This window comes from Scatophagus argus, chromosome 6 (genome assembly GCF_020382885.2).
Source record: "Scatophagus argus isolate fScaArg1 chromosome 6, fScaArg1.pri, whole genome shotgun sequence".
Taxonomy (NCBI): domain Eukaryota; kingdom Metazoa; phylum Chordata; class Actinopteri; family Scatophagidae; genus Scatophagus; species Scatophagus argus.
The window spans coordinates 20227824-21250628 of record NC_058498.1 but is presented as its reverse complement, the minus strand read 5'-3'; the positions used below and the strand labels follow the sequence as shown (position 1 = coordinate 21250628).

The 1022805-nt window shown below is 40.4% G+C and overlaps 55 protein-coding genes and 5 long non-coding RNA genes across 119 annotated transcripts; 31 read left to right on the top strand and 29 right to left on the bottom strand.

Annotated features, from left to right (window-relative positions):
- Positions 1-27019: 27019 nt before the first annotated feature.
- tprg1 (tumor protein p63 regulated 1) lies at positions 27020-45307 on the top strand. The gene is made up of 6 exons (XM_046391791.1): positions 27020-27173; positions 27415-27651; positions 29547-29638; positions 32440-32616; positions 41321-41474; positions 43474-45307. Exons 2-6 carry the CDS (start codon positions 27427-27429, stop codon positions 43666-43668), a joined length of 843 nt encoding a protein of 280 aa, XP_046247747.1. The 5' UTR covers positions 27020-27173; positions 27415-27426; the 3' UTR covers positions 43669-45307.
- Positions 45308-64520: 19213 nt separating this feature from the next.
- On the top strand, positions 64521-95414 carry tp63 (tumor protein p63). Of its 6 annotated transcripts, XM_046391764.1 has the most exons (15): positions 67966-68004; positions 69342-69536; positions 69607-69741; positions 69867-69996; positions 80223-80480; positions 87270-87456; positions 87548-87663; positions 88544-88653; positions 88752-88879; positions 89045-89127; positions 89215-89339; positions 91893-92038; positions 92403-92550; positions 93726-93819; positions 93918-95414. In XM_046391764.1, the coding sequence occupies exons 2-15, from the start codon at positions 69376-69378 to the stop codon at positions 94212-94214; spliced, it is 2118 nt and encodes a 705-aa protein (XP_046247720.1). In that variant the 5' UTR covers positions 67966-68004; positions 69342-69375; the 3' UTR covers positions 94215-95414. The 6 variants fall into 6 exon arrangements, with proteins under 6 accessions (XP_046247721.1, XP_046247722.1, XP_046247725.1 ...); XM_046391765.1 differs by lacking the exons at positions 67966-68004; positions 69342-69536 and adding an exon at positions 64521-64648; XM_046391766.1 differs by lacking the exon at positions 69342-69536 and having other exon boundaries at positions 67858-68004.
- A 215-nt stretch (positions 95415-95629) lies between these two features.
- On the bottom strand, positions 95630-101551 carry zbtb11 (zinc finger and BTB domain containing 11). The gene is made up of 10 exons (XM_046391761.1): positions 101000-101551; positions 100230-100480; positions 99889-100120; positions 98799-99811; positions 98349-98669; positions 97852-98266; positions 97182-97299; positions 96933-97091; positions 96663-96838; positions 95630-96576 (listed from the first exon to the last, which is right to left on the bottom strand). Exons 1-10 carry the CDS (start codon positions 101310-101312, stop codon positions 96041-96043), a joined length of 3534 nt encoding a protein of 1177 aa, XP_046247717.1. The 5' UTR covers positions 101313-101551; the 3' UTR covers positions 95630-96040.
- Positions 101552-116369: 14818 nt separating this feature from the next.
- On the bottom strand, positions 116370-121923 carry dpt (dermatopontin). Its single transcript, XM_046391792.1, has 4 exons — positions 121450-121923; positions 118471-118596; positions 118062-118169; positions 116370-117853 (listed from the first exon to the last, which is right to left on the bottom strand). The coding sequence occupies exons 1-4, from the start codon at positions 121722-121724 to the stop codon at positions 117787-117789; spliced, it is 576 nt and encodes a 191-aa protein (XP_046247748.1). The 5' UTR covers positions 121725-121923; the 3' UTR covers positions 116370-117786.
- Positions 121924-130799: 8876 nt separating this feature from the next.
- LOC124060628 lies at positions 130800-136221 on the bottom strand. Of its 2 annotated transcripts, none has more exons than XR_006843605.1 (4): positions 136055-136221; positions 135563-135778; positions 133517-133610; positions 130800-132284 (listed from the first exon to the last, which is right to left on the bottom strand). It is a non-coding gene; the product is annotated as an uncharacterized LOC124060628 (long non-coding RNA). The 2 variants fall into 2 exon arrangements; XR_006843606.1 differs by lacking the exon at positions 130800-132284 and adding an exon at positions 132693-133398.
- Positions 136222-139583: 3362 nt separating this feature from the next.
- atp1b1a (ATPase Na+/K+ transporting subunit beta 1a) lies at positions 139584-148735 on the top strand. Its single transcript, XM_046391790.1, has 6 exons — positions 139584-139975; positions 143922-144050; positions 145452-145607; positions 145799-145983; positions 147179-147262; positions 147380-148735. The coding sequence occupies exons 1-6, from the start codon at positions 139882-139884 to the stop codon at positions 147635-147637; spliced, it is 906 nt and encodes a 301-aa protein (XP_046247746.1). The 5' UTR covers positions 139584-139881; the 3' UTR covers positions 147638-148735.
- nme7 (NME/NM23 family member 7) lies at positions 148673-166361 on the bottom strand. 3 transcript variants are annotated; one of them, XM_046391781.1, is made up of 13 exons: positions 166240-166361; positions 166062-166116; positions 162622-162723; positions 162061-162227; positions 161149-161259; positions 160325-160375; positions 159918-160125; positions 159684-159789; positions 156867-156931; positions 156363-156431; positions 156013-156114; positions 149373-149480; positions 148673-148813 (listed from the first exon to the last, which is right to left on the bottom strand). In XM_046391781.1, exons 1-13 carry the CDS (start codon positions 166284-166286, stop codon positions 148781-148783), a joined length of 1224 nt encoding a protein of 407 aa, XP_046247737.1. In that variant the 5' UTR covers positions 166287-166361; the 3' UTR covers positions 148673-148780. The 3 variants fall into 3 exon arrangements, with proteins under 3 accessions (XP_046247737.1, XP_046247739.1, XP_046247738.1); XM_046391783.1 differs by lacking the exon at positions 166062-166116 and having other exon boundaries at positions 166240-166360; XM_046391782.1 differs by lacking the exons at positions 166062-166116; positions 166240-166361 and adding an exon at positions 164381-164569.
- A 1807-nt stretch (positions 166362-168168) lies between these two features.
- Positions 168169-173748, bottom strand: LOC124060617 (basic immunoglobulin-like variable motif-containing protein). 2 transcript variants are annotated; one of them, XM_046391773.1, is made up of 10 exons: positions 173280-173748; positions 172523-173083; positions 172204-172333; positions 171999-172094; positions 171808-171912; positions 171607-171701; positions 171395-171527; positions 171015-171098; positions 170835-170931; positions 168169-170740 (listed from the first exon to the last, which is right to left on the bottom strand). In XM_046391773.1, exons 2-10 carry the CDS (start codon positions 173022-173024, stop codon positions 170438-170440), a joined length of 1545 nt encoding a protein of 514 aa, XP_046247729.1. In that variant the 5' UTR covers positions 173025-173083; positions 173280-173748; the 3' UTR covers positions 168169-170437. The 2 variants fall into 2 exon arrangements, with proteins under 2 accessions (XP_046247729.1, XP_046247730.1); XM_046391774.1 differs by having other exon boundaries at positions 173483-173748.
- A 105-nt stretch (positions 173749-173853) lies between these two features.
- si:ch211-201h21.5 (uncharacterized protein LOC555526 homolog) lies at positions 173854-176558 on the top strand. 5 transcript variants are annotated; one of them, XM_046391786.1, is made up of 7 exons: positions 173914-173931; positions 174232-174342; positions 174450-174638; positions 175441-175623; positions 175694-175805; positions 175879-176015; positions 176098-176558. In XM_046391786.1, the coding sequence occupies exons 3-7, from the start codon at positions 174456-174458 to the stop codon at positions 176461-176463; spliced, it is 981 nt and encodes a 326-aa protein (XP_046247742.1). In that variant the 5' UTR covers positions 173914-173931; positions 174232-174342; positions 174450-174455; the 3' UTR covers positions 176464-176558. The 5 variants fall into 5 exon arrangements, with proteins under 5 accessions (XP_046247741.1, XP_046247745.1, XP_046247742.1 ...); XM_046391785.1 differs by lacking the exon at positions 174232-174342 and having other exon boundaries at positions 173854-173931; XM_046391788.1 differs by lacking the exons at positions 173914-173931; positions 174232-174342 and adding an exon at positions 174741-175038 and having other exon boundaries at positions 174500-174638.
- A 462-nt stretch (positions 176559-177020) lies between these two features.
- Positions 177021-209170, bottom strand: tmem131 (transmembrane protein 131). Its single transcript, XM_046391759.1, has 41 exons — positions 208844-209170; positions 206575-206636; positions 206323-206363; positions 203385-203453; positions 201875-201995; positions 197417-197533; positions 197215-197337; positions 196998-197078; positions 196739-196889; positions 196587-196643; positions 196433-196494; positions 196244-196352; positions 195712-195820; positions 195450-195603; positions 195195-195365; positions 193729-193839; positions 193219-193353; positions 191785-191889; positions 191601-191687; positions 191301-191453; positions 191137-191212; positions 190923-191037; positions 190654-190792; positions 190420-190529; positions 190257-190329; positions 189946-190097; positions 189718-189860; positions 188404-188590; positions 184126-184311; positions 183846-184001; positions 182450-182886; positions 182169-182353; positions 180999-181129; positions 180769-180887; positions 180529-180681; positions 180286-180436; positions 178714-178829; positions 178545-178626; positions 178361-178464; positions 178097-178248; positions 177021-177993 (listed from the first exon to the last, which is right to left on the bottom strand). Exons 1-41 carry the CDS (start codon positions 209013-209015, stop codon positions 177727-177729), a joined length of 5424 nt encoding a protein of 1807 aa, XP_046247715.1. The 5' UTR covers positions 209016-209170; the 3' UTR covers positions 177021-177726.
- A 7768-nt stretch (positions 209171-216938) lies between these two features.
- On the top strand, positions 216939-223905 carry cnga3a (cyclic nucleotide gated channel subunit alpha 3a). Its single transcript, XM_046391793.1, has 9 exons — positions 216939-217161; positions 219337-219461; positions 219722-219811; positions 220429-220602; positions 221175-221234; positions 221769-221969; positions 222083-222184; positions 222268-222374; positions 222470-223905. Exons 2-9 carry the CDS (start codon positions 219361-219363, stop codon positions 223864-223866), a joined length of 2232 nt encoding a protein of 743 aa, XP_046247749.1. The 5' UTR covers positions 216939-217161; positions 219337-219360; the 3' UTR covers positions 223867-223905.
- A 1033-nt stretch (positions 223906-224938) lies between these two features.
- ube3a (ubiquitin protein ligase E3A) lies at positions 224939-232565 on the bottom strand. Of its 3 annotated transcripts, XM_046391762.1 has the most exons (11): positions 232311-232564; positions 231137-231184; positions 230444-230745; positions 229144-230342; positions 228906-229050; positions 228141-228346; positions 227217-227381; positions 226639-226794; positions 226476-226549; positions 226214-226357; positions 224939-225978 (listed from the first exon to the last, which is right to left on the bottom strand). In XM_046391762.1, coding segments are annotated over exons 2-11 (2514 nt in total). In that variant the 5' UTR covers positions 231139-231184; positions 232311-232564; the 3' UTR covers positions 224939-225857. The 3 variants fall into 3 exon arrangements, 2 of the variants coding, with proteins under 2 accessions (XP_046247718.1, XP_046247719.1); XM_046391763.1 differs by lacking the exons at positions 224939-225978; positions 226214-226357; positions 226476-226549 and adding an exon at positions 227082-227129 and having other exon boundaries at positions 226654-226794; positions 232311-232565; XR_006843604.1 differs by lacking the exons at positions 224939-225978; positions 226214-226357; positions 226476-226549 and having other exon boundaries at positions 226694-226794; positions 227082-227381; positions 232311-232565.
- A 6591-nt stretch (positions 232566-239156) lies between these two features.
- On the bottom strand, positions 239157-271386 carry atp10a (ATPase phospholipid transporting 10A). Its single transcript, XM_046391760.1, has 21 exons — positions 270657-271386; positions 266246-266450; positions 265724-265809; positions 262868-262974; positions 262646-262777; positions 262319-262449; positions 260854-261106; positions 260496-260713; positions 260221-260415; positions 256986-257544; positions 252252-252355; positions 251618-251744; positions 251281-251465; positions 250570-250930; positions 248169-248245; positions 246879-247004; positions 246511-246711; positions 244676-244756; positions 244457-244561; positions 242528-242715; positions 239157-242347 (listed from the first exon to the last, which is right to left on the bottom strand). Exons 1-21 carry the CDS (start codon positions 271079-271081, stop codon positions 241708-241710), a joined length of 4506 nt encoding a protein of 1501 aa, XP_046247716.1. The 5' UTR covers positions 271082-271386; the 3' UTR covers positions 239157-241707.
- A 21403-nt stretch (positions 271387-292789) lies between these two features.
- gabrb3 (gamma-aminobutyric acid type A receptor subunit beta3) lies at positions 292790-318174 on the bottom strand. 3 transcript variants are annotated; one of them, XM_046391777.1, is made up of 10 exons: positions 317944-318174; positions 317763-317854; positions 317566-317633; positions 306909-307129; positions 306041-306123; positions 305259-305396; positions 303298-303450; positions 297923-298167; positions 297216-297296; positions 292790-294928 (listed from the first exon to the last, which is right to left on the bottom strand). In XM_046391777.1, exons 1-10 carry the CDS (start codon positions 318021-318023, stop codon positions 294581-294583), a joined length of 1509 nt encoding a protein of 502 aa, XP_046247733.1. In that variant the 5' UTR covers positions 318024-318174; the 3' UTR covers positions 292790-294580. The 3 variants fall into 3 exon arrangements, with proteins under 3 accessions (XP_046247733.1, XP_046247731.1, XP_046247732.1); XM_046391775.1 differs by lacking the exon at positions 297216-297296; XM_046391776.1 differs by lacking the exons at positions 297216-297296; positions 317566-317633; positions 317763-317854; positions 317944-318174 and adding an exon at positions 309721-309937.
- A 3221-nt stretch (positions 318175-321395) lies between these two features.
- Positions 321396-344751, top strand: gabra5 (gamma-aminobutyric acid type A receptor subunit alpha5). Of its 3 annotated transcripts, XM_046391779.1 has the most exons (11): positions 321396-321814; positions 322147-322236; positions 322879-322963; positions 323182-323306; positions 324658-324725; positions 325238-325458; positions 328633-328715; positions 336021-336164; positions 339772-339924; positions 340081-340292; positions 341998-344751. In XM_046391779.1, exons 3-11 carry the CDS (start codon positions 322881-322883, stop codon positions 342286-342288), a joined length of 1380 nt encoding a protein of 459 aa, XP_046247735.1. In that variant the 5' UTR covers positions 321396-321814; positions 322147-322236; positions 322879-322880; the 3' UTR covers positions 342289-344751. The 3 variants fall into 3 exon arrangements, with proteins under 3 accessions (XP_046247735.1, XP_046247736.1, XP_046247734.1); XM_046391780.1 differs by lacking the exon at positions 322147-322236; XM_046391778.1 differs by lacking the exon at positions 321396-321814 and having other exon boundaries at positions 321838-322236.
- A 5611-nt stretch (positions 344752-350362) lies between these two features.
- Positions 350363-389227, top strand: LOC124061146 (gamma-aminobutyric acid receptor subunit gamma-3). Its single transcript, XM_046392712.1, has 9 exons — positions 350363-350857; positions 351114-351259; positions 363375-363442; positions 376656-376876; positions 379569-379651; positions 383591-383728; positions 384468-384620; positions 386652-386851; positions 388186-389227. Exons 1-9 carry the CDS (start codon positions 350805-350807, stop codon positions 388462-388464), a joined length of 1341 nt encoding a protein of 446 aa, XP_046248668.1. The 5' UTR covers positions 350363-350804; the 3' UTR covers positions 388465-389227.
- A 16459-nt stretch (positions 389228-405686) lies between these two features.
- Positions 405687-446318, bottom strand: oca2 (oculocutaneous albinism II). Its single transcript, XM_046391902.1, has 23 exons — positions 446077-446318; positions 442547-442642; positions 441700-441897; positions 441234-441291; positions 441000-441072; positions 440222-440379; positions 440037-440119; positions 438939-439092; positions 435310-435381; positions 434306-434371; positions 433426-433482; positions 431661-431785; positions 429915-430053; positions 425821-425953; positions 423669-423816; positions 423017-423074; positions 422759-422867; positions 418416-418543; positions 417754-417813; positions 416877-416981; positions 415795-415888; positions 414999-415092; positions 405687-406730 (listed from the first exon to the last, which is right to left on the bottom strand). Exons 1-23 carry the CDS (start codon positions 446316-446318, stop codon positions 406643-406645), a joined length of 2538 nt encoding a protein of 845 aa, XP_046247858.1. The 3' UTR covers positions 405687-406642.
- An 8963-nt stretch (positions 446319-455281) lies between these two features.
- Positions 455282-495879, bottom strand: herc2 (HECT and RLD domain containing E3 ubiquitin protein ligase 2). 2 transcript variants are annotated; one of them, XM_046390998.1, is made up of 91 exons: positions 495726-495879; positions 494703-494811; positions 493166-493259; positions 492886-493017; positions 490582-490804; positions 490239-490339; positions 488332-488473; positions 488131-488235; positions 487861-488032; positions 487569-487742; positions 487107-487295; positions 486838-486989; positions 486230-486387; positions 486023-486136; positions 485677-485928; positions 485401-485594; positions 485121-485321; positions 484742-484970; positions 484475-484599; positions 484011-484189; positions 483741-483925; positions 483482-483637; positions 483190-483375; positions 482883-483059; positions 482628-482731; positions 482378-482528; positions 482052-482266; positions 481813-481945; positions 481468-481595; positions 481145-481340; positions 480953-481068; positions 480548-480724; positions 480260-480396; positions 479868-480019; positions 479556-479747; positions 479255-479442; positions 478466-478658; positions 478187-478369; positions 477910-478094; positions 477532-477679; positions 477240-477436; positions 476915-477145; positions 476651-476789; positions 476306-476452; positions 475400-475542; positions 475008-475275; positions 474697-474839; positions 474480-474578; positions 474220-474388; positions 473970-474095; positions 473728-473836; positions 473503-473642; positions 473223-473413; positions 473015-473120; positions 472780-472871; positions 472516-472691; positions 471992-472103; positions 471680-471761; positions 471038-471272; positions 470745-470922; positions 470439-470520; positions 470097-470268; positions 469857-470001; positions 469161-469386; positions 467857-468028; positions 467223-467409; positions 466726-466869; positions 466433-466624; positions 466194-466347; positions 465933-466040; positions 465699-465830; positions 465310-465468; positions 465063-465181; positions 464274-464399; positions 464012-464167; positions 463590-463904; positions 463247-463461; positions 462925-463102; positions 462611-462772; positions 461788-461879; positions 461548-461687; positions 461201-461388; positions 460843-461040; positions 460650-460733; positions 460121-460262; positions 459809-460003; positions 459429-459541; positions 457689-457879; positions 457496-457601; positions 457200-457412; positions 455282-456461 (listed from the first exon to the last, which is right to left on the bottom strand). In XM_046390998.1, exons 2-91 carry the CDS (start codon positions 494772-494774, stop codon positions 456189-456191), a joined length of 14472 nt encoding a protein of 4823 aa, XP_046246954.1. In that variant the 5' UTR covers positions 494775-494811; positions 495726-495879; the 3' UTR covers positions 455282-456188. The 2 variants fall into 2 exon arrangements, with proteins under 2 accessions (XP_046246954.1, XP_046246955.1); XM_046390999.1 differs by having other exon boundaries at positions 480548-480721.
- A 570-nt stretch (positions 495880-496449) lies between these two features.
- nipa1 (NIPA magnesium transporter 1) lies at positions 496450-499537 on the top strand. 2 transcript variants are annotated; one of them, XM_046390829.1, is made up of 5 exons: positions 496450-496504; positions 497104-497151; positions 497289-497379; positions 497866-498026; positions 498177-499537. In XM_046390829.1, coding segments are annotated over exons 2-5 (747 nt in total). In that variant the 5' UTR covers positions 496450-496504; positions 497104-497150; the 3' UTR covers positions 498671-499537. The 2 variants fall into 2 exon arrangements, with proteins under 2 accessions (XP_046246785.1, XP_046246784.1); XM_046390828.1 differs by lacking the exon at positions 496450-496504 and adding an exon at positions 496561-496972.
- A 126-nt stretch (positions 499538-499663) lies between these two features.
- nipa2 (NIPA magnesium transporter 2) lies at positions 499664-503761 on the top strand. Of its 2 annotated transcripts, none has more exons than XM_046390827.1 (6): positions 499664-499849; positions 500504-500734; positions 501591-501647; positions 502013-502103; positions 502214-502374; positions 502562-503761. In XM_046390827.1, the coding sequence occupies exons 2-6, from the start codon at positions 500596-500598 to the stop codon at positions 503218-503220; spliced, it is 1107 nt and encodes a 368-aa protein (XP_046246783.1). In that variant the 5' UTR covers positions 499664-499849; positions 500504-500595; the 3' UTR covers positions 503221-503761. The 2 variants fall into 2 exon arrangements, with proteins under 2 accessions (XP_046246783.1, XP_046246782.1); XM_046390826.1 differs by lacking the exon at positions 499664-499849 and adding an exon at positions 499908-500402.
- cyfip1 (cytoplasmic FMR1 interacting protein 1) lies at positions 503682-534119 on the bottom strand. The gene is made up of 31 exons (XM_046390825.1): positions 533848-534119; positions 527965-528085; positions 526893-526982; positions 526329-526406; positions 526015-526116; positions 525759-525940; positions 524776-524872; positions 524190-524318; positions 523946-524050; positions 522984-523075; positions 521651-521768; positions 520973-521095; positions 520615-520740; positions 520364-520530; positions 518767-518914; positions 517745-517898; positions 517483-517639; positions 516273-516369; positions 515601-515677; positions 514454-514562; positions 514228-514347; positions 513893-514092; positions 513187-513274; positions 507703-507846; positions 507359-507449; positions 506533-506663; positions 506344-506416; positions 505482-505576; positions 505139-505377; positions 504894-505041; positions 503682-504367 (listed from the first exon to the last, which is right to left on the bottom strand). The coding sequence occupies exons 2-31, from the start codon at positions 528079-528081 to the stop codon at positions 504203-504205; spliced, it is 3762 nt and encodes a 1253-aa protein (XP_046246781.1). The 5' UTR covers positions 528082-528085; positions 533848-534119; the 3' UTR covers positions 503682-504202.
- On the top strand, positions 509265-512399 carry LOC124060192 (fibronectin type III domain-containing protein 9). Its single transcript, XM_046390830.1, has 2 exons — positions 509265-509425; positions 510554-512399. Exon 2 carries the CDS (start codon positions 510645-510647, stop codon positions 511281-511283), a length of 639 nt encoding a protein of 212 aa, XP_046246786.1. The 5' UTR covers positions 509265-509425; positions 510554-510644; the 3' UTR covers positions 511284-512399.
- Positions 534120-535695: 1576 nt separating the features above from the next.
- On the bottom strand, positions 535696-544894 carry tubgcp5 (tubulin, gamma complex associated protein 5). Its single transcript, XM_046391288.1, has 23 exons — positions 544382-544894; positions 544224-544277; positions 543766-543874; positions 543548-543644; positions 543374-543453; positions 542890-543025; positions 542603-542720; positions 541909-541998; positions 541600-541693; positions 541258-541510; positions 540157-540359; positions 539921-540036; positions 539563-539828; positions 539272-539470; positions 538764-538952; positions 538497-538679; positions 538303-538387; positions 538096-538216; positions 537773-537924; positions 537310-537435; positions 536987-537075; positions 536256-536356; positions 535696-536105 (listed from the first exon to the last, which is right to left on the bottom strand). The coding sequence occupies exons 1-23, from the start codon at positions 544513-544515 to the stop codon at positions 536059-536061; spliced, it is 3042 nt and encodes a 1013-aa protein (XP_046247244.1). The 5' UTR covers positions 544516-544894; the 3' UTR covers positions 535696-536058.
- A 245-nt stretch (positions 544895-545139) lies between these two features.
- Positions 545140-548916, top strand: chst7 (carbohydrate (N-acetylglucosamine 6-O) sulfotransferase 7). Its single transcript, XM_046391293.1, has 2 exons — positions 545140-546596; positions 547887-548916. The coding sequence occupies exon 1, from the start codon at positions 545294-545296 to the stop codon at positions 546560-546562; it is 1269 nt and encodes a 422-aa protein (XP_046247249.1). The 5' UTR covers positions 545140-545293; the 3' UTR covers positions 546563-546596; positions 547887-548916.
- A 1947-nt stretch (positions 548917-550863) lies between these two features.
- Positions 550864-573566, bottom strand: slc9a7 (solute carrier family 9 member 7). 2 transcript variants are annotated; one of them, XM_046391290.1, is made up of 17 exons: positions 572792-573566; positions 570593-570795; positions 570424-570501; positions 568050-568126; positions 567822-567934; positions 567610-567715; positions 567155-567296; positions 566944-567049; positions 565911-565999; positions 565140-565253; positions 564774-564885; positions 564264-564417; positions 561190-561240; positions 559053-559116; positions 557888-557970; positions 556119-556224; positions 550864-553088 (listed from the first exon to the last, which is right to left on the bottom strand). In XM_046391290.1, the coding sequence occupies exons 1-17, from the start codon at positions 573069-573071 to the stop codon at positions 552828-552830; spliced, it is 2139 nt and encodes a 712-aa protein (XP_046247246.1). In that variant the 5' UTR covers positions 573072-573566; the 3' UTR covers positions 550864-552827. The 2 variants fall into 2 exon arrangements, with proteins under 2 accessions (XP_046247246.1, XP_046247247.1); XM_046391291.1 differs by lacking the exon at positions 561190-561240 and having other exon boundaries at positions 572792-573556.
- Positions 573567-575805: 2239 nt separating this feature from the next.
- On the top strand, positions 575806-581126 carry rp2 (RP2 activator of ARL3 GTPase). 3 transcript variants are annotated; one of them, XM_046391299.1, is made up of 5 exons: positions 575806-576126; positions 577252-577920; positions 578686-578800; positions 579232-579317; positions 579427-581126. In XM_046391299.1, exons 1-5 carry the CDS (start codon positions 575962-575964, stop codon positions 579508-579510), a joined length of 1119 nt encoding a protein of 372 aa, XP_046247255.1. In that variant the 5' UTR covers positions 575806-575961; the 3' UTR covers positions 579511-581126. The 3 variants fall into 3 exon arrangements, with proteins under 3 accessions (XP_046247255.1, XP_046247256.1, XP_046247257.1); XM_046391300.1 differs by lacking the exon at positions 575806-576126 and adding an exon at positions 576379-576597; XM_046391301.1 differs by lacking the exon at positions 575806-576126 and adding an exon at positions 576631-576783.
- Positions 581127-581234: 108 nt separating this feature from the next.
- Positions 581235-590244, top strand: jade3 (jade family PHD finger 3). Its single transcript, XM_046391289.1, has 12 exons — positions 581235-581467; positions 583923-583991; positions 584131-584190; positions 584278-584360; positions 584450-584607; positions 584687-584877; positions 585080-585291; positions 585398-585565; positions 585656-585772; positions 586934-587392; positions 588278-588395; positions 588521-590244. Exons 3-12 carry the CDS (start codon positions 584142-584144, stop codon positions 589333-589335), a joined length of 2370 nt encoding a protein of 789 aa, XP_046247245.1. The 5' UTR covers positions 581235-581467; positions 583923-583991; positions 584131-584141; the 3' UTR covers positions 589336-590244.
- Positions 590245-591963: 1719 nt separating this feature from the next.
- Positions 591964-597913, top strand: plcxd1 (phosphatidylinositol-specific phospholipase C, X domain containing 1). Of its 5 annotated transcripts, XM_046391295.1 has the most exons (8): positions 591964-592685; positions 592793-592971; positions 594285-594427; positions 594514-594642; positions 595502-595675; positions 596159-596339; positions 596431-596691; positions 597218-597912. In XM_046391295.1, exons 1-7 carry the CDS (start codon positions 592567-592569, stop codon positions 596673-596675), a joined length of 1170 nt encoding a protein of 389 aa, XP_046247251.1. In that variant the 5' UTR covers positions 591964-592566; the 3' UTR covers positions 596676-596691; positions 597218-597912. The 5 variants fall into 5 exon arrangements, with proteins under 5 accessions (XP_046247251.1, XP_046247250.1, XP_046247252.1 ...); XM_046391294.1 differs by having other exon boundaries at positions 591965-592685; positions 596431-597913; XM_046391296.1 differs by having other exon boundaries at positions 591966-592685; positions 592796-592971; positions 596431-597913.
- A 591-nt stretch (positions 597914-598504) lies between these two features.
- si:dkey-66a8.7 (PI-PLC X domain-containing protein 1) lies at positions 598505-602177 on the top strand. Of its 2 annotated transcripts, none has more exons than XM_046391303.1 (6): positions 598505-598951; positions 599292-599428; positions 600147-600275; positions 600354-600509; positions 600589-600772; positions 600868-602177. In XM_046391303.1, exons 1-6 carry the CDS (start codon positions 598870-598872, stop codon positions 601110-601112), a joined length of 933 nt encoding a protein of 310 aa, XP_046247259.1. In that variant the 5' UTR covers positions 598505-598869; the 3' UTR covers positions 601113-602177. The 2 variants fall into 2 exon arrangements, with proteins under 2 accessions (XP_046247259.1, XP_046247258.1); XM_046391302.1 differs by having other exon boundaries at positions 598506-598951; positions 600865-602177.
- A 69-nt stretch (positions 602178-602246) lies between these two features.
- Positions 602247-605238, bottom strand: gtpbp6 (GTP binding protein 6 (putative)). Its single transcript, XM_046391292.1, has 10 exons — positions 604651-605238; positions 604431-604568; positions 604271-604341; positions 604064-604194; positions 603875-603945; positions 603625-603783; positions 603324-603532; positions 603067-603215; positions 602518-602670; positions 602247-602438 (listed from the first exon to the last, which is right to left on the bottom strand). Exons 1-10 carry the CDS (start codon positions 605045-605047, stop codon positions 602315-602317), a joined length of 1602 nt encoding a protein of 533 aa, XP_046247248.1. The 5' UTR covers positions 605048-605238; the 3' UTR covers positions 602247-602314.
- Positions 605239-606113: 875 nt separating this feature from the next.
- LOC124060394 lies at positions 606114-610839 on the top strand. Of its 3 annotated transcripts, none has more exons than XR_006843563.1 (4): positions 606114-606491; positions 609324-609384; positions 609956-610040; positions 610132-610839. It is a non-coding gene; the product is annotated as an uncharacterized LOC124060394 (long non-coding RNA). The 3 variants fall into 3 exon arrangements; XR_006843562.1 differs by lacking the exon at positions 606114-606491 and adding an exon at positions 606498-606971; XR_006843561.1 differs by lacking the exon at positions 606114-606491 and having other exon boundaries at positions 606979-609384.
- An 11789-nt stretch (positions 610840-622628) lies between these two features.
- Positions 622629-625749, top strand: LOC124060787. Of its 2 annotated transcripts, XR_006843632.1 has the most exons (5): positions 622629-622855; positions 623057-623266; positions 623680-623740; positions 624312-624396; positions 624488-625749. It is a non-coding gene; the product is annotated as an uncharacterized LOC124060787 (long non-coding RNA). The 2 variants fall into 2 exon arrangements; XR_006843633.1 differs by lacking the exon at positions 623057-623266.
- An 11818-nt stretch (positions 625750-637567) lies between these two features.
- On the top strand, positions 637568-640362 carry LOC124060159 (ICOS ligand-like). Its single transcript, XM_046390763.1, has 5 exons — positions 637568-638041; positions 638144-638470; positions 638546-638830; positions 638914-639084; positions 640080-640362. Exons 1-5 carry the CDS (start codon positions 637873-637875, stop codon positions 640160-640162), a joined length of 1035 nt encoding a protein of 344 aa, XP_046246719.1. The 5' UTR covers positions 637568-637872; the 3' UTR covers positions 640163-640362.
- nit2 (nitrilase family, member 2) lies at positions 640356-645227 on the bottom strand. Its single transcript, XM_046390764.1, has 10 exons — positions 645074-645227; positions 644789-644907; positions 643599-643719; positions 642872-642960; positions 642658-642751; positions 642488-642562; positions 642322-642400; positions 641689-641787; positions 641178-641233; positions 640356-640962 (listed from the first exon to the last, which is right to left on the bottom strand). Exons 1-10 carry the CDS (start codon positions 645213-645215, stop codon positions 640862-640864), a joined length of 975 nt encoding a protein of 324 aa, XP_046246720.1. The 5' UTR covers positions 645216-645227; the 3' UTR covers positions 640356-640861.
- A 514-nt stretch (positions 645228-645741) lies between these two features.
- Positions 645742-655508, bottom strand: tbc1d23 (TBC1 domain family, member 23). 2 transcript variants are annotated; one of them, XM_046390760.1, is made up of 19 exons: positions 655358-655508; positions 654186-654297; positions 653054-653159; positions 652066-652270; positions 651844-651967; positions 651618-651742; positions 651485-651531; positions 651298-651401; positions 651040-651162; positions 650822-650914; positions 650560-650730; positions 650414-650456; positions 650168-650274; positions 649905-650047; positions 649502-649546; positions 648650-648738; positions 648242-648377; positions 647874-648068; positions 645742-647615 (listed from the first exon to the last, which is right to left on the bottom strand). In XM_046390760.1, the coding sequence occupies exons 1-19, from the start codon at positions 655393-655395 to the stop codon at positions 647531-647533; spliced, it is 2091 nt and encodes a 696-aa protein (XP_046246716.1). In that variant the 5' UTR covers positions 655396-655508; the 3' UTR covers positions 645742-647530. The 2 variants fall into 2 exon arrangements, with proteins under 2 accessions (XP_046246716.1, XP_046246717.1); XM_046390761.1 differs by lacking the exon at positions 649502-649546.
- A 442-nt stretch (positions 655509-655950) lies between these two features.
- Positions 655951-663235, bottom strand: tomm70a (translocase of outer mitochondrial membrane 70 homolog A (S. cerevisiae)). Its single transcript, XM_046390762.1, has 12 exons — positions 662901-663235; positions 661489-661662; positions 660453-660579; positions 660246-660355; positions 660006-660154; positions 659151-659358; positions 658926-659060; positions 658705-658812; positions 658427-658543; positions 658159-658256; positions 657932-658054; positions 655951-657850 (listed from the first exon to the last, which is right to left on the bottom strand). The coding sequence occupies exons 1-12, from the start codon at positions 663132-663134 to the stop codon at positions 657697-657699; spliced, it is 1737 nt and encodes a 578-aa protein (XP_046246718.1). The 5' UTR covers positions 663135-663235; the 3' UTR covers positions 655951-657696.
- Positions 663135-672562, top strand: lnp1 (leukemia NUP98 fusion partner 1). Of its 2 annotated transcripts, none has more exons than XM_046390766.1 (5): positions 663135-663273; positions 663959-666732; positions 668584-668829; positions 669505-669603; positions 671246-672562. In XM_046390766.1, the coding sequence occupies exons 2-5, from the start codon at positions 666547-666549 to the stop codon at positions 671351-671353; spliced, it is 639 nt and encodes a 212-aa protein (XP_046246722.1). In that variant the 5' UTR covers positions 663135-663273; positions 663959-666546; the 3' UTR covers positions 671354-672562. The 2 variants fall into 2 exon arrangements, with proteins under 2 accessions (XP_046246722.1, XP_046246723.1); XM_046390767.1 differs by lacking the exon at positions 671246-672562 and adding an exon at positions 669928-670238.
- A 1300-nt stretch (positions 672563-673862) lies between these two features.
- On the top strand, positions 673863-679703 carry tmem45a (transmembrane protein 45a). The gene is made up of 6 exons (XM_046392689.1): positions 673863-674133; positions 676328-676535; positions 676778-676990; positions 678495-678679; positions 678763-678905; positions 679028-679703. Exons 2-6 carry the CDS (start codon positions 676340-676342, stop codon positions 679122-679124), a joined length of 834 nt encoding a protein of 277 aa, XP_046248645.1. The 5' UTR covers positions 673863-674133; positions 676328-676339; the 3' UTR covers positions 679125-679703.
- A 1400-nt stretch (positions 679704-681103) lies between these two features.
- On the top strand, positions 681104-683303 carry sft2d2a (SFT2 domain containing 2a). Its single transcript, XM_046390662.1, has 8 exons — positions 681104-681328; positions 681409-681498; positions 681739-681824; positions 682011-682092; positions 682557-682592; positions 682701-682759; positions 682839-682868; positions 682958-683303. The coding sequence occupies exons 1-8, from the start codon at positions 681263-681265 to the stop codon at positions 682992-682994; spliced, it is 486 nt and encodes a 161-aa protein (XP_046246618.1). The 5' UTR covers positions 681104-681262; the 3' UTR covers positions 682995-683303.
- A 1201-nt stretch (positions 683304-684504) lies between these two features.
- chd1l (chromodomain helicase DNA binding protein 1-like) lies at positions 684505-695565 on the top strand. 2 transcript variants are annotated; one of them, XM_046390653.1, is made up of 25 exons: positions 684505-684705; positions 684968-685080; positions 685768-685874; positions 685995-686106; positions 686206-686237; positions 686375-686456; positions 686554-686716; positions 686985-687140; positions 687472-687564; positions 687655-687751; positions 687919-687992; positions 688185-688295; positions 688939-689053; positions 690419-690572; positions 690673-690859; positions 691013-691158; positions 692503-692666; positions 692769-692965; positions 693077-693175; positions 693277-693347; positions 693566-693680; positions 694227-694335; positions 694440-694700; positions 694987-695068; positions 695266-695565. In XM_046390653.1, the coding sequence occupies exons 1-25, from the start codon at positions 684612-684614 to the stop codon at positions 695386-695388; spliced, it is 3057 nt and encodes a 1018-aa protein (XP_046246609.1). In that variant the 5' UTR covers positions 684505-684611; the 3' UTR covers positions 695389-695565. The 2 variants fall into 2 exon arrangements, with proteins under 2 accessions (XP_046246609.1, XP_046246610.1); XM_046390654.1 differs by having other exon boundaries at positions 684570-684705; positions 685796-685874.
- Positions 695566-695683: 118 nt separating this feature from the next.
- traf3ip2l (TRAF3 interacting protein 2-like) lies at positions 695684-701449 on the top strand. Of its 6 annotated transcripts, none has more exons than XM_046390658.1 (10): positions 695684-695935; positions 696969-697067; positions 697200-697867; positions 698018-698060; positions 698146-698210; positions 698303-698400; positions 698869-698937; positions 699145-699261; positions 699365-699439; positions 699652-701449. In XM_046390658.1, the coding sequence occupies exons 2-10, from the start codon at positions 697003-697005 to the stop codon at positions 699796-699798; spliced, it is 1347 nt and encodes a 448-aa protein (XP_046246614.1). In that variant the 5' UTR covers positions 695684-695935; positions 696969-697002; the 3' UTR covers positions 699799-701449. The 6 variants fall into 6 exon arrangements, with proteins under 6 accessions (XP_046246614.1, XP_046246612.1, XP_046246611.1 ...); XM_046390656.1 differs by having other exon boundaries at positions 695684-695940; XM_046390655.1 differs by having other exon boundaries at positions 695684-696059.
- A 3-nt stretch (positions 701450-701452) lies between these two features.
- On the bottom strand, positions 701453-729643 carry wwc3 (WWC family member 3). Of its 2 annotated transcripts, none has more exons than XM_046390652.1 (23): positions 728955-729643; positions 717748-717857; positions 717326-717526; positions 716832-716908; positions 715275-715354; positions 712751-712880; positions 712131-712280; positions 711499-711572; positions 709423-709671; positions 708923-709012; positions 708256-708827; positions 708060-708180; positions 707574-707654; positions 707389-707475; positions 705835-706030; positions 705489-705659; positions 704501-704619; positions 704253-704400; positions 703989-704156; positions 703721-703813; positions 703409-703636; positions 703174-703301; positions 701453-702257 (listed from the first exon to the last, which is right to left on the bottom strand). In XM_046390652.1, the coding sequence occupies exons 1-23, from the start codon at positions 729098-729100 to the stop codon at positions 702191-702193; spliced, it is 3486 nt and encodes a 1161-aa protein (XP_046246608.1). In that variant the 5' UTR covers positions 729101-729643; the 3' UTR covers positions 701453-702190. The 2 variants fall into 2 exon arrangements, with proteins under 2 accessions (XP_046246608.1, XP_046246607.1); XM_046390651.1 differs by having other exon boundaries at positions 703409-703639; positions 728955-729638.
- Positions 729644-731501: 1858 nt separating this feature from the next.
- Positions 731502-733145, top strand: LOC124061056 (putative claudin-24). Its single transcript, XM_046392567.1, has one exon. The coding sequence runs from the start codon at positions 731748-731750 to the stop codon at positions 732405-732407; it is 660 nt and encodes a 219-aa protein (XP_046248523.1). The 5' UTR covers positions 731502-731747; the 3' UTR covers positions 732408-733145.
- Positions 733146-736364: 3219 nt separating this feature from the next.
- On the bottom strand, positions 736365-737786 carry cldn34a (claudin 34a). The gene has a single exon (XM_046392566.1). The coding sequence runs from the start codon at positions 737255-737257 to the stop codon at positions 736442-736444; it is 816 nt and encodes a 271-aa protein (XP_046248522.1). The 5' UTR covers positions 737258-737786; the 3' UTR covers positions 736365-736441.
- Positions 737787-739523: 1737 nt separating this feature from the next.
- shroom2a (shroom family member 2a) lies at positions 739524-770660 on the bottom strand. Of its 2 annotated transcripts, XM_046392562.1 has the most exons (11): positions 770088-770660; positions 768511-768721; positions 760606-760754; positions 751246-751368; positions 748164-750612; positions 747642-747727; positions 744027-744605; positions 742874-743449; positions 741524-741695; positions 741081-741353; positions 739524-740973 (listed from the first exon to the last, which is right to left on the bottom strand). In XM_046392562.1, the coding sequence occupies exons 2-11, from the start codon at positions 768715-768717 to the stop codon at positions 740701-740703; spliced, it is 4887 nt and encodes a 1628-aa protein (XP_046248518.1). In that variant the 5' UTR covers positions 768718-768721; positions 770088-770660; the 3' UTR covers positions 739524-740700. The 2 variants fall into 2 exon arrangements, with proteins under 2 accessions (XP_046248518.1, XP_046248519.1); XM_046392563.1 differs by lacking the exons at positions 768511-768721; positions 770088-770660 and adding an exon at positions 766454-767470.
- Positions 770661-770680: 20 nt separating this feature from the next.
- LOC124061054 (synapse-associated protein 1-like) lies at positions 770681-775590 on the top strand. Its single transcript, XM_046392565.1, has 9 exons — positions 770681-771016; positions 771161-771279; positions 771373-771439; positions 771530-771603; positions 771712-771851; positions 771996-772147; positions 772753-772811; positions 772934-773078; positions 773170-775590. Exons 1-9 carry the CDS (start codon positions 770830-770832, stop codon positions 773295-773297), a joined length of 1071 nt encoding a protein of 356 aa, XP_046248521.1. The 5' UTR covers positions 770681-770829; the 3' UTR covers positions 773298-775590.
- LOC124061057 (AP-1 complex subunit sigma-2) lies at positions 775065-790259 on the bottom strand. 2 transcript variants are annotated; one of them, XM_046392568.1, is made up of 5 exons: positions 790147-790259; positions 789271-789449; positions 787299-787407; positions 787015-787152; positions 775065-777134 (listed from the first exon to the last, which is right to left on the bottom strand). In XM_046392568.1, exons 2-5 carry the CDS (start codon positions 789447-789449, stop codon positions 777087-777089), a joined length of 474 nt encoding a protein of 157 aa, XP_046248524.1. In that variant the 5' UTR covers positions 790147-790259; the 3' UTR covers positions 775065-777086. The 2 variants fall into 2 exon arrangements, with proteins under 2 accessions (XP_046248524.1, XP_046248525.1); XM_046392569.1 differs by lacking the exon at positions 775065-777134 and adding an exon at positions 779956-780584.
- Positions 790260-791224: 965 nt separating this feature from the next.
- On the top strand, positions 791225-795634 carry LOC124060969 (retinoschisin-like). Its single transcript, XM_046392421.1, has 6 exons — positions 791225-791279; positions 791802-791827; positions 791929-792136; positions 793147-793288; positions 793366-793561; positions 795116-795634. The coding sequence occupies exons 1-6, from the start codon at positions 791225-791227 to the stop codon at positions 795266-795268; spliced, it is 780 nt and encodes a 259-aa protein (XP_046248377.1). The 3' UTR covers positions 795269-795634.
- Positions 795635-795682: 48 nt separating this feature from the next.
- Positions 795683-830519, bottom strand: LOC124060649 (cyclin-dependent kinase-like 5). 6 transcript variants are annotated; one of them, XM_046391852.1, is made up of 19 exons: positions 830369-830519; positions 828072-828295; positions 826061-826095; positions 812242-812287; positions 811982-812118; positions 811749-811869; positions 811017-811076; positions 808767-808857; positions 808467-808656; positions 806739-806819; positions 805829-805995; positions 803635-804679; positions 803106-803207; positions 802595-802700; positions 801223-801346; positions 800879-801014; positions 800573-800695; positions 799080-799241; positions 795683-798981 (listed from the first exon to the last, which is right to left on the bottom strand). In XM_046391852.1, exons 2-19 carry the CDS (start codon positions 828133-828135, stop codon positions 798622-798624), a joined length of 3150 nt encoding a protein of 1049 aa, XP_046247808.1. In that variant the 5' UTR covers positions 828136-828295; positions 830369-830519; the 3' UTR covers positions 795683-798621. The 6 variants fall into 6 exon arrangements, with proteins under 6 accessions (XP_046247808.1, XP_046247812.1, XP_046247809.1 ...); XM_046391856.1 differs by having other exon boundaries at positions 800909-801014; XM_046391853.1 differs by having other exon boundaries at positions 830264-830503.
- A 3997-nt stretch (positions 830520-834516) lies between these two features.
- On the top strand, positions 834517-846828 carry LOC124060756 (sex comb on midleg-like protein 2). Of its 4 annotated transcripts, none has more exons than XM_046392042.1 (15): positions 834517-834657; positions 836810-836918; positions 837269-837319; positions 837730-837800; positions 838063-838297; positions 839064-839152; positions 839260-839503; positions 842184-842449; positions 842557-842650; positions 842766-842969; positions 843107-843268; positions 843463-843591; positions 844505-844726; positions 844813-844976; positions 845124-846828. In XM_046392042.1, exons 2-15 carry the CDS (start codon positions 836897-836899, stop codon positions 845247-845249), a joined length of 2079 nt encoding a protein of 692 aa, XP_046247998.1. In that variant the 5' UTR covers positions 834517-834657; positions 836810-836896; the 3' UTR covers positions 845250-846828. The 4 variants fall into 4 exon arrangements, with proteins under 4 accessions (XP_046247998.1, XP_046247996.1, XP_046247997.1 ...); XM_046392040.1 differs by having other exon boundaries at positions 837269-837343; positions 844508-844726; XM_046392041.1 differs by having other exon boundaries at positions 837269-837343; positions 844816-844976.
- A 4864-nt stretch (positions 846829-851692) lies between these two features.
- On the bottom strand, positions 851693-860971 carry LOC124060997 (retinoic acid-induced protein 2-like). 2 transcript variants are annotated; one of them, XM_046392480.1, is made up of 4 exons: positions 860760-860971; positions 856682-856792; positions 852649-855136; positions 851693-852375 (listed from the first exon to the last, which is right to left on the bottom strand). In XM_046392480.1, the coding sequence occupies exon 3, from the start codon at positions 855055-855057 to the stop codon at positions 853417-853419; it is 1641 nt and encodes a 546-aa protein (XP_046248436.1). In that variant the 5' UTR covers positions 855058-855136; positions 856682-856792; positions 860760-860971; the 3' UTR covers positions 851693-852375; positions 852649-853416. The 2 variants fall into 2 exon arrangements, with proteins under 2 accessions (XP_046248436.1, XP_046248435.1); XM_046392479.1 differs by lacking the exon at positions 856682-856792.
- A 3635-nt stretch (positions 860972-864606) lies between these two features.
- On the bottom strand, positions 864607-919834 carry nhsa (Nance-Horan syndrome a (congenital cataracts and dental anomalies)). Of its 2 annotated transcripts, XM_046391035.1 has the most exons (9): positions 919359-919834; positions 877907-878059; positions 876910-877040; positions 876145-876207; positions 874168-874360; positions 872341-872472; positions 868842-871676; positions 868404-868527; positions 864607-868325 (listed from the first exon to the last, which is right to left on the bottom strand). In XM_046391035.1, the coding sequence occupies exons 1-9, from the start codon at positions 919636-919638 to the stop codon at positions 867692-867694; spliced, it is 4545 nt and encodes a 1514-aa protein (XP_046246991.1). In that variant the 5' UTR covers positions 919639-919834; the 3' UTR covers positions 864607-867691. The 2 variants fall into 2 exon arrangements, with proteins under 2 accessions (XP_046246991.1, XP_046246992.1); XM_046391036.1 differs by lacking the exon at positions 876145-876207.
- Positions 919835-923403: 3569 nt separating this feature from the next.
- Positions 923404-942539, bottom strand: reps2 (RALBP1 associated Eps domain containing 2). 2 transcript variants are annotated; one of them, XM_046391979.1, is made up of 19 exons: positions 942157-942539; positions 937034-937157; positions 936372-936547; positions 935242-935350; positions 934601-934707; positions 934370-934511; positions 934223-934286; positions 933454-933622; positions 933255-933308; positions 932956-933034; positions 932680-932754; positions 932178-932226; positions 931935-932071; positions 931543-931604; positions 931300-931386; positions 927999-928076; positions 927743-927876; positions 926527-926632; positions 923404-924530 (listed from the first exon to the last, which is right to left on the bottom strand). In XM_046391979.1, the coding sequence occupies exons 1-19, from the start codon at positions 942511-942513 to the stop codon at positions 924462-924464; spliced, it is 2178 nt and encodes a 725-aa protein (XP_046247935.1). In that variant the 5' UTR covers positions 942514-942539; the 3' UTR covers positions 923404-924461. The 2 variants fall into 2 exon arrangements, with proteins under 2 accessions (XP_046247935.1, XP_046247936.1); XM_046391980.1 differs by lacking the exons at positions 923404-924530; positions 926527-926632; positions 927743-927876; positions 927999-928076 and adding an exon at positions 928321-928447.
- On the top strand, positions 925067-928526 carry LOC124060724. Its single transcript, XR_006843620.1, has 4 exons — positions 925067-925110; positions 925651-925865; positions 925961-926053; positions 926344-928526. It is a non-coding gene; the product is annotated as an uncharacterized LOC124060724 (long non-coding RNA).
- On the top strand, positions 931996-937256 carry LOC124060725. The gene is made up of 3 exons (XR_006843621.1): positions 931996-932103; positions 936396-936541; positions 937053-937256. It is a non-coding gene; the product is annotated as an uncharacterized LOC124060725 (long non-coding RNA).
- Positions 942540-943772: 1233 nt separating the features above from the next.
- On the top strand, positions 943773-949243 carry cltrn (collectrin, amino acid transport regulator). 2 transcript variants are annotated; one of them, XM_046392701.1, is made up of 7 exons: positions 943773-943940; positions 944267-944627; positions 944945-945003; positions 945325-945410; positions 945597-945713; positions 947101-947295; positions 947403-949243. In XM_046392701.1, the coding sequence occupies exons 2-7, from the start codon at positions 944561-944563 to the stop codon at positions 947533-947535; spliced, it is 657 nt and encodes a 218-aa protein (XP_046248657.1). In that variant the 5' UTR covers positions 943773-943940; positions 944267-944560; the 3' UTR covers positions 947536-949243. The 2 variants fall into 2 exon arrangements, with proteins under 2 accessions (XP_046248657.1, XP_046248658.1); XM_046392702.1 differs by having other exon boundaries at positions 943773-944627.
- Positions 949244-951049: 1806 nt separating this feature from the next.
- LOC124060877 (cadherin-24-like) lies at positions 951050-969483 on the bottom strand. 3 transcript variants are annotated; one of them, XM_046392245.1, is made up of 14 exons: positions 969362-969483; positions 965274-966166; positions 961421-961715; positions 960079-960198; positions 959570-959737; positions 956772-956953; positions 955839-956095; positions 955598-955734; positions 955315-955436; positions 954863-954980; positions 954418-954726; positions 954057-954249; positions 953539-953938; positions 951050-953147 (listed from the first exon to the last, which is right to left on the bottom strand). In XM_046392245.1, the coding sequence occupies exons 2-14, from the start codon at positions 965952-965954 to the stop codon at positions 952275-952277; spliced, it is 3855 nt and encodes a 1284-aa protein (XP_046248201.1). In that variant the 5' UTR covers positions 965955-966166; positions 969362-969483; the 3' UTR covers positions 951050-952274. The 3 variants fall into 3 exon arrangements, with proteins under 3 accessions (XP_046248201.1, XP_046248200.1, XP_046248202.1); XM_046392244.1 differs by lacking the exon at positions 969362-969483 and adding an exon at positions 968726-968960; XM_046392246.1 differs by lacking the exon at positions 965274-966166 and having other exon boundaries at positions 969362-969477.
- A 2779-nt stretch (positions 969484-972262) lies between these two features.
- On the bottom strand, positions 972263-973414 carry psmb11b (proteasome 20S subunit beta 11b). Its single transcript, XM_046391971.1, has one exon. The coding sequence runs from the start codon at positions 973379-973381 to the stop codon at positions 972263-972265; it is 1119 nt and encodes a 372-aa protein (XP_046247927.1). The 5' UTR covers positions 973382-973414.
- A 548-nt stretch (positions 973415-973962) lies between these two features.
- Positions 973963-985703, top strand: LOC124060878 (protein sel-1 homolog 3). 2 transcript variants are annotated; one of them, XM_046392248.1, is made up of 24 exons: positions 973963-974170; positions 975999-976533; positions 976643-976769; positions 977310-977431; positions 977615-977730; positions 978015-978064; positions 978257-978380; positions 978478-978607; positions 978763-978903; positions 979016-979221; positions 979355-979534; positions 981629-981751; positions 981844-981984; positions 982120-982182; positions 982261-982437; positions 982533-982660; positions 983018-983101; positions 983205-983292; positions 983533-983608; positions 983698-983765; positions 983988-984109; positions 984617-984731; positions 984969-985026; positions 985208-985703. In XM_046392248.1, exons 1-24 carry the CDS (start codon positions 974114-974116, stop codon positions 985435-985437), a joined length of 3261 nt encoding a protein of 1086 aa, XP_046248204.1. In that variant the 5' UTR covers positions 973963-974113; the 3' UTR covers positions 985438-985703. The 2 variants fall into 2 exon arrangements, with proteins under 2 accessions (XP_046248204.1, XP_046248203.1); XM_046392247.1 differs by having other exon boundaries at positions 983698-983819.
- Positions 985704-993720: 8017 nt separating this feature from the next.
- slc34a2b (solute carrier family 34 member 2b) lies at positions 993721-998991 on the bottom strand. The gene is made up of 13 exons (XM_046392715.1): positions 998910-998991; positions 998362-998413; positions 998147-998269; positions 997928-998056; positions 997632-997775; positions 997434-997545; positions 997140-997335; positions 996937-997032; positions 996520-996631; positions 995768-995935; positions 995357-995473; positions 995141-995265; positions 993721-994665 (listed from the first exon to the last, which is right to left on the bottom strand). The coding sequence occupies exons 2-13, from the start codon at positions 998405-998407 to the stop codon at positions 994117-994119; spliced, it is 1917 nt and encodes a 638-aa protein (XP_046248671.1). The 5' UTR covers positions 998408-998413; positions 998910-998991; the 3' UTR covers positions 993721-994116.
- Positions 998992-1022805: the final 23814 nt, after the last annotated feature.

Genomic DNA, 1022805 nt, shown 5'->3' with positions numbered 1-1022805 from the left:
CAACTGGCTGTGAGCATCCAAGGACTGGCCAAGGTGCCCACAGAGTTCAAGGGTGCCATCTTTATTTGTTTGTAGCTCATTTCCATCAAAACATTTTGAAGAGTGAGAATAGTTCTCATTAAGTTTACTGTATAAAAAAAAGTAACAGAGATGCAAAGCTTTAACAGACTTTATCATCGCTCTAGTTACTGTCACAAGTTGCTCATTAACCAAACTTTTCCTCCGATAATGTGCCTCCATTACAGACTGATGCAAAAGTCTGAATGCTGCATGATTCATTCCTGACCCAACACTGAACATTTTAAGTGCCTTTCTCCATGCAGAAGTCTGTAAAACTACTGCAATTATGTGAAATGAAAATTTTACCTCAGGTGGTCACTTTGTTGTACGCTTGTACAAGTGTCACTCAGGCAGGTTTATGAGAACTGTGTATTCTGCTACGTGGGGTCAGTGCACTCCAGACTGTTATTGCTGTTATTGCTTTTTCTTATCCCATTAGCATTTGATAATAACGTATTTTTAGCATTACAGTTTTCAATGAAGGATTTTTATCATAGACAGAAAAGCTTTAAATGTAAAAAAAAGTATTTTACTGACTTTGCTGGAACACACTGCTGTCACTTTATCTGTAGTCTTGTCTCAAACTGCTCTTATAAGGTTTCTATTTTGTATTATGTTTTTAGTTTAGTTAAATATACCTCTATTATTTTTTTTTTTTTCATTTGCACACTTTTATGTATTTTTACGCCTGCGATATCCTATATTAGCCAAGAACAGATGTGTTGTAATGTAACAGAAAATTGTGTGGCCTTACCTTAACTGACTTTTGCAACTGTTGATCTGCACTTCAAGAAAAGAGATTCATTTTCTGTTGAGCAACGTGATTTCAAAACACTCAGCAAAGTAGTACGAAGTTGGAGCCTGCTTGAACTAAGATAATTACCCTGCGCAGGGACCCACGCTGAGCTTGTATGGGTGAAAAAGCAACTGCAAGAAAAAGATCTGGAGTAGACTTGCTATCTACAGTCTGGCAGATATTAATAAATGAATGATAATTGATTTAATACGGGACATCAGAGCTGTGATGTGAACACTTGTGAACAACTGCGCGTAGCAGTGAAAGTTTGAGTTCAGCCTGTTGAAACACAGCGTGGTACTGTTGTGCTGTTACTGCAGTTGACTTGTTTTGAGAGCAACCTATCAATATGTCTTTCCAAAAATCTATCAGGAAATAACACAAAATCAACTCTCCTTGGACATGTGAGACTACACTGGCAACATTTCTTTGAATTGCTGTGTTTTGTCTGAGATTCATTACAGTTACTTAGTTACAGTTATACAACGCTCACAGAGAACTCTGTCCCCATGTTATTATTTCATTCTCATACACCCACACACAAAGAAAGACAATGGGCAGAGTCCAGCAGAAATAACAGTTTGATTCATCTTTCCTCTTTCAGATTACAGTCATTTTGTTACTGTTGGATGCTCCTTTTCCTGTGTTCCCACAGCTTAGCTGATGCTGTTTGGATTTCTTCTCCTCATCGAGGCATGCAGCCCTGCTAACTGAGCAAAAGGTCCTGGGAGGACATATGTTTACAGGGAATTTGATAGAGCCGAAAGAACTTATTACATACAGATTGGATATTAAATACACCCACTGTTTGCTCTCTTAGAACAGCAAAAATGAGCTACTGCAAAAATAGACACCTCACATGTGAATCGTAAGTGAATACAGCATAAGCACAAAAAAAAGTATTCACCCGCAGGATGTTTTTTCCCCTTTTATTGGTTTTAAGATTGAATAATTTGGCTTTTTGACAAAATTTTACAAAAAAAAGAAAAGGAAAAGAAGTGGGGGGGAAAAGTGCATAAATATTCACCCCCTTCAAATCAGTATTTAGTAGATGCACTTTTGGCCACAATCACAGCACTGAGTGAGTGTGGATCTCAGTCAGGCTTGCAAATCTGGGCACTGCAATTTTACTCCATTCTTCATTGCGAAACTGCTCAAGCTGTGTCAGGTTGCACAGGGATCAGGCATGAACAGCCCCTTTAAAATTTAGCCACAAATTCTCTTTTGGATTGAGGTGTGGGCTTTGACTCAGCCACTTCAGAACATTCACCTTGTTGTCTTTCTGTGTAGCTTTTGCTGTATGCTTCAGGTCATTGTCTTGCTGGAAAATAAATCCTCTCTCAAGTCATAGATCTCTTGCAGACTGAATCAGATTGTCCTCCAGGATTTCTCTATATTTTGCTGCATTCATTTTACCTTCTATCTTCACAAGCCTTCCTGGGCCTGCTGCTGAGAAACATCCCAACAGCATGATGCTGCTACCACCATGCTTCACAGTGGGGATGTCTTGTCTGTGGTGATGTGGTGTTTGGTGTCTGCCAAACATACCGCTTAGTCTGATGGCCAAAAAGCTCTATTTTGGTATCATCAGACCAAAGTACCTTCTTCCTGTTGGCCTTGGAGGCTCCCACATGCCTTTGGGCAAACTCTAGTTGAGATTAAATATGAGTTTTTGTCAACAGTGGTTTTCTCTCATAAAGCATTGACTGGTGAAGAACCTGGACAGCAGTTGTTGTATGTAGAGCATCTCCCATCTCAGCTGCTGAAGCTTTTAATTCCTTCAGACATAGACAGTCATAGGCCTCACCAGCCTCCTTCTCAGTTTGTGAGGAGGGCCTGCTCTAAGCAGATTCACACGTGTCATATTTCTTCCATTTCTTAATGATGGATTTAACTGAAATTCAAGGGATGTTCAGTCACTTGGAAATGTTTTGGATCCATCCACTTCACTTGACAATAACCTTTCCTCAGAATTGCTTGGAGTGTTCTTTTGTCTTCATGGTGTAATTGTAGCCAGGGATACTGATTAATCAGTAACTGGACCTTCTAGACACAAATGTCTTTATACTACAATCACATGTGTACTTTATAAGATAAGATAAAATAAGATGAACTTTATTGCTCCTGCAGTGGGGAAATTCACTTGTCGTGGCAGCTCACAAGAACAAAAAAAGAGTGCAAAAAGTGTGCAAAAGCAGTTACAAAAAAATATAGAGATAAAATAAATGAACAATTTACAAAGTACAGTAAACACAGTACAATATACAGCTATATACAAGTCCTCCCAAGGGAGGAAAAGAGGACTAGACCATTGAATTATATAGTCTAACAGCAATATAGTCTAACGGGTATACCACAGTCACTACAATGACACACATTCACTGCACTCAGGTGATGTCCATTTCACTCCTAGTGGCAATTAGTGAACCTCTGCTAATTAGGTCAGTCGCTTTAAAGGGGGTGAATATTTATGTACTTACTTATATTGTGTTATATATTACTTTGACTTTAAAGAGTTTTTTGTCATCGTTGCTTTTTCTTGTTTAAATAAAAACCAAATTATATTGACTATGATTCTGTTTATAAAAGCAATAAAAGGGGAAAACATTCAATGAATACTTTTTATAGGCATTGTCCACAGCAGAAGCAGAGGTGTCTCTTTATTTATTTCATACATTCCTCTTCTTTGTCAAAACTACTGACCACCTTATAACTCAACGACTGACAGTTCAGTCAAAGATTTCAGTGTGTTATAACTGTAGTAGCAAATGTAGCCTCAAGCTGCTAGCCTGCAGCAGAGATGAGGAGTGAGTTACAGAGGTCTGGTAAGATCACCACTGTTTAACTCCACACCTTCAAGGCAAAATAAGTTTATTCATGTAACGCCATCCAGACACAAGTTGATTCAAAGTGCTTCACAGAAATACATTAAAAATAAGACAGTAAGAAAATGTTAAAATTGGATTCAAAACACAATAAAAACAAGAAGAAAAACAAACACATAAACATTAGAAAAATTGTATTTAAAAAAAAGTACTCAACAACAGTAAATTGTAAAATTTTAGGGAAATGCCCTGATTTAAACGAGCTGACAATTAAAACAGATCTTAGGTGTTCAGGAAGCTTGCTCCACAGGTGGGAGCAAGAAAACTAAAAGCTTCACCTTGCTTGGTGTTGATCTTTGGAACACTCAGTAATATACAAGCAACATACAAGTAAATCACAGATGCATTTAGTTCCCAAACCATTTAATGCTTTATTGACATTTAGAGCTTTATCAGATTTTAAAATTTATTGTTTGACACACAGCCCTGTGACTGACTGGCAACCAGCCCAGGATGTACCCAACCTGTCACCCGTAGTCAGCTGGGATAGTCTGGAACAGGAAGCCGATGGAACGAATCAAAGAGCAGTGTGGTGTGCTTCACTTTTTTGTTGTTGATGAGGTGGCAGCAGCATTGTGGACTAGCCACAGCTGTCAGGTTGACTTTTTCACTGAGAACTGTGAAGACAGCATTACAATAGTCTAGTCTGTTAAAAATAAATGCAAGTCTTTCTGCATCTCATGTACACAGAAATCCTTTAATTCTTGTAATGTTTTTAAGGTTGCAGTAGGCTGATTTCCTAATTGTCTTGATGTGGCTGTTGAAATTTAGGTCCATAAGTACACCAATATTTCTGACTTGATTTGTATTTTAGTGTCATAGATTCAAGGTGAGCACAGACATTTATTCACAGATGTGTTTAATACAGTTATTCAGCAAATGAAAATGACCGTAATCAAGTGGTGAAACTGTTAGGTAGAGTTATGTGTCATCTGCATAACTGTTGCAAGACATGCTGTAATATTTCATAATCTGCAGAAGACAGGGCATGTAGATGTTGATAGAAGAGGCCTGAGAATAGATCCTTGAGGAACTCCACATATGATTGATGTTTGCGCAGAAGGCTTTTTACAACTTCGTTGTACAAATGCAGTCACCTGTAAATCTTTGATGCTTCAGCTTTAATTGACTGTAGTCAGTATCAATAATGTCATGCTTTATAGATCAATTATTTGTGATAACCACTATCCTTCCAATGTGAATTATGTTTGCTATGTGTAAATATTGTAGATAAAAAGAATTGTTAAACCTTGACATTGAACTTCATTTAGTGAGTTTGCAGAACTGTCAAACATCATTCTTGTCTGTTTGATGGGTTTAAGCATCAGCTCTGCTTTGAATTTAGTGCTAACTGGCAAATGTTAGCAGGCGGAGGGGCTTCATAAAGATGGCACTATCATCTTGTACTAATGATGTCAGTTGGAGCCTGTGACTCTGCAGTAGTGATCAGGCAGTAGAGCAGCACTTAGCTGTTAAAATCAGAAAAAAAAACTTGGCCCCTGACCCAGCAGCTACTAACATGTTAACATGTATTTTTTTGAGGGGGGAGGGGTTATGACCAATAGTAGGGCGCCAGCCAGCAGGAGGCGATGGAGAAGTTTTAGGGAAGCTTTCATGTCGTCCATCTTTATATGTCGTCAGCGGAACAGCCTTCAGCCAAAGATGCTATCATGGCTGTAGCCTGTTGGATGTTGTAGAAATATACTGTTCAAAATCCACCCTCCCTCAAAATGCAATGTTTTGTCATATCAGCTTAGTTCTTTTAGTACTTTTAATAGCAGTTCTTACTAATTAAGTAGATTACAGAAGCACAGTGTTTTTTCATTTCATTAAACACTTTGGATTCCATTAGTTAAATGTAAAAATAGATATGATATATTGTTCTTCCTACCCAGTTCCTTTCCTTGTCTTCATTAAGTTGAATGTCATTTTCATCTGTGGCTCTGTGTTTCAGCTGCTCACCAGTTCTAATTTTACAGGCTGAAGATGAAGTTAGACTTCACCTGTATTTTCCAGCCAAGGAACATTACAGTAAGACAGATTTCACTCAAGATCTAGTTTGAACTTACTGATTATAACTATGGGTATGAGAGGACTGTCTAATTTTTTAAACTCCATTATGATATCAGAGACTTGAACCTTGGCTATTTGTTTAATTCACAATGTGCATGTTGTGCAGTATAACAGACTAATGAGGCAGTGCTGCTTGTTGCCCTTTGCCTCTCTGGACACACCATCTGCCACTTATCCTCACCCCTCTTGCCACAGTCTGATTGTCAGGCTCACATTGTACCCACCGAGTTGAACAGAACGATGGCTGATTTATATGCAATGCATGGGAAGGATTCAGATCCACATAAGTCCACAGACTTTACTGACTTAGTGTAGGTGCGTCTCTCCAGCTCCACTGAAAGGTAAAGCAGTTCTCATGATTTAAGGCTCTCTTTGAGCTGTCACCTCCTGACCTAGGGGTAAGAGGCACAGAGTCGTCTGTGGATTTAATGAAAAACCTTGTCTTTCAGTGTGAACTTTCATTCTCACACTAAAGCAGACCAACTGATTAAGCCAGCTGAGGCTTTCTGAATGCTAGAACAGTGGGCGCAAAATGAATACCACTTTCTTGTTTCCTTGACAGTTGGTGGGATTGTTGAATGCTTCCAATTATACCTGAACCTCCGCAGAGAAGATTTTAATAGAGTTAAGGGTTTCCATGTGAACTGGGCTGCTTTTTATGCTTACAAACAGGAACGGGTTATCATAGTGCAAACAAGAGCTATTTCATGTGGAGATAGGTTCCTGGTACTGTAGAAGGCCAGTGACTTTTGCTACGTACAGTATTTCTGACGTACCATACTCCCACATCTCTTCCAAATCAACTGACACACCCCTTCACCACCAGCAGCCATCATGTTCCAAATGCGTTCATTTCAGTTAACTTTAAAGTGGATAGCGGCACAATAACGTTTTCATAAAATTGAATTCTCAGTGTTTAGGTTGGTATGATCAAGTTTGTATTCTCTGGACATTTCATCCATTCCTGTATGTAACCTGTTTACCTATCACTTTTTTCTCTGCCAGTTTGATATGTATATGTATATATATATAGTTTGAATATGATCGTTATTTATTTATTTTTTTTTTTAATTTTACCTGAGCATTTTGATTTTCCATGTACACCTTGAGGGAGTGATTGCTGAAGCTTCACTGCAGATTTGTTCATCAGCCACTTCATATTCTGACAAATTTAAGAAAATGTATTTTCTTTTTATTTTTTTTTTATTTATTAATTTTTTTTAGAGAACCGCATGTTTAATGACTCGTGTTTATTGCTGTGAACCGTGACTCAATGATGTCCAAAGCTCAAGACAGCTCTGGATTGTGATCAAGTGTTTTCATTTTCTTTTCTTCAGAAGAGGGAAAATGCCAGAGAAGTTACCCTTTCACTGAGGCCTGCGTGCACCCATCTAGCAATCTTTCTCTGAGCTCATGAGCCTTTAATAAATGTGCATTTGAGGTGCCTGAATTCTCTCAGAAGTGCAGAATTCAAATAGTGTTGGAAACTCCAGACATCACCGAGCTCAACTGTTAACCCCACATGATGAAATGAGACACCTTTTGATCACTTCAGTTTCATTTTTGTGTTAGAATTTCTCTCTTAATTAATATATGAACCATGTGATAATTACACAAAAATTAGATAACACCAATTTCCAAAATTGTCTTAAATTCCAGCTCCCAAGCTAATGTTTTTCTTTCTTTTAACTACAGGCTATTATATCTTTGGAGTATAAACTTCTGCAGCCATTGTCATTGTTGTATTTAAATAGATTTTAAAATATAAGATATAGAAAGGCTGTGCGTGAAGATTGCATGAGGGTGGATTAACATATCTTGCTTGAGCGCAAATTCAACAAGAGTCTTGCAAAACAGATTAAGAATTAACAAGTATAACTTACTGTCTTACTGGATCCATCTGTTGTTTCCAGTTGAACTTAATAATGTGAACTTTTACCAAAGTAAATGTTTAAATCAATGAATGATTGAATAACTTTGATGAGTGTGTAGTCATTGAAATACCAGAGCCATGTCTGTGTGTTTTGCAATATTAAAATCAGAGGGTGAAGGGTAGAGAGAAATGGGCTATACCCATGTGGGCTCAATTACTTACATTGCTAGAAAAAAGAAGCAGAAAGAATACTTTTTTTTTTTTTTTTTAAATCCCAGGACTGAGAATTATTTGATCACACATAATAAGTCCAGCCACAAATGCTATTAAAACTCAAAACCCGGATCCTTTGGACCTAGAACAAAGGCAGTGGAACATCAGTGATAAATTATTCACACCAAACTTGTCGCCCCTCCTCCCCCATCACTGTTTTGCCCAGACACTCCAAACTAATCCAACTCCGCTTCTTTGGCTTGAATTAGCGGAGAAGAGACTTCAGATGTCTGAACTTGTGCACCTCTGCTCTGTGATTAAGTTCACATGCTGTTTTCAGTGCCTTCTTTCCATGGTTTTATTAAACTGATGCTAAGTGTGTTTTGGAGTCTGTGAGCTGTATGTAGCCTATTATTTTAGCTTGGCTGGATGCACAACTTAAACAAACTGGTTTCCAGTTTGCCTAAATTACATAGTTTGTAGCTATGCTAGCAGCGTGGCTCCACATTCTGTCTGTCATTTGGTTTGCTACTTTAAACCAGACCAAAATATCTCCACTAATATTTGATGAATTGTCTTGGAATTTGGTTCAGACATTAATGGTGCATAGAGGATGAATCCTACCACCAGCATGAATTGTCATGAATTCTGATAAACATATTCACAGTCCCTGCAGGATGAATTGTAAAAGCTCCCTTCGCTTTTGATCAAGCACCATCATCAGACCCAAAGTTTTGCTTTTTTGTGCAAATATCTGCAAAAATAATGCCATTATCATCAGCTGGATGTGATAACTGTCAAATGTTACGCATTCTAACATGCTAAACTAAGATGATCAACATGGCACATTAAACTTTTTAAATATTATCATGTTAGCATTCTGATGTTAGCGTGTAGCTTGAAGCACTGCTATGCCAAATACCGTGTCACAGGTCTGTTAGCATGCATGACTGCAGTCATTTTTTGATGTGTAGTTTGTGTAATGTGCCAGCTGCCGCCGTCTGAAGGTAAATATTATGTTCTAAATGGCTACACTCAAACGAAAGGAGGGACTCTGCTGTTCCATTAACCTGCATTCTCCCTCAGGCTGAGGTCTCTGTTTGTCATACACCCCTGAGTGAATGATTTAGACAGTATTTCGTTCAGGATCAACCAGCTGTGATTAAGGGGATTTGGGGGGGGATTTTGTGGATTACCACTCCAACATTTGTGTATTAACCGCTGAATGTCACAGGTTGTGTGTACTATCATGACCGAGTCCTTTCACTTCACAGAGTGGATTAAGTGAAAAGGTATCAACGCAATGCTACTGTCACAGAAAATAAATTCAAAACTCATATTTTACACTAAATAAATCTAATATTTTATCTTGTCAAGCAAACAAAACAAAAAAACACAGCAAAAAAAGCTATTTTAGTATTAATGGAGTGTTTGTTTGTTTGAGGTTTTTGTGGTGTGGGACTGTTTGCTGTCTTTGCCTGTTCCTCTGTTTTATGGTGTAATTAACATTATTGATTTGTTTATGTGTAGTATCTGTGCTGCGAATGCTCCCAACGATGTATTGGTGCCCGTAGAAGTGGATATAATCTTAATTTATGCCCCGGTTTATGCCCTAATTTATTTTTTAAAAAAATAAAGTAAAATCCTGTATTTAAAATTCTAGGTAAGTAAAAGTACACAAGTATTATCAGCAGACTGTAAAGTATCAAAAGTAAAAGTACTTGTTAGGCAGAAAACTCCTTTAAGTGTTAATCTATGGCCACACCTTTGTTTTTGAGCAGGAGACATGTCTGCCTGGGACATCTGTAGCTTGGTCCCACTTACTGACGTTTTCTACTATGTCATACAATAAATGAGTAAATCGTAATGACGTGTCCTAAAATATGTTGCTGACATGATTTACAAGGTCCTGCTATTAAAAAGAACTCACCATGATCACTGTGGAGGATGTAACACCTCGGTCAGTCTTGGTATCCGGACTAGCGGAACAGACACAGACACAGGAGTTTAAATTTCTATTTTAGTTTTCACCAGCCTAGGAAAACAAAATCAGTCTTGCATTACACTCTTGAATGATGCTCATCAGAGGGGATTTAGGAATTTGTATTTGTTTACTTGCATATACCCTACAATACACTACTGATTGCACCACAATTCAGTGAACAGGTGTTTATGCACCTGGATCCTTAACAGACAAATTCATTGTTCCCTTACAAACTGAAAATATTGTCACGTGGTTGCTTTGACGTGCTGACACTATCGCTTGTAAATCATTTACATCCTTTTGAAAAATGCATGACCATGGATTAATTCATGAAATAATGTATGACACATTATAAACACATCTGATTTTGAGGCAATAAGTTGAAAATAAGTTGAAAATTGAATGCAACATAATGAAAACCTTAATTAATACTTCAATTATTAACCCTTCAGCTGTCAGTTGTTAATTATTACTTTCTAGTGAAGCATTTATAATTAATTGTTGACTTATTGTTACAGTTTCTCTATCCAGTTTACTACTGCTGTTGTATTTTTGCTATGTTTCTGGCTGCTCACAACATTTCCAGAGGTTACTTGAATGCTTAATTAATGTCTTCATTACATGTTGCTGTCAGCTGAAGACCACATATTCCCTACCTTTTTACATTGTGCTTCACTGTGGGTTGTGACTAATCACTGAATCCGCAGATGCAGTAAAACCCTCTCGCAGCATTTGGAGCTATGGCAGAAATGCTCTTTATTCCAGCTAAAACACTGAAATGCCAACTGAACTGAGAAAATGATCAGAGACTCTTTTTTTAACGGGACAGCAGTAACAGTTAGCTAATTATGGGAATAGTTTGACATTTTGTGTAATTTACATATTCACTTCTGAGTCAAGTTAAATGACTCAGTATCGTTTTCATGTCTGTACATGTTACCTGTCAGACAGGGCCAAAGCGCCTGTTATTTGCATTTCTTTCATCCTGCTTTTCATTCTCTCCTCCTCACCTGTTTTCGCTCCAGGTGCCAACAACCTGACTGGTTTCCACCTGGGCAGTCCAGTTATGCTGCTCATTGGTTCCCTCAGAGGTCAAGCTGGGTCAATCAGGTCAGGTCACTTGAGGGAGCGCACCTTCAATTACCTGAGCTGTTGTTGTACTGTGTGAACAAATGGGAGGAGACACTAAGATTATTGGCTGCTGCCATCACTGTATTTGTTTTGTTATATTGACTTCTATTGGTGTAAACTCCCCCCACATATTGAGAGACTTAATGTTTTGCAAGCAACAACGTTCAGATTCACATCTACTTTCTGAGTTAAATGTCACTTCGAATCTTTAAGTTATTGTGTCACTATCTCTGTTACCCTGTGTTTTCATAAGGGGGACTTCACAGTGTGTTATTCAGCTACCAATTAGCTTAGCTTAGCATAAAGAATGGAAGCTAGGGGAAACAGCTAGCCTGACTGAGTCCAGACAAACAAAATCTGCCTACCAGAACCTGTCGAACTTAATTAACATGTTATAATGTGTTTTTTCTTCCCACTTTGGAATAACTTCTTCCCCTTTAGTCACAAGTATACTTTCTGCATTTGCAAGTGTGCACTGGTAGGCTTTATGCAGACCTCGACGTATCTCCAGTTTTTTATTAAGCTACAACCACCTACTCAATATGTTTGCTCATATGTGGAAAGCGGACTCCAGAAAGTAGTATGAACAGAACTGTTATGGATCTGCGCTGTCCGCAGCTGTCTGTGTACCCATCTGTTTGGGAGCATGTTCAGGCCTTACACTGTCCTTGTTACTGCTCCTGTTGGCCTGCAGAGGATGTCAACAGCCAATCATCAGCCACTTCTTTTCATCGGCTGACCAAGAGAGTCTTTGGCATGGACGTTGCCTTTACACACTCTTGAATAATATCAGAAGAGTCAGGACACAAACAGATTTCCTGGAAGTAGTAGAATATTGTGATATGGAAGATTAGTTGTTGGATGTAATCTCACTAAAGAGGCTACAAATGTGAAACATCAATTGCCTGAATATAGGTCATGTGCAATATTTAGACCACTCGTCAGGCAAGTATCAAACTGACACTGTCACAGTAGTGATGCTGCTGTCTTAAAAATCCTACTTGTGTGGTTCTATATCACTGCATCCAGAAATCCATCTGAGAGTGTGAAGCAAGGTTTACCTCCTTCTTTTCACATGAACACAGCAGTTCCACCAGGCAGCCCTGTGGCGTTCGCTCCGACAGGAGTGAGTGCCTCTCACATCACTACATGTCACTGAAACAGAAGAAATGCCTTGATTTGAGGACACTCTCGTGCAGTTCATGTCCAGACTTTCACACTGTTGGTCTTGGCACATGAGTGATTCATGTCTGAAGCACCTCTGCACGCAGTTCAGCTAAAAGGCTCACACACCGCCCTGGTAGATGTTGATAGAAACTCTCATGCTATTTCAAACTTGATGTTGTGCCTGTGGTCTGCAGTAGTGGTCAGTGGTGTGCATTTTAAAATTCATACTGGAATTTAGGGAACTTGAATCAGGTCAGTAACTGAAAGACAATGCACTACTGTCAACGCTTTTACCCACAATGTGAAGTGTTGTTTATACCATGAGTCATGGAAACAATGATTCAAGCATCTGACGTTAGTACCAAATGGTAACCTATAGTATTAACTTTGATTTAAAGCCTTTGGGATTCTGCATCATTGATTCCATTAATTCTCCAGTCTTTGAGAATAGTGAATGACTGATTTTTGTGAAGTTACCTTGTTAAATCCCTGATGCACGAACAATGTGATACATAATTTTCATTTTCTTACCTTGTCCTCTGCTAAAGGTCAGCATTAATGTCTTCCTTGGGCTCTTTCTGAAGCAGTCTCCTAGCAACCTGTCGTTTCTTTGACTGTTCTTATTCAAGGTAATTACAGTGAATAAGGTGTCGTCGCCAGCTGATAGGTGTCCAGCTGCTCTCTGAATTGTAAGAAATCTCTCGCATATCAGTTCAGCCATTTAAAGCTGCTAGGGAGTGCTTAATAAACCTATGAGTAAAATCAGTACCTTGACTTCTTGCATTGATTCCATCAGGTAATGCCTCATAGCAGCGTCACGCATAAATCTGTTGACTTTCCTCTACAAGTCGGTCTTTATGGCTCATGTGATCTTTACTGAAGGACTGCACAATGCACTTCATCATGTGAACTGAGAAACTGAGCATGTCACTATCAGTTTATACCTGCAACAATTTTGTTTCTCCTTCTTGGGAAGGATAATGTTCCATCAAAGTTTCTCAATGGTGGCACAACAAAGACAACGCATTATACATGCATTGCTTTTTGACACTGAACCAACCATCAGTCTAGTGTAGCCTTAGTGTGGTATTTTAATTAATGTTTTTACATTAACAATAGATCAGAGAGTGAGAAGAATTACACAGACACTGACACATGCTTTTAACATATGCTTACAGGTGTGCTGGCTCCCATTGCCTGTGCCCCAATAACAATCTCTTCAAATCTTCCTCATGGAGGTATGCTGAGTTTCTTTGTTATCTGGGGCATTTGAAACTTTTTTAGATTCTTCTCAGGTTCCTTCACCATGTGCTGCAGCCTACCATGTCACTTCAGTTGTTACCCCCTTTAGGCTCTGGCAAACCAGTCATTGCTGGTTGACATGAAATGCATCATCAACAGCATGCCAGCACCAGAAAGCTGCAACCGATTTCAGATTCAAAATTAGAAGAATAAAAACAACGGAAAAATATGGAAAGATTTATGTGGCAGTGATAGGCTTGTGTGCAAGAGCTTGAATGCAATGAACTTTCATTTACATGTAAAAATCCTGAACTCCACTTTTAACATAGTTTATATCACAATAAAGACTACACCGCATACTGATTATGCTGTTACATGCAAAAACTCCATTATTGAGATTATTGCAGTGCACGACTGACTTTCACAGGATGGTTGTGATGAGTGCTGTACATCATCGGGAAAATGCTATTATTGGTTAATAATTGTAATTTATTGGTAATTTGCTGCTCTAGGTGTGTGTTAGATTTAAGCTTAAGTTGGCTAAAAGGGTTCTTAGATGCCTTCATGTGCAGTTGTTTGACAGCATTTTGATAATGACATTTTCACATTGAGTAGGTTTGACAGAATAATTCCTTCAGATTTGTGTGCCTGATTAGAAGCCACCACCCCCCCCTACAACGTCTTAAATTTTCATAAGCTCTTTTGAGGATAACTTCGCTTTCCGTGTTTTTAGCATTAGCCTCCTCATTCCTCACTGGCCACGCGTGTTTCACATGCTCTCCATCTCACTGGTAAATGATTCAGAACTACATGATCAAAGTCATTTTGAAGATCCAGTCTGTGGTTCAAGGTTTGCATGGTAGACAGCACACTCTCATGCTCCTGGCACATTCTCCCATTCTCACAATATCCATGCACACTGCCTGCAGAAACCTAATTTGTGGATTAACCTCGGATTTACATCTTGGAATATGGCACCTTCCGAGGGAAAGTGTCAGGGATACCGCCTTGCATTTGAAGAATTCATTAACAATTAAGGGCAGGAGTAAGGGATGACTCAAAATGGTTGCAGAGCAGCACGGAAGCAGCAATGCCAGCTGAAATAGTAATGTGTTTTCCTGTGTAGCTGTCAGCTCTCTTATCTCATATCCTTTGAGTGGCAAAGACTTGACATGAGATTCTAACAATACAGATGATGTTTCGTTCCTGCTCTGAGAAACCGTTAATGGGAAAATCCATTTGAGCATGGCTTTCACATATGTTATTCCTGTGTTATTCCACATTTCCATCTGTCTTTTTGAAAAGTTTCCTATTGTATTCATGGAATCAGGACTTGTGTGTCTCTGATGACAAGTTGTACTTGCTACATAAAGTGACTCTGCCGTGTGAATGGAGGGTACTCTCACAGCTGTATGAGTTAAGTATCTACTTTAGGGGAAAGAAAAAAGAAATAATAAATTAGGATGAAAAGAGTGAAAGCCAACTGGTTTCTCTTTTAAAATATTTGAAATATATTGTAGTCACTTAAAACCTTAAGGTTAAAAGGTTAGGAGGTTATAAATCTGACATACACTTTATATTTAGTATTTTATTTTTTCCAAGGCAGCACTCGGTGCTCACCTCGCACTCCCAATCTGCTCATGTTTTATACATGTCACCCTTCACATTGTGTCTTCATCTTGCATGTTCCCCAGGCATACATTGAAAAACTGGAGAGATCTATGTTTTGTTTCTGTCAAATGTTTCTCTGCAGGGCAGAGATTGGGCAGCCTAATGATTTAGGATATGAGGAAGAGAGACGTTGAATCCTTGAGCATACATAGTAATGTCTCCACAGGCCTGTGGTGATGCTGTAGATGTCCTTTGTAGACTCTTAGACCTGCGAGGAGCTCAAAATGTACTAGAGTTCCTGCAGTGTTGCTTTTAAATAAAATGTGAAGATTTTCAGTTTTTGTACAGAATTAGACATCTTAACCCTTTAACTGATTTCTCCAGGTTTTGGTAAACTGATAATAATTTTTAAGCTGTGCTTTGACCTAACAGCTAACATCAACATATAACAAACAATTAATGAACCTGTTGATGTCTGCACAAAATTTCATTGTAGTCCATCCAAAAGTTTCAGTCTGTTAGTTGACCATGCTGTCGGGGAGTACACAGTAGCACAATCTTTGTGAACAATGGCCACTTCACTCTCATCACTTGGGGGCAATATTCTTCGTTTTCTGCCCATCAATACAAAAGTGTATAAGAAATACTTTGTTTTCTTTTGTTTGAATACAAGTCAGCACAATGGTTTGTAGAATACCACAAGGGGAGGATCCATTGCCAAACAAAGCTAGTACCACACAGAATGGACAGCAAAGATATTTTTACCATGACCCGTTGAGAAATTTTAGCCATGCTGGATGCAGTGAATGCTGCCATTCTCACTAAAGATGATCAATATGTTAAGTTGAAATTATGGTAATTTCAGCTATGTTTTTGTAGACATTCAGGATGCAATTTAGGTTTTTTAAGTCATGATTTACATCTCAATTTACATCTCATACTCAGAGTAGAGTGCTATCATACTGTAGGGAACCTCAAAAATATACCATTTTACTGTTGTTTTTGGCAAAGTGTACATGCGATTCCAAAACCATCAGCCCCCGGGCCGGGATCCCAGAGGAGATAAGGGATGAAGAATAGATGGCATTCTGAGCTCTCAAGCCTCACGCACATGTTTTTATTTTTACCTCCAGACTTCTTGGGAGCCATCTGTTCAAACATTTAAAGAATACCTTGCTCTTGCCAGCCAGAGAGAGTAGAGCACCCTGACCAGCAAACATTATGAATGTGCTGTCGAGTAAATGTAGCTCCCAAGATAGAAAGGCAAAGAGATTTGTTTGCGAAGAAACCAGGAAATGAGAGTCAACTGCTGCTAGGAATTTATCAAGAACACACAGGATGACAGCGGACGTGATAATATTGCCCAAGACCTTGTCTGGAAAGATGTTTTACATGTCAGCATTGGAGCATCTGGATTAACTTTTGGCCAACTGGCAGAATTGAACAACTCCCTGCTGTTTTTACTACAAAAGCTTCCACTACACATATTTGTGGGCCGCCCAGGGAACAGCTTGTTCTTGGCATTGTGTTGTCATGAAATTCAAACATTGTAGGGCAGAACCAGAAAAAGACACTGGACTGGACTGATTACACTAAATAAAGTCTCTCTGTTTATACTCTTCTGCTATCCCACTCTGAATTACAGTTCGCTTAATCACTGTTTAATACATTCTGTACAATAGGCTAGAAATGTAAGGTAAAGGAGACTAGGAACAAAGTCATACTATCAGTGCTATTCCGATGTGAGCGCACATCACTGAAGCTCATTTTTTGGAAGAATGTTATCTTGTTTTAACTTCTAGTCTTAAAGACACTTTTTCTTGCTTTCACATCTCTCTGTTCATAATTGGCTTTCTTAAGCAAATGGCAGTTTTTACACAAAGCCAAACTGTGACACTGAGTGCCTCCCTCAAGACCTCTCCACCATTTTCTGAGAAAGCCTCTGAATAGATCCCGACAAGCCATTACTGTTCTTCACTTTCCCCTGTTTATTTCTATTTACAGCAGTTAATACAATTATTCCCAGTCGTGACCTATTTAAGCAGTGCATGCTACGAGCCATTAGCATTCAGTGAGTCTACAAAGTTACCGCATTGATGGATTTGTGAAAGGAGGTTGTGTTTTTTAGTGTGAGCGTAGGTGGTGGTTCAGAGGCCTCCTGTTTGTCTTCATTTAACTGATTTTCTGTTGCCATAGGAGCAGGCCTCTTTTTTTCTCCCATGAAAGTGCAGCACTTCAGAGCACACTGTCTGGATTCAGATCTACAAGAAGGTGTCAAGGGAGTTGTCCAGGATTTTACACTTATCATCGCTTCCATTAGATGACTTGCAGCTCACTTTTGAGAGAATGTTTAGTTCAGAAGGTCTTTATCATTGCAGAGCCATTCATGAGCACCCAGTAATGTCTTTAAAAACGGTGTTTATATACTGCAGCATATACTGTAGGAATGGATAGATAAATAATCCAATCCTCTGTGAGTATAATGAAGTGCATTTGTTAACCTTTGTTTTGTCGTCCTCATGCCTTGATTTCTGTTGGAAGATTTTCCAAACCCTCTTTGTTGCTTTTGATTTATCGCTCCAACCGAGAGCAGTTCAAAGACTTCTCAGTAAATCAACCAGAAAAGAGAAAAGCAAGCAGTCTATCCAAGATACATGCCATTCACTGCCCTCCACTGCTTTGGACTTTTCCCCAGCCACAAAGCCAGACAATCAAAAGGCTCACACATGTCCCGACGGGTCCCTGAAGGTCAGTGGCTCCCAACCTTTTTTTGCTTGACGTGCCCTCACATTCATATGAGCTCAAGCACCTCTTCATCAGCACCACCAGTTATGTTTCACAGGTGGTCATTTCAGCTGAATTTGAAGTGGATGTTGAGTAAATATTTTCTTTCATAACACCTGCAGTTGCAGATGCTGCATCTTCGATCCACTGATTACCTTTAGCTCATTATTTCTACCATTTATCTATGAATTTTTTTTATCCATTATATATTTTAGTGTAGAGTGTTTATCGAATTATTGTAACAGTTTTTTCTCAGTAACAGTTTAAACCATTTATCCATTACTTTTAGCCAACTATTTCAGTTTCTCCTGCAGATTGCTGATTAGTTTTCATGCACTCTCAGGGTCAACACACGGTGTAAGAACTGAACAGGCTGGTAGGAGTTTTTTGTGTTGAGGAGGAGCTTGAAGCTTATGACAATACATTTTCTAAAGATCAGCATAACCACTTTGGACAGTTATTTTCCTCCTTAGCACAAATACGTGGATATATATGGAACTTCTCTTTGTTCAGATTAATAGAGCTATACCATCTTTCCACATATGCCCTGGTGAGTGCACTGCAAGTACTCCTTAGGGTTTAAGTACCTTGTGGTGGGAATCACTGCTGTAGGTCTTGAAGTTCACTGGTCTGGAGACTGGGGCTTGCTAATATGCTGATAAAAGGTAAAAGACATTCAATAAATATGTTTAATTACGCTCCACAGCCTGATGGTAGCTGGCTTTTGTGAGGACTATTTTTCAAAGCAGTCCTGTCCACGTTCAAACAGACAGAAAACAGCAGCAATACATGGCCTTCATGCCAAACTCACTGAAACCAGAGACTGGCCTTGCTGCACATTTAAAGGAAAGAAAAGCATGTTGCAGGCGATGTCATTGTAACCTGAATATTTTACTGAAAAGATGATGACTGGATGTTTCTATTAAAGGCCTTGTATGATGTGATCTATTCCTTTTAACAATGCCAGCGAGTCCTATTGAAAAAGTGGGTCAATGGAGCTATTTTTAGTAGCCATTGCACACCCTTTTTACAAACAAGCAAAAGCAGAAATTCTGGATGAAGCGTCACCCAGCTACATTGAACAAATATTCAGGAGAAATGAAGGTGTTCAACTTGCCGGTAAATGGGGTGAACTATTTATCTGGTTTCAAACTTCACCTCTCTGCGGAGATGAAAAGCTGTGTGAGGGCATGAAATGACTGAAAGTGTGTGTGTTTGGGGGGGCTTTGCCTCCTGGATTGGCTTTGATAAACTGGGGACTTGTAAGATTTGTAGGGCTCTCTGTTCTAAAGTGGGCTTCTGTTTCATCATCTCCAAGTCCCGGTGCCTTGCGTGGCTACCTTGTTGTAATTCCTCCTCATTTTCTGGGTTTCTCTCTCATATTGCCTTTCATTCCCAAAGAAATCACTTGAAAAGGAAATGCTTGCTGCCTTCTCCTTTGTCAAAAGTGACACTGTGGGCGATGATGTGATGGAGGCGTACCAGAGACAACATCCTCACATGCACCTTACTGGTTTAATGTTCCACAATTGCACACAAAAGTTTGTCAACTAAACAGAGCATAAAGTGGCATATGTTGATACTAGTGTCTGAGCTGTGCAGAAAAGGCCATTTCAGCAAGAAATGAAGGGGGTGAACAATAAAATTTAGGCCTTATACACTGTTAATTATGGCGAGGAAAGCAGTGCTCGTCCTGCAATCAAGCCCAATAAATCACATGAGGCTGTGCACTGCCCCAACAAACGGGCAAGAGAACGTCAGTGGAGCAGAAAACGATTTTGCGGCAGAGCAGAAAATGCACTGTATTCCTACAGGCATTGCATGACAAATCTGTGAACTTCTACTAAGTAGAGGTAGAGCATTGTTTATAGGAATTCCTGAATGGCTGTTTCACCTCAGGCAAACCAGAGACAAAGGGTTCACTTTGCCCTTCAATTGAAGTTTTACTTTGATATCAAATGAAAGCAAAATGTTGCTGATGAAAGTGCTGGCACTTTGCATTACAGGCGTTTATGGGAATTTATATTTATGTTTCTCAGAGGACCTCACATACATGCCAGTGATACCAGGGGGAAATGTAAAGTGAAAATAGCTGCTGTTGTTGTCTTAGCATTGCAGTAGCAGTGGGTTTACAGTCAAAACCCTCAACAGACTAATACCTCCAGCCTTCCAGTCATAGTGATAGAGGACCTGTGTTTCCAGGAAACCCCACCAATTTTTACGCATCTCAAGTGAAACTCCCATGATGTAACTTTCAGTTTGTATGTGGAACTTTAATGTTTCTGTTGTAAGATGAGAACTGAGAGAAAAAATGCTTGTTTTGTAGAATTTAAAGTCTACATACAGGTTTCCTGTAGAAGTTAACAAGGTTATATATGACCACGGAAGGAACTGGTAAAGCCCAAAATATACTGCCTTGCTAAAAGGCAGTATTGAAGAATAAATGTGTTACTTGCCACCCTTAATTCATCAGTTCTGATTCGGCTTTCATCCTCCTCCTGTTATTACCACATATCAAAGCAATAATTTTCTGGCTACTTTTCAGTGCCAGTCTCACTTAAGCTCAAGGCTAAAGTGCAATTCAGATGAGTCAGAAACATCAAATTTATGATGAATTATATGATATCTGATTGGTGCCTCCTGCTGCGTGGATGGGCCAAGTGGGAGCAGTCATTATGTCCAGGGTGACACAGTATGTCACAGAGAAAGAGTTTGGATTGGTAATGACATCTGCCAGAAGGGCTTGTCTGCTTTACAGTCAGAGGTGATGTGAGAAAGACGAGACAGAATCAGGATGGCAAGAGAGGGAAGAAAGAGAGCAATGGTATGCTGGCATGAACAATTTTTTTCTAAGTGTACAGTCAGCTGGAATGATGGAATCTATATTAATCATATCCTCTGTCAGCTTGTTGGCCAATACGGTTGGCTGGTGAGTTATTACATGTTAAACATGTTGTAATCATGCATGTAGAACATGAGTTTGCTCCCTCTGGTCCTGCTGTCCGTGTTATCCTGCTTTTGTATCATCACTGGAACAACACTGCCACTTAGTGGCTGAGTTATCTCTCCCTCTGGACAAAATACATTGTGAGGTTGGCTTAAGTGCACTCATACAGCTCTCAGCCCTGTGTGATATTTGCACCATAACTGAATTCATGAGGACCACTTGGGGTTTAGCCCCATGGGGGAGAAATGCTTTGCATTCTTAAATGTGGGGCATTGGGAAGGAATTTGGGTAAAAGTCTTGTTTGAACTGCTAGTATATCCCCTTCTGCTGATATGATTTAATGCTAAGCTGTTACCAAAGTGGTATTTAAACAGTCTTGAACCAGCAGTGTGTCCAAAGCCTACTGTTACTTTCCAACTTTGCATACTTAACTGTAGCTATGTTTCAGCCTCAGGAACAATGTAAACATTTTTAAAATACTCTTATGCATCTCATTGACTCTTCTCTGACACTGATCCAAACTCTTCTAGAACAATATTGTGTGTGCATTTACACAGTGAGACTTGCAGGTCATACTGCTGTACCATGCATGGACTGACCAACAACTGACCACACTTTGTGCATTGTGTTTCTGTGCTGGAGTGCTACATTGTACCACATGTTTGGTAATTTGAACATAAATTTAAAAATGTTGAAATGGTAAGCACAGCACTGAAAAAATAAAGGCCCTAAAACTTTATTTTGATACATGGATCCTCTTGGCGGCACGGTGGTGCAGTGGTTAGCACTGTCGCCTCATAGCAAGAGGGTTCCAGGTTAGAATCTCGGTCTGGGCCCTTCTATGTGGAGTTTGCATGTTCTCCCTGTGCCTGCGTGGGTTTTCTCCGGGTACTCCGGCTTCCTCCCACAATACCAAAAACATGCACATTAGGTTAATTGGCTACTCTAAATTGCCCCTAGGTGTGAGTGTGAGAGTGTGTGGTTGTCTGTCTTTGTGTGTTGGCCCTGCGATTGACTGGCGACCATTCCAGGGTGAACCCCGCCTCTCGCCTGTAGTCAGCTGGGATAGGCTCCAGCTCCCCCGCGACCCTGACGGATAAGCGGTATAGAAAATGGATGGATGGATGGATCCTCTTAAAGACAGGACCGCTGAAGGCCCACCTTTTGGACCTTTACAAGTCTTCTGATTTTGTGAGGTAAGTTTTCTTAAACGAATTTTCATCAAATCCCCACACACAGACTGACTCACAGTAAACAAGATGCTGCGACGGCCCCTCACGATGGGGTCCAGGAGCAGTTGCTCACTTTGCTGCTTGACAATCCAGCTTTGATGGCAGATTAAAGGCCTGTTCTTGAGATGATGAACTGATTCTGATCGAGAAAACTCCAGTTTTAAGACTCTTTTAAAGGAGTCAGTTCAACATTTTGGTAAACAAGCATATTTGCTTTCTGGCTGGGAATTAAACAAGAGGAGTAGACATATTTTTGAACTTGGACCGTTTATCCCAACAAAACAAAATAAACTTTTAAAATACAATTTTACTTTCCTTGTTGCTGCTTTTAAAACAAACACCTCTAGTAGCACTCAGTTGTAGTTTTACATGCCAACTCTTAACCCCAAATGTGACCTCATGAACTGCAAGCCATTCATGCGAAACTTTGTCTTAGATCCGGACTTAGAGGGTCAGGGCCTTGAACCTTTAATCTTAGAGAAATGACAGCCACGTGTCACACTGATTTATGCGTGTACTATCTCTTTGAACCCCACCAGGCACCAAACAGACTCTGTCGAAACTCTCCATCGTTGACCTAAAACGTCCCTGTGAACCATACCTGACAGGTCAGGTTTCAGCCTGCTGGTCATACTGGCCAAGGTCAAGTGAAACAGTTGTCTGCAGTCATCTGGAAGTGGAGCCTCTGGGCAGTAAACACTGTGGTCACCTCACGGTTAGTATGTGCCGCTCTCCCACGCCACATCATTGTCAGCTCCAGACAACATACAGTGGGCCTCAGATGCACGTTACTGTCAGAAAGAATTAAGTGTGGTCCAACTAAAATGCAAAAGTTAACTCAAGAATCAAACTATGGACTGGAACAAGGTATTAATTATTTCAATATTTATTTCCCCTTTTCTATTCAGGGAAGTGTTTTCCTGTATTACTTTCTCTCCCTGTGATGTAACCTGGAGGAGCTTTACGTAATAACCAAATCGTGGAACTCAAATGGTTCCACTGATGACAATGCAAATTTATTTTCCCCTTCCCTCTCTGTTATCTCATAACCAACGAACAAAAATGAGAGAAGAGATGAATAGAGGCTCTGGACTTTTATCAATGCTGGAAAAATTAAAGTCCTCTGTGGATCCTTTACTGGGCTAAAACACTGAAGGTTAGAAGTTTTCCAGCTCATCAGGCTTCAGCTGAGTTAATGAACCCTCATGGCCCAGCCCCCGCGCTCTGGTCTGAGCATTACTCACGGGCTAAGCAGGGGAAAAAGAAGCTGCCAGTGTTGCTACGCCTCAGCGAGCCACTGCACACACAGATCATGACTGTGGAAGTTACGGGGTCGCAGGGGTCTACGCAACATCTGCTGATCCTATGTGATATCTCAGGAGAGTTAAATCAGGCTTTGCTGCAATATGGATAAACAAACACAAACATGCTGGGACATAATTGAATTACTTCCATCCACCAAAAACATGGAAGATGAAGGGTGGATGCCCCTGGACATGTTTGTGTGTTTGTTTTAGTTGTTAAGTCAACTGATGTCATCTCACACAGACTTCTCTGGCCCAGATTCAAAAACCTACGCTGGTTACAAAAGTGTACTACATGCCCATCATGAAGAAATGTTTTTTCAATTTATTAATAATTTCTTCCAGTTGTTATTTTAAAATAATTCTCTTTGTTTAATATTTCAAGTTATATCCAAAAATGTTCCCCAGCAGACTAACAGGCGTTTCTGGCCTTTGACACCCCTAAAAGCAACATATTTAAAATGTGAAGTTACAAACAAATTACTCACACACATCAAAATAATATTAATACAGTCATTCACAAGAGCTTTAAGAAGATCACTGTTTTGGGATAGGCACTCTCTTATATGATATGCACCTCTTATGGTTAGCTTATCTTAGCATTAAAACTGGAAACAGGACGTCCAAAGTTATCAGAATCCACCAGCATTCTGATTCTGATTAAAAGCTCACTAATTATTGTTACATTTTGTGTGGGACCATTTCTTGGCCTGATTCTTAAATTTCATAAGCCATATCTACTAGAGGAGGTCTAGGATTGCTCTCTGTGTCTCATTAAAGAATGAAAGACCAAATCTACTTCCCACCTAATCTAGTTTTGTTGTTGTTGTTGAAAACAGTTCCCTGCTGCTGATGAAAATTATGCTAAAACAGCAGTGACGGTGAGCCAAACGGTAAAGTTACAGACCAGAAAACCAAAACAACGAGCCAAAGAAATCTAAAATATTCTGTAGAGCAGAGGGCGATACTTCATACAGTCGGTGGACGTTTGATCCATTGTTATTATAAAAATGTTTATTATTGCAGTTTTAAATTATAGTAGTGTCAATAGAGGTATAGAGCTGCTTATCCTTAACTCAGCTGTTTGGGATAAATTGTATATGTATAGCATATATAACAAAGCAAACTGTCTTACATTCTACCACAACAATGACACACAAAACAGCTAAAGATACACTTCAAAATTTATAAGATAATATTAAGTTACTGGAGAACATTAACTGCACTTAGCTGCAAAGGAGAACACATGCTGCACTTCTCACCATGCCATTATAGTGCACTATATGCTGCGCTGTTTCCTCTAAAACATCCACCAGAAATATAACATGTATTATTTAACCTATTATTATTAATTCATGGTAAATTCCATCGGAGATAAACATGTATGTCTTTAGAGAGCTCCAAAAAAAACAGCATGCAAGAGACCGACATTTACAGCTTGGCAACAGTGAACATTTCCAGTTATGCGGCGTTGATTACTTGGCCTAGATACAACAATATGGATTACTCTTATCCTCGCTTCTCAAAATGATGTGATGCATCACAGGGCAAAGGGTTTCTAAGTTCACTGGTTTACATAAAGCATGCAGCATCAGAAATCCAATGTTATTGTGCTGTCATGCTCAGATATTTCCAGAAAACTAGCACCAGGACTATTATTCAATTTCTCTCTGGTCTTTAGTCTGCTGTTATCACAGAATCAAATACGAATCAGGCAAGATTTACAGATTTCATTGAGATTCTAAAGAAATTCCACTCTCCTTAATCAGTGCCTCTATTTGAGCAGAAGAAACATTCTGAAAATGCATTATTAACCCATCGATGAAGAAGAGAAGCTCTGGATTAATTAGAAGTAATTACTTGACTGCAAACCAAAATAAAACCTAAATGGAATGTGGACTGAAAGCTGCTGGCCATTTACACAGAAGTAAAAAGCACGAAAATCTCAGCCTGTAGTCTGTGGGAGTAGCTAAAAAACTGTGCAAAAAGAACAACTTTAAAAATCTATCTACATTTCTTTGACGGCTGCAGATTACAACTGGATTGGTTTTGAACTTCCAACAAGGTGCTGGAAGAGATCCCTGATAGAGTTACGACTGGGAATGAGTGGTCTTATGGTATGTCAGAAAACATCAGCTTACATGCAGGCTGATGGTTCAGTGGTGATGCTATTCAAAGATTTGTGATAGGAGTAGTCTTATTGTCATTCAGTGTTCTTGTTCATCCCTCATTTCCTTGATTGTGTTATTGTCCCGTTGAATCGTGAATACCATTCACTGGTATTTTAGGAAAAGGTGTCAAGACAGGAACATAAGCTTGGGAGAGAAAATCAAAGCGAAATGATTCTTCCATAAACAGCATGAATAGTGTGTTGCACAAACAATCAGCAGCCGCGTGTCAGGTATGTGTTCTTTATATTACTACATAAGTTATTATATATATCATATTCATATTCATATCAGCCTAGACCCTTTAGTTATAGAACAGCAATTGAAATAAGCGGAACCCATTGATTAAATTAATGATCTGATATCTTTTATTTTATTTTTTATCCCTTGACAAAACGATCTACAAAAAACTATAGACAAAACAACGTGCAAAATTTTGATGTTATACAGATGTTTTTGTAGTGTGTGATGCGGTTCCCATTCATCATGACATATGACATGTTGGCTGTTCCTGCGTTGTCCTGGGACATTTATACAAAGTAAATGACTACAGTGTCAGAGTCACAAACAGACATGATTTGTATGAGAAGAGTGATCCTGTAATTAAGATCATCATCAGAAATGGCTGAGCTGGAGGAGGTACAACTCAGCCTTCTCATGAGAACGCACACAGCAGTATAACCAGTTTTCGTTTGTAGCCTTGCATAGACTCACCTCCACAGTGCTACTTTTTGCCCTGAACATGCAACATTTCCCAGAGCCGGTCTGGCGATGAGTGCTCTGTCACTATACAACCCAGATGCATCCTGTCAGTATGGACTGTTTCAAGAGTCATTCAGGCCTGATTGTTCCTCAACATGAACACTTTTAGTCTTAGTGTATTTATAACCTGGAGGGGTTGTTTTTCAAAGTGGATCCTTCCAGTGTGGTTCCTGTAAAAAATAAAAACAGGTTAAAACTGCATGGTTTGTGGGAAATAGTCACTGACTTTGTCTTCTTTTAGTTTCTTCTCACGCTTCTTTTTCGTAAATCACTACAAAACTATGCTCAACAAATGTTTTTTTTTAAAAAATAATGAAACCTGGGGGAAAAATGGCTCTTGGTTGATTTAGCTGCCTTACAATTTCAACCGTTCATCATTCAGAAAACTGCAGGCAAGCAATCATCAACTGGAATGTAAATCTCAAAGCACCCGTTTAATCCTCAGAATCTCATTCACACCGTTTTTATACCAGCAAAAAGCACAACAGACATTGCAAAAGACATGGCAAAAGGTATGTGGAAATCCCCAGCTATATAGTAGAAAGAAAGAAAGAAAGAAAGAAAGAAAACAGAGACACCTCTCCCTCCTTGGGAATGTTCATGGCCTTCTAATAAGCAGCTATGAACTCTGGAGCGACTAAATGCGCTTCCACACAGTGAAAAAGACAGCGACATGAGTTCTGTGTACATGAATGGGCGGACGGAGTGACTTTGCCCAAACTTATCTTAAAGCACCGTGTGGTTTATGGTTTGTGTCTTTGAATGTCAGCTCGGCCCAACGCAAAGGCCTGTGCGCTTCTCTGACTCAACCTGCTCTGCCGCTGCTGCAGTCTACGCCCATTAAAACACATGTAGGACGCGGAACAAGGAAGTGATGCACCTGTTACCTCCGCCTCTTTAACTGCGTTTCAGCTTTTTTTCTGCGACCCCAATATTTTGTGGTATGTAAATTCTTTATTTAGTAATGAGTTTTTGATATCATTTTGAAATATTGATCGAAGGTTGTTATGTAGATATTTGTGGAGCGACTTCAGTTTAGAGGGGTGGCTGAAGACAGATTGTCCTTCCTTGTTTTCTTCAAAATGTAATCTGATAAAAATCTGATAGAAGTGATAATTAATTATTAATTTATAAATATATCACAGTTCGCGATGTTTTGTTTTAAAAAAAAAAAATGTATAGTTAAGCCCCATCATGGCAGATGTTGAGGAGGAAGGAGTGCAAAGTGAGGAGCAGCAGCAGCAGCATCAGATCAGCTCCTCTCCCGGCAGCCCCGAGGCCGCACTGCCCGCTGCCCGCACAGAGGACACTGAGGAGCGGGCAACGCAGGATGCAGCGGCCCCCACCCAGCACACTCCCATCTCTGCTGTGGAGACATCTCTGCTCCAGTTTAAAGTCAGGAGGTTCTTCGTGTTGAGGGTAAAAACTTTCACTTTTGTGTGCTGTCAAGATTTGTTAGTGAAACAAAACACTTCCGCCGTCTCGATGTCACATCACGTTGCAGCTTGTTCCTTACAAACTGAAGAAGTGCCCGCCTGCTTAAGCTAGGTACAAGTTCCAGTTACTTTTGCTTAAAAGTTACTTAAATACTATGGGTTTTGGCACCTCTACTCAATCATACTTCACACGCAATTCCTCTTACATTTAGTTGACAGCAGTAGGCCTCGCTTTTTAGTAGTTTTTCATTTCCGTTAATGTCATTTGTAAGGCACCATGTACCACATTAAATATAAACGTTAGCATTTGATGTGTTGTGCCAGAGTTAGCATCATGCAGTTTGTCACAATATATAGCTGCTAATAACGTTGAAAATGTTTCATTAAAAATATTTGATTACTACATGACACCTGATACATTTACAGATTAAGCCTAAACAATGTGTGAAGCTGTTAAATCATCCTGCTTACAGAAAAATATATGATCTAGAATCCTGATATAAAAAAATAAATCAGCAAATCATTTTAGTAAAATTTTTCAGCCAAGTATTTTAGCATGTTGCTAATTTGTTGTGCTATTCTTCCTCCACCACAGTGTAAAATACTAAACATGTCATTTTATAAAATACTTGTGATCAATGCATAATTTTCCAGGGGGCTAAAATGTAAAAGGAGGTTGTTGTGAGAGTTTATCAGACCATTTCATTTAGCTAATATATTACCTGCTATTAGTTTTTTGCAGATATATGCGTTTACTGCCAGTAAGTAATGAGAAATTGCATTACAGAAATACTCAAGATATGATTGAGGTCTTTTAAAAGAAGTATTGTAATGTAGTTTGTCCAAAAGAGAGGACTTTCAGTTTCCTCTGCTGGGTCAGAACCAGGCTCGGGTCCCTTTCAGATATATATAGATAGACATATACACTGCAACCAGGCTGAACATTTCTACACATGACCCAGAGGAGCTCTACGTGCAAACGCAAATATCTCCTTCATTTGGCCTGGATGTTAAACAGACTTTACCCTACCAGCTTCATGGTACAAAGTCTGTGTATGTCTTTTAAGTCCATTTGTGAAGTGAGCAGGTCATTGTCTGGAGAATTGTCTTTGCGCTTGTGGAAGAGTTGATGACGTTGTACGAGTGTCGCCACTTTGTGCTGTTTTCTGCTTATCTGTACATCGTATATTGCTTGTCCACTCCTTCTTCGTTGATATTATTGATACGTACATATCAAAACCAGTCATCATTATGGATGAGTCCTTGGCCTCCATGCTCTACTGAGGCACCACCCAAACCAAACAGAGTATTTCCAGTAGGTGAGAACACGTCAGACACGGACAATCTGCTGTCATGTGCGATATGAAAGGGCAACTCTGGACAAGGTCCAGACCTTAAGTCCATAAAAGAAAATGGCTTCAGATTACAGTAAGACTGTCAGGAGACCTCAGTATGAACTCCTAATCTTTTTAAGTCCTCCCCTACTTGGCGTTGAAATAATCAAACGCAAAATGCAAGGATAGAATTGCATGTCATAAATATGACACACAGTGTGGATTGTATTGAAAAACAGAAATGCTCAATCTGGATATGTACTGTATTCTGCAGTGTTCTCTTTGCTCTTCTAATACCTGAGTTACTCAGATTTAAGCTGAATGCTCAGCCTTCCTCATTCTGCAGTCATTTTCATATGCCGAGGCTTCATGTTTTTGTTTATTGTTTGTTTGACACACACACACACATGCTGACATATTGTTGAAGTACCAGTCCCAGCTGCATAACTGCCTCAAAGATTACCCCTCAAGCTTTCTGTGCACACATTGTGATTGTCACAATGGAAAATTAGAAAGTGACACCCATGCATTTCTGTCTCCTCAGCCTGGCACTCTGAATCAGGCCATCAAAGACGTTGAAGCTCTGGTGGATAAAGAAGTAGATGGCAGCGTTCAGAGCATTTGGCTGATGGCAGAGTGAGTTCACAATACCGTGTGCTGTTACACCGTGTCATGTTCATGTTGTCATTTCACTGTAATGTCTGCTGAGTGAAAACCTTGTATCATTTTTGGTAACATTTTACTTAAACGTTTAGTTGGTTATAATGTGGTTGTGTTTAGAGATCAGCTATGGATATTTTTTTTTTAAATGTCGGACAATTTCTTCAACCCACAAACAAACCAGAAACAAACACACAAGAAACACAAATCTGCTGAAGTGGAGTTAAACGGTTTTCACCTGACTGTAATGACATTACTGTAAACGCCCAGTGAGTTTACGGGATCATGTGTTGCTCATTCATAATCCATCACTAACACATGTACCATACAACTGCAAATAAGCTGCTGCCCATAGGGAGTGAGTGGTTGTTTGTCTTAAATTATACACATCTGTCATATACTACAGTATAGGCCCGTAGTTGAGTCTAATATCAATGTCCTTATCAAATCCCAAACTCCAGGAGTATCACATAAATCATTGCAGAGGTAGTGATTTAACTGCTTTGAACACAAAGCAAAATGAAGTGACTGCAGGACATTTACTGAGTGCACTTTCAGATGTCAGGTTGTATCACTCCTGCAGAAGCTTTCATTTAAAAAGCTTGCCATGTGAGAATGAATAATACATCCCATTTATGCAGCTCTGTCCAACACACGTTAACGTTTGTCCTACATTTGGCCTGCAGTTATCAAGACCACAGCAGCTGCTGTAGGAGTTCTTGCATTAAAAAAGAGTGCATTTTATGGTAACTCATGGTAACGCTGCTGAATATCACCAAGGGAGGCCTGTGACTAATGTCAGAAAAGCGTGAGAAATTCCTCAAATCTCTGACTTTGCCAAGGATTGTCACTATCTTTAGAGGGAGTAGGATGATCTCATCTCATCAGTTTTTATTATTGTGGCTGTTACTCTTGTGTTCTTATCTTATGATATTATGTTTAAAGGACTTTATTTGTACGCACAAGTAGAGTAGTTGGTTATTTATTTTAAAAAAAAGTTAAAACTGTGTCAAAATATGAAGATTTTCAGTAACAATGGATTATTAAAGGGAAAATAAAATGTAACTGAAGATGCTTATTGAACATACTGGATAATGATGATAGTTCAATAAAAGAAATAGTTCAAAGTTTAAATAGGCTTTAAACAGGCTTAAACGCTGATACCACTCTAATGTCTGTATGTTAAATGTGAAGCTAGAGCCAGCTGGTGTTAGCAAGACATGAGGATGGTGTCAGTCTTCTTTTGCAACATTTGGCAAGAAAGCTAATAATGTCAAAATGTCAAACTGTTCCTTTGTGTGCCACAGAGTGTCCCAGTGTGCTTCATGAGTTCAGGCCTCCGTGTCGTCTTGCTGAATAGCACTGTATTGTTGTGTCAAGCTGAGTGGCAGCAGCGTGTCAAACACCCACAGTCTGATCCTTGATCTCTGTTAACACCCCTGCATCATGCCCAGTCAAGATTTACTCATTTCATTAGCACAGTCAAAGCTCTTCACCCACACCTTTCCCATGATGCCTTGGCTGTTCAGTGAACTGCCAGCAGCAATCAAGAGTGTTTCACTTGGAGTTCAGCAGCTCAGCAGGCCGTACGAAAGGGAGCCTCTCCAAGAGAATCCACGCCACCGTGAATTAGCCGTGTGCACGGCGGCATGCGAGAGAGCGCGCAAGACGATGTTCAGTGGGCAACAGACATTTTTGAACACATGTTAAGGATGTAAGAAATTAGATTTTGCTGCTTTAAAGGTGTTTCTTTGATTTGACTTTTCTTTTTTTTGCTGGTAAAAATTTAGCAACTTAGAAATGCTTGCATGCATATTGTATGATCTTTGCCAAGGGCATTTTTAGAAATTGTGAGGCTTTTACAGTACATAATTGAGCAGCTTTGCTATACATGTTTTTTGTATTAACTTCAAAATACAAACTGAATCCCAACATCAGAGATTTTTTTGCTTTCCTTGGTTCGAGGAAAGTTTTACAAATAGAAAACCCCCACAGATCAAAAATTCATGATAGAAAGAGTCATAATTGACCTGCAGTTCAAGGTGTCCTTTGATCGACTTCTCTTTCATGACGGTGGTCTTTGGGAAAATGCTTTTTGGACTGCAAGGGAACTTTTGCACTCCAATCCTGTGTGTGGCCACCGGGCCACCATCTAAATACTACGTACATGTTTGTGAACTACTGTCAACTGAAAGCAGAAGAAGTAATATCTCAGATATTCTATTAATCTTTAATCTTTTTTTTTCTTGTGAATGACACGATGATTGTTTGTTTTCATATAAAAGAAATAAATGACAATTACACTTTGTTGATCTTAAATGAATCTTTGTTGAACTTTAATCAAAAGTAGGTACTGCTTTGGCCACTTACTGCACTTACTGTCTTAGGTTTCAGTTATTTTGTACTGTTCAACAGCGCTGCAATGCGCAGCCTCCAAAATGTTCATGCATTTGTCTAGGTATACCTCATGAACTGTCAGCTAAATGTATACCAGTGCTACTCCCTGCAGACTGCATGGATAAAGACATGAAAGAGTCAAATGCATGTCGTCACACATGAAAGTGTCATTGACTTTGACATTGGCGTGCTGGTGTCATTGACTTTCCAGTCCTTCTCTGCCTACCTGCCTTATTGTTAAAAATGAAATATTGTTAAAAATATAGCAGCTGTGCTTAAGAATTAGATTGACCAATGAATTTTGTTTGTTTCAAAATATTGATGCCAAAAAACTGATTTTTCAGTGTAGGTCTAACACACTGTTTCTCTGGTCGTTTCAGGGTGGATCACTGGAACAATGAGAAGGAGCGTCTTGTTCTCATCACTGACAGCTCTCTCCTGGTCTTCAAGTATGACTTTGTCATGCTCAACTGTGAGCAATTCCAGAGGATCCCCCTCAACTTTGTGGACCGCATCTCCCATGGACCCTTCAGCTTCCCAAAGCGCTCCCTGCTTCAGTAAGTACCCTCATTAGCACTTGATGAGTACTCCTAAAGTAAACTTGTACCTCCCATCCATATCCAAACCTTCTGCTTAATCCTGAGAAGGTCGATATCTTGTAATTTGTAGTGGAAAATCATAACCAGGAAACTTGTGACACCTTAACTTAATATAAATATTTTCATTGAGAGTCCACTTTTAAATAGTCAGTAAATCTACGTTGAAGTTGAAGTCTTTGTAGCGTTTCAGTTGCTAATGAAAGATAAAAAGCCTACTTGGAGAATTACAAATATTAGTCCTAATTATTTGCTCTGTGTCCTAATGCGTTTCACAAAAGCAGAGATTCCATGTTAAAAAATAAAATTAGCACGTGATTAGCCACGACGCTCTAAACGCTCTGTCTAGTCACATAAGAAGCTTTAAGAATGAATTTTGAAGACAATGCAAAATGTGACACGCCGTCTTTTTAATGAATTTCAAAGATTGCAAGAGTATGCGTGATTTACTAAAAAGTAAAGTGAGTTGTCAGTGGAACAGAGTGACATGATGCCGAGGGCAGCGTCAGAGAGCTGCGTGGTGAAGGGGAAGCATGCAGAGGCTCGGCGCAGGGAGCAGCCGGGGACACGGCGAACAGCAGAGCCGAAACGGGCGCGGCAGAGAGACGAGTGTGCGGAGAGTTTTTTGGGGTAGAGAGTGCATAGCTGTCACTTGGAGCTGTCGCTTAACTGATTACTGGCAAAATTAATGTAGTCCTTTCATCTAAACCTTTTAAAGACGGCTCAGGGGATACCAAACCAACTAAAACTAATTTGATGAATAAAACGTAATGTGCTGTGAAGAGCTTAGAGAGCACTGCCTTTATTGGAGGCTTTATCTCTGCACATTACGTTAAATTATACATAAAACCCTCGTGAAAACCACCCGGGAGTCCAGCAGTAAAGAGTCGTTTCAAATAAGAAAGACTTGAGCCTCAAACATTTCCTCTTTCTGTCTTCATCTTCACTGCTTCCACCCACTCTCTCCTTGTCTTCCTCTTTGTCTCTCCCTCAGGAAATGTCTTCTTTTTTCGTCTAGGTCATTCTGTCTTGTTTTTGGCAGAAACTGATCAACAGTGAAGTTCATGTACATACGACAGTTAATTCTCCATAACACTGCAGTAGTTCACGAAACTTCCACATTACAAATCAGTTTGAGCGAAGAGTACTGAAAGATTATTCATCTGCTACGTCAGTGTTACTTTTTTGTTTAGTTACAATTTTAAGTCTATTTAACGTTTAGACTCCATATATAAACATAAAATAAATGGTTTCCAGCACACTGTGACATATTTTTAAACTCATCTGCGTTTTTATGTGTATCAGATTTTCTGGCCAAACGTTCCAACAGGCTGGCAGGGATTTTGTTTGAAAGAAGCGCAAAAGCAGCACACTGATGGTGTCAGATGGCTGGGATTGGTTGAGTGCAATGTTGGGAAGAGGGAAGAGCGGATTTGAGCTTCTCGTCTAATTCTCAGCTTGAAACATTTCTCGGAACGTCTAAGTAACTCCTCAAGATGTTAGCTGGGATCATTAATATGAAGTGTGCAAGACCTTTCAGAAAATACAAAGAAAAGATGGATTCGATTTTGACATGTCATGAAAGCTCAGACAGCTCAGATGGAACACAATACCATTGCTCCCTGAAGGCAAAACTACTACAAACTACATCTATGCTGACGTAAATAAGTAAGTCTCCATTTCTCCACATTATCATATCGACATGATTCAGCTTCCTTTTCAGCTGTCGCCTTAATGACCCTTCACAGTGACGAGTGTGAGAATATCTACAGCTGACAGTTGTCATCTGGCCACTTGATGTCAGTGTGCACCCTTGGTAGAGACAGTTCAGGGCAGGAACGCATCACATTTCTTCATGTGTTTAATGTTGTCATGCATGACTCCACAACTGCTAGAGTGAATCAGTGCTGCTGGAAAACCTGTATACTGCATGGGCCGCAGCACATTTGACACTTTGAGACATTTACATTCTATGTTGCCCAGCACTTTTTGTTTTGCCACAGCAAGACTGTCATGAGTTACTGCACATACAAATGGTTGGTTTTTGCTTTCAGCTTATTTTGCAGTCATTACTTGCAACATTTGATTTTAAAATGCCATAAAATCATATTTCAAGTCACCACTATAATTCAGTTTATTTGTTCTGTTTTTGGATATTATTGTACCAACGTGTGTACTTCCATGAACGTTTGACCCCTGAGTTTCTAGACCATCCACTTTAGAAGAAGTAATATCGAACGCCCTCTGTGGAGCATCTTACTTGGCGTCAGTACCCTCGTCTGTGCTCCATCAGCCTCCCACAAACCTTGATGATGCCAATAGAAAGTGTTGAGGGAGTGTCAGTATTTTTAGTCCTGATGATTTTGTTTTCATCGCACATTCTCCAGGTGCGCCGCTGAAGAAGAGGCACAGTATATTTGCATCTGTTGGGAAAGATGTGTTTTTAAGTGCCTTCTTTCCAAACTGTCTAGACAAAGTAATTACCCAGCACATCATCTATTTTTTTTATTCCTGTCTGAAGGAGTTGGGTGTGGAGGTTTAAAGAAGCCCCACTAGAGGTTGCTTCAGTAACTGTTGTAGGAAATATATATATTTATGAAGGTTGGAAATAATCCCAGCACTGCACTCCTCTCTCCTCTGTATCTCATCTGTTCAGATGTAGTTGTTTTTTTTTTTCTTTCTGAGTAAAGTTTCAGTGGGAATGATGCCTTATTTATTCCTTCAACCACTTAAAGCAGGTTTATTAACTACAGTTTCTTCCTCACATTGTCAGTTGTTGTACTGACACAAGAGGGCTTATTATTGATTTATTACAGTTGTTTTAGTATACAGATCAATAGGGTGTAAAATCTGTAGTTTGAGTCAGATGATGCTTTAGTTGTTTTAGATCATCCTCCACCTCCTCATCTCGTTCTGCAGGATCTCTGAACGCAAACCAAAGCAGCTTGCACATTCAGACAGCAGAGGGCAGTCAGCACATAGAAGCTATTAAGATGTCATCAGCATAATGCACCATAGGATACCTCATCAGAAGATAATTTAGCCAGATAGATACTTTTGCTTAGTTCAGAATAAAGTGGTGGAACCAACATGTTGCTAGGATCAAATATAGAAAAAAACGTTGAGCTTGCATGACTGAAAGTCCAGCAGAGAGATTAGAGAGGCCCGCCAGTGATTTACTATCACACTTCACTTAAGTTGAGAGATTTATAAGACACAAGAAAAACAGCAGAGATATCATTCAAATGTTTTTCTAGTGTTGATTGCTCTACAAGAACACTATATCCTACATTTCCCATAATGCACAGCATAGAATTATCAGAATTTTAAAATAACCGCATTTGTTTATTTGTTTATTTATATCAACCATAATTGTTTTCTGGGAGAACCCACAGCTGTGAGTCAGGCGAGGAGGGTGATATATGACGTCTACCAATGAGCAGACATGTTGGAAGCCATATCTCCGTTAAATCATAATCCGAGTGATACTGGATTTTTGAAGCTGATCTAGACATTTGTTTAAAAACATTCAGTAGCAATATACTGGCCATTGAAAATGAATGATGACAAACAGTCTTGAGACACATGCCTCAGATTTTTTTTTTCCTTGAAGGAAAGGCACTTTACACTGGTCAACCCTCACTTTGCAGAGGTCACACTCTACTGCAGTTTATTGTTACTTTTTAGTTGGTACAATGATAAGACTATAACGGGTTGGCTGGTTAATTGGTGTAGTTTTACACTGAATAATAATCTTAGTATATTTGTTATTTGTTAGTTATATTAGTTAGATAGTATTCTTAGACTTTGATTTCACTTTCAGTTTGCTTTATTTATTGCCATGAACTACTATTTGGGTGCCAAATAAACAATAAACTCCAAATACTTATTGGACTTTTTTCCAAAGGCTTCTGAGTCCTTCTGGGCATTTTGACAATAAGGTCTTTCATTGCACAGTGTATGACAACAGATAAGGAATTTTTTAATTGTTGCTTGTAATTTTGTTGCTACACTTGAATGATTGATTGTCAATAATTCTGACCTCAACTGCACTTTCATTAGGTGGATGTCCACTGCATGATTATGAAAACTTAAATACAAAAATAATAGTAATGATGATATATAATAAATATTCCACAACTGATTGTTTAATACATATAACTCTTTAACTACATGTAGCCTGAGTCCTGTTTGAACACAACAAAACAAAACACTCAAATCCCCTTAAACAAAGCATAGATCAGGAGCAAAGCCTGCATACAGGCTGCTCCCAGGGTGTACAGCTTGAACTGGTAAACACCAGTAGACATATAATGTTTCAGGCACGCTGCTCTAAATTCATACACCTTGGGAGCAGCTTTCAGCTTGTGGACTCTGCTCTATTAGTGTGGAAACATCTCTGCCAACAGCCTGCAGCTATGCTATCACAGGTTTTGCATCATCTACAGTAACATGGCTGTATGTTTAAGGCTTCACAGGTTGCATGAGCAGTTTTATCATGAGTAATGTAAATATCTTTTTAAAGGGTGAATATCACAGGAAAATCATGTACAGCAGCTAAGCTCAATCCTTTGTTTTTCTAGTTGTCCACCCGTTCCTTTCCTTTTCAGTCCTTCTCTATGTTGAATGAAACCGTTGTGGATGGATACATGTATGGATGGCTGACAAACCTGCAGGCTCTGTTGAGCAATCGGACCAGATTTGTTTGTTCGCTCTGAGACAATGTGGGACACTTGCCATGACAACTGGAGCTGAGCTTGATATTTATCTTGTGTGTTGACTTATGAGGCTGAAGCGCTTGAAAGCCAAGGGAGGAATTTTTCGTCACTTGCCCTTAAGCTTAGAATACAGTGTTTCTCTTATGCATGTGTGCGTTTTGTATAAACACTGTGGATTAAGTGGAACTCCACTGGGAAGGTCAGTAGAGGGTGGATTCCCTCAGTTTGGCTCCTTCTTTCAAACCAGTTTTTGGAAATTTGTTTTGACACGAACAGTGTCCCCGTAAGAAACGCATAAATGACAAAGGTGCAACCTGCTTTCACCATTTTCATATTTTGTGACTTTATCGAAGTGAGACACAGTGAAAGTCCAAACCCCAACTCTGCTACATAAACACAGTGAAGACTTCCAAGGCCTCTGGCTGGAAAGCCCAGCCCTCCTCTGCCTGTTTGGGCTGGTCCCTCTCCCAGTGATAGCTTACCTGTGGAATTTACCAAAGCTTTTTAATATCCCCATTTATACTAGGGCAATAGTTGTGTGCTTTTACAAAGGGCAATGTGTACAAATGTAAACCCACCATCCTCACCCGCTTTTGCTGAAATATAATCAGTCTTTTAGCCTGGGCTTTGCTTTTGTACCAAGTTTTCTTTTTTCTTTCCCTTTTCTCCCTGCACAACACTGGCTGTGGAGGAGGCACACAATGTTCAGCAGCAGCAGTCATTGTCATTTTGAAAGTACTTGTGTAAACAGGGCTAGATGATTGCATTATGATGCAGCCCCTCCCTGGGACCTTGACATATCAACAGCTACAGCGCTATTGTTTAGCCTCAGGTGTTTAATTCTGTTTGGCAGGAAGTCCTCTTGCACAAGATATGTGGTAAAATGAGCACATCAGTGTGACGGATCATTAAGGAAATCAGAACAGTGTTGGGAAATCGCCTGTATCCTGCTTTATTTAACTGCTTTTTTACTTGTTTTATGCAAAACAGCAGGTACGTTATAGATAAAATAATATACAATTTCCCAGACTTGGACTAATACCACCATCAGCAGTTAAAGCTGTTGACAGAATCACAAAAAACACCATGACAGGCTGTTTGATTGCCACAACAAACTGTTCCTCATGAACACTGTTTGAACAATTTTTATGTATTTAATTGTCAGCAAGTTGTCTCTTGAAATGTGTCTACTGTGTCTACAGACAATATCGAGCACTAAAAGAACCGAAATGTTTGCACATCCGCACATCAAGTGCAGAGGTTACAAAGGCAGCAAGGGCTGATTTGTGGGGTAGGTGTCAGAACTACATGAGTACTTTATTCTCAGTGTTAAAAGTATGCAGCAGGCAAAAGACTTGCATAACAATAATATGAAGCAGAAATGTTTCAACAATGCCTTAGGAAATGATGAAATCTGGATAGGCATCACTGATATTGAATCAGTGCTGGTATGAGGGTGGTGTTTGGGCATTTATCTTTCTTCCAGCGAATTTGCTAACTTATTTTAAGAAAAAGAGAAAATGCTATAGTGTATTAGGGAAAAGTCAGAAAAAGAAAAACCACATCATTTGCATGGATGAATATGATCCCTCGTGTTGTCAAAAGTCTAAATTCATTCAGTGGTTGTTTGTTTTACTAAAAAAGCAAGTGTATCAGTTATTTTCACCTGTCTCTATCTGTGTTTTGTAGGATGATTAAACTACTGTAACAGTATTGTTTGTGTTGTCCTTGTGTTGTGTAATTAAGTTGGACTGAGGAGTCAAACCTGTCCCTGCAGGTTTTTCTAGCTACTGTTTTGAATCCAGGTTTATCCTGGAGTTGTTTATCTCCTTTGTTAAACAGGTGATGATCAACTGGCTATAAAGAGAATGGGATGGTAAAGCAGCTGAAAATGCCATGACACTTAGGGTCAGGATACTTGACATAGGTAACTGAACAAAAGCTTTTTGCGGGATATGAATTTAGCAGAAATCACGATTATACTGAGAATTCCCTCACCGCGGGACTTATCAAGGGTTATCTTATCTTATATTCTGATGACAAATGATCTTTATATATAAGGAGGCCCATAATTATATTGACTGCAAGCAAAAGGACATGGTGTGTAATCAGATGAAGTGGTGACAAAGATGACTGAAATTTTAAGTGCACTTTAGACATAGTTTGATGGTTCTTTTAGAGGGAAATATCGCCACACTTTATGTCGACGTCCAATCAGTGTTGATGATAAATGTAGTAAAATGAAACAACACATTCTCAGTGTGTTTTCTTGCTGCCAAATCTGTTCTGATGATTGGACATCAACATGAAATGTGGCAAACTTTCCCTTTAAGTTTGCTTACACTGAAGACAAAGAAAAGCAGATAAACTCACAACTCAGCAGGTAATGTTTGATGTCTTTGCTTAAAAAATATCAGAAATTATTAATGAATTACAAAAATGTCGTAATCTTTTTTTCTGAGTGACTATAGGAGTTCTCCCCATGTCTGCGGACTCACACCATTGCGTGTGTGCCAAGTTAACTGGTGACTCGTAGGCCCGTAGGTATGAATGTGAGTGTGAATGGTTGTTTATCTCTGAATGTCAGCCCCGTCATAAACTGCCAACTTGTCCTGGGTTTACACTGCCTCTTGCCCAATGTCAGGCTCCAGCCCTCCCACCGGAGACCCCGCAGAGTGGTGACAGCTAATGAATGGACAGAGGAGTTTTTACAAGATTCACATTATCACCTAGAGTGATTGTAATGTACTGTGTAGGAATAACTAAGTGAAGCGATAACTAGCTTTATCTGAATAACCTGCAAGAAGGTTTGCCCCAAAAGAGATGTAATAGAGGGTGTCTTAAACTCTCTGTGACCCTGTACCTTTTGAATAGTAACAGACACTGCATCGCCCCATGTTATTACACCAGATATGGACTAACATTAAATAGAGAATTGTAAGAATGTTCTCACCATGTAGATCAACACCAACATCATTTCCAAGATGGAATCTGTGAGTGCTCGGAGGTCTGTTTGCTCTCAGTCTTCTGAGGTTTCATTAGGCTGAGGAAAGATATGACCCCAAGGCATTGTCATTAAAACCTGTGGTATTTGCTTTAAAATGACTAAAGAAAGAACATCAGAAGAACTAAGATGAACGCACTGTAGATTACCTCTAAGACAAGTAAACATGAGATTGCCATCACATCATATATCTGCCCTGAGGACAGATTAGTGCCATTTTTTATGTCAGAAGGTAGGTATACATTTTTATTTGTGCACATAATTACTGTAAAGTACTTAAAGGTATAGCTCAGTAAGAAACAATGACACACTGTGCAGTTATTGGTACCCTCATTTAATACCTTTTTGTGTATAAAACATACACAGTACTTGAAAATGGTATATTCAAGGGAAAGGGCTGTATCTATAACAAGTTCTTAGTGCTTTGTTGTCCATTAACGCTAGAAAGAAAAGAAAATGCACTATTAAGATTATAGTTGAAAGGGAGTTTAAGTTTAGCTCTGTTTTGATGTGTCTTAATGTCAGTCTACAGTTTGCACTCTGTTGAAAAATGAAATTATTTTCCAGTTCAGTGCTTTGCTCAGTTTGGCTAGTTAGTTACTACACTGCAGCACCGCTTTTAGTTTTCCTACACGATGCCTAGGATAAAAGCCATCAGGGAAAACAGTACTGTGCAACACGATTGTCACTTAAAACTGACAGCCTTTAAGTCGTTGCTATTCTGAAAGTGGCCAGAGGCAAAAGAAAACATTTATATTCAGTGTTTTGTGTATAATTCTCAATAGAAAACATACCAGCACGTTTGTTAAAAGCAGTAAGTAATGTTACTGATCTTGTGACAATGACATGAACTGTGGCGTATAAGGTTCTGTCACATCGTTGAATCAAATGTGTCACTGACAGAGAGAGAGACACTTTTTCATTAGTCTCTCTGTGCATTTAGGAGAGAGGGGGAGGGGGTTCGAGTCTTCTGGGATCGGCTGAGAGAACCCTCCTTTACTACCAGGTGGAACCCCTTCGCCACTGACTTCCCTTTCATCACCTTCACCTACCACCCTGTGAGGAACATCAGTGACACATTCGCTGCTCTCTGTGACGTAAGTGAATAGATCAATCACAACATTACGCCATAGTGTAGAGGCTCAGTTCTTCCAAATCACAAAAGGAGCCATGCAGATAGTTGTGGTTTTATTTGCTGATGCTTTGAAATATCTTGTTTGTTTGCCAAAAACCGTTTCACTTTTGGTGCTCATCGCATTGAAAAAAAGAGGGAACAATCAACAGTAACATTTCTTTCTGGGAACAGCATCCTTTTTACTAAGAAACAGTCCACAAGTCTCACTGTCAACAGCATTTACTGGGACAAGTTCCAGTGAAAGTTGGCACAAGTTTGAAATTCACATATCTCAAGACATCTCAGCACATAAAACTGAAACTGGAACAGCTGCAGGATAAAGTTTGTGATTAGGGTGAACTGAGCTTTTAATTAGTGAGAAAGTATCTGTTGAAATATTTGATTTGATTATATTTTGTTTTCTGACTAATCCGAATGGAGGTGCGTCCTGTGGGAGTCATGGATACACTTAACTAGTATCATTAAAAAAAATATATCACTGGTGAGATTCATTGTGTGGGCAACTGAGTCATGACACAGAAAAGATTTACTGGAATTAGGCATCAGATACCATTCATGTGTGATCCGTCATTCATGACAGAATGAGGTACTCATAACTGACACAAAGGACCGCCTGCCTATCAGATGTAATGTATAAATGTACCAGATCTCAAATAACCAAAACTTTTAACTCAACTTTGACTTCAAACTTGATTGTCAGTATATTTTTTAACCATGTTTTTGCTCTACATAGAACCCATCACTGGTTGAACACACATGAGCAATAGGCTGCCATGTCAAGGCGCAGTAGGTGTCTTGATCAAGGCCACATCAGCCGTTTCTAATGAAGGGGCAGGGCGTTGATTACTCACAGAATTTAACTGGTGACCCTCCAGTCACAAGCCGTTTCTCCAACCTCTAGGCCTCGGCTGCCCCAAAACAAAAAATATGATGTTTGCAAAATTTATACAGGAATTTCAACATAACCAAGATGTTTAAGAGCAATTACAGCTGACTACTCAGTGTGAGGAGTAGAAAAGAATGGAGCAATCTCAGTCTCAATCTGTGTTTTGCAACGTTTCAATACATGTCATGCTGTTTTTGCTGTCACATAGAGAAAGGGTTTAATTACACACACTTCAGTGACTGCACACAAATGTAGACTGGCAGCTGAATCTGACGCAAACAGGTGTGCAAAGACCTGGAAGAACATTTACTAAGAATGCAGTGTAATCATAGTCTTGATTTTGATAAGGCACAGTAAAATGTTGACAGTTTAGTGATTACAGAAATTTAGATTTGACCTTTGACCTCTGCTTTCTTTACCATTAAGTTAGGAATTGTGTTCTACAGTGTTAATGGGGAACCTGACAGACTCAAACAGGTGACTTTACAAATAGTAGTACACACTGCAGATGCTTTCAGAACCAAGAAGTTAAACATTGTGTCTAAACTAAAAACAAAGAAACCAGTAGGATGAGAAAAAATGATCTGATACAATTGCTCAGAACAAGCAACCCACAGAAAATGTTGTCTGATCACTAAAAAAAATACTTCTGAAACCTCACTCGCTCTTCTGGCTGCTGATGTCTCAGGGATATTTTAATTACTGCCTGTCTTGGGCAGGACACTCTTGAGAAAGATATTTTTAATCTCTGTGAGACATTGCTGGTTAAAGATTTGGTTCAGATTGAGCATGCAATCCCAGTCAAACTTGGATCAGTTTTCAGTCTGTTCTCCCAATTTTCCCCAGCAGTTTTGGCGGCTTCAGAGCTCTTGAGATTGCAAGAGGTTGCTTGCCAACCATTTTTGACTAGCAAGCTGCAACAAAACACACCCACATTTGGATTAATTTAAATCTCACATTTACTCTGCCATAGTGGCTGAGAAAACTTGGCTTAAAAAGGTGAGATGTCAAAGAGCTCTAAAGAGGAAAGATGCTCTTTGAAATATTTCTGATTCTCCCTCCTTTTTGTTCACAGATTCAGAACTTTCGTGAACAGCTGAAGAATGCGGCCCAGAAAGTCCACGCAATGAAGCCTGTCCCTGGGAAGGCCAACGGTGTGCTGGTCCTGAATCAGAACATCGAAATCGAGGCTTACGTGGGCCTCATGTCTTTCCTCGGCAACCAGAACAAACTGGGATACTGCATGGCTCGAGGAAACTTGGGCTTTTAACTTCCTTGTGTATTGTAATAGTCTTGTTGTTATTCAGATTGTTTGTATTTATGCGTCTTGAAATCATGTTGATAATTTTGTTTTCATTCAAATTTTACAAGGATTGACCAACGATTTTTCCATATTCCTGTTTGTGAAGGTCATTGAAGCCTAGATTCTCAGGATGTTCTGTATGAAGTTAAAATGAGTGTGTTTTCTACTTCACTGCTTATTACTAGTGTGTGGTATCTGAGTACTCAGAAATATCCACATTTCAACACTGCTCTTCACCAGATGATGGATCCCCTGCTGCTCTCAAGGAGCTTTGTATTTGCTCCTCAGTGATATGGTAATTCAACTCTTTCGCAATGGGACTCCTTTCTTCCTCCCCCAGAGTCTCTGTTAAAAGCTCATCCCCTTGTCTTTCTGTTCCTTAGAGATTCACTGGAGCATGGGGGCACATTTGTCAGTTTAGTTTTATCATTTGTAGTGTATTTTTTTTTTTTTTAGCAGTGCATACAGTGTTGGAATTTCCCCTTGATTTGTGTGTTGCTGTGCTTGTTTCCGTGTCATTTGTTTGTGTTGTAAGCCTGAAAAAACACAAGCTTACATATTATGTTGCCTTTTCCTTTTTAGTGGTATAAGATATGCAGATTCCTCTGCACTATTTTTGTTGAGTGCGCTTTAGTGCATCACATAGAAGGTGTAATAAAATGTGGATGGAGCCACTATGACATCACCCAGTTTAGGCTCTCGCCATCTTGGCAGTACCTCAGTCCACCTACCTCTTGGCTAATCCAAAAATGGGCAAACGGATGGAGCATGGGTGGGTGCTGAGATGAGTCGAATGGAGCCTGGTAACTGAAACATGCCCACCTAGCTCTTACTTACCAAGCTAGAAAAAGCTAACAAGAGTATTGCTGTGTTCACACCAAAGGCTGTAAATAATAAATAGATTCACAAGAAAACAAAGCAAAGTTTCATCTTGCAATATTCACAGGAGTTTGATTATTTGTGTTTACTCTTCTTACTTGCACAAATTTGACCTCAGGCTTATTTGACCCAAACCAACAGTAGGCACCAACAGCGTTTGTGTTCAGTTCAGCTTCTGACTAGACTCAGCGCTCACCAGAGACTCCAGTTCTTTCTGTTCTCAACTGTCTTTTCTTTATCCCCCTCTCTTTGTTTAGGAGGTATATTTCCACTCCATTCAGCAGTCAAATAAGATTGATTTAAGTTACAGTAAAATTACATTACAATGGATTTGGGCATCTCCACTTTAAATCCACTTTTGAGTCCCAAAGTATAAAATAATCTCTGTGGACTTCTAGACTCCAGATGTTTTTTCCTCCAGTAGTTCTACCGGGCATTGCCCTCAGCACTGCCCTTCAGAGCTCACCAGCTTGCAGCTTCTGTTAGCAGCCAGTTAGCAGAACCAAAGTAGTTTTTCTACCACACTGTAAACTTGCTTTTTTCTGCTGTTCAGGTGTGAGGCCCTTGGAGATTGTTCTTATCATACCCTTACCTTGTTTATACAAAGAAATCATGTTTTCTGAAGGATAAATCCAGTGATAACTATTGACACTTGATCAGTGCCACAACTGTGATTTCCTGTTATAATGTTAAAGTATTATCACACATTCAAATTATTGAATTCTAAAAGCTTCGTAAAGCTAAAGCTTAAAATAGCTTACTGTGATGGAACCGTTTCAGGTAGACTTCCACCCAGCAGCCAGGCACAGTTACATTGGATTAAGTAACAGCACACTGTAGCTGGTAGGGACTGTACTATTTGTTCCTGTAATATCTAAAACTGATACAGTGTCAAAGCATATCAGAATGACACAGTTTTGATGGTTGATGCTTATCTTAGTGACAAATACAGTGTTGCTGGGGACTGACAAAAATGCCATCCTTGTTTTGTCAGCTCAGTTTTTTTGTGTGTGAGGCAGGATCTTGGGGTTTGGATTAGCAATGCATTATAGCTCCGCTAAAGTGTAAAGAGAGTAACGTTGGGCAAGTTACCTGAAAATGTAATCAGTTACCCCATATGTATTACTAAGGAAAAATGAATGCAATGAAATTAAATTACATTACTATTTACTCATCAGCAAAAGTATAACATTATTTTCTTCATTCCCATCTCAGCTGACTTTTAACTTCAAAGTTTCCACACCCACACGCTGCATCTTCACATGTGTAGAAATTGAAGTGAGATATTTCAGTTAGAATGAACAGTCCTACAATTTGGAGGGATTGATCAACAGCTCAGACTGAAGCTAGCATAGTCCCACCGACTACACGCAACTCTCCAGAAGTCCCTACCTCACAGCAATACTGTGTGGTTCACAGACAATCCAACTCAACAAGGTGATTCCTTAATGTAGGTTTAGCCGTGGCAGAGGCAGCTAACAACACACAAAAAAATAAGTTTGGAATTTCCAAGAGCTACATTTCTCATTACTGGGAGTCATATTTCTATCATTTTGGTAGATGATAACAGCCTCCACGCACCCAAATCGGTGCCAACCAAGCATGTCCCAGACCTGAAGGCAGAGACTAAACAGACATTAACCCTCCAACAACCTCCTGGTATGATGGAGAACAAGCTGTCCTGCAAATATCAAAATAATGTCATGTTCCTGGGTTTAGTGAGTGTAATGTAATTACCCATTTTTGGAAGACAGGAACAGTTAACAGGCTAATTTAAATGAGATAAAATTAAAAACGGTAATGCTAGATTGCACGTGTGCAGTAAATCATGGGAATGATATACAGAGAGGTAATTGCAGAATTTGGATACACTGAATGTATAATGTTGAAAGAACGGTGGGCATTGAACAGGCAACAAAAACAGAACCTGATTTAAAAATCTTTCCGATTATAGCTTTAAAGCTTGAAATGTCAAAATGTACATCTGTAAAATTCAGTTTTGTTCACAAGTTGCACATCCTGTCCTGAGTGACACATACAAGAGAATGAAGACGAACTAAGCCAGCAGTATTTGGTCTCCTCTAAGGTTTTCTGTTCAGGAAGCAAGGTTAAGTAGCTGACTATGTGCAGCTGTTATTGCACAAGGTAAAGTATATGGTTAAGTTCAGCACCTTTAGTATCATGTATCATAACCTTAGGGTTTGAAGGGGTTAACATGTTTCCTCCTAGCATGAGGACGTGCCTCTAATCCTGGATCAAGCGCTGCTCTAGCCTGGAGCGAAGCACCTCATCCATATTTCTGCCCTTCAAGTTGTAAAAGATGTTCAGAAAACAGGATTAACTGCCAATAAATGAGCACTCAAAATTATGTAGCTTAGCCCTTCAAGAAAATGTAGAGTTTTACATTTAGGTCACCTGATGATTCAGAGGAAATTATTTGAAAAATATCCAACTGTGTTTGTTTATTTTGTTTGGTTTCCATGGACTGCATTTGTACCTGTAATCATTTTACTCTTTAATTGTCAATACTTTATCTTAGCTGCAGGTAAAGCGGTTACAAAAAACACTGAGCTGCAGCATTACAATGAAGGCTTCAAAAACTCATGTCACAAATCATTTGAAATAATGAAGGACTTGTTGAGAAGTAATGTTTGTGATTACATTGTTTGCCGTGCAGATGATAGAGTTACATGTCCTGTCATGTTTGAATTCAACTCAATAAAGCTCCAATCTCCTCTTTTCTCTTATTTTCGGTCAACCTTTATTTTCATAACAGTCGAGAGCGTCAGTTCACTTGGATGACATCTAGATGTGATGTGACTTGCTCTTAATGCCAGGCTATAGAGTGAATTTGGCCCAGCGTGTGTGCAGATGTGCGTGCAGAGAACAGGAGGGAGCGTGGGTGTGTTGTTGAGTGTGATCCATCTCTGTCCTCAGATGCTCTCTCCTGCATTAGAGATCATAATGTTCAGCCCTTGAGGTACTTTATCTGAATTAGAGGTCTGATTTGCTCTCAACAAAGCATTTACAGTCTGTACTCAGAATTAACTACTGAGACAGGACAGGTAGGCAGATACTGGTACAGCATTAGCATAGCTGATACAATTCAGTGATGATCAGTTTTTTGATCTCAGGATGTAGAAGTCAGAGATGTTCTACATCAGTGACAAAAACATTTCACCACAGTGCATTGGGCCAATAAAACATATATCATACAGATTGTACTCTGCAAAACATTTGCTGTTTCAGCTTAGCAATTTGTGTCCCTTCTGCATTAAGAAAGTTACATTTAAATTATTCAGATTTCTATTAAAAAAAAAAAAAAAAAATCTACCCTTAAGTATGATTGGCTGTTTGCTCAGTGACAGGTGAGACTTCATGTTGAAAAAAACTATTTTGAGTATTCTTAAATGTGTGTCTTATTGTAGGTTGTTTTGGATGAAAACATCAACAAAATGAATGTATTGTTAATGAAAGAATTTAAACCACAATGTAAGACACAATAATGGTAATTAATTAATTATTATTAATTATTAATGTTGATAATTAATGTAGATTTGAGGGATGGTGAATCAGCGCTATTATGATGTGTGTGTCTGTTGTCCAGCACTATTGCCACCCCTGCATAGGTGAGTAGGGGTACTGACCATACTCCCTATAGTCCATCCAATAGATGCACAGTTACATTACGATTCATTTGGAGTCAAATATTCACTAATTCCAGACAGAAGTACTTCTCTGAAGCTGATAAATGCCCCCTTGTGTTCACCATCTAACTGCGAACTTTGCTGTTTGGATCTGGACAAATATCTTACCGTGGGTAAGGCTGCCTGCTGGCCGGAAAACCAAAACAGTGAGCTGAAAGACACTATGGTGAAACATCTATCGTTGGACGAGTATTAGAGGGGAACGACCAGGAATATAGGAAGATGGTTAAGAACTTTGTCGACTGGTGTGAACACAACCACCTTCACATCAATGCCACCAAAACAAAGGAGATGGTGACCGACTTCCCCACAGGCCCCACAGACTCCACCAGTGAACATCCAGGGACTTGACATTGAGATAGTGGGAGCCCACTGAGAGGGATTAAAAAAAGGACAGGACAAGCTGATAAGGAGGGCAAGCTCTGTCCTGTGCTGTCCTCTGGACTCAGTGGAGGTGGTGGGTGAGAGCAGGAGGCTGACCTAGCTGTCAGGCATCCTGAACAACACCTCTCATCCTCTGTATGACACAGTGGGGACCATAAGTAGTTCCTTGGAAGGAACGCTACCACAGTTCCTTTGTCCCAACAGCAGTCAGAGGCTACAACAACAGTGTATCCTAAGGTGGCTGCTGCTGTGACTCTTCTTCTATGGCAGGGCCGCCTAAATCCTTAGGCCACCACCAATGAACTACCAGTTTTACTAACTCTTAACCTGTGTAGTACCACAGTTGTATATATTTATAAATCCTTCCTACACAACTGTATATTCACTGTACTGCAAATATAACTCTGTATTTCTTTATTTTTATTTTATTATTATTAATAATATTTGAGATCATCTTTTATGTGATTTTTTTATACCTTTTCTGTACTTGTCACTGTCTTGTCCTGCCGGCTGCTGTAACGACCAAATGATGATGATGAGACTGACTGTAGCTTTAGAAATGCTGAATACTATTAGCAATTACACAATGTAGACTGTCAGCTAACTGTTCATGTACTATCATTCTTGCCTAAATCCTACAATGAACAAAATAAACATCCATTTTATATGTATTTTACTTATGAAAGTGAATTATTACATTCTTTGGACGGGTTTATTTCCACTCACAGTACAATAGAGCAAGTGTATATTGCTTTGTCAAAGAGAAGCACATGGACTTAGAAAAATTACTTACTTCAAAACCACTGATTGCATTCCTTTCTGGAAAGGTAAGTTAGCACCTCGGGCTAGATAATATGACTTGTGCTTTTCTACTTTCCACTAGTTTAACATCAAACTCATCAACTGGATGTTTGTGGTTAAGGACTAACAGGAATGGAGTAAAAAAAAATCTCTTGCTTATCCTCACTTGATGGATTGCTTAGTCTTATTGTGGAAACACGAGCAGAATAAGGCATCTAAAAGGAGTATTAAATTAACAAACTGGCTAGTTAATGTGATTCCTATTGGAAAGATGGCCTGGTACAAGTGGTTTTGTGGGACATCGGAAGTCTGCATGTCTGGCTCGACAGGTCCAAGTGGTTATTTTGCTTGATTGTGATGTGAGATGATTTTCCCACTGCCCTGAAGTGGAATGTGATCAGCAAAGTGAGAGGCTTAAAAACTGCCCATCAGTGCCTGTGACCCTGAATGCCCCCAACTAACAACCAGAGCTGCCTTGGATGCTTGGGGCGAGTAACATAAGACAAATTCTGCGAGACACTCTTGCAATCCTGGTGTGGCACGCAGTCTTCTCATCTCTCTGAAATACCTTCAAAGCCTTCAAAGATATGCCAGCTTGGATACCAGGCTTCTTTTCACAGATCATGCAACCTCAAGTCACCATTTTCATTTCTATGACATCTGTGTTGCTTGTTTGTTTGGTAAACATGTTACACCTGTCAGAGGAATTCTGGTTGCTAACAGGCCAAGTCCAACAGTATTTATTATATTGTGTGGTGCTGCCCCCTTCTTCTCGCCTCTCTCGCTTTTCCATCTGTTGCCCTCGCAGCAGTGAATACAGTAAGTGTGAAGGAGTGAAAGTGTGAGGAAAAGCGTGCATGTGTTTGTTCACGCATGTGCTGTATGTGGATGTGTTGGCGCTCACACAGGCTACTGGGTTGTTGTCTGGATTGCTGTCTTGTAATGGAGATAGAGGCACTGTTTTTATTTATCCCTCCCCCAGCTGTCACTGTTGTGTCTGGAGTGAGTTCGCTGAACTCAGGGCTATGGGACACTTGGAGAACTGTCAAATCCACTAACACTCCCAACTATGCAGAATGTTACAGCCCAGAACACACCCTGGATTCTTATTATGGAAAACAAAAGCTGAGGGGGACATTCAAAATGTGTGACCTTTATCTGGCTCTCATACCTTTATATATTTGTGTACAGTGATATCAAAGCAGCAGTAAATGTTATCATTTTATAACTATTTTTCGCTTTTTTGTATGTTCATGAAATCATATAACTTCTCATAAAAGAAATGATCATTTTCGGGGATTTGAACAATAATGATTCTTTTCGCCCTTAAAACCTTGAACCTCAGATATACCAAATGTTGCTGATATATTTCAAAGGTCTCAATAACATAAATAAAATAAAATAAAATAAATATCACACAAACTAACCAAAAAAATTAAAAATTTATTTCACTTACAGATAACTTTCCTCCACTGGCAGAATAAGTAGGCCTATTCAGATCCTTTACTTGTCTAAAAGTAGCGATACTATCAAAAGTAATGCTTTCAGAATTATGCTTGAGTAGATGTATTATCAGCAAAATGTGCTACAGAGCTCTGTGAGTATTTAATTAATACATATTGTAATGCTGGATGAGTAGTACTGAAGCATAACATTGTTGTTCATGGAAGTACATGGTCTACATGGTCTGCAATGAGATGTAAGGATAAAGGATCACTAATGCTAGCAGAGCGGGTAACAGAGATAGCAGGAGCAATATGGCTAAGTGCATGCATGTCCTTTCACTCTAGTTTCTCTCACTCTCCCTCCTCACCTTCTTTGCCTCCTCTGTCAATAACATTCTTTTTGATTTACTGTGCAGAATTTCCAGAGATACTCTTCTTGTTTCCCTGTTGCCTGGCGACAGCTACCAATAAAAGATGATTCTCAGTAAAAACACAGAACGTGTCAATTGTCCATGACCATTACACTGTGCAATCATTATTTATTTGATGATGATAAAAAAAAGTTACATGTTTCCTATTTTTCACTTTAAAGCACTGCATATGCTGTGTTGAAGCTAATAGATTCATTTTATTTTACACACAGCATATTTGGCTGTTCCTAAAACAGACGCCAAGTGTTTCACATCCAGAATACGGTAGTATTCTGAGTATTCTAAGTAAGGCTACCATCTTCACAATATAACAACCATCCACTCCTTAAAGGTATAGTCTGACATTATGAGAAATACTCTTATTCCCTTTCTTGCCATTAGTTAATTGAAAACACTGTTACCACTCTCATGTCTGTATGATGAATATGATGAATACCCTTAATATGAAAACTGTGATATTTTTGTCACTGAAGGACACCAGCAGGTGCAGACATTTAGCTAAGATTTGAATTTAATATCTATAATTTTATATGATTTGGCTTTAAAGCTGCTGATAGAACACATATGAGGACTTATTTGTACGTTGCTTGTATTTAACTTGTATTGTTGGGTAGTGTAAAAATACATTTCTAAAAAGCTTGTTCACAGTAACTAATCATCTGATCCAGCCTCTGAGGCCCTTACAGAAAAACTGTTGGTCAAAGTTGAGTAAATCAGTACAATATAGTTATCAATTACTCGTAGTTGTAGCTCCAGTCAGACGAGCACTCTTCACCGGGTGGACGATGGCTGCCTTCTCTGCCATATTTCTCATGTCAGACTGTATATGTGACTGAATCCGTGTTGCCATGTCAGTCATCCAGCTCCTTGTTTTAGGATGCCCCCATTAGACGCTGGGCAGACGGTCAGCAGTGGTGGGACTAAGCACTGATGACAAGCTGCTGGAAAGGCTGCAGTGGAGGAGAATGAGCAGAGTCTGCATAAGAACCAGCCTGAGCCTCACACACACACACACACACACACTGAAACCACATTGGTATTAAAATCCTCAAACACATACACATCATAGCTGTCTGCATTCTGATGCCCATGATAATATTTTATCACTACGGTGAAAAAACATGTTTGATTTATGTCTGAGATATGATTTACACTAGTTTATCTTTAACTTAAATCAATCCTTAATTTCAATTACTGAATTAAATGTTCCCTTTATTTGCATTTAACATTCACCTTCTTGCCAACAGGGGGAACAGTCTGCCCTCTTCTATATGCTATGTATATATGAGAGACAGCATGTATGGCCACAGGAAACACACTGATCTTTTTATTGCTTTGCCTTCTCAGCAATTTTAACAGAGGTTAAATCTGAGACTTATCACATTGGTTTTGTTCCGCAATTTTAGTTTTAACCTTTGCCAGATCCACTGCTGGACCCATCTTTACGAGCTCAGCCAAGCTTTATTGAAACCACAGAACTTCAGACTCTGGAGGTGATGTCAAAGTTTCCAAATATAACAGATGTTCCAGACAGAATTTATGAAAATTTGAAGCAAGCGGACACTTGTAAACCATAAAAAGGAGAATAAAATATTTTCATCACAAAATACAGGAATTGTATTATGGATATGTATTAGAATATTTTCCTGATTACGTAATAAAGTTCAGAGACTCTTTTACTCTGTTCTATATTTTTATGAATAAAAATAGCAGTGGAAGAATAATTGCTAAAATGAAAACATGATTCAAAAATGTCAAAAGCAAAGGAAAAAAAGAGAAAAGAAACAAACTGTTAGGTCATCATTGTCCAACCAGTGTCAAAAAAAATGTGATTTTGTCATCTTTTCAGCGGTAGAAAGTAGCTAAATATAATATATTTATATTTTAAGTACTGACCTTAAAATCTTGTGGTATTTGTTGCTTATTTAACTTTTTTGCTGTTTTATACTTCTATTTAACTGTATTTAAGAGGTAAATATTGCACATTTTACAAGTGTTTCACAGCTTTATTTGGTTAAGATAAGATAATCCTAAAATAAGATAATCCTTTATTAGTCCCATTACTGGGAAATTACAACATACAAAAGAGATATTTTCCATGTAAAACATATGATAATTCTGTAATATTAGGAATTAGAATTAGCTCCACTTTGACCAACAGCAATAATAAAGCATTTCCATGTTAATATATTAGCATAGAACTAACCCTGTATGAGTATTTTTACTTTTGATTTTTAAAAACTTTTAAATACATTTTGTTGCCAGCACTTCTACATTCACAAAAGCAATATTTTGAAAACTTGCATTTGAGTATATTTGTAGTACTGCTTCTTATACTGAAGTCGATGTTTTTCCACCTCTGCTATGTTTAAGGGATTTTTTAAAGCACATTTTTGGCATCGCTCAGCCAGCCTAGAATTAAAACCAAAAATGTAAGAAATACAACACCATGCCAAACCACAGTCTATCAGTGTGAAAAGATACCACACACGAGCCTTATGTCAAAATAGTGTTATTATCCTTTAAGAATGTTAATCACACTGGACTGAGCGGTGGCCATTTCTGCCTTGAGGGCCTGTTTCCTCAGCAAGTGGAACAGTTTATGAGTGAGGTTAAGATGTCAGTCTGAGCCCTGGTTAAAGACAGTGCTCCTTTAACTGTCCCCCAGCGTGACCTCCGGTGCAGGAGGGAAGAATGTGATGGCTAAGTGAGTGCCCCAGCTCTCCCTTCCCTCTGACCCCCTCCGCCCAACAGCAGCAGCCCCCGGGCTTCTTGTGTCAGCCAGCGTGTCCCCAGCAACCTCCTCACAATTTGCAAATACGTCCTTGATATGGCTGGCATGTCGTACACAGATGTCCCAGTGGCAGGAGATAAATTTGAGAGCAAGGAGATGTCAGGCTGGCAACAGCTGTGGGCTACAATTTCACCAGATGTCCACCGTTGCTAACCTTCAGTAGACATGAGCCGGCCAGCCCCTGGACGTACTTTACATGCACAGTAAATATTTTCTCAACACGAAGCTTATGGGAGGCGCAAACCAGAATTTGTTTGTCACGGCTCACATAGCCGCAGCCTTCAGAGGCCTGATTTATATGATCTGGAGGCACGTACAGATGAGATACAGCATGTGTTTTACCTAAAGAGCAACAGCCACAGCCACAGCTGGAGCACAGTTGAAAAATAAAAGTATGCGCACATGCTCAGTGCTGTTTGGATGATCCCCGAGATGGATTATCTATTGAAAAGGATTTCTTGTAAGAGTGCGGATTTTTTTCCTGTCCTTTGTTCCCAAAGCTGGTGGTGGCACCATGACGCCTTCCTATTGGTCAGACAGTGCTGACGGGTGTGATGTCTGTGTGTGGACAGAGTTTACATTCCAGCAGTGTTCAGTCTGCCATGAGACACTAGGTGCCACTGACATGGCTGTGGCATTTCCTGCTTTGCCACAGTATACACTGTTATGACTCTGGCACAAAGTGCAGATTGGTCACAGACGCTCCCTGGTCAGTTCAATGTGATTTGAACCAAGCTTGGAATCACTTGAGTTACATTTCTGTGCTTCCTGGCATTGCTGAAATCTGTTCAACCCCTTTAAAAATTGTTTTGATACGTAGGATAGTGTAGTGTTTTGAAAGGCCTGACATGATGAAAGATAAGCTTCTTTTCTTCATGCAATGACTTTGTGACTAACACTGACAGAGGGAGAAGAGGTGTGATGACGCTTCTGTGTGTGTGTGTGTGTGTGTGTGTGTGTGTGGCATCCTATAGCAATGCCTTCACAGAATCATCTTACAGTAAGTTTGGCACTTGAACCATTCCTCAGAGTTCACCCTACGGTTGATCTCTTTCCCATCCTTTGCTATCAGAACAGTCCACCTAAGAGTGTTAAATTGTCTGTATGTGTGTGTGTGTGTGTGTGTGTGTGTGGACATGTATTCCTGGAATTGTGGGGTCACATTGTGAGGACCCTCCTTGCTTATGGAGACAAAACACAAGTCTCTACAGTGTAAATCATTAAATATTAGAGTGAAGACTTGCTTTAAGGTTAGGCTGAGGTTATGGATACGTTAGGGTTGGGTTAGGATTAGGCAAGTAATGTTTATTGTTATGGTTAGGTGACGGTTAAGCCTTCAGGAAATGAGTGTTAGTCTATGTAATGTCCCCAAAAGTGATGGAAACACAACTGTGTGTGTGCGTGTGGTGTTGCAACTAAGCACTTGGCCGTGTCAGGATGGGGTGGGGCTGAAAAGGAGAAATTTGGCGACTGTAGATTACATGGAAAAGCTGACTGATGACATATTCATCACATTTTCCACTCTTCGGCTTTTTTTTCCCAAACAAAACCGGAGGAATAAAGGATGCTGAAAGCCAACAATACATATCACATAGCACCCAAAACAGAACCGGACATGCATTCACGTAAACTTACCATCAGCTTGATGTGTTTGCTTTAGCAGTGAGAGTTCAGAGATTTGTCATCAGGTGGGCTTTTCTCAGAGTCTGGCTAAGCGAGCACGGCATGACTCTGAGATCTTTTGGGATCACTTAACTTAGCTGCATATGAGTATCTGTCAGGATTACACATATTTCAGATTGTTTATGTGCCTCATGTAGAAGTTACACGCTGTAGTGTATGAGCTGAGTGAGGAGAGACTGGGTGCAGGACTGAGTGCAGGGATCCACAGGCCCCTGAGGCTCAATAAACCAGTCCTGCAACCTTCTCAGCCAGCCTTCTGTCGTCTGAAGAACAGATTTGTTTTTTAGGCCTGTTATTTTCCTGTTTGGTTAATACTGACTTCTTGTATTACAAAGCGAAAACAAACACAGAAGGAAGCAGCAGTGCATTTTAAGCAGACATAGCAATTCACTTCAAACTAGGTTAAGATGTTCCCTGTTAAGCTGATAAACCTCGACTTTTCACGCTTTTTGTAACTTTGTGTGATTATTGGTTATTAGTTTGGACACGCTGTGATGACATATGAGATAAACACTTTCCCAGGAATTTTAACAGGCAACTTGGCACTCATCTCTGTTCTCTGGTCCCCCTTCCTTTGGCCTGATTTTGCATGAGCACTAAGGTTGAGATTTGTTGCTGTTGCTACATGTGATAGCGTAGTTGCCCTTTGTGCTATTTTCTGATGTTTACAGGGTGTTTTTCTTATTTGTGGTGCCAATCTTCCCACAGTAAGAAATATCGTGAGCATTTTTGTTGCTACATAGACAGTTTGAGTTTGACTCTCGTAATCACCTGCATTATCCCAATAATAACAAATAGCAAACACAACAAACGCTTAAAATTGAAGTAACAGCCATACATTTTTGAAAATGCAATTTTTCATTTGTTTGCCAAGAAAGGATCGATACTATTTCTATTAAACACATCATTAACACTTTTGTACTAACTGCAATAAGTGAAGTTACTCTAACTTGCTTTACCAAACCAGCCAGTGTCACTCTCATCTAACCCATCTAACCTCACACAATAAATCAGTCTGAGATGGCGCAACACAGGGAAAAGAGGATGGTGGAATTGACGTTGGAAAGGAAATACTCAGAACAGCAAGTAATGATAACATTAGGCACTGAGACACTAACAGTCACATTACAAAATAAATGTTTAGTCAGCTAGTGTTAGCTTTACTCCTCCAACATTACCATGGTGTAAATAAGTAGAAAAAAGTGAAATGAAATTAGATTATGGTTAAAATATGACATCACTTTATAATATTAAATCAGAACATTTTCAAGTTGGCATCAAGTGTTTTTAGGTCTTCCAGCAAGAGCCTATGAGTGAAGGGCACTTATTTTCCTGTCTATTCATTATTCTATGGACCGTTAATATTTAAGTAAGTCCTGAGAGAGGTGATATCTTTGGTGCTTGTGAACAAAAAAGAGTTAATGATCATCTGCAGGCATTTGAACTCAGCGTCAGCACTGAGCCAGGTGTCACTCAGACTGGCTGCCAAGTGACTCAGACTCCACTTTGGATATGCGATGTGAAGCTAGAGGTTGACACAGACACCGTTGGTTATGAACTTATCAGATGTGGAGGTTTGTTCCCCTCAATCAGCATCTGTACCCTGAAAACACCACATCAGCTGCTGTGAAGGCTTTTCGCTGCACTGGCATGATTTGGCAGCAGATAGAGACATCATGTACGGCTATAGTATGAGTAAGACGAGAACAACGGAACTGGCCTTCAGCGTGTTGCCATGTCTGTTTCCCACAATTTCACGCAGCCATGCCATGACATCTAAATAGATGCAAGATCACAAAAACCTTGTCACTGACAGAGATTGACATGTGACGTTATCCTGCTGGAACCTGGTCTACCTGACACTGCAAACATTCCTGTCCCGCTGCCTCCTGCTCTCCTGGATCAGCTTTCATATGTGGTCATTGCAATGTAAATTCTGTAAGCCTATCAATTAGCGAAAAGGATTACACGGGTCTTCACTTGTGCTAACGTCACCTCCCATACATGAAGAATAGGTCAGCAAAAAAAAAAAAGAAAGAAAGAAAGACAAAACTAATAAAGTCAAGGTCATTGTTGAATTATGAGGGTCATTCTGTTTTATTGACTGTGACTCATGATTAGAATTTAATGGTGAAATCATCACCAGTAAAAGGAAGCCTCTCTCCTACTGTTAAGCCAGCACCATATGCTCTTCATAAACTGAGGCTTATGAGACCATAAGATGTGTTTTCTTCTATCCAGAACAGAGAATGGCAATGTCCCAGTTTTGTGGTATTTGGGGATTTTTTTTTTGTTGTTGCAATGCACAGCATGTTGAACATGTAATTGTTTGATGGCTTTGGTATGTTGCAGATGAACTATATCCATCTACTCTTCAGAGACTCTAAGAAATTCCTCTGAAAGATCCACTTTCATTCAAGCATCCCAGAACATCCACGGCGTGTTTTATTTTTAAAGCATATCCAGTGACAAAGGACATTTCAACCACCTCGCTTAGATTACATGCGGACGAGCGTAAGCTCATGGTTGGGGGGTAATGTGTCTTTGAGCTGCCCCCAGGCATCATTATGTCCTACGCATACATGCTTTTTAATGGGTTGAGGGGCAGACCAATCACACTTGTCAACCTGTTGCCAGGATACCGGTAGTGTGGTTGCTAAACACCGCTCCACAACTTTTACATCATGGACTATATTTCTGAAAGTTAGAATATGAAAGATTATATTACCCCACAGAAGTGCTGAAGCAGGTCCCAGGAACACCTGCTCTTTCAGTGTAAAATATCACCTCCCCGGCTCCTGAGTGTGGACAATTTCCTCATTGAATGCCAGTCCTCAATTGAGAAGATGATCACCATCTTATCCTAATAAATCAAATGCCACGAAATGATTAGTGAGACAGAGGAACATGTTTAGTAGCAGTGAGCATTTTAAGTTAAGCATCATGTAATTTATCTCAGTTAATAATGGCTCAGTTTACAATTTATCTCCAGTGATCAAGATTTAGCGGTTTAAGCTCAGGCACATGTTTATGGACCACTTGAATACCACATCAGGTAATCATTTATGTAATTACACAGTAGCCCGTATTTCAGTTCAGTTTCCCATTGTGAATGTGAAATTATACTGCGCTATGCTAACAACTCACCATGAGTGATGTTGACCAACATCAAAAGACAGCAAAGACAGGTTTAGTGTTGGATTAGTTGTGATTGATGGTTCGTGGTTCACTGATTGTCTGGGTCAGGTTGGTGGAAAGCTTTGATTGTGTTTTCCAGAAGTGCTTCACTTTTAGTCTGTGAAGGGATTCTGTGCCCTTCTGAAGAAAAAGGAAGGGATCCAGAGGTATTCGTTTGAGCAGGAGCAGGTTTTAATCCACAGTTTCAGGTTTTTGTTTAGTCTGCAAACCCTCATGCCCTGCTGGTTATCCAGTATACTGTACACAAGGTTCTGTCTGAGGAATTGCCACATTCACAGTTGTTCTCTGACAGCAATGATCAAAGGAACAATTCCAGTTTAGGTACACAAAAGGTGGCAATGTTTTTTTGTGTGTGCTTTGTTGTTTTTTTAATTCCAGAATAACAAACCTGAACTTAACTAGTATCTTTTATATTGTAATGGAATGTGGATGGGGTTACTTGCAGAAACAATTAACCAGTTCATCAATTAGCAGACTGACAGAAAATTAATTATAATTAATTATTTTAATTATCTATTAATTATTGCTGTTTCCAGCTTCTGAAATGTGGGAGTTTGAAGCTTTTATTTGTCATGTATGAAAATAAAGTCTGTGTTAAAACATCAACACAACAAAGGTAAGTAAGACACCTGGGCCCTGTGAACTGTGAATTTTTGCTATAGTGACTAATTGATTCAAACTAATTATCAGTTGCAATTTTATAAGATAGCCTTATAAGAATTATCATCCAAATCTGCTGTACTGAACATTTAGCCACTTGTTCATTGTTTTGGCTGTCTAGCTCAAAAGTTCTGCTCTCATCAACCTTGGTTCCAATAAACTGACTGCAGGCTATGCGACCTGGCCATAACTGAACAATTCCTCTCTGAATAATAATAATAATAATAACAATAATAATAATAATAATAATAATAATAATAATGCACCTGTCCCTTATAAAACCATGGCAGGTAAGAACTAAAGTTTTTCTAAGACAAAGAGTATAGCTTTGCAGCTATAACAGCTTCCATTCTTCTGGGGAGGCTTTCCACAAGATTCTGTGTTTCTGTGGGAATTTTTGCTCATTCATGCAGCAGAGCATTTGTGAAGTCAGACACTGATGTTGGACCAAAAGGCCTGGGTCACAGTCTCTGTTCCAGTTCATCCCAAAGGTGTTGGATGGGGTTGAAGTCAGGACTCTGTGTGGGCCAGTCAAGTTCTTCCACACCAAACTTCTAAAGTTCTATAAATGATAATGATATACTAGTGCTTGCAATAAAAGAAAAAGAAATTGAGTAACCCCCCCCCCCCACTCAAAAAAAGAATGCTGTAATTTAAAGTATATGATAATCAAAAGTTTGTCATTTTCACATTGCTGAAACAGTTATTTTATATTTATTAAAAAAGCTTTTTCTTCTTTTTCATTCTTTTTCATTTTTTTTATGTTTTGGTAATTGTATCAAAATTTGATTTGACCTTTTGACCCAGTTCAACCAAAAAAAAAAAAAATTCAAAAAGAAATCACAACCACTCATGTATTGAACTGTATAAATATCTAACAAACAAATCTGGTCTCAACCGACACTGGTTTTACTGGATGAATTATTAAAACTCTGGCTCACTGCCTTTTTGTTGCTGCAGGCAAGACTGATTTTCCCAACGTGACAACAACTTGATATCAGGAGTAAAAGTCACTGTGACAAAAGACACACAAAAAAAACTTGAATCATACCGTGGGAACGCATCAATAATTGTCTGGGAGTCTGAATATTACCGTAAATAATGATTCAGTCAATAGAAATACAGGTTTTACTGGTCACATAGGAAAGATTGGGCTAGTTTATGTACCTTTGTCTTTAGCACCGTAATGGAAGTGCAGGACTGGTTGTGTGGGGTTGAAAATATGCCATGCTTCAGGAACTGAATTTATATGCTTCAACTGAAAGTTTTTAAAATGTTTTGATTCATTTTGTTGTGTCATATGAGCTGTGGGTTGATGTTCTTGGAACTTACTTGACATCTCCTTTTAAATTCCCCCAACATATTGTCAGTTGAAATAGAGGTTTCTCTATAGGGATGTTATGAACAATGTCAAGTTGCTGGGCAGTTTAGTGCATAGGCTGTAAATTATCACCTCTCAGACACTGCACCGGACACTGGTAGTTTTGACTCATCTGGATTTCCCCTGCATTAGTCACCAACTGGAATATACACACAGACACACACAAGTATGCCCACATAACCCCCTCACGGTGTGAGAGTGATTGGCCACAGTGTGGTGTATGTGACTGACGCTGATAATTCATCTCTCTATAGTACAGCAAACGTCCGGGCTACTTCATCAGCTGCTTCGCCAACTGCTCGTTGGCATCCCGTATGTAAACTCTTGACATTAATAAGGCTGTGTGAATGGGCCCTCACAATGCCTTTAGAACAATGAACACACAGAAATGAATTAGGTAGATATTGGGCTAAACAGTCACACGGGCTGGTTGCCATGTATGGTTTTGACTGCAGATACAATTGGAGATTAAAGCGAGCTTAGCGCTTTCAAATCAGAGCCCTCTGAGGATAATAACCACATTAGACATATGTGCACTCCTACTCATGACAGTACCAGAGAAGTCACTGACGTAACTGCCAACTCATAAACACAACACATACATCTCAAATGAAGTAATAGGGGTTTGGTGACGGGTTCCCAGTGTATGAGCTGTAATTAATGACCTAAGGGTTTCAGATGTCGTTGTAAATATCAGATTTAATGACATCTTGAGGTCAGTTTGTCCTTGTTATGTTGAGAGGGGGACATTTTCAAAGTTACAAAGTAAGTTTATTGGCTGGAATTTTTTTTTTATTAATAACATAATAATCACTTAATTTTACAAGTGAGTTTTTACTGTAGTTGTGATTGTGTGAGTGGAGACTGAACTCTATTTTCCTTGACTGGGGAACTTTATTAAAGAGTGCAAGCAGATAGACAGCTGATATTTTCAGCAGTGACCTTGGGGAATAGTTGCTTCGACAGTCAGTCACAGATCAGTGGCGCTTGACACAATTCAGTACATGTTGTAACAACAATATCTTTTTTGTGCTTTGACATCCAGCTGTTTTATATTTTTCAAATGAACTAACTTTTTCTGTTAGAAAAAAGTGGATGGACAATAGGTATTTTAATAAATAAAATGATAGAACAATTAATAAAATACAGGTGTTTCATGTAATCATATCACATCTCTAGATACATAAAGATATAATATGTAATGTTTTATTTAAAATGTACAAAAACAAGAATTCCACAATGTCATTCAAGGGAATAGTGCATTTTATCTGGTTGCCTGTCACTAGAATAAGGAAGGGAGGAATTCTGTGAATGTGACTTAATGTAACTTTAAAACATCACCTTGTTCAGGAGCATTTCTGACTGAGTTGAGTCAGACAGATTTTCATTGTCAAGGATTCTGTACTTCTTCAATCATCCGCCTAGTGGCAGAAATTACATGTCCAGATCCTTGTGTAATATTCTACATTAGGGCTATGTATGTGATATTTACTGGTAGCTACTTTTCCCAGCGCTCATTTCAGACAGAGACAGACAAAGGCAATTTAAAAAAAAAATCCACACATTTTTGATAAAAATGTGTTTTAGCCATAGTAACAGTATGACTGTAGGGATAACAATGTCAGTTAGTCAGTCCACTTTGATCCAGACTGACATATCTCAACAACAATGAGGTAGACTGTCATGAAATTTTGTAGAAACATTCATGGTTACCAGAGGATGAACTGACAGACTTTGAGTAAAAGGTTTCCTCTGGCCAACTTTTGGGTGCATCTCCATAAAGATTCGTAATAACATTCATGTCTTCCTGAATGACTTACTGAACTGAATTAAATGACTTTGGCAAGCATTTTACACTTCTATCAAAACCTTATGTCACTTTTTCTATTTATTCAATACTAAAGCTTATGACCAAATACCTGCAGAGCTAATGACATTTACTTTATCTGCAGTGCTAAGTTTAGTGCTAATGAGCTAAAGTTAGTATGCTAACACCCCAAACTAAAATACCTAGTGGTACCTAGTGGACAATGGAAACATTACCTACCAAACATCAGCAGGTTAACATTGTGATTGTCAGTATGTTAGCATGTTAGCATTAGCATTTAGCTCAGAAGCCCCCTATGGCTAAGCAAGCATGGCTGTAGACCCTTAGTCTTGTTCAAACAGCAATATCTCCACAATCACATGAATTCATGAAGGCATACATGTTTGCTTGACAATTAAAAGAGTCAGGTTTCATTTGTAGTGAGAAAAATGTATGATGGTGCTAGCCTACGTTATTTATGAACTGTGTATGATCAGGCCTGTTTATTGAGTAATTTGCTGAGTGTGACCATTTTAATATGAAACATGTTTGATAGTGAACACTTGTACAGAGGCTCTTCAAAATAACAGTGCCACAGTGTCATGTCACCAGGTTGGTCCACATTGTGCATGTCTGCTGTCTCTCATAGATGCAGGCACTCAGAGGAGAGGGAGATGGATAACTTTATTAAAAGTACAAGAGAGCAGCTTAGAGGTTTGTGTTCCCTGGATACACCACATCTATTTATTATCATTCCCCCCGCTGTGACCCTTCCTTTTATTTTAGCCTGCTGACTCATCTGCAGTTCATCTCTTAAAACCACACAAGACATCTAGCTTTACAATGTCATACTGCTTCGAGGGAGAGTCTGATGTTGGAAGAATTTGCTAAGATGTGGCACGATATGCGTGCGTGCTTAAAGAAGAGTTTATGTCGGCTTCAGTAAAGGAGTTTCAAACCGCAATATTTATGTCTGGTGTCTCTTTATTTCCTCTCAAGCTTAAAGAGGATATATGTTAATGGACATCATTTCATCAATTACCCTCCACTAACATCTCATTAGGCATCTAACATCTTGGCCAAAGAGTGCATTTCACTTCTTCATAATCAAATATTTGGATGAATCTGAATCTTGGTGCTTTTGCTGAATTGGCACGGAAGCAACCAGCTCAGAATGTATTTATGGAGATACTCAGCATTCTCGAACCCTCCTGGTCCTTGATGAGACGCGTGACGCAACAGACGTGCCATGGACCCGCAAAACCACTTGGGAATCTGGTGGAATTGTCAGAACTGGCCAGCAAAACACATGGAAGAGTAGGGTAGGGCTGAGCTTTTCAGGATAGTGGATAGCGGTAGGGTGGGGAGGTGCAGGGTCAAATGTAGTTGCTTGATATGTATATCCTAGCAACTGAGAGTGAGTGATATCTTGTACAACATTAAGCTGGGGATTGGTCAGAGAGCTGGCACAAGCCCCTCCTATTTGTGGAGTAGCCTAAGAAAAAATACCTAAATTCAAAACATCTCTCAAACTTTCTCCACTCTGCACTGTACCCTCCAGCACTTTAACCCAGGCCTGTTTGTTTATTTATTTATATTTATATATATTTTTTTTCATTCATTGTATTTATTCTTGCAGTTAATGCACAGATGTTGATACATGTGCATTTATGACAAGCTAGCAATTCTGAAGATTTCAGCAAAGTGAAGTTTGGCATGACAACATGAATTCACCTTACACAGCTGTGCAGCGTTACTCAGAGTTTCCCTTTCATCGGTAAGTACATACATACTGTACTAATTCTGTGAGAAATCACAGAATTAGTTTTCCTTGATATTACAGTGTATTTTTTAATATAATAAATCGTGATCCTGAACCTGATTCAGTACAGAACAAGTACAAGTGACATATTACCTGGATTTAAAATGTGCTATAAATTTAATGTGTGTTCATCTATAATCTTAAACATGTCATTCAGTTTTGAACAGAGCAAACTGTGAATATCAGAAATATTGAACAGGGTGGGAATGTCCCTGCTTTCTGTTTCACCTGCACTGCCACTCAGACTGATACTGTCTGGTGGTCCAAAGTGACCTGTGAACAGTTGTGTCTGCCTGGATCCTCAGCTGCTGCTCTGTCCTGATATATTTATAAGTGTGGCATACTTATGGCAACTGGCAACAATGCATGTGTAAAGGGCCATCATGGCCAAAGTGACAGACAGATTATATGATACTGGAGATGTTTGGTCTTCTGACTTAGTCTTTGGTCTGCTGTAGAAGACTTTAAGGTGAATGCATGATTTTTTTCAGATGCTTTAATCCAGAATGACAGATGACACAGTGTTGATGCAGATGCATCTAGTATATCTTGGCCCATCTACCAAAGTCATGATGATGACATGGTGTTAAGGCATTATGTTGCTTCTTTGGCACTGAAGATCACTTATTTAATTTAGAGTACTCTATTCATTAGCACAGTTAACACAACATAGAATATAATACATTAAAGGAATAAAACAAAATTGTGCTGCTGACAAAAAGTCTAAATTGGTTTATTGATGCATCTCACCTTGAGAAATAAATCAGTGACAACAAAAAATTACATCTTATCAATAAAAAAGTAATTATGACGCATTAGAAGAAGAGGAAGAACAAAACAAGGTAAAAAGACAACCCAATTATATTATATTTGCCAACAACATATTAATCTTTTCAGGTGTTGCTGACAATGAATCACCACAAATAACAACAAAATACTGTGATCTTTACAACAACATTTGAAGCAATAAGATCAATTTATTGATACATTACAAGCATTTTACCACTTACAGCCCTATTAAACAGAACAAAAAACAGAGAACTAATAGATCTATCTATCTATCTATCTATCTATTTGTCTGTATGTTATCAGTGTTTAATCACGATGCAGATCAGATCATTCCACTACAAATCATCATATTACAGTACAGCCTAATTATCATTAGTAATTATAATAATAATTATTGTCTTCACTTATGATCAGACACACAGCCATGTAGTCTTCCATCCATCCATTTTCTATACCGCTTATCCGTCAGGGTCGCGGGGCCACGTAGTCTTAATATTTTTAAATAATATTAACTCAATACAACGTTTTAAAACGATCTGCTGTTATTTGTACTGTACTGTACTAATTGTTGTCCATATGGGCTTCTCAGTAATTATTAAGAAATGTTTTCATGTTTTTTGCTTTCATGCTTTTTGCTATGTCGGTACATCTTAGATGTTCATATTTTATGATGATACATTATTGGGTGCATTTTCTTGCACCCTGTTCTTGTATCTGCATTTGTGTACAGAGCCATTAGTGCTATTTGGCATTTTTATCGCAGTATCACAATGTTCCTCTAGCTGTGTTTGACAGTCAAGTGTTTTCAAATCATCAAGCTTTGATCAAACAGAAAGCTCAGCCTATGTGGCTTAATAATTCATTTACTGGACCTTGATAACTATACTGCTACAGGGTTACAACTACTTTTAAATAAAACCTGCTACCAGCAGTGCTTTAATCTATCTTTGAGCAAAGAAAACTTTTGGCAGCATTACATTATTTGGTGTTGCTTCTTAGATTTTATTCTGCTTTCACGAATAAAGGTATTTTCTCAGACCACAGATTCTCTCCTCTCTTGTTTTCTTTGTATTCCAAACTTTAGAGGAATTTGTTCCTGTCCTTTTGCCCCAGAGGATTTGACTTCAGACTGTTTCACTTCTGTAAAAGTAAGGGGATAAGAGGAGGAGAAACTCTGGGGCTTTCTATTGTTTTGCAGTCATGTCTCTCTTCCAGCCGGAGCTGACAGATGAGGGGGTGAAGGTCTTAGGCCTTTGAACAAGTGATTAATAAAGACACTGGAGAAGGGCCCTGATCGGCTGGGCTGTTTGTTTTGATTGCATTTTCATCGGTCGGTGTGCCCAACCTGCCAAGAGACAATGGCCATCCCTGTTTAGTGCTGACCTCTGCCCCAGTCTCGTCTGGAGGCGCTGCACTGTCTTTAAGTGGATGCTGAACAGCCTTCGCCTCAGGCTAACTGAAAATCTCTCTGAGTAACATGACACCCTGAAGCAGACAAACAACAGCCAGAACTGGGATAACCCCATCCATCTAAACAATCCAAAATAAAAATAAAACTGTTAAACAAGCTATAATAAAAAGAGTTTAATAAATGCATTTAAAAATTAATTTGGAACATTTTTATTTATTTTCCATTTTGCAGTTGACAGATTCTTACCTGCTGAAGTCTTACACAGTCTATAAAAATGTACATGCAGGTGCAAATGGACATGTCTTCCTTAGCTGTTGGTTCCATGACAGTGTGTTTATTATATTTAATAGTATCCAATAATGTTTAGTTAACACTTTTCAATTCCAAGACTGACAGGAGGACTATGTACTATGCAGAGAAAATGTAAACATCATTAAACTGGAATGAGGGCAACTGTCTAAGGACACGGGACAGCAGTAGGTGTAGGTTTTTATAGTGACAGTGAAATCTATTTATGCTCACATGGCTATACGTGTTGAACCTGATGCGCGACTTTAGTATTTATAATCTTGATTCAAACTCGTCAACAGACAATTCCGTGAAGCAAAGCTCAAAAGTCTTTTCGACTCACTCTTCAACGCGTTCTGCCAAACAGCCTATTTCAAAGGGAAATTAAAGCCATAATCAAACTGTTTAACTGAAGCAGAGGTTAGTAGAAGGACCACACCTAAATCCTCCCTTCTCCATTCACAAAAAGATGACACCAAACCTGCTCCACCTGCAACCTACTCATCCTTTTTAATCCATCCATCTTCTTTTGTTTTTCGTCCCGTGACTGTAATCCATTTTATAAAAACGCATTATGGTCGTATCTGCTCAGGAAAGCCAAGCTGCTTATATTCATATTGTGAATGTACAATATAAAGTTATATTGTACATCCACTTCTCCTGCAAATGACCAGTCTCACATTAGGAAGAGTGTCGGTGTTTGATGATCAGTGCTGCAACATTTTAGTTGGTCACACTCTGAGACTTCGAGATTTGCCCTATGCTCCCGCGAGACTCTGGTTGCTGTGACAATTAATAATGCCGGTAACTGGAACAAAATCAGGTAGGATTTTAGTTAAACTCGCGACACTAAAAAACAAAAATCCTTGAATGTTTGTAGGTTAAATAAACTCCAGCCGGACCCACTTTACAGGAGAGATTCCAAGTGTGCACATAAATTATCTGAAATAGTACGTAGAGTAGTGGAGGAGAGCTGCGCTAAAATTACCTGTAGGCCTATCCAAGTTAGCAAATTAGCTGGAATTATGCTAACTCTTGCTAAATAGGCTAGCCAAAGTTAACTAGCATACTGTATAGCATGCGTAACACCTCAGTGCAAATGGCCTTGGCTCAGAAATTAATTTCCTGCGTAAATGCAAAACAGCTAGACAGATTTTTATTTTTTTCATAGTTTTATAACATCTTAATGCTATCTGGTACAGTTAGTTCCACTGAATAAACGGAGCTAATTTTATCATTTTATTAATGACCACTACCTTGTTTGTTGCGATCATTTACCGACTTAGCAAGTGAGTTAAGTCACATCATGACTTAACTCCGATTTACAGATGAAGTTTTTACTGCGTACTTGTAAAGTTTTTGTTTGGCACACGCTCTCTAATCATAGGTCTATTTTTGGTGTGTATTTAGCCTGTCAAAATAATGCACGTATTTCAAGCTTTTTAATAATCACAAATACTGTATTCACCGTTGTCCTTTACATTTCAGATTAGCAAAGGATATATAAAAAAATAATGTACCTGTCCAGTTTCCAACACAAACCAAGATGGAACATATATATATAACTTAGGTCCATCATTCCCACTAGTTGTACATTGTTGCCCTTCTTCAGCAGTCAAAGCCACAAAGTGGCGATAATGCCATAGCCTTTAAACTTTCTTTTTTTAATTTGGCCCATACTGAATGATTTGAAGGCCTAGTCTATAATTTGAATCTCCTGTTTTATGTTTTTGGGCCTTGCAAACTCCATTAGTCTTCATTTTCAATGCCACACTCCCTCATGTGTAGCTCCTGCACAACTGAAATTATTTGCTTCATTAGATATGCTGTGTTTGTAAGTCAGGTATTAATATCAGTCATCACACAGTGTTGGGGAATTCCAAAACCTAAAATAGTGCCAGCTTCAGATTATGGCCCCCCATCTCCTCCCACCCAAGCCCGTCCAGCTGTACACATACCAGAAGTTGCAGCAGTGCTATCATATAGACTGTGGGGGGAATTCCGGCAGTCTCAGACTGCAGCGTGCGCCACTTCAGCAGGAACAATGGCAGGCTGAGCTCTGAAGCAGGTGTAATGTTTCAGGGGAGCAGGTCAAAGTGCCTCTGTCTGAATGGTGCATAATCACCATTATGTGTAGTACAAATATTCAGTATTATGCAGGCTGACTTCTCAACAATGGAAGCACCCTTCATGAATGACTGCCAGCAGGGCTCCTCCTCTGCCTTTCCTCCACTGGCTGGGTGGCCAAATCTCAGCCCTGCACATCAACATCTATGCTGAATGTTTGCTGACAATGCAACTTTTCAACCTAGCTATTAAAATAGTTGGGCCTTTTTCAAAAATGGCAAAAGTAAAGTAAGTATTGCTTATTTGGAATATGTGTGGTAAAATGAATATGATCGTGATTGTTCACGTCTTCTTGCAGTCTCAGGGACCCTTCGTCTCGTTTGTCCTGGAGAGAGAGCCCATTCCTCACCACTATGTCCCAGAATCAGTCGTCGCAGACAGCTGACTCCTTCAGTCAAGATGTATTCAACCAGTTGTTTGATATGCTGGACCAGTAAGTGGATGGTACTAAGTAAAACCAAATGAAACTTGTGCTTTTCAAAGTTCAAAAACAAACATCAGTAACTTGAATGTGTGTGGGCCACTATTTTTGAGTGTCACCTGTCTCTGATGTTTCAGGTCTGCCATTCATTCAGTCCAGCCCATTGAACTGAACTTCACAGACAGTCCAATTGATGGATCTGCAGGAAACACCATTCAGATCAGTATGGACTGCATAACCATGCATGAGCCCGATGAGACGCTTGCTGTAAGTACGTAGGTTTGCTGTTCAAGGACAACAGTTTTATTCTTTATTGTTTTTCACTAGCAATCCCTGCTGCCTCGGTCCCACCATTACCACAAATACAAGTAAAATTAACTATTTTCATCTCAAGATTATATGATCACAATTTACAAGTTCAGCCAGTAATCATTACTGTTAACCCGTAATCATTTATTGTGAAGTGTCTGCTTTGTTTATGGAGCAGTAAGGTTTAAGTAACAACCTTTTCGGTACCAACAATACAAATTTCTAGCTATTTTAGTTAGGAGTCAGTGCCCTTTACAGAAACAGTATACATGTTATAGATGTTTTACCGGTATTTCTGTTTTTTAAAGCAGTCAGTTTTATGCCTCGTGACACCAAGCAATATACAGTATCAGTATCAGTTCATGCTAAAGGTCACAAATGAATTTCAATCTGAATGATCACCCAGAAACATTTGACTACTGTGTGACTTTTAGTAGTTTGAAATAGTACATCATTTTTAACTTTAATATTTTGTGCACTTAGTTGTGGTTGAATGTGTCTGAGAAAACTTTCATTCTGAGTTAATGGGACTTCCTGTGGTAAATTCCATAGATTGTACAATACAGACTATGCTTTCAATTCTCATATTAAAGATGGAGTTTCCCTCGAACAGTTGTGAAAATGTGGTTCGGCGCAGTTCAGCAGACAGTGAATAAGACTGGTTTATCTGTTTTTGTTAAGATGTTGTCTGTAAGGTGATGATATGATCTCATTTAGCCTGAGCTGTGCTTGACCTGGGTGGCCCCTCGGAGATAGGTATTTCTCAGAGTCTTTTGGTGGTGCAATTAGGCAGTTTGCATGCATGATGAGAATATACTCTATGTAGTGAGATTTTAGTTTCCTGTGCTTTTTTTTTCTTTTTTGTGACCAAGAGTTGAAACATGAAGCAAGATTGTGAGATTGTTACTCATGATAATAGGGAACAGACATTTGCAGACAGTGCAGACAAGTAAAGCACTATGACAAACACATTTTGACATTAAAGGTGTATAAATGCGCTGTATGAAGTCAGTTCTGTCTGACCTGTAGCGGGAAACATATCTTTGCTGGTTCTGCTTCTGTGAAATGATGTGCATGTTCTCCTCCCAGTGCAGGAATGCTGTTGTCCAGCCAGGGTGGAAAAAAATAGCAAATAAAATTCTTTTTTCAAGGAGCTGAATAATGTTACCCTGCACATCCCCTAAGGGGGCCTGTGCTCTCTTGAACTGGTGATTAATGGCCCCACCTCCACCACCCACTTTCCTCTACACCAGATAGGGGCGTGGTGCAGTGATTGGCATGCCAGCAACTTGGGCAGCATCCGTGAGGGACTAAGAGTTTGCTGCTGTGGTGACTTGCCAATCACCAAGCCCCAATCTTTCTTACCAAGAAAGGAGCCCCCCCCTCCCCTCCATCTCTCTTCCACCCATGTGAAGGTGTGCCTCCTTCATGAGTCATTAGAATTCAGCTTACTGTTTAGTGCCCTGGGGAACTTATTTGTATTGTGTAGGGTTTATGTTTAATCTGAAATTCCTTTTTCTTCTCGTTTTTTTAAGTAGCTGCAGGGCAACAATTTAACGCAGCACCTGCCTCTCTTGCAGAGGTCCCAGCTCTCATCTATCAGTGCGTGCCTTCTCTATGTAAAGGTGGGGGATGGCTACAAGGGGGGGGGGAGAGGAGCAAGCAAAGGGTAGAATAACATTAAGGAATGTAGCAGAAATAGTGGCAGGAGAAATGCTATATCCTACCCCAAACAGCTGATTGTACACCCAGATAAAGCTCTGATCAGCTGTGCGTGGAAGACGCAGTGTTAAGCAGGGGGACAGAGGTCCCCAAGGGATAGAGTTTAAACAACTATATAGCAGAGTAACTCAATCAACACGCAGCTTCTCTGAGATCTAGTTACATGTTTGTGTTTGGATTCAAACTTTTTTCACCGCACCTTGTGTTTCTTATGTGTGTGGTTGCTATTGCCCCCTTGTTCAATGTCTAAGCAGCAGATCTGTCTCCTCTGCTGTCTTCTAAGTTTAACTGAATTTAAATCTAATCCCAATGCTGTCATCTGTAAAGAATCTGCCAAATACAGTGCAATCATTTCCGTTCTTATGTCAGCATTGGATGTTTTATTCTTTGTCATCTTCAAAGAGTCATTACACCCACTTTCCCTCACCAAAGTATGTTAAAAGTAAGTCCATTTATTTACAGGCAGACATTTTAGGCAGCTGTACCTCCCAACACTAGCTTTGGTATTTTTTTAAAGTTGAGTAACAGGAAGCACAACTTTAAGCTTAACTGGGATTATTCATTAGGGACTCTTATTGTATTAAATCCAAAGTGCACCGAAAACCCAATCATAATGCACGCTTCTTTTTTTTAATGCTCCACCAATTTGCCTCTAGCACATTAAGTGTTTTTTAAGGCGTAGTACCAAGGAATGAAAGCTTACCACGGTCCACTTGAATAACTGTTGAGTCGAATGAATGTGAATGTTGGGATGCCTCCACATGATCCCCTATCACCCTTATCTTTTGTATTTTTACATTTTCTTACATCTTTCTAGAACTTAGATCACGTTTACCAGTACTTTTATATAACTCTTTTGCATCAGACCAGATTCAACTGAAAACTTGTAGATCACATCCTTTGAGAGAGAATAAATCCTTCAACAGTAATCCCACAAATATAGACTTTTTAAAATATCTGATTTTAAGTCAATACTATCCTACATGCATCAGTGAAACCAGACTGAATTTTAGCTGGAAAAAATCCTGGTTGCAAAATAGTGTTTTTTTTTATATTAATATTTTATTAGTATTTTAATAGTAGAACAAGGATCATCATTTAAACAGAAATATTATTGACAAATGGAAAGAAAAAGCAATACTCCATGACAGGACAAGCTTTGGTCAGGGTAATGTAAATATAGAGAGCTGTCAGGAAAGCATCTTCACAGCAGTCATTTAAAGGTCAACATCCCTTCCCTCATCCTAATTTTTGCATTGTTGCAGTCTGAACAATGCTATACACACATTGTATGCATCTTGTGGCTTGGTGTTTAATAGTCCGGCATGTTCAGTGTTTACCTTGATTTGTTCCTATTGGAATGTACGGCTGTTGGAATTGAAGGCAGAACCAGTGGCCCAAAAATCAAAATTAGAAATGGGTTCCTGGGGTTACATGTTCCTATGGCCAGTGGTCATTTATGGGACTGTTGTGAAGTTGAGTCTTCATTGGGTATAGTGACTCTGTGTTCTGTGTTGTAGAGCTTCCTGTAATACTATTGAATATAATTGTCACTTGTCTTAATACTTGGGTTTATTTGATAAATACAGTTCACTGTACTGATCAGTTATCAAAATAACCCTGATACTGAATATCAACTCTGCTGTGGTCTAATTAAGCTTGAACTTAGAGCAGTAAAAGCCACATCCAAATACTGGTACAATTATGGCTGATAAATCACTCAGCCTGTTGTGTTGGTCTTTTCCCTTTAAAATGGTTCAGGCAGCTTTTGAAATCAGTTTAAATCAGCATGTAAATTATGCAAAGGCATTTTCAAATAGGAGCATTTCAAGATTTGTTGGCAGTTGATTGTGAGGAATTTAGGAATGGCCAGGAATCTCTCTGTCTTGCGTCTGTCGGTGAGGATGGGAGCTTGCACTGTTTTTAGGGCAGGTGTCAGCCACTGTGGCCTGACACTTGATACTAAACTAATCTAGCTGACTTAAGAGACAGGCGCTTTAAAAGGGGAAAACTTTAGTAAAGCCTCTTTTGCCTGAGCCCCTGGATCTGCGTGTCTTTAGCTATTACCTGGTTCTACTCTCTTCTTAGTTTCTCACCACTGTAGCATCTTCAATGATGCAGTTAGTAGACATGTAACTGCACTCTGTGAAATTTTGAAGTTAAAGCAAAATGTTACCAGTGAATAGTTTTTAGGCTCTTCAGTTAAAAAGGATTGGTTTCATTATTGGTTCTTGATTTCTCCTCTGTTTAATTATGTAAGAAAAACATGTAATTTAAGTTTAAGAAATTACTTGATTTACATGCCCACACAGTTTGTTGCACCCCGAGTCTCAGCTACATTAAAATACTAAGTCTAATGCAGCTGTTGTTCTATATTTTACTTCAGCCTCACCCCCCCCACTTAGTGCTCTAACTTGTTTTCAGATGCCATTGTTGTTTTAACATAATTAGAAGTTTGTTTAGCTAAACTAATTATCACACACAGAAGGTTTGGCTAGGTCTTCACTGACGCCTGGGTCCCTTGGGAGGCTATTGAATTGGGCTCTTTAAAGTGTTGATTTGCCTTTGTGACAGGCTGACCTGGAGGCCTCAACAGGGTGTGGCTGCTGATTGGAGACGCTGACTTCAGGTCATAGTTTTCAGACAGCTTTCAAATCATTCTGGCCACAGGGCAAGAATTTTAGCCCTCCATCTCTGTAGTTATAGAAGTGATTTGCATCCTTTGGACTAGTCTCCTTCTTTATCACCTACCAGTGCAGCACTACACTTAAGTCTACATGTCCAGTATTATTCCATTCCAGATTTCTCTTATAGTGGATGATTAAAATTCTTATTTATCTGATCTTTCAATAGATGAATTTTCACACCTACAAGTACTATTTTTAGAAAATGGCTCTCTGAGATCTATTAGACTTTGTAGCAACAGCCATTTCAAATTTTGATTCAAACTCAACTAAGCCCCAAATGCACCAATTGCAGGTCCCCACTTTAAATATATATATATATATATAAACAAATTGTTCTTAAATGCGTTCAGAGATTCTTTTGGATCTGTCTTCTTTGTAGAGAGACAGCTGGTCAGTGCCAGCACCGGTTCAGTCTCTGAAGCACAATGCATGTGTTCAAAACATATCTACATCAGTCATCTCTGATAGATACAAGCAATCTACAGCAGTCAGATTGTTCCTCTGGGGGCTCTACGTTGGAATAGCTTGAGGGATGCAGAGAGGAGCCATTCTTATGCTAACTAGCTGTTGTAGGTATACTCTCCCAACCCCAGACACAGCTTCTCACTCTGAGGCATGCTGGCCTAACTTCTTACTGTGCACGTAGAAATAACAAAAGAACAGTGCTCTAAAGATTTCTGTATTTTTAGGTACTCTTATCTGGATTGTCATATTTTTCTACTTTTAGAAGTAAGGAAAAGTCCAAAAAACTAAAATGCAAGTATGTGATGAAAGCATTTCTAATTTTTGTTGAGATTTATATTAAACACTGCTCCCTAGACAAAATAGTTGTTTGATACTCACCGAATACGAGGAGGCCTGCAGAGCCTCAAAGGAAGTCTAAGAAGACGGTGCTTCTTCTGGAGATGGGTGTGGATTCAGGTATTGGACAGGTAGCTCCTTAGACCCCTCCCCTCTCTTCCCGGTATATATGACCTTCCCGTAGATTCCTATAGAAGCTTCTGCTTGTCCACTTTGCATCTGTAACCCACATCACTCCTTCAGAGTGAGGAAAAGAGATTTGTGGAATCCTGGAGTCAGTGGAGCAAACAGCAGCAGCTCTGCTCAATCTCAGCGCCAACATGTTGTACCTGGAGACGGGAACCACCACATCTTATAGCGAGGTAAGGCTAGTGGATGAACTGGTGATGGGCCATCTGCCGTCGTGCCCATTCCTTTAGTTGGTTCCCTAAAGGTCCTTGGGACTAATGAAATATTACAGAGTAAAAAAGCCTTGTACTTCAGGAGTTCAATTTTATGTCACTGTTCTAAATGATCTAAAATCATAGATTCATGTGTATCCTTTTTACTGGGCACTTTTTTGCTGTAACCCAGGCTTTTAATGTTGAGTAAGTAAAGTAAAATATAAATGGCCTATTTAAATTAGGTAATAATTATCATAGAAAGGCTTCACGCAGACAAGCTGTTTTTTGTATTTGACAGTATGTGTGTGTTTGCGTGCACATCTGTGTGCGTGTGGCCGAGAGCAGGGGAATGTAAACACCCGGAGAATCTCTCATACAGTATGTTCTTCTTGTAAAATGGCTGCTGTCTGGCAGGGCATGAGTTGTTGTGATTTACTTTGAGTCTGATTGTTGTTGTTGCATGAAAATCTGACCTCTGAAATGCTTTGGAGGGTTTTGATTTTTTCACTGTGAGAAATTTTATTCCATTTCACGGAAGCTCAGGAGAAAATGAAGAATCAAAAAGAAAATATAAAAACCTCACATTGTAAGTTATTTGGATTATTAGAAACAACTTTGTTATTATTGTCTGCTTTATTTGGCTAGAAATTCAGTGGAGGATACTCATGCGGCCAGAAATTTGCATTTGCTTTTTGTGAAGCAAGTGTCTTTCTCCAAGATGTCTGATATTTCCATTAAATTCTCTTCTGTTCTTTGAGACAAAACAAACCATAAATATAAAAAAGTTTTTAATGCATCAGTCTGCATTATAATTTCTTAGTTTGCCAAAACCTCAGATGTTCACAATTTTCACTTCGAAAACGCAGCAGTCCTGATTAATAGATCTGTTTGCGGAGCTTGTTTGTAAACACTAGAAGCATCTTGTAAAGTGACATAAATATGAAAGGAAATTTGTATTTAGATTACTTTCAGCTTCTTTATTTAGATCCGACAAAATGGGATTCAAAATACTGAAACTGTATGGCGCCGCATTAGGGCAGCTGAACCATATTGGTACAGTGGAAAGCCCAAAAAAAAACTGACCCCATCAAGCTCAGCATATTTGAGAACAGTTTGCTAAAAGCAAAACTGATGCTTTAGACTCAGAATAGTTAGTGTGTCTTCTCTGCCTAAGCTCCTATTTTTCTTTGTCATTGGCTGCTTTAGTGAACTATTGTGTCATGCTTCTCTTGTTATGCTTTACCAACCAAATCCTGCATCTATACTAAATGCTGAGCAAGTGAGCGGTGATAGATTCTCAGATTGCAGGTTGTAGATAGCAGGTGTGTCAGGTCATCGTCTTTTAAGTTGTTGAGCAGGGGGTCTTTAAGTGGTGTCCAACTCAACCCCTCCAGTGTGTGAGGTATCAGGTATCCCCCGTCCCCAGTCTCCTGGGAGCCGCTGCAGCCATTAGAATGTGACTGGCCAGGCGCTGCTGTTTAGTCCAGGATCGTAATTGCTTTAATGGTGTGTTGATGTAGATACAATCACCTGCTCTGCCCACCCCAGCAGGTATAAGGTGTAGATAGACCCCCACCCAGCCCCACCTCAACCCCCAACCCCATTGAGCCTTTAATTCGTCCCTCCCCCGTGGTCACTCATCACAGTCCCTTAGACACTGTTATATGGTGGCCTAAGGTACATGGAGCAGACCACCAGAGTGCCTGGAATGGGAGCTATTCCCCCCTCAGGCCAGGTCTGCTCTGGTTCCTGTCACCTATTGGTCGTTCAGTTGGTGCTTACACTTTGTGACCACCTAACACTAGCAGCAACTGGAGAATTTGCTAAGCTATAAATGAAATAGTTGCACAGTTTATGCAGCTATGTGGCATTCATGGTGTTCATGGAGGGGTAGCGTTTTACAAGTAAATGTGCTTCTTCTACAGTTTTTACAGAAATCACAGAATGTTTGGTACCTTGTACCTTGGTACATTGCGAATGACATACAGAGTAACATTAAACAGAAACTAGTCGCAACCTCTGAACTGACAGAGACCTTGAAGACATTCTTGTCATCTTGTTACACACGCTGCAGTGGTAACAGTAATATATGAATATAATCATATCACTAAAAACTACTCATTAGATCTGTTCAAAATATTACATTCATTTATCCAAGTAATTTGTGTGTATCAGTGTGCCATACCTAATGCCACTATGTTGGCATTGGCTATAACTTAAATTAGTGCCACTGTGTGTATTTCAGAATTCTGTGAAATGTGTTCTGGAGAATTCACATTCACAGTGTAATGAACAGACCATTACTCTGAAGGTCAGCAGTCTTCTTTCCTGTTGGCCTGAAATGCTTACTCAGGCATTTGTTTCAGACAAAGAAATGAGCTTGAAGGCCTCGAACAGACAGCAGAACCTTTCAAAAAGTTTATTAGAGGCTTTTGAGTATGTCAAAGCTGCTGATTTACTGTGTTCCTGCTTAGCAGCCTGACATCCCAAAGGCCTAAACACAGTGTGGGCTATAAACAGAAGGAATTTTTAAGAGCAGCTAAAGTGGTTATTAAATAGTTGCTGTATTATAGTGGAATAAGATCTGATGAAAGGAAACGAAGAGAAGGCCTGAAACTCCCTTGTACAACCTTTTTCAAAGGCTGATATCCCGCTTCCAGTCAATTAAACATTAAAACATGATGAGTTTAGGTGAGATTCTGCTACTGGGCCTCACTATTTGGTCAATTATGGCTTTATCCTCATCTTTGATCCTTATATTCATTTAGAGCATGAGAAGCATTATCCAGGGCCCTGTATTTAATGTTAAGTATTCTATGTCAGGCATTATGCTTTATGTCCCAGCTTTTATCTGATTTTGGTCCCTGGCCAGCATCAACCTTTTCTTTAGAATAATAATTTGACATTGATAATTGGTGCCTGTCACATCCACCCTCACAGCTACCAGCATCACATACTGAGGGAAGCTATGTCGTCTCTGAATGGCTGAGCGCCTCAGTGCCACTGCAGTGAATTGTGCCACAGTTCAAAAGAAATCCCTCTGATATCATGATTGCTGACTCCTCACATACGGGAAAACACTGTTCAAACAAGAAATTGTGACACCATGTTAGTTCCCATGCAGAACAGGGAATATTTCCTTGTTTTCATTCACATAGGCTAAAATAAATAAATTAAAGTAACTGATGTTATTTGTTATTGTTAGTCACATCAGTCAGAACCATACCTATTTTTCTGCTCTGTGATCATCTACACAGGGTGACCCTTAAGCCAATTGGGTTTAAACCTTTATAATACGTGTGTGTACTTAGCCCATTGTAAGGGAGTGTGTGTTTGGGAAAGCTTCTCCCTGCTAAAGGCTAGAGGATCTCCACCAGAGTGGAGTCTTCTTTCTTTCTGAGTGAGTGTGTGTGTGTGTGTGTGTGTGTGTGTGTGTGTGTGTGTGTGTGTGTGTTCGTTCTTTCCAATTCACAAAACATTTGTCTCCTCTAACACCTGCATGCCCAGCATAATTGTTCTCCAGACAAACTCTTATAAGCCCTGTTGTCAGGATTTCCGGAGGGTTAAGCAGTCTTGCGCCGCACACACAGTGACCCTCATCCAAACTGCAAGCTACCCTGTGGCGCTGTTGCACAAGTATGCTGAGGTTGACTCGGATGACCTCTCTCAGGTGTATCTGTCTGACTGTGTGAGTCTGTCTGCGCCTGTGGTTATATGAATCTATATGTAGACATTGCTTCATTAGTTACTACCATAATTATTACTTAAATAGTGTATATGGTGTACCTATTCTGTGTTTTGTTGATCATCTGGCACACCACTAACACCTGGCAGTGCGATGGGTGTGAACTGGACAGCTGTGGTCAGCCGTGCTTGAAATAAACAAGAGGCCGTGGAGAGATTAATGGCTGTCTAAAGAGTGAGAGCCATGGCACCTCGTCCAGGAATGTGCCATTTATAAATGGAAAGGAATGAGGTGAATGGCAAGTGGAGCAAGCAGGAAGGGGCTGGCCCTGACCCAGGTGTAGTCTCCATCCTGTGTAAAGGCAGATATTTTAATTCCATTCCTCCTGTCTGAATAGTTGTGACTGTGGAAAAGGGAATACGAAGGCAAATAGTAAAGTTTGAAGGAGAATACTGATCCAGAATAGAGGCATGGGCTGGTGATTTCATTGATTGAGTGATAAAAATTTTGTATTTCTATCATTTAGACATTTCATTAACACATTGTTTCTGCAAGGAGCATAGACCATAAACACAATGGAAACAAGATCTCCACTTCCTGTAGCATACTTTCTTCACATGTTGTCAGCCTTCACCACCTTCAGTCCTCACTCGGCATGCAGTATTCTGTTACCAGTACATGTTTTCCTTTGGTAAATAGATTGTAAAAACACTTTCAGGACTGAAGTGTTTCTTAACTAAAGTACTTCGATATATCTTTGTTTAAGGTCAGTCATTATTTTACCTGAGACTATGTGGTATTTTGTAGTAATTTACTAATTATGTCATGTGAAATTCTCCAGAAATGATTGAAGACATTCCTCTTTCATGCCCCTCTCTCCCCCATCCCCTTCCATTTTGTCTCCAGTCACAGTACACAAACCTGGGGCTCCTGAACAGCATGGATCAGAACATTCAGAATGGTGGCTCGACCTCTACTAGCCCCTACAACAACGACCACGCACAGAACAACGTGACAGCCCCGTCACCCTACGCTCAGCCCAGCTCCACCTTTGATGCCCTTTCTCCCTCACCGGCCATCCCATCCAACACAGATTATGCGGGGCCCCACACCTTTGATGTGTCTTTTCAGCAGTCTAGTACAGCAAAGTCTGCCACCTGGACGGTAAGACACTTACTAATCACAGTAGTTTCTGCAGTCCTCTTAATGTAATTCTCGCTTATGGTCAAGCAGTATTTGCCAATAATCCAGGTGGTAACATACATGGCTATCTACTGTTGCAGTGGACAGTAAAGGATAAACTCCTTTTAAAGAGAACAGTATTTTAGGAAGTTTGCTTGTCTGTCTTATTTAGATCAATGACAATTCCTATCTGTTCTCAAAATGCAGGGCTACAATGAGTAGCTAGTTATCTTAATTAAGTGTAAAGATTGGAAACGGGGTAGCAGAAAGTAATAAAATCCACCTACCAGCATCCTAGAAGCTCATTAATTAACATGTTATATCTTGTTTGTTCACTCAGTACAAAAGCAAAAGTGTAACAACCTGACGATTTTGTGTGCTGGAACGGTTGGCAGACAGCCAGGTGACTCTGTGATTTGTCCTTTTTACATCTTGGTTTTTGAACATATTTTGGCCTTGTATTTATGTACACACACAGGTGATGTTGATCTTCTCATCTAACCCTTACCAAGTATATAGTGCAAAAAAAAAAAAATATATATATATATATAGTTATATGTGTCATATGAGTGTATACATGTCATAATAAATATGGACTCACAGAGACACATTTATGGAGTCATCGTAATAGGACAGCATAAGAGGCAGTGATTTGTCAGGGTAGGGCTTAAGGAGATGCTTCTAACCATGAACACCTTATCTGTCGATCAGTGCTCTAAGCAGATTTAGGCGCACATTATGTGAAAGTCCTGAGTTGCACAACCACATCTGGCAAGGGAAGAACTTCACTTGAGATGTATAGCTTCAAATCATGACTAATCCTCAGGCATTTCTTGTGAAGAGTGAGACATTATACCTCACTTCGTGGAAAAAAAGAAAAGCCAAAGGGCATGATCTCATTTAATAGCCTTTCACAATAAGAGACATTTCTTATGTTTCAGATGTAATCCTAGACATATACACAATGTCCATGGATGTCAGAAACAACTCATCAATATACCCTCACTTAGCTCCCAGTATTTAGTCATGTTCAAACTCCTCTTTACTCACAATTTAGGCAAAGTTTACTGGCACTTTGTTGATGACAGAGGTAAACAGGCTCAACTGTTGGTCCAGGTGTGGTGATGCCCTGTGCTGCTAGATGTCACCATGTGATGCTCCGTAAACCTACACAACCAGCTCCTCCTGCTCTGTCATTATGCATGACAGGACTGAAGGACAGCTGTTGCATTAGAGCCTCACCTGCTCAGTTGTTTATTTGTCTGATCTGCACTGCTGTAACAGCCTCACAAGTTCAGTGTATTAATGCACCCTAGCGGACATCATAGGTGACAGAAGTGTCACCTTCACCTGTTCCCTTTTGGGGAGTTCCAAGGCTTCACTCTTCGGCTATATATGAAATTTTGCAGAGTTACATAATGGATCCACTTTACACTAAAGTAGGTAAATATTGGAATTCAAACGGAAATGGTTATTAAAAAGATCATTAGTGTATGTTTGATGACTGACAGTCCATATAAGTCATCCCTGTCAAATTTGTTCATAGGGCCTGTTGTAAAACCTGCTGAGAGTAAAGCAGTGAATTTAATGCGCTGTGCCTTCCAAGTAAACAGGGTGAACTCAGGGAGTGCTGGGCAATCTCACCTTTTTCCTTGGCCGCACTGAGTGTGAGACTGTGACATTTACCCAATTCCCACAGTGGCTCACTCATCCCTCTCATTTTCACCATTCAAAAACAAAAGTGTTTGTCTGCTGTGCAACTGTGAGGAGGTAAAGAGTGTGGTTTGTGAGAGGCACGCCCCATAGCTTGAGCCTCATTGGTTTAGGACACATCCCCAGCATAGACAAATGTAGTGCAACAGACTGTGTCCCACAGTCATAACAGATGATGCAAGACCGGCTTGATTGGTCTGACTTAACATGGAAAACTAGTGGATTGTTACTCATTATCACTGTACTGACTAAAGTGTATAGCTTTCCCTGACGCCTAAACTTTATATTTGCCTGAGTAATAATTATCTGGAAAAATTAAGGAAAAAAAGAAAAGATTTTTAACTCTTTGGTAAGTCTGGTAAGAGTCTCTTGATGTCACACTTCAGACCTTTTCTTTGCTGGTTTCTGCCTTACCATTGTTCAAAAGATTGTTCAAAAGTTCATCTAAAAATAGTGAAACAACATCTTAATACTGACTCGGAGTTGTTTTCTCATTTCATGGCCAGGCTAAAAATTGGTTCATCATTCACTAAATATGTCTTGCGTAACTGCAAAATGCAGTCACTTAATCCCACCGAAGAGTACTTGACACAGTTCTGCCTTGCTGAACAGTGTTTTTTTGTATTGCTGATGATCTTCCATAATAGCTCATAGAGAGGGTCATTTTCCCCATGGTCTCCTGCAGCAGTCAACTGATTTCTAAAAAAAATGTGATTATAGCATTGGTTCCCATCCCATAGGAGGCTCCCTCACCTGATCTTAGGAGATCTTTCGCAAAGCTCCCCGTAATCTTAACCCAGCAGCTCAACTGCTGGACTGATGGACCGATGGCATGGAGCCACTGAAGATGTCACCACCACAGCTTTGCTGTGCATAGATCTGCTAATGCCCTCTTTTTGAAGGCCTGCGGGATCTTCCATGGGACTTAGTGGACTGTGTACTGTGCTTTTTGATGACTGTTCTTATGGAGACACACCTAATCCCTAACCCACACCTTAACCTCTTCCTGTCTCGGATGACTGTGACACACACAGAGGTGCAACACGTCAACATTTCCCAGAACTGCTCCCAGTTTCTTGTCGGCACTTCTGCATTCTCCGTGAGGCTCCCTCCATAACGTTTAGTTTGAAAAAAAAAACAAAGGTGAAAACACATGTTAGAAATGCGTCGTCTTTTTTGCTTTACTGAATTAATGGAGTGTCGCCAATGAGGCAACCATTGTGGGCTAGCGATGCAACTGTTGTTAGACTGAAGATTGGTGTTGTTTGCCCTGTGTAGTAACTGCCACCATATATAGCAGTCAAAGCAGAAGAATGTCATCGTTTGAGCTATCACTGGGACCCTGTAGAGCTAGGAGGATTACAGTAATGGATTGAGGGCCTGTAGATAATACTTGTGTAAATACTGTGTGCCTCTTTCCTGAACCCTGTGCTCTTGGAGTGGGCTCTGTCTTTTTGAGAGAGTTAAGCTTGATGGCTGCATCTCACATTGCGCCGGAGGAGGAGGAGAGCTCTTGAATGCTCAAAGAGAAGAGTGTTCTAGCGAAAGGCAGCAAGACTCAGCTTGCCCCTGGAACATCTGCGGGCCCGTCCCACGCCTCACGAGATGGGGCTGAGACTTGTTTGTGTCAAGAAGCTTGTCACAACTCGCCCATCACAGGGAGACGAGCCCTAAAAGCTACAGATGGGAAAAGGTAGAGGGGAATTTTTTTTAAAAAGGCAGAGTTGAAAAGGTTTTTATGACATGGGCTATGGGATTTCTCATTAATCTGTGTGGAAAAGCCCATTCTCTTACAGTTTGGATTACAAGATTCTTTTATATCCTAACAAACACTTCCCGTACAGATACCTGCAGCCGTGATTGACCTCAACAGAAAACAGGATCGTGCTTTAGTTGTATAAATACAGAAAAGATATTATTCTGTCATCAGGGGAAGACGATCAGAACTAATCAAATCCTTACTGAGTGTGTGGGATCTCTCAACACTAAAACTAATATTGTGTGATGACTCAGCTTTAGAATAATAACACAAACATGTTTTTTCTGCTTCAATAGTACCTTGAAGGAAAACACAGGTTTTAGAAATCCTTTGAATGATTTAAAAAAAAACAGGGTTTTCAGCAATAAAAAAGAATGAATAGAAAATCTGAATCTCCATATGTCTCCTCCTGTTGGCTTTTATTTTCAGTTCCAAATGTAGTGAACTTAGTTGTGGTTACTGATATTTGTTGGTGAAGACAAGGGATTGATTGGACAATCCCAAAAGTGATGAGATAAGAGATGCGTATTGGACTCTTTCCGCACTGCCTACATGAACATGATGCCACATGTCATTGTGCAGGTTTGCCTCTGGACAGGTGTCATCACTGAGGTTGTGGAGTCAAGTTCGGTGCTATAATGACTACAACAAAACATAATTTAAATAAGAAAGTAAAACAGTATAGAGATGTAATGACCCCACACTCATTTTTTCCCAAGAAGCAGGTGTTTCGTTTCTGCTTGAGAGAAAAGACGAGAGGAAAAAAAAAAACCTCCTTTGCGTTATTGTTGAATTAAACAGGTTTGGGAGAAGCTTTAGGCATGACATGACATGTCAGGTATGAAGAAGACAAGACCAGAGGCGCCAAACGGTGCTTGTTTAAGGCCTGATGTTTGTCAGGACTTGACTTCTGCATGCGCCCGCAGCGCCTGTCAGGGAGAAAAGAACGCTACAGCTGTGGGCCTGCCTCAACCTGTGCTCAACGGGAAGTGTGTGTTTGTGTGTTCAAGTGTCTCATGTGGTAATTGCACACATGCAGCACTGTACAAGCATTAGAACAAATTGTGTGTTGCATGTAGTCAGATGATGATAAAAACACATTTTCATTATTACACCAGCTTATAAGATGCAGAAGAGTCAATGATTGTCTCAATTATTTGTACAGCAGCATTTGGAGTAAATTGTGTTTGTACACACGACCACTTGAGGTCATTCTTTAGTTTCTTCCACCTCACTGCCACTTGTGCCAGTTGAAAGCAAGTCACATGAGCTTCTTGCCAACAGTTTTCTTTGAAATGATTGTGATTAAGCAGCTCCTTATTGTGCGCTGTGTTCCTTGGCTGCGCAATTCACACTGTGACCAATGAAAGGCTCATAATTACATGTTAACACCTGAGCGCCGCACCCTGTGTGAGCCACTGAATCCCATCAGTCAACTGGCTGTCCTCCACCCTTAGCAGTGTTAGCTTTTGCCGGCCGCTGCTTTCAGCAATCAGCAGCAGCTCCTGGTCTCACTGCTGAGCAAACACAGCACCAACAGCACATAGCTGAGCGCTTAAAGTTTGTAGCTTCAGGGCTGGGATGGTCCTCGTGTGTGTGTGTGTGTGTGTTTGTAAGTTTGAGACCATAGGTTATGATGGTTTTCTGACTCTAACGTCTTTGATTAAGTCTTAGTCGTCTGAGGTTGTGCTGTCTCTGCCTTCAGCTGCAAAAACCCAGCTCCCTGTAATTATTCAAAACCCTTCATACTGACCCTTTACACATCACATCTCTCTTTTCTCTTTGCCTCAATACGCTGCTACCTCTCTTGTCTCTCTGCTTGGCTTCTCCACCTCATTTAGCTGATTGACAGAGGCGTACAGAGAGTATCAGGTTAGGAGCGAGGGGACAACCTCAGCCATTCATCTTGGGCTTTTTTTTTTTATTTTATTTTTTTGAGCACTGCTTTGATTTTAGGAAAGAGTCAGTTCAATCATTGCGTTGATGTACATGTCCCAGAGCTTGAACTGTGGTCATTACAATCTTTCTGTTAACTCGATGTATTTCTGGCAAATCAGAACAGTTGACGCTGATTTTGTTTTTATAACCTCACTGCCCACTTTAATATTATCTTTACTTCCTAGCAGTGAATATCAGAGGCACCGTGCTTTGTCAGTTTTTCCTCTGCGTGTACGGTTTATAATGAGGTCACCTGAGGGAAGGAGCATCGATGAGAACTTGGGTTATTATTAACTGGCCTTCTCTCTGGGTGAGATGCACGGTAGATAGAGTAGAGTAGAGTATGGGAACGAGAGGTACGCGTTTGAATTCGTCCTGATGAAAGGAAAGGTTGTGCCTGGGGAGCAGGGGAGAAAACGACTGTGCCAAGCTTGTGTAATATTTAAAGTCAGCACAGACGCTTACTGGGATGAGGTTCTTTCTTTGGAGCGGCACTTAATAGAGGTGGAATTTAATGTTTCACTGTTCTCCAATGCAGCCTCAAGCGCTTTTCACAATGTTCACTTTTCTTCACTCTGAAATGAACCTGACAGGGAAATTTTCCCCTCCACCCAGTGTCTCCTGCACACAGAGGATTTAAAGCTGTGCTTACACAGCAGTGATTTGAATGGTTTGTTTACACAGTTGTGTTTTGCCTATTAGCAACAATTCAGTCTTTCTGATGGCTTACTGCTTATCAATTCTAACAGGGCCAGGGATCAAGTATATTCATTAGTCATGACTCCTGGCTTACAAGACCTGAATGGGAGCCAGTTTGCGTGAGCAACCATCACATTTTGGCACCAGTCATAGATGAATCTTCTGTAACCCCTAAAAACTGAGTCATTTTCATCCAACCCCACAAGGAGGTTTCTCTCCTTGTTTTGCTCCACCTTGTGTGGGGTTGGCTTGCCAACCCCTTCAGAAGCCCTGTTCTGTATGATGAGTGGCCATCAGATGCTTTAGCAGAATACTCCTCCCTTGAAGATGAAAGCCAGGCCCTGTTTAATTGCTGCTGGAGGGGTCCATTTTATGGCGCTCCTCGGAAGTCCCAGAGGCTCTCAGTGAGACATCTTTGAGGTTTCCCAATACACACCCGAAGCACCAGAACTTGTGTGTGTTTATTTAAGTAGGTCATAATCACAGTCTTGTCTTAAACCCCTCTGCTTCAGGGGAAACCAGAAGTGCAGAGTCCAGGCAACAGGTGTTACAGAGAAAATTTTGGCAAAAAAGTTTTTAGCCTCTGAAACAGTCTGCTTATAAACTTTTTCGAGCAAACATTGTTACCTTTGTAATCTTTTGTTTTCTTTTCTCTTTTCCAGTACTCAACAGAGCTGAAGAAGTTATACTGCCAAATTGCTAAGACATGTCCCATCCAGATCAAAGTCCTGACCACCCCACCACAGGGTGCTGTGGTCAGAGCCATGCCTGTTTACAAGAAAGCCGAACACGTGACCGAAGTGGTGAAACGCTGCCCGAACCACGAGCTGAGCCGCGAGTTCAATGACGGTCAGTTCTTTAGATTGAAAACTTCTGTTTCACCTCAGTGATCCTTGCCCGCTGTCGACGTTTTTAATGACACGACTCTTGCTGTCTCCAGGTCAGATAGCCCCTCCGAGCCACCTGATCCGTGTGGAGGGAAACAACCACGCCCAGTACGTGGAGGACACCATCACTGGAAGACAGAGCGTATTAGTTCCCTATGAACCTCCCCAGGTGAGCTGTCTGTCATCGTGGAGCAAGGCCAGTTGAATGCCCCGTCAGCGACACCTCACCGCCTCAGCCGGCACTGACAGATAAGAGCAGTGACAGACTCTGAGAGCCCCTCAGTCCTGACACGCAGCAGCTGCTGTCCCCTAAAGCCCCTCAGTATGAACACCACTTCATCTCAGTGCAGGCCTCAAGAGAACCCACATGGGTTATGCAGATCATATGGCAAGTAGTGGTGTATAATTAAAAGCCAGGTTGCATTAGCTGATCATAAGATCTCATGTAGGTCTAGTTCAAGTTCCAACTTCTCTTTGGAAGGCAGGGTCTCTTCTCTGATTACAAATATGGTTCCATTGTTTTAGCCAGTAACTTTGATAGTTTTAGGAAGCTCCCTGACACAGTGTCAGGAAAAGAAATAAATTGAATTGATAACCAAAAACTCCTGAATTGGGGTAAATAATGTCTAAATATTAAATTACTGTAGTTGTAGCTAACTTAAAAGACTGAAAAGTTGGCGTGAGAGACCTGGTTTCTTAGCAATATAACCAGGGTTTTAACATTACTTTGACATGTGATATGTATCCTTGTATTTAACAACATTTAAATCAAAGCCAAAACTGCAATAGTTAAAGTAGAACTGTGTGTTTTCTCTCCGTAGAGCGTGGTTTCTCAATATGCTAAATTCTCAAAAAAAAACAATACCTAAAATACAGCACAAATATTATTTCATTTCACAAATATCAAAGTGGATGAGGCGAATTCTTATTTATGAACAGCTGCTTTTAAACGTGGTTATGGAAGTGCACGTAACCTGACTTCAAGACTAAACCAGTTTGTTGGTGTCACCCAGTGATGTCACTCACCATCAGTGCTCTCCTCCTTTCAGGTGGGGACAGAATTTACTACAATTTTGTACAACTTCATGTGCAACTCAAGCTGCGTGGGTGGGATGAACAGACGCCCGATTCTCATCATTGTCACTCTGGAAACCAGAGAGTAAGACACACCGTCACCCTCAGCGATTGCCCGTCTTAGTCCAGTCCCTCCGGCGGTGGATTGTTTCTGACCCGCTGTGTGTCCCTGTCTTCTCCCAGTGGTCAGGTATTAGGCCGCCGGTGCTTCGAGGCCAGGATCTGTGCCTGCCCGGGCCGAGACAGAAAGGCAGACGAGGACAGCATTCGGAAGCAGCACGTAACGGACGCCACAAAGAGCAGTGAGAACCGTAAGTAGGGCTGGTGGTTGGCTGTCGAGCTTCGGTCTTACCGGTGCTCGGTGAGTGCTGTCGAACCCTCTGCCGTGTCTCCTTCCCTCAATTGCCTTCTCCCTCCTGCTTTCTCTTACGCTGAATGTTTTTCACGTTGGTCACACTGTACTCTCCTCTTTTCAGCCTTCCGCCAGGTCACCCATGGCATACAGATGTCCACCATCAAGAAGAGAAGATCTACAGATGAGGAGGTTTTTTGTTTGCCTGTAAGTGTTCCTTTGTTGCTTTAACACGTTGTTCTGATTGAGTCTGAGCTTCTTACTGACCCCACCGTCTTCCTTTGCCTCTTACAGATCAAAGGCCGTGAAATTTATGAGATTTTGGTAAAAATCAAAGAGTCTCTTGAGCTCATGCAGTTTCTGCCACAGCACACTATAGAGTCGTACAGGCAGCAGCAGCAGAACCTCCTGCAGAAACAGTGAGTACCTGTTCAGATTCATAATAAAGTCATGCTCATTCGTTCTCAGGCTCATTATGAAACACAGACCTACATTATGTGCAAGGTTCACCCTCAGATTCAAGGGGATTAGTTTCCTTGTGCTGTTTTTGTTTAATAGCTCTGCACCCTCAGCCTTATTCTCCCTGGATTGCTTGTTTACTTGCACAGAGCCTTTTTTGGATGAAATAGTTTTTGTTTTGAATAGACTGCAGTGATTTAACTGACTTGACTTAACACAACTGACTTGTTGCCGGAACAGTAGATTGCGCTGATAGTCTACGCATGAGATTTCTCGATTCTATTTATTGCTACCACTGAAGCATTGCAGCTATCAAGTAAAAGGTGATAATAATTGATGTTAAAATGGCTGTTAAGGGTTTATCAAGAGTTTTCCTAACGCTTCTTACTTGGAGGGTGAGCCTTGCATCAAGTAGAGCTGTTTTATTTTTATTTTCCTCTCTGCTCTTTTCATGGGACATGAGCCAGAGCTGATGGATCGTGACAAATGTACCTGGCTGTGCTTTGTTTAAGAGAAGCTTCCAAAAATTGGTGGTTAACGCCTTTGGGTGCTTTGCCAGGTTTTTGCACAACAGCGCCCAACAAAATCCGTGCCTCAGCCTCATCTATTCACTTGAGCATAATTAAAACTGTCTCAGACGCACATGTTCACACACTTTTCCTCGTCCACGCCTATTTCACTATAAGCTATGGAAAAGAGGAGATGGGTGTAAATGATAGTTTGACAACGCTATGATGATAATTACTGCTTATGTTATAGTTTCCCATTAAGACACTGGCAGACAGCCTCACAGTGAGATCATGCTTGCATTTGCTGGATTTTTACTTATTTCTGTTTGTTGATGGCAACCTGTCACTTTCAGGCCTTAAAATATCAGTAACAATCATTAGATGAACAGAAATTCAACTTTTCCTAGATGCATTTAGGGTTTTAGTGGATTTGTTGATCATTTTAGTTTCTAAATTCATCAGTTTGTCTGAATATGAGGCAGGAGTGTTTCTCTTAAGGATTTCGTGTAATTCTCTCTATTCGGTTGTTATGCGTGTTTCTTTTCTTTTTGCTTTTAAAAACCTCACAGCTCGTTACTCTCTTCTGTAATTCACAGTGTTTCATGCGCAACCTTTGAAATAAAAGGTTCTGTTAGCAGCAAATGTTTCAGGCCTTTTTCTTTCCTCTACTGTGGGCATTTGAAGTAACACACAGCAGCACTGAAACGCTGTGATCGGTGTATGTAGAGTGCCATCTTCTGGACAGTGTCGTTAGTGCACAACATTGTCGTTCCATTATGTTCAGCTGTCTCTGCACTTCTCTGTTTTTCTCTCTCTCTCTCTCGTTTTTAAAGCTCTCTGGCTCACTCCTCTGTCCTCCTCAGTCAGTGAGCTCTTATCTCTGCTCTCTCTTCTCTCTGGTTCCTCCCTGCAGTCTGATAAAAACCCGTCTTGGTAGCCAGCTCATGGAACCTGCAGGAGAGCAGAGGCGACGCTGCAGCCCCTCCTGAAACTCTGCCCCACATTCCTCCTCCTCCTCCTCCTCCTCCTCCTCCTCCCCCCAAGTTACACGGACCTCCTCTCTGTCCCCTTTTTATCAACTTTGATTTGTCTGGTCTCCTCCCTTTCTACCTTTTCCCGGGAGTCTGTACTGAGGACACGCAAACTTTGTTTTTAACATCTGTTGCTGCTGCAACATTATGGAATATCACTTCTTCATTTGTTCAACCATTTATAGACAGTATCAGTGTGACATGTAGGCAGTGGCCCTACATGCTGGACAAAGGAATTTATAGATTAATGTACACTGATTTGCATGCATTATTTTTGTCCATAAATTAATATTTTGCAGAGTTTTTCCCGTTTCATTTTATGGCAGTGTCATTTATGTGTTTGTGAGCTGTTTGTCCCACTCAGCCTTTTAAGATGGGTGGAGTTGGACAGGAACCAAGCTTAAATCTCTGTTTTGTTTTTTTTTTTATCTTACTTGTCCTCCAGAGCTTTTTCAAGTGAATGTGTTTTGCCTTTGCGTCGTTGTGAGAGCTGGACTCTTGTGGGGTTTTGTGGGGGAAGAGAGTTTATTAAAGAGAGAACTTTTTGCTAATGCTGGTCATGTTTTCTAATGTCACTGCAGGACAGTTTGTGTGTTTGATTTGAGTTGCAGATGTGCACTCGAACATTTGATCATTTGCCTCTGTGACCATTCTGTTTGAAACAGATTGTTATTTCTGTGGCTACTGCACTTTTGTCCGTCAGAACGTAATAAATGGCTTTTTGTGCTAGGACTCTGTCCTTTTCTTTTACTGTTCTGCTGTTTCTTTATTGAAACATGTGGTCAGTATGAGGAGGAACCCCTCTCTGCAGGCCCAAAAATTAAATATAATTACTGTTATATTCTTAATTGCTATTATCAGTCCAGAGTAGTTGTTATGTTTTCTATTAAAGGACAATAGTGAGCAGACCTTTGTCATTAAATGTGAGTGCTGCTGATGGTAACGGCCTGTAACCTCCTCTCTCCCACCTCAGGACTTCAGTGCCGTCTCAGCCCTCCTACGGCTCCTGCTCCCCGACTCACGGAAAAGTCAACAAGCTGCCTTCTGTCAGCCAGCTCATGAACCCCCAGCAGCGTAACACACTCACCCCATCCAGCATGTCTGGAGGCCTGACTGACAGTAAGTGTGCTCCTTTGTTTCTCTCCCTGTCTATCTTCAAACAACCCACCTCCCTCAACCCACGGTTGCCTCGTCCCTTCTGGGCTTATATTGTAGATCTATAAAGACAACATGTCAGGACAGGCAGGAGGGGACCTGAACACCTCTCAGGCCCCCATGACAGAACACTTCCTTCTCAAAAAGAATGTGATCCCTGTGAGACTCTCCCGCAGGACCTGTTATGATGCACTGTGTGTCACTGTGATGTGTCACAACCCCCTACCCTCACCCCTCCACCCCCATGTGTTTCCGTTGACATTACGTAATCTCTAAATCCCAGAGCAGTAAGATACAAGGCTCACAGTAGCTCCTTTTGTCTCTGCAGTGTCTCCTATGATGGGCACTCACATCCCCATGAATGCTGACATGAGTTCACTGAGCCCCACACACGCACTGCAGCCACAGCTACCCTTGGTGCCTTCCTCCCACTGTACTCCCCCTCCTCCATACCCAATGGACAGCAGCATCTCCAGGTACCTCATCCTTCCACAGTGGGACACATCTGCATCTTTCCCTCAGTTCATTGTCAGATGAAAAATAGCTTTACAAAGCACTTCTCAAAAACAACTTGATTCATCACGCATAAATCAAAGAAATATTTATATAGCACAATAAAAGCATGGAATGAGAGCAAGGTGAGAAAATGCAGTTCAAAACTAGTGTTTTTTAGGAAATATTCAATCCAACACACAGAGCTAGCTGGCTTGATCTCCTCTGAGAGTTTGTTCCAGAGTTGAGGAGGCCAAGTACAAAGGCCCAATCTCCCTTAGCCACAAAATTAGAGAGTGCTTTTACCTTGAAATGCTGGAGGAATAAAGGCTGGACCTTTTAAAGAAAATGCCCTCCTTCACCAAACAGGACATTGAGGCAAAACATAGACTCCACACGTTGTTATTTGCTCCTACAATGTGTTTGTATTTACTGTTGCTGTGCAGTGTTTCCTCAGGTACTAACAAACATCACGTTATACATTAAAAAAAATTATGGAAATTTGCAACAGGTGACTGAACTGAGCTGGCTGCAGCTCAAGTGTCTTTACAAAGCTAAGTAATGATTCATAATCAGGAAATGGTAATACAAGAAAAAGAAACAAATGAGTAAGAATTTCCCTCCAGGGATTAATAAAGGAATTCTGATGAGAAAGGAAAGGAAGAAAATATGAATGCAAATAAGAAAAGACAAAGAAAAGAAATAAGAGTAAATGCAAAAACACTGAGAGCATAAAACTACTTTTTACCTTCAAGTTTCTAAATTTGCAGGGTAACTTCAAGGTGTTAATACACCAGAGAAAAGAATTCAGTGAATTGAATAACCTATGTGTGGGCACTACATTAGTAGGCACTAAATTGTACCAAAAAAGTTTTGAAACTTTCTTTTAAATCTGTTCATTTCTTTGTTTTAAATTTGAAAACATTTAGAATGAGGTTCCTGCCAGCACCCATTTTATGTTGAAAAGTCATTTTATTGGTTACCAACCTGCCATAACCCCCACTATATTTTTGAAATAATTACATTTTGCTTTTACAAAGAACAGTTTGAAATGAAAGCAGGTCTTGTTATGTCTGGGGGAGCCCAGGTGCAGATTCTCAAAGCCAGGATATTTGTCAGGTGAACATTTAAACAGCTTGAGCCTCCTCTCCTCCCATAGCTTCCTTATACGGCTGGGCTGCGCAGGCTGCTTGGACTACTTCACAGCACAAGGCCTAACCAACATCTACCAGATTGAGAACTATAACATGGAGGTGAGCCCTTGCCTATCCAACACGAGTCATTTGATGGGTTAGAGAGAAGAGTGGCTCCACCTGCGAATACTAACGCTCCCATGTGTAATGACCATTAGGACTTGTCCAGGCTGAAGATCCCGTCAGAGTTCCAGCACATCATCTGGAAGGGCATCATGGAGCACCGACAGGCCATGGATTTTTCCCCTCCTCCCCATATAGTCCGCACCACCAGCGGGGCCTCCACCGTCAGCGTGGGCTCCTCTGAGGCTCGAGGCGAGCGCGTCATCGACGCTGTACGCTTCACCCTGCGCCAGACCATCTCCTTCCCGCCACGTGACGAGTGGTCCGACTTCTCCTTTGACCTGGATTCTCGCCGCAACAAACAGCAGCGCATCAAGGAAGAGGGAGAGTAAGACGACCTCCTCTCAGTCTTCCCGTTTGCCATTTCATTCCTGCTGTTGGAACATTTCAAGTTTGAGAACACATTGAGCTGATGAGAACAAAATACATAGTCATACATAACTGCACTTATTGTCATTGTTGTCCTGGTGCTCGTTATCACGGAGAAAAAATAAATGGTGGTGTGCAAAGGTATGTTTTTTTTTTTTTTTCTAATTTCTTGAGAGCACTTAAGAAATGCTGAGGTTTTCAAGATTGCTTTGAGTTTTTAAGTGTTCTTGATTCATTCCTATGACTGGAAACAAAACTTTATAGGGCTTAGTAGGGCTTATATTTCTGCTATGGGCCACAGAAAATGTGTATTGTAATTTGTAATAGACTTCTATGTTTTCGCCTTTATGGTTAGACAAGTTAGTCAAGTACACTGGTTTTCATTTGCAGCAGAAGTCAGCATTGATTGTATACATTTCAAACATTTCCTGTCAGAAGTATTATGTCATTGATCAGTAATTTGTTTTTCTGCTGTACTTTCTATATTATGCTTTTTTTATGTCTTGTGAGACCAATGCATCACTTGTTCATGTCAGATTGTGAAGTACGCATGTTTAAGTGACGGTGGTCATTCATTTGATGTAGCCATATATAGGCCTAATGTTCCTGACCCAGTGTTTTACAGTAAAATACTATGACTGATGGTGTTTGTTGCTCTGTTGTTTTACTGCAGTGCTAAAGCGGTTGTTTGAATTTTATGAGCAGGCTTTTGCTCTTTCTGGATGCTTGTCACAAATACTTTGTTTTTATTCATGAACAATGTTTTGGTAGAGGTATATTTACATTTGGTAACTGGATGGACGCTATCATATAAATGTATATATATTTGTATAGTTCTTTTTTGAAAGTCTCCCTAAAGAAAATGCACGATTTTCATCATGGAACAAATACACATACTGATGTGAATATTACCTGGTAGCCTGGTACCTGGAAGAACAATGTTTTGTATTACTTCAATGGCGTACATTCACTGTGTGTGTACCTACACCAATCCTGTGTTCAACTTTGTTTCAAGAAGCCAGAAATGGTAGAAAGCATAAATTGTTAGCACAAAGTACCTGCATTTTCATATTTTTGTACAATGTATTGTAAATATGTTGCAACATACCACGGGTATTTTGATATCAAAAATAAATATCCACATTTGCTTTATTGCATGTTAATACTCCTTTGTGTCAAATTATTTTAAGCTTCATGGGAAAATGGATTCTTTTGTACAGTTCGGTTCAGCTAAGGTATCTGTGAACGTTAGCCATCAAAACGTCGTCCGTGCTGATGACTCAAACCATTTGGCACTGCAACTTCTAAAGTATGTTTGAGCTGCAAAGACTGTGTCCCTATGAAAAAACAGCACTGACAATGACACTCAAAAGACCAATAAATGTAGACATTATTTATTCGCGCATCCTTCAAGCTGACAGCAGGGGGAGTAAAGAACTCTGCTAGAGTGGAGTCTAAGTCTAGTTTTTCTCTGTCGCCAACAAAAGCAATAAGACGGAGCCACGACAAGATGAAACACATTTAGCCAAAACCAGTGACGGCACTGCTTCGTTTCTCCTGAGTGTCAACGCGAATAGATCTGTAAGTCCTCATTCAATCTCACTGTATATCTATCTCTACCAACATGGTTCCGGGCTGAGTAAACAGCAAATACTTCGCTCATCGTTCACTTGTACGGTATTTACATTCACAAATAAAATAGTCATCTTTTTACACTGTGTTACATTTTATACAGACTGTGAGAAACTCTGATCAGTCTGTGTGGGAATTACTGGCGTCTGGCACAAAGTCACTCGACCTCGGCAACGTGAGCGACCTCCACCTCCATGGTCTGAATTACCTCAGGCGCTTCCTCCAGCTTGTTGCCCGTGAGCGCCTGCTGGGCCAGGACGTAGTTCACGACCTGCATGATGCCCTGGTCTGAGAGCGTTGCCACTGAGCCGTCGCCGCCCGCAGCCTGTACGGCCTCCACCGCCTCCACCGTCTCCTCTGTGATCAACACCGTCTCGATCTCCTCCGAGGTCTGCTCCTGGGCCGGCCGGAGCTCAGGGGGCAGCTCAGACGCAAGGATGCTGACAGCGTGCTCCACCTGGGTGCCCTGGTTGTGGAACTGGAGGGTGTCCTTCTCCAGCATGATCTTCCCCGGCAGATTGTCCCCGTGGAACTTGGCCATGTGTTTACGCAGAGTGCGTGCGTCGATGTGGGCCTCCTGGCACATGGGGCATACGTACGGTCGTTCTCCCGTGTGCGTGCGGACGTGACGCTTGAGAGAACGGGCATCGGCCCAGGCAACGCCACAAGTCAGACACTCAAATGGCTTCACTCCTGGATGAGAGGAGGGAAAGAAGAAAAATCAGTAAGCTTCCACAAACACAGGATGTCTCTTCTTCCTGTCATGCTGGGAGTCTCACCCTGGTGGTTGTTGATGTGGCGTCTGTACTCCCGCAGCTGAGTGAACTTTCTTCCACAGTGCTCACATTCCCTCTCCAGGTTCTGCTTCACTCTGCCCTTCTTCCCGTGCGTGGCTTTCTTCACGTGTCTCCTAAACAGAGCCTTCTCAAAGAACTCCTTCCCACACACGTTGCACCTGAGGATGCAAACATAACATGATCGATTCCAGTGCACAAAACAGCGACTGGTACCACCAAAGTACGACGTGAACTTCAGCTTGTTAGACTTACTTAAACGGCTCCGCCACACTGTGGGACTTGACGTGGGAGTACCAGTCCTTCTTCCAGCTGTAGCACTTCCCACACACCTGGCACTGGAATGGCTTCAGGCCCATGTGCTTATTCATGTGCTGCTGGAGATCTTTAGCTTCATAGAACCTCTTATCACAGCTGCAGGTAACATGAGTGAATCCATTAGCACATCATCTCAGCGAATGCCCTGAATCACAAGCCACGAAAGAAAGGCGAGCAGTTACTCACTGAGAACAGGCAAATGGACGGATGTCAGGTTTGGGCTGGTGCTTCTTCAGGTGCTTGCTCAAAGCTGAGGCTCGGTGGAAAGTTGCTCCACATGTGTTGCATAGGTACTTTGATTCACCTGTTATAGGATGTCACGGTGAAAACAGCCACAAATATACAGTTATTAAAAAAAGGCTCAAATAATTCAACTACAAAAATACTCTTAGTTTTGTACTACCATGCAGATAGTGTTGGATTTATTCGCACATCTGTGTCTAACATTGCTATCTGCAACCAACACAATGGGGGTGAATAGATTTGTTAATAAAAGGCATGTATGAGAGATTTAAGACAACAATATTTTGAATTTTCTCAGAGGCCCATCTTAAGGTCTCTGCAGGGGAAAAGAAATGTCTTAAATTAATATTCTGTGCACCGCCGTGTTTGTTATTCCCAGAATTAAATATGGACAGTCCTCATTAACACTATTGCCTACTGCAGGAATGAAACCCATTGTTCACACATTGGTTTTTTTTTTTACAATTTTACAATGCAATTTTTCTATGCTGTGAGTGGCAAGAAGAAATGTCTATTTATCACCAGTGTAGTGGAATGGCGCAGACACCAAATAAAAAGATACGTGAGCTGGCCCTTCACGGGTAGTGAACTTGGGAGTACAGTGCGCACTGACCTGTATGAATACTGGTGTGCTCCTCCATGCTGCGCTTGCTAACAAAACACTTCTTACAGTATTCACACTGGAACTGTTTGGTGACGTCGTGCAGCGCCCTGTGCATCTTCAGGCTGTGTTTGTGGGCGAACGTCTTGCCACAGACCTTGCAGGAGTGAGGCCGCACACCTGTGTGATTCAGCATGTGGATCCTCAGAGAGTACAGCTTCGGTAAGGTCTTCCCGCAGATGTCGCACACAAATTCTCTTTTGGTGTGCGGCGATAAAGTCTTGTCCTCCAAATCGTTGTCCACCTTGCCCTCTGAGCTCTGTTCTGTTGAGGGTTTGGCGATGGGTGCTCGCTGGCTGCTCTGCTGCTTGTGTCGGGCCAGGTGGGCACGGAGGGAGGCGGCGTACTGAAATTCTTTACTACACAGCTGCAAAGACACAGAAACACTTTGGTCAGAATGTTTTCACAGCATTATTAAACATGGCGCTTCAACATGGGCTGACACTTACGCTGCACTTGTATCCACGAGCTTTCTCGTGTTTTAGTGTGTGCATAATGAGAGAGTATCGCCTTTGGAAAGACATGCCGCACTCAGAGCATGTGTGCTCTCCATCAACAGCACTCTCTGCTGGGGCTTGATCCCGTTTGGTTCCGGTCTCTGGCTCGGACGCCTTCATCCCGGCATCATCTGCGCTAAGCTCTGCTGCTGCCACGCCCTCCTCTGCGCTTGCCTCTGGATCTGCCCTAGGCTCAGACACAGCCTGTCCTTCACTTTGAGTCTCCACTGGCTGCTTTGGTGGTCTTCCCCTCTTACCTGGCTTCAGACACACCTGAAAACGCAATCATGTTCAGTACATATACACCAGCTTGTCACACTCAGTACTCTAAACACTTTTAACATGTGATTGAAAAAAAGAAAATCATTCATATATAATGTTTTTTTCAATGTAATGGTGTACCTTAGGGGCGGCAACCCGTGGCGGGGTCGAACCTTTCTTCCCCTCCTCTTCATCCTCCAGTCCCATATGCAAACGTACATAACCGCCCTGAGCAATAGCACGCTGCCTGAGTCGCCTTTTGTTGGGGTCATCTGACGTCATATCCTGTTTGTCGCCATGGCTTTCATCGGCAGAGGGATCTTCCTCCTCCGGCGGCACATACTCCTCCACCTCCACATCCTTCTTCACCTTAGCTGGACGCCCTCGTTTGCGTTTCTGGGGCGCGGGTGCTGATTCTGCCATCTCCTGAGGAGGCGTCGCGGCTTCGGAGGCTGCTACTGATGTCAGTTTGATGACGTCTGAAGGGCTCACTTTGTTAGGGTCCACATTTATGACAAAGGCTCCTGCTTCTGCGACCTGTGGCTGCTCCATCGCAAGGCAGGCCGATACCACGGCAAGAGACTCACTGGCTCCAGCCTGTCCACTGTGGGTGACTACGGTCATCGTCTCCCCCTCCACTCCCTCTGCACTGCCTGAGATAAGAGTGACAGTCTCTCCTGGCTCAGCCTCTCCGCTGTGGGTGATCAGAGTCACAGTTTCGTTTGGACCAGCCTCACCATGATGCTCTTTGTCTCCCTCTACAGCTTCAGTGACAACAGTCATGGGCTGATGGATATAGGCCTCTTCCGGAGCTGCCACATAAGCTATGGGCTCGCCTGTTACAGCAACACCACTGTGGGTGACCACCGCCCTGGCATCACCCTGTATGGTGACCACGTAGGCACCAGACTCGTCATTTGAGCCCTCCTGAGAAGCCGATTGGCTCGACACCACCGTGTGCACATCTCCTTTTTGATACACCGTCAGCTTCTGCTCCTCCACCTGCTTATGCACAGACTCGCATATCTGCAGCACCTCCGTCATCAGCAGATGGCGAGCTAGGTTGGCGATGTCTGCCATTACGCAGAAATTAAAGGTAAGCAGAGAAGTGTAAGCAAAATCCAGCAGCGGGAGGAAGCTGGCTTTGGTGAAACCTGGAGAGGAAAGGATGAACGTTAAAACCGAGCAGCTACGCGAAGCGTTCTGAACAGAGAAAAAAACTAAGTCTCACCAGAGAGGTTGACCACAGCTTCATGTGTGGATACAGCTCCTTTCTCAATAAAAAGCTCGTGGAAGTATTCGCTGCATGCCGCCAGCACAGCCTTGTGTGCACGGTACTCCTCCCCTTCGATCAGCAGAGTGATGTCACAGAACTGATTGCTGAGGCGCTGGTGGTTAAGTTTGTCCAACATGGTCTGGCTGTGCTTAGGGAGGAACTGATTTACCTCGCCTTTACTGTCCACCTGTAAAGATCAAATACACAATACACACCATCAACAACTCCATTAACAATAGACTTATTTATAGGGCAAGAAATATCACACCGAAACTATAAAAATTCCTGAAACATACAAAGACCAGTTCATGCTTGGCCATCGTCTTGGCCAACTTGGATTTCAGCTGACAAGACGAGTCAGGTAGGAATAAACCATCATCCGCCTCTTCTTCATCCTCTTCCTCATCCTCCTCATCATTCACACTGGCAGCCGCTCTACGTCTCCCTGGTCTGGAGAACAACCGAGTCCCAGAGCCGTCATCAGCACCTCGCCTGCTCTGACAATGAGCACACTCCCTGATGTGGTCTTTGACTTGTTTCAGGATACCTGGGAGCACCACAAAAAGGACACCTTCATTTTAAACACCAATCAAAATTAAAGTTGCAGATGTTGTTTTGTCTGATTAACAGAGCAAACTCCAAAAATATTCATCTTACTATAACAGAAGACAAAGAAAACGTGATACTGACATCTGAGATAGTAGAACCACATTTTCATGCTCACTGTTCTTCCTGTCAAACATTTTAAAGGTCTAAACGGTGCATTCACGCGCAATCAAGTAATGATTAATTCAATACAACAATTACCTTTATTAATTATCAAGAATTTCCCTCCAGGGATAAATAAAGGAATTCTGACCTCTCAATGTTGGAATTTAGGGATCCCAGAAAAACGTTGCATTTTATTTAACCACTAGATGGCGGCAAAGACTCTTTATGTCTATGGCTGGCGTATTTATATTTCATTTAGGTTTATGTTTCCGCAAGTTCCCCGGCTGATTGAATCATCTTAAAGTGTCTCTAAATCGCTAGCCACGCCGACTTGGCGTCAGATCTTTAACATTACCTCTCCACCAGTACTTCTGGGAGATGGTCTCCCAGGTGAGTTGTTGATTGAGGTGCTCCCCTCCTTCAGCAATAATGTGCGCCTCGTTGATAAGTTCCTTCCTCCGGCTGTCCTGTAGCACCACCTCCAGCTCTGTAAAATCATTTTGACCCTTCAGTCGACGCTGATAAAACAAAGTCCCGTTTCGCACAACGTAGCAGGCAGCCGCTTTGCGTATTTTTCGTTTGGTATTGCCAGGCGTCCCCGGCGCGTACGGCTCCCGTTCATCAGTCAGATAGCGTATGATAGCCAAGTAGCTTTCTTCACACGACATGTCTCAGCTAACCCGGGGTTTCCACGCCAAATTATGGATTGATCTCGAAAAGAGTAGGCTCTTCGGCCTGTAAAATGGCGATACAAATTTTATACGGTGCTCAGATAGCAGATAAGGGAAAATTCAAACGCCACAACAACATTTTAAATTGTTTCTTAAGGTGGAACTGCAGTTCGAAACCGTCAGGGTAGACTTGCCCGAACAGACAAAATGGCTGCTGCACAACCGGAATTTGCGTAAGCAATGGCGGAAGCACATAATCAGAAACGATAATCCACCACAAGAGGGAGCAATGTACAAATTTAGTAACAGCACCGAGAGCCAGCTCCCATGTAGTTAGCCTTTTCTTTTTCGTCCTTTTTTATCTGTTTCGTCTTTTATCATTTATTATTGTCTTAGTAGTTCTTAATTTAAGTATGAATGAACGCAGCTATATTTTATGGTACCCGTTGCCTTATTTTAAAACGTTTAAAATATTCAGTTTATGATACTTTATCACTTTGGTGTAAAAGTTAGCCCAGGGAATCAGTATAGTTTTATTACTTTTCGTTTTCACAACTGTGCAGACAGTGTACTCCAGAAGTGTGTCATTTCAGCCCCAACCAACAGCAGCTGTGTTACTGTCAGTGGCCTTTTCTGTGCTGTAAGCACAGAAAGCCTACTCACATACATGATAAATGCTTGGATTAAACTTGACTGATTCCTGTTCAGATTAGTATTTGAATGACTTAAGCAGTGGGAGCAAAGATTCTGACATAGAGGCCTCAATACCCAAAGCTTCAATTGAAGTTTAAAATACAACAAATAAAAAGAGTTTATATTTCTGGCCCGGAGCCTGAGATCCTTCACTCATACTCTCCTTTTCAACGTCCAAATTCACGTCCAAGAATGATCGAACAGTTTCCATTGTTGTGCCCAGCTGTGGAACAGTTCACCTCTCACTGTCAGCCTTCTAAAGCCTGTTTAAAGATTTTATTTTATTTTTTACATTTGCTTTCAAAACTAAACAAGCATCTGCTGTTTTAAAATGTGCTTTATTGAATAAAGTTGGTTTTATTTGTTTTGCATTACAGTATTGCTTGCTTTCTTTTTCAAGTGATTAATTTTGTGAATAAACTGATATTAGTTTTTGCTCTGAAGTTTTTTGTTTTTTTGTTTTTAGATATTTGTCAGTATGAAAGAATTTATTGGAAAAACACCCTCAGTATGTATGTAGATACAGTATGTTATGGCCCTGCAGGCATTGTAAAGACCATGTGTTTCTTGTCTCCGTACAAACACATCAAAACAGGTTTTCAGCTTTCACATTTGGCATTGAGGACATCAGGTTTAGTTTTGTATTATCAGAATGACAGAAGTATACACTAACACTTTCAGTGGTGGAGACTAAGTCATATATCTCTGTCTCCTGTACATAGCACATTCCATATTAACTTACTTTATGGGGCAAGCATCATGAGCATCACGCATCACCTTTTCTCTGTAGATAATTCTTTTCAGCAGGGCGACTTATATGTGATATGAGGGATATCACGCTTTCAAGAACAAACCATAGTTCATATTTTTTTAAACATATGAGTTCTGGTGAAATGCTGGGGAAACTTTTCTTTGTTAATGTCTGAGAAGAAATTTTCTTTTTGCTTTCATTCTCTGATGGTTTTCCAGAGCAGGCATGTGAAACCAGCCTGTTTAATAGATGTTCCATTCTAACCAACATCTCTGTAGGGCAAATACCAACACAGGAGTCTGTCTTCATTGTTATTTAAATCTACCCAGTACGGATGTTTTGTGAATTAACTCCCTACAAGACTCCAGTAGCTTATGCATGTGATTGCTTTCATTATCTATTCATTTGTCAGATATACTTTCAAATGAGTGATGTATCATTTACTCTAGAACAAGAGTCTACAGCCAAGATGGCAGCTCTGTGAGGCTGTACACAACCTTACTGAGCTTTGTCACAGTGACAGTGTTAACATGCAGATATTTAGCGTGCTTAGCTCCATCTCAGGTTTTAACACTTTCTTATGAGCCCTAAACACAAACAACTGAGGCACACTGGACGAGTTAGATATATGAAGGCACATGAAAGTCCAAAGTCTGTACCAAATTTCATTTTAACCAGTAGTGAAATTACTTAAGTCTGGACCAAAGTGGTCCGATATCACCATTCCTAGATAGTAACATTGCCACCATATAGTCATGCTTGCAAAAACAATTGTCCATCACAATGTCTCAGAGCCCAAGGTGCCTATTTTGTGTGTCCACCAGAGTAAAAGGTATTTAAGTCATAAAAAACAGAAACAAAAATAAGCTTCAGAATTGGCTCAAAATTGTGAAACCTTTATTGTCAGTTTTAGGTTGCATTTACATCAAGAAAACTAAGGAAATAAGTGTGATACTTCGGCTGACCTTCCATGTCTTAACCACACACAGACACTCACAGATGGACTGGAAAAAAAACACTCTATTTCAATCATCTGTTGTAATATCCTCCGTAATGCACTGACTGGCTGTAGTGTGGCACTGCAACCCTTGAATAACTGTCTGTCTGAATACCTCTTCTCTGTTTTTTCTGAATTGCTCCCAGAGGGGAGGTGCGACACATCATTTGTTGCTCATCCATGTGTCACATACCAAACCTGACATCAAACACCGGTCAGTAGCATGTCTCACCACTGCATTCCAGCATTCGGAGTTGCGATGTCTGGACCAAGGGCGAATTACAGCGATGGTTCATGTGTTACTGTTATTTCTGTTACCTGGTAATGAAACAAAATATTCTCAGAGCTGGAATATGAGTAAACAGACACTCCAGTGCAATCATCGAGATACATATTCATCCTTGCTGTAATGCCCTTTCAGCCAATGTCTCTTGCTGTTCTGTTCAGCTGTTTCAGATCTGCCTTTGCAGACACAAACCCCTGACCTACCCACAGCACACACAAAGAGTGGACCTGTAACTCACGTTTCACGCTCAGCTGCCAAAAAAACAAGTTAAGCCTCTTCGTTGCACATACAAAGACAGAAAAACAAAACAATCTTGGACTAGATTATTTCAGGTCTTTTGTTATTCTCAACTTATTTAACTTCCCATACAGAGCTGATTTGATGTATTTAGTTGCCCTCCTGTGAGACAGAAAAAGAATATGTTTATTCTCAGTTGCTGTTGGCAGACACCTCAGCACGTGTTGCTGAGTGTTTATATGAATGCTGGGAAAGAGTTTATTTACAACCCGTCATTGTGTTTCTGTGTCAGCTGAGGATATTTGGTCGCTGCTTACAGCCATCATTTGGTTTAATAGCCCATCAAAAGTTAATTTAGATGTTAAATCTAACTTGTGATGCCCTCACATTCAGAAATCTTTAAAACAAAGCCACTTCTGCTCGCTACTCAGCTTGATACTGTAGCTTCTCTGTATACCTCATCACTTCCTCTAGTGAGGTATTTGCTCCACTGTTCATTTCCTCTTCTCGAAAGGTGAGGTGCTGTTGGGTTTTGTGCAGACTTTCTGTTACAAAGACAAATGCATTCATGACTCAAAACAGGAAGGCTGGTTTATGTCACAGGCAGGCAAAAAAACCCCCAAACAACACGATCTTAAAGAGAGAGCTTAAAGATGTGCTCTTCTGGCACCTGCAGAGAAGAGGAAAATCCAAGGCACTCTGAGTTCAGCTATAATTAAAGTTGAAAGCTTAAAGGAGTAGTTTGACATTTTTGGAAATATACATTTTGCAGATAAATGTTTTTTGATTCACACATTTGATTTCCCACTCAGCCCTGGACTTTTTATTTTTCTGGGTGCGTTCACATTCATAGCTGCCACATATCTATATATGTTTTTATGGGCTGTCCTCTTTAGCTGTAGTTGATTACTCACTTTGATGTCCTCATCACTTTGATGATTTCACAGTGAAAATGATCCCAAAGAAGCTTCTTGCAATAGCAGTTTATATACTTCTGTGCCTTTATTGTCCACTCAAAGTTGAAAGCCTGCTGGTCTCTTTGCACAAGTGGCATAACTGTCTACTACTATAATTTGTTTCATCATTTGCTCAAAGATGCACTTGTCCAGACTGGCTATTTTATAACAAAGATAAACTTTAATGTTTTCTTTTAAACATCTGTGGTGTGTAATGCACCTCACGTGGTGCACAGACAAAATGGATCACGCTAATGTTCTCCTCTCCTCTCTAACCTTGAAATGAGACAGTATGCATAGCCTCTGGCATTGTAGAGCAGAGAAATATTACTGATCAGTGCCCCTATTACCCGCATGGGTGACTATTTGGAGTTTTGTTGTATATTTGCTGTTGAATCTTTTTCCACTCTCAGCTGAAGCCAGCATTGACTGTACACGCAAAAACGACATTAAATTATTGCCCTTTATATAAAGTGATCAAAACCTCCAAGTCATTGTTGAATTTGAGATTACCTTAAGTGTCCTGTAATAAAAATTTGATCAGGAATATATACCATAGTTTGGCCTATAGCTAAGTTTTCCTGTCTATCCAAAATCTTGGAATTACTACTTACTGCTGGATAATAATACTCTTCAGCCACTGCACTAAAGCTTAAGACAAGTTAAGCAAGACAAATGTTATTTAACTTGGTCTGTCCAAGATGTTTGAAACTGTTGCTTTCCATTGGTTTTTATGATTCTGCTACAGTTGGTCAAAATCGAAGGTTTCTAGATGAGATAGATAGATAGATAGACAGATAGACAGATAGATAGATAGATAGATAGATAGATAGATAGATAGATAGATAGATAGATAGATAGATAGATAGATACTTTATTGATCCCGAGGGTAGAGTTCAGACTGTTGTTGCAGATTGTTTAAAATCAAGTTCTTGGATGCTTGATAAAGGTGTTCCACAAGAATCAAGGCCTCCTGCTATTTACTCTATGCTGAATATTTATTTTCCAGAACCTCAATGTCAATTTTTATACTGATGATACCATCTTGTGCCATCAGAACTAATCCAAACCATCCCTTTTTTGTTTTGTTTTATAAATGTTATATAAGAGTTATATATAAATAAAGTTTTATTAAAATAGAATTTGTTAGCTTTCTCCAAAGCATGAAGAAATTCAAATTGTCATACCATGTAATGAAATGAAATGAAATTCAAAAACATATATATAAAAAATGTAAAATACAGTATACTCTCTAATCTTCAGTGTATCATGACACTGTCCTGAACGCTCACTGCTGCAACTGTTCCTAAACCACTGAACATTATTTGCCACAGTGCCATTCACTTCATTACTCAAGATGCCAAGTGGTAAATGGCATCACATTCTGTAACTTCCTCGAGTCTCTGCTTGTTGTCTGGTAACTGCCAAGAAACAGGCAAATAAGTGCATTCTTGTGCTCCTCGGATGGTCCCACTTCCAAGTGAGAAGTCATTGTTCCAACTCAGTTTGCTCATGAGGATTTAGTTATAATGTGGAAACAACATGGAAGCTACAAAAAAAAAAAAGAGCACTAAGTAAATTTTCCGACTAATTTAGGTCACTCTGTGTGGACAGCAGCTAAAGGTTACAGCCTGAATCATATTACAAATTATATGTGAGCAAAAAAATTAATAAAATGAATGAATTAATAAAAACATCATACCATCACTCAGCTATTCACTTAAATTAGTACTTGCCCACCATGTTTCTGCATATGCCTTTGTCACATCAGTGTCAGCAAGTTTAGTAACAAAATATTTGTTGTCTTTCCAAGTTGTTGTTCCAAATAGAGGTGGCGTTCACTTGAATTTTCCCATTTGGGAATTAATTTTGTGATTATTCCAACATAACATGAATGCACTATAAAATCCTGTTGAATGGTGTTTATACACTATATACAGTTTTGTGCACGTGCACCTACGAAACAGAGACCATCTTTATGCCAAGCCTTAAATTGATAGATATATAAGTGGTAGTGGTCTTAATCTACCCATTAAAGTAAAGTAAATTTGTGTATTTCCCAAACTGTCAAACTTCTATCTTAACTAAACTAAGTTAGGCAAAATTACACCTCTGCCCACCATATTAACACATGTACATTGTGCATGGAAGACTGTTTAAAGATCTGAGGTCTACAGTAGGTTTGTAATCTTGATTTGAGGTCTTTGAGGTCTAGATTAATCTACTCCTGTTACACCAATGGTTCTGAATTGTAGCTTAAGGGCGGTCAGAAAGATCTTGTGTCTGACCCAGACTCCAGGGCAAGATAAAAGTGTCTGACTGTCAAAGGACAAACACAGCTGGGGAACCAAGCAAATGGAGACAGCCTTATCTTTCATTGTCTTGCTCTTGCTGTGTCCAAGGCCAGACAGTAATAGAAGGCTTGCTATGGCTCTTCTGGCACTGGAGTACTTTTCCATTACTCACTGCCTGAGGAGAGTCTCAATGCCAGCTGTAAATATGCCAGAGACAGGCAGGGAAGATGCAGGCACACCTGTGAGATGAAAACTCACTGTTCTATCCAGAAACTAAGATGAACATAATTCAGTATTTTAAATCTTTACCAGTAGTGTGATTCAGGCACTGCTGAATTGACATGGAGGACACTGGCAATCAGCACCATTTGTCAAGGAAACTGAGCTTTGCAATGTAGAGGCACTGAGTGGAGGATGATGATGTAAGAGCTCCCAATCACAATTCTGCTTATGTCACAATTTTTGCTTATCCTTCAGTGCATTGTTGTTTGACTGGCTAAGAGCAACAGACATTTATTGGTTTTTACAACAAATTGATTGATGATTGGTAGGACAGTTTTTCTTTAAAATGCACTTATTGTTAAGTTGTTTTGGATAAAAAGTGAAGTTTGACTTGACTTTATAGCAGCATCTAAACTTTGGTAACATTAGCCAACATAAGATACTAGTCATACCAGACCAAGTAAAGTTATGCCAAAGCAGAAAGCAACCTGAATGTACAGAATCAAAGAATGGTATGTTTCACTGCAAAACAATGGACTGACAGACATTTTGAACTAACTGTTTTGAGGCCAGATGCTGGCAGGCGGACTTTACTACTTTGGATAGTCAGGCTATTAGTTCCCAGTTTTTATGCTAAGCTAAGCTCACTAAGTGTTGCTCCATACTTTCTGCCAACTAACTAGACAGGTATTAATGTTAACTGGTTGTTTTGTATTCAATCACAAGGGGGGACTTGCAAGAAACCCATAGCAAACAACTGTATGCAGCAGAATGCGAGACGCCGCCACTTTATCCTGGAATTATGTTTCTCCAGGCTGTACGTCAGCCAACGAACACGGTGTTGCTCAGATAACTTGGCAGAGAAGTTAACATGTATCATCTGTGAAACATAATTCCAGCTTTGTCTCCATTGTGTGTCAATATAATTTTACACTTCCCATAATGCATCATGTTGCACCATTCATTAAACTTTTACCATACCTGGTCTCCCAGTCCCCATTACCCTGATCTGTAACGTTTTATATAAAAGAGACCACACTCCTGAAATAAGCTGAGATAACACTGGTCACATCACCACTGCAGCCATGATACTTTATGTTTTCATGGACTGAATAGTATTAACTCTCAGTGATTTGACTTGTCTTCTAAAAGTTCCAGCACATATCAAGCCAGACAAAAAAAAGTACTCATTGTGATTTACAGATTTGACCCTATTAGCTTACATTTACATACTGTGTAAGTGTACCCAATTAATGAGAAATGCATGGAAAAAATTTCCATATCAAAAATACCAACATGTAAGCACTCTTCTGTACTTAATGGTGAATTTTCTATATCCTGAGAAACTCTGGGAGTGTATCTACACTCCGAGTCACTGTTGGGTTCCACACAACTAAGACATGAACACATGCTTGATGGTGTGAGAAGAGCCTGTTTTGTGTAACACAATACTGTTCAGAGCTGCTCTTCTCTCTGCTTGGGCCTCTGGCCAACAGACCGATTAACATGCTGACAAGCTCCATCTTTTACACTCACAGCCTTGACCTTTCACCTGCAGGGAGATCCAGTAAAATCACAGATCCACGTCTGACAGCTTCAAAAAAACAAAAGCTTTGCTCTCTGTGGAACACTTTGTTTAATTCTCAGGCTTCCAGGAAATGCAGCACAAAGTTCATCATGGTTAATGAGAGAGAGAAAGGGTGGTTGGAAATATTGCGGTGTAACATTTCCTGCTAAGAACCCGAATGACTGGAAGCACCCTGTTTAATTGTCATGGATCCATTCAACTCCATCACAGACTATAAACCATCCAACTTATTCTGTGCTGTTTCACTACCAAGAATTCACCAGTTAAGAATCCAAGAGCAATAATGATGCTTTTGTCTGGAGGTGCGCTGCGAGCAGAGAAAGTGAGAAAGCCAGAGCGAAGGCTGGGAACCAGTAGGTCACTGAGCTCACCTTACTCTTCTTGTTCCCACAATGCTTTGGCTGCCTTCCCAAATCAAATCCCAAACTTTTTGCTCCACAGACCCAGAGGGGAAAAGGTGAGTAAGCTGTTGTTCTTAACTTTAAATCTCAACCAGCCTCTATTATCTGACACCATCATTTTGTGATCACAGGACGAGCACGAGTTGACTGTGTAAACACAAGAGCAGAGCTCCCTCCTGAGTCCTCAATGCAAAGAATCTTTCCCAACAGCCAGTAACTGGGAACGGTTTCACTTGGGAAGGAGAGGATTCCCATCATCTTACTGGTCATGTTTATTCCCACACAAATGCTATAGTGTACAGATTCAGTCGTCTCAGATAAACACTCAAAAATGATGTCCAATTTGTGACCACATAAGTCTTTTATCTGCAGGAGAAAAGCAAAATTCATGGCAAAGGAAGCATCTCACACTATCAAAAAGCAAGGCGGTCACCACAGTGGATGTTAGTGCGTCATCTGTTATACTGCCACCCACTGGCAGCTGTCATAAGTAACACAAATTTCTCAAATCTAAGATGACAGAAGGCCTCAGAGATATCTTGCCAATCTTTCCATAGCAGGAGACTTTTGTAGGTAAACAGCATTTAGTGTTTAGTGCATTTAGTATTTAGCATCAAGTAACAACTAAGGAGTAATACTTAGCTAAAAAAATCCAAGCACTGATTTGATGTTGGGGGGAGCTTATTACTGTATGTTATCGTGCCAACATGATGTCACACGACGTTTATTACTGGGACTTTTTTGGCTGTAAATCAATGCATTTATGTTATTAGAATGTAATCTGATCTTTTTTGTAACAAAAGCAATATTTTGTTCAGATTAGTTTCATTATGTGAGTAACAGGTGGTGGATTTATATTATGTAGAACTCAAGTGTAGCAAAATCAAGAACATCTGCATGCAATATCTTGTGACTTTGTGCTATGGCTCATTCGCCTATTTTCACAGAAATAGCCATTGTGAACTAATGCACAAGTTAGTACATCCAAAACAAAGTATTTAGAGAGGAACCAACGCTACTTTTTACAAGAGTGAGGAGCTGAATGAGGGAGCTGATAAGCACAGAGAAGGAGGAGTCTAAGGAGTCAGGAGTAAGGTTCAGTGTTTTTGCAACAGTATTAGAACATTTTAAAATGTGTGAACGTATTACGTTTATAGCATTAGAAATATGTATATATATTTATTTTTTTATTCAAAAAAAGAAGAAAGAAAGAAAAAAGTCCCGATGGGGTGGTCGTAACTCACACATGAAAGGGTTTGTGCTTTTCCCAGCAAGCAGTGGGTTGCCACATGTTTCTTTTTGTCTTGAACCCTCTCTTGGACAACAGCCTCAGTATTATATGGATAAATACTGTACAGGCTGTGCTGCACATGCTGCCACATGTGCAGCAGGTCAGGCTGAGGTATGCTGTGAGCTTTCTGATGCAGTGATAAAGTTTAATACGCAAACTCATATTGGTGGTCATCTCAGCCATTAAAGTGAGATTATGTAACTTTTGAATCAGGAAATTGCATTCACAATCATTCATTTGAACTGAAAAGCTCATGAGCAATTAAGCATACTCTTGCTCAGTTCAACACACTGAGGGTTTTTGCTTATATGAAGTTTATATAAGTCATAATTCAATAGAATTACCCAGATCTTTCGCATAGTACTCACACTGTGCATGTGCACCAGAGACTACCACCACCCAAGCCCGATAACTTCTCATTTAGTCCAGCAACCTGAGTGGGTATATAATGATTTAATCATGCAACTCTTCTAGACTGTCCAAATGTTATTGGCTCAAATGGATCAGATTTATTTTTTGGTCTGGGATTGTGATGCTCAGAACCATGTCCACTGTTTTATAGCCTTTTCTTTCACAATGCAAGCGTATATAAGCGTATAAGTATTTTTGGGCCAGTGTTCACCATGTGACATTGTAATTGCACAGTTTGACCACTATGGTATATTGGCTTCAAAGTCTGAGGCCCCTTGAGGGGGACTGGGTATGACCAGTGGCTTAGAGTGGCTAATGTTAGCAAAGGGTGCAAATTACATTACTGAGTTGGTACCTTTTTTGACTGTGCTTACTGTTACACTACATTTAGGATACTACATAAAATAGTTTTATCACAAAAGCAAAGCAAGAAGTAAATACACTGTAGCTCATCAGGAGACTTGTTTGAGGTTTCCTTTGTGTGGTCCCATCCCCTAGTGAGATCCCCTAAGGACAACTTCAAAGCAAATGTCTCAAGAGAATCATACAAAATGGAAAAAAATCACTGTGTCATTACCCTGTGACCATTATAGTTTTCCTGCAAAACTTTCATAGTCTTGATTTAACGTGAACAAAGCCAATTAAATCTTATTAGAAGCCAAAATTTGATCTTGAAGGGGATGGTTAACCAAAAATTGCAAATAAAACATATGTTCTTACTTACCCATTGTAACTTGTCATGCAGATATGGTAGTTGTGGACAAAGGTTTTGATTTTCCACAGCAATAGTCCCTAATTAAAATTCATGAGAAAGGGTCACACGAATTTTTCAAATGATATATTTTATTTAACTATAACTAGTACATGCAATATTCCATTCACCTCAGTTGTGCTGGAGGCAGAAATCAAAGGGAAAATATCTGGATTTAATCGACCTCCATCGAAGCAATGTTGCCTCCATCAGTTTCATGTTCTCTGTTGTGTACATGTACTAAGAATTCACCCTGTAAAGTCAGATCTTCTTGAAAAAGTGGCACAGCTTGGTAGTAAAGAGTTGGTCAAACTGAGTTGTGGTGGGTCTGCCCTGCACAGAGCCCCTTGTTGTCTGACATGAAACGAGGCAGCTGTTTTTGTCCTCAAGTGAGAACAGTGTGAGCGGGCAGAGGCTCCCTAAAATAAACAAGCTATCTGTGCAGCCCCGGGGGCTGGGTCAGGGTCTCACCCCATGGTGCTCACTCTCTTGGGCTTTCCCTGTCCATATCCAAACATAGCATCTCACTTCTTCACGGGTTTCTTGAATCAAAACAGTGTGTTAGGAAAGTGACCAGCTGCAAAGATCAAAAAATCATCACTGTGCCTGATTTAATGTCACTGAAGGAGTGACAATGTGCTTCAAATTATTTGCATTTCCTCACATCTCATTTCATGGTGAGCAATTTGATTTGGCAGGTAAATATTTTAACAGCATGTTGATATAATTTAATATAAGCACTGAAGTGGGTATAACTGTCAGGAATAATTAGAAAACATATGATTTAATATTGAAAGCTCAAGTAGCAACACTGGTTTTCCACTCAGTATAAGTATTAGTTTCTTACTCCAGTATATCCCTGCTGTGAGCGACGTCAGTGGGTCAGTCAATAGCAAAGATATTGTGAGATAATTTTAAAAAAAAATTTAATGACTTTTTTTTCATAGTGAACCTAAAGTATGAAAGGTTTTAAGTATGAAAAGCCCTGGCCTAGAGGTTGGAGAAGCGGCTTGTGATCAGAGGGTCTCCGGTTCGAGTGTGTTGGAGTGATCCATCCATCCATTTTCTATACCGCTTATCCGTCAGGGTCGCGGGGGAGCTGGAGCCTATCCCAGCTGACTACGGGCGAGAGGCGGGGTTCACCCTGGACTGGTCGCCAGTCAATCACAGGGCCAACACACAAAGACAGACAACCACACACTCTCACACTCACACCTAGGGGCAATATAGAGCAGCCAGTTAATCTAATGTGCATGTTTTTGGTATTGTGGGAGGAAGAAAACCCACGCAGGCACAGGGAGAACATGCAAACTCCACATAGAAGAACCTGGAACCCTGGGACAGTGCTAACCACTGCACCACCGTGCCGCCCGTGTTGGAGTGATTAATCTGACAAATGCTCCCCCCTCCATTAGCTGGCTGATGTGCCCTTGAGCAAGGCACTTAACCCCCAATTTGCTCCCCGGGCGCTTGATGCTGCCCACTGCTCCTGTGTGTGTTTCATTGCATGTAATTTGCTGGGTGTTGCATGTGTGTTCAACTAAGGATGGGATAAATGCAGAAGACAAGTTCAGTGTGTGTATGTAAAAAATATATATACTGCCAATAAAGCTGATTCTTCTTCTTCTAAAACCAAGATTTAGATCATGATGCCTTTGCAGTTAGGCCATGCATCATAAAAGTAACTTCCTGTACTTAGGCACATCAGTGCTTTGAGCTAAACACTGACTATGCTAGCATGCAGGTATAATGTTTATGTTCAGATGTTCAATGTTCAGATGCCCCCACCTCAAACCCCACTGCCCCCCCTCAAAAGCTGCATAGGCATAACACCTAATCTACCTGAAGAACAAAGAACAACGATTCACCACACACATGCATATACAGAGACATAAAACAGGATTGTTGTGGAACTTGAAATGTTAACTGTACCAGTATTAGTCTATGCACAACAGATCATTAGTAAGACTAAAACATGTCAGTATTGTGATTCCTGAACTCTCACACTGGCTTAGTTTTCATCCAGTCTCTATGGGAACTACAATGGAATTCCTGAAATTCACTTACGGCTTTTGGTTTTAGTGTGTCACCCCACGAGGTTCAGCTGCCCCATCTAGCCACCCCTGTAATTTTCTGTGGGTGCGACTGTGTGGTCCAAGGTGGTGGAATGCAAATTACATTGTCACTGCATTCCATTATGGGATAAAGTAATCCTATTAAAACAGGATTGTCAATTCACAGGAAAAGCACAGGTGCAACTAATAACACAAACAACGTCTCTGTTTACATCTTTTAATTCATGTCATATTAATCACTTAACCTGCTATTACAGGTCAAGTCAAACTGTCTGCAGCCATGTATCTAACATGTTTGCTGTTTAGTTTGGCTTGTCTTTGTACATTTCAAAAAATCTTTTGAAATATTAGAACCAGCAGCAAGTTAGGCTAGATTTGCTTTCTGAGCAGTAAACAAACTTGTTTTGGAGAAATGAGATTAATTTCAGATTTTTTCAGCTTGAGTGCAGTAGCCTCATATTGTGAGAAGCTGTTATTTGTCTCATTCTTAGCTCTGGCAGCACAGAAGCCTCACTGGATCACAGCTAATGAACTCAGGCATTAACTGCACGAGAGAGAAAGACGTGCCTGTAAAGAAACATCACACGCTCTAGTCTTTATTCAGAGATGATTGGAGCTTGATTGAAGATGTTTACAGTGTGTGTTCTTGATGTTAATCATTTTCAAGTTCCATAATTAACACAAATGCTTTGGTTTATCTCATCATGTTCAGTGGCTGGTCTGTAGTGTATTATGACAACCACCGTATAGAACAATTAACTATGGACCAACTCACCTACAGTAACAGCCTCAACTGTATGTTGTGTTTAATGCTTATTAGGAAATGATAACATGCCAATATTTAACAGCCATTTTAACTCCTTGAGTGTATCATTATGGCTGCTGCCGTCTTTTGTTTTTTGGAGGCAGAAGTGATCATATTTGGACAATCCTTGGTTTATTTCCTATTTTACTGTTGTGACCATAATTCACAAAATGAGCATCATGCTGTATTATGCTGTATTGGAGAATTGAAACTAGTGATTTAGATCATACACTAAATAGGAAACTCTTGACAGAGATAATAAATCAAGCGAGAAACAGGATTGTTTTCTCATCCACCATATAATCCGACTTTTTTATGCAACCAGTGGAGCCGCCCCCCTGATGGCCATTAGGAAAAATGCAGGTTTACGGGCACTAACTTTCACTTCTATTATTATTAATTTTGTATTATTATCTATGGTACAGCTTCACAGAGCTGCTAGCATGACTGCAGACCCTTGGGCCACAGACCAATGTACACAATGTTTGACAAAACTGCAGACTTAGTCTTGTTTTATTTTAGAGAAAATTTTCTTTATTTGTCTCTCTGCTACTGAGTCATCCAGCAGGTGAATGCTTATATCTTTCATGTAATGTCCTTTGTAATATGTAAATATAGATTCACAACCACAAATGTTTTTTTTACAAAATAAGTATATACAAATGTCTTGTATTCTGTTCTCAACAGTAGCAGGTTTTCATCAGAAGTGAAATCTCTTTTTTTTTTTCTCTCTGGGGCTTTGTTGCCATAAATGTATACTTAACTCTTAATTATATGGTTTCTGACTACAAATTCCAAAAGTGATTTCAGCAAGGATACTTTAATAGCTTTGTGGCTATACTCTAATTACAGCCAGAGTGCATATTGTTTTGAAAGAATCGTTTTTCATCCAGCTGTACTGAAACGTGTTGGAGGGACTAGAGGACAGAGCGGGACAATATATCCCGCTGTCCCTCTCTGCTCAGGAAGAGCTTCCACCACAGGGACAGTGGGTCTCTGAGGGCGGGAGGCCTCTGCAGGCGTGTGTCTCTCCACCGTCCACAGGCTCAGGGGACAGCTGTGTCGCGCTGCCATGTTTGGCCCCGTGCCCCGAGAGAGCAGTAGCCATAAACAAACAGCACGGAGAGCTACTGGCCCCGTCCCCAGCTCTTTTCAAGACGGCAGTGAGCCGGCTGACCTTCACTCAGCTCACTCCATTAAGTTCAAATAGATTTTAACTGCACTTTGGAGAATTGGGCTGGTAAAGAAATGCTGCTAGACCCGTCCAAAACGAGCAGAATGAGAATGAGGACAAAGTGGCTGCAAGGTACTTTATTTTTTCATTTGTTCAGTTATTGCTGCCTTCACATTCACGTTATTATATGTATTGGACAAAAACACATTTATATTTAGAGAAATTACAGGAACATTAAGTTGGCGAAAGAAATAGGAAAGCTGGAGAATATTTTGTTTCTCAGCCATACAGGAGAAAATCTTTATTTGGGTCAGTGGTAAGAAAACAGTTAACATGACTGAAAAACAATCCCACATCAAAAAGTTAAGAGCTTTTCCGGAATCCTCGGCCATATTACATGATCTTCTTCAGCACTGCTGACTTTGAAAGGCGTCTCATTCGTAGTGGCGTAAAAATGAAGCATGAAAAGTTTTTATACTATATGGGTGGCAGATCTAGTCAGACTTTTCCAGAGGCATGTCGTGAGAACATAAAGTGGGGCGGAGTTTACCTTCAACCAAGTTAAGCCCAGAGGAGCTGCTCATATCATGGCTGAGTCCACCTACTCTACGCTTTTCAAATGCTTATGCTCTCACAAAGCTAGATTATCATCTTCCACAACCTTTCCCTAAACTATTTTATTCTATTTTAATGAGTACGTTTGAAGCTAATAAGATTTCAGTTAAGATCATATTTAACAGCATAGACTCTGCTATTTGATGTTCTTTTATTTCAGCATGTAAACAGATTTTTGGTACCGTGTCAAATGACTGAATAAACCTTACCTTTACAAGAAATAAATGATTTTATAGAGTAATCAAAAGAAGATGATGGTTTTAACTGCAGAACAGTACTCTATAGCTGTTATTGCCAAACTGAACAAGACACTTTAATAAAGGAGGGATGTGAAGTCAATTGAAAGCAGGTGAGTCACTTTTCATGGCAGGCAAATCTGAAAGCCCTTTTTCATTATTTCCAACACATACTCGTGTTGTTCCGAGCATTGCTTCCAAAAAAGTATCCCAATCAGCTACGCCCTGCAGCTCATTTATGACCCTGAAAATGGTGTGAACCATTTTGCTTGGCCATCACTGTCACGTGACCTCAAATAAAAGACCCTGGAGCAGAGCCCTACGCTGTGTTTTCCACCACCATGACTACCGCAGCATTGGAAAATCACTTTCACATGCTGCCAAGAGACTTCCAGTTCCTCCTGTAACTAAATGAAAACACTTAAGTGTCTGTTGGAGCCCAAATCCCCTGCATACCCTCTGTGCTGATATCCATCTTTATATGAGCAATCATTTTCCATGCTAGACTAAAAAGTGATCATTCAGGCATATATGTCATGTCTGTGGTTGATCCAGTCATAAAAAGTAAATACATGAATAAAAACACAAGTCATCAGTTATGCATAAAGTCAGCTTGTAAGAGCAAGAGTAAATATGTATTTTTAGTTAAAACTGTTTATGAAGAATGGGAGAAAATGCTGCTCTCAATCTATAAATTTTCAAAGTCACAGTCAAAGTCTGTCATTCTGCACAGGATGTACTTCCACTGCCGGTCTCTGTAACAAAGTGCAAGACAAAATCCTGTCAGTTCAGCAATCATAAATTACAAGTTTTCCTCTATTCCCACAAGCCTTGCTATGAAGATCTTTTCTTCCAACTTAGCCACAGGAGGATTCCAATGATCTTTGGATGATTTCTAGATCCAAACTGCTGCTGCATTGGATCTGGAGTTTTAAGGCAAAACAAAAGATGTTGTGAACTAACCTCAGCACTCCAGTGAAGGTGGTCTGAGCACCTCGGATGAAGTAGCCATAACTAGGAACCACCAGCTCTCCTTCTTCCCTGTAGTATTCAGGAATGTCATTGGTCTTCCTGTGGAAAGCAACAAAAGTAATGTTTTGGCAAGCTGTGCATTAATCCTAGCAGTCATAGTTTGATATTTTAGGAAACAGGCTCATTCTCTTTCTTGCTGAGCTTCAGATAGGTACCCAACTGATACCACTCTCCTTTCTCTACACTAAATATGAAGCCACAGCTTGGCTTCGGCTTCATATTTAACAGACAAATATGAGAGTGTTGACTTTTTTGTCTTTTAACTCTCTGCGAGAAAGTGAAAAAGCATATTTTCCAAAATGCCAAAATTCAACATGTGTTTAGCCCTGTGAGAACGTACATGCAGGAGTAGGGACAGCGGCGCTTGTAATAGCAGCAGTAGAACTGCCATTCCCGGTCGAGAACAGATTCAAAGTACTTGCTTTGTACACCTGCTACCAGGCCGTTGCGAGTACATGTTGAAGTCCTGCAAGACACAGAATCACACACAGTGTTACATGGCTATTAAAAAAGTACTTTAATTCACGACAGTGAAACACACATTGAAATATCTAAAATGTCACCCCATACCCCATATATCAGTAGTTATAGCATTAAAGGATATCTTTTGGTGATTGTTAAAGTTTTTCTCACTTTCCCAGAGTCAGAAAACTATTAAAGGTCCCAGGACAGCCCCTTTTTATGTCTTTGGTGTCATCTAAAGTCATGTCAATCTCTCTTGGCTCAGTTGTTCTTGTATGTGAGTATCTATGTAATCAAATAGGATTATCATGACCACTAAGCAAGTGATCCTTGCCTGAGGTGAAGCCCACAGTGTTAGACTTTGAAAATACCTATGCTACACTATTTGAAGTAAATACTGGTTTGTTGACAGTATAGTTTGTTTAGGGCCCATACAATTAGTTATCACCACAACACATCTAAGACTACCAGGTCAAATAAGCAGGAGCTGCACAATGTGTTGAAGTTTGTCATGGCAACATGGACACAGCCATCAGCCATTCAGCCAGTGGGCGGTGTTTCCCTGCAGGGTAGTGACCCAGCCAGAGTAATTCAAACAGACAGCTATGTTAAAGGGAGGCAGGAGTAGTAGAGTGTACACAGTGTCTTTGAATCAGTGGACTGGGTGCAGTTGAGCTTAACTTAAAAGAAATGTGAAGAGCACTATGTGTTCCACTTGACAAAAAGTAAACTGATCCAATATAGCAGACTTCATCCTCACTCATTTCTGTGCAGTTGATGGTTAGTCAAACGTGTTTATATGAGGCTGTGGTGTCAGGGAGGTAATATTAAAAATGACCTAAGGAGGAAACCAGTCATGAGAAGGAAGTTAAAGTCAGGGTTGAAAAACCTTCTTCTTCTTCTCCTTCAGCGGATAAAACACACCCTTGTACCTAATGGTAAATCTGGATCCATGAGACCTGAACTCATGAATCATTATTCCATAGACAGTTTTTTGCTAACTTTTTTTTGCGAAGTGCATGTTGTGAAAGTTCAGGTAAATGTTCTAACATGTGGCCTATAAAATACAATGTGATATCTCTGAACGGCCATTGACACAGCCTGTTGGATCAATCTTTATTATCCACAGTAGGTATCACGTTCTCAGGAAGTCTCAGTTGAAGACACATATGGCTGTTCGTGAGTGAGACGATGATTCATACAGGCCCAGGAGGACCTGGCTTTGTTCCTCTGAATGAGAACACAGAATCACATTTTTTATGAAAGTAACACAATGACAAACACATGGAAAGTCTGAGCTAAAATGTTGTATTGAATTGTAGACAAATTAGTAATTTGCAGGCTTTGTTCAGACAGCAGGTAAATTTGATCTTTAAATCAGACCTTTAAGACAGACTATCTGCTCTTATTATTTGCAAGCGGTCAGATTGGATTTGTGTGTCTAGACACACATGGGTTGCTGTGGTAATGATCTCGGCGTTCAGTAACTGTGTCCACAGGCGACGCGGCTTTCCAATGCAGAAGCATGAGACATGAAGATCCATCATCTCTCCCTCTGAACAATCATGCTGTCAAGTCGCGGAGCAGACAATTTATTTCAGCGTCTGTCGACTGATTGTTGTTCTCTGTGTTGTCCTCCATGATGGTCTGCTAGTAGCACCATGGACTTGCTCTGCTGGTCTGATGCACTTCCGTCACTCTGGGTTTTGTCATGTGTCGCATTGCAAGTGACACAAAAAGACACTCTGAAATCTGATATGAGCAGGGAGCGTCTGGACTGAGACAAATCTGTAGAGGTTCAATTTGAATCGCATTTCAAACCACGTCCAAATAAGGTTTGCATCAGATTTGCAAAAATTGCCTGTCATGTGTTTTTTTGCTGTTCATATTTTCTAAAATCAATCAGGATATAATCTGGATATACCAAACAAATGTGCTGGCAGTCAGAACAAAGCGTTTTAAGTAACTGATGTGTAAATTTCCAATTACTGTATCACTCACCTCTAGTGATACTTCAGAACCAAAGACATCCTCTGGTTGCAGCTTTGTGCATTAAATGAGGACAGGGGGTCTTCAGTTTTGGGAATATATAAACACACCCATCAAAAACATGGGTGTTTTTGTTCACACAACAGCTTCAGCATCACACCCTACCCAGGCGTTGTATTGATGTTTGTTGTCTGCTAACGGTGACCTTTAACAGCCTGTGTTGTTGGTCAAAGTATGTCTTCCACTGAAGGGTCATAACTCAGTTAAGAATTTTATCTTTGATTGTTACCTCCTGCTGTTGATTGAAACAATAAGGGACGAATGGACCAAAGATGTGCCTATTATGTGGCTTTCACGTGGACTTGTGTGTAAAAAACGCAAGCCAAGAGGTTGCTCACACGTTCACAGCTGTTGTGCAGGAATAGAGAAGCTGTAGAAAAGGGACTTTACTGCAACTTACTGCGTATGTGTAATCTGAATCAAAAGTTCCGAATGACTGATCCTCATCTCGCTTCAGTGCATATCTGCTTTACTGTAGTCGTGTATCATTCTGAATAATTTATTCACATCGCTGTTATTCAAAGGTAAGAATATGAAAAAGAAGAAAAGAATAAAGTCACACAGAGTGGATTCCCTGCATTTCAGTACCACAGGCAAAAAAAGTACAGGAATGAAACTTTGGATTCCTAACAATCTGATATTATTTACACCCTTAAAATGCCCTAAATTAAATTTAAACAACACATTTACTGACTTTACTGTGAGCCCTGATCTGATCTGTCTTCTAGTATGCCTGAGTTCACAGCTGTAACATCAAAGAAAACAGAAAGCAAATAAATAAGTCATTGATAAGCATCAGAGTACCCACCACTCCATTCCAGCACGACTGATATCATCCCACCAGCAGTCACTGGGCTCCCCCAGACCCTCAGGTGTAGGCTGGCACTCAAACGACCACAAGCGGTCCGAGCCATCCTGTTCGCTGTAGTAGCTCCTGATGGCCACGATGACCTCTCCGTGGGGACACTGGAAGTTGAAGCTCTGACGGTAGCCGTTGACCCAGGCCATGTCATGATGGTCGTGAGACTGAGCTGCTACAGTTGGCAGCAAAGAGAGCGCCAACACCACCAGAGCAGGATTCATGCTGAAGAAATCAGTGCCGTGCTTCCTCACAGCTGCCTCAGTTTAAACTTCTCCAGGTCTTTTGTTGTCCAGATGTTTTGTATCCAGGAGTGATGTGTAATTTGCTGCTCTCGGGACAAATCCAAAAGTGGACCTCACTTGACATTTTAAGGTAGACTCTGAGACAGAGCATTAACAAAGTCTCACCACAGATAAAGGTTTACCTTAAAAGACAGCACTTTCAGATTACAAGCAGTTCAGACATTTACGTGACGCCATATTTGAATCTGAAGAATGTGTTGATGTGTTAACCACCTAATTACTCAGGTTGTTAATTCTGCAGCCTACATTTTTTCATTTTAAATCACTTTAAATTTGAATGAATAGGCCAACATATTCTTTTCTGAAATCTTTAGAAATAAAGAAAATGCACTACGCAGCATCACAAGAACACTGCTGTTTCTTTATTTCCATGTCTTCTACATGGACAATAAACTGGTGAGGATGCTGACTTTTTGCCTGGAGCAGCTTTAGCCTCAGTCTCAGTCTTATGTAGCAATTAAATGCATTTAATTTACAGATAGAAATGATAATCCTTCTTTTGACTACCTCTGTCTGACATCAAGGACACAATGTTTTAGTGGACAGTTGCCATCACTATAAACACCATCTGTACAGTGTGAAATGGGAAAGCTTGACGGGAACTCAAACAGTCAGTAGACTGGGCGACATGTTCCTTCATTATTGCTAATGCACGAGCTGTAGTTTATCTGAGTCTCACTCAAACCATCCTGTGTTGTAATAAAGGAGCACAACAAATATGTATGCATCCACAATAGAAAATAAACCCCAGTAGAAACCAAAGTTATCCCTGTTTGTGTAAAGTTTGCAAAAACTACAATACAAAGCCGCTTTATGAAATCACTGAGCCATTTATAAGTGGTAACTGGACTTACATGGAGCCTTTCTAGTCTGACTGACCACTCAAAGTGCTTTACAACACAAGACAGCATTCAGCCATTCACACACACATTTATAAACTGTCAGCAGAAGATACCATGCAAGGTGGTACAACATGTGGACTGTAGGGCCAGGGATTGAACCACCGACCTTCAAGTCGGTGAACGGCCCACTCTACCTCCTGAACCACAGCCACCCTGAAATTAAACTTTGTGCCACAGATAAGTTAGGGAAGTCAGAAAGTGTTGAGAGTTAGACCGAATTTGTTGACAGTAAGAAAAATAGGGAAAAACACCAACTGTATCTCAAACTTTAATTTAGGATTATATTTCGGTAACAAAAATGTACAACAATAAGTTGTCCCCTGTTAGGACTACATCAGTCAGCCACTTTACCTTAAGTTAATCTAATGAAAGAGTTAGAAGAGTCGTGTTACTTTGCTTTTACCAGTCGCAGCAGAGGACCATCCATTACAAATAATGATTTAAAAGGCTTGTGGTTAAAGTTATTCTGCAGAGATACAGATGATTAACATCCTCTATACATTCAGTAGAAACTACACAGAACTCAGTGCAGTATCACTGATCCATCGCTTTCGCTTTGCCACATTATAACAGCTATTAGGTTTTCCACAGCTTCTCCTGTTCCTGCGAAATGGAGTTTGTGTAAAAGCTGACTGGCACACAAATTAGGCTCTGTTAGAGAATGATCTCATATTATTAATAGATTATTGTTGATAATGGATAATGTTTAGTGTTTGTATAGTTTGTGCAAGAGTTATTTTTGGTGATAAAAGCCTGTATATTTTATATCCGTGTGAATTATTTTATTTGACCACATGTCAGGAGGGCTCAGTGGAGCATGATAATGAAATTTAGATTATTTTTCTATTTGTTCAAGAAGCGCATGTCCCGCATTGCAGTGAGACACACACTACTCCATTATCACTGGTGATGACTTTGTGCATATTTCTGTGGAAACTGAAAAAATCTTTAAAAAAAAATTTTCCCACAAAAAATTTTTTCAAGGACAGAAAATGTGCCAATTCATTTGCGTTTTTGTCTTTTCTGATCCATGGTGATAAGTCTACCATCAGCCATGTCAGCTCAGTCTAAAGGTTTACATAAACACCATGCTAGCATTTCTGGCTAGATTCACATTAACTGAAATTGTATGTTGTAAACTAAACTCTGATGAAAGCAAATTATAAACATAAACATGAAAACAGGGGTAAACGATGGTATTCAGCACTATACAGAGCTTAGAGCAAAGCAAACCTTCCCTTAGTGTGGTTAAACAATACAGATATATTAATTATATTGTATAATATATACAATAATATAACCACCCTACACGTACATTGTACACCTTGACTGTTTTAACATGTTTTCTAGCTAACCATGTGCTTTTTGTTGGCTTTGGTGAGAAGAGAAGAGAAATCCATTTAATCACTGTGTGCCTGATCCCATGTGAGAGATCATCCTCAAAGCCTCTAAAAATAAATAACAGCACACATTCAGGAATAGTGTGTGAGTCACTGCATGAGGAGTTCCACAAAAGTCAAAATGGGGCAGAACTGGGAAGTATTAATAGACACCAGTGTCTATTTAAAAATCTCTATTTAGAGCAGTGCTGTTGGCATTTAGAAAATGTAGGGCCTCAATCACAATACTTTGATCTGCCTCCACTGTGCCAAAGATCACTCAGTGGAGGCAGCCAGTCCACATGATAGCTAGGTTCAAGTCAACTCACTGTCTGACCTGCTTGTACATCAATTGTATTCACAAGCTGCTGATGCAAGAGAGACATCCTTTGAAATCGCTGATCGCTAATAAAAATGTTCCAAAATGTTCAAATAATCCAGGAAGCATTGTGAGGCTGTATGAATGCAAGTCAAAAGTAAGATGAAAAGTAAGCTTTTATCTGAATACACTCCAGTGATGAATAAGACTCTAAAAATGACAGAATAACAACATCTTTGAGTCAGATGTGCACAAATGAATGCCAGTCTTTTCTGAGGGAAATATGTGGAAACTATAGTGCACATCTGTTTTTCATTGAATCCAACGAAAACTTTCACGCACTTGTGGCCCCTCAGTCCTAAGACCTTGCATGTGTGCTGTCGTGCAGCATACGCAGGTTTGCAATGATGTAACAATTTGCTTTTAATATGTAATCATTTGCTAAGTATTTGGGTTTGGTTGCAGTTTATGTGAGACCAGACCAATTTCAAAAGTCTTAAATACTTTTCATATTTCAATACATCTGTCTCCTTAAAAGGACAAGGGAGCAGCAATGGCTCACCAAGCGCACTCACCAAGCACTGATGGTGGACATACTGGATGGACAGTTCTGCGAAACCCCAGACTGATCATTCCATTCATTTTGTCTTACTGATTGCCAGGGTACCACTGAATTGATGGTGACTTATATGAAAGTATGAATAGAACTTGTATTTATAGTTCTTCAAAAGATGACAATTCTCGTCACCAAACTCCTCTCGCCAGCAACAGGTCATAAATACCCATTTAACTAGCCAACATGTTAATATTTCACAAGTATAATGTCAACCATGTTCACCATTTTAATTTGGCATGTTAACATTTCCTAATTAGCGCTAAACACGAAGTATAGCTTGAGGTGATGTGACTGTTATTACGAACGACCCGATGGTGCAAAATGAAATGTCAGGCAGTTGTCAAAGTGAATGAATTCCTTCAGTGTTCATCCCCTGGAGACCATGAGCAGAGATTTACGTGACAGCCCATTCAGGCGTTGGGGTATTTCAGTCAGTGCCAAAGCAGTGGACCAACCAGCCAGTGAATTGTGCCATCTCTTGAGCGATGTGATTAAAAGAGACTCAAATGTCAGACGTGATATAATACACCCATCAAACATGTCCATGCAACACTGCTCACAACAGTGACACTGACAGAGTTAGAGGTTAGTTAGATGGGTGTTAAGTGATTCACTGATGAACAATAACATCTCTTTAAATAGTGGTTAAAAACTTTAAGAGCAAAATAAGGCTATATAATCATACAAATAACGACTTGTTTGAGACCTCCTGATAAGCTCACTGAGTGTTGTTTCAATCAACTAACCACACTCACTTTAAAAAGCTCCCTCTCATGGGATGTCTCTCTACTGTGTGCACAAGAGAAACATACTACTACTACAGTTTACCCATACACACTGATGATCACTCATATCAGGGCACCTCTGATCTCTCTGCATTAGGACAGACTCATTGTCCCAGTGACCAGGGTGAGGCTCATATTAACATCAGGGCCTGTTAGCTGTAGGGTCAGAAATGTTTCCACACAGATAACATGTTGACACTGTGTGTACAGGAGCAGAACGATCTGTAATGTACTGTGTACAGTGTGTTCATCTGAATAAAGGATGCATGTTGGAAAATGATACTGCACTTTTCTACCTGAGAAAAAAAACTCAGTTTGGTGCACTTCATTATTCAGCATGAAACTGTCATCTCTTGTTAATTATCACCACATAGAAGGCTTTGTTTAAAATAGAGTAAAAAGTTTCCCTGTAACAGAAAGATGAATGTGCGAATTTGAACAACGTCAAAGGGCTGTAAGAGTTCTGAATAACTTTTTTGGTCAAATTAGGTCATCAATCCCCAGCTAGATAAACTCAGTATATATACAAGGCATGTCTCATGTGTAACATGCCTGTCTGACAGCTGTATGTTTGGATATGATCACAATGATCACATACAATGATGTTATGTCTACACTGGGTGGACAGTGCTTTATATTGAATATCACATACATAGTAAAGGAAGAGCATCTCCTGATACCAGCCAGCTTTTCCCCCCTTCACACAGGAAAGAAGGCCCTCTAACTCCCAAGATCTGGCTTTTGTCTCCAGTGGGAAAGAATTGACATTCAGTCCTCAGTCAAGTGACTTTGCAGTAGTCATGGCTATGTATCAGCTCCAGCTCCTGTGATGGAAACAAAAATTGCTATTACTAATGCAACCAGCATAGATGTTGCTGTCCCCCAGCAGTTGTTGCTTGACTACTGTGGGTGCAATCCAATACAAACCCTGTTTTGTCTCTCTCTCTCTCTGTAGATATATATTTCATTACTTTCCGATGTATTAAACAGTGGAAAACTAGAATGAAATACACTATATATACAAAAGTATTGAGATGGTTCTGCTTTTCAGGGGTTGGGTTCAGCCCCTTAACTTCCAGTGAGGAGAAATCTCAATGCTTCAGCATACCAAGACATGTTGGACAATGCTATGCTTCCAACTTTGTGGCAACAGTTTGGTGAAGAACCTTTTCTATTCCAGCATGACTGTGTCCCAGTGCACAAAGCAAAGTCCATAAAGACATGGCTGGATGAGTTTGGTGTGGAAGAACTTGACTGGCCCACACAGAACCCTGACCTCAACCTCATCCAGCACCTTTGGGATGAACTTGAACAGAGACTGTGACCCAGGCCTTCTGGTCCAACATCAGTGTCTGACCTCATAAATGCTCTGCTGCATGAATGAGCAAAGATTCCCACAGAAACACAGAATCTTGTGGAAAGCCTTCCCAGAAGAGTGGAAACTGTTATAGCTGCAAAGCTGTCTGTGTATTTAGAATACAATGTCATCAAAGTCCCTGTTGGTGTAATGGTCAGGTGGCCTAATACTTTTGTCTATATAGTTTATAAGTGAAAGGTAGGCTATACCACTGTTGACTGTAATATACCTTGGTATGACACACATTAAGTTCTATGATGTACATACTTTTCCATCCATCTTCCTTCAAGTAGCAGTCGAACATCGTTCACCTGTTTGTCTCGTGTGGTTGTTGCAAAGTTTGAGAAAACATCCCTGATGACATCAGCATCAGTTGTGCCACAAAACGGCACGTGCTTATGCTCACGTGACAAAACCCTCTAGTGGTTGCAGCAATGACTTTAGTTTGTGTGGATTAAATGAGGAAGTCAGATGATGCTGTTCATGGATGTAACATCAAACATTAGTGTCTTAGAACCAACAGTAGAAACAGATATTCATCTTGACTGCTTTTCACCTATCGATCCCCATCAGCTATACTCACTCATATATTCATCCAAGCCAACAACATGCCTCTTAGACCCCATCCCTACCAAACTTCTCAAAGAAGCTTTACCCTTACTTAGCACCTGTCTATTAGACATGATCAATCTGTCCCTGATAACAGGCCATGTACCCCAGTCCTTTAAAATAGCTGTAGTCAAACCTCTCCTTAAAAAACACACACTTGATCCAGAGGTTTTAAGCAACTATAGACCAATATCTAACCTTCCATTTCTTTCCAAGATCCTTGAAAGAACAGTCGCCAATCAGTTATATGACTTTCTTCAAAATAATAACTTATTTGAAACTTTTCAATCTGGCTTTAGAGCTCATCATAGCACAGAAACAGCATTGGTCAAAGTCACAAATGACCTCCTCCTGGCATCAGACAAGGGATTTATCTCTGTCCTTGTACTGTTAGACCTTAGTGCTGCATTTGACACCATTGACCACTCTATATTACTGCACAGATTGGAACACCTAATTGGCATCAAAGGAACTGCATTAAGCTGGTTTCAGTCTTATTTATCAGAGCGATTTCAATTTGTTCATGTTCATGATACATCGTCCACACTCTCAAAAGTTAGTCATGGAGTTCCCCAAGGTTCTGTCCTTGGGCCAATATTATTCAGCCTGTATATGCTCCCCATTGGTGATATTATTAGGAAACACTCCATACATTTTCATTGTTATGCGGATGACACGCAATTGTACTTATCAATGAAACCAGATGAAACAAATCAGCTAGTCAAGCTTCAGGCATGTCTCAAAGACATAAAAACCTGGATGACCAGCAACTTCCTACTTCTCAATTCAGACAAAACCGAAGTTATTGTTCTGGGCCCCGAACACCTTAGAAATAACTTATGCAGTGATATTGCATTGATAGATGGCTTAGCCGTGGCCTCAAGCTCCACTGTAAGAAATCTAGGAGTTATCTTTGACCAGGACATGTCCTTTAACTCGCACATTGCAAATATTTCAAAGACTGCATTCTTTCACCTCCGAAATATCGCAAAGATTAGGCACATCCTGAGTCAGAAAGATGCAGAAAAATTAGTCCATGCATTCATTACATCTAGACTGGATTACTGTAACTCCCTTCTATCAGGCTGCCCCAGTAAATCCATAAAAACTCTCCAGCTAATCCAGAACGCTGCAGCACGACTACTGACAAGAACCAGCATGAGAGACCATATTTCTCCTGTTCTGGCTTCTCTACATTGGCTACCTGTAAAATTCAGGATAGATTTTAAAATTCTCCTCCTCACTTATAAAGCCCTGAACGGTCAGGCACCATCCTATCTTAAAGAGTTAATAGTACCCTATTATCCCACCAGAACTTTGCGTTCCCAAAATGCAGGGCTACTTGTGGTTCCTAGAGTCCTCAAAAGTAGACTGGGAACCAGAGCCTTTAGTTATCAAGCTCCTCTGCTATGGAACCATCTTCCGGTTTCGGTCCGGGAGGCGGACACCCTCTCTATATTTAAGAGTAGACTAAAAACTTTCCTCTTTGATAAAGCTTATAGTTAGGGCTGGCCTAGGCCGGCCCCTAGTTATGCTGCTATAGGCTTAGACTGCCGGGGGCCCTCCCATGACGCACTGAGCTCTTTCTTCCTCTCCCTCTCCTTCTGCACACATTCATGTCCCATTAATGCATATTACTAACTCAACTTCTTCCCTGGAGTCCCTGTGCTTTCTTGTCCCGCAGATTCCTAGCGATCATGACTGGACCTCCTGCTGCGGTCCTGCTGTCGTCCTGCTCAAAACCTACTGCAATTACTACTGTTTAGTCATAATCTGATTTAAATCTGTTAAGACTCAGTACAGCTACTACCATTATTGTCACTACCATTGTTATCAAAATCACCATAATACCTTCTGTATACTTCATTGTCATTATCATTATCTACATTTCGATACTTCTGGTATTATTACTGCTGCTATGCATCTCTGCTTGTGTGCTCCTTCTCTCACGCCCCACCCCCTCTGCCTCTCTCCCTTGCTCTCTCTGTCGCTCTCCTGCTCTCTCTCTCTCTCTCTCTCTCTCTCTCTCTCTCTCTCAACCCAACCGGTCAAGGCAGATGGCCGCCCATCTTGAGCCGGGGTCTGCTCCGAGGTTTCTGCCTTCTAAAAGGCAGTTTTTCCTCGCCACTGTCGCCAAGTGCTTGCTCAAGGGGGAATGTTGGGCTCTCTCTATTTTACAATTTAATTAAAGAGTTTGGTCTAGACCTGCTCTAATTGGAAAGTGTCATGAGATAACTTTTGTTGTGAATTGGCGCTATATAAATAAACTGAATTGAATTGAATTGAAATTGAGCCACAGAGAGGAAGGTGGTCAGTGGATGGCTGGGTCATCAAAACACCACACTTAACCATGTGAAACTGCTGAGTTTTCCACATTTCCCACTGGAAGTCAGTGATGATTTCTGTTAACCATGACCACAATCATTATCTAACCTTAACCCAGTACTTATTATTTTAACCATGACAACAAAGATTACATTAGACCTATCAAAACCTTAGCAACAGCAGTGTCAGAGCAGAAATCACATTTATTTTTTAACAGTAATTTGTGTTAGAAACTAGGGTGTGGAGTTTGAAAGATGTAGGCATTCACCAAGCACTTAACACTCAGGAAGGATTTCATAAAAGATACGATTAGACAGTCTAGTAGCTGGGGAATTAAGGCCCTCATAAGCCACAACATCCGTCCTCTGACACAGGCCAGCTCTCTCTGCTATGGATTTAACAAAACCCAGATAAATATAGGGTCAATTATTTATAAAACTTGAACCACATCAGGAACTAAAGTTTGGATATCTTTGTCTCTGCTGCTCAATTTCGATCATTCCTTTTCTGTTCTTTTCTTTTCTTTTCTTTTTTAACCACAAAGTCCAACATATTGAATGTCATTGAAGTGTATTAATGAGCAAATGATACAACCTGTTGACTTAGTGCTGGATGAGCAGGATCCAAACAGCAAGATCACTGATCTGATAATTAATTGAATTTTTATCATATAAACATAGTCAATTCAAGTATTATATTTCCATACAAAGATCTTAGCACTCAAAATGTACAAACTCTGGTTTATTATGACTTTGTCATTAGGTTTCTTACTGTCATTGCTTGTTTTGGTTTAAGTATAGTGGATAAGTTTCATATGCAACCTGTACTCTGTTCTAAGTGTGAAAAATTGCATCACATAATTATCAAGGTATGAGAGATGTGCTTTTTTTATTAAAACAAACCATCAAAACTGAACAAATCTCAATATCTTAGGCTCTAATTATGAATGAATAGTGTTATATTTTACTTCTGAAAACACAGCTATCTCTGGTATGTAGGATTACACAAGTGCCAGTGTGAGGATGTCAGAAGATCCCTCTGCGATTGGTGCAGTGCTTCAGTTTCCCATAAGACCTTTGCTGTTTAGTAGTGCTTTGTTGATGAAATTAAGGGGCCAGCCAAAAGGCCACCATAATAACATCTACAAAACAAATCACTTTGCCTCAGGCTGTAACCTCATTAGAACAATGCTCAGTGGCTGCTTGGAGGATGTGTCTGAGCCATGACTGGCGAGGCAGGCAGTCAGAGATAAGCCTCACTGACAGTAGTGATAATGGGAGAGCAGGAACGATTGCCTGGAAAATAATCACGCCCAAAGTATTTCAGGCGCATGATATCATGTTCTCATTCATTTGGCTACATCCCTGCCACGTCTTCCCCCCCAGGATTCAAGGTTTTCTGGGAGATGGCACACAAGGGTCAAGATGTTTGAGTGATTGTTGACTAGAACAAGTTTGTTTTCATTTAGTTATCATATATAGCTGCACATATCTGGAATTCATTTTTTGACACTGGGACTCACAAATTGAGTGAATGTATTTGTTCCACTTGAAAGACCAGAACAGTTCATTAACTCTGTCACATCCTCTCTGACAGATCCTGCAAAGTCGGACTACCAGATCAGGAACAAACTAATTTCCAGTGGCTCAACAGCACTGCCATGAGATCTCAGTAACTAGTATGAAAGTCAAACTAGAATTTGATTTCCTCTCACTTTTTTGTTAAAGGAATGATATGGTACTGCAGCTATACAGCTTTATCAAAGGAGTGTCAAACTGTTTTGGACATATCCGTGGGAACAATGTCTAAGCTTCATGCCTGTAAGTGGTTTACCTCAGGAGAAGTTGAAATATGAAACACGCAGGCGATAACAATAGTACCATGTATACCAATTTAGCAAACCAAGCTAATGAACTTCCACACAAAAAACAGAAGATAGTTAACCTAGCTTACCAGTGTTAGCAGTGACTCACACAAGATGAGTATTTTGTGTGTGTGTGTGGGTGTACTAACTCATACTCACACACAGCTAGCTTTAGCTGCCTGTCTTTCACGGATCCAGATGTGGTGATGGCAAACGAGCAGACTGTCAGAAATCACAGCAACTGGTATTCCTGTAACTTCAGCATTCGATATCACCCACGGCCTCTCCTCCCCTCTTATGATATGATGATGTCATGACAGGGCCTAAATGCCAAAGATATTTTCATCTTTATCATGCATGTAAATAAATATATTATTTATTTATTCAGATTAAATCTTTCTTGATTGAACTGACATTTTCTTGAGATACAGGGAGCTTTATTTTCTCCGAAGGAAGAAATGAACATTTGTTGAGTATTTTGTTTCCACATCATGCAATTACTACTGTCTCAGTGTCATTTGATGTGATCTCAACTAACAGGCATGACATCTGTAATCAGAGAAGAATGGCTGATAGCAATCATAGCTCACATAAATTGTTGAGCGAATTGATGAGCGACACTGATTCTACTATTGCTGCTTTTCAGCCTCTGGTGTTATTCTAATGATAGAAATTATGGATCAGAAAAGCTATTTCAATAAACATTGTATGTATTTTCTTCCTAAGGGTCAGCAGTTTTGTAGCATATTTGAAATTCATATGAAAACTCTCCTGATGTCAGCGTTAAAGTTGAATCATATCCAAGGTCAATTTTCATGCATGTTATTTATTCAGGGATGGGATAGCACTTCATTGGAGCCCATGCATGTCAATAATATACCTACTACTGACATGCACAGGCTGGAGCATTGGAGCTGGAACTGGAGCACTGTGTTTCTTCACTGTCACAATCAGTATCTTTGTGCTCAATTATCCACAATTTCTATTTATTTTTGCGTGAAATGTAAGCATTATGAAGTCTGGCTGATTCCAGTTCAACTACAAAACATTTTGGGATGATTCATACATTCGTTTTTTCATTCGGAAATTGTATGCCTGCACCACATATTAATTTCTTCACTGTGTTTGAGGAACATTTCATCATGTGAACTTTATATTTGTGACTTTATATTTAGTTCTGGAAAAAAAACTGATTTGTCCCTGTTTGTTGATGAAACTACTGGGCTTTGTAAAATTTCATCAATCCTGATACATAAGAAACAGTTATTTGTTCCAATGACTTTAAAAGAAATGACTGTACATATTATGAGTGAATAACTGAAACTCATTTAGACTCAAGAGTCAAGGGATGACTTACCAACCAACACATCAAATCTACTGTGTTGATTCTTCAATGTAAAAACCAGTCAATGAACCATGTCCACTTGTCTGGCATTTCTAAACAAAAGCATGTAGAACCCATGTTACAGCCCATATCACATACATGATTTATGATGCAAAATGATTATTGTATCCAAACAGCAGTAAATTGTCATTGAACAACATCCTTCTTTACCGAATTTGTATGACGTTGGTGACCACAAAATCCCCCCAGACGTCCTGTGTCCACTCCCCTGACAGGTCAGAGCTGTTTTGGCAGCACAAGAGGCCTACAAAATATTAAGCAGGTGGTTTTAATGTTGCGGCTGATCTGTGTTATACTTCCTATGCCAACTTTAATTTTAAAATCAAACTTATTTAGCAATTTTGCTTTCTGATGCTGCTACTAGTGCTGAGTAAAATTAGTAAGTGAGTTTAAGCATAATGCAGCTGGACAGTGATGCAGTGATGCAGGATTTACCCCTACTGAATACATATGTTTAATCAGAGACGTCAGAAAATAATGTCTGAATCTTTTGAAAGGATGAACGTTTGCTGTGGTCACTGTACGGAAAATAATGTGACGTGCACTTTATTGATTTTGTCATGTAACTCAGACAACTGCTCCCCCCATTTACCCTGCAGGGTGTACTCTTCATTGGCATGCTCCATAGCAAACATCCCTTACTGCTTATTCTGCCTTAGTCTCTGTGATTGAAGTCTGAATCTCTCTTGCAAATGTACCAAACTATACTGATTAAAGGCAATTTCATCTTCTGTTGGCTATCCCATTTTAAACTTTGAACTCTAAAATGAAGTTAGAATCCTAAATGAGACCATTCATTCTGTGTCTTTCTGCCAAGTGTCTGCTGCCCAATGATCCACTGGACTGAGTCACAGCTATTTCTAAATCCATTATGTGTGTAAATTCCTTGCTAAGATCTTAGTAATTGCTGACTGGTTTCAGAATATGGATTTATTAAATTGGGTTACACCGACACTACAGACATATCTTAGACTTAATATTTAATCACAGGCTATGAAATGTTGGTAAGACCAAACGCAATAAGCAGGAAATCGCAAGTTATAACAGAACTTCCAAAATTTCAGTTTCAAGAGGCCTAACAATATATTAAACTTAACTGCCCTGGTAGATGTAGATATGACAGTGAGAGAATTTATTTACTGAGGTACTGTACAAATTCAAGGTACTTGTACTTTACTTGAGTGTTTCCATGCAAGTTTATATTTCTGCTTCACTACATCTGAGAAACATACTATACGTTTTACTCCATTTGTCTGACAGCTTTACTTTTCAGGTTACAAATTTTCATCCCTTTCTTGTCCAGTGAAAACCATGAAAGTTGTCCTTTATGTGTTGAAAACCCTCCTCCTTTTCAAGCTAAATAAACTATTTAAAAGCTGCTGGGGTTAGCTGTAAAATGCATCACCACTAAGCTGAAAATAGGCTGTTTTTCTGACTGTTTAGAGATATGTCGTTCTCAGTGGACAGAGACAAACATATGATCATCTTATAGAATATGATGCACTGCTGTAGATGAAACCAGCCAACAGCATACAAAGTAGTTAAAATGAGCTCAGCCCTAACTGGTAAAATACAACATGCACTTTAAGGCAGCAGTAATATTAATCCAAAATGTCAGATATAGCAGGAAATCACTGACAGGGAACATTTTACAACACAATAAGTCATTTTCCTTTTGATACAGTAAGTGCTGATTATCCATACTTGTACTTGAATAGTCATGTTTCGAATACAGCACTTTCACATGTAGTGGAGAATTTTCACAGTGTGGTGTTGGTACTACTACTTATACTTACTTATACTACTACCTATACTTAAAAAGAACAGAATTCTGAATGAATTCCACCACAGATTTTGTATATGTCTGCATAAATGAAGAGATGTGTGTTTCAGAGTGATTTCAGATTATGCTGACCTAACTGACACTGGGTCAACAGTCTTGTTATAATCTTTTCAAATTTGTGTTATTTTTGTGAAATCTAAGTTAAAATATCATTAAACAGCATTTGAATCAGGTCAGATACGTGAACATATCTATTATCCCTTTTGCTGTCTGTCTTAATGGGATAAATTAGCAAGCTAATACTACTTTTGTCACAAAATGTTCTGGGATCCATAGGATATAATTGGAACCTGCAGTGTCTTGTTGATCATTTTCTGCACAGTGTGGTGATGTGGTAAGTCCTGCTTATTCACCTGTGAAACGGCATAATGCTGAGAGTCCACACAGTAAGAGGGCGGCCTGGCAAATATGAAGGTCAAACCATATAGTCTCAGAGCCTCCACATGTTGACGAAGTGGAAGTTAAGAAGGACAGGACGTGCATGTCCCTTCTTGAATGATCCTTGAAATGAGAAGTCCACATCAACTTTTCCAGGCGGTAACCAAACCACAAGGTGTGCAATTTGAAAGCTGGTGACAAAGACATGCTTGTATGTGAATATAGCACAGAAAAAGCATACAGTCAAACAAGGTTTATGAATGCCAAGTTTTCTTCCACTAAATGCTGGTAGAGTACATTCATGCAGGATAATCTTACTCGATTTTATGTCCCTTTTTTAAAAAAAAAACAACTAAGCTGTAATATGGATTATTGTGACATTAAAGTCAGTATTGGTCAATTTAAGAAGATGAAATATCTTCATAAATTAAAATAGCTTGAGCAGTACTCAGTAAATCTTCTGTTACCTTAACAGCGAGAACTGTTACTGTTACTGTTGAAATCAGGCACTGATGTTGAACCAGGAGGCCTGGGTCACAGCCTCTGTTCCAGTTCATCCCAAAGGTGTTGGATGGGGTTGAGGTCAGGACTCTGTGTGGGCCAGTCAAGTTCTTCCACACCAAACTCATCCAGCCATGTCTTTATGGACTGTGCTTTGTGGACTGGGACACAGTCATGCTGGAATAGAAAAGGGCCTTCACCAAACTGTTGCCTCAAAGTTGGAAGCGTAGCATTGTCCAACATGTCTTGGTATGCTGAAGCATTGAGATTTCACCTTCACTGGAAGTTAAGGGGAGGAACCCAACCCCTGAAAAATAGACCAACACCACACCTAAATTCCATAATAAAGAGGTGTGTCCCAATACTTCTGTCACACAGTGTATGTAGACTATGGTCTTTTTTTAAACACAAGGACACAAAATCTTTAAAGCCGCTGTGATAACTGTTACAGGTTAGCACTGTCGCCTCATAGCAAGAGGGTTCCAGGTTTGAATCCCGGTCTGGGCCCTTCTGTGTGGAGTTTGTCTATGTCTATGTTCTCCCTGTGCCTGTGTGGGTTTTCTTCCTCCCACAATCACAAAAACATGTACATTAGGTTAACTGGCTACTCTACATTGCTCCTAGGTGTGAGTGTGAGTGTGAGTGTGTGTGTATGTGGTTGTCTGTCTTTGTGTGTCAGCTCTGTCATCGATTGGCAACCAGTCCAGGGTGAACCCCGCCTCTCATCCGTAGTCAGCCTGGATAGGCTCCACCATCCCCCCCACGACTCTGACAGATAAGCAGTATAGAAAATGGACGTCCCTCACGAGTTAGTGGTGAACAAAACAAACCTAAAAAGAGATTGAGTGTTGGATTTCAGTGTGTCCAGTGGCCAGAAAAACAACTCCAAATGAATGCTAATGTTGCTCCATACATATGAAACAGACATCTGTTTGCTAACAAGGTCATCATATCAACTTTAGAGGATGATATTATGACGGTGTTTTGTTTCAAAGTTAGAACGCAAAAAATGAAGGCAAATCTAAGTGCAACATTACCAGTTTCATCCCAGTTTTGATTTTTGTGAAAAGTAGTTCTCTGTCAGTGTTTCTTGTTATTCTCTGTAATACAGGCTAAAATGACCAAATCGTCTGCATATTAGACCACAAACCGTGTCAATGTATTCAGAATTGCTTTAGCTTTACACATTCTGCAAAATAAGAATAAATGAGTAATTTTCAAGCAAATCCTTCTTGTTTTGATTTATTTCTGCAACCAACAGTTGAATGCTACTAGAGGTTATTTTGGCAGAAAAACAAAAACCACCACTGGTGTACTGAAACGCCAATGAGAAGAGTTCAGTGTTTAAAGTCCTTCCTCTGTTTCTCTTTGTCCTCTGAGCATAAAAGATTGTTTTGAACTGAGCTGTTTTGCTCTGTCTCAGTGTGTATCCACTGTGCTGTCAAAGAGCCAGTCCAGGAGACCATCGTCCCTCCTGCTGCATAGACACACTATTGTTGATGAGCTGAAGTCCAGCTCACACGCTGCATACCAGATTCCATCCACAGCCCATCTCAGAATGCTGCACCTCCTGGTAATCTCGGCAAACCCTCGGTCTATGTAAATAGCGGACTGCAATGTTATCACTGTAGTATCAATAGTCTTACAAAGGAGTATATTACACTGTTTACTTATAGTTGTGTGGAAACAGAGCAGCACATAAGACTGGCTGTTTTAGTCTAGACCAAAGAGAATTACTGACTACCCAGGTGAAAAAAAAACGGTTGTTGTTGTTGTTCACTTGGAAGTACATCCTAACTGAGGAATTTAGATCGGAGGTGTTCTTCTCTTGTAATACTAAGAGGTGTACTTTATATTAGTTTCATTTGAAATTTTACTCCTTATTTCCTAAACATACTTTATTGAAACTGTGTGTCTTTTGTAATTTAAGGGAGGTATAACAGTAATTTGGGCGCCGTTTTGCACTCAGCTTGGTCGTACAACAGAGTCATCAGTACTGTCACGACTTTTTAATGTGTTTCTACACATGAAGATTTTTTTTTTTATTTTGTCTCACTGTAGCCATGGGTGTTCACAGCGACGACGACAGACTTGTTAACATTTAGATGAGATTACGATTGAGATGAGAAACAATGTAACCACATTCTGCAGCACATTTTGTTTGTGGCCTGCATTACATTTGAAGGAAAATTCCATAAGCCCTCACTGTCTGTATCATTACTATTGCCTCATTTGTTTGCTTATGATAATATGAATGAAGTAGCTAGAATGGATATTAGTGTCCATTAGTAGTTCAATTCAGTCCTCTGAGAAATTTTTAATCATATGCAAGTTCTGTTGACCAGTAAGCATGGTTAGTTGTGCATGCGCATCTTCTTCTGTGAGCAATCATGCAGTCACACTCTGACTTCCCAGCACACAATGTCATCATTTTGTGACTCATGACCAAGTGACACTGAGCTACAGCCCCATACTGCAATAATTCTCAGACTTTTTTCACGTCAAGGACCCCTAAACTGACACAAATTAGTCCACAGAACCCCATTTGATAAGATTTTTTGCTTCAAGATGTTTTATTTCAAAAAGTGTTTGAAACTCATGACCAAAATAGTCATACATTCTGTTATTTGTATGGAAGTATGGTGAAAATAAATTTTGCTGGGGATGTCCTCGGAAACTCCTAGGGGTCCCTGAACCCCACACTGAAAACCACTGCCATAGAGCACTAATCAAGTGTTGGATTCAATTAAAAATGGGCTACTGAATACAACAAATAGAGACTCTCAGAAACATTAAATTCTACTCCACTGCATTTGTGAACCTCTTTGAATTCCCATCTCCCTGTTTTCCCTGTCCACCAACTTTCAGTTCTCTAACTCGACTTTTCTGCGTGTATACATGCTATAAGAGAAGAAACCTATTTGACAGCAACATTTGATTACCTCCTGTTCCTCTTCCTCAGTGTGGTTTGTTTGTGCTTGGCATGCTATCATTAGGTTCCAGTCTGTTAGCCATCACACACATTATATACATTTTCAGGTCTTTTTTTTGGCCAAAATTTGGTTTTGCTGAAAACATTTTATGTATCTTTAAAACTAAAATTGTTAAATGACAGACTCCTCTCATAGTAGAAAAATGCTGATAGTCAAACTAATTATTATGATCCTTTGCATTAGTGTTACAAATAAATTTCTTAAATTTGAAGTACTTGTAGTTGCCATAGTGGTAAGTCTGGATCGTTTTAATCTTTTGGTGGGAAATACTTTAGCCACCTTACATAGCAGACTACATCATTATCAAGTATCGCAGGATATTTCAGGAAGTGCACTTAATTTTACCTAGCTTTGTCCTAGTTTACAGTTACATTTCTTATAGCAAATCTTTAGCTTTATTCGTCACGACATTCGAGTTTGCAGCCTAGAGGGACATAGACCACAGTGGTTACCATGGCGCCAGCATCATTTAAAACGGCTGAGGTAACTGTTGGACATTTTTTTTTTGTCAGACCCACAGTGTTTCTGCGTTGATTAGCCCCCCTTCGTTTCTCTCTTACGCAAAAGCAGCGGAAGGTTGTGATTTGCTAGACTCGGCCCTCCCTCTTCGTGGGGTAACTTATTACGAGTTTGCAGGCGGAGTCGTCTTCCCTGAGAGGTAAATTGTGTGCTGTACAATTGGTGGAGTCGGGTACGAAGCTGTCCTTTCCCTTTTCCTGTGAGGGACAGTCAACAGTTCAGACGAACCAGTCCGTTAAATCTGCTAAAACGAAAAGGGGGGGATATTACCAGGAGTTAATATGTCGGGAAATAAAGACAGCGACGGCGGATGGAGGACGTTTGTGTGGAATTCAGAAAAGAGGGAGTTTCTAGGACGAACAGGATGTAGTTGGTGTAAGTACTTGTTTTCTTATAATGTAACTGCTATTGAATTAACAAGCTTGCTGCTGTTTGGAGACGACGGTACAATATGAAATAAACAGCGCTGGAGCACGTTTGGCCGAGAGAGTGGAAACTGCCGGTGTTGATTGGGGATTTTTTCCTCCTCGTTTCCTGAGTGTAAAGGCAGCACCTGTTAGATCCCGCTGGCTTTGACATGCTGCGTCGTGACTTCGATTTTCAATGGAGGCTGTGCGTAATGTTAGAAGTTGGTCTGTCGAATCAGAAGGAGAAAAGAAAAAACTCGTTTGTAAAAAGAAAAAAAACGGGCTGTTATCACAGAGTTAGCCCACTAGACATGCCACAGGTCGAATGTAGTGGAAAATAAGGCTAATCATTAAAAAAAATCAATTAACTCGCACTATGAATCAACTGTTCCCCCACGTGTTTGCTTTGACTATTTAATGGTAGCTCATGTGATTGTGAAAAGATTTAAATTAGACAGCTGGTTTTATGTTTAGCCCAATACATTGCAATAGGAAGTGATTAGCCAAGGCGTAGCCCATATGGAGCCATTCATTAATAAACGTCCTTTATGAAAAGGTCATCTTGAAGGACAGTGTGTGGTGGTGGGCCAGGACTTTGCACTAAACCAAATGGTCAAAGTTGGGTTTGGTTGTTCAGTGCCTCACTGGTCCACCTCTTGTAATTTGTTCTACCAATGAAATTGAGTTTGAAGAGAAACAGAGGACATTTCATTCCTTTCAATAATAAGCTGAATAGCTAATCTGGCTATACAGGCCCGGTTTTGCTTCGTCCCCTCTCACTCAAACCCAAGATTAATGGGTCCAGCTGTAATCGTTTTACCACTGTTTTCAATACTTTAAGACGGGGCAATGCTCGCCTAATACAGTCAGCAGTGGTTGTTGGTTTGATAGGATAACTACACAGCATTACATAGTGCCGGTTAAGCTTACTAAACCCTTTGACAAAGTAGAAATGGCTTTTTTTTCCCTGTGTGAAGCGTAGCCGGGTTCGACCAGACACCGCTCGGCAACATGGTGCTGTGGAACAGATCACGACTCACATGTCTCAAGGGCCGCCCCTCTTCATCCCTCTGTTATTTTTTTTTCCTCCTGAAAGAAAAGATACATTGGTCGGCACGTAAAGGCGCTTATTCCTCATAGCGTATTGAATGCTAAAACAAGCAGTTTATTTCAGAGAAAGGCTAGTTTTTCTGCCCCTCCCCAGAAAAAAAAAACACAATTATGTTGCCTTCTGACGAGAAATCACAGTAATGTTGCCGTAGTATCGCCGCCGTCTCTTGGTGTCAATGGCGACTTTATGGCGAACTTACAGGAGCTGCTTGTATGTGAAAATTTCAAATCACCACCTGCTGTTAGTGTAGTGATGTTAGTCCTGTAGTTATATTGTTAGTATGCATCTATTAGAGGCTGCCTGTCGGTACTTGTCGTGAGGGAGAGTGATGTCGCACTAAATAAAAGCGAGCGATGTAGCTCCAAGAGCAACAGGTATGTCTGTGCCCTTTAGTTGCCGAAACCGTAACGTTTCGCCAGTACAGCCCATCAGTCGGCTGTTTCTGCTCTTTTCAGGGTGCGAGATACAGGAAATGACAAGTGTCAGTATCACGCACATGGCTCATTTCTTCTCTGCCAGTGTTTTCGTGTTTCCATTTAGAAATGTAAGACGGTTCACCCTGTCTTTAAAAAAAAAAAAAGCACATGTACCGCGGGAGTGCTAAAGCGTTGAGCTGGCTACAGCAAAAAAAACGTCAGTAAAAGTGGAGGGACATGAGTGAGGTGTGAATGTGGTGACGGCCGCTCCACAACATGCTGCAGCAGTAGTCTGGTGGGGGAGGTGCTCTCCATTCAAACTCTGTTTTTCACCACCACTCGGCCAGTTTCTGTGCTATTTACATTTCTTGACTAGCACTGTTGATGTCTGACTTTGGCTGCAAAATGGTGTTGTCTGTCTACATCACGTAATTGATGTCCTTATAAAGCTATTGGCTGTAAACATGCCTCAGAGACCCTGTGGTGTGTTTAACCAGATTAGAAATGTTATTTAAACTCAAAGAATGGTTAAAGCACTGACAAAATGGTAACGGTGGCTATAATTTTACACATTATGGCATGTCTGTTTGCTTGAAAGTCGCATCCACATCCATGACAAAAAAGGTAACATTTTATGTATTTCTTAGATGGTCTGTTCTAAAGAAATTACTTCACAGGATTGTAATTCTACACAGCTTGTAGTGACCATAAGTGTCTGTCTGTGGTCCCCCTCTCAACAGGTGCATCTCACAGCACTGCAGCTACGGTTGCAAATATGCTCATTAGAGAATAGCTCGCCATGCATTCGCATTGGCTGGTGCTGTGACAGCCTGTGGCCATATTGGAACACAAAATCAAAGTCTCCAGAGTGTAGTGTTTTAACATTTGTTCAGTTTTAATCCTCCAAATTCATAAGATGTCTATACCTCTATTCAAGTTTTGTAGCTGGGGTACAAGACAAACTTAACCCATACAAACTGTGCCGTCTACACTGCATGCAGCCATGTGTCGGTAAAGACGTGGTGCGTGCGCTGGAAACACTGCCCATGTGTTCTCAGTGCGCTTTAAATGCAAAAACCCACAGTATCAGATTAACACAAGGCTTGGAGACAGTGAGCACAATGAGCCAGTTCCTGCAGATGTCTGTCTTTGGTCTGTTGGAGGACTGTGGGGTGTGGAATTGGACCTGTTATCAACCTGACAAACTGGTTTCGCAGTGGTTGATTTGGACATGTAACTGGCAACGGGAGGACATTTTGCGAAAGTGCCACAATAACAGCAAACAGATCGTGAATGGGAGCATTGATGACGATCCTGCTGTGTGTCGGTGGTAAGAGACAGTACGATGGCAGAAGAAGTCGGTCACTGATATTTAACAAAATCTGGCATCAAACTCCAAAATGAGATTTGATAAGAAAAGATTTGCAGTATACAAGCAATAGTTATAAATGTTTTGGACAGAGTGAGACTCAAGGCTCTGCTCTAAACAGTCACATTCCTTTAACAGAAACATGAATACACAGAATTTTAACATCTTGCCATCAGTATATTCAGATTGCTCCCAAAGTTGTATGGGAAACTGAAAGAGCCTTTTATTGCCAAAAAGAGGATACTAAAGTTATTCTTAGTCTGCTTTTATGGTATGCAGGAGCATAGATATAAGATACAAATGCCATACGATGTGTTGTTTTTTTACTCAAGCCACATGCTGTTCCTGGACGTACTCTCTAAGATCACCAAAAAATGTTTTTACACCCATCTGTGCCACAGTGTTTCATGTCATAGTTGTACTATAGATACTTGATTGTATAAGCTGATATAAATAAGACCAGTTAGGCTAGTTGGTACACATTTACATACCTCCTCCCCACTGAATGTGACTGAAAGTAGGTAAAAAAAAAAAAAAAAAAAGAAAAGAAAAGTTTCTGTCTGAGAGGAAAAAAAGAAGTGAATTCTTTTTGTTTAGTTAAGTGAGGACAGTGCTTTAATGCCAAACCTGTTGTAAGTGGGGACAGTGTGGGGGAAGGGTCTGCGCTGCCTAATGACTCATCCTGTTGAACTGGAACTGCAGGCTCCCCCCTGCCGTTGCATAATTGGAGTAAATTTTAAATTAGGTGGGGGAAAAAAAAAATCTTGTTGTTGTTCTCAAACCGCTTCCTCAGTGAGAACAGAAAGGGATCATACTGTGTGGAAGCAGTTTGTGCAGGATCTATTAAATGTGATTCCCTTGTAGCAGGGTTTTCCTTCTCAGAAACTCTTTTGACTTATCTAAATGTCTCACTAACAGTGCAAAAATCTAAATATATTCCATTATCAACGAAAACCTACTTTTTGTTGCAGCTGTATTCATTTTACAATATTAATAAAATGTATCATTTCCCCTACAGTCAAAATCATCGTGTTCTACGTGATATTCTACCTGTGCTTGGCTGGAATTTTCATCGGGACCATCCAGGCAATGCTGCTGACATTAAGTAATTACAAACCCACCTACCAGGACAGAGTCGCCCCTCCAGGTAAACATATTGTTCACCTTTTTATTTTGTGCTTAGTGAGGGATCTGTTGCAATAACTGATGTTTAATTAGCTCACAAGTTAAGACAAAAACAGCTGGAACAGAAAGAGTAGATTTGCTTTTGCACAGGTTAGAAATGTTTTTGGCTGTGATGAAGCCGGTGTCTGTGGTTCATGTAGTTAAAAATGACTGCTGGGATGTGCCTTTAAGCAGCTACTCTATCAGAAGTCTTTCTGACCTTAGATAGGTTCAGCCATTTTGTCCTTCACTCCTCTCAGCCAGTCAATGTTTCCACCCTCAGGCTACAGGGGAACTGCTGTAGTTTACTCTCAGTGTGACTAAACAATTCATGTGTGCTATGATTGTGTCACAGATGTGTCACAACATGCTTAAATATGTAGCCATGTTTGTAGTTGATTCTTTGACAAAGTAATTTAGTTTTGTCACAGCTAAGAGGCATCTGAGCTTGTTTTCCTGAACAAAAAACTGAAAATGTCTACACTGCTATAGTCACACTAGGAGTGTTTGGGAAATTTTTCTGCGAGCTTGGAGATGGTGCAGATTTTTAGTGGCTGACCATGCTTTGTTGTGCCAGTATTAGTTCGCACAACACATGCTCTAGTCTTGGTTGTATTTTTAGCAGTCATTGTAAAACAGTAGCTTCATGCACAGCGGTTAGTTTGCCTTATTGTCTGTCAACCGTCCACAGAGAGAGTACCCTGGCAGAGGAAGACGAGTGGAGCGCTTTGAGCTGAAGCGAGTTTCCAGTAGTGGCAAGATAAAGGAAGCATGGAGTAGTTAGATTTTTTTTTTTTTCTTCTCAGCACTCAAGCCCGCCTCTCACTCAGAGGCTAAAAGTTTCCATTGTGAGAGAGACCCACGTGAGAGTGGATGGGTGGGGGCAGGGGATTGGTGAACTTTCACAAGCCAGCCACTGAAATTCAAATGACTAAGCATTAGTTCTCTGTCTCTATAGCACGAATGCCTCTGATCTTGCTCATAACCACGGTACTAAATGAACAGATCAGTGAGCTTTGAGCCTGGGAAAAAGTTCATAAACGTCATGTTTCCTTTCATTCCTCTTACCCATCTTATTTCCCTCACACCACGCCTCACTGAGGCCTTCTGCACAAGGCCTATGGAAAATTACTGCTATAAAGAGCTGACAGAGACCATCTGAGGAAATCCCCAAGACCCTACATTGTGTGTTGTCCTTAGATAATAGACCAGAGACTCTGTCTGGATCAACAAAGAATAGATCACATGATATACAGTGCAGTTTTTGTCAGGAGTTTCACATAAACCGCTTTAAATTGCATTTTTCTCAAGTTGTTGCAATTAACAATCTGAGAATAAAAAATTCTCCTTTGTAGTTTCTGATGGGACCTGTTTTGTTTTGCAGGTCTTTCGCACACCCCACGCTCAGACAAATCTGAAATCGTTTTCACCATGTCTGACGAGAAGACATTTAACGACTACATCACCAGCATGAAGGACTTCCTGGAGAAGTATGATGATGAGCGTCAGGTTGACCAGATGAAATTTGAAGACTGTGGAGGCAAGTACAAGCCACTGAAATGCATATATTACAATCATCTCTCGTATGTATTTGGTTCTATGAACTGAAGCCTACAGTAATACTTCTAAAATATTGAATGTAAATATTAGTGAGCATATCCTTGAAAAATGACTGTTGCTTTGTATTTATGGTATTCACTCCTATTTACAAGTCCTTTGTACCATTTGCAGACACTCCCCAGACATACAAGGACCGTGGAAATCTGGAAAGTGGCGAAGGACAGAGGAAAGCTTGCCGTTTCAGCAGGTCTTTGCTCAGTAGCTGCTCAGGGTTGAGCGATTCCACTTTTGGCTTCAAGGAGGGAAAGCCGTGCATCATTGTCAAGCTCAACAGGATTGTTAACTTCAGACCAAGGGTAGGTTTACTGCACAATAATAACATTATAGCTTTTGTAATTACAGGTGAAGTCACACTGACAGTAAACCAAAAACACAGCATAGCAGTCTTAAAACTAGTTAAGTTTAAATATGTGAAAAAGAATGATTCAGACAACTTTAAAAAGCTGCAACCCAATAGCTGATGGGAACGACATACAGTGTAAAACTAACTTTTAATGTCAAATGTCAAATTTAATGACAAATCTGTCCTGACAAGTGAAAGGAAACGCTTCTTTGTTAGATGTGTCATATAATAAAAATGTATAAACATTTGCAGCACAGAATCATTACTGGGAATGTAAATAATCATTTCCAGTAGGAATAAATCACATTGTTCACAAAGGTGTACATAAATAGGTAAAAATGCCTGCAATATGTATTTTTTATTTTGTTTTAAGTCCTATATGATTACATTTGGTTTTCGTGGGCACACCAGTTTTACAAGACATTGGCTGTGGATTACTTTTTTAGGTTTAATGTTACTTAAATGCAGCAAAGTGTGGATTTGAGTTGCAGCTTTTCTAGAACCCAAATGTAAACCTCAACATAAACAGAACAAGTGTGTGTAGGATGGTGATTGTCATTTTCTGACTAACATTCAGATACCGAATTTCTATCTGAACATGCTTTATCTTTAAAGGGCAATTCCACCAATTTGAGACATCATAGTCTGTTTTACGGGTGTTGTGGTGTACCACCGCATATTTAAACAAAGTTGTCTGATCAATGATTCGGCGGTAGTTCGATCCTTTTCGATACTTTCCATAGTGAATCTGTGCTTTGGATGTGCGGGCTTTTTCTTTTGCTAAGAATCTTTGGTTGTCATGATACACAATATTTGTGGAAGTCACGGTTAATGTATGTGTTGCAAGTACCTAAAAGGCTCTGGACAGGATTAAGGAAGACTAAGATAAGATTCTCAGAGAAGACTTTTATAAATATTTTGTAAACATTCAAAAGCCCTGGCATACCAAGAGATTTGTAGTTTTCAGCACTATACATTCATTAAGGTCCCAAATTGGTAATGAATTACTTAATCAGAACTGGCCATTTAAAAAATAATAACCTTGCCACATTAACCCTAAAATATATCACATAACTCGCATCACACAAGTTGCACCTGTTCATATCGTAGCAGTGCCCTGGTTTCACTTTGACTCTCTCTTTTCTTAGGCCCCCTCTGGCAACCAGTCACTTCCAGAGGGTCTGCAGGGCAAAGTACAGCCCAACCTGATCCCCATTCACTGCAAAAATAAGGTATGGTTGCCATGACAGCATCTGGCCATGGCATGTATTCTAACAGAGTATATGTCTGTAATATTAATGCTGTAAAATGGTTACGTTTTAAGTTTAATCAAACTGTTGTTTCTGCAGAGAGAAGAAGATGAAAACAAGATTGGAGAGATCAAGTACTTTGGCTTAGGCGGAGGCTTTCCCCTTCAGTACTATCCTTACTACGGCAAACTTCTGCAACCCCAGTACCTGCAGCCCCTGGTGGCCATTCAGTTTACCAACCTCACTTTGGATCAGGAGGTGCGCATTGAGTGCAAAGTATATGGAGAAAACATCGACTACAGTGAGAAAGATCGCTATCAAGGACGTTTTGACGTTAAGCTGACAGTCAAGTCGTGACCTCAGCCATCATGAGCACTCTCATTTTGAAACAAGTAAAATGTAGAGAGAATAAAAGAGTTCAGATAAACACCACTAGTCTTTGAACATTCATAATATACAGGACCTACACTTAATCTGTGTGCTTTACACTTGCTTTTCTGTGTGTTTGTCAAGGGTTAGATTGTAAAATACAAGAGTAGCAATAGCAAATATTTATTCTACTGTACATGAAAATATTCCTTGAGCCATGGGATGTGTTCATCTATTACTGTAAAACTGCAATTCCACTACTGACGTGTAGCGAGCTGTGTTTCTATCCCCAAAGTATTTCATCCTAATGTGGTTTCTATATTTTTTGGAGTGTCCAGTGCTGTATTCTAGTCCTGTTGTAATCCCTTCTGTCTTCTGTCAGCTTTAGTGGTCCAAGGTGTGTGCGCGTGAGCTCGTGTTTGTGTGCAGGTGTGTTAGTTTCTGTGAGTGTTTGGAGTGTGCGCTAATGTGCTCTGACTAACTGAATTACTAGCGTGGTACTCTGAACCTTTAAGGCCCATGTTTGAGTAAATGACTGCACTCCATGGAATCGGTTTTTTGTGTTTCTTTTTTTGTGTTCCCAGTTGTGGAAGGATACATTTGTACACCTTTTCTTTGTTGTTCACCTTTAGCTGTAGGATATAATTTGATGACATTTCTGTTTGATACTCTTACATCTGTTCATTCTTAATTCATAGCATAGAGCTTTGTGGGTCCAGCATAGAAGACTGTCACCTCCATGGAAACAGTGGCAACTCAGTGCTTTGAAATCTGATTTGCTGGAGACATCACATGATGTGATGCAACTTACTATTGAATGTTTTAGCCATTTTCGTGGTGGAAGAATTTTATATTTATGCAGTTGTACATTTTTTTCAAAGTTTAATGTATGAATCCAATACCAAAGTCGCTGGTCAAAAAGCTAGAGAATATCAGAGGCAATGCAGTGTCCCGTGTAATAAGATGTTTAGTTGGTGTGAAAATACTTAATTCAATGTTGAAGATCAAAACACTTGTCAGGAGTCTGCTCTTGTCACTTTATTTAATCTGCATAAGGCTGAAACAATAAACAGAAACATGAGACAATTGTGAAGTCTTTGAATATGTAGTTAGGCGTTTTCTCCTTTGCATTCACCCGTCCAAAATCTTAAAGAAATACTGTACCTGTAAAAAGGAATTGAAAATGAATTGCAGTTCCTCCTGAATTCAAGCATAACATCAAAGTATCTGCCAACCCTTCCTCTCTACTATCAGAATAGTGACACTGAAAACTCTCCTCTGCACAAGCACTTTCTCGGCCACTGTGTCCCTGTCTTTGGAAAATGGCAGCTCAGTCAGTCACAGGCTAATGTTTAACAAGGAGGTATTTGTCCAAGCCACAGATCAGGAGTTTTCCTGAACAATGACGCTTGATGGGTCAGACCCACTCCCTGCAAAACAATGGTTTTGTTTCAAATTCCTCTGCCATTCTTGTTCTCCACAAAACCAATCTGAGCTAAGGTTGCCCCAGCCCACAGAGCAGAGTCATGAGACACAGCTTCACAAAGTCGGGGGGGGTTGTTCTTAACTGAACTGAATGGGTGGTAGTTACTTATGCATGGACTGAAAGACAATGAGCAAACCTGTTTATCAGATCAGAGGAACTACACAGATGAAATAATGTGGGGGCAGCTTACAGCACATGGAGGAAAGAGTGTGTGTGTGTCAGTGACATAGCACTCACCTCGAGAACACCGTCTTCAGGGAGGTCTGTACAATGGACTGCGTTTTTCACTTTGTCTTTGCCATAAAGGGCACGCAGTGTGGTTGGACGAAGATGCCGCGCTATTTCCTGTTGAATGAAAACATCCTGATTGTGAATCCCTCACTGATGAAGCTCATTAGTATTCAACTCAGTATCACAATGACGTGACACACTTTCTGTCCCAAACATCAAGTACCATGTGGATGACACAATGGAGATCTGAAAGTGAACACCATGTACTGTTCGACGTTACTAAAACAAGATTACTCAGCAACTGGACATGTGATCTGGTTGAGGAAATGACCCCAACAGTGAGCAATTTTTTTTTTCTTTTACACACTGACTGGTGCTTCCTATTTTCATTTCACACTTCATTTCAGTTTCTTGGTAGAATACTACACACTTACTGAAACTTTTGATCTGTTTGAATTTCCTATTCCACACTGCAGTTTCCATGCATTTCTATACCACTCCTTTCTACTGAATGCAGTTCTAACACTAATCAAATACAATTTCAACACCTTCAAATATTTTCCCATCTTTGTACGCTACAGTTTAGGGAAGCACTAAGTTCTCCTTTTCATTGCTTTTCTCCAAGCAATAGTTTTATCCTAGGTGTCTTGTTTCCCTTCAACATCAAACACTCCCAAGGTCAGAGCTGGGCTCTCCTGCCTGTTGCTACTCTGTACCTCCAGGAAATGCAACCCTCCCACAGGGTCCACTATCAGGGGAGGGACAATGTGTGAACAGTTAGTTCACCAACATGACTATTAACTCTAAAGGAATGCAAACACATATAACATATAGTATGAAAGTAACACCCGACACACTGGGAAAAATATGTGATATTTTATGCTATCTAAGGTATGTTTGACCTTTTATGAGCATAATGCTTAACAACAAAGTGAATATACTTGACACTAATGCTAATTATTAATGATATTAATACTTAAAAATGAAAGTAAACCACTGAAAAGTGTCCTTTTTTGTTAAAGAATCAACAATATAACAAGTTACAAGTACAATCATGTTACAACACCACCTAAGGTTTGTTTTGTCTCAGATTTTGTCGAGAAAAGAATCCAGCTGTGTGACGGGAGGGAAACATTTCCTATGACAAGTCCTTTTATCCTCCTGTGGTTTATGAGTGCGCACACAAAAGGCAGGAATAAGTTTCAAGGTCATCAATCAACTGCATTCTTCTCCAAGCCATTCAATGTCTCTTAAAACAAAAACCTTGTGAAAAACAAGTCTCCTGATTCAAATTATTCCATTACACAACACTGAACTGACAATGAAGGGAAAAAAAATCATAGCAAGGTTCAAGGATTGTGGGAACTGTAGATAACCAGGTAGTTATGGGTCAAATGAGTTCTATTTTAGCACTTTTTCCAAGAGTGTTGCATTTTTAAGTTAAACTTTTGCTTTGGATGTTAACTTAGGAAATGTATTCTGAATTATTAGCATATATTGATATTTCTTATTATAATTGCACCTCAGTGCAAATCCTGAATACCAAAGTGAATGGATATCAAATTTAGGATAATTACTAGTGCACCTTTACTTATATATTTTCATGTATTTTTCAAAAGGGCATTAACACAAAGAGTGAGACAAGAATACCAAGAAAGACAGTGATCACAGTAAAAATAAAACCTGTTTAGCATTAGCATGTTAATATTGTCATTGTAGACAACAACAAGTATGCCAATAGCCAAGAGTTACAAAGTACAAGGTACAATGTTCTTTTTTTTATCATTGCACAACACAGGATTGTACAGTGACCTGCTTGTTGTACTTCCTTTATGTTTCACACAAAATAAAATTGGATTAATAAATAATAAGTCATAAAAATCAAATATTTTCATGGATGAGTGTGGAGTTCAGGATTCGCACAGCCTGAGGAAAGAAGCTACTCTGTAGTCTGAAGGTACTCCAGCAGATACTTCTATATCTCTTGCTAAACTGCAGCAGGGTGAAGAGGCTGTGGTTGGGGTGGTTGCTTCATTTAGTATCCTTTGGGCTCTGAGCAGGCAACTTATCTCACAGATATTACTGATGGTCAGTAGAGGGGTAGCAATGATATTCTGGGCAGTTTTAATCACCCACTACAGGGGGCCCTGTTCTGGCTCATGCATAAACCATGCCAGTTTGTGATGTTTGCATCCAGCATCCTTTCTGCTGATCCTCTCGAAAAGTTAACAAGAACCAGGCACGGGAATTTAGCCTTCTTAAGACTCACAGCCTCGCAGAGCTGCTAGGATGGCCGTAAATTATTAGTCTTGTTCCACTGTAGCTTCTCCTTTTCGAGCCAATTCAGTGTCATCACCAGTGATGAGAGGCGAGGTGCTATGTTTTTAACTGTTTGGCCTTCCAAATGCCCTGATGTTGCTTGGAAAATTTAATTAACGCAACAGGAGGAGTTCACTAAATCTATTTTAAGAGAACTCAAAAGTTATTATTACTGGTTAATAGAGGCTAAACTGTGCATTTATCTGACTAACTGGTATGACTGTATGCATCAATCAGATTGTATCAGTCAGAATGGACAAGAAGAATAGCAGGACTCCTAATATGGCTGTTCACGTGGTTCATATTTGTTGAAAATATAATGATGTGTCCATGTACTATGAGTTTGTGTCTCAGAAAACTACACACAGCAGCCTGTGCACAAGTATTGTCAAAATGGCCCTGACCAGGCAGTAGCCTGTTGGTTATGTGTCCCATACTACATGAAATTAAAGCCAAAGATGGCAAAGGGGAGATTTACTCAGTGATAAAAGAATTCTTTGCAAAGCACAGCTTTCTGTAATTACATTAGTTACCCATGAGTGACCTGCAGTCAAGAGTTTAATTTGATTTTAATGAGTCCCCTAGTTTGTTGGACCGGTGTTCTCATAATGACTGCTGGCTTTTGTGAACTGTAATGGCAGGGGCAGAGTGACCTGGTGGTTACATGACCGTCCAGCAATCAGAAAGTCTCACATCTGATCTTTCATGCACCGCTGACTGTCCAACCCCACTGAAGTGAGGGAGGACGAAGGCTCACTCACACAGTCACTGCATTACCGCATGATTCTATGCTGAATGCTAACCTTGCTCTAAACACTCTGAAACATTCAGATACAGTCGCTGCTTGTGAAAGTGCTGCTGGACACTACTTGTAACTTTTTCACCCCGTATAACTTAGTGATTAGGCTCAGGCTTCTTTTGAAAAAAAGTTCTTAATCTCAACAAGAATGTCTGATTTAATAAAGATTAGATAAAAAAAATAACTTCTGGCAGACTTTTCAGTTTAATCAAAATTTTCAAAAATGTGTTTTATCCACTTCACGAAAGAATACATCCCAAGCTTTACTGTATGTCATTTTAACAAGTATGCAGTGGATTGCCTTAATCGTCCTACCTGTGAAAATACAACCTGATGTAAGAGTGTGTTGAGGTAACTTTCAACTTTTTGAAATGTTGTTCAGTTTTCAAATTCAAAGCACTGGCTGGTTCCGGCATCATAATTTTAAGGATTTGCTGCTTTTCTTTGTCATTTATGATAGTAAATCATTTGGGGCTTGGGTTTTGGACTGTTGGCTGGACAAAACAAGCAACGCGAAGACATGACTTTGGGCTCTGCAAAATTGTTATGAGGATTTTTTTTGAGATTTTATAGACTAAATGATTAATCTCAAAAATAATTGGCAGATTAAGCAATAACGAAAATAAATGTTAGTTGCAGCTGCATCTTTTTATAACTTCATTTTGCCTTTTATTATTTTATTGCTGGCCCTATTACAGCTACCACAGAAGCAAGGTGCTATCAGACATAAGTATACAAATGACAGCACCTTGGCTCTTATTTTTATTGCATATAAACATCGACAAGATAAAGAAAAAAAGAACCTAGGCCTATTTCCAAAACGGTGTATAAAAAGGCTCTTGATCAGGCAAACATTAAAGCTCTGTAGTGAGTCTGTAGTCACCCTCTTATTCCACAGGGCTTGAAATGAACAATGCCAATATCTAGTTACTGTTTTGTGTAGTCAAGGTAAATCCAGCTACATTTCTGTTTTACTCAGATGGTACTACACTGCACTAAATGTAGCACTGCAGTCACCAGGGACAGCCGATATGTTTCTCTACAATAGCATTACATAGATGGGTCAAAAATCAATAGGAAAATCATATTTTAACCAACATGATGTAGAGATAGTATCTTAGCCTTGTGTAACAAGAAGCTCAGACATATTTGGTCATCTATTACACTCATCATCCACTGTAAGACAAAGTGAGAAAACACAGCATGTTGACCGCCATGCTTTGCTGGTGTGTAGTAGGGGGCGTAGAGGATGTTTTATGCTCCTGATTTAAAGGGGAAGTGTATATTACAGACTATAAAAAATTAAACACTGTAAGAGAGGGTAGAGAGTACAGACTGGGGACAGGACTGGCTGACAGAGGACTGCTGTGTCCACTCTATCAGGACACATCACAAGACAGAGTATGATCTCATGACTGAGAAAGTGCAATGCCGGGCAGCTAGGGGTGTGGATGTGTGAAAACATGAGCAACACTCATGATGTATGATGTCTAGATAAAAGCGTCATATATGAAGTGGCATATATTTTTATGTTTTTGCTCTTTCCTGTGAGAAAATATGACAGCTGAGTTGATCTACCATCACCTCTAATATGATTAAGTATATCTGAGGTCACTTAATCCAGCTGTACAGTCATGTGTTGATTCACACAAGACCTCAGTTGTTTATAGATTAGTCTTTAGTCAACTGGAATTAATCAATAGGCTTTAACTATTAGTAAACTTTCTGATCCCTTCATACAGTGTGGCCCTAAGAGTGTTTGTCCAGTCCTATCTGTCATCCTGATAATGATGTCTGGAATGTCTTTGCGCCCCGATTTTGACGAAAAAAACGTACTGTACTTTGATACTTCACAGAACAATGTTATATGGGCGGACACACACACACACACACACACACACACACACACCTCAAACACACAGATCTGGTCTACAGAATTTCTTCTCAGTGATTTCAGCGCTGCTGTGACTTTCCATTTATCTTGTGTATAAAATGGCAGAGCTGCACTGAAGAGTAGAAGGGCCAATGTTTAGGTTATTCATCAGATAATACTGAGGTTAGTCTGAGGTCATGGAGTGATGAAACTGCTTGACCTCCCTGTTAGTCATTAGAGTCTGAGGCAATGAAAAGGTTACAGAGGTTTAATGGAGAACAAAGCCTGTAAACAAATGACAGCAGCTAAAGGAGAGAACCTCTGGCCTCAGACTGAAATGAATCAAATATACTGGAGAATTTAAAAGTAAATAATATATACAATTCCCCTCCTATACACTGATGCCACTTCTCAATTTTGATATGATACCTAGGCCCTCTGGTATTATAACCTGATTCATTTACAATCTGTTTTCTTTGGATGTAATGAAGAGGCTGTTTGCTGTGATTTTCTTTCAATTTTTCTACATCGAGACATTGTCAAAGATGATACAATCCCATAAACATTCTGCATACAAGTGGTCAAGCAACCAAAAGAGAAAGAGTAATAAAATAACAGAGGACGGCTGCAAAGGCTTAATTATTTTGGCATCAATGAGCAATGGTGGTGTAGTGTCGTGAAACCTGGAAATCATTAGCCAATTAACTAACCCTTCCTGCTCTGTGGCTGCACAGTCAGTAACATTTCCCAGTGGCCTGGGAGGACTGATGGTGAGGACAGAAAGCACAACACACAAATAAAAGAATTAAACAAACCTGTATGTAAAAAAAAAAGGAAAGAAGAAGATATAAAAGAGCTGAAACCATTTTTAACAATATCGACAGCTGAGCAATGGACAACTGCTGAGCTGTAGGGAAATCATGCAGGTGTGTAGTCCTGTAGTTTTTATGGTCGCTAAACAGTGATTGGAGGCAGAGCGTCTGATCATTAGATTTCACATCACGCTCTAACATAGCCCCGCAGCACTGCTTCCACAGCACAGCAGGTTCATTCACAGGCCAGCTCTTTTAGCCACAAAGCCACAAAATCTCATGTACACAATGTACACTAAGCAAGAGTGAAAACACCATTATCCATTTCGTCATGAGTTTGTTTTGTCTGATTCAGGATTCTTCAAAACCAAGAGGTGTGTGTTACATTCATGTGATGAGCTTTAAACTGATCAGAGCTTGAAACCAAATATTGAGCTCATTTCATACTAAAAATAAATAAATAAATAATAAAAAATAAAGGAGCTCCTCAGTCATATGCCTTCCAGCTGTCAGGCTTAAGGACTTCTCAGCAAGTGTCCCAGACTGAGATCACACAGGAAAGAAAATTCTCACGATATAAGTCAGAGAGAGCGCCGCATGACTGGCTGCACTGCACTACGTTCACAGACACATAACTTCAAACACTGAAGGACACTTAGTGTAACATTTATTGCATGGCTGCTAGTGTTAGCTATGTGTTGTCAACGACAAGGGCATTGGAAAAACTCATTACAAAAGAATGACGCTGGATGTACTATTTCGCTTGTCAGACAGGTTCCTCCCGTATGTATGGAATATATAATGAGGAAATAATATTTAATATTAAATAATGATTTGACTCACTGGATCAGCGGGCCCACAGAATTCCCTGAATGACTGTGGTGTGTCGGTGCCATGAATCTCCAGAGCCATGCAGGGTCCAGAACACAGCTCAGTCACCATACTCTGCAGGGAGAGAGAGTAAATACAGTCAAAAGTGGGAATAATGAATTTGATTTCTTTTTATGAACATGAAAAAATACAGGGAACCACAACATCTCAACTATCATTCAGTTATGAACAAAATCTGCAAGAGTTTGTCACTCGTCGAGACTAAAGGTTAGGCGGTGTTTGTGTTTTTAATCATAAAATGTAGCAGAACTATGACGCAGATACTTGCGATGATGGTACAACAATGTAGTAATTATGCTCACCGGATATTCTGTGACAACACCTTTGTAAACTTCATAGAATTCTTCTGCATTTGCCCGGTCCACGTTGAACTGTGAAAAGCAAATATTACTCAAAAAATTAGTGTTTCACTGTGTAATATAAACAATAGCTCTATTATCACAAAAGACGCTGCTAATATGCATTTATGCTATTCCCATTAACACACAGCATGTGGGTACTATGAGAAAATCCTGACTGATTTTATATTTTTATGGTCCAGAATGCACACTACATCTAATGTGGCAAAATGAATGGACTGTGAGAGGTCGCTGTCTGCAGCAGTGACACTGAGTTCAATTATGAGGTCAGGCTGTATCAGAGAACATCAATGCAGTGCATGTGTTAATTACTTGAACATAGCCAAGATAAATGGTGCATGAGTAGAAAACTCATTGTATAAAAACTAGTTCACATGAGCACAGTGAAGAGGAAGCAAGTACAACACATGTAATCGCTGCACCTCTAATTACTTATTAAACTTTTACCATCTGAAGGGCTGAGATTTCAAATCCAGCAGCAGATATGGAGTTCAGGATCTTCCCAGTCAGACCTGTAAGCACATCAAAGGCATTTATGTCTTTGAGCTTTTATGATCCTTGAGTTTAGACAGATTGACAAGTAAGGTGATTAATGTTACAATAAACTCTTCAAATTGATCCTCACCAAAAAAAAGTGGAAATAATTCAGATCGCATGATTAAACCATAAACATTATTCCTATTTAGGTTAAATGACTATTATTACAGAATTTGCTATAAAGCTCCTACTCAGACAGACAGACAGAAATCTTATCTTGTGTTGCAACAACCTCAGATTGCAGTATCTTCTTTGGATAAAGAACAGTGAGATTGTCTTACAGATGTTCTGTCTATTCAAGGACAGAACAAATTATTATTTTTGTCCACACAGTCAACGCTTTAGAGTGGGAGCTATAGAGCTGCACCTCTTGTGACTGTGGCCGTACATTATTGTCACAATGGTAGAAGCACGGTGACAAATGAAGGTGCAAGAGTGACAGTGAAGGTCAGACTGCTGCAGACACACCATTGAAACATGGCGCCAGTTCCATAATTGCATTCTGACATCCTGATAAAAGGCAGCCTGTGTACTCATCAAACAGGACACCAGGTATTCACATATCCCCTTCACTCTAAATGCTGCTGTATGTAACCAAGACGTTCAGTCTGGACCAGATGATAGTGAGTGATGATGAGTTTTCTCTCTTATTTGGGTAGAGGTTCGGTCACAGTCCAGTTATGTGTGTATTAGGTCAGTAACCACCTCCTGAGCCCAAGCATAGGCACACACTCAGGACAAGCAGCTCCCAAAACAGCTGGTGCTGTTGCTAGGAGATCCTGTTCTGGGTGCCTGGCAACAGAAGCTTCTCTATTCCAGTCATGTCTGAGTGCGTTTTCAGTCACAACGTCCTTTGCCACCACGGTGATTGGCTGCGACCTGTACACGTAGCTGTCGTGTCTTTTGGCCTCTTCATTGATCTTCAAGGGAAATCAAGACAAGTATTTTGATACCATTTGTATTTGAAGTCACTGACAATTCCAGTTTGGGCTCAGCTGGCCAAACTCCTCAGAATGGGTTACTAATTTTGGCTCCGAGCAAAGAAGTCACCTGACACCTGAAGTTAAACAATGAGTTGACACATTGTGAACATAGGCAAACATTGTTATCAGGTGAAATGACTTAAAATACAATGCCAGAATGACTCCCATGACTTCAGTTTTCCTTTTTACTGAAGGCTAAAACTGGAGCAATAAACTGAGACTGGCAGAAAGACATCAGAGCACTCAACAAATTACAGTGGCTGTGATGATGACAGTACTATTGCCTCTCAGATCTCCTGCAATTTGTGACCAACTGTTCAAAGAAAGGTACAGCATTCTTCTCACCTCAAATTTGCACAGAAGTTGATTCCAAGGATTACCTCGACAATATTTTCAGATCACCTGCCATTTCTTTGCAACTTGACTATCAGAAATGCTTTGGCAGTCCAGTAGGTGTGCTGAGGAAGCTGCCATGATCATATCTTAATGGGCAAAACAACTGTCAGTTATACTGTAGACCTCAACAAGCACAGAGCTTTCTGTGGGCTTACATTGTTAGGTTACATCAACTCCTCCTCCGATACAGCCCTTCAACAAGAAGTGTGAATAAATGCACTGTGCTATCAGGAAGACATCAAACAAAATTCATAGCTACTAAAGTCAACAATAAAGAGCTGAGTAGGCTGTTTCAGAAGAACAAGCAGCGGGTTACTCCTCCCCTGAATAAATGAGAACCATCATAAATAACCACTAATATTAATTCAAACACTGAACCAAGAAATTTGAAGGAATTTAATTTCACAGCCGGCTGTGAGTTGCTCCATTCTTCCCTGCAGCAAAACTCAGCATGTCCATACTTCCTTAGTTTTTTCAATGGGTCCTTTCTCACAGCAAACATTTCTACTTGTCAGGGCAGGGAAAGCACAGGTGTAGCTACAGCAATAATATTATTGATGGCGTCATTCTAGTTGGGTGTGGTATAAAGTCACGCCACTGTGCAGCATGCACACTGCCAGGGTCCCAGCACTGCTAGATATCATACAGACAATATTAACCTAATTATGAAGGGTTGAAATATCCCACCATGAGATAGGTCTATCCATTGGGATAGACCTAGACCTTTCTCATGGTGGGATTGTTGGAAACTGAGAGTTTCCAACAATGCCACCCAATGCTAAGCAAGTATTATGTTTAGTCAATCTTAGTTTGGCATGTTAGCATGCATAAATGAGAGCACAGACACTAAATATAAACCTGGTCCAAATTAGATACCAAACAAATTAATAGTCATGATAAACACCCAAATTAGAAATAAAGATTAAATCATTGTATGTGGGAATACAGTGAGCTTGTTTATTTAAATGAACTGTGTTTGGACTTCTATGCACAGAATAACCAGTCCAAATCTCTCCTCAGTCAACAACTTTCTGTGAGCATACTTCAGCCCTGTCTGGAGCATTTCACATTTCACAGGTCAGAGCTCTAGTGGCATGCTCCATGAACAGGGATCAGGACAGGGATTTGGAAAAATCCAAAGCCAAATTTGGTGTGTGTGACACAAACACATTAACAGTCACAGGTGCAAGGGGAAAAATAATTATACAAGTCATTGGACTTGCACTAAATAATTTATGGGTGTATCAAACCAGTCAAAGTGTAATGAGTCCCAAATCCCGAGATAGACGCATTGATGGGTTAACTGATGATATAAATATATGCATATAGATAGGTATATGTTTCCTACCTTCTGATATGGCATGAGGTTTGATGATGCAACATGTGCAATCTGTATAAATGGCCGTATTAGAGGGGCCGTTGCCAATTGTGGATGGGAAAAAAAATTCAAGCTCCTATTAAAACAAACAGAAAAAAGGCAAGTTAGAGTGCATCATCAGTTCTGGGAATGTGCGAATGAGCTTGGGGTGCGAAGGCACACATGAACATGATTAGAGCTAACAGGCTAACTTCACATCCTTACTCTTGCTGCCGCAGCAAGTGAGTCAGAGCCATGTCCAACATTTTTGATGCCATCTGTTCCAAACTGGGCACGGACACTCTGCGGTGCCTCCTTCCGCGCCACAGCAGAGTCTGCAGGTCCCAGGAGCCTCCTCCAGATAGACATAGCCTCATCACCCATCAGCTCCATGGCAACCACTGGGCCCGAGGACACAAACTGCACGTGATTACTGAAAAATGGAACAAGGACGGAATAACTTATTCATATAAATGGAATTCCTACCAGCAGAAGGTCAACTGTGTTAACTATGTTCAAATGTCACTACAATGTCATTAGTATTATTGTCACAGGGTCTGTTAATGATAGTGGCTGGGCAGCAGAAATGTTCTCTGCTGCTTAGAAGTGGCCAATCATTTACAGGCACTCACCTGAAGTAAGGCTTTGACTGATGTTCTGCATAGAAGTCTGCCGCTTGACTCCTGAAATGTAAAGAAAACCATAAACCTTGTAGTTAATGAGTGGCAAATTATCTCAGGTACTCAGTGTGAACTCTATGTGCCAAACTACTGACAAAGACATTTATAATGTATCTGTCATATCTGTCCCAAGCAAAAGGCAACAATAAATACTTTGCGGGTGTGTAAAAGTTTAGCTTTTAAACTGAAGGAAAATGATCATTTTACCACAACCACTAAAAATAATTTTAATTGTATTTTCATTCAATAGATAAAAATGTACAAACTTCTAAGCAGATTCTAGTATCTTTAGCCCTGGTATTTTTTAATCCTGGCAGTGTGGAGAAGCCTTTGAAACAGCAGTTATTATATTGGGTAAAAGAAATGGTAACACTATTGGAACCTCCTAAAAAAACAAACCAAAACAAAACAAAAAAAAAAACATAATGTAATCTATAGCACTGGAGAAAATGTTAACAACACTCTGAGATAACAGAAGAATTTAGTTATCTGTGTTGAGGAACAACCGCTCTTTATACTCATTGTTATATCTGAGACTAGGGAGGGTTTAATATTATAACTGCATCATGAACTAGCACTTGATAAAACTGTTAATTAAACGCCAACCTTGTCTGCCACTTTGCCACTTGGCATGCCATATGTTAATGTGCGCGAGAAAACAGAGCCATCCATCTGTTTATATGAGGACGCTGGCACTAAACAGTTTGTCTGATATGTTACCACAGTATGACTTGTAGTGTAATTGTACAATCTCATCAGTGAGGCTTTGACCTTACCATGTAAGCTTTGTCATTTTGGCTTTGGTCACAATCAAGTTGGAGGAGTATATCAATTCAAGGACATCTCCAATCTTAGTAACTACATCTGGCTTTATCAGAGCGAGAGTTCTGGAAAAACAGTGAAATAAAATGAGAAAGGGATCAAGCAAGACAGTCAGTTAATAAGAGGAAGATCAGGAACACTTTCACACTTAGAATATATGCTTTCAGATGAGTGTCTAATATAAAGGGATTGGTTTTGTAACTCAATACCTCAAATGGGGGGCAATGAAATTGTCCATAAATAACACCTAATTTACATTGTTTTGTTTGTGATGCTGTATCTTATTTGAGCATAGATCTTGAGTTTGTAACTTATTTAACTTAATTAAATAGAAGAATTTTTTGTGTGGACTGTTTGGGTATATTTTCCAAAAAAAAAAAAAAAAAACATTATAAATAAATCCCAAGTAAAATGTGGTTCATCAAATTATCGTCATCAAGTTGCGCTAACACATACTATAAAATATTGCTTATTTTAATGGTAAAAATCTGCCTGAGAGCTGATTAATAACACACTCTGCTTGATAAGAATCAACTAACTAACAATAGATCAGAATCTAAAAGGACCTCTCTATAAATTATGCCAACAAATGCAATACTAACATATGTGTATAATAAAGCAGTTTCCCGATGTGGCCTTGAAAAGGTGTCTACAATTTCCTTTACAGTCATTTATGCTGACAGCTATGCACAGTGCACAGAGATGTATAGTGTATGTGACAAGTACTAGACAAAATGCACACTTCTGTGAGAATCATGCTAATAAAGATTATGTAACACAGTTCTGGGGATTATTTGCAAGGTCATGTAAAGCTATTTAACTGGTTAGGATCTTGCAGGGTTATCGCACAAGCTGCACAATCATACCTTTCTTTTTTGCTGCCAAGTTTGTTTGCTGTGTACTGATCTCCATAGTCAATCAGATTAAGTTGTCTGGAGAACACATTCACTCGATTCCCAACGAACAAGTCCTCTGGATGGAGGTCTTCATATTTGGTCCTTCTCAAAAATATTCGCTGGTTTTTTACATCAAACTGCCAATAAAAATAAACATATTGGTAACTTATTAAAATTAGCTAATTGCCAACTGAAGCAATTCACGTTTACTACAAAAAATATCCCAGAGTTACAAATATCGGGGCAATTTTTCTAGATTCTCTTGCTATATAGTGCTAGAGAAATGCAAAATGTCAGCACTGAAAAAAGCCCATCCCTTCTTGCACCAAATTCTGTGCCCATCTGATTGTCATTTACAATTATTTGGCATAAACATACATAAACAGAATAAATATCTTGCACTAAAAGTCTCCTTACATATTCAGTGTTTGAGGCTAAAAAAATGCTACTGCCTTAAGTAGCCTAATAAAGCTACATTAGCCAATGTAACAACAAAAATTAAGATTATTAACTGCAGTAGAAAATGCTTACCATTTCCACTGAGCCATCTTTGGGGTAGTAGAACAGTTGGTAGCGCCGAAGGAGTGCTGCAGTGGGGTCATACCACTCAGTAAGAAAGGCGTAGCGATCCTCCTGATAAAGTCAAGGAACAATAACAGATCAAATCAGAGTATAGTCCATAAAAAGTCAGAAAGACATAATAATCTTGAAACAATGACACTATTGTAACAATTTCTTTTTTTCACACATATTTGTGAAGGCCTTCGTCCCAGAAAAGATGCAAATTGTTTGAAAATGAGCCTAAGTGAGAAAGAGAAAAGTCAAATTATTAAAGTTAAAGTATCATTTCTGTCTGTGTTAACAGCTCCAAATTTGTTGCAGTATATGAACAACTCCTTCAGTTTTGTAAAGGGGCCTTTGCTTGTTTTAGCCTATTAAGTACAACTCACATACTTCATTGCAGTTGACAATTTTCAAAGCAGGCTTCAGTGTTTCAGATTTTTGATCTGGTTTTCCTATTTTATTTCCAGTCAGTCTTTGGATTATAATAACGAAGTTGAAAGGACTTGAAATGCGGTTGAGTTAGGGAATGCAGGATGTTGAACATCAAGTCTACATTTATTTTTGATAGCATTTCATTAGAGGTGCAAGTAAATCAGTGCTTTTAAAATCTGACTTTCAACTGCACCACAACAACAATGGTGACAATAAGGTGACAAAAATAAATGCAGAGCAAGTCTTCAATGTGTTGGATTACCAAACCTAATAATGGTGACAATGTCAATATATGGTCATGACCTGATGATCTGATTCAATTAGTTCTGTACACCAAAAGGGAGTAAAAGTTCAAAAAGCAGGCCACACTAATAGATACAAATGATTGCCTCAAGTTAATTCACCAGTTTGGATGAAAAGTTCGGTTTAGTGAAGTGGCAGTTCATTTGTTAGCACTCTGTCTCCTCATAGCAACAGGGGCCTATATTTGATTCCCAGTACTCTCTATGCCATCATGAAGTCATGAAAGAAAGACTGTGAAAGTGTGTGTGCGTGTGTGTTTGTTGTGGTGAAGGATGTGTTCAAAGTGTTTCCTTATCTTCTGCCCACTGTTAATTTGAAAAAAGCTCCAGCCTCTGTGACACTGAGTAGGCAAAGATAATAAACAACCTCTGTGTTCTGCTCGCTATAAATGTACAATGTAAACACTCAAATACATAGATAAATAATCTTATCATTACAAAACATTGTCCAGTAATTATTTGTTTTACCTAGGACAAACAGTTTCACAACATAGATACTGAAGGGATTTTTTTATGCTTTGTAACTGCATTAATAGCACGAAGTGTACATACTATAACTTTACACTGTATGGAAACAAATGTTCCAGCGTTGTAAATTACTGATATCAGGCTTATTTCACCGGTAACGTTAGGCACTGTAATTTTAAGTTAGCAAGCACCTACGCTAACGCTTTGACTAGTTGATGCACACATCGTTGGCTAGTTAGTTACCACAAATTATGGTCGTTTTAAAGCTGGATGCTTACTTAATTTGGCTACATCAAAACGCCAACAATAATAACATTATTTTACTCAATCTAACTTTGTTGGTTACCGGTAAGGTTACACGTCATGTTAGCTAATTGCTATCCTGCGTTTGTTTGCTATGTTTAGGTTGGCAAATGACCATCCATGTTCTATATTTTCAATGGATTTAGCTCACTTGTACTACATTCCCAGTTATCGATATAGGTTCACATTATCATTATCGAACAGAAATGTGTTTAACTTACCATTTTGACAAGTATGTAAAAGTCTGCACGTCTACATGTTTTCAGCTAACATACTTTAGCCGCTATTCCGGGTTATGTTTCGTTTCTATAGTAACAGGTCAAGGTGTGTTCACGGTACATTCGCCTAATAGTGTACATGGAACTTCTTGCTAAACAAAAGGAGTAGAGTTTCCTTCAACATTTAACTGAGAAGCAAAATCATTTCAAAAGTAACATGACGTATAGCAGTTAGTTAGACGTACAGCATGTTACTTACATGACGTATACAATATAAAATACAGTAGCCATACACGCCATAATAAACACCAGACTAGCTAATTTACCTGGAGGGAATTTAAGTAGGGTATGCGAGTGGGGGAAATTATTGATATCTCATAAGGATGGCGAAGTCACATAATGCTGATAGCTTTGATTTAAAGTTTCATGGTGATGAAAATCACAAGAACTGACTAATTCATGAGCTGGGCTTCGTTTATATACAATCATTTTCTGACTCTACTTCGTTGCATTGACGTTGTTTAATGCGCCATCTGGTGGTGGTCAGGTGGTATCATGGAGGTCCGAATTCCCCTATTTTTTAAAATTTCGAGCTGCCCCAAACACAACCTTTGACTGTGTCTGTAACCCGGAACAACAACAGTCTGAAAAGTGCCCTTTAGTACCTCAGGCGAATTACCGTACGTTATGCTGCATGCGTCTTATTCACTTGAATGTTTCCGTTTAGAGTGAACAAGAGTGTTGGACATAACTTTGTGCGTCTTAATTAAAGTGCTTCAATGCGTTCCTCTGCTCGCCTAAGACAGCACATGAATGATAACGGACCCTTAATCTTGGATGGTGGACTTGCAACTGAGCTGGAAGCGCAAGGAGCCAATTTACAAGTACAGCAACATTTTGCATCAACTTAACTTACTTATTCTAATAAGGTGCTCTGTAGTTTTTCTATTCATAGTCTATACAAAATGTGTAAAGTCCTACCAATGTTTTTTTATTTTTATTTTTCATGTACAGATGCTGAAACTTCCTGAGACTAACTGACCATGATTATTTTTTATAGTGTCGATATTTTGGGTTACAAAATAAGGTCAGAACTGTATTTAAGTGCAGTACTAAAGTAAATGTATTTCTCGGTTACTCATGACAGTAAAATGAAGGTTGTCTTTCATTCTTCGTGCATATTTTGGAACTGAAGCAAAATAATGTAAATGATTATTAAGACATTTCAAGGGTATGTAACGTAACATCTCTGAGCAGTTATTGGAAAAACTGGGATCCTTATTTCTCTCTCCGTAAAATACATCAAGGTTTCAAAAGCTGTAAGTGAAATAAATGTGCCTGCATCTCACACACCTAGGGAGATCCTTTGTGGAGCGCCAGGCTTTTGCACACCAATCCCCAAGCCATAAGAGATGCTCATTACAGGTAGGTCCATTCAGAAGTATTAATCAATTAGTCCATCAAAGGAAAATTGGCCTTCAACTATTTAGACAATTATTTTTCAAGCAAAAATGCCAAATATTCTCTGGTTCCAACTTCTGATGCACATAAATGACAAACATCTGCAGAAGTGAGTTTTAATAAAGTGACCGCAGTGTGGTAAATCAACAGGTTTCTCCTCAGTGGCGCTGATGTCATCTCAACAGCCACATATCAGGCAAGTATTACAGGTTTCGTCAATCACCTGGAGACGAGCTGTGAACATGCCAGAGAGCTGGTGATGTCTGGAGTTCACCTGGCTAAAGAGACAGTAGAGAGATTTGTCTCTGACAGTCGTCCAGCAGGTACAAATATATACACTCTTTGATCTGTCACAGACATGTCTCTGCAAATTACCATGTGATTATTTATCTGTTGTTTACCTCTCAAGGACAGAGATGTCCCTTGGTGGCAGGTGCTGTCGGGCCATATGGGGCCTTTCTGCATGATGGCTCTGAGTACACTGGAGCCTACGCAGCAGAGATGAGTGTTGAAGTGAGTGGATCTCAGCTGCTCATAATGGTTACATCAGAAGTAACTATGCATGCTGTGTGAAGGTGACATAGATTTTGAAGTTGGTTACAGTTGAACTTGTTTTGTACTTTGTAATTTGTTAACTTGTTCAGCTGTGGTTTGGTCAGATATTATATTTATAGATATATTTACTTTTGAACTGAGTGATCTTTTTCCTCCTCCCAGGAGCTGAAAGTTTGGCATCGTCCGCAGATCGACTGCTTAGCAGCAGCAGGAGCAGATCTTCTTGCTTTTGAGACAATCCCAAGTATCAAAGAGGCGGAGGCCCTGGTTGCGCTGCTCAAAGAGTTCCCGAATTGCAAAGCCTGGCTCTCCTTCTCCTGTAAGGTAACTATTGATGCCGAACAGAATAATTAATGTCACTGTTAACGGTTGTGCATCAAACTGACTCATGCTTTGTACAAAAACATTATCAGGATGAGCAGTGTATATCAGATGGCAGCCTGTTCACAGACGCAGTGCAGGTTGCTAAAAGATCAACGCAACTGGTTGCTGTCGGAGTCAACTGCTGCTCGCCAGCGCTGGTGGAGCCACTGCTGAACTCTGCCGGGTCAATGCTGAGCCCAGACATGAGCTGGGTGGTTTACCCTAACAGTGGAGAGGAGTGGGACACCGAGCAGGGGTGAGTCTGTCGTCAGGCAGTTTTAACAGTGAGATCACAGCTTATGTTCATGCTGCAGGTGAAGAGAGGCTGAAGACATTTTCCCAACTTGTGCCACAGCAGACCAACACTTACACACCTCTCCGCAAACATCATATACAAACTGTCAAAGCGAACCACAAAAGGCAGGTTATATTTTGTCAAAGCTGTCAAACATTTCAAGGATGTGAAGAAAAGGTGGTACACCAGCACTTTTAACAGCTGTAGTTATACAGTAAGCTCCTTAACGGGTTAAGAGAATAGCACCTCTCACCCTCTGCATCAGACTGTGGAGGCTCTGAGCAGCTCCTTCAGCAGCAGACTGCTACACCATCAGTGTGGGAAGGAAGGAGCGCTGCCACAGGTCCTTCATCCCCACTGCTGTTAGACTGTACAACTCAGCAGTCCAGTCCTCATTTCCTCCTTTTTGCAGACTTGTATATAGCTGTATTTTGTACTGTGTTTACTTGTAAATTGTTAATTTATTATCTATATATTTTTTGTAACTGCTTTTGCACACTTTTTGCACTCCATTCTGTTCTTGTGAGCTGCCACGACAAGTGAATTTCCCCGCTGTGGGATCAGTAAAGTTCATCTTATCTTATGAGGATGTATGATATGTAGATTGGCCACAATAAGCTCAGGCAATAATAATGGTACAATATAACATTATACAGTAACTCTAAAAGGAGCCATTCTGCAGTGTATTTCAACCTTTCATACTGTACTCTGTGGAACTTTTGGATTCAGGACTTTTACTTGTAATGGATTCTTTTCACAGTGTGTTTTTGCTGCTTTTGCTGAATAATTCTGCTGCTGCTGTTTTATTTCCCTTACAAAGATGGCGTAGATCAGAGAAAACATCAGCATTAATACCCGAGCTCAGTCGAACATGGATGAAGCAAGGTGCTGCTTTGATTGGTACAGTGAACTGTTTTCTCTCCCATCAACTTCTGACCCGTTTTCCTGTATTTTATCTGATGACTCTCTCTTTGTCCATTAGGAGGCTGCTGCCGAATCGGTCCCACTCACATAGCAGAGCTAAGGCAACAGTTACCGGTAATAGGGAGTTGCACGTCCCCAACCGCTGCACTGAAAATGTAATGTTGACTGTCATCAAGAAAAATGTCTGCTCCAGGAGTTTATAAAAATCTTAATTTATTGGAATATAAATAAATAAAACCACTACATCAAATGACAAGATGACACTTGTGTTGGGTCATAGCGCCGAAGGTGCAAACAGTTTGTAGCTGTACATAAATATGAAAATGAATCATGCAGTCTTCACTTTTTTGTGGTTTCACATTTTGAATGAACTCGAGGGTTTGAGGATTTCCACTATGACTTCTGTACAGTTTCCATCTTTGAAAAACTGGGATCATCTACACGACAGTCTTACTATAAGTTTCATAAAGCACAACAAAATGTCAGCGGCTTTCACAACACTGGAACTGAACAGCATATCCACTGAACAAACCACTGTACGCCAGACGCGAAACAAGCCCACTTATCTTAGTGCGTCATCTTTGAACAGAATTTACAGCAAAATGTGTCAATGTTGTTTATATCCTGGACAGCATGACTTGAATATATTGTGCACTCTTACAGAAGGTTTAAGATGATGTAATGTAACCATAATAAAAATAAGATAAATGTATTAGTGGGAGGATGAAATGAAATAAAATCCTGTAGTGAGAACACCTAATCTGCCTCCTTTAATAACAGAAGCACAATACAGTGTTCATGAAATTCAACTGTGTAATAAAATTCATGTTAAAAAACAAAAAGAAGTTAAGTTTCATGACCATAGTTTGATGTGCTGTTAAAAAACGCTCTGTGAAGTCGCCTGTCACTGTGATTGCTGAGACGTCTCTCTCACATCCCACACTTCACCCTTGCTTATAACTGATGTATTAGCAACACCAAACAGCAGTCTGTGAGCCTGTGTTTTCTGCCTTACTATGCTGTATTGAAAGCGTAAAAACAGCAGTAGAAGACCCTTATTCAGACATTGCTAAATAGTCTAAGAATGTGGCTTATTCATGTAGCTGCCATTGTTATTGAATTAAAGTAGTTGTTGCTCTATCATCCATTTAGACAGCGCTAAAGGGAAGAAAGTCTTTCAGGAGGCAGGCGATCACAAACACTGACTTAAACAGAGTACTTGATTAAAAGCTTTGAAAACTACAATATGGCCCCACAAATGATGATAGTGAGTTGGATATACATTGGATCATCTTAAAAAACAATTTACCACTATCAAAGCAAATCTTATTCCTGCAAGGTTCCAAAAACTATTGAAACACTGAAGTGGGTCACACTGCTCCACTGGGTTTCTACATTACAATAAACATGGGCACTGTAGCTTCTCTTCACTTCTACCATGGTCTGAGTGAATAATGGATTCTGATTGGCTGCAGGGTGTCAGTTAATTCCAGATAATTGGCACCTACTAAACAGTTCCAGCCAAACTGTCTGTTCACTATTATAAATGAATGCACTGGCTGCAGGAACCTCAACAAATAAATTACGTGGCATAAAAGGATGGGAATGACTGTTCCACACATCAGTCAAACTCTCAGGTATTGCCAGAGAAACGGTAGCAGGTATAAACCTTCAAATTGAGACTGCAAAATGCACGAAAATAATTGGTAAGTGACCACGGTATAAGCAGGATAATGCCTGATGAGGTGTCCATTAATGAGACCACAAATTTAAAGCTTCACACCTTCAGTAGTAAGAAAAAAAACTTTGAGAGAAGTGCCACAGACAGGGTGAGCAGGTCAGAAAGTATTGAGAGAAATTATAGAATAATACCAGCATTATGCATTTAAAAAGTATCTTAGGCAGTGTTGGGCAGTGCTACAACGTACTAACAGCGTTACTAGCTTTAGCTTAGCTCTTTTATTGACTGAATAGTGTGATAGCATTCACACAGGCTACATTTCCCCACGCATTTCTGAAGCACAAATGGAGCAGAACTTTCTGCTGCAGTCTGACAACAAATTTCTAAGGATCAGCAAGTGACGTCACTGCCAAACATGTACACGTATGCATATCTGACAGAAGCACTTTCATACGACGCTGACGTTACTCAACAATCCCTCGGCCTGTGATATATCTCCTGCAGGGGAGTACAGACATGGAATGAAGGTGGTTCAATGGGGAAAAAAAAAAGAAAAAGAAAGTAGCTTTGATGCAGTAAACTACATCTGCCATGTAACTGTAGTTTAGCTTAGCTACATTTCTCTGGGGAGTAGCTTCAGTGTAGCGAAGCTTTATAGCTTTATTTAATTTAGGGTAACTGGTAGCTTAGTTCACTATACTTTTAAAGTAGCTTGCCCAACACTGACCTTAGGGCTACTGTACTGTACTGTAATGTGTACCATGTGTACCTATAAATCATTTCAATCTGTGATGTCTTCTTCAAGGTCGCTGTCGGGGGAGCTCCTCTGTCTGTACTCTGTAGCATTGGACAAGCGTTTGCAGTTGGTGTCTTTCTGACTTCCCATGCTGTGCGAGCGTCCCAGGTTAGCCAGGCGCTTGGACGACGTTCTCTCCTCCATCTCCTCCTCGACACCTCCGTGGGCCCGCTCTGTGCCAGAGTGGTGGAAGTCGTGCCGCAGGTTCTCCAAGTTCAGAGCCCAGGGGCCTAGTTTCTGCCAGTTCACCCTCTGGAAGGCCATGATGCAGTGCAGGTTACCACCCACCTGTAAGCAAGGGAATGTTCTTTCAGTCAGGCTCTGACTCAGAAATGTTAACATAATCAGTGACATTTTAAATAATAGGTGTGAAACGGGGAACCTTTTTGGTTTTGCGGCGCTGAATCCCCCTCTCTGTGTGTCGAATGTCCAGGTATTCTGGATTTTGTGTGTTGAGGTCTGTCACAATGTCCAGCCATCTGAAAAGACAAACTTCGGGTTCAACAGCTCATCTACAGTCCATGAGCAAATGTGACTGAGACTGAACACAGACAGAGCTTACTTTTTACAGTGAATAGCTGGGTGTTTCCTGCTGGGCTCACCAATAAGGATCCAGTACTCCATTTCATTAGTGGGTAGAGGACCCCTTTGCACAAAAATAATAATCATCTTTTAAAACTCTTTAGGGCTGAAAAAATTAGTCAATCAGACAAACAAGAGAAAAATAATCAGCAACTATTTCAATAACTGAGTCATTGTTTAGCCATTTTCAAGAAAAAAACATCTGAAAAATTGTAAACGCTCTCTTTTTACAGCTTATCTTTTCTGATGATTTTCTCCTATCATCTGTTTCATATGGACAAGACAATTACATTACTGGATTCTGACCTTTCACAGATTAAATGACTCAAGCAAATTCCTTGTTAATGTGACATTGCTTACCTGTAAGCTTTTGCTGCTTTGAGCGGCGTGCCTTCAAAGCCCACTGGACAGAAGTAGTGGTTCTGGCAGTGGTAAATGTAGGCCATAGACTCATCCTTCAGCCCTTGTGTCAGTTTCATCAACGCTCCTTCAGCTAAAAAGATCTGAGTGATCATCTGTTTGATCTCCCTTTGAGCAGACATGCAGTTGAGTTTGACAGCTTAGGGACTCACCTGTTTCTCCTGCTGTCTTGTGTTTTCCATGTGGCTTATATAGAATGTAGGAGCAACCTCGCACTCGGAAGTTGTCGTTGATTTGTCTGAACCACCTATTTAAAAAAAAAAAAAAGAAAAAAAAGAACTGATTACAGGGCTGCATGTATTTCCAAAACAGTAGTGGTGTTTTCAAGAGACTACCCAAGCAGGTTTGTGTACCGCATCAGAGTAGCATTGCCAGTGAAAGGACCAAACTTGATTTCTTCAAAAGGCGGCTGAAAACCCAGAATGTGCAGAGCCTCCTCCTGAGAGATGGGTGGAAGACTAGCAAGGCAAATAAATATACACTTAGTATCTCAGGAGCCCCATTTTTTTGTGAAGTCTGACAGACAATATTATGTGCTGCTTACCTCCCCGCACCCAGAGTGCTGTACAGGAAATTCCAGCAGGACACCAATGAAGAGATCCCACATGAAGTCTTGTACTGTGGCCGACTAATGCAGTACCTGAAGCAGAAAATAATCAGACTATACATATCCCCTCCTACAGCCTGATGAGAAGCTGACTTCACTGTGTCTCGCTTTAAAACTACTGAGGCAGTAAATACAACATTACCATCTCCTGAGGTCGAGCACTTTCCTCTGTTTGATCTCCTCCAGCGAGGCATGAGGAGAGATGTCTTGCAGATTTCTGCTGGGTCTGTCCGATGACTTCATCTTCTTGGTGCTGCATTTCTTCACATTGCCTAAAACATGGCATGAGTCAGTGTAGCTTTAACCAGGATTACAACTGTTCCACAGTCTTATTGCGGATGAAAAAAAAAATCTAAAAGTTTTTAAAACAGCAATGGCAGCTTTGGGTGACTGCAAAGCCTGTTTAACTCTCTAACTGTACACTTTGATATACCAGGATTATAAAATAATTTGTTTCTTACTTGTTCTTGCTTTTCTAGTGAGCACAGCATTGAAGTCGGTGGTATCAATTTCCCAGGCTAAAATAGGCTTAGTGAGGCCAGAGGACACTTCCACCATGTCACAGTCCCCATCTGATCCCACGTGGGCCCCTCCAGACTGGCCGGCACTCAAGTCAGCTGAGGGTTTGGACTTCACAAGTGACGGACCCTCATCCTGCTTCAAGGGGACCACGTCCCTGGCTGCGTTTGGGGGGCGGTACACAGAAGCAGCCTGGTTGAGGAGAGCATAATCGGAGCAGACCGTGTAGAACTTCTCACGGGAGTGTGTGACAGGGCAGGTCCAAGGCAGGTGAAGTTCTGCACTCGAAGCCCTCCTTACTCTTGCAGCATCCCGGGCGAGGGAGCTGATCAGACCGCGTTCTTCCTCCCCATCAGTGGGCCTTTGCAGCCCTGATGGTTCTGCTGGCCCAGATAGATGTGCTCCTTGACCTTCTGAAGTATTAGGCATTGAACAGCCACTCATATGATGGATGACAGAATTAGCTGCGGCTGACTGTGATGCTGAAGTAATGGCTGTCTTTCCTGGGGATGAAAGTACAGGCATTTAGAGAAATGCTACAGAGAGGTAAAAGGAAGATGGTGGTGCAGTGACAGATAACACTGTGGACTCAGGTGATAACTGATCACATATACAATTTTACAACGTTTTCCAAAGTCATCACCCTGAGTGTCAATGTCTCAACTTGCAATGACATTAGACAGCATTATGCAACATTACCTTTAACCTATAATAGATCACCACGGATGGAAACAAACTGCTCTGACTGTCTCACTGCACGTCTGTAGTTAGCTGCGGGGTGGTTGAACATTAACTACACAGACGTTGTGGTCGAAATGAGCACCGAGCTACAGCTACTGCTGTTGTATCGCAGGTAGAAGATGTAAACACGCCCATCTGTTACGTTATTTTTTTCATCATACCTTGTGCAATGTCTTAGCACAGAACGTGGCTGCGAATTAGCGAAGCGTAAAGATAACCACATATCACTAAACCTAGGTGCACATTAGCTTGGGATATGTTAAAAATGAACGATAAAAAATTCCGTAACGTCGTCCGGCTGACTCGCATCCTCTTCCTGTGCAGGGTGAACGGACTGTACCATTCTGAGTAGCAACCGGGGTGATCACGAATTAATTAAAGCTAGAAAATAAAATATAAAACATGAACACAAACACTGAGGTCAAATACAAGCTCAGTAACATAAAACGCTCATTTGTAACCTCAACTTATTTCTGTTCTACAAAATTAATTTACATATATGCATCACTTTTTTCGTTCATACAACCCGTGTTTAGTAAACCGTGGAATGATAATACAATTCGAGCCAATCACAACCGCGATTGCGCTGACTCTTAAACTCCACTTCACGGTAAGACTGTTATATTTCAACCTAACTTTAATCATTTAAAATGCCATAATTGCACCAACTTCTAACAACTTCATAAAGATATCAATTTTAAAATCTTCACCCAGACTTTGCCATACGATCGTTTAAACACAAAATGGTAGATTAACATATACCTTAGTTGCCATTGTTGCAACTGTGTAACTTTGTAGTTCAGAAAGATTCCTAAGAATTTAATACCGAGCTCTTCTTCCAATGTATAATTCATCCGAGATCATTTATTAAATTTCTTCTACATTCTCATCTGGTTGATTTTCCTCTTAGTTCTGGATGCGAGTACTGCCAGCAGGATTCATTCATCGCACTTTGAATGTGTAACTTACGCAGCCAACCCAAACTCGTTACTGTGTAAATAAATCGAGTCTGAATCTGAAGGTTTGTTGTAGTACGCTGCATACAGAAAACACAACTGTTCTGCTTTGGCCTCTGAAAGACTTAAGAGACGATGTGAATATGTGAATTTTAATGCACTGATTTCTCAGAGGACGATGGCTAAGAAGAAGGTGATCATCGACACAGACTGCGGCATCGACGACGCTCAGGCTATAATGATGGCCTTGGCAGCACCCAGCATTGAGGTCGTGGGTGTTACGTGTGTGTTTGGGAACACGGCGGTTGAGAACGTGTGTCAGAATGTTCTGAGGGTGCTCTCTGTCTGTGAGCGTGAGGGGGTGAGTTCACTGTGTACGCCTGTTTTCTCATCTGCCATACTGAAGGTTTCCTGAGGCTGAGGCATAACGACGAGTGATTACGTCATGTTTCGGTGTTTCTAGGACATCTAGGTAATGTCACGGGTGTCAGCTCAGCTCCCATTTTGGAACTATTTTGGAACCATAACAGACTTCTTGACTACTGGATGTTCAAACAACAGCCATTGAGCATCTCAGTGTTTGCCAGGCCATGTGTCCTGGAGGTCAGATCCATTCAGAGTTGAAATGTACAATGCACATCTTCCTCAGCGCCACCATCTCGTCCAAATATGGTCACTTCTGGCTCAAAAAACAAAACAAAACGAAACAAGATGGCGATTGCCATAATGCTAAACTTAGGTTTTACAACTGTAGTCCACAGGTAAGTGGGTGACATCACTGTTTGTTTACATATGGTGACACTGTTCAGTTAGCTTCAGTACAAGGTGATAATGTGCTATACATAACTATGGTGTTTAATATCTCTTAAGCCATCATTACTATTATGATAGGGGTGAAAACTTAACCAAGTGCACGGTCCTGGTGGGATTAAAATAAGACTGGTGCTAGTGATGTTAAAAACACCCCACCTCTCCTAAAGAAATAAATGCGGTCACAAAGGGGAAGTTGGAAAATTCTGACACTTGGAAGTTTTCATTGGTCTTTGTTGTAAACTCTGGGATAAAATGTGTTAATGTAATAAAAAATGAACAGTGGTGTGTACACTTTGCTCATCTAAACATGATTTCATGCTTACTTTGATGTGTGTCAACAAATCCTGCAGATTCCAGTATTTCGAGGTTCTGGGGGTCCTCTGGTTGGAACTAACAAGCTACTTAATGACCACTTTGGAACTGATGGACTTGGGGATGTGATTGAAGATAAAGACCCCCAATGGGAGAAGAAAATCCAGAGAGAGCATGCAGTCAGTGCAATGATTAGGCTGGTGACTGAAAACCAGAACCAGGTGAGAAACATCTGGGTGCTCTGCCTGTGAGGCTGCTCTTTGATGTTGTACTAAGATTTGCTTTCCTTAGGTTTCCTTAGTGGCCCTTGGCCCACTCACTAATCTGGCACTGGCTATTAGACTGGATCCATGTTTTCCCCAAAAGCTCAAAGATCTGTACATTATGGGTGGCAACAAGGAAGGTAAACCAGTACATGATTACAGTGTTTGCTTTTGAAACGTGTAGTCTTGAGTAACTTGATTTTGTTTTGGTAGGAATAGGAAATGTGACACTATGTGCTGAATTTAACTTTGCATCGGATCCAGAGTCTGCTTACATTGTTCTTGAAGAATTTCTCTGTCCTACATACTTGGCATCATGGGAATATTCCTGCAGGAATGCACTGACGTGGGTAAGATGTCTTCTTGCAAGATTGGCATAACCCTGCATGGCACTTCCACTTCAAACTCATTTCACTAGTTTTGCCTGTGCAGGAGTTCTTTGAAGAACTGATCAATCAGGACGCACCTGCTGCAGGCTTTATGAAGATGATAACATCCAAATGCTGGGCTTATTCCAAAATGGCCATGATGAATAAGAGAGATGTGTACTTTGGACCCGGCTTCGTTTCTTACGACTCCTATGCAATGGCAGCCTGTATTGACGGCAGCGTGGTAACAGAAAGAATTGAGTGTCCTGTCCGTGTGGAACTGCAGGGTTCAATCTGTCGCGGCATGATGACACTGGATCGCACAAATGAGCTGAAGAAAGGCCACAGCGTGTTTGTTTTGACTAAATGTGATGTCGCCAAGTTTGGTCAGTTACTCATGGAGTCTGTTAGACAGCCAATAAAGAAGTAATCTTTTGTGACAAAGAATAGGAAGAAAAACATACCGTGCCTTGAACCTAATTATTTTTTTAATACTGAATAAAAAAAAATTATATTTTGCTAAAATTCTTTACATAAATGATAAAATTCTTTACAGTTTTGTGTGTTGCATTAGAGAAAGATTCCAGAAGATTTAAATTGCTGAAATTTAACACATCAAATAAAGAAATAAAGTGAAATACATTTTTTTTAATTTTTGCATTTATTGCACCATGCCTGATCCTTTTCTACCCCCCCCCCCCACACACCCCCCCCACACACACACACACACACATATGCCATCCTGCAATGTATATCTGATATCAATAACAAACCTAAAAAGTGTACTTTGTGAAAAAGATTCTTCAGTCTTTTCAAATACACTTCAGACACTCTGACCCCCAAACCACTTCTTACCCTAACCCTCTCCTCACACAACAGGACAGGACTTGGAAATAAAAAAGTTGAACAACTAATATCCTGTTGTGTTCACAAAGGGCCAAAAAAGTTACTGAAATGAAATAAAAAAAAAAATCATGAAAAGCAATGTTTTGCTTAAGTCCTTTATTTAAATTTGCTGACAAATAGAGGTGATGTACAATACAAACCTCAAACTTAAGTGTTCTTTGATCACTTGACCAATGTGTTCTCACAGAAGGCTTTATTTAGAGGGCAAAGCCCTCTTTAACATGGGGAAAGTTCATGTTCACCAAGTTTTTAGGGAATTGGTATTCCAAAGAATCAGATTTAAGATTATGAAAGCTCGCTGCTGCCAAATAAAAGCATAGTGCAGCAAATGTTTGTAAATTTGACTTTTAAAACCAACATTTGTAAGAAACCAATGAGAAGCAAAACGATTGTGAAAACACATGGCTCAAAGTGAGATGTCTGCTCCAACATTAATACTGAATTTTGTACCAAACTTTTAAGTTGGAGAGTGTAGCATTACCAGCCTGTTGTATAACACCAAAATGCCTGCACCGGCCTTAGAATACCATGCTTTCAATATTATTAACTTTGGACACCTGTTAAAACAAATCCAAATAAAAAATTACCCTTTCTGCCCTCAAGAATAAAAAAGCTGCAGAGAACTAAATTGCAGGGTTGGTAGACCACAGCGCTGGGCTACCAAATACATTACACTTCAGGTAACATTGCTTTCTGTTGGGATCCTCCGATTATAAAAGAATTTGACCGAGTGTACAGAGTACATCAAATCCATGACGTGCTTCTGTTAAGTGCAGTCATGTGCTGTTTAATTGCCATTGTCAGAGGAGCTCGGCCAGGGCTCAGAGCTGCGCCGGCTCAGGGTGGGGCGCCACATGCTCCATGGGTTGTAGGTGCGACTCATCTCAGTGGAAGCGGGTGGCGATGGGGCGGGACTGCTGACCAGATCAGTCAAAGTTGTTGAGTTGGTCGTTGGAGGGAAAGAGTGTAAGGCTGAATCTGCGCTCGTTGACCAAATGGAGCTCCCGAATGGTGTGGGTGCAGACCATGGATTGCGGGCATTTCCCAGGAGTGACTAAGAAAAAAAAAACAAAAAAAAAAGAAATAAGGGAAGCTTCACAGTAGTATCACAACAGAGAAACATCTGTGGTACATTTAAAACCAATACAGCATCTTACTGCAGTTGGGGCAGTCGGTGAGCTGGAGCTGTTGGGCCAGGAGTGCAGGGAGTCATTGCTTGGTATTTCCCAGATGGAGGAGGGTACAGGGGTGAACTCAGGCCAGCTTTGCTGAGGTTCTGACGACTTTGGGAGATTCATTCCACTGAAAACTAAACACACACACACACACACCTGTGTTTGAATGCTGCCAGTCAACCACAAACTGTTACATCACTCTATATTTTTCCATTTATCAATAAAACTTGGAAACACACAGTTTACCTCCTGTCAGGTTGAAAGAATTGTTGGGTCCGAAAGCTGAGAATGAGTTGGCAGAATGGAAGTTTGGGCTAGTGGCTGTGTCGATGGGACTCCATAGCCCAGAGCTACAGGACAGAAAAATATAAATATAAGTGATTACACTGGGATTTCCCCTTGAGGTCAGGTCTGGGTGTAAATACATTACCTGTCAGAGCTGTCACTTTCCACTGATGTCATGTGTGCCAGACTCTTTCCTTGGCTGTCAGTCTTGCCTGGGCCAGAGCCACCTGATGAGCACATAAAACATTTGTGTTATCTCGTAAGCAAACCAGCACTGTGATCAAATGTTCATTAGTTAATTATTACATAATTACCTGGGCTTTTATCATAACCAGCAGCTACAGCGGCAAAAGTCGGGTTTCCATTTTTTCCAGGGAGTGGAGTGGCTGCAGACAGTTTATTTCCTGGGGCCTTCTTTTGGTTTCCCTCACTGCAAAAATGAGAAAGAAATTCACCAAATATCTGGATTAGTTTTAGTTAACAGTAAAAAAATACAACATGCTGAACAATATAATTTAATATGTTTATAAAGCACATTTCAAAAAGTTCAAAATCAAGATAAAACTACTAAATTCAATATAATCAGACCACCGACTTGATGTAGGTTTTCTATCTTGATATTTGCACACAGGGAACTGTGTTGTGTCTGACTGAGGATGGACTTTTGAGGACCAAAAAAAATTAATTCTAGTTTACTGCAACTTATCACAAAATAGTGAGAAAACACACAAGCTAAGATGAATTTGATGGATAATATTATTGCTATTCTCTGGTTTCCTCCCACAGTCCCAAAAACATGCACATTAGGTTAATGGGCTACTCTACATTGCCCTGAGGTGTGAGTGTGTGAGACTGTCTCTCTTTGTGTCAGCCCTGTAACTGACTGGCGACCAGTCCAGGGTGAACCCCGCCTCTCGCCTGTATCAGCTGGGATAGGCTCCAGGCCCCCCTGTGACCCTGACAGATAAGCAGTATTGAAAATGGATGGATATTATTGTTATTATTTCAAATTTTCCACACATTTTCCGATAACATTGTTACAGTAAACTATTTTGGCCAGGACAATCATATAGGCAGGCAGACTAATGGAGAATGTAAGACATATTGTCTCAGTCAGACGAATCCAAAGGTCTCAGCCTTATTGGTGTCAGTACTCTGACAAGCCACTAGAGGGCGATTCAGTCTGCCTGCAGACATATGGAGCTCAAACACCCCTGCTGAGTGCTCTGACGTCGCTTCTGCTTTCTGCACTCACAGCAGAAATGCATGCAACTAATCAGCCGTTTCTGGCTAACATAACATGAGCTTTAGTTGTGTATTTTGTCAGGAATCTAGATTTATGTCAGTGTGTATGTTAAATGTGAAGCTCGACTGCTCCTTTTGCCTGAAAATAGCAGTTACTCGGTCTTCCTGATCATGGTGTGTTTATTCTCTTTGGAAAGATCAGATTTTTATATACTTAATAATAAGACATAGTTTGGACAATTTATAGTTGGTTTACAGATTCTGAAAGCTGAAAACCTTATGTTTTCAAAACAGCATGGCAATTGCCTTTAGTGGTGGACATGCCAACCTAAGATAAGAGAGTCATTCCAAGGTGAAATATTTTTCAGCATTTTACCCCATCATCAACAATATGGTTATCACAAAAATACCCCGAATTGCTGTGATTATTTTAGGTCCACATCGCCCACCCCTTGTAGATGCATGTACACAGAGAACAAAAGGGGGGGTCAAACGATGGCACTCTGGGGTACACCACAGAAAAGAAATAAATCTATTTGACTTCATTTTAGTTAAATGTAAAAGTTCTTTCAGTATTTCAAACAAGCAAAAATTGTTTTATTTCATTAGCCAAGTCACTGAGCATTTGACTGGTTAAATACCTGTTACTGTTGAGTACACTGCTGTAGGTGCCCCGGGACAGCAAGCTGGGGGAGGTCGGTGGAGGGGAGCAGGTCCCGGCTGAGACAGATCGTTTCAGGAAAGGGTCTGCGTTTAATGTCTGGAGGGAGATCTGCTGAAGACTGTCAGCTGCTGCATGTGGAGAAGAGGAGAAAATCAAATCTTAGTAAAAGCTTGTCACTGAAACACTGGATATGGCGGGACGGTTTCAGATTTCAACTTACGGACGCTGTTTTTGGAAAGTGGTACATCCCACTCAGGAGGTGCAAACTCCTTCTCTCCTTCAGAGCTGCTGCTGTGACCCAGCTCTGGCACGGAACCACTGGACAACAATTTGGCCAATAGAGAGGGGCGCCCGTCATCTAGTTTTCCATCTACTGTAAAAGCAAACATGTCACAAAGACATCTGGAACCGAAGCACGCGGCAGAGTGACAATATCGAAGCGAACATTTAAGAAACTCACGTCTCTGTTTCTGCACGGGTCTCGTCTTTGGGATGCTGGTGAGAGGGTAGAGAGCTTTGGATGTGAAGCTCTTGCGCTGTTTGTTCTCAAGGGGTGTTACATACGGTAGCTCCAGAGAGCTGAGAACAATAAAGATTTGTAAGAAAGGACAAAACAAACAAACACACAACACCCCCCCCCCCCCATGACACAAAAGATGAAATTCATCACTTGTGATTTAATGAACAGACCTGGATTTTTCTGCTTGGCTGTCTTTCTTCATTGTTCCTTGTTTCTTGGTTTTGGGTTTGATTAAGAAATTTGAAGGTTCGTCTTTCACTTTCCCTGTGGTGACTGTCCGTCCTTTCTTTTTTACTGGTTCCTGGAAGAAATAACATCTCATCACACATCACATAATGTCTACAGCAGACGACAACTGTTTCTAAGTCTTGTGAAGACTTCAAATGTAAAGTTTTTGAGATGTGACTGGTAAGTCAGTAAGCAAGTTTTTATGGTTTGCCAATGTTAGTATGAAAACTGCAAAAGCACAATGGCCAAAATGACCCCAAATGTTTTTTTTCAAAAATGAAAACGGGGCATTTAATGTATGTGTCAGTTCAGTGATGTGCAATGGTGCAAAAAGCCCACATCGCGACTGCTGGCTTGGATCTGAACACACCTCTATACGGTCACATTAAACACCAAAATTAGTCCTGATCCTGAATGCCACTACATTGCCAAATTATCAACTTGATGTTAATAGTTAGATTGCACTGTCAGGATGGAAGTGCAGTGTCCTGCATGTGTTCACAAGAGACATAAACCCTTATGCACTGGTGACAGTGCAAAACAGGTTATTAAGAGTATTCTAAGTATTAAAATAATAATCTTAAATATCTGAAAAACCAAAAAATGTAAAAATAATTTGCACAACAGTGAGGTGGAAAATACTGTGGGGTGGCTGCTGGGCTGCGGGACAGGTCAGGAAACTACAGAGCCACTTGTCTAAATAATTAAGATGAATTAATTCTATAAAGAAAGGCTGAAATCTTTCAGCTGAAGTCACAGTTTTCTCCATTTACCTCTGGTGTCACAAGTGGCAATTGAATGGGTGCATTAGTTTATAGACATCATCCTGGTTATTAATTACTCATGATGGTTTGGCTTCACAAGGTGCACAATATTGCCCTTTCCAATGCCTATGGGTCACCAAGTCAAGTCTCATCAGCTTTTTGCCTTCAAGCCTCAAGAAAGCCGAATCTCACAGCAGATGAGTCCAAATCGAGTCACAAGTCCTCATTTTGGTGACCAAATCTGAAGTCTGTCGCTCTGGTAGAAGCAATGCGTGCACAAAGAGTTGACAGAAACGATGTAAAACACAGGATGTGTGTGCGAGACCATAAGTATTTATTTCAGTGTACCTCTTTGATGTTTGTCTCCACATCTGGATTGGAGGTCTCTGTAGTAGTGGAGGAGCTGTCGTCATTGTCAGCCAGGTTATCTTTGAGCTCATCTCCCTGAGTCTTAATTGTTGACTTTTTCTCTTTCTCTTCCTTCTTCCTCTGTCCTTTCGCTTTGCCCCGCAGTTTCCCTTTGGATTCCAACACTGCAAGCAACATTAACACATACCTCAAAGAGCTGTCAATGATTACAGAGGCCTTGTGCCCCTCTACTCCCTCTTGTTAACAACAAATGTGGGTACCTTTGTTTTGTATTGACTGAGAGCTCTGTTCCTGTTGAGTCTCGCCAAGGGACTCTGGACGGTCGAGGTCATTGTCCATGGCTCCTATCAGGTTGGCATATTCTGCATCTTCGGGACCGAGGCCTCTGTGAGGCAACGATGACCCAGCTAAACTTTGACTCTGGAGATCCAGCTGTTTAGCACTCCGAGCCTTCCGGTGGGTTAGCTGACAGGCAGCTGGAGGGCCTTCTTGGACTGAGGTTGTACTTCCTTTGGTCAGCTGGGAGGAAGTACCTTGCATAGACGGGCGGCTGAAGCCAATCCTGGACCTCTTATCTTGGCTGTCTGAGTCTGATAAGGTGCGGCTGTTGCTCTGTCGGCCTCCAACCCGAGCTGTTCCGTTGCTGGACGTGTATACTGCTCTGGAGTTCTGGGTTGAATCGCCATAATCGTTCAACCTAAATGGCAAAAGAGCGGTCTGTGAAACTGTTCGTCATGCATCTGCCCACTGCAGTTACATTTTCTTTGGATTCCATTGCAACTCTATCATTTGACATTCCTGTTATGATCAACACTGATTTCTTTTTATAGCTGATTGCATTTTAAATTCAGAAAGAAGGGAAGCTACTGAAAGCGACTGCTTTACTTTTTATGACTTATATCTGAGTTAACTGTGTTTTACATCATCTGTGTTCAGTTACAAGGCATGTGGTCTATTCAGATGCCTGTACACACGCACAATACAAGAGACAAAAGACAACTTGAGCTGCCAGTAAGATGATCAATAAATTTAATTGGCTGACATAAAATTAACCAATTAATAGTTTAAGTGATTTTTTAAAAAACATCTGATGGCTCCAGCTTTTCACAAGGGTTTGTTTCTATTCCTTGTCTTTGAAGACCACCATTTTTTTTAATTTAAACAAAAAAGAGAGAGAAGCTACACTAAATGGGTGAAATCACTTATCCACCTGGATGAACAGCCAATCACATTGCTCTCACTCATCAACTGCCTCAAGTTAAATATGCAAAGTTGGACAAATGGGAATAACCAGTGATAAGGACCAACTAGTGGTTAGAGTACCAGACACAGCAAAAACTGTGGGCAGTGGTTAGCCCCAGCACTAACCACTGCTCGGTCATTTGGTTTCTTCTCTTTGTGTCAGTCAGTCTGATGGAACATTTTTTGAGAGAAATAAGTACTGTGAAATAAGTATAGGATTTTTGTGAGCCATTTCAATAACAGTTTCAGAGGAAATTAAATGTTGATGTGGTGCTCTAAAATACTGTATTTTTTTTTTTTTTAATATTAGGTCCATTTTCCTCTTCTGAATTTATCTTTCTGCACTGATGACATCATGTAATTTGATCAACCATTGCCTGAGATGAAATGCTGTGTTTTCCTTGTTACACTTACTTTGAATCACTGTGAATTTGCACAATTTCCCTGAGATTAAATGGTCTCCCAGTCTCCAAGGTGGAGTTGGATTCTACTGAAACACGTCTCTTGAAGGGCTCCCATATGCTCTGAGCCTCCAGGTAGGCCGTAGCAATCACCAACAGAAACATAAAACTGAAGAGACATAAACGCAATAAATGTCAGTCATTAGTTGCACTGAAATACGGAACAAAACTGTGTTTGCATTGCTTGTGGTGCTGCGTTAATGCTATGCTGCAGACTACAGAGCTAAACGCACCTCATAATGAGAGACACTATGACGTAGAGCTCCAGTTCCCAGCTCGGTCTGGGCAGGCTCTCTGCACATGCAGCTAACATGTGGTAGGGCAGCGAGGCATTCAGGACAAACACAAACTCAGAGCCCCCACATGTCACCAATTTCAGCTCCCGGATCACTCGAGATGAAGTGAAGTCAGGTGTAAACCTGTTAGGAAAGGAAATACCCAAGTTTAAAAAGGAACAAAACAAAAATCAAGTTGACCTGCAATCTGAAACTCAATCAATCTGAGAGGTGATAAGCCATTTAGACAAATAATTTGTTTGTAAAAGGCCATAATGGACAAATTCGACCCATTAAATGATCTGACCAGTGATACAGTGAGAGTGTGTGTTTGGTTTTCAAGGCCCACTGTTTCAACAAAAAACAGTCATGTTGCATTTTCATCATTCATCCTCTGGTCACAGACTGAAGGAACTGTTCATTTTCAAATAGAGAGTTTATTCTGATAATGGTCTGGACTGATAAAAGGAGTTTATAGTATATACTCATGTGCACAGTGCAAACAAAATTTTTCTAACCTATTAACTGCAGATGTTTGCTTTGCGAACAGGCCATTTACAAAAAGTTCAGAAGTTTTGGAATGTGATAGCAGGAAAGAGGCAGCAGTAATAATAATAATAATGGGCTACATTACAGTAAAGTGTACAAGTTCCAGGGCCTTGACATTGTACATGTTCAATAACTGGTTTACTGCCTGTGACATTAACTGTATATGGAATTAAGATGCCAAAGGTTATACCATTTTTAGTTTCACATCTGCTGTCCCTGCTATAAGTCAAACCTTCTGCTATGAGAACAGTGCGGCTCATGTGGAGACAAGAAGGACTTTCGCTCTTAAATTTCAACTAGCTTTGGTCCGAAAGTGAAGCTCTTAATAAAAACAAGCTTGATTTTATTCTGTTGTTCATCACACTTGCTATGCGATTTATCATTCAACATTTGCACTACTGTGAGCAAATATTGTTAAATTTGCAATGTCCAGTGTTGAGCAGCATCCCCTCGCCTCTGTTGCTTGTGTTATTTCTCCGGAAGTTAATAAAACAAGGATTAAATGCCACATTCTTCCTGAATCCCACAACCCAACACCAAACTGGCTGAACATCAGACAACCTGTCAAACTCTGCACAAAGCAAAAGAGTTGGATTAATTTGCACCCCCAAGCAAATGTGTCTGACCTCATTCCACACAGAAATGAATAGGAAACAAAATACGGTCTGACTGTGCCGATACCCAGAAGTCATACCTGCAGCCCGTCAGAGAACTACCTGAATCAACAGTCACTTGCTAAACTAACTGGACCACTCTTCTCCAAATACTGCTCATTTTCAAGATGCATAAGCTGTTCAGATAATTATAAACAGTTGGCTATGGAAACAAGGCAAACAATACACTGTAAGTGTTTGTCTGTCAACACTATTTACATTCATATTACACACTATATGATGGGCCACCTGAACATTCTACCAACAGGAATTTTAATGATATTGCATTTTAAATACATAAACAGATTTGCACCTATCATACCTTCCACTCCTCTGAAATTACTAGAAAATAAGTTGCCACACTAACAACATCTGCTTGTTTACAACAGCTAAACTAACTAAAATCAGAACGCTTATCAGTGAAGCTGGGTGTGGCTTTCATTTGCTAACATAAGAACATGTAGATGCGAAGACCTTCACAAGTGTTTTCACTTATATTGGGCAATTAGATATGTGCTCAGGAGTAGGTTTTATCACAGCAGGTATTTTCACATGTAACAGTATTAGGATTACGCTTAGGATCTTTTGTATTGTATTTGTATAATAAATGCATTTAGGAAAAAAAATCCCATTTTAGAATAGGATTTTAGCTGTTAGCTGTCCTAACTAACTAAGTTGGGATAGCATCATAAACTCAAAATCATTGCCAAAAAACGGTAGCACCACTGTATCGCAATGACAGGTAGGACGGGCAACAACATGAACACTGAAAGGCTATGACTGAAAGGCTAATCAGCAACCGTTCAGAAGCTAACTCTGCTATTAGCCTGAGGGAAAAGTTAACTCCTAGCTAACAGTGATGTTAACCTGTTAGGTTTAAATTTCCATGACCACGAATTATTGGGTGTATATCCTCTCCTCCACTGCCACAAATAATACCTCTGACTCTTTGAAGCTAAAACTGAATTTGCTGGTCCTTTGCAGCAAGGTAACCATACAGGGAGTTTTGTGTTTATCCCACATACAGATACAGGCATGTCAAGAGTGCCTATTGGAGAATCAAGTTCATACGTTAGCTAAAATTTTTGGTTAGATATGAGATGTGAGGTCTGAGATAGCACCGAACACACCCATGAGTTTGGGAATTGCTTCCCTACAGGCAGATGGGATTTTACCTATTTCTGAAACGGAATTTATTCTGTAATGAGGTCCCTGGTCTTGGCACTCTGGCTAACTGTAAAAACACCTTGTGACAAAGCCATCAATAAAGTTATTAGTTTCACCTGTGGTTTACCTGCTATTACAGGACGTAACTGGACCTTTTCACTGCAAACATTTTGACTTGTAGGAAAACCACATGTGCTACCAATAACACAAAAGATGGTTTTCTTCTAATCAGGTGACTCAGCATGCACAATACCAGGACCCTGAAACTGAAAAAGCTAAGTGGAATTCAGTCATCAATAATCATTTGCACCTGTGCTTGTCCTATTGTGACATGTCAGAGTGTCTTCAGTCTTAAAGGCCTATCATGGGATGTAACGCCACTTTATGTACCAATAAGAATGATAAAAGTGCACATGTGTGTGTGAATGGACTCACAGAGGTGGGAGAGGGCACAACAGACAAAATAAATGGTGTAATAAGGCTGTGTCTGGCTTTTAAACAAACGTGACACTCTTACTGTACTTAAATAGCTTCAAATTAGTATCGCAGCAAAGCTGAAGACAACGTGATCCAGTGGAACTTTAAAAGACACTTTTTCCAATAGAATGACAGTCTCTAACAGGAAACCAGTGAGGCCTTTGCATATGCGTGCTAACTTATCTTGACTTGGTTTGACTCAGCCCAGTGCGCCAGGGATTTGCATTTCCATTACAACACAGCTATCTGTTTGGTGCGTCTTGAACTGATTTCATGCTGTAGCTCTTTGTCTAACACCTCACTGTTTCTGTATATACTCTTTCTCACTGCAGTAGCATTGAAGAAAAGCCACTAACAAAGCTCTCACAGTTTGGTATCAATCACATTTCATTTCCTACTTATCCGATTATTTTGCTATTTAAAGCCTTTTATTATAAAGCCGTAAAATCAGGAAATGAGTTTTACTGAGCAATAACTCAACTTGACTCCTATACAGATAAAAACCAATATGATAACACAGTAATCACACAGATATCTGAAAGTACAAACAGAAACACAGGAGAGAAACTTCAAACCACAGAGATTTAGCTGAAAGCTGCAAAAGAACCGAGCTGAAGACACAGACTTGTCGGTCTCCTGTACAGACATTAGTTGAGTCTCACAACACGCAGTCACAGTCAGCAAAACATTAGCACAACCCTTTTGGTGGTGGGCCGGGGTGTGTTGGCCACACGCTGGAGATGGAGCCATGTCAGGCATGGCTCAGCACAGCTCAGCGTGGCTGAACTGGTAATGTAACGTCAGCATGGCATGGTTTGACTCGACACGGTCAAATGCTTTCACAGCAGGACAAAGTTTTAATGCTGCTGTGTCAGAATACTGGATAGGGAAAAATGAACTTACATTCACCTCCCACCACTTCAGTGCCTTTGATCTTGGACAAGCACACAGTCTATTACATCGGGATTTATTGTCAGAGAGGCTGAGGACAGTATATAACTTGAGAGCTGGGGTCACTGTAACTTCTGAGTAAAATATGGTTGAAGAAAAATGCCCTGATTTGAATATTTGAGGTGAATGTGTGTCCATTTTTAGAGTGGACTTGAAGTTGAAGTGAGAAGGAAAAATGAGACTTGAGGGGACCAAGCAGAGGCTGTAGAGAGACAGAGAGCCAATTCATCCTCTTACTGAGGGCTTACTCAGTGAGAGAGGCTGAGGACAAGTATTAATAGAGCTTGCGGGTGATGGGGAGAACACACACACGCACACACTCTGGAGTTCTCATGCAGAATCCATATACTTATGTTGACTTGGTTCTCAAGCTGCAAGTCAAAATAAGATGCAGCAAAATACTTGTGGGCAAAGAGAAATAATACGTTTGTTCACTTACAGTATGATGAGGTCTTTTGAAGCATTTGGCTTAAGTGCAAATTCTTGACAGTTGAGAACTTTAAATCCATATCCCTCACAAGCTTGTCCGTTTATTTCTGCCGATTTGATGGTGATCGGGAGCAAGCCTGTGTTTTCCACTCTGAAGGTTCTTTTGAGAGTGTAGTTTGGCTCCTTGACTTTTGTCTCTGAAATAAATGAAGCAATAACATTTAATGGACACTGAAGTTATTGCAAAGGAGACAGAAAGGTGTGTTGTTATTCTGTTTGTTGCATTGCATTTTCTAAAACCTGTAGGAAGTATAAACAATTTTGTGAATTTTTTTTATGATCATCATCATCAGATTCCTGGGCAAACAGGATGGTTTTATTTTATCACTGTGTGTGTGATAATTGAAGGCATGTGCAAAAAAGTTGGGAAATTGTAGAAAAAATAAAGAAAAGAAATTTGAACAGTAAAAAAAGTATATAAAAATGAAAGAAAATAATATAGAATAAAATAAAAGTGTTACAGAAATTATATACCGTCCCACTGAACATACTGATGCTAGCCATAAATCCAGCATACAGAATGTGTCTCACTATGCGTTCACATCAGGCACTGATAATCTCACTGTCACTGTGATACTGCTTAGGCTTTCTGGTACTGTTACCTACAGTAAAACAGACTCTGATACTCCATTTACACTTCCGTTCATGCGTCTTGTGCAGACAAGACGGCTGTTCGTGCGTGTAACTGCATCCCAGAGGCATTAAACACTGACTGAAATCAGACTGATTTCACACACACTCTGGCCACATTTTGATAAGGCCAGATACATTACAACTTTTACTCTTCCAAGTGTAACTAAATCAGTAAGCCGCCTGCAGAAGCAGCTACATACATGATAAGAGTGCTAAAGTCATTCTCTGTGATTCATATGGTCCCTCATCTGTTCAACTGCTACATTATCTATGTAAGTGAGAAAACAGGGTGAGAGTGTGATTCACTTATGTGCCTGTATTAGCTTATGGATAGCTGTTAGCTTGCTTAGCTGTTAACTACTAAATAACTGTTAATTGTACAACCATGATTCCAAAAATGTTTTTTATTCATGTTTTACACAGTGTCACATTGTTCTTCCTCTGAAATGGGGCCGCTCTGATCAAATCAAATTTGTCATTGGGCCGGTGAAGAAGTGAAAATGTGGTTGAGTGTAAATGTAAATCTAAGCGTATGAAATGACATTTGAATTTTATCTGGACACGAGACACCTGAAACAGCCCAGTGTAAATGGGGCATGCGGTCACACTGATCTCAACTGTGAAAACTCACTCTCTGTGCAGTCTTTCAGCAGGGCCTCAGTCATCTTGAACCTCAGCGAGCTGCCTTGTCCTGGAGGCTTCCCTGCAACTTTGAGGCTCTCGGTCGTACCTCGGCCGTGAAGAAGGATTGTGTCGATCACAGTCAGGTTATTCCTAAACAGATTCACGATGAAGTGCACAGTTTCAGGAGAGAAACGCATATTTTGTAAAGGGATTGTTTGGTTAGTTCTGATGTTACCTGACTATGAGGAGGGAGGAGACGCTGTGGTTGCTGACGGGAGTGAATCTCACGTTGAACGACTTTACTTCTCCGGGCAGCAGGAGGAGGTTGTACACAAAGGGTCTGGTCGATCCCTCTATGAACCCTGTACTGCTCTTTGTTAAGGATGTCTGCCAAACACACAGAGGGCCTGTTAGAGGTAAACAGCTTCCACATGCTGCCTCCGTCATGGACAGGAGGACTGCAATTAACAATGCAACTACGTGCCAACCAGCTGATTCTCTGAAAACCTGAATAATGGTGAACTTTATTACTCTTGATTCACTCACTTGATTTCTGTGAACCTGAAACTCTAAGGTATTTGTGTCAATGTTGATGTTTGACAAATTTCCTAAAGGCAACCTGGGGAATAAAATCAGAAAAGATCATTGTCAGAGAGAGATGAGGGGGGGGGTAAACAAGAGCATGCCGGGGCTTGTGGAGATTTCTTACCGGTCGGCCAGCTTTCCAGAAAACACTGAGGGGTTGGGTAACAGGGCCAAAGGGAGAACTTGGACATAGACAAGTACGTCAGCAGGATTTTGCAAAATCACCTCCTGATCCTGCAGAGATACAGAAAGATGCCCCCCTCCATTTCACACACAGAACATTTAAGAACCACTTAAAACATCCCCGCATGTGTGTGTGTGCACATGCAGTGACAAGAGGTGGATTGTTTCTACTCACAGAGGAGCTGTTTGTATTGGTTAGAGGGAACATAATTCGCTGTGAGGAGTTAACCACTGAAGGCCAGGTCATCTGTGCTGTCACTTTAGCTTGCACGTTTTTCTGAAGGTCTGTGTTGACTTCAAAGACAGCTTCAGTCCTTTAGTAAGGAAAGAAAACACTTGTGATATTCTTTCAATAACCCACGTGGGTGGAGCAACTAATTTAACAACAAAATCTAATAATCAAAGCTCAGTGAACCAGTGAATCCTGACGCCTAAGGTGCTTACTTGTGGCCTGAGCGTTCTTTTAGCTCTTTCCATCGTCTGAGGAGTTTCTGGTGGAGGTCAACATCAGCGTCCCAGATATCCTCCTGCAAAGCCAGCCCATGAGGCTTGGACTCAGCTACGAAAGATAAAAAAAAAATAATTTAGCTCTGACTCTTGTTTTGTAAGATTTAAACATTACACACACTTAAAAAAAACAAACAAAAAAACACCTTACATTTAAGCACAAATGGCAGGCCCACATAACAGTGATCACCACACTGTAAGCTGGCGTCAAAATAAATATTTGCCACCTGAAAAAGATGGAGGAAAAAAAATAAGTTTATGTTTATAAAGATATATACGGCTTACGAATGATGCTCGTTGAGATGATGGGGTTACCTTAGATTTACGTCTCGGCTCCAGCTCATCTTTGTTGTTGCGAAGTCGTTTGTAATAGAAACGTATGTCTTCTGTCAGCGATCGAATCTGCTGTAACCTCACTTTTTGTGTAAAAGAGCTCTGTATGCTGTAGCTTTGATGAACAACTTTCCCCTGAAGAAACACACACACAGAAATGTGAAGAGCTTTAACACCTCAGGCATTTAACAGGGAAGTAGGCCTGTGCAGATGATCTCATCTCTTGCCTGTACAGGACAGGTGTGACATGTTACATGCGAGTCAATATTAATGCACACTTACTGGAAATGAAGGTGGTAAAATGATGTGTTTGGGAGAGCTGCTTAATGTACCCACTGCGATTACAGCTTTCACTGGGATGGTTAATATCTGAGGGAAACAAGAAAAAAAAAACAAATCACGTCACAAATCGATTGGATGCTGGTTGTTCAGCTGACATAAACAGCTGACCTGACTGGCTACTTACCTCATAATCTGTAGTTAAGTGTATGGCTCCATCATACACGCCTTCCAGCGCCTTGGCCACAAGTGTCACTCTGAAGGCTGCATAATAGCCAGATGCTAATATCACCTTGGTTAAAAAAAAAAAAACAAAACAGAAATACGTGAGTTAGTCTTTCTTTTTCTTCTTTTTCTTTAATGCAAAATTACTTTCACATGAGGATGCAGTTAGCTGTAATGTATATTCTAAAGTTTCATCAATTTCGGGCATTTAAGAAAAAGGGTCTATCTGTGATCTTCAAGTGGTTTTGACATCATGAGATTCTGTTTTTACATACTAGAGCAAAACTGACATGACAGAAAATGCCTTTTGCTTGGTCAAAATAACAGAAATTCTTATGGCATTCTAAATATTAAAATCACATTTTTAAATGATTGGTGTTTAACTTTCTGATACAGAGAATTCATTTTGCTAGGAAGAACAAAGTTGTACCTGGTGAGACATAAAGTCTTCATCTAAATACATAAAGTGAGTGCACTGATTACTGAATTGAGCTATGACATAAGATCTTAAACAATAATTAAAACACTGAAAGAAAACCATTACAAACTGAGTAGGACAGCTGAGTCTGCATCACAGTAACTACGAGCTATTAATAGTAACATTAATTCCTTCAGGAAAATATTTGCATGAGCACATCATTGGCAAGATAGCTGTCTCACAAAGAAGCCAATTAAAATGACTCATCAATTTTGAAGTTTCAAAATAAGTGCTGTTGGACACTATTTCATGAGTTTTCCAGGGCAAAAAAACAGAACTCGATTGTGTGTCTGTAATGGAAATTCATGCTCTTATTCTCTCTCTTAAGAGTGCAGGTCAGCTGTCAGGCCAGGATGACCTTCGGTGTGCAGAGACCTTAAAGCAGAGCATCCTCCTTTCCTGTGAGAAGCCATAATCCTTTTGCTCTCACACACATAATTTAGAAAAACTCTCCATGAGGAGAGATAAGACTTCATTAAGAGTGCTTGCATTTTTTAAGTAGGCAAAGATGAAAGGATCGCTGTTCAGTTCAACAGCTTTCAATTTTTTGTCAGTGCTGAGAGAAGTCGAATATATCTACAAAGGTTGAGCATAACTTCAGCGTTTCCTCTTTTGCTTTTGAAAGACATGAGTCCCATATGTATACTTAAAACTGCTTTTTGAATTCACTTTATTATAGAAATGACCAACAATGAACAAAGATGTTGAAATGAGGCTCAAGTGACACAGTCTTAACAGAAACCTAACATGAGAAGTTTCATGAAGGTGGGACTACCTGCTGGGCTGGATTGGTGACATGACTGTCCATTACCTTCAGTGATGGAGTTTGGGTTCTTGCTTGTTTTTTTTTAACAAAATTTAATGTGATTGGGGCATAAAGCCAAAAGCAACTTGGGAATGACACTGTGGATGTCTTACTGTTCTGTGATTGGAGGCTGAAGTGTTCTGTAGCTCTCGTAGGCGACTCAGGGCCACAGTTGTGTTTCCTTTCTCTGTCTTCAGCAGTTCCATGGACAGACTTTCTCCTGTGACCAGCCAGGACTTGATCTCCAGCTGGAGGACAGAGAGCAGTATGACAGGGACTCAAAGGACACCGAACAAAGTGTGACCGTATTTAAAATTGCTCAAACAATTTATCAGCTACCACTGCGGATATGAATGCGTTGCACAAAAGCTTGTGTTGCAACTGTTAAACAGCTGTAGTGAAAATATTTGAAAGCACAGGTCAGCATATTCAATAGACCACGTGCAAGAACCTTACACAATGGACCTTGCAATGTATTGGGCAATGAACAATCACCAATGTCAATGTTTTTTTTCACACAAATTTTTCCAAATTTCCTCCTAGAAACTCTGACACTTGTTGCATAATCAGCTACAGCTTCATTTGTATTATGTAAATAAGGGTAGTATACTGTCTGAACTCACCTCTATGGGATTACTGTTAACCACCACAAATATGATGCTGCTGGTGTGTGTTGCACTGCGAACACCAAAGTCCATAAGGTTCTCCTTCAGACTGGGAGGCAGGACCAGTGGCTGTGCACACCAGGCGACACAGAACAAACACCACATTACAGACAGTCAAAGGTGAAAAACTGTAACTACTCATTTGCTTAAAATTTATTTAAGACCTAAATCTTAATTCTTGATATCTGTTTTACTATACTGAATCAAATTCCATAATTATGTATAGTTTCTGTGAAACAGCTTTGTAAATTTGAATATATAACAGAATATATAGAACTAAAAAACATGGCAGACTGCAGTAAAAGCACTCTGGTTGCGTGGTTGTTGCAATAACTAGCTAGGCTGTGGCCTCTAGAAGCCACCACCACACTTCCTGCACTCTGTCACAGAAACAGACAGCTAGACAGCTGAAGTGACAGGCAGCTGGTGAAGCTGCTATAGCCAGCCTCATCTTATACCCATCTTCAGGATGTGACACATTTAGAAACGAAGAAGCAGTTACATCCAATCATGACAGAGAGAGAGAGGAAAAAAAAAGTACTAGCTTAGCATATTTTAGCAGTTACCGCCATCTCAACCTTTGATTTGATTAGGCTAACGGCTCTATATATGATATTGTGAACATTAATGTAGCGCAAACAACTATTTGCTGTGCAAAGACATTTGAATTGAATTGAACTGAATCGAGTCTCACTTCTTGTGTATGTGTTGCAATCTCTGTTGTTTGTTTTGATGGCCGGGCTGGTCGTGTGTGCATGTTACTGCATGTGAGCTACGTGCTGGCTTTTCTTCTCCTTGTACTGTTGAGTAACTTGAAGGGAACGCAATATTTCATGTCTATTTTCATGAATTACGGTCTAGAATAGCCATGACCGCTAATGAGCTGTTAGCAGTTAATATTATGAATTTGTTCTGAAATTAATGTAATCTCCAAATCATCTCAAAATGTCACTTTATTTCATATTCAGCTACCTTTAACCAACATTTATATAAAAAATGTAAATGTATTAAATTGTGAATTCGTTCATCATACTAATTTCAGTATAAATATTAATAGTAAAAAACGGTCAGATAGAGAAATACACTATACAGACAATATGCAGCTATTTCTCAGCTTTTGTCTACACAGAGTATCTTTAAGTCCTACAAGCTAACAAGATGCTGTGTTTTCAACTTGTATTGTGCAAATGTTAACAGTATATGCATTTTTTTAAAAGGTATTATTCGGGTTCTTTGGTTATGTTTGGTGCAAAAATATCACCATATGAATAAATCAGGAAGAAGATCTGTTATGCAGTTAACCAGCCAGCTTGTTTGAAGAATACAGACTTACAATGTAATGAACAAGAGAATTACTTTAATTGTAACTATATGACTTAAAAAGTGTTATTTGTCCCTAAATAAACTGTATGTCCAGCGTGTACCTCCAAGAAGCCTGTGTAGGCCCTGACAGGCAGGTGAAACTTTGATGCATTTGTGATGAGCAGGATGTTGCTGTCTATATGGATGGAGGGTCGGACTGGCCGGAAGAGGAGGGAGAAGATGTAACGTGACTCATGTGGGGGAATAATGATGGGTGAACTGAAGTTCTGCACCTAAAAAAGAAAGCGAAAAGATGATGTCGCATTGATACACATAAACCACACTTAACAATGTGAGTGACCTCTGTTAACACTCACGTTAAACATGGTTTTGGCCTCCTCTGGCAGAGACACATTGTGTATGCGGATTGAGAAGCTGAAGGCATTTGTGAGGAAGATGGGTCTGTCCACTGGGTCGACAGGGCTGTCCCGGATGTGAAACAGTGTAGCTGTGTGGTCAAAGCCCAGATAGCTGCCAGAAGAGACGACAAACCAGAGAAACCAAAACTCTTATAGTATTTGTCGTCAGTATCATACAACAAGCCACTCACTCTCCATGTACGTCCACAAGACAACTCACCCTTCTAAAACTTCTGCCTGGTATGGGATTTCAAGCTTGGAGTAACTCTTTTCTTTTGCTTTAACAGTTATTTTACCAGAGAACTGGTAAGGTCTTCTTGCTTTTGAGGCTGCATTGAAAAAAGATTGAAACAGTGGATAAGTATGCTGCAAAGGGATACAAGACACCATGAGAGGAAGATGTGTGATACCCAGCCAAAAAGAGTAATGAGGACATGATGTAAAAAGTCAAGAATGTCCAAATCATTACTAATCAACTATCGATATGTATTATAAGACACACATAAAATGTAAAAGATATTGACAGCTATTGTGATTAGTTTTTCACCATAGCACACATAAAAAAAAACAACAGAAATGAGCATATGCAAAATCTAGCTTCATCTGAAGTACAATGCAGTACAATGTATTTTTATACATTCCCCTTATATTTTTGGTTAACTTGTGTCTGCATCATATCCTGGATTCAGTGCAGGATGTTACAATAGACTGTAAATGTGAAATACTAGCACATGAAAAAAAACATTACTTACCATCAAAACTAATACTTGCAACTTTGGTATATCTGCTCTCTCCAGCCTTCAGTGTGACTGCTTTGAAATCTATTGTGACTGCCTCATTGGATGGTGTTGTACGTACACTCTGTGCATAATTAAAAGACAGGGTTACATAAGGCTCAGATAAGCATTTAAGGATTTAAAAAGGCCACTGAGGATACCTACTGTAATTGGGACATCTTTTGTTCCTGAATTTAAAAGGTGTAGATTCAGCAGTTTGGGCCGATCTGTAAAGTAAAGGGAAAGGAAAATAGTGGAGGAGTGAGAAAAGAAGTTCAGGGAAAGAGCGCAAAACTGCAAGATAGTTATTTTTTCATACCTTGTGACCGCAGTGTACCAAAGTCAAGCATCTCTGTGGAGGAGTAGATACCAGGGGCTGCACAAAAAGAGGAAAGACATTTATCTGACAAGGTAAAAAGGACACCGAGTATTAAATTAAATGTATTCATTTAATTGGGATTGGTAGCACACCTGATGTGACCTCCACCTCCACAGGGAGGATGATGAACTGGTCCTCATTGGGGGCATTGGTCTTGATTCGGATGAAAGCCGTGTGGTTGTCTACATCTCTCGACGAGAAGCTGGCTCTCATCACCCCTTTTGTCTCAAAAGGGGGAATCTCCTGGAGGGAGAAGAGCAGCATGGGTGACAGTGATTCAACTCTTGACCGCCATTATCGGCCATCTTCAAATCAAAATGGCTGACGTTAACACTGAGACGTGAAACTAACCCATAATTTTCCAGTGCCTCCTTGTTGACCTGTGGGAAGCTCTAGATGCAGATCCCCACCACTGGAGTACATCTCAACAACCTGGGTTAATACGCAGAAAAACAAACACACCCAATACATGTCGTATTAATCCATCAACATTCATCAGCTGGTCCATGCAGAACTAAGTCAAACACATGCAAATTTAGCCATTCGCTATCCTGATTACTGTAATTACCTGCAGTGGTTCACTGTACGGGTTGTGGATATGTATTAGAGGTGAGAAGCTGCTGTTCACTGGGACTCGCGCTCCGATGAAGGGCCGCAATCTATATGGATTTGGGATTCCAACCCCAAAAACCTTCAGGACAGAGATGGAAGAGCCAAATTAGCAAATAATCACTCAATTCATAAAAAATGAATTTTATTTTGGTTACTACCTGGTATGTGAACACTCCATGATGTGATGTATTAATAAATAAAGTGTTTTCTACATTCCCAACTACTCGAGCTAAAAACACGACATCAAATGACGTGTTCCCTCCTGGAGGAATTATCTGTTGGAAGAACAAATGGAAAAGAAACAACATACATGAGGATAATACAGTACAGCAAACACTTTGACAGAATACAGCTTCTCACAGTTGTTTACATGTACTGACGCTTAAACAGCTAATAACCTGAAAGATCTGAAACACTCCCTCCCACAACTCCTGGACTTAAAGGTCTGCTTCTACAAAGACATTGCAGCTACACTCTAACTTTAGCATTTTGGTGGTGACTGTGGTTGCAAATAGTGACTGTTCCGTGGTTTCTGCCTTTGATTCCCCTAAGAAAATTTAGAAGTAACACATACAATCTACACAAACAGCTAAGAAACAGAATATCTTGTTGATTGTACACTATTGTAACAGCACAGAACAGAACAGATCCTCTTGTACCATCTTTGCTCCTGCAGAACGTTCAGAGGTTATCATAAACGCTGATAGTGGCAGGAGTAAAAGGACAGAGGAATTTAGGAAACACCTTTAACATCTGCTTCAATGGGACAAATACACTGCTCACCAGATAAAGGCTTCGTGATGAGCAGTAGCACACAGATAAAGTAGAATAGGGGACATACACTCGAACTGGAGAATTATTTGTTTATTAAAGCAAGTAATTCAAGCAGGAAGTGATACTTAAGGTATGACATTTTCAAACTACATACAGTGGGTGTAAGTTTGGTTTCAGCGGTGGACATATCCTGCATTTATATGCCAACAATCTACTTCCTCTTTCTCTGCATGAAGAAGATGAAATCAGCTTTCCATGTTAGCTTATAGCATTATTAAACTATACAACACTATAAAATACATAAACCTCTTTTGTGCTGTTAATGCACTAACTCTAGTCCTACTTAGAATCCTGTTTACATTCACTGAGAGAGACAACAAAGCAGCTGTTTTTTGCATCTTTACTACAAAGAGCTCTGTGCTTTACCCCCTCATTAAAGTTACTGCTCTGAGCCAAATCAAGTTAGATATCAACATTTTTATCAAGGCCTTGCTTTGGGAATTTGGCACCAGGACAGGCAAAGAACAATGTTCAGAGAGATTTTAGCAAGATAATCGCAATGAAATTCTAACAGGGTTTTTGCACGTTTCGACAAGTTCAAATTAAGACCTTTGAAGACCTTTTTAAGAACACAATTTAAGATCTATTTCATGTCCATACTGGCAAAAAAAGTATGAACAATACGAAACAAAATAAGAAGGCATTTGCTGGTGGCTTTCTGTTTTTCTGACTTCCCATTTGACTCTAATGCTTTTAAACCCAAAGTTCCTAATTTGAGCATTTTCTCACACAATGTGCAGCAGTCTTGGGTGGGTGCGGGGTTTCTGCTGAAGAAGAAAACACCACATTCACCCATACATCACATTGTGAAAGGCTAGTCGAGTGTGTCCTGATAAATTCTGATCAGGCCATAGTTTGTATTAGTGGTCACTGGTTACACGCTGGTTTTGAGTTGTAGTTTGGTAAAAACTTGATGCATAAAAATTTTCCCCAAAAAACACATTTAAAATGAAGACTGAAGTTAACTTTATAAACATAAAGTTCATTAATTGCTGAGTTTCATTCGTAGGTTTTAAAGAACTTTTAAAGAACCTTTCACAATAAAAGTGAAACAACTAGTAATTTTAAATTTCCCAGACACTTAAAAAATATCAGTTTGCAAGTGTCCCGTGATGCAATGCACACACAAAATAGAGAAGCTCCACGCCCCTACAAAACAATAAGGTTAACAAAATCAATTGTTAAGGTCTAATGCAAAACATGTGCCATTGGAACATGTGACCACAGCAGTAATATCTGGGAAATGTAGTGCCCAACCATATATGGGCAAGGGTGCATAGAAGAATCCGGGTATAATTACAGACAAGCCAAACCACAGAAAACCATCAGTAAAATAAGAGGGCGAAATAAATAAACAGCAAGTGATACAAGCCATTCATCAGATGTATAAAGTTATCTCAAATGCATTTCATTAAAAATTTTAATGAAAACCCTCCACATGATGATAAACTGGCTCTTAGAGAAAGAACAATTCGAGCAGTTTGGATCCCAGCACACCCAAACTGGATATCCAACCATAAGTCCGCAAACAACTGGAAACACTGTTTTTAAAATTGCCAAAAATAGAGATTCATACCTGGAACCTTGAGACAGGCTCACCTAATCAAATTACTTTTACGTATTACCACATAAAACTATACATCCAAAATCTTCTATCTGAAGTACAGTAATGATGCCAAATGCAACAAAATCCATAAAATAAAGAACTCCCTGAAGATGTGGTTTGTCTTAATGTAGAAAGCCTTTATACAAACATATCCCATGACAGAGGACTAGAGGCCTCAGGTTGTACTGCGCTGACTTCCTTTCCCAATTAAAAAGCCTTTGTGAACCAGACTGTCATGTCCAGAAGTTAAAACTGCTGCTAGATTCACCACTTAAATGCACATTATGCCCTAAACTAAAACTGCATGTCATGTTAGCTAATCAGCAAAGTATCTGAAAACTAATAACTAAAAAAACATCCTCACCTAGACAACCTAATTTAGAAAATCAGTGTCTTAGGGCAATAGATTATATAGGCTAAATAAAGAAGGCTAAAATTACACAGTGCTCTGGCATTGCTTAAACAACCTGTCATGTCCAGAAGTTAAAACTGCTGCTAGATTCACCACTTAAATGCACATTATGCCCTAAACTAAAACTGCATGTTATGTTAGCTAATCAGCAAAGTATCTGAAAACTAATAACTAAAAAACATCCTCACCTAGACAACCTAATTTAGAAAATCAGTGTCTTAGGGCAATAGATTATATAGGCTAAATAAAGAAGGCTAAAATTACACAGTGCTCTGGCATTGCTTAAACAAAATGTTTAAGTGAGCAGCCACTGTTCCTGAAGCGAAAGAATCTGTCTTTCCTTTAAAGCAAGTTTTCACGTGCAGTACAGTATGAAAACATGAAAGGCATCACTTTACTGCCTACAAATAAGAAAAACACAGATTCTTTATGCTGCTAACCTCATGAGTACAGCAACAAGGATGTGCTCTGACTGGCTATCTATTTAGCCTTTTAACTTCTGACATGGGAATGTGTTGTGTTGTGTAGGTGGACATCTGCTGCTTGTGTTCACTGGTCAATATGTGACTGCTTTCACATTATAATGTACAGTGTTAAGAACCATCAGAGTTGGACAAACTTTGAACTACAGACAAACACTGGACACTGGTTACGTAGCTGTGCTGCTTACATCATTCTCCTGCACAGAGCTGGGAGCAGCTGGTCACATCACAGTTATAATATTCATGGTGACAGGTCAGACCATGTTTGTTTGTCTTTTATTGTGTGTTCGTAACAGTATGAGATCATAATAGAAAATGTCCGAGTAGCTGTTAAAAACTAATATAATATTTCTTCATCCCAAACAAGTCAAGGAGTCAAGGTGGACTCTCATTTGGTTTGTTACACTTCACAGTCCACCTTTTCACAACATGGGCTTATTATTGTGTAACAAGCTTCACATTCTAAATTATACATCAATACCTGGCAACAACAACTGGAAATTAGGAGTCCAAACGGGACATGGAACAAACAAATGCCTGGATGGGCTGCAAGAGGTCAACTTTAATGACTTTTCCCATACACATTGAGACAAAGTGTTAGTTTATCTTTCTCACAGAGCATTTCAGTTATTTTGGACACATCCTCTCGGGACTCTGCATCCTGTGGGTTTAAGATTCTATTTCAATATTTTGCCAATAAAGAGTGAGTGTCACGATTAAAGACTGCAAACCAAAACTTGATTAAATTCCTGCATGCTTTTCCTGGTCTTGTTTACTGTGTATTTCAATGCACTGTCTCTCTATTTAAAAAAACAAAAAACAAACAGTTAGACACTACAGTCCCCTCCAGAGATATCTTGCGTGGTCACATATTCTCATGACACATGTGACCTGCCATCAGGACTTCCCACCTTCCTGTCTATTCTTGCTACTAGTGTCTGAAGAGGCTTCCTGACCGAGTTCAAAGCAAACAAAGAAAGCGATTGCCACCTGAGAGACAGGAGGACACACAATGTTTACTGACTGATCAATGTCTCAACTATTGCAACTTGTCACATTGATTATTCTTTAAAAATGGCTCATGGGGCATGGTAATCACTTAACATGGTGAGATCAGCACCAGAGATCACTGAGCTTTGGTCACATGGCTGATGTGACCAAAGCTCAAGGTAAGCGTGAATGATCAGCAAAGTTCTTATTTAAAAAGTATTACATTTGGTTTGAAAACTGAAAAAAAATGAATCAGTGCTCACAGGTTGACTTTAAAGGGACTTGTACTTACCCTATTCTGGAAAAAGGATGCGTGAAAATGTGCTGTTGTTGCTGATATTGATATCAAACTAATTTGTTCTGAGCTAGGATTATGTAAATAAACTTTCTCCATTTTTGGCATTCCGACGGGCCTGTAAATGAAGAAAAGAAGCCTTTTTAGGAGCAAGTAAACAACAAAGTACGTAGTAAAGTTTGAAAATTGATTAAGATTTAAAGAGAGTAAACAAGTTTAGTGAAAGTAAAGTAAAAATTTATCAATAATGTCAAAGATGTTTCAAAGACAGCATAGACAAGCGAAGAGTAATGAAACCTGAACAAGGATTAAATGCCAGCAACTGTTGTTGTGCAGCAACTTAACACACTGCTTAATGACACTGCTTACACTCCTCTAGGTTACCTCCAAAATGTTGATTCATTATAAAGAACCGTACAAGTGGTGCATGTTACAACCCATTTATAGTATATACTGCACTTGCCAATCAGTGTCGACAGCATACCATCAATGTTTTGATTTCCCCACCGTACAGGCAAACTGCGGGTTTTCTCATTTCAATATGGTATGAAAATCAACTTGCAGAGACTTGAAACTTGGATGAGATTTTATGACTCTCCATGCTTGCAAATGCAAAATAGCTCAATGATGGAATAAATTTGGCTAAAGAACAAAGGCCACTAAATGTTCACTGTGATGGATGACTTCTAGGTCAAATGAGTAAACCTGGTGCTCTGATGGATAAAGAAGGATGCGTGGTCCCAGCAACACAAGTAAGACAAGTGTACACACATGCATCTTCTTGACATCTTATGTTTAAGTTGAGCCTCTGTCTATGATGATGGCTGATTTATTAAGACCTTTAATCCAAACCTGTCTTTGCCCCCAGTGTATTAGAGATATGGTGAGAATTTTCTCATGGTTTTGTTTTCATGCCCTCAGAACATTCACAGCTGATAAGTGGACTGTTTATAGAGGAATAAGGACAAGGGAGGACAGCTGGGTCTTTTGGTGTGTGGTGGTATCAGAGTGCACTGCTCTCTCTGAGAGCTACTGAATCGTTTGCACACTGCACCCTGGCAAGGTGGGCTACACCGGAAGCTGGGTCATACAACATGGGCGTGCACCTCCTGCCAGATTGGAATGTGATCTATTAAGTCAGGCATAGGAGAAGATAGGTGCTGTCACAGGAGTTAAAGAATGTGGTTTTGCCAAGTGCATTAAGTGCTAGCTCAGCAATCCATTCACAGTTGACAGGCTGAGGCCACTTTGTGTATTAAATAGAGCTACTGACTGAGCACCAGTGTTTAAACTATCCACAGAGTTTTTAATATCCAATAGGAGGATGCGTTTCATTGTATTTGAATAAAACCCATTTCCAGTAAATAAATTTTATATCTCATGTCAAGGAAAAAGCAACTTAAAAATCAAACAAAGAAACAGTAAATGTCTCAAACAAAGTGAATTGTAATTAAAAAAAAGGTCTGCATGAAAGCAAATAAATTATGTGAGAGCAAATTCAACTCACTGTTCGTGAAAGTCCAACATTGGAGGTTCAAATCTTATGGGTCGGCAGTTCCCACGGTGAGGGGATGTGCTGCGAGAGACAGGAAGATGTAACAGCAGCAACAGCACGACAGGAAAAATAGTATCCATGTTTGTGTGGATTTCAAACAAATGAGAGGCTAAACTTGTGAATACAGACACCACAATCTGTGTCCAAGCTTTGCATTAAAATGGCCATGGGACCACTCCCATGTGCAGTGCGCTTTTTCCATACGAGAAATCTCCATGAAAATCCATAGACTGAAAAGTGGATGAGGAAAAAAAGACGTATCTCTTTCTTGTTGCCTTCAAAAGGGAGGCGTCTCTCTCACACAAAAACAGGAACACTGTGAGCATTGGCTGCACTGTCTGGTCGTAAGACACAGACATAACTTACCAAACCTGTTCAACAACAGGTGCACCTTAACAATAGACAAAGCCGATCTTAAAGAGGAGAAGCTCTTACATAGCACAGACGAGAGCCTTTATTTAAATTTCATGGAAAGAGTTAATCATTGATACAGGTGTGGTACTTGTCCGAGCTGGTAAGTCATTGGATAACTGAAAAAAAAGCTAACACCTGAATGTCTCACACTAAGTTTTACCAAGAATGTACAGATGGCTGCAAAGATATTAAATGCAGTGAATCACTGTGGCTGGAATGTTTTACTCTCGTCTTTTGCACCAGAATTGCTGTGGTGGTACCAAACAGTGTTTATTTTAAAACTTTTTTTTAATGCATAAACTCTTTATATTTTTGAAACTGTTTTGCACAATTTTTACTTTTTGCACTCTATTCTGTTCTTGTGAGCTGCCACAACAAGTGAATTTCCCTGCTGTGGCATCAATAAAATGTATCTTATCTCAACTTAAACACCACCCACTAACACATCACTCACTGGTAATCACACTAACATCACCCTGGGGTAGGACAATTTACCAGAGATCAATTTCACCTATTTACAACCAAGCCTACGTGGAGCAGACAATGGCTGTAGCAATGAGCTCCAATAGCGGAGCTGCCTGGCTGGAGACAGGATGGATTTCCATCCCCTGGGGGCACAGTAATCCACACAGAGCCCCCACAATGCAGTGTTCCTCTCACATAACCTGTCATCTACAGCCTGTCCTCACTTCTCTCATTAATATAACAACTACTGACAAAATTCTTGTGGGATTAAGGATGCAAATGGATCCTGGCTGTGAATTCTGTGCAGCCTCTCTCTGTGTGCTTCAGAGCTAATGTGTTGAATGTCAGTGTGTAATTGGAGTAGCGAGGGAGATTCGTGGGGAGGGCCACGCCTCTTGGCCTCAGATATAGATATGTCCTGTGTCAGGCTACCCTTAAGACAGGTGCACTAAAAAAAGTGACTCTGAAAAGCATTTTCGTAATTCCTGTGGAAGTGACATGATGTTGCATGCCGACAACTTTGTTCACAAAAGAGGACTTCACTAAACAATAAGAGAGGAGATAGTAATTACAGCAAGAACCTTTCCAAACATGTCACACAAATACATACATACATAAATGCACTGAGGGAAAGGGGAAATATTAAAAAAAAACCTGAATCAACACAGTCAAACAACAAAATAAGCTCCCCTTTACAAGATAACTCTTCTATGGGTTAGAACATACTGTACAAATAATAAAGGCTGGCTGTATGCTGCACTCAGACCGAACACACACGTAAACTAAGAACAGAGTAGTGATGTTAAGTGACGGCTGTGATAAAAACGGACTGACTTTTACAAGTTTCCTGCCTTATAAACAGTTTTTACTAGTTGAAGCACTTCTACCGTTGGACACACCTAGACCATAACACACTGAACACACATTTTTAATAATGTAAAATCTGTGCAGTATCCCAGCACTTTAGTGGACTCATTTTACAGTTATCAGACAATCACTATAGTTCTCACTGTGCCATGATATAAGAGTGTGATAATGATCTTCGACTGATACATCTGCCTGTCTGCTCCTCACAGCCTCATCAGTGTGGGCAGGAACTGTCACATTAGCTGCCTGTGTGGTTTGCCTTCAGCGCTTCCAAGTGACTGTGGTCTGGTTCATTAACAGGTGACAGAGACTGAGCAGTTTCCCTGATGACTCATATCACCAGCAGGATGCATTTCAGGGAGCTGAGGGGGGTCTGTGTATACAGGGCCTTCTCAGCTCAGAAGTGACCTCTTTCTAGCCAGCCAGGCTATGATGCAGAACTTGACTTGAAAGAACTTGACTCACAGCTATCAGTCTCTCTCCTTAGGGTGGAGCTTGAAATTTCTCACTAAAGTATGTTGTGCTAAAGTTCAGTTGTTTTGAACACACCAGTAAGCGCAGTAATTTATTTAATTAGCTTAGCTTATGGTATATTTTAAATAAAATATGAACAGTGGCCCTGAGATTGACTGGCAACCAGTCCAGGATGTACGCTTCCTATAACCCGCTGCCTGCCAGCCCCCCCCCCACCCCCCACCCCCAGACCCTGTGTGGATAAGCGGTATAAAAAAAAAAACCGGATACATGAATACGAACGGCACGTGAACATTGTTCATTTTCTGTTTATATTCCAGCATGGCTCACTTCCACAAATCACAGCGATGTCCTCTTTCTTTAAAAAAACATTTTTTTACTATGTTTTGGACTGTTGGACAGGTTTGGTATCTTCTGTCCTGGAAATTTTTCATGTCCCGGACAATGGGGAGATATTGCAGTTGAATAATATCTGTTTTTACTGAGCTTGAGGGTGGAGGTGATTCTAGAGAAAGATAGCGGGGTCTAGTATTGAGTCTCATTCCCAGATCATTATAAACCAACGCTGACTTGGACCGAAACACCAACCAAAAGCAGTATGCGACAAGCCTCAAATCAAATAGTTGTTTCGTTCATTGCATAAGTTGTGAGGTGAAAAATAAAAACTTACCTCTGTTGATGATATAAACTAAAATCAATGTCAGACTCTGCCTGCAAAAAGAAGACAGAGAGACAGGAACATGAATAATTATTTAAATGTGACTTAACTAGACAGTACATCATTACATTCACAGGTAAGCCATTTTTAAATCAAGTAAACAACCTTATAACAACACTCTTCCGCTCTGTAAAAGTATATATTTTTGTGGTGACTAACAGTACAAGCTTTATGACAACATAAACAAAGTAATATAGGACTTACCTGTAAAAGTCTTCCCTCATCGAAATGTAAAACTTCTAGAATTGTGTCTGACTGAATGAATGCTGTAAACATAAGGACAGGAAGATCTTGTGAGTATTATCACCATCAATGAAGAATCCGTCTCCAATTTCAGCAAATTTTTGGACATTTAACACTGAATACTGGAAGGTGAAACTATAGCAAAATCCAAAAATAACTTCCTGCAAGTTAACTTCCAAATCTCCACAGCAAAAGACATCAACAGTGATTATTGAATGACAAAGTTATATTAGCAGTATAGATAACTCCCAAATTGAACTTTAATCTCTTGTACTTTTGTGGAAGACAAGACACAGTTCAGGCTGCTCAACTCAACTTCTGACTGCCACTATGAACACATGTATTTAAAGGTGTCTGCCCACAGCACATTTCTGTGTATGAGGCCTTATTTTTTGCGGCCTGTTAAAAGAGCAGCAAATACTTCAATCACACCATCAACAGGATTTTCGGGTCTGGATGTTTCTCGCACTGACTCACTCCAAGTATCAATCTATAAACTTGAAGAGCCTAAAATTCAACTCAACGATTAACATTTTTAGCATTTTACTGAGAAGTTTTTTTTTCACCTTGCAACATCAAAATCCTGCAGCTTGTGCTGCAAGATCAGGCCTTGCAGATCATGTCCACAGCACACTTTCATCACGGAAACCTGTCCTTAAATTGGCAAGAAATGACAAACTAAACTCTTGCATTTAATTAAGTCCCGTTGATTGTACCGCATGCCTTCGATTACAATACCAACAAGAGATTCAGGCACTTTAAACCCTTGATTCAACTCTGTTCCTTTTTGGATTTCATTACCGACATTAAACAAGCACATCACACACAGCTAACATTAGAGCTATGGGTGAGATTCTGGACAGAACTGGTATTTAGTCAAATAACATCACTTCCTACTGTACTTCAGCTGAACATGCAAGACTAAACAAAGGACATTTTAGTGGAAGTAAAACTGGAGTGAATGCAAATCGGCACAAAGTGAAATGCAATCACTTTGAAGTACATGGTTTAGAAAACCTCTATCAAAACAACAGTAGGATACAATTCAAAATACCCTCAAACCAGTGTACTCCTTTGTGCTCAGTCTGTCTAAATATTAGTTAGCAGTAATGGCAACTGTTGGTTTCTTGGTGACTGCCAAACTGGAAGGAAGTAAGAAGTTTTAGCATTTTTCTCCTCCTGCCATGGTTAAGTACAGAGAGTTTGACAAGGGAAGCCCAACTAGCAACGATCTCGTTAACACTGATGCAGTCTGCTGAGCATGCAGTGTTGACGTTGGTAGAAGAGCGACAAAGTGACTTCTCGATATCTGCAATGCTCCTTCCCCACGGAAGAGCATTAATTAAAAATAAATGCTTGTGTCGCAAGTTTATGGACCAAATGTAAACAATATATACGTCGGACACGTTTCAGAGTGGGCACTGCTGGTCTTAGACGTGGACTGCTGCTGTCCACTCGCGACTGGTCAACTTGTCACCGTGACCTCTCACGATCAGTAGATCTGACAGCTGGACTCTTCATACCGCTGGATAAATAACATGCGGCTGTCACTTGGCCCGTGGACCGGTCATTGCCATGCTGGAACCAAACCAGGGTCAAAATCAAAACTCTCAGCCACGTTTACAGTCACCTGACCTGATACACACATTTCCTTTATTGAGTCCAAAAAAAGGAAGTTATGTTAGATGCTGTACCAGCGACAGGGAGGCAAATATGTTGCCATTCTGCCTTACCTCTAAATTTCAGTGCATTAAGATCATACAGCAGCTTATCTGAGCTAACATTAGTACTAGCCCTGAAGCTAACAAGCTGTTCTTTTGGTCTCTGCCGTGTACTGCTTGCCATGTTTGCTGGGTAGAATGTGAGCCTAACTCAGCCATATATGGACGCAATGACAACATAATAACAAGCTGCAAATGAAGCTAACGTTTACCGTAACGTTAAAGGCCACATATAGGTTAGCTAACTAAAGGTAGCACTTTCATTCTAAACTGACGCTATGTTTTGAATCAAGTCGAATGACACCTCGCTCAAGCTGTCAATGATATTTCCTCAACGGCAAAGGGAAACAATTGCAATTTAGCAGTGTCGGAGAGGTATTAACGTTAGCGAGGTAGCGGGCTAGCTGTGATAAAGTTGGCCCGCAGAGGTAAACCCAACCTACACTTGGTAGAAATGTCTACGGAAGTTAGCGCTAGCTAATGCGGACATAGCCAGCTAAGTTACAAACCTTGATTATTGGCCCGCGTCGTGTGAATAAAAGCAATAAATAACATCCTCAATAATCCGATACATGGCATTCTTGTTCTTCTGTGAGAGTGGCGAGGACTTTGGGCTCTTTCTCGACTCGCCATGCTGCAGCTCTTTCTGTTACGATAACAAACGAGCGAGTGTACGGACATGCCCGTGTAAACCTCTGCTGACTCTGTCAATCATAGCCGTGGAGAAAAAACTCGAACTCAACTGAGCAGAAGCTAACTACCGAACAGGACGCTTGACGCTGGCCTCCCTTCTTCTTCCCTTCCTTTTCCGCTTCATGTGTGCCGCGTCACGAGTTGACATGCACAGCGGTGTATACTGCTGCCTGCTGCAGCGGAGGGGTCGCTGTGGGCTCGGTCCCGCGCAACACTGACCTTTTTGTTTCATTAGCGTGTTTAAAAGACTGTTTATTCGCTTAGTCTAGTGGACCATACTTTTACGAGTTGCCACAATCCACGACTTCTATTGTCATTTTTACTGTAACTTTGTCACCCCACTTGAAGTCTATTAATTTTAGAGAAATTTGAGCTGGTATGCATTTTTTTGAAAATCCAAACTTTTAATAAGGACACGCAATTACAAGTTGAATGAACTAAAATAAATGTACTCAAGTATGGCACATAAGCACAGGTAGATCTATTTGTACTTTGTTTCCTTCTTTTTACACTTTTAACTATCATTACAACTCATTTATTTGCTTGTTAATTGTTTATTTTATTGAGCCCTAATTATCCCTTCTTTGCTAATCTCCCTCTCGGGTTCAAAATAGTAAGAATGAAAGGAATAAATAGACTCAGGCCCAGAAAGAGAATCAAGAAATGTCAATAAAACTAAATAAATAGAGGAAAGAATGCGTTGCAAAGATAAATAATATACTAGTTGCTGTAGGAAAATGAGTGTAATGGTTAATGATTGACAGCAACAAAGCCATATCATTTCTGATAGCTGAAATTTATGGACAAGATAACCAAGATACCTTAAGACAAGTTTGTGTGTTTTGTACCCATCATCATCAGAGTGCTCGTATCCAGAGAGCACTCACAAGCTGATAGTTCTGAGGGTGACAAAGGTTGGTTATTTTTCTGTTGATTGCCACGCCTTTTCTCATTATCACAAGCACAGTTGTTAATGAAAGTCATGTTGTTTTGATGCCGCGATGCACAGACTTAGATGAGTGACTTCACATCACATCAAGTCATGAGACATTAACTCAGCTGTAACACTTTTGATTGTACTGTAACTCGACTTTTTGTTCAGCAATTGAAATATCAAAGTTTTACTTCCCTTGTCACTTTTTTTTATACTTTATACAGCTCTTAATGGCATACAAAGCTAGACATTCATAATACAGTTTGGGGTTTTACAAGTAAAACTTTTGGGGAAATTGTTGGAATGTCAAATGGACATAAAATAGTCAGCACTGACAAACTTGAAGTCATTTTAGAAGGAACTAACGAGTAATAACAACGGATCAATTCACAGTGTAGCCTAAAATGGCAGCCTTTAATCAACACTTAGGACCTTTATAGACAGATACAGTCACACACTCATACACTGACTTCTAGGAAATAAATAGTCAAATGGTCTCTCATGTATACACACTTCTTCAACATTTTGTCACCCAAACTTTTGGCAGAAGGAAGTCTTACAAAGTTCACACAAATAAGCATAGGATCGGCATTGAAATAAAGTTTTTAAAAAGCTGTACAAAGGCGGATAGTTTCCTCAAACACAGCTGCATGTGCTGGTCTATTTTCAGAAATGAGAATCACCACAGTTCAAGTTCCTTTTTTTAAGGCTAGCTTAGCTGGCAACTGTCCAGGGTCCCCAGAGGCCTCGAAAGCTCTCGGCTTATTCCATATCATTTTGGTCTACATAATTTGATAAATTGCAAATTTGTCCGAAATTATCAATCATTATCAATACACATTTGACAGTTATTTTCTTTAACAATCACCCAGTTGTTCAGTCAGTAGACTGTTAGAAAGAAGTGGAACATGCCCTGCAGTGAGGCCCAAGTTAACATTTTCAAAAAGTTGATCAAATGGCTCAGCGGTCACAATGAAGATCCACAGACCAATAACAATCCATACAAAGTTACTCAACATAGCTAGTACTGGGTTCTCATCTTAATTGCTGTTGTCAGTCAATTCTTGGCATTTTTGGTTAAAAATGACTTAAATTATTAATAATTTATGAAAATTTCTGCTCTATAATAATGGTGGGTTCCTGTATCTGGAAATATCTTGTCATGCTTAATGGAGGTTAATAGGGGGCAGCAGCCCTGGGCCCCCATGGAGGATAATGCGACCATGTTGTACGAGTGTCAGGCTTGAGCACTGTTGATGAGTGTGCTGCTGTCTTTGGCTCCTTGATAGGTGAAGCACACAGGATGCGTGAGGAACAGGAACTGTAACAGACCGCGGTGCTGCACACTGCCTGAGGGCTCTAACCCATAGAGGAACTGTCAGAATCACCTTCTGCTAACGTTGTTCAAGGAAGGCAGCACAGATCACGTGTGTTCATTTTAGAGCTGATTTATCACTGTGTGGCTTTACTTTACTGGTCTCAGTATTTCAACAGCTTGCTACTCAGCAAACATTGGATATAAATACTGTGAACTCAGATATCTTGCTCCTTCATACCCACCTGACCTAATTAAACCTTATATCTCACTTTGTGCATTAAGCTCTCACAATACAAAGCTCCTGCCTGTCCCCAGGGTTTTTCTAAACTGCCCCTTTCATCTCAAATAATCTCCCTGCTCACACCAGACAATCTGACTCCAATGAAGTCTTTCAGTCTACACTTAATATTCTGATTCCTTTCTAATTTTGCTTAGTTGATGAAATGATAAAACTGGTGACTCTGCAAAGACTGGGCAGTGGCAGAGAGGTGAAGGGGCGGGCATAACAGCAGCATGAATGTACTAAGGAGGAGAGAGAATCATATTTAAAAAGACAGCAGCAAGATGACAGGCTAATGGTGTAGGTGTGTCGCTGTGCTATTGGATAGATATGATCAGCTGACGAGAACAACTGATATCTCACTTTGTCACCTCAGAGAATGACAACAGGAAATTCTGAGTGAGGCAGGTCTGTTTGAGAGACAAACTACAGGCCTAAGCGTGTAAATGCATAGTCATCCTGACTGAACTTTCACTGGAGTTTCTTCCTATGTGGTGGCCTAAATGTTTCATTACAGAACAGACTGTCGAGTTTTTGTGGCAGCAAGCTCTGCAACTATGGCCATGTCTTAAGAAAACATAATCTTATAATTATAGCTGCTCTGTCATTATTTTGCAGATGTGTCAACAGGTTACACAGGTGCTGAGTGACAAATATTTTAAGCACGCATCATTAAGGGGTAGGTTAATGAGAGCAACTGAGCCAGTTATAACAAAGGTCAAAGTTATATCATTCAAATAATAATAACTTTGATATTGTTCCAACATTAAGGATGGCATGGAGCCATGAACCGTCACTAAACCACCTGTCAGGGGGAAACATGGACTGGCGTGGGCTGGTGAGTGCAATTTTATAAGTTGCCTGCAGAGGGCAGAAATGCCCTAAAATGCATCGCACAGAATAGTGTTTTCTTTTTCTCAGATATTTCAGGTACCTTTTTGTCTGAAAACAGTTATGCTTTTAAATTGTCTGATTCTTGTCCAACAGTGGATCAACTATTGACAAAAGCCGTCAGTGTGAATTTGATGAAATATAAATAGTGGAAAGTCTCTTTATGTGGACTCTGATGTATGTCTTAGTAAAGCAGCTGATTTATATTCATTTTAGTGTCAAGGTTTTGTACTGAAATCCTTGCTGAAATTAAATGACATTCTTACCTTTATCAAAAAACTAAAGCCTTTTCAAGACATTAACATCTGTAGCTAAGTGTTGCTATGATTTCTCATGCATATGGACACAGTATCTTCCCAGTTGCTAATTTCTTACATCCATGTATGTATACATATCTCTGCGTTCACATTTCTTTCACTTGTACATTACTGTCCGTATGTTTAGTTGTCGTAGTAGCTGTAGCTGTAGTTGTTCCACATTATTGCAAACTCACTAGTTAGACCCTCCGTGTTCATTCTGTGGTTCTCAGTAGCCTCACACGATGCTGCAGGTAAATCTGTATGGATGTTGAGAAAGGATTCTCCAAAGAAGAGTCAGCCTCGCACCTTTAAAACCATGTGATGTTCATGAGTTTGTTAAGGAGAAGTGTGAGTGTAAAGGTGAGCACACACACACAAACATTTGTGTTGTCGACTGAGTGTAAACGGAACAAACAACACAAGTGTGCTTGATTACAGCAATTTTGAATCAGTGCACTATTAGATGATTATGAAACAAACAAATCAAAGGAAAACCTCACACATGCACTGACTGCAGACTGGAATTGCAGATTGTCTTCATGTCTGGCATGTTGTGTTTGACATCTCTGGCAAAGGTCCACAAATTTGTCCTTGAGGTTGTTATAGCAACCCTGTGTAAGTGTTTGGCGGAGGATAAATCATCGTCTCTCTTTGGTATAAAACAATGAGGAGGAACAAGTAATCATCCACTGCATCTGATGAACAGGGCACGACTAATCAGCACAAGAGGACTGAGCAGGGCCACAACCACTTCAACTGACACTGGCTGCCAGGACACATCGGAGGGCCTACTTACTATGTAGCCTGTGCTCTAATTTTACATTACAGGCATGTAAGGCATGGTTGTCCATTGTTTCATAAATATGTAACTTCATCCTATAGATTTTTTTGTTTAGTATATATTACGCTTACTGTGTATCACATAATTTACATCTTTGTGAAGCCTCCCCTCATTTGTTGGTGCTCTGACATCAGCTTTGAAATAAATAAATAAGATCTATATGAAGAGATAGCACTAGCAACCACTCTTTCTCTCTCAACAACGCATATTAAGGATGCAGCGGTCTGCACAACAACAGTGTGCAGTGATGTGTTACTCTGTGGACAGAGACAATATTTAAGTGGCATTAGTGAATGTCTAACTTTGTTAAATCCATTGTTATAGTATATTTTCTTACTGTCAAAACAATCTACACAAGGTTAAATCCAATGATGATCCAACTGATCCTGTTAACTAATATTGTCTGTATCCCTCAAAATCTATCAAAACACATTAATGAGACCCATGGTCACACTGACTGACATGTTCTTGAAATACACTATTAACTTATGTCTAAGTGATGTGCCTTTTAAAACAAATGAAGTATATGTTTGTGACCAGTTATAATAAAATTTCATCTTAAGTAGGAGTCAGTAGCCTAATCTAGCACCATAATCAGGTCAATAATTTAATTTGTCCAATATTTTTGGTTTAGTAATGTCTTTTCCATCAGTCTCAGCTGATCAACTGTATTGAGTTCTAATTAGCAAATGTTAGTAAATGTCAGTGCTAATTAGCAAAGGTTAGCATGACCTGTTATGATGTGGTAATTTGACTCCATATTGCTGACTTGCTGCCCACATCCTGTGTGTGTGTGTGTGTGTGTGTGTGTGTGTGTGTGTTTGTGTTGTTTTTCCCCCCAGCAATCCAAATCACTGAATAGTGATTTAAATAATGAAATGAAATTTAAATGGAAATTTAGTCTGATTATCAGGCTAATTCTGTTGTGTGTTTGGAAATTAAGCCTCTCAACACACACTAAGCCCAACTTGGCTCTGTTTCCTGGTGCTTGGGGTCTTCTACAAAACAATAACCAGGCTTCCTTTTGATATAAATAAAATATCTGACTAAGAAGGAGAGCTTTATTAATGTTCTGCATTTACTTAGCTTAGATCCATTTATTGTGGTGAGCAGCTTTGAGTCCGCAATACTCAAATATATCACAATATACAGTATGTCGGGCATCATCTGGGACTTTTCTTCTTCTCAGATCAGAGCTAAAGAGAAGCCTGGGCTACCAGCTGACTGTCAGGCCTGATTAGAGACTCATCACACCAGTTTGGATTCAGCGCATTGTTTGATGGCTTAGTTTTACAAATGGCAAAGGGGCTGCACAGTCTGACAGACTTGGAAATGTAATGGAAGCCTGTGTATGGGACACAATTGTTGCACAGTGTCACAGTGCACTTGGGGAAAGCCAGGGTTTAGGATGCAGTAATTACCATGTGCCTTCTGGCAGAGATGTAAAGAGGCTTTCAGTAGATTTGAATGCGCCTGGAGACAATCCTAAACCTAATGAGGTTTGGAGAAGGGGAGAGTGATTGGTCGACCACTTCTTGAATTCTTTATACCACTGCAGCATCTAATTGAAACAAGACATTCTAATATAAGGTTGAAAGGACCTTATATTTAATGTATTGTCCGTGACAGTTTGAAAAATGATCAATCACTTGGTACTCAAAGGACATCAGATGCTACAAAAGTCTTTACCCGCCAGTGACATGCCGTGAATACAGGGTTAGATTTAAATCAGATACAACTTTTGGAGAAGCTCAGAGAAATGTTATTTCTGGCTGTACATAAATGCTTTATAAATAAGCATGTTTTCTGTGTATCCAGTACATCATTTCTATTCTTGGACTACCCTAAACCCGCTCTCAGTGAGAACAATCCTCAGGACTATTACAGTCTTAATTTCCCTCAGTTTGAGAAGGGACTCACAAAAAACAATCATGATCAGATTCTGCAGCACTGCTATTTATAGCTGAATGATTTCTGTAGATGATTGTTAGAAATATCTATGAGTGAATATATATGCAGTCAGTCAGTCAGACCATACGGCAAATGGTGACTTCAAACAACTTAGGGAAGTCTGTCTGTTCAGGATTTTAGTGTAATATTGACACAAAAGGGTTCTACAAAAGTTACATATCTTATAGTGACCACATCCATGAGGGGGCATTAGGTGGCTGAAATCGGTTCTCAGGTCTAAGCTGGGATTAGTGGTGCAGCTCCGTATACTGCCAAGGGATTTCTCTTTTAACCTTATGCCTTCGGGTGATGCGGCTGGGGGGGGCGGAGCGACACGCTGGTGCTGAGCTGGTATGGTGACAGGAGAAGCATGGTGAGGTGGGATGTTTCTCTCAGTTACTGCTCATCAAAAGTGACCCCATGCAAAAGACTATAACTTTCATTACTGGTTTTTGAAAATATCTGGTGACGCCATATCTGTAAAGTACATGTTATTTTCACTCAAAATGCCCCTTTCACCTTTGTTTAAAATCGGCATTGTATTTGAAATTGGATTATTTGGACTTGGTCTACTATTCATCCTTGCAGGCTGGCTGGTTCAGATTATGCTGATACAAGTGATGGAGGAAGAAATCAGTTTGTGTAAAAATACTGCATTACGAGTAAATGTCCTATATGTAAACAACCTACTTGAGTAAACCTACATAAAGTATTACCAGTAAAATGTAGTACAAATATTAAAGTAAAAATACTAGTTAGGGCCCTCTGACTCATGACATTATTATTATACATGAGACACGATCTTTAATACCTAAGTATCAGCATGTAAGCAGTATGTTACTGGTGTCAGTGCTGGAGGTGGGCCAAGTTTTGAAATAAAATAAAAATTAAACCATTTTACAGTTTTATTTACAGGGTCACCTGATGAATCTGAGGGGTCGTGAGATGATTAATGGGAGAGGAAAGAAGGAAAAACAAAGTTCTGATACACAAATGTGTTTTCACTTTATGGAGTTTTGCTCTAATCTTTGATTTTTGACAAGTATTATATCATTTGATCATTTATTGAAATTAAACCACGTGAGAAGTTTAAAAGGAAATAATCGCACTATGGTGGGGATTTTAATAAAGTCTCTCACATTTCCATTGTATGAATCTTATTTTATAAGTAACTCGTAGCTAAAGCTGTCAAACAAATGTAACTGAGTAGAAAGTATCTACCATATTTCCCTCTGAAATGTAGTAACGTGAAAGTATGAAGTAGCCTAAAACGGAAATATTTAAGTACTCAAAAAGTACAGTAGTTGAGTAAATGTACTCGGTTACTTTCTAGCTGTGGTGGACCGTGAAGGCAGCTGCAGTGATGCACGCGTCTCCTCCCCTTATCTGATCTGGGACCTGTCAGCTCGTTCTCTTCATCCAGCAGATCCGCTGCTGCCAATTATGGACAACCGGCATCGATATTTCTGGTGACGCTGAGTTCGGACGAAAGGATCGGAAATATTCCCCTGGAGAGGTTTAACACATTTCTGTTTTGAAGATGGGATTATTCAGAAGCAATCAGAGGGAAACTGCTTGTTCGGTCGGCTTACAAAACTCAGTGTGAAAAGGCTTCAAACAGGTGAGCTGACCGCATTTGCTCTGCCTTCAGGGACAATTTGAATTTTAGATCCTGCAGTAAAAGAAAATACTTAACAGCAGATGTGTCACACGCGGTCTTGTGATTTGGTAAAAAATTGTGATTTTTTATTGCACCACTAGAACTTTCCCACAATGTTCCAATAGACGTTTAGGATGAAAAAATATTTCTATCACAGATTTGACTCTCAGGTATTTTGCAGTTTTCATTCCTTGCACAAATTGTCCAAAAATGTGGATTTACAGCAAACACACACACACACACACACACACTGTAGACTACAGAAACTACACTTGTTGAGCCTTGACAGAGAACACGTTATGTGGATACATGCATGCACATATTGTACAGCAGAACAAGATATTCCAATGCCATATACATCATCATTAACTTAGTATAAGTCTTTAGCAGGCTTCATCATTGTGTTAATAATCAACAAGTGACTTTACATTTATAACTGGATTTAATGAAGATGACAAGTTATGGGGCGGGGGGAATACATTAACAAAAGGGGTGTCTTGATGAATACACAGTAAGTGTCAAGCCTCTCAGTGTGTCATGACACCTGGGTGCAGCTGAGCATCTGATCTGCAGATCCAGAAACAGATCATTGATTTTAATTTTATTACACTGAGAGGACACACAGTTAAACAGTTAAATCAGAGACTGTCTGATTTTGCCCTCAAGTATCGTCATTATATTCAAATACATGAGTCAGGCTCAGGCTTTGTGTGAGATACTGGACATAAAGTCCTTGATGGGAAGCCTTTTTCCAACACAGTGTGCTTTTCTTAACTTGTTCAAATGTTCTGCAATACAACTGCAGTGTTGGATATTTTCATTAGAATGTGATCATCCTAAGGGGATTTTAAATGAATTTTAGTATGATGAAAAAGACTTTCAAATGGCACCTGTGTTCACCACAATGTAGAAGAGATGTGCATTTCAGTATTTTTTATTTTTTAGCATCGGTATCATCACTGTCTAGCCTGTGACTTAAGAATCGGTCGCTTTTTTTCTCCAGAATTTATGATGCCCACAACACAGTAAAATGATGACTGAGAGGGATTATTTTGTATGAGCCAGTAAAATGTATTTTTATTTTTAGGAAAATCCTGCACTTTTAATTGAAGTTGTCATGTCCGAAAGCAAAAAAGTAACAGCAAAACATAAACTACAGAACAGCCTGATTTCTAATAATCTCCCCTCTCTGAGCCGTGCCTTCTAAATACGCATTCTCACGATCAAGAAAACTGATTAGTTAACTCATATTTAGTTTGCAGGCGCCTTTGGCTTTACCGTTCGTCACCCTTGGAGCACTCAGCTTCATGGTGGTTGTCAGTGTGATTTAATTCAGAGGGGGTTGGTTAACTCCCTGGTATTAGCGCTAATCTACATGTGTACACGTGTTACAACCACTGGTGTTCCCCAGAGATCAGTGAGTCATTATTTACCCGTAGATAAAAAGAACATTATTTGATGTTACCCAGCCTCCACCCTCAGCCCCCACCTCCACCCCACCTCCCACACACACACACACACACACACACACACACACACTCTCCAACCCACCTCCAAAACACAGAAAAATGAACCCTCACTTTGCACAGTGTATTTTCTGAACTGTAATAGGGTAGTAAAGTTCTCAAAAACCTGAAATTCACCAGCATCAAAAATCTTTTTTAATGCAGCTCCTGGAGACTTTACAGCAGCATATGTCTGACCTGGCTGTTTCTCCAGACCTGAACCCATACCTAGAACTGAAGAGAGTGCCCTTTGCCATGTACCACATACTGTTGCTGTTGTACCTGTTCTTTAAATGGTTCCCTAATAGACTTAACCTTTTGTATACATGACTGAACATAGCAACTACAGTCTACCTGTAAGCCATAGCTTAGTTATTTAAAAACCCAGCTGATCGTTCACAGAGAGAGGGCGCTGATCCTGTTTAGTGTTAAGGACATAATGAGGATGTATTTTTAGGTGCTACACTCAGACAGACAGCAAAAAGTGGTGTTCAGTAAACATATCAACAGCACAGCTCTCATGGGGGAAATGACTGGTTTATGGTGTATAATCTCTGGCCTATAAAATGTGATGCTGTTGCTGCAATGTTGCAGCCGTAAGCAGTGTTTTCTCTGTGTTTGTGTGCTCCAGGCCAGCAGAGCTGGACACGACAACATGGCAAAAATCTGCAGTGAAAACTCCTTTTTAACCAGACAGCGGTTGTCCACCAACGCGCACGATGAAGAGCTGGCTGTCATTGAAAATGGAGAGAGCAGGTCTGATATCACCGTGAAATTCTTAACATTCAAGTTATGCCCTAAAATTCACTGTCTAAGTGAAGCTTAAAACAAGCTTTTGACTACTTCCCTGCCACACCACTGCCTTTAGTCTTGTTGTAGAAGTGCTTTAACCAGCCACCAACACCAAGTGAAGTCACATTTTCTGTATGTCTGAAAGTTGCCTGGTATAAATTGCATGGCATGATCTTCAGCATGTCACTCTTTATATTTTTTCCCCACCACCTGCTGTCTTCCAGGGCTCACTCCCTCTGTGAAGACAACTCTGAGAGAGCGCTGTCTTCAGAGTCCCACAGAGACTCATTTACAGGTGCTGGGGCTATGGCCAGGTAAACTTCTGTAGTGATAATTTAAAGTTTATAGTTGATATTTACTAGATGTGGAAATTAGCTTACATTTATTCAGGTAGTGCACTACGTTCAATTCTGAGGTGCTCAACTTGAGTATTTTCAGTTTTATTCTACTTTATACTTCTACTTCCACATATTTCAAGGTGAAGAGCAAACTACCTTATACTTTCAATGAAATAAGTGTGTCAATGCCAATAATATCAAATTTCCAATATTTCACAAAATTATAGTTCAGTCTAAAGAATGAATGCAAATATAGAAATTTGACCCTCTGGGGCAGCGCAGCCCTTAGGCTGAGAGCCACTGGACTAATGTACCTAGCTACGTATAATGTAGATAAACTATCAACTCCATCACTAGCTCCATCCATACAATGCTGCTCAAACATCAGTGCATCAGTATGAAAAATCTAACAGTACAATACAACATGTAATGGAGTGTTTTCACATTGCTATACTGACACTTTTACTGAGGGATAGGACCTAAGTACTTCTTCGACCATTGTTATTTCCACTGTCTGTGACTATGACTAATAGTTCATTCCTAGAATAGATGGGTGTCACTTTGTTCTGTTTTACCTCCTGCTAACCGTCTAGGCTCTCTTACTTCTTCTTCATGCTGTGGAACTGGGCGTCTCACAGAGTGAACCCTGAAGCAGAGAGACACGACTCTTTCCTTGAGCGCTTCAGAGGCCCTGAGCTCAAAGACATCTCCAGTCGAGAGAGCAATGCCCAGTCTGTGGGCCACAATGACACGGTCCGTAAGAGAAAGTAAGTACGGGACTGTGTAGCAGAGCTGCAGATGGCCAGGGCATTAGTGCATAACAACTGATTCCTCAGTGTTTTGATGAGTGCATAAAACAAGTCACATAACACATCTTTACCTTCAGTAATGTAATCTACTTCTGAGAGAAACACAATATACAGACAGGATTTAGCCAAGAGAAGGAATCGAATCACATTCTTAGGAAATGTACAAGTATCTGTAAGCTGAAATGTTATGGTAATGCTCTGCTAGTGAAGAAGTAGCTTAAGGTCAAGTGTGGTTTTATATGATGATCGTCAAATTCCAAATTGTATTTGACTGGATTTATGTATGTAACCACACCCGTGCGTCATAAATATAAATATAAATAAAGATACTTTATATATTTTTTAATAATCAAAAAGCTCTAAAGGTTTTTAAAAAGCATCATGTAACAAGAGATAAATTAATAATCAACACAGGGACACAGGTTTAGAACTTGGAACTCATTTCACTGGGTCCTAAAAGTCAAACATTAATATCTGACACTGTCAGGATTCACTGTGTAAAAAATCGTGTCTTTTATTTCTTTTCAAAGTCTTGCCAGTAAGTGGCCACTAGCTACTTACAACATGAATAACTGCAACAACACAGACGAGTGAGTGTATGCATATATGTGTCGGAAAATAGAATCAAAGTAGAAACAGAAAAGAATGAGTCATGAATCATGCTAGACATAGTAGCATTGTGTGTATTGCACAGATGATGTGGTATATTCTAATCTACACTAAATAGCAGATAGATGATGGCATAGTTGATGGCTAGAAGTCCTCATTCCCTGTGTTTCTTCCTGCATTAGAAGCTTAGTAAAGCTTCTGTCCCGTTGTTTACATGAGGGATTTTTTTTTTTTGTTGCAAGTCATGATGTGGGTTATATGATATGAAGCATCCAGGCCATATTCTGAGAGCTGGCATAGATTTTGTACTGGTAAACTGAAAGAGCACATGGAAACTTACATGTGTTATATCGCCATCTCCTGGACAAATGTATGCCCTGCACCAGATCTTCCAACAAAGCCTCTACTCCCAAGCTGTAAAACCTCCACTAGACCCTCCACCCTTTATATAGTCTGGTAGCCCTCTGTCAGCCACCCCATTTAAAAGCATAAAAAACTAAACTTGTGGTCCATAGCAAAAAAGAAGATAAAAAAGAGGAGATCAAAAAAGATGAGAAGAAGGAGGATGAGAAAAAAGATGAAAAGAAAGACGGGGACAAGAAGGAAGAAGAGAAGAAAGATGAGAAGAAAGATGAGAAAAAGGATGAGAAAAAGGATGAAAAGAAAGATGATAAGAAGGATGATAAGAAAGATGATAAAAAGAAAGAGGAACCACCGTAAGTATGACAAGAGTAAGTCAATTGGCAATGAGAAACACGTTTCATGCGTACTGCATGTAAAAAATTCATAAAGTCTTGTGGTAACATCAAGTAATGTTGTGTTGTTTTAGGAAAGAGATTTGGATTATGGATCCTGCTACAGACCAGTACTACAGATGGCTGACTATCATTGCAGGCCCAGTATTTTATAACCTGATGATGATTGTAACAAGGTATTGTGTATTTAGTATATTTTAAAACTTAGCACTCTGTAGGATGGTCACAAAATCTAAAACGTATTCTCTTTGTCTTCTAGAGCCTGTTTCAATGAGCTCCAGGACACATATACAAAACTCTGGATAGTCTTGGACTACACCTCAGACTTTATCTACTATGCTGACACATTTGTCAGATCAAGAACAGGTCGGATTCTTAAAATGACAAAAATTGTATATGTTAACCGATTTGTGTCCACTGTAGTTTTGAATTGGGTTTCTAATTTCATGTTTATCCCTCAGGTTATCTGGAACAAGGCCTGTTGGTGAAAGATGCCAAGAAACTGAGAAATAAATACAGAACAACATCTCAGTTCAAATATGATATGATCTCAATGATACCCACTGATTTGCTGTTTCTAAAATTTGGATATAACAACCCAGAATTCAGATTTAATCGTCTTTGCAAAATCTCGAGGCTTTTTGAGTTCTTCGAGCGGACCGAAACCAGAACCAGTTTTCCAAACATGTTTCGTATCAGCAATCTTGTGCTTTATATCCTTGTTATTATCCACTGGAATGCTTGTATGTTCTTTGCCATTTCAAAAACCATTGGTTTTGGATCTGACACATGGGTATATCCCAACATCAGCCACCCAGAGCATGGTCGCTTGGCCAGAAAATATATCTACTCCCTGTACTGGTCCACACTAACCCTCACCACCATTGGAGAAACACCTCCACCAGTCAGGGATGTTGAGTACCTCTTTGTCATTTCTGACTTCCTCACTGGTGTGCTGATCTTTGCTAGTATTGTTGGTAATGTCGGTGCCATGATCTCCAACATGAACGCCTCTCGTGCTGAGTTTCAGGCGAAGATCGACTCCATAAAGCAGTACATGCAGTTTCGAAAGGTCACCAAAGACCTGGAGGCCAGGGTCATCAAGTGGTTTGACTATCTTTGGACTGAGAAGAAGACCTGTGATGAGAAGGAAGTTTTGAAGAACCTCCCAGACAAACTAAAGGCTGAGATTGCTATCAATGTCCATTTGGATACGCTGAAAAAAGTTCGTATTTTCCAAGATTGTGAAGCCGGTCTGCTGATTGAATTGGTGCTGAAGCTGCAGCCACAAGTGTTCAGTCCTGGAGATTACATTTGTAAGAAGGGGGATATTGGCAGGGAGATGTACATCATCAAGGAGGGGAAGTTAGCTGTGGTGGCTGATGATGGAGTCACTCAATTTGTAGTGCTCAGTGATGGAGCATATTTTGGGGAAATTAGCATCTTGGGTATCAAGGGCAGTAAAGCAGGAAACCGGAGAACCGCCAACATCAGAAGCGTGGGCTACTCTGATCTCTTTGCTCTGTCCAAGGACGACTTGATGGAAGCCCTCACTGAGTATCCAGAGGCTAAGAAAGCTTTAGAGGAGAAGGGGAAAGCCATTCTCATGAAAGACAACCTGATTGACGAGGCAGTTGCCAATGCTGGTGCCGACCCCAAAGAGATGGAGGAGAAGATTGTTAAACTTCAGAGCAACCTGGACGACTTGCAGACCAAGTTCGCAAAGCTCATGGTGGAGGTAACGTCCAGTCAGACGAGGATGAAGCAGAGGGTCACTGAGATGGAGGCTAAAGTGAAATCCATTCGACCAGAGGATCTGTCAGAAGTGGTGGCTGACAAGGACAAAAAGGTGCAGTAAAATGAGAAATGCCAGAGGACTTCACATGAAATTAAGGGATTTTTCATTTAGTGGCACTTTTTAAAGGCCCACGTTTATATCAGTTTATACATGTGTTGATTATTATCATAATGTGTCAAAATGTGTACAGTGTATGCAGCAAATAAATATTTTTGTGTTTATACTATGATCGAAAGCCAATTTCATGATGTCATGAAACTACATGAGTCAAAAGTGTGGGTATTTGCAAAAAAATGGCTGTTCATAGCCTTAGGATAATGGGAAATGTTTTTTCTTTTTTCTGATCAGTGTTTTTCCAGATAAAGTATTGATCTGTCTGATAAAGTATGAACTATGACAGATAACAAAGCAACCGCAACATCCATTTGATATTGTTTGTAAATGTACGAAAATAATTCAAATGCAGTTGTTTGTAAGTTATTATCAGCAGTTATTGTTAATTGCAATGTTGTATGTGCAAAAAACATTAAAATGTTCATATAATATAAACTGTATGTGTCTAGATAGTCATTTGGTATAAAATAAAAAGTTTTAAGATTTTCTCCACAGCACTGAGTAGACTCACTGAGAGTCAGATCAGTAAATGTCAATAAACTTAGGTCTAACCCGGCTTAAAATCTTAAGTATCTCTATAGTGCAAATATTCATGACTAAGTAAGCAAAAATCGAGTAAAAAACAAAAGTTCAACACTCAGATCAAATTAATTCACTTCATGAGGACTCTCATTGTGATTTGATTGGCAGTGACCAAACAACCCACCAAGTGTTCTCCACTATGTTCACTGGTAGCATTGTCTGTAGTTTGGTGCTGCCAGGTAGTTAATGAGAAGGTGAAGGTTTTTCCTTAAAACAGTTGCCTCCTGTGGTTTAAAAAAAACACATAAACAAAACATTGTCTTGAAAGACACTATAAATCTATACTGAACTGAGATCAATACAGTCAACTCATGATTGATCCCTTACACATTTACAGTATGTGATCCATTGCTAAAACCCCCCCCCAATACTAAGCCTAATATAAGAGTTATGTATATCATGCGTTGTTAGTGGAAAGTCCTTCACTGCAGATTAATGACAAATTTGATAAAATTTTTCACCTTTATTCACTTTGCATAATAGTTGATTTACATTAGAGCTTCACATTATCTGCACATTCTTTATATACCTGAGATATTTGGCCAAATTAAGCATTTCATGTGACTCTTTTCTTTATATGGGCATCGCACATTTGGAAATTGCACTCAGTGCAATCAGAAACACTTAATGGCAAATAAACCAAGGGAAGAGAAATACTTCACTTCAGAATGTGAAAATCTGAACTGACCAGTGAGCAAGTACTTTTTACGACTATGCTAGCAATTGAAATTATCTGGTCAGGGTCTCTGCTTGATGACACACAGTGTTCAACTTCTAAGTAATAAAACAGGCACAAAAGAGAAATAGCTTAAAATAACCTTCAGGTTAGTGTTGAGTTTGCTCTCACACAGGGTTAGCAGCATTACAGAGAAAAAGGCTTCACCTCGGTATACTACAATGACAGTCGTAACCAGGAAGCACCATTATGCTCTGTCCACTGTGGGAAGAGAGCCCGAGGACAGAATACTGCTATACCATATGGAACTAAAAAAAACATGAAAAATTCAAACTAGGTCAATAAATATACTGTATGTGCTGGCATTCACTAAACCGCTGTGTATAAGTGCACTTTCACAGTTTCACAAATCAAATACTGTTTGTGTTTGCCCAGAAACAAAAACACACAAAATGATGGAAGTGCCATGGTAAACTCTTTGGGTAATCTAATGCACCGTATATGAAAGTAGCTCTCAGAGGAGGACAGACCTCAGAGTGAAAGGCCGTCAGTGGAGTGTGACCGGTAAGGGCTGATTAGGCACAGGGTTATTGCAGCATTTTGTTGTATGTCATTTCCCTTTGTATTTCTGTGAAACTCCCTGTTAAAATAGAGTCAAAAAACTTTCTTTGTGGATCTGTCACAGCATCCCAAATCCTTTGGCATAAGTGATGGCCTTGAGGAGTCGTTCTCTCAGTTTTTCCTTAGAGGAGTACTCTGGGAGCAGCAGTGCATTGAAGCAGGTGTGGGAGGTTGGCAACCTGAAATAAAGGATGACAAGTAAAGAAACACGGCTGGGCCTGGCACCATCAACACCACATTTTAAAACTTTTGAGCGACACAAGGGAAACAAACAACAGAAGTAACTGGTATATTTTTACATATGCTGGATGGTAAAATACAGAAATGATGCTCTGTTTGAATCTGCTCTCTCTTAAAATCTATTTTGCCTGAAAATATCTGAATGAAACCCCAAACAAACGGACTTTTCCGTACCTGTCTGTGTCTGAGCCGTTCTTTGCGATGATCATCTTTAATTTGCCGAGCCCGCCGACTGGTGCTCTGTCTGTCCCTGTGGTAAACTGAAGAAACAACCGCTTCTGCTCCTCTCCAAATGAGTGGACTGTTTCCCAGAAATCTCTGTGTGCAGAAAATAAATGACAACTTTAAACAGCATCCACCTGACAGATAAAACCAGCCTCCATTCTGTAATGTGAGCTGCTGCTTGACGTGGAGAAGGCAGGTAAATCAGACTTACTTGATGATTTGGCTGTCTTTGCTATAACCTCCATCGTATTCCGTTGTCTTTTCAAGTGCTTCAAAGTCAAGTTTCTGTGAAATCCCAAGAGATTAGTCTGTGAGCCGTAAAACACTGGTTACAGTAACGCAATAAAAATCTGAACCACGATTTGCTTCCTCACCCTGCTTCCACATATAAGCAGCTCTACTTCCTCAGGTCTAAACAAATACTTCAGCGGGGACTCATTTGTGACCATTAGGAAACCTTTTTTGAAGGCTTTGAATTGTCTCTCCACACTCTTGTTCAGTATGTAGTCAGTATACAGGTCAATAAACTCCTGTGAATTATAGATGAGATAAACAAAAACACCAGTTAAATGTACAGCAGGGCAATTTCTCATTATTTATATTCTGTCATAATTGCTGCATAACTGCAGTAAAGTGAATGTGAACCTTTGACCAACAGAAGAAAAGGTGTGAGGTGTATAGTTCAATCAGTGAAAAAGAGGAACAAGAAATATGCATGTTACTGATTCTAATAATGTTGCTTGAATCACGTCAGACTTTTTAATTTGGTAAGGTGAAATATTTAAACTCTTATCAAGCCCCTGTCTAATGTACCAACCTCAAATCAATGTCCTTCCATCATGATAAAGTTACAACAGCTTTTTAACTGAGGACAAAAATATAAATGAACAATAATCATTTTTCACACAGAACACTGTTGAGGTCTTAACATAAAGGATTTCAGACATTTCACCTGTCTATTCTCCTGAGTAACAGGGATCTGCTCTCCCTGCTCCTTTAAGTCATATAAGACCGGGCTTCCAAAGAGGTCTGTGTGTGATATCTGGAAGGTGAGCGCCATGTCTTCCTCTACATTACCGGTATATTCAAGCAACTGCTTCAGACTCTGGTAGAGATCCTGCAAGAAGAAAGGAAAAAACATCTGCTGTTAAAGGAGTTTTTGGAGCCTTTGTGAAATATACTTTATTGTTTTTGTGTCAGGAGTTAGCTAAGGACGCTGACACCACTCTCCTGTCTGTATGTTTGATATGATAGTTACAGCCAGATGACAGTTAGCTTCGCAGACAAACTGAAAACAGCTAGCCTAGTGCTGTCCAGCCAACACCGCTAAAACTCACTGGTGCTTCACATCTCCTTTTATTGATCTGCGCAAAGATCAGAGGAAAGAAACTGCTACAGTTTTATGGGGATTTTGGGCTCCAAGTATGTGTTTGCCTTGTCAGTGACTTCTCAGTGTCCACCAGTTTTCTGGCACTTGCTTGCCATGGTCTTGTGCATCCAGTCTTTGTGCTAATCTAACAGTCTCTTGATCTAAGGTTCACCTTTACTGTATATGTATATATATTTACTGTAATATGAGTTTTATTTATCTTCTAACTCTCAGCAAGAAAGCAAACAAGCATGTTTCTTATAATGTTGAACAGTTCCTTTTAGTGCTTCAGTTGGCTGCATGCAAAAATCTGGTAAAATATTTGCCTTTATGCCTGTTATTTCTTCCCAGCAACTCCAAAAACTGTGCAAAACCGCAATTTTTGTTGATTGACTATATACATCTTGAACGAAGGGCAAATCAATTCTGTATTTCCAAAACCTTTGGAAATACAGAACTGATGTATTGTCTTCCACTCTTGATTGACTTTTCAGAAAGTTAATGTACCGGATGTGAGTCTGAAAGGTCCAAGAAGGTCCCTTTCTTGCCCAGGAGTTTCCTGTAGACAACCATGGGAAAATGTACGTCCAGGATACAGTTGTTGTAAATGGCAAGACCCAGGACGAGTCCAACGAGAGTGTACTGTGCTTCATTCTCCAGGGAGGATGAATTGAACCAAAACAGTTTTGTCTCGTCATCATAGGTGAACATTCCTGCTCAGACAGTCAAACAGAAAGAGAGAAACACACGAAATGAAAAAGTTAAATATGTCAAGGAGTAGTTAAACATTTTGTGAAATACACTTATTTGCTTTCTTGCCAAGAATAAACTGGAAAAACTGATAGTGATTCTTCTGTCTGAACAATAATTTTGAAGCTATGGCTTAGCTTACCACTAAGACTGGAAACTGTAGAATGTATAAAAGCACCTCTCAAGCTCACTAATATCTTGTTGCTTTAATCTATTAAGAAACATTTCCTGGAGTTTGGCCTTTAGGTTGCCAGGCAACAAGCTGAAACCAGGAAGTCGCTGTGAAAGTCCGATGTTTGTATGATTTCAACAATCCAGATATAACATGTTAATTAGTGAGTTTTAAAGGTGCTTGTAGGTGACTTTTACTTTTTTCAGAGCTAGGCTAGCTGCTTCCTTATGTACAATCACAATGTGACGCTAAGCTATATGAGAGTGGGATCAGTTTTCTCCCAAAATCTCCAACTATTACATTAATATTATATGAAACAGGGGTGGATGGGATGTGATTTTGTGTCTCACCTATGTCGGGATTGAAAATTTCCTCCAAGACCAACTGAAAGAACTCCTTTGAAACCCCTCCCTCATCTACACCTTGTTCCCCCTCAAACTCCACAAACAGCTGCTTCTTCAGGTCAGATGGGTTCTCCATGGAGATCATCTCCAGCTGCAACACAGTGACAAACACAACAGGACTGAGCCTCAATGTTGCATCCCACACACATGCAGCAGTAACTCACTGTATCATGATGTAACTCACTCGTACGAGGGCGTCATCGATGATGTGATCTCTGCGTACTCTGAGCTTGAGATAAGGGTTGGGCTCCTGACCCTGGACCATGCTATAGAGGGCTGTGAGGCGCCGCTCACTGTACATCCTGATTCTGTTGTCGTAGTAAAGGCCTTGGTTCTTGGTGATGACACTGAGGATGAAAGGGCAGCTCTGGAAAGAAAACTTGGTTTCAGCATTAACCTTAAAGAAGGTGAAGTCCTTGTCCATCTCCAGCACTTCATTCAGTGACTCGTTAATAAAATCTTCAAAGGGGATGAGAGGTTTTATGCTATCTATAGGTCTAACACTCAGTTCCTTCTCCAGAGGATCAACTCGGGGACCCTTCTTATAGAGCTGCTCCTCACCTAGCAGCTCATGCAGGGTGAGCTCATCTGACTCCTCATCGTCCTCGTCGTCCTCACTGTGCCCAACATCCACATCACCACCCTGAATACTTGCGTAGAAGACAACTTTTAAACACTGGGTGGCAGCCACCACTGTCTCATCATCATTTACCAGATTTTCGCTGTCATATTCATTGCTGACAACTGTAAAAGTGATGAGCTGCTGGAAGGTCTCCATCATACGGCGGATGTGTGGGAGGCCATACATGGACCACAGCTTTGACAGCCTGGCGAGCGCAGTCACTGGCAGTTTGCACATCGCTTTGCAGAACTGCGGCAATGCCACTTCCAGGTACTCTGGGCTGTGGAGGTTACTGTTCTCCATCATGATGATGAAGATATTCAGGTAATCTGGGTTTGTTTCATATACATCAAGGTATTCCAGGTCAAGTTCCACATTTGGAGTGAGGAAAATTAGCGCATTTACGAGGGCCGCTTCCACCTGATCGATGGCTAGAAGTCTGTCATAGACTCTCCTCACCGAGCAGATGTCCACAGTAACCTCACAAGGGTCGAACATTTCATTAGGACCTCCGTCTGGTAAAGCAGCTACAGAAGAAGCACCCATCTGGTCTGAAGTTTGCTCACTCTGTTTCTCATGCTTGCCCACATCTGAGTCAAGAGGTTCACTAGTGGTGGGTTCATCCCTCCTGAAGCTCTTCATCAGCGCCTCTGTGCTGGAGAAAACCCTGCCGATGACATGCACGAGAGCTGAGTAGTCGCCTTCCTCCTCGCAGAAACTCAGGATCATACATACAGTGTTCTCTGTGAGGTAATGAACATCTGGACCAAAACAGCAAAAGAAAGAATTATTATTATTGTTGTTATTAATAATAATAATGATAAGAAGAAGAAGAAGAAGAATCATTACTGTTTTACAGTACCTGAGAAGTCCTCTTTTTGGGTAAAGTAGTCCGCATCACTCATCTTGTTGTCCAGGTGAGTGTTTTCGTTGGCACTGGAGTCTGAACGTGAGGTGTCAGATTGTTTCTTGGAAGGGTGAAGATTGCAGAGTTTGGCATTAATCTTAAACAGCTCAAGTGCTTTGGCAGCTGCTGAATTGTTATCCAAAGGTTGAAAAGCACAACATGATGCGCAAAACTCATTTGTGCAGTCGCCATTTCCACAGCCTTCGGTTAACTGCCGAAAGTAGCGCTCAATTAGATGTTTTGCAGCCGCTCTGTTCCTGCGTAAGATATTTAAACAGGAAGTGAGACTCATGATTCAAAGTTGTCATCTGTGCTTAGAAAAATGCAGCATAAACATATTCATTTCATTTTTTCCTGTTCTTGAAAGGTGCTATGTGAATAAACTTTAATATTATTTTAATCTTGCAATGAAAATAGTAAAACGCGTCAAATTAATTTTGCTCCCCGACAGAGCTGCATATTGAACAAGCACTTTCACACGGTTTTGTTTTAAAAAGTTCAGACATAATGACACAGATGGAAATCATAGATAGAGAACATCAAAGGCTGCAACTCTTCAGTTAGAACTATTAGTTGAACAAATTGCATGTATATTAGTTTAGCTGCTAGTCTAACTAGTTTAGTGCATGTCCACACAGAGTGACTTACATTCAGCTGGATTCAGGTATCCTCCTGCAGGCCCAACTTTACAGTACTCTGAAAGAAACGTTCAGCAGTAAATTACATTTTCACTTATCCTCTTATGAATGGACGGCCTGTGTTGAGAGGCTGTGACTCTGATCTATTTCATATTCATTTTGTTATTCTGAAGGGGTGTCTGTGCCTCAGGTACAATGCTACACCAGCTGTTCAAGCCGTCGTGCGTTAAAGCCAAGGCAAGTTGTGCGAGAGATTACCCAGCAGGAGGCGAGAGCGCATATGCACTCAGTTCAGCCACCTGTTCAGGCTGTTATTCGTAATTCGGGGTGCATTGACAAATATTGTGCGCCTAAGCCCTTCATTCAGTGGCTGCATCATCACCACACTGCAAATGTGTTAAGATATTAAGTGAAGTTTTTTTTCCATAAGATGAAATACAAGATTTAGGCCAACAATTCTGTACTGACCCTTAGAAATAACTAATGAACTTAGCGCTGCTGTGTCACGCCCAAATTCTCCATTTGGAGATCGAACCTGACTTTCCTGCTGCCGTGTGACGGCAATAATAATTAATAATAATTAATTATAGATGGATGTGCACAGACTAAGCGAAGTGAAACAGGCAAAATGTAACTTTTTGTAATTTTGGACAGATTTCTGTGTGTGCGCGCCCCCGCCACCTAAAGCCACGCATATCAGGGCTTTAATGCTCATCTCGCAGCTGTAATATGGTAGTGAAGCCTCACGTACAGCTGCTGTCCTGGGTGCGGGCTTATGGCTACGGCACTCTACATAAGTTAAGTTAAGGTGTGATTTTGTGTTTGAAAGCGGTTGTATCACGCTAATAATAACAACAATAATGTTCGGATGAGTTCTCCTCTTCACGGTGCATACAAGTCGAAAAACAAGACACAAAAAGTCTTGTTCACCGTCGTGTTGAAGCTGATTAAATTACATGTCTTCGCTAGAAGACCAACATGATTTTGCAAAAACAGCTGACAGCTGACCGTGACGAGCTGTCACACGGCGCCGATACATTCGTTTAAGGCGACTTCTTGTGCTTTTCTAATTTTACTCCTTCGGGCTGGCTAATTATCAAATTCATAAACAAGCTAAGGGACAGAACACAACGCGAAACAACGTTAAATTCAGTGTCACGGCTCGGCCAGCCTCATGTACTAACCTGTGATTTGAGCAGGTCTGTCTGTCAGTGACAGTGCAAAAAAAGATCTAATGTCTGTCAGCGTGAGAGCCGCTGCTGTGGCGACATTCAGTCCGCTTCGTTTAAAACGTCTTCAGTTTATTCAACGACACGTAGCCTAAATAATCTTCAAGTGTGACGACGTTAGGAAGCCCTAATGTTTTTAGTCCGTAAGTCAAAGCTAAATATCCTCTCCTACCATCTTGTAAACAAGAGCGCGATATATCCCGGCATGCAGCGCGAGGCTGTCAAAAATCAAACCCTCCTCCCGCCTCCGCCACGACTCACAGAAATGTTTTTAACGAATTAAAGACAATAGTCCTGTAAAATAAATTAAAATGTATGTACATGAAACATTTAGGGTATGCTTATGTTTACAGATAAATAATATAAGATAAAAATAAGATAGAATAAGAATATGACTGTAAACAAAAAGATACATCACATGTAAGAATTTTAAAGTGATTCAGTTATCGTACGAGTTTATCTTCATAATAAGTTTTGCTGTAAAAATACAAGAGTTAATCAACGCGATGTATTTCAAATCAATGATAATAATAATTAATATTATTATTTAAAAATATAATTAAGATTATTATCAAACCTTAATAAATTAATATTATTTGACTGACATGAATTACTATATGCTGCGGTGATTTTGTGAGTTTGTTGTTGGTGTATACAGTTTGTGTGTAAAATCTTTATCTGAACTCGTAACTGCCAAACAAATGTAGCTTTTCTCCTGCAATGCGGTATTACGGTATAAAGTAAGGCAAAATTGAAATACTCAAGTAAATAAAACGTGTCAAAATTTTAATGTACAATTTTAATGTACAATATGATACAATATGACACTCAAGTTTGACCACTGCCTGTGTGCACAGGTAGCCATAATTCATTCACAACCAATGGCTATTTTTTCATTATCTTTTGTAATTTGTGAAAAAAATGTCTCATTGTGTCATAGTTCTGCTACTAAATTCAATAAATCCTTAACATATTACTCCATTGATTAGTTCCTGTCTCTGACTGCTGTATGCTGAACAGAGATCATGAGCAGAGTTGTTTATTTTCTAAATTTGTTATATACATTAAGTATCATAACTTAATACATATGTATATAAACTGTACTTACCTGCAAAGAGAACTTGTGGATGTTACTGTGTTGGCAGAGGCCAAGACACAGCACAATCTCTAAATCATATTCATAAACTATAAATCAAACCTGACGCGTATAGCAGGTAGTCAAACCCCTGTCAAGTCATTCTGCAACAGGGCCCTGTAAATTATGCATTATCTAATCCGTGTGCATTGCTCTCATGGTACTGAGGAGATGTTTGTTATTCTGTCAGCATCTGAGTGGGAGATGCAGCTTTACACCTGGTGTGACATTTGGTTTGTGTACCTGTCAGCACTTTGTGTCACCTGCAGGTAAAAGTGAAGTAAATACAGGCTTTTTACGTGGTAAAAGAGAAGAGAAATACCAGTTCCACATTCCTACAGTAACTGAGAGCATTCATAAGTTATTAAGAGCATTTTCTAGAAACCAGTCAGTCTTCTTCTCACATTTATTATGTGCTTCAATTAACCGTATGACTGAATGAAGGAGATTTCAGATAAATATGGCTTGTTGACTAAAAGGTTTTCATGACATGCACAGCATTAATTATCATTCCTTTGTCTCTCTTAAGCCTATAGATTTGACACCACTATTGTGCATGTCTGCAGTAACCCACATGAACGCTAGGAGTCACTGTAAGCACACATAGAATCAGGCGTGCAGATCAGGGACAAGTCGATTTCTTTCTTTCTATTAGATTATTTAATTCACATTATAAACAGACACATTGTGTTGTTAAAATAATTACCTTCTCACAGTTTATCTGGAGTATTGGATCCCCCTAACTTTTTGACTTGTGACCCCTCATCACATCATTGCAGCTTGTATTAAGTCTACAACCTGTGATTGATGTATTCCTAAGAGCAAAAAACAGTTGTGTTCACATGTACAAATATATATATATATATAGACGTCAACATCAGTGAGACTTATATAATCAAACCTGATGAAACAGTTTAAAAACAATTTGCAGATTGCCACACGAGGACTCAAAGTGAGTATGCTACCTTTAAAAGAAATGTTTCGACAGCAGTTTTGAATTGTGTGATGGAGTCCAGTTGACGGATGAGGAGGGGAAAAGAGTTCCAGAGTCTGGAAGCCATTTGTGAGAAGGCCCCCGGCACCCATTGCACTGAGATTAAAGTGGAAGGTTTTAAAGATAGTTAGGTGCAATGTTATGGAGATCTTTGAATATAAGCACAAGAATTTTAAAGGTGTAACACAGGAAGCCAGCGGAGTTGAATGAGCAGGGGTGTGACACGAGTGGCAGATTTCAAATGTGTAATGATTTTGGTGACAGAATTCTGGATGCGCTGGAGTCGAAAAAGGACTTTTTTGGGAATATCAGACAATATGGTGTTGTTGTAGTCGATGTGGGATATAACCAGCATATTAATCAAAACTTATAAACTAACATCATAATTTAAACAAGCTGCTCAACTAGTACTTCTGCTTATGATACAAAGCAAACCTTTCCAATAATACTTTGGCAGTTTTACTTCAAGCAGGACTGAAAACAAAGCGACAGTAGCAAGCAATGAATCTACAGAGAATAATCACCTGAATCTGCAGCTCCTCTTGCCTTTACTGAACTTGGTAAATGTGGAAAATATTTTGGAGCTTTTGGATCTGGAAGTAAAACTCCACTGCTGCTTGGAACAGCACGAAACTCTCCAGTATATTGCAGTTTATTGCTTAGCTTCCATGCAGAGTGCCATCTACTGTTAGTAATACGCTATGGATACAAGACTTAAGGTAAGTAGCTCATACAACCCCATTTCCAAAAAACGCAAATTATATCTTTAAGAGATGTCTGTATTCATTCCCTCAATCACATCTGCAACTCCATTACTCTACACTATAGCCTGAGCTTTACACTCCAGAGCAGGCTTTCTGCTCAAGTTGTATTATATTTGATGATACGAATGGAGAAAATTAAGGGTTTAGCTGCCAGTGATTCAGGTAAAGTTCTAACATTAGCCGATAATACTAGTCATTGCTTTCTAAATGTATGATAATCTATGGTTATATCATTCCCTCCCAGCCATCTGATATGGATTAAGAGTGCCTAAAACTGACATCATCATGGCAAGTCTCTTTCCCAGGAACATATCAATTAACCTCAGTTGTACTGCTGGCAGTTCAGGAATGTAACTGCAGGGTGTTACAGAGTTCAGGAGAGGACACTGAAGGTTGCATGTAGGACACATCTGTGGAGAGTAGGATTATTTTATCACGGTTCTTAAGTGATTCCTGGAAGAGTGCCATAGCTTACAGCGAGCAGAGACAAGGGTCACTCAGGCAATCAAGACACAGTGGATGTCTCGTGTGATCAGGAGACATGAACGTCTCTGATCAGCCGTCCTACCTCTGGCTCACAATATGAGCTCATAAACTCACAGGATTTTCAATACCTCAGCAGAATATGAACATTAATGACATCACAACAAGCAGGCAAATGGTTGATTGAAGTGTTTATGTGGCAAAAACAATGAATAAGCTTTTATCTCTGTACATGATATATATATATATATATATATATATATATATATATATACATACATATACATATATTCACACTGTTTTCACACTGTTTTCACACTGTTTTCACTGCTGTTTCATACATGTTCCTGTTATTTCTATTGCTGTTGAGTCTGATTGATGCATATTTTTAGCCATACTTACTGAGTGGCTCTAGTGATAGTGATGACCGTGAATGGTTCAGACTGAAATATCTTGGATTACCATTAAATTTTGTGCAGATGTCTATAGTCCCCAGATGATGACTTTAAAGAGTAGATGACTTGACGACATTTCGTTTTCACTCATCCAGGAGGGCGTCTATACATCTACCACGTGATTCCCAGGAGGATGAATCCTGCTGACTTTTCATCTCACACCACCACAAGGATCACATTGAAAAGTCTCTCTTAGACCAAACACTGATAAAACTAATGACACTCCCATCAGCTTCACCCTCACTCTGGATTTAGTGTTAATTAGCAAATGTTAGCATGCTAACAAGCCAATCTAAAATGGTAACCCTGGCAAACATGACACCACATACACATCAGCAGGTTAGCATGGCCACTGAGAGAATGTTAGCATGCTAACATTTTAGCATGTGGCTGAGAGACTCTCATTCTTGCTACCATCCAAATTCTAACAAAGCAAACAAAGACTTACACTGGCTATTAGACTATTTTATTCCATATCGAATATAAAATTTTTGCTAATAACTTAAAGCATTAAATTGACTTGCTTGACTTGTTTTCAGCCATGCTTTGTAACCTTCTTATGTATTGTACTGTGGATATACTGAATTCTATGAAAACAGTCAAGAGTAAATTTACATCCATGGAAATCATGTTTGTTACTAACTTCCAGTGGTTTAACTTCTCACTTTGCTGCTGTGATGTACAGGTGTACTCTGTGACATTGTCACATCATCTCCTGAACTGACAACAGAGGGCAGTGAAACACTTTTCTTTCTGCCAGGTGTTAAGTGTTTAAATTATCATGTAGATACAACAACACCAATAATAATAATAATACTAACAATAATAATAATAATAATAATCATAGTGACAGTGTCTGTCCCTGCTGTTTCTGTGGGAAGTTAGTCTGAAAAAGAACAATAATGCTTTGGCTAAACCACTCCTACGTGGAGGTGCAGAATGGAGTCTTACAATGCCTCCACCAACTGGAAGACAGATGGCCCTGGCTTGCAAAAAACCTTCATTTGTTACTTGGAATCAAAAGTGATGCGGCGCTATCTCCACTGGTGTAAATGAACGAGTTCTCATGTCTTCTCAGCAAAACTCTATGCCGAGGCTCTTTAAAACATAAACAGTTCCCATAATCCAGCTCTCTGATGGCTTCATTGGACCAGATTATATATGAGGCAGTTTAGGAAATTGAAAATGTCCTGATTTAAGCTTGTTAAAACAGTGGGTCATGAAGCGGGTCAAGGCGACTTTAATGACCGGAATCAATGAAGCTCCTCTATGATAAAATGCAAATCAAACTCCATTAGCTTCAGCAGAATTACTCTCATGTCTGTCTGCAGACTGCAGGTAATCAAAAAAGTCATTAAAGAAAATGAAAGAAGACTAGAGGAGACTGTGAGGAATTCTTCATTTCCACAGATGAGCCGGAGAGGAGCAGCAGAGAGACTTCAATTATATTATCAATCTTTTACGTGAATTTCCATAACACAATATGTGACTCGTGTGATAAATATCCATTTATTGCATGTGTGTGCATGTGCGTCTAATGCCACTGAGAGCAGATAAATTACAAAAATGTTGTGCAGCGACTAAAACTTTGCACAGTGGCACAAAAGCTCCACACTTACACATGCAGAAAAAAACAGCTGATCAATGTGGCTGGTTTACACTTGGGCTTTGAAAGAGATGGAGAGAGCAGCACTACGAGGGTAGAGGAGTCATCATTATCTGTTTCAGACGCGGAACCTGCTTTTGCAAAGTGCAGTAGCGGTCAGTAATTTGGCCGTTTCGTTGCAGCATCAGCAGAGACTTGTCTGTCCCTTTTCCCTTATTGTGTCTTCAAAGAAACATTAATAATGCTCCCCTCCTTGGCAAGCTATCGCAGATGTTATGCACACCATGTGAAGACGAACTGCTGCAACTCCAGGCCAAAGATCATCCATCTTCTGAAGGGCTCTATCACACCTTTCTACAGACGTGTGAACGGATGGGAACAGAGAAACTGAGTGCTGGATTTATGCAGATATGCTGTATACCTTTGAGACATCAAACCATTAGCCTCCTTCAGAAACTGCAGCCAGAGCCTTATCAAAAAGCGAATGGACCAAGTGAGGTGAAAAGTCAAGTTATGTTTATGTATGTCAAGTCAATAGTACTGTCGGATTTTACTGAAGTGCCTTTCAGCGTCATGAAAAGTTACATTTTTAGTATGTGTGGTGGATCCTGTGGGAATAAAACCTCTAACTCTGGGACTGCTTCTGTCAGGATTTACCGACTGGGCTACACACAACTGTAATACTGACTTTGAAACTTATTTGAAGGTGTCTTTCCCTTTTCCTCTGTTGGGAAAGCCTGTATGTACAGACTTAAAACATTTACGTTGGAGTTCAAGCACAGGAGCCTTGTCCCAGCTGACTACGTGCAAGAGGCATAACTCATAAAGTCAACAAACTTAGGCTTCTCTTTAATATTTTATACTGCATCTGTTTCAAAGTTAGCTACCATTAGCTAGTGATTATGTCAGACCAAGGTGTGCAGGAGCAGAAGTCCTGGCTGCACTCCACTGAGCACAAGCGTGTGTGACTTACGAATTTAACTTTTCACAGAGGACATTTTGACATGTCATAGAACGCTGGGACAGAAGGGCGCCATTTTTCAGTATTATTAGTAACACCTGTGCTTTTGTATGACAAGTCAAAGGTGGGGCCTAATATGTTGCAGAAAAGCACAAAGAATCAGAATTACGACACAAATAATCTTATATTCATAATATCACATTATATTATATTAATCATTAATACTGCAGTATGACAGACTCTTAAGGCTTTAAATACATTCCTCTTCTTTACCTGTAAGATCTATGAATTTAAATCTTGGTATCCTGTTTATGTTAGCCTCAGTGTTTCCAGGAAATTCTTCAAAGACAATATAAGAACTGAAGACTGAGACATTTTATTCAGCAAACAGATAACAAAGGATAAATACTTTATCACTTTTATTTTGTTCAAAAGTAGCCATGGTGAAAGTAATCTCCAATTACTTAAAGAACAAAGCACCAGTAAGAAAACAAAAACTTAAAATGTAGTTTTTCCACACTGGTTTTTGCTGCTGTTGTGGGCTGAAGCTCTTCAGTGTTTCCAGCTTGCTTCAACCCATTTCCCCAGAGACACTAGACTGAGAACTTTGTGTCCTCTTGGTTCTCTTGGATATCTTGATTACTACCTTGAATGATACTGAACTCAACAGCAGATGATTTTCCCATCTACAACATAAAAACATGAAACTCGCTTTCTAACCAAAAAACAAAAGAATAAGCAATAAATTGAGCTCAGATATGTTCAAGGCCGTTTGCGGAGAGAGCGAACGTTCCTGTGAGGACTTTGCGACAGCGGGCATGTTGGAATTCAACAGTGAATACGCTTGAGATTCATTCTGGCACATAAAGTGCGACGCCAAAAGCACAGAACAGACAGAACCTATAAAACAGAGTGGACAGACTGAGGAGTCAGAATGTGAACAACGGGCCAGAAAAAGGCACCATGTGCAAAAACAGAGAGGAGGATAGAACAAAAAAAAAACAAAACACGTAGCATGTAGCCTCATAAATATCATCTACACCGACACAAAATGCTCCTCAGTGAACAAAGATGTGCTGTCAGCTTTAAACAAATACGAATTCAGCACTGTAAGCAAACTCTTAGATTTGTAATTACTCATCCAGTGTTAAGGCACATAGTATTGCTTAGAAAATACAGATACATAAATGATCTTTGGTAAATGATCGACTTTACAAAAATGTACTGCAATAAGACAAGAGATACAACAATCATAAAATATTAAAGGTGCTGCTGCTTTAAATGCTTAACCATTGAACAAACTGTAGCATCTTTCCAATTTTTCATACTTTTGGTTGTTAGCGTGTGCATGATGACAACTACATCATGATTCCTTTCAGAGGTGTGAAAGAAAATAAAAATCCTTTTCATACTGTGTCTCAACACGGGAACATACCACCAGCACCAACAATACTCAATGACAATTCTAAAATACTGCTTTCAAAGTGCAAATCTAAATCTCTTCTACGTTTAGGAATGAATTACTTTAACCACTGAGCTTTTGGCTTGCAGCTGTGCACCAGCAGAACTAATTCAACCAGGCTGAAATAAACTCAGCGCAAGAAGTAAACTGTGTAAAAAAAGGACCTTCAAGTAAACCTGTGTATGAAATGTGATGGTAGAGTGTTGTCAGCCTACTGTACAGTGCTTAAGGATAGTTTGTCACCGTAGGAAATATGCTTATTAGATTTCTTAGTGAGAGTTAAAGGAGAAGACCGATACCACCGCCATGTCTGTGTGCGGAATATGAAGCCAAAGCTAGAAGCAGTTTTAGCTTCATCTGCTCACTAGCACTTGTAAAACTCACTAACGGATGCGCAATATTTTGATTTTTAATCCATACAAAAACTGAAGCATAGAAATGAAATATTTGTTACATGGTGGACTTCCTGTAGTTTCCACTGATTGACTGCGACAAGACTCAAGTTAGTGTACGAATTAAACAAACGAGATATATTAATTATTAGAGGTACAGAGAAAGACTAGGTGTTTCCCTCCATTTCTAGTCTATACAATGCACTGCATTAACTGTAACATTAACTTCATATGTAATGGAGACATGAGAGGCGTCAATCTTCTGCTTGAACTCTTGGTAAGAAAGCAAATCAATGTATTCAACAAAAGGTCTAACTTTTCTTTAAATGTGAAACTGGCTGGCACTGTTAAAACAGATCCAATGAGTCAACGGACACACACACACACACACACACACACACACGCACACCTATGTGTGCACAAGCACTCAGAGCATCACTTCTGGCAGAATCTTGCTGTATAAAGACAGAAAATAAAGTTTCTTGATGATAATGCATAATTATATTTAAACTCAAAAGCTCTCGTGATTATTCAGTGGAATGTACTGTACAACCAAACAGCTATAAACACACTTTTCAGTCTTTGGAATCTAACACAAAAAAAAGGTCCAGCAACAAGACTGAAATGTGCAGTGATCCAATGCCGCTATTGAGAATCTGCACTGAAACATGTTTCTGTGGAGATTAAATCATATAAAACTTCTCAGGTAATATCAACACTGATTCAAGGTCACAGTGGCATCTGATCCAGGTCTTAATGCACTTACAGGGGATGCTGAAAGAATGAGCAGAGTACCAGTTCTCCCAGTGGAATGTCTCTACTCTGCTCTGCTCTTCATTACATCCAAACCTGAACCAGTACTGAGATGCATCTTTGTGATATGAAAACCTCCCAGGATTTCTGAAAGGAACGGAAGATATTCCAATTCTTCCATCTCCCAAACCTCATATCATTAGCATTAGCTCTAAACATCCAAAATATGAAGTACCTATTTGTATCTTTAATAAAAGAATCTCCTTGAAAAATACAATAAAATTATATTTTTAAAAAAACTATCGTGCAAATTGACATTTAAGTGACATACTTAAGACTGTAAGACATCACAAGGTGGTGTGCAGCAACTGTTCTGCCACCTGCTCTGTCCTTTGTGCTGGATGAACGGTGTAGCCAGACTTGAGTCTTTCCTCGGAGTTCCTTGTGTATTTGACATGCTGGGAGTCTCCGTCAGGGGGCAGATTCAGCTGGACGCTGTCTGTCTGTGTGAGCAGAGGCGTGGAGGTGATCCAGCTGGACAGACTCAGGTTTGACGCCTCTAAAGTTTTATCGAGACACTCTGAGTCCTTGGTGTACGGAGGCTGAGAGTCCTCCGAGAGTGGAGGGACGTCTTTGGTGTAAGGAAGAGTGTCTATTTCTGAAGAAACTAATGTGTAGGGATCTGAGAGGCCCTTGTCGGCGTCTGTGGGCCGCAGCGGGCTTCTCCTGCTCTGTTCATCCGTCTGTAAAACAGGACCCTGTGATGTGTTGGAGTTGGGGAAGCTCCGCTGGTCTTTTTTATTGCAGCCTTTAGGGGAGAGCTTAGTGAGGGACAGGAAGGAAGGCTTGGGGCTGAGTGGTGACCCCACCTTGACCCTGCTGAGGCTGAGGATGTTCCTGCGGGTTTCAGCAGGGAGTTTATCCAACTGTCTTCCAACTTGGACCGGGCTGGGAAACAGCGTGCCTTGACACGCCCTGTAGAAATATCTGTCAAGTAAAACAGAACCAGACATCAGGACAACCTTAAGGACTATTCCAAAGATGAATGCCAGACTGTTGGGATAAACATGAAAGGCATCTGGTACAGATATAATTCATGGCAAGGTTCATAAATATTGGAGAAACAGGTTTGTGTGTTCAGTCCAATACAAATCAAGCACAGTTTACCTGGGCAGCAGGGCTGCTACAGGCGTGATGAAGCAGAGCAGGTAGAAGAGGGGGTCCTGGAGAAGCCTCTGCATGGTCCAGTACGGGTTAGAGGGCAAGTAGCAGGTGGGACAGGAGGCATTGTAACACAGAGCCACTGTGAAGAACAACGCTATACTGAAGGCAACAAACAGCCAGTTCACCCAGGTCTGCAGGGAAGGAGAAAAGGAAAGTATTGGAGCTTTTCAGGTTTTTTGGGGGCATTCTTGGGAAAAATATTATGAAAACAGAAAAAAACAAGTTCTTACATATTACAAATTCTTAACAATTATAAGATGTATATCACTGATGTCCATTTGTGAACACATGACAACAATACTTGTCATCAGAATCAGAATTCCTTTATTTATCCCCGAAGGGAAATTCTTTACATATTCTCATATGTCGTAAGGAAAGACTTTCTGAATACTTTGGGTTCTAAGTGCATGTAACGACTAATACAAACACTTGAACAGTACACAGTGACTATTTGTTAGCTAATCCAAAACATTACTAAAATGTAATAATAAATGGTGCATTAAATTGACCTGAAACACTAAATACCATGACAACTTCAATATGGCAATAAGTTACTGCAAGTGCAACATAGCGTATCCCATGAGGATTAATAATTACTCATAGCGGGACATTTTATGACTTTTATTAACTAAGGAATCAGAACAGTAAAGATGCAGAACAGAAAACCAAAAGACACTAACAAGCTCCACAGAGCTGAAGGGGTCCATAAAGCTGGGAGATAATCCTCTGGTCCATCACTGCAAGCGGCCTCTCATTTGATTTGATTGTATTAAAATACTGATGAGGACAACGTTTCAGTGTTTGCCTTTAATTTGTCATAAATGTGTGGAAGATTGCGCAGATAAAACACATTCTGCAGTAAGGCTTGTTTGTATACAACCTGTCTGACCACTCATGTTCTTTATCTGATGGCCAAAACTAACATCAAAACCCTGGTTGCATACCCTGGTTTTCCTTCAAGCAGGTACATAAAACCAATAAACGCAAATCAACAGTATTAATACGAGAACTCTGCAGGCAAAATATTTTATACAGGAATATGATCAGGTGCTGTTCAGTGAGTTTAGGCAGTCAGAGGAAAAACTGCACTCATGTCACCTGGAGGCCTTCATGAGTTGACAGGCTAATAGACATCTGACAGGAGTATTGTCCCTCCTGACACACACAAGCACATGCAGAAGGACATAATTAATTACTGCCTCACAGCTACTGTATGGGCAAAGAGAAAGAGCGAGCGCTGCCTGCTGTCACCTCAAATAGCTTTAATTGACTTTCACAGTCGTTTACCAATCATGCATGCATTATGGTCCTGAGCAGCCAGAGAATGAGGTACCCGCCAGATGAGCATTTGGAATTGTTTACTTTCGGCTGATGCTGTTCACTTCTCTGCACACGAGGGCCGTCATGTCCAGGAAGGTATTTAGTGAAAAGGATATATTTCATGTACGAAGCTTGTCACGCTAAATTTACAGCCTCAGCATAATGGAAAAGACACTGTTCAGTGCAGGGTCATAAATTTAAAATGGCACGTGACCAAGACTGCCAGGCCGTTTACGAGAACCATGCATGGATACCCGAGAATAAAACCAAGGTGTTTTAGAGTTCCGTGGCAGCGTGAAGTGATGATACGTTGTTAGGTAGTGGAGCCTGTTTGCAGAGGGCCTGTGAAGCTGATGTACAGGCTCTGATGCTGCAGCGCTTTCTGTTTCAATTTAATCGATTTGATTTAAATGTACATGTGCCTGTCAGCCTTCACACCAGTGCTCTCAAGAAGCCAAGATATGAGTGAGAAAAACTGAGAGGGGGGGAGGAATTTAGAAGTGAAGAAGTCTTGAGCATTACCATCAGTGAGTCTAAAATCAGCTTCCTTACCCAGGTTTTGGTCTCAATGCCCAAATGCACCAGGATGGTGAATAAAGCGATGGTGGTGATGGGTGTGCCCCATGTAAACAGATCCACGTCAGAGTCAGCATAGGCCTGGGGTCAAGAACAGAAATGGGAGGAGACGGGGCAAAAAGAGCAGAAATGATGAGCGAGCAACAAAGAATTACTGTGTGAAGATCATCTGATGGAAATTAAAATCAGACTCACAAAGTATGGAATGAAGAAGCAGACCAGACTTTGGTAGAAGGCATCAATCATGTTCATCCAGAACATATATGGCTTATATTCCTGCAAGATAAAAGCAGAGATTTCCAGTGATGAGACTCATCAGTGTGACTGATCGGACTAATGATTAATAACATCAGGGGTGTCAGCTGGAATCTGCTGTGTTCCAGGTTTTCTCTATTCGATTCAAGGGTGTCTATCTGTAGCTTCTTACACTCTACTCTCACAAAACTCATGACACACAGAAAAGTCAGTCTAAGCTTTAATAATACAAAATGAACACCAGAAATGGTGAAAGGTTTCATGATACAGAATCAATACATGTAAACAGGTAAGACACTTGGAGTTTGAAACAAACTGTGTACTACTACGTACAAGTATGTAGATACAGTGGTGTTTTAAGCCAAATGTTAACATTGGCTTGCTAGCATGCTCAAAATGACAATGCTAACAAGCTGATTTTTAGGAGAACATGTTTACCATGTTCACCATCATAAGCGTCATTCCATTCCTCTCAAAACCCTTGGCGAGAATAACCCTCAAGTCTAACACAACAGATACTCAAAAGGAGTGTATCACAATAAGAGCCTGAGCTGAAAGTATAGAGCCAGTAACAAGAAGCCAAATTGCCTTCACTGGCTTGCAAAGGGCAGCACCTCCACAGTCCGATACAGTAGCTGGTGGTGTGCACCTATAAAGTCGCTCTGTGAACTTTCAAAAAGCAAAGAGAAGAAGAACAGAAGAGCAGCACACTTTTGCTGGGTTCATGATGTCAATCTGCTGCACCACACAATGCAGACTAAACAGCCAAACATGTTGAGGCTGGTGTGGATGTTCTTTACACAGAAGAAGACAACATGATTGTAATTTACAACACATATTCCACAAGGGTTCTGAGAGAAGGGCAAAAAGAGACTGAATATTAAACCATCCATCTTTGCTCACTACATCTTTGCCTTTCTGACCCTCCGATGTACATAAACTATATATTATGAATCTCTTTTTAGAAATCATTGGTTACATTAACTGGGGTGGGTGTGTTCCAGTTAAATACCCAGCTCTTCCCCTGCTCACTCTCCCTCTGCTCTCCAAGTGGCTTGTGGGCAACATATCCTGTTAGCTGACACCAAACGCTGAGGGGAAGTGCAACTACTAATGGGATGCAGCGTTGGTCTTACACATTAGCAAGCTAACATTTGCTAATTAGCACTAAACTCAAAGTACAGCTGAGGCTGATGGGAATGCCATCAGTTTTGTAAGCATTGTAAGCAAGTATTGTAAGTATTTATATAAGTCATACACCAAAGTATTGAACAAAATAAAATTTTGACCTTGTCATTGACTGAGACTGTTGAAAGTATTTGATTGAACATCTGCACCAATTTCATGACAACTCATGGAACAGACGTCGAGACACTTCACTCAAAGCCACAAATGTGAACCTCGCAGTGGTGCGGACGAAACTGGAACCATCTCAAACATGGCTAAATTTGGTACGTAATTTTCAACCTCTGAATATTTTCATATTTTTTTGTGTCAAATTAATAAAAAAAGATACCTTCTCAAAATGCTTACACTGGAACTGGTAACTATTCACGTCAACTCCCTTTCCAGAGAGCTATGATAGTAATTATAACCACTTTAATACACACATTGGATTTTCTGTAATGTAATGACCGTAATGCAGAGTCAGTTGGTGTACATATTGAACGTCAGCATTATGCTTCCATAAAAGAAGATACTGGATGAGCCCCTTCACCACTAGTTTCTTTAAACAGATCTAAAACCTGATGGACTAACACACGAGTAGACCGGACCTCGGAGTTCTGGCCGTTCACGTAGAGCTGAGGTAGTTGTTGGAGAGTCTCTGCTGACACGTCTTTGTCCAGAGTGCCAGTGATGAGTTGTGGGAAAGCAGAGAACATCAGGTTGAAGAAGATAAGATACCACTGGTCAACCATGGCTGAACCTGAGAATCCACAGTAGAACTGATACCAGAAGATGAGCGCTACAAACATCTGTGGGAACATAAGATAATGGGGATGAATTCACATGAGAAGGCAGGACTAAAAAATAACAAAAACACACACACTACTTTGGCGAAATCACTTCCTTATTTGTTCACTCATCTAAATTGCTTATTTGATGATGAGTGTAAGTATACACAGAGGTAAAAGTGGCTTACAGCATTCTTGTAGAAAAAATAGAGAATCATGTTAGCCAATCGGGAGTAGCACCAGTGTCCGTGGACGAGCAGGAGCTTCTGGAGATACCGGAACCGTGGGAGAGCAAAGTCACTCGCCATCACTGCCTGCAAAACACCAGAAAGACCCAACATCCTTTTCTTCATTTTGCTCTCCCTCACACCATCAGCACACACACATGACTTGTAGAGTTATTAGGAAATAACTTTAGGAAAAGGTTTGCGTGGCTACACTCACCTCCTTCTTAGCGAGTATAATCTATCCAAAACAATAACCCTTGAACGAGCTGTACACCTTTTGGGATTCATCCTTACAGCAGCAGGGAGCTGTCAACCGCATCAATCAAGTATCTAAAACAAAAGCCTCCCTGTAGTCGAGCCAGATTTGTAACTTACACTTTAAACGGCACTGCTAACCCGTTATGACACATCTCAACTGTCAACATTACTTGTCAACAAGAAAAATAACAGCAGATTCCTCGTTGTGCAGCAATTTAGTTTCTGCTGCGCTCTAATAACGGGCTCCTAACGACTACATGGAGAGTGAGCTCCTGATACAAGAAAGGTGTGTTAATCATAATGCAGAGTGCGCTGGCCTGAGTGCAAAAATGTGTGTGTCAGCGCACCATGAAATCCCAAGGAGTGACCACTGTCTCATTAAGAGCAAATTTGATTAACAGTGATTAATCTAGCGGCCCAGCTAAGACCAGGACACTGAGACTATAACAGATGTGCTACACAGCAGCGAGCCTCTGAAGCCTCCCCTGGAAGTTAATTGGGAATCTCCATCATCGCTATGCAAGATCACCTTTCTGAAACGGGGTGCTTGAGTCAAATGAGCAGGAAGGAGAGTCAGCTGAGCTTTTCTAACCATGCTGTGGCACTGGCCAAGACCTTGGAGCAGAAAGAGAAGCTGGCATAGATGGAGTCGAGCATACAGCACCCATAAAGTGGGCTGCTTCACTACAGGACACGGAACAAGATTCCTGACTCAGCAACACACAGCCAATCCTATTTAGAGGAAGGGTATGGATGTAGCGCTAAAACATGCACTTAAGAGTAATGAAAACCCATTAACTAATCCAAAGTAAGTCAGTGTCTTCCCTTATTCCCTTATCCACCATCCCATGGCTCGTCTCACTCTTCTCAGCCTCTCTTATGGATTTTTTTTTCTTTTTAACGACCCCCTTCAAGTCATGCCCCAGCCTCATCCATCTCTTTCCTCAGCAGTCCCTCCCATTCCCATACACTCCCGCCCACATTTCTCCTTACCTGCATGCCCTCCTGTCCCGAGATGCCCACGCCCACGTCCGCGACCTGGATCATGCTGACGTCATTGGCCCCATCACCTGAGATTAGTGTTGTGAGAGAGAGAGAAAACATAGTCCCTCACAACAGGAAACTGTCTACCGAGTGAGGTGCTGGCAAGACTGAGCTTTATAGTTATGTTTGCTGTCTTCAGCTGTAATATTAACTATGTGTGTATGTTTATTATTTGCTGCTTCAGGGGCGCTTCCCTTCGTGGAGTGCGAGATGATGTGTAGGTGGGCAGTGAGGGTTTTCTTGTCATGGTGGCAATGGAGCGGCAGCATTAGCTGAATATGAGAGGTAGGTGGTGATGACTATATAAACACAGGTTACCTGGCAGATATTGCTCCAGAATAACCCTGTATTTCTATGGAGCACAGCACTAACAGTACAATATGCACCCTTACGCTTATCCAACAGAAACATGATTAACTTCAAAGCTCAAAGGATTGTGGCCTCTTGTACATATCACACTGATGAACACTGGAGACTCTGTGTTCAAAATGAACTGCCAGACAGCTAGCAAGGTCAGCTCGACTACATCATCCAAACTGCGGAAAACAACGCTATATGTTTTCATTTTTCCCACAGCTGTTCGTCTTTAGCTTCACACCCAAATTGCAGCTGAGGTAACACTGAATTAACCAGCTAATGGTAGCTGTTGCAACTAATTCTGTAAGAAGAAGACAACTAGTTAGCCAGCTTGCTAGGCAGCATGTGCAGCTTTTGTTAAACTCGGTATTAGTTATTGAGATAAGACAATTTAACGCAGCCCAGGGGCAGTGTGCTGTATTTACTCACCACATTAAAAAAAAGGATATTTTTAAACGCAAAATTTCTTTGATGAAATAATGGTGAATAATAAGTGATGAAATAATAGTGAATTTCATAATAACAATAGTTTAATTCTGATTAACTTATGACAGTTTATTAAATTATTCAAAGATGTACTGGTTAATTTACTTTATAATGTCTTACCTGTTTATTCAATATTGAACACTGGGGTATAAATGTTAAATAATAGTAAATTCCAATAACTGCATTATTGTTTTGTCTGAACAGCAGCCCAAAACCCCATTTGTCATTATGGTTGTTTTATTTGCTATTTTATTACTATTGATGCACATTAACATCATCACTGCCACTGTCTATATTCACGTTTGTTCTTCTTTTCGATCTTTTTGCTTACAGTAAACATTTTCACTTACAGCAATAGAAAAAAAATAAATGACACACGGAAATCTTGTGTGCGGTAAAATATAATTTACATATAGACTACTCTGGGCTCCATTCTTGTTTGCAGTGTAGCAGATAAGGTCTGAAAATGTGGTGAAGCTCTAATATCTTTCAGCACTCTGATCTTATCACCATGTGCTGTCCCCACAGAGATGTAAAATAAAAGTGTGTGAGGAGCTTCACTGTTTCCTACAAAATACTGCTAACATAGCAATGACAGAAAAGCGCTTGGCTGGCTAAAACGGGACCCTCCCGAGAGCAGCAGGAACAAATAAATGATAAACAGGAAAAAGACAGTCATAAGTCACACAGACTTCCTCGTGTCACCTCGATTATGCTACAGCATCATTAAGCCAAAGTGTGTAATTACTAAGGTGCCTCAAAATAACATTGTTTTGACCCAGTGGTCACACTGAGGGTGCAGAAAGTGTGTATGATGAGTGTGCATGGTTTGATCCCCAGACAGCACTGGATGGGGAACATGAATCAGAATCAGAAATACTTTATTGATCCCTGGGGGGAAATTGGGCTGTTACAGGAGAAAGGGCAGTGCTTGTCTGTAGTTGCTGTCACTAAGAATTACTAAAGAGCAACATGTCACTAACAGTCTCTAGTCCCAGTAACACCAGAGGTTTGTGAGATTCTGAAATAATTTTCCCCTGTCAGCAGCTGTGTGCGTCAGCTCAGGCATGTTTTGATCTGTCTGGATGCTACTGTACCTTACAACCTGGTAACAGCCTAAAGGTTTCCAGACTAGAGCTTTTAGTCTATTCAAGTTAATGCAGGATGCTTGTAATGCCGGTTAGCTTCCAGGTTTTATGCGCCTGACCCCAAAAACATATGCATGCATGACATTAAAAAGAATGTCTCTCCTCAGAGCAGGTTATTTTAATTCTAGGACAGATTACTTATTTGTTAATTCAAAGGTTCACCAAATATGGAACCATCGAGATCAAAACACACATAATGTATCTAATCTAATCTAACGGTCTAACTGTGATATCGAGGTGGTCATGAACATTGGACACTTTTCCCCTCTGCCAGGCCAAGCATCTGGGTCAAGAGCTCCATAAATGGGTATTGTATAAATATGAATGTGTGTCAAAGTGAATGTTGATCTTTTACTAACCTATGGCTAGTGTCATGACCTTCAGCTTGTTGCGCACCAGTTTGACCACCATGCTCTTTTGCAGCGGCGTGGAGCGGCAGCAGAGCACAGAACGGCAGCTCCGCGCAACAGCCAGAAACTTTTCCTCCAAACTCTTATCCAGGGCATAGGCCAAAGTACGCCCGTCAATCACTAGGCCCAGCCGGTGCACCATGAAGGGAGCGGTGTGGGAGGATGAGGAGGAGGACGGAGATGAGGAGGGGTAGATCTCAAAGGGTGCAAAGTTACTGTGGAAGGCCTTGGTGGTTTGGTCTGTAGAGCTGCAGAGGAATTTGGCCTGGATGTAGTGCAAACTCTCCTCAAGCAGCAATGCACATGCCTCCTGGTTCAGAGACAGGCACAGAGTGGGTTGGAATTCAGGATCAGGACACTATGTTGTTTAATATCACTTCTGCCTGAGCTGCTTCACATCTGGCAAACAGATGCTTCAGCAGCACAGAATTTAACACCATCGGTCCTCAAATGGCCATCTGACCACACTTTCTAACAATGATGGTGTTTTCAAAGAGACAAAGGTACAATATTGCACTATGGGAATAGCTGAATGCACGTGTATATACACATATTCAAATTCACAACAGCTGGATGAGAGGATTGATACGATTATATCATTATGCTGTTTGTCTTTTAAATGAAGTAAATCTGGTTTGTTCATGAAAAACTGTTGCTCACCTGAGAATCAGCATTCAATGTCAGAATCTCCTCCTCAGGATCCAGCAGCTTGCAGGCGTACGCAATGTTGACAGCTGTCTCCTGTTTGTCACCCGTCAGCACCCATATCTGCAGGCCGGCCTTCCGCAGGGAAGCTATGGTTTCAGGAACACCATCCTGCAGCCGGTCCTCAATGCCTGTTGCTCCTGTGGGTGAAGAAACATCATAGGACCACAGGCTCTTACAATGGCATAACAGCAACAAGCCAAAAGCAATACTGCATACAAATTAAATGACTATTTAAGGTATATTCCCAGCTACAAGTGTAGTGTGAACCTAAAATAAATCAAACAATTACCCAGAAGTTGGAGGTTTGTCTCCAGTCGCAGGGCCGACTCAAACAGCAGCTCCTCTCTTCCCTGGATGGCCGTCTCAGCCTCCAGGTGATGCTGCAGCCAGCAGGCATATTGCTCCTTGCTCAGAATCTGTCACAGGAACACACACACACACACACACACACACACCATCATCTGCTAAAGAACTGTGGGCAGTTTAATAGTGGAGCAGTTCCTTTGCCTACGCGGCAGAGGAGGATCCACAGGAGAATGTGAGACCTTGAGAAGGTGTTTTATCACATCGCTTTGGTGACAAGCTTTGCACAAGCGAGGATATAATGAGCATGGCTTGTGAGAGCATAAATTAGCAGCCTGGGAAAGCGATACAGATTGCGGCTGAGTCACGAAGAATGTCACTTTAGAACGGCCACGTCCATGTGATCATCTGTGCTGGGCTGCAAACACAACCTGCCAAAAAGCCACCGAGACACATCACGTCCTACTTCTACAGCAGTTTAATGAGAGAGAGAGAGAGAGAGAGAGAGAGAGAGAGAGAGAGGGAGGGAGAGAGAGAGGGAGGGAGTGAGGGGGGGGAGAGAGGGGTGGGGGTGAGGCATCTGTTCAGCACTTCTAAAGAGGTTTATGGATCTCTGTTACCTTTTTTGCAATGCACAGTGTACGAAGGCCATCTGCAGCATACAGGTTCAGGTAGTTTTGGGTCCGGCTGACAATCTTTTTCTGACGCTTCCCCTTGGAGTTTCCTTAAAAAAGAAATAGATGACAAATAAATATACTTGTTTTATGGAATTAACGTTTGTGGCTCAGCGTTTTGGTTCCAGATTGCCAAAGGCTTCTTTCAAGAGGCAAATGAAAGCCATCTGTCTTCACACCTAAATTAACCATGTACGCTGCGCCTCAGTATATTTCACTAAGTCTTCATATTACTCATCATGCTGCGTCCTGGCTATACTGAGCAAAACGTGTTAAAAAGATTTTCTTATTTTACAAATGTAATCAATCAATGCCAATTAACATTCTGGATGATCTTAATATGATTGAATATTACATGCTGTGCTAGATATTGTGAAGTATCATGTTTTGTCATAGAGTCTTGCTCAAGTGTCTCTCTGGCAGAGCATCTTGGCTATCTTTTTGGCAGGGGGACACTTCATAAACAGATTGGCTTTAAGAGTCTCCTGACAGCCAACACTCTGATCGCCAGCCTTGTAATCTCACTAATAACACAACAGCTTGGCAGGCACTGCTACACATGCACCGCCATGCAAAATTTGCTTAAAAGAACAAATTAACACAAACCTGTCAATAATCTTAAAAAATGTAAACACTAAATAGTGCTGATCATTTTCTTTGGGTGTTTAACACTGAAGTGATAGGGCAGTTTCATCTTGTTCTCCTGTATTCTTGTTCTTTGTGATAGAAACTTCTCTTCTCTTTTGGAAAAAAACCCAAAAAACAACAGCATTTCCAAGGACTGCAGGAGTTTTCCGTTTTCACAAATAGCTGCTAACATCAGCTGGCCGTACACACACAGGTGGAACTTTCAACTATGTTTATTTTTCCCATGACTTAAAATGGGAAAATACACTTAAACTAGGATTTGTGTCCCACATGTTAAAGGTTCCCAGAGGAGTTTTTGATGTTAAAGAGCCATATATTTAGGTGTGGCACCCGTTTGTGTCCAGACGGTGATGAGGCCACATTTCAGCTTTGCAGATGTTTTACGAGAAAGGAAATGCATCCAGCACATACTTTAGACCTCAAGGACAGACACAATGCGTCTTGACAAGTAACACTGAATGTAAACAGAAAGTCTATTATGCTCACAGGGCACCCATTAAACACCATATATATGTGTGTATATATGTGTGTGTGTGTGTGTTGAAGGGATGACCACTGGTGCTTGAACAAATATTAACACAATGAGATGTTTATAATGGATATAAAGACAATGTGGGCAGAGGCATTACATATTTTCTGTGTATTAAGTTCAGAAAATCACTTTACTGCAATGTGGCTGTTGTTGCACATTATCATGATGTAATCATATTGAAAATCTCAGTCAGATACCACAATTTCAGTATAATATTGATACATGTTTTTTGTTACCTATGGACTGGAAAACCCAAACAGTGAGCTCAATGAGGCTAAAATGCTCCTACAGCTGAATTATAGAGTTAGAGTTTGTTATAATCACTTTTCCTACTGCTAATTCGATCCAACTGCAGACCCAGAGGTTTTCACAGATTGCCTATCAGTGAAAATGGCGAATTAGGATAAACAACATTAAAATGTAAATTCTGTTTTCAGGTGGAATGTGGCATTAAACTGTAGCCTGCAGAAAAAGCGAGACTGGAGTTATGCAAAGACATACTCTGACATCTAAGCCCGAAGGGTTACAGTCGACCTCAGTGTGCACTGTTATTAGAGTGACTCTGAACAACTCCCTCGTCGCCTGAATGGAGCCATTATGGAGGTCTGTGTTATGAGCAGGCCCAAGTCATACTGCACTCTAATTGGCTGGTTTCACCCAATGGTGAAACAAAGTAGTGAGTTGTCTGTGACGACACACCCTTTTGGCCATTAAGGCTGCTGAACTGAGACACATGGTGGAGGAGGGTGTATGACAACTGTCCTGGTGGAGTCTCACTCCTCCAGTGAGCAGCAGCCCTCTGTGAATTTTAAATGAGTGAAAAACTTTTGAAAATGGCACACTGTGCCAGCTCAGACAGTGCTCTATAGAGGGCATTAAAAATGATGAACAATCAGCACAGCCCTGACTATAAATGCAAAGCGACCAGTGTTGCCCTCTTAATGGAAAATCAATACGATAACTCACATTGTAATTCAGAATTCCCAGGTCTGCACATCAGCTGAAATAACATGCCAAAACAAGATGGGAGTGCTTTCCTCCACTGATGTGTAGCCGATAACAGGTCTAAATTCAGCATGGGAGGACAATTTAGCAGGAAACCATTTTTCTGTGAAGCGTTCAGCTTCACAGAAAAATGTAATGTAATGTACAGGAGGGAGCCACTAACCAGCCATGTGAAATAAATGAATTACCCACATGATATGACAGCAAGCCAATACCACATCCTGAAATGAAATCCAGATCTTAAATCAAGGCCAGAGTGTAAAGAACTCTAGTGTTTCCATAAACAGACAGATTTTCAAAAAATGGTTAAAAATGATGCAGGAGAGAGACCTCAAGTCATGAGCATGGGAATAGAGGTCAAAACTTTGTGATCCTACACTTCCCACAAAGCAGTTTGAAAGCTTATGTTAGACCCTCCATGTCCTTTGTCTTGGGGGGCTCACGTGTGTATTCAGTTCAAACAAAATCATAATGTTGCCTTTTAGTTCTGGTCTGGTTCATGTTCACACTTACTTAAAACAAATAACCTAAAGCAAACATGAGGTCATACAGACTGACATGTCACTGACTGGACGGTTTCAACCACTGTCAGCCTCCATCATCAGGACCCCAGGGCAAATCAAATCCCTGTGACTTACAGCACATCACACAGCCCTGACCACACAAATGTGCTTCGTGGGTGTATTTGTCTTCTCTAGAGTCCCAAAGAGCTCAAGAACAAATAACTGATTATGAGCATTATTAGAAGGCAGGACTGTACATTATTACTGTGGCTACCAAATCCCATTTCAGAAATAAAACCTATAGTCTGGTGAACAGACGAGGAGCTTCCATAATGAACCATACTTACGGAATTCATACTTAAAATCACTGAAATAAAAACTTACTAACAGAAAATTACAAACAGACTGGAACCTTCACTTTGGCTCCAGTTTAGTTGTTTAAACTCCCAAAGCCCAGTGAAACACTCACGCTCAACCCCAGAGATCCCTCACAGAAGCCATACAAGACCTTTACTAATGTATTATATTATATTAATACCTAGTTTTGAGGCTGAGTAGAACTCCTTAAGACATGTAAACTAAAGTAAACCTCATGTGCAAGAACAGAGCAATAGCCCTTTAATGTGCAGCTGCACAGTAAGATGAGACCAATTATTTCATCAGATATTCAGCATTTTTTTCTGATTGTTGTGTCTGTGTTTTTTTTGTCTGGTTGTCAAGAAAATAAGTGAATCCAAACTTTACACTCTCTGATGGAGCTTCCTCTCGTCTATAGTCACAACTCTGCGGTCTCACTAGCTGTCCCCACCTGAGCAAAGTGACTGGTGACTGAAGTCATCAAAGAAATGCAGCGAGAGTAAAAAGTACAATTTCTGGAAGTACAAAGCAGCAGAAAATGGAAATATTCAAGTTAAGTGCAAGTACTTCAAAATTGTACTTAACTAAAATTGTACTTAGCTATGCATTTAATCGCTGGTCATTCTAAATGTTCAAGATTTTGATTTTCACTACAAATGTATACTGGTTACCGCAGACATCTTTGATAACTTTAATCATTAATCAAAAAAGCCAAACATGTGTTTGATCAAGCTGCTCAGGTGTGAGGATTTGCCACACTTCTTGCTGTTACATCACTTTAAATAGAATGTCTTTGAATAATGAAAACAATCATTATTTGCAGCACGACAAACGGTGTGTTGTGTCAAGCCTTCAGTCTGAGGCCTGGAACAGTCCTCGCTAAGCACCCCTGGATGGATATCTGGTAACTGTGTACAAAGCATTAGTGAGAAGGGCCTGTGTAGCTCTTTGTGTGCCTGGAATACTAATAACCTGGTACACCTTTGCCATTAGGACATTAAAGAACCTGAAGAGTATGGAACAAGGTTTTAAGATCTGAGGAAAAATACACAGGAAGTGTTTTTTTTTTTTTTGTTTTTAAGGGCACAAACCAAGAGCCACTGAGATTTGTGGCAGTGCTCTAAAAATACTAGTTCTTATGTAACATGTTACCTTATAGGTTTACATCAGTGGAAAGTATGAAGGTTTGGGGTTGTTGGGGGGAGGACATTGGGTGCTCTATAAAGAGCTCCTGCAGGCCTGTTAGTCTACAGACAGTGCAATGTACAATCAAAATTTTTCACAAAACCTGAAGCAGCCACAACTAAAAACTATCCACCATTTGACCAGAGTCAGGTGAAAATATTCTCAATTTGCTGGAATGTCCAGTGAGCTTACGCGCCAAGTGAAGATTACATCAAATGATTTGTAGCCGGTTCGCTGCCATCAATCATTAATGCTGGTGGTGAGGTCTGCAGACACGATCCAGCACCGACAACACACCGCGCCAAACCACATCATCACACCATGCTGCCAGCAGTGTCATTTATCAATAGTGTGCCACGTCTGTCATGCTATGATAAATTCCTAACTGGACATTATCTGAGAGTGACTAAGGGAATGGCTAAAGCGTGTGCATAACTGAGCGTTTCTTACCTGTGCCGGGAGGTTTGATGAGGTCCATGATGACAGAGTCTGCTCCTTTGGTGTACACAATGATCTGATCCGTCAGAGGGTGTCTAACCACCACAGACATGCGTTTCCTGGTGGAGTCGAAGCCCAGTGTGTGCAGCAGCTCAAAGCTCAACTTCCCCAGGTGTGGCAGTTCCACGGTCACCTGGTCAGGGAGGCGTCCAACGAGGGAGCACTTGTAGGCCCTGGCGGCGTAGACAAGAGCAGCTTCGTCGGGTGACTCGGCCTCATAGCGCAGTTCGCCCTCCTCCGGGTTCCACGCTTTTCCGTCGTAGCATGGTGGGACAGGACTGAAGGCGTGCTCCAGGCCCCTGGGAGCCCGCTCCTCGTCCAGCTTAGTGAGCGTGCTCTCTGCAGAGGGGGACGACAGCAAGCTGGAGCATCCCTTGTTGGAAGAGCGATTGGTGATGAGGCTGGAGGAGCTGCTGCTGTTGGAGCCAGAGGTCAATCGGCTGGGGGTGAAGCGTTTAATGAAGTCCTCAATGGTCTTAACTGGGGACTTCAGCTCAAACCTCATCCGGACCTGGAGGACAAGGAAACCCGAGTCAATCACACCTGAAGCAGCAAGTGACAGAATTTATTCTCAAAATGATGAAGTTTAATGTTCGGCCTTTTCAAATTCATGTAACTGGGTTGAAATCGGGTTGAGAAAGTCAGTTTTGTAGCATTTAGCTGCAGCTTCAGAGTTCTTCCTGTAAACTCCATCAGAACTGCTTGTCAGATGGCTGAACTGAATGTGTCCACCACCATTTCTGTCACGTAAGAGAACAGACATTTAGTTTCCCTTTCATGTTGTGATTGGCCAGCTGTGTGGGGCCGAGAGAGCAGTAGCGAAAACTTTTCTCTCTAGCTCTCTTTGTTTCTCTCAGTTTTCATGTTAACAATCTACCGCCACGCCTTCCTGCAGCTCTTCAGGAGACTGAAAACATGTCCCCATTACTATTATAGTGTGACACCCCCCCCAGTTGCTTCAACACAATTGCTGGAACAAGAACCTATTTTCTCAAATCTTCACACAGTTTTACAAACTCACAGCCTAATATCTAACTTCTAGGTCCAGTTCGAAAACACACACAAGCTGTCAAAAAAACCCCGAAAACAAACCAAAAAACACAAAACAGACAACCCGACTCTTCGTTACACACAGGAGGTGTTAATTCAAAACAGTGTAGACGAATAACGTGGAAGTCTAAAATCACAACACTGACCATTCACATAAGCCTTTCAGGAACACCTTTTCAAGTGAAATTCATAGCAATAGTGCAGTAAATACCTCTTCCATTAGAGGTTAAAGGGAACACTACTGTATACTACTTTGATCAAAAATCCCTATTTCCAAAAGCTTAAAGATCAGCATCAGTGTTCTCACGCTCTCGTCTCAGGTCGGGTCATAATATCTCATCTACGTTGCATGTTAGCTCTTGCCAGGCAGCGTGGGAAAATGTCCCTGTGTGCTTTATCCGGGACAGGCAGACGTTTCGTTGTGTTACTTCACATAAGGTCAATTAACTCCAACATGTCATACTATGTCTGCAAATTCCATGAATAATCTCTAAGAAAAATTCATTTGACATTATATTACTTAGTCCAATTTAAGGGTTTTTGGATACAGTCTGTTCTCTTTCTAAAAAAACAGAACCTACTATTCCTCTACTGTAATCTGAAAATGTGTGCTGCCTGGTTTGTCAATTGAAAAGCTGAGCAAGGCCACCATTGCACCAAAGCACAAAGCAAAGTGATCACTGTGCCTGCAGAGTCTTCACATCACCTCGCTGTAAACATGCACATGGCGCAGTTACTGCTCACAGATAATGACGCATGGATGCTAGAAGCAGGCATTCAGTTACACGAAATAAAGAGTTATACCATTCTCAGCTGCAAAATTTCCTGATTTTTTTCATACTGCAATATGTATCGAAATAGAAATAAAAGACATCGCAATGTCAGCTTGTTTTAATATTGTCTGACTTTATTTTAGCATTAAGATGCTTTAAAGAAACCAGGTCCAGCTCTTGTGGTACAGAATACTTGAGTACTGATGAAAATGCACTTCCTGGCTAATATCCTTTGGCCAATTCCTTATCCCTAGGTGGTGCAGTACAATAGCACAGAGTGACTCATGTTGGGGACTCCTGGCAGCAAAAGTTCTCACATACAGAGATATAAATCGTTCAGGTGCTGAGTTAACCGCAAGGGCATCATAATAAAATGTGAACAATTACACCGGCCCAAAAACAAAAAAGAAAAAAAAAAATCACAAACAATGAAAAAGGAGATTGTGTCAAAGCCAGTTCTTCTCTGCAGATTTCCCTCTATCTTATCAGATAACCTCCAAACAGAAACACAGAACACATAAATAATGTGTCACTTTGAAGCTTAATCTGAGCAGGTTTGTGCCTCTGAGTGGCAGGAGAGCGAGCTGGTGCACACAGCGAGTGGCGAGCAGAGGATATCACCTCTGAACAGGACAACCACACCCAGGCTCACACAAAAAAAAAAACAAAACACGGATACACAACTGAGACTGGACCGAACACATCAAAGATGCTGGCAGCAAAACGCTGAAAGCTACGTGCAAGAAGAGACTCTGTGAATATTTTGGAAGGTTTTTGTGCTTTTGAGTCTGTTTTTGAAGGAAAGTAGCCAAAGGAACATGTAACAAATCGAATTGTTTTATGTGAACTCCCTTGCTGTTCAAAACAAGAATAACAAACAAACAAACAAAAATGTGCAACATTAGCAAAGCTAGTGCACAAATGAGATCAGTAGAGTTAGTGTGGAATCCTCTGTTGATCCTCCTTATCACCCCTTGATTTACAACGCTAAACTGAACTGCACGAGGACAGGAGGATGAAGAAATGAATTTTTGTTTACTTGCAATCTTTGAAACCCAGTTAGCCCTGTATTACAAGTTCAGCTTCTTCACCACTCTTGGAGATGTCGATGTCTGTTGTAGTAAGTAAATACAAGTACCGCTTCGCCTGCCAACCACCAACCATCCACGTGGCCTCTCTCACACGAAAGGCAAGCAAGTTAAACCAAACTCCAAACATCAAGCCACTCCACAATCAATGTAATAAAGAGGGAAACAATTGCCAGACCAAGTCAACTATTCATTTTCAAGTGATAAAAGGCAATCCCGTACTGACCCGCAGATGGTTTGACTTGACAGATTTTGATATTTTTAGGTGAGTTGTACCTTCTGCCTTGGCTGGTTGGGGGAAGACACCACCACCGTGTTGCAGATGGTGAGTGCGATGAAGAAATCAATGATGTCGGCGAGGTCAGACGGCAGCTGGGACATGGGCTGGCTGTGGAAGCGCATGAAGTCCATTTGACTGCTGCATTCATTGACTTTGTCGAGGAGCTGAGGGTCAGGGGTGATATCTTTCTCCTGCAGGACGGAGGACAGTTTATCAGCGGACAGCACGCAGCACAGAGTACAAGGACTTTGTGAAGGTTAGGCACACTGACCATAGGGCTGCTGAAGGCTGTGTGCTTTGACAGGATGCTGGCTCGCTTGGCCTCCGCCCTGCTGCCTGTCCTGCGGTGGGACTTTGTGCTCTGGGAGCGCAGCACCACCCGGGCGCTCTGGTGGCTGGTCACGCTGTCCCGTCTGGGCAGGGTGCCACCATGAGATGTACACTCTTCTTCCTCAGAATCCATCTCCTGGTACATAGCAAGTCTTCTAGCTGGATAGCATGCACACACACACACACACACAAAAATATCCTTAAGAGTGATTTTTAAAAGGCAGTGACTGCTTACTGTTTTTGTAAGGGAGTGTGTGTGTGTGTGTGTGTGTGTGTGTGTATCTGCTGGATTGTCTCACCATTGGCATCATGGGAATACTCCACCCCTGCCACTGTGCAGCGGCGAAACACCATCTTGTTTTCCGTCAGCGTGCCTGTCTTGTCAGAGAAGATGTATTGCATCTGACCAAGATCCTCAGTGATATTAAGAGCTCTGCACTGCAGGTGAGAGTCTGTCTCCTCGTCATACAGCTCCATGTCCTGATGGATGAAGTACACTTGGCAGATCTTGACGATCTCAATCGACACAAAAAGGGAGATGGGTATCAACACCTAGGAGAGGACAGAGTATTTGGCAGAAAGGAGGCAGAGCTTGTTTTCAGTTTTTCCAGCCAACTTTGTGAGAGATTTACATACATTTACATTCATACACTTTAGTGCAGTGATTCTCAACCAGGAGTGCTGTTCTCCAGAGGATACTTTGTTTTGGGGATTGTGAAAACATTGTGGAGTAGCTCAAAAAAAAAAAAAAAAAAAGATTTGAAAAAATATATAGTCAGCTGAAACAACTAGACACTACAACTTGAGCGTGTAGAAACGTTTGCAAAGCAGTAATTCCCTGAAAGTAATGGATATGCAATTAAAAAATAAAACTAAAAATAACAAATAAATTATTAAAACAGATAGTTGGTTACACAGAAGTAACAGATAAACAGCTAGCTAGTAAAAAGTAAATTGTAAAATAGTTAAATAGACTGCTAGCTAAAATTAATAACCAGTTTAAATAGTTAGCAAAGATAAAGATACATAAATGAAATAGTTAACAGATAATCAGTTTACAAAGTTACCCAAAAGTAATGCATAAATGGCTAAAATAAATGTCAAACTGAGCTTAGGGGACAGGGCTGTAGGGGTATGTGTGACAAAGTGACTGGGAACCACTGTTTTGAAGAAGACAGGATACATAAGTGACTGGGCAACTGTTTTGCTGGTGTAATTCAGAGTGAGACATTTACCAGGAAACATTTCTGAAAAGTAGTTCCGGAGAAATTAGTCATAGCTTTAGGGAGGGCAATTCAGCCCACACACTCTGGACGAGTCACATGTTTATTTGAAAGTGAATGTCTGAAAATACTGGTAGGTCTCCAAACTCAAACAGTTACTTTTGCACGATGTAACCAAAGTGCTATCTTCAAACTGCTGTCTTGTTATGTGCAACATCTGACACAGGACACAGTGACATTTTCACTGACATTTTAGCAAGCCAAAAAAAAAAAAAAAAAAGACAACAAATCAATAGTTGACAGGTGGCAATTTTTCCTATTTTGATCCTGTAGTACAAAGATTATTTTGCAGTATGAAGCAGGCATGAAGATAGAGATCTAAAGGTCACACCCCTTGGGGCGAAATGACAACTGTCAATGTTTTAATTTCCAACAATGCTTGTGTGCAGCGGGATAAAAAAATTCAAACTTGGTGATACTGTGCGTCTTGTTATTCCACTATCTGTGCCTTTGTTTGGTTAAGCTTCGCTCTGTTTCATACCTGAAAGACGATGATCATGGTAAGGAAGAGATAAATAGCAGACATGATGGGTGATAAGTCTGTCCCCTCTGGACTGAGAACGTCAAACACAGGTCTCTTATCTCCGTACTGAAACATCCAAAGCCCATGACCTGGAACAGCAACACCACAAGGTCAACTCACATAAACACTGAAGCAACAAGATATAAATAAAAGCACAGTAAACTCAGTCCAAAGGAATATTTTCTACTTTTTCATAACACATCTGCAGAAAGAAAGATTTTGCAATGAAATTTCTCAATAGAAACCACAAGATTTTCTAAAATGATTGTTTCAACTGCTACGCACCAACAGCAGCAAACAGGCACATGACCAGCAGGATGATGACACACCAGAACACGTCTACATTCATCTGTCTCTCCAGTTTACTGCGCTTGTATCGTGGGCCATTGTTGTTTAGCATGGCTTTGGTCTCGTGACCTGTGAAGAAACACATTGTGTTAGCAGTAGCCGGTCAGAGGTCAATGACGGAGTGTGACAGCTGACAACATGCTTATTTTGGGACCCTACCTGCGTAAATGACTATTCCCACAGCCTCTTCTGTGTTGCGGATGGTGCAGCCTCTCAGCAACAGATTTTCTTTGTAAAGTGCATCTCTTCTGCCACTTCGATGGATTCTGTCAGGTTAGAAGATGCATAAAAATTATGACATGTTGCTGATAAAAGATATTAGCAAACAAAGGCAAAATGATCACAATTGTGTCTTTACACTCGGATGAAAAATACTGATGCTCTTGGAGAAAACAGAGTATCTCTTGATACCAGAGTCCCCAAGACAACATCAGTTTATTCTGCTGAGCACCTCAATCGATCATGCTCTAAAGTATCATGGTCTTCCCTCACAAGGAGATCTTGTCTCAGCACAAATTCCCTCTAATAAAGAAGCACTGACTGTGCCCCAGCTCTGATGAAACCCCTCAGGTTTAAAGGCTTCATCACTGACCCTCAGATCCCACTTCACTTAAATTTAAAGCTAATCAGGCTCATCTATAGTGTCTATGTCATACAAAGATCGAACTTGGCTCTTAGCCAGCCCACCGATGAAGTTCAAAGCCTTCTTAGAAAAGACTTCCTAACCAAAAGTTAGATGTATATTGATTTGTATTAAATAAGGAGCAAATGTTGCCTTTTGTGGGGGAAGACTGAGCTTTTAATGTCAGCCTTAATCCCATTACTAAATCAAGGATTACAAGTGTGTTAAACGGCCCCACAACCTTCAGCTGGAAACAGCTCTTAACCACCTCTAGTGTAGCCTCTTTCCAAGTCACACAACTGTCAGCATGTTTGCTAACAAGAATGCTCATCCTTTGGCCTCTGACAACAGAGGCAACAACACCACCATTACAGATTAATAACAGTGTCCCTGAGAGCTGAGCAGCCGTAGCTCACACACCGCTCACTCTAGTTCATAGCTCACACTGTTCAACAAATTGATAACACTCTGAGACACGGAGTGCTTTCTCTCCCAGAGAGGTAGTACGATTAGACTCGGTGCCATTGGCTGTAATGTAATAAAACACTGCCTCACTCTGCCACTGTGCCCTGTAACCTGGCAACTGAATACCTGCAACATCTGGTCTCCTTCTGAGCAAAGAATAAATGTCATAATCATGTGACTGACGGTCAGCCTGGTCACTTTACTGCATGTTTCTCATTTTCTAGCTCACACAAACTTATCCAACATGCCTCAGTGAGGAGACAAAATAAAAACTGAGCAGACACACCTGGCATAAATCCAGGTCTCTGAAAAATGTGACAATAGCACCCAGCAAACCTGCTGCTTCCCACTGATAAACATGACACAGAATACACTAAAGGAACATTTTGGGACATGAGCTTATTTGCTTTTCTTTCCAAGTAGTAGATGACAAGACTGATATCACTCTCACGTCTGTAAGACAAACACACAGCTACAGCCTGCAGCCTGTTAGTTTAGCTTTGCATAGAGGCTGGAAACACTGGGAACAGCTAGCCTAACTTTGTCAAAAGGTAATATGTCTACAAGATCCTAAGGCCCACTGTTTTATCTTGTTGGTTCAAATCAAGGTGTAAAAGCACCACACTGCGGTCTGATGGAGGGGCTGTGTACTGTGCCTCTCTCTTGGCCCCATGCAGTGGTTTTTCAGTCTTGTCATCACCATGAAGTTGTGAAGAATCAAACACTTTGAATAAGCAACAAAGTTTGAGGTTTTTATATGAAATCTTATAAATGTGAAATATACATTTCAGACTAACACATTAGGCTATGTGCATAAAATAATCGACTTTTCACTGCTTTACTGAAGATGTAATATCTTTAACTGAAGCCAAGGGGCATTCAAGTCTTTAAGTTTTAAGTTTCTTTATCGCCGTTGAGGGACTCACAAGAGACAGATGTGAAAAAAGGCTGAAATCAAAGCATCAGACGCTGAACTATCCAGACTTTTAGTCCTACATTCCCCATAAAACAACTCAATAGCATCTTTCATCATTCCCACCTTGCTGTCTTTCAAGCTACACACTTGCCCAGTTTGTAAACTAGGAAGTTTTCAATCTCCAAAGCCAATCCAAAATAACTCTGACAACATTGTCACCACTGTGCTGTACAGGCTGAGGAGTGCTCCTCTTGACACGTAAACTGACATTTAAGTGAAATATCTAAGGTGGTTGACAAAAATAATACACTGCATGTGGATGAACAGATCTCACTCATCATACTGCAAGAGGTACAAAGTACTATAACAGGATGGGCTGAATCAATGAGTAAACCTAGCTTTCCTTTTTTATCCTTTCTGTCAAAAACATATCCTGTTACCACTGGTATTTCTACTGTAAACACATACAAAAAGGAAGTAAGGTATACCACAGGAAATTAGCTGAGAGAGAGGCAAGATATTGTTGCTAAATATTCAAGCTGCACTCGTACAAGTCCACGGACTTCAGTAATCAGGCTGCAATGAGCAGCTGGTGGTTCAGTTTATTCTGGCGATGAAGAAGAACATACATCTTCAAACGTGTGTGGTCAAACGGGCAAAACCCTGCAACCACAAATCGTAATCTTGACTTGGAAAAACTGTTTAAGGCATGATTATAAGTTGGAAACTGTTGGTTTGTCAACAAACCTCACTTTCATGTATTTCCATTTGGGAGCTTAACATTAGTCAAAATAGCACTGCATTAATTTAGAGTGAAATGAAAATGAAACCTGAAAGATTTAATGTGAGTTAAACAAAAAGTATTACTGTTATTTGTCCCACAGTGGGGAAATTTGTGAATAAATAAGCTGAGCAACTCGGAATCAATTACTTTATTTTTTTGTCGTTGATGTTCTGCGTACAGCGATCAGCGCCGCACTGTACTGAGCTGACTGAATCACAGAGTACTCACATGTAGCCTCGGAATCTGTTCAGGTCATTGTTGGGCTTCTCACATTCAACTATGCTGTTGTACTTTAAGGGGTCAAAATCACAATCCTGCAAACAGACAACAAACATCTGATTATCCTCGTATGGGCTGCAATTTCCAATTAGCAACAAAAGTAAACAAAAAATACCAAGAAGTAAAGCTGAAAATTGTGTTTTAGTGTCTTTACCCACTAACTGCATTAATGCCAATTTCCACCTGCATGAAAAAACATCCAACATACAAGTAGTCACACACTGGTGACACGTCCGAAACACAGCCAATACACGATATGTTTTGGCCATGCTGAACTTAAGTTTACTGTAATGTTATTTTGATTAACACTTATTGATTAAAATATCCTGCCCTCATTACACACATATCTTTATCACAAAATGTGTGCGTATCAGCCATTACATCAGATCAGCTATATTTTCACACTTAGCTAACGCAGATGCATCCTTGCGTGACAAGATGGAAACAGAAAGCAGGGAGCGGCCTTCTCACCAGGTCAAAGAAGCTGCGGACGACCTGCCTCTGCTTGAGGTTGGTCTCTCCGTCCAGTGTGGCGGTCTCGATGTGGCACAGGCGGTCAGGGTCACTGGAGCTGAGCAGCAGGACGTCGGCGGGGAGAATCTCATTACATCGCAGCCTGATGAAGTCTCCCACCCGCACCTCCTTCCAGTACTTCTCCACATAGCGTCTCTCCGCTCTGCCAGAACAATGAGAGGGCAAACGGCCTGGTGTAAGCTGCAGGGTGAAAGATGTGGAGCCATTGTTTTCAATAATTGGCGGTTCTATACACAGACACTTCTTCTTGGCTTCCATAAATCTGTACGGGACAGCAAATATGTTTCGTATACAAGAGGACAGTAAAGCTTATGTGACCAACTCCCAAATTCCGCCCAGCCAGAGATATTCATATCAGTGTCTTACGCAATATGCCCATCAAAATACAAACAATGTCCAATATGTGGTGAAGCAGCCACATAACACTGCATCTTCAAGGCATTACATACAGATTTGCAATGTGAATGGAAGAAATGTGCTGATTTTAAGAGGGTTGAAACATGATTCCACAACAAAGGACCAACGACAACCACTAACATAACATCTCCCATCGCTGTTTCGAGAAAATCTCACTGGGATTTTCCATTTTTAGTCCACAACAACAGACTGATTCTTTTTACCAAAAATTATTTTGTGGTGTTATGTGTGTTTTCTGTAAATGATGCTATTCTGAGCAGATAATGCTGTAGCATTTTCAAGCATTAATGTGTAAAACCACTCATGGATGGATAAAACTTCACTAATAGTAACCAGGGTTCATTTCTGAACAACAACATATTCCTGGTAGAAAATATTCCTAATAATGCATATCACCAAGCTATGAACAACAGCCAAGAAGTGAAAGGAAGAACACTCAGTTCATAACAACCCCCGTAGCATTAATGCCTCACATTCAAGTACATAAAAACATTCCTTTCTTTGAATTTTGTCACTTAAATATATAGACATTATTATAGATAGATAGATAGATAGATAGATAGATAGATAGATATTTCCATGCGCTTCGTGTTCCAGACTGGACAAACAGCTCGTGAGAAGAGCAAAATCAAAAGAACAATGACAAACCAAACATTTCTGACAGTAATATTTGCTCTTTTCTCTCTTTTTCTATGGGCTGAAAATGGATCAACTGCCTGAGGAAGAAGAGAAGACTCGCCAAAGTTAAAGCACAGGATTGTTAAATAAGTGACCCAGATTGTAGATGGTGCTACTGCAGAAAGGTCTCATTCATGCAAAGGCCAACTAATGCTAACTGATATACTGATGCTGACTGATCAGCCAACTATTCTGTGAAGCAGGTCATTAAATAAACTGGGAAAGAGATTTATTTTGGGATTGGGTTTGCCTAAAGTTTCCAAGCACTGCAGACCTTCAAATATTAGTCAGAACACATATCTGCAATACTTTGATAATCAGTTAATCATTTTAGTCATTTTGTCAAGCAAGAAAGCCAGACATTCCCTGGATCCAGCTTCTCAAACTTGAAGATTTTGCTGCTTTTTTTCCCCCCACATATGTGATAGTAAATTTATTATCTTTGGATTTTGGACTTTTGGAGAAATAACAACAGCAAGTTAAATGTATCATCATGGTCAGTGGAAAGCAGTTAAAGGTATTTTTCACCATTTTTTCAATTCACATCTAAATTGAATTGTCAAAAATCTCCATAAAATAAATGTTAAAATGATACTAAAACGTAGAAAATGTTAACAGAAATATTCAAAATTATTAAAATCAATCAATAATGAAATTAATTGTTAGTTGCAGTCTTAAAGCAATGAAGTAGCAGCTCAAACATAAGGTGGCTATTTTGATTATCAAATTTTCATGTAAAAATGCCAAAAAATAAATAAATAAAATTTAATATAATGGATACACACTGTGGACCAGTATGATAATAAAAAATAATAAACAAGCACTAAAACACAATTTAAAAAAAAAGGTAAAATCGTAAAACTGTTGAAAAAATTATAGCAAACAATGTTAGACTCCCCCACAGGTGGCTTCATATTTTATACACATGAATTTAATGAGCACACAGTTTATATGATCTTTGACTTCCCACCTTAATAAATCAACATAGTTATGCTTAATTAAAAGGTATGGCTGATTTGAGAGGCAGCTCGTGCAAATTTTCTGTTAGGTTTCACTTAAGCTTGAGCTGTGTTTATGGTGTCAGTGTCTTTTGGAAGATTGTTTCACACAAACAGAATAATAATAATAATAATAATAATGATAATAATAATAATATAGCTTGTTATGTGATGAACTGTACTAACAGACCAACCAATAAGCTTTTGCTCCACCTGTTTACCCGTTTTTGTATCAGCCGGGAGTCAGGAGTTGGAGTCAGGCACTGTCAAGATGGTGAAAGCTGGAGCCTGCACACTGAGCAACACTGTGCCTCTTCAGAAACTGCAACTCACGATTATTTTCATTATTCATTCATCTGCAGATTATTTTCTATGATAATAAACAATTCATTTTGTAGTCTATAATATGTCATAAAACTGTGAAAAACACTCAGCTCAATTTTCCAGACCTCAAAGTGAAATCTTCAAATTGCTTCTTTTGTGCAACCAGCCGACCAAAACTCTCCAGATTGGTTCATTTGACAGATAATCGTTGCAGTTCTAATGGACGCATGACTTTAACTTCATTGTTTTGCAAAGCGCAATTGTCACAAAACATGCCGGCATCATTAAAAAGATTTGTTTAGGAAGGATTAAACAATTTCTGAACTAGAACCAGTCTTAGATGGCCTAATGAATCCTTTTCTGTTGGAATGGGTCCTCTTCTTACTGGTGATCTTTGTTTCAAATGCTACTGCTAACACTCTAATGTTAAAATGAGCCCAACTGTCCTGAATGGAGGAATGTCATACCAGCCATGCACCTTTTTTTTATTAAGATTCTCCAAATGCTATAATGTGCTTTATTGTTTGTTTTCCTAAAAAGTGAAACGGCGACAGTCTGTCTATTGAAAATTAATTAGTTCTGCAGTCCACTGGCACTCAGTGGTCTGTACTTTAACGCTCCTTAGATGTGAAATCTATCTCCCACTCTTGGTGCATGACCACAAAATAACTACAGTAAACATAGCGGCATAAGGATGGACCCCACATGTTACTAATTAATCATCCAGTTTCAGAAGCAAATACATCAGTTTGGACAGACCACAGCAGGATAAGCTGTTGTGGTCAAACTAGATGTTCAGTGACCTGGAGATCAGATTTTGGACAGCAGTAGCGGATGTTGTTATCACTGTGTAAAGCAGATTAAGAGGAAACTATTTACATTCCAGTGAACTCATTTTATTAGTACAAATGCCTGATTTAAGCGGATATATCTGTGTCTTTTTACCAGCTTGTAGCCATTTCCATCACTCAGACTTTGTAAATATTAGCATTTTTGATAAAAATGGAATTTCCCATATCATAAGTACAAGCTGTGGCTGTGCGAAGATGAGATTTATTAACTAAAACATTGAGAGTTCTCCGGAGAAAGAAAGTGATGGATAGTTTGAGCGACTGCGTGTTTAGCCTTGAGAAAAAAGAAAGAAAGAAAGAAATAACACTGCCATGTAGGTTTAGTCAAGTCAGCTGCTGTTGAGCTGAGAAAGGGGGATGTTTTGCACAATATTGCCACAGCACAAGAAAATTCAATTATGGCCAACCTTGACAGAACTTGAGTCAAGACATAGCTAAAACTGTGGAGCCACTAAACACTGAGCCTTTTGATTACCATGAGTTATGCTCTGTATGTGGACAACAGTGCTGCTTTTCATCAGCAAGACACACGCTGCACACACATAGCCAGGAAAATAGTTGGTAGTAGAAAAAGCACGGGAGAGTAACAGGCTGTCAGGTAACACACAGACTCATAACTAATCATGACAGCCCTGGAGCAACATCTGTATTGTTGGAGAAAAGAGCCTCACACCTCTCTGACAGATAAGTGGGCAGCAAAGTGAGGGCTCTTATGGACTTTTGGACTCCACGTGTGATATATGTTCCTCATGTGTTAGGCAGGTTTAAACTCTGAGGCCTGAGATGTCATTTGTTTCCCACCCTGAAACCGAAACTGGGCGGTTGACAGCTGGCTTCCAGCACGAAGGCCTGCTTAAATGATGTGGCAAAGCAAAGCAAAGCAAAGCAAAACGTGTACTGGTTGTTTTCTAAAGGCTGGAACAATCGGCCTTCATCAGCTGGTGTGAAGGAGTGTACGATGCACTGGGCGAGGACAGACTGTACGATGAATACTGATGGGGGAAAAAAAAAGAACCTCCACTCACATGTTTTCGACAACAGCTGGATACAGCTGGCTGCTAGTATTTAGACCCAACTTACCTGCCGTACACCAGACAGTCCATGTGATTGATCTCCTTATCCGACCTGTGTCTCCTGTAGTCCTCCCATAAGTCTTTGATGGCAGTGACAGACAAAATGAAGACGACAGGAGCCAGAGCAAGTTCTGGCTGAAAAGCATTGACAACTGGAACAAAATTCAGCAAAGCGATGAAAACAAAGTAAACATTGGCGAACCTATGGAACTGTTCAAAAAGATTCTTTGGCAGGAAAGACAGCACAGTATATTTGGTCGTCTTAATCTTGTTGTTTGCATAGTGTCGGTTTGGGTTTTCCTCCCCTTTGGTGTGATCATACAGTATGTTTGCGTGGACAATCCTGGTTTTGTTTTCCTTAGTTTTCTTCTTTCTTTGCCTTTTTACTTTTGAATCTTTGACCATCCCGGGGTCTTCGCTCTCCCGCGCCATAGCCAGTCCCTGCTTCAAACTTTCCCACAGTTGAGGTTTTTCGCGTCCTCTTCTACAAAACACAAAGTGCTAGCTATGTTATCATTCTTTTACCGTGTGAAGACGGTTTTCGTCAGTCTTTTTGGTTCATTCACACAAACAGCTCCGTTTCATCCATGTCGTCTCCGCTTTTAGCGAGTCGGAGGAAAACTTTTGCTTGTTTAGCTTCTCCGTTTTTCCTATTGCTGGAAAAGGATGCTGAGATAGTAAGGAGGCATAACTTTGACTTTCCGCAGCTCGGCTGATGATTAGTAAATCATGTGGATGGTCCTCAGCTAGTGGTTACGTGCTCGTGCTGCGTGTGTAGAGCAGCGGATACGCGCAGCCTGCGGACAAACAGGATGTTCGTCAGCGGGTCAGGGGTCGCACTTCTGTGGAAATCTGACCCGCAGGCCCCTCCTCGATCCGACCTGGGTTTTTTTGTGTCTCCAAGTGCCACGCGGTATTATTGGAGTTTACATGACTCAGGAAGCAACCACGAATCGACACTGCGTTAGGTGTATCTAGTGTTTATACAAGTAAAACATTTTGATGAGAGAGAAAAAAAACGAGTTACAAGAAAGGTAGCTAAGAAAGTCATTAAAGCATAATTAACATTTCAACTAGAAACTGAACTAGAACTAAAAGCTTGGGACATTTGTGTATACTATCATAGTCATAGTAATTTTCCCTGTGTGGATAGTGCTCAATATAATATACTTAAAGAAGTGTTATTAATAGAATTTAGACTGGAAGTTTATTTATTTAGATGAATTTTTGTTATTTTGTAAGTGCTCACTATTTTCAGTGCACTTAGTTTTGTCCCCCAGGCTGACTCCTGAACTCATTCTCCTAACTCCATGACTGAAGGGTTTGCTTTTGTGATATGATTATTTGTTCACTGATTTAAAGTTAAATTAAGAATTAAATGAATTCATTAATCTTCGGACATGAACCGGTTTGTGGGTTTGTGTGCTATCCAAACAGAAAACTGGAGTCATATTAACTTTCTTTGCTAGCTTTACCATCATCCCAACTTAAAGCTTATCGCTTTAGTTTACAAAATACAATACTTTTACTCATTCTGTGAGCATCCTCAGCCACATTGAACAACAAAACCTGAGATAAGCCATTATAGTAGACATAGAAGTATTTATTGTCACTATACAAGTACAGTGAGATGTCATTCGGAGCAGGCCAACAGATGCACAGAGTAAGAAGCAGTAGATAAGCAGTTAAACAGAATAAAGGTTCTAAAATGTACAACAATATGTACAGCTAAAAATATAATCAGATATACAAACCTACCTAAGAAAAATTTACAGTTGCAAGGAATAAATAGCAAAGTGGTATTTCACAACAAAGTAGTATTTCACAAGTTGGGGTATTGCACGACAGAGAAGTATTATTGTGCAACTGTACATTACAAGTATTTCACAGCAGAGTATATATTATAGTATAGTTCTATAGCGCTTCCCGGATGGCAGCAGAGTAGAGCCTGTGACCTGGGTGGGTATGGTCCTTGTGTAGGGAGCTGGGTGCCAGTGATCCACTGGGCAGTCCTGATGATGCGTTGGAGGGCCTTCTTATTGTCCGAGGAGCAACTGAAGAACCAAGCTGTTGTGCAGCATGTGATGACCGATTCGATGGTGCACCTGTAGAAGTTGATCAGCATACTGTAATGCTATACCACCTTTCATAAAAGAGGAAATGTAGCTGATGAGAAAGGTCAGAATCAGAATCAGAATTCCTTTATTTATCCCTGCAGGTAAACATCTAGCTAAATATTAGCAAACCTTTTATTTTGCTAAAGACACATATTTTTCTACGAACCACTAAATATCCAAAACAGGAGTGAATTCTGGACTTGGATGTCAAGTTCCTAGAACCTCAACCTCAAATGAATGCCAATGTTATGCCATGCTGCTGGATTTGAAAGTAACTCATTGTATGGCATAACATTAGCTTGGGCGCCCCAAAGTCCTGAAAAATTGAGGACAGTCTCAAATTCTGAACAGTTGTCCCAAAACCTCAATCGTTTCATGTTTTTCCTTAGAAATTAGACCTAGACTAATTAGACTAAAATTAAAGTTTTATATGGTTATAGTCCAACTAAATATTATACAAGAAGTAGTTCCAACCAAGCAGTCTGATTGGTCAGCTAGCCATTCAGAACATGCTCAAATTAGCATGAAAGCACACAATGCTCATCACCAGTATTACTCTGCCACTACCATGATGAAGTTTAAAAAAATAAATAAAAAATCGTGAAGATAAATCATGTACCACAGTGGGCCTACAGAAACTGTGAAATCCTGTTGTTATGATGTTAGATAAGAGCAGAATCCAATGAGACTGCAGGTGTTTGTCCTCCAGAAGGTCCCGTCGTCCTGCTGGCTGTCTCCAGATCAGTTTCACAGCTCCCAGCAGCTGAGCAGCGGATGTGTCCGTCTGCTCCAACCAGTCGTCAACACACAGCACTCTGCAGAGCCCCGTGACACATTTTTTGCTGAATCTGAAAATATTTAACTACTCACAGGGGCTTTACAGTTTGTAGCATGGACTTAAAAGGCACCATTTTGAGTTAAAAACCCACTCATTCCTAAAGAATGTTTCAAGGTCCCAGCGAAACACAATGTACACTATCATATTGTGGGGAGATGTTCCAAAAAGAAACATGGGCTCTGAAATAAGCCCTGAAATACACTGAATGGACACAAGACAAAGCTCTGATATATTAGTACTTCCAGAGATTGACTGGCCACTTAGCCAGCCGGCTCCCCAGAGGAGATAAATCAAAGGCCTATCCCAGGGCAGTCCACAGCAATTTGCTACAGGAGCATCCAGCTGTTGAGCTAAAAACTAATGGCTGATTGTACACTGTGGCATCTTGGCATGGAGAACAATTCAATTTCCCCATGATGAATGACCAGAGTGAGGTGGATCAGAGACAACAGGCTGGGTCTGGCCTCAAAAAGCCAGCTCAAACTGTAGGAAAAAACTAAATCAGGTTATGCTTCTCAACTGAAAATTAAATTCATTTCATACTTTTGTTTCTTTTTGGGAAAAAAGGTTTTGTCTATCTGGTATTCTTCAAAAGATCACACAATCTGCTCACATGTCAGCTGTCATTATCTGGTGTTACAAAAGTGTCAGTGGTGGAAGAAAATACTGAAACAGTTCCAAGAAGTTTTAGCTGCAGTTTCCACCAAATGTTATGGATGAGTGTTTCTCTGTCTGCACATGATGTTGTAGAATACCCTTCTATTCTTATGTGTTAAATTTGCTTTTAGAATAGTCGATCCACTGTCACTGAGGGTCTGTACTGTGATGGGAGCTGGCCTTGGATCAGTGATTCACTAAAATTCTTTAGAAGCTATAAAAATACCCTAAAAATTTGAATAGTTTCCCATCTGATTGGGGTGTCATGTAAGTGATTTTACACAAAGTGTGTGTTTTCTTACATGGTCTGATTTGATCCTCAGGGCCACCGTACCATGAAGACTCAGTGCACTACTATTTTAAGACAACCTAAGCAAATAAAGTAGTGTATATGAAAGGAATTCATTTGAGGGAAATATTTGTTGTTGTATATCAGCACAACTGCAAGCAGAAATCAAGTTACAGAAAACATTAGAGAAATTAGTTACAAAACTGAGATGCAACCAAAACATTTTCAACCACTGACAGTTAGACAGCTTCAGTCATTTTGTGAACCAATAACCACAACCACAAATAGCATATCGCTGACATATGTAGGTTCATCAGTTTTGAGTGTCCTCAAAATTGATGTTATGTATCTCATTTCCATTCGATCTTCTGCACAACTTGCAGCTTTTTTGTCTGTGTAGATTCTCAGGTCATCCAGGTCATCTTACATAGACGAGCTTAAGCTGGGGCAACTGGACATCAGTTTAAAAGCGAAGACATTTCACCTCTCTTCCAAAACCCACAAAGCCTTTTGGATGAGAGGTGAAACGTCTTCGCTTTTGAAGTCCAATTGCCCCAGCTTTGCAGCCTTTTTGGATTTTGTTGTTTTCTCCCTTTGCACCTTTTGTATTTGGTGAGAGATGTTTTATTTGCTGGTGTTCTGTTCTATTTTAATATTTTCTTAAGTTATGGTGTGTTGACCTCTCAGGGCGACCATAGACTTTGGATGTTTTAGCAACTTCGGGGGAGTTAATTTCCTTCAGATGATTTTGGGTGCTTTACAAACTCATTATAATTATTTTTATGAATAAATGTTTCAAAATGACTGCCTGCAAAACAGTGTGGAGAAGGCTTTGAAACACCATTTAGACCTTCATGTTGAAAGATGAAGTGTACAAAAAACATATTATTAAATACAAATTGCAAAAACTGCAAAACGGAGCACATAAAATATGAAAAATGTAAAAAAAAAAAGCAAAAAATTTACCTTTTAAAATCCTGTTACCTATGTTAGTATTACTACTATTACTGTGTTACTTTTAGCCAGCAATGGAAGAAAGACTCACATCCTTTACCTACCATTACCACAGGTTCCGTGGTTAGTAAAAACCTGCATTCAGTGTCTTACTTCATAACTGAAGTGTGATCAACTCACCTCTTAATGGTTACCCTCCATGACAGATTATCATATATTAAATTATTAGATTGTTATTAATGATGCATCAGTAGTTTTAACAGCATTTTACTTATGTAGTTGATTGAGGTGGAGCTAGTTTTATATACAGTTTGGTACTTAGATCCAGTGGTTTCAAACATAGAGGTCAGGCCTCTCTTAACAGCCGCTAGAAAAGCCTGGTTGGTAGTGAGATGATTAATGGGAGAAGAGAGAAGCAAAAAGCTCTGATGAAGTATGTACATTTGTAGAGGTGCAGTGACTAGTCAATTATTCAATTAGTTGATGGCTGAAAATATTTTAGTCATTTGCCAAGCATAAATGCCAAACATTTGACAATATCTTCTCAGAAGGGAAATGAAATAAATTGTACAAAATTATACTGCAGTACTTTACTTAAATACTTGTTCTGAGTGGAACAGTACAGTAACCTCTTTTCAATGTACCCTCAGGTTGTAGGTCAACTACAGAAAACTACAACCCCCACAAATAAAAAATGCTGAAATAAGACTGGAAACCACAGTAACACTGTGTAAGAGAAGACTTTTACATGAAACAGAGAGAGCAGGTTGGAGGTTTGACACAGCTGCAGTTCACCCACTCACAGACAGCAACCAACCTGCCAGAAGGGGGCATAATACTCCAATCAGTACACACTGTAAACTTCACTACTGTCAGTGCAGTGTCTAACTGTCCAAAATATACTGAGTGTGTGTATGCGTGTGTGTGGGTGGGTCGGTACAGAGAAAGGAGTCGTATAAATGAGCATACTGTAGGTGTTGTATGACAAACAAACCTCTTTTATGATAGTTTGTCCTTCACTTATGTTGCTCAAATCAAAATCCCGGATCAGATCCCAAATCAAACCTTAATAATCTCTGAAGACCACATTGTGAACCAACTTTATTTGTATTTTCAGATCACATCAACAGAAACAGTTTACAGTTCTTCTCCAAAGAAATATTTAATCTTGATAAATTAGGAATGTTTGGACATAAAATATTTGAGTGGAAAGCCTGTGAAATCTGACAGTGTTTTTAACTGAGAATAGCATTCTCCTGTTGCCTAGAGACTGTTTGGCACCTCGGTTTGTCTGGAGTGATCTGTAGGTGTTAAGAAACCACAAGGAATCCTTAAATGTAAATGAAAAGACGTACATTTACTCTAAATTCTTGTATGATAACAAAAGAAATGAAATATGACAACGTCTAGCTGTCTGTCTGGCTGCTATTCTGCTTGAATCTGGTTTGTTTCAGCGCTTCAGTGTTTTGAAGCGCTGAAGAAGAGATCTTGTATTAGATGATCTGCAGAAACTGAAGCACATATGCAAACAGAAGGGAGACAATCCTTTATTTACAGTGGTTACATGTCATTTACATGACGGCATCTAAAAAAATGAAGTTCAGTGTTGCCAGCTAAACGCAGCAGATCTAGTTAGACTGATGATGACAGAAAGTTGAGAAACAGTCTCACTGACTGTGGATCATCTTATTCACCCGTTTTCATTATGAAGCAACTGGATGGATATCACACAGATGAGCAATAACTGCCCAGCCCACTGACCTCCAGGTGAGGAAACCGGCTGATTCTGTCAAAGTTGCAGATCAATCTGTTGGAATGATGTGGCTTGAGGCCGTTGTACCAAAAGGTAATCAGTTACTGCATATGGCATCCACGACACAGGAAAAACACACTTGTTCTGTGCCACACAGCAGATGGATGATTAAAATCTCCCATGAGTTTAACTTCCTCACGCAGTGTCTAAGGATTCTGGTCCATTCACATTCATAACATTGGCCAGGTAATATGATAATGATGTACTGTATGTGCAAATAAATGTTGGCTAACGCGTTATGTAAATTTTGTTTGAAAGTTTTAAAATCTGCCTCTGACAGTACAAATGTTATTACTGTTACAAATTTTGCCAAAGAGGCTTTAATCATCAATAAATGTAATTTGGAATGTTCTCAGTATCTAAGAATTTTAGATGTAGTTCATTCCCAAAGTAATTAATAAAACAGAACAACATTTCCAGTAGATCATTCTGACATGAACGTCTCTATTTCATGGTAATCCATTAAACGGTAGCTAAGATATTTCAGTTTGGGCCAAAGTGGTGGCCATAGCTGAAAGAGCATAAAAATGACAGGGCAAAATTTATCATTTTTGATATTAGCCTCTGGAATTGATGGAACTGATGACATAACACCTGTCCTACTGACTGTATGTTGAACAGGCAGAACGTGGATTTTTATCTTTTTTATTTTCTTTCAGTTTTATGCTGAGCCCCTGTGACTCTTTTTAACGGTAAAACTCACTGTAATTGTGTAAATAAATAAGATAAGCCTATAACCATGGATAGGCTCTGATTATTTTCTCCTCCAGCAAGGACAAATGAATATGTAAAATAATTTCATATTTCCATGTAAGCTTGTCTTTTCAGAGCTGATATCAATGTTTGAAAGCTTGTATGTTAGCTAGAAAAAACAACAGCTAAAACTAGCCAAAGCTTTGCAAAACAGCTACTGTGCAGTAAAAAATGTAACATTATCAAAACAATAATTAAGTTCTTTAACCTATTACATTATGTTAGGTTATTTACATTGTATATAGTAGGTGAAGACAATATTAAAAGAAACTTAACAGGCTCCACTGTGGCTCCACAAAAGTCAGTGGCACAAGACTTCTGAAGAAAAACTGTAGGTTTGGGCACTTTGATGTGTTTTGAACATCTGTGGAAAAACTCATTTGGGTTCTGATTGAATCTGGGACAAGAGGACAATGTCACCTCTTGCCACAACAATAATTTGGACAGATAAGTCTAATTTTAGTCAATAAGATAACTGGCTTGGGACTTTCAGCAACTCTGAATTTGACCACAGGACACGCACCTGTCTAACAGACAAAGATAGCACATCTGTCCTCAGCACTCTAATAGCTGAGTTCAACAACTTGCTGATAATAGAGGTTGGAGGATAACAATTGGGCATCCAGAGCCAGTCATTCATCACCATTAAAAAACATGCAATATGTCAGCAGTAAGCTATAAAAACTAAGAACTTAACAGCTTTGCTCTGATTAGCCCTGCATCTTGCCCGTTTCTACTGAGGCTTTATATCTTCCTCCTCCTCCATCAATCAGTCAATAATTGTGGATGATTATTGTGAGAGATATTAGGGTCAAAGTGTCAGGAAAACATCCAGATTGCTCCAAGACGATCATACATACAATCAGAATTTAGAAACCCTCCAGAAAAGAGGTGGTCCTAAGATTAGCAATATACCGATGTTGGTATTAAACATGAACTGGGCTATCACAACGTTAACAGGCACAGATAAAACATATCTAAACTACAAAAGTCAGAGGTGTTCATTTCACTTTAAATTATGATCTGCTCTAACCTATATGTTTAGATCCTATTTAGACAGTTTAAATTTGGTCGACACAACAGTCTAGTTCATAAGAGCTGCTTGTCCTCTTCTTCCATCTGAATATTAGGATATCAGCTGGACATGTTGGAGTAGGACTGAGCAAAGCATTGTAGTTATGGTGTTCCTTCTGGCATGATAAACCTAAAAACAAACAGGATTGGTACACAATCAAAAATATGATTGTAATCAGACTGTTTGATCAGACCATTTGAGCCTGATTGCCTGATCACTCTAATGGAACTTCTGTTGGGTTGTGAGACTGTGACCTATCTCATTTAACAGCTAGTGTATTCAAAGATAAAATCAATAGTGGTATCTCTGTCTAAAGCCCAATGTGAAGAAGTAAAACAAAATGCCAAGAGTATTCTTGCTTGGCAGGGTTATCAGGACAGAAAAGGCTCAAAGGAGCAGCCTTGGTACTCTCAGGTTGTACATAGAAAACCTTGCAGGTCTTGACAGCCTAGCCTGTTCCAAGTCCTCAACATATTTAAAAACAACCAAGCTTCTGTGACCTTACATTACCTGTGAAAGTGCAAAAAGAAGAATCCAGACAATGAGGATTCAGCTACTATAGCATTCAACTTGACTCTCTGCACCTTTGGTACCCACCCACATCTTCTTGGGATGTCACCATCACAAATGCCTACTCCTGCTATGTCCCAAAATTGCTTTGGGAAACAGGAGAAGCTTGTTTGGAAATTAGTGTTGGAATCATCACGAGTAGACTTCCACTAGGCGCGACCAGCACACCCTCAGGCACTGACAGAAACATCTGATTAACAGCCCGACATTAACTTTAATAAAGTCAGTCTTCTGGGTTCTTCTGGGTGTTTAGGCTGTAGTAGCATGCTTTTATTAGTTAATGTAAAGTGCAGCAGCGTTATGTGAAAGCCTGTGTTACAAAGAATGTGGGGTCTGATTGGTGTTTAATGAGAAAGCTCATTGAATGAACATTTCTCTTGAGAGTTTAGGATGCAGATACTGGCCTGCTTAATTAAAGAGACACGTTGCCATTTTGATGTAGATGAGTGCAATATTCGTATCTCCCTTAGCTGCGGCTGAGCATCCTAATTTTAAATTGTGCACCTTGGAGAATATGGACTGATGTGACACAAACAGGTGAGTTGAGATGGGATCTGCAGTAACAATTTGTCATGATAAAATACGACAAGGTGAAAATTAATTTGAAACTTTGTCGAAGAGAGTTTTGTTCGAACATGTTAAAGAAAGTTTAATGGCTGTCTTTCATGAATGTCTATTCAAGTTCCTAAAATCACTGATGCTACCATTTGTGCATGCAGGGCTTATGCATAAGTTCTTTAGGGATGACAGCACTGGTAAGTCAGGTGAGCACTTTAGTGTAATATATCACCAGTCTTAGAGGACAAAGCCTGCAAACTTCACAGGATCACCACTGTGACTTTTCTTTAATGCCACTGGGTTGACATTTTGCTACTGTGCTACCAGGAGGTCAGAGTCCCCCACCTATTATCTGAAACATCGCGTCTGCTGGATGGAAGAGAATTTCATGTTCTCCAGACAATCTCATGATTTTGGTGATCCCTTGATTTCTCCTCTGGCACTACCCTTGAGATTGTTTTTACTTAGATATCTCAAAATCAGCTGGATGCATTTTCACAAAATTTTGTACAGAATTTGAGGCTCTCCAAAGGATAAGGCCTACCAACTGTGGTGATACATTGACTTTTCTCTTGTGCAACCATCTGATGGACATTTTTGGCTTTAAGTGACATATCTCAACTACTGGGCAGATTTCCATGAAGATAGTCATAGATCCCAGAGAATGAATCCTAAAGACTTTGACGAGCCCCTGACCTTTGCTATAATGCTACCAGAAAGTCGGTTTCCACTTATCGTGTGAAGTATCTCAGCATCTGCTGATTGCCACAGAATTTTGCACAGATATTCATAGTTGCTAGAAGATGAATCCCTGAACTTCCAGTACAGGCCATCACCACCTTTCATCATCACCTTTCAAACTTTTAATTTGCCCAATACTGTTGTTTATGGCTAAATACCTACACAGCTAATGATATTCCAATTAGACTCAGCTGCACTTTCTATTAAATACTAATGAGTGTTCTACCCCCTAAGCTGAGATGGTCAATATTTTATGTAATCAACATCAGCATGTTTGTATTTTTATTGTGAGGATATTAACATGCTGTTAGCATTTATTTCAAATCACATAGCTGTCAACATGGCTTCACAGTCTTATTCTTGTTTATATACTATACTAGGGAGTCTTACTTTTATTTTCACAATAACCTGTACAGATTAATTATTCATAGCGTTTCTGTTTTGTTATTACTGTTGATCCGTAACATTTGAAAAACACCAGTCACTCTCTGCTGTGCATGCATGATCTGGTTATCAAAAGATTTAGCTGACTGGCTTGTGAATGTATAATGTATTCAGAAGTTCAGTGTGCAGAGGCCCAAATAAATCAAAGTAATTAACTCAATAACTGATTTGATGAATTTCCCTGCAAAATGAAGACATTTTTGCTAAATCTGCAGAAATGTGCAGCTGGTGGGGCTTGGGGAAATCACACAGAGAGAGATCTTGCATAAACAATGTGCACATTGTGCCAGAGGGAAAGGCACTTTTAATTACAAGACAACGGAATCTACAGCCACAATATGACCCTTTAATCAATGACTGAATGGTGGATACATGCTTGTCAGATGTGAAAATTAAAGCAGAGAATGGACGACACTTCCTGCCAAGCATATAATGCTCATTCTGAAACGTCATTTTCCTAAAACGAGTCTCATTGTCTAATTATTACAGTAAAATAAGCCAGAGTTAATGACTATTGAACTGCTTGCAGAAAAAACGTTTAAATATGAGAGAGACAAAGCTGACTGAAATGGTCACAGTTTACAGCTACTGTTTTACAATAGCCCTGCTTATTCTATACAGAGAAACTCCTGTTAACAAATCGGGACATTTGTAGGTAGGCCCATACTGTGTACGACCTGACAGTGCTCCCAATACATCCAGTAACAAGTTCTCGTGTGAATGAAAAAGAGTCTACAGCCATGCTAACAGCTTCATGAGCTTATGCTATCATACTAATACGCTCACAATGACAGTGCTTACATGCTGATGTTTATTATCATGTTCACCATCCTAATTAAGCATAAATGCATCCTAACGTTTACAATACGATGAGGTTGTCAGGAATCTGATTAGTTTTGCAGATATCTTCTCATGTGGTCCTAAATATTGGGAAAATGTTAATTTATCTATCACATAGTTCTCCAGACATACCACTCAAGAAACGTAAAACCCCATGGTGGCTCTAGAAATCAGGGGATTATCAAATAATTTGGAATCATCCTATGGAGACACTGAGACCATTTCATGGCAATCCATCCAATAGCTGGAATATTTCAGCCTGGACTAGAGTGATGCACTGACAGACTGCTGCCATCCCCAAGCCACACTAATTAGTGCAGCTAAAAATCACAGTGAATAGCATCAAGACCCTCCATATTACATGTACAGTAATGAATATTGCAAAACATTGCAGTGTGTACAATTGAAACATCACTCTGATGTAAATTACTGTTTTGATGAAAAGTAGTAGCAGCACCGATTCCCATGACATTGTTGAATGATTTGAATCAATATTTAATTCCAAATCAACAGCAGTTTGTTCTTGGGCAGCTATTGATCCCATAGACCTGAGCAAGAGTTATTGCACACAAATCATTAAAAATTATTTTGCTATTCCTGCTCTACTCACTGGGGCTGGGTAATAGGTATGTATATGACAAGGTAGTGACTTTCCGGTGTGAGATTAAACAGAGAGAAAGATTGTATTTGAATCCATAGACAAATGTTTGTAATTGTCCTCTCAAGACAGGAGAACAGAAAATATCATATTAAGAAACCTAAAGTGTCCCTTATTGTGGTACATTCTCTGTGGTATACAGAGTTATGCTGTATAATGTGGGGAGCTGCTGCAGTCTATGGTTAGGCTGGGTGATAACTTTATCTGTCTGGTCATCAGTCTTATTGGCTTTAATTTCACTCTTTTAATGGCATTTAATCTGTTATCGTGGTTAATCTGACAAAAAATTGCATATTGTCACTATATGTCATGTAGATGATGGAAGCTTTCCATTTTGAATGTCAGTATAATGAGTGGAAAATCCATGCTTCTGGTCAGGGCTACCATCTATGAGAGGCTGCTGAGGCTATAAATCATTGCCCTCACACACAGCATTACAACACACATACACTGCTGTACTTTCCTTAACACACTATAAACTCTTCGCATGGACTCTTTTCTACGTATTCCCCTAAATACAATGCAATTCTTTTTTTCACAGCAAAACTGCCTTGAAAGGTAATCACACCCTTAGCTTTTGCTGGAGCCTCCCTTGCAGTATGTTAAGAAAAGGCAACACACACTATATAAGGCCTTGTGGCTATGTAAAGTGTGATCCAGAGAGTCAGAGGACATGACTGACAGTCCAACACTGAGTATAGTAACATAGAGGTGGAAGTTTGAATCAACAGCCATGAGAAGATGTCAGACTCCCCATGTCTCCTCTGCAAAGACAAGTCCAATGTCCAATGGAACTTTTACAATCACGAGAAGCACATTTATGTCCCTTTGACAGAGTTATTGTGGGGGTACTCAGGTTGTATCTCGGCTGGTAGCTATACTATGAAAAGCCATCTGCTTTGTATCCCTGTGGAGGAGCATCAGTTTGTAATATTAGGCCTGCTGTTTTATTGTGGTTATCGTTATTGTTCGTCAGCACTAAATATCTTGTTAACCTCTAAACATACACAGTTATCAGCAGGCAGGTATGTTGTGTTTACTGACATTGTCACAGAAAAATAAATCCTGCATACAAATGCTTGCTAATGCTACTAGTAGCTTTGTGTTATGAATCAAACTTTCAGATCCAGACAGACATATGCAAGCTATGTTTGAGCACAAAGTGCAATTTTCACCCTCAGTATTTTGTTGTAAAACTCTGCCATAAAACCCTCAAGACATAAGCAAGAAGTTGTACTAGTGTTTTTCTGTGAGGTTATGAAGGTGTGTATCACTTAAGGTGAAAATTACCTTCTGTATACTGTCTCTTGCTGTTTTGATTTGACCACTTGCTCCAGAAAACAGAAGATAATGTAGTTGGTGGTCACATTACAACTAGTGCAACCAAAATCATTTTAAATATGGACATAACATGCTACAAATGCCATTTATACACTAGCCATAATGCTAGTACAATCAACTTTTTCTAAATCTGCAGTGACTGTAAAGACTTTGGAGCTGATACTTGGCACTACCAATAAATCACTATGTTGACACGATGAGTGAATTACATATTTTCTTTCCAGAGTCAGCACATCTTCAACACTAGTGCTCTACTTCCCATCTGTCGCTCTAGTGCTACGGCAGCTACAAAGTCATTCAAAGTTTCAGAGGCAAGCACTTCTGGCAAGCACTTCTATTGAAAGTGAAAGTACAGTAACATGAAACATTGCATTACAAATTACAGTGTATATACAAAAGACTATATTATAAAATTTTGATTTTAGTTGCTTCTTGTCAGGCTAAGATTGTTATGCTGCTACAGAAACCAATGAGCTGCAGCAATGGTTCTCAAAGGGGTGGCAGGCTCTCCTGCAGGGGCACAGAGCTGCTGCAGGGGTCAAGGTTAACCAGGGGGCAATATAGAGTGAAACTAAGGAAAATTAATACAATTTATTTAACAAATAAGAGTTTTCTGATGCTATTGTACTGATCTTTTTTAGTTGGTTAGCCAATTATTGCTAAAGGCTGCTAAAAATTGTATACTTGTATACAATACCTGTTTCTCCTGTAGGGTGGCATGACAGAAATTTAGAGCTAAATCTAACATAGCAAAGGTATATATCTCTTGCTTACCAAATACTTTGCAGGAGCAACCTCCAAAATAGCAGTAAGTGAACTTATAAAAGACAACCATTTATCCAGGATACTGTTCAGAGGGATCCATACTGAGACCAATTTAATGCAGTGAAATTATACTAAAACTCATTTTACAGGAAGCTTATTGGCTGAGCTGGATGAAGTTATGCAGTAAAGTAAAAAAGAGAACATTTTATTTTTTGACATAGTTTGGGGAAACAAAATAACAATTACAAAATGAAACGGGAAACAAACAAAAGAAATGGGTCAGTCACAAATGTGAGATTCAAACAAGTTAAACATGCTGAAAAAACAAACAAAATATTTAAAAAATCTAGCAGTATGAAAAACTCTTTTTTATATATGAAGGGGGGCTGAGCATTCTGCTACTGGGTCTTTGGGTCTCACATAGTAGATGACGTAGAAGATTGTAGAAAGATAAGGAGGTAAAATTGCCCTGTAATTTCCAAGACAACAAGCAAAAAGGTGCTTTTCTGCGTTCCTGTACTGTTATTCATCTCCCCCTCAGATTTTTCTTGCAGTTCTTTGGTGGGGGTCCCCAAACCACTGCTCAACATATGCTTCAAAAAAAGAAACACCCAGTATTTAAAACTTAAACCTGTGATGAAATGATTTTGTGGCCATGGAAACAAGCTTAAAACACACCACTGACATAATATTACTCTTTAAAGGAGTATGTTTTTGGTTTCTAGCCATCTTAAATGTTTTCCCTTCATTTCAGACTTTGCATTAAGGTCGTCTAGTCAGCTTGTGATTACTCTGTACTTATATGTGTGTGCTATGAATCTCCTGATCTTACTTTGAGCTGAAGGAAGCAATATTTACCCTACTTTTAGCTTGGTTTTGATCCCCACCAACTCCTCAGAAAAATAGCTAGTTCTTTGAGGCTAAAATGTCCTCTGTGTCCAGTAGCTAGCTTAGTCTGCTTTTCATTTTTGGCAGAGAGTATATAATGGGTTGCCTTCAGTGTCTGGAGCCCGAGACGATCAGAGCTTTTAAGAGTGAACCAAATTAGTAAAGCTACAGCCAAGAAAACCTAAACAATGAGCTGATAGACACTGAGAACATGGTGGGGCTGGGTTTTTCCTGTGGACCCATCACCATGAGCAACACATCTCTCATTTCATTCATCCATTGTTGATATAAAAATATTGATTAAAGAAGCTTTAGGTATCTGCTTAGCATTCTTGTATGATTACATAAACCAGGTAATACACAGGTAAAAACAACTTGCTCCTTGCTTCATATGCGAGTGTCAATCTGATCACTGACCTGCAAATTCTCTTTTCTGATTCTCCTCTTCTCATGAGGGCAAGTGGTGCTGCAGGGAAGTGTGTGTTAATTTAAAGGGTTTCTGGGCATCTTGCCAGCTCGAATGAAGTATGCCAAAGTATTGTAGAATCATAGAGCTATTGTTAGTTAGAGATAATACAATGATCTACAGCATACTTCATCACATGCAGGGTTAAGGGTGAGTGTTTTGCAGGGACAACTTTGCCTAGTCTGCTGACACTTGCAGGGTGGTTGGCGGGATTTAAAATCATCCTGTTATCTGGTATCATAAGACCACTTACAGAAAAGACTACAAATCTGTGATGTGTAATATGTTGAGAGCAATTTGGTATTCCACACTGCAGGAAGTAGAAAACATTTCAGTGCTGCCTGATCTCACCAACTGGCTTATGAATAACCCACCAATGTCTGAAGTCAGTTGGCGTGTTATCACTATGCATTTTTTGCTTTTTGCCATTTCTATCTATTTGTCTTCATAAGGGGCCAATGTGAAATTATTTTAACTTAGATTCATAATTTAGCTTACATATTTAACTTATGTCTGTACCACCGTAGTGCCCCTTTCTGGACGTGCCCTCAGTATATCTGCTTTCAGGTCTAATTTTATTACCTAGGGCTGTCGCAGATGACTACGGGTGGGAGGCAGGGTATAACCTGGACTGGTCAATCACAGGGCCAACACACAAAGACAGACAACCACACACGTACACTAGGGGCAACGTAGAGTAGCCAGTTAACCTAATGTGCATGTCTTTGTGATTGTGGGAAGCTGGAGAACCTGGAGAAAAACCCCACACAGGCACAGGGAGAACATGCAAACTCCACACAGGAGGGCTCAGACTGGGATTCAAACCTGGAACCCTCTTGCTGTGAGGCGACAGTGCTAACCACTGCACCACCGTGCCGCCCTAGAAGCATCGTGTGTGTCCCATATTTGGTTGAATATTTGCAAGACAAGACATGTTAATTTTGTCATAAGGCAGCCTTTACTGTGGATAATAAAGTAATCATTGAACTCAATTTGTTCACAGTACTGGCCTTTTATTTGGAAACACTTGATTGATCAACTTCATTAAAACTTTGTTTCCTGGCAAAATCAGGCCACACACAATCACACACATAAACGTCGAAACAAAACAGAGCCAACCACCTGTGCACTACTGCTGATTGTAATAATGACTATATAGTTAAAGTGGAAGGGGGAGACTAAGGCGATAGAGGGGATGCATTAAAAAGCTGAGACGCTGTGCTTGCCAAAGACCGCTGACAGAGCACAGTAAAGTCCAAAAAGCTTCCCCTGTGAGATGTCTAATCAACTGTAGATAAGAAAAGGAGAAAATACATCACAGAAGCAGTGGGTTGGAGAGGTGTTCTATGAGCACCTCTACTTTCTTCGAATCTATTACAAACCAATTTGAATTCTTCATTGAATAATCATGGTTCACATTTCCTCATCACTGCATTGTGTGTGAAAATCATGAAAAAACCCCCAACTCCAATCATCGACCAGTTCCTGTGTTGATCATCGACCTCGAACTAATGCTGAGTTTTTTGGAGCGCACCAACTGCTTACCAAGCCCTTTCAAACTCGTGATAAGCATGGGTATTTTGTTTTTGTGCACTGACTGATCACAAGTACTAACACTGCAAAAAAAAAAAAGAAAAGAAAAAGAAAACAACAGCACCGTTTCACTTAGGCCTTAATTTTTCAGTACAGTAAGCATGTTTTTCACGGTGTGCTGGTACGAATGTTCCACGTTAAACTGCTGCATCATGTCAGAGTCTAAATGAATAAAACAAACAGCAGTTACTCAATCAACAACAAAATAAAGAGAACAGAGCTGGTGTTGGTGCTGATGTTTAGATCACATGTTTTTTCCTGGCATAAAGATAGAGAAATACTTCTCAGTATTAACCCATTAGGTCTGTTGAACTAAAACTGATGGTGTGGGGATCAAAACATTGTAAAATCTTTTTCTTTTCTTCTTTTTAGAAGCTACTTATTATTAAATTCAAAACAAGAGTGTGGAACCATGCTTAGTGGCTCTGTGAGGCTGTACTTTTGCACAGTGACAATGTTAACATGTTGACGTTTAGCAGGTATAATGTTCACCATGAAGGACAACCAAAGTTATGACAGCTCATCCTGACGAGGAAATGCATGTTTGTACAACATTTCATGCCATCACTTCCAATAGCTGTGTGATATTTCAGTCTGGATCAAAGTGGGGCACCAAATACCAAGCTGACATTGCCAGAAACATGTGAATAAATAAGATGAAATAAGATGAGCTCCCTTTGAGGTCTTGCTGAGACACAAATCCTTTACAGTAGTACTATATTTAGTGGGCTGATTTTGTTCATGTCTTGCTGGTAGAAGTTAGATCTTCTTCCAGTTAAAGCTGATTATTTCATGATACATTGACTGATTATTTCATTATATGACTTTGTAACAAACAACAGTGCAGTAAGATATAATATTTTTGATGATGTCATCAAATGATCATCCATTGTTTTAACCCAGCCACTACAAAGGAGCTGAAAATTATCAAACAATACATTCTGTGGTTCTGTGGAGTTTAATAGAGACAAACTGAATTCAGACCATTTCAGCTCTCCATGCGTCTATAATGACAGACAATATATCTGGGTGCAAAGGCAGCAGAGCCAGGTGGACCCAGCTGGTGAGCAGCACTGCACTGTTACCAGCCAGCTGAGGTGTGAGAATAAAAGTGATGAGTTCAGGTGCTAAGCTGGAAACAGCGTGACAGTGACACTGTGAAGCTGCTGTACATTTGTCCGAAGACTTTATTCTGTTGTCAGCTTAATGGGGCCGCACGTCTGCATCGGTCATTTGCCTCAATCATACAAGGAAATTAAAGGATTGACATTAAAGCTTTAAGATACAGGCTATAAAAAGAAAATATTCTGACTTAATTTTGCTCTGGACATTTTGCATTGCTTTGCTTTACTTTTACTTCTATGGTGATTTGAAGGCAATCCGGTGATTTAGTTTTGCAGTTTTAATCATAAAAATGATTAAAAGATATCCTGAATTTTACTTGTTCCTATGGTTCAAGCTCCAAAAACACTTGATCCTACATTTCCCAAGATGGAACAACATCTTTCTTCATAAACTAGAAGATCGACACAAATATATAAGCCATCTAATGTTGCAAACCGTGTCTAGAGCTAAGCTTCAGACCTAAGGTAATCAGACTGACTGCCTGATACCTGTACCTGTAAGCATTTTGACAGGATATGGTGCGGTTTCTCCAAACACTCCTCTGTAACTGGGTAGCAGAAATGAAATGCTAATAAATGTAAAATAGGTGGTTTTAATAGGATAAGATAAGATAATCCTTTATTAGTCCCGCAATGGGGAATTTCACACGGATGTAGCTTTATTTTAGAATTTATTAAGATAAAACCAATCCATTAGATAACATGTGAGCTGTGTCACAAATCTCCTGGCAACAATAGCTGCAACAAACATTGGGAAAACTATCATGGCTGCTGACTTTGGACATAAACTGTTACTGCTCTATGGAAGAGTTCAAACCATTCTGACATAACTGAACTAGATTGTACACCTTTTTTGTTGGAATAGGTTACCCAGGCTTTTATTCTTTTTTTTTTTTTTTTCCATAAAAATGCTCTCCAGTGTGTTGGGGCATGCACAGTTGGGCTGCTGGTGATATTGGTATCATACATCTTAGTGCTCGCAGTCAGTCAGTGATGAAGAGCTTTTTTGATAAACCCGGAGATCCAATTTGTGTTTGCAACCCTGCCTCCTGGTTACTGGTCCACCTGCTCTTGGGGGATTCCTCACATTACATCTGCTGTTTTTGATCCCGCCTCCAGTTTTAATATCACTCATTTAGATTAATTACCCTGTGCGAATGTACAGATATTCAAATTGTCTGTCTTATTATACTCAGAAATTTATTATTGCCTCGGTCTAATTAGCTTCATCATTGCTTTCCAAAGATGTCCAATAAAGTCTTGATTGCTTTCACTGCTCACATATGCCCTGAGGTTCGTTCATTGGGAGAGAATCTGCACACTTGGAGGTAAGAATCAACCAGAAAAAGTTGCTGTTGTCATTCAAACAAGAATTCACTTATTCCTTAATATATAGTATTATGTTATTTTCTCTTGGTTAAAAATACCTCACTGGCTACTTTGATTTCAGTCATGAAACTCGACTGTGAGGAGCCTTCTCTTCACTACCAGCCTGGTACCATCTGATCCCTCATTTACATGCCAGTAGCTGAGCGACACTCACTCACCCACCAATCTGACACTCTCCCTGTAAAAACCCTAATTATACTGTCACATCCTCAAAGCAGTGGGGGTTTTTTTGAGCAGGGCTTACAGTCCAGCGTCCTCAGGGATTTACGTTCGACTTTCTCCAGAAGTTGTCATTTCTGAACGCACTGTGTGCCTGCTTTGACATGACAACTTTATTGTAGTTTTATTGTCATCATGCAGTAATTGGCTGACATTTCTCGTGGGTCTGTACTTTAAATCACAGTCTGAACCAAAGACATTAGAGATCACAGAGGGTTTCAGTCAGTATGAGCTGGAGAAAAGATTACAGCAATCAAACGTTTTTCCTGTGCTTTAAGTTAATATTGGAAACTTAATCTGTTTGCTCTCTGTATGTTGATGCACTTGCCTGTATACGGTTATCAGCATTTTTATCTTATCTGTGCTACTTTGACTTAAGGTCTTTCTGGATTACGTAAGCAGTGAGTTCCAACTCAAGGCAGGTTGCTACCATAAATTTTTGTTGTACTTTTCCCTGTGATTTAAATAATAATCCATTTTCGGAGTTTTATTTCATACATTTAACAGTCTTCCGCAATCCTTATATGTCAAAAATGTGTACATCATAAATAAAAATGTGTACATCATAAATAAAAAATTAAGTTGTTAAAAGTCACTCTTCTGGTTTCAACTTTCTTGGCTGCAGGGATTTGGACCCATACAGGACCCATCCATCCCAAGTCCAGCTCTCATAGGGTGAAAAGGCCAGGCTCCCAAACATTTTGGATGGGGTTAAGGTGAGAGCTCTGTGCAGGCCAGTCGGTTTCTTAGACACCAAACTAAGAAAATGTTTCTTTAATGGACGTTGAAACAGAAAAGGGTCTTTCTTTAGCTGTTGACACAAATGATCATATCTAAAGTATAATGTAAATTGTATTAGGGAACACAGGGAACTGCTATGTGTATAGTATCCCTGTTTCACTCAATAATTATTAGTCATTACATCCAAGAACTGTTCCAGTGGATTGATTAATCTCATCTGTCACCTAGAACAAAGTCATTTAATCAGAGTGTGCAGAGGACCGGAGGTTGCTGAATCCAGATTTCATGGTAATGAAAGAGTGAGAGAAATTTCAGTCACTCATGTGTCACGTCATCACAATGCAGAGCTCCCAGCAAAACACACACCTGCTTTTCATTTATCTGAAATGTGTGACTATAAATCAGTAATCGGCTAATTCAATTATTACAGCTCCAGCATACCACATAGCCATCCATCCATTCATCCCACACTACACCAATCAAGGGGCAAGGACTGGAATGAGATTAAAATGACTAACGTTTGTTGAGATACAATACAGCAGAGAACGGACGAGACAATAAATGAAGAATGCAAATGACTAATGAACGAGTAAGGGTTTGGTTATGGTTGTCTTGCGGCTTATGAAAATTACACCAACGTTGCTGATGTGAGAGCCGCTGTGCCATGACCTCACTGACCTCATACACAAACACACACTATGACATAGGAATCATAACACTGTTACGGTTGCTTCAGTGCCGTTTCAGCTGATGGGGTCCCACAACAAAATGGCCTCTTTTGACTGGTTTATGGTATTCACTGCTGTGGAAGATCACTGTAAATATAAATGTGAAGTATATTTGACAGGTCAAGGCCAGTTCAAATGGATTTTTAACCATGTTTTAACAATGTAAATGCTTGCTGTGTAGTTTTTCAAATCTCTTCTCCTTTGTACATGATACGCACCAGCAATGTATATCTGTGGAGCCATGGGACCCGACTGTCAAGAAATTTGAATGTAGTAAAAATACCAAGCTGGCTTGGTTTAGTAGCAACGCATTTTTGTTTGATTCGTTATGCGACATTGAGCTCCATCAGGCGGCTGCACGCGGCGTCACTGAGCTGTGTGGACTTCTGACAGGTGGTGTCACTCCTACGCGCTGCGAACTGCTCAGTCGAGGAGTGCAGATGGTGCGTTGCAAGCTATGTATGCCAACAGTTACTGTTTTAGAGAAATTATATACCCCCCAACTCTTCTCTCTTCTTCACTGAGAGTATTTCACATGATCTACTTACTTCTGCAAGAAAGAACAGAAATAATCACAAGCTGTGATACTGTGTTTTATATTTACAACACAAATGGGAAATTATACTGTTGTGCAAAGTCTAACAAAACAAAACAGCGAGGCCAGAAATCACTGAGCAAAACACTGTTGACAACAACGGTATGTAATTAATGTGAACTGAAAGAAAATGATCAAGAGTTACAGTATGTACATTACATTTCATGGAGGATCGACAAATCTGAATGTGAAGGTTGACTGAAATCTGACACGAGATGTCTGCAAATACGAGTCCACACCCCAATAAAACATGCAGTCCGAAACAAACAAGGCCATGTGAATTATGCTGTATTGAATGTTTCACAAAATCAACAAAATATTGTGACACTAGTCCTGAAAGCAAAATGACAAGAGTGAAATAGTGTAAACTCATCAGATATTGTACAAGTTCGCTGTAAGACCTGGGAACCTTTCTTCTCTACTGACATCTGACATAAATTGACACAAACTGTCCATTTGTTGCTGACCATATGGCATGCTTAAGCAATAGCACGAGTAACTGCAAATGAAAAAGAGCTAATTTGATATTTTGGTAAATAATGTTATTCACTTTCAGGTTGAGAGTGATATGAAAACATTGATACCACTCTCTGCACTAAATAAGCCAGCCCCATTTAGCCTAGCTTAGCATAAAGCCTGGAAACTGAGGGAAACAGCTAGCCTGGCTCTGTCCAAAGTTAACACAGTTTACCTTCCTCTAAAGCTCACTCATTAACATGTACAGTCTTCTTTATTTAATCTGTACACACACACACAAATGTAAAACTGGCCATTTGTGGTAATCACTATGACTGGCCAAGAAATTGTTACCGCACGGAACTCCCTATAAAAACACATCTCATTTTTACATTTCTGTTGCTTATCGTTATATCATGTTCACCTTTAACCACAACCAGGCTCAGTGTTTCTCCCTGTTTCCAGTCTTTATGCTAGGCTAAGACAACTGACTGAGTAGTTTTGACTAAATCTCAGCAAGAAAGCAAACAAGCATACTTCCCAAGTCAAAATGTCAAAAATATCCTTAAAGAACAGCAGTGAATGACAGAATAACAGTTCTATAAAATGCTGGTATGGATTCCATCAGCCTCTGCCTGTTTTATAAAAAATCAAAGTTACTTTAAAATCAAAGTTACTTTTTGACATCCTTGCACAGTTTAGACGGCTTCCAGCCTTTGTGCTAAGCTAAGCTAACCGGCTGCTGGCTAGCACTTCAAATTTAGTGTTCATGCATCAGAGTGATAGTTCCTCATTTAACTCTTGGCAAGAAAGAAAACACAATTAAAATGCAATTTCTTTAACTCTGGTTTCATTACAAGTTATTTCCAGATCATAAACTTGGAGTCTTGTGTTTATATGATCATATCTGCCCATGTGTGGATTAGCTAGAGATGTAGCAGTTCTATGTATTTTTATCAGTTGTTGTGTCATTAATCAGCAGTAAGTTGTATTACAGTGACCACATTTTATACTTTTGTAGTACAGTTATAATAACTGACCTAAAGCAGTGCCCCGTAAACACTGCAAAGAGTCTTTGGCTCTTCCCATGAGACACAATGTTTTACAGTACATGAAAGTCTGTGTAAGATACATGTACTGTAGACTTCCGTGTGACTGCGCAAATACAGATGCACACAGTGTGAGTCAAAGTCCTGGTGTGCATTCCGATGATAAAAAAAGTTCATAAGGAATTTACCATATTTTGTTCCTTACACTGAGAAGTGTTCATGTATTCAAAAACAAAAGCAGAAAAGGGTTAAAAAAAAAACATTAGTGCATTAGTTGACGTAGTAAAGCCAGTAGATTAAGTTGAAGAGGGAGAAGGTGAAGGGGAATATTATCCGTGACCATCTGTCGATGGCGTTCACATCGGTGAGGTCTGGGATTTTGATTTTGAGCTGTGAGGATCGTCTCCGCAGACGGGTTTTCTTTAGATGTGCGTTCCTGTCCATGCTGAGACGTTCTGGCTCTCGCGGAGCGCTCGGCTTCCTGTACTGAACGCCCGAGTTATCGAACACCATAGAGGAAGAGTTGTGGGTCTCGCTCACGGTGGTTGTGATCTCATTCCCGCCTACTTCGTTGTGGATCTCCAAGGTTGTCAGCAAAATGTTCCCATGGGAGTCGACCTAGGCACAACAGACATGAGTCCTGTTAAAAATGGGCTGTGAGTTGAGGCATCAGTGACTGATGACACATGTGCAGCATGTGTCAGGCCGTGGGGCTGGTGTCTTCTACCAGGCTGACAGATTATGGCCTGCGAAGCAGAGAGCAGCCTTTCAAAGCAGGTTTCCTGTCCCAAAGTTAAATCACCTCGCACAAATCAGCTCAAGGTTGGACTGGATGGCTGTAATACTTGTGTCATGACAGCTTTTGCTTCCTACACAAGAGCATATAAATCATATAGACCTATGAGGCAAAAACACAGGCACAGTATGTACACAGTAATATAACACATGTGGTGACAAGACATAGCGAATATTTATTTTCTCACTCTTTCGGTTTCAAACTAATGACAGAAATGGAACCGTGACGAAAAATCTGAGATCCACCTCAGACCTCGCGCAACTTTCATGAGGTGGCTACTTTGTTTTACATACAGCTAAAGCAGGTAAAATCCTCACCTAACACATCATTCAACAAAAATTATTCAAATCTGTTCTTTTTACATTTTTGACTTGAATCCATGAAACTGATGAGAAATCCAGTTCAGTTTATGATTTAAACTGAAACACTCTCCTCTTCATAACCCTTACGGAAAAACCCATGCCTCAGTGGATGTAATGGTGATTTATTAAAGTTATGCCATGTTACAGAATGCTATGCAGATAAAAGGTATATGTAATTTATTTTAAGGAGTTTTTGTTATCATTTAGACAACTGCAACCGAAACGAACTTCCTTCCTATCATTTATTACTTGACTAACTTTATTCAAGGTCTCTTAAACAACAATTTTCCTCCTAAGTTGGTTTTATTCTTGATAATGGGCTAGACAAAACCGCATTTTTATAGAATATATTGCAAACACATAAGTTTCATGAGGAACTTTAACTGCAACATGGTTACCAAATATAAGCTGGCTGAAACATATTACTATCTCAAAGTTCATTCTATGTTCTTTTCATAAGTTGCGGCATAAGATGTATTATACCCCAGAGAAGATGCATTAGATGAGTGTTGGTGTTGCTGGCAGCAAAGAGGTTGTTTTCTGCGTGTGTTTTGATCTGGTGACCTTCAAATGTTGATGAATATTTTATGCATGCATCATGATTTATTGCTAAATCCTTGACTTTGTTTATCAGGTACTAAAAACTGTGTGCTAAAAGTGCTAATACCTCACTGTGAAAAAACTCAGCTACAGATAAAAGTATGATCAACAAAATGTACTTAAAGCATCAAAGGTAAAAATACTGACTATGCAGTAAAATGTTCCCTGTCAGTGATTTCCTGTTACATCTGATATTGTTGGATTAATATTACTGCTGCCTTAATGTGCATGTTGTACTTTATCAGTGAGGATCTTTAAGGCTGAGCTCATTTTAACTACCGGTACTTTGTATGCTGTTGGCTGGTTTCATCTACAGCAGTGCATCATATTCTATAAGATCATCATATGTTTGTAGAATCTCTGTCCATTGAGAACGATGTATCTCTAAACAGTCAGAAAAACAGCCTATTTTCAGCTTTGTGGTGATGCATTTTACAGCTAACGCCAGCAGCTTTTAAATAGTTTATTTAGCTTGAAAAGAGGAGGATTTGTACCACATAAAGGAAAACTTTCATGGTTTTCAGTGGACAAGAAAGGGATGTACCTCACATTTGTACTTAAGTCATAAGTACTTGAGTTTCATTCCAACACTGGGTACTAACAGACAAGACAGGAGGAGTTCAAACGATACAATATAAACTGATCTAGCACTTTTGGCAGGGAGAAATTGCGTTGCATCGTTCAGGCTTACTATATTTTGAAAGGAAACCACAGGAATTTACCAATACTTGGCAATTTCATATGAATTCTGATTTTCAGAGACAGTAAGAAAAATATAATGCATATAAATTATTTGAATCTTTATACAGACCTTCTAGTAATAATGATTATAATGTGTGTGTATCCGTATAAACCTTTGTTACTGTTAGTGTGTATGTACCGGCTGTGCTACGTCTGGTTTGTTTGCATTTACTGTGCAGGATATTAGGGCCACAAACACATACAGACAAAAGATAAAACACCACACAGGAAGAAGGAATGTAAAGAGGAATATACTTAAATGTCACAGTGGTTATGACACAAATGGCTTATTGGGATGTTGTGATTAAACATGTTCCTTGGTTAAATGAGGAGGTCAAACTTTGCCCCGCAGCAGCAAAGTTTCAGTAGCAATTTCACAGATGTGACACAACAGACAGACACTCACCCGTTGTGAGTGACGACGCCCTTGTACCTGATTGGACTGTTTAATTGATGAAGACTTGCAATTGCCTCCTTCCAGGGCGGACTAGCCAGGAGAAACACAAACAGAAACCCTGTCTTTTTCCATTTTGGATCGTTCTGGTTAACTGGTATTTTTTGCTGGTATCAGTTCGACGTTCCGAGCGAGCTGAGCTGGTATTAAAATGTGATGTAAAAACACAAGTCCGAGAAAATAATCCTAACAAAAACATTTGCTATTTCAGCTTGAACGTGGAGATTTTTTTAATTTTCCAACAGAAAGCCTGTGACAGTAAAGGTCCAAGTAAAAAGGTGCTGCTGCATGTACGGTGGAAAATAAAAGAAACAGCATTTTGATCTTTGGACCTTAGACTTTTCAAGAGAATAAACATCAGGGTATGTCAGGCTCTATCCTAAGTTACTAAATCAAAATCACTATAGCATCCCTTTAAGTTTTTTTTTTATTATTAAATTAAGTTCCAATTAAACTGAATGACTGCAATTTAACATTTCTGATATTGTATTACTCAGAAGTTTCCAAAAGTCAATCTATCTGTATAACAACGAGTCCTACATAAAAGATCCACTTAACTGTTAGTTAAAAATGTTGCTTCCAGCTTCCATGGTCCATTGCTCTGAATCTGTGAAAAAAATCTGTCACCTGATTCTCCGGTGTGTGGAAATGATTCTCACCTTGGGTCTATCAAATTTTTCCCGGTCATTGTTTGCCTTCTGTGCCTTCTCCGCCAATTTCTTCTGCATCTGAGGACCTCTTCCAAAGAAGATGTAGTTGACGAAGGCATATTCCAGCAAAGCCAGGAAGACAAACACAAAGCAGCCCATCAGGTACATGTCTATAGCTTTGACGTAGGGGATCTTGGGCAATGTCTCTCTTAAATGGGTGTTGATAGTTGTCATGGTCAGGACAGTGGTGATCCCTGGAAAAAAAGCACAAAAAAATAATTAGAATCACTATGAAGAATTAGATTTTCAGACAGATCGTCTTTTGTTCTTTCATTTAATCTAATCTGGGTTAATCAGAACTAGTAAATTAGATTGGACGATGCTATTATGTCTGGCACACACTCATACTGAAAAGGTTGACACACATTTTATGTCTCTCAGATTTAGCAGCACTGTCACACAACGTTGCCGCTAGCTTGCCTCTGTGGCAAACAGAAACTAAAAAAAAAACAAAACAAAACAAAAGAAAAAAGTCTCCTGCTGCCCAAAAAGGAGATGTGTGTTGGCAGACCTTGTTTGCAGTTATTTCAATTATTAATTATGTGTTTTATGAATTTTTAAAGCATGAAGGTTTTATATTGCAGAACTTCTCCACGAGCCTAGAAATGATGTGTGTGACGTCATCCTAATGTAAAATCGGAACCTAAGAGAAAAATGCTAAAGCACATATTCAGTGGGCCACACGATGCAGCACCAGCCCATCAAGTGAGAAAACTTATTTTGAGCTTGGATGACCTATTAGTACAATACATACATAATACAATTACTAAATACAGTAATCAGAAAGTCTTATTCGGTACAGAACTCCTGTGTGTACCGTCATAAGTTACCTGCTTGAGTGACAACACTATAGACATTAGCACTGTGAGTTAATGATGTTTGTCATTTATCAACCCTCAACTTTTAACCCCCTGTGGTTCTTAGAAGTATAAAATTATGATCGTTGACAACATCACAAATCAACCGCGATGCAACCTACTTTTAAAATATTACTGATTCCTACAATTTTGTCCAGCATACGTACAGTTCCACCCACAACTGTAGACACACACAATAGATCTAGCGTTTACACTTGTGTTTTGAATCCAGTCTCTCTATTAGACATCTCACTGTCTCTGAACACATGAAGCTATTGCAGTTATTACAATAACATGAGAGTCTACAGATGTTCACACTATGTTACTTTGATCAAAGGAGATGGGATATCAACAGCTATGGTGTAAACTGAAATTAAGTCAGCGTTGCCACTCATGATAAGTAAGATAATTCATAGGTTGCATTCCTGTATAAGAATACAAGTAATGCCTCTTTCCAAGTTTCTCTAATTACAGGTTTAATTAAAAATCCATGTGGCGTTACAGGGGCTAAAATGAAGGGACACTCTTAAGAATGTTAACAACTCATTAAGAGAGGGCACCATATTCTGTCAAGGTCTAACCCTGAGTCATTGTCATCAAGTACAAACATTTCCATCAAACCTGATTAGAACAGATAAAGGAGATCAAAAACTAAAAGAGAGAGCGAAACAGAAAAAGAAAAAAAAAATTGTTCAGATGAATGTTTCTCAATGCCTCTTCTTGGCAGGTTTGAATGTACTTGGCTTGGGTAATCAAAAAAGGCTCCATTATATGGTTTACAGCTCATGTAGCATAGAAGGAGGGAACAGACTCAGCAAATATACAAATACACACAGCAGCAGTGTACTAATTCTCTCCATAATGTGCACCATCAACACTAAATGTGTCTGTTGTTTTTGTGTCTCCTGGATGGCTCACCTACGCGGACAGTGTGTCTATTTCTGTCGACTCAGACTTACATAATTAAAACAAAATGTTGCACTGTACAGCACTGTATGTGTGGGGGTGTTAAGAGCACTGTGGGTTTATGGCATCGATTTCTACAGAACAAAGTTAAGAGCAAGAATCTAAAATCTCTCGGTACTCGAAGGAGAGGGTTACTCAACAAATCCCGAAAAAAATCTTCAGTGCAGTAATGTGGAGTTTGCTGTTGTCTCTCACACAAGACACTTTATGCATTACCCAAAAAAACTGTAGTACAAGGACTTATTAGCGTTATGGCTGTACAATAGCAATCCAATTCAATAAATATCCCGTTCCATATTATTATCATTTCAAAACATGAAACTAGAAACATTTAACAAAACTGTGTTTTTAGCAACTCACACAGCCAACATTAGCTTCATTAGCACAGTGGATAGAGTCATTTATGCAAGTAAATTCTCTGAACATATGAGAAGCCTGTTTTTGTCTACCTCTTCCTTGTATCAAGGAAGCAATGTTTCAAGCATTACTAACAATTTGCTGATAAATTTGCTACCACTGCTTAGCAACCTTTCAATTATATCATATACTCAATACAATCTATAAAGTGAGTGTGAGTTTCAACGCCTCACTTCAAAACGTAATTGTCCACTGCTCATATCTGAGGGCAGATACGTATCCTGCGAATTTAATTTCACTCAGGATACTCACACCACTATAATGGCAGAGTGAATGGAAACAAACAATAAACCATCACATACACAGTGACTGAATTTGGATAGTACAGTAAGTGTAAATGCTTTCGTAACTGCACCGGTGTCACAGTGTTTCAGACAGTGGTTTTCTCAGTGAGAAGTTGTTACTGTCCTCTGAACAGGTCTGACCCTGGGGAGGTGCTTTCAAATCCATGGCACCTCAAAGTGTACTACATTCACCTTTAAATCACAGTGACCACACAATGCTGTGCTCTTTCTTACAGTCAGTACATTGTGTGCATAGATGTTTAATGAGGATTTCCATTAAGGCAAATATTCTTGCAGAGATCGATGCGGTGAGGGATGCTAAGGTGTTTCCCAGTGGTGAACTGAAACAAACAAGAGGTCCCATTACATCACAGAGCAGTAGCCTCAAACATACAAACGAACATTCTTCCATGATACAACATTTATTTTGTATCAGATGTTTATGTATTCACACATGGAGAGAATTTACTGATGGTGCCCTGTCTGCATTTAATATTGATTGAACCACCTTGATACTTGAGCAAAATGTCCACTACTTTGGGCAATTTCATTGGTTGAAATTTTTTTATACTAGTGCTGATATGATATTTGGGTTGTGGTGCTGATATCAAAGATATCAAAACAATTTTTAATTGTAATTTGAATACAAGCATTTTCATGCAAATCCTTTTTTCATTCAACAAAAGACTCCGAAACTCCCTCTAAATATTTTCCATAAACAATGGCCTCACACCAACTTTAAAAGAAAAGGACATCTGGTGCTGAACTGAGGATATTATTGGACACACTTGAAGCTGAGATTAAGCCATTGTGACAACATTTTCTCCTTTCCTTTGAACTCATCTGGGAAAGGCAAGATGAGCACAGTGGGGAAACCCATCCCAAGAGGGAGGGTGATCCCTCCTAGCAATAGAGAAATGATAACAATAGCCTTGCTACAAGCCGAGCGAGAATATTCGCATGAGCGTTATAAACAGCATTAATATATTATTACCTTGTTTTTGTTGTTGTTATGGCAAACAGTTAGCCAACCACTGCATATTAACACATCCTGCAGACACTAAGCAATATTATCCTTCATTTAAAGTTGTGTCTCTGACCATCTGATGAAAGTCACTCTCCTTCAGTTCTGTCGTGGTCTCTACCAACTGCTGAGGGAAATATCCGCCTCTCTAGGTGCTGAACACTCTGCTGTTTTGCCCAAGTAGTTTTTGACTGTGTCTGTTTACCGTTTGGTGCTTGGCAGTGGGTTTATCAGAGCTTTTTTTTGAACTGAGAACATCAGCCTGCTGTGACTACATGGGATTCATGAGAACTGTGACACCACAACAGTGAACTATCCATCCATCCATTTTCTATACCGCTTATCCACAACAGTGAACTAAAAGAGGCTAAAATACTGCACAGATGTGTGATAGTTCATTGCTACGAATGACACCTTTCACTTTGCAAACAATCATCTGATCGATCATTAATATAAAACATTTATTAAAGTAGTTTAGAAACCCCTGAGCTCCATGCTAACTTAGGGAAAGGAAAAGATCACTTCCAGTTAGTTTTGACAAATAAAATCGAACTGGAAATGTCAGCTCCCCTGTTTATGTCCTCTTCTGGCCAGCCTCATCCAACCTCACCCTACCCATCATCCTTTCCGGTCACAGTACACTAAATCATATGAACTTGACATGATGTCCCAACAAACGCTCCATCTACTGACGAAACAGCATCTCTCTGAAACACAGGTAATCAATCATAAGTGCACCTCATATAACAACACAGTGACATTTTCTGCTGTGTAGCCATCCATTGAGAATGTCATCATTACCTCCCACTCACATGCCACCCCTTCTTTCCTTTCTGTCTAGTTTTCTTTTAATCTGTCCAATACTACCTGTATGCTAAGACAACTTCCTTGTATGTGTAAACATACGTGGCAATATAACTATACTGTAAAACTATACTATAATAAAAAATACTTTACACTTATCATATCGACAAACTGACTGAATACAAAGAGGCTCGTCAAGGTAGGAAAAGACAGTTTTGTAACTTAGCAACAATATATGTAATATACTGCAGCACGTATATGCATCTAAAATCAAAATTTGTATTTGTGTTCACAAATGACACCCAGTGACTCATATTTGCTGTTACTGTCAGCACAAGTAAATCAAATAACAAATAAAAACAAGATTTACATGTCCTAATGTTTTGCAGATTGACTTTTGATGTGTCTCTAAAGTTTACAGTGTATTCTTTTTTATTGAATTCATGTATTTTGCAAATTGATGTGCAGAATTTGTTTCAAGAAAACTGTTTTAGCTGTGTTAGACTCTGAAAGGAGGATAACATTAAAATCTAGTGATTTGTTGGTGTTCTGATTTTATGACACAGAAAATCGACACATTTTTTGTCAAAACTACAACAACATAACACTACAACTATTTTAACCACCAGCACTGACACCTAAAACTACTGCAGCATCTCATGAGCTCAGTGGAATTATGTTATATTGAGAGCGGTACATCACATGTTTGATTTCCTAGGACTCAAGTGAGCAGCTTTTCTTTATTTCTGAACCAGTTTGATTCCCAGAAAGTCCACCTACTGCCACATTTACCATCAATCCCAAAGTCGGTCTTGGATGATATCATAGCTTAAAGGCTTCTGTTTCTATCTTTGGGACAGAGGCAGTCACTGTTCACAAGCCTGCAGGCCCAAACAATATAGCATAAAAGACCTGCCATTGAAAGTGAAACTACAGAGCTGAGGTCAACGTACTGCACGGGGCACATCATACCTAATGCAACTCTGGCAGCAGAGGCATCATAATTTATCCAGAACGACACCCAGGATAGGATGGTGATGAGGATGGAGGGCATGTACGTCTGCAGGATGAAGTAACCGATGTTTCGCTTCAGCTTGAAGCTCAGAGAGAGTCGAGGGTAGGCACCTGCAGAAAAACACAGTGAAGAAGAGAAAGCCCTCTTTCATTCCAAAGGAACAAGGGGATGTCTCGCACTTTGTTTTGGTTCCTATGGCAATGGCTCATGAACTGGTTTCATCACCATGGAAACAAGCAAGTGTGGTTCAAATTGCAAATCATCTTATGAAAGATATTTAGATATTATCTGTGTGCAAACACCACAATGCATAGCAAAAAGAAAAACTTTTTACTGTCTACACACACATACACAATAAACTGTACACTAAACATAAAGATACAGCCAGCTTGGCAGTTAGCTTAGTTTAGCATTAAGACTGAAAATGAAGAAGCAGATAGCATGGCCCTGTCATTTTCATTCTTTGGTTTTTGCCTGATTTAAACAACAAGACATAATGTGTTAATAAGTGACCTTTACAAGTGGTGGTAGGGAGGTTTGGTTACCTTGAGACAGAGACACGTTAGCTGTTTCCCACTGTGTCCAGGCCCTGTGTAAAGCTAATATTTAGTTTAAGCTAACTGACTTTATATTTATCATAAAGGTATGAGAATAGTCTCATTAAACTCTCAACAAGAAAGCCAAAGGGTGTATTTGCCAAAATGTCCCAATAATCCTTCAACTTGTCTCAATCAGATGTTTGTAATAGTGAACATTGTTACACAATTTACAAAATGAACAAATACATGAATGTGTAGGTATCATGTTACTTTGCACTTGACAGAAATAGGGACTGGTGAAGATCAGCTTTATGACAGTTATAACTGTAACTATCACTACTGCCAGAGTGATATTTACACCTCATTTACACCTGAACAAGTACGTGGATATCCGAAACTCTAGTCACAACAACAAGAGCTGCCCTTTTTGGTTTACTACTATAAGCTGAGTGACTAAACATACACCTGTGCTGCTCCCTGTGGGCTAGACCCACCTACTGAGAAGATGTTAAAAGCATCTGTAGACATCAGGATTTGACCCTGAGTGTAATGAGCTCTAACAGCCCTCTCAGTGTTACCTGCTCAGAAATGTTCAGGCTACATCCATCCTACATGTCATTAAATCAGCCATGGGAATAATCACTGCTTTTGTTTTTCTGAGTTTTTGTATTATACCAGGATAAGTCATGCTGTCAGTGCTTTGCCTCATGGATGCACTAATATACAGTAAGTCAAGCACCCATTCATTTAACAAGATCTTGAAGAAACAGAGGGCTAAATGCCTGTATTATTACTCCCTGTTCTGTTCTATAGTGAGAGACTATCATGGTATCATATGATTCCTGTAATTAGGAAAGCCTAATGTGTACTTGGACTCTTGCAGGAAAACAAAGTACAGGAGATATTTTGGTGTCTCATGCAGAACCTAAACAGCAGTGAAAAGGCATCTTCTCAGCATCTTTCTGTGATCAGTGGGAGTCTACATGAAAATGCGATTAGAAAAATTCTAATTTAACTTTAGAGTTTTCTGTTGGAAATAAGTGATGGTGTGTACGTTTTTGCACCAATCAGGGTACAGCAACTTTGGAATTAAAATCTGTCAACAGTTGTGGGTTGTTTGGCAAAATCTGCACCCACATAGTCCTGATAAATCAGATCAGCTGAGTTTTAGGTTGTTAAACTTTGAAACACCTAAAGGTGCTTTTTAACGTCTACCTTTTCAACTTCTTTATGAATTTTTAATGTTGAAACATTGAAGTTTTCAGTTGCTTGGTGTTGAAAATGAAAATGGTGCAGGCAAATTTTAGGTTGTTTTTCTTTTTCAGCTAAAGTGACAAAAGTGTCTGATACAAACAAATAAATGATAAATGTAGACTCACCTGTGGAAAAGACCACGTTCCTGGAAACCAGTTTGTAGTCGACTATGGAGAACTGAGGGAGCTCGATTCGCGTCACTCCGGTCACAGCAGTGTCTCCTCCTTTCCAGTAGAACTCTATATCATCTGTTGTATAACCATCTGACAACAGGGACACAGGAAACAGCACAGGGTGTGACTCTTGTGACTGGAAAAGCAGTGACAAGTGCAGTCGACTCATTTTGTTGGAGGGCTGGAATTAATAATGCATTTTATTTGCTTAAGTGAAATCTGGGGGCCTAATAGCTACAGTTGATTTACAGTAACTCCTATGAATCACACAGACTTGGCTGGCTATAAGTGCTGATTACATGAGATGTAAATCTTCATGGGGAAGATGTGTGTCACTGCAGGCAGACAGACTTATACAACATGCATGGAATCCAATGTTAATAGTTAGTAGTTAATAGTTTTAGCACAGATAAGACAAATATGTCATCAAGACTGATGAAGTTGGGTGAATTGCTAATGTGCTCTGCGATGACAATCACTGTCTGGTTAAAACCTTTCTGGACAGGCACAGTAGCACTAACTGGAGAGGGAGAAACAAGCAATCTCAACCAGATACGACAGCTTAATAAATCAAGAGCAATTCAGCAGTCTGTGCAGTTTCTCTCTCCACAAGATGAGGAGTCCAAGTGCTTTTTTATGAGAATCACGGTGCTGTTCATATTTTTAAGGGATGAGAAAGTATAGCCGTCTGCTGTATTTCTTTGCTAAGCACAAGCTGTGGGGCTTAAACTTACAACTCTCAATTTCCAGAGTGCAGTTCTGTTCGTCCAGCGGGTATCTCCTCAGATCCATCATGCAGGCAGCTGTCGTCGTGATTCTGAATCCAAACAAAACCAAAGGACAGGTATACATTACCTGTGTGACCTGGTTTTCGATGATTTAAAGCATGACATCAAATAGAGAAAGATATGATAGCAGATTCAAAGAGAGGTGCTCACTTGTAGAGACAAAATAACAACTAGTTTCATGTCGAGCAGATGATTACAGACAGACATCTTGGCATTGCAGTGATACTCATTATGATTTCTTTGAAAGCCATTTACTGCTAATGACACTTATGGCTTTTCAGAGCTGCAGTGTTATATTGAGAATTCAATCCTGAGCTGCAGTCCAAATAAACATATCAGACAAGTTAGACCCGCTGTATTACCATGCAGTTGTGACAACTGCAGCTTAAATGGCTTTGACAAAACAAATAAAACATTCAGTCATTTCATGCATCGTGGGAAGATTAGATAGTATGATGTGATAGTCTAAAAGCCAAGAGAAAACACAACAAATAAGCATTAACATTCTGCAGTGGGTTATGGATTTTATCAGGATATGAGACATATGAATGGAAAGTGGAAAAGGACCTTTGGCTGTAGTCACTGCTTTTTCACAGACATAATTCCAGTTGTTTGTTCTGTTAAGCTACGGAAAACAAAACTCAAACAAACTCACCGAAAGCCTACCTGTAAAAGGAAGGTTACAAGAGGTTTAATGTCTTTGGAGGAAGTTTTGAGTTTCAGTCATGGTGCCTTTCATTTCGAAGTACCTAAGATTTCCTACAAGAAATCTGGTTTGCTGTATTTGAGACTTTATGGTAACAACAGCGCTCACCTGAGGCCGTAGAGAACAGTGCCATCCGGGTGCAGTCGAATCATGCGGTTCTTAACAGTGACACCATGAACAAAGGACTTCTTGTCATTGAGGAAGTAGGTGTCTGGGACCCAGAGCTGGTCTGCTACTCTGTTATCCAGTGTCAGGTTGAGAGGGATCCCTGCATAGGCCAGCCTCTTATCTCTCCAATACTGCTGGAAGTACATAGTCAACGTGTAGTCCTGTGGGGAGTGAAGACAGCATAATGGAGCTATACTATTAATATGGAAATCATACATTATGGCAGTATATGGCAGGTACAATAAACAAATTTGGTTTCAGATGTCTGCAATTTCTTTAGGCCACTGAGGCCACCATTGTCCAAACTGAAGGCAGACTTTACCAAATTCTGCACAGAGGTCAGGATGGATGTTTTGTAACTAAGGTGATATTTATAGAGTTGTCAAAAAACCCTGATTCTCATCAGTCTGCCCTGGGTGACCATATTTCAAGACATCTCTCAAAAAGAAATCTCTCTAAGCTGCTCTGTGCACAAAACTGGTGCTGGCCTTCAGACTATAGATTTCCTTTACTGCAGGCACAGCATCACCACTTGGTTTCAACTTCGTGACTGACCACAAGCACATCACAGCTACTTTGTATCCCAAATACGTACATACAGATATATAGATAGACAGATAGACAGACAGACAGACAGACAGATAGATAGATAGATAGATAGATAGATAGATAGATAGATAGATAGATAGATAGATAGATAGATAGATAGATAGATAGATTTCATGACATATTACCAGCCATACATGCAGTGACATGAGGCAGTTTTAATAATTTACTGGCTGTTAGTTTGCAGCTAGGTCTGCAAGTGGATCCATCAAAACACAAAAGCTTTTCCAGGCCTTTAATGGAGCTTTTCACTAGCTCACTTGGCTTTATTCTGCTGACTAACATTCTCTTAAATAAATAAACAGGTCACAGGAAATAAACAAAAACTTGGCACGTGCTGAAAATGCGTACATTTCAATCCTCTGGTGCAAAATTGTGCTTGTAATAAAATGTTCAAAAATGCCAAGATTTCCTTTGGATATTAAAATCAATAGCAGTATTTCTTTTTTTCACACTAAACTAATTACTACGACGGTGTGCTTTCTCAGAAGGAAACTGCTGACCTCATTCTGACTGAATAAAGAACTGCATTATTTTATTTAACTCTCTATGCAAAATTCACCAAGGTGCGAAGGGCAAGCTGGATCATGCATGGCTGACAAAGCGTAGTCTAGTTTTGCATTTGCAATGAATTACATTACATGTGATTTGACTGATGGTATGATTCAACATAATATGATATTGATTCCTATGAACAATTCAGTGTGTGTGTGTGTACAGCAGGAAGATGTATTTATTCATTATTAAAAAAATGAAATTGATGATTCTCCTTACTACATTTCTCCTAAATCTGCATCTATAAAGATGGCCAGAAACTATTTTGCAAGTTTTCGGAGTGGGAGTAAGTTCTGTAGTAATCAGATGTAATACAGCATATTTCCAGAAAATCCCCTGCTTGAGACGTTGCTGTTTTGTTTTCCAAGTCTCTATAGAGATGGGTTCGCCCTCCCAGTTCTCCCTCACCCCCTGTGAACAGAAGATGCCCTCATTACGCTCTCCCCCACACACAGTGCAGGTGTGGGCTGGGTGAATCAGCTTTACACAACAGCTCTCACACTACAGAGATGGAGCCCATCCACCAACCCTCTCAATCAAAGTCTGGAGCACAACTATTTCAGTCTGTTTTACATCCTCAGATCCCACTTCAGAAGTTGTCCTTGACTGCCTTAAAGACTGCTTTAGCATCTTGGAAACAAAGCTATGGCACATAACTCTGACTGTGCACACTATACAGTGTGCACTCCTCCTCCCAGTACCCTGAGTAACCTGCTGGTCCCACAGGGCTCCATTGCAGGCCTCAGATGTTCTCTCCAGGGGGTTTACAGTTTGTGTAAAGACACCCCCTGGCAGGCACACTGGAGGTCAGTGTTGCCAACACATATTTAATAAAAGGCACTGGGTGCTACAGCAAATGGCTCAAGTGCTTTATGATTATGACTATGGCACATACTGCTTCACTTCAACAAATATTTGCAACACCCTCTGTTTTAAGCAAAAACAGCTCATTTGCTCACCTTCATTAGCCCTGTGAGGCTTTCTATAAAGCAAATAAAGTTTGAGGTAGACGATTGGTGTATTAGATGTAGGTGTTACAAAGAGAAAATACTGAAATGGTCCACAAATCACTCAAAAATAATGCATGCATTTCATGTCACATTCATGTTATTGCAGCCTGCCATTAGACTGTGGGCTGCACTTTGTCAAAATAAACAGTAGAGCCCGTAATATCCTACTAGCTTATTGCACATATGTTGGTACTGGTGTACTAAGCCACAGGAAATTTAAATAGAGAAAATACAGGGTGAAATTTATTTTTTTTAAATGTAAAATATACTCAGTGTATACAATGCTCATACTCTTTCAAAACCAAATGTAAGAGATTTCTTAATATTACATATTACTCTAAAAAATAAAATCATTAAATATATCACAGGCCTCTTATATAGAGCATCGGTAGTTGTTTCACCATGAGCCTCCAGAACAGTTTGGACAACTCTACTGGAGGTATGTAACAGCAGTTTTAATTGCTTGCTCCTTCAGTTTGTCACCTGTCTGTATATCATTTGCTGACTGCTTTAATGGTCTCAGTTCACTGAGAGACAGTGTGTGTCCATGAACTGACCACAACAAATAGTCATAAAGTTACCTTTGTGGGAAAAACATGCTGCTCTTTGTCGAAGTTCTCAATGAATCTGAGTAGCAATGAGGTGGAGGGAGCATGTGAGCATGCACGAGCATGTCAGGGTCACAGCAGAGACATATCTGGTTATATGATTGGATATTACACGTCAGCTGATAGTCAAACAGCTGCTGAATGAGCCAATGACTGTGAAGCATGAATGAAACAGCTGATGGTGATCAGCTCACTCAAACACAACTTTAATGCCCAGGCTGCTGCTATGCTCAGTTTTTAACTAAATGCTATAATATTTTCATGATACTGATTCCACTGAAAGGCAGCAATGATAATACTGAGTTATGAGCTAGCTCTAGTGAAAATGAACCCTCACTTTGAGTGTAATATTACATCATATTGCGATTACATGACCAATAGCCATATCTGACAAACAAAAGCTTTCAAAGGCCATCTCACTGACATTTTAAAAATGTTAACTATTTAAAATTTTGAAAATACATGTTAATACTCCTTACTCTGGTTTGTGTTTGGGCACCCCAAAGAGTGGTGTTGTTTGTTGTCAGATATGTAGACCACATGAGACAGAAAGAGGCTTGTTCTCAGCACCAGTGAGTAAATGAGGCCCAGTGGGAGGATGAGTCGTGTCATCTTCGGCTCACGGAGTGCACCGTCTCATACTCAGACGTGGTTACTGTATGCCAGTCAAACATCGTCTACGTCAACTTAACACCCGGATATCCGCTGGGAATACAGGAATAGCACTCAGAGATGTTTGCCCCGTGCAGTAGGGGGGCTTTTCATCACTCCAAAAGACAGCTAAGTGTTCCCAGGAGAATTAAAAAATGTACTATATTTATATTTTACAAATCATGCGTTTAATAATGTCAGTCTCTGCATCTTTCCACATGGCATTTTACACATCCTTTCATTAAATGACTTCATTCCTTTTACCACCTCCTAGCAGACTGCTTGTGAGCAATATTATCTTATAAAGCAGTTACAGGTGAGCTGCTCTTTGTGGAGTGGATGGATGGTTGCTCCAGAGATCTCTGACTCACAGGCCATGGAGACTAGATGAAAAAATCCACAGGCCAAAATGCATATTGGATATCTCTTTCGTATTTAATTATTAAAAATGCTGCAATAAAACAAGTTACAGACCTTTTTTTAGTACTTGTTGTACAAGGATGTGGTTGCATTTGCTGATAAAAATTAGATACATCTTTTTTAAAGAATGCCTGAAATCCGTTGAAATGAATGAGCTATTGTTATGATTTAAACATGTAACTGTTGTAGTGGAAGAACATCAAAACGGCCATGTTTTTTAACAAAGGAAAATCACAAAAAATTTTGAAACTTTCCTGTTTTTAACATCCTTTGTTGTGGCCATTTGAGAATAGATTTTTAAGTTTATGCACAGAGTCAGAGAGGACAGAAGCAGCATGGCCGTTAATGACACCAAAACACAGCTTAGTTTTTTTCCTTCACTACTATTTTGGTACAAACATTTACACGCTGTTCAAAGGTTTACTTTTTAATTTCAGGCCCTGTTGGTGTATAATCAAAGTGGGCCAACAAAGCATCTTCCCTGCACTCCGAATTAAACATTTCTGAAGCCCTAAAAGCACAAAGGAATTGTATGACAGTTGGTGGTCATCTCAGCTGATTGCATAAATCAAAACTTGTTCAGCCACAATTAGTTTCACATGAATCTGCCGCATCAACTCAATAAAAGCACTTGAGAATCCATTTTTATTTTAAACACCCTGTTAGTGACGAGTAGATTCTGCCTCACAGAGGGTTTACACTCCTGTAGGGTCAAATCCCACTATTGTGTAACTCCACTAAATGCAGCATTGTTCCTGCAAAACAGAAACCTCAGCTTGTTGTATACAGAGGACTACACTAGCATTTCTAGCTGAGTTCTCCTTACCTTGTGAGTATCTGAAGCCTGAGGCTATTTGGTGTGTTATGAGGCTGACTTATTAACTAAGCCCTTCAATATAAATCTGGGAGAACATCTGTAGTATGAGTTTTTTAAGGGTAGTACTTCCTCCAGGCAAGAGGCGGATAATGTTAAAGTGTCAAAATGGATGGGTGTTTTAGCACATGATGGATCTGTCTTCCAGCTGACTCATACTGTGGCTGCCGAATAAATGTGTAACAACACCGCTGGGAGGATCTGCTTTTTAAGGTGCTTTATGTTCCTGGACAGGTGCTTCTTTAAAAAGACTCAAAACCGGTGCATCACATCTGAAAAGCGATCCACAATAAATAGTTTGATATCATATTTTGTTCCTGCAGTGCTTTTGTGTAACATGGACATTTGATTATGCTGAAGCTTTTAAAACAACAGCATAAAAGAAAAGGAAAGAGTGCTCTTTATTTCCATGCTAAAAATAAAGGAGAGGTGTGAGTAAAGACAGAAATACATTAATAATCTTATTTCCTAGACAACAAGCTCAGCACTTCACCCACACAGACTATAATGGGCCAATACTCTGTGTGACTTCGGCTGTTTGAAAACACGCCGCCAACACCTTCATGCTCTCTACTTCTCTGAAGAGAAGCTCTGCTTTGGTCTGTGCAAGGAGAATGACTGGGCAGCCATCAAAGTCTTTTGCAATGATTTATTATGGAGAACAGCTCCGAATCTTGTGTTTTAGGTATTTAAACCGAGTAACAGAAATGACAGATATTTGCTTACAACATGTGATGGCTGGCAATCTGCACTGAACTGCTCTATAAATAGTCATATAAACACAATAAATAGAACACAGTGTATTTTTAAACCAAAATACATGTACAATAGTTAATGAACTACTCTTTGGCGGGCCCAGTCTGACACACAAAGGCAATGATCTCGTTAAAACTTAGCAGGCAGACTACACAGCAGAAATATTAGTACTAATGCCAAGAAACGGAAGTCAGACCCAATTGTTTAACCAGACACTGCTGAGGCAAGCAGTCAGTTATTTGTTTGACTGTGTCTACACTGTCAGTGTTGCTTTACAAAAACTGAGCAGGCAGCTCAGGTTAGCTTAGCTTAGCATACAGCCAGCAACAGCTAGCCAGGCTCTTGTCAACAGTAACAAAATCAAATTAAACTGAGAGTGGAGGTTTGGAGGGCTGAGGCTTATGTATACTTATACAGGTTTAAGGTGTAATTTTGGAAGTAAATTGGGTTATGCTATGTGGGGCAGAGTTGCGAATCACACTGAAAAGCATCCAGTTAAAAGTAAGTGATCTTGAACCTGAGCCAAGTTTTCTCCTTTCTGCTCTTCTTTTCACCATTTTACAACCTGCCTGCGTCAGGGAATCCAACACTGCAGCGCAGAACACAATCACAATCTCTTTTCTTCACTTCTGGGGTCTAGCCCAGCGCCAGAAAGCACACACACACACTTAACATACATCTTAAATTTTGATTTACTTGTTTTGTAAGACATTTTATTGACACTGAAACAGCCTGAGATAACAAGAGGGTCCAGCGTAATGCCTATAATCCAAGAAACATTGATCATCCCTCAACCATCACAGCAGGTTGTGAAGTGCAAATGCCTGCAGAGAATTCATAGAGATAACTTTCCTGCTCCTCTGAACTACATGTGAAGAAAGAGAGACATACTACTAACAAGACCTTATTGTGGTGTATGAAAAGAGGCAGAACATGCACTGCATTGCAGATATAATCTGTCTGTTTCCGCTCCTCTTAAAGCACAACTCTAAACTGAGCACAGAAACCTGACGGTGATTTACTAAATGTAGACTCTGATCCTATTAACAGATTGAACGTTACTGCAAATAACACATAAGACCATGCATGTGCACACATATACTTGCCAAACAACCAATCAGCAGCTCATTTCAAAGCTGAGCTGGCATTTTAGTGAGGCTGAAAATTTGGTGCAAAGGATTCACCACCAGGTAAAGTAGTCAGTGTTCAGCAGTAATGGAAGGTTTCTTCTTTTTTTTACCCCTTCAGTGAAGCAAAAAGACACCAAATAATTGGCATTACATTGAGACAGAATATGCTGTGTTTCACTGAGCTTCGTTTCGTCTCACGGCTCTCAGCGTGGTGCCGTGAGGTTCAGCTTTTGCTCAGGACAGATTTCTTTTGAGTCAAGCTATACAACAGATGACTGACACTTTTCATCTTCAGTCCGACATCAGTAAGAAGCCTTCAGTGATATGACCGGATGCTGGATGCGCCACTCATTGGGCTGTCATTTGTGTTTGTTTCATATTTCATACTCAGATGACATGGCAGCTGCTCTGGGAATGTCAAATTTCTCCAACCGACGCAATACGTTTCTGAATAAAATAAAGCCAAAAAAGCATAATTTAATGCAGTTACAGCATCGTGCTACATTCACAAGTTACAGATTAAGCATGTCTTTGGGTCAGGGAGAGAATGCCAGAGTACCGGGAGAAAACCCATGGCACAGGGAGAACATGCAGATGGGCCCAGATCCGGACTCGAACTCACATCCCTCTTGCTGTGAGGGGACAGGGCTAACCACCGCACCCATAGATACAACCATAATATTTTGGATCAGGACCTTAATTCTAATGTGTCAGATACATGTTTAATCAACACTGAAGTACATATAATAAGTATCAGACTGGGCTTTGTATTGGTAAATATTCACTATCAAAGGACTCGCGGCCAAAAACAGACTGAGACACACTTAACTACAACCAAGCAGAGGGTTTATTTTGCTCATAAGAACTGGGAATGTTAAATGGGTCACTTCAGTATTTTCAGACTGAACTCTAATTGTCTCATGTTTTTGTGTAAGTAACTAATGGAGGCAACAATTTTTGAAACCGGCGCAGTATTGAACGAGAGCACTGGAGCCGGCAGCTTCGAGATGCACAGTAACGTCAGAGCACATCCACTTAACATGCTTATTTTTGCCACTGACATGTTAAGCTCATAAGTACAAGTAAAAAGACACAGGCATGAGACAGAAGGCAGAATACTTACAAGGTTAATTTAAGAGAAATTGAAAGTAATTTCCACTGACATGACCTGTAAATTTGAAACAAATACTTACAGGTGCCAAAAATACATTTAAATGTATCTCAGCAGCCTCTCCAAAGGTGATCAATATGTGGAAATCCTGTCCCAAGTTCAGTGTAATGTCCCAAAATAACCATATCCGCTACACTGTGCAAAGAGCTGTGACAAATGCAAGGTATTAAACAATTAAATAGCCTATTTCAGCGAGAGGGATTCTCCATAAACACACTGGGTCACTGGACGCCTAGAGATGGTCCTGTGAGCAAAATGTGAGAAGAAGCTACAAATGCCAAAGAACTCTGGAGGGGGGGACTAGAATGCAACTGAGACAGTAAGGACCAACATAATGTTGTTCACGGCCACAGTGCTCAGGATACTCTGATAAAAGTGATCTATGGCTCCAGGCTTTAGAAACATAAATAAATGGAAGTAGTGCTGATGTGAGGTCACTTTGCTTCCTAAGTCATAGCAGACTCCCATATATTAAAAGCACCCTGACTGATAAGTGATCCTGTTGGTTTCCGTGTGCTTGACACTGCATCAGGATAGTGAGGATATTTTGGGATATCTGGCATATCAAACAATATAATGCCTCATGGACAGGATGAAATTTTAAAATTGTATCATTTTTATCACATGCTCAAATGCCACTTGGAATCTGTATTTTCTTTATGTGTCCGATTCCTCCAGCAGTGAGGAGGGGATGTATTTTCCTCTGTCCCATCTGCATGCCTAGACAGACATAACAACAGACAGCCCGATGTGATCGCCACTGAGGAAGCCAAATGCTTTCATACAGCAGACGCAGACAGCAACTCTTGAGTTAAAAGCGGGCGCGGTCTCTATCACGGACATTAGCTTTGGTCCATTAAGTGCTCAGACTTAGTTAACTGATTATAGATTTTCAAAGCTAATGAGATTGAGAAAAAAAATCGCTGTTCACTTGGAATCAAAGGCCTTTCATGAAAATAATCTTAGCCGAAAAGTCAAATTTTGTACATATGTCCACAAAAACAGTTGCATAGCTCGTTAGATTGGTGTATTATTCGTGTCCAGTTTTAGAACAGTTAAGCTGGCAAACAAAGGAAATTGTTCCTCCTGTACACAGAACCGCTTAATGTATTCCAGGGATTTTAAAGACTGACAGTGTAGGACTCTCAGACAAAACTGAGACTGAGCCCTGCACCAGTAGCCCCCATTAATGGGCCAATGGGTCCCACCCAGTACGCCAAATTAACTATTATCATTCCCTGTCTGCAATATACCTGTGAACACTGGATTACTTTGATACTGAAGAAAAACCAAAAATGTGACAAATCTCATGCAAATTCTGGGGAGGGGGAGTTTTTTCCTCCATGATTTTGAAACAGATTCATGGACAAGTTATCACAGCAGACACTGGAGACAATGATATCCTCAGGATGTGTGTGTGTCACATTGATCCAAAAACATGTGTGTCATGTCTGTGATGAGATCTGACTGAATTACAATTTTGAAAAAGAGTACAGCTTCAAATTATGGCTCACAGCCTACAGCTCTCCCTCCACTGCCGGCTTCAGCTCCCCCGGCTTCCTGGGGAGGTGCGCCTCATACAGTTTGGAAACATCTGCTGTGTTCAGTTGTTCTACTACGTACGTTTGTTAGAAATCCAAATCTAAAATGCAAATTAATTGTACAGAAAATTATGTGTCGATCAATGGAAGAAACTGATCCCATCATCTAACAAAAAAACTTTATTTGTATTCTGTATTTTCTTAATATATCCACACTGTTGTGGTGAGTGTTGTGGTTCTCACTAAGCCACACTCTGCTGCCGTGTATAAGATGCATTAAAATGCACCACGGGTACCTTTCATCACACACACTTGTCAGGACAGCATGTCAGGGGCTATTTCCTCTTGGTAGCATGTGACAGGGCATCAAGCTCTGTCAGCAGTTCAGACAAATGATAGATGGCATACAGGCATTAAACTGTAAAGCCCTGTGGTGTGCCAACCAAAACACACGTGCACACCGACACGCACATCCAAAGGTCTTGCTTGTTTTTTTATATTTGAAAGTAGAGGACATGGCAACAGAACTTACTGACCTCACCTTCTAACAGGACCACTAGGGCATCTGCTAAAGCCACACAGCAAACCAGTAAACCCATACGAGCCATAATCTGATCCAGCAGAGCAAACTGTTCTCCACAATGCAAGGAGCCTCTATAATCCACTTTCTGTTCACAAATTAGACTGCAGCAATTCAAGATGCTGTACAGATTATTCAGTGTTAGTGTTTTTTCATCACTACTTTCCAACAGCACGCCTTTACAACGTGTTTATGAGTATTAACTAGTGACTTTGTTAATGGTTTCTGATTCATTTACAAATACTTCATAAACACAAACAGCTTTTGGGTTGCCAGGTTGTTCAAACTGATTTTGGTACCCACTTAGGTAATACTTAAGGACAAGCAGCATTATCATAAGATATAGGTAGTGGCTTAAACGATGTGAAAAAGCCATGATTTATTAGTGGAGTACTGACATTTACAATTTCCTTTTCTAAATCGGGCACACACCAGCTAAAAGGACTTTTTAACAAACTTGCAACCCAACCCTTCCCCTTATTAACAGTGTGTAACTGTTCTATAAGACATTATTAAAAGATTAGTTAATAAAGAGATGCTAGTAAACTCTTCCCGAACAAGACAGTGATACCTGAGATTCTAATGAAACCCTTAGTATCACTTTTCATTGATTAATTTGTGTTCTAGTAATGGTAAAACGCAATCCAACACAACAAGTGACTGAAAAAATGACTCAGGATTTGTATACAACTTACCATATTGACTTCTGACACCATGTCTATACTCGCCACGTCTATACTCATGCCAACAGCAACCGGTGGACCTTTGAAATAAACAAAACAACAAAAACAAAAAGTTAACTATGGACTACACTAAGAAAACAGGGAGGTGAAGAAACATTTAGGGAAGCCATTGGGGTGAAACCCACAAAATGTGGTGACCACGGACATACCTCCGAAGTCTGGCCGAAGACGAATATCATAACCTTTCAACAGTTTATCCACGGTCTCTTTGACGTAGGACATGTTCCCCGGTTCGTTGACGCTGAAAGGGAGAAGACAACAGGGATGGTAACACTTTCGGAGGACGGACACCCTCACTTGCGTCCGCAGTGTTAACCCCCGGACACTCACCTCTGGGCACAGCACATCACTGCCACGACGAGCGGCAATGAAAGAATGTCAAAGAGCCCTGTTTTCTGGGGTCTCCACATCCCTTGTGTGGTGTCTGGATGGATGGGTGAGATCCAGCGTTCAACAAATGACTAAACGAGGAAGCCACAGTGCTCCCACTCCCACCCAGCTCCGTTAAAACAGGTGAGACTTCCTCCACATTATGTCTACTTCTAGCGCAGCCTGTGTTAACATGCTTCATGAGGCAGAGGCGCGTTTACTTGGATTTCAGTTGTGTTCATACGGCAGCGGAGCCGGAAAGCCTCATACAGGCTGCTGCGCGTCTCCATCCTCCGGTTAGCAGGACTCAGCCTCACGCCCGTTAGCTCACATTGGCACTACAAAGTCTGACAAATATCCATTATAAGATTAAGGATACAAATCCACAGGTCCGCTGTCCAAGGGAGCTACATGCGTAAAATACAGCATATGTTGTCGCCCAGGTCCAAAACAATATCCCGTTTCAGAGCCCGGTCATGGTGAGGCTAACTCTGAGTTTGGAGTATGATTGACTTCGTGTCTCGAGCTGTCCTGGTAATCATTAAAGCCCACGTGACCGTCTACATATCGAAGTTTACTTAAACGGCCGTCCTCTCGAATTGAGAACCTCAGACAGGGCGGGAGTTCAATTATGGTGAGATGCAGTGGCGTAAGTCAGGGGGGCTCCGGCTCTTTCCTGAAACCTCTACAATAACACTACGTATGTGCCATAATGAGACACCCGCATGTTATTTTCGCTCTATAGTTTTACAGCAGAGGTGCATTCAAGTAGCCCGAGCGTCTCTATGGCTGTCTGAAATGCCCCTCACATTCCCTGGTGGTTAGCTAAAAATGTCCTCTCTGAATCTTTCAAGTGTCACTCTGGTGTGACATAAAGTGGGCAAAAATGAAGCTATGTTTTCTCTGGACCATTGCAACCTATTGGAAAAAAAAACACTGCTAAATGATATATAGCCCAGGCGAATTGTTTTTGAAAATGAAATCTTTCGAGAAAATTACACATTCTTACTCTTGTAAATGAGAAGTTAAGCTCATTATCAGTAAATCCACTCAGTTCAAAAGCCTTACAATTAGTGGGTTGCTGTTAGACCCTTATGCTATTTGCACTAATATGACCCATAGTTTATGGAGGCATTAGTTTAGCCACACTATATGGACAAAACATCCCAAAGGTGTTGGATGGGGTTGAGGTCAGGACTCTGTGTGGGCCAGTCAAGTTCTTCCACACCAAACTCATCCAGCCATGTCTTTATGGACTGTGCTTTGTGCACTGGGACACAGTCATGCTGGAATAGAAAAGGTTCTTCACCAAACTGTTGCCACAAAGTTGGAAGCATAGCATTGTCCAACATGTCTTAGTATGCTGAAGCATTGAGATTTCCCTTCACTGGAAGTTAAGGGGCTGAGCCCAACCCCTGAAAAACAGCCCCATCCCAATACTTTTGTCCATATTGTGTAGATGTTGCTCTCTGACTGACTTTACTGAGCCAGTGTTGATTTACTTTTCACTTCTTGCTTTGTGTCACTGTCAGGCTAGTTTTAAATGTGCTGTTTTGCCTACCATTAGCACACAGCCTGATTGTCACTGTTCAGCAAAGCTTACGGCTGACATAGGCTCACTTTAAAGTCAGTTTAAGAAATTCTAGCCCACATATTGTCTGTAGTTGTGAAGACCCCAGGTGTGATGATATAGAGAAATCATCTGAATGCTATTCAAATGTTTCCAGGTTTGACAAGGGGCAAAGGTCAGAGATAGATTGGGAAAAGATATAAAGAAAGAATAAATAATACCTCCCCCATTTGCTCCCCCATTCAATTATCTATGGAGTTGCTTAAGTGCCTGAGAACCTTGCAAGTTTATTCTTGATAGTGTATCAGCCAATTTAATTTGTTTCTGTAGAGAGAAAGTATACAGAATGTTTTCTGTATACTTTCTCTCTGAGCTATTTTTTCTGTTGGCTTCAGTATTTGCTGTAGTGGAAGAAGTTCAATATTACTGCAGGGAATGAGACTGCGCTTGCCTTGGACTCTTACCAACAAATTTCTCCTTCCCTTCTTTCAAGAGACCGACACTGGTCTTCCTCTGTATTTCAGAATTAACACTCTACTGTTTTTTACTAAACTTTTCAGGGAATGATTCTTACCTCGTATCATAGATGGCGTACAATTTTTTGTTCCCACCACCAGCGTTCCTGTGAATACAAAAGAATGAGGAGTTACTATCTGTATCAGTACAGTAGTGTCCCAGAAGGGTTTCACCTCGAGTCTAAATGCACAAAGGAGCAACAATTTTGCACAAAAATCAAATACAGCACCAATAACCGACTCATTTGGAAGTGAGTTGACTTTAATCCAGGTGGAGATGAACACAGAATGATGAAATATACTGTAGAGATCTATTTTTGCTGCTAGCAGACATATGTGACATATTGTCTCCTCCTGCAATCTGGACCATTAACAAAAAAAAAAAAAAGAATTAGGACTCCATTTTTTCAGGTTTGTGTCCCACTTAAGTCAGGACTACAATAGGCTGCATTATTGAAAGTGAATAAAAAGGATGACGTTCATGTAAAGTAAGGAGACCCAGCACTGGTTGTACACTGCTCGATCCAACTTCCTCTTTCACAGTCATACAGAGAACGAATACCACAGGACTTTTTTACTTCACACTATTTGTGAAGTAAATTATCTATAAAGTTGCATACAGTTTTACTGGAAAGTAGCAAGCTCCTGTTTTGGTCCAAATAAATAGGGTGGTATCAGACTGTGACTTGCTAATACCCGATCCATATATTAGGCTGGATTAAAAGGCAGTTTCAGTGCTGGTAATGGTATCAGAGCGACCTGATAGCCGATCTCATGATCTCTCTCATGAACTCAGGGCTGGACATCGTACTCCGCCTGTCACATGCACACTTCATGCAGTAGGCGCTCACCATAGCAAACGAACAGAGCATAACAGGCACATTTACTGTACTGGGGATCTGTCACATAGCTGATCTGCTTCATAATGTCAGTGTCAGGCTGATACGGAGCTGATGGACTGGATCAGTGCATACTCTCCACACAACTGGGGGAGCAGTAAAAATGGCACAGTTTAACACCACACCTCCTCACTGTGCATATTGGCAGTTTAGGTTATACAGTATGGTTGTCTGCTCCTCATAGCACTAAAGCACAGTTAAAACATCACATATAATACACAGGCTGTGATGCTTTGTGGTGCTGTAGTTTGCTGATAAAGCATCTTTGAAGGTTCATGCTGTGGTGGAGATCCCTCTAATTGTTACTCCTGACACTTTATTCCTTTGTATTCTTTCCCTCTCTCTCTCTCTTTCTCTCTCTCTCCCCCTCTGTCGTGTCTCCCCCCTCCCATATCTGTGTCCCCATCTCTCTACTGTATCTCTCCTCTACTCACTGGCCATATATCCTCCTGCTTCTCTGGCCGCGCTGCACGCTCGTCTATTTAATTCGTCACCAAAGTCTATTAACATTGTGCTTTGCCTTTGGATACAGTATTGGATGTTTTGCAAAGCTTGCTGTGTGCTCACAGCTCCTCGGAGACCAAACCAAAGGATGGTCAGTCAGCAGAAGTGTTGAGAAGCCTTTATTTTTTTCGCTGCCAACCTTTTAATCGCTCTGGGGGCGAAATAAACCTCGCTGACAGTGAAATTAGTCCACATCTTTTCTCTCCACCCATCTCTCGCTCTCCAATATGCAATTACAGTGCGCGGATGGAGGTGACGTTCTTCACAATTGATGCCAAATACTAAACAGTGCGATCTGCGTGTGAGATATCTGGGAGAAGTTTGACTGCGCATCGTCTTGTGTGGTAAGCTTTGGCAAATGCGGCTCAGCGCCTGTGCAGCAGAGCGTTGTTATAGGCCAGCGTACAGGACGAGATTGTAGTGGGACGTGTGGGCATTGGAGGAGAATAGAATACAGTAGTGTGTACCCGAGCTGCTGCTGTTCCTGGGGAGGACCTGCACCGGGAGAGCTGTAGACTTAAAGAGCTGCGGACGGTGGTGATGAAAGCCGGATTCACACTTTCCGTCCTGCTTAAGGGAAATTAGTCGGCATGTAGGGTGGCGAGGGCATGAGTGAGTCGTGAATGAAGGGGATGCGTTGCAGCAGCAGTACTGACGGAATTTACTGTATGTGAAGAGTCCAGTTGCAGGAGGTGCAGGGAGGATTGCAGGATTACAGCTGTGCCTGTGCAGAATCTCGGACGGGGGGGAGATATTCAGTGTACAGGTAGAGGCACTGCACACCTTTAGCTTTGTATTCAGAAGAGGGGAGAATACAGCACAGCTGTCACAAGTCATCAACTTCTAGGGAAGGTTAATTAGTGAAAGTGAACCGAGGCTCTTGCAGTAAGCTGAGCTGACGAGGAGAACAAAGAGTCCTAACATCTAAGAGAGAGGAACTTTGCATAATCAGCTTTTTTTTCTATTCAGACATCAGCCAACATCTGCAGGTAGTACAGATGTTGTCCTGTAGTGTTTAGACAGGCAGAATGCCGGGGATTGCTGCATTGGGTATTATGATACTGTCAGCACTTTGCTGTGCATTTGTTTCTGTGATAAAGTAGTGAAAATGTTTGTGGAAGTGATAAATATTTACTGCTCTGTTTACACCCAAAGACATGCAGTGAGGGCCAGCCGTTACTATCTGCTAGTTAATGCCTACTAAAAGCTGTTCGCATTAAGCTACAATACTGTATCTATTTATGTTGGAAATGTATGTATTATTTAGTTTCCTCATTGAAACTGCTACTGCAATGAAGGTCATATGATAAGTAATTCTAAGAATAAATTCCATCAATACTGCTTTAGTTGAAGATAGAAAAAAACGCACTTATTGTAGTTTTAAACAAGTGTGGATGTCTCGTTTCAGGAATGGGCGATGGAATGTGCTACAGCTTTGCAATGAGACGTCTGTGGGTCTGCATTCTGCTTGTGAGCATCACCTGCCGTCTGAGGTAAGGAACTGACGCCTGTAAAATAAAGACACATTTTCAATAATTCACATTTTTGTACGTAAATGCGGTTTCTGTAATATTTGAAGGTTGAAATTTAACTTTATTGTTAATGAAAGTAAGCTTGCCTGTCTTAGATTATGTTACTTTATCTCAGACGTTAAGAGTTTCGTCTGTCGTTTTTCTAATTTACGTCTCTGTGTGAAATTGCTTGAGTGCAGCCTCTCCCAGGATGTAACTGGAACTCCTAAAGAGGCTGAGTTAAATGACAACATTACCATCTTCACGCGCATCCTGGATGGGTTGCTGGATGGTTATGACAACAGACTCCGCCCTGGACTGGGAGGTAAGCCTGCCTGACATACGAACCTCTACACCTCGGCCATTGTGGTAATTAAAACAGTCTCTCATGTGCTAGGTGAGAACTGATCATGTCAACATGAAAATGTCCTGGGACGTGTGTCTTGTCTAATAACAACTAACACAGAAAGCCCTGTACTTTTGAGTGTAGACGAAAGATGTTCAGCCTCTGTATTGATAGCTTTGCGTGTGTGGTTAGATCCCTTCAGTCCACACAGAGAGCAATGCTATGCACCGCAACATCTGTCTTCTGCTTGTTCCAGATGAGGGAAATGTGTCTGTGTTCATAAAGTCTTTGGCAAAGAGACATTATCGGCTGTTTACATCTCCTCTAAGAATGATTTAGTGGCACTATGACAGCAGTCTGAAGCACACAGCATGCTGGTGTGACCTTGACAAAGCCATTACTCCTGTCATTAAACAGCAGCTCCTTAGTTCTCAGCAGATGCAGGTCAGAGTAGGCAACAACTGAAAAGTTCTCATCATGAAGGAGAAATGAAAAGATACTGAATTTGGTTTACACAATCAGCAGAGAAAATGTTTCTCTTCCACTGTATTTGCTGCTGTAGTTGGTTGAGGCAGGGCTCACATTCTGAAAATAGTGAGGAATGACGTCACAATTATTCCCTGGTGACACCTTTACAAAGACTGTTTTGTCCAAACAACAGGTCAAATGTCAAAATTATTAAAAATAAAGTTATTGGAACCCGAAACCATGAAAATTAAGAATGACCTAAACAGTTATCAGAATACTTGGCAATTAATTTTCTGCCATCAGCTAACTGATGAATCATCTAATTGTACTGGTCACACTTTGGTGGTATAATTTACACCAAAGCAGCACATGTTACAAGCTTTTTGTGCAAAATATGTACAAAATATCTCACTGAAATGTAGTGGAGTAGAGGTAGAAAATGATATGAAAAGAAAATACTAAAGTAAAGTACAAGTACCTCAACACTGCACTCAGGTACAGTACTTGAGTAAATGTGCTTAGTTACATTCCACCACTGGTGCCAGTGAATACTAAATTAAGTTACGCTGCAATTATTGTTATTTCTAAATAACTACAAACACAGGTCTAATAAAACATAGTTTTACTTAAAAAGTTCCTGCATATGTTTCATGTGTTGTAACTTGGTGCCCAATCTGGCTGTCTATAACTGATTGACCAGAAGTGACTGATTTCTTCCAGTGGGTGATTTTTTTTTTGTTTGGTTCGGTTTGTTTTCATTTCATTTCTATGATGTCACAGAAAAGGCCTTCATTAGGGTTATGGATAATAATCCAAAGTATAACTGTACTGTAAAGATTCATAATATTCTTTTGTTCCACAGAAAAGGTGACAGAGATCACAACTAACATCTTTGTCACAAGCTTTGGTCCAGTCTCTGACACTGAAATGGTAAAAAGCTCCTTTTATTACCTTACATTTCCCACTTATATCAGTGAGGGATCAAAAGATCTGCATTCATTTGAAACATGTTATTAACAGAATGAATTTTTTCACATAACTCTCTAATGTGTATTTATATATATATATATATATATATATATATATATATATATATATGTATGTAATATGAAATAAAAATCCCATGGACACACACTAAGTACATTCAGTGTTGTCTCACAGGTTATCATGTAAGATCGAAAACCACAATACAGCTGTAGTAAAAATGCTTTAAATGATATCCCGATATTTCATAAAAACAAACAAAATAAGTCCACATCAGTAGCGTGTAACATGCAGCACACTGTGCATGTACAGTATATACTGTTTGTATAATGTGTTCTTTTACCCTCAGCTGACAAAAACAGCAGTAGTTCTTTATTACATCACGCATAAATATAAATATGCAATATTTATTGAACTAAACAGTTTATGTGTGTTGTAATGTGTCTCTTTTTCAACAGGAATACACTATTGATGTGTTCTTCCGTCAAAGCTGGAAAGATGAAAGACTTTGCTTTAAAGGTCCCATGCAGATGCTTGCCTTGAATAATCTCCTGGCCAGTAACATCTGGACTCCGGACACCTTCTTCCTCAATGGGAAGAAATCCATTGCACATAATATGACTACACCTAACAAGCTCCTGCGGCTGAAAGATGATGGGACTCTGCTGTACACCATGAGGTAAGCACTCCCACGGCTGACCTTTAATCACACTCAGGAACCTGGTAGGATAAACATTTCTTTTCCAATCAGTCTTACAACTAAAACTTAGAATCTCAAGAGCTGAGGTGAGGTTTAAAAACGTTGTGTAATCCACTTAGAAACGGAGAGATGACTAAATCATCCATCGGTCTGTTGTTTAGTAATGGTTTTTAAGACCCCTGCTGTACTAATACAGCCCACACACTCATACTACATGTCTCAGTGGTGCACCGATGCATCATCATGTCGTCCTCGTACTGTAAACTGGAGGTCAGAGGAGCTCAAAATGTTTGCTTTGACCGAGCTCTCTGACACAGAGAACTGGGTTTTCACTCCTCCTCCACTAAACGACTATGTAGCCTCATCACAGAAACCCTTACTTTGACAGGAAGACAGCAGTCTAATCCATTGCTCAGAGTGGTGCATCGTACATCACAGCAGCAAAAGATATATATCTTAGATAGAAGCATCTCATTTACATCCACTTTCATGACAGTATCATTATACTCTCAGAACAATAAATCCTCCAAATCAAATAATAAGAGAGGAAGTTGGAGGAAATGGACGTTAGTGCATGTCAAAAATTGCTATTGATCTGCTGGCTTTAAAATTGCTACAAATCTGCAGTACATTTGCTCACACTATAAGCCATTAGAAATGGCTTCACGATGGCCCATTAATGCTTTTGTGTTCTGGGAACAGTGTTATTAGGGAAACATTTTATGCATGCATTACTCTCCTACATTGGTTGTTCAGAGAAGAAGTAGCGCTCCCTAGCTAGTGTACCATGAAAATGTCTCTCCGAGGAGAGGCAGAGTTTCGATCCAGGCCTTCCAGTGCGGTGTGTTTCAGAAACACTTGTAATGCACAATAGATCACAATAAATTCCTAGGAATCTGAAACGTAATTCGCGCCTGTGTGAAATTACAATGATGATTTATCTGCTGGTCTGTACTGTCCGTATTGGTAGTTATGATTTATTAAGGAGCCACGACCCCTTATATTTGACTTCACTAATTAAAGCCTTTCTGTGCTGTCCATTTACTGTAGAGTCCCTTTGTAGATATTAGTCATGCTGCTCACAAAATATCTGAGCTATGCAAAGCTTCACTAACCTGGACAACCTGACTGTCATCCTGTAGTTCTTCACTGAGCTTCAGCCAACTGGACAGAAGCAAATACTTGTGGTGGACTTTGTTGTGACTAAAATAAACATAATTATTATTATTTTCATTATTGATTATTGTGGTGATTGTTTTCTTGATTAATCACTCAATCTATTTTCCCACGTAACATCAGTCCAAAACCCAAAGACATTCAGCAAAAAGCATTAAATCCTCACAAATGAGGGTTTGAAACATTATAAAGTAATTATTTCTTATGAAATTGTCAGTTACTTTTTTGTGAGTCGAAAAATCAATTAATCAAATGCTGTGTGGATTGTAAATGAGACATGCAACATGCTTTGGAATCAGAAATGAAGATAAATAACAAAGGGACACTTTGAATGCAGTACACAAACACATAATGCAGTGCAGAAAAGTGACGCAGGACATAAAACCAACCTACTGAATAGACCAGTAAGCAAAGACTGATTATTATACAGTGTAATGTGATGCTGTGTAATATACCACACTCAGGATAATATAATGACTGCCAGACTCATCAGGAATTCTATTCTCTTTCTTCTTCTGTCCCCTTATTCACTGTTCACACATTGAGGCGGGCGTATGTTGATGTGGGGCACATTTTTATTGAAACCGCTGAGCCAGCACATGGCCTTTAATAAACAGAAATCCCTCCTCTGTGGCCAATTTCGGTTTTATTTATGCGTTCTATTAGATAATGTCAGTATAAGGTAGCCACACACAGAATACCACACCAAACCCACACTGAGACACACTTTAAATTTGCTTGAGTCAGAATACATAAGTATTATCAATATACTGTGGTATCTAATTACAGTAGTATATTATTATGTATATTATTTCATTGCAGTTATTAATGTCATGTCATAATGGGTCAATCTATGGGTGAAGCTATTTCAGCTACTTCATCTACACCACTGGGAATTTTTCCCCTTTAGTTTCACCTTGTTAACGGTGGCCTTCTTCCACACTGTCTGACATTATCATATACAAGCTTGGTCCAACTCTTCTATATAATGTCAACACTACAGTACAGTATTAAAACCCAAACTTCATTTTTTTTTTTAAGTCTGCAACATCATTCAGATAGAAATATTTCAGATTTTTTTTCCCCAAATTTTAAAGCTCTGTAAGTTTGAACAACACATCTCTGCACAGTTAGGCTTGGTAAAGACCCGTCACTGGGCTGGTAATTGTTTGGGGCTCTTTAACCTACAGCGTTATATCATATTTTCTAAGGTGGATACATGATTTGTATGTTAAATCTTTATCTGCAGAGTCACTCTTGGCTACAGCTGTAAAATGAATGTAGCAGGGGAGAAATATACTATATATATATATTTTCCTCTCTGTAGAAGTACAAAGTAGACATGTAGATGTCTAGCAGCCAGTCTGTGTTGCATATTCCTATTTTGTCTGTTGGCATCAGATATTTTGTTTGGCTGGGTGCTGGTTTCCATGGTGATGACAGCAGCTCTGACTATTTCAAGTCTGTCCAGCAGAGGGCAGCATTAGCTAAGGCTGTGTGGTTACTGTCCCTTGTGTGTGTGGTACTTTTCTTTCATTATACCTGCTAGATGAGCTTGCTTTTTCGGTGTTTTGTTCCCAATCAAGCTTTTACTTGTGCTTTATCACAATTCCACAGACAGGGGGCAGCCTTACTCCACTAAACCATCTTCTATTGCTTCCTAAAGCTCATTTTGCACACACGGTTGCATCATTCTTTCGAGATAGGATCCTAATGGGTCCCTCTTGTGGCTCAGTTGTTTATTGCGTTGTACTGGGAAAATTACATTTGACTCTGCTGTTATATCTGAGACAGACTAATGAAGACATACTAGGATTTTCATTGGTTAATGGCTCTGTACAAATGAAGCACAACACAAATAAAACAAATTATTTATAATAAGAGAACACGTTCATTTATAAACATGGTGATGATGATGATGTCTCATGTCATCAGTTAAGTTATTTGCTCTCTAACTTGCATGACTCCTTCTTTCAGACTCACTATATCAGCAGAATGCCCCATGCAACTGGAGGATTTCCCAATGGACGCCCATGCTTGCCCCCTTAAATTTGGAAGCTGTGAGTAAACATACACATGAGCAAATGCACACAATGAGAAACACTGTTAAATAAGGCAGGGGAAGGTACAGAGTAAATATTTCATGTCAATAGCCCGGGCACCAGTGACACATGAGCACTGAAATTGTTCCATAGTCTTTCTAAAAATACATGAGGTCACTAGTGAAAAAAGTAGCATGTAGTTTTGACATGGCATCAGTTTCAGTGTCTTTATCCATACAGGGGATGTGGGGATGGATGTACCCGGGTGTGTTTGACAGCCCATGTCCCTCAGGTACAAAGCTATTGTTGTGGCGGTGCAGAAGATAGCCATGTAGACACTGACACACTGCTGCTGATTAAGCCATTAATCAACATGTCAGGGCTGCTCTCCTGCACCCTTCACTGCCTCAGCTACATTTAATGGGAAATATCTGAAACACACAGAGTGGAAACAGCTAGACGCACGCGCGCGCGCACACACACACACACACACACACACACCAAACCTACATTTACCACCAAGGTAACCTTTAAAAATCCAATTCTACACCTTCCACATTCACAGCAAACCACACTTGTGGCTTGTGTCCAGCCTTCCTCATGACTTCTAAGCTAGTTAAGGAGCCTCACACAGTTCGGCAGGTCCAAAAATATCTAGGGAGCTCCAGTCATGTAAGCTAAAGATTAGCATTTAAGGTCTTCCCCGCCACTGACGTATGGAGGGCCTCAACACTCTCTGAGCTTGGAGGCGGAGCTACAATATGCTGTGTCCTGCTTTGTTCACCTCAACCCCCAGCTGAGACCTGGGATAGGGATAAACAAAGCAACTGACTGAGGCTACATCAGCTGTTGTACTTAGTACCAAGTTATCGGATGTTGATTAACTTATTTGGGAGCCCGGAAAAGCAAAACCTGCCCTGAATTAATTAAACAAAGTTTAAATACAGATCTTTACCAGGTGTCCTGTAGATTCAGTGCAACTGAGATTACAGGTGACTCACCTTCTTTAAATCAGTTCTGTTCAATTCAGTTCAGTACAACTTCATTCATCCCTGCAATGTCAATTGTGTGCAGTGATTTATACCCAGCTCAGCAAACATGCAAAGTGCTTTATATTCCACCTGCTTTTGTGTGCATTTTCAATTTGTGCTCTAACAACTGCAAAAAACTATGCAAAAAATTCAAAATACTGAAAAAAGAGATTATGAAAGTTGTTGTATCAGTAAAAACAAAATGTTGAAACAAACTTGGGGAACAACTTATATTTGAAATCATGGATGGAAATGTACAACAATTCACTTATTGTTAAAATTTGTGCTACACATGTGGATGGAGACGTGGCTGCTATTTATCACATCAAAAACCCTAAAAAGCTGTAAACTTAAAAAATATACATGTAATGGATCATAAATTGATAATTGATTTCCTTGACATGATTATGATATGTTATGTTCATATTTCTCAGACTTTGACCCATTTACATTATGATGCGTTTAGATGCATGTGCCGTATTTTCATGTAAAGATCTTCTATAAGCTGTATGAGAGCATTATATATTACAAGAGAGGGGAGTGAACAAAATGCACTGTGCACTGTATCCAACAAAAACTATAGGATGATAACTCAAGAATACTTTGTTGACCATAAAATGAATTAAAAAAACCTAATGTCACCACAAAAGTACCGCCTATGTGAAGGTTATAAGCTGTAAAAGTTACTGTGGTACAGTATATCCTGTTTTCTCCGACTCCATTAACCCTAGCTAATCCTTTGACCTAATGGACAGCACTCATCCACGAGCTCAAGGCTTTCAAAGCTACAGTAGACCTGTCCTTTGCTCTTGTGTTAATCACCTCTCATGGACTGAGCTCGGCTATCATCAGCCTCGTCCTCCTCCTCATGATTCTTTTACATTGCTGACAGAATGCAGTTGCATCTTTGGCGTGATGGTCTTTTGCATTCATTTACACACTTAAAGTAAATGGTGTCTGGCATGCTGAGGTGTGCTTTTGGTATACAGTGCATTCCCATTTGCTCTTGCCTTTTCATTTTGTCTCTGCTTTGCTACTGTGCTAATGTTGTCATTTGTACTCATTTAATCTTTCCACATCTCTCCATAGTTTTCTCTCTTTTCTCTCTCTTCATACTTATGATCGATTCCACTCTCATACCTGTTCATTACATTTGAAGTTACAGCCCACAGATGTTAGCTTAGTCTGGCCTACATTTAGAAGTGCGGTATCAGTCTTCTCATCCAAACTGCGGCAAAACAACAAACAGGTGGAAAATGTCAAACTACTACACTGACAGTTGACATCTAAAGAAAATGGCACCAGGAGAAGAAGGCAAACAGCAACACACAGTGAGAGGAGAAAGAGACTAAAAGGAGGGAGTTGGTGAAGAAAACCCTTCTAAACTATCCGAAAATACACTGTACTGTACTTACTACTGTATGGTTTTGTGTTATATTAAGTGCTGTTGTCTGGAAATTGAAACAAACTCGGTATGTACCTCTTAGTGAACACATACTGCAATCACAAATATATTCTCTTTGTGTTTCTCTCTTTTTCTATATTGATTGGATTTTAGGATATTACTGCTATTACTGTAGCACAGCACAAGGTGCTCTCTAGCCTCTGTTATATTTATAGGACTTATAAAGCTACTTCTGTGGCTGTTCTGGCCTTCATCATATCCAGGTCATATCACAGTAAAATGCTTACGTGTTGCTGTGTTTTTGCTGCCCATCTAATACATACAGTAGCTGAAATAATAGCTTGCATCACAAAAATGAATAGAAAAGCATCTGTGAATGACCTGAAATGTAAATAGACTGTGTCATTTATCAGATTCTGAGCCTGTTGACTCTGTAAATTATTTCTTATTTTAAATCACATCTTATTAATGTGTGTCTCATGCTGAAATTATGCAGATAAACCACCATTAATGGGGCTGTATTTCTTGTTAAGCAGCATGTTTCTATGCACTTAATGACTGGACAGAAGTCATGGGCAGGAATGCGAGATCATTTTTAGCAGCTGGAGTAAAGAGAGCTTTAACTATTCACTGACAAGTGGGAGAATGGAGGAAAGCATGAAAAGGGCCCAGAGCTGGTCATTATTAAATCAGGGACCTGGGAAAAAGCTGTGTGTCTGCAAATTCAGAGTACCTACATTAACTTTGGCTTGTGAACCGATTTGTACTGAGTACCACTAAGACAAAGAATTAGAGATTTTGATACTTATTGTGGTCTCCATAAAAAACAAATGACTATTATTATTATTATTATTATTATTATTATTATTATTTTATCCATTTCTTCACAGTTATGTTTGATTTGTCTTCAGGATGAACAATCAATCAAGCATGTCTCTCAGCTAAAGGTAGACTGTAGACTTCTTTGTATTGGAATTAGACTGACTACACATAATGCACCACTTTTGATAGGTAAATTTGCTGAAACCCTTATTTAGGGAAGTGTGGATATATTTCTATAAAGCTAGAGCAGGGGCAGGCCAGCCAATGTATGCAGACCTGTTTGTTTTTTGTTTGTTTTTTTTTTAATTAAAAAAAATACAGAGCGTGCAGATGGAAAGTAAAGCAGTGGATTAAACTGTAAGAATGGTTAAAAAATAGCTACTATGGAGACTGATGATGACTGTAAAAAGACTGGTCACTGTCGGCTTCTTTTATACCCAATGTGAATTGAAACTGACCACAGGCTCCTTTTTCTGCAAAAGCTGAATCAACAAGCTCGTAACAGCCCAAAGCACTTACACTTATTGTTGCTGTGCTGTGTGTTGTTTCAAGTCACAGGAAGTTCATTCCACTCTTCAGTATTTGCATTTCATTTAACTTGTTTAACAATGTTGGAATTGGATGCATACATATCAGGCATGAGACGTATGTGAGTCTGCATGTGTGACACATATAAATTGTTAGTAGAAATAGTGTGAGATAGTGTGACTTGAAAGACCCATTCCAATTTCATTATTTTTCAAATCTATCTTAAAATAATTGCCAAGTGCACATATGATCAGTTAAGCCTTCGCTTCCTGTTATCACTCCTGTTGATACTGACCATGAAGAGATCCTGTCCAAATGTGCTTTCAGAGGTCACACTGCTCAGTTCTGGCTATGTATTCATATTGTTTTAAGACAGATTTAAAAAAACGCTCCTTTAAACATTTTTGTGAAATTTTGAAATTTTGTGAGATTTCTGTCTGGTTAAACGGCAAAAAAAAGCTTTCTCGCAGAAGTTTACGCGTTAAGATTAATGAGTGTTTTTTCTCATACTCAGAAAGTGATGATGCGTTCTGAAAATAGTCTGAAAGAGACAGATGTGTCAATCTACATATCCTATATTCTGATTCATTTGCATGTACTTTTTCATGTACTTTTATTTTTCCAATGCGTATTATAAGATTAGTATCACATCATGAGACACTTGATTGCCATGAGTTAGATGAGAACACAATTCCACCTACCATCACCTTTATAGCTCATTAATTAACACATTGTTTGTTTGGCCCACATTAAAGTGTATAGTTTGAAAGGGCATCCTGTGCTGGACCATTTCCTGGCTGTAAAGCAGTGTCTTGTCGTCACCGAGATTGCCAGGCAACTGGCAGCAACCTACAAAGGACTGGCGTATGATAAATGTTGGGTGTCTTAGTCAACTTAGCAAAAATTCTGAAGGTCAATGTTGTATATAAGATGACATTCCTAGAATTTAGTGTAACAGACAGTCTTAACATTTTGGCAACCTGTCTCCATCTGTCTCTTCTATCTATCTCAAAAAGCAACTTCTAATAGTCTTTTAAAAACAACAACAAAATGTTAATCCCTGTCTAAAATAAGGTCCTTACAGTGTGTTGCTGTGATTTTGAAATCATTTCACTCCTGTGTTTCAATTTCATTTTAGTGAATATTTAAAATCAATCAAAAAATACAAAAGTCTCATTCACAGCTTGTCAAAAATGGAGCAACAACATGTTTGACCAAACTACTATGTAACCCTCAGTCTGATTACATTGGTTTTAAGTTCAGTTTTTTTGTGTGATACTTTAAAGGCAATGAAAGGCTAAGCCATTACGTAATTTATCTTGTATCTTCCCATGTACAGAGCGTAGCCCTGACCTGCAGACAAAGCTCTCTGGACTCTGCAAAATAACTGCAAGCTAAGAATCAGTGACAAGTGAAAGTGATGTGTGTTTGTAAAAGACAACAAATTCAACTGCTCGTGGGACTCGGTCCTACAAAGTCTTGTTTGAGACAATGCAGAGTGTCTTTGAGACGATAATCCACAGACTGGTTGACTGGGGTCAATCTAAATTGCTGTGAAGTCTTCTAACACCACAGTTGCTGGATTAGTGCAATACTGTTAGATTGGACAGTGCACTGCGGTACAATTGAGACACACGCGCACACGCGCACACACGCACACACACCACACACAGATTTAGTGTGTCTACAGCAAGTGTGTGGTATGTAGTACAGTATTAGCGAGTGAGAGTGTTTTTGTATTTTGCAGGGCTTGCTTGTTTTCAAAATGATCTTGTACGAGTGACAGACAGCGTGTACTCAGAAATGTACATCAGCACAGGGAAGAAGCAAACACAATCCAAGGCTCGCTATCAGCCGTGCCCCATACACAACAGCCAACAAACCACTAAAATACTAATTCCAAATGTCAACTGAGAATCTGCCAAACTGTGCCAACATTCACACATAACATCATACCATCAGGAACATCTGCATATTGTGATACGCTCAAACTGATTACATCAGATCCAAACACGAGCTCTTAACAGTGACACCAAGTTAATCTCTGTGTAATGAAACAAAGTGGGTAAAAGGTCAAGTGTTTTCTCATAGCCACGCCACATTTCTTAGCTATAGTAACGCTGAGTTGTAGTAACACCAGCATGTAAACAGTTTAGAGTATCTGAGTGATGCTTCTGAAGATTCATTAGCAAATGCTGCTCCAGTAGCTATATGAGGTCTGTAAGACACTAGTTTCTGCCTTTCTACTGTATTTACTTTGTGGACACCTCTGAAAAGCTTTCCTCAATTGTCATGGTTGTTGTGAATTTATATCTTGAATTGTATCTTGTAATTTTTTGTCCCACTAACAAGTATTATCTGTATACCCACAAGTGAACTATGTAAGGATTTTTATGGTAACCAGGTTCACAGGGGGAGCTGAATATGACAGTGTACCTGCACCTGAAAACTAACATGGCTGAAACGTAACTCTTACATAATTGTAATCACGTAAAATGCCATTTAACAAACTCATCTTTGCTTGAGAGGGGATAACAACAAAAGCTCATAGGGAGCTTGAATGTAAAACATCCCAGTCTGATGGGAAGTGAACCTTTTTCCAGTTTCATCTGTTGAGGAAATAATCACATGATTTTGTTTTGATTCCCCACATTACATTAGACAGACTTTATGTTAAGTGACTTTGAATTTGACCCCACATAGACGAGGAGCTGGGGGATCAGCGTCTTGCTGACGAATACCTCAACATGTATACAGGAGGGCCTGGGATTGAACCAACAACCCTACAATTACAAGCTGACCCATCATGCTGCTACCCACATGTCCAACATCTGTTTTATGATTTTTATAATAATTAAAGACTGCTTACAGCTGCCACTGTTAATTGTCTGTATTTCATTGCAATTTAATGATCTACTAATTCTGCAATTTTATAAACCTTCTACATCAATTTATTTTATAATAACATGTGCTGTAAATATTTTAAATCAAATGTCTTCTTACTTTGTTAATCATGAAGCGTCAAGCAGGTAGGTACATTGGAAAATAGGTAGGAAATAATTAGAACTTGCTTTGAAAATATTTGGCACACATGTGTCCGTGAATGAATGAATTAATTGATGTCCAAAAATCAAACATAATCATGTTATCCTCACAGTAGTTACTGGGCAGCCTCATGTCACATTAAAACAGAAGAAGGATTCTCATAGTGATATATACACATTTTAAACAGAAGAATGAAAAGCTCTGGTGCCGCTGCTAACAATTATTTTCATTATTGATTAATCTGAAGATAATTTTTTGTTTGCCTTTTGCTTTTGCAAATCTCAAAAAGGTGTGTGGCTCTAAACAATGAGTCCTGAAGACCCAAAATGTTCAGTTTAGCTTCATCTACAGTACGACAACCGAAAAAATCTAATGCTCACATTTAAGATGCTGGAACACGTGGACATTTGGCATTTTTGCTCAAATCTAACTGTTGAATTTGCAGCAGATGCAAAAGCAAAGTTTATACATCTTTCTGTCTTGTTAAAACAGATGCGTATCCAGTTTCGGAGGTGGTCTACACGTGGACTCAGGGAGCAGCCAAGTCGGTGGTGGTGGCAGAGGAAGGCTCTCGGCTCAATCAGTATCATCTGATTGGTCAGACTGCGGGAACAGAGGACATCTACACCAGCCGAGGTACAGTGCAGCAGACCACCACCTGATCCCCAGACGACCAGGGCTCAGAATAAGATAACACGTTGTACCTTACACCCGACAGCCATCTACACCTTAACTAGAATTCACGTAGCTTAATCCCTCTATTATCTTGTATCACTCGGTTATTTCCTCTCTTACAACACCAGTCATACAGTAGCTTCAGGCAGGAGCAGGGATGTTAAGCCCCCTTCAGCCCTATTATTCGGCTCTGTGTTATTACAGTGTGTGCCATCCAAAGATGTTGTGAGAAGATTTTTTTTTCTCAAATCAAGCTGGATAGACACAATGAATGAATCACAAGGATTTGAGAATGCCTCCCACACACAGCCAGCTGTCTCCGGGGGCAGCCAGAGAAGAGAAGAGGGGGGGGGCAAAAAAAATCACTTATCCGTGGTCTGAGCCATTGGGTCTGTAGGGTTAATCCGTATGCAGGCCCATCAGTTGTGCTTTTACCAAGTGACGTCACAGCTCAGGGACTGGCTGCTGTGACGGAGACACGTGGGGAGGGGGGCAAGCGGCATCTGCTTAATTCTGTTATGTAAAGAAGTATGATAATACATTTCTGCTGCTTGTTGCTGGTGAGTTTATTACAGAAGGGAGGCATTCTTATAGCTGTAATGCATACAGAGTTAGCTTATCCTTTATCTGCTAGGGAAAGTTGTTGTTTATGCTAGATAATACACGAGAACTAAACGTTTACCGTTAAGTACAGAGCTTTTAAGCAGCCGGAGAAAATCCAACAAGACTCAGACTTGAAACGCTCAATATAACACACAGGTTGTTATATTTCTGTGTGTCACCCTGCACCCACCCCACACTGCTCAGACACACAGAGCCAGCATGGCCTTAATTAGCATTGCTAATCTGAGGTACAAACCCTCTTTAACGAGCCAAGAATAGCTCAGCAAAGGGCTCACACTAGGTGACCTTTGACCTGACAGGTTAAGCTGAAGAGGATGAAAATATAGACACGGGAATTGAATTGATGACAGGCAAACCTTGTAATTTCATTACATTACACACATCAGCGCTTTCAGATCAAAATAGAAAGCGGCAAAGCTCAACAGATGGTTTTGATCTGAACTTACCAGTTGACCAACATAGCTGCGTTGTTCTCCGCTATGAATGGCAGTTCCCCACAGACACTCCAAAAACCAAACAGTAAAATCCACCACAACCGCATTTTCACACCTCAGAGATTTCCATCCACTTCCAAGCCCAGCAGGTGGTCAGATCTGAGTGGGGTTGGCCCAGTCGTGCCAGCACAGAGCAGGGCTGCTGGCTAGTATTCCTCGGAGGGAAAGCAACACAGGTGCCCTTTTTATTAAGGACATGATGCTTGTCGCCGCATTGCACGGACCATCCAAACTTTCCTCCAGTCCCTTTCAACCCCCCTCTGCGTCAGTCATCTGTGCACCTGCTTGTAATCACTGCTGATCCAGGTCTGTTTTAGTGTTCGAGCTCAGGCGGGCAAGGATGTATGTCCCCAATCAAGAGTGGCCTGACCTGACAGAATGGGATGGACTGTCTGTTGCACACATGAACACACAGTCACACACAGTCACACACATAGAAAGAGAGAGAGAGAGAGGGGGAGAGAGAGAGAGAGAGAGAGAGAGAGAGAGGGAGAGCGAGAGAGAGATATACAGGATGCAGATTGTGACAAGGGATTAGTGAGACAGAAAAATCCGATTTTGCCAGGAGAAAGCAGCAGTCATCTGTGGATTTTCTATAGTTTATCAGACTCCACGGCTCGACAGGATTTTTGAGAAAAAAAATCCTTCAAATGCAATCTTCAGTTGATTAACAGGATATCATGAATTCTTCACAAATGTTGTTTTTAATAACTTAGCTCATGTTTTCATATTTAGAGGAGCAGTCTGGTCTGGAGGGTTGTTAGGTAAAGTTTACTTGTACAGTGCTTAATCACAGTCACCAAGGACTACATATCACCCACATAATGAAAGACATGAAAACAACACACTCCAAAACTGAGATTTTTATTGACAGAAAGCACAAGAAAACACAATGAAACAAAACAATGGCTTTTAAAGTATCTCAGACAGAGGAATGTCCCTCCACAACTGGTCAGAGATAAAAGAATCTTAAGGACAAAAACACCAAATAGGTTCATCAGTGTCATCATCATAAACCTTTTTTTCACTCATCACGCCAGCTTTGATTTTCCACACTGAACCAAACAATGGCAGCATTATGTCGCCCCACTGTGTGATTTTAGATAGCATGTTAGCCTTCTGGAAGCCAGAGAGGTGTGACATCTAACACAGCATATAAAGGTCCCGGCAGCTTTCTTAACAATAACAGTTATAAGTGCTGTGCTTTTGCTCACCATGCACATTCTGCAAACACAAGCGAGCTTGTGGGCATCATATTTGTGTGATCAGAAACCGAATAAAACAGAATATATTGCTGTTCTTTCTCTTGGATTTTAGCTGCTAACTGCTGCTAGCTTCTGTCTAAACCCCCTGGTGGTGGCTTGCACACATAACACATCCTCAAAGGGTCACACCCCTGTCCTGTCCTGCAGGTTCACCCTAGTAGGTCTATCTGCTGGTCCACAGTACTACAGGATACACTCCAGTTTAGCTAAGCTTAGGCACCGGAATCACTACTTCATTAGGTTTAACTGTTGTTAATCAAAACTATTTTTTTAACAAATATACTTTTGCAGTGAACACAAATCTTAGCGCCAAGGTGTAGGTCAGGATAACTAGTGATGGAGTGTACCTCAACTAAGTACAGTTTACTCAAGTACTATACACAAGTGCAGTTTTGAGATACATGTACTATACTTGAGTATTTTCATTTTCTGTTACTTGGTACTTCCACTCCACTATGTTTTGGAGGCAAATTGTACTTTTTACTCCACTACATATATCTCATAACTTTAATTACGAGTTACTTTGGAGATTTAGATTGTTAATACAATATATAAATCTGCTATTATTTTAGATTAATTTATTCTATTATCTATTCTAACTGGGGAAAAAAACACTAATACGGTAGCAGTAAAACTGCTGAATATCAACATTCATTTGACTCTTTTTCTTTCTCTGTCAGCTCAAAGGTGGAACAACAGGCTGTGTAAGAGAGGCTGTAGAAGTCACTGAGTGTAGGGACATCAGCCTTGTCTCAGTCAACAAGGACATCCACAACTTTGAAATGAAAGACGGATGGAAACAAAATGATACACAAGTCGATTAACAAATGGTCTTGTGGGTGAAAACAGCATAGAGTTTGCCACATTGTCAGATAGAAACTCTATTATTTATTTTTTGTGTGCATACGGTTCAGTAGTTTCAAATGGGAGTTTCTAAAAGCTTGCTTTTCTATTCTAGTGCATTTTCACTAGTTGTTATCTGTGACAGGCTATTTTTTTGTTATTTGTCAATAAATCCCATTAACCAACCACAGCCAAAACAACACGTTCCAGCTCTCCCTACCTGTCTGTGTAATTTCCTATTATTATTATTATTATTCCATCAATAGCGTTCATAGCTGTTGTGGTGAAAACTAAAATGTGAACACTTTTAGCAATTTCCTCCACTTTTACTGTTTTCGACAGGTCAATACACGGTGATGATGGCCCACTTTTACCTGAAGAGGAAGATTGGTTACTTTGTCATCCAGACCTACATGCCTTGCTTCATGACTGTAATCCTGTCGCAAGTTTCCTTTTGGCTCAACCGAGAGTCTGTGCCAGCGCGGACCGTCTTTGGTGAGTTTGGAAGACACTGACTCATTAGGCTTTGGAAATTACCCACAGTTTACAATCTACTGGTTTATTAACTGTAACATACCTGTTTTTGCCAAGTTTGTGCTTCAGAATAGTTAGTCTGGTCAACAAAAGTGATCCAGTTTTCTTGACTGCCAGGTGTGACCACAGTACTAACCATGACCACTCTGAGCATCAGCGCTCGAAATTCGCTGCCTAAAGTGGCTTACGCTACCGCCATGGACTGGTTCATCGCAGTGTGCTATGCCTTTGTCTTCTCCGCACTCATTGAGTTTGCCACAGTTAACTACTTCACCAAGAGGAGCTGGGCCTGGGATGGGAAAAAGGCAATGGAGGCTCAACAGCCCAAGGTAGGTACTGTTTGTGTGTGTCTTTCAGAATGTTATAACACATTGCGGAGTACCAAACCTGTCTATATTCTGGGCACCAGAAAGCTGGACTCCGCAGTTTGTTTTGAGGGTTTTGACTTTCACAGTTACAGTTCATATTGGGGGCTAGAGAGTGAATGTATAACGTAGAGTATCTACAATGACTGTCAAAGTGTGTTAACCCATATTTTTCAACACAGTGCAGAAGAGGCATTTTCAAAGTATCCGCTTGTTGTTAATCGTGTCTCTTAGTTAGGTTGTGAATGCAGATTGTTGTCTTTGAGTCAGTAATGTCCATTGGTTACTAATAGGTCCTCTTCAGGTGCCAGGAATGTCTAAGAGAAAGGATAAACCTGTACTGATCTGTGGCTGTAGTTGTTGGAAGTCACCATATGTGAATAAGTCACATGTAGTCTCATTGAGACTGCTGTGTGGAACATGGCAAAAGCTACATTTTAGACAGAACTTTATTCATCCAAAAGGAAATTGTTGAATACTGAAGGAAATTCTTTAAAACGTTTATATTCTCTTTAAAAAAGTATCTTCCACAGTCCCTTATTAGACATAAAACAATGTCAACTCTTATAAGCACACAAGGAACTTTTGGTCTTCATCAACTCACAGCAAACAGTGTGTTTCTGGGTGCAGAGTGCAGTTCAGTTAAAATATACAAAGTAAAAAAAAAATATGGGGATAATTATAATTATACAAAGATGCATGTGATATTTACAGCATTTCATGATTTTTAAACTAGTAGCAGTGAAAAGTTACTGTATTGCACTAGGAGATGGGCGATTATTACACAATGATTTATTGAAGAAAAAAATGGAAGAAAGGATCGGTGGGCTCACAGAAGAGAGCTAACGGTCGGTGCATGTAGGCTTGGACTATAATAGAAAAAAAAAGGGAAAGCTATCATAGAAAACAGATAATGTTAGAGTGCTGTGCTGTTTTCTAGGTTGTAACATTAAGAAGTTAACATTGCAGCAGCTGTAAACCCAACTGTGGGTTCACGTTATGTAAACAGCAGTTCAAAGTGGCTCCACTTTTCCTTCCATTTCCTCTCACTTCTGTTCATTCTCTCTCCTCTCCTCTTTGTTGCCATATATTAGAAGACTGGTAATGTGGAAGGAGAAGAAAGGCAGAGGACTGAGAAAGTCTTGGGTGTGATAATAATGAAAGAGATGAAGTAGGCAAGATGTAAAAGTTCAGGAATGGTGGATCAATAAATTCACTTTGAGAGTATTGGGGCACAATGCCAGTTCATCATTGTCCAAGGACATTAATCCCCCCTTTCAATTTGCATTGGCCAGCTTTTATTTTCTCTTTGTGTTTTTGTGTATCTGTGCCTGTTAATGTAGGGATCAACCAATATGTTTTTTCCATGGCTGATAGTAGTAGTGATTATTAAATAATCAAGGAGAATGATAGCCAATATTTAGAACCGAGATACATTTGCTGTAAAATTGAAAATCTCTTTGTCAACATTTAGAATATCCATTGAAATTCTGTAAAGAAGTACAGTTTATTCAAGTATTGTACCTGTTCTTCAAGTACCTGCTTGTACACATGTATGCATATATACACACATGTATCCCTAGCTTTAATAATGCTGGGTGAATGTGCAGCATCTGTTTTGGTCAGAATTGTGTGTATGCTCAATCAATGTGTTTCTTTCTCTCCACAGAAGAAGGACCCTTTGGCTCTGTCTAAAAAGCCAAACAACACCTGTTCAGCTGGTGTTAATTACACAACCAATCTTACAAAGGATGCATCCATAGCTACCATTTCAAACAGCACGGCTGTACAGCTCAAACCCTCTGAAACCAAGGCCCCAGACCCCAAAAAGACTTACAACAGCGTGAGTAAGATTGACAAGATGTCCAGGATAGTGTTCCCAGTGCTGTTTGGGACCTTCAACCTGGTGTACTGGGCCACATATCTCAATAGGGAGCCAGTGATCAAAGGAGCTGTGTGAGCTTTTCAGGATTCCATAGCTGGAACGCAATCAAAATCGATGCCAAGCACTTAGTCCTTCTATATTAGATGTGGGTTTTTTTAGGTCATTGGATAACATTGCATGTCTGTTGCTTCAGGAAAATGTTGCCATGTTTGCCTTGAGTTTGTGCTGTCATGTATGATATTTGAATTTTCCCTCAAGACAGTTTGATTCAACTAATTTCAGAACTCCAGTCACTGATCAGTTTCTAGCAAATTATCTTATTTTAAACTTTTTAGCGTTTGGCATTTTTATTTTCTTCTTGAGTCTATGGTAGATGATGGTACAGCAAGGCCAAATGCTATGCAAAATAACATTTTTACTGCGTTATTACTCAAAAGCGGCTTTTACCTTTTTAACTCTTTCTTTGTAAGTTTTACAAATGGGCTGGAGGTCGAGGTATGCGAGGCTGGGCCCAAGCATGTGGAGCTTTGCGTCATTGTTATAAGAAGTTGAATAGCCATGCTAAATGTGTTGCCTTCAGAGTGTGATAACTCATTATGAATGCACTGAAATTTCCTGCAGTTACATTTTCAAAAGCCATGCTTTCAGCTTTCTTTAAATTATTCTTAAAATTATTAATTTTATTATTATTTATTAATTATTTGCTACTTTTTTCCTCAATTTTAAACAGCCAGTTTTCCATAAATATAATTTCCTTGTTTATGTAGAGACTTAATGAGGACTGATTTTGGGCTAAAGTGATATTGGCAGCTTCTGTTTCCAGATCTCCTTGTAGAGAATCCTGTATGTATGTATGTAGTATAAGGACCGTGTGTGTATATATGAATATATATGCCCTGCTTTTAGAAAAGCACCACTAAGCCAGTAAGGTTAGCTTCTATGTTATGCATATACAGCAACACGGTGTTACTCTAGTCTAGTGCTTCATTGACCATGTATTGAGAAAAGAGCAGAATAGCTTGAGCTTTAACAATTTTGACAGAATATACAATGTTTTTTTAATCTTTTTTTTTATTATTTTAGATCAGTTTGATGTTTCTGTAAGCTTTGATGATACAATATCTTGCAAATATACTTGATAAATATGTGGATGCTTTGCACAGGATCACTTTTTGTCATGATTAACTGCTGTAGTTAAGAGACTTGAGCTCATCAGGTTATCAGGCCAGTCAAAGAGACAGAAAGCCGCAATGACCAGGTTATTGCATTTTGAACATTAACATCAACATTATTTTCATAAAATGACAGATTATTTGACATTTCTTTGGAAATAAGCTTATCCTTTTCGCGTTCTTGCATTGAAGTAGACAAGAAGATTGTTTGTCAGAAGATTTCACGTCTGTACACTAAATATGTAGTCAGATATGTCGTCAGTCAGATGATAGCTTGCCATAAAGACGAGGACACAGCCACTCCATCACTCATACACATGCTTTATCAGGTTTATTTAACACATACGGAAACAGTGTGCAGCATTACCAGATGCTCTGCTGAAGGAGTTATGATATAACTTTATAAAACCTTGTTGCACCATGTTTCTTAGTGTTGCCATTGCATGGGTTAAAAGGCAAGTGTTTTGTGACCATGATGACATGATAGCATAGTGTCTCCTTTTCAATAATAACGATTTTTTTTTTTTAAAGAGTCACTTTTAGTTCTCATATTTCAATAGTAGTTTTCTCAAACATTCACATTATACCCACAGTAAAAGTGTTGAATTTAATGTGAAGTGACAAACTAGTTATAACTTAGCAGTTGTGACTTCATGCTCGAAATTAGATGCAGGTTGCTGTAAGTCATTGCATGGCAAAGAGTCATCACAATAGTCATCACATATAAAAACACTTTGAAACAAGATAAAGACATTGACTGAGACACTGTTGGGGTAAAAGATTTAAATATGAATGTGATCTTCTCCTGTGACTTTATGCCCTTTGTTTGGCCTGTCATGTTTAGTTTATGGAGCACAGTTGTGTTTAATTGAATTTTAGGTGCAGGCTGTTCTTTAAATGCAAATATCTGAAGCAATAAATAATGCTCATATAAATAATGACTTCTGTTTATGGCAATATATGATCATTTGACCTTCATTTTTTTGATGTCTTTTTATCCAGATTTGATCCTTTTGGCAATAGTCTTTTCTATATATGGCTGATCCTACCTTTTAGCTGATCCCTTTCCTCTTTGGAAGCACAGTGCTCTCTGACCATGTCTAATGTATTTATTTATCTATTTTACTAAAATGTCTTTTTCTTTTGTAAAAGACCTGTGCAGATGACCAGTATAAGACTCTGGGCCATTTTTAATTGTTATGCATACCTGATTCCAAATAAAGCTTCACTGACTCTGACATCTGTCTGCTTAGTCATATCAGATGTGGCATAACATTTTTGATACAAAGTGTCATGTTATAAATGTCATGTCAGTTTGTCGTGAGAATCTAGATAAATACACACAGAGAGATGCAGCATGATCTGGTGTATGAATCTACAGTATATTTTAGATACATTTATGCAGCTGATGTGATAAAACGTTGCCTTAATCTCGCTTGATGGAACAACAGTCTGCACGTGCCGTTTCCCCTTTGATTATACACATGCACATCCAGATCATGCAGCCTCTACAGTTGGTCTACTGGTAAATCCATCTTGGGGGTCTCTGTGGTGGTAACATCTGGCTCACATCTGTTTGTCAAGGATTTAGCTCCATTTAAGTTGCTTTTTCCATTCAGCAGGCCCATACTCTGCACCAAATTAAGCTGTCACTGATGGCACCAAATGACATCAATCATAGCATATAGCTTGAGAAGCAAAGATAGGCTGCAGTATATGCTCTTGAGGTGGACCATCCGCTTTCATCCACCACCACAGCACTGACAAATCATACTCCACGCTACCAGAATGTGTTGTTGCTTGCCGGGCTTTATATGGATATTTTACATATAACCCACTGATTCAGCCAAGAAAAAAAGATAGAGTTTCAGCTTTTAAGTTGAAACTGCCTAACCCTAACTTTTTAGTAAGGTTGATGAGGTAAAAAGGTAAAATCCTATCACATTAATTTTCAACATAGTCCCCTCCCCTCCCCATACACCCCTAGTCCAGCGGTCATGGAGCATCCCTTCTTTGTAGAGGCTGGCATCTCAACCTCCAGAATGTGTCCACAGCAATGACAACATCATCATCATCCCTGTCAAAATGATGACCACTGAACTCCCTCTTCATCATGGGGATGAGGCAGCAGTCTGAGGGTGTCACCCTCCCCTAGTGTTACCACCATGTCCTTGTGGACCTCCTGAATGATGAGCCTTTCGGATCGAGGTAGTGGGATCACTGAATGAAAGCCAGTGTCTATTTTCTCAGACAGAGCTGACCTGCACTTTTCAATTACTCAAAATAGAAACACCACAAAAGTTATTCAAACTTTCTGCACAATCAAGGTCTGAACTGCATGTGCACAAAACAAGCTGTGTAACTCATCTCTTTCAACCCTGGGTCTTGGGACTTATCAATCATCCCCTGTAGAGTCACATATGGTGACTTGGTGCAAATGAACACAAATAATTTCAGCAGTCAAATTTGTGCAAATAATGCAAGGAGAGAATTTGATGGTGATGGTGATGAAATGTAGCAAAGTGCATTTACTCAGGTACCGTACTGCAGTACAAATTCAAGGTACTTGTACTTTACTTGAGTGATTCCATGCAAGTTTATATTTCTACTCCACTACTCTACTACTGAAAAGCATACTGTACTTTTTACTCCATTTGTCTGACAGCTTTACTTTTCAGGTTACAAATTTTTATCCCTTTCTTGTCCAGTGAAAACCATGAAAGTTTTCCTTTATGTGTTGAAAACCCTCCTCCTTTTCAAGCTAAATAAACAATTTAAAAGCTGCTGGCGTTAGCTGTAAAATGCATCACCACAAAGCTGAAAATGGGCTGTTTTTCTGACTGTTTAGAGATACATCGTTCTCAGTGGACAGAGACTCTACAAACATATGATCATCTTATAGAATATGATGCACTGCTGTAGATGAAACCAGCCAACAGCATACAAAGTAGTTAAAATGAGCTCAGCCCTCACTGATAAAGTACAACATGCTCTTTAAGGCAGCAGTAATATTAATCCAAAATGTCAGATATAGCAGGAAATCACTGACAGGGAACATTTTACAACACAATAAGTCATTTTCCTTTTGATACTTAAGTACTGTACATTTTACTAATAATGTACTTACCCTACATTTGATTTCTACTCGTAAGCCAGAAATCTGGACTCAGAGTGACATCACATCCATTAAAAACCGAATTGGATGTTCTATTTGTCACAACACAAGACAGCTCGTCTTTAATGTTATTCAGCCATTGTTGTTACAGCAACATTGACCAGTTACAAGCAGCACCAGCTGATAAAAAACACATTACATGGCATTTCATAGGCAGCAGTAAGACAGTATTGTGTATTTGACTTACTAAATTGAACACAAAACCACAGGTCTTATTTACAGTCGATGCTCTGGGCAGCCATCTTGGTTTGCGAACTTGGTGTCCTCTGAGGACCTGACAAGTCGGAATCCCAGCTTCAGGTGGCGTTCGATTTGTCATTTCTGGCTTCAGAAGTTGGAAAACAACTCGTAAAATGGAAAGCAGCATTAATACTGACACACGCTTTTGAAGGCAGAAATTTTAGTATTTTCTCAGTGTGTAAATACCTTTACTTAACTTAAGCTTCTGAACACATCTTCCACTGTTAGAATTTCCTTTTCTGTCTGAACAGCCCTTTAGAGGTGCTGTTACTAGCTGCTTGCAGCCTTTATGCTATGCTAAGATAATCACCTCCTGGCTGTAGCTTTACACTAACATTAACATTGTGGACTTTTCATCTGTACCAATGTGACAATAAACCACACACAGGTATCAGTGAGGTTTTCACAGGCTGTGGCTCAGGGCCAAATGAGGATCTGGCAAAATGTTAGGAGTTAAAAACCTGTGCGGTACATGTAGGTAGTTCTAATAAAAGGCACTATTCATTATGGATACTATCTATGACACATCTGCAAAACTGCTTAGTCAGTAGGGATGAGAGGACCCTCGGTGTACCTTATGTTCAGATATATACTGCAGCTACTTTATCAGCATACAAAATATCTGTAGCTTCTGCATGTACATAGCTCACTGATGTAATTTGATTTCTCAAGTGCTGAGTGAGCACTCTCTTCTTTACTAGGATTCAAGATTGAGTCTACCTTTCTCCTGCAGAGGTAAGATCGTATCATGTAAAGTTATACCATATTTTTGTATGTGACAGAGCTTTTCTTTCCATGAGTACAGCAAGCATTTCTGTTGTGTATATCATTTTATTGATTTTCAGAAGAAAACCTCGAATCAGTTTTCCTCATATGATCACATGTCATTTGTAAACTGTTTGCACAAAATATTGCATCATTACCTGAAGTGAATTCGTACCAGATTGATCAACATATTCTGTTCCCCTCCTAGTCGCAGTACCACACTGTGCAGGAATGTCACAATAAAGTGTGCTTTAATTTGGTGTCTGAATGAACGCTCGCACATGTAGTCTTGTATGCAGTGACTGCAACAACATTAAAAAGCACACATTATTGAGGAGACATGTATCATTCAGATCTGTTATCTTTGTGCATTGATGCATAGTTCATAAAGAAGCTTTTTGAAAGGTCAGCAGAAAACTTCAAGTTCAGACTATCAGTTGTAACTTTATATGCATTTTAGATCTAACAGATGTAATGTGCCTTTAATACTGAAATCAGCATTTGAAAGTGATGACGTGTCATGATAACAACTTTCACTATTTACTGAACATGCTGTATTACTGTGCAGCTAGACACTGAAATCTTTGGTCAAGCTGACATTCAAACAAGGCAAAATGATGGCTGTGACTGTCCTTCTCTGAGCCAGTCATTCACTGTCTATAAATTTGCACTTATATTTTTGCAATATCTTGCACAGCTGCTCGGCGGAGTAAAATTGTTAAAATTAAGAGAAATGAAAGACGCAAGTTCACTGAACTGCCCACATTGTGAGGACTGAAGCTACAGCACAAGTACTTAGTTCAAGTACAAGTATAATATACAGGTACTATAGTACAAGGCTTCGATATTCTGAGGATTGAAGCTGTGACGGATAAGCTGTTCTCTGTCTCTTTCTGCACTAGAATGAATAACCCACATGAGTTCCACGATATGATTCTTTTTGAATTGCTATATGTTGACTTTTTGTGGTCACAATGTGCTTCTTTTATCTTGTTCCGCTGATACTGGTATGCAAAAATCCACAGCAATGGATACAGAAAGACAGAATTAGGCTGTAAATAATAAATAATAATAAAAAATAACAAATGATCTGTTATATTATTATGAATAATAAATAATCACACATAATTAGGGTCTTCTATAATAATCCATAATCCTAATACTGTAAATTATTTTCTATTTTCTCAAACTAAACATGTAACAATAATTAACTCTTACACACACACACACACACATATGTATATATATACAGTATATATATAATCCAAACACATTAAAATGATGCTTGCTTGTAATATAGACTCCTCTCCCACATTTAGAGTCCATTTATGTCAAAAGAACAAAATCATAAAAAATGAACATGTTCTTAATCATTTCCTATGGGACCACTGAAGCTGTAATTCTTGCAGCGGGCAGCACATAATTCACTAGTGAACACCAAGCAATAAGGTTCTAGTTGATTTATGCGGATGCTCTATGCTATAATCATGTTTATATGAGCTCCACCTGCTGCTCTGGTACCATCTCTCTGCGTGTCTGCATTTCTCTGTTTAACCAGCAGAGGATGACAGCAGTCAGCTGCAGCAGCAGCACTGCAGACACGATCGATGTCACAGGATCATCACGCCATCTGTTAAACACAATACTGAAGCCACTGCTGCCCATAGCTGTGTAGGACCATGCAAGTGTCTTGATATTATTGTGGCTGTGGCCTTACTCACAGAGATGTTTGTTGTTTTTGTCGACTATTAGTCTTAATTTGATGAAGTAAAGGCGTTATTCACATTATTTATTACCACCTAGAATTAAAAAAAAAAAAAAAAAAGGGAATCGACAATTATAAGATCCTCTGGCTGTCACTGAGGGATTATTCGTCCCATCAGTTTATTTCTACCCTTCAGGAATCTTTTGTATGTGTCAGAGGTAAAACACAAGAGGGAGGAATTGTTGTTTCATTTTTGGTGCTCAGGTGTCTCACTGAGGCTCAGGCAAAGCTGCCCATTCATTTAAAATGATAGCCAAGGAGGGCCAAGGGGCAGCTGCCTTATTCTCTGCAGAAAACCTCTGAATGACCCTTTATAAAAACTGCTGAGAGGGAACCACTTTATACCAGTAAATACCCACAACAGGTACCCTTAAAGTATGTGCTCACTGTGTCATTTCCTAATATTTCATATTTCATAATTTCATAATATCCATCATAACTTGTGTCTAAGTCATAATGAAGTCATGAGTGTTATATCAGCTTGGGCTTTACACCTAAGCTGTTCATATAAGGGTTGGTATTGAAAGTGGGCTTTTAGGAGACAGATACTGCCCGGTTGGACATAAAGTATATACACAATATGAAGACAGCAGGACAAGGGCTCTCCATTACAATTACAAATACTGCTACAAACGGCTGCAGACCAATTAATAGAATTTGGCAGCTATGAAAGAGCTCTTGTAGCACTTTGATATGCAAGCTTTCAAATGAATATGTGGCAACTAGGAAGAGATCTGAAGAGGCCACGTCACGTGTGATCAAATTGCACGTGCATTGCCAAAATAAAAACATAGAAAAAATAATAATAATCAGTAAAAACAATGAAAAACAGTAGGCTAATAACATTTTAAACACAAGAAGAAGAAGAGAAGAAGCATAACTTTTTTCACCATGAAGAAATTGCAAATACTAGTAACTGGGATTACTAATAATTGTTTTATTTACTATGAATACTCAGTGCCTTGTTAAAATAGTATCTAAAAATACTCCAGCTTAGTACTAACCACTCAAGCTTTATTTGTATTAGGGACATATCCCCTAAAAATTAGGAAGAGAAAGAATAAACGCAAAACAGAAAGCATTTTTATGATGCTTGGACAGGTCTTATGAGAAGAGCACAAAGTATTCCTTAAGACAGTGGAGTGACGCAGACTTGCACGTAGAGGAGTTTTGGGTGAATTAGGCTCCTTCAGAGGACGCATTGAGAGTGTGCGCACCTGCGTAAGACCAGCAGTGTCCGCGATCTGCAACCTCACAAAATGAGAAGCTGCTCCTCCGTCTCACAGCGCCTGTGAAGGAAGGATTTTCAGACGTCTGCTTATCACAATGACTAAAATTTCTTCTGGATTACAAACTATATGGAGCTTTCCCCTCGCTTCATCCTCTGAGCAGCTGTGACCATCGTGTCCAGACACCGATACGCACCGTCCTCTGGCACAATTCTAACGTTACTTGTTGTCACCCTGCGAGAAACATGTCATCCAAATTACTGGCTTATGTCTTACTCCTGTCTGTCCTTCACACCCGGTAAGTGGCGTCCTTTCAAACTGCTCTTAAAGATAAAAAAGCATGTGTTGTGTTTAGGGATGTTGGACAAGATGAACTTAAGATCTTCTGATGCGCTGATGCTTGTCACTTGCTTCCCAAAGAAAACTTTAGGCTCAGCTCCAAGTTTATCTGAAGGAGTCTCTGAATGACTTTGATATATTGTGTCCATGCATGCAGTCTCTACAACACCGACATCGCCTGTTTTCAAACACCTTCTTATATTCTGCCTGTACAGCTCCCTAACAGTTGAGTATGAGGAGGACTATGAAGATGTCACTGTGAACCAAATGCTGGCTCCTAAATCACAAGACACTGACACCACGGAAATACTCAACAATTTACTCAAAGAATATGATAAGAAGCTGCGACCGGATATCGGAGGTGAAGAACTCTTTTGTCATATATATGTACATACTCACCACGTTTTAGACTGTAAATTAACTACATTGCTGTACTGTAAATGAGCTATGTGTGTGGAACTGATGAATGCTGCCTGTATGAACTAACCATACACCTAAACCTACAGATTCAGTTGCTGTTATGGTAAATGAGCAGATACCTGGTGTCTGTGATAATACATCACAGACCATAAGCAACATAATGTGTGCAAAAGGCATGCAGCGTAAGAGTTGCTGTGAAGCTTCTTAATGTTTTATGGCAGCAGCAGCTACACAGACTGAGTAAAGAAGTCAGGTTTCAGTAGCCGTACTTCACAAGGTCAGGCATCGCAGCTGCTTGTGGCCGCTTTTCCAGTTTTGTCAGAGGTGACGAGCAGACATCTCTGTGATTGTTGCAATGTGCAATGTGTGATTGTAGCGTGTTTTGACACCTCTATGAGAGCTCATTGTTTGCTCACAGTGTTTGAGTATCTGAAATATGCCTAATCACTACATGCATATGGAACCTGTAGTCAAAATTTGTAGATTTTTTAAAATAATAAATATATACCATCATAATTTTACACAAAATAAATATTTTTATTTTATCTATCTTCTAAGAAATAGCTTACTGCGTTTATATCATTCTTAACACATTTGAAAACATTAGAGTCAGAATAAATTTTTAAGTTTTAGACAAACTAGCTGTCCCCGTTGCACACTGCATTTGTTCATTGTCACATCGTATCCTTGCTTGTTTGTAGAGAATCGCCCAGTTTTTCAGCTGTTTGTTACTCACTGACCTGCAGCAACAAAGGTCAAGATGTTGCTCATCAGCATATTCTCATGAATATAAATTACATTTGGAGGTTGGAACTTGGAGTTTAGGAGGGAGATGTAAGGGGTTTTATAATTTGCAGGCTCTCGCGCCTGTTGCATTTGCATTTCTCGTGTCGTGCACAGTATGAGAGGGTCTGAGGATATGTTGTTTGTTGGTCATGCAGACATAATATTCACACCTGCTTCCTGCTTCTCTTTCCTCTGTGAATGTCTCTGGTGTCAGGATCAGTAAATGATGGTCATGTCCTGTCATCTGGTTCATGAGTCATGATGGATGGATAACACAAATGAAATATTTCTGTCATGAAGGGATGTGTTCTTCAGGCATTGCTGTTACCTCAGATTCAGCTTCTAATCATGATTCTTCTTTGCTGATGCAGTTCTTCTGTCTTTGGAATTTTGTTGCCATGTCTTGATACATTTAGAACTTATGCAGTGTTGAACCAGCTGGTCTGCCGGCTAACTTCCTGTGTTAATGGTCCCCTCAGTATTTCAATACTCACCCCTTATCTTAACACAACCAGCGCTGGTGTACTTGTTTTTTTAAGAAGTTTGTGTAGAACTGACATACTGACACCTGAGATCATATCAAGTTTTTTTGCTTTAACGTATAAATTATGAAGTAAATGTTGACTTTTGCTTTCAAGGCAATTTTGTCTGCCACCGGGCATTCAGTTACTGTAACTCCATTAATTCTCAACATCTAGTTGCTGTTCACTAAGAAATAGAGGCAGCATGTGACTCCCCATAAAACCACTTGTCTTTATATTTCTCTTTGTGTTTGGATTAAGCAAACAAGATATAACACATTCATTTGTAAGGTACTGGTAGGCAGATTTTTGAATTTTTGACAGACACGGGCTAGCTGTAGCTGTAAACTTATCACCTGTTGACTTAAGGAAAGGAAAGGAAAGTGACATATCTTGTCATTGGAGGGAACTCACTCCAACGAAATTTGTTCTCTGCATTTAACCCACCCAAGTGACGTGCACACACACACAGCAAACCCGGGGCAGTGGGCGACCGCGTGCAGCGCCCGGGGAGCAGTGGGGGTTAGGTACCTTGCTCAAGGGTACCTCAGCCATGGACACCGGAACGGGGAATCGAACCAGCGATCCACCGGTTACGGGTCCGACACCCTAACCGCTGATCCACGACTGCCCACAAATAAGATTCCCACATATGATTTTGAGGCCATTACAATCTTAGTTTTAGTTGTTCTTTAGCGGTGCATATTTCAGCACCAACCAATTGTGCAATTAATCAAATAACTACGTTAAGTGAGGTCCTTCAGTGTCCCTGAGGATAATTAATTCAGCAAATGTGCATGCTTTAAAAGTGTTCAAGAATGCCAGCAAGTGAGTGGCAAGCAGTACTAGCCCTGATTTATTGCTGACAATATAAACTCTGTTTGAAATATTTCTTAGGATAATGTTTCAGAAGCAGGTGAAGTGGTTATAACAGGAGATGGACAAGAAAGCAGGGGGAAGCCATCTGGTCATCGTGTAAGTCTTGTTAATGTAGTTTTAGCAAACACTCTTTTACATCTGTTTTACTTGAGTCCAAGGGCAGCTGTTGCATTTATACCACAGCCATTACTATGAATACCAAGCCAGGTAATCCCTATTGTTTTGGCCTGACAGAGAGGTGACAGACAGAAGCAAACATTACTGGTACACGGGATGTCACCGAGGGGCGCCGTGAGCGGCAGAATAGACCTTTTGATGCTGTCCCGAGTGAGTTGATCCCTCACTCACATCCTTAGTGCCACTCTCACGATGTCACTTTGACTCCAATAAATAACTCTAACTCTCTATGAAAAGTTACACTAAAAAAACATACTCTCCTCTCTCGTGTATCACATCAGGGTTTTTTTTTTTGTTAGTTTTCTTTACTTCCACTGACCCTGTGGCTGCTGTCAGGTGTTTTTATTTGCCTCACTTAATGCTCTAACACCTCCATGTCTTGTAGCACATACAAACACGAGTCAGTGAAAGCAGTTAAAGGTTTTCCAACAACATCTGGCCACAAAAGGGACGATGCACTCTGACCTGAAATAACAGATGTTCAGCTGCACATTTACTTTTAAATTAACCCTTACTGGAATGCAAATTTGCTTTGTAATCTTCTGTACTGTATTCTTCATTATTTTAGCTGTATCTGTGGCCTTGAAAATGAGCGGCATATGGAGTTCTTCAAGTTGTGGTTCTGAGCACTTCAAATCATTTTTTCTTTTTTCTTTTTTTTTTTTTTTTTGGCCTCCTACGGACGACAAGAACATCCAATACATTCAGAGCAACATTAGCATTGCAGTCCAATATTCTCTCTCTTTTAGCTCTGTTATGGGGCTCAACCAACTCCTGAGAGAAATATCTGAATCCCCAGCTGCTAAGAGCTCCTCTGTGTTCAATTCCTATTCACTATCTTTGTCTGTCTGCTATTTTGTGCAGAGCAGGTGGTATACAGTAGATTTTCAAAGCTTTTTTTAACTGAATAAGCAGCTTGCAATTGGGCAAAAATGACATTTGGAGAGCAGTGACAGTAAGTCAAAGAGCCAGATTAAAATGCTAGGAAGACCTTTCATGCAATGTGATGTGAGGTCAGCCATGTTTAAAATATCAAACTTTGATGTCCAATTTTAACTTTATAATGATCATTTTAAACTGCGTAACCTGGAAAGTATTAGTAGTAGTGATGGCAATGATTTTGTTTTGCAGAATCTAAAGGGAGTGATGTATGTAGTAATACAATAAACCTGTGAAATAAACAGAGAATAGAGAAGGAATTTCACATTTAATGGATGGTGTGTGTGCTACCCTCCTCAGCTGTAAATCACAGGATGTAGAAACGAGGTAGGAATAAACGCTGACCTTTTCTCTAATCTACTGTGGGGACTACCCAATCCTTTCTTTTTCTCTCGGTTTTTTCCTCACACACTGATTCACACAGTAAATTATTATTGTATTGTGTGTTACAAATCCGCATGTTCCTCCCTGGTTGCTCAGCCAAAGCTGACAAAATTAACTTATATGGATAATATCAAGAAAGAAGCAATGATAAATAGATGCTGGAAATTAGCTTCTTTTTTTCACGTCCACTGACCACAAACCACAGATAAATGACATAGCATTCATTTATTGTGATTCTGACCCTTTGAGGGCAGATGGTGCATTAAAGTCGTTCGCCCTTGCCCTCTTAAGCATAGTTGAATGTGACTTTTTAAAGCTTGTGATGGCCCATGGTCAAGTAAAAAGGGGCATTTCCACCACATAGCCTTAATGTAAAGTTCTACCTGTGCTGGTGATTGTGAGAGACAATCCACACAGAACTGAATCTCACTTGTGTCATGTCTGCCTGTAGTGGTATTAAACATTTAAAGAGATGAAAACTAAGAAAAGAGAATTTTTATGAGACTTCACTGAGTTTCATACCTTTAAGCTTCATTTGAAATAACACTTTTTCCCTTTTACATTATGAAAAGTTAAACTAAAAAAAACACACTCTCATTCTCAGTTTCTGGGTAATATATTTCATTTACTAGCAGTAATTTAACAAAGCTCTAATAGGGCATTAATAAATTTTAGAGTAAGGCTGATATCAGTGAGTTATACTGGTTTACATGCGGCATCATTTCCTATAAATCTCTCATACAAAGATAAGCAATTTAAATTCAACATAAGAATGGTGGACTCTGCCGCTACCTAATACAAAGGAAGGTAGTTAAAGAATTTAAATTCATTAATGACTATTAATGAAAAAACCTTGGTCATAAATTGTTTTAATTGGGGATGGATCTCATGAAAGTCTTAAGGATAAGATCTTTAAACAGGAAAGTTATTTCAGTGTAGCTCTAGTTCAATGAGTACATGTGAAGCTCTCGAATGGACTTCAGTAAAAATCCACTTATAATTAACAGCTGTGTTTTTGTCTCCATTGTGCATAATGTCAAGACAGAAGCAGTTAAAAGCTGACACCGTCACAGTAATATAATGGGTTTTCAAAGAGGCATGACATAACAGAAGAACTTCAGATTGGAAAAAGAAAACGGGAATGTGTTGTTTCAAATGCCACCTTTTCCAACAGAATTACTGTATGAGTGAGGCTTTTGTTCACACCATCACCTAGTTGGTTACAAAAGATGCTGTCAGGATCTGTCAGACTTAGCTCAGCAGATGACAGTCATTGAATGATGTGGTTTACACGTTAGTTCACAGTAGTTAATCAGAGCTACATGACGGGGAAAAAAGCAGAAAACCAAGTTGTTCTGGAAATGGGGAAGCTCAGTCAGGCACAATGAAATGAGATGTATGTGGACTGAAGAATTTGTTCAAAATTTGAAAGTAGATGCACATTTGTCCACAACACAGTTGTCACCACTATCATGCCATACTATTGAGGTAAAATGATATTGACCTTAAGCTAAAAGCATGGACATTCATCACTTTACATTACATTCTGTTTATATGTCCTTCACAGTATACAGAAGTACAATATAACTGGATCTAATAAAAACATGTCAAACAACATTGGGGCTTTTTCAATGTTATGTAGCAGTTTGTATTTGTATGATCCAGTGGAGTTCCCAGATATATTATCAGGTCTATTTTCCAGTAAAAACTGTAAAACAGAAGATAGGAAGCACTCAGTCTGAAATGAAATCATAATACATGGCCTGAACTAACCAGAAACACTGATTAATCAATAAAGCATTAATAAAGGCGACATGCATATTATTACCTGCACCCAGAGTAACCGTTACTCAGTTGTCCACACTGTAGCCCTGAAAATGCTCTGTACTCTTGGCTGTGCCACTGCTAAGCTAGGACTGTTTATGAAAGTACAATGCCACATAATCGACTATTGTACCTTTGTTTTGTAAAAATATGACAGATTTCCCTCATTTATATTTGCAAGAAGATGAAAAGTGTTTAACCCAAGCCTTACTTGCAGACATACTGCAGTTTTTTCCCCACACCTTCATTAAAGAGCCCTCTTTAAAAACTAGCTTTGGTGTCAAGCTACTCACTGGGTGACAGATGATCGGCCGTGGTACAGTTAGCCAGAGGGAGGTCATCTGTTCTGCTTTTTGAATATTTCAGAGCCCTTGGCATTTCTTTTAGTAATGAGCCTGGACACTGAAAGGAGAAGATGAAGTCTTTATGCAATAAGTCATTATGCTGTGGCTCAGAATACGTGGATGCCAACCAAGAATATGTCGTGACTTTCCCAGATCTACCTGTGTCACTGGGAGTTCCTGCTAGGACGACCAGTTACTCCAGAGTCCTACTGTAGGTTAACATAACAGACAATGACAAAGCTGAGACCAAATGAAGGAAAATAATGTATTATGGAAGCCTGTTTCTGCCAGCAAGAGGAACAGATGAAAAGTTATGCATGGTGAAAGTAAATATGTCCATAGTTTCTGAGATTGTCAACATTTTTATTTACACAGCCTTAGCATTTGGCTTTTGATTAAGAAGTCAAAATCATGAGATATATCCAAATTGAAAGATTCCATAATTTCTATTTACAATGACAAAGTTCTGAAATAAGTAAAACTTCAGGCTTAGTACATAACACTGACTTAGTAGATCAGTATTTGACTAACAATAAGTATGTCATTACATATTGACTTTCAGTACTATTTTACCATGATTAATGCTATTTTGTGATTATCTTTACACTGTTAATGAATCAAAGAATATTGTAATTAAAAACTGCAAAAAAGATAAAAAAAAGATTTCTTCACAGGTCATTGCGTTGAACCTCAGTTTGATTATTGTTTGTTTGATTTGTTATATTATTTATATACTAAATCAGTGTCATAATATTAAATATGCATAATATGGGGAATCAATGTGACAAAAGACTTACGAAACTCAAACTCCACTACATGTTACTAATGTCAAACACCTTCATTGTTCTGTTCTGTGCCCTCTTTTGTTTTTGTTTAAACTCTGTCTCGTTGAATAAGGATGACAGGTTAGTGTGGCCTGATTAGGACATTTCTTTTTATTTTATATTAATATGAAAGGTAAATATCCAGCCATGACTACATGTTCTTGTTTGCCATAATTACCATTGTCAGTATGTCAAACAAAAAGACAAGGTTGCAGTTCACTAGCAGCTAATGTACGTCCATTCATCAGACAGGGCCAGGCTCCAGTGCAACAGAACAGAGATTAGTTAATGTCTCCCCAGACCTGTTCATCATCCTCTGCCCACCTTAATGACGAATAAATCTCACAAGAGGTTAAGGCTTCCCTCTCCCCCTCACTGGATGGTTGTATAAATGTCTCTAAGTACTCGTTCACCTTTGCAGAGCAGATTATACCCTCCCCTGAGAGAGTTCATTCTCTGTTATTCTCCTGTCTTCCTGTTGTTATTTAAAACTACCCATCTTCAGCCAATATGAGCTACTTCTGTTATACTGGTATCCGAGGAGACAGCGTCCTGAGTACAGTATATTTAGTAGACGACCATCCCAAATATTTCAGAAATGGTTGTACTGATAACCCATACACAGCTACGAATTAATTTCTAGTTCATGTTATCTATTTTCCTAAAGTTAATGAGCTGTCCCCATTTACTGAATGACTAGTCACAGCCTAACTGCTGCTAAGTGGTACTGTGGGCAGGTGCAGAATTATAGCCTGCAACACAATTAGTACTGTATAATGAAGAAAGTAATGCAATGCAGCCTCATTGCCAAAGGAGCAAATTTTCAAAGGGACATAATTAACAACTGAACTACTCATTGTTTTTAGTCTTTTACAGCCTACATCTTACGTTCTATTTCTGTTACAACACACGGACTGACACAAGCAGCACCACACCATGCTACTTGCCTGGCCATGAAATAAGCCATCCCCTTTCTGTTTTACAGGAAGTAAGAGGAAGTAAAGGGCCGAGCCCAACCCCTGAAAAACAGCCCCACAGCACACCTGAATTCCATAATAAAGTGGTGTGTCTGAATATGTTTGTCTATTCAGTGTACCTCAGCTTTGCACTTAAGCACAGCACTTCACTTCAGTATGTACTTTATTCTACCACTTCCATGAGATAAAGGTAAGAGGACACTGTAAAACATAAATAAATGTATTTTAATGAAGGCCAACACAGACAGATGAAAAAAACAGGTAATGTGATTGTCATAGGAATATAGTAACTGTGCACAATGGTCATTGTGTGCAAAATTAAAATGTACAACATTAAGCATTAGAAATGTAGAAGTGTATCCAAGAAGATAAGTAATTGATCTTAACATTCTGTATTCCACTTGAATTGACTCTTTCACACACAAAACACTGTGTCTATAGCAGTGAAAATAGCAGGTGGTCATGGTGGTCCGTGAGTCACATGACCACATGTTAGACTCAGATGTGGATATCCTGCTGATCTTTTCTCTGTAGATTTAATAGAAACAAGTTGTGAATCTTTTTATAGCGGTACAGCAGGAGATGACATCACATAGATGTCTGCTTTCTAAGTGGGTACTAATCTAAAAAGAAACACAAGGTGAAGACCATAAGAGGAGAATCAATGCAAATGCAATCTGTGTATGAAGAGAAATGTTATCAGTGTACTTCAATAACATCCTTGTGTGCACTTCCCCTACCATGACCTCCTCATTCTTGCTTTTCGTTGCACACTGCTTCCTGCTGAACATAAATAACTAATGTGAATTAGCTGCATAAGAGCCTAATTCAGAGGGAACAGGATTATGCAGCAGTGTACCTTTGTATAATGAAGTAGACACTGTACAGTAGATCACATGTGTAGTCTAAGTCTAGTCTAGATGTAACCTTTTTTCACAGGTGATTTTCTCTTTTGGAAACAGCATAATGAGCCAGTTTATGTGTTCAGTGGCATCACAAAAAGTTTTTTTCTTCTCTTTGTGTTTTTACATAATGACTGCTGTGAAAGTCTAATAATGTAAGATCTAATTAGTAGCACAGACCTTATGTGTACTCTTTTTGGGAGTGTCTTAATGAAACCTTTTGAGATTCCTGTTGTCATCACTGATCATTACATTGAATGTCTGCATATGAATACACTCTGATGGGGAATGAGAGGACTGAGAAGCAGAGCAGCACTGTGTTACTGACCAATCAACAGGGCCGATTCTCTCCGACTAATTTCACGTTTTGGTGGCTGCTCCTCAGGTCAAAATACACCCTGTTGCAGGAGTTCATGCTATGCCTGACAGCTTACACACAATGAGCTGTTCAGTCACTCACGACAGTATGTTTGAAGTGTTTGCAGCCCTGTCCCATCTGGAGGTTATATGACATGACATGGGTGCTGATTACAGTGAGATTTACTGAAATGTACAAATGAGAACAAAGGAGCTATCATAAAAGGTTTTAGAATGATTTTGTCAAATATTACATTAAAGCAATTTGTCTCATTTTGTAATTATATTTTTTAGAGATTTATACAGTGTACATGCAGTTTGCGCACCAGGTGTTGTGTGCTTATGAATAAAGTGCCTTTGAAAGGGTGCCTCAGTAGGGACCCTCCAGAAGTGTTCTCTTGTGTGCCATCTGTTAGCATGTGAACGGCACACTGGAAAGGAGACTGGCAGGTGGAAAAATTGTCGCTGTGGACTTAATTGGCTGAGACTCCAAAGACAGGTAATGTAAAATGATGGAGGAGCTCTTTGCTATGTAAATGTGAATGCTCGTGGCACCAGTATGTCACAGCTGTCACTTAGCCGGTTTAAAAGTTCAAGTTTTAAATGACAGTTTTACTCTGAGCATGAAATCCTTGAGAGCAGCGAAGCTGGGGAAGGCCAGGGATGTTCCACCATGAGTGAAGCTGGCAGATCAGTGAGGAACAGTTCAATTATAGACAATAGTAAGAAAAAAATGCATTCTTATAATTTGAAGTACATGCGTTGTAAACAGTGTTATTGTGTGTTGATGTGGTGCAGCAAGCTTTGAAATCTGGTTGAACGGATTGTGTGGTTGGCCTTTCTCCTCAGTCTACCAGGACCTTCCTGGTTGAGGCTGAAAATGGCATCGCTGTAATTATATATCTCAGCAACACTGACACTGCCAAGCTAGTTAGAGTAAAGTGATTCAACTTGACACCTTGACATATATATTACCAAATGTTGCCTTGGTAATCGTAGTCTTTTCCGAATATCATCTCATATACCTAGACACATTAAGTCTTTGTTTTTGCCGGGCTGTGGACAGGCTTGTTGTTACACCCCACACTTAGGCAGCCTCTGAGGGGCGAACAACGCTCCCATACTGAGCCAGAACAACCACTGAAAAGACACCTTTCAAACAATCAACTCCATGGGATTTATCAACATTAAAACAAAAACACACAAACAACTACCAAGACATTAAATTAATACTACTGAAGCCACTAAGTTCAACCATAACAACGGTGACAAATCCTATGCTGAGAGACCGATAACAGCATTCCTCACTCCAGAAGCCTCTCCACTTCCTCCCAAGCCAGGTGCACCTCATTCAGGATCCGGAACACCTGGTCAAGAGCAGAGAAGACAGGAGGAGAGAAGGGACAACACATACAGCTGTAACAACATGAGATGCTGTGCTTCATTCTTCTTCCTTTTGAAAACTGGTGCCTACATTAGTTACTATAGTTGGGATTTATGCATTATGATGTGTTGTGCATTATGCAAGCAGCAGCTAATGTCACCTTTAGTGCCAAGCAGAGATGAGTAGCAGGCTATAGAGGTGTGTTAAGCTCACTTCTTTTTAACTCCACACATCCACTTCTTTTTTTCATTTTCAAACTTGTAGTCTAGACACAAGTGAAGCTGCTTCAAGTGACATCACTCAAGGCAGTTTCAGGTAATCAGACAGACTCCCTGTGTAGCCTCAAAAGACTTAATACAATTTTATCCGTATGTATAGTATTCCCCAAAACCTGTTATTTGGCCTGCAATTTAACTATTTTGGTTCACTTGACCAATCTCATGAACCCCATTTTCAGAAGTAGCAGTAAATTCAGTTTCAAACAAATGCTTATTATGATACAGGTGATATTCTCATCAGTGCGAAAAGGGAATCTTCAAAAGGTTCTGTTCACAAGCAAGGAGGTGAACCAACTACCACTGGTTCACCACTGTGAGTGACCTATGATCCCTCAGGTGGTTTTGCATTAAAACTCAACATGATTGCATAAATTATATTATGACTTGAGTTCTGGCACATTCCAAAACATGTTTAAAAAATCACTGTCTCTAAAGTTTGTTCCTGCATCTTCAAATGCAAATTAAGGCTGTCCCATGAGTGTTCATTTACAAAAGAACAATAATGTTTCAATACTAGTTTGAAGATTAAATACCTTGTCTTTCCATTGTATTCAGATAATTCTCATTACTCACAACGTCTTGTAAAAAATATAATATTAACATATGATTGATAAAGTCACAGAATAAATTCAATACTAAGTGACACTGACTCATTTAGAGCTGATTACAATACATGGTGATTAAGATGATAACAGACAGATCTCAGGAGGTGAAATAACATTTATATGAAACAGTAATTAATTAGTTTAGAAAGTAAGGCAGCCCACCACAGCTAATAATTGTAATCTGTTAACACTACTGATTTTGCCACTGTGCATCACACTTGTATTCCTGCTGATGAACACCATTGTTTAATGTTTCAAATGGGAGGCTTTGGCTTTTTTAATTTGTGGAATTATCTTCCACCTCCAGCTTAGATAGAAAACACTGGAATTTAAAGTAGGACATAGACCACCACTGCGCTTTATCTCGGTCCAATCAAGGATAGAAACACTGCTGGTTTATCAGTTAATTTCATGCATCTGGTGCCACAGATGTAATTCAGCTCACGATCAGTAGCTGGAGTAAAAACCAGCAGATATAAGTACGACTGAGAACCAGTGGAATACTATGAACTTCCAGTGATGCTCCTGTGGTACTCTGCACGGAGCTATCAGTCACATCTAACAGCATGTTGTGTTGTAGAGCTGTTCTGTGGCCTGTTGCTCAAACCATTTGTTGAATGCTTGGATGCATAGTTGCTCTGTTTAAGACAACTTTTATAGAGATGTTTTATGACAGCAGCTTATGTAATGAAAATGTGTGATCCTTAGTAACAACGAAGAGGACAGCTTCACACAGCAGCTGGTCTCTCTTCATAGCATTCAGAAGTCTCATTGACCGGACCTCACTTTGTTTCTCTTGGTTTACAACAGATGTTGGTATGGTGTCTAAATGAAAGTCTTGACCGATCATTAGTTTTCTGTTCTTTTTTCCACAGTTAAACCAACTGTTATAGACGTCGACATATTTGTGAACAGCATTGGACCAGTTTCATCCATAAATATGGTAAGTTGATCCCTTTCTTTTAAGTTATGTTCGTACTATTTTGCCTACGCTTTGTAGACACACAGCTCTGCATCTGTACAAATCCAGGTCTTCATGGTGGTGCAGGATGCAAATTCAACTTGTACTATGTACATTGATTTTTATTTATTTTTTTTATTTTCCCTGAATTTGAAAAATATGTTGCCTATATTTTGATATAAAAAGTAGATGTGGATTAGTGGGTAGCTGAGACATTGCTTGGCAGGGTGTTATTTTGGTTTGTTGTTTTGGAGAGAAAACATCCAAGATTAAGTATGTTTACAAAACCGATTAAATTTGTGGTTCATCAGTAAGTGCTAGTAAATGCTGTCTTGCAGTTATGTATATCTGTAATGAGTTGAACTTCTTAACAATTGTCAGCTACTCTTGATTGTAGATAGTCTGAAAGTGTTTCCTTTCAGATAATGAAATGCCTTTAACCAAATATGTTACTTATCTTCAGACTTAATTTCTTGATCTGTTGAAGTTATATTCCTTAAATCCAGAGTCAGTAACTCACCACAACCACCTGTTTACTGACTGTTCCACCTCACACACCTGTGCATAAATATATCACTGATAAGGGTTTTTTGTCCCTAATCCTCTCAAACCTGCAGTAACTGATTTCTGTGGCCACTTGAGGGCAGCAATTGCGAGCCCAACACTGACTTATCACCTGTTCAGTTGTTTTGGCAAACTTGTGAGAAAACCGTAGCTTATCTACAGAGTAACATTATCTATAATTTATAGTCTTATTTGTTTGCCTGATAAATGTAAATATATATATATATGTATATTCAATCTCCTTTTAGCTCTGTTTTGGTCTCCACCAACTCTTGGGAAATAGCTGTCTTTTTAGCTGCTAAATGCTCTGTATTCATGAATGTGCCGCTAACTGCATCTGTCTTAATACTGAGCAGGTTCGGTTTTTAACTGAAAACAGCTGATGAACTAAAACAATACAGGTGAAGGGTGGCCAGCAATGAGCTGAAACTTGTTGTAAAGCTCAGCAAAGCCAAGGGGAGCTGCAGATTCATATGATTGTTCTCTGTAGACTCAACACTACAGGTGACAATCTTTCACATTGTTATCTGACACATTGTTATTATAAAAATGGGATTACTGCTTTATAGTCACTATTTGTAGGAAATGTCCTTACATTGGCGACATCAGTTGGTAGTATCAAGAATGACACTGTGCCAGACAGCAACATACATCACTGCTGAGCTGACACAAACACATTCATTCATCCATCCATTTTCTATACCGCTTATCCGTCAGGGTCGCAGGGAGCTGGAGCCTATCCCAGCTGACTACGGGCGAGAGGCGGGGTACACCCTGGACTGGTTGCCAGTCAATCGCAGGGCTGACCCACAAAGACAGACAACCATACACTCACACCTAGGGGCAATGTAGAGTAGCCAGTTAATCTAATGTGCATGTTTTGGGGATTGTGGGTGTCAAGTTATTTAGATTTTCTTCTTCAATTTCTGCCCAAACTTGAAAATGGCCTAGATGGCAATAGAGGACACAGTGGACAACTCAGATTCTTTTCCATTTCTTCCTTTTGCTTTTATTTAGTTTCAGCTTGGATCAGGGTCAAATCAGGTTGATAACCTTAAACATAAATAACATGACAGAATTTTTTTTAAAATCAAATACATCAACTCTAGATTCTACACAGTTCATTTAAATCAAATTCACTAACTAATACACATTAATAAGATTTTTTTTCTTTTAAAGGGCCATTACATGATTAAATCAAATCAAACAATCAGTCACAATTACAAACAATCATAAAATTAAATTATCAAAGATAAGTCCATGTACCCAGCAAATAATGTTTATACTCATACCAACAGCATCTCCATGCTCTCTCCAAATCGAAGCAGGGCTGTTCACAGGTGCTTGCAGGCTTTGTCCCTCACTCTGTGCAATCCACTGCAGCTGCATCCCCTACCTCACCTTCCCTCTTCCTCTTGAGAATTCAAGATTTAAGATGCACTCCTCTGCTTGGCGCTGCCCTCTTCAGTGCCATAGCGACATTCACCCATCCTCCTGATTTGCCTCAGCAGTGGGAGGAAGCCGGAGTATCCGAAGAAAACCCACGCAGGCACAGGGAGAACATGCAAACTCCACATAGAAGGGCCCAGACTGGGATTCAAACCTGGAACCCTCTTGCTGTGAGGCGACAGTGCTAACCACTGCACCACACAGTGACACATTGACTAACCAGCAAAATATTATACATATCTTGTGTATCAGATTTTGTTCACTCTGTGACAATCACTCTCTGATACTGGTTCAATTGGCCGTTCAAATATACAAATGATATTTTCATTCTTCTACACTGTGGCCCCAGGACAAGTAAGTCTATAGCTGAGAGATTACATTTTTATAAGGAACTGCTGTGCATATCAACTGCTGACAAAGGTTGTGTCTGAGAAGTGTGACCATATATATATATATTTAAAAAAAACAAAAAAAAAAACAAAAAAAAAGCTCACAGAAGTTTATGAGACTGAAGCAAGAAAGACTTTAACTTATTGGATGAGGAGAGGAAAGGAAGGTAGGGGGAGATCAGAGAGGGATGAGGGAGTCTAGGCTGGATATAGAAATTGGAAGGAAAGCACAGCAATCGGTGAGAGATGTGTGAAAAGCAGGAGATTTTCGGATACCTCGAGTTGAGTGTGCGTGAAGAATGGTCAAGGGATGGAGAGTTACGGGTTTTAGAAAACGATACAAAGAGAATCAGATGGACAGGCTGAGGGAGGAGGTCTTAAGCTGAGGTGGGCAACAGATTTAAAGTCACTTTGCGAGAATTGCTGATGCAAACAGAAAAGTCGTTTTCTCTTCTGTTTTCTCCTAATCTGATCAGGTTCACCTCTGCTGATACTGGACTCTGGTATGAGGTGACCAGACTTTAATTAGCAGACATTCATTATTATCTGTGTAACTAATTAAGATACGGGTAAGCTAACATGAGGCTGGAAATAGAGTTGATGTCCTAACCAGTCATGTTTTGACTAATATGTCACAAAGACAGTTTGCACTGTAGTATAATTGATGCAGTAAACAGGTACAGGTGAAAATTCAGGCGTGGTAACTTTGCACATGTGACCCTATGCTAACCCTTCATCCCTAGTAAACTTTAAAATGTTCACTTTCTGTTCATTATGTTACCATGGTCTCTCTTGATCTCCCCTCTCTGTATTGTTTTGTTGTTGTTGTTGTTGTTTTGTTTTTTGTATCTCATCCACTTAATCCCTGGCAATTTTTAACTATAGAAAGTAGCTAAATAAACACCAGCTTGAAATGTGTCACTCACTGGCTGTCACCTGTGTGTGTGGTAGAAGGGAGCAGCAGGGGGAACAGGACTGTGAACAGATCCTGCACTAGGACAAACCATGTGATTGAATAGCTTGTTAGGCAGGTAGGTAGCACTGTAGGACTCTGTAGACCTTGAGAGTGTGACAGACATTTAGAGTTGAAGTGAGCCTTATTGAAGGAACTGGGGAGAGCTGAGTCAGCAAGACTTACTCATACATACTCTTGGACATTTCAATTATGACATGAGAAAATACAACAAGGATAAGACTCAGTTAATTAAAGGCCTTCTCTTTCCTGTTTAGCTCTCTGCTTTACATCAAAGTTTTTCATTAAATAAGATGCTGTGGCCTTCTTCCCTGTGTAGTGCTCTGCAAATCAGTTTCTTTCTTAAACTAAACATGCATTTAGAGCCGAAATGAATGATACATGAATCAAGAGAGAATTCACTGACAACTATATTGTTTACTGATTAATGTTTATGATTTTTTTCTGTGCAAAATACCAACCATTTCTTAGTGCCAGAATCTAAAATCTCTGAAAATCTTTGGGTTTTGGAAACTGTGATTGGCATTTTGTGTCTCTTTAGATTAACTGATGATGAAAATAACTATTATTTTAATAGTGAGATATTTTATTATAAAGGCCTGTTTGCTTTCATAGTGAGATTGAAAAAAATTTATACCACTATCGTCTGTGTGCTGTGCTAAAGTTCAGAACAACTTTATCCTGTGCCATTGTGGTTATAGCCTACATTTAGACTCAGCTTAGATAAGCTAAGATAAAACAGTGCAGTCCCTGTAATTGTTAATCTTGTCATATAATATGCTTTAAAATGTCTTCATATTGCTGCACCAGTCTTATATGAGACATTGTATCCCTATGACAAGCAAATTCATGTGCTTTATATCAGTATTCCTTGAATTCAGTGTGCATACATGCGAGCCAGTTATCAGGTTTATTTGAATTCGTACTAATGCATTTTTAGTGCGTTTTCAGTGCTACTACACAGCAAGCACTCCAGCACTCCCTCTGTGTGACAAGCTAATTTTAAGCACCATTGTCAGAGAAGAATTCATATACAGTATCAGTTGTCATACTTCTATTGTTTCTAATTGCGATGCAGTGTATAATACAGGGTGTCATGACTTTTCCAAGAGACAGGCGGTGATTAATTCCCTTCACACTGAGAATAAATTGAGAAGAAATTAGGCCATTTTCATATCAAAAGTACAAAGAGGAAAACACTAACTGAATTGCAATTTAAAAATCCAAAAGGAATGGACCTATTTATGTTCATTAGCCCACTAAAGTATTGTACCTCTCTTGACAGAAAGGTGCCTGAAAGTGGAGTGGCTGTTGGACTCTCCTGCAACAACTGAGCTTTTCATTCACAGTCAACCACTGATAATGTACTGGTCTCCAACAAAGGTGACATTATTTGATCCCTGAACAGCGAGTGAGCTATCAGCCCATCAGTTTATTTTTTTCATCTATCTATCATTCGTGTTGCAGTGCTTACTGATGCATTCTCAGGACAGATGGGATATGTAATCCTTCTAGCATATTTTAGGTCTTTACCAACGTCTTCAGTTGAACGTGCCTAGAATCTGCACAAGCAGGTGTCATCCTAATATGAGGTCCAGACTGACTTCCTTAAAGACAAAGAAGCTCCTCACTCACACACCTTGTCAATAGTTTCTATTAATAAATAAACAGGGAGTCGTGCACCCCAATATTCTAGTGTTTGCAAGTGTATTGTGTCCATGTGGTTTAGATGTTTCTCTCTGACTATAAATCAATCTGAATGTGGTGCTGGAGGGGATCGGGAATGTCTTCACTCAGAACTACAGTGGTTGACTGAATGAGAGACTCCCAATTTGTCAAATACAGTAGCTTAGTGAGCTTCTTCTTAACCGTCTAGCATCAGCTTTTCATGTGCAGGGCTCCACCATGTTAGCAATAATAAATATACACCTTCTAAATAGACTTTTAAAATAAAGCTAACTAACAAGCATTTAACATATTTTGACAAATTCTGACTTTTGGACTTTTCATTACACATGGGATTCGACTCCTAGTTTTGAAAGGTCACTGACTAGTCTGCTGTATTGGACATGTTGGGAGTGTGTAAGGGCTGAATTTGCCATCCTGGAGCTACGATTCTAGTATGGCTGAAATTAGCTGTAGATGTGGTTAATCTAAAGTGATGTTTCAATAAATTTATGAAGTGTCCAAACTAAAATAAAACCATCCTGCCCATGTGAAAGTATACCTCTCCTAAAATACTTTATCTGCAGTAACACAGTCAGGTTACTCTATTATCATTAACAAATGATTCCTAACTTGTGCAGCTGGCAAAGAGCACACAAATTCCCTACAGTATATCATATACACTATATGCTAACATGACTTTCATGCTAATATACTTTTAGTATATATTAAATTAATATACTTTTAATTAAAGTAATGATAATGTTAATTTCCTAAATTGCTACCATATTTTTTTAAATGCCAATGTCAATTTTTTTAATGATAACATTACTTTATATGTTTATGTTACTGTTTTTGATGCTCGTGTTATTGTTTTTATGCTAAAGGTAATGTGTGAGGGCAGTCTTCTGTGTTTTCAGTTCACATTGTTGGTTGATGTTTTTGGTTAAATCAGTTCATTTGTCATTACCTCCAGAGTTAACTTTGTCTATAGTCATCTTGAGTATTATCATTGCTACTACCTGTTCTTTTCTCACTGAATTTTATGTGTCATATAGCCAGGACTGCCGGGCTACTACAGGTGCACCGTGGCTTTAAACATTATTTTGACACGTTTTCAGCAAGTTGGTTTCCTCTCTAAATTCTGAAACTGTCCATTATTAAGCTCTCTTGGCATTATGGCAAAGTGTTTTCTACCTCCTGCTGCACATTAATCTGGATTGTTTGTAAATGGAAAACCTGCCTTCATTATCTCCTCATTAGAGACGGTGGCGAAACACACTGAGAATGACCCACTCAGAAGAAACAAGCTGTTTTAATAAGCAATGAACAATATGTTGTGTTGGACAAGGCAGCTTCTTTGTAATAATAAAGAAGCTATTTTTGTACTTGTGGGTCATGCAGTGTCCAAGGCAACCTGATGTCATCCAAGGAATTCCTGCCAAAACTAAAGTTGATGCCAATGGGGTTCCTGATTCTATTCTCACCCTGTGGAGTTAGCTGCCCACTCACAGGCTATCACACGCTGGATACCCAGAGAGACACAATATTCATGCCATTTCATTTACTACTGCATAATCAAGCTGCTGGCATTGCTGCTGCAGTATTCATGGCACTGGGGTTGTCTTTAGCTCCCAGCACAATATTAATTTGTAATTTGTCCTGAAATTTGCAGATTACTGTAATTGTTTGGCTGATACCTGCTGCGACAGAAAATTACCTTGAGCACACTTTCTTTTATTCACTTAATAAAAATCTCTCTTCAGTAGGGGGGGTCAGATGGTTCAGCTTAGTTACAGGATGGTTCAGAAACAAGAAGAAAAGTATGTTTTCACTCAATAAGCCCAAGTGATGCATCTCATTTTTTCATTTTTCTGGCTGGAAGATTTGGGTAATGAAGTCATCAGCAGGATCATATAATGAGGCTCTTGGTAATGCCATAAACAGAGCAGATCTCATTGGAATATTAATATACTGCTAGTGTGGTTCAATCAGCATGTAATGAACTTACAAAAATATCTTTCCTGTTTTACCAGTGTTCATGACTTTCACGATACCTGCGTGACCACTGAGCATCCTCAGTCCTCAGCTTTGTATACTAAAATATGAGCAGACATACTCTACTACTGTTTCACCACCTAATGTAAGGTATGACTGAGGCAAAAAAGAGTAAGAAATAACTGGATGAAGGGCCTCATCACTGTATTTCCTGATGCTCAGTTTCAGCAGAATATTTCATGCTATAAAACATATAGAAAACAAGTACTTATTTGCACTAACTTCTCAGCTCAAGCAAATCAATCTTGCAAAATCTGCACAAACATAATATTCACATTGTAATGCTGTATATTGTACAGCAATGTATTGGCATATGTTCACTTGGTGCAGATAGATCTGTAGCATACTGTGTAATGCAGCTGATAAATAACAAGAAACTACAGTACAGCAATCCTCAAGATATAGCTGTGGTTATTTTATTTTTTTTTGTATTTTTTTTGGTTTAGACTACTGTTAAGCAACAAATATTTTATGGATGTATTTGTGCCTCCTCCTACTGAGCCATCAGCAATGTTATACTTCAGGACATTAGTACATTCATTTATAATGAGTTGAAATTCACACTGAGATTGATACTGAAATCAAATTTCTCCCTGATCTCATAAAATGTCCAAAAATGTTTTAATAAGCAGAGCTGCTATTTTAACCTTATCCTATACTGTAGAAAAACAAGGAACCGGCATTGGTGTTTCGTTTTTATCTCTCTGAAGCTACAAACTTTGTATTTGTGTGAAAAAGGGGTGGGGATGAGGAGGGGCTAGTGATCTATAACCACCATGGCTGTGTGAGATATACTGACAAGGCAGAAGAGAGTCACTAGAATGTAGTGACAAATTGGACAGTTTTGAAATTAATTGATTGAACTGTGAAACATAAATACTGTAAAATAACACAATACACAATAACAATGTTCCTTGTGTAACATTAAGCTACCTTGAGTGCAATGGGGGCATTTATTTTTTAGAATCTCTTATTTTCTGCAAGCCTAAGGGATGCTGGAGCCCTTCCCAGCATGTACTGGGTGAGAGGTGGGTGCATCCTATGGTTAATTTAGACTTTCCAGTTCATCTCACCTGCATGTCATTACACTGTGGGAAGAAACTCATCCAACTGTCGCTTGCTTACGCTCTCATTTTAAAATGAAAGTTTGGGCAAATTTAGTATGTTACAAAGTAGGTGGAAAGCTGTGAATAAAAGCTATACAGTATGCAAGTTGTGTCAATCAAAGTTAACATAACACTGAAGAAAATTACTACCTCTGTCCCGTTCTTTACAAAGGAACTGCTCATTAGGTTTTGTTGCATTCAGTCAAATTGTGACGATGAAAGTCTGTCTCCTTGTTCCAAGCGACCTTTAGCTGCCTCTAATGAGGACACAAGAAGAGACTTTAAGCCAACAAAGGAACTTGACAAGATGTCTCAAAGCACAGGACAGATACTGTATGTACTGTATGCCTTTTGCTGTGCCTGCTTCATTCTGCAGAGCTGCCAACATATGCTTTGTCCCAGTTTACAGTATCTGGTGCAGTAACCAGGACTAGAATTTTGAAAATGAAATATCTAACTTTAATATACCACAGATATTGTCAGAAATATCCATTTGACTTCAATATTCAAATGTTAATGTTCTGACTATTTCATGTCTGAAAATATTTCTACCTTGAACTGTGGGAGGAGAAGAAGACTGTTCGGTGTGTTGTAAAGAGATTAAGTTCTTCAGTTCAGTTGAAAAGTGCCAAACAGCAGAAAAATATGTTTTATCTATACTCAAATTAATGTCAAACAGTAATGTCAGACACAAATTGCAGTGCAATTGAATAATCTGCTGGGAAAAAAACATGCAAGAAATGAAGTTTGTTTGGCATGTTTTCACCAATGTTATTCATCATTGCAACAAAAACAAATAGTTTTAGTTATGGTACGGCTGATGGATGCATAATTACACGGAGTATAAGAGAGAACATGGGCGGCACGGTGGTGCAGTGGTTAGCACCGTCGCCTCATCGCAAAAGGGTTCCAGATTCAAATCTTCAAACTCCTTCTATGTGGAGTTTGCATGTTCTCCCTGTGCCTGCGTGGGTTTTCTCTGGGTACTCCGGCTTCCTCCCGCAATCCCAAAAACATTCATGTTAGGTGCCCTAGGTGTGAGTGTGAGTGTGTGTGGTTGTCTGTCCTTGTGTGTCGGCCCTGCGATTGACTGGCGACCAGTCCAGGGTGTACCCCGCCTCTCGCCCGTAGTCAGCTGGGATAGGCTCCAGCTGCCCCGCGACCCTGACGGATAAGCGGTATAGAAAATGGATGGATGGATAAGAGAGAGCATTAGTAATGGGTTTTTACTATTAGGCCTACACTCTTCATATATATATATATATAGTGTTGTCATCATGGTGATAGTTGACGTCTTCCAGGCTGCTTCACATTCCACCCTGAGCCATCAGTCAGCCTGATCGCTGTCTGATTTGTATTCTGGTCATTTGAAACATTGGGTAAACTGTGGCAGAATAATTCCCTACATATCAGAGTCGACATTAAGCCATGTGCAGACTTTCAGTAATGACTAATAATAATTTAAATACTGATGGGGAAATATTCCATTATAATATATAAATCTACATATAATCTGTTCAGTGTGACAGGAGAGAATAATGGAGTTAAATATTTCTTTTTGCATACAGTAGCTTTTAAAAGTAAAGCTAGCCTGAATCGCACAGTATCACATGGTATAGTTTTGAAAGCTAATTCAGGTAGCCAACTCAAGCTGCACTGCTTTATGCACATGTGACATACTTCACACTGGTCATTTTAACACGCCTTCCAATTTGGCGGTCTATTTAAGCTGAAAAAATTGTCATCTCGCCCTCTGCCTGTCAGTGTACGGCCGCCATGCCACCACCCCAGCATCCACCTGCAGGCTCCAGCGGGGGGTTCAGAATGTTTTCTCATCACTCCCCAATATCTCATGTAAGCATATCTGTGGGAAGGGATGATGTGGGAGCCTAGATGCCAAACTCTAACATGTTCTGCTGCTTTAATAAACACTTTAATCATGAGTTGTCTGACTGAATCACATTTGAACCAGCTGGTACATCCTGCTCAACTGATTGGTGTAACTGAGTAGTGTTGCTGAGTGGTGTTCTTTGGAGTATTGATAATTTTGTGGTATTAAATTGTTTTCTGGAATTAAGTCTAAATTTAAGTCTAAAAGACAGACACATAAATAGCGTACACCCTATTCTCTTGCTAATAAAGCAGAGTTCACTTTGAAAAGTATAAAACATCTGACAGGCCTGCATGTCTCATGAGATCATTTGTTCTGTACTTCAGTTTGAGTGAATTTGTCATGTAGAGTCTGTTCCTACTGTACAGCAGTATCTTTGATTTTACTGCAGGGATACAGTACCTCTAGATCAACAACCTAAATATAGCAGGTCCTCTGAGGTAATTGAGGTGAAAGACACATTTTCTTCACAGCAAAGCCTGTTGTAGTGGCTAAAAGCAGCTGCAGGCATCAGGGAGGGGAAGTGAAATTGATACTCTTTCAGGATAATAATAATTTCCTTCTATTGTGAAATTATAATTAATTCCATATCCGAACATTATTCCATATTATAATTATTTCATATTATACAAAGCTGGAGATTTTGGTGTGGTAGCAGAGATTTACATCTCACCCTCCATCTGCAGCTCTCTATTTCCAGATGTAGCTGCTTCAGCTCATATTAGTTGTATTTACTTGATTTGCAGCACTTCCTCTACTGGTCATTAAATCCTAGATAATGTTCAGTTATTTCAAATCCCCTGAGCTCCATACAATTAAAGGTCATGAACACCCAGTGGTTCTCTTGATTGTAGACTTTATTTTAATTGGTGAGATATTCAAACTGGTGTAGAGACTGGGTAAAAGGTCAAATGCATTTCAGGCTGTGACAGCAGTATGAAAAGATGTGGGTGGCTGGAGGAGGGCAGTCTATTATTAATTTCATTATAGTGTACATCTTCATCTGTATTGTAGCTGAAGACGACCCTAAGAACTCACTGCTGCTGAAGAGATTTTTGGCTTTGTCTGAGCTTACACAACAGAATCGCTGTCAAACCTGTTAGACTACAAAGTAGGGACTAGTCATGCTTATTTGTATTTTGTATTTAACTTTTGTTTTCATCACCTATGTATGTTAAGTAGCTGAAGTAACCACATGTCATTATATATGCAATTGATTGCGCTATTGTTTGCATCATTAAATTGTATCTACTTACAATTATTGTAAGGCAGCACTGATGTGGCTCTTGTAATCACAAGCCTGGTACTTTTGAAAGCAAATTAAAGAGCTGCAGGTATTTTACAGAAAAACTTACTGTTGCATGTATGCCTGATTTTTTTTTCAATAAAAATCAAGCTGTAGTTTTGTAGTTTTATCATCCACAACACCATTTTCATAGTATTTCACAGAAATAGCTTCTGCATTAATTGACACAACTTCCAGTGAGTGTGTCAGATGATATCAGAGTCAAATTGTGTTTGCTACAAGTACAACTAAGTGGCTGTATGTTGAGAATGTACATTTACTCCCGGGAACCAACGTAAATTGACTTTCAATGTTAATACTTCACACTTCAAAGTGCTAAAATCACAAGTACCAGGAACTCACCCACTTGAGAGTATACAGTATTACATGTACAGGGTGTCCTAAAAGTGTTTGTATTTGGTTCCGAATCTTGAGAAAAGATGTTAGTCAGTGCCTATAAAACTATTCATCCCCTTGGATGTTTTCCCCTTTTGTTGCTTTTATAAATGGAATCATAGTCAATATAATTTGGCTTTTTGACAAAAATGTACAAAAAAACTCTTTAATGTGAAAGTGAAAACAGATTTCTACAAAGTAAGTAATTTCAAAAAATTTAAAATGTGAAATAAGTGATTGCATCAATATCCACCCCCTTCACCCCCTTTTCCTTGTGGAAAAGTCTCAATCAGGCTTATACATCTGGAAACTGCAATTTTGCAGTTTTCATATACATATAAATTAAGAGTTGTTTGTCAACTCCACCTCTATTCTCATATCTCAAGTTTAACTATAATGTCTGGCACACTAACAAGGAATTCTTTGCCTGGCTACTCCATAGGCTCTGCACCCAGAGGTCAGACAACAGCTGACAAGTGTCCATCGGTCAGCAGGTCCACTACTTTGGTCTAGGTGAAAAATCTCTATGGGTGGACTGACTGGACTGGGTTACATTTTGTGCATACATTAAGTTCCCAGAGGATAAAAAAAATTGCCATCAACAAGTTAACATTTTCATTTCTGCCGTGAAATAATTAGCATCTAATTGATGTATTGCTGCCACACATTCACAGTCCCCAGACAATGCATCCTAATTACTTTGGTGATCTTCTGACTTTTCTTCTAGTGCCTCTTAAAATGAGTAAAACATCATAACAACTAATCAATGTTGATCCATGGAGACATATATTGATACCCCTCTCGAGATTATTTCAATTTACTTTTATAATTCTTTACATTACAGCTGTAATATAGTGTGTAATGCTAATTAACAATTGTTAGCACACTAACATACTAAACATGGTAAACATTTTTCTCCATAGCTCCACAGTAACTTGGCAAACGCATTAACTTTGACATTTTTTCCCATATATGATTTAAAATGTAAAAATTATGTCTTTTAATCCTTTATCAAATAAATGTCAAGAAAAACTGAGTCACTGTGGAGGTGCAGACAGGAGCTAAAAGAACAGATAGATCCACTGCGGCCTTGGACAGTTTGCTGTCAGCACAATGGTGAGCTAAGCGAATCACTGAGAGGTGGCAGGTGAGGTGAACAAGTAAAATGATCAATGCTCTTGCGGGTAAAAGGGAGGAATGAGAGAGGGCATGAAGAAATGTGTTGCTGAAACTGATAATCCCTCTGTTAGTGAAAGAAAATCAATACTCTTGAGTAACAGGTAAAGCTGCTCCTTTTTCTTCTCTTTTGGTAAGGAGACCGAACAGCATTAATAATGGTTTTATGTTTTTAAGTAGAAAGGCAACAAATGATATAGCATTGTATACCCACTTACATGTGTTTTGATTTTTTTCTTTTAGGAATACCAGATTGACATCATCTTTGCCCAGACGTGGACAGACAGCCGTCTTAGATACAACAGCACAATGAAAAAATTGACTTTGAACAGCAATATGGTTGGACTCATTTGGCTCCCAGACACCATCTTCAGAAACTCCAAGACTGCAGACTCCCACTGGATTACAATGCCCAACCAGCTGCTCAGAATATGGAATGACGGGAAGATACTTTACACCTTAAGGTAAACACGTTAAAGTTGTTTTTTGGCCACTGTATTCCTGATAAAGCAGATCCTATGCAACTGTTTTAGAGTCGCTTCAGTGAAGAAATGAAATACTAAATCAAAGCTAATAATAATATAAATACGTTTAGCATTAATTATTGGCATTACATCTTTAAAAAAATGATTATGAATAAGTGATAACCATGAATTCGCATGTGCTGTTATCTGTCTATTTGCATGTCTAAGATCAAATTGCATATCTTAGTATATACTGGTCATCGCAGTTTTCCAAATGCTTAAGATGACATTTGTTCATTTTGTCCACACCAGAGGATATTCAGTTCACAACAATATAAAACTCAAAAAAGTGGCAAATCCTCACATTTCAAGCTTGTCATTTTTTTTTGACTGAAATTATCAAATATCAAAATAGTTGCCAATTAATTTCCTGTCAGTCAAATTCTTGAATCATAGACAGATCTATTAGTTTTTCTGAATCCCAGTCTACACAAGCCTTATGTTATTTAAAATTTGTAGAAAAAGCTGAAATATTTTTAATTTCTGGCTTTCTAACTGAAAAAAAACACTCTCCTCTAAAGATAATGTCAGACATATATTTAGGATAAAGTATGGGAGAGGGAAGCAGCAACAGGCTAATATTGTTTGACAAATTCTGGGACTGCTTGGTTACCTTCTAAGTTCCTGTACATGTACTTACAGTACATATATGTTCTGATTTATGGGATATTATGTAGCTTTTCATCTGGAGTCTGATATCAACATTTCTCAGCATGGTTTCTATTATTATGTCCCGAATCTCCATGTTCTCTGCGTGGTGTGGCCATTCAATGGGGAATCACCAAGGTTTATCAATCAAGTAAACCAGTTTGTTTTGCATCAAACCTTAGCTGTCGTATTCACTAAGAAATTTATTCAAAGTAATCTGTGATGCAAACATTCCCCAAAAAGAGCAGTGCAAAAGCAATTAGCCCCTGTCATCAGCATTTGTAAGTACAAATTGCCAGCTTCAGCCTTAAGACCAATTTACTCGGGCAGTCACCCTTGTTCCTTAAAGCACTCTTTGTAATTGGAGCACTCGATATTAATATAAACTGGTCCTTCAGTAGTAAGCATCTCTCATTTGTGCTCCACCTTATTTGACGCTGTCCTCATGTTGTGAGACTTCTGCGGATTTTTAATTGACAGTATTTAAGGACTCTGCAGTGTTTTAGTGGAATGTATTGTACATGTGGAAGGTAGATTTCGTTGACCTTTTTGTTGTGGAGTTTTCATGTCAGCCTGTATTGTATTGGAAATATAACAATCCACACAGAGCTGGCATATTTCCGCCAAGAACAAAGAAGTTCCCCCAGTTCTGTGTGCAAGTCAAGTCACAAACAAAGCCCAGTCAGATCCTTCCTCATGCAGTTCTATTGATATCGAATATTCAGGGGTGTGCAAACTTTGAGGAGTAATATCCGTTGATGGCATGAGAGAAAGACAATGAAATGTCATTGGGTATTAATTGTGCATTGGCTTGGCTGCAGTAAACAGAGATGACATTTTGTGATATCCATGCCTCTCCCTCATGCATGGTATTGTCCCATTTCCATGCTTTAATGAGGTTTAAAGATCATACCAGAATTACATTACAAAGATTTTTTCTCTACTTTCTTCCTCTTTTTTCCTGTCCTGTGGCCATTCTTGGCTATTATATTTCAAAACTGTTGTCTTGGTTGTTTCACGAGAACACAAATTCAGGAATCATCGAAGCATCAGGCTTATTTTCAGACTTGTTAATTCAGGCCGTTTTCCCATTGAGATAAGAAATGTTACTTTCTTTAAATTGTTTATAATTGAGGGTCAGCAGCATATCAGCTCATAATTACTTCCTCAGATTTGTCTGGTCCTGAGGGCGAGCCACAGGCAGATTTCCCCTGAATATAGACAGGATGACATGATGTGTGTGTAAAATAGGTTTGTCGACAGCAAAGCAGTGGAAAAAATCAAGATATACAATGTCACATTGCCTCCCATTGTCCCTTTCTCATTGTCAGGGTATCACTGGTCACTCATCGCTGTGTCTGTTATGAGTTTTGTGAATTACAGGCCCCTGAAGGCTGATAAAAGTCAGAAAAATCATTTTTCAACAAAGATTATTGATCACATAGATATTGTAGTCATTTAGTGCAAGCTTAAAGTAAGATCATATGAACAATATACAGTGAGGTATATCAGGAAATGTAAAAATAATTTCAACAATTTATATTAAAATAAAATTAAAGTTCTAGGTGCTACACTTCATTTTAGGATGTTAATAAACAGTGTACCAGGGGTGTAATGAACAATTATTTTCTTGATTGATAAATTAATCACTTGATATATTTTGAAATATAAATCATTCCTTACTGTCTCACACTAACTGATTGGTGCTTGAATCCCTACACTTTTGGTTGATGACTATAAGTTCAAAATTGCTGTCCCACTTGATGCTGACAGATAGTTTTTTTGCATTGAAATTAACATGAATTAAAGCATTCACACTCACAGTATTGTACCGTTTCTGATAATGTACAATAGATTACCTTTATAATTGTGATGCAATGAAGATCACAGCCAAAAAATGTGTTTCTGTGATTTAGTGTCATATAAGATAAATAAATTTGTCACAAAGTCTCCTATCTTTTTTTTGTTTTGTTTTTTTTTCCAGGCTGACAATAAACGCAGAATGCCAGCTGCAGCTGCATAACTTTCCAATGGACGAACACTCCTGTCCACTCATCTTTTCCAGCTGTGAGTACACCTTGGCTAATTTCTTGATCTTCATAGGCCCAGCCTGAGTCTGCTATGTCTGTCTGTCTGTCGATCTGCAGCAGGGGTCATCCACTACATTTGTCTGATTTTTCTAAACAGACTATGTGTGGGCTAGACTTTCAAATTAAAACAATCACATTTATTTAGCCTGAATTAGCCTATTGTTGAATTCATAAATGTTAAATTAGTCAGTGCTCTATACAAAATTGACAGTTCAGTAATGAATGAGTCCTTATTGCAACAAAAAATTTCACTTCAGGATCTCAGCAAGCAAACAAAAATGAGACTCATAAGAGCAGTTGGCCAACAAAAATAAACCCAAGCGATGCCTCTTGTGTTCACTGCGTTGCATGAGCAGAGGTGGTGCCAGAGGGGTGAGCTATACGTACAGTAAACTGAACCACAGATGTATTTATGTGTAATGAACTACTAAATTACAAAGTCACTAGTGGCAGACAGCTTGCCCCTCCCCATTATAAAGACAAAAGTACACAAGTATTTGATATTCTATAACAATTTTGCATAAAACACAACGGTTTGGTCAAAACTGACTCACTTCATGACAGCTAAACAGAACTCTGAATGTGTTCTGTTTGGTGATTGGATGCAAGATTTAAAGGGCTGTCAGTCCATCTAGCAGGACATCCAGTAAACCAGATGATAATATGAGGAATGGCGCACTGTTTTGAAAATGGAGCATGCTGTGTGTTTGATGTGTTATCTGCTGTGGGTCTGCACTGGCCTTACAGAGATCTATTATCAAGATCACAGAGTGATTTAATAAGATAAGATCTTGCACTTTGGGGAGCATATTAGGACATATTAAAACCTGTTCATTGCACTGCCACGCCTGTGGACCCATCCTGCTGTGATCCGTCAAACCCATCTTCTTACCTAAGGAAATGATCAGACATTATGCTGGTTTCCATGACAATGTCACTGTTTTTGATTAAGTCAGATTTGCTTGTCTTTAAAGCCATCATGTTTCTGAGCGATTTAAATAATTAACTGAGTACAATGCAAACATGAAACTGAGCTGAATAGATGTTAGGAGAGCAGAATATGGATTAGGCAGATAATTAACATGCAACTACATCCACTAAAGCCTCTGCTATGATGTAAATAATATTAACAATTTTAAATCATGAAATAGGGATAAACATGTGATTGGCTTCAAGCCATGTTTTATTGTGCTTAGTTTACTGTACTTAATTGTAAAAATAAATGAACGCATATTTATGATGTGCCAATCAGGTGATAGATTTTTGTTTACCAAAGCTGCAATCATTTTTTTCTTTTTTTAATTTTGTTGACTTCAGCTCTTCTGAGCATTTTTGCATCTTTCAGTTCATTGTTTTGGTTGGGCTTTTGATCCAGTCTCACTACCCCTCCTTGACCCTTTTTCTACTTGTAGCAGACAGCTGTTTTTAACAAAAAACACCCAGATAGACAGATTGTATGCTTGTGCAGCATCAAACAACAGACAGATACAGCAGCACCTTGCTGGTGAACATAGTGAAGTATGCAGCAACTCGAGAGGCAGAGTTTTTCATTGAAGAAGAATGCTAATGTTACTCCATGTCAATTAGTTAAACTTTTAAGGACTTTGCCAAAGTCCTGTTGTACCCATCCTAAAGTCGCTGTTCTTTTGAAACAAGCACTGACAAAGCCAGGAGGCCATTTTCAGCAGGGTGGCCAGGATGGGGCCATAATCATTTTGGGGCAGTGCAAAAGTCACTATTATGTGAGCATGAAAAAGCATCCATCAAGTAAAGAAGGGGCTATTTTATGCACTAAAAACACAAAACTCCACATTGGACTAATTGGAAGTCTGACAGTGGAACAGATCAAATAATATTCACTCTGAGAGTCTCCTCTTTATTTTTGTTTCTCTGACATAACACATCTCTGCAAAATGCACAATATATCAACCTATACAGGTCCTTGCAAAGTTAACGAAATAAATGTTTATGAAATTGCCTGCTCCACTTACAAAGCTGTAACAGATGTCTCTGTAGAAAAAACAAACTCATTATCATTTATTTAATCATAGCTAATTTAATCAAGTTACTGTAGCAGCAAGTTTAATATTGCTGCAGATGAATGTATCCACAACTTTATGCAGCACATTAATGCTTCTGGTGTGTGTATTTATTCTCTTTGATGTCACAGCGAGCTCACAAAGAAATTACTGATTATAATCATTATAAGCATTATTAGAATGCAGAGATAACTTCACTCTCAGGTTTTGAAAGATGCGTAAAAAAGTTTGGTAACTTTTATGTTTTTGCTAAAAACATACAGTTAATCTGAAACAAGTGCACTTCAACTCAATCTATTGTCATAATGCATTCATGTTTTGTGAAGAACAATGTGCTTATTTAGCTTAATCTAACTCTTAGTAGTTGAGGCAGTTATCCAATTCCCTGCACTTGTAAATGGTTCTGGTGCGTGACCGTGACAATAATGATAATTACAGTAAATATGTCAGGACATAGTGAGAGAGAGTAGTATCACATCATGCAGCACCACACAATGTCCAAATCTTTTGTTTTATCCAGCCATTAAAGATAAGGAAAAGCAACAATCATCACATTTAAGAACCTTGAACCATGAAATGTTTGTCATTATTTTCAAGAAAAACAACCTCTCTCTTATCAAAGTAGCACCAATTGACTTATCAGTTAGTTGACAGTTGTTTTAGTTCTAATAACCGAAAGTGGGTCATTTATTCCACAATAATACATCATATTTTATGAACTCTTCATATTTTTTCTATGCCTAAATTTTACATTGTAAAGTAACCAGTAAATATATTTGTCGAATAAAGGTAGTGCAGTAAAAAGTGTGCTATTTCCCTCTGTGGAGTAAAAGTATGAAGTGGCAGAAATGGTAAACATGCAAAGTAGGGGCAACTCAAATTTGTACTCAAGTAGAAGTAGCTGAGACAGTCAATCTAACAAATAAACCAATAAAATCCTTATATGTATGTGAGTTTTTGTATTGTGATAAAGTACTGCGAAGTTTTTGCTTCACACAGAGATATTTAAGACATAACCACTTAGATATAAACCTGCTCCAGTGGAAGAGTGTAAACTTCAAATCTAAAGAACTCTCATTTTGAAAGGCACCATGTCTTCTTAGGCTGATGTGTAATAAGATTTATGAATATCATTCATTTACAAATGCATCATGAATTGTGCTGTGAGCCCATTTCTAACCTTTTATGCAGCTGTCCTACAGAATATTACTAATCTAGTGTTGCCATTCATAAAGGTTTACTTGGTTAAAGAGCTGCTTTCAGCGGTAAGCTGTTATTTTCCCAACAATTTGAATCCGAGAAGCGACTGCTGAATTTTTAATGGCATCATTAATAGCAAATGAGAGAATGTGGCAAATGTTAATGGAATTCATTCATCAGGCATGTTTGAAAACAATTAGTAGTTTGGGCAATTTGTTCCCTCACAGTTAATGTTTTTGTTAATTGAAAGCCTATTACATCAAACTGCTATCAGGAAAGATCATAATTTTATTAGCTTTTCAACTTAAAATGATTATGTGTCTGTTTAAGACAAAAGGACCCAGGCCAGTATCACACCAAAACATAAATGCAATCATTAAGCTACCATTAACCTCACATGATCGATTGTAAAAGCACTCCCAGGCTCCGTGCACATCATATGAAGGTCAGGCACAACATCAAGATGGATTCAGTGCATTATTGAACCAAAGCTTTCGTTTAATCTACTTTTCTTCTGCCTCTGTCTTTGTTCCAGACTGTCTTTTCATTAACCAGCTTCCAGCATAAGACAAATGTTGCTCTGGGTGGCCCTAGGTCTGTCTGTACAGGATATCCATCATTAGGATGTGCCATGTAGCGCCAAGGGTCACACACACACATGCTCTGTGTAATTGCAGATGGATACCCGAGAGATGAGATGATTTACAAGTGGAGAAAGAACTCTGTGGAGGCGGCTGACCAAAAGTCCTGGCGTCTCTACCAGTTTGATTTTATGGGCCTGAGAAACACTACAGACATAATAAAGACCACAGCAGGTGGGATCTGTCTACTGCACTGTTTCTTCCTCAAGTTTAACATTTTCAAACATGTTGATGTTTAGTGTCGGTGTGCCTAAGACATTTGCTTTGTAGAAGAAGCGGCAGTAATCATTTTTGGTTCATTATCTTTTCTTCATTCCTTTGTTGAGCCACAAATTGTGTTTGTCACATCTGTAGATGCACTCCTGAACAAGCTGTTCTTGTTATTTAAGAGGAAGCTGTATGTGAGCTGCACGGGGCTGACTCAGCTCTTACATTTTTAGAAATATTGTACAATTATCTATAAGATTTCTCATCAGTCTTAACCTTAAGACACTTAATACCAAAGTGAACAATATTATTGGTAGTAGAAATAGCAGTAGTAGTAGTAGTAGTGATAGTTTGACCAAAAAAAGCAATTTACTTTGTACATTTACTTCATTTTCTCCCAAGCTCACAGCTAAATCTCATGGCTTTCATCACCAGATCAAGTTTGTTCAGTTGTCATGAGCCCCAGTATTGTTGACTGCAGAGTGTTATAAACTATTTGTTAAATGTTTATAATGATTATACATATGGAATAAGGGTCGTGTATCATGATGTTAGAGTTATATAGAGTTATTTTATATGTTATTTTACGCACGGATGAATGATTACACTAATGAGTGCCGCTACACTCATTCAGTGTGATTTCGGCACCTGTGCTTACAGAGACTGGAGACGTGTCGATAAAGTTGTGTTGTTTTTTCTCACCCAGGTGACTATGTGGTGATGACAGTGTATTTTGACCTGAGTAGAAGAATGGGCTACTTCACCATCCAGACTTATATCCCCTGCATCCTCACTGTGGTCCTCTCCTGGGTGTCCTTCTGGATCAAAAAAGATGCCACACCAGCCCGAACAGCTTTAGGTACTCACTGCACTTCATTTGCTTTGTCCATACAAGGACACACTGTTTGTGTCTGGAACACTGCTCTAAAAGCTGGAGTGATAATTGGAAATGCTGATGCAGACATCATCTCAAGGTACAGCTTTTCAGGTTTTCATTTGCACGCTTGAATCCTGTTTTGCTTTGAATATGCTCAGTCTTTATGTGCTGTTATCTAAGCTGGATGGATCTTTGTTTGTCACCTTACTTGAGTCACTCCATCTGCTTTATCTGTTTTGTTATGCTTTTTTTCCTTTTTTGCACATGCTTTCTATTTGTTGTTGTGCAGTCCTGTGGAACATTTTGGTGAAGGTAATTGATTACGTCCTTTTTTTTCCCCATCTCTGTTTACATTTGGTTCATTATTCCCATTTTTTAGTTTGGTTCTGTTTGCTTAGGCATTCAATTAAAGAAATTGAAAAGCAAAGTGATAGGTTACTGATTACGGTAATTTCAAACGTTTGGACTGGCATTAAAATATATAAGGAAATAAGTGCGTGAACATCTAAACTGTTGTTCTCTGTCTCATAAGTTACCCAGTGTTGTATCATCTGTTAAGAGCCTCAGTGTTCTATACTGTACATTGCACAACTCACAACTGTAAGGGACAAAGGTAGAAAGTGAATAATGAGTGCCATTATTTGAAGCATGTGGCTTGATTGCATGCAAATCCGAAGAAATAATGAAGGTGACCCTAAAGGAGCTACAGGAGCAAGCCAGTGTAGTTGGTGTAGCTCAGCTCAACACACTTTACATACTTATTTTTTAAGGAAGCTGTCACATGGACCAGGTCCTTCAACCAGTTATGCTTGACGCGTTACATACAGAACCTCAGTTTCCTCCATGTTAAGCTATCTGTAGATAAACACTTTTGAGAATTTTCCTCACATCAAACTTGCTGTTCAATCTGTCATTTAGAGAAAACTCTCAAATCTGTGCCACAGCATCAGCAGAAGGCAGGTAAGTGTAATCATTGTGGCAAGCAGAGGCTAAAGGAAAAGTGTGAGATGTCCGCCTGAAATAGATGGGGCCAGCTTGTTACCATGGGAACCTCAGCGAAACAGTCACAGATGTTTTTTTTTTTTTCTCATAGGCATCTCTGTAATGCTCATGGAGGAGGAGATGGGCGACGAGAAAGAACAAAATCAGATGCAGATGTTTGTTTCTTTTACATCCAGTAAATTGAGGAAATCTTAAAGCTAAAGTGCCAATCAATCCTTTTATATTAAGAAAGGGTCAAATGACTATGTGCGATGTGAAAGAAGTCACCTGTAGTGATGAATGCACTGAGAATCATCAGCTGATTCTGTCGTTCCTCTCAGCTCTGCAGAGGGTTTTTAGTGTCTTTCAGCTCATTGTCTTGGGTCTATTCTCCACACCTTTTCGCTCACTCTCTCGGATGTAGGCAGGCAGCTGTTTTCAGTGAACAAACTTTAAAAATCCACCTGGTCAGCACCAAACAGCAGGCAAACAATTTGAGGGACTAGCTGGTGAGCACAGTGCAGTTGAATTTAAAAGCTTGAGAACCATTCGGCCAAAAACTTATTAGAACTATCTAAAATTCGAATGAGTATTTTTCTTTCATTTGTCAAATGGCTGTAGACATAAAATGAACGATAATGTTGCTCTGTGTCTACACATTTTGTAAAGAAGGAACTGTTTGCTAACAAGTTCACCATATCAGCTTTATAAGCTGAAAAATGTCAATGCCCTGCTGACAGCTTTTTGCACTGTCCACATCAGTTTAAAGCAGGTGTCCTTGAAGATGAGAAAAATTCTCAAAGATGTATGAGGCTTGTCTGATTGAGTTGTCCAAAAAACTTTTCAGAAATAAAAGCTTTGAAAACTTACAGAAACAGTTCAGTATAATTGGTCTCTGCTCCTGAGCTTCAGGTCCACTGCAGTCAGCGACGGCAAGTGTTCAACTCATTCCTGAGTTAAAAATCTTGTGGATCTCTGGTATGACCTGTGAGCAGTGCCTTAGATGAATTTATCCCGTCTTGTGTCCTTCAGGTATAACCACCGTGCTGACTATGACCACCCTCAGTAGTGTGGCCAGGACGTCGCTACCCAGAGTGTCTTATGTCACCGCCATGGACCTTTTCGTCACTGTCTGCTTCCTGTTTGTCTTTGCTGCCCTGATGGAGTATGCAACGTTAAATTATTATTCATACAGCGCTCGCAGACCCAGCTGCATGGAACCTAAAAGATCAGTAAGTTTGCCTTCAATCTGTTTTATTTTTGATGCTTTTTATGGAGCTTAAACAAGGAACAGCACAAAACCCCCCAACTGAGACATACAGCACATCCATATCCATCCATGGATAATAAAAAAGTCACAGTCTTAATTGAATCAGTTTTATATACAGTTATATTGAATATTCTTGCCGCAATATTGCTTAAAATCACCTAACAGTGACCTCGTAAGATACAACTGATGAAGTGTGGATTGAGGTGAGGCCCTTTTGTGCTGTCACTTGTTACAAAAGTGTCTTTTCTCTGATAGCACTTTGGTTTTGTTATCACAAGACTGAAGTGAGAAAATCTTTCAGGGTTGAGATGATGTGATGCTGCCCTTTATAAGCTCTTCTGATAAGGCTGTTACTATTTTAAGGGACACTGCATCAATCTGAACAAGCTTTCAAGACAGACAGGCCCTTTCCAGCCCCTTACCAACTGAAGGAAGTGCAGGGAGTGCAGACTGTCGCCTTATGTTCTGTGCAAAAAACCAAAGCTCTGATCTGTCACTTAAGACAGACAAAATGTATAACTCCCTGAGCATTAATACACTGGAGATTGAAGCTTCTGTAGATATTATTGTGACCTTTTTCCTCCAAGTGAGCTTACTTAAAATTAAAATATCTCTGTCAAACTACATGATACACACATTTGGTCAGGTGTTTCAGGTTTTGTACGCCAAGATCGAATAGTTAGAAATATAATTCATAAATATTTTCACAAAAATCCCAAGATATGAGTTGAAATTGTTGTTCTTTTGTTTTTGTAACTCAAACACAGCATATCCATGTCCTATGATCTACTGCTTTAGTACAATAAATACTACAGGGGCCACCACAGATCACAAATCAGCATTTAATATCCATTCATACTGTAGACATTACCACTGACCCCTATAAGAACTTTGCAACATTTTAACACATTAACCATAAGCAGTCCAGACATATAGTAGGTTGTGATTTTGTCTCACTCGGGAACACACTAATCACATTCACACAGTACAAAACTCTACTACTATTACTTAGTACAACCATGTTTATCCTTTAACAGCCAGGGGAACTGCATCGATAACGTTAAATCACAAGCTTCCTCCTGTAAGTCATAGGCCACAATTGCCAAAACAAAACAAAAAAAAACCCACTGAAAGCATGGTTAGCAAAGACCAAACACACCTATCCAAGTTCCTTTAAATGTCCCTGTAAAACATCTAGTCTATACCAGAAAATAAACAAACAAACATGCTAATTCAATAAGTCACCATCAGTTTTGCTTCCGGTTTCTCTGCATGACTGCCTCTTCTTATTTCCAGAACTATTCTGTCCTGGATGTGAGACCTCCACACACTGTCATCGCTTTAAACAACTCTATGTACTGGCAGGACTTTGAAGATGCTTGTGTCTACGAGTGTCTGGACGGGAAAGACTGCCAGAGCTTCTTCTGCTGCTTTGAGGAGTGTAAAGGAGGAGCGTGGAGAAAAGGACGCGTCCACATAGATTTACTTGAACTGGATGCATACTCACGCGTCTTTTTCCCCACCTCCTTCTTGCTGTTCAATGTCGTCTACTGGGTTGGCTACCTCTACCTTTAGCACACTGCAGAGGCCTGTTTGGTCACAAAAGAAGGACAGCACAGTTTAGCAGAAGAAAATCAGGATTTAGTTAATAATGGTAACGCCAAATAAACTCTTTCCTGTGGTATCCGAAGCAGGTACCTGGAGATAAAAAGAGAGGACAGGGTGTGTCTGCTGGCCTGTGTCCACCAGACACTTCTGCTTCTGTGACTACAGGTATGAGATTACAAGACAATACTGATTCCCTCCGATAGGCTGTTCACAGAATGAGGACAAGCATGGACTGTGAAAACAAAGAAGGACATGTGCTTTGCACTGCTACCCCAAACTTCTCAATCAGAAGGATGACTTGTTTTGTAGGGATTGTCTCGGCACGTTATTATCCAGCCATCAGTCAAATCCAGTTGATGAAAATCCAAGGACATTCAAACCATTTATAGTGCCTTCCTCTGGAGGGGTAGATACTATCTGCTACAATAATCAGGGAACAATGATTTATATTTAAAAAAAAAAAGAAGAAGAAGAGCCTGGCTTTGACTGATTATGGCTGTTCTCATTCAGAGCTTTGAGTTACATTTATGACACAGTCATTTGTAGGAACAACCAGATGAAATTTCATTAGGTTTTAATCTCTTCACACTGACTTTCAGTCATTAGGCATGACTCATTCCTCCAGCTTGCAAAGCTGTTAGTATCCCTATACGGTATGATAAATAAATCGGTTTCCAGAGAAGAGGAATCACTGATGTAAACTTATGGCGAATTAATAATGTATGTAATATATATATATATATATTTTTTTTTAGTTATTTTTTTTTCTACATTAGAGGATTTGACGTCCAGTGTTGGAGGTAACGCACTACAAAGTAACATGTTTGAGTACTCAAATTATTTTTTGTTGTAATGAGTAACATAAAATATTAGCAATTTATTTATGTTTTCAAATAAGCAATAAGTTATAGTAATTTAAGTTTAAGTAATAGTATGTTTGTTGAAACATGATGTGTGCTCAGTAGGCTATATGAGCCTGTGTTTTATTGTTTTACTGTCCGATCAATAGCAGCCAAAAAGTTACAAAAGCTACAGCTGGGCGATTGGACAAACACATCTAACCCTGTGAATTAAGGATTTATATGGACCAAGCCAGAGGTGAGTGGAAAGTCAGAATGGGTCTGGTGATCTTGTTTTGTTTGTTTAGGGTTAGAGTTTGAATGAAGTGTGTTATATGATCTAACAAGGCAATTAAGCTTGTCTTAGTTTGGTAAAAGAGAGAAACTCAGAAGATTTATGATTTTTTTGTGTTTAAGAAGGAAGATAGGTGGAAGAATATTTTTTTTTTCTTTATATTTTACAGGTCTGTTATTTATTAGATAACATATGATGTGCGAAGATGGCAATGGCCTCTTGAACACATCTCCTAGCTGAAAGGAGGGTTTTCATTTTTGAAGATGTACTGTACTGTAATGAGTTACTTTTCTGAGAAGGTAATGTTGTAATGTAACAAGTTACTCTGTAATGGCAGTAATATTGTACTTTTAGCACTAATATTACCCAACATTGGTGATGTCAGTGATTTGAATGGATCTTTATATTTTATTTTTGATTGTGTTTGTACAGACAAAATCTTTCAAAGGGGTATTCTGGACATGTACCTCCAAGGAAAAACAAAAGTTATTATGGGAAAGTTGCTTTGTGGGTACAAAAGGCAATACAGAACAAACACCCACCCAATTTACACTTTCAGATTGTTAAAAAAAATACTGGTGATATGGTGGAAAGTGCATCTTTTGCTTACAACTCTCATGTACTCTTACTGTGCAGCTACAGTCAGCTGCTGGTTATCTTATCCTAGATAACCAAACTGAAGACTGAAAGCCCAAACAGCTAGCTGGATCTGTCCAAAAGCAGCAAGGCTGTAACCACGGAGTCAACAGGAGTGTTTGTTTATTCTCTCATTTTCTCCTCTCCTCTCCAGTCATCTCCTCAGCTCTGCTCTCATAACCCTTCATAAAATGATCATTTTCATTACACTTTACAAAAACCATCACAATCAAAGATCATATGGCATATATAACACTCATATTACACTTCTTAATGCATGTGATAGAGAGCCAGCACAGCAACAGTTTCTGCTGGGGTGCAAACCACACAGTAGTCTACACTGTAATACTATAACCAGTGGTACTATTAATGTCAGTTTGTTCAATTTATGATGATTACATTTGCTAATGACCATTTCAGATGGATTATATTCCGTGTACAAACATGAGAATGGGATCTATCTCCTCATCTAACTGTCGGAAAGAAAATACTGATTAAGCAAATTTCCCATAAATGTCTAACTATTCCTTTCAAAGGCACATGAGTAATGAGTGATTTATTGACTGACTGTGTTTTTCTTTCTACATCAGCATTAATGTTGAGGTTGGTTGTCGCTCTACCAACTGCATTGTCTCAGATTCAGAGATGGAATACCCAGGGAACAAAGGCAGCCATGCGTATAATTCAAGGTTAATATTTCTAGATGTTACACACATTAACACCATGTATTGGTGTCACACAGCAGCCATTAATTAGGCGAAGAATTGAGTTTCTTCTTTCAACCGTTAAACTCACAGCAACCCTTGAGTTCTTTTCCGAAGCAGTTGGTGAAAAAGATACCCACATTAAATATAATTGGTGTCATTTGTACATTACTGTAGGCACAAATATGATAATTCCAGTCATTAGGATCGCTCATCCTTGTTTGGCCGTTCACTCTTGTTTGCATGCAATTAACAATTAAACACTACCCTGAAGAAGTTGTCATATGTTCAGAGATAGAATTATGGTTTTAATATGGACTGTTTTTATTGTAATTTGATTTCCCTGTGTTTAGATTGGGCATTAGCAACCGCTGAATTGCCTTAGAGTAGCCCACCCCGAGCCGAGATGAACACCACAAATACATATTTACCTCTCATATTAACCTCAGCATGGTGAAGACTTCACTGCAGCTAAGGCTACTTCTCTGCCTTGGGCAGTGCGCTTAAACTTTTTATACCCCTTTTTGAGCTGTTTTCTTTTTATTATATTTGCTATGTTTGTGCCAAATAATTCACATATGTGCCCAGTCATGTATGTTTTCAAGTTTGAGCAACCCTAAAATGTTAAACTAATATGTTTTGATACTGCACATAAAGTATGTATAAAATGCGCTTTTGAATTGTGTTGTGTATAGTGATGCTGTGTTCACATTGTGGCAGTATTCAGTAGATGTTAAACTGAATGGTCATTATTCCCGAGAGGAGAAGAGGAGTACACTCAGCCAGTACTGGTGTAAAGTGCCGTCTCGTGTGCCTGCAGTCAGATGAGATACTGAATGAAAATGGATGCAGCCACATGTTACTGCACCTGTTCATTGTGTCTGCTTAAAAAACACTGACAGCAGTTCTTCTGACTTTTTTTTGTTTGTTTGTTTGTTTGTTTTTTGTTCTTTTTCTTTGGATATGTAGTTATTTATACAAGTAGTCATAAATATTAATAACAATAACAAACTTTAATCTGTGACTTGTGGCATATTCTTGGCCACAATGTGATGGCAAACCTTGTTTTATATCACATTTATGGTCAGTGTTTGTTTTGCAGTGTTAATTGAGTCATGACTCTGTGGAGCCCAGATGTTTCCATGTTCTGACTCCCTTCTACTGACAGATGAAGGGCAATGCAATAAGGTATTCTGAGTGGTGCTATACTTTACAATAACTTTTGCATTGCAATGTTTGAATAAAAAGTGACTATTGTTCAAAGAACACACATTCTTCTGGGGCACTTTTGCCATCATTAGACTGCTGACTGAATGAGGGGGAAGCATGTGAACGAGATCCCAGGCTGGTTCACCTTCACCAGCTCAGCCAATAGGATGCACCCAAAGTTTGTGATCTGCCAGCAGAAATTCACAACAGGACCGTGAATGTTAAAATCATTGTCAAGTCTTTCTGTAATATCAGGCAACAATGTCTAAAACTTACCCACAACAGACACAAGAAGGTTCTATAATTTTATTCAGTAGCTTTTCTTGAGTAAGAATTAAATGTGTTTTTTCTTTTGGCATATCAATGATCCAGACAGAACTAATGCATCTAATGCATCTGCAATCTAACATAGTTAAATAAAAACTTTAGATTCGAGTCGATGCAAGTATAAATCTTGACTTACAGGGTTTGCATAGAGTCTTCATGCATCCCTATGATAACAGATTTGGACATAATAAATTCAATGTGCCTTTAAATTGACACAATGGCTGTCCCTATTGCTCCTTACATATAGTGTGTTGTATCAGTATACCATACCTGTGAGGTAGCATTGAAATTTCGCCAGTCACTCAGTACCTTCAATGGAACCTTTTGTATCCAGATCTAGAAAAAACACTAATCACCTCAAGTGTTTCTCAATTTAATCAGAGTGTGATTGGGCTACTGCAGCGTCCAGGACCCATACAGTTTGTGATCTGGTGAAGTCGAGCATGGTGTATAAATCTTTTGGATGGAGAGGAGCAGTGTTGGCAAACCTTACACAGCCCTACATACGTGCCATTTGATGTTTAAAAAGCCTAATTCCCACACTCCCTGTCTTATTTGCTGTTGATTTTGCATCATGTTTTTCCTGGACCACATTTTTCGAGTATTATCTTTCCAGACTCTGGGAAAGCAAAGGGAGTAAACACTGGGAGCAATTCAGGCTAGGATTTGATCCCAGGCCAGTATGGACATGTGTGTTGCTCCAGACTGAACCAGTGAACCAGTTCTGGGCACCGTGAGGATGAGCAGGATTTGCAGATGGGGCATGTAAAGGACAGACATTTAGACTTGAAATCTGTCACCAATAGGTCATGTAAATGATTCAGAAACGTTGTCATTTAAAAAGTAAAACAATTTTCTGAGTGTTAGTGGAATTTTGATAAACGTTGTATTGATTCTAGCCTACATTCACTGAGGACTTTTGCGATAAGAAGCCAAAGACATTTGTGTTTGAGTTTATTCTCTGAAAGTTTGAATCATGTTCAAGGAAACTGTTGTGTTGTGGGTTTTAAAAGAAAGAGTTCCATGTATTGAGTGCAGTACTGTGAAGTGTCATTTGGTTGGAAATTATGAGTGTAACAGGAATAATTAGCATAGAAGTGCTCTGAGGTGGTTAATGTTATTTTCCAGTTCATCCACTGTTAATTCCAATTCAAATCATAATTATTTGTGGAATCTCACTAACAGCTACTGTATGTGCTGAAGTGGATTCTGACAAGTGTGTGTGCTGCCATGCACAAAGTGTGTTTTCATTCTGTAGCCAGACTTGTGCTATCTGCAGTGTATTTCACCAGTGGTGAATCAAATTTTTGTTGACATGTATTATCTCCTATCTAACTTACTATATACACAATACTCAGTTGTTCTCTTTTTCTGCTTTGTGTTTTCATATTTGTGGCTTCAGTGCGACATGGATATCTCATTACTCAATGGTACAGTCAAGTGCAAGTGTTGAGATTGTACTCCTCAGCAGCGTGCTGTCCTGTGAGTGGGGTTGTTTTGATGATTTTGCTGCTTTGGCTCCAGTATCTACAGTCCATATCTGATGTCCATGGTATTTTCATACTTATGGTTCTTTTTATATTTGAAATGTGTATTATTACCAAGGATGAGAAAATATAGAATAAAGTTTTTTTTTCATAAATGTACCTCAGTGCAGTTAATTTTGCACAACTGTCTTTTGTTTATTGCCTACATATAGATCAAAGCTATTTTAGAGGAAGGGTGAATTGTGTGTCTCCTGACAGATTCTCATGCTTCAGCTGTTCTTTCTACCCAACTGGCGTTTGGTCGGAATAAATTTTGGAAAAAGTGAGAGGGAACTATTCCAACCTGCAACAAAAGGCAAGATGGCTCCCAGTCTGCACCTGAGCATGTTGTTTTACCAGCTATTTTGCTGTAGATCCTTCTAGACACCCTGTGAGAGAAAACATATCCAAACAAACACAATAATTAAAAAAATTTTTCAACCTAAAATCAAAACAAACTGACCCTGAGTTGGTTTTCAAATTCAAGTGCGTGACTGAACTCAAGTAAAGCTTTTGCTTTAGGAAGTAAAACAATCAGGCGTTCTTCTGAAAACTGTTTCCTTATGTCCATAAGAAATGATGGAATTGTGCTTGGCCTTTCACCACGGCTAAAATCTGAACCTCTGCACCGAATATGGTAATCTGCTTTTACACATACTGGTAGTGCTGTGGGTGTGCTTATCACTGTCATAAAGACATTTAAAGGGCTCCAAAGTATTAAATGATAAGGTAACCCAAATCAAACTCAGATTTGAGGTTAGGGCTGTGGGTTATCCACAGTAGAAGTAAAGGTTTCTGACTCAACTTCACTTAATTGCAAGATACATGAAGACACATGAGCAGTGTTAATGGCTAAAACTGCAGTAAATATGAAAAAATGTTCTTTGGAAAGTTTTGTATGTTGTCACAGGTGAAGACTGGAAGCTTAAACATCTTGGTCTTGCAATCTACTAGATCGAAAGCCTTCATAAGCGTTGAAGTTTGATCCTGTAAGATATCTTGATGGATGTTAATGTTGTTCTTTCAGCTGGTGAGTTGGTCATCCAGCACCATGTCCAATCCTTTTTTTTTTTCTCAGTTTTCATTTGCAGTTTAGTTACGTTAGATATTAAAGCTACTTGGTTAGGTTTGTGGAAAGATCAATGTTTGGTTTAAAAAAAGGATCACAAAGATAAAAACATGTTACAAACTCTTCGAACGTGCATGGTGAAAATGGTACATTATACCTGTCAAACATCAGAATTAAATGTAGCCTCACAGAGCTGTTAGCATGGTTGTAGTTTTGTTACCTTCTAAAGTTATTACTGCAAAATTTATTTTATATATTCAGTGACTCACAGAGCTACAATGGTATCTATTTTTGAGTAGTATTTCTGCTCACTTTTCCTTTAACCTTGTTTTGGTCTCCTCCTGCAAAAAGCACCAAAGCAGCAAAGCTGAACAGTGGAGTCTGTGGGATCAACACCACAAACAGACCCTGTCACATTAAACACAGTCTTTTGATCCTCTGTTAACATGATTAGTACAACTTTTAAGTTGAAATCTACAACAACAGACAGGGCATTGTGGGTGTTCAGGCAGGACTACTCTCTAAGGGTTCTGCAGCACATGTAAAATTTAAAGGCAGAGAGCAATAGAGGACCAATACAGCTGTGATGCACATGCAGAACAAAAACCAAAACAAAAATAGTTTTTAATTCATAGATATGCACTGTGTTGGTGGACCAGGTTACTCCAAACTACAGATTGTTGGTTGCCATGGTAACCGAGTTCTTTCTTAAAAGTCAAGATGGCCATCCACATTGGACTTCATATACATCCCTTCAGAAACCTTTGGGTGACATTACAATAGCTCCATTATACAATCTATGAAGGAGAAGATCTGCAATAGAACTCTCTCCATTTTCTCAACTGGCCTTGACAAGATTTTGCCTTTTGTACTTTGAAATCAACTTTCAAACTTTCCTTCCACTGGTACAGTAATATTCTACATATGCTGCAGAAACTAGGTGGCCTCAGCACAACCCAATACATTTTTCAGCTCATAACAGATACTGCACTATGTGCTGTGTGACTTTTTTCTAAGCTCTCTAAATTAAAGAATGGTGTTGTCATTATTCTTTCATTGAAGGTTTCTGTAATGTTTTAAAGCATTTAAACTACTTTAGTTTTCCACACCAACAAGCAGCTCTAAAGCTTACTATGACATCATATCTCACTTGTCACACAGAAACCAAAGTGTAAAAACAGCAAGTGGTGGAGTAGTCAATCACAATGTTTTATCCCCTTTTTATAATCTCAAATACCAACTTAAAACCAAATTTATCTGAAAAATTATATCCCCTGTGTTAACATGGAGGGGGCAGAGTTATGACCAAATCTTTGCGTGTACAGTATGCAAGAAGAAATGTCACAGAATCACCAGAGTTATTAGGATTCATTACCTGGGAACCATGAATGCCTGCACAAAATTTCTTGGAAATCCATCCAGTAGTTGAGATATTTCAATGTAGACCAAAGTATAGCCACATTGCTGAGGACGTCTGAGGTAAACAAAACAGAAATGTCACATTTGCGAGGAAAATAAAAATAAAAATTGCATTTGGGAGATGAATGAAATTTGCATTCAGCATTTTGCCATTAATACAATTGTGTGTGTATGTGTAGATTTTATCAGTAATTCATCAGTCATTAAATTACAAAATGTTTGCGTTTAGCAGCATTTGTTCAAGTTTTTTAATCACTCAAACTTCAGTGTTTTGCTGCTTTCTTGCTCTGTGCTGATTAAATTAAGCTTATGACCATTCAAGTTAAAGCCTTTAATCATTAATAATGTGTTTTTTCTGCAGTAAAATATTACATGCCTTTCTCCTCCTCCCTAAATACATCAGCTGTTGCATTTACGGAGGAGGAATCTGTGGAGTTAACTGGAATGACTGCACATTATATCCTTGGGTGCAGCCAGCTGGGAGCAGGTGTGAGGAGGAGGGGAAGGCTGGAGGATGTAGACAGTTAACTGCTGCTATATTCTGTTTATCGCCCCAGATTCTTTCTTACTGACAGTCTAATCAGTCCACATTAGTGTGAGAACTAGACTGGGCTTCTGTATGGAAATGACCAGGCAACAGTTTAGGGGAAAAAGTTCTCAGAAATCAGAGAATGTTAATGAGATGCCTTGGACTTAAATGGGGCCAAGTCTGCAAGCTAATTCAGGTAGCCAACTCAAGCTGCACTGCTATATGCACATGTGACATACTTCACACTGGTCACTTTAACACACCTCCCAATTTGGCAGTCTATTTAAGCTGCAAAAATTCCCATCTTGCCCTCTGCCTGTCAGCGTATGGCCGTCCTGCATCAGCACTTCCTGTTGTCTCAGCCTCACCACCACCTCAACATCCACCTGCAGGAATGGGATAAGTGCAGACATTTCCTATTACTGATGCTGATGATGACTCTGAAATTCTCATGCACCATTCCAATATGGATAGGTCAATTATTAGGCCTAAATGAAATTGCATTAATATTTAATTATAATAATATATAATTAATATTGGGTTTATTTATTAGTGATTTTGTGTGTGATAAGTGTTTTAATTGTTGAGCTTCAGAGTTACAGGTACCCTAACTTTTTTTTTTTTTTTTTGCTGTTGGGACAAGCCGGTCTAGTTGTTCTTGTAATTGAGGTAATTGTCTCTTTTGGCAGTAGCTTCATATTTAATGGACAGACACCAGAGAGGTGCCTGTATTCTCATCTAATTCTTTAAAAGAAAGTGAGTAAGCAAATTTTGCTGTGAAACTAATGCTTTTAAAGGTTTTTTCAGATTTGAAAGTCAAAAACACTTGATCTCACAAATAGTTAACTGAAGACACATGATATTACATTATATTCTCTAACCAAAAGGTAACTTCACTGCAATGTTGTTCTGGGTGTCACAACTAAAGATAGATCTGAATCACATTGTTTGAATAACTAAAGTTGACAAAGTTTGGCCACAGCGGTTGTTGAAATTGAAACCCATCATGAATCATGACTTCAGCACTCACACTCATACTCAATTTCATCATGCACACAATGCCTAGATAAGAAATCCAATTAAGTTGATGCTACGCAGTCTTATTTCCCATTTCTGCAATCATCCCGTACATGTCTATAAACAATAAGCCATTGAAAGTCTAATACATTTTTGTCATAGACATGCAAATGAACCATTATTAGGGAATGGGACGGTAACGAGGCGGGTGAGTTTTGATCAGCTGAGATCACAACTGCAGTTCAACCACGAGGAGACACTACGGCATTTACTCTAAAACCTCTTGTGTATTGATTTGAAAAGAAAATAATAGGCCTTTGATGACTCCTGTTCGAATGGTGTGTGCTGTGACAGATAATAATCACCAATAAGTTGAACACAGTGGAGAGTGGAGCACAGTTCAGTTTGAATCAGGAATGAGAAGCCTGATGTTTTAGAGCTGTGAGTTTGTAGGTTTGGACTCCTACCACATAATTCACCAGGTGATCTGTCTGATTGTTTCTTCCTGTCTGGATAAACTTCCTAATCAGTGAAACTAGCTTCTTTAACATTTGAATGGAAAGAACACCTGCGGTGTCTTGACCCGTCGTGGCAGTCGACTCCAAGCTGTGCTCAATCACTGCACCCAGCAGTCATCCAGAAATCTTTAACATGTCGCTGTTGCTGAGACCGAAGTTTTTACATTTTTATGTCTAGCCATATTACAGTGCAGTATGTAAAGATAGATATGCCTTGTTTAATATGAATTCAGATGGAGCTAGACTACAATATACAGGATAGAGATAAATGTGATGTCAAACTTTTTATTTCTTTATTGGACAACAAACGTGAATTTAGCCAAATGTCAGATGGTTGCATTTAAACACACTTTTTGAATTAGGAGCCTGACTTCTTAAAGGCCTGGGCAGGGATTTTATTTGTTTCCAGAATCTCTTACCTCGCCCTCCTGAGGCCTGGTACCGCTGCTGGATCCTGAGCCCTCTATGGCCCTGCCTACTGCACTGATAGTGCTGCTGGATCCAGAACCCTCTCCATGGCCCTGCTGCTCCTGCTCTGCACTGTTCTCTCTATCCTTATGTAGTCCTCATCTCCCTTTGTCCTGTGCCAGTTTGTCTTGGCCCTTGTGTCAGACAACCAGCGACATCTTCATGCCAGTGCGAAGTCTTGTTATTTTGTTACTTTGTTCTAGTCATTTTCTGTTTTCTTAGCCAAGCTTCAGTTTAGTGAATTTTTGTTTCTTAGTTTAGAGTTTTTTCCCTCTGTGAAGAGTGATTTTCAGTTTGTATTTTTGTGAATAAAAGCTTTATTTTGAAACTTCGAGAGTCGTGCGTTTGGGTTCTTGTCCATAGTTCAGTCGTGTCAAAATGCCTGCTAAACTAATGATATTCCCAACAATTTCTGCTATATTTGATATTTAGCGCTAACCAGCTACTGTTAGCATGCTAACAGACTCAACTAGGATGGGGAACATGCTAAACATCAGCATGGTGGCATTGTCACTGAGTGCATGTTAGCATGCTCCATCCATCCATTTTCTATACCGCTTATCCGTCAGGGTTGCGGGGCAGCTGGAGCCTATCCCAGCTGACTACGGGGGAGAGGCGGGGTTCACCCTGGACTGGTCGCCAGTCAATCACAGGGCCAACACACAAAGACAGACAACCACACACTCTCACACTCACACCTAGGGGCAATATAGAGTAGCCAATGCACCTAATGTGCATGTTTTTGATATTGTGGGAGGAAGCCGGAGTACCCGGAGAAAACCCACGCAGGCACAGGGAGAACATGCAAACTTCACATAGAAGAGCCCAGACCAGGATTCGAACCTGGAACCCTCTTGCTATGAGGCGACAGTGCTAACCACTGCACCACCGTACCGCCCATGTTACCATGCTAATGCAAAAAATTGAATTTGAAGCACAGCTGTTCCTGACTACAGCCTCACAGAGCAGCTAGTGAGACTGTACTCACACACAGGCTACGTTTGTTCTGAAAACAGCTGAATCTATCTTCAGATTTATGTGGTCTTATGCAGTAATCCTACAAACCCCAAAGCACTGTGCAACAGAAAAATTCTCTACCTGCAATATGCTCTGCTGAAGATCAGCAAATAGTATAACTAATACATTATGTCTTGTCCTGTACTGACTATTTACAGTCACAGTCCTTACAGCAGCATGATGAATCACTGTGACAGCTCCACCTACTAAGTACAGCTTAAAGTTTTCTATCATCCATGCACTACAAAATAATTTATTTGTTCTCTCTCCTTCTTTAATTCAGCTTACTTGTGTTTTTGATACCATAAAATATCATATTTGTCATTGCTACTGCAGTTACAACCTATTAATCAACTGCAAATGTTAATCTAACAACAACGTTGCACATGCAAATGTTTCTTCCATGTGATATTTAATAATTCTCTGTATCATTTTCCTTCTCATACTAATTACAAAGGAAGACCATCTTTGAGGTCAGTTCTCAATGTTTGGGTGATCAAAGAAGAAAATGTTTATTTTAGTCTATATTGTCTTGTAACAGGAGGAAACAGGCTTTTTTAAAATAGCCTTTATAACGAATCCTCTTAAGCTCCCTCACTCCAGTCCTTAATTACAGAGGGTAGAACACATTTAATCTCCTCTTGATGAATAAGAGCATTAACCATGGATATAGGAGACTTCTTAGAGGAAATCGAATCAATTCTCATTGAACTGGTGAAATTAATTAATTTAATGTGGTCGGAGAAACAATGGTGTCACAAGTGACCAAAACGCAGCATGGTCAGCAATAAAAAGACACAACTGACATGATTACCCGCACTTGTCCTAGTCTTTGTGTCATTATCATCTTATTATATTCTGTTAATCAAATGTAAGGTTGTTTATGTGGTTTAGAAGCATTTTTTGCTTTTGACAGCAATCAATAAATTAAATGCTCTGACAAAAAAAAACCTAAAAAGTCCCATGTCCCACATGGCCCACCTGAGTATCTACCTGCATACCTGTCTACCCACGTGCACTCTGACAGTCCCTTTCCTAACCAGACTCTTCCACAAGGCTAAGTAGATATATTGCTAAAGTGGATAGTGACATACTCAACCAAAAAGGGCAGAGAAAGCATGGCCAAACCTTGACAGCAGTGAATACTAACAATAACCAGTAACTGTTATGTTCTTTATGGTGTTGTTGGGTGTTTTCTTACATGTGTGACATGATGCAGTTGATATGCTGCACTTTCATAACTACAGGGAAATTACTTTTAGTGTGGCTACTGGCAGACTAAATATCCAGCCTGACTGTAACTTCATGTGCTGAAGAAGAAAACGTGTTACTGCCATGGTAACAATGGACTGTCGTTCAGCAGCTAACAGATCGCACATCCGCAGGACTAGATGTGACACTATGCAGCTAAACACGGAGCATTTAACATCTAAAGAGACCGATATTTCCCTCAGGAACTGCTGGAGGCCAAAAATGTGTAAATAGGTACCTGTTTACTAACAGGTTCAGCATATCAATGTCAAAGGTGCACACTTGCTTAGTTTCTGTTTTCAAATGTTTCAAGTCATATATCTCCTTTGGGGATCATTGTTGAATAAGGAAAAGACTATCAGCTCTGAAATAAAGATCATATTACATTTCATTTTCATATTATGTTTTCACAGTTTCCCTTGTTTAAGGTTTAACTGACACTCTTTAAATTTTGTCATCTCACTGCACCCTTTTTCCTCGATAATGACTGACATTATTGACATGATTAATGATTTAATGGATGATGCAAGATGTGCAAAAACATTCCATCCCTTTTTGTATTGTATATAATCACAGAATCTGTAATGACTTTCATGTCTGAGCTCTTATTGCTCTCAGTATAAAACACGTGACATCCTTTCAGAAAGAAAAACAGGAGAAACCACACTCAGTTCCCGGTGGCGATAAAGTCATGAAGCCACTGACTTCTCTGACTTCAAAATTGAATACCATGGTGATTGTTATTGATTTGAGTCTTTGTTGATTCCTGGGAACAAAGATTGAATATTCAGTGGAGAGTCTTTAGGGAGGTGTCTGGGTCAGTGCCCACAATAAATATGCTCCCAACTCTCGCTGAGAATGGCCACACTGAGCCACAGATAAGTGGCTCACAAAACTGCTGGATTAGCTCCAGCTCCAACAAAATGTCAGCAGTTATGCAAAAGAGCAAAGCAAACAAGGCAAAAATTGTTCAGCAGGAGCCACCTCGCTTTGTATTTTGCAAGCATGAGTGCAGAGACTGTCAGTATAACAAGACTCTGCAACTGCATGATATGTGAGTTCCATAGACAAAAAACATTCTCAATGATCTGAAACAAGAACAGCAAAAAAACAGATATTGGCTGAAGGAAAAGAGCTTACCATGTACTACCAAAAGCTCAACAGGCATCCAGAAAAAAAAATCCATCAGACAGGAAGAGATCCAGCTTCAAAAATAATTTAAATGGTCTGTTGAGCAATGTGTGGAAGACTCATCTACTTCTTTAAGAACAAGGCTGGTCTTATTCTGCTCTTTTCTTACTGTCAATAAACTAGGAAAACCAAACCAAAACCAACATTGTGATAGTCCATCTCTCAATACTTAGCCCCGTTGGTTCCTACCAAAGACATAAAGTAAGTAGAGATGGTCCATGTAGAATGAGGGAAAGTGGATGCAGTGAGAGCCCATGATTTGCATCATTAGTACAAATACAACCTTGTTAATTTTGAGAAGGTTCTATAAGTTATAAATATTAAATATGAAGGAGCATGTAGGTAGCTCATGTTCCGTGTCTTCAGCAGCAGCCAGGGTTCAGCATGTCTTTCCCTGACTCTCTGCTCTGTCACTCTACAAACAAAATTTGCCAGGATTGAATCATGCATTACGGTCTGGGCCCTTCTGTGATTGTGGAGTTTGCATGTTCTCCCTGTGCCTGCGTGGGTTTTCTCCGGGTTCTCCGGCTTCCTCCCACAATACCAAAAACATGCACATTAGGTTAATTGGCTACTCTAAATTGCCCCTAGGTGTGAGTGTGAGAGTGTGTGGTTGTCTGTCTTTGTGTGTTGGCCCTGCGATTGGCTGGCAACCAGTCCAGGGTGTACCCCGCCTCTCGCCCGTAGTCAGCTGGGATAGGCTCCAGCTCCCCCGCGACCCTGACGGATAAGCGGTATAGAAAATGGATGGATGGATGAATCATGCATTAAGTGGTTTTCCTGTCAACAATCAATGTGCTCTCATGTGCACAACATGGCGCAACTATTCAACTGACATACTAGAATAGAAAGGATGAAGTTTAGCTTTTAAATTTAAAAAGTCTTTCACTAATTAGTCGAAATGTGAAGTATAATCTGAATTGTCTCTTGGTAGTTAAGTTTTCAGACCTATATAACAAATGAGGTTGTCTTTTGACTGTATGGGGCTTATTGTAGTGCAACAAAACAAAAATTAGGGATTGAGCCTCTAGCCTTAAATTAGTCTAAATCCTGAAACACATTAAGCATGTTAAAGATGTATAACCATGTAGACTTGTAAGAGGGTGGAGGTGTCTTTATTTAATTAGATGCTAATTAACAAGCTCAGCTCTGTAATGGCAATAAAGTGGACAACACAAATGGATTCCCAATGACTGTAACAAACAGGTGTTTTCCACACTTAAAGCTGTTGTGGTCCCCTGGGAGTTTTAATATGAGACACCACTTGTACAGCAGCGGCACGCATCGATCTGTGTAGCTAGGTTTTAGTAGGCCTGCAGTCTGACTCATTAAAGGAACATGAAGAGTCAGTTTTACTCTCAGTCGCTGCCAATAAACACAGTAACAGTGGAGCTGTGGTTGTGGCAGCGGGACTACTTCAGAGGAAACACTGTGAAGTACCAGAATAATTTTTAGCTCAACAAAGAAAGCCTCTCTGTTTCTGTACTATAGCTACTGTACCATCGATAAGAGTTCTTTTAGCGTAGTAATTTATTTTTGTTGAGTATCCACCAACCTCTGTGTCCTCTACTTTACATTTAGTGAGTTTTGACATTTTTAAGATGAAGAGATGAAGAGAGATCTCCCAGAGCTAGAGAGGGAAAGTGTAGGTGGACAGAACAATTATGACAAAGTCATAGTACAGGCAAAGTACATCATCAAAGTACAGGCAAGATACAGCAGCTTTTTATCTTATCACAGGGTGGAAATCTAAATGACCCCCTGAGTAAAAATATATTGGTACCTCTTTCTGAAAAGGTTCCATTTATACAGCACTTATAAAGTATAACTAATGCATTTATTCATTTTAGTAAAACATTTACTAATAGTTTTTAGATGTGTTTTTAATGTTCTGGGCCCTTCTGTGTGTGTGGAGTTTGCATGTTCTCCCTGTGCCTGCGTGGGTTTTCTCCGGGTTCTCCGGCTTCCACCCGCAATCCCAAAAACATGCACATTAGGTGCATTGGCTACTCTATATTGCCCCTAGGTGTGAGTGTGGGAGTGTGTGGTTGTCTGTCTTTGTGTGTCAGCCCTGCGATTGACTGGCGATCAGTCCAGGGTGTACCCCGCCTCTCGCCCGTAGTCAGCTGGGATAGGCTCCAGCTCCCCGCGACCCTGACGGATAAGCGGTATAGAAAAGCGGTATAGATGTTTAACAACTTCCTTCATGTTGGGTTTATCCCTTTCCTGCTGTCTTTTAGAGGTTTGGTTGTTTACCGTCGGCAGGAAGACCAACGATTTAACCTCTGATTTTTTGGAAAAAAAGATGCAGAGCAGCAGGACGGTAACCTTTTATTGTTGTTTTCTCCAATTGCTGTGAGTATCAGTGTTTGGTCCCCTTTTCTTATCAATATAAACCTCCCTTGGTGATTACCATTGCTACACTACTGAACGCAACACTGTTATCATTTTACATCAGTATGGGAAATTTGTTCTTAAACAGTTGTGTATTTACACATCAAGCAGTTATGGAGGATCATTATCAATATCACTAATATGCAGTCCAGTTTGTGTCGTGACCTGATAATTATAAGTCTCTTTTAGCTCTGTTTTGGTCTCTACCAGCTCCTGGGGGAAATATCTGACTTAGGCTGCTAAATGCTTCATTTTATTCATCTGCTAGTCTCTAACTGTGTCTGTCTGTGTTTGGTGCTGAGCAAGTAGAGTACAGTGGGGTTTTGTGTTGTGGGCCGGACAGGTAAGCTGTGGCTGAAATTGATTATAAAGTTCAAGCCTAGGGGAGGTGCAGATTCAGGTGATGAGTCTTGGTAGGTTCATCAGTAAGAGCAACCCCTATCCCATTGTCATTTAATTCATTGTTATGATAGAAAATATCAATTATAGACAATTTAAAAGTATATATGTGAACATTGTACCCAGACTTGAAAAAAAGGTGAACTTATCCTTTAAGGACTCACCAGCCAGATGAGTTTTTTTCCATCTCAGACAAGATTCTTATAAAAGGCTTAGAATTGATCTGTAAAGCAGTAGTAGATTTATAAACCACCAATAATCTCAATAAACATATAATCCTTTACAACATATAAATACCTTTATAAAGGGTATTTTGTTAGAACGTCGTACCAAAGAATAACAAAGTCAGCGTATGCCAAATGTAAACAAGAAACATCACAACCTTTATTGTTCATGGCGATCCCTCTCTGAAAGATCTGAAGGTCTAAACAATGAAAGATAAGTGACGTTCAAGCTGTCAGGCTGTACAATAAATACATGTGGTGGGCTCAGCTGGACAAGGTCAGGAGTTGTTGTCCATTCCACATAAGAGCATTTACATGATTAAACATTTTCTACATTAAATATGGTTAGTTGAACTAAATCATTTGGGTTTACATGAGATCATTGTGTACACAGTACAATAGATGGGATTCAGTGTTTAGATAACAGTCTAAATCTGTTTTAGTTAATCATTCTGCTGTTCCCCAGTTTAATTGATGCTGTATTTGTCTTTCAGATTCATTCATGAGGCGCTGAGATTCCGGGAACTGAAAAATATAGTATTAGGTATTAACCATTATAAAATCCCTTTCACTGGGTGTTGTGGTTCCTTTAAAATATCACCAGTTGGAGTTTGGAAAAGTGTGGGTGGAATGTTGGCCTAAAACAAATTGATCAGTGTCCTAAATGTCTCTAAAGGCAGATCGGTGATACATGTCTAGAGTGGCCTTTTTGTAAACAATGAGAGGCCATAGCTGGAATCACATACACCAGCTGCACCAATTCGAGGCAGTAGCACCATGTACAGCATTATGGAACGGGACAATTTTTTCCAGTAAAGACACATTTCCTTCCCTTGGATTGACTCTTTACTGAGGACGAAAAGGTTCAAGTTTTTGACAAAGTTGATAAAAACTCAACAGGGTTTAACATTATGGTCAAAACTCCTGTAATTCTGGTCCCTGCTGTTCTGCTCTTTAGTCAAAGACATTATTCAAAATATGGCTGCTGTGCTTCATATAATGTTTGTAATTTGACCAGTCAGTCAGCTTACATGTCACATTACAGCTAGCTGAATGCTTGGAGTGCTCACACTCACACACACAGTCTCTTTGGCTCTGTACGGCAGCTGTGGATTACATGTTCCATCCCAGCCCGATGTGGGTAGCCAGCAGGTAGCACATGCCGATCATACACGTCATTATCATCATGGGGAATCCTAACCTGTAAGAAGCAAGGAAACAATAGAGTCATGCTATGAATTAACATTTTATTCTTACTGACTATCATATATACTGTATGTAAGAAGCCCCAGCCTCCTCATAAGAGTTCACTTAAATTTCATTTGGGGTGCAAAAAAGCCTTTTATACTGTTCACTAGATAATTCATTCTGGGCAGAGTCTGTCCAGAACAAACAAGTGGAGTAGCACTCAGTGTTGAATCAATTAGCTGTCTGCATGCAGCTGACCTGACATTTATAAACAGGTTTCTTTTGTCTTTTTCAGAAGCTAATTTTGTGGGTGTGAGGTCAAGAGACAAGAAGCAAATCACAATTAGTGGGAAATAAATGGTAATTTTAGAGAAAATGTGTCTTCATATACTGCTCTTTGAAGAAACCTCCTATTTCATTTCAAATGTTTTATTAAACTTTTGCGTAAAAGAATTTTCCTTCTTTAGGCCACAAGTAATGTGGCAGGTGAGTGTAGTCTGACAGGTCAGTGTAGCTTCCTTGATGAAGCACAGCTGAGGCAAAGGTTGAAAATATGCTGTGCTTTGCTTAAGACTCAACAGATTGACAAGATGACTCCACTTTGTAAGCCTTGTGGGTGTGGTAAGGGTTAAATACTCCTCGTTCAGGAAATAACCTTCAGAATAGGTCTGGCGCACAGTGCAGTGTTCTCACTTGTAATGCTTAAGCCTATCCTGCTCAGTCGAGCTTCATTAAATACTCCTGCATATTCATCCATGTCTCCTGAACCCTCCTAAGTAACAAGTCCATGCAGCTCTCAATAGCTATTTTGAACTTTGATAGCCACAGACACACAAGTTCCTCATATGTGAAAACTTTCTTTGCCAGTAAAACTGATTCTTATCCTGACATTAACATGGGGCGACTCTCTTCTTGCACAGCCCTGATGGAGCTGGTACAAATTCAGTGTCTTGCTCAAGGACACCACAGCCCACCAGCGAAGGTTTGTCTTCCTGCTCACTATCTGCTGCTCCAAGACAGGCCTAATGAGATGTTAGAAAGAGCTTGCATATAACTTGCCAAATGAAATCACGTCATGCTTGACAAAAGAATTCTAAAAAGCCTTGGAGTGCACACAAACAACAGACTCATCCAAACTCGGGCACCTGTGAAAGACTGAAGTTTGCTGTGAGGCCTCAGGAAACTGTGACACTGTCTGGCATTTGCAAAGCGTACTCACGTTGCACTAACTGAAATTTAGTTCATGCAAGAGCAGTGATCACTGCCACAAAAGCAGCAGTAACAATATAAAACTGTGTCACAGGTCAGGCTGCGTGCAGTTGATCCAGTCTCAGTTAGTATCAGAAATTTGCAACGTGTCCTTAGACGACTGCAGAACTGCAGATGGTTTGTCATTTGGATGCCTACCATGTCCTATATGGACACATGGCTGCTCTGACGGCCAGAGATCTGTTGGCCCCCAGTCTCTGACTTTTGGAGGACAAAAAAGAGAGAAGAAACTACATGTATATGTAGTGGGATAGAGATTAATCCCAAAGTGGGAAAAAAGTAATTACAAATATAGCACTCTCTCACTAAAAAATTAAGAGATCCATATCGTTAAAATATCATTCTGAGCAGATGGTGCAGTGTGAGTGTGTGAGTCAGTGATAGACTCAACAGATAAGTCAGGACCAAATAAACCAGAAAATAACCATAAACCTACAGTTGCCATACCTCACACTGATGGAGGGTCACATAAATCTTTATTAACTGTGCTCATCTTCCTATCGAGATTAACAGCAAAGCGAAAAGAGCAAGTTATTTCTAATGCATTGTTAACTGTTAGGATAATGAAGCATGATAACAATAATGAGGTGCATGTTTGGTTACTAACCATCATTAAACATAAACACAGCTTTGGATTCTACTTAGTCTAAATGTGGTTTTAGCAGCAGCAGACGTTCCTTTAGTTTTTTCAGTGCAATACACTGATGTGTCTTTCACTGCAGTAGCTGCTGTCACATACGCTCAGCTCAGACAGGGCTTCAGAGACAGTTATGTGAAATGGCAAGGTTAACTGTGCAAGCCTAGTTTTCAGAGAGAGGGAAAAGGTTAGATGTCTGTTTGCTGCGTGTATTTTCTGTTTACCCAGCAGGATTCCTTCTCAGAGGCCTGAGAGTTCGGTTCAGTTAGCACTGATGTGCAGTATCTGATGAGCCCTGAGTCACAGGTGCCCATGACTTTCTTGTTTTAGTTTTTAACTTTCCCGTATGAACTTGTCTTTCAATCTTTAAAATATGCATGCAAAATAAAATTGAGTTGTGAATGTCAAATCTGTATTAATGTGGTGGTTTAGGCCTAATAAAGACATGAGATGCTTTCTACTGAAATCTGACAGATAGATAAAAAAAGCTGTAAAGCTATAAAGCTGTGAATCACACTTTGGATACTAAAACCACAAATGTGGACATGAATCTTTAGGCACCAATTTATGTTTTTTTTGCCCATGGGTGAATATCACCAGTGATGACTGCAATAAAATCACTGTTTTAGTAGGCCTTCCTAACGAAACGTGACACTGCTCTGCTACAGTTCAGAACAGGCTACACCACATCAGAACAGTCTTGAGTGAACAGTATTTACATACACATTGGCCACAACGTAACGTCACTCACCTGTTTAACAACACTATGTGGTATGTGGTGCCTGATGTCTCTGTGCTATCAAAAGCAATTGGATAATGTGATTCATAGTGACTCACACCAACATCAACAATAGCAACAATATGTAAATATGTATTTCATTGTGCTTATGCTATGTGCAAATTGATAGTTTGGTATGAGAAATGTTTCCACAATTGGCAACACTATATTACCCTCAGGGAATGTGTGTACCAAGTTTCTTTAAGACTGCTTAAGAGTTAAATATTTTGAACTTTAATTTAAAAAAAAAATCCCACATGGCTGATCAAGGCCATACTAGATGTGTTTGTAATTTAAGGTATTTTTAAAAGCTGGGAAAAGTCGAATATCTGGACAAGAGAAAAAATTTGTTTCAGCATTTAGTAAATGTTTTTCTAAAGACACAAAAAATACAGGTAATACAAGAAAAGATCTATATCAAAAGACAATGATCATATTATCTTGTATTTTATCTCTCATACATGAGGTCCTCTGAATCAGAAGCTATTTTAAATCTCCATTTTAAGATGATCGTTTAGAATGTCCCACATATCTGACTTTTGCACTGAAGAAGCTTGTAAAAAGATTCCAGATTCAAAATGTCCAGAGGATCTTAAACAGTAAATGTTTCTTGTGTGTGTGTGTGTGTGTGTGAATATATGATAATTGTGTGTCAGTGTATTACTCTTTATTGCTACAACCATTTCTTCATTTGGATGAATAAAATTATGCAGTTTCCATATAATATGCATGTGGAAATGTCAAAGTAGTACTTGAACTAAGGATTAATGAGGCTAGTCAAGCACTTAAGCTCATTAATAATGATTTCAATATAGTGTGGTGGTGCATATTAATTGTAACAGAGTCAAACTCTGAGTAGCCAGCTGAACTGACTCACAAAGGTCAGGCTGATTATCCTGTTTATTTACACATCAGAGGTTTAACAGGGGGTGAATAATGACGCAAAGCTCCAAAAAATGATCGTACATCTTTAGACCAGCAAGACTGGGGATATGTTTATGCTTTGTTGGCTTCATTTTCAAACAGTATTTTTCACTTTTAATGTGACAAGAAAGTGTTTTTTAAGATGAGCCAGCCTGTTTGGCTCTCTGGAGAGGAAATGGCATAGTTGCTAACTTTAGCCTACACTTTGACAGTATCCATTCCCTGCTCCCACACACTGGGGAAAGACCATACCACGTTCTTACTCATGTACTTGTCTTGGTTGCCTTGAACAAGATTTTTCACCCGCTGTCGCGTAGCATGTTCTTGAAGGTTGACTATACAAATAATCTCTAGAATGACACAATGTACTCCAACCGTGTGAGAAGCTGAGCTGTTTTCTGTTGTTGTACAGACTCTGATTATTAGACCTGAACAGGAATGAACACCATTCATCCTCAGGCTACAGAATCAATGCTATAAAACACTCCGTTGCTGTTAATGTAGCATTCAGCAGTGTGATGGAGGGTCACCACAGCCCAGTGCTGTATATATTGATCTGTACTGGGAGAATACAGGTCATTCCATTCCACAGGACTGTGCTGCTCAGCCTATATTCCTAACAGTGTAAAATACTCTATATATTGATATTTAAATTATAATCTGTCTATAACAAGTAGAAATGGGAAATATGGTTTTACAAGGTCAAGGCCTTTAAATAGACCATTAACATGAGAATACTGAGATTTTTATCTTTGTGAAATGAATGTCCAGTCAAGATGGATGGAGTGGGGAACCTCTAAACTGTTATCATATTCGGACAAGTTCAGGTCACCTCTACACGTGTGAATCTCTTTCTGCTGAGCAGTCCCCATTCACCCATCACAGACACGGCATGAGGGGACAGGGGGCTGATGAAAAACTTGCCACGAAACAGCACAGAGAGGAACAGGGTTCACCTTGTGGAAAAATACCTTGTGAGCACACACAGTGATTTAATTGCATATGATGGAAGCTGTTTGAAAGTCCCGATGCAATCTCAAAGACTTTCTTTAGATAAAGCAGAGGGACGCACTTGTCTGACTTAGGCTCTACGGGTGACACAAGGCAGCTTTGCTTCCTATGACAAAGCTTGACCAACTCTATTCAATAAGCAGTATGACTTGCAAAATGCTTAGATGTGCAGTGTTCAGGCTGTAGGCTGGTACAGAAATTAGTCTCTGTATCTCCAAAAATACACAAGAATTATAATATCATGATTATAATAACAAATATTTCATGTCATCGTGTAATCTTTTTTTTCCCTGAAACACACATGCTGGCTCTAGTGCAGGCGACCATTGCTCCCAGCACAGGTCTCCTCAGCAGATGCTGAGAGCTGTATGAATGGGATATTAACTCTGCCAGAATGAGGTGTGGAGAAGCAGAATGGTCCTCTCTTTCTAAACACACTTTGTTTAAGGTCATTTGATTTGGGGCCTGTTTGAGGCCAGTGATTGTCAGCCCAGAAGCCCCGTCAAAGTAAAAATCAAAAACTGAAGAGTGGTTCAGAGTGGTAATTAAATTTTTGATCATAAGCCTCAGGTGATTTGCTTTCGATTGCTTGAGTCCTTCAAAGCTGAGGGCAAACATCCTGCAACACCAAGGAGCCGAAGTAGACCTCGGTCAACAAGGGGTTTCATGTTAGCCAATCTCTGCTCTGTTATTAACCTGCAGGAACAGCTGGTTGAAGATTAATTTAGAGTATAATAACATTTTTAAATATCAGCAGTTGACAGTAATTAAGTACATTGACTTACTTTAGTATGATTCAGGTACATGAGTATTACCATACCTTATTTTACTTCGCCATTTTTCAGAGCGAATTAATGTGTTGACAGCTACAGGTTACTTTTCAGATTAAGATTTGACAAAAAAAAGTAAGAATTTTATAAAACAGCCTGTTAAAGATAAGTTGTTGACAGACTTTTCTAACCGGACTTCTTGTCACGTTCCAGAGTTGTTATCAGAGACATTTCAATCCTTCTAAACTTCTCACAGGGTTTCATTGAAGTGCTGCTCCACTTAAAAGTCTGCAATATTAAAGATTACAGGAAATGTTTTTAAAAAACTGGCATATGTGGAATAAATTAGTTCTGTCTTCTTTTCTCCTCCATGAATCATCTCATGAGCCTTCAGATTTATCTTATGACCCTCTGGAGGGTCAATATTAATACTTATCTATTAATAATAATAGTGTGTGTGTCAGAGGGCATTTTTTATGCAGATTTTTGCTAATGATACTTTATATTCACCTAATTAAACTTCTGTACAATCAATGATCAAAATGCAGTGAAGAGCGTACTTTCTTGTATTGGTACATTCACTGAAGTAACGCATCCAAATATTTTTAAAAGGCTTTTATTAATGTTAGCCCAATTTCTATTTGAATTGTTCATTTTACTGTATTTCATTCTCTACACTCTTATTTGCTGGACTACAAACTGTCAACATACAACTCAACAACAAAACCGAATGACTTACTGTAATTGTAGTGCTGAAATTGAGTTTTTGTTGTCCTGAAAGCTGATGTATGATTAAAGTTTATTATTATAATTATTGGCTGATGATGGCTCATACCTGCCAAGCTGGACTATACAGCTCATGTAGGTTGGTGTGTTTGTCAAGTTCCTCATGTTAATGGTTTGACAACAGGAGGATGATCGGGCCTAGAGGCAAGAAGGAAGCAACAGGGACCATAACAACTAACTGCTGAGCTATTTGAGGCCACTCATTTTCCTTTGTGATGGTCTATCAAAAGGCACCCACATCCCTGTGGGCTCATCTGAGCTCTGTATGTAACCCCCTCATACAGTACTAGCTGCCTGGAGTCGCAGACAGACTTCTCTTCTCCTTACCTGTCTCTCTGAACAGCTGTGACCTTTGCCACAGACAGCCAATTACGGGCAGTGCCTCAGCCGAGAGCAACGCTTCCATCCACTAACTGTAAACACAGCCACAGTATGAGAGACGGAGAGCTGACAGGCTGCAACTGTTCTTATCCATTTCAATGAAACTCCCATGCAAATGAACAATCTACAGGCTTTTCAGCGCAATTACAAATATGTCAACACACTGCTATAATTAACTGTGGTGACGTTTCTCCATTTTTACTGGAACTCTGAAGCAGAGTGAGGGGAAAAAAAGAAGAAACTGATAATAATGATGTAAATGTTTTCATCTCCTGTTATTCTTTCTTTCACCCACAGCAGTCACAATCTCACTACTTGTCCTCTGTCACTCCTCCCTTACGAAGCTGAGGAGGATGAGAAAGATCACAGAAAGCTGAAGTCATACATTAATGTTGTATGGAATACAGAGAATACATAAAATACACTAGTGGGTCCTTTGTTGGCTGTTGACTGACTGATAAATGGTCCCATTCTTCTAACATAAATAAACTGATTACTAGTTCATTTTTTCTGATTTTTAAACTAAACAACATTACTATCCATAGAGCTGTACTTCTAGCATAGCTGAAACACCAAAGAACATAAACAAAAAAAATCTAAATGTGCAAAAGACGGCAGATCTACACCATGTGATTCTTTCAAGTACATTTGGTAATGAAAGTCTACACAGTGTTGGCACAGCCACAGACAGCGTTCGCTGCTGTGAAACGCTGCGTGAGTAAATCCCACCTGCAGACATTCAAGTCGTCAATTCAAATACAATCTGTTACACAAGAAAATCCCATGTGGCCCCATAAGGCCTCAGCTCCTTTTTCATCATCACATCCCAGTAGTTCCACAAATCAAACGACATGCTATTTCCAAGTGATTGCATATTAAGCTTAATCAGGCTCACATCCTTCTTTCAACATCACTGACCGCTTCTATTTCTCCAGCAAGCAAATTTCTGTGTCTGTCCGTTACATCACTGTTATGAAAATTATTAGTGGGCAGGTGGCAACTTGGGAGGAGGCCTACTTACCATCCTGCTTCAGAATTTAATGACATTTTTCACTTGTTTTTGTTTGTTTGTTTTCTTTAAACCACAGAGTTCTCAAATCAAGCTCTCTGAAGTGTTTCACTTAGTATTAAGTCAGTCAGTCAGTCACACAAATGTTTAAACGTTACTGTTCTGTTGACTACTGAGCCACAGTTTGAGTGCCCTCGAAGTGTCACTGGAGAGGACATAAACTGAAATCACTGCCCAGACCAGACAACATTAACTCATGTCTGCTGGGTTGTTTCCTGGAGTTATTTCACCAATGGAAGGGTACATCTGCTGTGTAGTTTACCCCATCTAAGATTACATGCAGGAATCTAAGGCCTGTACTCAGATTTCCAGCAACAACCCTCAAAGAGAAGAGCAGTTTCTTGCCAAATGATATAAATGTCAGTTAGTTAGTTTTCTCTAAATGTTCTCACCCAACTAAATACACATTGTTGGCATCTCCTCCAGTAGCATACAATGGGATATGGGAGGAGATGTAAGTATCCCTTTAGGAAGTACAGCCTGTGGTACAGAATTCATAGCAAACCACAAGTCTGATGGGTTCCCTCAGGTACAAACTAAAAAAAAACAACTTCAGGGCCAAGAGTTTAAAACTTGGTGTTATGACAGTTTTTATAACTTCTGATTGCTTGATATGTTTGTTGTTATTAACTGCTGTTAAAAGAGAGAGAGCTTACCTGAAGAACTCCATGAAGGAAAAACCGTATCCATGTTGTTCAGCGATGCCTGCACACACAACATTGGCTGATGCTCCAATCAATGTGCCATTTCCTAAAAAGACAGAAAGAAAACTGAGCTTTTTATATTTGTACTTTTTACATCAGGTCAGCATTCAAAGTTACATTTCTTCATTCAGCACTCCACATAATCATATGTTAATGAATACAACAAAAATCATTCTTCATCTTTAACATTTTTCTGCAGTATTTTCAATCTGGGTGTAGTTTTTCTACTAATCTACTGGAGGCAACATTTTGACAGTGAGGTTGCGTCTCCATCCTGCCATTCCATATTGCTCACATCTCAAAAGGCGTCAGTGTGGAGATGGAGCTGGGTGGCAGCAACATCACACTGCGATCGATATGGACCTGTCACAGTGCAGTTGATTAAACTGAAATACTATGACAGCTCTCTAACTCTCTCTCTCTTTGTGTCCTTCCCACTCACACGGAGCTGCACTGTGCTGAAGGCCCAGCTGCTGGGCGTCATAGAGCCTGAATAAAGCATGCTTTGAGGGCCTTGGATTGCTCTCACAAAAAAGTACAGCACAACCTCCAAAGTGTGGCTGTCACCTGGAGCATATGATGTCTCCTTCTGGCAGGGGTCATCAATAAAGATCCACACCTTTCAAACAGGGATAAACTATGAAGTCCCTGGTGACCACAAGAAAGGTGTTTCTAGCCATCAATCTCATACCATGTTGTATACTTTTTTACTTTATACTTAATTACATGAAGAGAAACAGAGGCTTACCCCCAAGACAGGCTCCCATGGCCAAGGCAAAGATTAGAGGTTTTACTGGCAGGTTCACATCTGCATCCTGGCTTAGATTGATGAGAACTGGAATCTGTGAGTACAGAGGTTGATTGAAAAATACACACTGCTTTTAGTCGTAACCTTTCTGGTAGAGAATCAGCATGATTAAATGAACCTTTTTTTCAGTTGAGTTTGGTGTCCAAAACATAGTAAAGAGTGTCACTCTTTTCAATACCAACAAATGCATACACATATCCCCACAGCCCTCCATGGTGTGGTATGTAATGGGTTTTACATGCAATACAGGAGTTGATAAGCCAAATCAGATGTGTTTTCTGAGGAATTTACTCAAATTCCTACATCATGACTGAATATGCGTTTAAAATTGAAACATTAAAGCTTTCATGTGCAACACAGTGGAGAATATTTCCATTGCTTCCTGCTGGTGTAACTTGATGTTGCATGACTGAGTACTGGTGTGCACATCACTTTCACAATCTATAATGACAGAGCATGCTTTAAATCAATCAATATGTTTTCCCCAGTTTGGGAAAGCATTTTGAGAAATACACTCATTTGTGATTTTGCTGTTGTTACACAAGTTAGCTACCAGCACCAACTGGCAGGCAAGTTGTTTTCAGTCTTGCTAATCTAAACTAACAGCTGCTACCTATAGCTTTGTATTTTTACTGCCACTGGATTTATTCATTTCTAAGTTCATTTTTCTTCTCTGAATGTGGAAAGCAAATCTGTTCTCATCCTCAATCTATTATGACAATCAGGACATGCTTTCTTATCAGCTGTGCTCTAAAATAAAAATAGTTTCATAGGTAGAGCAAAACTTACTACTTACTTACTTACATGGTCCTAAAAATATGAAGAACAGCCCTGGATATCTTAGCTGACTGGTAAACAATCTGGCAGTTTAAGGTGCAACGAGTTGTGTGTTCAGTCTATACATTTTGGATCTGTACAGATTTCTTTACTATTTCATGCATGAATATGACTTGTTTTTGTGTGTGTGATTTCACACGGATATACTGGAGTGTGAAACTAAGCATCACGCAGAAGCTTCTTACCATAGTGGCAGTGAAGGGAATATTGTCAATGAGAGAAGAGGCCAGAGCGGAGACCCACATCACCAAGATAATGGCTATAGCCAAGCGCTGGTCCTCTGGCACTGCCTGAGAGGGGAGATAATAAGAGCGACAGATAGCTGACACTTTCATTGTCACTCAGATGCGCATGTCACTGCCTGTCACTGATTTAAATCAAACACACCAATTATGTTCATTCTATGGTAATGAACCACTCGTTAGGGAGTGAAGCTTGAGAGGATGAAGCTGTCTAAACAAGTGACATGCCCACAGGTGGTGCGTCTTTTAAGTTTTATCTCGCAGCTCTGCTGTACTCACACAGCGAGGCTAATTCTCCACATGTGGCAACCATGACGCTGTTTGAACCCTCTTGATAGTCTTCCCTGAAGCACAAATGCAGGTTAAAGGAGGCAATATTTCCTCCGTTTCTTTGTCCTCTACTTGAATCAAGAGAGAAAGGCCGTGCTATTCTTACCCAGCACCTTGTCCATTTTTTGGGGAGGCTGAGCAGGTCAGAAACCATGAATTGTGCACCACCTGTCATATGTGATTATTGGACTTATATAGGCCCACAGTCTAAACGCGATCTGACGTACCTATTACTGGTGCAATTCTCTGCTAAGAGACACTTCGCTTGCATGATGCACACAGGCTAGAATATAGCTGAAAGCTACATCAGACCCCTTCAACTGCCGACAGGAATCAGACATAAACAAAATAATTGAATTCAGAGCAGAGCAAAAGATTCATTATGCATGAAATGCAATATCATATCACCTGTGCCCAATTATCAGTTATGCCAGTTGCATGGCACAATGCATGATAACTGTTAAGGTAGAGAATCAAAGGAAAAACTCACTTTTATAAGCAGTGCTGTCTGTTCGCCTATATAGTCAATGAGCTGCAGCTGGGCTAAAGCCTGAAAAATAAAGAGCAGAAGATTAACAAAAAAAAGAAGTTCAGAGTTGGAACACAAGAGAAAAAAAGCTATTTGTTTTTTATTGTGACTGTTAGGTAGATGGAGACAAATCTGTTCTTTTTGTCATTATTGATACTGACAACAAAATATTCACATACTGATGGTTATTCATTATGAGGACTGCTCTTTGACACCATGCAATCCAACACATAGTTTTGCCAGGATATATCAAACACTTACCAGAGGGAAACAACAAAGCAGTTATTGTGCTGATGATACAGTTTCATTTTACCCGTTCACAGGGAGGCTCAAAGGTACGGATATACATAATACAGACTGTAAGCTCACTGACTTGTTTTTCTGTCACTGTCCAGTTTAGTGTCAATTGATCTAAGCACTGATCTCGTTTTCAGTATATTGTAAAGACAGCTGTAGGAGAGGAGTCCTGCCAAACCCACATTTAATCCAATTCCGGCTCACTTTTTATTAGTTATAATTACTTTGGAATCGGTTTTTGGTTTCCATTACTTTGTGTGAGGTTCAAAAACTAATCCAAATGGGCTTTCTGTCGATGCATAAGGCAGGGGATGTGTGTTAAATACCTCCATCAATACGAAGAGGCCAGCAAAGAACAGTAATGTGGCCCATTCCACCCGGTGCAAGATGATCTCGAAATCCTGGATGTCGGCCAGAACCAAAAGCCACAGTGCACCCAGGATAGCGATCCAGCCTGAGAGAAAGAGCAAGAAACACCACCTGACATCTCTCTTTATAGCTAGGAAGCACTCTCATATACTTATTTCATGGTCTTTTCCAACAAACACTGAGCTCAATGTGGCAGAGTTTCACAGACTTCTAAAAAGAGGGAATATCCCAAATGGCACATCGAGGTGAGATTTTTTAAATGATTGAAAAGTGTTCATTAATTTGACAAAATGAAGTCACATCTGCTCTCTGTTCATTAGTCTTTAATTACAAGCCTCCACAAGAACAGCAACCTTTAGTAAATGTTACTGATGCTATCACTGTTTCTTCATTTCCACCTTTTGTCACCTTTTTACCTCCTATAAGTCAATGATCAACAAATACCTAAAACAAATATATGTGTGAAAATGAAAACACCACAAAATTTAAAATGTGAGAATTCAGTCTGCTACAGAATTTCCAACCCATGAGCTCACTATAATAAACAGACCATGAAGTGGAAACTATGAGGATCTGGTGTGTCTTGATGTGTCTGATGAAGCATTCGTTATCACAGAAATGTCATTTCATTGCGCCAGTCAGTGTTTTTGAAAGCAGAAAGAGTGTGCATCCACTTGGAGAATATTTGATTAAACAGGTGAGCACCAGTAATTGCCTTGGCCGAGACCTTTGGGGAAATAATTTCACAACTGATGAGAATTAGTGAAGAAAGAAGAGCAACAGAAGGACACAAAAAGCTGACAGAGGGAAGATTGGACATAACTATTGCCAAACTAGTGTAAATACCCTGCAGATACGGACCAACATTAACATTCATGTGAAGATGTGTCCAATATTCCTGTAAACTGCTGTAAATGCTCCACTTTTACCAGCAGGTGTCTTTGTCTTTCTGCCATTTGGCGTCATAAAGACTGCTGCTGAGAGCAATGAGGGTGAACCAAAACACCAAGACAATGAGCTGAAAAACACAAAAACGTTTTGTACTGAGGGATATTTCGCTGTAGATTCCTCAAAAAGAGTCATCCTTTTCACATACAAGGAGTCCTTTTTTAAATTGTAAGACAAGCAAAAAAAAAAAGAGTATATTGATTAGTGCAGCATCATCGCAATAAATTTTCATAGTCTGTCTACTTTGATTTGAACAGTAAGTAGGAAACAGAGAGAAATGTCAGTGGGGGGATAGTCCACATATTAGTGTACATCCTGCTGATGCCTCCTTCACATACAGCACATTAACAATCTGCTGAACTGAGAGTTCATCATATGCATGCAAAACATGCCTTCAAAAACTAATAAGAGATTTTCTTTGTATGTAACCACACCTATCAAAGCCAAAACAGCCCTTCGTGTTTGCAAGAAAAACACACATATATTACGAATTACAATTCATTTATGTTACACAGTTCCCTGAGGGAACCCTGTGAGGTGGAGTGTCATGTTGTTGTGATAGATTCTGATAACATTTTCCAGCTGAGTTTAGAAGAGACAAGCAGAGGTGCTGCAACAAAAAGTCAGCATGGTAGAAAACATCACTTCTGCTACTACACTCTCCCCATAGTGGGTCTTCATTAGAGGAAAAGGGAGACATTTCTGTGTTATACAGATGTCTGTTGAATGTCTTGGTGAATTATGTCATGTCTTCCTTCCTGCTATACTATAAGCTATACTAATATGCCCATAACATACTTCAGTTACCTCATTATGCTTTAGTGGTGGCACTGAAAGACAGTAATAATGTAATACAAATATTTGATATCCTTTATTTAAATGTACTTTTTGGTGCTGTAATCTAGCAAGCATGGATTTCTAGCGATGAGTCTTTTTAGTGATTAGTCATTGCCATTGGACACCATTGATCCTTTTGTCAAAGACAATTAAATAATGAATAACAAAAAGCCACCTTAAACTTGTCTGCAACATTAAATTGTAAGGTGTGCAAATTGGAAACAAACAACTGCTAAGTTTGATGATTCTTTTAAACAACAGATTGCAGAAGATATTGACGCGTTTGATTTCCTCACTAAATTGATATTCCCAGAGGCTGCATGCAGGAGCAAGCAGCAGATAGCAAACATAAAGTGCTCCCCAGTTAAAAAGAACTTTTAGGCAAGTCTGAGCAGTTTATGATAGACCCATCTATCATGTGCAAGACAACAAGACAACAGTGTCTTAGACAGGAAGTGTGCTGTGAAAAATGTCTCATCGCAGTTTTCCAGGGGGTACACAGAACACAGTAAATGAACACAAGGCCAAAGCCAAAAAGAGATTTGTGCTCCAGCTCGACTATCTGAGACATAAGCATATGGTTAGCTAAGAAACTGAGGTGTTTTGGGCGTCCTTTTCACCTGCCAAAGACTTGACTAAAGATTCACAGCAATTTAAATGTTGGAATCTTGCCAAAGTAAGAACGGCTAAAGTCTCTATTGAAAGAAAATCAGTGAAATAATAAATGACATCTCTGAAACTCCAGTGTCCTCAAATGTTTAATGATTTCTGTCTTATGTGTCTCATTTTACAATCTTTGTTTTTAACATTTTTTAATGATTTTCACCTCTACTTTCTTGTGATTTCTGCATTGCACAATCAATAAAGTTTCACCCAAACCACAGTTCTAACTCACATAACCACAGACACATTAGAGGGATCAAATGACCAGGCAATAATCAGACTGAAATTAAATCTTACTGTGTGCAGTTAATGAAATTTAAATGAAGCTCAATTTTTAAAACACGTGTGAATGAGTAGACTGCAGTCGTCAACCCTGACTGTGACCCGCATGCATTAATGAGAGCCGTGTTTGGACAGGCGCCGGTTTCTCAACGGAGACAGAAAACACGAAGCTGTGAGGTCATTCCCATTTAATAAATGTCATAGAGTGGCAACCTGAGCAGCGCCTGTAATTAACTGAGCATGTTTAGTGACTGAATGGCCTCGGCAGCAAGGGTGGAGGAGATGACAGGGTGTGTAAGCAGTCGGCCATCTTCATATAGGGACAGTGTTAGCATTAATGAGATGGTGTTAAGGTCATCTACCAAGCTCACATCAGAGACATCACAGTCAGAAATATCAGACAGACAAGATACAACCCTCAACCTCACGCACATGTTCACATTTACTAACATGCCCAAAAAATGCACACAAGCAGATTTAGACCATGAACATTAAAGTCATACTTATATCATGTGACTGGCTATCACCTGACTCATACCATCCAATCACATTCATACAGGTGTGCTTCATACAGTAAATTAACAGGGATACTCTCATGGTAACACCACATGTAGCTGTAATTCCCCTCACCACCACCAGCGAGCTCATGAACTTTTTTGTTGATGGACAGGATGCTGATGGACCACTGAGGTTTATCACAAATGGTAAAGATATCATAAAGGTTGACTTTCTACAAGCATAGTTTGTAAATATATTACAACATGGTATCAATGGATGTGGACATTGACTCCAAACTCATTTTTTTTCCAGGCTTGCTGTTCTCTGTACATGGAATATTTTACAATAAGACCTAACATTTAATTTCTTTAAACCTGCAATGACTCATTATTTTTGGGAACTCGGTTACAGCTGTAAACACAGCGATGAGGGAGTATCACCTTCTATGCTGAAATGGTGAATTTTTTTAACATCCAGCAAATGCAGAGTAACATCAACATCCTTATACTAATAAGCGAGTCACAGATCAAACCTAAACAGTTAAGCTGCAGGCCAGAAAACCAAAACCTCATTTTTCGCATTACATATAGTCATTTGAGCCATTGTTTTTATAAAAATGCAAATGTGGCATTCTCATATGATTGCCAGTGTTAAAGGCTTTGTTAGGACCTGGATGCCTTATAAATTTACTATGTGATGGTATTACACAGCTCATCTGCTGTTTATGTATAACTCACCATTTTCTGCTACCTGTCTTTGCCATGAAACTCTTCAAAAAGGGACTAAACACAATTTGTAACACAACTACTGTATCAAAGTGAAGATTGTTGTTTATTATACATTAACACAGGTTTGAAATAGCAGTGCATAAATAGATGTAACGTGATGGAGGTCTAAATGCAGTTCAGTATCCATGTAATTTGCTGGCTTCATTTACCAGTCAGCCCGTTATTTGGGCTCATTTCAAATGCGAGGACAGAGGAAGCTGTGTTTCATAATTACATGACAGAAGCTATAACCACCTAGTGGGGCCAGTAAAAACAGTGCAATAATGAGATAGTGCTGTGCTTACCGAGATCAAGATGAATGCTGGGAACGAAGGAGTTGACAAAGAACATGAAAATCACCACGCCAAGGACGGACACACACTTTACCAAGAGAACCTTGTCAGTTATTCTGTGCTGTGGAGGAGAAAAACATGTTCTTTTATCATACGACTGACAGCATTTGTCTCAAGTGAATTTTCTAAGACTAGGCCACCTTCATTATTGAGATAACATCAGTGCACCACAGACACAGTGTGCGGGGAAGGTGAAGTATGAAAACCTACCTTCTTCTGCAATTCTTGAATGTTTTGCTCCCAGTTCTTATCCTTTTGGGAAATTTGTCTGCCAAACAGAGCAACATTTTAATTATATGTTTTCTAAGAGTTGACAGACAAACAGAAAACTCATCACTCTCTTAAATGTTTTGAAGTATTTGTGATATCATGAAAATGGTGGATGTAATAGCTGTGTATGAATGCATACTGAATGCTGCGCTCTTTTTAGGTGTTTGTAGAGAACACTTGTTTTAACACAATGGTACATTATATTTGTGCTCTAATTGCTATGCTTGTGTCCGGAAAACATGCTGGACAAAGGGACAAAAAAAGAAACCATTTTTGGACTTCCTTCTACTTTTCCTTCCTCAACTGCTTTTTTTTCTTAATTGCAATGTGAAGTACAGAGTCGTGTTTTAAACAATAAAGTAATCTAAAATAAACTCAACTAAATCTGTACTGGTGATTGTATGTTAGATTCCAAGAGTCATTAACAATATTATGGTGAATGCTGAGTTCTTTGTCTCATTCACACAATACGTTTCAATATGTATGTATCATGTGTACTACTCCAGAAAGTAACTGAACTGAAGTTACTATTTACTTCTGTGTGAGAAGTAAATAAAGGATTCTTAACAATGACAGATGTATTTCTTTTCACCTTTGGAAGGTTTTCATCATCTTGCGGAGCAGACTTTCCAGGTTGAGAACTTTTTGCATCAGGAGGCATTTCACAGCTGTCTCCTCTCGGCTGGCGGGGTTAATGCGCTGGGCCGTCTGCTTCCAAACCAGGATCTCATGCTTGAGCTCTGGAGAAGCAGCACAAACAGAGCAGGAGAGGAGACCATCTGTTTAGTTCATGTTAAACACATCGACTCACACATCACAGCTCAGTAGCAGTATGTAGCATGTTTATAGTTGGGGATTTGGTTGGTAACAGCTTCTACAGCTGAGGCTGACTGAGAGGATGTAGAGATCTTTTCAGTCAATATGCTCTGAGCCCCCATAGAGGGACTAATGCAGCCAGGCAATGGGCACATTGACCAGCTCAGGAGCAGCCAATGCTGAAGCACAGCCTGAGGGAGCTGGGTGCCTGTGTAGATATCAGTAGGTGACATCCTTTTTCAGGAAGGTTGCTAGGTGACCTTAATAGGATCTAACCAGCACAGGAAAAAACATCCCTGTAAGCTAATCTTCACAATTACCAGTCATGGCAGGAGTTTTGCAGTTGATTTAGCTCCACGCGTTCCTAGGTGAGACAGGTTGGCGGGAGTAGCGGAAACTCCACAGGATGGATTTACAGATGGACTATCTGGCCTGCACTGAATGGTCGCCACAGTGATCAGCAGACACGTCCTTCAACCTTCCTCAGGTTCTGTGTGACAGTACAGCTCCTAACTGACAGTCTTCCTCACTTGTTGAATGGGAGCCTGGCGGTCTCTGTTGTAATGATCCCCTGCTAAGGTGATCTTGGAGGAGGTATACTGTAATGCTGATAAGAGGTGACTGTGTTTCTGGGAAAATTTGCAGACAATTTCAACAAATATCCCTGTTTTATTAGTTTAGTTCATTATCAACATCCCCAGGGTCTCGTATACATGATCTACAGCAAAGAGATTCTAGGAGGGAGGACACAGTCTTTATCCAATCTAAACAAAGACTGTGCTTTCTATTCTTCTTAAATGATTTTACTTTACCTCTGGTCAATACAAAGTCTTGTGGTGTAACAGATTAGCCAAATATTTTATACAGCAGTACAACTATAGCCAAAATAGAGTCCAGCACTGCTTTACAGATGCTCTCTAGTCAAGCTATTTTTTTTATTGCCAACTAGAGTAACTCAGAGTAAAGTTTATTTCCTGACATGGGTGAGTCATCTGACTTTTAAAGTGTGAAAAGGTGAAAAGTGTTCCATCCCTTAAATGTTGTTGAACTTTGCAAGTCATCATGAATACTTTATGTAAAATCATTTTCAACCACATTTACTTTAACCAAAATTGGGCTTTAAATCCTTTTAAAACCTGGCTCTAAACATTGGAAGATTAACATAATATCTATTACATCATGACCACAGAGAAATATTGGGACAATGTGAGTGCAATACTGTTGAAATCATCTGAGACAGAGGAGGGAAAGTATTCAGTTCAAAGGGCGCCATACATCATGTGCAGTAATTACAGAGCTGAGGCTATAATGCCAAGTTAATTAAGTTTCCATGAGATCAGCATCACCCGAGAAGGTGAATAGCTGTAGTATGTGTAGCAGCTATGTGTATCGCTATTTTTATGTTAAGACACTTCATAATAATAATAATCAAAACCCCTTGTGTCACTTCCAGAGCCATTCACATTTCAGCCCAGTAAGAGCATGACTGCCACCACGATGGCTGTGACCCATGACCATAAAACCTTTCGGCAGCTGTAACCTCATATTTATTTATACATTTATATTTCTAACATAACTAAGCAATTGTGACTCAACAATACAATAATTTTGTGCAGTATTGTATATTTTTATTGTACATTTCAATTATTATTCATGGCAAATATTAGTCAAACATGACTAATGCAGTTATATATATTGTAGAATAATGTCCTTATTTTTACACTTTTATTGTTCATATTTTCTGTTTTGCTTCTTGTTTTTCTATGTTGTGTGGGATCAAAAAAGTCTTTCTGATTCTGATAAATCCCCTGTCATTACCCTTCATCACTTCTAACATCTCTTCTGTAAAGAAATTGAATTGGGAGACCTGCTTTTTGTTTTTTTTTTACCAAAAGCCAAAAGAATTTGAAAAAAATATCTTAACTCACCAACTATTTCAATGGACTCTTTGTTGTAAAGTTTTTTGTTCCAGTAGAGCATCCGCAGGAAAGGAAATGAGGTGAAAAGGACCAGGCATATTCCAAGGAACATGTAGCCTGTGAAACTGGCAAAGTCAATCCCCTGTAATGGAAAGAAAAATGGTGTGTTAGACAACACAGACAGGCAGTGGTGCCTGGACATGTGTTTTGATGAGAAACTGTATGCAGTGATGGTCTGTATAGCACTAACACAAAGTCAGACAAGTCGTGTGGTCCGAGCAACCGTCTAAGGAGAATAACACTCAGCTGTACAGTTCATTGTTTGAGACAAGGCAGATGTAATCACTAATGTGTGCTATATCACTGTAATACAGTCACCAAAATAACAACAGCTCCTTTTGGGAAAGAATAGAAGCGTCAACATGTACCCAACGGCATTATATTAAGCATTATAACAAATAAAAGTTTAGACTTGAAAGCAGCCTGAGTTGAAAGAAGATTTTTCCACACAGAAGGTGTGGTGATAATCGCATCCTTTTCATGTCCACCGACGTGGCATTTAGCACATCTTGCTTCCTGCATGAGTAAAAAATGGTAGCCAACAGCTGAGGTTGTCCTCAAGGCTGAGAGCTAAATTTTCCCAAATAAAACCATTTCATCAGATGCATCCTTGGAAATGTGTACTTTTATGACATCACCTATGTGACATATAATTTCTAAATGACAAAGTAAATGTTGGGCTGTGAGTGATTTATACTGTCTTTACTCCTTATACATGCACAGTATGAAGGATAGTGATAAAACTGGTTAATAGTGACCTCTACAGGATTTGCAATTTCAAGTTGCAACTGAAGTCTAAGATAAAGGAGGAGAGGTGGGGTGATACCATGGAACATGCAACAGGATAAACCAGCATATGACAGAAATAGGGATCATCTCACATACAACCTGAAAGGTATCAAGCATCCAATCAAGATGAGCATGACGAATGCTGGGGCAGGTGTGCAAGTGCTCTTCAATGTCTCATCAGTCATGCAATAGATAAAAAGCAAAGGTTCCCTTCATGTCCCACAATCTAATTTCATCACCATCTCACCTCATTGCCTTACTCATACAGCAAAACTCTTTTATTCGTGCCTCAAAAGAGACTTGCTCTCTCAGTCTGCTGTGACCCTCAGGGAAGCCTTGTGGGTTAAGGAAAGCTGCTCTTGCAAGCCTGTTATAAATGAAAACTATTGCTAGAAACCAAAGACCAAAACTGAAGACCAAAGAGCTGTATCTCAATCTGTAACATATTTCCAATCGTTCCAACTGCCCAGCAGCAAGACAGAAGAGGGCAAATGACTAAATAATCTAAATTTTGTCTGAGTGTTTCTGCTGTAATGTTTCTCTATCAGCAGTCGTAAACCATGAGCTGGTTTGCTTGTATTTCAGAGCCAGAATAAACAACTCCTCTGACTGGTAGGATGAGATCCATTTGGCAATGAGAGTCACCAGTGCCTCTAAATCAAATTATACCAAAAGCAGATAGAGATTTCTGTATGCGCTGTGCTACCTTGCTCTGTAACAAATCAAATACAAGGACACTCTGATGAGGGAGAGAATCACCTAAACACACACTTCACATCTGTGTCATTCTTTCTATCTCTGGATTTCTCCCGAAAATCCCCCCGACACAAACAAGCAAGCCTGCAAACAAACAAACAGGCAAGCTAACCATGCATGCACACACAAGCTGTCCTTATCAGAGGCCAAACATGACTGAATGAGCGCACTGCTGCTGCCGCGGCTGCTGTGTCCCTGCGGTTCTGTCACCTGGGAAACCGAGCCAAGACAAACTGGACAGCGGGCCTCGTGAGCCTGCTGTGGCAGGATCTACTGTATACTGAAAGAGACCACATACTGCTGCACCCGCAAGACTAAAATGTCACGCGCAGTGAACAGATGCCACATCAAGCAGTGAACAAATGTCATGTCTGCTAGTGATGTAGCATTATGCCCCTCTGAGCATGAGAAGAGAGAAGGTTATGAGAAGAGCCTACAAGTCATTGCCCTTTTCAGACAGTGACAGGCTCCTCTGACTTACTCAGTAAAATGTTCTTCTTGCTGCTGTTTACTGACAACACTTTTGTCACAATATGGTTCTTGGTTCTTTTATTGGTATTCCAATAAAAAAAAGGTGTGATGGAGAATTTGTAGGAGTCCAAAAACAGAGCCTGACTTCCTGTAAGCAGAGTCATTTTTCTATCAATATGACTACATATTGATCAGATTTTTAAACACAAAAACATACATTAAAAAAAAAATAGGAAGGGGCAATTATATTTCACTGGGCTGCCAAAATACATTCTATACATGAGAAACACTGTTATACCACCCTCAGCTTGGTGGTACAAAGACAATTGTCACAAAGGTCTCAGCTGAGTGTGATGAATGTCATCCACCACAGGAAAAGAGCTGGGCGATCAGTTACATGGGTTCCCACATTATTGCATCAGGAGTGACACTGTCTCACTCACAAGTTTAATCAGACAGGAATCTCACAGAAAGGCTCTCCAACATGCCCTGACACACCACTTACAGAAGACTATCCATGCTGACATAAGCTGTGCTGAGTGCAGGTGACTTTGCTGCCAGTAGGCGAAGCGCTAGAAAGGTCTTCCTCCACACAGGTGTCAGAAATAATTAAATGTGCCTGAAGAGGAGACTTATAATGATTACATGAGTTGTACAAATTGTAGTAGAATCTTATAAATGTCTATCTATAGAAAAACTGCTAAAGCGACAGTATGTAAAAATGGGCAGGTGTTCGGTGGGCAGTTTTTTCTCCACAGTTTTGACATTTTTAATTCCTGTGATTTATGACGGCAGTTACAACAATATAAATTGGTTTCACTGCCACTACATCTCCATTCATCACCTGCACATCAACGTAAATAAGGGTCACGCCGATGATTGTATAAATACATAAAGAGATTGTGGTGAACAGAGATAACACATGTACAACCCAGCAAACACAGATGATTAAATGTACCCACAGTGCATACTCACAATCACTATAACTGTGTATGCATTGTGAAGTATATCAGGTCATGAATGCCAGAGTTTATCTGAGAAATATGAAGGCTTTAGAAAAACTGTCAGCAACAACAGGAAATTTGTAATTATTTATAATTACTGAATCAAATAATTTATATCATTATTATTATTATCATACACATTTATGTAGCAGCTGGTGTGTTTGGAGTCTGTCGAGTTACACTGGGCATGCAGAGGAAGTGAAATGGATTTCCTTTTGTTTGCTCCTATCTTAAAGCAGTGTTAAGTCATTTCTGACCACTAGTGGGCAGAAAGGCTCAAATTAACATAGCTTTGCTATTCTATATTCTATATTCTATACATTTGGAGTAACAAACCAAAACAATGAGCAAAGAGCAGATTAAAGTTGTATAGAGCTGCAGGATGTTGAAATTTACAGTGGCTGGTAGCATAGGAATCCCTTTAACATTACAGAGAATCATTAGATTTAATGTTAATATCAGAAAAAAACGTTTAATGGAGTGCTGTTGTCCGTATCTGTTGCTGCAGAGGTGTTTGGAATAACAACTGTCAGCCCTGTTTGTCAGTGGGCATGTATGAATCTCTGCCATTAGTAATTATAATGTTACCTAAACATCTTGTCATAACATTTTCAAAACAGTTTGCTGCCCTCTTTATATTCTGAGGAGTAAGGTGCCAAGTATGCAAGGTCACACTCCAAGAAGCAATGGCACTGAGTGTTTTCAGTCTGCAGTGGCTTTATAATATATTTGATTACTTTTTCCAGTATAAAATCCTTCAGTGACATGAAGGCAATAATTCAATACAAACACGATGACTTTGTCAATGCAAACACCATAACTGATGAGGAATAATTCATTTTTCAATCATGACCTTAGTGACTTTTTCAGAATCCCCCAGTGACACTCAAATGCAATTAAGTGACAACATCCATGAATCAAACTAATATTGCTGCGTCTTGTTCATGTGTCAGAATACACCAATAATCTGATCTGTTACAGTATATTAGCACAAGTTTAGCAGAGAGCCGTGAAAGTGCCTACTTCTTTGCGCAGGTTCTGATTTGATACTATAATCACATTGGGTGGATCTCCGACAGCTGTGGCAGCCCCTCCAATGTTGGTGAAGATTACTTCTGCAATCAGGACATGTCTGGGGTCTAGATTAAGCACCTCACACAACCTGCAAAATCAGATAGAGACAGAAAAGCCCTTTAGCCCCGATTACATTGTGGTGGGTGGAGAGAAATAAATACAGAAATACAAAAAGGATATTGGAGGATAAAAAGCATTGGTCCTTTAACATCGTGGCTGTACAGGACATCCACTCTGCTGGCCGGGTAACAAATTAGAACACTATTTGGCCCAGATAGGTGTTATATTTACCAGGTGTCTGATTTCAGTAAAGTCAGATATCATCTATATTCTGACCTTGTGGCAGAAAAAGCAATTTTGAGAACTTAATAATGGTTTACTGTAAGGATCTAATTCAATGGCAGGAAATAGACACACTAAGAATAAGGGAGAGACAGAAGTGGGCGGCACACATACAGTTGATTTGTAAGACACTGAAAGCAAATTGTAGCTTCTGTGTAGTAGCTCTATTTTTGGAGTGTAGTGTGCGTTTCAGCTTTTTTCAGTGGGGTGGTACAGAACTACACATCGCTTGAAAAAACATGCTGTAGGGATTTTGGTTTGAATCACTACGTACAAGAATACTTGTACAAGAATACAAATAAATGGTTGTGGCTATAGATCATCATTTAAAATAATGCAGTTTCACATAATTTATTAGATGACTGTATCTGAAAAGAAACTCCTGTAGTTGTATTACTGATTCTCATCTACCTCTGTACCAGAAAGTGAATAAGTGTATTGTACAATATTACATTGTACAATAGTACAATGTACAATATTAGCACATTAATTCATAAAACATTGGGTTGATTAACGCAAATGCCTGTTAGAGACTCTTAAATTGTAATACCACACAGCAAGAAAGTATTTGAAATGTCTCATACGTACAGCTATTTTCTTCTGAGGATATGTCTAAATCTTGACACTCAGGCGGAGAGTATTGATTTTTTCAGATAAGTCAGATAACAACTGTCCAGTTGCAGGTACAGTAAGTAAACAACTCAACAAGGTGGTGTAGTTGGTTACATCAGATATGACGGAAGACATTTTTGAGCCAAGGTCCTGATCTTGTTTCAGGGAAACAAAACGTTGACTCCATGCAATATGATTGATTGCACACACAAAATACTTGTAGTTCAGTTGCCTTTTACAATCATGCAATAAAAAAAAAAAATCATGGTTTTGGTTTAAAGAGCACAGCACAGAAATCAAACTCATTTCCTGAAGGACAGCCGTGTCTTTAACCCACCCATCCACCACTTTCCTCTTTGAATTGCTGCTACTTACATACTTATGTGTTTCACTTGAGTTATGTAATTACAATATAAACAAAGTTATTTGTTCCAAAACCATGATCTTTCCTAGCCCCAACCAAATAGGTTTGGGGCTTAAACCTGACCAGACTGCAAACATTAGTATCAAATAAGCTCCATTTTTATCATGTTGTCTGGTATCATGTTGTCAGCCACAGAAATACCTCTGTTTTCAGCAATTAATTTGGTCCATAATTGGAGTCTCCATAGCTGTGAATGTGAGTGAACAGTCTCCATGTGGCAAACTGTCTAGGGTCTACTATTCCTCTCACCCAGTGTTAGTTTGGATAAGCAGACATAGATAATGGCTGGAAAGAAATTTCAAATGGCTACACTGTACCTTATGGTGACAGGGGTGAAAAGCATCATAGTAGTCACATTATCCAGAAAAGCAGAGAGAATGGCAGCGATGAGACAGAGGATGATGATCATGGGCCACACTCTTCCTCTGGATAGTTGGTAAGCCTGCAAAGAGAAGAGGACAGACTTAAAATACAGTTATCACTGCATGATGTTACTGAGGAGAAGTTATGACACCTATAATGAGTTTCAGCCTGTCAGAGCATCATGAACGTCTTACTGAAGCATCTTAAATGAGTGATTAACGTTTCCATCATGAGTAGTAATAGTACAAAGGCTAATGTACTCCACAAAAGCCATACATTCAGTCAGATTCACAGTCTTGCTATCATACAGAAAAGCACAAATAAATGTCCCCTGCCCCCTCCATTAGCCAGCTGATGTGCCCTTGAGCAAAGTGCTTAACCCCCAGTTTGCTCCCTGGGCACCTGACAGTTGCAGCCCCACTGCTCCTGTGTGTTTCACTGCATGTAATTTGGTGTTGCATGTGTGTTCAACCAAGGAGGGGTTAAATGCAGAGGACAAATTCAGTGTGTGTATGTAAAAATACATATACTGCCAATAAAGCTGATTCTTCTTCTTCTTCTTCTTCTTCTTCTTCATACCAGCCTTTACGCTATAGGGGAAGCTCAGGATAGCCAACTTTTGTACAAACAGTGTGATGTGTCTGAGCTGCTAAGCTGTTCTCAGGGAAGAGATTTTAATTTGGAGTGCCTGCCCTTGTTCAGCTCACACTTAAAATTCATGAGCCTGTATGATCACCCTGTTCTCCAGGTCTGAGTGTTACTGTACCTGAAGGACAAAGGCATTTGCCCTCCTTCGCCATCTATGAAGAATATTCAGGATTAAAACTGAGCTTCCCAGAACTGTTTTTACAGTAGGAGTACGCCTTGACTTTGTAAAGAGAAAATGAAGGTCCTCTACTGTTGTAGGATATGTATGGATCTGCAGTATCGAAACAACTTAACCAAAATTCATTTTACCATTTTGAAATGCATGACAATACAACATAAAACAAGTTAAGAAATAAACAGTTAAAAGGTCCAGCGTATGAGATATAGAGGCATCTTGTGGTGAGATTGCAGATTACAACCAGGTAAATGCCCCTCACTTCACCAACCCCCTCTGTGGATTTGAAAGACTAATTCTAAGGTGAAAATACAGCAATTCTTACTTTCAGGTGATTATACACTAACTAAAGAAACTACAATAATATCACATTCCCTTTCTGCCCACAGATTCCCTTAAACCCTACACATAGTCAACCATTACAGGTGCTGTCTATCATTCATGTCGAGAGCAGTTGCAGTAAAAAATATCTGTTCTTCTGTAAATAATTTGACTCATTACAAGCATCAGGGATGGCCTAGTTTTCTGATCTTTCCAGCAGAACAAAACAAATTTCCTACAAAAGTGACATATCTTTGTCAAGATGTAAAGATAGGCAAGTTTCTGGTAACCTTATATTACAAAGGAGTCCTCACATTTTAGTCATGTCAGAAATGTCAACATTAAAACTACCAGCTTGTCATGTCTCACTACTAATTTCAGAAATAGCTCAAAGCCTGTCACCTTTGAGACAACTCTGGAATACCAGTGGGAATCTATTTTCATAGACTTTGCATCCTTATGCTATACATCTAGACTGTAATATCTGCAGTAACATCATTGCTACTATACACTACTACTATGAACAATTTATTTTCTGTGTTAGTACTGAAAGCACTCGTTATTACATCACTCACCTTCACTGCACAATAATCAAAGAAGCCAGTCTCTGAGAAAATGGCCACCAGTACCATCTGGAAGAAACATGACACATTTCAAACAACCATTATCCATTACGTAACAAGATTATATGTCACCTTAAAAATTGTCACCACAGAAAACAGGATGATGCTCACATAATACGCTGGTCGGTGAGATAGATATCTCCACTGTGCTCCAGAAAATATTCTTTAACTTTATTATCATACCCACTTTACTTTATTATTATAATATGCATTATGGTATGACATCAAAATTAGTACAAAGGCCAAGAACACAGTTCAAGAAATGTGTTTGAAGGAGACAACAAGCAACTCCAGCCTGCATATATGTATTATACATAAACAGCTCAACATAACTGCTTTGTATTCAGTATATTGTCGAAGATATATAATACATACAACGTATCTTTCAAATGTATTGCCTTTGGGTCTTGAAAATGTTCAGAAACTCCCTCTGCAATATTTCTCAGAACGCAAGGAAATTTCAGTGGCAGCTGTCGACAGTGGAAGTTATCCAAAGGAAGCTACCATCTGTGGCCATGCATACATATGAAATCTAGATAGCACTGATCAGCCAGAATTATCTCTTATGTGAATAATGAGAGATGAACATTTTGTTATAGATGCGATTTGCTATGAAGTTACAATGTGTCTGGGAAGAATGGTTTAAATCAAATTCATCCCATTTTCAACCTTCATAGGAATTCTACAGACTGTTCAATTTAATGCTAAAGGTGGGAGGAAATGTCAGTTTTACTTGCTTCCACAAAAACACAAGTTAAGATATCAGATGGGGACAGACCAGACAGTTGTTGAGTAAATTAACATGCAAACATCTTTCACTTAAGAGTCTAACCATGCCAAACAGCAGAGCCAGCGTCTCATAGTCGATCCACTCGACCACAGTAACCAGACTGGGCCGCTGTGAAACAGACAAAGAAAATAATTATATTTGAACGGGATTCAGATCTGTGTGGAAAATGCAAAAGGGAACAAATCAGTGAATTAGTGTCAGATACATTAATCTCGACCTGAGATCAGGAAAGCTATTATTCTCAGCATAGTGCTATAGTACAGTAATCTTCCTGGCAAGTTTAACAAATGTATTTGTTCTAAGTGCATTTGAGTATTGCCATAAATCCTCTTCGGCCCAGATTCTGTGGACCACGTAGCACTAACGACGGCTCTGATCCACTGCAGAATCCCACTGAGCCACTGCTGAACCAGAACTCCATGTTATTAATTACACAGGTGCTTTCCTTGCATAAGTTGCGTTTCCCAAGCTTTGATTTCCTGACCTTTGGACTACAGGAACTAATAAAAGCTTTGCCTGCTTTCATTACACATCTTTCTTTTCCAGAAAGTTTTGTTGCAATAAATTGTGAATACTGTTAAAGTAACTTGCAGGTTTTATTTTTTACACAAGAATCCTTTTTCTTACTTAAAAACCTGGCTAAATTGATTTTTGGAAAACAGAAGCTTATAGCGAGTATGTGAATGATGTGATAAAGTCCCCCCCACACAAATTTGCTAAATTGTACCAGGCAGAATTAGGCTAGAGCAGCTCTGTTCAACATGCACATCATGTAATATATGTATGTATGAAGTATGGGAAGCGAATGAGTATATAGTATATGAAGGGATATTTTCACAGTTCATTGTGATGTTATTTAGCCCATTAATAGAATAGCTCCCTAACTTACACCTATTAAGCTAGCAAACCCTTTTTCTTGATCATTTAAAGCTGTCGTAATGTTGTTTCATAAAACTGCTGGGAGTTTGCCTGAGCTAAGTAGTTCGTGGCATTACTCCATTATTTAATTTACATGTCACTTACACAGAAAAGCAAAAGAGACTTACATCACCAATAATAGCCAGAGCTGCTAAGGCAGCCAAAGATCCCAGCATGGCAGCCAAAGTGCGGTGCACAATCTGAAAATTCAAGACATTCACCAGAAACAATGGGTTTAATGGCTCTGAATAGAAGAAGACTACATTGTCTGAATATCAACATTTAAACACAGATACAATCAATCTCCTCTCATTATCATTCACATACAGTTCATATACAGTACATTCTGACAGAATGCAACTCTTTCAAACTGGCAGCCATGTTATGGTAAATATTCCACATTTGAAATTCTCTATTGTGATTTCAAATGCCCTAATTACTTCTGGTTAACAAAAAAGCTGTAGCTTTGAGCCATTGCTTTAAAGCTACAGCTTTTTTAATTCATTCATTTATTTCAGATTATTTGTTTTTTGTGATGTGTTGTCCTTAATTTTATGTTTCATCATTACCTTGTATCTTTAAAAAGCCATTGTTTTATTTTTACTTTCTGGATGGTAATAAATGGGCCTGGTACCACATAGGCTTACTGCATCTCAAACTGTGAACTGTAATTCAAAAAGACATTCTCCAAAAAAATCCAATTATTCTCAAAAGATTTCCTGTAACAGCAACAGGAAAAGATGAGTCAAAAAAATCTTGCTCAGGCTTATGTTCCATTAGGTCTGATAATCTGTCATTTTCTTCTGTGTAAAATATCAAGAAACGCAGAACTTCAAGGAGATATTACACACATCTCCATAATGCTGTTGAGAGCTGCCCTTCTAAACAATGTCCCATCACTACTCTCGCATATGATGCATATTATTATTAAAAATTGAGGCCTGTGATAACCATGGATGTATTATCAGATATCAGAGGTGCTCCTATGACATGCCCTTGCAATAAATTGCGGGAAAGTAGGCCACTTTATCTGTCAGTTAGTCAGTCAGTCACATTACACTGGCTGACGCATGCCGGCATCATAGTCTTTCCACTCCTGTCATCCACTCCTGGCAGTCTTTTCAACCAGTTTTGTTGATGGTGTTGCTCTCTCATTGGTCCAGTGCCATGTTATTTTTGGCCTCCCTCCCACTCTGCCTGATTGCTTTTTACTGCTTCCATTGTGGGCTTCAGCCACATCTCACCAGTCTTTGTGAATGTCCTTCCTCAGTGTTATTTGAGAGGACATCATATCTATTGCACTTTGATATCTCTCAACCAGCATTTAAATTTGCTGTTGATCAGAAAATGGTTCTTGTCTTTCCCATTTTCAGCTTGTGGATGTTCTTGAGGGGAATAGATTGCTGCTGCAGCTGAATCTGACCTTTATCAGCCTGCTGTTGATGGGTCGCTTCTAACTTCTCAACAAGCTTGCCGTGGGTTTTTGCTGGAGCCCTTCGTATGAATTTGGGACTCTGGTGGGTCTTATTGCTGCTTCTGTAGCATATTTGTTTTTCATGGAATATGGTGCCCAACTGTCAGCCCATGTCAAGAAAGGTTTTCGGTTGTGTACAAGCTGCCCCGGCACATCAACACTTAACTGTTGAAAAATTGTTTTGGTGCAAATGTCTACCCTTGGTAACACAGGGCAAAGGTCACTTTTTGCATACTGGAAAATACAAAGTGTGTTCCAGATGAAGAAACTGGGACCTGTGGCCTTTGTCTTGAATTCCATGGAAGGCAAGCTTATTAAAATACATATATATTCTACTTCTCTTGCATCATGTAAATCAGTTTTAATGGCAGATTTATTCTGGTAGAAGACATATTTGTTACATGTTTGTTACTCTGTTGTCTGTTGTAAAAGAACGGTGTTTGATGGGGACAACAGTCATTGTCTTCAGTGCGCACTGACCTTGCTGAACTGCTCAACACTACACTGGGTCCTGTCACTCAGGATGAATAATAACTCAGACAATAACTCAGACAGAAACTTATCTTCGTCTGAATACATGTGTTCAAATAATGAACAAAGCAGAAGAAAACCATCTTCTGTCAGCTCTTTTATAAAGTGACAAAACTAAAACTGGGCTGTAATTCTTTACTTTGTAACTCTGTAAGGACATTACCCTGGAGTGTCTGTTAAAAATAAGAAACTGAAAATCCAATTTTGTTTGGACCTATCATTCAGAAAATCACCATAGTCTAAATGTGAGAGAAATATTATAAGCTTAATAGATAAAATAATGTCATGTCAAGTCTTGCTGATTTCTGAATAACCACACCATATAGCACTTCTATTTTCAAGGCAATCCCTTGCACTTTCAATTAGAGCCTTTGGAAGTGAACCTGTCATTAACAGAGATGACACATGAGTAAATGCACAATATAACTGTGCTGTCATCTCTCTGTTGTTGACTTTCACACTGTAGTATTGTCCCTGCCACCCAGGACAGCTTAGGGAGTTCACACTGTGTCGCGCTCAGGGAGATTAGCCTGTCTAATTAAAACCAAGCACTGACTGGAAATAAATGAAAATTAAGGATGTATATCCAGAGAGTTCAAAACTGAAAAAGTATGTGTGAAGTGAGAAGCTGATGTACAATATATCAAAACAGTAACAACTAATAAGTGGGAAATGATTTCATATTTAATATGCTCAGTTATTAACATAGAATCATTATGTATCAACTGACCAATCAATGAAACATTCATTTAAAATCAATATGGTTATGTTATGTAACACCTTATTAATGACCAAACAATGATGACTTCTTAAAAACTATAACTTAAATGATTATGACTTACTTACTAACTTAAAATAGTGATCTACTACTAATATTACTGATCAGTATTTTTGAATTAGTACAACACATTAAGGGACTTGCACTCTAGTTGTGGCTGATGAGATCTCTACTAAGTTAAAGTCAGGCAGAGTCATGAAGGGACATATATGTGGTCACTTAAGTGCATATGTTGCCCTTGTTCTTGTTAAATGAATGAATTGTGGAAAATTGTAAATAAAAAAAATTAATAAATAAATTAAAAAATACTCCTGTGTTTCTGACACAAAGTTCCTTTCACGCAGGCAACCATTTTTTGCTTGTCCTTCCATTACAACCCCCAACTTGACAGAAGTGCATTACTAAAACACTGCAGTGCGCCTTTGAGCCCCAAGTTGAACATAGCAGAGATTTAAAAAAAAAAAAAAAAAAAAGTATTTTCCCAAGGCATTTGAACTTGTCATGGGGGTAAAATCACAGGAGTTCTATTCAAGTGTCCCAGTAAGCTGTTGACAGTGTGCCAGCATGGACTATCAGGACCCTGAAACCGAAGCAGCTAAATGGAATTCAGCCATCACTTGTTTTATCATTATTTCCGTCTGTGCCTTTCCTACTTTGACATGTCAGAATGTGCTCAGTGAAAAGGGCCTTACCAGTGCAACACATCCATGATTCACCAAAACAGAAGAGTGAGGGAGAAGTCTGTAAACACCCAGTCTAAACAGGTAAAATGAAAATATCTGTGGGCATGTACCTGGGTGTCAGTGCCTTTAATACAGTGCTGTATATTACTGTAGGCATGGGTAAAAATAGAGCTTCCTCTGCTTTAATACATGCTGTCCGTGTCGCACATTTCCAACAAGGCAGCAGATACTGTATTGAAAGCAGACTCGTTCATCACTGATAGAACAGCATGAGCATCACAGCTCATTTACCTCGAAGATGATGAGAACATAGACCCCAGCAAGGATGATTCCAGCGATGGCCACCTGTGTCTCCACACTGACGTATAGTGACTGGTGGGTCATGGATAACGGCACCACCTCGTTATCCTGCAGGAAGGCCTGAATCGTGATGACGATGGGGTCACTGTGTGGAAAGGGAAGCAGCACAGTAACGAGAATAATGCGTTTTTGTTTTTTTAATTCAACATTATCAGTCACTAAATGAGTAAATGTTATCAAGGGCAAAGGAGTAACTGCCCCTTGGTGCCCCCATGTTAGAAAAAAAAAAACAATAACAAAAGTGTCCTGTCTGATGCCTCTGTCATTCCCATTGGGTGCCCCAGTATGCAGGACAGACTGATTAAGTGTCCTGTTGGGTGTAGCAGTTATAACTGTAACTGTTTCACCACAAAAGCATCATGACTTTCTTCACACCTGAGCCCCACCACATACAGCTGGTGCCCATTTTATTTTTATTTTTCTCACTCCTGCCCCTCAGACAACCTGAGGCCTCTGCTGCCCTCATCTTTTAGACAGTCTGTTGTAGCTACAGAAGGATATTTTCATATCAAATATGAATATATATACAACGATTTAGTTACTTTCAAAATTATGTTATAGCCTTGCATTCTAGTGTTAATGTTTTGTGTGCACACCTTGTTTGGTATCTATCTACTAGTCGTTAGGGACAGTATGAAAATTACTCAGGTGAGAAGGGGGGTTAACCCTCATCTTTTACTTTCTAGCACCATTGAGGACTGTCTCTTCTATTGCATGGCTCACTGTCACAAATGGGACAAAGCACAGGAAAGTGACTGCACACTGTGGTGGGGACGTTAATCAGGCATACAGCTGCCAAACCAACCATCCTTTAAGTGTTTTCTTTGGCAAAATGAGAAAATACTGTATGAACACACCATCTGGGATGCAATGACTTTGGAAAAAATTACATAAAATTACATAAACCTCCCACTCCTGACCCCCAGATAACATTCATACAGTCCCTTGGGGACCATTCAAAGAAGTCAGTAAACATGTTGAAATCCATGTGTTCAAATCAACACATCGGGCATACAGTATTCTCAGTACCTGCTGAGCATTTCAAATGTTTTTGTTAACAGTATCTGGTCACTTCTTTCACCATGTAGAGGAATAGTCCAATTATGGATCACCTGTTCACAAAGAGCAGAAGATAAATGAGTTCACCTGCCACAGTTCAATATTTAAGAGATGATACAGCCAGAAAGCATTGCATATCATATATATGTCCTCACCTGCTGAGTCCTCCTCCTCCGCTGTTCTGGCTGCTCGGTTTGCTCCACCTGAATCAGGATGTACTCTTGGGTGGTGAGGTCAATCATCCCTCCTGTGAAAGGCCCCCCCACCTGGAGCTTCAGCAAAGCATTGTCTCGAAAATCTGTCAGGTTCATTGCTGTCGTACGCAAAACGTCAAGAGAAAAATGTGGATATGTTGAAAGTGTGCTTGTGTGTTTGAAAGGAGATGGGCACAAAATCTTTTGAAGGTGACTGCATTTAATTTTATTCTATAAATCATTGAACGAAGGCAAATACAGGGCACGGGAACATTTGTCTCTACATTTTGAAGCTGATTAAATGAGAATGTCAATGCATTGACTGTGCACTGTCCCTCTTCAGTGATTTTCAGAATATAATAAAGATCACAGGACCCTCTCTCCCTGAACTCGAGTACACAATGAAACACAGCAGTGGGGAGCAATTATTCACCTGTCAGGATCGCTACCACTCCCTCTTACCTCCCTCTTATCTTCTGATGCAGCATTCACTCTGATTAAAGCTGTATGAAGATCCTTGTGGATTGACATATCATTTTAAAATTGTTTTTATTTCTTCTTCTTCTGTGTCTCTGGACAACTATATACTCAAAGCAAAACATAGCTGCATTAGGCTCCACATTTCTCCCCAGTGATGAAAGGCATGCTGGGCCTTTTGTAGCCCACTTTTATTTTCTCATGTCAGAACATAACATAAAATACCAACATGCAGCTACAGTGATGTAATGGGAAAGGATACAGAAACTGTCTGTTGAAGAGACTGCCAACATCCTCCAGGGGTTGTCTCGATCTGGATACATGCTGAAGAACAGCTGAAACCACAGTACATTCAACAATATATTACATGTTCATATGTCAAGATTCTGTGTGTGTGTGTGTGTGTGTGTGTGTGTGTGTGTGCATACATGTGTGTAGTGATGCTTTTGTCCTATACCAATTGTATCAGTTATTCTGAGGGGACTCGTGTACTTACACTGCAGAGAACAACAACAGTAAAGATTGTTGCAATTTTGGAAGCTCTGAAGCAGCATCTGAAAAGAAAAGAAGAGCAGACAGTCAGTAGAATGAAACAGAATAATGTTCAGTATGAAAGTTTAATGTATACCAGTGATTTAAAATCTAAGGGTCAGGACCCCCCAAAAGGGCTCATAAGATGAACCTGTGGTGTCCTGAAATGATCAGCAGTATATGTAATAATAAAAAACTTCATTGTTCTTCACTTCTCAATATTCTTTAGTGTTTTTTTCTTCTTGTTAAACATGTTTTACTGCTTCATGTTTTTGAAAGATATCCAAATGAAACATTATTTGAACTAAACACAACTCACAGGTGCAGGTTTTATGCTGAGGGACTACCAGGGCAGAAGAGGATGGGAATAACTAGTATAGAAAATATTCCACTCAGTTATAGTTTTCTGCTGATAACACGAAAGGTCTCACCTCATGCTGCTGGTGAGTCTGAAGTTGAGGTTGAGGTTGTCCAGAGGGTCGGTCTTCTCTGAGGAGCTGGAGCGGCACAGGGACAGGCTGGTGACCTCACTGCCCAGTCTGTACCTCCTCTCCAGATCCAGGGAGCTGTTGTCCCAGGGCTCTTCCCCTCCAATGAAGTTGGGGTCATGTATGGTCATGTAAGTTATACTGGGGAAAGAATCACAGTCAGTCCTCTGTGTTTCGACTTCTGCAGCTTCAGTGACAGAAATAAACACCACACTGTTGCAGATGTAAACAACCGGGAATGTAAGTTCTTAAATTAAAAAATGTTTCTAATATTAAACAGCAAATACATGTCTGTTAAAGAGAAGCAGTCTATAATCACAGTTTCATTACATGTGTTGTACACCAATGTGAATTGAATCAATGTAAGAAGGACAATGATGTTATTGTTCAACCATTTCATTAAATGCCACTGGCAGAATGTCATTCTGCTTCTATGTAATGTCAAGTATTAAATGAAAATACTTTCTCTTCTTTTCTTTTTCTAAGAAAAAGTGATCAGACAACACAACCCGTAAAACTGCTTCAACAAAGATCAGATACACACTCCCACATGATGGAGCCCTGAGTGTATTAAATAAATAAAAAAGACATGATGGGGGAAAAAAATCATATGAACAAATTCTGTAAAACATGGAAATGTGACAATAAACTGTAAAATAATTTAGCTCAAATTATTATTATGAAATGCCATTTTTATTTTCACCTTTTTCCCACAATACTTGTATTCCATGTTTTATTTCTAAATATCACTTTTCATGATGTTTCTTTCAATGATGGTGGAATTTCTCACCTGTCATCTTGAGAGAATCTCAACAGAGGCGATCGTTCTGTAAGGTTGGCTGAATTTGTTTTACCTCTGAGAAAATTAACCACACTGAAGTTGTGCCTGAAAAAAGATGCAAAGGAATACAATGGATGAAAACAAAAAACAATTAAAAATTATGACACTAAATCTGTGTTTTTGCAAACAGAGAAACAGAATTTTTGTGAACTTTGACTACAATAAAAAAAACTCTCAGCCATCAGTCAGTGGTCAAAACAGTCTGTCAGACCCTTTGTAACCCATAGGTGGCAGAAAGTGGGGCGAGCAGCTGGTGTCCCGACACCCAAGGAGATCATTAAAGTGCCTTTTGTCACCCTGCTGCTGCACTGTATCCCAGAGGCTCCTGCAGGCGGCTGCCCTCAGAGCATCACAGCTGGGTCTCAACCAACAATCACATCCACCCACACACACACACTATATACATATATATATACACACACACACACACACACATGTATATATTTCTACTTAAAAAAGAAAAAAACACCAATTCAGTGTTTCATCCAAATCCACAGTCATCTCAGCAATTACTCTGACAACAGCAGAGACGTCATGGGAATCGTTATGTAATAGAATACCACCCCCACTGAGCCAAAACCGTTAGATGGAAATCTTTCTGAAAATTAAAGGTCCCCCTCGGCTAATCTTCTAATCTTGAAGGGATCTTACCCTCTGCCTGTCTAAAGGGTTGGGTGCTTAAACACAGTCTGTGCACTTTCTTAACACAGCAGCAAGTACTTTTATTTGGTGTTTGTTATTTTTTCAAAAGTATTGTGGGTTAATGAATGTATTCTTGTAAGGAAACTGTGTTGGGTGGTTAGTTTTGTGACGGCTTGTATTAACTTTGTGTTGTATAGGGGAGAGTAATTCATAATGTTTCAAAATTATTATTATCTTACAAGTCTGGTAGGTGTCACCAAACATGCTTCAGACAGTCGGGAGCTGTGAATCAGTGAATGTGGTACTGGTGCTGGATAAAGGAGTAGATTACATTACAGAAGTCTGCCGCATTAATCCTCTTAGCCACTCTTATACAACTATAAAGAGAGTTGTACTGCATGTCTACAAATGTTTTCTCCCTTCGTCTCTCCCTGATATGACTCTGATCCTGTCCCCTAGATGGCACTTGGCAGGGAGACTGCATTTTACAGTGGAGTCACATGAGGACATTGAGCCCAGACAGAACACAAACTGAAACTGAAAATAAAAAGAGCTAAGCAGCAGGCCCTGCAAAGGCCAGTCAGTGTGATTAATATTAACCGACGGAAAATAGGTCATATTTTACAGGGATTATTCTTCATATACACTGATCTATTTTTAATATATATGCCAATTTATTGTTTCATGTGCTGCAGAAGTAAAGTCTGCACATAACAGGAGTTTTTCATTACAGTTATCTGCTATGTGAGGTTGTTTCTAGTTTATTTAGTTTTTGACCACTTGGGGGCAGCAGGGATAGGCACAACGCTGACATATTACCATCTTTTAAATTGATAAGACCTATTTGCCAAACAGCAGCAGTTTTGCTCTCCATCAGTTCCTGAGACAAATATCTGGTTCTTTAGCTGCTAAATTCTCCAATATGGTCATCAGCTTGTTAGTAGCTATACGTGTTTTGCCATGTGGTGCTCGATGAGTTTATCAAAGTTTTTTCCACAGGATGATGCTGGTGCTGTGAATCAAAAGAGCGGGTTTCTCACCACGAGCACCTTAAGATCAGAATATTGATATAGAATAGGAGTTTAGGGTTGCAACAAGTTCAATTTAAACATTAACTGCATATTATAGAGGTAGCATTTTCCCTTGATGCAGGGAAAATATTGTGTATGATCGCAATTACAAAAGGCATCTGAAACAGAGTCAATTGTCAATGTATCTTGTGAAATTTTTTTTTATCTGTAATGCTTGCCATCTTTCATTATCCAAAAAGTTTGGCCCAAGCCCCTGTATCACATTTTCATCCATTATGCCTCTGTTCAAGCATATTTTAATAGTGCCAGACAGATGTTGCTGTCAGCTACCACCACTATTGCAACGTTTCTACCAAGATGTGAGATAATTAGTGGAAAAAAATGTATATTCTCCATATGTCATATGAATATTCAGCCTTTCAACACCAGCGTTCCCTCACAACCTTTAATACTATCAGCAAGAGAGAGAAGTTTTGCTCTCTTTATATTCCTAGTCCAAATGGGCTGATTTAAATTTGAATTCACAAGTTCATGAAGCGAAAAATTCCCCAGTTTAATCCCAATAACGTCACAGCCACAGGCTTGAGATTAGCACCCCCCCACCTCCCAGCGACTGAGATACACACCCACACCCACACCCACACTCTTAAGTCTCTCTGTGTGTGAATGTTAATACCTTACAAGAGGATTCCAATCTTTTCACATATGTTCATACATCCTCTCTAAGATTTAACCAACTGATCATGTGTAATGTGATTCTGCACGTGTGGTTCAAATTCTTTAAACTGTCGTATGAATTTACACCAGAAAAGCCAGTGAGCAGAGAGTATGAGTGTTAATCTCTTTTTAAACTACAATAAAAACTTGTAGACTGACTGTAGAATGTAAAGTCACAAACCAGTTATTCTGGAGTGCCTTAAATACAAACTTTAAACCTGTATTAACACTTCTGATCCACCAAAACAATACAAACTGTTCTGTTCACAGGCTGACATGTTCCTTTATTACCATGGACATAAAGACTGTGTCATTTATTTTGAGAAAATGCCACAAAGACTGTCCTGTTGCCATAAAAACCAAGTGGAGCCAAGCTAATTCAAGTAGACCAACTCAAGCTGCACTGCTATATGCACATGTGACATACTTCACACTGGTCACTTTAACACACCTCCCAATTTGGCGGTCTATTTAAGCTGCAAAAATTCCCATCTCGCCCTCTGCCTGTCAGCGTATGGCCGTCCTGCATCAGCACTTCCTGTTGTCTCAGCCTCACCACCACCTCAACATCCACCTGCAGGCTCCAGCGGTGCTGCTTTAATAAACACTTTAATCGTGAGTTGTCTGATTGATATCGTTTGATGTGCCTCTGAACATAGAGTAGCCCTCGACAGATCGATTTTTACTCCTGGTTGAGTACTACAGCGTCCATATTATTTAACCTTTTTAACGAAAGAAATATTCATTCAAAACACATAATGCAACAGAAAATATTAAGACACCTACTAATTTATGGTTGGTTTTCATCTTTTCATGGGATTTGTTGACAATAACAAAAATGAAGAATATCTTCAACCTTGTATTTGAATCATCCATCAGTTGCTGACAGTTTTTGGACGGGCTTCTTTCTTTGGCTTTCAAGGATGCCACCTAACTAGTCTATTGACTCCACAGATAGGGACCTCAGATAATTAGAGCCTTCAGAGCAGTTTTTTGTAAGTAACCAATAAAACTCCAATTGATTTTTCAAACTGACATATCTTGTCAATAAACCACCAAGAGAGAGAAGGAACACGTCGGTAGCCATACCCATCCTCTTGTCGAACAGGGACAAAACCCTCAGTATGGATGACACACTGTCCTGTGGGCAGGACTGCAGACTGCTGTAGCTTCTGGGTGTCTCTCCTCTCTGAGATGCCCTGCAGTAGACGCAGCTCTCCAAAGTTTCCTTCCACAGCCTCTGGTGACCTCAGGCTGTTCCTGGCCTGATGGCCTTGGGCTGATGTTTGAGACATCTCAATCTCCAGGTTGCTTTTGTTCTCCAAATACATGGTGAGACTGCTGGAGGTTGGAGGGAAGCAGAGTTTTGCTTCAGAACAATTCAATAGTGCAACAGTGGAATAATCGCAACCTGCAATTGCTGTTTTTTTTAGCCACTTGCAGTCGGTGGACTGGACTATATTAGCTTTCTTTTGTTCTCCACAAACTTCTATGGGGAATGTCTGACTCTTGAGCTGCTATTCTCATTGTATCTTCACTGGGGTTTTCTAGCTTTGTTTTTGTTTTTGCTGACAACAACACCCTGCTGCCACTGACGCTATGGGAACAGTGAGAGTAAACCAAAACCTGAAAATGTAAAGGCTGTAAAACCAAAACAATGAGCTGAAATACGCTAAGAAAGGTCAATAGAGCTGAGAGGGACTTCAGAGTTGTCTGATGCTGTTCTGTGAATTAGTCAAGGGCCCCATTCACACACAGGTCATGTGATATCCACTCTTAATAGGAAATTATCTGTAATAGCAGTAACTTTATTTACTCTAGTTTATAGTTTTTCATTCTGTCTTTACATCACTGACTTTTGTTTGCCTGGGTAAGAAAGAACAATGAGCTCAGTTACAGTACAGCAGAGAGTCACCATCCTTTAGTGCTGACAGCTACAGCACGAGCTTGTCCCTACTGGGAAAGTCTCAGACTGATTTTAAATGTATATACTTTGTGATGCAAATTCCACCCTTAACACAGTGTGAATCCAATATGCATGATAACAGCTGAGTGATTTGTGGTACCCACAGCAGGTCAGTGGATGAGGTCAGCCACAGCAGACATGTGGCTGTCATAACAAAAAGGCTGCATGAATTTGATGGGATTATTGCTCACATGAAAGGCAACATGAACTCACGTGTAACATTTGAGCTCCATGGGATAATACCTCTCTGAGGAATAAGACTACAGTCCTGTCAAGAGGTGGTACAGAATTGAATCCTTCCAACAATTTGAGGAAAAAAAAGAAACCCTTTCATTTTACACGTCATGGTTTGATCCACAGTTCAATATTTAAAGTACATATATATATATATATATATATATATATATATATATATATATATATGTATATACATAATTTACACAGAGATTTCTTCAACAACTCCTCAGTTCAAACAGACATGGACCTTTTCTGTGACATTCAAAATCATGTCAGTTCTGGCTGGTGTTTTGTTACGCCTCACATAATACCCTTGTCCAATGCTTTTGATGTGCCCCATCAGAGAGAAGAATGATCCTTTTAACATGACATCCTGCCTGTGGGCTGAGTGCAACAACAGAAAACTAACTGCTTTCTTAACTTTTCCACCCTTGTTCATAGCAATTAAAAATTCAAGATTGATGTCTTCCAACAAGTGCGTCGGGAATACGACAAAAGCACGTTTAGAGGAGGGTAATCATTGCAACCACAGTACATGAGAATGTAGTTGAAGGATTATACATGTTTATATGGTGTTTTTTTCTGCATTTTGATTTTCAGTATCAGGAAATGTCTAAAAATGTCTAACATAACATAAAACACAGTGTTTCATCATCCACCACACATTTATTTACGTATTAGCAGAATGAAAAGGATAGGAGACAAAGCTGAAGGGGTACTGTGTTATACTTAAACCCCCGGAAACAAAGCCTACTAGTGTAATACAGTAGTATAAATTGACAAACCAAAGAATGCAAAGGAGCTGAAGCAAATGTCGAAAACAAATTTCAAATTAAATTCAGATTTTTGTTTTGGTGATATAAAAGAGGTACAGAAATGAAAGTTATCTGGCTTACCTTTAAAGACGAAGACAGTTCTAGATGATGATGATGTAACGATGATGATGATAAGGGTGATGAAGACAAGCACAATGATGATGATAGCAGTAGTGATGATGTTTGTGATCTTACATGAGGGAGATCCAACAACAAAATCATGTGTAATTCAACACTGACAATCCTAAAATGACTGATCCGTGCTGAATGACGCTGGGACTGTTGTGTCTGAGCACAGTGACGTGGCTGAAGACTGAGGCTGAGGTGTTTCTTCTCCTCTCCTGCACTCCCCAGCAAAAAAGGGAGATGTTGCTGAGCAGTCTGAGTCTGGAGGAGATCAGGAGCAGGAGGAGGAGGAGGAGGAGGGGGGGTGTTGGGGGGTGGAGTGGCACAATATGCTTTCCACAAATGGCGGAAAACTTTCCCATTCACTCATTCTCTCCCATTTCGACAAACTCCCCAAGCTATTTAGCTGCCTCCTCCCACTGCACTTCACATCCACCACAGAAAAGATTTTAGTTTAACAGTTTCTTGAACTAAATAAATACAATTTTAATCCAAACTTCAAGGGAAATGTCACATAGATAGATAGATATATACTTTAGTGATCCCAAGGGAAATTCAAGAAAAAAATCGGAAAAAAGAAAAAAAATACTAAAAAGTTGAATGCTTATTTTAATTTTCTTGAATGAATTACCAGAATTTTTTTTTTTTTTTTTTTTTTTTTTTTTGCAATATGAGATTGATATCATTATTTTCTGGAAGGGAGAGCTGTCAAATATAAACCTCTTAGCCTAACTTGCTTTAACAGGGTGAGTCAACTCTAGAGATTTAAGGTGTAGAAAGGTCAGACAGGTCAGAGACAGAGAGACTTCGAGGAAAACTTAACTCCCCAAGCCGCAAAAACATTCTGCTTTTTTAATTGCTCTTTTGTGTTCTTATTTCTCTGAAATGGTTTCAATTCATCACTGAATCATTCAATTATTTAATGAATATAATATGCACGTCTTGCTGTTCATCTGAAGCATGGATTTATTAAAGTTTTCATTCTACAGGTCATGCCAATCTTAATCTTAATCTTTTCTTAGCTATATATACTATATCTATATACAGAGCTTTAAAAATGAAAATTAAATGATATTGAAAATTAATTATTTGCAGTCTTTGTCTAAACACAAAGTGGGGGCAGGGGAGGCTTGTTAAACCAGAATTAGCAGAAAGGGTCAGAGGGGCAGTGGGAGATCTTATGAAAACTGCCTATTTAAATTCACTGTTCAAAAGGGGTCTCTCTGGTACATACTCTCCAAATTTCAGCCTTGTTTATGTGGATGCAACAGCACCAAAAACAGTGAAATTTTATAAAATAGTCTCAGGAAACTGAGCTAAAGCCACAAACATGCAGATTAATTTTAAAATGTCTCATTTTTATTTGAGTTTTGAGTGTTTTCTGATGTGAATTTAGGCAACTCACTTTCAACTATGAACTGTTATCATTAAATTAAAAAAATGACAGAGAGTCAGGACAAAAATTTTGGAGGACACTATTGGGAAGTATAACAAAATCGAGGAGTGTATCTTTAGTTTAATCTTTTAATACATTTGCCTTTGACCCAACACAACTGAGCAGATTAGGATTTTAACATCCTGCCATCCATGAGTAAAAGCCAGTGAACCAGACTAACAGAACCAAAGTAATTAGAAACTCCCACCACTAAAACCTTCCCCCAATGACAATTATCTATCCACTGAACTGAACAAAATCAGCGACAAAAATATATTTCCATTAACTCTGCCTCCCAAAATGATTTTTGTAGCCAAGTGATTAGAGTCTGTGGAATTCCAGCATCCGCCTTCTCCATTCTCAGAAATCAGCGAAGACAATGTTTCCCATTGATTCCCATTGGATGGAGTCACCTGGTCTGTACTCACTGTCGCCTGTGACAGCAGAGGATGAAAGCCACACAGAGAAGATGTCCAGGGGGGGAGACGGCACACTGGTCTTGTGGGCTGATGTGAGATATAGGAAAGAGAACAGAGCAATCACATGTACAACAAGGAGAGAGGAGAGTGAGCCTGGGGCGTTAAGTGACGTTAACTAGTGTCACTATTGACTCTGTGAGTCCTGGATGAATGAGTTACTCACTGCTGAATATTGTTTGTCTCATACATGCACAAGCTAATTGTTCGTATCAACAAAGTCATGTGACACAGCAAGGCAAGGACACAGTGGCAAAGCGTATAGTGTGTTGTGTCTGTGGTTTCCTTTTTTTGCAACTTTCACAGTATGTTTGAGGAACTTTCTCCTTAAATACATCAGTTCTTTGAAAGATCCTTGAAAGTCATTACTGAAAGAGACTTTACAGAATCTTTAGGGAACATTTCCTGAAGGTTGCATAAGGTTTATGCACATATTTATAAAGACATGTGGGTTTAAGATTTAAGGGGGGAAAGTAGATGATGACGATCATCAAAGAGTGGTCTCTGAGTCATTTAACACTCTGTCTGCCTCTATAAAGAAGATGTAGTGATCCCGCCGGAGTACTACGATTACTATACTGTGATACCACTACTATGTCTCCACTCTGGAGCCTTTGATATCACGTGATCTTCATCAGCAGAATTTTAGATGTTAAAATGTCACCAGCTAGTTTCTGAGCCATTGTGTTCTTGTCGCTGAAATGGTCAAACCAAATGTAAAATTGAACATCCATAATTCCTGTGATAACGTGGCAAACTTCATCTGCAGATGAAGATCATGTGATATGATGGAAAGAAGAGAACAGCTCCTAAATGGACCTTGGGGTGAGGATGCTTTTTCCAAGGTTGAGAATGAACTATTTCACTTCATTTTATCATCACGCTCTGACTGAAAATAAATGAGAATAAAGAATTGCCTTCATTTATAGTTCCAAGCCCTGCACTGTATTCCCTCAGCTCCCTGTCAGCATATAGTAGATGAGCAGGATCATGTGCATGTGAGTGACCTCTCTGCCTCAGCAAGTAGTTAACCAACCGTTGTGAGAGCAACAATGGGCAAAGCCTAAGAAACCACTGCCAGCTCATTAGGGCTCTGGCACATCTGGTGCACAGCCAACAAGTTGCATAGAGCACTCATTCAGACCAGTCTACAGTGCGAAGAAATTCAACCAAAAGTCTGTCTAGCCCTGAGGGCTCAAAGGAGGGGAGACGAAGAAGACCATGCCCAATAAAAGCTCTACAGAGCTCTTGTGGTCTTATGCTGCTGACCTTCCTTAATCCTCTATCTGGTCATGAATCTGTCTCTCAACTGTAACTCTTGGTTAAAGTTAACCTTGAGGTTCTTGATATTGAATCTCAAGGTTGAGGCAAATCTTTTGCCATCCCTCAGAAGACATTAACTGGCCAAAGCCAACCTAAATTGTAATAAAAACCTATACTGCCAGTCCTTCTGTAGCTACTCGCTTTCCTGTCCCCTGGTCCTGGATAATGTCTCTGCATCATGGCTCATATATGGTGAAGGCAACTAAAATCTAAAACCGTTTATAGCCTTTATTTTATCTATTTATTTGTCTATTTGGTTCTATTTTACTTTGATTTGAAATTTGTACATTTTCCCTCCTCTGTCCTTGCTCACTTTGCAGTCTCCTGCCTTAGGATGCTCCCAGACAGGCAGGAGGCTGCAGATCGGTTGCAGGTCGGTTGCAGGTCTGTTGCAGATCATACCCCACACAGGAGGGGGCCTCTTCATTCAGGTCTGAGGAGCAATTTTTTACTCAGCGGAGGATTTCATGGTGATAATACCATAACCATGTTGTCCCATATCCATTCACTTTCTCCAAAGCTCACTCAGCCCCCAGAGCCTGATCAGAACAGTAACTGAGGCTGAACAAAATGTAATTCGTTTTTCAGACCATAAAACAGTAGCAGACAAATAAAAGTTTTGACCTGATGATGAGGAAAAGTCAGAGGTTCATCAAAGTCATTAAGATTGATTCTCTGACATTCCCATCAGTCTCAGCTGTATTTTGTGTTTAGTGCTAATTAGCAAATGTTTGTATGCTAAAAGGCTGAAAAAGCGTAATGAACACCATAAACAATATAAGTGATAAAACTCAGTATGTTACCAATGTCACTATGATCATGTTAGTATGCTGGCATTTACCTCAAAGCATTGCTGTGCTCACTGATTCACTAGCTTGACAATAGACTCTTAAGTTACAAGTCGCTGCCTGTTTACTACTTAGTACGATGGACTTACTGTTTGCCATTTTATTTGTGCGTCTAAATTGTAAGTATGTATGTTCTTTCAGCTAACTATCTCACAATGCAATAATCTGCTTTTTTATAGCTGTAAATTTACCATTATGCACCAGCCCTCATTACTCTGACCACAGTTATGCATACTTTGATCAGAGTTGACCTGCACTCATGACTGATCCACTCAGACACAAAGCAACATTTAGATTAACTCATGGGTGCCTTAAATTGAGTTCCAGTTTATGGATTAGGAAAATATTGGGCCACAAATAACAGATTTTATCACTCGCAGTGGTTCAGCAGTTCCTGACAGTAGATCTACATCTGCACACGCTTCACAAGTTATCTCTTTTCAACAGAAATGCACCTCTAATCCACAGTCAGTAGTTACAACAAGGATTTACAGTGCAGATAAAACAGGAACACAAAGACATGAATAGAAAGACAAGGAGAGGCTTTCTGAAAGTTGCAGACACAAGGTCGTCATGCTCTTTTGTCTACCTCCCACATGCAGTCACATGCTGCCGACCCAGAGAGCTCCGGCCTTCTCTGTCTGCCTGTCTCTCTCCCTGTCTGTCTGTCTGCCTAAACCATCCTGAGCTGAGCAAAGCCATCCTTCATGTGATCTCATTGCAGTGGCCTGAGACATCCCTATTGACATGTTAAACAGCTTAAAATGGTGATACACTCCCAGTATAACACACTTAACATAATACACTTAATATTTTGTTTTTTAATAGTTCTAGTACTGTATTAAAAAAAGGTACACATTAAAGACACTGATGTTACATGCTCTGTATGTATGGCACCTACCTGTAGAAACATATTTAAACCTGCAATATGTGTTTTTTTCCCACAGGTCTTAATATGACATTTTCCTAAACTATGTATTTTTATTATGTTAACTACATATATTTAAAACATTATCCCACATATTTAGAATAACCTTTAATATTATATTGAAATGGAACCTGACCAGTTTTCATCAAATTCTGTTTAAGGTTGTTACAGAGTAACACTGCATATGTGTAAAAGTTGTATGAAGCCTTTTTGTCACTCATGAGGAAGATTCATGAAGTCTGATGAATGTCCTCAAATCAAGTCACTTGAGTCAGCATCAGTTGAGTCTGAAGACAAGTTTGAAAATGACTAAATCTGGAGGTATGGAGTAAGAAAAAAGTAACCTGACTGACATTAGCCACCATTAGCATAACACAACAAAATCTCTGTCCAAACTGTGAAGTCACATTATGGGTAGTGCAGGTGCCATATTCTGAAAAGGAAAAAGAATGGATGGAATACAAAAGATGATATTTTTGGTTCTGTTGCATCAATTATAATACTTAAATCTGTTAACTGTCCATCACGAATCCAAGGATGTAAGACCACAGAGCTGTTGTCCTTTAAGTTCTCTCTCTTTAAAAAAAAAAAAAAAGTTTCATCTTCATGCATCACTCTGGTGGCATAAAGTGCTAAGACACCGACCATGTAATCATAACATCACCAGTTTGAGTCTGGCAGCAGGATACCTGTAGGCATGTTGATCTCTCCTCCCCTCATTCACTGTTTCCTCTCTACTACACGCTGTCAAAGAATAAAGTACTACTTAATTCTCCTTTGAGAGAGTTTAATTTATTCATATTCGGTGAACAACCCAATTAATATCAAAACATCTCAGCAGACACACAAGTTCCCTCTGTTGGATATGGTCCATTAATCCACAGCTCTCCCGCTTCTCTCTACAAAGCCAACTATTACCCTCTCAAAATATCGTATCAAATGGACTCCTTCCCTTCCTGGAAACTCACTCCCGAAAAAGCAGTGAATCCTCTAACATATAATTTTTTTCAAGGTTCTCTCTCTAGACAACACTCACATCGTCAAACTCATCCTGTGCGCTGAGAAATAAACCTCAGTCCAGTGAAAAGAGCTCAGGTAAAACCACAAATACAGAAACCTCTCAAAACCTCCAATAAAAACTGTTGGAACGTCAGCAGATCTTTTGATGTTCATGTGTTGCTCCTAGTGAGAAGCTGATTGAGAAAATGCATTACAGTGCACCAACTGGAACACAAAGGATAGAAATCTAAAAAAGATTAAAAACCTTAAACGCATATTTTGGTCTTATTCACCATAGCCATATGCCACATGTATAAAGATACACTATAAACACATCCACACACATATTTTCCTGTATGGTTGCAAGAAGCGCTTTATGTAACAGATTATATACTACATAAGGATAGATGAAGGCGACTGTTCATTCCCCATTTCAACTCTCCTCCCTCCCGCACTGTATTGAAAAGCACCTGACTCCCACCAGCATAATGTACTTTGTGATAATTACAGAAAAAAGCACTAAGTCTCCAAAGAATGCTAATGATTTTTAAGCCAAAGCAAGTCCTCATAAAACAGAGAGGGTTTTTTTTCTCATGCCTTTGAACTACACAGAACTATGCATGAATTTACAACTTGGAGAAGTGGACCGAGACAACACACACATGCACACACTTGAGGGAGTGTACTGAAGCCAGACATACTGTGAGGTATGTGTGCTGAAGCCTACGCATGACTGAGTGGGGGTCTTTAGATTCCTGACATCACATCACTTTTTCTCCCTGCACGTGAGGGAGGCGCAGCCCCTCATGATGCTCGAGTGCAGCTGACAACAGCACGTTACAGCGGTAATTACAGGAGATTTGGGTTTTTTTTTTTAAATCCCGTACAGCTACAGGGTTAACAGTGATGTCAAAACAACACCAAACCAGCATCCTGCTTTAACCTTTGTACCATTGAGTAAATAGTAAAGGGGATTCTTAAAAAAAAAAAAAAAAAATCAAAAAGAAAATCTGATTCACTTTCAGCTAAAGCTCTGCCTGGTGATAAGAGGGAAAGAAAACCCAAATGCTCCTCTGACCTAGTTTGGAGAAAATTCAATACAATTGTTTAATGAGGAGACCAGCCTGTTAACACTTTCGTTACATTTAAACAATAACCTTAATCCAGACTCCCATGTCATAAAGGTTTATGGTGCAAAAAAAAAACAAGAAATAGATGTCATTTTGAAATTATTGGAAACAGTGCTTGTATCAATTTGTTTGGTTTGCTGGTCGACAGAATATTATGTAACAAAACGACTCACCCAATCACTGTAGGCAAAGCCATCACAACAGCACTGAAATGTTCCATCATTTTAACAAAACCATCACCAAGAGGGCCTCAGTATTTTTTTCATTTGAATTTATTAACAGAAATGTATTAACATTTAATATGTGGGAATGAGACCTTCTGTGAATACATGGCACAATGATATTATATACATTCCTTAAGGAGACAGTGCACAAACATGGTATGTGGGGGGAGGGGGGTAAATATAGGAATCTTAAAATGAGCCTTCAGTGAGCTCTGACTGAGCTGAGTGACTTTTTTAAGTTAAAAATGTTGTTTTGTGGGGGTTTTTTATATAAAGAAACATGGCTGTTACCAAGAAACAAAAAGTAATACTACTGTTTCGTCACACATCAATTTCTATATACAAACTAGGGATAGGTAATTCACACAAACCGGAGGGAGAAATCTACCACAGTGCTTGGCTGGAGCCATTTTTTTAAACTCTGTTACTGTCACAATATACATAATTCCCATGTAACACAACAATTACATGTGCAGCTGATCACCCCACGTTATTTTAAAGAAACTAAATCCGAGCAAACCTGTTTGTTCCTCTCTTTAGCTTATAATGCTTTTAAAGCTCATTGCACATTTTTCCCCACAGACGTTTGTGTCTTAGTAGAATGTCTGCATGAAAGTGTGTATTAATAGGTGAGATAAATGCAGTGTCTTTGTGGCAGCTCTTCTTTCACTCATCCTTCTACAAAGTTCAGAGTTCAGTGTCCTGTTAAATAATCCTGGGTTGAGTCTGAAGCGAAGGAGTCGGCGTCCTCGTTATCGGAGTCCTCGCTGCTGTCGTCAGCAGCGGGCTCCCCGGACAGGGCAATGCGGGCATAGTCGTCAGTGTCGATAGACTTGCAGAAGTGAATGGCGTATTTCAGTTTCTCTTCCAGCACCTGTTTACATGAGTACCTGGGCAGCTTCAACAGAAAGAAACATGTGTAGGACTCTGGCAGGAAGTGGTCGGGGGGGTTGTACTTATCCAGCACCTGGAGACAGAGAAGATGAAATTATTAGGTCTCTAATAACTTTGTAATGCTTTATAGCGACAAAGACTATTATAAACCTGGATTTATACTTCTCTGTACAGAGGCTATGGCCTTTTAAAGCTTAAAGGCCCTGACATAACCAGGCAATATCAGCTGTCCTAGTGTTTGCTGTGTGCTCCACATCATTGGCACTAGTTGGCCACTTTTCATCAATCACTCCAATGTATGATTGGTTTCACCACGACATGGCCACGTAGAATGAAGGAACTGGAGACCAACTGAATCTGTCTAAGTGGTGAGCGAGAGTGGTGTAAAAATGGAAGGCAAATGCTGCTTAACCTTGACGACAGGTTGGTTCGTCAGAGCTGACGAGGAAAGCAACCGCAGCAAAACAGCAGCACGGGGGAGCCTGTGTCGACAGAAGGTCTGTACTACAGGTTTAAAGATCAAATATATGACATTCTAAACGTGAATAAAGCAGGAGCAGCAACAACAGCAAAAATTATTTATGTAAGAATACAGTGGAGTAAAGGCTTCCTGAACAGAGAATGATGTTGCACTTTGAGTGTGCACTTTGTTTTGGTAGCTGCTCAGGCCACACATGCATGTGAGTATATGTGAAAACGTTATTGCCTACAGCAGGCAACAAAGAATACTTAACACTTAACTTTTTGAGGAAATTCTATTCAGTAATTTCTGAGATTTTCCAAGAGCTGCAGGCAGATTTTGATTTCTTACCTGCACTACAAAATCCCGCCCACGGAAGTCAGCGATGGTGCGAGGCAGACGCGTACGACCCCAGACGAACCTCAGGAAAAGGGACCTCTCTGTGTTGGAGAAGGACTCCATCACCTCCCAGAACCACTGGATAAGCGGCGATGTCGGCTCAACTCCCTTGTAAGTGGCCACTGACTTCAGCAGGTGTAGAGGGATGTCCGGACTTCCGCACACCTGAGGAGAGGGAAAACTGTCAGACTTGCACAAAGCTCGAGAACAGAGACCATGTCACAGCCTGACAACCTGCTCTCACTAACCATCGTTTCCAGTTCGTAACCAGTGAAAAGTGACAGCAAGGGAACTGGAACTACTCGAGCCATCCCCTCACGCACGGCAGAGACCTGCTCGTCAAACTCATGGAGCCTGAAGAGTAGAGAATAAAAGCACAGAAAGGTAAACACAAGCACACATTGGAAGCGTAAATGTTGTTCACTCAGCTGGTTGTCTCACCTGTAGTTTATTGCCAGGCGGACGTATTCTGCACGGTTCTCCAGGGTGATGTGGGAGTACTTAGAGCTGAGCTGGATGTCCTGGCCGCTGGCATTGGGCACTGTGAAGGGCAGGGTCATGGCCTCAAACTCCTCAGCTGTGGCCTCGTTGTCTCGGATGTACATCAAGCCAGGAATGAAATCCTTATCAACCTGAGAGGTACAGAGCAGATCACCACTTCATACTTCCTAACTCTCTTAACTATCACATCCATTTCTTTTTTCATAACCTATAATTTCACCTTGTGTGTGTGTGTGTGTGTGTGTGTGTGTGTGTGTGTGTGTGTGTGTGTGTGAGCACGAGTGCACTCAAGCCCTCGTGCTCACAACACAGTTCCGGTGAGCTCCACAGGGATCCACTCCTTCTGGAGTCTTGTGCTGGATTCATTTCACAACCAACCTTTCTAGTACCTCAAGGGCAAAACCACAAAACAAGAGCAGCTTTGTGAAGGAAAGGGGCCCTATTTTCCACTCCACTATTCTCCCAAAGATGGTTCAGGAGCTCATGATCACAGCGTGAGGGCAGGAGAGGATTCACGCCATCTCTTAAACAAAAGCTGAGATTGTGGCTCACAACTTATGTGGCTCAAAGGAATAAAAATGTTTAACCTTTCTGAAGAGCAGGTACACAATGAGTTTACTGTAGGGCTTAAGGGAGCAGGGTTTTGATAGGCTTAAGGTTTAATCAGAGGAGGAATGTATAGGAATGTGTTCTTTTTACAGGTTACGACGCTGATTATGAGGGTTTAAAATGTTACATAATATGTGACATAAAGAGAGACATTCCTTTTTGTAGCAGGAGGCCAGAGACATTAGCCATTTAGCTAGAGAGAACAATGAGTCTCATGCAAGAACATCTTCAAATTCTTATTCTCCAACTTTTTTTTTTAGGTGTGGTTTGTTTGTACAAGTGTTCGATTTACGATTCGATGCAAATCGCCACCTAGGTGAGATTATATAAATTGCAATACGAGGACATCTGATCCGTTCTGTTTGTGTTTTTAGTTTCAAATATGTCACTGAGGAATAAAAAGAAGAATTTCCCTTTGCATCACCTCAAGTTGTGCTGTCCGACATCAGCAGATAAAAACATAACAGCTTGGAGTATCAGTATCAGTATCAGTACCCAAAACTCCCCATGAAGCGACAAAACAAGACAAAACCACTGAAGTAACCTAAACAAAAAACCCCTGCTGGGAGTCAAACATTTCAACCAGATTACATGTTTCTTTTTCAGCATTTTTACATAAAGCACACAGAAAAGATGAGAAATTGTTAATAAAGCAAATGCTGGGGCCAGGATGAGTAATTATGACGACCTTTTACTTGGAGTTATTTAACTGCAAGAAAATTAGTACACAGTGGTGGTACCAGGATTTATCAGGACATACAGTTGCATATCATTCATATAACAAGAGAAATCAGTATTGTGACAGTCATTAGGGATGTTCCCCTGAACAGTGACCAGCACTGAAATCCTGAGGCTGCTGCTCACACTACTGAACTGATGCTAAAAAATTTTTTTTATTACTATTGCTATGCAAGAATAAACGTGTTTGTTAGATTGGATCCGGCATGAGGCCCAGTGTTAGTAAAGCTATAGTTTCACACACAATCAAATCACCATGAGTTTGTGTTGCAAACACACTGAGAGCTGAGGCTGTGTAGAGTGTAGAGAGGAGCTGAGAGCTTGTGAACGTACCTCACTGAGGTCAGCAATGGTCAGGTTCATGCCTGCCAGCTGTTTCCACACCGGCTCTGCCAGATTCAGACTTAGAGGGCTTCCAGTCCGGATTGCAATGCCCAGGAGCACTCCTGCAGACACAGCAAGGCAAGGCGCATTACGCACAGATCAAACATGAACAATCACCTGTCACTGCGCTGTACACGATGTTTGCAACAAGGCGGCAGAAATATCTGCATCGAATGAAGCATGCTCAACAGTTCAGGCCAGGTGTTTTATCTGTGAATATGTACATGAAGCCTTTGTCCATTTTAAAATAAACATGCATATTTTCAGTTTTTTGTTTATCTCGGATTAACACCCCAGAAGACCTGACTGGGAGATTAACTGGATTATACCTAGGAAGCGGAACATGCTCATGTGAAGAGGGGACTTGGCTGCAGGGTTGAGCAGGAAACAGTCCCTGTTGGCGCCTGACTCGTCGCGGCCATTGGGGGTGACTATGAGCAGCGGTGTCAGGGCGTTCTGCAGCTCCTCACACATTTCTGCAATGGACTCACTGTAACCTCCGCCACAGTCGTCCACAGACTCACCTGAGAGGAAAAAAGTGGACTTGAAACATCTGGGGTGAGGAAATGCATGCATGCCATTTCTTATAATTTAAGATTTTCTAAGATGTCAGAGACATTTAGCCAAGGCGTAGCACCTACCAACAAATTTCACCTTCCATACTCTATGAGGGAGCAGCAGACTGTCCGGGCTGAAAGAACTCATCTTGGCACACATCTGGCCAAATACAGACTTGGTTCCGTCAGGACCTGCAAGGCCCCCTTTGCTACGGGAACGCTTCACCTGCAGAGTGAAGAAGGGCGTGAGGGGAGATTGTTTCCGTTCTGTGCCTAATAACTTAACCACCAGATAGAGATGAAGCACTGATAGGCATGATTTCCTGGATATGACAGCTCTTTGCACCACAGATACAAGCAGACCTAGTAGAAAACTAAGCCCAGGAACTCCTGCAGACAGGCTGGAGCACAGATCACCCACACCACAGAAAATCCCCTTATGAAAGACATCACATGTGATGCTCAGGCTCTCTGGAGCACGGCCTCCCAGTGAGAGTGAGAGGAGAAGGAGGGGGAGGGAACTACAGAAAGAGGGAGCAGGATGCATAAAAAAAAATACAAGTAATTGTGAAACAGATTATGAGCGCACATATGCACTTATTTCCTACTGTACCTGTATCCTGTTGAGCTCCACCACAGGCCCATGCTGTCTGTCCCTCACCATCGTGGCTTGAACCACCTTCCTGAAAGCTGCTTCCTGTTCCAGAAAAATAAGATACTGTTTAAGCAAACAAACTCTAATTTGGCTGTAAACTGTTTTGTGGTTTACATATATTCTTCTGGGATTTAAATTCATGCTGTCTCACCTTCCCCTGGGAGATGAGGATGCCCCTGAGTGTGTCAAAACCCACTGAGGGTCCGTGGCCTGTCTGACCCAGTCGACCCTCCAGGTCGAACATGGGTATACATGGGCAGAAGAGCTCTGAGATGTGATGCAGTAGCAGCAGCCTGTTCCTCAGGGCCATGATGGGGATCTCCTGCAGGTGGTTGTACTCCATGGGAACCTTTAACACACCACAGAGGCAGACATGACAGCATGAAAAGCATGTGAAGGTCTGCAAGTGACTTTGTTTCATTGATGCTTCTTTTGGCAAAGCTTTACCGCCATCTACTGGAACATGAGGACAGAGAAGCCGTTTTCCAACATACAAACAAGCTCAGTACCTGAGAGGGCAGTTTCCCAGCGTTGGTAGGCTTGCTGGTGGACCAGGCGAGGGTGTGAGCAGAGCCACAGGCCACTCTGTTGATTTTCTTGCCCTGCAGTGCAGCCACCAGCCGTGGCCTTTGAATGGCGTTCGTGGTCCCATCTCCAAGTTGGCCTTCATCGTTGTCACCCCATGTGTACACTTCTCCTGAGCCAAACACAACAGCAAAGCTTTCTGTGAAGCTGCAGTCCAACCCGACTTAGCTGAACTGTTGAGACTAAATGATACCAAATGGCAAGATGGCAAAGAGAACTTATAACTGATGCGGAAAAAAAGGACAAAATGGAGAATCATGGTCAATCCTACCATCCTCTGTGCAGCACACACAGTGCAGAGACCCTGTGGCGATGGCGATGACCTTCTTCCCTTGCAGCCCCTGAACTTGCCTGGGTCGTCGAACGTGATCGTCAGAGCCGTGGCCCAGCCGGTGATAGTCCCCTTTCCCCCTAGAGATGACATGATAAATATACACAACTGAACCTTCTCTAACAATAGTGACACAAGATGCTATGACCCATCTTCTGTTCTGTTCTGTACTGTACGTACCACGTGTACACAGCACCAGACTTCGTAAGGGCAACGGAAAACTGAGAGCCACACTCCACTTTGACCACTCCAAGGCCAGTGAGAGAGTCAATCTGAAAACAAGAAATCAATTCCTTTATCATTTCATAGATATTATGAAAAACAAAGATCTCTTTCACTCATCTCACCACAATGCACATACATTGTGACTGAATAAACCCAAGAATGAGACTAAAACAAAAGTTTTATGTGATGCCAAGCCAAGCTAAACATCTCCTTGCTTTAGCTTCACAATTGTCAGTTTATGTATGTTAACTATGTCAGATACAGCTACACGAGCTATCATTAGCATAGCCATCAGTTGCCAGAAAATGTTAGCTTAGCAACAGCATCTCTAAGTCTTGATTCTTTTGACATAAACTCAAATGCACTGTACACAAAATGCCTTGCGACTGCAACTGTTGCTGCTTGGAAATATAGGAAATATCTTCCTTGTACACTTTTTGAAACTGTATACCTCCACTGCATTTTACACCGCTTGCACTATGCTTTGCTTTCTTATCATCTGAAGGCAGCTTTACAAAAATGTCTACTTTTTCAAACAGCTCTCAGTAAGGACATGAGTAAGTGTATGCCTCAAAAAGAAACTATTCCTAATAGTGCTTACCTAATGTACATTAGAGAATGATCGCAGCTACTGATCTTACAAGAAACAGAAATTAAGCTGAAGCTTAAGCATGTTTACTTTTCAAAATATTCTGGTTTCTTTCTGTATAAAATAACTAGAGAAAGAAGTGATGCTTGTGATGACCTCCAGTTCACAGTGCTGTGTAAATTGCCTTACCTTCATGGGGATTTTGCAGCCATCACTTCCTCCTCTGCCCAATTTGCCGTAGTCCCCGTCTCCCCAGGACCAGACCATATCATCGTCTGTTAGACACAGTGTCTGGGCATCCCCACTGCCACAGGCTACATCAATGACCCTGTGACCCTGTAGTGCATCCACCTGGATAAAGCACACAGACACTAACATCAGCTTTATGTCACCATGTTTGCTGGGGAACCTAGCCAGTGAAAACATTTTGATTTTTGTCCAAACTATTCTGCTTGTTAGTTATTTTCTCAGTCATGTGAGCAACGGAAATGATGATCACTGACCAGCTTGGGTTTAAGCTGGTCTTCGCTGTCTCCATGACCCAACCGTCCATAGCGGCCTTTGCCCCAGGTGAAGAGCTCTCCACTGGCAGTGATGCAGGCGCTGTGTGCACCTCCTGCTGCGATATCCACTACTTCCACTCCCCTCAGAGACTCGATTACACGAGGTCGGTCACAGGGACTAAAGTCAAGAGGAGTCACAGTTACTATAAAACAAACACTTCGCACTGTCATAATTCTCACAGTGACATGAACTGTACGGACATTTGCGTGTTATGAACTGTAAACTCTAAGTGAGAAGTGTTAAACTTGATTCTGTCCCTACCTTCTGTTCCCATGGCCGAGTTTTCCGTCCTCAGCCTCTCCCCATGAGTAGACTTCTCCCTCAGAGGACAGTGCCAGGCAGTGCTTCCCTCCAGAGTTTACGGCCACTTTCCTGATGAAGACGTGTTGGATGGACTCCAGCAGAGTGGGGGTGGACACAGACTCTGTGCCTCCAATACCCAGTCTGCCCCCAGCTCCATATCCTGTTGCATACAGCTGAGGATCAAGACAACATAGACTCTATATTACATTTCCCTGGAAGTCATCAGGTTCACACTGTTGATCAGTAGTGTTGACAGAAGGTGCTACAGCCAGCAGTTTGTGGCACACACAGCGTTAAATACCTTTCCATCAGCAGTGACAGCAAACAGGGTCTGCTCCCCGCCAATAAGCTGCACCGGCCGCAGTGTGGCGAGGGCTTCAGTGGGAGTGGGCACTTTGACCTTTGCCCCCTCAATACCCCCTAGCTGACCTCTGTGGTTATGGCCCCAGCCATAGATTGTGCCACTGCCACCAGCAGAGAGAGTCCAGTCGTCTGGTCTTCGGTTCATCCACTGTACAAGTTGTTCATCGTGTTCACGCTTGAACAAGTCGTGACTCTCATGGAGGCTGTTCATGCTCTCGTGATCGGCCATAAGCTCACGAACTTTCTTTGTAACCTTCAAAGGAATAAAACAATTGGAGGAAGGAGGCTTAAGAAAATCAGGTCAAAGTGTGATGAAGAAAAGTGCAGACTGGTGCAGACAGCACAGTATGGCACACTCACCTCATCCAAGAAGGGTCTTGGTAGTGAGGTTCTCTTATCTAGAGCCACAGCGACTCTGGAGGCAGTGCAGTATCGGCGAAACCAGGCCCACTTATGGGTCTCGGCGCAGCAGGGTAAGGTATCAAGCTCAAGATCACAGGCTAGAGCAACCAAGACCTGAACAAAATGTTGAAATTAGCTAGCAACTGCAGCTACTAATCTGCAAAAATTCAGTACACTCTCAAACTATGGTGCCATTGTGTTGGTAAAATTGCAAGAGTACCTTGAAAAACGGACTATGAAGCAGCTGCTTCCCTCCCCTGACGATGGGGTCCTCGTACTCATACTGCCTCTGGAGAGCCTCTGGCAGCCCCTTCACTAGAGCAGCTAGTGCGCTGCCTGTGAAACTCTGAGAGAAAAAGATTACCGGGCAATTACATCACTCCTAAAAATATAGGCCACATTTAATAAATAGAAGTTTGGCTCTTCTTTAAATAGTTCATTTTGTCTTTGTTGCACTTGTCAAAAAATTACAAATCATAAAGAATGCTGCAGCACTGCAGTAGATGGTGCACGAGGGACAGAAAAGAAAAAAAGCTGGGGAAGTGGAAAGCAAATGCATAACAATAAAGCACGAGTGTGAGGGAGAAAATCTTATCAATCGAACAAATAAGGAGCCACAAATCACGTTGTACTTCGTCAATAACAAATGTAGAGAAACACAATAAACAACAGCAATGCCATTAATCAGTTTTTTCATACATGTCTGCCAGCTACACATAAATATTACAATACACCAGCTTGTGCTGTACACAGTGAGTGAACAGATATCAAATTAACACTGAAAGGTAAATTGTAAAAAACAAAAAAACAAGGTTGCAAGTTAGTGTGGATGACACACCTTTGACATATGTTCAATATTAATATGTGAAACCAAATAGTATAAAAGTAAAAACAGCCATGTTCCAATCAGCAACGTATTACCACAACAGTTTTCACTTACACGGTGGTAATTATGATACATGACTGTTATATTTACACAATGACCACATCAGTCAAGCTGTTGACTCACCATAGAGCGAGCCTCGCCTTCACTGTCACCCAGCAGCCTGTTAATGTTGATGGACTGACCGTACTCTGTGGTCAGGAGCTTTCGTAGTCTCTGCAGAGCCCACATCCTGTGCCCTGCAGCTGGACAAAAATAAAATCAAATACAACATGTATATATGTTTCATACAGAACATGTATCAACTAGACTTAAGACATAAAAATAAAATCCGTCCCAAAGAAATCAGGACAATCAATGTTATTTAACATACCTAGTGCACTAAGCTGGGCACATGCGGCAAGTGAAGCAGCCAGGCGAGGCACAATGCTTCTGTTAGAGGCGAAGTTGAGCCTGAAGTCCAGCAGACAGGTGACCAAGTCCATGGAGGGACAGGACAAGATACATCGATCTGACAGCAAGTCTTTGGGACCTTAGGAAAGACACGAAAAAGGCTCAGTGCCACAGGGCAGTGGTGCAATCATAGCATGATTTCAGAAACATGACCTCCCAAATGGCATACGTGTGATTGTCTGAGAGGTAGAATATCTGGTTTGTTCTACTATTGTACTGGTGGAGTTTTTATCGGTCGCTCTGTGTTGTTTAAAATCTGGTGAAGAAACTAGTGTCGGCTTTTTGCTGAACTTGTTCGTGGTGTCTCACCAGCAGCAGGCATGATGGGGTAGACAGTGAAGCGCCAGCCCCAGCCGTTGACGGAGCCATCGCTGGTGAATTTCCATTTGAGTTCATCTCCAGGGATCCTTAACTCACTGGACCAGTCAGACCACTCCCGACCTGAAGCACACACACACAAACATACAACATGTCTTCACGTTAATTTTTGATTCGCTGGCATCTACTACTACACTCTTAGTTATATGGTCTTCCTCTCATCACCTGATCTGACAGAAACAATCCGATTGGCTCCATCCATGATTGTTAACGGGTCGTGGCGTCGCTCAGTTGAACATTGTCGGTCAAACTCTATCCTTAGGCCCTCAGCACCTACAAAATTAAATATGAGATCTTATCTGCATCCAAGAAGAAAGCCATAATGAGCAAGATCCTAAAGGTTCTCTTGCTAATTCAAGTGGCTCTAGGTAAAAATGTTTATTTATCCCTGTTGTCTAAATCAAGCATAAACCTTTCCCTTTTTACCTGGGATCTTCACAGTACCACTGGTAGAGGTGTCATCTGTGTAGGGATGGCTGCTCTCCACAACAACTGGCTGGGAGGACAGACGACCACTCTGTGAGTCTGTGGCAACATCCTCCAACTCAGTGACACACAGCTCCAGCAGCATGTCAGCGACCTGCATCCAAAGATGTCAAATGTTACCAGCTCCTATAAATCACAAGGCCTACATGGAATCAATAAAATGCAATACACTGACTCACCTGTGGATAAGCAGTACCCATGCCCGACAGCACAGCAGACAGCACCTCCTTGCCCTTCTCCCCAGAGCGACAAGAAACGGCCAGTTTGAGCAGGTCCACCATTACACGTGTATCGTCGGGCACAAGCAGACTTGTGAACTCATCGAGGTACTGAGGCTCTGGACCAACCACTTTACTCTGGCTCTCAGAGTCCTGAGGATGAACAGAAAATAAGAAAATGGCTGAGTGAGCTACAAATGGCTGGAGTTAACGGCTTCACTAAACACACATGTTCTTAAATTACACAGACTAACCTCTTTTGTCTTGGTCATGGTTTCAGCTATGATGCTAGCAGCTCCGGGGTCATCAGTGACGGGGATGAAAGGACGGGAGGAGGCACCCGAGGCAGAAGGAGTCATAGCTGATGATGGGGTTACGGCTTCTTCTGATGAGGGAACCTGCTCACACAAACAGAAACACACACACACTTAGGTTGCATCATAGGTTGACTGTGTGACAGCATGAAAAATACTCTTTGTTCCAGCTGCATTGCATTACTTTATTTTAACTATAATATTATTAATTAATATAATTATTATCAAAAGGTATAATAATGTATTATGGCCAGTATTCAACAAGGACTGAAAACTTGACAATCACAACTTTGTAACCCAGAATAAAAGTAGAGAACATTGTGGGAGAAAATTAACTGTATGACATAATCTTGTGAGAGTGTTGTGTGTTGGACCTAAATATAGTTTATAAAAGTTTTTCATAGACAGGATTGGAACAGACTAAATATATTCCTGACCTCTCCCTTCTTGTCTTGCCAGGGATTAGGGCTGACTCGTTCCTCAGCTTCAGGCAGGACAGGAGGACCTTCTTCATCACTCACACTTGATGATGAAGAAGAGTCTGATGGGGGAACAGGTGAGCTGGAAGGACACTCTGCTGGCAGAATCATGCTGGCTGGCATCAGAGCACCGACCACTGCATCCCTGGGGAAACGCACAACACGCCCTGTCAACAGTAATCCGGACTAATGGCAATTACCAGTGCCAGTCAGCAGATTGTTTACAGGTTAAATACTCTTATAGCTCATCCTGTTCAGAATTCATGCCTCAGTAGAGCATCACTCACTTCTAGTTTGCAGATATTTTAACTAATGATAAACAAGATGTAATCCTCTCCTCACTCTATGCATGGCTGCAGTGGTTACAGGTTAAATGCAGACAATTTAAAGATGTCACTGATAATGATCAAAACTCAGGTATATGTGGTATCCAGCTGCGGCACAGGGCAAGGTTCCCAGGACTGACCAACAATCAAAATATAATGTCCACATAACACAGGTCTTTGGTCAGACTTGAACTGGTTGTGTTGCAGTTACATGGTGTGCATCTCAGTCCTCTGATGCACCAGAAGACGATGTGTTGACAACATACCTGGCATACATGATTTGGAGGGCTGACAACACATGAGACAGACCCTGCTGTTTGGCCAAGTTGCCATCCAGACTGAGGAGGATCTTGGCCAACGAGGGTCGATTTGGCTTCACGTTGCTCTGCCCACTCATCTTGTTGTTCACTGCTGATGAGTCACTGTCTGACTGCACGCCTGCGGTGTACATTACCAAAACAGTGAGACATTGATGCAGTTCTGGACCTGCAGTTCCAGTCCAAGAACAATAACTGTGGAAGCTGTCTAGACAGGCAGATGTTGAATACACATGTCCCCTGCCTACAGGCAAGGAAAGCAACAGATGTTGCAACTGTGCCAGCAATGAATGTTACAACTGATCACATAATTAATAACATATGTTTAGATCATAAAAATGTCATTTCAATTGAATTAAAATGAAGTTTTTTTAAAAGCTTTTCATCAGTTTTTAGAAGAACATACAAAATTCAAATATACCGGTAATACAGAGGTGTACATATAGAAACAGTGTTTAAAAAAAAGAATCTGGTTGGGACAAAGCAAAAACAAACAACCCAAAAGCCAGCTTAAATTATGCTATATGCATGCACATATACATATATATATATATCATATACATGCACAAAATAGGATAAACAGTGGTGGAGCAGCCTATCAAAGTCAATCCAAATAACAGATCAAAACAACTCTCTTTAAATTAAACACATTGTTTCAAATTAAGTTATTATTAATCAATGATATTTTGTACAATAATTAGAGTGGTTAAAGTAGACCAAAAAGTGAACCAGCAGAAAAGGGACTCAATTCTTTTTTTTTTGCTTTCATATTGTGAGTTTTTTTTTTTTTTTTTTTCAGAGCCCAGTTCTCTTTCAGGTCCTCTTCAAGAAGAAGAAAACCTGGAGCACTTTTTGGTCACAATGCACAGGTTAAGTGAACCAGCAACATATGTGCAAAAAAATGCTCTCAGTTCATTTAAACAGCTGAAAGGGACCAAGTGTGAGAACACCCTTAGGTCCTGGTCTGAAGATGAACGAACAGCTCCCCCTTGTGGACAATCTGCTGTCTGCTAAACAAATGCACAGGATATTTGTGTGTGCGTGTGTGTGCATGCGTGTGTTTGTAAAACAATAGCATTTACATTTACAAAGAGTACGTTGTTGGGTCTCTTCATACTAAAAACTAAATGTAAGAGTTTAGTCTAGACCTGCTCTAATTGCAAAGTGTCTTGAAATAACTTTTGTTGAAATTTGTTGCTATATAAATAAACTGAACTGAATTGAAACAAAATTGCAAGGGAAGAGATGATTACCTAAATAAGATGCTCCGAGGGAGTCCCTGGCTGTCTGAAAAAGCACTGGCTCGTGAACTGAGGGCGTGGTCACATCCACAGTGGTCCAGGCCACACTGTGAGAGGAGCCACAGGCCACTCGAGTGATCTTCTGTCCCTCCAGACCCTGCACCAGTGTGGGCTTCCTGTTAACTGTGGTGGTACCGTTCCCCTGCTGCCCGTGGTCATTGTCACCCCACGCATACACCTGGTACAGGGCAGAAATAAAGCCTTTCATAAGCACATTTTTTAACACAATGATACACAACACTTTCTTTGTGCTGTTTTAAAACAGAAAATCTTCAACTTAATTGTTCATACTGTTTCATGTACTGCTGACCTTAAGAGTTCTACACACAAGGACTGAAGAAAAATCCACACAACAAAAAGTGAAGGCACCGATCCAAGTATATATATTATATTGAGTGGCTGCCTCTCATTGTTGGATCTGATGTGCTAACATTATTAAATTTGTTCTGAGGTAAGGCATCATACAAGATGAAATAAGCTGTGTAACATCAAAGGTCAGAGGTGCTGGAAAAGTAAAGTGAAAAGTCGATGAATAAACTCCCACTGCAGGAGGAGAAAGTCACACATCTGGAACTGTGCCATGAAAATAAATGAGAAGAGTGCCTTAACTATGTGTTCTTGTTTATAATACTGGAAGCCAGTGCATACCTGTCCTGTGTCTGTAACAGCCAAACAGTGTAGCGCCCCAACAGCAACATGGACAATCTTTTTGCCCCTCAGTCCCTCCACCATCTGGGGCTTCCGCACATGCACATCAGTGCCATGGCCCAGTCGGAAATAGTCGCCTTTGCCCCTGTTTGGAAACACAAACCATGAACACTTGTTGGAAAGGAAAAGGACAAATGATGAATGATCACTTGCAGTCACTGTCTCATTCGTCCATCTTACCATGTCCACACCACTCCAGATTTAGTAAGAGCCAAGGAGAACTGTGCTCCACATTCAATTTGGCAGACACCCTGTCCGTTGAGCCTCTCTATGTTCTGAGGGATGTTGCAGCCCTCGCTACCTCCACGACCCAGCTTGCCAAAATCCCCATCGCCCCAGGAGAACACCAATCCTGACAAAAATAAACATATATATCACCAACAAGAAACTGAAATACATACATCTATTTAAAAAAAAAAAAAGAAAAACTTCTAAAGAGTATTTAAAGTATTTTGTGAAGTCTTCATTGTTACTATTTGTCGTGACGCCACGGGATACCTTTAAGTACATCATCAGAAATACCTTCATCAGTGAGGGCGAGAGTTTGAGCATCCCTGCTCCCACAAGCCACCTGGATAACGCGGTGTCCCAATAGGACTTTTACCTAGATGACAAAGATACAGCAATGTGCATGGTTGATTTACACACAGTATGTTTTATACATGGATTCTTAGCAGCACATGGTTCAGTAAGTTACTGGGCATAAATATTCATCTTTCTTTCAGGCACCTGATGATGAAATAAATTCTCAGTGCGGTTCAAGTCTGTGATGAACCTTTAGCCCATCAGTGTCCATGTAAAGACATGAGGCAGGGGATGCAGTCATACCAGTTTAGGCCTCAGTTGAGTAGTGTTGTCCCCATGACCAAGGCGGCCATATTCCCCTAAACCCCAGCTGTACAGCTCCCCACTGGAGGTGATTGCTGCACTGTGAGAGCTGCCACAGGCAATGTCACGGATGCGCTTGGTCTTCAGTGCCTCAATCAACCGAGGCTTGTCACAGTTCCTAAGACAGAAAGGAAAATTATTTTTTTCTTTAATTGCATCATTAGAATCCACATTCTGACTTTAAAACGACAGTTCAACCATCAAATGTTTATTTCTAAGAGGAGATAACATACATTCGGCTGAAGTGTCCCAGTTTGCCATCATCTCCCTCTCCCCAGGAGAAGACCTTCCCATCCACAGTCAGGGCCATGGCATGGCGTCCCCCAGAATGCACAGCGACCTTCTTCACCACGTAGTTACTGAGTGCAGTGATCTGACGGGGGATCGGGATGGTCCCACTGGACAGGCCCAGGCCTAACCTGCCATTAGTAGCCTCTCCACACGCATAGATCTTCCCCTCAACCGTCACTGCAAGAGTAACAAAGGGGTTACATATTGCATATGAGTAAGGGCGGGTATCTTAATGATACTGATAAACAATACTAACACTTATGAGTACTCTTATTGATACTACGCACTGTAATTTGGTGCAAAAAAAATAAAGACATGACAGGAAAAGATCTGAACAGGTCCAACAGTTATTTGATCAGTATTTTTTTGTAAACTCGGGCTACCTAGCATTTAGCAATTTATACCATGTTAGCCATCGGCTAACAAGCACAGCTAAACCAACTAGACTCCTCTGAAAAACTATAAATCTTTGACAATATTTTGGTGGTAATCAGTCAGAAACAGCTGAAGTTAGTAGCAGTTCTCGATGCCCATTCCTACATACGAGCTTATTACATTAGAAAAACAAAACATGTGTCATCCACCTGCAAAGAGGCTTTTGGAACCACCGGCCACTTGGACTACATTGAGTGCAGAGAGAGTTTCAGAGAAGGAGGGCACTTTGATCTGTGAAGGACACAAACAAAACTGATTAGAGAATTCAGCAGTTTCTCAGCGTCTCCCACAGACTCACTGCAAGGACACTTCTGCTCCCATCTGCGGTACACCGGTGGTTTGACACATCCTCAATTATGCTTTTCATTTCACAATGTCCAAGCTCAAACTACCTTTATGGAAAGGATCTGACATATGTAAACCATATGCTAGTTTTGAGTCAAATACTCTCTAAGCTGCACCTTAGAGCCCTTGAGTCCTCCCAGTTGGTCCTTGTCATTCAGCCCCCAGACAAACACTTTGGTCCTGATGGTGGCTGCAGACTCCAAACCAGATGACTTTTTCCTTGCAAGGCTAAAGGATAAAACAAAAACACACGCAGCTTGTTTTCATTTAATCATCCTTGTCTTGATTGTTAAGTAAACAGCCTTATAGTTAATTTATGCCGCTGAAGCAGATCAAGAACACTCTGATGTAGCTTAATGATCTTTCACTATGGTAGTCTTTCATAAAGGCATTAAGCCATGCATCTGTGAGCATATACATAAACATCTGTTGAGCTCTACATTGTCAGTTTACTGCTCCACTTATCAACATCCAGCGATGCTGACTGGAATAGAAATCTGCAGACTGATCTAGAGCAGTAGAAAATATGTCAGGATCATGTTTGCTAAAGATGAAGAAAACAATTACAGTCACACCAGAGGTACCCCACCCAGTGTTTGACAATACAGCACTGAAATACTTATTCCTTGTCTCATTATACCTCCCAGTGGCAGTTTTGTCATCATCCTCTTCTTCATTGTCAGATGCCAGGAAAGGGACTGTGGCCAGGTCTTCATCCTCTGCTCTGATGCGCCCAACGATAGCAAGTCCATGAATTTTGCAGTCAATACCAGAGCTGCGGCACTGCTTGACTGCAATCTCGATGTATCTATGATACTGGGATAGGTGCATCATTTAAGTTATTACAACACTATTTCTAAGGTAAAAAACAAAGAGTAGAAGGTGATGTCTTAAGCTAACCAACCTCAGTGCAGTCACTCAGGAGAAGGACAGTGGTGTCTGTAGGATTGATGTTGATTGTCTTCAACTCAATTAAATTGTTCAAAGAGTTTCCACCTGTAAAAAAAAAAAAAAAAAAAAAAAAAATCAAAACATGAATTATTATAAGCCAGAATAAAATTGTCTAATGCCAAAATTACATATCATCAGTCCAAACAAAATACACATGTTGGTAAAAGAACAACATAAATTTAACCCACCTGACACCACCACCAGTGAGGGCATGTAACTGCTGTCCGCTGGGTCCACAATCATCTTCAGCCTGTGCACAAGAACATCTGGGAAGAGCTCGAGACGGATCCAGTGCTGCAGAGAAAAGAATGAGAAAACCTGTCAGATCATTCATCACATTTTAATAAAGCTAAACTAAACAGACTGTCATCCAGTTTATGCAACTCAATCTCCTGCCTTTCCCTGCGAGCCAGAGGACTGCCAACACTGATCACTGCAGTCAATGAGGCGCGAGGCCTGGTTAACGGAGGATGAGACATTTAGGCTCTTGACAGCACGAGACCAATCGTCGATCAGCATCCCTCGCTGGCTGCTGTGATGCTTTTTGAGCTGTTTTCCCGAGCGTCCGCAGAATGCTGGAGACTGGCCTAATAGTGGGGAAGATGAACAACAAGGTTTACACAAACATACAAACAGAAACACCATGGATACTAACCTTGGTGAATGTGTGACTCACCGGGCTCGTTGATTCTGCCAAAGGAATGCCTGGTGTTGTGTTTGCGACTCTTGAAGCAGTTCTCACAGAAGTCGAAGTCATCACAGTTCCTGCATTTAAACCTGGCACCGTTTATTGGGAACATTTGGCAGCCATCACACCTGTAGACAACACAAGTTGCTATGTGAACAACATGTTGAGGTATACAGTTAACTACACTGACAGAAACCTTCAACATGCCCATACCTCACGCCAGGGTGAACACTGGGAACCAGCTCCATCTCAGACAACAAGCCAGTCCAGTGGGACTGCTGTGGGAAGTCTACTATCACATCTTTTCCATTGGCACTGAAGGCTGAAATAAACCGTGCTCCATTAGAACCGAAAACAGTGCATTCACCATATGTAACTGAGGTGATTGTTCACATGATCAACAGAATCAAAGTTACAGAAGATGCTCTGTTGAACGGTTACAAACAGTGGCTTACCTTTCACAACCCCAACACTCCTGTGAGTGACGGAGCCCCATTTATACTTGGGCGTAGTGACTGTGGGCTTCACCCTCACTTTGTCACCAATCTTTATATGGCAAGGAGAACTTTGTGGTGGGAATCCTGGGAGAAGCAGACAATGACACACCACACGTCAAAAGGTGAAGAGAAAACATCCTGTCAAGGTTCAATTACAGCTACTCACATAAAAAAAAAATATATATATATATATATTAATAATAATCACCAAGTAGCTCTATGTGGATGTAGCGGACCCAGTATGTTCCTCCTTTTTGCTGCCAGTCACACTGCACATTTAAGTCATGAAGTCCATCTCTGTCCAGCTTGATCACTTTCCCAACATCACCATCATACACTTCCTCGTACGTTCTGCAGCACTTCACCATCATCCCCACCTGCAGAGAAGCCAATGATCCATCAGACCTACTGTATATCACATCTCCTTCATGCAGTTCTACAACATCGTTAAATCTCTGGTGCTCTTACCTGAATGTTCTCTCTTACATACACAGCATAATCATCATTGCTTTGGAAATCTGATCTCTTCTTAAACGTCTGGCTCTCAGTCACCACTGCACCTGGAGGCTAATGTCGCCACACACAAGAACAGCTGTCATTAAAGGAATTTAGCAGGCAGAATGGCAGGTGACTCAGTCCATTACTGAGTGGGTATACAGCAGAAATACAAGGGAATGTGATGTACCACAGGGAATGTCGGCTCAACCTCCTCCAGCTCCTCCAGCACCTCCTCATCAGAGTATTCATCTGACACTGTGTCCGCATCTGACAGCTCAGTGACATGAATGTCTGGATGGTCCAGCAGCCAGCCCACCAGAGCCTCAACACCTGATGTACAGTATATGCTCAATTAAAAAGCAGAACTCAAAAACATTCACTGATACAGCAAACACATTGCAGCAGGGACAGCTCCAGAGTTTTAGCTACAGCAATGGGGACACAAGCAAGCATTCATTTGTGGTCACAAGTTCAGGTTTGTGGCATATAAAACTATACCTGGGACACCAGAAGCACTGCCTGTAGTCCCAGACAGTGACTTCAAGGCAAACTCAATGTTTTTCCGTGGGAACCCCATCTCCATAAGTTGGAGAACAATAGGTAAGGGAGGGACAGGGGATGTCTTCTGTTTCTTCTGTTTGGGAGGTCGGACATGTTGTACGGTGACAGGTGTGGTGGCCTCACTCGAGCTGCTCTCCTCAAACAGTGGAGAGGACGGGTGGGCAGATTCCACAGCCAGGTACTGACACACTGCCAGAGCTGCAGCCTACGTGTGAAGCCACACACAGAGAATATGGAGGTCAAAGTGAAAACACCAGCTCTAATGTATGCAACATTAGTGGTGACACTGACTTAACATAGGGTTGGTAAAGACAGGTCTATTGACTCACCTCCATCTCTTGCCTGTCAAAAATGGCTTTAATTGGGGAGGGCTGAGTGGCAGAAGACAGCAGCTGCTGCAGGAGGATCAACGGAGGCAGAGGGCCCTCAGGAGACAAGTCGCCCACGTCAGGAGAGGACACCACTGGATCCTCTGCAAACAGGAGAGGTATCACAAAAAAAGCACAAACAATGCAAAAGAATGTTAGTCCAAGCTTTTCCATCCACCCACTTGTAATCCCAAGGAAACCTCCAAAGTGTGCAAAGTAAGCAGTAAGCAGAGTAGTTGCTGTGCTGTATGAAAAAAAAGTGCACTAATTGTGAAAAGTCTTCATGACCAAATGTCTATCCAGTCCCCCAACTGGGAGCCACAATGTTCCCCCAAAGCAGCAGGAAGTTTAGAAAGTTCCTGTGCTTTGTCAGGCCAAAATAATTTCTCAATCTGACAAAAATGTTCAGACACATTTTCCATTTGCTGAAAAACTTTCATGTAATGCCAGTGAACAATGCTTTGATTAAGACTTAATATAATTCTTAGAAAACTATGAAACCAACCACAAGATCAAGTGTATGTATACTGACATGATTTACTCTGATGGTACTAATACTCATAAAAACTACATTATCTGTACCAGACGGTTCTTCAGCCACATACTCATTCAACCCTAGGAAATGCATCCCTCTAATGCAGGCATGTCAAACCGGTCCACAGGAGGGCCGGTGTGGCTGCAGGTTTTCTTTCCAACCAAGTAGCAGCACACCAGACTTGACTCATTTAATCAACTGATCTCCGTCTTCAGACAGTTGATTGGTCAAACGGTGTGCTCTTGGTTGGTTGGCACAAAAACCTGCAGCCACACCGGCCCTCCTGTGGACCGGTTTGACACATGTGCTCTAATGGGTGAGATCTTTCTTACCACTGGGGTTGGGTCCTATGTCCCCAACTGCCGGCTGGGAGAGGATCTGCCTGAGTTTGTCCTGATGAGACAACAGGGATCGTGCTGCCTTCAAAATGTATAGCCTCAGCTGCTGGCACCGCAGCAAATGGATGTCCACCTGGTCAGCTGGAAACACAACAAGTTTAATTGAATCCAATGGACTAGAGTTTAATCGCTGACTACTAAATCAAAGCATCTTCCAAAATTTAAGTAATTTTCATTGTCATTATTTATAAAAAAGAAAACGAGACAATGTATAATTCATCATAAGAATGTCGTTGTGCCAGAGGACTTCTTGTCAATACTTCACAGCAGTGTTTGTACCTGTAAGTCCTCGACTAAGGGACTTCTTCATGCGTTGCTTCTCCAATTTGCTTCCAGCCAGGCTGACCAGCTGGGCCCAGACTGCCAGCATGGGCTCAGTGAAGGGCAGGTTCTGCACGGTGAACGATACTGCAGGCAGCTGAGAAGAATGACAAGAACAAAAAGAGGAAATCTGTGTTTTATTGTCTAATCTTCTTGTTTAAAATAAAGGTGGAGCTAATGTGCTAAGTGCATGTATACACAAGCATTTAAAAACATCCATACCGGTTTGAGATGGCTGAGCAAACAAACCCTGCAGGTCCTCATCTCATAAAATTGGACGGTGATGCGTCCTTTTGGAGTGATGCGTGTGACTGTTCCCTCGCCATATTCCTCATGGATAACTTGGCCTCCCAGCCTGAGGCGCCCATCAATTCCTCCAATGACTGCCAGCACTGCCATCAGGCTCCCTACCCGAGGACCCTCCGAATCAGGAAAATACTCCTCCAGGAAACACTGAAATAGAGAGTCACCATTTTGTTAGAAATGATTTTGCAAATGACAGCACACACAATAATTGACCACTGCATAATACTGCAATAATTCTTACTGCTTCAGACTGGCAGCCTGCCATAACATCTCCAATGGAGCTCAGCTGAGCGTTGATGTAATCATTTATCATGCCATTCCACTGGCCAAGAGAGTGCAGAGTGCGCAGGACAGAAACAATCTCCTCTGCCAGTGTGCTGCTGTGAGTGGCTGTGAGAGATGCCTGAGGGCGGGACTTCCTCCTTCGCAGGGAACCCTCTGTGTGGATAAAGTAGCAATTAAAAAAATATATTACAAAGACAACCCAGAAAAACCCATTAGACTAAGTGCCTGAATACAACTGATCATCATACCTCTGAGAAGTGGCAGGTCTGAGGAGCAGGTGCTCAATAGGCTTCCCAAGAAGTTAAACAACTTCTCCACTAAGAACTTCATGTCCTGAGAGCGCTCTGTCTTGTCCCATGAGGGCAAAACTGCCTGCAAGAGTCGTAGTGCCAGGATCTGGAAACACATAGGATGCAAGACAAGTGTTGCTGTCGGTTTCTATCCTGAAACATTTGGCACAACACATAACTTAAAAATAAATCTCCCTCAACTATTAACAACAACCACAACAAGTCCAATTCTCTGACATATTTTCCTTCACAACCTTTACCATATTTTATACATAAAACTGTCAAAAGGGTTTCAGAAAAATGTATCATTAATACCATAAGGATTTATTATCCCACCTGTCTCTGCAGAGTAATGGCATTGAAGGACTGGTGTCCCTCAACAATTCGGATGAGCAGGCTAATCCATGCAGAGGTGCTAAGCATGCTGCACATCTGGGGCATGAGCGCGATGCTGCGGATGAAGCCCAGAGTGCACCAGTTTCTGTGCTGTTCCCGAGAAACCAGCCTGTGGGAGTGACAGCCTGACAACAAAGGTGGGCTCATTTAGAATAAAATAAAACCCAACAACTTGCAAAAGAGAAAGCACTCTTTTTCAACATGGCATTTCAGCTACCTGACTTGTCATTAGCCCCACTTTCCACAAGCATCCTCAGCAGCCCACAGAGGGTCCGTGTAGCATCCGTTTGCAACACTTCTGCGTGGATTCCAGCAGATAGAGACAGTGTCTTCAGCAGGTTAACTGTGCTGGTTAGCATCATAGCTGTTGGATGGCTGCTCTTCTCCGCCAGCTCACCTTCTGTAACAACACAAGGTTGCAAACATCATTATTTCACCCTCGCACTTTGATTGAAGCTGTGGTGATTTATTCTGAGGCAGTGAGTTTTGAACTGACCTGTGTCATCCTCTGTATCTGAGTCCTCAGCAGCAGGCTGGGCAGCTGGTGGTGGCTCTGCCAGTTTGAGGTCATATTTGCCCTCTTTGCCCATCCTGTAGGAGTTGGTACTACTAGTGTCCCACTGGACCCTGATCCAGCCATCCTCACCCAGCTCACCAATGACCCGGCCAAGACCTGGTGCTGGTCCATCCTAGACAGAGCATGGTCAAATACTAAACACTATGCTTATTCACTGCTTTAGTTAGTGTATGGAATTTTTGTATGCTTTGTAGTAACAATGACATAGTGTTTATTTTTATTTCATACTTAATGTAGTTAGTCTGTAGCTTTAGTTGTGTAGTGTTACAGTGACCAAGTAATGACCTGGTGAACTGGCTGTTATAGCCCCGTTATAAATAACATCCTGGGTAAAGCAGAGAACAGAAAGAGATCTTCATCTCACAAGAGATAAACCTGAATTGGAACAGTTATCGCATCCTGTCTGTTTTCCCTTCAACCTGTGAAGGAATGTCTTTGAAGCTCCAAACAAAGAACCAGAGACACATCAGAAAGTATAAAATGAGATGAAGTCTTCAACCAGTGGGGCACAACTCTGAACTGCTTGCTGCCGTGTGGTTCTGTGTGTTGCCTCCTCTCTATAGACATTAAAACATTTTGGTGCATGCTATCTTCTGAATTTGTTGTGTTTTCCTTTGCTTAACTCACTACAGGCAGAAATGAAATTTCCGTAACATTAGTAATTACACAGCAGTAATCCATCAACCACTGTAAAATGAATTCAAATACCTGATCTCCCCATTTCCAGTCAACTCCCCTCATAACCCTGGTGCCTATCTTCATCATGGCAGCTAGTTCAGGGCCGGACGCAGGTAGGGGGGCAGGGGCAGCCTCCTTCCTTGACTCCTCCAGCACTGTGGCTGAGCCTCCATGTGCACATAAACTCAGGTCCTCCTCACTGCTATCTGTGCTGGGCCCTAGAAGAACAACAAGAGAAGAGAAATGAAAAACCTCCATCCATAAATATGTTCAGATGGCCTTCTGCTTGTATTCTGTGTAGCCTGTATGTATGTGACTGGACAGCACTCACCTATGAGTCTCAGTATACTCTGCGTGAGAGCCAATATTCCAGAATTTAGCAAAAGACTGAGGCTGTTGGACCCGTGTTTCAGGGACAGCATGTGTATCATGGACAGAAGGAAGCGGGCTTGTGGAATGGTGCCAAGACTTGGTCCTGCTGGGTTCTCATTGGTGATGGTCTGCAAGGGGACAGGCTGCACACCTGGTTACAAGAACAGGTGATCAAATGGTTAGTTGACACGTACAAAACTCTAAAAATGAGATTATACTGAAATTAGGTTAGTGTACTGAGATAAAGCAGCTGTACGACCACATCACTCACCAAGCTCTTTAAAGCGGGCACTGGCCTCGAGCAGGATGTTGCGAACATTATGAATGGCCCAGGAATACAACTTGCCAAAGGTTACCTCTAAAAGCATGCGGTTGAAGGGAGGGATCAGATCCACGTCCTTCAGGCAGTCAGACAGAGGCTCTCTGGAAAGGAGAGTCAAGACATTAGAAGGCCTGACACCTGACAACAACACTGTGGCTAGAACAGAAGACATCATTACTAATGCTTTGTGCGTCAGCAATTGCACATAACATGACCTGATGGCACGATGTCCATTGACCATATTTAAATAATACAATAATACTACAATATCAATTCACTCCACAGGATTTAGGGAAATTTCTCTTATCTTTCTTACCACAGATCCAAAACTGCTGACTTACCCAATGTTGGTCCCATCTGGTATGACCCTCTGCCAGCCACACAGCATTGCATACTGCACAGACGGCAGCAGAAAGCTTTTGGAGGCCAACTTCAGCATGGTGTCGATGCCCTCGAGTCTCACCTCAGCCCTCTCCAGCTACAATCAAACAGGTAACATGTAAAGAGGTGAAAAACATGACAGATACCTCGAGTAAATCATATACAGTACATCTCACAGTCTCTTTATTGTTATCTTCTTCATCACAATGACTACGTGAAGTCAGTGATGGTCTGTTGTTTACAATCACCTGTTTGAGAAGACACTTCCTCATCCTCTCCACATCCAGGGGTTCCTCTTTCAGTGCAAACTCCACTATGGTGGCCATGAGGCTGGACTGAGAAAAGGCACCCTGAACGCTGTGTTTCAGCCACCGGTACTTCTGAACACCGGCCACAGTGTTCAGAAGTGGATGCCACTTGTCCTGCTGAAAGTAATGAAACCGTACAGGAATATCAAATTGCAGGGCAAAACGTACTTTTGGGCGAAGCCCTTTACCCATGACAAAATGTATTGCTGACAACTGTTAGCTGGCCAACAAACCACTGAACACTGTTTTAAAATCATGAAACAGAAATAGATGAGTTCGAGGGAACTTTATTTTTCTTACTGACATTTTTATCTCTTGAATATTAATTAATCCCTATTAAACTACCTTTGATGTCCTGCAAGTGGGTGAGGGGCTGATGTGAACATTAAGTTCCTCTTCATTGGTCCCATCATTCTCCAGCTTTGGCTCTTCTATGTCAGCAGACTCAGACTTCTTAGGCACTGAATAACAGAGTACATTTCAATTAAGTAATAGTTTGAGAATAAAATACTGCGCGGTAATTTGTTAATAACACACCTCTTTTTTTCCTGCGGTCCCTGATGAGTTTCTGGGTGATCCTTCGCCATCGCGGCTGAGAGCTCAGCAGCTTCAGTTTGGATACTATAGACAGGTCGTTGCTTACAGCCGGACGCAGCTCATTAAACAGAAAGCGCAGACGCTCAATGACGGGGGCGCACACCTCCTTGTAAGAGCGACCTTGTTCCTGGTGTGTCTATGACAAGTGGGACAATGCACGTGTCGTTAAAAGCCGCATTCCTGTTTGTTTCTCGTTTGTATCACAAATTACATGGACAGCACTCTCCTATATTCTATTATAGTCCACAGCTTAGCACTCATACCTTAATTAAAGAACACTTTGCCTGATAGACCATTCGGCACACGTCAATCACAGATTTAGGGAGGGACCTCTGTTTCCCTTGGTCCACACCCAAGGCACACTGACTGACAAGCGATAGAGCAATATGACCTGTGACAGGAAAAGTGTTTAGTCTAGAGTGCTGTACAAATGTAAATTATTTCAGATGTGATGAGTTGCTTATGAAAGACTGGGGAAGTGCAGACAGATTTCAACGCATCTTGGCGTAAATGATAACAATGAGAGGCTCATTTCAAAAGCAAAGTGAGCCAGAATTAGCTCTTAATCCCTCGTCAAACAGCCTGTCGGAGACCAGTTGCTTGGTTACCAAGGTCTTGATGTTTAAGCAGGCAGCAGAGCAGCAAGCGGCCGACCTCCTCCACAGGGTGTTCCGGGGGGAAGGTAATGGGTGTAATAAGATGGTACTGCTTACAGCAACGCTCTATTTGGCACAGGAAGTCCTAAAATGTGACGACAAGAAGAAAACACAAAAGCACAAAAGCTTCAATCATCTTCACAGCTTCTTCTACGCTGTTGGGCCTCAGATCAATGATGCCATGCCTGTACCTTCACAGTGTGGTCCTGAGTATTGTTGTCAGCAATGGCCTGCAGGAAAGGCTGTGCGTGGTCGCTGAGGGTTATTCTTCGGGAATACAGTTTGGCTTTGTCTGGGGTGGTTGTACCCAGGGAGCTGCAGTGGTCTTCATCCTTCTCTTCATTGTAATTATAGTGGATCTGACTGGTCTGCAGGCCCCCAGAGAATATGGAGGACTGGAGCCATTCTGTACATGGAGAGAAAAAATGCTGTTAAAATTGAAACCAATTAAAATACATAGTTTGAAAACGGCACATCTCAATTTTTCAAACTAGCTGCGTTAAATTAATAAACCTACTGGCACATTCAATCTCCATGGGGGACAGGGGGGTGCTCTTGGCAAGGTAGGAGGCATGGAGGCCCAGCAGCAGCCCCAGGTTCCTCTCTGTGTCAATGAGTGGGGAGGAGAGACTGCTGAGGTCCGGAGTGGTGACTGTCTCCTGGTTAGGCTTTAGATGAGAAAACATCAAAATATTAAAAACTGGAACCAGTTATAAAGAATTAAATTGATCAATACGAATACAAAATACAAATATGTATTTGGATACCTCCATGTACTGTCCAACACAGAAGGCCTGCATTGACTCCCTGGTGTCTTCAAACTGCAGAGCAGCTTCCAATGCAACTACTGGGTCCTCTCCTGCAAACTGGGCTGTAAAAGAAGAAAAACAAAAATGCCATGACATTTAGAAATAGTCAGTCCAATCTTCTTTACTTGCTTCAGAAAGTGGAAGTAAAAAAATAGTGTATGTATTCCAACTATGTTACTATCTTACAATAAAAATGTATATTTTTAACCCTACCCAGGATACTGTTTCCTGTTAGTGACTGGGACTGAGCCTGGAAATCCTTGATGTCATAGACCTTTCCATCAATGACTGTCCAGAAACCACCATCTTTGTTGTGGTTCTCCAAGTCAGCCTTGCGAATGAGGGAAACCTCCTCATTGTTCTTGGAACTTTGTCCTGTGAAGAAAGATCCTGCAGCAGAACAAAAACACATTAGGGTTAGTTACATTCAGAAACCACAATGTAGTGAACAACCACTAGCCTTGAACTCAACCTGAGGAAATTAAGATTGTAATAAATGTAAGACAAGATGGCGTTATACCCATAATGCCTGGCCATGCCAGGTCCTCATGATCATCCCTCTCATGTCCTGGGGCCAGGTGGTTGAAACGGTCGAGGTGCTCTAGAAGTCCAGCCAGGAGAGGGATAGAACCAGTCTCCTGCATTAGACCTGCATCAATGGTGAGTAGGAGGATGATGGACACCACCAACTCAGGCAACAGCACTCCTAATGAAGAAGAAGCAACAAGATATCCATTAAAAATGTTCCCACAAATTCCTTCAAGCTATGCATGCAATTTATGCAAACAAATGGCACAGTAAGAAAGGATTACCTGTTAAATCTCCTTCAATAACACGAGAGACTTCGGCAAAGTGGCGCCGGCCGGTAGAAGCAATGCTTGTTGCAACCGGGAGGATGTCTCCAATGTGAGTACACAGCAGGGCAATGTACTTTTTTAACAGGGAACCAACACCCAGAAGTTCTGGATCTGCAAAAACAGAGATCATATAAGTTTCAGCTCCTTTTCAAACTTGACTGGCAGTTACTTTTATGTAGGTGTTTAGAGATAAAAAAAAAAATACACGACTTACTATATCCATTGACATTTTCTGTGCCATTGATACCCAGGTATAGTTTGCTAACCAGCAGCCTCTGGAAACGTAGCAGCAGGTCCAGAGAGGCAGAGCGTTCTTTGCTGACATGCTCTGCCTCTAAATAGTTGGAGATACGCCGAGCAACATCCTTTAGTCTCGCGATTGTCTGGGAGGCAATATTCCTGCAGAAATCAAAAGTGTACATCTGTTAGCAGACAGCAAGGGGTTAGTCTGTATAAATGCAATATTTGGTTAAAGAGCCGGTACCTCAATAGCTGCTGTACGAGCTGTACCAGAGGCAGGCTTTGTTTTCCTGTGGACTCATAGATGCCTGTGTTGATGAGGTCTTTATCCAGCACAGTGCGACAACGATGCATGGTGGAAGCATTGGCCTCCTGCTCATCAATCTCCTTCTCTTTCTGGGCCTCCTTCTTGGCTTCAATATCCTGCCATGAAAAACATCATAAAGTGATTCTTGATTCAGAGGTTCAGAAATTTGTGGATGCAGGACATTTTAACCATTAATGTCTAAAATTGTGTTTAGTTTAATTCCAGTGACACAGTAAGTCAGTCTAGAAATTACATTCACATTTAGTGGGGTTCAGCTACTACATTTCCTCAATGGCTCAGAGATTTGGGTAAACAAATTGTAAAAAATTTAATGAATGAAGCTGAATGGATTATTGAGAGAGAGATAGAGAGAAAGATGAGTGATGACTAAACACACCAACCTGTATCTCAGCAGTGATGGCTGCATTCAGTGCAGATTCCAACCCCCCATCAGCCATTAAACTGCTGACCAACAGGTCGATCATAAAGCGACGTCCAGGACTCACACTCATTTCATTTCCGGATGCTGAAAAAAAAAAATTGAAAAAAATTAAAACTCAGTGTCTCCAGTGCCAACCATTGTTTGACGTCAGAGCATACTTAATGGATTGTTGAGTGTCCATTACTGTGTTTAATGAGTCTGAACAGATGTTCTGATTTGCACTCACCAGCATTAGGCAGAAGTGAGGATAACGCCCTCGCCCGTTCCTCAGCAGTAGGCAGCAGCACTGACCAGCCACTTTGGAGAACTGCTTGGGCTGCTGCTTGCACTGTATTGAGCACCCCAGCATTGCTAGCAAGTACTACCACTGTTTGTTTGAGATTATTAAGCAGCACGCTACCAAGTCCCAGTCCCAGCTCCTCTGGATCCACCTGGTTACTGATAGCTGCATGGAGCTGAGGAATAAGGTTTTAGATATAATAATTGCAAATCCAATAATTTTGCAAAGTTAGAAAGTAATAGGCATGAGAGAAGGTTTGGAGATGCCAAAATTTGTTGCTCAACATCTGCTGTCAAACATCAACTGCTCACAGACAGTTTCCTACCTGAAGCCTGAGCAGGTTGAGTGTGGCAACCACCATACACTCCTTCTCCTGTGGGGGAGGCCAGTCTGAGCTGCCGTCCATCCCCTCACTGACCTGTCGCAGGAGCAGGTCCAGTTGCTCAAAGGTCATGGCGCAAACGTCCACAACAAAGGGCACACGCTGCCCGACAGACCACTCTGAGCACGAAGACCAGGCAAAGCTCTGAAAATAAACAAACGCTGTTGTAAGTTTTGGGTCTATAAGCATATTAAAAAAATCATCACTGACAGTTATGCATTACCTGTCCTGGGCCACAGGAGATCCCAACTATGTGTTTGGAGTTGAGCCCCGGTAGTGCCTTAGGCTGCTTCTTGTTAGAAAAGAGTGTGTCAAAGTGTTGTAGCTTATCATTGCTGCCCCAACTGTGCACCTCTCCATCATCAGTGAGGGCAAGGCAGTGTGTAGATCCCACAGCAACGTCCACAACTTTCTTTCCTGATTGCAAAAATAACAGGCAAACATCAGTCTTTGTATTAAAAAAAAAATAATAATCTGAGCAAGTTAATATTTAACTCACCCTGTAGACTGTCGAGCAACTTGGGGTAGCGAACATGCTCATCGGTGCCATGACCAAGGCGCTGGTTGTCTCCCTTTCCCCATGTGTAGACTTGGCCATCTTTGGTAAGGGCCACTGAAAACTGGCTGCCGCAGCACACCTTTACTATGTCCAGGTCCTGTAGTTTTTCCACAAGTTTGGGTGTCTTGCAGCCATCGCTGCCTCCTCGACCTAGTTTACCGTAGTCTCCGTCCCCCCAGGACCACACCTGACCTGTGAAAAGAGAGATGGTGAACAAAAATACTTCAGTTTTGATGCTGGTAAATTCTATTCTTAGAAATCAAGGCAAAAAGACACTTGGTCTGACCATTCTCTGTCACAGCAAGTGTTTGTGCATCACCACTTCCACATGCCACATCCACCACCTTTAGTCCCTTCAGCGCAGTCACCAGCATGGGTGTAGTCTGGTCCTCACTGGAGCCTAGAAACCCAGCCAGATTTTTTCAACAATTAAACAAACTGAAGATAATCAAGGTGAGACTGTGTCCAGCAGTTCAAAGCAGAAGAAGCTTACCGTGGCCCAGTCGACCATAGTTCCCTCTGCCCCATGTGTAGAGTTCACCATCAGCAGTAATCGCAGCGCTGTATGTGCTCCCACAAGCAATGTGCACCACATGCTTTCCTGTCTGTTTTCCATTAAAGGCTGCGATTATCGTAGGCTCTTCTAGATACCTAAAATAAAGGGAACACAGAGATGTAGCAACTGATGCTTCTCTCACAGATGCAAGAGGTTTTCTAATCATCATGAAAACTAATAATTCATGTCTCAAGTACTGCTTTAGGTTTGTTTGTGTTGGATGTTTTAACTTTTGCTTAACTTGCAATTAGTGGCAGCTGTGGAAGCTCTCGTTGGTATAATAGCATTAAACATTAATACAATGTCCTAGATTTAGGTTATAATGTAATGTATAACTTAAGCATCTGTTTCATCATTAATTTCACTGGGCTAGATGCCCAAAGTCTACAGTCATACTGTTGTTTCCAATGCCACAACTGTAACATTCCTTTCAATCTGGAAATACCAGAATTTCGGCGTAGTGTTGCATTTCCTATTAGATGACAAGGCGGAAAAGCAAGTGACGATTCATGAAATCAGACATCAGCTTTTCTCTAGTTGCTTACGTGGTGTCTCCATGTCCAAGGCGACCTCCATCACCGCAGCCCCATGAGAACACCTCCCCATTGGATGACAGGGCCAAGTAGTGCTGCCCATCAGGGTGAGCCGCTAGCTTCACAATCTTTCTGGAGCTCAGACCATGGATTAGCATAGGAGCCTGCAAAAAAATAACTCAGTGACTCTGTCTGCAGCAGATATGGAGCTTCTTTCTTTCTGGAATAAAAGTACTTCATTTGAGATGGTACATTAATAATTAATGAGCAACAGGACTGACCAGTGTAGTGCTCTTGTAGTTTTGGGTGTAAACAGAACCACTGCTGGATAGGATGAGAAAGCCTTTTTCTGAACAGACAATTTGTGTGACTCCAAGGCTTGACAGAGCTTTACAGTGAATTGGCCCGTTAACATTAGCATAAAGCTTCCAGCCCAATAGGCCCCAGGCAATCACCTCCTGCAAGGTTCCCTGGAACAAAACGAGATGGATGGGGAGACAAAGTCAGCTACATGGTGTCTGTAATTCTTTGGTAGATACATAACAATAATCAAACATAAAATAATGACATGAATTTTATACACCGTATTTTAGACAAGACGTGTGTATATATCACACTCACATAGATATATATGTATAGCACAAAGATATAAAAAGAGGCAAATAATGGAAGGAACAGTATCTCTGACCTAAAAAAATAAAACTAATTATTTAAGCATTCACTCGATTAAAAAAAGTTGTCACCTTGTGTGACGTGGGGGAGTTGCAGTGTGGAGGGCTGCAGGGAGAAGCCAAGCGGTCCAGATGAGCCATGATCACCACAGCTGTTTGCCGAAGGTCAATAGCCAGGTCATTATCCTGAGGCAAGGTCAGGTAACGCAGGAAACTCTCATTTGGACTCAGAGGGGCTGTGAGGATCTGGAAAATCAAAGCAATCATCATCATTAGCTTGATTGTTAAAAAGGAAGTAACGGGGGGCTAGAAAAGAGGCTTCTAGTTCTCTCATTATCCTGCCATTGAGAGAGGACATGTTCACCTCAGCTTCCTCTTCAGGAATGGGCTCCTCTTTGCTGCTGTGTATATTCTGAAAGCGCTGCAGGAGGGGCAGCAGAGGGGCGCTGGTTCCCTGGGTGGAGCGCTCATTGTCCATTTCTCTGGTGCCACTCTCCCACAGACGCAGCAGCAGCAGCACAGCAGACAGCAGCTGACTGGAAAAACATAGTGAAAAAAAGACAAAGTAAGCGGTGAGGTTGCAGTGCACTTAAACTGCGCGAGAAAATCAGCAGGTATGAGAGTCTCTGGTTACCTAAGAGTGCCCCTCTGTACAGCCAGCTCCAGCAGGATGGCCAGGGCCAGGTGCTGGTCTTGAAGAGGAATGTTGCCTTTGGTGCTGGCACTTCCATGTACATCACTAGACCCAAAAAAAGACAAAATGCAAGAATCAGAAAAGATTATCCAACAAATCTTGTAATCTACAGAATTAACTATGGCTCAGTAAATAATGAACCTGAGGAACTTGGTGGCCCTCTCAACAACTTCCAGCCACACTGATGATACACTTCCTTCATCAAACAGTGTAGCCTCTGGTAGGGCTCGCAGGGCATCCAGAGACTCCTGGAGGAGCTCGCTGCAAAGATCTGCATCATCTCCTGCAAAACACAAACCTCTTATGTTTTTTATACAGCTACACAGGGTACACAAAAATAAAACATAAACAATCCGTCAAGTCCAGCATGAGGGCAAAATGAGAAGTATTTTAGTGCACAATATATTCCCATTTTCCTAACTTGAAATGCATATAATATATACTAGCATATGATACAAACATTACAAAGCCACTAAAATCTGCTATGAAACTGTTTTTCTTATTCAACAGTATTTCACAAAAGCATTAAGAATAATTTATACATCATTTATTTATTCACATATGCATGATGAATGCAGTGTCAACCCTGCATGCATTGACAGACAATAACCTTCATGAAACTAGCAACCAATCAGATTAAAATGTACTCATCATGTTCCTTAAAGGACCTGCAAAATTAGAAAAAACCTCTACAATATCTACGATTTGTGCATGTGTTCATTAGGCAGGTGGCAGCTGAAAGAACACGCTACTACACCTCTGATGTTCTAACAGTTTTCCAGAATACAGCTAGACTGAGGATGAGAGGCTCAGCTGTTTGACTATGTGCGTGTGTGTGTGCTGCTCAGGTTACAGGAAGGCTTCAGAGAAGAGACCGGCTCTTTGTTCCCACCCAGTCCCTGTGGACAGGCAGCTCTCAGCCTCACATCACTAACAAAAACAGCATCTATACTTGCCATGCTAACAGTGAGCTTCTTTTAAATGACCGGACTGCAATTGTACTGAGGTTTATTAATATAGCCCAGCGTTGCTGGATACAGGTTTATTAACTGCATGTTATTTGCACAAACAAATTCAAATTCAAATTCAACTCTAGTGGCCTTTCTTGAGGACACAGTCGCTGATTATGCTGTATTGGACAGCCTTATGTTACAATGTTAGTTCTGTCCCCTTTAGATACATGAGGAGGAATACATTTAAAAATGAATACATAGTTCAATACAGTCCAACTACAGCCTAAAGAGAAAATATATTCAGCTCCTCTGTGGCAGAGACTGTTCAATGGATGTTCTGAATTAATCTGCCTATAAAGGGGACGCTTCAATTTCAGTGGTGCTGTTTATGAATGAAGGTTTAGAGCTATATGTAACCAAGTGACCCTAATAGGAATGCACTGACTGTGAAATTTACTGATGTTTTTTTAATGTTCTTTATTTTGATTTTGTATTTTGTAAGGTATTCCCCCTTATTGCCAAAAAACAAAGACATCTTCATTCTAAAAATAACAGAATTGTTTTAATGTCATTCATCTCTTCATTATTCCGTCTTTGAAAGAGCACAAATCAGATTATACAAATTTATGAGACCTTAATATAAAGTAATGTATTTAAAGATTATTTGCATTTAAGTAACTGCCTCAAAAGCCTTTTAAGCTTGCTCACCCAAGAGGAATTTGTCAGTACCTGTACTGCCTTACAAACTGATGGCAGCTCAAATAACAACAAATAAACATCAGCCACTGCCATCAGCGCATGTTCTCAATCAACAAGGTGAATACTGGCTGATATACTGGTACATCAATTATTCCTATCCAGCTGTAGGAATGTTACCAACAAGTCACAAACTCCTGCGGTCCTTCATCTAGCAGACACCACAAGCTAATGCTAAAAATAAATCACTGAGAAATAGGTTAGGCTGTTTACTATGAGCAGCTTGTAATATGGTGTAACACATTCTTTAACAGCTGTTGAGCATAGCTCCATTGCCATGTCATCGCCACCACTGGGGAACTAAACATCTTCTCTATCAGTACCCAGGGTCATTCTTACCTGACCTCCAGGCCCGCCGCAAGAATGCGAACGCGAAAGAAAGGGCTGCCCTGGAACCAACTCTGGCCAAGCCTTCGACACCTTTACTGGCCGGACGAGGGCTGAAGAAAGCAAAACACACATGGATTAACACAAAATTGCTCTTGTGATTGTGTTTAAGAGGCCCCCAAAAGGAAAGCACAGTGGGCATTCTTACAGCTGACTGCAGGGATTAACTAAAACAAGCATGAACAATCCTGTATGTAGTCGGCCACATGAGAGTACATAGCAGGAAGAAACCACACTGTATTTTTGTATATTATACGTACAGGTTGTATTTATAGCTCATTTTAAATATTGTTACCTCTTATTGTCGGCAGCAGGCAGTGGTGGGCTGGGAGGTGTCTTCCAGCGGATCTTGTACTTCTCCTCCATCATGCTGTGGCTCAGAGAGATGAGGTAGCGCTCCAGGATGACCAGGCGCTGGCGCAGACGTTGGGCGGACAGGGTGCTTTTAGCCATCTGAGCTGAGAGCTTCTGCTGGTCCTCAACCAGGACCATGAGACAGTCCTTCAATTCAGTCTCATCTACACACACAAGGAAAATTCCAACAAAGATATAATCATCTTAAACATAATGGAAGTCATTGGTCACTTATAGTTCTTATATAAATAAATGGGTCATTAAACTTCATTCTGAATGCAAAAAGAGCAAAATTATTCAAAATACACACAGACAGACCACTCACATGTTGTTATTTAAAATCTATTATTAAGTTGTGGCAAATTTGTCTAATTTACAGTATAGCAAAATTCTGACTAATGGTTAAAAAATGGCACTATTTCAACAGTGAAGAAGCTTAAAAAAAATCCCTTTTAAAGTTTTAAATTGATTTTTTTTTCTGCAATTTGAAACCACCTACTAGCAGCAAATGCTCAGTATGTCATTTTAGCTGCCTGAGGTCTCACATTCAGAACATTAGAAACAAAAGATGGTTTGATGATGCAGAAAGCAGTAGCATGGTGATCATGGGAACTGAAGTCTTTGTTGGTAAGCAACCACCATTGCTAATGAAAACTGGCAGGACTCAGGCAGAAATGGTGATGAACGAGGTAATGTTTTATTCTCGTTAGATTTGGTCACTTTCACTGACTTCTTGACTCTTGCCCTGATAGCAAAAGGTACCCAAATGAAATGCACATGAATAAAATCAAAGATTTCAGAGTTCAACATTGTTAGAAACGTTGGGGAAAATGTAAGTACACAACAAAAGAATATAACAAGATCTAACCGATTTTAAACACTTTATATGGAAATGTCACATATGATATATGTAAAAAAGTATCTGCAGAATGTACAATATATAGTAACAATGTCTGTACTTTTCTGCTTACCAGAATACATAAACCACATTCAACAAAAGTACATACATTGCAGTAAGAATGAAACACCATTTTTACCATTGTAACTTCATTACACTAACAGCGCTGTGTGTTAAGAAAGGGTCCACCGACAATGAAGCTGCTTACTCCTTGTAGTCTTGACTGTTTCTTAAAAATTAAAAAAGAATATTCACTACTGGCTTTTAACGCAAGCAGTCCTTTTCTCTGATCTGGTTCATGCTTTATTATGTGTCTATACAGCAGCGCTGCAGGGAAGACAAGATCAGCCAAAATAGCAGGTCTGAAATCCACTTAAGCTTTATGTAAGCCAGACTGGCCTGAGGTTGTATGAGCCACAGTACAGTCAGCTGTGCTCAGCTGTCAGGACACATATGTATCCCAGACAGACAAAGCCTCTATCTATTTATTATATATTACCCATGGCTAAACAGTAACTTGAGCAAGAGAACTAACAAATTTATCTGGGTTCCTTAACCCTGTAGAAAAGAAGGAAAACACATCCACTGCTAAAAATCACAGTAAATCTGTCATATGTCCCTGCACCATCCTGGCTTCAAAAACAATAGGTTGGATCTGTGCTCTAACTGCTGAGCTCACCATGTTCCAGATACCTGACCACTCAATGGAAAAGCAGGAAGTATGCTGTGCGAACTTTAAGCATCAATGACAGACCACTCGTCCATGTAGCGATCCAGTTACACGCACTGTTCAATCAGACCAGTGTGCTTTCCTGGCTTGGTCAATAGAAAAAAAAAACAAAACAGAGAACCAGACAAGGAACAGCTAGCAAAGTCTGCTCTCATCAGGCATGTACACCCTCCCCCCAGCCCCCTTATCTCCCACCACCATAACACTGTCCCACCCAGTCCCTCCAGTAAACACAGCCAGAGTCAGAGACACTACCCGACTCTGGGACACATTATAACGCCTACCAAGATTTCACCCTGAGAGGTAAAAATAACCACTCAGACCTTCAGACTGCAAGTTGTCATTTCAGAGTTTCCACACTTCACGTGCCAGCAAAACATGCTCACATCAGCATGGCCTGACAGACATGAAATGATAAACAGAGGGGTTGACCATGTGTCGAATATCTAGTCGACATTTAGGTGTTGTGAAACCATCTGCTGCCAGCATGGTATTAATTACCCTACTTGGAAACAGAGAGGTGAAAAATAACAAGCACTACAGCATCATTGCAGTGACCCACAACAGGACATTTTGTAGCCCGACACATCTTAACACTGCTGTAGCAGACTTCTCACCTGGCTGCCGCCCCCAGTCCCAGGTCTCAATGATGGTATGATGTACAGATGCTGACGTCTCTTCCTCTTCTTTCTTCTCTTTGTCGTTGGGTTCATCCTTCTTCTGAGTTCCAAAGCAGTCAGTGCAATCCTCTGAAATAACCGAATTCTAATAAAAATTCTAATCCTCACATGTTGTCCTTGGACAGTGAAGATAAATTTACTATGCCATCATAAACAGATGGCATAAATGTAAAAAACATAGATGGTAAACGAATGCAGTAATCTGCCGTGCCCATACCTGGATGAGCTGATTCTTCTCCGCTGAATGTTATCTCCTCATCTTTTACCATTTCATTCCACATCTCACTCAGTCCCTCTGGAGAGAATGCCCGCTGCCAAAGGAAGGAACACACAGAAAGCACACAGCACAGTTTATTTATAAAATCATATGCTTTCGCATCTTTGTGTGTTTGCATTGTAAGTGTTGCATAATTATGCTACAAACAAGCGATTATGACATTATGAGGGCATTATAATCACAGCTGAAAGAGATTCAGTGAGCTTGGGTTAGATTCTTTTCATGCTACCTTATCAACTAAAAATGTCCTTTCATGCTAGAGCAATTTTAAATAATCATTTCAACGTGTGTCATTTGACAGTTTCAATTTCATACTTTTTTAAATATCTAAAGGAAACAAAAGTTCAGTCAGTCAGTAAAAACTGACAAACTAATATTGAATATAAGTAAAGAATGAAAGTACAAAAGAGCTGCTTTATCACTAAGCTCCATCTGATTCAAAGGTTTGTCATCTGTACACCATTCATGAGTAGCTTTACTAAGTAATTCTCATGAGTGGAAATCCAACCCTTAATTTCAAGAATCTACTGTCTTAAATGTCAAAAACATGTTAGTCTCACATATGACACCAGACCAGACACATAATACTGATGTCGCCTTCAGCACTGCCATGAAGGGAGTGCCAGTGATAGGAAAACATCGGACAGTAGGGTGAGTCCAGACAGGCTTCAATTTAGGAAGGTGACAGAAGAAGGCTCATTGCAGAACCTTCTTTTGTACTATGAGATAGTGGATTCAGAGTACTGTATACAGGTCTTCTCAAAAGCTGTTATATATTGATAAAAGACATCATAATTACAGCCAACATGAGTTTGTTTTCACAACAAACAAACTTTTAAACGGCCTTTTTCAACAAACTTAATGTAATATTATGGGCTGCACCTCAGGAAAAACAATAATCATCTGTGCAAATATGTCTTAAGTGATCAGTTGTGTCAGGGCTACAAATGTAGTACCTATTGTTCAACTCTGTCTGATTCTGCACATGTTAATGTAGCTGACTTTTAGATGTTTATGCTAACCAGTGCAATGCACTCACTGTCTGACATCACAGACAAACATTTCATAAAAAAAGGAATATAACAGATATTTACTGTCAGTGGGAAATTAGGATCTAGAAGATTACAGTTTGGGCCCATCATGATGCAACACAGCCAGACTGACAACATTTTCAAAATGAAGCAGTTTCTTTCTACTCAGCAATACTGTTGTTTAGGGTAGCAAATAAAATTACAAAAAATATCCAAGAGTGCTGCAGCAGATGTGCATCAGTGTATTCAATAATCCAACATAGTAACATTATTTAAACTAACAGAAAAAATGTTTCATCTGAACTCAATGAAATGCAAAGAAAAACACTGATAACTTTGTAGATTTTCCCTTCTTCCCAGTCACATAACTGAGCGCACAAAATATCACGCTGCCCTCTTAATCTGAAAAAAAGCTGTAATTTTCACATGATTCACTCCTTACATACCTGTAAGTCTATCTTTAGCCATTTGTCATGGAATCTTAGCTGAGCATCGAGGGTGAAAGATGGAGAAGGCATCCTCCCCTCTCCTCTCCTGGCTGCAAACGCAGCCAACCTGCAAGATAAAGAGATGAAAGGCAGTGTTATGATATAAGAAGAATTGCTCTAGGTTATCTGAGAATCAGCTAATGATGCCTGATATTATATAGTACTTTTGCAGCCCAACATTAGCATGCTCTTTTCCAGAACTGTTTCCCTAAATTCACTAAATACGTACGCTATCGATTTCAAATGAAAACTGAAATGAGTAACCAACCAATATTATCACAAGAACATAAAAAAAGAAAGCCCTGTGCTAATTTTGAAAACGGGACTGACTCCCAATTCAAGGACAGATCTTAAAATACACAAAATAATACTAGAGACCAACTAAGTCACATCTCAATGTTGTTGCTTTTAATAAGTATCGTCACCCAGAGTGCTTTACGCTTAGCTGGGTCGACCCTATCTATAATCGATAAACGTTAGGCTGCTATTTTCCTAACTTAACCTACAAATTACTACTGTGACATAGAGCTAAAAGTTTACCCTGCATCGTCTTCATTAACATAACGAATACGAGAGCTAAAGGCCAAGGATGTATCTACAAGTATAACGTTGCATGAAAACGAGAATATCCTAGCATTAAATGCTAGCAAGGGCACAGTCTCTGCTTAACCTTATAAAGTGGTTATAACCCAGCGGGTAATAGCACACACTGACACAGCACCATAGATACTCTCAGCGCAATACCTAATGCTAGGTAACGTTCACATTAAATTGGCCGCTAAGGCTAACTTGTTAGCTTGTTACATAGCTAATTCTAACACAACGTTAGCTAGCTAACGCTAAACTAGCTCTCATCATCCAGACAACGATGAACAAACGTCTGTGTCATCATGACACTGAACCGAATGAGATGCAACGTCTCGGCGAGTTCAGCAACACAACGGGTAGCATGTCAATTTTGACAACAAATTTCTAAATTACCTGCGGTCTCTTCTCAAGCTATTCTCGTCCTCTCAGCTGCTTTGCTGCATTAGAAAGACGTTCATAATGGACTTGATTGACAGGTTGTGGACTGGGGCACGAGGCATGGAAACAAATTACGTAGTCGTAACTGGGTAGCTCAATACGATTGATCTGTATTACAACAGCCCGCTGGGGTGGGGTTTCTAATAGGAGGTAATCCATTGGCCATAGATTCTACTCCGCCCGCTTGTGCTGGCCGGGTACATAAAATGTGCGCTCCTTTTAAATGCGAGGCGGGACATAGTAGGGGCGGGGTTAGCCTAAAACGAATGCAAATTGTCCAGTAGGTGGCGGTGTGTCTCAAGGAAAGGATGGGGGGGCAGATGATTTGATTAGCTACAGAGCTACATATTTTACATTGCTTTTTATGTTTGGTTAATTGTATAGTTGGTTTATTTCAAAACCACTGCCATGAATAAAATTGTTTTTAAATAGAAAGTGTAGAATCTGGTTTTATTCTTTAACTATTTGTCATTTTAGCAGTTTGCTGATCTTTTCACTCCTTGAGCACTGACCATTGAAAGTTAAGGTCGGGTTCAGTTTTGCTTCAGTAATGACACTATATAAGCCCCACGAATCTACGAAAAAGCTAAGCAGATGCATAGTGCGAGATCTGAGAGAGTGTATTTCTTGACAGTTCTTGACATTTCCGACTAGATCATTATTTTTGCATAAGAAGATATCTGGTGAAGAATAGTCTTCAAAATGAAAAATATGATTCACAGAGTCGTATTGCTGTAAATCGGTCCCTGTTGTTTCAAATGGCATTAACTTTCCAAAACTGACTACTGCATCTGAACACAGTAGGTACAGCAGACACTCGTTTGATGTATTCTCATTAAAATGAGCCTAAATATATTTTCATTAAGTGATAGACATCTGCTATGCACTAAGCTGTTTGCAGTGAAAAGCTTAAAATTAAGTAGTGCAGTGGGAGGCTGTGATGGTGCAGCTGGGTGCTACAGGAACTGCACATGCGCACTGTCTCACTTCCTAATTCAAACCAAGCTGGTCAGTGGACCTTCAGCCATTCTGCTAGCTAAGCTAAACATAATAAACGACAGTCTCAGTAATGACTGTTGACTCTGAGCCGAGTGGCGTTTCGTTACCCGTAGCTGGAATAGTGACAGCAGTAGTGTCAAGTTTCATCAATGGGTCGACATTTGTGCTTCAAAAAAAGGGAATATTACGCTCCCGTGACAGAGGTAGACAGAAATAACAGATAAGTAAATAGACATAAAGTCTTCTTTAGAAACAAATACATGGGTGGAAGTATGGAAGAAGCAGATAAAGCGCCGTAGCCCACAGACTAAACTCTGCATTATGTTTTTCATAGGAAGCTCGTACCTTACAGATGTGGTATGGTGGACTGGCACGTTGTCCAGTGAGTATAGCGCCATCTATCGGCTCTGAACGCGCAGTTCAATTAATGCCAGAAATCACATTTTCCTCACTTCTTTATTTATGCCATTTCCCGTGAATGTACGATGCTTTGACAGATCTGTTTATGAATCCCGTTAGTGATTGTCGGTCAAATTGGGAATTTCCTTGCCTATAATGTGGCCCCTGCTGTCATAGTGACACCACTGGGAGCCCTGGGAGTGTTATTTGGGTAAGTCTCAAGTGATACTTTTTTCATTTCTCTTAGCTTGACTCTGTAATATGATTTATCCAACTAGAGACATGATGCAGTGTATACAGCAACATCATATATCTATACTGAAAAAAAATTGTACTGAAATTTCATGCACTGTAGTTGATTTAAACAGTTCTACCAATTATGTTTTTAAGGAGAATTATTTTTTAGAGTCTTAGTAGCTGATCAGAGAGGCTTGTTATCTCAAGCACTGTAAAGTTGTGGTTGATTACTTGATTTTTTTTAAAACATGAAAATCAGTAGAATTTCAATCTGTATATATCACTTTGGTACTGTGGCATCAGGTGACTGTGGACTGCATGAATCTAATTGTGTCACTGTATTATTATACTTTTACCAAGCATAAGAGTGCAGAGTCAAAATTTAAAACTGTTACACTACACTTTCAGGGCTCTATGAATTGCGTTTCTTGCAATGAGATGCTATTTCTGTGCGACACAGGGCTGTGCTGGCTTCTTGGATCTTGAAGGAGCATTTAAATATCCTGGGAAAGCTTGGCTGTGTATTGTGTTGCTGTGGCTCCGTTGTGCTTATCATTCATGCACCTAAAGAAGAGACTATAACGTCAAGACTGGAGTTAGAGGAGAGACTATCGGACCCAGGTGACAAAGTTGTGTTTTGCCTTCAGTTGCTTCTTGATAAATGTGTCCTCCAGAATTATTAAAGATTAATTACAGCCTGAATTGCAAGCGTGCCAGTAAAAAATAAGCATGAAAGCATTATAAGTGACAATTTAATTTCTCATCCTGCAGTTTCTGTACTTTATGTCCTCTTGGTGGTCCTGCTGCTGGTCATACTAATTGGGTGGATTGCTCCAGTTCACGGCACATCAAACATCATGGTGTATGTCGCCATATGTTCCCTTTTGGGAAGTTTCACCGTTCCAAGTAGCAAAGGACTTGGCCTGGTAGCACAAGACATCTTGGGAGAAGGGCCCTCAGGCAGCAGGGCTCTGGCTCTCTTCCTGGGCTTGCTGGGGACGTTGGCTGTCAGCATTTTGATACAGTTCTTCTTCATCAACAAGGCCTTGGAGAGTTTCAGCTCCAACATGTTTGAAGCCATATACTATGTGACATTCACATCCACCGTCATTCTTGCTTCTGCTCTTCTCTTCAAGGAGTGGACTGCACTGACTTTAACCGACAGCCTCGCCATGCTCTGTGGGCTGACAACAGTGTGTGTCGGGGTCGTTTTACTCCGCATTTCCCAAGAGGCTTTGATTACGTGGAAGAAGAAGACAGACTGATTGAGATACCTGCATATGTACATAACTAATTTTTTGTGCCATACTGAATTTATTATAACACAGAATCTCCACTTGATTTGTCCTGTGCTAACTCCAGTTTAAGTGATGAGTGCTACAGTGCATTTATAACCAATTTCTTAGGATTTATTTTTATTATTAATTTCATCAATACACACAAATGCAACTGTGATCATTGTGAGTCACTTCACTTCTTCTCCCATAGATTTTAAACAGCACATTCAGTTGACAGTTAATTTGTCAACTTTATGTTTACTATTTTCAAATATTTAGAAAGAGGCTTGCAAAACACTGGTAAGTGGTTAAATAGGAATTGAAAATAATCCTGCTTTCTTACAGGTGGAGTTTTTCTCTCAAGGCGTCAATAGGCCCCTTCATTGTTTTCCCAGTGCCAGACTTTATCAGTGTAGTCACCTACACTTTGACTTATTCAGTGTGCCTCTGAATTATTCATTGTCATTTCAGAAGCAGTCCCTTTAGTCGACTGCTTGTATTGAATATGAGTATCAGCAATGACTGAATGCTTTGTCTAACAGAGAGGTTTGTAAGGATGATTCATTATAATATAAATAATTAATAATAATAATAATTAGGAACTTCTGTGGACACTTGCTGTTTTGTCATGATGTCTTGTGGCTACAGCTTATACATGTGTAATTAAAATAGAATTTGGATTATGGATTATTTATTTAAAAACGTTTACACTAATTTTACCACTGTATTTGTATTTTCCTGCTTGATTATTATTATTATTATCATTATTGATTCCTTCAATTAAGTCGGTACAAAGTGGGACTCATACTGCCATTAATAATAATTAAGTAATAATAAAGTAAGTTTAATTTTCCATACATGATGGTGATGTGTATGATTCTGACTCCAGCAAAAGTCTCATGTAAATGCCGTAAAGTTTTGACCAGCATAGTATCATATTTAGTCCCTGTGGTTGTGGACTTCAGCCTGCGGAGGGCACACAGTTCACTGGTCACATCTCCGACGCTGATAAGCAGAAGAAGAGGCTCGCAGTGCGGCAGTCGTCAAGCGGTGTTGGCTGAATGTGGAGTGAGCAGTATGAGATGGTTAAGAAGCAGGCTAGCTATTAGCTAACCTCTAGCTGCTACCACTGACCTTTAATCGGAGAAAGCAGCCACCTTTGAACAGGTATTTAACTCTCATTATAGCTTCTCAAACCTAGCAAGCGACCGATATTCTGCCTCTTGGCCAACGCTAACGGATTTTGCTAGCTAACCAGTTAGCCGTCGCGCTAATTTAAGCTAACGTGGTTAGCAAGGGAGATACTACCGATAAAATAACATTACAATAATCCACATGTAGTGCTGTGCCACCATCATAGTGTCGTCGCCCCTGAGAAGAGCACAGTGGTATGTAATAGTTGGTTAATCACCTGTCAGATGATGATTATGATAAGGGCGATTTGGCGCTGTCTGTTTAGCGAGCTGCACGTAGCGTGTTCAGGTTAAATGCTGTGTGACTTCCTGATTTCCCGAGTCTTTAAACAAGGATGTTTGCGTAGGGCAGGGGAGCTCTTTATCTACAACACATAACCAACCGCTTAGCTATTCTGCAGTCAGTTTCATTGTGCGGGATCCAAGTTCAGTGAAATGAAATGGTCATAAACGTGTTGTTACTGTGATGGATTTTCCTCCGATATCAAATCATGGTTTACCAGTTTGTAGCGTCGCCTGTGGAGACGGTAAGTGATTGACTGTTGAAAAATAATGTTAAAGAAACCTCATCTTTTCTCTCAGCAGCTGATACATACGTGTTGTCGTCTTTTGTGTGTTCTGTTCTCAGGTGTCTGGGCTGGCCACAACTGTACTGTTGGTCAGCATCTGCATTGTGTGGTCGTAAATGTGACAGACTACAGGAACACATCCAGCCTCACTATGGGACAGGACAGGGGGAAGTATGATTTTTACATTGGTTTGGGGTTGGCCATCAGCTCCAGTATCTTCATCGGAGGCAGTTTTATCCTCAAGAAGAAAGGACTTCTGAGGCTGGCGAGGAAGGGCTCCATGCGGGCAGGTACTGACCTTTTCTGATTATATAGTACACATTAGGGTCAGACCAATAATTGGCCTTAGCTGATTTTCAGACTGATTTTAAGTATTTTTCCAGTCAGCAGTATGCCCCCCCATTACCGGTAACAAAAGTTTATTTTAAAACGCACTGTTTTACTAATGTATTTGGCTCTGACACAGCTTCCTCTCTTGACTGACTCTATGGTCTCACTCAGTATCCTGAATACAGCAATATCTGTTTGGTTACATGTCATTAATAGCCTGTCAACACTGAATAATCTGAATCTGCAAAGTTATTAGTAACAAAGTTTATCATTATAGTGAAGTGAAAGTATGAAGTAGCAGAAAGTTGAAATACTCAAGTAAAGTTCAAGTACTTCAGAACTGTGCTGAAGCCCAGCTCTACACTGAGTGAGTTGTACTTAGTACCATTCAATCTCTAGTTATTCAAAATTTTTACACTTAAGATTGTTTCCAGAAAGGAACAAATTGTCTGATTTTGTCGGCTGATATAAGGCACTCCCTAGTCTAGTTGTGCAACACCAGAAGTCAGCGAAGACGTCAAACCAGTTAGCATAGACCATAAACACACCTAATTACACCTTCCCTACATTTCATGCTGGCTTAGTTTTTGTGTGTGTTTGAAAGCAAGTGTGTACATGAGTCATCAGCAATCTCTTTTTTTAACACTTAGTAATCATTAACTTTTGTCCTTCATCTCTCCTTCAGCACAAAGCCAGTGCAGCTGCCTGACTTGTAGTCATGATGATTACACAAGTCAAATTTTGCTTACAGGCAAATATTATTTAAATGAGTGAAATCACGTGTTCTAAAATGTATATATGGTTTTTTTTCTTCAGGCCAAGGTGGTCATGCATATCTAAAAGAATGGCTATGGTGGGCTGGTTTACTATCAAGTAAGTGATGATTAAATTATGTTTAGATGTCAAGATTTAAACAGAGTTACTGTTGGTTTAAAACGTGTTTTCAGACATCTAGGCCACACAGTACTTTCGTGTCTTCAGGACCTTTTTGAATGACTACATTTCAGTGTGTTGTAGGTCCTCACTGTTTACTGAAATATGTTGTTAAAATGCTGATAGTCAATTATACGTAATCCAGATGTCTAAAAACATTCTCAATCAACTTTGACCCAGTTTTAGACAGGACAGATTACCTCACCTGCATGGCACGGTGTCTTTGTCCTTAATATTGTTGCAAGACTCATAAACCTCAGACAGTCTGCCTTTATTGTAACACAGTTAACCATAATCCTTTACAGTGGGAGCTGGGGAAGCAGCCAACTTCGCAGCATATGCCTTCGCTCCTGCAACTCTGGTCACCCCACTGGGAGCCCTCAGTGTGCTCGTCAGGTACAGATGACACGCTGCATGACTTGAACACTTAAGTTGACTTTATCCTTGTATTTGTAAATGGATTTGTGGAGTGGAGTTGCTTTGGCTGACTGTAAATGTCATTGCAGTGCGGTGCTGTCATCATACTTCCTGACAGAGCGGTTAAACCTGCACGGGAAGCTTGGCTGCCTGCTCAGCATCCTGGGCTCCACCATCATGGTAATTCATGCTCCTCAAGAGGAAGAGATCAGCAGCCTTGAGCATATGACCAAGAAGCTGGTTGACCCAGGTACAGAACAAACTGAACAGCAGAGATCTTGTCCAGAAATGTTTTTTTTTTTTATACAACCAAGGAATATGTCCTTGTTCTTCTTTATGACATAAATACTGAAAGAGCTGTTCCATATCAGAATGATGCCTATTTTACTTAAGTTAAGACCAAAGGATTAATTTTTCCTTTACTTCCTTTTCTCTAGGGTTTTTCTTCTTTGCCATTCTCATCATCATTGTGGCCCTTATCTTCATATTTGTTGTGGGTCCCCGCCATGGTCAGACCAATATCCTCGTCTATATCACTATTTGCTCGGTAATTGGGGCACTATCTGTGTCCTGTGTCAAAGGATTGGGTATTGCCATCAAGGACGCCATCGCCGGGAAAAACGTTGTGAGAAGCCCACTGACATGGATCTTGCTTTTGGGTCTGGTGGCCTGTGTGAGCACACAGATCAACTACTTGAACAAGGCTTTAGACATATTCAACACCTCCCTGGTGACTCCCATCTACTATGTGTTCTTCACCACATCTGTGCTCACCTGCTCCGCCATCCTCTTCAAGGAGTGGGAGCACATGGACACAGGTGATGTGATCGGCACCCTCAGTGGCTTCCTCACAATCATTGTGGGTATATTCTTGCTCCACGCCTTCAAAGACATAAGCGTTAGTTTGGCTACTCTTGCTGTGTCCATGAGGAAGGAAGAGCGGCCCTTTCCCACGGCCAATGGCACAGGGTCCCACAGCACCTATGAGCTGCTGCATAATGAGTGCAGTGAGGACGTAGAGGACAGAGAAATGGGCTTGCCTTTTGATAGCGTCTCTAGAAGAAATGGAGCAATGACTTCCTCATTGGATCATTAAAGAACTTTTTTTTTTCTCCCCAGATGCCTACTGACTGACCAGTCATGGCATTGTTATGGTATATCAAAACAGTAAGACAATCAGCTGTATGGAGGAAGTGACTTGGACAGACCAGTGGATTGTATTTAATGTTTTAATTTGCCTTACTCTTAAGAAGAATATGACCTGGTCATACTCAGTTAGAACTTAATTTCATTCCTCTGTAGCGTTGTAAATATGAGTTTTATAAGAAATGTTTTGTCATATGTACATGCATATTCATGCACTGACTTACTTTCTATAAATCAAAAATATAAGTTTTAATATATATTCTATATGGGGACCTGCTGACAATGACCACAGTTAAAAGGACAGTCACTATGATTTGAGTTTTTCGTGATACTTGAAAGTAACAATTTTTGTTGGAGGTCGTTCTGAACTTTTGTAGCGTTTACGTGAAAAGCTCATGGGATGAACCAACAGATTTGTTACATATTTATTGAATTAAAAATGATTAAAACATTTGAAACACAAGGCACAGTGAATAAATGCTTAACACGTATGAGCTTTGTTACTTTTCAATTTCCTTTAAAATGTTTAGCATGCATGTTCAACAATATAGAAAATACAAATTTACTTCCACCCCCACTTAAAATAGGCAGCTGTTCACCATTAATATTCCACCACTGCAAACCCTTAAATACTCATCTGTTAAAACTAATTTCCCTTCCCTGATCTATAGCTTTCTGCAAGTATAAAACAAAGAATAGTTCATCCAAAAAGAGGAAATGTCTATTAATTTCTGATAAGGCACAAGTGAATACAAAAAAAAATAATAATAATAATAATTCTGACCAAGAATGTGGCCCAACTTCCTTACATTTAATGGTCCTTTGTTTCTAAAGACCTAAAGTAAATGAGGAGTATTTGTAGAGAGTCTGGTAATGCTGACAGTGTTTGGAACATCATGCTGGTCCACAGTATCGACGGTGGCTGCAGCACCTCAGCTGCTAGCAAGTGACTGGTGTATTGGTGGCTGGAAGCATCGGACATGTTCCACCGGCATGTTCTCTCCATCTCCAGATTTCATGTACTTGTTCAGGATGGCAAAAATCTCGTTGTTGAGGACTTGGAATTTGCGGATTCTGTCAACCATCTTCTTCAGTGGCTACAGGGAAGCAAAAAATATGAATATACATTGCGCATCTTGTGATTGTTGAAAAACATTTTCCCACTTAATGAAATCCTCTTGTAGCCCTGTGCTGGTAAATCTGCAGTAAATTCTGTGCAGAAAAAGTAAAGGTAAAGTTTTCTCTCTAAGGCTGGTCAGCGTCCCACATTTAGGGTAATGTTTTTAGTTGTTTTGCACAGATTTAGAGGAGAACCTTGGTAACACTCTCGTGTCTGTATCACCAATAAGAATCTACAGACAACAGCTGCTTAACTTAGCATAAAGACTGGAAACAGGGAGGGTAGCCAGTCTCACTCTGCCTGACAAAATCCACCTCTGAAGCTCACTAATTAGCACATTCTTTGTTCGTTCAATCCCTATGAAAACACGGGGTTAAAATTTAATGTGGGTTTATTTGCCAGACTACTTCTTAGCTGGCTGCAGTTACTTCCTTGAGTCTTGATGAAGTGCCATCATATGTGTGTATGCATCAGTATGGCTAGCTTTCGCCTCTCTAACTCACCACGCTCTTGATGACCTCATCCTTGCCGTCGTGCTTCTGCACCTTGAGAAGGTGGTAGCTGAAGTCGAGGATGTCAAAGCGCCGATGCTGTCCCAGGAGGGCGATGATCATGCAGCCAGCCCAGTGGAGGCCGTCTCCGAAGCACTGCCTGCAAAACAGGAATGGAGGGTGCGTGAATAAAGAGGAGACACTTCAAATCACGTGCTGAGAGCACGTGGCGCAGATGCGTGTACTGCTGCACTCACTCCACTGTGAACTCATGGGCTCCCACGGGGATGCAGTACACAAACTGCATGGCACTCCAAAGACGATGAAACTCCACACACTCATCCACATGCATCACGCCGTTGCTGGGCAGCGGGCCGCGCCAGATGGGGTCATCCAAGAAGCCTCGTACGCGGGTTAGGATGACCTCAAACATGGACAAACCGCAGCACAGCCTCTCTTTGGTCAGGAGGTCGCCCTCACGAGCAATAGCAATTTGCTGAGAGAGAAGTGAAAAACAACTGAGGGCTGTGATATTCAACAGATTCACTTGTAACGATGCTGAACTCGCAGTGAACACAGTAATGACCGAACTGGCTGTACCTGCGGGGTGCCAAGGCGCTCTATCAGTGGAACCATATGCAGAGCTGTGTATTTGGCCTCCAGGCGCTTCATCTTGGCATCAAGCCGTTCCCCCTCTGTGAAGAAAAGAAAAGAGTAGTGAAATAAATCTGGTGACATTTTAAATTTTTCTTGTCATCAGCATTGCCTGTGTATCCAAATCCTGATACAGTATATTCCTCTGTGCAACAGAGCTCCATTGTTGTCCACTGACACACAATGAGCTGTTGGACTCGGCGACATGTTCCCCCATCACAATGAAAACACAGTGTGCAGTTCACTTTGAAATAGTCTCACGTAACACCATCGTGCTGTTGCAAGCACTCAATACAGCACCAAATTTGTTTTGCTTGGTGGCTGCAGCAAATGTACTATGCCGTCCTGTTTACATGCCATGGGGAATACTTTTGTCTTCCATTACGTGGACTTTTGAGGGCACTACACGGAGCACGAATATACTCAGACAAAATACAATGGCAGGGCACGTCCAACAATTTTTCTAACTCTCTTGAAACCATCAGTTATTCCCACTCACTTCATGTTGTGATTGGCCAACCGGGTTTCTGTTTCTTGCTCTCTTATGTCCCCTCATTGTTTTAGACAGCTAATTTTCTATTTATATAAAAGGGTGAAAAACTATGGAAGCCTCACAGGAAAGACTTAATGGAAATTGTCAGTTTCACTCCCGTCTTCAAGCGCAGTCATTCGAAATAAACACTGTCCAAAGGCTGTGGACATACAGTGTTTAGTACTAGTTATGCAACACCGGCCTTGTCATTTGACTCAAGACTGCACCAACACCTTTTCACTTTTAAATAAGCTACATGTTCACTCATGCATTCACCTTTGACATGGACTCTTGGAAGAATGTTCTGAAAAGGTGCAGCGTGCAGCAAATCACAAACTTCTTCCTGTGACTGTGATAAAAATACAGTGATAGTCAAAACACTGACATGTATGTAAACAGCTATAGAAACACACTTAAACTAAATAACTGAAATTTAACAAGATTTGTTGTGACTGAGATCCGTACCAGACTCTGCTCGCTCAGCAGACAGAACAGTAAGGCGTTGCCCACTTCCCTCAGGTTCTGGAAGCACACGGTCTTGAGCTCAGCATATTCAACAATGTCCTTCAGCTGGTGGTGAAAGAATTCCAGGATACCTACAAAGAAATACATTATCGCATCTCCCACCTTATTTCATATCTGTGATGCAATTATCTACCCCTCAACAGTCCATCACAGCAGCACGTATACCATATCCAGTAATAAGCACATATAGCCCACCATTTTCAAGGCTGATGTGGCAACAGAGATAATTTTGTTAAGGATATAGGTCTAAGAAACAAGGGAACTCAATGTGATTTGGTCTCAACTGCTCTCCGCCATTTATATAATAAAAAACTTAACCCAACAAGGACAAACCTTGGTATTTGTTCTGTTGTTTCATAGAGATTTGAGATTTGCCAGGTTATTTGCTGGAGCAGATGTTCTCACAAGAGTTCATTTCAGAAACTAGTTCCTCTTGCAACTGAAAGCTCCAAATAATTGCTAGTGGTTCACTGCTTGTGTCACAGTATCAGAGTGATGGTTTTGTGACCTTGTCTTTTTCAGTTTCAGTCTGTGTAGTTAATCATTTATAAGCAAAATGCTTCCGTGAAGAAAACAAATGTGAAATAACAACATTGAAGGTGAAGGCATGGTTTGGCGAGGCAAGGAAAAGATCACTTATATATTACATTAAAATAAATGTTTCTCAAAGGAAATTCAATAAAATTCAATTATGTGTGTTATGTATGTGTTTGGGGCAACTGTCTGGTTCACTGATCATTCTTACAGTAAGTGCATCATTAGTTACCTGGGGAACCGTACTCGTGGCGAGGAAGTCGGCAGATCTTGGGCATCACCTCCATCAGGGTCTTCACATACTGCAATATGGTGCCCTGAAGCTGCTCAAGAGAAGGAAAGCATGAGATGGCAGCAGCATATACAGCTCAAATATTCAGTTAAGAAGACATGCTGGAGAACAGGCACCAAGTAAACAGATTCAATAAAGGGTTCCTTTTTATCCTATTCATTGATGTCAGTGTCATTCTAACTAACAAAGAAAGCAACCTTTTCTAACCCATCTTCAGTGTAACAGTCCAGCAGACGATTATTGTGCCTCCCACACAACTTTTCTGATTAATATGTGCTACTCACCAGGCTTTTAACAACCTTCAGCAGTTCTTCCATCACCACAGCGATGCCCTGGTAGCCCAGAAGTCTGCACATGACTTTGATGTGTGGGGGACCCAAGAAGTTCCTATAGGCACCAAATATGCTGCTGTACGCCAGATTCAAGGTCTGCATTCAGATGAAGAAGAAACTCAGAGCTCCAATGCTTATTCCATCACTTCCACAATGCATCAAGCAGTGAGGATGAACATTTGAAAGATAAAGGGCCAACAGATTTTTTTTTCCTCCCGTGATTAACAAATGTGTACTGAAGGTAATCTTGGCTTTTGGCATCACAGTGTACTTTGAACACATTATCACCAACGGGCAGAGCAACAGTTTATTTGGAACAATAAACAATAAAATAATAAAACCTTGTCATCATTCCCAGAAGCTGCAATGTTCATTTATCATGTTCACTTGTAAATATTGGCATACAGCACGTTAGCACGGAAATATACTTATCACAAAGTGTGGCTAAGGCAGTTGAGACCGTCAGTAATGGTATTTGGTCATAAACTAAAGTATTAGGCACCTCATGATTTTGATCTATTGATGCCGCAAGATGACAGATGTCAACATGGAGGCACTAGAGAAAAAGCCAGAATCACCAAAGTCATTGGGAATCATCCCCTGCAAACCACCTGTACAAAACATAGAGTTAAGCTATCAGGTCCATGTTGAAATATTTCAGGGCAGGGATCACAAAATCACGAGGATTCTTCCACTAATGACTATGAACGTCTGTGCCAAATGTCATGTAAATCTAGCCAATGGTCACCGAGACATTTTAGTCTGAACAGCCAATATTTCCATCCCTAGAGTCACAGGTCTAATGTGGCTAAAACAAACTGCCCCAGATACAAAGCTGGGTTTATGGGTTTATCACCCTAAATTTATTGTCCACCAGTCTGACAGTTGGAGACATTTCATTTGGGAAGTTCAAATATTAGCCTCAGAGTGGCACTGCAGGAAAGCTCATGGAGTGTGCAAGGGATAAATTTCACTGCAATCTGTTGTGAAAATACCTGCTTGAAGGGAAAGCTATTGTTAGGGAATTACTAGCAACATTAGGAATCATCCTCTAGGGACCTTGAATATGCACAGTCGATTTTATAACAGTCTGGCCAGCATTTAGAGACTTTGCTGTGGAACAAATGGTTAGACAGATGGATCAATGAATGGATAACATTTCAGCTCCCCCACCATACACTGTGATGAGATTTTCAAAATAACATTGCACAGATGAAAGTTAATGGTCAAGATCACAACGAATTTATGTAGATGAACTATAGTCAAAAAAAAAAAAAACAGAACAGAAAAGAAATATCCGAGCAATCATATTTACAATCATTAAAAAAAGTACCTTTAATGACCCATTTGGATGCTAACCTGTTTCTACACACACGCACCTACGCACTCTTTTCTAACATCTACTGCAAGAGATTTGAGCTCCCTCTCTCTCCCCTGTCAGCAGAGAGTTGAAGCTGCTGCTGCTGCTCTAATCCAACAGCACTCCCACTACTGATACAGCAGCAGAGACAAGGACATAACAATCTCTGGCAACCCAGTGTCAGAGCTCTACATGTGGCAACAGTGAAACAGATGCTGGAATGAGTGAATAGCAGGACCACAGGATAGTCTATCTGAAGCAACACCTCACACACTACAGATTGTTATGTTCAACATGTGCTTGCAGTGTTTTCTGGTAAGTCCTCCTTTTTATCGTGCTTTCAGTGGATGGCCACTAATGATATTCTTAACATTAATCTAATTACCCTATAGAAAAGTATGTTTGGTTGCTATGCATTACAGCTGATGTGACAGAACACATGAAAGGATGTGTTTACTGAATTTAATTAGTAGAAAAATAGAAGTATCTCCATAGTGACTGGTCCTCCAAATGTAAGCTCGCTGACTTGACTGAAATTCTAAATTCTTCTAAGATTATCTGTGTCTGAAAATGTTACCGCTTTAACACTTTTTATGATGGCTTAATTAGAAAAGCCCATTCAAAAATCTGAGCATTGAGAGTACGTAGTGGTATATACTTGACTGTGCCTTGTTGCCAAATGAGCACCACACCCTCTCTGGATTACTCACATGGAGGCGGTGAACACTTGCCATTAATTATTTTATATTACATTTCATTTGATCCCATTTAAGTTGACCACTTGAAAGATTGAGACCACTCTATTGTTTTTCATTGTATCAGTGAAAAAGCCATGTTTCAGTAAATGTGTAGCAGTCATGCTGAAATCAAAACTAAAGTCACTAGCTGTACCGTCAAAGCCTTAGCAGTGGGTTTGAATGGCTCAAGGTTGTCAGACCGTCACCTGAGCCTCTTCATAAATCATTCTGCATTATATAATTTGCTGAACATCTGTGCATATGCTCACCTCCCTCCCACCACTGCACTTTGTTCCAAATAATCCTTCATACAATGCTTATTATCCTCTGATATTGTTCTTTCACTTTTTATGCTTTGTATGACGTGGGTGTGGGGTGGGTGGGTGACATTTTTCACCTATTCCACTCACTTTTTTTAAAACCTATTTTTACCTGACATTTTCAGCAATTATGTTTAACAAAATGTACTGTGAGAGCGATGGAGGAGGATTTAATTACATTTTTTAATGCCTCCATTTATATTAAAGGTCCATAGGTGAGTCAAGAATCTGATATTTTTGCAGTTATAACAGACAAGGAGCTATGCCTCAATACACAGAATTAGTTGTACAAATCAGAAACATTGGGACATTATAGTATTATATTATAGCCACAGAATTTCTTCTGTCAGTCTTCACTCTGTGTTTGTTATCTCTCTCTTTTTCAGTTTGGTTTTTCATTGTGAGTGTAACAAGTGAAGAAATATTTCACTCATTATTCAGCTCTGAAAAAAAAACAGACAGAAACAGCCTTGCATCATGGGGATTGTGGTCTACAACATCTCGACCACCTCAGCCAGAGTGAGCTGGCCGCCATCCCCCAGCTGTCTGGACACCTTCTACAGCGTCATGTACGACCCAAACTGGAACAGCCTCCTGATGGGCTACAAGCGCAAGAGTTTCATGCACGAGGAACGCATCCCTGTCAGCCAGACCAGCACACACCTGGCCAACCTCCTCCCCCAGACTGCCTACTTCTTGTGTGTGACGTGTCAGGCAGCCAATCCGGTGCGGGACCAGTGCCAGGTGTTCAGCACACTGAGCGATAACAGCGAAGGTCACGACAGAGGCGGCTGGGAGCTCGCCATGGGCGTCTGGCTGACCTGCTGCATCTTGCTCGTGGTCATTGCTGGAATCCTGTTGTGGGGATGTCTCCACACCATCTGCTCCATCCCCAGTCAGGCCACAGACGGCTGCCATGTGGCAACCAATTCAACCCACCAAGACATGTCTGGATCTGGACGACTCTACACTCCCAGAAGCAGTAGCGAGGACAGCACCAAACATGCCGCCATCACACAACGCCCCCTCTTCTCAGCGCAGACCACCAGCCACATAATTACCCAGGACCACGAGTTGAGGACACTCGCTAAGCTGTCTGGTACCGAGCCAGTATGAATCAACTGAATTGAGGCCATCACAGCACTCTTCTGCGCAGACTGAATTGTCACAGAGCATTAATATTATGGTCAACTCATGAAATCCTAAAACTCAAAACTAAATACTTTTTTCAACTCATTTGAGAACTCAATTTAACAGTCCACGTTCTCAATTTAAAAACACAGTTTGTAATTTCTGACGCTAGCGGTCTTGTTGACACTGTTGTCTTGTTTGTTAAATAACCAACATTGCCCATGAAATGACATGACTAAAAGAGAAACGTTCACAGACGAGATTAAATGTTGGAAGCTACATTTTTAGCTACGTTCAGCCACATTTCCTGACTTCCTGTCCAGATGGGTGGGATTGTGTATTTGTGCTTTAGAACATCACTGCATTGAAACAATCAGATAATAAAGTTTTATTTGTCTGATTCACTGCTTTATTAACACTAACTGATACCACTATCAGTAAACTACATCAGGTCTTATGGGAAAAATTTTTCAGAAGGGCTTGGGAAAATAGTTTTTCATGTTTGAACAGAAAGATATAAAAACCTCAAAATCAGAAAAAAATTATGGACCCACCCTTTTAATGATTCATGCTCAACCGTATAACACACAACTGGCAGACAGGCCATTTTGGAATAAAGCCGTTGTCCTCAGGTTGAATCTGAGATTTATTTATTTTTTTCAGTGAGCAAAAGTCTAAACCCTGTATCACACAGTTCCAGATAATCAGTGAAGTGAAACAAGCTGACTGTGGTTGTTAGTTCAAACAATATGGGCAATAACAACCTACACATTTTATCATCTGTTGTTCCACAGTTAGCAGCACTGCAACAAAGACACACAGAGCTCTGTTTATATTCATCACTTTACGCATAAAACCAGAGCTTAATGGTGGTGCAGCATGAGAGCGTGTGCCATACAGCCTGCAGCTCTGTTCCTCTCATCTATGTGGTGTTTTGATATTTATGCTCTCTGGTTCAGCTATCAGGAGCAAACTGTTCCCTCTGGGCCTCCACCTGCTGCTCCAACACACACCTGGTCCACATGCCTTCATAACCAGATTATGCACCCAGAGTCACGTAGTCTGATTGGTTTAATTATGACAGACAGTCAGACAACTAACCTCAGGCAACAGATCAAATTCATATTTATTTCATTTTGAAGGGGTGTCTGTGGTAACAACTGTTCATTTCTCTGTGCGTAAAGAGATTACCAGTCAACAACTTTCTCTCTCTTGTGTTTACTGAAAGTAGCAACCTGCTTTTTGATACTTAGCTGTATGCTCTTTTGAAAGACCTGTTCGGAAGGAACATCCCCAACAGGACCAGACAAGCAACTCAGCATCATGTAATTGGTTTTGATTTATGATTGACAGTCAGATATTTGATCATTAAGCAGCAGGAGAGTGAGACAAAGTGCTTAAAAACCAGCAAAATGATCCGTAAGTGCAAAATTATTAAAGTGAGAGCACATATTCATTTTGTTTTCCTCCATGACACCTGATGGCCTCTGTAAAATCCTATCTGTGTTAAAGAGAAATGAGATTTAATTTTTTTCACAGGAACCACTTAAAACAAAGTCTTTGTGTGCAAATACAATGTGTGCAAATCTGTTTAATTTGTTCCAATGAATGTGTTCTTGTAATGTAGTTTTTTTCATGTACCGTACACGTCTTAAAGATATTTGCTGTATTGTTTCCCTGAGTGATGCTTTCCCTCTTGTAATCTAAAGATATATACTGTGTTACTAACATGTAGTAAATTTGACTTTAACATCTGGACTACAGAAGTCATACACATCCATCCAGGTCATGCCAGATATCAATAAAAAAATATCCTCCAATGATGAAATCAAGAAAATAACATGTAAGGACAATGCTGTCTCTGTGGATAATGAAGAAGTGTCCTGACCTTTGAACCGTACAAGTACTGTGGCTGAGCGTTGGGTGGCTTGTCCCTCTGGAACTCCTGTGAGAAGGGCAGGATGGTGCGCACAAACCTGAACACACAAAGAGATTCATCAAACATGTATCTCATGTATAACTGCACCTCAGGGTATAATGCACATGTGCACATGATGACAGAAGACAGGAGTTTTAAACACACACACACACACACACACACATACACATACAGTTGTCTGAACAGACTCTGTCCTGCTGTAGATAACTAAGATAATTAAGATTTAAAATTTAAAAATTTAAATTTAATAATAATTAATTAATTAATTATTAACTATTCACTCAGGGCTTCTTCATAAGACCAAGGCTGCAAGATCAAGAAATAAAAAATATTGCAAATAATTAAATTATATACAACCAACTGACATGAAGTGAACTTGGGGTTGTATTGAACCCTGGCGGTTTGAGGCCCTAGGGAAGTTGCTTGCTGTTAATACAGCCTTCCTACTACCGACACTAGTTGCCTGAATGAACATTTTTGTGTTAAATCTGAAAATATTTGGTGTGGTAGCAATTTTGCCCTAAATCTCTTTCAAACAACTGTTAAAGTTAATTCACTAAGCACTTTACCACAAGTACGCTCTAACTTCAGATAAGACAGGCAGAGCACTGACAACAACAGTTTGCGACTCAGACAGCAACACAAACTAACACACCTGTTGGTGGAGCCGTTGTAGCAGTAGTTGGGCAAGAAGTCATAGTTGAGTTCCCAGAAGACGTGCAGGGTTATCCGGCCGTAGGGAGCCGACACGTTGTGGTTGGCCTCGCGGAACATGGCGTCTAAGCTGTCCAGGGTCAAGTACTTACTGAGGAGCTTGTGCGTCATGCGGTTGATTTCAAGAAGACCTTCCAGTTCCTTTAAGCAAGTAATACACAAACAAATAGTCCACTACTGTACACCAACACACTTATAATACCAGTAAACATAAAAATACTCACTGAGTGAAAAAAAGCAAATGTTGTTTATTCAAAGAGATTAAAATGAGTATACCATGATTGAGGTGAGGTCCTCACTCTCAAAGCGGTTGATGGCCAGCTCGAGAGACTTATAAAGGGCAGCTGAAACTCTCTGAGTGATGAGTCTGTTCAGATCAATGGAGCGGCCTAGAAGCTGAGGTTCAGAACCAGTTAGTAAGGCAAACACAACATGACACCAAGACAGTGAAGGTAGGAGTACGGATAGAGTGGTCAAAATGCACTGCTGGTACAATATATACCTGGACATGGCGTTGCTTCAGAAGTGTCTCGTAGCGGTTGGAGGACGGCCAGGGAATGTTGGCTCCTTGATTCTTGCAGTCGGCTCTCAAACGCTTGTCAAGCAGAAGACTGGAGGATTCAGATAAACAGAGGAGCAGTCAACCGACAATGTCTTGTGGAATGATTCATTACATAGTCATTCATTACCTTTTTGTCTGATGTACCACCACAGCCCTTCTAATGGATTAAATGTAATTACTCCAGCGATTTATCCATTACCTTGTGCTTATCATTTTAACTGTCTTAGCTACTGCTTTCATTTCAGCTGTTTATTGGTTACTTTTAGCTAACTATTTCAACTATTGATCCAATACTTGAAGGTAATTATTAGACAATTACTCCAACCATTAGCGCATTAGTTTTCTTTAAGTGTTTCTGCTATTGCATTGTTTTTAGCTTAGCATTTATAGGTGCAGCTTATAATCATCTATCCAGTACTTTGAAGTAACAACTAACCTGGATGTTTGTACTGCTTGTTTTAGTTTTACTGGTTATTATGACAACACATTTAATAAAGATCAACACCACACCAGTTTGGATGGTTATTTTCCACCTTAACACAAATGTGTTGAATTCATCCATCCATTTTCTATACCACTTATCCGTCAGGGTCGTGGGGAAGCTGGAGCCTATCCCAGCTGACTACGGGCGAAAGGCGGGGTACACCCTGGACTGGTCGCCAGTAAATCGCAGGGCCAACACACAAAGACATACAACCCTCACACCTAGGGGCAATGTAGAGTAGCCAATTAACCTAATGTGCATGTTTTTGGTACTGTGGGAGGAGTACCCAGAGAAAACCCACGCAGGCACAGGGAGAACATGCAAACTCCACACAGAAGGGCCCAGACCGGGATTCGAACCTGGTACCCTCTTGCTATGAGGCGACAGTGCTAACCATTGCACCACCATGCCGCCCTTGATACAATTCTTTTAATCAAATCGTAATGCTTTTTTTGCCAAAGTAATTAATTTACTCCACACACTTTACATGTAACTCTGAAGAGAGCGGTATTTCAGGTAAGGAAATACTGCAATACAACAAAGTGAAACCCACCACATCCTTATGAGTAGAACAACATGAAAAAGAATAGACATTTCACCTACCTTCCTGCTAGAATCTTGTAGTAAGCAAATATCTGATCAGCCAGCTTGTAGACAAACTGATCAAAGCACAAGTTCACCTGAAATAACAGAAGATGTTGAAATTAACATGCGCCTTTGAAAACATATATTTTGATTGGTGACTAACAGGGAAAAAAATCTACTTGAAATGTTGCCATTTTAAAAAAAACCTTCAACATTTTAATTCATCTAATAGATTGGTTACAAGCAGCAAACGGGATGAATCAAACATGGTGCGTCAGTGGTGGCTCACTACAGAAAATAAAGACCATTTTCACTGGTTTTTTAACATGACAGAAAATTGAGTGTCCCTAGACTTTATTTACATTTTCAGTTCTCTTATGTTAGAGGTGACATGTACAATGGTTAAATGTAGGTCCAACGTCCTGTGTTTGTTTGACAACTGTGATGCTTTGTCCCTTTTTTTTTGTAACTCCAGCTGCAGGCCCTCCATAAAGACACTCACAAAACTTTTTGTTGCTAAACTTATATAATGAGTAAAAATCTACTATAATATGGGCATATACAATGGAGAGGAGACTGAGTGTAAATGTGGAAAAGTGACACACAGAATATGTTTATGGAAAAATGACATTCAGCATTGCTTCTCTATAACATCCAATCATGCATTGTTTACACTAAATATTTCAATACCTCAGCCTCTATTTCATCATAGAGAAACTGCTTCTTGAATTTGGTCAGGGCGTAGTGTGCGCTGTCATTGTACAAATCCAGGGGGTACAGCACATACCTGGAGGAGATAAAAGCAAAAAGTTTTATTCTGAAGTGCCTGAAATTGTGAATCCTACTTATTAGTTCATATGGTGCTCAGAATGTCGTGGAGTACAAACAAACGGAAAAAGTAAAACAAACATTATATCTGTCAAATCACATAAAACCAGTCCAGGAAAAATGTCAACCATTTTCAGTCAGAAATACAAAACTTTTGAGAACTTCCAAGTTTCAGAAGTTAAACATATCAAATTATTGAGTGAGTGTGCTACACAGCTAATGTCCTTCACTTAACAGCAGAACTGCACAAGCATCATATTACAGTGAGCTCCATACACATTTGAATAGAAATTCTAATTTATTTGGGTCCCATAAAATGATTCTTGTGAATATTTAATAGCTATATTGTTAAAATGTGAATTTTTGAGGGGCAATTTTTTCAGTTGAGAAATTAAAGTACTTCTGATTCATGCGAGTTGATGTGCTTAATGGCTTATGTAAAACCTGCCTGCTATCAACATAATCCTGCAGCAAAGATTTAAAAACAGACATGAAAACATTCACGCTTAATCCCAATTTTTTTTTGATTTTACCCAAGGTCCTTTTAGAAAACCTAAGATAAGAAGAGGCAACCACTGTAGTTACTGAATGCCTCTGGCCAGTGTGGCATCTCAGTACTTCCAACTACCAAATTACACAACTGAGAACTTGTTTGTTCTGTAAAGGAAACAATTAGTGGTGCCACTTCTGGCATTTTAAGCTCTTAATTTCTGCTTCTCAATATACAACATTGTCACCATCCCAAAGTTTCTCCAGAACTCTGTGAACTTTATAAAAGGCACAGGCCTGGTTACAGGAGATCCTCCACTAACTGATCCAGCTTTCCACTACTAGATGATTCACATGCTCATTTAGACAATTACACGGAGCTAAGAGAAGCAAAAGACAGACAAACAATTAAAATGTGTGGATACCAAAAAGATAATTTAGTAGGAAAAGGAGGAGAAATGTCTCAAACCGTGTCTACACAACCCACGTGGTGAAAAGTAGCATGTTCTTCAGAGCTTCACTGCTCCATCTCTGCATACACAAGATGCCAGAAAACCAAAAAGATTCTACTTGCTATCCTTACTCCATCATGGAAGCTTCTTTTGTCTCCAGGATGTGGTCCGTGAGGATCCAGGGCATGGACATCTCAATAGGAAACTGGATCCTTCGGCCCATTGTGAGCTCCAGGAAGAACTCCCTGAACCAGAGCTGAGAAAGGTCACAACACTGCTGCAAGGTCTCTGCATGGAGGAAGAAAGGTTTAATTACAGAGTCTTCATCTAACAGCAGTTATACAACAGGTAAGGAGCTCTGAAGAACTCGAGGGCTAAACTTTTATTTCTTACCACTGAAGTTTAGCAGGTGGGTGTAAAAGAAGGACTCGCGGTGAAATTTCTCAATGTCCAAGATGGTGGGGCCTTCCAGACTGCTGCGCAGAGTCTTCTTAGAGCCACTTTTGTCTGCAATGAGAGACTCCAGCATAGTCCTCACCATGTAGAGCTGCATAGGTAGAAAAGTGAAAAGCCATAGATGATTAATTGAAAAGAAAAAAAAAGGCTGACAATGTATTCAGAATCATGTTAATGTCAGCATTCTGGTGCCTTGACTAGCTACATCATCCTCAAACACCGCACATCCTTCAAATACTCGTATTCTCCTCATTAAAGTTATGTGGCCTGTTGGTTTTTCCTACCATAGCAGACCTGCATCAGCAGGGAGCAGGGAGCAGTACATTTTTCTTTTGATCAACACTCAAAATACTTGAGTTCACCTCAGTGGGCAACATTTGTTCAGATCCTTCTTCATATCTACCATTACTTAAAACACCAACGCTGAGTTCTATTGAATCCAGGTAGATAAACACACAAGGTGATTGCTTAGTTGCTTTATAGCTTCATAGTCTGGCACCTGGAAAACAGATTAATTCTTGGAACTGAGCTCTAAGCTGATAAGTCTGTGTGGTTTATGCAACATAAGGGACACTACAACAAAATAACAATATGTGCGATACATAGTTGCACAGATGATTACTACTCAGTTCCATAATATATGGATTTAAATGAGAAGAGAGCTTATTAAGGGTGACTGAACAAAGCAGCTGGTTTGTGAGGCAGATCAGTCCTGCTCGAGATCTTCTCAGCTCATATTATCACCCTTATCCAGGAGTGATTCAAATTTGACAGAACTGAGCTCAAACGCAATGCGCTACAGGGGCTGCATGAGCTTCATAAGCCTAATTAATATAGGCTTGCAGCAGCCAGGGTCACAGCGTGCAAGACCTGGAATGTGTGAGAAGAGGATAGTGAGAGGAAAAGTTAAGGAGAGGTGTGGTTAAGAATATCAGCAGAGGTGGAGGATGAGGCGAGACCTGTGTACTAGAGGGTCCCACTGCACGACGGGGAACCTTAATATCAAAGCCACCCTTGGGATCTTTTTCTCCACGAAGTGCAGGGTCGTTGTGTGGCTCCCGGCCGGTCTCCCAGTCACACACTGTCTTCCGGATGGCCTGGAGGACACTGCAGTGAGAGGACAATTCAAAAACCAGAAGAAGTTTCAACCATTAGTTAGGCTGTCTGTGCACGAGTACAGTCACACACACACTGCAACTGCTGCATAAATCCTCTCTCATGAGTTACAAATGTGATAATGCACGTGGAAAATATTCTTGCTCTGACAGATTTGGTGGAGAGCCTTTGCAGCTCAGTAGGTTTCAACTTATTAAACACTGCAGAGCTTTCTAAGGGAGCAGCTGCACTGAAGTTTACTGGAGCATTCAGAGACATCTGCAGGAAAACAGATTCACCATCGCATCAAAAATTTCTGTTTCCAATAAAAATATGGCTATGCTTGGTTTGGAAAACAGCAATATTTGAAAGGTTAGGTTTTGTACATTCACGGCAATGGCATTACATACAAAAATATAATACTTGGATGGCAGTGGAAACACAATGAAAACACAAAGTTGACATATCATCTTTTGGGTTTATACGGTGAACATGTTGGCGCTCGTTAGCATTGGAGTTGTGTCACTGTCCAGTTGACAAAACCAGCCCGATATTCACTCTCCTTTTTTGCTTTTCTTTGTGCTTCACCTGCTCTTAAGAGAAACATGTAGCTCTTCAGCCACTAAAAGCTAGCATACCAAATGGGGGGTTTAAGGGCTTTTCCCCTGAAAACAGGTGTCTGCTGCGGCTGTAAATGACGCAATGAGAACCATGAGACTGAACCAGAACAGCAAAGCTGCAGTCAGAAAATCAAAACAACAAACAGAGAGCTCCACAAAGTGAAGAGAAACTGCAGAGTCAGATGATGTTGATGTTTATCTGTAGAGCAAGCCACCATGCAGTTATTTGATAAAATGTTGAATATAATTATATATTAAACAGACCACAGCTTTGAAAACCAGAAGAAAGATATACTTTTATACTTACACTGACATCCTTGAATGGTGAAGGAGTTCCTAAACTACTTGTGTTACATAATCCAAGTCTCAGGTAGCTCCTTGTAATGTATGTATGTCTGAATGTATGTCTGAACAACATAATTATTCTAGCTTTTGCAAAATAAATCATGTCTGCAAAATCTTCTCAAGTATGTCTGTATTTGGTTCATTGGCCATTAGTCCCAATTAGCCACAGCTCAAGCAGCAGGATAAGTACAAAGTTTTGGTTAATATTTGAGGGTACACAGATTGAATAATTCATAAGATAAGATGAACAGCAGGGAAATTCACTTCTTGTGGCAGCTCACAAGAACAGAATAGAATGCAAAAGTGTGCAAAACAGTTTCAAAAATATAAAGAGTTAATAAATTAGCAGTGTTCAAGTAAACACTGTACAATATACAGCTATATACAAGCCCGCATAAGGGAGGAAATGAGGACTAGACTGTATTTTATTTTGAAATGTAAAGGTGTTGAGGTCGCTGTGCTGCAGAGATGTGATTACTTTATGACTGATTCATACCTCTGGATGACATTTTTCTTCTTCTTGATGGCCTGTCGCAGGGGATCACGCAGAGTGACTTGAGCAAAGTCCTGCAGAGCCGAATAAATGGTGTGGCGAATGGCGTGATTGAACACACTCTCCATGCGTCCCATCAGCACCTGCAGTCCCTTTATCATTGCCATCACCTGGCAAAAGAACAACAGTTAATCAGTGACAAGATGACTGGTAAATCGAAAAACATCAGTATGTGTGATGAAGTCACAACTGACCTCCACGAGAGCAAACTTCTCCTCGCTTGTGTAGTTGTATCGGGTGGCTCTCTCGTACTCCTCAGCGTTGTCAGGACACTCCTTGTTGGAGTACTTGTCAGTTGGATGAACAAGTTTCCAGGAGTACTGTGGGAAAAGTCACAGTTTTAAAAAGATGCAACCAGACGAAAAAAAAAAAATCGACATTAAACATATATCTACCAGTGAGCAAAGTGCTGCCCACCTAAGCAACTGCCAGTATAATATTCAGTTTGTTGTCCTCTGGAGCTCTACGCATCGTCAAAGAATTTTACACAAGAAATAGGAATCAATCATCATCAATAAATTTCATGTACATCTCTGTAATGTACTTCCTCACCACTTCCATGACATGAGCGCTCCACTGGGACAGCAGCTGCATGCCCTGCAGGGCCAAGTCGAACAGCTTCCTGTATTCTGCATCAGTCTTCTGGGCCTCCTGACGGCCTGAGCCGGTCACCACCTACATGGATAGAATTTAACGCACTTTAACACATACAAACCATACCAAACACTGAATGCCCATCCCTGAAAAGCTGATTTACTCATAGTACAGGTTAGTGAGAAAAATCTATAAAAATTGATAAGAAGGGACAAGCAGTTCAGTGGCCTAATGAAACATACAGAGTGGGAAAATGGATGAGCCCATTAAAATAACTTTCTCATTCCCAGTGTTCCTGTATTCAGTACATCAGCAGCTCTGATCCGCAAGTCAGTCAGTTAAGCACCTGAGTCGCAAAGAGATGTGACTCCTGAAAATCCACCGGGGCAAGACATCTGCTGAAAAGCTTGTTACATCACTGCTGGAAAGTCAAATCTCCCCTCACATAAGAAAGCCTTCTTGTGAAGGAGATTGTCTGTCAGAACAGCCAGGTGGAGGATGCTTTTTAATGGACGACAATCTGAGGTAATATTATGCATTCAATCTAGTGATCTGACAATCTAACACCTCAATGATGACCAATTTCTGCTGGCATGGTACTTGAGTGTTTCAAGCCCTATAGAATTCCATACTAACCTCACTGTTGCTATAGCGAGCCAGCTCCGAGATGAAGCGCATGTGATCCTCGCGGATCTGAATCATCTGCTCACAGATGTTGTACTGAGGGCTGCTGGATATAGATGTGCAAGTCCACCTACAGGGTTCAAGGCACAGGAGAGAAGCAAAGTGAGGGAAAAAAAGGATGCTTCTGTTCAGAAAGAAATAAAGACACACCAACAATGAGAAAACCACCCAAGGATTAATGGAGCAGAAGAAGATAAAGCAGGAAACAACTTAACAATATGCACAATTGGGCCAGACATAGTGCCATGAGGATTATATGTTTGATATCAGGGTAGCTACATAAACAGTACTAATAGGATAAATTCACTGTTAGTGCCACTTTCAGGGGAGTTGTTAATAACAGAGAACAAAACACAGGCCATATTTTTAAAGATGTGAAGTGGTTAAATAAAAGACAGTTGTACTTCCATTTGTTTATTTCAGAGTCAGACATTGAAAAAGAAACCACTTTGAAAAAAGGGGAAAAAAAGCATTCAGTGGCAACAGCAGTAAACAGCACCAACAGTATGTCAGTGCATCTCATAAATGCATCTTTAAGAAAAACACTTTTAGTTACGAGGATGTGATAGCTGAGAAGAAGCACAGTATCACTTAACCATTATGTGGCCTTTAAGAACAGCAAAATACTTAAAGAACTTAACTTAAAGTATAAAGTTGTAAATATTCTTTATCTTGATGTCAAAAGTCTATGTCTTTACTTCAAGTCTTGTAAACCAATGTAACTCAGACATGAGACTACAGTCATTCTAGCCGCTCTGTGTGTACTCACGCACGGCTATTCTAATGAGCTATGAGCTAAATGCTAATATGCTCATATGGCAATAATAACATGTTGATGTTCTCCATCTCAGATTTTTACTTTAGATTTACTGATTAGCGCTACACACAAAGTACAAGTAAATGTATAATTTCAAATATTAGACACACTGTCCAAAATACAAAATTTCACAGTTATCCAAAGATGTTGATATACTTCAGTCAGGACCAAAGTGGCTGATGGACAAACCGACAGTCATCCTTTGAACCACACATGTGTAAAAACTTCAGTATCTTACTGTTTTAGGACATTAATGATCCTTCAAAAAAAAAATACTATATATGTGTTACCTATTTTTAAAAATAAATGAGTATACAGTAAGGAAGCTGAAGTATGGATACACAAACAGTTTTGGTCTTTTTATGCAATTGGCTGGCAACATGGCTGTCATGACATCAGATTATCACTGCTATCATGGCCACCTTAGGTCACAGACACTTCCTGATCAACAGTGCGTTTTCCTCTCACCTGGATTTGTTCTCTTCAAAGTGAGCACTGGTCTTGATGTACCGGGACAACTCAATCTGCATGTCACCGAACAGAGGGACCACCTGGAGTTGCTGTGACCACACAACACACACGTTTGTATTATTATTACCACATTAATTATTGGAAGTGAAGACCAAAATGACTGTCTCATTAGTAAAATTGGTACAAAGGGTGCAAACAACTCATCATGGAAAAATGGTCATTCTTGTTGTCAAACTTCTAAAGGGCTGATTAAGTGAAAAAGTCTAAATGAAAATCATGAACAATACAAACAACCAGCAGTCTATTTTCTTTAAGTTTCTCTAATGTAGAGTTACAATAATTTCAAAGGAATACCCAGCTGCTTTTAGGATAACACACAATTAAAATGTATAGACACAACACAACACTTTTGATTTTAGGAAACCATAAATAGCATTTTACTGTTTCCTGACATTTTACTGTCCAGTATTAATTGATAATTACAACAATTGTTAGTTGCAGGCATATTTGGTTTTGTAATAATTATACTCATTTTTAAGGGTTACCAGCAGCAGATAATTCTGTGTTGCTTGCCAGATGGCAGCAATCCCTCTAAAGAGGTACTCTCAGTCATTTGTTTGTATTTTTTTCTTTTATTAAACTTTGGTAAAATGAAACAAGATGAATATGAAGGCACTTAGGTCCTCCAGAAATTCTTAACTGATGTGTTAAGTCTGATTTGGCAGTAAGTGGCAGCACACACGGGTCCACAAAAGGCATTACTTTCACCTCAGAAATTCATACTGTTTGGACAAAAGTACCACTTAATCAGTAATATTATCGGATTTTGGAAATTCTGATAGCATTCCGTATTTCAAGGGAGCTGGGAAATGAAACTGTAATGCATTGTAGTGAGATGAATTACAATACAGCTTGGCAAAATATGTGTCTATATTTACTACATGTATACACTTCCATACCTTGAAAAACTTGTCGATCTTGGTCAGGTTAATTCTCTTCTTGGCATCTAGCTTGTAGATGTTGCTGCTGTTTCCATCCATGAGGTACAAGCCAAAGCCCATTACCTAGGAGATGGTTGTACAAAGGATATCCATTACTTCCAGTGCTTCAGTAAATTGTTTAGAATGAGCGGGAACACTGCAACAATCATTACAATCCACAGTCATAACCAATCCACTCCTGCAGTTGCAGTCCTTTACTTACTTTGAGCAGCATGTGTTTCTCACTGGGAGTGAGGTACATCTTGTTCTCGTAGTAATCGACACACAGGTTGACGATGTCTGCCAGCAGCTCCTCGTATCCATTAATTACTTCCAGCTGCTGTTGCAAAGACTGGCAGAAAGTACAAAATAGATGTCTGAATACTTAATTATAGTGCTATTAATTATGCAGCAAATTCATTTGAGAGATGTTCCTCATAGATAGAGATAGATAGATGGATACTTTATTGATCCCAAGGTAAATTCATTTCAATGTTCTCTACGTTTTCCTGACCTCAGTTCACATCAGCCTTAAAGACTTGTCATGTGTTATTCTGATGACAGCAAAGCAAGAAAACTGGAACACATCACTGGATCTGGCATTTTTCTGGACAAAAACTGCAGTCTACAGTGACAGCATTTTAAAAGCTTTTTTCCACAGACATTTTACAGCATGGACATCAACAAATTCCTGTGAACTCTGAAATAAGCTCAAGACAACAGTAACAACACAACTGTTGAGCCTTTTAAGTCAAAATTATTCAGTCACAATAATATTGAATGAACAGTATGATGTACATCTGACCAACCTGGGTGATTTTGTTGTGGTTTGCCAGGAACATGGACAAATTCTGAGACTCCTGGATGGATGAAGGCTCAGACATTTTTCTGAGGAACTGGGCAGCTCTGGGCAAAGGCAAAAAAAAAAAAACAGAACAAAACAGATTTTGTTTTAATTAAAAAATTCACACCAAGCAGACTTTAAGCACATTTTTAAACTGTGAGGCACTGCTGCCCAGAAGAGAGGGGTCGCAGAGGGAGAGACATGAGACAACACAGCTCTGTCAAATATAAATACCCAGACGTGAGCCGCCTATTTTTAGATCCAGTGTAACTTAGTTTGTCCATCATGAATTAACCGCTTAAAAATCATAGAAAAAAGGCACGACTTATAACTCCGTCATTTGTCTGTACATCTGTGGGAACCATGTATAAAAGAACTGCTACTAGCTAATAAAGTATATTTTTTAATGTTGCCAATTTGGCAAAACGGAAACAAATACAGGCAGAAACTAGAATTCGTGGTAAGATTATACTTCCTGTTGACTCTAAATTATGAGAATTGTTGTTCCAAAAGACACTAATCTGTCTTGATCCTGGCACACTGAGGCTATTTCATCCATTCATATCCAGACATACAGAAAATGTGGACACTAAAAAGACAAAAGTATTGGGATGGGGCAGGACTAGGCCCCTTACTTCCAGTGAGGGGAAATTTTAATCAGCATACCAAGACATTTTGGTTAATGCTAATCCAACTTTGTGGCAACAGTTTGGTGAAGGCCCTTTTCCATTCCAGCATGACTGTGTCCCTGTTGGTGTAATGGCTGGGTGCCCCCATACGTTTGTCCATACAGTGCATGTACAAAAAGTGAAAGGGTTGACTGGTGAAGTGAAAGAGTACATAGAATGGTGTTCATGAAGGCTGAGTGATGCTGCCATCTAGTGTCTGTTGGGGTAATCAGGCGTGTGAAAGCATGCATGCAGTGTAACTTTCAATGTTCCTGAATACCGTTTGTAGGCGGAGTGGTCGTTCTTGACGCTGCACTTCATGTTCTTCAGCTCATCCAGCACAGCGAACATGTTGATGAACTTCCCGAGTGTTAGCAGGTATGCCTCGGAGACAAAGTCTTTTCTGCGCTCGGTGTGGCACAGACGACGGACTTCTCCGCAGAAACGATCAATTGCTGTACGCTGGAAAAGAGGAAGTGGAGGTTACCGCAACTCAGCCAGCCAGAGTCCCTGGTGTAGGTAGGACCTAAAATTACCTGGAAGTACATGAAATTCATCAGCTTGGTGACTTCCGGCTCCAGGACCTCCACTGTCTTCTCATAGATCTCCACTCTGTTGGGCTGTTCGTTGCATTTCACCTAAAAGAGAATATCAACAGAAAAAAAAAAAGAAGCTTAGTGAAGTTTTTGCTCGCTGAGTTATTATCATATACGATTCAAACTGCAACTAAAAGCTATTTTAATGATCACTTATTATGGACATGTCTTATAAACTAAACTATAAAGTTTTAGGAGCTGGAGAAGAAAATATTTGTCATTTTGGATTGGAAAATGAGAGACGCAGTCATTACCTGTGGTATTGCACGTGAGCAGCTCCTCCAGGTGTAGAGCATGACGGCATATTCCTGCCCCTCCTCCAACATCTCATTCTAATTTATCAAACAGAATCAATCAGTCACTTTGATTACTGGAGATCATCTACAAAAGAATAAATTTCATACTGGCTTATATTCTCCCAAACTAAATCAAGACACGTACAGCAGATAAGGACTACGACATGCATGCACCATTGCTTCTTTTCTCAGTCATTTATGCCCAGTGGGTGGGCAGGGAAGTGCACCCCAAGCAATTATCCCTCACTAATTAGACACAAAGCCCCACTATTCCTGTTAAAAGATGCTCCAAAGCATCTGTTTGTCCTTAGGCCATTTGCTTCTGGGCCTGGATCCTAGGAGCTGCCTGCTACACAATACCAACTGCTCTGGTGGGACAGGCAAGTCCTTTACCAGAACCAGTTCACAGCAAGCCTTTGACCTCATTCCACTGAATTTATTTTTCCTACCCAGTCATTACTGAGGAGAGAAAGGACTGACACTAAAAATGAAATGCTAATAAGTGGTTTTCTTCTTCTGTACCATGCTGGAGTGGACGGTGGCCTGCTCAATGTATCTGGCGATGCCGGTGACAAATGCATTTCGGTCCTCAAAGTTGGTGTTGAAGTTGGGCTGTGGGAAGATAGGAAATTATGATTTTTAAAAAATGACAATAGTACAGATGTCATATATGTACGAAACAAAAATATAATAGTCAGCACGCTAGTGTGTGTGTGCTACAAGTTACCACTGCAAAGCTATTGGATTGGTCTGTTTCACAAACAACATTTTCAGTATTGTCCTGAAGTGAGCTGACTTGTGCAGGCTAACCACACCGACTCAACTCATCCAAATCACTCTGCATTCATTGTTTGGAAATTTTGCACACACATGGAAATCAATATGTTCACTTAATCTTCAATATCCAAGATGAGATAAGCGAAGCTACCATCAGTACCGTTTAAAATAATTTTGATAACTGGTTTACTTACTGTGCTGTACTTCTTCTAGCAGTCCTGAATCAATTGCAGCTTTCTGATAAATGTTTTATTTATGGACTACAAACTGTCTTTCAGTTTTTAGTGTTTATATATGTATTACATGCACATGTACAGTATGAACTCATTGACACAGGATCTTTTGGCCTCTACAAGAAATTACTGATTCATCGTCAAGATACTCATGGTTGATGTAGGCAACAGCTCTGGTGAACAAATGTCTACAGACGATTTGGGACTAGTTACGTTGCTTCTTAATTCCTGCACTACGATTGATTGTTAGAGTTATGAGTTTTTGGACAGAGGGAAAAAAGAAAAACAGAAGTTTTACTTGAATATAACCTCTGTTGTCATGGTCCCCATCTTGTTCAGAAAAGAAACAACACTTTAAATCTTTGCTATCAGTTCCTGTGTCTGTTTATCCTCCCACAGCAAAAGGAATCAAAGAAACCTTGGTCACACAAATAAAAACATTCACTAGCTGCCTTCAAATATGATTAGCCATTGTAAATAAACTAATTAGTATGACCGACTGTATCTTTGTGTATCTCATTAGACTGCACAGAAGATTCGTAGTTGGACTTGGACAGCAGCAAAACATATCCGTCAGCACTGACCTGAAACATGACTGAGGAGGGAAGGGGTTCGATGCATGGCTGCTGATCTGGGAGTGGCAGCTCTTCCAGCAGGTCCACATTGGAGAGAGCATCCTCTAAAGTCACTGTGGACGTCATGTTGCTGAAAGGGACAAAAAGAATCACCTTTACAACTTCTGCAAACACGATAAAGTATGGCAGCCTTTATGCACAAACAATAATAAACAACACAGACGTACTGCACTGTGGCTTCATTGTTGGTGTAAGTTCTATTTTTTTTTTTTTTTTAGTTGTACTGGGAAAACTAAACTGAAGTTCATTTTTAAAAACCCACAAACCCAGCTAACCAGCAAGATGATGCAGCTGCAGACAGAGAACACTCCCCCCATAAAAGGAGCTCCACAGAACACTTCAGGTTCCCCTTTATGCCAACAAGCTGCACACTGCTTTCCGCACAAATAACCTGAAGATGAGTGTTGAATCACAGCCTCAACACTATTAAAAACAGCTGTCCTAATCTATCTGACATTGGCTTATCATGCATCTGTATCTTGACATCTTGTTTTGTGCACATCCCTCCGTCCGACCTGAGGTTTGTCTGCTCTTACATGTACAGACGTGTGTATTGTAACAACTCCATGTGGTTGATGCGAGTTTCCCAAGAGGTCTTATATATATGTTATCAATATGTATGATGTAAAATTGAGAACACAAATTCAGCAGGCTAATTTAGATGCTGAATGATAGGGCTGAGTCATTGTTTTGTTCTTTAGGGAGATTTATGACAACAGAGCATTATTGCAAAAACTGTGTAATTTCTTTTCTCTATCTCTATATAATTTTCTCTATTTGTGTGAAATTTGTTGCTCCTGTGCCTCATTCAAATCAAATCAAAGGCAAATAGATGAGTATTGTATTGGCAAGTGGTGTGATTTGCTTGTGCATTCTCATGCTGCTGCTGACTTCTGACTTTTGGATGTCACTGGCACTGAACAATCAAAAAACCTATTGCAATCAGAATGGACAGAGGGTCAAACAATCCACAGCGAATAACCACCAACACAAAAGCCTGGCAATCACTGCGTGCACAGGCACACGGTCAGAGGAGGTCAATGACCTCCTGCTCTGTAGATGGAAGTATAGCACACAGCACAGAGAGGGGAGGCTGCTGCAGGATACTGACATTTTAAGGGCTCATATCACGTGCATTGACACAGCCACTTTTACAGCTCTGTCAGCCTTCAGAAAATGTTCAGCAACTGGGTGGCTGACAGTAATTCGCACTGTCTTCTCATGAAATCACACCGTTAGCTTTGGAAACTGTCATGGCAAAAACAAAGCCCCACCCCTCTGACTCATGGAATATGTGCCTGTTGGATGCAAACAAAACTATCAGCAATTTATTTTCCAGTAGAGTAGAGCACTAGATAACCATTTAGCTTATAATATGGACAGAGGCAGAAAAATTCTGTTTCAAATTTTCAGCAAGTCTAATAAAACAAACACTGTCTTGCTACTGAAACGGAAGCAAGCTAGAGGACAACCCGGGACTTCACCTCGCTACATTAGGAGTTCCTTTATTTTTATCAAAATATTTTTATTCCTCATTATGCAGACATTATGCAAAGCACACAGAGGGCTCGTTGGCTAACGCAAGCCCAGACATGCACTCCACAAAGATATCTACAAGGCATGTACACAGCGACGACCGTCAGTCGCATCAGATTACAAAAGGCAGCTGCTCTTTTGATTACAGAAATGAAGCATAGACAAAAATGTCGGTCAGTTGGTTGGCTTGTTATGGGAGACTTCCTTGCATTAATAACATTAAACAGTCACTTCACAGACTGAAATACTTTATATTCTGAACAACATTTTTGGATAATACAATTGATGAAAAGCACTAAAAGGTCTACTGGAGGTTTGCTAAATGGAGGAGTAGCATGATTTCACAGGCTATTGCTCAGAAAAGCAGAACTACAGCCCAAACAAACTGATTAGTCCCCTCATAAATACAAATCCTGTACAAGTCACTTCTTAAGTTTTGAATGTGACCCATTTTGATTTGGCTGAAATGACACAATGACTGAGCTTCAAGTACTGACTGTCAGGTTTAAGAGCATTTCAAGATGTTTGCCTGTATGGGGGTACAGTTCATAGACCGGTAACCCAGTACAGATGTTAACAAAGTCAAAACTGAACTTCAGTACTTCATTTATTTCAGATTACTTTCAGATATGTGGAAGTATATAGATGCCATTTGTCCCATATTTGGGTGGTTTACTGCACTGTAAGTAATGTAAAAAATATTTTCTATATTGCTTATGGAATTAGTGTCGTTTACAATGGCATACAAAAGTTATTGAAATGTACAGGGATTAAAATAGGTGTGGTTAGTTATGAAATGATTTTTGAAATAGGAGAGGAAGTCAGATGGGAAGTGCTATGTAAAGCAGTCTTCAGAGCTTGTCTCATTAGCGATTCAGGCAAAAGTCTTTTTTTAGCTTGCCAAACTGAACTGCAAACAGTCAAGCAAGCAGCATATCAGGCAACAGATCAGTCATCCAAGTCACAAAACAGGGAAGTACAAATCCCAGACAATGAGAGCATGTGATGCTCAGCCTGCTTCAAGACACAAAAAGACTGACACCGAGCATTCAAGCTGATGGTCAAGAAACTGAAAGTAACAAAAGAAAAAAACTCACACAGTTCTGCATTTCAAAAAATACATTTTTATACTTAGTTCACTTTGTTGAAGTGGAAATTCTGAGAACATAAAAAACACCAAGTAGTTTTGAAGCTGTTGCCGAGCCCATTGGTCTACTTTAAGTACAGAGAGAAGCTAAATAAAAAAAACATTTTCATTATTTAAAAAGGAATCTTGGTGACTTTTGCTTTGGTGTACAGTTCCTGTTAAGACTCCACTATCCGGAGCTGTCTCCTGTTAAGAGGCAGACAAGGAACAAATTCTGAAAAATTATGCCTCTTTAAGCGTTAATTTACCGTGCCAGGTTGTTGGTCATTACGCAGCTGCTGAAGCCATACCATGTGTTTGTGGGGCTCCGTAATTACACGATAAGGAGCTTAAACTGGCCACGAGTAGGTAACCTAGGTGTGCCAGGCAGAGGGCAAACACAAGGCACTACCACGCAATGCTATAATAATACCAGCAATAATTCATTTCAACCTCTTAGCTCTTGTTGAAATCTCAAGAGATATTTTATGTTACGAGCTGAAATAACATCAGCCAAAAGACAAAGAATGTAAAGAATTTAACAAAATGAACTATAGGGGGTGAAAATAGGAAATACTATTTTCTTTAAAAGAAACAGTGACAGTGAATGTCTATATGCAGTGAGATCTGTGGGTTATGTAGACCTGTGATTCCCAACCAGGAATGCACCCCACAGGCCAAGTATGAATGCAAACTTGACCAAACTGACCTTAACTTTTTTAAAATTGTATGGGGAAAAATATGGGAACAATATTCACTTTTATAAACTTAGCAGTCCTAAATGACAACAAATTTAAAACCAATTCTAACTACAGGAGTGCTGCCAATAGAGTGCAGAGCTCTGTCAGATGTGTGTGTGAGGGCATGTGGGTGGGGATCGGGGAGTTCAGGGCACCCTGAGTGTCCAGCAAGCATAGATGAGGGTAATGAATGAAAGGGAGAAAATATACAGTTTGTATGATGTGGATGTCCTTAGGCTGCTCTGCCTCAACTCGCTTTGATTTACTCTAAAGTACGGTAACTGCTAACCGCTGCTAACTCTAACTGCAGTCAGACTAGTTAGTTGATGACAGGGAACAGTGCTGAACCAGCAAGCAGACTATGGAACTGGGATTAGCAGAGTCTATGGACATCATGACAGAGACATGAAGAGGACGTTGATTGAAGAAGCCATGATGACAAAAAAAGAGAAAGAACTTTGCAAAATAAATGGCTGCAAAGACAGACACCACACTTCTTGCTGTTAAAGCAATGACATTATTACAAATATGTGGGCATGTGACCAGGGACTTTTTCTGTACCAGCACTGTGTGTGGGTTGTTAATTAGAAAAAAAAAAAAACTATATGATTTCGGGTACCCAGGACTTTTCTTTCTTCTTGCCATCTTTGGCTGTTGTTGCACTTGCTTGATGTTTGGCTTACAATTGGCAGAGATCATAATGACATGATTTAATTCAGCTGACAAGGCTAAGGGGTGCACCAGACAGAAAAGGTTGAGAACCCATGATCTAGATTGACCAGAATATTGTTCTTTAAGTCATATTGCTGTTGAGTTTTTCAAATATCATATTTCCATTCTGTAAGAACCAAAAATAAAATTGCATTTTCTCCACTGTGGTGGATTAGCAGTTAAAGACGGAAACTACATGCATGGTTGCATACAACTACAAATAAATAAAAATATGACATTTGTGTAGGTCGACCTTTCAAGCTCGTCACTGTTCCATGCCAGCCAGAACAAGTGAAACATTTAACACCAACCAATCTATGCCCTCCAGAATGTGTACTTTACACGTTTCCTCTGCAATGGCAGAGGGTAGCTGCATCAAAAAGTGCCTAGCTCTGAAGGAAGTTGTATGTGTTTGTTGAGCTTGAGGTGTGAAAACATAACTTTTGTACCGCTGAATTTGCAAGATACTGTGACACCACTTATCAGTGCCAAATGAATCTCAACATTATATGCCAAATATACCGCTTAATTTGGACTCATATATATTTAGAGGATTTCCTAAGGCAAATATAAAGCAAGCATAACAACATTTCAAAGATCTCAACATGTTCATTGATAAAATACAAAACAAGTATGGGAAATGGAAACCCACTATACAGTTTCAGTGGCTTCATTACTGTACTAAGTACAGTATATGGCACACATCAGCAGAGGTATACAGTCCTCAGCTCACTTTACAACATCGCTGAAAAAGAAATGAACCACAAGGAGAAAACAAAACACCAAAAAAAAATGCGGTTTTACTACAATATCTTCATACCTCATCATTCCCCCTCCTTCCTTCCTTCTTTCCTCCGAGTCCTCAAAGCTAACACTGACTATAGACCATACAAGCAGAGCAGTACGTACTTACTTAACACAGCAGTAGCCTTAATGTTAACAGCCCAATGCCATTACTATAAGGATATTTTTACACATGTTTATAAACGTACAGATTTACAAATGCTTGAACAGGCTGAATGAACTAGTATTTAGACTAAATAGCTGGTCGGTGAACGCAACACCAGGAGGGTGCGGGAATACAGTCTGGTTCCTGAACACAACTGTCCTACAACAGTGCTTCCTATGGGAACAAACACAGGAGGAAAAGAAAGGGATCCCCAGAAAAATATGCCATCATTTAGTTTGACACCGTACCCTAGCTTCAGGCAGTAAGCCCAAATAATAATGCAGGATATAACTTTGTTAATAGCTTCTACAGTGGCTGTCACACCGGGCGGACACATAACTCTCTGCTCCAACTCACATTTAGTCATAACTTCTTCTAAAATAAAGCTCTGAACGAGAAAACCTTTGTGATCAGTGAGATTTTGGTGTGAAGAAGTCCTGGAGTCTTGCCTCCAACTTGTTGCTGTGATCATGGCTGTATCCCTGCTCCGTGTCGTGGCCTGAGCTTAGTCACAGCTCGGGCCTGTGAGCCAGGAAAATGGCTTTGCATTGCAACAAGCTGTTAACCTCCTCAAGCTAATTACTCTGAAGACCATTTGAAAGAAGCGTTTTTTTAAAAAAACAAACGAACAACTTTAACGAAGCGGTTAGGAACCTTACACCTGAAGTTATGTCACGCAACTTTTTCTCACTCAACTTTCCCACCGTGGCTAACTTAGCTGGAAACACAGAAGCGCTGAAACAACTTCGCAATCAATCGTTTCTACTCACCCGCAGTTTGTCGGTTAGCAAGGAAAACTTGTGCGGTTATAAACGGGACAGTTACAGCGCCATGCAACCGGAATGCTGATACCTCCGGCGACTGTGAAGTCCAGGTTAGGAAGTCTTTAATCCAATTCTTTTTTTTTCCCTGTCGTCGGCCAGAGGAATCTTTCCTCGGTCGGTGTTATTATCATGGGCGGGGGAGAGAAGTAGAGCAGGGAGTTCCTGTCCCTCAAACAGGGAACTCAACAGGAAACTCCGCTCAGAGCTGCGCTGCTGGTCTCCTCCACTAGGGCAGGACGTGGAGCATAAAAGCAAAGTCAAAGGAATGTACAGTAAGGTCCTGCCCGAGGGTATGGGGGGTGATTAGTGCCAAAAGACAGCGTGCCCACCCACCCAACCACCACCACACACACACACAGCACAGATTTCTTTACAGAAATCCTCAATTAATTGTTATATTAAGTGAAATATAACAGAATTTGTATTATGTAAATACTTTACTGTATAATGTTGACGTTAAAAAATACAGTTTACAATTTGACATAGGTAGTTATATTTTCTAGATACTAATAGTAAGTTACAACCACTGCCAAAACTAAATAGAAGTAACAATAACCTAGTGATTATTTTGTTTTCAAATGGGATAAAAGGCTAATTGGCTTAAAGAACAACATGTATACAGGAAATCATAGTAAACATATATGAATACAGTTACATGAAATTAAATAAATAAAAAAATACAATGACCCTTGCGAAATTTAGTATAGTTAAAACAATGTTCACACATAATTTTAAAAAAACTTAATAATAATTAATCTATCTAATCTATTTATGTTCTAAATCACTTATTGAAGCAGGGCCATAATGCACAGAAAGTTGGGTACAATCTGGCAAACCCACATGAACAGTTGCACTCAGTCTTTGCGGTATGGAAGGAACCATGAGTGGGATCCTCAGGAAACCCACAGACAAAAGCCAAAAGAAAAAAAAAGCAAACTTCTGATGAGCCAAAACCCTTCTGTTGCCTATGAACAACAGTGCGAAGCACTGAGCCACTTACCCGCTGTTACTGAACTTTAAGATATATGAGGCTAATAGGATAAGTCTAATCTCCCTCATATACAATACTTAGTAATTAAAAAGGCATTATGTCTGTAATGATTAAGAAATGTGTACATTTACCTAAGGCTGTCGCTTTAATTTAAGCCGTACATCAATACAGCTTGTGCAACGAGACACAGTAATTTAATGTCACTATGAAAAGTGATTAAGTACACTTTTATCTGATGAGGCCCAGTTGACACAATGCCTTGACCAATCACTTCTGAGAAATCTGTAAATCACAGCTTGCCATAAGTCGCTGTCAGAAAAAGACCACACACTGACCACAGTTAATATTTTCATCAGGCTTTTTCCGGCTGCTACAGTGAAACCGGGTACAACAATAAACAGATTACTGTTATTAATGGACACTATTTCCTCATTGGAATGGAATTAACTAAGGTTAATATTCCTATAATTTAATTTCCACTTCTTACTGTACCTCAGTAAGGAATATACTTACATTATGCATTATCACAGACATGTAGTGACTTGAGGTTTTATCCAGAAAATTAAGTAAAATTGAATTCTGCTAAAAAATATCTAGAACTATGCAGTATGCATACCTATGCTATAAACTTGAAAGCCAACAGCAGAACCCACATGTGATATTTATTCCCAGGATTTTAAACAAATGTGTTCAGTTGTGTATTAGTTATTTTAAGGACTAAACACTGCTAAAACCAAGAGCTGAATAACAGAGCTGCATTAAAGAATATCAAACAAGAGAAACAATCTCGTTATTTTTCTCACAGTTTTATTATAAAGCAACAATATTGTATGTTGAACAACAAGGTCTATTGTTTAAGGTATACATATTATTAACAGTCAGAATAACATTACATGAAAAAACACCTTTACAAAATCTTTTAATTTTTATATAGAGGCTGATGTATGTTCACAAGAAGCTTGTTTGACTGTGGCTCTAAAAATCCACACATAATTGTCCAACATCACATTGTCCAAGTCCATCTCCACCAGTCAGAGCAGAGAGTGACATCATATATTGCACATCATGATGAACAATGACAGCAGCCAGAGGACACACAGTAGTGAGACGAGGGACCAAACAATGCAGTTCAGTCCATCACATCAAACAGACACGTGCGTGGTTCATCAGCACTGCTCAAAGCCTGCCATCAGCGAGAGGGCCAGAGACTCCACTGTACGAGGAGGAAGAGCAAAGAACGTCTGATTACTTCTTGTTATTATTCCTGTTTGTGCATAAGGTGTAACGTGAAGAATGTACAAGCAGAGAACCCAAGATGTAGTTTATTGAATATCAATTCAACAGAAGAATCGGTGCTACTTACAATGAGGGAAGGAGCCACGACATACAGCCTTATTCAGTATTGTCACAAGGAACATGTGACAGTTTTTAAAATCGGATTCCATTTTGTCAATGGACTCTATTCTGAAAGTGAAAGATAAACACAATATGTAGACAAATAGACTTGTCAAAAAAAAACTACAACAGCACAGAATTGCCATTTGGTGGTAAGTACATTAGGATGTGAATACCTACTGTAGGAGCCAAATTGGTTATTTTCTTTGTTCACAAGTATTGTATGCATTTCTGCCAGTAGGTGGCAGTATCTTGATTAGGCCATGGTTTGTATCTATATAGGGAGGTGGGTTAATCAGGGTAGTGGTGCACGCTGGGGAATCCACACAGTTTTTGACCGTGCCATGGTGTTACTTCTCAGGTCAGAATAATTGTTATGGTTAAAGTGAGTACCTTTGAGTTGACTGTATATAGACTAAATAAACCTGAAGTACAATCAGCAGTGTTTTGGACATTGGCTGTGTTATGCATTTACACCTGCATACACCTACACTGGCACGCGTACAAGCCAGTCAAACAACCAGCGTGCGCGGATAGTGACAAAGGGCCACTATACCTACCTCATACTCGCAATACAGCCACAAATATGACATTAAATGTAATATTTCTGTACTACTATTGCTTCTTGTCAGACACAAAATAGATTCCAAGTCACAACTTCTGTTTTCACTTCTCTCCACTTTAAAAGAAACTTCTTACTTCCAGGCTCCAAATCCAGCTTGCCATCGGTCAGAGAAGATGAGGACTAGATTGAGAACCTTCATTATTGCCTCCTTCACAAAACTGACCTGAGAAAACAGCATTGGACAACAGTGGATACATGAAGTGTGATATGTACATGTAGGAAGTTCAGCCTGTACAAGAAGTAATGTAACATAACAATATGAAATGGTGCAAAGATGTTACAGGTAAGTGGTGTGTATTAATTCACTGATCCATAAATGCAGACTCTTTTCTTTGATCGCTGCCTGCATAGTGAGGTTCCAGTGTAGCTTCAGCTAAGGAAAAGCAGTGTTGTTTACCTTCTCCCTCAGAAGGCAACGGTCATGAATTGTTGCCAGATATCTGTAATGTATCTTGATTAGCTGGTCCAGGTCCTTTGCTTCCTGTACTTGGTGCTGAAACTCCAGTCCTGTGCTGTGTAGAATCTGCCAAGACGCAATGTAGATGGATTGATCAGATTTGGGTACTTTCCTGATGTGCTTAAGTGCACCCAAAAATGTAACTGTTCAGAGCAGTCTTTTATTTTGCCTACAGGATGATATGATTTGAAAACTGGACCAATAGCAATCCAAGTATATATTATTTGGAAATAAAACCACATGTATGCCCCTTTAACAACACTCTAAAATACAAATAAGCACAAGCCAAAAAACATTTTGACATGTCCCAGCAGGAAAAGCAAAGTGTAAGTCGTAAAATCAACAATTGTACTGTTCTTACTAATGTCTACTGTGAAAAGATCCATTCCATGATTGGTCTCACCCTGGTTGTGATGTAGTTGTGAAGGCTGTTGACAAAGTGCATCAATTTGACCCGCAGCAGACACATTCGGTGAATCTGCTGATTTATTGGCTCTTTGACCTTCACTTCCTCAGCCAGAGCGCTCTCCAGTTTCTTAGTGACATGTATGAAATCTGTAAGAAACAACATATATTTCACATATCGAAAATAACATCATGAAAAATTACAGGTGACATTCTGCACATCCTGGCGATATTCATACACGATCAAGTTTTTTTTTCATATGTATCAATCAACAAGCTTTATTTGGGAAACTGATTTTAAAGAGCCACCTAAACTCATACCGCTGAATCGAAGTGTGTCCAAACTGTATTTGGCCCATTTGATCTGCAGCAGGAGAAGAAACACTTGATTGTAGATCTTCTGACACTCAGAGCTGATGACAATGTCAACAGGCCAGGGAACCTGAGGAGAAAAAAATGAGTACATTTCAACATGGCAGCTTCACAGATCATGAACAAAATGTCAGCTAATACATTAACATTGCTTACCTTGTAACTTAGAGTAAGCACCTCTAGATTGTTCACAGGATGCTTCTTCCTGGCAGGGTCAATAGTCTCCAAGAAGACTGACAACCTATAAAATATGAAATGATGGATGAACATAGTGACAAAAATAAATGAACCTCTTATTCATCATTACACACCTTTCATCTGATTTCTCAGTAATAAAATAAAAGGAATACCTGCTGCTGTCCTCAGGGTGGCGCTGTCCAACTGCCTCCTGCAGCTGAACATTAAGAAAAGACAGCTGCTGCCAGCTCTCCTTCTCCTGCACCTTGTCAAAGATGGCTGTGTAAAAGTCATACATGGTGTCTCCAGCTTCCAGCAGGAAGTAGTTCCTCATGGCTTGGAGGTATTCCAGCAGCCTGTGGACATATCATAGATCTTAAATGCTCTACATGCAGAAAAGAAAAAGTCCTCACTTACAGAATCCCAAGAGTGACACTCACTTGTAATCTTTTTTCAGAGTTTTCATGAGGTTCCCACAGCACTCGATGTACCTCCGCTCGATGTGGGGGTAGAGGCAAGAGCGCAGGGTGAGCTCGAATGTTTGGCAAGTGACAGATTGAGACGAACGATCCACAATGAAATCACCTCCGGAGAAACGCTCATGGAAATCACTCTGCTCCAAGTACAGCCTGAGGGGGAACACAGGCCAGAGTTACCGCAGATTTTAAGAACTCTCTGGATTTACCAATGCAATTCTGCAATATAATCGCTTTAAAATTTCATTGTGTCTGGACAGTACCACTTGAGAGATTATAAATCCATCAGTTGCAAAAAGGCATTATATAATGACGGCTACACTGAAGCCCTAAGCCTTGTTCTTGAACAGATAACAACTGTTAAGTGTTTTTAGCTTTGACATTCTGCCATTTTAAATTTGTTTCAATGTTTATGTCTAAGCAGTACAAAGGTTAGTCTAATTGTCATTTCAGTGTAGTAGTTGCTGCCTACCTGGCAAAGTTGATGGCCAACAACGGATCATGGACGTCTTCAATCTCCAGGTGCTGTGCTATGATGGACTGCATCTTTATAAGGCTCCTCTTTGTGGCCTGTTGTTCAGTTACTGTGTCGGTGGGCGACTCCTCTTGGCTGCGAAGGCGTGACTGCACTGACTCCAGAAACAGTGTGTACAAACTTTTCCTCTCAGCATCTGCAATGAAACCATTTTGACAAAAAAAGCAACACTTCTTTGGTAAGTGGAAAAAAAAAGGTGTTGAGGTGCACAGAACAACAAACACTGACCTCTGGAGGATCTCTCGGATTGTTCAGCCTCCTTGCAGTCCAGATTTTTGAGCAGCTGCATGGACTTCCCAGCCATGATGATCTGTTTGAGGACAGGTTTGAGGAAGGACACCATAGTGAGCTGCCTGTTGCTGGAGCCCTCCCCTCCGGAGCTGCCGCTGGCTGCGTCGTTCAACTTCTCCTCATTCTCCACTGTCTCAGACACACTGTATAGCGTGTAGGTGGCATACCAGAAGTCCCTGTGGTTCACTGCAACATCTTTGTTCCTGAGCAAATGTCTCTGTTAGTTGATGCAATGTAGTCACCCAAAACTTACATTAGAAAGTCACGTTGTTTTTATTCAGTCTCTGCTACATACCTCTGGATGATGAACTCCTTGGCAGGATCAAACAGGTGGCCGTGAACAATCCATTCATCCACGATCTCCAGATATGGTCTGACTGTCTCTGTCCATAGAGAAAATAACAGGGCCACCTAGCAAGGGAGGACAACACACAGGAATGATGAGACATTCATATTTTTTTTCCTTGTTAAGATCCATGAATTCCATTTTTGTGTTGACTTCACTAAATTTAACACTTTGAACAAACTCACTGCTTGTTCTGATGCTTCCCCAACACTGTCATACTCAATGATAGCTTTGTACAGGGTGTTGAGCAAGTGAGAGGCCCGCACAACATTCGGGGTCTCAGGGGGCACTTCGGCGACCCCTGTACAGAAGACCTTGTGCAGCACTTTGATCTGTGCCAAGTGAGGGTTGAGTCGCTCCAAAACTGCCGACAGGGTGAGCGTCTCATCTGCAAGAGAGGATAACACATCAAACACCGGCTGACATGGGAACTAAAACCCTCATTGGTCAAATACTCACAGCTAAGGCTGGGGATGAATGTTCAACACTGAACAGGGCACAGCAGGTGGGTAGGAAACACGACAGAATGTCATGATAGCTCACACATCAAAATATTCAGTTTTCAGTATGTAGAAATCAGTCAACTTGCTGGAAACCAAAAACTGACTTTTCAGAGGAGAACTTGTGTGCTCCTCGTCATGGTTCCAAAACTTCTCTTAGAAGCTAGTGATATGACAATTTTAGATGGAGACTGATCTTGAAGGAAACATGCCAAAATATGTTCAATGATCAATACTGATATTCAGTTTGAAAAGCATCCCAGGAATGACTGAAGTCTGAAGACAAGACACCAGAGGGTTTATTAGTTAAACTTCGGAATACAGTTTAACATAAAAAAAAAAAAATAGAATGACATAACGTAAACATTTAACTGTGCAAACATGGCTCGATTTAGAATATATTTTGTGTTTTATGAGATAAGAATAGATAAAGCAACACCCAGGCTAAATGTAAGCATTAAACTTCTCAAACATTCTTTACCCGTCTTTACAAAACAAGGTAGCCTATTAAAATCCAAACCATTTCCCTAGAATTGATGTTGTCTTTCCTTGTTTGTCAACTACGTCCTCAGCAGTTTGGCATAAAGTATGGTTGTGTAAAACAAACACAGTTTTATTGTTTGGTTTTTTTTGAGCCAGACTGCCCATACCTACTGCACACCTCACGTTCAAGGACATCTATTGGCAGCAGCCTCTGACATGACATGGAATTTCAGGAAACAGCAGCTAGTGTGAGTGATCAGGATAATTGAAATGACATAAAAATTAGATCTTGCAGGTACTTGCCATTGCATATGAGCTCTCTCTCAATCGTGGTCAGCTCCTCTTTGAAGCCGGTAAAGTATTTGTTGAGTGCCCACACAAAGGCCTGGTAGGTCCTAAAGGGAGGCTCAGAGCCCTTCTTGGAGCTGTGGGAGGAACCAGAACCTGGTGGGCATGGCTCCGAGCTGTACCCCGTCACCTCATCTATGAACTTCTGCAGCCTGAATACTGCCTGTCCGTACCCAGCAATATGCTCCAGTACAGAGCGCAGACAGTTCTGCAGCACACAAAGAGAACAGAATGTGATTCCCACAGCAGAGAGAAGACACATTCATCAAGATATAATACAAGCAATTTTCCACTTACACTGGTCAGATGGGTCACCACCACGTTGTTCCTTACTGACACCTTTCCATCATGGTGTTGGAATATAAAGTGTTTCTTTACCCCAGACAGAAGCCTGCAACATAACACTCACACAGCTAAATTTTATTGTAAAACAATGTGCTAATATGACCCTGTACATAAATATTTGTCTTTAATCAAACAAGGGCTAAAATGTTTGGAGATCTTATTGATATTAAAAGATCAAACTTGTGACAAAGTAAGAGACCAACTTCTTTATAAGTCTGAACATTTAGGACAGTCACACACCATAGTATCACTATATCTTACCACAGTGTCTCCCGTATTACTTGGGTCTCCGTGACAAAGGCCTTTTCTTCTGGCAAATACAGTGGATCTGTGTTATACAAGTGCTGATCCCTAGGAAGAGAGACACTGATGTAAATATCTTTCATCATTTCAACTCAAAAATAACTCCAAAGTGAACTTCTATGTTTCTCAGCCAAAATATTTGTGGATTAAATCAGAATCGGACTCTTCAGGCGAATGTAATTAAAAAAAATTATGAAAAATTATTAAAAGTATGTAGTATCAGTATTTTGCTATTTTACAGGCCACTTAATTATTCTAAGACTGTCATACTGAAAATGTCGATGTAGGTTCTTAGTACTCCGGTTGCCTTCGTTTCTAGCACTTCAACTCATACTGAAAATGTAACTTGTAAATGCATTTGGCTGATATGGCTGGTATTTATCAGATATTGGTACCAGCTTTAAAAGAACAAAACCTAGCATTTAATAAAGAGTCAACAAAAAATACATACATACAATATATGACAATAGTCATAATGCAACTAAAATCATGAAAGAATCATATTTTGAGAAAAATCAGAAACAAAAAAAGTACTACTGTTAGGACAACAAACTCAAAATATCATGAAAAGAACTTTGTGTGTTTGTGTGTCTTTTTATTATTACCAGATACTGGAACATAGCAAACAGGTGAGAGCAGTTTGGAGTCTTACCACACATTGAGCAAGTTGGAGTGTAAATGCAAGCTGTGAGGGAAACGAGGTGCATGAGCCACCCAGTATGGTGTCACCACATGCTGTTCAAGCCAGGCACGGGCGTCAGGCTCACCCACTGGAAACACATACGCTGGAATCATCTTCATATTCAAAAGTATCATCAGTGTAGTCACAAGAATTCTTGCATTGGTCCTGTCTCAGTTTCACATTATTCTAAAAATCATAAAGGCTTCCATAATCTAGTTTTCATTATTTTGTCATGTTGTTGTTTGAAACATTCGCACCTGTCCATGTGACTGGGACTGTCTTATTGCTGTTGTCCTGGTCTTCCTGCGGCGTTCTGTCCAACTGGATGCCAGAGTCTTCTCTACTGATTGGCTGCTGGCTGTCATCGTCTTCACTCTCCTCCTCAGACCACTCCTAAAAACCAGTAAAGACTGATTTATTTTTGGTGGACTGCTTACTTTATTGCAGCTTGACAGCTCCTACACACCCATCACAAGACTGTACTCCTAGGTCAGGTGGTGGACTGGACCTCCTCTGGGACTGTGTGGCCTGTGCAGACTGTGCCAACGTCTCCCTCACTCTGGAGTTAATTTTGTTGCAGCTTTATGTTACGTTTATATAAACTGTTAATGTATTGTATTGCTGTGCCAGTTTGGATGATGCTTGTATATTATGTTGTTGTTCCTTGACAGTGACTATAAAGTATAAAGTATATATTCTTATTAGCACATGACATTCTGTGACAGGTTAGGATTTACTCACAGGGGTGTCTGGGTATGGTCCAGTATCAATGTCCTCACCCTCCATTAGATATTTAGCCCAGTCAAAGTTGTCCTCTTGTTCTGCAGACACAAGATAAAGCAATAAAGAGCACAATGAACATCTTAGGTGTTTTAAAACTATTTTAATACTTTCATAAAAGAAACATCAGCTCACCAGCCTCCTTGACCCTGGGTCTCTCAGTAAAGTCTGTGTTTGAGGGGGACCCCGATAAGAAGAGCAGCAGTGACAGTACGCTGTAGTGTACATGAGTCTGCAAAATCAAAATAAAACAGAAAACTTATGTCTTCAGAACAGTGAAATTTTGGCCTCTGGAAACGCAGGCTCACTGCTCTACTGACTTCATTTTCTATCAGCCCATGTCAGAGCCATACCTTTGTTCCATCTGTATTAGGTAAAGGTGAGTTCAGGAACTCTTCAGTCAACCTCATCCAGCTTTCTGCTTTACTCAAGTCTGAGTGGACCATGAGCTTTTCATAGATTCTGGAAAACACAGCCGAATACGAATGCATTAAACTGAGAGTATTATGCAAAAGACCTAGTGCAATATATGGGAAAATGGAAAAGATCTTCCTAATCACAAAATTAGTCACATCAGTCACAGTTTGGGGAAGGTTCTTAAAAATGCAACATTCATTGACCGACGTGTTATGAATAATATAAATGTTGGTGGACTCCTTATATTCAATTAAAAATGATCAGGCCTGAAGAAAACATCTACAATGTGAGACTCAGTGAATGAAGTCAAACAGATGACGTTGATATGCAAAACGTTGACAGCAGTACTTACTCATTACAATGGAAAAAAATAATTGATTTAAGACTCACTCACCCACTTATACTGCGTTGGACTTTATGGCTGTCCACGTCCAAGTAACGATGAAACCTGTCAAGATACGAGACCATTACTAGCATCAATTTTGATGGCTAACGTTTGTTACATGTTAGCAGCTGACAAGCTAGCTCTCGTGCTGTCAATGACTGAATCACCTGAAATTCGACCAGGCGAATTTAATGGCCAGCTGAAAATTCTGGTCGTCCTCATCCTCGACCCCGCTGACACATCTTATCAACTTCTTCGTTTCTCTTTCCGTCTCCTTTTCGAAGGTGCTCCAGTGTGCCATGTTGATGTTAACAGTGGCGCAGCATTTAGCGTGCCGTTACAAGCATGTACATGTCAGGCTCGAGGTTAGCCTGGTGACTCTGCGATTCTGCAAGCTAGCAGAGTTACCTGTTAGCACAAACAAGAAAATGTTGGCTAAACGATGCTATTTATTGCAAAGGGACGACAGCTTTCACTCCATTGATTCATCGGTACCGCGCGGTTTGCCACCGAAAACAAACAAGGACAAGTGCGCATGCGCTGAATCAATCCGAAGGTAAAACTCGTGTTCTAATTTTGTTGTGTTTTAATGTAAAATCTCGTGTTTAAAAAAAGTCGACTTAAACAACGAAATTGTTCAACATCTGAATGTAATGTCAACTAAATACAAGGGAACGCTAATTTCTTACTAATCTCCCATAATCCATTGCACTCCAATAATGTTACGGTAGGTCGTTTCCGTTAGAACCTCTTTCCTTCTATGCTCTTTGAGATTTACTATTTATTAGTACTATTCCTCGCTCGCTGCCCAACATATTTTATAACGATTTCACAAAAAAATACAAACTACTACTTGTAACCGTATTAAAACAATTATTTCGCCGACCTACTGCGTACGTCTGAAAAAGATGAAGAAATAATCTTGTGTTTTGTCTTTAATGGGGCGTGGTTAATACCCCCTTACACACACACACACACACACGTACACACACACACATAACTTTACTGAAGCGACCACAGCGCACACAAAGCGCTGTGTCGTCCTCAAAAAGCTATCCAGCCCCTCCCGGCGAAAGGAAATGAAGAGGAGGCTACATAAGAAATACTTGATTTTGATCCTGGCATATTCAGGTTTACTTTTGCTAATCCCGTACGTGTTAGATTACCGGGATAAATCCGTTCAACACGCGAGCCATGGACTGCCGCAGCAACAACTCAGATGCCCAGATTTGGAGAACACAGTGGCGCTGCTGTGGGATAACGGTTACAAACTTAACGGGAGCGACGCGACAGAGCACGCCACCAACAGGAGCCAGTCTCGGATACACATCTACTTGCATGCCACATGGAGGACTGGCTCCTCTTTTCTGGGGGAGTTATTCAACCAACACCCGGATGTTTTTTACCTGTACGAGCCAATGTGGCACATATGGCAGGCTCTGTACCCGGGAGATGCTGCCAGTCTCCAGGGCGCAGTGCGGGACATGATGAACGCCCTTTACCGCTGCGACTTCTCCGTCCTCAAACTTTACGCCGGCTCACAAAATATCACCACGTCGTTCATTTTCGGATGGAAGATGAACAAGGTGATATGTTCGGCGCCGCTGTGTGATGCGCACAAGCGCCACGAAATAGGACTGGTGAAAGAGGACCAGTGCGCCAGGTGCCAAAAGCGGGACATTAGGGAGTTAGAGAGGGAGTGTAAGAAGTACCCCGTGATGGTGATCAAAGGAGTCCGCGTTTTGGACCTGAGCACGCTCGTTCCTTTGATGAAAGACCCGGCAATAAACCTCCAGATCATTCAGCTCTTCAGAGACCCGAGGGCCGTGCACAACTCACGCCTGAAGTCCAAACAGGCCCTGGTGAAGGAGAGCATTCAGGTGCTGAGGAGTAAGAAGCAAACCGACAAGTATAAGCGGCTCCTGGTGCCGAGCAGCAAGGTGAACCGGGCCGAGAGCTACGTCTCCAGCGCCATGGAGCTCATCTGTGATAACTGGCTCAGTGACATGATGCTGGTGATGAACGCGCCTCCGTGGGTGAGGAGAAACTACCTACGCATCCGCTACGAGGATCTGGTTCTGCACCCCATGGTGGAGCTGCAGAGGCTCTACCGCTTCTCGAACCTGTCCACCTTCCCCGCTCTGGAGAAGTTTGCGCTGAACATGACGCACGGTCAGGGCTATTCGTCAGACAGGCCCTTCCTGATATCATCTAGGGATGCAAAAGAGGCTATTTATGCCTGGAGGGAGCGACTCAACGTTGAGCAGATAAATCAGGTGGAGGCCTACTGCAGCGAAGTCATGAGGCAGCTGGGGTACCAGAAAAACAGCGTGGAAAAAGCAACATGAGGATGTGCCACGAGGAATCGAGAAATGGGTTGAGGTATGAGACCACACTAAAGGGGGTTTACTGAAGAGCAGATTTAGACTGAAATAAGTACATGTCTTAGTGTGTGGAGCAAAGCAGAATAGACAGGTTGCATAGACGTGTGTTTTAAAACTATGCTTCTGTCAGCACAGGAAGTTAGTGGTTTAACAAAAACAACCTTCAGGTTTACTGCTGTGCTCTGACAAAACCCTGACCTATGACCTCTTTCTGACTGAGGCAAATTAAAAACCGAGCATCCTTATGTTGAGCAGCAGCGGTTTCATTTGACACTGCAGACACAGACAGACAATTCTTGATTTGGCACAAACTTACACGAATGTGATGTGGAAACCTGAAGCCTCCAAGAGAGCATTATGCTGTAATTTTAACAGTTTTTAACAAGATATTTATTTGTTGTTGAAAACCATAGCAGGTGCAAATTATTTTTCAAAGTAAAGTATTTTTATGTGTTAGAAGAAGCCCCAAGGAATCCTTACATTTCATTTGACTGAATGTGATTTTGCTTGTGTATGTATAGTGACTTAAATGAAATCCACCTGTTGATGGGGATGATTTTTAAGTGTTCTCATTACAGTTCCACCTCATTATCTATTAACTGTACAGATCAGGAAATCATGGACTCTGTTCTTGTGTTGTAAATACCACTGAGAACCTGTTAATCTTTTCCTTCTTACCAGTTAATGAATCACATGGTAAATTTGGCATTCCACCTCTGTCCTTTGAGCACAAGTGACACCACTGTAACTGATTCTTATAGCTATCAGAGAGGGACAGTCGCATAAATATTTCTCCCTCCTTAATGGAAGACTGATCTGCTGTTTAATAGTGGCCTCATTGTTTTCTCCCTGGCAATGCTGGGTCCTCTCATGGATAGCGGGGGGGGCTGGCAGGGAGTCTGTGGGCCTCAGACTCTCCTGTCAAGAAGGGGATCATTGTGTAGGGCTGTCCATGACGGGATAGAGCTCCCAGGGTTACCAGCAGCCTGTCACCACCAGCTCTCACAAGCAGACCCTTTGGAGCTGGGCTGCCTGAAAGCCGCCAGCATGGATCAGAAACAGGGTGGGAGGTAGTGGGTGCCTCTTATTGCACTGCCTCCACCCTGACACTAGCTCTGATTGAGCTTTTGATGGGGGTCACTTTATTACTTTAATCAATAAAGTATATCTATATATCTATCCTGTTCAACATGTTTGTGGTCCTCGTGCTCTGTACACCTTTCACTGTGCAGATATGCCATAACCTAAGGGTTCTATTCTAATCTTCAGATGTTTTTCTCTCTTCTAGGGGCCTGGAATCGGAGGTTGAAGGCAAAAGGTGGAATAACAAAACAAGCAGCTGGAATGTGGCCCACTGGGAGCTCGCAAGCATGGCTCTTGGGTTGTTTTCCTTCAGCCAAGCCAGGTCGATGAACTGGAGAAAACTCTTCCAAGTGGAAAGAGAAGCCAATCACAGACAGATGAATTTGATACAGAGGGAAGGCAGCTTACTTGTACAGTGTGACCCGTTTAACACCAGCAGGGTCAGTGCAGATAGAGAGAATGTGAGAGAGGACATAAACCTGAAGAGAGTGATGAGATAGGTTTGCGCTGCCGTTGCACTGGCCTGTCTCTACTGTCCTGTCCTTTTTAGTAGCACTAATCCTTCCACAAATCCCCTGCAGTCGAGAACCAAGATGGGTCCTTCTTGGGAGAGGACTGCCAGGATCCAGTGTGGCAGCATCAGGTTCACCTGCACAACTTATCTTTCCAGTCCTATGGCTAAGCGTGGCAGTAATCTCAAGCATTACTGATACTTAACTGCAGTCGGCTTACTAACAATGCCAGTGTAGATGCTTTGAGAGGAGAAACTAGAGTATTTTCTGGAAAAGAGGTCTGACTGAGGACGTATTGTTCCTCCCCCGGCCCCTCAGGAATCCAGACAGCTGCAGCATCTCTACTGACAAAACACTCACATGGGTGTGAAATTCTCTAATATCCTGTGGACATGTCTTGGAGAGCTGCCTCTCTCTACTGCAAGTGAACTTTATAGCAGGTTTTCTCAAACACAACAGGCGGTACTTATTCATACTGTATACTATTCTTAGTGTCTTTAGTTTTTGTCTCAAATATTGTAAAATGCTGTGACATTCCTCCGGTTGCAGATTCGTTGAGGAGGGGTAAAAAGTCTACTAGCATCCACGTGTTCAACTTTAGAAGTTGGTTCTGTAATAATTGTTGTGGGTGAAATGCCTGATGAAGTTCTCTTGTCAAACAAACAACTAAGACCATTTAAACTGACTTCAATAAAAAGTTAATAAAAACTAGCAAAGAATCTCCTTAAGAAGATACGTGCAATTGCTGTACATCATTTGTATTATGTTTTAATGTGTTGCAGTATACAACTTTAATTCTACATGTGCAAGTCAGTATGAGTAATTGTAATCTAATGAAGTGCATTTCAGAGTGCAAACGTCCTTTGATGGCATCTTAGACCAAAATTAACACAATGGATGTCTCATAATTTGGCAGTTTTTATTAACATGTTGACATGCAAACCATGGCAGGTAGAACCAGGGAGCCAGTTGCTACTACAACAGGTGCACATACTGACAATTGAGCTACATGTAAATATAGCCAGCAAGACAACTGACAGCACAACAGTCTGAAGATAGAGTGCACATGAAGGTTATAGAGGAGTCCCGCCTGTGTCCTCTGCTTGAGGTCAAGTGCCAAACTCCGCTCATTTATTTGCCTGCAGCAACCAGTTCAGTCAGCCACGATGTCACTCTCCATAAAGTGCTCCCCCGTCTCTAAGAAATACTTTCAGTTTGTTTTTCTTTTTCTGCACAATGTTAGTCAATACAGCAGCAATTGTAGGGAAATTCTCAACAGGAATGATCAAAAATCCAGAGATAACATATCTGCTGTTAGTTATGCTGTATGTATCTGGTGTATCTGTGTATCTGAAGGCTGTGTAACCTTTACATGCCACAGAAGAGCTAGTGTGAGCACCAGTTCAAGTAACAGAATGATTTATTCAGAATCCGGAATAAGTGAACATTTTATTGCCCTAGATACAGACAAACTTTGCTATCATCACACTGTTAAAGGGGATGTGAGACAGAGAGCACAGCCTCACATTTATTCTCAATGCAGCTAGAATTTAAATGACCTAATGTGCATGCAGCTTGACAACAGCTTATATAACTAGATTCATTTCCTCTTTGAGATCCCCAGTGAGCAATCAAACTTGTGCAGGGCTTCTCTTTTATTTGAAGTCCTCAGATTCAATTTAGGCAAACGAGTCTCTAACACCTGCCCTGTATACTGATACATAAAAGAGGCAGCCAATGTGCGCAGTCAAGGGAGAAAACAAAAGGAGACACTTGCTGTGTGGTGAATTTAAAATGGGCAGTGGTTCAGATGTCTAGACGTGGTAAAAGGAACACAAAATGTGCCAGTCCCCGGAGAAAAAAAACAACTGAAAAACCTCCTCCTACTCCCAGAGAGAGTTGTTGTTTCCACCATCTGCTCCGCCAGCCCTGTGGGACTCTGGAAACCTACCATTTACAACAATTGGATGAGAGCCAAGTATAAGGAAATAATATGTACATGAGCCACTATTTCTCTCTTCATAATCATACTGTTGTGGCAAATGTTAGCCAACACGACCCAAACGCACGTCTCATATTGAGAATTTGCATGTTGGAGTTATCTCAGTCCATACTACTCGGTGTAGCTGGGAAGAACTGTAAGTTACCTACACTGGATGTCACACACACCAGCTGTAAACACAGGGAGCTTATGTTAAGACAACATGCATTAATTTGGTACCAAAAGCAGAAACTGGACTGGGATCTCATCATTTTATTTATAGTTAAGACTTAAGAAGAACAACATGTGTTCCCAAATATCATTAGTTCACTGAAGTCAGAAAAATAAGTTCTCAGGTTTCTTGTCGTCAAAGAGAAATTCTCTTATCTCTATTTATATGCACTAAACTTCAAATAAATGGATAAACAGAGTATAGTTGTAGCTGTACAATGAATCTAAATCAAAAGGTCAACATTTTGGGAAGTTTATTAACTTTTTTGTCAGCGTTAGAAGGCTGACACCACTCATGTCTGTACAGTAAACATGAAGCTATAGCCAGCAACAGCAACCTGTTAGCTTAGCTTAGCACAAAGACTGGAGAAAGGGAGAAACAACTAGCCTGGCTCATTTTGAAGGTAACAAAATTAACTAATACCATTCTGCCTAAAATAGTCTGGCCCATGACCCCCTGTTTTTTTGTGTGTGTTGTGTGTGTGTAGGGGGGGCGTGCTATAGTGTGTTAGCTCGCTTTACATGAACTAGCCTAACCATTTCCCCCTATTTCAAGTCTCTGTGCTAAGCTAAGGTTGACTTCTGACTGTCACTTCATATTTAGCTTCAGAGTTAACAGACGAGCATTTGATTTATCACCTAACTCTTATTGCACAAACTCAATCTTTTATGTATTAAAAAAAATCAAGGCATTGAACATTAACAGGACAAAATGGCTCTATAGTTTATATTCGATAATACAGGAACTAAAGTTTACAAACTACTTGTGAGATACTAAATTTACAAAATAACCCATACATTATCTGTGTGTTGGTGATTTATGAGGCCAATTCACCTCATCATTCTGTTTAAGTCCTAACCATTTCGACTGGTATTTGAGGTCAATATTTGGAGTGACTTAGCCCAGACACACTATTTTGTCAACTCTGTTGATGCAGGTAGAGGGCAACTACACCTCTGTGTGCTCATGCTCAAGCACTTCCTTTATCATTGGTAGCGATAACATTTCTCATGTCTCATTTCACAAAATCTGATTCACAAATGTCAGATATTCACTGGTTCCAGCTTCTCCAAGTGAGGACTCATAGCTGTTCTTTCTTATGTTTAAAAGTTAACTTAGTCTTTGGATGGATTTTAGACTACTGATTGGATAAAACAAGGAATTAAAAAAATACCAGCTTGGGCTGTGATGGACCTTTTTTAAAAATTTTTCTGAAATTTTAGAAACTTAAGAACTCATCAGATTCATCAATGGATGATCATAACTGCCAGCTACAGCCATACATCAGTGACTGCATCAGATAATTTCATATTTATCAGTAGACAATACAGAATTTTTGCAAAGGATTGCAAATTATGATCAAAGACCGACTGTTTATTTTGCAGTGCTAAAATTGCTAATTGACTGTATTAGAGTGTCAGTTTTTAAAGTTTGGGGAAATCAGCATTAAATCATAAGAAACACATAGTTAGTATAAAAACCCTTCTTTCCCCACATTATTACTGTGAAAACCAAACCAGTACAGAGAAAAAGATCTAGATAAGATACGCAGGTGCTATTTGTAACAGTCACAGGATGTTCTGCACTGAGGAGCAGTCCCACTAAAAAGGAACAAAGCTCAGCATTGTAGCTATTTACATGCTCACATTCTTCAGTCCTGTTACTCTACCCATGATAGGCTGTGGTGGTTGAAAGGGTATTTCATTCACTGTCCTCTGTGCTCCTCACATCCTCATCTCCTCCACACAGATGCTTTTGTGTGAAACGAAGAACATGCTCACAAACATACCACACACTGGTCTATTTGCAGCTTCAGATGGATAATGCACACTGAGCAGAGAACTTTTTTCTGATTTATGAACTATTCAAGTTTGGTGAGTATGGCCTCATTTCAGCATCTAGATGGGGTGTGATTACAGAAGAAGATAAAACGAGGATCGGAGAGGGCTGCCAGCCTTTTCTTCCCCATTATTCTATTTTTTTTTTCAACTCTAGCTGAACATACAGTGTCACATGTTCAAAAGTGCAGACTGAATCTTGCATTAGGACTTTTTGTCCTTGTATCCTGCATAAAGGTTCCCCTCCTGTTTGCGCAGAGGAAACAATCAGTAAAACTGAATCACAGTATAAGCACAGAGATAGTTCATCTCTGGACGCACTGGATGACATATGTCTGCTGGAGAACATACTCCAGCTCTATAATGAGGATGAAATGCTCCTTGAACTCTGCTCCCAGGTCAGAAGGGATTTCAGAGTCACTCTGAACCCTCCCTTCTTGTCTGCTCCCATATCTCCACTTAGTCTTATCTCTGAAGCACTGGACCCTCTGTCAGCAGGATGTAGAGAGAGCTTGAGGGTGAGTGAGGTGGTCTGGGGATCAGGTCTGGGTCGGTTGACATTGCAAGCAAAAAGATGGGAGGGTCAGATGTGATCCTCGATGGGGAAAACCAGTCGTGTTCCACGGCTCAGCAACTCCTGCTCACGGGAGTCCAGCTCACGTTCCAGTGCCTCCTCTGAGGTACTGCCACTCCTTTTGCCATTCACACTCCAGCTCGACCCTCCGGCTGCATCACCCCCGCCCCCTGACGCCCCGTTGGCTGTGATGGCAGTGTCACCAAACATGAAGGTCAGGTCACCCTCATTACAGAGGTCAGAGTCGTTTTCCCTCAGCTGCTCGTGGTTCTGAAAACGCATCCACAGAGGAACATGAGGGGAGGAATGGAGAACAAAGGGGTGACACTCACAAATGTAGGACACACAGAGTGAGTACATGTGGTGGGAACAGGTGAACAGACTGACATTAACAGTACAAAGGCTCATAAGGGGCACTGTGGATTTACAAAAGAAAGGGAGGAGGAGATGTTCACTTAGTGGCCTGTGCTGCAGCAACTGCATTAAAGTGAAATTAATACAAAAAACCTCAGGAAGCCACAGGCTGCATAATAACACGCATACCAACCCAATACTGGACCAATGCACTTAAATAGTACTAACAGTTGTGAACTGAACCTTTCCGAATTGTTCAAAAAGTTAGACACCTAAGTTAAAAGCACTGGCAATGCAAACAATGCACCGTGGGAAGTGATGAAAAAGCTGTAAACTGTGGTGTGAGGTTCTCACAGTTCTAATTGACTTGCTGACAATCAATAGTCTGCCCATGTCCCCAGGGAGAACCTGATGAGTCAAAGTCAGGTCAACAAAGATTACTCAAATGAAGGGATTAAAAAAAAGGGAAAAAAGACATTACATAACCCCTCCTCTCTAACAATTAACTCAGAGGGGAAAAGATGGAAAAAAATTCCTATTAAATCCATCAGACATTTATTGTAGTTCAAAATAGTACGACTACTTCCTGATTAAAATAGTGACACAAATGTTTAAAGAGGAACAAGTAAAAATACACACATCTAGATTCATTATGAATGAACATCAAGAATCCAAAGTAAGAAATGTGAAGAAATAAAGAAAGGGAGGGAATGGTAGAATACATCAGTGATAGTAAATCTAAAACAAGAATCTTTTAAAAGCAATTTTAAAGATATGTCTGGTGCTGTTCTACATCATTCTTAATGTAAACAAACCTCTTTGAGTTGATCCCACATACACCATCCTACTTCCAGTGGTACCACTAGATCACCAAATGTGTATTAATCTGCAGCTGAAAATAAATCTACAAACGCGAATGTATTCTTGCTTTAGGAATTATTTCGTCTTTTTAGAAAACAACATTATGTTAGAGTGAGCCAGTTTTGTCTCTACGTGTGATTTGTTGACATGAAGAAAAATACAGCATATTGCATAATCTAAATTCTTTCAGCAGTCTTTCTCAGTCTTTTCATTTATAGTACACAATACAATTAAACAGAATTGTTAAAACGGTCTCATTTAAAAAAAAAACTAACTGGACAAAAAGTATGAAATCACACCATGGTTTCATGGGAACCCACATTCCGTGGAGCCTTTCTTTCCCTCCCCATTTCATAATATCCATAACCAAAGAGGCATCAGATGAGGAGCTTTATTTAATCCAGACCATTTTGGCAACACAGAGCCCTGCATGATCCTGATCATATGAAGAGCCACCACTGGCAAATGAACAGCAGCAAACCAGGAGAGGAAATTTTTTATGGATGCAAAGCTGAAGACAGAACTAAACAGAATTTCACAGAATTAAATTGTAATAGCAAACAGTCTATGTCTAATATGCAGTAAAGAAATGCAATTTAGATTTTGTAATCCAACGATGACTGCTCTTTGGGTTAGAGAAGGTTAAGTGTAATGGTCAAAAGACTCCACATGAAAGTATTTCACATGAAATGAAAAGGGAGAATTTACCAACATGAACTCAAGTTTGACTATCCGGTCAATGGCTGTCTCTGTGTTTAAAATATTGGAGCGCACTCAGTGCAATGACTTTCAGAACAGTGATCATCTTTGAGGTGGTGCTGAAAAGAGCCTTTTGTGCTCTTTGAATGAAAACAGGCTTCTTGACTGTCCATTTTCTCTGTGCTTTGTTTGTTTGCAGGCAGGCACTGAGAATACTGACAGTATTACAATTCTGCTGAGAAAAAAACCTTCAGTATTACCAGAGAGCCTTCCTGAGGCACTGGGCTTGGAGTTGAACGAAGAAAAGCAAAGAAAAACTAACCACATTCAAGTGATTTGACAGAATGTTGTGGTTATAGCTAATGAAACAGGCCTAACTAAAATCAAGCATTTTAATTTTCTCACATTTTCTAACAGTCTCAAAACAAGGCCTAAAGGTGTTTTTAAGTATCTCTGCCTGTAGATTTTTTTCTGTATACATTTATCTGTCATCTCCGTGGGTGTTTAAGGAAAAATGAGACATTTTTGAAAATATGCAATTCATTTTTATTCTGAGAGTTTGGTGAGAAGATACTGATCTCATGTTTGTATGAAGCTACAGCCAGCAACTGGTTAGCTTAGCTTGGCATAAAGACTGAAAAGAGAGGGAAGTAGCCAGTCTAGCTGTGTCCAAAATCCATCAGCACTTTTTCCATCAATCATCAATTTTCCATCAATCCATCCATTTTCCATACTGCTTCTCCATACAGGGTCGCGAGGGGCTGCAGCCTATCACAGCTGACTATGGAGGCAGGCTACATCCTGGACTGGTCGCCAGTCAATCACAGCTGACACACAAAGACAGACACACTCACACACATACCTAGGGGCAATGAAGAGTAGTCAATTAAGTAGTATGTGGGAGGAAGCCAGAGTACCCAGAGAAAACCCACTCAGGCACAGGGAGAACATGCAAAGACATTCAAACCCGGAACCCTCTTGCTGTGAGGCGACATTGCTAACCACTGCACCACCATGCCGTCCACATGATGGATGAATTAAAAAAACACGATAAACTAATTAATAAATTAGTTTCAGAGGTGCTGGAATTTGTTAACACTGGACAGAACCTGTTTCCAGTCTTTGTGCTAAGCTAACTGTTTGCTAGCTGTAGCTTCATACTGCACATGACATGAGTGATCAATCTTTTCATCTACCTCTCAGTAAGAAAAACAGGTGCATTTCTCAAAATGTCCAACTATTCCTTAAAATCACAAAGTGCAGAAAATAGATTTTCTGCTCCTTCCACAGTGCAAACATACAGTTTTCATGGATCGCTGGTTATGTCGGTGTGTCACTGTGGATTTGCTGTGTGCATGCTGTGTTTTTGTGCATGTAGTCGCTCACCTCATAAGCCTGAGGGCTGGTCAGACAGCTCGCCAGTGGTCCACAGTAGGCAGGCAGAGTGGAGGTGAGGGGTGGACCACTGTGTGTCAGAATGGGCTTAAGGTAACTGCGGCGTTATTAAGGAAAAATGAGCCAAAGAGGTCTACAGATGTCAGCAGTGAGCAAAGACTGATCGAAGTACATTTACAGATGCAGAGTGCAGTTAATAATAATAATAATAAAGTTAATAATAAGTTAATATCCCAAATTTGTAAAACTTTTATGGTACCCTTGATAAAGGTTTTATAAACTGTAAATAATTCCTTTATTTTAGGCACTTTCTATTAAACACATTTCTAGTCTATTTTACACATTTCTGTCTTTTTTGTTATTTCTGTTTTGCCTCAACCGGAAGACTTTGATGTACATGACTTGAAAATGTGCCTTGTTTGCACTTGTAATGTGTTCAGTAAAGGGGAAATATTCCTGGATTTAAAATTAAATCATTTATCATTTATGTATTTATTATAGATCAGTTGTCAGCCATTAATTAGAAAAGAAAACGTTTGGATTCCTTTGGTTTGGTTTAAAAAAAACAGATGAAAAGTCAAGCATGACACATGCTTTTTTCAAGTCTGCAATAAATGTTAATAAATCGTTTATGAATGGATTTTGGTCCAGATGATGTGCGGCCTCTTTTCAAGAGGTACTGATACGGTAAGTGATCTAACTATTTATCATTGGGCCTTGGGCCATTGTCAGAGAGGATTTTCCTCAACCTGGCAACCCAAAGGCATTGAGCTAGTTAAAGTGTTACACTACACAATGTTTGTAAATGAAGCTATACAGCAAGTGAAACTCAACTATCTAATAAGTTTGGAGAAATTAATTCAAACAGCAAACAGTTAAAACTGTCTCCTTTGATGAAAACAGTTAATCATTTTCTACAGTAACCAACCCGCCATAAATAATGAATTATGGCTTAATAACGCTGCGGGTGTCTGCCAGCAGGATATGTTTTAAGTTTAAATCTGAAAGGGATTCAGCTGAGCGGAGAGATATTTTGCGATGCTTAGCAGCTGTGCAGCACAGAGCGAACCAGCGGGCTCCTCTGCAATTTTTTTGTAATCAGCCAGGCTGTATTGCACTGTAGGAAAAATCCCCCGATCAGCTGGTCATGTCACCATTCTCTTCAGCAAGAGAGGCAGTCTTATCTCCGTCAGAACATGTACATCTGAACAGGAATCAAAGTCAGTAATCCATTGCGTAGTATACTTCTCAGAAATAAAGTCACTGAAGTCATTGCACCAAAGCCCTGTGTCATGCATGTTTACCTCAGCCTCTGCAGCACTGGAACATGAGAGAAATCCACCCTGCTGGCTTCAGCTGTGTCTAGCACGTGTCACCAGGGAGTGAAACAAAGTAAAACTGTACAACACAGCTGCTCTGCTCAAAAGCAGCTACACAGTCAGTCACCTGGGGAGGCGGTTGTTGAGCACAGAGGGTATGGGGTAAGTGGGAGTATCAGCTGCTAAACACATTTCCATGAGTATGGGCATTTTATGGATTTGTGTACATAATTCTGATCCCATATCACAAGATGAGCCAACAAAGACACCAAGTGTGATCGTAATTTTGATGGCTTATACAGTGTACCAAGGGAAAGACTGCCTGGAGACCTGACCACAAGCAGCTGTGCTAACTGAAACAATCAATTACTTTGTAGCCTTAAAGCAAGTGGTAAACACAGGCTTTCTTTGGTTGTGTAAAGCAGAACACAGAAAGGATACTTGTGATCAAAGGTGTACCACAGTCTGAAGAGCCACGCACTCTCCTGTTTGGTTTTACTTTGACCTTCAGCCTGGGTGCCATCCTGTAGATACACATGATACAAAATAAGTCAAGATTTGCTGTGTAAAAAATTACCGGAGGTAATGTTGTTATTAGGTTAAAATGATCCTGGAAATTCTCATGCAGCTAATTGGATTCCTCAAACTCATTTCAAGGATCGATTTGTCAACTGCAGATGAAGTAACAAGAAAAAATGGTTGAATAACAGCAAGCTCTTATAAGCTAATATTTTAAATACAGGCAATATGAGAGTTGAAATCTTGACCAGCAGCAATCATATGATGATACGTGCTGATGATACAACTGCAGTTATATGAGGGAGGTGTTTGGCAAAGAGTACCAGCATGTCCTGTGGCAAACTCACGGACATGACTTTTATTGTATGTGTTTTATACAGTTAGTTATTATGAGTAAATGCAGTTAGATGACACTTGCATGTTTGTTTTGGTTCTTGCCGAAGGAGGTGCATGCTGTACTGGTACTGTACAGACAATCCAAGTATATACAGTATATACAGTCTGAATTCATGATTAAAGTTAAAAATGACACCTCTACATCATGATCTCACAGATAAATGTTATGTTTTCTGTCTCCGTTTGACTGAAACTTTAGGTTGAATTTAGTGTGATTTCTTATCTTTATATAATTTAATTATATCAACACATTTCATAATAGCTCTAAAAAAATTACTCATCTGTATCTAAAAAACAAGTTCATATATGGGGTTTTCAACCTTAAAAGTCTTGGCCCTACAGATCAAGTGATCAGCATATCTACAACACATTCTAGCTCCATGGTGACCTGCACTCCTTCCCTGACGTTTTTTGGGGGGAGTGGAGGGGCAGTGCAGCTTAACAGGGTAGACAAAAACCATCATCATAAGTAAGAAAATAAAGAAAATTGAGCTAAAGCATATTGAAGAGCACACCTATAGTGCTATTTTGCTCCTACTATTTCATTCAGCAAAATTCACCTCCTTTACTCCTCTACTCTACCCTATTAACGTGTCTTAGGATGTGCTGACTGTGCTCCGTGTCAAAATAAAATTGCAGAAGCAAAACCGTTTCAGCAGTGAAATACATGAGTGGTCAGTGATATCCTCACCCCCTGTAAGACCTGGAAGCTGTCTCCACCAGACTGCTGGTCTTGATCTGGGTCCACACCAACCCTGAAAAACAGGAAGAAAGAAGAAAGGAAAATATTAACACTTCATGAAATAGTAAGTTAAATGTGAAGTAACTAAACACTATGACAAATGTGGTTCTTATTTGGTTAGATGCCATTCAGCAGTATTTGTCAGCCTAGTTCCTACTTGTGGATTCTGACCTTCTTTCTTAATGCAGTTTGAGTTTGACATTTGCTTTGTAGATCTTGAAGACTGTTGTCTTCAACATGGAAATAATCCCGTATCTTCATGTCTTTATATCTTTGTAACTACAGCACCTGCAGAATGCAGATTTGTTCACTTTGTGGCAATGCTATGCGTCAGATGTTGCTTTAGAAGTGCACACATCAAAGTGCTGACTGCTAGACAGTTTAGTGGCCGAAAAATGCTGCAAATTAGCATGTAGCCAAACCACACTCAGAGAAACTCTACATTATATTAAAAAAAAACACACCAAATTAAAAAAACCACACATTTTGTTTTATCCAGTGTAAAGTACACAAGGGGGAGATTTGGTATAGCTAATAACTTTTTGGCCCGTGGCTCAAAACATGAAACCACAGACTTACAAGCAAGCTAGGTTTTCGCCGAAACCACAAGTCACTGTTAAGTCATCTCCTGCCCTCAGAACAGAGCGACACTTCAGCATGCAAGATCACATGACTGAAACTGCAGCCGGAACTGACATTCTGGGAGAGCCACTAATTCACTTTCTAGCTGAGAAGTAGATGATAAGATAGACATCACTATTGTCTCTACACTTAATACGAAGCTATAGCCACTTAGCCTACATCACAAGCTGCTGAAAAACAGTAAATGCTAATGCTAACTAACACTAGCCGAGAGCAGTGCCAATCCAACACTGAGCAAGAATGGAAATAAGATTTGGATTTCGTAAAATGGTGCACGCTTCCTGTACAGCAGCAGATGTGTTCAGTATTCGTAGCTGGAGATGAATAATTTCCCTGTGGTGTCTCTTACCAACAGAGAAGGATTAAACTGAACACAAGCAGATTTCAAAGGGGCACTTTTAATTCACATAAGCTCTGGAGCAGTTGAGTCTAATCCTTGTGGATGGAGGCCAAAGCAGAGATGTGTAGCCTTTCATGGTTATATCTGAAACTGACACTGTACAGCCCGTGTTGTGTGTGTTTATCTTTTGAATTTCCATGGCTGCTACACAGAAGAAATATCCATTCTAAGTGAACAAGAAACAGCTTTTTTCTCTTGAAAAGGAGCAGGTCATAGGTATCCAACTGCTTCTGAGGACTTTCGCCCCTCTCAACTACAAACATTCATTCACTCAGAGGTTCTTCAGGGGGTGGACATTGCATGGAGGTGAAAGAATCTGCAAAAACAAAGAGCTGCAAAGCCTGCTGGTTCTCCATCAGGAAGGATCCGTGAGATTAGGGCATAATTGCTGTGGGGGTGCAGAAAAGAGGCCCAGCACGGTGCATGTTTCCTCTGATAAGAAACAGTACACACCCGTCACACGTGTTCATATGCACACATTCGTATGTAACAGAGTTCCACTGATGTCCCAAACTATCAAGACACAGCTCTCAGTTTCACCCGTGCCTTCCTCTTCTCCTTTTCAAATGAGTTCACACATATTTGCTTCTTCTGGGTAACAGGGTGTGAAATATTTGTTATTTACACTGCTGTGTGAAACACTGGTGGACAGTCCACAGAAACACAACAAAGAAACAGACAAAGGTTTTCACATCACCCAGAGGGAGCCTTGAATAAAGCACTTGGCCTTGCTACAGTAACTCCTCAAGCAGCAGTACCTCCACCACAGCCAGACTGGTGTGTGACACAGTAAAGCATTTGCTCAGTGGTATTTGAAGATTTTGCTTCGCAAAAATCAAATCTATGTTATTTTATCTCAACTTCTGAATAATATTTTATAAGTTCTTAGAAGTCTCAACTTTTCCCATAGCCCCTTAAAGGTACCCAGCAATCCCCTTCATCAGAAATACAGAAGTAAAAAGTTGAAAGAAACACATGAGCCAACCACACACTTTCCCAACACCAGTTACTGTCAAAGAGTTTGCACACATCCAAATACAGCACCTGGAGTACGCCCACTTTCCATGCTGACGTCGCTCTTTCTGCAATGTTTTGCTGTCACATCACAGGCACAAACACACACACACACACACACACACACACACACACTCAGTATTGAGCATATTAAAGTATTAGGTAATATATTTGGCTTATTTTTACTGTGTGTAAAAATAACCACATTCACATTTAACAAAAACATAGCCTATAGAATTGTGAGGATCAACATGTGTGGCACGATCAGCGTAGAGTGAGACATAGATGAGAGTTTCAACAGATAACAGATCAGACCACTCAGTGTTTTAAAAACTGTAATTGGCAACAGGCTCAGCTAAATGCGATTCTCTGATTTGGGGACGTGCACTAATCCTTGAACTTGGCACAGAGGCTCAGCAGATGTTCAGGCCTGCATGTAAAAATAAAAATAAAATAGAATCACTGCCTCATGGTTGTATGCCTCCGTGCAGCAGTCAAATTAGTATTCACATGCTTGCTGAAAGCTGAAAGCTGAATCTAGGTAGAACTCAAAGAAGCCACGAATTCTAAAACACGGCTTCTTCACGCACATCTTCATCCTGTTCCATCTCCATGATTGGTTGCCTAAAAAAAGAGTGACAGTCATGACCCCAGCACCCTTCTAAAAAGTATAAATGTTTTCAAACCTGCCCACCAAATTCTAATCAATTCATCCATGAGTGGGTGGACATCCAACCATCCATTTTCCATACCGCTTATCCGTCAGGGTCACGGAGGGGCTGGAGCCTATCCCAGCTGACTACAGGTGAGAGGCGGGGTACACCCTGGACTGGTCGCCAGTCAATCGCAGGGCCGACACACAAAGACATACAACATACAACCACACACTCACACCGAGGGGCAATGTGGAGTAGCCAGGGAGAACATGTAAACTCCACACAGAAGGGCCCAGACCGGGATTCAAACCTGGAACTCTCTTGCTATGAGGCGACAGTGCTAACCACTGCACCACCGTGCTGCCCAGTTCATGGATATTTCCCTCCCTGGATATTGAGTTGACATGTATGGGACAGACAGACAGATGGACAGCCAAAACACATAACTCTTCCTGCCACAGCCATCGCTGACTTAGAGCCGTGAAATCTCCAAATGAAATAACTGCAACATTTCAATGGATGATTTAACTGCTTTCAGGACCGACATGTGAATAACAGTTTCTCTGCTCTCATCTCTAAAGTCCAGATGAAGCAGCATTTCGTGACTATCTCGCTTTCTATCTGACATACAGCATTTCACAGTGAGACAGCATAAGTGTTTAGAACCTATCAGTGGGCGGACTTTGACTTGAGTGTTGAAAGGGGACGTGTCATAAAAAACATGGAGAGTTTCAGTGATTCAGAGATGGATGCCAGCTTCCATAATAGAGGAATACTTGCCTCCTTCAATACATTTATCAACTCTGTTAGGGAGCAGGCAGACATAACCCATGAGCTATCTTTTTAACATCTTCACTTACGTCAGCTTCATGCTTCAACTGCTGAGTTTCAGCTGCAAGCACACTTCAGTTTTCTTCTGTTCAGTTTTCTATAGTTTATCCAGTAAAGTTCTACCAATACCCAAATGACGTTTATACAGCAAAATTGACCCCAAAACACTCATTATACAAAAACACCTGAATTGAAACAAACTCAGCAAACATTACTACAAGCACATGATACTACAACTGCAAATAAAATTTTTGGCCTCTGAGCTGATGGTTTAATAGCTCTTCCCTACCTAGACATGATAACACAAGGATCCCTTTCTCTCTCCATGGCTGCACTGCAGGGCCTCTGTAATAATCTGCATGTCTGCCTGCTTACAAACCAGCCATCAAAACCCTATAAAAGAAACAGTAGCGTCTCCACTCACACCAGACATCTGTTAACCCAGCACCACTCCTCCATCACATACTACTCGCCAACCTCACTGCCTCACCCGAACTGCTTCCTCTTTGACTCCCCAGCCAGAGTTTACTGTGTTATAATAATAGTAAATAAGGCCTTACAAATGTAATATTCATTATTAAATGCAGAGGATCAAATACTCTATACCCCACAGAATACTCAGTATAATGTACAGTCATGTATTTTTCATTTCCTGACTTCTCACCGAGGCTTTCGACAATCACATACATAAGATATATACAAATACACACATATACAGAGGATGATACCAGGATCACGGCTGGTATCAGCCTGCCATGCACCACATGTCCCACAGTTACCATGGCGATGAGTACATGGGGGAGATTTTGGCAATGCTCTAAACCTCCACTAAACACAATAGCTCCTGCTCACTCTGAAGAGGCATTACCCATATTAAACAGAGCCTGTTCACCCAGGCTGCCTCTGGTGCTGTCACACACATCACCAGGCCGTAATCCGCTTTGTCATGACAAACAGAAGCTCCCAGTGCATCATGGTCAGGCAAAAAGTGAGACCAGGCACTGAACAGACATATAGCCATGCAAGCAAAATGCTAACCAGTCCTACCGCTGATTACATCTTCAGCAGGGACAGCTTGTGGTGCGGCAGCTTGGTGAATGGAATGATCTTGCTTTTAAGAGTTGGCATTAAAACTGAGTGAAGCTAGAGTACTTCTCTCTCTACTACTGGTGGAAAATGCCAGAATTTCTTCAAAGATGCAACAAAAGTCTCTGTGATTTAAAAGCTCTGGATGGAAAAGCATTAGAGAGTCAGGAACAAGGGAGAACTCTGGCCCCATCTCCTGGACAATACCACCAGAAAGCACAAGATACACTGAATCATGTCAGCTACAGAAAACAGTAAATCTATTAACATTAACTTTAGCAGGATACTTCAAGCTTGGATTTTCATTTCATGATTGCATTAGCTACTGCCTCATTTTGTTATAGGGAAGTAATTTAATTACCAAGATGTCATGTCATTTTTACCATTTGAGAAATTATCTATAGGGAATAAAAACTATTTGGTATAGTTTTGAATATTTTCTTTTACAATTGGAACATTTTTAGTTGTGAAGGCTTCTAGATTTATCCAAATGCAGAGGAGATGCTGAGAAGTACGGCACAAAATTGTCACCTGATATGTAGCCAGGACAGCATGGGTGTCGTCCCACCACCAAACACCCAGACAGTGAAGAAGACAATGAGCAGCGTGGTGGTGAACATCATTTGGCGGGCGTAGGTGGCCGTGTCTCGAATGGCCAAGGCAAACGCCATCGCCCCCCGCAGACCTGGAGAGAGTCACGTTACAGTGGCAATGATTAGTCAACTATAGAATGTTTAGCAAATTATATTTTTTTAGAATAGATTTTTTCTAAATGTTTTCAATTTTCAATTCAAACATCCCCTTGTTTCACCTTTTCAATTTATGACAGTAAATTGAATATCTTAAGGTTTTAGACTGTTTATCAAGCAAACTGAAGACGTTACCACGGCCCTGAGAAACTTAATTTTTATATTTTATCGTCAAACAATTAATTAGTTAATTGAGAATGAGATTGAGAACAGCAGATTGAGATTGAGAACAGCAGATTGATCAGTAACAAAAATAATAAATAATAAAAAAGTCATAGCGGCTTTTCCGTACCAGCAAACATCATCATATGCTGAAAGTTTCCCTTGATCTTGTGCCTCCTGCCGAGGTTGAGCAGGAAGGACAGCGGGTAAATGTTGAAAGCTCTTCCGATGAATATGGCGATCTGATGGTTAGGTCAAGAAGTCTTTCACTGAACAGTCTAACTCTGGAGACATTCAGGGAGTGGGGCGCACTGACTAAAATAACATAGTGAAGCAGTAAAACATTTCTTAGCATGATCTGATACTACACACAAATCCTCCACAACAGACATCATCTGTGACCCAGTTCTACAGCTGTGAAAAAAATTAATTCTATCAAAGTGTCAGACGAAATGAAAACTGAAAAATGCATGATTGCTGTGCCTCTAAAGGATACAAAGGCCCCTATGATGAAGATAGGGCTGAAAATGTGATTCTGAAAGGTGAACAGAGCCAGCCCCATGTAGGAGAAGATGAAATTCTCAGCCAGGAAGTGAAGGACCTCAAAGAGCTGCATGAAAAATATAACAATCATCAGGAATTCTGTTTAAAAATGTATCAATACACATCAAGCAAAAATACACAGAATGAGCTTTAAACTGCTCAGGTTCAGTGAGGGAGTTTAAATACAAAGCTTTCCACACCGCACTGCTTAAAAAACTACTCTCCCTGGTTGTCTAAGCTAAGTGCCTCATATACTCCCTCAAAATCCAGAAAAGCTTTGGGAGTTGTTTTTTTCATTGCTCTCCCAGGCTGCCATGATGATTACAGAGCTGACTGCAACTATGAGAGGGAGGCACAGGACAAGGGCAAACACGATCACATCGAGACACATGAACGTGTGCAAAGTACGTTAGCCTTGCCATTGTAATAAGCATGTGTAGCTTTCTTTGCAACCACATAACAAGAGCCTGCCAGGACACGGATCCAGAATGTGTCACGCTGTGTGCTGTTTACATGCTAATCTGTCCTCAAGACTGAACTCCTTCCCTGAAACTAAACAGTTGCATCAGGAGGGATGTCCTCAGACAACCCCGATTAAGGTCACAGCAGGCTGATCACTGAGCCATCTGGCACAGGGGCCATGCACCCTGTTCATACTGTCAGAGGGTTCAGAACAGTCCAAAATAAAATGGGGCTGCATGTGCAGGAAGCAGTCAGATGTTACCTGCTTGGTGCGTTTTGTGGACTCTTCAGAGAGGTTGTTGTAGGTATAGTGAGCCTGTGTGATGCCACAGAACAGCACGGCCACAACGCCTGCAGAACAAAACACACACGCATGAATAAAGTGAAACACACGCAAAGTTAAATAATTTGGCTATGCAACTGGCAAGTCATCTAGAAACATTGTAACTAAATATCAGCTATTCAGTTCTCTCATTGTTATGTGTGTACTATGCTAATGCGCTATCTGTACATTTCATCTGCTGTATAATTTGTATTTAAGTCCCTGTCACATTTCATTTGTATTAGCAGGTTCAGTTCTCTGAGGAAGGCTTGCCAGCACTTTGTTTAAACTGCTTATGATTAGCAGAAACATTAACATAACAAAAACAATACAATGGAGTGGTGAATTACATGTGGAAAAATATTTTAAAAACATGTAACGACTACAGGTTCTTTTGAAAGACTACATTTTCTGTTTAAAAGGAGGACTGTGAGAGTATTTAACAGGCAGGAAAAGTGTAATGAAAGATGTATTTGAGCTGCATTATGGGAAATGCAGAATCCTGCCTTTTTCAGAGCAAAAACTGACGATATCATGGCCACTGGTGTTTCAGTTTTGATCATTCTTTTCTTAATCTGCCTTTTATGAGTCTGCCAACATCAGAGAATGCAATGAACCTTTAATGTCCAGTCATAACACACTAACATATTGTTAGGAAAGGTTCTTCAGAGGCACAAAATCGTCAATTTATTATAAACAAAGTGTGGGAAAATGATGGAACAGCTGAATGGTCATGTCGATAACGGCCAGACCAACAAAGCTAATATTTTTTGTCATTTGCCACCTTTTGGATATGAAATAAATTGCCTCACTTTACACTGAACCTTCAGAGAAAATCTTTCATTAAGGTCAGATAGAAGTCTGGTAGATGCTGAATATGTAGGTTTCTGTTACCAGCCGGACCACAGCTGTCTAGTGCTTACTTCCCAAACTGTAACCGATTCCTTCACACTCACATGCTGATTCAGCTCACCTGTGAACCCGCAGGCTTCGGCCAGCAGGAAGGTGCTCCAGGACATGAGGAAGAAGAGGGCCGTCTCCAGCAGCGGGAAATAGTGCAGCTTGGTGAACTTGGTTACGTGGGAGTTGAGTTAAAGACAACATTGTTTTGGATCTTTTACTAGTCACAACAGCCTTACTAACCCAGTTAACTAAAATCAATCTGGACTTCAGAGAAAGGATATGAGAGCGGTGACTACTCCTGTGGCGGCACCCATCACAAAGGAGCCGCTGAAAATACCCAGGAAAACCCCCACTGACTTGAAAAATGCTGAGGCATCAAACATGTGTGTGTTTGCTCCACTGGGCTGGTAAGCCACAATAGACCTGAAATAAACATTAAAAAAGGTGTGTTGGGTATTTTCAGTATTTCCAATGATCCAACGATCCTGTCTTATATTGGCTTATTGATGATTTGTTTATTTGTTTGCAAAACAGAGTAAAACAACTGGTTATAAAAATGTCTAATAGTAGGTGATGGGTAATCTTCCAGCAGGGGGAGGCAGAGTGCTGTCTGTTTGTCAAGGGAAGCAGCAATGCAAACACTGCTCACAAGGAGGTGGAAAAAGCTCAAAAGCCAAGCAGAGGGAGACTTTTATCTTACATAAAAGCATGGAAAAGGCAGAAGAGTTTGACTTACGATGAAAGCACTATGGCCACTGCATCATTCATAACACTTTCTCCAAACAGCAGAGCGTAGAGATCCCCATCTGCGTGGAGCTCATTAAAGATAGCCAACACTGTCACTACACACAGAGACGGACAAAACGTTCAAAACAGCATTTAATTTCACATTCACAGCCATAAACTGCAGCAACACATAACCCTGGGGAACATGTGCTGGTGTAATACCTGGGTCTGTGGCAGAGATAACGGCACCAAAGAAAAGGCAGTCAGTGTAGTAGAACTTGTCAGTCAGCTGTCCGACCACTTGCATCAGTTTGACCACACCGTACATCAGGTTCCTGGAGATGGAGAACAAAAGGTACAGTATGTTCTGACCAAAACTGCCCGTCACACAAGGTCACGACAGCAGAATACGATAAACTGACATCACATGAACAGAAGGTGGACACTCACCCAATAACAAAACATGAGATGGCAGTGCCGAGAAACGCATAGGTTATGATGGAGCCCAGATTCCTGAAGAAGTGTCTCTGGAAAAGGAAAAAGAAGAATAAGATGAAGAAAGAAAAGTAAACAAGACGGTAAAAACACACAACTTGTATACAAGTTGAACAAAGGTGCATAAAGTTAGCATTTCTGCTCCATAACCAGAAACCGTCCATTTTTACACTAAACATATTTAATTCTGACAAGACGAATATTTTTTTAATTGATTTGGGACGGTAAAGGTTCAGGGCACGTGAGTAACTCCCTGTCGAACAGGACTCAAAACACAAACACACATTCAGCTGTTTGGCCGGTTGTAAAACAAACAAGGAGCACAACACTAATGCTGTGCAGGTCACTTCCATAACTGAGTTCAGTAAAACAAAAAAAAAAAAAAAAAGAAGAAGAAGAAAAGAGAAATGCTGATTAAGGTTTCTCCAGGAAACAAGCTTTTTCCTTAGTGACTGACAGGGGGGGATTTTTGTGTAAACATCAGAGAATCAAGAAAAATGGAAGACCAAATATTGTGACAGTTATGTTCAGGATATACATGACAGATCCCCTGTGGCTGAACAGTCAGAAGGAACACAGTTAATTATGTTGTGTGTGTTTTGCTTCAGGGACCCAAATTAGCTGATTATCTAAAACAACAGAGGCACACAAAGGTCAGAGCCACACATTCAGTCTTTCTCTGTTTGTCTCTAAAGCTGTTAACATTGTAACATTTAAAGAAATAGCCTAACGTGACTCCACGCTTCCTGCTTCCTGAGGCCTGTTGTCTGACTCAGCAAATTCCATCTTGCACTAGAAAAACTAAAAATCCTGTCATTTTACCCTTTTACAGGAACTATAAACTGTCACAGAGGAACTTGTTTGAAAGAACCAACTCAATGCATCTTACGCTTGAAAATGAGACAGCACAGAATGAAGTCAGCAGCGAACAGTACAACATTAACCCACAATTTTCATAATTGGTGAAGCCTTGAAGTTATTTACTGAGCTTTGTTGATATTCTGTAAATTGGACACCTTTGGGTTTGGGACTGCTGGTCTGACAAAAACAATTAGACTCTTCATCCTGCGCTTTGAGAAATTCCAACAGGCATTTATTGGTATTTTTTATATTTTACAGACTAAAATATTGACACTGATCATTAGCTGTGGCTCTAGAGCACATACGAGACTAAAGCTTAGCCCCACCTACGCCCTACATACTAATTCTAAGCAGGCTTTTAATGCATTGTATTCAGACTGGAAAAGTGGCAAAAGCATACTAAGACTAAAAGACTAAGTGTGGTCAGTTTTTTAGCATACAGTTGATGGACATTATTCTGCCACAATGCATTGCACAAATGCACAAGGGTGCGGCTCACAGCTGGGGGAAAACATTAAATAACTTGTGTGTGGTGACGAAAAAGCTAAAAGCTAGAAAGAGCTTGGAAAACAACAACACAAGAACAGAATTTTAAGACTTTTTGTATTCTGCTTGCAAAATGTAACTGGCAGCGACATTTAGATTGTTGCATATTGCAATTAGCATAGAAACCGTTGGTATATAAAATTGAGTGTATTGATTTTTTGTAAACTCACGGTTAAAATCACATACCATGAGAATCAGTGTGGAGTATTAAAACAAAACCTCCTCCCTGAAACCCTTGGTCAGATCCTTAGAAGATGCTCTGCACAGCAGTAAAGCACAAGCACATTTGCCCTCATTCATTTGATGTCTCTGATATCATCTCTCACTGTGTGAGTGGAAAGGCTGAGGTGCACAATGCACAATGACAACATGCATGAGCTATCGCCAGCTGCTTTAACACATCGACAATTCATACATAAAAAGTCTGCTGAAGCTGAACTTCTCATACCAGTAAATATGGTGATAGAATAATAATTCAAAGTGCAGAGCCACTCCAAGGATTTCACAGACAAAACAAATCTGTTGCTCTGCCACAGTCAGAAGCAGCAACTACCCTGTTGTTGGTGGTAGACTTTTTTTTTTCAGCAGAGAGGAAACAAAAGACATCTGCTCTGGACTTCCCCTCTAAAGATCCACTCATGTTCAGTGAACATGGCTCTCATTGTGGCCAAAGAGGGGTTTTCTCAGCTAACCATCTGTCCAATGAGACAGCAGTTTGTGGCAGCACATGTGACCACCTGAGCCACACAACACGCAAATTCAGCTTTGAAACTGTCGCAAGTATGTGTATAAGAATACTTTGACCTTAATTGTAACACTCATGATGATCCCATGTTCTTTGTTCATGTAAATCAATAAATACATTTTTAAAAAAGCATAAAAAAAAGAAACTGTCGCAAGTGCTTTACATGAAACTTCTCACCTTCTTCAGACTGTAGCCAGCGTGGAAAATAATTGGAGGCAGCAAAATGTTGAAGAATACTTCAGGGTCAAATGTTACCTGGAAAAGATTAGACATTATAAAGAATTAATGGGCTAAATTTGGTAAATGCATACATGAAGTACTGATGCTTTTTTTTCCTGACTGCTACCTTTCGCAGCATATCATTCTGCTCCACATTGTGAATCTCTTTGGAGTTTATCTCCCCTTTGAGGGTGTACTCAAAGAACTTGCCGCTGACATTAAGCAGCAGGGTGCTGACAGGTCCTTCCTTCAGCGAGCAGCTTGGGGGTGTCTTGTTGTGGTAGCTGGTGGCAGGGATGCCATACCGCAGAATCACACCTACCAGCAAACCTGAAGAAACCAGAAGAGGAAACAATGAGAGACCAAAAAAAAAAACGCATGTGAGGTGTATAGTTTTTACATTTTCTTACATGGTCTTTTCAATCAATCAGCCCATGAAAGTGGGGACAAGAACCAACCAAAGATAAATGCCACCAAAATCACATTCCAGGTGCTTCTGCTTCACAAGCCCCCAGGATCAGGCAGTGACACACAGAAAGCAGCAGTGCAAAGGAAGAAAAATGAGGAGATGGTGCACAGGGAACTAAAGCCAGGAAGAGTGGAATGAGGCAGGCAGTTAGAAGACATAAATCCTCTGATCAGACAGCAGTTATCTGCAGGAGACATGGCAGAGCAAAGCTGCCAGCACTACACTCACTCTTCTTTCCAGAGGGTTAACCTCGTACATCACACCTTGGCTTTGGTCTAAACACACACAGACACACACACACAGCGACAGTTTTGCAACTGTCTGTCACTGAATAATCGTTGAGAATTAAACCGCCTGTTGTCTCAATTTCTTGCAAAATATATCTGAGTGACAGAGTTCAAAAAATAGGTTCTTTCCACCTGTGGGGAAGTTGGGTGCTTTCACACTAGGAAGTACCATTGATTTGTCTTGATTACCATGCTACAATAAAGAACTAAATCTACCTTCTCAGGTTTCCTGTAAAGTCTGCTCTTTACATAGCAAATCAATACTGTACATACATACATGATTTCTACCTGGCAGCACCTTTACACTGATGACAGCCCAAAAAATACAATCAGTGTCCTGTAACACAGTGTAAGTTTTACCTTCATCATATCAAACAGAATTGACAGAGATAATGATAAGTTTATACTATGTGCCCATAAGGCCTCATGTTAATTATCATCCCACCCGTAGAAAATTACAGTAAATTTCAGCAGCAATATTGTTAGTTTCTGTATTTCACCTACTGGCTCAAATTTGTGAAGTTGGAAAATGAAACCACAAAGGCAGCCTAAGAGGAACAATGTCAAAGCACAGTTTACTTTTAAAGCATGGCATTAAAAAACAAGTCAAAGTCTGTCTTTTTCATGTGAGATTTCTGGTTAATAAGTGACACCGCTAACTGATTGGGATCATTGCCACAAGCTATGGAGAAAAACAAAACACAGATGTGGTAACTTTTTTTTTGCAGACTGCTGTGTATTTCATTTCTTGCCAACCTTTAGCTAGTGGGAAAGTAAAATGAACTCTGCTGATTTATCAACTGAACATTTGCAGTTTGGTTATGGAGCATTTTAGTCCAATCTGTGAATATTCTGTGTTTGTAGATGATCCAGTTGGAATAAACACAAACTCAGCAGCACAGAAACACATCCAGACCCCAGCTGATAACAGCCTTTCCACTGATGATGAATGTGATGAACTCTGCATTCATTAACCTTCATTTTCTGATTCTGAAGCCTTTAACAACCCAACACCAAGGTAACCTCTGTTTTGGGTATTTAGTGATTATGTTGGTCAGATCTTCATGTAGTCACTGCCCTGTAAAATTAATTCTCAGTGGTATCATAGAAGATAAAACAATTGGTTGCAGTACACATCAAGGTCACTGTGATCTAATTTAATCTATAAAAAACAACATTGTCTAAGTGCCCTCAGATGTGTCAGGGCGCTGATTCCCAGTCAGTCCGAGATGGAGCTGCACATGCAGCAGCCTAGTGGAGAGCTGAGACAAGCCTGAGCAACTGACAGCACCTTCTAGAAATGACACTGGCCCAGCCAATTAGGAGCAATGTGAGCTGGTGGAAACGCAGAGGCGCGTCAGTGCATTCGTTCAGACTTTAATCATCTCTGTATCTTCATCTTTATCCTCCCATCGGCTCTGTGCAGCCGCTGCACAACCAGCAGGGAGACTGAATCATGCAAAGCCCGCGGGAAGGTGGTGGTGTTAGCTGCGAAGGAGATTGTGTCTATATGTGTGTGTGTGTGTGTGTATGTGTTTGTGCATTCAACGTATAATCCTATAAACCTCACCGTAAATCATTGCCAGTCCGGTTTCGTGAAGGAAACGGACCCGCCTGTGCTTGAAGAGCCATATGGTGAGGATCGTTAAGGTCAGCAGTAAAATGAATGTCAGCAAATTAACGCTGTCCTGTCGGTGACTTTCCTCAGCTTCCTTCTCTGTGACAAGTTCTTCCATTGCGTCGTCCTCCGCCTTCAGTCCTGACACCGCGTTCAGTAATATCCAAGCGGGCAGCATCGTGCCCAGCGCGGCGAAGGCTCCGCTCCGCTTCCACCGTCGGCGAGCGTCCATGGTGCAGGATGCTGCTGCTGCTGCTGCTGCTGACAGCACGCCGCCTCTATGCCATGTCACTGCTGGGAGACAGGCACAGCTGAGGCGAGTGGGAAAATTGTCCAGTGCTCTTACACCGTAGATCAGCGAGTTCAACCTTTTAAAGGCACAATGCGCGGTGCAACAAAAAAAAGGGCGACGAAGCCGCTCCGGAGTGAGACTGCACTGTCCTTGTGGAAGAGATCAGATCACACTGTCTCCCACCACCAGGTCGGCTGATTACAAGCTACTGAGTCATTGTCCTGGGATTCTGGTGAATATACAGTTCAGCGCCCCGTCCTCCTCACAACAGGAAATCCACATGGGCTGTGCTTCGCCGTCAAAAGTCAGCCTTTTGCAACTAAAGTAGAAGTTAAGATCCCATTTAGATAATGTGGCCTTGGTAATGCAAAGGGGTGAGAGGTGGGAGGTTACCAGGGGACAACAGCTGGAGGAGGGTCCAAGATGGAACCGCTGATTCGTTTTAAGGGGAATTTAAAAGCTGCACTAGTATTTTCGTTTTAACAATGGATCAAATGACTGTGGGTAATGTGTACGGTGTTGTGCTGATGAACCCGCAGAGATCAAGATGTGGCACTGAAAAATTAACCAGGCATTAAAAATAGTTTCATTTTATTTTTATATGTCTTCCTATTTTGTTGAGTCTACTGAATTTTTTTTATGTTTGACTTTTTCTGTGACAGTTTTTTTCAATTTTTTTTTTAAAATCCTGTCAGTATTTTTTAGCGCCAGTGGTTTTCAGTTTCAGCTCTCATTAAAGCTCTGGTGTGGAAAGGAGGGTTCTGATGAGAGGGGAAAAGAGGGTGTGATCTACAAATCTGCATACTAATGACAAAGGTCACCTAAAATACAACTTCCATGACTTCACATAAAACTCTTGGGAGTTTCAGGTGAAGTAGGTCAAGTACACACTAAGTATGTTGATTCAGTTTCTTTCTGCCATTGTTCATTAGCTATATTGACGGATGACATTAACTTATGTTTGAACTTCTCTCAGAGGACTTCTGCCAAACCAGCTAAAACTGAACTTTAATCCCCACCTGGCTGAAAAAACAACAGCAGAGAGAAACACATTTGTGGCTTGGGAGTTCCAGGTGAAATCCTGAAGGCTGTGTGATGTTGGAACTTTTCGTCAGTGCTAAATACTTGTTGCCAACACTGCCAACTTTTCTTCAAATACATGTTTTGATGCCTATGTTTTCAGTCCATGCTTTCAGTGCTGTTTTTTCTGGTATTTTATTTTTGGCTTTAATAGCCTCCCAAATGGCCAAAAGCAATCAGTTAATGCGGGTTTAATTATTTTAGTTAATATTGTAGGCTACTCACATTGTGCGTATCATTAAATAAAGACGTATTTAAAGATGTAACTTTATGAGAAACTGAATTAGAGGTGACGGGGTGCACACATCAACCACAGAGAGAGTGTTAATCCAGCCATGCCTTGTGCCATCATGTGCAATAACAGAGGTGTTGCAGGTTCCATGCTCATTTAATGGCCGTGCCTCTCAAATTGATTCAACATTGCTCCATGCATGATGAAAATGCATTTCGTTTGGAAGCCAATAAGTGACCACATTCAGCAAATGCTGTTTTATTTTTTGTCAGCACAATAACTGGCAGAACAAGCTGTTGATGGAGTAAAGGAAGTCTGGTAAAATGTTCGTAAGACTTTAATAATTGTGTGTCTGCTTTTCCAGTAATTTCAGATCTACCTCCACCAATGGGCTCTTTTGCTTTGTCACCCAGCAATTATTTTGCATCACACTGTATAAAATTACATACTCAAATGCTTCATTATCAGACACCATCTACTCCGTAAATTCACTAGAATAGCATTTTGCATTTGAAGAATACATTCAAAAGTTCATGTAGTTACACAGGATGAAAATGGGATGTACAGGAAGGTCAGGGAGGCATGATGGGGGATTACCTATTATTAGAGTGGCCTACTGGCTTAAGTTGCAGGCTAATCTGATGTCTGCTTGGACATGGTTACATGTTGTTTGTGGTTTGTTGTCCATGTCTGTGTTCCTTTTAACACTTACACTACATAAACTATAAGTATATAAACCTGGATGGTGTGTAAAACAACGCACGTTCCCATTATTTTTGCATAATTTGATTTGATACTTCGCTGTCCGATATCATTTTATATAAGGTGGCCCAATATGCTCCAGCTAGTAGCCTAAACTCGCAAAAGCAACTATTTGTGGGAAAGACTACACCCAGAGAGGTGTGACCAATGTGGGGATAGCGGTGCGTTAACTATAGTCTGGTAAATTCAGCCGTTTAATTTTACCTGGGTGATCCTCTTTACTGTCCGTTGGTGGAAGTGGTCAGGACGGGGTCAATCTAATTTGAAAACACCCTACTTTTTAACGTGCGACGTGTAAGTGCATTTTGTCCTAGGAAAAAAATACGAAGGAGGAATTCATTTCATCAGCAATGAAATGCCATCATATTTCACAATGGCAGAATTTTGTGCTTTTATATTATAATATTAAATTGAACTCGTGAAGAATATGTCTGCGTCTCTTCATTGTTTTGTGTACATTAAAGCATTAAACTATTTGACAAAATAAACTCTTATCCTGGAAATCCATTTGTATCCAAACGTCTCATGAGTGCACGCCTCTTCTACAAGAATCATCACTCTATCCACGTCTATGATTGGCTGTTGTAACGAGTGTCACGGTACCGATTGGTTGCGAAACGAAGCTGGGAAACAGGAAGCTGAAAAAATCTTGTCAACCAAAGTGCATGTAAGCCTCTGCTCACATTTTCTCGTGTTCTCCAAGCTAACGCTGCGTTTAGAAAGCAGGTCTTATCTGGTCGCCGCTGAAAGATAAAAATGGGGTGCTTCTTTTCCAAAAAATCCAAAAGAAAGTCATCCGAAAAAGAGGATCGTGCCCCGACAACAACGACTGTCGAAACTACGACGACAAGCAACGCGGTTCCCCTTGGCAACAACACCGACGAGGCACCGAAGCAGTACAGCTGGGATAAGAGAGAAAAGGTAACACATATGAGCTCTGAGTTAAGAGATAAAATAAAACGAACTCATATCAGTTTGAAGCCTTAACTAGCTCAACTTTGCAGCTTAGCACCATTTACTTGTGTGTTAAGGTGGCTAACATTATTGGACATTGTCCCAAGGATGCTGTTAGCTGCATTTAAAACACCTTAAATTTCAAGTAGAGATTAAAAATGTCGCTGGGGTTTGTGTAACAAAAACGTAGATGTTCAGCTGCCTTCTAGTAGTTCCAACCAGTGTTGGACATACTGTTGTACCAATCATTAACGTCATCGTGCGTTGATATATTTTTACCAATCTGGTTTCCTGAGTGGTGCAGCTGTTAAAACGAACTCTGTTTACTTGTTGAGATTCATCGCGCGGCAGCAATTTATCACGCCCCCTTCCTGTCGCAAAATATTGAGCTTTCCATGTTAGCTGCCACCTAAGTAGCCAGTATTGCGTCATGCAGTGGTCAGTATATGTTGAAAACACTATAGAGTTTTAGCTTCAGGGCCTGTGTGTGTGGGTGTGTGTGCGTGTTTCTCACTTCCACTTCCAGCCTTATCTCATTATCGGATTACAACGCAGCGCTGTGTAGTTCACTGTTTCTCAGCTGACCGCGTTTGTTCAGGCTCGATAGGCGTTCACTAACCGCGGGTGAACTTCTGTTTTGATTCATAGGATGTTGCACCCAATTGTGGTACACCAAATAATACACTGCCTCATGCATGATCTGGTTGTGGATTCAGAAAATGGTTTGATGAATACCTGCAACTTAACAAGCTATGAAATATGTGTATGAAAGAGCTGTAATGTTAATGAAACATTTAAAAATACATACGATGCATAATTTGTATCAGCATGGCTAAAACACTTGATATGTTTGCACCAAATGCTTGACGTAAATTGATGTAAACACTTGATGTGTTTATATCATGTATTTATTTATTGTATATTTAGTCCAGAAGTTAAGGCTCAGTATCAGAATCACTGTTGTTATTGGACGGAGGAGGAAATGTGGTTCCAAAAATGTTATTTTGGTGCATCTCAAAATGTGCTGATCTTGAAATGCGTTGATTGTCTGTGTGAATACAGACTCATCTGGTCACCTTTCTCTTTACAAAGGTTGATCCTAAAGATTACATGCTGACAGGACTCAAAGATGTCACAGTGGGCCGTCTGCCTGGCAAACTGAATGGGCAACAGTTTGTCATCCAGGAGTGTGAGAACTGCAACATCTACGTATTCGACCACTCAGCGACCATCACCATCGATGACTGTGTCAACTGCCGCATTGTTCTAGGACCTGTCAAAGGCAGCGTGTTTTTCAGAGACTGTAAAGACATCAAGTGTGTGGTGGCCTGTCAGCAGTTTCGCACGCGGGACTGTAAAAAGATGGATGTGTTCTTGTGCTGCGCCACTCAGCCCATCATCGAGTCATCTACAGGAATGAAGTTTGGTTGCTTTCAGTACTACTACCCTGAGCTAGCCTTTCACTTCAAGGATGCCGGGCTCAGCATATTCAACAACAACTGGAGCAACATCCATGACTTCACGCCGGTGGCTGGAGAGAACAACTGGAGCTTGTTGCCAGAGGCGTCGTCAGTTCTGGATTTTGTACCTGTCCCAGATGCTGAATCTGAATTCAAGTCTGTTCGAATCTTAACTGACCCTGCGCGCAGCATTGTGCCTTTGACAAAGGGAGGGAGGCGTAAGGACAGTGAAGAGTCCTGCCTCTTTGTTTTCTTCGCTGGGGAGTACACCACTGCAAACGCCCGAAAAATGATCGATGAGGTGAGAAAAATGAAAACAGCAGGAGTGTGAACAGTTTCATTTGGTTTACAAGTCTTTCTCGAGGATGGGAATGGAAAAATGTTGTTGATTATGATGAATGAGAGCTTACCTTACTGATTACGTTTTTAGAAGTCTGGGTGCGCTCAGCCATGCTTTAACCGTGCTTGCAAATGATGCAGATTGAATCAAGAGAAAAGCAAACCAGTGTTAACTAACACATCCTATTCTGCATCATTGTTGAGAAAGAATGGAAGTTAAATATCAAGCAGCTAAATATTACAGTCTGAAATTGGTTAGTTAAATGAAGCTAAACAAATTGCAATATCACGTTAACTTTCACAGAAGGTAACATTACATCATCCAAGAAAAAGGGCTTAAGATAACAAGTCTTATCAAACCACCCAGTTATTTCTTCTGAGTGTATATATATATATATATTGTATATCTGACTTTAAAGTGCTACTTTTTCAAATTGAGGCTGTTGCACCTAAATGCATTCAATGGCTTGTATCTGAAATGCTAAATTGGCTTTGTTGCTACTTAAACATTACAGTAATGTTTGTGTTGTTGCCAAAGTATGCATAACTCTGTCGCATTAGCGTGAGACAGGATCCTTATGTGGATCCACAATCAAGGCATCATGTTGAAAGACTCATCTTTACAGCTTATCTCCTCTGTGTGCATTCATGTTCTTTAAGTACTTGATGGTTCTCACTGCAAACCTTGGAATTTTATGGTTTAACTTTTTCCATCTCATGTGCACAGGCAACAACTAAAGGTTTTGTGCTGATCCAGACGAAGGAGGTCTCAATGCGACCTGAGGATGTGAAGAGAGTGTTTCAGAACAGTGCAGAGGACCTTGTGGAGTGGATCACCAAAGGTAGTTTCTTGTTTTTTGTGGTCTTTTTTGTTTTGTTGTTGTTGCCCAGTAACTCACCCAGGATTGTTAGATCTTGTTCTGCAGAAATGCTTTGGAAGCCTGCAGCTACTGCGTGCTCATTTGCATTTGCAAAGTACTACAGTAGAACAGGGTGAAGCAAGAACTGTGGGTCTTAAAACACCAAATCTGGCTAAGAGGGTCAGTTCTTCCAACGGTCATAAATAATGACTATTTTCATAAGCTATTATATCAAAAACCCTTCCTGCTGTTTCTTTTGGATGCTTTCTTTCACCAAAACACTGCACTCCCCGTCAGACCAAACTTGCTGTCTGATAAACTCCTGGAAGTAAGAACGTGACTTGGTTTATATTGTGAGTGTTTGTAAATCACCAATGTAGGAAGATTGTGACTTTCATGTCTTATCACTGCAGGTCCTGTCATTGCCCTCGAGCTGAACGGTGATGGAGTTGTGGAGGCCTGCAAGAGCATCGCTAATGAGGTGTTCAGTGGGACCAAGGTAACTGCACTGTAGATATGGCATGTGTCTTTTCCAGTTTGACACACATCAGTTCTTTCTCTCTCTAAGGACAAAAATTTGAAAGTATTTTGTGTATTTTTCTCCACAGGTTTTTGTCTCTGAGAACAAAAACACGTCCTCTCGAGATGTGGACAACTTCTTCAACTTCGCTGACATGCAGATGGGCTTGTGAATATCAAAACATAAACTGCCCCCCCCCCCCCCCCCAAACCGCCGCTGTGCAGCGTTTGATTATGAGTCGCGTTGGATTATTATTTGCCTGTTTTTGTCTTCAAAATTTTGGTAGGAAAGAAAAACATTAATCACAGGGTTTGGGTGAAACAGTTCGGTTCATCAGCCACCAGCCCACATCATCCCAAAAGAGTTGCTGAAAACCATTTAACATCCAATAGTTGCTAAGAATGCTGTGATTATTTATATTTCTATGAATGTATTCAGTAATTCTGTTGCTTTTATTGATCGTGAATGTAGCTCTTTGCTGTAGATGTTATTCATTTTAATTTAAAACTATCCTTACTGTCTGAAACCGTCATTGCAGTGAAAAAACATGAGCACAAGAATGCCTAAGTGAAAATACTTTATGTATATAAATCATATTTTTATTTCTTGTGAGGATTTGTTTGTGTATGTGGTTTAGATGACGGACTTGTTTAAAATGTGTACATTTGAGACATGATGTGTAGATGACAACTAGATTTGTATTTATATCCGTTAGGCCAAAGTTGAGTTGTGAAAATCAGAGTGCATCTGGCTGTCGATTCAGATCCACTGATCCGTTTACACTTAACAGTGTAAACTCCTGCTGAGTTTTTGATGTAGGCAACTCGTGTGACCATTTTTTTATTTTCTAATATTTGTTTTATACGCTCTACTGAATGTTTTTGTACACACACACTTTCATGGTCTTTATTAGAATTTTTAGTAAAAATTTCGTAACAAGAGGCTCCCTTTTGCCATCGGCCTTTTCACATGTTCATCATACTCTTAACGGGACCTTACGGAAACAAAGCAGTGTGTTAAAGTGATGCTGCTTACAAAGTGACAAAGTTGAGCCAATGCAGGTAGCAAGTGTCCATTATAATAATATAGTAAATAATTCTTCCCCCCTTAATGTAGTTCTAGTTTCTCCTTTGTGACCTGAGCAACCATCACTTTTTAAGATAAATCTGGGCAATTTAACATTTTGAGCAATCCCCAAATGTAAATACTCCTGTCTGACTGTATGCTTTTTGTGTTAAGCTGGAAAAAGATATACATAACATAATTATAAAATTACTGAATTCTAGGGTGAATCTGGAGTGAAGCCACTGATTCACTGACTCATGGATTTTGAAATCGGAAATTCTTTAACGATTTGCTGTCTTCTTCAGTTTTCACTTCAGCTACTTGACTTCCACCAATTGAAACAGCGTTTTCCCTATTTGGATCACTGTTGAATGTTCTTGTCTATGGCTTACAGCTTAACCTCGTCCAGTCTGTGATGGCACCTATCATTTATTCATTTATTGGTGGCAACAGGCAACACAGTGCATTTTCAGTTAAGGCTAAATTTAGCTGGATCTCTGAAATAGTTTTGTACAGATTTCTCTAATAAAATATAAATGCATAGGGACTTCTTGTGGTATAATTTTGTATTTGTAAATCTTTTATATTTGAGCATACAAGTTTTTGTAGAGGAATGTGACTTTGTGAATGCACATTTGTCTGTAATTTGTTGTTTCTACACTTAAATGACGCAGTGTCTTTATGAAATGGAAGAATCACATTAAAGAAAAAAGATAAAGAACACAGCTGACTGGCTGGTTATTTAATATCAATGTGCCGCAATTGTGGAGGACTTTTCTGTGCTGTGTGGATGAAGAGAGACGCCAGTAAACTAATCAAGCGCACCCAGGCTGGAGGGAAAGTGGCGGGGTTTAGGACCCGGCGGGACGCGCGGTACAATAGGGCTGTTGTGCCGTGGTGGTGGACAGATTGCAACCCTGGAGGTTCCCACTGTGGTGGGACACAAAAAACTAAAATTAATCTGTAGCTGGAAGCAGCGCCACTGTTTTTATAGGTAAACGCTGGACATTTCTGTGGGCTGATACGTGGCTGCAATAAAGCGGACAGCAGAACGAGAGCTGAAGGTAAGATGGGGGGAATGTGAACAATATGCTCGTGTGTTCAGTGCAGCTCAGTGTACCAGGATTTGCCCTGTATGCTTTATCCAGGCCACGGGGCCTGCTCTTTTCTGCTTTCCCAGGAGTCTTTCTGCTTCTTTACTACATTAATGTTAGCGACTATTAAGTCAGCATGTTTCTGATACGTCACAGGTCCCTACCTTGAATAATAAACCCAGCTGAGCTGTATGAATATTAGGCTTAATGGCTTTAGGAAGTGACATCTTTGTATGATGGTGGCGCCCATGTTTGATTTCTCCACAGCCTGCAGTGCAGCCCGCTGCAGGCCTGCCTGCCTGTGTGTATGTGTGTTTGGCGCCAACAAGGCTCTTTGGGCAGGGCTGCCTCTTGGCTCTTTACGGGTTTATTTTTCTGAAGCTCTCAGTCTCCTTGTAGCCCACACTATTCACGATCAGCGACCGGACATGAGTACATTAATTGTAGCAGAATACACAAGGAAAGAAATGTAAACAAGAAATGTTTCCTGATAGTCAGAAACCCATATCAGTGTGATGTCACATCCGTGCATATAACCAGTTCATAGGAGTGGGACATAAAGATGTGCTCATGCTAGCTGACATGCGGTGAATGAGTCAGTTTCCTGAACTGGAGGTGCCTATGATTAAACTGTAATGTACCTGATAGAAGTAATTATATAAGTAAGGCTGGAGTACAGTTCTGACACAAACTGTGGTGGTTTGTCTTCTCTGTCTCTGTCTTCAGCAACACTTAACGTTTTAAGTAATTGTCTGTCACGAACTTAGTTTGTAGTACAAACATCCTCATAACCTAAACTCATAAAAACACAGCGAACGGGCACGTAAGTGTTGTAACCAGTGATTATTTCCACTGTTGATTTATTTGTTAAGTCTTAAATTTTAGAAAAATGTGACACTTGCCAGTCACCATTAAAGAGTCCAAACCAAACCCCAAAGATATTCAGTGTACAATGACTTAAAACAGAGGGAAAAGTATCAAGTTTTAAAAAATTAATAGAATATCAGCAGTCATCAAATCACTTCCTTGCTTAAGTACTTTTAGGGCACAAAAATGACCAAGAAACTTTTAAAAAATCATGTAGAAATTCATGTATTTCCTAATAGAACTGAACAGGTGGAATGGAGACACAAGGAGTCACAGGGTAACATTACTTACTTGTCTGATTAATTGTCAGTAAGGTTTATCCATGCATTTTATCTTGATTATATTTGAAAGGGTCAGACTTCACAGTGTTATTTACTGTTCACCCTTCATTAATTTATCAGTCTCAAGTAACTGAACACACAACGCTTGCTGCTTTCAGAGATGGCAACTCGTGTCAGGGACAGATGTCAGGCATTTTGAGTGCCGCCACAACAGGCTCTGCTGTGGAGGTGAACACACAGTGTCCTGTGGTGGTTTGTGTTGACTGATTTTATGTTAAAAATAGCACTGAGATTTAGTCAAGAAGCATCCTGGTACAACTGCTGATGGTCAAGTTGTTTCTGAAGAGTCACTGTGATCAGACTGTAGCCCTTGTTCGGACATTGTAACCAGTAGAGCTGCAACAACTGGTCAGTTTGGCAACTATTTTGACGCTACATCATTTCAGTCATTTTTCAAACATTTGCTGGTTCCAGTTTCTTAAAGCTTTTCTTTGTCATTAATGACAGTAAATGAGTCAGAGTTTTTTGGCTCTAGGAAACTGTGATGAGCGTTTGTCACAAGTTTTGATATATTATAGCCTAAATGATTGATTGATTAATCAGTAAAATATTCAGTAGGTTAATCCATAATGAAAAGAATTGTTAGCTGTAGTTCATAGAGCACCAGCGTCAATCTGTGAGATACAACACTGTCAGGATTCTGGACAAATAAAAAAAAATCTACACTCAGCGGTTGAACGTTATCCGCTGTTTAACACCGACTTGTGCAACTTATTTATAACGGATAACCTCGACCGACAACTCGAGGGCTCATACTCATACTATGGTATGGAGTGGAGTTGGCTCCATGCCCCCTCCTACCCCTCCTGTCCTCATGGGGAATGTGAGGCATGTCCTGTCTGTTGAAACAGCGTACTACTGTATTTGTGGCTGCTGTGTGTTTGAGTTCCTCGCTGTTTAGAAACCTTTTAATGAGTTGTCCCAGTGGATCAGTTGGCTAAAGGCACATGCATACTGTGCGCCTGTCTGCTCTGCTTTCCTTCACTTTAAGCTGTCAACATTTTAAAAATAAATGCAAAAAAATTAGGGTCTTAATATTGCATTCACGCTTACAGCGGTTCTGTTTGCTAAATGCTTTCGGTACAATCAGTAAGTCACTATACTCAGTGTTTCACAGTTAGTTTTCCAGCAAATAAAAACATTAAACCTTTGCTCCTTCTGCATCTTTTTCTTTCACACCTACTTGCTTGTTGGGATGACATATTTCTTATTTGCAGGCACGAACTTAAGTGGTTAAGGATCTACCACAGGAATCTACTAGCATGCTTTTCAACTGGAAATTTATGGTGAGTTACTGTTTTCTCTCTGGATAACTCAGGTGGTCCAGTGAAAGAGGTTTTTTTTTTAAGTTTTGCTAGTGCTATTAAACACACAGTTATAATCCCTATGCAGTCCTTAATGTCTGTCCTCCCTCTTCTTCTGCAGGATCTTACAGGATGAAACGTCTCCGGTCATCAAGCAGCAGCGACAGTTCTGACAATGAGAGTGAGTCATCTATCTTAAAGACCACATAACCTAAATTGGACTTTTTCCTCAGCTTCTCTTTTATTCACACCCTCTACGCTTGTTTAGGTCCCTCTACCTCCTTCTGCTCCTCCAACAAGAATGGCAGTAAACCTGGAACCCCCGCCTCCAACCAGAAGAAACCAGCTGAAGTGAGTTCCACTGCTTGGCCTCAGATCCTGTGCTGAGTGTTGTCAAACGCAAGGAGCGCTCTTTGATTGATAGTGTGCCACTCCCACAGGTGTTCAGAAAAGACCTGATCAGTGCCATGAAGCTGCCTGACTCCCACCATGTGTCCCCAGAGGACTGCTACCTGCTGGCAGACACCTGGAAGCAGGAGTGGGAGAAGGGAGTCCAGGTGCTTGCAAGTCCAGACACCATCCCAGAGCCGTCAGTCAGGTACCACCATTAGACTCCCAGAGGTTCCCCAGTGGACAAACCAGTCTGAACAATCACTGATCATGTCTTCTGTGTTCAGAGTTATTGCAGAGAAGCCCAAGGAGGTGCTTTACTCTCACCAGAGGAAGTACATCCAGTGCTCGAGCCAGGAATCAACAGAACTGGGTTATATCAACATCAGAGAGCTGGCAGAGGCTATGTGTCGCTACGATCTGGACGATGTGGACCTTTACTGGCTGCACACGCTCAACAGAGAGCTCGATCGCATGGGTGAGGGACCGGATGATGATGGGATAATCTGCCGTGAAATTCACATTGCCCTGTTTGTTGGACAGCAAAGTCACTATCTGCAGACACAGACATCTGTCTGCTAAGCTTGAATTAAGAGTATTAAGATTTGGATTCGTGATGCCCCATCAGTCTGCTGGGTTTTCTCTGACCATGTGGGGTTTTGCTCTTGTTTGTCTTCCAGGGGAGGAGCCCATAGACGAGCTGACAATGGAACGTGCCATGGAGGCCCTGGAGAGGCAGTGCCATGACAACATGAACCATGCCATCGAGACAGTGGAAGGCCTGGGGATTGAATACGACGAGGACGTCATCTGCGATGTGTGCCGATCCCCCGACAGCGAGGAGGGGAATGACATGGTGTTCTGTGACAAGTGCAACATCTGTGTGCACCAGGTAAACAGGAGTACACACATTCATTGTGTTTTATTGTGTTACACACTGACTTACTTTAAATATCATATTGGCCACCAAACCGTCCAACCTGCTGCTGTCCCAACAGGCTTGTTACGGCATAGTCAAAGTGCCTATTGGAAACTGGCTGTGCAGGACATGTGTGCTCGGTATCGACCCTCAGTGCCTTCTGTGTCCAAAGAAGGGCGGTGCCATGAAGGCAACGCGTGCAGGCACCAAGTGGGCACATGTCAGCTGTGCTCTGTGGATACCAGAGGTAAATAAACAAACACTTAGCCTTAACCTCTTTCTATTCCACAGTAAATCTTAAATCACCTCAACATACTGTATATTTCCCTCTCTGTAGGTGAGCATCGCTTGTCCCGAGAGGATGGAGCCCATCACCAAAGTGTCCCACATCCCACCCAGCCGTTGGTCTCTCATCTGCAGCCTGTGTAAATTAAAGACAGGCGCCTGTATCCAGGTGAGTGTGGCTCTGTGTTCTCACTGAGTGCACTTAAACCTACAACTGATTAATGCAATATCGATTCCTGCAGTGCTCATGGTGCACAACACCTTCATCCGGTTAGCTTTGTTGAATTAAAGGCATAGACCACCCGAAATCTCTACCCTATCTCAGTCTGTTCACCATCTGAGAACATGCACCGAACAAAGCAGGACTCGTTTTGGCTTCTCACAAAGACTAACATATGAAAAAACTTATTCCATGCTACTAGTGGAACACAGGGGCATATCACATATCGTATCAACAGAGACTGAAGAACCAAAGCCTTGTTCTTGCCGCACTTAAAAGATATGAAAGTAAACCTAGTTACCACTAAGTTATGCTCTTATATTTTCATTTATTTGCTCCCAAGTCTGTTTGACATAGAGGAGGCTGCAGTTGAAAGAGCAACAGGCTACATGCCAGAAGAATACATCTACACAACTTATTAATCTAATGGAATACACAAATGCGTTTATAATCAGATCTCATGCCCTAATGATGGGCCAGTGATGAGAGCTGATAAGAAGAGAGAACTGCACACCAAAAAGCTCCCGCTGAAAGAGCTTTTATTCGCTGCCGCATGACATTTGGGGCACACGGCCCTTCCTCGGATTGCTGTGTGTGTCTTTTGTAATTTACACATTCAGACATCCTGAGATTTTTTTTTGTGCCATCTGTCCTCCTGTACTGGGCAGCTGAGACCATGTTGCTTTCAGCGTGGATTATGTGTTTAACACCTTCATATTTGCTTAATATTATATTTTGCTCTTCTTTTCTAACATGTTAATCTGCTGCCAGTAGACTTGCTGATGTTTGTGATTGTGCTCATGACTACATTGAAAAATCGTGGGTTGGCTTATTGAGTTGGGACAGCTTAGTGAGATTGTGATTGTTAGGGTTAGTGAAGTCAGACCACTTATTGAAAAGGTATCCCTGGTATGTTGAACGGTCTTTGTAGTACAGACATTTGTAGAGCTGGTTAGCCTACCAGTGTGCATGATGCATACATGTGCTTATTGTTTTTCAAACATTCTGACCTGACACGGATCAAAACGTTGTCTTTATTAAACTATAGTAGCGTGCAGTAAGCATGTTGCAGTCCATGTAAACATAATAACCCGTCTGCCCTTTTCACAGTGCTCTGTAAAGAACTGCACCACTCCTTTCCATGTGACATGTGCCTTTGAGCACAGCCTGGAGATGAAGACCATCCTGGATGAAGGAGATGAAGTCAAATTCAAGTCTTACTGCCTCAAACACAGCAAGTCTAAGACTGGTGAGGCTGGCCTGAGCCCAGCACGTTCTAAGCCCCCCGCTGAGGCAGAGAAGGTGGGCCAGCGGGCACAGAGACTGCAGGAGCTGCAGGAGGACTTCTGCACTCTAATCCAGCTGGAGGAGCTGGCTCAGGCCCTCGGGCTCTCTGAGCACCTGGCAGACTTCATCTATCAGTACTGGAAGCTGAAGAGGAAAGCTAACTTTAACAAAGCTCTGCTGCCTCCTAAGGAGGAGGAGGAGAACGTGGCGCTGCAGCCTCAGGAGGACAGCATCCACACACGCATGCGGATGTTCATGCACCTGCGGCAAGATTTGGAGAGGGTAGGTGCCTTTTTGTGTGTGTGCGTGTGTGTGTGTGCGTGCGAGTGTGCGAGCTCCCTGTGGTAGTTGATGACTGCTCTATCATTGTTCTGATAGCTTTGAGTATAACCCATTATAACATATTTCATTTGTTGTCTAGAAAATATTCACCTCCTTAAGTGTTTTTGTGTTTGTTTGTTTGTGTGTTTGTTTGTTTTAATACAACATGGATCCCTGTTTAAATCAGATCTCTACAAATCGATCTGTGCACATCAGCAGAAACACAACTCCTGCAGGCCTCAGAGGGCATGTGAAAGTAAAGATAAAATGGATGAAAAATTTTGGAGAGATCCTGGAGGAAAAGTTTCTGCAGTCTGAAAGACATTTGCCACTTGGAAAAATATTTTCCAGCAAGACAACCACACAACACATAAAGCCATGAATGGCTTCAAAACAACATTTTAGTGTTGTGGCAGGACATGAAAATTGCTGATCAGAGTCAAGTCAGAGAAATGGAGGTAAAAATTAACAGGGCTGTATTTGGTGACTGCAATGGTGAATCCTAATGTGGCTGCTCAATTATTCTGAGAGTTTAAAATGTTAGAAAATAGTGAGTAAAGCCCACTGTCACGTCTTGTTTTGTTAGGCCAACAGTCTGTTTTACATTTGTACTGAATTTAGATTTGTAGTGACTGCTTTTAAACTGTTGTCAAAATTATATAAATTGAGACAATACATTTGTGTCAGAAAACGTACCTGTACATATTTATGGCCATCAACAAATCTCAGGCATGTGTAGTCAGATCAGTGTGGTGTGAGAGGGAGCAGAGAACTGGAAAGAGCTTTACAGACATGTACTCGTTGTTATCGAACAGAGTTAGATTTTTCATTTTCCTCATTGTGCAGGTAAGAAATTTGTGTTACATGGTGAGTCGGAGGGAGAAGCTGAAGCTGCTGCAGAGTAAAGCCCAGGAGCAGATGTTTAACTTACACGTGAAGCTTGTGAACCAGGAGGCCTCTGCTGGTGAGCTATCTGCTGTGCTATGTCATTCCAAGGACACATTTTAGAATAATTGTGAATAATTGATTCCATTAATACTGATGTACTATGTAGATATTTGAGTGTTGAACACCTTTCTTCGTCATCAGGTCTGCCTTCTTCATACCCAGTGGAGAGTATGCTGTTTCGTCCCCCTCCGAGGATAACCCTGAAGCTGAAAATGCCCAAATCCTCTAGCCTTGGAAATGGAAATCCCAGTTCCAAATCTGGCAATGGGCCGCTCTGCATAGACAATAGTGGCAATGTGACTGAACATGCAGGTGAAGGGCTGGGTCAGGGGAAGCCTCAGCTGCATGGACGTGGTCGGAGAGAGGAGCGCTCAAATGGGCGCCTGTCATCCTCAAGCAGCTCAGTGCTGCCAGTAAAACCCACAGGCAAACCTTTAGCCCTGCACGCTGCGCTCCACGGCCACTCCTCCAACAGTAACAGCAAACTGGACCAAGAACAAGCCTGTGTGACTAAGTCTAACGGCCTCTTTGAGAAGTTTGTGTCTCAGAAGGACAGTTCTTGCCAGACGCCCAATGACCAGAATGCTTCACATCAGGCTTTCAGTAAAAGCAGCTTTCGCAAGTCTGCCATGGAGCACTTTGGCAGGTCCTTTAAAGAGGCGACTATTAACCTGGTACGGACCACAGAGGACCTGCGTGCCTCTGACAAACTGTCTCGAGAGGGCTCGACTAAGGAGAGACCGTGGACTAAACCCATGTCCGAACACAAAGTGAAAAGCGCACGGTCGTACCAGGACAGTGACGGCTACTGTCCCGACTTGGAGCTCAGTGACTCAGAGCCAGAGGCCAAAGGGAGGCACAGGCGGCAGGTCGGGCTGCCTCAGCCAGACGCTCCAAGGAAAGGGATCAGTCATGGGAAACAATCGCTGGGTTCCAGACACCCGATGCAGAGGTGACAGCTGTTTTTGTCTCTTGACTCACTGCCGCTGTTCTTTCCTGACTGTCTTCCCGAGTGCCAGGCCATCTCTGCGAACACATCTCCATCAGGGATCGAAGACCCAGTGCTCCTGGTGCTGCACATGCAAAGGAAAAACTGCATGAAGGGTCATCAAGAACATCCCCCAGAAGAATTCACAAAAAAAAAGTGGTTGGTGTTGGTTTGAGATGAACAAATCAGTCAGTCTTCTGAGATTATCATGGCTAGCATTGCATTTTTGTACTCTACTTTGTATTAAACACTCCTGCTCCTCCACACACAGGTTCAGTTTGCCTTTGATTAAATCTGCTGTGCATAAGATGTTCAAATTGGGATGTAAATAATGTAAGTGATGCAGTAATTCAAACCAATATGCCAGATGGGAATTTTGTAGTAAATTCTAGTATCTGCTGCAACTGTTTGTTGCACACTGCCTGTTACAGTTAACCTGTTTGCCCACAGGTGATAAACTGACCTGGTGACCTTTTATATTTGTCGGTAGTGAGGTCGTTTTTTACAAACACAAATGCCTTTTGTGTGTAGGAATGCAGTTTCACACTGTTAGTACCTTTAGTCACATCCTGGTTAGATTAGAGGATCATAGAAAGGTATTTGAGTTCTGCTCTCAGAATCAGAGAAAATGTATGCAAGAGAGTATGATTACATTCCCTGAGGTATCCTTCAGTAACATAGTTGAACTTGGATGCATCAAAGCAAAGACTGAGTACAGATATGTAATTGGTTGCCTTTGTTATTGGTCTCGGATCATCACATGATAAGCCTTGATTATTACAGACTTTGGAACTTCTCATATTTGCAGTCTTTTATGTTACTTGTGTCATTTTTTCTGACAATAAATGAATGAAGAATAAATAATCTGACCAAGCAATCAGTGTCAACTTTCAGTACTTTTTGGTATCAGTATTCACTTAGTATAATTTATGGGTTATTGAAAAACACCCTGAACCTCTGTTGGCTCTCAGAATGAGGTCTACTCGGATTTCTTTTTCAAGTGAGGTAAGAGGAAGCAGATGAAATTTAACCTGTTGCCACATCAGTAACGCACATGAGGAGTGGGTTTTAGAACAGTTGAGGAAAGCAATTTCATCACAACAAGCTGGTGTCAATTTTTCGCATTTAACCATATCAGTGTAACAGTTTTACAAATAAATGTTATACATTGTGTAGTGAAGGATTTGTTGAGTGGTCTGTGCACTACATCCCCACTGTTTAAATGAAAACTGCCTAAATGCAGTTTGCTATTTTGGCCTTTTAATTGTATTGTGTGAAAACACTGCTGTGACTGAAGTGGGTTGGGAATTGGAAAAAAAAGAAGAAAATGAATGACTTACTGTCAAAACGTCTGTAGAATAGCTTGGTGTCGTTGTGTACCACTGATGATTTTGTAGCAGTTGTGTGAAGGGAACGCTAGATGGCAGTATTGTCACACTTGTCAGCCACCACTGTAGGCAGCGCGTTTAATGTGGAGTCATTAAGCTGTCCCTGACATACACCGATGCCTGCTTTGGCAGCACAAGGGGGACTTGCAAAATATTAAGCTGGTGGTATTCATGTTGCAGTTGATCGGTATATGTGGGCCTTTTTCACAGAAGACTAAGCAGAAAAAGTACAGATATTATTAATAACATTAATGAGTGAAAACTATTCAGTTGTGGAATGCTGGTTAGCCAGCACTATAATACCGAGACCCTGTAAGTGGCAACACCAAATGAAATGCAGTGACGGTATTTGTTATTAATTGAAACTTTCACTGCTGAAGTCACAATGTGTGGTGGGGCTAAAGGCTTCTAGCAGAGAGGCAGAGAACTGAAAGCTCTGGTGTGGTTTGATCCACAGTCAGAAAGTCACGTGTTATTGAACAGTTTGTCTAGTTTGCCTCACCACACTGCTTAGTGCTGTTTCAGGGTCTATTGATCTGCTTGAGGAGGTGAGGAAGGCCTGACCAACCAAATTATGGTAAACAACAGACAATTTAATCAATTATCTCTTAGGAAGCACATTTGTGTACAAAGGTCTATGTTTAAAAATCATTCCCTATTGATATTAAAGGTCAAAATATATAAATCCTAACATGAAAGACACACATAGCATGTGGGTGGCATCCTTAAGCCAAATATTTGACAGAATTTGCACTTGAGCACATTCAGAAACATCTGAACATAGCTGGGATTTACACGAGCTTGAACCAGTCCGTTTCAGCCACTTACATCATGACATCCACCCATAAATCAGTCTTCAACTTTAAACGGCTTAGAGCTAAGATTCATTCGTTAGCTGCATGTTTGGATGTTTGGTTGACATGCCCACTTTTCACTGCTCAAATCAAACCCCTCCCATCACTGTGTCCTTCCTGCCTGTCCTGTGTCACTCAGAAATACCATACAGACCCAAGACACTCCTGGAATGACATGTTATTGTTCCACCCAAAACAAGTTTTCTTCTAGTGCTAGAGCCATGTTTGTAAGTTGGTCCTCATTTTTAAAGTGAGCAACGAGATACATATGCCTTCTGAGGCAAAAAAAGGCAAAAAGAAAAACAGGCTTAGCAGAAGATGACAACTGTAAGCTAAATTCCAAATGTTTTATGAGGAAGGAAACATTCACTTTATGGATACACTGAACATAACCATGTTTACAAGGAAACACCACAGGGCAAAGACTGCAATCACTAGTTCAACCTGATCTGACTCTATCACGCTGTGCTATCAGCGGCTATGCTTGGCCACGCCCCTCAGTGACGTTTCACCAGGTGTTTTGCCATCACCAGCTGATGGGAAACGCCTGCTGTGACATGACTTGTGCGGATTTGGGCAGGGCCGCATCATGTTTGGCGTTTCCTGCCATGTTTGTATCCCACATGTCAGCGGGCTCTTTAAGAGAAGCGCCTCTCTGCATCTGCCTGTCTGTCAGCAGGCGCGGCGCTGCCGCCCTCCCCGCACGGTCTGCACCTCGGAGGACCGACAGACACCCGCTGAACCGAGGGACACACTGCACCTGAAGCGGACAGCAGGTCATACGTGGATATATGATCGTTATGGATAATAGATCATTTTAGCTAAAATGCGCCGGGCTCGCTGTCCTCGCCATCCCGGGCTTTGTAGGTGTAAAAGGACTGCGAGCTGCCACGCTTTATCTCCGAATCTCGTCATGCATGTTTTATGCACAGTCGTGACATTTTGTAATTCTGTGGGATGGACGACTTCACCTGGCGCACGCCTGTAGTTTTAGTCATCGTGTTTCCCATTTATGGTGGTTTGGCTGGTTCAGCTGATTTGGCGATTGCAGAAAGCAGCAGCAGCAGTTTGATCAAGTAAGTGTGAGATAGACAGGAATTACAGCTCTCAGGTTACTGAAGTTTTCCGTCCGTCATTAATGAGATTACTACCCCAAATAAACAAAAAAATGCTGGTGTGACAGCAGCATCTCACTCTGTGCCACTGAATGCGTGTTCACCGACGGGGTGCAGCTGCAGTTCAGTATGTCCTCTGCGTCCGGAGTGAGCGAGCTGAGCCTGGGAGAGCTGCCCATGGAGAGCTGGATGTCTCACCTGCCATGTGCTCTGTGGGACACCCCGCTGTACCACCTGGCCATCCCGGGTAGGCTGCCATGTAACAACACACCACAGTCATGATGGAAGTGGTTGGAAATTGAGTGTTATTAAGGGAAGTCCTGTCCTAGCTGATATGTTAATAATAAGATAAGACAAGATGAATTTATTAACCCCTGGAGAGAAATTAAGTTGTCATGGCAGCTCAGTACATTCACGTGTCAGACAACAATACAATAAACAAAATGCCCATTAATAAAACAAGGCACTTACCAATCTGTTGGGTGGCCCCAAGAGCTCAGTGCACTGCAGCTAAAGAAAACACATGCAAATAGACTGAACCCAAGCAAATTAATGGGAGCATCTTCACCAGTTTAGCACAGAGGTGCACTGTGTGGTATAATTTCTAAGTAAGTTGTGATGAACTAAAGATGTAGTATTCAGTGCCTTATGATAGCATGAAGTGGTCATGTTATGTTCTCTTTATGATTGAAAGAAAAGCAAGATACAGCTGTATGAAAAAGGTACAACTGTCTGTATAGTGGTAAAACACTGTTTATGCAATCTCAGAAAGCCTGAAAAGAACATCTTATTGTAATCTTGCAACAATTATTTTTAAAAAATATTATACAAAGAGGCCTGGAAATAATGGTGTCTGATACTGGCAATAACTTAGGCTAAAACTGGAAACAGGCCTGGGGAAGAGAAAGATTGGTGTAATTTGTGTTTAAGAAGTACCGGTAATTAAAAAATAAAGTTGAAAACCCCTGAAACAGCCAAGGATTAGACAAGCAGGTGCAAGATAAATCAAAATGAAGCCTGTGGAAAGTCCCCAACCATCCCAGGGTAAAAGATGACTTAATGGTGTAAAAATAAAGATGGTAAAGGGATGGACAACAGGCGTGGAAAGTACCAAACCCTAAGGTATATAAAGCAATGTCTCCAGCCATTTTATTCAGAGCCCTTCATGTGTACTTCATGCACATTGTGAACTGCTCTGCTTTTTTGTCGACATTAAAGACTTCGCTGCTCCCGGTTATGATTCTACTGGAAGAGAGAAGATTTTTTTTTAAATAATTAGACACAGCTTAAACTTTGAATTTAATGTCTGTGGTCTTGAGCCTCGGCTCTGAGTCCCCACGACACAACAGCAAACAGAAAACCTAATACAGAAACAGCAGCGGGTTTTGCTACGGTGCATATCTGTTGGCCTATAAGTCAGGATGTTTCCTTCATTTGCTTTTGTTTCATGTGTATTTATCTGTGTTTTCTTTGATTGCAGTGCTCAGGGCCACCGTAGTGATTTCATGGAAAAACAATATGTCTATTAATGATAATGTTTATTATTTTTTTCCTACATAGGAAGCCATGATGCATTAACCTACTGTCTGGACACGAATGACAGATCTCCTGTAGACCTTACACAGCCAGACTTGCTTCAAAAGTTGGACAAATACATGAAGCCCATCATTCGCCCCTTTGTGTACAAGTGGGCAAAAACCCAGGTAATAAATGACAGTAATAAACATACCATTTAGTTTTCACTCATTGTTAATGAAAAGCCTCTTATACTGACTTGTGTGTCTTGCAGGAGCATACTATCAAACAGCAGCTGGACTGTGGGATCAGATACTGTGACCTGAGGATTGCACACAGGCCCAATGACAGCTCCACTGATCTGTACTTCTACCATGGAGTATACACCACACTCAGCGTGGAGGTGAAGTAATGGCATGCTGATACAAATGTCCACGAAGTTCTTGCCACAGTTAAATTTACGCTCCTGTGAAGGCCATCTGTGTCTACAGCGATAACCATAAAGATACCATAAAGAGACCGTAAACCACAAACTGTTTAGTGTCCAGCAGTCATCACTACAGTGAGATACTAAATCATCCTGTCTCTGCTTTTTAATTAGATTAGCTATGAATGTTTTGTCACAGTGAAATCAACAATATGAATAACGATATGAATACAGAATTTTTATTCAGAATCTTGTTCATAAAGGCAATTAAAACAAAAGTAAATCTTCTTAATCGTCATTTATGACCCACTGCAAAGTGTGTGGCAGGGCATTTATCTGCAGAGACCCTGCCGGTGTTGTGCCGCCCTTAGCCAATAACAGCACAGAAAATGTAAGGTTTGAATAACGTGTTTACAAACAGCAACCAACAAATCTTGCATACTATACCTTTAAAGCAAGCCTACTGTATGTTACATTAGCTGAACAGCAGCCACAAACAACAAATATAAACAAATAGTAAGTGCTAGAATGTTGAGTAACAGTAACTGTAGAAGATTAGGTGAGTCTGTTAACTCAGTCATAAAATCAGTTATGTGGTTATGTCCACCAGTCATACCAGACCAAGTGTGAGTGTGAGCGCAGTTTAATGCTTATGCATTTGATATTTCATTTGAGTTCAAGTTAGTCTCACCTGATCAATCAAGAACTGCCAGATAACCAAACCTGGCAGTGATCCATGCTGTTAGATTCTGAAATAGGGCTGTGAATTGTGCATTTAAGTACTGAATCCTGTTGTAGAGACAGACTGAATGGTAACTTGTGTCTTTCTTGGCAGACCGTTCTAATGGAGATAAGAGAGTGGCTGGATGCTCATCCCAAAGAAGTGGTTATCCTCTCCTTCAGCCACTTCCTCGGCCTGAGCCAGGAGCTCCACATGCTGCTGCTCACAGCTATACGCAACATATTCACCTCCAAACTCTGCCCCAAAACGGTACAACATCTCCTGCAGGTCTGAATACGGCTGGCCATAAGCCACTTTGTGCCACTCTTTTCTTATTGTCAGCGAACAGATCAATGATGAATTGATCCTACTGACGGGTATTGTCTGTGTAGCTTCTAAAGGGCACCAAAATGTGAAAAACAATCCCCAACAAGTTCACTTTTTACTCCTGTTTGAGTAATATTTTCTAAAAACTACAGTGCCCAGTTGTTTAAGCTATATATTTGTGATTCATTTTTTCATTTTTTTCAAATTTGATCTGTCAGAATCAGCGCACTTGGGGCTGTCAGGGTAGTTAAGTCAGAGCATAGAGCGCTTCCTTGGTCTGTCTCTAGACTGAGAGAGATTACAAACTAACACTGCTGATTTTGGTCTTATCATCGGTTTCTTGACAGTAATAAAAGTATGGAATAATGCCAGCCTTACCCTTCAAATAGAGTCAAAAGTATTTGACTGTAAATGAAACTACGTTTGCTATTGTGTTGATTTCAGGAAGTGTTAACGCTTCGAAACCTGTGGGCTTTAGGCTGTTCGGTGATTGTGTCCTATGAACACAATATCGCCAGCTGTCACAACGACCTGTGGCCACATATTCCTTACTGGTGGGCCAACAAATGCAAAGCTGAGGCTCTTATTGAGGAGTTTGAGCACAGGAAAAAACATGGCCGTCCAGGTACTCTGCTGTTTTTGTCAGCTTGGGAATAAAACTGTTTACTAATCACCTTTAAATCCTAAAATTTAATGTACAGTGTTTTGTGCTGCAGGAGGTTTCTTTGTCACAGGAATTAACCTGACAGAGGACCTGAAATACATCTGCACGCACCCAACAGAGTCCCTGAAGGACTTGGTGATGTCCACGTACCCCACGCTGCTGAGTTGGGTTAGAGAGCAGACTCCCGGCTCCAAAGTGGGCTCTCTCAACATCATTGCTGGGGACTTTATCACAGAGAGCCACTTTGTACCAACTGTCGTTACACTGAATGAGAAACTGCTGAAATGGTCCTCATGACTTCTCACCATAAAATGTGATTCACAGCATGATACACACACAAGCCTGTTTTGTTAAGAGTGATATGAAAATACTTGAATTCTTCATATGCATATAAATGCACTTATTGGAGGCAGTAAAGTGTACAATTCAGTTTAGAGCTGCTTTTTGGTATTTTTACCAGCACTTGTTTGTTTACATTCAGCTATTAATAATATTTATGCAACGTACTGTATCAGTTTTCACCGGTCAGTGAGGTGGCCCGTTTTAGTTACAGTGACCAAAGCAATAATGAAACAACTAGTCTCAACCTTAATATAGGCATTTTAGATGAGTAAGCACAAACAATGTATTCAATGAGCACATTTGACTGTAATATAAGGCCACAAACTTATTTAAATTATCAAATTATGACATGTGGGCAGCAAGTAGCTAAACTGTATCACCTGCCGTACATTATTTATCAAGAGGGAATGTAATGAATGGCCAAGTGCATGGATAACTTATTTGCATGAACCCAACTCTGACTGTTATTACTGCTTATAATGTACTTTAACCAACAGGTTCAGCCTCGATTTCAACTAATGCTGCACCACTGTGCCTGTGGAGATGAGCTTTTGCAATAAAGATGAGCATTTATAAGCCAGTTTCATTTACCCAAAGGAAGTGTCTGTGGTGCTTTCAGATGCTAAAAGGCCACAGTGGGAAAAAAAAGCTCCCGTCTTTCCTTGCAGTATGTGGTTTTCCCGTTTGTGATGTCGTAAACATCATTTGTATGAAACTCTGCTGATCTGGAATCTGTGCAGTGCGAAATATTCATGTAAAGGTCTATTATTCAGAGGTAAAACATAAGAAAATGACATGAATATCCAAACAATTGCTTCTATTAGCCTGGGGTATAAAAGTATACATCGCTAATGGAAGGGAATGGTTGTTAAATTATTAGTGTTGAGGCTGGACTGTGCCACTGGGATCATCATAGACTTTTAATATGCTGAATTAAATTAAATTTACCCAATTTAAATTGAAATGTTGAGTTTGCATTTTAAATATAAGAAAAAATGCCAATTTATAGTCCCGTTTGCTTATTCTGTGTTTGGATTATTAATATTTGAATTTTAAGATGAAATAAAAAGATTTTGCTTACTTTTGTGCCTTCCAGTCATACTCCATTTCACAATTAAGTTAGGTTTTTACTGTTTTAACAACGGAATCTTGTCCACTTGTCAATCAGTGTGATTACTTTATTGCATTATACTACTATACTATACTACATCAATAGAAATACAATTAAAAAATGTATATGAAATGACGTAAATGTATTGATAAAAATAAAAAGATTTAATTTTATTTAATCCACTTACCAACATGTTTCCAGTAATATGAGGTCATTGGTCCTACACTTTAAAAGGTTCATCCCCTGCTCAACGTAAATGTCCACTCTTTAAATTGAAGCCAATGCGCGACATTTCTGAGCGCACAAAAATACATTTTGCAAGCACACAACTTGTATTTTGGGGAAAAATACAAAATTGTGTGCATAAAACTTATGGTTGAGCTGACAAAAATCGAGTCTGTGCCCAAAAAATATCTTACCTCGGCAGACTTTCCGTCAGTCTGCCCCAGCCACGCATGCTCAAAGTTTTGCACGTTATAAATGTGCCACAAAGGTCAACCAATCAGAGAACTTGTGTTTGGCTGCGTCTGCTCCAATCACATCGCAGAATCTACCTGGGAAGTTTTGCCATAGAGTTTTACTAGACCGCAAGGTGAACCACGAAAAGTCTTTGGGGCTACACAATCTTCAGTTCATTACAAATAATGAATATAATAATATAATAATAATATAAAATATAAAAATAATGAGTCACATATTACACAGAAATACAAGCGGCCGTGTTTTACCGAAGAGTCCAGTAACAGCGGGATCCCATTAGCTGCTGTGGTACACCTGAGACTCAGTGTAACGCAGCTGTCATCCAACACCTCCAACAGCGCGGAAGAATCAGGAAACTCAAACTTTCATCCCCCCTCCTCTCCTCTTCCTCTTTTGTTTGTTGAGCAGACTAGTTTGCCGCCGATCGTTTGGAGGAATTAGACATAGAAAAGGAGGCAGGATCGATCACATGATGACTAAGCTAAACCGGCTCCTCATATCTTTTGTTCAGAGCAGGTTTTAGTGAGTCTCCTGCTGGTCTGTGGCTGACTGTGTGACATGGATCTGAGCTGCCAGGACTGGATGTCAGCTTTACCCGAGGAGCTGTGGGACATTCCTCTGACAAACCTGGCCATACCAGGTACACCGCTTCTCCTTTTGTAATGTTTCTTACCAGTGCAGAATAAAGGAGCACGGTACAACAAATCTACATTCAAGTAGGACAGCTTTATTATTCCTAGCTCTACTATAAGTTTGGATATTTGTTGTTTCTTCTATCCCAGTAAAGCTCAGGTTCTCTAAGTTACTTGTGCATGCTTTCTCCTGTTTTTCTGTTAACCTCTTTAACTTTCTCCATCGGCTCATTTTATTTTTCTTTCATATATTTTTTCGAATGTGTGGAAACAAATCTTTTCCATTTTTTTTTCCAGTTTAAGGAACTCTTAAAGCTTTAATGTGTCTGTTCACACCTGTTTATTCAGGGAGCCATGATGCCATGAGTTACTGTCTGGACATAAACTCCCCTTTGGTCCGGTCTGAATCAGACTGGTTCAGGCTCCTGGATAAACTTTTCTACTGCTTTACCAGACCAGTCATTTTCAAATGGGCTACAACTCAGGTATGTGTGCTATAAGCAGAGCATGTGAAGCATCTGTAGCCAGACAACTTGTGCTTATTAAAATGTATTGAAGTGGTATGAGGACCCCTATGGGAGTAAGAAGGTATTGCTACGGTGTTTGTGTGAAGCCTGGTTAGTGCCGGTCTGTGTCAAAGGATTCAGTCTCGCCATAGCAGCACCTTCCTTCTTCTTTAGACCATCGCTGCATAACCTCAGCATATTCTGCACTGTCATTAAATCTCAGATGCTTAACATGCTTTGTGGTGTTGCCAAAGTACCTCAGCAACACAAATCACAGATGTGTTGGGAGAACTGAAAAGCTCCACACGTGACTGTGTTTTTCTGAGCATCCATCTTTACTATAAACTGGTTAAAGCAACTTTAAGTGGCATGTTTGGAAAAAAACTTTAATATGCCACATGAGAAAGGCATTTTTTCAATCAAGATGAAAAGCGAGGGGATAAATCATTCCCTGTTAAAAAAAAAAAAAAAAAAAAAAATCAGCGATATGCTTTGTGAATGAGCAAATGTCTCCCAACAAGAAATCAAGAAGGACCATCTGTTTGTACCACTTAACCATTTTAGATAAATTACTGTAAAATTCTAATAGATTCTTGTTATATAATGTACTTCCATGTGTTGTTTCCAAACATGTTACCAGCAATGATTGCGGTAAATGTATTTTTGCTCATGTTTTATGAATCGCTCGTCCTTTCAGGACAAAAGCATTGAGGATCAACTTTCCGTGGGGATTCGGTACTTCGACCTCCGCATTGCACACAAATCCAACGATCCATCCAGCGACCTGTACTTCACACACATCATTTACACACATTTAACAGTTTTGGTGAGAATAATCATCTCAATTTAAAGTTTCGGGTTGCACAGTTATTGTATGTTCACAGTAAGTATCCTTCCTTTACAGGAAACACTGTTGTCTGTTGCCACCTGGCTGGACTCTCACCCAAAGGAGATTGTTATCCTTGCTTGCAGCCATTTTGAGGGAATTGACGACAAACTCCATCAAGCCTTTATTTTATCCCTCAAGAAGCTGTTTGGCTCAAAACTCTGTCCCCAGAAAGTGAGTTTTCTCCTTGTGCAGCTGATTTAGTGTGTGAAAACAGCACAGTGTCTTACACAACCTAACCTGCCCTCCACAGGAATCAGTCCTGACCCTGCGGAGTCTATGGGCATCTGGTTACCAGGTCGTCCTGTCCTATGACTCCCAGTCTGCAGTGAGACATCAGGAACTGTGGCCTGCTATCCCCTACTGGTGGGCCAACCAGCGCACAGCACAGGGAGTGATCAGTTACCTGGACAGGAACAAAGACCTGGGACGTCCAGGTGAGTTTTATTTACGCTGTGGCGTGTGTTTTTTCTGTAATTCTGGTGTTTTCATGAACATACAAACTTGTGTGTTTTTCCCTCCCCCGCAGAAGGCTTCTTTGTCTCTGGCCTGAACCTGACAGCTGACAGGTTTTACATTGCCGAGAACCCGAAGCAATCCCTGCGGACACTGACCTTCAGTAACTGGGAGTGTTTGAGGAAATGGCTGATGGACCAGAGACCTGGGCCAGACCCCACCTGCCTTAACATTATTGCAGGAGACTTTGTGGGTCCACTCCCCCTCTGCTCTCTCATCATTGCACTGAACCAAAAACTTCTGCAGAAGAAAGCCGTTTGATAAAAACATTATTTATCTTTTCTACATCTCAGTCAATTATTTATATACACTTTTGTCTGCATTGGAGATTCAGTGTCTAACTTTGAGAAAATCCCTCTTATTAATAACACAAGTGTCAGGTAAGTTAACTGCAATCACTGCCCTGTTGCGTATGCTCACATTTGTACTCAACAAACACGCCTTCCACAAGACTGAAGTTGTTAGTTGGACTGCTGGTTACATGTGACACTAACCAGCTAACTAACTGTTTGCATATTACTCCATCAGCCAAAGCAACTGACACCGTGCAGCCAAGTTACAGCCAGCCAGGTAGCCTGCAACACCAGCTGACAAAGTAATTTGTAAATGGCAAGTCAACCAATCCACCGGCCAGATCAGCCCTTTTGAGTCTGGCAGTGCTTCTTAAATTTAGGGATGGTTCCTTGGTAATTCAGGCCCTTAAGAGACTATGCAAGACTCCTTCCATTCGGGGGACACATATTTTGGAACAAGCTACTGAGTGTGCATCATTGGAGAGTTCCAACCTTTCGTGCATATTGCATACTGTGATGCCATCCCTTCTCATTCACCATTTCTATAAAGGCTGCCTAAGTGACAGCTTCAATTGATGGTACCTTCAGTGCGCCAAGGATACATACAGGCAGCCTCGAAAAATCTGTCAACACTCTTTTGGTGGCATTCAATGACATAGCAGCCTTGAAATTGAGCCGTTTGAGAATCCTTCCTTGACTCTGACATGTACCTTAGATAAATTAGCTGACTTTCACTGCATTAGCTATCTAACATTAGCCAGCCTTACAGCACAGCTTTTATTTTAGAATTTGTGTTCTTCTCTGTGTTGTTTGTTGGTCTTTTGTTGACATTCGCGGACTACATTTCTCAGCTAATGTTAGCTAGCGTAGCACGCTGTTTACGCCATGGAAGGGAGTAAGAGGGGCACGCAAGGCACTCAAGAGCGTGCATAAACGTCATATCCTTTGGAATTCTGTATTTATTCCATTCAATTAAAATGTTCTGAATTTGCAATGGATATGTTTGCAAGAAAATACATTGTTCTTTACTAAAGTTTATTTTGTTTTATTTTTAATATACTATACAATACTTACACTGTCTTGTTTAAAAACATGTTTATGGTATACATTGCATGGACCAGTAATTTCTTTGGAGCTGCTGTCCTGGAGCAGGAGGGATAGCTCTCCTCCCTACTTTGCAAAGAGTTTCTTGTAGCGTCCATAAGCAGCGCTGCTGATGATGACCATGACCACAGCTGAGCCTTCATCTGCATTCACCTGCACATCCTGAACGGTGGCTTCCTTGTACAGCCAACTGTGGGTGAAGAGGCACATACACCGTGAATGCACCTTTATTCTAACATTACAAAGACGTGAAGAAAACCAGCTCTCACCTTAACTGAGGAGTGCTGAGGTCCACTTTGAGATCTAAAATGTGTTTTCCTGTAGAGTTCACAATCTCTTTTTCCAGGGCTTTCTTCAGTTCATCCAGACCTCGTCGTTCCAGGGCAGATATGGGCAGCACCTGTGGCTCTGTAAACTGATAACTGAGACAAGGGTTGGATTGTTTTTTTTTTTATGAAGACTAGACCAAGTTCTGCCTAAACCACATTCACATGGCACACACAAAAAAGGCTAATAAAATGATGCCACTCATAATGTTCATTATCTAGCATCCTGAATTATTAGAGTTAATTAAGATGCACATATACTGTGTTTTATATGGTTTTGATTACAGTTAAATATGGCAGTTTATTACCTAAAAGATTTTGCACTGGGAAAAAAGGCTGCACTGGGAAATTCAACCCATCAGTTTACCATCTAAATTTTCAATGCTGCCTTCATTTTATATGTTTTCTGTTAATTACAAACTTGGTGTTATTTTTTAAATCTAAACAGAGAGTCTTATAATGTATGCTGAACGCAAGATTTTTTTCTCTTACTCGTCAATAAGGTCAATTTTATTGTGGACTTCTATCATGGAGCTCATCAGTCTGTCAGGGATCTGCAGGTTCTTGAGGACGTTCAGAACGTTCACCTTTTGATTCACCGTCTCTGGATGACTGACGTCTCTCACATGAACTAACACATCCTGGAGGAACAAAAAAAGACAAGCGCCAAGTCAACAACTGAGTGTTCCATGAGCCAAAAAGCCTGCATTTCATCACAAACACTCTTCATATGAACATCAGGGACATACTGAGTGTTTAATATCTTCCAGAGTGGCAGAAAAGGAGTCAATGAGCTGGTGGGGCAGTTGGGACAGGAAGCCAATAGTGTCCACATACAGAACTGTCATGTGACTGGGCAACTGGCCGGCGTGAACTGTGACATCCAGGGTGGCAAAAAGCTGGTTTCTGGGCTGAAGTCCATCATCACCAGTCAGTGCTTTGATCAAAGTTGTTTTTCCTGGGTGGACCATGAGAAAAAGCAAAAGAAAATGCTGTCAGTGTCATCAAACTCGAGGCCTAAATATTGCAGCACTGTCTGCAGCCTCTCACCACAGTTCGTATATCCCAACACAGAGACGATGGGGAATTCCTTGTGTTTACGCCGAGATCGCAGTAGGTGCCTCTTTTTCCGCAGTTTTTCCAGCGCTGAGCGAATCTTCATCTCCCGCTCCTTTAACAGTCTCTGCTGGACCTCCAGCAGGGTTTCACCTGTAAGGACCAATCACCAGCAGGCCAGCTCATTTAGCACCATTCAGGCAGACATACACTGCTGTTCATCACTTAGGTGCCGGGATGTTACCTGAACCTCCAATATATCTCGTTCTTCCCCCCTGCTGGTCCAAGTCTGTGATTTCATTTTTCAGACGAGATCTGCCACCATCAGATGAAGACATTTTAAAATCCCAGTGGGTAATGGCAAAAAACATAATTTGTCTCCTTCTGAGGAGAAATGTGCCAGTGATGCGATGTTTTGAAGGGGTAAAGTTACCTTAACAAGGGAATCTCTGCCAGAGAAATCTGTAACTTGGCCTCTTTCGTCCTGGCGTTGCAGCGGAAGATGTGAAGGACCACTGAGTATCTATCAAAGACTTTAACCCCCCAGGCTTCTTCCAGCTCTCTCTGCATGGATGAAAAAAAATGGCTGTCAGTGCACAAAACCTTTATGTACCACACAATTATGCTCTAATAAGCTCACCTCAGACAAGGGAGAGAGACGCTCAACATTCACAAACACAGCGGTGATTCCTGGTGTTTGTCTGATTTTTTCTGAAAAGGGAGAAAGGCCCAAAGTCTTATTAGGAGACAATCACTAACTCAGAACACAGATTCACAGGCCAACACAGAACAGATAATACCTGTAAGAAACTGGAAGTTCCCTTTGCCAAATATCCTCTTCTTCTCTGGTGTTTTGGTGGAGAGGATGATCTTGTCCACCACTCTCCAGTTCTCCAGTGTGTTCACAAGTCCCACAGCCTCGGCCATCATCAGCTCAGCTGTAGGGAAGAGCAGTAAAGTGAGTGAGATAAACATCCCAGCATGCTGCACACACTCACACCTGAGTGCCTGTCTTGTTACCTGTGGTCAGGTACTGCTTCCTGCTTCCCCACTTTACGTCTGGGTGAACGATGAACACCCTGTGCTGACCCTCTCCGATGCCTGTGGGAACCTGCTGTCGAAACAGCTCCTCCGCTTCGCTGTCATCAATGAAATCATCCTCATCCTTATCTTTCTCCTCCTCCTCCTCCTCGGTAAATCCTGTGTGGCGACCGCTGCTGAACTCATCTGTGTTCCTCACCCTCCATGCAGAGAGCGCAAACGTCCTAAACTGCAGGGGAGACGCGCGTCTCAGGGCGGCTACGCGCTGAGGTGTGTGGCGGGGTGAGCAGCTCGTCGGTGCTGCTCTGTGACAGCTCGGGGTACGGGGTCCCTGCAGCAGCGCTAACCTCGCATGGAGCCTCCTCAGTGTTGCCATGTTGACACCGGAAGCTTTCCTGGCGGAGTCATCGGGACAGCAGTTGGAGCTCACACCAAACGAATTTACGCTGGTCTACTGCATGCTACAAGTCCCACAGGTCAAACTTTCTTCTTTTTCTTCTTCTTCTTTTCCTCCTGCTGCGGCTTCTTCTTCTTCTTCTTCTTCTTCTTCTTCTGCTGCTGCGGCTTCTTCTTCTTCTTCTTTCACCTACTGAATAATTACATACTGCCACCTACTGTAGCAACAAATATTGATGTAATAAATATGTCTTAGGTTACAGTTAAAGTCGGCTGCCACAAAAATAAATAAATAAATAAATACAGATGTTAACTATCAGATAGCCCAAGTGCTGTCGTGTTTTGAGAACGATTTGAAAATGAGCCCAGAGTGACACCTGTCAGGCAGCGGTCTGTTCCAGGTCCACGTATAGATTAATAAACAAACGTTTGAGCAGTTAAATTGTTGAATTTGACAATGGTTCGGGTTTGCGTTTGTCACTTATATCCTACTGCAGAGGGATATTTACCCCGTTTGGGAGGAAGGAGCTGCCTGAAAGACAAACACAGGGAACAAAGGTATACTGCATCGCTGTTGTCTTCAAACCATCTAATTTACGGTTTGTTCATTTTTACTGAAAAGTGAACACGCCGTAACTTAAAACAAATCAGCATACGGAGCGTCACACTTCCTCTTAAGAAAAGGTACACAGTGAGATGAAAATAGTGTCAGGTTATTAAGTGCAGATGCGTTAATTCATCTTTAGAAATAAAGTAATTCAGTTTTATATAGTTTTATAACTGTTAAAATATATTTATTGTGGTAAATTTACACTTTTATGTTTGCAGATTATTTACATATTTGCAAGCATCGCTGAATCTACCTTTGTCTAATCCTTTTTCATTTACCTTTTTGTCATTGGTCATTCCTGTTGGAATCCGGTTAGTCAGTTTTAGTCATGTGACGGGAAGTGTCAGAAAGTGTTGTGGAGGTACGGTGTGCGACTTGTTGGCATGGAGAGTAAAAGCACTGTTAAGGAAGAAATCCGTCTCCATCCTGCTGTCTCATGATGATGGTGATGGTCCATTAAGCACCAACGATCCCTCACGTTACGATAGTCTCACCGTCTCACAGGTTCAGGCTGACCCCTAATGAAGTACAGGGTCGGTGTACCTTCGAGCTTTGTGTTATTTTTATTTATTTTATTTTAACTTTTCCAAACAGTTTAATATTCCGTGTAGGAGCCAAATTGGTTATTTTCTATGTTCACAAGTGTTGTATGCATTTCTGCCAGTAGGTGGCAGTATCTATTTTAGGCCATGGTTTGAGTCTATAAAGGGAGGTGGGTTAATCAGCGTAGTGGTGCACGCTGGGGAATCCACACGGTTTTTGACCGTGCCATGGTGTATAACTTCACAGGTCAGATTGAATTGTTATGGTTAAGGTGAGTACTTTTGCGTCGACTGTATGAAGCCTAATAAACCTGGAGTACAATCAGTAGTGTTTGGACATTGGCTGTGTTATGCATTTACACCTGCATGCACCTACACTGGCACGCGTACAAGCCAGTTAAACAACCAGCGTGCGCGGATAGTGACAAAGGGCCACTATATTAGTCAAAAACCTGGTTCCCATCGGACTCGTTGGGAAAGCAACAATCGGCCTTCGCTGTGTCTGGAAAGCGGCCCGTCCCGCATGGCGCCGGGAGGAGGTGATCGTGGGAGGACGATCGAAAGGAGCTGCTGTTGCTGCTGGGTCTTGGCGTGAGGTGGAGTTCGGCTACGGAGGGCCGCAGCGATTCCGACGGAATTCGGCGGTAGTTGGAGGAACGGCCGCAGCGGATCGGCGGAGACCGGAGCCAGGCGAGGCAGCGGAGCATCAGATCAGCTGATCACCGCATAGCGCCCAGCTCACTGATGCCGAGGTATGAGTAGCGCTACAATAATGGCCATTGGACCTGTGTGCACACAATTAAGGGGCATAAATCCAATGCATTGGTGGCCTAATTGAATACGTGATTGACTTTGTGTTAACTTTGATGGTTGTTGCGAACTGTGGAGCGACTGAAAACATGGAAACCGGAAGCGGACGAAAAGTTATAATGACTGAAAAGGCGCTTGCTGATAAGCTTTTAAGGTTGCAAGCGGAACGAAAGGCAAAGCTGAACAAAGGATGTGCGATCAAAGGAACGTGGCTCAAGTTTTAAAACGGATTCTGAACATCACTACGATATGCATGACCGCCAGAAAAGCATGGGAAATTCACACCAACTTAAAGGTCAAATGACAACTTCTCAATTAAACAAGGAAATCCGTCAACCCCAAATCACTCATCAACTCACTCATCCTTGCATAAATCAAATTGCATCTGAGGACATACTTACCGTCATGCACAGACAAAATGAAATAACAGCTGCTTTGGTGCAACAGCAAACTGCAAGATCTCTGCCGCCGAGAGACATTCCTATATTCGAAGGGAACCCTTTGCAATACAGAGCATTCATAAAAGCATTCGAGCAAGGAGTGGAGAATAAAGCAGAAGGAGCAGATTGTCTTTTCTATCTGGAGCAATTTACCAGAGGACAGCCACAACAACTGGTACGTAGCTGCCAGCACTTGGCTCCTGATCGCGGCTATGCAGTGGCTAAGGACCTGCTGCAGGAGCATTTTGGAAATCAATATAAAATTGCTAATGCTTATATGGAAAAGGTTCTAGCCTGGCAGTCCATAAAGGGTGAAGATGTTAAAGCACTCCAAGCATATTCTTTGTTTTTGCGTGGCTGTTGTAATGTAATGGAGGAATTGGAGTATATGCAAAAGTTGGATATGCCTGCAAATATGAGAGCCATTCTTGCAAAGCTGCCATACAAGTTGAGGGAGCAATGGAGATCCATTGCTTATGGAATCATGGAACAGACACAGCAGAGAGCTCGCTTTACTGACTTGGTTGTATTTGTGGAGCGTCATGTTAAAATTCTTTCTGATCCTCTGTTCGGTGACATCCAAGATCACCCGGTTTAAGTCTTATCCTGGAAACAGGGTGAAAGGAAATATTGTTGCCACCACTGTAACATACGACCTCATCAGAAAGGGGGGAGGAGCCACCAGCAGAGCTTGGAAAGTCAGTTAAAGCAGGATGCCTTTGCTGTTCATACAGTCACACATTGGAGGAGTGTAAACCGTTTAATGAGAAAAGACACAAGGAGAAAATTCAACTTCTGAAGGAAAAGGGAGTTTGCTTTGCATGCTTATGTGATGGTCACATGAGTCGGGAATGCGAGAGGCGCTTGACATGCAAAGTCTGTGGTCAAACTCATCCCACTGTGCTGCACATCAGTAGTCAACCACCTGCTCCAGAGCAAAAGAAACAACCAGCTTCACAACAGCTAAAGGGCCCACTCGGTAAACAATCAGCTTCTTTCCAAACATGTGGGCATACAGGGGCCGGTAAGGATGGCTGTGTTCTCCCAATTCTTCCTGTAAGAGTGAAGTCTGTGAAAGGATGTGACATTATACAAACATATGCATTTCTGGACCCTGGTAGCTCGGCCACGTTCTGCTCCGAAGATCTAATGCAGAGGCTGAATATTACAGGCAGAAGAACCAGTGTTTTGTTGAACACAATGGGCCAGGAGACTGTTGTTCCATCTTATTCCATCACTGGTTTGGAGGTGGCTGGATTAGAGGGCAATGACTTTTATAGTCTCCCAGAGGTCTTGAGCCAACGGAAAATGCCAGTCACCACTAATAATATAGTAACAACTGAGGAACTGGATAAATGGTCTTACTTGTCGGACGTTCACATCCCACACATAAAGGCAAATGTTGATTTGTTGATAGGAACCAACGCTCCCAAATTGCTGGAACCATGGGAGGTCATCAACAGCCACGGGAATGGCCCGTACGCTATTAAAACTGTGTTGGGATGGGTAGTTAATGGTCCACTGAGTGGAAGCAGTGGTGCCTATACTGACCTCACACTCATAAATGGCCCTTTTGTTGTGTTTTTCAGAGCTTAATGAATGAGTGAGATGAATGTTTAATTGTTAAGGCCGCATGTCAGAAGTTCAAGTACATAAACCGTTTTATGGTAAATGTTTTAATCCACACTAAGGTGTACTGTACTGTGCACTTAATAAGTTGAAGTTCTTTGGTGCCAAATGCTGTGGTCAGGAGTCCCTGTATTTTATTTTAATGTCACATGTTTTAAGAGTATAATGTATAATGTAATATGTTTTTTTGTTTTCTTTGCTTCACAACTCTTGCTTGGTGGGCAGTTAAATTGAGAACAACATGGCACCTTCACATCAACAGATGGAACAGCAGATCCCACTCATGGTAAAATTATTTCAGATTCTTAACACATCTACTGACTAGGTTGGGGAGTTAATAAGTAACAATAAGAATGATAGTGACAGTAAGCACAATAATAATGACTGCATGAAGCAAAGAGTTCTACCTTCTAATAAGTCATTATTGTCATATGTCATTATTATTAACATATTTATGTACTGAAACCATTTATTAATTTTTGTCCTGCATTTGTAATATGCCTCATGTTGTTTAAGCTGAAAATGTTTTCACTTGTATGGGAAGATGAATATTTGAGGTTTATCATGCGGAACAGAAATTAAATTTAAAGGGGTAATTTTGATTATGTATTTACATTTTCTTACAAGAATAAAAGCAAAATATCAGTTGTGTTTTCAACTCTAGTGTGTTTTGTAGCGATAAGACATCAGCATCTGGTGAATCAGATCACCGTATGCCGTATCCAAAGGGTTTCCTGGTGTGACTGCAACTATTAATGAGAAATTAGACGACATCATGTAGTGTAGTGGAGGTGCACTGTTTGGTACATCTTTGTTGCTGACACATTCATATAAATATTATTTGTTCTCTTCATCAGGCTCTTGGAAATGGATCATCCTTTCATGCGGTCTGGTACTTCTGTTCTTCATTCCTCTCACTGTTTGGTTAGTTCGTCACTACAGGTTAGTCGCTACATCTTGTGTTGTATCTGTCTAATGACCTGTGTACACACTGCTGCACAAATGCCTAACTTATGATCATATTTGTGTCAAGGTACCAGATGTTTTGCACTCGTAGTTGCTGGCCAGTTTCCAAAGAAGCCCTGCCGGCCATGGAGCTTCCTGCAACCAAGCAGGATGCAACGGAAGTGCAGTGGGATTTATCCTGGATGGAAATGTCAAATCTGCTGGATAAGCAGTTATATCCTGGCACTTAAAGGGTAACTCTTACATGCAGTATACAGGAACCACTAAGTGGAGTGCCATATGAGATGCTTCAGAGTGCTGCTATGGATGTATGAACAATTTGTAGCAAATGAAGATCACAGAAAGGCCCCAGTGTGTGCCACAAGGGTCTGTTACTGGTAAATTTATCTAAACTACCTGCCTATGATTTGTATTTGTATTTTCTCTGTTCACTGATACAAGACTTTTGTACACTAATACAAAATGCTAATACAGAGATGATGTAAACTTTGAAATGGTTAGCTGAGCAAACTTACTAATAATATTAAAAAGACAAGCTTTGTAATTTACAGAAAATACTCCAAAGACTGAACAAATATTACATATTTATAAATAGTCTCTTTTATGAGTTATAATATTATATACTGTATATTAACTGTTGTTAATTGTTAGGGGTGCTACTAACTCCTTAACAAGATACTTTAAATTCAGAAAAATCATATCACTGACATAATTTCAAGTAACTATGACTGTCAAGTGTTTAGGAAATATAATAAATAAGCATATGTTTTTATGTATTGGTTCTACCTAATATCCATCCTGCTATTTTCCAAAATGTTTTAAATGTTTCAAATCAGACCTTACCTCAGTTTGTCAAAGAATTCAAATGCACTTAAATATAGATGTCACACTCTCTTGAGTCTTCAAGACTGAGCTGAAAAAAAAATCGAATTGATGCCAAGTAGTGTATTATTTGTACAGCGTATTATTTATTTGTTATTGCTATTTTAGGCTCTGGATTTAAATGATGCCATTTCTTATAGAGACCCATAACCATTATCTGTCAGGATAGATGACATGGGGAACTACATGACTCACCATTAAAAAAAATATACATTTTGGTAATTTACATGAAGTACATCACTATAAAAATAAATATACACGCATATCATAGGCATTATATCTTTGTTATTATTTGAGTCAACTGAAAGCACCACCAAGCATTTTATTTACAGCTTTCCTAGCTTTTATTGTCTTGGGCTCTGACAATTTCATTCAATCATTTGTCTCACTTTTTTTTGTAAGCAGCAGATTTGAAATAAAATCAAATGTACTCATTTCTGATAATGTTTTAAGTCTTGGCTCTATCAGTGACCACATTTCTTTATCTATGAGGACCTGGGGGGGGCTGCTATAATGAGCAGCCCAAGTCAGTGTGCAGAGACAAGTATGAGCACAAAGAACTAACACAAGATCATCCCGTGTCATTTAAATTATGCAACAGTCAGCCTGGCAAAATCATAGGAAAATCTGGTTTTAAGGGAATCTGTGGTGTCAGTTCCCAATATGCTATGGCAGGGAGAGGTGACAAGGCCCTTGTTAACCATGAGATTAGAATTTATACAACAGCTCTCCAGCATAAGAAAGCAAATTGCATGAAAACTGCTACCCTCTGCAAAAGTATCACCAGTGAGACCCAGTCAGAGTTCAGTCTTATAAAAAGAATGAACTCCCTTAAGGACGTGTAGAGTGGACCTGTGAGCTTGTATTTTGCTGCAAAGAAATACAGGAGCAAAGGTTTCTCCAACTGTACTTGTTTTGAGCTCTATAACTCTAACAACTAACTGATTTTCTTCCTTCTTGTCATACGTGGTGCAAAATAGAATGCCCTGCATAAGTCAGACCGCAAAGGTATAGAAAGCATATTATCTTGCACAAGCTTTTGTTCATTGTGCATCTGCACAGAGTTCACGCACATCATGAGTAAGAAACAGTTAGATGGGCTGCAGTGTGAGGCTGCCTTAGAGATACAGTACATTGCCACACTTTGCTTTGCTTTGTCTCATTGAATATAGTCAAAGCTGTCATGACCTCTACAGATCTCTCGGGGATGTTCAGTTCAATTGGGTGGTCCTGATATTTATGTTTAAACTAAATCTGCTTAAATGAGGTGGACAAAATATCCTCCTTTCATGATAATGTAGTTCAATAAAAGTTCAAATAAAAGCACGGAAATGAACCATGTTGAAACAAAATCACAACTGGACTCCAAAAAGGAAGATTTTAAGAAATGAAGCATTACTGGTATTTGTGTTGCACTACACTAAATCATAGAGATATTTTGATTTATTCTTGTCACTCTAAGTATTTTTTTTTCATTCTGGCTGGATATTCTTTATCACAAAGCACACAACAGAAGGGACAATGGGAGGTGGTGAGTCATTCATGCCTGGTTTTGTTTTTTGTTTTTTTCCTTGTTGCTTCTTTTATTGTTGCCTTAAAATGATTTATTTTGGTTGAGGGTCATTCTAAAAATGTTTCACTTTGGTTTTTATCTCACTTTACTGTTATTCTTTCTTAATGGGATTAAGAAAGTCAAAAATAACTCATCCGTAAAATCCCAGAGGAACAATACAAGTAAATAAGAGCTTTTCTGTCAGACATCTAGAGTCGCAGACATCCAGTGTAACCCTGATAATCTCTGCTCAATATGTTCTCCATCTCTATGCTGGCTTCTTTTTGAGCAAAGTTTCTCTGTCAATTTGGTAACAAAATGCATTTTCATCAAGCCAAGGAAGCGGTTTCAAAAAGTTAGCAAAAAAAAAAGATATTTTATTAAAACTGCCATTCTATATTTCTTCACATCTATTCAAAAATGTGACTGACACTGTCAAGTTTTCCTTTGTCTCCCAGGGGAGAAAGAGAGCACCACCCTGTCAGGGCAGGGCAGCAAACAGGAGGCTGTGTACTGTCTCTCACAGGTCCTCACTATGGGTGGAGCTGAGACCATTAAGCTGACTGAGAACACCCGGCCAGTATGTCCATTTACCCCTCACCTCATCATCATTACAGTTAGTCTGAACTTAAGTTTAAAATTGTTTAACTCATCATGTATCTCCCCATTTCATTGCAGCTTATGAGTTGGCTGTAACTGTAAGTAAGTGTCTACCTGGACCAAATGTTGGTCCTTTCTCTATGGATCAGAGAGGGATTGTGTGGGAGCACATGAAGCTCCTGGGGAAGCGAGTTCAGAGACACATGCTGTTTACCTGTAGGAGTTTCCTTGGGGAGAAAATGGTAGAGTATTATATTGATAGTGAGGGAAATACAATGAAGCATGCGTAAAACTAATATGCGTCTGAGGAGGCTTAAAAAGGCTTGTTTGTCCTTGCACTCAGTGGCATCCTTTTCTTTTGGGCAGATCTTAAGTATGTCATAGAGACTGTATTGTACTGATCCTCCATGGAGCACCAGGGGAGTCTTGGTCTTTGAATTTGTTGCCTTGCCTCATTTCGGAAACTGTATGAACCACAAGTCTCAGCTTGAAGGGCTGAATCTTATGGTTAACTAGCATTATGTTGTCTGGCTTGATGGCTTGTCTGCATGTGTCAGAGGTATGGAGCCAAATCAGGTGCAAAAGTTTCATTCATTTGAAAAAAAGATTTGAACTTGAAAGTTGAAATTTTGATTTTGAACTTAAAACGCAAAAATACCAAATCTTTCAAATCTTTTCGGGTTTCAGAATTTATTTTTTTTTTTTTTTTGCTTTCAGATCTTTTGTTCACTTTCAGGTCTCATCTTTTCAGTTTCAAACTTTTTGCCCTGATCTGACGTGGGGGGCGTGGCATCTGCTTAGAGGGCCGTTCAATCATGAGTGACAGCATAACAAAGAAGGCTGAGGACCTTCCTCTGTCACGTTGCCTTCAGGCAACATAGGTACTGTGAGAAGTATGACCCCACACTTTCTATACAGCATATTCACATTATGGGCACTGAAAAAATGGATGCCATTGATAAGGTTCCTTTTAGTGAGCCATGTTAAACCAATCTTTTCACCAATCGCAGCAGAAGAGCAACAAATTATGCCTGATTGTGCAGTTCAGCAGCCACATTTTAATGTTTGAAGTTTCCCACTTCCACGTGCAACAGAGAATGCAGCAAAGTATTGACTAGCAATGGTGTCGGCGCCCCCAGGACAACTGGCATATTGAAATGTCAGTACTGATGAAACGTCAGTGATTTTTTGAATAGATGCTCTGAGAAATTATCCCAAATCTTATAATGATGAATAATTTTTGTAGCATAGGGACATACCTCAAGGGGAACTGGCTAAAGCTGGAAATGAAGCATTTTGTGGAAGCAATTTATAGTGAAGTTCAGTAAAATTAATTTTATGATGGATAATAATAAGTTACCAAAACATTCACACTTTTTACTCATGTGTAACTTAAATAAATTTAAAAAAAGGGAATTAATTAATTAATTTATTGGAAGAAATATACTTTTTTAAAATAAATTCCTATAGACTGCACCATTGAAGGACTTTTTACAGTGTGGACTGATCGCCAGTCAGTCGCAGGGCTGACACGCAAGACCAGACAACCACACACTCACACACTCACACACTCACACCTAGGGGCAATGTAGAATAGCCAATTAACCTAATGTACATGTTTTTTGGATTGTGGGAGGAAACCGGAGCACCCGGAGAAAACCCAGACAGGTACAGGGAGAACATGCAAACTGAAGAAGAAGAAGAAGAAGAAGAGGAAGGACAGAAGGGTCCAGACTGGGATTCAAACCTGGAACCCTCTGGCTATGAGGCAACAGTGCAAACCATTGCATCACCATGCCACACCCATCCACGTGATTACTGCAAGCCAAGGTTTCCCCGCAGAACATTGCATCGTAAAGATAGGATTAACGTTATTCACATCACCTTTCAGTGATTTTAATGTTGTAACTGATCAGTGTATGTAAAGATGAAGTACGTCTCCGCTTCTTCCCATTGGACAAATGGGGAGCAGAAATATCCCGGACAGTAGTGCTGCTATCATTCGCTGATGATGTAATTTGGAATCTGATCGTGTATAGTTGAAGTTGGGTGATGGAGCCACCATAGGCCTCTATGCTAACATGGAGAGCGAGGGATTTATGACCTGTTACTTACAGTTTAACAGTGGTCTCTGTGCAGCAATCAAAAGATTTGGACATTCTGGTGAAGAATTTGCAGATCCTGTTGAACAACTTCCTTTGGGACCTGACTTCACCAAAGCCTGTTTCTTCTTCAACTATTTTATTGCTTCTGGGCTATCGCTGTAATAAGGTTAGACTACGAATTATAGGAATTAATAAAAGGAAGGAAAATAAAAGATTAAATTTGACTTATTTACTATATATAAGTAATAAAGTCTAAACTCTTCACAAACATAAAAACACAAGGAAAATTAGCAAAGAAATACAACATCACATAGTAATTGACTATTGTTTTTTTTGGATTGTGGGAGGAAATGGGAGGAAACCGGAGCACCCGGAGAAAACCCAGACAATGAAATACAACATCACATAGTAATTGACTTTTTTTGGGGGGGGGGGGGATCGTGGGAGGAAACCGGAGCACCCGGAGAAAACCCAGACAATGAAATACAACATCACATAGTAATTGACTTTTTTTTGGGGGGGGGGGGGGGGGGATCGTGGGAGGAAACCGGAGCACCCGGAGAAAACCCAGACAATGAAATACAACATCACATAGTAATTGACTTTTTTTTGGGGGGAGATCGTGGGAGGAAACCGGAGCACCCGGAGAAAACCCAACCGGAGACAGGGAGAACATGCAAACTGAAGAAGAAGAAGAAGAGGAAGGACAGAAGGGTCCAGACTGGGATTCAACTACTTACCATTGTGATACTTACAGTTGAACAGTGGTCTCTGTGCAGCAATCAAAAGATTTGAACATTCTGGTGAAGAATTTGCGGATCCTCTTGAACCACTTCCTTCGGGACCTGACTTCAACAAAGCCTGTTTCTGGAGCTGCCTCGTTTGTGCCAGGTGGTTTCTTATCAGCCTCAGGATTTGATGTTTTGCCTCTCTCACTTAAGAGAGATGCAGGTGGAGCTGCCTCGTTTGTGCCAGGTGGTTTCTTATCAGCCTCAGGATTTGATGTTTTGCCTCTCTCACTTAATAGAGAGGCAGGTGGAGCTGCCTCATTTGTGCCAGGTGGTTTCTTATCAGCCTCAGGATTTGATGTTTTGTCCATGTCATCTGTAACTGTGTCCCTGTCCGTTTTTTCAGCAGCCGTGCATTGTGGTCCATTATCGGTGTCCTCAGCAGTTTCTTTGTTAGTTGAAATTGAGATGACTGAACTATTAGGGGAAGGTCCATGCCAACTAATTTCGTCGCTTGATGTTACAAATGGCTCGAATTCAACAGATGACGTCTCCAACTGGCAGTTTTTAATGGTCTGATAGACTGATTCGACATACATGTCGTCGTTAGTGTCACGAGTAAGGTGTTCCATTGTGATGAAATGGTGACCTAAGGCTTCACTGGGCTTGATTCTCTTTTGAGGATCCACATGTAGCATGCTTCTGAGGAGGCTTAAAAAGGCCTGTGTGTCTTCATACTCACTAGTAGTCTTCTCTTGTGGTCTGGCCAAGTCATCAAAGCTGTTAAACGTGTCAGAATCACTGCCACGTGGTGTTTCCGCCCAACCTTTTGTACGATTGTATTCAGCTACTGTTTTGAATCTCCATGGAGAATCAGGGGAGTTTTTGTCCTTAATGAAATAATTCTTGGAATAAATTCCAGCATTTAGCAGGTGATCTTCAGGCTGACCGTGCATCCGCATGATGACTCTCATGACGTCATATTCAGAGTGTAGTGGATACAGGTGATTGCCCAGGTACAGGCACGCTAAAACACAGCCAAGTCCCCACATATCGATGGCCTCATCCAGTGGGAGGCCCAAAATGACCTCAGGGGCCCTGTAACCAATTGCTTGAATTTTGCTGCCTTTCCTTATTTCAGCAACATTTTTTGCCATGCCAAAATCGATCAATTTCAACTTGAAGGGCTGCATCTTATGGTTAACCAGCATTATGTTGTCTAGCTTGATGTTTGCATGTACCATAGGTATGCTCTTTAGGGCATTCAGAGCCACTAACATCTGTTGTGCCATTACTCTGATCGCAGACAATTGCAGTGGGGACATTATAATCACCAGATCCTCAAGACTTATGTCCAACATTTCAAATACCATACAAATATGTCCCATATAATTAAAACTGTCAAGTATCTTCAGCAAATTATGTTTGTCTGGTTCAAGCCTTTTCAGTTGTTTGAGGATGGCCACCTCTTCGTTGCCATAGGAGGACAAGTCTCTCCGCATAATCTTCACGGCCATCACTTCCCGAGTGCTTAATTTTGTGCATTTGGCCACTTTTCCGTAAGTCCCCTGTCCCAGGAACTTCTTTATCTGGTATTCGGTTGAGTCACTGTACAGAATGTCTTTTGGTTTAAAATCTATGTTGTGGGCCATTTCTTCAAGTTAAATGCTTCCAGTTCTATCCAACACAAACGGTATTTTTATCTCCAAGTGTGTCTTGGACAGATTCGAACGGGCAAAGAGCTATTCTATTTATAATATTTTTACCGCATCTAGCGCTTTGATCTCAAAGAGCTTTTATCTTCAAAGCAGAAAGGACAAGTGATTTAAAAAAAAGTGGCAGCGCAACAGATCAAAGCCCCGAAGCCCTGACGTCAGGTTGTAGTTCTAATTTTAATTTGTAGTTTTAACTTAGTTTCAATAAACTCTTTTTGCCGCGTTAAGCACGACTGCACGTCTCAACGGGGATTTCATGCATGACTGAAAGGAACTGGGGTCGATTCATGCACAGATATTTTTATTTATTTTAAAGAAGAGTAATGTTAAAATGTAAAACACGCTCTCTGTCCGACATCTGTCAGATGGAACCGACTTCCGTTGCTTGCAGAGAGGTTGCTATTGGCGATATTATAATTCGGCCCATTCTTATATCACTGCCCGGCGCGTGAAAAGGCGATTTCCTTTTTCTCTGATATTCTTTGAGGACTGTTATTATTGCTGTGCAGAGGATGTTTTCGCTAACGCAACACACACCATGTAGAGTCTGGGTGCCAGGCCATAGACGAGCGTCAAGCTGTAGCTCTGATCTCCGATAAGGTGCAGAGACACGTGCTTCCCAGGTGCGATTTTGTTTACTTTGGATCTGCGACGGTAACAGCATTTTAACTGTTTATTGCTTCTGGGCTATCGCTGTAATAAGGTTAGACTACAAATTATATACCTCAGTAGTACTGAATAATGCATGACTGATGATGATTCAGTGCAACATGTATCATGAATTCCTGTTGTTCACTATTATAGTCAAAAGTCACCACATGATTAGTTCCCACTTAATAGATCATCAGTTAAGGAACTCATACTTACTTCATACATCAACTGAACTTTCAACACCTAAAGTCATATAGACTTGATCATCTGTTAATGATGAGTGATGGGAATTCATGATAAATGTAAACATACATAAATGTCTATACTGAACTACTATTAAAAACAGCTAAAAATGAAAAGCAAAAAGGAATTAATTTGCTAATTTCAAGTATTTAGTAATAGCCTACTATTTCATTAAGCTTACTGACTCTGAATCAAACAAATAAAGAAAACTTTGGCATTAGCTGGTTACCTGTGGTTTTCAAACTTTACTCACGTGCCGTTGTAACTGTCAGCTGAGTGTAAAACACAAAATTCTGATTTCAAAAAGTCTCCCTGCGATACTTCAGTTGCAATAAAAGAAATGCTGTGGTTGGTCCCAACACGCAGCCAGCAGCTACTCAGGCAGAATGAGGGCCCAGTCACACCATAAAGTTGCACAGCAACATTCAACAGTCCAGTTACACCAAAAGCAAGAGATGTGACGAATACAAAATAGAGAGTAAAAAAAAAACAAAACCTAAGAAAGCTCAGTGAGCCCGTGAGCTCAGTTACTAATGGGACAATAAGTTTGACTCCTCCCTGTTTACACGCCATGCCTCCGTTGTAGAACAGATTAGCTGAAATTTCAGCCACAAAAACAAAAGGCACTGGTAATGGTACTCCTGCTTTAGCGGGATGAGGTTCGATTCCCTGCAGTGTCCCAACTGTTTTGGCATTTACATGAAAGCACCACTCAGTAAAAAGTTGCTAACTTATATCTTTTGTTTTGTGTTTTCCACACTCACCATCATATATGTATTACATGGATGGGGCAACACTTTGATCATACAATAACATACTAAGATTAAATATGACTTACTTACTATTAGGGGTGTGACGAGATCTCGTGCGACGAGATCTCGCGAGATTAAAATCCACGAGATTGTGCGCACCATTGAAATTCTGTCTCGCGAGATTTGTTATCCAACAAGCAGCCGGAAAACACAGGCATAACAATTTGAGAGTAAGTGACAAGACACGGACAATATGCAGACACTGCAAGCAAGCAATGCCGTACAGTGCGGCTAATACGAGCACAATGCAAAGACATTTACAGCACTACCACAGTTCATTACTCAAATCAACAACTGCACCAGCGAGGAATATGCCAAAAAAACAGACAACGCTCACAAACACATTGGGACCTCAACTTACACAGTCAAGCGCCAGAGCCACAGCAATAACGAGAGACATTGGTGTTTTCATTGCTGCCGATATGAGGCCATTTTCAGTGGTAGAGAACGAAGGATTTCGGCGGCTCCTCCGCACACTAGAACCAAAATACACTATCCCATCACGCACACATTTTACTCGCACAGTGATCCCGAAACTCTACGAAGAGTCAAAGAGCAAGATTGTGCAGATCCTGAAAGACGCACCAAGCATCGCCATAACGACAGACGGTTGGACATCCAGAAGTACACAAAGCTACATCACAATAACAGCACACGCAATCAACAGTGACTGGAAAATGGAAAATGTTGTACTACAGACTCGCCCACTTTTCGAGTCCCACACGGGGGCTAACATAGCTGATGTTTTACAGACAGCGGTTACTGACTGGGAGCTTAAAAAGCCCAACCACGACATTGCCATTGTTACTGACAACGCGCGTAATATGGATGTGGCCGTGCGTGAGGCAGGATTGAAGCCGCACATCAAGTGCTTTGCACACACTATAAATCTTGCTACCCAAGCTGGGCTCGGTGTTCCCCGCGTGACATGCTTGGTCAGGATTTGTTTGCACTATTGCAGTCTGTATTGACATTGAACAACTTTTTTGTTTTTGCAGATGTCGTTTGCATTGGAAAAAAGGAGATTATATATATATATATATATTTCATTTTTTTGTATTCATTTTTTTATATTTTAACTTTTATAACATTTTATTTTAGTTTCAACTGTAGAGGAAGAAGTTAAATGAGAAGTTAATTAAAAGGAAGAAGTTCATTGATCCAAGGCTTACATAGTTTTAAATCCATGTGCAACTAAGTTAAATAAAAGTCTGTTGTCACGCATTCATATAATTTGTAATTTATTTTTCTTAAAATCTCGTCTCGTCTCGATCTCGTGAACCCAATCTCGTGTCTCGTCTCGTCTCGTGAGCTGAGTGTCTCGTCACACCCCTACTTACTATATATAAGTACACTGTAAAAAGTCCTTCAATGGTGCAGTCTATAGGAATTTATTTTAAAAAGTATATTTCATCCAGTAAATTAATTCCCTTTTCTTTTTGAATTTACGTTAAGTTTGTCAACTTTGTGGGCGCCATGGGGCCACACCGAAGGTATAACATTAACATTACGGTAATCTGGAACAACTACACTGACGGTGAAAGTAGAGATGTTTGGGCTATTCGAAGTTGACTTCAAGATAACGTTAGCCTCAGTGAATGTGAATTATTCTGTCTCAAATCACTTGTCTTAAATTTTCTGCCTCTGTCCAAATTAGCTAGCAAAACCCTAGTAGCATGGCCTCGCATCCTTGTCCACGTGTCAGTTAAAAGTTAGGATAACTGCTAGGTTTGTAACTGTTGTCGTCCCTGCATGATTGCAAAAGATGAGGACATAAAATATTTCTGGTGTCTCTGTCTCTCTGCAACGTGGTATCAAGAAAATGTGTAAATGTGTGTGTATGTCTTGTTCTCTTCCTGCTTTTTCTTTGAATGAGGGTAAAAAAGTAGAAGTAGAAAGATAGGACTGGACAGGCTTGCACCAACAGTTCAGCAAAGTAGTTGTCCATGGATCTAGTCCGCTTTAACATTGTTTTATCATACAATTATTAATATTTTTACATGTGCAGTGAGGTCTGAAATATTTTTACAAGGTGCAGTCTACTCGGTGTCATCAAAAAACAAGGGCTAATCAAAAATACTTTTTCAGAGACTTGGTTTAAATGTAACTGCTACACAAAAAGTATGACCATTGCATACTAAGTATATAGTACATGATTAAATTAAATATTCTCAGTAATTGTTGGTTGCAAATGAATTGCATATGGCTTAATTTAATCTGTTGATATATTTGTCTGAAATTTATTGAAATACTTTGAAACCATTTGTTCAAGTAAAAAGATTATAGGTTTTCTTTTGTTTTGCAATAACATTAATTATTCTGATATTTTCATGAATAAACTCTTCTTTCATTTGTGTTGCTCCTTCAGAAGACCATCAGATCTACTGGGAGGAGCAGTTCATGGAGTAGGTAAGCTTTTAAGGTGAGGCAAAAGTGGTAACAACATTGCAGGGGCATATTCATCCAATGAGTACTTTATTGTATTGTGTTGCCTAATTGAGTGAATATTGCAAAACAAAAACATTGTTTACAGCTCTTTATTAATTTTAAGATTGCCTGCAAGATTCAGTTTTTTGTTATTCACTTATTAACTCTTGGATCCAAGTATCTCTGTGGTGAAGAAGAGAGACGTGACGCTGAGATGCCTCATTGAATACATGGAAGAGAGTGGGCAAGAGCTCATCTCTGACTGCTACCTAAGTATAGTTTGAAAAGCAACAAAAAGCTACACTCTTCATTTCTAAGGAGATGGCTGCACATTGTAGAGCTCTGAAACTTTTAAACTTGATGCAGCTGATTTAAAAATTATACTCAAGAACTGCAGTCGGTCTGACACACACCCCACAAAGTCACTTTAGTCTATGGCCAAATCAAAGTGAAGTCATTTTTATTGATCGGATATTATCTCTGCTAATCAAATACTGAAGGACTTTCTAATCAGTTTTCTATTAACTGTAATACTAGCAGTGTAAATTGGACTAAAAACATAATGTATGTCATCATTTTCATAACGTCAAAAGTGGTAACATAATGGTTTAAATTAATTATACTGCATTGCATATGTAGGTTAATGTCATACCAATTAAAATATAGTGAACTTTTAATGTGTGATTTTATTGAAGGCTTTTTGTCATGCCTGGTGTTTTTGGTTATGCTTTGTTTTTGATTTTTGAGTCCATGTGTCATGTTCCATGTGTGTCTTGTGTTTCCATGTATTATGTTCAAGGTTTTTGTCATGTCCTGTTTTATTTTGAAAGTGTCTCTTCCCCTGTGTGCCCTGTTTTCATGTAGCTTTGCTTTTAGTTTTCCTGATTGCTTTCTCCCTCCTGATGTGTGTCACCTGTGTCTCGTTGTCATGTCTATTTAGTCCTTGTCTTCCCAGTCACCTTTGTCTGTGCGTCTGCGTTTTTCCACCCAGGTCAAGCCAGGATCTATTGTTAGTTTTGCCTTGCCCTGTTTTTGTCAGGAGTTAAGCCACAGATATTCACAGATCCTAAGACACAGTAAGCGTGTGTTTTTTGAGTTAGGTTTTGTTATCCTAAGTAAAGACTATTGTTTTTGGACCTCCACCTCGCCTGGCTGCGCCTATTTGACTCTGCATCGGGGTTCAGCTCATTTCTGCGTCAGCGACGCCGACCTATCCTGACACTTTTGCTGATTGTTCTCTGTTGCCACTTATTGTTCTGTTTTTATATGTCATACAGGGAAAAACGGAGAACAGTGTTCACGAGCATTTGAAAACGCACAACATGCAGACATATGTCTGCCATGAGCCAGATGCAGTGGGAATCATCATTGAGGGAATCCCAGTTCTTACTGATCTTGGCGATCTGGCCAGGGCATGTTGCCTGCTTCTGGGGATGAAATATACTCTGAACCTGCACTATCCACCCCAGCTCTGCAAAACATTTGAGGTGTTTGTGGGACTGACTGTCTGTGGGAATTGACATGTTGCGCCCAAAGCCTTCTTCCAGATTCATGACACTCAGAAACAAACTTCTGAGCTAGTTGGTCAAAGGCTGACCTCACACTCATAAATGGCCCTTTTGTTGTGTTTTTCAGAGCTTAATGAATGAGTGAGATGAATGTTTAATTGTTAAGGCCGCATGTCAGAAGTTCAAGTATATAAACCGTTTTATGGTAAATGTTTTAATCCACACTAAGGTGTACTGTACTGTGCACTTAATAAGTTGAAGTTCTTTGGTGCCAAATGCTGTGGTCAGGAGTCCCTGTATTTTATTTTAATGTCACATGTTTTAAGAGTATAATGTATAATGTAATATGTTTTTTTGTTTTCTTTGCTTCACAACTCTTGCTTGATGGGCAGTTAAATTGAGAACAACATGGCACCTTCACATCAACAGATGGAACAGCAGATCCCACTCATGGTAAAATTATTTCAGATTCTTAACACATCTACTGACTAGTTTGGGGAGTTAATAAATAACAATAAGAATGATAGTGACAGTAAGCACAATAATAATGACTGCATGAAGCAAAGAGTTCTACCTTCTAATAAGTCATTATTGTCATATGTCATTATTATTAACATATTTATGTACTGAAACCATTTATTAATTTTTGTCCTGCATTTGTAATATGCCTCATGTTGTTTAAGCTGAAAATGTTTTCACTTGTATGGGAAGATGAATATTTGAGGTTTATCTTGCGGAACAGAAATTAAATTTAAAGGGGTAATTTTGATTATGTATTTACATTTTCTTACAAGAATAAAAGCAAAATATCAGTTGTGTTTTCAACTCTAGTGTGTTTTGTAGCGATAAGACATCAGCATCTGGTGAATCAGATCACCGTATGCCGTATCCAAAGGGTTTCCTGGTGTGACTGCAACTATTAATGAGAAATTAGACGACATCATGTAGTGTAGTGGAGGTGCACTGTTTGGTACATCTTTGTTGCTGACACATTCATATAAATATTATTTGTTCTCTTCATCAGGCTCTTGGAAATGGATCATCCTTTCATGCGGTCTGGTACTTCTGTTCTTCATTCCTCTCACTGTTTGGTTAGTTCGTCACTACAGGTTAGTCGCTACATCTTGTGTTGTATCTGTCTAATGACCTGTGTACACACTGCTGCACAAATGCCTAACTTATGATCATATTTGTGTGAAGGTACCAGATGTTTTGCACTCGTAGTTGCTGGCCAGTTTCCAAAGAAGCCCTGCCGGCCATGGAGCTTCCTGCAACCAAGCAGGATGCAACGGAAGTGCAGTGGGATTTATCCTGGATGGAAATGTCAAATCTGCTGGATAAGCAGTTATATCCTGGCACTTAAAGGGTAACTCTTACATGCAGTATACAGGAACCACTAAGTGGAGTGCCATATGAGATGCTTCAGAGTGCTGCTATGGATGTATGAACAATTTGTAGCAAATGAAGATCACAGAAAGGCCCCAGTGTGTGCCACAAGGGTCTGTTACTGGTAAATTTATCTAAACTACCTGCCTATGATTTGTATTTGTATTTTCTCTGTTCACTGATACAAGACTTTTGTACACTAATACAAAATGCTAATACAGAGATGATGTAAACTTTGAAATGGTTAGCTGAGCAAACTTACTAATAATATTAAAAAGACAAGCTTTGTAATTTACAGAAAATACTCCAAAGACTGAACAAATATTACATATTTATAAATAGTCTCTTTTATGAGTTATAATATTATATACTGTATATTAACTGTTGTTAATTGTTAGGGGTGCTACTAACTCCTTAACAAGATACTTTAAATTCAGAAAAATCATATCACTGACATAATTTCAAGTAACTATGACTGTCAAGTGTTTAGGAAATATAATAAATAATGTCAATATATTAAGCATATGTTTTTATGTATTGGTTCTACCTAATATCCATCCTGCTATTTTCCAAAATGTTTTAAATGTTTCAAATCAGACCTTACCTCAGTTTGTCAAAGAATTCAAATGCACTTAAATATAGATGTCACACTCTCTTGAGTCTTCAAGACTGAGCTGAAAAAAAATCGAATTGATGCCAAGTAGTGTATTATTTGTACAGCGTATTATTTATTTGTTATTGCTATTTTAGGCTCTGGATTTAAATGATGCCATTTCTTATAGAGACCCATAACCATTATCTGTCAGGATAGATGACATGGGGAACTACATGACTCACCATTAAAAAAAATATACATTTTGGTAATTTACATGAAGTACATCACTATAAAAATAAATATACACGCATATCATAGGCATTATATCTTTGTTATTATTTGAGTCAACTGAAAGCACCACCAAGCATTTTATTTACAGCTTTCCTAGCTTTTATTGTCTTGGGCTCTGACAATTTCATTCAATCATTTGTCTCACTTTTTTTTGTAAGCAGCAGATTTGAAATAAAATCAAATGTACTCATTTCTGATAATGTTTTAAGTCTTGGCTCTATCAGTGACCACATTTCTTTATCTATGAGGACCTGGGGGGGCTGCTATAATGAGCAGCCCAAGTCAGTGTGCAGAGACAAGTATGAGCACAAAGAACTAACACAAGATCATCCCGTGTCATTTAAATTATGCAACAGTCAGCCTGGCAAAATCATAGGAAAATCTGGTTTTAAGGGAATCTGTGGTGTCAGTTCCCAATATGCTATGGCAGGGAGAGGTGACAAGGCCCTTGTTAGCCATGAGATTAGAATTTATACAACAGCTCTCCAGCATAAGAAAGCAAATTGCATGAAAACTGCTACCCTCTGCAAAAGTATCACCAGTGAGACCCAGTCAGAGTTCAGTCTTATAAAAAGAATGAACTCCCTTAAGGACGTGTAGAGTTGACCTGTGAGCTTGTATTTTGCTGCAAAGAAATACAGGAGCAAAGGTTTCTCCAACTGTACTTGTTTTGAGCTCTATAACTCTAACAACTAACTGATTTTCTTCCTTCTTGTCATACGTGGTGCAAAATAGAATGCCCTGCATAAGTCAGACCGCAAAGGTATAGAAAGCATATTATCTTGCACAAGCTTTTGTTCATTGTGCATCTGCACAGAGTTCACGCACATCATGAGTAAGAAACAGTTAGATGGGCTGCAGTGTGAGGCTGCCTTAGAGATACAGTACATTGCCACACTTTGCTTTGCTTTGTCTCATTGAATATAGTCAAAGCTGTCATGACCTCTACAGATCTCTCGGGGATGTTCAGTTCAATTGGGTGGTCCTGATATTTACGTTTAAACTAAATCTGCTTAAATGAGGTGGACAAAATATCCTCCTTTCATGATAATGTAGTTCAATAAAAGTTCAAATAAAAGCACAGAAATGAACCATGCTGAAACAAAATCACAACTGGACTCCAAAAAGGAAGATTTTAAGAAATGAAGCATTACTGGTATTTGTGTTGCACTACACTAAATCATAGAGATATTTTGATTTATTCTTGTCACTCTAAGTATTTTTTTTTTCATTCTGGCTGGATATTCTTTATCACAAAGCACACAACAGAAGGGACAATGGGAGGTGGTGAGTCATTCATGCCTGGTTTTGTTTTTTGTTTTTTTCCTTGTTGCTTCTTTTATTGTTGCCTTAAAATGATTTATTTTGGTTGAGGGTCATTCTAAAAATGTTTCACTTTGGTTTTTATCTCACTTTACTGTTATTCTTTCTTAATGGGATTAAGAAAGTCAAAAATAACTCATCCGTAAAATCCCAGAGGAACAATACAAGTAAATAAGAGCTTTTCTGTCAGACATCTAGAGTCGCAGACATCCAGTGTAACCCTGATAATCTCTGCTCAATATGTTCTCCATCTTTATGCTGGCTTCTTTTTGAGCAAAGTTTCTCTGTCAATTTGGTAACAAAATGCATTTTCATCAAGCCAAGGAAGCGGTTTCAAAAAGTTAGCAAAAAAAAAAAGATATTTTATTAAAACTGCCATTCTATATTTCTTCACATCTATTCAAAAATGTGACTGACACTGTCAAGTTTTCCTTTGTCTCCCAGGGGAGAAAGAGAGCACCACCCTGTCAGGGCAGGGCAGCAAACAGGAGGCTGTGTACTGTCTCTCACAGGTCCTCACTATGGGTGGAGCTGAGACCATTAAGCTGACTGAGAACACCCGGCCAGTATGTCCATTTACCCCTCACCTCATCATCATTACAGTTAGTCTGAACTTAAGTTTAAAATTGTTTAACTCATCATGTATCTCCCCATTTCATTGCAGCTTATGAGTTGGCTGTAACTGTAAGTAAGTGTCTACCTGGACCAAATGTTTCCCTGTACTGTGCTTTCTCTATGGATCAGAGAGGGATTGTGTGGGAGCACATGAAGCTCCTGGGGAAGCGAGTTCAGAGACACATGCTGTTTACCTGTAGGAGTTTCCTTGGGGAGAAAATGGTAGAGTATTATATTGATAGTGAGGGAAATACAATGAAGCATGCGTAAAACTAATATGCGTCTGAGGAGGCTTAAAAAGGCTTGTTTGTCCTTGCACTCAGTGGCATCCTTTTCTTTTGGGCAGATCTTAAGTATGTCATAGAGACTGTATTGTACTGATCCTCCATGGAGCACCAGGGGAGTCTTGGTCTTTGAATTTGTTGCCTTGCCTCATTTCGGAAACTGTATGAACCACAAGTCTCAGCTTGAAGGGCTGAATCTTATGGTTAACTAGCATTATGTTGTCTGGCTTGATGGCTTGTCTGCATGTGTCAGAGGTATGGAGCCAAATCAGGTGCAAAAGTTTCATTCATTTGAAAAAAAGATTTGAACTTGAAAGTTGAAATTTTGATTTTGAACTTAAAACGCAAAAATACCAAATCTTTCAAATCTTTTCGGGTTTCAGAATTTATTTATTTATTTATTTATTTTTTTGCTTTCAGATCTTTTGTTCACTTTCAGGTCTCATCTTTTCAGTTTCAAACTTTTTGCCCTGATCTGACGTGGGGGGCGTGGCATCTGCTTAGAGGGCCGTTCAATCATGAGTGACAGCATAACAAAGAAGGCTGAGGACCTTCCTCTGTCACGTTGCCTTCAGGCAACATAGGTACTGTGAGAAGTATGACCCCACACTTTCTATACAGCATATTCACATTATGGGCACTGAAAAAATGGATGCCATTGATAAGGTTCCTTTTAGTGAGCCATGTTAAACCAATCTTTTCACCAATCGCAGCAGAAGAGCAACAAATTATGCCTGATTGTGCAGTTCAGCAGCCACATTTTAATGTTTGAAGTTTCCCACTTCCACATGCAACAGAGAATGCAGCAAAGTATTGACTAGCAATGGTGTCGGCGCCCCCAGGACAACCGGCATATTGAAATGTCAGTACTGATGAAACGTCAGTGATTTTTTGAATAGATGCTCTGAGAAATGATCCCAAATCTTATAATGATGAATAATTTTTGTGGCATAGGGACATACCTCAAGGGGAACTGGCTAAAGCTGGAAATGAAGCATTTTGTGGAAGCAATTTATTGTGAAGTTCAGTAAAATCAATTTTATGATGGATAATAATAAGTTACCAAAACATTCACACTTTTTACTCATGTGTAACTTAAATAAATTTAAAAAAGGAAATTAATTAATTAATTTATTGGAAGAAATATACTTTTTTAAAATAAATTCCTATAGACTGCACCATTGAAGGACTTTTTACAGTGTGGACTGATCGCCAGTCAGTCGCAGGGCTGACACACAAGACCAGACAACCACACACTCACACACTCACACACTCGCACCTAGGGGCAATGTAGAATAGCCAATTAACCTAATGTACATGTTTTTTGGATTGTGGGAGGAAACCGGAGCACCCGGAGAAAACCCAGACAGGTACAGGGAGAACATGCAAACTGAAGAAGAAGAAGAAGAAGAAGAAGAAGAGGAAGGACAGAAGGGTCCAGACTGGGATTCAAACCTGGAACCCTCTGGCTATGAGGCAACAGTGCAAACCATTGCATCACCATGCCACACCCATCCACGTGATTACTGCAAGCCAAGGTTTCCCCGCAGAACATTGCATCGTAAAGATAGGATTAACGTTATTCACATCACCTTTCAGTGATTTTAATGTTGTAACTGATCAGTGTATGTAAAGATGAAGTACGTCTCCGCTTCTTCCCATTGGACAAATGGGGAGCAGAAATATCCCGGACAGTAGTGCTGCTATCATTCGCTGATGATGTAATTTGGAATCTGATCGTGTATAGTTGAAGTTGGGTGATGGAGCCACCATAGGCCTCTATGCTAACATGGAGAGCGAGGGATTTATGACCTGTTACTTACAGTTTAACAGTGGTCTCTGTGCAGCAATCAAAAGATTTGGACATTCTGGTGAAGAATTTGCAGATCCTGTTGAACAACTTCCTTTGGGACCTGACTTCACCAAAGCCTGTTTCTTCTTCAACTATTTTATTGCTTCTGGGCTATCGCTGTAATAAGGTTAGACTACGAATTATAGGAATTAATAAAAGGAAGGAAAATAAAAGATTAAATTTGACTTATTTACTATATATAAGTAATAAAGTCTAAACTCTTCACAAACATAAAAACACAAGGAAAATTAGCAAAGAAATACAACATCACATAGTAATTGACTATTGTTTTTTTGGATTGTGGGAGGAAATGGGAGGAAACCGGAGCACCCGGAGAAAACCCAGACAATGAAATACAACATCACATAGTAATTGACTTTTTTTTGGGGGGGGGGGGATCGTGGGAGGAAACCGGAGCACCCGGAGAAAACCCAGACAATGAAATACAACATCACATAGTAATTGACTTTTTTTGGGGGGGGGGGGGGGGGATCGTGGGAGGAAACCGGAGCACCCGGAGAAAACCCAGACAATGAAATACAACATCACATAGTAATTGACTTTTTTTGGGGGGGGGAATCGTGGGAGGAAACCGGAGCACCCGGAGAAAACCCAACCGGAGACAGGGAGAACATGCAAACTGAAGAAGAAGAAGAAGAAGAGGAAGGACAGAAGGGTCCAGACTGGGATTCAACTACTTACCATTGTGATACTTACAGTTGAACAGTGGTCTCTGTGCAGCAATCAAAAGATTTGAACATTCTGGTGAAGAATTTGCGGATCCTCTTGAACCACTTCCTTCGGGACCTGACTTCAACAAAGCCTGTTTCTGGAGCTGCCTCGTTTGTGCCAGGTGGTTTCTTATCAGCCTCAGGATTTGATGTTTTGCCTCTCTCACTTAAGAGAGATGCAGGTGGAGCTGCCTCGTTTGTGCCAGGTGGTTTCTTATCAGCCTCAGGATTTGATGTTTTGCCTCTCTCACTTAATAGAGAGGCAGGTGGAGCTGCCTCATTTGTGCCAGGTGGTTTCTTATCAGCCTCAGGATTTGATGTTTTGTCCATGTCATCTGTAACTGTGTCCCTGTCCGTTTTTTCAGCAGCCGTGCATTGTGGTCCATTATCGGTGTCCTCAGCAGTTACTTTGTTAGTTGAAATTGAGCTGACTGAACTATTAGGGGAAGGTCCATGCCAACTAATTTCGTCGCTTGATGTTACAAATGGCTCGAATTCAACAGATGACGTCTCCAACTGGCAGTTTTTAATGGTCTGATAGGCCGATTCGACATACATGTCGTCATTAGTGTCACGAGTAAGGTGTTTCATTGTGATGAAATGGTGACCTAAGGCTTCACTGGGCTTGATTCTCTTTTGAGGATCCACATGTAGCATGCTTCTGAGGAGGCTTAAAAAGGCCTGTGTGTCTTCATACTCACTAGTAGTCTTCTCTTCTGGTCTGGCCAAGTCATCAAAGCTGTTAAACGTGTCAGAATCACTGCCACGTGGTGTTTCCGCCCAACCTTTTGTACGATTGTATTCAGCTACTGTTTTGAATCTCCATGGAGAATCAGGGGAGTTTTTGTCCTTAATGAAATAATTCTTGGAATAAATTCCAGCATTTAGCAGGTGATCTTCAGGCTGACCGTGCATCCGCATGATGAAACTCATGACGTCATATTCAGAGTATAGTGGATACAGGTGCTTGCCCAGGTACAGGCACGCTAAAACACAGCCAAGTCCCCACATATCGATGGCCTCATCCAGTGGGAGGCCCAAAATGACCTCAGGGGCCCTGTAACCAATTGCTTGAATTTTGCTGCCTTTCCTTATTTCAGCAACATTTTTTGCCATGCCAAAATCGATCAATTTCAACTTGAAGGGCTGCATCTTATGGTTAACCAGCATTATGTTGTCTGGCTTGATGTCTGCATGTACCATAGGTATGCTCTTTAGGGCATTCAGAGCCACTAACATCTGTTGTGCCATTACTCTGATCTCAGACAATTGCAGTGGGGACGTTATAATCACCAGATCCTCAAGACTTATGTCCAACATTTCAAATACCATACAAACATGTCCCATATAATTAAAACTGTCAAGTATCTTCAGCAAATTATGTTTGTCTGGTTCAAGCCTTTTCAGTTGTTTGAGGATGTCCACCTCTTCTTTGCCATAGGAGGACAAGTCTCTCCGCATAATCTTCACGGCCATCACTTCCCGAGTGCTTAATTTTGTGCATTTGGCCACTTTTCCGTAAATCCCCTGTCCCAGGAACTTCTTTATCTGGTATTCGGTTGACTCATTGTACAGAATGTCTTTTGGTTTAAAATCTATGTTGTGGGCCATTTCTTCAAGTTAAATGCTTCCAGTTCTATCCAACACAAACGGTATTTTTATCTCCAAGTATGTCTTGGACAGATTCGAACGGGCAAAGAGCTATTCTATTTATAATATTTTTACCGCATCTAGCGCTTTGATCCCAAAGAGCTTTTATCTTCAAAGCAGAAAGGACAAGTGATTTAAAAAAAAGTGGCAGCGCAACAGATCAAAGCCCCGAAGCCCTGACGTCAGGTTGTAGTTCTAATTTTAATTTGTAGTTTTAACTTAGTTTCAATAAACTCTTTTTGCCGCGTTAAGCACGACTGCACGTCTCAACGGGGATTTCATGCATGACTGAAAGGAACTGGGGTCGATTCATGCACAGATATTTTCATTTATTTTAAAGAAGAGTAATGTTAAAATGTAAAACACGCTCTCTGTCCGACATCTGTCAGATGGAACCGACTTCCGTTGCTTGCAGAGAGGTTGCTATTGGCGATATTATAATTCGGCCCATTCTTATATCACTGCCCTGCGCGTGAAAAGGCGATTTCTTTTTTCTCTGATATTCTTTGAGCACTGTTATTATTGCTGTGCAGAGGATGTTTTCGCTAACGCAACACACACCATGTAGAGTCTGGGTGCCAGGCCATAGACGAGCGTCAAGCTGTAGCTCTGATCTCCGATAAGGTGCAGAGACACGTGCTTCCCAGGTGCGATTTTGTTTACTTTGGATCTGCGACGGTAACAGCATTTTAACTGTTTATTGCTTCTGGGCTATCGCTGTAATAAGGTTAGACTACAAATTATATACCTCAGTAGTACTGAATAATGCATGACTGATGATGATCCAGTGCAACAAGTATCATGAATTCCTGTTGTTCACTATTATAGTCAAAAGTCACCACATGATTAGTTCCCACTTAATAGATCATCAGTTAAGGAACTCATACTTACTTCATACATCAACTGAACTTTCAACACCTAAAGTCATATAGACTTGATCATCTGTTAATGATGAGTGATGGGAATTCATGATAAATGTAAACATACATAAATGTCTATACTGAACTACTATTAAAAACAGCTAAAAATGAAAAGCAAAAAGGAATTAATTTGCTAATTTCAAGTATTTAGTAATAGCCTACTATTTCATTAAGCTTGCTAACTCTGAATCAAACAAATAAAGAAAACTTTGGCATTAGCTGGTTACCTGTGGTTTTCAAACTTTACTCACGTGCCGTTGTAACTGTCAGCTGAGTGTAAAACACAAAATTCTGATTTCAAAAAGTCTCCCTGCGATACTTCAGTTGCAATAAAAGAAATGCTGTGGTTGGTCCCAACACGCAGCCAGCAGCTACTGAGGCAGAATGAGGGCCCAGTCACACCATAAAGTTGCACAGCAACATTCAACAGTCCAGTTACACCAAAAGCAAGAGATGTGACGAATACAAAATAGAGAGTAAAAAAAACCCAAAACCTAAGAAAGCTCAGTGAGCCCGTGAGCTCAGTTACTAATGGGACAATAAGTTTGACTCCTCCCTGTTTACACGCCATGCCTCCGTTGTAGAACAGATTAGCTGAAATTTCAGCCACAAAAACAAAAGGCACTGGTAATGGTACTCCTGCTTTAGCGGGATGGGGTTCGATTCCCTGCAGTGTCCCAACTGTTTTGGCATTTACATGAAAGCACCACTCAGTAAAAAGTTGCTAACTTATATCTTTTGTTTTGTGTTTTCCACACTCACCATCATATATGTATTACATGGATGGGGCAACACTTTGATCATACAATAACATACTAAGATTAAATATGACTTACTTACTATATATAAGTACACTGTAAAAAGTCCTTCAATGGTGCAGTCTATAGGAATTTATTTTAAAAAGTATATTTCATCCAGTAAATTAATTCCCTTTTCTTTTTGAATTTACGTTAAGTTTGTCAACTTTGTGGGCGCCATGGGGCCACACCGAAGGTATAACATTAACATTAATCTGGAACAACTACACTGACGGTGAAAGTAGAGATGTTTGGGCTGTTCGAAGTTGACTTCAAGATAACGTTAGCCTCAGTGAATGTGAATTATTCTGTCTCAAATCACTTGTCTTAAATTTTCTGCCTCTGTCCAAATTAGCTAGCAAAACCCTAGTAGCATGGCCTCGCATCCTTGTCCACTAGTCAGTTAAAAGTTAGGTTAACTGCTAGGTTTGTAACTGTTGTCGTCCCTGCATGATTGCAAAAGATGAGGACATAAAATATTTCTGGTGTCTCTGTCTCTCTGCAACGTGGTATTATGAAAATGTGTAAATGTGTGTGTATGTCTTGTTCTCTTCCTGCTTTTTCTTTGAATGAGGGTAAAAAAGTAGAAGTAGAAAGATAGGACTGGACAGGCTTGTACCAACAGTTCAGCAAAGTAGTTGTCCATGGATCTAGTCTGCTTTAACATTGTTTTATCATACAATTATTAATATTTTTACATGTGCAGTGAGGTCTGAAATATTTTTACAAGGTGCAGTCTACTCGGTGTCATCAAAAAACAAGGGCTAATCAAAAATACTTTTTCAGAGACTTGGTTTAAATGTAACTGCTACACAAAAAGTATGACCATTGCATACTAAGTATATAGTACATGATTAAATGAAATATTCTCAGTAATTGTTGGTTGCAAATGAATTGCATATGGCTTAATTTAATCTGTTGATATATTTGTCTGAAATTTATTGAAATACTTTGAAACCATTTGTTCAAGTGAAAAGATTGCTTTGCAATAACATTAATTATTCTGATATTTTCATAAATAAACTCTTCTTTCATTTGTGTTGCTTCTTCAGAAGACCATCAGATCTACTGGGAGGAGCAGTTCATGGAGTAGGTAAGCTTTTAAGGTGAGGCAAAAGTGGTAACAACATTGCAGGGGCATATTCATCCAATGAGTACTTTATTGTATTGTGTTGCCTAATTGAGTTAATATTGCAAAACAAAAACATTGTTTACAGCTCTTTATTAATTTTAAGATTGCCTGCAAGATTCAGTTTTTTGTTATTCACTTATTAACTCTTGGATCCAAGTATCTCTGTGGTGAAGAAGAGAGACGTGACGCTGAGATGCCTCATTGAATACATGGAAGAGAGTGGGCAAGAGCTCATCTCTGACTGCTACCTAAGTATAGTTTGAAAAGCGACAAAAAGCTACACTCTTCATTTCTAAGGAGATGGCTGCACATTGTAGAGCTCTGAAACTTTTAAACTTGATGCAGCTGATTTAAAAATTATACTCAAGAACTGCAGTCGGCCTGACACACACCCCACAAAGTCACTTTAGTCTATGGCCAAATCAAAGTGAAGTCATTTTTATTGATCGGATATTATCTCTGGTAATCAAATACTGAAGGACTTTCTAATCAGTTTTCTATTAACTGTAATACTAGCAGTGTAAATTGGACTAAAAACATAATGTATGTCATCATTTTCATAACGTCAAAAGTGGTAACATAATGGTTTAAATTAATTATACTGCATTGCATATGTAGGTTAATGTCATACCGATTAAAATATAGTGAACTTTTAATGTGTGATTTTATTGAAGGCTTTTTGTCATGCCTGGTGTTTTTGGTTATGCTTTGTTTTTGATTTTTGAGTCCATGTGTCATGTTCCATGTGTGTCTTGTGTTTCCATGTATTATGTTCAAGGTTTTTGTCATGTCCTGTTTTATTTTGAAAGTGTCTCTTCCCCTGTGTGCCCTGTTTTCATGTAGCTTTGCTTTTAGTTTTCCTGATTGCTTTCTCCCTCCTGATGTGTGTCACCTGTGTCTCGTTGTCATGTCTATTTAGTCCTTGTCTTCCCAGTCACCTTTGTCTGTGCGTCTGCGTTTTTCACCCAGGTCAAGCCAGGATCTATTGTTAGTTTTGCCTTGCCTTGCCTTGCCATGCAATGCCATGCCCTGCCCTGCCCTGCCCTGTTTTTGTCAGGAGTTAAGCCACAGATATTCACAGATCCTAAGACACAGTAAGTGTGTGTTTTTTGAGTTAGGTTTTGTTATCCTAAATAAAGACTATTGTTTTTGGACCTCCACCTCGCCTGGCTGCGCCTATTTGACTCTGCATCGGGGTTCAGCTCATTTCTGCGTCAGCGACGCCGACCTATCCTGACACTTTTGCCGATTGTTCTCTGTTGCCACTTATTGTTCTGTTTTTCTGAACAGTGTTCACGAGCATTTGAAAACGCACAACATGCAGACATATGTCTGCCATGAGCCAGATGCAGTGGGAATCGTCATTGAGGGAGTCCCAGTTCTTACTGATCTTGGCGATCTGGCCAGGGCATGTTGCCTGCTTCTGGGGATGAAATATACTCTGAACCTGCACTATCCACCCCAGCTCTGCAAAACATTTGAGGTGTTTGTGGGACTGACTGTCTGTGGGAATTGACATGTTGCGCCCAAAGCCTTCTTCCAGATTCATGACACTCAAAAACAAACTTCTGAGCTAGTTGGTCAAAGGCTGACTGTAGGAGCCAAATTGGTTATTTTCTATGTTCACAAGTGTTGTGTGCATTTCTGCCAGTGGGTGGCAGTATCTATTTTAGGCCATGGTTTGAGTCTATAAAGGGAGGTGGGCTAATCAGCGTAGTGGTGCACGCTGGGGAATCCACACGGTTTTTGACCGTGCCATGGTGTATAACTTCACAGGTCAGATTGAATTGTTATGGTTAAAGTGAGTACTTTTGCGTCGACTGTATGAAGCCTAATAAACCTGGAGTACAATCAGTAGTGTTTGGACATTGGCTGTGTTATGCATTTACACCTGCATGCACCTACACTGGCACGCGTACAAGCCAGTTAAACAACCAGCGTGCGCGGATAGTGACAAAGGGCCACTATATTCCTCATGACACTGTTGTCTTCATTTTCTTGCACCAAATCCCAATTTAGCTTCTGTTAAACTCGAAGGAAATATATTTATCTATATATATTTTTTTCTATTCCATTTCTGATTATTTTGGAGGTAATTTCATGTCCGTTTTATTTCAGCATCACTCAATGTTAAGCCTTATGTTGATGTGGATGCAGGAATATAAAAGCAATTAGCTATTCCAAGTGTTTGATAAACTTTTTATTTTTATAATCCTACAGATTCACTTTAAATTATATTTATGGAATAAAAGTTCGAGCAGGCATTTTAAAACATGATATTATCTTATTACAATATATTACAGCATAACTTCCAGAATTTAAGACGCATTTAAGAAAAGTTCTCATCTTTTTTACCCCCCCCCCCAAAAAAAAATCTATGACCTGAATGATAATGTTATGAATCCAGTTGTTTTTAAATGTGTAAATACTATTTAATAGCAAAATATTTTTCCTCCCGCCTAAAGTCTCCATAATAATATGTTACTGTATTCAAAGCTGAGATTCCGTATCATCTTTATGTTCAGTTCAAATTTTGGTGAAGAACACATGAACATATTTTATAGGTTTTAAATGCACTGGGAGAAGCATTAAGTTGAATATTTGCTCATTTAACATTAGTTTTAGAGCGCCTTTCTACACGTTTTGTTTTTTATTTTGAAACTTTTGAATGGCTGCCATTCGCCACCAACATCACAGGTGTGTGTGTGACCTGAAAAGAAGTCAAACAGGTTGGACCAGTCTCCATTACAGGTCTCCCAACAGGATGTATGCGACTGAAACCGAAGGGTCTGAAGTGTTTTTGTTTTAAACTCATTTCTGCGTGAGAACCCCTGAATATATCCGACGGTGCTGCTGCAGAGTCACACAGAGACAGCAGGTAGTCATGGCACCACATGCCACAACATGACCGACAATGAATTCCTGTACAGTGGAGAGAGGTGTGCGTAAGACGTGGAGTCTTTAAAGGAAACGAGCAGAAGACAGAGAAGCACAGTAAGACCGTCATATATGCTAGTAATGGACTGGTCTGTGTTTTCCTGTTTAAAGAAGATATTATTTTTGGAGTGTTTTTTCGTCTTGCGTACGCAAAAGTGCCGCCAGTGGACGATGCCGGTGGCAGGAGCCCTGTGGCGCACGGGACTCCTGCTCTGCTTCCTCGGTTTCTGCGCCTGCCTGGGTAAGATGACACTCTGTCTGGCCATGCATGTTACACAGCGAGATAACTAACACCGACGCTCACGGAAGGTTTACCTGTGCGCTCATACTTCTTTCTCTACAGAGGAAGAGTGCGTCCATGGCGTAGTAGGACGGCCAGTGTCACTGCCCTGCTTGTACCCGAAATTACTACGTTTGGAGAATTTTTCCATTGAGTGGAGGAGAAATGACGAAGTGGTGGTGGTCAGATCAGTGTTTGAAAAGAAAAGGAACGTGGAGGAACTGAGCCTTAAGAGCGCCACAATCTCAGCGGACGCCGCACTGACCGGGAACTTCTCCCTGGAGCTGCCCGCAGTTCATCCCACAGAGCACAACATGAATTACAGTCTCTTCATCATTTCAGAAAAGAATCAAAGTGCTGCTTTGTGCACCGTGTGCCTCAGGATAGCAGGTCAGTGTCAAATACAGGCAGTATTCAGAAGACGGTGTACAGGAACTAACTCCAGTCTTTGATGGCTGTTTGTAGCCAGTTTCAGCACCCCACTGTTGCAGAGGGAAGAAGCGGCTCAGGGAGGTGAGACGACCCTCTTCTGTCACTCCAGCGGTGGTTTTCCTGAACCTACAGTTCTCTGGCTCATCAACAACACCAAGGAGCCCCCCGAAGGCTCAGTGAGGACCCAGGCGGCATCACTCCCAGACTCCCATCTGTACAACATCACAAGCCTCCTGACAGTCAACATATCCAAAGACTCCAGTGTGTCGTGCACCATAGAGAACCTGTCCATGAATGAAACCTTGACTTCCACAAGCTGTGAGTAATTGATTAATCAGTTATTCTTTCTCACACCAAACACACCAGCACAACACTAATCTCTGGTTCTTGTTCTTGCTAAGATGGAGATCAGACCAGCCCGGTGGTGAGTCGAGCATCAGAGGCCATGTGGATCTTCAGCACGGCTCTCAGTGTGGTGGTTGGGGTCTTGGTGATGGTAGGAGTCGCCTACCAGATTCACCTGGACAGGATAAGTAAGAGGAAGAAGCGCGAACACCAACATGCTAACAGAGGTGGGTATCTTGAAACTGAAAGTGCAGATCCAAGCTTTGGCCTTAGCCAGGGTTTCATGTGTCTTAAAACCCTGTAAGTCAAACATTTGCACACACACACACACACACACACATATATATTTGGAAAGTGCGGCCATTTTGGCTAGTACTCATAATTTCAAAACTTAAGATTGTTAAGTTGCTTTCTTAAGTTTTGAAGAGCAACTTGTACAGTATGGGCAGAATTCGAGGGTAAGAACATAGCGGGCAGCATATCACCAGTGAAACCACCAAATGCTGCTCACTATCTTGTTTGCTGTAGCTATTCTACTGTTAGCTCACTTAGCCGTGAGGGTTATTGGCCGACTAGAGCTGACTTGACTGATGGCTGAACTGGGCTCTAAAAAACACAGAGTAACCAAACCAGTTATTTTCTGTTGCTCTTTTCTTGAAGTCCTGATAATGAAGACATACATCATTTTGACCATAGCTTCCCGGTGGCCCTTTCTTTGGAACCCACCTTCTAAAGTTTTGGCTTTGTTTGTACCGATGAACTTGCCCAGTATTTCCCATTGTTAAAACTGCTTTAAGAAAGAGGATTAAGAATACTGTTTCTTCCTATCCTGAGGCTCAATTTAGTATTGTGTTATCTGAAGTAGTCAGAAGTTTAGTTTTATATTTCAGATAAAAAAACTAAACATTAATAAACAGTGTGATGTCACACTGAGAAAAACAATGGCCACTACATAATTGCTTCCAGCAGGGTGTGAATGAGGTTTTTGTAAAACGATAGTGTTTTTCATCTGGTTGATCCTGAACAGCTGCTGCTTCTGGCAGTGCAGAGGAGGGTGTAACTGGCCAATCAGATTGATGTTTGTGATTGATGTTAATGAGGCAAAATAACCTGTTTAACACATGGTTGTTTTATGCAGACACTTTGTGGGAACCAACTTTTGGAGAAATGTAATTAATTTTGAACAAGTATTCGTGTATAATGTGATTTTTGTTGTCATTAGGATACAAAAGGAGAAGTCCTTACAAGGAGGAGACCGAGGAGACTGAGGTCATGAAGCTGAAGCCAAAGGAGACCGATGTGTAAAAATCTGAGTGAACAAATTCCCACTTTAGTTGAGTAGAGATAACAGAGCACTGATGTATATATGTATTTTTATTGACCGCTTGGATCAAGGACTGCTGCAATATTCAAGTGGAGGGTTTTTAAGCTAAAAAATCACACCCCTTCACATTCTTCTCACAGGGAGGACTTGTATTTTCAATAAAGATGCCCTAACCCAGGCATGGAGCTGTTTTATTCAGTTTTATTTTACAGATCTGTTCCATTTCTCCACCATAATAGAAAATATGACAATATAGAACAGAATGTTTTCTACTTTTGAAATTTCTGGAGCCACAAATACAATTTTTTAATAGAGAATTTTGACACGAGGTTCCAAAGGTTCAATTTTCAATAATATGAACCAGATTAAAGTATTTACTCATTGTCACCTTAGAGAATCTGTAGCTAGCAAATGTTACCAAATAACTGATGCCAGCAATCAATGACTAACCAAACCTCTCATTCAAACAAAGCGCACTTTGTCCTTAAGAAGTGAGCAGTGCTGTGGTGCCCAAGAAGTGGCAGCATCACTGAATTAAGGATCAACCAAATTGCATCTCTCGTTTCCACAATTAAGACAGTTGAGTCTTGAGTTAATTAGGTCTTGACTCTGTTGCAGCAGACATCCCTTGCATAGTTTGTGCCGGTACAGTCACACCTTCCTTCTTAAGGTCGCAGCGTTCAGCTCGATCCTTCCTGCACAGACGACACCGCGTAGAGGTCGTTCCGACGCTGAGCTGTGATCGGGATCTGCTGACGGATGTCGGCTAAATACTGCAGGTCTGGGAACAGGTCGCAGGAGGATTCACAGGAGGTTTAGTGCAAACTCAGCATACACGGAAACAATCTACAGAAATCACATTCACTTTAAAACCTCTCGATTACATAGCTGAGCTGCATGAAGCCTTTTATTTTTCTCACAGTCTCATCAAAGAGCTCAGTCCTGTAGAGCTTCAATACCGTCGGCAGAAAGAAGCAAAACGCTTTACTCACTCACCTATATCAGCATAAATAATGGCCTCCTCTGGTCCAGCCTTTGAGATAACTTCTCCCCTGAAAGCACAGATAGCAACAATCAGATGTCTGCAACATTTCACACCTAAAAAATTCAAAGAAATCAAGATTATCAGGATACTGTTGGTCTTGACTGGAAGACAAAAGCTTTCAATGTAGGAGTGCCAGAAAACCTTGCTTACAGAATCACAATATATCAAAGTAACGTCACATCAACCAGCTACAACAGTAAAATGTTAATTACACATGAATGCAGCGGTATTAATCAACTAATATTTTTCAGCATAATGAAGACTAGTACTGCTTTGTACATCCTGTTGATAACATGTCTGAACTTTAAGATCTGAATGATTTCTCGTTCCCTCTAAACTGTTCCTTCCTTCTCTGCCTCTCTTCTTCCTCTTGGTGACTTATGTGTGGATGGTCACATGCTCTTGTACCGCACATTTAACAGTCGCACACAGCATGAGCTGGTGAACATGTTTTTACTGTACCATGGGTTAACAACAGTGCTGTGGCCCCAGGCGACGTATGAAGCAGTTTCATCTCTGGCGGGAGAAGCGGTGGCAACGTACACTTGGTTATCGAGTGCCCTGCAAAGGATACAACAAAATAATAGATGTCAAATTAGGCGGAAGTAAATTATAGCATTAAAAGCTTAAGAAATGTCTGAAGGACTAGCTCCATCATTTTATGTGTTTTGTTAAGATAGAATCATAAAGGTTTTATTGAGGTCTGCGGTCTGTGATCATCAGGCTGCATTAGTTTTATCTGGGGCAGATCCTGACAGAATATAAATGAATAATAAAAGTTGTTTTAGTGGACATAAACAGCTACATCAGGCATAATTTTACAGCAGTGTTGCTTACGGTTCTCACATTTATAACATATGACAGTCAAAGTTTAGGTTGTTGTTGCAGGGCTGGAACTTTTTATCCTTTCTGTTCCTCATCCTCCACTGATGACATTATGTCATCTCATGTGACTCTAATCATATTACATGGTGTAGGGTGTATTCATGCCTGGGTTTTTGGGTGACATAATGTATATACACCTATATAAGATATTTGGTTCATTCCAATAAGTATTTTTCAGTTGCTAAATGATTCTAGTACTCCCAGTCTGACCTCCCCCTCTGAAGGAGCTCCCAGTGGGATGGGCCAGTCGTCATGTTGAAGGCTCCAGGGTAGACCAGCAGCTGACAGCCTGAAGACAAATAGACAACCTGATCAGCTGTCCTGCACGCCACCAGGAACAGTTGATGCCATGAGCACAGTCTCATCAGTCACTTACCTTTCCTGCTATAGATCTGTGCAAGCTCTGCAAACCTCATGTCATAGCAAATCCCCACACCCACTTTACAGTACGCTGCAGGAGGAGGAACAGAGAAGACATGTTAGTGATGTGATGCTTGTCCGTCTGCGGGGAAGAATACGGGGGAAGAGACGGGAGAAGTCGCTTACGCGTTTCGAAAATTGACAAACTGTTGCCTGGGCTCAGCGTCTCAGACTCCTGGAAGCGAATTTTCCCCGGAACGTCGATGTCAAAGAGGTGAATCTTGAAGAAGTAAAAGTTTAAAGATGAAGACAAGCAGTTTGTGGCGGCGAAAATCATTCTAAGATTTCTACGAGATCATTAAGTAGTTTAGACAGAGTGCTGTAGTTGATGCACACGCACCTTCCTGTGTTTGAGAATCAGCTCTCCGTCAGGACTGAACACTGTACAGCTGTTGTACAACTTTCCTCCGTCCTCTTCAGGGATGGATCCTGCAAGTCACACGGTAGAACAGATTTTACTGTTGATTTTTTAAATGCAGTTTCGAAGTTCCTTTACACCACTTCCTTGAATGTAATTAGCCCCAAAAACTGTTCTCCCATTTTTCTGCCTTTAAAGGTGAGTACACACAATATTTCAGATGGCTTAACTGAGATTATTTATTAACTTAGCTGCTGTCAGGCTTTAACTCTGTGTCAGTAATACCAAAATCTTCAACACTGAGATTTTAGATGAATTAATGTAATACGGGCATAACACCTACAGAAAGTATGTGCAATAAGAAATTAGCCTCAGTTACATTACGGCCCAGGCTTTTGATTCTGCTTTTGTTAACTCAAGAAAATAATCTCTTGTTTTTTCAAAATAATGAGCTAATGAAATCACTATCACAAGAAAACTACTGCAATATCCCAAGAAAACAGAACTATGAAGTCATGATCTTGACATAACAGGATTAAATAGATAACAGCAGTTACGGCCACTCTTGGCTGCCATACTTTTCTCCAGTCTTGTAGTTTGTCACATTTATCAAACATGGTCCCAATGTACATTTACAGTAGAGGAATATGCTTCTGCTCCTCTCTGGACCCTGTTATATGTGTTAACACAGCCACAGATGCTTCTCTACCTCCCACCAGATACACCTTGTTCTCCTTCGCCGCCTCCGACAGCACCTGAGTGGACTCTCCAGGGATCTTCTCAGCATACGTAGCAAAGAAGCTGGTCCCATATGGAGAATTGAAGCATTCCTGTGTTAATGACCGAGAAAGCGTTAGTTTTACAGCAGGAGGTGTGGACTGTTGATGAATCTTGGACTCAGAGACATACACTGAGAGTCAGGATTTGACCTCTTGACTCTCTCTTTTCCTGTGGGAAGCTGGTGAAGGATCCTTTAAATTGTAACAGAAAACAACTAAGGCAGCATGGTGGTGCGGTGGTTAGCAGGTTAGCATTGTCGCCTCATAGCAAGAGGGTTCTAGGTTCGAATCCCCGTCTGGGCCCTTCTGTGTGGAGTTTGCATGTTCTCCCTGTGCCTGTGTGGGGTTTTTCTCCGGGTTCTCCGGCTTCCTCCCACAATCCCAAAGACATGCACATTAGGTTACTCTACATTGCCTCTAGGTTTGTTTGTTTGTGTGTGTGTGTGTGTATGTGGTTGTCTGTCTCTGTGTATCTGCCCTGCGATTGACTGGTGACCAGTCCAGGGTGTACCCCGCCTCCCGCCTGTAGTCAGCTGGGATAGGCAGGCCCCCGTGACTCTGAGGGTTAAGCAGTATAGAAAACAGATGGATGGATGGAAGAAAACCACTACATACTCAAATCTTGTAACTCAAAAATAATGATCAAAAAAGGTTTCACAATGAACCAACCAGCTCCAGAAAGACTGAGACAACAAGCACAAATTGACATAATTTGCTGATTCTGTAACCAGCTCCATCATAGCTTGACCTGGTAAAACATAACTAAACTGTTGCACAACAAAATAAGTGTTTTTAGACGGAACAGAAGTAAGTCATCAAAAAGGTGTGAGCATTTTGTACAGAAGTAAAAAAAACAAAATTTTGACAAAGTTGTAGTATGGCAAGTACGTATTGCTTAATGTGCTTGTGTTTCATTCATTAACAAAGTTTGATTTTTCTGAACGCTGCTTGTGATGTGGTGAGCCTTTGCTGTCCCACCTCCTTTGTTTTGATAATATATGTAACAATTAAGTCTAATTGAAGCGACTATGCAACGACACTCAAAATGAAAAGGTCCACATTTTATGGGACAGCAAATTTGCCCCAGGTTGCCCTGCTATCCCCTCATCGGACTCCTCACCGGCAGCAGCACCACTTTGCTGCCTTGTCCCGCAGCTTCCTTCACCAGCCTCCGGGCTCTGCTCAGGTTGTCCGCCTTGACGCTCGTCACCTGCAGCTGGACCACGGCCAGACGGAACTCTTGACAAAACAACAGACCGCCAGTGAATTTGGGTACCTACGACTTTATAACTGTGCAGTGTCGACACGTTGAGGAGTTATTAAATTGCAAATGGAGTCGTTTGAATGTGCATATTAATTGCCTACATTTTCAGTGAAATAAAAAAAAAGAGAACTTTGAACTTACTGGACATTGCTTTTGCTAAAGTGGACATGTATGCAGAGTTGTCTTGTTTGGTTTCACCATACAGAGCTGACAGACAGGTCATGTGATTCCGGGTGGCTTTTTGGCTTTCAAAATAATAGTCTGTAGTACTGACACGGACCATAGGGAGTCCAGTAAAACAACATACAGGAATACAGAGCAATAATAGTGACCTTTTGTAAACTTAAATCGACATTTTTTCTTACTTAAAGTCGCTCTACGATATATGCTAGAGCTTATGTAAAATTCAGAACCTTTATTGTGAAGTTGAAAGGCGACGCTACGTCTGCAGGAGGGTGGGAGTTCAGCTGCCAATCCGGTTTCAGTGCTAGTCTTTCCCCTGTTTTTGATCCAATCAGCAGTGACTTCTAACTACAGTTTGGGTAAAGCAGCTAAACCATAGACATAATAGAGAGCTAAACCACAGAATGTTACTGTTCATCTATGACTTGTCTACTATAATCAGACATAAAACATCTGTGTGAAGCTTCTTTTTGTTCTACATGTGACAGCAGTTGTTTTGTAAAAAGCAACTTTCCAACACAGGAAGAAAGTGTACGGTGAAAGGCCTGTGTTGTAGAAGCCACAAATATATAACCACTATTTTTATAGACATAATAACAGTGGATGAATGACTATACCTAGACAGGTGCAGTCGAATAATCTCCATTTATTAAAAACAGAAATGTTTAGAAAATAATAGCAGTACATTAAGGTGCAAATTACACTTGAGACATGTTGCATTTCGACTAGTGGTGATATCCTTTGCCAGTGATGTTACAGTAATATAAAGACTCCCAGTCAAGGATGTTTCAGTCAGTACTGAAGAATATCACAAAATTACAACACAAAGCATGGATTACACAGGAAGGCTATGAAAGACTGGAATGAAAAAAAGACCAGATTCGTTAGTCTTCAAGTTTTGGTTTCTGTTGCCCATATTTTAAATGTGCCATATATATTTTACACCCAACTCTCCCCTCATTTCATTTTAGTGTAAAAACAAAATACAACCTTCTCTGGACACAAGTTTTAACCGGAGCTGTCAGGAAGGTGCTGCATCACTTTAAAGGCTTTGACACTTAAACCCAGGCTGCCTATACAACTGGACTTCAAAGCAAATGAATAAGTAAGAAAGAACGCAGCAAGGAAATGTCCAAAACAAAGTAAATGTCAGAGAAGAAGTAGCAATATACTGTGATATGTTGCCAGTGCTGGTGCCTATATCACACATCACAGGCATGAGGCCCAAGGCAACAGCGGCAAACAAACCCAAACTGCTTAGCTTCCACTAATACAATGGAGTAGACAGACTGATTTGAAAACACAGACATATAATGACTTTACTTTTTACACATTTTCTTTTCATGCCTTTCAAAGCTGTGCTTTAAAGTGCAAAGCACAGTCCTTTACTTTCTGAATAAGTAGAAGTTAGCACGGTGTTGCTTCAGGAAGGTAACAGCCATCCAGATGTTAACATAACCATTTCACTTGGACATTTTTATTAAATTACCTCAGAAAATAATTAACATACTGAATTTGAATGGGATGGAAAAATACTGAGGTGCTCAGGCGCTTAATAACAACAATAACTGTTGTAATACTCATGTATTCCAGAGGGGCTTACAGAGAGCTACATCACTTTGCTATGAAATGAGGTTTATTCATTATTATATGAAAAAGCAGAGAATAAAGTATCTCCCAGAAACTGTAAAAGGCCTACTCCTTATTCTAAGAAAGGGGACTGGTACTATCAGGATATGCTTTCAAAATGACAAGGTCAAAGGTCTGAACTGATACAGAGCAATTAACACAATATTTACATCACATATTTATAAATGTCCTCAAATAATGTCTATTTAAGGCTGCCTGCTGGAAAATAAGAGTTATCAAAAACAGATGGTGCGGTAGGAAACCTGCCTCATGCGCCAGCACTGCTCATTTATTTTGGGGGGGGGGGTGGGTCTTGTTAGAGCAGAACCGCGATTATTAAATCTACAGAAGAAGAACAAATTAAGAGACTGAGCTGCAATACAAAACAAATGTGTTAGAGCTGAGTCAAAGGAAAAGGTCATGTAGTCATGTAATGATTGAACAGATCAGTCAGTACGCTACGTTAAGGCCAGAGGGAAGTTGCCATAGTGGAATTGCAATTAGTAATAAAGAAAAACATACATAACTAATATTGTTTAAATTAGTAGAAGAGGATGACTGGATGACTACGGAGCACCTAAGTATTTCATCACACACAGCCTGTCCCACAGGGCTGCAGTCAGCAGTGTGTCCCCATGTCCCAAACATAGACAACACGGGCTTCACAGTCAACACTGCACTGGATCTGTCCAGGAGGGAGAGCAGGAGAAGGTTTCACTCTTGGCAAACAGAGCATCTTCTTACAGTTTTTGTCACGGCAGGCCATCACGACCCCGTCATCTTCCTTTACGAGCTCTCCAGAGCATCTAGGACTTTCATGATCTGCTGCTTAATGACCTTGGTGGCGTCGCCTGCATTTGGTATCAAATATCTGATAGGGGGGAGGGGAAGAACATGGAGGAAATTGTTGTAAAAATGAGCAAATATCTACTAATAAACAGAAAATATACTCAGTGCAGCTAAACAACTTTCCAATGACAGTATGAATGACATAAATGAAGTCAATAATCACTGATAACCTCAGAAATAATCACAAATTACTAGATAAGCAGGTGACAGCCCACAGTGAAAACATTATTTATCTCTGCCTTAAAATGACAATTAAGGCCTTTTGTGACCTTTGAAGTACCTCTCAACTGCTGATATCTCGACTCCAGCTGAGTTATTGCTGCCAAACTTGAATGTTATCAGTTCTGGGTGCTTCTTTTTGGATGTGATCTTCACCACAGAGTTCAGTGCTTGTCTGGACTGAATGTAGGCGAAGCCTCTCCTTGAAGCGATCTCCCGTAGACAGTACATGTGAGTCGCTGTGATCAATAAGTGGCTGGAAAAACATGAGAGTCAGCGTTACATGTTTCTTCTTGTTTGGGGAAGTGGAGATTAGTCATGTTAAAATGCAACGTCTTGCCCAATCAAACCTTCCACAGCCATGACAGCTGGTGTCAGGGGGTTGGCTGGGGAATACTTTTAATCACATTCACTCATGGAGCAGCTCACCTGGGGAACATGTGACCGGTTTCTTTCACCTCATTACATGGAATGTGATGCTTTACATCTGGTTTGTTTATCCAGGTCTGAACGTTGACAATCTCCTTCCTGTCGTCGTCTGACATGGATGAGCTGTCAATCTCATCTGAGGGATACACATTACTACTTAGTTTTCCGAGGAAAAAGCTTTCACATTACTCTAGTATCAGAATCAGAATTCCTTCATTTATCCCCGAGTGGAAATTCTTTTTACACACAGACATTGCACTTTGCAATTTTCCCAACCAAGAAAGTGAAAATGAAATAGTAACAAAACAGAAAAAAATATAAGATACCAGATATTTACATGTATCTATACATCTATACATTTCGGGGAAATGTATGTGTGGGGGTGTGTGTGTGTACCCCCGGCTGTACCTGTATCGTACTCCTCTTCATCACCAATACTGAACACAGGCTTCACCCCACGATAAGGTTTGCCAACACGGTCGCTGCTGCTCACGTGCCTGCAGATGGAAAGCAACAGGTCAACATCAGCATCAGAGCAGGCTCTGAAGACAAATTGCCTGCGATGAAAAGACATTAAAAACACGTAAGAAGGTTTTGCACATTTAGAAATGGCATGATGAGCTCCGGGATGCAGTAAAACATTTTTAGGCCACTACTGCCAGGTTAAGCTGTTAAATATAAAGAAAGAGGTTAAATGAGACATTTAAACTCCAGGAGAGCTATAGGTTAGTCAGCGTATGATAGTCAGGGCTATTGGCAACAAATCATAGTGCTGCTTTTATTTTTTATTTATAGTTTATTCATGTTTCTGCACAGCCCTGGCTATCATTTAACAGAACAACAATGAAATGTGAAGATTGACTGTTGGAGGCACCTCCAAGCAAACAGCAGTTAAGCAGAGGTTTTCACTTAAACCCCCCCCACTTGTTTCAATTGGAAAGACACGACGGCCTCAGAGAGTCGTGGATGTAAAGATGACTCAGTGCTTCCTGAAAGGCCACAGTAGCTTCAGCGGTGTGAACTAAACAGCAGTACTGGATATGGTTAGTGAAAGCACAAGGACAGACCCTAAACATCTCGTACACAGCCTGCCCATTCTATATGGGGAATATGTTGGTGCTAGCACATGAGTGAGCAGTGTGGATGCTAAGCATGCGTTAATGTGACACAGTCTAACTCTCCTAAACCCAGCGGACCGGTGCAGGTCTACAGCCAGTGGGCATGCTGGTGGCAAACAGCTCGATGTCAAGGAGCTCTTACCGATCTGGAGTCACCTTCTCTGGCCATGGCAGATTGAAAGATATTCTAGCATGGAATAAGGCACAAGGTATGGTGAACTCAGAACACAAAAAACTGTGTAAATGTCAGTTACAGTCATCACATGACCACAGTCCTCTGATTTGATAAGTGCACTCCCTGGTCATGTCAGACCAGTGCGATATTTCAGTCTTCAGACATTTTTACAGTCTACATAGTTCACACTTTCTAATGTGTTCATCAGCAGTAGCACCTAATAAATGTTGCTAGTTTAAATTAGGGTAACAGTAAAATTTACAATTTTCACACCAAAAAAAAAAATTGAGAAAGACACACAGACAGTGCGTTGACATGTGGATTTCAGGGTGCCTTAATGAGAGATTTAGAGGAGGAATTAGGACCTCACCTTTCCACAGGGGTGGAGGTATTCTCGATGAAGCTGATCATCTTCTCCTTCACATTTACTGACTTGGACTTGAGAGCAAACGTCATTTTGTTGACCAAAGACTTGACACCTTTGCTGTCTCCAGGGCTACTTAGTGACTCGCCCTGTATGAGGAAAAAAAAGGATAACCTGTTTAAAGGAGTAGAGATGTGTCCAACATTGAGTTTAAGACAAAGTGATAACAATGCCAATGCGTGCGCTCACGAATGTTTCTGACCACTTACATCGGCAGAGCTGAGGCTGCTGTGAGATCCTGACGTGCTGACGATCCAGTGGACGTACGAAGAGTCGAGACCCTCCACGTTCATGTCTACCAGATGCTTCTGGAGGGCTGGAATCACACAAACCTCTGAGTTTTCACCTTTCACGAATACGCAAAGGATCCATACTCACAACAAACATGTCCACGCAATTTTTATACTTTAGCTCATGTGTACATGTTTTTTAGAGCCACATCTTCACTTACTTACCCATGAAACCTCCTTTAGCAATGCTGACATATTCTTTGTTTTTCTGCAACAAAAAATTGTCGCAGTGTCATCGAAGAACAGAGAAATTGTGAAATACAACTTACATATCAATTTATGTTCCCTACAGCTACATTCTCGCTGCTCACCTGCAAAAAATGTGCCAGCACCATGTTCATGTACATGTCCTCCTCCTCCCTCCCACTGCCCATGAAGCACAGATGCTCTCCGCTGGCGATGGAGCCGGACTCCAGGGACTGCTTCTGAGCCTCCAAGAGGGACTTCACAGAGAGAGCAAACTCAGACGGGTTCTGGAGCATCTGTGAGAAGAAAGGAAAACACATTTATTCCTCTAAGAGTATTCAAATACTCCATACAGTTGAACACAGAATAAATATCATCTGCTCTCACCAGGTCGGAGTCCAGGTGGAAAGCAGTGGACAGGTGCCCAGAGTTGTACTGCTCTGCAGGCCGACAATCCACCACGAAGAAACGGACCCCATCCTGAAAGCACAATCCTTTATTATCATATTAAACATTCTCTTCTCTTTCTTTTGATTCACATGGCTAACTCTCAAAAGTGTAGTACTTATTATTATTTAGCTGAGAGTAACTGGAGTGTTACTGACCTGCTGCAGCTGGTTGGCCTGCAGGATCTCAGGGACCGACACGGGGAGACACAGCGCCTGACTCAGGTCAGTGTCCTCCTCTTTCAGTGCCACCAGGCTGCTACCAAACAGATTCTGGTTCATCTATCAAAAGAGAAACAAAAGCACAATAATCCCTCAGACACAATGAGTTCTCTTGTGCAGCTGCCTTTAGCTCTTTGTTAGCCTCCTCATCACCACTCCATGTGCATCAAACACGCTGTTTCAGTTCAGCCTTACCTTTCTCAGCGACAAAGGGGTCTTGCTCTGGTAATACTGGGCCAGAGAAAACAAATCTTCAATATCCTCAGATTCCAGGAGAGAAGGAGACGTTTCCAGCATTTCTGTGAAAAGGAAAGCCTTGTTTAAGTACGGCATTTAATGTGATATCAAATAAACACACAAGTTAAATAACAGCCAAACTCACTTATGATGTCCTCTTTGCTGTTTCCTTCCTGTGCAAGGATGGTCTCTCTGAGATGCAAATCAAACACAGAAAAATCAAATTTACATGTAGGGTTCCTTAGTGTATTCATCTGCTTCGACTAGTTGCTCCCTACTTGGCATTGACGAGGATGATGAGCATGAGGAAGAAGATGAGGAAGGGGTCAGCCTGCTGGAGGTAGAAATCCCACAGGGCCTGGGTAACTTCAGGAAGGCAGCTGCTGGAAAACAGACTGCCCATCTATGGAGGAAGTAAACATATCAACTGCCGCACTCACGCGGACAAAAACATGTCCGAATGACCTGAACAAGCTGTGACTGTGCAGAACAAGAACTACATACCCAGTTGATGGCGTAGGAGTCGGGTGTGATCTTTTTGGTGTCCAAGAAAGAGCAAAGCTCTGGCTCGTGGTACTGCAGCAGCAGTCTGTACAGGTGGAAGGGTCGGCCGTTTGGCACGCAGTCCCTGAAACGAGACATATGAGACACCTGTTACAATTTCCGTCTCTATTTCCGTTCTTTTTGAGACTGGAATGTGAAGGACGACTAAAACAGCACTCAGACCTGGGGATGTATTTGTTCATGAAAGCGTAGAAGCAGTTGTAGAGGTCGCTGCGGGGAAGCTGAAGCCCCAGCAGCGGTTTGAGCAGGTGAGGCCAGCTTAGCTCCGGGGTGAAAGAGATGTTGCGGGACTTGCAGTAGAAAGTGATGACTGACTCGACATCGGACGCCAAATTACTCCTCTCCTCCTCTGACACTCCCAGCTGGTCTAAACATGGGAAGCAAAGCATCAAGAATTATTAGAGTTTTTCCAGAAACATCTTTTACAAATGCTGTCATCTCCATTTGGTGATCAAAAACACAAAGCAGAGAAATGCAGAATGTGCACTGACAAAGAAAGTATGAAAATTTTTAATTATGTAACAGTACATGAAAGGAGCACTTTTTCTGTAGCTTTTTTGGGCATCACTCTCATAAGACACTTTCTATTTTGAGCTGTATCAAATCCTTTTGTTGACTTGTCAGAAAAGCAGACTGATAAACATAATTTGTTCCTCTGACATCCTGAGGATACTGGCAGACTAAGAGAGAGAGAGAGAGAGAGAGAGAGAGAGAGAGAGAGAGAGAGAGAGAGATTCAAAATAAACACGACCTCTCTTTCTTCTCTCCTATTCCCCCAAACTGAAAAGCAGACTCACCAGAAGGTGCTGGAAAGCTTGCCTTAGGGATGTTTTCATACGTACATTATTATTTATCCAAAAAAGGATACTTCTTGTTACTGTATGTTGATATTTTGTTCATGTTTTCTGCTCAGACAGCCTACTAGTTTGATTGGAGGGCAGAATAAGTTCATTACAGTACATGGAAAATTAAAAGAATCCTCCATTGTTTTAGAATTGCTCTCCTATAACACTGTGGGACTTGAAAGGAGCAGTTAAATTAAAAAAAGATTTTAAAAAATGAATTCTGTTCATGTTATGGTGCTGACTACATTGTCTTCTTTTGCTGCAGTAGTTCCAAACTCCAGGCTTGTGTCAAGGAATTTACTCACCAATCAGCTGCTGACTGCGGTTGTGAATGAGGGTCTGTTCTGGTAAATCGAGGACACCGTCCCACGGTGAGAGGCTGTCTCCTTTTCCAGAGACATTTAAAGCAATCTGCCAACACAAAACAGGGAATCAATGCAATAAACTGCTGCAGAGTGACAGAGTAACTGTGCTGTGTGACTTTATATATTAACTTATCTTACTTGTGGATGATTCAGAGACTAAAAGCAAAAATCTTTGCAATGGCAGTCATGCCTTTTTTACAAAATGACCCAGCTTTAGTTACTAATTACCAGATGAGAATGACTACAACCAATGCTACACCAATTGTACTGCTTATTAATTTGTAAATTTAAAAAAAAAATGTGTAATGCCAATTCCTTGGCTTTCAATTTTCCAGATGACTCAGACACGTCTTAAAGGGCCAATGTGAAAACCTAAAATACCACTCAACTTGCAGCCTATCTAGTATTTTCTTTTTTGTCCCAGTGGTAGGTATTCATCTCATACATTTTAACCACACTATCAAGAATGAGTGCTCCCTGAATGCTCCGTGGTGTAGTCTAAAGAGGTAAAGCTGATCTACAGCATAGATTAAACATCTTTTTTCATAGATAGCATACAAACTTGTTATTCAAAGTAGCAATAACAGAAAAGCACAGTGGATAATGCCTCTTCTCACAGAAAATAAAGCACTTTGTATACATAACCAACGATAGTGTGCTGGTTATAAACCTAAAAATAAACACAAACAGGTAGAATTAAACAGGTTCTGTCTGAAAGAAAACCTTCACAATATGCCACAGGTATTTGATTTGGTTTCAAACATAACTGAAGCATGAACTGCGGGTGTGTCACAAAGACGTGATATCCTTTACATCACTCGAGCCTGAGATGTTGGTCTATCCAGTCTGTTGAATTGTGTCTGACAAAAGGAATCCGTATTTTTACAGCACGGTGTCTAATAATAGAAGCATTACAGCTTTCAATTTGTACACAAACATACTATCTTGAATACCGAAAATAAACAACTTTGTTCTTTTAAACTACAATAACAGTCAGATTAAAGTGAAACTGCTTTGTTTAATCGGCTGCAATTTTTAGCATGTGCAGGCTGACTCCCGTGATGCTTCTCACCTTCCACATCTTGGCCCTGTGTTGAGCTGACTGCTCCTGAACCTGGATGATGCCTCTTTCCGTCTCCATATCAGAGCCGCCGGAGTCCAGAGCCTCAGCTAGATCCTGGTCCCTGAGGGGAGAAAAAAAAAAGAAAGAAAAAAAACAATCACCACAGTTTTAAAAAATTTAGCAAATGAAGTCCATCTTTAGCATAGAACAAAGATAAGATTTATGTGTGACGTGTTTCAATAGTTCCCACAGTCTTGTAAAATCATCATAGAAAATGTATCAATCAGAAAATGTGGCAAAGTCAAGCATCTTTTGCCGTAAATCAAGATACAACATTTTATTGTGTTGATGATTAGTCGCTTAACTGGGTAATTAATCGACAAAAAGCTGCAATTGTTGTTCTACAAGTTAAGACTACGAAGACATCACTTAGTTTCTAAGACTGGGATCTGATCATTTCAGTTTGTCTTTACATTTGTATTCAGTGAAATGTGTTGGAATATCAGCCATCAGCTGATCAACAGCCAGTTTTCTACTGCAGGCGGATATCACGTCACATACAGATATGGCAATCTTTTTATGATTATATCTACCTCCATACATGCCCAGATCTTCACCCAGCGATTTGACAAGTATCGACAGGCCCCATCGCTTACTACGACTGACAGCTTTAAGATTACTTCCCTTATGTCGTGTGATCATGAAGTTATAATTATATTGGAATTTGGCGTAATACATGAGAAGAACAAACTGGGACTTAGTTTAGGTTGGGTGCTGGTTAAAAAGAAGCGAAACTCGACAAATACCGACTATCTGCAACAGCTAGTTATTGTTAGCATACTGGGTATAAGGCTTTGCCAGTGAACTTGTCAAAGAGAGAAAGAAAGTGATGAAAATATAAATGTTTAAATGGATCTTATAATGAACTTTCCGGTAATTTGTGTCCGTCTTACTGACGGCCGCTAATTCATCAGAAGCAACATAGCTAGTTAACGTTAGCTGGCTAGCTGCCGACCAGTAACGGGTACCAGGCTGGTATCAGACATCCAGCAGAACAGATTTACTACCCAGATTCATTTTAGTTACTAAAGATCAAGCTTATGTCAGACGAAGCCTATGGAATTTTTTGACAATCGAAAAAAACGTCACTTATGTTGATACTCCGTTAACAAATATCTCACCAACTGCCCGGAAAAGCTTCCTCCACGGCATCCGCCATTGTTCTGGTGACGATGTTACGTCAAACGCCGTCAACTCGACCGATCTGTCGCGCAGTGCTGTCAATAATAAGAACGTCGGGGGCGCGCTAGGATAGTGATTTATCAAAGATGGGTGCAGAGGCCAGAGCAAACCAGCAGCAAGAAGTGATCACTTCGCTTACCGTGTTTATAATCATTGGAGCATGCTCAATAGTAAGAGTCTGAAACTGAAGTAGCTAAATGGAATTAGCCATAATTAATCTTGTTATTCATACCAGCATCTTTCCTGTGACATGTAGGTTTAGTTGTTGTCAAACAGTAAACTATCTGAGAAAGCCTAATAGAAAGCTAAACTGAATATCTGTTTCAATGCTTAATACCCAGAGGGTTACAATTTTCTTAGTTCTTTCACTTTAAAGTCGAAAGTAGATATGAAAATGAAGTAGTAACACTGTGCCTGCAGGGGTCACATGTGTCACATTTAAAGCAGCAGCTGCTACCGTGTTTGCCTGTAGGTGGCAGCAGCAGCGGCTATTAAGTTGCTTTTTTTGAGGGTGGAACAGGTTACACGTCGGTTTCATGAGATGTATCACATTTAATGAAAACCAAATACTTACTCATATAATGTTACAGATCAACATGAAAACTGAGCAAATAAAAAAAAAACGTTCAAGAGCATGGAAACAGTGAACGAAGTCACAGAAGACAGTTTTCAGTGCATTTATGCAGAATGTAAGGCTACAATAAATTTTAAAAGGTTAAATTCATTCCAGGAAATGTAACTTTATTAGGATTTATATTCTTTTTCACTTTGGTCACCATACATGTCACTGATGAATGTCAGGGTAATATCTATCAAACAGCCAAAGTTTAGATTAACTGTTGACAGTAGCATGAATTTCACAAGTGTGGATGCATGTTGTAAGTTTAAGAAAGAGGATTTTTGTTGAGCAGTCGTCACCGGCTGCAGCTTGGAATGCATTTGTTTCCTTGGTACTACCACACATTCAATAAAATTAGCCATTACTGCTGCTAAACGAACAAACATGACAGGGCGATCTGAATTAAGTTTTCTAAACACCAAAAATTTTCCAAACACATCTTCAGCAGTGGTGGCTATTTTTATTACTATTATTTTTTTTAAATAAAAGTACTTGAGCAGCACACAGCTGTGTGTGGCCTGGAAACACCAATGCTTGGGTTGTGTGAATAAAATTTGAAGAGGAAAGGAAAAATCCCACTGTCTTGAGTTTACTGTGAAAAGATGAAACCGAATGTAGCATGAAAAACAATCATTTTACAATAAAATAGAAAATAAATCAAGTTTCTCAAACAAAGCTAGGAAAAAACACTGAATATCCAAATCCCTGTGACATCTTCTGAAGCTAGAGGCAATCCAAAAATAACATTTTCAAAAACTAGAGACAAGGTTGTTAAAGTTTTTCTAAACCAAAATGTTTTGCGCAAAGTCTCTTATAGCTGGGGTTTTCCTAGTGTTCAAGACAGCACGAGCATTGCATTTTTAATTATAAAGTGAACATGCTGCACAAAGTATATATATATATAAAAAAAGACAGCAGGCAATCCCACGATTAAAAAAAAACAAAAACAAAAAACCTTTAGGAAGCAAACTAAGCCTTCCGTTGCTCAGTGTCCATGGGATCAATTCCAGCATTACAAACGAAGACATTACACACTTGACTAGAATTTTAATCTTGCATTCAGAACTGAAAATGTATGTTATAATGTGAGAGGACATAACCACTTTAGATCAGCATAAATTAACGAGTGAACAGTCCATTAGAACTATATAAAGCTCTCACAGTATTTTCTGTAGATTTAAAAGTGTCACAAAAGTCAAAGTCAGAAATTGGTTGAACAGGCTGCATACACAATTCTCTTTCATTTTACATGGTAACTATTAATTTAGACAGGTATACATGGCCATTCATGTATTTTTTCCCTCTCTGGATGACACAGTCTTTCTCTTTATTCTGGGTAATAAAAGGTTTTGATGGCAATGTTCTGGATGAATCACCAGCTAAGCGCTGTGCTGTTAAACTCACACCCTACTCCCACCATGACAGACCACTAAGTCAACCAGAGGCCTGGATCACAGCTGTGACTTGACTAAATAGAAATCCCTCTTTCTGCATTAACAAACTTCTTTTAATGTGATGTAAACATGGTATATATTCGGGGCTGTTCCTTTTTTTTTTACCTCATAATCCAGTACTCGAATCAAAGTTAAATCAGACAGTTGCACTTTTAATACAGTTAGGTTGAGCAATAAAGAGATTGGCGACCAGCTGGAAGAGATGTTACAGTGTTGGAGGTTTCAGCCCATACTTCCTTGCCACTTCAGTCTGGGCGTATGCTGCATCACATAACGAGTACAAATGGGCCATCTCCATCTCTGACTTGGCTAGGTTAATTGCCTTGTTGAACATTTCTATTGCCTTGTCCAGATTGCCCCTGAAAAGAAAATTTACTGGTTATTTTAGACATTCCAAGAAGTCTTTAATGCATGGATTGTAAACAAATTGTTGAACTCACCTTTGAACTTCAATGGTTCCCATAGTTTCATAGGCAAAGTCACATTTGTTGTCAATTTCAATGGCCTTACTGATGAGCTCTAGGCCCAAGTCAAGGTCTTGTTTCCACTGAAGCTGTAACAAACTGGATATAGGGTATAGTGGCCATTTAACAACTGATAACTAATGTACACAAATGTATCAAATGTTAAATAAACACTATAACTTGATAAAAGGAAAAAAGCCTACCCCTTGTGGACATATGTGGTAGCATTGTCTGGTTCCAGTTCAATGCACTTGTCATACATCTCATCTGCTTTTCCAAACTGCTGCTGATCAGTCAAAGCCTGAAGAATGCACAATCATATTATACATGTTGAATACACAACAATATTGCTATGCTATTTCCTGTCTGAATTAGACTCAACAGCTAATAACATATTGCAAAACAGACAGCACATTTGTACCAAAGCACCCACTGATGTGTAAATAGAAAATCAAACTTTTGATTTTGTACCTGAGCATAAAGAGCGTAGCCTTCTGCACACTTTGGGAATCTTCTGATAACATCCTCAAAGCCGTCCATGGCTGTCTGTACTTGTGATGGGTTGTTTCCAGTATATGCTTGTCTGTACTGAAGAACATAAGAAACAACAAACTCAGCAGCTAATCGTGATTTGTAGCAGGCATTAAAGCTACAGGTCACAGATTAAAATAACATATTCTGTTTACTAGAAAAGTGAAACACTGCAACACGCTTTTAAAAATTTTTTCTGGGTTTGGGTGATTACTTACAAGAGCGAAACATTTCTGTGCCTGAGCGAGAGCAGAATCAGGCCTGAGCAGGATACACTCATCAAAGTCTCCCACTGCCTCATCCACCTGGTCCAGCAGAATTTTCAGCTGAGGAGAAGCACAAATTTTGAATAGGACTAGGTATTTCAAACAGTAAGGCAGTAGATGTCAACTGACAGCCAATTAGGCAGCAAACTTAAAAGACGCAGTTCAGCCACTACCTGACCCCTGTGATGATAAACATCAGGGTTGCGTGTGTCGATCTCGGCCGCCATGTTGAAATCCTGTGTAGAGAGGAGAGGCTGCTGCTGCTGCATGTACATGCTTCCACGCTTGATCAAAGCATTGGCTCGTAGCTGTAAAAAATAGACAATTGTACAGTTTGAGTTTGAAGTCCCTACAAGACGTACTTATCCACTATTCCAGTATGCAGCTAAAGTCCATACCTTCACATTGGCGTCCTTCATGTTGATTACCCGGTCCAAATCAGGCTGAGCTGCAGTAGCGTTACCAATCAGCAGGTAGAATGTGGCACGCAGCAGGAGGGCCTCGGCAGTGTATCGACCACCTGACTCGATCTCCTTGGTGCATTCACTGATGATTTTGTCATAGTTCTCCTCCTCCATGTACTGCTTTGCCTTCAGGTACCCAGAGCTAAAGAGGTGAAAATAACTAATGAGGAAAAGTGTAAATCTACCAAGTGATAATTCACAGTTTGCCAACAACAGAGTACTGTTTTTCCTTACTGCATCGGAAAACTTTTGCATATGTGTACACATGCTTGGCCAATAAAGCTGATTCTGGTCCATGCTTAAATCTGTCTGTTGGGACAGCACTGAATTTGATGGATTTATCCTGAAGATTTACTTGATACCCTGAATTTTTATCTAACATCAACAGTTGGTTAATATTCCTACTTGTCTAACAGGTTATGAAATGTTGTCATGAGTAGTGAATGAATTCTTGAATTATGGCTAAAAACGTGTTTTATGAGGTCACAGTGATCTCTGACCACCAAAATCTAATCAGTTTACCTTTGAGTCCAAGTAAATATTTGTGGTAAATTTGAAGAAATTCCCTCAAGTGATTCCCATGAATATGATGGACAGACAACCCAAAAGCAATACCTCGAGCCATTGCCATTGCTGGCACGGAGGCATAAAAACAAGTCAAGTCAACACAGGGACAAAGACCCTTGTGAAATGTTCACAACATCTTTGTCTATGCCACCACTTCCCCTGTCCCTTCTGCTACAAAATGAGTGTACCAATTAAATAGATACTGAGTAAACATTCTCTGACCTGGCAGTGACCTCAGCTGTCTCGCCCTCCTTGTCCTTGTCTTCGTCTTTTTTCTCCCCCTTTTGCAGGGGCTGAGAAATGATGTCATCAGTGAACGAGCTAAAGTAGGATTTGATGAACTGAGGAGAGGGCATCATCGGTTCACGGTTCTAAAGAAAAGACGTTTAAAAAAAGAAAGTTTATTGTGACAATTCAGAGACATAAAATTAAAATCAAAGGTTGCTATCAGCGGATAAACACCTTATATTTATCTTTGGCCTTCTCTTTTCCCAGCTGTTTTAACACTTTATCTGCTAACAGCATGCTCTGCTGGTTCTGGAAGGCCTCAAGAATACACACTGCTGTGACGTCTAGAGGATACACAGAGAACAAAAACAACTGTAAATAAAAGTCACACATTTCAAGTTAAACTGGTAGAAGAACCTATTTTTTTTCCCAGTTACTCACCTTCTAGGCACTCCTTCTTGTTGTCTAGTTTCTCCAGTGCTTTAGCCCTCCTGAACAGAGCCTTGACATAGCGCGGATTCAGTTCCACAGCCTGGGAACAGTCCTGTACCACCTCTGTCCATTTCATCTAAAGTAACAGTTATAAACTGGTTATCTTCTATCAGAATTACACAGTGGTCCACCGCCCACACAAGGCTTACAGGTCCAATGGAGACAAAGACCTGTGTGTTTTTGAGTTGGCCAAGAAATCAATGATATCTGAAGACTGATACATAAAGCTTATCTTTAAAACAGAACATCTGTAGCCAAAACAAACAGCACAGTAACACAAGTAGTGAAAACACAACTGATAAACTGCAACCTAGAACTGACAAAAACGCAAACATTTCTTCAATGACAAAATATATCAAAAAGAATAAAACAAACACTGTCGACATTTCACTACTGACAGCTGCAATCAACTTTTCTTCACTTAATTACAGTTTCAACATTATACTTTGGTTGGACAGCTTATGTGTGAGCAGATCACCTCAGCAGGTCGCACTGATCTCTGTTAGGTAAATCGTCAGCCAAACACGAGGAGACAAAGATTTGTGATGTTAATGATTTGTACAGAATCTACTACAAATTAACCAAACAGGAGTGACCACTGTTTTGTCTTCTGGCTTTAAATTGTAAGAAGAAAAACAGGACATGCACTGACACCATTACAGGCAAACTTCAGCTATTCCTGATTCAAGTTTGGTGAAGAGTGAAAAGTTTTGGCCTGTGTGGCATTCCATCTACATATCTCTAGGGACATGTAGAGGAAAACGTGAGAATTACTGCAAAGGAGACATGCAAGAATAATCTATATAACATATTGTTTCTTTGAAATTTCTTTGAAAGAATCAGTACAGGTTGTCAGTACAACCAGGGATGGGTATAATGCTAAGAATTTCTTTTTTTTTTTCAATAGACATTTGACACCACTCATAATGAAGATATCTCAAAATCTTGCTCTCAGAATTACAGATTCAAAACATGTGTTGCTAACCTGCTGTTCGTAGGCTGCCGCTCTGTTCTGGTAAAATGTTGATAAATCAGTCTTCTGCTCTGTGGGGCAGAGACTAATGGCTTCTGTGTAACACTGGATGGCGTTTTCGTACTTGCCAGCCTTAAAGTACTTGTTGCCCTTGTTCTTTGCTGCTTGGGCACGATCCAGAGGACTCTAAATGAGAGAGTGAAAAGGAAACATTTGTTGATTAAAATAGTTCCCCTTTGACTTAGTGGACTGGTCTAGGGACTGAAGAGACTAAAGACAGTTTGTCTAGATAATGAACAATCCCCTTGCATCATACACCTCAAGAAGATGTGCAAGTGAACAGCATACATTTGCCAAGGATTGAATGGCATCAAATTGAGAGGCCGAAGTTGCTTAGAAACCATTTATAACAACCGTACATACAGTACACTGATTTAATGTGAATAACTGCAAAGCTGAACAGTCATGGATGTGCATAATTTCAAAAGCAATGTTTGAATTTGCTGAGATAAATAATGCCTAAAAATGTACTGGCACATTTGCATGACTACACGTTAATTAAACGTGAGACCTCAAATGGGTTCTGTTTCATGTCAGACGATAAGGGCTTAGAAATCACATTTCCTATGTCTCACAATCAGGATGAAATGACTTCATACTCACAAAATACTACAGCCATACTATAGTTTGGATTAAGGTGAAAACTAATAATATTAAAACTATTCGACAGAGAGCAAAATCACTCCAAAAAGGGTGGACTGTTTGTTCCTCGACTGTGAATAAACTATCGGCAAGAACTGGTTATGTACTGACCGCTAAATCAGACATCGATACTGTGCGTTACCCATGCGCCATTCAGCGAAGTAGGTGAAGTGATAGACAATTTACCTGATTAAACTGCCTCTACTTAAAACAAATTGGTTCGAATGACAATCATCCATGCCTGTAACTTTCCGCGAAGATAAGGTTAGCTAAAACACAAAACGAAACGAAAAGCTACGCTATCAGCTACAGTCAACAGACATCTTGTCATGCTGTTCTCACAAGCGTCAATTTTACTAGCTGCACTTACACATTATGTCAGCCATGCTTGTTTCACTGGTATGTAATGGTAGTAATTTCCAAACGGACTACTTATTTAGACAGCTACGCTGATAACATTAGCTTGCAGGTAGGTTAGCTAGCAATTAACATCGGCTAATCCATCACCGATGAACCGGCTGCTATCGGCCTTGCTCTCGTGAAGGTAGCTGTCACTGACAGTGCCAGTAGCGTTAGGTGTCCTTGACGGTGCTTTAACGGCATTGACATTTTGAGTAAGAGAAGCGTACGCACTGCAGGAAGGGAAATACTGCTAATATGGGGAATGTTTCACCGCGTAAACAGTGGAGAAAGGTGGCCTCTCCAGACAACGGTAACGTTACCATGTTCTCCTGCTCCCGGGTGGCTCGTGCTGCGCCGTCTTGGCCCTGCACGGGACTGGCGCTGCCTTCTGGTGTTTTTCGCTCTCCGGTGCCTTTCCTTTCCTTCGTCCTGCTGCGATTCCAGAGGTAAACCGCCCCCACTCCCAATACTATTGGAGTCCCGACTAACAGTGCCAGCTGCCAGCGGGGCAGTCCAGTGCCGGACTGCGGCTCGACTGGCTTTGAAGCAGCCATGATCTACAACCGAGCGATAGCTAGCCAACCAGTACCACCACCAAGCAGCGTGAGAGAGCTACACTTCTTCTTCCCGTGCCCTGCGAGGTCACACCGTGGAATCATGGGAGAGACCTGATGGCGGTCAAAGCACGGAGCGGTGTGTAGTTGTAGTTCGCCAGTGGCATTTTGTAGTCCAAACATAAATCAGTGTAAATTAGTACAATATAGCATCAAAAGCCTCATACAAAGAGGGTTTATTATAATGACATTTTTAGAAAATGTAGAAAGAACAAAGTACCATAGGCCTGTCGAAAAAAAGAAAGAAAAAAAATCAGCTACCGAGTTTAGCTTGCAGTAAAGCGAAAATACCATTTGTATTTTGTAGAAGGAAAATAGGAATTTAAGATAATTTTAAAGAATTTTAAAAAATTAAAAAAATACAGCAAGGAAATAATATTTTAGAATGTTAAAAAATACAAAAAAACCCCCAAAAACCCCAAAACATTATTGCTCTGTATGCAAATAGAATGCAGACACCAGGTGGCAGTGTTGCTTCCGCAAACTCTCGCCCACTCTTCTGCTGTACAGCGATAACCACTTGAGTTAAAAATGCTGTTAGTATATGCAAATACATGTTTGTTGCTAAAAGAAAATCTGAAAAATTCTTATTGTTGTCATAAAAACACAGAGCTACTGTAGTCCACTTTATTTCAATAGCGGAGGCTATCTTCTTTTCAACACCGACTATCTACATTTTATTCTGATCATCATTATTCTGATGTGGATTTATTATGTGAGTTTGTGTCTTTGCCAAGTTCTGTCTCCTCTCTGTCCCATTTCAGAGCTTTGTGCTGGTCTGTCTGGACGCTGCTGGAGCCTGGCAACTCAATTTGTGCCCAAGGCCATCTGTCCTCACACAGTGACCAGTGAACAGTTTTCAAAGTCAACTGTGTTTAGCTGGTTAGTCCTGTTCTTGCAGCAACGTAGACTTTTGATATGAAAGCATTTCCTTCCTGAGGTGTTCTCATTCAAGGACTTACCTGTAGTCTCTGATACAGCCTGGTACATATACTATTGTATGGTTTCACTCTGTTTTCGAAGTCGAATCAAATTATAAAGGAACATTTTTGTTCTTAATAATAAAAGAATCGTTTTTCATTTTCATTCAGTTTATGCTAAATGAAGGATAAAATATGTAAAAAAAAAAAAAATGCATGATCTGATCTGACCTGAGTAAGTAGCTTAAACATGTCGCTGCCCTCAAAATGATCCGTTCAACACAGACAGAGTGGCTTGTTTTGAAAAGCAGTAAAATCAATTTACCCTAAGCTACAACACGTGATGAGACACAATAACCTTGTACTGTATACCACATGCATCTGATGTGTCTCTCTTCAATGATTCAGCAGATATTATTGCTTTGGGAAGGTGAAAGGGCTACTGACAGAGGTTACGACAAGGATGTCTGAAATTCTAGCTATTCCTGACTCTTGCCTGTTATTTCTGTTAAATATGCCTGCTATTGTTAGCTCAGCCTGGCTTAGCTTTAGTCACTGCCACTAGAGGTTTGGAAACCTGTGGTGACTGAGACGTAACTACGCTCCTACAGTGCTGCAGAGGGTTTAGATGAAGGGAGCTTGTCCTTTGAAAATCCAAATTTTTGCAAATCAAATAAACGTAAACTATTCAAGTGAAATCATTTAATAACATTTACATAGGATGCAGGTATTTTATTTACAGTCAGTCGTTGATCTCCTTGTTCTTTGGTTAATTGGTCTGCATTCCAAAAAGTATTCTGTAACACTATTGAGCACATTTGTGACGGGCACACACACACACACACACAGCAGAGACAGAATCAGCTGTAGTCAATGGGGTTTTCTGGGTGGCATTGTATCTTCATTCATAAGTCTGATCTGATTGAGATTTGCCTCCATTTGTTTTCACTTCAGACTTGTATTTCAGGCTGCAGTTTATTTTTATTATAAATACAAACACTGTAAAAAAAAAAGATAGATGTCACAAAAGATGTTAGTTTGGGTTATCCCCCCTGGCTTTTCCAGTCATTAACAATATTTGCATGGAAAATTTGAATATTCTGGTCTCATGTAGGCATGTATAAATAATACTTTAGTTTCATTACACTTGGTGAGCTCAGATACAACCTTAATTGGCTCCCATCTTTGGAAAAACAACAGATTACTGTAATCTTGTTCTCAGCCATGATCTGACGTTACATGACAAAGCAGCATGAATGTCTCATAACAGTGACCAGATTAGTCTTCCTCTTTGAGACACATGTCTCTGGGATGAGTCACAGCATTTTGATCCTCTCAGTTTGTGAAGGAAGATTTATTCAAGTGTAAATTTAAGAAATTTCTCTACCTGAAGCTGAAGACTAGAAACAAAAAAACTTTGAAAAGTGTTTATCTAATATTTAGTGCTATGTTACATTTTTATGCAAAAAAGTGAGATGGGCATTTGAAGTATTAGACCCTACTGTATAGCACCTTGCTTATCTAATGTCAGTAATAACATGGTCTCTCTTGAATTCATTGAAATTAAATAAATGTCTCATAATGTGTTTGCTCTACACTATTTACGTTCAGATTAGAAGTTGTATCTTAAATGTGATACAGATGATGACACTGTGAATTCAAACATCCAACTCACTGTCCACTACCTGTTCACATGATCATAAAGATTTTGGTTCCAACTCATGCAAATGCAACCAGTTTCCAATTGCTCAGTTATGCTTTCTCTCATATCAGAACTGTACTTGAGAATTCTGGTAAAAAGAAAAAAATAAAGCCAATAAATAAGAAAATATGATTCAGCAGGACCCAGTGCAATATGAGTAGATAAGATCCCTCTCTGTCCTGTATTAAAAAGCCGCAGGCTCTCAGCACACAGCAGCAGACAGGGTAGCCTGCACTCCATAATTATTGACAGGTTTGATGTACTCAGCGAGTGGAAAGTATGGGGAAATTGGAGTTTCAGTTGTCTACCCCCAGGCATATGACTGTAATGGAAAGATTAAAAGCAGTAGTCACATCACCCACCCGGTGCCAAAATACTAGCTGTTCCCTCTGACTCCCACCTCACTGTTTATTCCCATCAGCTCCATTTTTACTTTTTCCCAGCCACGATAACTGGATTATAGGGGATTCACTTATTTAAAGACTTGTTTAAAAGCTCTACAGTATATTTTTGGATCATCCAAGAATACAACCACAGCAACAGTGTTTGAGGCTCCAGAGGGATCTAATCGAAGCAAGTTACCTTTGCCTTGTAGGACAGTGCTGTGCAGTAGAGCAGTCAGTCAGTTACAGGCTTAGTAGGTCAGCCCAGCGTAGCCTGTACCCTCTGTGCCACTCGGCCAGGATCACACTTTCATCTGCTGTTCAAGGACTTGCTGCACAACTCCGTCATGTCTCTTAGGCTCTTGCCTGCTTTTGTTGTGGACAATGATGACGACGATGATGGTAACTTCACAAAATGGATGAGCAGTTACTGGGGCCATGGAGCAGAGGCCAGACACTCCAGAGAAAGAAAACGCAGTTTCAGAAGACCTTCGAAAACACAAGTTGATCGAAGAGCGTCACTCCCGACTGTGGTAAGGACCACCAGCATTTAAGGATGCATGCATGTGACTTTGTTTTGTGTACAATATGTATTTGCATTAGCATAAACAGCAGGTAAACACTTTTAAGAAAATATCAGACTGACGACATCACGATGAGTGTCCATACAGTTGTTAATAATTGTTAGTTAAAAAAATTGTTAATTTGAAGGGGGGTGAGGGGGACTGCCATTCCCATGTTAGCAAAATGACCATTATGGCAATGAAAACATCAAAATGACAGTATCTTGATATATTCAAGAATTTGTTCTTGTTTACATGTTGGAGCACAGTGACAGGAGATGAATGTATGTATACACTCTGTAAGCCTGTTTGTATGTGTGTATATGTGCACATAAATAAGATGTTTTAAAGTGTTTATATACTAGTGCAGCTTGAGTTTATTTAACTTCCCATACTGTGTGCAACTGTTCTGCCTCATACTGACTCAGTTCACTGCTTCACTATAAGTGATGGAGCACTTTCAGGTGAATGCAGACCTGGTTGTCAGACTTTCTTTCTTTTATCTGTTTCCTGTTAATGAGCAAGTATTGATGTACATATAAGTTGTAGATATCATTCACCATTGATCTCCAAGTAAAACAAATAAATCATTTTATAGGAAATCATATTCTAGCCCTTACACAAGTAGAGAACATGCACTAAAGCAGGAATTCTCACACTGGGGTTCAGGGACCAACTGAAGTCTCTGAGAGTTTACAGCCTTTTTTGTGTATTTTGTTTGGAGTTTGTAGTGATACTAGTTTGTGATTGACTGTGAAGACCTTTTTCATCTGCAAACCTATAATAACAGATCCCACAAGGGAGATTCCTTAAGACAATATTTTCTCACTTGCCTCCCTTCACATGGAGGTCAGAGGTCACTGTCAGCTACACAGCAGCACACTTGTAGATCATACAGTAGGTACTCTGTATGGTCAAGGACAGTTCAGCAATGCCGTTGGGAGGCCTTCAGTTTTATTCCTCTGCATTAACTTGCAGGTTATGTGAAACAAAAGCAGCTGATGGGAGACATGACGACACGTGCTGGTATAGATTGGCCTCTGGGTGGTGTCAAACAGAATTCTGACGGTTGCAGCTCAGTTGAAAATCAGATTTATTTTCAATGTGAAAGACAGTGGTTTGCTCCTGCCAGCAGAGATCGACTAGAGCATTTGACCCAGAGGAGGAACGAGACAAATGACGCAACTGTCAATCCATGAGTAAATAGAGATGTACTGTGATGCACTGTTGATGACCTCAAATACACAATATGCATCAAATCACTAAGCTTTGTCCTTTAACTACTTGTTCCTAAAGGGGCACTGCACTGACTTTACACGTCTCAGCTTTATGTTGGAGGCCTCAGAGTAGTCTGTGTTAAACTGGTTATAGGTGGACTTTTGCTTGATCAACCTTTGGGTCTAAAAGTCAAGATATGTCTGAGTTTTATGACACAGTCTTGACTCTGAATTGTGATTTTATCATCATCAATAGTTTAACAGTGAGTGATGACACAGTGGACAAGTCACAATCAGAATATTAACCGTACACCAACAAAAAACTTAACATTCACTTTACTCCAAACCTACATGTTATGCAACATATAAGTGCAATAATCTGATTATTACTATTGTGTAAATGTTCAATGAACTGACTGGCCTGAGTTGGGAGGCAAACTATAATTAGGTGGGTGCCTGGGTTAATTTTCACCACATTTTCAGCTATTACGGGAAGCATGGAGACATTAGACTTTTGTATTTCGTTGAGCTAAGACTGAATCATTGTAGACATGTTTTTATTTTGTGTAACAGCACATACTGTCCTCCTCTGCGTGGTTCACAGTCACAGTTAGATGCCATGAAGTTGAACAGGCTCCATGCAGCGACGATGGCACCCTCCCCGAGCCACATCAAAACCAGAGAGGAGAAGGGGGAGGTCAGACCCCACCAGAGAGCCCGTCGTGCCTCCTCGGATGACAACAGCCGTCCAAAGTCAGCCATCCCGGAGAACCGCATCACCACCATCCCAGAGCTCACAGAGTCATTCGAGAGGAGACTTTGTCTCCGTGATAAGAACAATATGTCTCTGGTGAGCACACAAGTTTTGCAGTTTTCTTAACCAGCCCAGTGTGTTGTGTATCATCCTACTAACCGCAGGGTCCATCAGGCTTGGTGCACTCTGTCTTTCGCTCTAAGACCCTAAAGATTTACGAGCACCATGAGAGCATTAAAAGATATATTACCTTAATCTACTGACAGGATCACAGACAGGTTTGAACTGCATGTAACAAAGCTCACATTACTCAATGTAAACTGTAAACTGTACGATGTCTTCTGTAATACGAGACCAGAATGAGATCCTTTACATTTCATGAAAAGGTCTGAACACTTCTGCATTTTATAATTTGATAATGATTTCATTTTTTTGTTTTATTATTCATGTACAGCATTTTTGCTTTGACGAAGCAGCATATGGTATAGCTTCACTGAACTGCACTACCGTTAAAGACATGCAGTATATCAATCATTTGTGTTTTTTCCAACATTTAGAGGAGAGGAATCTGGTTAAATATGTATTTTAAAAGAAAAGCTGGATTCTTCTTTCTTGTTTCGTCATCCATTTTAAATTAGTTGTTTGAAAGTACTCATATTTGCATACCGGTGTGCAGTGCAGCCAGCAAACAACAATACTGTAAATATACCAGATAGATCATTCTTGTCAGAGGCTGGCCTTCTAACGAAACTTGATTCCTTCTTTTTACAGAATGACGATGACAAGCTGTGCTTGATCTGTCATGAGGAGGTGCGGAAGAATGGAGGGGGAGTCCAGGAGCTGCACTGTACACACCGCTTCCATACAGAGGTAAAACATCTTTTGTAAGTCGGACATTTTGCATGTCTCCTCCATTATGTGTTTACGCTACCCCGACCACCCCATGGCAAAGGAGTCTTTGTTTGTTCACTCCAATCCCAGCATGTCAGATATCAGATCCATGGTGCATGAAGGCGGCTCATTCCTGGATATGCCCGATCTGAAGTGAGATGAAAACAGTCTGCCCACCCCTTGAACCCTATCTCTGTGGAAGCATGTAGCTCTGTAACGGCTCCCACCCCCCATCCCCCACCGCCCGGTCTGAGGCCTTGATGTCATACTGATTACAGTGTCTCCGTTTGGTGGGTGCTGAAGGCAGCCCGCAGGTTAGAACAGTGTCGGCCCCGCAGCGGTAGTGAAGCAGCAGCTTCCCAAGTGAGGAGGATCTCGGACGAGAGGAGGAAGTCTGCAGACGGACAAATCTCCACGGAGAAGGAGAAGAACACACTCCGACGTCAACTGTCCCTGCGGAGACATCGCTGATATTGTTCTGTAGAAGGAGATGACTCACTGGTGGAAAAATGGTCCGTGGGTCAAACATGAGGAGTCTCTAATGAACTGTCATGGTGTGGTGTTCAAGTGTTAAAATCTCAGGGCCTTGACTGTGCCTGACCTGATCCTGTAAACCTGTCCTGTGGAAGACTTGGAGACTTTACAATAGTTCATCATCGGTGTCAAAAGCCAAATTTAGGAGGATTCATAACTGTAAAAACATTTCCTAAGTCTCAAACCCCCCCCACCCAAAAAAATTGAAATTGTTGAATATTTGAAAGAGATAGAAAGAAATTACCAGTACTTGAAGTTTCTTGCCTGAATTACCACCTGCCCTAATGAAATACCACTCAGCTTTAACGCCAGCAACGAGTATGTGCCTCGTCACTGTAGTATAAAACATGTCAAGATGTTCATATGTCATGTCGTGGTACTTTATGTTCAGTGATGACTCACAGGGCTTGTTACTGGATGACAATCTAGCCAGTGTCTTTCTGGCTACATTCACCAGATGATTTTTAGATATCACACAAGAAGAATATGTTTAATTTACAGAGTTTCAGCACAACTACAATATAGCTTTAATAGTGTGAAAATTAAAAGAAATTCAGTAGACCTAATTACTTTGTTTCAGCTACTGTGATTTAGCTACATCTTTCTGTTTGCTGTTTCCAGTTAAGTTATAGACTGTAGTGTCTGAGGACCAGTAGGATGACTTGTGTCATTTTGACAAGTTCGAAGTTGATTTGAAGTCCAAAATGATACTTTAAGCATCTGTGTTTTGTGTTGTAATGATAAAGTCAATAAATAACTGAGGAAATAAATTCTCTGATAAATATTACCTGCTTTATATGTTTTTAAACAGAAGAAATTGTTTAGAATTCTTCATGCATCCCTTCAACATATACTGTGAATATACAACATAGTAATGTATGACAACAGTGTCCTCATAGCTCGGGGTCACTATTGATGGTGTCCTGCATATGCTTATTGTATTGGTCAGCATATTGGAAATAACCTCCTGGCATCAGAGAAGGAAACCAACATCAAAACCATCCACCAAACCACCAAAAACATAAGCATTCAGCACAGCCGAAAAATAGATGCAACAGTAATAATCTCTTCTTTTAATGTGTTTCAGTGCATGGAGCAGTGGCTTTGGAAGAAACAGATGTGTCCCACATGTCGTGTCCATGTGTCCATGCTGAAGCCCCTCTACTGGTCTTCATCCCGCACCAAAGTCCCATAATAGCCATGTACCTATACCTGCAATGTCTGCATGCCCATGTGACCCCCTGACCCCAAGACCTCCAGCGCCACACCTCCACTGCTCCACATGTCAGGGTTTACTGAGAACTGTGCTCAAAAAGAGACTTTAGGTCACCTTCTGTCACAGGAGTATCCTGGACAGTGTGTGAGAATAAGGACCCCTCGATGCGAGAGAAAAATGGTAATATGGTGGGGTCTCACACTGTTAATTTTTAAAAGATTACATATAAATTATGCTCTAATATGAGAGGTTTTGTCTGTGTAATTATTTTTAAAGCTCTCCTTTGTCTGACAAGAACAAAGTTGACATTACACACTGCTTTCAGAATATCAGTAGTATGTCCAGTATTTACATACCGGTATTCAAATGAATGGTAGCCACTATTGTTTTATGCAGTGCAGAAGCCTTGGAGAAGTTATCTGATAACATCATGGACAGAAACAATACACACAGTTTCATGATGACTAGCTTTGCTAACATGTTAGTGAGTCAGAGCACCTACCTGCTTCATACCTGTGTTAATAATATTTACTCTGAAGTTATAAAAGTGAACTCCTTCTACTAAAACAAAGAGCTTATCTGTTATAGTGTTCTATTTTCCACCTACTCTGTTGGCCTGCCTTATTGTTTTGCATGTCATACATTTTGCATGTGAGATCTAAACTGCTGTCCTCTCCACACTGTTATGTATCCTGCACTGCCAAATGACTATCTCACTGTGTGCTAAATGCCTGACACTATCAGACTGTCTGTGTATAAATGGATCCACATAAATGTGAAATTATATTAATTTGATTTTATTTCTAGCTCCTGACAAATAGTTATGTTTTAACGTACAGGATGTGTATCAGAACTATCAGAACGCTGGTAATCTGCTGTGATCTCATGTTGAACCAACCAGCACAAATAAAATTGTGTTATCAGTATCAGTATGTGGTATCAGTGTAATTCTAACTGTAAGATTTATCTGTTTAAAGGCAAAACGACATTGTAATTGAGCTGTACCAATGGTCCTCTCTGACAGAACTTCGGTTTCTCATACACAGCATGAAACATTTTGTTGCCGTCCTGCATTTTAGAAGATTTTTACTCAGAACCGCTTGAGAGCTGAGTGACGCTACAATCGACAACAAGCATTCGCACGCAGCTCTGTTCTCCACTGCTGTGGTCTGCAATGCAAATAAAAACACACCGATATGACACTCCCTTGCTTAATGTGGTTTTCTTTCAACAAACATGCACTTTTCTGTCCCTTAATATATCATTGGCCGTACTTATCTCATTTCATTATGTTTTCATTGTTCAGTTTAGAACACGTCCAACGTACACCTCGTGACATAGCCAATAACAACATGTGTTCAAAGGTATTCAAATCTCATAATGGCAATGGAAGGCTCATTTATGGCTCTGTCTCAAGGCAGACATTTTGACTCAGCAGGTAAAACACAGATGGAACTATTAATATTAAGGATGGCTCCATTCCACCCAGTAAGTCAGCAGGGCCTTGTCACTTCATACACATAATCGGATATATATGTAGCTATTGTGTCTATTGTCTTGTCTATTTTAAGTGGTCGAGATGCTGCCTCTAGATCTACTATATCAAACTCCTGCTTTAACTATTGCAGCACTTCCTGTGCCAAATTTGTCTTATGTTTGCATGTAAATTCTTGATATGGTTAACACATTATACAGAAGATGCAGCATCTTCTGCTGGACGACATGTCTGCTAGGAACAAATTTTCATCAACACATTTCTTGACTTGTTCTTTTTGTACACATAATAAATAAATGGGTGTAGGCTGTCACAACTACAAAAGCAGTAGTTGTTTTTATTGAGCTTCGTCTTAGTAGGCCCACTTAACCCTATGAATACTGAAGGATGTCACTGTGTGGGCCTACCCATCTGCACAACATCACTTACAGTAGACAGATACGGTGATTTCTTATCTTATCTTTTTTCTCCTTTCCTATAAAAATTCAACGTTTTTATGTCCCCTGTTCTCCATCATCTGGTTTTCTTTCACTGCACCTACATTTGATTACCAGTACTACAAAGTATTTTATACGTAGGCTCCTGATTCATACAAGCTGTAACCGTTCAAAGGAAGCGTTTACAATCTGGACAATAGATGGATGGCATTACATCGTAAATTGTGGGAAGTCACATAGTAAATTAGGGGCTGTTTATATAGTGTTATCGATAAAACAATTAAACTAAGGGAGCAGACCTCTCATGTGAAGACAAGGAGGTCTTGGCTAAGTCTTCCTGGAGCAGTCTACGTGCCGGAGGTCTCGTCCGGACCCGCCTTACACTGGCAGTGCGGAAAGTAGCGGTTCCCCTCAGAAAGGAGGGACCAAGCAGGGACCGAGCACGAGCAGGCGGAGTAAAAGTGCACACGTGGACACCTGAGACCGACGTGAACTCTAGCCAATGACAGAAAGGATCGATGACGCAATTTATCCCTGTCGTCCAATGGGATACTTTATTGGGAGTAAAACCCTAAAGTGTTTAGAGTCGGAAAAATTAAGAAAAAAGGCTTGTGGTGTTTTTTTGGACGCTGCGGCGACGCGGAGGAGTTCTGGTGTTTATGTTTACTTCGTGTCTCGTCGAGGAGCAGAGCGGATATCTCTCGTATTTACCACGGGAAAAATGATCCGTGCAATGAGAAAATGAGGATGTTTTGATTTTTTTTTCTTTTTTTTTTTTGGCTGAATACACTGAGCAACTTTTCATCTCCAGGATCAAACTTACTTGGGTAAGACTCCCCCCACCTCTCTCTCTCTACACACAAACACACTTCTGTCTCTGAACTGTGAAGGAATTCTTGGAGATCCTGGACAGTAACTTTGTAATATAGCCTATAATATACCAAGAAGCTATACTAAGAGGTTTGGTCCCGGTCATCCACATCTTTATGTTGATTTTTCCACCAGATGATCTCAGATGGCTACATTGTTGGCTCAGTTATCTCATTTTAACCATTAAGCTACTTTATATGTACACTAGGCTAGGTTTTACCATCTCTTTTTATAAATTTCATAGCTTTTGTCAGCAGTGCCAGAGAGAAAAAACATCATGGCAGGTCAAGACTGGCCTTAAGATAATGATTTTGTTATGTTTCGTTAAATGATTTTAAAGCTCAGTTACCGTCACAAACCGAACAAATGAGGCCCTTTCTTTCTAGCCTCAACGTTTCTATCCTATTTTAGTGTGATTCCTCAACCGGAATCTGTGCTTCATAGAAGGATCTCCACTATGTCACCTGTAATTAAGTAAATGCACACGACTTGGCTTAAAAATGACTACTCCAAGAAGTACAGCAGGACAGCAGGGCTTTAATATGACTATGAGCGGAGTAAAATTGTTGGTGGGTTCACTAAACATAACAATCACACATAACACCATCCCAAGCAAAAATCTGCACCCAAAATTGTAGGTTATTTCAGTAAGTAAGATGTATTTTAAATATCAGTAGTTATGTAGAGCTCTGTATATTGAATGGCCCTCTGGGTGACTTTTATTGATATAGTGCTTGGCTATAGCTACGATGGCCCCGGTGCCCCAACTCCTCCCGTTCACATGTCAAAGTGTCCTCAGCCCTGCAAATTGAATGGTAACTTGCTGTAAGATAAATGTAAAGGATTATTTTCCTCTGAAATGTAGTGCAGTTAAGTAGGCCTATAAAGTAGCATGAAATGGAAATATGCCAGTAAAGCAGAAGTACCTCAAAGCTGTACTCAGACAGGCCACCACACTTGAGTAGATTTTCTACAACAAAGTCTTAAAAAATGTATATTTATTCTCTGAAATCCTTAACAAGAAGAATTGTGGGAACCATTGAATCTGGATGCAAGAGTGCACAGATGTTGTTGTTGATGTTTTGAGTAAATGCGCTGCTTGAAGTGTGTTTAAGCAGTACTGCAGTGACACAATGTCGTGATTGCCATGGCGACTGAAGTGTTTTCCTCAGTCTGGAGAGGTTGTGCCGGCATAGGGCCGTCTGACACAGATGAGCTCAGTTTCACATCTCAAACAATCTGTTTTTATTGAGTGTCCTCCTTCAAAAGGCTCTCGTGGTTGCTGTGCAGAATAGTGTCATCTCCATCACAAAAGAGGTACCCTCTTTTGTGAGCCATGCACCTTTTTCTTATTCACATTACTGTCTCTCCTGTTTTGCTCTCATACTTCACAAAGCGTTGTTTATTATTGTTTATTGCCAAGTCAAACAGGTTGTATGCAATTTAAAGCAATCTCGATTTATTGTGAAACCACGAGGAGGCATACAGCGGATAAACGAGAGCACAGCACAAGGCAGCGTATTTGTTTTTGATCATTTTTCTTTTATTGGAGATATGTTTTGTTCCCTTGCGAGGATATAATTGTCAAAGTAAACAGCAGACAATGGTCTGCAACCACAGACACCATGACACATAAATTGGGCACAGGTTTAATGATGGCTAATCATTACCATGCAATCAATGCCAAGCATATTTACAATTCAGTGATAACAAAAAACTTCCCTTTTGTAAAGTGCTGTGAAGCAGACAGGATTATATATTTATAAGCAGAGGTAACAGGTTTTTTTTCCTTGTCTAGACACACTTCTACCAAAGTCAGCTGCAGCCCTTTGCCAGCACACACAATAATTATGTGTGATTATGCTTTTGAACTAAATTGCAGGCACTCCTCCACTTTTCCCTTCACATTTTCAATTTCTTGCCCTCTGTGATGCTAAAAATACTGTACATACCTCCTGAGACTTGAGACTCAGTAACCTGATTCATGCTGGGGAGCAATCTGTTTTACACTACAAGAAGAAATAAATTTGTCTTTTCTTACATCAAATGAGATGACAGCAATCATGGTTTTCCTTGATTATTACTTTGCACCGATGCAGTTATCTGTAACCACTTACCACTAACATAGATTTATTTTCTCCTGTGAATCAGGTGTCGTGAGTCATGGGAAGCTTCAAGGGCCACGCGCTCCCTGGAAGCTTTTTCCTGGTAGCTGGGATCTGGTGGACAGGAAAATACTCTCTCTGGCACGCCACCCGCAGGAACAAGAACATAGGTTCCAGTCGGCTGGCCAGCAGAGCCTTACAGCGCCGCCTGGAGATCATCGAAAGCTCTGTCATACTCTTCTTCTCTTTTGTTGGTAAGTAGATCTTTCAGTTCACTTGCAAACATGACTGGGAGAAGACAAAAACTGTTAGCGATGCAAACTTGTGTAAAACCACTGCTCGAGGAGGATAAATCCATCACACACCAAAGCAATTTAAAAGTATAACCTTTAATGACTGTGCATGATGTGTGAGTCGAGTATGACACAAATAAACGTTTACAGTATTCGCTCTTTAATTAAGGAGATCTGAGTGTTTTCTCTACTGTGCCATGCAGGGATGCTGGCAGAGCAGTTTGTGGCAAATGGACCAAGACTCCAGTTGTATGACTTTGCAGAGAAACACTGGGAAGATCTGATGAACTGGCAACATTCCACCATGTATCTGTTCTTTGGCCTGGCTGGGACGGTCTCTCTGATCATCCACAGCACAGAGGCTGCTCCACTGGCACTGGATAGGTTAATGCTGGCTATTGCTTTCTTTAATGAAGGTAAGAAAAAAATTTCAGATGAACTCAAGTACACCTCATCAACGCCACCCATCAGGTTCCAAATGTTTTCATTTTGTCCTAAACTGAACAATGTTAAAAATATTTTTAAAGATGTTCAACACTCTAAGCTAGCTATTTATCCATTAATTTGTCTAGTTTGACCATCCATTACTTTAACTGCAACTGTATACTCACTCGCAACTGTGTTTTCATTATTTTTAGCTACTATTTAACTGTTTCAAGCATTGATGGTAAAATAAAGCTGGATAAGATCACCCCAAAAGTGAAGCCAAAGCCACTTGATCATCCCCTGGTGGCTGGCTTCACTTTTAGTTATTAACCCCCCCATGTTAACAGAGGAGACATGGACCAAACTAAAAACTCAAAATACACATCAATTAAATTTTTCCCAAAGGTGGTTTCTGTAATTTTAGGTAGTACTTGTCACACTGCTGTACCTTCATTTTTCTGATAGGTTTGGTTTTAATTAGTTATTTAAAGTTATAAAAACAGCTGAGTGCAGATACTGAGTGGGTCAGAAAGGTTTATGGGTTTGAACTCGATCCCTTTACTGGCTATCCCATACTGTAATGGGATTTTTTTCATATTAGTTGAGCTTCACCACAATATTTCCATTTTCCCCCTGGTAAATGCAGAAGTAATCCCTATGGTTCCCATGGTGGGAAACACTCATTTAGACCATGGACAAATAGTATGTCCAATATCGACATTTTTAGTAGCTCAAAGGACCATTTGTCTTATAACATGGTTATATGAAAAATAAAAATGCAGTCAAGATGTCGTTTGGCAGAAATTCACAGATGTCAAATTAACAAAGGAAAAAGTTGGATACATCTGCACACCAAAAGCTCCTGTTTGAAGGACTTGTATTTGCTGCGTGATGTTTCAGGCCAGAGGCTCTTCTTCAGACTGTGTGTGGCTCATTGCCTTAATTACCCAGAAATTATTAATAACTAATATTATTAACTAATAATTATGTAGATATTCCAGTCATATCAGGTGCAGATTGCTTTTAATGAAGTAATAGCAAACCTTATAATCATTTTACTTTTTTTTATTAAATACAGATTATTTGTAAGAAATACCTGTGCCTGCGTGGGTTTTCTCCGGGTACTCCGGCTTCCTCCCACAATACCAAAAACATGCACATTAGGTTAATTGGCTACTCTACATTGCCCCTAGGTGTGAGTGTGAGAGTGTGTGGTTGTCTGTCTTTGTGTGTTGGCCCTGTGATTGACTGGTGACCAGTCCAGGGTGAACCCCGCCTCTCGCCCGTAGTCAGCTGGGATAGGCTCCAGCTCCCCCGCGACCCTGACGGATAAGCGGTATAGAAAATGGATGGATGGATGTAAGAAATACATTTAGAAATACAATACAAATACAATACATTTGCTCCTAACAAAGTGATAGCTGGAAGAAAACACATTTTACTCCACTTTTCTCAACTATTTTTCCATTCATGTCTGTCTGTTTGTTTCGGCAGGATTTCTTTTCCTCTATCATCTCCATGGCAGGAGCATGCTGGACGTCCATGTACATCAGCTGCTTCTCTATGCTGTCTTTGGCACTGCTCTTATTGCCTTTCTGGAGGTCTTCCACAGAGGTAACATCCTTCTGGAGCTGCTGCGCTGCACCCTCACCCTCCTGCAGGGAAGCTGGTTCTGGCAGGTAAATCTGAATGTGTGCATGTCAGAGCAGAGGTTTATGGCAGTGCTTCATAACTCCTGACGTTACTTGCTCTTTGGCCACAGATTGGCTTTGTGCTGTATCCTCCCCGTGGCCCTGACTGGGACCTAAAGGATCATAACAATGTGATGTTCATCACCATGTGTTACTCCTGGCACCTCGCCTTCGCCATGCTCGTTGTGAGCGTACTCTATTGCACCGTCAGCTGGTAAGAATCCTCTTGGGTGCTTCTGTTTTTTTCACCCTGGAAGTCTTGTATGTGTAATCCACACTGGGATTAATAGTTTATGTGTGGGTGTGACTCTGGTGTTTGCTGTCCTCTGTCTGTAGTGTGGTTCGCTCCAGACTGAAGAGGACTCCTCCAATGGAAATGGGACTTCTGAAGCCCAGAGAGAGGGATCCAGAGTCAGAAGATGAGATTTTATGAAGAGGACTGTTGTACACCCACTCAAGTACATCACAATTAAATCAGGGATATGATGTTAGCAGTTCCAGCATTAGGATAACTAGAAGCAAAGCATGCAGACAGAGAAGGGATAAGGACGTGTTTCTGGATGCTTTACAAATATATCTCTACCTCTGCCTTATTTAATCAAATGTAAACCCCAATAAGCCTTACTCTCATTGTTAATTGCTATTTATTTTACTGTGGCCTAAGTCTTTTCATGTAGTCTGCCATATCATTTTCTTCACTATTCATTTGCACACTCATGAACTCATAAGGGAAAACTTTTTGTTGTTTGCATGTTTCTCATTTGACTCACCAAACTTTTCTTGTCAGACATGTTGGTGTCCAGTAGTGGCAACTCATGGTGAAAACAGTCATCATCATCATCATCATACAACATATTTAACTTGAATGCATGCATTTTAAGTGGCTTTTTTGTTTCATAATATAAGGACATAGAGTTATCACCTGAATCTAACAGAACTACCAAAAAACACAAATGTTATTAAAGTTGTTTAGATTTTTCTGTATGACATAATTACACGTTATTATGGTTGCTATTGTCTTCATTTTTGCAGTATTTATTCAGTTTGGCACATCAGTTTTGCTTTTGTCAGACACTGTGACATGACCAAAATCATGTACACTATATAGATGAAAGTATCCAGACACACCTCTTTATGGGGCTGCTTTTCAGGGGTTGGGCTCGGACCTTTTTTCCAGTGAGGAGAAATCTTAATGCTTCAGCATACTAAGACATGTTGGACAATGCTATGCTTCCAACTTTGTGGCAACAGTTTGGTGAAGAACCTTTTCTATTCCAGCATGACTGTGTCCCAGTGCACAAAGCAAAGTCCATAAAGACATGGCTGGATGAGTTTGGTGTGGAAGAACTTGACTGGCCCATACAGAGTCCTGACCTCAACCTCATCCAGCAACTTTGGGATGAACTGGAACAGAAATTGTGAGCCAGGCCTTTTGGTCCAACATCAGTGCCTGATCTCACAAATCTTCTACTGCATGAATGAGCAAAAATTCCCACAGAAACACAACAAATCTTGTGGATAGCCTTCCTAGAAGCTGCAAAGCTGCTGCAACTGAAGTCCCAGGTGATGTACTAGTGAGGTGCCCCAATACTTTTGTATCTATGGTGTATGTGTCACTCTAAAATGATATGTCCCATTTCTATATTTGTAAAATCTCACATCAACACTAAATGATAAAACATAAAACAAATCATCCCAGCAGGAGGCAGAGATTCACATTTCTAATAAACTGCTCTGCAGGCTCAGGACTGCACAAAACAGTACAGGTCTACTGACAACAGGCATCAACAAAGATCGTCTGTGTTAAGGAAGACAAATCACTCAGTTCTTGAAAACGTGATCCGTGTCTGCAGCGTTGGCTTTACGAACGGAGCTTGCTTTCCTACCAATATCCTTGGGCCGGAACAACTACCCTGGTATCCTTCAAACCTGAAACAACTGCAGCTAATATAGTTAGACCTGATCCTAACGGTTATTGTTATTGTCAGTGTGCTTGATTAATTAAAAAATAAAGTATAAAATGTCAGAAAATAACAAAAATGTCAATCACATGTTTAACAGTCCAAAAATATAGATATTCACTTAATTATCACATAAATAAGATATATGTGAAAATCTTTTGAATGTTTTGTATTGTAGTATAAAAATTACTTTTACGATAAATCCATAATCAAAATAGTTGCTGATTATTTTTTGTGTTCACTGCTCATCAGTTTATTATAAGCACAGTAAGTGGATAGTACAGATAAAGAAAATACTCGTAAACTAATATGTCTAAAATTAGTTGAAATATTTTGGGACTGAATTCTAATTTTCATAAAATTTGTTAGAACTCTATATAATCTAGATGAGGTTGGTGAACTTCCTGTTGTGTGCTACCCTTGATTAGCGTGGCTGTAGAAATACAGATCAGAGTGAGACCTCTCTGCTGCACCTGTTCAGGTAAGCCTGCCCGACAGCAACCACGTGACGGTGCTGTCCATCCTCGCAAATTTGAGGAAATCGGCAAATTATCCCCTTCGCTCCAGGAAACAACCAGATTTCTTCTCTAGTCCAGTCGATTGTGCAGCTATGGATAAATTAAAATCGGTTTTAAGCGGCGAGGAGTCCCGCAGAGATGACCGAACCATTTTAGAGGTAAAACATCGGCTTTAACCGGCACTGTTTGTACAATAAACTCAGCTGAGGTATTAATTGATTACACTGTGTTAATACAGACGGTAAATGAAGCCTCTACTTTAGGCTGGGGCACACGTGTGAAGGGATTCATCGCCTGCTTTGTGGTGGGGGCCGCATGCACAATTTTGGTAAGGATCTGTTCTAATGTCTATGATAATCTCCTTTTCTTGTGTTGTGCTCCACACAACAAGGAAGAGTGCATACAGAGCCGATGTGGCCTTACTGGTTCTTCTTGCCCTGAAGAATGTTGCAGATATGATGTCAATTGCGCGTACCTACCGTGCCTTAAAGTGCCACATTCAGATGAGTTTACGGATGTGTGAGAAAACCACCAATCACTCTTCATCCCTTTTCATGTCTGTATGCAGGGAGTGTGTGTGCTCTTCATCCCCAAGATTGGCCTGACTCTCTTCATTGTGTTTTACACTTTCGGAAACATCTGTGCTCTGTGCAGGTCAGAGTCCACCACACTGAGAGCTCATCAGACTCAGGCAGCTGCTGATGAAATTGTCATGTCATTTTAAGTTGAGGAGGACTTTGTATTGTATATGCTGTGAGGGTAGCTAATGTGCACATACTGAATACAGACTTTCATTGACTATTATGACTGATTTTTTTATTCTCTGTTCCTGTCTAATAGCACCATGTTTCTGATGGGGCCAGTGAAGCAGTTGAAAAGGATGTGTGACAAGACAAGAGCTCTGGCCACCACAATTATGATTGTGAGTGCACAAAATTCCTTAGCTTGGATATGATTAACAATTAGTAGGCCATATTGAAGAAAAACCTATTTTTTTTCTTTGTTGAAAAATGTAAAAAAAAAAACCCAAAAAACCCAAACATTTTTCTAACGTTAATTTAAATATTAAGAAAAAGCTGTAACCTCATACTTCGACCAATTTGAAAGATTTCAATGGACTTAACTTAGTAAATGCTGTAAAGAGGAAATGATAAAATTCCATCATGGATATTAATGGGTTAAATTGAATGAATGAAAAATTCAAGCGAGACAAACTCCACCTGCTCAGATTTCTATTTAAAAAGGAATAAAGGCACTGTATCTGAGTTCACAACCTGAAATTCAAAATACTGTCAGAGTATTTTGAATTTCAAAATACTGAAGGCAAACACCATCCAGGATGTTATAAAATAATCCATGCTGTGATTTGTCCCATCATCACTCTAGACGTGCCTTGTGCTGACTCTCTGCGCAGCCTTCTGGGTGAGTGACCTTAGCAGGAAAAGAGATTTCTGATCACTTACAAGAACTTGCTACAGTGGTGATTAAGTTCCAGCTCTCTTAGCCAGCAGTTGCATTTTTCTCTTATAGTGGAAGAACTTTGGACTCGCTTTGTTATTTTGCATCTTGCAAGTGTTGTCGTTCTCCTGGTGAGTCACAGTTTCTTTTCATGGATTTTTAGTATGAAATGAATATCAAATTGTGACTTAAAATGTTGTTTGTTTGCAGGTACAGTCTGTCGTACATCCCCTTTGTGAGGTTTGTCCTTTGAACATTTATTCAGATTGGGAGCAGAAATGTTCAGTTCTTTGTACCCTGTCAAATGATTTATGTAAATTACTTTTCAGAGATGCAATAATGCGGCTGGTGGCGGTCTTCATCTGAGGCCTCGTCTTTGGTTGTATGGAGGCTCCTGGCTGGAAGTAGTTTTTAGAAAGGGGCAGGTCTCTTCCTGAAGTTACTGAAACGGCCTCCTCGTGGTTCTGCTTCGGAGGGCCTGTGACTCCCGCTGCACATACATGCATTATGTTTTTATCTCCGAAGATGTTGCTTTTTCTTCTTTGTGCTCATTTATTAAGCTGATTGATGTTTGGTATGTATTGATTACTTTTACCAATTTTTAAATGAGCATGTGCTTTGTAATATGTGTAAATATTTGTAATAAATGACTGTGTTAATGGTTTTGTAAATGAACACACAGCATTATTTTTATTGCTGAGAGGATTAATGTAAGTGTGACACAGCCTGAACGCTTGAGCCAGCAAGATCAGAGAGGGGCGAGATGTGAGACGTGAAAGCAGCAGGTGGCTCTAAACTGAAATATAGCATGTTTGCAAGAACAATTATTTATTTATTTATTCTCATTATGTCTGCATATTTTCCCTTATTATAACATTAACTTGTAGATAATGGTGACATCTGTCCGTGCTGTGTTGCATTGTGTATTTGTGGACATTGAAAGTGTCCATAAATACAGTGAAAAGAAATACAGAAACTGCGACAGACACAGACATCAGACCAGAGACCCACAGTGAACCAGAGCATCCACCCACAATTTCAAGATGGAGACCAGTGGAGAAAAAAAGGCAGAGTTACCCTGCAAGCTGCCTGTAATCAATGAGTTACTGTCCTACGCACAGAAAACAAGGAGTTTGAGGACAGTGAAACCTTATTGGCTAGGCCTGCATCCCTGACTATAATCACATAATCCAGTTGTGGACTGCATTTAAAAATTACAGCAAGATACCTGTGTTATCTTTTTAGCATTCGTATAAATAGATACATTTATCTGTGACACAGTGTGAAGCCAAACATTTTAAAATCTGTTTTATTTTCTTGTATTGGAATATTTCCATATCCAGATCCTTAGGAAAGTAAGTATACAGTATTTACCTAAGTAGTGTACTTTTATCCTTATGTAGTATTTCGGCTATATGCTACATACTTCTACTTCAGTGCAATTCAGAGGAAAATTACAGTACTCTACCTTCACTTTATGTATTTGACAGCTGTAAATTATATGAATTATATCAATATTTTACAAGCAATGACTATGATTAGCTTCTAAAATATGATATATATGAGTGCATAACGTAATTCAAATTAACTGTGGACTTTAACTTGTTTAAAAGGTCTCAGTACGTTACTTGTCCTAACACTGCACTGAGAAAGCACATGTCCCCACAGCGCTGTGCATTTAAAACAACAAACAGAACCCATTCAGTAATGGCGTACAAAGACAGACGGCAATATACACTAACGCAGCTTATATAACACAAATGTACGGGAAGCTCTCCGCCTGTTTTGAATCTATTTTTTAAAATAATTGACCTGAGTCATAGTTTGTCAACAGGGCGCGAGGCTCTGTGACGTACCTTTTTTCCCAGCCTCACGTGACCCAGTCAGGAAGTGAAGTCGGACTTCATGACAACACTGAAGACTCACTTGTCTGTACATGTCCAGCGGGTTTTGTGCATGTGTTAGCCCTGACGGTCTGGAAACATGACAGACATTTTGTTAAGGATCAAACACAGTGTGGCAGAGAAAAAGAAGACAGTTGTTGCTCAGAGCGACTTGCAGAAGTGGGGTTTAAGAGGTACGGAGGCGTGTTAACTTAGTGAAGTAACGGAAAGTCCTGAGCTAACTGTGAGTTGCCCTCATTCATTAAGTAAAGTAACGTGAAGTATGCTTCGGATGCTAAACAATTTGACGGGCCTCCTGTTCGACCTATTTATTAGTAGTTATAGTAGTTAGTTATCACTAGTTATTTACGTGTTAGACGCTTCATCATTAGTGGTTAGCCTTCTTGGTATAAACGAGTCGCAGCAGTGATAAGTTGTTCCCTTGTCTCCTCTCAGGGATACAGCTGAGACCTTACCAGCTGGATGGCGTGCAGTGGTTAACTCAGTGCCTGAAAAACCAGCAGGGATGCATTTTGGGAGACGAGATGGGTTTAGGAAAAACCTGCCAGGTGTGTGAGATCCACCAGTCTCCCTCATATCAAACATTAGTGATGTATTTAATTGAAATAAATATGCATGTTAAACTGAGCAAATGTATGAGTAGTTGGTTATTTGATCTGTCACTCTTGAGAAAAGTAATCTTCAACTATTTTAAATAAATCATTTATCATTTAAGTCGCTTTTCAAGTGAAATCCCCAGTTCAGTTTATTTAGTCATGAGGATACTGCTTTTGTTGTCTTGTATAAATGTAACATTGTTGGGTTTTGTAGTGTAATTTGGACAAAATGAGCAATATGATGACCTCACCCCATTTGCCTTTGGAAAAACATGATGGACATCTTCTACTATAATAGTGGAATTAACATAAGCATCTGCCAAAGTTAATCATTTAAGCATTTTCTAACAGTATTCTTTCTTGTATTTTTGCTATAGCAGGTGGATCCTAATGCCATAATTACGATATTGGTTTTGTCTGCATGCCAGTAACATATTAGGAAATATGGCCTAATACAGACTGATATATCACACCCTCATAACTTGTTTCAGTCATGTTACAGGGTGTATTTCAATGCATGTCTCATAAAAGGCACAGGCACTGTAAACTGTGTGGTAAAAAAAACCAAAACATCAGGACTACTGGTTGTACACCACTGTATGTCAAAAATGTATATATATTTATAATTTGTCCCTTCAGACGATCTCTCTTCTGGTGTACGTGTCAGGAGCTCTTGGGAAGAAAGGCCCTTTCTTGGTGCTGAGTCCGCTCTCTGTCATGGAGAACTGGAAAAAAGAGCTAGAAAGGTACAGTCACATTCACATATAACCTTACATCCATTTTCCATAGCCTACTCATAACACCATCCATCACAGACCGGAAACCGTATGTATAAAATTCAGAACTTGTGTTTGGCTTTGTTACAGCTTCGCCCCCTCTCTGACTGTGCTGTGTTACAAAGGAGACAAAGAGAGACGGGCTGAGCTTCAAAGGGAAACAGACACACAGGACTTTCATGTTCTGCTCACTACATATGAGGTTTGTGGCTTTTTTTGTGAAAACAAAACCACCTAAAAGTTCCCTTGTCTTAAACCTGATTTGTTTTTCTTTTCAATTTTTTTTTTTTTTAACTTACAGCTGTGTCTCAGAGATGCCTCATTCTTGAGACGGTGAGTGTGTTCTGACGTTGACATTCGTTCACTGCTGGTAACAAATGGATCTCATAATAGAATGTTATCAAGTTACAGAGATTAGCTCTCATACTTGCATTCCCATATAATCCCCACCTCTTCACGTGGCTCCTCAGGTGGAAGTGGAACGTGCTCGTGGTGGATGAAGCACACAGACTGAAGGATCAGAATTCACTGTTGCACAAAATGTTGACACAGGTACTGAGCTGCACCTGAGCCCTCCTATGTATGCGTTTCTTCATGTTGCTCACTTAAATAATTATTTTTGAATTTCTCCTGTTCATGTCCTGTGTAGTTCTCAGTTGGCTTCAGAGTCCTGCTGACAGGGACCCCCATCCAGAACAACCTGCATGAACTCTACTCCCTGTTGAGCTTCATTCAGCCCAGCATCTTTACAGCTGATGAGACAGACAGCTTTGTCAGCTCATACTCCAGTGTACGAAGTCAGCCTGCTCTTGGTATGACAGTCTCGCTCTCTGTTTCACTAGAATGATCATCATGTGGCAAATGATGGATTAGATCCAAATCCAAACATACATCCCATTAAGGGCAATGCTTTGAAAGAGAATGTGTTGCAAAATATTAGTTCCATAATTTGGGATCTATTTGTTGTGCTGTCCTTATTGTGAAAATGTCCTGTTAAGTGGGGAAAAAAACAGAAAAGTCCACTTATATGTTCATTATATGAATGCTGGCATACTATGTCCCTCGTTCTTCTGTTTCCAGCTGCTGAGCTGCAGAGTGTGCTGGAGCCCTTCTTGCTGCGTAGAGTCAAATCAGAAGTGGCTGTAGATTTGCCCAAGAAGACAGAGCTGGTGGTGTACCATGGCATGTCGGCTCTGCAGAAAAAATACTACAAAGCCGTCCTTATGAAGGATTTGGGTGAGACTATAAAGACTGTTTTTTTGTTTGTTTGGTTTTTGCAGGTGATACTAGTATTGCTACAGAGTAGTTCTTTTCACACTTGAATCATCAGCTTGTCAGTGCCCTCTAGTGGAAAAACTATGTTATGGCAACATCGTTTCTGTGTGACCTCAGACCTGGTTTGGCCTGTCTGTGCTATTTCTTGTCAGCTGAAATGCACTGATCCCCATATATCTGCAATAAACTAATAATGGTCGATATTTAAACCTGGCCAAACAGTCGGCCTAGCTGTAGTATTGTGTACTGGCATAAACTTCAGCAGAACGCTCTCCCGAATCTCTGTTTTCAGAGGCTTTTGGAAACGAGCAGGGCAACAAAAACCGTCTGCTGAACATCTTGATGAACCTGAGAAAGTGTGTGGACCACCCATACTTGTTTGATGGTGAGATGTGCTCTGTGATAATGCTGAACTCAGTGATTGTAAATGCTGTAAGGCTGTTCACTTTAATGTTGTTTCCTGTCTCTTATTTAGGCGTGGAACCGGAGCCTTTTGAGATGGGGGAGCATCTCATTGACGCCAGTGGTAAACTTTGCCTTTTGGACAGCATGCTGACTTACCTTCACAAAGGGTTGGTCCATCTGCTTGTTGTGGGGCTTCACCTGGTGGTAGTTTATACTCATCTTTACCATCACGACTGCTGCTACGTCACTGTCATGGTTCTTTAAGGTTTAAGGTGGTTCATTTCTCTATAAACAACGTCTTACTTGATTTCTCTCTCCGTGTCTTCTGGTCAAGGGGACACCGTGTCCTGCTGTTCTCTCAGATGACACGGATGCTGGACATACTTCAGGATTACATGGAGTTCAGAGGTGAACAGGAGAACGCCTCGACTTTGTAACAGCTGAGACCTTTGTCTTATGTCATGACAGTTCAGTTCTAACCTTTTCACCAGCCTTTGCTTCCAATTCTGTTGAAATCTTTCCTTGCTAACAGCAAAAGTTTAACTGTATATTTTTTGTTTTTCTCCACAAATAAGCGCTACATTGACCTTTTCTCTTCAGGTTATAGCTATGAACGCCTGGATGGGTCAGTCCGAGGGGAGGAACGAAATCTCGCGGTGAAAAACTTCAGCAGCAAAGATGTCTTTGTATTTCTACTCAGCACTAAAGCAGGTCACTCCAATCCTAAATAATGAACAAGAAGCCAAATTGTGTCCTTGTCATGTGTAGGATTAAACTGAACATTATCATCAATCAGTAATGTTAATATTGTGCTTTTGTATCCATCAGAGATGCAGAAATGACTTTGTACTATTGTTTTCCACTATGTTGCTCTCAGTGAGAGTTGTTCTGCACATTGCAAACATCTCGAGCCATTTAAGTTTGTGGCCTGCTTTGTTGCTCGCAAGCACTGCGTTTCTGAACTAAGTGTGTTAAAATGTAATTGTTCAAAGGAATTAGTTGCATCCCCTAAAAAACATTGTGACAGGCTTATAGAATTTTTTGTATGTTTAGGCAGCAGTGGCTGAGCTGCTCTTGCGAACTTTCCTGTATTTCTGAATTTACAGCTGGGTTCAGAGAAGTAGCTGTGAGAGGAAAAGGGACTGATGACACAGAGATAAGAGCAGCGGCAGGATGACACACTGGTGTAAAAGTGAAAGAAGAGCAAAAACTAATTTCCTGTCCCAGATTGACACTTTTTGTGTGCAATTCTGGAAACTGTATAAGTAAATAAGCATGTAAATAATAATGGTGCAAATGAAGTGTGCACTGTTGTGCGACACTTTGGCTTCCTAACAACAAGTTGTCTTTGCAGGTGGAGTGGGCCTGAACCTCACAGCTGCTGACACGGTCATTTTTATGGACAGTGACTTCAACCCTCAAAATGACCTGCAGGCTGCCGCACGCTGCCATCGGATTGGTCAGAACAGGTGATGTGTAGACATAATTATTATGTCTATCAGTATAAAAGCGAAGATGTTTCACCTCTCAACCAAAAGGCTTCTTCAGTTCTGATTAACTGGTCGGGAGCCTTTTGGATGAGCCTTTTGTTTTCTATGCAGACATAATTATTGCAAGCAGCGTATGTGACAGTACATTGTGTACATTGGCCCTTGATTAGAGGTACAGAGTTGTTACGGGGTCATGCCAATACTTGATTTATCCAGGAAAATACCCCGATGAAGCCATTTGGGTTCTCTGTCGTTTGAGAGAGGCCTTCGCTGATTTAGCATCACACTCATATAACAAGTCACACTCACAATGGAAAGTTTTAGAAAAAAGGGTAAAAATGGATGCAGCAGTTGTTGTTGTAATCCTGTACATTTTTTGTCCAATCTGGTCAGTCAACAATTTGGGTGCGTTTCGTTTGTAGCCATGTAATACAGCCTCAAGCTGCCAAACTCACTTGCCAGCTCCACATGTCCAGATGTTCTCACACAACTCATGCAACCGTCAGTTGTGACAGTGACGTCACTTGAGGCAAGGTTTCACACAGCTACCTACCACAGAAGGCTTTCACATATGCAGTATGTAGAGATGGGGTTTTAAGTAATTAATTTACATATTGCAGTACTTGCCTTAAGTTGTTCAAGTACTAATTACTTGTTCAATTACCCCTTCAAAATAAAAAAAGAAACCCCCCAAAAAACCCAAAATGCTAGCATAAGAATGTGTTCCCAAATGAAAACACAAGCAAAAATGCAGGAAGAACTTAGAGTTAGAATTGAGGACATATCTTAAACACTAGTATCAGCAGTAAAAGCCTCCTTGTTGACACACCAATTTCCACATAGATATTCTAAACCCTCCTAGCTGACAGTTTGCACTGCTCCTTCCACAAAGCTCAATAGGAGCATATCTCCAGTCACCATTTTTATGATGTGCTGGCTAATTTTCTCTGCTCTGGTGTCATCACCACAGCACAGGCTAACACTGCTAGGTGATGAGGTGATGAGAGACTGCCAGTTATCTGTTATCTGCTTGTTAGCTGTTTTTACTGTGTGTGCTTAATGCACAAATGGTTCATCATTGAACTACTTGTTCTGTGACACGCGATCGTAATCTTACATAGCAGGTACATTTTGTGTATTTCTTTATTTGATTTAGTTTTTTTATTTGAATATTTTCTAGTGCAGATCGTTTTTTGAGCTGTTTGAAGATTGACCCAGGTTTCATACTGGGTACTAAGACTGCAGCCTCTCCTGCACTGATTGACCCACCCTACTTTTTAAGAAGTGCAAAAATAAATAGCTGCAGTAATGCTTCAATCTTTGATGGACTGTGGCGCATTACAGACCGGTGAAAGTGGTCCGCTTTCTGGCAAGAGACACTGTGGAAGAAATAATGTACTCCCGTGCTGTGTCCAAGTTGCACCTCACCAACACTGTTATTGAAGAAGGACGCTTCTCTTTGCTTGACCAGGCCCAGTCAGCTGCTGCAGGACTGCAGGTTTGTGAACTCGCACCAAAACGTAAAACTGTTTAATCCGTTTTTAGTACAAAAGTTCTTCAATTAACTGTCTTCAACTCATGTTTTCTGTCCCCTACAGCTCAGTGAGATCTTGAAGTTTGGGGTAGATAAGCTTTTGTCATCAGAGGAGAGCTCTGTACAGGATGTGAAACTGGAGAAGATCCTTGGCCCGTCACACGACGGTCAGTGGGTAGATGATGAAGACTTCACCTCACTCAGAGAGGAGGAAGAGGAGGAAGAGAATCTCTCTGGTTCTGATGGACAGAGTATGTTTTGAACACATTATTCTGGCATGCAAAGATCTCACTTTTACTTTTGGTCTTCTCACTGAAAAGTTAACCACACGTGAAAATATACATTTACGTTTCCAAAATATAAGTAGAACTCGGTCTGTTTGCTCATGCTGTCCTGTCCTTCAGACCACATGTACTACTTTGAGGGGAAAGACTACAGTAAGGACCCCAGCTCAGAAGATCAGAAGAGCTTCGACCATTTGCTGGAGGAGCAGATGAATGAACTACAGAGAGTTACCGGAGAGGGACGAGCTTTACGACACAAAGCTGGAGTAAGATATTTTGAATTTGTTCTCAAATTTGACAACTTGAAATTCATTGGTTAAAACCTGTACACAGGGTTGCAGTTAGGCTCTACCCAAGCATCCTGAATGAATCATTTATGTACAGTTTTTGTTGTATCAATTCAGAGTACTCATTGTATATAGTATATACGGTATACGGTTTACACATGGACTACTGTAAACGGTACGGTTTGTTTCACTGATCTCAGCCTTTTTGTAGGATATGATGACTGGTGTAAAAACCACTGAATTGGGTCACAGCTCATAAGTAGTTTGATTCCCTTGGTACACACAGGGGAACACTGTTTTCTTTTTGGTCTAGAGCGTGTGTGGGTGTGGGTGTGGTTCACTGACTCGTTACAGTTATGAATTATGTTGAACACGACGAAGCGCACAAGTAACATTTAGCTTTTGACTAAATTCTGCCTCATATAAAATCGAATCAAAGTATGTTTTAAGATCAAGTGGGAGAAATGCATCAAATATTGTTGACACCATATCAAACAATGTTAGAGGTGTTTGCCATGCACCACTGGTCAGGTTTACGGAGGACTGAATGACTGCAGCAATAAATGGATAAACTGTATTTAACCATTTTTGTACAAATTCTTTATTTCAGGATTAGGAATATTCTTCAGTTCAAATGTAATCCTTGAAAAAGGCTTGATTTTCAATGCAGTCTGGTGTTTAATCTACACTATCACTCATGTAAATCAAACATCTTTTAATATTTAGACTGGACTGATCCTGTGGTCAGATTTGTTGTTTAAGTTAGCAAGCGTTAACTAATCACCATCAAATGAAGTGATTAAAGTTCATATGAACAGCTTGAAAAATAAACAAAGTGAGAGGATACATTGGTTTCAAAATACAAGATAAGATACAAGATAGGTTTACTTGTCACACACACAATCATACATGGTACAATGTGCAGTGAATTTCTTTTTGTCCCTGCTACCAAACAATAGGTAAGTAAAGCAGTATTTACATGTACAGTATTTACATCTAGTGCGGGTGGGAGTAGGATTGTCCAGATTAACGCTCACTGCTCTCACTGAGCAGACGGATGGCCTTGGGGAAGAAGCTTTTCCTCATCCTCTCAGTGTTGGTTCTCAGGCAGCGGAACCGACGGCCTGATGGCAGCAGGGAGAGGAGTGAGTGTCTGGGGTGATGGGGCTGCCTTTCTGTGGGTATAAGGAATTCATTTTTTGCTGTTGCATTGGAGGTTTTTGGTTTAGTTACCTTGAAAGTGCTTGTCTTTTACTCTTAACAAGCTGTACCGATTACTGAAACGATAATCTCAACAGTGCGATCGTGTCGGTGTGCTCCCAGGTTTCACTGTCAGTGGCTCTCGAGATTCCAACGAGGAAGAGGAAACCTCTTACTGAGGCTGAGCTGGAGCTGAGACGCAAGAAAAGGGAGGAGGCTGCAGCCAAGAGAGCCAAAATTCAGGAGGATGCGAAGAAGAAGCAACAAGAGCAGAAATACAAGAAAAAGTGAAGATTTGCCAATCACTCTTTTTTGTCTTCACCCATTGATCTCAGACACTTGACCCACACGGTTTTCCCTCTTGTCTGATGTGTTCTGTTATCTTGCAGAATGGCGTGGTGGGAGTCATGCGGCTACAGATCACGGTCCCTGCCGTGTGTGGACAGTGAAGAAGAAGAAGAGGAAGAGGAGGATGACAGCAGCGTGTGCTCCACAGACTCTGACAGCACGGCCATCCACTACGTGCTGGGGGATGTTACTCATCCTCACACCGCTCAGGGAGATGCCATCATCGTCCACTGTGTTGGTATGAAACATATATTACATTGTCATTACCACAAGTCTCCTCATGTAAGGCGAGATAAAGAGGAAGGATAGTGCCTCTTCAGCACTGCTTCTGCATTTGTTTTTTGTGTAGATGACTCAGGCCGGTGGGGCAAGGGAGGCTTGTTTACTGCTCTAGAGATGAGATCAGATGAACCACGAAAACAGTATGAGTTGGCTGGCAAGATGAAAGGTACAACTAAATGTGATTACTCATGCCTTTAAACATCTTTATCTGTAAAATCTGGTTGCCAAGTAAAAAGGTAACATTAAAGGTAACATTATTTCTTTCAGATTTGGACCTTGGAAATGTGCTGCTTTTCCCCATAGATGACAAACAGTCGAGATTAGAAGGCCAAGATCAGGTAGGTTTTGTTTAAATTAAAACTTCTGCATAAAGAAGCTCTGCTGTCTGGAAATGCGCACTTGTTCCATGACATGCGCTACTGCTTTGCAGTAGTAGTGGTGTTGGTTTACATGCAGTGAGAGAATTGTGAAGTTGTGGCAGAGTGGAAGCCGATAAGACCGTTAAAATAATCAAACGATGCCTTAACCAGTTTCAACCTTCTTCCTGTCACCTCAGTTGGCCCTGATAGTGGCACAGGAAAGAGACAAAGCCAACAACTTGTCTGGGATCCTTCTGACAGCTCTGGACGAAGGTTTGAAGAAGATTTATGCTGCAGCCAAAAGAAACAAGGGTACAGAGATTTTATTTATTTATCCATCTAGATTGTTTTGGTGTGAATTTTGGAAATATCAGCTGTAGAAACATCTCTTGAATATAACGGAACTGCATGGCACTTCACTTGAAAAAAATAAATAAATATATATATATATATAAATAAATAAATTATGTAATAGTGTATTTTGGATTGAACTCTCCCTCCCTAAATGAGCATCTCCCTTGCCAGTAACACACACTTATAATTAGGCCTCTGTGAGGACAGAAGGAAAGGAGGGGCATGATGTGCCAAATTATAGTTCAACTTGACTGACAAGATATGCAGGACGTGCTGTTTGTTATCTTGGTTGTTGTCACCATGTGTGCACAAATTCTTGTAAACACATACTGCAGAATACATGAGACGAATATGTTTTCCCTTCTGCACAGTGGAGGAACTGATTAGCACAGCTGGAGCTAAAATGACTGTCTTTCATCTGTCTTTGAACATTGGAAATAGTGTAGTCATGCTAACCCTCCCTGGCAGTTTCTCTAAATTATCTTTGTGTTTTGTCCCCCAAAGCGAGTGTACACCTGCCTCGCATCGGACACTCCACCAAAGGCTTCAACTGGTACGGCACAGAGAGGCTCATCAGGAAACACCTGGCTTCCAGAGGCATCCCAACATTCATGTATCTTAAAGAGTTTGCAGCAGGCAAAAATCTAACAAGTGCTTTTTCTCAGAATCTGTCTGTCTGATAGGTCTGAGCCATTTTTCCCTTAACTTGACTGGTAGATACTATCACAGCAGAACAGCAAAAAGCACGGCTCCACCTCAGACGTCCACCTCTTCGACATCAACATCCTCCCCTCAACCACAGTTGAATAACTCAAACAGGTTGACTGGTGAGACAGAAGCAGAAACTCCCGGCCCCTCCTCGGCTCTGCTCCAGAGCCCTGAGCCCGCCGAGCTCCCCAGCTTCATGAGGGGAGTCCATGTGTTTTTCTACAACCTGCCTGCATCGGAGAGGAAGAGGCTGGCCCGCTATCTTATCACATATCCTTTCAGCTGGGTGTCTTCACCACAGTGCTGTGCTGTTAAACTGCACCTGTCGCTTGTGGGATAATTTACAATGTACGGCTCATGTCAAAGCATGTGTTTTTAATTTTAAGACATTTCCAGGTGAGACGTTGATAAATCGTCGGATAATTGGCACGTTTAAGCAGTTATGCGACTAGCTTTTGTGTGGTTGGGTGTGGGAAAGTGTAGAAAAAGGAAAATTTAAATGTGTTATGATTACAGTATGATGTCAAAGTGTCACCACTCCTTAGCTGAAGGGCACTTATGATGGAGATGAAGAGGAAATCATGAGTGCGGAGGTCACCCACATAGTGGCGGAGGTGGAGAGCAGCGTCCACACACAGGTTAGTGTCTCTCTCTGAAGTTCACTCACACAAATCTGACCTCTGGCCTCTACGTTGTATTATTTTTCAGGGGAGAGCTCTTTTAAACCATGAAATTTAAACCACTGAGTTACAGACTGACAAAGAAAGAAAGCATGGAGTAAGAGCCCAGCAGACAACAGTATTTCATTTGTGACTGTTACGATCTGTGTGAACAGGAACTCCAGGATCTGGTGCGTCAGTACACTCAGGCTGTCTGCGTGCAGAAGGACTGGCTCGACTCCTGCTTCTCCAAGCAAAGAAAAGTCGACACAGCACCGTTTCTACATCTGCTCAGATAATACTGTGGTTCGCTTTTAATCCCCCCCACCTTTTTGTAATGATCCCACTGTATGAATCTTGAATGAACTTGATTGGCTGTTTGAAAATACACTAAATATCAAATGAGAACAGTTTACAGTTATTGTCATCATTACGTGAGCGAAATGGTAAATAAACACGTCTCTGTGCTGTCTGGAGGTTTGTGTGTGCGGATGTTTGTGATGATTTACCGTTTGCCTCAGTAGAAACCCCAGGGTTTGTGCAATAAATGTGTGTGTGTGTGTGTGTGTGTGGAGGAAGTGTAGTACACACACACACGGTGGGTAAAAGGTGGAGTCTGTCAGCGGGGCGGCGCTGCTCTTCGGCAAAAATAAAGACCAAAGTGATCTTGAGCGATGATATTTTCATCTGTCTTGGGCGAGCGGCATTAAAGGACAAATTTACATTTCTGTCTAAATTAAAGTCGTTAGATGGTTTTACCTTTTAAGGTCAAACTTTGACGGTGACTGTCGGAGGGGGAGGAGGCTGAGATACCTGACGGAGGATCGTGAACCTGAAGCAGCTGCGGTGAAGTAATTACGCTCGGCTTGAACAACATGTTACCTGTTAACTTTGACAAATAACTTGCGTTGACTACGTAGTTTAAGGCTTGCGACTCCTTTATTCAACACTTTTAACACATAGTTCACAGGTCAGTTAGCACTATTTATATGAGCTGTAGTTCAGAGGCTGTTCTGAGTAAGATATAACCGCAGACTTCGTGATAACTCCTGAAATTAGAAGCTAGCTAGCTGTTAAAGGTCGGTAATGCTACAATTTATACAAACGGCGCTTATAGCGTAAACGTGTTCAGACAGGCTCATGAGTGGAGTTGTTGTTTCTTTCCCACGTAAAAATACGCGAAGTCCGCACGAAATAAAAAGTAGCTGGAGAGATAATTGGGTCAGCTTTAGCAAAAAGCGACGTGTACGACCACAGAGAGGCTTTAAATGAGTGTATTTACATTTACAGGAACTGTCAGGGGCGTGATGGAAGGTAAACCCACCTAAACTGAGCTTTTACAAGCCTAAATTCATATTAAGTAGCTCTGAGTTATATTGGGTCTGTTACAAAGTCTGTTATGGAAAAAGTGAATTTAAGTCACCCCGAAAGTTCAGTTCTTCTGTGTCGTATTTTTTTTCTATATCGCATACAGCAAAGGGATGCAGCTGTGAATCAAACGTAATTACTCAGAAATCCAGAGACAAATTTTTATCTTTTGGAAGTTTTGTGGTTTGATTTTCCATCTGAGTCTGCTTTCTGTTAGTGAGAAGCATCATTTCCTTATTCCTACATGTGAGTTCATTCATCTCCCGAGTATTAACCACCAAACATTTAGAGAAAAGTCCCCTGTGTGGGAGACGCTTTGTCATGCACTAAAACGTGCAAATCAAAAAGACAGCAGCAGAAGTGTGGGCTGATCTCAAAATTTGCTGTATGAATCTCTTGAGGGCTAACTTAACAGCTTAGTGTGTTAATATGCACAAATGAAGCCACTGTACTTTCAGTGAGATATTTCTCCTGGCCAGTTTTGTTTTAAAATGACTCATGTCTTCAATAGAATTTTAGGCGCAGCTTAAATCAGACACACATGGATGTCAGGAGGAGGCGCCCCAATGATGATGCCCACTTCAGTCTACTCGGCTTCAGCACCAAATAGGTGAGCATGACAACAGAGGCGCTGCTAATCAAATGCAGTTAGAGTGAAACGGCAGATCCACCACCCTGGTGCTCTTGACCAACGTTCATCTCAATGAATGTTAATGCTAATAAATCTTTTTCATCCTCCCAGTCACGTCTATGAGCCGAAGAGGTACCCTAACAGCCACCGCAACACGCCTGAGGAGGATGATGAGACCATGAGCACAGTGGAGCGAGAAGCCAACCTTATCCTCGAGCCGGACTCTAACCCTGATGGCTACTGCACCCTCGCAGAGCATGACACCCTCGCCGCTAACTCCCTGTTCAGCAGACAGAGGCTGGACAGAGAGCAGGAACACAAACACAGCCACACGCTCTCTCAGCCTGACCCCAGCTACTTCTCATACCAGCTTCCCCGCAGCTTGCCTGCCGGATTCAGCCAGCCCACTCCTTTCCCAAGCCAGGTCGATGGCTCCTGGATCCACCCGAGCCTTGCCAGCAACTGGTCGGGATATCCCAACAGCCTGCCATCCTCGGGGAGCCAGAAAGATTTCTCCAGCTGTACTGGAGATAGCTGCAAGTCCCTGTCAGACAGGCAGACAGACAGACACAGCATCAGTATGAGCAGCTTAGAGCAGCCTTTCTCTCTGTGCTCCAACCCGCCTTCTGCTAACTTGTGCCACCATACGTTGCCTCCGTACTCGTACCCGCCTCAGGAAGCTGCCTGCGGTGCGCAGTGCCCTGTAGATGCCTTCACCAGGCAGCCTGTGGCCAACAAGGCCCTGTGGCCCCCACACCCCCCAGCTTGTGGCCCGTACTGTAAGTCTGCAGCTCTGTTTATCAGCTCCGACACAGGCACATCCTGTGTGCTAGGAGCTATAAATTACTACTATAAATTAGCGTTCATCCTGCTGCAGTATCAGAAGCAGTAAGCCTGAAAGTGTTTTTTTTCTCTCTATTCTGCTTTAGATCCAGGTGATTGTAGACTTCCTGGAACCGGATACACACAAATGTGAGTTTATAGACTTATTTGAGCCACTCACATCATGCTGCATGTCTCAAAGTGTGATTGAAACTGAGCTTTAACTCCCCTACAGTGGCCACATTGCTCCGGCTAAAGAGAAGAACCCTGCTTACAGCACACCGCTCTCTCTGGAGCAGAGTAAGTGTTGACCAGCAGATCTGCAGAAAGTCGGATTTTTGACCGAGCTGCTGTACGCTGCTTTCATTATTTATTTACTGCTCTTGAAACAGGGAGGGTCTTTGTCACTTACGAAGCGGACAACGACAAGCACGTTAATGAGATCATCAACTTTGTTGCTCTGCTGCGACACAACGGCTTTGATACGCATGTATGTACGAGGGTTTTTTTATGTTTTGACGCAGGATGTGTTTAACAGGGACTGTACTGTCCTACAAAGACTGATATAATGGGGTCAAAGCTGATGTTAATCCCTTTGTTTGATGTCTTTTTGGACTTATTTTCTAAAAAAAGAAATACACGGTATTAGCTAACAATATCAGTTATTTCAGTTTTCCATCCACTCTTAGTGGATAATAATAACAATTACCTTGAAAGTGATCTGGCAAATGAGTTTATTGCCAGTGGAGCTGTTACTGCTGCTGCTCTGCTCTGCCGGGAAGCTGTTTATATTTTGCCATGACAGGATTTAACTTATGCCTTACCCTAACATGCAAAATAAATGTCGACAAGTTAGAGGCCACATTTGGACTTCATGTGTATTTATGTGTGTCTGGCTGTTTTCTTGTTGGCTGTAATTTGTTGGACACTTGTTGACTGACATCTTTATTTTTTTCAGATTGATATTTTTGAGCAGCAGTTCAGGAGTATAAGCAAGATTGACTTCATGGAGCGGTACCTCAGTGAGGTCAGTCTGCCATCATATCTTTCTAATTTCATTAAACATTGATAACAAGAAGAAGATGAGCGAGAAGACACCTTAAAACAATGTTGATACAATCTTTGCACCATCTTTGAGCTCTTATTTCTGTCTGCAAGAGTGAACATGTTTTATCAAGCAGTGTGATAGCAAAACATGGTTGAAAACAAGCAGTTGTGTTGTTGCTCTACCCAGAAAGAATACCTGATCATCATCATCATCAGTCCCAAGTACTATGAGACAGTGACAGCCTCCCCTGTTGGCCTGGAGAACGACGAGAGGACCTTCAACACCGTCTACATACATAAACAGGTTCTAATCAGGACTGATTCATGAACATTCATTTTCAAATCTGTTGAGGATTTTTTTTTTTTTGTTATTTTAATTTGTTTATTTCTTGATGTGTGCCATGTAGCTTCAGAATGAGTTCATCCAGAATGGAAGCAAGAATTTCAGGTTCATTCCCATTTTGTTCCCTGGAGCTAAAAAGGTAAGTCTTATGCTTCATGACAGGAGAAGTTAGTCCCCCTCAATGTGTGTGATTATGTGATTGTCTGTAAGTAAACACACAGCATGCATATGTGCAGTGCTACATCAACATGAGCAACAAAACACTTTGGATTGTCTTTACCCGTATTGTGATTATTAAACCCCCAAACCACAATTAGTGTTTCTCTGCTGTGTGTGGTTTTATCATCACAGTGTCACGTTCCTAACTGGCTTCAAAACACGCATGTTTACGGATGGCCGCGCGACCGGGATGACATTCTGCGGCGACTGATGAGGGTTGAGAAATACAATCCACCGCCTATCGGGCAGCTTCCGACCATCGTTTCCATTCCGATATAGAAGACCTCTGACCTGAAACAGCCTGAACTGAAATATTTGAAAAAAACTTTCTGGAGAACTACTGGTCTTTGTTGAGGTGAACAGGCATGTGGGTGCAGGATGATGTTTTACGTCGATTTACATTTTAAGTTACTGTTAAGGGTGCTGTGTGATCTTTTATTATCGTGTATTTTGGGTAATTAGATAATAGTCATCTTAACGCACAGAAAAAAAGTGCCATTGTCAACAGTTAAGCCTCTTGGTTCCTGCGGCTTGTTGGTGTGCATCAGTGCCATGAGTAATGTTTACTGGGGCCAGTCCAAGCTGATTAAATTTACAGCCTGACAGGTACAAGCTTTAGTTCTGCCCAATTTAAATTTCATTCTTGGAGTATGACCGCTTGTCCTCATAAAAGAATGATTTATCATGTAGGACTTGTGTGTGCATGTGTTGTTTAATTAAATGTGACAGATAAGATGAATAGTCTGATATCTTTGCAGAATGGACCAGTAGAGATTTTAATTACAACAGGTAAACACTGATGCACGCTCCCTGGTTGCATCAACCATATTGTCTTTGTTATTGCATCGTCTGTCTAATGCAAACAGGTGGCCAGCTGGATGGACTTACTGTTGTATTCTTAAGAGTAAAAATAACAGAATTTACTGTTTTTTTGTTTTGTTTTTACAGCATGTGGTAGATATTGTTTATAAAGAGTATTTTTTTAGCATTATTTTAAATGTAGTTTTTACAGATAAACGAGGCACCGACTGCGTCTGAATGCATAAAAAGCCATGTTTTTGCACATTTTAGCCCTTTTACAAATTAAAAATCACAAGCCAGTGGCTTACCACGAGAAGCAGCTGTGAAGTTAACGGACCATTCAAATGTAAGTTTCTGGTCTCTGCAAGTTGATCTCGGCTAATTAATATGTAGTTAGATGAGTCATATGTTATTTGGGAAAAAAAGGGGCTAAAACAAGCAAACATATTTGGTATTTTGGTCAAAAATGAGATGGTCCTATGCTGACTCTACAGACAGACACTGATGTTAGACATTTTTAATTTTGTATTGTAAAACTAAGAATGTTCTGACCATTCAGACTGTAGAATTGTGTGAACTGCAGGTGCGTTGCAGAAGACTTGTGCCTACATTGACATCTCCTCTTAGAAACACATACAGTGTTTGTGTTGACAGCGTTGACAGTTAAGCAAGACAAGCAGAGACCTGGGACTGGTTTGCCTGCAGGGCTACGAGCATATTTGACAAACAGCGTACTGCATTTTTCTGTTTTTAGGAATGAGGCGCGAGAATGTGGAGGCTTAGGTGTGCTTGTCCACTAATGACAGCTCTACCAACAAACTGCTGTGTCTCAGTGACTTTGTGCCTCTCCCTGGCTTCCAGGGGCTTCTGTGTGAAGGCTTAGACAGGATGTCGTATCAAGATGACTAGCTGACACAGCTGCCTGCCTGGTGTGTGATACGGCTTCTCAAGAATCAACTCAAATGGGTCATCACAACCTGTCTGTGGTTGGAGGAAAATCACGTGTAATGTTGTGACACATTTAAAGAAAGTGTTTGTGTGCACAATATGTGCTCATCCCTGCAGAGATGAAATAAATCTTCTTTACATGTGCATCTGGAACATAAAAATATTAAAAAGCTCAGCGTCACGATGTGGTTTAATGATTTTATCTTCACAAGAGGTAACACTGCAGATGTTCATACAGACATCATAAAAAAAAAATCTGAATACAGTGTTTCATATATTCATCCATATATTGAAAAGTACATGAAATAATATTAATTTTAATAACAACAAGAGGACAATGACATCTGTAATAAAAGTGGATTACAAAGTGACATTTTGTGTAAATAACTCTTAAGAATTAGGTAACAGAAAATCAGACAATAATTCCACTTAACTGTATGTAAAAACATTGAAGTGCTATTTGTTCAAAGCTACAAAATAGACTTAAAAAGCAGGAAGCGTTTTTGTTTTTTGTTTTTTTTTTTGTTTTGTTTTTTTAATTTCCTTCAAGGAAAAGTACTATAAAATAAGTTACAGTACAGTGAATTTGTCCAAACCGACTATTGTTCCCGTCTTCCAGCCTTTTGTAAGCACAAACAACAGGGGTAACTCATACAGTATGAGCAAAGAGATGCTGCTTCCTTATGAGAGGCGTCTTCCCCAGAGAGGAAATGAACTGCCGTGCTGTTGTTGATAACTGTGTGTCTAGTGTGTTCACGGTGAGGATGGGCGCACAAACACTTCTGAAAATGTGAAACCTTCTCATCTTCAACATCATCCGTGTCACCCTGCCAGCGTCCTTGGTAGAAAGAACTTTGTACTTCATGAGCTCAGAAAATTTGACAAATACTTCATGTTAATCACATAATACAGAGGCAAGCTCTCATACATCGTCAGCTGGCAAAGGAGGTATGTTGAACCTTGGTCTAGTGAAAAAAGCCATCTTCTCTCTGCAGACAAAGAAAACAAAACTTACTTTCACACACACTTCGATTCACTTTATCAAATAAAAGCCTGCCAACAAGCACCTGTACACAAAATAAAAGGGTTCTACTTAATGTCCTAGATGCTGCTGAACAAAATTACCACATGAATACATTTCTTGCATTTTTTCTTAATGTATAGTAACGGATTTAAGACACAAATTTAAAAAAAAAAATTCAGCTTCTAATGATGTAATCTAAAGTAAGAGTGTTTCCATATCAAAATTTCTCTCATTTGCTGCTCATCCTAATGTATTAAAAGAAAATTAGTTTGAAAAAAGAGGAGGCATATCATGCTTAAGGACAAAACAAATATGTATTTATGTTACATGTTTTTAATGAAGAAAGCGTTGCACTATGGGTTGTTTGGGTTTTGACCTCAGCATTTTTTCACAGTTTGATAATAATTTTTCCTCATGTCTGGAGAGCATGATTCCATATTAGATTTCCATAATATTTTAAATCACTTGTTCGGCCGTTCAAATGTTTTATAAGGACAGAAAAGTACTTGACATGCTGCACCTCTAGAAAACACAGCAAGCGTTTGGTGAGGAACACTGAATGCAAACAGAAAGATTTTTAAGCAAACACAGCAGGGCACCTTTAAAGCTGTTAGTCTAGTTTCTTCAAGTCTGCAGCAGAGTTTAACCTGGCTTTCTGACGGCTTACGTAACACGCAACAACAAAGGAAATAAATTCCTGACGAGTGATGATCAGTCAGAGTCAGAGGTGTTAGAGGTGTCTCAAAAAGACTGAAAAATGGTTTATTCTGGCCCAATATGGTCAGCGCTTGCTTTAGACAGTCTGATCACTGTGATTTTGGTAGGGTGAGCACAGTGGAGTAACAGTATGAAAGCTGAGCAGGAGTCAGCACAGTCCCAACCTGAATGTTTGAACAGGTAGAGGCTCCTTCTGGCTCTGCCCCCTCATCTGCAGAACCTCTTTGGAAGCCTTTCTCAGCCTCCTCTCTGCCGCCTCCTCCTGACGCTGCTCCTGCTTGCTTTGGTTGGCCTGTAGCACAACAGATTGCAAACAACAAATCGAGTCATGTGCTGCCAGGCACAGCCTACTTCCACATGGCAGGTAAAATAACTGTAGCACTCTGCTTTCAGTCTCACCTGTCTCTGGGCCTCCCTGAGCAGGCAGCGGAAGCGCTCGTCCCTCAGGGCCCAGTGGGGGAGCTCGGTGTCCTCCCCGGCTTGCGGTTCCTCCAGTCGCAGCTTCAGCTCCCTCAGGGCGCTCAGATCCTCCATCAGCTGCCTCTGACGCGTCCTGCAGGCCTGGAGATCCAGCTCCAGGTCCAGAGAGGTACGCGTCGGCTGCTCGGCCAGGGAGGAGCGGTACGACTGCTGTTCACACCAACACCAACACCTCAGACGCTGGATACTAAACACTTTTAGATAAGCTTGAGAGAAATAATGAGACTGTACCTGTTTGTATCGCAGTGTTCTTCTTTCCAATGTGTTCCTGACGAAGGGAGATTTCTTTGGTAGAGTTGAGCTGTCACTGTCGCTGCGATATAACTGAAAGGTAAAATCATTTCAGTGGTGAAGGAATGCGCATGGCGCTGTCAAAACAGAAATATTAACAGCTGAGCAGCAACTGCAAATCATCGACACTGACAGCTGTCTACTGTCTGCACCTCAGATTAGGGAGATGTTAGGAAATGTTGCTTTTCATACATCTGCAAAAACTCACCCTGCAGACATACTGACTACGAGCACCAGGAGAGAAGGTTTGGGAGCGGACGATGGTGCTGCTGCGCATGAATGGTGAGGCATGACCCCAGCGACCCCCCCTCTCTTTGGGCCGAACGGGTCGCACCGGCTCTGGGAACAGACCGTCTGTCATGGTGGCCTTCTCCACCTGCAACAAGTCAAAAGCACTTGTAATGTATCTGTGCCACACACTGCTAAAGTGAGTTGATAAACAGCTACAGGCTACCACTGCTGCAGACGTCACCTTCACTGCAGAGAGTTTGCTGGCCGTCCGATCACAGCGCCCTCCGGTGGTGGTGCAGATGCCCTCTGCGCACAGGCCCTCTGAGCAGGCAGCTGTGAATGCTGTGCTGTTGCTGCAGCCACTGTCCACTGACTCTGCCTGCCAGCTCCTGAAAAATATACCTTTGTCACTTTAACTCTCATGCCGGGGACAAACAGAAGCTTGTATATGAGGAGTCAGAGCATGGTTCATGCAGAACGTGTTGCCACCTCTCAGATGCCACCTCTCCTGGGTCATCCTTCTTCTCTAGCTTCTGGAAATCTAGGTCTGCCTCCCGTTCCTCCAGATGGGTGGTGGTGGTGCGTGACAGCAGAGTGCACACAGTGTCCTGTAACGTCAGCAAACTATCAAACACCGTTCTCACACAGTCAACATTCCTCCTCTGACAGTGGGGAGGCTTGTTTGGCTCCTGAGACACATTCTTGTCCATTACACACTTATAATGAGCTGCGCAGCTGCACACCGTAGGCAACAAGTTGGTTATAAACAGAATCAAGATGAATTTCCCCCAAAGGCAATTATTATTAATGTCACTTCATTATATCTCTTTACTCTATTTTCATTTCAATGATCTTGATGTATTTTAAATTTCTCTGGAAAACACTTTGTTTAATAATTGCTCGAGATCACTTGGACTGTGATGTCAAGTCGCTAACTGACACTGCTGTTATTTACTGAACAAATATGCACCATGTATGTAATATGCAAAAGTATTGGGCCACTTGACCATTAGACCATTGGTTTTTCTAGGAGTTTCTCCTTAGTCGATGTGAGGGTCTAAGGGCAGAGGATGTTGCTATGATGTTATGTAAAGCCCTTTGAGACAAACTGCTTGTAAAAATGGGCTTTACAAGTCAGGTTGTCTTGTCTTGTCTTGTCTAGACCAACAGACTTTGATGACATTGTATTCCAAATACACAGAGAGCTTGGCAGCCATAACAGCTTCCGCTCTTCTGGGAAGGCTTTCCACAAGATTTTGGAGTGTTTCTGTGGAAATTTTTGCCCAGTAGAGCATTTATGAGGTCAGACACTGATGTTGGACCAAAAGGCCTAACTCTCTGTTCCAGTTCATCCCAAAGGTGTTGGATGGGGTGATGTCTTTATGGACTTTGCTTTGCACACTGGGGCACAGTCATGCTGGAATAGAAAAGGTTCTTATATACTGTATGTCCATATAGTGTATGCATGTGTGTTTACCATGGCTCTGGGCCTCTGCTCATCCTCCTGGCTATCGTGGTGTCTGCGGTGGCTGAGGATCTTCTGTTCAGGCCTGGGCAACTCTGTCCCACTCAGCATCTGCACTCGCAGCCAGTGGTAAACCATCTCTGAACTTCCCTCACAATCGGCCAGGCTCACCTGGGCTGTACCCTGCGAGAACACATGGGAAATGTCATTATTGTAACAAAAATAATACGTAAGCTTTATCATACATGCTGGACAGCACTGATCTGCTCATCATATCTTTGATATGAATTAATTATCGAACTTATAGCTTCAGGGTCAGCTTTAGTCTTGATGGAGCTGCTCAGCCTTTCAAACCCACCAATAGCTCCTCCTGAGCCTGAGGTCCCAGAGAGCAGACGGACAGCTGCAGAGCACACACCACCAGGGCGTTTGCAGGGACAGGAATGCAGAAGCCTTTGTTGAAACTCATCTGGGACTGCGGCTCCAACGGCGTACAACAATAAAATGCACAGGCCCTGCCGGCGTCCAGTGGAATCAAGTGCACCTTCACGTACCTGGACATAAATTCAGCAGTGATCACAACACTGATTTCGATCCAGCATCACCTGGTGATGTTGCTTTCAATGTTGTATATGTAGCTAAAGCACAACACACTACGAAATAAGCCAATGCTTTAAATGTCCTTGTTTTTTTTCTCCTGGTTCCATCACATGAGAATGGAGGTAGGAGAGACAGTTTTACTTATACGCATTTCTTTGGATTAAACATTACATCAGAGCTGAAGTGTAAATTACTCTGTCTACCCTTGACACACATATTAAGTAAACTCGTCATCGTCGTTAAGTTACGTTCATTTCATTTTTTTCCCTACAGAAGCGTTTCTTTCATCATGTGGTATCATCGCGTAACATTGCAGAGCAGAGATGTTCCAGTGTCTGTGATCTTAATGACTCCTTGCTGATAATACAGATGCAGATGGTTAGACGAGAAGACCGATGCTCCTATCGCAGTTGTTTGTTACATCTGTAGCTGAAGCCTTTACCCAGTTAGCATAGCTTGGCATGAAGACTTGAAACGGGGTGGGCGAAAGTCTACCTACCAGCATAACTACAACTCACTAAATAAAACATGTTTGATCTACAGAAACAATGAAAGATAAAAATGACAACTTACAGTACTCTGTTACAAGGGCTTCTGCACTGGACTAAACAAGCAAATTATAATGTGATAATAAATGAGCTTCAGAGGCAGTGTGGCCAGATTTGACTGGCACCAACTAGTGAAATCACAACCTCAAGTTCCCAAACATGGCCCAGTGTTTTAGATCTACGTACAGCGAGGTTGTTGTGCCCATCTGATGTGCGTATGTATAATACCACATAAATACCAGATAAGCCTGTATCGAGACAGCTGAAAACCTTCTAGCTCACTAACAAGGTCACAGTAATGAAAAATTATCTCCATCTAGTTATTTTATTTATATAAAATATTAAAAAATAAAGTGGTTGGTTTTGTCAGTCATGGGTTATAAGTACATGCATTTAAAATGTATGGAACCCTTGTGTAAGTGCAAGTTAAATGGGATGCGGTCTAGCTTTAATTGGGCAAAAATGCCCAAATGATACACAAAATTTCTAAAATCATCACAGGTTGTCAAAAATAATTTTTCCTCGCCATATCAAATAAAAAGTACCTCATTTGGGTGGAAAACTCTGCAATCTGTTAAGTGTTAAAGGTTGGTTCACAGGCTAACTGTTTGCTTTTGTTTCCAGCCTTGGTGCTCTGTCTTCAGGTTTATTGTTTAAACATCAGAGTGGTATCTATCTTCTCATCTAACTCTTGACAAGAAGGTAAATGAGCATATTTCCCAAAATGTCAAACTGCTTTAATCATCACAGCTGGAAGCACTCACACTTTATAGCCGTCTCTCACAAGGGACCTGTTCAAACTCTTGAGCTGTAGCAGATGTAGCCGGAGAGACTGGGAACTGGAATCCCACCTGTAAAGAGGAAAGTACAACAAGTAGAATAAGGAGTTAGATACTGACAGGGAATGACTATGGCAACCATCTATAGTGTACGCTGACACTTTACTCACAGCAGTCCCAGCTGGATCTGGGTGGGGTCGCTCACAGAGGTCAGCTCTTTGATGTAGGACATCTCATCGGACTCCTCTGCCCTGTTAGGGCAACGACAAAACATGGAATAAACAGGCTCTTTTCCTCTCTTAGACACAAATGTTTTCTACAACCACCCGAACATAATCCACTACTGATACACATTTGTGGACTTGCTACTTTCTTTGCTATTTTACGTAATTTCTGTGTGAATGCAAAACTACCAACTAACTTTACGATGATTTTAAGATTTAAAACTTCAGACTTCTTGGCTTGCTTTTTTTTTTGCAGATGCTGACCTCAACACTGTGTGATGGCACTGACTAACGACTGGACAAGAGAATGCCACAGGTGTCAAGAGCTGAATGGGCTACAGTTCTCTCCTCTGTCACTAGGGGGCGTAATTGCTTCACAGAATTGAGTGTCTATGTTCTGTTTTAGCATTGTGAGGGCGAACCTCCTCTCACCTTCTGCCCCAGGCCTCAAACACACCACTGTCTGTTGCCAGAGCATCCTCAGAAACTCCTGCTGACACTCTCCTGGCCCTCCTGCCACTTCTGTTGCCACTGTTTCCCCTCAGAGTCACTCCTAAAGAGGAAAACGCATCCCGTTAATCATCAGGTAGTCTTCATTCTTTGGGACGAGGCTCAAATCTGCACTTACCTGCGGAGGTGAAAGCACCCTGAGTCCCACTGTCTCTGTGACTCTTGTTGTCCAGTTGGTGAACAGCTGCCGGACCGACTGTGTCCTCACCGCTCAACATGGCGCTGTGTGACAGGGGTTGCGACTGGGCCCGCAGACCCTCTAAGAGCCCGCGGCCCGCCTGCTCCATGTACTCCTCCGTCATCTGGGTGAGAGGGCAGTCCTGAGGGGCGGAGTGGTAGGGTGTGTCCATGGGAGAGCTGGGGGGCGACAGGGAGGAGAGCGAGGAGCGGGAGGAGAGGGAGGCCAGGGACTGTGGGGTGTCATGGGAGCGTTTGGTTTTGCTCTGGGTCAGGGGATCGGGAGTGAACATGGTGCAGTCTCTAGACACGGTCTCCGGTGGCAGCAGGTAGCGTATGTGGGGGTCGAGTGGCTCCCCGACCCCATCGTGACGCTCGTACTGGGGCAGGCAGTAGATGTCACTGAAACTGATGGAGCTGAGGGAGCCTCGGCTGGATGCCAGGGAGCCCCGACTGGAGGCTAGAGAGCCACGGCTGCTGCTGGACGACACTGTCAGTGAACTGGCGGACAGACTGGAGACGCATGAGAAGATAAGAGACGCATGAGAAAAGACACAGATGTGCAAAGAAAAACGACTGAAAGCTCAAAGGGCGAGCGTGTGCCGCACCTCTTCAGCTGCGAGTGAAGGTAGGTGGTGATCCGTGTTGCCTCCTCCAGCTGCCTCAGTAGAACATTCCTCTTCTCCTGCTGCAGGATCCTGACATGAGGAACACATTGAGGCAGAAGAAGAAGTTCAGTTCAGTAAGTTAAATGCGGTCACCTTCTGGGTCTCAACTGAGGTTTAATTTTGTAGACAGATGTGTGGTCTATCCTTAAACCAAAATAATGTTGTACACATCTATCCCTCTTGGATCTTTATTCCACTGTAAAATGACGCAGACAGGAGGTCCACCCCACAAAGCACAGCATTCATCTAAAAGGATAAAGCGGGCTTTTATGGCACATTTATTTTGTTTCCAATCACAACAGTGTGACTGCAACATTACAAGATAACCCCAAAATGAAAAGGTCTAATAGTGATAACACTGAAAATATGTGTCATTCTAGAAGCCCAGTGTGCAAATGTAAAAGCCTTAAATCCCAGTTGCATGCTGTTATCTTTCTCACCTCTGATTGGCTCCCTGGTTCTGGCAGCTGTGGGCCCTCTGCACCTCCTCCTCCAGCCTGGAGCGCTCCTCCTCCAGCTGCAGCAGCGTCTCTGGAGGGTGCTGTTGCTTGCTGACCAGGGTGATCTCCTGTAGGAGGGCCTCTTTCTCCCGCAGGAGCTGCATGAAGTCCCGGTCGCGATCCGCCTCGGCCCGACCCGACCAGCTCTCACTGTCCAGCTGTGCAAGCTGGTGCTGTATACTCTGCACCCTGGAAGAACAGCAACGAAGGAAAACAATGTAGTGCAAAATGCATATTTTGTATTTGCTCCTTACACCCAGAACTGGTTCAACCATGGGTACAGCTGACACATTTATAGTCGGAGACACAACATGCTGCAACTACATGGTCGAAAACTTATATAAACTTTGTTTGTTGTTCAAATGCGACTGGTGCTCTTAGTGCAGTTCACATGCCAGATCAGAAAAGGAAAATCTTCATCCTGGTTCCCCTCACAACACTCTCCCTCAGCTCATATCACACATATTGTACAATATACTTTAATCAAACAGCCTCCACATACATATACACACATACATACACACACACACACACAAACATCTTGTTTCTCCATTATCCATTATTACAGTAATTACAGTAATGAACTGTTAAGTGCTTAGAGTCACAGGATAAGTTGCACTTTACGTAGGGTACGCATGCATTCCTGCATGTTAAAATAAACATAAATCAGCACGAGTCTGAACATAGGGAATGCACCAGTTTCCCAATTAAAAGATATTTTAACTGGGAAACTTTTTTCCCTCACAATTAATCCACTGATGTATCACAAGAGAAAGAAAAGTGCATTTGATACACAAAGAAAGCCACTGGCCTGCTGTATTTAATATATAAATATTCTTTAAGACTTTCAGTGATGGTTTAACCTTCGTAATTTTTTGCAGTTTGCGTATTTTCCCAAAATATCAAAAGTTTTGTTTTTCTTTAAAATGAAATAAGGTTTTTACATGAAGCTGCAAATAATTTGGTTTATTTTGCATCACTGGCATAAAAAAAATTGACTTAGCATTTTTGAACAATAAAGTTAATTCCAAAATGACTACTTAATAATAGCTGGATAGGAGTTTACTGAGTTAATGTTATCTGTAGTGTTAAGTACAGCCTCTGTGGACTCTGCACAAGTGTTTATGGCAATATGGCAGAATCAGCTCCATGTTAAGACCACATAAGCCAAGCAGACACTTCAAGCTGTGACTATAATGACTGCATTCAGAGCTGTAATTTTCTACCAGAGCCATAACCACTGCATCAGCCAGTGGTCTTACAGGTGTGTATCACCAATATGTTTATTCAGACAGAGGGAGTGGGATCTCAGAGACTGTGTCCTCAGCTCTGATGAAATAACTGTGTTTATGTGTGCTGGATTTCAGACAGTGTGACTCAGTGACAGAGCATGCAAGTTTCCACAGGTCTCTCTCTCTCTCTCCCCCTCCCTGATGTCATGGGTTGGCATTGCTGTTGCTGGGTCACCACAACAACGTGAGTCTTGTTAAAAAAAATAAATAAATAAAAGGTGTGCATGAGGCCATAATAACATGGTGACTTCTGGTGCTTCTCATAACTTCATGGCTGAATTCATGAGCTCCCCTTTTCAAAGCCAACAGAAATTCAGCTTTCTCTCAATGTTGATTTTGCCAAAATATAATTTAGCCCGTGCTACAGGGTGAGCTGGGATATATTTAACCAAACAGTGTGTATATTAAACCACCTTGTGGAGGAGCAGAGTGTGCAGCGAGGCAGGCGGTGGGCAGCGTGCTCTCTGGCTGTGCACACAAAGGCAGCACACAGTCAGCAGCAGCATGGCCAGGGAAGAATGTGACCACCCAGCTCATTCCACTGGCCAGACATCGCTCAGCAGCCACGGCCACCGGGCACAAATACTATTCATAACACGCCCTCCCACTGGACAGTGAGCAGGGCCTGAGGAACGAGAGGGGGCTGGCGGGGCCTGTGAGTCAGTGCTGCATGCATGGTGTGTCATAGTACTACGGCTGATAAACAACAAACACCCAGACGTACTTCTTCTTGGCTTCCTCGTACTGCCAGTTGACTTTCACTTTGTCCACCAAATGTGAGGAATCCTGGGAACCATACTGAAACAACAAGAGACATAAAAGGATCGAAAGAGCCCCAAAATCACAGCAGTTTACATAATAAACAGTGATAGAGACATGGCTCACAGGAACACTTCTGATCATAATATTAGCCACCAGTCATTTCAGATATATGACGGGAGGCAGGGAGGGCACTCCCCCTCCCCTCCCTCCTCCACTTAGTCAACTATGGTCTACAGCTGTAATTTTAGCCTTTTTTTTATTTACTTTTTGGAAAATTGGCACCATTACAATTATGTCCAATTAGCTAATAAAAGTTCCCGTTTGCAAAGTGCACATGGATGTTCAGACAACTACCACGATTCTTAGACAAGTTCTGGAGTTGGAGAAAATGTCTTTATTCTATGATTTCTAGGTGGATTTATGAATGTTTATTACAAGAGGTCAGAAAATGAATATAATAAGAATATGTGTATCCTGTCTGTGTGGTCAGATTTGACACAAATTGCGGTTTCTGCAGCCCTCCTTCATCTCCCCCTCACAGTCTGAAAACCTCTGTTTTTAGGCGAGACATGGGGGAGCAGCGGCGTCTCCTACCTCTCCCATGATGTCAGTCTGACAGCCTGCGTCGCAGTACTGCTGCAGACTGCACGAGTCACCCACAGTTCCAGTGCTGTTCACCACCTCGTTGGTCGAGTTGCAGATAGACAAGCTGCTCTGGAAGTTCACCGTCAGCTTCGCCAGGCTCTGTGGGATGGATGGTGATTAACGACAGAACAGAATACGCACGATAACATAATCCAACAACATCTCATTGAGAGTTGTAAAGCAAGTGACGACAACTAAATTAAAGCTAAATTAATTATCAGAATCATTTTTTCAAAATGTTTCCTGGTCCTACAAAGTGCATCACTTGCCATCAATACCTGTTCATAAATAGACCGTGACATTGACAGGAAATGTCTCTGCAAATGTGGCCCGACAATCCCACTGAATCATCGTGTATTATTCATTATATTCACTACATTACTTTTTTTTTTATTTTTGCTTTGCTGACAAAATCAGATATGTGGTTGGTGATTCACATGTTTGGAAATGTGTTTTACTAGGAGACAGTGCTGAGTGGCTACAGGACACTAGAGGTCAGCAAAGAATACACCAACAATAACTGTTTGAGGAGCGAAGCGCAGACAGCAGCATGTGGAGGAGATCTTTACCTGGATGAGGTCCTGCCTCTCCTTCTCGCCTGTGCTGATGGCCTTCTTGATGCTTCGCAGCTCATTGAAGATGGCTTGAGCTTCGTCCAGCTTGTAGTTTGTCTGACTGCAGGACATTTTCCTGTCAATCCTGTGACACACAAGCACACATTAACATGTCTTGCTTGATGTCCTTTTCACATAAATGTTTAATAAAGCCTGGGAGCTCTTCTTGATTTATGTTGGAATAGAGATCACAAGACTTTTTTCCTTTTGTTCCGTTTTGCCTACACTGACTTTAAAACCAAAAGACATTTGAAAATACCCCAACCTTGAGTCTATGAGCATATGAACATGCCCCCCCACCCCACCCCATTATTCATCGTTAGTTAAATCATTTAAATAGTGTAAAAAAAAAAAAAGACATCATGCATCAAACCTTTTCTTTGACCTCCTATCAGTTTTAAAAACACTCCATTTTAATTCTTTAACCCTACAATTACCTAATGTACTAGGTTATGTTTCCGACTTGTCTGATAATCTTTTAATACATTTTGTCAGTTTGAGGCTTCCATAGAAGTGATTATTAGAAACGAATAAGTTCTTTTTTGAAATGTTATTGACTTATTTAGAATCATGGTAAATATTGTCAGCAACAAAAGAAACAAAAAAAGATGTTGTTGTATTATCAGTGTTAATACAGGAGGGAACCCCCCCCCCCAAAAAAAAAAAAACTGAACGGGCCTGCTGGGTATGATTACACCATATGAATCATCACACAGTTAGGTGTCCTACAGAATCCAATAGGATCAAATAATGACAGCTCTCATTTACCTAACTAGTTATTGGGAAAACCGGTCAGTAGAAGATAAGTCAATGAAAATCATCATATAAATATATAAAGGATTTCTGGATCTGATTCATTTCTTTGTAGATTATAAAACAGATCACATTATGAACAAAACCTGCTCTCCTGCTTTCAAACGAATGGTCCTGTATTCTTGAGCATGGCTCTGAGGAGGGGTTTTACTTGGATTTTTGGTTGGGAGAGGGCGGCACGGTGCCTCCTCCATCAGTGGATCCTGGCACGTGGCCCCCGCGCTCACCACAGCCCGCTTCCTTCACTCTCCTTCAACAGCAGGTACTGTTCATCCACCCGACCCTGCCTCTTCCTCCCCAAACAAGCTCTGCTTTGTTCCCCCCCACCCCACTGGCAGGGCCTGGGAGTTTATATGCTTAGCCAAAAAAGCTACCCACCCCTCAGTGCCTGCCTGTTTTGAACCCCCCACCCTGTGTACTGTAGAAAAGCAAATATGCTCACATTTTTAACAAGCAATAGGTTTTAGGTTAATTAATTCCACAAAATCTCTAGTTAAGACGTTAGTGACCGAGTTAAATCAAATCAAAAGTTGAGAAATTGGTCAAGATAAGGCGAAATACAGACGAGCAGAAAAGGTTCTTGTACGCCAAAATGTTCAAAAGAGATCCACTCCTGAATTCTTTTAGTGGAGTAGTGACAATTAAGCTGTTTGTTTCCTTTATCTGACAAGACATGGCGTGGCCAATTAGGCATATTGCTGACAACAGCTGAGATTGGAACAACAGCCCTAGGGTCCCTCCTGGCCTCATTCCTGATGGGCAAAAATTGACCCAGAAGAAACAATAGAACGCACACTCAATACAGGCAAGCAAAGTCACAAACACACATGTGAGCACGTATACACGTACGTAAAAAAGTCAAAGGGAGGATGCGTCTATGTTTTCTGCAAGCTGTGTGTTCTCCTGGCTATTCTGGGAATCACTCGAGTTGTGTATTATCTCAGAGATAAGGGACTCTTTGCCAGGACTCAGGAAGTGCAGAGGAATTTGCTGCCAGATATCGCTGTGTTTTTGAAACTTGCTCTCGAAGGCCCACACCTCCCCTCCCTCTCCCCCCTCCCCTCTCCATGGAGCTACTTCCTCTCCAGGCTGAGCCTTGGCTCCCTGCACTCCACTGGTGCATCCTCTTCCTGAGGTGGAGTCCCCTTTTCCATCAAAAACTCCCTCCATTTGCCTTTTCCCAAACGCTCTCTTTTTTTCTTCCCCCTCCGAGAGGTGGAGCTTCTAATTCTAACATGAAATTTTGGAACTGCTCAGAAATGTTTCCAGCACAAAAGGCGCTATGTGTATGTGTTTAAATACCAACACAAACTAAAGGAAAACTGGAAAATGTTTCTGACATACAGGCTAAAGAAGAGTATCTCCTCATTTTTTGAAAATCTCAGCATTTCCCACCGAGATGAACTGAGTAATTTCCAACAATGTAATTAAACTGTACTTGAGAGCCATGTTAACATATCACGCACATATGTGTGAAAAGGAAAAAAGAGAGAGGGAACAGAGAGAGAGAGTTAAAGAAAGAGAATGAGATCCACCACTGAGGGGGCAGAATAAAAAGGGAAAAGGCTGCTGGGTGGGGAGCAGCCATGACGAGTGTTGTAGGAAAGAGAAGGGTGGCCGTGGGAGGAAGGGTGGGCCTGGGACACAGAGACAGAGGAACACTCACTCCTGAAGGGTCTCCACTCCCATTTCCTTATACTGCAGCTCCTGCTTCACCTGAGCCAGCTCCTGCTTCAGTCTGGAGAGCTGCGGACATAAGGCCGAGCACCAGGTTACCATGGCACACAATGGGCTTCTCTCACCACCACCAAAACTGCTTAGTCATGACTGTTCACATACAGGAATGCTCCGCTATGTTTATACAGTGAGGCCCGTGCACACGTGTGTATGTGTGCACATCCTCCACCCCCCCACCTCCTCAATCACTCACACACACACCCACACACACACACCCACACACACAGTGGTTTACAGTAGCCTTCCCTCCTGGGAGAAGATGTCCGATTAGAGTTTTGTTTTGGAAAAATAGGTTCTATCAGTGACTGAAGTCTGTATTGATTCAGCATTGTATCCTCTTTTACGGGGGAACTCTAACACATTTTACATGTCAACTTCAGTTTACCCACAGGGGTAATTGTCATCCTCTAAAATCAGTTGTATATTGTCTTCTGTGGCTCTGGAGAGAAAATAACCCTGATGATGTTGTCTCGGCTTGGGCTTTAAATTTTTCAGTAAAAAGTCTGTATTGCAAATTGTGGAATTTGAAAGTTGTCAGCATTTAGCAGGCAGGGAAGGTGAAAAGAAAGATGGTGAAAGTTGCTGCTGAGCTGCATTATGAGAAATGTAAGATCCAATATTTGGGGGGTCAGCCAGCCTAGGAGCTTTGACTTTTTAACCTTAAACTTTGTATATTTTTTATTCATTCAACTTTACTGTAGTGATATATTAATTCACTGAGGTGCCCCTTTAAGTGGAAATGTATTGACATGACAGCGACATTCCAATGTCCAAATACAATGATGTATGGTATATCACTATTTCAGCAAAACAGTATAAACACTAAGAGTCTACAGTTGTGGTAGCAGCTCTGTGGGGCTGTACACTGAGCTATATGTTAATATCAACCGGCTAAGATGCTCAGAACAAAAATGTTTGAGGTAGTATTTGCCCAAGCCATATATAGCAATAAAAATGGGAAGCAGTGATTTTTTTTTGACCACATGACTGGCCATAAATCACTTCATAAGTCCAGGTTTCATCCGCTACTTCAGATTATTGTGGTTTGTGGTTGATTTGTGGGTGTTGCATGCGAATGATGAGTCAATGGACAATTTAACATGTGGTCATCATCGGATGATAAGGGACAATTGTAACATGCTGTGTAATAAAATCCTCAAATTTTTCCAGATTTATTCTCTCCAGCTGTGATTTCTATAGTAACATTGAAATGAAGTCCAACTCACTTTGTCAGTATAAAACTTAAGGTTAAATCTCTCTGATCCAGGATACACCCTCACTCATGTGACTGATCTCAGAGAAATGTCCAGCTTGGCCCAGTGAGTCAGTGACCTAGCCTCTGCCTGACCCTTTGATGATGATCTCATCCTCATCCTCTTGAGGCCCAGGCCAGAGTCACAGTATCCTGTAGGGGCCACGCCCCAGCCCCCTTTTCTACCCAAAAGGGCCCCTCGCTGCAGCCCATTGTTCTCTGATAATAACTTACCCGCTCTCGTCTACAAGCTATTTCCACTTTTATTTGGTCGGGGTCATATTTCGCGTTTGAGGATGAGCCGGAAAGCGCTGTGAACACATAAAAACAAAGGACAGAGAGGGATCAGCAGTTAGCCGACAGTGATGATATTAAAGTTAACTTGAAAGAGCTGAAGAGGGATTCGGTGTCGTCTCCCAGCCTTTGCTCTCTGGCGGTGCCCCCCGGACACTTTGTGTGTGACATCTGGCTGCAGTCGGAGGGTAAACTGGGTGGAGGTAGATAAAAGGTGGGCGGGGAGTGGAGAAGGAATGTGGATTTGGAAGATCTGCTATAGCTCTGCACCCCCACCACTTTCTGAAGGGACATCAACAGTATACCACAAGTAGGTCAGCTAAGGTCACATTTATCTGAGTTCACACATTTCATCCTTTAACTGCCTCTTTCCCTGTAGGCTAATGTGTTATTTTTTTGATTATGAAACACAGCTGGATGTTAGTGGGTCTTACTGCTGGTGATGGAGCGGTTGTCCTCAGAGAGCTCATGGAAGAGCAACATTTCCTGCTGAGCCAGCTCCAGACGCTGCTGCTTGACCAGGTACATCTCCTTCTTGGCTTTGAGGGCCTCCTGGGCCACCACAAGATACTCCTTCAGCATGCGCTCCTGCTCCTGCCTCCACTGAGTCCGCGGGTTCTCAATCTGGGTGGTCTCTGACAACAGGACACAAGTAACTCATTAGCAAATAATCCTATAAAGATGTGTGATAATGTCGATCAGAAAAGCAAGAATGCCCTGTTTTCGCTTTGAAACACCTCACTGCACTGACATACAGCTGTTATTTCTGCAGTGCATTTATTAAACAATGAAGTATGTGTTCAGTTCATATTATATTTTTTTATAAGTGCTTGGAGACAAATGGGGATGTACTCACTGTTGATGTGGTCAATGTAGTAAACTCCCACTTGCTGGTCATAAACTTCCTCCCACCCGAGAGGCAGTTCATCTCCAACACAGTCGGCAAACGTCAGCGGTTTGGTGATCCTGAAATGATTTAAAGTCCATTCAGTGCAACAGCAAGAAATGCACATGTGCACTTACTGTTTCTATTGTTTTATTTTCAACAATTTTACTCTTGTTGACTTTGTGACATTGCTCTGTGAAAGGTGCTACACTAAACAAACTTTATTTACTTTCAAGTCAGCTTAAGAAATAACATATACAGTATCTATGTAAACTTGATTTTACATACGCCTTACAGAAATCTGATCTCCCACATTATGTAATTTCCCATGTTGGCATGACCTGGCCTACAGGGTGCTCCGCTCCACTTGTCATGTTTATAAAAGGTGTTCTCAGTGTTAATAAAAGGCAAAGAGTCAAGACTAAGCTACATTACACACACACTGCACTAAATAGCAGTGTACCTGAGTTGTAGCACTGCCTCCCTGCTAAGTTTTGATATGCATATTATCATCACAAAGAGGAAACCTGTTGCAACTCAACAATTATCCAGAGTGATCATTTCAAAATCTGTCCCAGTAGGGCTATCCAAGACTAATCCGGGTATACACCTTTTGTTCTACAGCACACATAGATAGTCAGTGAGGTTTTCAAGTATAAAGGTGATATAAAAGTAATGAATGTTAGTGTTTCTGTTACTGAGTGAAATTATGTATATTCGTCAAACCCGAACACTCTTGGAATAATTTAATGTCTCATTTTCACCCTGGTTCACTGGGTAAAAATGAAGTAATGTGATTCTTAAGTTTCCCTAAATTGATCTCCTGTGAAATACAGTTATTAGAGATCCTTCACAACCAAAAGATGCATTATTAAAGCCAAAGCTTAGAAATAGAAAAGAGTTTATTTCTACAAAATATGACCAATGAGACAATAAATAAAAACAATTAAGAGGGAATGTACTGTAAATTCCTCCACAGAGGCAGAGCTTTACGGGTCTGGAAACTATTCTTCCTAAATTGGTGACTGTCACATTTACAAAGCTGTGTGTTTATCAAGGTAACAAAGGTCCTAGTCCTCCCCAAGGTCCAAGTCCTTGGGGAAGGAGCACATCAGTGTCCATTCTTAATAAAAAGTGAATCAATTGCTGTATACCTTTTAAGCACTAAAACCCTCAATGACAATTCTCTTACACACTGATCTAAAAGAATTTAACTCATCACAACAACCTACTGGCTACAACTGCCATAAACAAAAGGTGGTAACTTTATATTTATTCCAATTGCGGTTAAGACCAGAAATTACTTGACATTTATTTTGCCATATAATTTTATACATGTCTATGGCAAAATCAAACCACCCATCAACTACACAGCTAAAACAAGAGTTAAAGTCAGTCAAGGCAGATAATCACCAACCCACCTAGAGCCAGGGTCTACTACAAGGGTTTTGCCATCCACGTGTATGTTTCCTTGCCATTGTTGCCAAGTGCCTGCTCACAGGGGATCGTTGGGTTGCTCTGTGCTAAAAACTGAAGACTTTGGTCTGTACCTGCTCTAATTGGAAAGTGTCAAGAAATAGCTTTTGTTGTGATTAACATTATATAAGTAATTGAATTGAATTGAACTAAATTGATTTGAATTAAATCATGTTAGAGCTAGCTGGCAACTTCACTTGTTTCAGAATGACCCCACTTCTCACTTATTTTATTACCTCAGTAAACAGTTCCTTAATGAGTTCATGGTCTCAATCGATAGTTTCAGGTCGTCTTCAACAAAACATGATGTTCATTTTGTAAATCATGGTCTATTTAGAGTAAAATAGACCATAAAGTCAGGCAAGCATTAGGGTATGGCTACCTTGTACCTTAGATTCTCAGTCAGATCCAAATGTGGTCACTTCTGGATCCAAAAAAACCAAGATGGCGATGGCCATAATGCCAAAATCAAGGCTTCAAAATGGTAGTCCACAAACCAATTGGTGACATGACAGTGGGTTTTGACCTTGATCAAGGCTAAACTTACTTAACTTTCCATTTAATTGTTTCCCGTAATTGAAATGTATCAATTTTGACAAGCTAACACCTTGGTAATTTAATCTGTTATCCCACATAAATAAAGCAGCAGGTACATCTTGTTAAAACAACAGCTGAACCAGTCAAGCTACAGCTTAGAAGCATATAGCAGTAAATGCAAGTTTAGCTTTTGACAAGCAGAATTCACGGTTTGGTGTGGTTAAGCTATAGAATAAAATCATATGAAATTGTAAATTAAAATACTGTTTAAAATAATTCTTCATTCATTCATGCTTTGAAGCCTTTATTTTCATCTTCTCTAGGGTTACTGCTCTCTGTCTTTGTAGAGTAAGCTGTGTGTTCATATCAGTAAAATATCAGCTCACATTTAAATTTACTTATATTAATCAGACAAGTATCAGGTCTCCATGGTTAAATAAATATACAATAGATGCATGTAAACATACATGAATATGACATGACAATTTCCACTCTAGTTCTGTATTTTGCTTACACTGTAAAACCCAAGACCCTTTCTCCTTGACAGATTTTAGACAAATATTTACTGATGTCAACTTACATACACACTATCCATTTAACTGGATAAAAATACAAGGGCAACATCTTTTTAAATAAGGTGAAACATCTTAAAACTTTCCTCTTTAAAGTCTGAATTTGAAAGGATTAAATCTCACCAACAAAATGCTGCCAAAGTGTAATGATTTATTAAGCCATGTGGGAGATATGTGGGCCCCACCAGCACACACACACACACACACACACAGTGCTGCACTGTAACAATGACAGAACTAATGACATCAGGCTGAAACCTAACTATCTATACATATCAGCGAGTTCAGAGTCAGTAGGTCTGATGACAGCAGCACATAGAGTAACTGTCTGATTACCATCAATCAACGCAGACAAAATAGGGGGGGGGGGTGTACAGTGGCGGTGACCCCTTCCACCACAGTATGCTCACAATGCAGACAGTGCATCAGGCCTGATTGCGGTGAGGTATGCATACAGTGAAGGGACGGCCCGGAGAGGGTAGCTGTGGCATTCTCCACCACATTCCTCAGGAGACGAAGGCAGCGGTTCCCTCGCACACTGGCATGCAGGGCAAACTCACTTCACTACATCTTAACCTCTGTTTGTTTGCAATGACATGATTTTCAGGCAAAATGCCATCAGCACATTCTGAAGATTCACATTAGAAGGATACAGAGATACTCCTGCTTCCTCAAAACAGCCAATAAAGCCTTTATTGTGTGGAAAATCCACAATATCTAATATGATGTTAGCTACACTTGTTCATTTTATCCTCAGTGCCTTCAGCGTGTTCTAATACACTTTTAAACAAGCTCTTTTTAGCACATGCCTTGCTATTTGCATGTACTGAAAGCAATCCTAGTTGATGATGAATCACACAGGCTTGTCAAAAACCTTCTACAATGCATAATATTCAATGAACTGCCTTTGCATTTCACACATTTTTGGGAGATTATACTGGCTTCATCACTGAAGCGCAACTTTACTTCATAGAACTTGATGATCAGTCAAAATTATAATTATGTAATTATATATGGTCACCTACAACTGTCTACAAGAAAGCTATATAGAGATATATTGTTAAATTTTAGGACATGGATATAAAAATAATTTCTTGATTTTGTGTGATGAACACAAATGTGCCATGTACTTATAGAAACTTTAATAAACTTTAGCGGCGCCCAACCTTTTGTCTTGTGACCATTTACTGTGAGCACTTCAAACAAAGAGCGAATTTTACCTCATCAGACAGTTTAATTTGAATCATCTTACAGGCCTGAAGCTATTCAGTATTTTCCAACTTCATCGAGCAGACTGGTCTTGTTCTTCTTTCTTATTCTTTCTCAACTTGTTGATCATCTCCTGACCCCTTAGATTCATCTTGTGACCCCCTTAGGGGAGGCAGGGGGTGGGGTTGGGGTTCAAATCAGCTTGGAAACCACAGGATAAATCAAGTTCTTAATCATTTCAGCTCTACATCTCCCACTCCTACTGGCCAGAAGAGGTACCACAATAAAGTCACACATAAAAACTGTCTAGACAGCCATGTCTTAAATAAGTACACACAGTGTGTAAAAAAGATTCACACATGAACCTTGTGCACGCAGCCAAACACAAGAACAAAGCAAACAGAAGCACACTCCCCACCTGCTCCTGCTTCAAGTGCTTGTTAAAGGTAAACAGATGTCAAGACACTATCTGCACTTGTAAATACTGAGAAAACACTGAGATAGGGCAGAAAGAGGAACCGTGATGAGAAGAATCAGAAGCATTAGAATAATACAGAGTCATATCAAAAATAGGAAATTTGGGAAGGATGGGAAGCTATGTGACGTCAGAGAGAGTTTAGTCCTGAACTGCCCTTCGACCTCCCCAGAGAGAGGCAGAGTGAGGGAAAAACATGTCCTCTCACAGATCTGAATCTGAATATACGAATGTTTGGTTTGTTATGCAGTCTTGTGACAGCAGCCTCTGTTTGTCCAAGTGATGTCTTGGTCTTGGGAGACTCTGTAACCCCGGCTGCACAGCATAGCGCACTCATAAAGAGGAGGACACACAGCAGTACAGTGCAAGAGAGGAGCAATCTGGTGACATTTAGAGGAGGACTCGTATAATATGGCAAAACTAAAAGCAGCCGTATGTTGTACATGAGTATTGAGTATGAGTAGTATTGGACAGTATGAAATCTGCACTCCACTGCCAGACTGACACAATAGCCATCTGCTGTCAGTCTGTCAACAACACGGATTACTCACCAGAGTCTGATGCAGGTCTGACTCTGCACTGCTTTCTAAGCCAAAACACTGCTTTCTATAATAACTGTATTGCCATAGGATTATCACAGAGCTCCTATGGGATTATTGTAGCTCTACAGCAGGTGCTGGCACTGACTTTTAAGGGTTTTAAAACAAAATTTGTGAAGTCTTGGGGGTATGAAGTATGTCAGCATGTCTGAGCTGGACAGAAAATGACACTACAGCCATAGTGTAATGTGCAACATATACCTCAATAAGTAGCACAGCAAGGTCACGAGTTCAAGTTAGCACATCCTGTGAAGCACAGGGCAAGACAAGCACTGGAGCTCAAAGCAACATGAGCTCAACCACATAATGAGGTGGAGGCTGCAAAACATTCAAATTCTGTTAAGTATCATAAAATGAAAGAATCTGGTTTGGTCACTTTAAGCATTAAAACATTTTATTATTAAACTGAAACATAACTGCAAATTATCTTAATTACCGTACTCATACTATAAAGGTGACTACAAACAGCAACCATATTTTCAGTTTGGACAACCAAAAGCTGATTTCTGGTTGCCAGTCTGGCAACCACGCTAAAAGTTAGTGTTGTGTCCTGTATAATACTGTTGTCTCTGTTAGCATGTAGCATTTAGCTCAAATCACAGTCTTACTGAGCTGCATGGCTGTAGACTGTCTATTTTCTCCACCATTCAGTTTTCACTTTCATGCCCTGCGTCATTCAGAATTTCAGTGATAAAACTCTGCTCAACTATTGCATCGCCATCCAACCGCAAGTAACTTTATCAAAAACAAACGCCAAAGATCATGTGTACTGCTCTTATTTGATGACAACATACAAGAACAGCACAGCAGCAAAGTAAAAATGATCAGCAGTAAAGTATGCATGCATAAACACACAAAGATTACTAATAAGGTTCAAATTTTATTTTAAAATTTTACATACTGGCCAGGGCCCTCTTCCAAACTATGAGGAAACAGAAAATGAGCCAGATATCTGAAATAGAAAAGAGAGAGACTAACAGAATGACAAGCATGTTCAGCTGTGGAGGACTGAAATGCTGCCGGGCCTGCTCGCCTCTCAGGACTTCCCAGCAAAATATATTTAGTTGTCAAAGACATTTGCTAATTCTAGAATAATCTGTGCCACCCTGGGTTGTCCCAAGGGATATTTCTATCTGTAGCAACCTGCTTTTGCCTGGCGACGAGCTGCTGCATGCGAAAGGCATGTGAGACTGGAGTCTGGGCCACTGGACCTCATCTGGTCTGGTCATCCCCACCAGCTCCTCAACCTTTGTTTCTCTGCCACAACAATGTGCAAATTAAGACAAAGCATAATATTCCTTGTTACATTTTATTACGGAGCCAAAGACGCCAGTTACTTTGTTTGAGCTTGACCACAATAGCCATATTTTGATGAAACTAACAAATTTTAAAGGCTCTCCTGCTGCTGATGTCTTTCATACAGTCCACATTAAAATAAAAAAGCGCAGCTGATTACTCCACCACATGTGCTAATTTCGACAAGTTGTCGCCACAGCCCAGTGCACATGAGATGAATTTTTGACTCTGATTTTAATTGCGTGATGGTCCACAGCCTAAATAAAGCGAACACTCGTGGGATAAAACATCCAGAGTTGACCACAGAAGAAGACCGTTAGCGAGCTGCAGCACTCAAAACGAAATCACAATAACAAATTTGTCCAACAACTGAAAGTCTTTTATCGTCCTAGAGCGCCAACTGCTAAAGTCTACAAATAAGAACTGAGGCTTGACCTCTGGATGACAAGCATTGCATATGTGACCAGAAAAACAACAAATGTGATGACACCGACACTGTCGTAGACGGGCCTGAGACGATAACACAGGATTCTGCTGCATGTTCCCAATTTAACTCCGATACGCACCACAAATATCACCTGCTTTCATTCTCATATTGGTAGCTCCTCTGTGAAGGGGGTGATAGACACAGTCTGTGAGAAAAAAAAGGCCACAAGTGTTGTTGGTCTCCAAATTCCTCGCTGTGTTAAAAAAGAAATGTGAAAACAACTTTTAGAGGAATGTCATTTATGTCCAGCCTCTGCAACCCTGCTGCAACATTTCAGAGCAGCTGACAGACAGACGGGACTGACAGACAGACATCCGCTTCTCCCATTATGTGTTGAATCTTACAAATAGGTCTCCTATAAGTAGACCGCCTCTGGACACATTTAGATGGCGTCTGGACACATGGAAGGGCCTATCTTATTGTGAGTGGACTAACTGTGACAAAAGTGAAATGGTCATAACAGCTAGGAGGGCTGGAAGGACTAACCTACTAAAAGTGCTCTTTCTTAAATACAGTATCACTCTGAGACAGAAGGACTAATGAATTAAAACTGTTCAAATCAAACTGGCCTGTCTCTGTCCAGAAGTAACATCTGCCAACCAGCAGCTCTGGGGCCAACAGTTAAAGTTAAAGTTGAAGTTAAATGTACAAGTTCTCATTTTTAGAATGAGCACACTAAACTAGAAGCACATAAAAGCTGCAAAAAGAGTTTTTTTTTTTTTTTGGTTGCTTCTCACCTCTGATAGTTTGGGTTTTTAAAAATGTATGACAAGCTGGTACAGCCAGCTTGGTGTGGTCTACAACATTTTTCTTTCTTTTTGAATAAGAATTGCGCAGATGTGTGGAAGGAAAAAAAAAACAATGGTGGCTCGAGGTTGGTCCACTGAGTTTGGCATGTCCTGTTTAGGTAGCATTCTTCACAATATACACATAAAACACAAGCAACCTGCACTCTGACTGCTGAACGTGGCTGCTTCATAGGGAGGCATCAACAGTCTGAGAACTGATGCAAGGCTTTATCAAGGCAATTCCTGAGTGTTTTGTAAGAATATAGGTAACGCGTTGGGAAAGCGGAGCATCAAAGGGCCTGTCACACTAACTGCTGGACAAAAGAGGTTTGAACTTCCAGAACAAGGAATGAGGTGAAGGCCAAAGACAAACATATTGTGTGCTCATGAATAAGAACACAGAAAACACATACGGCAAAATGACACTGGATCAAGCGATGGCATGTTCATAACCTCCCCCCACCAAAAGACAAAAAAAAGAGCCATCATAATGAAAACACTGGGGGAAGCAAAATAACAGCGGGGTTCAGCGCATGTGAATAACCTTTCGGTGCTGGAAACACAGCTCACCCTTTCCAGAATAATTGAATTTGGTGTGCTTTGTGACCAAGTATAAAGGCCTCCCTTTGCTGAGCGGCAGGCCGGCCATGGCTGTTGCATAACAGAGCTAATAAAGGAGGCCTACAGGGCCCAGGATGGAGAGGAGGAGGCAGACACGTGGGAACTGCCTCTGTTCTGCTGCTTTGTCTGGGGCTGCGAGCAAGCAGAGCCCCTGGGCATTAGTGTAGGCATGCCTAACATAACGCTCATTCCACAGTAACAGAAAAGCCCTACAGAACCGCTCGGCTTATCTGCGGGAGCTGGCAGGGCCGCCCCGAGCTGCTTGAGGTATCCACCGTCCTCATAATTATCATCAAGAGTGAGTGCAATGATTCCAGAGGGATGTAGTTTCCCAGGTATCTGTGCACTGTGTTCACACATCGATCTTATTTTTCACTACACGCCGTCATCTAACCAACACAGCTCCATCCAGCTCCTCCACTGCCTGTGGATGTCCTGTGTGTTGGCAGGAACTTGAACTCTGGATGATACGCAGCTCCGTCACTGCACATCATAATCATCGTTGACAATTATATTTGAGCTCAATGGTTCTTGTGTTTTTGTGACTGGGCGATAATTCAGCACTGACGCGCCTCTCTGAGGGTCAGCAGACTCAAGACTCGCACACATCAGACGACTCCAGCTGCGAGCTATACGACACGCCAGATCACAGTACCTGCACCCGGAGATGCTGCACAAGGTGTTCACAAAGGCTGTTACACTGAGCTTTTGTTTCTTCAGGAGTCGGAGAGAAGCTCCTCAGGCTTTTGTTACACTTCACACTGATCATATTCTGTCCCTGGCGAATAAGGCACTTTTCAGTGCCCTACACTTCACATCTGTCAGGTCACTTTCTGACCTGAACTACCAAAGTCCACCACTCACCCCTCAAACTGGGTCACTTATCAGGCCCCAGCAAAAGATTTCAGTTCTTGGCAATCAAACTAACTTGGCTTTTAAAAAATTACGATTGGCATTTTCACTATTTTTTGACATTTTATAGACCAAAAAATGAAACTAGAACAATATTTGAGAGATAAGTCGATATTGAAAAGAATCACCTGACAACCTTCCCACTAAAACTAAGAGGCAGGCCTCTGACGAAAGATAAGAACAGATTAACAGTTTAATCCATGTCAATTCAACATGAGCCAATACAAGCACTGAAAGTTAATATTAGTCAATGACCATCCCAAAGCTACTGTCAAACTAAATTAACACCACCGCCTGCACCACAGGGATCACTGGGGACAAGTTTCTCCTCAGGTATTTGAGTCTACACCTGACTACATCTGGTTCATTTTTCTGATTCCATGAGAAACATTTCAAGAATCTGATCACAATCACTTTGTTTCTCAAGTCTCTGGCTTGTGCAATAGCTCATGTAGAAGTATGTCACACACAGTTAAAGCCAGTAACTCAAGCTGATGAAGGCCTGTAATAACAAGTGGTAGATACCTGACAACAACTCTTAAACTATCCGCCTTTGATTTTTGTTGTAATTCAAAAGAGCAGCTGTCAAAGACAGTATAAAATGCTTTTCATCGCTGCATTCATCTCTCTGCTCCTGCCATCCACATCATGTCTGAGTGACATGCACAAAAAGTCCTTTTATGTGCAGCTGAGTGGAAAAATTACATTTTTTAAGAGCACCAACGCTGACCGAATAGCTGACACCTTTTTGTATCTGTTGCATGTTAGCAGATTGTCAGTTTTAGTGCTGTACAGTGATGTGATTTATTAGAAAGGCAGTATCAGGTGGTGACAGAAGACATTCCTCTGGCCGAGATCATCTATAAATCACTGAGCTGCACCAGAACAAACGCAGAAAACGTTCTTTAGTCATGCAAACGCAGGAGCCTGGATCCTCTCCTTCAAACGTTGACTACTAGATCTTGTGAAACTGCTATCAGCTTCACACAACAATGGTTTATCAACTTGCAGGGAGGAGGGGGGCCTTCAAGGAAATCATGTTTCTCTAATCTAGATGACATGGAGCTACTACAGTCCCAAGATATCAGATGATTCAAAATGCTACATAGAAAGAGACAAAAATTCGAACTTGTGTCTCTGACCATACCAACTCTGGCCGTGTTGTTTCTGTCAGGCATTGAGAATTTCTGCCTTTACCTTGTAATGCGGCAGTTAAAATACTTGCTATAATTCCCAGTAATCTCACGAAGTCTACTCTGAATGCCTGATTGAGCCTGTTTCTGGGTTGGTGAAATCCCAGTCCCCACAAAAGCACATCCTTGCAGCTTTCCCAGTGGCCCAACTAGCATTCCTGACATATTTTCACAAAGATTTCTGGGAGTTGGAGTTTAAAGCTCCTGCTATACTACACTCAATTCTCAAATCCTTCGAAACATACATTAAATGGTCATTTTGGGATGAACTACAACATTACTGGGTAGACTGAGACAGTGAAGCTGTGCCTGACACACTACTGGACTGGAGGTGTCTCTGTATGAAAAGGAAAGGGGAGCTGGATAACAATAGGTCACTGTGTTATGTGTGTGAACCAGGAATGTTTCAGGTCACTGGGAGTCATAAATCTACTGAGCATACTGAATCTGAATGATTGAGGTTTGAGACAGACATCTATTTTCCTCAGCACCCACACTGACAGGGCTTATATGTTGTACAGTGTCTGATTGTACAGTCTCCTGTATGAAGATACCCACCTCCTATTAACTACACCAAACCGGAAAGGCTGAGCTGCTGTCTAAGTCCATACAAAGAGCTGTCAGTTTTCTAAAGATACATATTACTTGGGAAAGTTTTAATGTGAGCGGCTGCACGGTAGGAGACCATGGGCGTTACATCCCGTGTTTGCATGGGAACTTCTTTAAGAGGAGGGGAGGCCACGAGTGCTGCCAAATCTCATCTGATTCATCGGCCGTGGCTACAATATCCACCGCAACCTTATGTCACATTAAAGAGAATGGAGGGAATTTACTGCCCTGGCCCCCCAAAACAAAACAAAACTGCCTTCACTTTTAGTCGTCGTCTCCACTTTATCCGGCCGTCCTGGTATCTCCTCCAGTAATTTGTGCAAGTTTGTTAGGAGGGCTTGTTGAATTAAAATTACTTTGTGTGAGTGTGTGTAATCCCAGTGCTCCCAGGCCTTTAGCATACCTATCTCTGGGGTCAATCCATGAAGTTTGCCGGGTGTTGTGGTCGATAAAAAACACTCTGCCATCGTAATCCCGGGCTTCCTCCCAGCCCGCGGGCAGCGGCAGCTCCGAGCTCTCTCTCCGCTTACCGCCGCTGACCCACGGCATAGTGTCGGGATGGTGAGAGGGCTGAAGCCCTCTGCCCTGCTTTTTATCCCCCCGAAAAAGTCGGTCTTCACTGCATTACAACAAACTCTGCCTCGACGCACTTGTCGGCGTAACGAACGGAGACGCAAATACAAAACTTTCCTCCGAGGTTGTCCGCTGAAAACGTCCCGGTGGAGGTACATCCACGTTTCTACTTACTACCCCCCAAAAAACACTACCGCAGCGCTCTCACGGTCCTCGGTTCTCCATGTTCGCCTCCTCCACCATATTTCATTCCTCCGTGTCCATATTCGGGTAGAGTGGATTTGCATAAACGGTCGGACGTACGACTGAGCGAGCTCCTCTGTCCAATAGGGAAACTTCAGAGCTCAACGCTTTCATTATTGCCCATTATCGTTGTGAAAATAAGGACTGTAAAATGTGTTCTGTGTTTTACCTCAACGTGCTAATTCAGCAGAAGTGGCTGATAATAAAGGCAACAATAAGAAAAACTTAATCCGACATGCAGCTTTCAAATAACAACCTGTGGATTCGCACATGTCATTAACTTCTTAAAATAAATTATTACTATCGTTATGTTAAAACGGGTCATAACAGAAACGGATTAATTGTTTCCACGAGTCTAACTGTGATTTAAATCAGTTGACAACTCCCCCTTAAACACTGTGACAAACCTGGGATTTGTTGTTCACAGCGGGGTTCATTAAGTGGTACAGCAGCGCCACCCAGTGGCGGCCTCCAATAGCCGTAACAGCATTTACAACACCAACTACCCACTGTCAGTATCCTCCGAGAAGAGAGACCAGGCCCCCTCTTCCTTCAATCAAGACCATTTTGACAAGTCATAGCAGGAAGACACAGGTGTAACTGACAACAACTGACAACATTAAAAATGGCTGCACTCCATCTAGACAAGCCAGTTCAAGGGTTCACAAACAAAATACTAAGTAATGGGAGAAAAATGGGAGAAAAATACTAAGTATTAAATAAGAACAGAATATACAAAACCACATTACAAAATTATACTAATAGATAAATCACATTAATAGGTAATACCATACATGCACTGGGTGTTTGTGTGTGAGTTTTGAGTGTTTGTCATGTCTGCATTGAGATGGAGTTGGATTTAGTGTTTTTGATTCTGTGGGCAATCCAGGAGCTTTGATGACCTCTATCTGTGACCAGCAGAAAATGCAACAACACTGATTAAACTTCTGTTTTCCTCATAGTTTGTGCAGTCACTGAAATTCAGTATGACATGAATTTCAAGAGAAATTTTCTAGTCAGTTGGAACAGACAGGTTGTCATTTTGCCAAGTGCTTACTTTCTCTCTGTCACTGAGGATATTGTTTCCTGTAGTTGTGCTTCTGAAACTGTGGAAGAAAATATTGACGTTTTCAAGTGGGGTTTGGAATTGCCATTAACTTAATTCCCTGGCGCAGACAATGAGCCGCAGACTGACACCAGTACAGCTAACTATGTGTGTGAGTACGTGGACTCTTTATGAAGATGTCCACTCTTTTTGAAGATGTCAGTGCAGTCAGCTGAGCATTTTGTTCTCCAGGGAAGGAGGAGTTTAGCAGTCTGGAGATCTTATCTGTGCATTTTTGTTTGCGTGTTTGTTGCTTGTTGTGCACCACAGCATGTGTGTGACTGGGAAATGTTTTCTCACATCAGCTTTGATCTGTTGCCTCCTACGATCATTTCCCACAGGCTATGTAGTGTTCATATGAGAGCGCACAATAAGTTGTACTGTTTTTTCTGTTTCAGTCACATGCTGCAAAAAGCCTGACTACGACACCAGCTACCACACTTATGAATATAATACATTTAAAAAATGTGGCGCATTTTTATTAACTAGATACACATATCATAATCAACACATTTCATTATAAACTGAGCAGATTTCATTTTCCTTGCATAATTTGATTACATAGATAATAAATTCATTATTTCGTAAGGAGGACGCCCCTCATTATACTTACTAATAATTCTGTATTTATGACTTAAGTTTCCTCACAAGTTTAGAAAATGAACACTTACTGAGTTATGTTAAAAGGAGTTCTAATCTTCATCACACACATTCAAAACAGGAGACTTTATTGTATCTCCAGAGGCAGCTCAGTTTGTGAGAAGCTTATCTTGGTTTGGCATGGCATGTAAATAATAACTTGACTGTACTGACCCATGATCATTTGTCCCCTTATTTAATCCTCAGTGAGGATACACAAGATGTACACAAATGGACATAAGGGGGTTAATTTCTCACCTAAAAGTACACAGTGTGATATGCCTTCTACATTTAATATCATCCCTCGTGGCCTGCTTTTGAGATAGGCTCTCTCTCTGCTGCCCATTGGCACAGCAGCCGGAGCAGGAGGACCACAAAGGGGAGGGCCGAACGGGCCCCTCTCCTCCCTGCAATAGAAGATGTGTGCTCCTCTGAGTGGGAACTGTTTGTGAAAGAGCTCAGAGTCCAGAGCCTGAGCGGTCAACTCTAATTATCAGGTGCTGTGAGCAGCTCTTGTCCCGACTGGAAATCCACAGGCCTCTCCATCTGAAGTGCAGCCAGAGAAGAAGAACTCTTGTGGTTCTGTCAAGCGTGGAGGCCAGAGAGAGAGAGAGAGAGAGAGAGAGAGAGAAAGAGATGAACACGTGCGCCTGCGCTTTGGAGCTGCTGGGGATGCTGGTGTATGTCGGAGCATGGCTGTGCGCTTTAGCCACCACTATTTTGCCGCAGTGGCTGACCATGTCTACTGCGCTGCTGCCAGTAGAGAGCTACGAGCTGGGCCTGTGGGAGACATGTGTGGTCCAGGATGTTGGGGGCATGGAGTGCAGAGCTTACGACAGCCTGCTGGGCCTCTCCAGTGACCTCAAGTTGGCCCGCATCCTCATGTGTGCATCCCTTGCTCTGGGCATGCTGGGAATGCTGGTGGCTATACCTGGACTTCATATGGTCAATAGCTGTAGAGAACGCGGAGGGCACCGAACCAAGAGGACTTTAACCATCATAGGAGGGGTGCTGGGGATGATGTCTGGAGTGTTGTGTCTGATCCCCGTTTCCTACATGGCCCATTTTGCTGTGATACATTTCTTTGATGATAAAGTTCCCGATGTGGTGCCACGATGGGAGTTTGGAGATGCCCTGTTCTGCGGCTGGGCCGGGGGATTTCTTTTCATAGTGGCCGGGCTCCTGTTGGTCACCCCTTGCTTATGTTCACAGGTGGAGCCTCAGCCTGTGCTGCAGCGGAGATACCAGGTCATGAATCCAGATGTCTCCTTCAGGAAGCGCCCAGAATATGTTTAAGGGACAAATCACAATAGAGTGACCTGCATAGAGACTGACAGCACAACACAATCACATGTAGAGCTGCGCTTCAAACTGCTTTGAAATTATGTAAATATCTGGTTTTATATCAAACACTTCATCCTGTAGAACGGTTGCTTTATCACTTGTGGGTTTTGATCAAATGTTATGTAAAATAGTGAAAATAAGACCCTGTAGCGAACACCACCAAATCCTCAGTGACTATGTGTTGCAGTAATTTCTAATGACGCACATGCATAATTCATCATTTTCAGAGAACCAGCTGCAATGAGTGAAATTAATTTTTTTTTTTAAAGACATGTTTTATAAAATGCTTTATATTCCTTTTTCTGGCATGACTTCAGAATCCTTCTCTTATCAGTGGCAGCAAAGAAGTAAATACCATTTCGAGTCTGTTTTACAGGACGCTTTCAAAATGCTGTGATTGTAAGTTATTCTAAATGCTAAAACCTAGAGAACGCTGTGTGTTCTGTGCTGTATTGCGCAGCACATTCAGATGAATCACATAAAGATTTATATTGAAATTTTATTGTAAAGTTGTCTCTTTTTTGTTTTAAAAAGTTTAAAGGGTGCCAGTGTTTTATTCCCCCGAATATGCTGAATATGTTCATTTATTTTTCAATTTATATTTATAAAAGTGAGAAGCTGTGACAATTATCTGGATGAAACAATGAGCGCATTTTTTTCCAGTTATATCTGAGGTGGAAACATGGCTGCCCTTTTGCTTTTTACCCATCGGGTCATCCTTTAGTCACATAAACCCTGAACTTATTTTGGTCTGAAGTGGGCCCTTGTCGCTCTGTAACCAGATGACAAGCTGAGCAGAGGGGTGGAGGGACTGAAAACAGCAGTCTTGGTCCGTCAGGTGTGTCTGCGGTGGTGGAAACGCAGCTTGAGACTAATTCCATCAGATTTCCTGGTCACTCGCTGAGCTAAGCTGTGTTTAATGAATGCTCTAATGGGCAGTATGTACTGTGAAGAATGTAGAACAGGTTGCCCTTGCGGCTCTCGCTTTGACATAATTACACAAATTTGCCAAGGTCAGAGGGCGCCGCCGCTGTCTGCACTCCAGAACTCTGTGTCATTTACACAAACACAAGTACAGTGACATAAATGTGCTATTGCATTAAAGGAGGGTGATTTCTAAACCTCCACAGCCTAATGATGGTGCTTTTTGCGTAGTCTGTGCTTAGAGAATGAAGTTAATGAGTGATAATGATGTTGTCACAGAAGCATATGTTGCCTGAGATGGGACAGACTTAACGTCTGAGTATATAAAAACTGGCTCTGTCAGGCCTCGTAAAGCGGATTTAAAGGCTCCCTCCTATCCTCTGATGCGGCACACATAGGCTGCAGGAAGCTGCCTGGTGTCTCCCAGTGCAAGGGCATCTATCAGCAGGAAAGGCAGTAAAAACAACTGCAGAGATGTCCTTTTTGATTACCATAAGTACTGTGGGGCCAGGCAATGTGGCAACACAACGGAAATGGGATACAAAATTATGTTTAAATGCATCCCATTGCAAATAAACAAAAATACTCTGAGGAGATGATAAGCATTAGTGATTAAAGTGCAAAAAATATCTTCAAATGATCTTACTATCTTTGTAAAATGACTTACTGCACTATGAACCCTCTGACACTTCAGATGGATTTGGAGATGATTCCATTCAGAGTTCAAACGTTGATAAGATTTGATAATCAGTGCAATATCTTGCATATGCTCAACACCCTACACCCTCACAACTACAATATGTCAACAAAATCCCCTTATATGTCTTATCTCGCAAGCAGGGATAAGAACAAAGTTAGATAAAGACAAGTACCATCCATTACAAGTAAAAGTCCTGCAAGTACAGGGTTACTGTGAGAAAAAATTACTGAAAGTATCAAAAGTGCTCATTCTGCAGGAATATAGCGTCACAGCATCATTAGATTGTTAGTATTAATTGTATGCAGCATTTTATGATTGTAGCTGATGGAGGCGGAGCTCATTTCAAATACTTTAATCGCTATAAATTGACTACAATGGTTTAGTCCAGTAGTTCCCAACCAAAGGGTCTGAGTAAATGTATTTATAGTGCTTTCCATTCCTGACTACGTGTGCCGATAGCAAAGACCATAATAATTTTTATCTGATTTTGATGTCTTGGATTGTTTTCAGGAATCTGCTAAGAAGGTAAAAGAATATGAGGTAAAATCATTCTTATAATCAGAGTTTACTACCAATTATATCTCCTGAATCGGAAAATATAATCTCACCACGTTCACCGTTTTCTGATACAACCCAACTTAAAGGTTCTTAATTGTACATCGTCTCTTTCTCTCTCAGAGCCTTCTTATCTGTGTTCCACCATTATACATTATAGCTGAGAGTAGATGACTTACCCTAACAGATTAGATAAAACATAGCCTGCTCACATTATTATGTCAGTCTTATCTGTAGAGGGGAATGTGCATGAAAGAGGTGGGAGGGTGGTGAAGACAGAGACGACAAGATCCGCTGAGAATTATTTAAATACCTTTCCCAAATCTCTTATCTAGAGAAATGCTTTTGAATAATGTTCAGTTGGTTAAATTAATAGCAGTGGTTCTCCTGTTGCAGATTACTGGAACCAAGTGTGCTGTTTTTGACTGCTTGTGATAAAGAACCTCACAATCTTGCAGGAGTGGTCAGAGCAGGTCTACCTTTCATCCACTTCTGGGACTTGTGTTTTTGACAGAGAGCTGTGCTCAGCTGAAGAGCCTTTTGTTCCTCAGCAGCTAGCCGCCTCCAGAGAGGTGCAGCCTTGAGTGTGTGTGTGTGTCTTCTGCAGCAACAATACTGTGAGACAGCCCCCTCTTCATACTCACATGCCTGCTCTCGTCAGCCTCCTACCCAGGTCACATGAGCAGGGCCTCCAGTCAACCTGACCCGCTAAGATGCCTCTTCACATGGGGCCTGTTAGAAGCCCACACCTCGGCATGCAATGTCACCTCCCCAAGTCTTAGTTATGGTAATGCTGATCAGTCAATACAGGAACACTCAGATTGCTTACTTTGAATGGGACATATTGTGTAATACTGGAGAGATAAAGTATATTACCACATCTGTCCCTGAACTCTGGCAGCACAAATCCAATATGGCTGGTCTACACATGAGCAGCATGAAGTTGAAATAGGATCAAGCTGGCATCTGTAGATTTTTATTAAAAACATGACAGGAATACATATCATCTCATACAAAATACATTATTCAACAGTGCAAAATTAGCAGCCTTAATTGAGATTTTTACATTAACAATAGGTGTTAAGAAAGGTGTCGCTAGTAGTGACAAACCCAAATTATTACCAACTCTGTAATTTGCAATGGCTTTATTGAGCATTTCAGAGTCAGTATCAAAGGCAGACAGATGTGGAGAGGAACAAGCTGATGAAAGTCGTGGAGCACATAGCAGCTAATGGGCTAATTTAAGCTAAATAACTTCCAGTTGCTTAAAACCTAAACAGTTATAGAATGAGAGTGAGGCTAATAGTGGATAATCAGGAGGACATATAAACACAGCTCCAACTAAATGCTAATTTTGCTCTGGATGTGTAAACCCCCACTAGTTAGCACAAATGGGGGACAAACAATGTGAGCGACAGGCTTGAAAACACAGTGGAACATTAGCTAAAGAGCTAACTTAGACATAAGAACTTATAAAGTGATTATATGACAGTGTTATTTTGAAGTTACTAGCTAGTTTGTCCTAGATGAACCAGTCTGACTTGTGTTACTGAAGCTTTATGTGACGTTGTGTGCTGGCAATAAATCTTGAATGCATTTTCTCTAATACAGAGAAGATGCAGACATTTGAATGTTACATAGTCGATGCTTCTGAAGTGTAGCTTACAGTGTTTTTGCTAAGATAACATGGCTACTGTTCCACCATCTAACCCATACTGTTAGTCTCCAGTCTCTGATATTGTCTAAGTCACTTTCCCATAGAGGAAAACAATTACAAATTTAACAAACAAACAAATACATTTGATTATCATGAGGCTTCTTCAGTGTGAAATGCAGGATTATCTCTGCCACAGTAGTCTCTGTTTGGCAATTCAGACGTTGGTGTCAGGGTCGTTTCTGTCCAGGGACCATGGAGAGGGTCCTTGGTGTCTTTGTGGGGCTCTGAGCTCAGTGCCTGCCAGGCGTAGCGGTAGCAAAGAAAAAGCAGTCCGCTTATGAGCATCAGTATGGAGGCGAAGATGCCCACTCCAATAGCCGAGCCAACTTGCTGCCTGACAGGAGCTGTGGGGAGATGGAATTCAGGAGGAAAGTCTATTGTACTGTTGTTCAGTACAGAGTTCATGTTCCACCCGAGCGGCACCAAGCAGGACATACTAGTCACCACATACAGGGTCCCTGCCAGCATGAAGACCAGCCTTATTTTCCTACGATCCTCCACAGAGAAGTAGACCATTCTCATAGCTACTGCAGCACTGATGTTCGCTGCCAGGCCACAGATCACTCCCAGCAGCATCAGCACCTGAGCCACGGGGATCTCTGCAGGAACAAAGTGGTCCGCGATGCTGATGCTTTGACAGTTCTCTATTTTGGGAAGGACGTGACTGTAGAAACACACCCTCCAGATACCCACCCAGGCTATGCCTGAGGTGATGACAGACTCATCAGCCACGTGCCACAGCCGCCACTCGTTGAGGCCAACCGTGGCCATAATGAGGATCCATGCCAGGATTCCTTCTATCAGGCCCAAGAACTGCAAGTGAGCTGTGTGAGCTATGTACTTCATTCTGTGTGACTGCTGATGCTCCGAGAGACTGATCGCTGACTCACACAGTGTTGGGTTCATACAATATGTCTGACATCCTTCACACCTGCTGAAAACACAAATATCCACAGCTGTGTTAAAACATCTTAAACTCAGAGGTTCTCAGAGGTTTCCTTTACACGTCCATGTTAATATTCTGGTATTCTTCACTGATCTAATTTAGTAATACACTGAAATTAAACATAAGCGATGAGAAAATTTAAATATGATAGGATGGTTGCATATGTCTGCGGTGTCAGGAGGTGCCTTGTGCCAAAAAATACGGTACATCTCAAAAGTAAGCTTTAAAAAAATTCTTTCCAAATGACAATAAAAGTGGTTTTCTCACTTACCCACTTATTGCTAGTGGTATCTAGCCATGTAGATAACATTATCTGCTAAAGTTTTCAGACTACCACCTCAGTTCCTCCAGTTAATTATTTCTACAATCAGTGACTCAATCATTCCCTTGAAAGGGACAGTTCACACTATACTAATACACTAATGTTTTCTCTTCAGTATAATGAAAGATGGGGCTTTGCTTGTGCTGCTTAAAGCACAAACAACAACAACAACAACAACAACAAAAAATTAACAGCAATGTCTTTTTCCAGAAATCATAGCCTGGTTACTCAAGATGATCTATAATGCTTGTTCATGTTTTTCTATTTTCCAAACTACATTGTATCACCACACAGAAGGAGACTTACTACTTACTACTCATGGACAAGAGTCTCGTGACAGGATGGGATGTAAACATTAATATTGTCCTCCTCTGCTCGGCTGAAACATTAGCTTTTTTAGTTAGCTTAGTTAGCTAGCCTCTCATCTTTGAGTATGCACACGCTTCCTTCTATGCTGACAAACAAACAAACAAAAGAAAAAACAACAACAACAACAACAACAAAAAACAGGTGTTTTGGCCCTTTGTGTAAGTTAAGTGTCATCTAATTCCATTATATTCAAGAACAGGCAGACATCTCTACAGCTGATATCTTCAAAACTCTGCAGCTTCCACCTAAACAATCCGGATGGATAAATAGCACTACAGATTAGCTAGTATACATAAATGTACACAGTCCAGGTTTTCAGGGTGTCAGTTAGGTTGAAGATTGTCGAGAATATACACCATGTGAGCACAATGTAAACAAAAACAAGGTTTTAAAACTACATTTTGACACTTGGGATACAGTATTCTATAATGGCCACAAGATGAAGTAAAGGTGCAGAACTCACTTTGGTGAAGCTCAGCGGTCCAAAGTTGATAACAAATTACAATTACAAACTACTCAACATGTATTAAAGGTGATTAATAAATCAAGTTTCCCACTAATGTGGGCATAGACTCCACAGGGACAGGAAAACAGCATGCAGTTAGACCTTCAGCACGCACATCAACATGGACTGTGACTGTGACCATAAATCAAAACAAAAATTCTACTGCCAACATGGGGTTCTGTGTGAACGCTCAAACTAATCTTTTAATTACGCTTAATCTACTTATTTTTCAGGACACGCTATACACACTAAGAATTGTTACATACTGCAATTGTTTTTGCATACACATAATTTATTACCAACTTGGGCTACAAACATTTAATCCCTGTAATGTTTTTAGACAATAGCTGCAATAATATTCTCTAACTGCTACATACAGCATAAGAGTTTTGTGTTCTGTCCCAGAATTCCTTTAGCAAGTGACAGCAAGACAACAAAGCATAGAGAGTAATCTGAATATCCCAGATTGTGTATTGTATATTACATTATCAAGGATATAAATGTATAATATCATCATAAATACAATAACATATTGAGGAAAAAACAGTAACCTTAGCCAGTGCTGGAACATACATCAGTACCATCCAAGATGAAAATTCAAATGTTGACCAGCCTTGTGGATAGAATAAAACTCCTGCAGTTGCCTCCTTATTTCTAGAGACGGTAGGTAATTCAAACTTTATTGTAGTTAATGATTGTCCATATAAATCTCATGTTATGCAGTAAAATGAAACAACACTCCGTTACACCTTGTCCTTCTCACCTTGATGAGTCTCAACTTCACATTTCTCGTTCTCAGCATACACTGAATCCTTCTGCAGACACCACAGGAGAATCAGTCTGAGCTACAGTCCAAATTTTGTGTCGGCTTTGTGAGAGGAAGGCTGTCACACCTGACTGTTAAAGATATTCCTCTTCATGTCAAAGTCTTTTACTTACTTTGTATTATCAGTAGAGGGTGTGGTGAAGTTAATGAATGACAGTGAAGAATGAGCTGATCACTACATTGGAGATCAATCAAACACAGTGCTGTGATTCCAGAAAACTCTTTATTTGAAACAAAGGAGCACAGCTGATGTGTTAAGAGTCAGGCTGTAGCAGTGCATGAAGCGTATGAAACTAAGATTCTCAAATGTGCAGAACAAACATCCTCCGAAAGGGTTTCACCTTTGGGAGACTGATTTAATGCTTGCCTTCTGAATTTTAGACATTTGACAGACTGAAATTCAAACTGGTCAAAATGCTTTGCATTGATTTAGTTCCATGTTTGTTTGCAAAATGAACAACTTAAAAAAACTTTTTGTGATGAATTTAGCTAGAAGTCAAGTAACAACTGTGGTAACTATGCATTTAACATCTGCACCGTGAATAACAAAACGCAGTGAAGTATTAAGACAAAATTCAAAAACACTCGGTCAACTTATATGTGCCAAAATCATAATCTAAAGAAGTTTTTTTCTGTATATGAATAAAACAGAGCAGCACTGAGAGGTGGATTAGAAGATGGTAATATGGGTGGCTCCTCAGGCACTTCAAATTTGGATTTCACTTGTCTGGATGTGAAGTGCTACAGCTCTTCTGTTTAGTGAAGTTGAACAAGTGCTCTTTAAAATGACCAGTGTCTGCACACCTTTTCTTCAGGTACATTCACTAACATCCCAAAATTTTTATCTTCTGTTTATTGAAGAGGATAATGTTCTTCAGCAAGGAAAGCAAGGGCACAAAAATCTTAGTAAAAGGCCACTAGTTTATATATAAATGTTAACAAAAACTTTTGAGTTTATTAATAACTGACCAGATTTTATGGATTATGTGAAAAGGGTTCCAGAATGTGAAATTACTTTAACATAAAACATGATAAATACTCCTAGTTGCTCAGAGTGTAACACGCACTGGGTGGCCTGGTTGCTTAAATCAGTTGAAGATAAAATACTGTCCCCTCCTTCGCAGATTCAAAAGGCTACAATAAATTACTAAAAAAAAAATCCACAAAAATAAAAACACAGCAAAAGTAGTATCTGACAAGGGAGTTACTGTGCTGTAAGTCCAGGTGCTGTTATGGCAGTCCAGTTGAGAATGTGTGAAGCAGTAACATGTGCTCAGATGAGGCTTCACAGAGCTGGAAAACATCAGAACAGTCTCCCTCTGCTGGCAAAGGCCTCAACTGCAACTTGAAGAAACAACTAGTTCACCTGTGTCCATCATCTTCAAAAGGCCAGCCTATGCTCTATTGGCAGACTGTCCATCAGACACTTGAGCTGTTCCTCGCCCAGTTTGATTTTATCCTCAAGCTTGCGCTGCTCGATGATGAGCGCAGACTTCATCTTGACAAAGTGCTCATAGTCTGTGAGGCTGTCTTCCGGCAGGTAGTTGCCCAAGATCTCACAAACCACGCGTTCCCTACGGTCCAGGTTCTCCTTCAGCTCCTTTGCATCCACATGCTGTCGAATCAGCAGATTCCTCTTCTCAATCAATGTACGCTGTAGGCGATAAAAACAAATAGTGATTTGAGAAGATGCACCACGTTTTCTCTTTTGGTGGGGGAAACAAAACCAAAAGGGGGTTTCAAAGATTTACATTTACTCACCCTCTCCTCAGGAGTGGCATCTTCTTCCAGACTGTTGAGGGCGTTTTCAACTCTGGCCAGACGGCCTGACAGAGACAGCAGCAGGCTCACCACCTTGTCCAGGTCCCCGACAAACATCCGGAACTTGTCCAGCTCGTTGGGTTTGCAGACCTGCTGGACTCGGGCCTCCACCTCTTCTCCGAGAGAGTTGTTGTCAAGGATGTCCTCTTGAAGACTCTCCCGGGCTTCCCGCAACACCTGAAGCTTCTTGCTGAGGCTGTTGATCAGCTCTTGCTACAAAAACAGATGATGTAAAACCAAAACTCATTTCAATCAGGCCTTTAATCTCATCATGTTGGTTCATTTCGTTATGCCAACCTTTTTGAACATGTTTATACCTGTTACCTCTAGTGTTGTCATCGTACAAACGCTAAATATGAATGAGTTCACTGAGTGTATGTTACCTTCTTGTTGGCCAAATCAATATCCAGCTCATCTTCAGAGTCTTCCTCCTCCTGCTCCTGCTCCTGCATGTCCTTCATCTTAATAAGGAGCTCTGCTTTGGGAGCAGATGTGCTGTAATATGTAGAGCTGGTCACCATGGTGACAGCTGCCGGCATACTTTCCTCTTTCTCTCTGAAATACAAGTAACAGAATTTCTCATATTACCAAACCAAACAGGGGGGGCACAGTGGTGCAGTGGTTAGCACTGTCGCCTCATAGGAAGAGGGTTCGAATCCCGGTCTGGGCCCTTCTGTGTGGAGTTTGCATGTTCTCCCTGTGCCTGCGTGGGTTTTCTCCGGGTTCTCCAGCTTCCTCCCACAATCCCAAAGACATGCACATAGGGTTAACTGGTTACTCTACATTGCCCCTAGGTGTGAGTGTGAGAGTGTGTGGTTGTCTGTCTTTGTGTGTCAGCTCTGCGATTGACTGGCGACCAGTCCAGGGTGTACCCCGCCTCTTGCCCGTAGTCAGCTGGGACAGGCTCCAGCTCCCCCGCGACCCTGACGGATAAGCGGTATAGAAAATGGAAGGATAGACCAAACCAAATAAAAATACACAGGGTGAACTGTCAAAAGGAACAATGGGCTCACGTACCAACAGATTTTTGGTGGCACATACCATTTTCTTGTTCTCATAACTTTCTCTTAAGAACCCAACAGACATTTTGACTGTTTTTCTTAACAATTTGTCAGTATTTAGGTAGATTTGGACCAAATTTGGGTTCCTGCTACTAGTCCTTTGAGTGGCAGCTTCAGAAGTGTGGTTGGAAATCAATACTAATATCACACCATTCAACTTCTTTGCTACTTTGCTTCAGTGAGAGATTTTTCTTACTGAATTTTTCTTGCTTTTGTCTCCTGATTTCAAACAAAAGGTCTTGAAGCTGCAATGTGAAATTCTTCTTTTTACTTTTTGGTAGACACACAGGAGTCAAACCTGTGGCCACTGCAGAGGACAGACAGCGTCAATACACAGGGCGCACGCTCTACCTACTGAACTACAGGGGCGCCCTGGTGAGTCCAAATTTGAAAACTGGTGAGAACAGCAATCAATAACATATTACACATACAGATAACTAAATGTTAAAGTGGTGATGATTTAAGTTATTGTGCATGTCAGGTTTGTATCAAACTAACTTCATATACTTCATACTTTATATTGTAAATACACAGTCTACAGGTAAAACAAGGTGAGGGAAGCAGGTGATTTATGTACAAATTAAAGGAGTAAGAACCATGGTAAGAACACCAGTGAGCACAGACAGAAAACACGTGCCAGGCCCAGTACAAAAGCTAAAATGTGAGGCTGACCTTTCCTCAGCAGGCCGGGAAACTGTCTGTTTCATGGGCGCCTTCTTTCGTTGGTGAGCTCCTTCCAACAGCTGCTCGTCCTGAGGGAAGATACCCTCCATCAAGTCCATGGTGGTCTTCATTTTGCTCTGGTCAAGAATATCGGCAAGTGATTTATCCTTCCCCATGATGTCTCTGGCCAGCTCTTCTCTCTTCTGATCCTCAGACAGTCCTGTGGTTACTGTCGCCCTGTTGCTGCTTGGCTCATCCGTGGGCTGTAGAGGCTGCTGACTCTCAGAGTTGATGTGATCTCTCACAGTATTAATGTGCATGTCCCTCTGGGCCTTTGGCTCTGTCTGAGAGGCCAGTGTGCTATCGGCCTCCCTCTGACGAATAAAGGCACAGAAGACAGAGTCCTGCCCGGTTGCTCCCAGACTGCCAAGTCTGGTCACACCAGGACCCTCAGGTTCAACAGCAAGGGGATCACTGTGCTGCAAAAATGGACAATTTTCCTTTTCTGTGACTCCCTCTGAGTGGACAATCCTGATGGGCACTTTCTTCACTGCAGAAGTTTGGTTTTCTGTCACATGCTCCATCCTGAAATATCAAAGAGAGAAACAAGCTTGAAAATAGAAACTCTAAGATTTTTCTTGGAGTTTCTCTCTGGAAGGAGGAGAAAATCTCTTGTTACAGTTATTCCAGCCATACGCTGATTTAAAGTTTCACTGCATGATGGCAACTGAGATTTTTTCCATGGCCAGTACGCTGGAATATCCAAGACATCTGGACTCCTCATACCACTTTGGTTTCTACTAGCTGTAATAATCCTACTGTGCAGTCCTAAGTTCACTACAGATGATATCAATTAGTTCTGGATCCAGAGGATGTATAAACAGCTTCACAACAGGGCCATTTAGACTACATTTTACATTGTGGGCACTGAGCTAAATTATGCCTACACTGCCAGTGGCTTTTATAGAAATGTGGAGAATACCTCAAATTTACTGCAGCTTGATAGCACTCACATGTTGATTCTACAAAGGCTGTGACTCTCAATAAGCTCCTTTGTACAAGTAGCATAAAGGCACGCGACTAGAGGAGTTGCATTCACTGCATTCTGATTAAGCTGCTGCAACAAAATGATGTACATTCAGAATAAACACGTTACGTTTACCTGTTTGTGCCTTCATCCCGTAAGGAGATCGGTGGCTTGTCACTGAGTCTCTGAGGGGAAAACTGTGGAGATGGAGAGCGCTGCTCCTCCATAGCGGCCAGCCCTGAGGGTCTGTGGGAGGAAGCTGGGGGAGAGGAGGCAAGCAGAGGATTGGATGTTGATAGATGATGTACTGCCCCTTGTCCTTTGTCCACAAGTCCTTTGCCCTGCTCAGAATCTCCCTTTGCAGAGTGGGTGGGGACAAAGGCGGAGTTAGAGTCAGTCTTAGGAGAGCAGTGGGTGAAGACTTTGCCCTGGGAACCGGTGAAAGGCTCATGGGAGTTGACCTCTGGGCATCTGGGTGGGGGAGGCTTCTCCAGCGCAGAGGGCTTCCTCCTGGGCCCAGACTCACTGTGGCCGTGGTCCTCAGGTTGAGGGAGGGAAGATTCTGTGAGACTGTGAGAGACGGCAGCAGGGGCAGCTCTGTGTCTGCTGTCAGGGCTGGTTCCTGTCATGGGCGGAGGGTGTGGTGCTGAGTAATGTTCAAACTCCACAGGCTTTTCTCTCACTTTACAGTCACTGGGCGCTCTGTCAGAGAGCCTGAGGAACACAATAGAAAGCTTTTAATTACACACCGTGCAACAAACAGGCAGCTTGGACTATCATCTGCAGCTCAATCAAATAACACACTGTGGCAGAGGCCTTGTCTCTCCAGCAGCCACTATGATTATGCCAACATGACAAGACACACATCTTCCTCTCTACTGTGAGCCTCCTCCCTGGTAACTGTTCAGCTGGCAGCCTGAAAGGGAATATTTCAGTTCCCACAAGTCAGCACAGAGGAATAAATAATCCTCCAGTGCAAAGAAGCAAGAGTGGATCACTTTTTCCTGCCTGATTCACATTTACAGTTTTAACTATTTGAAGTTAAAGTCAGACATACAGGGAACAAGAGTTTAATATTTAGAGATCACAGGAAATCATTAAAGGTGTGACAGTGAACTAAATGAACAATTGTATACTAACATTTGAACCAGTGTGTGATTTGTAATTTAACCATACAACACAGTGGAATGCTGTCATTAGACATTCTAGATGGCAAAAGCATGCAAACCCACCAAATTCTGCATTTTCATGCTCACAGACTACATTTCCATGCATGCTCACATACCAATTGAATTAAGAGCACTCAGAGGGCATCAACACAGAAATCACACAACTTTGATTAGGTACTTAGGACTCTGCAGTCACATGATTAAGCACCGTGGAAGACAGACACCATAACTCCAGCCTACCAACTGGAAATCATACAGGCTGTGGCAAGTCAACCAATGAACCAGTGTTTTTGTTCTTTAACCCTACCTCAAGCATTCCTCAGCTCTGCATGGTGTGTGAGAAAGTTACCTTGTGCAGATGGGAAACATGATGCACATGCTGGGCACTGTTGGCCACCAAAGGAGCCCAGACATCAAGACTCTTTTTTCCTGACCCTTTCACAGTGTACACACTACTTCACTATAGTCTCTCTAAAATAAGGACAAATATATCTTTACAAATATGAAGCAATGGTAGCATTAGAAATAATATAGAAAGACTAGGATCAAACACAGAATATGTCCATGTCCAACTGCAAAAGAAAGAAATGAATGTACTGACTCACCCTATGTAATATCTTACTGCTGTCATTTCCATGGAAGAGAAGTAAGAGCAGTTTACTGCTGACTCTCTGTGACGGAAGCCACCTGTCGGTATCTCTTTACACTTGTATCAATAACCCTAATGGGTGGAGCACACCTCACTTAGCTCATCTCCCTGACTTTTCAATGACAATAATATCCTCTACACTGTTGTTGAAATGCAAACGTGAGTGTTGTATGGTGTGGCTCTTACAATGAGGTTGCTCAAGATAGAGATACTCTATACCAGTGAAAGACTTTCACCTGTGGGAAGTTTAGATAATGCATAAACACTCTTGAATAACTGGTTACAAACCATGAAGTCATTCTGACCACGCTACTATGCATAGTTTACCAGTGATCAAACGATCATTACTAACGATGAAGTAATCAGAGCAAAAGAGAATAATGCTTCAAAACACTGGTTTGCTCACCATGCATACTTCAAATACACATATTATTGCATATTACTGCATGATTTCATGCTGTGTAATGGAGCTGCCATTACAAAGCATGAAATGATCTGCAGAATTACATAATCAGGGTTATTTTTTCAAAATTTGAAAAACTCACTATGCAACAATTTTCTCAGTCTAAGCAGTTCCCTGCATGAGGAGCAAATTGAACTTTGCGTGCAGAAGTGCTGGAATGGCCCTTCAACTCATTGTGGTGGGACACAGATGGCTTAATGGTGGAAATGTTCTATATAATTTAAGGACAACATTTTTAAATAAAGGAAGGAACATAAGAGCAGTGAACAGGTACAACAGGTGACCTTATATTTTAACAATAAACTATAAAATCACATGACATGACAGGATCATCAAAGGATCACATTAAATGGTCAACCTCACCTGTAAACATTCATATCCTGCCCATAAAATAAACAGTCACTCAGGAGAGAGCTTTAATCCAGTGTGACCAAACAACTTTGTATAAAGCTTCATATTATTTCTGGGGTTATACACAATTGCGGCTGTACTCAAAACTGTTCTAGACATCTAAATGTTAAAGTCAGCATGCTAACATGCTGACAATAACAAGGCCAACATGCAGATGATTAGCAGATACAATGTTTACCATGTTCACCATCTTAGTCTAACCTGTTAGCATGCTAGGATTTATTAATCAGCGGGTCAGATGAGGCTTGATGGAAATGTCATTAGAGCAGGTGTTAAACCAAAGTTTTGGACAAATTAAAATTTTGACCTGATGATGATGCTTGATGAGAGGTTATGGTACCATTTAAGTTCTTTCTGAGAAGAACATGAGTGTCTGTTACAAACTGTCAATCTAACCTTTATTTGTTGAGGCATTTCAATCAAAACCGCTCACAAACCTCATGGCAGCATTAGAGGAAATATCATAGGATCAAAAGACCTCATTCTCTGGGAACTGTGAGGTCTGTGCAGAATTTCATGACAATTCATCCAAAAGCTGCCAAGATATTTCAATCTCAACCAAAGTAGAGGATATATCAACAAACCAACATTGTCAGCAACAGAGCAACAGTGCAACTGTGTTATGCAAAGCTCTGAGGGCTGAAGAAACACTTTCTGGTTGTCACAGACATGGTCAGATGCCTCGCCTACACCAGTAAGCCTCTACAAAATGACACAAAGCACAGCCAGAGAGATGGACTTATGTCGTCACAGCTGCACCAAGGCAGTGTCACTGGTATGCCTTGACAGATTATAAAGACTTCACTGTTCCTCTACAAGCTTACTGCCTTTTTCACTGATAAAACTTTGCGTTCAGTTTGAATTTACATGTTGATGACAAATAATACTAGTTTACTCCCTTTTAGGTTTACCCAAAAGGGAATCCTTTGAGTCAAATGCTAAACGCAAGAACAATCACATTTTTGCTTTTGTAAGCCATTCTAAACTGGACACAGAAAGTAGTCCACAGTGAAAGACATTGGTGTACTAGCAGGTTACATCAGCTGAAATGTACTCACCTTGTGGCAGCATTCAGTGGTTCAGTGAGTTTACTCTCTGTCTGGAAATATTCTGTCTCAGACTTTCTCGCAGGGACTTGAATTTTCTGTAAATAAGTTTAAACAAACACAAAGTCTGTTACGTAAAACCACCCAAACCACTCAGAAAAAAGGCCTCCAGTTAAACAAAAACCCAAATTGTTGTAGTTTGTTAACTATTTCAATCAACTCATATCGCAGCTTCCTGATTTTTCAACAGTGAAAAAAAAAGAAATCGGCGGGTTGATACCCCTCTCTTTTCCTTGAGCTGAGGGTGTGTCATATGAACAAACATGGATTAATATTTGACTTGGCTCTTTTCTTTGTTCCCTTCACTTCAGCCAGTATGTTTGTCTTAATGAGATGTTAAGGTACCTTGAGGGCTTGATAAAGTTGCAACATTTAAGTGAGTAAAACAATGTTACAACCTAGAGACCTCTCACTTTTTTAGTCAAATAAAATATCTGAGTCATATCGGGATCACAAACAATCTATGTGCCTCACCTGTCCATAGATGTCAGCAGAAGGAGATGACCGGGATCTTTCATGGAAACAGGAGGTTTTGGTTCTCTCTTCTGTTCCTGGATCCAGGATGTTATCAGCAGACCGGTAGCGCCCGGAGCCTCTTGTTTCTGGCTTTTGTTGCTGTATATTCCACTTTGCCTCATACTCAGCGAAGGTGCCCAGTCTTTGCTGGTCTAAAACAGACAGCTTGTCTGCTGAGTAAGGACCTCCATGGATCTCATCAGTGTTTTCTCCGCTCCTGATGCCTTTCACTGTGTCCTCTGTTTCACTGCTTATGGCAAGAGCTCTGGCCTTGGTCTCTGTGGGGGTCTCGATATAACACTGAGGGAGAACGTGATTGGGGAAAGCTGGTTTGTCACTTTCCTGTAACAGCTTCTCTTGGTCTAGTGAGGAGCTTGCATTTTGATTTTGAGGGAGATCCTCCTTCACCCCAACTTCATGAATTTTGTCTGGCTCAGAGAAAGATCTTACCTTCTTTTCTGCAGGAAAACGCTTTCGACCACCAATGCGAGTTACTTGGCCACAAGCAGGCCCTGGTTTATTCATAACAGACTCTGAGACAGTTGGCAGAGGGGTAACATCTTTACAGGTCAGCGCTGAGGACTGGTAATTAGGTAAGGCCTCAGCTGCAGGGTTCTCAAGTAAGACAGGCTCTAGGTCTTTTCTCCTGAAAGACGTAGCCATGAGCACCCTTGCTTGTGCTTCCTTCAGATTAACCTTGTAGGTGTTGGTGAAGGAGCCTTCTGCAGATGCTGGGGTGGTGTTTTCAGTGGGCTTCCAGATATCCTGTTCGGCCTCTGTCTCATCCTCGGTACCAGGAAGGGTAGCTGCACTTTTACTTTTCTGCAACTTGGCTTTTCTCATCTGGATCTCATTCCGTAACGTGGTGGCAAAACGGTCGCTGCGCCTCATTTGCTTGCTTTCAAGGGACTCCTCAGAGTTTGGGCCTTTTGATTCTTGGCCTGCGGCATCCATAGACAGAGAGTGAAGCATGGGGGTTGCCTGGGGGCAGATCTTGTTGGCCACTTGGCTGTGATGTCTGATGTCTTGGGGTAATTCTCTGTGCTGTAGTGGCAGAGACCTCCGCTGTTCAAATTGTCTGGTAGGATAACTCATGAACTGAGCTTCTGCATTTTGTGTGTTGTGTCCCCTCTGGCTTCCCCTATCATCAGAGTTGGATTTAAGTACAGAGGTATCTAGTCCCGTTGTAACTTGGTGCTTGCTGTACCCATTACTGTCTTTAATGTGCGAGGAGTGTTGCTGCTGTTGGGACAGATGATACTTCACTTTGGTGACTGTCTGTGGACTGTGGGAGTCCTGCTCATTTCCAGTCTTTGTCAGGTCTACACCTGTGACACTCTTCCTGTCCTCTGACTTTCCTGGCAGGGGGTTAGGTTGCATGGGCTGACACTTTGTGACACAGTAGTATCGGCTATGACCACTGCTGTCAGTGTTTTGGTCAGTGGCTGTGGAAGACATTGAGGTGCTTAAATTTCTTCGCTGATTCTGACCATAGTGCTGTGCAGAACCGTTAGTAGGCAGTTCCTGCATGCTACAATAGTAGCCACCTACATTCTGTGGCTTTGGTACAGATGTAGCCCAGGACTGAGAATAATAAGCACTTTTGTCACTATGATGCCTTTGATGGGAGGGCTGGCCTTGCCTAACATCACTGCTGGACTGTGAGCACTGTTTGTTGGAATTGAACTGTTTATGATTCAATTTATCTGATGAGGTGTATAAACTATCACTTTCATTTTTTGGGGATAGGTTGTGGCTGCGTCGATTTTCTGTGGAAGCCTTACAGGAGATATGTGATTCAGGTCCTTCAGGTTGAGCTATAACAAGTCCCCTTTCATGTACCTTTGTTACAACAAAACTGTCACTGCGAGCAGGTGGAGGGGGAGGGGGAGGAGAGGGGGAAGTAGTCTTCTTTTTTTCAGGGACATGCCAAACAGGTCCAAAACTGCTTCTACTTGAAGTGGAATGGCGGGAGCCAGCCAGCTCCTCAGTCTGTGGACCCTCACAGCCTGTGCTACTAACTCCTGGCATCTGGAAGTACGTCACTCTATCATCCGGTTTGACTCCCTCAGTCATGCTCTGGCTGTTTCTGCCATTGTTCTGCTTTCCTCCGGCATCCCATTGACTAAATTTATAGAGCATGTTCTCTGTTGAGGCAGCATTGCTCTTTGAGAGCGTATAGTCCGGTGTGCCAGAGCTGGTGGAGAAGGAACTGTAGGCAGAGTCTCGTTTCCCTCCTCCAAGATGCTCCATACTGTTGTTGGACTTGGCAGGTGACAGCTGACCGGCAGGATATGGATGTGAGACATGTTCCAGACTGTCCATACTGCCAAGAGAGCTGAACTGGTCAGACACTCTGCGCAGGTTTGTCTGCTCCCAGCCAGAGGAGAGATCAGCTGAGGAAGAGCTGGTAGTAAAAGCAAAGGAGCAAATATAAAAACAAATATCAACCTTTTTTTGGGCAAAAACAGAAATAATCACAATGCGTAGTTACAATAATCGGTGGGTAAAAGAGACCCTGTATCATTTTTTATGCATGATATCATTTCAAAGTGTGTACATCTCATTAGGGGTGGGAAATCTGATGATTTTAGATCAAGATCAATCTTGAAGGCATCCACAATATACTTTTTTAGAGATCGCAATATTTAATGTCTTCTTACTTCTGCTTCCAAACTTCACATAAGCTGATGGGAAGATGGATGCTACACGAACAAACCGATGAGGTAGATGGCAATTCTGATCCGACGAATGAATTCATGTGGCACTTCAGTATTGCGTATTGCAAATACTGCAACACAGTTATAGCTAGCAGCATTGCAGATAAGGGGCATGTGCTAAAAAAAACTATCTTTAATGTAATATTATGTTTTATGTGTCAAAATGGAGAACTTTCTAGGCTATTTCAAGCCTGGCTATATTCTTCAGGGCTACATAGTCTGTATTGTTATCACAATTAAATAAACTGTGATATTTCAAAGTTTATCTTGTAGAATGACAACTCAGATGTCAATTTTCAACTTCAAGATCCAAGAGTTACCTTGCATCATATCTGGTGTGCCAGACTGGCATGGGTGGAGACTGTGTTTTAGCAGTCTCTGATTGGCTTTCGTTGAACTTGGTGGAGTGCCAGGAGTGAGGCCTGCTTATGGGTTCATTCCGCCTACAGAGAGAGAAAAGAGAGGGTAAAAAACATAGAATAGACCAGATTCTTGTGGAAATGTGTTCTTGCACACACTGTCCTCTACAGCTAGTGAGATAGCTAGTACTACAACTTTGCAACAAGTACAGATGACTTATTTTGCAGGCAGTGGCAAGGCAGTCATTTATAACAATTCTGATTTACTTCAATATTTGGCGGTGGAAAATGTTTTAGATGCTTTTTCTCAACATCTTGGTTTGATAAAAAACTTTATACAGTTGTCAATTATGTATAAAAAAACATACCCTTTAAAGCGATTCTTTCTGAATTGCATGTCAAGAAAAGGTAAACAGAATGTATCAGCATAAAATGACATGTAAATGAAGTACGATTCCATTTCTTTAACAATAAAGACACATGTGTACATGTTATGGACAGACACTGTTTTACATGCGGCACAAATAGGATGCACATCATGCATCTAATGACATGAACCACAAGACAATCCAACCATGGGGGTGGGAGACTTGCTATGAGAGGAATGAAGATGATGTTATTACTAGACAAATGATTAACATGATCATGGGCATGAGGAGTGGAACAAAGGCAAAAGATACTACTGATTACGATGAAGCCACAGACAGGACCGTACCTCATCGAACTTCGCAAAATCTTCGTAAGAAAGCTTCTTGCCACATGCACGTCATTCTCTGAGGGCATTTTGTGATTTACAATATCCATTTTCATATTCCTGGGCAGCAGGGGAAGGAACAAACACACTAAGAGTTCACCAACAATTGAGTGGACCCACAGTAGAAGAAAGGACAAAGACCACCTGGCATTTAGTTTATGCACACTATACCACTGCAGAAAACTCAGTGTGTTAAGGAGATCAGTGTCACAAAAGCTTACTGGGACGAAGGTTCTCTAAATCTAATCTGACCCAACTGAATAATCAGAGTTCTGATTCACAGGACAGTAATATACAGTCTGCAGAGCTGTAAATGTCTGCTAATACATGGTCTTATAGCACCCTCTGCTGGTTAAGTGAATGCATGATCAATGCAGATGTCACACAGTTTCAACTCTGTGATACAACTGACAGAGAAAGAAAATTGTATAAGGGACCTACAATATAGAAGCACAATACTAGAGTGAAACAAATACAGTTTTATCTCTCATTAGGCACATTATCTAAACAGTACATAGCTGAGGTGAGTTGGTTGCACTCAGACTTTGCCATATGGGCTCCGGAGGCACAGAAGCCCAGTATGGGGCAGGGGGCTTAACAGAATAGAGAATCTCTTACACAATCAGATCAGCCACATCACCCCTCAACCCAAGCTGTCGTCTGTCTCCCAGACAGCCTTTCTATCCTGTATGGGGCTCAGAACTTCATTTGACAGGCATAGGAGACTGTGGTAGATGCTTAGTCTATCTGTAATGACATTAATGCAGCTGCATGTATGCAGCTTTCAAAATGGTGAATGTTACAGGAAAAACGTGGTCTCATTTGTTTTCTATGTGTATAAATTGGGACAACAAATTCCATTCTTGAACTCATCCAGGCCTGTGTGTAATATGAGTTTTATTTTTCTCTCTTTGACTTTTGGCAAGATCGTCCTCATCAGCTTCTAAAATCTGTCAAAATTTGCAATTTGCAATTTTTACTGAGGGGGAACTGAGAAACATTGGCATACTGGTCTTCTTGCATTGGACTCAAGACTCGCCCTACAAAGACCTGAGGTCAAGAGGTCCTGGCCCTTCAGCCACCTTGCCAAAAGACCTTCAATGATCTGATGACAAGGGGTCCAAAAACAGCTTCCTTCAGAAAGAGACCTGACACAAACTACTGGGTGAAATGAATAACATTTGCCATTTGCTACACTAATTTTATGGGTTGAAAATTTTCAATTGAGACAGAGGTCTGGTTAAGCTCAATAAAGTGGGACAATTCCACAAAATTAATTGTGGATTTAAGCTAAGTCCTATTTAGACGACAAAGAAAAGCCAACATGGATCTCAGTCTTCCTGGTCTCCTCACAGTCCATGTTTCTAGGGCACTGGGGGCTAACCACACATGGCGCCTTCTATTGGTATGCAAATGAAGGTGGTTTTATTAGGCCTATCGTCAGGGCTACAGCTGGGCCAGCACAGATATGCTAGGAAAGTGAATCAGTTGGCTGGAATGGGGGCAGGGGGAGAGCTTGTTTTCTGAGTGATCAGTTTGAGCCCCATCTCACTTCAAATGTATCCGGTACCAACCAGTCCACATTCAAAAATAAACAGCTCACATACGTCTACAAAACAAAACACGCAACTTGTTAAACTTCCAGACAAACTCACACCAATTAATTAACAATACTTAAGGAAAATATTCACAGATTATTTTGTTTTACCTATAAGCCTATTCCTTCAAAGATTAATTTGCATTCGGTTTTGTAATGCTGAGTCTTGCTGATCATGGCTTAACCTAAATGATGGATGATCTCATACTGAATGATAAGACAAGAACAATCAGAACAATAACAGAGTATTAAGGTCATAAAACCAAGCACAGAAGGCTCCAATACATCCCCAGGATATTCGCTGACACAAAACAAGACAAAAGGCAGCAGGTATGATGGCCTTCAAACATAAAAATCAATGGTGTAAAATACTAAATACAAAAAGTGATTAAAACATAAAATAATGTTCAGCTTGACTCACCAAAAATCTGGATGAAGGAGATCAAAATGGACACAAAGAAGAAATGTGTGGGCCAAAAAAACCACACAATCATATTAGACTGGAGCACAATATGGAAATGAGAGCAGTTGCACTCGTGTGCTGGTCAGGCACCACATTCCACAGACACTTCAAAGACAAACCAAAATAAAGAGACATTAAGGCCGCTTACGTCTGAGCATCATCGCACAACAACACTGATCCACTACCTGTACACACACACTAACGTACAACTCAAAAACAAAAACATAATATTCAACACAGAATGGCCATGACTAAAAAGTTGTCTAGGCAGAATTAGTTTGAACGCAGGGCAGATTTCCTTTAGGATTACAGGGTTTTTACCCCTGAGAGGGGGTGGAAGAGGGGAAGAGAAGGAGGAGGGCTATTGTCATAGCCAGCCCCATTGGAGTATTCCTGCACCTTGCCTCTTCTCATTGGCTCTGAGGGGCTAATATGCTAATGGTGGGATGAAATGCCGGACCCTTCTCTTTCTATCTCTACTCCTGTGCAGCAGACATGCATTTCTACCATTACTATGGCAACAGGTTGCTCTCTAGGGTGGAAGGGCACCCTGTTTCTTGAAAGCCTCGGGAAACGAGCGTCGGAACTGCCCAGACAAGGGTCTCAGCAACACATGGCAAATACAACTTAGTTTTCAAAACTACTGAATTCAGAACATGTTGTCATACTCATTTTTTCAGATGGTGTTTAATTTTCAGTGTTAGCTGTAGTTCAATGAATGCATGAACTTCAAATAAAGACAACATGAATTATTACCTAATAAGTAAGCTTTGTGCTCATTAGGCTTAGACTGCCACATTAGTGTTTGTTACTCATTTGTTACTCATATAATATTTATACTGTATTTAGAGATCAGATTAGATTAGATTGTCATTGAACAATACACTGAGACAAGAAAATGCTGTGTGACTTTCCTTTTTTATTTTAAAAAAGGTTAGCCTAACCCATGGCCACTTATTAAACATATGCACATGAATCAGCGTTTGTGTAAATGTGCCAATGGTAACTAACTGCTTAAGTTTCAACTTCTGTCCTTTGGTAAAAAGTTAAGAAAGTGACAATGTTAACAGGCCATGGCGCCTCTTGCAGGCAGATGCTTTGTATTTGGTGAACCTAATATATAAATGTATATAAAAAAAGAAAACTTTTTTTTTCAAATGTGATTTTATATGGTATTTCCTGTCAACAGAGCTAAAGCCAGGTGCCTTGCATTTTACAGAGCAGGCTGGATTCTCACATTATCCAGTGGCTTTCATAACAAAAAGCTACCACAGTAAATTATCAGTAAATTATCACATAGGAGTACCAACTGCTGGGAAGTTTGAATTAAATGGACCATGAAGCAATAAAATTTAAAAATTTCAGGCCAATGAACAATAACAGTAACTAAAGTTGTCTGCAACACCTTTCTGCTTAATGAGAGAGGAGACTTTATTAAGAGCCCCTATGCATTCTCCTAGAAACTACAGTTCCAATCATTATATTATATATTATAATATAATAACTATTTAAGTTATAATAGCTGGACCAAGGAGTAAGATTTTTCAGTAAAAACGTGACAATAAGACATACAATGTGTGGCATGGACAGGTGAATGCATTTCTTGTTACAAGTGCCTAAATGAAGTGCAGCATCATGTACAGTACAGGGCAGATAAATGCTGAGGTGAGTTTTTATGCACCCAACCTGTATGTTGCAGGTGAGCCAGTGGATTCCATTTGGTCCCTGAGGGTCTCACAAAGGCTCTCTTCAGCAGACACCACAATCGAACCAGTCATGTTTCGGGTAAAAGAGGTGAACCATGAGCGGCACATTCCTGGGCTGAATAACATACCAGCTGTCAAGTCACTGGCTGTCTGCACTGACCCACAGTCCACAAACACCTGGAAACCTTTAGTCTGAGGGTCCGAACACCATCACTATGTTGTACATGTCCTGTGTCTCAAACACTGTCCATTATTAGCATTCATGGGCAATCAAAGTCTCAGAGTGCTGATATAAATTCACCAAAAACTTTTCCTTACAGCAGGCAGTGGGACCTCCCTATTGTCTGTTGTAACAGTACCATAACTTAAGTGTGAAAGACACCAGAGCACAAGGCTATCATAAGAGTTTTGCCACTGAAAATGACTGTAAAAGACTGATGTTACAATGCTTTTTAGCACTGAACTGGGGATACTGGGGAACAAAAAACATACATAAGGTCTGACCCAATTAGCAAAATATTATTGCTATTTATGTTTTGTCCAGTAATGAAAATGCAAAAATCAATTCAATCAATTTTTTTCCTAGAGATTCACAAGCCATGCATACGTAAGTGACTTCTACGTCAGTGACTCCCTGTCAACTTGTCTTGGCAAGGAACAAACCAAAAAGAAACTGAGGGGTACAGTTAGGACAGGGCTACAATGAAATCTCTAAGCAATTATTTTCTCAGCTGAGACTCAAAAAATTTTAAGAAATCTACTTACGACAAGAATTTTGAGCCCACCATTCCAAACATACTATGTAGGCTTATGTAGAAATACAAAAACCAGAGAACGTAAGCCACTGCACTGCAACCCCTACTGAATGCTTACACTCTAAGTCAGGCCAATAAGCTTTTACAGGTATAATTGGATTGTGGACCAAATCTCTGAGCAGACCTAACTTGTCTAAAATAGTCACGTTCTGTAGATCAATTATGGTACTGGAAACAGTATTTTGGTGCCACATCAAGTAAAAGACACAGAAGCAGCTGCCTTCTGCTACAGGAGTATGTTAGTAACTGTGGTACTTCTGTAACAATGCCAGAAGGGGGAAACCAAATACCACAACATACTGTACTTCAAGCCTCATGCTGTAAAGTTTAATGATTCACTGTGCTGTTAGTTGACTGTACTGCAAATGCCACAAAGAAATGAAAAGGAAAGCAAACCAGACAATGGGGGTCCATATACTAAATAAAATCCTGTTTGCGTTAAACTAGCGAGGTTGACAATAATGTGAGCATCTTGTGGCACAAAAGAATAACTCTGTGATATCCAAACTTTAGGCAACATGGGAGAGCTGCTTGTATATCTAATTATCTGTGTTTCTATGAATTCCAGTCATCAAAATACATGTTGTGTGTACTGTTTACCTTTCTTGATCTCAGTAAAACTGTTTTCAAGATAAGGGCTGTTCACATACAGCTTATTTTACAAACTAGAAGCCAACTTTAAAAAAGAAACTGCTACATTTACCTAAATTACAGCATTTGGATTTTACAGTGGCAACAATAGAGAGCTGGAACGCATGAAAATACAATTTGCTGATGTGGGACAATTACAGTGTTTGAGTCTATGCAGTAGTTAGTGTTGGCAAGTGTTGAACACATTTTGCACAAAATGTGTAGTTTTACTTCAGCTCAAACCCTAGTTTGTTTTTCATATGGAACAGTTTCCAATGAGTTTGATGAAGTGATTCAAAATGTAAAAGATCTTTAAACTTGAAAGATATCCTCATTTGGACAGACAGAGGTGGAGAAACAGAGCGTGCAGTAGTTTTGTTGAGGCATGTGCAAAGAAGACGAGATGCTTTCCCACAGATAACCACACCTATCTGTTCTCTATATGGTGTGTGACTAGCCTCACCGCTTACCTTCTCCTGAATGACATTACACCAACAATCTCACATTAGTCACTGCATGCATGCATGCATGCAAAAAAAATCAAGCTCCTCCCTTGTGCTGTCTGTAAAGAGGCCACACCTATACACAGGAGCAGGTTCTGACAGCTTCCTGATCCTCGTTCAACTATCCCATATTATCCCTGAGATAAAAGAAAGGTTTTTCATGGCTGACAACTTACATGCTCAGACACAAATTAAACCACAGTCAAACACAAGGGCTCTGTATGGATACAGTTATGGATGTGTAATTCCACAAAGAAAAACATTTCCAAACCATGACACCAGTTTTCTACTCAACACACAGACTGCAGTGTGATAACAAGAAATGGAACAGCAGTTGAAGTTTGGGGTTCTGTATTGCACAACTATCACTTTATATTAAGTCTACATAGACTTGTGGTCCTAGAATATAAATGCCTGAGAAGCTACTGAAAACAGTCAGAACAAACTAAATTCTTCAACACAGACAAACAGAAGGAAGAAAGAGTCCCATGGGACTAAAGGTCTGTGTAAAATGCAAAATGAACAATAGGACTTGTTTTTGTAAGGAAATGTCTTTCTCCATTTACAACTACAAACACACTGAAATGACAATGTCCAGATCCTTTAGTTATGCTTCCTGCTGTTCTGTGGTTTAATCTATCCAGTATTTACTTACTTTTTCCCTCTGTTTCTCTATCTACACGTCTCGGGCTGGAGACTTCAAAGTGGAGAAGAGTTTCCTGCCATAGCAGCCCCGATGTAACCGCCCTCACTGACACTGCTGTTAGATAATATGTATGAATGTAGACATGATGACTATCTATTGTCTATATCTGTTGCTGAGTGTATCTGTGTGTTTCTGTGTTGTATTTGCTGTGTATAAGCTTAATATAAGTTGCTAGCAAGCAAATGATTAACCATGATACAAGACACTTCTGATTTTTTTTTATATTATTGGTACTGCTTTTTGGTCCAATTTAGGTTGATTTATTGTTTCATTTTTATCTTGGCCTGCAATAAATCCTACCTCCATAGAGGTTAGAGTGGTCAGTTTTCATTAAAACCGTTTTAGGCTGCAGTTTACGGTGCTGTTAACCTGTATTGCGTTATACTGTACATACCCCACTCTTAGTAATATAAATGGGATGGACAAATTATTGGAAACAAATAAAATGACAACTGTCCGCACGCTGGTAGGCGTATTACATTATATTAGTTAACTTAAAAATGAAATCTACAGCAGGTAACAGACATGAAACATTTAAGAAATATTAACAATTCAAACTGGAAAAGTGACTTCTGTGCTTGTGAACGGAAGACACAGCAATATATCGATCTCCCTCTGTTTTCTTTTAATCCATGACAAGATTTGTGATGAGTCGTTCTGAATCCTGACATTTCCATAAATGCATCCAGCTGAATGGGATTCGGGTGATTAACTAACACCATTCATCATTTAAAGCCGTACTTGACATGCAGAGTAATATCATAGTAGGTATGTATTTGTTAAAAATGTGTGGTTTGAGGTCAACATCTAATTTATTCATGTATTTTTTCTTTCTCCACCTGCATCTCCCTCGCCGATGTGGTAAACAGTCCTCTACAGCTTCATTACTTTCTCCTCATCACTCAGATTTTAAAGAAAGTAAGAGGTTGACACAAAAAAATGCCAGTCAGCCTAATCAGGTCTTTATAAGTGTGGTTTGATCACATTTGATTGACAGTGGCTAAGCCAATAGTGCACAGAGGTTAGCGGCATTTTTTCCAGCTAAGCCCAGCCCACTTGATTCCTGTGAAAAAGGCAGTGACACAAAATGAAACACAGAAATCTCACATGTGTAGTGACCAAACCTAGCACAAATTGTTGTTTATGTTGGATTCCACTGCCAATAGTAAGAAGTTGTTTGAGAAGATATGGTTTCAGGGCCTTTAAGTTGTCTGACAATAACACAAGTAATCAAATAGACTCAGTTGTTATAGACAGTGATTCATCTTTCTTCCAGATACTGTAACAGACAAGTCTATTGAGAATAAAACACAATGAGTGAGACCCACAGCCACGTCCTTGTGGAGAGATAAATGGTGAGCGGACTTCCTTGTACGGTAGGATTTGTTCAGGGATTACGTTATGATATGATACAATACAGAAAGAGAGACAATGGGACCAGTGTTTCACACACCACAAGGCCATTTATAAGAAGGCCTCCGGGACAAATGATTCATCAGTTAAACAAGATATGAATACTAAACAATACGTTGGAGTCAGTAGGTCACAGGGCCTGGCTTATGACAAAAAGAGCAAATGTAACCATTTATTGTGGGCTTACTGTTCATCAACAGTGTATTCTTTGGTCAATAAGAAAGACTGACTTGTGTGGTGTAAGTGCTGCCAAGAAAACAATGCAAACTACAAACACTTTATCACAGAGGGCATGTAACCGACTGATTGATACGAAAAAATTGCCTGCCAAACAGCATCATTTGCATTGAACTTCCCCTTGTTTGTCCTTCCTACTGATCAAACAAAGTAAATGACGTCACCTATAACATCTTCCTTCCTTCAAGCTGCGTCGCAAACTATGAACTGCTTTTGACTGCAACCCAGTACAAGCTGGTGAAACAGGCCCATCCAGCTATCAAGAACTCAACAGCGACAGCTCACAAGTCCCAGAAAGTGCAGGCCAGCCTACAGACAGACTATACAGCCAAACAGCAGTAAGGGCCATGATCCTCTCTCTCCTCTCCTCCGTCACCTTGGTGTGTTTCAAATGTAACCATGGTGACCTGTTAGGGTGAGGGAGTGGTGCACTTGTGACAGCTGCAGATGTGGGAGGAAAGGGCACGGGAGGGGACCGCCAGGGACTGGTTACCTACCTTTTCACCACCAGGCTGAGGGTCTTGTGGGAGCCTTTCACAAGACAGATAGCCTCCTGTCTGTAGCCACTCAGGGGAATTTCATTGATGTTGACAAGCTCGTCTCCCACCTGGAGACTCACAGCTGCTGCCTTGCTGCCCTCCTCAACCTGAAACATAAACACAGCAGATGGAAAACTATGCATTAAACACTCTTTCACAGAGATACCAACATACATTTCAGGAAGCCGGCCTACTGCTTGCAAGCTAGCTAGTTAGCAAGAGTAACCATGATACAGGACACTGTGGCTATGGCTGTCAGTCCTATGCCATAATAATAATATAGTGGGCCTCTGAATCAAACTTGGGAAGCACTAAAGAAGAGCAGACTTAAGACAGAACATGCTACAAAGAAAGAAGACAACTGAGTGGGTTGCAGCAGGAGCTAATACCAGCATTCTAATTTGTACGGAGCACAAAGTTTAGATAAATTCTTGGTTTATACTGACATCAGTTATTTATTTCACAGCTGTTAGCTGCAGTGCAGTTTATTTGTCCAAAAAAGCCCAGAGATGAAAATGACTTTGCAATCTATGGGATATGTGAGGGGATTCAGAGGGATCTAGAGGACACCAAACTGTCTTTCTAAACTTCTGCCATTGGAATGTGGAGGCTACCATAATGAGACATTGGGGGCACAACAAGTGCTGCACACCGGTCATGAATTGCACCTTTAATACACATAGTTCTAACTATTTGTATTTATCTAACCTTGGTGCTACTTACTGCTTCTCAGTACTTCATAAACATAAACTGCATAACCTGGATGCTTACAGTAGATTTTAAAGCCTACTTCGGTGCAGATTGTTCTAATGTCAGATTATAGCATTATGTTTGTACTGTGTTTTTGATGTGTCTGTGTTTTGGTATTGGAGCATTTCTAATAAACTATAACTTGCACTTATGATTCGAGTCCTTACAGCAGCAGAATTATTAAAATGAAGGGCAGCATAACTGTAAAGGAAACACACTTCAGAGATATGTGAAAGAAATACTCCGAAAGGACACCAGTCCCTTTTGACATTCTTGATATGTTTTACAGGCTAACAATGACTGAAGAAACGTACTATTTACCAGTGTTAACAGCAGGAAAGAAAAGGATCAAAGGCTATAAAAATACTTCAAAAAGCTTCTGTCCGAGCCAGTGGCATGATCTAAAAACAAACCGTATTGTGTGTGTTTGAGGGCAGACACCTGGAATAACACATCTGTCAAAGGGAAGTATAGTGGATGCAGTGCACTGAAGTCAGCAACTCCTAGTGTTGGTCTACCCCCAGAGAAGACCCACCAAATACAAGACACTAACGTGACAGAATCACAGCACCAGTCCAGGTTTCTGAAGTGTCAGATATGCCAAGTAATAAGGTCAGTGCTCTCCTCACACTACACAGAAAGTTAGATTAAAATCAGTGAGACAGCATGACTCCGTGTGGAAAGAAAAGCAGCGAGAACTTGCTTGGAGGTTGGCACATTAACACACAAAAGCCAAGCTCTGCAGCTGATTATCAGTTCTCCACTCAACCTGTGAGAGGGGGCTATATGACTCAACTACAGAGGAATGTGTACATTTACAGACCATTACGTGTTATATGGCCTTTCTCCTCAGCACAGAAACCAGAGCCCAGATAGCCCCATCAAAAGATCCCTTTCATTTTTCTAGAATACCAATTATAAGGCAAGGTTAAGGCAGGGTGGACTGAGGATTTTTATGAAGCCTGGCTAGATTCCTGAGCTGTTCCTAATATGGTAATGCATCTTGTAGAGAAACTGAATCACTGACTGGTGCATTTACAGTACGTTGAAATGTTTAATATGTAACACTTCTGAAATTGGAAGATCATTCTAACTAGATAACACTAGTTTTACCATGTTTAACTGAAACACACAAGCACCAAATAGACATCACATTTAGGCAAACCGGTTATCTTCCAAATAAAGAAAATTAGTGGTGGTGGGCTAAGCAAGAGTAAGGCAAGGTCTTAGATAGAGGTGCTGGAAGCCAGGTCGTAAACTGTGTTACAGAATAAATAAGGCGATATTCTGTTTTTCCTGCTCTCAATACCTACAATACTATTTACTGGGGACTATTTTGAGCTGTGGATGAATACACATTTGGTGCATGTGGGATGCATGTCGACTTGGCTTGATTTATTGACTTATGTTCATGGTAAGGAAAGTGTCATCCATTGCAATGATGTGGCTCACTGATCCGTTCTTATAGTTCTTGGACAACAGAGGAGTTCTAATACTACTACTACTACTACTTCTCTACAGAGGAAAGAGATATACAGGGTCTGGCTACACAACTAGAGCTTGTATTAATTGGTGGTTTTGGTTTTTTCAAGGAATTTGTCGTCCTTTAAGCACTGGGGACAATTTTACACTCTGAGCCATTTAAGCACATTTACAATTTTAAAATACTAAGTGATTACCGGTAGCTAAGATTTAACTTGTTACTCTGTTTGAGTGATTATTCTCAACTATAGCTGCCTAAAGGTTGCAAAGCTTTAGCAAATATGAATGACACATTCCAAAATATATTCCATCATACAGTGTTTGGGATAAGATCAGGCTGCTGTGTAAAATCTTGTAAATGTTTTTGCCTGAAGAAATTATGCAAAAAGGACAGCATGTAAGTAAATTACACTAAGCAGACAGGAATGGTGAACTGTAGCTCCAAAGAATCAGAGAAAGTCAACAGCAGTTTGAGAGAACAGAGGAGACAATATACATTAAACTGAAAAGTGAAACCAAGACAAAGCACAGTAAAGAAACAGTGCAGTACTGATTATCTTCTACTGTTGTACATACAAACAAATGATGTCTGGAGATCAGCAGCAAAAATGTAAATAAAAACAAAAGATGAGGGCAAGTGTTCCCACAGCATCAAGACGGGAGATTCATACTGCTTTTCCAAACATTTTTCATGATGGCAGCCCAATCAGCATGAGGCCTACCATGTCCTTTGTTTACCATCTTCCTCCAGGCTATAATCAGTCAAACTGCAGCCATCCTGGATGCCCGAGTATCCTCAAAAATAGCCTCATGTCTTCTCTGTGGAACATGAAGGGAAGGATGTGGTGGCGATGAGGTTGAGGAATGTGTCTTTTCTGCTGACAGATGTCCTGTGCAGCGTGCTGACAGGGGCACTGAACTCAGACCTCTTGTTTCAGGCATGGCCTGCACACATCATTGACAATGTTCATTGCTGTTTGACAGGACACCAGAAACCACATAAACAAACTCACCCAAATCTGACCTTTGCAGTTCTTTTTTAGTTTAATCTGTCTCTGTAAGTTAAACAGATGTTTTAAGCATTTGTGCTTTTTGAAGAGCTTCTTGCTCTAAATCACTACATCTGGTTGTGGCAAGAAAATAACCACGTTAGTCCACTCCATAGATGGACATTTCAGCATCATTCCCGAGAGGTGAAATTAACTCTTTGTACTATGCTTCTAGTCATGCCAGCATTGTGGGCATATCCATCCAACTATTCCATTTGTTTCAACATTTTCGACAACTTGAATAGATGCAATGAAATTACATCCAGATATCCATGGTGCCAAAAGGATGTTGACTTTAGCTCTTTTTACATAGATATCCCAAAATACTGCCAAACAAAGACCCATTATACTGGCTCTGCTTTTTGTACACTGAACCATCCTTTACATCCTAGCTTTAGACTAGACACTAGAATTTTTTTTGTATTTGTAATACCTACTCAAATTTGTACTGTCAACTCTGATTTAATCAGAATTTTGCTGATGTTTGACTGTATTTTATTTCAGCAAAGTTCTTCTCCTTGTATTTATGACACTTCCTTTTGCAATATTTGAGATGTTTGGCTACTCTTCAAAGTTAAAAAGAATTTTGTAGGAAAACATTTGATTATCCAAATAAGGGTAACAGAAAAGGCAATAGCTTTTCGGTCATTACATGTGACAGTGAAATGGTAAAAATGCCCTTACACTAAGGTAAGGCTAAAGAATATTTGCAACAATGTTTATCTTGTAAATATGCAGCATTTACATCTAAGAGCACACACTGACCAATTTCTTCTCCTCTGCCCAATCAATAATAACCCCAGCATTCCACATCCCTACTTCCAATATCCTGTCTTCTACAAATACAAAACTATCTGGATCTCAAACCTTTTTTCCTCTCACAAGAGTCATAATCATACTGCCTATTAATCATCTTCGTTCCAAAGGTTGAGCAATCCTAAAAGTCAAATCAGGCCCACATTTCTGGATTCAATAATTGGTAAAACCTGTTTACCTGTAGGTGTTTTATCACAGCGTGTAAGAACAGAGACATTTTTGCAGTGTGTCTGGCACTGGTTCTTTAAGAGCAAATAATATTTTCATCCATATAAAATTTGATCCTGGCAGAGAAAACATATGTATGAGCTGCATGGCCAGCTGTGTTGCTTAAAACAGGATTATATAAGTTTATTGAGACGAAGGACTTTAAGTCCATGAAGACCTTGAGCATAACCTGAGCTATGAGTGGAATGTGAAGAATTTTAATTAGATCCAGGATTTTTTTTTTTAACCAATACTCTAAACCTCTCATCAAATGGAGGACTGGGAAATATCTTTCATTTTAGCAACTGGAAAGAATGCATATAGGTGAGAAAACTGTAAGGCCATCTTCATCACTTTGTTTCGCAGGCCTACCAAAACCAAACAGAAAGACATGAAAATAATAATGATATGTGACAAAGGAAATAAAAGTAAAAATAAAAGTCAATGAAAGTAGACATTTATGATTACTAAAAAGATGCGTAGTCTGACAAACAAAGCTAATCGTGGATGAAGAAGAGGTCACTGTAGGAAGCTCAATTAAAAAATCCAGATGGATGCAGCTGTGTCATATGGTTTAGTAATACATAGTGAGACAATGAACAGTTTTTAACATTTTTGTAGCCTGACCTGTCCAACTCATAATGTTTTCTCATAGTGTTTCCCAGAAGAACAGAGTAAATAAAATATAAAATATTTCATTGTTAAATACAAAATAGTAACATTCTGAGATATATCCACATCAAGTTTAACAATCATTATGACAGGTTTTAGCTCCTTCATTACTGTTGCTCTACCTGTTCAAGCAGGACACAAAGTTATTTTAAACCAGCACTCACAGGAAATATCACACAGCGCACTTATGGATGCAAGAACAGCCAAGAATATTTTCAACAGAAATCACCATCCAAAAAAATGCAACAGAAAGAGGATCAGCATTAAGCAGACAGCAGTGTGTAGGCACACTGCAGACCTTTCTACATGCTAAAATGTAGTGTTATCATGTTGTAAGGGTAATAGTAGGTTTACTACCAACTTTATCGAGTCAACACCATTAATTCCCCAACATATCTTTGTAAACCAATGGCTATAATCTGCCACCCCAAAAGAGAACAAATCACTTATCCTGGCTTCACTTATCCCATCATGCCATTCCAGCAGACTTCAGGCTGTCACAGATAATTCACTACATTTAGAAAATCAAACAAAGCTCCAACATTCCTCCCTGCTCCTGGTACCACAGGCTACCGTCTGAACTGAAATTTAAGGCAGCACAAAAATATGTGAAAGCAAAACTCCAGGTGGTCTAATAGCACACACTTGGGGATAAATGACAGCAAACTAAACTCTGACACATTTCAAGACATTTTGAAATTTTGATTGTGTTAAGTCTAGTCCATGACCAATTTACTTTATGACATTACTTAAACATTTCAGGAAGACTCTGGCTTGTTTTTACATAGAGTGAAGGCTTGTTCAAAGGTTCCAAAGAACTGACATCTCACCATCAGATGCAAGCAGGTCCACTTTTTGTTGATCCTTGGAGTAAGGATGTGTCATTCAATGACAAAACATTAACAATGATATTCTGTCAATATCAAACCAACGAACAGCAGTCCAACTGGGCAATGGTTCACCCCACACAACACAGCAATGTGACCAAGCTATTTAATCTTACAGCTTAAAGACTTAAAATGCCCAGAATTCTAGTCATTTGAATTAGATTCCCGTAAGACCCACAGTAATGGGGTGAAGGTGATCCTAGCTGTATCGCTTTAAAGCCGCGTGGTGCCTGAGATTCTGAGTTTCATCCATGTGAGTTGAACTTTGGACCCCCTTTGGGTCAACACAGAAACTACGAACAAAAAGCATGGACACAGTTCCTGACAAACAGGAGCTGATATTTTGCCATGTCAAATTAACTGGCAAGGTCTTTTGTAGTAAATCATTACACAGTCAACAGAGAAGTGAGGTTACAGTGTGATTTCAGAGCTGATTGGGCTGTGCTATGATTAACGTGCTCTCCCTCTCATGGGCACTACATGCATTTTGAGGCTCATATCATATTTAACAAAGTCATGGCATAGAAGAAGTACAAGCTACGGTGCATGTCCTGTTGAATGTTTATTTTTTTCAAGTAACTTCATTTAAGCTGTGACTTTAGAGAACTCAGATTTTTACTACACATGACTGTTGCAAGACTACACAGACCCCACTTGAAAGGAGGGCAACACTCTCTCCATAGTAGCTATTTGCCCAAATGCATAATTTCAAACATGAGTGACAGCACTAAAACAGACTAAAGGGTTGTCCACACCAAGAACACTAACTATGCCAGTAACAATAAATATATTGTTTATTGTTACAGTCATTCTGTAACTCAAGTGGATGACTGAATCCTCAACATATAACTTACTAAACGCTTATAGCAGCTTTTTGAGGCTGTACTAAAACACAGTGACGCTAACATGCTCATAAGGATAATTCTAAGATGTTAAGCAGTTAAGTTAAGCATGTTTAACATCCTGACTCAAAAATGTTACCATAAATTAGAATATTTAACTGATTAAATAAAAAGTTTGACCTGCTGGTGACATATTTCCTCAATATCACCAGCAGGTCAAACTTTTTACTCAGGTGATCATAGTCACTAGGATTCATCCTCTATGAACCATGAATGACAAAACTCAAATGTAGATGGAACAAATGCACACTTACTGTAACTACTGATACTGATGCAGTTGTACACAGACAGCAAAATACAAAACTTGAAAGTGTACAAGAACCCTCCCTCTCAGCATGTTTAAAAAATGCAAGACAGGAGTGAGGGAGCGAAAACTGAAGGAGGTGTTGTCTCATGGCTAAGTAGTGTATGATGTGGAAGGTCAGGGGGCAACACTGGCCACAGTTCAGTATAGTATGGACAGCAACACAGACCTGGGAGTTTGAACTAACAGCCATGAGAAGCTGTCAGATTTCCCATCTGTGCTGGAAAAACAGGAAGTCTGCAGGAGCTTTCACAATCATTAGAAGCACATTTATGTCCCTCTGACAGAGTTGCTGTGTGTATGGTTGTGCCACCTATAGCTCACCTGGTAGCTCTACTATTAAAAGCTCTCTATTTTGCATGTCTGTGCAGGAACATCACCGAACATACGCAATAAACCTCGAAGTCTTGTCTTTTTCGTCACAATTTGGGAAGAGCGAGAGAATTCAGCTGAAACAAACTTTCAAATCCAGGCATAGAGAAACAAGCTATTTTTGAGCAGAAAAAGCAGCTTTTACACACTATTTTTTATTCAAAAATTCAGCTATATTAACATCATATGCCAGAATGAGAGAATTATTATACATTTAAACTTTTTGTAGGGACACTAATACTTTGTTTGCCACTGACAATTTACAATTTAAGTTGAAATGATAAATGATACCATTTGGACATAGCTCAAAACTGCAGCTACACTCCTGCACTCCACCCAGCAAACTGGCTCAAGCAACCTCAATTCTCATCTGTTTTTTTACCCAAGTTTTTTTTTTTTTTTTTTTTTTTAGGAATATTTACCTTGGTTATAAGCAAAGGTTCTCGATGCTCCAGTCCACCTCTGAGTGTAAATCCCCATGGTGCTCCTCCTGAAAGAAATACATCCACCAGCTTCCAGCCCTCACCATCACTGCTCCTCGGACCCATATCTCCTGATTTCTGCGTACCATGCCAAAGGCTCTCTGCCTCGGTATAGTGTGGATCATTGTAATATCCCTCAGTATCCATGGTACTGTATATATAAAAGTAAATGAACAAAAAAGACAGTATGAAAACATATCCAGACACAAAACAATAAGCAGTAAATATACATTAATGGTGCGATACAACATTACCCTCATTTCAGCAGCATTACTCCACTTAACAGTCAATTCTAGATGTGATTAAGATTTTACTGATCACTTTCACAGCTCAGCACGGTCTGGCCACATGTTATACTGCTGATCTTCTAAGCTTTCCTGAACCTGACAGTGACCTGAAAAAATTACTGACTGTTTTACAATATAAACTTATGAATAAAGCCAACTGTGCATTTGTCAGTGGCTACTGAAGCTAAAAAAAAATCATTTTAAGAGCAATTAATTTTGTTTTAATTCTTTTTACAGCTGATCTTGTTTTGGACAATGTATTTTTATGTATTGTATGTATTGTATTTCAATTTTTTGGGACATCTGCTTTAGACAAAATGTGCCATTATTAGCCAATATTGCAATAGATGATAGATTGCTGTATCATTTTAATCTATTTTGGTGAATGAAATGATGCTCCTTGAAAGTTTTACATGAGTACAAAAAATTAATTCACAATATCACATTAACAGAATAACTGAATGTATCTTTATTCTGGCAAGAATCTAAATTTGGGATGTCATTTCATTGGTATAGTAGTAATATTTAAATCTGCTTCTTGACAGTCAGCCTTTAAGAAAAATAAGTGAAGAATTCATTGTTTGTTTGTTCATAAAATACATTTTAAATATTTGTAACATTATCTATCGAATATTATGTAAACACTGATGTCCGTCATCCTAACTATTCAGCATTATTTGGGAGGTTTTCGGTATTCCACTTAATTTTTAGATTTCCAATGGCATCATAAAAGCCCAAAGCAAAACTTGCAAGATGTTACATCTAACATGTGACCTTTCCATAGTTTTCCGACTTTCATGGCTATAATGCCTGGACTGGCCGAGACTGAAATTACACATGTGCTGGTTAGTAACTGAACAGAAACCTATCCGGTCATAAGCCGTTTTGCGTCCGTCTATATAGCATACAAATAAATTTATGTGCCATTAATTTAGGAAATAACGCTGTAACGCTGCGTAAACACCTGCTGTCATACTCCAGGCAGACTGACTTAAACGTAATGCTCTTATGTGTGAGAGAATTAAAGACACTAACATTGTCGAATGGCACAATGGAAACCATCTTCGCTTGTATCAACAAATAAGCAAAATTGAGTTACCCAGACTCGCTATGTTCAATAGGTGACTGCATCTTTGGCTGAAACAAGCACTTTATCGTGAAATGGACTACTCGACTCCGTGAAGTTCAAAGCTTTCAGATATAAAACTAAACTTGAACGGCTAACCTTACCTGGGAATTCAACTTCTGGATAAACCGGTGAACAGGAAAGCTTCGTCGGAGTGGCACGCAGCTATATCCCAGGTTTACGTTATACATACTTCATCTTTTGTAACCGTTTTGTCTTCAAAATAATCAATTATTAGAAGAAGTCGCCAGTTGGACGAATGGTTCCGGACAGTAAGCTGAGAGTTTCACTGTTTGAAACGCAGCACTTCGGCCCGTATCCTACTTCATGACACAAACCGAGAACGACACACTCACACACTCCAGAGAGTTTAAATTAGCTAAGCTAACCTAGCTCCATCCATGGACAACGGGGATAACAAGTGTAGGAAAATACAGCACAAGCGTGCCATCTACCGTCAGCCAGCAACTCAGGTAAGATTTCACTCTAAAAAAAACATTGTTCCAATTAACGCTTAGAGGTATATATTTTAACCCCAGGGAGACACCTTAGCAATACCTCGTCGACACTGAGTCATAACTTACTGCACCAAATCTCTGTTCAGCGAGTAACTTAGGTAAGTTCACTAAAGACAATTTCTGAATTTCTAGTGGAGCGCGTACGTTTCCATGACAACCTGTAAGGAACACAGAAGGTCCAAACTTAACCGATTCGCGGAAGTGGTTGAATGGTGAAACGTCATCAGCTGTCGTCGTTGTTGATAGTTTCAAACTTAACTGAAAAGTGACATACAAAACGAAGTAATTCATCGTCTTATTTTACGTTTGTTTACAAAATACTTAAAGTATGTTTAAGAGCTGGGGAACTTGGCTTGGCATAGAAAACAAAAATGGGCAAGTTAAACAAGAAGGCGAGTCTAAAGTCAATGAAAACCAAAACCATGACATTGCTGGGTCTGAAAGTGAGCAGAGCATTGTTGTTGGGGAAAATGCTCAACCGCCTCAACTTCTCCAAAAAGCCAAGGGCTTCAGTGGTAAGTCTGATTGAAGTTGATAGTAGGCAGATGGACTAAACTTTGTAGTACTAATAACAATTACAGTACACTTGGCTTTATGTGATTACTCGATTTGCTGTAGCTGTAGGATCCCCGTTACCTGAGTAACGTGTCTCTTTACAGGTTACATTTATAATATCGCCAGCATTGCCTCAAAGAAAGTGTCTGAGTCCGTCGTTGAAACGGCACAAAGTCTAAAGATAAGTGTGGAGGAGGGGAAAATAAATGGAATTATTGATAAGGCAGGTATCTCTTGGTATATCTCTTAATTTAAATATTTAACTTCTTTGTTCTGATCAAGTTTGGCCTGTTTAATGATATTTTTATTCCCTCAGACGATTTTGGGTGATTTTCAGAAAGAACAAAACAGATTTGTTGAGGAGAAAAGAGCAAAGAAATCTGGTAAGAACTGAATAGAATGTAAATATATATATATATATGTTTAGTATGTATCCAATACGGTAACTACAGGCGAGGCTTCATTGTTGTTAGGTGCTGCTGTTCCACCATGGGTTGGCTATAACGATGAGGACACCATACAGCAGCAGATTTTAGCTCTCTCAGCTGTGAGTATTACTCCTTACAAAATTTTTATATATATAGAGAGAAATAGTGTGTATCGATCTAATTTCAAGAAAAATCTATCATCATTTGTTTGCTTCATTTGTTGACAGGACAAAAGAAATTTTTTGCGAGATCCTCCTGCTGGGGTGCAATTTAACTTTGACTGTGAGCAAATGTATCCAGTCGCCATGGTGATGTTGGAGGAAGATGAGCTCCTTCGGAAGATGCGCTTCCATCTGGTCCCCAAACAGTGAGAGTGTTTTGATATCACATAATACTTTTGTCCTGTGTTTTCATCATGTGCCTCCCCGCACAGAAGTGGGTTTATTAGAAACAAAAATATCTTAGTCAACTGCAGAGATGATTTCCTGTTCCTCTGTGTCATTGATCTTAGGGTGAAAGAGGAAGTCTTCTGGAAGAATTACTTCTACCGTGTGTCCTTAATAAAACAGTCAGCTCAACTCACGGCTCTAGCAGCACAGCAGGCTGCTGAACAGCGAGACTTGGAGAAAACTGGAACCAGTCCTGAGGGTGTTCATCAGAAGGGTAAAACGATAATGCCTGTGTTTAATCTTCACGCACTTATCAGTGCAAAACCAAAGAATTAATTTGAATACATAGCCACTCACACATAAAGCTAGTGATCAAAGCAGTCCTCAGATCTTTTACTTGACTAAAAGCAGCAATACCTCATTATATAAATACTCTGTTACAAGTAAAAGTACATACGTCCTACATTAAAAATGATACTTAAGTAAAATCAAGTATTGTTATCAAAATAATACTTTCTTTCATTGACTACTAACTACTACATACTACATATAGTACCAAAAGTAAAGGTATTCATTATGCAGAATTGCCCATTTCAGGCTAATATATGCATACTGAGTTTATCACTTTAAAAGGTAGTAATATCATTGAAACAAAGAGGTTTGAACAGTTGAATACTATAATGATAAACCAACAAGTGAGTTAAGCATCGGAACAGTTTTAACATGGTACTTTACTTTACGTTAATACCAGTAGATGGAAAAATAGAAGGTTTACCCTCTAATAGTGTTATTAAGAAAGTAAGTATAAGAAATGATTATCACCTTATTTTTGTCCTTGAATATACTATAGATATAAATTCAAAAATTTTTTTGTTGCAGATATAGTGAAACAGAAAACTTCCCCTGCCATCCGCAGCACCAAACCAAAGACAAATGAGGTAAACCATCTGTTTTCAAAGAATAAAATACCCAAGAAAATACAAGTATTCACCATAAAGCAGTAATTGGACTAACATTAGTGTAATTAAGTTTTGACCTGCTTTTATTTCTGTTATGAAAGGATGAAGAGGAGATGTCCTCCAGCTCGCCTGTGTCTGAGTTTGTGAGTGATGCTTTTGAAACTTGCAAGATAAATGAGGACGACCTACGCAAAGAAATGGAACAGCTGGTTCTGGACAGGAGGGAACATCCAAACACAAAGCAGGGTAAGTTGTTTTGTTTAACTGAGTTATCATGTAGTTAGTGGAGTTTATTAAAGCTCAGTGAGTGACTCGACACTGGGGTTTTTTTTTTTAGAGGGGACTGCTGACTGGGAGAGAGAGCTGCAGGCGGAGCTGCAGGAGTACGACGTGTTGGATGACAGTGAGAACTGTGATGACAACTGGGACAGGGAGATTGAGGAGATGCTAAAGGAGGACAGTTAGGAGACACTTACACAAGCTCCTCCAGCCTTTACTGTTTGAAGGTCAGCAACAGCTTATCATGACAGATTTAATTCTTCCACTGGAATGATTCATTACAGTACTGGTCCTCGAAGAATTCTCAGCATTGAAATGCCACTGATCATCATTAACATTTCAGTAAACTGTGTAAACTGTGACCTGAATAGTTTTAAGTTTTAGGAGTAAATATTCAGTATTGCCTTTCTGTTAAGGTAAAAGGGATATCTTCTGCATCTCAATTCATAATGTGATAATGTGAATGCCTCAGCAGAAAATAGAGCGTTTGCCCCAGGAATTAAGCGAGACGATCTAATATTTGCTGAAAAGCTGCCACTGTTGACACAGGTGGAAATTACAGGATAATGCTAAATGGTAAAAATACTGTCAACTAAAGCTTACTGTAATAGTAGCACAAGTAGACAAGAGTCACAAACTCAGCAAACTGACTCAGCAATGGCTGTTACACAGTAATACTGACCTAAAGTTAGCACTGTTAAACACTGTTAGCTAACTTCAGCCACCATAGGCTGCTGATCATACCAGGCCAAATTAGACTGTAGCAGCAAAACCACTGAATGTAGAGAAATGAGTCAGTGTGGATTTGTTTTTTCTTGCACTGTTCATTTGTAAAATTGATTTAACTGTGGATGTACTGTCTCATTTCAAAAGTTACATAGTCTCACACGACATTTTAAGCACAAATACCAAGACGTTTATCCTCATTAAAACATTCATGTAATGGATGACTGCCTAACTGCCTAGTGCCTACTGCCTAGTTCACAGACCGGAGGCTTCAGTGTGTCCTTCTCACCTTACTGATGTCTACTGTAATAAGTAAGTCAGGAGATATTTTCTGTCATGTCTAGAGGATTTCATGTGACCAGTAAAGTATATCATATTACTGAGCCAACTCTTTCCTTTTACTAATGTAAATGATGCAGTTTGATGGATGATGGATGCTATTGTAATATAACTTAAAAACCTGATAAAAGTGGACAATGAAGTACAATGTAATACACAGTGTATGTCGTGATTGTCATGTTGCTTGGGCCCTGTGAATTTTATTGAAATTAGTGCAGTGCCTGTTGAGATTGGGCCTACTGGTTGGCCTCTGGTTTTGCTGGATGCACTTTTCCTGAGAACTGCTGATCCAAACTACTTCACACTTGACTCTGCACTTCCTTGGGATTCTCATTAGTAAACCCACCAAGTGTGAAGCCGATTGGATGAATGGTTGTCAAGAAAATCTTAAGAACAGACAGACGTTTCTTTTATTTTAGTAAAATCCTAATATGAATGACTGAACATTTAGGATTTTTGTGTTTAAATGCATCACTTCCACATGCACACATATACTGTATACTATAGATGCTGATGTAATGTACTTTGTTGAGATGTGCCGGTCCAAACAAGCTTTGTGCTGTTCTGTTTACACCAGAATTCCACTGTCTTTAGTGTTCACTGTCTATGCTAATGTCAGTTTAGTGTATAACTTTTATTATACATTAATATTTTTTGCTATCTAAATTGTGCTGACTTTTTTATGTTTCTGTTAAAACATAAAAGTAAAAAGGTTGTAAATAGGTTTTTGAAAACCTCTCCTGCACAATGAGCTTATTATAAAATGTGTGAGTTAATGTGTGATAACACTTTGAGACACATTTTGCCCTTTTCATCACATAATTGGGCAGATTACTCCTTATGAGCTGCAAGTGATGAGGGGAGAATAAAATTAGACGAAACAAGTTGTTGGTGACAGTACAGCCTCTTTTCCACGAGTGTACTCTTTATTGCTGAACTTGACAGGAAAACAAAACCTTCCTCCCTTAATCCATTTCAAACACTGCAGCAGTAAATGACACAATGTATGCTCTGTTTGCTCTCTAAGTAAACACAATAATGTAAAACACAGGTTCCACTCATGCTGTTACTACTGTACCCACCAATACACAGCAGAGAGTGCCATAGCTTCTCTCAGTCACAGTATATCATACAGAAGAAATTCTACGTGAAAATGCTCACTTGCTAATGTTATATAAAAGTGATAACAGGAAGAGAATTCAATATTACAACATGTCAGACAGTGATATGGAAATGTGGCAAAATGGAAACCAAAAGAGAGTGAGCAGATAAGAGTAAATACATTTTATAACTGCAAGATGAACATCAAATATGGAAAGAATGCATTTTTATGAGATTTGTACAGTCCTGTGTCCAAGGCATTTTATGTGTGTGGCAAGTTAGTTTTGGCTCAAATAAAGATCTTAATACTCTGCTATGGTTTATGACACTATTGCTGTTTTATGCATGGTTGCCTTAGCACTTTAATTTCCTGTCACAGTAGTAAATAGGTAGTTTACATGCTGTATATTAAGTCACACACAGCTGTCTGAGGCCAAAGATTCTTTGTGTTTTGTATTAACTCACTACCAATGTATGGCAGTAATGTCTAGACAGTGAAACGGCTTTAAAAGAGTAGACTGTGTTGTCGCAGTAGTCCCTCAGCTTTAAAATGTCACACCGGTCCGTGGTCTGTATGATTAGCACAAGTTTGTTCGTAAATATTAACACTATTTACCACTGAGTATATACAAAGAGGGAAATGGTTATTTATATTATGCTCCCATATCACACCTCTGATCTCCAGTTAAAGCTGCATTTATCAGTATTTTTCAATTAGTATAATATCAGATGAATCTAAACGTGTGTGTGTGTGTTTTGCTGTAAGGCGAACCATTTGCGTTGGGGTTCTACTGCCACCTTGTGGACAAAAAATTAATCAGTGCAGCTTTAAGTGAAAACATCCCATCTCTTAAATTAAGCCTGGACTAAACAATGATTTGAAATTTAAAGTGAGTGGAACATGTTTGATTTACACACCAAAACAAAAATAAAAGCACAGAATAGAAGCACAGTATTAAATGTGCAGAAGATACAGTTGATTTTGGTATTGCACGCAATACATGCATAAAATAAACTCAGTGTATTTACTCCACTGCAGTCACATGCAAACTGAATTATTCATTTGAAATGAATGGAAATCTGTCAGCAATTAAGGCATTTATCATTAAGTGGAATCCTACCATTAGAAACCACTAGACCAAACAGTTAGACAGACTATGGGACAGATAACAGCCTGTAAAAAGAGAGAATACTAATTTAACTACACACAACATTTTCTGTCCTTATCCACAGTCATTTCACTTCAGAGTGCAGTGGTGTACAGTACATTTCACATAGTTCATGAAAATCACTATGCAGTGTTAAAGAAACAAAGGCAAGATGAAACAGAACTCTTTGGTTTTGTTTATGTAATACTTTGACTTCCCTTCAAAATATATGGTATTAAATAACACATTTGGAATTTCATTAAAGTTCATTAAATAAATGTTGAGTGACCTCATCAGCTTTGGTCAAATTGATATCAAGCAAATCACTCAGTAGAGCATCTTGTCGTGGACTGGAAAGCAGCAAAAAAAAAACCCCAAAAAACCAAAAAAAAAAACCCCAAACAAACAACTTAATAATGCTGCGTTTTTCCTTAAAAAAAGTTAACATCATCACTTTTAACAAATAAATAACTCAGTAGGAAATACCCAAATAGTGCTACATCATTTGCCTCAGAATAAAAGTAGAAAACAAAGGCAGAGTTATAGAACACAGTGTGTGAGTGTGAAATTGAGTGTGCTTGAAGGTGAATTGGGAGTTGTTATCAGCTACGCACTGCAGATGAAGAAGTGTCTGGCAAGTGGATAATGATGAGGACCGTGTTTATGTCAGTCCAATTTCCTCCAGTACGCTGCGAGGGGTCTCTGCATCCTGTGGATGGGGAGAGGAACCACACACACATACACACAGTGAGGTCAGGTGTAATGTCACTGTGCAAACACACAATCTATTAGTCCATCCTTAAATTTTTGAATGATTATTTTGGACTAAAGTTTTATATTAAAACTGAATCAACATGATAAATGAATAATAGCACTAGCAAACTGACTGGCTTATACTAAGAAACCCACAACTCTGTTCACCCTCCAAATTCTAAAGCTGAACTAATCAACATTTTTTCCATTAATGCTGAAATAAAATGGATGCAAAACAAAAAGTGAAACGTGAACCTGAATTCTGTTCAGTGCAAGCTCCAAATTCTGTATTAATATTTGTGCTTGTGTGCATGATAAACACAAAACAGAGACTGACTAGTGAAAACATTCATCTATTGCACCACTGGGGGTCAAAAGCTCCACTAAAACTATGCAGCGAAAAAGATTTTGTATCCAAATTAAATCTAATTAATGCTTGTTAAGTTAAAGGAGTGTTTTTTGTGAGGAACCCACAATTCTGCAGTTCAGTTCAATCCCCAAATTCTACATTAAAATCAGAGAACACGATATTTCAAATGGTCTTTAAATTTAAAGATCCATTAATGGATACTTTTATATTAACACTGAATCAAATGAATGAATATAAATGAAAAGGATGGCTCTAGTTGAGGAACAAACAATTATGTTAATTACCCTCCAAATTAGAAATTAGTTGTTACAGCAATGTTTATAACATTTCTATGTGCACATGCTGCAAAAAAATGACATGAGCTGAACTGCATGTCTGTATCATTAGACCATTTTGACAAGACATTTTGTCTTGTCAAAGTAGAAAAAGCACAGGTGTCAATAACAACATTAGTGATGGCTCCATGCCATTAAGTCCCAGTAAGCCTGGTCAGTTAGTGATCATGCACAATGCTAGAGTCCTGGAATTAGGTCACTTAAATGGAATGCAGCCATCATTAATGTTACAATGTCTGCTGTGAAGAGTGTCTGTTGGCCTACATACCAACCAATCCTTTGATAAGGACATTAACCTTCTTGTTCACACTGTACCAAGACTAGTGTGTCACAAATCACATATAAACAATAGACAAGAAAACATCAGGCCTGCTAGCTTGTGGCAGAAAGAAAGAAAAGCACTTACTTTGGCATCCTAAAACAAGGTTCAGCACAAAGAGAGGAGCAGAATAGTGAGACAGAAATGTTTACGCTGAAGAGGAGGAAAATAGCCCATTTCAACACTCAGTGGCATTTCATTTTCATTGCAAAATGTTCAGCCCTGATCTTCTAATGCAAACTACACATTATTCACCAATTCTTCTCACTAGCTTTTGCTAGATTAACAAATCTCTTGTCAACTATTATGTAGGCGTGCCACTTTCAGCTGCAAAGCAAGTGGAGCTTCTCACCATTCAGTCATGTCATGATCAGGTGTGTTTGTGTTATAGAAGAAAACACTTGCAATAAAAACTAAATGACAAAATGTTAGTTTGATCTTCAAAGGTGTCACATATGGGCGAAAAACCACCATAAACAGGGACCAGTCAGTTGTATTAAAGAAAGACACCAGTGTGTTGAATTGACAAAAAATCATTAACAATTTATTCATTATATCTATTATATACATTGATAAAATACCCTCTATTCATCATAATGCTCTAGCTTACCAGGACACAGATGAACAACGACAGGCCATATAAAACATTTTAAGTGCTTAATGTGCATTCATAATACATAATAATTTGTAAGACTAATTATTTAAAGTGTGCTCAAATGTATATTATCAATATAATGTTGAAAGCCAAAGAGCCCTTGGTTAATCAGTGCAAAACGAATATTTATTTAGCTTTAGCATTACTTCCGTTAACACCACTTACCTTGATTGGGTTTTCTACTATTTATTAAAATAGAAATAACCAGAATTTATAAATAATTTAAAATATGCAAAAATAATATTTCTGATGTTGAAAATCTATTCGATCTTCTAGTGTGTGCCATTATCTGAACTAGAGTTTGTTTCTGATATTGATAATTACGACAAGAACTCCTAGAAATTACAGCAAGGACAATACCTACGACTCAAACATATATATGATTTGAAGTGAGAGGATAAAAACAAAACCGTTTCTGACATATCCACAACAGATGTGATAAAGGAACAGGAACACATGACTTATAATGCATTCACTTCCCACCCATGGCTGACGTAATGTGAATTCTGTCACAAAAACAAGACCATTGAGGGAATAAAAATATGAGAAATGATGATGAAGGTGATGAGTCATCAGATGATACACCATAACGCAGATGATCATATTTTCTGATCTCATTTAAAAGCATTTCTTTCCAAAGAGTGTGTTTACACTTATATACTTGTTCCTTGAAGGTTACAATACTGTACACATAAACACTGTCAGAAACATCCGTGCACCACAGGGGCAGATTTGGATCACATAGTCTGCTAGCAAGACATAAGGTTTTGGGAACAACATCCATGAAGAGGAAATCATTTTGTGTGATGTGAATTTGAAAACGTAGCATGATAAACCAGATGACCTGTGGTTTTCAATCAGGTGCCATCCTAACCCAGCAGTGAACAGATTTTCTTCCAACAGTAATTTGGTTAAGGGGTCAGCCTTCACCTTGGAAACAGGTCAAACAAAGTCTTAAAACCCAAAAATCTTAAATTAGAAAAAATTCACAATGTAAGATCCACTTTGAGTTGCTCAAATGAAGACCAAGTGGTTGAAAGCTATAGACAAAATCTAGTAAGTGGACCTTGAGTTAAACATTTTTGACGAGTACCTTGTTTAGCCGAATGCTTACTGCACATGTCACAAAGCTGCATGGCCTTCACAACGTTGCTCGCTCCTTTAAAGCCAGTGACCTCTGTGGCAAGTCACGATTGGGTTATGATGGCAGATGATGCAAATTGCTTTTTTTTTTTTGTTGTTTTTTTAACATTGGTGATAATAAAGAGAGGTGTTCAACTGGTGCAATGAAACCAATAATAAGTAGACGAATGACAGGCATGTTACAATATATCACCATTTAAAATTTAAAAAAATATTAAATTATCGATCAACATATTAATGAAAATTATAAATTGATGACATTCCAAAGTTACATTTTCAAAAAGGATGCCTAATCTGTAGTTTTCATGATACTTTTAACTTTAATTTTAACATTTAATTTTAATTTTGACAATATCGCAACATGGCTGTCGTGTATCGAGTTGAATAGTGAACTGAGAGTATCGTTACCCCCCCCCCAAACCAATGATAAATGACAGGTGCTCAGAGGGCAGAAAGAAAGGTGCCAGGCACTGAGGAGCTCAGCATGCAGGGTGGATAGCAGCAGCAGCAGCAGCAGCAGTGGCGGCAGCAGCAGCGATGGCAGCCAATCAGTACACAGGCACATTAAAGTACTCATGACGGGGCTGGGGGAGAGAAATGCACACAGCTTAGAAAACAAGGGAATGTTGAGTCATAACAGCCTCCTCATACAGACATTCACAAGACATGCAGTAGACAGTACGACAGGATGGACGTATCACTTCAGACAAACTAGTTTCACCACTGCTCAGCCATTATTTACCTTAAGGAACAGTTCCTGTTTTTTTTTAGGAGAAATACGCTTACACGCTTTCTTGCTGAGAGTTCCTGTACATACCATTCTCATCTGTATGAGACCTACTGACACTACTGCCAGGAGGTGGTTAGCTTAGCTTAGCATACACAGCAGGCGGCAGCTTGTTGGCTTTGTCTAAAGATAAAAAACATTTACATTATCACCACCCCAAAGCTCACTAATTCAAAATCAAACAAATTCACAGTGGCTTTTATGTCTTGGTTCAGTTTGAAGGTAAGCTGAACAATGACCTTAATTTTATTTAACTCATATTCTGAATGTCTTTGGGGAAAACACATCCACAAGTCTGTCTTACGTAGGAGGGAAACTATATGTAAAATTCCCCACAAAAAGCAAAATGTTTCAATGTGAACTATATGAACTATTTAACATATGTATTTTCACTGTTTATTCAGTTTATCTCAGGACACTTTAAAATGCCCTATCCAAACTGCTATCCTATTCAAATATAAAAACATATAAACATCTGGTAGCAGGCAGTGTCAATGAAATGTTACACATAAATGGATAACAAAGACAAACAGACTATGATTACTTTGTTTACAGTACAAACACGTATTGCTGGTTGTGGAGAGACTAACTAAGGATGCGAGACCAGGGAAACTGTCTTAACCAGCAGGAAATGAGCTACAGACAGAATGAAATATACAGTTAGAGGACTGAGACTGATTCTGACTAGAGGGCTCTAGGAGCATGGACAGCCTAAATCCACAGACACAGGGTAATCACCTCAGCTGGCCTAATTCTGGAAAAGACCAGAGGACTCAGAGACCATATTTGGGACCATCACACCTGTGAGGCAAACAGTTTTATAAAGACAAAAATAAACAGAACGAAGCAACGCTGGTCAGCTTGGTTGAAGTTTAACCTCTCAGGAGTCTACAACATCTACATCGCTACACTATGTGCTTGGGGAGCAAGAGGGTAACTGTGCACCAACACAATAACAAAGTCCTCTTCATGGGGACGTCTATGCTCATTTTATCTCTGATGGTGATGAGCTGAGCAGGAGGTCTTGTGAGGCATCATTATTCTAAAAGAAAATCTGCTTGCTGGCACCAAAGTAATGGCCAGCTCCTGAGAAGATTCATTAAAGACTTATTAAAATAACTTTAACCAAATCCCCTGTGGCATGTAGTCCATGTAATTACTGCACACTATGCTCTTATTAATGCCTTCAAGCCAGAGGCACTCATTCCAAATGTGCCCCCAACTCAAGCCCTTGCAGTATTTTCACTGACTTATATTTACACATTATATTTTGATTTTTATGACTGAAGACAATAATTTTTGTCTTCACTCATAAAAATCAGGGTGTGTTTGTGTGTGTTTGTCTGATCACAAGGTACTTACACCCATCCATAAAACAAACATCATATACAGTGCTTGTTGAAGATCTGACGGAACATTCTGCATCCCATCAGTCCAATGTGGTGTTTTAAAAATTTCAAATAACTAACCTGATAACTAATTAACACTGAGAAGGATTTTGGTAACTATATTTTTGAATATCATCTCCTGAATATAAAATAACCATGATGAGGAAGCACCACAGTAATAACTCATTATTAATAGTTAATAGTAACTTTCTTTGATCCATAAATAGGGCTTGTGTTCTGGCTGGTGATATTCCTTACATTTTATTTTTGTCACCAAAGCCCATGAAAAAAACAAAACCAGCAATTAACTGATTTAACGAACAAGTATCAGTGTGTCCAAAACCTGATAGAGCTTTTTCCTCTGTTCTTCTGTTATAACTCACCACTGAGCCACACTGTCGCACAAAACGACACGTTCCTTCATTACCATGAATACACAATGTAGTTTATTTTGAGTCACTCCCAAATACACCATTGTGCTGCCAGAAATACTTGTTAGGACATCAAACGTGCATTATTCAATGACTGAAACTAGTCCCTAACAAATGCACTGATACTCTTTAAATAATGAGTGTTAAAATATACAGCCACAAGCGGTTTTAAGAAATGACTGAGCCTTTTTTTTAAAAAATAGAAACAATAAGTTATATTTTGTGAGCAGTTTTTACTGATTCAGGTCTTCAACAGGAAGAAATGATCTTGAGGTTGAGTGCAACAGTGTAGGGAAGTGGGAGAGTTGAGAGGTCATTGACTTTGATGAGAATATGAAAAATACTGAATGCACCATCTTAATATAAGCTAATGGGAATTGTGCAAAATGGTCACTCTGGGCCAAATACCACCATGTGCAAAAACCTGTGGAATGAACGCTTGTAAATGTAAAATACTGTGTCAACAGCATGTTTCACCAGTTCAAAACAACAAACAGAACATTAACATTCAGTGCTGTTAGTAAAAACAACAGGCTAGTCTTCACACAGGCAGCAAACCTCTTTCACTTATCAATGACAATAGTTACAATCTAAATTTGAAATTTAGTTTTAAATTTAAGTGAAGTTCAAATTAAAGATCCAATGTGTGGAATTTGGGGTTTAGTGAAATCTAGTGGTGAGTTAGCAGATTTCAGCCAACTAAATACTCCACTCTGTGGCCTTCACTCATGACAAAGCCAAAGTCTCTCTGTAGAGCCTGTGTTTGGTTTGCCCATCCAGTGCTACTGCAGAAACATGGTGGCGCAACATGGCAGACTCCATGGAAGAGGACCCGTTTCTTCTGTAGATACATAAAGGCTCTTTCTAAGCTTCTTAACTTCTGGTGATTACACACTAATGAAAATGCAGTCCTGAATATTATAATATAATATATCCCCCTAAAGCCTACAAACTGGACCTTTAACAGTAACTTCACTTAAAAATTGTAAGCTGCTTCCATGAAAAATAAAATTCAAATCTTTGTCTGCTACAGTAACGTAAAAAGAACCTCCAAATTTAAACTGTAAAACCAACAGTTTTACTAAAACAATTTCAACCACATTGCAAGGTATAGGATTATACTGCTTGTTAGTGAAAGGGAGTGGAGTCAGACGTGTTCTAAACATTCAAGTTTGAGTTCATGCCTGTTATGACCCTTTACACTGTGTCATGTATTTTTCACTCAGGTTTAGGAGTCACACTGACAGAAGTACATGCAGGCGGAAGTCACGCAGCACGCAGACCTGCAAACCCATGCTGACTGACTGATTGCACCAGTCTGGTAGTTACCAATTGCCTGAATGGAGACATGGATGGACTCTAGGTCCATTACAAGATTTCCTCATTTGGCAAACTTCCCCAGTCTTCACTCTGGCTCTACAAATACAAAATTGAGCCAATCAGAGACCTTTCCGTTTCCCTGTCTGGGGAAATGTTGAATGGCAATCTTGAGGTTCTGAGCCCACTTCTTTCCAAATGAGAATATCAACTAAATGATTTAAAATGTCTACTCACTTCATAACTATACATATTTAAAGGAAAAAGCTACACTAAGAACTTGCCATAAGCCTTTTAGGATCACAGTACAGTACTGCTACCTGATGGTCCTGCTGACTGTAAATCAATTAACAGCTTCACAGTTTGTCCTCAGAGATAGCAGACTTGGCTGCTTGACAGTTAATGGCTTGGATTTGCTTCACGACTTTATTTCTCATTTCATTACTTGCTTTTGGCCACTTTGTGTTCCATGTTTGGCAACATAAATAAAATTTTCAGGTCACTGGAGTTAGTAAACTTTGGTGCACTGGTGTTTTTTGCCATGACATATGTCTCCTTTGCTATACATACATCACATGTAGCAATATTCTAAAGATGGTGAACAACTCATGTCAGATCTCTAATGAAGCTATGAAGTAATGAAGACAGATCTATCACATATTAGGAACCAAGAGGCTTTTTTTCATGTTTAAACATAAAATGGAAACAAACTGATAGGCCTTGATGTGTAGTTCTTGTAAAATTACACTCGCTGGTGGTATATTAACTTAATAATAGCTGTAAATCTGCAGTGGAAATAATGACTTGATGATGTATAGCTTATAATGAGTAAATTAAGTGAGATATATTGCCAACAGATTTTCTAAGATTAAATTTATCTTTAAATTCATGCAGTTAAACATCAACAGGATGATATTTCACAATAATGGCTTAGCTGAGAATAGAATATGTCATATGTCATAGAGTACACACTAGCAAATGTGCCAAACTTAGTATTTTTAGGTACATACATAGTTTTATTATTTCTTTACTTTATTTATTTACTGTTATTCATTTGCTTATGTTTAAACTACAAAAAACACTGCCTTACTGTGTATCTTTACTACCAGGTTTGAAGAATCTGCAAAAATTGTTTCAGTTGAATGGGGGAAAAAAATTGTTCTTCAGTGTAGGTGGGTCTCTGTAGTTCCCATTGCTTCACTGGATGTTCATTATTTGTCAGCTGTGTCCTGATTTTGCTTCTCGGACATCATTAACAGTGGCCTTTTGGTTCACTAACTGACCAAATTTTGAGCAGACAAATCCAGCGAACTGATCAGCCTGGTGAAACTGATTAGGCCTATACTAGACTACTGTGTAGTGCCAAATACTGCATGCAACTCTGCCTCTTTTATGTGTATTTAATGTTAAAAACTGGATATGCAAGTTCCCTTTGAAAATCATTTGGTTTTGATTTATGACGTTAATGGATTAAAGTGACAGTAAGCCCCTTGTGCACTGAAACCAAAACGCTGCTATGGTGTTGTGATCAGCGTTTCTTGGTGTCCTACTGCACATGCTTTTGGTCAGCAACATAACTGCAGTGACACGACAACAGTTTTGCTACTGTTATCACGCTCCCTAATCATAATCTAGGCCAGAATTGTTTTGGTGGTCTGAGCAGTCCAAACAATGAGGCTTTGTTTGTGAGCTGCAACCTGAGTGCCCCTCACTTCAACCATCACACAAGTCTGAAAAGACTGTAAAGAATGTGTGAAATTTCAACGTTCTAAATCAAGTCATTTTAAACATCTTAGGCACACTGAGAGGGAGAACAACATTATCACTATTCAAAATAAGTAATAACAGTAATAATAAGTAAGTACAGATCAGTGACATTGCCTTTTGTTTTCAGGACACATCATATGGCCAGCACATGTGGTTAGATGCAGAGCATAGTACTACATTTCAGTGACATTTCTGTTCTCACGTTTCTCATTTGATGAAAACTAAGTAAGAATATTCTCTAACAATGACTTTTTCAGATTTTTTCACGTATACTGTTGACATGTGGACTTATTGGTTGAGAGATTACAGTTATATCGGAGATATCAGACTTGAAGTTGATCTGACACAGAAAAAACACACCAGTAACTTAAAAAATTTAAGGTATATTTCTGAGACTTGAAATATTGCTGTTGCTGGTATGTTGTTTCTGCTGGCTTTTGTTGTGTTGGTGAATCTACAGAACTTCTAAGGCTACTGATCTAACACTACAACAACGGTTAGCCAGGTTTTTACAAACTGTACCTGAAAACAGGCGCATCTGAAAGTCTATATTCTGAAAATCACAATAGTAAAGCAAAGAGAGAAAAAAATATCAGCTGAAATCAAGATCAAGCAAACTAAATGGATGACAATTAAGAACTATAAAGCCAAGGTAAGGAAAATCACAGGAAATAAAATGCCAAACTCTGGTGAAAAAGGTTGCATAAATCAAGAATGCTGCTGTGCTTTCATGCAGCTAACAAAACAAAATTAAAAATGGATTTAGGGATAGTAATCAGGACTCCAACAATGACAGGTGCAAAAAAAAAAAGTGCAAGAAAGAAACAGCATGAGGCATTGGCACCCCCTTATTGGGAGTACAACATTGTATCTGGTAATGGCAGGGACAGTAAGCAAGTTCCCAGCAACTTATTTTAATGTGCGTTTTCAATTTTCAAGTTGCAAAAACAAAGTTTAAATATCAAAAGAATAGTTTTTATGCTTGGCTGAAATGGAAAAGTTGATGAGTTGATAAAAACAGAATGCAACAACATGCAATGAAAAGAGACTTCCAATAAAAATAATACTTGCCCCCACCAGCAACCATGAATATCACCTAATCAACTAGGACTGAAGTCTTTATAAATTGAAGAGCGGAAGCAGTAGTGGTGTAAAATACTACAATTCACTTAAACTTTTTCTTTCAATAGACTCTGATCTGAAAAACCCCAAATGCTGACATAGTTCCAATAGCAAGGGAGGGCAGAATATTAATGAAGTAGGAAGTAGTACAAGTGGTACTAAATCATTATTGTTCCCACATTGGTTTCACTAGGTGTCTTACCTCCTGTAGCAAGTCAGCCTGCTCTATGGCCTTCAACACATTCTTTTTGGATGTCTCCTGAGCTTCCCCACCCAGCAGGAATTCATCCAGAATGAAGTAAGCCTTCTCAAAGTTGAAAATAATGTCCAGCTCGCAAACCTGTTGTTTAGAAATGAAAAAAAACAACAACAAAACAGTCATTAGGAATGACTAGTGTCTTATAAGTCTAGGTTCAGCAGGTGGCAAACATATGATTAACCATGACAAGGATACACATTATATAATGGACACAAGCTGAAACATACACTTCCAAAGTATTTGTCCAGCAGCTCCACATATCTGTGGATGATCTCCAGTGTGATGAGCTCATTGTCCTGGTCCTCTATGGCACAGCAGAAGTACAGGCTGGCATATCTGAAACACAATGACAAGCCAGCCAACTTCACATCTTTCAATTTGAAAACTGCAACATCAACCTGACAAATTAGGTAGAGGAAGAGCTGACTTCATGCATTTTTATCACTTAAAGAGGATCTCCAAGTGATATATATATTGTCTCCCAGCTCACTGCATTAGTGCTGAGAGAGCACTTCTCTGTTATTATTGAGAATCACTGTTTACTGAGTGCAGGGTATTCATTTAAAAGCCAGAAGCCGGATGCAGAAGGCTGTACGAGTTAAGCCTCATTCTGCCATGGTTCTTTATCCCTATAATCCCTAAGGCACTCTTTAAGCATGTGATGATTGGCTAATAAAGGAGCTGGTCAGTTGATCCCTCAGAGCCAGTGGGGCAGGAGGGCACAGTGGATGAAGTTGCAGATTTTAGAACGACAAGTAACAAGTCTCAAACTCAACAGGGCTGGAACTCGCTATTAAGAGTCATAAAACATTACAGGTGTGATTTACAATGAATTATTAATGTATATTATAATTTAAGTGTCGTATGGATGCTAGTTATAAACTAGAGGTTGACTGATGGGGTTTGTAATACATATGACTACCTAGATTCACCCACATGCACCTCAACAATCAGCTGTAGTAAGGGCTCATAGAGATCTATAATTGTCCATGCATATTTTATGACCACGCCACCCAATCTGCTTATAAATCCACATTGCCCAAAGATATAACTGCAATTCATGCATCACAACCATTTCAATCAACCATTTTGATAATCTAAAAATAAATTATGTTATTTTTCATGCGAATATATATTTGGATTTTTTACTTATGGTCTAATAAAACATGCCAACTGAATACATCAACTTGAGCTGTGGGAAGTTTTTGCTATTTTCTGACATTTCATCGACAAAACGATTGCAATTATAGTGATAAGGAAAGTAACTATTAGTTACAGCCCAAGACATGCTGTACATGCTGCTGTTCTCTGCTGAGAAAGGCTGTGTCTTGAACCATAACTAATGTAACAGACAGCTGCGCTTTATTAAAAGCTCGTACTACACTTTACCGGCTGTGTTAAAACTAAATTGTGTTACACCCTACTATAGCTGTGTGCCTCAGATCTCATATTTCGAGATCCCATTTCAGTCTTCAGTGGCCTGAACACCAAACAGCAGCAACAGTCAATGTCTTCGTTGTATTAAAAGTACAGGATTTCCACTGGGTGTGCTTGGGCTCGCTTGGCTTTGGGGGCAGCTTGTACCTGAAAATCTGACCTGACACGTAATCATTTTCATTTTGTCTCACTAAAGTTAATGAGACTTATTATATCAACTCTCATACAGCTGTATCCACTGAGTCTCCCTGACAAACGAGTGTTAAGTTAGAGAGCTGACAGCTACATAGAACCATGGTGGAAATAAAAATCCCCTATTTAATTACACATAACAGGTTTTATAGGATGTAATACGAGTCTGTTGAATTGTTGAAGGCAAAAACACAGACAAAAAACTATTTATAGTAAGAGAGAATGTTAGAGTGAATTTAAGAGATAAAAAAACATTCGTGCAGTTGTGCAATGGTGCAAAGTCGCTGACTAGCCAGCGGCTTGAATGCTGTTTTTGTCTGTCACTGTTGGGTCACCCGGGTTCACCAATACTCTGCCTGCCCATCCGTTGGCACAGCAACAGGATATAATGAGGCAACATTAATGCTCATTCTTGTCGTAGTCTGAGTGCAGTCATGGTTTCGTTGTCTCTTTGATAACACTTTCTCCTGATACTCTAACTGAGCTGAGCTCTTCCCATGGAAGAGCGAAATATCCTATTCTGTGGGCGTTCAACCAGAAAGCATTTTGTACATGAACATTTCTACCCACCTCTTATATACAATCTTGAGGTCTCTCCACTCCAGAAAGCTGCACATTTTGGGCTTTCGAGCCAGGACCGTCTGCACCAACTCTCTGGTGATCTTCTTTTTCTCCTTATCAGACAAAGGCACGTACCACTTCTGAAGCCTGAGCTTGCCTTGTCGACTGAAGAGAAGCATGAATTGCATCTGGAATGAAGAGATGAGAGAAAACAGGAGAGCTGTGAAATACGATGGGAGAGGAAGGAGTGGGTGGTTGAAGACATCTGCACAAAAAGAAAAAAAGCATTCAAAACAATCACTTTTTTGTGTGAAACCGGATGTAGATATCAAGAGTCAGACTGATTCTGTCAACTTGATCCAAATTGAGGAAATGATTAGTGTGGGAGGTGCCCAAAAATGTATAAATTAAAAGACAAATTCAATTTAATCGGCTCAACCAATCTCAGGAAAATAATAACCCTTCGTGTAATGGCAATTTAGTGGTTAGGATATCGGTAATTACGCTCTGTGTACAGTCTTCTGCCATGTGTTCAAGATAAACAGCGCACTATTTTTACTTCATGGTCAAATTCAGCCTGTTTAGAGACAACATATCCTGTGTTTTCAATTCAAGAAACAATAAAACAAATAATACGGAACGAGCATTTGTATAATCAGTTCGAATGCCAGTTATCTACATTTAAGCCAGACCAAAAACATGACTAAAATCATCATCTCTTTACCGTTATCAGCACAGCCTAACGGAAGTACCGTTAACACCGTTATTTAGCGGTTAGCATTAGCCTGTCCAGGCAACGACGAGCCTGTTTTAAATATGTGCGACTAAGTGTATATGTACGTTTTAATATAAAACATGAAGAAATACACACTCTATGTTACTTACCTTGTATAACAACACTGTATTTGCCTCTGAAGAAATGAGCCACCCAACGCCACCCTGAAACACGACCAGTCGGCATCAAGCTTCTGATTGGCCAATTAAGCGCTCACAACGTTGTTCATTGGCCAACGTTTTATAATAGTCTCCGCCTATGCATTATTGCTGATGTGATTGGCTTGTTAACACATCAATCAATCCACAAGCTGCCGGTCACTTCTGCCCCTTAAAACGTTACCATCAGAAGCATCAGCTGAATGTTTAAGTAGAGGCCGTGTTATTCATATGTACTTGTCTTTTATATTTGATGTTATGTGCTGCTATTGTTAACCTTAAAATGTGTATGTTATCCTTTTGACAAAAAAAGAAAAGAAAAGAAAAACAGGAACCTTTGCACCCTCCTGAACACGGGCAAACTAATCATGATCATGCAGGTGACCTCAGCCAGGATGTTTGTTCCCTCACTGAGTGAAATAGGGTCTTCTCACTTGAAGACATCAGATTATTGACTGATGGCCTGGACCATATTGTTTTGTTTGGCTGTCAACCTCGACACAATAGGGTTAGAGCGAAATACACTTAAAGGAATAGTTCAACATTTTGGGAAATACACTCATTCTTATCCATGCCAGGAGTTAGATGGGAGATACAGCCAGCCCTTTCAGATTTAAGCATTTTGACTTTTTTCAGATGGTGACAGCTTATGTTCATATGGTGGGAACAATGGGGGAAAACAGACCACTCCCTCCCTTTCAAGATGCATTAAAACCATCAGTGGGAGTCTTTGCTGAGCCTGTGTCTAACATGTCATAAATGTGTTCATGGATGACAGTATCCTCTACAACATGAGTAGCAGAGGATACTGAAAGACACCAGTGCCATGAAGCATGATGCTCAACTCTTGATCTATGTAATGATGATATTCACCACAGGTGCAGTACAATAAGACAAGCCTAAGGAAAGTGTCAAAGGGCCAATAAAGAGAATTAGATAAAGCCATTACAGGCCCGTGGATTACAGTAATCCTATCTACTAGCATTGGATATCGCACACACATCACATTCCAGCGCAGCTGAAGAGGAAGATGGAGACCACTGCTCGATGTGCCGCCGTGCTGTTTCTCCTGCTTCTATCTCAGGGTAAGTAACTCTGCACCTGCATGAGGGATATTATTAAATCATGTTGCACTCTGCCTTAAAATCTTAGTGAGTATGCTCACTATTATGTCATTTTTGTGTCTTTATGTAACCATGCCAACCAAAGTACCATACAGAAGATTTGCTGCAACAAAATTTGGCAGTTGCCATGCCTCTTCATTATGAAGAGGTGTGTTGATAATGACCAGTGGGAAAGTTTATTGTTTGTAAAAGTTATATTATTTTAGTCTTATTTGTTTTTCTCTCAGTTCAGATTTCTTTTATTTTCTTTCTGATTTCTATTTGATGTCTTCATCACATAAACACAAATCATGCAGATTAATTAGAGATATTTGTGACATTCATGCGAATCACATAGAATTACCTGCTAACAATTCATAAATTATTTTATCAGAACATAGGGTTTAGTTGATCTCCTCCTCCTTCTGTAAAATTCAGTTTTAGCTTTCACATTTAATGTCACCATCTGCTTCCACATTTCATGCATCTATTGGCGTGGTACAGCCCTGATCGCTGTTCACTCCCAGGAGGTAAGATTCATAAACTGCTTAAAAGAGATTTGAAATTTGATTTTGACTCACTCTGGGAGCAAACTCAGGATTAAGTCTTGCATGTATTTGTCCTTTAGGAGGAGGAGGAGGCTACCCAAGAGGGAGACGTCGTCCAGGATGAGGAACTGCAAGAGGAGGACCAGCAGGTGATCGAGACATGGACACGAAACATCAAAGCCTGCACCTGTGACTGTGAATCTGCTGATTCACCGACACGTATCCCACCTGTTCTGCCAACCTCTCTGTCGCCACCACCGCCTCAGGGTCACCCACTGAGCTGCATGCCAGGTGAGGACGCATGTTACAGGTTATTTATCAGGCCACAATGTTTTTGAAGAAGTGATAAATGGGGTGCATAACACGTGAAGGACAATGACATGGCAGGGAATATTACACATGAAGATTAATGATGGGTAGAGCTGTATCCTGCAAATGTTTGAGTGTCTTGTGGACAAAGAGAGCTCCAGCTGGTGTGATGGATCACACAGCTGATGGTTGCTGGCTGTGTCCTTATATACACTCCACCTACTCTTGGCTCTTGGCTTTCCATCTCTGCAGTGGTGTCACCTTCTGCTCACCTTCTTCTATGCCTTGACATTTTTCAACCAGGTTCTTACTTTTAGTTAAATGGTTATCAGATGTATTATATAAACGTTAATGGTTTGGGTTGAAGAAATGAGCAAGTGTGAGGAAGAGGTCTGGAAGGGCAAATGCTGTTAGATAATCTCATTACCTGTGCAGGAATGTGATGAGCAGATTAGGGAGCCCAAAATAGGACATGCCCTTCACCTAATAGCATGATACCGGGCAAAGCAGCACACATCAGATGACGTCCTGATCATCTGTTCCACACAAGCCTTCAAAGTGCCACATCTTAGTTCAAGCCAGATCATCGCGAGCAGAAAGCCTGGTCAAAGTATTTTAATAGAGAGTATTCAGTAGGACAGTATACTGTATATTGTTGTGTTTGTGAGGCTCTGTGAACTGGTTTTCTTTGATTTGTACCCCAAACCTGTCAACTCTTTAATTAATTGGATGTGCAGCTGTTTATTTTGACACAGCCATAGCACAATGGCAGTATTCAGACACTGTAGTCACTCTGAGCAGTGAATAGATTTTACCAGGGGAGGTGGACATTGCTCAAGGTACACTTTAGTCTTATGTCGGGCAACAACCAACCGGTTTGAACATCAGTATTATTAATGCAAATGTGGAACAAAATAGTGTCAAATCAAGACTGAAACTTACCAATTAAAAAGTTTTAATGCCAGAGTAAATCACATGGTTGTCCTCCACAGAATGCTCTTATCACAGAGCCCTGGGCTTTGAATCTGGGTCTGTGACATCAGACCAGATCAGCTGCTCCAATCAGGACCAGTATGCTGGCTGGTACTCCTCCTGGATGCCCAACAAAGCTCGCCTTAACAACCAAGGCTTTGGGTATGTCATGACAACCATTCTTCTTGTTTTTATAGCGAATACTCCACAACAAAAGCATATTTGTTCATTCTTGTTAGATGCGCGTGGCTCTCCAAGTTTAACGACCAGCATCAGTGGATCCAGATTGACCTGAAGGAGGTGGGAGTGGTGTCCGGCATCCTCACCCAGGGTCGATGTGATGCTGATGAGTGGATTACTAAATACAGCGTCCAGTATCGCACTGTAGAAACCCTCAACTGGATCTATTACAAAGACCAGACAGGAAACAACAGGGTAAGCACCCAGTCGGTGATGTGGACAAAAGATTTAAAGTGTCACTGTGTCAAAAGAACAGTTAAGTAAAGGACATAACTCTTGTCAGACTTTATTAATATAAGTTGCATTTGTCAACCACAGAGATTCAATAAAAAGTGAAAATTATTTTTACAGGACATTAATGACTGCTTATTCAGTTTGAATCTTACTTTTGGAGTCTATCATTGATGCTGCTATAGTTCAAGACTTCCTGAAACAACATAGTGGATATTGTTGACTTGCTGTAAGTCCAAAACCTTTCACTCACTGTACTGTACATCACAGGACAGTGGAACTCTGACTTTATACTGAACCTGTGTTCACACATGGATCATTTGACCATTTCATTAAGGAAATACAGCAGCGGACAACCTCACAATACCTGCTTTTGTCCAGCAGATCAAGTTCACGGTTGCAACTCACCACACTGAATATTTACGACATTTCAGTGGGCTTCCATTACATCTTACATAAAAACCATAGCTGAAAGCTGTCGGAAGCAATCAGTCATACCTTGTAAATTGTTAATTTATTTCACCTCTATATTTTTTGTAACTGTTTATGCACACTTTTTGCACTCTTCTTGTGTTCTTGTGAGCTGCCACAACAGGTGAATTTCCCCACTGCGGGATCAATAAAGTTCATCTTATCTTATCTTATAAGTAAAAAAAAAGTCGTTGGTACCAACACTAAGCTGTTGTCTGTTAACTTATAGTCACCCCATTTAAATAAAAAATAACTCATATGCTCTATTAGTGCTCTATCTTTTAACATAACTCCCCTCTGTGTCCTCAGTTAGCACAATGAATTGAAATTCTATTTTAGTTAAAAAGAATAGTTTGTTTTTGATATGTTCTGATATGCTCTGAGATGCTATCATCTGTAGGAATATGAGCACAGTGATTTCACTGTAATTGACCTTTAGACGTAATTTTTGTCTTGATGCCAGTAATTTAGACTTGTCTTCTTCTATTAAACTTGCTGACTTGCTTCACACTGACTCAGTGGTCCCAGCTTGTATGTGAAAATGAAATAAATTCGTGCTAATGTTATGCTGAAGAGCTGCCAGTCACTTTTTTAAAAATATTTTCTTTTCCTGCATTTTATAGAACAGTCTCTCAGAAATAGGCAACAGAGGTAAAAGAAAGGTTTGGAGACTGGACCTAAACAAGTCAAGAGAAAAATAACCAGGAACTATTCTGACAACTGACCAATTGTGACTTTTCAAGCAATTACCAGACACACACTGGTTTCACCTTCTCCAAAGTGAGAATTTTCTGCTTGTCTGTTGGACATTATTGTTGTTGCATATTGTTGTAAATTGGATATATTTGGAAAATAACAGTTTGTGATGTAGTCACTCTGAACATCATATAGGATGTAAACGTCAGACAATTTGACTTATTAAGTATAAAACAGATACGGCACTCATTACCACAGCAGGAGCAGAAACAAAGACTAGTTTGACTGAGGATGGAGTACCAAGACATGATAATGAAGTTGTCTTGTGAATCTTGTGTACTTTCTCCTCAGGTCTTCTATGGGAACTCTGACCGCTCCTCAACAGTACAGAACTTGCTGCGCCCACCCATTGTAGCTCGTTACATTCGCCTGCTGCCCCTGGGCTGGCACACCCGAATTGCTGTGAGGATGGAGCTGCTGATGTGCATGAACAAGTGTACCTGAAGTGCACTCAGCCTGCTTTTTCATTCCTTCTGTCTATCCGTCCCCAGCCAACCTGTCGCTTGCCAAAAGGAGGACATTGGTCCAACACTGAAAGATCCATCATGTAACTTTGTTATGACCTTCATCTCTTTAAGACATTTGGCTTTCTTTGGTGATGCTCAAAGTAAACTAAATGTGGGCAAGTGGACATGTTTCGTGTCCTTTGATACACAAATTAATTATTTTAATATGTAAATACAGAATAGGACACTTTCTTCAATGCATACGGGGGATTCGGTTTAAAATGCAATTTTAAGGCCTACTGCCTTAAATAAAGTTACGGGTATAAAACAAAGATTTGATTGTTTATTCATCAACTTTCTATAAATCAGTAAACACTATAATAAAAAAGTTTCGACACATTTGTCAAATCAAGTGAGTTTGTTTTATTTGAGATTTACTATTACATATGTAAACATGAATATTCTAAAATTATTAAGCATTCATTTGTTGGTTTACGTTCTCTGTTGAAAAAAAAAAGCAGATAAACACTGACTATGCTACTAATTTGTGTCTGTAATAAAAGCACAAACGTAATACTTGATTTCATTTAAACAGTTGATAAACATCTTCTGTTATAAATATTACCAAACAAGTAGTCACACATCAGTATTAATATAATACACAGTGCTTCTACAGTTAAACAATAATCCAAAGAGAGAAATGTATTGTGTCAAATACAGAGTGTGCACAGTCCTTACAGATGCACAATGCACAATACGTCACGGTCATGTCTGGACTCAGCGTGTTACTGTGGGTCCCTCAGGTCCCTGTGTTTCAGTCTTCACACACTGGGCACATAATGTACATGAAGTGAGGAAGAATTTACAGAGTCAGAGAAATATTGCTGAGCCACACAGTCTCTTCAAAGTGCAACACTAAAAAGCTTAGGATTTATTTTTGCCAAGCTACTTTCATGGCACTTTATCTCAGGCAGACAACAATGTTACAGCAAAGGGCTTCTGCCCCCACTGTGGTTCCATTAAGATTTCTCAAAAGCTTGTCCCAAGTGGTTCGGCACGTGCAATCAGTTACAAATACACTAGTACAGTGATTCCCAAACAGGAGTGCAGTCCAGGGGGTATTTGAAAGAAGTGTTACAATGAAAAAATGTAGAGAAATTATGACTTGTTTAAAAAAGATGTGATACCTGTTGAGATATAACTGATTTGAGATTGCCACGTAAATTCAATTGAGACGACATAAAAAAAATTCGAAGTGTAAGAAGTTACCTAAAAGTATTGGATAAGTGCATGAAATAGTTAAATGTAATGGACCAACCGTTCAAACAACCTGCTAAAAGTAATGTGTAAATAGTTCGAATACATTGCTCAAACTAATGAATAAACAAATGCTAGCAAATATACAAACAGACAAAAAAGTTAGTTAGTATAAATGTAATGGACAAATGGTGAAAAAGCTGAAAAGAAATGGAAGAAAAGTTGAAATATTTAGCTAAAGTGATGGCCAAATGGCTGAATTTAGTTAAACAGCTGGCATAAAATGGAGAAATGGTAAAATGGTTGAAAGTTAAAAGAAATGAATGCATGGATGAAACAACTACAACCAATGGATACATGTTAAAACAGTGACTGAATATATGAATAAACAGTTTGAATAGTTAAGTGTACTTCATGGATTAACAGTTGAAACAGCTAGCTAAAGATGCTGAATATATGGCTGAAACCGCCACAACTACTTCAAGTGACAGCAATACAGACGTAAACTTGACCAAACTAAGACAACAGTTCATCTGCATGAAAAATACTTTAACTTACATTTTCATATAACCAGTTGTGTTAAATAGTATCTATTTTCTGACAAATTCCAATGAACACTTTTGAAACATGATGTTAATAAAAGGGTACTTGAGTTCTTCTGACATGACAGTGAAAGTTGGGAAGCACTGTACTTCTACATCCAGAATGGCTTTAGTGTTCCTTTAGCTGCTGTAAAAATTACCCTGTAATAATGATTCGAAAAAAAAAAAAAAAAAAAAAAGAAATTCATGTTATTTAAAATACATTTTTACAGCAGTTAAACGTTGTATATTTTGGATGTATTTGTACATTCCTTAACTGATTAAAAATAGAACCATTTGAAAGTTGTTTAATGAAATCTTTTGGTGAGAAATGAGCAACAGACAGACTTCCTTGAACCCTGGTAGTGAGGGAAGTTATCAGAGAGAATCGCAGTCTTCTGTATCAACTTCAACTCCTTTTCATTAAATGGATCCTTGAACTTTGCAGCAGGCCAAAATATCAGTGTTTTATTACTGTATAGTTTATCGCTAAGAGTGCTTCATAACACGTTTACATAAATAAACATTTCAGTAAATAGTTTTAGATTACATCACTACCAAAAGGAGCCATTGGTATAGTCTGCATAAGGAGCAGTTTTTATGTGAATTGTCTTTAAAATAAGTGAGGTGTAACCATAGTGTTAATTGTACAACATTTGTTAATAATATACATGAAAATGATGATATACACACATTGTGCATGGAAAGTCAGTGCCTAAATGTTAGTGCATTTCAGTCAGAAAACAGTAGATGCAGTGCTTCACTATCTCCTACAGAGGGCAATGTCGGTTAAGGTTTCTGTCTGTTTATGGCACCGTAGTGTCCAAAATGGCTGCATTACAAAAACACATAAAAAACTGAAACATCCTAAAAAAAGAACAAGTATATTTAAGCTTTTAGATTGTCTGTGACAACTAAGAAAAAATGCACTACAGCTATATTTTCAAGAACAAGACTGCTTTGACTTTCAGTTGCACATTTGAGCATCTGTAACCAGTATGACAGAGCACATCCAAAGGCAAGACAGCTTGGACAAAGAGTTACAATCCTGGGTGAGATGAATACAAGTTACTGACATTAACAGTTTCTACTGTAACAACTGATAAACTTTACTTATTTAGAATGCCTTAGATAGTCTTAAGGAAATACTACGCAGTAAAATGTACTATATTTCTATATTAAATAGAAACAAAAATACTTACACTTAAAATCTACACTTTATCTATCCATTTATATATATTTAATTTGTAATATATTTACTTTATAATACAAATTATAATCAGAATTACAGCAGTAATAATATAAAGTCTATCAAACTTGGAAGCTTTAAAAAAATGAAGACATAAAGGCTTTTGGCCTATTTGCAAGCAGTGTTTAAAACTCAAGGTTTGATGTCTGCATTTTTTGTGTGTGTGTATTCAGCAGGTGTATTGTTACGCATGGGACACGTAGGAGCAACAGTGGGGAAACAGAGGAGTCTGAAGTCGATCTGAAACCTGTGAGGTGATGGATATCACAGAGCTGTCTCTTTCAGGTCGTTGAGATTTGGCATACGAGACCGGGTGGGGCGTCCAAAGCCATGCCCATTCTGGCCTCCCTTGATGCTCATTTGCTCTGGGTAGGGGTTGCCCTCTGGGCGGCCCAGGGCAGATGTGTGCCAGCCGGACTCCAGCTGCCCGGGCAGCGGATAGGCTGCCTGTCGGCTCTTGAGCTGGGGCGTGCTGACCCCTGAGTGACCCCGGCTTTCTGTGAATCCACCTTGAGCAGAGGCTGGATTAGGCAGCGGCTGGTAACGCATATCAGACTGTGCAGTTTGGTTGGAGGATGAGGATGAAAGGTGCAGGAGCTTACGCAGAGACTTCAATGGTTGACTCTGAGAGGGACACCAAACATTACAGATAAACTATTTATTTCAATGCAATGTTTAAAAACAACATGCAAAAATCTTTCTATTTTTTCTTTGAGACTTACTGGAGAGTGCGAATCGGACAGTTTCTCGGGTGGCCAGTCCTTGTCTCGGTCTCGCTCTTGGTCCCGGTCTCTGCTCTTGTCACGGGACCTGTGGCGGCTGCTCTGGTGACCGGAGGACCTGGTGGACTTCTGGATAACTGTGTCCACCCCTTCACTGGGAACCTTTCACACATTGGGTGTAGAGATCACTTATCCTGTCCAAACTAACAATTTCAAACTTTAAGATTAAACTTTATGACCAAGGTAGGTCCACACGCTGTAAGAGACATCAAGACACACACTCAATGTGCTAATTTGAATAATTTCTGAGAAGATATTCACGGCAAATCTTTCCACTGCGTGCAAACTACTGCGAGCTGCTAAAAGCAAAAATGTACTTAAGAAAATACAAGTGCGTTTCATGCATGTCCTTTACGTTTAAGTGCATTCATTTTCCACAGACATTAGTCTAAAGTTGTTTTTGGCTGTTGTGCAGTTAAGCCATAAAAAAATTATAACATAACATGCATCTGATGCCAGAGACCCTAAGCATTCACTGACCTGAGGAGAAGAGACAACTCCTTCTGTCTATGAAAGGAAAAAATCTACTGTTTTTGCAGCAAACACTATTTTTCCACCAACTCTGAGTCTGACTGCCTGCTTCTTCCTGGCCAGATTGTGTTTATTTGTGCTCTGTCATCAGCTGTAACCCCCTCTCAGCATCTGAACAGTCTGTCACATATAAATAGAAATGTGAGGGGAAGAAAGAGTCGCAATACACCTGTGCTATGCTGAACCATTACTGCCACAGAGACATCAGTTAGTTTAACATGTCAAAACGTTGTAGCTTGTATATTTAATACATATGAAACTCTTTCTGATCTGTGCTCTATAATCATGTCGCAGGTTTAGATACACATTGAATGGCAGAGAAGTTGATCAAATGGTTCTGTGTGAAGTCAGTAAGCAGTTAAGCTTCACGTGAGTGTAACCAGGCACACAAAAATCTCATGTGCTTAAGCAAAGCCTGAGCGCTCTAGTTCATCCTCAGCTCATAACCAGAGACATGCTTTTAGGGCTGTGGCTGAAATCAGTGTCGACTCATCAGAATCAAACAGACCCAACACGAAGACGACCAGCCAGATCCATTCATTTTACTGGACAAAGACAGACTTGTGAACAGCCGTGTGTTTCATTAAACTGAAATTTCCATGCATTATTTTCTATGCAACACCAACAATCATTCAAAATAGGCACTTTATGTCCTTATTTTTAATAGCGGTTAAGAGTTGCACTGATAACATACTTGCATAGATGGATCTGACTGGTATATGTTTTTTATGTTTAACTCGTTCCATTCCATCCATCCTCGTGCCATTATTATTATAAAATGATCCAAGAAAAACACTGAAAACAAGCTTAATATGAAACAACAAAGCAGTGTTAATGCATGCAATGTCAGATGGGTGGCACTGAGTTAGCAAATGAGTAGGACTGTGTATAACAGCATGTACCATGGAAGAGGACACTACAGGGAGGACTCTCACAGAGGAACTATGCTTTATGCTATTCTTTGGGCTAAACAGAGGGAAAAGACATTTCTTGATGACAGGAGGCCTTCCATCAGGGACTTGCATCTGTAATACAGAGGAACATGGTGGCACAGGGAAACATGACACACAGGACAACAAGAAGAAATGATTTTACATTTCGGTAAATGTGCTAGTAAGGCCAAAGCATTAGACATTTGAAAAGCAGAGGAGGAAATACAATGTGTAGACAGACATATGCATGAAATAATGCATCCAGACATGGCTTACATCCTCAGAGGTACTTGACATGCAAGTTACCATTTGAGATTTTTTCTTTTTCTTCTTTATTGCTCTGAAGAAACCTTGCTTCTCTTTTTCTTTGGATGGCTCTGAGGGGTTCAACACAACAGTATCTGGGCCAGTCCTGAAAATAAAGCAAAACAGTACTGAACACAAGAAAATACAATGTCTTTAAACTCTTTAAACTTCCGTTAGCCACCATGTTATGTGACCAGTGTGAAATTTAATTAGCCAGTTTCACAGAGCAACGCCCTGTACAATGAGCAAATTTGTGTTGCTGTCAAGGTAACTCAAGCTACAGATGATATTCTCTGGTAAACAAATAAAGTTACCAAGGGTCAAACGCTGACTGACGTTTGGAGTGGTTCGTCAAACCTGAGCCATCTGAGGACAGGCCAGAGCCCCGGCTCTGACCCCTGCTATCATGGAAGGAGTTGTCTGGCCGGGGAGAAGGAACTGTTCAACAAGCACAACAAACACCTTCATTCACCTTTTATAGCACAGAGAAAAATGAGAAAAATAATACAATTTTCTATCTGTTTTTTCAGCCTATACCAATTACACCAGCTGTTTACATTTAGGCAGGTAACATACTCTATGTATTTAAAATAAAATAAAATAAAACATTTTTCTTCCAATCGACATAAGTAAAAGAAGACACCAAATACAGCAGAGGACTGCAGTGATTTTGTAGTAATTTCCAGCAAAGATCTCATAAATAACAACGCAACAACACAACAGAACATTGGTTCCCATTAATCAATGCCACTGTGTAGAATTTTAAAATTTTGAACTATGGTGTCCCTTTGTGACAGTATCAAAAAGACGATGCGGCAGACAGCCAGTGCACTCAATTATCCCCATGTAACTTGGACACTAACATGAATGGGTGGAAAACAACAGATGTAACAACTTTTCAGCCGGACTGTCATCTTACCACATGAACAACTTAAAAACCAGCTTGTATACATTAGTAGCACACATATCGGCCATTAAGTAACAACAAACGTCAGTATAAAATGAATTGAAAAAAGGCATCTCCGTTACGTGATGATTATCAGGGACAAAAGAATTCATGCTAACAACATTATCACAACATTTATAGAATTTAATACCCGTGATGATCTGGTAAACTTTTTATCTAGGGATATTATCAGGTCAAATGTTTAGTTTGTCTAATACTTGGGTTTATGACCAACTACCTGTACAAATTAAGACACTCCCACCAGCCTCAGCTGTACTTATGAAAGTGATAATTAGCAATGTTAGGAAGCTGACATGCAAAACTAAAATGGTGAACAATATTGACATTAATATTGGCATTGCAAGCACGTTAGCATATGGATGTTAGCATTTAGTTCAAAGTGCCACTGTGCAATAGATTAATGTCAAACAGTGTTCATTTTTTTTCAAGAATCTTTTTAAAGATTTTAAAACTCGCAAACATCTGGCTCAAAAATCTAGTAAAGGTGTGAACAGTATTTGAATGCTATAATCACAAAAATTCTTCCCATAGTGAGTTTAAGTGAGACCTGATCAATGGACATACATATGTAAGAAAATGATTTGACTGCAGTAAATGATCTGACTTGACTGCAGTTTGCTGCACTGCTTGACGCTTAAAGGTGAAATGACAACTTGATCTCCACAGTGCAGTGAAAGAAAGAAAGACACGGTCAGAAATATCAGTGTGACTAAACCAACCTCTGTAGAAGCTGCCCACCCTCCTAGGCATGGATTCACTGTAAATGTTGCGGTTCTCTTTGGAAGATCCTCCATCTTCTGTTTGCTGGTCATGATATAAACCAACCTGAGTCACAACAGAAAACCTAGTCACAGTCAAAAAACACTAAAGGCCATCTGCTCTGCATGCCTCTCTATGTGAGCTGATATTTTATTTACCTGAAAGAACAAGAAAAAAGGGGATTGTTTGATTGGTTGGTTTACAAGCAGTCATTACAGTAAAACAAAATCTGTACAGGGTATAAATTCCAGAATCAAACTGAAATGTGCTCCAATGACAAGCTTGACTGTGCCAGTCACAAGTAGTCACATTAAAGGGAAGCAAAGCACACAGAGAAAATGAGAGGCATCTGATGCACAGAGACAGAAAAAGAGAGAGAGAGCAGTTCATGACAGCAGTATCCACCCACATCCAGTCTACTGAGAGTGCGGATGTGGGTGGGGAATGGTGGGTGCAGGCAGAATGTCGGACCTCGCTTTTTTGCCGCTGTGTGTGAAAAGATGCGGTGTTGTCCCTTGTGGAGTCCCTTATTGGGGGTCTGCTGTGGGTGACCTCAGTGGGTGCCTGTTCGCTCTGTTGATGGAGACATGATGAAGCATGATGTGAGCTCAGCATTGCAACACACACATACAAATACACGCACATACACCTACACATATATATACTATATGTGTATATACAGTATATATAAATATACAGGTAATATTTACTGTATATCCTAACAAGAAACCAACACTCTGAACACTTGCAATGTTCATAGGATGAAGCTTGTGTTAATCCTGCCATTCCTATAAACCTGGAAAACTGACTAAAAAGATCTGGATGAAAACCTGAACACAGATCATGATATTTTCAGATGCCACCAGAATAAATCCTGGCCACACTGTTGTGGAAGTTGAGTTATCCAACACAACCTGGTGTAGGCATTTGATACGATTAGATCATGTGGGCTTAGGCTTTCCCGAAGGTTGGAGTGGTTTGCCGTGGGCTGATGACTGACCCTGCTCATGTCTTCCTCTCTGGAGGAGCCCCCAGAGTGGCGAGGCAGCGTGCGGTGCTGCAGCTGTGGAGACAGGAGCTGGAGGCTGCTGGCTCTGGTGGGCACGCCCTGTCCCACTGCCAGCCCCTCATCTGCCCCGTGTGTCCTCTGGTGGTCCCTCCGTACGTACATGGAGTGGCGGTGTGGCCGCTGCTGGGAGGAAAACGGGCTGGTGTATCCCTGACCGTAAGAGAGAGGGTCATGCGGGGCTGACAGAGAGTGAGCATGGCTCCTTTCGACCCCACCTTCCCCAGGGTCTAGGGCATCCGGTGATTTAGTCTCCTCTGAAGCCTTGTGGCGAGTGGAGGAGCGCCTGTAGGACGAGTCCAGGGTGTTGCTCTCTCTCTCAGAGCGCATGCTTCCTCTGCCGGCTGTGCCAGGCCCCAGCCTGTCCACCCGGCGGGCTGCCGGGCTGCTTGGGGCTGTGAGGTCGAGGCAGCTTGAGGGAAAATAGCGAGATGTAGGCTCATCTGCATAAAGATGTATCTCATTTAAGTTCCCCACGGACTTGGCATCACTAAGTGTGCCATAGCTCTTGGACAAATTCAGGTAGGCGAACTTGGAGGATGAGGGCGTGGAGCTATGGGACTCCATGTAGCTGTGTCGACCGTGTTTCTCCCCTGATTGAAGTGTGTTGGTCTTCCCCTCCACAAAAGAATGACGGTTCTGCTGTGAACGGAAGTTGGATTTGAGGTACTTTGCTCCGGGGCCGTCGGACACTTTGGACCCCAGGTTCATCTCAAAGTCACCCTTGCTCTTGGTTTCGCCAGGGCTGAGCAGATGTGGCAGGTTGCTGCTGGCCAGGTCCATGTTGCATGAGGTGGAATGGTTGTAGATCGGCGGCTGGTAGTTCTTAGGATGCAGAGTGGGACTGAGGTTGATTGCTGCAGGCATGTTGCCGTTGAGAAAGCCATCGTTGCTGGGGTGAAGGTCTTCGTGCCGGGGAAGGCTAGAGCACTCTCTGCTGCTGGAGCGGTGGCTTCCTGAGCTCTTTCCCCCATGGCTCCTGAGAGCAGAAAGAGCAGAAAGAAAGGATAACATCAACATACTGTATATGAAGCATTTAGTGTTTCATCGTGATTATTTAATACATTTAGAATTAATCATTCAATAAATTGGAAGTTACTGGGTGTGATAACCTAGTAATTAATGATAATGAGTGATCACAAGTGGTGTTGCACAGGGGTGAGTCTTCAGACTCCTGCTTTCTCTTTCTAATATAAGTAACTGATTTTATCTGCAGCTGATTATGAGTTCTGTCTGTATGTGGTGATTCAGCTGTGTTAGTGGGTACAAAATGTGACTTTGATACAGAAAGCGTGTTTAGTCGTGTAGTAATGTTAAAATTAAGCACATGTCTAGTGCATACTAAACTCCCTACATTTTGTGCCGCAAACAGTAAACTGTCACCTACAACAGAGTTCAGTACAAGGTCATAGAGTATCTTACTAACTTACTCTTTAGAATTTATAGCCATGATATAATCACAAACTGACTACATATGTAAGTTATTACCACAGTCTTACAAAGAAACAACAGTCCTGCTAATAGATTATACAAAATGAAATTATATAATGTATTTATTATACTGAAAGAACCCAACACAGTAAGAAGTGTTAAATTTAAATTAAGTTATATTTGTATGATGAGTAATACTGTATCTACTGTAAATAATGGTAACGTAGCAGGGGCCCAGCGGACTTTGCTGTTACCATGATTTGGGTAAAGGGCATGACAACAATACGATGTTTAAACTTTTAGTTGTCTTTAACCTGAGCCACACTTGTGGTTAAGCATAACACCTTGTTTGTTTTATATTTTGTTTAACTTTGTGTTTCTGCATGTTCATGTTTCATCGCGGATTGAGTCTTTTTGTGTGTGCTTGTTGTTCTGGTGACTATACGTGTGAAATTCTATGCTATATGGTAGAACAAAACCAAACCAACAGAAAAACTCTGAATCCTGTCACAAAGGGCAACACACTGCAAAAACGTCACTGCACAGTGACTGCTGCAGATCAGAATCCGAATCCAAATCAGAATACTTTATTGATCCCCGTGGGAAACTGATAACAGTCTGAAAACAACCATTTAGGTTGCTTAAGAAAAACACTGACACTGGCAAGCTTAAACTGGCTATAGTTCTCACTGCTGACCTGCTGGGGGTGGTGTTGTCTCCATGGTGAGGTTTTCTCTTGGAGGAGCGTACAGGTGTAGGTGTGGGTGGGCCGGGCCGCTCCACCAGCCGCAGGGTCTGAAAGGCGTGGTGGTTCAGGCTCTGCTCCGTGAGAAAGCGTTCCGTTGGGTTCAGCAGTAGCAGGTTCTAACACACACACACACACACAGAAGGAGCCCGTGAGTCCTTGAGACACCCCGAACAGCCAGAACTCACAAGTGAACTGAAACAGTCATGCTATTATGACTCATTTCCATTATCATGAAAGTCAGACTGCTGCTACATTTAATTGTGTCTTCAAACAAGCCAAATGATGTGAAATATGATTTCTGACATGTGTCTTTTGCTTTTCTCACTCTCTCAGGGCAAGAATAGATCTAATAACACAGACAATTACTCCATGCAGGCCAGGCAGCCTTGCATTAGGAATTAGCAAGTATATTTTGTGAAACTAATTTCCAACCAAAACCAAAACTCCAGAAAGTCTGATAAGTAATGAGAGAGAAATGCCCGTCCTTGCTGAAGTCAGTCCTGAGATGACATTATGTTAGCAGTGAGTCATTTTCTACTGGGAAAAGCGCAAGTGCAGAAGCACAGCCCACATTCTTGACATGGAGCTCCTGTTTACAGTGCAGACACAGCAATAACAGCAGTGCTGGAACAAGGATATGAGCTGAGAGATGCTGAAGTAGTGAAGAGGCATCGCGCAGTCACGACATAAACACGATGATAATGATGCAATTAGCAGATTCAAGTTTATGAAAATTGACAGTTTATACGGCTAAAGAGTAGCTTTTTGTCATGGCTTGTAAGCAGGAATGAATTGAGAAAAAAAAAAAACTCAAAACATCCCTGTTGCATAGCAGCTTTGCCAGACCTGTGATCCCTACCTTTAGCAAGTCCAGCAGGGCTCCACCGATGATTCCTAAGTATCTTCGCTCCAAGGTTTGGGGGTGGTTCACAGCAGGAAACTAGGACAAGAAACAGTGGGTAATAGTACAGCCAAAAATGTAGCCACAACAAATGTCCAAGTGATAAATGAATGAATAATCAGAAAGACCAGCAACATCAGCCACCTGTTTGTGTGTAGACTAAAGCGTAATAAACTAGTTTTTGTTATTGTCATTCATGTTAACTACCTGAACATTAACATCAGTAAGACAAATGGGCTATTGATGGAAGAGAAAGGGAAGAAAAAGAGGGAGCGTCACAAATCACTTCAAAGATCAGCAGGTTAAATCAGCAGGTTGTTTCGTTATTGAAATATCTTTAGGTTTATACCGATATGGAATTGAACTGATCAAAAAATGTTGCTTAAAAAGGCAGTCCGAATGAATAACATTATCTAAAAGTAATCTAATCTAACTAATACAAAGTGGCCCCACACACCACTTTGTCTTTTAATATTTGACTTTCTAATTTTACGGATTTTGCAGATGCTGCTACTCCTGAAATTACATTTTGCAAACACTGTTTACTGAATCACAAGAGCACTGTTGCATGTGCTTGCTCTCAACATTCAGTCTTCCTATGTCAAAGTTTCACTTTGACAGTATCTCTCTTCTGGCTATTGTGAATCTACTGCTTCACAAACACGTCCAGAAGCTGTTCTTTTTACATCACACATTTGCAAGTGTTGCAGAAAGCACATCGTAGGTGGATAACGTGATAAAGCAACAATCAAACATCCTGTGTTCACTCACAAGTGTTGAGTGGTTTCTTGTTGGTCTGATACATTAATATTTCAATAAACAGTTTTTATGGTTCATTCACGCCCCTTCCTACCTTCACTCTCCCTTCTCGTGGTCTTCTCTGCTATTATTATGATAATTTCACTATGAGAGAGTGCCTTAAACATGAATGTCCATCAGGGTGACACTCTACTCATTTAAATGACGACAGGCATAGAGAGGTTGAGGAGAACATAGATTTTTTTTTTTTTTTCCCCAGAGCAACTACTAACAATAGCAGTCACTAGATATTTATTCAAGCCTTTCTGACATATGCCTGTCTTACTGGAGAGAGCAGTTTACTGTAGAACAACAACTTACATGTATTCACGAGCAGAAATACAGAATTTAGGCTTGCTACAGCTAAATTTTCCTACATTACCATTATCATTAACCAATTTTTAAACCCCCAGAGAATACCAAAATTGAAAAATGCAGTATTATCAAACAGGGTCTTTATCAGCAGGTATTCCTTGTCAGGCATTCAAAGGGGGTAGTTTGTAGACTAATAATTATATCCTAAAGCGTGGGCAGACAGGAGAAGGGAAGGACGACCCGGGTCTGTTGTACCACCAGCCTGCCACAGAAGACATCACAGCCTTCCTTCACAGAGCATACAGGATACGTGATACATGATGAGTCATTGTGATCCAATCAGTCACGGCACAGCAAACTCAGCCAACAGAAAAGAAAAAAATCAAACAGAGACATAGCAGGGGGAGAAAATAAATAAGGGAAGAAGAGGAGGAGGCATAAAGAGACAGCACAGGAGACAGAAGATCAAGTTGAGAATGATGGAAGACAAGGAAACGAGCAGCAACAAGATCAACAAGGAGGGGATGGTCAGCAGTGTGATGCACAGTGCACACTGGGGTAGAGAATGTTTACCCGCAGTCCATGGAAGCGGGGGTTGTTATAGAAGAGCTTCATTTGTTCTGGTGGCAGGGGTCCCAACACCTTCTGGATGGTAAAGAGCTGGTCAATCTCACTCTCTCCCGGGAACAGAGGCTGCCCATCACTCAGCTCTCCTAAGATGCAGCCCACTGACCACATGTCCACTGCCTTCCCGTAAGGAGCCCTGTTACCAGAAATTTAAGGGGCTGGTCATTAAGGCCAGGCATAAGAATAGCTACTTAAAGTATACAGTATGTCAGTGTAGTGACTTGGAAAAGGTTATACCGGACATACCCAAGCAGGAGCTCTGGAGAGCGGTACCATCTAGTGGCCACATATTCAGTGTAATTGGCATCCGTCCCCTCAGAGAGATTACGAGCAAAGCCTGGAGAGAGAAGACAGAGGAAGCAATATAGTATAATGAGGAGCTGTTTGATATGCTCTACACGCTGAGACACCTTAAAATGATTTTAGTCGGGCACCTCCCTAGACACCTGTTATGTTTCAGAGGTGTAAGTTATGAAGTAGTTGAGTTAAAAAAAAGCTGCACTCATATAAGAGAGATGATGAGCCCTCTTGTGAGACATTGTAGTGGTAAAAGTAGCCATATTAATGCTGAATATTGTTTAATCCAGTCATTAAGATTTTAAAGGGACAGTTCACCCTGAAATTAAAAATACATATTCTTCCTCTTACCTGTTGTACTCTTTATTCATCTAGACTGTTTCGGTGTAAGCTGCAGAGCTTTGGAGCTATTGGTCATAGAGATGTCTGTCTTCTTTCAAATATAAAGGAACTAAAAGGCATTTCATCTGTGGTACTCAATGCACCAAAAAACACATTTGAAAAACAAATCACTGTCTCACAACAATGAAAGAAATGTGACCTGGTTATTCAAGATAATCCACAGACCTTGTTGTGAGGAGTTTCGTGTCAGCATTCTTTCAACTACACAACACGTCTCCTAAACTCAGCAATTCACACCAAAGCAATCTAGATGAATAAACATCATTACATTTACACACAGAGAACAATGTGAAACAGCTATCCCGAACAAATTTAAGAAGTCTACCAGAACTTCTAAAGCTCCCTAACTAACATGCTATGTAGTTCAGTTTTTGTATGGATTAAACAAACAAGACATGTTATTTAGTAAGTTTTAGTAGGTAGGCTGATTTGTTTCTTTTACCTGTTGACAGAGCTAGTGGTTTCCCCCTGGTTCCAGTCTTTGTGCTGAGTGAAGCTAAGTGGCTGCTGCCTATAGTCTTATATTTACCATTTCTGAACTAATTTTTAGAATCCTAGAGCATGACTATAAACTATATAGAAATTTGTAACATAATGTAATAGTTATCAGTGAGTAGTTCGGGCCTTTGGGAAACAAGCTTATTTCCTTTACATTTAATGAAAACATCAATATCACTCTCACGTCTAGACACAACATATGAAGTTAGAGCCAGAAGAAGAAGTTATCTTCGCTTAGCATACAAACCAGAAAAAATAGGAGACAGCTAGTCTATGTCTGCTCAAAGGTAAAACACAAAAAAAAAAAAAAAAAGAGAAAGAAAAAAGAAAAAAGGAAAAAGAAATTGCAGTTGCCCTAAAACTCACTAATTGACATGTTACATCCTGAGTTAATTTATTATAGCATTACAAGTGCTGGCAAGCAGTTTTTGAACTCATGTTTATGCTAAGCTAAGCTAATCATCTCCTGGATGTAGTTTCATACTTAGCATACAGACATGAGAGTGGTATCAATCTCCTCATATGTAGTCAGCCAAAATAATGTGTGTAAGGAAAAGAAAAACATGCATAAATATTTAATTTGTATACTACTTCCATACATATAGATACCTCTTGCGAAGTTTGATCAAATTACGACAACACTGTGTACTGTTGTATGATGTTTTCCCAACAGATGGCATTTCCCTTTTTTCCTGATATGTGTACACACTATTTTGGCTTACACTGTATATACTCATATATATATATATATATATGTATATATATGGGTTTTTTTTTTCATTTCTCAAACTTGATTGCATCAACATCCAAAATCGAAACAACACACAATTAAAATAAATGCACACCAAGACATAATCCCAAATGTAAACCTTCAGAGAGGAGTCTGTTTGGCCTATGTCTGTTCTCTCAGTGCCTTTGGCTGACACAGAGCAAACAGCAGGTCTTCAGTCTCTCACTCCAGATTGCCTACATGATGTTTGCTATGCCATGTTTTCCATTTCCCCCTGTTTTATTGTGGCGCTACCAGATTGAATCAAAGCATGATTACTCTCTTGTTTTCCAACATGTTTCATTAATTGAAAAGAGGGAAGAATACACGACAGAAGCCTGAGAACCAGAAGAGAGGGCTGCACATAGAGCTTTAGATAACTGGATGAAGCCTGCTTGCTGCCCCTCTGAAGCGCTGGCTTCAGCCAAATATAGTCTGCGTTGAAAATACTCCTTTTCCATCACAGCTTTGGCTGTTTTGCCACTTTCCTTACAGCTCTTACAGTGTGAGTATTTGATGGATGTGCTCACCAAAGTCACACAACTTGAGGACGTCATCAGAGCTGATGAGAAGATTTTCTGGTTTTATATCTGAAGAGGAAGAACAACAAGATTAGTTGGCGAAGGGCTTCATTGTTACATTCCCTCTACCATTATTCCTGCCTCTGTATCTGTAATCTGTCTCACTGGAATGATAAGATTCTTTTCAGTTCATAGCATCTTTGTAAAAAAACGAAAAAAAGAACTCCAAGAAATATTCACAGTAAAGACATACCATAACTTATACATCAAATCCCCGGATAACACTGTCATATGTGTGCCTGGGTATACCACAGGCCATTTGGATGCCTGCTGTGTCGTATTCATTGTGCCAAAAGCTCAAATGGGCCATCTGGTTTCCTGCTCTGCTATGACCGATTTGCCCAAAAGCTTGCATCTTGTGAGCAATAAAGTGGTTGGTTACAACATGTCAGAAAATCTATGTAGCCACTGCGGGCTAGTGAATATCCAGACATATACATTTGAACTATTTTACCCTTACAATGTGCAGCTCCTCAAAATGTAAGAACAGATGGCACCCAGTGATGACGCAATGGTAAATACTGTGCTCTGTGGACCTGCATGAGCCTCTTCTAGCTTAGGATCAAATATCATCAGAATGTCTCATCTTTGCCTCACCAACACTGTCAGCAACACATCCCTCTCCATTTCTTCCATTGTGTGTCATAATAAAGTGAAAAAGTAAGAAAATGAAGATTTTACCCCTGTGAACTATGTCATGCTTGTGGCACCAGTGAATTGCTTTGATTAACTGGTAGATGTAGCTGCGTGCTTTCTCAGTTGGCACACCATTGGGTAACTCCTCAAGGAGCTCAAGCATGTTCTAAAAGACAAACAAACACCACCAAAAAATCAAGATGACCACCACACTATGTGACAGTGCATGAGAAGAAAGTCTAGACCTCACAAAGGAACAATCTACAGAAGAAGCTTACCTTCTCCACATACTCAAAGACAAGATAGAGCTTTCCTCTTCTGCGGAAGGCCTCTTTTAACTCAACAATATTCTCCTGCTTGAGGGTACGGAGCATCTTAAGCTCCCGCAGTGTCGTTTCTTTAACCTCCTCATTTTCTGCAAGGAGGTGAGACAGATGGGGAATGATGAAAGACGGAAATGGGACGCATCCCAACACAAATAAAAATGCTGAATGGTTTGACAATAAAAAACAATGAGGAGGACTGGCTGTTCTCTTACCTTCACTGTCCTTGAATTTCTTAATGGCCACAATTTCATTGGTGTCCTGCAATAAAAAGCACAAAGAAACTGGTGAAAAATCAATCATACTGTTCATTGCTGCAGTCAATACATCATGACTAAACACAACAACAGAGATGAAAAGACCACAGCAGGATTACTATTCCTGCTTTTACTACTGCCATTACAGGTGATAATAAGTGGACACCAGTTTTACATTTAGTTGTGAGGACTTTGGCAAAAATGATATTAATGGTTTAATCTATAATAAAACACATGTTTGCAGACACCTAATTAAATGCCTGTTTGCATACAAATTAGCATTCACAATAGAGAGCTCTCTTCCAATCTGGTGTAGAGCTGTAAAGATTAGTCAGTTAATCAATTACTGATTAATCATCAACTAAATATCTTCGGGGTTTGTTAGTTTTAAAACAACATTTTTTTGAAGAAACTTGGAGCCTTGGAAACTGTGATGGACATTTGGACTGTTTTAGAGACAGATTGAGAGATTAAATAATAAACCGAGAATTAATATAATTTTTAGTTGCCGTCGTATTGACAAATTCTATTACATAAAAGGTTATGCACCCCATGAGAACCCCAGTAAACATGTTGTCACATTTAGGGGTCACATGCATAGAAATCATTCACTGCTAAATTGCAGTGCAAATAAGACTGGCACACATAGGAAAGTTTATACCTTGTGAAAAAATCCTGTAAAAAATGTCACTTGTTTACAAGCATGAGTGACATTAAATAATCAGCAATACACAAATAAAAAAGTCAGACCTAATCACCACTGAGTCACTGTTTAACCGAGACACTTCTCCTCATCCCTGCATGAAGCTCTCTGCTTGAGACGCCCCACCACTAGCCCCGTTTCTCGACATGTCCTAGTTAGACCTGGTATTTCTGCCTATGGCTCAGAGCTGTGCTCCAGTTTCCCCCTCTCAGAAAGCCAAAGGCAGTATCGCATCACTCCAACATGGATCACAGTGAACAGTCAGTCCTCCCCCCAACACAAAGAAACACAAGATGACTCACAGCAGGGTCAACTTCATGAACATCACTGTACTGTGCACATGCAAGGTAGTCTGAATGAAGGGAGATGATGCGCCGTAGGGTATAAATTAAATAACCTGTTGTATGTCTAGATTTTGTTCACTAATAGAGGAAAAACCTCTTGGAAATTGTAGGCTTGTATTGTACATCTAACTCATTCATTACTCATGTAAGCATGTACACTGGTGCCTGGGAACATCACAGTGATGACAAGACTGAACAAGCTAGACATAATATGTTAATTAATGAGCTTTAAAGGTGCTGGTAGGCTGACCTACTAGCTGTGTCCACCAGGCTTTGTGCTAATCTAAGCTAATGCCTCTCCTGGCTTTAATTTCATATTTAGCAAACAGATATAACAGTGCAATCAGTCGGTATAAGGAAGCCAACATTTATAGCTCTTTAAAATGCAGTTCCTCAACTGACATTATATGCAAAACTTCCCACAGAGTCAGGACATTATGGTTTCTCATTTGCTAATTGCTATGCGTGTTTGATAGTAAAGCTTCACTCAAAAGGAATTAAATTCAAAATGAAATTAATGAAATTTTCTCTTTAGTTTAACTTTAGTTTCATCCAGGTTCCACGACACATTTACCCAAAAGCAGGACACATAAGTGCAATGTTCAGAAGATCACTTTGGAAACTGATTGTTAACATCAGACACTACAAAACGTTCTTCTCCACTCCATGCACTGGATACAGCAGCATGCCGATAAAAACACACTTGCAGAAGGTGGAGAAAGCAATAATTTGTCAGACAAACAAAGAAGGTGCAGCACCATTTCACCAGTAGCAGTGATCTGCTCCTTAGAGTTGTCAAGGTCTTACAAGAGAATCCTAACATACAGCACTTGAACCATTCCCATCTTTAAAAAATAAATAAATACCACCCGAACTACATAACTAGTAACTTCGCTTCACTTCAGAGAACCAAGTTATCCTGTTAGAACTCTTTGCTCCAATTCACAGAACATTACACATTACAGAGTCATTTCAGTCATTTCTGGTTACTTCATCTTCAAGTACAACCCACAAAAAGTACTGCAGTCAGAGGGGTGCGAAATCCCCAAAACATACTTACTAAACCAATAATACCACACTTTCGTTTAGATAAGTCTTGGAGTTTATTATGTGTGCATGTTCATGTTGGAGGGATCAGTGCTGCACACCATCTGCTCTCAACCTTTTTGTGTAACATTTTATTTTAAGCTCTTTAGGAATTCCCATGTGGCAATGGACTGTGAGGCTTATTTGTGTGGGAGAGAAACCGAGCTGGGTAAATTGTTATTTACTATGAACATGCTGTCCCTCTGCCACGACATGAGCAACACAGATTAAGGACTTGGGTCAAACAAGAGCACCTATTTGATACCTTCGAGCTCTGGGCACCCTAAGGTACAGTCTCTATATCCAAAACACTTACAGAAGTTTTCAGTAAAAGTAATGAAAAAAGAATGATGCAGAAATATTTTTTTAAAAAAATCTAAAAAAAAATCTATTATGTGTAATGTAATGCGTAACTAAGTTGAGAAACACTGTGCTACAAACCAGTCCAGCTTATTTAAACAGTTACTCAGCAGCTGCACTGCTCTCTGAGGGCTGAAACTTTGATGCTGCACTTCTGGCCACACCCACATCAGGAATGCCACTGCAGGTGCTTCGCCTTTGAAAACATCAGTGAGAACGCGATGTGTGTGCTGTGACGTCAATCAAGTCATGAGTAAATATTCAGAGTGAGACATCAGTTTTCTAACTTAAATATCACCCACGGGAAATGAAAAGGCATATAATTAATTACTATGTTGCAATGGTAGCATTGATTAGAGCTGTCATCTCATATGTTTTCCAAGCACAGTTACTCAGTGGGGTATGCAGTCATGCCTGGGCTGTGCAACATTCCTTTGTGCATCATGCTGTCATATTTTTCACCCGCTCTGAAGTGCATGCTGCCAAATCACAACAGTGAACCCAGCATTAAGGGCATCACTTTTGTGTCAAACTTGCCTCTGCACAGAGCATAAAATGATCAAATTGCCAAGATCCCATGTTATATCATTATTTACGCTGTCCAAATAAGTAAGTAGATCAAACATGAACAGCTTGGCAGTGACATTTGTTAATAACAGCCTGGTGGATCTCTGGGATGATGAATGCTTCGAGCAGAAAGCCAACAAAAAGTTCACTTGGTTGCAGGGAAATTTTCTCAAAACAAAACACATAAAGGTACTGCAAATCCATTTCTGTTTCAAGTGCAACTGTGTTGTAAACTTGCAAACAAGTATTTTTTTCTATACACAGCACTCCCTGCAATGGCAGCATTCTCTGTCCTGTCCCACTGGGCATCAACAGCAGGTTGCTGTACCAACACTTCAGATTATGCAGAGGACTGCAGGTGATGTTCAACATGATAGCAACAAAAAGAAGCCACAAGTCACTGGAAACAAACCCTGTGGACTTTAAAATTGTAATGGACTGCAAGCTCTTGAGTGGAGTAAGTAATGAAAGTTAATTTACAAAAAAAGGAAACATTACAAACAAAACTGGTCCTAGTGACCTTGTTTTGTAATAACATTCATAATTGTGTAGAGATTCATGTATTGTGTGTGAGCATATATGAATATTTATCACTTTTAATGTGCCCTTCATTACTTATTTGTCTTTCATACATGCTGGTATCACAAACTAAACTAAAATCTTCTCACTGATAGGTGAATGAAAAGCCATGTCATAAAGCACAAAGAGAATAGGAAGAAGAATGGCTAAGCATGCCATCTGTTGTCAACAAAGCCAAAAGGAAAGCATTTCTTCATCCATGCATGCTAGCTTTTACACATCATAATCTCAATCTGCAACATTAGTCCTACAGACTGGATGTGTGTTGTCTGATTACAGTGTGGGCTGGTTCACAATACGGTATCTGCCTTGACAAGCACCAACCACAGACACAAATCAGCCACAAAACGGCAAAGAGAAACTCTGAATGAATAGCCAGTAACCGCACGCTAGACCAGTACACTGAACGCTGGGATGCAGCATTAAAATATAATGCTTTACATCCATTGTTTGCATTATAATGTAGTTTACAGCAACCTAAAAGAACAGAAAAAGACCACATCCAGGATGTGAGACTCCAGTTCCAGTGCATCAACAGGTGGGCTGGGCCTGACAGCCTGTGTTTGACAATGCTTCAGAATTAGACTTGAAATAGCCTTCGTCTGTCAGGGGACAATGACGACTTTAACATTCAGACAGGAACCGTGTGTCCCCTCCACATCCCTCCATCTCCCTCTCTCTCGTTGGCTCCTGATAGGACCACATAGACAAGTGCTCCGCTCAAGGTGACCCATTTAATGCTAGATGTGAAAGTCCTTTTTTCCTCTCCTGTCCCAGTTTCTGTTCACTGCGTGCAAAAATAACTGTTCCCTTCAAAGAGGGCGGATAGACCTTTTTTTTTTTCTCAACTAAATAAATCTTGATGTTACTGACAGCCACTCAGCTTATTTAGGAGGAATAAAAACTTACGGCTACAGCATCAGTTCTGTTATCTGCGCCATCAAAAAAGAAGCTTAAGCAGTGATAAAGTAAAAGATGATTTGAAAAAGCAACATTTATGATGAAGACAGGACAAACAACAGATGACCGCGGAGCAATGGTGACTCACTTGATGCTACACAGCAGTGCCTAAAACAGTGTTGGGCTTAATAGATGTAGTCAATAGACTAATTACTGGATCATTGTATGCTATCTCCATTTAACAATTCACAGGCAAAAGCAATGCAAGCATTAAGGAGTCATCTCCGGAAGATAATAGATTTCTTCTCAGTGGACAAAGTGACACAACATTAAAGAGTAAATTGTCCTTGAATCACACGGAGCAGAAGTGAAGAAAAATTCATAAACTATTATGTGTGAGTTGGAAAACACAGCATATTGTGTTAAAGGCTGTCCACACCTAAAACGTTAAATTTAATTATAGTTATAATGATAAAGATATGAGCATCCACACTGATGAATGATAAGGTTCTTTAAAGAGCAGCACCAAGCACGCGCCAGCAGTGTCAGCAGCTTACCTGTAGTTAAACGCATATTTATGATACCGGAGGTGGGTGGAGTCAGTGGGTGAATGGCAGAACAGCAACACCTGGGCTCATCAGCAGTACTGGAACACCGGGGTCCTGAGTAACCCACTGGGGCTCAGTTTCAGTCTCTCCCTCCCTGACACATCCGTTTGGTTTTGGTTGTTGTTTGGTTTGTATTGCTGCACCATACATCACCGCACCCACACACACTCATCCGCTCACCTACACAGCTGATCTCGCTGAATACACATGCCACTGTTAATTTAAGCTCTCTTCTTAGGTTTAGTCCCTGTTTTTTAGATAACAGAGATAATCTGTTAATTGGCCTGGTTGTGTGAGTCTGAGTAATTTGCCGCCTAGTATACTAGGAGTAGACCATACAAAAAGTGTTTTTTAAATACTATCATTTAGCTTACATAAAAGAAATATATAGTTACAAACCAATGTTATAGGCACTATGCAGATAGTTTTTGGTTCACTTTCAGTGTTTCTATCATTCATCACATTGCTTTAAAAGTGATCCCAACAGTAGCATTCACCACTCTGGCTGTTGTTGTAGTTGTAGTGTGGATGACTTTTAAATCAATATATTTATAGCTATCGTTGTGGGTGTGAATTGCCCTTTATACTGCCTTCCCTTACACACCCTTACATCAGTGTCTGTAGTGGCTCTAACAACATAATCTCTCCTTAATAACGCTGGGATGAGCTAATCATGCTATTATAACAGTCACGGTGACTGGTCAGAATAGGTTGGTATTTGCAGTAAACCAACCAACTGCTCCTAGTAGCTTCATATTTATCCAACAGACATGGGAGTGCTATCAGTCTTATCCAACTCCCAGTAAAAAAAGCAATAAGGGTATTTCAGACTTCACCGGTAAAAATGAAGCTAAATAAAAACGCTAGAACACAGAATAAACTAGTAAATGCTGTAGATAAGTGCACTAGATGTGGCGGTGACCTTGTCATTAATGTGGAGATGTGTTTCATGAGACATTTCTTTGAGAAATGTACAGTAGATCAGGACAGACTTTTGTCTTGTTTTTATGGGTAGCAAAAGTAAACAGAACAAACAGGGGCAGGTAAAACGAAATCTGTAGACAGCTATTTGTTGCCTTCTGTCATTAAATGATAATTTACTATTGATAGATTATTTCCAGGGATCTTTTACAGTTATTTTAATTTATTTCAATTTGAAATTATTCCTGATATAATACAGAAAGCAGATATGAGTTACCCCGCTGAAATAACAAATCTGATAAAATTTTATGTGTGCACTGTTCATCAGCTTAAATGATAGCAGACGCACCAGCAGTATCATTGATCCTGACACGTAAGACGTGTTTAAGGCTGAGAGAAAGACACCATGAGAGGAAAGTGTACTAATATTAGTGCCTATTGATCTTATTACTAAAAGGCCATGATGGTTTCAAATAACACTGCTGGGATTGTACATACTGCATCACCACTGGTTATTCACTAAGAACGGCGCTGTGTTGGCATGTGTCTTTGGCGCTCAGGGGTGTTGCAAATCATAGCCATGCCAGGAAAACACAACCCCGTGCCATACCGGAGCTGCCAAAAGCCTTCACCATAAGAAGCAAGCCTTGTGCCTGTAGATTCCTCTTGGCATGTGCCACATATGCTCTCACTCACTTGCTAATAATAGGTGATAAGATCACGTGACGCTTTCTGTGGCTGTGGAGAGCACTTGCTGCGATCTTTGCTCTCAACTAAGAAATTTGCTTGTTTACATTTAATGACGGGATTAAACGCGAAAAGCAGGCTGTCCCCATTGTGTATTACTGTCTGCGCTTAATGAAAGTGCCGACTTATGAGGGAAATTGATTCACGTGTTTACTAAGCTGTCCGTTTCATCTTGCATGTGTCAACTAATGCATACACATCCCTGTCAAAAGGTATTTCTATCTACAGTCAACTCAAGCTGATGTCTTTCCCTTAGATTTTCATGCCAACATCACATTAGCTTCTGTTCTCAGGGAACATTAGCATCAGCAGTCTTCGTCCTTCTGTTCCAATTAGCTTAACTTGTAGCGGGTATTACAGTAATGTGTGATTGAATTGCCTCAGTTTCACACAAACAGAGTTTCAGTCCAGAGTCCAGAAATTGCTGTGCGTTAACAATTTCTGCAACTAGGGATCTCTCAATCAAAACAATAACAAAAGATGTTATTTGATGATGTTGTGAATTAGTGTGGGATCAAGGGAGTTGTTGTCTTCATTGTTAAACAACTCCCAAAATCAATTTGATCTCACTCAGGTAGATAACATGTTCATGGGTAATGCATAAAAGTTTAATTCACGTTACATTTGGTCACATTCACCAATTTCCAACATCACTCTTTCACATGTCAGCTGGTGTTTCCTGTGTTTCAACAGAATTTATAGCAACCACAGTTGGGTGAAGGGGATATGACAGCGTTAACAGGTGCCCAAATGAAACACACTGTAACCTTGAATAAGATTACAGATTTCTATGTTTGATCATTGCTGAAAACAAGTGGGATAATCTAAGTACACAACTCAAAAAAAAAAAAAAAAAAATATATATATATAAGTCTGTTCATTTAGAAGTATTTTAATGCTGAAATGTTAGGTATTATACCTTTAATTTGCTTAATTCTTAGTGCTGAACCCTAAATTACACTTTTCAGAATACAGCCACTCATAGTTGTTGTTCTAGTTAAAGTTTTTGTAAAAAAGCAAATTCATAATTTTGCTTTGTACAATGTATGGTCTATACAGTATACTGTATATATATATCTATATATATCTATCTATATATATAGATAGATATATATATATAGATATATATATAGGACTTTGTATACTGAAATTTTGTTGTGTAGATTAAGGACAAGCAAATGTAAACTGCTATAAAATGCAACCTGAATGTGAAAGTGAATCTGCATGATAATCACGCTCACAGCGCTGCATCTACACCTGCTCTTTCTATGCTTTCTGTCAACACTGTAATGGGATCTTATTTTATATGTGCAGTATGTCAAGCAGCCAATTAGGTAAGGAGGTAACAAGCCTGTATACTGTCAACCAAAACAAACATGGCAGGCGTATGTTTATCAGAGGAAACGTCAGTGTATAGCCTGTTCCTAATTTTTCTTTTGATATGGAAAAGAGACATGTTTTCTGATTCTTTGCAGACATAGAGGATGGCTCCATACACACCTGCTCTGCAATCTCCTTCATGATGTCTTTCTATAACAGTCATGAAACATGTTGTGCTGGAGGTTTATGACATGTTTGCATTCTTGACTTTTCTTTCTTATTGGTTGATACTTTATCAATGATACAAGCAACTTTAAAGAATGCATTTACACTTTAGCTGACTGGCTGAGATCCAGTCATAATATGTAGCCAGAACACCTCCACAACCAGGGCCAGGGCTTTTCATGAAGAAGCTTGATTCTATAATCTGTTCAATAAATCTTCCACAACCAATGAAATCGTGTAAGAGATAATTCAATTCTTCAGATCTCTCAAGCTCAATCATTTAAAAGCAGGACTGAGGAGAGAGAGCCCTGATGTTGTTAATGTTTTACCTCTCTGTATTCAGAGTGGCTGGGGAAACCAGTTCATGGGATGATAAGCACATTCAGAGTGACGCTGTGTGTAGTGTGCATTCCAAAGAGGTGGTCCTCGCTTAAATAAATACTCGCCAAGGTTATGTTTACCCCTCCTCTACTTTTCCCATACTGCCACAAGCTAAGTCTTATCCAGGATTTAGATTAGCTGCTGGACAGTGTATTTGACTTCATAGGTAAGTTTCAACATGCAGTTTTAACTTGAATCAACAGGCTCCACAGTTGGGTAGGAGGTCTTATAGCAGCAGTCCACGAGAGATAAACAGAAAGTGTGGCCACACATTCAAGGACACAGAAGAAAAAAAAAATGCACCGCCACTGCTCAAACAGACTGTTCAGTATTCATTTGTGTCAGACCATTGTGTTTCCTTTGAGCTACTACAATAGTAGTAGTGCAGGTGCAGAAATTTCCAGTTTAAGTCTAAAAACATTTTGCTGGGTCAACAGAAAGCCATACATGGGCTTAGCTTACTCTCTAATCTATCAAGAGTAAACATCCCTTATTATCTGTCAATGAACTCATGGTCAAAGTGGAGCAAGCAAAAGGGGTGGTTTCCACTCTCAGTAATCTTACTGCCAGTGTCGTCAACACAGTGAAACCCCAGCAACGTATTACCAGTTTCTAACATAACTGCAACATAGCTGGTTTTGTCAAGTGAAGCTGACAAGCACAGCGAGCAGCCAAATAAGAAGTGCTCTAGCTGTATTATTATTAATTTTAATTGCATTTTATATTTGCTGTTACTGACTGGTGGGAAAGTCATTAGTTTTGTGTTTTGTAGTTTTGTATTGTATTGGACAAACTGAAAATTTGACCTGATGATGGCGCTGTATGGACAGGCAAAGGATGAACAAAGTGATTACAGTTCAGTTCAAGAGGGACAGAAAAGTTTGTACCAAATTCCATGACAATCTTTCCAACAGCGAGAAATTCCACTCAATGTGAACCTCATTATGGGGCTAATTAGCTTCCAGTAAATTAACATAATTCATAGGGTATATCAACAGAGCATCCTTGTGGCAAAAGGTGCAGCTGCAGTATCCTTGAATCTAGTTTGCCCCCATTTTTCTGTCATCACCACAACAAAACACTGCATTCCCATCAGAGTGGGCAAAAAAGAGAATTAGTGAACCAAGTTCCAAGTTCTTTCGGTGAGCCATTTACATGGAAAAGAAATTAATAAAAGATGGAACAGAACTGTAAGACAAAAGCTTCTCTGTCTCCCTGTGTACTCTTTTGACATAACAGCATTTTGCAGTTTTGAATCTGGAGTCTTTTTATCAAATAGCTGTGGCAAAATTCAGCATGATAACAAAAGGCTTAGTGAGGCAGCAGAGCTGAAAAATATTCATATGGTGGGAAAACGCAAACACTGTGTCTCTTCACCAGGTAACAACAACACCTGAACTTTGGTGGGTGGGGGAACACCTTTTTAACATGCATTCCTCACCAGTGTTATTTTTCCACTATGATGCCATTATGTCTTGTTGTGAAGTCATATAACGCCATAGCAGCCACAATGCAGCTGTTGTCATACATGCAGAGTAGAAATGCTCCCTTGATAGTTTCATGTGTGCAGTTTTTGAGACCAAACAGAGGATATATATGGATACAGAGATCATTATATAGGATAAACATTCAACAGTTTCAGAAAAACATTCCTCAGTGCACAGTTTCAAGGAATTTGGGGGTTTCACCATCTACAGTCATCAGCTGCCTTTTGGGAGATGTCCTTTTTTAGTGACGTCTCTGATTATTCCTGCAAGACAATGAAGCCACATTCATCTACCTCAACCACATTCTGCTAAAAAACTGTGGCACATTATGAAGCGCCAAATATGACAACAGAGACCTCAGACTGTAGAGAAACTTCACTTTCAAAAGGTCAACAAATAGCTAACAGTTAAGAAAGATGATGTAGACATGCTCGTCTCAACTTATTTGGAACGTGTTGCAGGGATAAAATCCAGAAGGAGTGTATAATTACAAAAAACAACAAGTTTATCGGTTTGGATATTAAATATATTGTCTTTGTATAGAAAAGAATTTGCAAATTTGGGTTGTATAATAATAGCATATTATGTCACATGTAGGTCAGATCTATGATCCCAGTTGCGTGGTATAATTTGGATATCAATATATAGTGCGAATAACTCTTGCTCGAATAATAGTTGGGCTTGTAAAACACACTTGTCTGCTCAGCTCTTATAGGCTACTACAGTGACAATGAAAAGATAAAAGATGAAACATCCAAATATATAACCTCCGTCTTTAATAAGATCCTTCGCTGTAGGTCACTTCCCTGTCGCATTCAGCTCAGCTGACTCTTAAAGCCCAGCTGACTCTTAAGTCTGTGTTCAGATGTTGTAAACCATATGTGGGGGTACACACACAGTGGTCCAGCAGCCTCGTAAATAGATTCAGATTATTGTGTGGAAATTGATGAATGCATACTTGTACTTCCATCCTTTCTATATCTGTCCCCAGATCTTCCTTGGATCTAATTATTCTGGCTAAATACACGTATTGTATAAACCAAATTTGAGGGGCGTGTCACTGGTGAAATAAGTACGTTGTGTAACCGCAAGCAGCTGCGACTGAGCAGCAGTTGTTACATTAAAATACAGCCATTTTCTCAGGGCAGCACACTTCCCTGTCCACAGTCACAGCACCATCAAACCCTGGGTAGGCTTATGTTATTCTGCTTTGTGTCAACACATGAGTTCACGCCACTGTGCATGAAGTGTGTGTTTGACTGTGTGCCCACGTCCGTGTGTGTGCGAATGTAATTATGCAGCATAGATCTGTGTGTCAGCCCTTGAAAAAACATGTCGGTTCATTCACACTAACAATACAATATTTTCCAGATGGCACTGGTCCGTATTGATGTGCAGCCAAAGAATTCATCCTCCTATGCTTTCACACGTCAAACAATAAAATTACTAACAGATATTCTATGAAAACTGCATTTATTATGGAATTTCCAAAACATGCACTCAAGGTCCACAGAAGAACAGCAAAATGTCAGACTTCTAGGTGACTGTTATGTCTTTGTTAAATGCAGGAGAAAACTGAAAGAGCTAATTAAAAAGACAAAATTATCTTCATAAACTAAAGTCAAATCAAGGATTGAAAACACAGCCAGCAGAAACTCTCTTTAAATGCTTGTTTTCAACTACAACACTTGAGTTTGAATGGATTTGCTTTTACTGTAAAATTATTTAAAGATACATTAAAAGTTTTTGGTTTTTTAATGGGCAGAAGAACAAACTGAAAAACTGACATGGGGATTGTTATGAGGTCTCTCTTAAGGCGCTAATCAGAGCACATGGTTTTCATGGTTTTTATCTGAAAATTCACTGTTCTGCAGCTACAGCTGAGTGCTGTAGGAACTTATGAACCTATTTCACCTTTTTTGACAATATATAGACCTAATGATTAATTGCAAAACATTAATATTTTTAAACTGAAACAATATCAGACCAGCTGATGTATCACTCTGACTCAAATGTTAACTGTTCTGATAAATGTTTCAGACTCTGAACAAGCGTGAGTAAAAAACAATGATAAATATTTGCGATTACGGTGATGATGACAGATTTTCACACAAAGTAACACAGTGAAGAGAGTGTCACAGGCAAAGCGAAAGCCTCCGTCTGTTGTGTGAACCTAACTGAGTTCTATTGATGTGAGTTCTGTTTTATAAAATGGAGACATTGGCATTTGCAGCTGCATAGGCCCGGGATCAATCAGTCTGAATAATAAAGGCCAGTAATTACAGGCTGTGATTCCGGCTTACAGCAGAGCTTTCTTCCTCTCCCTCACTTCTGAACGCTCGCTCAACATCAAGTGTGCTGCTGTTGTCTTTTACATCTCTGACACTTAAGCTAACTTGCTCACATTAGAAACCTGGCTAATGGATACAGTGAGTAACGTCATTGTTTCAATAAACATTGTAATGTAGGTAGATTGCAGAACAAGAGAAACATCAAGGAATTTGATGAAGAAGGCTCGGAAAGTGATTTGTCTGTTTCCTGCAGATCTCTGTAAGTAGGAGGCAGTTAGTCTCTCTTATTCATGCTGGATTGCTGTCAATTTCTGGCGCAGCCTCTTCCTTAAATGGACTGAGATGACAAGGCTATTACTGCAGTGTGGGTTGTCTGCTTTTCATAGTTTATCTTCTCTTTTTTTTGCTTTTTTGCTTTAGTTTCCTCATTCTTTTGAAAAAACTAAAATAAAATCATTGCTTCAAGATAACCTATCAGAGCCAGAGCCACATTTAGAATGAAAACAAAGTGGCAGAGTGGCGGAAGAATTTCATCAGACAAATTTCTCATTGATGAACACTGAGTAGAGACAAAAGGGCTATAACTCATTATCCAGCAATACATGAGAGCCACTTAAGGCACAGTCATTTTAAGGGACATGGCCACTGCAGCAGTGGTGGAGTGACCAGGTGTATAAAAAACACTTTCTTCAGACAAACCTCCTTTAAAAAAACAGTGTGTACATCTCATGCTTTCTGGGCTCCTGCAGGCCTTTCTTACCCCCCAACAGGCACAAACCTGATGTCATCTAGTCATATGTCTTTAAAATAAACAAACAGGACACTCCAGTCCCCAACCCTAAAAAGAGAAGACTGGTAAGTCTATCTATTTGTCATTGTCAACAATGGAAAGACCAGAACCAACAAAGTGTTTGTTTCCCAAGTCCCTATAGCATGTCTGTGGTTCTCAGCCCAGGCTCGCTGGCTCCGACTGAAGATGTAAATCTCTGTAAATGGCCCATGTATATATATGGGTTTTTTGTGGCTAAACAATTTTCTGAAACAGCAGGGCACTATAGATTTCAGCAAATATTACCCAAAACAGGAGTAAATATTGCATTTACGAGGAACTATTTTCAACTGTGCAATAATACACATTTGGTGCTGTACTGAAACGGCACCAGGATTGTGTATGTGGAGCTTGATGATTGAATTAGTTTGACAAAACCACTGAATACCAAGAAACTGAGATGATTAAAAAAAATCATCTTTTTCTTACCTTGTGTCGGCACTTCAAAACAACACCATAAGCACCTATAAAAGAGAGGATGTTTAATTAAGATTCAAAACAACTAGTCCCAAATATGCAACGTATTCATGTATTCAAGCGGAACTTTTGCCTTTAACTGCAGCTACGTCACTTAAAAGCACAACCATGAGAAATAATAACAAAAATACTGAATAAATTCTGCTGAAAAATGTTGATTTGTGATTAACAATTCCAGCATGATCTGAAGTCTTTACTGAACAAACACTAGCTTGATTTAGAGTGTATCTTGTTCCCACATGAAGTGAGATGGCCAGTAATGCTAACAATTGCTAACCAGTCTGGAACCTACTAAGCCCCTTTTATTTCAAATAAATAATAATCAAATGCTTCTCATATGTTAACATGAATTAAGGAAAAACATGCCCACTATAAAAGGACAGGTGGCTCAGAAAGTAGGACACAAGTGTTGGCAAGCTACTGTAGTTCTGATGTTATCGACCCTGGCAGTCACACACACACATCCCCTGAGGGTTCAAGAGGAATTCTTGGACTGAGCAGGCATATGACAAACTGCTCCGTGCTCCTTCACAAGCACATCAGTGCTGCAAGAAGTCATCGTCTCTCTTCAAGATGCTCCTCTAATGCAGTTTAGATACCGAAAAGACTGCAATGGAGCAAATATCGTTGCCCTGCAGAACCAACTTCTGTGACATAAAAAACATAACAGACCAAACAGGTGGTTCACACGTTTATGGATCAGTTTCCTACATTTATGTTAAACATTGCTTTTCATTCATTCTAAAAACTTAAGAAAATCAACCTGAAGTCAGTGGAAACCTACCTGAGGTAACTAATACACGGTATAACAGTGAATATTGATACATGATTCCTTTACCATATATTTATTATCATTTCTTTTCAAATGGTTTCCTTGTTCATGGAATGTACAGTGTAGCAACATAGACACCTGGCTGCTGCTGCAAAGTATTGTCATTTGATGTGTGACCCTCAAATTTTAGATGCTGGTATTTCAATGTAAAGACACCAAAAGGGACTGTTTTCAAAACTGTCAAACCCTACGGAGATACGATTAAACAAAATCAACATGATCTGCAGATTCTCCGCATTTAATTTCCTCCATAGTTAAGGAGCTGGATAGTGCACAAGATTATATGTATATTTAATTGCTAGAGAGTGTCTACATGCTGCACTCAGTCCTAAATGATTAACAAAATTGACTGACCTCAAGATCACTGAGGAAAAATCTATGATGCTGGATCAAGTGGAGCGTACTGTGCCATGAGTGCAAAGGCAGTAAGTAGAGCTGGACTGAAAAACTCCTGCAACTGAAACTGCTCCCTTCCTTCCAGACCGACTCATCTTTAGACAGGCGATCAGCCTTAAAAATGCAGCTCAAAGTCTCCCTGTGTCTTCTAGAGAGACATTATACACACATTATAAAACTTCTAGGATGTGGGAGTAGAAGTGTAAAAACTGGGACAAGTGGGTGGCCTCACCTCAGGGCTTCTGCCGCTTCATATCAACCGAGTGGCCCAAGGAAAAAAGATAAGCCGTGAGAGGCATTTTGGTCGAATTTAACTATCAAATCATCCTGTCCCATTCATATTTACAACAAAAAAATGGAATCATGCAAATCACCTTTCCATTTTTACAATAATACAAAAATATGAATTCAGGTCACAGTACAAAGCTTCAGTTTTTCCATGTTAAAATTCCTGGTGAATAAATATTTAAAAAATTGTCCTTGACCTTATTGAGTTGCACCATCATGAACAACAGACCAGGCTTTTAACAACCTTCCACTGGCAAATTGGATACAAACAATCAGATGATTGCTCACTGAAAAACCCTACAATAAATTTGAGTGTGCTACCTCAGCTGAAAAGCTGTGGCTGAAGACTGGACTGGACTAGTAGTCACTGTGGCAGAGAATGTATTGAGCATGTTTTTATATTTAATAATGTTACATTTTGCAGTAGCGTTAAACAGGAATTCTCACCTTCACCCACAATTCCAAGGACTTCAAATTTATTCATTACATCACCGATGTCAGGGATCTTCATGAAGTCAAAAGGTATGTTGTGCGCGTTGTATGGAGCTCAGGCACAGGGGGTCCAGCTACAGGATGGGATGAGGCAGCCAGCTGTCGGCCCCCGAGGGCCACGTGCCGGCTGTAAGCCATAATATCCGACACATGCCTTCTTTGGGGGGGCTCGCTTTTACCTGCACAAAAACATACCAAATCATATGTTCCCCAGTGACCTTCAATAGTCCATCAATTAATTGTCAACAGAGTTTTGCCTTTTTCAAGAACATTCCTCATGAAACACAGTTTTTAAAGCTCTTTCTTTAGAGTTGGCCAGTTGTACTTCAGCAACACAAAATTGCTACAGTTCTTTCTCCTTCAGGTAAAGGGGCGCTTCAGTGATTCAGCATTGCACTTCTGTTTAATTAGAGGATTTGCAAGAGTCAAAAAGAACAGTCAAAATCAAAGGAGCAGAGGCTGAGATATCCTGAAGTCCCTCTAATGGGTAATGCTTCAAAAACTCTGGATCCTATGAATGCCAAAATGTTCACTGCTTGCCAAATGCCGTCATCTGTCATACTCCTTGTCCATATATTTGAATTCTTAAGTATAGCTAAAAATAACCCTGATGATGTCATCAGAGTTATTTGTGGATAGTTTAGAAACCTCCCTCTAGGTTGAGCAATGACCAGTAAACACACCTTTATGTCTCAAATCGGTGGAGTGCTCCTTTAACATACATAAGTAAATAGTAAGGTGTCACGTTTCACATTTATTTACTGTACTTCATTAAAATTATTGGGAAAGAAAAATACAATTAATCAGTGCTCCAAAGTTGCTTGCCGTATTCCTACCTTTTTCGGAGAGAGAAGCAGTAGCACATAATCTCTTAATGTGATCAAAGAATCTCCTCTGGTATCCACACACTCTTTACTCTTATTGAATCAGATAAGACTCCAGATACCAAGGACTTGTGTAGCCTACTCACACTCCCAGTCTCCTACGGAGCTGTGGGCACAGGAGCTGCTCATCAGTATGCAAAACCTCAGCACCAAAATAAACTCTGTCTCCCAGAGCACTAAACAGCGCTGTGTGGTCTATTACTTCCTCATCTTACTCAGCTGAACAACATCAACACAGGTAAACTGATAGCAACTGTAGGTAAACTTGAGGAGGATGATATTAAGACTTTAACACTGATAGATACAGAGAAAACACCTTTGGTCTAAACAGTTAATAATAATAATGATATCAATTAATAACGATAATAATAATTATTATTATTCATTCCTTTAAATTTTTTGAAGTGTGTTAATGCTTCAACCTACATGAAATGGCATTGTTTTCCAGAGGAGGAGATTTTAGCCACCTACTCTCCAGGACCTGACATACAGGGCTAATATGATCAGGAATGCACAGGGCATTGCTGTGGATCGTATATTTTCTCTCTCAACAGAATGAGTCATGCGTGGTAATGGACTGGAGTCTGTGGAATTCAAAATACTGGACCTCTAAACCTCCTCATATGATCAATGCACTTTAATCTATGTCTGAATTGCGGGTAGGACCATTAAAATTAGCCACAGTTGTGAGAATTTGGCAAAAACAAGGGATCCAGCTTACAACGCCACTGCCATCTGAGGTAACTGGACGACACATTTTGGGGCACTCCACAAAATCAGAACAACAGCAACAGCCAGCAAACATTTACATCGGTGCTAAAATGTTTTATTGTGGTAAAACACGTGAAAATAATTGCTGTTATGCATAAATATCTATTCCTGATGCTTCTTGTTACAAATCTCTCACGTCCTTAACAGCAGCTAACACACATACCAGGGCGAAATGTGGCTGTAAAATGATTGTTTTTAACAGGGACTGTGTGCGTGCGTGATTGTGTAAGTGTGTGTGTGTGTGCGTTAGCTACTACTGCCCACAGAATGAATGTAGCTCCCACATTTTCGATGCAGAGCCGCAATAAATCCAACAAGTCAAACATAACTGCTACACTCAAGCCAACTTGGTACAAATTGTCTCACATTAACATTAACGTCTTGCCTGGACTGGACTCTGGTTTGTTACGTTATAATTAAGCGAGTTGTGTTGCCTTAGTGTTCTGTCGGATTCACAAAATACACAAAATCGCAAATTAGCTAAAAACAAACCTCAAGCTTGGTAACGTTGCCTTTCTCATGAGCTTGAAGAAGATACTGAGATTATACTGCGAGCTTAAAATTCTTAGCTTTATAATGACAAAATAAACTACTCACTCAGTCACTGTTTAGAATAAAATGATGGAACTGGGCCGATATATCCACCCACCAACGAAGATATTTTCATTGCAGCAGGCAGCTACAGTAACTGGATCGTGCGTTTGACAAGCTGCAGGCACATCACCAGGCAACAGTTTGAGTGGCGTGACGCCGACCAATTGAAAACAGGTAAAATAGTTGCTTATTCGAACGCCCCTTTATATGGACCAATCAAAGCTCAGAACGGCAATCAGTGGGCGGAAACTGTGTTGCGGTCTGAGGGTGTTTCGTATGATGTGGGATATTATTGTTCTAATTTCTCAATTACATAATTCACAAGATCACACCCTGCTTTTCAGCATGATAACATAATTTGTCTAAAGGACATATCAATTTACATATAGCATTAAAAAAAATTGCATTATAACGATGATACAAAGCAACCATATGTATAAGCAGACCCTACATTTGATAAGTCTTCCTCAAGGGTAGTGTGTAACATGTTTATACATGTTTATACCTCACCATTGTCTACAGGTTGTTGTATGAGGAGTGTATGATTAGGTTTTATAACATTTTCTTTCTCTCCTTAGAGGAAGCAGTGCAGTTTTGTTTCTTTAAGTGCCCCTTGATGACAAACTTTCTCCTATAGCCTATACAGAGGATTTGGTATGTAATAAACCTACAGACAGTCCTATGAAAAGTTCTCTATGGCCAGCAGGGATTTTTGGAATGCAAATTCCATCAAGTAGCTACTGAATTATATATGCAGATGGATGTAAAACCCTGTCATTTTTTATGTTTTTGGTAAATGCTAATTGTGTCTTTTCCGAATCATCATCATCAAAGATGGAAAATCAAAATCCCCTCTCTTCAATAAATTCTACATTGCAAAACAAAAAGAAAACTGCTGACAGTGTACCTAGTGCCCATGACCCCAGCCTCATTCAGAGTAAATGTGAGCTACTGACAGACATGCACTCTGGAAGATCTATACAGCTTTTTCCATGACTGTGTTATCACATGAAACCATGCTGCCACCCACAGGATGAACCTAAAACTGAGTAAATCAAGGCAGAGTCAACTGTGGTGTTTCAGATTTTCCTTGTCTATTGTAAGTATTTGCATGGGTGACTTAAGGTAAATGTACTTTAAATTGGGCTATCTGTGATCTTATTTTTAATCAACATAAAGGCATAAGGTCCACTGATCATCTCTTTTGTATTCAGTGGCTTCCAGGGAATCAGGGGTGATAATGTACCATCAGCTATCAGCATAAGGAGTTCATCTGACAGGATTTTATTTTATTTTTTTTACCACTGAGATACTCAGGACACTGAGATATTCTGCTGATTTGCCTAATGACTGATTCGATCTACATGTTGGCGAATGCAATCAACTAAAGTAACACCAATTAAAAAATATTATTCACACCAATGTAACTAATCACAATTATCTTAATAATATATCTTCCTAAAGTTTGTTTTAGAATGATAATGTGGTGATAACGTGATGAACTATCCCAGAGCACTTTTTGCAGCTCTAACACCTTTTAATCTGTCTGAGAGGTAGAGTGAAACTATAGCTCTGTGTGAAAATGTAGTAGTCTTACTGCAACTCCCTTTACACATTTCTCAGTAAAACTGCTCTAAATCATTTACAAATGGCATCCCTGTTGTTGCATCTCTCCACTGGCTTTCAATAAAATGTAGAATTAACTACAAAATCCAATTGATCACATTTAAGGCTCTACATGACCTCGCCCCTCATTATATTTCTGACCTCGTGTTACCATATTCTACTTCTCGACCTCTCCGTTCATCAAATGTCGACCTCTTTTCCATTCCCCATTCCAACCTCAAGACAAAAGGTGATCGTGGCTTTGCTGTGCTACCCCCAGCTCTCTGGAACACACTTCCCCAGTGCATTAGATCTGCTGACTCTGCGAACAGCTTTAAGAAGCTTTTACAAACCTGCATTAATAGACAAGCTTTTTGTTAATAAAACTCTATTCCAAAGGTTAGTGTTTGGCTCATTTTAATTGTATGTTGTTTTATTGTATTGTTTGTTGTTTTAATGTAGTTATGTACATGTACTTATGTACATATATGTGTTTTTATTTTACTTTTATTTTTATTTTACTTTTTACTTCCTCTTGTGTGAGGAACTTTGTAACTCTGTGTTTATAGAAGTGCCATATAAATAAAGATTTACTTACCCACTTACCCACAAACCAGTGATGAAGATTTTTATCAGTTTCTGCAAGAAACATGAGAAATAGGTGCATTACTGCTCATGCAGAAAATACATAATAAGGAAATCTTTGTAAAGAAGTTGTGCTTTATGTAAGATAAAATCTATTCTATCTTTCAACCAGTTTTGGGAAGGTGTGACAGCTTTTCTGCCTGGTTGGTAATCCTCAGTCATATGTCACAGCACTGACATGCGGTAGAGCAGTGACTCAGTACTAAGTACAGTAACAAACTGCAGTTTGAAATGGAAATAACAGGACTTTCTTTAACCCCTTTTCTTTAAATTAAAGCAGATAATTCCTCTAATGGTGTTCATGCTGCTTGATAAATTTTGTCTATACATAAATATTTTAAAAAGGTCCATATTGTGATAATTTACGTCATCTACATCATCAGCCTAGTGGAGAATAAACAAAGGATTATGGAAAAACCACTGACACAACAACCACAACATCAGCAAGGTGAAAGATACACTCAGATCCTCTGTTTCAGTAAAAAAAAAAACAATTAAATATTAAAATATTAATATATGAAACAATGTAATATTTGAAGTAAAAGTAAACAAAGACTATTTCATTCAAAATGTTACTTAATTAAAAGTACATGTTTATCATTGGTAAATGTACTTAAAGTATCAAAAACAAAAATGCTTGATGCAGAAAGTGTTGATATATTGATACTGATCTATAGATAATTTGTCAAATTATTGAATTATTATTACTGATGCATTCAAAGTACAATTTTACTTTTGTGGTTAGTCAAGATGTAGTTATTTTCAATTATGTTACATGTTTGAGATAATTTAATCCCAGATGCCTTATATTTTATGAGATGATTAGGTGATTAGAATCTTCATTTGAAAAGTAACAATAACTGCCAGATAAATGTAAAGTGAGTAGGACTAGAAGTTTGAGTGAGCAAAAAAATGATAAGCTGCAAGGACCTTAAATTTGCAAGCCTACTTATGTAGAGTGAAAAGACTTTAAACGTTCTTTGTATAATTTTAAAATTAAACAAATTTTGGTGCCCTGTTTTCTGTTTTCATTTTCATTGAATGTATATTTTGTTGCTCCATGTCACTTCCATTGTTTCTACTATACCACTGAACCATATTTAAAAATTGACACTTTAGGCTCCATATTGTGAGAAAAATCTTGAAAAAAACTTTATAGGAAAATTGTGGGCGGGGGAAAACACAAGAGTTTGAAACTGACGTGGATAGTAAATCTGAGTCATGTCCTGCTATCTGGCTTGTGTGGTGACTTGCTTGGTGACATATATAGAAATGTCACCAACTTTCATGGAAACTGTTTATTTATATTGGATTGTCGTTTTTTCTTTTTTTCTTTTGTTTTGTTTTGTTCTATTTTGCCTAGTTTTTTTTTTTCGATTATCTTGGCCTGAATTTTACAAAATGTCAAAATTAATTTTAGGATTCTATATTATAATATTAATTATCCATATTATTCTATTCTATCATTCAGCATGTTTAACGTGCTATCTAGTATTCTCTGTTTAAAAAGAACAGCAATTCTCTTAAATAAAATTTGTTTGCTTATTTACTTTAAAAATATTTTTGTACTTTATTGGTTCTCCCTCGCGTTATTTTTAACTCTTCAACGTGATGCTAGTGGTCAAAATTTTCCTTGGCTTCATTATGATTTTTATTTATTTATTTTTTTAACATTGACGGAGCATTTTGATCAGTTTTGAACCTCAGCAGGAGAAAGACCTTGTAAAGAAGAGAGAACGTGAAGATGGATGACTAGTATCAGTTTTTATAATCCAAACTCACAGCCCGAGTAGTCTAAATGCTGATTGGATGAAATGAATAAACCTTTGCCCGATTGGCTGTAATGTGAGTATTGTGAGAATTAATTGGCCTAAATTCTGCACACTCAGTCTGTCTCGCTGTTTTGCTTGTTTGTGCTCGCTATAGTGTACTATCTTTGGCATAAATTACATGCGTGTAAGCATACACTACATTCGTGAAAAAATGGCAGCTGACGATTAGAGAAAAGTGTGTGGATCTTCACTCGAAAAAGGACGGCAATTGTAAGTTTTTTTTCCAGACTAAATAATATAGAGTTTTGGTAGAATGTCATATAAAGCTACACGACCCTGGTTCTGTATAATTATCCTCGATAATATGGAAGAAACTGCTCCCAGAGGGTTAACGTTAACGCTAAGGTTAGCCAACCTAGTTATTAGCCAGCAGTGGCTAGCAAATCAAGCAGTCCTAGTTGTCAACATTGGGTCCAGACTATTACCTGGAATCGTACAGCGTTATTCATCAGATACAGTGTCCCAAAGTAAAGGTACAATATCTACAATAAAAGCCTTTTTTAGTGTAACGTTGTATCTCAACTAAATTGACGGTACAACGTCACCCATCTCGGAAATTTGCTAGCTGTTAGTTTCCAAGTTAACATTAAGAAGGCTGATGTGAGATGACACTATTAGCCAGCTAACAGTTAACGTTGATAACGTTAGGTAACGTTATGTTAGCTAGAGAAGGTTAGAAAAACATTGGAAAGTGGGCAGATAATTCTCCCTCGTTATGGGCAACATTTTTCTTAGGTTAAAATGTCTAATGTAAAAACAGTCCAGAAATGTAACGAATTAGTCTCATGAAACGGTAACGTTAGCTTCATTATAGCTTACTAGTCATCCAAAATGGCTAATTTTAGCGTCAGTGTTAATGAGTTAGCCTGTGTTGTTACTGTAAACGGGTACTTGACGTTGAAAACACGCAGTCCTGTTTTCTTCGTTTAACACTTCAAGATATAGTACGCCTGTTTTATTAAGTCAATAACGTCAATTCCCTAGTGTGTCGATCATCAAGTCCGTAGATGACATATCAGCACTAAACTCAAATTTGGATATGCGGAGGGAATGCACCATACACACACAAGTTAAGTGCAGTGTGACATGGACTGTCCCCGTACATCACAGGCCTGCCCTTACAATGTTAAACCTCACAAGAAAACCCACCATGTTATAGGCTTCCCGTCTCCGTGGGAGTGTCCATTACTGGAATAATACACTACTGTACACGAAAGAAGTTGTGATGTGTAATACTTTACGAAAAAAGTCAGTTTTCCCTATGCTAAAGGCAGTACACTGTAACTTACCTTTCTGGTTTCCTGTGATTTCCCCGCTGCATGCTCTTTTCATCGGTTGTTCTTCTTTTTTCTTTCTTTTTTTTATGGACGGGCTGAATATCACTATAATTGAACTTCCACTTTACTAAGTCCACTGAGATAAAGCATAGCATCAGTAGTAATTTTGTATAAAGTCATTAAAAACCATTCAGGTAATTACAAGCAACAATAACATAGATAGATAGATAGATACTTCATTGATCACGACGGAATTAACATGTAATAAGTGAAAACACAGAATATTTGAAAATGTGTGTAGTAAATTTTTGTTGTCCTCATCTATGCACCAGTGCTAAAATCAATTTACATTGTGCCTTTGAATTGTTTGACAATTATTTGTCCCAAACCCAAAGACTTTTCATTTGCTATCATAAATGACCAAGGAAAAAAAGCAAACCCTTACATTTAAGAAGTTGGAAGCAGCAAATATTGGACATTTTTGCTTGAAAAATGACCGATAGGAAAAATAGTTGGCAAGAAATTTTCTTTCAGTCAATTTATTGATTAATTGTTGCAGTTCTATTCTAGAAATGTAAAATTGTGTGTTTGGGACTATTCTAGTCTGACCAAACAAGTCGTTTTAACAATTTTGAAACACCATCTTTAATGCTATTTTCCATTGATCCATTTGCCAGGGTTAGAAACGGAAAGTGAAAATAATCATCAATTAAACCACTTTTTGCCTTAGTATGGTATACAGACAGCTGATTTCTACACAGCTCTCCAAATGACATAGACTATATAGACAAAAGTATTGGGACATACCTTATTATTATTGAATTCCGGTGTGGTACGGGGCTGTTTTTCGTCCAGCATCAATGTCTGACCTCACAAATGCTCTACTGCATGAATCAGTAAAAATTCCCACAGAAACACCCCAAAATCTTGTTGAAAGCCTTGCCAGAAGAGTGGAAGCTGCTGTGGCTGCAAAGCTGTCTGTGTATTTAGAGTGCGATAATGAATCTTCTTGAAAATAGTTTGTGTATACTGTGTGTGTCTGTGCTGCATTTCACATGAAATATTTTCACCTTTAATACTCGTAGAGCGAAGCTACACAGGCACAGAAGCAAAGCATACAGACTCACCATTGCTTGTCATTGTGGACGTGTCACCATTGATTATCAGCCACCATGGGAAAAACTCCGCTAAAAGGCAAGAACATGTCTTTCTATTATGCTTGATTTAGACTTTGAACACACATTAAGTGAAAACACCTGCGTGGGTGTAGAGTGGGACTTTAGGGACTTTATACAGCTTCATTTGTGTCATTATGGTTACCTTCAAGAGCTTACTGAAGAGATTAGAGTTTTTAAGTAATTATTTTCTGTGCCATCTTCTGTGATGACTCTTAAGGATTCAGTACAATATTTTGCAAATTATTGCACACAATCCTTTGAAACTGTATTTTACTTACATTGTAAAGATTTGTCAGAATGATTTAGTATTTTCATACATTTATAAAATTGCTTTTATGCTCTTTTATATACTTTCATCATTTTTAGATCAGAAAGATGGCAAAAAGGAGAAACCGGGAAGGACAGTTCCACTAACAGGTATAACCCCTGCAACAACTAAAGGTGAACTTTTTATTTGATATTTTGTGATGTGTTTTCCTTGATTCTATAGTCTTATCCCCTTAGATTGTTTTGGTTTAACACAGGAGGAGCTGTGTTGGGTGCTTACATTATCAGTGCCCCATAATCATTTTACATTAACTTTATAAATTACATTTGTTTGTTATAGAGAGGCAAATTCCCCCATTCAAGGAATACTCTACCTGCAACTAGCTTTGGCTCACCAACAGACTTTCTCATAGACTTGGCTATTTTTGGCTCTCTGTACTAACCTCAAAATTCAGGCAGCAGGTGACCTCTCATTAGCTGTCTAGTAATCTTAGCATAGGTTGCATTTAATGGCGTTTTTTGCAGTAAGAACATTTACTTTTTTATGCTTTTCCCTTTAGACGCTTTCAGCTGGGAAGAATATCTCAAAGAAACATCATCCGTACCAGCTCCACCAAGCTGTTTTCGCCAGGTATGTCCTCCTGTAATTTTGAGGTGCTTAATATTTACCAGGGCCCTGTGGTGGAGACCTCTTCCTGCACTTAAATGTACAATTAAGTCAAATGTAAGTAATTGGGTAAGAATTTGCAGAACGTTAGTTGGATATAACAGTGCATATCAGTTTATCTTTCAGTGATTTCTTTGGATTGTTTGAATTAAAGTTAAAGTGTGTTTTGTTTAGTATGTATTTGAGCGGTGCTTACAGTATCTGCACATTTTCTCAATATCTGCAGGCTAGAGTCCCACCCTCCAATGATTTCAAGGTGGGAATGAAGCTTGAAGCCCATGACCCACGCAATTCCACTTCAGTTTGTATTGCCACAGTAATGGGTTTAACTGGGGTTCGTCTGCGTCTCCGTCTGGATGGAAGCGACAACAGCAATGACTTCTGGAGACTGGTAGACTCCTCTGATATTCAACCTATTGGCACCTGTGAGAAGAATGGAGACATGCTGCAGCCACCTCTGGGTAAGAAAGTCAGGGAGGTGGGATGGAAGTACGTTGTTGTTGTGTTGTTGTTGTCAGTTACACTTGTGTGATGACAGTAAAGGAAATATTTCAATATCCTTAGCTGTGGCTCTCCATATAACAGAACAAATGATTTACCATGGCATATTTTTCATTCAAAATGACACTTGTTGCCGTGACAAGGTAATAAAACTTGTGCAACTGTAAAAGAAGAAAAGGTTCACTGATAAAATTCTTGTGATTAAGTGCTGTAGAAACTGTCACTTTGTTGTGAAAGAAAATTTTCCTGCAGGTATCAGTTACTATGGTTCTTATTGATTTTGTTTGGATTTGTTGAAAGAACCTAAAAGCAGCAGCATAATTGACTATAATCTTTTGTTTATATTGAGTAATTACAGTAGCAAGGTAATAAAGTTACGCACATGGATGTGTGTATGTGTGGGTGGGTGTGTGTGTGGGTGTGTGTGTATTTGAAAGTAATGAAACTTCCCACAGGTGTATTTTATTCACCTTGACTTTGACAGCGTTTAACATTGATGCCAAACAACGTTATGTTACCTTGAAGAATTCATAAGAAAGAAGTACATTTAGAAATGCAGTCCATTGAACACTGTGTTTATCTGCAAAAATTATGCTCATTCCACCTGAAAGAAAAGGTTAGCAAAAGATGGAAATTACTCATAAAGTCACACAGTGTGCTAATACAGCTGAATATTTGTGTTGTGAATTAGCTTTTCTCTCTGTCATTTTAAATTTTCTCCTGTAGGATTTCGGATGAATGCTTCCTCATGGCCCATGTTTCTGTTAAGAACCTTAAATGGAGCCGAGATGGCACCAGCAACAGCCTTTAAAAAGGTATATTAAGCTTTGAAAGCCTTTGTTGCACAAACAGTACGCTACCATCTTATTAACAGTGCGCATACTCAAAAACTGTCACAATGAGGATGTTGCGCTCATTCCAGGAACCCCCAAGACCCACCCAGAACAATTTCAAGCCAGGCATGAAGCTGGAGGCTGTGGACAAGAAGAATCCGTACCTCATCTGTCCTGCCACCATAGGAGAAGTGAAGGGCGATGAGGTCTTCATCATGTTCGATGGGTGGCGGGGTGCCTTTGATTACTGGTGCAAGTATGACTCCCGGGACATCTTCCCTGTGGGTTGGTGCTCCCTCACCAAGCACAGCCTCCAGCCACCAGGCAACAGTGGTAAGTGTTACCCTCTAGGTGGCAGCACAGCTGTGCATTTAGATTGAGGTTTTTATTCTGTTGTTTGTAATCAGTATCCCCACACACATTTGGGACATTGCACCCACAGCTATAATAATATAAACACAATAAACATTAGTTATCTGTTTTTGTTTCTTGGTCTGACAGGGTAAAATACACTCAGCCTAATCGTTAACAGGTGCTGGACATACAGTAGAAGAACACATGAATTCTACCTCTTGATCTACGTACAGTCTGATAACACATATTGACACATCTTCCAGATGTGAAGTCTGATTGGAAACATTTCTGTATTAGTAGAGGTATGAACTCGGATTTACAGTTCAGATGAGTGGTTTGATAACTGTTGCTTCAAGGATTGTACAGGGGCTTCTGATGTCTCTACAGCTGGGTTGGTGGTGTTGATGTTGGTACAGTAGTTGTTCTGGAGAAATCTGTATTTTCCTGGTTAAGTTAAAATTTGTTAAGCTCTTTTCCATGCTGTGTTGTTTAACACATGACATGGTTATTCCTGATACATAAGGGTTTCTTTTCTGTAGTGCTTGTAGAATCTCCACAGTGGCTGCACTGGGAAGAATGTTTGATTGTCATGAACACTGAGCCAACAGTCGTGGCAGGCATGCTGTGTTGCATGTGAAACTCTGCAGATACACCGTGGAGTCCTGTCGGAGTGTTTGCATGTCTGTGATTGGTTGTGGGGGCGTGGAACAGGCAGGATTACAAGTGGGAGGAATGAACAAGGAGGATTTATGTTCTTCACATCACACCTGTTTACATGGAAAAAATATATTTACATAAAAGCTGCTCAGTACAGTCCCTGACTTTTGTTCAACCCCTTTTTTGTACGAGACTGGATGGTGAATATGAGATTATCAACCACAAACCACATGAAAAACATGCAAAAAGCGGTTACTACAACTCTACTCTACTTGTTTTTAAACATACTTGTACCTACTCATATATGAGTGCTTATATAGCCTTTAAAAAATGTTTGGAGGGCGTATGAAAAGCACACGCATCCTTCCCCTGCCACCCTATGCTCGTTTTTTTTCTCCATCTAATACTGATCAGTCGGCTTTCTCCAACTCCTCCATCATCCTGTGCTTTGTTTTGAGCGGGTGTTGAGTTTTGGAGGAAGATTTATTTTACTCTGTGTGGGAATTGTCAGTGAATTCTTGAGGACGTACAGAAACAGAAAAATATTTACTAGCGGAGTAAATGGGCTGTTGCTCTGCGTGGGTATGTGTTGGTGTAAATGTTTTTCGTTTCAGGCCGGTGAGTTACACTTTTACTCTGTGTCAGGTCTTGGCTAAAGGCATTTGTTTTGTTTGTAGAATGAACCAGCATTCACAGTCTATATACTGGTGATGAAAAAGGCTGAAATGCTGAATCATTTTATTGATGGTGAAAGTATTGTGTGCTTGAATTGTGTGTATTCAAGATTTAGGTATCATTCTGCACCATTTGTGTGGTATTATTATTTCTTCTCTTCAGATGTGTATGATCTTTATCTTTGGGATTATATTCATCTATTTAGCTGCATTTGCTGTACAAATGAGCTTTTTTGTTTTTTGCTGGGAGTCCTGTGAGCTTCAACAATGTTCAGAATATGGCAGAGGTGTGAGATAGAGTCACAAATTGGATGAATTAAGACTTGCCTTGACAATATCAAAACAGTCTTGCTACAAATGTTACGCAATAAAAACATATGCTGAGAGTATCTGCTGTGTTTTGGTATCATTTATGGCCTTGCTTCTTCTGTCCTTTGCTGTCTGTTTTTGACACATGAGATTGACACACGCAAGGAGAGGGGCTTCATGGTGCATTCAGGTACACCTTGTAAACTCTGAAATCTAGATCCCCTTGTATGGCAAAGTGCGTGGGTGCCAACATGGACTTCAGGGTGCATTCAGATGCACCTTGTGAACAAACCACCTCAACAAAAACAAATTGCAGTATGCAAAATGTTAGTGTTGGAAATTGGAAAAGACAGAGATGCAACAACTTCCAGCTTCACTAATTACAACCACTCGTTGGAAACTAATATATATAAGAGAAGCCTTTTAGTACACAGATAGCATAGTCAGGATCCATTCAGTGACATGCAGTTTATGGACATTGTACTTCTGTAACGCAGTAAAGAATTTTATTGCAAAATTATATTCTTTGCACAGTCTCACAACCCACATTAAATGAGGTGCTGGGCCAAATTTGGCCCATGAACCTTGAGTTGTCACATATGTTACATGCAAGTCCATGCCAGAACAATTATGCACAGAACCCGTAAGTCAGAAAGCAAGTAATTTTGAAGTGTACGACATAAATTGGAGCACTTCCCTTCCTTCTTCCAGTAATGAGATGCCTCTTTCCAAATGGCACGAGACCATCTCTTTACTTTGACTGTAATCCCAGCCACCAACAGCAGCACTGCGGTGATCTCCGTGTCAACAGATAATAGCATGATTTGTCTTTCTAATTAGCCAGCAGAGACTATACAGTGATTGGAAAATTGCAAACCAATACTCATTTCTATAATCCTCTCATTTTGGACATCATCATAGTCAATCTACAATCCACGGAGCCAACAGGCCACTGTTAATGCTATGCCCAAAATCTTTTCTTTCTTTTTTTATGTCCATGTCTGTGTTTTTACTTTTAGTTACCCTGCCAAAGAACCTGCAGATTCTCCAGGTGTCACCCTCCAAGCCCAACAGGCGTTCCATGCAGTCCCCCTACAGACTCCCCCATCCTCTGCCCCCTCTGCCCGTCAGGAAGGGGGTAAGAGGTCGTCGGCCAAAGAGTGAGACCATCGCTCTGCTCAAAGCTGTGGCAGAGGCAGCAGCTGCCCAAAACGGGAGTGTACCTGAAAACACACAGCTGGTACCGCGGCCTCACAAGAAGAGAGGCCCCAAACCTGGAAGCAAGGTGAGACGCTGCTGAACGATTGGAAAAAAAAGAGCGATATTTAAATGCTGAGTGAGTACGTCTTGTTTATGTTAAAGTGTATTTTCAAATGATTGTGTGTTTCTCAGAGAAAGTCCAAGATCCTCCAAAGTCCAGCACAACTGCCCAGCATTCAGGTCCCGCAGGAAGGCCCACCCAGCCTCAGCTCTGTGGTTTCAACAGGTAAGGATTAATGCTTGTTTGCTTCTCAAAGTTCGTTCTTGTATGTTTTACACTTACTTAAAGCTATCATTAGAAAATTTAATTTGTCCTCTGCTTTTCTTGTGTGTTGTTCCAGTGTGTGTCTATGTGAATAAGCATGGAAATTGTGGTCCCCACCTGGACAGGAAGCAGATGCAACATCTGCCTGATCACTTTGGACCAGGGCCAGTGAATGCTGTGCTTCAGCAGGTGGTCCAGTCATGTATAGACTGTGCATACCAACCTAAAGTACTGCTCAGTGCTCTGCAGACTCATTCAGGAGGAGGAGAGATTGTCAGAGGTAGACTCACACACACAAACCGGTTGCTGGAAGTGTCTTCCCTCTCAAATAGTAGAGGCAGTAGAATAACATGCTCATTAGATGATCTGTACGAGTGGCCCATGTTGACCAATAAAACGTGCTGTCCTTCATCCCAGTGAGAACAGATGGTGGGGTTCGTGTGGTCAAACTACCAGCAGCCTCCAGTGCTTCTTTTGTGCTGCGGTTCTTGGAGACTATGTGTCGCCACCTGCAGTGCGACAACCTGTTCAGCAGCCAGCCGTTCAGCCACTACACTGCTTATGACAGGACCAAGTCAGGTAACCCCTGCATGCAGTCATAAGAGGGATTTCAGGGAGGAATATAGCCTACACATGTATACTCCAGACCTTGTAAAGAACTTGAAAACATTGGCTTTAGAAATGAATCTTATCTGATTATCTTTGTGCCGCGCTGTAGTGTGTATGCACATACAGTAGACTATGAACTAAAATCAGTTATGTCTGTGTTTCAGTGAAAGAAGAGGCGTTGGACGCTCCGTCTCTGGCTCGGGGCAGTAAACGGAGTCTCTCTGGAGTCTCCCCGCCGTACGCAGCCCCTCTGTCACCTAAACATTTACGTGCTGAAGCTCACCCTTCAGAAGGTACAGCTTTTATGCTTGTTTTAATTTATGAGAGACATAACTAACTGAGGAGTTTGCATTTTTAAGTCAAATTTGGCTGCAGTGCTTCACTTCTTAAACTTAATACTATACTACAGATTCCAGCAAATGTGTTTTAAAATGTTCATTATTTGCCTCACACTTAATACGAGCAAGCAGATCTGACATCAGCCGCCCTGTGCTATGCTCACTGCATGTAGCCTGCCTGTTGTCTCCAGATATTTTTTTGGCAGTCAAGCATTCGCCCATCACAGCTCATATGATCCAAAGGATTATTCAGTAGAGGGGCCGGCTGTGTTTATTTTGGAAACAACATTATAAGCATGTTTTATGTCAAATTATTATACCTCCAAGCCATTGGCTCACCAGAAGTTTGTGTTGTATAATATGCCAAAAAGTTTTCTCTTGATATACTGCAGTGTGGATGCTAGTTGATTGCTCAGCGCTAGTGTCAGAGTTGGCGCTAACGTGGTGAACGATGATACTATAATGAGTGGCACATGTTTCTGGATTAGGCCTGCTAGTCCCTGCTGTATAGTGATTTGCAGGTTAATTTGTTCCATATGTCATCCTGAGTTGTGAAGGCCTGCAGTACTTCTGCTCTTCAGTGACAGTGACCTCATGCCTTCATAACAAAGTGAGGGAGAGAGCAGATACAGTAGCATCCTACAAGTCCACATGTTAGCGCCCCCTTTCCCTGACATTCAGTCCGTCATGACTGATCCCTTTAGTTCGTATCAGTTGTACTTGGATACTGTCTATAAATCAAAGTTGTGTTTCTGACCAGTTTACCATCACATGCATATATGGGCCATTGTCTCAAATTCATATGAAAGTATGTGAGAGAAGCTTTTAAAGAATGACATTCAGACGTCACTCGTGTTTCTCTCTCCAGCAGAGACCCTGCCCCACGAAGAGAACGGCCTAATGAAGGAGCAGCGCTACATGGACTCAGCCTCCAACTCCATGACTCCTCGACCACAAATGGTGCGCAGTTCCTCGGAGTACCACTCTCAGGCCAGCAGCCTTTACCACCCTGGCAACGGCACACCCATGCGCCGCCTCTCCTCAAACGCTGCAGAGCTCAGCTCCACACAACCTCTGAGACGAGTTGAAGGTAAGAACCTGTGGAACTAACCGACTCTATTCAAACACTTTATTTCTGCCTCACATGCTCAATGTGTGTGTGTTCTGCTTTGGTAGCAGCCAGCTCCACCACAGGTCCTGAGGTGCTAGCGTCTGAGCGGGACAGCCTGCAGCTCCCCAGTAAAAACCCTTCCTCCTGGTCCATTGAAGAGGTGATGCAGTTTGTGCGGGACGCCGACCCTACAGCTTTAGCTCCACATGCTGAACTATTTAGAAAACACGTAAGTTAACTTTTACTATTTAAAAATGTGGGACTTAAATTTTGAGTCTAAGGCTACAAGCTGTTTTTTGGTCTATCATTATTTACTGTTGATCATTTGTTTCCCTACTTGGTATTTTAATATGAGTCCCATTCTTGGTTTCCGCAGGAGATTGATGGAAAAGCTCTGATGCTGCTGCGGAGCGACATGATCATGAAGTACATGGGTCTAAAACTGGGGCCTGCACTGAAGTTATGCCATCACATAGAGAGGCTGAAACAAGGCAAACTGTGAGAGGAGCCAGGACAGCCCTGTCCCTGCCAGACCCCTGAGCAATAAGCCCTGGAAGAGCCAGCGTTTGGACACAGACTCATGGGGCATGCAGGGGCTACGTGTTACTGTAGACTGCACCTCAAGGGACTGACTAAGATGTTACAACTTCATCCTGACTTCCAGAGTGGAGAAAGTGTGCCGTGCATTGCTGACACATTACCTCATCCCCTCATCAGTGAACAAAAAGCTGTTCAAGTCTAACAGACGCCATTTGACTTTATGAAATCCAAAGGAAAAGAATCCCTGTAGTGTTTACATTGCATAGCACATGTGCACACGTGGACACATTTTTTTTACGAGATGAAATCTTTTGATCCTGGTTTTGGATCCCCAAAGATGGAGAATGTTTCTTCTTATATAATGTTTTTATTATTGTTGAATTTCCAGTTAATAAGGAAGAGTCGATATACTGAAAAAAAACAACAAAAACAATAAACCCATCAGATGTTCTTCCCCGTGCTCATCAAGAGAATTTGGATGCTTGCTCGTGTGTAGCTGTTTTCACTCCTCACATGTTTGCCTCAAGCATGGGTACATCCGCCTGCTAGAAGAATGCTACTGTCACTGCATTCCATTTCGCTCACACAACACTAGACGGGTGTTTTTATTTGCTTAACGTCGCCAGCATCCTGGCGGGGATCATGTTGTATTCATGACAATTTTTATTGAAGCTCACCTTTTCTACGAATCGTCCTGCAGGCTCATCATCTGCCGTGTGGCATGATGTATCATTGTGTCTTAGTGGGCCCGATGTTGCCTCCCACTGGTCCCCATGCAGTTCTTATCTTCGTCAAACCGTTTGTATGCCAAGCTCTGAGTGAACTTAGAAGATGTGGGTTTATCTATTTCAATGGACAGATTGTTAAGGAAGTGCAAATCCAACATTTCTAAGGGCTTTCTGTGTTTAGTTTTGATGTAATATTTTTATCAGTCGTAATCATGTAAGCTCGTCCACCTGCGACCTCAGTGTTGTCACTTTTGACCGTTTCAATCACTGTTAGCAATGAAAACAGATGTGTACAGTTTTATGGGTTTAACCATGAATATCAGCAACAGAATGTACATTTTGTAGAAACTTAATATTTTAAGGAAATCATATACATAAGTTAGAAATGTGAAGATAGAGGGGATGGGGATGTGGTGAATATTTCACAGTGGGTACCATTCTGCTTTTTATTACTAAACACAACGCTTTTAGTTCAGATACTCCAGTAATAGACTCTGCCTTGCTTTACCTATGACATTTCTCAGGTTTATGTGGTCTTTGTTAGTACAAGCTTTTGTAGCATACTGTTTATAATATACTTAACTGAATTTTCCTGTTTTTCTCTTCTTTGATTTAAAAAGACTTGTGCCATATGATATTCAACACAGGATCGAAGTACTGTTCATTTCCCTCTCTTGCATCTTCTTTTTAAGTACTTGAAAAATGTGTGTTGCAAAAAGTCACTTGTCCATTACGTCACACCAGATAAACAATATGTGTTTATGATGTTGTGTATTTCCTTTTTTTTTTTTTTATAAACCTACCAAAAACAAAGGTTGCACGTGTTGTTTGTGACCATGACGGTATTTAGACTGAGGAGGTATTTGCACAGAGAAGAAAAAAGAAACAACAATATGTAATTTGTCGGCTGATTTTAGAAAATTTACGCAGGACTTCATTGTCCAGCTCATATAAAATGAGTTCTTTGCACAGTAAGAACTACAAAGAACAAGAATCAGAAAGTCCGACATTTCCAACATTAAATTCACATCAGTCTCTGTGACGTTTGTTTTGAAACGTTACCTCTCAAGTCTAAGAAATAAGCCAGACCTGCTCGTGTTTATTTATGACATTAAAATATAAGAAAAGAAAATGTCAAAACAATTTGAAAACATGTCAGAGACTTTGAAAAAAATGATTTTGGTTCATCATAAACCATAAAGTCCATGTGTAATACAACAAGTGTCTTGGGCAGAACATGCACTGTACCAAGAGGGACTGGTGTTATCAGACTGTCTGCAGTGAACAATGCAGTGGAACCAAACTAATGGGCCAATAAGCACTCTGAATTTAAAACACTTTATGTTCCACCATCAGTGCTGAAAACTAAGCTCCACGCTGCTTTTTAGCTCGGACTTCGATAAAAATCCCAAACACTGAAGTACTTCTAAATGGCTTAATGTCTCATCTGTAGAAAAGGATGTGATGCTATGTAAGAAAACATCAGTACACTTCACCTTTTTGCCTCACTGACAGTTCACGTCGTGTGTGTGTTTATACTGAATTTATTGTATACATGAGAGAACACAGTTTAGAACCAGTTTACAGTCACTGACCTGACTCCTTGATCAGACAGCTTTAATGAATAAATTCTGACATGACAGTACAGTCACATGACTGCACGTTCACGTCCAGTAATTCCACAAAGATAATTTTTATTATATATAATTATTATTTTCAGGTGATTATCACCATTGACACCAATGAAAACGTAATTAGGAATATTTTATTAACCCCCTGCCAATAGACCCCCCCTAAATCCTACACACTAAATATATAAATAGATTTTATTAATTTATTTATCACAAAACCAAGATTCCTTTACAACAAAAAGGAGCACACATCTTTACTGCATGGACTGTGTTTGCGTCACAGCAAGGAACCAGAAATGTTGCAGTCTGCTTCAGTAGACTTCGTCTGCCAGTTTATCTTAATTCCTCTTTTGCTTACTGCAAAGGGCAAAATCAGTAAAGAAATAAAGAAATAAAAAGTGCACCAGCTGTATGTGATGGGGACCCAGTGCACAAAGCTGTGACCCATTTATGGTGAAACAGTTGACAGTTACAAACCTTGGTTAAGATTACATATGTTTTATTATGGTATGTTATAACTACTACACCTCCGTCGCAGAAAAACAACATCAGGAACTAGTTATTATTTAACCATTCAGAGGCAAGTGCAGACCAACTGATTCCCTAACATGTAGGGCAACTATGACGACGATGCATCACATTTTCCCAGACAGGGAAACCCCTGAGGGCAGTGCATTATGCTTTCTCCACTGCAAGGGCATCATAGAAGAGACTCTATCATGGTGTCATGCACAATGGTCACCCCAGAGGGTACATTATCATATTTTATCTACTATAAAGGCACCCAAGAGGGCACTTTTGTGGTGTTTTTTTGTTTTTTTTTTAAAATGAGGGCACCAAGGGGGTGTTTGAGTCCACCAGTGTAATCACACACCAACGGAACAGCCGTCAGGAGCATTTTGGGGTTAAGTGTCGTGCCCAGGGTTTGGGGATGGAACCATTAACCTTCAGATTGAGGACAACCTGCTCCACCTCCTGAACTTAAGCCGCCTCAAACTTGTATGCATTTATACAGGAAATCTACAGATATAGAAATACAGCAGTGATAGTCATCAATGCATTAGGCCACAAGACAAGTTCTCATCCGCGTCACTCCTGATGCAAGTGGGAAGCAATCTTTCTGTATACCCGATCCATCTGTGACGATCTTTGGCAGATACATTCAGACATCCAGCATTCACTGCAACCCAGAAAACATGTGATCATACCTGCATGTTGTCTTGGAAAACATGTCAGCACTCTTTTATAATAAAGACACTGAGACATTTTTTGTATTTGAAGAGAGTTCATGTAAACAGAACCACCTGTCAGTATGCTGAACATTTGCAGGCTTGGGTTTAACGACTTGACATAATTCCAGATTAATTTTAAACCAGCTTTGAACACTCTGCCTGGATAACTCTGTTGTCTGTGTAATGCCCTGTAATGTCCTGTTCTGCTTTACCAACTCATCTCAATATGGAACAGGAACAGGCTTCAGGTGGCGTAACTGAACACCACTAACTGTAAAGGGTCTCGGTCCAGGAGGACGACATCTTCTACTCAACACTCACTCTCTGGTTCTTCAGGCGCTCTGTGAGGTCTGGGAACAGGAAGTGATTGATTTTGTTCAGTGTACTGATAAGTTGCACAAAGACAAGAGTTCTGTCCTGATAACACATGGTGATAAGTTTTTATTTTATCAATAAAGGTAGCCAAGTAAGAAATATCAACATAACTTACGTTAATTTCATCTTACACAGTAACTCTGTTTTGTAATCTTACTAGCCTACATTGTCGACCTGTTCGGGGTAGCACCAGTGAGTGAGTAAGATAATTAAGTGATAGTAAATCAATGAACAAGTATTTAATTTGTAAATTAGCAAACATTACTTTCTGTCCATATATAATTAACTTTTACCTTTCTTTCTTTCCAAGTACTTTTTTCACGTGATGTGAATGCCAATAGATCCTCAGTCTGATCTCTCTCAGCTTGTTTTTCTGATATAATCAAGGCAGTGATTGTAATAAATATTGGGGGCTGAGGACACATTCAGGTTCTATCACAGGAAATGAGTTTTCAAAATGTTCTTTTTTCTTTTGTGGGGAGGAGTGGATAGGAATATAATAGCAAAACAGTTAAATATTAAGAAAAAGTATGTGTTTGGTTAGTCATTGTTTGAAATATTTATGGTACTTTAATTAAAGATTAATTAAATGTAATATTTAGCAGAATTTAAAGGTTAGACTTGGCAGTCATCATGAAAATCAATATTCACATGAGTTTGGATACAGTAAATAAACGGAACAATAATCACAGCCCTTGTTTCATGGGGGTTTGTGGTTCCTGTTAGAACCTTTGAAGCCATCACAGCAGGTAAAACACAGGTGGACTTATTATCAGTAAAGATGGCTCAGCTCCATGAAGTGTTTCAGTAACAGTGAATGAGCACACACACAACAGAAAGACCCCCTCAAGGGAAAGCGGAAATTATTAATACACCAGTGAGTTTCTTGCTTTGACATGTCGAAATATCTGCTGAACAACCAGTGCATTGTATTGGATTGTATTGTATTGTATTGCATTGTACTTGACGCAACACTGCTGTGTAATTTAATCTCATTCTCAGCACGTTATTTTGTAAGTAAAATAATATCAAAGTTACAGTTATGACACCTCAAAATTGTAGCTGAATTGTTTCTGTCAGGTAAGTGAGTCATTTGAGTAAATGTATGAAATTACTTTCCAGCACTGGAAATACATTTTGCTGTGTATGAGAGCGAGAACAAATGTAAACAATGATTTTACTAATACAGTTACAGGATAACCTAAAGATTAGTGTTGTACAGTACTGTCAGATATTATTCCTTGTTCACAGCAAGACCGTGGAACAAAACGACATCCATGTTGAAGTCGCAGGGCTGTTTTTATTGTACTGTTGAATCATTTGTTCTCTCAAACCACAAAACCTCTACAAAGCCACAGAACTGCCTTTAATGTTTTTAAATCACACTATTAAAGGTCCAGTATGTGGGATTTAGTGGCATGTAGCGGTGCAGTGGTGGATTGGAACCAACGATGGCCACTAAAATCATGAAAGGTCCTCTCTAGAGCCAGTGTTTGGTTTGTGTGTTAAGGGTTACTCCCCCTGAAACAGAACAACTCTGTCTCAGGTGACAACACACTAATGAAAATGCAATTCGGAATATTAGATTCCCTTTCTGCCCCCAAATCAACACCCTTGACCTTTGACTGTGTGTATTACAAACAAACTACTCCTTTTTAAGAGTGTAAGCAACCATTCATTGTGGGAGCAATGGTTAGTGATGTACTGTAATTGTAGCTGTTTGCATGTTGAAGTCCTCCTGTGAGCCATTGTTGATGCAGGATCCAGGGACTCGATCACTCTGGGACTTGAACCCACAACCTCTGTATCTCCAGGTGAGGTGACACTGAGCCATGGAGCCCATGTTCCTTCTCACATATTGAAGGAACAAAACAAAACAGGCCAAGCAGCAGCATTATTGCTCTTTAAACGTGTGATGTTGCTACAGCGCCACCTATTGGCCACATGCCACCAAGCTTGGTTACAAAAGTATTTAGGAGATATTAAAATTTTTTTGTAATGTATTGTTTGTATTTAAGCAATAAAGACAGTTTTGAAATGTGAAGGAAACCTGAAAGTTTGAGAGGATTAAAACAAACAGGGGTCTTACTGAAGGACTGTGTTTTGCAGCCTCAGAAGATTAGGTACACCTGTCTGTGTTGGCCTTCAGCAGGGTTTGAGCTCACAACCTTTAGAACCTTTTTAAAACTGAAATGCTTACAATAATATTCTGAAAAAGACACATCAATCTGCTGGTTTCAGGTGTACTGTCAAATATTTGGTGATGACTGATCCAACACTTAGCCACAACAAAAATGTTGTACAACAGTACAAATTACAACAAGATACTGAATACGACTGCAGATTCTATCTGAACACCATCTGAAACACTGCATGTGTACCATCTAGAGAATGTCAATTTTGATAGCATTTGAATGAAGACTTGTGGAGACTTCTGAATTGACAGCAGTTTGCAGTCAGGCAAATTTATGTCACAGAATCCAAGTCTTACAATTTCTTTCTGAAACTTGCAATTGAAAAATTACACACCAAAATGTTCATTATTACAGTGCCACCATTTTGCCAAACTGTCTTTTTTTTTGTTGAAGTAGTGGGTGACATTTCCAGCATATCTGCAACATTTGAGAACTACAGCTGTTACAGTTTCTGAGATCCAGATACTTTTAGATCACAAGAAGAAGAAGAAGAAGAAGGAAAGGAAGGAAGAATAATCCTAACAGATGCAGTAATGATACCAAACCACTTGGAGCTAATGTTTAACACAGACAAGTTAGATAAATATGGGGGGGGGGGCTCACCAATACTAGTTCTAACAACAGACTAATGACACACTGAACAATCATACAAGCACTATTTTCTCTCACTGATCATTATTACTTTTTCTTTAAACTGGCTGTTCCTTTCAGCTTATCTCCCCTTCAGTTTCTGTTGATTTAACAGGTGAAATCAAGGTTAAAAGCACACATAAATTCAATTCATTTGTTTGTTAATGGAAACAGCAGTGGGTTCTGGTGCTTTATCCCCTTTCTCTTAATTGTTTTCTCAGCTTTGGCTTGTATTTTGAAGCACTGTCGAATTAAAAAGGGCTAATTTAACCAGCGACCAAAATAGACAAATTAACCCTAGAACACTAACGTTAAAATTAGTAACACCATCACTAACGTTGGGTATATTTTACCCGATATAATATCTCGGATAAAATACAGTTTATCACACCAGCGTTCATCATGCCATATAGGACACACAGTGGCCACCTCTTGGTTTTTCTTTCACAGCTGTACTGAGCACACATTTGGTCGAAAGTATCAACACATCCCTTCATTTGGTTGTAAAATTCGATCACTTCAAAATTGTGTGGGTGAAAATCACCCGACGTTAGTGTTCTAGGGTTAAACAATTAAGACATCCCTTTTCCCCCTGCTGTTAAACACAGTAAGAATGTATTTTGACACTACAGACGGCCGTTGCCAACATTATAATGAAACTGTGCCTCTCACTTTGCCAAGTCATTATTAGCATTTCATGCTAGACCCCTGCCAATCAGAAGAGAATGAACTGCTCCACTGAGCTACTGATGACTATGGGAATTTCCAAAAATGGGACATGTTTTAACAGTCTTGGTCACGTCCTGCCAGTATGATACTGCTCTGATCGGAACAGTAAGAACCTCAGCTATCAAGGTTGTTTTTTGGGGTTTTTTTTAGGCTTCAGTGTACTTAAATAAAAAAAAATAAAATAATAATTACAAGTGGAAACAAACCATGATCCAAAATGGAAAAATGGAACCCATGTGTCTTTGTGTAATTATAAAGTCTAAAAATGTCTTCGATTCATAAAGACAATATCCAAAGCCACATGGAGAGCCCATTAAGCTGCCATACAAACATTTCTGGTTTAACATAACACTGTAGAGTAGTGCATTACAATAAAACACAGCAATTCAGAAAAGTCCACTGGAAACCATTTCTGTAACTACTGTGTCACACTGTCAGACATTCATGAGCCTCAGTTTATGCAACATCTGGGACCGAACTCTGGGCTTTGATTGGACACTTAAGTGTTTGAGTTTGATTACAGAATGTCCCCACATGTGTTTTATGTTACACGCTCTGGAGGGATTACCAGAGAGTGGTCCGGCTATTAATCCCCTCCGCCGAGCACTTTCACTTCCTGGGTAAAAGTGCTGTAAGTCTTTGCTTCTTCATGGGAAGGAAATGGATCTCTTGTGAGCTGACCTTCTTCAGTTTGATAGCTCTGTTCTTGGGCACCTTTTTAAGTGGGTTGCTGGGGTCACTCTGCTCACCCCGGGACACTGATGGCACTGCGTAGAGCTGCTGCAGAGACGCCCCCTGGCTGCTGTCCCGTTTGATGGAAAAGTTCTTGGTGGAGACTCCTGAAAGGCCTTTTATTTTTCCACAGAGGATGGCAGGAATAGCGTCCTTCACCGAGACAATGACCTTGGCCGTCTGCGAGGTGCTCACTATCTCAAGGTTTCCGGCTCCGCTGAGAGACGCATCCTGACTCTGCGAACTAGATCCACCAGCACTGCTGTCCACCACCCACTTATGCTGCCTACTGAACTCCAGTGAAGCCAGACTGCCCAGGAGTTTGGAATCCAAACTCTGAGCACATTCAACACCCAATGACAAAGAAGTACCACTAGAATCTTGACTAGAATGGAAAACAATTTCTCTGTCTGACTGAAGACACTTTTTCCTCACGCCTGGCACTGACAAGTCGAGCACACTGTCTTGTTGTGGAATGGGGTATTCCTGCTTGAGTTCAACCGGACATGCTCTGACAGAAAGGTCTAGAGCCTGTCCTTCATCTAGAGGAAGTGAGGATGGGGACACATTTTGTGACTGGAATGATGGAATGCATCTGCTAGAAGACAACAAGGGAGAGGTAGTATCTTTTGGAGACGTCTGAGTGCTTTTACTCACAGTGCAAACTGGTTTTGGCATGTTCCCCTTCGAGTCCTCGGTCTGAGGGACAGGAATGGGGATGGGAAGAGGGATGGGCAGAGGCACTGGCAGGGGCATGATGACAGGGTAGGGAACTAGAAGGGTGGCAGGAGGGACTAACGGGGTGAGAGGGGAAGTGTAGGGAGGCGTGAGGGAGGGGAGAGGAAAGAAGGTAGAGCCTGGTGACTGACAGGCTGATGAACCTGCCTGTGGAGGGAAGAGATCCTGCATGATGGCTGTGAAAGCTGGATTCTGCAGGAGAGAGAGCAGGTTAGAATCCTGTGTTTGTCCTGCTGACTTCTGTTCGACAGCTGGAGGTATACCAAACGTCAACGGATTCTGACACAGGACACTGTTCTGGAGAGGCAGCTGAGGACAGTTAGTAGCCTGAGGAATCACAGAGGGACTCATGTGCTGGATTACCTGCTGATCCAAAACCAGGGGAAGTGACACTGGGCTTTGGCCTGTTATCAAGTACGGTCCTGCCCCAATTTGGCTGAGCTGAGGCCCGGCTGCTCCAGCCATCTGGAGGTGAATGGGCAGCATCAGCGGGCTCTCTCCCAGGCACACCGGGTGAAGTACGGTTGTGGCAACTTTAAGTGCCACGCCTCCTGGTGATTCAGCAGCGGGACTCACCACGGATGGTGCAGGAGGCTCCACCATGTTAGAGAGCCCACCTTTGCTCAGTCCTGTCCCGCTGCTGCCACAAGAATCAGCAGGGATGGGTGGATTTACTCCATCGTCCATTTTACTGGGGGTGTCTCTTCTTCCCACCTCTGTGCTGTACACATCAGTCTGAGACTGTGTCATGGTTACAGACACGTTATCGCTACCCTCCATAGTTCAGTTAGAGAAGAGTCAATACAAATCTTCATCAAGTATTAGTGACAAGTCTCATCCATTATTCCTCTAGGGAGCCCTGAAACACAAGAAACATAATATTTAGTGATTTGTTTAGTGAGGAGTTTCAAAAATGTGTAATGTGGAAAATAGCATGTGCGTGCCAAAAACTGCACACAGTCTGGTTAATGATCTGGAATTTGTCTTTTGAAGGATAGTCGTTCAATTCTGTGTCTAACACAGCTCAGTTGTTTATATTTAGTGTTATGAATGGCTTTTATGAAATTTAAAGATAACAGCAAAACACTGTCTGACTTGTGGGAAGCAGATAAAAGAAGAATCAAAGTTGGAGATGCTGACATATCTCGAGTGTAAGTCTCCTGTGGAGGTACAGCTCCAAAATACACTGGTTCCTACCTTTTCCATAACCCACACCTCTCTGAAAGTTCACACCCCCACTTTGTAACACAGGTTTTCTGTTGAATGATGAATGTGTTATCTCAAAGCCCAGCTATAGAGGTAACCTTGATGTCATCACTGTGACATCACCAAGGTCATCTCCTCATGAAAAAGCTCCTCTAGTGCTACAGAAGAGACAATACAACAGCTTTCACTGGCTGAGCAGAACCCTCCTGTAAACCACCACTTGACTTACAAAATTGGTGGCATGGCCCTTTAATGCTGCACACTGTTTACTCTGTAACTTATTGCATGGGGAAAAATTTCTCCCACTGTGGGAAAAATAACATATAGAATTAAAATGCATTATTATAACTCATCCCAAACAAATAATTACAGCAAATTGAGCGAGAATGAGGGGAGCAGAGCTGTTGTAACAGAACACAGGAAGGTGAGTCCCAGAGCCCAATTACCCCCAGCTGTTACTGCAGTCAAAAGCTAAAAGGTAAACAGAGACAGGGTTGTTACGTGTCTCATTTATTAAAGCACTTATTATCTGAGATAATGTCTCAGCAACTTTCATTAATCACTTCTGTCATTTTACAGAGAAAACAAATAATCTGAAGACATCAGCAGCGGCTCTGGAAAACTGATGGACAATTTTTTAACAATTTTTCTGATATTTCTTAGTCTAAATGATCACGCGATAAAGTGAAAAAAATGTACTGATTAACCTGTTAATGAATGTAATTATTAGTTGTAACCCTGAATAAAACTAACAAAGATAAAACAAAAGCATATCCAAATGTTTCACATCTTTGACATATAAAACTTAAAATCATCTGCTTCCTGAACTCAACATCTCACACAACTGGTTTTAGTTACACATTCCTTGCTCCATTATCCTGCTTGTGTTTTCCTGATTACAGCATACTCTAAAGGTTTTACATTTTTTCATTTGCCCATCTTTCCATTTTCCCCCTCCTTCACTCCTCTCGGTTTAAGCCTCAAGTTGAAGAGGTTTAGCCTGTGGTAATAAAACAAATGCAGCTGAAGAGACAGAAGTGTTTCATATGCAAAACCACGGACCGTACGAGGTACCACATCTACTTAGAAAAGGTTACACTGGAATACATTACCCAGATTATAACTGATCAGCTTTCTATCTATCTATCTATCATCCCAGGACAGCAACCTAGTAGTTGTCATGCTTTTATAAGCTTACTGTGCGTTGGCTTTCCTCTTCACCACATGACACTTCCACATAACACATGTCCTGCCTGCGACTGGCTGTCAACCCTCATCCATCTGTAGTGATAAAACATCCCTTGGGTGCCTGGAGATACAATGCATCCAATGTCAGCACGGTCAATTATTCATACTGATGGGAGCAGTAAGCATAATGTGTTCAGCTCTTGGGCAGGGAAACACTTTAAACAACCTGAAACATAACAACTAAACATGCCGTAAGTGAAAGCCTCAATTAAGCACACACATGCAATTCCAATTTTCTAAAAGCGTGACACTTTTTCTTTCTTCGAGCAGCCTTCATGTGGTGTTGGGTTGCCTCACTGAGCACTGAGGAGGAGCCCTCTATCCCCCCAGGCTGGTTTTATATTGTTCTGTAGCATAGACGAGACATTGTAATATGGCTCTGATGGATTACACGGAGGGTTCTACAGCCAGACGGTCGGCCGATAACCTTGTCACTGTTTCAAACATGGGAAAGGCCTGGGAAGCGTGTGCACCTCGGGAATACAACAACACACTCCAACACACCCTATGAGAACTCAATAAAAGCTTTAGTGCATTTATGGCTGGGGGCTTCTGTTCTTCCTTGTCTTTTCCCAACTCAATCTGGAGTTGGTGGGTGTTTAAGTGTCGTTTCCGTGAGTGATGTGCCAGCAAGTCACGTTTGTCCAAATGCACGTAATAGACTCATGTACCACACATGCTGCTCGACCTCAACACTCATCCTGCGCATTATGGGATCACAGCTGGACAAAAAGGACAAATTGTTGACACAATTATCCAAGCAAAGGCATGGGCACACATCTGTCTCACACGATTTTTTTCTTAATCTCACCAGTACTTTATGAGTACATTTATGAGGTTGCTGAAAGATACTTTTTCAATACCACATGTTTAAAACAGTAATGTCTCTGCATTCAATTCAAAGTACTAAAGCTGCAAAAAAACAGATCTACAATCAGATTTTCAGCCTAAGGCTGCACAGACATTAAAATTATTACAACTGTGTTGGTGTGTCTTCAGTGACTTTTTCTGTACCAGCATTCTTAAAAATGGGAAAAAAAATGATCTATTAGCTATTTGGTGTGCCTAGGACTTATTTTTCTTTTTGCTGTAATATTGAAAGAAGTACTGTCGTGTAGGGGCAGTAGTTTAAAATTCCCGTACAGTGACAATCACATATTGTTCTTTGTACAAGAAAAGAATCCCAAAAAATGGATCTAACATTCTAAATTAAGCCTGAATAGGAAATTGAGATCCATTCAATTTTTCCACCATTTTGATCTCACAGTCTCACTTGCACTCCAGGAAGTTCTTAGCAAGACATTTCCTGCTTGATAACTCTGTCATGAGGTCTGTGACACGATAAAGCCTCGCTGACCAATATGAAAGAAGTCTTTCTTGGTTAAGACTCCCCTCCTGTCATGGACTCAAATGGTTTGGCCCGACTGTGCACAAAGTGAGGAAAATAACCTACATAACATAATAAACTCAATTTAATGGTCCCTCTTAATCTAACTGCCAGGGTGAAATAACTTTTTATGCTTCAGCTTTACATTTTATGAGAAGAAATAACATATCGCTGGTGAGCATTACTCTGAGCCTTCGGATCAGGTGACCCGATGCTAAGCAGTAATCACCACCAGGGTGACATGCTGTCGGTCTCTCAACCTCCAACTAACACAGCAGTTCACAGCTCGCTGCCTCAGACTCCCTCCACTCGAATCATGTGAGTACAATGTCAAACTCTGTAGACGAGCAGCAGAAGAAGGAAGTCTAGCCAGCAAAGTCTAGAGTGTGCCAAAGTACACAGACACTGTGTTCATCTTTGTTTTTTTCCCCGTTACATTATCTGACTCCATGTCTTTGCGTTGTCTGTGTTATCACAGAGAGGGAAGGTCAAAGAATGAGGTCATGTGAGCATCAATAAAACTCCTTGATTATTGCTGATGTGCCACAAGTCAGCTAAATCTATGTCTTCAGTTGTTCATCTATACCTCCTTAGTCAAAGTGGTCAAAGATGATCTATTTCCATCCCTGGTTAAATCTAAGACCTCTTAAACAGTCCAATAAGGAAGCTGAATTCAGAATATAGGAGCTGAGAATTGTCAGAAAAAGAAAACACAGCCTTATTTCCATTAATAGCTGCGAGTTAAACTCCAGCTCGTTAACAGAGTTAGACATTGCCAATTCCACATGATGTTACAGTTTGAAGATTAGGGTGTTAAAAATAGCACCAGTGTAACGCACTTTTAATTTAACATGAGCTAATGTAAGAAACATGCAACACAAACAAACCTGCAATCTTGTCATTCAATGAATGCAGTGCAGGCAAAAAAAAAAAGACTGATAAGAACAGCAACACATCTAGCACTGTTTGCAACTCCCACATCATCTGCAAGAGGTTTGTGTTCACTAGCCAGTAACAGCTAATTGAGTAAATAGGCAAGAAGAGACCTAACAGAGAGCCAAATGAAATCCCGCCCCTGTCCCTGTTACTGTAATGATTTCCACATTGCCTTTTTTTTCCTCCTTGCCTCATTGATGGAATGTATGCTTTACTTAGTCAATAGCAGGGAGAAAACAACAACGCCTTCACTTCGATTGCATTGAACTGCACTGCAGTCCAAACACATTACAAGAACTGTTCTTTTTTGTTGCTTAGATAATATTTCCTTGTTATGGGTTTGATTTAGAGCTCAGAGGAAACAAAGCACCGGGGATGGATGGAGCATGGCTGATCATTTAAAGGTCATCGCTCTCAACACCCCTCCGCTCCAATAGCCAATTACATCTCATTAGCGAGACACATGGAGCCTCATCCACGAGCTTCACATCCTCTGACTGATGCAGGCTGCTGTCACATCAGTGCAGATTTTCTTTCTTTTATTAAGCTGGTGCAGCTGATCTCCTAAATCCCACGGTAATAGTCAAATTTTAATGAATAATTTAACACTTCTAATTAATACAATGGGTTTAGTCATCATTGTGATTCACTATTTATCCTGTTCAGATGGTGAAACAATGAGCATATTTATTAACCATTCGATCACACTGAAATACACCACGGTTTACACTCCTGGGTCGAGTACTGTTATGTATATGCACTATACTGCACTCACTAGTGAAAACACACTGAATGTATACGATTTGGATATGTTTACAGCGATAAATCTACAATTTCCCTCTGTGTCAACTGAACATTAAAATGAGAAATTAAATTAGAAACATTAAGATTTAAGGCTGCTATGCTAATAAACCAATCATTAACATACAGATGAGTTTGTTTCTGAAACGTTCATTGCTAAATTGACGATTCTCTTACACCAGCTTTGTCACAGCACATGCGACAGGACGCAAATATTAGCAAATGCACGGGCTATTAAGACCGAGGCAACTGTAAAAGGCCCCAAGCGAGACACTACCGGGTTCATCAGAGGATATTTTCATTATTTCCTCTCTGGTGACATTTGTATTTCTCTCCAGACAGCGTTGGCATCCTCACAGACAGCTATGCGGGTTATGAGCCCGGTCACTGATGAGTCTGGTCCCTCAGTAAGCCGACGGTTCGCCATGAAAAGCAGGGAGGCTGTGCGTCGTGTATGCGCACGTCTCCACACATCACACGGCAACAACATGAAGAGCTGCGGGCGCGTGACGCTCCGCTGCCATAAAGACAGCAATATATGGCAGAGAGGGCTCCTCGTGCTCAATCAAAGCCTTTCATTTTTAAAGTCCACGTTTAACTGGCGTGTATTTAAAAAAGAAATAAACGAGCTCGCGATGACAGGCAGCTTTTCACGGTACAAGCTAGCTGCGCAAATCGTCATTGAAATGAGGGAAAAGGCTTTAAATACGATTTGAAGCCAAGACCGTGCCACTAGCTAAATAATTCCCAGTTAATCCACGTGCCAATGTTGAAATGAATTAATGTTTCAACGTTTAAGCGACGTGCAAACCAGAAAAGCCTTGGCTCACCCTGTTTCATCTCCTTTCCTTGAATGTATATATAAAATTCCTGTTCTGCTACACACACACCACCATTTACTCACCTATTAAGCGGACGAGCGCATTAGCAGCTTTCCAGACAGCTACTCCTCTCAATTACCGATGAATACGAGCACGTAATACCTCAAAATAAATAGATAAGCCTTGTATTTATCTCTTTATTGCGGTCCCGTCGTAGCGACTCCAGACTGAAGCTGCGCACGCAGCACCGTCAGCGGGTCCTCCCTCCTCCTCTCTACACATGGACAGATGAAAGAAAGACGAATCAGATAAATACTGTGAGCGCCATCAACATATATCTAAAGGTAAAAAATCATTATGCTATACACGTCAGAAAAAAAATCCACAAACTGCGAGTTGAAATGAAAAAAAAAAAAACATCCACGAAGTTTCCTGTATTAAAGGAAAGAGGAAATTAACAGTATTTAATTGCCACACTTATGATTGACCGAGTAAATTTTATTTATTTGATAGTCTAACATAGGCGATGGTTCCCCTGGTGAGAGGGAAAACTTAACGGGGTTGTGATATTATTAACAGGATATGAAAGCAGGAATAAAACACATTTCTACGGCACAACATCTTGTTTATTTTTTTAGACTTTCCTTAATCCTTTTTATTCTTTTCTGAAGAGATTGGTAATTATGGGCATTTCAAATCCAGAAATATGACATTTGTATGGAGAATAAAGTTTGGATAGGGTCATGAAAATCCCACACTTTGTTGGTTCTTGTAGGTACAATTTAGGAGCAATACAGGAATATTAGATTTGATTTATGTGTGGTGTAAAGTATTATTCTCTCATTTTAAACAGGACTCCAGACAGTATCAGCCTGGTCAGTGGCTGCTGACAGAAGCAGAGGAGAATGGAGTTTGGCAGCTGTGGATGAAAGTCTGGTAGTGACAGGCCTGGGTGAGCGGGTTCCCCTGGGTCTCCATATCAGTCCCAGCCAGCCTTGGGCTCTGCCTTGGGCCTCTCATTGTTCCACAGGGAGTCTCTTTAATGCACTATAATGAGCCTCACAATGCACCCTGGCGGCCTGGTGGTGACTTTGGTGTGGTTACCTCCTCAGTGTTTCTTTCCCCACCCTGTCAGTCAGCATTACCCACATGGAAGGAGGTACAATGCTGATCAGGACTGAATGTGTTTTTGTGATGGACCACAATGGAATCAATACAGCTAGAACAATGAATATTAGACAGTTTTGTACCTATAGTGTGGACACTTCTCAGTTCGGTGTGGATCAGCTCAGTGCTGTCTGTGCAACATTTATACTTGATGGAAAAATGAGCCACTAGACATTGCAAATCCAAATATGGAGGCTGAATGATCGTCAGTGTTAGCCACGGGTCCCTTCATGAGCACCTAGAGTTTTAATGACTACATACATAGAAATGTGTGCTCTGAAGGTCCTTTGACTGCTCTTTTGCATTGAGGGGCAATGTGAAAATTACTTGGTTAGGGAGGGGAGCTGAATATCATTTTCATATCTATCTCCGGGGTTACCAACATTGTCAGAATCATTCTCTTGAAAACAACATATTTATGACAGACTAAACATAACAACATAACAAATGGTAAAAATGCAGACACAATATTATTGTGATCATTATTATTTTTGAATAAAGTAGTCAAATAGTTAATAGAGTGTTTGAACATCCACATAATGTTTTAATCAGTGAAGGGCAAGGCCTTTGTGGATACTGAAGGATTTCAGTTATGCAATATTATATACACCATATAGACAAAGGTATTAGGACACCTGACCATTACACTGACAGGGACATTAATGACATCATTTTTGCCCATTCATGCAGTAGTGCATTTGTGAGATCAGGCACTGATGTTGGACCAAAAGGACTCATAGTCTCCGTTCCAGTTCATCCCAAAGGTGTTGGATGGGGTTGAGGTCAGGGTTCTGTGTGGGCCAGTTCAAGTTTGTCCACACCAAACTCACCAGGATCAGTGTTTTCACTTTGCATTGATGATACTTACATTGATCCATTGGTCTGGATCATTACACCCCTACCAAGTTTATGAAATATTTAACTTCACTGCAGGCCTGCTTCCTGTTATGACAGAGAATAAAGGAATGGCTGCACAGGCCAATGAGATACATGTGTATGGTGTTTCTCAGCACATGTACCTGCCAGATTGTGATGTAGAAAATAAATCCCTGTTACTGTGTGCTCAAACAGAATGTGATAGTGAGGGTCAAAAGGAAACACTCTTCAAGCAAGTTGAAAATGTTTTAAACTAAGTGAAAAATGTAAAAAATCAGCTTTACTAAAGTCTAGAGACAAGAGGAAAAAGAGGAGAATCTCAAGGGAAATAACAGTACAGCAGTTTCTTGTGAGTTCTGAACTCAGCTAAATACAAACACACACAGGTACACTACCACACATACCACACACGCGATTAGAGCATCGGCTGCTGGCTAGATTATAGCTAACATCTGTACAGATGGTACAGAGGCTGCTTAGGGAGAACACAAGGAGACACAAATTAGCACAATCGACTTGAGGCGGAACTTGTTTTTGGTGTCTGTCTGAAAACACCTGTACAGAGAAGGCTGAGCTGAACGGTGCACAAAGCAATAATGTAATATAATGACTCTGCCAAATGAAAGTCAGATTAAAATATTCATATGGTGTATATAAAAAAATAAAAACATCCCTCACTTTTCCCAGAAAAACTTCCCTCCCTCTCTTCTGACTCCCACTCCCCCATCCACCTGATAATTTTCTGATGGTCCCTTACATGTGCAGCACCAACAGGTTTTGTATGTTCTTTTGAAGGTCTTTGCTTGTCTTTTGTGCATGTTCATCATAATCAGACAATGATAAAAGTATGTTGGGCGGGTTTTTGCTTTTAAGGCCTATACAATATTCAGTGTACAATGTTGAGAGCTGGAGGGCAAATAATGACACAAAGCCTGCTGTATGGCACAAAGACAAACGCTGAAAGAAAGACATTTCTGTAGTCAACCACTATCGACGCTTGTGGTCACTTGCACTTGGTTAGGTACTGATCTTAAATCAGCCTTTTTGCATTTTACTCTCCATATGACCACATTGCACACATCGTGATACATCTCATCTATCTCTCTTGACAATGAAAATACTTGATTTCTGCACCACCTACCACTGATGCCAAGCCATCCTGTCTCCAATGGTAATTGAGGTCAGGGTTCACGGTCATTGTGCCCTTTGATGGGTACCCACTTGGGGTGCCAAACAGTCCCGGGCTTTGTTTACCTTTTTTTTTCTTCATTTCAACTCAGCTGACATGCAACGACTGAGAACAAGGAGTTTTTGTCCGTCACAGGCCTTTTTGACATTAGCCAGAACCACAAAGAGAATTCAGACTGACTTTGGAGCTGGAACATGACCATGAAAGTGACATAAAACATGCAGAAATGACATGCTATTAACTACAGCTAAGCTTTGACTCTTTTGTGTAGAATTGAACCTGTTCAGATGTATTTAAAAAAAAATCTCAGATGTGTTTTTTCTCTGGTCAGGACACAAAGAGGCCTAATTTAAATTTACTCTCAATTTGCATTGAATTAATCAGGGAAGAGTCTTCAGCGGATTCAGCTGAAGTATGTCCCCTAGTGGTCATCTTAACTCAGTGGTAGCTGTGCCATTTTTTATTACTCAAAATATCACTTAAGAACCTCAGCGGTGTTTATTTCTACATAAAATACAAAGACAAATGTGCTTGATATCAGTGTCAGTGTGAAACATATTTTATACATATCATACATTTGGTTTAAGTACATGTTATAGTGTCTTTCAAACTCAAATAAAATACTTTTTCATCTGTTCAAACACAGACTCTTAAAAACAAATGATTTATATTGTTTCCTTTGTTTTTTTTCTTCATCGTTTTCTTTCTCCATCCTGTGAAACCAATGTCGAATTCATTTTCAGTCTTGTTTTGTTGCTGGATATGGCGCCACCTCCTGAAGACAAAGATGACACTGCGGCCACATGAACACAGCACTTAATTTATGCAAACCATACACAAGTTGAGGTAGTATGAAAATGATTTACTGAAGTAAAAGTAGAAAAACTACATCATAAAAATACTTTATCACAAGCAAGGTCCACTGTTGAAAATGTTCATAAGTAGGTAAGTATTATCTGCAAAAAGTATTTTAGTATTAAAGTAAGAGGTATTATTATTGCTAAAAGTAATACATTTTTGCAACTTGCTGAGATGGAGCTAATGTGAACTATTTCACATGCTGTTGGATAGTTTAATCAATGCAATACATTTTATAAAGTGTTGAATATTTTTTTTAAAGACAAATATTAGTAAAGTGTAAAGCCACTTTTATACCACCACAACCACAGAGATATAGTGTATTGTGTTCATGCCATACTGTCTTGGTGTGTGTCAGAGTAAAACCTGTTCATATTCATATTTAAAATAAAATATGAACAGCTAATATCACTACTGATTCAGAGAGACGTTCTCAAAGCAGTCACATTTATTTGTCTTTTTATACACATTTGCGAAGCAGCCTGTTGTGGTAGCACTTGGCTTTAATAGGATTTACTATGGGATTTCCACAATGCTTACTAAAAAATAAATACAAGACAATGTGTTCCACATCTCAAAAATATACAAAGGTTTGAAATTAATGTAAACTTTGAAAACACTTTTCTTTCTTACAGAAGAAACAATTTAACAACCTTTGAGACGATTCCAAGTTATTATTGTATTTACAAATTTGTACAAAACAAATACAAAGCTGATACCTACAGTATACAGAGGTTGAACTGAATTGAAATGCAGCTAGTACCATAAGTTACACTGTAATTCTTCTTTAGTGTTGGCTCTATGTTTTCAAAAATGGTTCAGTCAAGTAAACAAGAGGAAAAAACAGTTTGATGACGCTAACATGTGCACTTTTGAGCCTTTGGCAGAAGCATCTACTCCACTCCTAAAGCGTACTCAGAGTGAGAATATTACCCAAGGAAAGTGAAACATGTAAAGGTCTATAAACATCTCACCAGGTACAGCAAGAGACCAATGAAACTTCACAAACATCACTTTATCAGTGCAAAAATGAAACAGATATAATAAGAAATAAAAAGGTTGGAATGAAGGTTCACAGATATAACCCATTGTGTACCCTGTTATATGACATTGCATTAGTATGGAGTATCATTAAGGCCAAAATGAAGTTGATATTTACAGTGTACCTATAGGGAAGAACAGTCTTCCATAGGGCAATATGGCTACACAGACTGTGTCATGTTTGCATAATGGATGAGTACCATCACTGCAATAAACACCATATACCTATGGTGAATATGTGAGACTCGGAGAACCAGGGTTACAACTAAAACCTCACTAGTAGCTTATGACTGTTCATGCCATCTTTTAATGACATAAATGAGTTGCTTTCCTATTTGTCTCTGCAACCAGTGTCTGAAATAAGATTTAAAATTTGTCTCTTATAAACAAAATAGTTATCTGACTAAAATACGTTATTAATAATACCAGCAATTCATTGCATACTTCCACCAAGGATTTCATTTTTAGGTTATCTAGAGATGTAAACCAAATCAGGGAGCATCCAGAGATCTTAGTTAGTCAGTTAGTTAGTTATAAAAATAATTATATTTAGATGGCTGCATCACAGAAAATATGAAACTGTGGCAGGGTAGATTTTGTGGAAGGGTAGATTTTGATGGGGAATAAAAAAGAGGAGCATTTGGTACAAAATAGCAGCAAATGCCACATCTCTAAATCCAGAACTTGTTTTTTTCATCACAACCTGGCTCCAAATTTAACTCTCCATCCTCCATCGAAACCCCATAAACCTCTCAAAAACAATCAACTTGCTGAGGCCCAAGCTGCTTTGTCACTTACTGAGTAAAATAAGGCATATTAGATCCTCCTGAACACTTTCCACTTGCCTCTTTCGACAATTCATAAACACGTCAAGCAAACCAGAAATCTCCATTATTACTTTTTTTTTTTTTAGAAAAAAAACCCCAAAACATCTGACCTCCTTATTCCTTTACAGCTTTCCTATTTCACGACCTCTGACTTTTTGATCACTTTTTCATCTCCCATGTTTACACCTGCTCCCTTCTTGTCTCCTAAGATTGTCAAGTCAGTGCTGGGCTCTGACATTTCCTGTTTCACCTCGAGTAACTCTTCTTATTGCATGAGAATTTTAAAATGTTGTAGTGATCTATCTTTGACACAATCTACAATATATGCTTTTAAAAGGACTGAGTAAAATATATATGTAAAAAAACATCCATATGAATCAATGTGTTGAGGCTTCACATGTTTTCCACTGCTGTTTCTCACACAGTGTTTGTACCGATGTTCAGTTCAGGGGGTTTCAAAATAACTGTCTTCATGAAATGCAATGTTATGTGTCTAATTGCATAGGTATTCACAGAATACATACAGTTAATCCAATATATTTCTCTATTTTTACAAGCTGCTGATAAAAATATCAAACCTGTCAGAGATTTTCTTTTTTTTTTTTTAGATAAAATCTGATTTTAACATTAATATATTGTAGTAGGGCTGAAGGAAGGCAACAAGTTGGGTGTTGTACATAAACAAAAAATAGTTTTTTAGAACCATGAAAGCTTTTTTTTTCTGTGGATCTGTATTGGAATAATGTTTCACTTGTCATTTCTACTCATCATATTTTTCTACAGAATGCAGATTTGGTTCTTGTTTCTAATGCCAAGTGTTTATATAATAATGATATTTTTTTAAACATGCTGTATGTATAAAGTACCCACGCAATAACCCAAAGGAAACAGCTATGAAACTCATCCACAATTAGTATGATTATTAACAAAATGGTTGTCCCTACATTATCAATACTCCCACACTCACCACATCTCATATATATTATAACTCATTCTGGTCCATTTGTTTTCACCGTAAACTAACAAAATAATTTTAGACTCTGTTCGACTCTGTTTTCTATGTGGAACCCTGTGATGAGCGGTCATCATGAGGACTTCCGTCTGAGTTCTCTGTCTCGCCCTCCGAGATCGCCTGCATAGGCGCAGAGTACAGTCTGCTGCGCATGCCATAGCGGCTGCTGTTGGCGGGCGGAGGGATTCTGGAGCGGCCCTGCCGGGAAGCAGCAGGTGTATGAAAGGATTTTGGGGAGAAGCCCTCAGTGTTGGCCTTGGGGTAGGGGCTGGAGACCTGATCTGGTCCTGACGGATGTTGCTGTTGTTGCAGGGGGGAGGAGGGCTCTTCAGGCTGTCTGGGTGACTCCATCAGGGAATCTCCAGGAGATTTGGGAGTGATAGGGCTCTTGAGGATCTCAGTAGCAGACATACGGTAACTTGAGTCCGAGCGGCTGCCCTTCTTAAGCAGCAGCAGTTTAAACTCCTCGTTGGAGGTGCTGGACTTCTTTGCGTTCCTGTAGATGGGTCCGGTGACTCTCTGCAGGCCTGGTGGGGTGATGGCGGAGGAGGGTGGTGATACCAGCGAGACTGGGGAGCTCACGGTGCTGTTAGGAGGAGTGTTCCCTGCTGCAGCATTGAGACGGTTCCTCACACTCAGCTCAGTGGAATCCTTCCTGCCCAGCACTTTCCTTTTGGACCTGAACATAAAGAAATCCAGTTAAGAATCCCCGTAAAATCTCAACAAACATAAAGATGCTGCTATCCGGACTGCTTACCTGTGTATCATAGCAAACAAATCCTCTGTGGTGCGAGCTTTGGTGGGTGACAGAAACACACTGTCATCCTCCAGCCTTGGCTCATCACTCAGAGGGGACACTGCATTATCACTGGGTGTAGAGTCTGTTGACAGAAACCAGTCAATGTTTGAACATACTGCTTACTGGAATATCTGTCTGTTTTCTGAATAAATGACTATAAAGGACCAGAAACGGTCTGTTGCTGAGGAAGCAGATCAGCTCTTTCGTTACGTGTTAAACCAAATAAATAATACATGGATTTGCTTTTGCACTTTGATAGTTCTTTCTTTAGTAATGAACGATTAGTATTTTAGAGAAACAGGATTGAAGCCTTGTTTTCAGGAGGGATGTTGCTAACCTCTGCTCTACATGATGATTGATACCGAATGCAACATGATAAAGACAGTGACAATCTACCTTTAGTGAAGTCATCCTCTGTCTCGGCTGTGGACTCCTCCTTGATGTCCTGAGAACCACTTTCAGTTGTTGAATCATATTCCACTGAATTCCCTTGCGGCGTCTCTGATTGGCCGTCTGTGACAGGCACTTTATCAAGACTGCTGGATCTCTTGGGTGAGCTGTGCTGAACAAAGACAGGAGGACTTGGTCTTATCTCGCACAGTTCTTCTTCTTCAGACGGCTCAGCTCTTTGCTGTTGTAAAGGCTCTGACTGGGAGTTACGGTCTCCAGAACTGATAGGCGTTTCTACTGACTCTCTACATGTTTCTCCTTCATGACCAGTAGCACTCTCATGGATGTCTAACAAAGGTTCTGATTGCAGGCTCAATGCTGTCCTACCTTCTAAAGGAGCCTCTCTGTCCTGACTGCTTCTCGTCTCACTCTGACATGTTGCCTCTCCATTCGCAAGCTCTTCATTTGAGGTAAACATTGATTCACATGACCCTTTTGAGGATGTGTGATGTTGATGTGAGTTGTGTAACAGGGGATTCTTAAGCTCTAAGGATGTACTACTGGAAAGTGTGCTAGTTAAACTGACAGTGGGACACTGGAGTCTGGAAGCTGTTTTGTCCTCATGGCCTCCTTCATGATCTTTACTGATGGATCGGAGCTGCACTGAGTGCAGCACTGAGGGTGTGATGGCCATTGGATGGGCGTTAAACACCTCTGAGTTAGGGGACACTACAGGTTTAGCTGACACTGCAGCTTTCTGTTTGTTTTGGTGAAGCATTTGAATCTGGGTCCTGTAAACTGAGGCCTTGTTGCTGACACTCTGAAGGGCACTTAAGTCGAGGTGTGAGGGAGGGATTATTGGCAGCTCCAGGTCTCTCTTCGAGGTTGGTCCATCCCTGCAGGAGAGCGACTGCAGTGACAGCGATGAAAGAGAGGACTTCCTCTCTGGGACTTTGGGCTTCCTCTTCCCACTGGACGGTGACAGCGGTCCAGGAAAGAAGGCGGATGGGAATGAGGAGGTGGGGGTTTCTGACTGACTGGAGTAGCCACTGGATGGGCTGGCCAAGGCTGCTAGCTTCTCAGGAGACGTTAGCTTGAAGTCTCCCTCCACCGATGGAAGTGAGGGGGTGGTGGCTCTGGAGCCAGACTGGGATGTCTGGGACTCAGAGCTTTCCTGTGACTTGATGCATTCAATAACAGTTGTACCTGTAGCTGTACTGGAGTTTGACAAAGATCGGTAAGGATCGTTAGACTTTAAATCATTGAGGAGCCACAGATCTGCATAGTCTGACTGTACAACCCCCTCATCCTTAAAGGAATGAGCATCTGTGGAGCTAAAGACACCAAAGTCAGGTAGGTCAGCCGAGCCCTCAACCCCCCAGACCACAAGGGGCTCTCTGAACAGTGAGGAGTTTTCTAAATGACCTGGAGAGCCAGACAAAGCCAGCTGCAGTTTCCTCTCCTTGGAAGACAGTGGAAGTTTCTGCCCGCATGTAATCTTTGGTTCTTTCTTATCAGGGATGTTTCCCTCACTGCATATTTTTCTTAAGGATGAACTCCTCTTAGGCGGAGACGGCTTCACCTTTGGCTTTCTTAAAGAGAGGCAGCGTCTCCCCAGAGTCGTGTGACCACTTAAGTCAGACAAGCCACAATCAGAGCTGGGGTCTGCATAGTTATAAGTGAAGCTTTTGCTACCTTTGAGACCGCAGTCAAAGTGCATGGAGGTGTAGTAGCCTTCAGTGTCTACTGAGTAGTGTGAGACAGTGTCAGCTTTCTCCGACAGAGGTTTGTCAGAGTAGCTGCTCTCACAGGTGGCCATGCTGGTGAAGCTGGGGCAGCCCAGGCTGCTCTCAGCCTCTCTACTCGGCTCGGGGCTGAAGTCCTGTGAGCTCGGAGGGTCCGGGTGGGGGTAATTCCACTCCTCCTCTATTGGGGTGCTGACCCCTACTTCCTCTAATATGTCCATAGCTGTGGAGGAGAAGGAGCCCGCCCGCTGAGTCCTGAGGCCATGGTAATGGTCCAGCATGAAGCTGGTCTGGTCATCATTGTTGTGAGTGGCAGTGTTCAGGGAGAGCTCAGAGTCACAGTGTGAGGAGCCTGTCAGCGGTGGAGAGGCTGCTGGTGGGATTGTTTCTGAGGTCTGTGAGGGGCAGGTGGAGCTGCTCCCGCTCCAGTTCCCACTTGAGGACTGATGATCGTCCTTATGGTCCACCTGGCTTCCCAGCACCCCTGCCACTGAGACAGAGTGAACAGGACTACTGAAGGTATCTGAACTGGATGAGATCTCACAGCTGCCCATGTCGGCCTTCCTGGGCAGCTGGGATCTGGTCCTCTCCATCCAGCTGCGCTCTGGACTGTCTGATAGCTGTTTGAACTTCAGGCCCAGCTGGTGTTCGGACATGGCCTGGTCATCCGTGCTCTCTTCTCCGTCCTTCAGAATCAACTCCCCAGGTCCAGGCAGGAAGTCCCCGGTGTTGAAGGGGGAAAGCACCTCCTCATCATCGCTGTCATTATGCCCATTGTCTATCATCCGGTTCCCGTCTCGAGGCAGACTTCGGGAGCGCAGGCGTGCACCCATAGCAGTGTTGAACATAGCGTCAGCGCTGTCCGGAAGACACAAGATGTTGCCTGCAGAGTGGGAAAGGGAGAGGGTGATTCCCTGGCCTCTCTGTGCCCTGATCCTCCTCCGAGATGGCGCTCCTGAGATCAAAAAGTCTTCTGTCTGGCAACCTGAATCTCTGGTGCTGAGATGGCTGGCCAGCTCCTCACTGGAGGGAGTGATATCAGGACTGGCATGGACTATCACTGTCCGCTCTCTGGAGCCAGGAGAGTCATCAGAGTCTGTGAGAAAAAAGGAACGCAAGGCCCATAAGCATTAATAACAGGCCCAAATACAACTTTAGATTAAAACTGAAGTGAGCTCACTTCATTGCTCTTTATACCATATGTCTGTTACAGTAATACAAACATAAAAAAGACCATTTTTTTGTAGTGGAAGGTGATGACCATGTCTCGCGACATCTGTCTTTTCAAGTCCAGCTGGGAACTTATGTTGAATGTCATTCCTTGTCTCGCGCCCCCCCCATTTTCTGTCATCTTTCAACTACTGTCTGGCTAATAAAAGCATAAAATGCCCCCAAAATAGCTTCAGAAACACAGTAAACTAAAACTGAAAATACGCCTCCTTTTATATTAATGTCGACATATTATAAAGCTGATCTGTCAGCTTTTCTTCTGCTGTGAACAAAAGCGGGTTTTAACCCATAATATGCTGTATTGTATTACTACTAGCAGCACTGTCTCTAGGATGGAAACATACTATAACATGTGATTTAAACCTTAATGGTTGAAATCACGTTACAGTATAGTGTCAAAATCTTTCTGTTTAAGTGACAGACTGTGGTACACATTATGGTGCATAACATAAACATTACCAGCTCAAATTGAATTTCAGACATCATTGCATGTTTGTGACTGACAGCACAAATCAAAATAAGTTACATACCTAAATCTTGGTGCACCTGTCTGGGAACACCGGCAACAGTCCTCCGTCTCCTCAGCTTCCTCCTTCTCTGAAGCACAGACTGCGAGTGAACGAGCGAGCAGCGCACACTAGCATCTCTGTCAAAGCCAACCCCTGCAAAGGAGATGGGAAATCTGAGGAATCTTTGTTCAGTGGCAACTGCAGCGATTCCTTCTTTGACTCTCACGCCATCTCGGAAAAAAAAAAAATCTGTAATACTCAGCCGAACTAAAATTGGAAATTCAACATAACATAGCATCCAGGAGAGTAGAGGACAGTTATCTGATGGAGCTCAACAACACAGTAAGACAAACTTTTACTACTCAATTTAACTGCTGAAGGGTCAGATTACAAAGTAAAGGAATAAAAAAAATGGTAAACTGTATTTCAAAACTTGCAAAAAAAGGAACCCCAACCACAGTAAATCCTGCTTTCTGCCTGTGTTCCCCGTCTGTCTTCCTGCCTCTCCCTCCCCATACATTCTGACTATCATGTGATAGCAGGTCAGGCCTTTCAGCACCATAGCAGTCTCTGGACTTTGCTTACAATGTGCATTTTTCCCTGAACTGTCCTTGACTCAGCCAGTGTTGGCATACAACTCTTCTTTTGAGTCACTGTGAGCGAGAGTACATAACATTGGGAAGGCCTTTTCAACAAATTTGGACAGAGCTAATTAGCATTCACGTCACGGCATCTGGCCTTGCAGTCACATGCACAAGGCGTTGAAGCATGAGAAAAGAAAGTTAAAGAGGCACAAAGCATGACTTGAACATGTCATGCTTCGTGGCAACATTAATGCTTTTGATAATGATGAGGTTTTGTAATTAAGTGCAGAATTTCCAAATTTCTTGCCTTCTGTCCGGCTTTTTTGTAATGTGAGGAAAGTAAATGGTGCACAACAGCCGTACAGTGTTAATGAGAAGCGTGAAAAAAAAAACCAGCAATGAGAGCGGTAATGCCTCAAGACACACGGCGACTCGTTTCTTTTTAAACAGCAACAGGAAATGTTAAAAGAATACGCTGACATTTTGGAAATTATGACTGGAGACAGAGGAAAACAGCTGGTCTGTCAGGTAGGGGTTTTATCAGGAGTGAGGTACTGTAACCTTTTGCTTTTCTGGTGTAACGACTTCCCTGCCTTCTTAAAAAACGAACACCAAGTACAACACCGGGATGCATTTGACATATCCCTGGGGGACAGTGGGTAGGCACTGTGGGGCACCTGGGGACCAACTCCAGACCTTGAGAATTAACCTAACATGCATGATGACATTTTGAAACCGTTGCAAACCCACACAAGCACACGGAGAACATGCGAGCTCCACACAGAGAGGCCCTGCCCCAGCCGGGAGCTGAACGCAGGACTTTCCTGTTGTGAAGCGACAAGAGCAGACCACTGAAACCACTGAGCCACTGTGCTGCAGTGCTCTTCAGCTTTTTAAATATACAAACACAATTAACATGTTAATTACTAAATTTAAGAGGTACTGGTAGACTTTTTTTTATCCTTTTGTAAAGAGGCAGCTGTTTCCCTCTGCTTCTAGTCTTCATGTTAAGCTAAACTAATCTTCTCCTGAGGCTTAGACTCAAACTTAACAAACAGACATTAAGGTGTGATCAGTCTTCTAACTGTAATCTAACTGTAAGCAAGAAAGCAAAGATATTTATTTCCCAAAATGTCATAAGTAGCAAAAGCTACAGAAAAATAGCACTGCTGAGGGACAGACTGACAAAGAAGTTTAAGAAATCTACTCCACAGCTCCGTCCTGTCACAATAAACAGATTCAGACATGAAAGCTTTCAATTTACCAGTCACATTAATGGGGATGACACATGAGTTGATGACTTGGGAATTGCTTTTCATTCTCTCTTCTGGGGTGGGCAGCGGCAGGGCTTTAGACCAGTTAGTCTGCTTGTCCAGGGTGGAGGGGATGTTAGGGATTGGAAACTTAGACCGGTGACCTAGAGCCACCCCGTCAGTGTCGGGGTCAGAGGGCGCAGCCTGCAACAGATGGATATTTGCATGGTTAGGGTGTTGAGGTTAGGTGGCACTACATGAGAAATGCTACGACAGAGTTAAGAATTATCAAACTCAGCTTCCAAAAGGGGCATGTGTAGAGAACAGTGATGTAAGACAGAGATTACACTGGCTTTGTCAAAATGTTGATCTGGGAGAGAGCAGAAGGCTAGGTGTGGAGATTAGTGTCCTCTTAAACCGGAACAAGGACTGCTTCCAGTCAGAGCAGAGGGAAATCAATGCACATGCCCTTCCAGAAGCTGAGTTTGATGCTGGAGCGCAGAGAATTCCATAAGCATGCTTTAGAGAAAGAGAATGGAAATCACAAGAAATCTGAAGAACCTACTCACTGGGTTTCATACAAAAAAATTAAGCGCATAAAGGAGACATTTAGCATTTAAAACATGTAAAACTCAGGACATAACTGACAAAAAGTTAACAGTTCTCACCACCTGACTGTATCCAAGCTTGCAAACATGTCAGCCCAATAAAAAGGTTGCCACACACTACAAAGCACATGTTGTGATAAAAGTCATCCTGCTCTTAGAAAAGGAGATGTCTTACTCAATCAACAGTTACTGCACAGGACAGCAATGTGACAGTGTAAACAGTAATTTCCAGTCACAACACACCGGTTTGGAAACTCTTCGCTCATGCTCAGACAATCTGTGACATTTAAAGCGACTCTCTTGCATAATAACAAGACTTCACTCCTGTTAACGGCAGCTCCGGTATCAATCACTGCACAGTCCTCCCCTCTGGCGTCTCTGTAACTCCCCATCCTTTCTCCATGGGCCTCCTCAGACTTTCAAACTTTCAGTACCGCAGATCACCTATTACTTATACCTTCATTCTAAATGAACTTAGACAATTATGTTCTTACCTTGAGATTCCTACAAAGAGGCACATGTGAAACTGGGAGTGATTCTCAGGCTCAACTGGTTCCCACCTCCACAGCCCCGACAACCTCCCACCCCCATTTAAAGCCAGCTCTCCAGCCTTTGTGCTCTCTGTTCCCAGCAGACCAATGAGACCCTGACAAAAACCCCGGCCACAAAAGAAACCGGTTTCCTTGGAAACTTCTCCCAACTAGTAGAAAAAAAATCAAAGGGAGAGCATTTACAGCTGATTTGTTTCAAGAACTGAAAGCCAGTTTCAAGAGTGTTTGAGAGAAAGGATGAGAGAGATGAAAAAGTTAAAGAAAGAGTGGACAGGATGAGAGGAAAAAAGGAGTGGCAGTGTTTGGTGTTTGCCCCTGTCCTCAGGCTCATTTCTCTCTCATGGCGGGCATCAAGCACGATATATTTGGTGAACAAAAAAAAAAGAGAGAGAGAAACATGAGGCTGTCAGGGAAGGGTGCAGCGAGGAAACCACAGCACAGAGGGATCATGGGTAATCACAGGCACAAGCTTCCAGCAGTGGACCCTATCATTAGAGAAACCCTGGCTGCTGTGACTGTGGCCCTCACACACACACATTCCTCACATACTGCACGCTCAAAGCCCTGCCCTTCGCCTCAGCTCCAACAACATCTGTCTGTCATACATGTGGACGAAACCTTAAAGTGGTGCTTTGCTTCAGTTTCACAACAAACAAGTTGGAGCTGCAGTAAGTGGGCATGCATTTCAAAAGAGATTCATTATGCAAATTAGAAGAAGTGAGACAAACAAGAACAGGTGAGGAGAAGGGAAATGAAGAGTTATAAAGAAGCACACACGAGCCAGGAGGGAGGGAGGGAGGGAGGAAGGGAGGGAGAGAGGGACCACTACCTTTCTGCTCCAGGGAGAGAGGCGGCAACATTCGGTAGGGGAGGAGGAGCGGGTGGATTCAAACTGAATTACAGGGCAAAAACAAAAAGGGACAAGAAACCAATTTTCAACAATGAACATGGAGATATTCAGCATAAGCACAAACATGGACAAAAAAAAAAAAAGAAGACAACACTACTGAGGTACACTGAGGAATATATGGACTTCTGCTCAGTGCAGGTACATGAGCCAGCAAAAAAAAAAAAAACTTCCTGAATGACTTGTGCCACATTTATTCTTAATCAAATGAAATGTAAATGACCATGCTGAGCACCAACACATTACAAACACATTCCACTTCCCTCTTTACCTGTGTTTGTGCTAACTGAGTTGTTGCATCTCTAACAATTCTCTCTGGTTGCTTGGAAGGAAAAAAAAAGCATCTCATTTTAAAAATACAAGAAAATTCTGTGAACGGGACTGCTTCAAGTAACAGCTAATAAAACAGAAAATTAATTCTTGAAAAACAAACATGTACCCATACCATATATATAAATATATATATGAAGCAGCAAATAACATATCAATGCAAAAAATTAAAACACAAAGGAGGAGATGTGTAAAATATTATAATACTCTGATCAGATAAAATGATAATTTAATATTGCTGTTGACAGTTGACTCATCTGGAGGGAACAAAACAAAATGTCTGTGTGTAGACCATACACAGCAGCCATGAAGAAAAGCTGTCGGGATGTAAATACAGCATAACGGTAGGCACCTCACCGTTGTCAGGTTTATGGCCCTCTTTTCTTGCCTCTGGTTGCTGAGTGGGGAGGGGTACAAGGGCATCGGGGGCACCGCCGAGATTGAGATGGTTACTCTCCGCTCTCTGCTGCCTGAATGTCTCTGATGATCTGCAACAAGAATCACGTATTAATCTCCCCACATGGCACACATGAATTCTGATCTGAAGAGAAGTGAAATGTTTCATCTACCTAAATGACAGATTCACATTTTTACAAGTCTAATCATTACAGTGACCAATAACTCTTTCAAAGTACATAGGGGAATGTGGCTTTTCTTTTAAGACAGACTTGAATTTATCCATTAATCACAGACTGGAAGAACAAAGAAATGAAATGACCACTGGAGAATACCAAGCAATTAATACAATAAGCCTGTAACGAACACTGCATTTGTCAGTGGCATTAGCAGTGTTATATTGACTGCATTAAGTGTTTCTGTTCATTTATCTACCCAGGGGATTGGGAAAATGATTTCTATACAGTGCGATCATCAGCAACCACACAAACTATCACCTAAATAATTACTAGAAATGAATGAATTCTTGTGTGACACAGAAACACAGATGAGAAAATTGTGAGGCTCACAACAATGTGATGCCCAGGAGTTTCTATTACTGTGATCACCCCTGTATATGAACTTTTTTCAAACTGTGATATCGAATGGCTTTCACCATCCTCCACTTCTCTCACAGACAGGATGTAGGTGCAAAATTTGTCCACTAGATGGCACAACACCCCCAGAATGACAGGTACTAACAGTATTGTGGTGGGAAGCATGTACCCCAGGGGTGACTTTTTAAATGAAGCAGGAAACACAAAAATGGAAGAGAACATGTTTTTAAATGACACATCACATAAACACTGGAGAGTGGATAAATCGGGAAGGACAGAGACGGGTCGAAAGCCAAGTCCGCAGCAGCTGGCTGGCTTTACTTTGTGTTATGGTCACACTGAGCGTGCCTGAGGGGCCTCACCTCGGTGCAGGGCCCACAGGCTGAGGCTGGCTTGCCTGTGGAGCTCCTCTACACATGCTGGCCTCGTGGAGGGCTGGAAAACGTTCCTCTGCTGGTGCCAGGGAGCTTGGTAATGTGCTGTCAGCTTACTCTCCACATCCAGGTTAGACACCGCTGTCAGAGAGAGAGAGAGAGAGAGGGAGGGAGAGAGAGAGAGAGAGAGAGAGAGAGAAATGCTAAAGCAAAGGGCCCAATTCTCATGACAAACAGCAAGAAAACTGAGAAATCAGCTGCAATGCTGCAATACAAGCCATTAATATCTTCGAGGAGTACTGACTCTTGTCTGACTCTTGTCTTGTTGCCCTTATAATGCAATCACCCAGCTTCTGTTCAGGAGTGGAAACATTCACAGACTTTAATTTTATTATTTTTGATAAATGAGGTACAGAATGTCACTGGGTGGACTTCAAAAACTGCACATGCCAATAGATGTAATGGAAAAACAAGTTGCTTTCATCACAAGGGGCAGTCTGCTGAGCCTCGCTGGTCCTGGTAAGGAGGCCTTTAAATTTCCACTCTGGAATTTTTGCGGTGACACTCTGGTTAAGATCATTAAGGTGAAGTCTACAGTCTCAGACAAATGTAACTCATGAGCTTTCCACTGCAGAGGCAATGTGGTGTCATAAGAACAGCTGAGCTTTGAAAAAGGTTTTGGGATTGAAGGTGCAGATGAAATGCCAGCCTCATGTTAGAGCCACAGCCTGACAAAGAAAAGCAGGATAATCAGAGCCAATGTTAGCAGGACAATAGACTGTTTACTAATGCAGTGCTATGAACTGCAGCTAAACAATAGGTTTTAATGCAACCTGACACCGTGACTTTCATCCTCCAAACACTGACCAGTACCTCAGTGCTCCCCCTCACACCTCCTCAAGTTACAGAGAGGGAGATGCTCAGCTCTCACGTTACTCATAATACATGGAGCTGGACGAGGAGGCAAAGTTTGAGTTTAAATGGAGCTGTTTAGCCTTTATGCTGTCGCTGTTGTGATGACTGCTTGAAATATAGGCAGAGGCGATTTGAACTGTAACTGGTAACAGCACCGGATAAAAGAATCATCAAAAATCACATTACAGTCAACCTCTCCCAAGAACAAAAAAGTATATCTCACCTACACACACACACACAATCTCTTTGCACTGACACTCAGTATAGTCAGATAAGATATGTGAGATAATATCTTACATGTCTGTAAGAGAATGTAAAGAAAATCTAGAAGATTAACACCCTAAGCCTTTGCTTTGGCAGACAAACACATCTGTCAGTCTTCCCCTACCTGGCAGACATTTCTGAGCTTGTCCTTGACCTAGCAGCTTTACTGAAACACACTCTGTCTGACCCCTATGTCTGCTAGAAGGCAGCTTTGGCACCACATGCTGCAAGTTTGTTTTGTAGTTCAGCCAGAAGTTAACTTTATTCTGTTTCACTCAAAAAAAGGGTGTGATTCAGCTGCTGATCGCAGCTACCAGAGGTCACATTGAAACTCAGCCTGCTGCTGAGCAAACTGCTCCATATGCAAAGTAACTTTCTCGCAGCGTGACGGCCATGGTGCCATGCAGCAGTCCCAGGGGAGGGAGTGTGTTTATCTGTTAGCCTGAGACAACTTGACGCTCTCCATAAAACAGCCCAGAGTGATCTAAAAGCCCTCTGTGGTGACCCTGCTGACCTGAAAACAAGCTCTGTGTTCTGTCTCCCACTCAGCTGTACATGCTGAGGGTGAACTTATCAAACAGTAGCTTCACACATGTGGCACAGTGCTGCTTGTATTGCTGCTTCTTAATGATTTTTTTTTTTATTTTGCTGCAAGTCATGTTTTTTGTTTCGTGATTATATGATCACATCATGCTCACTTTTGAAACAAGATTGCAAATAAATTGTAATTTGCTAACACAATCATGTTAGTTAGGAAAAACATAGAGGACTGCTTCTACATTTGGGAAACTTATTTGCTGTCTTGCTGAGAGCTCACTGAGGACACTGACACAACTCTCATGAGTCAGACTAGCACTTTCTCCTGCTTCAGCGCTTCATGCTGAGCTGGGCTAACCGCCTAAACACAGAGAGGAAACATTCTTAACAGGAATAGTTCAACATTTTGAGAATTGTACTTTACTTTCAAATTTAAATGAAAAGATGAAGACAGCAATGCAGCCAGAGCCACTTTGGTTAGCCAAACACAGCTTAGCATCACAACAAGAAGGAAGGAGGAAACAGCTGGCTAGACTCTGTCCAAAGCTCAGAGACATGCCTGCTAACACCTCAAAAACTAGCTGTGACAGCATGTAACTCTCCCTAAAACCAACACATAATGAGATAATGAGCTTTCGGTGTGTTTTAAGAAGGTGTGTTTCTGATCTTTGGACAGAACTAAGCTAGCTGTCCCTGATACATGATCAGACATGAGTCGCGTCAACCCTCTCATCGAACTCTTGGCAAGGCAAGAAAGTGAATGCATTTGCCAAAATGAAACTATTCTTTTAATATTGTGATATTGATTCCAGCCATATGACTCAGTGCTATGCTCTTCAGCAAAAATTCCTCAGGTCTCAGAACACCATTTCTTCCTAAACATTTTGTTTTATTTGGTGCTTTGCTGAAGATGCAGAAGAGTATTCTCTAGCACTTGTTCTATAAAGTTTAGGTCTGGTGACTAAGATGGCTATAATGACTCATAAATTATTAACATCATATATCAAAATCCTCATGTTCTGTTTTCTGGTGTGTGGCAATTTAATATGCAGCACCAACCCACAATATTTCAATCCAGAAACAGCAAACTGTGCTGTACTTCTGCTGTGAGCTGTGGGAGATAAGTGAGCAAGCAGTGATGTGTTGGAAGACACGAGCCCTCTGACACTGTTTGTCAGCCTTTCTCCTCCCTGCCTCCCTGCTGAGATATGAACTGTTGGCCCTGCTGTGACACCCTCAACGTCTCCAGCAAACTAAAAACCCATCTGACAACAATAACAACAACTAGGCCAGAGACTGTGCTTGCTGTGTCTGGCTCCATTTAACTTTCCGTGTTTTTGTCTTCCTCTGGCTTAAAAACACATCCTTTCACATTGCTCAGTGAAATCTGCGACTTTCGGTTCAGTGGGGCTGTGCATATGCAACAAAGCACGAGAGGCCTTTAAAGAGGTTTTCATAGAGACGGGAGTCCATGTGGGGAAACCCTTAATGGGAGAGCCGTGGTCAGCTGTTACCCCAAATAAGGCCAAAGAAAACACATCAGCCTTCAGTCATCTCACTGACCTCTTGCCAGCTTTCTCTTTCTCTCACTTTCAGGCTGAGTGATTGTCAACATGGCTGTATTGAGCCAAATGAGCCACATGGCCTCAGGTGAGAAGAAAAAGAAGACTTTCAGCCAAAACTCTAAGATAGTCTGACGCTTGAGTTCCACTGTTTGCTGTGAAACTAATAAACAACAATTTATTCTTCCACTTCCATACTTATTCTCCCTAAGAATCATTGTGTGAACTTTGTGTGACGAAATCAAACACCACATAATCTGCACCCCGACACAGCCTATCAATCTCTCCTCCTCTTCATCTGCAGAAAGATCATCCCCCAATAACTTCATTGCTATCAGCCCTGCCAGCAGGCCTGCAGGCCAAGAGAAGGGGGGATGAAAGCCTGGATCCTCAGACTGTCTCTGCCTTGTAATTTACTCAGCGTTGGCCCAGACAGGAGCCAAAGCCAGACTTCTTACACCCACACTCACACTCTCATACACCTACAATTTGCCAGCGGCCTGGGAAAACACAGCCGCAGATGTCCGTCATTGGGTCACACTTAGATAAGAAAAACTTTTTCTGAACTTCATAAAACAAGCAGATAGGTGAGTGTAAACTGTGCTCAGTCAGCTCTGTGTACTTACTTTGAGTCAAGAGCGCTAAATTAAACTTATTCATTAAAAATTGAAAGGGGATTTTTGCACAAAAAATGAAAAAAAAATAGAAGAAAAATGTATACCTTTTGGCTCTGAAATGCTTCTTCTGCAAGAACAAAACAGTGCAGCAACAACTGTGTGTCACAGCATGCAGGGCTACACTAACCAAACAGATCAACCCAATACATCCAGCACATGCTGAAAAGAAGAAAACTTCCATCTCGCCATGTCTTACATCTTGTGACAATGCTGAAACAAAGTACAGGCATGTTCGTCTAACCACTGCGGTCGACGAAGCAAGTTGTGCATGCAGAGCAAAAAGAAATGGGAGGCACATGCAGCTCAATTAAAGCCCCAGTAAATTATACAGTACCTTGGGATGTGAGCGCAAGACAGCATCCTAGAGCCATGACGGAGCAGTGTGGTTTTAACTCTGAGACATTAAATCAGCCAGTGTCTCTCCCTCAGTCACCTCAACACAAACCCTGTGTCCCTCATGTCTTTACAGCAACATCACTATACTCTCCTGCCACACCGACCTACAGCCCCACTGGAACATCTGCTCACACTCCTCCCCCATGTCCCCTTCCCCACCCAGCGCTGGGTACAGATGGTCCAGCCAGGCCCTGACTTGGGCTACCACTAATCTGTCTATGGTGTGCTGCAGAACAGTAGGAGTGTTAATCCAAACTGCTGAAACAACACCGGCCGCTCAGGCCACTATGAAGGATCATGGAGGGTGTAGTGGAATGCCAAAGGATGTGCACGATGGTGGATACTCCAGTCTTCCACTCAAATATGCTGGCATTCATGACCTGATGTGTTAGTGATTGTCAGTCACTTTAAATCACTGATATATTCTGAAATACTCCAATCCAGTATTGTGTTGTGTATCAAAAAAACAAAAAACAAAGAGCAAGTAAACAAAACACTCCGGGGACCAATTCTTAAAGCACCATTTAACATAAAATGTAGAAGCACTTAGATACCCGTTGCAGTGCAAAGGCACAAATGATAAAACAAACGCTGCTCACCTGAATCTGGCGAGAAACATCATGGAAAAAGACACTCATCAAATTGCAGAGACAATCATCCACACCTTTCCTGTTGCCAGAAATGCAAAACTCAAAACCGAAATCTGCTTGCTATCACTGAAGAAAACCAGTGCTGCTGCTCCACTGAGTGTCAGCGGTCAGCCGCTGGAGAAAGTCCCCTCTGAGGTCCGATTAGTAAAACACAAAGAGCAGAGTCCCAAAGCCAGCAGGCACAGAATAATACCCGTCTCCTCAGTAATCCGCTCTGAGCACACATCCTCCCAGCTGATTGTCCCTGTTGGTGACCCGCTGCAGCAGGTGAAGCGCAAGATTGTTTACATCCAGGGAAGGGACGAGGCTAAAGCCTGCAGACCTGCTGAATGACAACCTAAGTGTCGCAACTGCAACAGCCCATAACAACCGCACCGATGAGAATGTGGCACGAGCAAGTTCATGTTGTGTATACACAATAAAATTTTATTTCTATCTGACAGGGGAATAACATATAGCACCTTCCAAAAACAAACTTCTTTACAATAAAAACGTACAATCAATCAAATAAGATCCAGAACTTAGATATAACAAGATAGTTAAAATATTAATAAATACAATCAGTTGAAAAAAAAAACACGATAAAAGGAAGCATTAAGAGAAGATTTAAAAGAGGACACAGATATGGTCAGGAGCCTGACTGTTCAAGGCTTTACAAACAAGCAGTAAACTCTTAAAATCAATTCTAAAGCCCACAGGTAACCAGTGAAAGGCAGCAAGAGTTTGATGCAGTTTCTTCTTTCAAATGCAGTTGGTGGATATTAGGTATGCTAATTCCAGAAAGCTACTTTGAGAACCACCACAGAGGACATTATACATTATTATTTTGACAGGCTGAGCAGTACTCTTCATGACGAATAAACTGACCTTCATGTGTTAAATTTGCGGCATGCCTCTTTAAACAGTTCAAACCACTATCAAAATAACTGCTGATTAATTCTGACTGGATAATCAGCACAAATCGTAAAGCACACAATCTTCTTACTGAACTGTAACCCTCACATCAATCGGTGGCTTCATTTTGAGATGATTAACATCTGTCTATTAAAATCACATTTTTAATCGACCATTGGACCAGTTATTAGTTTCCTCGAGACAATAACATGCTGCTGACTGTGCAGTGTGCACTGTGTGAGCACGAGTGTACAGGCGCAAATGCACTTCATAGCATGCAAAATCTGATTATAGATACGATTTTAGTACAAGAAACTAGGACTCCTTCCTTCTCTCCTCCTCTCTCTCTCTCTCTTCCTCTCTCTCTGCATGTTAATGCCACCACACCCTTTCAGACGGGCTCTCCTCCACCTCACCTGGAGCTGCTTTGATGTGTGATAGCAGGTGGGTCTTGTGACCTCTGCTTGGAATGTGATGCTGGGAACCAGGAGGCCTACGGGGAGCTAAAATGAGCCATTGTTACAGCTCGGTGCTGCTCTCAGCTGCCTGCAGGTACCACAGCAAAGGGCTGCTAAGCTGTAATCAGAGCACTGATTGGCTTCCTGAAGTGCTTTACTGTCCGTCAGAACCAGTTATTTAAAATACCTGGTTGAGAAATGAAAAATAGTTCTCCCCCCCTGCAGTTCTGACAGGCGATTCTATTTGAAGTCTCGTAAACTCCAAGACATTTTAATTTCCACATAATGAAACTTTTGAGAGAAGATGACATCACCCCAGCAGGATAATGCAGGTGTGAGAAATTGCCCTTGTTTAATTGCACTGCTCTAAAGTCTGCTTGTGTTTCCTGACTCGAGGTCACAACGTCGGCACGTGCTGGCAGCGCTGCAAGCCCACACATGAAAACTTGTCCGCTGGTGAAATTAAATCATACTTGTGCTTGTTGCTTTACGCTCTTGGATTTTGGATCAGTGCCTGGATAGACTAACCGTGAGTTTTTGTGCCGGGAGGTACAGTGAGGGTTGAAATGAGGAAGGAGTGGGGGAATCCCATTAGATATATCACAGTTTCCATTATATAACATGAAAAAATGCATTACTCCTCTATGAAGACAACATTCTGCAGATGGCAAATAATGAGACCGATGGGCTACTTGTTACACTATAGATTAGCACAGTATGTGAAACCCAGCATGGGACTGTACCAACATAAAGACCACCATGCAAACAGCTTGAATAGACAAAAATATATTTCAACAACAAGAAAAAAGTCAAATCCCCAAATCACTGATGACTTGAGCCTGAAAGCTCCTCATGTGACACACTCCCCCACAGAGCTGTAACATTTCTAATGTTTATCCATCTCCTAAATACACACACACACACACACACACACACACAGTTCTTAAACAACTCTGACTAAAAATTATTTTGGATAATATCTGAAACCATGCACTCGGGACATTTCCTGATGCCGAAATCCTCCTGAAGATCAACCAAAGCTGCAGAGAAGGAGCTGCGTGTACGACTGAGGCCTGTTTTCTCAGCTGCTTCATATTACCACTACAAAGTCGAACAGCAGGCTGCGGTGACTTTGAAATACTTTCCATTTTGAAACCTCCAGAGTGGTACATATTGCAGGGTAGGCACAATGCCAAAAAGAAGATCTCTCACTCTGATGAGAGAGAGGGCAGATTCTGGAGATTCTCTTCAGCTACAGTTTAAATGTCTTGCTCGGAAACATTTCTCTGTAAAGATTTACCAGCACAAGTTCATAAGAGCGCGTGGCGTGTTTTATAGTATCGCAATGAGCAAGGAAGTTTGTTAGAGCGTCGTAACACATTTATGTGACAGTAGCATTAAATTTGGTCATGTTTCTGAGGACTGGGGACAAAGGGTGGTGGAGGAAAAAAAAAGTGAAAGCATTAATCACTATTTTTAACTTTATATTACATTAATAATAAATCACTATGCAGCATTTGAAAGCAGTTGCTCACAGCAATGAACCCAGAAATAATCATCACAGATTGAAGGTCTCTTCAGATCTACAGAATATTTTAGTGTCTTTCGGTTCATTGTTTTGGTTTTATGTTTAAGTTCACTCCCACCACGATGAGCTCCAATAAACCTCCTGTATGCTACCTGCCCAGCACCAAACAGCAGACAAGCTTAGCGGCTAGCTGATAAACAATGAAGTGTTTATCAGCTAACGAGACAGGTGTTTCTTCACAGGAGATTATGGAGCAGAACAGAGCTAAAAGCAGAGTGAATACTGGACTTTCATTCACCAAGCGTAAAGACACGACTCCAAACGAATGCTGATGTTGCTGTGTCTACTGGATGTATTAGCTAACGCATTACATTGTTTCTTTCAGCTGAACCAACTTTTACTGCAATGCTTTTGTTCCCTCAGCTTCTGCTTGTGGGTTCAATTTTGTCCGAGAGTCCAAAAGTCAAATATGTTCAGTTTACACGCTACAAGTGGCACATAACACAGAAAAGCAGCAGTGGAGGACCAACTGCAATGACGATTAATCGCTTATTACTGTTTCTGATTCGGATCAATTTTCTGTCAACTGACTAGATAGATAGATAGATACTTCATTGATCCCAAGGGAAATTCAAACATCCAGTAGCATACTACAGCAGTGTAGGTTAGTCAAAAAGTAAACAAACAAAGCCTAACTGTTAGTAAGAAATAGACTAAACATATAGTAAATAAACTAACATATGCTACATAAAGTATAGTATAGTGCAAAGAAAGCAATTCGGCCAGTTGACTGTGTGCTGTGTATGTAAAACAAGAGACTAACAACTACAGTGTAAACAGATGTAAACTGTTTTGTAAACTGATTCTTTGTTACAGTTGTGCAATGTAATTAATGAACAGTCAGACCAGCAATAAGTGGGAGTTTCCACTAAAATTCCCATCTTATTATAAGTAACTTCTAATTTACTCTCATCAGCCGGAGTGAAAACAATGATGAAACCACCTGGACTTTCCTGTAAGCAGATCTGCCCTGATCAAAATCTTACGAGAATCTCACTTCCCTTCAGAATAAACTCAAATGTTTGTTATCCTGTCCACTCATACCTCTTGTTTACCAGCATCTGCTCTTTGACTCACGCTCGTTGAGCAATGAAAAGCAAAGCCACCACACAACACGAACCGACTTTCCTGTCCTTCACGTGCATGCTCAGCGGGGTCAGCAGGGGTCAGAGTCCGCATTCAGCCAGCTTTTACCTCTTGACCTCCAGACACCTCATTATTAGGTCTGCACACAGGCTGGGAGGTCAGCTCACATCAGTAAACACTCCAGTAAATCACGAGCTCATTGGCCACTCATTCACTCCTCGTATGCTCTTCACTATCACAGTAAATTCTGTTAGCTCTGATTTTTTTTTTTTTTTTTTTTTTTAATGCTTCAGGATCAAAGCAACACATCATATAGTTTTTAATATTGACTTTGCCAATAATGGCTGTCTCTTGGTGATATTGGTGATATATAAAAGAACAGAAAAAAACAGTAAGAAAAAAAGAGAGAGAAGCAGCCTCTCCTCCAATGTACACTTAAATTTCCTTCTGCCCTTAAATCAGCACGGAGTTCATTTTACAGCTCTGTCATCCTGATGCTCTTCAGAGGCCTTTGGGGGGCTGCAGCACACCCTCTCATATCACATCATTTAACGGTCTTTGAGGTCACAGCTGACTCCTATTGGGCTGTAATGACTCTCCCACTGAGCTTGGCCCAGGTCCCTGCTTTCGCTAGACCTTTGAAGCACTCGCTCAGAGTAAGACCCTGCTTCAGCAGAGGAGGAAGGGGTGTGTCTGGGCTGGTCCCTGCTGAAAAATCTCCCCGGGTTTCCGTACCCTGCAGGTACACCTGGCTTATTAGTCTCACAACTGAAAATGTGTGCCCTTTGACCCCCTGCTTTTGTTCAGTCTCCCATTCCAAAGGCACCTCAAGAAAGGCGGGAACGGTGGGTAGGAGTGTAAAAAAGAGAAGGAGTTCCTGGCTTGACTTAAAGAAAGAGTGCTGTTAACCACGAGGCAGAGGAGAGCGAAAAACCTTGAAGTCAGAACAAGGGAAAAAGTAATGTGAGCAGCCGCCGCATGGTCAGATCTATCAACATGAGCCCGAGAGCTTACGGGAATATGTCTGCATTTAAAAAGGTGAGACAAAAGTGTTTTCTCTGTGGCCAGACAGGATGAGTGGCCCAGGAGAGACGTTACCTTTCCGTGAGTTCAAAGGCAAGGAAAACAAGAAAAGAACGGCAAAGGAGATTAATCTTTCACCGGCCTGTTTCTCTGCCAAACCAACACGCTTCACTGAGCTTTTTGTTCCTGCACGTCACTCGTATAATAATAAAGGGTGCATCAAACTGCCTCTATACTGTTATGTAATGTCAGGACAACACCATTTACATGAAACTGTAACATAAGACAGAGAGGTGAATATATCATCATATCATAATTTCAAGCACATTTAAATGCTCAATGAGGTGACAGGAGTGTAAAACTTTGCTTACATGTATGTCAAAGAAAATCGAATAATATTGATAACTGATAATAAAAACTGATAATAACAAACATCAAAACAGTCGATAACTAATTTTCTTTTGGTCAGCTAATCAATTAATCGACTCGCCATTGTAGATCTACTAATAACATACAGTCTTTCACAATATTCATTCATTTCTTTAGACGTTTCTTTTTTTAGTGTACGAAGTCCATATTTCAGGTGAGATGCCTCTACTGCAAATTACCACAGGAAATCCAAAAGAACAACATTTATTTAGCAATTACATCAAGCACCTTGAGTGGCAGACAGTGAGACAAGCATTTTATAGAAAGAAAAGTTGTCTCTGCAGTGAAAAGGTCTGCCTGTAAACACATTTGAAGTCATTTAAAGCAATGCTACATGACTGACTGACCTAATGTGACTATCTGACCCACTGCGTTCTGCCTGCCATCACCAACCGAATAAACGAAAACCAGCTCTCAACAACAGAAGCACCTCCAGCGTTTTGTGCAGCCGCTCATTCATCAACTTGTTATTCGGTGTGTGGCGGGCTGAGGGGTCAGAGGGTGAAAGTCTGGATGGCTCTGCAGTCTCGGGTCACAAACAGAGCCACAGAGGTTATGCATGAGTGATTCCACTGATGATCCAGTGAACACACATGTATACGTGACATGTACATGTAAACGTGGGTGTAGAGTGGCACAATATCACAGCGAGCAGAAACCTCTCACATTTGGACAACAGCTTTGTAACCTGGCTCAAGGTACACAAGAATATGCAGACTGTTATGTAAGCGTCTGAGCAGCTTAATCACAGAAGGTTTTCTCCACACAGTTTCCTGTGTAAACACAGGGCTGTGTGAACCTCAGACTCTGGTTTAACCAGTTTACTGGCGTCCCTCACCACTCACATGGAACACAATAAGCAGAACAGGCAGACTGTGAAGGGAGAGAAACACAACGAGGGGAAAAGGAAACCCAGAAGGCAGACAGACGAAGGAGGGTGTGGTTTAGAAGGAGAAAACAGGCAGATTTTGCGCTGGACGATTGCAGTGGAAACCTCTGACAAATACGTTCAGACTGGGGACAGCTTCATAGGCCGGTGACCTGTGTGTATCTGTGGGAAAGTCATTAGGTGGGTGTGGCATTAGGCTGGGCTGGCAGGGCCGAGCTGAGCTGAACCTTGGCCATCCCTCACACATGAGAACTCAGAGAGGAATAAGCTGAAGGCCTGACTAATTCAACACAAACCGATAGCTGGCAGGAGGGATGGATGTACAGGGAGCCAGCAGTGCTTTCAGTGGAAACAATAGGGAGAATCAGGCCATACCAGATCCTGGTGGCTCCTAATACCACACCCAAATAGCCCCCAAACACGCAAACTGTCCATGAGATAGACAGAAAACTGAACTGAGTTGGAGCATATATGTGTCACTGTGGGGCCACGAGCAAACTCAACATTAGGGTGACCTCTCCTCCTTCCTCCCAGGACACAATAGCACATGTACCTTTCTATTGTTAGCTTCTCTGAGTCAGCACAACACTGCAATACAACTATACAAACACACACTGTTGGAGATGATTGTGCTAAAGTGGCGACCTGCTGTGTAACTGCCAGTATGCGTGTGTGTGTGTGTGAACTGAATGAGCCTGAAACAGAGAAGTGTGTGTTCACTTGTTAGCACAGCAGTCTAGAAGGTATCAATAATCTGGAGTGTATAAGCTGAGCCAATCACAGCTGGACTGATAGTGCTCCTCTTGGCATCTCCCGCCAGTGAGGGACAAAAAAAGATGCCATTGTGCTGTGTTTAATTTTAAACTTTGTGTTTCCATGGAAATGGGCACATATGAATGGAGACATGTGCTCAAGAGAGGGTGTGCTCTTTAACAGCTCATCATACCTCAGCTGTGGAAGGAAAACTCAAGTACAGTCCCGCAGTGAACCATGAGTCCTCTGCAGATGTGGGTCTGAACAGCACTGGGAAAATGAACTACCAAAATGTACAAAACAATAGTTTTTTTTGTTTAAATTTACTGATAGATTGGTTCCAGATGTACTGGAGATATAAATGAAAGTGGTACTTACCTATTGATCAGAAGCAGAAATCAGCAGGAAGTCGGGGGGGGGGGGCATAAAAAACGAAAGAAAGAAAACACATTAGTAGTTGATTGCAGCAGGATATCAGAAAAACATCTTGTTATAATTTAATACAGTGCCTTTTTTTTTTTTTTTAGCTCAGATGAATCTCTGGAGAGTACACTGGCTGGAAAGTAGCAGGGTTGTTTTTCATTACATTAGGAACAATTCTGCTTTACTGCTCCTCAGAGAAAATCTTATCTTCCACCATATGTTGTGAGACTGGAAGCAAACATCTTCACCTCACTCTTATCTGTCTACATGCGCGTTCCCTGGAGTGTTTCTCTTTGACACGACTTTGCAGGTGCCAGACTCAGGCCTCTGACGGGACACAGCTCACGTGTCCACAGCCTCGCTCTGAATGCGGCTCTATCCCGAGGGAGTTTGCTGAGAAAAATACAGACACGGTCCTGGGTAAAGGCTAAGGAAAGAAAGTAGGCCTGACTCCTGAACAGACTTGCTGCCCCTGGACAGCTCTCTCATGGAAGTGGTTCATGAATGCCCGGCCTGAGGACTGGAAGGCAATAAGTACTGAATTCATGACGGTAGCTGGTTACAATGCTACAAGGGATGGACGCCGTCAAGCTGAAAGAGCAAATATTCTTTGAGGCTATGAAACTGTAGCTAAAGAGCAGCTATGCCCTCTGGATTTAGCATTTTGTCTTTTATTTGAAATGTACCAGCTGTCGTTCCCTTTCTGTCTTTTCTGAGGAGTTCAGTCTCCGTGCTCTTAGGTCCTGACGCTGCGCTCAGCTGTACCCACTGCGAAATTGCAGTGGCAGCATTTTGGTAATGATGGGTCCTGTTGTTATGCCATGATGTAAAATGAGTGGGTGCAGTCAGTGACATGGCATCTCTGACACACTCGTTGGTTGGGTGTGTGGTGACAGTTTTACGCAAGTCAGACCCCAAATGAATGCAGTGGCCTACATTCACCTTCTCTCACTTTTCCTGACACAGGAAGACATCTCTAACATATAAAGCAGGGTTTTTCCTCGGCCAGTGTAGCACTAAGAGACGCCTGTGTTCTTCAGTCTTTCTGAACTTTGTGATGTCAGGAATCATTTATTCTACTGACATTTTATATTTGTCTCCAGTGAGAGTTTACTGAGAGTAAATACAGACTTTACTGTTACAGTGCTATAGGAACACTGTTATGTCTTCAAAATATGAATCCATTCTTATTATGTTTGGAATTGATTCTTTTTTTTACCAAGAGTAATTATAAAGAAAATGACTGATAGGAGTATGGATAAGATAAAGTTAGTCCTTATGACATCACAGCTCAAATCCTTCACTATAAGATTTATTAAACCAATGTTATTATTATTGCTTTTTTATAGTCCACAGTGTGATCACTGATAGAAATGTGATGAGTTACTTTGCACTAACTTCATCAGTAAGGGTATTTGTTTCATGTTTTTTGTGCTAATGTCTCGCACTGCAACCACAGCACATAGGCCCACCAGAAACCAGGGGAATATCCTGTCAAACAAATAAATAACATAAAATAAAATCCTAAAAATAATGAAATAAATAAATAAACTATAAAAACTATCAGGGAAAATTTCACAGTGATGGCTAAGTTCTATGGCCTAATACACATTTTCCTTCAGCTCCCAGAGCTCCAAACGCAGTTGTCAAAGGCTTTAATACAACACAAACAGAGAAACGACACAGCAGTGTTTTAAAGTCTGATCTTTTTAACAAATAGACATGAAAGATTGATGTGAATGAAAATACCTACATGTCAGTGCAAAAGCCAACTTGTGTGACTTACAAAAGTAGACCGCTTACCAAAGCAAACACTAACAATCAGCCAAGCGTAATTCAAAAGCACTTCATAAAACCTACAAGCTGCTCACCTGACAACATCACCACAGGAAATTAAATACATACTGCACATGTATACACACATCAATCATCCAGCCCTGAGGCCAATGGCATATTACTCTGAACTAATTCACTATGTTACTATGTAACACTTCAGAGCCTTTGCTGCAAATACAACCACCCTACACCACGTTATATCCGATCTTTAAAAATCTTATAGAACGTGGTCATCCTGTCTTTATTTTGGGCATCTGACTTGCCTAGATGTGAACTGAAGACTGTTTTCCTTCCCTGCTCAGAGTCATGGGTGTGTGTTCTCCACTCACTTTGGGTGGCTGCATACATGAGACCACCGGGGCAATGCAGAAGTGGTGCAGGGAAAAGTTATCTTCATCCAGTCAAGCTGGTTCTAATGGTGTCCCACTTCCACCAGATGGCTTTTCTCAACAGCTTGCAGTCAGAAGCAGAACACAGGACACAAGTCAGACTGAGGCTAAACACGCCTTCACCAACCCAAGAACGAATTTCACCTTCACATTTAGCACAGCTCATATCCACTCACAGCGCTGCAGATTCAGCATGAATGCCCAGCTATACGGTTACATTTTCCAGCAACAACACAGAAATTCAAACTAAAAGCAAGCTGTGAAGCAGAGTGTGTGTAGTAAAGATAATAAATGACCCTGAGTGAGGTTGAGCTGTTATCACTGATTCTGGAGTCTCTCAGGGCTCACAGTGGAAACATGCTGTATATTTCCTGTAATTTTACACAGGCTCTCAGCTTGACCAAAAACACAATCAAAACAAAAAAACAAAAAAAAAGTAGAGAAAAAGAAAACAGGCTCATTTTCAGGAAGAGTAGGGCCATAATCATAACAAGCACATTGGGATCTTTCCCATAAAGCACCTGTGGGAGTTGCAGCCAAGTAATAAAAACACACAAGCCCTTAAATCTACGCTGCATCCCTCCTGAGGTCCCAGCCCCGAAGACCAAATCAGGGCTGAAAAATACAACAGTATGGAATTTAACTTCACTACTCCTCCGCTGAAAGAAGAGGAGGATCCCCTCTGCAGCTGAACAAACAGCTCTGGCAGCATATAGGGGTTTGAGAGGGCGTGTGTGACACAGGGTGTGTGTGTGTGTGTGTGTGTGTGTGAGTGAAGGTGAGCCTCATCCTGACCTTCTACACTACAGCAGACCAGCAACACTGATAACACACAAATATGACGCAGACACAGAACAAAACACATACTTTCAGCATGTTGCACCAAACCTGACACAGTGTATTCTCATTGCTCTGTGAGAAACAGTAAATGCATTCAGGACCACCGCTTCCATTAAGGGCACTCATGACATGTACTGGTGGTATAGGGGTGCAGCAGGATGGTAGTCAAATCAAAACAAACAGCAAGTATTCAGGGCTGAGCTTAATGATGTTTCAAATAGAAACAATAAAACAGCAATTAATCGCAATGAAAATATTTTATGATGAGTCATTTGACTCATCTTCCCACACATGCCAAACACGAGACAAGATAAAATCAGAAAGAACAACTAAACTATGTTTGTTTATTAATAACATGGATACCATCTGGGACACCCTGATGAGCGGCTGATGCTAAATTTACAACGGCATTAAAAGTCGAACTACAAATAAACGGCTGCCCTCGAGGAACATGTGAAGACGGAGTATCAGAATTCACAGATTTTCCTGCCGATATTCAACATGCTTCCAAATTGGTATCAGGATTTTTTTTTGTCTGATTGCAGATAAAATAAATACATTTTAAAATGTGCTACTTTGGCTCTGATGCAGCCTCTTCTCTCTGTCTGTAGTCACCGCTCTGCAGTCTCATTCAGCGCTCAGTGGTTGTCACAAGCGACGGCCCAACAACACTGAATAATCTGACTCTGCAAAGTTAGCAGATAAATGCAATGGGGTAAACAGTTCAATATTTGCCTCAAAAATGCAATGAAGTGGAAGCTTAAAGTAGTGAAGTCAAGTCAAGTTAAGTACAAGTACCTCAAAATTGTACTTTACAAACCACCAATGGATATTCTAAATTCTGTCACATAGTTTTAGGTTTGATTGGTTCTAAATATCGGTCATCGTTCTCCTTGATTACTAATAATTGGTATCCAGTCGGCCTTGAAAAACTGTATCGGTTAATCCCTAGAAGGGCCAGCTGCCAGCCTCATGCTGTGATAAATTCTTTTGGTGTGTATCAGAGGAGAGTGTAGAGCCATAAATACTACACAGCTGACTGCCATCAAATCTACAAATCATATCAGGTGGGAAGCTCTGACTGAGTTACTGAGCACCCAACACCCCTGCACGCACACGCTTCAGCTGTAGGCACTGCTGAGGCAGCGACTTTGGATCCATTAAGGCCTCCGGTGACTGAAAGCGACGCCGTCAATCCGGTCTGTCATACAGTGAAACTACTGAACACCCTCCCCGCCCCACACACGCACATAAACAACTGGGTATCCTTTTAGTATGGCCCCTGGCATCTCGGCTGCCCTGCCTGCCTAAATATCAGGAGTCACCCGGAAGCCTGAGATTCAAGTCCTCCTGAAGCAGTGAACCCTATCTGAGCAGCTGCATTGTACTTTATAGAGAGAGCATATAGAGTTTCCAGAAGTAGTTATTCCCATAGGGGTAGTGTTTCATTTGGAGGTAGATGTTGCTGTGCCTTTTGTCCATGGTTGTTTAAGCTGAACTCCATCTAATCAAATGTATGCCTGATGGACACGTCTGCTTCATTGAGAAGGACGCTTACTTTAGCATGTGCTGATCACACTACAGGCCCTGCAAGCTTAATGACAGGCTAAATCAGTTTATAAATATGTCTGATGCAGTGGAAAGTCCTTCCTCATCCACTTTATGCCCCATTACCTTCAAATAAACACCATGACTGAAGTTTGAATGGTTTTCAGGAAAGCCATTAGTTGATATAAAGAAGCACTGACTGATTTTCTGGACACCTCAGGGCTGCAGACCAACCTGCAATCAAAAAGCTGATTTATTATTGTTATTTAACCTTGATAAATCAGCAAACTGGGTAAAATGTCTGACTCTTTAAAGGCTAAATGCCCCACTATATTCACCATATAGTCACTAACTTTGACTGTGTGCTCTTTGGTGCTTGGCAGATAGTGCACAGTGGGTCTATAGAGGGTTTTGTCACTCACCACCTGCCGTGTGTGGGAATTAGGCTGATGAGATTAAAGATTCAAGATCATTTAAAGTGAACTCTAACTCGAGAAAAAGAAGAGAAAATCAGCACATTTGTTAAGTATTCTACACAGTGCGGCCTTACAGCGTGACTAATGTGAAAGTAAAGGGACAGAAAAAGACACTTGCCTTAACAAGTGAACCCATCACCATGGAGATCACTGCTGTTGTCTGTGAGCTGACTCTTTCACCCAAATTTCATTGGACAGCCAGATTTCAAAAGGGACCAATAAAGACGAGAGATGTGCGTTTCTTTGTGTGAATGAAAGGGTGTGTACGTTGGAGTGCTCGGGTGTCCGGAGCTCTGCATCAGCACTTGAGGACAATGGAAGGTGCTCTTAGTGAGACAGGGTTTTACAGTGATTCCTCTCCAGAGGTCAGCTGACACGTGATCCTTCACACACAGAAGAGTCAGCAGTGCAGGAGAGGATCGGAGGATGTGCACATCAAAGCTTGGCGTCAGAACTCGTGTTTATGTTTCATTTTCCTTTCATCTGCAGATCACTTGCTCTTCCTCTCTCTACGATCTCAGCTTTTTTTTTAATTTTTTTATTTTTTTTACCATATATAGACAACACACCAGTCCACTCAGAGTGTGCCTCCCGGCGAGCTGGGGCTTGGAGGACGTTCCCAGCAGTACTGCCTGTCCCTTCCCATAACACGGGCATTGGGATAAACTAGGCACAGGGGCCAGTAAAAGGGGAAAGAGGGCATCTATAAAAGGCAGAGGACTGGTGGGATCAGCAGGGAGAGTGGAATTTCTACATGACTTTCTCCAATTTCTTAAGCTCTGCTCTGCATTATCTTGCACTCAAACAAAGTCCCCACACTCTGACTTTCTGTGGCTGAATGTGTGGCGGCTCTGCATACTGTTCACACATTAACCCAAATGTGTAAACCAACACTTAGATCACTGTAAATTTACATCTTTCAACCACACAGCATTTTGTTGACAAACAGCTGAATTCTCGTAAAACACACACTGTGTTATAATGAATTCCTTGGCTCGAGATTTAACGCCTACTGGGCAGCGGCTGCGCCGCTCAGCAGCGGGCTGACCGCAGATTTCTGCAGTACAAGCCCAGCCAAAGGGCAAACCCTGACTGAAGGGAAGCCACAAGGCTGCAAGAAGCCATGTCACAACATCAACCTATTCTCATTTTCAACATCATTCAAGATGCTCACCTCTGAAAGCCTTCAGAGAGGGGCAGTTTTATAAACAACGGGAGGCCGCAAAGCAAATGGTCTTTCTGCAAGGCTGGGATGAGCAAAGTTTACCCTCCAAGTGGGCTGTGGTTCAGGTTGAACTGTGTTGATGTAAGCTTTTTCCCAGATGGTTTCTGTTTTATTCATGCTGGTCCACATCCAGCCAAGGAAACAAAGATCTGACCTCTCCCCACTGATCTCTTTGATCACAGACTATTCCAGTTGTTACTGGAGCTGAGACAACAGTGAAACAGCACTGCAGCCAGGAACCAACACAGTCGCACGATCACTGTGTCCTGCTACATCACGTACTTCTCAAACCAAATCCACATGTCAACACCCCCACCTGCTTCTCAGTTAATGAGGGCAACGCATTATCTGTACAGTCGGTGCAGTTAAAGATCTGAAAACATCCCAGGTACTCACTTCCTTTAATATTTCTCTTATTAAAGCAGAAGCTGCTTTGTTTGCTGAGCAAAAGAATGGTCACATGAAGCAGAGAACAAGCCGCATGAGAACTGGTCCTTATGGACTGAGTCTATAATGTAAGCAAAGGAAACTTAATATGCTAGCCTGTGGGCAGCTGTATCCACACAGTTATGATGCATGTATATGGTTATATGTTTGGTGTAGTAAGATGCTCCAGTTTTTGTTTTGTATGGGTAAAACCTGTTGGATTTTTATCCTGCGTGTGTGTGTGTGTTTATGTGTCTGGGTGCACCTGTGTGCTCACATGCTGTAAAATATAGCATGACAGACAGCCTCTCCAAACCTCATAGTGCTGTCAGAAATGCCGTTATCCCGAATCAGCTTATAGCCACAAGGCTTCCTGTGTTTACTTTTTTATGCTAAATTGGCAGCTTACAGTGTTTGTGTGTTAAATATTGTTTCATTTTGTGTTAATATAGAGGAGTGCAAAGAATGTAAACAAACACTATGTACGCAGTTGTGGTTTTATCAAACACGCAGGCTGGCTCCCAAAATCAGACAACAAAGTGACATTCAAGTTGACGAGGAAGGTATGGTGAATAGTATACTATATTAAAAAAAAGCAATGCATTGAACCAAATTCATGGAAAATCCTCTTTTTCAACATTTCAGAACAGAACATATGACTGGCATTTGATCATTTTCACATGTACCTGAGTTAGCCTGAGGCTAAAGTAAACTCTACTCCAAGCACTGCACCTCGTTCTGTTCCTGGGCTGTAAAGGATTAAGAGAATTCTTCAACAATATGAGGTTACTAAAGAAACAGGTCTGAGTTATGTTCATCAATTAGGGGTTATTTTCTGAACAAGCTTGTGCTGGCCATTCTCTGCAACTCTCGTGTTTCAAACACACATTAAACTATCCAGAAAATACCTCCGAAGTGAACACGCTCTGCCAAGAGACTATGAAGTCATCGCGGGCCCTGCCCTGCCTAACACGCTCACGTTATGTAAGCAAAAGCCAGAGAATAACTCACATGACATCAGCCCGGATGTGTAGCGGAGTTCAAACATCCAATCGACACTTGGCTTTTCTTCTTACCTCACTGTGAAGTGTCAGCAGGTTATCGATAACAAGATAACAGTCAGTTCACTATTAGCCGACTGATCGCCTTTAACAGATTAGTGGTCTAAAGTTACTTTTCCTGCACTCAAAAGGCTATTTTTTTTTCAAACATGGAAACCAAAAAGAGTGTTTAGTTGTTTCGTTTTTTTTATTTTAGAAGGACCACACTGCTTAAACTTGAAACCCAGATGAAAGTGCAGCTCCACACATGCACACACTGTAGACTGACTGGCTGCATGACTGCTGCTTCACACAAGTTCAAATAAAACACAGTGAATAGGTAATCACGCTCTCTGGGGTGCGACTACACTATCATCTCCACGTGCTGCCATTGGCCAGGAGTGCGTGGTCTGCTAGCCAATGGGGTTGCTCTGCATTGTCACTGTGTGTGTGTGTGTGTGGGTGTTCGGCGCTCCTTGTCCCTGTGCTGTGGGGTGTGTGTGGGGGAGCAGAGGGGAGGGGAGGCTTGCTCAAAACAGTGTCGACCTCAATACTGAAGCCAACCAAGCAAGACGATTTCATTGTCTTCTCCTTTCATTGCCCTTCCCCATTTAGGGATGTAATTTGCTAAATAAACAGCCTCCATAGCAGCACATCACGTGAGCACTCTCACTCGTGAACTGACTCCCATGTGTCCATCTGTCTGAACATACTGAAGGACACACACACACATGCACACCCACACACACGCACACACACAGTGAGAAGCACAAACATATCCAACATAAAAAACACTGTGAATCAGCACATTTTTCTCATATCTCTCTGTCTAGTAGGGACTTTTTTCTCTCTTTCTACAGCAAACCATTCAGCAAAGCCAGGCATTAGTGTTCATGTTTCAGTCTATCTGTAGTAACAGAATCATTATCTGCGTGTCTCAGCACAAATACCGGGCCAGTACAAATACGAGCAGGCAGCTTTAGCTCCACTTGCCTGGCAACACAACTATTGAGGATTTACTTGCTCCATTCCAGACATCATGTGGATCCTGACCGGACTTTCTTTCTCTCCTCTGCCTCATGAAATCTCCTGCAACTTGTCTGGGAGAGCTACCTTAGAGACTAAACTAAAGGCAGGTTCTCTAAAGTAGCAGCTAGGGCAATCTGGGTACAATTACACCCACCTTAATTTCGAAATGAGTGTTTTAAGGGACAGCTGTAATTTTGACTGACCTCTGTGCTCAATATGATTGCTAATGTCTGCCTGGATCCTACTGAGTGTTTATCCACTGTAAAATCTAGTGTTTTAGGGTTGTCCTTGTTTCTCTGCAATGTGTTCTACACATATAAGACAATTAGTGATACAGCCTGATTTGGCCCAATGACTTCTCAATGCAAGACACTGAGACTAGAGCTGAAACAATAATGATTGGAAAATATTTTGATAAACCAAAGTAATTTCCATACTAAAATGGTGGAAAATTAACATTATTATGGAGTATCAGCTTCTCCAAAGTGAGGGTTTGCTGCTTTTTGCACAACTGTAAACTGAACATCTTTGTGTTTTCAACTATTAGTCAAACAGAACAAGACATCTGAAGATGTTACTTTGGGCTCACTGTGATAGACATTCAAAAACGTCACTTTATAGTCTAAACACTCTGAATGTTGATACACTCGCTCAGTTGCTTGGTAGTTACAGTTACACATTTACACTGAGTGCTTCATTAAGAAAATTGTCATGTATTTGTGCTAAATCTCAAGGTATTGTAAAATCTAAAACACTTTCCTTTTTAGGTGCAACAACCTGGTTTTGTGTCGGCACAATGAAGCCAATTGACTTCAAATTTTCCATTTCAAAGGTGGCAGCTCCACTGCGTTGCTGCAGACCCTGGGGGAAAGGGTGATTTAAGAAAGGATCTACCAAACCCAAGGATTAGGCTTTCAGAAGTAGTAGAGGGAGAAATATGGTGGATGTGTGTGGGGGTGGGGATGGAGGGTGAGTGGGGGGGGGGGGGGGGGTAAAAGATGTCCTTTCTCCACATGTGATAGACCCCAGACTCAGCAGCCGCCACTCAGTTATGCGTGACCACCAACCTCTCCCATTAAATGAGCTTTTTATCTTGTGAAAAGACTCACTGGTTTGTTTGCATGGCTGGTTCCATCTTCAGCTTCCCCAAACAACATCTATGAGCACTTAACATCACTAATCAGTGATTGTAAATTGAACTAATTCCTCAACTTCCCAAAGTCAAAAGCTTGACAGACGTTCATTAATCTGCTTTCTGATGTCTTGGAGCTTCACGCTCTGCCAAACACGAGAATGAATGTGCAAACAGTAAACATTTGATAACTGGCAAACTCCACCGTCTCTCCTCGGCTGTTCTAAGTTATCCTTCTTGTGTGGTCAGCAGGCAGCTCAAGAGAGCTGCAGGAATGCGAACAGAGTGGAAAGCCAACAATGCTTTTAGAGCCACCGAAATCTTGTACACAAGCCACTTGTGTAGTTCCTGTGGTTCTGTGTGTGTTCAGAATAATCTCTCTTTGAAGAGGAGGCACAATAAGATAAGATTTAATTGCCACAGGTTCCTCAGCAACTTTTAAGGGTTGAATTTAATGAGAGCAGAAATAGAAAAAGAAAAGATGTACCGCACTGAAGAAAGAAACCCAACCCATTCAGCAAGAAGTACAATCATTTTTTTCCACTTTTCTGACTAACGAGTGGAGACAAACCCACGTCTAGGAAATGAATGGATTCCACAGTGTGGGAATGGGCCTGGGAAGTGACTGTGATTAGTCTGGCTCCACTGGGCATGATATCACAGCAGGGTGAACCTGGCTGGTGAGAAACACTCGCAGAGAGATGAGGAAGATGCAGCGAGAGAGAGCGAGAGAGAGAGAGACAGACAGAGAGAGAGAGAGAGAGAGAGAGAGAGAGAGAGAGAGGGAAAGAGACAGAGAGAGAGAGACAGAGAGAGAGAGAGAGAGAGAGAGAGAGAGAGAGAGAGGGAGAGAGAGAGAGAGAGAGAGAGAGAGAGAGAGAAGGAGAAGCCAAGAGAACATGCACGGTAATTTGGTCTCTCCTGTCTGACAGTGATTTCTAAGATGGTAATCACATCAACTTTGGAGCTGAGGCTCAGTGACATCACTGTGAGCTGCAAGTTTATCCCACCCTGGCAGGCCCCAATGGAAATCCAATAGTAACAAAGAACGAGTCTGTTGGGTCCAAAGCTTCACTGCAGCTCCATGCAGAACCTCTAATCACTAACAAGAGGATTGTGAGATATCAAGTAATACGCTGAAGGAGTTAACGGATCATAAAATCACTGCTGACGACATCCAGGTTATTAAGAATTAAAGTTAAAGTCATGTTTGAAGTCCTACGGTGTGATCGTACACGTCAGGACAAATCTTCTGTATTAAAAGAATAGTTCAACATTTTGACAAATACACTTTGCTTTCTTGTCGAGATTTAGATGAGAAAATCGATGCGACTCTCATGTCTGCAGGCTGAATGTAGATCTTAGTCTGGCGCAAAGACTGGAAACAGCTAGCCTGCCTCTGTCCAAGGAGAAGAAAATCCACCTACTAGTACCTCTTATGCTCACTAATTAAGACATGGCATTTGCTAGATTCCTACAAAAACTAAGGTGTAAAAAGAAATCACTGTGGTTTTATGGAGGTTTTGTTCGTGGAACTATTTCTTAACTTCACATTGTGCTTCACAAGATTTCCAAACAACCACGAGAGTCCAGATTAAATGTGTTAATTAGTAAGCCTCACAGGTGTCGGTCAGTGTATTTGTGTTAAACCTACTGGATAATATTTAAGACAGGCACACACATTTGAAATGCATCAAGGTACAAACAGAGCCGTATCTGAGAGCAAGTCGGCAGATACGTGAATAAAAACATATGTGATTAAAAGGCAGCTTGGGTCAGCAGCATCAGCCCACCACACACCAGATGTCACAGGCGCCTGTGTGGGAGGAGCTTGTGACTAAGACTGAATATTAATGAGAGGAAAGAGGGCTTTTCCACATGGGTCAACAGCAGTGACACCAAACTTCACAGGGACAGAAGTGTGTCACCTAACACAGGATCCCCTTCAACCAGGAGATTAGGGGCAACCAGTGGCACAGATTAAAGAGCTCTGTCTGAGGTCAGGTACATAACCTTTGTTTTTTTGTCATTTATAGAAACAGCATGTTGTATGTGAAATGTTGCTGCAATTTGGTCTTGTTACAAAATGGTTATGGATGCAGTATGTCACTCCAGTAGAGGAAACTGATGGCACAATTCAGGAGGGAGTTCAAACCTCATTGTCCTTCATTTAATTTATTACATAATAAAACATATCCTACATACATCAACAATATCATAAATATCTATATTAGAACTGTAGATAAATATGTTTGTTTTTTAAAATCTAATACAATGCAAAAATTGATTTCTGCAAGCGGCTGCAAAAGGTATATAAGAGCTGGTTTTGAGCTATAAGCAGCGAGTTTGAAGAAACTAAAGAAAACAAATATGTAGAATAAAAAGTGGTGAGCACTCCTGATGACACAGCGCAACAGAATCCCTTCCTGCAAGCTGGAACGTCTCTGGCCCTGAGCCCAAAGTCCAGACGAGCTACAGGATGGAAGGAGGTGATGTACAGAGCATCACACATCTGTAAGGATGAATGTGAGGCCGAAGATGTTGCTGACAAGCTGCTGCCTCGAGCCAACACACAGCCTGCTACTGCTCTCATCTGTTTTGCAACACACATTAAATATTTATTCCAAAACCATAAAGAGTGTCCCAACTGCTGCTTTCCTCACATGTCCTGACTGAACGGCCAAACAGCACGATTCCACCTGATCTGAAATGACAATAATGGTGAGACACAGACCGATACTATGAGGAATTCAGAAGTGGAGCCTGTTGCGACCACTCTCAGCTGACCTTGCCTAACTCCTGACATCAGACCTTTAACTAGCTCTGATCTGATGTGTGTGCGTGCAAATTTCTCTGCTGAACTTCAAAGTGTCTTTACGAACAATGAGTAATCGTGGTCTAGACAAGTCCCTCTGGAGAATCCTTCCCAGTTTGTTTGTGGAGGGAAATGAGGTCTCGGTGGATTGTGGTTTAGGCTTGTCGCTCTCTGTGGTGTGAAAACTGTGTATTTGTGGTGTGATATCTGACGGGAAACATGAACAAAATGTCCTAATCACACCTCCAGTTTCCTCTCTTGCGCTATCAGCTCTGTGACCTTGCAGAGAGCATAAAGTCCAGATGGACGGGTCTCATCTGAGCTCACAGGAATGTATCCTCTGTCACCCCTATATTCCTTCACCCTGGGGCTGTGGGAATGTCAGGTCTCTTAGTTTATTCTCCTTTACCCTCTTTCTACTCCCCATTATGATTCTCTAGACTGACAACCATGACCAACACAAGCCATGTGGTAGGACAGGAGCAGAGTGGGTAGAGTGGGCAATGACAAAACAAATTTTAGATTAAAGATTAGGGGGGGGAAAAAACAGTCTCTGATGAGGACGACGCAACCCCAAACAAACACGCCTCAAGCTACTTATGTTGACGAATCCCACGGCATCATAAAGACAGATTAAATTAAACATCATAATCCAGAGGATCAGAGGAAGATGCAAATTCACTGCAGTGACTCATTTGTTAGCCAGCAGCTCTGCTTCTAACAGATTTTTACATAAGGATTCACACTGTATTTTGGACCATCCTCACATTTTTCAAAGTTACATGTGAAATTCCAGTGACTGAGCCCTGGCCTCCTCTTCGACATCTTATCACAGACTTCTCTTCTGAAGGTCTGCTGAAAAGGTCCTTTGTGCCAGCGATCAGCACCCCTCCCACAGACATCCTTCCATGTCAACATAAGCAACACGATCACAACACGAGCCACCGGCGATCCACACTGTCACCACCTGCAAATTAAATCCACTATAACACCACAGCTAATGCAACATTAACAACTCGAAGTCATGTTCAGTTTGCTCCACTGACACGGCCATCAACAGACGTCAGCAAATGTGAGTCAATAAACGGAAAACTCTGGAAGAAAAGTTAACTTGGACTGCATGAATCATTCTGCAGCTGCCAAACAGACCAAGTTTTATTCAGTCTTAAAAAGGGTGTATTTCTCCACATTGTGATACAGCAAATGAGGCTATAAAACCTGCTGTAAACCCATTACCATCACACGTTAAGCCAGAAAGCAATTTAACTTCGACACCTCCATAAATCTGGACTATCGCTGATAATCGATGGATGCACATAATGCAAGCAGCTTGAGTTTACTGCTGCCATGGCGACAGTAAATACCAAGCCAAAACACCTCCGGTCAGCTCAGACTGACAAATGCTTTCAAACGTATGTGCAAAGCTAGAGGAGGAAGCTGAAATACTGCACATGAAAGTAAACGTGCTGAGACAAACGAATGAGTGCTGATCAACTGCTGTCGCCATGTAGCCACAACATTTGGCTAAATACTGTCGTTACAAATCATTAATGAGTCCTGATGGGTTTTTCCTTGACTTGTTATCAACAAATTATTTTCATTTTGCAGTCATCACTCATGACTTAAATGTTTTTTTTCTCAACTGTAACCTGAGAATGCTTTTTCAAAGACGCTCAGTTTTGGTTTTGTCAGAGAAAAAGTTTCTGAAGTCAAAAGTAATTTTTACTAAGCCAATAACCATAATCTGCTTCACAGGCTGCACCAATATCTGAGAGGCTGATGTTTATGAGCCACCAAAAAAAAAAAACCTCATTTGCAAGTCCTTCAGAGAGAAAAACAAGCATGCTCTTGTGCAACAGAATGATAGGTAGTATGAAAACACGGCTTGTGGCCAAACACTCCCTCTGCGTGCTTTCGAGACAGACATATTGCTTTGTTGATACCGCTTCTTATCTTTTTGCACATTTCAACTCCTCCATTTCCCTTTGAATTACTTTATAGCATCTTTTCTAAAGCTGCTAGCATGACGCCTGGTCCAAATTAAATAGCATTAAAATACAATGAGTGTGCATATTTTCACAGCAGTGGCCACAGTGGGATCCAAACCCCTGACCCTGGGTCAGTGCCATTGCCAGTGAGCAACAAAGAGCCGTGTTGGTCATATACATTTCACAGATGGACATTGAGGAAGCAGCTGCCCAGTGCCTTTCAAAGAAGAAGCTCAGCATAGTTCTTATTTATGGCATGACTGGCTGCACATGACATCAGCGGAAAGGCATGCATCTCTGCATTGCTATTAGAAATGTGTTGTTGTCTGCTGAGAGGAGTCTGATGCCTCCAGTCTATGACATAATAGAAGCACTGAGATGGTTTGAGTACCGATGGAAGAGTGAATGACGAACCAGCTATTGCTCGTATAGTCTGAATTATGTGATCTTTCATTGTCCCAACTGTTCAGCATGAAATTTGTTTTACATGTGCACGCAGAATAATATGATACGATCAAAAGGAACGGAAAACTTTTCTCAAGCTTTCAGGCTACCTTGCAACATCTTGAAGAAATTTTCACTGACTATATTTTACAGCCAAGCCTTACGTTTCTATCATTATGAAAATCTTGTTCTGCAATGCAAAAACATCGATCAGGAATGACAATGGAATGAATTAGATTTAAGTTTAAGATTTGATTTAAGTCCATGCAATATGATGTAGCCCCTATCATTTGGATTCAAATGTCACCCTGAGATATTGTCTGTTTCACTCCCTCACATGCAGTCATAAATTAAAAGGTGTTTCATGGATGAAGAGGGCTCGAACAGAGAGGTAAATCACTCTTGGATACCTTAGCCTTGGATCATTCCCAGCATCTCACATTTCTTGAGTATACTCATGGCAGAGGTCATGAAAACAAAAGCTGTGGGAAGACGAACCAGTCAAGTGATTGTTGTGCAATGACTCAGTACTCAACCTAATGCCAAAATACACACTTAGAAAACAGTGTCTGTACTCAATGATCACATTAAGGAGAAATTCATCTTACAGACATTTCTTTGTACCCTGATAAATAACCAGATGAAGGCCAGCACATCAGCTGTGCACACTGGAGAAGGCAGCAAAGAGAGCCTGTCTTGGCCTGTTACTTTAAACTCTCACTAGCTGGCCCACGCTTCCTTAATAAGATCAGGATCAGTGCTCCTTTAACTTTCAGAACCCCTGAGGAGTAAGAACAGAAGGTGAGGTTGAAACATAAACCCATATGTACACACGTGAATATGTCATAGACAAATATTTGGCTTAAATCCCTCAGCTGCTTATAAAGAAACACAGCAATATCTGCAGTCATGATGCACCTGTTCATTGCCCAAAAATAGTTTTTTTTCTAAATGTGAATGTGCCACTAAACTAATCCACATAAATCAAGGCTAAAGAAAAGTTAATTCCTTCCTTCCCCTGTTTCTAGAATACTGTATCTTCTGCAAACTCCCCCATCTGCCAGTGTACTGTGTTTCACTCTGGCAGCCCTACAGGTTGAGCACACAGATCATTCTTTGGCAGAGCACCAACGTCAACAACAATCAAGAAACAAGAAACACTGAGTTTGGTGTTGGAATGTGTGCTTGATATGGACAATAGTAATGCTTCACAGTTAACACCGGGGCAAAAATTAGAGAGGTAATAGAACCAACCTTTCTGGACCTCTGTAAATGATTACTGCTTCCTTCTTAAAGCCTGACTTCTAGCAGAAAGCCGGCATAAAAAGAGACGACAAAAGGCAGCACGAGTGCCACTGAAGGACACTGTGAATAGGTGAAACCTGCAGAGCTACAATTGAAACTTGACTCTTCAAAATGTCTTGTAAATACATCTCAGTCAGTGACAGCCCGTGTGTCTTATAATTCCTTGATGTGGATAAAACAACAGTGGTGCAATGGGAAGATCAGGGCAGTATGCCCCTCCCCATGTCCTGCAGTCCTCAGACTGTGTTTAAACCAAGAGATCAGACACCCGTAATCTCCATTGTCCCGTCCTGGGTAGACGACAGGGTCCTACCATGGCCCACTTTAACAATCAGGGCCATCTGCAGAGTCACAGATGGTCCCGGCAATGTCTCACAGGTTCCCACATTTAGACTGAGGGTTAACCTGATATGAGCTGGTTTACAAAAATGAAAAACCAATACACTTCACAAACCCACTGACGCAGAATGAGGGAAAGAAAAGCAACGAAACTGCTGCTGCTTTTGATAACTCATCACAATCCATAAGCCTAGGTATGCAGTTTATTATGTCTCTAAGTCCAGAAAAACACAGCAGCTATTTTTCACACCTTATCTACGCCTACATCACAACTCTCCGTCCACAACCTGGATCTCCTAAAACATGACGCGTATGCTTTTGATTAGGAGGTGTTATTCTCATCTGTCAGAATGAAGTTGTCTTTGATCCACTCCCTTAAACGCTGCACCTCTGAAACACTTGCTCAAGACTAAACACTGCTTAGTACAGCTCCATCACCTCAGGGTGCACCCTGGCAAGAACTAACAAGAAGGTTCATTGGCTGGGAAAAAAAACAACTCCTTTATGACAGGACTGAACAGACATCATCAAGGTAATAAATGAGACATTTCTGTCACAGACTGGTGCCACCGTGTCATTTAGTTTGAGAGTGAACAAACAGTCAGGCAATAAAGCAAGGAATAAGGTCGAAGCATACTTAAAGGACACATGCAGTGAAAGAATTCAAATCAATGGCCATCAGTGAGTCCTGCCAAGTGGATTCAACCGCTACATTTCTTCCTTTAGACACAGCGCTGCCGAGGTAACTGTCCAGACATTAAGTGAGTGGAGAGACTTCCTACTGACAGCCTCATTCAAACAGGCCCCGTGGCCGAGATCTCAGTTACTGATTGGCTGCTGGATGATGAAGCTGCCGGGCATCACCTCAGCATGGGAGCAATGACCTTGACCTGACCTTAAGGTGAAAACAGGCTGGGAGACTCCAAGCTCTGATGGGCAAGTGTGGCCTGGCTTTGTGGTTCTCAATGGAGCAGTAATGAGACACACAAAACTTCCCAGCAGCCAGCCAGCTGGCATGCAGTTGGCCTGCACAAAGAGATCTGCGAGGGTAGGCCTTCGCCCCAGCGCCGATCTGTTTCAGTACGGCAGCCAGTCAAGCCATGCTTTCCATTTCATTTGCACAAGTGCTTTTATGTCTGGATCTCAGTCAGACACAGGTCTCTGTGTGTTTCTCTTTTCAAAAGGGGTCATCTGACGTACCTACACTATGCTCTCAGACTTTGGCAAGTGGGCTGGACTTTTGATGTAGCCAGCCCCCTTCATACTTACACCCAGAAACAACCTTGGCTGTTCAGGTCAAAAGTGTGACTGTACTGTGAACAAGGTAATCAGAGACAAGTTTGACCAGATATGCGACATAGTGTGAACGCAAATGCATTTCCTGACTGCACTGGAAAACTATCTAGTCAAATTTGTAGTGTGTAAAGAGCAGTGCAAACACAGACGGACGTGGGTGATTTGCCTATTCCAAAATTCAGAAAAGGTTTTAAAGCATGGACCTGAGCCGAAGAACCAAATAGCCACAACAATCCACCTCCCTAGATATGACAGTGAGAGCAAATGTGCATATCTTTATTATGCAGCACTTGCAGTTTCCCATAGATAGATTGATACACATCATGACTGAGGACTAACAGGCAATTTGGCTTCTTAATCAAATGTTCTGTGAAGTAGCAAAAACAACCACCAGTGACTTCAGCTGCTGTGTCCTTCAGAAGCACACTGGATTTATCTAAATCTCAGCAGTGCTTTTGGTTGGTACAAACTCATAACTTTTATTATAAGACGTATAAAATGTTCTTGTAAAACACGAGCTTCACACTGTACGGAATTATCTGGGAATGTTAGAGAGTTGGAAAGAAAATGCATTTCAGGAAATATCTCAGTTTACCCACACAAGGAAAGAGTTACACGCACACACTAAAACACAAACAAATCCTGATGTCTGGTTACAGTTTAGCAGTAGTCCTGAGAGTATTCCTGCTGGAGGAGAGAGTCTAAATGAAAGTCCGTGCTTCTAATGAAAGACACCTTCCACAGCGCGGTGGGCTCCAGGGCTGACGGCCAACAGATGGAGCTTATCAGCTGGCAACAACACAGCAGCACCTTCAGGTACTTTCCCCCATGCACCATGTCCTGCTACCATTTCAGATACAGCCTGAGGGAGGGAATACTCTGCTCAGATATACTGATGTGAACAACCCAAATCAGACCCACCGTCCATTAGTTATGTGATGCAACAGAGGCCAACAGCCCTCGCATTTCCCATAAATGACTTGTCATAAGGAGCTATTTCCAGGAACTATTTCTCCAGGGTCTGACAGCGAAAGTCAAAACCACAAGTGTAGTTACTAAAACTGCAGATCATGTTTAAGACAAATCAATTCCAAGTGCACATATATAGGAAAACTAGACTGCTAAAGCAAATTTCTACACAAAACTGAAAGCTGTAATGGCCTTTGACAACGCACTGTTTTACACCTTGCGTGGAGGCATCAATGGATTATTCAAATACTGACTCCTGTTTGAAGACACTTTTGTTCTTTATGGTGGAGTTTAGACTTTGGTATTTGCAGTTGATTCCTGGTTTTTACTGTGCCCACAGCATTCATAACTTTACCAAAATAACTGAGGAAGCCGAGTAGCTTTCCAGGCAATTTTTCTTCCCATCCCATACTGTAGATCCTGTTTATTGCTCTCCTCCCAAGTGCAATCCCTCCAGTATGATCACTTTGTCCTCCACGGCATACAAAGCAAACAACATTTTTAAAGCATGCCAGCAATTTTCTTGCCATTATTGCTGCTCTTTAAGCAAAAGGGGAAAACCAAAGAAAGAGCACATTTGATTTATCTACCACCATATAACTAAAAATGAAGCACAAAGTCTAACAATGAGTTGCTCTGTGATGGCTTGCTGCCTGACGTAGAGTGGCTGCCAAGACTGGGCAAATCATCACAAAAACCCAACAGCAGCTATGATGAAGGATATAAAATTGGGTCTGTCCCAAATATTATTTCAACTTTTCCCCACTCCCAACATATTCAGTGTTATGGAATCATGGACACACACTGAACTGTGCTATTTCTTGGCTTCTCAAGTGTACAGTAAACATGGTTGTAGCTTGTTATGGTAGAATTACACCATTGTTCCACAGTAAGATTGCTCCAGACAGTTTTGGAGAGACACAATGCTACGGTATGTTAGAATCTAAACAAGTGGAGTCAGAAGATTTAACCATTTCTGCACCTTCACTGTGGAAAAGCAACAATGCAGTGTCTCATTCATTAAATACATGTTTGCAGTGCTCAGATGTCAGTGGAAGTTCCCTCAGAGTCACAAATCCCCATGGAGCTCTGAGGGTGCAACCTTTAGATTGGTAACTGGATCTTTGTTCAGGGTGACAATCCATTTCTTGTTAACATGTGGGATGGAATGATGGTGAGCTAGAATTTCCTGTTTTTCCATCAGTAAATAATTAATTTTAGGAGCTGTGTGCAGCATTGTCGGTGGAAGTCTGATGTGTCATAGGATCAGCTTGATTGACCACAATAAAAACTGAAAGGACTTACTTGGAAATGAAATGAACCCTGAATCAGACTGAGCCAGGGAATTTCTGATTACTCATTTGACTGCTGTGAAGTTCAGCAAACTCAGACAATATTGAGCTCAGTCACTTTTAGGGCCATCATCAAAGCCCCATCATTTACTAGACCTCACCGTGCAATGCTAAATTGCATAAAATATTAACCTAGGAATGTACACATATTACAAGGAACCAATTCTAGGTTGCCCGGTGGTCTGTAAATGTTTAACTCAGATCATTTAATAACTAAGAAGCAGAACATAATGGAGAGCAGGTCATCCATTTTATGGCAAAGCACTTATTTGCTCCCATGGCAGGATGGTCTCTCAGTGAGAGAGAGAGAGCCCCAGTGGGGCTGCTGGGAGCGGCTCTGGCTGAGTCTCAAAATAAGAAACTGGGATACAGAGATGAGAGAGAGAGCTAGAGACAAGCTCAGAGAAAGCAGTCAGAGGAGAAGAACGAAGTATACAAAATGCCTGAGGGAGCGGGCAGGCACAGAAATTACTGGCAAGGATAAAAGATGAATCCGGCTGGTGAGGAAATATCTCAGAGGAGGGGAGAATAAAAGAGGAAGGAACAAAAGGCAGTGCAGGAGGGTGAACTTGCATGTGTTTTGAAGCTCAGTGAGCTGGGTGGAGGAGCGTCGTCCTCTCACACTGACCTGTCCAGGAAAGCCGGTGTGAAGGCATCGCGTCATTCTCAATGGAACAACTAGTGCCACCTGGAGCATTCAAGTGATGCACAGAGTGGACAGTGTAGAATTATGTGCTAATAATATTTTTATGTGAGATTTTGCATTTTCCATAATGCAGAACTAATCTTGGGAAGATAAAAGAAACATTTTGTAAAACATTTTCTCCTTTGTGGAAGGCGATGAAGTGACGAAAAGCAGAGCACCGAAAATCTCTGCATCCAGGTCAGTGACGCTCGTTCACAAACACTCCACCAGCCCACTACGGGGTGTCTTGAACCACCTGCACTGAAAGTGTAAATAAGTGTGACAAGTGAGGGCCCACAGGATGGTACAAACTCAGCAGGAAGCAGATAAGACCATGAAGAGGGACTTTGGCCTCAAAAGGCAGAGGAATGAGGAGGGCAGAGGATGTCTTCTTAGATCAGACAGGACAGAAAATCTAAAATGGCAGAAGATGTTGTGGAAGCAGAGTGTCTGGTTCTCGTTAAGTGTAATCACTACTCAAGCCAAGTTGTGAGAGGCAAGAAGAGAGACATCAGTACCTTTCAAATCTTGAAAATAACAGTTTGACGTTTGGGGAAATACTTCTATTTGCTGTCAGAAACAGATGAGAACATTGGTACCACTCCAATGTTTGTCTGTTAGACATGAAGCTACAGCCAGCAGTCAGCTTAGCTTAGCATAAAGACTGCAAATGGGGAGAAGTAATTTGTCTGTCATAAAAAAAAAATCTATCAGCATGTTAAATAGTATATCCATGACTTAATCCATACAAAACCTGCAGCGTAAAGATGGCAAGTTGTGGATTTCAGGAGTTGCACTTGCTTTAAATGCTCAGCTACTGAAGGAGATATTGTAATAAAAAGTGTAACAACATTGCTGAATATGTCTCATCTTGGATTAGATCATTCCAAGTGTATCACTGAACTGACAAGAAAATCCAGCACCAAATAATATACGTGTGAAGAGAAATCCAACAGGTTTAGTTGCCTTAGCCCGAACCGACGAGTCCACCATTTACACGCACCCTCATATCCGCAGGTGCTTTCTTATTTCATCACTTGTGTGATGGTGGGATGACTGATGAAAAGGCTCTTTGAGCTTTAAAAGACTCAACGTGGCTCATCTGCTGGCTTGTATACAGAGGCAAGGTGTGGGGAGTTCACATTCCAGTCAAATCCCAGTCTAAACACCTGCATGGGTAAGACTAAAAATTCACATGTGTTTCCTTCCTGTTAAAATACCAAGTGATTCTAACTCACATTTTACCCACCACACAGCGTTTTTACAACTCAACTTTGTCTTAATGTCAAATGAAAATCTTCTAAAAGTGTCCATTAAAAGTTTAGATTTGCATACATACATCAGTTATACTACAACTCACTGAAAAATATAACTTCCTGTTGGCGAAAGGAGTGTCTTTCAGAGAGAAGGGAAGGATTTACCGCATGTACTTTACTTTTGTACAGCCGCGATTCACTCAGATCCTTTATCTCTCACTTCCTACTGATCTCTCTCAAACCAGACAGTGAGGCAGCTCTTTATGTGGAGTAGGAAAAGTAGAATTCATGAGAATTTTGCTTGACTTTTTATCTTCCCTTCCTGCAAAGATCCCAAGATGTGTCTTAACATTTCTGTAAGAATAATTCCATTGCGTAATATTTAAGTCTGTCTTTGTGGTGGCGGCGGCCTGGGAGGAGTGACTGTGGAGGAGCACAAAAGCAGGGCGGGAGATCATATCATTTAAAGACAGTCTGAGAGGAAACCCACGCAGGTGGCCTGAAATGCTTTAGGCTACGGGCGGCAAGACAAAGACCAGCCAACAACAGTTTTATAGCCTTCTGAACTGTCAATATTTCCTCAGGTTGCCAGGGAGAAGAATGTGCTGAGGTGCTGTAAACTGCATGCTACACTAAGGTTAGTTTAGCTTCAAGTCAGATGTGTATTTATTTGATATTTGGACAAAATCTTGTGGTCTCAGCCACAGTGTTAAGTATAGCAGTTCTATGTGGGTTCAGACATATGGGTGAGCAGATGTTGTAGCCCCATGAACAGATGATCTTTATTCTGTGATAAATACTACAACCAGTGTTTTGCTAAGTATTTTGCAGAATAATGTGAACTAACAGGTACCACAGGTCATGATAACAAGAAAATACAACTGGCAGGAGCATTAAGATTGAAAATTAAGACTGAACATTGACGGGATTCTTTTGAAAACTAGAGGAAGTAAAGGACAACAAACATTCAGAAGTAGCCATGCAGCTGTTCATGGCTCAGTTCTTCTTCATCCATGAGTGACAACCTGGATTGGAAGACTTTGTTAAAGTTATTGAGTTGACTTTGACAGTCTAATCATTCCTGACCCTGGACCGGGTTTTCCCCGTCCGCTGACCCATGGCTATTCAGTATCATGTCAAACATTAAATCCCCTCTAATTGGCTGGTCAAGTCTTTAGAGGCAGAGTGATAAGCACGATGGGGGCGGTCGTGATTGCTCTTTTGTGTTTTGAAGGGGTGTGTAGAGGGGGGTTTTCGAGGTCAGCAGGCTTTTGAGGTCAGGGGGTGGATCACTTTGCCCCCCACCTATTCTTCAGGACAGACTTGAATTGTCCCGCTGGCCCCTTAACCTAAACCCCACACTCAGAACTCCATAAAGGGTAATGGCTGCTGGAGAATGTTATTTAATAAGTGTGTCTGTGTGGGCAAGGAGATAGCTTATCATGGTTCCCAGATCCTGCAGTAGAAGAAACAATCCACTGTCACCAACAACAAACTAGAGCTTAACTTCCTCTGGAGGAACCCCTCTGTTCCAAAAACAGGAATCTTTCACATGCATACATTCCAGCACAAAGCCCCTAAACACACTTTACACAAATGTTGGTCTATACACCTGAAAATATACAGTAGCCCGGCAGAGGGGTTTTAGGTGAGTGTGTAGACGCCCACACTGAGAGGCACTTGCTCTCGTGGAGGGTCCTGCCGCAGGAATGTAAAGTGTAATCACTCACACATTTTCCTTTAAGTAAAGCAATGAAAAACCTTCACCTTAATTTTAACAAAACGTCTCCTTTCATAAACAAACACAGCCTCAACCCATAACTCCGATTTCCATCCCCACCTCCCCTAATCACACCAGCCATCCAGGCCAATTTAGGGAGCACGTGTGGGGTGCAAGGTCCCAGAAGTGCAAGCGAGCACTGTGGTTTCCTGGTCACGGGCTTTCTGGAATGCTTGACTTGACAGAACAGTTCAGCAGAAACCACTTCAATCACAGACCGAGCAATCCACCGAGGGCTGAGGTGCTGAGACCCACACATGGTTAATGGAGCCGATTGAAACCTTGAGTTCAACATGGTACAACAACAGCACTTCTCTAGTCAATGACAAATGACTCTGGTAGAAAAATAATTTGCTGACAGTGAGGTGTTCATATCACGTTATCCAGTTACAATGCAGAATACTGAACAAAGCCACCGGGTAATTCAAAGTTTTTAATAAAGTTTTTAATTTTTTTTTCATACTATGATCTGAAAAATGCAAAGTCAGTGTGCTGAATGTGAAAGAAGTAGAAAGAAGTGAAACAGGTGACAGCTGAATGAAAACAACAGGGCACACAGCATCACGGCTGCCTGGGCCTTCTCAGTGTGTGTGTCTGGGAGGAGGGGAAAGGTGCAGGAATAAATGAGCAAGTCTTTGAAATCTGCTCTGTAATTAGCAGGGGTACTGTATCAACGGCAGGTTGTCTGGACCTGCAGAAATATGTTCACGGTTCTGGTAATGAAAGAGAAAAGACCTTTTCTAACATTCACTGATGCATTTCTTTTCTTTGTGTGAATGATTTAAAGTACGTGTTTGCTTCATGAAGAGAGACTGAGGCTGGAGGCATTAATACCTCTGCACATCTCCTCCTATCACATATATTTAACTTGTCTACTTGATAAATAGAAATGAACATTGTCTGAAACTATGTTGTGCATCCTAACATGGATTGCTATCGACCTCGGACGGAGTGGACATTGACTCGTTGTGGCCTCACTTAGTAAATCAAAGTCCCAGTAATGGCTGGACTGGGTCAATGAAATGCAGGAGGGAAGAGCTGTCAGCAGGCTAATGTGTTTTCCTGTTCTAAGCTGCTGTAGTGGAGTTTATCATAGCGTAGATGATGTGTTACTGCCGTCCACAGAAACTTGCAGTTCGGGCTGAAGTGGAAGAATGGCTCCGCAGTGAAGACACCAAAAGGACGGTAGCTGCGGAGCATAAATATATGCTCCTCAGTGTTACTCAAAGGGTTGTTTAAGCAAGCGGAAAAGCAGCACAGCATAAAGTACCTTTAAGCAAGTGAGAAAATGTGACTGCTGCAGGCCCAGGCCTTTCCCGAAATGTTATGTCACATGTGGTGAGTGTCAAGCAAAGTATTATATAATCTGATTTCTTTGAGTTCAAACATTTCAGCTGACAGCACTTGACAGTTACAAATGTACAACTGCAATTTTAAAGCAGGCTTCATTATTCAGACGGTTAAATAATGTATACCCTCATTTGGAGTAAAATCTTCAAACGTGGGAAGGAACTGTGAATTCTGCACACTCGGTTGATGTATTTCTCCTAGCAGCAATATACATGCAGTGTGCTTATCTGAAAGATAACAGATGACAGGTTGTTCTTTTATGTGGGGTCATTTGTAAACATTTTAATTGGTGTCTATTACTTTGAATTCAAATTTTTATGCACATGGTTATCCAGATGGTTTGCAGATGTGAAGTAAATCCCCATGCCTTATTTTGTCCAAAGTATTTCATCATTGTATTACAGTTATACTGAAGGTTTCTGTTGTAATACTACGACCGATAGCACACCTTATCACTTTCAACTTCATACTCTAAAGGCATGAGATTATCATGTCAGACTATGCACACGGTTTACAGCACTAAATCATGACAGATTTAATGAGCTCCTGTTCTTCATCCAAATGAGCAGAGCGAGCTTGACACAGTGTGTGTGTGTGTGTGTGTGTCACTGTGTTTAAAGTTTTTCTTTCACTTTTACTCTATTTGGTATTGTGAGACAGTCTCTGGTGCGGTCTGCATGAGGAATGTGGTGAACTGCCAACCATGTGCTCTTGGACCAGAAAAGCCAGAGGGCCACTTGCCGCCACAAGTATTACAGCTCCCCCTCCACACCAAGCCAGTGTAACTTAAAACCCAGCAGAGTGCTCTGACATGGGACTGCACTGCAGAACCCCGTCCGGAGGAGCAGCTCTGACGGGGGTCTAACACAGACACTTATGGGGTGTCACGGGAGAGCTGTCCAAACGTGTGTCGGAGTATGTGTGTGTGTGCGTGAGGGGTGAGGATAAGAAGAGAAAGAAAAGAGTGTTTTTCACACTGGATTTGCATAGACTGACAAAGAGAGACACGTTCTTTTTATTTTTTCATCTTGACAGAAACGTTTGTGCAGCGTTTGATTCTCTGGTAGTTACATTCCTCGGTATAGATGTCCGTGTCAATCAATCATGGACAGTGGGCTCATCACTTAAGTGTCTATATATGGACAGCTCTTGTACAGCTGGCTTTGTTGATGAGAATAAAAGGCTCGATATGAGATAGAGCAAAAGTGAAAGAGAAACACTGCACTTCTAGCAAACCGAGTTGCTTGACCTAAATGTGTCAGCAGCATCACACCAAGCACTTAGAAATATGACAATAAACAAATATTACCACAGAAAGCAGTAACAATATTACACAGCAACAGTACTTGTCTGCACCACCAAACAAACTGCATCCAACAGCAAGGTGGCTTACATGGGACAGCAGCTGTGGTACCTTACCAATGGCTCACTATCTGATTCTGCATAATCCAATGTGGCATCTGCAGCTGTGTTCTTCAGCAGTCGTTCTGGGGACGAGTCACAGCCACATCATAAAAGCCCACCCCCGCCTACTGAGCCCTCGGTGCCTTGAACTGCTCCATTTACACTAATTCTCATTCAGATGAGGGAGGGTTGTGTTGTTTAAGGCTGCTCCTGACACCATTAATATGAAAAACACAATTAAGAGTAATTAGGCTTTTCCATGCAAAAGGGGTTATCTGGTAACCGAGCACACAAGACCTCCTGTACAACAATGTGCAGCGTGAAGGGCTTTGATATTCCCAGTCCAGCATAGTAGCTCTGTGCTGCAGACGTGGGCTGAATCGGACAGTAAATCATTTGACTTTAATGCTGCTGTTTAATGTCGACTTTCTACAGCAGCATGAACAACGTGAGTGCTCCGTTCATAAAATACGACTCTCATTCCAACGCTGCTGTTTTTTTCAATTGGCTTTATCAAAGTAGCTTCGCAAATGAATTTGCATTAGATACAGAGAGTGGATTCAAAGGAAAACTTTGATGATAAACTCAAAAGACAAACAAGATACCATGTCACTTCATCCACTGACATTCTGTGCTGTATCCCAGCTCAGAGAGGACCACACTCACAAATCTGAGCTGATGGAGCCTCTTCAGATCACGCTCAGACTATCAAACCAAGCAGGAACCAGGCCATTCAGACATATCACAAGTGGTCAGCTCATCATGACTGCACTAAACATAAAGCTTAACAGGCCAACAGGAAAGACAGTCAGCAAAACCTGAGCAAACAAACGCTGGTGAAAAAATGTCTACAGACATCAGGTTTAAGAGGGGTTTGGTGGCAGGCAGCAGAGGAAAAACCTTGAGGCGAACCAAACCCACTCACAGGACACAGGAAGCAGGGTCTGGGGAACATGCAAGGACTTGCTGAACCTAAACTAAAGCAGGTTAAACGGAATGTCCAAGCTAGAGAAACTGCCACACGCTGGACCATCTGAGGGTTAGAGCGGGGTACATGGGGTTCAGAAGCGCTTCCTGGACAGTAGGTGTATCCATATTTACTCTACACACACACACACACACACACACTAATATGATAACCCCTCCCCACTCCTCCTCCCGTGACGGGGGCGGTTGTCACAGACACCAGAGGAGCCAGGCTATGGCCACATGCGGTGTTATCAGGGTAATGCATTCTTACCGGTGGCCAAGCAAAGTTCAACACATGAGGCAGGACAACCGTGAGGTGAGCAGAGGGTCATGTTTAACTTCAAACACTCCGGAAGCATCCAGACACACACACACACACACACACACACACACACACACACACACACACACACACACACAGGCGGTGTAAACTGTTTCACACCAGCACCAACGTGCGCTGTAACTTCACTGTTATGATAGAAAGCGCCAACGCTGAGCAGCATGGCTGTTGGTGAGAGAGAAGAGAAAACCTGCTTGGAGAAACGTTAGAGCGAAGTGATTACGAGCGTGAAGTCGGCACGGCCCGCCCGTCACACGCCCCTCACAGTGGGAAGACGTGAAAACAGCAGCGCGTGTCTCCTAACGAGAAGCAAACGACCAAGGAAATGTTGCAACTAAAATGAACTTAAAACAACACAGAAGCAAAACTGTCCGTCTTAATAATCTAAGTGTGCTCACTGGTGGCGCTCAACGGTGACTTCACTGCGACTTTAGCGTACTTTCAAGTAGATTTAAAGCTAAAGTGGCTTCATTTCTGTGGTGGCTTCACATTGTAAAACGTGTGGTGAGCTTAGCTAACTGAGCAGAAACCCCTCCGCTGTCAGTGGTCAGAAGCTGAGAGGATGCCTCCTCTCGTGTTTTCCTCCTGAGTCGCGCGCGGGACGTGCGCCTCCAGCTCCAACACAAAACACGTAATAACTGAGAGCCAAGTAACGTTACTCACGCACTGCCTCCTGCTTGGGGTCCAGCTCGGAGCAGGTCTGCTGAAGTTGGTTAATCTTACTCTGCAGCCCCCTGACCCGCTGGTTGGTGGATGTGAGGTCGTTTTCCAGCTCCTGGAATATGGAGAAGGCATGTCTGGCCAGGTCCGACAGCTGCCGCAGGGTCCGAGATAGAGCCACATTACTGATGGAGAGCAGATCCTCGAAAAGCAGACCCTCCTCGTTTGGGATTTGATACCTGCACAGCAACTGGGGTTCCACGATTCGTTTGGCAAATGGCATGTTGGTGTGGACCGGCGAATAAATCCAACAAAAGTGGCCCAAGAGTGAGCAGAAAACAGTTCTCTCCCCTCGGTCCCTGATCCAGTTTTTCTGAATTCAGCTGCTGCTGATGCCCCCCATCCTTTCATTTGTTAGAGAGGACCGTTGTGCTCCTGGCTGCTGCGCCGGGTCATCTGCTGCCCCAAATGCTAGTGTGTTTTTCACTGCTCCAAAGTAGAGGTGGTTTTTAAAAAGAGGCGGCGGTGAAAGCCTGGAGCGGATTGCAGGACTTTACTGGATCAGGACTGCTGCGCTGCCGTGTTGGCTTCAGAGCCCTCAGGAAACACGACTTCAGGAGTCCTGAGACACTTTCAGGAAACACTCTCATAAAAGAGAAGATGATTGGTAAAAACTTAAGTGATTTTTAAGTAAACGCTAACTGTGAGAGACTGAGTATGAAGAATAATCCATCAGTGTAGTGTCAGTCCATTTGACCTGTCAGTGGAGGGAGATCCATTTGTCACTTTCTTTTAAGCCAAACTGAAATGATTAGTTGATTAATCGATTATAGAAAATCAGCAACAAACGCGTCACCTGATTTGTTGGTACTTTAAGTTTCTTTTTTGTAGTCTGTCTAGTCTAGTGTGTTCTTCTAGTCTGCTTCCAAGTGTGAAGATTTGCTGGTTCTCTAAGTCTCCTGTGATCAATAACTGAAAGTCTGTGGGTTTTGAGTTGTTACTCAGACAAAACAAGACATTTCAGTATGTTACTCTGGCCTCTGGGTAATTGTGACAGACTTTGCATATTAACTATCGTCTCATTTTTGGAGTTGACAGCAGGGAGAGCTCATGTAACATATCCTGGACAGGTAACACACTGCTTCTGTTATTTACACTGTGGACATTCAGCTTTGCTACTTGGGCTTTATAGGTGAAAATGGAGGATGATTTCTGAAGCCAGAATGATTGTGTATGCAACATTTCCTTATGACCAAGCTGGGGGCAGGGTTGCTGGAGACAAATTCTCTTCAGAAGCTGCAGTACAACTTGTATGTACATGTACATACATCCTCCAGGCCTTAATGTTGTTTTCATCCATTCTTAATCTGTGATGAAACTGTGACGATTCCAGTTTTACTTTATAATTTCCATGTTAATCTTTGCTCTCCCCTCTGTTTGCAGACCTGACATCCTGGGCCGCGCTTCATTCACATTTGCTGAATGAGTGTTTAGCTAAATCCCACCAGCTGACAGGGCCAGAATCAGCAGAGGTGACAGCCTAAAAGCCCTTCCTGTCGCCTAACTAATGTCCACACCAGAAGTGCAACCTTTGCAAAGCCCGGCCCGGGACAAAGGAGAGACGAGAGAAACGGCGTATGTCGTCATCTTTGAGTAATGGTGCTGCAACAAAAGGGCTAACTTGAGCAGACAAAAGCTGATAATCTTTGTTGTGAGAATGGACAGCTTTAACTTTAAGCCACTGCGGACGATAGAAGTTATTGAGAAGCCCATTGCACATTTAGTCTATTTACAGCAAACTTGCAAAAGAACTCTATATGTCTTCTGTCATTTCATTTCATAAACTTTGAGTTTCTTCTATTTTCTAGGAAACATTTATCATTAAAATGCACTTTGTCAGACATAGATTAAAATGGAGGTCTACAGAGGCCCGATTCTGTCACTAAGGATTTTGTCTATTTGTGTCACTAAGAGCACTAAATATCACTGTCTCCAGCTAGACGAATCAATAATAGGACTAACCATGTAGATAATAATAAGCCAGTTGCTGAGTGTGTGAGAGAGCTAGATGGCAATTATATCAAACCAGCATTTACTTAGAGACGACACATGGCTAGCACATATAGTTTCCTCATCACGTGCAGCTGTCATTTTAAAATGCAAACCAAACACTTTTAAGTGGTATTTATAGTTCAGTGAGAATAGCCTCATTTCAAACAGATTTAATGAATACACATATACACATACCCCTCTCCTGATATATAAGATAAAATAAAACAGTATGGGAGGTATAAAACTGTATGGGAGGTTGATGCAGCAGGTACTGACTTGTAGGCCTGTCCCAAATATTGGTTATGGCACAGAGGAGTTACGAGCGCCGTGTTGTTGTCTGGCATCCAGTGTCTGTCTCCCAGACTGAACTCATTCACTCAAGCTCATTCATTTTCTCCATTCATTTTCTCAGATGTGGGAGCGACGTATTATTCCAGAACGCCTCAACACAGGCTCAAACACAGCTCAGCCGCTGTTTTCCTTGGATTTAAGAATCTGTTTCATTTTGCTCTTTCTCATAAAATGTCCTGTGATTTCAATCACTCAAAAGAACTTGTTTAGTCTTACTTGTCCTTTGCTAGACTCAATTAAGTCTTGCAGAATCCTTCACATCCTGAAAATCAATTATAGGCTGCCATTTCCAGGAAAATGAGAGACAAAATACATCAACAATGCAAACTGTAACAAGGATACAGCAGCCTACAGCCATGCTGGCTGCTCTGTGGGGAGGTACTTACTATGTTGAAGTAAATGTTAATATTTGCATGCTAACATACTTGACAAACCTAATGTTTGTCAAGTATGAGTTAAGTAGTTGTAATGTTTTATGTGTGTATTAATTAGCAACGTTAATTAGCATTAAACACAAAGTACAGCCGAGGCCGATAGGAATGTAACTGGTTTTATTTCAACAAATTATAATTTCGAACTAATGATGGTCCTCACTAAAGTTATGGCAATTCATTCGCAGGAGGACATGAATGTCTGCACCACATTCCATGGAAATCTGTCCAGTGTCACCCAAAAATAAAAACCTCATGGTGGCAATTCAGGAAAAGTCAGGTGATCACCAATCATGAGGATACATCTTCTGGGCACCATGAATATCTGAACCAGTCCAGTCCATCTAGTAGATATTGAGATATTTCACAGCATAAGAGAAAAGTTTGACCTGTTTGTGGCACTGGAGGTAAAATCAGGTGATAACCAAAGCCATTAGGATCCATCTACATCCATGGGAAACAGAAATGCCTGTACAAAATCTCATGACAGAAATGTTTCCAGTCTGGACTGACCAACAGACTGACATTGCCTTACTTAGAGCCATGACACTAGCAGGGATAAAAACCAGAACGTTAACATATAATCTCAGCAGGTAGGAAAAATGTCTGTGACTAAAGTTGTTGACCATGATCAAAGTATCCTGCTGGAGGACTTGGAGTGAGTGTGACTTTTGAATGAAGCATAAATGAGAGAGAAATAGGTGTGAGGTGTCTAAATGGGAGCCAAGTGTGTCAGTGGATATTTCTGGACTGCAGTGGCAGAGGGTCTGGGAATACAGCCATCAGTTGTGATCTGCTTGACCCTTGGTTGTTATGTCTGTGTCGGAGAAAGCACAGCTGCTATGTGTGAGCCAGGGGGCTGGGACTGCAGTCTGTTTGATGTTGTTTGCTCTCACACCAATGATATAATAATGACTTCTGATACATTAGCTAATGTATTCAAAAATTCAATGTCACCTTCTATTGAGTCTGAAAAGTGAGAAGAAGTACATGCTTTTGGGATTTGGAGTATTTTTCTCTTGTTGCTCTAAGGAAACACAGTTTGAGAAACTTCTTAAGAAGTTTTGCAGGTTTTCCAGCTCCATGCTGTTCAGTGCATCCCAAATTTACATGTCTTTACACAGCAGCAAAAAGGTAAAATAATACTGTCTTTGTTTTTTAACAAAGATTATGGACTACTCTTGTAACAGTCATAATAAAATAATTACAAGTAATAAAAATAGACAACTTTATTGATTCATTTGATTATTGTCATCAGCACAGAGCTCAGTTGTGCATGGTTCAAGGTGAACATGCAGTTTCAAGCATGCCATCACGTGTTTCAACCACTTCAGTTACTATCGTGGACAATCAAGATGAGTGGAAAAGATGGTCTACAGCAAGCCTAATCAGCACCACATCTTTGCATAGATAAAATCAAAACCACATCTACTTGTACAGAGGAATGAGCTGTTATGTTGCAAAAAAAAATGGAATATTGTGCTCTTTTCTTTCCTTCACTGTCAACACTGGTTTAGTGTTCAATGGGCTTAGCTGCTGCGCAGTGAAACAACTCATCATACCAAAAATCTGAAGGGATTTAAAACAATCAACAGTCAGACATTGCTTACATTAAAGATGGAACAAATTTTCAAGTAAAATGGCCATACAAATCCAGTGTCAAAAGCATCAACATTCCTCAGTGTCCTCATAGCCTTATTTTTCCAATGCTATATTCTGACAAGTCCAGTTCTGTGTGCAAATTAAAACCAACTCATATCTAATGTGGCTTTTCCAAACATAAAGCACAGTCTTTTTAAAACCTTAAGTGCAAAAAGTAATCAGATCTGTAATCTGTAGCACCATCACTTGATTTAGACCACACATGGATGCACAGCTCCCATGCTCCCATCGCTAACACACAACAAAACTGAGTCATGAAAGCATACGCACTAAATGTTACATGTACTGTAATCAAGGTAAGATTCATGGAACATCAAAAGAAAAAAAATAAGTTAGAATGTCACAATGAATAACAGGATATTTTGCATGTGCATATCATACCATGTTTTTAAAAAGTAATGATTAAATCCTGCAAAACACCATTAAAAGTAATACGGTAACATCCAGATGAGGGATCACATCCCTGAGTGTCCCAGTCATCAGTCCTTTTACATTTATGATGTATTCATGACAAAAGACCACAGCTTTCTGTATCTTGGCTAAAACATTCTTGTTTGATAGGACTGTGTTTCAGTGACACACGAGTAACGTGACTCTAACTGGACTTCAGTCATGTCGAGGTCAGAGGCCGCAGAAGCTCCAGCTGAGACTCCAGGGTGACCCTCTCCTGGTGGACCACCTGCAGCCGACCAAAAAAAAACAAAAAACAAAACATGACCTTTCATTACTGCAAACTGAACAAGAGATGAACTCCAAGCACCAGCTACATTATTTGCTTTATTTGAGGAAAGGCCACCAGGTCAATTCTGTCTCACTGGAATAAGTACAGTGCTGACAGTTGTTAAATCTCTGCATGTGCTGTCATCACCTGGGGAACCGTGTCAGCTTTGTGCCATTATTTGTTTTGTCTGTCATGGTAACTATGCTCTGTAACAAGATCAGACCCCTAATGTTCATTACACCCCAAAATACCACACTGTTGGACAAAATGAACAGCATACACAAAATATTCTGCTCTCAGTCGTGACCCCTTAATACTAAGCAACGTCTACTTGGGATTGTCTAGAGTGGTTTTAGCTAGCTGTGAGCAGCTCATCCAATGTACATTTTGTCTTATTGTGGTTCAATTTTTTGTGATTTTTCATTGGACAGAATTTTACAGCTTGTGAGGGTGAAAGTTTTTAGTCTTTAATCATACAACAGGTATCCGGTACCCCTCAGAGGGTTGGGAGCTACTGCACTACAGTAAAGGTCGTAAGGTAAATTTATGGTGATCCGCTCATTAGATTAGAAGGTATCTTGCATGAAATAATCACATTTTGGATTGAGATCAGCCTAAAGTGTTCAGTGAATATCAGGGTAATGTAATGATGTCTTATGGAAGTTGCCTGATGGTGGTGTTAGAGCAAAGGTCAAAAGAATAAGGAAAATCAGGAATCCTGTGAATCAGGAATGTCATGCCAATCAGGTCAGTCTTTTGTGATATCTGGACCAAAGATGTTGGACAAATCAGCTAACAACTTAGTAGCTTAGTCATAAGGAAGAGAAACCTTTAAGGAAAGAACAAATGTTGTTGGTCTTCCATACATTTTCTAGATCAACCGTATGTTAATCAAAGTACCAACGAATACTATTGTCTTCACAATCACAACCAGTGTTGATTAACGGACAAAAAAGTAAGTTCTTGATAGGTGGAGTTTTCATGGAGATTTTCTTGGACTGTTATGTGTGTGTCTTTATTTCAAATGTTATTTCAGTTTTGGTGAAAAAGTCAAGAAGAGCTATTTCTTTCCATTCAGCTTCCTGTCTTTCCTCGCACACCCTGTTGCAGTTGGACGCCTGACCAGCCCAGGCTCTATTTTGAAGAAGACATTTGTGAATGCCAACGGCTGTTTGGTATTTCAACAAGGCCTGAGTCTATATAAAGACACGTATGCCTTTCTCTGCAAAATTCCAAGGATGCTTTGAGGAACGAGCAGAATTAGAGCGAATAAATGACATCCAGGATTAGTAGGTACAAAAAGAAGTGTAATGCCTTTATAAAAGTTTTAATCCCAGTTTACAATCAAACTGTCTATTTGGACTCTGAAGAATGTTTTTCTTTGTTAGTCTCTGATGTGTTCAAGGTCCGTGTGAGCATGAAGGTTCTGCTACAGGATCATTTCGGAGGAGAATGACAGGCATGCAGCATGTGTTCCAAACGTAAGTATGTGCGCCACAGACGGATCCCCAAAGCAAACAGCCAAGTCTGCACAATTAGTTCAGCTATGAGTGATGGGTAACCACAGCAGACAGTTGAGCTTGGAGCTTTTCAACAAGTTGGACCAGCGGAAGCATTTCATGTTGCACTCATTTGAGAACAGGTAGAATTTCCTCTGACAGACAAGACGCTCAAATTGTTGTTTACCTGAATACTACCAGCTTGTTATGCTTGAGGAGAAAATGTAGTGTTTAAAATCTCTGATTGAGCTGTGCCTTTTCCCTTTTCACAGCGTCCCAGAGGAGGAGGAGAGCAGGGAATGTCAGAAAGTCACTGTGGCCAGCCACTAATGTAGTCCACACCCGCTCACATACACAAACACACCCTCCCCCAGGAGAACACTGTATGCAGACTGGTGTGCTTGCACCTACATCTACAAGTGACTTGTGCTTTAAGAAACAGAAGATGGACTGACCTTGAGCTGCTGTTGGAGTTCGCTATTGAGACGAGTCAACACCGCGTTGGTTTCCTTGTTTTTCCGAATGGCCATCTGGATCTCTCTCTTCTGTCTGGATGGCAGCCTGACAGACAATTTTATGCACTTTTATCAAATTTTAAATTTAGTTTCTAGACAGATAAAATAGTATATCATAATTGACCTTGTTCAGAATGCAGCTTAAGCAAATATAAGAATTGATGTAGACCTGATTCCTGAGCTCCATTACTTTTAGTGATATATGGGTCTAAACGTGGTGTTTTAAGATGGGACTGAAGGCGTTCGGTTAAAGTGGACAAACTCCACAACAGTCAGTTGCTGCACTCAAATACAGTGGATACTGAAATGATCAGATAAAGTACAGGGGGAGTTCACATCATTCATTTAGCCATTGCTGGCAGTCATCACTGTTATTGATGCTCACTTTCTACTGCACTGACAGTTTCAATGAGCTGGCGAGTCAGTAGGGAGACAGGACCACACATGGTAGAGTCATTATGCTGGGTTAGGGTGTGCCTTAATGTCTGTTAAATTTCCCTATCTGGATGGCTTTCAGGTGTTATGGTGGCTGACAAGGAAAAATGCTGAGCAACTTATAAGAAAATGCGTGCAAACACACAAAACAGAGTAAAACAGCCCAGACGGGCCTGTTGTTGCTACAGTTTGTGACTCATGAAGTTCATAAAGTGGCATATGTATCATTGGTTCTGTTTATGTTGTGGACTGACATGCATGTGTGGAAAGTGACTGCTACAGGCACCCACCTGACTTGAACAACTTCATAAGTCACAAACAACAAGCGTGTCCAAGCCGTGTCCAGCACTAGTATCCTCTGGAAACACTTCTGTTGTCTTTTTCTGGCAGTGCCTGTAGGTAATGTGTTGTTTTGTGTGTATTTGTGGCAAATCAAAGGCTACAGGAGTTGAGACGAGATGAATGATAATTCTTTGCCAACAGTGACCCTTTCACGTCGCGTGAAGTCATTTGATCCGTTCTTGATATTAAAATACTGACGAGGGTCACTTCAACACAAGTCATCTTACAAATGAATGTCACTTTCTCTGCTGACTCACAGAAAATGTAGCCGTTGGTATCAGCTTTAGCTAATTCCACACAATAACATTACCATGCAATCAGATTTAGCTGAAATGTAACTCGTCTGTATCACTACTGCATTGTCCAATGTTTCACTGACTTTTGAGCAGGCTTGGTGGGGAGGGGAAAAGTCATGGCAGGTGGAGGTACAGCCTCCAGGTTCTGGCTGTCTGGATGGTACTTCCTGCGGATCGGCTTCTGCGGTGCCTGACTGTGACAAACTCCAATCATGTCCTGAAGGAAACGAGAAATAAAATTTTAATTAAATAAGTTGAAAAAATTAGCTTCATCACCCCCCTCACCAGAGGTAGAGACACTCCTCTTAAAAGGAAAACTAGGACGTTAGCAGTATGGACCTGTTTTGTCAAGTCTTCAGTGCTTGGACCAAACCTGGAATGTGGACCCTGTGCCTCAGGTTTCACACTGCTCTCCTCCTGCAACACAAATAAAAGCAAAATGAGTAAAATGAAATTACACAAAAAATTTGCTCAGACACTGGCCATATAAGCTAGACGACAAACAATCTCTTTCTATTGAGGGCTAGCATACAGTAAGAGTGTTGATGTCATGATGAGGTTAAATAATTTGAAGGAGCTGCTAAAGAGGCAGGATGAAATGTTCCTGCCCTGCCCTGACAGGGGATAAATCAGTACCTTCTCTGCAGGGGCCACGATCTACTGCTCTCCAGGCACGACTTCCTGCCCGCGCAGGGGCAGCCATGATGGATTAACTTGTTTTTATTGCATCTTCTTGCTGCATGTCAGCCATCACCCTCTTCTAGACATAATGTATGAAGTATCACCACCTGCTTTCATTCAGCAGAGAGGTTAATAGTGCAAGAGTGTGAAGACAAGTCCTGCACATTAAAGTGAATTTCTTAAGTTTGGCTCATTGTAATTATGCAAGCTTAGTTGTGAAAGTCAAAGGTATTTCTTAGTAAGCAGCACCTCCTGTACTTTTTCTGCACTACATATTTTCCCATCTGTTAATGTTAGATTTAGCGAATTTGATCCACTAATTTCTATGGGCTGCTGTCTCCATTGTGGTGGCAGTTGAAACGCCTGGGCTTTCCTGATAGTTTAAACAGACTAACGCTGCTGCTGTAAATCGTACCCAAGAAACCTAAAAATCCCTTTCTCTCAGCAATGCAAGCAGACACAAATAAATGACCCTGAGGTTCAATGCAGCACTGGATGTGAAACACAACCACAGCATGGAAACATTTAAAAGGTGCAGCAGTAGTTGCTACAGTGGCAATAAACCACAGGAGCGCCATCAGCAGCATGTGCGGTCACCTCAGCCACAGGTCACGGCTGTTTCACTCCAGCAACGTAAGAGAGCCGAGGAATTACTGTCATTGTCATGTCGACCTTTTGAGGACAGGATTTGAACAACTGGCCTCATTTAACTGATATAAATAAGAGCGGCTATATTACACACTACGTGGTGATGTTGGCACAATGAGTGATGCCAGCGAACACAACAGGAGGGTGAGAAGAGGGCTGACTTTGACATTATCCAACTCTCTGTCTGAATATATCACCACCTTTGTGGATCAATGGCAAATTTCTCCACTCTTGGGAGGAAAAGGTGGGCCTTGGTGAGTGTGGATGGTAGTTGGACTGACAGATAAGTGAAATCAGCTCTGCTTTGCCTGGGGGGAAGAAACACGGTAGCATCAATCCTGGTCGTCTGTCCAGTGTCACACCAGCTGCACTGTGGTTCCTCCTGCTCTGCTGTTTCTGGGAAAGTGCGAAGTTTGGAAATATGAAGTAAGGTGAACTGAAGCAGCGTGAAGTAAAGTTAAATTAAGTAGAGTGACAAAAAGAAAGTGCCAGTTACTCGATGGCATGTGACTTACTTTCTTTAAAAATCAGGATGAAATGAACAAGGAATGAAGAGTATATTCCTGCAGCTCTAAGACTGTTTCAATTGAACTGCTCTTAGGGGTCCCTGCAAAAGCTCGTATCAAATATTCACCTGTAACTTAAGAGTGGCATATTTCATGTGAAGGAAGCTATTTTTAACTACGTTTATAGCTCATTTATGTCTCTCAGTGGGATTTTGGGCTGGTATGAGTTTCAGTTTGTCTTACTAAGTGAAAAATATACATATAGGATATAGCTACCTTTGGGACTGTCAAGTCTTTTTGGTTTTAATTAAGACTGAGTAAAACATCTTGTGGGAAGAGAGGCAACAGTGATGGAGAAGAAGAGTTTCAGATTCAGGAGCGGAGATTCAACAAATACAAACCCTGAGTGATTAAAAGGCGGTGTAATTAAGTCTAACTCAGTAATGTAGGAAGGATTAGAGGGATCATATGACATGCAAGATAAGACAGGAAGCATTGAGCCAGTCTGTTTGTATAAAGTTTGAAGCTGCAGTGCTCTTTGACCTGAAAACTACATCTGATTTGTCAAATAGGAGTCAGCAGGGTGGATGCCAGAAAGATAGAACCCCTTCAGGCCGTCTCCCAAAAGGATGGCCAAAAAACACAAAAAGAGTAAGAGTAAACATGTCGCTTTAACTGAATTACTAAATGTGAGTCCATTTAATAGAAAAGTCGAGCATGTGCACATTTTGTCCATGTCTGTTCAACATTACATATATACATTAATTATATAAATACATTTATTTCAGAGATTGGAGGTTTGAAAAAGTTCTTTTTGTATAACCTTTAACATTGACAGACTCACAAATGTGGTTTCATTTATCTTGCTATCAGCATTAGAATGTGGCCCTCAGTGGTTTTGACCAACAGTGGTTGAGTTATACCCGATAAGCAGATTGATTAGACACAGATTATGAGTAAAGGGAAACTACACTCCTGTATAAACTGAGACTAACAGAGACAAGAATGCATATCTGATATGAAAGGTTCATTGTAAATAACTGCTGGTTCTGAAATGAAAGCCGGTTTGTGTTACAGGCAGAAAAACTCTCCTGATAATTGAGTTGAAATAAGAAACATATTTGAATGACATAATCTGCTGTCAGTGGATGGTATGACTGAGTAAACCAGATCAAACACAAGGTCTGGATAAATCAGCACAGGAAGAGTTGGTGGGTTTCAACCAAAAGCAGACATTGTGACACTGACCACGTTATGTTGGATCACATTATATAAGGCAACATTTTTTACCCATTCTTCATTTAGGTTCTCCTTCCAGCTGTCTTTCACTATTTCCTGTGTCACTGACAGGTTTCGTCTTGAATATTAAACATGCACTGGACTGCATTGTTGTGTAACAAGATACAAGTATAGGCCAAAATAAAATAAGTGTCAGGAAAGACAAATGAAGGACAAAGATAATGAGGTTGAAAACATAGAGACTAAATGAGCCACGTGTCACTTCCACCATAAAAAAAAAATCCTTCACTTTTTCACTTGCTAGCAGTTTGATGTACACCACCGTCATAACCTTTGAATTCATTTGTGTCTTGAAATAGAGGCTCGTTTATTTGACAAGTAGTGACATATTTACGGCACAACATCTTAGATGGAGGGCGGAAAATGGGCCAGTGGAAAACACTGACAATCCGGGATGGAATTTTGAGTTCGCCTTCTTATTGTTTTCCCCTTTCCGCAGAGACAATCTGTGCTGCTGAAAATCCAACCAAGACGGATCAAAGCAGAAAATGGGATTTTATGCTCACCTCTTCTCTGAAGTGACTGAAGTCAGCAAAGTTTGGCTGCTGCACTTTATTCTGAGTTTTCTCTGAAGCGTTGATGAAATGAGAAACCTGACCACAGGGACATGATAGACACTGATCAATCAAAAACTTTCTTCCATTATTAATTTATGAGACATGAGATATTCAGAGGAACAACAACGGTTTTGTTCCCGTGATATAAGAGCACATTAATATCTATTGCTGCCATAATTACACCAATCATACCTGTGAAATTGATGGTCTTGGAGGGAGGGCTGGAGGAGGAGGCAACCATCCACTTTTTACCCCTAAGATCCAGACAAAATATCACTGAGCTATAAAGCAGTGTGGCTGTATTTCTACGCTGCTCTCAAGAGTCACATTTCTCTCTTTAAACCAGAGAAATAAACCACCCATATTTTCATAGTCAGACACAAACTTCACTCGTGTGAGCCTCTCAACTTTCAGACTGAACAATAAAACCCACCTATCTCCATTTCCCCTTTTTCTTCTTCCATGAAAGAAGAACTGCCATAAACAAAACACAATAACTCGGTTGTGAAATGTACCGTAGCTGCAGGCGCTTCGTGCTCAGAGTGAGACTGAAGGCAGCAGGAGTCTGTGGCTGTGAATCGTACCTGGAGCGCTCTGTTGGAAGAGCTTGTTGAGGTCCAGTGAGGAGGCTCTGGAGTGGGTCTTCTGGGGTCGAGGTGGAGGGGTGGGAGGCTCCTCGGCTTTCTTCACCGCATCTTCAAAAGAAGTGCTGGAGTAGGACCTGGAGGTGAAGTCACACGGATGGAGAAAGAAGTATGTTGAGATTAATAAGCAACTCAATTCAGAGTATTTGTAATATTTGCGCATTTCTGTGTTGCCATTTTCACCTCGGTCTAGTCTTTGCTCTCATCTGTGTGTCCAGGTCCTGAGGCGGCTCTGTGAGGAAGAATATGTTAAATGAACACAGCCACATCAGTCTTTTGGTCTTGTTTGAGTTGTTGTACATGAGAAGCAATCACTTCCCTGTAGAAGCACAAACTGTAATTTCCTGTGTGGAAAGTAGCACCATTTCAGTGTCACGTTTGCAGATTTTTTACTACTAAAAAGTATCAGTATCAGGGTGGTAGAAACCACACTGATGCACTTCAACACCGCAGCACGCTTACAGAATACTAATACTAATTTCAGATGTTTTTATGCTATAATATTATCTTAATCACTCATCAGCTTAACCACATATTTTCACTAAATGTGACAAAAGAGGAAAGATTTGCGACATAGTTAAAGGGTAGTGGAGTAAGTGTGGTTAATGAAGGTCATGTCCTGCTGGAACAAAATGTTCACTTTCACTCATTTGCCCGCTTTAAAAGGTGTTTAGCTTAGTATCACCTGGCCTCTCAGGAAAAGCACCGGGTTGTAGAGTCTGTTTCTCTTGAGATGCTGTCACCCTCTTCACAACGACCTCTGCAGACAGAGTAAAGCAGACATCAACAGCAGGATGAAGTACATGAAGACACCAGGTCTTCAGTATGTACACATACTGACGATAGCTGCAGAAGTCATTTTATTTTAAGAATTTTTTAAAAATGCCATACTTTATTATAAACTGGCTGTAAACAGGCCTCAAAAATCACAAATCTTCATGTTGGAAAAATCTGGTTTTACCTTGTTTACTTGGAACCTCTTTCAAATGTTGCTTTGTTGTGGTCAGACCTGGCTGAAGCCTTTCTGTGATGCTCCGATCCTAAAAACAACACAACAACAAAGCAAGATGAGTGATCTGCTTTATTATTACTGTGTAGTGTGTTTTAGGAAGTACAGGCCTAAGCTCAGCACACTGATGGGGATACTCCTGAAATAACTTGGTGGAGCCTCATGTTCAGCTTGTTGGTGCCCCCTACAGGCACCAAAGAAGGACTCCACATTCACAAAGTGGCACTGGACTACGTGAGGATTTGATATACCGTCTGACTAGGCCTCAGTTCAGTGTCCTCAAAGACGATAAGAGGCTCTGTACTCTGCAAAAAAAGAAATAAAAATAAAAAAATGAATCACAGTTTAAATCAAAGTTTAATTTTGAAGTAAGAGGAAGAAGGATACTAAAGCAAAGACAGGTAAGTTTAAGAGTGTTGCAGATGACAGATTCAGGGCGGTTTCCTGTACCTCAGGAGTATCAGGTATGTCCTCTTGCTGCTCAATGAAATCTGGCCGCAGGGTTGGAGGAAGGCTCTCTGGGAGGGGGTAACCGTTCTTGCGAGCCACAATCAAGTGAAAGGCTATGCAGAACTCAGAGAACGTGAGAGCTCCATCTCTGTCCACATCACTCAGTTCCCTTAAAAAAAAAAAAAATTATCTGCAAAACCTGAGGGTGTATCTGTAGAATTATGTCTCAAACAATAATGCTTACAACTTTTGTTTTGAATAGATTAAACACACTAAGTAAAGCACAGCTCACATTAAAGGGATAGTTCAATATCCGAGTTAGCTAAGCTAACTATCTGCAGCCTTTTTAGCTTAGCACTGTGAGCTGTTTCTCACTGTTTCCAGTCTTTGTGCTAAGCTGACTGTCTCCTGGCTGTATATTTACTGTACAAACATAACAGTGGTATAAATCTTCTCATATAACTGTTGGCAAATAAGCATATTTCCCAAAATGTCAAAATATTCCTTTAAACATTTTGAACTTCTGTGATGTTTTAAAAGAGAATGAAGTTTTCTTCCCTTCAGTCACCCGCTTTGTTTCAAAAAATGTTCAAACAGTTTAAAGTATCGGTACGGTGAAACGTTTTCTTGTTTGATGATAAGAAGACAGTGAACTCTGAAAATGAGGCCTCTGTCTGACTCAGCATGCACGCTGAGCTGCTTGGCTCATAAACACACAACTGACCCCAGAACAGAACAAGGACAGACAACACTGTGAGTCAGCACTTACCAAATGTGGGAAAGCTCTGGTATTGGCAGCTTGGATTTTGTGAAGAAATTCTTTGCAGTGGCTCCTAGAAGAGAGACACAAAGTGGTGAAATTGTTTGAGAGTGACTTTTCTTTTTGTGAACTGGTGCAGCAGGGGAGGGTCCATACCCAGGATGAGAGCCCCCATGTCAGGCTGCAGGCTCCTGAACTGATTAGTGTAATACTCCAGCTGTTCCTCTGTGATCCTCCAGGGGTCATCGTCAGAATAGTCCACTACACCCTGCTGATCCAGCCTCTCTAATGATGAAGCCTTGGAAGGTACACAGGAATCATAATGTACAAATTATTTGATACTGAACTATTAACAAAATTGCAAAGCTGTAAAATATTTGACTTTACCTGAGCCATAACGGGATGCTCCACAGTGGGTTTGTTCCCGTAGTTGCTGGGTGAGGAGTGATGCTCTAGCTGAACAATCGGCCGTGAGGAATGTTTGCTTTCATAGGCTGAAGGATAGGAGAGAAAAACACAGCTTTGGGGGAGGAGAAACCTGAGACAAACATGCAATGATTTCCTACTGGTTACACTGCTTCAAAAAAAATGATCTGAGAGACTGAGAGATTCACAGATCAAAGGACCAGGAGAGAGAAAAGCCAGAAGAGAGAGATCCAACCTTCCCACTTTAGAGGACTCAACAGGTGTCAGAGATGCAGTCAAACATCATCTTTTCCATTTCAATTCATGTCGAATTCATAATACATGACTAGTGCAACACATATACGTCTTGCAGTTTGAGTCCACTGCGGTATTTCAGTTACCTACAGCAGTAAGCAACAAGTGCTTTATCAAAGAGCAACTATAATGTACTGCTAGAGATGAAAACCGACATGCACTTACGGACTTAAAAAACAACGAGCTGTGTCTACCAACAGAAGCCCACAAAACCTACAATGTTTCTGTTCCTCTGTGGTCCTGAGCAGTATAACTTTAAAGCAAACAGATGAGGTGTAGTGTTGCTGTAAGACTGGTCACTGGCCTACCGATCTGTGAGTCAGTCCCATTTCTTGGCTTGGTGTACGGGTAACTGCGGTAGGTCAGCGGGGAGCGAGGAGGTGAACTGCACGGTGATCGTGGTGGGGACCAAGGTTCCTTCAGGGACAGAATATTTGTTCTTTCACATATATAAAACAATGAGTAGCCTCTATAAGATAAGATGAACTTTATTGATCCCGCAGTGGGGATGCATATGCATAAACTCCTAGTTACTCAGATGCCAATAGATCTGACAAGTGTCTGGAAACTAACATGACAGCGTGATTGATTTATGCACATTTTCTTTGGAACATTAATGTTACAAACATCCTGTTCAAAATGTGTCCTAGAGTTGTACTGTACTAAAATCTGGTGAGGACGGAGGCAAATCTAACCTAATCACAAATCACTGATTCATACCACACCTACTACCCTGAGATAATGATTCTTTCATGGCACAACGTACTGCTCTTGAAGTAAGAGAACAGACAGACTGCTGTCTCACAGAATTAGCAGTAAGTTAGGAACACTCTGACCTGGAACAAGTCCTTCACTTCAGAGATGATGAATGTGACTCATATTCAGCGCCTTTTCTGCTAGGCTACCACGGTGCCACAGGGACAATATTTAAAGGATAGTTTCACAATTTTTCTGTTTTTATACAATAATCATGTTCTCACTTGCTCTCGTCCTCTCTTATACTGATCATTTAAAGGTCACTGCCTAATGGGTTTCCAATTTAAGTGATGGGGGACAAATGCCACAGTAGTTATTATGTGAAAACAAATTTTTCAGCGGTCAATCTGAGATCCACTCAAGTGGATATCTTTCAAAGCTACAGTGTGTTTTCCTCTTCGGGATTTCATTAGGTTTGCATTTGCAGTCTTTCTGCATAGTGTGTCTGCATCGCTGTGGCCTGTCTGGCACCTTCAAGGACGCTTGTCATTCTCTAATCTCACATCAACAAGGGGTTTCTGCTCTGGCGATTATAGCTGACTGGAATGTCTTTCCTCGGAGCACCACGATCAGTCAACTCAACTCTCCTCCAAACATGTCGGACAGTCACTTATCATAGTTTTTAAACTGGCAGGAGAGCTAGAAGTCGACACATGTAGCAGTGGAAATTTCATCCCTGTACCTTCCTCTCTGTATTGGCTTCCAGGTGTCTGAAAGCACTCCTGTCTGCCGGAGTCCACGAGAAGGAACCTGCTGCAGTCCCACACTGAGCCCCTGGACCGTCTGCGTTTGGAGGGACAGCTGAGTATCGCATCTCTGGTTCATTCTTCAGTCCAACAAATCTGGGCAGAGGTAGATCTGAAGGGACACATAAGGCTTCTTTTTGATTCTTGTTTACCATATTAGTTAGGATGTTTTTCCCCCACTATTATACTGTTTTCTTTTGCTTGCAATTATGTCAACAACAAATGTATGTATAAAAAGAATATTTGTCTGGTCAGGAGTTTGACGACCCTTGATACAGCTAGAGTTACACTGAAGGAATTAATCCATGCGAGTGTCTTTACTTGTCTTATTCTGCCCGGGAGAGCTTCTGCTCAACCACACTGTGGTTAATATAAAACTCTGAACATACTTGTAATAATCCATGCTATGCAAAAAACAGATTTTCTCTTTGGTTGGGGTGTGACTGATTGTGTGCTCTTGTAATAAGGGCAAACCCACTTAGCCCTTTCCACACGACTCCACTTTGATCCAGATTAGACCAAATCCTGCCATGTTACGATAATCTCCTGATCCCCTTTTGCTCTCATAAGATGCCTCCTCTCGGAGCAGCAGACTTACTGGCTGTTACACTCTCCAGGTGGATGGGCAAACCAGACTGGGCGGCCGCAAGCAGCTTCAGGGCCACGTAGAACTGAGGCCTACCAAAGTAGCCCAGACGCTTTGCTCCACACACCTCGGTCACCTGAAAGAGACAAGTGTAGAATGATTTTCAAAAAACAACTGTGGACAGGTTTTAGCAATACATTAGCCTAATAAATCTCATCTTTCATACTTCTCTGTGTTTTCCTCTTTTCAGAAACTCAGTCCTGCCGGAACCAGAGTAAGCTAAGCAGGCCATCAGATAGAAAGATGTATTACAAAATCACAGGCTCTACAAACAGAATGAAACTAGAAGAAACAGTATGTAAACAATCAGCAGCACAGCGGGATCCGTTTATCCAGAACTCTTTTGATTAGAGGTACAATGACTGCTCTGGAGGGAGCAAAGAAGATTAGGATTATGGAGGACAATCAAGGAAATATTCTTTGAAATAAAAAAAGATTTGTCTTTTTAAAAGCAGGCTCTTGGAAAACTTTGTTCATAATTGTGTTGATGCAAAAACAAGCTCCTCTGTGACTAAAATTAATTATGGTGGTTAAATGGAATACTGAAACAAAGCAACCCTCAGTCACGGTAATGTAATTCCTTTTTGTCACTAAAGTATTAATGTTGTCTGGCATACCACACACACACACACACACACACACAAACAACAGCGACAACTCAAAGACAAGAATGATGGTCCTCCTGGGGGGTCTTTATTGTGGGTCTTCAAATGGTTGAATAGACTAGAACTTCAGAACTTCCTGTGTGGGCTCAGATGTGAGGTGCTGGAACTGAAACGTGTTTAGTGCCTGTTAGACTCTGGCAGCCAGACTGAGATCATCCTCATGGAAGCAGTTTGCTTAAACACACATTTGCTTATGATGTTTAAGCATAATATCAAATGCAAGTCTCTTTCACATTTAATCAGTGGGGCTCACCAGTAACTATGTAGTTTTCACTAGTGGAAATGACATTCCCATCTGTCACAATGCCAATTTTGACCAGCTATAATATTAGTTTATTTGTACAACATGCTATATATTTTACACGTAAAAATAACACTTTGACTCTTCAAAAGTGATTTACAGATAATGTTATGATTTAATTACAGGTTTTTTTTTCATTTTTCACAATGAAGTGATGAATTTCACAGTGAAGTGAATTTCCGCATGTTGAAGATCAGATCAGTAACTGTACTTCTGCACATGTCCGACATGTCAACAAACCATTTCAGATATGTTACTATTTTGCCCAGTTGTTCCTGAATAGGAACTGTAGATAACTCAAAGATATTCTGACTGCATTCTTACTAGTAACAATTCCAAGCTAACATATTAACAGTTTGATTTGGAGTCAGAACTGAATTTTAGACATCTAGAATCCCATTTGTCATATCTGTAACATAAGAACGATTGTGGACATCTAAAATAAACATTTCCAATAATAAGGATTGAATTGTTGATATCAATAACTAACATTTTGACTAGTCAGAACTAAGTCGTAGATATCATTAAGCAGAATTGGGAAGAGTCAAAATTACATTATGGATATATTGGTTTGGAATTCTAACTAGTTAAAAAAGTTTTTATAAGACACACACACACACACACACAAAGGCTTTATGGGCTTAGCCAATGGGCTGATGGTGGTGGCTTCATATTTACTCTACGTATATAAAAAAAGTATCAATCTTCTCATCTAAATTCAGGAAGAAAGTGAATACTCCCAACACTGACCACACAGAGTCTGGGTCGTGGGGCAGTAACCCTCAAACTCAGACACTCTGACACTCTGAACTGTACTTTTCTGTGCATTTATCTCTCCTCATTGGTGTTTGTGATGGGGAAAAGGTTTGTTCTAATATGACAATGAATTCATGTTTCATTTCATCAATTTTCATAACTTAACTTAAAATAACTTAAATATAGAAGATCGATGTGCAGTTTTTCTGTATCAGGGGAGTAAGGGAACATTAGTTGTCATGTGTTTGTGAGATATGAATAAGAGGAGAGCTGTTAATACCCATTGTCTAAGGGGCTGAGTGGCGGGCGGTGTGCATGTGGCTCATATCGCCTTATGAGACATTACTTCAGCTTGACCCGCATTGTGTTAAATCAACAGCTTTCACAGCAGATCCAAAACAGCTACAGGCTAGTGAGACTTGGCTGAGCAGGTCAGGTCTGCAGTGTCGTGAGTGAGCCTGAGGTTATGACGAGATTATTTCAGCCACACCAGTTAAGGTCTTGTGGAACCAAACTGGCAGATCAGACCAATGGCCGGAGGGGAGAAGGTTATTTAAGGAAAGATGGAAAAACGCCAAAAACACTTCAGTACACATAAGGTCATGCTGGTATGACTTTATGAACAATACTAACTCATATGCCCTGTTGACAACATGAATGAGAAAATCAAGTTTCAAACATTAGTCATGTACTGACACTGACACAAGAATGCAAAATATCCATCTAGTAGATATCTGATATTTGATAAGATAAATGAAAACTGATCTGCTGTTGACACTAGAAGAACAGTCAGGGGATCAGTCAGCAGGATTCATCCTCTGGGGGCCAAGGAGGTGTGTTAAAAAACTAACATCCATAAATTTGATAGCTTTTGAGATATTTCAGTCAGTACCAAAGTAATGGACCAAAAAAAAACATATTACCACAGACAGAGCCTCAGCATTAGCATGGTTAAAAACAAATCAGTTAATGTAGATCAGTGTAAACACCATGTGGCTCTACCAGTCCTGGAAACAGAGGGAATTATGTCTTGAACAAGGCCACTCCTTAGCCAACCAGACGGGTTCCTCTGCAATGTCAACACATCATTATCTCACAGCACGCAGAGGCTTCACCTTCAACCTGACAGCTTGCTGTAATCCACACAATTTCAGTCTATATTTAAATTACTTGTAGTGAGTTGCACTGGGGAGGCATCCAATCAAACACTGAACCTTCCAACGAACACTCCCAATGACTACTCTGTTATTATATTCACATGAGAAAATGTTATGAAAAACATTTGCTGCATTCTGAGTCTATATGATCAGCATAATAATTCATTTCCTTGCAGAATAACGTGTGGGAAGCTGAACCTATGTCTGAGAGACAATCGGCTTCAGAGACAGCAATGACAGCTCAGCAGGAAGAAGGGTCATGCTTTTACTACTTATCTGTAAACACAGGCCAGACATAAAGATCCTTCCTCTGTAAAATTGGTCAGATTAGGCGAATCATGACTCAGCAAAACACACCTCTACATACAGTGCATGGTGGAAAATTGCCCTTGTTTCAAGCCAAATTATAACACAACTTCTATGTCATCACAGTTCATGTAGGAAATACGGCATTAATGATCCTCTGATACTGTTTGACATGATGACCCAGAATTTAGCACTGAGTCCAAGAGTGATCCTGCAGGCATCCTGCAGCAGGGCCAAATGCAGCTCAGAAGGCCATGTGTCAATCACCCCCGTGTGGTGGCGGCGATCCAGGCGGGACAGGAAGGAAGCGGAGCTCAATGCCAAACTTCCTGACACCCACGCAGAGACACAATAGGCTGCGATGGCCGGAGCTGGCCCCGCGGGACTGTGAGCGGCGGGAATGGAGGCAGCAACCTGCTGTGCTCTTCTGAGCTGGAAAAATATGTTTCTAACCCTGTGGTGGGTCAGCAAAATGACGCCATTGTACAGCCAATTAAAAACAGTTTAGCACCACCACTGCTAATATCTCTACTGTCAAGCACGTATGGTATAATGCCTTGAAAATAAACAATATGATTCTATGAGATGGTGAGGAAAACTCAAATAAATTTATTCCAGGTTTGACTCATTATGTAGCCCGTGCTTCACAAATTGCTGTCTTTATTATTTTTTTAATTCTGTATAAAAATAAATTAACAGACAAGTTGTCTATCCATTAAGAACACTGATGTACTTATGGTCGTCATAGTCACATCATCTCTGTGTGGTCATGCAGTTTGAGTCTGAGTAGGATCTAACTCATACTAACCGTGTAACTTCTGTTTACTGTGTTGATGAGTGATGAGTAGAGAATGCTGGAAGGCACAGGTAGGGAAAGGTCAACAGACTCACTCATAACTGTCTTTTCTACAATAATAAAGTTTGCTAACTACCGGTCATATGAGATCAAGTGAGGCTGTAGCAGTAAAAGTCCTGAGCCGACTGAACTGAGCAAAGGTGCATTTTATTGCTCATAATTTTAAATTTTCATGTGAAAGAGTCAAACTGTTGTATCTTCTGTAAAAAGGGTGACCCAATTCAAGTTTCAGCAGTCTGAGATAAGATTTTCATGCTGTACAGAAATGAATGGAAAACAACGGCTGCCTGGAGCCAAATGAAAAATAACATCAAAAAACTACAATATGGCAGCTTAGTTTGCAGAACTGGTATCTGTAGAGCTAAATTAGTCAATCATTTTCATTTTCAGTTCAAGTCTTGTAAGGGTCCAGAGAACGTGAACAACTTAATAAGGAATCATGGCTGTAATGAAGTAAATGTAATTTGTGGTAAATAAATAGAGGACATTTCATAGAACCTACTCAAGCCTGAAAACACCACAAACTCCTCAGCACACAGAAGTGAAGAAAACACTCACATGTGATTTGAAGTGGGCAAAGAATGATTATTTGGACAACTCGTGCACACACATCCACTGATGTGGCTGCTGAAATGACCTCTGATGAAATGACCTCTAATTTCCCCTCTAAACACTCAACTCTACTGTAAAATAATTGTTTTCTGAGGATCAACAGACAAAACACTGGGCCACAAATGCAGTAAAGGGACATACAGTCACATATACAGTGGGAAATGAACTACCCTCCTGTGTGACAGAGGGGTAATGAAGAGGAGCTGTGTAAAACCTCTCTCACGCACACACACATATACACACCACCACCTGAATCACAAAGCAGACATTATCACGTACAAGAGACCACAGCCTGATCATCTGAAACCTGCTCAGTGTCTCCTCCAGATCACCGAGGGTCTGCTGATCAGCAGCCGCAGCTCTCAGCCCTCCACACTTCATAACATGTGATGACCAAGCAGGCGCAGACGTGCGATACTCACTTTATGCAGGGATTCCGGAGGTAGCTGAGACGCCTTGAACAGCTCTGCCACTTTGCAGGACGACAGTTTTCCTGAAGTGTCAGCTTGGCACAGGCTGTGGAGACCTGAGTAATACCTCTGTTCATGCTCATTCAGGGACATGAGACTCCCTGCAGACGCCGCACCGGATTCCTGATCCATTCCCGGGGCTGACGCATGGAGGGTCCGCTGGAGAGCCGCTACAAGCAAACAGATCGATACATCGCGCTCCGGACGCCGGCTCCTGTTTCCAGTCGGAAGCGGAGGTTTTGGCAGGCGGAGGGCGGTAGCGCCTCCGACAACAGTGTTCCTTGTAAAGAGAGACGGGCTCAGGCTCATTCACTCCTACTGCCTGTTATAGCTGATTGTAGCAGTACCGACATGCGCCGGCTGGGGGCGGTAGAGTACAGGAAGAAGAGGGAGCTATTGTCTGCGGAATAAAGAGCTGCTTTGTCTCACCACCCATTAATACTGTATACTGTCTGTGTTCCTTTTAATAATATAAATTTAGAATAAAAATTCATATCAGCTTCATAATGCTAATAAACGCGACCCTATCTGTAAATGGCCTGAGAATCCCACTTTGTAAGTCATTGTATTCATTCATCCCTGTCAGCAGTGGTGCAAAAAGTATTCAGATCTTTTGTTTAGCCAAAGTACTACACTACCTGTGAAAATACTCCATTACAAGTCTTGCATTCAAAACCGTACACGAAAGAGAAGTATTAGCAGCAAAATTACTTTAAGGGACAAAAGTACTTCTGCAGAAAATGTGCCCTGTGAGTGATATATTAGTAGTATGTCCTGGTATTGTTAATACTGATCTTTTAATGTGTATGTGTTATTTTACTGTTCTTTACGGTATGAGTTGCCACAGTATCATTAGCAACACTACAAACCCTTCAGCTCAACCTGAAACACTGAAACAAGTCAGTTATCTGAAGCAGAAAGTCCACTCTGAAACCAATGAATGCAGCTCGCCATTAGTGACCTTTGTAATCAATCATGAATTCATTCTAGCTTTTGAAATCCATTTTTAATACTCCTCTACTGTTGTCTCTCTGCTGCCATCATCTGTTCAGGAAAATGTCTGCAGGCTGTGGTATTGCAGCAAAAGCAGGTTGCAGTATGCTGGTTAGGTGACTCCTGTAAAACCTACTTGTCCTCTCCTTAATTTCCTCAAAGTCTTATGAGAACTTTACATTTTTCGTCATGTTTTTCTGTAGTACCACGCTTCATTTGGACAGAGGCGAAAAGAACATGACAGCACGGTGGCTGGGTGTTGTCTGTTTTATGAAAAACACATGACATTTTATGGGGCAAAAGATTGTTTATTGTAGGCCAAGTGTCCGGTTTAATGTGATCAACTGCGGTCTCTGTTTTTAATGGTAAATACGGTCTGCTGCCATGAGAGAGAGTCTTTAAAAGCAAACTTGGCAGCAGACTCTGCCTGTGTGTTGCTGTGTCAGCTTAGTTTCTTACACAGGGCTCTGTCAGGCATCCACCTCTACACAGTGGTTGAACAATTAACCACACTGTCAGGGCAAGCTGGATTATTAATCTGCCTCAACTGGAGTGTTTCTATTGTCTATTAAATTTTTCCCACCTTCGTCCAGTGAATTTCAGAGGAATGTTCTGACTCTCAGTATACTGAGCGTCCTGGATCCACTGTGGGAGATTTCCGTGAAATCACTCAGAATTTTATTATCTAGCTGACTTAATAGAGTTGGATTAGACCCAATAGCCATGTTGAGGAAAGACAGAGAGTAAGTACAATACAACCTGTCATAAAAAGATTTGGGGCTTTAAAGGAGACAAAAACAACTGTTTGTGTGCTTGTGTGCATATTGTCATCATATTGTAACCTGTGTGTGAAATCAGTCATTTGCCCTGCAAGGAATGCAGCTGCAGGTCTTATCTTAACTAATGAGCAGATATGGTCGGTTCATTCTTTTTCCAGTCAGTTTGAGTTCATGTGTGTTCCTGTTTTCATGCCACAAAGATGTGAAACAATATTGCTGCTCTGCTTTGGCACACCGTACTATGCTGAGTAAACAGAGGCAGACTGAGCCGTGGTGTTTTTCTCCATCAGGTCTGCCTCTCTCACATTAGCAAACCTATCTGGCTCCTTGGTGGACTGAACAAACAGTAGCGCTTTCACTGCAACGCACACTTTGCAGTTTCCATGTTATACAAGGACAAGCTGCCGTCTGACGGACATTTTTTTTCATGAAGAGGATGGGTCAGTTCAGGTGTGTCCTTGCTTAACCATTAAACCCTCTTTCCAATAACATTCTTCTGCTGACTTCCTCAAATTACTGATCACTGGGAGTTTCACTTGAGCTTTTGAAACATTTCATTTTCTTGATTCCTGTTCTCTGGGGAAATGTTGGAAAAGATCTTATTCCTGCTCTGTTTATCCCCTGCTTTGGCAGAAGACCTTTGTAAGCCAGGTAAGTGAGTTTATATAATACTCTAAAATGTAAAAACAGATATTTTATATTCACATTTTATCCCATGCTGTATTTCTACAAAGATACTAACGGCAAACACAGGCATTGTTATGGCTGTTAATGCAGCTACTAATCTGACAAAGTCGGATTAGACACATAACTCAAATGTTTGCCTCATAACTATGACCTTCTTTTGACATCAACAATTCTTCTGAAATACATGTTGGTCCATATGCGGGACTTTCTACTACTCTATGAAGCTTTCATGAAATGATGTTAAATGCTCCTAACTGAATTTAAATGTTTTATCTATATAGGCGCTTCAGATGCCTACGAAGTTCGACTCAGCATCAAAAGTGCACTGGGAGAGCAAGCTGTGCGTATATATTTGAATATTCATCCTCCTGTACAAAACCATCAAAGCATAAGCTCATAAATAAACAATTTGAAGTCTTGCTATGCTATGTGCCCTACTAATAGTCATAACAACAAATAACATATAACATATAAAATAACATATTATCTAGGCCTGATCATTTTTGCAGTAGCTAACCTTACCATATACATAGAAATATGCTGAATATTATCCCCAATTCACTCAAAGTGTGTTCACCTGCTAACTATGAGGACAAGGTCCATATGGTGATCTTAAAGGCCTTTACTGAACACTGCGCATGATCTGTGGTTGTTATTGCAGTATGATTGGGATCAAAATGAGATGTTCCTTTTCCAAGCAACCCTGGCTTTTGCCATGAGGAATCAGTTCAGCGGCCAGAACTTTAGGTAAGGAGACTTTTGTGTGTTTCATTTTTGAAAATAAAAAGCTCAGGAATACTTTTGTATGTTGATCGAATAGGTACAGTAGCTATAAAACTACAATAAAATCTATTTTTACCATAATAAAATCAGTGACTCATGGTTTATGTACATGTTGTGACACTAACGCGGCCTTTGCTGTCTCGTCACCAGTGTGTCAAACATCATTGTGTGTGATGAGACTCCCAGAGTGTCGTTCTGGTTTGTGGTCACGTCACCGCAGAACTCCTCACGCCTTGTTAGCAAAGGAGATGTGGAGCAGGCTATAAGGTGATCGCACGGCACAGAGACACTGCAGCTGTTTTTAAAATCCAAATAGAGAAATAAGTTCCGAATCAGCTCTGACACATAGTAGTAGCTCCATCTTCATTCTTTTACACCTATGTTGTTACCACAGGAACCCATGCAGATACATATATTTATACTTATATTATGCAGTAATATCTATCTAAAGCAGGGCTGCTCAAACTGGGGCCTGTGTGCCTACCGTAGGTTTTGATTTAGCCCACCAGATGTTTTTATAAAAAAAATGAACATATATATATATGTATATATAAATCACTGTATTTTTTTGGGAGGCAAAATGTCCTTTATACACAGAGGATCCCCAATTCTGATTCATGATTTGTCATTATCTGGGCACAGAAAGCAAAGAAACACTTGTGAAGGAAGTCAGTCAATTAAGGGTACTAGGGATCCTAGTGCAATTTTACATACACTGAAGTGGTCCACCTTTAATTTTCAGTTTTAGCTCTCCAAGGAGAAAGTTTGGGGATCTCTGATCTACGCAGTATGCCTACATATGTTTTGTAGTCCTTGAAACACAAGTGGAATCACTGAGCGCAGCAAGCTTAAGTGGAAGCATTAAAATATTATAATTATTATTATATATTATTAATAAACCCCTCTGCTGTAGTGCAGGCTGTGTACCAAATAGTATTGAAGATTTGACTCTAGGTGATTTAGAATGTCACATAACATTGTGGACCTGCCTACACCAATCAGCCACACCATTAAAACCAACGGCTTAATATTTTGTAGGTCCCCCTGGTGCTGCCAAAACAGCTCTGACCTGTCAGTGGACGCATGACCCCTGGGGGTATTTTGTGGTCACTGGCATTGGAAATTTGGATCCTATGGGTCCTGTGCATTGAGGGAGGGGCCTCCCCCCTGGAGGTCCCTCCTGATGGGAGGGTGGATTCGGCTAATCCCACAGATTCTTGATCAGGTTGTGGTCTAGGGAGTCTGTGGGCTGTTGTTGTTGTCCTTGAGACATTCCTGAGCTGCTTTTGAAACGTGATAAGGTGCAAGGTCCAACAAGGGGAGGCGGCTGCTGATGGGGAGATCCGTTGCCATGTGTTTGGTCTGCAGTGTTTAGGCAGGTGGGGTGTGTCAAAGAACGTCCACATGATTATCAGAACCCAAGCTATCCCCACAGAACATTGTGGTGTAAACAGATGATTAATATATCCACTCCACCTGTCAGTGGTGTTAATGTTGTGGCTGATTGGTGTATTGAGCTGTGTCTCCTTCGTACAGTTTTTTTCATACTGGTTTTCCAGTTTCCAGTGACTGGTGAGAGTTATAATCAGTGGCACACTGTTGCAACATTATAAGTAAATAGAATTCTAATCTAATCTTTTTATTTTTCCAATAGAAAGTCCAGGAATCGCATCAACAGTGCCTTTCTGCTAACTGATAAAACTCTAGAGTTTATCGGCATCATCCCCACCCTGGCAGCACCAGTCAACCCCAATACGCCTCCATGGCTCATTGTGTTTGGGGTGGTCATGGGTGCTGTTGGTGCTGGTATCATCGTTCTTCTGGTTTCCTCTGTGCTCCAAAAGAAACGGTAAGCAGACGGTCGAAGGTGAATCACATTTATCGTTTTGCAAATGTGAATATTGTGCTTAGTCATATCTCATGTCTCATGACTCATGCCTCTTTTTCTTTTTCTAGCAAAAAGAATGAGAAAATGCATCCTGAGGACAGTGAAGAAAATACGCGGGTAAAAACGATGGAAAATGGCACTGTGAGTGAGGGTGTTTACAACATGTCATTCTCAGAAGATGAGCGATTCACACAGATGTAAAACACTTCAGTGAAAACTCTCCCATAGATGCAATCAACTGGGAAAAATGTTAGAAAGCTGCTCCAGGGACACTTGTTGCACTGTAACATTTAATCTGCATAATCATTTTTAAGCTGTTCAAGTTTGTTTTTTCAATGATGTCATGCATTTTCATGATTTTTTGACGAGCACATTTCCAGGCTTAAATGTGTACATTTTCTGTGTGAGAGGGCTTGTGCGTGGATAAAATGCAAAAGTCAATGTTTGTGATCTTTGAAAGGAAATCTGGTGACTGTGCTAATCATTTATTTTAATGTATGTAGATAAAATGGGTCTCTTGATACAAGAAACTGGTTTTATGTGGACGAGGGCTCATTGCCCGCTCACTACAGCCAGCCGTCTATGCAGAACTGCAATTTAAGGCAAAAATGCTACATTAATAAGCCATTTCACATCTTTTCAAACAAATCAAGTATATTTATATTTTTCTAATGGTGAACAGATGCTACGCTACAGACTCTTTGTTTATTAAATTTGATCAGTATTTTCCTTTCCAGCCTTTGATTGATTTTGGTGTGATCAAATCAAAATAAGAGCCCAGAGGTGATGTCTGCTGCTAGATGCTAAATTTCTGCTACTGTCTTGTTTGCTGCCTCAGTAGCTGTTACAGTACTGTAGTAGTATCCCCAAATTAAATGCTTTTTAAACCAACAGTACTCCAGCAGGATGGCTGAGCACATTTATATGAGTTGTTATGACTGTCAGAGCAGTACAACATCCAACTTGTACACAATAATTCATGTAATGCATGTAATGAAATTTGGTCTTCATGTGTGATGATGAATGTCTGATTTTATGGTTACCTATATGGGGAAATTTCTGATAATTGTATTGAATCAAAATGCTCACATGACCCTTTATTTGCTCAGTATTGGTACAATGTTTCAAGATTATGTCCAAACTGTTGTGTGACTGTGGTCAGTTCAAATGTGATATTTAACTATACCGCCTCCTGCAGGCCATTTTGAGTAAGGGAATAACACTCTATGTTCACTATCTTTTAACTTTTTGTCCCATTATAGAACTGACCCAATACATAAGCCCATTATGAGCCTGCTTACAGCCCCTGTGGCCATCAGGGGGCACCCAAGAGCATCTAAAATGTGCCACAAATGAGCTTGAAATATATGGTGTTTCAATACTAGGCCCATTACATTACATCAGCAGTAATCATACAAAATTTCTAAACTTTTCCCTAACTGAAAAACTTACTAAATGCAGCAATTTTTGAAGGGAGTCTTTTTAAGTGTGGTTATTGCAGCTGATGAGTGAGAATTTAATATACATAATTTTTCTCTCTCTCTTATCAGCTATGTCCACACCTTCAGCCTAATAATTATGTGTGCTGCTTCTGCATTATATAGTTTGTGCCCCTATGTGTGATTACTGTTACGTGAGGATGTTTCTGCAACTTCTGGTTTAAGGTCTGATGGCATAATTCTTAATCAACATCTATTTGTTGAAGGTACATTTGCTACAAATGTGGGCTTTGTGTATTAATACAAGGATTATGGCCACTTTATTGATTGTAGGGATTTTCTTCCCACAGTGTAGTAGTACAATATAAAAGTTGACATGTTGCTCTCATACACCAAATAATAGTCTCATAGGTGTGTGTGTGTGGGGGGGGCATGCATTCCTGTAGCTGTGGGGACAACCTGTTTATCAAAGTCACATTGTGAGGACCTGTCTTACTTATGGAGACAAAACACAAGTCCCCACAGTGTAAATCATTAAATATTAGGGTGAAGACTTGCATTGAGGTTAGGCTGAGGTTATGGTTAGAGAGAGAGAGAGAGAGAGAGAGAGAGAGAGAGAGAGAGAGAGAGAGATACATACTACAGTATGTAGCTTCTTTCACGGATTGCTTGCTCAAAGCAAAGTAGAGGGCCCCCTGTTGGCTAGAGCTCAGCCTGCCCATATATTTTGCTACATTTATGGGTGTCCCCAAAATGGTGGGAAAACACTATTAATAAACTGGTAATTACTAGATGTCCTAATTAGGAACTGTACACAATCTATTGGAGTGGTGATGAAGGAATATTTTCAGCATTTCAAAATGATACGGCACTACTGAATTGGTAAAACTCACTTAGTTAACTAAAACTACACAAAGAATATGAGATAATGCACACTAATTTAAACTTTAATAGAATATTAATTTTCACATAGAACCTAAATGCCACAACAGGAAATTGAAAAAAAAAAAAAAGTATTTGTAGCAGTAATTGTAAAACATAACAAAGTTTGATATCCTGCTTACAGAATATCCCAGTCATTCTTTATTTTTGAACTGAGAGCTGTCATTGACACATTTGACATTATTGTAGTCCTGCTAAGATGCAAAACAAAGTAGGAGCTATTAGAAAACATCACACTTGCTGCAGATACAATGTTTAATCGCTAATAAAGATCCACATCTCTGTTTCTCAAAACTGACATATCGATGATTGTTGTCCTCATATGGCAAAAAGCACCTTTATGACCTGTGGGCCATTCAAAACCCATCTATTTGATGTAAATATTTGATTTTTTCAAAGTTTCTGTAGAATAGAACATAATCTCACTCTTGGATGTGAAAAAGTAATAAGGTATTTTCCCTGCTCCCTTCATCAAAAAGAAAAAAGCCTCCTCCCCCTTTTCTGACTCCCCTCTCCCTCCCTGTTATTTGCACAGTCCCTTAGCTCCATATGACATCTTAAATAGATGTCAGCCATAAACACTGTCCCACTTCGGCATTTCAAAAGTCAAAATGAATCAAACTAGTCCTGCCTTTACACATTTACAAGGAACTATGGTTTCTATTTTCTGTTGTGTTTGCACCACCACCGCATGCACCACTATTTCCTGCTGTGTTGCCAGATGACAATTTACTGCTCAGGCAGTGGCACAGATGCAATTGATCTGCTTAACATTAGGTGGCACCATGGGCATATCAGCTGCAGTTGCCTGGACAGATGCTGCTTGTCCTCCACTTCATAGCTCTTTTCATGGCATTCTTTAAAGTCTGTGTGAATGGCAATACATCTTTTAAACATTTGAATTTCAAACGTATTTTAATTTACTGTTATTCTATTCTGGTCCAACTTTTTTTTTTTGAAGTGGTAATACAGAAAGACTTCTAACTCGTGTCTATATTTAGTTCATTGTTAAATTAAAACTGTCCCTGGTCTCTAGTTGAGGATGTCTTATGTCTTAGTCATTTGCACAACGATATTTCTGCTGTAATCAGTATTATGCCAGATACCCACTGTGTGCTGACAATAATGCCGAGTGGTGATGACTAGTTCTATCACTTGGCACTTGATGTAATATCCCACTCCTTTCCCTCTGCATTTCATTCTCTTGCCTGAGGAGTCCAGTCTGTTTTACACCTCATTTTTCTTGTCAGGACGCCAAAGATTTTCTCTCAAATATAGTCTGAAAGCATCGCAATCTTGTTATAGCGACAGCTGATTAAAACCCAAATTCCCACTGTAGAGTAAGATAGGAAGCGTGAATAATTGCTAAAAGTCATTATTTACATATTATTGTAAATAATTTCATTATTTTACTCACTAATCCTGACACCTTCTGAATAATAGAGGAACTTTGCAATAGCTATAGGAATGAGTCAAATGATTGCCCGAATAACATTACGCAATCTTAAAATAACGATCGTTTTGCTGCTGCCTCTGTGTTCTGGGGCTCATCACAAGAACAATGCCTGTGTGTACTGCATCGCATAATGGCTTTTGCCTAATTTTGTCTTTTTAAAACGCCAGGGATAAATAAGCCTTTGGAGATAATTCTAGACAAGCAGACGCAAACACAATAGTCAATTATAAATAACCTTGTGTGGGTGAAATTATGGGGAGCATTGTATATTTTAAGTCTGCAACAGTTTAATAACGTAAAACCAGGTGCTTAATTTCCGGTGTGGATTCCACTGAATACCTTCCAAAAGACTGACCATTCTTGAGCAATGACCACAAAAGCAGAAGTTGATATTTTTCTACATAATGACATTATTTACTGTACTTTCACAACATCTTTGACAGTGACAAGCTAATCATTTCTAACTGTGCACAAATTGCATAGTGAGCGGGTTGTTGCTACCATTATGGTGACTACTTGCTGGAGTTTAACTCTCTCTACAGAGCTACAGAATATAAATGTATACACTTAAGACTCATCGAAGAGGCTCTGTGAGCACGTGGCAGTGTACGCCTACATTACTGTATGCTTGTGTGGTTTGAAAACTCTCCAATTCAGATGCAAATGTTCCATTCAAATTCCAGTTACTTCTAGTGAATGTGTCCCTATTAAACTATCAATATTAAATATCACAATTTTGGTCAATATTTGATGAGGCCTATTTTCTAACAATGCAGCTTTCAGGGCTGAGAATCAATATTTCAAAAAAAGTTAATTTTTTATAACTTTAGCTTTGAAAGCCCAAGTGCATTATTAATATCAGTTACAAGAGCAGTGTGAAAAGTGATTCCATATGCACTTTATAGACACAGTGGAGGTGAAAACTATATGCTGTGCACTGATTCCACCACAAATCTTTACTATTTTGTCAGCTTCCTAGACTTTTCCTGGCAAGGGTGGAGGGAGATTTCTGTCAGGGGCTGTGTATTTTTCCACCCCTGCTGTGTTTAAATCCGTCATTGTCAAGAGAGATCTCCTCTCTCTAACTTTTCTTTCATTGCAGTCTAGAAATCCCATTTTTGCTGTTCTTTTACTTTGTCCTCCTTTTGTTTATGAGTCTTATCAAGAGAACTCTCTGCAGTCTCCTCTCTCTCGGCCACTTGTGTCTCTCCTCCTTCTCCTTCCTTCTCCCTCTCCCTCTCTCTAATAATCTCCACCAGCCTCTGAAACTTCTGGTTTAACTCCTCCATCCCTCCCACCACTCGCCCCTCGTCCTTCTCTCCATCGCTCTCCAGTGAACTCAGTGACTCAGCCCTTGAATCACGGCCCTCAAACTCATAAGTCTGCAGTGAGTCATAGGGCGGTTGCGACAGGTCAAAGGTGACCTGATCTAGACGGATATTCAGGAGGTCTTCCATGTGGAGAGGCTGCGGGTTGGTGCCTTCTGCTCTTGCAGGCTCCGCCCCGCCAGCCCAGCCTCTGTTGTTACCAAACAACCCTCCAGGTAAGGACAAAGGCTGTGGGGTCAAATCCTTTCTCTGGAGTCTGCACATGTTCAGTAGCTGCACTCCCGCTGGGTACAACATGCCGCCGCTAGTCCCGTTCCCACACGTCCCTCTGTTGTTCGGATTCAGCGAGCCCACAATGCTGTATGTGTCTCCTGTCAGGTAAACAGGAGGGTTTAAAGGGTTGATCTGACTGCTATTTGAATAATTTTGCTCTGAAACAGAGGGAATAGAGGACTCAGTATCAATGTCATCTAATGTGCAGCTGGTGGGTCCAGTGCTGAACTGAGTCTGTGATGATCCCGGTCGCCCTTCTTGCTGGTTTGACAAGGAGCTGGTGTGACTTTGGCATAAAGACTCATTTGGGTCACACTGGGTCAGATTCGCAGTGTTTCTGGCTGCTGCTGACTGGCTGGTTCCTGTTGGGTTTATCTGTAAAAGGGAAGAAGAAAGAGGAGGAAGATATTACATGATTGTGACACACATGCAATGATAAATGTGTGCAAGCAAAAAAGGCCATTATGATTTGAATCAAATAAACATGGTGTCATTTACTTCTGTGCACTAGTCAGGAATCAGCAAAATGTGAATACAAATCTGATGACAGATGGTATGTTGTTACACTCACTGTCAATGAATCTGATCAAACTGCATCCATGAGTTTCTGACGCATGACACTGTTGAGTATTTAGTCATAAACACTTCAGGCTATGTTACAGAGAAACACTATTTTTAACTTGGTTACATGATTCAAATCCTTATGGTCTTCATTTGCATCTGTGTCACTGCTACGTATTTTCATCTGTTAGTATTAGAATCTGACCTTGGCCTGTTCCTGATTCTCTTTTGTGTCAGTAGGGTTTGCTTCATTGCCTTCATTTCTATCTGGGATTTTGCTCTTTGGCAGCATGTGTTCTGCTTCGTAACAGCCAGGGCTCATTTCAGAAGAGAGCAGAGGAGGCTCAAAGGTGCTCTGGTTCTGGATGACAAGGGAATTGCCAACATGACCTCCGGTCAGCCCATGGGTCAGCTGAGTTAGCTGCAGACCAGCCTCCAGTGGCCCAGCTGGATAATCTCTGAGAACAGGCAGCGTGTGGATGCCATAGCAGAGGCGTCCATAGAGTGGAGCTGAGCCTGGCCGCTGCTGAGGGTCCAGGCTGGGGCGTGGGTTACGGCTCCAGCTGTACGTCCTGGCCCTTGGCGGATTCTGCTGGGTGTACCATCTGTGCCAAGAGATAAATGTCAGAGAAGCACACAGCCACACACAAACACGCACACACTCCCACAAGCCACCATCGCAAGGATAAACTTTTAATTTTTTTATTTTTAGGAACAGCTCACATGTTTCTGTTGTTGTGCATGTGCTGTATTCTGTGCATGCTCTGCAGCGCTGTAATGTCAAAAGCTGCGGTGTCTGCTTCCCCTCCCCCCTCATCATCATAGGATATGATGTTCTCCCTGACATCATCCTCCTCGAAGGGTGAGTGGGAGTCTCGCTTCTGATGGCGCAATGACAGCGAGAGTGCACACACCACTAAAGGGCAAAGAGGAGACACATGACCACATACTCTTCAGACTTTTCAGAAGCACCCTGACACAACTGCTCAGCATCTTGCAAAAAGTCCCAAACAAGCAAACAAAAATTCACAAACACAGCACATTTATAGTGCTTCAAAGTCCCCAGAGAACTGATCTGACTTACCAAGCAGAGTGGTGACACAAGCCAGCATGGCCAGCAAGGTGACCAAACTGAATATAAGAGATGTCGAGGCAGACGGCACAGGGAGACAAATCATGTGTCTCTCCCATCTCCTGTCCTTCTGTCTCCCCCTATCCTCTGTCTGCATACCTCCTCGCAGACAGGGACAAATGGTCACAGTGACTGTGCCAGTGTTGGTCAGACCCGAGGCCCCGTCGCGCAGCACAACTGGCACATACAGGGTGAGTAAGGATGAGGAGAAGCCAGGGAGTGGCTCCAAGGCTGACTGGAGCACCAGACTGGCTGTCACACCTGATAATGTGGCAAAAACAAAAAACAACACACACATCAAACATGGTCACTGCACAAAAAAGCTTGCACCGATCTTGACTGGTGTCATGTTTCTGGCTTGAATATGAAAGATATAAAGACAGCTAATAGGTGTAACCTCCAGTTTCACGGATGGTGAGGTTGAGGGCAGAGCTGGACTCAGGAGGGATGCTGAAGTGGATTGGGGTGTCCTGTCCTCCTTGGTCCCTGTCAATGGCTCGCAGAACCTGAACTACCTGAGTAACACAGATCAGGATGGACTTAAATTTTACGTTTTTGCATTTCTATTAGTTTTACCTTTAGGGAATCTAAATCTAAATAGGTGGCACTGCAAAATGTGATGTTTCAAATGTATATAAGTAGAAGAACTCTTTTAAAGTTATGATTTTATTTTTTAAAATCAACACCTCTTTTGAAACTATCTATTATCAACATATTTTCTTTCATTCAGTGTATTTACATGATGTAATTATCTCCCTGTAGTTTTCATTCTTGGTGACACTTAATCCAGCGTTGATGTTTTTAATTTTACATGAGCCTAAAAAAAACAAAAACAAAACAAGAACGGACCTGACCGGGGGCACTGGAGTCACACACTGACGTTGTGTACTGCCTGTCCAACTCCGGCGCATTGTCATTCTGGTCTAGTGTCTCTATGGCAACCACAACCCTTGACACAAGATTGGGATTGTCTGAAAGAAAAGGAAACCAACATTAATGGTGAAATTATCACCGAATTTCTATCATTTTCACTTTCCACTTGAATTTCCAAGTCCAGACGGTGCTCTCAGAGAAATATGACTCGGGTAAGCTCTGCTGCTCATTGCGCCCAAGGGCAGAGAGGCTGACATACCCCTCTGTGTGGCGATGACTGTGATATTATGCCACTGCTCCTCCTCTCGGTCCAGCTCCATCACTGTGCTGATAAAGCCTGTGTCAGAGGCGATGCGGAACAGAGCCTCAGGGTCTGACTGAGGATCGATGGAGTACCTGGGATACAAAAAGAGGCAAGAAGGGGAAGGAAAAACATAGTTAAGAGAGCCCTGAGTGAGCGTGTGAGTGACCAAATGAGTGAGCGATGGTCTAATAACTACCTGATGTTGGTGCTTTGTCCTGTGTCTGGGTCCACAGCATAGACCCGTCCAACAGAGCAGACAGGGGGGCAGTTCTCAGACACGTCCAGATGGTACCGAACCTGGGAGAACTGCGGAGGCTCATCAGCATTAAGGACCATGACCCGCACTGTTGCCTGGTCCTTAAAGGGACCTTTCCTTAGGTATCGGGGATCCACGATAGGGTTGGAAACTTCCACAGAGAAAGTGTATGAACTGCAGCTCTCATAATCCAGCAGCTGTTGGATGAAGAATAAAGCAGCCTCAATCTATAGGCTATACTTCGTTAAAGGTCTCATGTGTGATTCATATGTACGCTATATATGCTTTATAGTTCTTCCCACATACAATACTAATCTTGAGTATCTCATCTTATCACTCTCTATAATATACAAAATTCCATTTGGAGTTGTTCCTTTTTTCAAATTTGGGTGATTAATCATCAGCCTCTTGTTGCATCTCCCTCTGCAATCTCTTGATTCAAGATTTCACTTTTGAATGCCCAAAAGCCGTTATACCCTTTAAAGAGAAAAGACAAATTCACACTGGCTGTGTACAGCATGATCTACTCATTTCAAATGAGCTACAATTTTTCACAACAGCTGCTTATTAGTTCATTGTTGCTCATTAATTGCTTGTGCAGAGCCTTGGGAGTCTGAACCGTTTAACAACAGAATGTGTTTGAGTGGAGTAATGAAATGTTTACATGATGAAATGAAATTTATTTGCAACACCATGCCAAAGCAAATTCATTTCATCCCCAGAAATCTTGCACATTAGATTTTTATTCATTATGAGGCCATTTAAGGAAAACCACCTACGTGTAGATTCTTCTTAGCTATTATGAAAACCTGTGTTCGGAATGAACTAAAGCTGCTGTAAACACAGGCTGTGTCTGTACTGGCATCTCATTACCTTGTTCAGCACAATAACAGCCTCTTTGTCTCTTCCAGTCAGATTGAATATTTCTGCCTCCTCAGTGTCCAGGATAGTAAACTCCAGCTGTGCGTTTTCTCCCAGATCAGGATCAGTGGCAGTGAGACGGCCCACCTCCACACCTGGTGCTGCGAGCTCAGACACAGAGAATGACCAAGCACCTGCAGAGAAGAAAACAATAAATGTAATGGTTCTCAGCACTGTGAAAAAATAAACTTCACAGCGGGATGGCTTCTGGCTCAATTTTGTGTCAAAAACATTTGTTATTAACATAATGCTTGTGGCTATTATGACTTTCATTAATATTATTTTTGACTAGTTTTACAGGAATAAGATTTGTCCTTTTAAATATTGTCTTCAGATTTTGTCCTTTAACATGTCCATGTTGCAACATGCCCATGGAGAACAGCTATTCATTTGTGCTGTGTCCTATATATAGGCAAGCTGATAATAACGGTATACTAGACTTGACTGGGTCATATTTTCAGAATTTTAATCTTAATTCATTACTCACTTGCCAGTATAAATGTACACTGGAAGAGTTATTGGTCGGAGTAAGCTGGCTGTAAAGAGATCCTTCCAAATGCAGTTCCAGTGGAAGAGATAATGGATGAACTCCAATGTTCAAATCCACAATGTTCAGTAAAAAATCAATTGAGTATCTTCCAAAGATACAGTATATTCCCTCTCAATAATTTTTTTTTTTTTTTTGCTGAGCAGCAGTGTTGAAGCAATTTTGTATCAAAAAGACTAACACTTGAAGATACCCATTTAATATAAATAACTCAGACTGCTGAATCCTCACGTTAGCTTTCAAATGTATTTTTGAGAGTTTCAGAGTTTGTCCCTCATCTTTTACAATGGAATTGCGCTAGAAGCGATCTCCCTTGGGCTTAGCTATGCTGGTGGCTAAAGTTGAGGGAATGCTTGTTTAGGTGCTGAGGTACAGTGTCACAGAGAAGCTATAGCATGACTGTAAACTCTTAGCCTTGGTTTTGGTCTTATTAATATTAGCACGGGTACTCAAAAATTTGATCTCCATAAACAAATATCTGCACTTGAATGCAGACTAATCACAAGATAATGAAAGCAATGAATAATTGTTGCTCTGGTTTCTTTGTTTAATCCCTAGATAACAATAGACTTACATTCATTTCCATTTCCTTACATTCATAACCAACAATAAACTTTACTTGCCAAATCCTAACCCTAACCTCAGCCTAACCTTAATGCATGTATTCATCCTAATATTTAATGATTTACACTGTGGGGACTTGTGTTTTGTCCCAATAAGTAAGGCGGGTCCTCACAATGTGACAGATTTTTGACGACACAGCTAAGGGAATACATGTCCACGCACACACACACATTGCATAGAAATGCAATAGTTATCTGCCCCATTATGTTGTTAATGAATCAAGAGAATTTTAAGTAACAATCTCAAATCTCATTTCTTCACTTTGGTGGCACCTATGCTGTTAAGCGATAACTGATCCACACAGCGTCGCCTGTGCGATGTCTTGTTAGCAGAAATGAATAAAAGAAAAATATGCTGCTTAACTCAAAGATTGTCTGTTGCGTTAGCTCAGTCAGTTTGTAATCATGCAAAGACAAAGGCTATCATTAGTGGGCTATAAGTTCACTCAGTCTTTATGTTTCCCCATTCAGTGATAGATAATGACTTCATTTATTCAAATGAAAATTATTATTACTTAAAGCTTTGATGAATTATTTTTTTATTTTTTAGCAGTCATTGATCTTTTTCAAGTCTTACTGCATCATATTTTGACCTCTCACATTGCTTACAATGCTGCACCACAACAGGCTGCAAATTCAGAGCAATGCTTTCATTTTAATCAGAGCAGCACTACCTTGCTGATTGTTAATCATTCAAACCCCCCACATCATGAAGATCGTTTAAAAACCAGACCCCTTGCATTCAAACAGCATACTAAATGAGCCGTTTGCATAAATAGTTGCATTATTGTCAAACAGAAAATAATGACCTAGAGTAGAGGTGGTGAGGAAGGGAAGATATAGTCAGATATCAGCAAATAAATAACGCACTGTTGGCATTTGGAAATATTAAATTGCTTCTATAAAGTACTGTATTGCAGCACAATATATCAACAAGAGGAAAGAGGGCTTTAAACATTAAGATGAATGGCAGTAAGCAGTGACTGTCAGGAAGAAGAAGTAAGAAAGAGGGGAAAAAGCAAACAGGAGAGGTAGTATATAGAGAAATGTGGTATATGTCTCAAAGTGTTAGACACATTCTGCAGTGATTTTACTGTCTATTGAAGCAGAAAGCACTGAACTTTAAGATGAAATATTAATAGCATGGAACAGGGAAAAGCTTGGATAAGAAAAAGCAAACATGATCTTTCACTCTTCTATGCCACGGCACAGTCCATTTGAATCTCAGGGACCAAATGGGAGTGTTTATATGAATGTTAATGCCACTCATCCTGGCAAAGGTTATGTTATTCCTCCTGATGTTAAAAACAATGATTGGAATGAATGCATCAAATAAAAGTACAACACATGACTGACAAGCTGTTTAGCTACTTTAGAACTTAAATCTTATCTTCCACCTGTCAAGATAAGCAAGACCCAAAGGAGGTAAAAAATATCAGACTGCTGTCACAAATGTCATTACAAGATGTTTAATCATTTTAATCTTTATTCACACAGATACACACACACACACACACACACTCTACAGCTACAGAGACTGAAAGCCGACAGTAAAGCGCTGATCTGATAGCAGTGCTTACTCCTTCTGAAGTGAGGGGGGTTGTCGTTGACATCAGTAAGCTTCACAGTAATGGTTGTAGTCCCCGATAATCCGCCCAGATGCCCACCCATGTCTTTGGCCTGGAGGACGACCAGATATTCATCCCGAGTCTCTCGGTCCATGTCAGGTACTGCTGTCCGGAGGACGCCTGGTGGAGAGGAGAGCGTGACATGGAGCAAAAATCACAACAGCAACAGATTTCATAGTGACACGACGTCTCTTGAAATTACCATCAAAGTGAGCCAGATGCATACATTTTAGAACGAGGACATTGAAAAACATATGACTCCAGGCCATTTCTGATTCAGAATGGATCATATAAAATGTGAGTTAACATGTTCTTATCCACATTGGACATATGGTAGCAAAGATGCAACATATGATTTCTAAGCAGAGCACTGGGATTTATGTATGAAATGTAATCACCAGCTGCAGAAGCATTTAATAGTAAACAGCTTTCGGGGGATGCATGTGTGGCTGTGACCAGACCTGTCTGAGGATCCACTGAGAAATAGTCCTGGCCCTGGGTAATGGCATATACCAGCCGGGCGCTGTTTCCATATGTCGGATCATCAGCATCTCTGGCTGTGACTTGGATTATGGACGTGCCTGTGAAAGAGAGGAAGTGACAAAGGTGATAAGTCAAACAGCCCTTTAAAAGTATAATGATTAAAGCTGGTGGCTGATTCATAAGCTTAAAGTGATACTCAACACAAAATCTGTCTATAGAATACCAAACACTTACATCTGCAGGATTAAAAGGATAAAGCACTTCTCTGCTGTCTATCCGGATGCGCAGTATCTTCACAACATATGTCTTTGAGACAAAATATGACTAAATACCCTGTCTTCTTGTTGAGCAATTGCCCTTGAATCTCTGGAGCTCTGCCAGAAGCAGTGTATTTAGCTCCATTCTGGTGTGATTGTTTGCAAGATGCTGAGAATGTGTTTGGACAGCAGTGAAGTCAATAATGATGCAGTAGTAAGCTTCAGTGATTTTCTGAGTAACTGACAGAAGATTAATCCACAACTACTTTGTTCTCTTCTTGGGATCCTGGAAGTTGCGGTGGACATTTTTCACTATTTTCTGACAATTTAAAAACAAAAAAATTAAGATTATTTCATTAAAAAAATCTTTAGTGGCAGACCTAAGTAGGTTGAGAAGTTTCTATCGATCTTTGTCAAAATTATTGTAGTCTGGCTGGCTGCATGTCTCTGGAGATGGCAATGTCGGTGTGTGAGTGTCTGAAATATCTCAGCAACTGTTGGATGAGCTGCTGTGATATTTTGTGCCAACATTCATCATGCCTAAAGGATGAATGAGATCGATTCCATTCATGTCTCCCTCATTATAACTTTGGTTAGAGAGTGAGAATGTTAAATAATACCTGCTAAACATTAGCATTTTAGTCTGTCACAGCAAACATGTTAGCATTCTGACATTAGCATGTAGCTCTAAAGACCTTTTGTCTGTGTTTGAAAACACTCCTTACATGCACTTACTATTTATATTGTTATTTTATTATAATTACTAATTATTATCAAATTACACCTGTTAGTGAAGATGCTAAATTATGTGTTGAAATTTCAGTTTCCTTCTTAATATATGCTATTAATTATCTATCTTATAGGGAGTAGCAAATGAATAAATTAGATATAGTCATAGTCTAGCTTTGCTGTGAAAACTTGTTCCCATTGGAATCCATTGTAAGCTCAACAAATTCAAGGTGACCATAGCCACTGCACCCTACAGAGCACACTACTAGCATTTTACAGCCACCTTTCAAGATTTTGGGTCGAGTACCACTTTAATGTTTCTCTGGTGTCCTACCTATGTTGGCCATCTCCGGCACCATGGCAACATAAGGTTCATTGGGGAAGACGGGCGGATTGTCATTGATGTCCTGCACTCTGATGATGAACTCAGAGGATGGCTCCAGGGCTCGGCCTGTCTGTCGGTCCGTAGCTGTTGCAATGAGACGGTACTGGTCCTTCTCTTCGCGGTCTAGTGATTTGGTGACATGTATGTTGCCTGTGTTGCTATCAATAACAAACACAGAGCCCACTCCCTCTCCCTCCAACATATATTTAGTGCGGCCATCTCCTTTGTCCATATCTGTGTGCAGCTGGAAAATAAAAAAGCAGAGTAAATAACTGCAACACCTATAGGCAACGTCACGTCCACACACAGCTTGCAGGTATCGCTCATTAACATTCATAAATTTGTCTGGCAAATATGCAAACATGGCTGAGTGAAATGGGTGATTCATGTAAAGACAGCATGCATTCAGTGAATCTGAAATGAATGGCACCAGGTGTGGAAGGATGAATATGGGACCAGGATGAGTACTGATGCATAGAGCTCATTAACTCACTGGACCAAACATAACATTGGGGTTTTGTTCAAGGCAAAACCATATCATTGTGGACAGTGGCCCTGCACGTGCCCTACATGTATGTTCACAGATGCAGTCTGTTAACATGGGTAGTATCCATCTGCAAATCTTCCTGCCTCTTACCCATCTGTCCATTCCCTTTTAAATCCATCTGCCTGTCTTCCCCGTACCTTTTAAACCACCCTTCTCCTGTCCTTGTGTCTCTCTGTTTTCATCAAGTTACCTCAGTTACACAGAATGCCCATCTGCTCACATTTCTCATCCCCCATCTCTCTATCTGTTTTGCTCTCTGGTGCAGAATACTCGTTTGGTATACAATGGCAGAGAGGATATTAGTGTGATCTAGATAGGTAAAAGGCCAAACACACGGAAATAGAAAGCTAAAGAGATTACTCAGCCTTCATCACACTGAGCTTTCTGACCAGGAACCTTCACATTTCTGTACCCTTAAGGCACATCTGCACATACTCATAATCCACAAGGCTTACTCACAAGCTCTGCTGTGGACCTCGGACACTCATGAGAACTAAAGCCTTAATTTTAATTTAACTGCAACAATGACTGTTTACAAACTTACAGGAAATTATTTTGAAGGAATATTCGTTCTGTTACATGGAATTTGTATTTTGTGAAACAGAGAAACAGAGCAAAATTAACTGCCTACATCATGATGTGTGTATGTGTGTACAATTAGCAAAATCATTTGTATGCTTAAGACAGATGTTTACTTGAAAATATCTATACATTCTAGCATAATGCATGTTAACAACATGTGCTCATATGCAAGTGTAATTCACACACGCTGCATGGCATGCAGGCAGAAACCAGGAGAAAATATAAGATTAGTGTACACTTAATGTGTATGTATGTGTCTCTGTGTGTGTGTGTGTGTGTGTCTTGGAGGATAAAGTTGGGGATTATAGAAACTCATGATAGCATACCCTACAAATTGCTAGATAAGAGACTCAGGGTTTTTTATTCATCCCTACACCCACATCCTTCTCTCCCTCCTTTCTTCCTTAAAGCTAGCTTCGATTTTGATCCCACCCTTCACCACGAGAGACATCTTTGTCAGAGTCTGCGACTATCTCGCTCCCTTGCTCTTTGCCCCCAACACACACAAACACACACACACACATGCACCCGCATGCACACGCGCACACACACACGCACACACACACACACACACACTCCATCTTTCTTTCTATCCTTCAAGCTCTCCTCTCTTCACTATCTAATTGCTGGCTCAGTCCTGCTGTGCTTCAGTCAGCATGGAAAAACACTCTGGCGGTGGGGAAGAAATTTATCCGCCCTGTACAAAGAAAGCTGGAAAAAGAGGAAATTGTCTCTTCCAATTGCTTTGTCACTTTCTCTCCTACTCTGTAATCTGTATTTTCCCCTCCTCTCACTCATGCAGTACATCCACCCCCGGGCTTGTATCTGTTTCACACTACTTTCTTTGGCAGCCAAATTCTCTTTCGCACCGGTTGAGGTACCTGTGATTTGAAGTGCTGATAAGTCACCTCATGCCTTGCTCTGGCAAAAGGTTTGAAAAGATAATAACAGTTCTGGCAAATGAACTGAACTGCTTCTGAGAGAAAACATGCTTCCAAAATGCAGGGATGTTTTATTACATGAATACCAACATCGAGATCATGTTTGCAGAGGAATGAGCAGTCTGCTGTGTTTACTGATTGCCTTAACGCCCCTCCCTGACTGTATCAGTAACAACCAGAGAAAGATTAAACATTTATGAGGTGTATACTGAACTGGTAAGAATCCAATCTAGACTGCCACCATAAAGTATACTGCTAGCTACAAAGTGGTTGGCTGCATTCCCTGTTAGCGTTACAGCTGATATAATCCTCTGAGTATACTGTAGCTGCCAGCAGCTGCATTAGTGTAGAGCGCCTGACTGTAAAATGCTACAAGTAAACCCTTGGGATCTGAATGGTTCAGGTGTGCAGTGGATTAAATCATCTCGGACACTTTTTGTGTTGCAACACGGACAGCAGCTGAAGGTTTCTGGTGTGACCACTGTAAAAACTCAAGTATGTGACAGGACAAGTGGAAGAACTTCAAAGATTGCAATTATATGGAGTTCATTGCCGAGTTTGTCATAGGACCCTTTGAGGATTTTTGCAAACACAGAAAATTATATTGATTTGATTCTCAATAAATGTATTTGCATGTTTGCTAATATCCAGAGCACACAATTTGCTTCACTCTGTCAATGTCCCTGACCTTTGGACACTTCACAGTGTCTGTCTTTCTCTTAACATGTCTGCTCTGTGCATTCTCATATTTGCTCACTCAACTTGATTTGTTCAGACAGAACCAGGAGCAAATTTTCAACTTGAGTGAAAAATTTGCAGATGCTCTTTGAATCTGCCTTATAGTCACACAGAGGCAAGAATAAAAATGAAGAAAAAAACTGGAGGGAATTAACAGAAAGAAAATTTGAGTTCCGAGTTCAGTCATAGGCCATAACAGACCAAAAACAGACCATATACCATTTGTTTTAACTGTGCTAAACATAAAATAAATAAATAAAACCAAATAAAAACACCTGCTACGATAGTTGGATTGATTGGGATTATGCCACATGTCCCCATAGACCACGATACTCTTTGTATTATGAACTTTTAAACCATGGAGATATATTTGTAAGACTTCCCAAGAGCCCAGAAAAACAATTTTTATTTGCACATGATCATTCCAAAGTTTATGGGCCGAGTGGGCCAGAGTGGGCGGGTTCAGTGAGAGAAACATTAATGCAAAACTGTAGTGAGATACACAGTGCAGAAGCAAACCTGGAATCCAGGAAATTTTTTTGTCTTATGCTCAGAAAAGAATTTTAATTCAAGTGAGTGGGCAACATCACTGGGTCCCCTATCTAGTTCCCATAATGCATCCATGGAGTGTGCAGGCAGAGTGTTGAGAGCAAGACAGACACTGTGAGTGAGTGTCCAATGGGTTGGTGAGCACACAGAGCAATTGGGAGGGGAAATGAGTCTAACTGAGTTAAAGAGGTTATCATTATGCACTTATCTGGATAATGGCTCACAAATACATTTAATTATGAAACACATAAATAAATGTATTGAGCAGAATAGAGTTTTGCTTGCTCAAATTAAATTACTCGCTCTACAAGATATATTTTATATGCTTGGAAAAATATTTTCCTGTGGTCAGAATGTCCCACTGTGTTCTCAGAATTGAGACACAAATATAACTCCATGCAGTTAGACAGAGGTTATTCACAGGGAGGCAGTGACAACAGCTTACCCGTCCAATGAGCACAGGTTCGGGTCCTCTGTACTCCTCAATCACAAAGAACTGGTTCCAGAGCCAGCTTCTCCGGTGGCGAGAGCGAGAGCGAGGTTCTGCTCGCGGCAGGTACAGCCCCAACCGGCTGTCTTCAGACTCTGTGACCCATTTAGAGCGGTCCCATGTCCTCTTGGGCAGAACGTCACTGACACCTGTCTCCAAATGGAGCTCAGGCTGGAGAGCGTACTCCTCCTCTGAACTCGGCGCTAGAGTGTGAGCATTAATTACACCTTCAACCTCTCCATTAGTCAAATTGCTTCTTTTCTCATGGTTCAGAGTGAGTTCAGGGCTATGTTTACGTCTTAGGGATTTGGCAGCAGATTCAGGATATTTGAGTATGTCTGTTTGCCTCGCTATGTTGTCCTCAAAGTCAAAATCGTTAGGTTTGACCTCCTTTAATTTCAAAGCCACGTTTGGCAGGGTTCTAACACCATCCTTTGCATTATGGAGCGGGCTTTCCAACTCTTTAAAATTCACAAAAAAGTTTTCCATGGACTCTGGATGAGGTAAAAATTGTTGTCTTTCACTTGATATTACTTGCAAATCCTGCTCTTCCTCTAAAAGGCCACCAGCCACTGAAAGGCCACTTCCTTCCCCTTTACAGAATAAAAGAAAAAGAAGCACAACATGGGCTGCCATTGCTAAGATTAACTTATGAGTTTGTTTCAAATCATAACTGATGAATGGCTGATCAGATGCAGGTTTTCATGATGGTCCATCTTGTGTTGTTATACTGTGTGTTGCCTCCTGCTTCAGGTTTCTTCTCCCCAGAGTTTCGCCTTCAGTTCTTTCTTCATTTCGCCTTTATTTTTCACATTTTCCCATGCAGTACACATGCTGCACAGGATCACCTGAGGGAGGACATATGTGATCTTGACTATATTCATTAAAATGGGATGCAAGAGCTTCAACAAACAGTGAAAGCGAAAGTCATAATTGAAAAGACAACGGGAACTTGACATCCTACTCATTATCCTCTACAGAGGAGGCTTGATACTTTGAGACAGATTTGTATCTTTTTTTCTGTTTGCTGAACAGCTCTGTTTGCTAATCTGAGCTCTTTGCAAGCAGCTGTAAAAATAGCTGTGAGTTTTGCACAGAGACTCTTACGGTCTGATAAGAATTCATGTAAAAAGAAGAATTTCTTTTATACAAGATGCTGTTGTTCACATAATTCTCATTCCTTTTGTCATTGCTGTCGTGTCTGAATCCTGTTATTGATCACTCTGGCATTCTCAGAGAGTTAAGTGTGGTCTTAAAATTTTTCAATTAATTTGGAGCCCGAGGGCCTGGCGGTGAGGTGGAGCTCAGGTACTTTACTGCTCCTTGTCACACATAATTGCCTGGACAGCAGGTGATGGATGTCATCCCTAAAGATGATCTTCCCATGCCTGACTGCCCAGTACTGAAAAAAGTTCCCCTTAAGAGATTAATTGGACTCATAAATAATTCAATCAATGACTTGCCCTCGTTTCGCAAAAGTTTAATGATCTGAGTTTTGTTAGTATTAGAGTCAGATTCAGACCATGGATCTTTGATATTAGATGTACTGAAAAGTGTCAGCAGCATAACAAGATAGAAACTATGTAATCGCAGTTTCTCCATCCATGTTTTACTTGGATCCATCATTCTGTCTCACTGTTTCCTGCAATGAATGTCAATTTACTGACATCTGCTTTTCACCTTTATTCACGCATGGAGGCAAGCATTATCTCTCTGTCCCTCTCTCTCTCTCTCTCTCTCTCTCTCTCACACACACACACACACACACACACACACACACATACTCACAACAGTGCATGACTCATAGGTGCACATGGGTACAGTCTTCAATCATATTAAAATAAAGTTTTCCTGAATCTGTTTTGAAGAGGTTTATGAAGAAAGATTTAACTGTTAAAGTTCTGGAAAAGAAAAAAAAACATTAAAAAAAAAAGTTTTTTTACGTGACCTGCTATGCCATGAAAATAATCAATATTTTGGCTAAAGAACATAAATGACAAAGTGCATGGGCTCATTTGCTGTGTGACTAAAGTGAAACATGTGCTTTGATGTATTTAAATGCAAATAAGCACAGAGTTGGCCAAATGAAGTGTATAGTAATGCACAGGCCTTTGATGGCACTGTATAATATGAACCATAACATTTTCTGATATATCCAAATTGATTTGCTTCATATGGAATGAAGGATACATAAATTAAACCAATGTTCTTTCTCACTGAAGATACTGACCTACTTTCTAAAAAGTAAGCTTTAGAACATAGTCAGTTTGAGCATTTGATCATAGTTAATAGTAACAGTAATTACTAATCTCTTAATGACATCTCTTCCTAGAAGGAAATTCACCCTTGAATTTCTTATTTTTACTTTGCACCCCAACTATACCAATTCCAAATTCCATATGTAATGCTTCATGTTCAGCATTTGCATCTGTTTGCCATCATCTTAAATCTAGCAAAATACAAGAAGTGTCTCCTCCAAAGCACTTTTGTCTTCCTCAGTTATTGTGTATTAGCACAGACTGAGCTTACAGCTTACGTTTCTCACTGCTAGCTTTGCTCCCAAACCATGCTCCCAGCAGTACGTGTCATTCACTGTTGTTTGAAGTCTTTAGTGTGTGAGTGTGTATGAGATCTGTGTGAAATGTAAGGCAGGGATAGAGGATGAAAGCGTGAGGACGATTTGCTGTTGCCGGCTCAGAATGGAATGATGAGTGGTGACATAGCTCTAAATTGCAAATCGCTGTTTCAGTCTCACTTCACTCTGCATCGAGTCGCTTCACTGCAACAAGGCTATTTCATTTTTATTAAAAATAGCCTGTGCATGTCAGGCCTTTTACATAGGGAAAAATGGGAGATGGAGGTAGAGAGGGAATGGATGGGGGGTATGGTGGAGGTGGTGGTAAAAGTCCCTCTGGAGGAGAGCAGCTCGGCTGCTTTAAACAACCAAGACGAGATTCTGTTCCATTTGAACATGTCTGGCTTTCTCTCCTACTGCCATTCATCTTAATGGTTATAGACCTTTCATGCATTCTCACTGCGTGCTCGGTGAGCACATGGAAATCTCTCAGGTCTGTCCAAATCAGACGGGTGACGAAAGGCCCACTGTACTCAGCACATCAGTCACCTCATTGTAGTCAAGGTTTGACACTTAAGACAGCTTAACCTTAAGTAATACCAGAGCATAAGAACTCTGCTGAGCAAGTGTTTGGCCATGTCCTTCTCTGTCATATGTAAATGCCTCTGTGGAGAGGAGATGCTCTGTCTGCAGCTATTTGTGTGTGAGCTAATAATTTCTTCTTTGCAAACACAGAAAATACATTACATGTCTCAAAGTAAATGATGGCAATGCAGCTCCCCTTTGGTCTTTGATCACACGCGCACACACACAAAGACAGACGAACACTCACATAAGGACTACTTATTAGCCTATCCAGTAGAGATACAGTGAACAGCCCCGAGCGTGACCCTGTCTTGTTAGACGAAGCCAGAAAAATGACCTACTTGATGTACGTTAATGTGATTTACACACTTGGACTAACTATAATAATGAATGCAATGCCTCACAATGTTGCTGTGGGCTCCTAACCAAGGTCCAGCGACCCCATCAATTAAGGAGGCTAGAAAATGCACAGGTGAGTGTGGCGCGAACAGGACGAGCGCGCGCGCACATACACAAACGTTACCTCGCGGCATTAACCGTACCATCTGCCAAAGCTTGGCGCTCACTTCAGTCTCTCAAAACATGCTTTGCGTTTTCACACCATTCTCTCAGCCGCACGGCATTAGTAACATCTGCCGCTACTTGCGGCAAAAGGCGAAAGGTTTGCTTCTGCTTATGTGCGAACAGCTCCAAACTGACAGAGAAACAGTTGGAAGCCGTCGCGCCGTCGCTAAGCCTCCGAAATGAAAAACTGCACGATAAAGTAGACGGCAGAAGAGTGAAAACTTGTCACGTCTGTGTAGGCGTTAAGATGCTTCACTTCGATAACCTAGCGGCTCGTGAAGATAAAGAAAGTCATTTAATAGAGCAGAACGGGGCTTACCGTGTGTTTGCTCTGCTCCGCCGGTCCTCAGGTTTAACGGAGCTGAAATGATCCAACGTGGGAAAGGATGCCGAGGTTCATCTGAGCTCAACGTGAGGTCTGTCCACTTAGTAGCCTTTCTCTCTCTCTCTCTCTCTCTCTCTCTCTCTCTCTCTCTCTCTCTCTCTCTCTCTCTCTCTCCCTCTCTCTCCCCTTCTCTCTATCTCTCTCTATCTGTCTGCCCCCCTCTCTCTCTCCATCCATTAGTTTTAAACTACGGGGGTCACTCTAAAAGCCTATCATTTTTTGAGGATCCACAGTGACCACCACATCACCCAGACATACTGATATTATAATTTTAGGTTCACTTTTAAACCAAATGTCTTCTAAATCATCAGCTTTGATTTCTAATCATCAGCAAGACATGGATATTTTCTGATCTGTGTTATTTCCTTGAAGCAATGTTTTGTAATCTGCTCAAATATAGTCAGTCTGCATAAATAAGTATTTTCTCAGTTATTCCACCCAGAGGATGGACCAGAACATTGTTTCTCAGAGATGCACTAAGAGATGAAATATCACCATTAGTGTTAGTTAGTTCTCCCTCTCACTATAAACATGTCTACAGTGAATGACAATAATTACCCCCTACTTCTCACAGGTATTTTCTCCAGTGAGATGAGTGGATTGTTCATCATGTATTTTTCTTTGAAACTGATGATCAGTTTAATATATGGGACAGTTCACATCCATCCAGTCACATTAAGTCTTAATGATTTTTGTTTGTCTCAGGAAAAACAACTTCAAAAAAGACAACATAAACTTGACCTTACTAATCCACATTTCAGTGATGAAAGTTCAAAGCATCATCATTTCATAATTTGTCTATATCTGTAAAGTTTTTTTTGGATGCAAAAGATCTAAACATTCAGCCCAATGTATCTGTGTGGAAATGATAACATGACATAACCCTAACAATATTAGGATGTTTTTACTCCTTGACATTATATATGTCCTGAAATAGAATGTGGTTGTTTCTTGCTAAAATGTTAATGTTAATTAATGTTTAAAAAGAGAGAATTTTATCTTTTGATGAAAACAGTACTTTCAGCACAGTGGCAGAATCACATGCTTACTGACAGTAAAGTAAAGCGATCATTCATCTACACACTGTGGTGTTGCTTTGCACATCAATGTTTCTTGATCATTCTTGCGTTCTGGCTCCTCCTGATAAAGAAACAAGAGAGCCTTTGAACAAGTGGTGGTAAGACAAGTGTTCATTGATATGACTAGAAAGTAAACTTGCAACCCTAAGGTCACTCCTCAGATCCCTTGTATCCAGCTGGGTAGGATACAGTACGGAGGTGTATTAATACCAAGACTACTGCGCAAGCACAAAACACTGCCAAGCTGAAGCAATCAATCAGCTAGTCAGGGTGTGAGAGCATGCAGGGACACATTTACAAGTGCAAAACATACTCTGAGTTCTGACTGTGAGAAGGGGCTGTCAACTATTTTTTAGAAAATTTCTAACTCAGAAAGCAGGGTCTGTGCCATTTCACTTCTTGGTCAAATCCAATGGAGTTCGCTCTGCTCTCAGCTGCAGTTCGCATGCAAGGAGTAGAAACTGCCAAAACTGAACAAAAAGCTTTGATGAGGACAAGCAAAGGAAGCCCTAACGCCCACTGAGTCGCATCTCTACTGCCAGGCACAAAACTCCGATAGGCAATGAGGATTCTGTCCTCGCTCTCTCTCAGAACTTGTTCTGTACTTACAAGTTTGTCACTGCAAGCAAATCTGGACCACCAAATTGGTTTCCACTCATATTTTTTTTTTTTTTAGTTTTTCACTTGCTCAGTGATTCTGTCATTAATGAATTTCCTAAGATGGGAATTATGGATGAGGTTGGGGAAGAAGGGAGGCTTTCCCCCACTTACTCACAGCTACAGTCAGTCGTGCAGTAGTTCTAATGCATGTTTGAGAAGACACTCAGCTCTCTGATGTTGCACTGTAGATGTGCTGACCTGCATCGTGCAACCCTGCCTGTAATTTATTTCACGCAGTGGTAGCACATAGATGTGTACGTGCTCACATATGCACACATTAGCCATTGAGCACACTGTCATGATTTGTAAAAATAAGCCTCATCATATGTTGTAGCACAGTCCATATGCTATCAAATTTTCTCCCATATGGTTTCCCTGGAGACCTTTGAAAAAATTTTGCCAACTTACTTTGAATGCCTTAAAGGAAATTTGAAAAGGCAGTGAGGATGAACAGTTCTTTACCGTTTTCCCCAATATCCTTTGCAGTCATTGTTACTTGAATAATTACTATTATGATTAATTTACTACCAGACTGCACAAACAGAATGAACAGGCAAGTTCAGCAAAAATTCATTTATTCATTAATTTATTGAAGTGTCAAAGAACCTTCAGATGAATTCTGACAGCCAACACAAATCAGTTTTCAACTCCTCAGTGTTTATTGCTATGGCTAAATTTGCTCCCTTATACACAACAATGCATTATGATCTTCAGACTCCAGACATTTAGATTTTTGGACTGTTCATTATGGTCTTTTTTTTCCTGCATCTCTCTGTGTTTATGCCATTCAAGCACATGCAGGAGTAGGTTGTAATTATCTCTCATACTTCAATTGATTCATATTGTTTTAACGTTTAAATGCTAGCCAGCAGTGTGCTGTTAGAATGCATTTTATCATCAGCACAAACAAAACATCAGCTGTTTATTAGAGGGAAGGAAATGCATGCTCAAATCATTTGAGAAATAGCCTGGAGGATACAACTGCCTGTCCTGTTCATTAATTTAGTATCTACTGCAAAGAAGCCATCATGTCTCTCCAAAATACTCCCTGATGTTTGCTTTTCTTTTCCCTTGGCATTTTTCGTGTTTCGTGTCTTTATTCCTTCACAATCAAGTCCTGTCTCTTCGTTGTCTCTCGCCTTGCCTTTTCTCTGTAATATTCCTCTTTCAAATCCTCTCTGCTCCTGCGAATCCATCCTTTTGAGGAGATGTGATAGATGTCTACATAGTTTCCTGAGTATGCATCCCTGTGTGTGGCTCTGTACACAGCCTCTCTGGCTATTGATGTGGCCTCGTCCACTGTCAGTCCCCACTGAACCCCTTGGTCCAAAATTGAGTAGGCATAAGGTGATCCTGAACCTACGGAGAAGAGTGTTCCCTGCAGGCGAGTGCCATCACTGCACACGTAGCACAAACTGGGTCCAGAAAAACTTACTTTTTTTCTAGCAAAGTACTGTTGCCCGCTCTTTTCAAGACTGGTATCTACAGACGTTCCAAGATCTGTCATTTGACTCTTTGTTGTTTCACTATGACCACTGAGATCAATTTTTGTGCCTCCACCTACCTCTCCTCCATCCCACCCACATAATGTGGCAGCCACACACAGCTCAGTTCCCTTGAATGGGTGAAGCATGTGGGAAAGCAATTTGGCAGCTCCCCTAGTGGTTAACCGGCGGCCGTGACGGAGTTGGTAAAGCCGCAGCTCTCGAGCCAGAATCCGTTTCCAAAGGGCACAGTCGGCTGAAGTACCTGAAGTAGTGCCCACCAAGTGACTGTGAATGGGCAAGATCTTCTGGGAGGCTGGGCACGCCACGAGCCCAGAGCAACTGGACCGAGTGTCTGCTGCAGCCAGCACGCCGCCCTGAAACATGAAAGCCAAGGTGGTGGTGCCATGAGACATGGGAAAAGGCAGAGGGATGGACTGAGAGGAGGCCAGAGGGAGACCTGTGGGTAAGGAGAGGGATGGCAAGATGGAGTCTTGAGATGAGATGGTGCTGGAGCTCTGGATGGTGCTAATTTGCCCAAACTGTATAGGACTTTCACAAAGGTAGTCTGCAACTGGTGTATAAAAATTAAACAGACTTGTGCTATTGCTAAAGGGCAGAGCACTCACGTAGTCACAGCCAGTCTTTTTTCCAAAAGGCACTGAAGAACCTTTGATGGCTATACTGTCCACAAATAAGTCTTGGAAATTACACAGGTCCTGTAAAGCCATTGAATATGATGACCTCTCTCTAATCAAGTCCAGTCAAATCATATCATATTCATATCAGTAGCCTAACAGAGGTTTGTGTGTCCTGTAGAGCTGTAGACTGTGTATTTTAACATCAGTAACCCTTTATATAGGCAACAAGACTGCCTTTATCTACATGTGATCACTGAAAAAACCCATCAGCAGCAGTTACCTCATTCCTTTGATTTTAACACATCAGCAGTCAGGAGGCCATGGGTAATTAGTTTTGGCTGTGATATCAGGTTGTTTTTCAGATCAGATTTCTTCAAAGTCTTGTGTGGGTGTAGGCCATGGACACTGGGTGATGGCAAGACCTTGGTTCGAATGCATCATATTAAGTTAGACTTTGAGGTTTGATGCACCACTGTCACTGTCGGAAAAGTTCCCAAATAGATTCACAAATAAAATGAGTCAAACAACATTTTTGTGCTACAACAGAGTTATTGTAGCCAAGCCTTTTAGGTACAGTTTGTAGTCCTTCAAAGGCAACTTATGCAAATTGCTGAACTTGCAACACCAGAATATCAGGTAATCCTGTCAGGGTAAACACCCTGACAGCTCACAACTGCCACACGATTTGGAAGAACAAATCGTTCTGATACACTTCCAGGTATCAACAGTATTTTACATGTGACTTACTTTATTTCTTGAATAGATTGATGAAGAACTGAAGGATTACGTGCTTTAATTCAACATAAGCTAAAACAGGTGAAAATGAATTTGTTACACTCCATCTTTTCTGGTTATGTCTTTGCTGCTGCTATTATAATGGTAAGAAACTTTATTACACTTTATTGTAATTAATGTCTTAAGTGACTACTTACTGTAACCCTGATATTAGTTGCTGGGTGTTAAACTTGGACACATATTTTATTCATTTGTTTAGTCTTTGAATTGATATTTTTATAGTAAGAGTATTAAATGTGTGGCATTTAGCAGGATTTAATGCCAGCAATGGAATATTAATAATTGTGTTTTCATTAGTGTATAACTAAGAATTGTTTTATTGTTGTTAACTTGGAATGAATTTCAGTTGGTTGCAATCTGACTCTGAATCCAAAACAGTGTACCTTTAAATGCTGTTGGTTATTTGAAAGGTTATTTGATGTGATGAACCTACTGATAATTACCACCTGAATCTGCAGCTTCCCTGGGTTTACAGAATTTTGTAGTGAGTTTCAGCTCGCTGTCTAGCTGTCTGCCCCACAACTTTACTTTTGTAGCTGGCAGCTGTTGTCAGCAAGAAGGCTCTAAAAAAACAAAAAACACTACCTGCTCAGCAAAGGGCAGACAGGCACAGTTAGAGAATAGGTGGTAAACATAGTGGATCATTTAGCAGCTGAAGAACCAGATATTTCCCTCAGAAGCTGGCACAATAGAAAAAACACAGAGCTAGAAAAGACTGAATATTATTTACAAGTTGGTCAAAAACACAACTAATTGAATGCTAATGTTGCTTACTAACTGTGGGATGTAGACAGTTTAACACACGATTGACACATTAACACTTTAACATTTACCACATCAACCTGAAAGTAATGATAACCTCAGAAGAGATCCCATAGAAAAGTTCAAGAAAGTGGCAGAGAGATGGGGTGGTTAAAAAGACATAACTTAGCCAAACCATTTAGTTTTCATCCTTCAAGTTTTTTCTCTCTTAAAAACCAATACATATTGTTGAAAATGGTTGAAAATATTGTTGAAAATACTTCAGATATAGCGTACATCTCACCTTTGTGCTGCTTGGTGAAGTTGGTTTTTGGTTATGGCATGGGCTCTTTGTTGCCTCTGGGTTGGAAGCACCCACAACATCTCTGGCCTCAGGGAGCAGTGATGAAGCCATTACGGCTTAACATGCCACAATGAGATGAAGAAGATGCTACACTCTATGCTGCGTTCCCAATGGAGCTACATGGTGACACACTATATGGACAAAAGCTTTGGGACACATGAACATCCCACCAACAGGAACTTTAATGACTTTGCATTCTAAATACACAGACAGCTTTGCAGCTACAGCAGCCTCCACTCTTCTGGGAAGGATTTCCACAACATTTTGGAGGGTTTCTGTGGGAATATTTGCCCATTTATGCAGTAGAAGATTTGAGAGATCAGGCAATGATGTTGGACCAGAAGGCCTGACTCACAATCTCAGTTCCAGTTCATCCCAGAGGTGTTGGATGGGGTTGAGGTCAGGACTCTGTGTGGGCCAGTCAAGTTCTTCCACACCAAACTCATCCAGCCATGTCTTTATGGACTTTGCTTTGTGGACTGGGACACAGTCATGCTGGAATAGAAAAGGACCTTCACTAAACAGTTGCCACAAAGTTGGAAGCATAGCATTGTCCAACATGTCTTGGTATGCTGAAGCAGCCCCATACCAATACTTTGGTCTACATAGTATAAGTCAGTGTTTGTGCTCACAACTTTTTTCTGCTTGCCCCAGGTGGCCAAAAACTCACTTTGTGCCAGTTTAACCAAGGAAACATCCTCTTGAAAATATAAAGTGTTGCAACATATCCATGTGTCTTGCTTAATTTGTTTAAGTGAAAAAGACTGCATGCTTTGTTTACTTTCATTTAATTTTCACTTTCCCCAGGGACACAATGTGTTACCAGCCATTTCAACCTCCACATCCCAGACTGGTGAGAGCCTGCTTGACAATTTTATAGGGTTTGACTCAGCCCCCGACAAAGTGGTAGATGGTTCAGTGGTCCGTGTGCGGTATCACTGCTCCAAGCCATGTCAGCTTGCAGTGGAGACAGTGGTGTCTACATTAAGGGAGACAGATTTAGTGGTCTTCAGGAGGAAATGGATCAGCAGCACAGCCCGTGTCTACAGGATCCACCATGTGTTGCTCAGATGGCCTCCATCCATTTTATATCAACATGGCTTTTTCAACAGGCGTGTTTTGGATGCCCAAAATGCGACAGTTCGTGCTTGGTTAGACCACCTTAATGATGGCAGTAAACCCAGGACATACCATGGCTCCATGCTGAGGATTTATAAAGTGCTGTGGATAAAACCACTCTCAGAGCGTCCAACCAAACCTCCCACTGTGTGCCCTTCATGGTCTGCTCAACTCATGTGGCAGATGACCAGATACAGAATCCATCAGTGTCCTCATGAGTCAGGTAAGCCCTTTAGTCACATTTTTTATTGCCCAAATTCCATCTTTAATGCCAAAATCTTTATTAGTTTGTATGTCATCTTATCACCTTTTGCTATTTTGCCTTTCCGTAGACACAGTGGATATACTTAAGTTCCCACTGGCAAGTACTGGTGAGAACTTTGGAGTGGTCCGCAGATTCCAGCCTTTTAATGACAGAGCCCTGGAGAGAGCACGCGTTCATGCTGTGACGCAGCCCAGGTTGGACTTAAGCTTCACTCAGTAACCTCTCATTTTGTTCATTTTAACTGGAGCTTCTTCTGAATTAAGTTCAACTACACAGGAAGAAGAAAAAAATCAAATCAAAATGTTGTGTCTTCAAATGTTGTGAGGTTAGAGTTAAGGATTGCAGAATTTTTAGACGTTAAATACTACAGGCATGTATAATAAAAACAAATGATCCTAATAACAACCAAATGTTGGCTCACCTATGGTTTAATGTGTTGATATCAGCAAGTTCATAGGCCACAGGTGATTGGGGTGACAGTGACTGTTCCATTTTCAGTAATGGCAGCTGTTATAAGAAACTCCACTTTTAGTTTTACTTCACCGTCCTTACAAATGACTTCACAAGCTTCACAAAGCCTCTTCACCAGAGCATATAAGCTTTTTATTTACGGTCAGTGACAGACAGCGAGGTCAGTCATTTTTAGCAGATAGCGCTGTGTTTTAAATTCCGCCTCGCGCTTCAGTGGCTGAAGAAATGATTTGTCAAATCATGTTTTGTTGCGTGGTTTTCAGCGTCACCTTGTCTGTGTGGATCTACCTACTGAAATGGTGTCACGAGAAGCTGTGTGGGATCATCCATCATGTCGATAGGAACAATTCATACAACTCTGTTGTGATGCAGCTTACTGACACAGGTGGGTCACAGCAGCTTGTGTGTACACCTGATACCGGTTTAGGGGATTAAACAGGGGTATCATGAGATGATTGTGAGTGACAATGTGTGTTTTGTGACACTGTGTAACAGACTGTGTTATGTATTAATAAAGAGCACTGGATCTCCTGTGGTGAGATATATGACTGTTATATCTCCTGTGCAGGGGATGTCATAATTCAAGCACGTGTGACAACAGGAGAAGATGAAGCTTTTCGAGCCAGTGTGGTGTTGCCCCTGTGGAAATGGATTAGATTAGACTGTTACATACAGGAATCAAAGGTATAGAACCTCAGTGTGTGCCTCTCGGGGGGCGGGATAAGGAATTGAAAAACTACAGCTCAGAGCAACATCTTACAGTCATCCTTTCTCTTCTGACTTTCATTTGGTGCCTTTGCCGTATTTGATGTCCTTTTGGAACAGCTGTAAGATCCTGAAAGATGGTTCCTTTCCAGCTGGGAAACTCCAGGCGATTGCAGTGTGTACTGCAATTTGGAGTTGTTCACAGCTGAGTAGGTTTTTTTCTATGTGTCTTAAGCTCATGCATTACAATCTCTGACTTTCAGGTGCTGCTCGACGCAACATGGGATGATGAAACCTACAGATATGTATACAAGTAAGACATATAAAAAGAAAATATGCCTTGTGTTTGATCATTCAAATGTTGTGAAATGAGAAAAACACAACTGAACTGTTGCCCTTACAAAACACCTGGTAGTCCAGTTATAGAATATGGCAATAGAACAGTGTGACTGATACATGCACAATGATCACGAGAGCTGGTTTGAGCTGTGTTGATTTCTTATAGATTTCAGGACAGTCTCCATTATGATGACACTGATGGATACTTCGTCATCGGAGGAAGCAAGTACATACCAGGCATCCACGGGTATTTTGGACCTATCAAATACTATCGTTTTGGAAGTGAACAGGTAAAGTGACTGTTTTCCTATCATAAGTAGAATACCGTTGTCTTTTTGTTTTATTACAGTGTGTTGAAATACAATGTTATCTTACCCTTTGTCACAGGTAAAAAACCCGGAGTCCATATTACAGGAACTGGACAGGACTTATCAGGAGTGTCAGGAAATAAAAGCATTTACGAGAGCTTTTCTGCATCAAGTAACTGAGAGTCACCGGCCGTCGCTAATCAGCGAAGGTGAAATGTTATTTTGACAAGACCATCAAAGGAGTGTTAAAACCATGCTACAGGGATCCACCTTAAATACATCTCACACACAGAGTGTCAACACAACAACAGCATATCTATGAAACACGGAAAGATTGCTGTTGACAGGCCATGTTTTATTTCAGGTGTCTGTACCCCTCACTTCATTAGACTGTGGGGTCAGCTTGGAGAGGAAGTCAGCACACAAACGTGGACCTGGGAAAAACAACTTAATTATAGCACACTTTTCCATTTCTTGCAAACAAAAGAGAAGGAAATCAGAACAGGTATCATAGATTGTTGAACTGTTTTACCACATCTGTAGAACACCTGTATAAATGATACATAACTCACATTATTATTCACAGTTTTGACAGTTTTTGGTATTGTTTTGTGCAGGCTCTTTAGGCATGAAGGATCTCAGGAGTGCTTTGTTTGAGCAGGCAGTTAGTACAGTGTTTACAGTGGAGCAGACAGAAAGCAAAATCACTTCCAAATCAATAGCTTTACTTAAAGCATCCTCCTGCTTTGGAAATCACAAAGCATCTCTGTTGTTGGCCACGATCTATCTCTCTGGCCTGGGACACGCAGCTGATCGACAACAGGTAGAGTCAGTTCCTTCTTTGTTCCTTAATTACTGCTGTATCACTTGTAACATCACTTCTAGATAGATAGATAGATACTTTATTGATCCCGACAGAAATTCAAGAACCAGTGACTGACTCGCTTGTGTTTCAGGGTTATCTCTATAGTTTGATAGGCGCAGCAGGAGATAATCGTTTTGCCCTGATGCATGCAGGGTACAAGCACACACAAGGAATTGATGGATTTCCAATAGACTTGGACATGGCTTACAGCTACTATTCTAATGCTGGAGCGCAGAGCAGCATTGACATTTCCAGGATCCATGAAGATGAGGTATGTTTACTTAAAGTGTATTATTATTTTTAGGAATGGCAATTTCAGTCCTCTACTTTAGTTTTGACAACTACTGAATGGGTTTGAGCAGACATTCTCAGCCCCGAGAGGAGAAACTGTAAACTCCTGAGTTCAAAATTTCAATTTGTTCAATACTTTTGCAATACAACCACCTACTTGCAAGACAGTTGTCATCCCCACTGACCTCAGCTGTACTTTGTGTTTTGTGCTAAAGCAAATGTTAGCATGATAACTGCTAATTTAATGCTAAATAATGCTAAGCTAAGCTAAGGTGAATATGGTGAACAACAATATGTATGCTAATATATTAGCATGCTAGAACTGAGTAAGAAGTTAGATGTTAGTTTTGATCTCTAAGCACCACTGTGCCTAAGCACATCACAGAGCTGCTAGGCATGATTCGCCTTAGTCTTTTTTGTTTACTAGTTGGTTTATTATACTAGAAATACTTGTATTAGTTGGAATAGGGAAATGATAAACCAGTTAAGTATCACCCTTTCTTATGAAGGAATTGCTAAAGTTGTTAGTGCGGATCGAGCATTTGTTTACACTATAACACTCAATTTATCCCAGTACATTTAAAGAAATAGTTGGCATTTTCATTTCTGGAAATGTGCTTATTTGTTTTCCTGATGAGTGTTAGACGAGAAATCTGTTAACTTTCTGACTATTTCTGAATATGAAGTGATCAGCCGGTTAGCTTAGATTATCAAAAATACTGGAAACATGGTTAAACTAGTAGCTTGGCACTGTCTGAAGATGACCACTGCACCCAGCCAAGAAATTACTCAGAGTATCAAATAACAAATTGTCATTTTTATATTTTGTTTTTTGGACATATTGAACAAACAAGTTGTAGCATGTTGATTAGTGAGTTTTAAAGACGAAGCTCTCAACACCATCCCCCTCCATTAGTAATGACTGACATGCCCTTGAGCAAGGCATCTAACCCCCCCAACTGTTCCCCGGGTGCCTGACATGGCAAACACACAGACATCCACATGCAGATAGACACAAACTGTACACCTGAGTAAAAGCACATTGCAGTGGGGATACAAAAGTGACTCCAAAATATGATTAATAGTGTGTTTGTTGGTCCAGCAAGAGAGAATAGGTGGATCTTAAATCTTAATTTAAAAATGTGAATGAGTAAGCTGTCACGATGAATAGGAGAAGAGCGCTTCAAAGATAAGGAGCCCGCTATAAGAAAACTCTGCTTAGACTGATTTCCTGTTTATCCTTGGTATATTTAAATAAGCTGCATCAAATGAATAGAGGTTCATGAAGACAATAGAAAGACCATATTATCTTCTACAGCTTGAATAGGCAGCCAATACCCAGAGAAAATAATTGTGTTTAAGTTTATTAGTGAGAACTCTAGCTACAACATTCTGACCAGCTTGGAGCCTTTCTGAGTAGGTGACAGTTCATTAATCCATTTGGATCCAATCTTCCTGACACCCAATTTTCTCAATCAGCTTCTTATTATAAGTCATAGGGTCCTATATGACAGTTTTATTTATCTTGGTCGAGTGATATCTGCTGTGCTGTTTTGTCCGAGCTCTTCTGACCATTTTAGGCCTGGCAGAACTCCATTGAAAACTGAAACACGTTACGAAATCCTGGTAAAGCAGATTAATTACATTTTAAATAAATAATACCTTACATATGCTTTAATCATCAGTTTAATCTGATGATCTTTCACACACAATTTGGCACAGTTCACCAGTAGCCAGTCCAAAATAGAGGAAGTTATTATAGCTTGTTAGCTGTGTTGTACAATTCACTTTTATTTAACCTCCTCCGCTGGAGTCAGAACTGTTTCACAAAAAAGCAATGGTTTGAAAAAGGTCAGAGACAGGAGTGGTGGTGCAAATACAGCACGTGTTTTAAATGAGCTATGTGAACTTATTGCCTCATTAGTGATTGAGCAATGCTAATTAGCCTTTAATTTATTAACTGACTGTTACCAAGCCCATTAGCTCAGAGTTTAATTTTCCAAGTATTAGTTGTTATAGCAGCAATACTTATAGTAGCTTACTATGTTAAAGTTTCATTGTGTTTCTCTTAAAGCAATACACACCTGAACACATCTATCTAAACAATCAAGAGGATTTAAACGGCCTCACACACCTGACAAATGACCTCTTTCAGTACCTGAAATTCCAAGCAGAGAGAGGAGACACACAAGCTCAGGTATGTTTGAGTTAAATACTACTTTTAAGTTGTCTATTGTCATCAGTAGATATGTGTTTAGAATAGACCAATAAAAACTCTGTTATCTTTAGAAACATTTAGGAACAATGCTTTACAGGGGACAGCACGGAGTTTTGAAAGACACAGTGAGTGCAGCGAAGTGGTTTGAAAGAAGAGCTGCACAGATGAAGGATCCTTCAGCAATGTACGACTATGCCATCCTACTGATGAAGGTCATAAAGACTCAACCTATTTTACAGTTAATTTGAACACTGGGTATTTGTGTGTGTGTGTATGGGTGTGAGAGAGTGTGTGAATGTCTGTGTTTTGACAGTTATTGATTTACTGATTGATGTTGATTCCTTCAGGGCCAGGGAGTAAAAAAAAACTACACCCGAGGTTTTCAGCTGCTGAAGAAAGCTGCAGCAATGGTACGTGCGTTCTCCTAATAATCAGTCCTGTTTATAGTTTGTGCCTTCTCTATACCAGCTTCTCTTTCCTTGCTTTAGGGCTCAATTAACGCCTTGAATGGTTTGGGCTGGTACCATGGGACTATACTGAACGACCATAAAAATGCAGTGAAATACTTTGAACAAGCAGCGCGAAATGGGAGTGATGATGGCATGTTCAACCTGGGAATTTATTATCTCAATGGAAAAAACCCAAACAGTCCACAGAGGAATGAGGTTCAAGTGCCATACAATGTCGAAATTTGTGAAAACTTTTCATAAGTTTTATCAGTGATTTGGTACAAACGCTTGATTTTCTGTATGATCCACAGACGGCGGCATTCCAGCAGTTTCTGAATGCATCACGGTTTGGACATGTAGCTGCATCTGTGGAGGTAGCTTGGTACCTTTCAACAGGAAGCCTGGAAGGGGTGTCTCGGGACGTGGAGAAGGCTGTAATGTAAGAGGCTTTCATTAGCTTGGTGAAGAAAGCTTTGTTATGGGCTGTTGCACTGTAGCCTGCAGCTCAGTGGCATCTAATTTCAATGACAGTGGCTAATTCAAGGTCAGAACCTACCATTTGCATATCTAAAAATAAGAGTCACTGTCACTGCATTATTGTCTGGCACAGAGAGATTCTGCTTACCATTGTTCCTCTGGTATATTATGAATTTAAAGGAGCTCCTGCTACAGCTAAAGAGGCTTTTATTTGGAATGACCTCAACAAATCAGAAACTATTTTTAGATCATGTTAAAATATTTTTGTGGTGAAAATTATAATACATAATTCATCACCCATCCTTTACTCTCTGTGCAGAATGCTAAAAACGGTCTGTGAACAGAATGGACACCTTGGATTTATGATCAGAGAGGGTCTCCAGGCCTACCTCCGGGACTCTTGGTAGGGACATTAATTTTAATTACTTTTCAAATGTCTGCGTTTAATCATTTTCTTTACTATTTGTCTCTGCTTCTTCACATTTGTTTCATTGTGTTACAAACAGGCAGGAGGCATTTGTGAAGTACGTTTTGGCAGCTGAAACCGGTCTGGGTTTGGCCCAGAGCAATGTTGCGCACCTGTGTGAAGTAAATGTATGTTGTTTATCTGGTTTTAACCCTTTGTGTCTGTCCTCAACAAGACAAGCACTGGTCTTTCTGTCTCATTTTCAGCAGCAAGTCTCAATGCCAACTGTCAAAGAATAAACTGCACATAATTTCAATCACATACTAAAATAAGAAAATTATGCCAGAGGGAAATTGCTAGCAGATGATAGCATAACCTTCATCATTGCTTTGCTTTTTCTCACCCTGTGCTCATTCTCCCAAATGCAGGAAGTGAATTTCAGTCATGATTGTCAGAGGAGATATCTTAACCACTCCATATTAAACTATGATCCCCATCCAGCCGGTGAGTTCCTCTCATTTCATTTTGATTTAACCTCTTCCTCTCCTTGTCAATCCGGTTGATAAACAGAAAGTATTTATCTTCTTTTATAGCTCTGCTGAAAATGGGAGACTACTACTACTACTGTTCCTCCAGCATGCGGCAAGACTCATTATCTTTGGTTGGTCAGGCCATATCAATGTATGGGAGGGCAGCTCTAGCAGGCAGCCCTCAGGTGACAGATTTACTCAGGCTGTAATCTCATCACCTTATGATAAACTTAATTAAACTTCCACAGACTCAGGCACACCGCAATAAAAACAACAAACAGAGACTTTGGAGACTTTCGCCGTGAATAACCCATCAGCCCGTGTAATGATTTTATTTTCACACTTACTCACAGGGAATGTACAACTTGGTCGTTTTGGCACAACAAGGGCACATTCTTCCGCTCAGCTTCCACGCCTTGTTTAATGTGTCACATCATGATGAGCAGGACATTGTGGTGGAGAAGATCTTAAAAAGGTGCTTGTTTAATGCGTGACATTCTCCAAAACAGACCATTTTATGAATATTATTTAGGTGATATAAGACTTTTTATAGTACTTAGTGGTAATAATACTTGCAATATAATGTTGGGGTGGGAGCTTGTTTTCTTTCTTGCCAAAATTTAGATCAAGATAGTAAATATGTATGGTAAAAAGAAAGACTACAAAGACTCCACTGGCAGCCTCTTGGCCAGTCATTAAACAAACAAGATGTATTGTGTTAATTAGTGAGCTGGTAGGCAGAATTGGTTCTCCTTGGACAGAGCCGGGGTAGTTGTTTCCCCATACTTCCTGTCTTGGTGCCCTCACGTCTGCTCTGCTCATACTGCTGTTACTCACTGATATCATTTTTGTCATTTTAATCATGCGTGTTATTATTTTTTTATTTTTTTGCATCTGTCCTCAACGAGACAGTCGCTTCTTTTTTTTAAATCTAATTTTCAGTACAAGTTTGAAATAAATGCCTGTTGTTTTATCGCCTCAGATGTCTGGAGATTGAGAATGAAGAAACAGTAACACCCTGCTTCTTAGCTCTGCTCGGAGTTCAGATGGGAAAAGCCTTGAGGAGAATGACTCAGAACAGTGCACAGCTCCTCTTGGTAAGCGTAAGGCAAATTTACTGTATGTAGTTAGAGGAAAATTCCACACGCTGCAAACTATGCTCCTACAGTATATTACAATCCTTTGATAACTGATCTGCCTTTAATAATTGAAATATGGGAAAATGCAAACTGGACTTTCTTCATGAATAAGACATTAAGGATACTATAGGCTGCTGTTTTGAGAAAGAAAAAATGTGATGATTTATTTAAATAATTCTTCTTATTTCTCTACAGGTATATGCATCTCTTCTGTCTGTCATTGTCATTGCTGTCATCCTGCCTTTACAGAGCTGTAAGTAATTGTGCTCCTCTCTACCGCAGCCACTTGCACATACTTGCCACAAGATGGTGCAATTTCCCCACATATTAATTTCCTACTGCTTCCTCTGTCTTGCCCATCAGAAGATAATCTAATTGTATTTGTTTGCCATAACAAGCTACTTTTCATCCTCCTCATCTGCCAATTAACACAGATCAAAGGGTTCCCTGTCACCGTGTGGCTGCGCTGAGGACAAGGACATCATCTGTCAGTCAAGATGGTGTCCATGTGAATAGAGAACAAGATGGCAGAGCAGCAGGGAATCAATGGCTTACCATCCTGAATGGTGAGCAGTGGTGTCGGCAGAGGGGAGATTTGGCTGTGACTCTGTCGGGCGTGTGCCTGTGTGCTTTCTGGACCACACTCCTCTATCATCTCTTATGACATAAAATACCCAGCCCAATGATCCAATACCCACAGCAAAAGCCCCAGACACTACATATTGTAAGAGCATACATTTAGTGGATGAGTTAGAGCTATTCATGGGACACATTTGTGTTTCGGAGACATGTGAGTCATTTTAAGTTACTGGAAAGAGAGAAGTGCTAATCAGAATGTGGGCGTGCTGCTTCATTACAGTGGTGATGTTCCTCAGTAACCTTTATTCCTCTGTTTTGGTTGTCGAAAATAAATAAATGAAAAAAAACAAACAAAAAAAAAACTTGTAATGTGGTTCATTTAATTAATGCTGAGTCCAACACACTGTTTATATTGTCTTGGAGACATGGTGCGTGGGGAGGAGTTTATGTCACTGAAATATGTCAAGCTGTGTTCCAATAGGTCAGCTATTAAGATTTGTTCCTGGTCCTATCAGTGACATGTTGATGATAAGTGTCTCACAGGAGACTGGACATGCAACAGCAGCATGCAGGGACACTTTAACATTTTGTCCAAGGCCAGAGCAATGGAATTTCAGAAGTTATTGATTCAGCCTCTGGCCGGGCAGGTGCTCCTGGTCGATAAGACACAAGATAAGACGGTATCAGCTTTGGCCATCTTTATGGCAGACAACAACAAGAAAAGTTTGGCTAGAAAGGATGAGTTACTATAGCAATGGAAGACACCTCAAATTCATCTTTAGAGACCTTGCTGGGGTATTAATCAAAAAGTAGTGAGTCTCTGTGTTGCTGTTGTGACCGTGTTCACGACATAATGGGCAATATCTTTTGAGGGATTTTGTTTTTATGGCTGCCAACAAATATAAGGAATAGGCAGTGCTACTCAGTGATTAACAGTTATTTACAGCTCTGGGCGACTTGTGATGATGGGCAGTTTATAGCAGTGAGTGTTGCTACCTGGTATTCATGGAGCTGTCATTAGTTAAATAAGGAGTTTCACAGTGTAAACAGCACCATGTGGAGCTCCCTCAGTTTAGAGTGAAGTCGCTATGTAATTTGGGGATGGAATAATGATCTCCCTCTTCCCTTCTCTATCTCTGGTCCTTATGTTGTCTCTGTCTGTCTCTTTCTTTAAAGGAACAGGTCACAAATACAAAAACGCTGCATACTGTTACACATGTTGTAATCTTTAAGACATTTATGTGGTATTATTACAGGTATTGCAATTACTTAACACTGAATCTCAATTGTAAAAATGTTGTATGTCAAGGCTTTTGCTTCATCTCTTTAAAATTAACCAAACTAAGGGTTATTAATACACAATAAAGAAATTTCCAGCCCTAAAACATTTGAGGTATATGAAAACAGTTACCAGTGTGGGAAGGTTGGTCAGAAGGTTAATTTATTTGTTAGGTGAGATGTCTGACATGCTTAGTTGTTTTACACTTTGGTTTTTGTATTGTTAAGTAAGTGAATTTAGTAAGGAAAGAGTATTTCTCAAAAAGTCAAATTAATCCTTTAAGGTAAAGTAATTTAGATAGCATCACTAGATTTCTAAGCACATCTGCTCTGGGCACCCTGACATCTGCTCTTGCACTTATTATAGTTAACTGCTCACTGACATCTTATCATTTCACTGCCAAATTAAACTGATTTATTGACTATGCAAACATTCCATGAGGATTCTGAGTCAAATCAAAGTTTCTGTACTTATACTTCGTATACTGAGACTCATTATGTACTATATACTTTATAATTGTGAAATCCCACAAATCTGTGCATGCAAATCTAATATTCAATTCTGTCATATTATGTGTGTCATGACTTTTTGAAAATGACACTGATAAACATTTTTACATTGATTGAAGTTGTGTACATGAAAACAAATGAACTAGATAGAAATTATTCAAGTGGTTTCAAATTATTTTGACAGCCTTGATTTCAATGTGACTTTTTAACAGGTGATAAAACATTGGTTGATTGTGACCTTGAATTGTTGCACTATGGTTCTCATATTTGTGATGAACTCTGACCAGTTTCACTACACACTGACAGAATCTCTAAATGGGCTTACAGATTTCGTGGATCAAGTTGATTTCAACTCCCACTGAACCCTCCAGAGTACTTGATTAAAACAACTAATATTTGATTTGTAAATATTTCAAAGTCTTGCAGATTCAAACCACATCACATGGCCACAGCATGCGTCCAAATATAACGGAAGCACACTACCCTGCCAGCGCTGAATTCATTTTACATAACTGTTGCAATTTTAGTTACACTTTAGTAACTGTTAATTGAAGAGTTTGATGATACCACTGCAATCATCAAATTTAATTTCACTTCTTTTCAAATGACAGCTGTAAGATACATTTAAGTTCAGCATCCCACTGACATTCCACTGAAATTCCTACACTGTTCACAATGAGCCCTGCAACCAACCACAGCTGAGCAAAGTGTGCACACATGAATTTTAGGAAGCTCACTTACACACACACACACACACACACATCTCAGTGAAGCTTTTGGCTCAGTGATATGATATGGACATGTGGCACCACATACTGAAAAGTGGTAGCAAGTGTTACGTGATTGAGTTATTAAAAGGGGACAGTTTCCTCTCGCTGACCACACTCTCAAGAATACATAGGGACTTACTTACCTTACTCAGTTGTAACATGTCTAAAAATAGCTTGTACCTCAGATGGACTTTGGCAACATCTGTATCTACCAAGCTGGTGAAGAGTAGCCCCAGATGAGATAATAAAGGGAAATAAAATGAAATTATAAATATAATAACCTGCTGCTGATGATAATATCACTTTCCCCAAAACTCAGGTTTATCCCACACCTGTCAACACTGATGCAGTTTTGAAACAAATCAATTTGTTTCACAGTTCTCTAAGAATGTCTTAATCTAGAGAATATGAAAATCATTGTTTACAAAATGCACATTTTTTTTAATTCTAATTTTTTGGCATTATATTTGGCATTTATATCAGGCATTGCAGACATTTTCTTGATAAGACTACTTTATGAAAAACAAGGTAGAGCTGCTAATTATAGCTGTTATTATAGCCAAATCTGAGACATTGTTTGTGTTATAATTTGAATCTGATATTTGATAAATCTAAAATCCATGTGTAAATGTAACACTTGCACAGGCAGGAGTCAGGAATGTTATCAGGGTTTTTGTTGCTCTGTGGAACAAACTGTTTTTACACAGTATCAACTATTTAAATTGATACAGACTCATGTCCCTGAGTGACTCAAGGTCGGAACACCACTTAGCCTAAAAATGTCATCAGTCAATGAAAGTACTGAATGTTCTCAGCATGTACAGTCCAGGTGCACTGTACTCAGACTGAGTGCATCTGAACCTCTGAGCATGTGCAGGAAGCCTGGAGGGGAAAACCTGTGTCACCACCCACACTGCAAAAACTAAGCTACACTTCTCACAGTAACAGAGACTGGAGGATGATTTTGTCCACAAATTGTACTGCTTAGGGTGCATTCACTGGCAGTATGTACAGTAGTTAGCTTACTTGGAACTGCAGAGCTGGTGCTATTCAAGTGTTGTTCTTTTAATGTAATAACAACAGATATCAGTGAATTTTTAGAAATCATGAACCAAGAACGGTACTGCAAAACAATGAATTATAATAATATAAGAATCCCCACAAGAAATTACTGTGAATATACCATGTCCTGGGTGAGTACTGGATTCCGTCTGGCTGCAGGGTGTCACTTATTTCCTGAAAATAGACACCTACTAAGTAGTTCCAGTCAATCTGTTCACTCTTCAAAATAATAAAAATAAGTAAGTATAAATAAAATAAGTAAATTACATGATAAAAAAATCTGAAATCATCACTGAGTGTCCTTTAGTCCTTCAGTGTCTCATCCTCACCACAAAATGGCAACAAGCTACAAGCAGCTTACACTGCCCCTCTGAACTTACTTTGAAGGTTGTCACATAAGAGATCATCTCACTTCCCATTTAATATTCAACTTGCTATCTTATTATCATTTATTGGTAAAAACAGTAGCAATAGGTTTATTAACTGTACGCAGTATTATTTGCTTTGAATCTTGCTAGCAGAACCATAGCCGAAGTGCTCTGTGAGCTGAGTGGACTTAAATAAATATCTTCATTGTCAAGTTGTATCTAGTAGAGTTCTAGTAGAGAACAATATTTACATTGTATATATCTACGCTATAGGTATTAATTAGTCAAACCCTCAAGTGTTACAGTGGAGCTATGGCTTATGAAAAATGTTCAATTACAACATTTTTTCATTTTTTGTAAGTGACCACGGTATAAGCTGGTTAATGTCGATTGATGTGAGCCTGTGAATATTCTCATTTATGTGTCCATTATTGGGAATTAATGGACCACACAGAGGGCAGAAGTGCCTAATGGATGACTACCTCTGCCTTGTCTGACAAGGTAGAGCAGTGAGAATTTTTAAAATTTATTTAATTGTTTTTTAGGTGGCTAAAATAAAGGGTAAGAACCCTGAGAAGATCTGATTGTGACTAACCACAGTGTGTCCTCTTGACTTGACTGTTGGCTGATGTGGACCTTCACCCTTCACCCTTCAGCAGCCAGTAATTACATACAAGCCTGCCTACTGCTGTAAAGCCAATAATCAGATAAAAATAAAAGACAATAATGATCAGATTACCTGGAGGTGGTGATGTGGCTGTTAATGTTGTGAGTGAAGGGGTTGACTGTGTCACCTTAAAGAAACTCGTACCTTTGTGTTCACATGAAACCATAACAGAAATGTAAGAAATCCATTTATCCTTTGGGCATGTCTGTCAATGTTCACCATGGCCAGTCTGAGTCTATAATAATGTCACATTTGGAAGTTTAAAGAAATGCCCTCTACTGGAGGTATTCAGTATGTGTGGAACAGACAGTAGAATAACGTATAAGATCAGTATTTATTGGACTTCTAGACTGCTTCCTTTTGTGTTTTATATGGTGTGTGCTAGTTCTATCTTCTACCTTGCCTCACGCACCCATCTACCCATACAGGGGTTTTCACTTATTTTGCATAGTTTAACTTCTTTCCAGGAAGTTGTGTCTCCTTATCTCTCTGAAATGGTTTGTTGCAGCACTGTGAAGATGAGAAATTACACTTTTATTCTTGGTTCATGAAGATTGGTGGCTTGACGTAATGACACCACAGCTCCACCCAACTAAAACCTGAGCAGAGGTCTAATCAGACCTCAAGTAGAATTTTCTTTGGGTGTGCAGGGCCTTTAATATGAGGTCATATATCTGGTTTATTGTTCAGTACGCACAGGGTGACACTGCCACTGCATTTGGTCATTATTATTGGTAGTTGTAAAACTGAATATCTAAGTCACTGAGTAACTGCAAATGTGCAGAAAAACACAAAACAGCTCCAAACAGGAAAAGGGCCTTTTAAACAACTTAAATCACATTTATGGTCATGTTGTGCACCTATTTAACAATATATGCCAAGAAATACACATCCACTCTCTTTGGCTATGAGGGAAGGAGATTTGTATGCCTTATCCATAGATCCTTCATAAATGTGTAACTATGAGGATATGGGCATGCAGAGCTGCAACCATGAAACCATCTTTCCAGCCTCAGGTCATCACCTCTGGTCTCTGTTCCAGGATCATTCAAGTAAGCCCCCCAACCCCCAGAGGGGCACCTTTGCACCCTGTGCCTGGTGTTAGAGTGCAATGATATGTCTCAGGAGCCCTGGAGACCTGAAGGGAATTAACCAATAGTGGAGTCCATTACAGAGCTACTCATGTACTCATAGACCTGGAGTTACATCCAGTAACTGTTATTTTCAGTTTAAAAACAACAGACTTTAGTCTGGGTCTGTGCCCTTCTGTGTGGAGTTTGAATGTTCTCCTTGCGTGGGTTTTCTGCAGGTACTTTGGCTTCCTCCCACATTAATAAAACAAAGAAAACAAAAGAACTATTATGAATATTATAATAGTAATAGATTAACTGGCCACTCTACATTGCCCTGAAGTGTGACTGTGTGCCAGTGTGTGCTTGTCTGTCTTTGTGTGTTGAGGCTGTGATTAATTAGCGATCAGTCCAAGGCGCACCCTGCCAAGTTTCAAATTTCAGTTTTATTATGCAGTGTCAGTCAGTAAAGTTTAGATAACCCACCTAAAACAGTACATCATCTTAAGTTGAGTTGTCCCAGTGTTTTATTGTATTGTAAAATGATTGTAATTTGAAGACATCAGTCTGAGTTAAAAAGTTTTTATTGTCTTATTGTTGACGCCTTCACCTGCATGTGAAGATTTAAATGAGCTAATAGCATAATGACTGATGAAACTTCAATTTTTGAGAATTCAGTTAATTACAGGTTCTGAGTGGAGGAACAGATTGTTTATAGGCCCAGAGAACATTGTTTTAAATGGTCAAATATTCATTGTTTTTCCATATCATAATTGGATTTACATTTTGAATGTGAGAGCACTTCTTAATTATTTATTTATTTATTTATTACCATGACTCAAGTCTTATTATTTTCCTATTTAACCATGACCAAATCCGTAATCATACATCAGTACCTAAAGAGCTGAAGTTGAACAGGTGAAAATAATTCATGTAATTGGCAGATAATGGACTTTGCTGCGGATTAAAATAATCTTCACACGTAACTCTGTTCAGTAACGCTTGAAGGCACCACTGTCTTGAAACAGCTAAGACATGCTCCATATACAGATTCTGTATTAGTTTTCACTGCATTTCAGGCTTCTTAAACTGTGTATTGGGCAAGAAAAGAAAAGAAATAGTTTTTTTCACAACAATTTATTTGTGGTTAGCCAGAGGAAGTCAAAACCCAGTCAGCTTTTCTTACACTTCTGATATCTTTGTGAACATTCCCAGACCATTTTGTTGCAAAATGCTGACTGCTTTTGTGAAGGTTTAGGGATGAGAGATTAAGATGAATGGTGAAACTGGAGGCATGTTTGTTCCTCATAGCTCTTAAACTAAGAATTATAGTGGTTGCTCTAAGGCATGATTCAATATTTAGATTTACTGTCTACTATTGTATTTTATCAATAAATCAGAATCTGTCCATGCAGTAGTCTACTTTTCTCCATCTTTGCCTTTTGTGTTGTGAAACCTGATGTGTGTCTGTGGTTGAGGTAGAAATATGACAAGATCTGGGAGAACCGAAAATAAAACTGGGTTACACTTTATATGAACTCAGGAATCTAACACTCTGATAACAGTGTGAACCTATCATCATGCCAGCTACAGTGCATGACACATGGATCATAACTGTTTCTGTTAGTCAGCTCATTTGTCAGTTTTCAGTCAGTCTTAAATGACTTATATCCTTCAATATTACCCTGAAGCCAATTATGTAACTGTGTCAGCATCATGCACTGAGCTAATAAATGATGCATGATGACTGCTAGTAATGATGATGATGAGTAGAGATTAAGTAATAAAACAATAAAGGTTAAAAAGTAAAGTCTCCCTTTGATCTGAGTGTATTGTACATGAAGTTCACTGGAGCTCCTGGACCTCATAAATACAGAAAGGGCAAGGGTGGCGTGGGTGGTGAAGTAGGACGATACTTTGACTCACAAGATGCGAGAAATACATTACGAGCAGGGCCATTACCGGCCCTATAAAGGCTCTTTTACCCATAGCAACAGCTCAGTATTTTAAAATCTATGAACAAGTGGGTCCTTCCCACATTAAACCATTTTATTCAGACATTTTTTGACACAAACATAAAAGCTTTTTGACAAATGGGATCAAGAACTCCTTGGAAAATATTGCTCTAATTATATCACTGTAAAATCTGACAAGTTGATCTTGCTTAAAAATGTATATTAAACTGATTTCCTTGAGAAAGGTAAAAACATATAACCATTAGTCTTACGTTTTGTCTACTTATATCTACTTATTAAGTTTCCTTAATGTTTAATTGTAAATTACTTACTTTTTGAAATTGTTCCAGCTTGAAAGTGATTCTTTGGTCTGACGTCACAAAATTACTCTTCAGAGGCAGGTCAGATATGAAAGCGAGAATCCTCTTGCCAGTGAAAGCCATTTTCTTTCAGCACACAGAGAACCAGTGAATCTTCTGATCATGTGGCCCACATGCGCTAAAGATCAAATGAATTCAATAGTATCTTATCAGTAACTATAAAATACTTTGACTTCTGGTCATACATATCACAGCCTGTGTTATCTGCGTAAAAGGCATGAAACTGGGTGGAAAAAAAGACAACACTTCACTTTAAAAATAGCAATTTTTTTATTTACAAATATTATAGAATCTTAAATACTGAAAGAAACAAACATTTTAAATGCTACATTAAACATTTGAAATTTAAATGTTCAGAGTTGAAAATAAAACCAAAGACCTCTTACACATATCATAAAAATATAAAAATAAATTCGGAACCACCCATAGTTAAGTCATATTAAATTGTGAGTCTGAACAACAAACTGAGAAAACCATGAAAAACACATCACATGTCCAAAAACAGCAGGTTTAAAATAATATGACCAACACTTCTGCTCATATTCGCATTATTTTGATAGACAGTATTTACTGGCGTTCTAAGTACATCTTCCAACAAATGGGACTCACCAATATAACGCAACCTGAGAAGTGATGAACAAGTGTATTTCAAATACATTATTGCATATAGTATCGCTTTCAGATACAAATTTAACTTGATAGAATTAGAAGTATGTAGAAGTCTTAACAGCCTGCTTGGGACTTTCATCTCCAGACATGGCTGGATTATCATACATCTCCAGACTCTTCCTGCTGTTCCTCCTTATCTTTTCCTCCTCATCTTTTTTGCAGCAGTTACAGCATTTGCAACAGCAGCAGCAGTGCTTGCCACAGAAGCCCATGGCCGAGGTCACCACAGTGTCCCAGGGTGCCATAGAGTGCAGGGGCCGAGGCAAAAAGTCCCAGCTGCGGAGCACTTTGGGCAGAAAACGGGGGCAGCGAGACTGCATCAGATTGACAATGATCACAAAGATAATCAACACAACAACGGGCACACCAACACCAACCAGGACTTTCCAGCCAGCCAACGACAGCCCGAATACTGTCAGAGGGAGAACTAAGAAGCACAGGACAAGGTAGAGGGCGGCAAACCAGCGGTATTTGGCAGTATGGTTCCCCAGCCCTCTGGCCAACCTGATGGGCACCCGCATGAAGGGGACTGGATACCACAGAATGATACCCATGATGTTGAAGAAGAAATGGCAAAGTGCAATCTAGAAAAAACAGAGATGACATTCAGACAAAGTTTTTCACACTTTTCACACATCTCATAGACCAACACAACTAAGACTTAGCAGTCATATTAGTGGCTCTGTGAGGCTGTGCTGATGACTCACAACAATCACTAAGATAAGCACATATATCTTAGTGATTAGATGATTCTTCTAATAATACTTTAAGGTGTTAGCATGCTAACATTGGCTAATGAGTAGTGAACATAAAGTACAGCTGAGACTGATGGGAGAGTCAATATTTTTAAGTGTTTTCATTACAGTACTGGTCAAATTAAAAGGTGATGTGATGGTACACTAAACACTAAATGGTACAACATTCTGTATGGTTTTGTAGCTAAAATAAGACGTAAGAATAAAAAAAAGAATCTTAGACGATATTTCAGTTTGCACAAAAGTGGTAAATGTAGAACTAACCAGGCTACGGACAGGCACACAGGGGAAACTTGTGTCTTACCTGCAGAGAGTTGCCCAGTGTTTCTCCAGGGCTAGCCATAGCAGCAAGTATAGCAGTGGTTGTTGTACCAATATTTGACCCCAGTGTCAATGGATAGGCTCTCTCAAGGCTAATGACACCAATGCCTTGGGAAAGAAGATTGACAAAGATACATGGTGTTTTTAAAAATAAAATTTAGGAAAACACAGCCAAATCACAATGTAAATGATGACTTACCAACAAGAGGAGTTATAGCTGAAGTGAAGACAGAACTGCTCTGAACAATGAAGGTCATCCCCGCTCCCACCAAAATTGCAATGTAGCCAGTAACCCAAGCAAAGGGGAAAGGGAAGTCTGTGGTCAAACAGAAAGACAGGAGGTGAGCAAAAACCTGATGAAGTGAGCACAGTGTGACTGCACACATTAAGACCACACAGCAGGAGCAAAAGAAGTTAGTTTTATCAGTGCAGTGTTTGTGCCTGAGCTGTCTCCATCACATAACAGGACTGGTGGACCTGAAGGTGAGCCAGAAACAACAGAGAGGCTCTACCTGTGTTGCTCATCAAGCATCACCACTGAAGCAGATGTGCTGACTATCAAACAGGCTGTAGAGAGCATGACGACAGGAGATTCTTTGTGTTTTGTTACCTGTGTTGAGCACCTTCTTGATGACCACAGCCACCTGCCCCTTCAGCATGGAGTTGAGCAGCTTGACGATGAGGATGAGGCAGGTGCAGAGGACAAGCAAAGACAGAGCCAGGAGAATGAGGCCCACTGCCAGGTCTGGCAAATTAGCATTGACAAAGAGGTGTTTGCCTGCAATGGACAGTCAAAAAGTTAAGTTTACCATTAAAGAGTCCGTTCTACGCTTACATTACGCAACAGCTAAAAAGAGCCTCATGTGGATGATTCACTCTAGAGCAAACCTTTTCTGATAAATGGAGCTGATAAAACAGCACCCTGTGGGGAAAAGGCGTCTTTCCCTGTAATTTGAAAACAAATTGAGGATGGTATATTACTTTAGACCAGTTTGTGAGTTATTAGTGATTTATTTATTTTTTAACCTTTTTAACAAAAAACAAAAGTATTTACTTTCATTGTTAGAATACTATGAAGAAGTGATCCATTTTATGATCATATGGTGCTTAGGTGCTTCAGCGAGACTGCATGAATAGACCTATTGAGCAGGAAAACGGGTCGAGGGAGGGTTTGAGCTGAGTCACCGTAAAGACTCAAAGGTCGTCATTGTATGGACATCAGAGGGTCTGGATGAAGGACTCTGTTGTGTCTCATGTTTCCCTTAGTTTCGGTGGATCAGGTAATCCTAATTTATTTGTAAATGTTCTTCTTTTTCTTTTTTTTTTTCAACCATGGGCATTCACTGATGGAGGCACGCTTACATTTCTGTTGGTAATCGGTCCAAGTTGCATTCACTTGCGTCCAGGTCTGGTTTCCTTCCTCCCAGCACAGTGCTCCAACAGTACAGTTATCCGTTGTTACATTTTTTAAGTACTAAGAGAAAAGATTGGAGGCAAAAACAGCTTTAAATGCAAGTGCAATAATTAAGAAGTCAATGCAGCTGTGATAATCTTTAAATTATCATATAGAACATTCCTCCTTTTATTAAATAACACACCTTCAAAGGATGATCTAACAACAGAATGACTGTGGTCACAAAACAAGGACAATATCAGTCATTAGCAAAAATAAGCAGAGGTAACCATAGCTTTATCATATGTTTTTACTGTTACTGTGTTATGTTTAGTGTGTGACACTAATAATTTATGCATGTGATATAGCTCTTGTTGATTTCTTACCGTGTAGGTCTTTTTTTTGCACCATATTTTGATCAGACTCATGTTTTTGGCTGCTGGATCACCAGTGGCAATGCCAGTGATCACAGATTTGTCCAGCTGGTGCAACACAAATGTAAACACATTGAGTAATTAAAAAACAAACAAAAAAATTCTTTATGCAACTGTTGAATATTTTTTGATGATTTCAAGGTCACTGATTCTACCTCAATAATGGAATCGGTAAGAGGGTCCGTGATGACATTGAGGAGGTCGGGGGCATCCTCGCCAGTCTGGATGTTGAAGGATTCGATTAAGAGGTGGGTGAGTTTGTACAGAACACCTGTGGCTACTTCCAGAGGCAGAAGAATCAGCACAGACAGCCAGTTAAAGAAGTCATGGACCGTAGCGCCAGCAAATGCCCTGGAAGTGAAGGAGCGCAGATGAACATGTAGAGTTATTATTCTACTGCAGCTTTAAATTTGTCCACAAGGAGTTCACCATTACATGATCTGATTTACCTGCGAAACTCATTTCGGTCTCCTGCCTGCATCATAGCCACAATAGTGTTAGTGACAGACGTTCCGATGTTGGCTCCCATGATGATTGGTACTGCGGACTTGACATCCAGCACTGAAGAATATAAATAGCATTTTATGAATGTGTGCAACTGTATGCATGCATCTTCCATGTGCTGTGGTGTGTATATGTCTACTTACATCCAGAGGACACCATGCTGACCACAATGGAGGAGGAGGTGCTGGAGCTCTGCACCAGCACTGTGACTAACACCCCGATCACCAGCCCAGCCACAGGGTTGGACAACACAGCATTGTCCTGGAAGATGTCACCAGCAGCTTTACCTGTGCTCACACAAACACCTTTGGGTCAAAACACAACACTCCGTACACATTACATAAGACCCGGCATTATCAAGTCAATAAAGTAAATGCGCAGTGATGGGTGGTGATAAAGACCCAAGTCATTTACTGTAATTCTGTGAACTGATTTTTACCTCCGACTAGCTGGAAAGCAGAGCTGAGAATATCCAGCGAGCAGATGAATAGGTAGAGGAATCCAAGCAGCAGAACGAGCTTCACAACAGCAGTCAGTACTCTCATAATCTTTCCCTTTGTATCAAGATCTGTAAAGAAAAACAAAGTACTGAATCAGAGTCAGGTTTTGTGAAGGCCTCCACTCTGTGCGGTGCAGGGAGAATGGCAAGCTGCGTCACCTGACCACTTGACTCCAGTGTCTTTGAGCTCCGGGAGATCCCATGGATCTGGGTCCTCATTCACCAGGTCCATGGTGGAGTAAGATGGCAGGATGGCTGCATCTTTATTTGGGGTCTTGTCATCTAACAGAGGGTAGATCGGAGGGAATATTAGAAAATAGGGCAACAACACACAGTCTGAGGTGGCTAAAACAATCCAATGCGAAGTGACATACCGAGAGTGGGGGAGGTATCCGTCCCCGCTTCTGGTCTTGGAGCCATGACTATCTGGAGAATGAAAAAGTTAAAATAAATAAGCAGAACATCTTAGATCATACCATTATATACATGCAATATTATAAAATATAAAAGGAGCAGATTTACTAATGAAGCAAAAACTGATGCTCATTAAGGTGAAATTCTGCCCGTGTGTTCAAATTTGCAATGCAACGATTTAGTGTACCAACAGAAGGTATAATAGTCTTTATAAGGCTCTAAGTGACCAACTTCAAGCTCGAGCAGTTAAAGCTAACTCTCCAGAATGTCTGTGATAAAATAAAAATAACACGTCTTAAAAAGCGTACACAAAAAAATAATTACTCTCAATACAAATCTACCCGAATTTATGCTGGCAACACACACACACGCACACACACATACACACACTGTCTCAAACACACACACACACGCACATACCTTCTCCCTGGACCCCTACTAACATCATTTTGACAGTGTTGTCGTTTACCACAGTTTGACGTGTGAGCGGTGATGGCGGTATACGCACCTGCAGCGCAGCGCTCTGAGCGGTGAGTAGGAGGCTTCACCTGGGTTACCTGTTGCTCTCTTCGAGGGTGAGCTCTGCTTTTATAGCGCTGCACCACACACACACACACACACACACACACACACACACACACTACTGTCAGTTCAAAGGTCGCGCACACATATGCAGAGTACAAGTGGCTGTAAGGGGCATCTGTACTTGAGACGCACTGATAAAACCAATGAAATGATATTCTGAATAATGAGAGGAGTTCATATGCATCATATAATGCTTAATGTAGAAACACTCACAGCAGCCTTCTTTTTGCAATAACAACATGGCGGTTTACATCAACGCGGTCAAAGCTAAGAAATAAAAGTATCCTGTAGCCATAAAACCCTGATGGTGAGTTAGGAGCAGTCTAACGGCTTCAGTCTAAACCACAGGTTGCGATCCAGTATATATTACAAGTATATAATACAGTAATCAAGTCAAAGATGCTGCCCCCTACTGTTCGCAAATGCAACACTAGGATGCATTTCTTCTGAATTCTCCAACCTTTCACAGATTCTACAGCCTGCTTCCAACACAGTTTTAGCGACCATCAGATATTTATGTTCCTTATGCTTTCTTTCCTTTCTTCGAAACTCAAAAAACTCTTTGAATTGAACAGTATGAGAACTTTAATGAGGGGTCACAAAATTATGTTATTATATGTAAGATGGCATCTGTTGTACATCACATTAATCTTCTACTTTCATGTATTGTGTCATTTAATGTTGCATGGAATTCTACATTCTGTCATAATATCTCTATGTGTGGCACTGGAGCAAGTGTAGTATAGTGTATTTCACCATTTGTGTATTTTCTTTTAATTCCCTCTGATATATGCGTATTCACAACCAAAACTGCAGTTATTATCCCTGTGAACTTCTATCAGTCTTGAGGTCCAGCCAAGCATGCACATACACACACTCTCATTCGCTCTCTCCCACTCACACATGTGTGCACACATGTTTACAGTGCCTTAGATAATACATGCACACACGCACACACACACACACACACACACACACACACACACACACACACACACACAGACACACACACACACACACACATTTGTATGTGCACACTTTTATTGCTTATTAGGCAAAGTTTATAGCAAGAGATATGACTGAGATATGACCGTAACAACATGCCTTATTATAGCTGAAGTAAATGGTGTGAATATGAGTAAATGATTAAGCGAGAGTGATCTTTCAGTTACTCCCAAACTGCAATAAAAGAATCACTACAGGTTTAATGCTGTACTTATAAAGTAAGGTGCACTGAGTTCATGGAAATGAATCAACTTTAATACTCAAAGCAGCTCCTTTGTTACATAAATTATCAATAAATATTTATGATGATTGATATGATGAACATAGTGCTTGTTAGATATGGAATAGTTGCTTTAAATGGCCATGCAGGACCCGGGAGCAGCGGTTTATTTCATGGTAAATTTCAGTATCTGAAAATGAACTCCAAATTCAGCCTTAAGAGTTCTGCATGATGCACTTAATCTACTTTGAGAGTTTGATGTGTGATGTGCTTCCCAGATTTTGACCCCTCTAGTTTTCTAAAAGACCCTTAGCTGCATGTCACACTCTGCTCCATACAAGTTGTCTGAGAACATTATCTTGCCATGCTTGGTAGTAAAGATCTTCAAACTGATCCTAAGATTTAGCTTCAAACAACATCTCATAAACAACGTACCGTCATCACATACCGTACTACTTAACTACTACACAATTACAAAATCTCAAGGATGAAGTACATAATATTCAGCAAAACAACTACACCTGCAAATAAAACATTGAAATGCTCACTCTGAAAAAACTTGTACAAAATTTGCTGGCCGCTTGCTGATCAAATGTAATATAACAATAGTATAATCTATAAATGCATACAATAAATGATACTCATCAATGCATTTCTAAACACATCAACAGTTTTAAATTGTATGATCCTCTGAAAACCAAAAACCCCCCCAAAAAAGAAAAAAGAAACCCTCAAGTAAAACATGCACAAAACTGCACATTTTTAAATGTTACTTCAATAATTATGTTGAGCATTTTTGCATGAAAAATCTGAAGCTGGATGTGATTGTAAATTAACTCAATTAAATTAATTAATTAATTAAATTAGTTAGTAGAACTTTTAGGATTTGTGGTTTTTCAATTTTATTATTTTTTTAGAATTATTTTCCTTTTATACTTGTTTGTCTTCTTTTTTTTCCTTTGGTTTTTGTACATTCTGACAAATGAAAATTAAATTTTTTTCAAATGAACAAAGTCTCTGAACAAACTATATAATCTATTTAAAATCAAACAGAGCAAAATGTTTTATATGTGTTATTAATTCTTGATTTTATCAGATTTTCCTACTTTGCATCCTACGACATGCTTTGCTTAAATGTATTTCATGAAATTAATATAAACCACGATGTATTTACTGTGATATTGTAAGTGATGTTAGAAATCATGAGTTAGTTATTACAAGTTATTATTTTTTTCAATAACTAATAACTACATTTCAGCAGGAGTAATTATAATCCACTGATTATTGTAGAGATAAACAAAATACAGGTGTACCATATAACTGATCGTTCATTATATACCTATTTATCTTGAGATACTGATAATTCACAGTTTGTGTCCACGCCCGAAGGCTTTGCTTCTGTGTAGTTACGGTCAGTACTTATCCAGGTATTTAATTGGCTGCAGCAGCAGCGTTTCTTGTTCTGACCTTGACTTCTCCATGTTGTGCACACGATCTGTGCATGAGACCAGCTCAACTGCAGACACGGTGAAGTATAAAGATGCATCTTAAAATGGCTTTATTTTACAGTTTACCTAGTTATTTATTTACTAACCCATTAGGTTTGATGCAAACCCCCCCCATGTGACTTCAAGAGACCCACATACGATGGAAAGATCAGCTGAGAATTACCTTTAACCTTTGGAATGCTGCTGTCATTGTCTCTCCACCCACACACTAATCAAAATACTTTTCTTTCTTATGAAAGCCCAGAGTTTGTTTCTTTGGGGTGACATGTGACATTGTGACATGTTGTGACATGGCATATGCATGGCTTGCTTCAAAATATTACCTTCACTCCCCCCTGTACAAACTAGTGTACTGTATTCTCCTGTGCCTCCTATAGTTTACCTTAAATGTTTTGTTTTCCTTCAGAGATTTGTTATGGTATCGGAGTTAATGATTGTCTACAAGGCCACTGAGCTGATGCCACCTATCTGCCATGCTGGCACAGTCCAAAGAGGGTCAAACTGCTTGCCCCCTTGTTACTGCCTGGGGCCACCCTGTTGTACCACGCTGTGAGTGGGCGGTGCTGTAATCCATAAAGCCATAAAACTCAGCTGTTAGAACTCCAAACTGGTTGAACCTCAGAAGGTGACAGCGAACAGCTACAGTATCAAGACTATAGTAAAAGTGACACTCGATCTTAGCATGATGGAACATCTTTGTCTTTCTGCCGGCTTGGTCCTTGTATTCTAAAGAGCGTCCAGTAGCACTGTGTTTTAATTTGTCTGAAATCTATCATTCACTGCATCCACCACCTTTGAGCAGTATGGAAAGCCCCTCTTGATTATACTGTAATACTTGGAACACCCAACACCTTACATAAAACTGTGCAGAAAGACTACAATATAATGCCTCTCATGCTGCCAATTTGTTGGTGTCCTCTGAAATTAAATGTGCTGCCTCCACGTTGGAAAAACATTTCAGGCACTGTAGGCAATAGTGCATATTTTAAAATCAATTAATCACAGGCAGAAATTTGCACCTGAAGCAATGTTCTCGCATGTTGTGATGTTGTTGTGATGACATTTTAGCAATACAAACTTTTCACAAATTTTCAGGAGTTACCGAATAAGGAGTATTACAACAGCAGGAGAACCACAATTGTTGTAGAAATAGTAATAAATCTTTTTTTTAATTAATCACTTATTGTACAATAAAAACAGACATTTATGAATATGTCTACCAAATAATTTGCTAATCTATCAATAAATAGGCTATTACAAAGTAATGTTAAAAAGAGGAATTAAAACAGAGGCACTGTAACAAAATTTTTCAAATAAAATATTATATCATTGTTAAATCCCATAGCTCAAGCAAACACAATTACAAGTACAGCCTTTAAAAAAACATAATCAATTCATAATACACGTGCTGGTAAAATGACGACGCTCAATGACAGTTAAAAGCTAAAAAAAAAGCTAATATATATACATATATATATGTGTGTGTGTGTGTGTATTTTTCACAGTTTTTTTCGAAACCTTTTATGGATTGATAGACTAATATATCATCTGCAAATTCTTTTCATAATTCCTCTTTTTATTGCCAATAAAAAGTTGAGTAACTACATACTTTGTAATTTCGTCTATTTATTTATAGATTAATCCATTTTGTCAAAAATGTATTAATGCCTACTTTAATTGCACAGTTAGGTATTAATTAATGAGAAGCCTTATAACCGTTTCCATGACACTAATGGTCCTTCAAGAAAATAAGAAATAAATAAATAGAAATAAAGAATGTTTATCATTATTTAAACAAATTATAATCAAATCTGTATTTTTAATTTCTTTCATAGCTGAATCCATCTAGCAAATAATTAATTTTGATTAAATTGTCATTGTGTTTCTTTAATTCCTTAATTTACTTAACTTACATAAAATGTTTAGTTTCCTAGATGTATGACATATTATGTTGTATTTGATTCTTTTCTACGAATAGCGCTGGACTTTATCACCTGACCTTTGGTTCTGTGTTAGAGTCTTAACGGGATGACAGCTGTAACGATAACTACAGATGGCCTTTTACTCACAAAACACACGGAGATGCAGCACTCGTCGCGTCTGTAGGTCTTTCATTTAAAACTCCAGACAGACCTGTAAGGTGGGTGCAGCCTGAGGTAACTTGATCCTGCTTGTTATGTTGTGAGCATGCTGTAATAATCAAAGGCAAGCCAGATATTTTCGACATCTCCTCTTCTCTAGGCTGGGCAGTGGGAGGAAGATATTCAAAAGATTTTAGTGAGTAAATCAATCTGAAACTGTAAAGGTGAGGGGGACAAAATTTTAAACTATCTCCAGTGGGAGTTACTCCCCTTTCAAACAGCTTTTTATTAAGTTCTGTGTCTTGTGCATATATAAAAGTTCATATGTCTTATATTTGTGTTAGAGATCTCAGCAGCTACCGCTGCAGTTTGTGTTTCTTTTTTCTTTTCTGTCCACTGGATGGAGCTGCTGTGATGCCTCCAGCACTGAACAGGTTCCCACGTGTACCAGCAGATGGGGACAGAAGTGTCAAAAGGTCTGTCCGTGCCATGGTTTGAAGAAGAACTTTATTCATAGGTTTAGTCTTATTGTCTGGTTTCATGTAGTTAACACAGGGTTATATAGAATATACTTATACTTTAAAGTACTGATGTTCTGGAGCCGCTGTGCTGTTAATGAAGAGGACAGTGAAGCTCCTGCAAATGTCAAGTGGCAAACTAAAGATTCATGACTTTGCAGAGTGGTGATTAAGTGTTTGGTTGTGTGTTTTCTCAGGCACATCATCCTTCAGTGTGTATTAGAACTGCTCAGGCAATAATATTCTGCTCATAGCGGCCTGGGGATAGGAAAATAAAAGAAAAACAAATACAAAGTCTGTGGTGGCAAATAACAAAGTATATTTACTAAAGCTTTGCTTCAAAACGAGTACATTTTTGAGGTGTACAGCAAGTACAACTGATGTAATTTCTTCTCCATGACAGTTATATTTGTACTGTGCTTTTTACTATATCTCATTCATCTGATAACTTTACCCATTTCAATTAATAACATAAAATATAATCCACAAATGAATTAAGATTTTTCATTTTAAATCAAGAACTTATTGACCTGAGTACTGATGAGTACATTGTGATGTTTCTTTGCTTTTGTCACATTACACTCACTGTAAATGTAAACACAGAGCCCGTCAGAGCTTTGAGCTTGTTACTGCATGTACCTAGTGTAATTTGCTAAAAATAGCCTGTTGTCACAAACTGGATGTATATTTGTCAGAAGTGGCTCATAAAGCTCTGCTTATCTGATGCAGCAGGCGGCTAAGGCCGTGCATCAAGGTAACCTATTGCTGCAGTTCATCTGATGTGAAGTGCTGCTCTCCAGCTCAGCTCCCACCTGGGGGTACCATCCAGTATGTTCAGCAGCGCCAACACTTGGCCGACCTTGGTGGTGATTGATAGGAAACACTGATTCATAAGTCCTCCACACACACGCTGATGGGCAGCCATTCCTCATTCTTCTTATCACCCAGCAGGGGGTGGGGGTGAGGGCGTGGGGTAAAATATGAAGTGCTATTTTTACAGAGGCCGTGAGTCTTTCTACACTATTCTCTCATCTTTGTTAAGGAAAGGAAAATTCAGTTTTGTTTGATTCTCAGTACTGTAGTGCTTTGTGCAGCTATTGTATAATGTTATTTTAGCATACATTTGTTGTAATTGAGCATTATACAATTAGCTGACAATGGCAGTGATGCAAGTCCAACAATTTAGGACCAGAGAAATAATTATTTTATTATTTTCTCTGAGTTGATCAACTGGTGATAGCAGATCCTCAGCAGTGCAGCATGACCTGAGGAGAAAGCATGATTTATTGAAACATTAAATGTTTTATTTATTGGTGACATTTAAGTTTGTTACATCTCAATGTAATCAAATATGAACTGATGAACTTACATCACTGAGCCCCTCTGTGAAGGCCGAGGTGCGGGTGAAGGCAGTGGGCTTCTTCACTTTGTTGCAGACATGAGAGGAAACAAAGCTGTTTCTGGCTGTACCCTGGACATACCACCTACCATCCAGACCCAAACAGTTCAGTGCACCACCAGAGTCTCGCTGAGACAGAGACAGAAACATAGCATAAAGCAGCTGCACTTGCTCATGGCAGGTGGTTCAGTCGCTGTGTGTGTAGACTGGTCGCCACTGAATCGCAGGGCCAACACACAAAGACAAACAACCACACACTCTCACACTCACACCTAGGGACAATGTAGAGTAGCCAATTAACCTAACGTGCATGTTTTTGGTATTGTGGAAGGAAGCCAGAGTACCCGGAGAAAACCCACACAGGCACAGGGAGAACGAACTCCACAGAAGGGCCCGGACCAGGATGCGAACCTGGAACCCTCTTGCTATGAGGAGATCGTGCTAACCAATGCACCACCGTGCTGCCCTGTCATGTATATTTAAATGTAAAATTCCCATTTTTCCTTTTCCATGTGGTCATAGAGATGAGATAATAGGTTAAAAACAAGAACGGATCTATGACGACTGGGCAAATACTATCAACCGCTGTTTCCAATGCTGCTGTCAAGAATCCGTTTTCAGTTTTTGTGTAAATTTTCCGCAAAAAGACAAATACTGTACCGCTGTCATACCAATGTAGTAGCAGCAGTTTGGGCGTCGACAATAGTTTCCAGTGGTTAGAAAACATAGCTGGACTGGCCACACAGCAACAGCGTTGGAGTCGTTTATTTCTGTGTTCAGCAGGGTTAGCATGAGGGGCAAGGTAGGCAGCTTCATTCATGTAAAATGCAAGGAGAAAGACCTCACATTACTGCTGACGATGCACAGTGATATCTGGGAAGTGAAGTGTAGTGCAAACACAGCAATGGCAGCCTATCTCCAAATATATTATCACAAAGAGGACACCCTCACAGACTGATGTCTAATCAATAATTTGGAAAGCCTCCAGGTTCCAGGTTGAACACAGAGAACAAACTGTTCCTAGAGTGAAACTGTAGGGCTTGTGAAAATCAGAGAAGCTGAGGCAGCAAGTCAGAGTGAGTGAAGAAGAAAAGCAGGGCAGAAAGAGAAAAAGAAACTGAGATGGGCCTTTAGTGTCGTCAGCTGTCTTGTGTGTACTCTGTTTATTGTGAGAAATAAATTTTCTTTGTGTGACCAGAGAACTGGATTGCTTTGGGTTACCTTCAAGAGAAGCAGTCCTGTAACAACTTTCTCTCCTTTAATAACATGTTATAAACTCACAAAGGGGCCCATGCTCCTGGAATCTGGACCCAATTCTTCACGCCTCGCTCAGACAGTATCCTTCCCTCCTGAGGGAAACTAATATCACTCTCTGGAGAAGACAGCGTGCATCTATAAATTTCCCCTTTTAGGAAGCAAATCAAATCAATACTGCCTCCACAGCTAAGAGGTTTTGCTTGTTTTCTTGCCGTGTTAAGATAATTCCCTACACTAGACATTACATGAAGATTTATGAAGCAGACATGTATTGTGTGTTTGCATAACATAGCACTGACAGAAGTGTGAATAATTCAGATTAAGGCAGCAAAACTTACAGCTCACAATGAATGGACCTCTGATTCTGTTTACAGGAGGTCACTCAGGCAGAGATTGCCATTTATCATGAGTGACTGTGTGTACAACAATAAATCTATAAAATTAAACACTGAAAAAAAATCACTAGCAATTTTAAATCATTTTAATGTTAGTGAAGTTAGTGAAGTTATTTAAAATGCAAATACTGGATTTTATTGCACTGCAATTTTATTAGAGAACCTTCAATCACAAAGAGACATTTAAAGTCATTAAAGTGGAGAAAGAACAGACATTTTGCTGGTTTTCTTTTTGTCATTTTGCTACAAACATACATCACAACTCTTTCAATAGTATTACAAAGTAATCAAATAAAAACCATAGAAATAAACTGATAAACAGACTGATTCATAGCTTAAACATCATTTATAAGAGTTGACAGCCATGCTGCGGCCTTGTGAGGCTGTACTTAAATATGCTCTCAATGATATGCTGATGTTTAGCAGGTTTAATCCTTACCGTGTTATGTGGCATGTGTTGGCATGACAACATAATTAGCACCAAAGACAAAGCATAGCTGGGGCTGATAGGCTTTGTTATTAGTTTTGCATTTTGTTCACAAATAAAAAAATACTGAACAAAATGAAATTTTAACTTGATGATGACACTAGAAAACATAATTACAATTCATCCTGAGGATTGTCTCAGTCTTGGTCAGTCAAAAATGTCCTGAGGAAATAATTGCTGTATCATATTACAGTACATAACATTTTATAGCACAGCATATCTGCATTTTATGATAAAATAGCTGGAAAAAAATAGTTTGGTTTAAAGTAATATGAGCTGTTTCTTAAACTGCCTGCATCTATCTTTCATTGTTTTTTTCTCTGTAAAAAAAAATTCCATCAAGACATTGTTCTGCTGAACTATGTAAATTGATATTTCCAAAGAGAAATACAGTTAGCCACAGAAGCAGGGCTGCTCTTTATTCAGTGGTAGCCCAAGACAGAGATAAATTATCTGAGACCAGCCAGCGCCATTTAAGGCCAAGTATATATCTCCCAAGGTTTTCAGATATGTCAAAAATCTGACTAGTGCAGCCTGGAGACGGAGGAAATGCTGCCAATTAGACCTTTGAAACATAAATCACACTTTACTGCTCTGTCACATCAAGTGGCCAATATTCAGTTTCCAGTCACTGAGAAGAAGAATATCAGTCATTAATAGAAGGCAAAAAAATAGGCTGAAGAAATGCATAGTGCATGTAGCTTCTCATGAGCTGAGTGCACGATATCATCTTTCACCGTAAGAGTGGAAAAATGTGATGCATGAACATGATATTATTTGGTTGAAGGGACACAGAACACGGTAAGCGTCCCAGTGGTGAGTAATATTTTCAGAAAAGCCAGATTTCACAGTATCAGAGCAATAGTTTTGAAATGTTTGCTCACTTTCTTGATGATAGAGAAGAAGAGTGACACCAGTCTCTTTTTGCACAGTAAATGTGAAGCTACTGCCAGAAGCACGTTAGCTTAGCTTAGCTTTACACCAAGCTACTCTAGCTGGGTGTCAATCTTACATTCATATTACGCAGACAGACCATCCTCTGACAGAACCGTGTTATTATGGATCCCTCTGCCTTTCTTGGCAAGACCCACCTAATTCTGCATCCGACTGGCTGAATTTAGCCTACTCTCCCTCTGATTTGCTTACCCTGATATAGTTGTCCTAACCCTAACGAATTTTCACTCCTCAAGCCTAAACCTAACCAAGCGATCTAACAAAGTTAACCAATCAAAGGCAAGATAGAGTGAGCCTAGCCTAGGAAAGCAGTGGGATTCATAATACCAAGTGAGAATGGGGCACCAGAATAGCCAGACTGATCAGAAAATTTTACACTAAACCATAAGCAAATTAGCTGTTGGCTGTAGCTTAACATTGAACAATGACACGTGTCAGTAAGTATCAATCCTCTCTCAGTTTCAGTTGTATCTCGTGTCAGGAAATCTCCAACCAGTCCTTTAATGCAAATGTAGTACATGTGCATGAGTGATAATTTACAGCAGTGCTTGACTTTTTGATTCAATTTTATGATCAATCAAACCCATGTTTTTCTTTGGCTCCCTTTGGCTATTTAGCTACCATCTGGTTCTTCCACTTTTTCTGTGTTTGCAGAGGATGGTTGCTGGAGAAGCAGAGAGAAATCATCCTTAAGGCTCCAGCAAGAGATGATTATGTCTGCTAGTAGCACTGCACAAAATTTAGCCCTCAGGAGGGTTTTTTTTTTTTTTACATGCAATCCTGTTTTCTAACAACTGAAACTCTCCACTCTTTTTCCATTGCTGCTCCTCTTCGCAGCCAAGATAGATGTGATGGGTTTAATCTAATTATTGCAGCAGATGTTGATTCTGACTACTTTTTAAAACATTTACTCAGCCATGAAAAGTGAGTGAGTAATCTTTTTTCAGCAATGTCCTATTTCACACTTAGCTGCACAGTCTTTCTCTGTTGGACGCTGCTTCACTGGTGGTTGAGTGCTTTGTTCAGTGGGAAGAAAAGTGCCCAACTTCAAATTCATTTTTTACACTATGCATGAAGAATTACAAGAGTGGTTAAAGTTACTGCTGTTATCTGTCTGTTATAAAGTGAGACGTCACTTTTCATTTGGATGAACTTGGACACAGTTCTCAGGTTGGGGTCATTTCAGGCTCACCTGGGGCTGAAAAATGATATTGAAACCTGTTGTTGTAAGAGTTAAGTCATGGCTGAAATCAAAGCCGAATCTGTTTTGTCCTCAAGTGTCTTGTTCTTATTGAAGACTAATGGTGAAGTCATTGTCAGAAGGAAAAACAACTACAAAGAAAATGTCTTTGTTGTCCGTCACGGACCCTCAAGGAAACCAAACAAAAAAGGAGAAAAGAAGAGAGTCATTCATAACAAAGCAATTACACCCTGTTGTGGTAATTGGCATTGAAAGATGAAGGAAATCTAAATCCAAATAAACTTAAACTGCTCTGGGCCGAGCAGCTGGAGTTTTACTGATTCTTTGTAGGAGAAGCTGTTTCCCTGCTTTTTTTCTCTGTGTCTTTAACCATCATCATCTTTTATTTCACACTCTATCTGATGATCCAAACTTAACACCTCAGACCCCCGCCGGCCAGTTCAGAAACAGTGAGTTTTTACTGGTAATCGACTCCATTTGGGCACCTCGAGACTCCTGTGGCGATACTTTTCAGTTTGATTCACTGCTGCCCTGTTTTTACCTCCTCTTCCTCCCCACTCCCAATACTGCTTAACTAAAACCTTGTTGGTCAAATTAAAAACAGTTTAGCCTGCTGCACTGGCTTGCATCACAGGCCCATAAACACAAAGTGCTTTGGTCATGTAAGACAGAGGCCCTGTGATTATCTCTGCTCCTTTAACTCACAAATCAAACATGGGTTCAGCTGCAGGCCTTGATATGGTAGAAGCATTTTATTAAGATCGTTGAAAACAAGAAGCCTAGTGGAAACCCATCTAAATTCTATCACAACGAAGGACTATGTCAGCATGTGAAAAACAGATCTGAGCTGCTGTTAGAGACATTGATTCTGTTACAGAGATGGAAAGATAAAATAAAGCACAATTTGTCACTGCGACAACCAAAGTTGTAGCAACAGATGGAAATGAGTTCCGTTCATGTGTGAGATTTAGGAGCAACAGTTTTTGGCACTGACCATTTCAGTGTTTTGTCAAAGTGCCACCTGGTTACTGTGAGATTAAATTGAACTGAACAGATCCATAATTCAGGGTCCACGACATCAAAAGGAAATTGACATAATAAGGTTTAATCGCTAACTTTCTGATGGCTAATGACCCTAAAATTGACTGTCGGAATAGATTAGACTACTCAGTGCTTAACACTAACCTACCAGTGCTGAAACGAAATATGCTACTGAATTGTAGTTTCAAAGGGAGGTTTTAGAGAAATGTGGAGATGCAAGTCGAAGAATAGTGACAGAAAAACACCAGACGGGGAAAACTGAGAGACAGTCCTCCTCTTTAGTCTTCTCTCCCACGGAGGGTAAGGTTTCTTGGCTGTGACTGATGGACAATAACAAGGAAGCCCTCCCTATACCCTACCCCTCCGTATTTCATAGTTATGTGTCGTTGTCATCATGGTGCTTTTCATGTTCTCATAAGATCTCAAATGCTGTTATTAGACTTCAAATGAACCAGAAAAACCACATGCACTTGAGTTTCAAAGAGGGTCTTTGATTTTCAAAACACATACTTCCATTTTTTTGAAAACTGTTTTATTGGCATACTATAGCAACATAGCTTCAGGATTGGAAATGTCAGTCACCACTTTAGACCAGACTCAAATATCTCTGTGCAGACATTCATGTTCCAAGAAGATGAACCCTAATGATCTTACCTCTAGCACCAGCACAAGGTTCAACTGAATAATGACATTAACATTTGCCAGTGAAATGCAGCAGACGCAGCTGCAAGAATGGTGCTGTGCTTATACTCTAATTTTTGCAATGCTGACAATGTGCAAAACATAAGATAAGATAATCCTTTATTAGTCCCATAACTGGGAAATTACAGATAAGAAACTGTAAAATGTTTTCTTCTGAAGGAAAATGTCAAAATAATTTTCACACAAAATATTATAATTTCATACAAAATACATGTGCAAGCACTGCTGCTGAAAAAGAGCATTTAAGGGTACATGCATGTGATATCTAAGTTTTCAGAACATGAAAATAGTTTGTTTAGTGGTTATATGGCATATTTGTCTACTTGAACATAGTGGAATCATGGCAGGTTAGTGTTCAGGATTTTGTTTTTTACTTTTCTAAATGTGTTACATTCATAATGGGGCCATTGACCAGCTTGAGCTCAACTCACACTCCTACTGACACCTGCAACACCCCTGCAAATTGGCAGGCAGCAGTTGTTTAATATACTAAGCTGCAAAGAGTTCATAAATCTCTTGCAACGTGGCTAATAGCAGCTTTGAGGCCACTGAAGATACAAGACCTCTCCAGATACACGGGTGGGTTTGGTTTTTTTCTACTCACAAAAATAACATACTCACTTTCAGGATATATTGCATTTCACAATGAAAATACAGATCAGTGATGTAAAAGAACAGAAGTACTTAAATAAAACAAGTCAAAAAGTCTTTAGAATTATGAGAGATTAAAAGAGAAATAATAATAATAATAATAATTACAACCCCCCCCCCCAAAAAAACCTAAGGACTCACATGATATATGAAGCAATTTAGAAAATGTCGATCTATTCTGCATAGAAAGGTCTTGTATATAGCAATATATTTTCTTGCCCATAAAATTAAAGACTGTTGCAAACCACAAAGTAAAAGTGTGTAACTCTAGATGACCTTGCAGTCACATGGCCAGCAGCACCAACGTGTTAATGAAAGTGACACATACTCAGCTCGAGCTGAAACCTGAAGCTTGAACAAATACATACAAATCACTGCCCTGATGTGTCCAACACCAACTCCACAGTACCTTGTCTCAAAGACCACATGGGAAAGAGCAGTTCGCCCCGTTCTTACAGGTAAATACACCTGTATATTTAGAATTTCATGCAAACATTATATAAATATTGTCACAAAGTCGTTGACATAAAGTTGGAGCCCACTGCCTGCTGGTGCCTCCAGAAGTTTAGAGCGCTGCACAAAGAGCTCTCTGTGTAACACGTAAGCATTCACACATGCTCTCACACTTGAACATGATGCGCTCCAGCACACACACGTACATTGTGTTGGAAGCTTGCTGCCATTAACTCACGGGGCCACATTTAAAACTTGTACAGCAGGTATGGCTATTTTAATAATGTAAATAACAGACTTATGAGTTCTCCTCTAAATATTTAAATATCTCCAGGTTCATCTCATGTTTCCTTGGTGGATTTATTTTTATTATTTTTAAAGAATGGTCTCAGTGCGTCAGGGGTCAGGACTGTTGCGCTGAGCATGCCATTTTTCCAAACACAAGCTGAGTGTGTGTGTGTTAGGGCCCATGTGCTAGTGATTTCACCGCTCTCCTCTGTGTACGTTGGGCTGACAGGAGCTGAGGTCTGGGCGGCCAGCACCAGCACCGTCAACCGGGACACAAAACACTTGCAAAAAGAAGTTGTGCTGGTTGCTGATTGTCTGTTTTCCTTACAGAGTGTGTCCTGTTTCTCCCCAGACTCAGAAGAGGTTTTGCTGAGAACAACCTCGCAAAGTCTTTATGAGCAAGAACATTGGTACCACTCTCACATTTGTTTGTTGGATATAACAACCAACAGCTGGCTAACTTAGTTTAGTATAAAGACAGGAACGACTGTAAACCTACCATGATGTCACCCATTGGTTTGTAGACTACCTTTTCAAGTTAGTGATCATATTTGGATGGGAGAGTAGAGCTGGGAAGGATACTGACTGGATTTGACTGAGAACCCGAGGACATGCTGTGCTAGCATACACCCTGAGCCATACTTTATCATCTATTTTCTTTATGTGGTATCATAATTTACAAAAGGAACATCGTGCTGTTTTGAAGAAAACTTGAAACTATCGGTTGAGACCATGAACTCATTAGGAAACAGTTTACTGAGGTACTTAATCAAGTGAGAAGTAAGGTCTTATTGGGTCCCATAACCTTACATACAACTGATTTCTGACCTGTGAAGTCGCCCCTTGTTGGCCATTAGAAAAAAAGCTCTAAAGTTTAAGGTACTAACACTTCACTAGCACTTTTCAGATGGTGAAGCCCCACCCAAATTTCATATAGTGTATGGGCTGTACTGGAGAAAACAGCTAGCCTGCTTCTGTCCTAAAGTTATCAGCACTTTGGGAGCAGCCATGGCCTAGAGGTTGGAGAAGCGGTTTGTGACTGAAGGGGCGCCGGTTCAATTCCCCTACCGGACTGGCAGGAAAAATTTGGGTGTGGTGAAGTGATTAATGAGAAAAAGCTCCCACCCCTTGAGCAAGGCACTTCACCCCCAATTTCTTGTATGAGCGCCTGACAGTGGTAGCCCACTGCTCCTGTGTGTGTGTGTGTGTGTTCACTGCATGTAATTTGCTGTGTTGCATGTGTGTTCAACCAAGGATGGGTAAAATGCAGAGGGAAAATTCAGTGCATGTAAAAATATGTACTGCCAATAAAGTTGATTCTATTCTATTCTTTACAGCTAACCCAGTGCTGTCACCATGAGGTCCAAGCAGTGTTGACTTTAGGAAGTCACTGTACCCAGCTAAAAACCACAAATAGTTGTTTTGTTTGGTTTCGATATGGATAAAAGAAACAAGATGTAGCATATTGATGTTCTGGCAGGTGATTTTTGCAACCTGTGGACAGAGCCAAGCTATGTTTATGCTAAGTTAAGATGCCTCAGAGATAACCAGTCTTAATGCTAAAATTATACAATTATAAATTATATATATTTACCAAGCATTGCTTCCAAAAACGTCTATTTGTTAATTTAACAATTTGTAACTTTCAAAACTGACTGCCCTTACCCGACATGTACTTCACATTTTTCTAGTAGCTCCATGCAATGAGATGAGTCAGTTTTACTAAACTACTGAAAGCAGGTGCAGACTCTGTCTTGGACTTCTGGAGTCCAGGATGTTGCTGTCTGTCTAATGGCGTCTCTGGTGTTTGTCTGGCTCATCCAGACAGAATTCACATAAGACCTGTTGAAGCCCATTTGTCTCCTTACAGATCCTTTTCACTCAGATTCTTTAGAGCTTATGTAAGTCTTTGGGTGTGAGGAAAGGAGACTGGAAATTTCCTCAAATCCCAGTAGATGTTCGCAGAGTCATCTGATTAGTGAATGACACGCTGACGGTGTGGGAAATGTTATGACAGGATCCATATCCTCTTTAGCACTAAGCAGATGTTTCAAATTATACTGAGCAGTATTAATCTTCTCTATAACCAGGGAGGAAAAAGGTGTGAACAGCAACTTCCACTAAAACACTGGATTTATTATGATAGCCTGAGCAATTCATTTTCTAATAGCTGTTAATATTCAGTACACTGACATTTACCATCCACAGATATGCACCTGTTAGGATGTACTGATGTTTAACTGATACACTGTTGACATACATGTGCACATGTACATGACTACAATTACTGTGTGTGCGTGTGCATGTGAGCTGTCAGGACTCAAAGGTCTTGGATGATTTCTTTACGCTGGTCCAGAGGGGGGCACTGTCTCAAAAAACATTAGAATTTACATCACCAACATATTCTATTTATTATTGCTGTGGGACACATATTTAAATATTTTACAAATATTCGACAAAAAATATTGCATCTTATCTGATAAATGTGGTTTTTAACTGTTTAATATGTAACTTTATAGAATAGACAATCTGGACTACAATTAATGCATGTACAAACAGGACCGTGTTCTTATGAAACTACTTTCTCTCACATGTGACCATATGCTCTCAAAATGTCTCATACTGCAACAGAGTTTGTAGCTCCTAACTTTTGATGCCCAAGAGGAAATTCGATCTCTGAATCGTATATTTCTTATTTATGAGGCTTGAGGAAAGACTTTTTTTTGTTTGGTTTTTCATTTTAATGACACTGGCAATAGGAGAAGGCCCAAAGAGGTCCGACTTCATCGCAGTTAGCAGCTCCCGTGTTCGTGTGGCTCACATTTGCTGTTTTATTGTCCGTCTGTTCTTGGTTTTTGGCTAAATCTGCTAGCAGTCACACAAATGTTCTGAGATCATATTTGGATGTCAGAGTAACGATCCTCCTGAGCAGCACGTTGAGGATGTAATTGGGAGTTTGCTTTCACGACAGCCGAATTTCAGCAGTTTCTGCAGCATTTGTAGGGTTTGTGTTTCTTGCTTAGAGTTGATTGTGGTTCCAACACTTGAAACCTGAGAAGGTCACCCTGTTTTTATTCGATCATCACTGCAGGTGGCTGAGACTGTGTGGAGGACTGGTGAAATACAACAACAATCTCCAGTAGATGGTAGTAGTGGGTAACTCTAAATGATGTTTCTGCTCTGCAAAGGATACTTGAATTAGTTTATTCATTAATCAGTTTAACATGTAGCTCAAACACTTTGTTTTTTTTTATTTTTTCAAGGGCACACTGTTGTTTTGATCAGTTATATATTAATGATCATTGTTGGTGAAGCTCATCCCTCAAGCATACTGGGCACCAAATTTAAAAAACAAAAATTTATTTGTTATAATAATTACAGAATATAGTTGCTTCACAGTTATGACTGAATGGGAATTGTGACTTCACTGTAAATGGAAGTGTTATTAATTTAAATGAGAATTTTCCAGCTAATTTTCCAAGGAAAGTCACAGTTTGTCAAAAAAACTATTGAAAGGTAAGACCTTATTTTTCACAAATAAGGTCCCATGGGAGATCCTGGAAGGGGACATATTTTATCGCTCTATTAGGTGAGGCTGTAAGTCCAGTAAACAGAGAATCTTTCCTCAGCTTCTAGCATTTTACATGAGAGCAGTCATGTCAAGCTAACAACATTTTAAGCTACAATTGTACTTAAAATTAGCTAACTAGGTGTGACAGATCACATCAAGTCACACAACGAGTAATCCCCATAAACTGTTAACTGCATGCGAAGGCAAAATCTGCCTGAAGATTTTGGTATCGGAAGCATTCTGGTTTTCACTTGTAGTCCGTTTGTTGTCCGACTAGCACTGAACACGTTTAAGTGGGTTTTGGCTGCGTGCAGGGAAACTGTGTCTGTGTGCAGAGCAAAACAGGTGGGATGCATTTGCAGAATGCCAGTCTCAGAATCCACTGGCTATTGTTTGTTACAATTCAGCGTTTCACTAGCTCTTTTTTAATTTATCTGCATTCATAGGCAGATTTGTTTAACAAAGATTTACCCTCAACGCCACAAAACATTGGCCATTGTCTTCAGAGGACAAATCGTTGTCAGACCATGGTCTAAAGAGACTTAAATCTCTAGCTGGCTAAAGATCTTCTCAGAAGCTGTATAAGCAGAAACTAATGGTAGTATGAGTATTGGATTTATTTAGGGAAGTCATCATGGTGCACAAACACAACACGCAAAGTGTTTGCTGTATATTGAGTAAGGATGTAAAAGACATAATTCTATATTGTAGGAACAATTAAATGAACTGAGAACATACTTTAGACATACTGTGTTTAATTATTTATGGTTACCACACTGGAACACACTTTTTTTTTATGTGTTTTTTTCACACCTGTAAAGTGTCTTGAGATAGCTGTGTTATGAATTGGCACTTTAAATAAAGTTGAATTGAATTGAATTGAGTAGATGTCTTGGCATTCAGAATCACCTAATATTTACCTTGTCATAAATGAATAAAACATCTCGAAATCATTGTCTGGTTCAAAACATTGGTGCTCAGTAAAAGAAAACTCTCCTGCTGAGCTCAGACTTTACATCCATGGCTCACCTGTGAATGTTCAGATAAAGAACTAAAGACCGGAATGTTTTCATAAGTTAATGATTTCCTCTGTGAACAAAAACACACACACAGGAAAGCTCAATTTTTCATACATGTTGCCATGCACATGCCTCTTAAAGCTTAATGCTGTTTAAGCTCATGTTCTTCCAATTTTCTTTAAAGGCAGTAAATCCAATTGATACTGTTCCTAACTAAGATAAAAGAGCCGGCTGTTTTGGCGTGATGTCATCCCCAACAATAATGAGATTGTCTCTACGGGGGGGATCTGGTAAAACCCTAACCCTAACACAGATAAAATTTACTAACACTGTTTCTGGATACAAAGATGTTGGTTTAAAAATTCATTGAACAGATGGCCTCTAATAAAAAAACAAACAAACAAACAAAAAAAAACAACACTGCCTTTAATAGGTAAGACAGTTAAACATATTTCTATAAGATGAATTTTTGTGTGTCCACATAGATGTGTGTGTTTGTCCATGGGTGTATAAACCTATGTCTTGTCGACAGGATTGTTTCCAGGAGGTCATAATGAAACGCAGCTCATTTCATCGCAGTGTAAACTAATAAAGGAGGACAAACAACAGCTCACGAACGTAATCAAACCTGACGACAAGTGACAGGCGAGCATTAGCTGCGTTTCACAAAATTAACATTTAACTCTCCGTCAGGGCTAAAAGTCACATTTGAAAGGGCTATGAGTAGTTCATGGAAGCGATTATGTGGCTGGCCTGTGGCCCTGTGAAGACCCTCACAGAGACATGAGGTCAGAGGCCACGCAGACCATTAGCAGCATCATTATGGGGTTTCGCTTCACATTTAGATGCTGTACACAGAACAGAACTGGAGCTAGAAATAAAACAAAGACAAGATTAGGGCCCTCAGAGCTCTCAGGAACACTCTGAGACAACACACTAGTATTTCCATGTATGCATGCATGTGTGTGAGTGTGTTTCTTTAAGAGCATTAGCCACTTGCCATTATTTTCCCCCCACTTCATTAGAGATCTGTCTCTGCAGAGTGCGAGCCTTACATGGCAGCTGAAAACATACAATTCATCATAATCCAGTTGATCTCTGAGATGTTAGCTTAAGCTTTAGCGGGCTTGATTTCCTCGATAACCCAGTTTGTGGGGGGTTGGATGTGCAACGGAATGTGTCAGAGGAAAGAGCACTGTGATATGGTGGGTTTAAAGGGTTCAGGGTTGAGTTACAGTTATCAGCTAACAATAGCACCATGCAATCATACGATCCTCTTGATGTCTTCGGCTATCCTGATAATTTAACCAAAATGAGAGACATGTTTGTGGTGTCCGTCGTCTCTGGCAGTGTTGGTGTATGGATTAGGAAGCAAGAGAACGCTATTTCATATTCATGGGCCGGTGGGGGATGGTGGGGTGAGAGGAATTTTACCCGCCTCACTTGTCCACTACTGCTTGTGTATTGTCAGATTTTGGACCACGCACAAGCCCATGCACACACACACACACACGGTGAAACACACAAAGCCTTATGGAATGGTTTGTGACTCTAATGGCCCTTCCTTTGGGGGCACTTTTAATTGTTTGGTCATCGTCTCCATGCTCAGTGTGTCACAGTCAATAAAGCCACATTAGAGGAGACAGGAGGTGAGGGGTGAGGGGGCCGACACAGGGGGGTTAGGACCTTGGCGTGGAGAGAATATAAAGAGACTAAACCCTCCCAGAGTGGCATTCTCCTGCTATCGAAGTTCTACGGAGGACGGACTGTCACTCTGGCCCATTGTGAGGCCAGTGACTCATTCTTACTTGGGGAACAACCTTAAAAAGTCCCAGGGATTTCAAAAAGTGGGGACAAACCTCTTGGATTTGCTTCAGCTGATGTGTATGTGTGCATTTGCATGTGTGTACACTGATTTTGAATGAGAATAGAGTGAACTGCAGCCAGAAACCATTTAGCCAATCAACTCCAAACATCACACAGTTGGTGATCAGCTCTCATTTACCTCATGCAAACCATATAATTTTTTTGTAACCTTTGCTAATGGATACAAAAATAACACTGAGCATCTCAGCCAGAAAATAAACCAAGCCGAGATTTAATTTGGCTCATATGTTGCAGCAAAGGGCTTTTACATGCATGGCTGCAGCTCTTTATTTGATGTAACTTGCTTTTAAGCTGCTGTCAGCGATAGCCATAACATGTCACCAGAACCTGGGAAGGGTGCGATGGTGACTGCGATAACCTCAGCCTCAGAGATCCCTGGTCTTAACTGTCACTCTCAGCATCTGCAGACCACCAAGCTAGTTCATCTGACCTCCCTGTGACCTGCTCCACCTCACTGTCATGAACTCTGCTCACCACACACCCACCTATCTGTTGAATGTAAGCCTGTATACCAAACTTCATACTATTACACTTTTGAGCTTTATGTTCAAGAGTTCTAGTTTGGCATGTTATTACTGCTGTTTTTGAAGGCGTGCAAGCAATTATATGCTCTGACTGTGAATTTCAGCACTTGTCAAAATGTATTTTGTAATAAATGCAACTATCAGTGAAGAAAAGAATCAATATCTTACAACTGTTAAAATCAGTTGACTGTGTGGCTTAATGAAACCAATCTATTTGGTCAAATTTTGAGGTTGGTGATGTTTATTTTTTAGCATCTTATTGGATTTACTCGCAGTACTGAAAGCTGTGTGGTTACAACAATTAATGGTATCTGTTTAAAGGTAAATTGCAATTAAACTGATTTGATTAAACTGTGCTTACATGGTGTTCAGTGAACCTTGATGTATTACCAACTGACATGCAGCAGCTGATTTCCCAAATTGTGCTATATTATATATTATATATATTAAGTGATCCCATTCATGCTCACAAAGATGATCCCTATCAACATCAATGTCTCACACCTCAAGTCAAAGTTCAGCCTGTCTCTGACAGCTGCACAGTGTGTGTAACATGCTCCTGTAGCATAGATGAACTAGTGTTTCACACTATGACCCTATCTCTCCCAAATAACCTGAGTGGCGAGCCCACTGAGTCAAGAGTCAAGATTGGCATGCAGTCCATGTCCCTGAAAACCATGTTATTCATCGGTGGATCAAAGCACAAATTGATCAAGAAGGCAAATTCATAAGTATATTAATCCTCCAGTGTGTATGGAGACATGCTTACAGGCTTATCAAATTAGTCTGGAGCTCTCTTGTACGAGCCTCCAACACACAGATGATGTAAAACTAAAAGAAAGACTGATGAAACTTCACAATTACAACCACATATGTTATTCATTTTGTCATTCGTTATTGAACAAGTTCATAATTTTCTTTATCTGTCGACTGGTTTTAAAATTTGATCCCGGCTTTATGTTGCAGGCAGATGATTCACAGGTCTGACACGGTCCTTCACATTTACACTCACTCCTGAGGGAAATGATTGAGAAATTGAATAAACTGTGAGTTTTTCTTTTTGTAATAAAACACACAATATGACTTACTGTGCTGTCTTCCTTTTGAGTCAAATGTTAGTGAATTTCAGTGTTTGACGAGAACCACACGTCGAGCCAGATTTTTACTACATTTCAGTCAATATTAGTGAAAATAAGATACTGACGTTAAAGTCTTGTTCTTTATAAAAGCTGAATCAGTTCATTTAAATATATTTGTATTTCCATTCTCCATTCACATTCATACAGACTGTTTTGTATATACTAAAACTAAGAATGGTCTTGATGATTGGTGATTATTTGAATGTTAAATGTTTTGTGAATGAATGCAGATTGCCTCTCACAGGTTCTTATGGGAACTAAATAACCTAAACGCAGACCGGATTACTGAATTTCATTGGTGCCCCTCCCTGCTCTGTGTCTGAGGACAATTCTCTGTTGGACACATAACTCAGAAGTGGTTCTTGGACATACTGTTCACTCCATATAAATCCTGGTAGTTTAATGAGTCCCTGGTTTACTAAAGCTGTCCCCTTCTCTCCTCCCTCTCTCTCTCTCTCTCTCTCTCTCTCTCTCTCTCTCTCTCACACACACACACACACACACAGACACACACACACACACACACACACACACACACACACACACACACACACAGCCCAGTCAAGTAAGTACCGGGAAGAGGTCACACATCTCAACCTTGTTTTGAGCCTTTAGATGTTTCTTTGGTATAAAAAAATCCCCACAAAACTAACTCATTACAGACATACATAAACAGACATACAGTTTTTTTTCTCTTATGCAGCTCTACCTCAGTTATGTGTTTTAAAACGCTAAACTTTGACAGTCATCCAAGTCTGTCCAAACCCACAGGATCACCAGCATTGTGAGTAAGTCCTGTGCCACGGTCAAAAGTTAAGGTCCTTGTCTTGTGTGGCCCAGAGTTTAGAACCCGTCTGCCAAGCTAATTTATGATCCTGTTAAGAGAAACACTGCCCAGGATCTTGAAGGCTAAGTTTCTGGCCCCAGCGCTGCTACAATATTTCACGATTATCGGGCTATCCCTGACGGTATCATAAAACACCTCATATTACCACACTTCCCTGTCTGTCTCTGCTGCAGCCTTTTTTACACCCTCTCTGTGGTGGGTCAACATTTGCAGCACTTTCAGGAGGCCATATTTGATTCCAAAACCAAAAACTGGCATGTGACACAAGGATGTCAGACGTATTGATCATTAAGACGGCGAGTTGGCCAAACTCTCTTGTTATTATTTGTTTCCTTAAGGCCTTTTATAGTACAACCTGTATTGTTTCAAAGCAGATGTGTGTTTTGCTGACAGTAATACTGAAGTTAGAACTCGCAGTGGGACTGCCCACAACAGTATTTCTGAGAGAAGTGTTTTACTGGCAGGTCTTTCACTAAAGCGTATAATACTGGTGTTGATTTTAGCTGGCTGTAGACGGACTGCAGTTAGCCCAGTCAATGGCACTGTTCAAGGCCTCTCCATCATTCTCTGTGAGCAGAGCTGCGACCAGCTCGTAAAGCCGCTCATAAACTGACACTAACAGAGCCGGCTCTGCCCAGATACATAAAGCATCCAAAGCAACACACAAACACA

Excerpts from the sequence above, each read along its gene's own strand:
- tprg1 (XM_046391791.1), top strand. The coding sequence starts at position 27,427 with ATGGCAGATGTTGAGGAGGAAGGAGTGCAAAGTGAGGAGCAGCAGCAG. Across the intron at positions 27,652-29,546 it reads GGAGGTTCTTCGTGTTGAGG|CCTGGCACTCTGAATCAGGC; the intron begins GTAAAAACTTTC and ends CTGTCTCCTCAG. Across the intron at positions 41,475-43,473 it reads CATTCGCTGCTCTCTGTGAC|ATTCAGAACTTTCGTGAACA; the intron begins GTAAGTGAATAG and ends TTTTGTTCACAG.
- tp63 (XM_046391764.1), top strand. The coding sequence starts at position 69,376 with ATGACTGCCAGCAGGGCTCCTCCTCTGCCTTTCCTCCACTGGCTGGGT. Across the intron at positions 69,537-69,606 it reads TCAAAAATGGCAAAAGTAAA|TCTCAGGGACCCTTCGTCTC; the intron begins GTAAGTATTGCT and ends GTCTTCTTGCAG. Across the intron at positions 92,039-92,402 it reads GTCTGGAGGCCTGACTGACA|TGTCTCCTATGATGGGCACT; the intron begins GTAAGTGTGCTC and ends TTGTCTCTGCAG.
- zbtb11 (XM_046391761.1), bottom strand. The coding sequence starts at position 101,312 with ATGTCGTGTGAAGAAAGCTACTTGGCTATCATACGCTATCTGACTGAT. Across the intron at positions 98,670-98,798 it reads CACGGGTTGCCGCCCCTAAG|GTGTGTCTGAAGCCAGGTAA; the intron begins GTACACCATTAC and ends TTGCGTTTTCAG. Across the intron at positions 96,577-96,662 it reads CCACATCAACAACCACCAGG|GAGTGAAGCCATTTGAGTGT; the intron begins GTGAGACTCCCA and ends CCTCTCATCCAG.
- dpt (XM_046391792.1), bottom strand. The coding sequence starts at position 121,724 with ATGAATCCTGCTCTGGTGGTGTTGGCGCTCTCTTTGCTGCCAACTGTA. Across the intron at positions 118,597-121,449 it reads AGTCGTGCTGGAATGGAGTG|GACTTCAACATGTACTCGCA; the intron begins GTGGGTACTCTG and ends TGTGTCTTGCAG. Across the intron at positions 118,170-118,470 it reads CGCTGTCCCTACTCCTGCAT|GAAGACCAATGACATTCCTG; the intron begins GTACGTTCTCAC and ends TGCTTTCCACAG.
- atp1b1a (XM_046391790.1), top strand. The coding sequence starts at position 139,882 with ATGTCGGGAAATAAAGACAGCGACGGCGGATGGAGGACGTTTGTGTGG. Across the intron at positions 139,976-143,921 it reads ACGAACAGGATGTAGTTGGT|TCAAAATCATCGTGTTCTAC; the intron begins GTAAGTACTTGT and ends TTTCCCCTACAG. Across the intron at positions 145,608-145,798 it reads GAAATTTGAAGACTGTGGAG|ACACTCCCCAGACATACAAG; the intron begins GCAAGTACAAGC and ends TACCATTTGCAG.
- nme7 (XM_046391781.1), bottom strand. The coding sequence starts at position 166,286 with ATGGCCCGACAGCACCTGCCACCAAGGGACATCTCTGTCCTTGAGAG. Across the intron at positions 162,724-166,061 it reads TGTTCACAGCTCGTCTCCAG|GAGGATCGCTACGCCTTTCT; the intron begins GTGATTGACGAA and ends TGACTTTATCAG. Across the intron at positions 149,481-156,012 it reads TCTGTGGGCCCGCTGATCCA|GAAATAGCGCGGCATCTTCG; the intron begins GTGAGTCAAATC and ends TTCATTCAACAG.
- LOC124060617 (XM_046391773.1), bottom strand. The coding sequence starts at position 173,024 with ATGAGTGGCTGTTCAATGCCTAATACTTCAGAAGGTCAAGGAGCACAT. Across the intron at positions 171,913-171,998 it reads AGCACTCTGGGTGCGGGGAG|TCTTCCACCCATCTCTCAGG; the intron begins GTAAGCAGCACA and ends TTGCCTTGCTAG. Across the intron at positions 170,932-171,014 it reads CCAGCTATTCACTGTAAAAA|ATGGCTGGACATTGTGACAG; the intron begins GTAAGCTCTGTC and ends TTGTCTTTTCAG.
- si:ch211-201h21.5 (XM_046391785.1), top strand. The coding sequence starts at position 173,869 with ATGATAATACAATTCGAGCCAATCACAACCGCGATTGCGCTGACTCTT. Across the intron at positions 173,932-174,449 it reads CTCTTAAACTCCACTTCACG|AGGACGATGGCTAAGAAGAA; the intron begins GTAAGACTGTTA and ends CTGATTTCTCAG. Across the intron at positions 175,806-175,878 it reads TATGGGTGGCAACAAGGAAG|GAATAGGAAATGTGACACTA; the intron begins GTAAACCAGTAC and ends TTGTTTTGGTAG.
- tmem131 (XM_046391759.1), bottom strand. The coding sequence starts at position 209,015 with ATGTCCGTACACTCGCTCGTTTGTTATCGTAACAGAAAGAGCTGCAGC. Across the intron at positions 197,338-197,416 it reads ATGGAGTGTTCACATACCAG|GTTTTTGGGGTTGGAATCCC; the intron begins GTAGTAACCAAA and ends TCTGTCCTGAAG. Across the intron at positions 190,530-190,653 it reads CCAATACAAACAGCTCCTCT|GATCAGGAGGTGATTTTGCA; the intron begins GTGAGTAGAAAC and ends GTATCTCTGCAG.
- cnga3a (XM_046391793.1), top strand. The coding sequence starts at position 219,361 with ATGGCAAAAATCTGCAGTGAAAACTCCTTTTTAACCAGACAGCGGTTG. Across the intron at positions 219,812-220,428 it reads GGTGCTGGGGCTATGGCCAG|GCTCTCTTACTTCTTCTTCA; the intron begins GTAAACTTCTGT and ends CTAACCGTCTAG. Across the intron at positions 220,603-221,174 it reads GACACGGTCCGTAAGAGAAA|TCTTGCCAGTAAGTGGCCAC; the intron begins GTAAGTACGGGA and ends TTCTTTTCAAAG.
- ube3a (XM_046391762.1), bottom strand. Across the intron at positions 227,382-228,140 it reads ACCTTTCAGACTCACATCCG|GATCTCTACCAGAGTCTGAA; the intron begins GTACATTAACTT and ends TTCTTCTTGCAG. Across the intron at positions 225,979-226,213 it reads AACGGCTCAGACACAGACAG|GTTGCCAACCTCCCACACCT; the intron begins GTACGGAAAAGT and ends CCTTTATTTCAG.
- atp10a (XM_046391760.1), bottom strand. The coding sequence starts at position 271,081 with ATGGCGCGGGAGAGCGAAGACCCCGGGATGGTCAAAGATTCAAAAGTA. Across the intron at positions 257,545-260,220 it reads CCAACCAGCCAAGGCAGAAG|GTCCGGATGAGGTTTGAGCT; the intron begins GTACAACTCACC and ends CTTGTCCTCCAG. Across the intron at positions 246,712-246,878 it reads ATTTTTTCTACAAGAATGCT|ATGTTTGTAGCGCTCATCTT; the intron begins GTAAGCCACTTT and ends ATGTTCCCACAG.
- gabrb3 (XM_046391777.1), bottom strand. The coding sequence starts at position 318,023 with ATGTGGAGACCCCAGAAAACAGGGCTCTTTGACATTCTTTCATTGCCG. Across the intron at positions 317,855-317,943 it reads GTGATGTGCTGTGCCCAGAG|CGTCAACGAACCGGGGAACA; the intron begins GTGAGTGTCCGG and ends TCTCCCTTTCAG. Across the intron at positions 306,124-306,908 it reads ACTGTTCTCTACGGCCTCAG|AATCACGACGACAGCTGCCT; the intron begins GTGAGCGCTGTT and ends GTTTGGATTCAG.
- gabra5 (XM_046391780.1), top strand. The coding sequence starts at position 322,881 with ATGGGCGATGGAATGTGCTACAGCTTTGCAATGAGACGTCTGTGGGTC. Across the intron at positions 325,459-328,632 it reads ACTCTGCTGTACACCATGAG|ACTCACTATATCAGCAGAAT; the intron begins GTAAGCACTCCC and ends TCCTTCTTTCAG. Across the intron at positions 339,925-340,080 it reads GCCAGCGCGGACCGTCTTTG|GTGTGACCACAGTACTAACC; the intron begins GTGAGTTTGGAA and ends CTTGACTGCCAG.
- LOC124061146 (XM_046392712.1), top strand. The coding sequence starts at position 350,805 with ATGTCATCCAAATTACTGGCTTATGTCTTACTCCTGTCTGTCCTTCAC. Across the intron at positions 384,621-386,651 it reads ACCAGCCCGAACAGCTTTAG|GTATAACCACCGTGCTGACT; the intron begins GTACTCACTGCA and ends TGTGTCCTTCAG. Across the intron at positions 386,852-388,185 it reads GCATGGAACCTAAAAGATCA|AACTATTCTGTCCTGGATGT; the intron begins GTAAGTTTGCCT and ends TCTTATTTCCAG.
- oca2 (XM_046391902.1), bottom strand. The coding sequence starts at position 446,318 with ATGTATTTGGAGAACAAAAGCAACCTGGAGATTGAGATGTCTCAAACA. Across the intron at positions 442,643-446,076 it reads CCTGTTCGACAAGAGGATGG|GCACAACTTCAGTGTGGTTA; the intron begins GTATGGCTACCG and ends ATCTTTTTTCAG. Across the intron at positions 441,292-441,699 it reads AGACTCACCAGCAGCATGAG|ATGCTGCTTCAGAGCTTCCA; the intron begins GTGAGACCTTTC and ends TTTTCTTTTCAG.
- herc2 (XM_046390998.1), bottom strand. The coding sequence starts at position 494,774 with ATGCCTTCTCCATCTTTCACCCTCGATGCTCAGCTAAGATTCCATGAC. Across the intron at positions 486,137-486,229 it reads CTATGGTCGACTGGGCCACG|GCTCCAGTGAGGACCAGACT; the intron begins GTAAGCTTCTTC and ends CTGGGTTTCTAG. Across the intron at positions 484,600-484,741 it reads CTCACTTCTGCCTAATGCTG|CATCCGGAAATGAAATGAGT; the intron begins GTGAGTGCAAAT and ends TTTTTTTTTCAG.
- nipa1 (XM_046390828.1), top strand. The coding sequence starts at position 496,840 with ATGACTGTTGACTCTGAGCCGAGTGGCGTTTCGTTACCCGTAGCTGGA. Across the intron at positions 497,152-497,288 it reads GTGGACTGGCACGTTGTCCA|TGATTGTCGGTCAAATTGGG; the intron begins GTGAGTATAGCG and ends GAATCCCGTTAG. Across the intron at positions 497,380-497,865 it reads GCCCTGGGAGTGTTATTTGG|GGCTGTGCTGGCTTCTTGGA; the intron begins GTAAGTCTCAAG and ends TGTGCGACACAG.
- nipa2 (XM_046390826.1), top strand. The coding sequence starts at position 500,342 with ATGGATTTTCCTCCGATATCAAATCATGGTTTACCAGTTTGTAGCGTC. Across the intron at positions 500,735-501,590 it reads GAAGGGCTCCATGCGGGCAG|GCCAAGGTGGTCATGCATAT; the intron begins GTACTGACCTTT and ends TTTTTTCTTCAG. Across the intron at positions 501,648-502,012 it reads GTGGGCTGGTTTACTATCAA|TGGGAGCTGGGGAAGCAGCC; the intron begins GTAAGTGATGAT and ends AATCCTTTACAG.
- LOC124060192 (XM_046390830.1), top strand. The coding sequence starts at position 510,645 with ATGGGGATTGTGGTCTACAACATCTCGACCACCTCAGCCAGAGTGAGC.
- cyfip1 (XM_046390825.1), bottom strand. The coding sequence starts at position 528,081 with ATGACGTCCACAGTGACTTTAGAGGATGCTCTCTCCAATGTGGACCTG. Across the intron at positions 524,873-525,758 it reads GACCACTCCGCCTACAAACG|AGCTGCCCAGTTCCTCAGAA; the intron begins GTATTCAGGAAC and ends GCCTTTGCCCAG. Across the intron at positions 505,577-506,343 it reads TCCAAGAGTCCATGTCAAAG|AGGGGGAACGGCTTGATGCC; the intron begins GTGAATGCATGA and ends TTTTCTTCACAG.
- tubgcp5 (XM_046391288.1), bottom strand. The coding sequence starts at position 544,515 with ATGGCACACTGGAGCACCTTCGAAAAGGAGACGGAAAGAGAAACGAAG. Across the intron at positions 542,721-542,889 it reads AGTCCCAGTCACATGGACAG|TGGGTGAGCCTGACGCCCGT; the intron begins GTGCGAATGTTT and ends ATGTGTTTCCAG. Across the intron at positions 536,106-536,255 it reads TCGTGGCTCCTTCCCTCATT|TGGAGTCTCTGGCCCTCTCG; the intron begins GTAAGTAGCACC and ends CTCCTCGTACAG.
- chst7 (XM_046391293.1), top strand. The coding sequence starts at position 545,294 with ATGAAGAGGAGGCTACATAAGAAATACTTGATTTTGATCCTGGCATAT.
- slc9a7 (XM_046391290.1), bottom strand. The coding sequence starts at position 573,071 with ATGGACGCTCGCCGACGGTGGAAGCGGAGCGGAGCCTTCGCCGCGCTG. Across the intron at positions 568,127-570,423 it reads CTGGCTACAGTCTGAAGAAG|AGACACTTCTTCAGGAATCT; the intron begins GTGAGAAGTTTC and ends TTCCTTTTCCAG. Across the intron at positions 565,254-565,910 it reads CCACAAAACGCACCAAGCAG|CTCTTTGAGGTCCTTCACTT; the intron begins GTAACATCTGAC and ends TTTTTCATGCAG.
- rp2 (XM_046391299.1), top strand. The coding sequence starts at position 575,962 with ATGGGGTGCTTCTTTTCCAAAAAATCCAAAAGAAAGTCATCCGAAAAA. Across the intron at positions 578,801-579,231 it reads TGTGGAGTGGATCACCAAAG|GTCCTGTCATTGCCCTCGAG; the intron begins GTAGTTTCTTGT and ends TTATCACTGCAG. Across the intron at positions 579,318-579,426 it reads AGGTGTTCAGTGGGACCAAG|GTTTTTGTCTCTGAGAACAA; the intron begins GTAACTGCACTG and ends TTTTCTCCACAG.
- jade3 (XM_046391289.1), top strand. The coding sequence starts at position 584,142 with ATGAAACGTCTCCGGTCATCAAGCAGCAGCGACAGTTCTGACAATGAG. Across the intron at positions 584,191-584,277 it reads CGACAGTTCTGACAATGAGA|GTCCCTCTACCTCCTTCTGC; the intron begins GTGAGTCATCTA and ends ACGCTTGTTTAG. Across the intron at positions 584,878-585,079 it reads CAGAGAGCTCGATCGCATGG|GGGAGGAGCCCATAGACGAG; the intron begins GTGAGGGACCGG and ends TTTGTCTTCCAG.
- plcxd1 (XM_046391294.1), top strand. The coding sequence starts at position 592,567 with ATGGACGACTTCACCTGGCGCACGCCTGTAGTTTTAGTCATCGTGTTT. Across the intron at positions 592,972-594,284 it reads GTACCACCTGGCCATCCCGG|GAAGCCATGATGCATTAACC; the intron begins GTAGGCTGCCAT and ends TTTCCTACATAG. Across the intron at positions 596,340-596,430 it reads GAAAAAACATGGCCGTCCAG|GAGGTTTCTTTGTCACAGGA; the intron begins GTACTCTGCTGT and ends TTTGTGCTGCAG.
- si:dkey-66a8.7 (XM_046391302.1), top strand. The coding sequence starts at position 598,870 with ATGGATCTGAGCTGCCAGGACTGGATGTCAGCTTTACCCGAGGAGCTG. Across the intron at positions 600,276-600,353 it reads ACACACATTTAACAGTTTTG|GAAACACTGTTGTCTGTTGC; the intron begins GTGAGAATAATC and ends CTTCCTTTACAG. Across the intron at positions 600,773-600,864 it reads CAAAGACCTGGGACGTCCAG|AAGGCTTCTTTGTCTCTGGC; the intron begins GTGAGTTTTATT and ends CCTCCCCCGCAG.
- gtpbp6 (XM_046391292.1), bottom strand. The coding sequence starts at position 605,047 with ATGGCAACACTGAGGAGGCTCCATGCGAGGTTAGCGCTGCTGCAGGGA. Across the intron at positions 604,195-604,270 it reads GTCTCTCTCCCTTGTCTGAG|AGAGAGCTGGAAGAAGCCTG; the intron begins GTGAGCTTATTA and ends TCATCCATGCAG. Across the intron at positions 603,784-603,874 it reads GAGATATATTGGAGGTTCAG|GTGAAACCCTGCTGGAGGTC; the intron begins GTAACATCCCGG and ends TGGTCCTTACAG.
- LOC124060159 (XM_046390763.1), top strand. The coding sequence starts at position 637,873 with ATGCTAGTAATGGACTGGTCTGTGTTTTCCTGTTTAAAGAAGATATTA. Across the intron at positions 638,042-638,143 it reads CGGTTTCTGCGCCTGCCTGG|AGGAAGAGTGCGTCCATGGC; the intron begins GTAAGATGACAC and ends CTTTCTCTACAG. Across the intron at positions 638,831-638,913 it reads AACCTTGACTTCCACAAGCT|ATGGAGATCAGACCAGCCCG; the intron begins GTGAGTAATTGA and ends GTTCTTGCTAAG.
- nit2 (XM_046390764.1), bottom strand. The coding sequence starts at position 645,215 with ATGGTCCGTGTCAGTACTACAGACTATTATTTTGAAAGCCAAAAAGCC. Across the intron at positions 644,908-645,073 it reads TTTAGCAAAAGCAATGTCCA|AGTTCCGTCTGGCCGTGGTC; the intron begins GTAAGTTCAAAG and ends TGTTTTGTCAAG. Across the intron at positions 642,961-643,598 it reads CAAGGTGTATCTGGTGGGAG|GATCCATCCCTGAAGAGGAC; the intron begins GTAGAGAAGCAT and ends TGTGACTTGCAG.
- tbc1d23 (XM_046390760.1), bottom strand. The coding sequence starts at position 655,395 with ATGGCGGATGCCGTGGAGGAAGCTTTTCCGGGCAGTTG. Across the intron at positions 651,743-651,843 it reads ACTCCTACGCCATCAACTGG|ATGGGCAGTCTGTTTTCCAG; the intron begins GTATGTAGTTCT and ends CTTCCTCCATAG. Across the intron at positions 650,731-650,821 it reads TCCACCTGGACTCCGACCTG|ATGCTCCAGAACCCGTCTGA; the intron begins GTGAGAGCAGAT and ends TTCTTCTCACAG.
- tomm70a (XM_046390762.1), bottom strand. The coding sequence starts at position 663,134 with ATGGCTGCTTCAAAGCCAGTCGAGCCGCAGTCCGGCACTGGACTGCCC. Across the intron at positions 660,580-661,488 it reads CGGCAGCCTACGAACAGCAG|ATGAAATGGACAGAGGTGGT; the intron begins GTTAGCAACACA and ends CTGTTACTTTAG. Across the intron at positions 658,813-658,925 it reads TTTATCATCACAGGGGTCAG|CTGAAAATTCTGCTGGACCA; the intron begins GTAGTGGCTGAA and ends GCTTCTCCTCAG.
- lnp1 (XM_046390767.1), top strand. The coding sequence starts at position 666,547 with ATGTCTCTTAGGCTCTTGCCTGCTTTTGTTGTGGACAATGATGACGAC. Across the intron at positions 668,830-669,504 it reads ATAAGAACAATATGTCTCTG|AATGACGATGACAAGCTGTG; the intron begins GTGAGCACACAA and ends TTCTTTTTACAG. Across the intron at positions 669,604-669,927 it reads CACACCGCTTCCATACAGAG|GCAGCCCGCAGGTTAGAACA; the intron begins GTAAAACATCTT and ends TGGGTGCTGAAG.
- tmem45a (XM_046392689.1), top strand. The coding sequence starts at position 676,340 with ATGGGAAGCTTCAAGGGCCACGCGCTCCCTGGAAGCTTTTTCCTGGTA. Across the intron at positions 676,991-678,494 it reads TATTGCTTTCTTTAATGAAG|GATTTCTTTTCCTCTATCAT; the intron begins GTAAGAAAAAAA and ends TTGTTTCGGCAG. Across the intron at positions 678,906-679,027 it reads CTCTATTGCACCGTCAGCTG|TGTGGTTCGCTCCAGACTGA; the intron begins GTAAGAATCCTC and ends CTCTGTCTGTAG.
- sft2d2a (XM_046390662.1), top strand. The coding sequence starts at position 681,263 with ATGGATAAATTAAAATCGGTTTTAAGCGGCGAGGAGTCCCGCAGAGAT. Across the intron at positions 681,825-682,010 it reads AACATCTGTGCTCTGTGCAG|CACCATGTTTCTGATGGGGC; the intron begins GTCAGAGTCCAC and ends CCTGTCTAATAG. Across the intron at positions 682,869-682,957 it reads TCGTACATCCCCTTTGTGAG|AGATGCAATAATGCGGCTGG; the intron begins GTTTGTCCTTTG and ends ATTACTTTTCAG.
- chd1l (XM_046390653.1), top strand. The coding sequence starts at position 684,612 with ATGACAGACATTTTGTTAAGGATCAAACACAGTGTGGCAGAGAAAAAG. Across the intron at positions 685,875-685,994 it reads TGGAAAAAAGAGCTAGAAAG|CTTCGCCCCCTCTCTGACTG; the intron begins GTACAGTCACAT and ends GCTTTGTTACAG. Across the intron at positions 691,159-692,502 it reads CTTTACGACACAAAGCTGGA|GTTTCACTGTCAGTGGCTCT; the intron begins GTAAGATATTTT and ends GTGTGCTCCCAG.
- traf3ip2l (XM_046390658.1), top strand. The coding sequence starts at position 697,003 with ATGTCAGGAGGAGGCGCCCCAATGATGATGCCCACTTCAGTCTACTCG. Across the intron at positions 697,868-698,017 it reads CCCAGCTTGTGGCCCGTACT|ATCCAGGTGATTGTAGACTT; the intron begins GTAAGTCTGCAG and ends ATTCTGCTTTAG. Across the intron at positions 698,938-699,144 it reads TGGAGCGGTACCTCAGTGAG|AAAGAATACCTGATCATCAT; the intron begins GTCAGTCTGCCA and ends TGCTCTACCCAG.
- wwc3 (XM_046390651.1), bottom strand. The coding sequence starts at position 729,100 with ATGCCGTGGGTCAGCGGCGGTAAGCGGAGAGAGAGCTCGGAGCTGCCG. Across the intron at positions 711,573-712,130 it reads AGACTGACATCATGGGAGAG|TATGGTTCCCAGGATTCCTC; the intron begins GTAGGAGACGCC and ends TTGTTGTTTCAG. Across the intron at positions 703,640-703,720 it reads GAACACTGCGATACAAACAG|CAGTCGTACCGCTCCTCCCT; the intron begins GTACAGTCTCAT and ends TGGTGTGAACAG.
- LOC124061056 (XM_046392567.1), top strand. The coding sequence starts at position 731,748 with ATGAACACGTGCGCCTGCGCTTTGGAGCTGCTGGGGATGCTGGTGTAT.
- cldn34a (XM_046392566.1), bottom strand. The coding sequence starts at position 737,257 with ATGAACCCAACACTGTGTGAGTCAGCGATCAGTCTCTCGGAGCATCAG.
- shroom2a (XM_046392562.1), bottom strand. The coding sequence starts at position 768,717 with ATGGATACTGAGGGATATTACAATGATCCACACTATACCGAGGCAGAG. Across the intron at positions 760,755-768,510 it reads AACCTTTGCTTATAACCAAG|GTTGAGGAGGGCAGCAAGGC; the intron begins GTAAATATTCCT and ends TTTATGTTTCAG. Across the intron at positions 741,696-742,873 it reads TCCCGGCCTGCTGAGGAAAG|AGAGAAAGAGGAAAGTATGC; the intron begins GTCAGCCTCACA and ends CTTGTATTTCAG.
- LOC124061054 (XM_046392565.1), top strand. The coding sequence starts at position 770,830 with ATGTTTAAGAGCTGGGGAACTTGGCTTGGCATAGAAAACAAAAATGGG. Across the intron at positions 771,604-771,711 it reads AGATTTTAGCTCTCTCAGCT|GACAAAAGAAATTTTTTGCG; the intron begins GTGAGTATTACT and ends ATTTGTTGACAG. Across the intron at positions 772,148-772,752 it reads TGAGGGTGTTCATCAGAAGG|ATATAGTGAAACAGAAAACT; the intron begins GTAAAACGATAA and ends TTTTTGTTGCAG.
- LOC124061057 (XM_046392568.1), bottom strand. The coding sequence starts at position 789,449 with ATGCAATTCATGCTTCTCTTCAGTCGACAAGGCAAGCTCAGGCTTCAG. Across the intron at positions 787,408-789,270 it reads CTCAAGATTGTATATAAGAG|ATATGCCAGCCTGTACTTCT; the intron begins GTGGGTAGAAAT and ends ATTGTGTTTCAG. Across the intron at positions 777,135-787,014 it reads AGGCTGACTTGCTACAGGAG|GATGCAGAGACCCCTCGCAG; the intron begins GTAAGACACCTA and ends CCCCATCCACAG.
- LOC124060969 (XM_046392421.1), top strand. The coding sequence starts at position 791,225 with ATGGAGACCACTGCTCGATGTGCCGCCGTGCTGTTTCTCCTGCTTCTA. Across the intron at positions 792,137-793,146 it reads CCCACTGAGCTGCATGCCAG|AATGCTCTTATCACAGAGCC; the intron begins GTGAGGACGCAT and ends TGTCCTCCACAG. Across the intron at positions 793,289-793,365 it reads CTTAACAACCAAGGCTTTGG|ATGCGCGTGGCTCTCCAAGT; the intron begins GTATGTCATGAC and ends CATTCTTGTTAG.
- LOC124060649 (XM_046391852.1), bottom strand. The coding sequence starts at position 828,135 with ATGAAGATCCCTGACATCGGTGATGTAATGAATAAATTTGAAGTCCTT. Across the intron at positions 808,657-808,766 it reads TCTCCAGAGCTCCTGCTTGG|GGCTCCTTACGGGAAGGCAG; the intron begins GTATGTCCGGTA and ends TTCTGGTAACAG. Across the intron at positions 798,982-799,079 it reads TGTCCGATTCGCACTCTCCA|AGTCAACCATTGAAGTCTCT; the intron begins GTAAGTCTCAAA and ends TGTCCCTCTCAG.
- LOC124060756 (XM_046392039.1), top strand. The coding sequence starts at position 836,897 with ATGGGAAAAACTCCGCTAAAAG. Across the intron at positions 837,344-837,729 it reads AACCCCTGCAACAACTAAAG|ACGCTTTCAGCTGGGAAGAA; the intron begins GTGAACTTTTTA and ends TTTTCCCTTTAG. Across the intron at positions 842,651-842,765 it reads CAGCTCTGTGGTTTCAACAG|TGTGTGTCTATGTGAATAAG; the intron begins GTAAGGATTAAT and ends GTGTTGTTCCAG.
- LOC124060997 (XM_046392480.1), bottom strand. The coding sequence starts at position 855,057 with ATGGAGGGTAGCGATAACGTGTCTGTAACCATGACACAGTCTCAGACT.
- nhsa (XM_046391035.1), bottom strand. The coding sequence starts at position 919,638 with ATGCCATTTGCCAAACGAATCGTGGAACCCCAGTTGCTGTGCAGGTAT. Across the intron at positions 872,473-874,167 it reads CATCCCCATTAATGTGACTG|GGGTTGGCTTTGACAGAGAT; the intron begins GTAAATTGAAAG and ends TCTCCTTTGCAG. Across the intron at positions 868,326-868,403 it reads TTGTTTGCTATGATACACAG|GTCCAAAAGGAAAGTGCTGG; the intron begins GTAAGCAGTCCG and ends CTTTATGTTCAG.
- reps2 (XM_046391979.1), bottom strand. The coding sequence starts at position 942,513 with ATGAGCCTGAGCCCGTCTCTCTTTACAAGGAACACTGTTGTCGGAGGC. Across the intron at positions 932,227-932,679 it reads TGCTTTTCCTGAGAGGCCAG|AGCCGCCTCAGGACCTGGAC; the intron begins GTGATACTAAGC and ends TCTTCCTCACAG. Across the intron at positions 928,077-931,299 it reads TCAGTCACTTCAGAGAAGAG|GAGGAGAGCAGTGTGAAACC; the intron begins GTGAGCATAAAA and ends TTTGTGTTGCAG.
- cltrn (XM_046392701.1), top strand. The coding sequence starts at position 944,561 with ATGTTGGAAAAGATCTTATTCCTGCTCTGTTTATCCCCTGCTTTGGCA. Across the intron at positions 945,714-947,100 it reads GATGTGGAGCAGGCTATAAG|AAAGTCCAGGAATCGCATCA; the intron begins GTGATCGCACGG and ends TTTTTCCAATAG. Across the intron at positions 947,296-947,402 it reads TCTGTGCTCCAAAAGAAACG|CAAAAAGAATGAGAAAATGC; the intron begins GTAAGCAGACGG and ends TTCTTTTTCTAG.
- LOC124060877 (XM_046392245.1), bottom strand. The coding sequence starts at position 965,954 with ATGGCAGCCCATGTTGTGCTTCTTTTTCTTTTATTCTGTAAAGGGGAA. Across the intron at positions 961,716-965,273 it reads AACCTGTGCTCATTGGACGG|CTGCACACAGATATGGACAA; the intron begins GTAAGCTGTTGT and ends TTTATTTTCCAG. Across the intron at positions 953,939-954,056 it reads ATGCACAACAACAGAAACAT|ATGGTACACCCAGCAGAATC; the intron begins GTGAGCTGTTCC and ends CTCTTGGCACAG.
- psmb11b (XM_046391971.1), bottom strand. The coding sequence starts at position 973,381 with ATGGCTTTACAGGACCTGTGTAATTTCCAAGACTTATTTGTGGACAGT.
- LOC124060878 (XM_046392247.1), top strand. The coding sequence starts at position 974,114 with ATGAATTTGTTACACTCCATCTTTTCTGGTTATGTCTTTGCTGCTGCT. Across the intron at positions 981,752-981,843 it reads GAGGAGACACACAAGCTCAG|AAACATTTAGGAACAATGCT; the intron begins GTATGTTTGAGT and ends TGTTATCTTTAG. Across the intron at positions 983,102-983,204 it reads GCCTACCTCCGGGACTCTTG|GCAGGAGGCATTTGTGAAGT; the intron begins GTAGGGACATTA and ends TGTTACAAACAG.
- slc34a2b (XM_046392715.1), bottom strand. The coding sequence starts at position 998,407 with ATGGCTCCAAGACCAGAAGCGGGGACGGATACCTCCCCCACTCTCG. Across the intron at positions 995,266-995,356 it reads AGCTATAACTCCTCTTGTTG|GCATTGGTGTCATTAGCCTT; the intron begins GTAAGTCATCAT and ends TTCTTTCCCAAG. Across the intron at positions 994,666-995,140 it reads CACTGGGCAACTCTCTGCAG|ATTGCACTTTGCCATTTCTT; the intron begins GTAAGACACAAG and ends TGTTTTTTCTAG.